Below are 1,153,433 nucleotides of genomic sequence, written 5' to 3' on the forward strand. Positions count from 1 at the left end.
CTATATTAATACCAGCAGAGAAGCCTAAGAGAAAAAGTACTGAGTTGCAGGCATCTGTTAGCAGATAGTAAGTAGTTAGTGAGTTTTAGGAGGGAACTTTCTGCGGATTGTTGCAGGTGAAATTCAGACTCAAGAAGGTCAAGAATGTTGTTCAGTGAGGTGGTAGCTCAGGTGGTTATTGACAAGGCATTCCAGGAGTTTGGAGGTGAACGGGAGCAAGGGGATGGGTCTTAAGTTGTTTAGATTTGTTGGGTCCAACAAGAGATTTTTAAGTATGGGGTGACCAATTGATGTTTTAGAGGGTTTGGGAAGATTCCAGTAGAGAGGAAGAAATAGGAGATGTTAGTTAGCGAGTGTTAAATAGAGCAGGAGGGTGACTGTATAAGATGTGAAGGATTGGGGTCCAGGGGACAAGTGGTTAGGTGAGCATTAGAAAAAAAACTTTAGCAACCTCCTCTATGGTAACTGAGTAAAAAAAAGAGAAGTGATAAATGAGGAGGTGTCCATGGAATGTTAGAAATGGGGGAGATAAGTATCTAGACAGTGGAGATCTCATCACCTAACACTTTAATCTTATTTAATAATAAGATTGATAATAGAAATAATAGGAGTGATAACAGAAATCCTGAGATAGATTGAAACAAAAAACAGATCAAGGTATGAAAACCTTTTAGCTGTTAAACCCGAGAGAAAATAAAGTAAATCTAAACCCTTACTGGGCAATATTTAGTTTTGTTAAAGCACTGTGTAGCATAAACAATTTCTATGTTGTTTTATATTTTCCTTAAATACAGTTTTCTCATTTTTTTTCTCGCTTTGTTGTTTACCTCATCCAGCCACTTCCTGTTGCACCTATATGAGAGTAATTGAAGGTAAATCACTTAAATTGGACAATATTCTTAAAAAAAAAAAGAAAAAGAAATGCAAGTTTTGTTTTACACATTCAGTGGGATTTTAGTGATTGGGTTTAGATCTATTTTAACTGGAGTTGTTTAAGGTTGACAGTTTAAGACTTAAGGTAGGGATGAGCTAAAGGTTTAGTCTAAACACAAGTTTGGACCAAACTTTGCTTTTTTGAATTTGTGCCCAAACCGTGGACCTCTAGTCCAAGTCATATATAGTAGCATTTTTCTCACTAATATATATATATGACAACTGTATTCTTCTTCTGGCAATTGTTATTAATGAAGCAGTGAGCACTGGAATCAGTCTTGTCCCTAGCTACCAGTGCCCAGTGCTCAGCCCCATTTATTTCCTGACCTGGAAACCCCAACCATGTAAACAGCAGGGTGAGGATAGTGGGTGATATCATTACCCATTGACATATGGCTATATTTCGTCAAAAATATAATTAGGTATACCCTTCCTGTTGTCTGTATTGGGGCGCTGCACACTTTTTTATTTTTTTTTATTTTTTTTTTAAAGAAGGTTTATTGGGTTTTCCAACATAGAAAATACAAAATATCAACAAAAGAGAGGTTGAATAAGGGACTAGCCCAGATGAGCTAACATCACAGAAGTTATAAGCACATTAAAGCATTAAACCATATATTATGTTAGCATATTTTAAGATACAAAAGAAAGGCCATGAGTGAGCATCCAATCCTTTTATCCCTAGGGTAAGTGTCTTTGAATTTAGAGTGGGTACAGGGTAGATGGGGAGGGAGGGTATGATGGGAAACAGTGACTGTTAGTTGTGTTCCTTAATGTAGGAGAAGAGGGAGGGGACCAACGATTTGACAGGGGACTAAAATAGTGGATGCTGTAGAGTTGGTGTTTATCTACTAGTAAAAAGAAAGAACAGGGGGGAAGAACCCTCTATCACCTGGTTGTGGTGGAATGTGTTCCGCAGCTGAAAGTATCACATGGTATGTTATAATTCAGAATCTGCAAGTATAACTGCATGCTTGGGCTCAAGTCTCCCGTAGCAAACACTAACAGGTAATAATACAGAAAGAAAAACAAATTAGAACAAGTTAAAAGGGAAAAGAACAAAATGTGAGGGGCGGGGGGAACCATGTCACCTTTGATTGGCCAACATTAGTTAAGGTGGCTTTCAGATCCAAGGGGAAGGGTAGCAAAAGATAACTTGTAAAAGGAAACATGAGTGACAATATCATAATTTTCTAGGGCTTGATACCCTTCTTTTTTCTTTTTTTGGTGTGTGGTCTGTGACTCACATAATAGTGCATGCTGACTCTGTGGTTAAATGTAAGGTTTCACTTCATGGTGATATATTTAGTTTTTCTACTAATTTCACCTAAACTACCTTAAACCAAACCCAGGTACTTTCAGCTCATCACTAGTGAAAAGCAAGGAATTCCACAAGAGCATGGAGTAGAACATTTTCTCCTTTATATTCAGGGGATGCGTGAAGAGGTACTTTTTATACAACTGCCCTTTGGAAGGCCTATCCAGAAGCTGTACCAAGCATAGACAATTGGGAGGAGGTCCCCCTCCTAGCTCACACAATTTTAGCATGACTCTTAGGACAAAAGCACATGGAAACTTGTCGTATTCTTCTCTTGAAGATGATATTACTGCATTGCCGTGCTTCAGTAACAGGATTTTATGATGGGAAGGAAGGTAAGTTTATACACTGTTATAGAATACCAGTCATGTAATTTATCATATGAATAAAGCCATACGAACAAAACAGCTGCATTAATTTAAACTAGTGTTTCTTATATTAACAACAGAAAGATTTATTGGAATGTTGAGCTGGAGGAAAGGGATCCTCAACTATAGCCAGTTTGTTTCACAAACATCTATATCAATTGGGGTAGAAGACTGTTACAGAATGGTAAAAAATACATGATTAATGGTTTAGAATGTGTCTTATGAAAAGATGATGATCCATTTGTACATATTACAATATGTAGAAAATTCTAATGTAGAAACTAATGTATAACTCTAGCAGAAACATATTTTTGTATGCATACGATTCTATAACTGTATTTTCTCAGCAACTTTATAAAAAAGACAGTGAGCCTCATTTATCAAGGTGTCAGGAAATAGAATTGCCTGTGTTTCTTTGTAAGAACCAATAAGATTTGAAATTATATTTTCAGGAGCCAGATGGAACATTAAAAAACAGTCCCAGTCTAATGAAAACCCTTAGTTTCTATTGAGAGGGCTCCTAAAATGCTAATAGCTTATTTCACAAACCAGACATCCATAATTATTGGTTGTCTCAACCTGATTTAAAACAGAATTATAATAGTTTTGATTCTGTTTTTGTCCTTTTTTTTCTAAAAGTGAGTGTATAGTCAAACCTTTTTTCGGTTTTGGGTGGAGTGGAGAAGGTTTAGAACCCCTGTAAAGTTTGAACTTCTATCTGGGTTCCTGCAAGGTCCATCCATTGGCCCTTGATATTTGTCCTGCTGATCATTCTCACAGAAACAGAAAGTGGTGGGAATTCCAACATTTTAGAATTGTCACCAGAATAAGAAGAAAGGGTAATAATAGAGTCATGAGGAATCACTTTCCAGTGTCTAAGAGGAGATTTCACTTTGAAGAGATTTCCTCTTACTCCTTATTCTTCTATCTCAAAGTACAAAGATAGGCAGGACAGAGACTAATAGCTGTGTAACTAAAGGGTGGAAAAGCAGAACTCCTGAAGATGAAGATGGAGTTTTGCGGCTGGCAACTCCAAGCTGCAGCCCTCACCGGCAACATACCAAAGACAAACAGATTATCAAATATTAGATACAGGTTTAAAAGAAACAAGCACAAGATGATATGAGAAAATGGACTAAATAGGAGCAAACAAAATACTGAAGCACACAAATCATGTCAGAAGATGACCACAAAAGCTGGTCATGGATCAAACAAGTATGTTCCAGAAAGAAGCAACCAGACACAACTCAATAGGTAGCCACAGAAAAGGAGGAAACGCTAAGAGAAGGAAACATTCCGGATAGGCAGAAGACATATAAGAAAAGTAGTGCATACTACCAAACCATGTTCAAATCTGGCTTGAGGCCAGGCCTGTGAAAACACAATGTCTATAAGGTTATCATTAGAGGGCAAAATGGTGGTTGCTATGGGTAATATGAGTTAGTGGGAAGGTCCCATTGGGAGTGCCAAGCTACCAATGCACTTTTAAAAAACTGTCTATATTAGCCTTGGAAAAAATAATATGATTTGCCTCCCATAGACTTCTTTGGGGTTCCGTGCTATGTTCAGGGTTAACAGATGTTTTGCTGCATTTGTCAAACCTCCTGTAAACCAAACTTTGCCTGGTTTCCTTATCCCTACTCTTGACCTGAAGTTAACCTCACATAGAGATAATACCTGAACCCTATTTATTCTACTATGAACCTTAATTTTAAGATCTTTTTCAAGGAGAACAAATTCAGAGATATATCTTATTCCTTATGCAAAGGAAAAGTCGAACTGGCAAAGGATGAGACTAATAACTAGGATTAAAGGTTGAACTCTGTCATGGGCATAAAAGGAATTAGAAACATAATTGTTTTAAAGCCTCTCCTACTCTTCTACTATTCCAGTTTTGGAACATTGACTCATTGGTACTATCTACAGCTGGTCTGGGTAATTACATATACTTGTTCACATCACCTTTTAAGTCCAGTTGCTTTTGAATTTATGGTTCAATAAAGTGTACTACACTTGTAAGGCCCTTATCACGTACCTGGTGATGGAGGCTAATGGAGAGAGCGCTTCCCTTGCGGCTAAGTTCCGTACTCCCCTGAGAGCGAGATAGTGGGATTCAGGCCCAAAGTTGCACAGGTCGCCTGTAGGAGTGCTGGTTGGTGGTCCACACAGAAGCACAGCTGGTGCACGGAGATAGGTCTGCATACAGGAGGCGCCTGTGCGTGGTATGCAAGCCCTTCCGGGATTTAGATGTTTACTGGGTAGTTGGTTCAAGCCAAGGTCAGGTACCAGGTGGGAATCAGAGCAGATGTGGTCAGATGGGATAGCCGAGATCATACACAGAGGAGAGAGAGAGAGAGAGAGAGAGAGTATCCTTAAGCCAAGCTGAGGTCAGATCAGGGGTAAATCAGTGTAGACAGGTCCAGGAGCAAGCGGAGTCGGTAACAGGAAATCACAGGAAACAGGAACAAGGCACAGGGTGTTAGAGATCATCCAGCAACTTGAGGAAGTGATAAACCTCCTTATAAAGGCCGTCTGGCACCAATCTGAGGCTGATGTGTGCTTCTGCGGCCATGCAGGGCACTGGCAGAAATGTCAGATCTTCCAGAACTTCTGCCGTGGACAGGACCCTGACAGCCCTATTACTTATTTGAAGTCAAGGGCAGAATCCTCACACATTCACTTCAACACTAAATTATATCTTCTAAGACACCAGTGGATGCTCCAAAGCTATCCTATTAGCCAGTGCCCCTGACTATGTCCTACAGTGTCCAGTGGGCACTCTGAGCAAAGGCGTCTTTTCCTGTAGGACAAGAGAACAACCTTGAGTGATTACATGGCAGACCTTCATGTCTTCAGTGTACTGAGAAAGATCTAATTCTCATGACTGCCTCTGCAGAACAGTCTTCACCACCCTGCAACCAGCTCCCTGTTACTCTACTATGTTGGGAGAAATGGCACTAAACTATGCACACCTTAAACACAATGTGGCTGCACAGCTCCCTGAGAACCTTTTAAGACATTCTCTGTCTTGGGGCATTCTCTGTCTTTAAGGCATACTAGTCTTAGGGCAGTAATGTAGTTTCACGCCAAGTGAGATGGTTGCACCTGAAAAAGTATGCTGTCAAAATAAAAAATAATAATAATTTTCTATTAGCAGATCATAATTTACCTGTTTAGCCTCTCTGTCAATTTCCTCTAAAATGGCCTCTTTTTTATGTGTTTTCAATAAAATTGAACAGCCAGCAACACATTAGGTTATTACGTAGTTATTATTAGGTCAAAGAGTATCCAAACCCAAGAACAAAAATATTACATGTTGCTACTTATACATTTAATAGACAGAAAAAGAACAAAAGGGAGCAAATAAAATAAGTTATTGTTAGGGTTTACATGAATTTTAATGCTAAGGCTTGTTGTTTGTGGATTTGGCTGCAGGCATGTCTATTGGATTGTGGGGTGTTCAATATATTAGATGTTATCCTGTGTTCTGTTTCCAAATGTCAAGTACAAAAACCCTAAAATAGCAGATTACATGGTACCAGAAGTTGCAGATGTTTGCAACATGGAGCTATAGAAGCCAATTGCCTAAATTAATAATGGGTATTGCTGAAATTCAACCACCCAGCATAACAACATGTTCAAATAACTGCCTAATGTAAATGAAGAGGAAAAATGCTTTACTGGAGACAAAAAGGAACATTTATAACACATGGTCAGAAATGAAAAAGAACAATAAATGTGCTAAAATGCCTGCTGCTCCAAAGATCATTAGGATGTCAATAATGCATTTAACAATAGTTCAAACGACTTATTAATTGAATTGGTTACCAGAGCTAGCAAATTATCTGTTAATGAATAAAGATCAGCATGATCAAGGTTTTATAGAAATAACTGTAAGAAACAAGCAAGGCAAATCAAGTTCAAACTATACACAGAAAAGTACTTCAATAGAAAAGACCAGGTATTTACAGGTGGAACCATGAGCTTTATGGATGGAAGAGCAATGGATCTCAAAGTTATGTGAACTTTAAATTATATCTAAAGGAATTAAACAAAGGTTGAAATGTACACTGTATGGTTTATATGGCCCATGAAATTATCAGCCAGTATGATTTAAGATCTGTCTGAACAAGGGGTAATCTAAAATTACTATCTCTTATCTAATTATGTTTTTATTGCTATGTTAGGCCAACCTATCGACCATCATGGTATTGCCTCTAAAGGTTTGAGAGATGGGCGGTAAGATACATTGGGAATACTTGACTACTATGCATTTCCTCCAAAGTCCTGTAATCGGATGAAACATGTCAACATTATGGCTGACTCCACCTGGATCCCGATGAGTGGCATTCTAGTCCCACAGGGCAGTTGGAATTTTTAACGTCTTGTTAATGAACTGTGATCATGTGAAGAATGCCAAATTCATGGAGATAAAATTGTACCACTGAAAGAGAAATTTTCAGGTAAGCTTGGAAGACTGGCAAAGTGGATGAGCCCAGAGAAACAGCAAATTCAATGGTCACAGTTACAAAAACTAATCCTAAGAGGAGTGTGGGTTTACTTTGACAGCAGAGACCTATATAGCCAGGTGCTGGCTATATCATTATGCCATTCAGGGACATTTACAGATGGTTATCCTTTTTCCTTCTGGTGCCCAGTAGTGGGACTGCTACATCACTTCCTGATAGCAGAGTGAATCCAGTTCTTCTGACAGCAGAGGATCCTGGGACCTGTAGTTTTATAGCCAATACATACTGTATTTCTGAGTGCTGATTGAACTACAACTACCAGAGAGCTGGGGAACCTGAAAGTTGCTAGGAAAGCAACTGTGGGACTTTGCATACCAGTTCAGCACAGCGGTGACGTAAATCATCACACCAGGATCGCATCAGCTTCTCTGCATTGGGACTGTCACTATCCAGTCTTCAGCCAGTCATATCTGCTTGCTGCACTGACAGGCTGTCAGGTGGTAATTCTGCACTTCTCTGTGAACAGCCAAGAGCCTGTGCAAGAACTCTGTTCCTAGGAAGAAGCTGTGCTCTCCATGAGATTGGTTAGTGGGCATATTCCCAACCTCTTTTTGACAACACTCTGGAGACACTGCATGCAGGCACCTTTGCACCTCAATACCAAGAACTTTGCATTTAGCATTTACCACAGCCTATCTGTTATCTTCATTTATTTACCATTACTCATTACTGTATTTGGGCCCCACCATTGCTAGCAGATGACAATGGCTACTATCACATTAGGAACTTTTAACATGTCATGACTCAAGTTGCTATTTCTGGTTAAAGGGACCTCTTTCCATCAAAGCCATTGGTATTCAAATTAGGGTGTCTATACACATTCATGCCAGAGTGTATATATATATATATACAGTTGCAAGAAAAAGTATGTGAACCCCTTGGGATTACGTGGAGTTTTGCATGAATTGGGCATAAAATGTGCTCTGAACGTCATCTAAGTCACAACAATAGAAGAACACAGTCTGCTGAACATAATACTACACAAACATTAGATGTTGCCATGGTTTAATTGCACATAACATGTAAACATTCACAGTGCAGGGAGGAAAAAGTATGTGAACCTTTGGCCTAATAACTGGTTGACCCTCCTTTGGCAGCAATAACCTCGACCAAACATTTCCTGTAGTTGCAGATCAGACCTGCACAACGATCTGGAGTAATTTTGGACCACTCATCTTCACAAAACGATTTCAGTGTAGCAATATTCTTGGGATTTCTGGTGTGAATCGCTCTCTTAAGGTCATGCCACAGCATTTCAATCGGGTTGAGATCAGGACTCTGACTAGGCCACTTCAGAAGGCGTATTCTGTGCTGTTGCAGCCATTGTTTTGTTGAATTACTTGTATGCTTTGGGTTATTGTCCTGTTGCATCACCCATCCTCTGCGGAGCTTCAGTTGGCGGACAGATGGTCGTACATTGTCCTGCAAAATGTCTTGATAAACTCTGGAATTCATTTTCCCATCAATGACAACAATCCATCCAGGCCCTGAGGCAGCAAAGCAGCCCCAAACCATGATGCTCCCTCCGCCATGTTTTACAGTGCGGATGAGGTTTTGATGTTGGTGTGCTGTGCCTTTTTTTCTCCACACATAGTGTTGTATGTTCTTCCCAAACAACTCAATCTTGGTTTCATCTGTCCACAGTATATTTTGCCAGTAGTGCTGTGGAACATCCAGGTGCTTTTTTTGCAAACTTCAAACGTGCTGCAATATTCTTTTTGGACAGCAATGGTTTCCTCCTTGGTGTCCTCCCATGTACTCCATTCTTGTTTAATGTTTTCCTTATTGTAGATGTGTCAACAAAAATGTTAGAATGTGCCAGAGATTTCTGTAGTTCTTTAGCTGACACTCTGGGATTCTTCTTTACCTCATGCAGCATTCTGCGCTGTGCTCTTGCAGTAATTTTTACAGGACGACCACGCCTAGGGAGAGTAGCAACAGTGCTAAACTTTCTCCATTTGTAGACAGTCTGTCTTACCGTGGACACATGGACATCAAGGCTTTTGGAGATACTTTTGTAACCCTTTCCAGCTTCATGCAAGTCAACAATTCTTGATCGTAGGTCTTCTGAGAGCTCTTTTCTGCGAGGCATGGTTCACATCAGACAGTGCTTCTTGAAACCAGTAAACCCAAAACAGGTGTGTGTTTTTTAAGGGCAGGACAGCTGTCAGCAACACATCAATATCATCACACTGATTGGAGTCAAGGTTGGCTCACTCCTGGCTCCAATTAGCTCTGGGAGAAGTCATTAAGCTAGGGCCTCACATACTATTTCCTCCCTGCACTGTGAATGTTTACATGTTATGTGCAATTAAACCATGGCAACATCTAATGTTTGTGTAGTATTATGTTCAGCAGACTGTGTTCTTCTATTGTTGTGACTTAGATGACGTTCAGAGCACATTTTATGCCCAATTCATGCAAAACTCCACGTAATCCCAAGGGGTTCACATACTTTTTCTTGCAACTGTATATATATATATATATATATATATATATATATATATTTTTATATATATAATTTTTTGCATTCCTTTTTGTGGCACCAGTGGCCCAAAGGGAGCTGATAAGTCAACAAGCCTTTTACATAGTTACAATGTACCATTTGTGATCATATAATGTGTTAACCTTTGTTATTTGGTTATTTCCATTTTATCAGTGTTTTGCTTTTATGCATCAACTGGGGATGTACCTCCTAAACCTTAATTCTGTGGTCTACTCTTTTGAATGAGCCTAAACTAGAGGTGTTACTAATGAATCATGTCTCTTGAGTGACGTCAGACGAAAGTGATGTCAGACATAACCGGAAGTGCCGCAGTGGCCATTTTGGTACAGGTTGTTTGTACTTTTCTTTCATGTAAGCACCATTTTGACAATAAATAAGTCATTTTACACTACTGCTGCACTGTGCTTGTATGTTTGATAATATATGGTGAATGAGAGTTCATGAAGAATCGTTGAGGAGAAGAGCAGAGTGAAGATTGCACTGAGCACATATCGATGTATGCAGGGTAAGGTGCATGCCTAAAGGGGAAGGGAAGAGCATGCGTATTTGTTTGTACACTGGAGGTGGATGGTGCATGATTGCACTTTAATCAAGAGGATACGCTTTATTGATGGAGAGTTATATGCATATTTTCACCCTGTGAGGGTAAGAGTAATTAGTGTGGATAGTGATGGATACTATTCACAAAGTGTTTTGTATTTACATGGTTTTTGTATATAATTGGCACACGAGTGTTTCACATATCACATTATGTGTGGCATTAGTACACTATATTAGTTTTTTGTTTTGGAGTTTGGGAGCAGCGAAGTAGATGATTAAGAAGAAAAGAGAGAGAAGATTATATGTTATACAGCGCATTCTAATGGGGAAGAATCTGGTGAGAATATATGAAGATCTGTGAAGGAGTGAAGGATAGTCGTGCACTGTTTTGTGTATATAAGACTGTTATGCCCAGGAGGGTGTTTGGATTTCAGCTACACTTTATTGACTTTGGGCACTTGTGGCAACTAAAAGCATTATCAAGCTGCCCCTTCAGGGGTAGCTCCACACCTAAATAAAGCCATAAGGCATAAGCACTGTTAAATGTCAGGTCAGGATGTTAGCAAATAGATCAACATAATGCTCATTTCATGCTTACCAAATGTAAAAACTTTACCCAGTTACCACATGGCTTTTAATATGCACCACAGGGGTTCCAAAGAAAAGTGGACAAGTCCTATGTAAAGCTCAAAGTTGTAACATGTTATGTGTGTGATCTCTTGCTTGGCAGTACTGTTGAAGAACAGAAACTAATGTTAGTAAAGAAAACCATGTAATAATGGTTGTAACAAACAGCAAAATCAACTGTGTTCAGGGGTGGACTGACAACTCATGGGGCCCCCGGGCAATAGGGGATCATGGAGCCCCTGTGTCCTTGCCCAAACTCAAAAAAGCCTATGGAAAAGGTATCAGGGGCATCTCATGGGGCCCCCTACTGACCCCGGGCCCTCGGCAGTGCCCGAGTTTCCATATGGTCAGTCCGCCCCTGACTGTGTTATCCACATATTGTCATCATTTCTTGAACACTAACTCCAGAAGCCAAGCATATTAATGCAATAAAATATGTTTCTGTACATATTCAGTTAGTTGTGAATCAGTCAGTTTCCCTACTAAATGACTAATGAAATCCAGTCAATCCCAAGATAAACCACCTTGGGGTGTTATCAAAGAATGATTATATGTTTTGGCTGACATTATAGACCTTTACTGAAATAAAATGAGCTACCTTTGACCACTTCAGGAGGAATCCATAATTTTTAGAATTTTATCCAAAACTGAAAAAAAGTCATTTTTTTTTTTCAAATAACAGGAACTTCATCCTGCCTATTAAAAGATAAACAGTTTCAAATCCTAACTATCTCTCTGTATGAAAGCAACAACAAATCATACATACTAGTCCATGGAATCTGGTGTTGTGTTTTAACAACTGAAATTTTCTTCTCCCATTCCACCATCAACGAGATCCCAAGTTTATGGAACCTGGCAAAGACACCTGACGTAATTGCAGAGCACTGAGATACGTCTAACACATGTTCAGTGGCAATGGCAGAGAACAGCTGCAGAAGTCTGCCCAGGTGCAGGAGGGTTTGGCTACACATAGGTGAAGATTCTGAAGATGACAACAAGAAAATTTACAAAAGGTATTCAATTCAACAGATTCTTCTTAGCAATTGTTGTAAAAGGGAGGGGGAGCAGGCAGAAAAGAATAAATTTTTTTAATTGGTGGAGCTCCACTTTAATATGCATGAGTATGTCACGGTGGGTACCACAAACCGATGAATACAACATATAGAAATGATTTGACATAATTTTACTTTTATCGACATGTTTACAAAAACGTCTGAGTTTGGTAAATGAAGAAATCTCTATTGATGTTGGAACCCCTACCAATATTCTCGAAGAACAGAAAATTAGTTTGTATTCTTTCTTTTTTCTTATTTCTTCAAAATGTCAGAAGGGACATCCTGAGTAGACAGCAGATGACAGCAGTGTGAAGGTAAGACTGAATTTCTTTGAAAGACATACATATCTGAAAAAAAATGTAGAAGTACATGTACCTTGGAGTTGCTTCATTAAACACAACCTGTAATAAGGACAACAAAGTCTTCTGTCAGAACGAATGATGCTGATGTTCGCTAAGGGCGGATGCTTCTACTGTTCAGTTGAAGAGTTTGTAGTGGGCAGCCTGGGGCTTTATGGCTTGCGATCACTCAGTGGAAAATTTGGACGTTGGCACCAAAAAGAGAGCAGCTCATATAGTACTTTTAAAACAAAGTGAGAGATCAACGCTGCAATCAACTTTTGGAACATTGTGACAGGCAAGAGAAGCTTTAAAGAATCACAGTCCAATTAAAATACAACTATTTCAGGGCAATTTTTCAAAGGAATAGTGATAGTGATTTTTAAGAAAAAGAGAGGAAGGCTCCTCTAAGTGCAGTAGTGACAATTTATTCAGTAAACAATGGAAAATTTGCACTTACAAGATAAATGGTTAAAAAGGCTCATCGTGTGGTAATTAGATTAAAGAGGTATGAAGAAGGAGCCTATTGAGCATGCTCTGAAATGCATTACCGCCCCCTTCACCTGCTACATCTGACTCTGCTCTCCAAGCTTCTTTTTTGATGCACAGGCACATCCTGGACTCTACTTCCTGATCCTATAGGCATAGTTTTCTGCTGGATGGCTGGATGTCCCACCTGGATCTAATTACCACACAATGAGCCTTTTTAACCGTTTATCTTGTAAGTGCAAATTTTCCATTGTTTACTGAATAAATTGTCAATACTGCACTTAGAGGTGCCTGCCTCTCTTTTTCTTGTTACTGCATTAGAGCCTTGCTTCCACTCTAAGAAGAGCTGCCTAAGTGTTACTGCTCCCATCCATCCATCCCTGATATCCATCTGGCACCTTTATCTTAAAGCTACAGAGGTTGGGCTCCAACAAGCGTGCCCTATATAATATACATTTTCTGGTTGATAGTCATTTTTAAGCCTTGTTTTTCACCATACCTTGTGTGGGTTTTTTGTAGAGTAGTTTGTTTATAATGCAAAACTCTACCTTTTAATAAATATGCAGAGAAAAATTTGTTGACTGTGTAGCACTACCCCCATGGGAGCCGCTAGATAATGCTTGTCCTCTTGTACTGCCCTGACCCCGTAAATTTCCCCAGCCCTTCTGACTCTCTAGGTTATATTAAACACCCCTATAAATAATCAGCAGACACAAATTAAATTTAACATTGCAGGTTTTTTATTAATAAAGGTAAACAGTAGGTTTAGAATGACAATCAACCAGTTCTTGAAACAGCCTCTAGTATAGTTGAAAGTGATCACCAAATAAATAGATAATATCAGATTGACAGTAAAGCAATCACAAATAGGCAAATCTAAATGTGTATCAAGCTATTACCACCCTGAGCAATTGGGGCAAAAGCAGAGAAAGATACGAGGGTTCTTCAAAAAGTTTCCACACTTTTTGTTTTTTACATAGAGTATATATATGTATAAATGGCTGTAAACGTTTTGAAGATTCCTCCTATCAAACGAAAGGGGAAGTTATGGCAAAGATGACACTAATTCAGAAGGAGGGACCTAGCAGCAGTTCAGCCCCCTTTGGACCAGCATGATCAAATTCTGCTTTAAAACGTAAAGAGTGAAATCTTCTTTAGAGAGAATTCAATATATGGGCAGTTCAGAATCCTAGTACAGGCAGTATCTTCACCGACACGTTGGAGCTTAGTATGAATCCATAGAGTGCTCACTAAATAGATGACGGGTGCAGCAAAGTAGAAGTTCCTTTAAGAAATCCAGGTTATGATGTCTGCATGCAATGTCTCCATACTGTGAATAGCAGAATGAGAGATTTTGGGCATCCGCCCGATCACCAGTCCTGGCTGAAAGGGCAACCTCTGCAGAGACAATGGATGCAATGCAGGCTCTGTGATCCAGCAGAGTAAGGGGATGGACACTTAGTTGGTTTGCCGAGTGTTGAAGTCAGCAATCTGTGTCAAAGCCCACAAGCTTGCTCTCAAAACTGCCGAACAGGAATAATGTTCAACCTTCCAGCAATGCCTGGCGATACAGATCCACAAGTGGAAGCGTGGCTGTGATGGGCAAGGCCAAAGCAGTTAACAATCCCTGTGTGTAGAACAGTGGTCCCACTGCTTTGCAGATTATCCTGGGAAGGAGACAGAGAGCCCCCCAGAAGCAGTTTTATACTTTCCCACAGTTCTCTTTGCTGACAGAACTCTGAGATATGTAGTCTAAAGAGGACTCAGAAGTACTCTAGTTCCCTGGTCTCCTCCTCCCATGCCCTCCTCCAGGACTTCTCCAGGGTGTCACCCATTCTCTGGAACTCCCTGCCCCAACCCATCAGACTATCACCTACTCTCCTCTCCTTTAGGCGCACCCTGAAAACCCACCTCTTCAGGGAAGCCTACCCCACCCCCTGCTAACTTGACGATCTCCTCCACTCTTCCTACCACTCCATCCCCCACAGCTATCTCCTCTTGTACCACTATCCCCTCCCTCCTAGATTGTAAGCTCGAAAGAGCAAGGCCCTCGAACCCCTTATTTTGCATTGTATTGTTATTGTTCTGTCTCATGTTCTGTCCCCCTTTGTAATGTACAGCGCTGAGCGAACTGTTGGTGCTTTATAAATACTGTATAATAATAAATAATAATAATACAGGGTTTGCTGCCGCAGGACTACAAGTGTCCACTTGTAGTGGACAGGGCCGCAAGGTCCACTGCTCTTGATCCAGGAGCCACACTCCCCTGTTCTATAGTCAGGACGTGAGGTAAGAGTCTGGGTGTAGTGCTAGAGGGGAACTGGCTGATCTGTGGTTTTGGGGATAGTGTTCTCTGTATTCAGCCTGTAGCAGCCGGAACCTGGCTACAACTGCAAGTTACATTAGCCCAGAGCAACTAAAATTCATATTTATGAAATCTATGCAATACAAGATTCTAATTATCTAGTATCAGCAAGGTTAAGAACTCAAATTTTATCAGGTGTAATTTGTTAATTGGTACATCATGTTGCCTGTTTGATACATAAGGGTCTTTGGCCAAATCATTTAGATCCTAATGCCAAGATCACTGTAGGGTGCAGTACATGCTTGAATGTCATCAATAATAAACACAAGATAAGAAGCTGGGCTCCTTGACTTTCCAGAAGACTCAATGGCTGGTTGCTTCTTTTCATATGTAACTGTTTCCTTTTTTCTCTGTGTCTAAGACTGTATCTCTTTTCACACACTGCTTAAAAGCTTAACCTAATACATAATATTATATAACATAAAATAACATAAAATAGAATGGGCTCGCATGCTTGCTGCATTCTTGCTGTGGAGATACTAACAAATGTGATGGGTTGTCGGAAGGTATGGGAGATCAAAGCAGCATGTTTTTTTCATTTTTATGTGACATCTTAAAATTGTGTTTGCTGTTAAGATGAGTTGCCTTTTTTTGAAGATGAATCCTCTTTCTAGCAGCATGACCTGGCCATGTGTTTTCATCTATCTCTACAGTTAACTAAGAATTCATTTGACGCTGCCGTTTGGAGACAGGTAACTCCATCTGCATTGATCTGCATTGATCTTGATCATCTGTTTGATCAAGGCAATGACAGACAGGACAAGGGGAAGTTTGGGCTAGGGCAGGAAGGCATTTACATCTGGGATAGTGAACTCTTCCAGCACCAACATCCTTTGCCTCTAATATGTCATGTGACCAATTGTCAGTGCCATAACAGAAACTAAAGATGGAAAATGTGAAAAAATGTTTCATAATATTCTATGTCCCTTGGGAACACCCACAATGCCCACCAATCAATGTGACACTATGGCACACTTTTCTTGCTACAATTTATTTTTCCACATAAATCTGACCCTAACATGAAAGGGCTAATTAGTTGTGTTTGGCCCCAAACCAAAGGTGCATAGTTTTCCAATGGGAAGTACTCCAGTAGGAAACATTTGTTGCATACGGGACTTCATTTTAGAGATGGTAACCCATCATATTGGCATTTTTCAGAGGCTTTTGGTCAGTAGTCTCTAATTTAAGACAAAAGCATATTGACTGCATTTGAAATGTGTAACATTTTTAACACTTTAAAATATAAATATAGCCTCTAATACTGTATGAATAAAGAGATATTGTCATTCTCAGAAGTCCTAAATGCATACTGTTACCTTCTCATTTTCTGGTAGATATCCAGAAAAAGATGAGAGAAAGGTGTTTTTAACTGAGCCCAGTGGCTTTAGGTTTGGCAGCTCTTCACACAACAGGGACTTCCAGGGACAGGGGTCATTCAACTTGAGAAGTCTACATGTAATTGAACCAGAAGGAGCTCCAAACAAATGAGCCCAGGGGTATTTGATTACTTCCATAGGGTAAAAACATTAGACAACAATAGGACCAAACAGCCCACCCACATTGGGGCTTTAACAGGTAATAATGTGCTAAATTAACTCAGATTAAAGACTACTAGATAAATCGATCCAGGGCAGAAGAATGATTAATGATTGAGTGTCATTACACACAGTAGAGCAGCTTGACTTATGCAAAATATAACAGTGTTGAAACCATACCTCTCAATGATTGTCAGTGAAATGGCTAACATTTTGGCCTGCATCATTGGTATTTCTAGACCGAATAGACCAGCTATGGCCTCCAATGGAGACTCCAGATAATATGATAGCGGTTTGCATCAGGGCAACCAATAGCAATGCTACAGGAACTACTATCAGTTTTGAATCCCCAGTAAATGAACAATGACAAATATAAATACATACTCCTTGAGTCTTTCTGTTTTGGATACCTAAGGCAACCCACCTTAGTCACTTTGCCCTTTAAAATGTCAGTCCACCCCAAATGTATACTTCTTGAGTTTAAATGATCAAGTTGCACACAAGCCATTAAAAACTGATCCAATTTTCCCTGCAAAATGTAGAAAACTGGTGGGATGGGAACAACACAAGGTGGATGGTAGCATACAAAACTCATGCTTAGGAATTACAGTATGATGAACCAATATGCCCAATGGAGTCCTCAAAAGAACAGAAAAAACACTGGATTCCTATGCTTACCAAACTTCATCTGTAACTAGAATAAAACTGTTTGGTGCTTACAGTGGGTATTTCCCTATTTGTCTACATCACTCTTTCCACAAGCTATTTACAATACATAGTATGACAGAGCAAGCAACCTTTTACATTTCTTGAGTGGGCAATCACCTAGCCTGAGCACTCTCACACTGAGAGGGAGAAGTAACATCCTTTACTTCACTTCCTCACCAAACTACACAAACACCACAGCCCTGTATAAGGTCCAAGTTGGTCTGTGCCAGAGCTTTCTACTCAGGGATGTAATTGATCATGAAGGTGGCATACGTTAAAGGCAGATGGAGTGGTGTATAGCCAAAACCCTTTACTTTGCCTCAAAGAATAAATTAACAGGCCACCTCTAGTATGCAGAAATCTATATTTTTATGCTTGCCTTCGTGCAACTATCTGCTATTTTTTCAACAAATAAAGTTTCAGTAGCTTACAATGCATGACCATCCAAATCTCATTTACCTTCTGATGAGTTTTGGCCAGGGGAATGAGTGAAATGGAGGTGATATTTCAGATCTGGTGGTGTAAGCCACAGCGCTGGGTGCACATGTCCCAGTAATTATTACAGCTTTGTGAATGGTGGTGAATAGACAGAGGAAAGACCGATTTACACATATTGAATTGCTCATGTTGGTGCACTGCAGTGCCACTCATAGTGAATAGCACCTCAATGCACCATGCACAATGCATGTGCGATGCAATGCTTCATCAGCACTGTGGTGTTATTGACCCGTTAATGTAAACTTTACTTCTCTCAGAGCATAGTGCTGTGTATGTTGCAAGGAGAGGTATAAATTGTGTGTCTATTAGTTGAAGAAAGTTGAAAAATAGCACTGGACCTGTAAGGTTACCTTATTGCTGTTGTTATCTTAACCTCTTGTTGCCCACATAACACATATAGTATGTACAGTGGCAAAAGGGTGGGCTTTAAAACTCACAAGCCACACATATGCGTCAATGGGCAGCCAAGGTTTCTGTGCTGAGAGTGCATGGACTGAACACTCCCAGCAATGAGACTGAGACTTTTGATCCCCACTAATGATCTGGAACCAGCAGGACCAACTTCTGATAATGTGACCACTGTGACAGCTAATCACATGAGTGGTCACATAATCGTTGATCCTTCCCAAGTATTGATGTTGATGTAAATAATCTGGTTCCTGGGAAAGGTGGCTTCACTCGAGAGGATCTCCATGGTCTTCTTGGCTTGAAGTGTAATTTAACAAAAAGTGAAACTGAAGCACCACAGCACTGCTAACTTGATTCCAATAACAGTCTGCAGGACAATCCAGCAAGTGGTCTCTTTGGATTGTCCCTCTGACTTTTATTGGAAAAGTTGTATTTTGACCTCTTACCTGTGCTCTGGTGCTTTAATCTACATTTTTGATTTTGGCTCCATGTCACCCCTCCAGTTGGCCAACGTCAATATTCCTCAAGCCGGAATTACTAAGCATTTATGTCTGCATGCACTCTGCTGCTTATAATACCCACAAAGGTCACAGTAAACATGAGTACAACACCCCCAGGGATACCATTGATAGTGGTTTAATCCAGGTTTTCTGGAGTGGTCATGGTCTCATTCTCTTCTGCTAAGTCAGTTGTGGGTGGTCCTTGATACACAGAACAAATGCTCATATAGTGACGTTAATGCTGTTCTGCACATCAGTATTGTAAGGCTAGGTGAGTGTGATGATGCACCACCAAGGGATATGTCATTGATAGCCTGAGTGTGCAGAAATTGGGATGGTGCTGGTTGTCATTTAAACCAGAAGAGGAGTGATACCTTAGAACAGGAATGGTGAGTTTGCGAGGGACAGAATCAGGGTATTGTAAAATAAGCTGTTTTTTTTTTTCATTTTAAAATCTGCTAAGTGATAAACTCAAAATAATATTAATCTGAATTTCTACTTTAAATGCACACAGTGAGGAAGAGAAAGTAGGTGAGTTCAAGAACCATGAATAGGTGAGGCTGGAGTTCAGCTTTAGGTCTGTGTAAGGTTATCTGCAATACTTGTTCCTCAACATACTATCTGAATTTATGATCATTACATTCTACTGTATCTATTGGGCTGAAATGCCAAGCACATTTACATCTTACATATTGGTAATTTATTATTGTGCTCTGTTTAAACTGATCTGATGACACAGATGGATCTATGCAGAGGAAGAGATGGATCTAAATCAATGAAAAGACACTTTTAATTAAAGAAACATAAGAAAGCATCATCTAAATGAAACTCAGTGGATGTTCATTGAAAAGTAGTAAATGTTTAGTAATGTCTAATCATTGCAGCGTGACATTGCTGTTGGGAGACAATAACACTGCTTTACTGTCTCATAGTATTACTTAAAAAATTGTTTTAATAAAAAGCTTTGAGATTTGGGAATTGGTGTGAATGCAGTAGGAAAATGCACATACTTGCTACAATAACCTTTTTGTCTTACTAATGTGTTCACTTGGGCTCAACAAATAACATTGTGCACTGTTACTTGTAAAATCCTTTTTTCTGTGAACATCTTTGAATTAATGTAGCATATTGTCTATATAAGAGATGGCTATTCAGTGTATTTTGTATAAGCATGCTGTCTTCTCTGTTTGATGTACACTATATTAAGAGCTCTTGAAATAAAAAAGGGTAATTGTCCTTAGATCCAGCCACCATAGTCCTGCCTCCCCTCTACTGTAAATTAACACCAACCACACTCTGCTTTTGGGCAACATGGACAGAAAACACATGGGGATTGCCCTGTTGATCTGCCAGTAACACACTTCTTGGGGTGTCTCCACTCTGGATGGAAGAGGAATGGAGAAACCTTTGGACAACAACATTGCCATTCTGGGGAGAGGGGACTAATAGATGCACTAGCAGACTTAGATGGACTTGACTAACAAATTAAAGCAACATTTTTGCTGGAAAGTTTGGTCAGTTAAAGGTAGTAGAATAACAACAGAGCTACTGGCCAGATCACAAGGAGAAATTGAATGAAAAAAGCCTAAAAAAAAAGAAACCACCACATCTACGAATTGGTAAGCTGCAATATGTAATTTTTTATGGGGTGTCCTTCTAAAAATACTACTTTCCTGGCAGTGTTATGACCTCAATACTTCAAATCAATAGCTCAAAACAAGCACTCTGCTAAGGAAGTCAGAGGAGTTTCTTAACAACATAAGATCTACAAACTTGTACCTGAACAGCGATTCATAATGTACTGAGGATTTTGGGATCGATTTACTAAAGGCAAACAGGCTTTTAACTTTACAAGGGAAGTTGCACAATGCAAGGGAATTGATCCCAAAGCTTAGTGAATAAAATAAAAATTCACTTTGCAAAAACTACCAATGCATGTGCAAGGAAATAGAAAAAAACAGCATTTCTGCATGCACAAGACTGGATGATGGACAACAGCAAGGCTCTACCTCAGCCACTAATCTTTTGGGGAAATTCCTTTGCACAGCATAACCTCCTTTGCAAAGTCTGTTTGTCTTTAGTAAATCAACCTCTTTGCATCAATTCATTAGCTTGGAAATAGCATTCTCAAAAGCAAAGTTCTGTCGTACTTAGTGTAGCTTTTATTTAAAGCTTTAAGTTGAAGTCTCGCAACTTTTAATCTGTTTTTCGTCCCATACCTGCACATGGTATGACTTATTAGTTGCTTAAAATACTATTATCAGTGGAAATGTTGCTTCCTACCCAGGGGAAGACTGACAACTCATGGGGCCCCCCGGGCAATAGGGGATCATGGGGCCTCTGTATCCTTGCCCAAACTCAAAAAAGCCTTTGAAAAAGGTACCAGGGGCATCTCATGGGGCCCCCTACTGACCCCGGGCCCTCGGGCAGTGCCCGAGTTTCCTAATGGTCAGTCCGCCCCTGTTCCTACCCTCCTACTCCAGTGCTTTATGCAGGCATATCAGAGTAGCACCCATACTCTCATTACACGTGAACTGTATGGCACAGGAAGGGGAGGGTGTTTCTGACAAGATCTGTTAATGAGTACTAACTACTGTTAGTAAAGAAGTCTAACTTTAGTGCCTTCTGGACTGCACATTTATATTTAGACTCCATGAACAACTGGAAAAGAGAACTAAGACTAAGAAAATAGGTTTATATTACAATATCCATATTACTGCATATACTTTCCTCTAGCGACTTGGAGCTTTATAGCAAAGATATACTCCAAAATCTCATCCATTATCTTCTTTTTAATGTGTAGCAAGCACAGAGAAGATGGCAGCCATGAAATGTAAAAAAAAATTAACATTCACATTATTTGGTGCAGAAAAAGCACTTTTTTTCTTGACATGAGTAAAGAACAATACTACTGCCCTCCCCCCCCCCCCCCCCGGCCTAGGGATCCTAGAAGACATGGGGGTTAATTTACTAAAACCGGAGAGTGCAACATGTGGTGCAATTTTGCAAGATAGCCCATCAGCTTCTAACTTCAGTTTGTTCAATTAACCTGGAAGTTGATTGGTTTCACCTGCACCAAATTGTGCATGCACCAGTTTTAGTAAATCTCCCAAATGGTCTCTAAATACCAATCTTTACAGCAGAGAGCCTATTGTTTTCAACCAGCATTGAGATAAGAGGATAGATATGAATGCATTATACATATAACATTACATTAACACATTGATACGGTGATGTTGATAATGTTTACATGAAGTCAATATTTTTTTTCATGCATAGCTAAAAACACTGAAATAAAAAGACTATAGCACCCCATAAATCTACACATCACTATCAGGTATCTGTTGTACAGGATTAGGCAATTACATAGATAAATAAACAGAAAACCATAACACTCGGAAACATTTGGCTCTCAAGAATACCAGAGAATATAAAAAGAATTGCACTTGAAATTGTTTTGGTTTTCTCATATGGCTTTTCATTGTATACAAGACCCTCTAGATTGCATTGTTAAAATCCAAGGCCCAAGCGTACACAACATAAGCTGAACCCAGGTAGGCCCAGCTCTACTACATAAGATCCAATTCAAAATTCAAACTCTACATTCCAAATACTTTCAAAATGTTTGCCAAAAGGGAAAACACAAATACCTGTGTACCTTGATTCTCATGAACTATCTATTTACCCTGAGAGAGGGGCCTGTAGAGATTCAGGGGTTGGTAGTAGGGACCACAGTGTGTGGTAAGGGACCAAAAAAATGAAACTCCAGGAAGTGTCAGATACTGTGCAATCCTGAGTAGAAGTTTTTCTATGTTACTAACCCATTTTACAGACCCTTCCTTTCAACAAAAAGATTATTTGTGCATTTAGTGTATTATATGCCTGTTACTTAAAAGAGAAGTATGGACTGTAGAAAAAAAACAAAACATTATACTCACCTAGGTGGATGCAGTATCAATCCAATGCTACATCTGTCCCCTGCCAGCTCTGCACAGAGAACTGAGTGATGAAACACCATGATTGTTCAGTTCTCCCCCTCCACTCTGAGCAGAGAGCCAGGATTGTCAGTCTCCGGCTCTCTGCTCTGCCCCTCCAACGCTCACTGGAGTGCATGGCTGTGTAGGGGGCAGGAGGGGCTGGCTCAAGCTCTCACTGGCTTGCTGGATTCTCACTATATAGTTGGGATCTTTCCAGAGCCTGGACTGGCTCTGTGACATCATCCTACAGCAGGTTTCAGCCCGCTGTAGACTGAAAACGGATCGCAGGAATATAGAACCAACTGCACTACTGTGATCCAAAGGGGAAGTATAGCTAAAAAGGCTTTGGTTATACTTCTCTTTTAACCCATAAAAGCTTTTCCTGTGTAGGCATCCAAAAGACACAGTCTAAGTGCTTCATATAGGGATTAAAAAGAACAGAATCAAGTCAAAATCAGGTGTTTACACTAATTGCATTTAAAAAAAAACCAATGTAATTATATCGATAAATACTGTACATAACTGCATTAATTGGAGTTTTTTTAATTTGTTTGTAATTTAGCTTTAAGCAACGATGGGTTTGCACTTTATGCCTTGCTTGAAGTATTGACTTGCTGCCAGCAATTGAACTATACATATTCTAGATCATTCAGCTAATACTTACTCTGTACAATTGATTAAATCCTCTTAATGATGAGAAACACAAAACATCAGAAAAAGAGAACATTTTAACCTGTTGTCTTCTTCCTACGCTTTCCAGTTGGGTCACATTCTCCTCGGAAAGTGCAAGGTACAATTAACTAAGCTGACTTTGCTTTTTAACAGCAGAGTCTCCCTATTAATTACAACAAAAATCCATTCGTGCAGACTCGCTTTAATTGCTACAAATTGCCAGGCAGAGCATTGGCGAAGGTACAAAAAGATTACTGTGCACTATTGCATCACTCTACGTCTGCCTTTTTTTCCTTGATCAGACTGAAGCATTGCTTCTCAGCAATACTGTCAACGAACTGGGAGAAGTGCTAGGTCTGAAAACGTAGGCTTAATGTTATGCCCATAGGCAAATTGTGGAATTAAAATGAATGTCGAGCTTTTACTTTGTCCACCTTATGTAGGTTTAAAGAATATGTGTAGTTCTGGAAAATCTACAGACCCAAATATAGTTCAATCATTCTCTATGAATCTGTATTATAATGTTACATATCTCCTGTTTTGGATATTCCTTCTAGAAATGTTCAACTTGTACAGGAACAGCAGTAAATGGTTCACTTGGCATCTCTGTTGAAGGTATCTCATATTTAATTCACCCATTTATACCTGAGTGATTTTTTGTGAATTTCCAGAAGCACGGCAACACTCAACATGAAGATTCCCATTATTTCCAATGGTGCCCACTGAGCTGCCGCTTGTTAAGCAAAAAAAAGAACATGAGCATGTTTTAAAAAATATTTTTGCTTTGCGTGAAACTGTGGTATATATACTGGAATTTACACAGCTTTTACTTTCTAACTGCCTATCACTTTTCTTGAGGTGCTAAAATGCCAGGGCAGTACAAAACCCACCTAAACAACCCCTTTTTGGAAAGTAAAAACCCCAAGGATTGAGCCCATGAAATATTTTATTTTTTGTCATATGTTTTTAAAAAAATGACAAAAAAAAGTTTTCCTTTTTCACTTAGATGATATATTGCTCACGTTTTTTGTCACAAGGTTTCGAAAAATAAAAAAATAAACTAAAAAATAAATTTTTGTTTTCTTTCTTCATTTTCCAAAAACTTGTGGCAACAAATGAGATATGTAAAATACTCACCATGCCTCTCAAAAATAGCTTGGGGTGTATGCTTTCCAAAAAGGGGTCGTTTGAACTGTCCTGGCATTTTATGTCCAACGTTAGAAGCTTCCGACACACAAATTATCCACTTTTCTAAACACTTTTTATTTACATGAAAAAATTCTGTATTTTTTGCTAAAAAATTAATTTTAACCCCCAAACATGTGCACTCCTGTGCATTGGCAACAAACGATGTCAATTTTTAATATCCATAGGCAATGCTTTAAAAGCCTTTACAGGTTACCATGTTATATTTACACAGGAGGTCACGTTCGCGGTGATACCCCACATGCATAGTGCAATCGCTGTTTACATACTGTACATTACACTATGAGACTGATGCATGCATTTGATTTGTAATTTTTTTTTATTTTTACACTGTCTCTTTATTATTAATTCTTTATCACTTTTATTGTTATCACAGGAAATGTAAATATCCCCTGTGATAGCAATAGGCAGTGACAGGTACTGTTTTCTGAGAAATCTGGGGTCTATTAGACTCTAGACCTCTCCTCTGCCCTTTAAGCATCTGACAACACCAAGATCATTGTGATCAGATGCATTCCCAATTTAAAAATGGCGCTGTTCAAAACCGAAGTAATGAAATGCTCATTGCGTCCGGTTTCTTAAACCATAAAGATGAGGGGAGCTGTTTTGGTCTCTGATCAGCTCTATGGTCAGTAGACAGAATACCTGGCTGCATTCTCAGATTCCCCGGTGGGATGGCAGATCCCAAGAAAGCTGTGAAAGGAGCACGTGGGGGGGGGGCGTTCCCTCCCACTGCTTGTAAAAGCAATCAAGCAGCTAATTAGCTGCTAGGATTGCTTTTGCATGAAAGCTGACCACTGGCTGAAAAAAGATACCAGGATGATGGCCAGGCATCATTCTGGTACAACCACTCAAAGCCCAACAAAGTACCAGTACGTCATTGGACACACATCAACGCCAATGGACACACTGAGCACGGCTCAGGATTGAGCCTGAACAAGTGACCCCATAGCAAGTGGCTTCCAATGGGAGCCAGAAGCGCTGGCAGGGGAACCCCAGAAGAAGAGTATTGAGGTATTGAGGATGCTCTGTCTAAAGCCATTAAGTGAATATGCCATGTAAGTATAACATGTTTGTTAATTTTTTTAATCCCTTTACAATCACTTTAAAGTGCATGTAACTCCAACATTTCATATTCCTGATATGTGTCAGCAACGCCATGTACTTGTATTAAAATGTGTTCTGTTCTCTTTGTATTGCTTCCTTTGTGTGGAATCCCTGGTGATCCTGCCAGCCCCACTGCTTTGCTATGTCAAACTAACCACGCCAGAGCATGGAAGCACATCTGTACAGCGTGGTCAGTTTTCTTCGGTGAATTCTACTTTGGAGAATAGCCTGCCTGTAATCCAATGATAAGACTTAAGTTGACATGCCCCCCTGAACAGCTAATCACTGGGAAGATCAGTGTAATGCTGTTTCTCTTCCTGCTGCTGACTTGTTCCCCTGTAGTCCCCCCCCCCCCCCCCCCCCGGTACTTTCAGCCCCTTATGCAGCTGATGTGCTCACGTATTAAAAAAATAAAAAATTGTATTATATATATATATATATATATATATATATATATAAATTTATTTTATATAAAATAAACCCACTCAGTTTAAAATAGAAATGCAAAGCAATTATATTATTTATAAAATTTCTTTGCATTTCTATTTTAAGCTGAATGGGTTCATTTTACTAAGTAAGGTTCACATATACTTTAATCACATTTGCAGTGTTTGTTGTGTAGTACCTCTTTGACAACTGAGGTACTATAGAGAGAAAGAGAGATATAGTGATATAGAGATTTTCGCTCCCATCCTGGCAGCATGTTACCAGACAGAAAGTAAGGGGAACTCTCCAACAGCAATAGGTTTAGTATTTAAAAATGTGGCTTTTAGTAAAATAGAGCAAGACTAAAACTGTCACATTTTCCCTCGTTTTCTGTCTGGTATAACCATTGTCCATGTGACAGTATAGTGGTCTAATTATAAAACGATTGCTCTAAGAATGGCAAAAGCATTTGCACAACTGTAACTAATAATCCCCATATTTTTGTCTACTATTTTTATATCCTATAACGTCAGCTCTATCTAGTGGCCATAATGCAGTATTTTCCTAAAGTACCTCAACCAGGAAAATACTACATTATGGTCACTAGATGGAGCCGATGATCATAGGACATAAACAAATTAGACAAAATATGGAGATTATTCATGAGAGTTGTGCAAATGCTTTTGTAAAACATATTGCTTTTATACATTATCTGCAAATCTCTCTATTGAAGCACTAGTTTGCAATTAAAAAACAGACAGGTTCTTATGTTTCCACACTCCTAAAACAAAAAAAAAAAGTTTGATACTTTGAGCTGTTAGTAAGCAACAAATCACCTTCAGAGAATTAGATTTTTGTGATAAAAAAAATTAAATTAATAAACCTAAAAAAATACAATTAATGAACTTTAAAGAAATGAAAAACAGGACTATTTTTGTAGCTTGTTTCTAAGGCTTTTTTGTAGAAAAACAATTTACCAGTTTAAGATGTTTCCAGCACTACAGGGGCTTTTCAAAAAGGTGCAGAGACGTTGCAGTACAATAAAAATGCAATTATTGTGGCAGCCTGTCAGGATCTTTTGTAGGAACATGGTGACAGGCTATGAAAGCTTGGACTATTATCTTTTCAAATTCACTGATTTATGTCTGTTCAAGTCTCCAGCATTGGATTATAATTAATTTATTCATATTTTGTACCAGAAAGCAGTACAAAATTAATATTATTTTTATTCAATAGAGAAATAAAGTGCAGTATCCTAAAAGCTCTAGACATGAAAGTATAAAATGTATAGGTATGAATATGCAGAAGTACCATATGAGTAAAACAAGCAAATGCAAAAACCTCCATGTAGTTTGCATTTGACCTAATTTATTGTCCAACTATTTTATGTGTACTTATTTGTTTTTTTGCATGAAATGACATTCACCCTTTGCACAGTATCTGGAAATCCCAATCAGGCTAGCTGGCAGTCTACAGTTAGAGAAGGTTTAAAATGGCACAAATAATATATGAGATGGGACACTAGATCCAAATGTAGATTGATCTTATAGACATGTTTGGCATCTCATAGACATGAAGGGGCCTCTTTAGGATGCTTTGGGTGACATCTAAAAGGTACATGCCAGACCAAATGTTGAGAGGCCATGAAGATTTGCATTTCATCATAAAACATTGAAAGGGTAAGCCAATGGCATTGGAGGTTCTAGAGGGCCCTTCATTAGGACTTAAAATTGTTCCTGGGCTTGAGATTTGAAAACCTTTAAAAACCTTCAAAACGCCTTGGATTTGTCCTTTTAAAATTATATTATGACATAACATTTTATTGGGTCTCTCTTAAAACTCATATACAGTATGTGGCCACTTGTACATTACATAAACAAACAGAATGTACCTCATACACCCTATAGTCCTTTACAGATGAGCATATACTTGTGTATGCAATCCAATACATTTCTGCACACTAGCCTCCTGAATACAATGCATACCTATGTGATTGGATGCCCCATTCCACTGACTTCTGGTAGCTCAAGATATAAAATTCTAAATACTAACAACAAAATGTCCAAACCACTCTGTCCAAGAGCTCCTGTTCACTAGCCCCCCCCCCCCCCCATGCTTGCCTCTCGAACTTCTCAAGAGCCTCTTCCATCCTTTGGATTGGATTGTCCTACCCCTATCTGCCCTGCAACCTCCTTCTCTGTCTACCTTACCAGGATTCTTCTATGATCTATGCGGGCATATTTAATTGTGCACACCTGATCTAGTTAATGTGAATGCATTTGATTTATTTATCTTTACAGTTTAATAAAGTGTTTTGCTGTGCTAGTTGTGTGCATCCCATTGTTCCCTTATGTTTTGAAGCTTGTGCATCCCCTTGTGCATGATCCCAGAGAGACCTGCAGAACAGCTAACATCGAGAGAGGACGTATTATATAGCAGTGTTCTGCAAAGCTGATTATAAGAATACTTCAGCGCTTTAAGTCTTAAAACAACTCTCTTCTTTTTTTCTGGGTATTTGTAATTAGCAATAAAGGTCTGTGTACCACTATTAACTACACCATTCAGCAACCAGCAATATATTTAGGGTGCTCAAACCTCTCAACAGTGTATCAATTACCAACTAATAGGAAAAATAGGAGCATCAATAAATAACCATGGGTTCTATGGTTGACAAATCTTGGGAGCAGAGAGGAACCAGAAGTGATGTCACTCCCGGAAACAGGAACCAGAAGTGATGTCACATACAGCCGGCTCAGGGAAGAAGCTGACAATGGCTATCAATGTATATAAGAAACATGTGCTCCAGTGGGAAATTAGGTAGGAGGTTCTTGAGAAAGAGGATTTTTGGATCACAGAAGCATTGTTTTTTTTTCTCCTCTCTCTTTTCACCAGGGTCTGACTCAGCTTTCCATTTTTTACTCTTTTCTGGGTGTTGCATTCCTGTATGAAGAAGCAGGGCAGCAGGAGTGGGGCCGAATACCATGGATCCTGTGGGTGCAGACAGTGGTGTCCTCAGGGGTATAGTGCCTTGCTTTGTGTATCATTCCCACACAGTGAGCAGGCGTCTCCAGAGACAGAGGGTGGTTAGGACCTAGAACCCGGGAGAACCTTCATCACCTGCCTGACCCCCAAAGAGGCAAGCAGCAGTGAGTGCAACATTCACGGTGTCTCCAAGAGCCTGGACTCCATCTCCAACCTCTGCTCTCACATCAACAGTGATGGCAGCCAGAGGACAGGCTGACCAGGGGCCCGGAGGATGAGGACAGGAGAGAGGAGCAGGCAGGCAGGGCACTACTAACTGGGGTATCTGTCTGTCATATCAAATGGATCAGCTGGAAGGAGTAGAGTAACCCCATCATCACCTAGATGCCCACTTCTGGCCATCATGAACATCCTACTGCTGGTATGGAAGGTACCAGGCATCCCACACACCAACCTACAGACAGAGAGTGGCACAAGGGGGCACAGGTGGGACTGCAGACAGGGACATGGCTAGGGGTCTCTCTCTCTCCCCCTCCAGTCTCTCTCTCTCTCTCTCTCTCCCCCTCTCTCTCTCACCTCCCCTCACCTTCCTCCCCTCTCTCCTCTCCTCTATCTCTCTCTCTCATCCCCCTCACCCCTCTTTATTCCCTCTCTCTCTCTATCCCCCACTGGCATGCAGGCAGGGGGACAGTGTGGATACTGACTGACAGATGACAGCAAGTGAGTGCCATTGATTCCCCCCTGCCAAGAACTGCAACTCACCCCCCCCAGCATTGCCACTCTTCTTATCCCCGCCCCAGCACTGCCACTGATCCCATCAAACCCCCAGCACTTCCACTGATGCCATCCCCCCAAACGCTGCCACTCTTCCCATTCCCTCAACCACTGCTACTGATCCCATCAACCACCACCACCACCACCATTCTCACTGATCACACCTTCCCCCCCAGGCCCAGCAACAAATGGGTGCGGAACAATGATGTGCAGCAACATCTAGCAAGCAATCAGCAAGCATAAACTCTAACAACTAATCAGTGAGCCGTAATGTGTGCTGTAACATCTAGCAAGCAGGCAGTGAGTGGTAATGATATGCTGTAACCTCTGGTAACCAATCGTGGTCGCTGCCTGATCTGCTGCAGTAAATTGATTTTGAGTCTAGCTGCTATTTATTGTATTTCTCAGGAGGGAGACCCAAGAAAATGTTTGCCCAGGGTCCAATCAATATTACAGAAGGCCCTGGGAACAAGGAACACTGGTTGTCCTGAATCGTTTCCTGTGTTGTGATGTTGCACCGAGGAGGCTCCGAGGGGAGTGACCATGAGACTCCGGGAAGGGAGAATGGAGAGTTGTGATGGTGAGTCTCTCATCTTCTCTCCAGGAGAAGGGGGGGTGCGTTAGATTTTTTGTGTTGCCTAGGGCAGCACAAAACATAAATACAGCACTGACTGTGTGAGTGCAGGGCAGAAAAAAGAAGACATCTTGTGGCAGAGTAGATGTACTAGGTTGTGACTGAAGGCAAGTATTGCAGTCAGAGCTAATTAAAATAAAAGCTGCATGAGGACTGTAAAAAACAGAGTTGGGCTTTAACGATTATGACAATTATAACTGTCAAAATTTGTTTGTAGATTACTTTAAAGCATATTTAATTTTCTGGGCTCATCTTATGATTCAGTACAACTTCTGACTCGCAAAACAAAATACAAATAAAATTACAAGATAACTGTATAAAAACCTGTATATTTATAATGAGCTAAAAGGGAAACATTCATATACACCATATCAAAAAAATGAACTGTCATCTTTCAGGCGCTCAGTTCTATTTCATTATTGCAAAGAACTAATGTGCTCTGGTTTGGACTTTTATCACATTATTGTACTGTACAAACATCCATAATTTACTGGAAAAAAAACTACATGCTTTTGCTTTGTAGTACATCGTCAAGCATTTTGTGAGTTCAAAAGAAACTGAAGACGACCGACAAATTATAAACTTGGTGGCACTTTATTTTAACAATTATTTTTTTTCTTCTGTAATGTTTCATGGATCTATATACTACTTTGTGCTGCTCTTCTGATTTGTAGTTGCTAGGGAAAAAAAAAATTAGTTTATCAGAAGTATAATTATTACTACTACTGCCATTAAAACTTTAAGGCGTTTTTAACAGGGTATCTTGAATAAGGGATTTCTGAAAGTCTCTAAAGTGATGCTAAATTATATCTTTATTTTCCAAAAATAATTCATACACATCCACTACTTAACGGCCCTGTAGTTTTTATTTAAATGAAATGATTTTTACACTTTTTTTCTGCCTACTTCATGAGCCCCCAAAGTTCTCTACCTCCCTTCTGTTTGTTTAGAATGAGCAGTGGATAATAGTTACAGTCATGTGCCCTGCTCTATGCATACTACAAATCCCACAGTCCATAGTACATCTCGGGAGTGAGCAAGAGAAGGTGCCTTCCTTCCTACATACTGTGGAACCATGAAGAACACACATAGTTACTAACAGAAAGTCAGATCACAGCAGCAAAAACAAAAGAATTTAGAGATTTGGTGGAGGTCGCAATTTTTTTAGTTTTGAATACATACAGGAATAGATTTTTTTTAAACCAGAGTTTAGTGTCGATTTAAGTCTGGAGGGAGACAAATTCTCCATTGGCACCTGTAAGAAAAAAATTGCATATGTGCAATAGACCATAGCCTTTTGTCTCCAAATTATGACAGCAGAAATGCCAGAACCTTGTTTATAAGATAAACAGGCACTTAGAGGTGCATATAACGTCAAAATGTGGTGCTGCAAACCCTATATTTCTTATAGGATATTTATTTCAGGTACTTGTATAGCACTGTCAATTTTCATAGCGCTTTACATACATATATTGTACATTCACATCAGTCCCTAACCCTCAAGGGGCGTACAATCTAAAATCCCTAACTGACATTCATACATACACATACTAGGGAGAATTTAGACAGGAGCCAATAAACCTACCAGCATGTCTTTGGAGTGTGGGAGGAAACTGGAGTACCCGGAGGAAACCCACGCAGTCACAGGGAGCACATGCAAACTCCAGGCAGGTGGTGGCATAGCTGGGATTCAAACCAACGACCCTAGTACTGCCAGTTGAACGTGCTAACCATTTAGCCACTGTGCTGCCCTATATAGCACCTAGTTTCACCCGTGCCAAGACCATAGCTAGACAGGCCAACATATGCATCCATATAGTGAAAGGTTGGCACCTGAGAATTAAAACGCAAATAAAAAGTTCTTTATTACATACCTATCAGGATACAAAGGGATCCTATACATAACAGGTTATGACACATTTCTGCCCTTACGGGCCTTAGTTGTAGCCCGTACAAGTCAGAATCTGTTGCGTATAGGATCTCTTTGAATACTGATGGGTATGTAATAAAGAACTTTGTATTTGCATGTAATTACCGAATACAGACTTTTCGCTACTTAGAGGTGCACTTATGTTTGCATTCCTTGTACAGTCCTCCAGCAGACCCTTCTGCAATCATCCAGAACTGAAGTTGAAATGGGCTCAACTTCCTCCCCGTTCCTATGCTTTCCTATAGTTCTAAAAAGATGATGAGTCAATAGGTATGTGTGGGAAGGGTTGAGCCAAAACATCTTCAATTTGTAAACTTTCCTGTAGCTTTGGGGCAATAGCAGTGCTATACATGTACTTCAGCTCCAATGTTAGTAGTTCTAAGTGCCTGGTCACCATCACTGCACTTGTAGCACTTTCAATGCTAGTGTAAGCATGGATTTGTGTTTTCCTTCTGATATCAGTTTATGAAGTATTTTTCATGGATGTTTAACACAATGGGGTTGAGTTACTAAAGGCAAATAGGGAAAGGGAATTTACCCTTAGCTTAGTCAATGAGTTGAAGCTGTGCTGGCTTCCATCATCCAAACAAGTACAAGCAAAAATGCTGGATTTTTTTATATTCCGTGTATGTAATTTGGTATTCTTTGCAAAGTGAAACTTCACCTCATTCACTAAGTTCTGGGCCAAATTCTCTTGCAAAGTGAGCCTATTTACCTTTAGTAAATCAACCCCGTTGCTTCTGGAGTCTGGGATATGATACCAACACCAATGTCTTAATTGTGAATTGAATTTTGTGCAGCAGAATACACTTGTGTTCATTGTGTATTGTGTTGCTCTTCTTTGTACACATCAATGTGGCTGCATCTTAAGCTTGTTCCAAACCTAACTTCAAGTTGATCTCAAACTAATCTTGAAATGATCTCTAGTTCAAGTCATTCTTGTAAAATTGATTTCTGAGTATGAAGCCTGTGTATGCTGGCCCAGGAATACTGTGCTTATAAACATGCAGGCTGCCATTGCTGCCCTGGAACATGCATGTAGAGCAGGTGTTTAGACTTCATTTTGATTTTACTTGCTGCATTCTTGTCCTAGACTGGTAACTTTGAGAGTATTAAATTCAGACTATCAGCATGGCATCCCTGAAACATACATGTTAAAGTGTGTGTGTGTGTAGGGGGGGGGGCAGAAATGGCAGCATCAGTATACCTATTAGAAAGCTTTCTAGAAGTCCATTATGCTGTCTAGAGTTGGCACTTTAAATGAGCCATAATGCCCAGAGCCTGCGGGTGGTGCTCCCTATCTTGCTGCATTATGATGACATCACCGAGAGCTGTGTTTGAGTAATAGATGATCGGGAGCTGTCAGTGAAAGCTGGGTCATGGTTTTGAGGGTGCCAATGAAGTGCACCCCAGAACAAGACAATGATGCATGTATGAAGTGTCTGGGCAGCTCACCCATCCTGCCACTGCATATATAATGTGGTTGTAAAGGGATTAAAGTCTAACTCCGGGCTTAGCACCATGTGATGCAAGGAGCAATGACAATTTGATGACATCAGTACTGCTCTGCATCATGACACATTGGGTTTGATTTACTAAAACTGTAGAGTGCAAAATCTGATTAAACTCTGCATAGAAACCAATCAGCTTCCAGGTTGTTTGTCAAAGCTTACTTGAACAAGCTGAAGTTAGAAGCTGATTGGCTACCATGCATAGCTGCACCAGGTTTTGTACTTTCGCCCTGCCAGCGGGGGCCGGAGGGTCCCGAGTGGGGTTCCCGTCGTGGAGCTGAGCCCTGGGGCTTGTGGGGAGACCGGGGGAAAGCTCTCCGGAGGCTCAGACCTCCCAGCACATGGGTGCTCCCGCCCAACTACCTCCGAGGAGCCCAGGTCCTGCAGAAAAGCAGAGACCCGGCTCCACAGCCAGGCCCTCCCCCTGGAGGCAGCAGACCCACCCAGCTGGGCCCAACCATCCCTCGCATGGCTCTGCCATGCAAAGCCATGCTTAGCAGTGTGCAGGAGGCAGGGGCGGACCGACAACCCATGGGGCCCCCGGGCAATAAGGGATCATAGGGCCCATGTGTCCCTGCCCAAAATCAAAAAGCCTAGGAAAAAGGGTACCCGGGGCATCTCATGGGGCCCCCTACTGACCCCGGGCCCTCGGGCAGTGCCCGACTTTCCTAAGCTCTCTCTCCCACGTCCAGCTCCCAACTGACGCCCCCTCCCCAGAACACCCCACCCTAAAGTACAGGGGACCCCACCTACACTCTCCTCTACCAACCAGATCCCCCAGCTATCCTTTACCAACCCTAATACAATCATTAACCCTCACACGTCTTCCTTCCCACTCTGGGCCTAGTCACGCCTGCCCTGCGCTAATTCTTTTCTTCTTTTATCGCTGCGAGCATTTCTTTCCAGTTTTAGTTATTCAACCACATTAAATGTAAGGTGCCTGGTGACACCCTGCACTCACATATTGTTCTCAGTCATCCAAGGTGGTAATGCTGGGCTTCACTTCATCACAAAATACTGAGGACATCTTATATCAAATAGAGAATACTGCAGTCTGAGCTGTTTATTTTTCATTTGTGGGGGACTTTTTTTTCTTTATTTAAAAGAAAAAACTGAGCTGGGTTTTAAAAAAAAAAGCAAAACTTACAAATGACAAACTGATTTACCTGAAAATGCACTCCTAATTTCACACTTGTGTTTCGCAGCGTTGAGCAATTATGCAATGTGCAGATTTTTCCATTCTATATACATATAACAATAAATCAAGGTTCAGTACAACGTGATAGCACAGAAAGCATCAGCTGCCAATGATTTATTCACAACACTGAATATTAGCAATATTGAACTGACCTGCCTGTAGGAAGCAGAAAAGTGATAGAATTAAAAAATGCAGGTTTAGAGAGGTAAAATAAAATAATGCGAATGAGCACATTGTCCCGCTGTTATAAATCACACAGGAGGACGGATCATGCCGGATCAAGCTCATAGTTCATCTGTCACAGCATTCATCCGACAAGGATGACTAGCAACAGATGTCAGATGTCACAAAGCAACTGACGAATACATGCTTCTTACTTTAGATAATTACAATCAGAATATTGTGAATAGTTGTGGATTATCTCATAATAACTATGCTAGAAGCAAATTAATCTAGCCTTATAGGTACACTCTGATCAAATGCAAACCCTTATCAATGACAGCAGGCTAGTCACTAATAGGCTTATGCAGGAATCTGAATACTCAGTGATATAGAAAACCTTTCCATTGCAAATGTTTGAAGAAAACTCTGCTGAATATATGGTGTTTGGCATATAAACAGCTCACCAATGCATAATCCTTGAGCAAAAACTCAAGTCTGTCTCCAGAGACCCAGTTATTTCTCTGTTGTGTTCCACCATACTGCCTCTTGCATAGTTTAGAGAAGGTGAATCAAGGTTGTCAATCACAGTCTGCATAGCAAAGACACCTCTGCCCTTCTTCTGACAGCCATGTGTTGCTGCTCTCTGGATACATCAGCAGCCAGGGGGAGTGGTTACAGATGTAGATAGGGTTTAACTGTTGACTTTGACAAAAGTCAAAATTTACATATCAATAGAAGAACTGCTCAGGATATACATTTTAATGAAAGAAGAAGGGTGTTTTAAAGACTTAATAGGTCAAATTAGAATTTATAATTAAGTTGCCACTATGTTAAACTACTTAAAAGAAGCATGGAGAATGGAATGATTAATTAGATCATTATGATTGTACAGTGCTACCTGTGCTAGATTTTAGATCCCTTCCTTTTCAGATTTACAGTGTCTAAATCTGAGGATATCTGGGTGTCCCCTTATTGTCAAAGGGGCGTCCAGATTCCAATAGGTAGACATGTGCAAAATTTCCATTTTGGATGCCTTTGTTCATTGAAGAATTTTATTTCATCACATTCATTATGTTGAAATGATTCATTTTCAGAATTTGTTTTGTATCTTCAGAATTCATTTCATATATTCATTGGTCTGAATTGATTAAAAAAAAAGTTTCATTTTTTTCTGAAAGATTGCTATACTGTATATTCGATATATTATTGAATCGGGTGGATTTGAATCAGAAGGATTCAATATTTTTGGATGCTAGTCCAGCTCACCAACTAAAATGACATGAGCGGATTGGACAATATTCACTGGCGTCCAAAATAATTAATGAAACTAAATTGGGATCCATTCATTATCTGAGTCTTAATTATCAAATAAATATGAAAATTCGATTAAGTTTCCCATGAACCTGAACTACTATTGCATCATATAACATCATCCAAATGAATCAAAGGCATTAATTAATGTTATTATAACTTGTTTTTCAGATTTGTTTACATTCGTTACTATGCCCATTTGGAGATTCATATACATCCAAATCTGCAAAAATTTAATTTTCACCCAAAAAACTATTTGAAACAAAATTAAGCGCACGTGTCTACCGATAAGCCCCTTGCTCGAAGACCCCCATTGTCACTGGGCCAGGGTGGTGGAGAAGAGGCCCTTGTCTAATGTTCCCCCAGTGTACTCCTAGGTTTAGAGAATGTGGCCTGGTGTGAGTAAAGAAGGGGGCAGGGGCAGACTGACAACTCATGGGGCCCCCGGGCAATAGGGGATCCCTGTGTCCTTGGCCAAACTCAAAAAAGCCTATGAAAAAGGTACCAGGGGCATCTCATGGGGCCACCTACTGACCCTGGGCCCTCAAGCAGTGCCCGAGTTTCCAAATGGTCAGTCCGCCCCTGGAAGGGGGTTTCATGCTCATACACCGAGTTATGTCCAAACTTGTGTTCAGATTGAACCTTAGGCTCATTCCTAGTAATAGAAAGGGGCAGAGAATTCCTCTTCTTCTATTTTTTTTTCGATACTGTTAGGTGACATCATGGATCCTTTTACTTTTTATCTCTGCCTGGTGGTGATCAATGCTGAATACTGCCAGGAGCATCGCTCATATGAGCTCTGTCCCCTGCAGCATATTCCTTTATGTCCAAGGTGACTTGATGATGTTCCTCACTGGGGGTGTATCTATGATGCCCTGGGCTAACAGGAATAGGGTAATTGATGCTGAGGGCCCTTCAACTCAAGAGAGGACTGGCACTGCATCACAGAATTATACGTTTGCACCGGAGATAGGGTGAGTATTATAGTGAGGGCTCCTAATTTATTTTGTTTGGCCTTGAGTTAGCCTTTATTATTGCAAAAAATCTAACATTTGGAGACAGTAAGGCTGATTTAATAAAAAACCTTATTTTTGCTTGCTTGTGATTAGATGATGAAAGCATTGTCTCCTGGTGTCTCCCAGCTATGTAGATCCATGTTGATCATGATCCCCAATGGCTGCCAACCCACAGGAAGAAAAAAAACCACTGTCAACAAACATCTCATATTTCCATCACTTCACTCCCGATGAATGACTAAAATTGCTTCTCCCTACCAAACAGAATTTGTCAACAATGTTTTTGCTCTGCTATATGCATCCCATGTCAAGCCTCTTCTGCCATTTGTTTAATAATTCCTAACCTAGAAAATGGCTCTTACTGTTTCTTAACATTCAACTCCCATTGATTTCATTGGGATTCAGATTTTGCACCCGAAAGTTAGTCATGTTCTCTGAATCTGCCTTTAATTGAAACCAGGTATGTTCTGCTCATCAATATCTGCTACCTGTAAAACACAATGCATGTAAAACAATAAAAAGACACCCAGACTATGGAAACGTAAATCAAATAAGTAAGAAAACAATATTTTTTTCAATGCAGAAGTGTGAATGCATCCTAAGTGACACCCTGCCAACAATTGTTTCTTTCAGTCAGTTAACAATCTTTATTATATTGCTTTAGTTTTTTTTAATGGTTTTCCTTTGTGAATACTTTCAGTCAGAAAAAAATCACATGTTGTCTCTCATACAACATGTTTGAGAATGGCTCATATATTTTTAATACCATTCAAGTCTGGGAACTGTGAAGGACATTTCAAAAGTTTCATCATGTAGTTCATGGTTGATTTTGTTATGTGTCTTGGAACATTGTTATGTTACTTTTTTCAACCTCATTCCAGCTTCAGCTTTTTCATTGATTGTGAGACATGACCTCCAGGATTTGTTGTTACTTAAAATAATTCAATGTCTCTTCTGCCAGCTCAATATTTCCTTTGCCATTGAGTTCCACACAGCCTCAAGCTTAACCCCCATGGATAACATCTTGAAAATTGTATCCAAAGATTTTTTTTTTTTCGTCATTAGATTTCAGCTCTTGGTTTAAACATTAACATAAGCATGATTTATATTAACTAGGCTGCACAGAGAACTAGTGCCCGAATACTACTGATGCAGTTAGACCATCCCAAAAGCCTGTTGCACTGGTATGGGAGCTTTGTTTTGCATACCTAAAAGTCTGTAAACAGGGGGGTGGGACTTGACCGCTGTCCAAGATGGCTGCGCAGCTCCGGAGCTCCTGCACAATGGGGGAACAATATTCACTTTTCAGAGAGCCCATCGCACTAACTGGCTATGGGGAAGATCGGGCTGAGTGCCAAGACCCCCTGGGCACTGAACGATCCAGGTACGCAAATTTTCAGACATATCCCAGAGCTGTTTTGTACACAGGCCTCAGACGGCCATGCGGCCTCTCGGACAAGGACCTCCCGCTCCCTGAGTAGCTGCTCGGATTCCCCAGCTACTATAGGTGACACAACCCATGCAGCACATTCTTCCTCAAACAAGTGTGTGAACATCACTGATCTGCAGAAAGTGGCCTCTGACATTGAGAACACGGTTACTACAACTGTTAGCGATCTCAGGGCAGACATACAAGCTATGGCAACCAGGATGGATGAAATTGAACAGGCCTCCCATCTTCACACAGATGCTATAAAGCAAGTTCAGCATACCCATGATGCCAACTCCTCCATCGTTTGGACATGCATAGACACATTGAAGATCTAGACAATAGGGGCAGACGCCACAACATTAGAGTACAGGGGATTCCAGAGGCTGTGGAAGCAGAAGCCCTTCAACCTGCCTTGTGCACAATTTTTAATGATTTAATGGGCAGACCTCCAGATACCCCTATAGAATTGGAAAGGGATCACAGAGCCTTGAGATCTTGACCTCGAGACTCAGAGCCCCCCACGGGATATTATATGCTGCTTAGTCAACTTTCCATTAAGGAGGAAATCATGCATAAAGCAAAGTAAGGGAAAGGAACCACATTATATACAGTGACTCGGAGATAAAGCTTTTTCAAGATTTATCGCAGCTCACACTGCAAATTCATAGAGCTTTGCGTCCTCTGCTCGATGTTCTCAGGATCCCCTATAGGTGGAAATCTCCATTTTGCTTGTCTGCAACCTCCAGGGGGCGTACTGTCCTTCTCTGCACCCCCAAAGATCTCCTTGCATTTTGCACTGAACTTGACATCACTCCGATGGAACTTCTGGAATGGTATGCATTCTACTTCCCCTTGGAACCATGGAAGACAGTCTCCAGCAACCTTCCCGTAAAGCGCAAAGATCGTGCACTCATTGCAGGCGCCTGGATCCCACTTCACTGGGCCCCCGTCCTCCCCGTCGAGAGTTGGACAGATGTAGCCTGCGTTTTTCCCCTATTCGCCACAAAGATTGATTTTGCTGGTTCCTAGTCTGAATTTGCACAGCTGAGTGCTGAATGCATTGTTAATTTACATTTTCCACTGTTATGTTATGTCACTGGTTGCATAAGGATGATGTTATCTACCTATTTGTTCTTTTCCATGTGTCTCCCAGAACAGCGGAGCCATTTCATGTGGATTTCTTTATGACTAGCGTATTTAGGATGGTGCTGCTCCTGTTGGTCACATGCTGTACTAATATCTTTTTCAGGATGGAATTTACAATGTCCTTATGCGTATGTTGCAGACAGTAGCACCTTTGTTGCATTGATGGATATTACATGTTTTTCAATCTGCCGGATACACTATTTTATTTTCCTTATGGATCCATTCCACTTGAGCGTTTTCATTGCTTACATGTGTTTCTTCCATTGCGATGGGTTGATTTCTCATCCGTATTGATGGGGAGGCCTTAGTGTGATGTCAGTCACTGGCACCCTTCACCTACATAATGCATCCCATCAACCCGCTGAAGTTGGCATGGATCATAATAGATGTAGACTCACTGCAATATATTGTGTTGCTGTTTCAGCCAGGTTCACTGCGATATATTATATTGCTCTTTCAATTCAGTAAGGTTAAAATATGAGTCGATTGACCCCCTAGACCAGTGATAGTGTACAGTGGGTGTTGAATGTTTATTTTTTTTTGCTGTGCCTGTTACCTCTTTTGAAGCCCCACTTCTGTATTATTGCAGGGCTGGTGGGGGGGGGGGGGGGTGCCTGATCATGTCCAGTGGTTCTGGCTTCTATGGGGCACTATTGTCCCAATGAACATCAAATATCCTTCTTTCGCACTGTTGGAGATCTCCTCTATACCTTTCAAGCTGGGATTCTAGTCATTGGGGGAGATTTCAACGTGCCGTTGAATCCCTTAGTTGACTCTTCCTCAGGTCATGCAGCCATTCTTTATAGAGCACAGCACCAGATTAAGGTGCAATTACATGATTTAACATTACATGACACTTGGTGTACACTTTATCCTACAGAAAAGGATTACACCTTTTACTCGACCCCTCGCAACAAATATACCAGAATAGATTATTTTTTTCTTTCATAATGCAACCTCCCCTTACTGACTCATGCTACGATAGAGCAGATGTTTCTCTCAGACCACCATCCTATCACAATATCTCTGTCTTTCTCTGAATGCATTCAGCAGACCAAAATTTGGCGACTGCCTGCATCTCTTTTGAAGGATCCTGAGACTGTAAACAATCTGTATTCTAGATTACAGGTGTTTTTTGCGGAAAATGATTCACCCGACATTTCCCGGGTATCCCTGTGGGAGACTCACAAATGTGTGATTCTGGGTGAATTGTTAGCTTTGTCGGCTCAAGCAAAGAAAATCCACCAAGCTAAAGTAACTGGTCTTACTGACATTTGCTGGAAAATCTTCACAAACAGTCTTGCGCACAGGAGACCTTGTTGGAACGTTCTCAGCTGCACTCTCTCCTATTAGAGGATCTGGGCATACAAACGAGACGTCAGTATGTATTGGGGCAGTGAGTATTTTATGAGTACGGGAACAAAAGTGGGAGGCAGTTGACTAGAACTGTACAGACGATGAGATCGTCACTACAGATACATCACCTTTGAGGGCCCCAAGATAAACTACTCTCCCGAAATGAGGAGATACTACATCAGTTTGAATGCTACTATAGTAGCCTTTATAATTTGCGAACGGAAACACAGGTTACTTCCATTTCCCATACCCAGCACATTAGGCGATTTCTGGTTAAATATGGCCCAAAGGCTATTTCTCGTCAGGTAGTTCGTGACCTTGAATGTACTCTTTCCATGAAAGAACTTATTACTGCCCTGAAACAGATGAAACCCGGGAAGAATCCTGGTCCTGATAGCCTGACTTTACAGTACTACACATGCTTCCAGGAGGTACTTGCACCTCGTTTACTGGAGCTGTTTAATTCTCAAGCAGATTCGGCCTCTTTCCCTAAAAGCTTTCTAGAGGCCCATATTACTGTAATTCCTAAGAAAGGAAAGGATACATACAGAGTTGAAAGCTGTAAGCCAATACCGGTTCTTAATGTTGATTTAAAGTTGTTTGCAAAGATGTTAGCAAGTAGATTACTTCCTTTGTTAGGGCTCGTTCACACTAGGCTGTTTTGCCAACGCTTGCCAAACGCCCCTATAGCGTTTGGCAAGCGTTGGTCCGGTGTTTGCGGAGCGTTTTTAACGCTCGGCAAATGCTCCGCAAACGCCGCATGCGCGGTTTAGCGGCGGTTGCTAGGCGTTTGCCGAGCATTAATAACGCCCCACAAACGCCTATAATGCATTTGAGTGGTGTTACCGCAAACGCCCCGCAACCGCGTCGCAACCGCACCGCAAACGCCAGCCGGGCGTTTGCGGAGCGGCACCATAGACGAGAATAGGAGGCTTCAAAGCCTCCTGACTCGACCAGAGGCGTCCGTTTTGCCGCGACGCAACGCGACGCGACGCAAACGCTCCTGTTAGAACAGCACCATGTGCTGTAATGTGCAGAGTTGGCAGAGGCGTTTGGGAAGCGGTAAAAACGCTTCCCAAACGCCTCTCTGCCACCTGCACACAAGGCTAGTGTGAACGTAGCCTTACCCTCCTGGGTGTGGCTGGACCAGGTGGGCTTTGTTCTGGGCAGAGAGGCTCGTGATAATACTATTTTCTAAGTTCTCAACCTTCATCAATAATATAAGTGGTGAAGCGCTCAACTTAAATAATCAAAAACTAGTGCAATATCCCCATATATAAATGTCACATCCCTAGTGGTATAATGATACCCAAATGATAACTCTTAAGCTATGCAGATATACAAATAATAATAATATAAATAATAATGAATGAAAAACTAGTGCAATATCTTCATATATACATAATATATCCCTGGTGATATAGTGATAAACAACTAATATCTCTTAGACTGTGCAAAAGTGATACTAAAATACAATTAATAATACCAATTTACATGAAATATTAATTACAATAAATTAAATAGTGATGCCACACTGTGCAAAATTATAGAAAAGTGTTCAAATAATGTCACTCCATGCTACAATAGTGCTCTTCGTGAAAATCTTGACGTGACTCCCCTCAATAGCAGAAATGCCCCCTCACCTTCCACATTCGACCCTTGCGGGTCACAGAGCTTTTTATATATATATCTCTGCCAGATATTAATCTCCTCCACTGCCTCCACCGACCTTGATCCTCCTCCAGGCAGTAAGTAACACTCCAATAACTCCCCTCATACAACGAATTCAAGCATCAGGGCAGGCCAGAGAGCTTCCTTCGTGTCCCAGGAGAGCTTGCTTGCACCTAGTCTGCTGCAGTCAATTAAAGCTGCCTGGACAAAGAGCCTCAGCTGCGCTCAGCATTGAGATGATTCATCCACTAAGATTAGCTCCTGTTTTTATTTTGTTTTTTTGCTTTTGTTTTTTAATTCGTTCTCCCCTTCCTCTTTTTTTTGTTATTTTATCATTTGGCCATTCTGGAAACAAAGGATAACCTCGTCTACTCCTTCCTTGGAAGGAGTAGACGAGGTTATCCTTTGTTTCCAGAATGGCCAAATGATAAAATAACAAAAAAAAGAGGAAGGGGAGAACGAATTAAAAAACAAAAGCAAAAAAACAAAATAAAAACAGGAGCTAATCTTAGTGGATGAATCATCTCAATGCTGAGCGCAGCTGAGGCTCTTTGTCCAGGCAGCTTTAATTGACTGCAGCAGACTAGGTGCAAGCAAGCTCTCCTGGGACACGAAGGAAGCTCTCTGGCCTGCCCTGATGCTTGAATTCGTTGTATGAGGGGAGTTATTGGAGTGTTACTTACTGCCTGGAGGAGGATCAAGGTCGGTGGAGGCAGTGGAGGAGATTAATATCTGGCAGAGATATATATATAAAAAGCTCTGTGACCCGCAAGGGTCGAATGTGGAAGGTGAGGGGGCATTTCTGCTATTGAGGGGAGTCACGTCAAGATTTTCACGAAGAGCACTATTGTAGCATGGAGTGACATTATTTGAACACTTTTCTATAATTTTGCACAGTGTGGCATCACTATTTAATTTATTGTAATTAATATTTCATGTAAATTGGTATTATTAATTGTATTTTAGTATCACTTTTGCACAGTCTAAGAGATATTAGTTGTTTATCACTATATCACCAGGGATATATTATGTATATATGAAGATATTGCACTAGTTTTTCATTCATTATTATTTATATTATTATTATTTGTATATCTGCATAGCTTAAGAGTTATCATTTGGGTATCATTATACCACTAGGGATGTGATATTTATATATGGGGATATTGCACTAGTTTTTGATTATTTAAGTTGAGCGCTTCACCACTTATATTATTTTTGTTTTACATATCTTGCGGTATAGAGAATTAGGTGATAGCAGCTAACTCACTAGGTTCTGTGGAGCGCAGGGGGATTTCTGTATATTTATCTCAACCTTCATCATTGGCTTACAACTAGCCAAACCCAGGGTTTTTTTCTTTTACAAAGATTTTATTGGAGATGAAGCAGAGATAAACAAACATTCGGGTTACAGATTCAATGACCATCAAATATAAATTGTGCTGGATAAATGGAAACCAATTTAAATCATACATTGATAAGGGCATAAGTTGAAAAGAAAAATTTTACATAGATGTTTCATAAAGACAAGGATAAGGGAAAGAATTAGTGAGGAACTATTAGCAAACCTTTTTGGGTCCATAATGATGTAAGTTCAAAAGAAAGTTTTGCTACATCCACATTATACAAAACAGGACAGGCACGAAGTGGAACCTTTCCAAGAAGTGAGATCTGTTCCAAACCCTAGGTACCTAAAAGAAGTCTGGGGTACATAGATAGTACTGCAGATGTAGCATATAAAACAGTAAACTCAATCCATAAAATATGATTAAGAGCAGCTTGGAAAGGAGAATAGAAAAGGACAAACAGTAGAGAGACAAGGACAACAACAACAATAAAAAAAAAAAAAACCAACAAAAAACCGAGAGGGGCTCCCAAGCGATCACGACAGAATCCATCCTTATATCGATAGAAGGGACTGGTCAAATCTCGAAGGTTGAGCTATATCCAGCCAGGGACGCCATACTTGCAAAAATTTTGTATGGGTGTCCAACAATATGGCCATCAGTTTTTCATTGACCATTATGAAGTTCATCTGGCTTTTGACAGATTCAAAACTAAGAAGGGGAGTTTTCCAGGCTCTCGCAATTGTCAACTTCGTTGCCAGAAATAAGTGTGATGCCAGCTGCCGTTCAGAACGGAGAAGGCCATCCAATGGTTTAAATAAAAGTGCTTCATACGGATTACGCTTAATGTCTGCGTGAAGCATAGTGCGAAGGAGGGCATACACCCTAATCCATAATCTGCTTACTTTAGGGCAAGTCCACCAGATGTGGGCCATGGTGCCCAATTGTTGGCATCCACGAAAACAAACCGGGGAATATGAAGGTATAAAAGTAGCTAGATGGGCAGGCGTATAGTACCATCGGTAAAGAATTTTATAGGCATTTTCAAGGATAAGGACATTCCTGGAACTCTTAGATAGTGCTTGGGTCATGGTCTGCCAATCCTGTTGGTCTAAAGTCCCTCCTAATTCAGACTGCCAACATTGATGATAAGAACCAACCGGAGGTGTTCTACAAGATATAATGGAAGCGTAAATCAAAGAGATCAAACCCGGGGCATGAGGTCTGTGTCTACACTGACTTTCAAAGGGGGACAAACGATAAGGTCCCGGATGCGTGCGTATTAATGTGTTGATAAAGTGGCGAAGTTGAAGGTAACCAAAGTGTTCTCGCAGAGGAATGTTATAAGAAGATCGTAAAGTTTTGAAGGTAATTATTCTAGTGGGAGATAGGAGCGAGTGGACATCATAAAAACCATGCGTCTGCCACCAGGCAAACTGTTTGGGATTGTCCTTACCCGGAGGAAATAACGGATTGTGCAATAGACGTAACAGCAGCAAGTGAGGAGAAATAAGGCCAGCTGAATATTTAATAGAATCCCAAAGACGTAACGAAAGCACCAGCGTCGGACTAAGGGTAGATGGACGCTGAGAAATAGGAAGCCATGGCAAAGAGGAGAGCGGTATCGGGTGGGAGTCCATCATATCCACCACCGCCCACAGAGGGAAATGGTGAGAAGCATGAACATGTGCTAGAGGAGCAATGTTAGCCGCCAAATAGTAAGACTGGAGGTTTGGAACCGACAACCCTCCCATACTCTGTCGTGCAAATAGGATATGTTTGCTAATTCTGGGTCGAGAAGAACCCCAAATAAAGGACAGAAGTTTTGCTGATGGATACGCAATACATGCGAAGGAACTGTAACTGGCAAAACACGAAATAAGTACAGTAGCTTCGGAAGATAGGTCATACGGATCGCATTAATTCTGCCAAACCAAGAAAGTGGGAAATGAGACCAACCCAGGGTTTTTTTTTTTTTTTTCTATCCCTTGATACCAAAAAGGCATTTGATATTGTTGCATGGCCCTACATGCAGGAAGTTCTCTGAGCAGTAGGGTTGCTCCCCAGGATGGTGGCCAATATTTTGGAATTGTACTCCAACCTGACTGCATGGGTTCAAGCCAATGGGCATTTGTCGGAGGCCTTCCCTATAACAAATGGCACCCGACAAGGTTGCGCTCTTTCCCCTCTAATTTTTGTTTTAACTCTGGAGCCCTTTTTGGATAGAATTCGATTGCATACGGAAATAAAGGATCTTTCTGTAGGAGGTAGGGAATACAAGGTGGCTGCATTTGCCAATGATCTCATGTTGTTTTGCAGTCACCCCAGCTCTCTTTGCCTGTTTTGCTTTGTGAATTGGACCGTTTTCATACTCTTTCCAATTTGAAGATCAATTAATACAAATCTTATGTCCTTGCCACAGTCTGTTGTGACCCAGTGTAAGGAACACTTCCCGTTTACTTGGCAATGCCACGCTATTACATTATCTGGGTATTCAGATTCCAGCTTCTTTGGCTGAACTCTATGACAGAAATATTAAATCATTTCTTAATACAATTCAAGGTGATCTTCAACGGTGGGCCAATCTCAATGTCTCATGGTTAGGGTGGCATTGATTAAAATGAACATACTTCCCAGATTGCTGTACTTGATGCAAACTATTCCCATTGCTCTCCCAAAATTGTTTTTTAAAATATATAAGATGGCTTCATTTCAGTTTATCTGGAAAAACTCGGTGCCCCATATGAAGTATTCCTGACTTACCCTCCAAAACTACAAGGGGGTATCGGCCTCCCGGATCTTCATAAATATTACTTGGCCTGCCAACTAGTTCGTATAATAGATAGATGTATACATGCTGTGGGGAGACCATGGGATGGATCTGGAAAGGGATTTGAGTCATTAAACTTTGCGGCTCTTGTCCTGGACCCCCCCTACAATGGTTGAAAATTGTGCTGAATCACCCTCTTATAGGCCCCTCACTTAAACATTTTCAGGAGGCATGTAAGTCCCCACTTTTTTCTTCCAACCCTGGTCCTTTAACACCCCTTCGTGCCAATAAGGCTTTTCGTCCTGGGCTTTTAAACACGTTTCTCAACTTAGAGTGGCCACACAGAGATGTTTTGAGTTGTCACTTCTCTCTTCGGGGGGAAATTTGTCTCACTTGCATATCTTGAGTCAGTCTCTTCTACGAAGACTTTTTTGTCCTGGACCTACAGACAAATTAAGCATTTTTTACAACCCACCACTGCAATTCAGCCATGGACTAGGTCCCTAACAGTCTTCGAATCCCTGTGTACTTGAAAACGTCCCCAATGCCACTTGATTTCGACAATATATTCTATGTTGTTGGTGTGCTCTTCAGCTGTACCAGATAAAGCAAGAGGAGCTTGGGAAAAGGAGCTCAACTTTAATTTCTGGATGATGTCTAAGAAAAGCTTACTGAGTCTGTGCACAAAGGATCGCTTAATGTGGCAGTTCAGGAAAATGCCTATAAAGTTAGGACGCAATGGTATAGGATTCCGATGATCCTGCATAAATGCTATCCCTCGGTATCTATCCTTTGCTGGAGATGTGGCAGACAGGAGGGATCTATGCTTCACATTTGGTGGAGTTGTGACCTTTTGACACCTTTGTGGTCTACTGTCCATAAATTTATTTGCCAAATTACAGCGTTACCCATGTATTTTACTGCGTCTCAATATCTATTGCATCACTCCACCCTCCCTCGAAGAGTATACTTTAAATCTCTTGCCATGCACATGGTGAACGCGGCTAGAATGTGTATACCGTTCCACTGACTCTCACAGATTGCCCCAAAGATTAGAGAATGGTTTCTGAGAATTAATAAAACTGAGGACATGGAAGAGCTTATTTATGTTTCATGTGAAAACATACAGAAATTTCACATGGTTTGGTCTGACTGTATTCACTTTAAGTCCACTGCGGACTATCTTAGATTTATTTGAATTACCTTGCTGGATGGCCTTTCTTTGGGCATCTGAGGATGTTCCTCCTCAGTTACCCCCCCCCCCCCCCGGACACTATCAGTAGCGGGGGCCTTGGCATTTTTAAGGTGATAGGTCATTTGCTTATGGGAGAGGAGGTCTAGTTGCTTGACACATGCTCATTGGGGGGGGGGGGGGTTGTGTGTTTCCCTCTTATCTCCTTTTTCTTTTCTCATCTTTCTTTTCTTTTCTTCTTCTGCAGCCCCATTATATTTGTAGATCTTGTGAATTAAAGCTGATAAATGAGCTACATTATTGATTGTTTATTGTACCTATACCAGTAGCTTGGCAGGCCTACTTTTCTGACAGAATATTTCTTGCATATTTCTCCTCTATTGTACCCACTTGATGTCGGATTGTATTGTGTTTTGCTGTAAACCTACTATTTGTGTCATATTTTTCTTTTCTAACTGTTTTTTCTTTCTTTGCTGTTATGATTTCACTTACACACAATTCTGGAATGCTATTGTTGTTGATACCATTTGTTCTTAATAAAAGACTTTATGGAAAAAAAAAGTCTGTAAACAATGCTCTTAGGTATGTTAAGCAATTACTTGAATAATTCATAATTGGTGGACAGTATACACTTTAGGGCAGCTTCACACTGATCCGCTTGCACTTTGGCTGCAGCATATTGTACCCTTGGTGCATTTTCTAAGAGTGTAACAGAACTATGGGACATAAGAGACATCTGTGAGAAAGCACAACTAACCTGCACAAAAATCATGGGTACACCAAGTTGCACTTGCACTGCAACCAAAACACAACGGGGCCGTTTGAAAGCTCCCTAAGGTAACAGGAAAAGACAAAGGGACACTATTTGCACTTGGGAAAAAAGGGCTAATCCTCACCTAAGATAAAGTTTCTTCACAGTAGATGCTACAAGAATGTGGATTAATGGAGCTTTTCCCTCTTCCCTCTTCTATTTCTCCTGGCCATTGAACTACTTAGCCTGCTCATCAACCATAACTTTGATATTCATGGACTAGACTTAACCAGCTACCACCACACATATTACCCCTTTACTGATGACCTTATCATGTTTCTGACCAACACCATTTCCTCGCTCCCTAACCTCCTCCACTTACTCTGAAAATTTAATAGACCCCTTACTTTAGCAATAGAATCAAAATGTGGTGGTGGATATTTCTTTCCTTTTGTCTTCCTACCGCTGATCAGTTCTTCCTTCCAGCCATATTCTTAACATTAGATGTCCTGTACACTTGTGGGAACCAAAAGGAAAGAGGATGCCCCCATAGTGTAATACTGTTTTTATTATGGAAAAATATCTCAATCATTGCACTTACAATTTTATTAAAACCAATAGCCTTGATAACAATATCATTAAACCTGGTAGGCGAGCAAAAATGGTGTCGGATCACCACTGTTTGCATGCTTTCCATAGGCAGGACGTAACCCCACCGGAAACCAAAAGCTCTAACTAACGCATTTCGCCTCTCCCACTGGGTATCTTCAGAGACAGGAAATTCCGGCTGCTCTAGCCACCTTTTATACATGACTTACTCCTCCTCTTCCTATAACTCAATTCCTATTCCTGTTGGCAATGCTCTTCCTGTTTCTGTTTACATAATTGGGTGTACTTGCTTCATTCCATTCACAGAAATATCACTTCTTGTCCACCCAACCACGCATATGCAAACCAAAAAAATCATAATTCAATTAGACACCACAAATAAAACAATAAAGTCAAATATTACAATAAAGTATTAAAAATGTGGTATTGCAAATATATAAAATTGTGAGGACATTTGGAAGGACACTAGATTAAATCACTGTTGAGCGCTGTATATAAATGTATTTATGTTTAGTAACAGTGTATTACACTTGAACAGCTGCACCAGTACATATAGTTTTTATTGTTGTTTTGGTTGTGTAGAGCCATAAGCTCACAACTTATTTTATTTTACTCTGCGAATTTGCCTCTCTTTTCGCCCTTCATAGCATTAGACAAAAGACCAAACCCTTGAACATCTCTCTGATGGACACCCTAGTCCATTCACTCCAATCATATGAATTCCAATGGATTCTCTCTCACCTCTCCTATTTGGAAATAATCCTAACCAACTCATACTCCACTATTTACAGTGCCATCTACCCCGCTTTTATTTGCCACCTACAATCACTCTTATTGAATTAGACAATTTTTCCTGGCTTGGCCATGTAACTGCAATCAAAATGATATAAATCATATAATTTTTTTAGAATCCTTCCTTCACCAGTCCTAACACATCATTTTGCCACCAAGATTAGATGAGACCCCCTTTTTTCAGGCATCACATGTAATGACAAAGAATACAAAGTGAGCCTCCTCACGGATGATGTAATCCTTATGGTAACTAATCCGTCACAATCACTACAGGCAATATAAGATCCTCCATGATTTTAGCCAAGCATCCTTTTATAAACTCAAGGCCACCAAATCACCGATCCTGCCACTCAACCTACTTCAGCAGTTAGTTTCCCACCTTCAAAATAGCTTTCCATTTGTATGGTCAGACCAGTCCATCCCTTATATAGGGATCCAATTAGCCCCCTCTACTGACCAATTATTTGAATTGAATTACAAGACCTGTCTCCAACACAATGCTCATACTACCCAAACTCCTATACCTCTTCTGCACCCTAATTATTCCACTTCCCCAAACTTTCAGTACAACACTCCAAAAGCAAATTGCAATATTTATTTGGGACTCTAAACACCCCCCCCCCCGAGTGTTGAAGTACCCCATATTCATACCTATTTTTATGCCACTTCATCAAATATATTACTGGTGTCTCCCTACCTCTATGAAAATCTGGTCCCTTGTAGAGACCTCTCTCTATTCACAAGATGGCCTTGTAGATTCCATTCTTCTTACCTCAGCAGGCCTAATCACCAAACTAGCAACATTCCCTGCAATTATGGCATCTCTACAGGCCTGGAAGCAATTCTCTTCCATATACCTTTCAACACTTCCCACGCATAAAATTTCTATCCCCCTGAGGCATTCAACAAACATTTAAAGTATCTAAAGATCAACACTGGCAATCTCATGGCATCAAGACCCTACTTGACCTTAGAAGTAACAAAACCCTAAAATAATTTGAAACCCTATGTACTGACTTTAAACGCCTCATTACCAATGCCTATACGTACACAACGATTACACATTTCCTCAACTCTTCTAAAATATTACTGACAACCAACATACCAGAATCTATATACCAATTCATCATACGTCTCTCCTGTCCCAAACAAGGTATCCCTACACTCTATGCCATCCCCAGTAATAACTGTCTCTACTCAAATTATTACACTTACTAAATGGATGGATTAACTAAATGACCACTTTACACCTGATATGTGGCAACGGGCATTTAGAAAAACCCACTAGGCTTCCCACTGCTCCAACCACTAGGAATTAAAATAAAAAAACTTGTCATCGGTGGTACCTAACTCCTTTCCAGCTCTCCAAGATTTACTCTAATAACTCCCCCACCTGTTGGAGACAATGCAGTAGTATAGGTACCATTGCCCACACACTTTTGTATTGCAGATCTCTTAGCTCTTTTTGGAGACAAGTCTTTGCCCTGATGTCCTCAATCGCAGGTATAGTCACCCCCCCCCCACACCCAGCCTTATCTTTGCTTCACATTGGTATAGAGAAACTCCCTCCACATTCCAGAGCCACAGTAATACACCTACTCTTTTCTGTAGAACTAAATATTACCATCAAATGAAGGACAACAAATGCCCCCCTCTTTGCTTTGAACATTTGCAATGTGAAATGGAAAAATTAGTAGCCAGAAAAAAAATGTTTTATGTGTATTTTCTCTCTCTATATTTGTAAAAACATGCAATAAAGAAATATTGAAACCTAAATTCCACATGATTTGCAATCTAATGTCAATAGACTGCCTTATGTCCTTCAAATCCATGTGGAACATGCATAATATTTCACCCCAAACAAACTTCCAATAGCTGTAACTCAAAAACCACCATGCCTCTCTATTACGACATACGGGCACTCCAATTAGAATTATTCTCTTTAAATCCAGAAAAAAACACTTATCTTGAATACCTTTTAAACAGAAATGAATTAAAAGAAATAGGCCTACCCCTGTTACCAACCAACTGGGTAACCATCTGGCTGGCTACATCTAAGTCTTCCATCAATACTTTCACCTCAGAAGCAAATGACAAAATGTTAATGCACTGGTAACTTGTACCATCCCAAGTAGCCAAGGCATTCCCTGGTTCTTCTCCTTGCTGTTTTAGGGGTTGCTCTACTCAGTGTGGTGATTACTACCACATTTGGTGGTTCTGTCAAATCAACAACAAATTTTAGCAAACTGTCTATTCTATACTCTCTACCTTCTGTGGCTTGCTCTTAAATAAACCACCACACTCCCACACTAAAATTGAATCTGGCCTACTCATTCATATTTACACACCAGTTTTCTCCTCTACTTCTTTCTCTCTTTTTCTTTTCCTCCCCTATGACCTTTCCACTCATCTCTCCTCTTGAATCCCCTCCTTTCCCTCCCGCTTCTCTCTCTCTTTTTCTCTTTTTTGTTTTGTGTTGTGCGACACATAGGGGTATATTTACTAAAGCTGGAGAGTGCAAAATCATGTGCATGTCTGCTAAAAAACCAACCAGCTGCCAGGTTGTATTGCCAAAGCTTAATTAAATAAGCTGAGGTTAGAAGCTGATTGGCTACCATGCACAGCTGCACCAGATTCTGAGTGAACCAGTTTTAGTAAATCTACCCCATAGTGTTGCCCACTGCACTCTATATGCTATGGTTGTTCATGACACAGTCCTGCCTTTTTCTCTGTATACACTTTGGGGTTGGTTTACTAAAACCGGTGCACACAGAATATGGTGCAGCTGTACATGGCAACCAATCAGATTCTAACTTCAGCTTGTTCAATTACGCCTTGGCTATAAAACCTGAAAGCTAATTGGTTTCTATGCAGAGTTGTAACCAAATTTGCAGTTTTTCAGTTTTAGCAAATAACCCCCTATGCTGCATGTTACATTGTTTTGATTTGTCGTCCAGAATTTATTCATGTTTGCCCTGTCCTGAAGCAAACCAAAAATGTTAATTATCCAAATGTTTGAATGATATATCACATTTGTGAGGATCAGCGGTATAAATAGGCTTACTAGACTCTCTGGCACTACTCTCAGGGTACCATCTGTACATATCAATACTAAAAAGTGCTGCGAGACCCATCAGTGGGGTGTTTTAGTTTCTGTGCATTACTATGCTGCCAGCTATGTTAAAATAAACTGCGACTGTCCAAAACCACAATGCCATCTGGTTTTCATGTGAATTTATCTCTACTGTCAAGAAGCCTTCATATAAGACTACCCTAGTATTCTCCAAGCCTAAGCTTTTCCAATGCAAACATATTCATTGTATTGCATTTTATGGAGTGTATTTCATTAGTCTGAGATGTATTGTTTTGGCTATGACCTTTTCAAAACGTTCCTTATGTATATGCTGCTGCAGTTTATTTACATATGGAAGATGCCAATTTTTCTTACTTAAATGTTACCACACACCAAGCATAAATCTCTATAATGCACACTCTTTTGTCATTTACAATATGTTCTGTATGAAATAACAACTAAATCGAGTCACTAGCCTCGAGATTGATGACTCCATCTGTTTTGGAAAGCATTAAATGATTCTGTGGATCTATACATTGTCCATACTGGCCACAGTGAGGGATTTATGTATGCTGTAATGGGAAAATTGACTAGTCATTGCATGGAATAGCATTACAGTTTAATGAATCTTCTTTATCAGTAAATAAGAATTTTCGTGTCTACATAGTTGATGGATTCCATTTTGTATAATGCTTGAAAGAAAAATAAGTGACCGTAGAACATATATTTGTTTCTCTTGGTGCATGTTATCTGATAGGTAACCAGGGAAATCTTAATAAATGTATATTCTGCCTAATGGGATGTCATTATTACATCCAAGCATGTCACTGATTTGAAAGACTTTTTCGGATAGTGGGTTGTGTTTATATTTTCATTAAGCACAGAAATAGCTGATGGTTTAGTTGCTGAAGCATTACCAAGCTTAGAATCTGACAGCCGCACATTTCACTCCAGTTATCAGAAAATATTGACAAAATACATGGAATAACACAGTGTTTTTCATTTCCAGCCTTCAGGGCCAACAGTAGATGTTTTCCAGATCTCTAAATAAGGGAAAATAATTGGCTCTTGTAAGGCTTTTTGTTTATCAGGTTACTAGTTATTACAACTGTTCTAATAGTGGAAAATTGTGCATTATTTATGGTACCTGATGCTACTCATTTTATACCTCATTTAGAATAATGTGTCCAGTTCTGGAGACTTCACTTACAGAAAGATATTGATGAGATTGAACAAGTCCAGAGATGAGCAATAAAATTGGTGAAAGGTCTGAGGGATAAAACATATCAAGAGAGACTTCAGGAACTTAAAGTGCGGCTAAAGGCAATTTTTTAATATTCATTTTGGATAGAATAAGGAAGGATTATAACCCCCCATTAGGTTTTTTTGTGCCCCATTGGGGAGATTTTCTTTCACTTCCTGTCCCATAGCCAAAACAGGAAGTGAGAGAAAATACCCCCAAATAGAGGGAATCTTGGGGTGTCACCATGGGTGCCAGAATTAGTGTTCCCTCTATTACTGTTCTGATGTCAACCCAAAATGTGAGCTTTTCTTTTACTTTCACTTTTTATGATAATGGTAAACGGGACAAATACAGAGGGTGAATCTCACTAACAGGAACACAGATTGCAATAATAACTGATGGTGTTCTAATACCACTCCACTCTATTCACAACTGGCAGCAGAAAAATGCTTGACGCTTGTAAACATGGTAACGTGTTTAGGCACATTTAGATTCCTTAAATGCTTCAGCAATAATTTATTTAATTGGCCATAATAATAATTGAATCTGGCCATTGAAATAAGGTGATGTTCAAGCGCTAAAAACGTCTAGCATTAACGCACATTTAGACTTTTCTACACGAGTCAAGTGTTTTTTTCTGATTTCTATTGAGGGGATTTAGAACTGGGATAGGGTAAGGGGGGTATAGGATGTCCAAGGGAACTGATAACTGAGGACAAACTTCCTGGAACTATAACAAGTTTCTTTTCTGCAAGACAGTCTTGGAGAGCTAGCTAACGTCTCCTTGATGTACCACCCCAAATACTAGATGAAATGCTCCTCTTCACCCAGCAATATGGAGATTTTCCTGAGCAGGGGATCTGTTTCCTGTCCCTTTAAATTGGTGAACAGTCACTAGTAGGGGGCTAATCTGGTTTCCCACCAGAGTGCTCCTTCCCCTATTTGCCCAGGGGATGTAGGTGTACTCACTCATATCTTCTCCTGTACCGCTTGTGGGTTGGCTGCTCCTTCCCTGCCATACATGTTGTCCTCTCTCAGGTGGTCAATGAGTTCAAGTTTTCTGCCTTTCCAGCTCCAGGCTCGCAGGCAGGCCCCATCCCTCCTGACAGCCTTCTTCCTCCAGCCTCACATCTTCTTTCAACTCTCTACGCCTCTCCCACCATCCCACTTCTGCTACTGAGCAAGCTCTACCAACTTTAAGGGAGGCCAGCCCCTTGCCAAGCCTTCTGTTGGGGATTGGCTGAGGTCCCTCAAGAGTGCAGCCAGCCACTCCTCAGATCCACTCATTGTCGCCAAGGCCTTCTCCCAGAAGCCTCAGGGCAGGGGGAAATTCCAGAGAGGCTGGCCTGCAGAGTCTCTCTGCCCTGACCACAATTCGACCCCTTTGGCTATTACAACTGATCTGTTACTCAGCTCCTATCTAACCATTAGGATCTAGCTCCCCTTAACTAAACTAGGAGGGTGCTACACTCTCCTGAACACAATCTAAGTGTATTCAGATTTCTGCCCCCAAAACTCCCCTGCCTGCATATGCCTATGTGTGCATGGACACAAAGGCTAACATAGAGAGGCAAGTAGAGGCAGGGAAAAAAAAGTCAAATGCCTCTAAAAGAGACATTTAGGAGCTCAGGTGTGCACGAGGTCTAAACTAGAAAGTAGAAAGGTCACAACTGATCTTAGAAAGTATTATTTTACTGAAAGAGCAGCTGATGCTTGGAAAACGTCCAGTAGACGTCAGTCAACAGGAAGCAGATTCAACCATGGTCAAGACCAACATAGATCTATACAAAGAAAAAAAAAAACACTGGTCAATTTTTCTGCCTCTTCTATGTTCCTACTGATATACACAATCAGACTTTACTAGAGAGGAGCAAATCAGATTGGTTTCGTGTGGATGAGACTAGCAAATCAACAGTGGATGTTCAGAAATACTTCCCAATCTACTGGCTTATCTAATGGCTGATCTGTTGGCCCTGGGATCTACAGTATGTATAAAATTTTGCTGTGCATCAGCATTCGCACAGTCCTCACAAATAATGTATGTAATGTGTACAATATGTATATTTCCAATGGTCCTATGTTCAGAAATACTTCCCAGTCTACTGGCTTATCTAATGGCTGATCTGTTGGCCCTGGGATCTACAGTATATATAAAATTTTGCTGTGCATCAGCATTCGCACAGTCATCACAAATAATGTATGTAATGTGTACAATATGTATATTTCCTATTATATCCAGTTCCATCTAGAGCCCAGCATGCAGTATTTTTCTGAAATACACATATTATATATATTATGGGGATTATTTGCAATGGATAGAGGAGACCCTATTATTGTGTCTTTTCCTTATTTTAACCTTTTTTTACAAACTACCAAAAAATATAACAAATTAAAAAGCTTGACCCTCTTCTCCTCTCCTAGATGGTACCTCCACATAGTGGGCTTCTATTCTGCTCCACCAGCAAAGCATGTCAGTGCTAAGCCCACCAGCATAGCAACCCACCATACGGAGTCATGTATAGGTAAGAGACCATAGGAGGTGTACACTGGCTTTAATGGACTTATTCTCTGTGAGTGTAAAGCTGTCTGTGTTTTCCTTACCCTGAGCAAGTGGAACAGAGCTGGACTCAGAGATCGTCACGAGTGAATGGCTCATTGCGTAATGAATGCTATTTACTGTTAACCCTTTGAGGACCAAGGGACGTATTTGTCCCATGTTTTTAATTGTGTGTATCATCTGATTAAGAACTTAAAACTCTTTTTTTTTTTGGTTTGAGTCAAAATATTAGTTCTTATCAACAAACAACAAATGGATCTAGCTTTTTGCCAATTATTTCATGAAATGGCTTAGTTACAGCAACTGAAGCGTACGAACTTTAAAAACAAAAAGATTGATTCTTTTGGCATTCCAAAATCTTACGGTCAAAGGGTTAATATGCATCAGTTGTGTCAAACTACTATATCTTAATGCAAATAGGCATCTGTATGTAGACAGGTGAAGTTCACTACATTATGCAGGTAGAGAAAGAAATATTGCTCCTCTGCAGACCCTGTAAGTTTTTCACAGGGAGCAGATGTCTGATTGGATCCTGAGGTCTCTGGTGACCTTAAATGACCATCTTAGGTGGGGCAGTGCTTTGGCAAAGCTTGCTAGCGAGATAGATAGTGATAGAAAAATGTTGCTGTATGAGGAGGAACAGCATAGGGACACCACTACAATATCCCTTCCTTCACCAGTCATGGGAGCTACCTGCATAATCTTCTTACAGCCGCTAGCTGAGCCTTGCCATGTTACCAATCAGCCGCCCCTCCAGCAGATGCCATCCTGGGCAAAGTAGGCCATGCCTAATTGAGCCCTACTGTGAGCCTGTCAAAATCTCCTCTGCAAACCGATGTTGCTGATATCTTAGTGCAAGATAAGTGATTCCATGTTTGCCTTGTGCTGCCATTTGGGCCGTTAATGCTGGGACTGTCACACTGTCTGGAACTGTATTGTACTGATATGGAGTAGGAGTCAAACTATATTATCTCAAGTGTTATTGCAACTGTTAATGCAAGTTTAACTACAACAGCTACTGCAAATAATGTTACAAGTGATACTAACATTTCTCAAATAGAGGAGCTTATAGCCATACTTGGCCTCTATATACATGCTATTCTCCAATCGAGTACCTCAACTCATGACCCTGCCCATATGCAACATTTTTGGCTTGTCCAGCTTTTTTACAGCAACTATCCATTAAAAATACGGCTGTAGGTTGGTAACTCTGATTATAACTGTGAGCTCCAGTCTAAAGTTTATTTTGCAGCTCGATGTGCAGATACAATCTTGTACCGTGGCGTAATCATTATTCTAATAACGTGAATGTTGTTATATATATCATTGTTTGTAGCTAGCCTACTGAGCTAATAAACATTGGTATGAAGATACTGCAGGGGTGAACCTACTGAGAGGTCTCAAATAGTAGTACAATTCTAATTCTCCCATAATACCCCATTAGTGTAGCATTTACAATCTGATTTCAGCATTCTAAATTTTTTTTTTTTTTTGCTTTTGCTTTTCTTAGAGACAGCTTGAGCTTGCTCATTTCCATATCCCAGCAGTGTCCCTATATTCACTTTGTCATCAACTTCTAACAATGGCCCGTTTCAAAATTACCACATTTCCATGTTCTCTTCTATTATGAAGTGATAGCAACATTCTGCAAGTCTATACGTTTATCTATTTTATATAATTACATAAATTTCAGCAAAACAATTGAAAACAAGTAATAAAGGTTGTTTTTCTATCAATGACCTCCAAAGTCTTTGATAGAAGGAAGACACTGAAAGAGAAAAAATAGCCATATAAAACTGTCAAAGAATACCCAAGTCAGCTTTATTTGCCATTACCAAGTGATCTTCAAGTCGAACATCCTCTTATTTATTTTACTTTGTGAGAATGGTGGCAGCATGACAGCATCGAGGATATGGTAGTTAGGCCATGAAGGTTAATTGCAGAAACCTCATTCAATTTATTGACAGTTTTTTCTTGTTTTCTCCATTCAGGCACAAAAATAAGCTGGGTCTTGGATTTTTTCACAGTTTGAAAAACCACAGGTATCAATTATTAGAGATTAATACACAAATCATATATTATATATATGTAAATACAGATGTGGGAACTACCATTTTTTGTTACAGACAACATCTCTTGTCATTTTACTGTATCTAAAGCACAGGTGTCAAAATGGCGGCCCTCCAGCTGTTGCCAAACTACAAGTCCCATGAGGCATTGCAAGATTGGCAGATACAAGCATGACTCCCAAAGGCAGAGGCATGATGGGACTTGTAGTTTTGCAACAGCTGGAGGGCCACCGTTTGACACCCTCTGAATTTTAAAGCCATTTGTTTAAATCTTGAGTAGAAAGGTAATATAGCTTCTGCCATGTTTTTATTGCTATCTGTGCTAACTAGGGAGATTCTTCCTCTCTATTTGTTCTGATGATCACAATTGCGAGAGAAAGTGGGGGAACTTTTAATTTGCCACCTGAAAAGTAAAAGAAGACACAACTTTCAATGGGCACACTTGTTGCGGTGACAACTGTCTTGAGGGGGTTCACTCATTTTGAGAACTCATTTGAGAAATGCCCCACTTCCTGTTGGGTATACAAGGCAGGATGTGAAGAGAAATCTCCTTAATGGGACACAGATGGCAAAAAAATGGGTATTCAAAGTGAAAAAAGGATTTTGGTTTCAGATATACTTAAAAATGCAAGTGCACTTTTGACGAGAAAGAAACAATCTTCTTTTTGTCAGATGTGAACCTTACAAGGAGATGTAACACATTGCATGGTCACCAAAGCAAGCTCACTATTGCAACAATAAAATAACTGCTGGGAAAGACCAGAAGCCAATCACATGAGCAGGAAGTGACATTCCTAGGGATGTTCTGTACACATGGCCATTTGGAAGAGTCATTAGAATTTTCTGGCAGTTTTAGAAAGTCATTGTCTCACATCAAACGATATAAATCTTACCATCCATAATCCATTAGTATTTCCCTATCTTATAACAAAGTCCTGCAGGCAGACTTGTACCTAGTAAGATCACCCTAGTGTTCTAGCGGCAGTGTAGCCTCCAGGAGTTTATACTTAATCTTTGTCAAGTTACCCTTGTTGCACTCTTGGTGACTTTGTTATAGTTCAGCAATGGGCAAACTACGGCCCGCGGGCCGTATACGGCCCGACGGACCTTTTAATCCGGCCCGCGGAGCGTGATACATTGGCTGTCAGGATGTGTGTAGGCGGGGCAGCGTGATGAACGTGAGGGGAGCTAGGCTCCTCTCACAGTCCGCCCTGAAGACTGGAACGGCGCAGGGAACACGGCGAGAGGAATGCGCGGAGCAAAGGTAAGTAAATTGACACAGGGGGGACTTACTATAGGGGGGATGAATTACTATATGGGGTATGAATTACTATGGGGGATGAATTACTATATGGGGGATGAATTACTATATGGGGGATGAATTACTATGGGGGATGAATTACTATATGGGGGATGAATTACTATATGGGGGATTAATTACTATGGGGGATGAATTACTATATGGGGGATGAATTATTATGGGGGATGAATTACTATATGGGGGATGAATTACTATGGGGGATGAATAACTATATGGGGGATGAATTACTATGGGGGATGAATTACTATATGGGGGATGAATTACTATGGGGGATGAATTACTATATGGGGGATGAATTACTATATGGGGGATGAATTACTATGGGGGATGAATTACTATGGGGGATGAATTACTATATGGGGGATTAATTACTATGCTTACTATGGGGGAATATTACTATACTTACTATGGATGACACATACACATCATTCATCTACTCTTGGTCCGGCCCCCGGGTCCAATATATGAACCCATTGCGGCCCTCAAGTCAAAAAGTTTGCCCACCCCTGTTATAGTTTAAGCTGGTCAGGGTATATAGTGAGAAGTGGGCCAAAGTACTCCTTTTGTGTTGTTGCCTATGTGTGGTTTGGTATGGAATTACTCTGTATAGCAACCAGTGTATCATAACATTGTAGTCAAAGTTCTGTGTTACCCTGCCTTTGACTACATATTTTCTAATATACTTATAGTATCAATCAATCCTGGTGTTGTTCACCTTATTGGAGTTGGGTGTATCAGAGTGGCAGAGTTTGCAGTGTAAACAAGAGAAAAAAACAGTTTAAGTGGCCTCACCGAAATAGTGGCTCCTCAAGAGGTGCTCTACACATGCAACCAGTGAAATGTTGTGACACTTGATAGGGTTCCCTTAATAGTGGATTGCCCAACAGACTTTGGTGGACAGTAACATAACTCCTCTATTACTTTATACACTGGCTAAACCCACCAATCTCTTTGACAAGAACAAATATCAATTTACGGATAAATTTGGCCAGTTAGTTTATTGTCAAACAATTTTTATGCTGCATTGTGTTGGAGACAGTGAGTTAATTATAAATTCAGACACTCCTGTTGCTAAGAAACATTTATATTTTCTGCTCTGCTGCTTTCAGTCTTGGGTCTTCAGCAAGCATTAATCAGTTCTTGAAAATAAAACTTTAATATGAATTCCTTCATTTTGTCTTTGTAGTCACTGTGCAATAAAATTTAATAAACGTGTAGGTGTTGCAAACAAATGGAGCTTAGATCATCAAATATAGTAAAGGGAACTTAGCCACTGTAAAATTCACAAGTGAACCATGGCAAAGAAAGTCACATTTTCAAATGACTAGAGATAAATGAACCGTTCACAAATTTGCTGTGCCTTTGACTGGTGCGAATCGGGTATAAAACTTGCTTTGCTGGTGAATAGCTTCCCTACAAACCAACTAGTCAGCAAACTCATTGTTTATTGTGTGAAGTGTATGTTTAGCCAAAAGGTTTTGTTTTTTAAGTTTTGAATAGGACAGGGAAAGGATTAGAACCCCTGTGGAGTTTATTGCACCTCCTAGGTAGATTCATCTTCTCTGTTTGTCCTGGTAACAGGGGCGGACTGACCATTTGGAAACTCGGGCACTGCCCGAGGGCCCGGGGTCAGTAGGGGGCCCCATGAGATGCCCCTGGTACCTTTTTCATAGGCTTTTTTGAGTTTGGGAAAGGACACAGGAGCCCCTATTGCCTGGCGGCCCCATGAGTTGTCAGTCCGCCCCTGCCTGGTAACCATGATCATTGAGACAGAAAGTGAAACTAAAGGAACATTTTTAAATGGGGACACTTGTTTGGGCGAAAGCTGTCTAAGAATGCACTCACACTGGCACTTTTACCTGGTCTGGACACTGTTCACCCCCTTAGTCTGGTTCATTTTTGTAGCGAGCACTCCAAACTGTGTCTAGGATTGGGTAGGAATACCGTGTCCAGGACCACTTGGCAGAGGTGGTCCCAGGCATGGTTCACTTATGGTGCACAACGGTTTACTTCATTGTCAGCACAAATTGTGCCAGAACACAACACTTTTCATATCTGGCTTTGTATAGAAGCAGATATCATTGTGATCTGGTAACAGGGGTAATGATGTAAGTGTGCCTGGGAACACTTGTTAGTGTGCTCAGGAATACTTCCTGATAGTCCAATGTGGGGGGGGGGGGTAAATGAAGACAATCAAATTCAGAAGTACAGCTGATCCCAGTGTAAGTGCACCATAAGGGTGGAATTTCTTTACTTTGTGGAGATTTCTTCTCACTTCCTTTGCATCTATGGAACAGGAAGTGAAGGGAAATCTCCCAAAGCTCCCAAGAAAGCAAAGAGTTAACTAACAGGGGTTTTGTCCCTTCCCTACTTTATCCAAAAAAAATGTTGGCAATCCGAGCCTTACGCAAATGTACCACCAAACCTCCCTCTAACTTTTTAAGGCAATGCCAGCATTGCTTTTTCTATTTTCTTGTAGCCCCCATCACCACACTTTGCTGGACTACATTTCCCAAGAGCCCTTTCCATGCAAACAGTGTGTGGACAATCTCATTGGAGCACAGTGGATGTCTGGCAGATCAGCAAGTATTTTTATGTGCTTACAACATTTTTAAAGTGCAGCGGAACTCAAAAGGTGAAGATTCGCTATGCTGTAGGGAGCATCTGTATCTGTTTGTCCATTTACTCACCATGCTCAGATACTGGCCTTTTTAACTCCTTTTCCCACAACTCCATTGCTTATCAGATACAGCCAAGTAAGATAAGTTCCTCAGTTCCCTCCCTCAGCAGCCAACATCTGATGAGACAGGGGTATGTGGGCAAGTAATCTGCAGCCAAGTAAGAGGCCCTTTGCTGTCAGGACTAGCATATGGGCAGTTGGATCAGAGCCTAATAGTGACCCCTCTGTGTCCTAAGCCTTGGATCTCTCCAGCTTTTCCACTGTGTTACCAGAGCTATCCAGGGATCTAATGTGTAGAATGCACTTGTAGTTTGTGTTCTGAACTATTTCACTGGAGTAGTGATTCTCAGCTAGACTCTCTTCTGTTAATAAAGTCTTCTATAAACAGACATTGCTGTGAAGAGTCCATGTTTGAAGAGCTTTCATAATTTGTTTTGTATTATTCTGCAGTGTATGCATGCTCTTTTCCATTCTGACCTTGAGTCGCTTTATTGATTTTAACTTTGCATCTGTTCAGTAAACTGCTGATCATTAGGCTGATTACCTATCCTGTTATACATATACAAGCAGAAATTATGCTTAAACAGTGCTCTGGAAAGTTACTTTCTCTCTTGATTTTCTCCCAATCAATAGCAGTGCACTTCCTGGTATGTGATGGTGCCTAGGCACACCTGTGCCTTCAACCTGTATATAGCTAGGGCAGTGGTTCTCAACCTTCCTAATGCCGCGACCCTTTAATACAGTTCCTCATGTTGTGGTGACCCCCAACCATAAAATTATTTTTGTTGCTACTTCATAACTGTAATTTTGCAGTGGGAGGAGTAGCGCCACATCATTGGTGTCAGTGAGAGGAGTAGTGCCACATCACTGGTGTCAGTGGGAGGAATAGTGTCCCATCATTGGAATCAGTTGGAGGAATAGTGTCACATTGTTGGTGTCAGTGGGAGGAATAATGCCCCATCATTGGTGTCAGTGTGGGAGGAATAGTGCCCCATCATTGGTGTCAGTGGGGGGAGGGAATAGTGCCCCATCATTGATACTAGTGTGGGGGGGAATTGTGCCCCATTATTGGTGTCAGTGGGGGGGTAGTGCTCCATCGTTGGTGTCAGTGGGGGGAGGAATAGTGCCCCATCGTTGGTGTCAGTGGGGGGAGGAATAGTTCCCCATCATTGGTGTCAGTGGGGGGGGAGGAAATAGTGCCCCATCATTGGTGTCAGTGGGAGGAATAGTGCCCCATTATTGGTATTAGTGACACCAATGATGGGGCACTATTCCTCCTACTGACACCAATGATACTTACCGTGCTGACTCCTGCTCCAGCCTGGGCTTGCTCCCTCCCTCCCCCATCTACAGCCAGCATACCTAGTTGCAGCAGCACCTTCTGCACGCTACAGACACTTACCTGTCAGCTGTCTTCTTTCTCCGGCAGCTCCCTTGCTCAATCTTCTTTGATCTTCACACTGCTGCTCGGCTCCTCCTCCTCGCCGGTGATTGGCAGCCTGTGTGCCTCTCCTGAGCTACAGTTCCGGCGGCCAATCACTGGTGAGGAGGCGGAGCTGTTGAGTGATTCTGGGGATGTGGCCAGATGACAGGGGCGGCATGTCATCCCGCGCACACATCGCTTCTAGGGAAATGTGGACGTATCTGCATGTGGGCGGACCTGCCTGGAGACTGATAGAGGAGCGGTGTCTCGGTTCCTAAGACCATCGGAAATATGTGTTTTCCGATGGTCTTAGGAGACCCCTGTAAAAGGGTTGTTTGACCCCCAAAGGGGTCGCGACCCACAGGTTGAGAACCGCTGAGCTAGGGGGAAACCTAAGACTCTGCTGCCTATACACTAACTTCTAGTCTCAGGATATTTGGAGTAATCTTTAATAATTTAATTACTGTACTATTCATGGTTTTCCTTGCTGGAAGCTCTTACATGAGACAGCAAAGCCTTGCCTGTCCATATATGACCACGTCCATGTAGAGATGCAGTGCAAAACACAGTATAGTATGATGGGGGAAGGAGAAGGTCAGCTGCAATAGACCATTGCCAATACTGGTAACTAGCCCTTTGCCCTCTAACTGTCTTTTTTGTGAGCACAACTTCTAGTTATTAAAGGAACAAAACATGGGGAACAATGCATATACTGATGTACAGAATATGGTCCTTTTTTTGTTTTGCTCTGACACTTTAAGGGGTTTTGTGTTCGTGGGTGTGATTCCAGTTGTTTGCTGAGCAGTGGGTGAGCATAACTGCTCTTTAACCCATTCTTGCCAGAACATGGGAGTGGTGACCTTGTCCTGGTTTAACTGGTACCCGTTGACAGTTCTTTTCAGACTTTACAAATAACCCCGCTCTGCTATTTTGGCACAGGTTTTGTTTCCTGGTAAAGTCTTCATCTAGAGATTAGAGGATGAGAGTCTACATCAAGAAAATGTAATTAACTACTTACTGAATCAATGCAAATAAGGGCAATTACACACTGGGCCAATGACATCATCGGGTGGTCCTGGCATCAATGATCACACCCCCAATCAATGACGTCGCTGGGTGGCCCTGACTTTGTGACATCATTGAATCCCCCTGGGTCAATGACATCACAGGACTCCCCCTTTGATATCATTGATCTGGCCCCTTTATTTACTTAAGTGGTGGGGGAAGTGGTGTGTCAGTTGTAGGGATCCAAGCACTGGGAGCATTTTTTTTCCATGCATGTGGGCAGTGTTCACCATGATTGACAATGGATCTACAGCCATTCTGCTAAAACTTCATGTATTTGTACTGCTTGGACCTTGAAGAAGGGGATACACCCTGAAAGCTTGTTCTGAAAATTTGGATATTAATGCCAATAAAAAAAAAGTATCTTGGACAGTACTCAATTGTTCATATTACAGATACTTTAAAAGCCCCATTATTGACCTTTCAACCAAAGTGTAAAGGTAAGGCAGTGCATTATTTAATGCTGTATGGCTAATCCCAGTATTATTTCACAGGGTCTGCCAACCTCGAACATGCAGGATTTACATGAAACTGTGGTAGCAGTGATCCTGAACCTCATCCCTATTGTACTCCATTGCTGCCCTGCTACTCTAAATATTGGCTGAGGAAAGCTTCATGGTATACACAACAAGACAATGGTGCTTAAAAACTTTGCATAGCTTCAGCAACATACTTGGTTGATGAAGTATGCTTCTACATGTATACTACTTTAGCTTAAATCATGTTTTGACATTGAATCTCAACCTTTTGTCTATACCTACATAGACTGCCAGAGAGAACTTTTTTTCTTGTGCTCAAGACATTAAGTAGATCTAAGAATACTGAGGTGTTTTCAGGGTGATGTATATCTTCTTTTCTTTTTTTAATGTCATGAACAAATGCAGTTTGTCCATTTATGACTTGTAAAATGTTCACTGCTTGGCCACATTTCCAGGGACATACACACATTATCTTTTTGAGTTAAGTGTAATTTACCTTTATTTGCACCTATATGTGGAAGCTGCATTCCATCCTAGGTTAAGCAATGCGATACCATCAATGTAGTATATATTGCAAAAGTTCAGAAAAAGTTCAGAGATCCAGAGCATACGTATCTGGGAGATTTCTAAACATCTTTGTGTTGCACTCATATGACAAGCCAAGATGTAGTAGCTTATGGGGCTGATTTACTAAAGACAAACAGGCTGTTCACTTTGCAAAAGAATTTTCGCTTTACATAAATATATATTTTTGCTTACATAACAGTGGATAAATTCAGTCATCAGAGCTTCGCCTCATTGCAGCACAACGGGCAGGATCCTTGTGATGCTTCTCCCTCTGTTAAACTGGCCATACACTTTATATTCCAACAATCTGTACAATTTCTGTACAATCTCATTTAGAGTTACCAAAACTCTGTATATTAGGGTCTACTTAAATAGTTGATTCAACTCTTGTCAATTCAGTCATGCCTTTGTACAATGCAGTTTTCTAAACAGTAGCTGTCAGATATGGTTCTCTAACTGATCTAATTGCTAATAACACCAAGGAGCCTTGTCAACATTGTCTATGGATTCATCATAGAAATTAGATTGTTGCCAAATTCAACCCCTTTGCAGCCAAACCAGATGACTGCCAGATCAGAAGACTGTCATTTATACTCTTTGAGCAGAGTATGAACATCTCCCCCTTGATAGGTGTCTTTGACTTCCTTAATGGAGCATTTGAAAGTAATTGTTTGTACATTTCTTCCAGGTTTAAATCCAATCATCTCTACCTTTTTCTCAGTATGCTGCCACATTTATGAAATACTGTAAGGATCAGTTGTGTTCATGAATCAAAACATGTAACAGGTCAAAGATCAACGTCTCGAAACAAGTGACATTTTTTCTCAAGGTTCCATCATTGTAGTCTGTTCCTTCATAAAAACATGTTACTGTTTATATTCTACTAGCACAATACTGCCTATGAAGAAAACAAGTAATGAGTGTGAGTGTGGAATTTTCTGCCACAGATTTTGTAGAAATGTGAATGGGAGTTGCACTGAGTTGACAAAGACATCAACATTCGTGAGAACACAAACCATTATATTAAGTACTTTGAGATGATGTCAAATAAATTCTTATTTTCAAAGGTGGTTTTGATGGAAATAACTGTTCAAAAGGTACCTTTATATATATATATATATATATATATATATATATATATATATATAAAATATTCATTAGTAAATCTTTATTATTAGTAAGCCTTTGCCTTGTGATGTGTGGTATTTCATGTACTGACTCAATCTACACCATTTATTTTGAAAGAAGCAACATAGACCATGTCACACACTTGTTAGAAAAGATAGATTGAATTTAAAAGTGTACCCAAAATGTGTACACCATAATTTTGCTGCCATTTTCACATTATAGCAAGCCACTCAAAGTGACTGCTTGTTTGCACAACATTTTTTCTAGAGCTTTTCTCAAAGTGTGCCTTTATCTTGATCCTTGATGAACCAAACATGTAGTTTACTAGCAAATCATTCATTTTTGGGGCCCACAGCTCTGTACTGGTATCTCTTATGTGATGGGATAGTGATGGGGTAGTGGGGGTGGAGGGGACAGATAAGAAAACAAGCATTATTTTGGGTTGAGGGTTAGGTGTTAAGGATTTAGGCACAAGGAGGATTACATGTTAGGGGTGGTTTTGTGTTGAAGGCACTTTGGAACATACAGTCACATAGAAGAGCCACAGAGTTTATACTAACAGTGATGAGAACCAACATACTGGTTTATTAGACTATTAGACCACATCCATGCTATAAAGGGAACCTTCAGGTATCTGCAAGTCATTCAACTTTCCTCTAGAGTACCTTGGGATTCTAATGTTCCTTGGATTCTCCAATAGTGAGATTTCCCTGTCATAATTACTGATTCTTTTTCTGTCCACCATGGAGTTTTGAATGTCCCTTTTATGTGTTCCTTGCCTCCTACGGTCTCCAGTACATAAAATAAATAAAAAGAAAAACAACAGTTGTGAATGAAATATTAGAAACACACTGTGGCTTTAATTTCTAAAGGCAAATAGACTGTTCACTTTGTAAGGGAATTTTCTCTAGAGCATAATGAATGAAGTGAAGCTCTGCTGACGTCCAACATCCAAAATGTTTTTTTTTTTATATTTTTGTTTTGTATTTTTCTTGCACCAGATTGGATATGCTTTGCAACGTTACCCCATCCACTAAGCTTTGGGGTTCATTCTCTTGCAAAATGTAACTTCCCTTGCAAAATGAACAGTTTATTCACCTTTGATAAATTAACCCCATTGAGAAGATCATTCCTATTCTCCACACTGTAAACATGTTCACACATGGGGCAGCACAGTAGCTAAGTGGTAAGCACTTCTGCCTAGCAGCACTAGGTTCATTAGTTTGAATCCCAATCACAGCACTACCTGGAGTTTGCATGTTCTCCCTGTGTCTGGTGGGTTTCAGCAGGGTTCTCCAGTTTCCACTCCAAAGAAATGTTGGTAGGTTAATTGGCTCCTGTCTTAACTGGCCCTAGTATATTTTCATTTGAGTTAGGGATCTTAGATTGTAAGCTCCTGTAGGGCAGGGACTGATGTGAATGTTAAAATGTATATGTAAATTGACAGTGCTATATAAGTACCTATTATAAATAATGTGCTCTGGGCAAAGCCTAGCTGGCTCAGAATGCTGTCCTTTCTTCTCCAAGTGCTGCTGTACAGGGTGTTTGAGGAAGATAATATCAACACACATTTAAGTATTCATGCAACTTCTATCTAAATTATGCATTAATCCTTTTTAATCAAGCATAACGGGATAGCCTCTACATTACACAGTTATATATGCTGTAATGCCCCTTTAAGGAACAGAAATACAATCTTTGCATTTGAATGCTTCTTTAACACATGCTGTTCTAATACTTTGCCCTTTAACTTTTCCAAACTCCTTAAATGATCAGTATTTTCTTTTAAACTGCTATAAAGTTAACAGCAAAAAGCCTACGCAAAGGCACAGTCAGACACTGACAGTAGGAGATGCAGGCTAAATTGATGTTTCTGGGAAGAAATTACAAAGCAGAATTGCCTTTTGCAACTCTTAAAACATAACTCCGGGCACCCTTTACTCCTCCATCTCCTCTGTGGTACATTAATTATAGAAATAAATAAGTCCATTTATAAGGTGTGCAGAGCAAATTTTGTGCTAGCAAAATGTTGAGACATCATTAATAACAATGTAACAATTAGAACAAAAAAGTAGAGTAGAGGAGATTCATTAGGACACATTTGTTAAAAAGGAGGCATAATGCTAAGTTAGTCCTAATTAACTTTAAATTATGTATCACCTAAATAGGCCCTAAGGCATGAGCATTTTACTGGCCTCAGATAACTCATTAAAGAAAAACTTTTTATGTTATGTACAGTACTATGCAAATGTTAGAAGCAGGTGTGAAGAAATGCTGTAAAGTAAGAATGTGTTCATGTTCAAAAATATATATTTTAATTGTTTATTTTTATAAGTTTACAAAATGCAATGTGAGTGAACAGAAGAAAAATGTAAATCAAATCAATATTTGCCTTCAAACCAGCATCAGTTCAATTCATCAAGCGCTTTTGAAGGCGCACAAAGAAATGGGCAACGTTGAGGACCGTAGACGCAGTGGATGTCCAAGGAAACTTAAAGAAGCAAATGAAAGACACATCATGCTTATTTCCTATCTACATCAGAAGATGTCCAGTAGTGCCATCAGCACAGAACTGGGGGAAACCAGTGGGGCCCAGGCACACCCATCTATTGTCCAGAGAAGTCTGTCTTCAAGGAAGAATTGCAGCCAAAAGACATACTTCTGATGTGGAAACAAGGCTAAACGGCTCAACTATGCATGAAAACATAGAAACTGGGGTGCAGAAAAATGGTAGCAAGAGCTCTGGACTCATGAGTCAAAATTTTAAATATTTATATTACAGTTTGTTTGCGAAGGGCTGGAGAGCGGTACAATATTGAGTGTCTGCAGGCAACAGTGAAAAATGGTGGAGGTTCCTTGCGAGTCTGGGGCTGCATTTCTGCAAACAGAATTGGAGATTTGATCAGGATCAATGGTGTCCTCAATTATGAGGAATACAGGAAGATACTTATCCATCATGCCATACCATAAGGGAGGTGTGTGATTGGCACCAAACTCATTCTGCAAGAGAACAACGACCCCAAACATACAGCCAATGTCATCAAGAACGATCTTCAGTGTAGAACAAGGAGTCCTGGAAGCAATTGTCTAGCCCCCACAGAGCTCTGATCTCAGCATCATAGAATCTGTTTGGGAATTACATGAAGAGAAGGATTTGAGGCAGCCTAAATCCACAAGTGTGGTAAAGCACACCTAGTGCAGAAGTGTACAATCAACTCCAGACTAATATTTCTGGTATTTCTACTCCTTACCCATTCTCCCTCCCCCTCCATACCCCCACCCCTCCCCCTCAACCCACCCACCCCTTTACCTCATATTTCCCCCTACTACCTCACTCTACATCTCTTCTATCTATTCTCCTCTCTTAATTCTCTTTATCTCACACCTTTTGTACACTTTCATCATTCATAGATCCCCAACACCATATAGCATTTAATCTCTCATACAGGTGTGACTAATTTCACATGGATCACACACTCCTGAAATGGGCACACAAATTATAACGTGCACGTCATCATGTGTTATTCTTTCCCAGCACTTCACATTCCCTCAACATAAGGGCTTACAAGTAGATAGGTCAGTAATTAATATACCCATAACAATTTATCTATTACACTCTTTGTATCTGCTGGTTTGCTATACGCCTTTGATATAAAGATATACCTCGCCTCGATTTGTACTACAATTCAAACCCATAGCCTGTCTGCGAAACAGGATGCTGCATATTGTGTCTATGTTCAGACTGTAATCCATATTTGTATGTACATTGATCTGCCTTAACTTTTCCAATAAAATTATTTTTGGAAAAAAAAAATATTTCTGGTATTGGAGGGCAGGATTCCTAATCCTGATGATGGCAACAGTGGTTCAAGGCTGCATAATTTGTGTTGAAACTGCTACCTCCAGTGGAGGTCCTCCAATAGTCTCCAATGGACTGTGTGACAGGGTGACAATACAAGCGCACAACTGGGAGACAGGGACAGAGTGTTGTCACCCTAAAGCAGAAAGTGTCTAGATAAATACCTTCATGGCAGGATTACTAGGTTAAATTTTAATGAAAATTGCACATTTTAAAAGACTAAAACATACTGTACTTTTAAAACAATTTTAGTGAAATTTTAATGCTTGAGGAAATACATGCTTTTTATATGGAAGTATTTATGGGCTCAATTATTTTGTTTGCAGTGGTGTAACAATAGCCTCTGTGGCTGCTATGGGGTCTAGGACACCAGGGGCCACACTAGGGAAGCTAATAAGGAAGACTAAACTGTGAAGTTTCCAGTATAGAAGGGCTGATGTCAGACATTTGCTGGTCACAGACTCCTCTTTGTACAGTTAAGAGTATACGTGCCTGGCCCTGTACACATGGTGAGCATATGGGATTAATGATTGTCTTTTTTTTTTGCATGCCAGTCTCATATCAAAAGTGAAGAAGTTACTAAAGTTCCAAAAATTCTTGTATGACATAATAAAAATTAGAAATTGATGTAATGTATTGTATTATATTTGTATGTATTGTAGGACAAAAACTGTACTGATTAAATGAATATCGAACGATATGGTATCGTATGAGAAACATTTTCGTGCTTGTCCCTTTGAATATTTTCGGATGAAAGCTGTGTAGTAAAAATCAGACTATCGTATGATTGCTTTTTAATCAGTATTTTTTATTTACGATTTTCTGATCGAGTGTACTAGGCTTTAGCAGTGTAGATTTATTAACTGCTAAAGTTTTACTGCAGACTAAAATTAATCTTGCATGTCAATTGCAGTCAAAAATTCTAGTTTAAAACCTTAAAGGGCAAGCTGAGGTTTGTAGTTCTACAAAAAAAAAGTTTGTATTAGGATTAAAAAAGAGATGTGTGCAGGAACATTATAGGATAATTATAAAATATTGTTCTGGTTATTAATATTGCTACTACAACTATTATTCAAAGTTCTGGTCCCTAGTAATCTGAATAGGCTGTTAGTAATAGATTGTACACATCACGGAAAGTTCCAGTGTAAAAAAGTTATACATTTTCTTGATATTTGAGGCTAAAAACACAGCCCTGCAGGAAAAGCTTACATGTTTTATTCCAAAAGAGCCTTTTGGGCTGAAGTATGGAAGCTTTTCTCGCATAGCTATGTTTTTAGCCTAATATATCAATAAAATGTAAGGTATTTTTACAATGGAACTTTCCATGATGTGGACTATCTATTACTAATATCCTATTGGAAGTAAGTTGGCAGAAGCTGAAGTCATGCTTCGGATCCCCTGCAGTCTGTTTGATTGGGATATAGAGATCAAGCACTTCACTTGGATTTTATGGTATGAATCTGAATATGCTGACAACTCCCCTGCTACCTGTACTTGATTTAGGTATAGATTATGTTAAAGTATAACTAAAGGCAAAACCTTTTTTTTTAGATTTGGATAGAGTGGTGACAGGTGATATCTACTATCAGATTTTTATTGGCGTCTGTGTCCTCATTAGGGAAATTCACTCTCTTTAATTGTCCTCATCACCAATGTCACTATGAATAAAATGATGATAAATCCAACATTTTGAGTTGCCACCAGAACAGGAATACAAATTACATCTTCCGATGGATATACTTGTTTCCATGACAACTGTCTAAAAGGAGATATATTTCACTTTGGAACGATATGCTCTCACTTCCTGTTGAGTCTGCAGAAAGTGAAAGGAAATTTCCCTAATTGGAGACAGATGAAAAAAAAAATACTGACAGTAGTTTTAACCCTCCCCTGCTCTATCCAAAATAAAAAAAAAAATTTGTTTTGTCTTTAGATATACTTTAATATTGTGCATTAATGTGCATTGTCAGCGTTAACGTGTGCCATATGCTACAGACAGACGTAGCCAGGGGCCCCATCAAAATTTTGCTATGGCGTCCCATGATGTGTAGGTATGCTACTGTGCATATGAGACATACACAATTTGATCTGAAATGTATTGATAATTCACATCTTGTAGCAGAATTTCAGAAACCAAACAGAATGTAGCAGCCATGAGCTCTGAAGAAGAAGGGTCTCCCTTCGAAATTCATCAGCCTCACTTTGAGAGTCTACCCTCGTGATATGACTCACATTGGCTCTACACTCCCTAGTTCCTTTGAGGATCCGTAATGCTTGTTTTACATCCTTGTTTGTGAGTATATATATTTTATTTAATAAAATCACTGAATTACTAAGGTAATGCACAATATTGGTGCGCTCTTTCTTTTTGCTTCACTTCACAATATCAGTCGGGCTTCCCCAGCCTTGTTGTAGAGTTGCACATCCTTTCATGCATTGGTGGAATTGTTCTGAGGTTCCTCGATTCCTCCACCCCTGGTTTGAGTCCTAGAGCGCTGGAGGTGTTATCTTTGTATCTGCCGCCATGTCTTGTGAGGTTAAAATGTCCGCTGTTGTTGCCGCCTTTTATTGATGGAGGCTAAACTTTTTTCTTGCAATTGCAAGAGAGGAGTATCTTCATGTCTTTTGAGTAACCCCAAAGAGAATGTACAATAATTTGGAATTGTATATGTAAGGGGCCTCAACACAAGAGGTTAAAACTGTCGAGAGTAGAGTCTACTTCGCAATTTTGGCAAGATCCTGTGCTCTTTGTCCTGGGATCGGTATCTGTAAAGAGAATAAAGCCAGCTACAGACTTTCCTCAACCAATCCCAGTGTTTTACACCAAGACATTGGGGTTGATTTACTAAAGGCAAATAGCCTGTGCACTGCAAGTGCACTTGGAAGTGCAGTTGCTTTAGAACTGAGGGGAACATGCAAGGAAAATAAAAAAATTGAATTTTTGCTTGCACATGATTGGATGAAATAAATCAACCGAGCTTCAACTCATTGCAGAGCTTCCCCTAGGATATAAAGCAACTACACTTGCAGTGCACAGTTTATTTACCTTTAGTAAATCAACCCGATTGTCAATCCTGTTCTCAGGAACTATGTTCTTTTCAGATCCCTGCAATGCAAGAATTCATGCATTCCCATGAACTTTCCTGCATTACACAAGATTATGTGATACACTGTATTGTGCACTGCAATGCGATTATTTCCTACAGGCACCCCAACGCACCTAGCCATTGCACACGTGTTGCATCACACTACATTGAATGGTAATGTATTACCACGCAGTGTAGTGCAGTGCAATAAAGAAAATGGTCATGCCCTTCTTTGGTGTAATTTAAGTACAATAGGCAGCCCATTTAAATATTCTCCCCTACTTCAAGACATGGTAATGCACATAAAAATATGCACAAATGAGGTGTGCTGGAGAATCACACAGATGTGAACACAGTCTTACAATGCCAGCTGGAAAGTGGGAAGACATGAATTGACAGTTGTGAACTGGAGTTGCCATTGTGCTTACATTGGAAGTAATGTGATGCCCCAAGTAATGGCACCTCTTCTGAGCACAGAGGGTTTTGCATCTCTCTGCAGCAATCAATCACTGCAATAATGATCAATTGCTGGGCTGGCTGATTGCAACCAGCAGGAAATCACTATTATACTTCATTTGTTACGTCAGAGCTGCATTAGGGCTGTGATTAGGACAATTTGTATGACATTTGCATGTATTGTGCAAGTGTCAAATACTCACAAGTGAACACATCATTTGGATTTTTATCAATCATTACCCCCAAAAAAGTCACCAAAAAAAAGTCCCTATCTTTTAAATTTTTTCCCTTGCTAACCTGACGTTATGATATATTAATGTAATGTTACCAGTTTATGCAAACCAATATTTTTTTTTCTGCATGTGTTGCAATGTAGTACTGAAAGGTCTCCTAAAGTAAATGCTTTAAACAATAGCAATTCACCATGTTATACAAAAATCATGCTTAAGTGATTTTATTTTATTCAGTAGACTTTAACAGTTATATTTTGGGGTAAGTATCTAGGACAGCCTTTCTCAACCTTTTCAACACAGAAGAACCCTTGAAATGACTTTTTGGTCTCAGGGAACCCCTGCTAAAAAATGACTGTATCTACAGCTCTTGATACATTTGTGTGATGGTCAGTGGGAAGAATGTTCCTTACACTTGTGTTCATTGAGAAGAATTATCCCCTTATAGATAGCTAAAAATATCAATGGTGTCAGCGGGAATTTATCTAAGAGGCAGATATTGCTTGTTGCTCAAGGAACCCCTAGCAACCTCTTGAGGAACCCTGGTTGAGAAACCCAGATCTATGAGGTGCACACATTATGTATTGTTGGATTGGAGAAAAAATAGAGGAACATTTTTCACCTTTTGCTTTCCGCCTCACGTTTCAAAGAGAAAGCAACTACCTGAAAGGAGAAACTTTCTGCTGTGCTCTCTCTCATCAGGTAAGGTTATAGTGTAATGGTGATCCTTTGTCATATTAAATGTATATGTGCAAATTAAATATTTTATATAATTCATTTATTAAAAAAAAATTCAATGTGAAAACTCTTTTACCTAAGAAAAAAAAAATATAACCCAAATCATTATGGATTGGGGACAGAATAAGAAGTGGAGGATCAACGAAGACAGGATCAAACATTCTATTTACACAATGCAGAGGATTAACCCCTTAGTTTCCACAGTGAGTATAACAAGCATGCTTTACTGCATATACAGACTGATTTTACTGTTGTGGGTTTAGTAACACTCTCGTTATTAACTCAGTTGGCCTTCATGTACACTATATAGTTTCACAAATATATAATTTTTAAATTTTAACCCCTTAGGTTCCACAATGAGTATAAAAAGCATGCTTTACTGCATATACAGACTGATTTTACTGTTGTGGGTTTAGTAACACTCTCGTTATTAACTCAGTTGGCCTTCATGTACACTATATAGTTTCACAAATACATAATTTTTAAATTGTATAAAATTATATTGTACATATTGTTCATTCTATTTTCATATTCATGCTTTGTATTTGTATGACCTACAGTTGTACTAGAATTAAAACTGCAAAACATCTAGACATGTCAGTAACACTCTATTTTGTTTGATGGAGGACTTTACGACCCACTTTAAACCCTAAGTAATTTTGTTGCATAGTGTTTCGCAGTTAATAAACAACCAAAAGCAATCTGTTATTTTCTATGGCGGTTTTTCCATTCCCTTAATGTTAGTTTACTGAGGTGGATGTGGGATTATTTTACAGTCTACTGAAAATAAAAAAAAAGTGTAAGAATGAACATAGGCATCAATCACTTAAAACACAATCTTCATATTTATCTCTGACATTTTACAGTTCTTTATAAACCGTGAGCGAGACAGAAAATTGAAGAATTGTGCAGTCCAATGTCTATAAGAAGGTCAGGCAGATTTACTTTGAGTTTATGATGTTTTCCTGATGGATTGAAGGAAAGGTCAAGTAATCTGGACTTTCTTTGAACATACTGAGGCCTAGTACTACAAAAGATAGCTAGAGTCAAAGTGGCTTACGCCTCCTTGTTTGTTTTTAATATCATTTTTATGCTCTTTTGTTGTAGTTAATAAATTCTGTATGACTTTCATTGGACCTATCTATACCATCTGTTGTTTGCAAAAGTATAGTGGTTATCAGATACCAGCCCAGCAGATAAAACTATTTGTCTCGCTTGCACTTTCTAGAGATTTGGGACAGTCATGTCACATTATGTGGACTATAACAAACTCCAATGTAATGAAATTGATCCTGAAAGCAAAATATGTTGTTGTGGAAGTCTACATTTTCTTCAAGGCTGTGGGTCAGTGACAGAAAAAAACAGCGCTATACAATCCTGCAGGTTGCTGTGGCTCAGTTAAAAGAAACACACTAGATAACTACCATTAAAAAAAATTAAAGTTGTATATACTTGTTTTCACTTTAACAGGAAAATACATTCTAACACATTATTAAAAATCACTTTAAGGATCCAAAGTGTAAAAAAACATCTAGTCAAACATAAAACTCAGGCATGCAAATACATACATGAGACTTAAAACCAAAACCAAAAATAATATACTGTGTATTGCAACTTATAATTATTTACATGTAGTGCTGCATTTGCTTTTTCTGGCTTTTTTCCTTCTCTTTTTTTGCACAATTGTAACACCCTAATAGTTTAAAGTAGGCTTCTAGGAAAATTTAGCTTGGCTCCCCTGTAATCAAAGGATTGGAGGATTGCTTGTTAAGGTTGCTTAGTGTTTCACAGGCTGCTGTTCAATTACTGCCCCCTGTTTCTAGAAACATAGTGGGAGGAAGGACAGGGTCTACAGCCTAAATATTGATGGTACTCCTCGGGGGCCGATCCTTGGGGAGGTATGCCCAGAAGGTGGAGAGAGATAGCCCAAAAATAGTCTAAAGCCTGGGCTGCTCTGTGCAGTGTTCCTTGGTCAAGTCCTGCAGGAGGAGATTCCTGTGAAAGGGTTCTGCCCCGGTGCATGAGTGTTAGAGAAACCTATGTGAAGACATTAAGGTCCCAGCTAGGCTTAGCTGGGGGCCTATTTGCAAATTCAAGCCTAGGAATCAAGTTGGGTCTGGAGAAGCTGATGGGACAGAGCCAGGAGGAACTTGGAGAGAAAAAGTCCAGCTGTTTTATGGTGGTGTAAGTCTAAATCTCCCTGGCTAGGAAGACCCTGGTGAATTTCGGCAGAAGGCAACCGATGATCCTGTGGCTAAATGAGTAGTTGACCCTCAGTGCTGGAATAAATGTGACTATGTGTAGCTTTGTTTAACTCTGGAAAGAGTACAGGTCACCTACAGCATAAAGGACCCTGTGGGACATTCAGTTGTTTTTGCAGTGCAGCCAGTAGTTAGTGCAGTGCAGCCAGCAGTTCTGTGAGGTTTAGCCAGAAATTGAAGAATCCTCAAGCTATCCAGTCTTACAGTTCCAGGATATCACATGCTCCCTTTACCCAATACCAGTTCACTGTTCCCAGTAAAAATCCTAAAAAGAACCCCTATCCTTTTTCTGAGCTACTGGAAGAATGAATAAAATGTTGTGAGGTGGCTAAATGCTCCAAAGGAGGAAATAGGACTTTTAGTGGCTCTTTAGGGGCTGTGCAACAAAGATATAAAAAAAAGCTTTCAAAGATACATGTAACAGACCAAGAGAGAACAAAAAAGAAGATAATTGTTAGGGGTTACATAGGTGTCTATCCAAAACATGTCTAGCCAAAATATTTAGTATAGTTTTGGAAAGAGTGATGCAGGTTTGGAAACCCTGTGAGGTTTTTATTGCTGTATAAGGTCAGGTAAAAGTTTCTAAAAACGTATAATTACAAAAAGTATTGTTTATTGATATTGTTATGTTATTGATATTGTTATGTATGTAAGTCATCCTTGGGCCACAGAGTCCCTAAGTTCTCCCCCCATAACTGCAACCACACTATACCTGTCACCACCAAAGAACTGAATGGATACACAGATATGCATAATATAGATCTGACAACTAGGTTCCAGTTCTGCAGAGCACCTTGAAGTTGCTGGAGGAGATGATCTGACATAATTTTTCATACTTTGGGTAATAAAGCCTTATTACAAATTATTTGGAACATCATATGAATCACTTACCTCTAGATGCATTTGCCTATGCACCTTAATGTAGGGTCTGCTGGTGACAACTGCCTGTGTTATACCTCTGGGACAGTTCAGTATGCCTGGGGGACTTGAGCAAGTATGGTATTACAATTTACTCACCATTTTATGACTAACCCAGCACCTCTATTGACTTGTATGGTAGTAAGCATTTCTGTAGTGCTGTTGATTTACCAATATTGACCTCCTGCATATCAAGAAAGTACAAATATATGTTCATGGATATCCTGCTCTTTACTTGATGCTCTGGGACAGGCATTTATCTAATGTACATATTGTTGGATATTTGCCCTTAATTCAAGTTGAAAACTCATGGTATTCCATGTACTTTTACCTGGTAGTTGACATCACAGCCTTCTGGAATTGTTATTAGGCTTAAGTGACCAAAGGAACATACATTTATATAATAGATATGGTACTCTGCTCATACTCTGCACTGGTACATCCAGACACTGGATCATTTTTGAAAACGAAAAAAAGAAAATCTTCATCACCCCCCACAAGTAGTACAGTGTCTCCATGGTGACACTGTACTGCTAGGGTGACTGTATGTAAAAAATAAAAAACATAAATAATAATATAAAAAAATAAAATAACAATTTTAAAAAATGTATAAACATTATAATTTTTGGTTATAAACTAATTTGAGTTATTTTTTTTTTTACTAAAAAGATAACTGAATAAATTTTGGCCAAGATTCATGATGAAATATTATTTATTTGCAAAATTTTATAGGAAAAACACTTTTTTTTTAATTTTTGGAGATTTTTATTTACATAGCAAAAAAAATAAAAATCCCAGTGATGAATAAATACCACTAAAATAAAGCTTTATTGGTCTCAAAAAAATGCTAAAAAATTCATATGGGTACAGTGTTGTATGACCGCGCAACTGTGTGATAGCGCTAAAAGCTGAAATTTGGCCTGGACAGGAAGGGGGTAAAAGAGTCCGGACTGGAAGTGGTTAAACAGAAACTTCAACCCCACTTTCACATTTATTTGTATTCTCATATTACATTTCTCTCATGGTTGTCCTTCATACACATACACTTACTCCCAGCAAATCCAGCAATGCTCTTCAGTAACCCTCCATTTTGCTGAAGCTCACTGGGTCCCACACTGCCATCTTCCTATCTGATGTCATCTGGGAGCTGGCTGTCTCTTTCTTGTTTTCAAGACAGGCCTCTGATTATGCACATACGCATCAGGGGGCCAGCTTTAGGAATTAGGAAGAGACAGCCATCCCCTTGATGATGTACTGCACACATGTATACTGCCTCCAAGGCCTCCAGGGATGCAATAAGGGCAGGTTGGGGATATTATTCTTGCCTAGGTGAAAAACCTGAAAGTGTGGGCTAGTTATCAAAAGATATTTAAAAATCATAAAACGCCCAGTTGTGGAAAAGGAGGAGAGAGGAGGAAAATTATGCAAGAGAGTAAGCATTTTTCTTTGCATCTTATATACCGTAAATAAACTGTTTTTATTGTTGTTTCTCTGTCTTAGATCATTGCCTTAGATCATTGTCCCCAGGAGAGAAAGAGATGGGAATTCCAAAATGACATCATTGTAAGTGGAACAGGAGACCAGGGGGAATGTTATAAGAGAGAAATCTGTTCAAGAGATAACTGTCTAAAAGAGAATTTCCTCTGACAGATTTATTTCTAAAATAAACAAAAAAAAGTTTTGGCTATAGACACAGGTACTTTGTTTTTTATTCTAATAGAGCTGACTATTACTCTTTGTATATATCTCTCTCTCTCTGCAGGTAGCTTGGCATATAGGGATAACCTAATTTAGAGTTTTTGTTTCTTAAAACCTAGGATTCCCAATTCTCACCATCTAAATCTATCTGTATACAATGTATTCATACTCACACGCCAGCCTCATTCCTCTTATTTATGATCAAGCTCAAAGACGTTATTTATGGCTATGGTCTTCTGCCACTTCATATAAATAAAATCCCCATATATATGCATCATGCAATAAAACAAACTCAAGTGAAACATGCTTCCAATAATACGTTGTGAAAGAAAAACAAGGAGTCTTGAAGCAATATCAAGCATGGACCTTGTTATTTCTGATATCCCAGTAGCTAAGCAAAAATAAGCATATATACTTTAAATGTAGGCTCACAGCATCTTACAAGACAGGCAGACTTGCTTTCAAATTAATATTTGAGTGTTAAAACCCCCAGTCAGTTTTTTATTGTTGTCTGAGTCTCCACTTAGGAGATTCACCATCTCTATTTGTCCTTTGTCCATTGTCACCAGGACAGAAAGTGATGAAAATTCCAAATGCTTACAGTTATTACTGAACCAGGAAACAAGGAGAAACATCCAGTGGAGACATCTGCTTCAGTGAAAGCTGTCCAGACGATCTTCCCTAAGGGCCCATTCCCACCAGAACACAGTGCGGAAAATGCACAATGTGCTGGCCTTGCTGGACTCACACAGTTACCAATAACTTATGTTCTAGTGTGAACTGGTCCTAAATTTGGAGAAATCTCCACTTGTGTCTTTGAGACAAGATATGATGTGAAATATCCCCACTGGGCAGACAAAATACTGACAAACGTTTTAACCATTTCCTACTCTATCCAACACAAAAACCAAAAAAGGAAATGGTTTTGGGTATGTTTTGACTAGAAATTTTACCTTGTCACTGACAGTTTTACACTAATTAACCCTTTGAGGACCAAGGGACGTATTTGTCCCATGTTTTTAATTGCCTGTATCATCTGATTAAGAACTTAAAATACTTTTTTTTTGGTTTGAGTCAAAATATTAGTTCTTATTAACAAATGGATCTAGCTTTTTGCCAATTATTTCATGAAATGACTTAGTTACAGCAACTGAAGTGTACGAACTTTAAAAACAAAAAATTGATTCTTTTGGCATTCCCAAATCTTACGGTCCTCAAAGGGAGCTGCTTTTAGTGAATACCTTGATATAGAAGTCCTCCAAACTGTAAGATGATTTTTGTGTCCTACTGATGATTCAGCCACACGACATACATACAAAAAGTAACACTTTACCCAGTATCAGTTTTGATATCGATACCTTGTTAGAATTAGGTGATGTAAGGCTACCTTTAACCAGTTACACCCTTTCAACAAACTCACATTTCACAGAAAATGACTGATCAGACAAAGAAGATTTTAATACCATCTATACAGCATACAAAGCATTAACTCACAGAGATCTTTACATAAGTTTGATGGTCGCAGACCAAAGACCAGACTTGATCTATATTTACAGTAATAGAAAACATTACAATTCTTATACATACAAAAATATTTTAAAAGTACATACAGATATTGTTCATACATTTACAAAAGAAATGTTTTGCTTTTTCTTTGTACAGTAAGGGATGATGATGAAAATGGAGGTCACAATGCCAACATGACAAAGAACAAGAATTTGAAAATGTGAACTGGATGAAATACTGAACTTTACATTCATGTGTGCTCAGTGGGTTTAATTGGTAATGTTTGAATATGCAGATTATTGCCACATTCAAGAAACATAAATACAGTATGTGAAAAAATATCTACTGTTCAAAGAAGGCTTCCAAGTTATAGCAACAAGCAGTAATATACTAATCGGAGTTTGCAATCAGGCTTTTTTTACTGACCTTATGAGCAATGATTGATATCCCTAAATGGATATCCTATAAGATAGCAGGCAGCTTTAATAGTGCAGACAGAAATTTGAATTGAAAAAGAAGCTTCCCCTCTTCTCCCATGAAACAAAACTATCATTATTAGATTTAAAGAAGACCTTGAAAAAAAATTCAAGGAGTACTTATCTATCAGGTCCAATCCCGCTAAATGGAAGCAATATAAAAAAATTGAAGTACTGAAAAATAAAGGTAAAAAACCCACACTTTAAAACCAGGTTCCCATGCTTCCTGTGGGTGCCTTTGATGTCACCAAGCCTGACTTTGGAATTCATGGAAACCGAAGATCCCAAGTCTTGCAATTGGCAATATTTTCATGATGTTTGAGTCAAACAGTCTTTCCAAAATCAGACCAGAAGCTGAATGTGAGGTGAGTATTTTTTTACATTTTTCTTTGACTTTTTTATGGTTTTCACTGAGAAGTTTATATTCAGTATGTAGGGAAACAATCAAAAAGCTCATAGAGTCCACAGGATAAAACAAACAGGTTAGTGTATGCAGTTAGCACACCAAATAAGCACAGCCCCAATTCCATTCTAAAATTATATGCTAAATATATATCAATCAACTATATAAAGTCAAAGGGAGACAAGCTTTTCATTGTGATCGAATTTCATCAATATATCTGAAAAACCGTCCAAGTAAAAGGATTATGTATTTTGTGCAAATCTTTTCTGTATATAGAGATATTGTTATAATGTTCCTAAAGATTCTTAAATATCTCTACATCATCCAATTGCGACAATGGTAATTGATAATTGTAGTTCCATAACTGTCATCACTTACTATAAAAATTAAAGTTACTGATCCAGCAACTGATTCAATATAGTAATATATTGCAAGAAAATAAGTAGGATATAGAAATGTTAAAATTCAAATGGTTGCTTTAGAAACAGAGAAAAGTGATGGCAGAAAAAGACCAAGTGGTTCTTCGAGTGTGGCCTTTTTTTTATTTCTACATGTTTTTTGTATTTTTTTTAAAAAAGTGATTTATATAGGTACATCACCTGCGATGATATCAAGTGATGATGGTAAATGCTTGCAATAAAAGCTCCAGATTGTATAGAGACACATTTTGTATTTCAATGGTCCTCATGTGCAAGTAGATGTATTCATGGGTAAGAAACATACAGTACAGATGTTAAAATGACAGAAAACGACAGTTGATATTATTGCAGATTGTTAGTGAAATTTGGTCACAATGAAATGGTTCTTAACATGGCTTTTCTTGACTTGGAATATATATATACCATATTTTTGATACATATTAATATATGCTTTGGGGGCTGTGTAGGCATGGTGGGGGAACTGCATGAATCACTGTCCTGTCTGTCCTAAAGTTTTCTCTCTGATTATTTGTCACATTTGAAATCATTAGTTGTATATTATGAGCAATCAACAAATGTATATATTGTTTTATTAATGTTAGGTGAGTGACTATATAAAGCTTTTTTTTTGATTATTCCCTACAAATAGTATTTATGAAGGTGTTAGTCTCCACCAGTTTGGTAAACTGATAGATCTATATACAATATATGGGAAACAGTATTCATATCCAATTGATAAAGGTTTATAGTCAGGCAGTAGGGTGATCCCAGATAAGCAGACCTTAAAAAGAAACTTGCGCTATGTTCATACAGTGCAAAGCAACAGATTCACATTAATGTCCCTCACTCCACCTACAGTACATAGTTACCTTTTCTTCATTTCCATGATGATTTAACTGCTGGAGAGCAAAGAAATCACTTGTTCCTTTGAGGTATGGAGGAACATGTTACTTTATCTTTATCTTAAAGCCCCAACTAAGTTACTCTGAGTTTTTCCCTTCTTGTTGCTGGCAGCTAAACAGGAGGGGGGAATGAAGAGAAGGTGTTTCTGAACTGTGGGAGAGGGTGGCATTAAAGTGAACCTGTTGCTTTGCAGTCCATTAGCACTGATCCACTTTAAGCTATTTGAAGTTAGATATTCAAGGAAAGCACGCAGAGCAGGTTTTATTGCGTAATGGGCTTTCTATAATCTATTTTTATGTGACAAAGAGATCTAAACTATTTAAGATGTAAAGACTGTCATCTGAATGGTTGACATAAATAACATCTTTTAAATTGCCAGTTTCTTTAAAACAGTTAATGTTTAAAGTCTTTTAAATAACCTTCCTCCAAGATGGGACAATATTCTCAAGAAGCCTTAACAATGACAAATAGATTGCAGTGTACATATTATATGTTTGTTAAAAAGAAAACCATGAACGTATTGGTAAAGAGATACCCGTTGCATAAATATCATATAATGCAAGCTTTCATTTTGTTTTGTTTAGTCACTAAAGTCATCAGAGGCATTATTTTGATGATACTTTTGTTGCTATGCATTTGTTGCATTATTTTTACCATTGTGAAGCACATATTATCCCAAAATATCAGCATTGGGACTTTTTTTATCTCATTATATCATTGTACCATTGTATCGTATATAACAAATGGCAGATAACAGATTGGCGATACCACTACAAGGCTTTGTTTCTGATTTAAGTACAATATATGTGCAACATAACCTTGTACTGACAGCTTTACTAATAATAAATCACTGTAGTGAGCATGGATTCAGTTAAATTGCCATATATACATAAAGTAACAAATGACCCAGTGGCAATTCTGTTATTCATACCTTCTTAGAAATGTTGCTATTAGATGTCCTAACTAGGTTAGGGATAACATATGCACCATCTGTACTATAGCTTACATCTTCAGATTTCATCTTTACAATTGTTATTTTATGGGGCTAAGATAAAGTACTGGATTTTATAACTTTGTAACACTGAGTCGTATGATAACAGAGTTTACAAATAGTTTTACCTATTGTGTCCCATCATGCTTGGGCTGGGGGCTGGTGGTGTTTGCGATGCAGAGGGGTGGTGATGATGCCTCCACTGTGTCTATTCCTATCCTTTCCTATTTTTATCTACTTCCATTATGCCTGGTATATTTAGAAGAGTAGATGAGGATAAGATCTCCACTACAGTATGTCAAATGGAATAGCTATACTTATCTATCAGTATTACTGTGAACAGTCCACTGCCACCTATACATAACTATAGCCCTTCATAGAGAGATGACATGAATACCAGGAACAAGTCAGTATTTCGAAATGGCCACAATTGGTACGTCAACTACCAGTACAGATACAAACAATGACGGTAAAGATTTAAAAGATCAAAATAAAATAGAATGATATAAGCTAATTTTTTCCAGATGATGTCAGATTTATCAAAAGTGTGGCAAATGTTACAAAATGACTGGAATTACAAACTCCGGCTATTTTTTTAAATAGTTTTGGGTAAAGGGGGTTATTTTTTATTTCTGTCTATAATCTCATTGCCTGTGAGACCCAGTTGAGGGAATCATTGGGACAGGAAGGCATGGGCAGCATTAAATAAATTGTCAAAAGGTATAATGTTTTCTCCCTCTTTGTAAACATATTAGTGTTTTCAGGCTGTGTCTCCATTGCCCATTTTTTCCATTAATTCCTCCCCTGTGATCCACATACTTCAAAAACAACCCAAAACAATTGTCCATTCCTAACTATACTTAAACCTGCTCCTACCCCCATTCTAAGCCTATGCTTTACCCTGTAAAAGAAAGAAGTCTGTACTTATCTGCATTCTGGTACAATCGCGTGATCGGTTCCATGCACCGACTTCAATGTAGAGGAGGGACAGCCAACAATGCCCCATAGTAAGCCTATAGGTGATGTCAGCTCCCAGGCACTGCAGTCATTGTTGGCGATCTTTCCTCTTCACCAAAGCCAGCTGCTGGAGAGATCATGTGACCAGATCGGAGTGCCCTCAAGATAAGTATATATAGACATCTTTCCTTTACATGGTAGTTAGTAAAGGACTTAAAATAGGGTGGGAGCAGGTTTAAGTATAATTAGGATTTGACTGGATTTCTACTTTGAGTTTATCAGTTGCCAGTGGGTTTTGTTAACTGATAGCATGGTTTTCTTTCTCCCTGGTCAATTTATATACTATAAATTACAACAGGAGGATAAGGACTCCCTCTTCTGCAACTGATGATGATAAATGAAGGCTAAATAAAAACCTCCAGCTGTATGTCCCCAGCAGTGGAGGATATGACTCATTAGCGACAACTTAGCCTTCCAATAAAGGTTATATACCTAAAGCAAGCCTGTTACTCTTCCTAATGTTTAAACTGGTGACAACAATAGAGGAATCCCAGGGGATTTCTACATTTCCGACACTCCCCTGCATTATTAAAGGCTAACCCCCACTATATTTTAATTTTGGATAGTAAGGACCACATTCAATGAAGTATTCTGTTGTTGGCAACAACTTACCAGCAACAGGACCTCTAAGAGTCAATGTACGTTTTCGTATGGAGTTGCTCACTTGCTTTCTTGTCAGTAATTGAAATTTTGCAGCAGCTTAAGCCAAGGAAGATGTGACTACACGGAGTAATCGCGGCCTCATCTCAGTGATTCTGCCTCTGTTGACACATTTCCCATCTAATATGGCCCTAACGCCCTGCATCCGTGGGTTTTTGTGTGAATCAGAACTGCTTTTCAAAACTACTTAGGTTGACTCAGCTAAGAAATAGGTGTAATGCAGATCAGATGGAGGCAATCTGTAGGTCAAATGTACCTGTCATTGAACTGTGAAAAATCTCAAAAGTATCTCAAGTGCAAACAGCATGCACCCAAAAGCAAACTTAAAGTGTATCTAAACCCAACAACAAAGCGTTTATGGTATATCTTGCATCTTAGCAGTCCTTAGGTGTGATGGCTCTATTAGTTTTCTTTTCAAGCATTTTTACCTTTATTTTCATCTGGTGATTCTGCCAATAACACATTTTCAATTTTAGGCTAACAACTCTCACTCACCCTTCTGTATTACAACAACAGAAACAAGAGAGGACCACAGAAGGTCCTGTGGGGTATGGTCCTGTAGTCCTCGCAGCTAACTAAGATGACAATATAACTGATAATAGTTAGAACAGAAAGGGAGCACAGGAAGTTACCAGCTCACAAGATTTTGGCACAATTAACAAGGATTTTTTTTTAATGATGAAATATATCAAAATGCTTTCAATGGTTTAACAAAACAAAACAAAATGGGCCAAATAAGAGAACTTCATTGTAAGGATTTGGAAACACTTTAATTTGCCAATCAGCACAAGCCCTTAAAGCACTTTTATTTTAGATAATCATATAATTTAATGAATACCCCCCCTCCCAGAGTGCAACCTACTGTTCTAAATACTTACCTTTCAGTTACTGCGATCTTCACTGTATGGCCCTGCTGGTACCACACAGCCTTTCTTACAAAAATGGACCAGCTGGCTCTTCTTCTTAGCACACGTGTACCACAATCTCATTCATTCCTATTGGTGAGCATGTCGTATTTAAGTTACTTATCACTGAGATGGGCCAATAAGAAGATGCAGGAAGATGGGAAGATGGCCAGCCAAGAACACTGCAGGGATGTATTGGAATTTGCCCTGAGATTCCAGTTTCTCAGGGATGAGATATCTGAAGGCATAAGACATTGGTAGCTGCCTACATGTAATTTTGACATGTTTTAACCAGCAGAGATGTCAGGTGCACTTTAAAATTTCATGCATTTATAGTATGCATCCTTGGCTGTAGACCAAACTGTCATCTACAATAAAGAATTAACATAAACTTCTGTAGTTTCTATATGTACACTTTTATTTATATAAAACCTCAACGTAGGCATTTAAAAAGCACATAACAAATAAACATTAATCTACAGAATGACAGTGATTAAATGAACTGGAATGGGAATCCCTGCCCCAAAACTTACAATCTAGGATAGGTAAAGAAAAGAAAGATAAAATACATAAGATACAATATACAAAGTCTATATACAAATTCAAGTGGTTCATAACATAGGTCTTATATACATATTATTAGGATGTACACAGTACATCGTATTAAATATAGAAACATCATTGTATAAGTATAATGTATCCTTCATTACATTATATGACAACATTATTGGATTTCTACACCCAAATCTAGCATACTTGTGTGCTTCAAATATTATGAACATTTTCATTAATACAGGTAAATCATTGTGACTAAAGTAACAACAAACAGCATTACATTATAATGTTTTAACTTTGGCTGTGTGTACATGGGTTCTGTCTTTCCATCATTCCAATGATAAGAGAAAAAGAAGCGATAGATTGTCACAAGTAATACTGTATATGCCTGCTGAAGACTGTATAAAAGAGCATATGCAATGAGACACTATGAGAAGACCACGCAACATATTCTTAACAGTATGTAAGAAAAGCGTGTTGAATGAATTCTTGTGAAGGACTTTTTAAACTATAAATGAATGATAAAGCCCTTTGATTTATGACCAGTCTTAGAGATGATTGACTGCATGGACAAAACTCTTTCACTATAAGATTTATTAAGATACAACCGGGTTCCTGACAAAAAATATATATATTATGCCAGGTTTTCTTTGCTAATGGTAGACACAAAAAAACAGCGCTCCTGAATCCCCTTTTCTCCCTCCTGGAGAAGGTAGCAAGTCTCACCCAATCAATCTTGCATGTATACAAATATCTCAAGTCCAAAGTTTACTTTCTGGAAGCAGGTTCAACTTAGCTCTCCTCTCTCTCTAGGAAAAACTTGCTGTAATACATTGGTGTCAAATAGCACATACCAGTTCCACAGTACAAAGGAGCCCTGATGAAGAAGGTGCCTGGACCTTTGAAACACATTGTGTTATGGTGGGAGCCAAGTTTCTGTGGAAGGAAGGGACCATAACCTGTTGGATTCCATTTTGGAGTGCTGGCCCCAATCGGGTATTACCAACGGAGAGTTGCCCTTCTGAATGCATGGATATACTGTACACTTGTGAGTAGTACTTTTGTCATGAATAAAGCTCTTATGATTGTACTGCACAAGGAAAAATGTTTTTTCTGTTTTGCCTTCAAGGAGAGTGTGAGCTCAGGAGTAAAAGTGAATAAACATGTGACACTGCATTCTTTGGAAAGGCAGGTCGGTGCAAGATCAAAGACAGTAACACTGTCACAAGACATTTGTCTCAAAAATTGCACCAAATACGCAATGTGAGTGCATTTTGTATGCGTTTTTGAAGCATTTTCTATTGATTTCAATGGGGAGGTGCATTTTTGCACCAAACCTGCACCAAAGATGCAGCAAGCAGGATTTTAAAAAATGCCTGCAACGGATCAGTGTAAAGCGGTCCATAGGAATACATGGTTACACATTTTTCAAAAATGGATCAGTATGAAAGCAGCCTAACAGACAGAACTCTTGTAAGAGGACAGCTAAGTTGAGACTGCTTTCAGAAAGATACTGAATGTGTACACTCAAGACTAAGTGGGTGGATTTTCTATCTTCTCCAGGAGGGAGAAAAAAAGATTTAGGAGCTCTGTCTTTTTTGTGTCTGTTATTGTCAGTTTGTTCGAGAAGGTGATGGGAGTTGATCAGAAGCTCTAACTAGGATTTAGCATGTTTTACATTGTATAATACCTTTACTACCTGTTCCTGTGACAACATGACAATGAAAGAGGTAAGTTGTCACTTGGGCAGGAAGACACAGGCATATATAAACTGATAGAGGTTCTAACCCTATGTCAATTTACTTAAAAAAAGAAGTTTGGGTAAATTTCCCCAGTTTTCACATGGACCTCAGGTAAAGCCTGACAGAGATTATGTCCTTTTCTCACTCTGTCCAAAAAAAAAAGAAAATGGCTGGAGTTGGGTTTTTAAAGCCTAACTCTGGGCTGTTGGATCTACTATTATGGATAGTTAAAAATCAGTAGAGGATACATTTTCTAATGCTTTAGCTTGGTGGCTGTACAGATAACTCAATTCTATCATCATTAAAGTGGATTTGCAAGCTAATGTTATTTTGTTTCTGTCCCACTGGCCCACATAAACATTGTAAAAGTGAAAGATGGTCCATTTCAGCTACTAAAAATGTATGCATTCCGTAATTAGAACTATAGGGACCTGTGAGACTACTGATGGTTATGTAACTAGGTGCATGAAAAAGGATAAGTATAATACTAGCCACCCAAAGTTGTCTGTATGTTTAATAGAAAAATACAAAAAAAAACTTTTGGAATGCTTTGACATCAAGACCTTTCTTCAGCTTCTTTTACTAACCAATCCAGCAGTCATGTTCCTTCTACATGTTAGTTAATGAAAGTAAGAATGTGATGACAGTTCTAGGCATGTAAACTGCTGAGACAGGTGGGCTTTGGGTTCATATTTACAATGCAGTGACGTTTAAATTATATATATATATATTTATTTATTTTTTGCTTTGGATAGATTGTAGAAGAATTAGAACCTTGGTTCTTATTGCTATCTGTGTCCTGCTGGGAAGATTCACCCACACTATTGGTCCTGGCAACCATTTTCTCCAGTCAAGAAAGTGATGGGAAATGCAAAATTTTAGAATTGTCACTGGAACAGGAGATAAGGAAACTCTTCTAATTGGACTTCTGTTCTGGTGACAACTATGTAAGAGGATATAATGTATCTTCTTACTTTGGAGAGATCTCCTCTTACTTTCTGCTTTGTTCTGGTGCATGAAGTGAGGAAAAATCCCCGATAGGACATGGCAAAAAAAAAATTACAAAGATCTAAACCATTCCCTACTCGATCCAAAACTAAAAAGAAAAGTTTGGGCTTTGCATACACTCCAAAATTAAAATGTCTAAACATCAGTTACAGCATAATCATTTTGTGCATCAGTCTCCATGCAATATTTTCCCACCTTTTACAATTAGGTACAAACATAGAATGTCTCTGGAAACTGCTACTAAAGATTTAATATTACGTACAACTACAAAGATTTTAGTATATTTAAAAAAAAACAGATTAAAGATGAATTAACAGATTGCCAAGTAATACTTACTGCCTATCATTCCTAATGTGTTTTAAAACTGCTTTCAGCTAAACCACTTCTTAAAATTAGTGCAATTTCCTGCCAACCGCCTCTTTGGTGATAGTACTGAAATTCCTGTGTTCCTTACTGGTCTTAAAGTTCTACCCCTGATGACAAGAAACTGAGACAGCCAACCAGGAAACAAAGATGGAAGTTGCGCCATGCACTCAGATATCAAGAAAGGACTTACATCTGTTTCAAGAGAAATGTAAGCTGTAAGCAAGCTAAATTTGGTATAGAAAAAAGGGAATTGACCAAAAACTAAAGTGCAAAGTATGTATAACGCCCATGGTAACCCATATCAATTAATTTTGTACAAAAGGAACTTTGAAGACAAGGCTGTATAACGGTAACCCTAAAGAGTGCTTACATCTGTTATATCATTTACAACCAGTTTAGGGTATAAAATTCTTACAGAAAGCCAACAAAAATACTGTTTGACCAAAACAGTTAGATGTTCATATAAAGAGTTCATAGCTAAGCTATCAAACAGTAGGGTCTAGATGTACACCAAAACTTTAGCTACGGATGTGGATTTGTGGCAAAGTGGCATATGCTTACATTGCGAGAGTCACAGTTCTTGTCTTGTTGCAATTCTGTAGTTGTCAGATCGTTGGAATTTGTTGTTGTATTTAAAGGTGCAATTGTATGATTCTGAAAAAAAGAAAACAATAATATTAACTTGAACTTTATAAATAGCCAAATAAATAAAAAACGAATGTGCTGTAGTCAAATAAAACATAACAAAACAAATAATTAAGGTGGAATTCCAGGCTATTCCTAACGAAGCTTAAACCTGCTCCCACCCTCTATAAATCCTATTCTAACTTCACTGTGAAAGGAGGATGCTTATACTTACCTATTCTGAGGGCTCTCTGGTCCAGTCACACGATCAGCTCCCAGAGAATGCTTCAGGGGAAAGGAGGGACAGCCGACAATGAATGTCCCATAGTAAGCCTATAGGTGACATCATCGCCCAGGCATTTCAGCCATTGTTGAAAATCTCCCCCTGAAGCCGACCATTGGGGAAATCATGTGACCATACCAGAGTGCTCTCAGAATAGGTAAGTATAAGCATCTTCCTTTCACAGGGTATTTAGAATAGGATTTAGAATGGGGCGGGAGAAGGTTTTAGAATTGGAATAGCCTGGAATTCCACTTTAAAGATAAATAGGCAGCTACCTCATAAATATTATACATGCAATGTTGAATCAATAGCAAAGTTGAGCCTACTTAAACTTGTGCAAATATAAACATGTGAATAACATATATGGAAATATACAAAGTATCCATCATAAAAAACATTAGTTCATAAAACCTCTGTAAGTCCATGATTAACCACTAGCCTACTGGGCACTTATACCCCCTTCCTGCCCAGGCCAATTTTCAGCTTTCAGCGCTGTCACACTTTGAATGACAATTGCGCTGTCATACAACACTGTACCCATATGAAATTTTTATAATTTTTTTTAAACAGATAGAGCTTTCTTTTGGTGGTATTTAATCACGTCTGGGTTTTTTATTTTTTGATAAACAAACCAAAAACAACTGAAAATTATGAAAAAAAGTTTTTTCTTAGTTTTTGTTTAAATTTTTGTAAATAAGTGATTTTTCTCCTTCACTGATATCCGCTAATGAGGCTGCAGTGATGGGCACTGATGTGCACTGATGAGGAGGCACTGGTAGGTGGCACTGATGGGCATTGACAGGCATCACTGATGGCCACTGAAAGCAGCACTCATATATGGCAATGATAGGTGGCACTGATAAGCGGTACTGACTGGCACTGTTAGGTGGCACTAATAGGCAGCACTGATGGGCACTGATAGGTGGCACTGATGCACACTGATAGTCGGCACTGACTGGCACTGATAGGTGGCACTGATTGGCAGCACTGATAGGTGGCACTGACTGGCATTGACAGGTGGCACTGACTGGCACTGATAAGTGACACTGAAAGGCAGCTCAGATGGGCACTGATATGTTGCATTGATGTGCACTGGTAGGCACTGATATGGGGCATTGATGTGGCACTGATGGGCACTGGCAGGTGGCACTGATGAGCACTGAAGCTGGCATTGATGGACACTGACAGTTGGAACTGCTGGGGCTACACTGATCATCAGGGCACACTGATCATCAGTGCCCTGAGGATCAGTGTTCATGTGCCCTCCGAGGAATGTCGATTACCGGCTCTCCTCTCAAGCTGTCAGCGTGACAGCTCGTGAGGAGAGAAATGCCGATAACTGGCATTTCCCTATTTACATGCGATCAGCTGTGATTGGACACAGCTGATCACATCACCAAGCCGAAATCTTCGGCTCTTTCCGTTGATTGGTGATCCGCTGTGTCCGAGGGACACAGCGCATCGTCGATCGCCGCGCTGCGCACTCCCGGAGCCACTCATGTGCGGTTATAATGGGAGGACGTCATATGACGTCCTCCAAGAACGAGAGAACAGCCTTGCACCCGTCATTGCCTTATATGGCAGGCGGGAGGTGGTTAAACAAGCAAGATGCAAAAATCCCCTGAGGAAGTCATTCAGGTGAAACTTGTTTGTGTAGGGAGGATTTCCACTGTCATCACTCTTGGACATTTTTTTTTGTTTGCAAACTTTTATTGAAGCAAACATTAAGTACACAAGTTGTCACAATTGCAATAGACAACATCAATATAAATAAAGAAGACCCAAAATGGATCCTTACAGAACAGTAGAAAATTGCTGTGTAGGCATACAGGAAATAAAAATATCCACAAAAAGAGAATTAAATAAATGAGTAAAATCAGACCAAAAGACAGTACTATATATGCAACAACTGGAAATAACAAAATAGTGTTATAACAGAGTCCAAAATTGGCATTATGAGGTTTTGGGAGAACGATATAAACACCAAGCATCCCACTTGGCATCAAAACAGGGTTTAGAGTCATGAATCATGTAGAATATCTGTTTCATGAGCATAATGGCATCCATTGGAGAGAAAGGCATAGTTGTAGATTTCCTTTGAAATGCAATGACCCAAATGTTATAACAGACTCATACATAGGATGTGGAGCAATATCTCTAAAAGGCGTGTAAAATCCTTAATGAATGAAAATAATAGTCACGAAGACTGTGTTAAAGTAGTTTGTCTACCCAGCAATAAAGAACAGAAATTAAAGAGTTCCAGCCACACCGGGGCTATTTTTTTGCATTCCCAGAAGGTATGAAGGTACAGTATGTGCCTGGTTGATGACAACAACGAAAAAAGTGTGATGGGACCTGCAGGTAAATACTAGAAAGTTTAAGCAGGGTATTGTCCCATCTAGTAATTGATTTTAGTGCTGCATCACGAATTGCCAAAGATCTGGTACATTTCCTGAAATTGATCCATATAGAGTCCGGTCTCCTGTTCTCTACATTGTTCATCACAATCCCAAGCAATCATACAAGACAGCTTCAAGGGTGGGGATTCTATAGAAAGAGAGGTATAAAGAGTTGGGATTATTCCTCTCGCATGTGGATGTTTATGACAGATACCCTCAAAAACAGTAAAGGAATCTGAGGGGGAAAATGCATAATGCGTACCAAAAAAGTCTGATTTGCAAATAATGGTAAAATTCAGAACGCAGAATAGATTGTGTTTTTTATAGATTGGTAATTCCACCAATAGAAATGATTGGGTCTTGAGAATGAAGTGACAAGGATCTAGAATCGCCCAAAAATAAAGACCAAAGGGATACCTTAGACATCAAAATATAACCTTATAGTTTGTAATAAAACATTTTTGAGTGTTACTTTACTATTGTTAGCCTCTTTTTCCATGTTTATGGGATTTCCATCTTGATGTATCCATCTGTACTCTGGATTCCTAGATAAAGATGGCTGTCTGGAGTGCATTAAATAAAAGTGCTTTCAGACCTTCCATTTTTCTTGGAGGTCAATTGTGAGAGAGTGCTTACTCTCCTAGTGCAGGGGTGGGCAACTGTGGCCCTCCAGCTGTTGGTGAACTACAAGTCCCATCATGCTTCTGCCTTTGGGAGTCATGCTTGTAACTGTCAGTTTTGCAATGTCTCATGGAACTTGTAGTTCTACAGGAACTGGAGGGCCACAGTTGCCCACCCCTGTCCTAGTGGATTCGTCACTGGGTGTTTTCAAATTCTACTTTATAGTTACAACGTTAGCAGGAAGATTTTCATTTGCATCCTGGGTGTTTAATCATGGACTTTTAGATGTTTTATGAATTATATTTTATTTATGATGGATATTTTGTATATTTCCTGATATGTTATTCACATGTTTATAGTTGTGCTCCTTTGCTATTAATTTGACAGGTGGCACTGCTGGGGCTACACTGATCATCAAGGCATATTGTTCATCAGTGCCCTGATGATCAGTGTACATGTCCCCTCCGAGGAATGCCGATTACCGCCTCTCCTCTCCTCTCTTCTTTTTAATAAGTTAAAAAGCACACCAGTGTTTTTACAGGGACCAATATTAAGATTAGATAATGGGTTCTAAGCTTTTAGAAGTTAAGATCTGCACTGTGGCTTAATGGAGAGTTAGTCTAACTGACTTTCCATCAAGCCAATGCTTGGCAACTGTTTAGCTACTTTAGCTTGGGGGAACAAGATTGATGATTAGGTTAGGGGAGGCCAACTTTGTTTACTCCTTATAGCAGTGGAGGACAGTTCCCTGCCACCCTCCCATACTTTTAAATACAGCATAAAGCTTTATTATCCTTTGCTTTTGGTAGGTGCCCAAGCAACGGCAGCCTTGATGTTTAGGGGTACAAAATTAATTACCCTCTTTGGAAACAGAGGGAATGCATGTGACATGGGTTTTCCTTCTTGCTAAAGGTCTAGACCAGGGGTGGGCAAACTTTTTGACTTGAGGGCCGCAATGGGTTCATATAATGGACCCGGGGGGCCGGACCAAGAGTAGATGAATGATGTGTATGTGTGAATTAATATAAATTAAAATTTGTAACATTAAATGTTTAGATTAATTTAAGGTAGAAAAGCATAAAAAGAGTTATTTTACAAAACTTTTATGCCCCCCACTAGCTGCTGGCCGGCCCAGCCACTACCATGCCATCCATAGTAAGTATAGTAATATTCCCCCATAGTAAGCATAGTAATTAATCCCCCATATAGTAATTCATCCCCCATAGTAATTCATCCCCCATATAGTAATTCATCCCCCCTATAGTAATTCATTCCCCATATTAATTCATCCCCCATATTAATTCATCCCTCATATAGTATTTCATCCCCCATAGTACTATTCCCCCCCAAGTAGTAAGCCAAGTCCCCCCTGTGTCAATTTACTTACCTTTGCTCCGCGCGTTCCTCTCGCCGTGTTCCCGCGCCGTTCCGGTCTTCAGGGTGGACTGTGAGAGGAGCCTAGCTCCCCTCACGTTCGTCACGCTGCCCCGCCTACACACATCCTGACAGCCAATGTTTGCCTGCCCTGGCTGTTTTTTTTCTTTATCACGCTCCGCGGGCCGGATTAAAAGGTCCGCTGGGCCGTATACAGCCCGCGGGCCATAGTTTGCCCATTGCTGGTCTAGACAATCTATAATCTGATCATAATATATAGGCTAATGGCTTTGAGTTTCTTTAGTTTTGCCAGGTGCTTGTTAGGGATCCGGGTGTGACCAGAAATGTGTGGACTGACACAGGGAAGTAGCAGGCTTCAGGAACACAGGTGTAGTCAGGGCTGGAGAGGTGGAATGGTCAGGCGGGCCGTAAGGTACTGTCAGGCACCACCCGGCGGGATCTCCAGTCACCCACAGAAGAGGATTCCCCAGGGCGCGGAGTCTAAGCCCCAGTCTGCCTTTTCACCAGAGCCCCTGATGGTGGGGATGGAATTGGCGCAGGACTGAGACCAGGTCGCGGCCCCTGAGTGCACCCAACTGTGGTAGAGGGTATGTACCGGGGGAAAGCCTGATGTGAAGGGGCTGTCAGGTTTGGACAGTAGTGACTGGATCCGTGCGGGATGGATGGATCATCTGGGTAGCGTCAGGCGTAGTCAGGCAGGCCAGGTCAGCAACGTGCGGGCAGTGAGGTACCGGAGGAGCAGGCAGAGAAGTGTCAGGGTCACAAGCCGGGTTCAGTAACTCATGGGCAGCGCGGTACAGAGGATCAGGCAGAAGGATGGTCAGGCAAGCCAGGGGTTCAACAGGAGACGGTTAGCAGAGGTCAGGATCAAAGCAGGCAACTAGGCAGATAAGCAGGAACACAGGATACCAGGTACAGGGGCTCATGGGAAACATACACCAAGGCACTGATCACAGGCTTGGTCCTGCTTAAATACACCTCCTGCAATCAGCTTCAGATGATGGCTGACTGCAGGAGTGAGCTTCTGGTTGCTGAGAGCACCCGCTGGCCAGCCCTGGTACTGCAGCCCACACAGCAGGTGAGTCCCACCACCAGTGGTGAATCCATTCCTGACAGTGCTTGTCAAAGCCACCCTTTTGACTTAAGTGGCAGGTGGCTGGCTAAGTGGTAATCTTCACAGAAAAATGACAATATACAGTCATATGATTTGGTTTAGCTATTTGCCTCAAGAACATATGTCCCACAAAGTGTACTTTAATAATCTATAAAATCAAATTCAGAATCAAATCTATTGTGTATGACTCATGGTAATTGTGTGAGTCTGTGATTAAGGTCATGTTACTGAAGGTCAAGTTGGATGACTAAACAGGTTGGGACTTGGAACCTTCCAAAAGCCAGTAGGTGAAGGATGTCGATACCTAATCTGCATGTTTGTGGGAGTTTACCCAATGCCAGATTTGGAGTACCTGGTAGAGTGGTGGACCAGTCCATAAATATGTGATTGTCAGGCCGACTGGGGAGTCTGGAGGAAGATTGGGGAGTGCTGAGGAGACTGGTGGTGGTCTGTGAGGGGGTCCCCTAGGTCTCGGGCTGGCAATGTCTGCAGGCTGTGGAGCTGGGAGCAGTTCTACTGGGGAGAGGAGACATCTCAGCATGTTGTTTACAAGAAGCTAAGTTGATTTCAGAGGGGCTGATAGTTCCTCCCCCAGAAGGAGCTGTTGCTACTGATCTGCAATGACTGATGGCTTTCAAGGAAAGAACAGTCCAGGATTTGTTTCTGTAAATAGGAAGGAAGTTTTCCCCATGCTTTGATTAAGTTGGGCATCCTATAATCCCTATTACCCAATCAAAGTTATATTCCCCTAATAAAAACACAAAAAACAAACGCATGGACTGTTCACTGACTGTTGATGAAAGTGTGGAAAATGTGTGTTGCTTGGCTGTGCATTGCTCAGGGGTACCAGGAAACACAGCGACCCTCACAGGGGATAGTGCTACATACTAAAAGAGAAAAATATTATTTGGCATAGTTTTGCTGTGCCATACAGACTACATGTTGCAGTTTATTTCTATGGTGCCTTGGGAAAAAACAGCTTGCCACAGCACAAAAATGCTTTTAGCCTCTAAAACTTTGAACTCCTGAAATGGCTAATAAAGATACAAAGAGCTGAAAAGAATTCCTTCTTCATGTTCTCGTTACATGCCCCATACCGTCTATCTACTGAGAAACATGTAAGTGCCTTTCACTGAGTGAAATACTGCAGATTACATTCATTTTGATCTATAGAGCATTTGTAAAGGCCTTTGCCCGTGATAAAATAACCACTTTTATACTCTAAATATCTTTCTTTGTGCTGTATATAGTAAAGTAAATTGCTCCACTTACAAGCAAACACAACCAAGCTACTCAAAGCACAAAAGGAAAAAAAAAATGTTTTTATTTAAATACATGATTAGGGATTTTTTTGGTTATGTTAAGCATTATAAATAATAGTGTCCTTAAAGTGTATCTTTAGCCACAACTTTTTTTTTTGTGTTGTATGGAGTGAAGAAAGTTTAAATGTTGAATATCTGTCAGGATATTATTGCATAAAGTAGTAGATTGATGGAGCTTGAACCTTTAAATGTTAGTAAGCGACACTTAAGTACTCAAATTTTTTTTTATTAGTGTTGTGCTAATGATGTCCCTGCTAGGCCCTTGGGTTACGGGTAGACAATATTGTGTGAGGACAATATTTGAATCTCAAATTGAAGCACCTCACCTCTCCTGAAGAGGTATTATGTGAAACACATAGGGGGAGATTTACTAAAGCTGGTTCACAGAATCTGGTGCACCTCTGCATGGTAGCCAATCAACTTCTAACCTTAGCTTGTTCAAATAAGCTTTGGCAAAAAAAACCTGGAAGCTGATTGGATTCTTTGCAAAAGTGCACCTGATTTTGCACTCTCCAGCTTTGGTAGATAAACCTCATATTGTTGACCAAGTCTACAACTAAGGCGACAAGTCTATTGTTTGATGTTATATTTGTAATGTTATTTTTATATATATATATATATATATATATATATACACATATATACATACAGTGAGGAACAGAAGTATTTGAACACCCTGCGATTTTGCAAGTTCTCCCACTTAGAAATCATGGGGGGGGTCTGAAATTCACATTGTAGGTGCAGTCCAACTCTGAGAGACACAATTGAAAAACAAATTCAGGAGATCACATTGTATGATTTGTAAAGAATTTATTTGTCTTGCACTGCTGAACATAAGTATTTGAACACCTGAGAATATCAGTGTTAATATTTGGTACAGAAGCCTTTGTTTGCAATTACAGAGGTCAAACGTTTCCTGTAGTTCTTGACGAGGTTTGCACACACTGCAACAGGGATTTTGGCCCACTCCTCCACACAAATCTCCTCGAGATCTGTCAGATTTCGGGGCTGTTGCTGAGCAACATGGAGTTTCAGCTCCCTCCAAATATGTTCTATTGGATTTAGGTCTGGAGACTGGCTAGGCCACTCCAGAACCTTGATATGCTTCTTACGGAGCCACTCCTTGGTTATCCTGGCTGTGTGCTTCGGGTCGTTGTCATGTTGGAAGACCCAGCCACGACCCATCTTCAATGCTCTGACTGAGGGAAGGAGGTTGTTGCTCAAAATCTCACAATAAATGGCCCCATTCATCCTCTCCTTAATACAGTGCAGTCGTCCTGTCCCCTTCGCAGAAAAGCACCCCCAAAGCATGATGTTACCACCCCCATGCTTCACAGTAGGGATGGTGTTCTTGGGATGCAACTCATCCTTCTTTTTCCTCCAAACACAACAAGTGAAGTTTAGACCAAAAAGTTCTACTTTGGTCTCATCTGACCACATGACTTTCTCCCATGCCTCCTCTGGATTATCCAGATGGTCATTGGCAAACTTCAGACGGGCCTGGACATGTGATGACTTGAGCAGGGGAACCTTCCGTGCAATGCATGATTTGAAACCATGACGGCGTAGTGTTCTACCGACAGTGACCTTTGAAACTGTGGTCCCAGCTCTCTTCATGTCATTGACCAGCTTCTCCCTTGTAGTTCTAGGCGGATTCTTCACCTTTCTTATCATCCCACCCATCCCATGATACCCCAGGAGTTGAGATCTTGCATTGAGCCCCAGTCTGAGGGAGACTGACAGTCGTCTTTAGCCTCTTCCATTTTCTAACAATTGCTCCAACAGTTGATCCATTTTCACCAAGCTGCTTGGCAATTGCCCCGTAGCCCTTTCCAGCCTTGTGGAGGTCCACAATTTCGTGTCCGGTGTCTTTTAACAGCTCTTTGGTCTTGCCCATGGTAGTAGTTGGCGTCTGACTGACTGTGGGGTGGACAGGTGTCTCTAAAGAGCTCAGACAGGTGCTACTAAGTTAGATTAATGAGTGGAGTAGAGGTGAACTTTTTAAAGGCACAGTAACAGGTCTTTGAGAGCCAGAATTCTTGCTGTTTCTTAGGTGTTCAAATACCTATGTTCAGCAGTGCAAGAGAAATAAATTATTTAAAAATCATACAATGATTCAGAGTGGGAATGCACCTATAATGTGAATTTCAGACCCCTCCATGATTTCTAAGTGGGAGAACTTGCAAAATTGCAAGGTGTTCAAATACTTCTGTTCCTCACTGTAAATATAACAATGTGGTTTGATAAGAGAAGTTGGTTGGGCAGTGGTTATGGGCTGGTCATTGGTAGGTGTTTTCACAGTATTTCATGAGCATGTAACAATTCTGTTTTAATCATTGTGTTTTTAGTACTATTTTTTTAAATGAATAAAAATCTAACGATTTAGCAGCAGTTTATAGGTTTTACCTCTCTAGAAATGTTTAGACAATTATAAAGACCCACTTTGGCTCTTGCTTATTGTATACTTTATCTAACTTGTGGATTACGTTTATATAGTTGTAAATAAAACTTATGATTTATGATGAAAAAAAATCAAATTTTTTTTAAATTGTTTTGATTGTATGGATGTGATGTCTAATAGCATAGTAACTTCTGTATTGTTGACGACAATCTGTAGGATTTTTATAATAAATACTTAACATGGGTTCTATACCCTGGCCACTATATAAAACTAAAAAAAAAAGTTTAGGCTTAATATACCCTTTAATTCTTCTCTAATTAAAAGTAATACCAGTGTTTTGTAACACATTACATTTTTAATCCTTAACACAATATATAAAGAAAGCAAAACCCAAACCACTATACATTCCCTGTAAAATTGCAAACAAAACAAGCAACTTGACCATTTCAATGCTCTTGCAAATAAGTCTCAACACAGTTATAAAACACACATAAATCCTTCTAAAATTGAGTTATTGGTTTTCGGCGGACCCTAAAATGGCCTCTAGCAATCATCGCTGAGCATCTGATTGGCTGTTACTGTGTTGTTACACATTATAGCGCTTCCAGTCTGTTTGCACAAAGTCATTAAATAAGATTTCCAATTTTATTATGTCTTACTCCATGCAGATCCCAGGGTGATCATCATTTTAAATTAATTTCCGGATTATGATTTTGTTTTGCACGAATAAATGCTCAGATGAGATGAGACACATTTCAGAAAGATGCTTGGATAGGTGTAGAAAATGCTTACAAAGCTGGGAAATGTCTCTCTGCTGGGTATTGATAGTTGTGGCAGAGAGATGCAGAAGGCTGTTTGCTAAGAATTATGAAATGTTTAAATCGTGTTGCTGCAGCTGCAAGGCCAGAGATATTTGATGCATAAATCACCTTAATGTATATGAGACTGTGTTTCAAGTTCTTAAAGAGATGCATGTATCAAGGATTTTATGCTGTAAATAAAAGAACGGTCCACATGCAAATCATTTGTGTGCAAACTGGAAAGAATTTTCTAATGGGGAATTACAACCTACAACATATTTCATTTAAAGTACATCTGCCATGGGAAATTTTGGGGCTGCCATTGCGAACTTCCTTCTTTAACCACTTCAAGTCCGGACACTTTCACCCCCTTCCAGTCAAGGCAAATTTTTCAGCTGACAATTACTCAGTCATGCAACACTGTACCCATATGAAAGATAGAGATTTATTTTGGTGGTATTTAATCACCACTGGGTTTTTCATTTTTTGCTATATAACTGAAAAAATACCGAAAATTTTGAAGAAAAAATTTCTCTTAGTTTTTGTTATAAAACTATTTTTTCATAAATTTAGGCCAAAATGTATTCTGATACATTTTTGGGGTAAAAATAATCCAAAACAGTGTATAATATTTGGTCTGTTTGAAAATTATAAAGTCTACAAACTATGGAATATACATTTAAAAATTGATCAGTTGAGACCCTAAAATGCCAGACGCTAGTATGATGTATGGCAGTGATTAGGACACTGGTATGGGGTATGGCAGTGATCAGGATGCTGGTATGGCATATGGGGTGATCAGAACACTGGTATGGTGGTGATCAGAATGCTGCTATGGGGTATGGTGGTGATCAGGATTCTGGTATAGCATATGGGGTGATCATAACACTGGTATGGTGGTCATCAGGATGTTGGTTTGGCACATGGGGTGATCAGAGCGCTGGTATGGTGATGGTCAGAACACTGGTATGGGGTATGGTGGTGATCAGGATTCTGGTATAGCATATGGGATAATCAGAACACTGGTATGGGGTATGGTGGTCATCAGGATGCTGGTATGGGTTATGGCAGTGATAAGGGCACTGGTATAGCAGTGATCATGGTGCTGGTATGGGGCATGGCGGTGATCAGGATGCTGGTATGGGGCATGGCGGTGATAAGGACACTGCTATGGCAGTGATCATGGTGCTTGTATGGGGTATAGCAGTGATCAGGATGCTGGTATGGGGTATGGCGGTGATCAGGATGCTGCTATGGGGTATGGCGGTGATCAGGATGCTGCTATGGGGTATGGCGGTGATCAGGATGCTGGTATGGGGTATGGCAGTGATAAGGGCACTGGTATAGCAGTGATCATGGTGCTGGTATGGGGTATGGCGGTGATCAGGATGCTGGTATGGGGCATGGCGGTGATAAGGGCACTGCTATGGCAGTGATCATGGTGCTTGTATGGGGTATGGCGGTGATCAGGATGCTGCTATGGGGTATGGCGGTGATCAGGATGCTGGTATGGGGTATGGCGGTGATCAGGGCATTGGTATAGTGTATGGAGGTGCTATTGTGAGCACTGAGACAGGTGACAGGGGGTGTCTGCATTGTTTATTTAAATTTCACTGGGGCAGTGATCAGGAACACTGGGGCAAGTTGGCACTGACAGGCTGCTGTACACTCACAGGCTGCAGCATCAGTTCTTTGTGTGTGATCTGTTCTCTGTCTGTGATCTGTGTGAGTGCAGGGAAGAGATCACCCGTACACAGAGGTAATGTGATCCGCTGTGTCCAAGTGACACACATGGATACTTAACTGCTTCCTGCCCGGGCCATTGTAAAATAATGGCTGGCCGGGAGCCCTATTATTCTGAAAGGATGTCATATGACGTCCTCCTGAGTATGCGCCTCGAGCGGGCCTAGTGGGCTGCGCTCCGGCACGATCTGTCACCTGCGGGGTCCACTGGAAACACAGAATGACTAATCAATGTACCAGCCCACTGCCAGTACCATGTGATCACTGTGACCAATCACAGCAGATCACATAATAATTGAAAACAATAAATGTCTTCGATTCATGCCATTCATTGTGTACAATTATGTTGCTTGCTGTGATTGGTCACAGTGATCACATGATACAGACAGGGTCAATCACAGCCCATCTGTACCATGTGATTAGCTGTGGCCAATCACAGCTAATCACAACAATATCCACTGAATGAATCGATTTCATTCAGTAAAAATGCTTGCTTTTAGCAGTAGAAACAATTGAGTACTGTCCGTGATACTTTTTTTATTTGCACTAACAAACAATTTTGAGGACAAGCTTTCGGGGAGTGTCCCCTTCTTCAGGTTCAAGCAGTACTGATCACAAAGGTATAGCAGAATGTTAGAGGAGATGTAGGGGATGGAAAAAAAAAAAAAAGAAGAAAACAGAGATAAGACACAGCAAAAGCAAAGTCTGGGGGGAGACAACACTCACAGAGGCAGTCATGCTTGAGGTGATAAAACTGTTGGATAATGATTGAGGAATCCCATGTCCAAATTCAGGCCGTTATCTCTTGTGTCAAATAGAATTATCATTCTTAGTTCAAAAGTTTTTCTTTCCTGAATGGATTTGAATTTTCCTTTGAGAACTAAAATATTGAGGTCTCCCAAAGTGTGTTCTGGTTGTGCGAATATATATATATATATATATATATATATATATCATGTTGAAATGTGTTATATATTACAAAATATATGAAAAATATTTTTAAAAATATATTTGTAAATGCATTCCACAAATGTAGATTTGTATTTTTAAAGACATACTGTATATCTGAAATGTATTTTTTTAAATATTTTCATATATTTCGTAATAAAAACTAATTTCAACATGAAGTATATATATATATATATTTTGCAATATATTGGATATGGCCAAAATTGTAGCATTTCAAATGTCAATATGTTTGAGAAGAATATTTTTAAAATATATTGCAAATATATTTTTCTTACATGTGGGCAGTACTATGGTGAATAATGGAGAGCAGCTAACGTTATCCACTCTCCTTTATAAATGAACCACTTAGCTTCTGTCTGCCAAAACATATGCCATACATGACTCCATACAACATAAGGACCATGTATGGTCTCCCTAGGGGTTATAATGACCATCATACATGCCTGCCTATTGTACGTAGGTGGTATTCAACTTCTCTGAACCTTTTCTAAAAGAAAACATTTTCCAAGAGAAAAAATAATTATAATACACACTACAGTAGCAAATGACAAGTACTCCAGTTAGGGTTTTATATACTACTTTAAAGCAACTCTGTTGCTTTTTAATTATACCTGAAAAACAGACCTCCCCTCAAAGAAAGCAACAAATACTCATCTGTCCACCTGCCTAAACATCCAAACTCCTCTGGGTTGAAGAACAAAGCTTGTTAAAAGATCTTGCCCATTTGAAGTGACAGATATTCGAGTCACCCGCCATGCTCTGCAGTTTCCTCTGCAGCCCCCTGCTTTACTGATCGTCACTGTAATGACATAGAGGCTGGCAGAAGGAACCAAAGTGCACAGTAAAGACCAGTAGTCCAACACACCTGAATGCTGAATATCTTTGAGCAAGCTTCATCCAGACAAGTCTGGTGGTGGAGGCAACAAAACAGGTAAATAGTAAAGTAGAAGAAAATGCAACAACCCACCTTTTAGATAATGCCTCCCTGCTGCTCTTATATTTGCTGCATACAGTTTGTAATAAATATCAATGTAGATACCTTTTTTATTCCTTTTCCAAAATTCAGTGAGTATGTCTGTCTGCATGGCTGGAGAATGTTAATTGTTTCAGGATTATGATCACCTTGGAGCTAAAGACACCAGTTGAGATGGTGTCCCTGCTCTAAGGAATCATTTAATTACAAACTGTATGCAGCAAATATAAAAGCTGTAGGAAGGCAATGTTTAAAAAGTGGGTTGATAAATAGCTTGTCCTTATTCTTTAATTCTTTGTAGGGAGGGACTGCTTTTCAAGGTTTGAAAAGAGCAAGTTGAGTTAAAGTCGGTAACCAGCAATCAAGCATATTTTAAAAAAAGAACACAATGTCATTTTAAAATACATGCAAACTAAAAGGTGATCCAAGGGTAATTTAGCATGAATGCCTCTGATAATCTGTAACCAGCTTTATACGTTATTCCTAGAATCATTGAGCAGCTATTATGTCAAATTCAAATAAATGGGCCCATATGTATATATGTTCATGTGCCTCATGATGTTTTTAAAATGCCAAGTCACATAGTCACATTAGTGCATTTAGCATAATAATGTTAAAAATTGTATACACTACAATGCAAAATGTGACATGTCTTGCTGAGATATACAAAGTATGCAATTTACATGATGCCCATTTTATACATTCATGTTTGCTTCTCCATTCAAAAGTATTGATGCAGAAACCTGTTTTATTGGGAAGCCTTTAAATATGCAACCCCCAAATAGGTGACAAGCAGCATTCAACACAATAGACCCCCCAATGCGTGAATTAAGTCCACCCTGTTGGTTTATGACAATAAATCCCTAGTTGTGTAGAATAAGATCAGATAATAAGATATTTTAAAAGACAAAATTCCATCTAGACATCCCACAACATGCGCACAATCTGTTGTACATGCGTACCATGACTGATTTCTCAGAATTGTATTGCATATAAATTCAATTTCAGTTAAATAATAAGATATATATATATATATATATATATATATATATATATATATATATATATTCAATAATAAGTCAATAAAACTGATCAATAGAAATGTAGAAACATTTTGAAATGGCAAAGCTGTCTTAAAATTTCAATAAATGGGGAGGAATGTTCAGAAATATTTATTTGATTGTAGTCATGTATTTAAAGTTTTCATGAGCCCAGACTATGCATACTACTGTATCTACGTATATGTTGAGCATGTAGTAAAAATACTTTAAAAGATGCCCTTATCCACCTTTATATCTATAGACATTTTGGAGAAATTAATCTTCAAAGTTTAAAACAAATGTACTGAAATGTTTTCCTATTGCTTTCTATCACAGTAGAATTTTGTAAGCCTACCAGGTCTGTTCGCAAAGGCCCGCACCCCATAATGCTGCTGCCTGCACAGCATTTTGAGCTGCAAAGCCGTCCAGCAAAGGGCAGAGTGAATTGCATTTTATCGCATCACACAGGTCCCTTTTTTATGACATTTATTTGAACTGCACAAAATGACACTTTGGGGTTTATTTACTAAAGCTGGAGAGTCCAAAATCAGACTCCCTTCTGCATAGAAACCAATCAGCTTCTAACCTCAGCTTGTTCAATGAAGCTTTGGCAATGAAACCTGGAAGCTGATTGGTTTCTATGCAGAAGTGAGTCTGATTTTGCACTCTCCAGCTTTTGTAAATAAACCCCTTTATGTCACTGAACAGCAGCATGGTGTACTGAACTTGCTGTGCGGTGACATGCAAGGCTGTTCAGAGCAGTGTGGTATTATGTCAACATGTTGCATAATATCGCACAGCTCTGGAACTCAATTAAATCCTGAATATTGGTCTGAATATGACACAGAAAACCTTTTTTTTTGTACTGTATGTCATTGTAGTTACCTGCATTTTTACATGAAGGAAAAACATGAAGAAAAAAACAATGTAAACCTGACTTTGGAGCCTTTGTTGTGATAATTGAGAATGGATTAATTTACAGTACAAGCAGCTAAAGAGGTCAATTATGCCTTGTTTCAAATTGTCAATAAACCCACATCATAAAAAACTATCAGTAAATGATGTATTGCATGCTGTTCATACTCACTCAGTCACTATGGGATTTGTTTTTTGTATTCTGCAAAAAACCTGGTTGAACCTGCTGGTCTCTACCTCCCCCTTCTGTCCAAGTCCCCAGTGCAGTTGGGGATTTTTCAGTGCAGTGCTGGCAGCAACTGCTCATGCTCAGTATTCAGACTGTTTCTATGCTGAGCATTCCTTCCTTGATCACATCTGAGTAACCCATGTGGCTACAGAGTCACACATGTGGGCGTGCACACAGTGGTAAATGACAGCCCTCTCCCTCCTTCCTTCTCCATGCCTACTAACCAACTAAACACAATTACATCTTGATTGATGGAGACTTCACCCCACTGTTAATCTAAGAAACAGGCTGGAGAGGTGTGACACAGCATGTGACTGGCAGAAATCCACCCACACCACGATAAAAATAAATATTTTAATGTGTATATAAATATATATATATATATATATATATATATATATATATATGAATGAACAGTTTATTGATAATAATTAATTATTTTCACTCTGTATCCCAAAGGATGTTTTTTTTTTTTTAACGTGACCAGCAACAGAGGACTAGCAGCTCCCCCTGCTTATGTTTCCCTGCAGAGAGGCTGGGAAAGAGCTGGGTCATGTGACATGTTTTTGTATTAAAATAATTACCAGGCCATCATCCATATACAGAAAGAGAAGGGATCATGTAAATTTAATAGTGTGTGTTTAGTATCACTTTAAGCTCTCTTACTGCTTGCTAAGAAAATTTAAATATTTAATGCACGTAAATCATGTAAATTTAATAGTGTGTGTTTAGTATCACTTTAAGCTCTTTTACTGCTTGTTAAGAAAATGTAAATATTTAATGCACATAGTTTGAGCCCAGATGCACTTTATAGGTTCACTCCAGCCAAAATTTAAAATAAAAGCTTGATATTCATTCAGGGGAAACAGACTAACTAATCAATGGGTCAGTCCTTGCCAGGGGTGGACTGACCATTTGGAAACTCAGGCACAGCCTGAGGGCCCTGGGTTTGCAGGGGGCCCCATGAGATGCCCCTGGTACCTTTTTCATAGGCTTTTTTGAGTTTGGGCAAAGACACAGGGGCCCCATGATCCCCTATTGCCCGGGGGCCCCATGAGTTGTCAGTCCGCCCCTGGTCCTTGCATTAATGTACTATTAATTGCATTAAGTGCGGAATTTAAAAAAATAAATATGCATACTTACCTACCTGACCCCCTACTGTCTCTCAGCCAGAGAACTGAGCAATCACATGGCTGTTGACCGCTCAGTTCTCGGGTCTGCTCTGAGCACAGAGCAGCGACTGTCATTCACCGCTTTGTGATCTGCCCCTTCAGCACTTATTGCAGCACTGGACCAGAGAGGAGGTGGGAGCAGTTTGTTCCAGTTCTCAGCAGCACTCTGAGAGGCTGAACCAGCATCCGGTCAGGCATCTGAGTGGATCCCGATTTTATTGTGGGGATCTCTCCAAAGTCTGAAGCCTATCTGTGATGTCAGTCGATGGTGGGCTTTAGCTCACTGTCAGCTGATTCTAGGTCACAGAAGAGCAGAACTAAGTGCACTCCTATGACCAATATAAGCAGTATGGCCAAAAGAGCTTTCTCCATACTTCTCCTTTAATGTCTACTTCACTACCTTTTGTTAGTGATTTGAGTGATCTTTGTTTGTGATGCTGGAGTGATTTTGCCAAACTTGGTGGCTTTTTGGTAGCAATCACATACTCAAAGAACAACATAAATAAATGCCAGTCTTAAGAAATTTCTCACTGCAACTACTCAGATTCAAAGATGCCTTGGAAATCTGTATATGATTGGTGAACAGAATACCAGAAGGAAAGAGCAAGTTACACAGCACAGGCCTTAGGACGTATATTTCCAGTGACCCTGTGAGGTGATCTTTAGGATCTGGCTACAGAATATCTTAGAGAAGTCATATTAAAGTGAAGCTGAAGACAAGGCTTTTTTTTGTTAGATATGGAAACAGCAAAGAGTTAAACCAATCTTATGTTTTATTTGGTTTGTCATGTGTATCCCACTAGGAAAATGTCCCTTCCCTTCCTGTCCCATAGATACAACAGGAAATGAAAAGAAACCTCTACAAAGTCATATTTTTTCTTTTAGACAATTTCCAGAAGTGTCCTTTTTTGAAGATTCCCCTCACTTCTTGTTCCTTGTTAGCAGATGGAAATATTGGATTTTCTCCTACTTTTTGGAAACAATTGTCAACAAGACAAATAGAAGGTGGTTCTCTTAAGATGGGAACCAGAATGCCTGACAGGGGTGCTAACCCAATCCCTGCTCTGCCCAAAACTATTTAAAAAAAGTTGGCTTTAGATACACTTTATATTTCAATATTTTTATTGAGAAATAAACATAATAAAACAAGATGGCTAACAATAAAAGAAAAGAAAAAAAAAAGAAAGGGCCCACCAACAAAATGGAACCAGATTCAGAATCATAAACATAATACTGGTAGGTAAAAAAAAAAAAAAAAAAAAAAAAAAAGAAATTTAGCAGATAATAGCATTACAATGCACATGAAAAAAGTCAAAGCCATCAAAATATACAAGTTTCAAAGATCAATAAACAACAATTATAGCAAAATAGACCAAAAATAACAAAGAAAAATAAAAATGTTTAACAAATAGTAGGAAAAGAGAAAAAAAGAGGAAAAATAGAGAAAGGAGGGGGGGGGGGGGGTCAGCTGCCAGACACTCACGATACAGTAATATAAGCAATCCAAGGATCCCAAGTCCTCTCAAATCTGGACACATCATCAGAGACGATACTCGTCAGTTTATCATTAACCATTATCCAGTTCAGTTTTTGTTTCACCCTATCCAGCGGGATCAAAGATTGCTTCCAACTCCTAGCTATAGTAATGCGAGCCGCCAATAAGATATATACAATTAGTTTAATCGATCTTTTGGGAACATCAGAGGGTAGTATATTAAACAAGGCTACTTCCGGCGATCTACGGATATTAATTCCTGTCACTGAGTAAAGAAAATTAAATATGCGGATCCAGAACCTACTCACGACTGGGCATTTCCACCAGACATGGAACATAGTACCCTCTTGACCACAGCGTCGGAAACAGGCAGAAGAAACGGAAGGATACATAATGGCTAGGCGAGCAGGGACCAAATACCACCGAAGTAGCGTCTTGTAATTAGATTCAACAAGATCAGTGTTAATCGAAATCTTCGATAAGGCATGGGCCGCCGTCCGCCAGGTATCCAAATCCAATGAACTATTTAAATCCCGTTCCCATAAAGTCATGTAAGACAATTTTGTTAGAGGATCAACCAACAAAGCATAAACAATGGACAAGCGACCCCGCATTACCCCACTCGCCCCACAGGAGACCTCGAGGGAAGTAAGCGCACAAGGTTCTGTGAGTAGTCTAAGTTTGCTATCAATAAAAGAGCGAAGTTGATGGTAACGAAATATCTCTCCACGAGGCATCCCACAAAAATTCACAAAATACTGACGAGACCGAGGGCGAACCCCATCTAAATAATCACCAATACGTAGCAAACCCTTATTAATCCACCATTGGAACCCCGCGAAAGACAAACCCGGAACAAACTCAGGATTACCAAACACCGGAGCCAACGGAGTATGCGGAGAGAAAAAAGGTTTACGAGCTCGCCATCTATCCCACACTGACAATGAATAAGATAGAGTAGGACACAAAATAGGAGGGCGCAATCTATTGGGAAGCCACATGAGAGTACCAATAGCATATGGACGGCACGAAAGAGCCTCAATCCCAACCCATTGGGGGACATATCCCCTGGCCGTAGTACAAGATAATTGTGCTATTTGGGCCGCCTGAAAATATGCGAAAAGATTAGGGAGTCCCAAACCACCATGCCTCTTCAAAGAAAACAAGGTAGATTTGTTCAGCCTAGGGCGCTTTCCCCGCCAAACAAATCTGGAGACTGCAGCCTGCAGGAAGACTAGTTCTCGTTTGGGAATCAAAATTGGTAACGTCCTAAAATAGTATAATAATCTAGGTAGGAAGGTCATTTTAATAGAATTAATTCTACCGAACCAGGAAAGAGAAAGATCCTGCCAGGCTAATAAGTCATTCTTAAGTCGCTTGAAAAGCGGGATATAGTTGGCCTGGTATAGCGTCGATACAGATTTCGTAAGAAGAATCCCCAGATAGGGGAGAGAACCAGGAGCCCACTGAAAAGCAAAGTTTTCCCGGCAGTAGCGAACCTCTGAATCGGGTAAAGAGATATTCAAAGCAACAGTTTTAGAGGAGTTGAGCGTAAGACCGGAGACCTCAGAAAAACGATGAAACAGATGGAAGAAACCAGGTAGAGACGTTCGAGGATCAGATATATACATAAGAACATCATCGGCAAATAGGGCACATTTATGAACCCTTTGACCACAGATAACACCCGATATAGAGGAATCAGCGCGAATAGCAATCGCAAGAGGTTCCATCGCCAATGCAAAGAGCAACGGAGAAAGAGGACATCCCTGTCTAGTTCCTCGCTCTATCGAAAAAGGAACTGATTTATGTCCACGAATGGATACCTGAGCTGACGGGGTAGAATAGAGGGCCCGCAACAACGTCGTAAAATAAGGGCCAAACCCAAACCTGTCCAACGTTTTAAACAAATAATCCCAGGACAGACTGTCGAATGCCTTCTGAATATCCAGTGACAGTAGAAAAACATCCCTTTGCGACGATCCATCCCAATTGGACTGCACAGCTGACAGCAAAGCTATAGTCCGCCTAATTTGGTCCGATGTTTGTCGACCACTTATGAATCCTGATTGGTCATCATGAATGTATAAGGCCAAGAAGTTATGGAGCCGTAAGGCCAGGATTTTAGTAAGAATCTTTAAATCACAATTAATTAAAGAAATAGGCCGGTAATTGGAGACCATAGCGGCATCCTTGAAAGGCTTGGGAATGACACTAATGAATGCCTTATTTTCCTCTGGGAGAACCACACCCCCCTCCCGCAAATAATTAAAGTACAGGGCCATATGGGGTATCAGAATGTCCGGGAAAGCTTTATAGTAAGTATTAGGAAGACCATCCGGTCCCGGGGCCTTGTGAGAGGCCAGGGATTTCACCGCATTCCCAACCTCTTCACAGGAGATAGGTTGTTCCATTAGCTCCCTATGTGCCTCCTGGAGGGGGGAAAAGGAGATAGACTCCAAAAAAGCCTCCAGAGAGGAAGAAGAACAGCCCCCCGTGGGCGAACTATAAAGCTGAGAGTAAAAAGACTGAAATTTGTGGAGGATCTTACCCGGGTCCTGGGATAACGAACCATTGTCCAGTCTGAGCTTGGGGAGGGCCGTCTGGGAGTGTCTAGGAGTCAGCTTGCGTGCCAACAAGGTGCCAGGTCTGTCCCTCCACGTAAAGAATTTATGATTAGACCAACGAAGTTGTTTATCCGCAGTGGTAGTAAGACATAAATTAAGTTCCAGTCGGGCCTGGTCAAGTTTAAGTAACAAATCAGAACTGGGATGATGTTTATGTTGAGCAACCAGGTCAATATATAACTGAGTTTTAGTAGCAAGTAGGTCAGTTCGGGCTTTTTTTAAACAAGAAGAGAGTTGAATAATATAGCCCCTGACTGAGGCCTTATGAGCTGCCCAATTAATCGCCGGGTTCGTGTCCTCTGCTTTATTAAAATCAAAAAACATTTGTAGGTGCGATGAAATTTCCCGACAATGAGATGGATTACCCAAAATAGAGTCATTAAGACGCCAATGAAAAGCCGTCTTACCAAGAGTCTCGGACGAAAAGGTGATAGAAACTGGGTCGTGGTCAGACCAGGGCGTGGAAAAGATTTTAGCAGTGACAAGTTTGGGGAGTGAATATGTATGAAGAAAAATATGGTCAATGCGAGAATAACTATCATGAGCCCTGGAGTAGTGGGAGTAGTCTCGGGAAGTAGGATTAGCCTCCCTCCATGCATCAATAAGATCATAGCGATATAAAAGTTGAGCCAATTTACGGCTCCGTCTAGAAGGAGGTTGAAGCGTGGCGGTTTGGGAACGATCCAGAGTCTGATCCAATGCTAAATTAGAGTCACCAGCTAGAATAACGTCACCCTCAAATTCTCCTACCAGAGTACTTAGCAAAGATTGGAAAAATTCAACCTGATTGGTATTGGGGGTATAATAAATTATAAAAGTGATAAGGTCGCCTCCCAAGTGGCCTTTCACCAAAAGATATCTCCCCTCCTTGTCCCGGATAATTTTAGAGTCAACAAAGGACACTCGACGAGAAAAGCAAAGGGCCACCCCCCGCTTTTTCTCTGTGGCATTAGCAAAAAAGCAGAGAGGGTAATTTTTATGAATATAACGTGGAGAGAAGGAGGGTGGAAAATGAGTCTCCTGTAAGGCAACTATATCCGCCCCAAGGGAGTAGTATGAGCTGAAAGCCTGTATACGTTTGGATGGGGAATTGAACCCCTGAACATTATGAGAAAGGAAGCGAATTTCTCCGCTAGTGGACCGTACGGAAGACATGACAAATAATTATGGAACTAAGCAGAATAAAGACCCCTCGTTCCTTAAAAGTAAGAAGATCCCTATAAGTCCCTAAATGTCGCCAGCTGACCCCCCAAAAAATCAGAAAACAACAAAAAGAAAAAAGACAGAAAAAAACAGAAAAAAGAAAAGAGAACATTCGGATCACAAAAGTCCAAATGCCAAGTGACCGCGGTACACAAAACAGTATCAGAAAATGAAGGAAACAATGTACCAGGAAATACAGAGCAATAGCCCTGCGGTGGAATAGGTCTGCCCAGAGAAACATTCCCGGGGAAGAGTCTTCCAATCAGGGAGAGCGCAAAGACACTCTCCGGCACTAACAGCAGTTACAACCCAATAACAATAAATCAAACGCACAGTGCATTAAACAAAAAAACAAAGCAATTAGAGCCACTGAAATGATATTCAGCAAACAAATGTAATTAACATCCTAAGTCCCACCCCCAGCCCATCCCCCCAAACCAATATAACAACAGCGGCCAATGCTCCGAAGAGCCACAGAAAGGCCGCCATCAACGAACATATTCCAGCGAAAAGTCCCCAAAAGAACACAAAAGTTCAAGAAGTCCACCCGGGCGGATTCCGGGACCCCTTCTTCTTAGACGATGGAGTAGTCCACAAAGGCTGGAGCGGCGGAGGTCGAGAAGCCGATCCCGTGGGAGAATGGGACGTCGGACTGCGAGATATAATACCCAGCTGAAGCAGCAACTCCTCGCCATCCTGGAATGTAGTAAACCCATAGGACTTTCCATTAAGAGTGAACTGCAGACGAAAAGGGTAGGCCCAACGATATTTAATGCCCTTTTGAACCAAGTGAGAAAGAAGTGGCTTGAGGGAGCGCCGCCTCTGGATAGTGGCCGACGAAACATCAGCAAAGATTTGTACCTTGTGCCCTGCAAGCTCTATATCCGGATTCTCCCTGCCAAACCGCATAACCGCTTCCTTAACCTGAAAAAAATGAGGCTTGACGATGATATCTCTAGGAGGCCCCCCTTGCCGGGGGGGGATCAATGCCCGGTGAATGCGATCAATCTCAAGATGAAGATCATCAATTGCAGGCATAGCGGACCGCATGAGGGTATGTGCGCAGCTAGTAAGCTCCTTAACCGACTCAGGAAGACCTCGAATGCGAAAATTGTATCGCCTAGCCCGATTCTCCAGGTCATCAATTTTAGAATACGCCTCCTCCAGGCGATCTTGCAAGTCGGTGATCATGTTAGAATTTTGGGAGATACTTTGGACTGTCGCATCAACTTTAGCCTCAATACAGTCTAAACGGTGGCCCAAGGCCTGAAAATCCTGCTTTAAATCCGCCGCCAATTTTGAGGTAGCTCTGTCTAATTCGCGTTGCAGCAAATCTGCGAATCGAGCTATCAAAGTCGCATCACAAGAGTATAGAGGCGGGTCAGGAGGAATCGTTGGCGAGGAAGCCGGGCTGTCATCAGCGGGATCTGGACCGCTATGCTGGCTTGAAAAAATGGCAGCTATGTCGCTGCTCAAGGGCGAGGATGCAGGGGAGTCACGGCTCAATGGACAGGCCGAAGCCTGGGACTCTAGTGGCACAGGGCTGGAGGATGACTGGGGGGGCTGCAGGAAGTCACTCACCCCACCTAGCGATGCTGCTGTAGTCCTCCCTGGCCCAGCGTGGGACGAGGAGCCCATCTTCTCTCTCCGAGGGAGAGGTGCTGCTGTAGGAGAGGCAGAGGAGACCCCATGAGCCGCGGGCGCCGATCCGGCCGCCATCTTGGTCCTCCCAGTCCCCGCAGGGAGCCGCAGCTGGGAGCCTCCACGGCTCTTAATCGCCGACTTGCCGGGCATATTGACAGGTGCCCGAGATCCGGAGATAGGCAGGGGGGGGCCCCAGGGGTGAAGCGGCACTATGCCCTTTTATGGGCTGCTGTCAGTGCCGGAGATGTGCGGAGCTAATGCCGGGACATCCGATCCCGACGGCCGCGCATGCGCACTCTTTAGATACACTTTAAGGTAAAATAAGTGAATTTTTGCATTTAAAGCTGAATTCCAGGATTGTAGCCTGCAAAAAGTGCTGGTATATTATGAGTTAAGTCCAATGAGGTGCATGCCACCTTCTGGACTTATCTCTATTATTTACTTCTGACAGGTTTATGACCGGGGCAGACTGACCATTTGGAAACTCGGGCACTGCCCGAGGGCCCAGGGTCAGTAGGGGGCCCCATGAGATGCCCCTGGTACCTTTTTCATAGGCTTTTTTGAGTTTGGGCAAGGACACAGGGGCCCCATGATCCCCTGTTGCCCAAGGGCCCCATGAGTTGTCAGTCCGCCCCTGTTTATGACATGCCTGGAGAAGACACTTAGGGCTCAGAGAGGAGAGAAGCACATACAGCAGTTCTTCCCACCCCTCTGCTGCCCATTCACAGAAGCCTTTGTGTTTTATGAATAAATATGCCTTTCGGGGGGCACCTTAAACCTGTCAGATGTAAAAAATAGAGATAAGTCCAGGAGGTGGCACCTTGTTAGTCTTAACTCACAGTATGTCTGCACTATTTACAAAGTGCTGAATTCCTGCTGTTCAGCTTTAACCTCCCTAGCAGTCTGATTATGTTCATATTTCTGTGCTCAAATAGGTACATTTTTTTGCATGGAAATATGTAGTTTTTTATTGCAGGCCTGTAATTTTTAGGAATAACTCACTGAAATCTGTCCGAACAAGAGTCTAGTAAACATCCCGGGTATGATAAAACTTGAAACACGAAATCATAAATTATAATTTAATAAATAATCATAAAAATAATAATATAATATTAATAAATTTAATTCAATAATATAATCAAACCAAAAACACTGAAATTTGAAATAGAGCGCCAAGTTCGCACATCACTGAGCAAAGTCACAGAATCGTTTTCAGTGTCTGATGATGAATTTCCCCACGAATCATTATCACTCAATTCTGCGGGTAGTTCTAATTTACTATCGCTGTTCTCTAGCTGGTCTAAAACCGCTTTTGACCTAAAAGGACGCTTTTTGGATGCCATGGACGTTTCTCAGTTTCCAGGCAGAAAGAACAGTAAAAATGCAGGCAGGGCACAGGACAAAGCACCAGGGACAAAATGTATGTGAAATGGTTTGATACAGTAATGTTTTACTATGTGATTTTAGTGAATGTCAAATTTCCCGCCGTTCTGTCCCCGTACGTCCCGATGCTCGCAGGGGACGGAACCCAGATGACAGATGCTAGCATCCACCAGATTACATTGCCGGGGACACTGCAAGAGGGACATCGCGAGAGCGCAGGACAAGGTAAGTGATCGAGGGATCCCGAAGCAACGCCGCATGGTAAGCCCGAGTGTAGCTCAGGGTTACCGCTTGTGGTACTGAAACTTTACCCCGAGCTACACTCGGGAATACCACCAGGGAGGTTAACAAAGTTGTTGGGTAGGTCACAAATTCGTTCACAAGTTGCTATAAAAATTGCACTTTAACCCTTTGATTGCCAAAGATCAATTCTAAAAGTTATGGCTATACTCCATGTCAACTAGCCAATGACATATATAATACATTTAATCAAAAGTAATAAAAACAAGCTCACTGCTGCAATTCTTAACTTTTTGCTAATTCTTTCTGATAGATACCTTAATTGCTAGATTTGTTTTTTATATCCTGTTGAGACTCTATTATTCTGAACAAATTTGACCCATCTAAGAAAGTAGATTTCATAAAAGCTTGTCTTGAAAAATAAACTCAGGGCAAATAACAAAAAAATAATAGCACATTACTCAATTATTTTACAGTGATGGCAAAGACATCCATGAATGCAGCTAACGAGAATGTAATAATATATTCTATACATAATAGTGTTCTCCTGAACAAATTAAATTGTCATATCAGTAAAAAATATTTACAGTATATTTCTTTCCTATAAAAACAGATTGATTGGCATAAAATATAGACAAAAGACTTGTACTGTGTCATATAAGCAGGGATTTGTCAAAAGCACAGACAACATTACTTGTTATAGCTGTAAAGTAAATTAGATAAATAGGATAAAAGCCAAGTCTTGGAAAGCAAGTGTAAAAATGAGAAAATTGGATATTTTGTAAACCTGCCTATCTCTATGAGCTACAGCAGAAACATTTAAAGTATTTGTAAACCCAGTCACTAAAATCTCATACAAGCAGTAGCAAGCTATTGTAATTTCAAAAGTAATTTTTAATACTTTTACATTTGGACCTTTCATTAAAATGATTCCTAGTGTTCTTGTTGTGAGGGTCCTTGTTCAGGCACTTACTCTTTTAGGGCTTTAACATTCTGTCTCTGTCTCCCAATTGTGCTCCTGGGTTGTGCCCGAGTGGAAACAATTTCAGCATACATTACAAATGCATGGCATAAAGAGGAACTTCACACAAAATGGGAGGTTCATCTCTTCCTCCTCCCTGCCATATTTGGATTTTTTTTTTTGGAAAGGAGCTGGTAGCCAGATTTTGTAGGTACCCTGCTCCCAGACGTTTGCCTGATTTTAATTTTTGAAAACCCGGCTAAAGCTCCTCTTTAATTTTGTCACCAGCAGAAACCCCCATTGAGAAAAGCCATGCAGCCATTAATGGAGTGTATGTAGACAGGCTGCAAAGAGGCTGTGAAAAATCAGCAGCAATGAAAAGCAACAAATAATAAAAATAGGTTAAAACTGTATTTTACTTGGAATAAATTGCAATTGTTTGATACTTGTTGCTTTAGCAAACTAAATACCAGCATTGATAGTCGTAATAACTCTTGTATTTTATGTGTTTTGTTTTAGAGAAGATAATTTACATTTGCCACAAATTGTGCAACATGAAAATATCACCTAGTCACCTTCATAAGGGTTGAATTGTTAAAATGCCTTTAAAGCCAACATTTTTTTTTCTTATTTTAGTTTTGGATGGTGTAGGGAAGAGTTGGAGTCTCTGTCAAGTTTTTATTGCTATTTTCAAAATTGCTGAAAGGAAGATCTGATGATATCCTTCCATAAGTCATAAACACACATTAACCTATTAGTATTTAAAAAATATGAAAAACAAATAAATTAATATACAGATATATCAATCAACTATGTAAAATCAAAGGAAGACATGCTTTTCATTGTGATCAAATTTCATCAATATATCTGAGAAACCTTTCAAGTAAAAGGATTATGTATTTTGTGAAATTTTTTTCTGCATATAGAGGTATTGTTGAAGGGACCTTGAAGGGATACTCTTAAAACGTCCTTGAAATATTTTCCATGATAGTATGATATATGGAAGAAGGGTGTGCTTTACTTTCAGTAAAATATGCAGTAGGTAAGTTTGTAAGTAACGTTTTACAGAGGACACCACCTGGCATACAAAAAAGCTGCTCCCATTTAAAGTTTTTATTGCTGTTTGCATACCCATTGGGGATATTCACTCCTTTATTTGTACTGATGGTCATTGTCATTGAGAAAATAAGGGGAACTACAAAATATTAGAGATGTCACCAGAACAAGAATTTACAGTAAATCTTCCAAGGGGAGATAGGATTCGTTGGGGATGACTCCAAGGTTGCATCTCACAGATACACCCAGACCAACAACAGCTGACAGAAATTAAATGTGGTATAAATTGGGAGATGAAATTCGCTGAGCAATCAAGTGGAAAATTAAGTCCTACTAGATCACTTCAGGATGGCCCCTTTTGCAGCTATAGCTATGTAAAAAATTTAAAATAAGTGACTATGCTGTTTAAAATCCAGTAATACACTGTCTCACCCTGCTCTGCACATGCTCAGTTGCCATCAATTTTGTGGCACTGTGCCAAAAATGTAGAGGCCGATCTGTTGACAGCCTAAAGAATTACTGCTGCTCAGGGGCTCTGGGATTCAGCAAAATGGCAGCCTCCAGCAAGAAGAAACCGGAACAATGCTGGAGGCAATTTACAGCACACACTAATTAATGTGGAATGTATTTTTTTTAAATTTAATTACATTAAATTTTTTTTATCACATTGTCATGGGTACAATTCCACTTTAAGGGTCCATTTACATTTGTGCTGTGTCTCATTTTATACTGACATATATATATATTTTACTGCACAACTGATCTTGACATTTACCAGCAAACTAAACATTTATCTGATCATTCATTTTACTGCGTACATCTTGTTAAAGTTCACTGAGCCCTAATGAAAGGTGTGTGCTGTGAGCTCTCAACCATGTTAGCTGTTTTATGTGATGTGGCTAAAGAACCATTAAAACATTTTGGACCTTTTTGGCCTGGCGATCCTGTCTTATTTTTATGCTTTCATTACAGTTAATGGGCTGCCAAGGCATCAAAATGTCCCAAAAGTAGGATGTCACAAACTTTGTGAAGAAATGCACTGAGGTTCATTGCCATGCATTGTGGTGTACTGTAAAGCATGTATGTTGCCTTAGGGTCCATCCAGTGCAACTTGTATTGCGACACATCACTGCAATGCAAAGCTATAAATGTTCCAGGGACAGGAACAAGCAATCACCAAAATAGAAGCTTAGATACAGTATCTCAGAGAGGTCTTTACTCAGGGATCTTGGTGGAATTGAACACTTCCTTATATAATGCGCAAGACAGTTAGCTACAGGTAAGTAGGTAAGTGTTTGGGGACAAGGTAGGAGAGTGGGGGTTGTTGCTGTAATGAGGCATTTTTTTTACCTTTAGGTCAGTGGTTCTAACCAGGTTTCCATGGAACTCTAGCATTCCTCCTAAGATTGCTAGGGGTTCCTTGAGCTTTGAGCAATGGTGGATTGATTTCCCTCCTTCACTGATCACAAATGCTACAGAGTAATTTTCCACTACTCCTAAACTGATCACTAATACTAAAGTGATTCTAAAGGTATAATATTTTTTTTTAAATAAATGTCTATATTTCTCTGCTGTGTGTAATGGTTTTACTCTTCTTCTCAGGTCCCCTGATGACTCTCATGGCTCCTCCCTCCTGTTGGTTGCCCCCACAGCAAGAAGCTTGCTATGGGGGCACCCACTGCTTCGTGCGTCCATTTGTCTTAGGGATTGGCTCTTTCACCAAAAATGCCAGTAGGTTTATTGATTTTTTTCTCATGCCCACATTGTGCGGCTATCATCCTACATTAAGGATACTGTCAATTTTTTAAAACATATTTAGGAAAATCTGTGCCCCCTGACGCCCTGCTCATGACTTTGGATGTGGAGGCTCTTTATTCTAGCATCCCCCACAAGCAGGGCGTTAGAACTGTACGTACGTTCCTACTCAAACAAGAATGGGAATTCAGTGAGTTCCTGTTGAGACTTTTGTTTTTCATTCTAACACATAACTGGTTCCTTTTCAAAGGATCCCACTACCTCCGGGTGCAGGGTGTGGCTATGCTCACTTGCTGTTCCCCTGCCTATGCCAGCTTGTACCTGGGGTGGTGGGAAGGAGGCCTCTTTTCTGATGAAAACATGAGTAATTACCTTGACCATGCGTTATGCTGGTATAGATATATTGATGACATTTTTATTATTTGGACAGACACTGTGGAATCACTTAAAACCTTTGTTGAAAAGTTTAATGACAATCAGAGCAATTTAAAATTTATACTCAATTATCATAAATATACCATTACCTTTTTGGAATTACAGATTTAGAAAGATCGAAACAACTGTTTAGCAACTACACTCTACCGCAAAATGACATCCGCTAATACCATTCTGCACACTGCCAGTGCTCATCCTCCAGCACTGCTACGGGGTATTCCAGAATACGCATCAGACGTAACTGCACCCATGATAGGGATTTCAAAATCCAAGCTGACAAATTAAGTTTACAATTATTGCTAAGAATCGTTCCTACATAAGGCATATAATAGAGCACTAGGACAACCTAGAAATTCTCTTCTGTATAGACCAAATATGCGAGACATGTCTCAGCAGACAATGAAATTCATCACCAAATTTCTTCCCAACATTTGGCCATACGTGCAGTGTTACAAAACCATTGGCATCTTTTGTTAGAAGATCCTATTTTTAAGAAATATATTGGAAATTAGCCAGAAATAGTGTTTAAGATAATCTGTATCCCTTGCCATTTTATGCCCCACCAACACATACGACCGGCGTTACATGAATTTTTAAATGCAATCAATGTAACCTCTGCGCCTGGGTCAATTCAGGTAGATCATTTACTTTACCCCAAAATTTTCTGTGAATTGTAATACAGAGGGTGTTGTATACCTTATGACCAGTAAATGTGGGGCGTTTTATGTTGACAAGACTATCAGGAAGTTACAACAAAGATTAAATGATCATACCTACTATTCTGTCACTGGAAAAATGATTACTCCAGTAAGTAGACATCTTGATCTATACCATAGATTTGACACCACTATGATTTCATTCATGGTGCTAAAAGTTATTCCCAAGGACCTCAGAGGGGGTAATTGGGATAAATGCATATTACAAAAAGAAGTGTTATTGGATTGAACATTTGAACATAATCAGTGAATCATTGTCTTACAAACCATTTTTGTGTTTACCTTGTAAATATATCATTATAAGGTGGTCCTATGGGCATAATTGTGTTTATATTCTATCCTGCCTGTTTAGTTCCTTTCCATTCTGGCTTATACGGTTGTGGTATAATTAAGCATGTATTACTATACTGGATTGTTAGGATTTTAGTGATTTTGGAACATGTCTATTTACTTTTGTAAATTTTCACTTCACCTGTATTTAATATGTTTGCACGGTGATGTGGATGAGTGGTGCCTGGTCCCTGTGTGTAGGCCTAGAGATCGACGGGCAGTTGGTGGCACTGCAGCCATTAGTCCCTGTGCCAATACATGGGGGCTCGGCTGTGGTGTATCTTGGGCACCGCATGCTCTACTGTGGTTGCCCGTCATGGCCGCCTTACGTCACTACTCTCTGCCATGTTTATGGTAACGGTATGAGTGGGTGAATGCGCGGTCATACGTAGCTGGGCCCAGTGATGCCATATGCTGTCCTCGACGGTGCTGGTGTCCTGGGTTGGGATCTCTTCATAGGGAGGGGTGGGAAGTGGCCCATGGCATCAGGGTGGTGGTGTCTCAAATCCGAGGTGGCTCATAGGCTCACATATCCAGCTGCTAACCCTTACCATTAAACAGGCACAGCAGGCATTACAAACGTCAAATGGGACACTGATTTGTGTTACCTATTGGTGTTTTTTTAAGGGGACTATTGATTCTTATTTATAGATGGTCAAATAACTGGTGATTTGCAGCCTACTACATATGAAAGTCTGGTTATCTGGTTATGTGATATATACCCTATTCGAAAAGGAGCACAACTTAGTTGCCTGGTCAATAGTGGAGGGATGTTTGAGTTTCTTGAGTTCTCTGTTGAACATTTTTGTGAGGTAAGGTGTCCCATTCTTTCCTCCCCTTTTCTTGTTGCTTATTGAGCCATCAGAAATTGGGGCCCTGTTTATTGGGTGTTGGGGCTTATTTGCCTTATAATTTTTGTTACACACCTTTACATGTGACACTGGTCTTTTGAGATCAAATAAAGGTGTATGTCACCAGGGCAACATTTATTGGCCTGACTATGTATACCTAATGGGGAAGTGAGCACCATTCCTCGATATATTTATTGTTATTAGATAGCCAGGCCTTATACCCCTTTATCAATATGCATATCTGTTTACCAATTATTGCTTTAGGGCGCATGGCCTGCTTCTTCTGCTTTATTGGGATCCCCTCATTAGTTGGCCTCTGGCAGGGTTTGCCGGGCATTCGCCGCCATCATCCTTGTGCAGATGTATGCATATAGACCATTTGTACTTATTCGTGTTTATTTGTCAAACTACGATTGGTACGGTTATGCTTACGTTGTACAAATTGTATGTAGGATACATGTGTGTTTATCAATGTATCTAATTTTATCTATCCAGAAATCCTTTTATAGCTCCTGAAGAAACAATAAAATTCTAAAACATGTTGCGCTACCATCATTATATCAAGAGTGCCCCACTCAGTTATTGCCGAGACATGGCACACGTTTGATTTTTTTGGGGTCTGTATGTGTTCAATAAAGAGTTGAATTTTATAACAAATTGTTGCAGTGCCTACACAGTCCATGTTTTCTGTCATATCTCCACCCACACACAAAGCCGCGCCTTGGCCCCGTGCTCTCTCTCTTCTTATTGACTCACTTGCTGTGAGTGACAGCAGCGGAAGCCAATGCCTCTTGCTGCTGTCTCAGCTAATCTAGATCCATCGCTGTATCTAGAGGGGGCTTAGGTGAGTATTAGGGTGGACTGGGGGGAATGCTACACAGAGAACGTTTTTTGTTACCTTTATGGATAGAATGCATTACGGTAAAAAACTTTCAGCCTTTACAACCACTTTAAAGAGGACACTAAGTACGCCACATGAGTTATTCTTATATTTAAAGTGTTACTAAACCCACAACAGTAAAATCAGTCTGTATATGCAGTAAAGCATGCTTGTTATACTCACTGTGGAACCTAAGGGGTTAATCCTCTGCATTTTGTAAAAAGGCCATTTGATCCTGACTTCTTAGCCCCTCCTCTTGTTCAAATGTCCATGTCTCATCTTCTGATAAGACAGACTGAACCCGTAGCCATTCTGTACATGCTCAGTTTAGTGGGCATTGCTAGAGGTGCTTTGTTTTTCTTAGGAGCATGCATGTGATCAGCACAGGGCCAATCAGCACCGTGCAGACAGGGATCGGGGTCCTGCATCCTCCTAGAGCAGAATGAAAACTCCTCCTACAAGCTTTAACCAGTGCTCTGCTGAACACTGATAGAAGTCAGAAGACTGCTATAAACTGCTGATGAGAAAAGGTATTTAGCAGTTTATATTTACTAAAATAATTGCACTTCCATGTTGTGTGCACTGTGGGAGAGCAGATAGAGTGAATGCAGGGTCCTGGGTTTAGTAATACTTTAAAACTTTCTTTGACATGTTAATCATGTCAATGTATCATGAACTATAATGCACAATCCTTTTTTAGCAGGGGTTCTCAGAGAACCTGAAAATTATTTCAAGGGTTCCTCAGGGGTAAAAAGGATGAGAAAGGCTGTTTTAGACTATTAATGCAATAAGATGAAAATGCTTAAGCTTTAGTACTACTTTATTACATTTTTTTTAAATGCAAGTTGTGCAAGTACCAGAATTTTATCTAATGTCAGCCTCTTGAAATCCTCTCTATGGCTGAACCCTGACCTGGGGAGAGAGAAACAAGATCAGTTTTGCTGTGGTGCTCTTGTGCTAATGAGGAATATGCTGACTGGATGAGAGAGCAGAGTGACAGAGAAATGAGAAAACAAGCCAGGGGACAGACATGCAAGAACCATAAGTGTTGGTTAAAGTAACACTGAAGGTTTAGGTTTTTTTTAAAATAACAAACATGTCATTCTTACCTGCTTTTTAATATAGGTTTGCACAGAGCAGCCCTAATCCTACTCTTCTTGGGTCCCCTGTTGGGCTCCTGGCTCCTCCCCCCTACTGAGTGCCCCCAGAGCAAGCTGCTTCCTCTGGGGGCACTTGTGTTTGCTTACAGTGTAAGGCTCAGCCCCTCCCCCCCATCCACCTTACTGGCTGTGATTGACAGCAGCAGGAGCCATTGGTCATCAGCCAATGTCTCAGAGAGAGACCCAGGAAGCACAGTGCTGGATTGAGATGGGATTAAGGTATTTTTTTTTTTTGCATAGAATACATGAAGGTATAAAATCTTCAGCATTTACAACTACTTTAACTGTAGTATGTAAAATCAGATCTCCTACCCTGTCAGACAGGACTGTGCTGAGTTGCAGAACCGTATGTATTCAGAACTGAACATTGAGAAATACAAATCCCTAGCAGATGAAAGAGTTCTCGTATATTTCCTTCATATGCATGTCAGCTGTATGCCTGGAGTTCAGCTTTAAATGTGTCATATTTATATTGTTAACATTGGGACAAGTGCCCTTTAACAGCATGATCTCCTTTATTATTTTGCAAGATTTTACCTATTGATATACCAGTAAATTTCTCTAGAATAAAAATAAAATAGAAAGCTAATTGCTTTCTAAATGCATCTAAAATCACATTTCCATCCCATCAAAACATGTTATTATTAATATGCTGCTGTATATTTTTTATTACTATTTTTTTCTTACAAAAGTAAAAGAACCTGAAATTGTTTTTACATTAAAAAATCCTTTTCAATTCCCATGCACTCAGGTTATTTTCTCACTTTCCTCTTAGATAAATGTGTGTTTTCAGGTTCCTTCCGCTGATGTTCTTATTCTCCTCTGTCGCCTCCAAACATCTTTAGCACTATCTGTGTTTCAATCCACTTTTCTATAATCTATTTCCCTTGCTCCATTAATTTTTGTCTGGTTATTAGCTTTAAAAAACACCCGTGGTCAAATGTGTAATGTTCTAGAGAGTCTGGAGGCAATACTTAGGACAATCTATAAAATATAATGGCAGTGCACTGTATCTAGTCACCTCCCCCACTCATCTGTCGAGAAGAGCCAGCTCCTTGCTAATTAAACACACCGCTTTAGATTTGATTGTAATCATAAAAACATCAGCATAAAAAGAAGCTATAAAAAACAAAAGCAACTTTGGGGATTCTTACTAAGTCACCACTGAGGTCAATTATAAAGCAAGCCTGTGAGGATGATAATATCAAAGATGCCATTGCCAACTTGTTTTTAAAATTGCAGCCTTTATGGCTGTTTTGCTGGTCTTGACTCTCCTAAGCAGTGAATCAATGATCTGGAATAAGCATGTGGCGGTGAAGCCTGAAAGGTTTGGCCTTTCTTCTGTTTTGGGTCAGTGACTCACTAGGTAGCGAAACCAAGGTGGGGGGTAACAGTCCTGTGACTGCACCTTAAAAAGTAGATCAGTAATACTAGTGGGTTTCCTGTCATTCAGATATGAGAGTAATAGTAGTATAGGAACAGAACCAGCAAGTAAAGCCAGTATGTAACTTTAACGTGAACCTGTGGCCTTCAAAACCGTACTATTTTGGTAGCATGATTTTAGTACAGCCTCCGCATGGTTTCTACATGCACTCTTCCATTTCAGGTATAGATATTTTTTTACATAGTTATATTGGCCCAGCTTGAACCAAGGTTATTATGTACAGGTGGAACTCGAAAAATTAGAATATCGTGCAAAAGTTCATTTATTTCAGTAATGCAACTTAAAAGGTGAAACTAATATATGAGATAGACTCATTACATGCAAAGCAAGATAGTTCAAGCCGTGATTTGTCATAATTGGGATTATTATGATTTAACAACTCATGAAAACCCCAAATCCACAATCTCAGAAAATTAGAATATTACATGCAATCAATAAAACAAGGATTGTACATAGAACAATATCGGACCTCTGAAAAGTATAAGCATGCATATGTACTCAGTACTTGGTTTGGGCCCCTTTTGCAGCAATTACTGCCTCAATGCGGCGTGGCATGAAAGCTATCAGCCTGTGGCACTGCTGAGGTGTTATGGAAGACCAGGATGCTTCAATAGCGGCCTTCAGCTCTTCTGCATTGTTCGGTCTCATGTCTCTCATCTTTCTCTTGGCAATGCCCCATATATTCTCTATTGGGTTCAGGTCAGGCAAGTTTGCTGGCCAATCAAGCACAGAAATCCCATGGTCATTGAACCAGGTTTTTGTGCTTTTGGCAGTGTGGGCAGGTGCCAAGTCCTGCTGAAAAATGAAGTCAGCATTCCCATAAAGCTCATCTGTGGAAGGAAGCATGAAGTGCTCCAAAATCTCCTGGTAGACAAGCTGCGTTGACCCTGGACTTAATGAAGCACAGTGGACCAACACCAGCACATGACATGGCTCCCCAACTCAACACAGACTGTGGAAACTTCACACTGGACTTCAAGCATCTTGCAGTGTGTGCCTCTCCATTCTTCCTCCATACTCTGGGTCCTTGGTTTCCAAATGAGATGCAAAAGTTGCTCTCATCAGAAAAGAGGACTTTGGACCACTAAGCAACAGACCAGGTCTGTTTTCTTTAGCCCAGGTAAGACGCTTCTGATGTTGTTTGTTGTTCAGGAGCAGCTTGACAAGAGCAATACAACATTTGAAGCCCATGTCCAGGATCTGTCTGTGTGTGGTGGCTCTTGATGCACTGACTCCAGCCTCAGTCCACTCCTTGTGAAAGTCCCCAACACACTTGAATGGCCTTTTCCTGACAACCCTCTCTCATCCCTGCTGCGTGTGCACCTTTTTCTTCCACACTTTTCCCTTCCACATAACTTTCTATTTATGTGCTTTGATACAGCACTTTGGGAACATCCAACTTCTTTTACAATTACCTTTTGAGGCTTTCCCTCCTTATGGAGGGAAAATGATGGTTTTCTGCACAACTGTCAGGTCAGCAGTCTTTCCCATGATTGTGATTCCTGCTGAACCAGACTGAGAGACCATTTAAAGGCTCAGAAACCCTTTGCAGGTGTTATGGCTTAATTAGCTGATTAGAGTGGGACACTTTGAGCCTAAAATATTGCACCTTTTCACAATATTCTAATTTTCTGAGATTGTGGATTTGGGGTTTTCATGAGCTGTAAGCCATAATCATCACAATGATGACAAATCATGGCTTGAACTATCTTGCTTTGCATGTAATGAGTCTAGGTCATATATTAGTTTCACCTTTTAAGTTGCATTACTGAAATAAATGAACTTTTGCGCGATATTCTAATTTTTCGAGTTTCACCTGTATAAACATTACCCGTGGGATTCCCCTGATAGCTGGAAGTCACTATAGTAGGGACCACCACTACAGTGATCTGCACTAGCTTCTTGGTCCCATGCCAAGCTACTGTGTTCTGCATTGTTAATACAGGAAATAGCTCACTTGTCATGGGTGCCATTCAGAGAGTTTTGCAATTTCTCAATGAATGCAATGCATTCTCTAGTTTGAAGAGGTAGTGATTGTGATGTCACCAGCCCACCTCTCCACTTTGTCCAATTGCATTTGTTGAGAAAATGCAAATTGATCTCTGACTAGCACCCATGCTGAGAAGCTGATTTCCTGTTTTTGCAGCTCATCAGGGCAGCCGTTTAGCACAGAACCCAGAAGCTAGTGTAGATCACTGAATTAGCGGTGTCTACTACAGTTAAATAGTTGCATAGTCAGTCTGGCTGAAAAAAAGACAAAAGTCCATCCAGTTCAACCATAAAAAAAAAAGTTATAATCCTACACTCACAGTTGATCCAGAGGAAGGCAAAAAAAACAGCAAAGCATGGTCCAATTTGCTCCTGCAGGGGAAAAATTCCTTCCTGATCCCCCGAGAGGAAATCAGATATTCCCTGGATCAACTTTACCTATAAATAGTAACCAGTTATATTCTGTGTATCCAAGAAAAAATCCAGGCCTTTTTTAAAGCAATCCACTGAGCTGGCCAGAACCAACTCTTGAGGGAGTTTATTCCACATTTTCACAGCTCTTACTGTAAAGAAACCTTTCTGGGTTTGGAGATTACATTTATTTTCCTCCAGACGTAAAGAGTGTCTCCTTGTCCTCTGTGATGACCTCAGTGTGAACAACTCTACAACAAGTTCACTATATGAACCACTGATGTATTTATGCATGTTGATCATATCCCCTCTTAATCTCCTCTTCTCAAGAGAGAATACATTCAGTTCCTCTAATCTTTTCTCATAGCTGAGCTCCTCCATATCTCTTATCAGTTTGGTTGCCCTTCTCTGTACTTCTGTACAGTTTCCCAATGTTCTTTTTGTGAATTGGTGCCCAAAATTGAACTGCATATTCCAGATGCGGTCTTACTAATGATATGTATAGGGGTAATATGATATCTCTCTCTCTGGAGTCTATACCTCTTTTAATACAAGAGAGGATTTTGCTCATTTTAGAAACTGCAGCTTGGAATTGCATGCTATTACATGCATGCAATAAAGTGATTTCCAATTTCTAAAGGGATTCCACAGGTATGGTATATGCATAGTTAAATTGGTCCAAGCTGGACCAATGTAACTATGTAAAAAAAAAATCCATACCTGAAATTTCTCTTTAATTTTTCATGATAGTCTTGTATTTTCCTTAAAGTAGACCTTTAGTCAGAAAATTTAGCCCTGCTAGATCACCTCAGGTGGGCCCTCTTTGCAGGTATAGCAATGTAAAACATGAACCTGTTTCTGCTGGCCGTATGCATGCTATATGTGTTGCAAATACCAAGCACAATGAGGTTCCAGGGGATATGTAGATAACCAGAGTATGGGCAGCTCCAACAACTCATCTGACCAGCAATGAGACATGAGCACAAAACAACAAATAAAGGAGCGCTCCCAACCCTGTGGAAGCCAATAGAGTCACAAGTCCAGGAGCAGTTACATTCAAAATTCACTTTAATGTCGGGTTAAAAAGCATGACATGTAGGAGTGCCCAGATTGATACATCACCAAGCCAGGGGAGAGGAGAAACACATATTCCCAGAAGCTGGAGGATGACACATGATCCTGGACCCAATAGTAGGTTACTCAGCCCAGGACCCTCAGGACAGTGGAAAGGGTGTGTGGATGGCAGCCACTGGGATCACTAAGATGGCTCATCCGCTGAAATTCATGTGTCTCAGATCTGGTTGTTATGTCATACACCTGGCAAGAGAATGCCCAAACAAGGGCTGGTGAGGGCAAACTGGAAGCCTAGGGAAGCACTAAACCATGTCAAACCAAAGGTGAGAAGCCGGTCATCATGATAACATGTTTCAGGGACTTGCCCCTTCCTCAGATCCCCTGGGCTTGGACTTGGTCTTAGAGGAGATTTTCCTGGGTTTGTGACTTCCACAGGGTTGGGAGCACTTCTTTATACTGTACAGTATATGTTGTCTTTCAGTGGGTGGGCTTTAACTCCAAGAGGCTACACATATGTGTCCCAAATGTAAACATTTCTTTGTTGAGAGCGTGCTCCTTGAGTGCTCCCAGCATGGTTATCCATGGATATCTACTTGCAATTGGGAGCTTTTCAATCGGGTGACCGCTATGACTGCAAGAGATCATCAGAGGGACAGGAAGTAAGGTGAAATCACTGCAATAGGGTCTCTGACAGCAACAAAAATGTTTACAAAAGTGTTCTTATTTGCAAGTCTATCTAAAACTAAGAATAAATAGATCTGACAGGAGTTGGACTTAAAAGCAGTTTTTGGCAGTACTGCTAAGTTTTATTTGTGTTCCCTTCATAATACAAACTTTGAAGAACACCAACAGAAATACCAGCCACAAAACAACTAAAGTGCCCTGCGCTAAAGACCACAAAGAAAGATTATATTTAGAGAAATGAGAATTCTCTCCTCGGTATTTCACTTTGACTCTAAACCTGATTAGATACGTACCTAAACTCTGCATGCAGGGATATGCTTCTTGATTTATTACATTACCGGGGACGCCCTGCTATAGACAGTTTTGTTTTATAAAACTGGCAGCCTAAATGAATTCCCTCTTACTAAATCTATTCTATGTATATTTTATCTCTCTCCTAACAAATAAAAGAAGATTAGGTAATTCTAGAAATTAAATGGGAATTTGAGGATGCGGCAGAAAGTCTTGGATGTTAAATTCTCAGTGACAGATTTAAATCTTGAAAAACCAAGCTAAAAAGACTCTCAAACAAGGAAAACAGTTAATCTGAGAGATTGCAGAGGTCCAGAAATAGGTGTCCAGAATCTTACCTCAAACAACCAAACAGCCCATATTATGCTTTCACCTTCTGCATTATACAAAACAGATTTTTTTATCTCCTCATTTCATTTGAGGTGCATTATTACATGCATGCAAATATGCGGTATTTTGTGCATTAACATGTGTTGCTTTAAAGTGGTCCATTCATTTATGGATGGTCTGCCAATGCCAACATATGGAATTTTAAGGTAATTGCTAATTACAATTATGCCCCCCTCAACAAATCACTGGCATAGAAAACCTACATAAATGCTTCTTTAACCACTTGACCTCCAGAGGATTTACCCCCCTTAATGACCAGGCCTCTTTTTGCTACTCAGCGGTGCACTAATTCAACTGATAATTGCACGGTCATGCAATGCTGCACCCAAACGAAATTTACGTCCTTTTTTTCACACAAATAGAGCTTTCTTTCGGTGGTATTTGATCACCTGTGCGCTTTTTATTTTTCACGCTATAAACAAAAAAAGACCAAAAATTTTGAAGAAAAACGATATTTTTTACTTTCAGCTATAAAAAATATATAGTAAACTCAAAGCTAGTTATAAATTTACGCCAAAATGTATTCTGCTCCATGTTTTTGGTAAAAAAATCCCAATAAGTGTATATTGATTGCTTTGTGAGAAAGTTATAGCGTCTACAAACTATGGTATAGATATTGCAATTTATGCCATTTTTTGGTATACAGCGCTGCGCTAGTTTAACGGACAATTGTGCGGTCATGCAATACGTTACATAAATGAAATTTACATCCTTTTTTCCAAATTGAGCTTTCTTTCGGTGGTATTTGATCACCTGTGTGTTTTTTTATTTTTTGCGCTATAAAAAAAAAGGCTGACAATTTTGAGGAAAAAAAAATATTTTGGACTTTTTGCTATAAAACATGTCCAGTAAAAAAAAATGTAAAAATCAAATTTAGTCATAAATTTCTGCCAAAATGTATTCTGCGACGTCTTTGCTAAAAAAAAAACCCCAATACGTGTAAATTAATTGTTTTACGTGAAAGTTATAGCGTTTACAAATGGCGGGAAAGATACTGGGATTTTAATTTTTTTTTATACTAATAATGGTGGCGATCAGTGACTTATGGCGGCGATCAGTGACTTATGGCAGGACTGCGGGACTGCGGCGGACATTCTGACACTGGGGGGGAACTGACTTGGGGTCACTGACACCAATACAGTGATCAGTGCAAAAAAAAAAAAACACTGACACTGTACTAATGGCACTGGGGAGGAAGGGGTTAACTTTTTTTATTTACTGAAAGGGTTAACTGTGTGAGGGGAGTGTTTTACTAGGGGGCGGGGGAGTGTACTGCACGGAACACGCTGATCTGGAGAGATAAACTCTTCTCTCCGGATCAGCATGTCAGGAGTTGACAGGGGACTGACAGAAAGCACGGCTGCAGTGTAAACACTGCAGCCGTCCGCTCTGTCATTGATTACCGCTAATCGCTGGGACACTGTAGGTAATGACCGGCCGTGACCCGGCGACTGACACCCGTGCCTACGATCGGCAGGACGGGTAGGGCGGGCACGCGCTTCGCACGCCTCCTACCTGTTTTCAAACGCACGTTTTAAAACGTGCTTTTGCCCAGCCGTGCCGACCTGCCTCCGTATTTCTACAGTGGCTGGTCGGCAAGAAGTTAAAGTGGTCCATTCATTTATGGATGGTCTGCCAATGCCAACATATGAAATTTTAAGGTAATTGCTAATTACAGTTATGCCCCCCTCAACAAATCACTGGCATAAAAAACCTACATAAATGCCTCTTTAACTTACCTAAATCTGTAATCATGTAACATTCTTATCCCAAATCTTTGAGTCTTTAACTTTTTGCCAGAAATGAGCTTAAAGTGGAACTTTACCCATAACAACTTGATAAAAAATAATGTTATTTAGCAAGGAACATACTTTTCACTATATTAATTAACCAGTAGCCGCTCGGCTGATGGCCGTTTGGAGGCCGGAAAATCCTGATGATGCTGTACTGCACTGGTGACAGTATGTAAAAAAAATTGTGAAAATCATTTTTTTTATTTTTTCATTTTCCGAAAAATTATGACAAACAAAATACCACTTCAAAAAACTCGCCATGCCTCTGATGAAGTACGTCAGACTGTCTACTTTGCAAAAAGGTGTCATTTGGGGGATATCTGTACTGTTCTGACATTCTTGGACCTCAAGAAATTAGATTGGCTGTCAGTACTTCAGGACTGATCAATATTCAGATCTATACCATAGTTTGTGAACTCTATAACTTTCCTACAAACTAAAAAATACATCCTAATTTGGGATATTTTTACCAAAGACATGTAGCAGAATACATCTTGGCCTAAATTTATGAAGAACATTTATTTATTTGCAAACTTTTATAACAGAAACAAAGAAAAACGTCTTTTTTTTTTCAAAATATTCTGTCTTTTTTGTTAATTTAGCAAAAAAATAAAAACCCCAGTGGTGATTAAATACCACCAAAAGAAATCTCTAGTTGTGTGAAGAAAATTATAAAATTTTAGTTTGGGTACAATGTTGTATGCAATTGTCTTTCAAAGTGTGAGAGCGCTGAGACCTGAAAAATGGCCTGGGCAGGAAGGGGGTAAAAGTGCCCGGTATGGAAATGGTTAAGGCACCAAAATAAGTGTGTGCTGTAAATTGCCTTCAGCACTGTTCCTATTTCTTCTTGCTGGAGGCTGCCAATTTGCTGAAGCCCAAGGCCCCCAAGCAGCAGTAAATCTTTAGGCTGTCAGCAGATCAACCTCTAGATTTACAGCACAGTGCCAAAAAATAGAGAGCAACTGAGCATGTGCAGAGCAGGGTGAGTCAGTGTATTACTTGATTGTAAACAGTATAGGCACTTAGTTTTAATGATTGAGATAGGTGTACCTACACAAGGGGCCATCCTGAAGTGATCAAGCAGGACTTAATTTTCTGACTAAAGTTCCATTGTAAGGCCCCACCCATACTTTCGAATGCAACCGTTTGCAATTAAATGTGGGAGATCCAGCAGGGGTTGGGTCTCCATCATCTAATCACAAATGGACCCATTTGTAGGTGTGAAAGGGGCCTTAAAGTGATTTTAAAGTCAACATGTTTTTATGTTTTTTTTTCTAATGGTGATGAATCCACTTACAATGTCTTCTACTCCTTGATGTGTCTTAGTTTCCATTTCCTGCTGAATGAGTCGGTCCCTTGAGTGCTGTCTCCGCCTTCTTGTTTTAGAGGGGCTCCTTTCCCTTTCTGTGTCCTATGGAGCCAACTATGGATGCACAGTCTCGGCTGGGACTAAAAGTAAACATATAAGCTGTGCTAGCACACTGTGCACTAACGTAAATACCCAGCCCCATGGCAAGTCATTTCTATGTTTCCTTCTCCCCCTTCCTCTAAACTAAATGATGGAAAGCTGCTGGAGGGTGCACTTTCTTTTGATAATTAAGTTTAGTAAAGCTTCAATGAAGGAACTGGAGTCAACGGCGGTGAAAAGTATCCCAAGTAAGTGTTTGTGCCACCTATGTATAGAGAATGCTAACTATGCTATTTACAATGGATTCTTCAAAAAATGGGAGTGTTTAATACTACTGTAAAATAATTGTCTATTATAAATAGCAACCAACAGTTTTTTAGATACACTGAGATTGATTTACTAAAGTCAAATAGGCTGTTCACTTTGCAAGAGAATTTTCCCCTAGAACTTAATGGATGAGTTGAAGCTATGCTGATTTCTATAATCCAATCATATGCAAGCAAAAAAGCACTTTTTAAATATTTTCCTTGCTCTATGAAAAGTGAAATTTCACTGCATTCACTAATCTCTGGGGAAGATTCAGCCTATTTGCCTTTAGTAATCTTTTATATATTTCCATCTCAATAGAGCAACATAATACATGACTGTAATTAACAGCTCCCTGACCACTCTATAGCAGAAATACTGCTATATACATATACGTGATTTTGCATCTCTGGGTAGGGGGAGCGCACAAGTGGCACAGCCATTCACGGCCGCGGTTGTCAATCCCTGGGTCCTGGCCGGTGATTACCTGCCAGCGCCCGGTGATTTCTGAGGATCTCCGATGGGCAGGAGAACTGTTTTGTTTACTAACAGTTCTCCTCCCTGTCAGCTCCGGCCCACTGCTTTGGCTGGCTGTGCACAGCACTGTCATCCAAAGCAGTGTGATTACAGTAAAGCACATTGACACCGCCCCCTAGTAAAACACTCCCAGCACACAGTTAACCCTTTGATCGCCCCTCATGTTAACCCCTTCCTGCCCCGTGCCATTAGTACAATGTCAGTGCTTTTTTTTAGCACTGATCACTGTATTGGTGTCACTGGGGATGTCAGTGACACCAAGTCAGTTCCCCCCCAGTGTCAGAATGTACGCTGAAGTCCCGCTATAAGTCGCTGATCACCGCCATTACTAGTAAAACTAAAAAAAAAAATTCCAGTATCTCTACCGCCATTTGTAAACGCTATAACTCTCACGTAAACCAATTAATTTACACGTATTGGGATTTGTTTTAGCAAAGACATGTAGCAGAATACATTTTGGTGTAAATTTATGATGAAATTAAATTTTTTTACTGGACATGTTTAACAGCAAAAAGTCAAAAGTATTCTTTTTTTCTCAAAATTGTAGGACTTTTTTGTTATAGCACAAACAATAAAAAACGCACAGGCAATCAAATACCACCAAAAGAAAGCTCAGTTTGTGGGTAAAAAAATGACAAATTTAATTTAGGTGCAGCATTGCATGGCCGTGCAATTGTCAGTTAAAGTAATGCAGGGCCATAACGCAACAAAATGGCCTGGTCAGGAAGGGGGGTAAATCCTCAGGAGGGCAAGTGGTTAATAACAGCCTTGAAAATCGAAATCACATACATATGTAATAGTAATCACATATACAGCAACCCGAGTGCCAAGTTTATTTTCTGACCCCCCTCCGGAAAAGAAATAACACAAAGTCCAGCAACTGTGATTAGAGTTTTAAAATCATTACCACTGTTATCCTACAACATGAAATGCTATGGATCTATGACGTTTTATCTAATGGAAGGCAGTATGCTTGTTTGGTTGAACTATAATAAATATTTAATGCTGTAAATGCACAGCATGATTTCAAACTAGCGCAAATTCTAAATATTTCACTATCTTGAACATGTTCACAGAGTGTAAATGCTGTTTAGCTTACAAAAGTGTTGTTATGGAAATATCAATGTAGTGTTATAATGAGCTGGAAATACAATACACTAAAGATTGAGGATGATATTTCCATATGGAAATGGGTCAGAGAATGTATGAAATACAAAGCTACTGTTATACTTTCAAGAAACATAATTAAGGTGATTTTGTAACAGCTACTCTTTTGCAGCTTCAAGATTGAAATGTTTCTAGCCACTTGCCTACCGGGCATGTTTACCCCTTTCCTGCCCAGACCAATTTTCACCTTTCAGCATTGTTGCACTTTAAATGACAATTGCGTAGTCATGCAACACTGTACCCATATGACATTTTTATCATTTTTTTTCACACAGAGATTTCTGTTGGTGGTATTTAATCAACATTGGGTTTATGTTTTGTGCTAAAAACAAAAAAAAAAAAGACTGAAAATTGTGAAAAAAGAGTTTTTCTTTGTTTCTGTTATAACTTTTTGCAACTAAATAATCTTTCTACACAAATGTAGGCCAAACTGTATTCTGCTACATGTCTTTGGTGAAAATAACCCAAATCAGTGTTTATTATTTAGTTGGTAGGAAAGTTATAGAGTCCACAAACCATGGTATATATCTAAAAATTGATAAATTATTATTATTATTATTATACAGTATTTATATAGCGCCAAAAGGTTTGCTCAGTGCTTTACATTATAGTGGGGGGACAGTACATGAGACAATACAGTAACAATACAATACACGAGGGGTTCGAGGGCCCTGCTCTTTCGAGCTTACAATCTAGGAGATTCATAGATGTCATAAATCCTGTTGTACTGATGGCTGATCTGAGTTATTGAGGCCCAAAAACTCCAGCACAGAACAAATACCCCCAAAATGACCTCTTTTCCAAAAGTAGACAGTCTGAGGTATTTAGTAAGAGGCAGGGGCGGACTGACCATTTGGATACTCGGGCGCTGCCTGAGGGCCCGGGGTCAGTAGGGGGCCCCATGAGATGCCCCTGGTGCCTTTTTCATAGGCTTTTTTGAGTTTGGGCAAGGACACAGGGGCACCATGATCCCCTATTGCCCAGGGGCCCCATGAGTTGTCAGTCCGCCCCTGGTAAGAGGCATGGCGAGTTTTTTGAAGTTGTCATTTTTGTCATAATTTTGTGGAAAATGAAGATGTGAAAAAAAAAATTTCAACAATTTGTTTTTTAAATATTGTCACCAATGCAGTACAGCGTCATCATACAACTGACGTGGCAGTGATCAGGAACACTGACTGGTGACAATATGTAAAAAAAAAAAGATAATAACAATTTTAATTAATTATTTTATTTTTTTTTTTTTTTACTATTTTTTTTCTACTTGTGTGACCAGAGTAATATGATTTTACCATAGGGTAACATGCTCTGGGCAAATGATCAGGATTTTTATTTTTTTTACACATTATGATTGTGTATACCAACAAATTACATTGGTATAAGCAAGCATGTTTACTGAATGAAACTGATTCATTCAGTAGTTTTTGTTGTGGACGGTTGTGATTGGCTATAGATGATCACATGCTACAGATGGGCTGTAAATGGCCCAGTCTGTACATGTGATCACTGTGACCAATCACAGTTCTCAGTACAGTTGTAAGCTGTGAATATCATGAAAGGGAGCCATGCATTGTTTACAACTGTCATGTGATCTGTTGTGATTGGTCACAGCGATCACGTGACACTGGCAGCGGACCGGTGTAATGATCTGTCATCATCTATGGCCCAATCCTGGGAGGACGTCACATGGGGGTTTATTTACTAAAGTCAGTTCACTCAGAATCTTGTGCTGTTCTGCATGGAAACCAATCAGCTTCCAGGTTTTATTGCCAAAGCCTAATTGAACAAACTGAGGTTAGAAGCTGATTGGTCACTATGGACAGGTGCATGAGATACTGAGTGAACTAGCTTTAGTAAATCTCCCCCATGATGTCCTCCCAGGATAATAGGGTTCCCACTTGGCTGTCATTGTACAATAGGCTGGGCGGGAAGGAGTTAATATAAAAACTTACAAATTTTCCACTTAGTTCTTAGGGCCCGTTCACACATAAATGGGTAGCTGCCACATAGTAAACAGCAGCAGTTTACTGTCTAGGAGCTGTCTGTTCCAGCTCCAGTGAGCCAGCAGTAGGGGGCGGTATGGTCAAAGATTCAGCGCGTCACACCGATCCCTCTTTTTTTTAATGAACTTTATTTGAAGTGCAGAAAAGTGACACTTCACTCATATCACTGTACAGCAGCTCAGTGTGTTCCACTGCTTTACAGTGACATGCGATCCTGTCCAGTGTACTGTGATAAAGCAGCATGTCTGCATTTTTACCGCAGATCTCTGCAGCACAGCTATGGGCTGTATTGTAGTGTGAATATGACACATAGAAAACAATTGTTTTCTGTGTGTCCTAGCAGGGACTGGAGTTCTTCAAGTGTAGAAAAACTGGCCCTTCATCAACAGCCACCAAATTAAAGGACATTTTATATAGGAAAAAAGTTGAGGTGAGCTTAAACAATAAAAAAAATATTGTTGCAGAATTGCTTTACAGATTTCCTTCTCTATTTCAGAATTTATAAACATACAAAAAAGCACAATTCCAACCAAGGAGGGTGCAAGATCAACAAGAACAACATTCCATAAAATTATAAACTAGGACTATGGAAGTCAAAACTGTAATCTGTATTCTTAGAACCCTCCAATGAAAAAAACCTGTAAAGCATCTTAATTTTAGACATGTGTGATTCGTTTTATTGCAAATCAAAATTTGGACAAAATTTTTGTTATTCACATAAATATGAATCTCGAATCACAGTACTAACAAATTTCAACGTATCCATTCGTTCCATTCATTTACGACTTCAGAGAGTTTTTTAAGTTCAGCAATACGTGTCACACATATTCAGCCAAAGTTGCAAAGCAAGCTGCATGAATCAGAATCTTCTGAAATAACTTCCGAAAATACAAATCTATTCAGAGCAATGAATATATGAAATGAATCCGAATATACAAAACACATTCCGAAAATGAATCCTTCTAACATAATGAATGTGATTAAACTAAGTGATTGACTTAACGAATGATTAGCTAAACAAATGTTTTCATCATGCACATCTCTATTTTGTGTTAGCAACCAACTGGGGAATAAAGAATAGAGTGATTTAAAAGAGAAGGGGATTGGACACTCCAGGGAAGCATGGTAGGTAAGATATAGGGAAAAGGGAAAATCTTCCAGGGATGGGTATGAGCCCCACATTAACCTGAAAGGGTGATCTGGTTGGCTAGATAAGATAGCCAGATGACCAAAATTGAGTGGTCAAAATCTCTAGGTAAATAACGTTCAATCTAGAAGGTCCAGATCCATTCAAACTGACGCAATTTATCTTTAAGAATCATAGTCATCTTTTCATTCCAGAGATATCATGACATTTTTTCTTTACCTGTGTCACTAAAACCACCAAGCAATTGCTAGAACTTATTTTGGCACCATAAAAAGGAAAGTAAAGAATTGAAAAGGCTTATTTGTTCAGTGCCTGGGCTTCAAATTTAGAAGAGCTTCCTTTGGATTACCTTCATTTCAACCCACAACAATTTAATAAATTCTCTAACTGAAAAAAGATTTTCCTTGCAATCATGACAAAACAACAAGTCTACACAGATTCCCCACAGTTGTTATACTCTTTCTCCTGAATTGAGCTCAAAACCTCATCTGGTAAAGAACCTGAGGTCAAATTTTAGGTAAGCAACAGTGTTACTGCAATGGACATTAGACCTTTCCTCAGATATCTTCATGTCAAAAAGGGACCTGGGGGGTAAGATGTATCATACTATGATACCAGCCAAAAGTTTTTAAGTATCAGATTATCTCTATAAGGATTTGTGGGGGATACAGAATGTCAACAAATTTATGCTCTACGATATTCTGGGAGCTGTAGTTACACACTCTACAACAAACAAATGTTTATTTGGCGCACTCAGAGGGGGCTGGGATGGCTGCTGTTGCAATATGATAACAAATAATAAAATAAAAGTCCTTGTGGAACAATTAATAGGAAGAATCCATATGATCTGAGTGTCAGTCAATAAACATATATGGCCAAAAAAGCTTGATTTAGAGGCTGCCAGCTGGAGAAGAGCTAAAAGGGACTCTGCAGGAAGAACATAAAGAAAGAGGTGGTGCCATCTAAGTGTAGCTACCCACGTGATTGGATTTTGGCCAAGATTTATGAAGAAAGATTATTTATTTGCAAAATGTTATAAGAAAAACACTTCTTTCAAAATGTTTGGACTTTTTCATTTATATAGCAAAAAAATTAAAATCCCAGTAGTGAATAAATACCACCAAAATAAAGTTTTATCTATCTAAAAAAAATGCAAAAAAATTCATATGGGTACAGTGTTGCATAACCACGCAATTGTCATTCAAAGTGTGATAGCACTGAAAACTGAAAATTAGCTTAGGCAGGAAGGGGGTGATCTGGACTTGAAGTGGTTAAAGGGCCGGGAGGTGCTGGCATGAAGGGGTTAATAAATGGTTTTATTCATGCTACACTTAGATGGGGCCGCCTCTCTTTTCAAGTTACACACTGTACAGGAGCGGAGGGAAGGGACATACCCCCCCATCACACAGGGACAGAGCTGAGGATGTTAATCACAAGCTGTGTGCTGGTGATCCCTCCCGTTTCACTTTTTTTCTCTTGGTGTCAGGAAAACTTGTCAGATGTGACTCATGCTAATAGCAGAGGAGCTAAGCGCTTAGTGCTTTGGAGAGAGGCAAGTACACACTATAGAAAAATGTGCTTCATTTAGATTTCATGTGTGAAGTTTACTATCACTTTAAGTGTAATTTTTTGATGCAGACAGTGTAAGAACCTGAATGTTATTCACTATTAGCCCCTTATAGTCCTTGTGCAGCAGAGCTCAGGCTGGGAATAGGAAAAGCAGCACAAGGAACCAAGCAGGTGTACTGCAGCACTCATGTGCTAAAAGGAGCATGCTGATTGGGGGGGCAAGAGGGAGACACAAGCTCATCTGTGTGTTGCATCTCCTTTCACTGTTCAGTCACATAAAAAAGACCTGCAAGTGAAAGTTAAACTGCAGACTGCCATATAGAGCCATGCTGTGTGACAGAGCTGTGTCAATCTAAAGACTAGATGAACGGAAATACTAATTCTTTTGAAGGTAAAATGTTTGTATTCTTTCTGTGTATTTAACTGTTTGCCTGGAGTTCAACATGAACTTGAACCCCTTGTGTTGCAAACATTTGTTATATATGCTCGGGGGTAACATTTATGCTGCATGTAAATGCATGGATACAAAAACCACTACAACACCCGTACCCAAAGCCCTCTATAAACCTAGGCCAGCTTGCATTATGCCAGATGCAATGTTTGGATATTTGGCAATTTTTTTGAATCCAGAACCATGCATTTTGATCAGATACAGAGATGTGACAAGACACTGTGAATCTTCACAGCTCTTCTTGTATTATTGAAATATGGAGCTTTATGGCACTAGTTCAGTCTGTAAGATATCAGTGAGTGTGTTTGCTGCAATGCAGTTAAATATTTAATAGTGAAAATAAACTGGATAATGTTAAAGTGGAAAAGCACAGACTTGGACATATCTGCTTATATTGAACCAGATCATGATTTATGACACTGGCTATTGATTGTGTTTCAGAAAAATAAAGCTGCAGAGATCTGTATAAGTTATTATTTAAACATGTCCAGTAAAAACATTTAAAAAATCAAATTGTCATAAATTTAGGCCAAGATATATTCTGCGACATGTCTTTGCTAAGACAAAATCCCAATACGTGTAAATTAATTGGTTTACATGAAAGTTATAGCGTTTATAAATGACTTTATATATACTGGGATTTTTTTTGTTACCAGTAATGGCGGTGATCAGCGACTTATAGTGGGACTGCGAGACTGCGGTGGGCATTCTGACACTGGGGAGAACTGAGTTGGTGTCACTGACATCCCCAGTGTCACCAATACAGTCATCAGTGCCAAAAAATCACTGAGACTGTACTAATGGCACTTGGCAGGAAGGGGTTAACATGAGAGGCAATCGAAGAGTTAACTGTGTGCTGTGTGGTGTTTTACTATGTGCTGCACTGTAAGCACACTGCTTTGCATGGCTGTCCAGAGCAGTGTACCTGAGCTGACAGGGAGGAGAACTGTTTTGTTTACAAACAGTTCTCTTCTCTGTCGGAGATGTTCGGCAATCACTGGGCGCTGGCGAGTAATCACCGTCTGGGGCCAGGTGACTGACAGCCACAGCCACAAATGGCGGCGCGCCCCCCCCCCCCATCCAGAGATGCAAAATCATATATATATATACATATATATATATATATATATATATATATATATATATATGTGATTTTGCACACCCATGCCACCCTGTAGCAGTATTTCTGCTATAGGGCGGTCGGAAAGCGGTTAATTTTTAAGTAAACCCATCATGCAAGAAAATACATAGGCTGCTCGTGGTGTCCTGCAGAAAATGCGAGTTGCCTGGATGTCTCTGATTTAGAGTGTTACTAAACTCATGACCCTGCATTAACTATATCTGCTCTCCTAAAGTACACACAACATGGAAATGCAATTATTGTAGTAAATATAAACTGCTAAATACCTTTTCTCATCAGCAGTTAGAGCAGTCTTCTGACTTCCATTAGTGTCCAGAAGAGCACTGGTTAAAGCTTGTAGGAGGAGGTTTCTTTCTGCTCTAGAAGGATGCAGAATCCCTGACCCTTGTCTGGGCAATGCTGATTGGCCCTCTGCTGATCACTAGCACTCCCCCCAAAAAATTCAAAAAAAACCTCTCTAGTAATACATCAAACTGAGCATGTACAGAGTGACTCCACACGATATGTCTTATCGGGAGATAAGAGGGGGACACTGGAAGAAGGGGAGGATCAGAGAAGTCAGGATCAAACAGCATTTTTATGTAATGCAGAGGATCAACCCCTTAGGTTCCACAGTTAGTAGAACAAGCATGCTTTACTGCATATACAGACTGATTTTACTGTTGTGGGTTTAGTAATACTTTAAATATTTTATATGTCAGTAACCCGGAATATGCATGCAAACCAGAAGCTTCTGAGCAAAGGGAGTCAATAGCAGGGGCGGACTGACCATTCGAGCACTCGGGCACTGCCCGCGGGCCCGGGGTCAGTATAAAATGCCCCGGTACCTTTTTATAGGCTTTTTTGGGTGTGCTTTGAGTGTGGGCAAGGACACAGGGGCCCCATGATGACCTATTGCCCGGGGGCCCCATGAGTTGTCAGTCCGCCCCTGGTCAATAGGACAACAAGGCAAAAAATGGCAATAATATATAATACATTACATACAGTATAAACTAGCACACTTACTTATATCCATGCTGCATTTGTGTCTTTTGGGTCCTTTTCAGGTTGCCTCTGTGCAGGCAGTGTCCCTGCTCCCACAAATATGTCATCCTATGCATGTGCAAGATGGAATGCATGACATCACCTCATCTTGTGTATGCACAGTTCAACATTCAATTAACCTTTTTCTAAAAAAAAAAAAGCCTTCCACTGGGATCTCATGAGATCAGGGGAGAGTAAATTACTCTTCTGCCTACACCATACACCTCATGTTGTGCATGCACAGAATTGGAATACTGCAACATCTCACAAGAGATCGTTCAGTATAGGGCTGGGAGGTGGTGGTGGGAAGGGATTTCAATATTTCTATGCTGAAGCTTTTTCTTAATTTCTCAGGACTCTTGCACACTTGAGCTTAAAAATGCTGCTTTTACAAGCATTTGAGCTATTTTATTTTTCTTTGCCTCTACGCCACTCCATGTTATCCTATGTGTCCATGTAAACTATAGGTGTGTACAGACGTTTAGAGGCAGGGGCATTTGGATGCAGAAAAAAAAATCACTTGTGTGTTCAAGAGAGGAGCATTTTTGCAGAAAATTGCCTGACATGCCTAAAAGTGGGTAAAAGTGTTTAAACATGCCTAAGCGCCTAACATTTTTTCATTTCAATGATCACAATAAAAATTCTGGTCAACAAAATAAATAAACACCTAAGCACTAGACGCACCTAAATGCATTTGCAAAAACAGGTTTTTGACACCATTCGTCTGCCAGGAGAAAAGCATTTATAAGAGTCCCAATGTGCATGAAGCCTTATAGACAAGATAATTGGGGGTGGAGTAATTGTGGAGTGACAGAAAAGCAGACAATCATTGCACTGAAATGACCTGACTTCTGTAGGTTGTATCCTGATTTATCCTCTTCTGTGCTCTCAAAGTAAGTTTCCATAAAGATATCCTGCTGAATGTCTTCTATGTTTAAATTTCTATTTAGTGACAATTATGTACAAAGCAGTAATATTTACTAGTAATTATGTTTTTGTAACGTTTTCAAATTTTTGATGAATCCAACAGGTAAAGTGGGCTATTTGTAAAGAGCTTACAACAAAGAGATTTGCGAAAAAACAATCACAAGTCAATGAAAGAACAAAAGAAATAGGCTCATCAATGAAAGACATATAGCTACATACAATGTCAGTGCATAACAGTGAATTAGCCAGCATTTTCAGATAATTGAGTGGACAAATCGGAAACGGAAAGATCCCACGGTTCCCAGACTGCTTCAAAGATGGGGACAGAGCGTGTATAGCAGTTAGGTACTCCATTCTTCTAATCTCTGCTATAACCTTCACCAGTTCCGACCGCATAGGAGGCGTAGCAGATAGCCAATGCATAGGAATGGTTCTCCTGGCCACTGTTAAAACATGAGAGTATAGTTTCTTTGAAAATTTGGAGAGGCCTGGAAAAGGTAGGCCCAATAAAAAGTGGGTGGGCTCAAATGAAATATGAGCTTGTAAAAGTATCTGCAAAGGGCTAAGGACCTCTCTCCAGAAAGGTGCAATGTGTTGGCAAGTCCAGAAAATGTGGAAAAGAGATGGTGGTGGTGGTGAAGAACAGTACGAGCAATTCGGTGAGATTTATTATGGGAACGCAACTTGGACATGGGAATAGGAACAGGAAGAGTTTCAAACAGATGCAAAAGCTTGGGCAGTATGGTCATTTTTAGCACATTAATCCTGCCAAGGAAGGACATGGCAAGGTTGTCCCAAGATTTTAAAGATTGAGAAATAGCATGAAACAGGGGGGAAAAAAGAGGAGGTAAGGTTGGTACCTAAATACCTCAAGGCGTGGGGGCATCAGCGATAGGGCTAATTTGACTGAAGAGAAGATAAAATGGTAGATGGTATGTAGAGCAGTAATGCTTAAGTTTTAGACATGTTCACCTTGACAGGCATCAAAAAGCTAACCTGACGTGCATCAAAAAGCTGTAGAGTACGATGTAAAACAGGCAGAGTACTGTGGGGTTCCGTCCGTGTCAGCAATATATCATCAGCGAGCAATGACAGCTTAAAGTCACTATTGTGGGTGTGTATCCCATGGATATCCAGGTTGGATCTGATGTCTATGGCCAGGGGTTCCAAACAGAGGATAAACAACAAGGGGGAAAGTGGGCATTCCTGACGTGTACCATTGGACGTCCGAAAAGAAGGGGATAAGAAAGACGCTAATTTGACCTGGGAAGAGGGAGTGGAGTAAAGGACTTTCAAAGTAGCTACAAACAGACCACTAAACTCAAATCTCTCTAAGACTAGAAACATGTATGGCCAGCTTATTCGGTCGAATGCTTTTTGGGTGTCCAAGCTCAACAAGATAGTAGGATTCGAGGACTTATTAACAAGATCAATCAGGTCAATAGTCCTCCTGGTGTTATCTGCGGAGTGTCCAGCCAGGACAAAGCTCACCTGTTATCTGCGTATAAGCTTGTAGATACATTTGGCCAGTCTATTAGCCAGCATTTTCATAAAAATCTTGTAGTCAGAATTTAATAAGGCTATAGGGCGATAATTATCTGGAAAGGGAATGGTCCTTATCCGGCTTGTGGATCACAGAAATGTATGCACGTGTAAAATCATCGTGTGGGTGTGACCCCTTCCGAAGATCCCAAAACAAAGTCAAAAGATGGGGGGGGGCTAAGATGCCAATAAAGGACTTGTAAGGGAGACCATCCGGTCCTGGGGACCTGGGAGTAGGAAGGTATTTAACAACATCCAATAATTTTTCAGTGGAAATGTCTGCTTTCAGAGCTGTAACATCGGAAGGTAGCAAACACATCAAATGTAAGGAGTCAAAAAAAGCGTCAAAAGCAGCCATCTGCAGGGGAGGGTGAATATGAGGGGCTGGGCAATTATAAAGCTGCTCATAGTATTGCCCAAATATTGTAGCCATAACTTGCGGGTCATATGTGGGTTTACCATTGGACTGGAGTAGTTGGCCCATTAGTGAGTGGGACATTTGAGATTTAAGTCTATTCATGAGTATGCAAAGTGGTTTATTAGAAAACTCATAAAATTTTGATCTAGCCCAGGCAAGAAACTGAGCAGTTTTATGCAGGTCAAGTACCCTAATATATATGTATATGGGAAATTTTCTGGAGCTGAGATATAGACGGGCTATCTAGCAATCAACGTTCGGCTAAGGATGATTGGCGTAAGAGGGATTGTCTGGCACAAACAGAGACCTTCTTTAAATGAGAACCCATGGAAATACAGAGGCCTCAAATGATGGCCTTATGGGCCTCCCAGAGGGTTGAGGATGAATATACCGAGCCAACATTGAGGTGAAAGTAAGCGTCCAGACCCTGAGAGAGCTGCTCTCGAAGTTGTTCCGAGTGCAGAAAACTCTCATTGAAGCACCAGTGGCAGACCTTAGGGGAGGAGTTAGGGAGAAGGAGATCAAGTGACAATGAGACATGGTCTGACCAAGTCATCGGGTTGATCTCTGGAGAAACCAAAAAGGGATCAGGGGGGTGGTGACAAAGAAATAATCCAATTGAGAAAACATGCGATGTGGAGCCGAGTAAGACATGAATTGCCTATGGAGAGGATGTTTGACCCGCTAGGCATCAAACAGACGATGCTCCTGAATCAGTTTGCAGAAAAGAGAAGCATAGTCTCTTCAACGGAGTGGGGGCAAAGAGCACCTTCTTACCCTTATGGGGGGACATAACTAAGGTAAAATCCCCCCCAACAATCATGCATGGAGTAGATAGGGAACATAACTTATCTAGAGTTTGAGAAAGAAATAACAGCTTACCAGAGTTGGGTGCATACAGATTCAAAAGTACAAATGGAGAGCCCTTGTACATACATTCCGACAAAACATAGCAACCCAGTGGGTAAACCCGAGAGGAGGAGACCCTCAGGGAGCAATTTTTCTGGATCAAAATAGCTACTCCGGCTTTCCCGGAGGGATCAAAAGCTGAATAGGATCAAGGAAAGCTCTTGGAGGCAAAGCAAAAAGAGCCATCCTGTTTGCAATGGGTTTCCTGAATGAATATAATATCTTCTCCCGAGGATCTGAACCCCTTCAGAGCCATCCACCATTTTTGGACTGAATTAAGCCCTTTTACATTATATGACAACAGCCTTAAAGCCATCATGAGATAGTAATGAGTGTAGCAGCTGTGCAACATGAGCATACAGAAAAATGATCATCGATGAGACAAAACAGAAAACAACAGAAATAGAAAACCAGGTGATTAGCATGGCAACAGGCCTAGTACAAACAAATGTATCACAGAACAGAAGCCACAGGGGCTACGACTGGAAACAAAGATATCATCAGAGATATGTACCCGGGATATTGGAGATATCTCGAGTCGTCAGGGCTGAAAGCCTGACGCACAAGGGGGCAACATGGCAGCTGACCCTAAATGGCAGGTGCCTACGTCAGTAATTCACATCACAGCTGTAATCAGGACATACTTAATTAGGGAGAGATAATGGAAGTTTATAAAGCACAGGGGGGCAGAGAAGCTCAATTAACAGGGCAGGAACCCTGATACTTAAAAGAGTCAGGTGGTGGGGCCCACTGAACCAGGAAGTCGGGGCTGTTGGGGAGTGTGTGGAAACCTCTTCTTCCTAGATTTAGCGGGTGTCCAGATCTTGCGTGGAGTAGCAGAGGACCTGGATGGTGTAGGAGGTTGCAGAAAGGCCTGACCCGGCAGGGGAAGGAGTCCCAACTGTTTAAAGAAAGAGTCCGCTTCATGCAGGTCATGGAGTAAGACTTGGACATTATCTTTGGAGACAACAAGCTTACAACGAAATATGGTGCTGCTGGAGATGAGTGGTGACCGGCTTCAAGACATGCCTTTTTGCCAAAGTGATGGAGGATAAATCACTGAAAATCTTAAACCTGTCTCCTTTAAATTCCAAGGACGACTTGTTGCGGGTAGAAGTGAGCAAGGCTTCTTTGCTGTCAAAGTAGGTAAAACAAATAATAACATCTCTGGGCCTGGTGCCCTCAGGAGGCTTCGGGCCTAATTATCTATGGGCCTGGTCCATGCACCAATTAACACCTGGGACTTTGGGGGCCAGAGTGGTAAACAGAGACAGCAAGTAACGCTGAAGTTGGGAGCCAGGGACCATTTCAGAGATGCCACAAATGCGAATATTCTGGCGGCGCTCCCTGTTTTCCAGGTCTTCCTGCTGAAGCTGTAACTGAGACACGGAATGTTTCGAGTCGCATTATCCTCTTCCAGGACATGTACATATTGCACTAATTCGTCAAACTCTGATTCAAGGTGGTCTATGTGATCTCCCAATTAGGTAATCTCCCGCCTAAGCTCCTGAGCCAGTTTCCCAATTTCAACAGAGATACTGTGGATAATATTGTGTAAAAATACTTGCAGTTTGTCCTCCAGGATATCCACCATCAGAGAGGGGACCACCAGAGTAGGAAGCAAGGCAGCAGGGGCATCTGCATCTGTCCCCTCCATTTCAGCGGACCTTCCAGGCACTCACTTGGACCACCGCAACTACTCGAGGCCGGGGATGAAGGCATAGTAAAGAAGTGATCTAGCATGAAAGGCCTTAGATCCGGAAGAGGCAGCGTGGGTGGTTTCCAACGCCCGATTGTGCCTGAGGGCATCCTGACTTGGGGGAGAGCAGACCTGGGTTTGTGGCTGCTGCAGAAAAGTAACCGGAGGTCTGTGAAGGCTGAGGATCGGCGGAGCTCACCCTTCACATGTTCGCCATCTTGGGATGCTGCGCATGTGCCCCCAAAGTGTGCTATTTTTAAAGCTGACAAATACTTGTTATTTGTTAAACATCTGTAAATGCTGCAATGATTTTACACATTACTATTTTAAAAACAAGTCATGGGTTGTTTTTACTGTATGCCAAGGAATATATTTCCTCCACTCCTGCACTATTTATAATATAGGAAACTAAGCTTTTTGGAATTGGTGTATTAGAACATTTTGTTCAAAGAAAAGGTCAATATTAAGCATGAGTAAGTCTGCCCAGGTTTGATTTGTGGGGGGTTTTCAAATCCCACTTGAAATGTACAAATCCTGAACATAGTTGCACACTCCATTAAAGTCTATAGGGGCAAAACTTGATACTAAATTCTGATGATTTTCAAGGCAAATAGGCAAGATAACATCCAAAAATGGCAAGGGGAGCTGGGAACTGTCATGTGGGACATTTAACAAAAGAATACGAAAGCACAAACAAGTAAATAAATAAAAACCAGCGTACATAAATAAATTAATTAATAAAAAACAGCATACAGGAGGGAGAGAGCCCTTTTGAGGTAACCTAGAAGGTGCCTTGTAACAAAACCAATCCTTTCAGTTACATGCTTGGTAGATGCCTTAAAGCTGTATAAAGTGTTACGGAACAGTATGATTTTCATGGACACCGTATTCTGTTGGATGTGTAATTGATTTTTTTACCTTTTACATTTGGCTTGGCTTAACTACAGCAACAGCATACCAATATAATCCATTTCAATGTAAGAAAAATACTTTTTTAAAGGCAGTTTTGGCTCTGACACCTGATTCTTCTTATTTAGTAGTAAAAACAACAACAGATCTAAAAGCTGCAGGAAATTTCTTAAAAAAAAATAAAATCAATTTCACTATATTAACCAGTGGCAAAACAATTAATATCAAAGTTTTTGGACTTCTTTTTTTCCAAGTGCCACTTAAAAGTTTCAGAAAAATTTCAAAATCGAATACATAAAAACCACAATCCCTTTCAAAATTACAGACAAGCCTAAAGGAGAGAAGGTAGAAGGTAGAAGAGCTACCCCCAAAAGGTATTAGGTGGCAAGCCTTGCTAATGTGGCCTCATTTTCCTCCTCCCTTACCTTCTTTTTTTTTTTTTAATTTAAATATTTATTCATTTTTCATTTAAAAAACAATACACATTTCCATATATTGAAAATATAATATTACAATTTCTCATAAACCATTGGTTTCGTATCATTTTCATTTTCTCCCCATAGCTCCCTTAACCCATTACCCGCCCACCTCCCACCCCGCTACTATATACCCCTGACATCTGACTGATTGGCTTGTATCTCATATTCTCTGGAAGCCTAGGTTTGAGAACCGAAGAGAAAGACTAAGAAAGAAAGAGATGCTAATTACTATATTCTCTCCCTTTTCCTAATCCTTTCCCCACCTCTTTTCTCTTCGTTTCTTCTTATCCTCTCTTTCCCTTTTCTTTATGCTTACTTACTCAGTACCTTTCTTTACCTTTACTTTGAACTCCTCCCATTTCTCCCATTTCGCATGATACATCACCATCCTATCTTCCTGTAGATAATAGAGTTTCTCCAATCTAGCAATCTGATCTACTCTATTCATCCAATCTTCTTCACTCGGTGCCTCGACCTTACGCCAAAACCTAGGAATCAGACTTTTTGCTGCATTTAGGTAGCCCAGTATGCCCAGTTCTTTATAATTATTTCCAGATATCATTGAGTTATGGAAAAGACAGATTTCAGGATCCAATCCTATCTCCACTCCAGTGAGAATTTTGATTTGGTTTGTAACTTTTTCCCAGTATATGTGTATTTTTGGACATTCCCACCAAATGTGATACATCGTGCCCTCCCTTACCTTCTTGTCCCTTGTCCTCCCCTTCCCTGAGCAGAGGATTTGGGGAGATGAGGTTTTTATTCATACTTCTGTTAGCGCATTACACAGGGCTGACAAAGTCTCTCTCCTTTAAACCCTCTCAGAGATTCACTTAGTAGAGGTGATAGCTACAAAGAATACCATCTTGTATGAATACCATCTTGTGAGAGGTAATAAATGTATGTCTTTAATCTGTTCTGAAGTGCAGAAAGGACCAGATTCCAGGAGGTTACAAGGAAACAAACAAGAGGAGCTAAATGGAAGACTCCCTGTACAAAGGTCTTAATCAATGAGTGGAAGGCTAATGGTCTTTGAAATAAGATAGAAAAGGCAGAAACCAGAACTTCAGTAATAGTAAAAGCCAAACTTTGGTTCACACCCAGCTGCAGGATTGAAAGGATTCACCCCATGAGAAATATAAAGGTAAAAACCCTGAAACTCACATTCCTTGAAGCATTCCTTCCTGATATGTAAAGCAGATACATTCCTAGTTCTCAATTATTTCCAAACAGTTACAGTGCAGAAACAGATCCATCAGTGATGTAAAAGAAAACTTGCTTTATCAGACCTGGCCTCCTCCTTCCATAGCTCTGTGGTCCAGTTCTGATGCTCATGTGCCCATTGTAGACACTTTGGTTGTGGACAGGGTCAGCAGAGGCACCCTGACCGGTCTGTGGCTACGCAGCCTCATACACAACAAACTGCTATGCTCATTAAATTCAACTTGTTTACTTGCTGCCTAATATATCCCACTAACTTTCAGATGCCCTTGTAATGAGATAATTAGTATTATTCGCTTAACTACTTGCCAACTGCAGATAGCCGAATAACAGCTACACTGCAGCCGGCCAGTTCTGGGAGGACGTCATATGACGTCCTCCCAGAACGTTCTCTCCTGTGCGCCCCCGGGGGCGTGCACCTGGCGATAAGTGGTTAACCTGGCAGCAGTCATCAAGGTATGGCTGACCTGTTTATTTGGATATATGGTTGGAATATCTGGATCTATCAAAATAGTTAATACATATCAAAGCTCAGTTACCCAATAAAATCTATACACAGACTCAAAACACTAGTCCAGTTGTTGGAATAGTTAAAGGAGAAGTAGAGCCAAAGGTCTTTTGACCTTACTTCTCCTGTAGGTTACAGGAGTGCACTTCATTCTTCATTCCTGTGACCCAAATTCAGCTGACAGCTGGCTAAAGTCTGTTGTAGGCTGACACCACTCAGTTGGTCCATACTATGTAAAGATCCCGACTTTAAAGCGGAGTTCCACCCAAATGTGGAAGTTCCGCTTTAAGGACTGCTCCCCCGCTCCCCATACCCGAATTTGACAGGTACCTGCTCCCACTTCTGGTCCGATCGCCGCGGAAGGTGTCCTCCTTCCCTCCCTCCCTCCCTGTCTTTGAACACGTGACAGTTCCCAGACTACAGGACCATTCATGAAGCGCAGCGCTACTCGCGCATGCGCAGTGTGCACTCGGCTGTGAAGCTGCAAGCTGCACATCCGGGTGCCCACACTGAAGATGCCGGCCTCCTGGAATACAGGACGGCCAGTGAAACGGGCTGTGGGGGACACCGAGGGACAGGTAAGTGACTGTTTTTGTAGCTGCTGACTTTTATTTTTTTACAGGAGGAGTGGAACTCCGCTTTAATTTCAAGATTCAACAAAATGCCTGACCTGCAGCTGGCTCAGCCTCTCAGTGAGATGCTGACAGCCTGAGTCAGTCACTTCCGTCCCCTCCACAGCCCAGCACTCCAGTGAACTCTGGAGGAGCAAAGCAGAGAGTCTGTGACTGAGAGTCACCAGCTAGCAGCTCACTGAAGACAGAGAACTGAGTGATCAGTGGCCTTTGTTCACTCAGGTATCGGTGCAGAGGCAGCGGGACACAGATGCAGCATCATATCAATACTGCAGGGCATAGATACAGCATTGGATCAATGCTGCATCCACTTAGGTGAGTGTGTATGTTTGTTTTTTTTCACACCCACACTTTTCTTTTAACCACTTGCCCTCCTGAGGATTTAGCCCCCTTCCTGACCAGGCTATTTTTTGTGTTACGGTGCTGCATTACTTTAACTGAGAATTGCGCGGTCATGCAGCACTGCACCCAAATGATATTTATGTTCTTTTTTCCCCACAAATTGAGCTTTCTTTAGGTGGTATTTGATCTCCTAATCAATGGGCTCCAGCAGGTAATCACCGGCTGGACCCGGTGATTGACAGCTGCAGCCACCCGGAAATGCAAAATCACAAGTATATGTGATTTTGCGCACCCCTGCCACCCTGTAGCAGTATATCTGCTATAGGGTGGCGGGAAAGTGGTTAACTTAGTTTACTTTTATTACTGCTTGTATATAATTATTTGCTTTGAGATTCTGAGTGTTTTACATGATCCCATGACCTGCAACCCCCCTATTATTCTCCATTTGGTGTGTGTAAGGTTGCAATGAGGTAAAGATTGAGAATAGTGATGGAACCATGGAACACACTAGCTTGGATTTTCATAGGTTCCCATTTAGGGTCATTTAAATGATAAGGAAATGTACTTTTCATGCAGACATGGAAAGAAAACCAATGCCAGGTTAAAAATTAGAACCAATCCACAACAGGCTGAATCCCCCAAGCCAATTTAAATGTAAATTTTATTCAGAGAGCAGTTTGCCTTTTAAAGCATTATGAAAGACAGCATTTAGAGGCGGTTGCCACTAGTGGTCAGCCGAAGGGCTGTACAGCTACATGCCAACCATCAATAAAGAAAAAACTGCTTGTTTTGTGATCTAAAGCTTGTCAGCACAGGCACTCCACACAGGAATTTGGAGACAAACTGCTGAGACTACATATATCATTTGTACCTCTTAAATAATTAACTGCAAAAGCCCTCCAGACTTCTAATTAAAATCATACATAGAATACATGCATAAATAAATAAACACGGGATTTATTTACAAACAGTGATATTGAAATACCAGACGTGGTGATAAAAAAAGGAAGTTACATAGCAGGATTTGTAATATGGCACTTAAAATGGTGTTATTAGTCAGTAGTTCAAGAATGGAAAGCATGCATTACCAGTTTATACAATAATTATTGGGCTCTGTTATTTCAGTATCAAAACTAAGATTCAAAAAGAAGAATTTCTTCAAATAATAATATGCATAGGGGGGAGGAGAACCAGCTGCACACACTATGAAAGTCTGAATTTTCTTTACAGATCATTGCTGTTACAGCTGTGGACACTATGGGGTTGATTTACAAAAGCAAAATAGGCTGTTCACTTTGCTGGGAAGGTTCCCAGATCTTAGTGGATGTAGTGATTCACTTTGCAAAGAATATCCAATCACATTCAAGGAAATAAAGAACAGTATTTTTCTTGCACGTGATTGGATGATGGAAGTCAGAAGAACTTCACTTTGATCACTAAGGTAAGTAATAGTCCCTTCCAAAGCCTCTTTGCCTTTGGGAAATTAACCCCCATGAGTCTTGTGGATCGGATCTGAAAGGCTAACAATGTTTCCAGAAAGTCAGCTGACCACTTGCATTTTTTGCCAGCATTATAAAATTATAACTGGCTAAAGACATAATTAGGAAGGTGATACTAATGATGAACTACAAAACAGTTTGTAATCCAATAAGCCAATCCCCTTCAAAACTTGATTTTAGGAGTAAAATTTTTCTAATTTAAAGATTAAGACTACCTAAAAGAGATAGAGCTGATGCTTTGGTGGGAACAATCTATGTCTACACACCTTAACGCACCTGACCCTTTTTTTGTAATACTGAACACCATACCTGATGGGTTGTGCACTGTGTCGACCTTCTGTACAGGCACATTGCCCACAAATAATGGCACCACACCACACCAGGTGTAATATTTTTCAATCACATGTTATTGCAATGCATACATGTGAATAAACTCTTTTGGGGACTACAGCTGCAGATGGGTAGACCTGGGAATGCAAGTGTCCTAAGTCGATATAAGAGGCTAGGAAGTGATCTGACCAGGGGTGTATCTACAGCAAGGCAAACAAGGCATTTGCCTTGGGCAGCATTTTTCAAGGGGATGGCATCACCCACCTGGCAGAAGAGACCAGTTGCATCGCTACAGGGGAGCAAGTGGTGGCAATTGCCCCCCTAGGTTAATCCTTGCAGACTATATTGTGCAGGCTCAGGCAGGGGGTGGTCTCATCCGGACTGGGCTGGGCTCGGGTGGTCTCAGCTGAGCTTGGGGGGGGGGGGCTTGGGCAGGGGGTGTGTCCGCAGTGATGTAATGGCACTGATTTGTGCCTTTTATGAATTATAGTAACAGCCAGGACTGGATGGTGAGGTGGGAGTGTTGTCCGCTGGCACAGGGAGCCCTGGGGCCGGGTACTGAGAGGTGAGCAAATGGAAAGAATTAAAGGAGACCTTTCTATTCCCTATGAAGACCATGATCTATTATTACTGGAAAGTAATGTCTGCAGTCTCTAACCACTTCCTGTATCCTGTCTACAATCTCTGGCCATCTCCCGTATCCTGTCTGCAGTCTCTGACCATCTCCTGTATCCTATCCACAATCTCTGACCATCTCCTGTATCCTGTCCTCAGTCTCTTAACATCTCCTGTAATCTGTCCGCAGTCTCTGACCATCTTCTGTTTACTGCCCGCAGTCTCTGACATCTCTTGTATCCTGTCCGCAGTCTCTAACCATCTCCTGTATCCTGTCAACAGTCTCTGACCATCTCCTGTATCCTGCATCTCCTGGATCCTGTATTAGGTCAGCAGTCTCTGACATCTCTTGTATCCTGTCCGTAGTCTCTAACCATCTCCTGTATCCTGCCAACAGTCCCTGACCATCTCCTATATCCTGCATCTCCTGGATCCTGTATTAGGTCAGCAGTCTCTGACCAACTCCTGTATCATGTCCGCAGTCTCTGACCAAATCCTGAGGTGGAGCTCTAATAGGAAGAGGTGGAGCCTAAAATGGAAGAGGTGGGGTTTAAAATGAAGGGGTGGGGCAAATTTAGATGGTGAATGCCTGATTTTAGTCTTACCTAGATCAGCACAAAACCAAAGTACTGTATCTGACCTAATAGTGTTGGATGAGATTAACTCTCATAGCAGAGCAGCCACTAAAATTTACTCTTTACATAAATCAATGTACATATCAGCTTTGCTAAATCGCATTATTATCATTTATTATTTAATGTACTATTTTAATTATTTAAATTTACATCTGTTTTGACATGACACTACACTGTCTGTTAGGCTTGCAGTGAGATAAGAGGAAGGCACAACATTATTTAAACATTTATTAAAAAAAAATTATCACAATATTAACACACATTGCTAAAATTATTTTCATGATCTGTTTCACTGTGTATATATATATATATATATATATATATATATATATACAGTGCTCAGCATAAATGAATACACCCCAACAGATTTGTCAGAAAACCTTTACTTTAGTTTCAGAACAAACATTTTGTATGGGACACTATACTACAAAATACTGCCACAAATATGGGCCACTGACTGAAAACGAGATTTTTTTAATTTGCACACACCAAAAAGTATTTTTCCTAACAAATTCATTCAAGACCATGTTATAAAAATGAATGCATCCCAATGAAAGTCTTAGGAGAAAAGCTAAATTTTAGACATCAAAATCCTAATTAACAAGAATTCAACTACAGGTGAGTCTAATTATTCATTAAACAGGTGTCCAACAGACAGTTGAAGGGCGTTACTTAAAGAAAAACCCTTCCCATTTCATGCTGTCAGCACCGGTACCACATGGAAGAGAAATGTCACAAGGCCTGAGAAAGAAAATAATTTCTTTACAAAAAAAAAGGTGAAGGCTACAAGAAGATCAGCAAAGCTATACTTCAGTCAAAATACTGTAGCAAAATGGATAGAAAAATTTAACAAAGCTGGAACTGCAACTATCTCACAGAGACATCCAGGCAGTCCATGGAAGTTAACACCTCAAAGGAAGCATCTTCTGATGAGAAGGGTTGATAAAAATCACCATGCAAATTCATTGCGGTTAGATAAAGAAGTAGAAAGCCAAACTGGGGTGATTGTTTCCCATGACACAATAAGGCGTACACTGCAGAGGAATGGCAAGCAAGGGTATCATCCACAAAGGAAGCCTCTCCTAAAGCCCATGCACAAAAAAGCCCACCTAGAATTTGCCAGGGCCCATGCTGAAAAACAAGAAGACTACTGGGACTCTGTAGTGATGAGACCAATATAGATGTTTTTGGAACTGATGGTTTCAAAACTGTATGGTGTCGCAAAGGTTAGGAGTACAAAGAAACATGCATGGTGCCTACAGTAAAACATGGCGGTAGGAGTGTCCTTCTGTGGGGCTGCATGAGTGCTGCTGATTTCAGGGACCTGCATTTCATTGATGGTATCATGCATTCACAGATGTACTGCTCTATATTGAAAGAGAAGATGCTATTATCACTCCTTGTCCTTGGTCGTCATGCACTTTTCCAACATGACAATGATCCAAATCACACATCTAAGACCACTGTTGCATTTCTGAAGAAGAACAGGGTGGAGGTGATTCAGTGGCCAAGTATGTCTCCTGATCTGAACCCAATCCAACACCTGTGGGGAATTCTGAAGAGACAAGTTGAACATCATTCTCCATGCAGCATCCAGGCTCTAAAAGAGGTTGTTCTTGAAGAATGGAAAAAGATAGATTTTGCAATATGTCACCAACGTATTCATTCCATTCCTAGAAGACTTGGTGCTGTCCTTACAAATCATGGAGGTCATACAAAATACCAGATATAGTTTTTGTTGTGGGGTGTATTCATTTCTGTATTCATTAATTTGAGTAAAACTGAAGATTTTGGAATCTTAGTTATTTTATTAACCTTCTTCTTTCATGTAATGAGCTAAATAAATGTTCTATACAATTCATGTAAATTGTTCTTGTGTTCATTGATATATTGATTAAAATTCTACTTTTCAAAAGGGGTGTACTCAGTTATGCTGAGCACTGTGTGTATATATATATACTGTATATATATATATACATTGGGGCAAAAAAGTATTTAGTCAGCCACCAATTGTGCAAGTTCTCCCACTTAAAAAGATGAGAGAGGCCTGTAATTGGCATCATAGGTAGACCTCAACTATGAGAGACAAAATGAGAAAAAAAATCCAGACAATCACATTGGCTGATTTGGAAAGAATTTATTTGCAAATTATGGTGGAAAATAAGTATTTGGTCACCTACAAACAAGCAAGATTTCTGGCTCTCACAGACCTGTACCTTTTTCTTTAAGAGGCTCCTCTGTCCTGCACTCATTACCTGTATCAATGGCACCTGTTTGAACGTGTTATCAGTATAAAAGACACCTGTCCACGACCTCAAACAGTCACACTCCACTATGGTGAAGAGCAAAGAGCTGTCGAAGGACACCAGAAACAAAATTGTAGACCTGCACCAGGCTGGGAAGACTGAATCTGCAATAGGCAAGCAGCTTGGTGTGAACAAATCAACTGTGGGAGCAATAATTAGAAAATGGAAGACATACAAGACCACTGATAATCTTCCTCGATCTGGGGCTCCATGCAAGATCTCACCCCGTGGGGTCAAAATGATCACAAGAACGGTGAGCAAAAATCCCAGGACCACACGGGGGGACCTAGTGAATGACCTGCAGAGAGCTGGGACCACGTAACAAAGGCTACCATCAGTAACACACTACACCTCCAGGGACTCAGATCCTGCAGTGCCAGACGTGTCCCCCTGCTTAAGCCAGTACATGTCTGGGCCCGTCTGAAGTTTGCTAGAGAGCATTTGGATGATCCAGAAGAGGATTGGGAGAATGTCATCTGGTCAGATGAAACCAAAATAGAACTGTTTGGTAGAAACACAACTCGTCGTGTTTGGAGGAGAGAGAATTCTGAGTTGCATCCAAAGAACACCATACCTACTGTGAAGCATGGGGGTGGCAACATCATGCTTTGGGGCTGTTTGGATGGACGACTGATCCATGTACAGGACAGAATGAATGGGGCCATGTATCGTGAGATTTTGAGTGCAAACCTCCTTCCATCAGCAAGGGCATTGAAGATAAAACGTGGCTGGGTCTTCCAACATGACAATGATCCTAAACATACCGCCCGGGCAACAAAGGAGTGGCTTCATAAGAAGCATTTCAAGGTCCTGGAGTGGCCTAGCCAGTCTCCAGATCTCAACCCCGTAGAAAAAAGGGAGTTGAAAGTCTGTGTTGCCCAGCGACAGCCCCAAAACATCACTGCTCTAGAGGAGATCTGCATGGAGGAATGGGCCAACATACCAGCAACACTGTGTGCCAACCTTGTGAAGACTTACAGGAAATGTTTGACCTCTGTCATTGCCAACAAAGGATATATAACAAAGTATTGAGATGAACCTTTGATATTGACCAAATACTTATTTTCCACCATAATTTGCAAATAAATTCTTTCCAAATCAGTCAATGTGATTGTCTGGATTTTTTTCTCATTTTGTCTCTCTTAGTTGAGGTCTACCTATGATGCCAATTACAGGCCTCTCTCATCTTTTTAAGTGGGAGAACTTGCACAATTGGTGGCTGACTAAATACTTTTTTGCCCCACTGTATATACACAAGGGGCATTCAAGTCAAAATGGGAGTTTTGAGTTTATATAATAGAAGAACACATTTCAAGTGGAAACTGCATTTATTTTTCAACATACTCCCCTGCAACATATATACATTTATCCTAGCATTTACCTAATGCCTAGAAAGCTTTGGCATAGAAAGATTTGTCATTACGCCTGAACCATCCTAGGACAGCCTACTTCACTTCACCATCATTGTGTTCATAGTTCCCACAGAAAAATGTATCTCTTGTACAATTTCACAACAGGTTATGCATTGATTATCAAGGATCAGGCATTCCACGTGCTGAATGTTCACAGGAATGACTGCTGTGGACTGGGAACCACCATGTCCGGGATCATCACTAACGGATGTGCGGACATCTTATCACCATACTGTGCTTGAAGTCTTCTGTATATATCTGCAGGTTTTATGCCATTGTTCACAAGAAACTTCATCACCACACACTAACACTGTTGTCTGCCATCTTGATTAATGGTCTCTGGACTGGCCTGCGACATGTGCGCCGCCTATCAGTAATAGATCAAAATGTTATTTTCCCAAAGCACACATTCCTGCAAGTGGCTGTAAATGGTGTTTGGGTGCTGTAGTGACCATGGGCTGGGAACCCATTTTGATCTGTGTCTTGGCTTCCGCGAACAGCACCTCTGACGGCTACCCACTGTAGGGGTTTTACATTTTGGTGTACCCTGTGGATCTTTGGGGCACCACATTCACTGATTGGTTTGACCCTGATTTCCGTTCTACAACCAAATGGCATCTGACGGATCATCACTTGCCTGATGAAGGGGCCCTGCGTGGCTCTGAAACATTGCTGCTGTTGATATTATGTGACCAGTAAATAAAGCTTCGGACCCGTTTGAGGATTCCTTGGTGCGCTGGTGACACTTTTCTTTCTTCCCAGTAATAGGACATACTAGCCACCTAATACTGTGTGTAGTACCACCAAGCTAGCATCCCTTTTTATATCTGTTTGACTTGAAAGCCCCTTGTATCCTGCAAAGTAGAGCTAATTAAGACCAACGTTTTTGGAATACAGCGTTAGATTTTGTGAAAGTGTCTCATATGCATTCTGAAAGTGGTGAAGCATGCACCAAATTCAAGTACAAGTTCCAGACAGGCACATGAATTTGGTTGCGTGACATTCAGAACACAAAAACTGTCTGCACCAGTCATTATGAATTCCAGGGACTCACTGTAGAGTAACTTGTAAACAACGCTGTGTGGCAGTGCGGTGTATTTTTAGAAAATTTCTAAATGCTGGATTATTGTGCATTAGGTAGAACCAGTGAAATGTTTTTTGGAATGTATGTGTAAATGTTTTTTTTTTTTGCATATCACTTTTAATAATGAAGTATTTTTTTTCTTGACCTCCACTTTGAGCAATAGGACCAATTGACAAAACTTTAAAACAAAGTTAAGCATCTTTATTTTAGCCACGTAGCTGTAATTGTCAAATCTCATTTGACTAAACTGAAACTACCTATCACTTTTTTTAAAGCATATACTTGTCCTGTTTAAGTTTTGTGCACTGAGCCTAATGCATGGACAACAATCTACAAAACAATTATCTATGTTCTTTAACTCGTTTTCCTACACCACTTAGTAGAAGCCATGGCCCTGCTTTGCACGAAAAAAACCCAGCCATGTCTAGATATTACAGTGCATGTTTTCTGCTCACGCTATTCATTCCAGTGGCTCACACCATATTCATGGTAGCTTCAGCAATCCAGCAAGGTAAAGCCCTAGTCATAGGAAAGAATGGGGCAAGCGATGTGCATGGGCTGGAGGAGCTGGATGCAGCTTGAACTTTTAAGTACAAAGCTTGTGAAAGAAAAAGCAAGGCTAACAGTAATGGGCTATGTGGCTTCAACTCGGGGGGGGGGGGAGTTTTAAAGGTTAACTTGAATAATAAAAATGAAGTTGTTCTTTAAACTTAGAAATTCTCATTATGTAAACTGTGGGATATGGTAAAAAGGAGCCATAATATTTATCATAGGAAAACATAGTAGAAAGTTCTTTGTTAGTCAATGCAAAGAATACGTGCATTTATTGGGGGTCAGCAAACATTCATTAATAGCAGGAGGTCAAACTGAAAGGAACACCCATATTGTGCTGAATTATTGGCATTTTCAAACCTTTTCTGCCATTAACTGCTACACAAATTCTCTTTTACCCCCTGCACATCTCAAGCTCATTTCATATATACAGTAAGCTGCTTTTGAGCAGACACTTTGAGTCAAAGTATGATGTTTTGAGAAAGGGCAGTGAAATAGTTGGGCCAGTGGGAAGCAAACACTTGAAAGACAATTTTTTTCAAATGAATGGCTCAAAATTTTCCCGTTCTCTGCAACTTTCAATAATATAAATGTTCTCTTGTTGCTAAGAAACCTTTTTTCAGAGCCCTGTCTTTCAGATGAGTAACATTATTAGTGTGCGGTTTTGCTGTTAAACTTTGTTTTTGTTACTTATTACTGAGGTTGAACTTTGAAATGTTAATTAAATTACATTTAAATTATAACTGTAGTTAAAAAATACCAGCCATTGAAATGTCTAGACAATTAATGATAAAAGGTATGTTTATATTTTCCTGGGTGAGAGTGCTGTAATATGGGGAGCCCTCCTCTTGTAAAAGTGAACAGTCTTCATTGGGATCTCAAAACAAACAAAAACAGCTTCCTTCAGCAAAAATAAAGTCAAACAGTCCATAATACTGGTATAGTTATGACAACATATTGGCTCACCCTGGTATACCAATCCCACACTTAGGTTCAGGGTTCCCATCTTCTTTGGGAGCACCCCAAAGGCTGCAGGTGTTCAGCAAACAAATGTCAGTTGCTAGATAGTAAACACTTGCTGACAGCTGTGAACTACCTCACCCCACCTCATTGATAAGTGCTGTCTCTTTCCTTCTCCTTTTTCAGACCTTCCCTGAAGGTGGGTTATCCCTTTTGGGACCAAAGTCCCTGTATTCAGGATTTGAGGTTTTTTCCTAACCAAAGTCTCTCTAAGTCTCCAATTTACAGGTTCCACATAAGAATGTACTAACTGGACTATCCCAAAACCCCTCACCTTGCATGTGTACAAACCCTGAGTACTCCAAACTGTGTTCCCATCACCCCCCTTAAAGGGAACACAACCCAAATAATGGGGGCTCATATCTCCTGTCCAAAACCCAGCCATGACGACATGTACGGTACATTGCACACACTCCTTTGCAGAGGGTACCCTAAATCAGTGGTGTTATCAAAACATGATCCATTGCCCTAAGGCCTCAGGCTGCTTTCAAAGTTATAAGACCAAGGGCATTTTTAACAACTTTAGTTAGAGATAGCCTTGTTAAAATGCTAGATCAGATATGAGCACTAATTCAATGAGGTTGTTGAACTTGGAAGAGTGCAGAGAAGGACAATTAAATTCACAATGGCCATGGAGGGTCCAAACTATGAAAAAAGATTTACTGAACTGAATTTATCCCTTCCCTCAAATAGATGATTAAAGGCTCACTGAACTCCTAGTTCAAAACAAAATGTGTCCAAGTCTTACAGTTTATTTTCTAGCATGCTGCAGAAAAGGATCCATGCTGTCTGGGAGGACACACTGGTTCCTCTGTTGAAGTCCAAAGTGCCCCCTGCTGAGTCAGAGCTAGAGATCTCCAATAAGTCGGGAGCAATAATTTTGCCGATTGTCAAGCTACTGTATAGTCCCTATTACAGGGGTGATTATCAGACCTCTAAGGAGAGACCATTGTTTCCACACAGAAAGCAAGGGTCCTTCTCTACCAGGAACACAGTTTAGGAAATTATGCACATCATACTGCCAAGCATTCTAACCACCAGATATAAGGCATACCTATTATGGTTATTTCTGTAAGAATTTATATATGCTATTTCTTTTTAATCATTATTTGCCCCTCATTTGCACTTTTGGTGTATAGTAAAGTGTTGGTTGTCCAGTGCCCTCAAAATCTCTCTCTGTTTACAAATAAAACCATCTAAACAGACCTACCAATGTATCTACTGTATCTTACTACTGCTGCTATATATTTCCTTGAAAATTCATTCCTACTGGCTCACTACCCCTGTCTCTTGTACTTTGTCATGTTGCTCTTCCACGCTATTAATGAATACATTATTTCTTTCTAATGCATTCTTTCTGATCGTATTCCTTCTTATGTTACGTTTACACTGCACAAGCCCTCACCAATATATTTTTTAGGTGTGCACTCGTGAACATAAAAGTGTCAAGTGCTGCTATGTGGTTCCAACATGTTTCACCACTCTTGAGCAGGCCATACATATGTCAAATTCGACGAATTTAGAATTTTGCACCATTAGTGGACCTCACCATTGGATGATTTTTGTGTGGACATTGAATTTGAGTGATTGGGCATGCTAGAAATGTTTTGAAAAATGAACATATTTTTAATCAATGATGGAAGAATTGTGCAAGAAATATAATAGAAAAAGAAATGAGCATGAACTGTGATCTGGAAAGAAAAGAATTTTCCCAGGCTCGAAAATCCTTTTCTGTAACAACATTAGGTGAAATTGAAGGCTTGAATTTCAAAATCAATTGAGGCACCATCGGATTACAAAAAACACAAAATTTCCAATTTTCTAATGAAAATTTGTTCAGAATTTGACTCATGTATAACTCTAAGTTTCTTCTTCAGAGTTTAAACAGAATAGTTTTCTGTGTAAAGTATTACAGGAAAATACCTACATTTGCTACTATTTCCTTCCTTAAATAATCTCCTGGCTATGTGCTTTGACGCCTATTTGAGGATGTCGTCATGCAACGTTACACACATCCCATTATGCATGCATGTCATTTTGTCAACATAGTCATGCATGCCAAATGTCATTGCATCTTACTCTTCTCACTCAGATGTGCCATTTTGAGCCTTTTCAATCTTAACTATGTAGGTTATTAGTCTTCTAGGGAATTTGCTATTGATTGTCGGTTTACCAATTTAAATATGTTTAAATACTCTATCTTTTTGTTTATATTTATACAAAATTGTCTTCTGCTACTGAATATTTTCAATATTTAATTTATCGATTTAAGAACTATTATAATTTATGAATTCCTCATGATTTATTTATTTACAGTTCACTTCAAATTAATATCTATTTCAACCTTCTGATATTTATTTACAGTTCGCTTCAGGATATGTCTTTCTTAACCCACTATCATTATAAACTCATTCCATGAATGTTAAATAATTTATTGATCCTATTCCATGGATTTAAATCATTTGTTGATGCTATTCTCTATGCATAATTTAAACAAGTTGATAACTTTTATATGGATCTTACATACAGTTTAATTGATGAGTTTTTATATCTATTCATACTTCTTGACTTTCAGTCCTGAATGTCTGAAGGGAAGTTCATTAATTTAAAATTCTTTCCTAATCAATTCTCCATGATTCTCCATCTCAATTCGATCTCATAAATTAATCTACAAAGCTAATTTTTATTTATTTTTACTATATGCTAGATATATATTACCTTCATTCAGTCCATGAGGTGGTTTTACATTCAGTCTAAAGATTCACTGAGCCCCAGTTTGTAATAATCTACTGTGACAGTCTGCTTTACTTGGACTCAATTTATGTCCTGTTTAGTTTACCACCATGCTGTCCATACAGTATATGTTTCGCTAGGAAACATGATTTCATTTATTGTTAGCTGTAAACAACAAGCACATACGGGAAAAATAAAAATGTTTGACTTTAAGAGAGCTAATTTTCCAAGCCTGAGAGCTGCTCTCCAAGACTTAGACTGGGTGGGAATATTGGCATCAATGAACACAACACAGAAATGGGAGTTCTTCAAAAAGACTGTATGTGAACACACTGAAAAATATATTCTCATGGGCAGCAAGTTTAAAAGGCTAAACATCAAACCTATATGGCTTACGGCCAAAGTTAAAAAAACTAGAAATTATAAGAAAAGAGCTTTTAATAACTATAAAAATGAAGGAACGCTATCATCATTTAAAAATTACAAAGAACATAACAGAATATGTAAAAAGGAAATCAAGGCCGCTGAAAACAAATGACAAGAGATAGGAGAACAAACCCCCAAAAATTTTTCAAATATATTAATAGCAAAAAGGTCAGGTCAGAGCATGTAGGCCCATTATAAAATAATCTAGAGTGGGTGACTGGGGACAAAGGGAAGGCAAATGTATTACATACCTTCTTCAGCTTTGTGTATACAAAGGAGCATGGGGGAACTCTTGTCCATAATGGGCATGGTATTGACACAGCCCCAGATCATCCACATTGGCTCACAATTGATATGAGCCAGAAACATTTAGACAGAATAAAGGTGAATAAAGCACCTGGACCAGATGGTATACACCCACAGGACCTTAAGAAATTGAGCTCTTTTATTTCAAAGCTATTGTTTCTAATTTGTAGGAACTCTTTAATGACTGGCATAGTACCACTGGATTGGCGTAATGCCAATGTGGTGCCAATATTTAAAAAGGGATCAAAATCTTTACCAAGTATTTCTAGACCTGTTAGTTTAACATCTATATTTGGGAAGATGCTGGAGAATTTAATAAAGGACCACATAAATGAGTTCTTACTGGAAAAAAAATATTTTAAGCAACAGACAGCATGGATTCATGAAAGACAGAAGTTTTCAAACAAATCTGATTTTTTTATATGAGGAGGTGAGCAAAACTTTGGACAGAGGGGTTGTCTGTGGATGTGGTTTACGTTTGACAGAGTTCCCCATACACGGCTAATGGTAAAGTAAAGTCTACAGGCTTGGAAAAATCAGTATGTAATTGGATAGAAAACTGGCTAAAAGGTTGTATTCAGAGAGTTGTGGTTAATGATTCATACTCTGAATGGTCTAGGGTTATCAGTGGTGTACCCCAAGGTTCAGTGTTGTGACCCTTACTTTTTAATATATTTATAAACCCTATAAGGTCTGGGATTAAAAATCCCATTTCAGTCTTTGCAGATGACCCAATCTATGCAGTGGAATAACGTCCTTACAGGATGTCTCCAACTTACAAGCCGACCTCAATGCACTGTTTAATTGGGCAACTATGTGGCAAATGAGGTTTAATGTTGATAAATGTAAGGTTATGTACTTGGGGGCTAAGAATATGCATGCATCATACATACTAGGGAGAGTACAACTGGGGGAATCAATGGTGGAGAAAGATTTGGGAGTTCTGGTAGATCATAAGCTTAATAATGGCATGCAATGCCAAGCTGCGGTTTCTAAAGAGAGCAAAATCCTCTCTTGTATTAAAAGAGGTATAGACTCCAGAGACAGAGATATCATATTACCCCGGTACAAATCATTAGTAATGCCTCATCTAGAATATGCAGTTCAATTTTGGGCACCAATTCACAAAAAGAACATTGGGGAACTGGAGAACGTGCAGAGAAGAGCAACCAAACTGATAAGAGGTATGGAGGAGCTCATCTATGAGGACAGACTAAAAGAAATTAATTTATTCTCTCTTGAGAAGAGGAGATTGGGGGAGATATGATCAACATGTATAAATACATCAGTGGTTCATATAGTGAACTCGGTGTAGAGTTATTCACCCTGAGGTCATCACAGAGGACAAGGACAAGGGGGCACTCTTTACGTCTGGAGGAAAAGAGATTTTATCTTCAAATACAGAAAGGTTTCTTTACAGTAAGAAATGTGGAATAGACTCCCTCAAGAGTTGGTTCTGGCCAGGTCTGCGGATTGCTTTAAAAAGCAATTTGTAGATACACAGAATATAACTGGATATTGAAATGTATAGGTAAAGTTGATTCAGGGAATATCCGATTGCCTCTTGGGGAATCAGGAAGGAATTTTTTCCCCTGCAGGAGCAAATTAGATCATGCTTTGCAATTTTTTTTGCCTTCCTCTGGATATAGTGTGTATAGGATTTTACCTTTTTTTTTATTTTTTTTTGGTTGAACTGGATGGACTTTTGTCTTTTTTCAGCCAGACTAACTATGTAACTATGTAATGTATCCATCTTCAACATAATATAATCCACATGTCTAGAACCTTTCTGCCTTATTGCCTTACTGTCTTCCCAATAAGAGCTTTGAACATGGACATTTAGCAGCATAAATCACTGCTGAACAACTACAGCTAAAGAAAGATCTAATTTCCATTTTTTGGGTTTATAAATCATTTTAACCATTAGCATATACAGTGGCAAAAAAGTATGTGAAGCCCTTGGAAATAACTGGTTTTCTGCAGTAATTTGCCATAAAATGTGATCTTATCATCTATGTCACAACAGTAGACAAGCACAATGTGATAATGTGAGCTGATAACACTTGCATGGCAAGCTTTGCAATGCCCACATCTGAATGAAACGCTTAGTCTTTGTAGTAGTTAGAAATTATGGATCACTTTTTGGTTGTTATTGGTTTATAAGAGATCTCCAAATTATTTTGTAAAATTCTGGACTGATTTTTTTCCCCTTATGTAATTCTTTGTGGTCAATTAAAAAAAAAGTAAGGATTCCTTGGGAACTTCAGTTGTAAAGAACATCTCAATTTTATTCATATTTAGATACAGCTGATAAATCTGACTCATAATAACACACGGGATGTACAACTTTCCAACTTTTTCAGTAAAAACAAAGGTGCCCTCCTACAATCCAAGAATTAGATTAGCAAAAGTGTTTTTGCATACAGATACGTTTGGTATTTCTATCTATCTATACCTTTGCTATTTTTATTCTATTGTTATTAAACAGCGCTATGAAAGAGAATATGCTATGTGGTCAAGAATAAAAATATAGAATCTTCAATACAAAATGTTTTGATTAAGAAAAGTGAACTACTCTGGTTCCCAGAATGTTTTCACATGCTTTTATTCTTATTTCATGATAAATATTGCTATACAAAGCCTAAAAGAGTCTCATTTGCAACTGTGAGATCTTGTATTTGTTTCACAAAATCATGTGTATCTGCTATGTATGATGGTTAAGTTTGAACAGTAAGATGGTATTTATACTGTCCTTCAGTCAGATTTGATTACCTGAAACACTTGGACACTCAGGGATTCCTTTCATCATTGGAATTTTGGCAATTATTACAATGTTTCCAATGTTGAAATGTTTTAACATATATCTATATTCTTCCTTTAATATCACTTTTAAATCTAGCCCTTTATATACTATGTACTGAAGGATCTGTTTATACCTCCTGCAATATCAAAGGAACTGGTATTTCTTTGTTCATATATTCTATTTTAAACACTAGTTTCCTAGCAAACAGGTTCAAATCTTTGATCTTTTCATGGAAATAAAAATATAAAGTCGGTACAAACAACAGTCCCTTTAAAAAAAAAAAAATTCCATTTATATAGAAGGAGGAAATAACAATTGAAAGAATATTGGAGTCCCTACAAAGAGAGGTGAGGGGGCGCACTGGACACCTTAGCTGCCATTGTGCTATATGCTGGGGGTCCAGTGCACTCCCGTACCTTTAAGGAGGGGTGGGCTCCCTTAAGTCCACCTGCCCTTGGTCTAGCCATTAAATACATGTGCCTCTACTATGGGGGCTCTCAAAATTTGTAGAGTTAGGAACTACAGAATATCAGGGTGCCGTGACGAGGCTCTGTAGCTTACGCATGTACAGCATTTGCAAATGTGTGCTAGCGAAACCCCTGTTTTTAATGCATACTGTTAGACAGGTTAATTCGGTTTGTTTGCAAGCTAGTTGGCAAGTTGAGCTGGGAATTTTTCTCTTTTATTATTTGACATGCATTGCCCTTTCATGTACTCCTTGCTGTGAAGGCCAGTTATACACTGGGGCAGTGGACATTTTTTATACTGTCTCTGCAAAGAGAACATTAACTTGACTTATAAGGAATAATATTAGCATTGACTAATGTCCATATTAAAAAAGATTTTACAGCACTATTTGCAAGTGGGGACACTGTTAAACTTTTTTTGTTAAAATGGTAAAAATTAGTTTCTAGTATTATCCGTTACCCAGAAACATATGAGACACAAATATAATTTAACATACAAGTGGAGATTGACATTGAGGAAATTCCAAAAAGACATAATAATAAAGCCAGCCAATAAAAAAGTAACATCGTGATAAAGGATAGAGAAAATATTTTGAAAGGGTGCTTAACAATTTTAGGTATATATTGACATTTACCAAGTATTGACTTATGATCCAACCTTTGAGTATGTACAGACCCTTCAGGAAATTTTGGAAGCACTAAATGTAAAAATACTTTCAAAGAAAGAATATAGAATAGATATACACTATATTGCCAAAAGTATTGGAACGCCTGCCTTTACACGCACATGAACTTTGTTGGCATCCCAGTCTTAGTCCATAGGGCTCAATATTGAGTTGGCTCACCCTTTACAGCTATAACAGCTTCAACTCTTCTGGGAAGGCTGTCCACAAGGTTTAGGAGTGTGTCTATGGGAATGTTTGACCATTCTTCCAGAAGCACATTAGTGAGGTCAAGCACTGATGTCTGATGAGAAGGCCTGGCTCGCAGCCTGCGCTCTAATTCATCCCAAAAGTGTTCTATTGGGTTGAGGTCAGCACTCTGTGCAGGCCAGTCAAGTTCCTCCACCCCAAACTCGCTCTTCCATGTCTTTAAGGACCTTGCTTTGTGCACTGGTGCGCAGTCATGTTGGAACAAGAAGGGGCCATCCCCAAACTGTTCCCACAAAGTTCTGAGTATGAAATTGTCCAAAATATCTTGGTATGCTGATGCCTTAAGAGTTCCCTTCAATGGAACTAAGGGGCCAAGCCCAACCCCTGAAATACTACCCCACACCATAATCACCCCCTACACAAAACTTTACACTTGGTACAATGCAACCAGGCAAGTACTGTTCTCCTGCCAACTGCCAAACCCGGACACATCCATTGGATTAATAACTGAGAGGACATTAGATTATATATTTTCATCCCAACCTCCTGAGTCTTCTCATAGTCCTTGTATATTGAGCCCAGCTATTAGCCCACCTCTCCATGATGATATAGGACATTAGTTACATTTTCACAAAATCTCTGATCTTGTGGACAAATGATTGGCTCAAACAGCTTTACAGATTACTACAGACATCAAGGCTGACATCAGGGAACTGGGCATAAGAATTGAAACTATAGAACATATCTCATGTACCAGTCAAAGTACCCATAGAAATGAGGATTTTCAATAACAACTAGACCAGGCTTTGGCTAAGTTAGATGATTTTAAAATAGATCCCAGTGGTATAATTTTAGAGTTCAGGGGTTCCGGAAATTCGTTAGAGAAGTGGGTCTTGTGGTGCAGTCTTTCTTTAAAGATTTTCTCCCTGACATCCCAGATCACAAGTTGGAGCTGGAAAGGTTTATTAAGCTCTACAATCTGCTCATCCTGATGGTCCACCCAGGAACATTATTGTAAAGTCTCATTACTATGATATTAAATAATTGATGATAAATGAAATCTAGGGAATCGTCATCCTTGACTGTATTGGAACATTCTGTACAAGTATTTGCTGATATTTTACTGCTTACTATTCAGAAGAGCAAAGCTCTTAAAGCCCTATTCCAGACACTATTGCGTAGAGAGATCAACTATAGATGAAAATTCTCTCTGAAACTCACCCCCATCTTCACCAAGAATACCAAAACATATTCCTTTGCCTCCTTTTCAGAGTGAGAAGACCTACTTCTGTGGTTGGGCATAACATCACAAAATGCTGATCCACATTCCTCCCCACCTGTAGGGGACCACCCGGCGGTACCACTAGCACTCCACTGATCGGTCGTTCCCAGCGTACGGAGTCTAAGCCCCAGAGTACTTGTTCACCAGAGCCCCTGATGGTGGGGATGGACTTGGAGTACCCCGGGACCAGGTCGTGACTACTGAGGACACCCGTCAGTGGTAGGGGTATTCGCCAGGGGCTCCCACGGGAGAGAGCCAGGTATGAGGAGGTCTGGAGACCCCGTTGAGAGGGATGGATGGATGGCTGAGCAAGTGCAAGGTCATACAAGCCGGGTCGGTAACTATGGGGACGGTGCGGTACAGAGCAGCGGGCAAAGAATAGTCGGGTCACACGCCAGGTCAGCAACAGCAGGTCAGATCCAATAGGGGGCAATCAGGAGAGAGGTCAGGCAAGCAAGGGTCAAGAACAGGAGAAAGCAGCAAGGTCAGGGCACAATCCGGGTCAATAACTTACTTTAAACAGGTTCACAGGTACACAGGATTCAAGAGACCAGAAGGCACTGAATGACAGCTCAGGGCCATTTAAATATCCCGCCCTACTGCGTATGCGCAAACTTGATTGCCGCGGTCGGCCAGGTCCCGGTGCCCGCGTCCCTGCACTGCGCCTGCGCCGAGCCCAGCGCCGCGGCCATCCCCGACATTGCCCCCCCCTACGGGCAACCTCCGGATGCCCACCCGATCTCTCCACCACGGGTGATCGCGAAGAAACTCCCGGACTAGTCTAGGTGTGTGGACATTATGAGCCGGTTCCCAGGAATTGTCCTCTGGACCATAGCCCTTCCACTTAATTTTGGAATTGGGTCTGGCCCCCCCTTCTTCGGCACTGTTCAGTGTATAACTGGCGACACAGGATTGTTTCCACCTCAAATTCCTCTTGTTCTTCGACAGTTATGGCCTCCGGAGGTCTGGATTCTCGTTCTGGGAAGGCATCTGGGATCACTGGTTTCAGCAAGGACACGTGGAAGACTGGATGAATTTTGAACGTGTCAGGAAGGATAAGCTCATATGCTACCTCGTTGACCATCCGCTTTACCCGAAAAGGCCCCACAAATTTAGGTCCCAATTTTTTCGAGGGACAGAGCATCTTTAAATTGGTTGTGGCCAACCACACCTTCTGCCCAGGCCGCAACTCCAAATCCCCTTTTCGTTTCTTGTTAAACGCCTTCTTATTGTCCTCTTGGGCCCGAGCGATGGCTTCCTGGAGTACTTTGTTATTAGCGGAGAAGAAGGTTAATGCATCCTGCGTCGCCGGAACTGGGCATTCAGAGACCAAATCAGGGAGAAAGACAGGGTGAAACCCATAATTAGAAAAGAATGGGGACTGCCCCATTGCAGAATGGCTTGCGTTGTTATAAGCGAACTCCGCCAGGGGTAAGAGTGACAACCAATCATCCTGCAGGAAAGACGTGTAACAACGCAAGTATTGCTCCAGGGTCTGGTTAGTCCTCTCGGTCTGACCGTTGGTCTGAGGGTGGAACGCAGAGGAGAGGGACAACTTGATGTCCAGGGCCTTGCACAGAGCCCTCCAAAATTTAGATGTAAATTGGACCCCTCAATCAGAGACAATGTCCTCAGGTACTCCATGTAGTCTAACAATCTCCTGGATAAATATTTGCGCCGTCTCGGCTGCTGACGGAGTCTTCCTTAGAGGCACGAAGTGAGCCATTTTGGATAAGCGATCAATGACCACAAGAATTGCTGTGTGGTCTTGCGACTGTGGGAGCTCGACTATGAAGTCTATCGCGATCCTCTGCCAAGGCCGTTTGTGAATCGGCAAAGGCCGCAACAGCCCCCAGGCTTTGCTCCTCAATGGTTTGCTCTTCTGGCAGATGGTACAGGATCTCACGTAGCGCTTGCAATCCTTAGCCATGTTTGGCCACCAAAAAGAGCGCCGGAGAAGCTCCAGAGTCTTGACTGAGCCAAAGTGTCCTGCCAGCAGGTGATCGTGGCAATGCCCCAAAACCAGGGTCCGGACTTCCTCAGGTACCACGATTGAATCTTCCTTCCACAGGAGTCCCCCCTTGTTCTGGAGGGATACCCCAACTGGGGTTGACGTGGCCGTAGATGCTTCCATTAGCTTGGAGCGAAGGTCCGTCTGGAGCGCCAAGAAGTTCCCTGAAGACAGGATAGTGTCGGGTACCAGTTCTCGTATTTTTAGATCCGGGCCTGTAAGTAATTTGAAAATTAAACCAGGAGAAGAACAAGGCCCATCTCGCCTGTCGTGGGCGTAGACGCTTGTCGGTCCTCAGATACTCCAGATTCTTGTGATCTGTGAAAATCAATATGGGGTGTGAGGCACCTTCCAGCAGGTACCTCCATTCCTCTAACGCTGCTTTGATAGCCAACAGCTCTCAATCACCGATATCGTAATTCTTCTCCGCTGGGGTGAGTTTCCTCGAGAAGAATGCTACGGGATGGAGTAATTCTTTGGTGCCTTTCCGCTGGGACAGGATGGATCCTACCGCATTCTCTGATGCATCTACGTCCAACATGTAGGGCAGGGCCGCGTCCGGATGGCCCAGAATGGGTGCCGAGGTGAATAGCTTTTTCAGAGCTTCGAAGGCTTCCTGAGCCTCCGGTGTCCATTTGAACCGGGTTCCAAGTTTGGTTAGTTGAGTAATGGGGGAGACCAGACCCGAGACGTTCTTGATGAACTTCCGATAAAAGTTTGCGAACCCTATAAACCGTTGGACGCCTTTTTTGTCCGTGGGTTCAGGCCAATCTAAAATTGCAGAGACCTTCTGGGGGTCCATCGCGACCCCCGCGGTGGAGATAATCAGGCCTAGAAACGTAATGCTGGATTGCTCGAAGCAACATTTATCCGCCTTGGCATATAACCCATGCTGCCGCAACCGCCCCAATACCTTTGCCACATGCATCCTATGATCCTCCAGGGAGGGTGAAAAAAATCAGTATGTCGTCCAGATAGACGATAACGAAGATATCCAAAAAATCCCTGAAGATGTCGTTCACGAAATGTTGGAAGGTGGCTGGTGCATTGCACAGCCCAAATGGCATGACCAGGTATTCAAAGTGGCCAAACCGAGTACGGAATGCCGTTTTCCACTCGTCCCCCTCTCTTATGCGTACCAGGTTATAGGCCCCCCTTAAATCAAGTTTTGTGAATATAACCGCAGCCTTTAGGCTCTGAAACAATTCTGGTACCAATTGCAACGGGTAACGATTTTTGATCGTGACCCTGTTCAGCTCCCGGTAGTCGATACAAGGTCTCAGGGTTTTGTCTTTTTTTTCCACGAAGAAGATTCCCGCTCCTGCTGGAGAAGTGGAGGGGCGGATGAATCCCTTCTGGAGGCTGTCATCAATATATTCTTTTAGGGCCCCCAATTCAAGCTCAGATAAGGGGAAAATTCGCCCAAAAGGAATCTCAGAGCCTGGTAACAGGTCGATTGGACAGTCATACGGGCAGTGGGGGGGCAGGGTATCGGCTCCCCGCTTACTGAATACATCCAGGAACCCATGATAGGCTGCGGGAATAACCTGTTTCAAATCAGAGTCTCCTTCGGAGCATAGGAGAACTCAATGTTCCCGACAGTATGGGGAAGGGAACGAGATTGACCCGGTTTCCCAGTCAATTTGGGGGTTATGGGCCCGTAACCATGGGAGCCCCAAAATGACTGGGAAAAGAGGTTCTGGGCTCGTCTGCGCTGGCGTTCCTCCGGTGGTAATTTAGGCCGCGCCAGGCCTAGCTGCATAGGTTCCGGAACATCTCCTGGTGGTAGATTCTGGATGCTTGGTCGGGTTAATTGGCTGGGGCCTAGGAATGGACCCCAGGTATTTCCACGACCCTGGCCGGACCTCTCGAGCCTGCGTTCCCGCAGTCTTTGGTCAATTTTAATTGTCAGGGCAATAAGGTCTTCTAGAGACTCGGGAACCTCCACCCGGGCCAGCTCATCTTTCAAGGGATCGGAGAGCCCCATACGGAACTGGTGCAGCAGAGCAAACTCGTTCCAGCGTGTGTCCCCCATCCACCTCCTGAAATCAGAGGAGTATTTCTCTGCCGCCCGCCGGCCCTGTCGGAACGCATATAAGGTCGCTTCGGCAGAGGCTGCCCGCTGTGGGTCATCATACAAGATGGCCATCGCTTCAAAAAAACTACTGACCGATCCCAGATGAGGATCATTGTTTCCCCTTAACCGGTGGGCCCAATCCTGGGGTTCACCCTGCAATAGTGAAATGATGAATCCTACTTTCACATTTTCGGTCAGAAAGGTACGGGGTTGTAGCTCAAAGAACAGGAGACAGGAATCACGGAATGACCGGAAGCGTGTGCGGTCCCCGTGAAAACGCTCTGGTAAGGGTACCCGGGGTTCCGCCATAGGGAGCAAGGCGGAAGCCACTGAGACTGGCTCCTGAGCTACCAGGGCCGGGGGTGCAGAAACCGGGGCCTGTGGGGCAGGGTCAGATATAGAGCAAGTCTGGAAGCGATTCTCCAGCTGCATACATCTGTCCTGCAGGGCCGTTACGGCCTGCGTCAAATTAGCTAGGTGCCTGCAAATTTCCTCTAGCGGGGAGGGCCCTCCTCTAGGCTCAGTCATGGCCTTCTGGCACTGTAGGGGACCGCCCGGCGGTACCACTAGCACTCCACTGATCGGTCGTTCCCAGCGTACGGAGTCTAAGCCCCAGAGTACTTGTTCACCAGAGCCCCTGATGGTGGGGATGGACTTGGAGTACCCCGGGACCAGGTCGTGACTACTGAGGACACCCGTCAGTGGTAGGGGTATTCGCCAGGGGCTCCCACGGGAGAGAGCCAGGTATGAGGAGGTCTGGAGACCCCGTTGAGAGGGATGGATGGATGGCTGAGCAAGTGCAAGGTCATACAAGCCGGGTCGGTAACTATGGGGACGGTGCGGTACAGAGCAGCGGGCAAAGAATAGTCGGGTCACACGCCAGGTCAGCAACAGCAGGTCAGATCCAATAGGGGGCATTCAGGAGAGAGGTCAGGCAAGCAAGGGTCAAGAACAGGAGAAAGCAGCAAGGTCAGGGCACAATCCGGGTCAATAACTTACTTTAAACAGGTTCACAGGTACACAGGATTCAAGAGACCAGAAGGCACTGAATGACAGCTCAGGGCCGTTTAAATATCCCGCCCTGCGCTGTCATTGGTGCCAGGCGCGCGCCCGCGGTTCCTACTGCGCATGCGCGAACTTGATTGCCGCGGTCGGCCAGGTCCCGGCGCTCGCGTCCCTGCACAGGGCAGTGCACTGCGCCTGCACCGAGCCCAGCGCCGCAGCGATCCCCGACACCACCCCAACATCTGGCTTGGATTTTTCTCCCTGACATTCGACCAATATCACCAATCTGGCAGAAGGCAAAAGCTCAGCATTCAAGAGACTCTTGTCTGCCCTGAACTCTACAGAACTTCCTTTTTGTTTTGCTACTTAGGTCTTCTTGGTCCTTATGGGGCTTAATGTTTCTACCTGCACGTTTTATTGTTCTGACTTAAAGATAATGTAAACCCAACATGTCATATTCCTGATATGTGCCTGCTGTACCATATACTTGTATCAAAAAGTATCCTGTTCTCTTTGTATTGCATGGTCAGCCAGAACTCAGCCTGCTCTCCTCCAATGATCAGACTTGACCTGACACCACCCCCACCTCCTGCACAGCCATTCACTGGGAAGTTTAGTGTATTGCTGTTTCTCCTCCCCCTGCTCTTATGTAGCTGAGAATAGAGGGAATGTGATCACTTATCAAAAAGAAAAAAAAGTCGTTATAATTTTTTTTATACATATGTACAAATTTTTTGTCTTTCATTTCTATTTTAAACTGAATGGGTTGATTACAAGGTGAGGGTTTATATATACTTTAACTGTACGTTTATACTTATTTACCCTCTAGTACATTTATGTTTTATTTATACGTTTCTGCTATACAGTGGTTTACTTTCTACCCCTTAATGTTAGTCTGTAGTTGGCCACTAGACCTGGCATGCATGGTCCCCTTTTTCTTTAGTCATAGCTTTATACATATCTGTCTGGGATCTTTGACTGTCTTATAGCTACCTGTCCTGTTTAGTATTTGTATCTAAGCTAGTTGATTACCATTTTTCCTTTCTGCCCTGATTCAAGTTTTTTGCCCTTGTTATGATGGGTGGTGGGGGATTTGTCTACTTCTCACTTAATTCACTGGAGTGGGTTTTAGTTTTTTTGTGTTTCACTTACAGTAATTTTGTTGGCTAACTTTGATTGACTGGTAAAAGCTTGCTGTCGTGCCTCCCCGCTTGATCAAATGCTTAGATGCCTCTGGGTCTCAGCTCAAGCCATACAGCTCAAAAACATAAGGTGTATGCTATTTTGTTCATGGCCAGACTCACACTTTTGCTGACCCTGGGCCACTGCTTGATTTCCCTGTGTGCTGTCTGTTTTCTTTCTTTTTTTATCACCTCTCTCTATTTTCTTTGAACCTAAATGATCTCCTCTCTTGCAGATGGATGAATTACCATCTCATGTGTCATCGTGGAGTGAATGGTCTCTGCAATCATGGGGTTTGGTGAATACTGCTCTGTTAGATTTAAATATCTTTCTCCTGGCCAATAACTATGGCTAAATCTATGCTTTTTCGTATCATTCACATAATGCCCAAGATCATAGCTCCCTAATAATACTATTATTTGCAACAAGCTCTGCTCTTACTCCAGGATACTCATTTCCCACCTTCCTACAAATCCTTTTTTCACTATAAACATTATCCATTTTTTTACTTGGCTAATGCCGTAGTCAAGGCTAAGGGAGTGGCGGCTCTACTAAGCAGCATTTCCACTATATTTTGTGGGAGTGCCTTAAAATCAGAGCGTTCTGGAATGGTATTTTTTCCTTGCTTCGGCAGGTAATGGGCTTACGTACACAACAGCCACAACTCGCTTTACTAAAGCAACCTGTGTCTGATGCACCTAACAGCTAGCAGAGGGTGGCATTTTTCATTCTTCTTATGCATAAAAGCACGATAGCAAGAAAAATCCTCAATTTCCTTAACTTCAGCCAAACACAAAATTTCATGGATCATGGTCCATGAGAGGTTTGCTAGTGTAATTAATGATAAGGTGAAGCAATTAAAAAAAACATGGGGTCCATGTGCTGAGTTTATAAACATTCAGCTTGATGATTAACCCGCTGTAGAATTATTCAGTAACGAAAATCTCTAGCTCTATCTTCTCCTTTCCTTATTTTTCTTTATTTACTGGTTTCTCTTTTCTTTGCCTTTCCTCTCTAACTGTTGACCTAATGGGACATTACCTTTATGGCACTAACTGTCAGTCTGAGCTTCACAATACTTTATGCTGAATCACTCCCCCAACCATTTGTGCATTATATACATTGTTTGTTGGTTTCTTTTGCAATGTGTATGCAAAATTACTGTAACTCCTGTTCTGAATTTTTGTACAAAGCTCCTCCTATTTACTGCTTAATAAAATTATTGAATATAAAAATGGTATCCAACTGGGATTAAGTAGATATTTAGATACCATTTTACAGGCCTTTGTATTAACTTTGACATCATAGTTTATTACACTGGAATAGGCATCATAACTAGAGATGAGCGAAGTATTCAAAAATTCGATTCGACTGATTCGGCGAATTCGTGGAAAAATTTCGATTCGAGTCGAATATATTCGCTGCGAATTTAACTTATAAAAGGGTGTTTCTAGGCTTCAGAGAGCCTTTATATTAGTGCAGAACACTATACCTTTAATTTAAATGCCCTTGGAGTCTGCTGGGGAAGAGAAATAATACTGACAGTCAGTATGACATGCAGATGAGTGCCGTCGATCTTAGAATCACCGCACACTTCACTCATTTGGGCAGTCACGGGGCCAAAACCAGAGTGTGGAGCCACAGTGTGGCGGTGGAGGCAGCAGCAATGGGAGGCCATACAGCACCCTATGACAAAAATGGAAATCACCAGCAGTGTGAGGAGACCTGAAAGTGGCACATGGCGGAGTGTGGCGATGGAGACAGCAGCAATGGGAGGCCGTACAGGGACCCATGACACACTCTGGACCTGGCAGCAGCATGAGGAGGCGGTACAGGGGCCCATGACAGATTACGGGCCTGGCAGCAGCATGAGGAGTTGGTACGGGGGCCCATGGCGGATTACAGACCTGGCAGCAGCAATGGGAGGCCGTACAGGGACCCATGACACACTCTGGACCTGGCAGCAGCATGAGGAGGCGGTACAGGGGCCCATGACAGATTACAGGCCTGGCAGCAGCATGAGGAGTCGGTACGGGGGCCCATGACACACTCTGGACCTGGCAGCAGCATGAGGAGGCGGTACAGGGGCGCATGACAGATTACGAGCCTGGCAGCAGCAACTTGGACAGGAGGACGTTCAGCTTCTGCACCGTCGGGTGCGTGCTCGCAAACTGTTGTCTCTTGGAAACGGATTCCAAGAAAGACTGCTGACGGAATCCGTGAAAAGGAGTAGCAGGAGAAGGAGCATCTGAACGAGCGGAATATGCCAACAAGCCACAACAGGGGCCCATGACAGATTACGGGCCTGGCAGCAGCATGAGGAGTCGGTACGGGGGCCCATGGCAGATTACGGGCCTGGCAGCAGCAATGGGAGGCCCGTAATCTGCCAGCACCCTATGACAAAAAATGGAACACACCAGCAGTGTGTGAGGAGACCTGAAAGTGGCACATGGCAGAGTGTGGCGATGGAGACAGCAGCAATGGGAGGCCGTACAGGGACCCATGAGAGACTCTGGACCTGGCAGCAGCATGAGGAGGCGGTACAGGGGCCCATGGCAGATTAGGGGCCTGGCAGCAGCTATGGGAGACCCGTAATCTGCCATCACCCTATGACAAAAAATGGAACCCACCAGCAGTGTGAGGAGACCTGAAAGTGGCACATGGCAGAGTGTGGCGATGGAGACAGCAGCAATGGGAGGCCGTACAGGGACCCATGAGAGACTGTGGACCTGGCAGCAGCATGAGGAGGCGGTACTGGGGCCCATGGCAGATTACGGGCCTGGCAGCAGCAATGGGAGGCCCGTAATCTGCCAGCACCCTATGACAAAATGGAACCCTGGGCTGGGGCAGGCAGAACCGCCGTATCTTTATCACGGTTTTCCCAGGCCACCGAATGGCGACGCTGCATATGCTGACGCAACGCTGTAGTCCCAACATGGGCCCCCTGGCCACGCTTGACTTTCTGGCCACATAGTCGACATACGGCTACGTTTACTTCCTCGGGCGGCTTGACGAAAAATTGCCACACCGCCGAATAGGAAACTTTGCCCCCGCTACTCCTCACTGGCTGACTGCTACTTCCTCCGTGCACACCGGCACCACTACTGGCCGTGGTGGTAGGCTGCAGTGGAGCTGGTGCTCTACTCCGTGGCCGTTTGCCTCCACTGACACTGCTGCGACCCTGCTGCCTCCTGGCAGCAGCAATGGGAGGCCGTACAGGGACCCATGACACACTCTGGACCTGGCAGCAGCATGAAGAGGCGGTACAGGGGCCCATGGCAGATTACGGGCCTGGCAGCAGCAATGGGAGGCCCGTAATCTGCCAGCACCCTATGACAAAAAATGGAACACACCAGCAGTGTGAGGAGACCTGAAAGTGGCACATGGCATGAGACACTGTGGACCTGGCAGCAGCATGAGGAAGCGGTACAGGGGCCCATGGCAGATTAGGGGCCTGGCAGCAGCTATGGGAGGCCCGTAATCTGCCAGCACCCTATGACAAAAAATGGAACACACCAGCAGTGTGTGAGGAAACCTGAAAGTGGCACATGGCAGAGTGTGGCGATGGAGACAGCAGCAATGGGAGGCCGTACAGGGACCCATGAGAGACTCTGGACCTGGCAGCAGCATGAGGAGGCGGTACAGGGGCCCATGGCAGATTACGGGCCTGGCAGCAGCAATGGGAGGCCCGTAATCTGCCAGCACCCTATGACAAAAAATGGAACACAACAGCAGTGTGAGGAGACCTGAAAGTGGCACATGGCATGAGACACTGTGGACCTGGCAGCAGCATGAGGAGGCGGTACAGGGGCCCATGGCAGATTACAGGCCTGGCAGCAGCAATGGGAGGCCCGTAATCTGCCAGCACCCTATGACAAAATGGAACCCACCAGCAGTGTGAGGAGACCTGAAAGTGGCACATGTTTGGGGCATGATTCATGGCGGATTTAGTCAGTTGTGTCAGGAACTTGTGGTTTGAAATCCAGACTAATCCACGCCTGATTCATTTTCACAAACGTGAGTCTCTCCACACTTTGGGTGGACAGTCGTGTCCTCCGCGGAGTTACAATACCTCCTGCCGCACTAAACACGCGCTCCGATGCCACGCCACTGGCCGGGCATGACAGCCTTTCAAGGGCAAATTCAGCTAGTTGGGGCCAAAGGTCAAGTTTCATTGCCCAGTAGTCAAGGGGATTGTCTACCTCGGTTGGCAGGGTGCTGTCCAAGTAGGCCTAAGCCTGTTGTTTGAGGTCCTGCTCCAGGTCCACCTGATGCTGCTGCTGCTGCGGCTGGTTAGTAGTTTCCTCACTGCGCTGGTGAAGAAAGCTACTCATCATCGACTGCAGACTGAGGCAGCCGCTGCTGGTGGAGCTGCCACTGCTCCTACCACCCCACCCCTCCCCTGCTGCCATGCCAGCGGAACGCGAGCGCACAGGGCCCACAGTGTCTGAGGATGGACGTTGGCGCAGAAAGGCAGAGACCAGCTGACTACATAGGTGGTTTTTATAGTACGTTATTTTGGCCTCCCTCTCAGCAGGTGTGAAAAAGGCCACCATTTTTGAACGGTAGCGAGGGTCCAACAAGGTGGACAGCCAAAAGTCATCCCTCTGTCTGATGGTTATTATTCGGCTGTCGGTACGCAAGCAAGCGAGCATGCTATGGGCCATTTGTGCCAAGGAATGCGAGGGACTCCCTGCCTCCATCTCCACAGCATACTGCCACGGTGCGTTTGGGTCCTCTGTCTCCTCCTCCTCCTCCTCTACCAGATGCTCCTGCTCCTCCACTCCTGTCCGCTGAGTGGAAAAACCACCCATTTCACTCAATAATTCCTGAGCACCAATGTCCTCCTCTACCTCCTCCTCTTCTTCCTGTCCTGCCCCCACAGGGGTCATGTGGCGTTGAGATCTGTGCGCCACGTCTACCGCACCCTGACCAGCCATTGTTAACAGCATTTGTTCCAGGACGTGCAACAGAGGAATGACGTCGTTCATCCCATAGTCCTGCCGACTCACGAATAGCGTGGCCTCCTCAAAGGGCCTGAGCAAGCGGCAGGTGTCACGCATGAACTGCCAATGGCTGACATCGAAGTTACACAGGGGAGTACCTTTATCCGCTTGTAACATCAGGAAATCGGTGATGGCCTTTCGCTGTTCGTAAAGGCGGTATAACATGTGTAGGGTTGAATTCCACCTTGTTGCAACGTCGCAGATCAGGCGATGCTGTGGAATTCCGTTCTGCCGCTGCAGCTCAAGGAGGGTGTGCTTTGCGGTGTAGGAATGGCTGAAATGCATGCAAAGTTTACGTGACATTTTAAGGATGTCTTGCAGTGGGATGGTGGATTTTAGGAACCGCTTGACAACCAGATTGAACACGTGAGCCATGCATGGCGCATGGCACAACCTTCCTTGACGCAGAGCAGACACCATGTTCTTTCCGTTGTCGGTCAACATGGTTCCGATTTTCAGTTTGCGCGGAGACAGCCATCTGTTGATTTCTCTGTTCATTACACTGAGAAGTTCCTCTCCTGTGTGACTACGTTCGCCAAGGCATACCAGGTGCAGCACAGCGTGACACCGTTGCGCCCTGCACATGTGATATGCCGGTCGGGTAATGGGACTTGGCACGGGGGTGGCGGCTGAGGACACGGCGGAAGAAGAGGTGGTAGAGGCGGACATCTTTTGTGGACCAAGGACGTGCAAACGTGGAGGCAAAAGCGGCGTGACCTGTCCAAGTTGCTGGTGCGGCTGTGACGGCACCACGTTCACCCAGTGGGCCGTAAATGACATGTACTGTCCCTGACCGTAGTTACAGCTCCACACGTCGGCGCTGCCGTGCACTTTGGCAGAGACCGACATGCTCAAAGACTGGCCCACCATCTCTTCTACATGTGAATGCAGGGCTGGCACTGCCTTTTTGGCGAAGAAATGATGGCTTGGCACTCTCCACCGCGGCGCGGCACAAGCCATCATTTCTCGGAAAGTTGCTGAGTCCACCACTTGGAAAGGGAGGGACTGCAGCACCAGCAACTTGGACAGGAGGACGTTCAGCTTTTGCACCGTCGGGTGCGTGCTCGCAAACTGTTGTCTCTTGGAAACGGATTCCAAGAAAGACTGCTGACGGAATCCGTGAAGAGGAGTAGCAGGAGAAGGAGCATCTGAACGAGCGGAAGATGGCAACGAGCGACAACTCCCCTCAGCAGAGGTGTTGGAGCCTTGACTGGCTGATAGAGGGCGATTGACGTCGGGTGACGGAGCAAGTAACGGAGTGGGTGATGGAGCGGGGGCTGGGGCGGGCAGAACCGCCGAATCTTTATCAAGGTTTTCCCAGGCCACCAAATGGCGACGCTGCATATGCTGCCGCAACGCTGTAGTCCCAACATGGGCCCCCTGGCCACGCTTGACTTTCTGGCCACATAGTCGACATACGGCTACGTTTACTTCCTCGGGCGGCTTGACAAAAAATTGCCACACCGCCGAGTAGGAAACTTTGCCCCCGATACTCCTCACTGGCTGACTGCTGCTTCCTCCGTGCACACCGGCACCACTACTGGCCATGGTGGTAGGCTGCAGTGGAGCTGGTGCTGTACTCCGTGGCCGTTTGCCTCCACTGACACTGCTGCGACCCTGCTGCCTCCTGGGCAACCCACCGACTGTTTTGCTCGCTGCCAAGCTGCCACCCTCTTCTCCTGATGATGCGGAAGCAATAGCCTGATGACGACGAGGCTACCAAGTGCGATCAGCCTCATCATCATCAATTAGGGTCTCCGCCTCACTACTAGCCCCCTCAGCTGCGTGTGGGTCAGGAGACAGACCTGTCTCTAGACCGGCTACCGAGCCACTCTCCTCGCCACTACTTCTTCGCCTGGCTGATGAAGAGGCGGATGTCTCCCCCCGTTCCTGACCGCCCTCTGTTAGCTCTTCCTCACTGTACAGTGGGGCTGAGCCCACAGCATGCGATACTTCGCTTGGTCAGGGAACACCAAAGGACAGGGGCAGGTAGAGGACACGTGATTTCAGTGGGCTTGCTCCCGGGCCATGCCAACTAACGGTTGTGTCTGACGTACCCACCGACCGTTGGCTGTAGGTGTCAGAGGTGACCTGGGAAGAGGAAGACGACCGAGCCAACCAATCGATGACGGCAGGGTTGTCGGTGGAGACACGACCGCTGGATGACACCGGGAGCACTGACCTCTGGCTGCGAATAGTGCTGCCTCGACCCCTTCCTCTGCTGCCACGTCTGCTCGCTCCTAAAACATTGCCTCCTCTGCCACTCCTCTGCATGTTGTCTGACATACTCTTTAATTAAACGATTCTGTGTCCCTGAGTAACAATTCTGTGTCTGTCCCTGAGTAACAATTCTGTGTCCCTGAGTAACGTTTCTGTGGCCCTAAGTAACAGTTCTGTGGCCCTCAGTAACAATTCTGTGTCCCTCAGTAACAATTCTGTGTCCCTCAGTAACAATTCTGTGTCCCTCAGTAACAATTCTGTGTCTGTCCCTGAGAAACAATTCTGTGTCTGTCCCTGAGTAACAATTCTGTGTCCCTGAGTAACGTTTCTGTGGCCCTAAGTAACAGTTCTGTGGCCCTCAGTAACAATTCTGTGTCCCTCAGTAACAATTCTGTGTCTGTCCCTGAGTAACAATTCTGTGTCCCTGAGTAACAATTCTGTGTCCCTGAGTAACAATTCTGTGTCCCTCAGTAACAATTCTGTGTCCCTCAGTAACAATTCTGTGTCTGTCCCTGAGTAACAATTCTGTGTCTGTCCCTGAGTAACAATTCTGTGTCCCTGAGTAACGTTTCTCTGGCCCTAAGTAACAATTCTGTGTCCCTCAGTAACAATTCTGTGTCCCTCAGTAACAATTCTGTGTCCCTCAGTAACAATTCTGTGTCCCTGAGTAACAATTCTGTGTCCCTCAGTAACAATTCTGTGTCCCTCAGTAACAATTCTGTGTCCCTCAGTAACAATTCTGTGTCCCTCAGTAACAATTCTGTGTCTGTCCCTGAGTAACAATTCTGTGTCCCTAAGTAACGTTTCTGTGGCCCTAAGTAACGGTTCTGTGGCCCTCAGTAACAAATCTATGTCCCTCAGTAACAATTCTGTGTCTGTCCCTAAGTAATAATTCTGTGGCACTAAGTAACGTTTCTGTGGCCCTAAGTAACGTTTCTGTGGCCCTAAGTAACGATTCTGTGGCCCTAAGTAACGTTTCTGTAGCCCTAAGTAACGTTTCTGTGGCCCTAAGTAACGTTTCTGTGGCCCTAAGTAACAGTTCTGTGGCCCTCAGTAACAGTTCTGTGGCCCTCAGTAACAATTCTGTGTCCCTCAGTAACAATTCTGTGTCTGTCCCTGAGTAACAATTCTGTGTCCCTAAGTAACGTTTCTGTGTCCCTAAGTAACGTTTCTGTGGCCCTAAGTAACGATTCTGTGGCCCTAAGTAACGTTTCTGTAGCCCTAAGTAACGTTTCTGTGGCCCTAAGTAACGTTTCTGTGGCCCTAAGTAACGTTTCTGTGGCCCTAAGTAACGGTTCTGTGTCCCTCAGTAACAATTCTGTATCCCTCAGTAACAATTCTGTGTCTGCCCCTGAGTAACAATTCTGTGGCCCTAAGTAACGTTTCTGTGGCCCTAAGTAACGGTTCTGTGGCCCTCAGTAACAATTCTGTGTCCCTCAGTAACAATTCTGTGTCTGTCCCTAAGTAACAATTCTGTGGCCCTAAGTAACGTTTCTGTGGCCCTAAGTAACGTTTCTGTGTCCCTAAGTAACGATTCTGTGGCCCTAAGTAACGATTCTGTGGCCCTAAGTAACGTTTCTGTAGCCCTAAGTAACATTTCTGTGGCCCTAAGTAACGTTTCTGTAGCCCTAAGTAACGTTTCTGTGGCCCTAAGTAACGTTTCTGTGGCCCTAAGTAACGGTTCTGTGTCCCTCAGTAACAATTCTGTATCCCTCAGTAACAATTCTGTGTCTGTCCCTGAGTAACAATTCTGTGTCCCTAAGTAACGTTTCTGTGGCCCTAAGTAACGGTTCTGTGGCCCTCAGTAACAATTCTGTGTCCCTCAGTAACAATTCTGTGTCTGTCCCTAAGTAACAATTCTGTGGCCCTAAGTAACGTTTCTGTGGCCCTAAGTAACGTTTCTGTGTCCCTCAGTAACAATTCTGTATCCCTCAGTAACAATTCTGTGTCTGTCCCTGAGTAACAATTCTGTGTCCCTAAGTAACGTTTCTGTGGCCCTAAGTAACGGTTCTGTGGCCCTCAGTAACAATTCTGTGTCCCTCAGTAACAATTCTGTGTCTGTCCCTAAGTAACAATTCTGTGGCCCTAAGTAAAGTTTCTGTTGCCCTAAGTAACGTTTCTGTGGCCCTAAGTAACAATTCTGTGGCCCTAAGTAACGTTTCTGTGGCCCTCAGTAACAAATCTGTGTCCCTCAGTAATAATTCTGTGTCTGTCCCTAAGTAACAATTCTGTGGCCCTAAGTAACGTTTCTGTGGCCCTAAGTAACAATTCTGTATCCCTCAGTAACAATTCTGTGTCTGTCCCTGAGTAACAATTCTGTGTCCCTAAGTAACGTTTCTGTGGCCCTAAGTAACGGTTCTGTGGCCCTCAGTAACAATTCTGTGTCCCTCAGTAACAATTCTGTGTCTGTCCCTAAGTAACAATTCTGTGGCCCTAAGTAACGTTTCTGTGGCCCTAAGTAACGATTCTGTGGCCCTAAGTAACGTTTCTGTGGCCCTAAGTAACGTTTCTGTGGCCCTCAGTAACAAATCTGTGTCCCTCAGTAACAATTCTGTGTCTGTCCCTAAGTAACAATTCTGTGGCCCTAAGTAACGTTTCTGTGGCCCTAAGTAACGGTTCTGTGGCCCTCAGTAACAATTCTGTGTCCCTCAATAACAATTCTGTGTCTGTCCCTAAGTAACAATTCTGTGGCCCTAAGTAACGTTTCTGTGGCCCTAAGTAACGTTTCTGTGGCCCTAAGTAACGATTCTGTGGCCCTCAGTAACAATTCTGTATCCCTCAGTAACATTTCTGTGTCTGTCCCTGAGTAACAATTCTGTGTCCCTAAGTAACATTTCTGTGGCCCTAACTAACGATTCTGTGGCCCTAAGTAACGTTTCTGTGGCCCTCAGTAACAAATCTGTGCCCCTCAGTAACAATTCTGTGTCTGTCCCTAAGTAACAATTCTGTGGCCCTAAGTAACGTTTCTGTGGCCCTAAGTAATGGTTCTGTGGCCCTCAGTAACAATTCTGTGTCCCTCAATAACAATTCTGTGTCTGTCCCTAAGTAACAATTCTGTTTCCCTAAGTAACGTTTTTGTGGCCCTAAGTAACGTTTCTGTGGCCCTAAGTAACGATTCTGTGGCCCTCAGTAACAAATCTGTGTCCCTCAGTAACAATTCTGTGTCTGTCCCTAAGTATCAATTCTGTGGCCCTAAGTAACGTTTCTGTGGCCCTAAGTAACGATTCTGTGGCCCTCAGTAACAATTCTGTATCCCTCAGTAACAATTCTGTCTGTCCCTGAGTAACAATTCTGTGTCCCTAAGTAACGTTTCTGTGGCCCTAACTAACGATTCTGTGGCCCTAAGTAACGTTTCTGTGGCCCTAAGTAACGTTTCTGTGGCCCTAAGTAACAATTCTGTGGCCCTAACTAACGTTTCTGTGTCCCTAAGTAACGTTTCTCTGTCCCTAACTCTCTCCCTGAATACAGCCAGGTCTGCCTCTGTTGAATGACTGGAGGCAAATGGAGAATTCTAAAATGGCCGTCATTTATAGCTCGACCATTACACTGTGCTGGCTGGCTGGCTGCTGATTGGCTAATGCGATCACATGTCATGAATGAATGCATTATGGGTCAGCGCGCCTTGTCTGCGCGCCTTCCCAGACATCCCCGCTCCGTCGCCGCACATGTCGCCGCCATTTTAGGAAAAATTTCGATTCGCACATCCGAAGTCTGCTTATTTTCGGATTCGACGCGAATTGAAATTTTCCTAATATTCGAAACTAATTCCACTTCGCCTACTTCGATTCGCTCATCTCTAATCATAACCTCATCATCATTCTCTTCTCACCGGCCTACCCAAGTGCAGGCTCTCCCCGCTCCAGACCATCCTGAACTCAGTGGCTAGACTCATCCACCTCACCACCTGCTCCACCTCTGCCACCCCCCTCTGCCTCTCTCTCCACTGGCTCCCGATTGCCCAACGCATCAAATTTAAACTCCTAACCCTGACCTACAAAGCCGTTCACAACACTGCCCCTGTCTACCTCACCAACCTGATCCCCAAGTACCGCCCTACCCGTACCCTTCGCTCCTCACAGGACCTCCTTCTATCCTGCTCCCTTGTCTCCTCCTCCCATGCACGACTGCAGGACTTCTCCAGGTCCTCCCCCATCCTCTGGAACTCACTGCCCCAATCCATCAGACTGTCGCCTTCCCTCTTCACATTCAGGCGCTCCCTCAAAACCCATCTCTTCAGGGAAGCCTACCCCACCCTCACTTAACGGCCATTCTCCCTCTTTCCTCCCACCCCTCATTCCCCTCAGCCACTTCCTACTGTACCTTTACCCCCTCCCACCTAGATTGTAAGCTCGAAAGAGTAGGGCCCTCTTACCCCTCGTACGTTGTTTGTTGTTGTACTGTGCCATGTATTGTCCCCCCCTCTATTGTACAGCGCTGAGCAAACCCTTTGGCGCTATATAAACTCGTAGTAATAATAATAATAATAGTAATAATCATCAGGCCAGTTCATGGTATTTGTGAAAGTGGAGTGGAATTAGAAAAAGAGAGCCAAAATTTGAAAGACTGATTCTCGAAAATAGGATATCCCAAGGAGATTTATTATAGCAAAGTATAGAAAAGAACAAATAACTTTTTGCTAAATTAAAACGTGGTTCCACCTGAAAAAAAGAATAAAAGTCAGCAGCTACAAATACTGTAGCTGCTGACTTTTAAAATACAGCCACTTACCTGTCCCTCGGTCCAGCGGTGTCCTCATCACCGGCCGTCTTCTCTCCCTGGTGCCGACATCTTCAGTGTGGGCACCTGGCTGTGACAGTTTGCAGCTTCACAGCCGGGTGCCCACTGCGCATGCACAAGAAGCGCTGTGCTTTGTGAATGGCCCTGTAGTCTTCTGGGACCTATCACGTGTTCCAGAAGACAATGGGGAGGGAGTGGGGGAGGACGACTTTCGCTTTTGACCGTCTAGGCGATCGCAGTGGAAGTGGGAGCAGGTACCTGTCAAATTTGGGTAACCCCTCCTTCCCCGCTCCCCAAAGGTGCCAATCTTTAATAGGAAGTGGGAGACGAAGGTTTAAAGTGGAATTTCCTCTTTTGAGTGAAACTCCACTTTAAAAAAAAAAAAGAAGGAGAAGAAATAACATGGGTGATAGGTACTTTATTTATAAATGTATATTGTTTATAAAAGAACTAGGCCATTTTTTTCGAAGATAACAACCTGAAACAGGTTAATAAAAGAAGTCCAAATGTCACCTATTGAAGAGCAAAAAATATTAAATATAGTGGTTCATAGTCATTTTGAAACTGAAACAGCCAAACAAATGATCCAGAATTCCTGGCTACCACAAATACTAAAAGATGTATTTAGTTTTGGGCATTACAAAGCCTGCTAATATATCCTGATGTTTAAAAGAATGTATATCTCTGAAAAATGGAGAGATGATAGAACTTAGATCATTGTATAAATGTAGCTCCTCAGCAGTGACATACGTATGCTGCTAAATCTCCATATGCATAAATCTATATGGACATTATAATAAGTCCTTAGAAAGATATGTATTAATAGCACATGTTGGTAACCTGGATTGTTTAAAATTCTAGATAATGCAAAACAAAAGAAAATGTCAACTCTGGCAGTAGATTAGTACAAACTGTGAAGCCCACTAGATGTCTAGATTGAACAGAAAAATGATGGATGATGCAGAACAAAAGAATAAGGAGACTCCACAGCCATTGATTATTACAAACTTTGAAGCCCAATGGATATTTAGACTGAACACAAAGGCACCCATGGTCTTAATGAGGGTTTTACATATCTACATACTGTACATACATATACTTTGCTAGAAATTCATAGGAATTAGCTATGCAGATAAATGTATGTATTTTAAGTTAAATGAATCAAGAAAGATATAAAGATCTAAGAATAGATATGAAAAGTCACCAAGGAAGCTATATATAAGATGCATATAAAAGTTATCTATATTATTAAATTATGGATAAGAAATAGGTTAATCAAATAAGTTGAAATCCGTTGAATATGACCAACAAATTAATCTGAATTCATAGAATGTTTAATGACATAAGGTTAAGAAAGGCATAATACTGAAACTATTTGTAAATAAATATCAGAAGGTTAAAATAGATAATAATTTGAAGTGAAGTACAATTAAATAAATCATGAGGAATTAATACATTAGTTATGATAGTATATAAACTGATTAATTATATATTCAATATAATAATGATAATATTACTTATTCAACGGCAGAAGGCAATTTTATTTAAATACAAACAATGCCCGAGAAAATGGAATGTGTAAACATATTTTAATTGGTAAGCCCATAATCAATAGACATTTCCCTAGGAGACTAAAAACCTACTTTCCGTAGTTAAGGGGCAACTAGTTACTCAAAATGGCACATCTGATTGAGGCGAGTGATGTGATCATGTTTGTCATGCATGAAGACAGTAGGAAGTAAAATTATGTGCATAGTGTAGTTTGATGATGTCATAAGATAGGTGTCAATGTATATTACCAATAGGCTATTTAGAGCAGGAGACAGTAAAAATGGTGGGCTTTTTACTGTAGTTGTTTGCACAGAACACATGTACATTTTCCCCAGAAGCAGCCACTAAAACATATGAAACATGTTGGGAGCACAGGGTAGCATGTTTTATGTTAATTTGTAAAGCACTATGCACATTTTTTTGGTGAGGGTTTGTGCAGTATCAACTTTGGGAAAGGAAGAGTAAATTGGAAAGAAAGTAGGCAATAGGGCATTTAATTATTGTAATAGTGAGGTACAGCAAATAAACGTGAGCAAGTACAAGAGGAAGTGTTAGTAAGCAAGTAAAACAGAAAAATTAAAATTTTAAGGAAATATATAGTAACAGGAGTAATATATAGTTGATAAATATGACATTAAATAATTTGGAAGGCCTGCTTAACTGGCTATATTCATATAGAAAGTGAGATACCAAGGGCATTGCACAGCCAACATAAAGTATACCTTAGAAATAAGGATACCAAGGGCATTGAACAGCCAGCATGAAGTATACCTTAGAAATAAGGATTATGACAAAAAAGTGAGACTTTTTAAAGAAGAAATAACTCTAAAAAGCATGTTTTATATCTTGTGGCTAGGGTATATGGGAATATGATATGCATAATATTCGAGCCTTTTTTCAGTAGTAATTTTCAACAAAGAGATTGCCCAATATTTTAATATTAAAGACTGTATTTGTGAAAAGGGTTCTCCTCTGAAACATGCAGGATTTTTCCACTGAGGTTTTGGCTGTTTTCTATAGAAAAAAATAACTGTAATATTAAACATTTTCTACTTGATGCACTTGGAATCTGTTTGGTTGATTTCAACTGAATGTTCAGTTATTCTTTAAGGGAAGAAATAATTACCTTGCATAAATACAGTATATAAATGATTCATATATTAACCTTGATGTAAAATTTTCTGCTTTAAGGCCATTGAAAAAGAGAAGGTCACAATTTTTATGCCAACAGGAAAAGGGGTTTAACCTCTGCATATGGTATTGGTTACTTTTAATTCCAGCATAACAAAACTGAAAAAGAAAATACTTAAGGTAGTGTAGCAGATCTGATGGTCAATGATCCATAAAGGAATAAAAATTCCATGTAATAACAATTTTAATCAATGACACACCTTTATTATATGCTTGAGGGTTTTTTTGTTGTTTTTTTTTATAGCAGTATATGCCAAATGTATGGATGCTATGACTCAAGATCTAAATAAAAGGCAGGTAACAAAAAACAAACAGTAACAATTTGAAGATTGAAGATACATAAAACAGAATTTGAAGGTAATTTTGAAAATGGCTATTACATAATATATTAACTTCAAAGAGAAATAGTAAAATTCTTTACACTAGAAACTTTATGTAATACAACTATAAAAGCCAGGAAACATGCAACACAAACCAATAAAGGGAAAATGAAAAAGTGACTTGTGTTATAGTTTTATAGTTTCACATTAGGAATTCAGAAGTCAAGGGTCTGATACTGGAACATGCACACATAACAGACTGAAAAAAGACAAAAGTTGGTATTGATGACTAAACAGAGAACGATAGTAAAGTTGTCTTAAATGCGGTCAAGCATACGGCAATGATATAGTAATACATTCAAGTGTATCTAAAGCCAAAACTTTCTCTTTGTTTTAGAACCCTAATCAGGTTGAGATTGCTGTCAGTGTGACCAGTGAGGAGTTTGTTCCTCTCTATTTTTTCTGGAGATCATTGTCAATGGGACAGAAAGCTATAGAAAACTCAAACCTTTACAGTTGTCACTAGAACAGGAAATCTTTCGGCAGAGACAACAGTTTAATTGGCAGCTCCCTAAGAGAGGATTTCCTGTACTTTGGAGAAATTTCCTCTATTTTCCTGTTGTGTCTACAGGACGTGATGTAAGGGGGTATCTTCCAATGAAATACAGATAGTAAAAACAACAGGGGTGTTGATCCTTCTTTACTCTAGTTAAATACAATTAAAATGTTGGACTTTAGATATATGTTAAACCGACCAAGAAGGAGCTCAAGATAGCAGCTCGCATACTAATAGATATGAGTTGAAATGCATTCTTATTTTCTATATCAACTAACGTATATGAAATATCGTCCTTTGAAACCTCAACAAAGTATAGTAGCTAAGAAATTCCCTTTGCTAATGTCACTCTAAGTCAAGCCAACAGCTCTAATGACTGGGGACTGAAGAAACTTCAGCATCTGCCAAGTCACCTGTCCCCAAAGAAACATAGGCTGATTCAGCTGTGGTCACACTAGCACGATTCATTGGGGAAACCTTGTCTTTATCCTCTACAACATCTGTTACAAAAACAAACTGAATCATGACAATGTCATACCTCCTGTACAAGGCATCAAGAGAAAAAAAATCTACTGGTATACTGGTATACTTTAATAATGTAAATTAAAAGAAGAAAAATATTCCAGCAAATACTCTACATTAAAGGAAACATGTCACAAGTAAAGAAAATTCACTATATTGTAGAGATAGTATTAAAACAATGCAGACAACACTTTTTCAATTTATGTAGCTATCGCATGGCCTTGACAATCTGTAGAAAAAAAAAATCAGCTTTGGATTATCAGTTTAGAAACTCTAATGTAGAAACTGTAAGAAAGTGGGAACTCTTAAAGCCTTTTTTTACCCATCAAAGGAAAGGAGAAAGGTTAGAATCTCTGCCAGGTATCTGTTTTCCCATAAACAAAATTCCTTTGCTGTAGAAATCCTGTCAGACCCTGACATAGGGGGGGGGTCACTGGAATTGGAAGTGGGGAAATCTTCCTGATGTTATAGCAAGATACCATAATTGCACACCTGATGGTACTCTGACTACAGTGGTGTAGTGACTACATGAAAGGCTCGTATAGACCAGAACATCATTTTATGTCACAACACATTGCAATCTAATACTTTTCCCAGTAGAGGCACAGGCAATTAAAACCCCAGCAAAAGGCCCCCCACACACACTTCTCCTATCCAGTACAATAAGTGTTAACTGTAGTTTTTCAATCATAGCTATAATCCTAAAATATTAAAGAAAAACTATATTTTCTACAGTTATCCCTTAATCCCCCCTTTCCCCAAAGTCTTACTTGACCAGTTTCCTGCCAGATCTATACATTGCTGCCATTATGAAACCACACAACTGCCTTTGCAAATGCTCAGGCCATTACCTGCTTTTTGCCCATGTGTGGAAAAATCCTCTTCATTCATCCATTCCCATGCAGAGGCTGTCTTTCTTACACCTCAGCAATAGACAACCCCAACATAGGAATGAATGGGAATTTCAATGCACGTAAAGAAGTAAATGAAAGTTCACAGCAGTGGTTATGCAGCTCCTTGTGGGCCACACTGTATGAATTTGCATGGACAGGTAAGTATAGAACTTGGGGGATAGGAAGTAAATAAAAGTATACCCAGATAAAAGTACATTTTATCCTTTTACTTACTCCCTTACACACCCAGTATGCCATCTAAGCTGACACTGGCTCAGATGATAGGTTGGATTAGAAAATGTATTAAACATCCAAATCCCAGGGGGCAGGGGTGGATATTTTCTGGACTACAGTTGTTTCAAAGGTGACAGATGAAGGAACTAATTGCCAAAGAAACTAAGCTACATAAATTAGGAAAGACAAAGAAAACTAACTTGAAAATCAAAAGTCGGAAGGTGTTTACTCTGCAATTGTGAAGGCTGTTGGGAATCAAGGCAGCAGCATTAAATTGCTGGTACAATGAGACAGCACTGGCACTACTGTCCTCTAAACAGATAAAGCAGGCTGTGCACTGCATAGTTTAAATGTGCCTCCCTTTCACTTGCTGAAATGTTGCATAAAACTGTGGAAAAAGTCACCAATAGAGGGAAGATATTGTGCTTATCTTTTATCCAGTTTGTACAATGCAGGAAGTATCACAATTTTGCTGATGAGGTCCGCAAAAATGATGGATGCTTCAGACCTCCTGTGAAGACTCTGCAGCACAATGCTGGAAGCATCTCAGCAAGATTTGGGCTATTCTACAATCTTCAGATCTCAGCAGAACAATTACATTACCCTTGCCTAGGTCCTGCAGGCAAAATCTGGGGGAAAGTTTAGTATACAGTATTACCTAACAATTTTTTCCCATACAGGTGATTTTTTTTTTTTACATTTTAACAGACGGGGGGGGGGGGGGGGGTCCACTTTACATTCAAATTCCACTGACCATGTGCTCAGCTCCAAGGCAGCTTCTTGGATATAAAGAAGGAAGTGGCGTGGAGAAGAGGGGGGTGCTGCTGTCAGCATATAATTCTGTTGGCCTGAAGGGGAGAACTCAGGCAGGACAACACTGCTTTGTGTCTGGGGCAGTGTTGTCAGCTCACTGTCCCAATCAGGGGTCAGGCTCAGAGACCAGTAACTATAGCAATAGAGAGACTCCCACTGACCAGCAGGTTAAGAACAGAAGCGGGTCACCGTGGAGGTGCAGGGTCTGAGAACTGACCAGTATTCACCAGAGCTCTTGATGGTGGAGATGGGTTTTGCTGCATGTTTGTACTAGGTCACGGTCCTCAGGATCGTCCCGCTGTGAGATGAACAAACTGGGGTCCAGTAGCAGATATACCAAACAAAAGCATAGTCAGTAACAAGCCAAAGATCGGTAACAAAAGGTTGGAATCAAACGGAACAAGCCAAGGTTGGTAATAAGTGATAGTGAAGGTACGGATGGCAGCAGGAGCAAAAGGAGCAAGATATTGGCTGGAGAAGAGCACAATAATCTGGTAAACATGAAGTGCCGAAGCATGGCTTAAACCAGGAAGTTCATGGGAGGAGCAAAGAGTTCAAGGTTTACTAGAAACGAGACAAGGCAAGATTGTCCTAGGTGATCAGAGATGGAGCTGTCCAACATCTCAGGTGGCACAGTAAGAAGGGACAATGCCAGATACCATAGGGGTTGCAGGTTCAGAACCAGACCCTGAAACTCACAACAGAAAGCTAAGAGCTCACTAAATCTCTTACAGGACCACCAAGCATTTCTCTGTACTTGCAACATTTTTTAAGAGATAAAACATGGAGCATGTATTAAAGAAATATGTATTATTATTATTCCCATACTTACACTTGAGGCCTGCAAAAGAAAAAAAAATATGCTACCAAGATATTTTAAGGCTTAGGGCTCATTCACATGGGTGTACCAATCTACACCCGCGTCTTTACCAAGAACCCACATGCGAAGCGCAGGTGTTCCATGCAGAAACATGCAGACAGCCTGTTCCAGTCAACAGGCAACCAGCTGCATGGACCTGCACAGATCTCCAAGTGCATCTTGCATTGGTGCAGATGTCCCCTTTGCATGGATATATGGATTGATACGCCCATGTAAATGAGCCCTTAGGAAAGAGCACATGCCAGTTGTAGAAAATAGATTAAAATTAAATTGACCTGCCAACTATTCTGTGTTACCTGACTGAGCATTAATGAAAAATGTATATATCTAACTAGTGCGCCCTATTAGCTCCTGGTATTTATACAATTTTATGTTTTTCTTTTAATCTAATTTTTTAATCTAATTTTGATTCTTGTGCTACGGGAAAAAATGTACAATATTGGATTTGGTATAAAGCAGCAATCTGAAAGATGATAAAACTTCTATATTTCATTCTGCATTCTTCTGTAGCATTGTACTTTCCATTTTCTCCTTTGCTTTACTGTATTGTACTAAAAGACCAAAGACGCATAATTCTCTGCAGGCAGCAGCAGATAATTGTCTGTTTGCATCAATGGGGAGCAGAGGAAAGCACAAACAGATGCTGCACACTATCACCAAGATGCTTCTAGTTTTTGCAGAAATGCTGCTTTACAGTACTTATTAACTGGATTCTTCTTGTTTACTAACTTAATGGAAAAACACATCATTCTCCCTCATCCATTGTGTCTTTTGTAGATCACACAAACAAATAATGTGAAATGTAACAGTACTTTAAAGCCCACGCCAGTCAAACAGGAACACTTTGCAGTTTAACGTAAATTGCCTACCTACTGAATGCCTTCAATTATCATGACTTTTATATTGTGCAGCCAAAGGGTCTTGGGCTTGTTAGAGGTGCTTGATAACACATTGATTAAAGTGGAACTTCAGGAAAGCAACTAATCACAAAGTTGAAACAAACCCATGTAAAAGAATTTGCAATTCTCTTCAGTTATGCAGGCCATAGATGGGGAGAAAAAACGGCAGATTTTTCTTTTAAAAAACGAAAATTCGGTCGTTCAAGCGGCCGACGTTACCATCAATGGTAAAAAAAATCGGCCGATTTTCATCCCTTCTACAGCTGGCAAAAAGTGTCCCTGCAGAGAGCTCCGCTATTTCTGACAGTTCCTTCACATTTACAGCGGTTGAAACATTGTATCTATTTGTTTCCATTTAGGATACAGATGTTTTTATTCGGAAACAAATAGATACAATGTTTCAACCGCTGTAAATGTCAAAGAACTGTCAGAGAACTGTCAGAAATAGCAGAGCTCTCTGCAGAGATACTTTTTGCTGGACTCAAATTCTTCTTATTTTCATCCTACTTCTTCTTCTTCTTCTTCTTCTTCTTCATCCTCATCCTCTTCTTCTTCTTCATCCTCATCCTCTTCTTCTTCTTCATCCTCATCCTCTTCTTCTTCTTCATCCTCTTCTTCATCCTCATCCTCTTCTTCTTCTTCTTTCTCATCCTCTTCTTCTTCTTCATCCTCATCCTCTTCTTCTTCATCATCCTCATCCTCTTCTTCTTCATCATCATCCTCCTCCTCCTCTTCTTCTTCTTCTTCATCCTCCTCCTCCTCCTCTTCTTCCTCATCCTCATCCTCTTCTTCTTCATCATCCTCATCCTCTTCTTCTTCATCCTCCTCCTCCTCCTCTTCTTCATCCTCCTCCTCCTCCTCTTCTTCTTCTTCTTCTTCTTCATCCTCCTCCTCCTCCTCTTCTTCCTCATCCTCATCCTCTTCTTCTTCTTCTTCTTCTTCTTCATCATCCTCTTCTTCTTCTTCTTCTTCTTCTTCTTCTTCTTCTTCATCCTCTTCTTCATCTTCATCCTCTTCTTCTTCTTCTTCATCCTCATCCTCTTCTTCTTCTTCTTCATCCTCATCCTCTTCTTCTTCTTCATTATCCTCATCCTCTTCTTCTTCATCATCATCATCCTCATCCTCCTCTTCTTCTTCTTCTTCTTCTTCTTCTTCTTCTTCATCAGCATCATCCTCATCCTCTTCTTCTTCATCCTCTTCTTCTTCTTCATCCTCATCCTCTTCTTCTTCTTCATCATCCTCATCCTCTTCTTCTTCTTCTTCTTCATCCTCATCCTCTTCTTCTTCATCCTCTTCTTCATCCTCTTCTTCATCCTCTTCCTCTTCTTCTTTTTCTTCTTTTTGTCTTCCTCTTGCAGGTCACTGCTCATGCGCAGATTTTTTATCGGTAAAAAATCGGCCGATTTGCCCACTAATTGCCGCGAAAATCGGCCGATCGGCAAAATCGGCCGATTTTTTCCAACTTTACCGGAAAAAAAAAAACGGCCAAAATACCGAAAAACGGCCGACCAAATCGCCCACTAACGATCCGAAAATCGGCCGATTTTATTTTCGGGCGAAAAATCGGCCGATTTTCGACCCATCTATGGCCTGCATTAGTCTCGGGATTTATCCATACTTCCATACTGCATAATCAGGCATGTGATGCTGCTTTTTCGATTTCAGTTTCCCATATCTCAAGTCTGATAATTGGACAAAGAATCTCTACTATCGTCCCCTTGATTCATCATCAAATTAGCAGGAGGGTGACATAGGTGTAGAAGAAATAATGAAATAATATACGGTATTATGCAGATTTGTGTAAATCACTGGAGTGTCTAAACAGAATTACATATTCGCATACCGCTTTACACTGTGTAGTCATAGAGGTGACACCACAATTACTCTTTCAGTTTTCTGTGTCACCTTTCCATTCCCAGATTACTCATTGGACAATGGATCTGCATCATGGCATGTTATTTCATCATGCATCAATGGACTTTACCGGCATTGAAGGGGAGCACAAGTAATTCATAAAAAATATACTTTATTACAACCAGATTAAAACAAAGGTACATCAGGCTGAACCCATATTAAAAACAATACATACATTACTTGATAGTGAAAATGACTGCTGACTCACTAACACCACTAATACTTTACTGAAAATTACACTTGAGCTGATTTGTCCAATATATAGTTGTATAGTGTGGTCATGAGTCCTCATGAGTCAGTGTGTTTCTCTTATTCTGCTTCCTCAGGATGCATGAGCATTCAGCAGTGATGACTGGACATGCAAAGAAAACAAAAAACACATACTGTACAGCATAGTATATAGATATAATACAAAAATCAGAATCAACATAAGCCATCTGAGATCCCGGTATTCTCTGTGCTCTTCCTTTTTTACTTATCTTTCCCCCTTTTTTTCCTTCCTTTTTCTTTTCTTCCTTTATTCCTTTTTCTTTCTTTCTCCCCCCCCCCCTTTCTCCTTTTATTTTCCTTTCTTTCTTTCTTTCTTTCTTTCTTTCTTTCTCCCCATTATATTTCCAGTCCCACTGATCCCCCTCCTCCATCATCTACCTCCATCTCCTCATTTCTGGATTTTTTCCTTATCTATTGTCTAGACCAAGACAAGAGTTCGGTGTTTCAACTTTGTTATTCTCAATCTTAATGTCTCAATATTATGTGATTGCTCCTTTTCTGGTTCTGAAAGCATATTTGAGATGTTATTACTGCTTCAATTACCCAGATAATGTATTACAAATATATATTGTCAAAACTCAAATAAACATTTCTTTAAGAAAAAAAAAAATCAGAATCAACACTTATAAATTGTATCTCATATAGAGGCAAAGCACCTTGTTCATGTGTGTAAGTAACATGGTGGGGCTCCCCTGGGGTGGGCACCGGAGCCAAAAAGGAGGCCATACAGATGGCAGGTGGCAGAAAAACTTGTCCTGCTAACATGACAGCATTAAAGTAAGAAAATTCAAAAATAAAAACAATGGGTCACATATAGCATGCTTATGTATGACCTATTGTTTTTATTTATTTTGCCCACCCCAGGGGAGCAACTTATAACTGTTGATTTTCTTTTTGTATTATATCTATATACTGTATGTGTTTTTTGTTTTCTTTGCATGTTCAGTGATAACTGTTTAATTCTCATGCACCCTGAGGAAGCAGAAAGGGAGAAATGTGTTGACTCATGAGGACTCGCAACCACACTATACAACTATATATCTGACAAATCAGCTCAAGTGTAATTTACAGGAAAATATTAGTGGTGTTAGTGAGTTAGCAGTCATTTTCACTATCAAGTAATGTGTGTATTGTTTTTAATTTGGCTTCAGCCTGATGTACCTTTGTTTAATCTGATTGTAATAAAGTATCATTATTTATGAATTATGTGTCCTCCCCTTCAATACCGGTAAAGTCCATTGATACATGATGAAATAACATGCCATGACACAGATCCATTGTCCGATTAGTAATCTGGGAATGGAAAGGTGACACAGAAAACTGAAAGAGTAATTGTGGTGTCACCGCTCCAACTACAGAGTGCGAAGAGGTCTGTGAATATGTAATTCTGTTTAGACACTCCAGTGATTCACACAAATCTGCATAATACGTTATATTATTTCATTATTTCTCCTACACCTATGTCACCCTCCTGCTCATTTGATGATGAATAAGCATGATTATAGTAGAGCCCCGATCTTTTTGGATCCCCTTTCGGTACTCCTGACTCCCCCCCACTGAGTGGCCCCAAAGCAAGCTGCTTGCTCTGGAGGCACTTCTGCATGCTTGTTCCCGAGTTAGCTCTGTGTGTCTATAAGACACACCGATAGTGGCTTGAACCCGCCCCACCCCCTCCCTCCTCACTGGCTGTGATTGACAGCAGTGGGAGCCAATGGCAACCACTGCTGTGTTTGAGCCAATATAGAGAGAGAGACCTGAGAGAGCCTTTGCTCCCATGTACATCACTGGATTGAGATTGGGTTCAGGAAAGTATAAGGGTGGGGGGCTGCATGCAGAAGGTTTTTTACCTTCTGCCTTTACAACCACTTTAAGTCAACAATTAGGATTTAGGTATATTTAATAAAATTCTATTTGATTTAAAGTACAGAGTATATTCATATCCCTTCAATTTAATTTCAGTGGTAAGTTGGTACATTTCTCTTCTGCTAAATTAACAGTTTGTCAAAACATGAGCATATTAAGATAGCATAAAAAAGCAACCATCAATCTCTCTTATTACATTTAAATGGCAAGATCCTTAAAGCAAAAATGAATTTGTATAAATAATATGTAAATGTTATATTCCATATTAAAATACCTTTTCGGGCTTGATCAGCACCTCTTTGAAGTTAAGAAATGTTATGTGCAAAGTATTATTTCTGGTTCCCTGGTGGTTTTATTGCTGCTTATCAAAAAGGACAGTCGTCTGTTGAGAGTTCCATCATTATGTAGAAAAATACAAGCAAAATAATAAATAAATAAATAAATAACCTGCAGTCTGAAATATGCTTAGGAGCAAGCAAAAAATGAGACACCTCTGTCCTAGTTCATAGATGATTCTTGCTAATTACAGAAAAACAAACAAAAAAAATATCACAACACTATCTTAAGAAATTTTCACTCCCCCAAAGGTATCCTTGCTTTGATGTAGTATGTGGAGCATGGAGGACAAATGATTTTGAGAGCTATACTGACAGTAACATAATCATCACAAGCTGTAGCATTAAAAAGTCTTTTGCTAGAGAGTTTTTGCTTTCAATCCATTCTATTGGGACATGTGGAATAATGATTTTCTAATTCAATTATTTAAAAAAATCAGCAAAACTTGAACCGTTTTATTCATACTGATCTCAGAATATTAATTTCTAAAATTCAGCATCCAACATCAAGTGCAGTAACTTGGTATATGCCATCTAGATAGCCAAAATCAAAAATGCTTGGCTCAACATAAGAGGGCAAATTCTGCAATTTAGTCTTCCTACACCTTAAAGAAAATGGACTCTCCTTTTTTTTCAGTGGTTTTTAATTAGTTTATAATAAACAAGTATGTTTGGAGCCATTATATAGACAACATTACAACCAGTTTGAATACACCAAGGGTAAAAATGTACAGGTAGTCATCAATGATCTATAAGTAAACAGGACAATCAAGCACAATAGGACAAGTCAAACATAGTGAAACAAGGCTTAGAGTTTCTATTACAGCAGTGGTAAAATGAAGTCCCTGTTACTCGTAGATAGCCAATTCATAAAGAAAAAGAAAAAGAAAAAAAAAAGAAAATATTCCGAGCCATCCAATGGTGTTGAAGACCCTGAATAAAAAGGCATCCAAGCATCGGAATCAGAAAGGAAGAAACATAGAAAGTCAGGACACGAATAAGTAGGAGATAGTAGGGGTGTGGGGGGAGTATCCCAGGGATAAACCTGAATTGGGGGACTCTGAGAAGAGTAGGTATAGAACCAGGAGAGTGGTCATCATGTGAGCAGTAGAGAGTAATCGAAATGAAACGGTACTGAGAAGTAATGATTTAACTAAGGTCACCATAGTTGTTGATACTTCTGAATTTTATCAAGGACTGCTTCGACCTTAGCGAAGATCATAGACTGAGTGACCCTATTTCTTTTTCCACTACACAGAAGGGCATTGAGGTGCACATTTCGGACATAGAAAACAACTGCTTTGTGTGAAGGGGGCAATACACATCAAGCTGGAACAACCATCCCTAAAGCAAGGGCGGGGGACTACAAAACCATCTATCAGTCACTTATAGTCTCCTTTAAACATTTTTACCTGAGTAATTTGACAACATTTCCACCTCCAGCCTGGAAACTTGAACAGTTAAGACTATCTCAGGCTTTGTTGTTCTATGGGATAGAATTATGTAATTAAAACAGGGTGATTTCACAAACTTTCACACCTCCAATGTTGTTCTTGGACAATAAACATCTGCATTGAACTATCCCATGGTGATTAATGGTGACTGAGTTATCTGTATGGCTATAAATGGAGGGGTATGTCCCTGACACTCAGAGCTGAGGAAGCTAATTGGATACGCAGTGAAATATCTTCAACATTACAGAACAAGGCCAGTTGAATGTGATTAATCACTACTAGGTATACCATTGGAATGAGAATCTTTACAGCAACATTACATTATGTCTCCACCAAGCTTGTACACTAACTCTTGTGAAGCTGTTGTGTGATTGGTGCAAGTTAATTTATAAACAATAGAAATACAATAGAAATATTCAACTATAATGATGCTGTTTAAAACAAATCAAGCAGATCACATTCACATTTTTAAGTTAAAGTAAAATTAAAGCCAACATTTTTTTTTGTTATTTTGAACAGATTGAGGGAGGGTTATAATCCAGTGGGTTTTTTTCCCATCTGTTCCATTTGGGAGATTTTCCTTCACTTCCTGTCCCATGACAGAAAACAGGAAGTTAGAGAGAATCCCTCCAAAGTGAAGGAATCCTTGGGTCACCAGAACTAGTGTCCAATTGGGAGATTTCTCCTATATTACTGTTTTGGGAACAACCCAAAATTTGGGATTTTATTTCACTTTTGATGATAACAGTAAACAGAAAAAATCTCCCTAATGGGGCACGGGTTCAAATCCTAAGACATTCTATCCAAAAATAAAACAAATTGCCTTTAGTTCTACTGTAATGTATGAGGTGTGTCCAGAATATAATGAGAATGAAGTTCCTATGCTTGAGAAGGGCTCTGGAAAGGGAGAAGCAGGCCAAAGTCACTTAAGGTGGGATACCAGGTATATGTTAAAACAGTGATCAGTTGCATTTCATCGGCCAAGCCAGAGTCAAGATTTTTTTTTGTAGCAACCTGTTCAAGTGCCTCGTATTAAGAAAAATGCAAGCGAATTTGAAACAGTGGTACTTGATAAAATTTTGTGTGAAATTGGGTAAAAGTGCGTCAGAAACTTTGAATGAAACAATGTTCAATTGTAAAAATTTTCAATATAAGAATTTTTTAAATATCATTCTCGTTACTATCTGGACACACATCCCATAGCATTTATGTACACTGCTCAAAAAAATTTAAGGAACACTTTTTAATCAAAGTATAGCATCAAGTCAAGTAGGATGTTGATCTGGTCAGTTAAGTAGCAGAGGGGGTTGTTAATCAGTTTCAGTTGCTTTGTGTTAATGCAATTAGTAACAGGTGCACTAGTTGGGCAATAATGAGATGACCCCCAAACAGGAATGGTTTTACAGGTGGAGGTCACTGCATTTTTTTCCCTGCTCATCTTTTCTGACTATTTTTCACTAGTTTTGCATTTGGCTAGGGTCAGTGTCACTATTGGTAGTATGAGGCTATACCTGTACCCTAAATAGGTTGCACAGGCAGTCCAACTACTTCAGAATGGCACATCAATAAGTGCCATTGCCAGAAGGTTTGCTGTGTCTTCCAGCACAGTCTCAAGAGCAGGGAGGAGATTCCAGGAGACAGGCAGTTACTTTAAGAGAGCTGGACAGGGCGTAGAAGGCCCTAAGCCCATCAGCAGGACTGGTATCTTCTCTTTTGTGCAAAGAGGAACAGGATAAGCACTGCCAGAACCCTACAAAATGACCTCTAGCAGGCTACTGGTGTGAATATCTCTGACCAAACAATCAGAAACAAACTTCATGAGGGTGGCCTGATGGTCCTATGTCCTTAAGTGGGCCCTGTGCTCACTGCCTGACACCACAGAGATCAATTTGCATTTGCTATTGAACACCAGAATTGGCAGGTCCACCACTGGGGCCCTGTGCTTTTCACAGATAAGAGCAAGTTCATCCTGAGCACATGTGACAGATGTGAAAGGGTCTGGAGAAGCCATGGAGAATGTTATCCTGCCTGTAATATCGTTCAGCATGACCGTTTTGATGGTGGGTCAGTGATGGTGTGGGGATGCATATCTATGGAGGGACGCACAGACCTCTACAGGCTACACAATGGAACCCTGACTGCCATTAGGTATTGGGATGAAATCCTTGGACCCATTGTCAGATCCTACGCTGGTGCAGTGGGTCCTGGATTCCTCCTGGTGCACAACAATGCTTGGCCTCATGACGAGAGAGCATGCAGGCAGTTCCTGGAGAATGAAGGAATTGATACCATTGAATTGCCCCCACGCTCGCCTGACCTAAATCCAATAGAACACCTCTGGGATATCATGTTTTGCAAATGTATATTTCCCAATAGACTGAGTCACATGCAATGTCTGTGCTTGGGGAAAGCTCTTTGTTAAAGGGATTAAAATGACTGAAAGACTAAGAAGAGACACTTAAGCCAAACCCCACTACCTAGCAAAGATGACAAGCCTTACCCAGTCAATTAGGACAGCCTACCCAAAAATTTGGCAAACTGGGCTTTCTTATTAGAATATCCAGCATGTTTCACAAATGAATTGCATTTTTTTTCCAAAGGAAAACAATTTAAATAATGATAAAAAAAATAGCTTATAAACTGTAAAATGATCAAACAGAATTATTCAAAATCATTTATAATTTCCATTTCCATTTTAAATTCAGACACAAAGCTAAAACCACAATTAAAGCCCAGCTAGAATTAGGCTTTAAAATAATAAGTGTGAACTCTTTTATCTGGAGGATAAAGACTGATTCATACCTCAGTGAGCTGTTGCATCAAAGTGCATTACTCAAAATAAATGGGTGCCAACACACTAGGATGGATAAAAACATATATGACCATTTTCTACCAACGTAGTGCATCACAATGTAAGTTGTGACACACTATGCTGTGGTTCATTGCGGGTTGCATTCTACTGCACAGTGTGTTGGGGTGCCTTTCAAAATGAGTTGTACAGGAGGTGCAACGCAACACATTTGGTAACATACATCAAAGTGGTTCCTAAGACTCCAGGTTTTTTACCTTCATGCATTCTATGTATGAAGGTAAAAAACCTTCTGTATGTAGCAGCCAACATCCCCCCCCCCCCAAAACTTACCTGAGCCCCATTTTGATGAAGCAATGTCCATGGCTCCTGCTGCTGTCAATCACAGCCAGTAAGCCAATCAGGATAGGGAGGGGCCTTTCTGTGTGTAAATGGACACACAGAGCCACAGCTCTGGAGCGCACCTGCTCAGGTGCCCCGTAGCAAACTGCTTGCTGTGGTGGTACAGGGCAGGAGGGACGGGCCAGGAGCGCCAGCAGTGGACCCAAGAAGAGGAGGATCTGGGCTGCTCTGTGAACCACTGCACAGAGCAGGTAAGTATCACATGTTTGTTTGTTTAAAAGAAAAAAAAAACAAGACTTTAGTATCACTTTAATGTGCGAGGTTTTGTTGTGCATTGTCACAACACTAAAGTGTGAATGGGTCCTTTGTAATTTTGGAAATTTAGTAATTTTAAAAACTTCCTGCACACTCCATAGCCAGTCAGGTGAGACCACTCTTTCATTCTATGCTATTGCATCTTCTTTTGTCATCTTCCTGCTCACAGAACAGTGAAAGAGTGTAGTCACACTAAATGATTCACTGTACAATGAACACGAAGGTGACACAGGATGTCACAAAGCTGACTATGTGGTATGGCAGATGTCTACAATTCATAGGAATGACCAAACAGAATACCACTTAAAACTTTTTATATAGAGAGAGAGATGTTTTAGGCTGTTTACCAACTGTTATGATTTAAGTAAGTTCTCAAAGCCGAAAATGAAAGAACAAAGGAACATAATAAGTACCTCTGTGTAAGATGTTTCCAGTGTCCCTCTTGAGGATGTCGGTCTCTCTCTCGGCTTTGATGAGATGATGTTTACAGCGGGTGGCTGATTGTGTAAAACCGACGATAGACAAAGCTGAACCGTCTCTTTCAAGGCTTTTAACTGTGATTCCTGTGTAAAGGAAATGCCTAAGTCGATTATGGATTTTACAAGTAGCCAATTATGATTAAAAAGCCAGTGTTTTCTTCATAACAACATACAGTTATATTACAGGCTAGGCACAATGAAAACATGCATGTCTGTGACATCTCCTGTCTTGAACTAAAGCACATTACCGAATAAAGCCTTAACGAAGAAATTCAGTTTCAAATAAAGAAAAAATGCCAAACCTTTCTAAACATAAAAATTATAGCTTTCACTGCAATACTCACTTTGTTTCCAGCACTTTCCCCTACAGAAACTTTACTCCAGTCCTTTTCCAGGATGAATGGCAGCAACATTTGTTCAACCTTCTTGTCAGGACCCGTGTCATTACTTGGGTCACTTATTGGTGGCACTGTTGTCCCTAGAATCAAAGGGCTTAGTTCCGGTGGCCACTAGCAGCTGGACTGTACATGTAATTAGGCTGCACCTGATGTGGACTGTTGGAGGGTATATAAGCCCACCTTTGACTGGAGTTCAGTGCTTCAGTATTTTTCCTGCAAGCCGTGTCCCTGCCTAAGCCTTGTTCCTGATCTTTGTACCCGACCCTGAGACCTGCTCCCCTTATCCTGATTCCTGCTCCCCTTCTCTCCTGTCCTGAGCTTGTCCCACCATGTGTACTTCCCTTGTGGGGAACCTAGACAGCTGCTCCAAGTACCTGGATCCCTGCTCTCCTTGTCTCCTGTCCCTGTCCTAACCTTCTCCCGCCATGTGTGCTCCCTCCATTATGTATATAGGTAGTTAGGTTGTTATTTGCGGTTTTGCACTATCACATTTATTTTGTCACTTGCATTGTTTATGATTTAGGTGTTGGTGTGGAAAGTGTGTCGTTTGTCTCAATAAACTTATATTAACCTTATTCAGTTTGGTTACTGATTCCTTAAGGTGCAGCCTACTGACCTGATCACCCTTGCTGGATGCCTACATCCCTGACACCTCTTCCTGTGATCCCAGTTTGTCATGGACATCTGGAGACCCCCTGGATGTGTGTCATCATGTCCACCTGGGTTCATAGAACCATGGCCATGGCTATATTTGACTAATAAACACAAGAAGGCACGCATTGTTTATCAGGATTGACATAGATCTCCATCACTGCATGATGTTATCAATGGTACCCCATCTATGGTACTTTGTACCACTTGCTCATTCATATGGGGGGTGGCATCTGAAGGCCACTTATCTTAAAGAGGCTTCCAGATTTCAATTAGAGCTTACACACTTACAGACCCTAAAACTACATGGGCAGGCTTGTGGGAATAAGGACCTTCTCCTGATCAACATGAGATCAAGGTATGCCCCCATTTTGAGAGCATAGCTTGGTATTGTTCAGTAGGAGGGCACACACTTTTTTCTTGGTATTTTTTTACACAAAAAGGACATCTTTAATAAAATATTTTCAATCTAAAATACATTAAGGTGTATTGTGACCATCTAAAATACCTAGCCTAAAAAGCCTGCAGTGACTAGATGGCTTAATAGGCATCAACAGGAATGCTTAGCATATGGCATAGCCATATACAAAGAACAAAGAGCTGACACTATATAGCTAACAACTCATTAAATCCTAGCATGTTTACATGTGGTAATGGAACCCAGTCGTGAAAAAAAGATTCCAGCCTATTGATGACCTGCTTTAGGCTGATGTTACACCTGTGATTTTGTAGCAGAGATTAATCTACTAATGAGAGCGATTAACAGCAATTTGCAGATAACAATTTAAAGTTTGGAGTCCCTAGCAATAGTGCTACAGCATTGGGTTGTACTCTGCTACAAATTGATCTCCTTTAGTGAGTTGTGTCTTAGTCATAGAAGTAATGAAGAGTGATTGTTGATGGTAAATATGTGCTGTCATGAAACACTGATGAATTTCAATAATCGACAGAGCTACAAATCACACTGAAAATTGAAGGGTTAGCGATTCCATACATAATCATTATGAATTTATTAGCAAGAAATCTCTAAAACAAAATGGGTTCTGGGGGTGGGGGCACCACTGTGAAAAAAAAGCTGTTAATTAACATTTTTATTGTTTAAAAAAAAAGAAAAAAGAAAAATATAATTAAAGCTGAGCTCCGTAAAGATGTAAAATACATACCCTAATGTAGCTCTGCATTTAATACTTCATCATTATTGCAGTCCCTGTACAACAGCACCAAAACTGGTAGCACAAGGCATTTGCCTAGGGCGGAATTTTTCAGGGGGCAACACCTCCTCCAGGAAAAAGGGATACGCGCACCATGGGAACCAGGTGGGATCCGAGAGAGGCTGCGGGCTGCATGATGGTGTATGCAGAGCCAGACTCTCATTCCCAGGGATGTCTGGAGCTGTGAAGGATGAGTGTCTTTCTCTCTATTGCTGGGGGGGGGTAGTGGAAGGCTCTCAAAGGTGGGGGGCAGGAGTGATGTTGGTCAATGTCAGGCTCTCTCCACGGGAGGGGGAAAGGGGGGGGTGTTGGTTGGTGTCCGTGGGAGCAGATGATTTTTGTGTTGCATAGGGCAGCACAAAACCTAAATACACCACTACCTGTACTGCAATGCTCATGTGCTCACAAACAACTTGCTGACAGGAGAAGAGAGCAAAGTGAGATGAGCTTATTTCTGTACTGCTCCTATCTGGTCCCATGTTAGGGGAGAGGCATGATCCTATATGTGTTGCATAAAGTAGGAGTAAACCTCTGACATAAAAATGAACAAAGCATATCATTCTACAGTGTGTATTTTCCTCAAGCCAAAGGTGATTTCTGCATGTTGCCTTGTTCCGCCTTGATTCTGTGTCAACCCCAAGGAATCAAGGGGGACAGGGAAGGGGAGATCCAGCCTGTGATTGACAGCCTCAGCTGTAGTTTCCCTATGATGTTGTGTAGAGGGGTGTGTCCATTTCCTCCATTCAGCTCAAATTACACTTAGCTCTTCTTTCTGACCTGTGAAATGTATGATATCAGATATCTGCCCCCTGCCTCTGGAAGCTCAAAAATGCTGTGTAAATTCTGTGCTTTGAACAGCTGTAAAGAAGTGAGTTCTACAGATAAACAGGTGCAACCTATTTAGTAGGATTTGTTTCATTTCAGTGTATCACCCGAGGCCAGTCACTTCACTGAGTGTATATATAAGAGTTTACAACCATTTTTTTTTATATAATTATGTTTTTATTGGGATTTTAAACAAAGAAAAACTGACAACACAGGCAGTTAGACAGGACATATGTAAAGCGATTGTAACATTGTGATACAATAAAAAATATCCAGATACCAGACATTGTGAATCACATGAGTCTAAGAACCTTGTTGGAACTAAGAACAAAAAACCAGACAGAGAAAGAGATAAGTGGACTTATTGATGAATTAATTGAGCACAAATATAATGTCAGGAAAACAACGGAATAGCTGTTGAAATCAGGATGTCAGAGTGGGTGAATGAGAGGTAGGTGAATGAAATTTAGAAAGATCCCATGGTTCCCAAACAGTTTCAAATAGAGGGATAAGGTTATCATGTAGAGCAGTCAAATATTCCTCAGCAATAATTTTTATCAATTCCAACTGGGAGGGAGGTGTGGTGGATAACCAATACATGGGTATGGTTCTCCTGGCTGCTGTTAAGACATGAGAGGACAATTTCTTGGCTGGATTTGAGAGGCCTGCAAAGGGTAGGCTTAGTAAAAAATGGAGAGGGTCAAATGGAATAGAGACCTTCTGGGGTTTTATACCAAAACAGTAGAACCTTATGTGTTTTCCCTGAACACCAAACATCTAGAAGACCTGGACACGGCCTCCCAAATCTTACTCCAATGTTCCAAAGGGATAGTACACTGAAGGGCCTTTGACCATTTCCTCATATAAACATGTAAGTCTGCAGTGAAAGGAGAAGTGTTTGTAATAATTTATAAATGGAGGCGATTAGATCTCTTTTATAAGGCCTTTGAATGCAGATGTGTTCAAAATGAGTAGGCTTCTCTAGGGTTAGGGAAAAGGTCTTAGAGGAAAAAAAATGTCTAATCTGCAAGTAAACATAAAATTGTTGAGGGGGTATGTGTTTAGCAGTTTGCAATTCAACAAAAGATTTACGTTTCCGAGATACTGGATTTACCAAGTGTCTTAACTGAAATAATTTAGCTTTAGCCCAGGGATTGATTCAGTCAGGGGTCAAGCTGTACGGAAGATTTAGATTAAATATAATATTACTCAAAGGTGACCAAGGAGAGGACAGAGAAAATTTACATCTGGAACGCCTCCATATTAACAACATAAATTTCATTGGTGCAAGCAATCGATGTTTATATGAGACTTCTGTGGCAGTCATGGACCAAAGTAAGGAGCAGGGATATATTGGGTGTATCTGTAACCATTTAATCTCAGACCATATATTGGGGGGGGGGAATGTTGGGAAGACCAAGATACAACAGAGTGGAGATGTGTGGCCAAATAGTACTTCACAAGGTCTGGGGCTCTTAGGCCCCCATTAGATCTCAACGAAAATAAGACTGAGTGAGGAATTTGAGGAAAGATTTCTGAAGAGAACGAAGCTTGGACATAGGGACAGATAATGGGAGTGTCTTGAATAAGTATAAGAGTTTGGGTAGTATGGCCAATTTAAGTACATTAATCGTTTCCAGGAAGGAAATATTGAGTAGGTCCCAATTTTTCAAAGATTGGGTGATGGTTTGGAACAAGGGTGGAAAATGAACTTCATAAAGGGAATGATACGGGAGGTAAGGTTAATACCTAAGTATCTCTGGGAATGGGAACACCAGTGGTAAGGATAATTTGACTGAAGAGAGGATAGGGTGGTGGGGGGATGTGGAGTGGTAGTGCTTGTTTATAACCATCTTAACTGCAGCAAAAATAAGACAATGGTCTTTTGCCTACTTTACAAGGCTGTACTGTGCATCAGGGCTGTGAAAATTGCAGAACTGGATGAACAGAGCTACAAATCCTTTGACTTGATAAAAGCCCCATATGTGTATTTTATCTGAGTGTTTAGAGGTTTGTTTGAAGTGCATCTTTAATAAAGAATGCTTGTATATATTTTAGTATGGTAGATCAACGTGTGATGCCAATATATATATATATATATATATATATATATATATATATATATATATATATTTGTTTGTTTCTTGTACAGATGCAGAATTAGGTAAATTCATGGTTACAGTAAAAAAAGAATCAATAACTCAGACGTTGGGTGGGTCATTGCACCCAATCAATGGATGAGCTATTCGTTCAATTCTCCTGTAACATAAAAAAACTTGCATACATTATAATATATAATAAAAGTCCTTACATTGTCCAGTGAAGCCTTTTCCATTTCTTTTTTTGCCACAGTTAACTTTTGCTCAAGGTCTGTTAGCTGTTGTGCCTGCAAGAGAGAATTAAAGGGTAATCTCAGTCACACACAAAGTCAGACATAAACTGATTCAGCCAGCCTTGGAATGTAATGCAAATGCCTGTGTAACTCATAAACATGTATGGCCATTTATAATAAGCTATTTAATTAACTAATTATGAACCCGCATCTGGTGGCTCTGAATCCTGCCTCCCTCTTTCTCCAGGAAAGTCTATTAAAATGATTTGTACTCTCATAAGTAAACAACTTAAAGCTTAGCATTTCAAAAGAATACACATATTATCTTCAGGGAATACACCTGCCTCATTTCAATTCAATAGTAGCAATGTTGTCAGTAATAGTTGAATATTACATGATTATCCTCTGCCAGTGCTACAACATTGTATATTTATGTGTTTTCTTTCTTTTTATTTTTTTTAAATAAGCTGTAAAAGTTGTTTTGGACTTGCTAAAATTAATTACATTTAAAGCCCAAGTTTGGTTTGTTTGTTTTTTTACAAATCAGCACAAGGATATTCTAAGAGAAATGCCCCTTGTGTTGGTACTGCTCATCCTAGTTTAAATCTGAAGTCCTCTGCTCCCCCATACCACTGTAGCTATAATCTTCTGGTGCTGTGGGGGTTAGCAAAGCCAAGGGACCTGTCACAGGCACTCATCAAGAGTACAGAAAATGCCCACCCTTTCTGCCCTCTCCTCCATTTTTAAATGCTGTACTAACGCTTCCATCAATGAAAAACTATGAATGGATGATGAGCAAATGAATGAAAGGTCTGCCTTTTCCATTCATAGAGTTCCTTTCATTTATAGAGCCTATGCTCTATAGAGTTGCTATGAATGGATGGGGGGAGGCATGCTTGATGAGTGCCTGTGACAGGTCCAGTGCTTGTATTAACCCCTGGAGCACTAGCAGATTACAGCTGTAGGTTGGGGGAAGGCAGAGGACAGAGGATCTCACCTATGGTGATAGGCTACTTGTCTCCTGTCTAAATTGGCACTTGTATCTATATATGCACATGAGATAGGGACCTTGAACTGTAACCTCCTTGAGGGCAGGAACTGGTGTAAATACACAATATGTAAAGTGCTGCAAAAATTGTTGATGTTATAGAAATACCTGTAAAAAATAAATACATTTACCTTTGCTAGGTATTTCCCTTTTCCATTTCTATTCTATTTTTTTACTTTAATTATTTCCTTTTCTAATTTTTTCCATTAGGCTTGTTTATTCTCTACATTGTTTTACCTCTTGACACATATATCAGCTGGTTTTGTAGAATTATACCATTTATTGTTGCCTTGGGGTGCATTCTAAAATGACCAGATTCTCATTGGTTGCTCACTCATTTTATCCTTTTACGCCACCTTGAAATAAATCTGTTTGCTTAGTTGTATCGAACATTTACCATCCCTAGACATAAAGATTGTGCTTTATTATTGCTTTACAATGCTTTTCGGAGAAAATGATCCTGCATTTTATGTTCAATTGCTGTAACCATAACCATTATTATTGAGAAAAAAATATTCTAACTGAAATTATATATTATTTACAAAAATGTATTTGCATACAGATTTGGGATAAAATACAAGCCTGATTTTTAACGCAAAAAATAATCCAGATATTTTTACTGGAGTTGCTTTTTATGTTTTGGAAAACAGCAAATTTGCCCCGAACATCACAGCTTCAGTTCTCAAAATTAAAACAGAACATCTGTGATGTTTGAGTGCACTTATTTCAACTAACATTTACTAAATTTGACGATTGACCTCATCCAGGATTCCCAGTGGTATTGTCACCGTTGGGAATCTTTCACCTACCAGTGGAAATGCGTCATGTACAAATTGGTGAGAGATAAATCATCATGAATGAGGTGAATCATATTGCCATTTTAACCACTTCCAGTCCGGACATTTTTACCCCCTTCCTGACCAGGGAAATTTTCAGCTTTCAGCGCTATCACACTTTGAATGACAATTGTGCGGTCATGCAACACTGTACCCATATTAATTTTTTACCATTTTTTTGCGACAGATAAAACTTTATTTTGGTGGTATTTATTCACCGCTGGGGTTTTTATTTTTTTTGCTATGTAAATGAAAATGTCCAAAAATTTTGAAAAAAAGAGTTTTTCTTATAAAATTTTGCAGATAAATAATATTTCATCATAAATCTTGGCCACAATTTATTCCATTATCTTTTTAGTAAAAATAAATAAGCCAAATTAGTTTTTAACCAAAAATTATAATATTTTTACATTTTAATTTTATTTTTATATTAATATTTATTTTATTATTTCTTTTTTTTTACATACTGTCACCCTAGCAGTACAGTGTCACCATGGTGACACTGTACTACTTGTAGGGGGTGATGAAGTTTTTTTTTTTTTTACACTGATTGCTTTTACACCCATTTAGGATGTAAAAGCAATCATTTCTCTTTCTCGCTGTCTGCATTCTTGCAGCCATTGAGAACTACTGAGTGAGCTGTGATTGGTTACAGCTTGTCACATGGTACAAGGCTGTTGTGAATAGCCTTGTACCATGTGACCTCTGTGATCATTCACAGATTTCACACGTAGTAAGCAATGATGTCAGAAGTGACATCTTGCTTACTACTTTGCATGTGATCACTGATTGGCCAATCAGTGATCATATGATTGGGACCTCATACAGAGGTCCCGTCCAACGATCGGTGTTTCACTATGTCTGGTGTTTCACTATGCACTGTGTCAAGTGTAAAGTTTGGTGGAGGGGGAATTATGGTATGGTTATGGTTTTTCAGGGGTTGGCTTGGTCCTGACGAAGCCAAGTGAGAAACGCCCATTGGCGAAACGCGTTGACGTCAGATACGTCACTTCCGGTCACACGCATTGGCGCCATACACGCTGACCAGCAGGGAAGTGGCCATATTTGTGGACCACGAGCTGTGCAAGGTTTCACAGGCACCAAGGGGAAAACGAAGCCCGCCAGTTACAGTTCCGATGGTGGTGGCTGTCCCCGGGACTATGCCTGATAATCCAGACGGAGGAAACTTCCAGAAAGTATCACCTATGGCTCGGGTGGTGAGGGAACTGTCACACAGCTAGACGAAAAGGCGTTTACTCACCACTTTACTTGTTATTAATATATGGTGCCTGCTATCAGCCATTATTGCATAGCATTGTATAGTACATTATACCTGATGGTACAATTTTTTGACACACCCCCTACTGGTGGTGTAACCAATGTGTTGGTGCTGCAAATGTACTAGACAGGTTTCTGTCATTACATATGCAGCACATTAAGATAAAGACTGGTCTTGATGTTGCTTTTATGTGATTTTAGGTCTTTCTGTATTATCTGATACTGAGGTGATGGTGAACCAGGGTATTTACCTTACTGTCTATAATTATTGTGTAATAAAGCATAATTTTTGGGAACTACTCTGAGTATCGCATTCTGTCCATGATGTAACCACTTTTTTGTGAATCTCTTTTCACAACCCCCCTTTTTTGTTGGCTTGGCCCCAGTGAAGAGAACTCTTAAGGCATCAGCATACCAAGACATTTTGGACAACATTCTGCTCCCAACTTTGTGGGACCAGTTTGGGGATGGCCCCTTCTTGTTCCAACATGACTGTGCACCAGTGCACAAAGCAAGGTCCATAAAGACATGGATGAGTGAGTTTGGGGTGAAGGAACTTGACTGGCATGCACAGAGTACCTCAACCCAATAGAACAACTTTGGGATGACCTTACAAATGCACTTCTCGAAGAATGGTCAAACATTCCCATAGACACACTCCTAAACCTTGTGGACAGCCTTCCCAGAAGAGTTGAAGCTGTTATAGCTGCAAAGGGTGCGCCAACTCAATGTTGAACCCTGCGGACTAAGACTAAAATGCCATTAAAGTTCATGTGCTTGTAAAGGCAGGCGTCCCAATACTTTTGGGAATATGGTGTATATATATATATATATATATATATATATATAATTTTTGTAGCTTTAAAAAGAATCCAAAACCGACCTAAAACCAAAATTCAAGAACAAACATATTTTGTCCAATATAGACATCTTACTCATGTTAATCAAGTCACGGTTTAAATTTTGCTTCTACATCCCCACCTAATCTTTTTTCACTTTTTAAAGACGTCATTGAATTCATCAGAAACCATGCTCTCAAGAGGTTTCTTCACATTCAGTTTAAGAAAATAATCATTCTAGTAAAAATTTAAATTCCCTTATGACAGATCCATCTATTCTTGTGATGTCTCCCACTGACTTAGAATGTTTAGAGATTTTAGAACAACTTTATTTCAACCTAGAGGATCCTGTATCTCTAGGATCCAATGACCCAGATCTGGTTCTTTTGACGCAACACCTTACAACTGCCCTTCTAATTACTCATACTTCCTTTACACCAAAATCTGTTTTTTTTCCTTCTCATACTAAGGGCCCCTACCTGTAAGTTTTCTATATGGTAGCATACTCTGATTTCATCATTAAGTTTCTGGGAAGACCAACATGTATGGTGTAATAACTCTTTTGCAGCCAATATCATCTATAATAGCAGCTATGTTGATGATACTTTGATCATCAGGGATGGTACCTCTGCTTCGGTTGATGATTTTGTCACCTACTGTAATGGGAACATTCTCTGTCTTTCATTCCCCTCGGTTCAAGATAAGATTCCCTAGCTTTTTTAGACTTGGAAATGTATCATGTAGTTAATGCCATTCATGCTAGGAATTAAGCTAAACCAAATGCTGGTAATTCCTTCTTACACTACATAAATTGTTACCATCCCAGAAGGATTAACAACATCCCCAAAGGACAGTTCTGTCATCTAAGACAGAACTGTACTAAAAACACAAATTATTTATAAATACCAAAATGTGCCATGCTCCAGTTACAAATAAACATAAATACATATACAGGTGCTCAAATAACATCTAGTGCAGTCCTATTATAAATAACAAAACAAAAATGTCCTTATATAATTCTTCAGAATTCTTGTGTTCACTCTTAATGAATACAGTACTTCTTAATACATCTCCTGTGTTGAAATTCACTTTAAAATTTGTGCACCCCCACCAATTGTGCTCTCACCTCAAATAGATGACCAAACCATTAAGTGAGGTCATGAAAAGCCTGTGTCCCTTTAAGTGGACCAAATGTGGATGGAATGGTGTCCTGCTGAGTGGGATCCCTTTCACCCCTCTGTTGGCTCTCCTCCCATGGTGGATATGTTAAAATATTAATCGGATAATAGTGCTTTATCCTTTAAACAACCATTTATTGAAAAAAGGTATTACACTCACATGATCAATGAACAGAAAACACCTTGTGAAAAAAGTGTAACCTCCTGAACTTTGGCAGGGATCATATCCTATGTATAACCAGCTGGTGTCAGTTGGAAAAAAGGAAGGATATTGTTATTCGACCTGCAGATATAGGTGGGGGGATAGTTGTACTATCTAAAGACTATTATGAACTAGAAATGGACAAAATGCTCAGTGACAGAAACACATATATGACTTTTTATAGTAACCCCACAAAAATATATAAAAAAGAACTGGAAAAAATAGTTCATTAACATCCATATGATTTTGGCCGTTCCATCACTTTTGACCTTTCCATCACAAATTGGTGACAATTTTCACCTGGATTCATGCAAAAGATAAAACTCCCCAGCACGGGCACAGGTAAAATACAAACCTAACCTTTCCCTTCATTATCTAAAACTGAAAAAAACAAAAAACAAAACAGTAGGTACTCTTAATCAGGCAAACATAATGGATTTGCAGAGTTCTCACAACAGACAATTGTGGTTGTTGGTTTATTCTAAGGAATATTTTTATTCAATAAAACAGCAAGCGCAATATGTCTATCTATTTTGCTCTCTTTTAGTTTTACAGTCATCAAACATTCATTATGCCCAATAGGAAAAGTCTACAGAAAGAACTATTGTCTAAGGAGTTATATCTGTGTATTTTGCACACTAAGAGCTGGTAGGGAATAAATCTATTAACCGCTATATGAGGAATGTCTATCATAATCAGTGAGACAATGGATATACCAGTTTCATAGAGCAAGCAGGAACGTACAATATAGTAAATAATAACAATCAGTTATGACTCATCTCCCCCTGGAAAGAATAGTTAGCAGAAAACTGGTTGCTGCGTGTTAATGAATGTGCCCTTCAACTTTTCTTTCTGCTGAATACATACAGTATCTAAGAGTCTTCTTGGTCTATACTTGAACAGCCACCCTTGTTGCCCCAACCAGTTCTTTGAATTTCCACCCACCTATTATTTTGCCCTTTCTGTCATTTCCACTACTACAGCCTGGAGGAAGGAGTGTGATGATATGATTGTGACCATCTTTCTGCATTAGGAAGCAAGAGCAAAATATTAACATTATGTTTTCTGCTAATTTAGGATGATACTAAATGGACCACAAAACCTAAAACTTTTTGCATTTGTAACCACCAGTTCAGTCTTAACTAGGAGAGAAGTGTGCTGTGATGTAAGCTTGGGGTGGACCACGGCAGCCTTAATGTACCTGACTTCAATCAAAGTAATTGAGACTTGCCTCTTAGAACTGTTCTAGAGGTGAGAAACATTGGAAGACTTATTCAGGTAACAACTCTAATTTGAAGAGCTTGTGTACATTTACACAGCCTTTTAAGCCATTTACAAAGCCTTTTATAGGTTTCAAGAAAATGTCTCTAAACAACATTTTAACTTCTGCAAATGTATAATCAATTGTATGTAAGACTGTTAAAAAAAAAAAAAAAATTTTTTGGCTTCCGGCGCTGATGCTGTGAGGAGGTGAGACCCGCGGCTCCCGGGATCCCCGCATATAAAGCCGGCATTCTGCGCAGGGGACTCCTGTCAGCTGCTTCAGGAGCTCCCCATTGGCCCCCCCGCACGATCCTCGGTCCCTTCGGCATGGAGCGATTCCTCCTGCCGAATCCACAGGGCTCAGGTCCCACCACGAGGGGAGAGGGATGCGGCTCTCCCCCTCCTGCAGCCAAGATGGCCGCCGCCCATAGCATATCAATGGACACAGGCACAGAGGCTGCAATAAACGCTGGTGCAGATGTCCACACCCTCCCTGCACACAGTGATAATATTATACCAGCCCTGACCTCTACTCCTGGCACCTGTAGTTCCACAGAAATATATGACCAGATTGCACAAGCAGTTGCTGCCATTCTACTGCCCACAATCACACAAGCCGTGGATCATGCAGTGGCCACAGGCATTGAACAGATCAGAAAAGACATAGGTGATCATAGTAAACGTTTAACTGAAGTGGAACAGCGTCTGTCAGATTTGGAGGACGATGTTCACTCGCTGCGCTCAGGTGCACTTCAAACCAATCGTACGCACCAATCCATCCTAGACAAGCTGGATGATTTAGAAAATCGCTCACGCAGAAATAATCTGCGCATAGTGGGCCTTCCAGAATCATTTTCAACCGGGGTGCTTCCAGAATTATGCTCCACACGTATACCCTCAGCTCTAGGTCTAACCACTTTGTGTCAGGTCGAGAGAGCTCATCGCCTGGGGCCGCCTTCGAATGACCGCCGTACACCGCGATCGGTGATAGTCAGGTATCTCAACTACGCTGATCGAGTGGCTATTCTTAATTCTTTCCGCAATTCTCGATCCCTACAAGTAGACGGTCACAAATTACTCCTATTTGCCGATTACTCGCAAGAAGTATCCCGCAAACGTAAGGCCTTTCAGGAAATATGTGCCACGCTCCACCAAAGGGGCTACAAATTCACCCTGGCTTATCCGGCTACTCTCCGCTTTACTACACCTTCAGGTGATACAAAGTCTTTCATCCACCCTGAAGAAGCCGCTCAATATCTACAAGATTCTTTGATGGCTACGGATGATGTGCCGTCTCCTCACCCTCGCAACTCGGGCCCTAGAGATCAGCGAAGCCCTCGCAAAGATCCACTGAAACGCCCACGTACTAACTTTGCTCCCTCTAAATCTCGCCAATCCTGAGCTGGCGCACTCTCTCAGGCGCTATACGGTTTACCCCACGAATTGGACCACCTGCCTTGTTTAACTGAATTTAAGTTTCTTGTGCCTTTAGCTATTATCTTCAGTCCACAGATAGTTATACCAGTTGTTAGAAAGCAATAATATAGTTGGTCTTGTGGTACTTTCCTCTCATTTTGCTTGATAACATATACATATACTGACTGTGTCATCCCTTCTCTGTGCCTTGCCTCGACCACAGTTCCGCTCTGGTCATTCGATTTGTTGAGCCTCTTCTCCCTTTGGCCATGCCATTTAGGCAAGGGGGTCATGCTCCCCTGCCCTCTCAACAACTCCAATGAGTCACTGCTGCAGATCACTACTCTGCTATTTCCCGGACACGCTGGTCGCAGTACAGGGACAGCATGCAGATTTATGTGAAGTCCAATACACTGTTATGGTTTTTTGTTTGTTTTGCTCTTCTGATAGGCCCCAGTTGGGCCACCGTGTTCCACTCTCTCCCTCCCTTCTTCTGCTCTCCTTCCTTACATTTTTCTGGAAAATCACCCCTTCCTTGGGAGTCGACCATACTTCTTCAGAGATTGGGCGGTAATGGGCGGATAGCTGGCTCCACCCTTCAAAACTGTAAGTCCACTACCTTTTTATTCACCTCATATCATGTGACCTAATGATTCGTATTTATTCTTGGAATGTCAAGGGCTTAAGATCACCTCATAAACGAATGGCTATTCTCCGCCATCTCCGCCGACTTAGAGCAGATGTAGCACTACTCCAAGAAACGCATTTAGGCCAATCTGACTTTGTTCGTATGAAGAAACTTTGGGTAGGACACGTTATAGGTTCTCCCTCACTCAATAATAAAGCAGGTGTGCTCATTCTGATTCACAAAAAGCTCGCACCTGACATAATCTCGGTAAACACTGATGAGGCAGGCAGATTCCTAGCGGTACACCTCAAAGTAGGCTCTCAATCATTGGTCCTCACCAATATTTATGCTCCAAACTCACCGTCAAAACAGTTTTTTCAAGACCTGTCCTCAAAGCTGTCCGCCTACATACATCTACCTTTAGTGGTCGGAGGGGACTTCAACTCATTAAATTGTTATACCCTCTTCAGACCATCCCTCTACTACTTAAGCATACGGACATTCTTAGACTAAACAAAGCGCTCTCTACATTTATTTGGAAAGGACGTCGGTCACGCATTGCCCTGCGTAAGCTATATCTGCCTAGATGTGAGGGGGGAATTGGTCTTCCAAATATCAGAGTACATAATCTCTCCTGCATCTTACGGGTGTGTATAGATTGGCTGACCAAATCCTCCAACTATTCTAATCTGCAAATAGAATCTGCCATGGCCCATCCTTTCGATCTTGCAGCCCTTTTACATTCCAACCCTAACTCACTCCCTCCACACTTAAAATATAATCCACTCATCCGTGATACCCTTATCACATGGAGGGAGATCAGACGTAAATTAGGCGTATCCCCATGGGTTTCCCGTTTCCTCCCCATACATCATAATCCTGCTTTTTCTGTCCCTCAACAACACGCAGCTTATGATCTATGGTTGGAAAGGGACCTCAAACTAGTTAGCCAATTATACGATACGGCCTCTGGCTTTCCTTTATCTTTTTTCTCAGATTTCAACTTCTTTCAATCTACCGCCTCATCATTTTCTGTATGTTTTGCAAGTTTGTAATTATGTGAACAAGATAACATTGGTTAAATCCAGTCGCTTCCGTTCCTCGTTCATAGATATCTTAGTTAGAAATCGGAAATACAAGATATCCCATATTTATGGACCATTAAACCTACACTATGTACAACCTCTAGAGGCCTCCACTCCTACTTCTCCTTGGATCAGAGACTTTGACAATACACTCTCAATGGATCAAATCCTCACTGGTTTCAACAATACCTGTGCCTTCAACTCCAATGAGTTCTGGCGGGAGCAACAATTAAAGTTAATTCACCATGCCTATATGCCATGCCTATATGTCCGTGGGAATCCCTCGGTCTCTACTTGCCCTTTGTGTGGGCACTATAAACCTTCGCTAAAACACAGATTTTGGGATTGCCAACTAATATCTACTTTTTGGTCCCAACTACTCAGCTATATAGCCTTCATCACTTCTCTACAACTACCAAGGGACCCTTTACCTCTTCTCTTCGGCAACTTGGAATCAGTCTTCACAGGGGCTCATCCACTTCAGCTTGCCATTCTCCGAGCCACAAAACCGTGGCTGTCCTCTTGCCTGATGGTCGCGAGGAGAGCCATATTGAAAAAGTGGGTCTCCAACAGTCCTCCTAATATCTCGGATGTCAAGTCAGCTCTTAATGCACTTCCTCGTCTGGACCAGCTTAACTTCCTCACCTCATCCCTCCAACACAGTGAGGATCAATATAATCGAAAATGGAGACTCTATGTTCAAAAATCCTTTCCAACCACAGAGCTTCAGTTTTTCCTTCATGGCTCTTCTGTGTTGCCCCAATCTGGAAACATGATCCAGTAAACCCGGACTTATTGTTTTGATTTATGAGGATTTAAGGTGTGCATGACTATATCTAAAACATTTACAATACTCGTTTGTTGTTGCTCTCACACCGCTTCTAGCCAACCTAGGCAACCAAGCCACATTTCCTTTCATCTACTTCCTTTACCATTTTCTTTATACTTCATCTTCATCGCATAATCTTTTATAACTTCTCCCCCCACCCTTAATCAGCGAGGACTCACAACACGTATATCACTTTTTGTTACAGGGAGTCGCCTCTAGCTCTATTTTTCTCTCAAACCACAGCGCTTGGCTCATTACCAAATATTCTTAACGACTTCTTGGGAGGGGATCCTCTGGCCCGTTCCAACATCATTTTCCCACCTCTTTCTTTTTTTTTTCTTTTTCTCCATCTTTTTCTCCATTTTTTCTCCATACTAGCTTCCTTTTCAACTTTTTTTTCTCTTTTTCTCCTTCTGAATAGATCTACCTATCTCCCTGATCCTTCTTCTTTGATTATCTCCTCTACATACGCTTCTTTCCTACTTCAACATTCATGTCTTACGCTTGACAACTGACATACTCTAAGCACCCCAGTTCTCATTCAAAGTTCAGTGGTATGTCCTAACCTTCTTATCTTTGGATATATATCATAGCTTACCATTACACATTCCCTACACTCTATACTGACTTACAATGCCTCCCATCTTTTGTCTCATTTGCCTTCAGAGTTTCTGTTCAGAGGTTCTAACTGCTGACATATCGTGAATCCTTCTGATCAGTTTTCTATGCAAAATTTTGTATTGCTCATATTGGTCAATCTATCAGTACTGTTAAAAAAAAAAAAAAAAAAAAGGTTACTTTGTTGCCAAGAAGCATCTTTGGAGTGTTTCATCCGCTGAGTTTATGTAAATTGAAAAATTCAAATAAAGCTTTGTTTAAAAAAAAAAAATTTTTTTTTTTTTTTACAATTTGATGTTAAAATATATAAATCAGGAAATAGAGATATGTGAATAATTTAGACTGCACTGGGAATTTGTCTAATCTGTCCCTAAAGTCCTATTAGCTAAACTACTGTTTTCTTTAACCCTTTTGCATCTGAGAGTAAAACAAATCTTAATGCCTAAGTGCAATTTTGCACCTATGATGTGTTATTTAAACCGTACATATCATCACAACTACTTTGTGCATCCAGGTGGATTATACCTTGTTTTTTTCTGGACAAATTGGGCTTTCATTTGGTGGTGAATGGTAATGGATAGCTAACTATTTTTCTTTATTATCAAAGGAAAACTGGACAAAAATAGTAAAAAAATAAATATTTTTTTTAAATTTAGCTGTATATTTCTTGCTACTACCATAACCTACCAAAAAAACAACCCAAAATAATTTCTGATGATTGCAGTGATACCACATATGAGTAGGTTTGTTGTTGTTTGTACCCATAGTACAGCCCAGAAATAATTGTGCGCATCTTGCTTTTTTTTATCCTGCCTATAATACACTGACACTAACTGACACTTAAATGTATTTTTTATTTAATTGTATTTTTTTTTCCGCACACTTTTTTTTCTCTCTCTGAAAGGACAGAGAGAGATTCAATGTATCTCTCTCCTCTATTCAGAGAGAGAAAACACGGGGGCAAGCTTCACACCTGGTCACCGTGATAGCCAATCAGAGGCTATCACAGCAATCAGATGACCCAGAATTGGGAGTTCCAGGTCCCGACCATTACTACGGGACCCTGAGCTCACAGTGAGACCCTGGTCTCTGTGCTGGGAGCACGCCACACGGCAGCACAAAGACAGGTATGCAAACATATGACCCCATGGAAAAAATCCCAGTCCAGTGGGACCGCATATTTGCGTATGATCTAGGTGGGTTCATCTTACATTTTTAAGTATAGCAAGAGGCCTGGCAAGGATGGGCCTATTCCCATTAGCACTATTCCAGTGGTTGGAGAGAAATGAATCCCATAAAACAGAAACCCAGTACTGAAGGGCATCGAGCTCTTACATGCCATCATTTAGAATAATTGGAGGGATTTAATACAGTGGGTGTGGGAACAGACTTGACAAAGGAAATTTCTAGCCCCAAACTTTGTCCATTCAAAGTTCTCTCCTCTTTTTTACCATGATAATGTAGTTTTTATGTTATCAGTATATTTCTACTTTCAATATTTTTATTAAGGATTTAAGATGAAATCAGTGGAACAATAATCTGCTGATGAAACAACATTGATCGCTAAATTAACATAAAAGCGGGTCTGTGGAATCCCACTTACTTCACATAAGACACCGTTGTTGTCCCTACAAAGCATATATCTGTAGCAGAAGGCAGTGTGAGAATCAACAAATTATACATAATATAAGATAAAGATGAAAAGGAGAAGAAGAAATAACAGAGAGAATCATAAAAACAAAGGGGAGAGGGAAAAAAGAAGGTAGAATGAAGAATTCCACTGTTGGGACTACCAGATGAATGGCCCAGAAGAGTTAGAAGTGATGTACTGTAGCAAGCCAATGGGGATGTGTTATATAGCAAGCCAATGGGGAAGAAGAAAGTAGAATGAAGAATCCCAGAGGACTGGAGGGACTACCAGATGAATGGGTCAGAAGAGTTATAGAGCAAACCAATGGGGATGTGGGCAAGTTTTTTGTGGGTTATAATTGAAGATACTTCCATCCTCATCAGAGAAATGGAAACTGAAGTATTTTTCCATGATCTGGCTATAGCTGATTAATTGCCAATAGTATAAAAACTAATAATCTTTGAGTAGCACGGGAAACCTTCTGAAGTAGCTCATTTAAAAAAGCAATACATGAGGACTGTGGTACTGAGACTCCAATAACACTTCTCAGAAAGGCAAACACTCTATTTCAGAATTCACTCATTTTAGGGCATTGCCACCATTGTGAGGATATTTCTATGTAATTTTTTGCTATACTTTTTTATTTTTATATATATAACATTCACATCAGTCCGTGCCCTCAAGGAGCTTACAATCTAAGGTCCCTAACTCACATTCATATATACACTGGTGTCCGTTTAGAAAAGATCCAAATAACCTACCAGCATGTCTTTGGAGTGTGGGAGGAAGCCGGAGTACACGGAGAAAAGACAGAGAGGCACAGGGAGAACATGCAAACTCCAGACAGGTAGTGCCATGGTTGGGATTTGAACCAATGACCCCAGTGCTGCTAAGCCCATATGTGCTTATGCTGGATACTGCTATGCTGTATTTTGTCTCTGCTGACATGTGACATGGTTATGACTTTTCTGTGGATTGTATTAAATGTTTTCAAATATAGAAGAACATTTTCGCAGTACATATCGTTTTGTGGTACATGTTTTAAACTTATATATATGTGGTCCTTTTGGGGTTTTAGGGGATAGAACCCTCTATAATACAAGCACTCTGCTGAGTAATATTAGCATTGAATGTCTTTATAAATAAAGCACTTATTTATAAAGACATTCAATGCTAATATTACTCAGCAGAGTGCTTGTATTATAGAGGGTTCTATCCCCTAAAACCCCAAAAGGACCACATGTATATATATAACATGTGGTATATGGACCACATGTGAACCATATAGTAACATCATGCTCTTGCATATCTTGTGAAAGGTTTGGAGCGGTTTAATGCAGAGGATGAGTCACGGAAGTGTATTTACCATAATGGTACTTGTGGGCCAGTGGCTAGGGTAGCAGGGTAAGGGAGATCACCAAGCCTCAAAATAAACAAATTGGAATATTTTTTTTCCTTCTTCTGGCCACTTCCTGTCATGTTTTGTTACATTCAGGAAGAAAATTTTAAAGTGTTATTAAAGGCAAAGAATAAAAGAAAAAAAAACATGTTATACTTACTTGCTCTGTGCAGTGGTTTTGCACAGAGCAGCCACAATCCTATTTTCTCGGGTGCCCCACCAGTGCTCCAGGCCCTTACCTCCTGCCGAGTGCCCCCAGAGCTATGGGGTCACCCGAGCACATTTGCTCCCAAGCCGATGCTCTGTGTGTCCATTACCACACAGAGCTGTGGCTTGGCCCCACCCTCTCTCTCTCCTCAATGGCTCTCTGGCTGTGATTGACAGCAGCGGGAGCCAATGGTTCCTCCCACTGTCTCAGCTAGTGAGGATGGAGAGTCCCTGGAGAGCTGAAGCTCTTGGGCACATCTCTGAATTGGAGGGGGCTCAGATAAGTATTGGGGGGGCTTCTGTACAAAGAAAGTTTTTTTTACCTTCAGGCATGAAATGCATGAAGGTGAAAAACTCTGAACCTTTACAAACCACTTTAAGTGAAAGAGTGCAGATAATGTTGAAAAGAGATTAAAGAATCTTCATAATTCAGGAAACATGAAACAATCTCTCATTTTTTCCTGTTTAGTGGCCAGTACAGTTGAAAATAGTTCTAAACATAAACCAGAAGAGATGCTGCCTTTCACCATGCATTCTATCATTTGTTCTTGCTCAAATAAATACATGACACAAGGAGCTTTATTAGTCAAGAATAAATTGTGAAGAATGAATTCTATATTCTCTATTTGGGTGACCCCTTTGTCTTGGGGGGGGGTCCCTTGCTTTCCAGAGAGCGACCATTAGGCTTAACCAACTATTCCATTTTGACAGGTTATAGCTTTAAGCCCCACAACTCTTTTTCACCTCTCCTTCTAAATACGGTCCTGGAAGGGGATAATAAGTTGTTACTCCCACCCACTATGATCTGTAAACAAGAAAAAACTAAATAAAAACCACTAAGCTCATTTAACACTTTGTTAAACCTGAAAAATAATACTCTCTCTGTAGCTTCCAGTCATGGATGGAAGTAAATCTCTACTGAATTCCTGGTCTTGTATTCCGCTTGATTCTTAAGCTCCGGGAAAGTACTAATACATTTTTAATCAACAGAAACCTTCAAGCATAAAAATGTAAAATCATTGTTGAAAGGTATTTTAGCTTAATTTCTATTGCTGAGGCCGATTTATGACAGCTGCCTATTAATACGACTAAATCAACAGAAGAGTGAATTTGATTCTATATCAGATGCACATTAAGCCTGTATTAGGTGGGGTTTGCTGGAGGCACAAAATAATCTTTGTAATCATTTAAAGTAATGTGATTTACCAGTCAATGTGATTATTTAAGTGAATGATATACTGTATTCTACAAGTGGTTTTCATGTATATTGTGTTACTAAAACCTTGTATCCTTGTATTGTGACAGAATCGTTGACTTTGTAAATGACATACATTAGCTCTATTATTCCTTTATAGCCTGTTCTCGTATCATTGTAATCAGTGAAAATTATTACAGTTTTCCTCTTACCAATCTGTACTCCAATTTGCCATTTGGCAAAGCAAAATGCTGATGTATTAGGCTTTGAAATACAGACCTGCTTGTCTGATATTTGACCTGTAACATCACTGGATCAATAAAGGACTGGTGAGTTATTCTTCTTATTATTTTAAAGTGGTATTAAACTCAAAAGCAAAAATGTAAAATATTGCAGCTTACCAATCATGGGCAGCACAGTGGCTAAATGATTAGCACTTCCGCCAGGCAGCACTAGGGTCATTGGTTCAAAAGTTAGCCATGGCACTGACATTTTTTGTAAGCCCAGTGTGCATGGACCCTTATTGTAAAGGGGGTGGGGGGGGTGTTATAACACTAAAGTCTATTGCAAGAGCAAATTTAGAGTACACCAGTGCCTCCCAGAGTCTCCCAAGCAGGGGCGGACTGACCATTTGGAAACTCGGGCACTGCCCGAGGGCCTGGGGTCAGTAGGGGGCCCTATGAGATGCCCCTGGTACCTTTTTCAAAGGCTTTTTTGAGTTTGAGCAAGGACACAGGGGCCCCATGATCCCCTATTGCCCGGGGGCCCCATGAGTTGTCAGTCCGCCCCTGCTCCCAAGCAGCTAAACAGACCACCAACACCCCCTGGCATACTCAGGACATACTCAGGACACCACCTGCCTGGAGTTTGCATGTTTCCCCCGTGCTTGTGTGGGTTTCCTCTGGGTACTCCAGGTTCCTCCCACACTCCAAAGACATGCTGGTAGGTTAATTGTATCCTGTCTAAATTGGCCCTAGTATGTGTATGTATGAATGTAAGTTAGGGACCTTAGATTGTACACCCCTTGAGGGTTAGGGACTGATGTGAATGTAAAATATACATATATATATATATGTAAAGTGCTGCGTAAATTGATGATGCTATATAAGTACTTGAAAAAATAAATTAGATGTGGTGGCTATATTAGTTTTTTTTTCTAGCCCCCCCCCCCCCCCGTTTTCACCTGGGGATCTGGCCGGTAACACACCTCTTGTACTAGAGTGCCCCCACTCTGGATGAATGAGCACAGGGAGGACAAAAGACAGCTGCATTAGCAGTCTGGGGAAGGGAATTGTTAGTGTACTAGCAGATTTAAACACACTGACAAATAGAAGCCAAACTCCACCTAAGACTTTATGATCAGTTACATAAAACAGTTTTTTTTTACCTTTTGGGATTCGGGTTTTACATAAATAAATAAAAGCTGATCATAGTAAGCACCCCAGCCCGAGTTAAATGATATGTCTCATCTATGTAACTGATACATTCTGCTGAAGAGCTTGTGCTTTTGAAAAACAACAAACTTGCTGGCTGAATCACCAAATGAAAATAGAAGAGAGAAAGCCTATAAAAGAAAAGGAATGTAGCCATCACATCTAAGAATTGATAACATGCATTGTATTAAATATTTGCCTTTGGGTTTAATGCTGCTTTAAGTTAAAACAAACAGTTGAGACCTTCCCTACCCAAACATCTTTTGTTTCAGCTGCATAGCAGGATGTCTATTAATATAACTAAAACAATGAAGGAGTGTGATAGGGTCCATGCATGCCAGGTTAAAAAAAAGTTTTGCGTTTTGCCTGTATAAGTAGCTCAACGTTATCCTATGTGTCCATGCACATTAGGACATTTAGGGGCATATTTTAGGCTCAGCATTTAGAGGCAGAAAATAATCTCTTCTGGATTGCATTTGTTTGAGAGCAGTTTTCTGGCAGAAAAAAGTGCTGAATGCTCCTAAACACTCCTGAATTTGTGTACAAAAGTTGTCTATATGAACTTTTTTTTTCTGCCAAGGGAACTGACATTTTTTGTAAGCCCAGTGTGCATGGACCCTTATTGTAAAGCGGGTGGGGGGGTGTTATAACACTAAAGTCTATTGCAAGAGCAAATTTAGAGTACACCAATGCACAAGTGCCTCCCAGAGTCTCCCAAGCAGGGGCGGACTGACCATTTGGAAACTCTGGCACTGCCCGAGGGCCTGGGGTCAGTAGGGGGCCCCATGAGATGCCCCTGGTACCTTTTTCAAAGGTTTTTTGAGTTTGAGCAAGGACACAGGGGCCCCATGATCCCCTATTGCCCGGGGGCCCCATGAGTTGTCAGTCCGCCCCTGCTCCCAAGCAGCTAAACAGACCACCAACACCCCCTGGCATACTCAGGACAAAATTTCAAGAGAATGTCCAGAGCTTCAGGAACAATTATAAAAGGCTATTGTTATCCTTCAGATGACTTTCCAAGCCTCTTACCAGATTTCCAATCTACTTGTGTTGAATGGGTCCAATAAACTGTTAAAATCACCAACTGTGTGTCTTCTCCTTTATTCACCTTTGCTTCCCAAACATCTTCAACTCATTACAAACCCAAAAGAAACTCAGAAATTTTATAAATAAATGGAAACAAACATTTCTATATTGTGCTCACATGTGAATATACCAACATTAGTGCACCTCCAGTGATGAAGTGCTCCACCCGCCACTTGTACAGCCTCTTACCAAATAATTCAATTGAAACTGCATATTGTTCCATTCCAGGTAGGGATGTTGATCTGCTGACCTATTTGGTATGATATGCGGTTTCAATTTGATTATTTGGTAAGAGGCAGCACAACCGACTCACTAGAGAAGCATTGTTTCCCCCTGTATAAAGCCGTCATATTACCTCATCCTGCATATGTGGTTCAGTTTTTAACAGTAGTTCATAAAAGGGCAAAGTTCCTGTAAAGTCAACTGGGACACAGCAGCTGCACAGACATAGGTGCATGCCAAAATTTGAAATGTGGAGAGGAACAGATTCATGGATCTGAATGCATGGTGTCTGCATTCGGATCTGTGCACCCACTTCTATAGGTTGCCATTGGGCATCTCTAAGGTGGATGCAGACACAGCAAAAGGCATGGGGGACGTGTGTCAGTGTCCAACTGAATGAGCCCTAAGGGGATTGTATCAAAACTGGAGCAGCCAGAATCTGGAGTAGCTGTGCATGGCAACCAATCAGCTCATAGCTTTCATTTTCAAAGCTTAACTGAACAAGCTGAAGATAGAAGTTGATTGGTTGTCATGCATAGCTGCTCCATATTCTGGTTGCTCCAGTTTTGATAAATTCCTCTAAATGTTTTTTTACATTTCATACACCTGACTACTACACTCTAAGTACATCACATTCTCCACTAAAGTCATCAACAACAGTTTTATTTTTATTAAAATGAGTGTGCTGAGGTTTCTATATGTTCTCTTGTGGCACAATCATTACGACATATGCCCCTTTATGCCCCCTCCCACTGTTGATTTCATTTGACCACACCCTCAATTTGGCATGTCACTCTGTGTGCACCGCTTTATTACCTCATGCCACTTTTTTGGGGAGGGGGGCCTGTGTAAAAAAAAAAAATGACCAGCCCTGTGTGCCAGATGTGCTGGTTACGCCACTGGATACACAGCCCCTAAAGATGACACATTTCCAAGGTAATTACTTTAACCACTTCCCGACCGGCCGTTGCATATAAACGTTGCAAAAAATATTTAAAATCCCAGTGGTGAATAAATACCACCAAAATAAAGCTTTATCTGTGTCAAAAATTTAAAAAAAAATTAATTTGGGTACAGTGTTGCATGACCGCGCAATTGTCATTCAAAGTGTGATTCACAACAGCCTTGTACCATGTGACAAGCTGTGACCAATCACAGCTCACTCAGTACTTCTCAATGAGTGCAAATTTTGGCAAAGATTTATGATGAAATATTGTTTGCAAAATTTAAAAAAAAAAAAAACACTTTTTTAAAACATTTTTGGACATTTTCATTTACATAGCAAAAAAAAATAAAAATCCCAGCGGTGAATAAATACCACCAAAATAAATCTTTATCTGTGTCAAAAAAAATTGTAAAAAATTCATTTGGGTACAGTGTTGCATGACCGCGCAATTGTCATTCAAAGTGTGATAGCGCTGAAAGCTGAAAATTGCCCTGGTCAGGAAGGGGGTAAAAGTGTCTGGTCTGGAAGTGGTTAATGGTCACCTGAAAAATATAAAAGTATATCTTTTGAGGTTAGAGAAAAAAGGTTTACTCTCCATCTGTGTTAATATTTAATTTACTGGGTAAGCTGCAAAAAATAAAAATTAAAAAAAAACAGCAGAAACCCTATCTGTCACAAATTTGGTCAAAATCCTGCCAGTCTTGATGGATTTAGACTTGTAGTGTGCTCCTTCCCTAAATATTCCTTCTTCTCTTTGACTGGTTATTTAAGAGTTGTGTATCCACCAATAAGTGCAGATGGATAAATTGCCTAAGTTTAGTCTTACTGACCCCCTCTTACTTCACCTCCCTCTTCTAGTCTTTCATTTTCTTGCATGACTCCTGACCCAACAAGTAGTGCCCTCTATTTTCTAATCTTTAGTATCTGGACCTATTTCATATGGTCTGTATTGACCATAAGGGTGCTTGTGGGCCAGTGTCTAGGGTAACAGGGTATGAGAGGCATCAACTAGCCTCATAATTTACAAATTGTAATATTCTTTTTCTGATTTTGTTTCCTTCTCCTAGTCCTCTTGACAGTAGTTAAAATGTAGGAAGTGAATAGAGGCAATGCTGAAAAGAATATAAATAATATTTTCTAAATATTCTTAACCAATTCAATATTGGGCACTTTTACCCCCTTGCCCAGACCAATTTTTATCTTTCAGCACTGTTGCACTTTGACATTTGCGTGGTCATGCAAGACTGTACATATATAAAAGTTTTATTATTTTTTGAGACTGATAGAACTTTCTTTTGGTGGTATTTAATCACCACTGGTTTTTAATTTCTGCAAAACAAATGAAAAAGGACCGAAAATTTTGGGATAAAAAGTTTTTATTAGTTTCAGTTATACAATTTTGCAAATAAGTAATTCTCCACTGATGTGCGCTGATGAGGCTGCACTGATAGACACTAATAGGCTGCACTAATGAGGTGGCACTGGTGGGCACTGATAAGCTGCACTGATGATGCAGCACTGATGAGGTGGCACTGATGAGCATTAGTATGCTGTGCTGATGTGCACTGATATGCTGCACTGACGGACACTAATAAGCTGCATTGATGGAGCTGCACTGATAATCAGAGAACTGATGATCAGTGCCCTGATTATCAGTGTAAATGTGTGCTTTCACAGGATTTCTGGTTATCAATTTTCTTCCTTTCCTCACACAGTTACAGCGCATGAGGAAAGAAAATGTGATCAGCTGTGATTTGACACTGCTGATTACATGGTAAAGGCCCGCTGTATTTGGCTCTTTACCTCAAACTTTGATCAGCTGTGTCCAAAGGACACAGCAATCACAAAGAGCGCCCCATGCATTTCCCATGGGCGTACTGGGGGGCAGGGTTCTGGGAGGACATCTATAGACGCACTCCCAGAACTAGACAACTGCACTGTAGTCATTTTTCAGCACAGTCGAAAAGTGGCTAAAGAACCCACCACCTTAGGCATGCATATTTGCCTAGCCACATTCCCAAGCTGTTTCCCCATTGCAGTACCCCCACCTTTCTAATCTCCTTTGTCAATGGGTGTGAGATCTTAAACTGAAGGATGATGTAGTGCCCCCCGTGATAGTGCTCATGCCTGGTAATTGGCTGCTCAGAGCCAAGCACAGTCACATAAAGGAGGTCACATGCTCCCCTATACATGGAAGCCTCATTCCCTTAGCGAAGGAAGGGGAGGAGTCGGGAAGCATTAATGAGTAAGTATACCTGTTTGAGAGGGATGGTCTATATGTAGAAACTGTCACTTTGGCCTTTGATCAAGATCTCTTTGTTTGTTTAGGATGGGCTTAGTCTCAAATGTTAAACTAAAGTTATGTTAATAATATTGCTGGGCTGAATAAATAAACCTTAACAAGGCAGAAATCCTTGTTTTTTTCTAGGGATAATTTTCTTCCAGTTCTCCATTTTTCAGACATAAGAGTTTCAAGGCTGTTATTGCTCTCTGCTCACTCAATCCAGCAGGCTCTGCAAAACTGGTAACATAGCCTATGCTAAACTTTATGTAGCAGTCCACTTAAATAAACCTGGAATAAAGAGTGTTTGCTAGGACCCTTTCCCACGAAAGGTCTGATCAGGTCTGTTTGTCAGTTTTTCAGTCGGACCTGATTGGACCCTCCATTCACCCCTATAGACCAGCGGGTATAAACAGAATTGTACCCATTTACACCCACCTATTCTCCAACCAATCCAGTACGCTGAAAAAAAAAATGGAAGCAGATCCATCCACTTTGGTCTAGGCAGATCGGATCAGAGGGCATACAGGTGTAAATGGACAGTGGAGTTGGTTTACTACCGGCCGCCCACAGAGGGGACATGGACCTGTCATCCACCTGCTCTGTTCTGATCAGCAGATGGTCAGCAGACAGATCCCCTGATGATCACAATGAAGTCCACCCCGTGTGAAAGGAGCCTTAGGGTGAAGAAACATCTGCAACTTTGTAAGAAAAATCTCATGTAAAGAAAAGTATGAACTCACTGTTTTAAAAAAACCTGTTGATCTTGCCAGTAATTCACTGTCCCTGTCACATCCTGTGAGCTGTACTGAAGCAAAAACACAGTTGTCTTCCTTCTGTAACATACTAATCTCACCATCAGTGTAATGGAGATGAGCAAAGAAAGACATGTTTGAAGTCCAGCCTGTGTGGCAACTATGGTTCCCTCTATAGAAACAATGGGGAAGTAAGAGTAACTATCCAAACACAGGAAATGTGCTATTTACAGGATTACCAGGTGAAAATAAAACAAAAAAAAAAAGTCTGAAAAAGAAAACTAATGTGCATCTAAGGACTGGTAAGTTGCAATAAATTACATTTTCATATGTGGCTTTAGATACACTTTGGGGTTGATTTGCAAATAGACAGCGCACTTAGCTAATGCAGTTGCTCCAGAGCTTAGTAAATAAGGGGAAGCTCTGCTGACTTCCATCATCCAATCACGTACAAACAAAAATGCTGTTTTCCTTGCATGTGATTGGGTATTCAAAGTGACGTTTCCCCTCATTCACTAAGCTCTGGAGCAAATGCACTTAAAGAGCGCAACTGCACTGGCTAAGTGCACCCTCTATTTGCCTTTAGTAAATCAACCCCTTTGAGTCCCCACCAAGGAAACTACATGAAGTCTCTATGTATCCTTAGTTTGTTTGGCTTTTCCTCCATTTGCATTAGTTTCCTCACATAACCCAAAAAAAACAAAGTGTGAAATAAATTGTCTTCTAGCCAAAAGCATCCCTCAGAGGGTTGTGACTGTGATATGACTGTAAAAACAAGTATGAGAATTCATGTGAATGTTTCTATGCACTCTGTAAAGAACCACTGAATGTATTGGCACTGTATGTAAATAAAGGTAATAAAAATAATGATAAGATCTGCCCTATTCAGTTTATTCATCCCTAAATATGAAAAGAAAAAAAAAAACAGACCACGTCTGCAGCATCAAACATACCTTGCAGAAGGAGCGTCTTGTATAATATACACAGTCATAAACACGCACAATAGGCCATCTTATCAGAATGGTGACTGCTACGGCACCAATATTAAAAAAATGTATTATATACAGAAAGCATGTTTGTCGATTTAATTGTGACAAACTCAGTGACACATTTCCTTGTCACATTACCTTTGGGGTAAACGAAGGACAAAAGAACAAGGATATTGGACCAGATGGTTATCTGTTTGTAATTTAAAATTAAAATGAAGTGCAGAGCAATTTATGCAAATGAAGGGTTGTATGAAATTCTAACTCATCATTCAAAAAGAATAAAATGCTTAAGGGCTTAAAGTTTTTTTATTATTATTTTTTCCAAAGAACATCCTTTTTTTTCCTTTGTGCCTGTGCTGTAAAATGACAATAAAAAAATATGCATACACTGTCACAATGCATAATTCAGATGCGACGTGCCTGACGAGACTGCTATATTGTAAAGTATAATGTTCTTGATATAGGATTCCATATTCTAGAAATGTACAATGACCCAAAACTGTCTCAACCTGTTAAAAAATGAGTAGAGGAAAACAAGAAAGATGATTTTCTTTTGTCTGTTGTTCAAAGATATATCCTATTGTTAGTTTATGTTATGATCAGGGGCGGACTGACCATTTGGAAACTAGGGCACTGCCCGAGGGCCCGGGGTCAGTAGGGGGCTTTTTTGAGTTTGGGCAAGGAAACGGGCCCCATGATCCCCTATTGCCCGGGGGCCCCATGAGTTGTCAGTCCGCCCCTGATTATGATCATTATTAGCTGTAATATTGATAAAGTGGTATTCAACCCAAAACCAAAAATGTATTATATTGCAGCTTACCAATCATTAGATGTGGTGGTTGCATCAGTTTTCTTAATTTTTTTTTGCTTTTTTTCTCTCTGTTTTTACCTGGTGATCAGGCCACTAACACACCTTCTGTAGTAGTGAGACACAACACTGGAGGAATAAGATAGAAGGCACAGAAGACAGTACCATTGTCATCCTGGAAGAAAGGGGGGTGGGGGAGGGTAGTGCTAAATGTATTAGCAGACTTAGATACACTAACAAATGGAAACCAAACTCCAGCTCACACTTATAATCAGTTACAGCAAACATTGTTTTACATTTTGGGATAAAGGTCTTGTATGAATAAAGAAAAGCTGATTATTTTAATCACCCCTGCCAGTGCTTAGTGGTTTGCCTCATCCATGTAAATTGATACATTCTACTGGAGAGCTGGAGAACTTGTCCTTTTGAAAAGCAACAGCCTTGCTGGATGGTTTACCAGATCAAAATAGAAGGCAGACAACCTAAAAAAAAGGAAACTAATACAGCCATCACATTTAAAAATTGCTAAGCTGCAATATAATGCATGTTTGTTTTTGTGTTTAATGCCGATTTAACCACTTGCCCTTCTGAGGATTTACCCCCCTTAATGACCAGGCCTCTTTTTGCTAATCGGCGCTGCACTAATTCAACTGATAATTGCGCGGTCATGCAATGCTGCACCCAAGCAAAATTTACATCCTTTTTTTCACACAAATAGAGCTTTCTTTCGGTGGTATTTGATCACCTGTGTGCTTTTAATTTTTCACGCTATAAACAAAAAAAAATACCAAACATTTTGAAGAAAAACAATGTTTTTTACTTTCAGCTATAAAAAATATATAGTAAACTCAAAGTTGGTTATAAATTTAGGCCAAAATGTATTCTGCTACATGTTTTTGGTAAAAAAAATCCCAATAAGTGTATATTGATTGCTTTGTGTGAAAGTTATAGTGCCTACAAACTATGGTATAGATACTGCAATTTACGCCATTTTTTTGCTATACAGCGCTGCGCTAGTTTAACGGACAATTGCGCGGTCATGCAATACGGTACATAAATGAAATTTATGTCTTTTTTTCACACAAATAGAGTTTTCTTTCAGTGGTATTTGATCGCCTGTGCGTTTTTTATTTTTTGCGCTATAAAAAAAAAGACTGACAATTTTGAGAAAAAAACCAATATTTTGGACTTTTTGCTATAAAACATGTCCAGTAAAAAAAATTTAAAAATCAAATTTCGTCATAAATTTCGGCCAAAATGTATTCTGCGACATGTCTTTGCTAAAAAAAAAACAATACATGTAAATGAATTGGTTTACGTGAAAGTTATAGAGTTTACAAATGGCGGTAAAGATACTGGGATTTTTAATTTTTTTTTATACTAATAATGGTGGCAATCAGCGACTTATGGCAGTGATCAGTGACTGATGGCAGCGATCAGCAATTTATGGCGGGACTGCGGCGGACATTCTGACACTGGGGGGGAACTGACTTGGGGTCACTGACATCCCCAGTGACACCAATACAGTGATCAGTGCAAAAAAAAAACACTGAGACTGTACTAATGGCACTGGGGAGGAAGGGGTTAACTTTTTTATTTACTGAAAGGGTTAACTGTGTGAGGGGAGTGTTTTACTAGGAGGCGGGGGTGTGTACTGCACGGGGGACAGCTGATCAGGAGGGATAAACCCTTCTCTCCGGCTCAGCATGTCAGGAGCTGACAGGGAACTGACAGAAAGCAGAGCTACTGCAGCCCTGCTGTCTGTCAGCGATTGCTGCTAATTGGCGGGACACAGCCGGTAACAACCGGCTGTGACCCGGTGACTGACATCCATGGCCGTGATCGGTGGGACAGGTAGGGCGGTGGCGCACCTCGTGCACGCCCCCTACCTGTTTTGCAAACGCACTTTTTAAAACGTGGTTTTGCCCAGCCATGCCACCCTGCCAACGTATTTCTACAGTGGCTGGGCGGCATGTGGTTAAGCTATGCAGTACACAGATGTCACCTAAAGAAGTCCAGATTCAATTTCACTGTAAATAGTTAATTTGGCCAATCTAGCCCAAGCAAACTATCTTCATTACAGAACAGTAAGGACAATGTTTGTGCTGTGATGGATTGTAGTAGCAATTGCTACCTGGAATTCTAGTGGTTAAGGATGGCTGTTATAAAGTGTTGAATTGGACACATAGGAATCATAGGCACACAAGATTATAGCAGGTTTTTACTACCATAAAGCCAAGGCCAAATCTTCAGATCCTGTCCAACTAGGCCAACTGTCTTCTGCTGTTTCCCTTTTACCCCAGTTGACTAACTAGGTAAAACTAGGTTAAGCAAGGTTATGACATCATATGATGAAACGAGTAGGGCGGGGCTTGACAGCACCACCCTCTTAAAAAAGAGAATACAGAGGGCTGCAGGATTTTTAAAGTGCCATACACATACTTTACATGTAAGTGAAATTTTAAGTGTCTTTTACTTAATAAAAGCAATATTACACTATGGAAGCACTTTGATGTTTTTCACAGAGGTGGAGGAGTATTGTGGATGGTCCAGAGTGTTTTTCACATATGGAGCCCATAACCAGTGGATAGAGGTATCAAGAATCTAGGGGCGTGCTGAGGCACCAAATGTGCAGTTTGACCTACCCATACAGGTGGTCAACGTCTTGGGGTGAGTGGGTCTCTGGTGGGGAAGCACTAAGTGGAGCACTCAACACAAAGACCTTTATGGATAAGAAGATTGATCGCTGAATCACTTTGTCTCACATGTGTGGATGTACAAAGTGTTTCACATTGGGACTTTAAACATTTGGATGTGGAAAGTGGTGCACTGGGATTTAAAATTTGTATTAAGTGCACTGTATTTATGTATATTAATATTATTATGTTTTGACTGATATCAGTTTAATTTGGGAGCATTGGTGTTCATGATTGTTGCACTATTTGCACATTACCTCACTAATATAGCACAGGCTTAAAGCATTGGATGATATATAGGTATGTCATATTTCCCCCTGTCATAAGGATACACGGAGGGGTACATTTTAAGTTTTTATGTTTAAATGTTATATAGAGGTCACATTTATTTGTGGGCCACCATCACAAATGGAGTGTGGCACATTTAATCACTAGTGGCAGCGCAGCATTTATTTATACTTGTATTCACACATTTGTTTCCATATACACTTGTGGTATTGCTAGCAGAAGCCAGTTTATCTATATATTAACTATACTCCACTGAGCAGGCTCTATTTTATACAAGGATTTATACAGTGCCAACAGTTTGCACAGCACTTTACAAAAATCTAAATGTATTTTGGACTATTTTTTTTAATGCTGTAAATGTTAAATCTGTATTAACACTCTTGCATAATGATGCGTAAAGGGTAACAGAAATGCTAACATACTAATTCAGATAAAAATTAATCTAGCTCTGCTAAAGAAAATACTGTTCTAGGCTCCCTCCTGTTATCTCAAGAATCAGATATCAGATTGGTATATCCAACCTCTCAGTAGAGTTCACATGACCAAGTGTCTAGAACAGTGGTCTCCAAACGACAGTCCCGGAACCAGATGCTGCCCTCTGCTTGCCTTTATCCAGCCCTTGGGGCACTATTGCTCCCTCAAAACAAGGCACTATTGTCAGACTGACATCAACAATGGGGCATCATTTCTCCCATGGACACCAATGATAGGGAACTATTTCTTTCCCTTTTATAAACAATTGGCACTGTTCCTCCTACAGATACCAATGATGGGGCATAATTCCTTCCACTTACACCAACAATAGGGCAATATTCCTCCCACTGACATCAATGATGGGGCACTATTTCTTCCACCGATACCAACAATTAGCGCGATTCCTCAAACTCATATGAATGATGAAACATTGTTTACATTGACCAAACAGTACTTCCTACTCACAATGGCCACAGTCCGGCCCCCAGAAAGTCTGAAAGACAGTAACTGGCACTTTATTTAGAAGGTTTGGAGACACCTGGTCTAGGATATTTGTCACATGAAAGACACAGGAGGAACTACATTGTTTTCAGTGTGTCAGCTGACTCCTAGACCTGCATGGTGAGAAGGAACAGTAAAGCACTACCATTGTGGAAGAGCAAGGATTAAGAGAAGGGATGGGATAGTCTACTAAAAGTTGTGTGTAACTTTATCTTTATGTATTTCTCTATTTGTACTTGATGCATGCATTTTTGTTATGTAATTAAAGTTTGGAAATTGTTGGAGCTTATCAGGTTTTAATTCTTTCTGCAGTGGGGTGGCATGACAAGGACTATTGAAAGGTGACATTTCTTCCAATGCCTGTTATGTATCACTGTCTGAGTATTTAATGGCAGAAACCAGAGTTTCTATTGCCATGACCACAGTACGTTTGCAGATTTATGTATGTATTGATTTGCATGATGCCTTTGAATGTTTTTACCTTGATTTTGGGTGCGGACATGAACTCCTCTGGGCCATTTCAATTAATAAAGGCAGAGAGAGAGAGAAAGAGGGAGAAAACTGAATTGAGTAGCTGCCGAGCTATCGAGTAGAGAATGCATGCATGCTTACAGCGTGGATAGGTCAGGCATTTAGTTGAAAAACCTAGAGCTTAGATTGCTAGTAGAATAGAGCAGAAAGCCATTGATCAAGCCATGTTTGTCCTGATTATCAGTTACGATGGCCATTGTGATGGCTTCTGGAAGCTGTGTTGAGCAGTTGAGGGTCTGGGGAAAAAACGTTTGATGGGGCTAGTCATATGGCTGCTATACAGCTTTAATAGGATAGGTGTCCACCTAAGTAGAAGAATTGTCTTTGGGAATGCCCTGCAATATTTGACAGCTAGGAGTAGGAGGGCATTTATGTACAGGAACCAGGCTGCTAGTGCATTAACCTTTTGTGGAAATTATTTATTTATTTTTATTTTATTACAGGTACATAGACACTGCTCCAAAAAATTACAGGAACACTGTATAGCATCAAGTCAATTAAACTCCTGGGATATTGATCTGGTCAGTCAAGTAGCAGAGGGGGTTGTTAATCAGTTTCAGCTGCTTTGGTGTTAATGAAATTAACAACAGGTGCACTAGTTGGGCAAAAATGAGATGACCCCCAAAACAATAATGGTTTTACAGGTGGAGGCTACTGACATTTTTTTCCCTCCTCATCTTTTCTGACTGTTTTTCACTGGTTTTGCATTTGGCTAGGGTCAGTGTCATTACTGGTAGCATGAGGCGATACCTGGACCCTACAGAGGTTGCACAGGCAGTCCAACTCCTCCAGGATGGCACATCAATATGTGCTATTACCAGAAGATTTGCTGTGTCTCCCAGAACAGTCTCAAGAGCATGGAGGAAATTCCAGGAGACAGGCAGTTATTCTAGGAGAACTGGACAGGGCCATAGAAGGTCCTTAATCCATCAGCAGGACCAGTATCTGCTTCTTTGTGCAAGAAGGAACAGGATGAGCACTGCTAGAGCCCTACAAAATGACCTCCAGAAGGCCATTGATATGAATGTCTCTGACCAAACAATCAGAAACAGACTTCATGAGGGTGGTCCAATGTCCTCTAGTGGGTCCTGTGCTCACTGCCCGGCACTAAAGAGCTTGATTGGCGTTTTCTGCTGAACACCAGAATTGGCAGGTCCCCCACTGGTGCCCTTTGCTTTTCACAGATGAGAGCAGGTTCACCCTGAGCACATGACAGACATGAAAGGGTCTGGAGAAGCCGTGGAGAATGTTATGCTGCCTTTTCAGCATGACTGTTTTGGTGGTGGGTCAGTGATGATCTGGGGAGGTATATCTATGGAAGGATGCACAGACCTCTATAGGCTAGACAATGGCACCGTGACTGCCATTAGGTATCGGGATGGAATTCTTGGACCCATTGTCAGACCCCATACTGGTGCAGTGGATCCTGGGTTCCTCCTGGTGCATAACAATACCTGGCCTCATGTGGCAAGAGTATGCAGGCAGATTTAGGAGGATAAAGGAATTTATTCCATTGAATGTCCCCCACTCTCGCCTTACCTAAATCTGATAGAACACCTCAGACTGTCTGGGAGCTCAGTGATACCCTGGTCAAGGTCTGAGAGGAAATACCCCAGGACACCATCCATCGTCTCATTAGGAGCATGCTCCAATGTTGTCAGGCATTCATACAAGCAAGTGGGGGCCATACAAACTACTGAGTACCATTTTGAGTAGCTGCAATGAAACTTCAGAAAAATGGACTAGCCTGCTGCATCATTTTCTCACTTTGATTTTCATCTTTGAATTCAGTCCTCTGTAGGTTGATAATTTTTCTTTCCATCAAACGATGGAGCAACCTTATGTTCCTAACACATTATCCAGTCCATAGATATCCAGCATGACTGTTTTTCCTCATTGAGATCTGCTGTGTTTTCAAAATGTTACTTTAATTTTTTTGAACAATGTATATATATATATTCATATTGGTATTATACTGTAAGTACTGATTGAGATATATATATATATATATATATATATATATATATATATATATTACCACCATCAATTTACACAGCTCTTTACATATATATTGTACATTCACATCAGTCCCTGCCCTCAAGGAGCTTACAATCCAAGGTCCCTAACTCACATTCATATATACACATATTAGGGCCAATTTAGACAGGATCCAATGAACCTACCAGCATGTCTTTGGAGCATGGGAGGAAGCCCACGCAAGCATAGGGAGAACATGAAAAATCCTTGCTGGTGGTGTCATGGGTGGGATTAGAACTGATGATCCTAGTGCTGCCAGACAGAAGTGCTACCCACTCAGACACTGTGCTGCTCCAATTGTCCCTGCTTTACTGCTAAAACAAAAGATAAGTATAAAATACTTATCTTTTCAAACTGGAACATTTGCATTTATATAATAAAAAAGCATATTTCAAGGAGTGGAAACATTTATTTTTCATCATACTCCACTTTTACATTTATACACCTATCCCAACGTTTAACCAACGCCTAGAAACCTTCAACGTAGAAAGATAAAAAGATTTGTCAGTGCGCCTGAACCATCCTAGGACAGCTTGTTTCACTTTTTCATAATTGTGTTCACCATTTCTACAGAAATATTTCTCTCTTGTGCAATTTCAGAACAGGTTATGTGTAAATTTTCCAGGATCAGGTGCTCCACGCACTGAATGTTCACTGGAATGACCGCAGTGGGCTGGAAACCTCCACAGCCGGGATCTTCACTGATGAATGTATGGCCATCTTTGAAATGTTTACATCATTCAAATGTCTTACTGTCACTGAGCGTCTCATCACCATACCTGTAGATATCTGCAGGTTTTGCACCTTCCTTCACAAGAAATTTCATCACCACATGCTGTTCCATGCACACACTTTTGATTAATGGTCTCTGGACTGGCCCACGACATGTGTGCTGCCTATTAGTAATAAGACACACTTGCCTCTTACTACTGCTTGTAGTACCTCCATGCTAGCATCCCTTTTTATACCTGTAAGATTAAAAGTCCTGGTTTGGCTGGAACGCCCCTCGTATCTATCCTATTGAAATCAAAGTCATTCTAAAATGCTGTCTGCTTATGAATTTCTCATCATAGGTTCAATTTATATTTCCCAAATGTTACATTTATTTTAAGTATGACCCAGAGATTAGCAAAATTGTAAATAACGGGCCCCGTTCAGATTAATAGTCAGAGATTCAGGCAGTACAGGCTAAATAACCAGCTGTCTAATCTGGTTTGCTAATTTTTGCCGCTTTGGAAATCATTTTTCTATATTACAATTTATAAACTAACTCAATGTCTGACCATCTCCCAAATTCTAAGTGATTAAATCAATTTTGCTTTGTTCATCTCAGGTACATAGCTTTCTCCATGGATATCCTAACAACAAAGCAATAAGAGCAAAATATAATGAACTAGTCTCTAGTTTGAAAAGGAATGCATTGTGGCAAAGAACATATTTAATTTTAGATCACCAATATAAAAGGTCTATTAGACAGCTCAAGTACAATGGTGATCTGCATACACAGAGCACCTTCGGCAGTAAACATCTTGCAGTGAAAGTTAGCGGAGTAATTATTTTGTTTTATAATGACAAATTGCCACATTAGACACACTGAGGAACTGATGTAACTATGAGGTACACAGGGAATAGTAATGAAGTCAAAGGCTTAGTATATTCAACACCTTATTAGTGCATAGGGCCATTCTCATGCTGCATTATTCTTACAGTCATATATCAAGGTCAAAAGTATTAAAATGGAGCTGTATTTAGTGATAAAGTCGCTTTATTAACTAAAGTTTATTTACCAAAGTGCTGCTGTGAACTAGTGTGTCTGAAGGTCCTCTGTGTGATCCCCTAGCATAAAAATGCAGTTATGTTTGCAGTGAGGCCCACATGCAAATGCTGGAGGCATCTTGTATAGTAATCATAACTTTGTCTCTTGGCTATTTAAATCTACTCATTACTTTTTGCTACTCTTGCACAGATATTAAATGGCTATGTATCCAGAAGAACGAATACCATATTGTCATGCCACAGATGGGACATTGACTTTCATTGCTGCAAAAAGCAATCCATATTCTGGTACCTTACTAATGGAAAACATACTGGATTCTACAGGCTGTTCTTAAAGAGAGTCTGGGTTTAGTTACTAAAGGCAAGTTGGACTTTTCAAGAGAATATTCCCCAGAGTCTAGTGAATGGGATCAAAGAATACCCAATCACGTGCAATGAACAAAAATAAATCCTCCAACCTATTCTCTAAGCTCTGGGGAAATTTCCTTGCAAAGTGAAACTTCCCTTGCAAAGTGAACAACTGATTTCCCTTTAGGAAATCAACCCCTCTAGAGAGCTCCTGGACTATACACGAATCGGTATTTTTTGTGCCATTACATAACTTACCTGGGTAATCTTCAAAACTATCTGACACCAGGGCTCAATTTGAAACCTCCAACCTATTCACTAAGCTCTGGGAAAATTCCCTTGCAAAGTGCAACTTCCCTTGCAAAGTGAACAGTTTATTTCCTTTTAGTAAGTTAACCCCTTTAAGGAGTTCCTGGACTTTTTACATGTAGCAGTTTTTTGTGCCATGACATAATTTACCTGGGTAAGCTCCAAAACAATCTGACAGCAGAGATGAAGCAAAAGGGTAAATTTCTGCAGTAGGGAGCTGCCTGGTTTGGTAAGTATACCTTGTTGGGGTGGGGTAGGTGGGGTAATGGCCAAAGTGAAAGTGTCTCTTTAAACATTAATTTAGGTTAAAATAATTTGTCACAGCTACATTTTAACTTATCTCTCACACTATTTATTAATTAGAAATATTGTATACACTGAATTGCTGGATGAAGATAAACCTCATATAGCTGCCTTTGTATAAGTAGTATAAGTCCTTAAATGAACTAGTTAATCAGCAATAATATAAGAATGTTTTTAAACCTGTTTGAACAGTAGAGAATAGCAAGGGAAAGGCAGATGAGTAAAAAGACAAAGAAAATTAAAAAAAAGGAAGAAAGAGACAATAAAAACGTAACTCCACTTTTGTTGAGAAAAAAACCCAAATCCCTCTGGGTGATCTATGTACTTAGTGGGAATCTTAGGGAACTTTGTAGCAAAGTCCTACCCTTTTCTGTTCTGAAAAAAGATGTCTGTCCTTGATTCTTGAACCAGAGGATCTTGTTCATTATAACCACCTAGAGCACTTCCAGTGTTCTAATGAGGAATGTTTCAGCATCTGCATTGCTTTGGTAATTAACTCTTAGGAAGTACCTCACCAAAATGACATTCATATTGCACAGAATGCCTATAATTTTACTTGTATCTTAATCATACGTCTAACAAAACCAGTAAGCCAATCACACAAGCAGGAAATTACATTTCCAAGGGCATTCTGTACACTAGCTGTGCATGGCACACCTCTAAGATACTATAGTGCATTTAAGGGTTAACTTCACTTTCACTGAAAAAAAATAGCATATAAAAAAAATTATAGCATATACAATTGCTACAGAAGCCATAATATAGTTTAATGTGAAATGTGAAAATTTCCTTTCCTGGTGTGAAAAGAATTATGGCAATATGGAGGCCTTCTGCGGTTGTTCAAACTTCCCCAGAAATGTATTTTCCTAATTGTGTGATTGGCTCACTGATTTTACCAGAATTCTGCACTAAGATACAAGTAAACGTTTAGGCATCCTCTGCTATAAGGATATTATATTATATTTTTGGTGAGATACTCTTTAAGGGTTAATTACTTCTATGGTGCTGCAGACAATGCAGATTTCCTCATTAGAAGACTGCAAGTGCATCAGCTGATTAGAATGAATGCAGACACTTCCACCTAGAAAACAGTCTTCCAAGGACATAGTTGAACATACAGCGTTTTCTTAAGAACAGAAACAGGTAGGAATTTGCTTCAAAGTTTGCTAAAATCCAGAGGGAATCGATTTTGTTCTCAACAAAAGTGGAGTTTTAAAAAAATTACAGCAGATTTAAATTGAGATGAAAAGGTTATTTTTTGTAACATTAAATTACAAAATAGTTTTTGTGGCAATTTTGTTATATTATTGTTTCAACAAAAGTGGAATAACCGGTTAAGGGCTGGTTCACACCATAAATTGTACAGGAAAGTGCTGTGCATTGCTGTGTGACTGACATGCGATCTGGGTGCAGTGCGATTTCAACCCATTTATTTGAATAGGCTGAAATCTCGCAGGACTGCACCAAAAAGAGTGCATGCACTACTTAAAAAAATGCACAGCAACCAGATAGCATGGTGCATGGAGAACTGATGCAGGCAAACACACGGCGTTTGTGACCTGCATTTGGGGTGTCATTAATTTAACACTGACACCCACTGCAGATCGCAAGTCCTGTGCATTTTGAACACAAAACGTGGGTTTCCCTCACCTCGTTCTGGTGTGAACTGGTTCTAAGGGAGTTGGTATGTTATTTGTAATGTAATCTTAGAAACAAAAAGAAAAAGAAGCTTTCTGAAATGTTTAAGATAAGCAGAGAAACAATCTGTCCATAAAATTTCACTATTGGTCCAAAGGTGAAGAAAGGAAGGGGCCAAGGCTTTTGGTCATACAGCTCCTGATGATGAAGGATATCCAGCAATATGACAACAGAAAATGAACATGAGTGCAAACCTTCTGCATTTTTTGTGTATGATTCAATGATAGAAATGCTTATAAACACAAAGAAAATAACAGTTTAGCAGCACCTAAAAGGGCTTATACTCCCATGAGCCCCTTGTTGGCCCCAGTGTGATCCTTACCATGCTGTTTATATTCTCTCTAAAGAACATGTCCTAGGAGGCATAAAGGCTAATAATAGGATCATAATCAGTCATTGAACAAGGGGAAGGTACAGGATGGGGGATATCTCTCTCTCTTGGTATTTAGAGAAGTCTCAAGTCTCTGTATAGTTACGTTTGACCACTAGATCCCAAGCTAGATCTGTTGATAGTAGACATAGATGCATGGCCCACAGCTTTCCACAAAATTCTCACCCATCTGCTAACTTTCCATAAGCAGGAATTGAAAACAACATACACAGCCGACACTTCAAACAGTCACCCATATCTCCAGTGATAATGCTCATCTTGAATACCTGTTTGCCAAAGCTCATCTTACCCAGGTTAAGTTCTCCCTGGCTCCATAATCCTTACTTACTACTTTAATTTAGCTTCCAGTCATTTACTCTCATATTATCAAATGACCACAATTAAATATCACTTATACTTCACCTATTGTTCATGGGCTACCTTGGGATCTTAATATCCTCTGATATGTACTACCGAAATCTAAATATCCACTAATTGTAATATCTTACTGTTGACTGTCATATTTTATCAGCTAAACTACATTTCTCCTCCTTTCCCAATATTTTTCTCCCTCCCCTTGTTCTCCCCCTATGTCTTTTACATTGTTATTAATCAATATACATTTACACTTAACTCTGCTCTAACCATTTGGTTTATGATGGCCTACCTTCACATTGTACTCATTTTATTATACTGGATGTAAGCCAACTAGTCCTTATTTGTATTCCATTTCTTGGATTTGTTCATTCCATTTTACTATTAAAAATTTAATGGAACTAAATTTAACTATCCCTTCCACAGCTGTGCTCACTTTTTGCACTTCAGTTGACTGAGCCAAATTTTTCAATCTTTCAACTAAACTGATGAAATGCACATTCATTTCTTCATAGTTAAACACATTTTACCTCAATTATGGGGTTGATTTACTAAAACTGAAGAGTGCAAAATCTGGTGCAGCTCTGCATAGAAACCATTCAGGTTTATTTGTCAAAGCTTAATTGGACAAGTTGAAGTTAGGTGATGATTGGCTACCATGCACAGCTGCACTAAATGTTGCACTCTACTGTAAAATTAACCCTTATATATTTACTCAAAGGAAGAAACCAACCTAATAAAACCAAGTATCCCTAATGTCATTCTTTCAAATGTCATCAATGATGAATCAATGTACCATAATCAAAACTATAATTTTTCAATAGAATGTATATAAACCTACATAATCTTCAAAAATCCTACTAAATGTAAAATGCAAAAGTGTGCTCTAAAAAGAAATAAATAGGCATAGTCAGTGAGCAGGAAAATAAAAACTCCTGATCAGCATAGTATTTAAATAATTCAAGCCCTGCCCAGGGGCGGACTGACAACTCATGGGGCCCCCGGGCAATAGGGGATCATGAGGCCCCTGTGTCCTTGCCCAAACTCAAAAAAGCCTATGAAAAAGGTACCAGGGGTATCTCATGGGGCCCCCTACTGACCCCGGGCCCTCGCGCAGTGCGCGAGTGTTCGAATGGTCAGTCCGCCCCTGGCCCTGCCACATCGTACTGGTGACTCAACAAAGGTTTTGTAGCACCTTGGAATTAAAGCCAATCAGAGAGACATCAATTAATTTCCTAGCTGGCCAAGGATGATTGAGATTCTTTTTACAGATATGACATCACAGTTACATTGTATGTTCAGATTCTGCTGTATTTTCACATTTGGGTGGATATCAGCACAATGAATGGCCCATGTTACATTTTTTTATTGTTGAAAATACAATAAAAAAAGTAACATGGGCTATTCATTGTTCTGATATCCACCCAAATGTAAAAATACAGTGGAATGACTGATTTAAAAGTAAAGATTAAATTCCTGACAAAATGGTGGAATCCTTGAACCAGAACTCCAATGTTCAAGAAAAAGTATTCCACCAGTTCTGCATCAACGTGCTAAATTTCTTCTCTTAATATGCCCCTAATTACTGTAATGAGCAGACAGAAACAGTGGTCACATAATTATCACTAGTACTTCTTAAACCTGCTTTCCCATCTGAGCAGAGTGTATTTCTGGTGACACTGAAGTTTTTTTTTCAGGCGCTTACTAGTGCTTTTTCACATATGTCAAGCTTCAGAGGTTTGTTTCCTGGGTTGGGCAAGGGGAGGATAGCAGTTCTATAGGAGAAGAGGAATTTTTCAGGCATAAAAACGTGCAAACCGCACATATTGATCACTTACAGGTGTTCCCACTAAAGTCTATGAAATCAAAATGCCTGAATATGCTCAAAAAAAGCTCATGTTCTCTTACTGAATGTAGAAAATACAGCATAGGGCAGCTGAGTGTACAAGTATGAAAAGGCAAAGTTGAAAAGAATGAGATTCTACGTAATCAGACATAGTCAGATGTAGGGAAACATGGAGGGAAACAAGCAGAAAAACATTCAAATGTGAAAGGGAGCTAACAGTCAGTGTCAACAGCTGGGAGGCCTTCAATGACAACATCCCATCATACTGGATTGGCACAGCTCTGGGACTACACATCTTCTTAGTTAAAGCAGATTTTTTGAATGGAGTGGGAATCACAGGGCAGCCAACCTCACTGTTAGTAAAGCCTCCACAGGACCAAGCTGCTTACACGATAACACCTGTAGCCCAGAGGACTATTGGGTGCACATACAGAATTTTGGAGGCACTTTACTGGGGGGAGGAGGCATTCAAGAGCTACATTGTTGGGTCCAGAACTGGACATTGTTCCAATAAAGTGAATAACAGTTGAGGCTAGAGTTGTGCTCTAAGGAAAACATGTACAAAGACTGCCATTGCAGACTAGGGATGAGTGGATTTGCTGGGAGTCCTTAAAAATTCTCAGTGCACAAACATTATAGTAAAACCTATTGAAACCTTCGGAAGAGCGCGTGTGTGTGTGTGTGTGTGTGGGGGGGGGGGATTTAATTCCAGTCATTTGTAGGGCTAATAATTAAGCATTTTTCAATATATAAATATGTAGCTTTCCCTAAACAGATTTGTCAGCTCTTTCTAACAGCTCTAACGTACACTCAATATGGCTGCCCAGAGCCTGGGTTATCCCTTTCTTCTAGTTATACATTGCATGTGGGTTTGACCTTGTTTTGTGCAGGGGCCTGCAAAGTTTTTGGCTAAAAGTTTGTGACTGGGCAATCACAGGAGTTCGCTGCAAATCCGTGGTAGTGGCAATGTTGAATCTCATCCATACTTTACATAATTTACATACTTTTTCCTTCTGAAAATACTATTTTCATGGTTGTCATGGTAATCCAATAGTTTCACTGGTTTCTAGATCACTGGCTAAGAACAAGTATGCAGATTTGGAGTTCCAATTTCACTCTGAATATCCTGATTCACATATTTATTTCAGGTCAATGAATAAAAGCATTGAAACTACAGACAACCAGTAATAACAAACTCTATATTTTACTCGGTGTGGATATCCTTTAAGAAAAATAGTTCTATTCTTTCAGTTAATAGCTGAAATATAGTTTAGCAATTTGTTAAGCTATGATTTTCCTAATCAACATAATTCTAGGTGACTGACAGACAATTCCTACCATACTTTTACTGCCAGTTTCCAGTGCAATATTTTAAAATATTATATTGAGCCTTTCACCAAGACCTTTAAATTATCCTATACTGATCCATATTTGAGCTGTCAAATTAGATTCTGTTCTAGTTTCCAAATTCACCCATGCATAAAACTTGGCACTTCCAACACACCGAGAGCTGTAAATGTAGAACAATTCCCTTATGACTCAGTGGAGAACACTGGATACATTTTTCAGTATTTGTGTTTTTTGGATAATAGTCATATGCTTTATTTATTTACTTTATTAAACAAAGAATCTGTCATGCAGGTCTTTACTCTTTTGTTGTCTGTTATGTAACACAATTAGAATTAGCACACTATTTTTCTTTTTTAGCCAGTTTTTTCACCCACTACAAAAAAGCTTTAAAAAGAAAAATAAATACAATTAATGTACTGCATTAAAAATATCATACAAAGTACACAAAACATCATATAAATCTATACATTATACAAAGTATTAAAAAATATAATATATATTAAAAAAATAAATACTATATTTAAAAATATAGTATAAAGAATAATTTGAAAAGCAAGTTAAAACACTAAGGAGAATATGCTTGACGAATTCACTATGAAATTCAACTAGGAAGTCATTTACTGCCATTCACCCAGATGACATTTGACAGCATCTCCCTGGCATGCCACAGTCACATTCACCGCATTTGTAATAGGGCGAAAGTGTATCAGGTGCATGTAACAGCCAGTGAACAGTCAATGGCACAAGGAGCTGTCAAGTAGCTTTTAGGGCCAGCTAACATCAAAATCACACAGGAACACAGTGCACATTCCTGTGTGATTCCTGTGCATTCCCTTGCAGTGCAATTTTCAGCCCATTCATTTGAATAGGCTGAAATCACACCGGATTGCACATGCACTACTTTTGAAAAACACACTGCACCAAATTCCAGTACCATGAGATCTGGTGCCCGTTGTGTTGATTTGTGTTTGGAGTGCTGTTAATAATGTCTTGACACCCACAGCAGATGGCAAAGGCAGTGCGTTTTGAACACAATGATGGAAATGCGTACTGCCTTTTCTGAAACATGTTTTGGTGTGAACTAACCCTTAAAACTGAACTTTAGGATGCAAAACAAATAGAGCAATCTGTACACTGAGCTATCTAAAACAATAAACATTTAATAGTTAGTTTATAAACCTCATCATTTAGGAGAAACATTGACTGCAATATCTGTGATGTCATCTCCTCAATTCATAAACTAACAGCTTCAGCTGGCTCCAGGAGGAGGTGCAAATCAAAGCATGTACATCACATTCTGCTTTCTCACACTGCACCTACGAGAAACTACAGTTCCCATCATGTAGTGAATGGACTTGATTGAGGGCATAATATATGGACTTGATTGAGGGCATAATTTATAATGTACATATTGGACTGACTAAGCCTGTTTAGCCACCTGTGAACCTCCAGCTGTGCCCCTTTTCCGTTTATGTACTCTTTATGGAGAGCTATGACAGACCAGGAAATCCTGGCTTATCAGTCACTGTGTGAGGTCATAGAAGGCTGGACAGTTTGGGAGCCTCCTGGCATGTCAATCTAATGATGTTGCATCATTGTGGTTCAGACTGGAAGTCTCAGACTCCCAGGTCCGCCCACTACAATGAGATGCAACGTAATTTTGTCACCACTCGCCTGAAAAGTACTACAACACAGATATCACAAGAAATGAAGTCTTAATTCAAATAATACACACTGGATTTCTCACAGATGAAACACTCAGGAAAGAAACCACAAGCGTGTGGCTAAGAGGTAATTCATTTTCTGCTGGGAGTACAGCTTTAAGGAATTTGCAAACAATATCCATAGTGCTGAAACTTATACACATTCAGCACATAGAAGGCTAATTGTTTTTGTTTTTTTTTTTAAGAGAAAAAAGTGATCCTTACCCTTAGAGTTACCCAGCCCAATATACCAAGCATGTTAGCTGGTACCTTAACAGCAAGATTGGGACTAACTTCAGAAAGTAAAACAAATATAATAAAAGGTGAATGTGACAATGGCTTAAGCCTAAAAGGCAGCAATCACAGGTCCAGCAATGACAGGCAGGTAAAAATGGCACAGGTGGTATCAAGGTACATCAATTGAAAGTGTAGTGTGGTACAGCAGAATGACAAGAGTCTAGAGTCACAGTGACAGCGGTCTGAGGTGCAGCTTGGGTTAAACAGGTGGGGCCAAAGGCAGCAATAGAAATTTCAAAGGAATTTGGAATCGCAGCGTCTTTGTGTGGCTTGGCCTCAATTCAGGGCCCACCCATGTATCACATCACAGTAAGAGAAACAGAAATGAAGGTCTTGTGTGGCTTGGCTTTAAATTAGGGTCCATGCAGGTAGTACAGGAGGAGAACACAGCAAGAAGATACTCACAGGGCAGAAGACTCCTTGTGTTGTCTAGCCTGAACTCAGGGTCAACATCCATGTAGGTATGTAGGTATATTGCAGGAAGAAGAACACAGCAGGAAGGTTTTTTGAGGCTTGGCATCAGGATCCATGCACATAGCCTATTGCAAGAATACACAGCCAGTAGGTATACACAGGGCAGCAGAGTAACAGAGCCATTGTGTGGCCTAACCCCAATTAAGGGTCCAGGCAGGTAGCACATCACAGGAGGGGAACAAAACAGGAGAATCTTTTGTGGCTTGGCCTAACTCAGAGTTCACATAGGTATCACAAATTACAGAAGGGAAACACACTTGAAGTCCTCTATGGTCTGGCTGCAACCAAGGTCCACTTACTTCCTGAGGGTAAGCATAGGATATCCGTTGGAAAGTCATAGGCCATGGGGGGAAGTAAATAATTTGTGTGACCTTGTCGCAGCTTGGGTCCACACTGGTGGAAGTATGGCAGAAAGCAGGGGAAAAGCAATGAACAAAAGATCACAGGGCCCTGGGGGGGGGGGGTCTGTGTGGCCTGGCCACAGGCCAGGTCCACACAGGAAGTATCCTCACTCAGGAGGGAGGCAGGAAGGAAGAAAACATACAGTCCCTATTCAGGTTTTAATTACCTTAGCTTGAGCACAATCCCATGACCAGGCAACCCAATTATTGGTGTTGGGGTGCCATGGTGATGGGCTCCACCCACTTACACCCTGGACCTATCAGGATTACAGCTGAGGGCAAGCCCTTCATCTCTCATATGAACTGCAGAGAAACAGGGCCACACTGTGCTCTCCATGAAGCAGGGTGGTGCTAGCAAAGGAAAATAAAGCCATGGAAGGAAATCTTCAGCTTACATGTGATAACTCCAGCTAGGAGGCAGAATGGTCAGTGTCAGAATACCCACACCACACCACATAAGTGATGTAGTGTGGCAGGATCTCTGTGCAAGCACTGGGGACATAAGTAATGTGCAGTAGTGAGAGAGACTTGTTGGGAGTAGAGGAACAGGTTGTTTGTGACAGTTGACTTTTAGCATTAGTGCATAGTTTCAATGCAAAATTGAGAGCTGCAGATAAAGCTATCTTTTCTGATCCATAAGGAAGGCAGATACAAACTTGAAATAACCAGTGAAAGGGTCTAAGGAGTGGGCTGAGAGGGTGTCAAAATTTTTTGTTCAGCAGACATTCCCACCTTTTTACAGTCCAACAACCAATGCACAGAATGAAATTACCATTTGAAAAAGACTAAACATGATATTCCTTGATATATACTTTAGCACATTTTATGTAATTAATTTTCAATTTACACTATATAACATAGTCACATGTGGAATCAAATTTATTATTTGTGATTTACCTATACATTTGGGTACTATTAAAGTAATTTTATCATATCAGAATTTATAGAATGTTAAAAAAAGAGAGCTGTTTCAGGTCAAGTGGAGCCAAACTTAGATTTATATTCCTTTTAAATGGTTTTATGGCGATTAAATCTTGTTGAAAATTTTGCTAGAGTATCATGGCATGGCAATTTGCAATGTGCTTAATTAAAAGTCTCTGCTTTATGCTATTTTACGATGGCTATCAGTGCTCTGCCTTCTCAGACTGCTGCTAAGTACTGTTTATGTTACTTCTAGAAATGAAAATGTAATTTTACAATGGTTATTAGCAAGCTTGCTTAAGATACATCCTGCTTTTGAGTTTAAACATATTAGGTTTAGCAGGGTTTATGGTCTTGCCTGAAGTTTTCTTTATTTAACTTGACCTGCCACAACTGGTTGTATTCTAGTGTGGTTGTATACATGGAATGTTTCAGCTCTCTACTTGACCCTATGATGCAAAATTTAAATCTAATGGTGTGTTTCAGACATGCATATTTTGCAAAAAAGACAGTGCTTTTTATTCAGTAGACCCCCATTCTCCTTGGTCAGTTTAGGGTTCACCAAATTATTGTTATGGTAAGGTTTAAAGGTTGTGTGAATTTAGATTGTTCCAGTCTTCATTATGGTTCCCTCCTTAAAGTGAAGCTATAATGGTTTAAAATCAGTTCTATTTATTTAAAGAATAAGTTCACATTTTGCACAAAAATAATTAATGCACATTGTTTTGCAGGTTAAAAAATGTGCATTTATTATTTTTGGCTGCAAGAGCCTGTAAAGCATTGCACCAGCAGATCGCTGATGCCATGCAGGTCTCCTGAAAACCTGTCAGTATATCTGCTTGCTGTACAGGATGTACAGGCAACCAGATATATTGACAGGAAGTGCTCCACAGCACTGTAGTAGTTCATTGAGAACTAGAAGCCGACAGGCGCTAAGACTGTTGGGACTTATAGTTCATTCATTCATTGATCTCAATTAATGAATGATGCAGCAGAGTGGGTGGAGCACTGCTTTTAAATATTGACAACAAGTACAGGGAACTTCTCCCTGTAACTCTGTCACGGTGGTGGCGGTGGTGGGGGGCAGCAGGCGGTGGCTACAGCAATGGGAACATGTTACATGTTTTACCCTAAAAACAGGTAGAACATGTAACATGTTCCCAAAGGTGAACTTATCCTTTAAGATATTTATTTCACAAATTAATATTTCATACCAAGTGCATCTTGGTACAGGATTCACAGGTCCCTTTGGATTGACAGAGCACAACAGAAGCTTTTTACCTTCAGACTTGGTCTCTAATTAAAAAAGATAGCGACTTTGTAACAGGCAGATAGGGGGTGGGGGAGGGAGGTGAGTCACTTCTTTGACTACTGCAGTTGTGTGTGCTGTATATTGTAGGTTGAACTATTGAATTCGGTAAGCAACAAGGTATTTTTATTAAAATTATTGTAACTTTTTTTTTAATTACAAACAGTTTTATACTTACCTGCTCTGTGCAATGGGATTGCACAGAGTGGCCCCAAACTTCCTTTTCTTGGGTTTCCCCTGGCACTTCTGGCTCCTCCTTTCCAACGAGTGCCCCCATAGAAAGCCACTTTCTTTGGGGGCACTCACATGGGCTCGGTTCTGAGCCTCGCTGGCTGCGTCCATTGACACAGACAGCATGACATGCCCCCATTCAGCTCCCAGAAACACAACAGGCACTAACAGAGGGGAAATCCCATCATAGACAGTCTGGTGTTCCTACTGAACAGTTTTTTCTATTATCCTGTTCTGGCAATAACTGTAAAATGTTGATTTTCCATAATTTTCCTTCTCAGTGACAGTGGAGAAGGACAAATAGGGAGGGTGAAACAAACAATAAAAACCTGATGGGAATCTAACTATTGCCTTCTATATCCTAAACTTAAAAAACTTTTGACAACATGTACATTTTAATTTACAGGTATCATAAATGTAGTAAAAGAACTTTGAATATTTTATTTTGCCCTCTTCAGTCAGTGCTTATTTATGGATCGCTCCATTGTAAAATAAACGCAAGATAGCTTATGTGATGTTTGACAGTTTTCTTAGCTGTCAAAAATCTAAGCTGTATAGTTTCTCATTTGATTTAAGAACATTATTATTTATTCTTATCTCTTTGCCCGTATTAAAACTTCCTTCCCAGAAGTAACAATGTGTGGCCTCCCTGCTATACAGATTAACAGATCTAGCTGAGATTTGTGTTGTCACATTGCCTCCAACAAGAGCCATGAGAGAGGATTAATTGCTTCTAGTTTAGGCACAAGTCATTTAAGTTTTATTTTCTTGCTCTGTAGCTTCATTCATCATCCAAAAATGTTGGTATTTCCATTGCAATTATCTCAGCCTGATTTTTCTCACGTTCATGTTGAACTGACATATTTAGCCACTAAATGATTGTAGCAGTCAAGTATTTTACGAGATGTTATCTCAATCTTTAGTTTGAGAAATTCTTTTGTAATTTTTATTATACAAAATCAATCTTGTCTACATATCTCAAGCTCACTTTGATTATTCGAGTTGATAATCATCAGTCCTGTTTTATTATATTACATATAAAACTGAACACTAGGCAAAGAGCTAAATACACAGATTAAATACATGTAATGTAGCTGTTTTACCTGTCAAAGGATTTGGATGTCTGTCCACCCAGTTCTGAGAGTCACACAGTTCTGCTATACAGCACAGACCTGTCTTGTAGGGCAAGAGACCTGATTTTTCTCTGATGTAGTTGATTAACACTTACAGGTACATAGTTTCATAGTTGATAAGGTTGAAAAAAGACACAAGTCCACACAGCTCAACCTTTGTGGGTATCCCTGTATATTGCATTCGCTAAGATGCCCATCTAAGAGTTTTTTTTTTTTTTAATTATCACTACTTCTGGCTGACGCCACCAACTGTGGAAGTGAGTTCCACATCCTACTGCTCTGACAGTAAAGAACACCATACACAGTTTACAGTTAAGTCGTCTCTCCTCCAACTTCATTGAGTGGCCATATGTCTTCTTAAGCTCACAGAGACTGAATAGTTTTCTTCCTATGTTAGAATCACCTTGGAGATATTTGCATATCACTATCATATCTCCTCTTGTCCCATTGCCAGCCTGGGGAAGGGCAGTGAAATAAGAAGTACCAGATGAAGCTCAGCTCTCTGAAAAAATACAACACAACTCATGAAGAAGCAATGTTCATCGCGAAACATGTAGAGTTTTAACCTAGACACATCAAGATGCCCCATCAAGCACATAGCTAATAACTGGCTCATTCGTACCTTATGGGGCCTTGAAGTGTTGCGGTTGTTTGGAAAAGGTTTTAAATATGCTGTAATTTTGTCTACATTTATTGTCTTAATAGTAAAATATAAATAAACGTGTACTTTTTAATGAATATTGTGGTGCCTAAAAAGTCCATGTGTACAAATTTCTAAATACAGTCTCTGTTACTCTGCTTTCTGCTTCTATCACTTGTTAGACAAGAGCACTGGAGCATAACCATTTTTCCCACTCCCAGTCTGTGCTCTGTATGTGGGGACTGCAATTCAAATTCAGGTACGGCTTGGAATTAAAAATATATTTATTCAGGTGTTAATATATAGCTGCATTAATTTATGTCTCATATATTTGTCCAAAGTTCATATTTAAAGAGGATATGGACTGAGAGAGTAAGCAAGCTTTCTTTGACAACCCTTATTTTCTAAAATGATAACTGCCTGGCTGCTATGATTATAATAATTATTCAACAGCTTCAGTACTTTCAGACACTTATATATCACAACTACCCACACTAAGACTGTGAAGTATTAGAAATAAATTACCAAAAATAAAAGTTGTGACAAAAAACTAGTAATTCCCTATAAATTATGGTGTTATAATCTTTAAAGTGAATTTTGGCTGCTGCTGAGGTAGGGTGAACCCCCTTAAAAAACAAACTAAAATAAACAACTCTAAGCACTATGCTATACATTAACGCATATCCATATAGTGGCCAATATAAGTGCAAACACTAATCAACTTAAAGCTCAAATAATTGTATAGTCAATAGTGACCTTGTGCAATCTTCTTCCAAGCAATAAAGTGCCAAAGTTGCTGTGCGATGCTCCCCTCCTTTGTTCCCCCACTCATATGTAAAGAGTAGAGATGAGCGAAGTATTCAAAAATTCGATTCGACTGATTCGGCGAATTCGTGGAAAAATTTCGATTCGAGTCGAATATATTCGCTGTGAATTTAACTTAAAAAAGGGTGTTTCTAGGCTTCAGAGAGACTTAATATTAGTGCAGAACACTGTACCTTTAATTTAAATGCCCTTGGAGTCTGCTGGGGAAGAGAAATAATACTGTCAGTCAGTATGACATGCAGATGAGTGCCGTCGATCTTAGAATCACCGCACACTTCACTCATTTGGGCAGTCACGGGGCCAAAACCAGAGTGTGGAGCCACAGTGTGGCGGTGGAGGCAGCAGCAATGGGAGGCCATACAGCACCCTATGACAAAAATGGAAACCACCAGCAGTGTGAGGAGACCTGAAAGTGGCACATGGCAGAGTGTGGCGATAGAGACAGCAGCAATGGGAGGCCGTACAGGGACCCATGACACACTCTGGACCTGGCAGCAGCATGAGGAGGCAGTACAGGGGCCCATGACAGATTACGGGCCTGGCAGCAGCATGAGGAGTTGGTACGGGGGCCCATGGCAGATTACGGGCCTGGCAGCAGCAATGGGAGGCCGTACAGGGACCCATGACACACTCTGGACCTGGCAGCAGCATGAGGAGGTGGTACAGGGGCGCATGACAGATTACGAGTCTGGCAGCAGCAACTTGGACAGGAGGACGTTCAGCTTCTGCACCGTCGGGTGCGTGCTCGCAAACTGTTGTCTCTTGGAAACGGATTCCAAGAAAGACTGCTGACGGAATCCGTGAAGAGGAGTAGCAGGAGAAGGAGCATCTGAACGAGCGGAATATGCCAACAAGCGACAACAGGGGCCCATGACAGATTACGGGCCTGGCAGCAGCATGAGGAGTCGGTACGGGGGCCCATGGCAGATTAGGGGCCTGGCAGCAGCTATGGGAGGCCTGTAATCTGCCAGCACCCTATGACAAAAAATGGAACCCACCAGCAGTGTGAGGAGACCTGAAAGTGGCACATGGCAGAGTGTGGCGATGGAGACAGCAGCAATGGGAGGCCATACAGGGACCCATGAGAGACTCTGGACCTGGCAGCAGCATGAGGAGGCGGTATAGGGGCCCATGGCAGATTAGGGGCCTGGCAGCAGCTATGGGAGGCCCGTAATCTGCCAGCACCCTATGACAAAAAATGGAACACACCAGCAGTGTGAGGAGACCTGAAAGTGGCACATGGCAGAGTGTGGCGATGGAGACAGCAGCAATGGGAGGCCGTACAGGGACCAATGAGAGACTCTGGACTTGGCAGCAGCATGAGGAGGCGGTATAGGGGCCCATGGCAGATTAGGGGCCTGGCAGCAGCTATGGGAGGCCCGTAATCTGCCAGCACCCTATGACAAAAAATGTAACACACCAGCAGTGTGAGGAGACCTGAAAGTGGCACATGTTTGGGGCATGATTCATGGCGGATTTAGTCAGTTGTGTCAGGAACTGGTGGTTTGAAATCCAGACTAATCCATGCCTGATTCATTTTCACAAACGTCAGTCTCTCCACACTTTGGGTGGACAGTCGTGTCCTCCGCGGAGTTGCAATACCTCCTGCCGCACTAAACACGCGCTCCGATGCCACGCTACTGGCCGGGCATGACAGCCTTTCAAGGGCAAATTCAGCTAGTTGGGGCCAAAGGTCAAGTTTCGTTGCCCAGTAGTCAAGGGGATTGTCTACCTCGGTTGGCAGGGTGCTGTCCAAGTAGGCCTAAGCCTGTTGTTTGAGGTCCTGCTCCAGGTCCACCTGATGCTGCTGCTGCTGCTGCGGCTGGTTAGTAGTTTCCTCACTGCGCTGGTGAAGAAAGCTACTCATCATCGACTGCAGACTGAGGCAGCCGCTGCTGGTGGAGCTGCCACTGCTCCTACCACCCCACCCCTCCCCTGCTGCCATGGCAGCGGAACGCGAGCGCACAGGGCCCACAGTGTCTGAGGATGGACGTTGGCGCAGACAGGCAGAGACCAGCTGACTACATAGGTGGTTTTTATAGTACGTTATTTTGGCCTCCCTCTCAGCAGGTGTGAAAAAGGCCACCATTTTTGAACGGTAGCGAGGGTCCAACAAGGTGGACAGCCAAAAGTCATCCCTCTGTCTGATGGTTATTATTCGGCTGTCGCTACGCAAGCAAGCGAGCATGCTATGGGCCATTTGTGCCAAGGAATGCGAGAAACTCCCTGCCTCCATCTCCACAGCATACTGCCACGGTGCGTCTGGGTCCTCTGTCTCCTCTTCCTCCTCCTCTACCAGATGCTCCTGCTCCTCCACTCCTGTCCGCTGAGTGGAAAAACCACCCATTTCACTCAATAATTCCTGAGCACCAATGTCCTCCTCTACCTCCTCCTCTTCTTCCTGTCCTGCCCCCACAGGGGTCATGTGGCGTTGAGATCTGTGCACCACGTCTACCGCACCCTGACCAGCCATTGTTAACAGCATTTGTTCCAGGACGTGCAACAGAGGAATGACGTCGTTCATCCCATAGTCCTGCCGACTCACGAATAGCGTGGCTTCCTCAAAGGGCCTGAGCAAGCGCAGGTGTCACGCATGAGCTGCCAATGGCTGACATCTAAGTTACACAGGGAGTACCTTTATCCGCTTTTAACATCAGGAAATCTGTGATGGCCTTTTGCTGTTCGTAAAGGCGGTCTAACATATGTAGGGTTGAATTCCACCTTGTTGCAACGTCACAGCATGAGGAGTCGGTATAGGGGACCATGGCAGATTAGGGGCCTGGCAGCAGCTATGGGAGGCCCGTAATCTGCCAGCACCCTATGACAAAAAATGGAACACACCAGCAGTGTGAGGAGACCTGAAAGTGGCACATGGCAGAGTGTGGCGATGGAGACAGCAGCAATGGGAGGCCGTACAGGGACCCATGAGAGACTCTGGACTTGGCAGCAGCATGAGGAGGTGGTATAGGGGCCCATGGCAGATTAGGGGCCTGGCAGCAGCTTTGGGAGGCCCGTAATCTGCCAGCACCCTATGTCAAAAAATTCAACACACCAGCAGTGTGAGGAGACCTGAAAGTGGCACATGGCAGTGTGGCGATGGAGACAGCAGCAATGGGAGGCCGTACAGGGACCCATGACAGACTCTGGACCTGGCAGCAGCATGAGGAGGCGGTATATAGGGGCCCATGGCAGATTAGGGGCCTGGCAGCAGCTATAGGAGGCCCGTAATCTGCCAGCACCCTATGTCAAAAAATTCTACACACCAGCAGTGTGTGAGGAGACCTGAAAGTGGCACATGGCAGAGTGTGGCGATGGAGACAGCAGCAATGGGAGGCCGTACAGGGACCCATGACAGACTCTGGACCTGGCAGCAGCATGAGGAGGCGGTATATAGGGGCCTATGGCAGATTAGGGGCCTGGCAGCAGCTATAGGAGGCCCGTAATCTGCCAGCACCCTATGTCAAAAAATTCTACACACCAGCAGTGTGAGGAGACCTGAAAGTGGCACATGGCAGAGTGTGGCGATGGAGACAGCAGCAATGGGAGGCCGTACAGGGACCCATGAGAGACTCTGGACCTGGCAGCAGCATGAGGAGGCGGTATATAGGGGCCTATGGCAGATTAGGGGCCTGGCAGCAGCTATAGGAGGCCCATAATCTGCCAGCACCCTATGTCAAAAAATTCAACACACCAGCAGTGTGAGGAGACCTGAAAGTGGCACATGGCATGAGACACTGTGGACCTGGCAGCAGCATGAGGAGGCGGTATATAGGGGCCCATGGCAGATTAGGGGAATGGCAGCAGCTATGGGAGGCCCGTAATCTGCCAGCACCCTATGTCAAAAAATTCTACACACCAGCAGTGTGTGAGGAGACCTGAAAGTGGCACATGGCAGAGTGTGGCGATGGAGACAGCAGCAATGGGAGGCCGTACAGGGACCCATGACACACTCTGGACCTGGCAGCAGCATGAGGAGGCGGTATATAGGGGCCTATGGCAGATTAGGGGCCTGGCAGCAGCTATGGGAGGCCCGTAATCTGCCAGCACCCTATGTCAAAAAATTCAACACACCAGCAGTGTGTGAGGAGACCTGAAAGTGGCACATGGCAGAGTGTGGCGATGGAGACAGCAGCAATGGGAGGCCGTACAGGGACCCATGACAGACTCTGGACCTGGCAGCAGCATGAGGAGGCGGTATATAGGGGCCAATGGCAGATTAGGGGCCTGGCAGCAGCTATGGGAGGCCCGTAATCTGCCAGCACCCTATGTCAAAAAATTCTACACACCAGCAGTGTGAGGAGACCTGAAAGTGGCACATGGCAGAGTGTGGCGATGGAGACAGCAGCAATGGGAGGCCGTACAGGGACCCATGACAGACTCTGGACCTGGCAGCAGCATGAGGAGGCGGTATATAGGGGCCTATGGCAGATTAGGGGCCTGGCAGCAGCTATAGGAGGCCCGTAATCTGCCAGCACCCTATGTCAAAAAATTCTACACACCAGCAGTGTGTGAGGAGACCTCAAAGTGGCACATGGCAGAGTGTGGCGATGGAGACAGCAGCAATGGGAGGCCGTACAGGTACCCATGAGAGACTCTGGACCTGGCAGCAGCATGAGGAGGCGGTATATAGGGGCCCATGGCAGATTAGGGGCCTGGCAGCAGCAATGGGAGGCCCGTAATCTGCCAACACCCTATGTCAAAAAATTCTACACACCAGCAGTGTGTGAGGAGACCTGAAAGTGGCACATGGCAGAGTGTGGCGATGGAGACAGCAGCAATGGGAGGCCGTACAGGGACCCATGACAGACTCTGGACCTGGCAGCAGCATGAGGAGGCGGTATATAGGGGCCTATGGCAGATTAGAGGCCTGGCAGCAGCTATAGGAGGCCCGTAATCTGCCAGCACCCTATGTCAAAAAATTCTACACACCAGCAGTGTGAGGAGACCTGAAAGTGGCACATGGCAGAGTGTGGCGATGGAGACAGCAGCAATGGGAGGCCGTACAGGGACCCATGAGAGACTCTGGACCTGGCAGCAGCATGAGGAGGCGGTATATAGGGGCCTATGGCAGATTAGGGGCCTGGCAGCAGCTATAGGAGGCCCATAATCTGCCAGCACCCTATGTCAAAAAATTCAACACACCAGCAGTGTGAGGAGACCTGAAAGTGGCACATGGCATGAGACACTGTGGACCTGGCAGCAGCATGAGGAGGCGGTATATAGGGGCCCATGGCAGATTAGGGGCCTGGCAGCAGCTATGGGAGGCCCGTAATCTGCCAGCACCCTATGTCAAAAAATTCAACACACCAGCAGTGTGTGAGGAGACCTGAAAGTGGCACATGGCAGAGTGTGGCGATGGAGACAGCAGCAATGGGAGGCCGTACAGGGACCCATGACAGACTCTGGACCTGGCAGCAGCATGAGGAGGCGGTATATAGGGGCCTATGGCAGATTAGGGGCCTGGCAGCAGCTATAGGAGGCCCGTAATCTGCCAGCACCCTATGTCAAAAAATTCTACACACCAGCAGTGTGAGGAGACCTGAAAGTGGCACATGGCAGAGTGTGGCGATGGAGACAGCAGCAATGGGAGGCCGTACAGGGACCCATGAGAGACTCTGGACCTGGCAGCAGCATGAGGAAGCGGTATATAGGGGCCTATGGCAGATTAGGGGCCTGGCAGCAGCTATAGGAGGCCCGTAATCTGCCAGCACCCTATGTCAAAAAATTCTACACACCAGCAGTGTGAGGAGACCTGAAAGTGGCACATGGCAGAGTGTGGCGATGGAGACAGCAGCAATGGGAGGCCGTACAGGGACCCATGAGAGACTCTGGACCTGGCAGCAGCATGAGGAGGCGGTATATAGGGGCCTATGGCAGATTAGGGGCCTGGCAGCAGCTATGGGAGGCCCGTAATCTGCCAGCACCCTATGTCAGAAAATTCAACACACCAGCAGTGTGTGAGGAGACCTGAAAGTGGCACATGGCAGAGTGTGGCGATGGAGACAGCAGCAATGGGAGGCCGTACAGGGACCCATGACAGACTCTGGACTTGGCAGCAGCATGAGGAGGCGGTATATAGGGGCCTATGGCAGATTAGGGGCCTGGCAGCAGCTATGGGAGGCCCGTAATCTGCCAGCACCCTATGTCAAAAAATTCAACACACCAGCAGTGTGTGAGGAGACCTGAAAGTGGCACATGGCAGAGTGTGGCGATGGAGACAGCAGCAATGGGAGGCCGTACAGGGACCCATGAGAGACTCTGGACCTGGCAGCAGCATGAGGAGGCGGTATATAGGGGCCTATGGCAGATTAGGGGCCTGGCAGCAGCTATAGGAGGCCCGTAATCTGCCAGCACCCTATGTCAAAAAATTCTACACACCAGCAGTGTGAGGAGACCTGAAAGTGGCACATGGCAGAGTGTGGCGATGGAGACAGCAGCAATGGGAGGCCTTACAGGGACCCATGAGAGACTCTGGACCTGGCAGCAGCATGAGGAGGCGGTATATAGGGGCCTATGGCAGATTAGGGGCCTGGCAGCAGCTATAGGAGGCCCATAATCTGCCAGCACCCTATGTCAAAAAATTCAACACACCAGCAGTGTGAGGAGACCTGAAAGTGGCACATGGCATGAGACACTGTGGACCTGGCAGCAGCATGAGGAGGCGGTATATAGGGGCCCATGGCAGATTAGGGGCCTGGCAGCAGCTATAGGAGGCCCGTAATCTGCCAGCACCCTATGTCAAAAAATTCTACACACCAGCAGTGTGTGAGGAGACCTGAAAGTGGCACATGGCAGAGTGTGGCGATGGAGGCAGCAGCAATGGGAGGCCGTACAGGGACCCATGAGAGACTCTGGACCTGGCAGCAGCATGAGGAGGCAGTATATAGGGGCCTATGGCAGATTAGGGGCCTGGCAGCAGCTATAGGAGGCCCGTAATCTGCCAGCACCCTATGTCAAAAAATTCAACACACCAGCAGTGTGAGGAGACCTGAAAGTGGCACATGGCAGAGTGTGGCGATGGAGACAGCAGCAATGGGAGGCCGTACAGGGACCCATGACAGACTCTGGACTTGGCAGCAGCATGAGGAGGCGGTATATAGGGGCCTATGGCAGATTAGGGGCCTGGCAGCAGCTATGGGAGGCCCGTAATCTGCCAGCACCCTATGACAATAAATGGAACACACCAGCAGTGTGTGAGGAAACCTGAAAGTGGCACATGTTTGAGGCATGATTCATGGCGGATTTAGTCAGTTGTGTCAGGAACTGGTGGTTTGAAATCCAGACTAATCCACGCCTGATTCATTTTCACAAACGTCAGTCTCTCCACACTTTGGGTGGACAGTCGTGTCCTCCGCGGAGTTGCAATACCTCCTGCCGCACTAAACACGCGCTCCGATGCCACGCTACTGGCCGGGCATGACAGCCTTTCAAGGGCAAATTCAGCTAGTTGGGGCCAAAGGTCAAGTTTCGTTGCCCAGTAGTCAAGGGGATTGTCTACCTCGGTTGGCAGGGTGCTGTTCAAGTAGGCCTAAGCCTGTTGTTTGAGGTCCTGCTCCAGGTCCACCTGATGCTGCTGCTGCTGCGGCTGGTTAGTAGTTTCCTCACTGCGCTGGTGAAGAAAGCTACTCATCATCGACTGCAGACTGAGGCAGCCGCTGCTGGTGGAGCTGCCACTGCTCCTACCACCCCACCCCTCCCCTGCTGCCATGGCAGGGGAACGCGAGCGCACAGGGCCCACAGTGTCTGAGGATGGACGTTGGCGCAGACAGGCAGAGACCAGCTGACTACATAGGTGGTTTTTATAGTACGTTATTTTGGCCTCCCTCTCAGCAGGTGTGAAAACGGCCACCATTTTTGAACGGTAGCGAGGGTCCAACAAGGTGGACAGCCAAAAGTCATCCCCCTGTCTGATGGTTATTATTCGGCTGTCGCTACGCAAGCAAGCGAGCATGCTATGGGCCATTTGTGCCAAGGAATGCGAGAAACTCCCTGCCTCCATCTCCACAGCATACTGCCACGGTGCGTCTGGGTCCTCTGTCTCCTCCTCCTCCTCCTCTAGCAGATGCTCCTACTCCTCCACTCCTGTCCGCTGAGTGGAAAAACCACCCATTTCACTCAATAATTCCTGAGCACAAATGTCCTCCTCTACCTCCTCCTCTTCTTCCTGTCCTGCCCCCACAGGGGTCATGTGGCGTTGAGATCTGTGCGCCACGTCTACCGCACCCTGACCAGCCATTGTTAACAGCATTTGTTCCAGGACGTGCAACAGAGGAATGACGTCGTTCATCCCATAGTCCTGCCGACTCACGAATAGCGTGGCCTCCTCAAAGGGCCTGAGCAAGCGCAGGTGTCACGCATGAGCTGCCAATGGCTGACATCTAAGTTACACAGGGAGTACCTTTATCCGCTTGTAACATCAGGAAATCGGTGATGGCCTTTCGCTGTTCGTAAAGGCGGTCTAACATGTGTAGGGTTGAATTCCACCTTGTTGCAACGTCGCAGATCAGGCGATGCTGTGCAATTCCGTTCTGCCGCTGCAGCTCAAGGAGGGTGTGCTTTGCGGTGTAGGAATGGCTGAAATGCATGCAAAGTTTACGTGACATTTTAAGGATGTCTTGCAGTGGGATGGTGGATTTTAGGAACCGCTTGACAACCAGATTGAACACGTGAGCCATGCATGGCGCATGGCACAACCTTACTTGACGCAGAGCAGACACCATGTTCTTTCCGTTGTCGGTCAACATGGTTCCGATTTTCAGTTTGCGCGGAGACAGCCATCTGTCGATTTCTCTGTTCATTACACTGAGAAGTTCCTCCCCTGTGTGACTACGTTCGCCTGGACCTGGCAGCAGCATGAGGAGGTGGTATATAGGGGCCTATGGCAGATTAGGGGCCTGGCAGCAGCTATGGGAGGCCCGTAATCTGCCAGCACCCTATGTCAAAAAACTGAACACACCAGCAGTGTGTGAGGAGACCTGAAAGTGGCACATGGCAGAGTGTGGCGATGGAGACAGCAGCAATGGGAGGCCGTACAGGGACCCATGACAGACTCTGGACTTGGCAGCAGCATGAGGAGGCGGTATATAGGGGCCTATGGCAGATTAGGGGCCTGGCAGCAGCTATGGGAGGCCCGTAATCTGCCAGCACCCTATGTCAAAAAATTGAACACACCAGCAGTGTGTGAGGAGACCTGAAAGTGGCACATGGCAGAGTGTGGCGATGGAGACAGCAGCAATGGGAGGCCGTACAGGGACCCATGACAGACTCTGGACTTGGCAGCAGCATGAGGAGGCGGTATATAGGGGCCTATGGCAGATTAGGGGCCTGGCAGCAGCTATGGGAGGCCCGTAATCTGCCAGCACCCTATGTCAAAAAATTGAACACACCAGCAGTGTGTGAGGAGACCTGAAAGTGGCACATGGCAGAGTGTGGCGATGGAGACAGCAGCAATGGGAGGCCGTACAGGGACCCATGACAGACTCTGGACCTGGCAGCAGCATGAGGAGGCGGTATATAGGGGCCCATGGCAGATTAGGGGCCTGGCAGCAGCTATGGGAGGCCCGTAATCTGCCAGCACCCTATGTCAAAAAATTCAACACACCAGCAGTGTGTGAGGAGACCTGAAAGTGGCACATGGCAGAGTGTGGCGATGGAGACAGCAGCAATGGGAGGCCGTACAGGGACCCATGAGAGACTCTGGACCTGGCAGCAGCATGAGGAGGCGGTATATAGGGGCCCATGGCAGATTAGGGGCCTGGCAGCAGCTATAGGAGGCCCGTAATCTGCCAGCACCCTATGTCAAAAAATTCTACACACCAGCAGTGTGTGAGGAGACCTGAAAGTGGCACATGGCAGAGTGTGGCGATGGAGGCAGCAGCAATGGGAGGCCGTACAGGGACCCATGAGAGACTCTGGACCTGACAGCAGCATGAGGAGGCGGTATATAGGGGCCCATGGCAGATTAGGGGCCTGGCAGCAGCTATGGGAGGCCCGTAATCTGCCAGCACCCTATGTCAAAAAATTCAACACACCAGCAGTGTGTGAGGAGACCTGAAAGTGGCACATGGCAGAGTGTGGCGATGGAGACAGCAGCAATGGGAGGCCGTACAGGGACCCATGACAGACTCTGGACCTGGCAGCAGCATGAGGAGGCGGTATATAGGGGCCCATGGCAGATTAGGGGCCTGGCAGCAGCTATGGGAGGCCCGTAATCTGCCAGCACCCTATGTCAAAAAATTCAACACACCAGCAGTGTGTGAGGAGACCTGAAAGTGGCACATGGCAGAGTGTGGCGATGGAGACAGCAGCAATGGGAGGCCGTACAGGGACCCATGAGAGACTCTGGACCTGGCAGCAGCATGAGGAGGCGGTATATAGGGGCCCATGGCAGATTAGGGGCCTGGCAGCAGCTATAGGAGGCCCGTAATCTGCCAGCACCCTATGTCAAAAAATTCTACACACCAGCAGTGTGTGAGGAGACCTGAAAGTGGCACATGGCAGAGTGTGGCGATGGAGGCAGCAGCAATGGGAGGCCGTACAGGGACCCATGAGAGACTCTGGACCTGGCAGCAGCATGAGGAGGCGGTATATAGGGGCCCATGGCAGATTAGGGGCCTGGCAGCAGCTATGGGAGGCCCGTAATCTGCCAGCACCCTATGTCAAAAAATTCAACACACCAGCAGTGTGTGAGGAGACCTGAAAGTGGCACATGGCAGAGTGTGGCGATGGAGACAGCAGCAATGGGAGGCCGTACAGGGACCCATGAGAGACTCTGGACCTGGCAGCAGCATGAGGAGGCGGTATATAGGGGCCCATGGCAGATTAGGGGCCTGGCAGCAGCTATAGGAGGCCCATAATCTGCCAGCACCCTATGTCAAAAAATTCTACACACCAGCAGTGTGTGAGGAGACCTGAAAGTGGCACATGGCAGAGTGTGGCGATGGAGGCAGCAGCAATGGGAGGCCGTACAGGGACCCATGAGAGACTCTGGACCTGGCAGCAGCATGAGGAGGCGGTATATAGGGGCCCATGGCAGATTAGGGGCCTGGCAGCAGCTATGGGAGGCCCGTAATCTGCCAGCACCCTATGTCAAAAAATTCAACACACCAGCAGTGTGTGAGGAGACCTGAAAGTGGCACATGGCAGAGTGTGGCGATGGAGACAGCAGCAATGGGAGGCCGTACAGGGACCCATGACAGACTCTGGACCTGGCAGCAGCATGAGGAGGCGGTATATAGGGGCCTATGGCAGATTAGGGGCCTGGCAGCAGCTATAGGAGGCCCATAATCTGCCAGCACCCTATGTCAAAAAATTCAACACACCAGCAGTGTGAGGAGACCTGAAAGTGGCACATGGCATGAGACACTGTGGACCTGGCAGCAGCATGAGGAGGCGGTATATAGGGGCCCATGGCAGATTAGGGGCCTGGCAGCAGCTATGGGAGGCCCGTAATCTGCCAGCACCCTATGTCAAAAAATTCAACACACCAGCAGTGTGTGAGGAGACCTGAAAGTGGCACATGGCAGAGTGTGGCGATGGAGACAGCAGCAATGGGAGGCCGTACAGGGACCCATGACAGACTCTGGACCTGGCAGCAGCATGAGGAGGCGGTATATAGGGGCCTATGGCAGATTAGGGGCCTGGCAGCAGCTATAGGAGGCCCATAATCTGCCAGCACCCTATGTCAAAAAATTCAACACACCAGCAGTGTGAGGAGACCTGAAAGTGGCACATGGCATGAGACACTGTGGACCTGGCAGCAGCATGAGGAGGCGGTATATAGGGGCCCATGGCAGATTAGGGGCCTGGCAGCAGCTATGGGAGGCCCGTAATCTGCCAGCACCCTATGTCAAAAAATTCAACACACCAGCAGTGTGTGAGGAGACCTGAAAGTGGCACATGGCAGAGTGTGGCGATGGAGACAGCAGCAATGGGAGGCCGTACAGGGACCCATGACAGACTCTGGACTTGGCAGCAGCATGAGGAGGCGGTATATAGGGGCCTATGGCAGATTAGGGGCCTGGCAGCAGCTATGGGAGGCCCGTAATCTGCCAGCACCCTATGTCAAAAAATTCAACACACCAGCAGTGTGTGAGGAGACCTGAAAGTGGCACATGGCAGAGTGTGGCGATGGAGACAGCAGCAATGGGAGGCCGTACAGGGACCCATGACAGACTCTGGACCTGGCAGCAGCATGAGGAGGCGGTATATAGGGGCCTATGGCAGATTAGGGGCCTGGCAGCAGCTATAGGAGGCCCATAATCTGCCAGCACCCTATGTCAAAAAATTCAACACACCAGCAGTGTGAGGAGACCTGAAAGTGGCACATGGCATGAGACACTGTGGACCTGGCAGCAGCATGAGGAGGCGGTATATAGGGGCCCATGGCAGATTAGGGGCCTGGCAGCAGCTATGGGAGGCCCGTAATCTGCCAGCACCCTATGTCAAAAAATTCAACACACCAGCAGTGTGTGAAGAGACCTGAAAGTGGCACATGGCAGAGTGTGGCGATGGAGACAGCAGCAATGGGAGGCCGTACAGGGACCCATGAGAGACTCTGGACCTGGCAGCAGCATGAGGAGGCGGTATATAGGGGCCCATGGCAGATTAGGGGCCTGGCAGCAGCTATAGGAGGCCCGTAATCTGCCAGCACCCTATGTCAAAAAATTCTACACACCAGCAGTGTGTGAGGAGACCTGAAAGTGGCACATGGCAGAGTGTGGCGATGGAGACAGCAGCAATGGGAGGCCGTACAGGGAACCATGAGAGACTCTGGACCTGGCAGCAGCATGAGGAGGCGGTATATAGGGGCCTATGGCAGATTAGGGGCCTGGCAGCAGCTATAGGAGGCCCATAATCTGCCAGCACCCTATGTCAAAAAATTCAACACACCAGCAGTGTGAGGAGACCTGAAAGTGGCACATGGCATGAGACACTGTGGACCTGGCAGCAGCATGAGGAGGCGGTATATAGGGGCCTATGGCAGATTAGGGGCCTGGCAGCAGCTATAGGAGGCCCGTAATCTGCCAGCACCCTATGTCAAAAAATTCTACACACCAGCAGTGTGAGGAGACCTGAAAGTGGCACATGGCAGAGTGTGGCGATGGAGACAGCAGCAATGGGAGGCCGTACAGGGACCCATGAGAGACTCTGGACCTGGCAGCAGCATGAGGAGGCGGTATATAGGGGCCTATGGCAGATTAGGGTCCTGGCAGCAGCTATGGGAGGCCCGTAATCTGCCAGCACCCTATGTCAAAAAATTCTACACACCAGCAGTGTGAGGAGACCTGAAAGTGGCACATGGCAGAGTGTGGCGATGGAGACAGCAGCAATGGGAGGCCGTACAGGGACCCATGACAGACTCTGGACCTGGCAGCAGCATGAGGAGGCGGTATATAGGGGCCTATGGTAGATTAGGGGCCTGGCAGCAGCTATGGGAGGCCCGTAATCTGCCAGCACCCTATGTCAAAAAATTCAACACACCAGCAGTGTGTGAGGAGACCTGAAAGTGGCACATGGCAGAGTGTGGCGATGGAGACAGCAGCAATGTGAGGTCTCCCATTGTCCCAACATGGCCCAAATAGTCCCAACATGGGCCCCCTGGCCACGCTTGACTTTCTGGCCACATAGTCGACATACGGCTACGTTTACTTCCTCGGGCGGCTTGACGAAAAATTGCCACACCGCCGAGTAGGAAACTTTGCCCCCGATACTCCTCACTGGCTGACTGCTGCTTCCTCCGTGCACACCGGCACCACTACTGGCCGTGGTGGTAGGCTGCAGTGGAGCTGGTGCTCTACTCCGTGGCCATTTGGCTCCACTGACACTGCTTCCACTGACACTGCTGCGACCCTGCTGCTGTCTCCTGGGCAACCCACCGACTGTTTCGCTCACTGCCAAGCTGCCACCCTCTTCTCCTGATGATGCGGAAGAAATTGCCTGATGACGACGAGGCTGCCAAGTGCGATCAACCTCCTCATCATCAAGTAGGGTCTCCGCCTCACTACTAGCCCCCTCGGCTGCGTCTGGGTCAGGAGACAGACCTGTCTCTAGACCGGCTACCGGGCCACTCTCCTCGCCACTACTTCTTCGCCTAGCTGCTGAAAAGGCGGATGTCTCCCCCCGTTCCTGACCGCCCTCTGTTAGCTCTTCCTCACTGTACAGTGGGGCTGAGCCCACAGCATGCGATACTTCGCTTGGTGAGGGAACACCAAAGGACAGGGGCAGGTAGAGGACACGTGATTTCAGTGGGCTTGGTCCCGGGCCATGCCAACTAACGGTTGTGTCTGACGTACCCACCGACCGTTGGCTGTAGGTGTCAGAGGTGACCTGGGAAGAGGAAGACGACCGAGCCAACCAATCGATGACGGCAGGGTTGTCGGTGGAGACACGACCGCTGGATGACACCGGGAGCACTGGCCTCTGGCTGCGAATAGTGCTGCCTCGACCCCTTCCTCTGCTGCCACGTCTGCTCGCTCCTAAAACATTGCCTCCTCTGCCACTCCTCTGCATGTTGTCTGACATACTCTTTAATTAAACGATTATGTGTCCCTGAGTAACAATTCTGTGTCCCTGAGTAACAATTCTGTGTCTGTGCGAGTAACAATTCTGTGGCCCTAAGTAACAGTTCTGTGGCCCTCAGTAACAATTCTGTGTCCCTGATTAACGTTTCTGTGGCCCCAAGTAACAGTTCTGTGGCCCTCAGTAACAATTCTGTGTCTGTGCGAGTAACAATTCTGTGTCTGTGCGAGTAACAATTCTGTGTCTGTGCGAGTAACAATTCTGTGGCCCTAAGTAACGGTTCTGTGGCCCTCAGTAACAGTTCTGTGTCCCTGTGTAACAATTCTGTGTCTGTGCGAGTAACAATTCTGTGGCCCTAAGTAACAGTTCTGTGGTCCTCAGTAACAATTCTGTGTCTGTGCGAGTAACAATTCTGTGGCCCTAAGTAACAGTTCTGTGGCCCTCAGTAACAATTCTGTGTCTGTCCCTGAGTAACAATTCTGTGGCCCTAACTAAAGTTTCTGTGGCCCTAAGTAACAATTCTCTGGCACTCAGTAACAATTCTGTCTGTCCCTGAGTAACAATTCTGTGGCCCTAATAACGTTTCTGTGGCCCTAAGTAACAATTATCTGGCACTCAGTAACAATTCTGTCTGTCCCTGAGTAACAATTCTCTGGCACTCAGTAACAATTCTGTCTGTCCCTGAGTAAAAATTCTGTGGCCCTAAGTAAAGTTTCTGTGGCCGTGAGTAACAATTCTCTGGCACTCCATAACAATTCTGTCTGTCCCTGAGTAACAATTCTCTGGCACTCAGTAACAATTCTGTCTGTCCCTGAGTAAAAATTCTGTGGCCCTAAGTAAAGTTTCTGTGGCCCTGAGTAACAATTCTCTGGCACTCCGTAACAATTCTGTCTGTCCCTGAGTAACAATTCTCTGGCACTCAGTAACAATTCTGTCTGTCCCTGAGTAAAAATTCTGTGGCCCTAATTAAAGTTTCTGTGGCCCTAAGTAACAATTCTCTGGCACTCAGTAACAATTCTGTCTGTCCCTGAGTAACAATTCTCTGGCACTCCGTAACAATTCTGTCTGTCCCTGAGTAACAATTCTCTGGCACTCAGTAACAATTCTGTCTGTCCCTGAGTAAAAATTCTGTGGCCCTAAGTAAAGTTTCTGTGGCCCTGAGTAACAATTCTCTGGCACTCCGTAACAATTCTGTCTGTCCCTGAGTATGAATTCTGTGGCCCTAACTAGCGTTTCTTTGTCCCTAAGTAACAGTTCTGTGGCCCTGAGTAACAATTCTGTGTCTGTGCGAGTAACAATTCTGTGGCCCTAAATAACAGTTCTGTGGCCCTCAGTAACAGTTCTGTGTCTGTGCGAGTAACAATTCTGTGTCTGTGCGAGTAACAATTCTGTGGCCCTAAGTAAAGTTTCTGTGGCCCTCAGTAACAGTTCTGTGTCTATGCGAGTAACAATTCTGTGTCTGTGCGAGTAACAATTCTGTGGCCCTAAGTAAAGTTTCTGTGGCCCTAAGTAACAATTCTCTGGCACTCAGTAACAATTCTGTCTGTCCCTGAGTAACAATTCTCTGGCACTCAGTAACAATTCTGTCTGTCCCTGAGTAAAAATTCTGTGGCCCTAAGTAAAGTTTCTGTGGCCCTGAGTAACAATTCTCTGGCACTCCGTAACAATTCTGTCTGTCCCTGAGTAACAATTCTCTGGCACTCAGTAACAATTCTGTCTGTCCCTGAGTAAAAATTCTGTGGCCCTAAGTAAAGTTTCTGTGGCCCTGAGTAACAATTCTCTGGCACTCCGTAACAATTCTGTCTGTCCCTGAGTATGAATTCTGTGGCCCTAACTAGCGTTTCTTTGTCCCTAAGTAACAGTTCTGTGGCCCTGAGTAACAATTCTGTGTCTGTGCGAGTAACAATTCTGTGGCCCTAAGTAACAGTTCTGTGGCCCTCAGTAACAGTTCTGTGTCTGTGCGAGTAACAATTCTGTGTCTGTGCGAGTAACAATTCTGTGGCCCTAAGTAACAGTTCTGTGGCCTTCAGTAACAATTCTGTGTCTGTGCGAGTAACAATTCTGTGTCTGTGCGAGTAACAATTCTGTGGCCCTAAGTAAAGTTTCTGTGGCCCTAAGTAACAATTCTCTGGCACTCAGTAACAATTCTGTCTGTCCGAGTAACAATTCTCTGGCACTCAGTAACAATTCTGTCTGTCCCTGAGTAAAAATTCTGTGGCCCTAAGTAAAGTTTCTGGGGCCCTGAGTAACAATTATCTGGCACTCAGTAACAATTCTGTCTGTCCCTGAGTAACAATTCTCTGGCACTCAGTAACAATTTTGTCTGTCCCTGAGTAAAAATTCTGTGGCCCTAAGTAAAGTTTCTGTGGCCTTGAGTAACAATTCTCTGGCACTCCGTAACAATTCTGTCTGTCCCTGAGTAACAATTCTCTGGCACTCAGTAACAATTCTGTCTGTCCTTGAGTAAAAATTCTGTGGCCCTAAGTAAAGTTTCTGTGGCCCTGAGTAACAATTCTCTGGCACTCCGTAACAATTCTGTCTGTCCCTGAGTAACAATTCTCTGGCACTCAGTAACAATTCTGTCTGTCCCTGAGTAAAAATTCTGTGGCCCTAATTAAAGTTTCTGTGGCCCTAAGTAACAATTCTCTGGCACTCAGTAACAATTCTGTCTGTCCCTGAGTAACAATTCTCTGGCACTCAGTAACAATTCTGTCTGTCCCTGAGTAAAAATTCTGTGGCCCTAAGTAAAGTTTCTGTGGCCCAGAGTAACAATTCTCTGGCACTCCGTAACAATTCTGTCTGTCCCTGAGTATGAATTCTGTGGCCCTAACTAGCGTTTCTTTGTCCCTAAGTAACAGTTCTGTGGCCCTGAGTAACAATTCTGTGTCTGTGCGAGTAACAATTCTGTGGCCCTAAGTAACAGTTCTGTGGCCCTCAGTAACAGTTCTGTGTCTGTGCGAGTAACAATTCTGTGTCTGTGCGAGTAACAATTCTGTGGCCCTAAGTAAAGTTTCTGTGGCCCTCAGTAACAGTTCTGTGTCTGTGCGAGTAACAATTCTGTGTCTGTGCGAGTAACAATTCTGTGGCCCTAAGTAAAGTTTCTGTGGCCCTAAGTAACAATTCTCTGGCACTCAGTAACAATTCTGTCTGTCCCTGAGTAACAATTCTCTGGCACTCAGTAACAATTCTGTCTGTCCCTGAGTAAAAATTCTGTGGCCCTAAGTAAAGTTTCTGTGGCCCTGAGTAACAATTCTCTGGCACTCCGTAACAATTCTGTCTGTCCCTGAGTAACAATTCTCTGGCACTCAGTAACAATTCTGTCTGTCCCTGAGTAAAAATTCTGTGGCCCTAAGTAAAGTTTCTGTGGCCCTGAGTAACAATTCTCTGGCACTCCGTAACAATTCTGTCTGTCCCTGAGTATGAATTCTGTGGCCCTAACTAGCGTTTCTTTGTCCCTAAGTAACAGTTCTGTGGCCCTGAGTAACAATTCTGTGTCTGTGCGAGTAACAATTCTGTGGCCCTAAGTAACAGTTCTGTGGCCCTCAGTAACAGTTCTGTGTCTGTGCGAGTAACAATTCTGTGTCTGTGCGAGTAACAATTCTGTGGCCCTAAGTAATAGTTCTGTGGCCTTCAGTAACAATTCTGTGTCTGTGCGAGTAACAATTCTGTGTCTGTGCGAGTAACAATTCTGTGGCCCTAAGTAAAGTTTCTGTGGCCCTAAGTAACAATTCTCTGGCACTCAGTAACAATTCTGTCTGTCCCTGAGTAACAATTCTCTGGCACTCAGTAACAATTCTGTCTGTCCCTGAGTAAAAATTCTGTGGCCCTAAGTAAAGTTTCTGTGGCCTTGAGTAACAATTCTCTGGCACTCCGTAACAATTCTGTCTGTCCCTGAGTAACAATTCTCTGGCACTCAGTAACAATTCTGTCTGTCCCTGAGTAAAAATTCTGTGGCCCTAAGTAAAGTTTCTGTGGCCCTGAGTAACAATTCTCTGGCACTCCGTAACAATTCTGTCTGTCCCTGAGTAACAATTCTCTGGCACTCAGTAACAATTCTGTCTGTCCCTGAGTAAAAATTCTGTGGCCCTAATTAAAGTTTCTGTGGCCCTAAGTAACAATTCTCTGGCACTCAGTAACAATTCTGTCTGTCCCTGAGTAACAATTCTCTGGCACTCAGTAACAATTCTGTCTGTCCCTGAGTAAAAATTCTGTGGCCCTAAGTAAAGTTTCTGTGGCCCTGAGTAACAATTCTCTGGCACTCCGTAACAATTCTGTCTGTCCCTGAGTATGAATTCTGTGGCCCTAACTAGCGTTTCTTTGTCCCTAAGTAACAGTTCTGTGGCCCTGAGTAACAATTCTGTGTCTGTGCGAGTAACAATTCTGTGGCCCTAAGTAACAGTTCTGTGGCCCTCAGTAACAGTTCTGTGTCTGTGCGAGTAACAATTCTGTGTCTGTGCGAGTAACAATTCTGTGGCCCTAAGTAAAGTTTCTGTGGCCCTCAGTAACAGTTCTGTGTCTGTGCGAGTAACAATTCTGTGTCTGTGCGAGTAACAATTCTGTGGCCCTAAGTAAAGTTTCTGTGGCCCTAAGTAACAATTCTCTGGCACTCAGTAACAATTCTGTCTGTCCCTGAGTAACAATTCTCTGGCACTCAGTAACAATTCTGTCTGTCCCTGAGTAAAAATTCTGTGGCCCTAAGTAAAGTTTCTGTGGCCCTGAGTAACAATTCTCTGGCACTCCGTAACAATTCTGTCTGTCCCTGAGTAACAATTCTCTGGCACTCAGTAACAATTCTGTCTGTCCCTGAGTAAAAATTCTGTGGCCCTAAGTAAAGTTTCTGTGGCCCAGAGTAACAATTCTCTGGCACTCCGTAACAATTCTGTCTGTCCCTGAGTATGAATTCTGTGGCCCTAACTAGCGTTTCTTTGTCCCTAAGTAACAGTTCTGTGGCCCTGAGTAACAATTCTGTGTCTGTGCGAGTAACAATTCTGTGGCCCTAAGTAACAGTTCTGTGGCCCTCAGTAACAGTTCTGTGTCTGTGCGAGTAACAATTCTGTGTCTGTGCGAGTAACAATTCTGTGGCCCTAAGTAAAGTTTCTGTGGCCCTAAGTAACAATTCTCTGGCACTCAGTAACAATTCTGTCTGTCCCTGAGTAACAATTCTCTGGCACTCAGTAACAATTCTGTCTGTCCCTGAGTAAAAATTCTGTGGCCCTAAGTAAAGTTTCTGGGGCCCTGAGTAACAATTCTCTGGCACTCAGTAACAATTCTGTCTGTCCCTGAGTAACAATTCTCTGGCACTCAGTAACAATTCTGTCTGTCCCTGAGTAAAAATTCTGTGGCCCTAAGTAAAGTTTCTGTGGCCCTAAGTAACAATTCTCTGGCACTCAGTAACAATTCTGTCTGTCCCTGAGTAACAATTCTCTGGCACTCAGTAACAATTCTGTCTGTCATTGAGTAAAAATTCTGTGGCCCTAATTAAAGTTTCTGTGGCCCTAAGTAACAATTCTCTGGCACTCAGTAACAATTCTGTCTGTCCCTGAGTAACAATTCTCTGGCACTCAGTAACAATTCTGTCTGTCCCTGAGTAAAAATTCTGTGGCCCTAATAACGTTTCTGTGGCCCTAAGTAACAATTCTCTGGCACTGAGTAACAATTCTGTCTGTCCCTGATTATGAATTCTGTGGCCCTAACTAGCGTTTCTTTGTCCCTAAATAACGATTCTGTGGCCCTCATTAACAAGTCTGTGTCCCTGAGTAATGGTTCTCTGTCCCTAAGTAACTTTTCTCTGTCCCCAATTATCGTTTCTGTGGCCCTAACTCTGTCCCTGTCCCTAGTACAGAGCGGTCTGCCTCTGTTCAATAACTGCAGGCAAATGAAGAATTCCAAAATGGCCGCTATTTATAGCTCGACCATTACACAGTGCTGGCTGGCTGGCTGCTGATTGGCTGATGCGATCACATGTAGTTGAGGAATGCATTATGGGTCAGCGCGCCTTGTCTGCGCGCCTTCCCAGACATCCCCGCTCCGTCGCCGCACATGTCAGCCGCCATTTTCTGAAAAATTTCGATTCGCGCGTCCGAATTAGGCTATTTTTCGGATTCGGCACGAATCGAAATTTTTCCGATATTCGACTCGAATTCCACTTCGGATACTTCGATTCGCTCATCTCTAGTAAAGAGTCTAATGTGTATTGCAGATTCCTTTGGATCACTGGGACTTGTATTCCTGTCAGTCAGTTTCTCCTTTGCTGCATCTCCTATAGGTGTACGGCTGATGTCCTTTTATGTCAGCAAGACTGACCTCCTGGAGCTGCTCAGGTCAACTGAGCCACCAAGAGACTGGTGGCAATCACAACAAGAGCCCACTTGGTTTTCATGTTGTAGTCTTGTGGCTTGGCCACCCTAAACAATAGTTGATGTTGCTCTGTAGACTGTTGACATAAAAGGACGTCAGCCATACACTTCTTCCTCCAAAGAAGTTTTATGGGAAACTTGTATGGAGAGAAACATGTAGCCTGCCATTGCTGACTTCTTTCTAAAATTGGGGAGTGTGTCACCTACACAGAAAAATGTTTAGAAGGCCCTGAGGATAGAACTCTATAATGTCATACTTGTTTCAACAAGTGTTTGAAAGTGAACAAACCAAAATAAACAACTCCAAGTACTGCCCTATACATTAACACATATCGACATAGTCGTATGTACTCTCCAGCGCCTCAGGCTATGCACAGCCAAAAGGGAAGCCAAGGGTACCAGGACAGCGACAACCAAAGGAAATGTTCCAGGGGTGCAGCCCTCCTCAGATGGGGAAATCAGCCACTGGATAGAGAGAAAACAGGTGGCGCACACACCTAGTGCATTATCCAAGGTTTATTGTAGGAATGAAATAATAAAAACATACTCACAGACGAAGCATGTATCTAAAAAGCATAGAAAAATGACAATGACCACAACGGCGGGCAAGGTGTTCTCACTGTCAGTGCGGTCAAATGGTTGACGCGTTTCGGGGACGAATCCCTTTCCTCAGAGCTGATGACCAACCTCTGATGCTGATGTATGGAAAGAAAGAGCCTCGCTGTTGATGCCTCAACAGCGAGGCTCTTTCTTTCCATACATCATACATCAGCATCAGAGGTTGGTCATCAGCTCTGAGGAAAGGGATTTTTTTCCCCGAAACGCGTCAACCATTTGACCGCACTGACAGTGAGAACACCTTGCCCGCCGTTGTGGTCATTGTCATTTTTCTATGCTTTTTAGATACATGCTTCGTCTGTGAGTATGTTTTTAATATTTCATTTCTACAATAAACCTTGGATAATGCACTAGGTGTGTGCGCCACCTGTTTTCTCCATATCGACATAGTGACCAATAGTGAAATCAACTTAAATCACCTAAATCACCTATCAACTTAAAGATCTTCACTTGGCAAGGATGTGGAACTCCCTTCTATAATTGGTGGTGTTAGAGGTGGTGATACTTTCAAAAAACTCTTGGATGTGTTTTTTAGTTAACACAGTATACAGGGATATCATTTTTAACACAAATACACACATCCACAAAGGTTGAACTGGATGGACTGTGTCTTTATTCAACCTTACCAACTATGTAGCTATGTAACTATATGTAACTATGTAAAGTGGAGATTCTGCCACTGGTGCAGCTATCTATTACTTACCTACACCATCTAATCAAAGTAACTTTTTTGCTTGCGAAAACCCTTCAAGACCTCAATTACTATTAATAGAACAGCTGATTTGACCAGCAAGGGAAAACCACCATAGGAGAATCTGAGTAGATGCTTAACAATTCTGTTGCCATTGACAGAATCCCAAAAAAGACATAAGCCTATTGAATACTATTTAATATCTATCTATCTATCTATCTATCTATCTATCTATCTATCTATCTATCTATCTATCTATCTATTTATCTATCTATTTATCTATCTATCTATATTTAATACAGAGCTCCTAGAAAGAAGCCACATACACTAATGAAATAGATCAATGTCTACCATTTTATTACTAAAAGATGTGTTGTTCTGTGATAGTAGGGAGGGAGAACGAAAGGGGGATTACAGAGTATTAATGTGTTTTTGCTGGCTATGCAGTAAGGCAATGAATGGCTGAGCAATATTAGCAATGAATTTGAATCCTGGAGTTCTGGGAAGCTGCATTTTGACAAATGCACGTCTGCCAGAAACAAATGGAATTGCATGTAAAATGCCCTATACTCATTGTACATGCATTGTAATGTACACATCTGAAAAGAAATACATATATTGCTCTGCTTCTCGGAAAATGTAAAATACATGAAAACGTGCTTGAAACTGACAAGCAAAAACACACCACAGTGTGCTAAAAAATTCATGTGAAATTACTAGACGAGATTTAAGCACCAGAAATGTACTTCACACTTCACACTTTCAAATTACCATTGTTTTGTTGCTCTGATTTTTTATGTGTTTTCAATCATATTTTTATATTTTTTTTATATTCTTTCTGGAGAGAGAGGGTACTTATTGTTAGTACAGGATCTGTATTTAAATGATGTAAAATGGGCATATATTTCATTCAACATACATACAGTTGTATTCATAGATTAAACGAGGCAACACAGAACAGTGACAGCAGAAAAAAAGCGAAGTAATCCTTTTTATTATTTTATTTTTATTCTTTTCTTTTTAACTTTTTTTTAGTATAGATTGGTCTCCAAACTGTGGCCTAGGGGCCAGATGTGGCTCTTGGCTTGTCTTTATCTGGTCCTTAGGGCACTACTCCACCAACTGACACCATCGATGAGGCACTATTCCTTCCATTCAAACCAATGATGGGGCATTATTTGTGTGCACTGATGCCAGGGCATTTTCTACTTCCATTGGTCACAGTCTGCCCCCCCCAAAGTCTCAAGGATGGTACAATGACCCTTTGCTTAGTAAGTTTGTAGACCCCTAATATAGAGCGACTAACCACCTCTGCTAGAAGTCTGTTCCAAGCATGAATTACTCTTTTAGTAAAATAATACTTTCAAAGGGTCATTTGGAACATTCCACCTGCTAGTTTGAGGCTAGTTTGACCTCCAGAAGGTTTTACCCCCTTCAAGAATAGGGCATTTTTGTTTGCTATTCTGTACTGTGCTACTTTAACTGGCAATTGCATGGTCATGCAGCACTGTATGCAAATGAAGTTTATATAATTCCTGTTGGTGGTATTTAATCACCAGTGGTTTTTTTTATATTTCATTAAATAAGTGAATAAAGACTGAAAGTTGTGGAAAAAAAACAATATTTTTACTTTTTGTTATAAAACATATCCAATAACAAAAATTAAAAAATCAAATTTCTTCATATATTTAGACCAAAATGTATTCTGCTACATGTCTTCAGTAAAAACAAAAATCCCAATAAGTGTATATTAATTGGTTTGTGCAAAAGTTATAGCATCTACGAACTATGGTATATATACTGGAATTTACGCAGCTATGACGCTATACTGGCAATGACAGTAATCAGCGACTTATGGTGGGACTGATAGTGTGGTGGGCAATCTGGTCATAACTGATACTGGCTGGGAGTTACACTAACTGAATATCTGACTCTGACATTAATAGTGACACTAATACAGTGATCAGCGCTAATACTGTACACTGCCACTGTACAAATTACACTAACTGGGAAGTGGTTAACATTTAGGGGCAATCAAGGGGTTAGCTATGTGCTTAACAAGTGTAAATTGGTTAATGTGTGCTGCTTTTACTTTACTATTTGGCTGTTTTTCTCCGTGCTCTTCAGGGATAAGAAACAGCCAGATCACTGTTCACAGTACACGGAGTTCTGTGTTTTTGTAGACAGTACTCTGAGTGTGATTGGACATAGCTGAATTGTGTGTTTCAGTCAAAATCTTTGGCTGAGATCAGCTGCCAATCTCGTGCTTTGTCCAACCATAGCAAGGGTCGACGGGGGGGGGCGCATGCTTTTTTTATGTTCACCCTGTGATCCTGCCAGTAAGTCTACTTTTAATTTTTTTTCAACAGAACAAGCTTACCCACAGATGTATCAGTTAAAGGGATGATACAAACCATTTACCACTGACAGGGGTGCTTACAATGATCAGCTTTTATTTATATAAAACCTTATCCCAAAAAGAAACAACTGTTGCTGTAGCTGCTTATAAAGTATTAACTGGTGTTTGGCTTCAATTTGTTACATAGTTAGTTAGTCTGGCTGAAAAAAGACAAAAGTCCATCCAGTTCCAACATTAAAAAAAAAAAAAAAATTATTATCCTATACCCACAGTTGATCCAGAGGAAGGCAAAAGAACCAGCAAAGCATGATCCAATTTGCTCCTGCAGGGTGTGCGCACACCCCTTTTGAGAATGTACGTGTGATACGAAACGCGTTAAGAAGGAGCCCCTGCGCGCCGTGACGTCACGCCGCTGGATCTGGAGGTCCGGCAGCCACCTTTACAAACCAGCTGGTCAGTGTACAGAGCAACTTTATGCTGCATATGCCACATATACATTGCACAACTTTGTCCATGGGGATTTCTCTATATCTGTACCTGAGTGTTCATTTGACTATTTTAATTTATAATAAACTTATTCATTTTATGATTAATTACTACACTATGGGTACTATTATTTTTTGCTCCACACTGAGCATTTAATCCCCCAGGACCCCCAGGTGACTATCCCAGGGCCCAGAGGAGAGCTGTATTTAAGCAGACCCCGACCGTAACCAAGCCTTTAAAGGGGACCTCTAGAAGTGCCTTACCATTATCATTATCCACTGAAGAGGTATCCATTCCAGGCTACACCCTATTCAGGATTGAGAGAACCTCTGGTACATTTGATATAAACGCGCATTTATATTGCGCCTCTGGTGAGTGTGCAATTTATCCGTTATTCCTGCACGACACCGGATCACGTGTTACTGGGAAGTCATCCATTTCAATTTATCATCTTCCTGTGTTTTTACCACCCTCATCACTTATAGGACATTTAACAGTGTTGTCTACCACAGTTATAGTGTATGTCGGTTGGGAACGAATATCTCACATTTGATACGGACACCACTTGTCACAATTTTGGCACTCTATCATATGTGGTATTTTGACATTTTGACCATTTGTATTTATATGCATATTAGACTCAGGCATTTTGCACCTTATGATTCTTTTAGCGCTGCACTACACATTTTATGATTATTTTTAGAAGGTTATAAGGTTCCCTTTTAGTGTACTAGCTGCTTTTTTTCTCATAAGAGCTCAATGAACCCCACTGTTTTTTACATAGGCTAACATGCATGGGGCATTTAGAGGTAGGAAAGAAAATGCTCGACGGCCCTAGGAGCAGTTGAAAAAAATTCCAGTAGGCATGAGGCCATAAAGACTGATTTGCAGTATTCCCAGTATGTCTATTAGATGTCTATTCTCTTCCTTTTGTAGATAAATCCACTATCACTATACTGGCATAGATCGTATCTCAAATTATTGTGGTTTCGTATGCATTTAAGTGCACCACAAAAGCACAAGACTTGAGAAATGTGTGGAAAAATGCAAAGAACTTGGCAACGCAGTGTACTAGACATATGAATCAAAATGAGATAAAGTGAAATAATTATTCCCTGCACACTTGATTGAGTATTCAAGGTTGAATTCCTGTTATATCTATGCAGATGGAACTCATCCCATATAACTTCTAATGTAAGCTGTGTACATCTGTCAGCTTTGTTATCGGAGCTATGAGGCTACACTAGATACATAATTGCCTTTGTGGGGAAATTAGTTCTAATACAAAAACTAACTAAGCATACATAAATATATTTGGTGGTGAAAGCTACACAAGATTGCCTTTTATTTCACTGACAGGGTGTCAACAATGAGCATATATGACAGGGTTTGAAGAAAGAACTGTATGTATTCCCAGTAGAACTAATAGCAAAAAATTATTCTTGCTTTATTTTTATTTCTTTCTATTTATTATGGTTTTAAATTAAAGGCAATTCTAATACTATAGAAAACATGGACCCACAATGGAATAACATGTTTTTTATATGTTAAATGGTCATTCTGCCCAAAATTGCACTTTTAGTTTTTGGTTGATGCTGGAGAGCTTTTATATATATGTATATGTGTATATGTATATATATATATATATCGCCCACTAGGTGGGGCTAGTGTAAGGTACATTTATTTTTGGCTCATGGTAGTAGGTGAGCCTAAATCTGTGTGGGTTCAATGGGAGGTCAGGCTGGATGACTCAGCAGGTTGGCATTCTATCGCATCCACCTGGTTCTGGAGGTCCATTTAAGCTTCCAGAAGCCAGAAGGTGGAAGGGTAGAGATCTCAATCTGCATATTCATGGGAGTGTGACCAATCCCAGAGGCCCTGATAGTGTGCGGTAGACTAGCCCATAAATATGAGAGAGCCATGCTAGCAGGGGAGTTGGGTGGAAGATGGATTGAGAGGAATGCTGGAGTGTGGAGCCTGGGAGGGAACCCCAGGGAGGGGAACCTACATACAGGATAGTTGCTGGACAGGAGGATCTCCACTGCCTAAAGTCTCCTGGAGAGGACATCTTGAGCAGCAGGGAAGGAGCCAGTCCTGTGAAAGGCCTGAAAGCAGCTACCAGCTGACCACGCTGACAGGACAGGACAGTGTGAGCACTTCTACACCCCCTGGACCAGATAAGGGGAGCGGGCTGTCAGGTGCAATACCCAACTAGTCTTCACCTGGGACTGCTTAACTGAAAGCTCTTGGAACCTCCTTACTCACGGATACCCTTAGCACAGTGGAGTGAAGAGGAGGATTCATCCACGATCTGAGGAGGTACACCAAAAACAGGACAGTGCTTTATTTTTGCCATTTCCACCCTTTTTGTACATAGTTCCAAAGGAGTTTGTCCTCAAGTTCTACAGTTCCTTGGGCATCCCATATACCCCTAGACCCCCATCTAAGTTGTTAACCTCTTACTAAAAACAAAAAAAAAAACAGATCAAGGACTGTTTTACTGACTCTAAAAGTACAGGTGTGGAAGATGCGTGTTGCCTGGCCATGTAGAGCATAGGGGGACCCAAAACCAAACTCAGCGGCCCTTTTTTTAATCAGAGTATAGCATGAAGTCAGTTAAACTCCTGGGATATTGATCTGGTCAGTTATGTAGCAGAGGGGGTTGTTAATCAGTTTCAGTTGCATTGGTGTTAATGAAATTAACAACAGGTGCACTAGATGGGCAACAATGAGATGACTCCAAAAACAGGAATGATTTCACAGGTGAAGGCCACTGATTGGGTATTGGGATGAAATCCTTGGACCCATTGCCAGACCCTACGCTGGTGCAGTGGGTCCTGGGTTCTTCCTGGTGCATGCCAATGTGGCGAGAGTATGCAGACAGTTCCTGAAGGATGAAGGAATTGATACCATTGAACAACTCCCACACTCGCCTGACCTAAATCAAATAGAACACCTCTGGGATATCATGTTCGGTCCATTCTATGCTGCCAGGTTGCTCCTCAGACTGTCCAGGAGCTCAGTGATGCCCTGGTCCAGATCTAGGAGGAAATACCCCAGAACACCATCCGTCTTCTCATTAGGAGCATTCCCAGGCATTGTCAGGCATGCATACAAGCACGTGGGGGCCATACAAAGTACTGAATACCTTTTTGAGTTGCTGCAATGAAAATTCAGCAAAATGGACTAGGCTGCTACATAATTTTTTCACTTTGATTTTCGGGGTGTCTTTGAATTCAGTCCTCTGTAGGTTGATAATTTTCATTTCGATCAAACGATGGGGCATCCTTACGTTCCTAACACATTACCCAGTCCATATCAGTATAAATATCCAGCATGATTTTTTCCCCCATTGAAATCTGCTGTGTTTTTCAAAGTGTTCCTTTAATGTTTTTGAGCAGTGTATATATATTAGGTTAAAACACATTTCACAATTTGGTTGACAAAAGAATTGCAAATGACAATATAGTTCTTAAAAAGATGGTTTAAACGTAAACTAGTAGAACAGGGTCTAGAAAGAAGTCTCAGTGAGAACCAAGCTGATGCTGGAGAGTTAAACCACCCAACATGTTCTTATACACCATGGAATTCTGTTTGTGAGATCTTTGCTTGTGTTTCTGAGTCTGTAGACCTGCTGTGACCATTATGAGGGGGTCCTGCTGGATTTTTGTATTTTATATTATGGAAAATATATTACAAAGAATATAACAGAATATGCAAAAAGGAAATACAAATTGAAAATGAACGAGAGATTGCAAAAGATAGCAGGACAAGCCCCCCAAAATTCTTCTAATATATTAATAGTAAAAAGGTCCGGTCCTAGCATGTAGGCCCTTTACAATTATAATCTAGAGTGGGTGACTGGGGACAAAGAGAAGGCAAATGTATTAAATACCTTCTTCAGCTCTGTGTATACAAAGGAGCATGGGGGAGCTTTTGTCCATAATGGGCATGGTATTGGCACAACCCCAGATGATCCACATTGGCTCACAATTGATATGAACCAGAAATATTTAGACAGAATAAAGGTGAATAAAGCACCTGAACCAGATGGCATACACCCACGGGTCCTTAAAGAATTGAGCTCTGTATTTCAAAGCCATTGTTTCTCATTTTTAGGGACTCTTTAATGACTGGCATAGTACCACTGGATTGGCATAAGGCCAATGTGGTGCCTATATTTAAAAAGGGATCAAAATATTTACCAAGCAATTACAGCCCTGTTAATTTAACATCTATAGTTGGGAAGATACTGGAGAGTTTAATAAAAGACCACATAGATGAGTTCTTGCTGGAAAAAAAATATTTTAAGCAACAGACAGCATGAATTCATGAAAGAGAGAAGTTGTCAAACAAATCTGATTTCTTTTTATGAGGAGGTGAGCAAAACCTTGAACAGAGGGGTGGCAGTGGACGTGGTATACTTGGGCAGAGTGGTGGTGGTGGACGTGGTATACTTGGATTTTGCAAAAGCATTTGACACAGTTTTCCACACATGGCTAATGTGCAAGGTAAAGTCTTTGGCAGGGGTCCTCAAACTACGGCCCGCGGGCCACATGCGGCCCGCCGAGGACATTTATCTGGCCCGCCGGCAGGGGCGTATTTGCCACGATGAAGGGACACTAAGTACAGGGGCGGGCAGGGGGCTGCTGTACCTTACCTTGCTCCGTGTCCCAGTCCCATGATGATCCAGTCCAGGAAGCGCTGCTCCTTCATTCACTCCGGCCACTCCCTCACTTGATGTTCGCGCTGACGCTCGGCTCTGCCTCCTCACCGGTGATTGGGCGCCAGAACTGTAGCTCAGGAAAGGCACACAGGCGGCCAATCACCTGCAAGGAGGCGGAGCCGAGTGGCCCCGCGAACATCGAGTGAGGGAGAGGCTGGAGTGAAGAAGGACAGCTGACAGGTAAGTGTGTCTTGCAGATGGTGGTGCTGCAACCAGGTATGCTGGCTGCAGCAGCACCATGCTGGAACAGGGGTCAGCAAGTTAAGTGTCATTGGTGTCAGTGGGAGGAATAGTGTCCCATCATTGGTGTCACTGATACTAATGATGGGGCATTATTCCTCCCACTGACACCAATGATGGGACACTATTCTTCCCCCCACTGACACCAACAATGGGGCACTATTCCTCCCCCCACTGACACCAACGATGGGACACTATTCCACCTCCCACTGACACCAACGATGGAACACTATTCCTTCCTCCACTGACACCAATGATGGGGTACTATTCCTCCGACTGACACCAATGTTGGGATAATATCCCTCAAATGACACCAATGATGGGGCACTATTCCCCCCCCACTGACACCAATGACGTACCATTCCTCCCACTGACACCAAAGATGGGGCACTATTCTTCCCACTGACACCAATGATGGGACACTATTCCTCCCACTGACACCAATGATGGGACCCTATTCCTCCAACTGACACCAATGGTGGGACACTATCCCCTTCCCCCACTGACACCAATGACGGGGCACTATTTCCCCGCCCCCCCACTGACACCAACAATGGGGCAGTATTCCTCCCCCCACTGACAATAATGATGGGGCACTATTCCTACCACTGACAATAATGATGGGGCACTATTCCTCCCACTGACACCAATGATGGGGCACTATTCCTCCCACTGACACCAATGATGGGGCACTATTCCTCCCACTGACATCAATGATGGGGCACTATTCCTCCCACTGACACTAATGATGGGACATGATTCTTACCACTGACACCAATGACGAGGCACTACTCCTCCCACTGACACCAATGATGGGGCACTATTTCGCTCCATAAGACACACTTGGGGGGAAATATCTGTGCGTCTTATGAAGCGGCCGGCCTAGTATTCCCGCCGCCGTTGTATGTCCGCAGTCTCTGGTCATCTCCTGTACTGTGTCCGCATTTGTTCATAGTTTTTTTTTTTAAACTATAGTCCGGCCCTCCAACGGTCTGAGGGACAGTGATCTGGCCCCCTATTTAACCGCTTGCCGCCCTGCCACTGTGTATATACGTGTGCAGGGCGGCAGTGGAGCGCAAAACCACGTTTAAAAACGGGTTCCGCGCTCCCGACACTTTCGCCGGCAAGGGGCATGCGCGCGCGCTCCCGCCGACCCGCGGGTGACACGATTTGATCCAGGAGGGATCAATCATTAGATTTCAGCCAGTGATTTCTGGCTGAAATCACATGATCGGTCCCTGTCCTATCCTGTCCTGTGTTGACATACACACAGGGCAGGATATGATGTCATTCTTCTCTGCCTGGACACATTCCGTTCCAGACAGAGAAGAAGACATCCAAAAAGTGAGTACACAAGCACTACACTTGCTAGAACACTCTAGGACACATTTAGAACACTCTAGGACACATTTAACCCTCTGATCGCCCCCCCTACCCCCCAGTTAACCCTTCACTGCCCTGTCACCAGTGTCACTGATCAGTGAAGCGATTTTTACTGATCAGTGTCGCTGGCAACTTCCGATAGAGTTATCGCCCCTCCCAGATAGCGCCAGATTGCCCGCCAGTACATGAGTAATCCTGTTTAACCCCTTGATCGCCCCTCCCCCCCTCCAGTTAACCCCTTCACTGCCCTGTCACCAGTGTCACTGATCAGTGAACCAATTTTTACTGATCACTGCATCAGTGTCGCTGGCGACTTCCGATTTAGTTAGCGCCCCTCCCAGATAGCGCCAGTTTGCCCACCAGTACACCAGTAATCCCGTTTAACCCCTTGATCGCCCCCCCCCCCCCCCCAGTTAACCCCTGCACTGCCCTGTCACCAGTGTCACTGATCAGTGAACCAATTTTTACTGATCACTGTATCAGTGTCGCTGGCGACTTCCGATAGAGTTAGCGTCCCTCCCAGATAGCACCAGATTGCCCGCCAGTACACCAGTAATCCCGTTTAACCCCTTGATCGCCCCCCCCCCCTCCAGTTAAACCCTTCACTGCCCTGTCACCCAGTGTCACTGATCAGTGAACCAATTTTTACTGATCACTGTATCAGTGTCGCTGGCGACTTCCGATAGAGTTAGCGCCCCTCCCAGATAGTGCCAGTTTGCCTAGCAGTACACCAGTAATCCCGTTTAACCCCTTGATTTCCCCCCCCCCCTCCAGTTAAACCCTTCACTTCCCTGTCACCCAGTGTCACTGATCAGTGAACCAATTTTTACTGATCACTGTATCAGTGTCGCTGGCGACTTCCGATAGAGTTAGCGCCCCTCCCAGATAGCGCCAGTTTGCCCGGCAGTACACCAGTAATCCCGTTTAACCCCTTGATCGCCCCCCCCAGTTAACCCCTGCACTGCCCTGTCACCAGTGTCACTGATCAGTGAACCAATTTTTACTGATCACTGTATCAGTGTTGCTGGCGACTTCTGATAGTGTTAGCGCCCCTCCCAGATAGCGCCAGATTGCCCGCCAGTACACCAGTAATCCCGTTTAACCCCTTGATCGCCCCCCCCTCCAGTTAACCCCTTCACTGCCCTGTCACCAGTGTCACTAATCAGTGAACCAATTTTTATTGATCACTGTATCAGTGTCGCTGGCGACTTCCGATAGAGTTAGCGCCCCTCCCAGATAGCGCCAGATTGCCCGCCAGTACACCAGTAATCCCGTTTAACCCCTTGATCGCCCCCCCCCCAGTTAACCCCTGCACTGCCCTGTCACCAGTGTCACTGATCAGTGAACCAATTTTTACTGATCACTGTATCAGTGTTGCTGGCGACTTCTGATAGTGTTAGCGCCCCTCCCAGATAGCGCCAGATTGCCCGCCAGTACACCAGTAATCCCGTTTAACCCCTTGATCGCCCCCCCCCCCCCCTCCAGTTAACCCCTTCACTGCCCTGTCACCAGTGTCACTGATCAGTGAACCAATTTTTATTGATCACTGTATCAGTGTCGCTGGCGACTTCCGATAGAGTTAGCACCCCTCCCAGATAGCGCCAGTTTGCCCGGCAGTACACCAGTAATCCCGTTTAACCCTCTGATCGCCCCCCCCCCCCAGTTAACCCCTGCACTGCCCTGTCACCAGTGTCACTGATCAGTGAACCAATTTTTACTGATCACTGTATCAGTGTCGCTGGCGACTTCCGATAGAGTTAGCACCCCTCCCAGATAGCGCCAGATTGCCCGCCAGTACACCAGTAATCCCGTTTAACCCCTTGATCGCCCCCCCCTCCAGTTAAACCCTTCACTGCCCTGTCACCCAGTGTCACTGATCAGTGAACCAATTTTTACTGATCACTGTATCAGTGTCGCTGGCGACTTCCGATAGAGTTAGCGCCCCTCCCAGATAGCGCCAGTTTGCCCGGCAGTACACCAGTAATCCCGTTTAACCCCTTGATCGCCCCCCCAGTTAACCCCTGCACTGCCCTGTCACCAGTGTCACTGATCAGTGAACCAATTTTTACTGATCACTGTATCAGTGTTGCTGGCGACTTCTGATAGTGTTAGCGCCCCTCCCAGATAGCGCCAGATTGCCCGCCAGTACACCAGTAATCCCGTTTAACCCCTTGATCGCCCCCCCCTCCAGTTAACCCCTTCACTGTCCTGTCACCAGTGTCACTGATCAGTGAACCAATTTTTATTGATCACTGTATCAGTGTCGCTGGCGACTTCCGATAGAGTTAGCACCCCTCCCAGATAGCGCCAGTTTGCCCGCCAGTACACCAGTAATCCCGTTTAACCCCTTGATCGCCCCCCCAGTTAACCCGTTCACTGCCCTGTCACCAGTGTCACTGATCAGTGAACCAATTTTTACTGATCACTGCATCAGTGTCGCTGGCGACTTCCGATAGTGTTAGCGCCCCTCCCAGATAGCGCCAGATTGCCCGCTAGTACACCAGTAATCCCATTTAACCCCTTAATCTCCCCCCCCCCAGTTAACCCATTAACTGCCCTGTAACCAGTGTCACTGGTAAGTGAACCGATTTTTACTGATCACTGTATCAGTGTCGCTGGCGACTTCCGATAGTGTTAGCGCCCCTCCCAGATAGCACCAGATTGCCCGCCAGTACACCAGTAATCCCGTTTAACCCCTTGATCGCCCCCCCCAGTTAACCCCTTCACTGCCCTGTCACCAGTGTCACTGATCAGTGAACCAATTTTTACTGATCACTGTATCAGTGTCGCTGGCGACTTCCGATAGTGTTAGCGCCCCTCCCAGATAGCGCCAGTTTGCCCGCTAGTGCACCAGCAATCCCATTTAACCCCTTGATCGCCCCCCTCCCCCCCCCCAGTTAACCCCTTCACTGCCCTGTCACCAGTGTCATTGATTACAGTGAAAAGATTTTTACTGATCACTGTATTAGTGTCACTGGTGACTTCCGATAGTGTTAGCGCCCCTCCTAGATAGCGCCAGTTTGCCCGCTAATGCACGGGATTTTTTTTACCAAAAACATGTAGCAGAATACATTTTGGCTTAAATTTATGACTAACTTTGAGTTTACGATATATTTTTTATAGCTGAAAGTTTAAATATTGTTTTTTTTCAAAAGTTTTTTTGTTTATAGCGCAAAAAATAAAAAGCGCACAGGTGATCAAATACCACCAAAAGAAAGCTCTATTTGTGTGAAAAAAAGGACGTAATTTTCGTTTGGGTGCAGCATTGCATGACCGCGCAATGATCATTTGAGTTAGTGCAGCGCTGTATAGCAAAAAAAGGCATAAATTACAGTATCTATACCATGGTTTGTAGACGCTATAACTTTCACACAAAGCAATCAATATGCACTTATTGGGATTTTTTTTACCAAAAACATGTAGCAGAATACATTTTGGCTTAAATTTATGACTAACTTTGAGTTTACGATATATTTTTTATAGCTGAAAGTAGAAAATATTGTTTTTTTTTCAAAATTTTTGTGGTTTTTTTGTTTATAGCACAAAAAATAAAAAGCGCACAGGTGATCAAATACCACCAAAAGAAAGCTCTATTTGTGTGAAAAAAAGGACGTAAATTTCGTTTGGGTACAGCATTGCATGACCGCGCAATTATCATTTGAATTAGTGCAGCGCCAAACAGCAAAAAAAGGCCTGGTCATTAAGGGGGGTAAATCCTCTGGGGCTCAAGTGGTTAAAAAGTTTGAGGACCCCTGGTCTATGGGCTTGGAAAAATCTGTATGTAAATGGTTAGAAAACCGGCTAAAAGATCGTATTCAAAGAGTAGTGGTTAATGATTCATACTCTGAATGGTCTGGGGTCATCAGTGGTGTAGGTTCAGTGTTGGGACCCTTACTTTTTAATATATTTATAAACAATAAAAATCCCATTTCAGTCTTTGCAGATGACACCAAGCTGTGCAGTGGAATAACGTCCTTTCAGGATGTCTCCAACTTACAAGCCGACCTCAATGCACTGTTTAATTGGGCAACTATTTGGCAAATGAGGTTTAATGTTGATAAATGTAAGGTTATGCACTTGGGGGCTAAGAATATGCATCATCATACATACTAGGGGGGGTACAACTGGGGGAATCAATGGTGGAGAAGGATCTGAGAGTTCTGGTAGATAAGCTTAATAATGGCATGCAATGCCAAGCTGAGGTTTCTAAAGCGAGCAAAAATCCTCTTTTGTATTAAAAGAGGTATAGACTCCAGAGAGAGAGATATAATATTACCCGGTACAAATCATTAGTAACATCTCATCTGGAATATGCAGTTCAGTGTTGGGCACCAATTCACAAAAAAGAATATTGAGAAAGTACAGAGAAGGGCAACCACACTGATAAGAGGCATGGAGGAGATCAGCTATGAGGAAAGATTAGAGGAACTGAATTTATTCTCTCCTGAGAAGAGAAGATTAAGGGGGGATATGATCAACATGTATAAATATATCAGTGGTTCATATAGTGAACTCGGTGTAGAGTTATTCACCCTGAGGTCATCACAGAGGACAAGGGGGCACTCTTTACGTCTGGAGGGAAAGAAATTTAATCTCCAAACACGGAAAGGTTTCTTCACAGTGAGAGCTGTGAAAATGTGGAATATACTCCCTCAAGAATTGGTTCTGGCCAGCTCAGTGGATTGCTTTATAAAAGGCCTGGATTGTTTCTTAGATACACAGAATATAACTGGTTACTAACATTTATAGGTAAAGTTGATCCAGGGAATATCCAATTGCCTCTTGGGGGATCAGGAAGGATTTTTGTTTCTCTGGATCATGTTTTGATGGGTTTTTTTACCTTCCTCTGGACCAACTGTGGGTATAGGATTATAACATTTTTGTAATGGTTGAACTGGATGGACTTTTGTCTTTTTTCAGTCAGACTAACTATGTAACTATGTAACATCATTGCCCAAATATGTCTATATTTGGTAAATGATGTCACCATATTCACCACCCATTCCTTTATGTTGCTGTCATTCAGAAGGTGTTATTGCAAGGTTAGAGTCACCAGGTTTTTTTCTTCAGTGGGCATTGGGCATCGTAGATGGATTTCCAGGGACAGGGAAATGCAGTTTGCTGGCAATTTAAATGTCAATGGTTTAAAAAATCACTGCTCTGAGCTGAATTGAATTTTCCCCATGTAAAAATGCCCCAGATAATGGGGGATTTTGATTTGACAGATTTGGATTGATTTCAGTAAGGTTTGGGTTTGGCAAACAAACTACTTTGAAGTTTACCAAAGCCCTTCTTGAACCCCGGGCACTTTGGCTCATCCCTAGATCCTTAGTTGGAAATATCTCCTGAGAACTGCATGTAGAGGAAGTTTTCAAAAAGGTGACAAACGCTTTTTAAAACTTTGAGTACAAGAACATTTTATATACAGCAGAACTGATATATAGCTGTATATGTGAATTCATATCCCCATTGTGTTCATAAGTATATTGCTTGCTCGAAGTGCAGAATAAAAGTTTTAATTGAAGGCTGCTCTTTGTAACTTCAGGGCAAATCTTTAAAATTTTCCCTTTTTTGTTATTGACCCAGGATATAGAATCTATCACAAGGGACAGATTTATTGTGTACAGTAAAGTTTTATTATTATTATAGCATAGCATTTATACAGCCTAATAAGATTTTAGTTGTTCCATAAAAGTGAATCTTTGTTTTCCGGCCATTGATAATCAATGTTAGCAGAAATGTGCCCACTAGGTCACACACCGCTGCAATCTCTGTATTGATTTTTATGTAAAATTCTTTGACTGAGGATCAAAGAAAATTAAAGGCTTTGGTTATGTTATTAGATGGGCTGTTAATTAGCCTCGAAGAAAATGTCAATAAATTTCCACTATATGATCTTGAATGACTAAACCTATATTTATATTTACAATTGAATTTATAGTGATATTTGTGCCTTGGAAGACATTTTAATGAGGAAAAAATTTACATATTACTAAATGCATATAGATCAATTTATGTTCAATATTTTTATTAGTTTTTTACAAAGTATAGAAATTATAGTTTACATTATAGTGCACAAGGAAATATCCTCAGGATATCGTATTAAAAAAAAATGAAACAGGTAAAATGCAATCTGTATTGGGGTCTCAAAAGTACTCTGAGAAGGACGGCCCCAGAGAGAGTGAGTCTCAGGAGTGGGCATGGATTGTACACATAGAATAATGCAAAACCATCTCCGTGGTATGTGAAGCAGGAAGCAAAAGAAGCAGATAAAAGACTTTAGAAAGAAAAGACCTTGAAGCAAGTAAGACAAAGAAGAGAAAAAAAATGGAGGAAATCAATGTTGTATTAATGTCATGCAATGCCAAGCTGCAATCTTTAAAACAAGCAAAATCCTCTCTTGTATTAATAGACGTATAGACTACAGAGAGAGATATCATTTCCCCCGGTACAAATCATTAGTAACACCTCATCTGGAATATACAGTTTAATTTTGGGCACCAATTCACAAAAAGAACATTGGGGAACTGGAGAAAGTACAGAGAAGAGCAACCAAACTGATAAGAGGCATGGAGGAGCTCAGCTATGAGGAAAAGTTAGAGGAACTGAATTTATTGTCTCTTGAGAAGAGGAGATTAAGGGGGGATATGATCAACATGTATAAATACATTAGTGGTTCATATAGTGAACTCGGTGTAGAGCTATTCACCCTGAGGTCATCACAGAGGACAAGGGGGCACTCTTTACGTCTGGAGGAAAACAAACTTAATCTCCAAATACAGAAAGGTTTCTTCACAGTAAGAGCTGTGAAAATGCAGAATAGACTCCTTCAAGAGTTGGTTCTGGCCAGTGCAGTGGATTGCTTTAAATAAGGCCTGGATTCTTTCTTGGATACATAGAATATAACTTTTCTAGGTAAAGTTGATCCAGAGAATATCCGATTGCCTCTTAGAGGATCAGAAAGGATTTTTTTTCCCTGCAGGAGCAAATTGGTTCATGCTTTGCTGGGTTTTTTTGCCTTCTTCTGGATCAACTGTGGGTATAGGATTATAACTTTTTATTTTGTATTTTTAATGATTGAACTGGATGGACTACTGTCTTTTTTCAGCCAGACTAACTATGTAACAATGTAACTATGTAATGCTGATCTAGGCAGGATTCCCAGATTCAGGTAGAACTGAATATTCGTAAATAGAAAGGTCCATCATTTGGGACCTAGATAGTTAAAGCGGAACTAAACCCATCAATTTAACGGTTTAAAAAAATAGTTACGCTCCCGGCATGCCAGAAATGCTAAGTGTCACATTTGCTTGTCCTCCCAACCAAACTGCCATACAGTCAAATGGTTGGTGTCATATCTGACCACATGGTCAGCACCGTTGCACTTGCAGATCAAACAGAGGCTAATATGGCTGCTTCCTTGGCTTGAGGAGGGTTTAGTTCTGCTTTAAGAAAATACATTCAAAGACTGCTTGCATATAGTGCGAGATCCAGGGCAACCATATTTTTTTAAAAATTGGACATCTCATTATCTAATGTGGCTCTGTAATGCACCGCCTGGTGGTACCTCTAGCAACCCACGGAATAGGATTCCCCAGAGCGCGGAGTCTAAGTCCCAGTCTGCTTGTTCACCAGGGCCCCTGATGGTGGGGATGGACTTGGAGCAGACAGAGACCAGGTTGCAGCCTCTGAGTACACCCACCCGTGGTAGAGGGATCCACCAGAGGTATATTCTGGAGAAGAGCCTGATGTGAAGAGGTGGATTTGTCCGTGCAGGACGGATGGATGGATGGCTGACCAGAAACGTGGTCAGACAGGCCGGGTCGGTAACCGTGGGAGCAGCGCGGTACAAGGCAGCAGGCACAGAATAGTCGGGTCAGTAACAGGAGGTCAGATCCAATGGGGGTATCCAAAGAGAGGTCAAACAGGCCTGGGGTCAGGGCAGGATAAGACAGCACGGTCAGGATCAAGCAGGGTCAGCAACAATCAAATAACTGGTAACAGGAGCAGGAACAAGCAGATAAGACCATACAGCAACCAGTGTCAGTGCAGAGCGGATTTAAATAGCGCGCCCTGCACTGTCATTGGTGCCGGTGCCACCCGCCATCCCGAGTGTGCATGCGCGAGTTCTGCCGTCATCGTGGCCGCGAATCGACACACTGCGCCGAGCCACACCCTGCGACGGCTCCTGACAGGCTCCCATTTTCTCATATGTCATGCACAAGTTAATATGAGATTTAGGCTCCCCAAAAGGGATAGGCAGCTTTTTTTAAGAACTAGCAATGGTTTGTTTTGTTGCCCAAAAGATAAAAGAAAGTATGTTGTAAAATAAATTTCAACCTGGAACAATCAACAGTTTTGTAGTCCTCTACAGGGTGTTTTTGTAGGGGTCTGTTCAAGTGTAGATGAGTTGGTAAGTGCGAAACCTGAAACAATTACTTTTTTTGGCAATCCCACCAGATATGTCTAAATGTGCCAGCCAAAGAGTAGCCCCTAAAGCAAGAGGTAGGGTATCCCGGAGACACACAGGAGAGATGATAAGGTACCAAAAACCAGCACATTAACACTTTATAATTGTTTCAGCAGGGAAGACATTGCTGGAACTCTTTGATGTATTAGACCATATATCTTGTCAGTCCTCTCGAGGGATAGAAATTGCAAGTATACAACCAGTTTTAGTGCCCTGTTCTTTTGTACCAGATTGCAGTACTGGGTGAATCCTAAATGGTATGTAATACTTAACAATAAACTTCTCTAATTTGGTATTTTTTGGTTTGTTAATTACCCTAAAAAAAGCATTTTCATTTTTATCTGTTTGATATATTTTACATTCTTTTGGAAATCTTAGGAGCTGATAACTTCCTGTGCTGCCCACACTGCCGTCTTACCAGGTACATTGTTGAAAGTTATCTCTGAGGACTAAAGAACCCCTCTCTTTTGTAGATATATACTGTATGGTATAGCAAGGAGGAGAGGAGGAAGTTTTTTTAATCCTGTCCTAGAAGTGCTTCTTCTTGATAGTACAGTGAGAGAGCATTATTGCCATAAGACAGTGATTGTGTTGCTGGCAGAATAACAGATGAAAAGAAAAAAACACCAAAAAAGAAAGAACAACTAATGAAGTCACAATATCTAAGGTCTGATAAGCTGCGATATGTTACATTTTTGTTCTCGTGGTTTAGATACACTTTAAAGTGGAACTGCCCTGCATCTGAGCACCACAAACCAAAAATGCTATTTAATTCATTGTTAATATTCAAAGCAAACTCACCCATCCATTCATGTCTCCATGCTTTATTTTACTTTCTGGAATCCATATGCCCTTAGCTCAGGCATTGGCTGAGCTGAAAACCCTCCCTAAAGGCTCCTGGGATATATGACATCATTTGCCTAGGCATGGAAACCAGAAAGTAACTGAAGAAAGGTTAAAAAAAGTTTAAAACAATTAAATATGATATACTTTCCTATCTATTTAACAATGCTAGCACATAAGGATTACAAATAGTCAACACTAATAGAGAGAGTGAGGTTCCACTTAGTTTTTGATATGCTTACTCTTTCACATGAAATGATAACAAGTGGAATTACATTGTTACCAATTATAAGTCTCTTACATTTTTCAACGATTCTCATTAAGGATGAGGTCAGGTTCATGAATGGGCTAAACTATTTGGCCAATTTTCCTGCCCAAACCTCCCATTGGAAGGAGCAGAAAGTCATTCATTTATTTTTGTTATTGGTGCCAATAAATACCAGCTTTCTGCTTCATAGGCCATTAGTGTAATTGGTTGCCAAGATGTTTGCAACCACACAACGTCATTGGTCACTAGGACACATCCGACTGTCAGCATATTAGCAACCACTATCCTGCTGCCTGCTAGCTTGTAAACAGTGTCCTACTATCCATTAATGCTGTGTGGCCTGGCGACCATTGTCCTAGTGACCAGTGATGCCATGTGGCCCAAAGTACCAGCACCGTGGCAACTGATGATCCTGTGCAGCCTAGTCTTCATCATCTTAGCAACCAATGATGATGTGCAGTCCAGTCCCCAGTGTCCTAGCAGCCAAAAAATCTGTGTGGCCATGCTGCCAGAATCCTAGCAACCATAGAAACTATATGATTTGGCTGCCAGTGTACTAGCAACCAATGAAGTCATGAAAGTAGGCGGCAAGTGTCTGAGCACCACTGAAAAGACAGAAGGGGTGGAAGTGATACACCCCTCCCCCAGCATTTCCATTGATATCATCTGCCTTGGGAAAGTGTCGTCAATCAAGACCCATTCGTTATTTATCTCCTTGTTGACTGCATGGTCACACAGTGGTGGGGTGTGCTTTGAGGACCACTCTACATTGGCCTGGAGACCATGTAGAAAGACAAGACAAAGTGCTATATGTACTTTATCTCCTCAGGGAGAGGAGAAACTAAAGCAAATGTTAATGAGATGACTTCTTTAAATTGATCACAGTAAAATATATGTTAGAACATTACAAAAATCATAAATTCCCTTTAAGCTCTGGTTTGCTGGGATTGTTACACACGACTTGTTGTTCCAGAAGGTGACATTAATATTATAGTATTTAAATGTAGCTTTGCATTATATTTCTGACTCTTGCCATCAGAACTGAATCAAATGTTTTAAATATGTATGTCACACAATATTCAAGTTGGGTCACAATCAAAATTAACTTCAAAGGTATGTCAAAAATCCTTAAGGCCACTTCATGTGCTTGTGGAAAACTTTTAAATTGGATTTTGCAGTTCATTAAACATGTAATAACATTTTTATTGCTCAGGGCTGCTTTATGAAACATATGCAACAATTTGCCAGTGGCTTGAGTTGCTGAGCATAACAATTACAGGCAGGGGTTTTAACTGGCTATACTTCAGTAGGTTGTGTTGGAAATGCTTTACACTTCAACAGACGCTGGAAGAATGTTCATTTAAATAAATGATTATGTGATTGCTATCTTTTTGTTCTATAGAATTAAAGGTTGCTTCAAAGAATTAAAGAAAATTACAGCTAAAGTAAAAGTTAATTTTTGTATCAAAAGTAATGTCATAATATTTGCAATGTTTCGAGTGGGAATTAACATATATAAGTAAGGTCCTTGACACACTAAACAACAATTACGCCTTTATGTTTTCAAACGAGAGTCATAAAACTTTAACCCAGAATTCACCTTTTTAAAATGGAATCTAATTAGAAAAATGTGTGAATTTTGGGTGGAAGTTGTGCACAATAATTTATACGCAGACTCAGTTTGTAAATTAAAGTAAAAAAAATAATCAGCTTTGGTGTAATTATAGAAAGCATTTACCTAAATTTCAAGCCCTAAAAGCATCCTTAAAGCATCAATGTTTTCACCCAAAATTCACACAGCTGTTACCCAAGATTCATACATTTTTCTACCTGAAAATGTGTCAGTCTAGCTTGAACGTTGTGAGAATCCTGGATGAAAACATTGATAAGTAGAGCCCCAAAACTGACAGTGCTCAACATAGCTTATAGCACAATAGTTGCATTAGCTGAAACTTTAGGCATGCTTACAGTGATATTAAGCCCCAAAACAAATATTTATTATATTGCAGCTTGCCAATTCTTAGATGTGGTGGCTGCATTTGGTTTCTTTTTTAGGCTTTCTTCCCTTTATTTTCACCTGTGATCCAGCCACTAAGTCTGTTTTTTTCCAAGAGTACAAGCTCTCCTGCAAACATATCAGTTACAGTTGAGACAAACCATTTACCACTGACAGGGGTACATACAATGATCAGCTTTTTTTAAATGTAAAACCTTTACCCCCCCCCCCAAAAAAAAAAAACTGTTGCTGTAACTGCTTGTGTAACTGCAGTGTGAGCTGGATTTTTACTTCAATTTATTAAATCTGCTAGTACATCTAACACTCCCTTCCCCCCAGACTGACAGTGCTGATGTCCAAAGGTGCACCTGTGCTCCTTCATACAGAGTGGGGGACACCCTAATGCAGGAGGTGTGTTTCTGGTTAGGTCACCAGGAAAAACAGAGGGGGAAAAGCCTAAGAAAAGAAAACTAATTCAGCCGCCACATCTAGGGATTCATAAGCTGCAATATATTCCAATTTTGGTTTTGGGTAAATACTGGTTTAATGCTTCATTAAGCTTAACGTTTGCTTAACACTGCTGAAATATGCTAAAAGCTTGATTAAAGAAACAGTCAGTGCTCCTATTAAAGTGGACCTGAACCTAAAATGGTGAAGATTTGCTGTTAGATGAATATCTAGATATATTGGTGCGTGCCTAAACAGCACCTTAAAAACCTACCCTTTGACTAGAATTCCTCCTGAAAAAAACTTATCATGAGGAAGCAAAGCCCTGCCTTTACCAAGATGACCATCTCCACACAGAGACACAATACAAAAAAGGCATGGTAATTGAGTAATGGGGAAAATGTCAGCTGCAGGGAGGGAACAGGCAATACTAAAATTTAGTACCTTGATTTTTGCCTTTTTTATAGCACAGCTTCCAAAGTTCAGCTCCTCTTTAAAGCCAGACTACAGGATGGAAAATAAAATCTTTGTATTGCCCACACCTACAACACACACACACTGCAAGGGTTAAATGTTTCTTAACTCTAGGGTGTGGAGGAAAAGGTGATATGGCTTACCTTACACCTTGCTCAGGCAGACCTTTTGGTGCTCTTGCCCACCTTTTTATGTTCCAGCTCATCCTATTGCACACCCAAAATTTGAAAATGTAAAATATTTAACAGGGAGGTAGAGTGAAATATGTGTGCCTGTGTATCTTTATCTGGCTGTGGCCATTATAAAGATATAATGGGTACAGCTGGTATGCACATAAAAATTTCCAAGTGAAAATATCTTGCCTATAAAATATCTGAGTTAAATAAGAAGTTGTCAAGGTGTATAACTCTTAAGCATCTTACAAACACTCAACACAAATACCAATGTTCGCCCAAAACCAATTAGTTTCAAGTGGACACGAGCAGGCTTTATCTTAAAACTGTCAGATTTTCAGAGGGAGAACATAATCATTGAGATGGCAGTTCCACCCCACCTCTCCTTGACATTCAGATAATAATAAGACTGCAGTTTACCCAATAACCTTCCATGTTCTGATTATCTAAGTTTCAGTAAGCCTTTCTTTTTCTTGCTATTTCTTCAAAGCAAAAAGGTGTATTCCCAGATTGTATGCAACGTATAGAAAGAGCTAATCAAAACTCATCTCTCGCCAAAGTAAAACTAAAATATCAACCCTTCAAAAGAGCCTTAAAACTGGGTGAGGAACAGCCAAACTCTGCTACTCTGGAAGACAACTTCGTGCCACAGGTCATACAGCATGGCAAGATTGAGCACAGCAACAAGACATAAGGTAGGTATACTGCATCAGCAAAGGTCTCCCCTAGGCAAGAATTTCACAGCAGACTGGATTTTCAAGATGAGTTGTTCAAGCTATTTTAAAGAAGCACAAAGAACTGGGTATCACTGAGGACCGTAGATGCAGTGGTCAGCCAAGGAAACTTAATGCAGCAGATTAAAGACTCATCATGCTTACTTCCCTTTGACATTAGATGATGTTCAGCAGAGCAGTTAGCACAGAACTAGTGGAAACCAGTGAGACCAAGGTACACGCATCTACTGTCAGCAGTCTGGCTAGAAGTGGTTCTCATGGAAGAAGTGGGGCCAAAAATCCATTCCTCTGACATGGAAACAAGGCTAAGTGACTCAACTATGCACAAAAACATAGGGACTGGGGTGCAGAATATTAGCAGCAAGTGTTCTGGACTGATGAATCAAAATCTGAAATATTTGGCTGTAGCAGGAGGAAATTCTTGTTTTGAAACTCTCAGGTATTCAGAGGGAGAACACACACATTGACACTGGCAGCTTCATTGCACCATGACTTTGAGATAATGTTAACCAATAGCCGCCCGGCCAATAGCCGTTTGGCGGCCGGCAAAATGCTGTAGATTTCCGGGTGGATGCCATATGGTGTCCTCCCCGACATGCGCAGTTTTCGCACTTGCAGAGCTACCTCGGACACGGCCAATGACAGATCTGAATACCGGCCCCCGTTGCCATACCATATGACCTGCTGTGACCAATCACAGCATCACATGACAGTTGCATACAATGGATGGCTTCATTCATGCCATCCATTGTATACTAGTGTCTAGCTGTGAATGGCCAAAAAAAAAAAAAACCCTGAATGAATCGATGTCATTCAGGTAAATGCTTGCTTATAGCAAACTAATTCTTTGCTATAAGCAGATTGTGTAAAAAAAATTAAAAATACTGATCAGTTCCCCAAAGTAGTACAATGTTACTATGGCTTTGGACATATTGAAATATGAAAAAAAAAAATCTTTAAAAAAATTTAAATAATAAAAGAAAATTTAAAAATAATAATAAAAAAATATATATATATATATTTTTTTTCATACTGTCACCAGTCAGTGTCCCTGATCACTGCCATGCCAGTTATATGATGACGCTGTACTGCACTGGTGACAGTATGTAAAAAAAAAATAGTGAAAATAATTTTTTCATTTTCCGAAAAATTATGCCAAAAAAAATACAACCTCAAAAAACTCTCCATGCCTCTTATGAAGTACGTCGGACTGTCTACTTTGCAAAAAGGGGTCATTTGGGGGATATCTGTACTGTTCTGACATTTTTGGGCCTCAAGAAATTAGATTGGCCGTCAGTACTTCAGGATTGATCAATATTCAGATATATACCATAGTTTGTGAACTCTATAACTTTCCTACAAACTAAAATATACATCCTAATTTGGGTTATTTTCACCAAAGACATATAGCAGAATACATCTTGGCCTAAATTTCTGAAGAGCAATTATTTATTTGCAAACTTTTATGACAGAAACAAAGAAAAAAGTGTTTTTTTTTCCAAAGTTTTGGTCTTTTTTTGTTAATTTAGCAAAAAATAAAAACCCCGGCGGTGACTAAATACCACCAAAAGAAAGCTCTAGCTGTGTGAAGAAAATGATAAAATTTTAGTTTGGGTACAGTGTTGTATGACCGTGCAATTGTCATTCAAAGTGTGAGAGCGCTGAAACCTGAAAAATGGCCTGGGCAGGAAGGGGGTAAAAGTGCCCGGTATGGAAATGGTTAAACCTGCATTTCACCCAATAACTTTCGATGGTCTGATTCTCTAAGTTTGCATAAGTCCTTCTTTTTCTCGTTGTTTAACCAAAACAAAAAGGGGTATCCTCATATTATGTGCAAAGTATGGAAACCAAACTAAAGTTTAATTCCTATAGAGTAATGCTCTTTGTACTGTCTTACTGAGTAATGATGGTATATGTAGAATGTATTATGTGAAATTGCTCTACTCATATATACTGCTACATATTCCCTAATAAGATTCATCAGAAATTCATCATGAAACTGTATACTCGCACTGTTCAGTTTAGGCAGCAATTTCAAAATTAAAGTTATCTATGTACATGTTGAAAAAAACACTCTGGGGCATACCAAAGCAACTAAGACAGCTTTATAATGAGATTCTATAACTTATTAGAGATGCAGTTGTGATTCTTCATGCATTTTGATGGTTATTAGAATCAAAAAGTGAAGCAAGAGAGCCTCTAAACAACCCTAACATAGCACAGCATGTATGTGCAGTGTGTCTTCAGTGTAACAGGTATTAAATCACGCAGACAGCTACCCATCATCAAATGAAATACAGAAGTGAGCACATTTGAGACTCTTTCAAGATCTAATAATATATCCATGAAATCAGAACAAACAATGTAACCATAAAGGGTTTTTGAATAATCATGGGGATTAAGAACCTACTACAAAGAAATATCATTAAATTCTAAAGATGAAAGAATGAATCTGTAAGAAAGCAGATATTCAGCTACAAAGACCTGCAAAGTCTCTGCTCTTTTGACCCACAAATCCCATTTAGAAGATTCACAACCTAAGAAGAAAAATATGGGGGGGAAAAACAAAAAATTGCCACTACAGCCTTTACTACATTAATTTTTTAACACTTTTTTTCCTTCAGAAAGATTTTCACTTGTTCAATGGGCTCTCAAAGATAGAAATCTTACTGACACTAGTAGGTTTTTTAATGGATACCAAATGTTAATCTTTACTCTTTATTGATGTTTTTCAGTCAAATGGTTAAATAGCAATAAAAGTGGAGAAAAGCTTTGGATTTCCCTTTAATTAATAATAACCCCATCTTAACAAATACAATAACAGTATACAAATAAGCAAACCTCCCCACCCCATCCTAAAAAAATGCCAATGCTAATTTAATGTGGATAGGAAATCAAACTCAATTACATTTAGTTTTAATGACATGCTGCTTACTTCCATACTCTATTCATCCGTGTTGTATGTCCTCCAAATCTTGTGCTGCCATTAATAAACAAAACACACCATTGGTGGCCCACTTCACTGTGGCAGGCTACCGATGACATCTGCACTAGATTTCACTTGTCCCCTGAGATTTCCTTTCCTCCTAGCCTTTTCTCAAGATCTCACACTTTGGTTTGGAAGGCACTGACTATGTCAACAGTGCCTAGGAGGACCAAGAAGTAGAATACATAAAAAGGTACGTTCACACAGAATTCTTTTATTTTACATAGGCACGTAATGTGATTATGGGTCAGCATACAGACCTTCATGCACCTTTGTAATAACAAAGTATACATACCACATTTGGCCCATAGGTAATGGGTCACGTTTTTAGCCTTTTGTGACTAAAGGTCAATGATGCCCAGATGCTCTTATTATCTATTTATCACAGGTACTTATATAGCACCGTCAACTTACACAGCACTTTACATATATATTGTACATTCATATCAGTCCCTAACCCTCAAGGGGTGTACAATCTAAGGTCCCTAACTCACATTCATACATACACATACTAGGGCCAATTTAGACAGGATCCAATTAACCTACCAGCATGTCTTTGGAGTGTGGAGGAAACCCACGCAGACACAGGGAGAACATATAAATTCCAGGCAGGTGGTGCTGTGGTTGGGATTTGGGTGGGAACAAACTATCCTAGTACTGCCAGGCAGAAGTGCTAACCATTTAGTCACTGTTCTGCCTGCATGCCTAAACATTTTGTATATTTTGTAAGAATATGTAAAGCTTTTTTTTATTACACAGTTTTAATTAAAACCCCTCTTTTTACTAAAGGCAGAAAAAGGCATACAAATAAAATTATACGTTTTTAATATTTTGAATTAAATTATTACTATTTTTTAAATACTGTGATCTGATGACAGCAGAATAAAATAGACATAAAAAGTAGGTATTTTGGTAATGTTTTTCTCAGGTTGCTCAAGTTTTCAAAGTGGTATGACAGATATATTTCAACACAAACCTTTATTATATAATTTCTACTTCTACATTATGCAAATCAGCCTCTTTTTTGGTCCTTGTCTAATGACATCACACCTCCAGCACACAATGTTTTTTCCTCCATGAAATCCCACCTCCTGCACAAGCACATTGGTCTTTCCCCTGAATCCCTTCCCCAGCTCATGAACATTAGTCTTTCCCCAGTGATATCCCACCTCCAGTACACGCACATTGGTCTTTCACCTGAATACCTTCTCCAGCTCATGCACATAAGTCTTTCCCCAGTGATATCCCACCTCCAGCACACGTACATTGGTCTTTCCCCTGAATACCTTCTCCAGCTCATGCACATAAGTCTTTCCCCAGTGAGATCCCACCTCCAGTACACGCACATTGGTCTTTTCCAAGAATCCCATCTCCAGCACTACTTACTAGTATGTGTTTTGATCTCTTAGCACCTACTCTTCTGCTTATGTGCATTATTCTCTCAGCTGCCAGTACCCTATGCATGGGCATTTAACACCCAGCAGCCAGTCCCTAGCACATGTGTAATAACCCCTCTGTGTCAAGAACAGGTGGATTAACCTCTTCACACCGGCCGAATGCAACTGTGTGGTCTCTCGGCATCTGGGTTAGAGACAAGCGGCCACACATTTGCGTTCCATTAAAAAAGAGCATATGTGCTGAGAGCGCACGCCCTGCGCACTCCCAGCACACATGTCGGGTACTCACGGAAAGGTCCCGATCTCCGCTTTTGATCGGGACCTTTCCCAATCACGTGAACGCCGTCACATGACCCTAAACCCTGCCCCGCCTCCCGGCTTCTGAAACCCTTAAAGGGCCGGGAGGCGCTGGCATGAAGGGGTTAAATCCTCAGCACCTAGTCTCCAGCTGATGTGAAACAAACCTTCACAGTGCACATAGCCAGATATCAGTCTGATTTTCATTGACACCGGTCCAGTGGGAATCTCAGTTCCATTGCCCCTTTTTTTGTTTAAACATTATCATGCAACAAAGCCCTGTCCCAACTCTTATGTCCTCAGCCCTACCTCCACTGCTCATGGACTCCATGACACAATCCCTGCTAATACCCTGATTAAATTGTGATGTCTACTATTCAACCTTCATTGTTGCCAAATCCACAGACACACTCCTCTTGTCTCAGTTTTAAAGTGGTTCAAAGGGCTGGAGGTGTGCAGATTCCCCCCAGCCCCCTCTTATTCTTGCCTGAGGCTGATCTTGATCCAGTGATGTGCACGAGAGCAGAGGTTTTCTCCACTCTCCCCATCCTCATTGACTCAGAGACAGCAGCAGGACCCATTGGCTTCCGCTGCTGTCAATTACAGCCAGTGAGGAGGGAGCGGGGGTGGGGACAGGACTCACTCTGTGTGCCAATGGGCACACAGAGCGTGCCTTAGGAGTTAATTTGCACAAGTGCCTCCATAGAAAGGGGCTTACTATGAGGGCAATTAGCAAGAGGGTGGAGCCCAGAGCTGCAGCAGGGGACCTCAGGAGAGGAGAATCTGAACTATTCTGTGCAAAACCATTGCACAGAGCAGGTAAGTATACCATGCTTATATATTTTTTAAAATTTTGATCCTTTACAATCACTTTAATATCCTTGCCACCACCTTCGCAGTCCGCTATGCTGCTGACACTATCCCTGCCACCTCCACTGTCACAAAATAAAATGCTTCAGTTCTAGCAAGTCCATTTCCTGGACATTGATTTCAACCTCTATTCCTCCTCTGTAAAATCCTTTGTGTGAAGAGCTCTTCTCCCATGCTGCTGCTCTATAATTACTCCATTTTGTAAATGCTTGCCAAATGCATTTTGGGGCAGAATTATCCGCCCCTGTCATTCACCTCTATAGCTATGACCATATGTTTTTGTGATTTTGTTGCCAATTAGGAACATATTGGTAATCACCATTGAGTCAAAAGATTAACTGTTTGTGCCAATGTCATACGTTCCAAAATTCTCTTCTGAACAAGCTGTCCACTGTCAGACCCTCCAAACTCCTCAATGGCATACTGCTCGCCAATACTCTTTTTTAGCAATATTTCTCATATCCTCAACCTGTCCTGTTCTGGAATGGGCACATTGCTAGTCTTCAATAAAAGAAGAAAGTCTCACAATTATTTCTCTGCTTCTACAAATCTCAAATGTAACTTTATTTCAGTTTTTAATTATATCAGATCTGTTTTTACCTATTCATTAGAAATAAGGTAGACACAAAAAAAGCTGAATGTACCAAAAAATAACGGTTGGATTTTTGTAACACTCGTGGAAGTAAGCCACCAGGCCCAGGTGTTTCATACACATTAATCTTGTCTCATTACTTTTATATTAAACCACGTATCAGCTCCAGCTATGTCTGGAATGAATAGTCTAGTTATTTTGCATCATTTCAGCAGCAACAATTTTTTTTTACTTAGAAGAAACCTGTACTGAGATCATTAAACCTGTACTGTGGTAGGCTAAAGCACTGTGTTCCATAAGAAACTGCCATTGAAAAACAAAACAAAACTTATTTTCATTTTTTTTTAGCTCTATGGTATTTAACAGGCTTGACACTCTTGGGTATACAATCAATATATACCCTTCTCCTTTTTAAACCCTCAAAAAGTCAATACTTCCTCCCTAGAAAGTGCAATAATACATATAAAACCTTTTTGTGAAATTACAGAAATAAATTAAGTAAAATAAATAAATGAATTAATTTTAAACATATAATATACAATAAAGTCCAACTGATCAAAAAGATGTCCAAAAAGAAAGTCCAAAATAGTGTCCACAAAGATCCCAAAATTTTCCACTCTTTTCATCCAATAAAAGGATTGACTCCTATTTCATCCAAAACGCACCTCAAAGTAAAAAAATAATATCTAGTGCATTACCTTATTAATAATAATAGCAATATTCACCCCGTGCAACCAAAATACACTTCAAAAACCTTTTGTGCAACAAAAAAAAAAAAAAAAATATATATATTCAAATCCAAATAATTTTCTTATAGTGCATATAATCACACAAATCAAACTGTGAGCACTCTGTGGTCACTGCAATTCAGTGTCTACCATCAACCAACACACAGTAGTACTAAATACTATTACCCTCTAGGAGTATTGAAATGCTCAAACAATACTATGGAACAATATTCCTCCACATTCTCTTCAAAGACGTTTTTCCAAGGTCCTCAGAAGGTCCTCTTTCTGTGGACACTATTTTGGACTTTCTTTTTGGACATCTTTTTGATCAGTTGGACTTTATTGTATATTATATGTTTAAAATGAATTCATTTATTTATTTTACTTAATTTATTTCTGTAATTTCACAAAAAAGGTTTTATATGTACTCTTGGGTATAATATTGTGTTATTTGCCACCATGGTCATTATTTTCAGCAACATGACTGTTATTTTTAATATTGCATATCATTGCTGAAAATATGGCAAATACGATTGTTATAGCTTAGTTTCTTTACAGCTGAGTGAATTAAACTTTAAAGCTGAACTCCAGACAAATGTAAAAGTCACATATTAATGGAGCTCTGTATACATTAAAAACATTCTCAAAAGTATTTTTTTAATGCAAGTAGTGTAAGAACTTGAATTTGACTTGGTATCATGTTCTTGCATTCTGAATACAGCAGAGCTAAGACTGGGGGAGGGAGAAGCAGTACAAAGAGTCACTCAGCTGTGCTGCAGTGCAATGAGCATGCAGATAGGTAGAAAGAGCAGAGTGACAGAGAGGCAAACTTATTGGAGTGGTGTATATCCTTTCATTGGTGTGAATAGAAGACCTAAGGTTGTTACTGTAAATTTATGTCTCCAGCCCTGCCAGACAGGGCTCTATCACGTGACAGAGCTGTGTAGATCTCAGGGCTGGATGGACAAAAATACCAACCTTTTGGTAGGCTAAACAGTTCTTATATTTAGCAGTTTGCCTAAATGCCATTGTTAAAAATTGTAAAATATTAAATGAAATATATGCAATGACATCAGCATCCTCCTAACTTTGCTGTCAGCTGCCACACCATTAATATGTTTTATGCTATTACATTTGCCCTTGCCTTTGCATTATATCAGAATCCCTAAATTTAGAGCAGCCATTGGTCTGACATTTCATGTAGAAGACTATTTATTTCTTACTTTCACCAAAGCATTAACTTTCGTATCTGCTGACAGTCTAACAAATGGCACAAAGGTCATGCTATTCATTCTACAAGTGTCAAGTTATTCTTCTGAGATTTTTTTTTTAAGAAAGGGCTCAAAAAGCAGTGCTTTACCACCCCTTCCTGACACTGTCACACATATGACAGCTAAAATTTCTATCTCAAATGAAGAGATACATAATAGCTTAAGGTTTAAAGAATAAGTTCAGCCAAAAATAATAAGATAAAAAAAAGAATAGCCCATTAAAAGATAAAATCACAAATCCAATGTTTGCTACAATATTCCAGAGATTTCCCTCACAGTACTTTTTCTGGCAATAGCTGTCCGCAGTTTGCTGGCCAGCATCACTCAACCTTTTTCCTCTGAGCTCAGGTTGTCCTATACCCACCCCAGCCTGTGACTGGACAGTGAAAAGAAAAGCAGCACAGTGATGAACTCTTCCTTCTGTCACTCTGCTCTCTCCTCCTATAAGCATGCTTCTTGTTATCACATAAACTGATTGGATGGGCCCTTATGCTGCTTCTTCCTCTTACACTTCAGTCCTGCAAGAGGCTGACATTCAAGTGCTTACTCTGCTGTTACTAAAAAAAAAAGGCATACTGGTTTAAAAACAATAAAAGAGCTGCATTCATTTGAGACCTTTATATATCACTGGAGTTTAGCTATAAAGAGTAACTCCACTTTTGTTGAGAACAAAACATTCCCTTCTTGGTGATCCTTGTATATTGCAGGGATTTTAACAAACTGTGTTGTAAATTCCTATCTACGTTTGTCTGTTTCCATGTGCAGAATTAAAGCGGAGCTCCACCCAAAAGGGGAAGTTCCTCTTTAAGGACATCTCCCCTGCTCCCCATTAAGGATTGGCACCTTTGGGGGGCGAGTACCCGAATTTGACAGGTACTTGCTCCCACTTCCTGTTTTTTTAAAAGTCAGCAGCTACAGTTTTTGTAGCTGATGACTTATTTTTTGACAGGGTGAGTGGAACTCCACTTTAATTTGTATAGGTGTGTCTTTATAATTCTCAAATGGCTGCTGCACTTGCAGGGCTCTAACGAGGAACGTGGCAGGGTCTGCATCCCTTTAGAGTAGAATATCTCACCAAAAAGACATTTTTGCTGTAGAAGATGCCCAAAATCTGGCTTGTATCTTGTTTTGTTTTGTTTTTAATTTTCAGTCTTTTTTCATTTATAGCTCAAAAAAAAACCCCCAGTAATAATCAAATACCATCAAAAGAAAGCTCTATTTGTGTGAAAAAAATTACTGTATATCATTTTAATTTGTGTACAGTGTTGCATGACCATGCAATTGTCAGATAAAGTAGAGCAGCGCAGCATAGTAAAAAATGGCCTGTCATGAGGGGGGTAAATCTTCCGGAGATCAAGTGGTTAAATTGACCCTATTGCCACAGGGACACTTCTACAAACAAAGCAGTCTGTAGCACAAGAAGCAGTAAACTTACCTTTCTGGCAAATTGTGTGTTGAAAGTCCCTTTCATTGCAGCTCACCGGCACTCCTGTCCTTCAGCACACTTTCGTGTAGAATGCTAGCTCCCCCAGTTCCTGCTGCTGGCTGGTATATCACTATAGGATGAAAAGCTGTTGGGAGGAACCATAGTGTAGGGTGTAGTGTAGAGCAGGGGCGGACTGACCATTTTGAAACTCGGGCACTGCCCGAGGGCTGGGGTCAGTAGGGGCCCCATGAGATACCTCTGGTACCTTTTTCATAGGCTTTTTTGAGTTTGGGCAAGGACACAGAGGCCCCATGATCCCCTATTGCCCGGGGGCCCCATGAGTTTTCAGTCCGCCCCTGGTGTAGAGTACCAAGTATTTGACCCACCAGAAATGTCTGATATCTGTTGCAACTGCTGAGCAGCCAAGCAGTGGATTTTCAACACACAGGCTGCTAGAAAGGGAAGTGTATCGCCTTTTCTATTGACCTCTGTGTAGAAGTGTACCTGTGGGGATAGGGTCAATATAAGGACATTTTGGGTAGCATTTACCCATTGGGGGGTTAGAGAGGGAGAGGAAAAGAGATAAAAAGCAACAGATCTAGATCTAAATAGAGATGATCAACAAAAATGTGTGAATTTTTTTTTATTTAGTCACCTGCATCTATTACATTTAAGCTGATAACTATATCCATAAGTATTCACCAGGAATTAAAATGTTATAAACAAGATGAATGAGTGCAACTAAGTACAAATTAGGCAAACTGGATGAAAAGCTGCTAGCATATAAAGGTATACCTCGGCACCTCAGTAGCAAAATACAAGTTATAGGTATGCAGTGCTAGATAAAATGATATCATAAAGACAAGGATTGATGTACGTTCATAAAAGTGTTCATAAACAATAAATAAGTCCAAAAAGAAAGATGGTGTTCCAATAGCCGATAAGGCCAAGCAGTATATATAAATGCTGAGTATTCCGTGAAGTAATAGTACAATAATGTACTTACCAGAAGTACATACAATCTGCGCGTTGTATGTATATAATCTGTAAAATTGTCAAGGTCTGGTCACTGGTATGGCATCATCTGGTACAGTGGCGGACTTTCCAGGATGATGTCAATCACGCTCAGGGTCCATCTCAAACTCACCAGTAGATCCAACGCCGTCCAGACTCCAGAAATCACTCCACCTTAAAAGGCTCGTAAAATAACGAGCCAGGGAGGCAAGATGGTGCTGATAGTGTAGTATCTTTTTATTTAAATAGAATCCAAATACATTGAAAGGCACTTACATAAGATAAAATGGCTTTCAGGCTTTCTCCATGGATGTACAGTATAGTCATCAGAATAGCATCACATTGAGGGATTCCCCTGACATGTTTCGTGCAGAACGCACGTTCTCTCCCCTTTGAGAATGTGCATTCTGCAGGAAACATGTCAGGGGAATCCCTCAATGTGACGCTATTCTGATGACTGTACATCCATGGAGAAAGCCTGAAAGCCATTTTATCTTATGTAAGTGCCTTTCAATGTATTTGGATTCTATTTAAATAAAACGATACTACACTATCAGCACCATCTTGCCTCTCTGGCTCGTTATTTTACGAGCCTTTTAAGGTGGAGTGATTTCTGGAGTCTGGATGGCGTTGGATCTACTGGTGAGTTTGAGATGGACCCTGAGCGTGATTGACATCATCCTGGAAAGTCCGCCACTGTACCAGATGATGCCATACCAGTGACCAGACCTTGACAATTTTACAGATTATATACATACAACGCGCAGATTATATACATACAACGCGCAAGTAATTGGAAAACAAATGAGCAAATGGAATTCAAACCATCTATGGACTGCATTAGTCCTCATGCACACTGGGTACTTGCCCAATTATCCTGAATGCCTTTCTCCTGGTAGGTGAAAAGCAACATCACCCAAAGCCACATTTTTGTAAACGAATTAAGATGCATGAATGCTTGTCAAGCGCTTAGGTATTAATTCATTTAATTGGCTGGCATAATAATGAATTCTGGCCATTACAATGAATGAGTGCTTAAGTACTAAATGTGCCTGCAAGTTTACACATGCGTAGGCGTATCAAACACTTTTTCTGTCAAAATGCTGCTGCTCTGGGATTCACTAGCAGTGGGAGGTTTTCTGCCTGTAAATGCCTGTGTGTGCACAGACACATAGGCTAACATTTAAGGGATTTTAAAAGTAGGAACAAAAATGTCAAATGCTCCTAAAAGTGGTGTTTTTAACTCTTAGTGTGCATAAAGTCCCAGGGCAAAGCAAAACATTTTCTTTAAAGAGACCCGGTAACAAGATCATTTATTTCAAAAACAATCTTCCAATAAATGTAATGTGCATTTACCATGTTAAATATTTGTTATTTATCCCCCTTGTGTAGTACTCCAAAAACCCAAGAACTGCAGCTTGGTGCTACCATCTTGGATGTGATGCAATCAGATTCCCATTTCCCTCCTCCTCTGACTGCTACATAAAAGGTTATGTGGGGAGGGGAGGTAAAAGAGCTGGGCAAGCACAAAGTAACAAGACATCCCCAGAAAAGGAAGGGGCCATGATGTGCAAGGAGGGAGTGAATTAACCAGGGGCGGACTTACAACTCATGGGGCCCCCGGGCAATAGGGGATCATGGGGCCCCTGTGTCCTTGCCCAAACTCAAAAAAGCCTATGAAAAAGGTACCAGGGGCATCTCATGGGGCCCCCTACTGACCCTGGGCCCTCAGGCAGTGCCCGAGTTTCCAAATGGTCAGTCCGCCCTTGGAATTAACTCTCCGGGAGAAGTCACATTTTTTTTTAGGAAGTTCAAAGGTACATTGCAAGTCAATAAAAAATGTTTTATGGAAAGGAAAATGCTGAAAGCAAGCGAACAAAATACATACATTGATTTGCACTTACCAGTATTTTTTTACCCCCTTCACACCAGCAACTCCCAGCCCTTTAAAGGGTTTCGGACTTTGGGAGGCGAGGCAGGGTTTAGGGTCATGTGACCGCTGTGTTTGGCTGTCACGGTGGTCACATGATCTGAAAGGTCCTGATTGCAAGGAGAGATCAGGACCTTTCCATGAGAGGCCGACACGTGCTGGGAGCGTGCAGGGCACATGCTCTCAGCACATGTTTGTTTACAAATAGTATGTAAATATGCGGCCGCTCGGCGTGAACAGATTAAAGTAAGTGACAGGGTCTCTTTAATCCTCCTATTCCCACATGATATACTTACCTTTGCTTTTTCCCTCATGGCTCCAATCATTGCTGGGAGCAAAAGGAATTATTACTCACTCCATGGGACAGCGCTGGTCCAATCAGTCCTTCCACATGGGGTGTCCATAGCTAGCTCCATGTAAGCTACGACCAATGAAACTCATAGTCTACACATGCTTTCATTTACTTTTGAGTAGGACAGGTGCAAATGTACGGTAAGTATAAGCGGGGGGGGGGCTAAGTTAATGTGAACTTCTGCTTTTAAGCTGAACTCCGGGAAAAGCAAATATTTTCTTAATAATAATACAAGAAGCATAGGTATTCTTACTTGAATCTTGGTGTACTTTATGCATTTGTTCCAAATCTGTGCAATAGATCAGTGTGAAACTTGTGACCGGTCACTGATGCTCCTTCTTCTTGTGCAGGATGACCGGTCTTGTCTCCGCCCCCTCCTGTAGTTTTCTGTAGGCAGCTTTTAGTGGATGGACCCTGTTGGGTCCCTCCCACAGCTCTACTCTCTGCACAGGCTATGTGGAGCAGTGATTATGTCACTGCTAAATTTTTAAGGCAATAACTTCAAACAAAGTGGATTTATATCCTTTGTGGCTATTGAGGAATATTTTAAATGAAAGTTTTTGTGCTCAAAGTTCAGATTTAAATAAAAGGGGATCTATTGCGTTTTAGTCGAATGCTCTTGAACTGAAAATACCTAATAGCCGCAAGCCTGTAAATAAATCCAGTGTAACCAAAGCATTCTATTCCTTTCTCATAGTCATCTAAGAAATGACACAAATGCGTTTTTTTATTGACTTTATTTATTTATTTATGATAGATAAAAGTGTTCAGAAAAATCGCAGGGCAATGAAATATTCAGCAGAAGATGTGATCTAATTACCAGGCCCATATAAATTCTTTAGTGAATATTTGGCTCCCTAAAGGGAGTCTGCAGGCCATAACTTTGTAATAAGAAAGCTTGTGGCTACACATTATAGGCCAATGTGAAATATGCAAGCTTTGTCCAAAGACACCCCCAGGCAGGATGGTAGAAAAACAAGAAAATATAGTCGTTTTCACAACTATGTGTATGCTAAATTGACTGTAATGTCTATGACTTATAGGAAGATTATATGGTAAATGCATATTAAAAATACCTGTCTTTACAAACACAGATGGTTGAGGAAAACAAATAATATATAACGTTTTTATGTATATCTTCTGATGTATCTGTGATGCCTGTGAGGAAAACTACATATATCACTGTATAGCTGCTAATTCACAGGTCTAAAGTTGGCGCCCATCAGCTTAGCAACACCTGCTGTATTAATGTTTATCAGTGATTTGAGTGCAAGGTATGACAAAGAGGCAGCCTGCAGTGTCTGTATCAAAGAGGAGAACAGAAAACACATGTTGCTCACTTGCATTCCAAGTTTAATGTGTTAAATAGAAATGGATCACATTATACAGATAATACTACCTTCATAGTGGCAGCACAGGCCACATGGAAAAGTGCATCAATGTGTGTTAGAGAGTTACCACTTCTAACATATAGGATACAAAACAGAAAAAGTGAATGTCAGAATAAGCACAAAACTGAATAAAGATAGCATAAATCAAGTGTGACTAACCTGTATCAAAGAGAACAGAAAACACATGTTGCTCACTTGCATTCCAAGTTTAATTTTAGCTTATTGGTATTAGTCTCCTGAAGTCACACTACAGATCACGAGAGCTCCCTCTAGCCGCAGCCAGTCATAGCACTACTGGGAGGTTTATTTATTTTATTGCTACATTTACATTATAAGGCTGACAGGTTGTGAGGATTCTGCCCTCCATAGAAAGCAATGGAAAAAGGAGCTCTGATTTCAGTGCTTCTGTAGTGAAATTTGAAGATTAATTTTTCCACAATGCTTAATGTGCTTCTATTGCTTATAAAATACCATGTGAACCGTGCATAAATTAAGTGCATCAAATTTGACAATACATGAGTAATATTGCTTCACATATGCAAAGTGAATAATTGTAACATTGAGTCCCAATACGGAATAATAAAGTGCCCAGGTGTTGAATGCTAATTGGTGAAATTTGTGCAAAAAATGATAGGTGCTCCTCTGTGCTCAATCAGCGCCCCACATGGATGTGCACTCACCGTTAGCCGTAGACCACCTATCTCTAGGTTGGTCTTAAGCACCTGGTTAGGGACTAGCCCAATGCGTGATTGTAAGAATGGCACCAATATTCATTCCTGGGAATCATGCGATCTGGCTGATAGTAACCAATAGGATGATGATCAGCATGAATATAAATGTGTCAGGAATGGACTCAGCACTGGTGGTAGGATGCACCTGCTGTGTGGGCTGCAGTACCAGGGCTGACCAGCGGGTGCTCTCAGCAGCCAGAAGCTCACTCCTGCAATCAGCCAACACCTGGGGCTGATTGCAGAAGGTGTATTTAAGGAATGACCAGGCCTGTGATCAGGGCCTTGGTGTATGTTTCCCATGAGCCCCTGTACCTGGTATCCTGTGTTCCTGCTTATCTGCCGACCCTGCTTTGATCCTGACCTCTGCTGACCGTCTCCTGTTGAACCCCTGGCTTGCCTGACCATCCTTCTGCCTGATCCTCTGTACCGCGCTGCCCGTGAGTTACTGATCCTGGCTTGTGACCCTGACTATTCTCTGCCTGCTCCTCCGGTACCTCACTGCCCGCACATTGCTGACCTGGCCTGCCTGACTACACCTGACGCTACCCAGACGATCCATCCCACATGGATCCAGTCACTACTCTCCAAACCTGCCAGCCCCTTCACATCAGGCTTTCCCCCAGTACATATCCTCGGCGGACTCCTCTACCACAGTTGGGTGCACTCAGGGGACGCGACCTGGTCTCAGTCCTGCACCAAGTCCATCCCCACCATCAGGGGCTCTGGTGAAAAGGCAGACTGGGGCTTAGACTCCGTGCCCTGGGGAATCCTGTTCTGTGGGTCACTAGAGATCCCACTGGGCGGTGCCTGACAGTACCTTATGGCCCGCCTGACCATTCCACCTCTCCAGCCCTGACTACACCTGTGTTCCTGAAGCCTGCTACTTCCCTGTGTCAGTCCACACATTTCTGGTCATACCCAGATCCCTAACAAAATGATAGTGTAGTTTCAAAAGAGCCTTTTTAAACTTTTTCCTCTCCTCCCAGGCAGTAAACCAAGCTTGTGAACAGAAACAAAAGCAAACATCCCATAGTGTAAAACCATAAAAAACTTTAAGGATGGGGAGAAATTATAAGAATAAAACTCACAAGCAAAGTGCCCATAACCTGGCACTCAGTGTATTCAGCCTTGCTGCCTGTGAATAGGAACCAAAATGGCCACCACAATGACATTCTATTGATTGAAACCGGTCGAGGTTTGATGACGCAACTTCCGCTGACGTCATTTCTGCCCTTCGGAACACACGTGAACACACAGGTTATGGGCACTTTGCTTTTGAGTTTTATTCTTATAATTTCTCCCCATCATTAAAGTTTTTTATGGTTTTACGTTATGGGATGTTTGCTTTTGTTTCTGTTCACATGCTGAAACTTGGTTTACTGCCTGGGAGGAGAGGAAAATGTTTAAAATGGCTCTTTTGAAACTATACTGTCATTTATATCCACGCTGGTCATCATCCTATTGGTTACTATCAGCCAGATCACATGATTCCCAGGAACGAATATTTTTGCCATTCTTACCAGGGCTAGTCCCTAACCAGGCGCTTAAGACCAACCTAGAGATAGGTGGTCCACGGCCAACGGTGAGTGCACATCCATGTGGGGCACTGATTGAGCACAGAGGAGCACCTTTCATTTTTGCACGAAGTTCACCAATTAGTATTCAATACCTGGGCACTTCATTTTTCTGTATTGGGACTCAATGTTACAATTATTTACTTTGAATATGTGAAGCAATATTTCTCATGCATTGTCAAATTTAAGGCACTTAATTTATGTGCGGTTCAAATGGTATTTTGTTTGTTTTTGTGTTATTGGTTCACAAATTAGGACTGCAGCGTATATTTATCAAAGTTGCATGAATATCTATACCTAAGCAAGACAGCACTATATCTTATTCTATTGCTTATAGATCCTTTCTGGGATCTGAGAAAATGCATTTAAGTCTTCTACTGTATTTGTATGACCCATAATGAAACTATTAAAAAAATTACCATTTTCTTGTACAGAGCCCCAAAATTACTGCATTATTACAACTTTTCTGTCCCCAAGGAATTCTGTCAGTGTGGGCAATTGGATGGTAGGCTTTATCACTTCTTCCGGCAGTGTCCCTTGATACAGGGTTATTGGAAAGGGTTGCCAACTTCTTACAGCAAGCCTTGTGTGTGGAATTCTTTTCAACTCAATTCATTATCTCCTTTTTATGACAGATCCAAAAACGTCAAGAAATTATCAGCACATATCCCCACAAAAGCTATCTCAGATGTACCTGATAAACAATTGGGTGTTGGAAAGTTGGGGGTTTGAATAATCAATTAGTGCAAAACAGATATTGTGAAATAAACTCAATCAACAATGTGTCAACATTGTACAATGATTCAATAATGCAATAAAACATAAATAAACAAAATCCATATTGTGGACTCCAATAAAGTCTTTAGATATACTATATGTATAAAGATTTCATGCAGAAACCCCAGTGAAGCAAACTCAGTGAATAAATCACTCCAAGCAAGTGCAGAAGATACATGAAAGTTAAACCTCCACCTCAGGAAACCCCTTTGGGGTGCGTTCTCACCTCATTGTATTGACCCTTGCTACAAAGGTAAAAGCAAGCTCTCATATGATCAATCAGAACTGTGCATCCTTGGCTTGATTCATCAAACTCAGATCCTATTATCTTTTCTGGAGCATTACTAATCATCAGCAGCTCAGGTGGTGTGTGGACGGATCAGTGCAATTCACATGTTCAAAACACAATAGAAACTAACATAGTGCTCACTGCCATTTTAATAATAAAATCCAAAAAATAAAATGCCATTCACGTGTTAAAAGTAGGGAAAACGGCATATATCACTGTAAAGTCCACTCATCTAGTATTACTGGGACAGATGTCTATGGAAACTATGTCAATGCAGCTTCTGCAACCTAAAGCTCTCTCTCATCTAGGTCTGTGTAGCCATGCCAAGGCCACACCCTATGTGTGGTACCCTGATAATGTCTTAAAGGTGAAATGCGTAGGAAATAGCCTGGGCATGGTTACACAAAGCTTCACTGGAGTTTCTACATTATTATTATACAGTATTTATATAGCGCCAAAGGGTATGCTCAGCGCTGTACAGTAGCAAGGGGGACAGAACATGAGACAAGACAGTAACAAAACAGTATACGAGGGGTTCGAGGGCCCTGCTCTTTCGAGCTTACAATCTAGGAGGGAGGGGAAGGTGATACAGGAGGAGCTGGCTGTGGGGGATGGAGTGGTGGGAGGAGTGGAGGTTGTTAGGTGAGGTCAGGTGTTAGGTGAGGGTGGGGTAGGCTTCCCTGAAGAGGAGGGTTTTCAGGGTGCGCCTGAAGGTGAGGAGGGTAGGTGACAGTCTGATGGATTGGGGTAGGGAGTTCCAGAGGATGGGGGAAGTCCTAGAGAAGTCCTGCAATCGGGCTTCCGAGGAGGAGACCAGGGAGCTAGAGAGTAGGAGGTCCTGTGAGGAGCGGAGGGCACGGGTAGGATAGTATTTGGGTATCAGGGTTTGGGGCGGCGTTGTGAATGGCTTTGTAGGTCAGGGTTAGCAGTTTGAATTTGATGTGTTGGGCAATCGGGAGCCAGTGAAGGGATTGGCAGAGGGGGGAGGCAGATGTGGAGCGGTTGGTGAGGTGGATGAGTCTAGCCGCTGAGTTTAGGATCAACTGGAGTGGGGATAGCATTCGTTTGGGTAGGCCAGTGAGAAGGGAATTGCAATAGTCCAGGCGTGAGATGATGAGGGAGTGTATGAGTTGTTTGGTGGTGTCTGTGGTGAGGAATGTGCGTATCTTGGAGATGTTGCGGAGGTGGAGCCTGCAAGATCTAGATAGCAGTTGGATGTGGGGTAGGAAGGAGAGGTGGGAGTCCAGGGTGACACCCAGGACTTTGGCGTGTGGGGTGGGAGAGATGGTGACTTCAAATCTTTATACATACTGTATATTTATAGACTTTATTGGACTTATAATAAGGATTTTGTTTATTTATGTTTTATTGCACTACTGAATCATTGTACATTGTTGACGATTTGTTGATTGAGTTTATTGCACAATATATAGATGGCAATAATTGATTAATCCTGTATGGTAGTGCGGCACATTTCTTTATTAATAATAATGAGGTGTAGAGTGTTCTTTTTACACGATACTGTTGCTGTGTATTTTGACATATCAGGAATTTTTGCATGCAGAAATGTAAAGTTATAAAGGTCCACTTTAATCAGTGTATTCACAGGTCAAAAGTTATTTTAACATTTGTGATGCAACACCACTATATACATAATGATCAGCGTGGAAGCAATTATTAAGATAATTTAGTCATATTTTGAAAAAGGGTTGAAGTTGTAAGTTGAAAGAATTTGCTCTTATTAAATTTTTTATAAAAAAAGACCTTCACAATATGTAGATTATTGCTAACTCTTATCAGGTTTTTCTTTTCAAAGGGAATGCAGAAAATGTTCCAGCACCTCCAGAGCTGAATGTATGTAATGGCAAGGGGTGTGATGGAGGTTATATTGATGCTGGCTGCCTGGGGTTTTGTTGTTGCTGTGGATCTATTGTTGTTAGGGGGTCAATTGTTGCTGGGAAGGATCTACTATTGAGGGAGGGGGTCTACTATTGCTTGCTGCTTGAAGGGTCCATTGATGCTGGCTGCTGGGAGATTTATTGTTGCTGGTAGGGGTTTATTGTTGCTATGGGGGTATTTTGCTGTGGGGTATTGTTGTGGTAGTGATAGTGATTTATTGTGGCATAGGGGAGTGGTGTATTGTTACTGACTGCAGAGGATTTATTAACATAATTTAGTCATAGTTTGAAAAAGGGTGGAAGTTGTAAGTTGAAAGAATTTGCTCTTATTAAATTGTTATAAAAAAAGTCCTTCACAATATGTAGATTATTGCTAACTCTTATCAGGTTTTTTTTTCAAAGGGAATGCAGAAAACGTTGCTCCGGCACTTCCAGAGCTGAATGTATGTAATGGCAAGGGGTGTGATGGAGGGTCTATTGATGCTGGCTGCTGGGGGTTTTGTTGTTGCTGGGGATCTACTGTTGTTAGGGGGTCAATTGTTGCTGGGAAGGATCTACTATTGAGGGAGGCGGTCTACTATTGCTTGCTGCTTAAAGGGTCCATTGATGCTGGCTGCTGGGAGATTTATTGTTGCTGGTATGGGTCTAATGTGGCTGTGTGGGTATTTTGCTGTGGGGTCTATTGTTGTGATAGTGATTTATTGTGGCATAGGGGAGGGGTGTATTGCTACTGGCTGCAGAGGATTTATTTTACTGCTTTTCTTGTTACCACTAACAAATTCCATGCAAAATATTGAGTGCCACACAAAATGATACTTGGATCAGTATTATCTAAAGGGGGTGGTACTGGGTTGTAGGTAGGGGGTGTAACCAAGGGATAGTGCTCCATGGTGGTTAGGGAGCGGAGACAAGAGATGACTCCAAAGCAGGATCGCCTGCGCCTATCCTTTTGAAAAAAAACAATTACAAGTCATGTTTTCAAGAAAGATATACTGCAATCTTGACGGCAAAGAAGATAGTTTAAGCTTTTACTGTTCTATGATTTAAGGGACTTCAGAGGGATGACATGTAACATTATACTTCGTGTTTTATATAGGACACCAGGTTACGAATGTCTTCAAATTATACATTTAGCATTCTGAGGTGCTAAGTGAAAGCTGAGCCTTTCACACGCCATTTTTTCTGTAATTTAATTTTCTTGGGCTGCCATGGTAACAAGCAAATAACAAGTAGGTACCTAGTACTATAGTATGCCTTAACTGACTTGTCCAAAATAATCTAAGTACATCCAAAATACATTTATAGTCACAGCTGGACTCCACTGTTATTAGACTGGCACATGCAACACCGTAAGATTACATTCGCATGGGCATTTAGCCATAGTGTGAATGGTAGCAGCAGGAATTTAGTGATTCCTGCTGCTGTTTTTGACAGATGAGTGGCTAGCTGTGGCCACCTAACCTGCACACTTCAATGACAGGTTGTTGGCAGCTGCAGCTATTAATGGCTCTTCGCACAGCTTTCAGTTACATACGCTGATTGCTGCTGGACATACTTTGTCCAAACAGCCACGAAAAGCTAACGGTTCATGCTTCTCAAAAACAGCAGCAGGAATCTGTAGAGTTGTACCACTGCCACTTGTACCATGGCAAAATGCCCGTGCAAATGTAGCCCAATAGGTGACAGTATATTTTTCTGAAGTTACCAATGTGTAGCACCCAAAAAGTAAAAAAAAAACAACAAAGGACAAGCTAAATAACGCAATCCCACAAATGTAAATTGTATGCACTGGGACAGTCTGTAAAATGTATGTAAACCCTAACAGTAAGCTAATAAGTAAGTCTCTTATTTGTTCTGTTTTGGCTTGTTAAATATGCAGTAAAAGTAAAGTGGTGAGCGGGCGACCAGATATGATTATTGCACCACATCCCTTAAAATTGCAAATATTCAGTAGAGAAGATCGGACTTTCAGGGTGCATGAACATGAATACCAAACATATAAAAAAGTTATATAATTTTTATTTTGTATTTTTTAAAAAACACAACAAAAAAAGGGGAAACAAATACAGAAACATAAAAACAAATTCAGTACTAAGAGTAAAACTAAGATTCAAACTTGATTATATAATTTTGGGTACTCCCTACATGTTTCGCCCTCACGGGCTTCTTCAGGGGCGATTTTAAACAAAATACAAATTATATAACTTTTTAATATGTTTGGTATTACACACACATATATATATTTTTTTCTCTTTCTCTTTTTTCTTTTAACAACTGTCATGTATTTACACACCAATAGCATACAGAAAAGTGCTACACAATCAAATAAATCTATAAATATTCAATTAATTCAACAATCATACAACATATATGTGTAAATAAATTATTATACTAAGCATAAAACATAAATATTACCATAGTGAAATCTAAAAAGTGTGACAACATAACCCACTGAAAAAATGTGAGTAAAAACCAAGTTCTTATATTCTTGATGGGAATAACCTCTATGAACATGCTTGGAATACAATGTCCATGAATATATGAGATATATGGCTCAAATAAAAGAGTATCCACTTGCTGCACCAACATGTGCCTCCACCCTTCAATGCTACTGCTTACCTCCAAGTGTTAAACCACACTTATGGTAAGTTCAGCTTGAGCTTTCCCAATAATATGGGTTATAATCTTGTGACAAAACCTGTCATGGGGCATAGCTATGTGACATCATCACTCTGGAAGTTCGAGGTCGACCATTTTACTCTGTTATCACGGATGGATATCTGTTCATAAGGGGGCAAATTGTATTAATGAAACAGGCTATTATTCCTGTGCACTGCTGTAGTGCATTGTTTGTGAGTAGTTTTCTGCGTATTGATTAATAAATTTATATTCATTGAGATATTACACTATGAGAGATTTTCTATTCCCTTTCCTCTATTGAATTGGCTGCTATTTGAAATATTGAGTGGCTGACAGGTGGTTGGTGCTTTTCTGGTAAAGAGTGAAAGTATTACAATATTATTGAGAAAGCTCATATTGACCTTACCATGAGCGTGGGTCAATACTTGAAGGTAAGCGGTAACATTGAAAGATGGAGGCACATGCTGGTGCAGCACGTGGATATTCTTTTATTTGAGCACATATATCACATACATTTGTGGACGTTGTATTCCATTGTAATACAATGTTCATTGCGGTTATTTACATCAAGAACAGAGGAGGTGTTTTTAAAAGGATTAAAAGGACTTGGTTTCCACTCACATTTTCTCAGTGGGTTACCTTGTCACACTTTTTAGATTTCACTATGGCATTATTCATGTGTTATGCGTTATGCTTTGTATAATAATTTATTTGCACATATATGTTGAATGATTGTTACAATTGTATATGTATAGATTTATTTGATTGCATAGCACTGCAATATATTATATTTTTGTTCTGGGTTTAGATACACTTTACTTTATATTTTAGTTGAATACACCAAACACACCTTGGTGAACCCTTACATTTGTGTTCATTCTGTTTTGCTTATCTCAAAGGCCTCCTTAAGTGCATCTTCAAATGCCTCTATTACATTTTGATTTCTATCCCCAGATACAAGAAATACTGACGAGATGGCGCAAAACTGTTTCCACTCTCTACCCTTAGAGGGTCTCACTGATTCCTTGTTTACAAGCTGCTTGCCAGAGCTGTCGCTCTTTTCCCCATGGAATATAGTCTGTTTCCTTATCACCCACAAAACCACTTAAAGAGCCTAAAGAGGATCTTCACTTTTTCCCACTAAAATACAGCTAATGTGCCACGCTCTTCTTTAAATGCTGCATAAACACATTTAGAAGGTGTCATGGTCAGGGGTCAGGCTCAGAGGCCAGTGGCTATAGCAGTGAAAAGGCTCACACAGAAACAAGCAAGATAAATATATTAGAAGATTCCCCTAGTGGTGGTGTTTGCTCATTCGAAGCCCAGGGTCGAAGCACTAACCATTCTTCACCAGAGTTCTTGATGGTGTTGATGGGTTTTGCTGCATGCTAGTGCCTGGTTATGGTCCTTAGAATTGCCCCACCAGGAGGTGAGCAAGCCAGGATGCGGTAGCAGATGTAGTAGGTAGGGATCAAGCAGAAGCATATTCAGTAAACAAGTTAAAGGTTGGTAACAAGTGGTTGCATGTTGGGATCAAGCGGAAGCACAGTCAAGGACCAGTCTAAAGGTCGATAACAAATGGTTGCCAGTTGGGATCAAGCCGATGTATAGTAAAAGAACAAGCCAAAGGTAAGTAACAAATGGTAATGAAGATGTGGACGTCACCAGGAGCATAATGAGCAAGATCCTGGTTGGAGAAGAGCACAATAATCTGACAAACAAGAAGTGCAAAAGCATGGCTTAAATAGGAAGTTCATGGCAGGAGAAAGGAGTTCAAGATTCACCAGAAAGAAGATATAAAGTCGATCAGGCAAGGCACTGTCCAGCATCTCAGGTGGCTCAGCAAGAACAGTTGCTGCTGGATGGAGTAGAGGTCTTGGGCTCAGACCCAGGTCCTGACACAAGCCCACCAGATTCAAACTTGTCCTCTTCTCTTGCACCACACTTTGCCTATAGGTCTTGTCCTATACTGCAATCTTCTTCATTTATGTAATCAGTGGGCCTGCTGTCTCTACTGGGTTCTTGTAGCTGGCCCCTTTGTGCTTGCTCATCTGTCCTGAAGCCTCCTGCGATATGTGACATGGGTATCCAAGGAGGCTGGTTGCATTCTCACCTATGTGAGGAAGGCAGATGTGCCATCTTCTTCATTAAAATGAAAAAATTGAAATTGTGTGAAAGGAAAGAGGATGGAATAGCATTATGTAAAACAGAAAATTAGAATGATGGTCCATCTTAAAGAAGGCCTTCGAGATTGGCAAGAACTGTGTTTGATTCTTCATGCTTACATCAACAGGTTTCATTTACAATTGCCCACATACTTTCAACACTCACTCCTAAAAATGGACACGTAGAACTAGGGATCCCTTTGATCAATGTACACTAACTTTCATTACACAAAGAAGGATTCCCAGACCTACCACAAAATCTTCCCAGTGTTCCTTTGTGTCTGACAACAAAAAGACAAGTTCCAACTCCAGCCTATTACAAAGGAATTCTGAAAACTTCAGTATGTGTATAAAAAGAATAGAGGAAACATATCTTGCTTCTCAACCATAAACTGAACTTTGAGGCCGTTAAAATAAGCTTTTAATACCATATGTCTCTTCATTAGATGCCTAGTGATGAGGAATGAACACACACAGAGTTGTAAACTTGTGAAAAGCATAATGTGAGAGAACAGTTATATAGCAACCAATAGAGGATTCAATTTAATGAGCCATATCAACAGAGCATTAATAGGATCTCCCAAAATGTTTTGTCATTGCGGGAGTGAGGAATAACAGCCACGGTGATTAATTGAAGAATCAATTAATCTAGAATATTTAATAATTTGTATGTATGAGGCAAAGCAATGACACACTGACTCCGACAGTGGCTGTAAATTAGTTATTTGAATTTCCACTTTGCAGGTCACGCATTTACAAGTTGAAATAGGTCACCTTAATGTAGCTCAAGGTAAAACAGCTGGGTGCATAAGCATTGGCCACATAGCCAAGACATGTTATAAGTTGTTATTGCATAGCAGGACAATAAAATGGCATAAAATATTTTTCCTTAAAGTCTACATAAACCCAAACACTGAAATCTTGGATAAACTTGAAGATGTAATGTTAATTTCAAAGGGCGTGTTAAATATTTTTTAAACCTTTCATTAGAGCCTAAAATTACCATTAAAAAATTACAAAATCAGCACAAGGGAGACTATTTTCGTTCAGAGTGATGTCTCCCTTGTCTTCTAGGTCAATAGAAATCTGTCGTCCTCTGACAACCATCCTTTCCCACCCCCATAATCTTCTGGGTAAGTGGGGGTTAACAAAACGGAGTAGTTGTTACAGGCTTTCATAAAGTGTGCCAAACTATGCCTGCTCTTTCTGCCCAGCTCCTCTATTCATACAATCCATTACTACAGCTTCTATGTATGAAAAGTGATCTATAATTGGAGGGGATGGACCTATCGGTCATCTCCCCCATTCTCCATTCATAAATCCTGTTACATTCATGACAGCTTGTGACAACTCCTCAGTTCTATAAACCCCCACCACACTGGCAGAATATGGCATTGTTGCTGGGGGGCATCAGTGGATGGAAAATTCTACTGAACTATAGAAGACAGATGCACAAAGAACACATGAAGGAAAGTATTGTTCCTTGTGCGGATTGTTTTTTTTTTGTAAACTTAGGATTTAAAGTGTATATACGCAAAACCTTTTATACCGGGGATAGATAGTGAAGGGTTAAAACCCTTTGTCGGTTTATTTTTTGCTGTTGCATGCCATTGGGAAAATGTCTCTTTATTTCTTATCTCAGAGATAGAGAGATAAAGAAATAAAGAAATTTAGAAGAAAACTCCTAAAGTGCGGGGGATAGCCCCTATACCAAATGCACCCATTGGAAGTTCCTTCTTGTATCTTATTCAGGGGAAATTGTACAATATTGAATTTCCACTCATTTTCTATTTACATGAAAATGGTCACCAGTATGAATAGAGTGGTGAATCTCCTCAATGGGGACACATTCTACAAGAAAAACTTGCCAGATACGCTGAGCCTTCTTCACACAATCCAAGACTAAAGAAAAAGTTTTGACTTGAGATACAATTTAATATATCTGTCTTATTAATAATGTCAGTGTCTCACTGCAAAAATTTCCCTTCATTTACTGCTCTAGAGATGCTACTGGAAGTCAGAGAAAATCTCTACATGGTGAGAACAATTCTTCTCCTAGATAGTTGTTATCAGAACAGGTATTCCCATTGGAAGATTTTTCCTCATCTCTAGGTTTGGTGGTGCAAAATTTTGAATTTCCCATCACTGGATCCCCTTAACACTCTTCATGATGTAGGAGAGCTGAACCTCATGGAGATGTGTTATAATATTGTGGATGAGTTATGCAGGGGGGTGGTGCTGCCCCCTGGAAGAAGGGACGCTGGTTGTTCTGTTCTGGTTCCTGTGTGGTGATTGCACTGAGGAGGTTTCTGAGGGGCACCAGGGCTTGGCAGAAGAACGGACTCCAGGAAGGGTGTGACAGTGAGTCTCTTTCCTTCTCTTTTGGGGGGGAACCTGTGAGCGGCAGGCAGGTTGGGGGCCGGCTGGGTGGGCAGGCGGTGGGGCGGCATATTTTTTGTGTTACCTAGGGCAGCATAAAACATAAATACACTACCAGATTTATGGTCCTAGTAGTAACTCACCAGCAATTGTGGGGTCAGGGGAGTTTACTAAAATATTGAAAGGATGGGAGCACCACACCAGCTTATATATTCCCCTAAAAGATTTTACTTTTCAACATCCGCACTCCCACTTCTTCAGTTCTGAAAACTAGATGATGTAGGTGCCTGGATTGGATCCCCTCAACAGGGACACAAACAGCAAAACATAAATACTGTGATAGAGGTTACAATCCCTTCATACTCTATCAAAACCTAAAAGGTTTTGGCTATACATACACACAAATAATGGTTGTACCTTTTTAATCCAAACATCTACCACACCACCAATCAGAAACCAATATTCTTAACAGTAATAAATCACCAAGCAGTCACATAAAAAGCAGACCCGATAGAAAATTATTAACCTGTAAAGAATAGTGAGTCAATTACAGATGTCCATAGATGTCATGTGGCCTCTAAATTATTATGATTATTATTATACAGTATTTATATAGCAAAAAAAGGTTTGCTCAGCACTGTACATTATAGTGGGGGATAGTACATTAAACAATACAGTAACAAACTATACGAGGGGTTCGAGGGCTCTGCTCTTTCGAGCTTACAATCTAGGAGCATCATTGCATATACAGTAAATCAAGTATGGCTTTAAAATGATCCACTCAGTATGTGCCACATTGTGGAGAGGCAATAGTGTGTTTCCATTTACCACATACCGGTAACTGATTTTTGCAAGCTTACACACTTATAATTTAAATTTCTATCGTATGAATCTACTAGTTCAGGCTCTACTGAATCACTTTTTTTTTCTATTGCAGTCATCTTTCAAAGTGTATATAAACCCAAAACAAAATGGTTGTTTATTGAAGCTTACCTTTATTCTTGTTTCATTGTCATTTTTCAACATTTTTGTTATGACTTCTTTCTTTATTTTCACCTGGTAATCATGTGAATAAAAAGCTTATGTTTCTTGGGTGGTTACACTCACTCCTTCACTGTATCTGTGAAGGGAGCCATGGTTGTCACACAGGCTACTTTCCTGATGTGGACTACAAAAAAGGTCTTCCTCCACCCATCTCCATTTCATGGGGGAAGGAAAATTAGTATTTTAAAAAAGACAGCCTGGAAGATGGATAACTTTCTTTGTAGTGTAGCCTCCCTAGAGGTCTGATTATGTCCATATTTCTGTGCTCAAAGCGGTACTTTTTTTGCATGGAAATATGTATTTTTTTTATTGTAGGCCTGTGATTTTTAGGAATAACTCACTGAAATCTGTCCAAACAAGAGTCTAGTAAATATCCCGGGTATGTTAAAATTTGAAACACAAAATCATAAATTATTATTTAATAAATAATCATAAAAAATTATATTATAATAATAATAAATTTAATTAAATAATATAATCAAACCAAAAACACTGAAATGTGAAATATAGCGTCAAATTCGCACATCGCTGAGCAAAGTCGCAAAATCGTTTTCAGTGTCTGATGATGAATTTCCCTACGAATCATTATCACTCAATTCTGCAAGTGGTTCTGATTTACTATCGCTGTTCTCTAGCTGGTCTAAAACTGCTTTTGACCTAAAGGGACGCTTTTTGGATGCCATGGACGTTTCTCAGTTTCCAGGCAGAAAGAACAGTAAAAATGCAGACAGGGCACAGGACAAAGCACTCGGGACAAAATGTATGTGAAATGGTTTGATACAGTAATGTTTTACTATGTGATTTTAGTGAATTTAGTGAATGTAATTTTTACAACTTTCAAATTTCCCGCCGTTCCATCCCCCGTACGTCCCGATGCCGCAGGGAACGGAACCCAGAAGACAGATGCCGGGATTGGCCAAAGGACATTGCCGGGGACACTGCAGGAGGGACATCGCGGGAGCGCTGGACAAGGTAAGTGCAGAAGAGATCCCGGAGCAACGCTGCAAGGTATTCCCCAGTGTACTGTAGCTCAGGGTTACCGCTTGTGGTGCTGAAACTTTACTCCGAGCTACACTCAGGAATACCGCCAGGGGGGTTAAAGTGGCTGTAGAGCCTAAACTTTTTTTTTACCTTAAAGTGGTTGTAAACCTCAGATATGATGTATGAACAAAGCATATCCCTCTATAGTGTGTACTTTTCTCTATCCAGAGCACTAAGTGTCATTTTTGTCTGCTGCTATCTGTTTGATTTGCCTCTGACAAGTTTTCCTGGTGCTAAGATAAAAATGGTGAAAGGGGAGGGCACAGCCTGTCATTGACAGCCTCATCTCTGTTCCTGTGAGCTGTATGGAGGGAGGTGTGTCTCTTTCCTCCAATCAGCTATCAGAGCTTTCCTCACTGAGCTCTGCAGTGTGCAATTTCATCTCTCTGCCTCCTTTTTTCTGGAATATTAGAGAATTTTTGTAAATTCCTCATTTTTAACTGACTGCAGGTAGACAGGTGCAATGTAGGATGATTTGTTTCACCTCTATGTATCACCTGAGGATAGTCATTTCACTGGGTGTATGTAAGGGTTAATGCATTCCCTGTATTAGGATAAAAACGATTTCAGTATGTTTATTGCCCCCTCACTCCCCTTATACTTACCTGAGCCCGATCTCGATCCAGTGCTGTGCCAGTCTGCAGTGGATTCCTGTGGTGGCACACCGAGAAGAGGAGGAACCAGCAGTGCTGGCAGAGGACCCGAGAAGAGGATGTTCAGGGGCTGCTCTGTGCAATAACATTGTACATCACATTTGTTATTTTTTAAAAATTAGACTTTGCAAACGCTTTAAGTTCAGTTAACAGGAAGTGACAACTAATCAGCCTGTATTTTCTGTACTTGCTAAAAAGTTCTTAGCCTGGAAAGCGAAAACTAATACAGCTACCTAAGTTGCAATATATAACATGTTTGTCTCTGAGTTTAGATACTTTTTAAGTTTGCTTCTTGTTGTTTGCAGTAACTTGACAGAATATTACAGGCTAATAGTTCCATTAAAACAGACATTGGTTATCTTGTGGATTGGCAATCTAGAGACTAGAGCTGATTGAACACCTAAAGTTCAATCAGTTGTTGTTTAGTCCTACTTTTAAAACATTTGCTAACTTTATAAATTGGGAATTTACAATCCAGAAGTCCCTTTTAAGCTAATAAAAATCCGAGCAAGGTCCCAAAAAAGTATTATAGAGAAGAAAATTGTTGCAAAATTATGCAGAATGGTTTGGGAAACTTCTGGCAGCCTGCTCCATGATATGATGGAACCAAAAACAGAATGACCATCTTTCTTTAAGAAAAATTCAACCAGGAATGCTACAATAGAAGGGTGGAACTGGGTGGCACTGGCAGTAAGGCTTAGGGTACCCAGGCAATAGCAGAAGGTATATGATAGAAACAATGTATGGAGCAGACTTTGGTCTCTGTCTCCCAAAAGACTTTTGGGAATTTTAATTGCCAAACATATCACTTAAATTCCCATTTGGCCAACAACATAATGAAAATTGTTCCATGTCTCAAGGTCATCTGAATTTTGGGACCAACTCTACGAGAGACTGTGATATGAAGTCAGAGAACAGACATTAAATAACAACTTGGCAAAGATGATGCTGATGGAAGAGGAAGAGAAAGTGCTGCATGACATTCATTGACATACTCGCTATAATATTTTATTACAGCCTTAACTGACATTAGGGTGTAGATGATCACATAAATTATTTTTTTTTAATAACATATAAGCTTGAATTTTGCCCTTTTGGCCTACAGATTTTTTTTTTCATGTATATTGGAATATACGTCATCCTTCTTTGATCATAGCACCTACTTTTAGAGCACTAATTATGTAAGCAGTACAAAAGACATTCTGCGCAATCTATACATATCATTAAAACTACAGTCCGATCACAGCTTACTAGTCATACAGGGCAGAGTTTTATGGATTGAGCTCTTGTAAAGTAGTGTAATTAATTCAAATGAAGTCCATTTCAAGAAGCAAGAGTTGCCTATTGTCATATATTCAGTGAGTCTTTGTAAAAAAGAGATCTGTACGTGCCTCTCTGACTTGTTTTCCAACACTTTGGAAAATCATTCTGCTTTATTTCACTCTCTTTTTTATCTCCATGTTGACTCCTGACATTTTTTTTTTTTTGCTTTAAACCTATTATATATTGTACAATATATCATTTGGGGTTACAGTTACAAAATGATTATAACTATCGCATCCTTCATATCACCACGAACTGCAGATCGTTTAGAGCACCAAATGCATTACCTGTATTATGATATTATAGAACAGAAGCTTTGTTTATTCTGTACAAACACAATCTCTGTTTGCACCACAATCCCCCCCCCCCCCTCCACCTTCCCCCCTTTTAATATCTGATTTCAGTGTGCAGCTCCACATGCGCATTTGTGGTACATTTTTGTCACCTTTGCAGTGAGTGTTTAGGCATTATTTATGTTTTTGTGACTGAGTGGCATTTCTGTGCATTTGTGTGGTGTGTTCAAACATGGCAGGCATTATAGGGCATTTACGTGTGAAAAATGCAGCATGCTGTTTTTAAATGCACACTGCACTACATCTGGTGTACACAAGCCCTTAGTCACTTCACTTACCTATGAAGGTATGTCCCACATAGGGCAGGCAGCTGGATCTTGGGGAAATCTTCACTGCAAGGATGCCTGTCCTCTTCCTGTCATCAAACTTCTGGTTTGATGGGTTAACAGATTCTGGTTTTCAGGCAGAACAGCCGTACAGATGGTTCGATGGGGATATGCCCCCTCTTTCCTCCTCTCTTATGGGAAAAGTTATTTCACTGATTACACTGGGGAGAGAATCCTGTGACTGATCAGGCTCTCCTTCATTCACAGATCAAGTTATAATCACTGTAATCAGTAAAATAACTTTTCTCACTGGAGGAGGAGGAGGAGGAGGATGGAGGGAGTGTTTCCCCACTGGACCATCTGTACTGCTGTTCTGCCAAGAGACCCAAATCTGTTAACTATTACAGTTCTGCAAATTCAGAGACAGGAAGAGGACAGGCATCCCTGCAGTGAAGATTTCTCCAGGACCCAGCAGCCTGCATAATGTAGAACATACTTCATTACAGGTTAGTGATCTGACTAAAACTGTAGAGATTTTTTTTTTAACTAAACTTCAGTTTTAGGTAAAAGATAAGCAAAATAAAGTGTATGTAAAGCCAAAGTATTTTTTGTTGCTTTGGACAGTGTATGGAATGAGAAACAACCACTCTCAGTTTATATTTTTGCTGTCTTTAAAGCATTGGGGAAATATACCTCAACTTCTTGTCACAGAGGCCCAATAGGAAATCTCTAGACAGCTGTCCCTGGGACGGGTGTCTCATTGTTCTGCAGACAACTCTACAATTTTGAATCACAAATAAATTGTTCTAGATAAACAAACTATATGATACTGTGAAAAAGCTGCTATTTCAAAGGCAAACACAACTCCCCAAAAATGATACTATAATAAAAAAGACAGACTTGAGTATAAACGAAAAAACAATATATCTATAAGGTGAATTACATAAAATTAACTTATAATGGAATTTTATTACTGGAATGGAATAAATGAAAGTCCAAAAAGAGTTTTGTGATTTTTTCTTTGTCCATTATACAAGATTCACCCATTGAAAAAAACACGAAATGATCCACCACCTGATTCTAGGAACAACTCATCACAGTTGTTTGACCTTTTAATTACAGAAGGTCAAACGGTGCAGGATTTTATCTTTGAAATCCAGATATAGCCTCCAAGCATTTAAAGCATTCAGCTTAATTTTCAAGATCAAAGGATAATATTGCACTTAATTTAACAAAAAGTAGCCAAACAAGAAACAAGAACATAGCATACAATTAAAACAGACAGATCCAATGACATATAACAAGTTAATCAAGCAATACTGTATGTATATCACATAATGCACTACATTCCTCTGCCAACTCCACAGACTGGCTTACACTCCTGCTGTTTGTGGTGCGCTCACTCACATCCTATACTCAATTGGCCTGATCATGTTGTTCAGTGGGATAAGTGCTATGGAAACAGCATCTCCTATGTAGCTCCCCCCTATATGTTTTCATCACAAGACTTCATCATGACCATATTTGGCCAATACCATTACCTAGCATCCACAGGCCATTTCTTTACATCCAGTACCCGGAATCCATGGCTGGTTTGTTGACAAGCAGAGCAAGTCAGGGATCTGCCATTTAGTGCTGGTTGCACTACTATTGCAAAATAACAGATCCCTGGCTAGCTTTTGTTTGTAAATAATTAGAGGGTATTCAACATTTAGCATCAGTAGTGCTAGCATGGTGGTAGTGTTAGTGCAATGGTAGTAGAGTGGTAGCACTGTGGTAGTTTGGCAGTAGTGTTATTGCCACTAAATGACAGATCCCTAGCTAGTCTGTTTACAAACATCAGTTGGATCTGCCATTTTTTGGAAGTAGTATGACAGGTCAACATCATCAGGCAACAGGTTTTAGTAGAAACATTGGGAAACATCCTTGGGCAGCAAGTTGTGATTGATGAGGATCAATGTAACTGGATGACGTGAATGTTGTTTGCTTTACTCATTCACTTGGGGGGGGGATTATGGGGGCTCCATTCTTTTATAGAAAGCTTCCAGACTCCGATAAGTCCACCTTGCAAACTTCCATATTCCTTTTGAGGGACAGGATGTGGGGAAGTGGCCCTTGTCTGCTCAACATAGCGACAAGGTGCCTTTCAAGAGGCAAGAGTCTTTGCATTTGTCCCCCCCATGCAGGTTACCCTACCAATGCTGAAGGTATGTGACCTGATATAATTCGGGGAAAGGGGGTGCATGCTCACTGCTATCCCTTTCTGCCCATATGCCTGCGTAAGGGTCTGGTGTGAATTTTGAGATTCAACTCACATAGATTTTAATAGGGTTTAGCATTATGTTTGGGGTTTGTAGACTTTAGGCCAGGTTCACCAAACCTCCTGTAAACTATGAACATTTGAAAATTCATCCATAGTGATCGAGGGTAGGTAAGCCAGTGAACACAAACTGGCACATTATGTTTCTTGCTATGAATTGAGCTCTAACTGACTGAAGACCTTGAGCATATAACATATACCCAAAAAACGTCAGCTTTCCTTCCCTCCCATGCCACAGCTGTTCTGCCCAATGAAATCACCATGATCACCTGTCTGTTTCAACAACTGGGGTTCCACTGCATGTCTTATGAATGCTGACAGTGGTTCCATGATAAACGAAACCTAAAACCAAACTTGATTCATACAGTATGTTGTTACAATATTGTTGATGCAGTCTATTTTGAGAACTACTACTACTACTACTACATGCAGATCAAATGAGTGCTCTTTGATCTACACATGTCAGCACCAGCAGTGAAGTTATAGGGCAGTTATAGTCAGTCTCTCTTGATGAGAGCCTGTGACAGCCCCCTAACTGTATTAACCATTACCAAAAGATTATGACGGTGAGGGTGGGGGAAGATAGGGGCAGATGACGATTTCAACTAAAAGAAGAGGAATCAGCACAAGGGATACATCCTACTGATTGTAAGTTATCTCCTTTCTCGTATTATTCTATTTTTAATTTCAGCTACATTTAGGCTTCAAAATGTCACTTAATACTCTATTTTAAATTACATATTAATCCATCATATTGTCCAAACCACAGTCACTTATTACAGACTGCAAATGCCTTTAACATACCATTCTGTGGCTTATCTATGTTATCTCTGTGCATTCTCCACTGTTTGTACCATACACTCCCATCTGCAGAAGTTTCAGCAAGGCAGTTTAAACATTTCTATTTGAGGATATGCTGGCTGACTCTACTATTTCCTTTAGTTTATATTTATTCATTTCTTTATTTCTTTATTTCAGGTACTTATATAGTGCCGTCCATTTACGCAGCGCTTTACATATATATTGTACATTCACATCAGTCCCTAACCCTCAAGGGGTGTACAATCTAACTCACATTCATACATACACATACTAGGGCCAATTTAGACAGGATCCAATTAACCTACCAGCATGTTTTTGGACGGTGGGAGGAAGTTGGAGCACCTGGAGGAAACCCACGCAAGCACAGGGAGAACATGCAAACTCCATGCAGGAGGCGCCATGGTCGGGAATCGAACCCATGACCCAGTTACTGCAAGGCAGATGTGCTAACCACTAAGCCACTGTGCCGCCCCATATATGTGATGTAATTACCAATTTTCACAATTATGTAATGTAATTTTGTAAAACTTAATGCCCGTCCTACATATTTAGGTGTAATAATGTCCAATAAGTACATTGATCAACATTTAAAATGTTGCTTGTGTAGAAAATTAGACATAGTACTGAATTAATTTTTAGCAATCTAGCAGTGATTTGTGATTGGTTGTCATACATTTGAGAACACTATTGCAACTTTTACTGGACACTTTAGAAAACCCATTAGTAGAGTATCTTGTGCTATCAGATTAAACCCTTTGCTAAAACCATCCTAATATATTTTTTTTTAATTTAAAATATTCTCACACTAATGCAATAAAATATCAGAACATCAAAAAAACACAATATAAACCATTTTTCCTAAATTTCTCAGAAATCAAATGGCATATATACTGTAAATGGCCCTACACTGAGTGCAAAAACATCATTCTACATGACAGAAACAATACGCTACGAAAAAAATATCTACAGCTTCTTACTCTATGTTTAAAGTTATTTTATAGATTAAAGGAACCCAACCTCATATCTTTTTCCTCTACCTGTTCCCCTCTTTTATTTTCTTCTATTTTTTTTCTCCTATTCTCTTTCTATTTCTTTTCTTTCAGCCTTATTCCTTTGCCTTTTACATTTCAAAACAATGTATTGATCCCTAGAGTGGCTTTCAGTGTGCTGACTGCAACCCTTTCCAAAGGAAACTTCCTTGTTTATCACTCCCCAACCTTTGACTTATTTAAGTCCTGGAGCTATTCTTTTCTCTAATCACTTGAATGATTCACACTTGCTATAACTGTTTACACAACATATGTTTCTTAAGCCTTTCTGAGCCTTGTTTAACAATTTTTTTCTCCTGGTGTATTTTTCTTGTTTCTTATCCAAATGTAAAGCTGAACTCCAGGCAAAAAGTAAATACGAAACTGGAATACATTTATGTCAATGGATTTAACTATTAAAAGTTTTGTGAATCTTTTCAGCAGATCTTGTAAAGACACAATAGAAGCAAAAGCACACTGATTGGGCCAACTATTTGATTTCCCAGTTTGTAAAAATCTTCCTTACAACAGAGCCCCAGATAAGTAATGGTTCTTCCTCTCCTACTCTAAGTACTGCTATGTAGATGATTACTCTACATGAGTCTGAGATCACGTCAGTTAACTATACTTCTTCTATGCTTTGCCTAAATGCCAAATCATTCAGAATTAGGCTTCTGTGGTGGTAATGTTGTCCAACCCCCAACACATTCTAATTGACCCAGCCCTATTGTGGGCTATCTCACTAGCCAAAAAGAATATATGGAAAGCATGAATGCAATATGGGCAAGCTTTACCTTACTAGAGGTGTAGCAGCTTTGCCTAATTATTTGGGCCTTCAGGTACCTGCATCTTGTACTTGTCAATACGTTTTTTGATTTTGTTAAAATTAGTCTCTTTAATAAATCATTTGAATAAAAAGGTAGGACCATTTTTCCAAATTCATTTACATTTCCATCCTCAGTGTCTAAAAAAAATACACTATTTTTTTGCCGATGCTAAATGCCTGCTTATGCTCTTAGACATTGCTGCCTGTCCAAACAGGCTTTCTAGCTATGGTACAAACCCATAAGATATTTCCATAATCTGCGTAGAAAAATACCCTTTTTACATACATTTTTCAATAGCCTAACTGAATCACTGAATTTGAATGTGAAATCTGTGTATTCCTATAGATCTATGGACCCTGGGATACTTCCCACATATTCTTTTATCTACTGTTGGGCAATAGACATAATACTTAATCTTACTCTAAAAAAGGTTAACTTACCTTAGAAACTAAATCCTTCTTCCCATACCGAAGCTCTTTTAGCTGGGCCTGTATGCGTTTTGACTGCATAATGAAAGAAAAATGACATCATCAATAAACTAAATTCTGTGTAAACATAAACTTAGATATACTACTCAGTGTAACAATAGGTCAAGCTTTTTTCCAACCTACCGATCAACCAACATATACAATCATCTTAGTGAAATTACTTTTATTTGAAAAACGAAAAGCAATATTGCTCTGACAATATTTCTTCTGAGTATTAGAAATTCATAGACACAGGAATGAATGACTGACTAAAAGTAGAGTGACAAATTCTTTCCATTCAGTGCTGTCTTTGTGGAAATCTTTTTCAATAATTTATATGCTAATAGAAATGCACTGGCTTATCCAGACTATGATCTAGTAGTTGGATTTTGTATAACAATCATTTCTCCTTTATGCTAGAGTGTTCAGATATAAGAACACCCTGTGAGCCAATATAGAAATACGAGTTGTTGGCTTTATTTATGTTAGGACCTATCTTTATGCAAGGCCTTTTTGGCCTCTAACATATACAGCCTTATTCAATAAATGTTTGCAAAGAGTTAAGGGGGTTAGTGTACTTTTAGTGTGCTATCCTTTCTGCTCCTCCCGCCCCTCTCCCAGAGGTTTGGTTAAAGTTTATATTTACCTATAACACCACTTATGCAAGATCTTTGTTGTGCCACCTGCTTGGTGCCAATGACATTTGCCCTGAACTTTTGAAAAATGTAGCACAGAGATACCCACGCATGCACACTGTGTACCCAATTAACTTTAGCGAAAAGCTTATCTTGTGCCTGTCATTCTGTTGATGGACTTTCCATTAAAGTTAATGGATTCCACTGTGTATATTCAAAGGTAACGCTATGCAGAATTTTGATGAGCTAAGGGGAAAGACTTTGTGACACTGGTCAGGTACTACAGGGAGAAAGATATCATGGCACTGGTCAGGTAGTACAGCAAAAATCTCACAGAAGCAAAGTTATGTGTAAGTAGAAGATGGCCAAGCTACCTAAAAGGGTAAGGAAACAGAAGAAGATAGGTACATTCATGTTTAAAAAGGAATTTATCCCTAACAAAAGAAATGTGATAAAATATTATGCTGAAAAAAAGATCAATACTACTTACTTGTCCAGTGCATAGTGAGTCCCTTACTTGAGGCACAGTGCCTGAAGGATCTTCAGCATTCAACATATAGGATGCTGAACTGTGTCAGATACCTAACGCTCCATCAGGGCTCTATCTACCATCCTCTACACCAGGGGTATTGAATTAAGATTCAAGGAGGTCCGGTCACTAAAATTTTCTTCTGGCTGAGGTCCGAATAGGGTGTGCCCATCAGTGCCACCTTATATTAGTTGTTGCCATCAGAGTGCAACTTTACAGCATGTATTCCCATCACATCAGGTGTGCCCATCAGAGTGCTCCTTTACATCAGGTATCCCCATCACATTGCCACCTTACATCAGGTATTCCCGTCAGATCCCCCTTACACTCAAAGTACCCCTTTCTATCATATTTTTTCATCAGAGTGCCCCTTTACATCACATTCCCCATCAGAGTGCCCCTTTCCATCACATGTGCCCATCAGAGTGGCCCTTCCCACAGTATATGCCCATTTGTGCCCCTTAACATAAAATGTGCCCGTCAGAGTGCCCCTTAACATGAAATAAGGGACATACAGGTCCACTCACACTACATTTTCATCATGGACCCCCAGTTTTTGGTATATGTGTCAGAACCAATTTTCACTTCTCTCAGTTAAGCACAATTATACAATCAGGCACTACTGTACTAGGCATTACTCCAGAAACACAGAGAGAGAGAGACAAGATATAGAGATATATAAGCCCGTAGAAGGAGATTAAATCTCGCAACTGCAACATAATACTTATCCTGGGAGCTGTAACTTTACTACAGCCCAGGGGCGGACTGACAATACATGGGGCCCCCGGGCAATAGGGGATCATGGGGCCCCTGTGTCCTTGCCCAAACTCAAAAAAGCCTATGAAAAAGGTACCAGGGGCATCTCATGGGGCGCCCTACTGACCCCAGGCCCTCAGGCAGTGCCCGAGTTTCCAAATGGTCAGTCCGCCCCTGCTACAGCCATCAAATATCAGAATACTTAATGCAAAAACAAGCATTGAGTGAGTGTATGCATTATTGGGAAGGAAGATATACTATCGGACTATACTGTGAGCTCTGTCTGAATGTTTCTATGCGTTGTACTTTGCCATAAACCTTTTGGAAGACTGGGTTGTTACAGACTCAGCTACTTCACTTGTTAATGTGAACTGGTAGGTTCCTAATTTGCACTGTAGGATTTCATTGCTGGGGTAGGACTTACCATTTGCTGGACAGATAAGTATTACTGATCTTCTTTTGCAGGGTGATTTTTTTTACACATTTTTTTTTATTGGAGACAGAGTTATTTTAAACATTTCTTCATCAAATGGTTAAAACTAGGCAGTTCAATTTAAATACTCTATTTCATGCACTTCAGTGTTTAATAATAATTTTTCACAATATCATTCATATTATCGTCATAATAGAGTGATTTCTCAAGCTTTAGGGTGGTGGTGCACTTTTCAAACAGATCATCAAATCCCTGAGACCATATTAAACAACGTTTTTTCATGTATGTATATTCAATGAAGAAATACATGCAGGACAAGGTGACAGTGTCTCTAAAAAGGGCACCAACCTTTTTGGTACTTCAAAACTGGCAAGAGTATTCAACACTTCTGAGTATAGTAGAGTATGTGACTGCTCCCCTATAATGGTGTCCAAGCATAGCAACCAATTACTAAGCTCAAAGACTGGTACATGATTGCAAGAGTGACATCACTGCTTCTTGTGTTATTAAAAAAAAATATCAGCACAAGAAGCTGTGATGAAGTGCATAAGGGGGTTTGGGAATGGGGTTTGGGAACACCCTTTCCAGAGACAATAGGGTTGATTTACTAAAGACAAATAGACAGTTGCAGTTGTACTCTGCAAGGGCATTTGCTCCAGAGCTTAGTAAATGAGGTGGAGGTTTGTTGACTTCCAACATTCAATCATGTGGGCAGAACAGCTAAATGGTTAGCACTTATGCCTGGCAGCACTAGAGTAATTGATTTGAATCCCAACCATGGCACCACCTGCCTGGAGTTTGCATGTTCTCCCTGTGCCTATGTGGGTTTCCTCCAAAACTCCAAAGACATGCTGCTAGCTTAATTGGATCATTTCTAAATTGGCCCTAATATGTGTATGTATGAATGTTAGTTAGGGATCTTAGACTGTATGCTCCTTGAGGGTTAGGGACTGATGTCAATGTACAATATATATGTAAAGCATTGGTTCAACTGATGGTTCTATATAAGTACCTATAATAATAATGTGACATTTTTTTCCAGGCATGCGAATGGTATTCTTTGCAAAGTGAAGCTTCACCTCATTTACTAAGCTCTGGAGCTTAGAGTGCAACTGCACTTGCAAAGTGCACAGTCTATTTGTTAATCCCAATGTAATTTTGCCCTGCATGGTCAGGGTGATCATGTCTCTTTAAAAATCATAAAAAGTCACACAATCAAGTTTTTACTTCAGACAGTGTATTTAAACTAAGGTAGCACTAGAAAGTATAGAACATTTCTGTGACCTGCACCCATGTTGATTCTATAAAGAAGAATTTCCCAAAAGAGACTTTAATAAAAAAGGGTGGGGAAGAGCTTCCAGTTGTGATACTGGAAGGTTGCAGCACTTAGCAGGGGGTAAAACCCCATTTATTTAGTTAGCTAGATGCTACCCCAGTTTGAAAAATATGTTTACAGTGGAGTTGCACTTTAACACATTCAACATTCATTGCAAGCATTGCACTTGCCTTATAAAATGCTTGCCTTTTAGCAGACATTTGTATCAATGTCAAAAGACAGAGCTGTACATCTACTTACTGTTCTAATACAATGTACCACTTGAACATCGACACAGAGGAATGTCAAGTGTGATGAAGAATGCATTACTTATATTTTCATTCAGAATCTCTAGGCCAGATCCCTTCATAAGCATTTCAGTTAGCATTTAGCCATTTAAAGAAAGTCTTACTCACTTCTTCAGCTCGGAGACCACACAGCTTGTTTCCAGATAGTAGTTTGTTCTTCAGGCTTTTATTCTGATTAAAGAATAAGAAAGAAACTACTCAGACCATAGTTGTAAATTGCCCATTTTGATACTTAAAGCTGAATTCCAGCCATATGTAAAAACATCAGTGTACACAGTTAAGAATTTGTTAAAAATATATATAAATATAGTTTATGTGCAATTTATGTAACTATCCCACTGTCAAAGTTTGTTAAGGATGCCAGAAGATGCAAGCAGTGCCAGGTTCATCTCCAGCCCTATTCACTTACGTGGCTGGGAATCCCTGATTATCTAAGCAAGGGTGAAAACCCTACACAAATGTGGTCATGGCCATAAACAAAACATGTCCATGTCCACATCCCTGACCCCCTGTATATACACCTAAGGGCAGGTTGGGATATTAACAGTTTTTTTTTCTTAACAAAAGGCAGGTTATGTTCATTGCAGGGGTGGACTGACAACTCAAGGGGCCCCCGGGCAATAGGGGATCATGGGGCCCCTGTGTCTTTGCCCAAACTCAAAAAAGCCTATGAAAAAGGTACCAGGGGCATCTCAAGGGGCCCCCTACTGACCCCAGGCCCTCGGGCAGTGCCCGATTTTCCAAATGGTCAGTCTGCCCCTGGTTCATTGTGATTGACACTTGATTTAAAACACTGGATCTTTTTTTTTTTTTTTAATAAAGGGCTTAAAGGTCTTATCTTCATGCCCAAGGGTAAAACAAATCTTAATGCCTAAGCACAATTTTGAAACTTTGACATGTGTTACAAAACCATACATATCATCACAACTATTTTGTGCATCCAGGTGGATTATACCTTGTTTTTTTTCAGGACAAATTGGGCTTTCATTTGGTGGTAAATGGTAATGGATATCTCCTGATTTTATTTTTAATACCAAAGGAAAATATAACTGTATATTTCTTGCTACTACCATAACCTACCACCAAAGAACAACCCAAAATGATTTTTCCTGCTTTTGACGATCGCAACGATACCACACGTGTGTATGTTAGTTGTTGTTTGTACCCGTAGTACAGCCCAGAAACCATAGTGAGCAATTTGCTTTTTTTTTTTAAATCTGCCACTCACTGACACTGATAGTAATTTAAAAATAACAAAAAAAACCTGACCCCCCAAAAAAAACTGATCCTGACCTTTGATCCTGACCAAAACACTAACTCTGGCACAGACCTAGATCAAAACTTGATCTATTTATTTTTGTTTATTTTTATATTATTTTTTTTAATTCACTCATTTATATTTCTTTATTTCATGTATTTTTTTTTTTTTTTTTTTTACACACATTTTTTTTTCTCTCTGAAAGGACAGAGAGAAAGCAATGGAGGTGGGCTTCACAATGACATATTAACATACATTTTTGGATAGCATTTAGAGAACTATAGTTGAATTTAGGGCCCATCCACACGGTCCAGTTCACACGTTGATGTGCGTTGTATCAACCCATTTATTTGAATAGTACCACAAAGGACTAAAAATGAAGGCTGCCCTGAAGACATGGAAGAAATGGCACATGGCAGGGAGGGCAAGAAGGCAGGAAAAGAATTAGGAATGGGTGGGGAATGGATTTAGAATATGACATAAGGAGCAGGGAGGAAGTGGTTATAACTTAGTAAGACCTCAAGGAGGAATAGACAGTCAGGTGAGCATCTGGCCCGCCTGCCCACCGCCTTGGTGTGGATATAGCTATGATTAGGAGTTCATATGTTTGGGGGAATTTAGACATGGGAAGAAGATGAGGGACTTACGGGATATGTTTTAATTTTTGTCATAGCATTGAGGCGTCCAAAAGGGTGCCAAAAAAAGTAAAAATGTTGGCAATGTTTGGATGGGTGGTTTAACCTTAATGGTCACAAATGTGTATGATTTTGTGGTGTTCATAAAGGAAGTAATTACTAAAGTTTATTCCAGGTGAATAATGGTGTAAAGTTACTGGTGTGGAGCCACCAAGATGGTTATGAATGGCTCGTGGCTAGTATGGGTTTGCAATGGAACATGACATTGGGTGGCTTTGTCAAGGACTTGGCTTTATGGTTGTATTAGAATTCATTTATGTTTTGAAGAACTGATGTCTAAATTATGTTGTTGTTATTACCTTTATATTTAATAAAAGCTATGGCCATAACATTCAAATGAAAATATGTGTCACATCATATTTATGATGTGTAATGTGTTTGGTTTTTATTTTCAATATCACCCTGCCTTCTGAGCCCTACCCAGGTCACGCATGCAGCATTTTTGGCAGTGCATATTTTCATTGTTATGAATTGCACAACACTGCATTACAAGTGCACAAAAAAAGTACATTGAAGTGTTATTCAGATTGAATTCTGAATATAACTTCAATGTACTGCATCACACCAATGTATGTAATATGCATTACCGCACTGAAATGGGAGCAGGCCCCTAAAGTAGGAATATTCCTCTTTCGAGAAAAAAAATACGATCAAATAAATGGATGTAGTTATTCCAAACTAGTAATGTTACAGTATAATAACACTTTAAGTTGAGTTTAAAATTAAAATGCCTGCTAGTGACTGTTTTTTTTAAGTCAAGGAATTATTTAAAAATGTTTACCACTCCCACTTCAAAGAAATTGCACTTAGGATGAACATTAGCTAGTGTTCAGCACAACAAAATATTCCATTTGTATAGCAATTCAGAATTCAAGGATCTGGAAAAGTGTTTATTATACAAGGTGCTTATCACCAAATCACAGAGTATTAAAAGAGCAGTTTTAAAAGGCATTGAATAGTCCAGTGCAGCCTCTACAATATAGATGTTCATCTATGTCTTGTTTCTAAGCAGAACATCTGGTACTCCGTGAGAAAGAACAAAGAGCCATCCTGTGCTGAAGGAGCATTCAAGTTAACGTGGCGTAGCTTTCAAACACTTGTACAGTAAATGTCAGAAATACTGTTTTGTAACATATGAACCATTAATTAAAAAAATGACAAGGAAACTAAAAAAAACCCATGCAAACCAGATGCAAATTGTTTACATTAAATTTTTGTATCTTTCCCTGACTGCACATCCATATCTGCCCTGCTACCAACTTTCCTCTCCACACCTTCCATCTAGAGTTATCCTGACAAAATCCAGTGAGCTCTTGACTTTAATGTGTTACTAAAGCCAGGACCCTGCAGTCACTATATCTGGCCTCCCAGGACCCTGAATTTACTATATCTGGTCTCCCACAGTACACAGAACATGGAAATGCAATTATGTTAGTAAATAGAGATGAGCGAATCGAAGTATCCGAAGTGGAATTCGAGTCGAATATCGGAAAAATTTCGATTCGTGCCGAATCCGAAAAACAGCCTAATTCGGACGCGCGAATCGAAATTTTTCCGAAAATGGCGGCTGACATGTGCGGCGACGGAGCGGGGATGTCGGGGAAGGCGCGCAGACAAGGCGCGCTGCCCCATAATGCATTCCTCAACGACATGTGATCGCATCAGCCAATCAGCAGCCAGCCAGCCAGCACTGTGTAATGGTCGAGGTATATATAGCGGCCATTTTGGAAATCTTCATTTGCCTGCAGTCATTGAACAGAGGCAGACCGCTCTGTACTAGGGACAGGGACAGAGTTAGGGCCACAGAAACGAGAATTGGGGACAGAGAGAAGTTACTTAGGGACAGAGAACCATTACTCAGGGACACAGACTTGTTAATGAGGGCCACAGAATCGTTATTTAGGGACAAAGAAACGCTAGTTAGGGCCACAGAATTCATACTCAGGGACAGACAGAATTGTTACTCAGTGCCAGAGAATTGTTACTTAGGGCCACAGAAACGTTATTAGGGCCACAGAATTTTTACTCAGGGACAGACAGAATTGTTACTGAGTGCCAGAGAATTGTTACTCAGGGACAGACAGAATTGTTACTGAGTGCCAGAGAATTCTTACTCAGGGCCACAGAATTCATTCTCAGGGACAGACAGAATTGTTACTCAGGGACAGACAGAATTGTTACTGAGTGCCAGAGAATTGTTACTCAGGGACAGACAGAATTGTTACTGAGTGCCAGAGAATTGTTACTCAGGGACAGACAGAATTGTTACTGAGTGCCAGAGAATTGTTACTCAGGGACAGACAGAATTGTTACTGAGTGCCAGAGAATTGTTACTCAGGGACAGACAGAATTGTTACTGAGTGCCAGAGAATTGTTACTCGCACAGACACAAAATTGTTACTTGCACAGACACAGAATTGTTACTCGCACAGACACAGAATTGTTACTCAGGGCCACAGAATTCATACTCAGGGACAGACAGAATTGTTACTGAGTGCCAGAGAATTGTTACTCAGGGACAGACAGAATTGTTACTGAGTGCCAGAGAATTGTTACTCAGGGACAGACAGAATTGTTACTGAGTGCCAGAGATTTGTTACTCGCACAGACACAAAATTGTTACTTGCACAGACACAGAATTGTTACTCGCACAGACACAGAATTGTTACTCAGGGCCACAGAATTCATACTCAGGGATAGACAGAATTGTTACTGAGTGCCAGAGAATTGTTACTCAGGGACAGACAGAATTGTTACTGAGTGCCAGAGAATTGTTACTCAGGGACAGACAGAATTGTTACTGAGTGCCAGAGAATTGTTACTCGCACAGACACAAAATTGTTACTTGCACAGACACAGAATTGTTACTCGCACAGACACAGAATTGTTACTCAGGGCCACAGAATTCATACTCAGGGACAGACAGAATTGTTACTGAGTGCCAGAGAATTGTTACTCAGGGACAGACAGAATTGTTACTGAGTGCCAGAGAATTGTTACTCAGGGACAGACAGAATTGTTACTGAGTGCCAGAGAATTGTTACTCGCACAGACACAAAATTGTTACTTGCACAGACACAGAATTGTTACTCGCACAGACACAGAATTGTTACTCAGGGCCACAGAATTCATACTCAGGGATAGACAGAATTGTTACTGAGTGCCAGAGAATTGTTACTCAGGGACAGACAGAATTGTTACTGAGTGCCAGAGAATTGTTACTCAGGGACAGACAGAATTGTTACTGAGTGCCAGAGAATTGTTACTCGCACAGACACAAAATTGTTACTTGCACAGACACAGAATTGTTACTCGCACAGACACAGAATTGTTACTCAGGGCCACAGAATTCATACTCAGGGACAGACAGAATTGTTACTGAGTGCCAGAGAATTGTTACTCAGGGACAGACAGAATTGTTACTGAGTGCCAGAGAATTGTTACTCAGGGACAGACAGAATTGTTACTGAGTGCCAGAGATTTGTTACTCGCACAGACACAAAATTGTTACTTGCACAGACACAGAATTGTTACTCGCACAGACACAGAATTGTTACTCAGGGCCACAGAATTCATACTCAGGGACAGACAGAATTGTTACTGAGTGCCAGAGAATTGTTACTCAGGGACAGACACAGAATTGTTACTGAGTGCCAGAGAATTGTTACTCAGGGACAGACAGAATTGTTACTGAGTGCCAGAGAATTGTTACTCAGGGACAGACAGAATTGTTACTGAGTGCCAGAGAATTGTTACTCAGGGACAGACAGAATTGTTACTGAGTGCCAGAGAATTGTTACTCGCACAGACACAAAATTGTTACTTGCACAGACACAGAATTGTTACTCGCACAGACACAGAATTGTTACTCAGGGCCACAGAATTCATACTCAGGGATAGACAGAATTGTTACTGAGTGCCAGAGAATTGTTACTCAGGGACAGACAGAATTGTTACTGAGTGCCAGAGAATTGTTACTCAGGGACAGACAGAATTGTTACTGAGTGCCAGAGAATTGTTACTCGCACAGACACAAAATTGTTACTTGCACAGACACAGAATTGTTACTCGCACAGACACAGAATTGTTACTCAGGGCCACAGAATTCATACTCAGGGATAGACAGAATTGTTACTGAGTGCCAGAGAATTGTTACTCAGGGACAGACAGAATTGTTACTGAGTGCCAGAGAATTGTTACTCAGGGACAGACAGAATTGTTACTGAGTGCCAGAGAATTGTTACTCGCACAGACACAAAATTGTTACTTGCACAGACACAGAATTGTTACTCGCACAGACACAGAATTGTTACTCAGGGCCACAGAATTCATACTCAGGGACAGACAGAATTGTTACTGAGTGCCAGAGAATTGTTACTCAGGGACAGACAGAATTGTTACTGAGTGCCAGAGAATTGTTACTCAGGGACAGACAGAATTGTTACTGAGTGCCAGAGAATTGTTACTCGCACAGACACAAAATTGTTACTTGCACAGACACAGAATTGTTACTCGCACAGACACAGAATTGTTACTCAGGGCCACAGAATTCATACTCAGGGATAGACAGAATTGTTACTGAGTGCCAGAGAATTGTTACTGAGGGACAGACAGAATTGTTACTGAGTGCCAGAGAATTGTTACTCAGGGACAGACAGAATTGTTACTGAGTGCCAGAGAATTGTTACTCGCACAGACACAAAATTGTTACTTGCACAGACACAGAATTGTTACTCGCACAGACACAGAATTGTTACTCAGGGCCACAGAATTCATACTCAGGGACAGACAGAATTGTTACTGAGTGCCAGAGAATTGTTACTCAGGGACAGACAGAATTGTTACTGAGTGCCAGAGAATTGTTACTCGCACAGACACAAAATTGTTACTTGCACAGACACAGAATTGTTACTCGCACAGACACAGAATTGTTACTCAGGGCCACAGAATTCATACTCAGGGACAGACAGAATTGTTACTGAGTGCCAGAGAATTGTTACTCAGGGACAGACAGAATTGTTACTGAGTGCCAGAGAATTGTTACTCGCACAGACACAAAATTGTTACTTGCACAGACACAGAATTGTTACTCGCACAGACACAGAATTGTTACTCGCACAGACACATAATTGTTACTCAGGGCCACAGAATTCATACTCAGGGACAGACAGAATTGTTACTGAGTGCCAGAGAATTGTTACTCAGGGACACCTAATCGTTGAATTAAATAGTATGTCAGACAACATGCAGAGGAGTGGCAGAGGAGGCAATGTTTTAGGAGCGAGCAGACGTGGCAGCAGAGGAAGGGGTCGAGGCAGCAGTATTCGCAGCCAGAGGCCAGTGCTCCCGGTGTCATCCAGCGGTCGTGTCTCCACCGACAACCCTGCCGTCATTGATTGGTTGGCTCGGTCGTCTTCCTCTTCCCAGGTCACCTCTGACACCTACAGCCAACGGTCGGTGGGTACGTCAGACACAACCGTTAGTTGGCATGGCCCGGGACCAAGCCCACTGAAATCACGTGTCCTCTACCTGCCCCTGTCCTTTGCTGTTCCCTCACCAAGCGAAGTATCGCATGCTGTGGGCTCAGCCCCACTGTACAGTGAGGAAGAGCTAACAGAGGGCGGTCAGGAACGGGGGGAGACATCGGCCTTTTCAGCAGCCAAGCGAACAAGTACTGGCGAGGAGAGTGGCTCGGTAGCCGGTCTAGAGACAGGTCTGTCTCCTGACCCAGACGCAGCCGAGGGGGCTAGTAGTGAGGCGGAGACCCTACTTGATGATGAGGAGGTTGATCGCACTTGGCAGCCTCGTCGTCATCAGGCAATTTCTTCCGCATCATCAGGAGAAGAGGGTGGCAGCTTGGCAGCGAGCAAAACAGTCGGTGGGTTGCCCAGGAGACAGCAGCAGGGTCGCATCAGTGTCAGTGGAGCCAAACGTCCACGGAGTAGAGCACCAGCTCCACTGCAGCCTACCACCACGGCCAGTAGTGGTGCCGTTGCGCACGGAGGAAGTAGCAGTCAGCCAGTGAAGAGTAGCGGGGGCAAAGTTTCCTACTCGGTGGTGTGGCAATTTTTCCTCAAGCCGCCCGAGGAAGTAAACGTAGCCGTATGTCGACTATGTGGCCAGAAATGCAAGCGTGGCCAGGGGGCCCATGTTGGGACTACAGCGTTGCGTCAGCATATGCAGCGTCACCATTCGGTGGCCTGGGAAAACCGTGATAAACATACGGCGGTTCTGCCTGCCCCAGCCCCCGCTCCATCACCCGCTCCGTTACTTGCTCCGTCACCCGACGTCGTCAATCGCCCTCTATCAGCCAGTCAAGGCTCCAACACCTCTGCTGAGGGGAGTTGTCGCTCATTGGCATCTTCCGCTCGTTCAGATGCTCCTTCTCCTGCTACTCCTCTTCTCGGATTCCGTCAACAGTCTTTCTTGGAATCCGTATCCAAGAGACAACAGTTTGCGAGCACGCACCCGACGGTGCAAAAGCTGAACGTCCTCCTGTCCAAGTTGCTGGTGCTGCAGTCCCTCCCTTTCCAACTGGTGGACTCAGCACCTTTCCGAGAAATGATGGCTTGTGCCGCGCCGCGGTGGAGAGTGCCAAGCCGTCATTTCTTTGCCCAAAAGGCAGTGCCAGCCCTGCATTCACATGTAGAAGAGATGGTGGGCCAGTCTTTGAGCATGTCGGTCTCTGCCAAAGTGCACGGCAGCGCCGACGTGTGGAGCTGTAACTACGGTCAGGGACAGTACATGTCATTTACGGCCCACTGGGTGAACGTGGTGCCGGCACAGCCGCACCAGCAACTTGGACAGGTCACGACGCTTTTGCCTCCACGTTTGCACGTCCTTGGTCCAGCAAGCATGTCCGCCTCTACCACCTCTTTTTCCGCCGTGTCCTCAGCCGCCACCCCCGTGCCAAGTCCCATTACCCGACCGGCATATCACATGTGCAGGGCGCAACGGTGTCACGCTGTGCTGCACCTGGTATGCCTTGGCGAACGTAGTCACACAGGGGAGGAACTGCTGAGTGTAATGAACAGAGAAATCGACAGATGGCTGTCTCCGCGCAAACTAAAAATCGGAACCATGTTGACTGACAACGGAAAGAACATGGTGTCTGCTCTGCGTCAAGGAAGGTTGTGCCATGCGCCATGCATGGCTCACGTGTTCAATCTGGTTGTCAAGCGGTTCCTAAAATCCACCATCCCACTGCAAGACATCCTTAAAATGTCACGTAAACTGTGCATGCATTTCAGCCATTCCTACACCGCAAAGAACACCCTCATTGAGCTGCAGCGGCAGAACGGAATTCCACAGCATCGCCTGATCTGCGACGTTGCAACAAGGTGGAATTCAACCCTACACATGTTAGACCGCCTTTACGAGCAGCGAAAGGCCATCACCGATTTCCTGATGTTACAAGCGGATAAAGGTACTCCCCTGTGTAACTTAGATGTCAGCCATTGGCAGCTCATGCGTGACACCTGCCGCTTGCTCAGGCCCTTTGAGGAGGCCACGCTATTCGTGAGTCGGCAGGACTATGGGATGAACGACGTCATTCCTCTGTTGCACGTCCTGGAACAAATGCTGTTAACAATGGCTGGTCAGGGTGCGGTAGACGTGGCGCACAGATCTCAACGCCACATGACCCCTGTGGGGGCAGGACAGGAAGAAGAGGAGGAGGTAGAGGAGGACATTTGTGCTCAGGAATTATTGAGTGAAATGGGTGGTTTTTCCACTCAGCGGACAGGAGTGGAGGAGCAGGAGCATCTGGTAGAGGAGGAGGAGGAGGAGACAGAGGACCCAGACGCACCGTGGCAGTATGCTGTGGAGATGGAGGCAGGGAGTCCCTCGCATTCCTTGGCACAAATGGCCCATAGCATGCTCGGTTGCTTGCGTAGCGACAGCCGAATAATAACCATCAGACAGAGGGATGACTTTTGGCTGTCCACCTTGTTGGACCCTCGCTACCGGTCCAAAATGGTGGCCTTTTTCACACCTGCTGAGAGGGAGGCCAAAATTACGTACTATAAAAACCACCTATGTAGTCAGTTGGTCTCTGCCTTTGTGCGCCAACGTCCATCCTCAGACACTGTGGGCCCTGTGCGCTCGCGTTCCGCTGGCATGGCAGCAGGGGAGGGGTGGGGTGGTAGGAGCAGTGGCAGCTCCACCAGCAGTGGCTGCCTCAGTCTGCAGTCGATGATGAGTAGCTTTCTTCACCAGCGCAGTGAGGAAACTACTAACCAGCCGCAGCAGCAGCAGCAGCAGCAGCATCAGGTGGACCTGGAGCAGGAGCTCAAACAACAGGCTTGGGCCTACTTGGACAGCACCCTGCCAACCGAGGTAGACAATCCCCTTGACTACTGGGCAACGAAACTTGACCTTTGGCCCCAACTAGCTGAATTTGCCCTTGAAAGGCTGTCATGCCCGGCCAGTAGCGTGGCATCGGAGCGCGTGTTTAGTGCGGCAGGAGGTATTGTAACTCCGCGGAGGACACGACTGTCCACCCAAAGTGTGGAGAGACTCACGTTTGTGAAAATGAATCAGGCGTGGATTAGTCTGGATTTCAAACCACCAGTTCCTGACACAACTGACTAAATCCGCCATGAATCATGCCTCAAACATGTGCCACTTTCAGGTCTCCTCACACTGCTGGTGTGTTTAATTTTTTGACATAGGGTGCTGGCAGATTACGGGCCTCCTATAGCTGCTGCCAGGCCCCTAATCTGCCATGGGCCCCTATATACCGCCTCCTCATGCTGCTGCCAAGTCCAGAGTCTGTCATGGGTCCCTGTATGGCCTCCCATTGCTGCTGTCTCCATCGCCACACTCTGCTGCCATGTGCCACTTTCAGGTCTCTTCACACTGCTGGTGTGTTTAATTTTTTGACATAGGGTGCTGCAAGATAACGGGCCTCACATAGCTGCTGCCAGGCCCCTAATCTGCCATGGGCCCCTATATACCGCCTCCTCATGCTGCTGCCAAGTCCAGAGTCTCTCATGGGTCCCTGTACGGCCTCCCATTGCTGCTGTCTCCATCGCCACACTCTGCTGCCATGTGCCACTTTCAGGTCTCTTCACACTGCTGGTGTGTTTAATTTTTTGACATAGGGTGCAGGCAGATTACGGGCCTCACATAGCTGCTGCCAGGCCCCTAATCTGCCATGGGCCCCTATATACCGCCTCCTCATGCTGCTGCCAAGTCCAGAGTCTGTCATGGGTCCCTGTAAGGCCTCCCATTGCTGCTGTCTCCATCGCCACACTCTGCTGCCATGTGCCACTTTCAGGTCTCTTCACACTGCTGGTGTGTTTAATTTTTTGACATAGGGTGCAGGCAGATTACGGGCCTCACATAGCTGCTGCCAGGCCCCTAATCTGCCATGGGCCCCTATATACCGCCTCCTCATGCTGCTGCCAAGTCCAGAGTCTGTCATGGGTCCCTGTACGGCCTCCCATTGCTGCTGTCTCCATCGCCACACTCTGCTGCCATGTGCCACTTTCAGGTCTCTTCACACTGCTGGTGTGTTAAATTTTTTGACATAGGGTGCAGGCAGATTACGGGCCTCACATAGCTGCTGCCAGGCCCCTAATCTGCCATGGGCCCCTATATACCGCCTCCTCATGCTGCTGCCAAGTCTAGAGTCTGTCATGGGTCCCTGTACGGCCTCCCATTGCTGCTGTCTCCATCGCCACACTCTGCTGCCATGTGCCACTTTCAGGTCTCTTCACACTGCTGGTGTGTTAAATTTTTTGACATAGGGTGCAGGCAGATTACGGGCCTCACATAGCTGCTGCCAGGCCCCTAATCTGCCATGGGCCCCTATATACCGCCTCCTCATGCTGCTGCCAAGTCTAGAGTCTCTCATGGGTCCCTGTACGGCCTCCCATTGCTGCTGTCTCCATCGCCACACTCTGCTGCCATGTGCCACTTTCAGGTCTCTTCACACTGCTGGTGTGTTAAATTTTTTGACATAGGGTGCAGGCAGATTACGGGCCTCACATAGCTGCTGCCAGGCCCCTAATCTGCCATGGGCCCCTATATACCGCCTCCTCATGCTGCTGCCAAGTCTAGAGTCTCTCATGGGTCCCTGTACGGCCTCCCATTGCTGCTGTCTCCATCGCCACACTCTGCTGCCATGTGCCACTTTCAGGTCTCTTCACACTGCTGGTGTGTTAAATTTTTTGACATAGGGTGCAGGCAGATTACGGGCCTCACATAGCTGCTGCCAGGCCCCTAATCTGCCATGGGCCCCTATATACCGCCTCCTCATGCTGCTGCCAAGTCCAGAGTCTGTCATGGGTCCCTGTAAGGCCTCCCATTGCTGCTGTCTCCATCGCCACACTCTGCTGCCATGTGCCACTTTCAGGTCTCTTCACACTGCTGGTGTGTTTAATTTTTTGACATAGGGTGCAGGCAGATTACGGGCCTCACATAGCTGCTGCCAGGCCCCTAATCTGCCATGGGCCCCTATATACCGCCTCCTCATGCTGCTGCCAAGTCTAGAGTCTGTCATGGGTCCCTGTACGGCCTCCCATTGCTGCTGTCTCCATCGCCACACTCTGCTGCCATGTGCCACTTTCAGGTCTCTTCACACTGCTGGTGTGTTTAATTTTTTGACATAGGGTGCAGGCAGATTACGGGCCTCACATAGCTGCTGCCAGGCCCCTAATCTGCCATGGGCCCCTATATACCGCCTCCTCATGCTGCTGCCAAGTCTAGAGTCTCTCATGGGTCCCTGTACGGCCTCCCATTGCTGCTGTCTCCATCGCCACACTCTGCTGCCATGTGCCACTTTCAGGTCTCTTCACACTGCTGGTGTGTTAAATTTTTTGACATAGGGTGCAGGCAGATTACGGGCCTCACATAGCTGCTGCCAGGCCCCTAATCTGCCATGGGCCCCTATATACCGCCTCCTCATGCTGCTGCCAAGTCTAGAGTCTCTCATGGGTCCCTGTACGGCCTCCCATTGCTGCTGTCTCCATCGCCACACTCTGCTGCCATGTGCCACTTTCAGGTCTCTTCACACTGCTGGTGTGTTAAATTTTTTGACATAGGGTGCAGGCAGATTACAGGCCTCACATAGCTGCTGCCAGGCCCCTAATCTGCCATGGGCCCCTATATACCGCATCCTCATGCTGCTGCCAAGTCTAGAGTCTCTCATGGGTCCCTGTACGGCCTCCCATTGCTGCTGTCTCCATCGCCACACTCTGCTGCCATGTGCCACTTTCAGGTCTCTTCACACTGCTGGTGTGTTAAATTTTTTGACATAGGGTGCAGGCAGATTACGGGCCTCACATAGCTGCTGCCAGGCCCCTAATCTGCCATGGGCCCCTATATACCGCCTCCTCATGCTGCTGCCAAGTCTAGAGTCTGTCATGGGTCCCTGTACGGCCTCCCATTGCTGCTGTCTCCATCGCCACACTCTGCTGCCATGTGCCACTTTCAGGTCTCTTCACACTGCTGGTGTGTTAAATTTTTTGACATAGGGTGCAGGCAGATTACGGGCCTCACATAGCTGCTGCCAGGCCCCTAATCTGCCATGGGCCCCTATATACCGCCTCCTCATGCTGCTGCCAAGTCTAGAGTCTCTCATGGGTCCCTGTACGGCCTCCCATTGCTGCTGTCTCCATCGCCACACTCTGCTGCCATGTGCCACTTTCAGGTCTCTTCACACTGCTGGTGTGTTAAATTTTTTGACATAGGGTGCAGGCAGATTACGGGCCTCACATAGCTGCTGCCAGGCCCCTAATCTGCCATGGGCCCCTATATACCGCCTCCTCATGCTGCTGCCAAGTCCAGAGTCTGTCATGGGTCCCTGTAAGGCCTCCCATTGCTGCTGTCTCCATCGCCACACTCTGCTGCCATGTGCCACTTTCAGGTCTCTTCACACTGCTGGTGTGTTTAATTTTTTGACATAGGGTGCAGGCAGATTACGGGCCTCACATAGCTGCTGCCAGGCCCCTAATCTGCCATGGGCCCCTATATACCGCCTCCTCATGCTGCTGCCAAGTCTAGAGTCTGTCATGGGTCCCTGTACGGCCTCCCATTGCTGCTGTCTCCATCGCCACACTCTGCTGCCATGTGCCACTTTCAGGTCTCTTCACACTGCTGGTGTGTTAAATTTTTTGACATAGGGTGCAGGCAGATTACGGGCCTCACATAGCTGCTGCCAGGCCCCTAATCTGCCATGGGCCCCTATATACCGCCTCCTCATGCTGCTGCCAAGTCCAGAGTCTGTCATGGGTCCCTGTAAGGCCTCCCATTGCTGCTGTCTCCATCGCCACACTCTGCTGCCATGTGCCACTTTCAGGTCTCTTCACACTGCTGGTGTGTTTAATTTTTTGACATAGGGTGCAGGCAGATTACGGGCCTCACATAGCTGCTGCCAGGCCCCTAATCTGCCATGGGCCCCTATATACCGCCTCTTCATGCTGCTGCCAAGTCCAGAGTCTGTCATGGGTCCCTGTAAGGCCTCCCATTGCTGCTGTCTCCATCGCCACACTCTGCTGCCATGTGCCACTTTCAGGTCTCTTCACACTGCTGGTGTGTTTAATTTTTTGACATAGGGTGCAGGCAGATTACGGGCCTCACATAGCTGCTGCCAGGCCCCTAATCTGCCATGGGCCCCTATATACCGCCTCCTCATGCTGCTGCCAAGTCTAGAGTCTGTCATGGGTCCCTGTACGGCCTCCCATTGCTGCTGTCTCCATCGCCACACTCTGCTGCCATGTGCCACTTTCAGGTCTCTTCACACTGCTGGTGTGTTAAATTTTTTGACATAGGGTGCAGGCAGATTACGGGCCTCACATAGCTGCTGCCAGGCCCCTAATCTGCCATGGGCCCCTATATACCGCCTCCTCATGCTGCTGCCAAGTCCAGAGTCTGTCATGGGTCCCTGTAAGGCCTCCCATTGCTGCTGTCTCCATCGCCACACTCTGCTGCCATGTGCCACTTTCAGGTCTCTTCACACTGCTGGTGTGTTTAATTTTTTGACATAGGGTGCAGGCAGATTACGGGCCTCACATAGCTGCTGCCAGGCCCCTAATCTGCCATGGGCCCCTATATACCGCCTCCTCATGCTGCTGCCAAGTCCAGAGTCTGTCATGGGTCCCTGTACGGCCTCCCATTGCTGCTGTCTCCATCGCCACACTCTGCTGCCATGTGCCACTTTCAGGTCTCTTCACACTGCTGGTGTGTTAAATTTTTTGACATAGGGTGCAGGCAGATTACGGGCCTCACATAGCTGCTGCCAGGCCCCTAATCTGCCATGGGCCCCTATATACCGCCTCCTCATGCTGCTGCCAAGTCTAGAGTCTGTCATGGGTCCCTGTACGGCCTCCCATTGCTGCTGTCTCCATCGCCACACTCTGCTGCCATGTGCCACTTTCAGGTCTCTTCACACTGCTGGTGTGTTAAATTTTTTGACATAGGGTGCAGGCAGATTACGGGCCTCACATAGCTGCTGCCAGGCCCCTAATCTGCCATGGGCCCCTATATACCGCCTCCTCATGCTGCTGCCAAGTCTAGAGTCTCTCATGGGTCCCTGTACGGCCTCCCATTGCTGCTGTCTCCATCGCCACACTCTGCTGCCATGTGCCACTTTCAGGTCTCTTCACACTGCTGGTGTGTTAAATTTTTTGACATAGGGTGCAGGCAGATTACGGGCCTCACATAGCTGCTGCCAGGCCCCTAATCTGCCATGGGCCCCTATATACCGCCTCCTCATGCTGCTGCCAAGTCCAGAGTCTGTCATGGGTCCCTGTAAGGCCTCCCATTGCTGCTGTCTCCATCGCCACACTCTGCTGCCATGTGCCACTTTCAGGTCTCTTCACACTGCTGGTGTGTTTAATTTTTTGACATAGGGTGCAGGCAGATTACGGGCCTCACATAGCTGCTGCCAGGCCCCTAATCTGCCATGGGCCCCTATATACCGCCTCCTCATGCTGCTGCCAAGTCTAGAGTCTGTCATGGGTCCCTGTACGGCCTCCCATTGCTGCTGTCTCCATCGCCACACTCTGCTGCCATGTGCCACTTTCAGGTCTCTTCACACTGCTGGTGTGTTAAATTTTTTGACATAGGGTGCAGGCAGATTACGGGCCTCACATAGCTGCTGCCAGGCCCCTAATCTGCCATGGGCCCCTATATACCGCCTCTTCATGCTGCTGCCAAGTCCAGAGTCTGTCATGGGTCCCTGTAAGGCCTCCCATTGCTGCTGTCTCCATCGCCACACTCTGCTGCCATGTGCCACTTTCAGGTCTCTTCACACTGCTGGTGTGTTTAATTTTTTGACATAGGGTGCAGGCAGATTACGGGCCTCACATAGCTGCTGCCAGGCCCCTAATCTGCCATGGGCCCCTATATACCGCCTCCTCATGCTGCTGCCAAGTCCAGAGTCTGTCATGGGTCCCTGTACGGCCTCCCATTGCTGCTGTCTCCATCGCCACACTCTGCTGCCATGTGCCACTTTCAGGTCTCTTCACACTGCTGGTGTGTTAAATTTTTTGACATAGGGTGCAGGCAGATTACGGGCCTCACATAGCTGCTGCCAGGCCCCTAATCTGCCATGGGCCCCTATATACCGCCTCCTCATGCTGCTGCCAAGTCCAGAGTCTGTCATGGGTCCCTGTACGGCCTCCCATTGCTGCTGTCTCCATCGCCACACTCTGCTGCCATGTGCCACTTTCAGGTCTCTTCACACTGCTGGTGTGTTAAATTTTTTGACATAGGGTGCAGGCAGATTACGGGCCTCACATAGCTGCTGCCAGGCCCCTAATCTGCCATGGGCCCCTATATACCGCCTCCTCATGCTGCTGCCAAGTCTAGAGTCTGTCATGGGTCCCTGTACGGCCTCCCATTGCTGCTGTCTCCATCGCCACACTCTGCTGCCATGTGCCACTTTCAGGTCTCTTCACACTGCTGGTGTGTTTAATTTTTTGACATAGGGTGCAGGCAGATTACGGGCCTCACATAGCTGCTGCCAGGCCCCTAATCTGCCATGGGCCCCTATATACCGCCTCCTCATGCTGCTGCCAAGTCTAGAGTCTCTCATGGGTCCCTGTACGGCCTCCCATTGCTGCTGTCTCCATCGCCACACTCTGCTGCCATGTGCCACTTTCAGGTCTCTTCACACTGCTGGTGTGTTAAATTTTTTGACATAGGGTGCAGGCAGATTACGGGCCTCACATAGCTGCTGCCAGGCCCCTAATCTGCCATGGGCCCCTATATACCGCCTCCTCATGCTGCTGCCAAGTCTAGAGTCTCTCATGGGTCCCTGTACGGCCTCCCATTGCTGCTGTCTCCATCGCCACACTCTGCTGCCATGTGCCACTTTCAGGTCTCTTCACACTGCTGGTGTGTTAAATTTTTTGACATAGGGTGCAGGCAGATTACGGGCCTCACATAGCTGCTGCCAGGCCCCTAATCTGCCATGGGCCCCTATATACCGCCTCCTCATGCTGCTGCCAAGTCTAGAGTCTCTCATGGGTCCCTGTACGGCCTCCCATTGCTGCTGTCTCCATCGCCACACTCTGCTGCCATGTGCCACTTTCAGGTCTCTTCACACTGCTGGTGTGTTAAATTTTTTGACATAGGGTGCAGGCAGATTACGGGCCTCACATAGCTGCTGCCAGGCCCCTAATCTGCCATGGGCCCCTATATACCGCCTCCTCATGCTGCTGCCAAGTCTAGAGTCTGTCATGGGTCCCTGTACGGCCTCCCATTGCTGCTGTCTCCATCGCCACACTCTGCTGCCATGTGCCACTTTCAGGTCTCTTCACACTGCTGGTGTGTTAAATTTTTTGACATAGGGTGCAGGCAGATTACGGGCCTCACATAGCTGCTGCCAGGCCCCTAATCTGCCATGGGCCCCTATATACCGCCTCCTCATGCTGCTGCCAAGTCTAGAGTCTCTCATGGGTCCCTGTACGGCCTCCCATTGCTGCTGTCTCCATCGCCACACTCTGCTGCCATGTGCCACTTTCAGGTCTCTTCACACTGCTGGTGTGTTAAATTTTTTGACATAGGGTGCAGGCAGATTACGGGCCTCACATAGCTGCTGCCAGGCCCCTAATCTGCCATGGGCCCCTATATACCGCCTCCTCATGCTGCTGCCAAGTCCAGAGTCTGTCATGGGTCCCTGTAAGGCCTCCCATTGCTGCTGTCTCCATCGCCACACTCTGCTGCCATGTGCCACTTTCAGGTCTCTTCACACTGCTGGTGTGTTTAATTTTTTGACATAGGGTGCAGGCAGATTACGGGCCTCACATAGCTGCTGCCAGGCCCCTAATCTGCCATGGGCCCCTATATACCGCCTCCTCATGCTGCTGCCAAGTCTAGAGTCTGTCATGGGTCCCTGTACGGCCTCCCATTGCTGCTGTCTCCATCGCCACACTCTGCTGCCATGTGCCACTTTCAGGTCTCTTCACACTGCTGGTGTGTTAAATTTTTTGACATAGGGTGCAGGCAGATTACGGGCCTCACATAGCTGCTGCCAGGCCCCTAATCTGCCATGGGCCCCTATATACCGCCTCCTCATGCTGCTGCCAAGTCCAGAGTCTGTCATGGGTCCCTGTAAGGCCTCCCATTGCTGCTGTCTCCATCGCCACACTCTGCTGCCATGTGCCACTTTCAGGTCTCTTCACACTGCTGGTGTGTTTAATTTTTTGACATAGGGTGCAGGCAGATTACGGGCCTCACATAGCTGCTGCCAGGCCCCTAATCTGCCATGGGCCCCTATATACCGCCTCCTCATGCTGCTGCCAAGTCCAGAGTCTGTCATGGGTCCCTGTACGGCCTCCCATTGCTGCTGTCTCCATCGCCACACTCTGCTGCCATGTGCCACTTTCAGGTCTCTTCACACTGCTGGTGTGTTAAATTTTTTGACATAGGGTGCAGGCAGATTACGGGCCTCACATAGCTGCTGCCAGGCCCCTAATCTGCCATGGGCCCCTATATACCGCCTCCTCATGCTGCTGCCAAGTCCAGAGTCTGTCATGGGTCCCTGTACGGCCTCCCATTGCTGCTGTCTCCATCGCCACACTCTGCTGCCATGTGCCACTTTCAGGTCTCTTCACACTGCTGGTGTGTTAAATTTTTTGACATAGGGTGCAGGCAGATTACGGGCCTCACATAGCTGCTGCCAGGCCCCTAATCTGCCATGGGCCCCTATATACCGCCTCCTCATGCTGCTGCCAAGTCTAGAGTCTGTCATGGGTCCCTGTACGGCCTCCCATTGCTGCTGTCTCCATCGCCACACTCTGCTGCCATGTGCCACTTTCAGGTCTCTTCACACTGCTGGTGTGTTTAATTTTTTGACATAGGGTGCAGGCAGATTACGGGCCTCACATAGCTGCTGCCAGGCCCCTAATCTGCCATGGGCCCCTATATACCGCCTCCTCATGCTGCTGCCAAGTCCAGAGTCTGTCATGGGTCCCTGTACGGCCTCCCATTGCTGCTGTCTCCATCGCCACACTCTGCTGCCATGTGCCACTTTCAGGTCTCTTCACACTGCTGGTGTGTTAAATTTTTTGACATAGGGTGCAGGCAGATTACGGGCCTCACATAGCTGCTGCCAGGCCCCTAATCTGCCATGGGCCCCTATATACCGCCTCCTCATGCTGCTGCCAAGTCTAGAGTCTGTCATGGGTCCCTGTACGGCCTCCCATTGCTGCTGTCTCCATCGCCACACTCTGCTGCCATGTGCCACTTTCAGGTCTCTTCACACTGCTGGTGTGTTTAATTTTTTGACATAGGGTGCAGGCAGATTACGGGCCTCACATAGCTGCTGCCAGGCCCCTAATCTGCCATGGGCCCCTATATACCGCCTCCTCATGCTGCTGCCAAGTCTAGAGTCTGTCATGGGTCCCTGTACGGCCTCCCATTGCTGCTGTCTCCATCGCCACACTCTGCTGCCATGTGCCACTTTCAGGTCTCTTCACACTGCTGGTGTGTTAAATTTTTTGACATAGGGTGCAGGCAGATTACGGGCCTCACATAGCTGCTGCCAGGCCCCTAATCTGCCATGGGCCCCTATATACCGCCTCCTCATGCTGCTGCCAAGTCCAGAGTCTGTCATGGGTCCCTGTAAGGCCTCCCATTGCTGCTGTCTCCATCGCCACACTCTGCTGCCATGTGCCACTTTCAGGTCTCTTCACACTGCTGGTGTGTTTAATTTTTTGACATAGGGTGCAGGCAGATTACGGGCCTCACATAGCTGCTGCCAGGCCCCTAATCTGCCATGGGCCCCTATATACCGCCTCCTCATGCTGCTGCCAAGTCTAGAGTCTGTCATGGGTCCCTGTACGGCCTCCCATTGCTGCTGTCTCCATCGCCACACTCTGCTGCCATGTGCCACTTTCAGGTCTCTTCACACTGCTGGTGTGTTAAATTTTTTGACATAGGGTGCAGGCAGATTACGGGCCTCACATAGCTGCTGCCAGGCCCCTAATCTGCCATGGGCCCCTATATACCGCCTCCTCATGCTGCTGCCAAGTCCAGAGTCTGTCATGGGTCCCTGTATGGCCTCCCATTGCTGCTGTCTCCATCGCCACACTCTGCTGCCATGTGCCACTTTCAGGTCTCTTCACACTGCTGGTGTGTTAAATTTTTTGACATAGGGTGCAGGCAGATTACGGGCCTCACATAGCTGCTGCCAGGCCCCTAATCTGCCATGGGCCCCTATATACCGCCTCCTCATGCTGCTGCCAAGTCTAGAGTCTCTCATGGGTCCCTGTACGGCCTCCCATTGCTGCTGTCTCCATCGCCACACTCTGCTGCCATGTGCCACTTTCAGGTCTCTTCACACTGCTGGTGTGTTAAATTTTTTGACATAGGGTGCAGGCAGATTACGGGCCTCACATAGCTGCTGCCAGACATGTAATCTGCCATGGGCCCCCGTACCGACTCCTCATGCTGTGACGTTGCAACAAGGTGTAATTCAACCCTACATATGTTAGACCGCCTTTACGAACAGCTAAAGGCCATCACAGATTTCCTGATGTTAAAAGCGGATAAAGGTACTCCCTGTGTAACTTAGATGTCAGCCATTGTCAGCTCATGTGTGACACCTGCGCTTGCTCAGGCCCTTTGAGGAGGCCACGCTATTCGTGAGTCGGCAGGACTATGGGATGAATGAGGTCAAATCGGCCATGGGCCCCCGTACCGCCTGTTCACGCTGATGCTGGTCCCACAGTGTGACCTGGGTCCCTGTACGGCCTCCCATTGCTTCCACTCTGCCATGTGCCACTTTGAAATCTCCTCACACTCCTGCGGTTGTCCATTTTGTCATAGGTTGCTGGCAGATTACAGGCCTTCCATAGGTGCCACCAAGCCCCATATCGGCCATGGGCCCCCGTACCGCCTGGTCACGCTGCTGCTGGGCCCATAGTGTGACCTGGGTCCCTGTACCGCCTCCCATTGCTCCCACTCTGCCATGTGCCACTTTCAGGTCTCCTCACGCTCCTGCTGGTTTCCATTTTGTCATAGGTTGCTGTATGGCCTCCCATTGCTGCTGCCTCCACCGCCACACTGTGGCTCCAAACACTGGTTTTGGCCCCGTGACTGGCCAAAGGAGTGAAGTGTGCAGTGATTCTAAGATCGACGGCACTCATCTGCATGTCATACTGACAGACAGTATTATTTCTCTTCCCCAGCAGACTCCAAGGGCATTTAAATTAAAGGTACAGTGTTCTGCACTAATATTAAGTCTCTCTGAAGCCTAGAAACACCCTTTTTTAAGTTAAATTCACAGCGAATTTATTCGACTCGAATCGAATATTGTCCACGAATTCGCCGAATCAGTCGAATCGAATTTTTCATTTCTTCGCTCATCTCTATTAGTAAACATAAACTGCTAAATACCTTTTCTCATCAGAAGTCTTGTGATCTCTATTAGTGTCCAGCGGAGCACTGGTTAAAGCTTATAGGAGGAGTTTTCATTCTGCTCTGAGTGTCCTATGAGGCTGCAATAGCCCTGACCTTCTGTCTGGACGGCACTGATTGGCCCAATGCCGATCACATGCACCCTCCCAAAGAAAAAAAAACTCTCTAGCAGTACACACCAAACTGAACATTTACAGAGTGTTTCCTAGAGCTTTGTACTATCAGCAGATGGTTTGGGGACAGAAGAAGAAGGGGAGGATCAGAGAAGACAGCATCAAACGGCCTTTTTACACAATGCGGAGGATTAACCCCATAGGTTCCACAGTGAGTATAACAAGCATTCTTTACTGCATATTCAGAGTGATTTTACTGTTGTTGGTTTAGTAACACTTTAATCTCCTTAGCGGTATTCCCGGGTGTAGCTCGGGGTAAAATGTCAGTACCAAAAGTGGTAACCCTGAGCTACACTCGGGCTTACCATGCGGCGTTGCTCAGGGAGTCCCTGCAGCACTTACCTTGTCCTTCGCTCCCGCGATGCATCCCCTGCAGCGTCCTCGGCCATCTCCTCCTGCCGATGCCGGCATCCGGCTTCCGTGTTCCGGTCCCTGTGACGTCGGGACGTACGGGCACCGGAACCGGCGGCAAATTTGAAATTTTTTAAAAATTTAATTTTTTTAAAAAATGACTATTACATAGTAAAACATTGCTGTTTCAATGCATTTTACATAGATTTTGTCCCTACTGCTTTGTCCTGTGCCCTGCCTGCATTTTGACTGTTCTTTCTGCCTGAAAACTTAGAAAAGTCCATGGCGTCCAAAAAGCATCTCTTTAGGTCAAAAGCGGTTTTAGACCAGCTAGACAATAGCGATAGTATATTAGAACCACTTGCAGAATTGAGTGATAATGATTTGTGGGGAATTTTGTCATCAGACACTGAAAACGATTTTGCGACTTTGCTCAGCGATGTGCGAATTTGCCTCTGTATTTCAAATTTCAGTGTTTTTTGGTTTGATTATATTATTGAATTAAATTTATTATTATTATATTATTATTTTTTATGATTATTTAATAAATTATAATTTATGATTTCGTGTTTCAAATGTTATCATACCCGGGATGTTTAATAGACTCGTGTTCAGACAGATTTCAGTGAGTTATTCCTAAAAATTACAGCCTACAATAAAAAACTACATATTTCCATGCAAAAAAAGGGTACAAAAAAATCGGAAATAATCAGACCGCCAAGGAGGTTAAAAGGACCCTCCCCCCATCCCATTCCTACTCTATAAATCTGTATAGCTAAATAGGGAGAAAATAAACAACCATACTTAGCTATATGCTTTTTCTTCTTACTGATTTTTTTCCTGTCTCTGTGCTGTCTGGGTCCCCATTCCATGCTGCCATTTTAAAATGTCTCTGGTACTGTGCATGTGCAAGATGAAGTGCATGACGTCATGAGTGCACCGTACATTACCAGCATCTGTTAGGGAAAGAAAATCCTTCCCCAAGATCTCACGAGATCTCAGGGAGAAGTTTTATTTTTGGTCTCAGCAAATGAATGTAATTTTGTATTACACACAAGCATGAGAAGAAGAGCATGACATCATGTGATCAGGGGCGGACTGACAATTCATGGGGCCCCCGGGCAATAGGGGATCATGGGGCCCCTCTGTCCTTGCCCAAACTCAAAAAGCCTATGAAAAAGGTACCAGGGGCATCTCATGGGGCCCCCTACTGACCCCGGGCCCTCGGGCAGTGCTCGAGGTTCCAAATGGTCAGTCCGCCCCTGCATGTGATTAATTTTGCGCATGTGCTGCATGAAAATATTTCAGGATCTAAAAGTTTAGATATGGGATTTGCCAGAAGGCAAAGGTGATGTTGCTCTGGCCAGGCCTATGTCACCCATTTCTTAAGGGAAACCAGGAAGTTCAAGAGAAAAAAGGTAAGCAGAGCAAAAAAAGAAAATTTGAATGTACAGAGATTTCATATTAACATTCAGAGATGCATGCTGATGTGAAGGTTAGGAAAAGGGAGACCATTTTTGATTTATTGCCACATAACACCCAACTGTGAACCCCTGGCATGTATATTTTGCCTTTTTTATACACTTTAGCCTGGTATTGGACTATAGAAACATGGCGAGAGACCCATTTCCCTCTTTTCAATCAGTTTACTTTCAGTTTCTGCTGTTAGGCTGAATGTTACACTATCCCCTCCAATCATCAGAGGGAGAACTATAGCCAGAAAAGCCTATGGAATCCTATGCAGAACGTTGAGGATCATGGGATTTGAAATCCAGGAAGCAAGCCATATTGTGGAACTTATGAACCCTTTGTAATATACGGCCCTAGAGACACTGGGGCAAGGTGGATTTTTTCAGTTTTTGCAACTGTTTTTCTTTCTACCTTTTGTTTTTTTTACAATTTTTTTAATATACTGTGACCAGAGCAAAGCAGTGTTACCAAAGTGACACTGTACTACTCTAAAAAGGTGATCAGGATTTTTCTTTTCTACGCTATAATTGCTTATAACAGTGATGAACACTGTTATAAGCAATCATTTTTATGCATGACATTCATACATAGCCAATATGTAATTTTGTGGGAGCTGTGAAAGGCCACAGGTATCACATGGTACAGATGGGATGTGATTAACCCTGTCTGTACCATGTGATCACTGTGACCAATCATAGTGGGGCAGTCTGTTAGTGGTGACACTCTATGTGTCAGTGCTGGCTGATTTAGCTGGAGGTGAGACATTTTCGACCTACCGTTTTCCCCTAATTTCTACTGCAGGATTTACTCACAGTAGTTTAGTGTTGCTCACAAAGGACTGAAAAAAATGAACATAAGTTTTTGGCTGGTTTTTGCTGTTGAATCTCTTGACTTGCCACCCTAAGTACAGGCCCACAAGTGCTGTATTAATGATTGTACTGTATTCACCCCCATTCACTCCTGTGAAATGTAACTCATTTTTTGGTGCGCAGCAGCATAGGGCAGCACGTTTACTACATGTCACAGAAATGCCAAAGTAGCTCCTGCACCTTTTTTTTTTTTTTTGCAGTGAACCTGCGAAATACACATTTTGGAGTGTTTTGTTGTGCAACAAAATGCATGCCTGCTACTCGCATTTGTATGAGGTGCCTTTACGAATTATTGTCTTTAGGAAAGTGCTGTATAAGTAGAGTGTTTATTATATGCATTAAGACCCCATTCATACCTTGACGTTCAGGGAATGCACACAGAAACGCATGTATCTGCACACGTCCCCGGAATGGCAAGCCATGACTGGGGTCTTAATGTATGTGATAAACACTCCACTTATTTAGCACTGTCTTAAAGACAACATCACAAAAGGGTAACAATATTTTGCCAAACCGAACAATGTGTGAAGCCACAAATCAATATATTCAACTGCAGCAGTAATATAATATATGAAAGTAAACACAATAAAGAAAACAGATGGTGATCTATGAATTAATGTTTAGTTTACTTGTATTTGTTTTAATTGCAATTCAATAGCAATTACACACACAAGAAAAACAGAATGGGAACATCTGCTTTTCTATTGCTAAATGGTCTTGTTACTTTTAATCCAGGAGGTAAAATAAAATTCTTACATAATCAGTTTTAAATTCATTTTTGATACTTGTAATACATACCAATGAAGCATAATTGTATTTGGATTTTGTGAAGCATTCAGAAACACTGTACCTTCATGCAGGATTGTGTAAAATGTAGATTACAAGCTGAATTTGCTAATACAATGGAGACGTGTTCTTTTCATTCAGCACCCAAGTATGTTTAATTGTACTACCTTGAGATACTCTGCCTGGATATAGCATGCCAAGGCTGTTGGTTAGGGTGGAAGAGTCCTGCTTTTTAAAGAATGTCCTATCATCTGACAATGTCCGATCCAAGTAATGTCATCTTCAGGCCTCAAGCAAAGAATGGAGAGAAGTGTCCTGTCTAGAGGACATATACAGTATGTATAGTAGGACTATATGATGGCACCAGTCAGGGGTGGACTGACAACTCATGGGGCTCCCAGGCAATAGGGGATCATGGGGCCCCTGTGTCCTTGCCCAAACTCAAAAAAGCCTATGAAAAAGGTACCAGGGGCATCTCATGGGGCCCCCTACTGACCCCGGGCCCTCGGGCAGTGCCCGAGTTTCCAAATGGTTAGTCTGCCCCTGGCACCAGTAGAGGGACCAGTTTGTCCAGCACCCAGGGCAAGGATGTGGAACTACACCTCCACTGCTATTGCATGACATTGAATGGGTGTACCACTTTGCTTCAATTCTCTGCCCCCTTGTTCCAGCTTCCCATGATTAGCATGGAGTGTGCTTTGCACACACAGGGCCAATTGCAGGCTTTCTAGCAGCTAGATGGAAGTTGCACATGCACAGCATGAACCATCAAGCCTTGGCCCACTAGCTGGCAACCAATTACCTGGTGTGTGTGGTTAAGGGGCACCTGCTACTACTGCGGCCAGAGCAGCTGCCCCTCCTGCCCACCCCTTGTCCATGTCCTGGATGGCACTCTTGAAGGGATAGGAAACACATAGGAAAACCATTATATGTGACAGATCAGAAGCAGATACAGTAGCAGGTAAAAAAGTTCAAATGCAATGATTGTGCAGAAAGTTCAGTAAGCAAGAGTTCTTCTTCGAGCAGGACTTTAAATAGAACAGGTTGGCTGGTACTTGTGGTACACCGTGCAGATGTCGGTGGAACAGCAAGATACTGGTGTATAGCAAGAGCAGGCCAAGACAGCCAAGTTGTAGTGGTGAGTCTGGTAACAGTGAAGGGTAAGGCAAAAGAGTTGTCTAAACAAGCTGGGTCACACACGTAGATCAATGTTCAAACGGTATCAGCAGTGAGGAAGAGCAGGGTCAGAACAAGCCGGGTCACACACAAGTAAATCAGAGGAGGTATCAGCTGGGTCAAGCAGGAGCAGACAAAGGTAGCTATACTCTCACTAGCAGAAAATAAAAACAGAAAGGAGTGTAGGATCCAATTAAAAATACTATGTATCTTTATTGGATGAATGCAATGCAGTTACATCACCCAGCCAGTTGTCAGCGTGAAACCCAGGCAGCACAGTCCAGGCAGAGAGCATGGTGTATAGACCCATCAATGCCGAGTGGAACTCACTGAATGAAACCCAAGACAGCGTTCTACGCTATTAAAGAGATTTCAAATAGAGGTACACCCTCGAAACGCGTCACCGCCCCCTCCTTTTTCTGTTCACGTACCATACTGACAAGAAGCTTGCTTTCACAGCGAGGAACACTGTCTTGGGTTTTTTTTATCTAGTGAGCTCCTGTCAGGGACCATTGCGACGCATGGGTCTACACATGCGTAGGCGTCTGTCAAGACGTGCAGGTAGCAGGGCACTAGGACCCAGGCGCACCCGTCATCTTGACAGTACTAGGCAGGCACTGGGACCTAGGTGGCGCCTGTCAGGTGCAGGGCGGGCTACTTAAACCAGCCCTGCACAGACGCTTGTTGCCGAATGGTCTTTTGTATCCTGTTGCCTGTGTTTGTGAGTACTCTGATCTGGATTGTCTGACCTTGTTGCCTTCTCCTGTCCTTACCCCTTGGCTTGCCTGACTCTGCTCCTGGATGTTCCCTTATAGATCTGATCTTTTGGTACTGACCCTGCGCGTGACCCGACTATCCTTTGCCTATCGTCTTGTACCTCACCGACCCGCTAGTTACCGTCCCGGCTTGTTTGACTCTGACTTTGCTCATCCGTCCATCCATCCCTCAGGGATCCCTGGGCTCCCTCACATCAGACTCTTAACCCGCTGGAGCCCTTGGCAGACTCCTCTACCTCTGGTAGAGATACCTAGCAGCTGCGACCTGGTCCCAGAGCGCTCCAAGTCCATCCCCACTATCAGAGGCCCTGGTGAACAAGTGCTCCAGTACTTAGACTCCGCACTCTGGGGAGGCTCTATCAGGGGACTGATAGAGGTACTGTCAGGCGGTCCATTACAGCTCCTGCTGGAATTGATGAGTCTACATACCGTGCTGTCTGCCTGAGCTGTGCTGCCCTGGTTACATGTGGACAACCGGCTGCTGTGATGAAAATCTGCATTGTTTGTATCCAATAAATATATACAGTTTTTCTAATTGGATCCCACGTTCCTGTCTGCTCTTATTTGCTGCCTGTTAGCTATGGCCAGCCTGGGTCTATTAAAGAAGCCTGCAGGACCTGATCCAGAGCTTCCATGAGTTTCCTGAGCTGATGGCCATTAGCTCCCTCCTCTTTGATGGTTGGGACTATTAGCATTTACACCTGTGCTCTTGTAGTTGTACTGTATGTATATTGTGCTGTCACAAGAACTAATGGCGTTTTAAAGGTGAACAGTGATGAGCTGGCCAATCACAGTCACTTTTCAGACAAGGGCTGTCTCAGAGAAGTTTATCTAAGTCATGAAGGGACAACCTGAATCCTGGTATTGACAATATGCTTAATAGAAGGATGCATATGCTGCCTGAGACCTAAGGACTAGAAATTAATTAACCAATTCAATACCGGGCAATTTTACACCTTCCTGCCCAGGCCATTTTTCACATTTCAGAGCTCTCACACTTTGAATGACAATTGCGCGGTCATACAACACTGTACCCAAACTAAAATTTTATCATTTTCTTCACACAACTAGAGCTTTCTTTTGGTGGTATTTAATCACCACTGGGGTTTTTATTTTTTGCTAAATTAACCAAAAAAACCAAAAATTTTGAAAAAAAAAAGTTTTTCTTTGTTTCTGTTATAAAAGTTTGCAAATAAATAATTGTTCTTCATAAATTTAGGCCAAGATGTATTCTGCTACATCTCTTTGGTGAAAATAACCCAAATTAGGATGTATTTTTTAGTTTGTAGGAAAGTTATAGAGTTCACAAACTATGGTATAGATCTGAATATTGATCAATCCTGAAGTACTGACAGCCAATCTAATTTCTTGAGGTCCAAGAATGTTAGAACAGTACAGATATCCCCCAAATGACCCCTTTTTGCAAAGTAGACAGTCCGACGTACCTCATAAGAGGAATGGCGAGTTTTTTGAAGTTGTATTTTTTTTGTCATCATTTTTCGGAAAAAATTAAAAAAATTAGTTTCACTATTTTTTTTTACATATTGTCACCAGTGCAGTACAGCATCATCATATAACTGGCATGGTGGTGATCAGGGATACTGACTGGTGACAGTATAAAAAATATATATATATATTTTTTTTTTTATTAAAAAATTTTTATTTTTTTTTAAGATTTTTTTTTTCATATTTCACTATGACCAAAGTAGTACAATGTTACCATAGTAACATTGTACTACTTTGGGGAAGTGATCAGTATTTTTTTTTTTTTTTTTACACAATTTGCTTATAGCAAAGAATTACTTTGCTATAAGCAAGCATTTACCTGAATGACATCGATTCATTCAGGTTTTTTTTTTTTTTTTGTGCTTAGCTGTGATTTGGCCACAGCTAATCACATGACATGTGCATGTGATTAGCTGTGACCATTCACAGCTAGCCACTAGTATACAATGGATGTCATGAATGAAGCCATCCATTGTATACAACTGTCATGTGACCTGCTGTGATTGGTCACAGCAGGTCACATGGTACTGGCAACAGGGCCCATACTCAGATCTGTCATCGGCCGTGTCCAAGGTACACGGCCGGTGACAGATCGCGCCGCTGCGCCGCTATGCAGGAGCGCAATCTGCGCATGTGCAGGAGGACGCCATATAAGCTGATGACATTTGCCGCCCGCCATTCGGCCATAGGGCGGGCGGCAAATGGTTAAAGGCATTAATTTTCTACACCTTTAATGGAAACTTCCTCCCCCTCCATCCTAAAAGGACTGGTGTTTGGCTGTTTGAAGTGTAACAACTAGAGCCTGGTACACACAATGAGAATATCAAACGAAAGATTGCCTGTTTTTTTTGTTTTTTTTTATGCTAGTCTCATATGGAAAGTTACGAAAATTCTCATAAGACAGAATAAAACTTTGGAAGTGGCGTAATGTATTTTCTTGTATTGTAGTGTGTTCTTTTGATTGTGAGCATAAGTGATAGGCAGAGCACCCCCCTGGTTGGTTCACGGTCAAACATTCGAAAATAATGAAAGTTCAACTGCGAACTTCAAACTAAATGCAAGTCTATGGGACTCGAACTTGTAAATTCAAAAGTGCACATTTTGAAGGCTTATATGCAAATTACTGGCCATAAAAGCATTATGGGACTCAGGTATTGTCCTGAGGGACATGAATCAAAAAAGTAAAGTTTTTTAAGGGGCAGTAATTTTTCAATACAAAAAAAATTAAAAAAGTCTTTAAATATCATGCTTGGAGGGTCCCTTTAACTAGTTGCCGACCGCAGATAGCCAAATGACGGCTGCACTGCGGCCGGCCAGTTCTGGGTGGACGTCATATGACGTCCTCCCAGAACGCGCTCTCCCCCAGGGGGCGCGCACCCGGCGATCTCCGTGATCGCTGTGTCCTACGGACACAGCTGATCACGTGATGTGGTAAAAGGCCAATCACAGCAGCCTTTTACCACATGATCAGCGGTGTCCAATGACACGCTGATCAGAGGGAAATGCAAGTGCCGGTTCTCGGCTGCACTTTCCTCACGCTGTCAGATCGTGAGGAAAGTACTGCCGAGAACCGGCAGTTGTCAGAGCGAGGATCGGCACCGATCATCAGGGCACTGATGATCAGTGCCCTGATGATCGGTGCCCAGCAATGCCACCCACAAGTTCCGCCCAGCAGTGCGCCCACTAGCTCCACCCACCTGTGCCCAGCAGATCACCCACCTGTGCCCAGCAGTGCACCCACCTGTGCCCAGCAGTGCACCCACCCGTGCCACTCTGCAGTGTCACACACCTGTGCCCAGCAGTGCCACCTACCTGTGCCCAGCAGTGCCACCCACCTGTGCCCACCCACCTGTGCCCACCAGTGTCACCCACCTGTGCCCACCAGTGCCACCCACCTGTGCCCACCAGTGCCACCCACCAGTGCCGCCAGTCAGTGCCACCAGTCAGTGCCACCAGTCAGTGCCCAGCGGTTGTGCCAGACAGTGCCCAGCAGTGATGCCAGTCAGTGCCGTCTATCAGTACCCATCATCAGTGTCACCTCTCAGTGCCGCCTATCAGTGCTGCATATTAGTGCCGCCTATCCGTGACACCTCATTAGTGCTGTCTATCAGTGCCGCCTATCTGTGCCACCTCATTAGTACTGCCTATCAGTGCCCTTTAGTGCTGCCTATCAGTGCCCATCAGTGCCGCCTATCAGTGCCCATCAGTGCTGCCTCATCAATGCACATCAGTGAAGGAGAAAAATTATCTGTTTGAAAAATTGTATAATAGAAACAAAGGAACTTTTTTTTTTCAAATTTTTTGCACTTTTTTTATTTATAGTGCAAAAAGTAAAGCGCCCAGTGGCGATTAAATACCACCAAAAGAAAGCTCTATTTGTGAGAAAAAAAATGATCAAAATTTCATATGGGTACAATGTTGCATGACCGCGCAATTGTCAAAGTGCGGCAGCGCTGAAAGCTGAAAATTGGCCTGGTAAATAAGGGGGTATAAGTGCCTGGTAGGCAAGTGGTTAAACTATCTGCAAAGTTGCACATCTTTACAATGTATACAGCCTGCTGCAGCAAGACTGATTTTTTTTTCTAAAACAGCGTGGGGGTCTCCCCCAGTCCTTACCAGACCATTTCGGTCTGGTAGGAAGGTTAGGAGGGACCCCACAGTAAACTTTTTTTTTTTTTTTAAGTGCATCGGGTTCCCCCTAAAAACCATACCATTTGCTTTAGGCCTGGTACGACTTTTAAGGGGATCCCCACCCCAAAAAAATGGAGGGAAAAAGTGTGGGGTCCCCCATAAATTCCTACTAGACCTTTGATCCAAGCATAGGCCTGGCAGGGCAGGAAAGAGGGGGGAGATTGAGCACCCCCTCTCCTGAACCATACCAGGCCACATGCCCTCAACATGGGGGGGTGCTTTAGGGTAGGGTGGCTCCCCCTAAAGCACCTTGTCCCCATGTTGATGGGGACAAGGACCGCTTTCCCACAACACTGGGCTGTGGTTGTGAGGGTGTACAGAAGAGGGGGTGACTTATTGGAATCTGCAAGCCCCCTTTAACAAGGGGACCCCCTTATCCTGCCTCCCCTGTGTGAATGAGTATGGGAAACACAGTACCCCTACCCATCCACCAAAAAAGTGTAAAATGAATAAAAAAACTATTTTTGACAAGCCCTTTATTTAAAGAAAGAGTCAACAAAATGGTTCCATCATTGTAATCCATCGTCAATCACAGCATCCATTGTTGTTATAACAACAACTCGCCAAAATGAAAAAAAAAAAACCATGATGCCCACCGACCCATCTGCACTCGCTGAGCACTCGCCACTATTGAAATTTACTGGTCAGATGTAAATAATTGGGCAGAGCTATGTGATGTCACCACTGGCTCCACCCAATTGTGCTGTGATTGGCCAAAGCAATGCACCTAACCACACTTCAGATGCATTGCTTTGGCCAATCACAATGCACTGTCAGAGCACAGTGCACACAAACGGTCGATGTTCGAGTCAAACTTACAGTCAACTCAAACATCAAAGACATAACTAGTGGGCATGCATGGCCTTGGTCACTTGATTTTCTACAGACAAATATACTACTTACAGGAAAATCATTAGTTCTGTTAACTTACAAGAAACATTTTTGTGCTTGTCCCTTTGGATATTTTCACATGAAATGTGTAATCGGCTCTCGAAAGCTACAATCAGATTATTGGACTTCACTCCAAAAGCAGTTTTTTTCATCTGATTTTCTCATCGGGTGTACCAGGCTTAACATTTATGAGCACAGACTGACCAGCAAAGTATGATAAAATTTTCTCTACATGGATACACGCTGCCTGAATGTACACCCCCCACACACACACTTTTCCCTATCTTACTCTCCCCTTCCCCCAGTGTTTCTTTAATACTATACTTCGGTAAACCAGTGATAGGAATTAAGTATTGCTGATGACCATCTTTATTGAAACCACTACTGTAATGCACACCTACTTGAAATATTTTTAAATACATGTTTATATAGTACCTAAGATGTGGTGGTTTTCATGTAAATGTGTTTTTTAAAAAAGGTTTGCTGTAAAAAAAAAAAAAAAACATATTCAAACTTCAGGAAGAATTAGGATAATTGTTGAAATTTTACCATGTCAACAAAATCCATTGAAACCAAAATGGAATCCAACATCGATTGGTTTGATGGGTTTTTATAGTGCAGCAGACTTTCAAATAGCCCCCGGAGGTTACAGAATCTGCTTTTTTTTTTATCCCAGACCTGTTCTTGCACTAGAAAATGGCCCATCATTAGCGCCAAAATGTTTCTTTTCTCACAGAAAGAAAACTGAGACACCAGAAAAAAGAAGGAAAAATTACCGTATTTTCCGGCGTATAAGACGACATTTTAACCCCTGGAAATCGTCTACAAAGTCGGGGGTCGTCTTATACGCCGGGTGCTGTGCTGAAACCTTACCGTACTTCCGGGTTGACGCTACTGCGCATGTCTTCGGCAGCAGTAGACGATCGCGGATCACCGTAGCTCGCAGAACTGCATGAGACGTCGGATGCAGCAGTGCTCGATTGAGCTTGACTGAAACTGTGATATGCAGAGAAGGGATACACAGTGATTCTGCGCATGTCACAGTTTCAGTCACGATCAATCGAGCACTGAACGGCTGCATCCGACGTCTCATGCAGTTCTGCGAGGAATGGTGATCAGTGATCGTCTACTGCTGCCCTAGACATGTGCAGAAGTGTCAGCTCGGAAGTACCGGTATGGTACTGCTGCATCCGACCTTGTCCCCTTAACTGCTATGAGATACGGTAATTATTAATATTATAATGTCTGTGGCAGTTCTGTGCAATTTATGGTATCTTGGAGACAGGCAGGGCTGGGCAGGCAGGGAGAGCTGACCCACCCAATCCAAGCAGGCTTTGTATGCAGTGTGCACAGTGTGCACAGAAAATACTGGTACATTGCTTGCCGTGATTGGTTGGAAGAGGGGGGTAGTCTTATACGGCGAGTATAGCCCAAACCCTATATTTTAACAGGAAAAGTAGGGGGGTCGTCTTATACGCCCAGTCGTCTTATACGCCGGAAAATACGGTATATACAGGGCATACAATAAATAAAAAGCAAATACAGAAACAGAAAAAACACAAATAGAAAGAACTGAACTACGCTACGTAGAACTCAAAAACAGCAAACCTCTAAATACAAAAAAACATGTTTCTTTCAAGTACATTTCACCTAAGCAGCTCAATCAGCAAAATTGAGAATTTTCTGTAATTTCACAAAAGAATTCCACTTATTTCTATTTAGGACTGATTTACAGCACTGGCCGCAGTGGCCTCTTAGTATCAGAGTTGTATGGCACTACTCAAATGCATTATTGTGTTCAAGTTCCAAGCAGCACATACAGAGAGTCATTCAGCTGGCCAGATGGCCTAATGCAGATCGATTAACTGAGCTCCCTGCATCATGTCTAGTCACATCCAGAGGTGCAGGGGGGTGTAGAAAATCTACAATTTAATTGAAACTGGATCACAACAAGGAAATGGTTCTGCCGATACTTGAAACCTGAAAGACAGGAGGGTTAAAGGATAAGTTCACTTTTGTTCACCTTTTTATTTTTCTAAGTTCCATCTTCTCTATGTACCAATATAGCATTAATGTACTTCTTCTGCTTTCCATTTTTCTACCTGCATTTATGTTGGTGTCCAGATGGCTGTCCAAAAAGCTTCTCCATTACTTCTGCCTTATTTGTCGCAGAGACTTTAGGTCATGACAAAGGAAGGAGTTGACCAGCTAACCACATTAGCACACACCGTGCATCATCTACCTTCCTACCTCCTACCCACTTCCAGGTGCACGAACATTAAATGAAAAGCAATCAGTCAGTGATCACTGTTCTTACTAAATACACAGACATTCATTTTTATTTTTATACCTTAACTTTCATTTTGTATAGATCGTTAATTTGGCAGAGTGTGCTGAGTGAACAGGTAACAGCCTATGTGGATAAAGTTGTAGTATTGAAAACAGGAGAATTGTGTTCTGGGTTCTGTAAAGTTCACATACACTATACAATCTGATTGTATCATTTTCTTTATATCTACCATCAACTAAGCAAGGACCTTCTTGATTGGATACAGAGTGATTGGGTAGATAGATGGGTCCTCATATTCCATAGTTCTATAAAATCTAAAGGAAACTGTATAGAGATTGTTCAATCAGATTGCAGGGAGTGGAGTGGAGTGGAGGGAGTGGATAGAGACACTCAGCTGTCAAGCTCCATTCACATCTATGAGTAGTGGGAACTCACATTCCCTCATGTGGATTTTTTTGGGGCATTTTTGAGCATTTTTACTTGTCACGCAAAGGGCAGCTTATCCACTTGTTTGGTTGCCGCATGCACAATAATCGCCCCAAAGAAGCTCTAGAACCTTTTTTTAAGAGTGGAGTGTGTTGCTTTTTTTACTGTGAGTTTTGCTGCAGCACATTTCTTAAATACAAGACAAAGCGTGCATTCTCTGTGCAGTGTGCCTGGCATTCAGAAACACACAGATGTGAATGGAGACTAGTTGTTTTGTGTAAACACACCGATTTGACATTCAGGCAACATTCACATCTAGCATACTAGGAGCGTTTTTTGGCTTGTTTTACACATGACACACAGGGTAGCCCATTGATTTCAATGGGCTGTTCTACACGTGGTTCATGGAAGATTTTGTTGTCATGTGGGTTCCACATTTTCTACTATGCATTTTGCTGCGATTGCCACTCATCATTTCTTCATATGGAAAATGTGTTTGCTTCTGTGTTTGGTATGCCGCTAACAATTAATGGCACCAAAAGCGCAACTAGTTAATTTTAGGTGTATAAAGGTGCCCATACACTATGATGAGCTGCCCTATGCCTGACAAGTAAAAATGCTTTAAAATGTAAAAAAAAAAACCTCATGCGGGAATGTGAATTCCCACTACTCACAGGCAAAAATAAGGGACAAATATCAAGCCCCCTCATACTGAACTTTTTTGATTTTTACAAATTAAACATTGGATGACTTTAGCCCTCGCTGACAAAGACCCAATGGCTCAATTGTCCCTATTTATACATGTTTGTCATCAGACGCCCCTCTCCCCCAAACTCATTTCTATCCTTTACTCACAGCTGACTAATCTTCAGAACCCCAACAACCACACTTACGTCTCCAGGTGGGAAATGGACCTTAAAAGCACTAAAGATATGGGCTGCTAGTCACAGATATGGACAACTCTGACCTCATGCTTTATCAATATTCTTACAATGGAATCAGCCTTCAAAACAGTTACAAGGTGGTATTTGGTCCCATCAGGTCTAGCACACCTCCACCCATCTGCCCCCATTACCTGTTTCCAAGGCTGTAATACCCCAGGAGATGTTCTACACATATGGTGGACATACCCTATGCTCTCTCGGTTGTGGTCTAAGGTCCTTACACTCCTCCAGTCCTTATTAACTTGCCCCTTCCCAAGAGACCCATGGTATGTTCTTCTACACCTAAAACCCCCAGGTATTTCAAAATACTAATTTAAGTTGGTTACCCACCTACTATTGACGGCTAAATAAACCATAGCAAAAGCCTGGAAACAACAGTTCATATCCTTCATGGAAGTTCATCACCGCCTTGACTTATTTCTGATTAATGAAAAACTCTCTATCATTCTTTCAGACACCCACAAGAGATTCTTTAAAACATGGATCCAACATTTCATCCTGCTATACCAATAGATTGTTTCACTTCACTATGACCATAGTGGCCCCAAAAATTAAAAGTCGTCAGCTACAAAAACTGCTATTGCTGGCTTTTAATAAACAGCCACTTACCTTAACCCAGGATTCAGTGCTGGGCTCACCCCAGAGGCTTTCAGCTTGTGTCCTCTCTCCCTGGCATCTTTACTATGGGCACCTGGCTGTGACAGCTTGTGGCTTCACAGCCGTGTGCCCACTGTGCATGAGTGAGAGGCGCTGTGCACTGTGAATGGTCCTGCAGTCTCCTGGGACCTGTCATATGTTCCAGACAACTGCAGGAGGGGAGAGAAATTCCACTTCATGTTGCGTAGAAGCAGAAGAGGGAGCGGGTAGCTGTCAAAATTGGGTACCAGCTCCCTCCCTCCTTCCCAAAAGCTACATTTCACAAACAGGAGCAGGGGAGGAGCATTTATGCAAAAATTCTCAGTATATTCAATCACTTGATGAATGTGGTTTAAAAATAGTTCAAAAATTGGCTTGATTTAAAACATTTAATTTAGGAATTAATGTAATTTCCTGAGTGAAATCCACATTTAGGGAATTATTTACCAAAGCAGGAGTGTGTAAAATCTGGTGCAGCTCTACATAATTACCAATCAGCTTCCAGGTTTTATTGTCTAAACTTAACTGAACAAGCTGAAGTTAGAAGCTGATTGGCTACCATGCACAGCTGCTCCAGATTCTAAATGCTCCAGTTTTAGTAAATCCCCCCCACAATGTTAAGAAGTAGTTTAGTTCTACAAAATATTCCATCCTGTTCTTTCATACTTTCTTGTCGAGTTGACCTCACTAACAGAGAGAAAATGGAACAAATGTTCTTAAATGAATGCCTCATTTCTACGAGTGTATAGCCAACTTTACACTCAACCTATCAGGTCAGAATAAAGTCAGAACCCCCACCACCTCCATCCAAAATTAAATTTTGGATAGATTTGCAATTTAAACGCAATTTAGAAAAAAAACCAAGCTTTTTATTCAACCTCTCTTTTAGGTTATTTTTCTCTTGAGCACATATCGCTTCCTTAATCTTGAACTGATACAGACAGCGAAATGATGTGCCGAATTCGGAAAGCAGAATTATTATATTTAAGATTTGAAGATGTCAGTACATTGTGTGAACTGCATTGCTTGCCATATTTTCTAACTCCTACTTTCATTAGCTTTATGATATATGGAAGAACTTCTACCGTTGAAGTTATCACATAGTTCCCGAGTAATTTACCTAGTAAAGCATATCGTGGCAGGAACATTTGGCAAATTAATACGGCATGTACTTGTTCAAGAGATGTCAATGTTTTCAGAATTGCAGAGAGAGGTTGATATGTTTTCCTATTAAAAATTGATAATCTTCTGCTGACTGAGAGTGCTAACTTTTCTACTCTGAATAAAATACTTATCTGTTTTGTTATCTGTGTTTACTTGTAGCCCCGTACATTATTTCTATATATTTACATGTGGGGAAAGGCCCAGGCAGTCAATTTGGCATCTCTGGCATTTGCCATCTCAAAGCTGAGGTCTAGGCAAACAGCTAAAATACACACCGAAGCTGTTTTAATTGTCAAAGGATTTGTATAGCTGTCCATCCATTCTTAGCATTTACACAACTCTGCCATGCGTCACAGCCAGATGGTGACACTACTGACAATCAAAGGGTATTTAAAAGATTCTGGGGGAATCAAGGATGGAAAAGGAGTAGCGGGTTCTACCAGACCACATGCCTACCAATACCATGCCATGCAAAGTTGCAGCAAGCAAACCTAGCAGACTATTAGCATGCATTAAAAAGGGGATTTACTCAAGATATAGGACTATAATTATACCACTACACAAAACTCTGGTTCAGGGGCGGACTGACAACTCATGGGGCCCCCGGACAATAGGGGCCCCTGTGTCCTTGCCCACACTCAAAAAAGCCTATAGAAAAGGTACCAGGGGCATTTCATAGGGCCCCCTACTGACCCCGGGCCCTCGGGCAGTGCCCGAGTGCTCGAATGGTCAGTCCACCCCTGCTCTGGTTTGGCCACATCTTGAGTATACTCTCCAATTCTAGTCTCCAGCCCTCAGGAAGGATGTGCTGGAACTGGAGAGAGTCCAGAGAAGGGCAAGAAAGCAAAGAAGAGGACTGAGGGACCTTAGAGGAACTACTACATACATTGAGCTTACTCTCCCTGGAGAAGAGACACTTAAGAGGAGACATGATCACAATATAAAAATATCTAAATGGGGATTCCAGCATAGGGAAAAAAACTATTCAGTCTCATATCAGGTAAGAAGACACACGGCCACTCAATGAAGTTGGACATGAAGCAGTTTAACCTTAAACTATGCATGGGGTTCTTTACTGTTAGAGCAGTAAGGATGTGGAACTCCTTTCCACAACTGGTGATGTCAGCGGGGAGTGTCAATAGTTAAAAAAAACCTCTTAGTTGGGCATCTTAACAAAAGCAATATACAGGATATGGGAAATTGTAGAGACATAAATATATACACACTCATACACCCACACAGGTTGACTCGAGTGGACTGTATCTTTATTCAACCTTGCCAACTACAGTATGTAAACCCAAAAACAAAAATTATTATTTGGTTATCAGTTCTTTGGCATGGTTGTGGCATTTTAAATTGTATGTTAAAAGACACCACTAGTTAAGAACATGTAAAGTCCAAGAATAATAGTGCAGATTCATCCAAAACAAAATAGTCTCTAACAGGTGATCTGTGTGCTCCAAGTAATCATTCGGGTGATGTGCCAGAAAAGGAATGTTAAGACTGCCACTCACCAGATAGATAATCAAAATATGTAATGTATATGATAATCAGCCGGAGGTCTCCCTTAAAGGTAATCATCAGCCTGGTCAGGTCCAAGAGATCCCCTTCCTCTAGGTAATCTGCCACATAACTGCCGTCCTCCAGAATGGGCTCTAGGTGGTATTGTCTCCCAGAAAGAAGAATGCCCATAGTGTAGTACTTCTTTGACAGTATACGTTTATTAAGGTGATAGCCAATACAACCATAAAACAAATGAGCTGTCACTGACCATGTAGAGAATCAAAGATGGCCGCCGGACCTCCTCGTGGTCTCGGCGGCGTGACGTCACCACGTATAGCTCCTCCTCTACACGTTTCATGCAATAGCACATATTCATAAGGGGTGTGCTCACACACAATTTACAGTGCTCACAATTATCACATATATGACTTTATTTCACATTTTTTTTAATGTGAACTGCACTGTCACTTTATATGGGCACTTTATCGAGTATTTATAATAACGCTTATTGACGATCTGCTCAGCAATATCAGTTTATACTATTTTAGCGCTGCACCCTTGTGTTTTATATTTGTTTAGAGGTGTTTTATAGTTGCCTTTTGGTGCATGAGCTGCTTATAGTTTTGTCGCTCGATTGTTTTTATATTATATGGTTGTGGCATTGCACAGTATAGAGTTTGAAAAAGGGTGAGGACACTACATAAATGATTTAAAAAAAGGCTACTACTACTACTACTACTACTACTACTACAATGTACTAATAATAATAATAATAGTAATAATCTACCGAGTCGTGCATGTTTATAATTAATTATTGAATGAAACGTATTGCAGCCTGATTCCAGTCTAACTCCAGGCAAAACTTTTTTCCAGTTTTGTACATTTTGTTGATGTTCCCTACTGGGAAGAATTGTTTTCACTTTTTGTCATGGGGATGCCCAGGTCACTCCATGACATGCAGAATGTCAACTGGACAGAAAATGAAACAAATTCCACCCACAGGGGATATAGGCATCAATAAAAACTCTTCTCCATTGTGTTTTTAATGCTTTTTGTGTCACTTCCGAAGACAAGCAAGATCTCTCCTCACTTCTGTTCTAATGAGAAGAGGAGAGAACAAAAAAAAGAAATCTCCCCAACAGGGATGCAGACAGCGATAAAGGTCTATTAATTTCAGGACAAGCATTCCTTCAGCTTGTTCTTTTTTTGCCATTGTAGTACAAACATTGAGGTTAAGGTAAGTTGGCCAGAAGGAAATAATGAGCTCTTCGTTAAAATCCAATGGAACGGATCACTGCCTCCTTATGAATTTAATGTCTTTTTTTTCATCAAAAATAAAAGACAAGCTTTTTCCTAACTTAGGAATAGCAGGCAGAGCTATGCAGATGATTCCAACTGTGTTTATAACTGACACTCAACCTAAATTATAGAAACGTTTATCTAAAAGGCTCTATGAATGAATAGAGAGCTCTTAATTTTGTCTGCAAACTGTATGTGCTAATCAAGATGTAGAGCTGGCTCCAGAAGCATAAATTAACCACTTGAAGACAACCCTATAGCAGTTTTAATGCTACAGGGTGGCCCTCCTGCGCAACATCACGTATATATGGATGATTTTGCACTTACACCATAGGGGGCACATGCTCGCTGCCACAGTCAGCTGACTTCTGTTGTGACCACTCACAGCAGAAAACGATCTGCGAGTCCCAGTAAGTGGATCATCAGGCAGGAGAAAGAACAGAGCTTTACCTATGTAAACAAATCAGAGCTCTATTCTGACACGTGAGAAAGTGAAAAAGCTGGGAACATGATCCTTCACTTCCCCCAGTACAAGCACCATTTAGTGTACTCCAAGCACATAGCTAGGCACACATTTACCTTTTAATTGCCCTAGATGTTAACCCCTTCCCAACCAGTGTCATTAGTACAGTGATCAGTGCATATTGTTAGCACTGATCACTGTATTGGTGTCACTGGTTTCTACAAAGTGTCGGTTGGTGTAAAAATGTCTGCCGCAATATCGCAGTTCTGCTACAAGTCGCTGATCACCACCATTACTAGCATTAAAAAAATAAATAAATAAATAAAATTCCAATATATGTCCCATAGTTTGTAGATGCTATAACTTTTTGAGTAAATGTTTCACCTTTTTAACTGGTTGCCGGAGTGATTTCAACATTGTCAGCACCTGTTAATTGATACAGGTGAGTTTAATTACAAATGACAGGAGCATCACTTGGAATGTGATTATTTCTTACAATTTTGAGAAGGTGCCAATAATTGTGTCCAGTCCATTTTTTGGGTTTCGTGTGGAATGTGTCATTTTTGGCTTTTGTTTTTCCACATTTTTCTGTCAAACCAATACAGACAAAAGCAATAAACGTAAGAATTCATATACCTTTTTAATTTTCTGGGCGAAGTGGTGCATTATCTGGCAGAAATGCAGGGGTGCCAATATTTCTAGCCATGAATGTATTTAGGATAAAAGGGCTTCCATTCTCTTTCAGACTAGTGATAGCTAAAAATGAGTACAACTAGAATACAGTAAGTACAGTACCCATTGGCCTGTGCCAGTAAACATTAGATAGAAAGTGTTCAGTATGGTTTCCTTTGCCTGTTTCAGGCTGCAGCACTGATCAGTGTGTTCTGATGGCTGGAGAGTCCCGATGTCAGAATACATAAATGGAGCAGGGAGGATTTCACCATCTACCCTAAATGTGTGGATGGAGAAATCGGGATCCATTTTTTCATTCAGCCGGCTAGCTGAATGAAAAAACTGAGTAACATATGGCCAGTTTCAGTTCCAGTGATGTTTTCACTGAGTCTTTGTGTTTCCAAATGCAATGCAGGCCGAAAATGACTTGTGGGAGGAACTGGCAGGGTGTTGTGTAGCTTACTGACAACATTATAGCACCCTGCCTCAGTACTTCTCTCAAGAGGCCTCAATCCTTATGCAAGCAGTGGACTGGCTCTTGGGAGGAGTTATAAAAATATCAAAATGCCTTGATGAATGGATGTCAGTCTGTGTTTTAGGCTACATTCACACTAGCGTTGTGTGCAGGCGACAGAGAGGCGTTTGGGAAGCGTTTTTACCGCTTCCCAAATGCCTCTGCCAATTCTGCACATTACAGCACATGGTGCTGTTCTAACAGGAGCGTTTGCGTCGCGGCAAAACGGACGCCTCTGGTCGACTCAGGAGGCATTGAAGCCTCCTATTCTCGTCTAAGGTGCCGCTCCGCAAACGCCTGGCCGGCGTTTGCGGTGCGGTTGAGATGCAATTGCGGGGCGTTTGCGGAGCGGTAACACCACTCAAACTGCATTATAGACGTTTGTGGGGCGTTATTGTGTGCATGGAAATTGGAGCAAGCAACTTCAATACAGAAGAGGAGCCTCTAAAACTGTTCAAGACTGAAGATAATGGTTCAAGTAAAAGGATAAATGCACTTTAATGCAAAGCGCAGTCATCCCTTTTGCCTCCTACCCCTGACCTAACCTACCTTAACCTCCCTCTTTACAGATGAATACTTATCTGGGTCTGATGGTTGCACTTCTACTGTTTGCTCACATACTGTATAACTGTGAAAATCCTGGCCTCAATTTCTATGGAACGTTCTTCAATCGTCTCTGGTCTCATGACACAGCCTTATAGCAGTCTGTTGGGCCTCAATGCATCCAAGACAGATAATTGCACTGTTGGATGTAAACTAAATGTGGTCGTCAGATTAAGGTAAGTATACATCCGTAGAGGAAGAGGTTGGGTTAGGTTGAGTTTTAAAGTGCACTTATCCTTTAAGGCAAGATAAATGCCCATATACAGTATGTCCCTATATTGCATTTACATGATTGACAACAGAAACTACATTAGAAGAACATGGCCTGCATCTTCTTCATGATCATAATTCCTGTACTGTGATTTGTTTCTCTATGTATTTCTTCTAACCCCTTAATTGAAAGCAGTTGGGAGATGCATGAAAGCATGCAGTTAAATATTTGTGCACTAGAAGAATTTTTACATCTTCAGAGACAGTTAAAGCAATTGTAAAAGATTTTTTTCTCTTAACTAACAAACATCTCTATACTTACCTGCTCTGTGCAATGGATTTGCACAGAGTGACCCCAAACCTTCTCTTTTCAGGTCCCCTGCCAGCCCTCCAGGCTTCTCCTCTCTTTCCAGTGCCCCACGGTCAGCCACTTCCCATGGGGACACTTGTGCATGTTTGTTCCTGAGCCCCACTGCTGTGTCCATTGACACAGCCAGCGGGAATTGGCCCCATCCCCTGCTCCCTCATCACTGGAGTTGAATGACAGGAGCAGGAGCCAATGGCTCTCGCTGCCATCAATATGCTCAATGAGGGGGATGACGGCGGCAAAAGCCGCTGCTGTCGCGCAAGTCGCTGGATCGGATCGGGTTCAGGTAAGAATAAGGGTGGGCTGGGGCAATCCATCAGGAGAGAAGGGTTTTACTTTAATGCATAGAATGCATTAAGGTAAAAAACCTTGAGGCTTTAGAACCACTTTAAAGCCTAACTTCCGCCAAAACAGAAGAATCAGCACAAGGGACATAACTTACAGTTAGTAGGATCCGTTTCTTGTGTTGTTTCCTCTTCTATTAGTAGTGAAAGTCTTCTACCATCCTTAACATCCCCCCCCCGCTGTAATCTTCTGGTGCATTAGGGGTTAATAAAACTAATGGACTGTTACAGGCTCTTATCAAGAGCTGCTTCAGTCATAGAAGCCATACTATAGTTTCTGTGAATAGAACATGATCTGAAGGGTGGATGATTGATAGGCCTGCCCCCTCCATTCATAGGCCCTGTATGTAGTACCACTTCTATGAGTGGAGGAGCTTGGTGGAAAGGACATGCAAAGTCAGGCTATCTTGATGAGAAGCTGTGATAGCTTGTTAGTTATATTAACCATTGCCAAAACCAGAAGATCATGGTGGCGGGTTCGAGGGGAAAGGTTGGAGGAAGATTTTCTCTAACAGAAGAGGAAAAAACGTAAAGGGGAAAACCCTGCTGACTGTAATTTATTTCCCTTGTGCTGGTTTTTCTCATTTTAGTTTTGGCTGCACTTAAGCTTTGACATTTGTTTCTAACGTACACATATTGTATATATAGCACTTTTATGTTAGACTAAAATTATTTTGAATAAGATTTGATCATCATGATCAACAAGTCAGCCATGTAGTTATAGTGAGAAGAACCAGTACATCCATGCATTGGAGGTTGTTATTATTCCAGGTCAAGTCTTGAATACATATTCAAAACTCTCTGCGAGCAATCACTGACTGATCTAATTTCTCTAACGAAAAGTGAACATGTCTGAGACCATGTGTACACAGCATGTGTTCATATGCCAAGCCAGGGAGATGGATCTCAGTGGGTCCCCATGGTGCGTGAGTTAAACAGTGATGAGCCAATCTCCCACCATGCATCATTCTCAGCAGGAGATCTGCCTGACTGTAGCTACCTAAATGAATAGGAGTCCTTGTATATGTGAATTTTTGTTCATCATGTAAATCAAAGCAATCTATTTGGCTCTTGTAGCTTTCCATTTGCACTATCCATTCTTCACAAGCCAGCTGTATATTTGACATCATATAGCTTCTAATTTATCATTCTGAATTTACATACAAAATACCCAGGAGCCCACTAATTGATTTTTGCTGTTCACCTTTTCATGGATATCCCAAAGGTTTTACCCTATTCAGTGCTGCAATTTGTACTGTCAAACACAAAGCGAGGAGCGGCATAGATTTTCTTTGTGAGGTGGAATATGCTAATGATGATAGAACCAAGAGGAAATGTAAAAGGCAGGAAAATAATAATGATTACTGTAGCACCTACTGCTTAAATCTAACAGATACAATATAGCATATATAGTATTGCAGTGGTACATTCCCCTAGAGTTTAGCATGCCTAAGATTTCTTTAGCATTTGGAGGCCCTATTTGCAGATTTGATCATGCACTTTAATAACCTGAGAGCAAGCATTCACATGATAATAAGGTCCAACTATGACTGCATCTTCCATAACACTCAAAGGATATTTGAGAACCAGTTTTCTGTTTGTTCTTTTCCTAAAGCAGAATTCCATTTACAAAAAAATAAAAAAAGAATAGAACAGTTAAAGAGAAAAAAAAAGAAATATTTTTCTGCAATATTCACCAGATTACGTTCTATTAACTACTAATTGTCACAACCATCATTCAACCAACTTTTTCTGACCTTATGCTGTCATTTACCTGCCCCTTGAGTTGTACCATGATGCTGGTCTAGTGTACTTCTGCACTCAATGGAGCTCATTTTCTTTACAGCAGTAAAGATTGCCCACTGCCACCACTAGAGATGGAGAAACCAAGACTACACCAAAGTGGCTAGAAGGCCTTTTGGAAAAGAAGATATGTCTAATTTGATTTTTCTTTTTTTAGGAGGCCCTCAAAGGTATGTGGCATGCATTTAGGAGCTATTTGAATCTCTGCTTTAAAAAACTATCTGCATGTATTTAGGTTTTTTTAACAGTTCTCCCTTTTAGGATTAATTAGGACTTTGAAGGACAGTATACATGCAGAGGTTTATTTCCTTCAACCAGCTGGCTGACCGAAAAAAAAAAAACTTCACAGATGCCTGCATCTACACAAACGATGTGGATGTAGGGATCTCCCCCACTGTGCTATTGTATTCTGAGAGCAGGGACTTACCCACCATCAGAATACACTGATCATTGATCAACATGATCGGCTGATCAAATGCTGGATTTCCAGGTGCACTGTTCAACAAAAGACCGGATTCTGTTGAGCAGACAGGACTACTATTCTTTCTGCCTGGAAACTTAGAAAAGTCCATGGCGTCCAAAAAGCGTCCCTTTATGTCAAAAGCGGTTTTAGACCAGCTAGAGAACAGCGATAGTAAATCAGAACTACTTGTAGAATTGAGTGATAATGATTTGTGGGGAAATTCGTCATCAGACACTGAAAACGATTCTGCGACTTTGCTCAGTGATGTGCGAACTTGGCGCTATATTTCAAATTTCAGTGTTTTTGGTTTGATTATATTATTGAATTAAATTTATTATTATATTATTATTATTTATGAGTATTTATTAAATTATAATTTATGATTTCATGTTTCAAGTTTTATCATATCCGGAATGTTTACTAGACTCTTGTTCGGACAGATTTCAGTGAAAAATAATCATACCGCTAGGAAGGTTAAAGCAGCAGAGTATGTTTAACCATGGGATATACTTCAGATAAATAACAGACAAATACTTGAAATGATGAATCGACAAAAAGAATAATGGAAGAGAAGCATCAGTTATTACATTTTAACCCCTGCCCTATTTTCAATATTACATAATTGTAGAGGTTACTCTCCTTTACTGAAAATGCTTAGTCTGATTTCAATGCACGCTATTATTATTATTATACAGTATTTATATAGCACCAAAGGGTTTGCTCAGCGCTGTACAGTAGCGAGGGGGACAGAACATGAGACAATACAGTAACAGAACAATACACAAGGGGTTCGAGGGCCCTGCTCTTTCAAGCTTACAATCTAGGAGATGAGTTCATCACAATGTACATTAGAAGATGCCTCCAGACAGATTCCTCATTTCTGTGCTGAAGGACATCCATCATCAGTTATCCCTCTCTAGCCAGACTGGTTCTGGTCCACCCCTTTTGTTCATTGGTTTGCAGTTTTTCAACCATGGAGGCTCAGCATCACATGTGCACATTACATAGGGTTGATTTTATGCAAATGTATTTTGCCTAAAAATGGCCATTCCTTCAGACTGAAACCCACCCATGAAGGATGGGTTTCCATGGACACAGTGGCCACTATTTTTGAAATGCATTCATACTGTATTCTCCCTCTCTCTTCTTCTGTGAAATGATCATATTTCATTAAATTCATTGCATTGCACTTGCTAGTTGCCAGTGTATACTAATTCCTGGTCATACCTCTTTTCATTTCTTTTCAGTGTACTGTAATTGCAAAAAGAAGATAATAGGTAATTGTTACCGTACTTCACTCAAGGAAAGCAAGCATGTTGAATTAGCTTGAAAATGTTAGGAAGCAGTAGTAGAGATAATGAATAAATTTGCTTCATTACCAATTCTGGGGTGTAGAATGTCAAAATTCACCTGCGTACAGTGAACTAGAAGTGGAGTCCATTGGATCTCTGATCATCAGTGGAAAAAATATCCAACTGGGATCTTGGTAATACTGACAAAGGGCATAATAGATTAGAAGATAGCATTCCGCAGCCTTAGTGATGTAAGAGCTTTAATAAGGAAATATTGTATGAATACAAGTTTCCTGAACCTGGTGTCACAAAGCTAACTGACAAGGGACCAGAAATACCTGTTGACCCAGCAGATTGATTTGGCATAGGACAAAAATGAAATCCATAGCAAAGATTAGTTTGATTTTAGGGAATAATGGTGGGGTTAAACCAATCTACTCACCACAGTGGAGAACCAGATTGGGAGCAGGCAAGCATTTTCCTATTGGAGCCAATATTATTGAGATATGTTGGGCTGGTGACCCTGAGGGTAGATACTTCACAATTTAGAAAACAATCAGAGTAGGACCCTCAATCAGTGACAGTCAGTGACAAGGAATAACATTACATATACTAGTGATAAGTCAAAGTTACCTGAATTCGGTTCAGGATGGGTCTATTGCACATTAGTAAAATTCAGGTGCCGATGCAGAATACCATTGAAGTCAGTGTGAGCTGATTCTTAGAAATCAGTATCAAAATGCAGTTTAAATTGCCAGTAAATTATAGCTTCCAGCTGCTTCATTCTGTTTGTTAACAAATGACTGGAAATTCCCTTCATCTATACTAGACCTTTATCCTAAATGAGGGTCCAGTATTGGTGTCAACAAAAAAATGGCCTAAACCCCCCCACAAAAAAAAATTTTTTGTAGCGGAACAGGAACACTATACAAAAAGCAAGAAAAAAAAGCAAGGAGCCCCCCTAAAAAATGTACCAGACGCTTATCCAAGCATGCAGCTTGGCAGGCCAGGAAAAGGGGGAGGAAGAAAATAGCCCCCTTCATGAAGTATCTTGCCTCATGTTGATGAGGACAAGAATCTCTTCCCCACAACCCAGATCTGATAGTTGTGGGGGTTTGTGGATGGGGGGCTTATCAGAATCTAAAAGTACTCTTTAAAAGCAAAGAGGGCTCAGATACCAGCCCCCCCCCCCACCTTCACCACCACGTGAATGAGTAATGGATTTATAGTACCCCTACCCATTTACAGAAAACAATATGGACATGTGACCATATTTGCTTGATGACATCATGACCAAATGTGGTGATGTCCATAATTGCTCATCTGGTAGACCAACCTCTTTATTTACATTCAAATGTGTTTTTTTTTTTTTGGTGATTCGGTTGGCATAATGAATGATGCCAACTGAATCACCAAAACAAACAAAAACACGCAATTGAATGTAAATAAATAGGCTGGTCTACCCGGTGAGCAATTATGGACATTATCACATTTGGTCATGATATCTTCAAACAATTATGGTCTGCAGGATCTTAATTGCTGGACATTGTGAATAATGATGAAGTTACATTGTGGGACATTTATTGTAGTTTTTTATTTTCTAATAAAAGACTTGTCGAAAAAAGTGTGTGTCTTTATTTACTACATATATTTTTTTGAAAATAATTATATGAGTTTGCTCATTCATGTAGGCATCAGTATCTGGAGCCCGCCTCATATTTAAAAGTAATTCATATAAACCCCCAACAGCCCCAGATTTTGATAATCCACTGCCCATAAACTCCCACAACCCTGGCTCAGTACACTCTTCATGTTGAGAGCACCTATTCTTCCACCCTTTGTTTACATTCACTTTTCTCCAAGGAATCCTCAGGTAAAAGCTGAACAGTAATAACTTACAGATTGATGGGATGCCTGCAGCCACTGGCTCCTTCACAATAAGAAGACCTGACAATGAAGCTATCATATTTAGCTGGGCTAGTAATACATCTGCTAATTGTTTCACTTCAGTTGAACATCCAGTTGTTGCGGCCATTCGCTGACCCTCCAAGCAAAGAAAATTTGATTCTAACATGGGTTCAGGCAGAACAGAATGCTTATTCCTAATAAATACATATTCCCAGTTCAGACCTGTGAGTACTGCTTCTGGCAAAAGGACGTCCTCCAGATTTAGCTCTCTGAGATTTCATTTGACCAAACTTCAGGAGCTGCAAAGAAAGCTGATTTTGAGAGGTGTGTCACTTCGGAACACCCATCTTTCACAATGACAATTCTATGCTATAGAACACTTTCTTTAGCCCACAGACATCTGTCCCCGCCATGCAAGGGCAAGTCCACCCTTTACTTTTTAGGATTGGTAAGTACAAGTAGAAGTTATAGGGACATATAAGTTCAAAATTGGTATTTCTGTGTTTTTCAATATCTTTTCCACCACTTTAGTTTATTTATGCAGATGCTCTGGGCAATTTTGTTCTACTCGTGTTTTTCATATTTTAACAAAGACAGAGAAATCGATTTTGTGGATATATTTTCTCAATTATGAAGACTTTCCACAATCTTTTAACACAGAATTTATATCACTCTGTACGTGAATAGCTTTTCACTTACTTTTCTATTACTAATTTTTTCAAATTCTGTTCACCTTTAAGTGTAAGATTTGTTCCCTGAAACATTATTTCCAAAATGTTTTCAGAAAATTCAAAGGAAGAAAAGTTATCTTCTTACTTTTGTGTAAACAGTACTGGAGTTTTTCTCTCAAGACTATTATGCAGATTAAAATATGAAAATGCACCAACAAAATTTGCATACGTATACTGTAATTATAACTGCAATGAACTGACATTCTGTTCATTAGTGCCAGGTCAGATTTTAAGCACTGTTGCTGTTCGAATATTTTTAGAAACTCTAATGTCTATCTGACAAACATCTGAGAGTGAAAAAAAAAGAAAATAAGTTTTTAGCTATGATAAAGTGGAGCTCGAGGCAGATAGGAGAAATAACAACCCCTTTAGTCTAATGCTGCTCCTTCTATATCCAATCACAGACTGGGGAAAGGAAAGTGACCAGGCTATATTACTTAAAAGCTGTAGAGAAAAATCAGCTCACCCACCTGGCTGTGTAACCTGGCAGGACTTTGTAAATCTTTTAAAGAAAGAACATTATGGCTACAGCACAATCATTACGCTTTATAAAAGACCATGGGACAGGTGTGTATTAATAAGTAGAATAGGCTCCGTAGGCAAAATATCCAAATTATTTAAGTCCCAACATGAGTGACAGATCAATTATCAAATGAGCAGGTATATGGTGGTGGATAAAGGAAAGCCTATGGCAGATGGTTGCAGCTCCTCCTAATCAGATCTTGGATGGTGTCCCCTCAGATGCTTTATATACATTTCAACTATGTTATTGTGTAAAACTGTTTATTTAAAGTGTTACTAAACCCAGGACCCTGCATTCAATATATATGTTCTCCCACAGTTCACACAACATGGAAATGCAATTATTGTAGTAAATATAAACTGCTAAATACCTTTTCTCATCAGCAGTATATGGCAGTCTTGTAACTTCTATCAGTGTCCAGCTGAGCACTAGTTAAAGCTTGTAGGAGGAGTTTTCATTCTGCTCTGAGTGTCCTATTAGGCTGCAATACCCCTGACCCTCTGATTGGACAGTGCTAATTGGCCCTGTGATGATCACACGCACCCTCCCAAAGAAAAACAAACTCTATCCATACACACTAAACTAAGTATGTGCAGAGTGACTCCTATAGATCTGTACTATGACCAGATGGATTGGGGACGGTAGAAGAAGGGGAGGATCACAGAAGACAAGATCAAACAGCCTTTTTATACAATGTCGATGATTAACCCCTTAGGTTCCACAGTGTAACAAGCATGCTTTACTACATATACAGACTGTAGTGAATTTGATAACACTTTAACTGATTACCTGGAGGTCAATTTTAAAGGTAAATATGAAACGTTGCACTGAATGGTACAACAGTGCCTACCTGCTGAGAGGCTCTATTTATCATGTGAATATTCATGTTTTGCACTTGGCTGAACTGCCGGCTACTTCTCCATACTTAGCAGTTTCCTACATTTTTAATGAATGACTTTAATCTAAGTTCACAAGCCGGTTGTACTTTCTCTTAGACCTTTGCAGTGTCACTTAGACATATTTGGAAAATGAAAGAGAAGCTGTACAGAATCATGTGACAAGAGGGTGCAGTGCTCCCTTCCCTAGACGATTGATCAACCCTACTACAAATTAGCTATGAATCTATAATTAACAGAAGCAGGTAGAGCTAAATGCTTTAATATTGAAAGCAAGGAGGATATAGGACAGTGGAGGAGAACCTATGGCACGTGTGTCACAGCAGGCACGCAGAACCCTCTCTGTTGGCACACCAGCGCCAAGTTGCCCCAGCCGAGCATCTGATAACGGCACCAATGCACATGCTTGGAATAGAGTAGGGCGATCATTTACTGCGGAGGGAGCGAGGAGCAGAGGGCGGAGAGGATGGAAAGGACTGAGCTTGGACCAGAGGGTCCGGTGATCGGTGACAGTCTGGTGACAGTTTGGTAAGTCCTCCTCACCCAGCCTATACACTCAACTTCTTTTAGGTCTATAAGTGCACCATTACTGTTCTTGCTTCTAATTGCAATATATATACAACTTTATAAACAGGTTGTTGAGTTACAAAACAGACTATCAGAGGAATCTAAAGAAGCAGACAAGCTGGAATTCCAATACAAGAGGCTGAAAGAAAAAATAGACAGTTTGCAAAAAGAACAGGTTCAACAGGTAAAAAGTTTTGGGCATAAAATTAGCTAATCTTACATAATTTTGGGGTGCTGAAAACGAAAATGACCCTTAAAAATGTTGATTGGCTCTAGTTTCCATGATATATTCACCCATCTAATGACGTAAGCCATTCAAAATTATGATGCAACTTCAGCTGCATATTGCGCAATTGATACTGGTGACCAATAGAAAATTGCATGTATACTGAGATGATGCAATATTAGCCTTTAATTGCATCACTTCACTGCATAAAAGCTGCAGTATCTGTAGCTGATTGTAGTTCGACAGCGTCTTTACATTTCGTTTTATGCTTATATAGGCTACTCAGTAATGCCTCGAACTTGTGTGAATAAAGCAGATAATTTCTGCTATATCTGAGGTGAAATAACTTTTATCTCACAAAAAAGGAGGATAACAGGAATGATTAAGAAAGCCTACAACTTGTATTTTGGCTGCAAGATAGGAGACCAGGACAAGAGCTGGGCACCACATATATGCTGCAATTGTTGTGGGACGGCACTGGAGCAATGGTTGAATGGAAAAAAGGCTTCTATGCCTTTCGCTGTGCCAATGATTTGGAGAGAGCCAACAGATCATGTTAGTAATTGTTACTTTTGTATGGTGCCTCCAATTGTAAAAGGGCTAAATAAGAAGAAAAAGTTATCTCTGCACTATCCAAATATTCCATCGGCAATACGTCCAGTTCCTCATGGAGAGGGGCTACCAATTCCTAAAGCACCAGAATCCTTCGTGGTTGAGTCAAGTGAGGAAGAACCTGAAGCGTGTAGTCACGTGCAGTTGTAAGAGATAGCCCTTTCCTCGAATACAAGAGAAAAGCCAAGAGAAGCAAAACCGACACAAACTGAAGACAAAACTAGTGAGAATCCTAAGTATTAAAATGATTCAACTTAGCTTATGGCTTTAATTTTTCTTGGTAATCCTATGCAATATATTATGCCATTTAGGCTTTGTTATGTAGTCAATATCACTTGCTTTATATTTGTGGAAAGACATCTATCTATATAATTATTGTGCATTATGTAGTCATTACGCCTATAGTAGAAAACTTTCCGTTTACAGCAAAACTAGAGCCAATTGACAAATTTCATTGTTATATTTGAACTCAGAATGTGAAATTCATTAAGAAATGGATCCTTTTGTTTCCAAAACTGGCAAAAAATAAAAATTTGTTGAACAGTGTTTTCAATGTAAAGGAGCTCTTATAATACCCTCCCCCCTACATACACACACACACGCACGCACGCACACTGGTGGTAGTCAGTAGAACTTTGTCCCTTGTGCTGGTAGTCAGTGGAACGTTGCCTCTTGTGCTGGTGGTCAGTAGAACTTTGCCCCCTTGTGCTGGTTGTCAGTGGAACTTTGCCCCTTTGAGCTGGTGGTCAGTGGAACATTGTCCTCTTGTGCTGGTGGCTAATGGAACTTTGTCCCTCTTTTCTGGAGGTCAGTGGAGCATTGCCCTCTGTGCTGGTGGTCACTGGAACTTTGCTCCCTTGTTCTGGTGGTCAGTGGAACTTTGCCCCCATGTTCTGGTGGTCAGTGGAACTTTGCCCCTTTGTGCTGGTGGTCAGTGGAACTTTGCCCCCTTGTGCTGGTGATAAGTGGAGCATAACCCCCTTTCAATAAAAAGCTGTCTGTATCATTTATAGCTCTGTGATTGTGTTTTTCTTTTAAAACAACAGATGGTAATGTATGAGTAGGTTTTTTCTAAACTAAAACCTCAGTATTCAGGTTTAATTGCAGTGTTGGCACTTTGCAATAAATAAGTGGGTTTTGGTTTGCAGTTTGGGCATGCGGTCTCTAAAAGGTTCACCATCACTGATATAGAACCTTGACCTCTACTTCCAATAAATTCATGAGCACAAAGCGATCCTCAAACTTTTCTAATAAAGGACAAGTTCACTGGACTTCCGACCTTTTGGGAGGCAGACTGCAGATAGTAGGAGTAACAATACAGACCTCAGTCTACAATTGGCATAGGGTAAACCCCCAAAAAAGTAAAACAATTAACTGGTGCCGCTGGGTAATACTTTGACATCTTCCAAAACAGAACAAAACTCCTCCTTTTGTCGCTACCACAGTTAAAAAGGTACATATATTCAATTCAATTTATCATATAAAGATTAATATGCAGTATATCTATTTGAAAGCTGCAACCATATGTAAATATATACTGTAAAAAATATAAAAGAACTTTATTGAATATCTAAAAATATTGAAAACAGTCAGCCCACAGTTCTTCTAGTTAGCCAGATATTAGTATATAACCCACATGACTACTCATGCACATCCATCGCCTATGGACCATTAACTAAATACAGTTGTGTTCAAAATATTAGCAGTGTGTTGAAAAAAGTGAATAAAGCTCAAAATCCTTCTAATAGCTTTTATTTCCATACACACAAATGCATTGGGAACACTACACATTCTATTCCAAATCAAAACATGAAGAAAAATATATCAAATTTGTGTTGTTCCTCTAAAAAAATTGAAGAAAAGTGAATATTAGACTGTTCAAAAAAATAGCAGTGCTTGTATTCTTCTTTACAAACTCAAACATTCACTATATAAACTGAAAAATGTTTGAAGATTTTGCTTTCCTTTGAATCACTTAGTTAACATTTAGTTGTATAAGCACTGTTTCTGAGAACTGCTGTACATCTGTGTTGCATGGAGTCAACCAACTTCTGGCACCTGTGAACAGGTATTCCAGCCCAGGATGATTGGACTACATTCCACAGTTCTTCTCTATTTCTTGGTTTTGCCTCAGAAACTGCATTTTTGATGTCACCCCACAAGTTTTCTATTGGATTAAGATCCGGGGATTGGGCTGGCCACTCCATAACTTCAATCTTGTTGGTCTGGAACCAAGATGTTGCACGTTTACTGGTGTGTTTGGGGTCGTTATCTTGTTGGAACACCCATTTCAATGGCATTTCCTCTTCAGCATAAGGCAGCATGACCTCTTCAAGTATTCTGATGTATTCAAACTGATCCATGATCCCTGGTATGTGATAAATAGGCCCAACACCGTAGTATGAGAAACATCCCCATGTCATGATGCTTGCACAACCATGCTTCACTGTCTTCACAGTGTACTGTGGCTTGAATTCAGTGTTTGGGGGTCGTCTGACAAACTGTCTCCGGTCACTAGACCCAAAAAGAACAATCTTACTTTCATGAGTCCACAAAATGTTGCGCCATTTCTCTTTAGGCCAGTCAATGTGCTCTTTGGCAGATTGTAACCTCTTCAGCGCGTCTTTTTTTCAACAGTGAGACCTTGCGGGGGCTTCTTGCAGATAGCTTGGCTTCACATAGGCGTCTTCTAATTGTAACAGTACTCACAGGTAACTTTAGACCTTCTTTGATCTTCCTGGAGCTGATTGTTGGCTGAGTCCTTGCCATTTTGGCTATTCTTCTATCCATTCGAATGGTAGTTTTTCGCTTTCTTCCACGTCTGTTTGTCATTTTAAAGCATTTGCGATCATTTTAGCTGAGCAGCCTATCATTTTCTGCACTTCTTTATATGTTTTCCCCTCTCCAATCAACTTTGTAATCAAGGTATGCTGTTCTTCTGAACAATGTCTGGAACGACCTATTTTCCTCAGAAATTCAGAGAGAAATGCACTGTAACCAGCATGTACAACATTTGCTGCCTTCCTTCCTTAAATAAGGGCAATAATTGGCACCTGTTCCGCTCCTGAACAACAAACAACGTCAGAAAGAAAAACGTGTTACCTGGGCTAAAGAAAAACAGACCTGGTCTGTTGCTCAGTGGTCCAAAGTCCTCTTTTCTGATGAGAGCAACTTTTGCATCTCATTTGGAAACCAAGGACCCAGAGTATGGAGGAAGAATGGAGAGTCACACACTGCAAGATGCTTGAAGTCCAGTGTGAAGTTTCCACAGTCTGTGTTGATTTGGGGAGCCATGTCATCTGCTGGTGTTGGTCCACTGTGCTTCATTAAGTCCAGGGTCAACGCAGCCGTATATCAGGAGATTTTGGAGCACTTCATGATTCCTTCCGCAGATGAGCTTTATGGGGATGCTAACTTCATTTTCCAGCAGGACTTGGCACCTACCCACACTGCCAAAAGCACCAAAACCTGGTTCAATGACCGTGGGATTACTGTGCTTGATTGGCCAGCAAACTCGCCTGACCTGAACCCCATAGAGAATCTATGGGGCATTGCCAAGAGAAAGATGAGAGACATGAGACTGAACAATGCAGAAGAGCTGAAGGCCGCTATTGAAGCATCCTGGTCTTCCATAACACCTCAGCAGTGCCACAGGCTGATAGCTTCCATGCCATGCCGCACTGAGCCAGTAATTGCTGCAAAAGGGGCCCAAACCAAGTACTGAGTAAATATGCATGCTTATACTTTTCAGAGGTACGACATTGTTCTATGTACAATCCTTGTTTTATTGATTGCATGTAATATTCTCATTTTCTGAGATTGTGGATTTGGGGTTTTCATGAGCTGTAAGCCATAATCATCACAATTATGACAAATCACGGCTTGAACTATTTTGTTTTGCATTTAATGAGTCTATCGCATGTATTAGTTTCACCTTTTAAGTTGCATTACTGAAATAAATTAACTTTTGCACGATATTCTAATTTTTCGAGTTTCACCTGTACATACCCCCCATGCACAGACACATCAAACCTGGCTACTATTTTCAATTATTCAGAAACCCCAGTGTTTTTTAAATGGTACCCAGAAATATCAAGATTAAAATGGGATAGCTGAAAGATGATTGAATTCTGGAGACTTCAACTGCAGCAAGCAAATTTTTGTGTATCCCACTAAACCCCTTAAATCACTGTATCATTAATAAAAAAAGAAAAATATATATTTGCAGTGTACTGGACTTGAGCAGACACTAAGTTTCCAAAATGTTTTCTGGAGAAGAATTGTGCGACCAAAATGGAGAAATTCTTATGATACCTAAAACAATTTTTCCACTATGAAAAGTTGATTAGCTTGTTCAAGCCATTATTTTTTATAGTGTGGCACACAGCACTGATGAATAGCATGTATCAGTACTGAAAGTTTCCTTCCATCTACACATTTCATAGTGAGGAGATTTCTAATATCTTCAGCCTTGACAGAGTTTATTTGTAAGATGAACAGCCTCAAGTCTGTGTGAGAGAAGAACTAACACAGTCTAACTTCACTTATGTTTCTCACAACGCAAATGAAAAGCAGAGCACAAATGTTTTAATTTGTTGAGGTGGTAAAATGTGCAGATGTTAAATAATCTCAAATTAAAGATCTCCATTAAGGAGCTTTCTTCCTTACCTTTTTAATTACTTTATTATTGCAAAAGGTTTAGTACGCCTTCTTTTCCAACAACTAGTCCTACTTACATCAATGCATATTAGACCACCCGGACAGGAGGTCTGATGTCAGTGGTGTATTCAGCTCTGGTGCTTCCCTAAGCAACCCTAAAATTGGCCCCCCCCCCTGACACCCCCTGACACCTGTCGCAATTAATAGTAAGAGCCCCCCAGCACCGCCAGCACTAAAAGCCCCCCCATCACTCTCTAACAACACCCCCCCCCCCGGGACCCACTCTCTGCCAAACACATCCCACCTGCACAGAGAGAGAGTTAGTCAAGCACTAATCTCAATCTATCTGGAAAGCAGCCGACCATGACCAGAGCCAAGCCCAATGTCTTCCTTCCTTGTGCAGGAAGCTTACACCCTCCAGCAGCATGCAGCCTCCTCAAATTCCATGGCGGAGCCTCACAAGGTCTCCATCCCTGCCACGTGTCTCTTCTTCTGGGGGGTGGCACCCCCCTGAAAATTGCCGCCCTAGGCAAATGCCTTGTTTGCCTTGTGGTAAATACACCACTGGCTGATGTAATGAGGACTATCTGTCCTATATTTGGACTTGAATTCTAGGTTGGAGCTACAAGGTCATTCTGCTCAGTATTATGCAAGTATTAAATAATTCATCACTGGATCTCCTTGTAGTCAATATGTACTTATATGTAACCTTCTCTGCTAGTTTGTTTTGTGACTCTTTGCCCAGTATTTTGTAATGCCATCTCTTTTCTGACTAATTTGTACCTAAATAAACATGATCTTCAAAAAACAACTTTGCATTTGTTCGTGATCTTTTTTTTATTTGCACTAACATCTGAATTTTCAGGATGAGAAAATAAAAAATTCAAGGACAGTGCTCAATTATTTTGTAGGATACACAATTATTTTAGCTGCAAGTGCTTGAATACAACTACAATCACCTCAAGAATGATGGAAGATATCATCCAAGATTAAACACACCAAGCTCGTAGTCTGGCTTGTAGCTGTTACTCTGTAAAGTGAAGGCCTCCATCCTTGTTCAGGACTGTGCTGGTGAAAAAAATAGGGGTGCTCAAAAATTCAGGTATGCCTCTCAAAACACCAGCTCTGTATTAATATGCAGTAGACTCCTCCATACAACTAGTACCTTTGAAAATGGTATGGCGATGTAGTAGTTTATGTTCAACTTACAGTTTTTCTATGGGGACAGTAAAGCTGCTATGCTATCACCTGTGGAGCTGAAGGCATCTTTTGCACCCCTTTCCCTGAATCAGCACATTGCCAGTGACTTTTACAAAAAAAAGTGTATTTTAAATAAAGTATACTAAAACCTGCAGTTGCTAAGTCCAACATTTGTCTTCTATAAACAACACCGTCAAGGACGAAAGTGGCTTGGTCATTGTATCCTAGTTTACATTGAGGCTTCCAACCTCCTGTGTGACTGAATTCCATTAAAGTGATACTAAACCCAGGACCCTGCATTCACTTTATCTGGTCTCCCACAATACACAGAACATGGAAATGCAATTATTTTAGTAAATATAAACTTCTAAATACCTTTTATCATCAGCACTTAAAGCAGTCTTGTGACTTCTATCAGTGTTCAGCAGAGCAGTGGTTACAGCTTGTAGGAGGAGTTTTCTTTATGCTCTAGGAGGATGCAAAACCCCTGACCTCTGTCTGAACAGTGCTGATTGGCCCTGTGCTGATCACATGTACTCTCCCAAGATAAAAAAAAAAAACTTCTCTAGCAATACACACTAAACTGAGCATGTGCAGAATAGCTACGAGTTCAGTCTGTCTTATCGGGAGATAAGAGGTGGACATTTGAACAAGAGGAGGGGCAGAGGATTAACTCCTTAGGTTCCACAGTGAGCATAACAAGCATGCTTTACTGCATATACAGACTGATTTTGCTGTTGTGGGTTTAGTAACACATTAACTTTTTTGCTGCCAGAGTAATTTTTCTGGTTTATGCACATGTTTTAAAAAATCATTTTAGCCTTGAGGATTGGACAAAACCCCTAAAACATTATATTTTTTCTGAAAGTAGACACCAAAAAAATAAAATAGTGCTAGTTCTGATTTCATATGTTACTCGATATTAACACAAATGCAATAAATTACCCACTTTGTTGGTAAAATATAAAAGATAATTTTGTGTTGAGTAAATAGATACCTAACATGTCAATCTTTAAAATTGTGTGCGCCCGTGAAATGGCAACAAACGTCAGTACCCTATATTTTCCATAGGTGACACTTTAAAAGGTTTTTAGTTTAGCACTACCTGTGAATAAGGGGACTAGAATGATTGATCTCAATTTGGAGTACTTGGTTATTTGTAACATGTCCTGTATATCTCAAGCAAAACATTTTTGTGTATAGGTGCCCCTGAAATGATTTCCCTTCATGCTTTTTCTACTGCTACATGCAAAGTTAAGTAGGGAGGTGAAGAGAGGGGCAAAAGAGCTGAGGTGAAGAGAGGGGCAAAAGAGCTGTGCCAGCTCAGCTAATTATTATTAGACATTCCTAGAGAAGGAGAGAGCTTTGATGTGCAAAGAGGGGTTGTGCTAGGGAATTAACACTTTCTGATGTAGTCACTTTTTTTTCAAGTTGAAAGGTACCTTGTCAATAAGAAATAAATTATAGAAAGAAAAAAAACCTGCAAATCACCTTTTAAAATATTAACTTATTCTGTGATTATATCTGCATTTTTATGTTGTTTAGAGAATCTCTGTAGCCTCCCTAGAGGTCTGATTATGTCAGTATTTCTGTGCTCAAAGCAGTACATTTTTTTTCATGGAAATATGTATTTTTTTTTATTGTAGGCCTGTAATTCTTAGGAATAATTCACTGAAATCTGTCTGAACAAGAGTCTAGTAAACATCCCGAGTAAAATTTGAAACACAAAATCATAAACTATACTCTAATAAATAATCATAAAAAATAATAATATAATAATAATAAATTTAATTCAATAATATAATCAAACCAAAAACACTGAAATTTGAAATATAGCGCCAAGTTTGCACATCACTGAGCAAAGTCGCAAAATCGTTTTCAGTGTCTGATGACGAATTTCCCCCATGAATCATTATCACTCAATTCTGCAAGTGGTTCTGATTTACTATCGCTGTTCTCTAGCTGGTCTAAAACCGCTTTTGACCTAAAGGGACACTTTTTGGACACCATGGACATTTCTCAGTTTCCAGGCAGAAAGAACAGTAAAAATGCAGACAGGGCACAGGACAAAGCACTCGGGACAAAATGTATGTGAAATGGTTTGATACAGTAATGTTTTACTATGTGATTTTAGTGAATTTAGTGAATGTCACTTTTTCACATTTTTAAATTTCCCGCCGGTCCGTCCCCGTACGTCCTGGCGTCGCAGGGAACGGAACCCAAAAGACAGATCCGCCGGAGGACATTGCCGGGGACACTGCAGGGGAGACATCGCAGGAGCACAGGACAAGGTAAGTGCAGAAGAGATCCCGGAGCAACGCTGCAAGGTATTCCTGAGTGTAGCTCGGGGTTACCGCTTGTGGTGCTGAAACTTTACCTCGAGCTAACTCGGGAATACCTCCACGGAGGTTAAAGGCCAAATAAATCTACAATACAACTTTCAGTTTTACGTGGGTACTATTGTATGGTTTCCTACAACTCTCATTGACACCAATATTTTAACTACTAAGACCAAAAAAAAAGATGTCATGATGCACAATGTAAAAAAATCAAATCATTAAAGTAGACCTAAAAAAAGCATTTTTTTTTTCATTTTGGATAGAGTAATGGAGGGTTATAATCCGACATCTGTGTCCCATTGGAGAGATTTGCCTTTGCTTCCTGTTCTATGGCCAAAACTTCCTTTCAAAGTGAGGAAATTCCTGCTTGTAAACCAGGATCACCAGAACCCCATTGGGAGATCTCTCCTTTATTTCTGTTCTGGGAATAACCCACAATTTGGGATTTTCTTGCACTTTCACTTTCCGTGGTAACAAGAAAGAGGACAGATGAAGAGGATGAATCTCCCTAGCGGGGGAAGCAGACAGCAATAAAAACATGAACAGTGTTTTAATCCCTCTCCACTCCATCCAAAACTAAACAAAATAGTTTTGCCTTTAATTATTATTATTATTATTATACAGGATTTATATAGCACCAACAGTTTGCTTTACAAAATAAAGTATTCATACTTTAGGTAATCCAGCAAGATAGTGACACCCTTATTATGACCGTCTAAGGGCAGCGAATAATGCAAATAATTATAGGAAAACCTTGCTGCTGTAGTCTCCAAGAAAAGAAAGAAAATGAAAGCAGTTCAATTACCTGCCAAAACTAAAATATCTTTTTTGGGTTGAGCTAGACTTTAATTTAATCTGCTTGCCAAAGGTATAATTCTTTTCATCCCCCATGAACTCAGCTCCAAGATATCTGAACTTCTGCAGAGTTGATAGCAGTTCACCACAAGCCTAGACAGGGTACTGCACTGTTTTGTGACAATGTACCTGAGTCTGAAAAGCCTGCATATCCAGCAATCATTGTGTAGTGTAATGGTTAATGAGCCACGGACAATGAGTGTGAATGACAATGGTTCCACAAGTGTCTTTGACAGAGCTCTTCCAGAAAACCCTACCTGCTCTCTATACCTGATTAAAAATAATTCTTTTTCTCATAGCAAAAGAAATAATTTTATTTTACTGAACATCCATCAAAGGAAGAAAAAGTCTTGGCAGGTTCACTGGTACAGTGACCAAGAAAGAAAGGAAGATCTCTCATCTTCAGTAGAAAATGATTACAGATCTGTCCATCTATTTTCAACCTTAAACGGCATTGGACTGCCTGAGAAAATAAAAGAAATCTCACATTTGCTTCGCTTCCTATGACTCCAGCTAGTATAAAAAATATATATGCATTCGATTGCAGCTTATGACAAAATAATTATTTCTAGCAGCTGGTCAGCCTAAAATATGGCTAGACTCAGAAATTTCTTGTGCAAGTGCATCCAAAGTCAGACTTTTCTATAAAATTAGGAACATGCATACAGTCTATCAGCAAAACAATATACTGAAAGCTGATGAGAAGGGTGCTACATATCTGCCACACTCTCCATTATTACCTGACAGCTGTTCACCAAAAAGGTCCACAAATATATTAAAGGTATGATTCAATGTCACACATATAGACCTAGATAGATTGGATATAATAGAATTGTTATGTTCTATATTTGAATGTTCTTTACTGTAGCAGCAAAGCGTATTCTAACCGTATAAAAGGTCCATTTTTATATGTGCAGAATGGATTATGAATACTGTAAGCCATGAATATAGTAAACATTGCACAAACAGACAAAGTAAAAAATAAAATGTAAAAATAAAAATAAAATACTAGTATAGGGTATATTTATACAGTATAAAAACATATATTTTTATTTACTGTAAATATAAATTAAAATAATAATTACAAATAAAATAATATGTATTGTGAGAACTCGCTTCAAATGGTAGTGTACTAAGGGCATAGCCACTCACTGAATTCTTCTTTTTAAGGGCTGTTCTTGCCCATTTTTATTAAAAAAAAGTTCAAAAACAAAACTGGTCAGTTTTCCCATGCAGGGGTTTTCAGAAAATTTCCTTCATCCAAAAAAAAACAATCAGCATTAAGCTTCCTGGCCTTTAGGTTCCATGCACACTAGGGCATTTTTAATCGTGGGTGGAATCGCAGCGATTCTGTCCGCAATTTGAAAACATGCTGTGAAAATGTGAAACTGCATGATCACGTGTTCAGGTGCCATTCATTTCAATGGCACCTGAAAACGCGGGGTGTTTTTTTCACAATTGCTACAATCATGCAAACAAAATTACGGGGCGCACAACTGCAAAAAAAGGTTACAAAACCGTTTTTGGGCATTGCGTGTCCCATGATTTTGTTTGTATGATTGTGGCTCATTTGTCACGTCAAAAAACATGCCACAGTTGCAGAAAAAATGCCCTAGTGTGAATGGAGCCTTAGTCTGGTCCCACAGACAGTGACACCATACTACCCAGGACCTATCTCAACAGCTTGGTCCATACACTTGGCAGTCTCTTGCTGCTCTGGCTCCCATCTGTACTGCTGGACAGAGACCCCCTATGTCTGCTGGGGTCCTGCCCAGAATCATAGTCAGGTCTCTACAAAAAGTCCTGTACACACCTGTACAATGAGTGTGTCAGATGCTCACAAAACACAAAGCCATGACTGGAGATTTCATCCAACCCAAATCTCTACAAAATCTTTGAGCTCCACGTACTAAACTGAGTTTTACCAACTGATGAGGAAACAGAAAAACCCGTTTCCTCTTAATTTAGTAAGCCCACTGGGGACCCTCAACCTGCCTGGTTAAGAATCCTGGGTCATCACCTCTTTCTACGCTGTAGCAGAGCACAGCACTGTCACAATATCTATCTATCTATCTATCTATCTATCTATCTATCTATCTATCCTGTATATATATATATATATATATATATATATACCATTAACAGCCCGTGCATGGTTTAACATGCTGTTCAAGATGAATATATAACAACATAAAAACAAAATAAATACAGTATGTAAATACACATTCAGGTTTTTATTGTTCACTCCTATCAAGGGTAACCTTTGAGTGACCGATGCTGCTACAACATTGCAGAATTGCAGTAGAAAATCATTATAATTGCAATAATTGTACCATATGATCAAAGGAGATTTCCATGGTCTAGCTCCCACGCTTCAATTGGTTAATTATTTCATTTATTCCATAGATACTATTGCAGGTACATTGTACAAAAAGGATTTGTACAATATTTATTAGCATCCTTTACTGAAGGACAATGCAACATTTAACAATAAACTCTTTAAGGTCTTTATGATGGCTGTGTGCTTTACAGACTACACCTATAATAATCAGAAAGATAATGGTGTTGGCAAATAGCCTGTTAACTTTGCAAGGGAAGTCACGTCCAAGCAAAAATGCTGTTTTACTTTCCTTGCACATGATTGGATATTCTTTGCAAAGTGAAATGTCACCATATTAATTGAGCTGTGGGGGAAATTTTTTTGAAAAGTTCAACTTCCCTTTCAAAGTGAACAGTCAATTTGCCTTGCCTGGGATTTTAGAATTAGGGACAGGTGGTGCTACAAAAGGCTTAGAGGTTCAGGGAGCACATTACGCCCTTGTCGCATTCTTTAGATAGTATCAGTCACATACAAAGTGAGCAGTCATCTGATCTTACTTCATTCTAGCAAATGCACATAAGTAATTGGTTGTTATAAGTCACTGAAGACCTCTTTAGTGGAATGCTCTTTATTACAGCTCATTCAGAAAACCAAGCTAATTCCAAATGACACTAGCTAGAGATCCGCAAGCATGCCTTGTTACAATGTTCCTATTAATCAATGAAAATATAAACCTATTACAGCATGGAAACAGTGATGACTAGGATTTCCCGAATCCCACTCTGTAAGAATATAATGACATTCCCTCCCAATGCAGTTAAAAGTCCAGAAATAGTATGGGCTGGATAAGGAAATGGTGAAATGCTGTGGGTCACTTTTTTTTACAATTAACTGGTGAAAATAATCTAGTTTCTAGGGTTAGATTTACACCTTTACATTATGATTTTTTTAAGTGCCATCAATTCAGGTCCAATTCCTAGTGACTTGATGAATGAGAGATCTAAATAGAAGACGGTGTTGTGCTAATCTGGTGAGATCTTCTAGTGTCATCCCCACAGCTGAAATCAATGTGTCCAATCTAGTAGCTGGTCTCTCTCTTCGCCCGGGTGCCTTCACCCTTACCAAACATTATTTCCTGCTTCAGTGATCTCTCTCTTCTAACAACGTGACCAAAATAAGACAGTCGTAACTTCATCATTTGGGCTTCTAGTGACATAGCCGGTTTAATCTCTTTTAAAATTGATCTATTAGTTCTGTTGGCTCTCCTCGGCATGCATAAAATCCTTCTCCAGCACCAAAGCTCAAATGAGTCAATCTTCTTTCTGTTCCGATTTTGTTGTGTCCAGCTTTTACAGCCATAATTGACAATTGAGAAAATGAGTGCATGGACAAGTCTGATCTTCGTTTTGAGTGTAATTTCTTTACCTTTGAATACTTTGCCAAGAGTCTTCATTGTGTGGCTACCAAGTGCTTTTCTGCAAAGTATTTCATCACTACTAGTTGCTACCTTGTTTATGAAAGAGGTCAGAAGTTAAAAAATGTTTTACAACTTCTACTCTGTCACCATCAAGGACACAATTGTCATAATTTTCTTTGTTTATGGTCTTTGTTTTGTTTATATTTAATTCTAATCCCATGTTTTTACTTTTGGCTTTGACTTTTCTCAGTAAATACAGCATATCTTCTTTGTGGATGAGCTATTAACCTTAGCTTGATTATCAAGACCATACAAATCCGCTTAAAGGAAAGATTAAGGCTTCATTTGTTGACCTCCTCTTCTGAAAATGCTAATTGTCTGGCTTCTCAATATGAAATTCCATAAAAAAATGCTACAATTGTTTGCTAAGTTTGCCCTCTCGATTGTGCACATGTGAAAATATGTGTTGTATGACGGGGCCATCTATATCCAGGAACAGTGCTAGCCGGCTATACATGCATACCTATACACCCAGCCACCTCTATGGGAATACCAGCATCTATGGGATTATAACGTCCAACAACTTTGCCTCTCTGAAGGTCAAGCCTATAGGACAAATTTAAACACCACAAGAACTCTCCACTTTTGATAAAAGAACAGTCAGCATTGGTTTCATGACCTACTTGTGAAGGGAAGACTGACTGAGATTCAAGCAGAAAGATGTCATCTGTGATTGCGGCCATTGATCTGCTGTGGTGGAGCTGGATCCATACAACATATTTTCTGAGCACACTATAATCATTGATAATTTTATGGTCCACCTGGTCTGGTAAAAGGCACTTTCACATTGTGCACTGGATTTTCTTTGGGGAAAAGCGATCATAACTGGAAGAATTTTTTCAGACTATTCTTTGTTTAGGACACGTTATATATATTTTTTTTTATGACACTGTGGTATATATATGAATTATTGATTATATTTTTTCACATAAGTTTATGTTGATCATGTACTGGTTCTTAGCGCTGCTTTTTTGTTCTGTATATTCTAATCTGTTAATTGGGTGTTTTCCAGTCCATCAGAGCAGGGTAAAGTAATTTACCTGTACAATTTGGGGATGTGGGGTGTGCAAAAAACATGGTGACCAGCCATACCAGGCTGGTGTTTTTTGAGCACCCATGCCTTGAAGAACCCATCTAAGGTACAGAATATATTAGTCCGCTTGGAGAAACCAGTTCTAGTTTTGTAAAGAGGATCACAAGAACTCATCTGGCAGTTTGGTAGCAGAGCTAATTTGTTTAAAACTCACTCATTACTAAACTTAGATCACATTATAGAAGACATGTAGCCTTTATCTATACTTTATTAAATATAGCAGACAAATGGTTACATTTAATAAATAATCTTTAAAAATTCACAACAAGTCTATGACATCTGAGTCTATGACTCATCTGGCAGTTTGGTAGCAGAGCTAATTTGTTTAAAACTCACTCATTACTAAACTTAGATCACATTATAGAAGACATGTAGCCTTTATCTATACTTTATTAAATATAGCAGACAAATGGTTACATTTAATAAATAATCTTTAAAAATTCACAACAAGTCTATAAAAACATTTTTTTCAACATCAGAAAGCTGATTTCAAAAACTGTTATCTATTCTCAGCTTTCTGTTGTATGAACAAAATTACAAAAAAAGTATCAAATCTTTCAAGTAATTAATTGCTGGAATTAAATCTTTAATGATTCACTAATTATCTTATTACATTATTAACCTTAGCTTGATCAAGACCATACAAATTCACTTAAAGGAAATATTAAGGCTTCATTTGTTGACCTCCTCTTCTGAAAATGCTAATTGTCTGGCTGGCATGCTGATCCAATAGATTTAGAAGGAGATCAGGAATGACATCCTCATATTTTTCTCAATATGAAATTCCATAAAAAAATGCTACAATTGTTTGCTAAGTTTGCCCTCTCTATTGTTCACATGTGAAAATATCTGTGTTGTATGATGGGGCCATCTATATCCAGGAACAGTGCTATCGGGCTATACATGCATACCTATACACCCAGCCACCTCTATGGGAATACCAGCATCTATGGGATTATAACATCCAACAACTTTGCCTCTCTGAAGGTCAAGCCTATAGACAAATTTAAAAACAACAAGAACTCTCCACTTTTGATAAAAGAACAGTCAGCATTGGTTTCATGACCTACTTGTGAAGGGAAGACTGACTGAGATTCAAGCAGAAAGATGTCATCTGTGATTGCGGCCATTGATCTGCTGTGGTGGAGCTGGATCCATACAACATATTTTCTGAGCACACTATGATCGTTTATAATTTTATGGTCCACCTGGTCTGGTAAAAGGCACTTTCCCATTGTGGACTGGATTTTCTTTGGGGAAAAGCGATCATAACTGGAAGAATTTTTTCAGACTATTCTTTGTTTAGGACACGTTATATATTTATTTTTATGACACTGTGGTATATATATATGAATTATTGATTATATTTTTTCACATAAGTTTATGTTGATCATGTACTGGTTCTTAGCGCTGCTTTTATGATCTGTATATTCTATTTAACTGGTATCACAGTTTTTAGCGTCTGCTTGGTTATTTACATTAGTGTCTTAGCGCTAATTTATTTTTTGTTAAAAAACATCTCTTCATGGGATCCTCATCACTGCCACTGATAATTATCAGAGTTAAATTTTAAAAGCCGGTTAATCGTTCACTTTACCCCAGCTGAATACATTCTGGGTTTACAAAGACTTACATTTCAATTCTCTTTGAAAGAAGCCACATCTCATGTAGAAAAGTCTGTCACCTGCCAGCTTTCTGCAGAGACTCTTGCTCTTTTTTGAGAAAGCATTGATCTCTCTGCAGAAGTCTGACACCTCATCTATAGGTCAGAGTTTATCAAATTAGAGGGGGGCACAAATTTTGCACATTGCAGATCCATAGGTCTGACCTACGGAAGGGTGTCAGAGCTCTGCAGAGAGACCTTTACTTTCACACAGAGAGCAAGGGTCCTTCTTTAGAGTATGTTGGCAGGGTACAGGCTTTTTTTACTCAGGCTTTGGCTGCTTTCTAAAGAAAATAACCTGTAAGACTCTGAACACCTCGTTATATGCACTTGTAATGTGCTTAGTAGATTTAAACTTTATTGTTCCAACCACATTTTTGTACAATAAAGAGCTGTATTATAATTATAATGAACATAGAGTCTCCACTTGTCAGATTTTGAATCAATGTGTAGTTCAATTTTAACCCCAGGTTCATAGATCTGTGACCCAGTCTTTTATATCTACAGACCAGAACATAGACCTAGAACAAAGCAAGATTTTGTTGCTTGTTATGAGGAGCCTTTTACTTCTGACTCTCTTCTATTTCGTAATAGCTGCTTCACCACTGCTTAGAGACTGAAAAAATGTTCAATGGCACAGAAAAGATATCCCTGACAAGAAACTTATCTGTGATGACTGGCATTAAGGGCAAATTGTGTCTTGGCAGTAATCCTTGAAGGGAGTAAAGAAAATGTACTGGGATCAACTCTAGCAGAATCCTCAGACTACCTTGAGTTTATCTCAGGCTGCAGAAACACCTCAGTGGAATGTGCTCTACACAGCGGGAAAGGTGATAACCTCAGATACATAGCAATTTTTATTATGTGTTGTTTGTATAAGAATTTTTTTTATTAGAAGAATATTTTAAAAGAAATACACTACGTACAGTATAGTGTTACATATATTAATATCATTAACTAGATTGTAAAAATACACATTTCCATAGTGAGAAAATTTAAGTTAATTTAATAAAAAAATTTAGAAAATGTTCCCTTTCAAAGTAAATTTTGCACTTTGCAAAGGGAATTTTTATTTAGGTTAGCAAATTAGGTGATGTTTTGCTACCTTCCCTCATCCAGTCATCTGCAAGCAAAAATCCTGTTTTTTTTTTAATTTTCCCTGCATATGATTGGGTATTCTTTGCAAAGTGAATTTTCACTTTGCGCCACCTAATTCACTAAGATACCTAAAAATTCAATTTGTAAAGTAAAAGTAAAGTAAACATGTTGCACTCCTTTAGGAAATCAAGGCCAATGTGTAGGAAGGAAAAACTGACTGCACTTCATTTAACACATGTTTAGCTGTGTATAATTTTTAAAACCCATCCACACCATGAAAAAATTAAAAAATAACATTTATTGGAGGTTTTATGAATATAGATCTGAAAAAGAACCTGAAGCAAGTGCTGAAAGTCTTCAGTCTGTTTGCTGCTAAGTTGCACATGTGGAATGGTCCACTGGTTGCTCTATGCAATTGTTGTAAATTTGGAATGGCATTACTTATCTATAAAAAAATGAATAACGATGAAGTTATGGATCACAGTTATAGAGGATTTTTTGTTCTTCCATATTGATGGGTTGTTTAATATATGGAATGGTTGATAGGTTGTACTGTAAAATATTAGCTGATTAGTTAGATTTAGCAGAGCGTGCCACTGAACACGTGCCAAGAACATTTATATTTTTAACTGATTATCTAAAACTTATAAATGTCTCTTAGTAATGAATCAGGTGAAATAATACCCCATGGTAGACCCTGGTGCTCCAAAGTAACGGATTATGTTTTGCGAAAAACAAGTGAAGAAAATAGCAAAGTTTCAGAATGTAAAGAAAAATACAAAGGATAACAACGACACTTTGCTTGCACCGTGCTGCTAAATAACGTGCTATGTATTGAGAGATATGCCTGACAGAACATTCACTTAGAAAGTATAGTCTATGTTAGAAATATTAATAAGGATTTTTAGAGAATAGCTAAGAAGTTACATTTACACTATTTCCATTTATATATTCACCTGGTTATAAGGGACACTGTTTCCTGTCAAGTATTATTTGAATCTTGGAATCTTCACTGCTTAAAAATACAATAAGGTCTAAGAAAGTTTCAAATCAACTTTTTTTCTGCTATAATAAGTACTACCCACAAAAGCTAAGAACAAAGATTTGCTTCACTATGTCTGCCATTCTACATATCAAACTTGACAGTTTCATGTAATATCTTTCCACATTAGTCCCCATTTTCAAAGTTCAGTACTATTGAATCTAAGTCCAGGAGGTAAATCACAGCCGGCAAAGTAGAGCTGTAGATTGGCTAGAAGCACAAGTTATGTTGGATGAGATGGTGACTCTTCATAAAATTCATTTCACAACAAACTATCAGGTATTAGTCAAAGGTGAAGATTGTCTGCCTGTGCCCACACCTTTTTTCTGATGCTTGACATATCTATATCACATAAAATGCATATATTATTCCAAATTCTAGTGGACATTCCAAACCAGGCTAAAATAGGGTTGGCAGCAGCTTACACAGATATGATATTTGTCATGACTGTCCTGAAAAATATTTAGAAAGGCAATTAGATTTTCAATCACACCCTCATATATATGGGTAGGCAAGCCTATATCTAGAATTAAGCCCCAAAAACGGTGAAACACATCTTATGAATTCTCTACAGGTAAAGAACAGGAGCTGAAGCCATCTGTTACCCATCTTATTCACATGATGGTCTGTGTCTATGTTCAGATGTCCACCATTTTGTTGGAGTCTACTAGAGCCTGACAAGCCAATCCAGTCTTTTTTATACCAGTCTATTTACATGCTGATCTGACTGACAAAGGTTTGGGGGCATTCAAGTGGTATTATTTTTATTATTTTGGGCTACATAGGCCAAACTTAAGCCACACTACGGAGAATATTTTTTTTACGAATGTAAGTATGATATGTATCTTTATTGGGCCACATCACTTATAAACAAAACATTTTTAAAAAATGAACTGATCACACTTTCACATTCACATTAATTCATGGCTTGGCACAAATCTGACTGATCAAGCAAATGTTATATTTTGCAGAACTGCAATTGGTTACTTGAACATGTATGTGCAGAATTATGATTGGCATGATCTGCTTGGAATCAGGATAATCAACACAGTCATACTCATACAAATAAGCAAATCACAAACTGCATGACAATTATATGATTTACCCAAATTAGCCTTTCCATGACCAGTTCTGTATTGATGCACTTATTTGGTAGATCGGAACCCTTTATCCTTGCATAAGTGACTTTGTTATCACAAAATTGCATAACTATGCATTTTTTGAAATATCAGAATTCTAAAAAAAAAAAAAAAGAGCTCATTTCAGAATCTATTTTGTTAGATTAGGAGTTGGCGAACACATCCTATTTCACCACCAGGGTCCTCATTTTTCAATATTTCCACTTTCTACTCTCATTACTATCAATTGTCTCCTAGGTATAAAAGAATTAAATAATTCTGTCTCTTATTGAGCTCAGACAGTGAGGCATAATGGTTATCTCCAATATTACATATTTATATATTGTTGAACCAGCCAGCTACTCCACTCCCACCATGCTTTTCATTATGTTCCACAGCACGGTACAATACTTTTAGATTTAATATAACATATACTAAATGGAACCATCCAGGATCTGATGAAAAAGAAGTAATTTGAAACATGATGATTCCTATATTATCAAGTCATCGTAATGTGGATGCATATTAAATCGCAAGCAAACCATTACATTAATTGGTAATGTTCATTTACTTGTATGGTAAACATTTCAAGCTTATTTAGTTTTAGGGACCTGCAGGTTTAAAATTACCAGCACAGCAACAGCATTTTAAATATGTAGAGGGAATAAAAATTAATATGAATATGTGGAAGCAGCAATACTCTGGCTCATTAGATTATAATAAAGCACCTTGATAAATAGGAAACACTGTAAACATGACATCCAATGCTCCATATAGCTTAGATTTATATAAAGCTGCTGTTTGTGTGGATGAAAAGATGAAGGAGAGAACTCAACGGAAAAGCAGTTTGAATTTTCCCATTCTAGCCACCACTATGTTGACCCCAGGCCTCCCTTTAGATCTGCTACAGTCCTATCACAAAAAAGCTGATAAAGTTCAGCTTTAAAATAGAATGTGGCTTGGAAGTTGGAAAGCGGTGCTTGCTGTGGAGATATTTATTTGGTTTCTCCTGCATATTAAATATGCCAATAAGGCCTCTTAACACAGGTGGAAAAGGCAGGTGACGGAGATTTTTAGCTTCCCTCAACTGCCCACTTACACAATGATACTGTGGCTACACAGAATTGTACATATTCTTGTAACCGCAAAGCTTCATGGTGTGACAATTTTAATTCATCATGTCACATGTTGCATGCTGTCTACCAAATGCAACCAATGAAATTCAATAAAACTGTGACACAACCGTGGCTATGGAAGTTGAGGTGCAGTAGATCAATGTAAAATCTAAATTTTTAATGAAAAAAAATCCCCCTGCAGATCCAAAAATAGGCACGTAGGAGATAGGAGTATCACCTTCAACTGGCTGTCAAAAATGGTTTGAAAGCAATCTACTGCTGGTCCTGCTACCTTGCATTGGTGATATCTGCCAGATAAGATGGCATGTACATGTAGGCTGGCATGGGATTCATTGAATTTTCCTGCCTAAAGGGAAACTTATTTTATACAATAGAATAAAACCTTCCACAGCTTAACACTCAATCCTGGGTTATATTTTGACATTAATTCCAGTATTATAAACTTTTTTTTCGAACCCCTGCATATTTGAAAGATAACACATAAGTGACTAATATTCTAAATATTTTGGTTTGGAAAAATGGTATACCATCATATTACACCAACATGGAAGAGATGCAGTGGAATATTTTTTACATAGGGATGGCGACCTACCTGAATTACAACAAAAATTTATCTTACAACTTTTGGATTTTGTCATGAGCCATAATTATTTTTGGTTTAAGGGGTCGTATTACCTACAGAAATGTGGAGTGGCTATGGGCCCAAAGTCTGCACCCAATATGGCCAATCTTTTTATGGCCAAGTGGGAGGAGGACATCATCTACGGGGAATGTAGGCCTGAATTGGTACTTTGGAAGAGATACATAGATGACGTCCCCCTCTTATGGAATGGTGACCTTAGCTCTTTGGATAAGTTTATCAATACCCTCAATATCAATGATATCCTTCAACATGAGGCAAGCAGTGAGGAAATATATTTTTTGGATTTGAAAATTAGGATCCTAGAAGGTAACATTGTTATTTCTACTTTCTTTAACCTCCCTGGCGGTATGATTATTTCAGATTTTTGGTGCTGAAAGCGGTACCATTTTTTTGCATGGAAATATGTATTTTTTTTATTGTAGGCTGTAATTTTTAGGAAAAACTCACTGAAATCTGTCCGAACAAGAGTCTAGTAAGCATCCCGGGTATGATAAAATTTGAAACACAAAATCATAAATTATAATTTAATAAATAATCATAAAAATAATATAAAAATAATAAAAAATTTAATTCAATAATATAATCAAACCAAAAACACTGAAATGTGAAATATAGCGCCAAGTTCGCACATTGCTGAGCTCAGTCGCAAAATCGTTTTCAGTGTCTGATGACAAATTTCCCCCACGAATCATTATCACTCAATTCTGCAAGTGGTTCTGATTTACTATCGCTGTTCTCTAGCTGATCTAAACCGCTTTTGACCTAAAGGGACACTTTTTGGACGCCGTGGACATTTCTCAGTTTCCAGGCAGAAAGAACAGACAAAATGCAGGCAGGGTGCAGGACAAAGCACTAGGGACAATATGTATGTGAAATTGGTTGAGACAGCAATGTTTTACTATGTAAAATGTAAAAAAAAAAAAATGACATTTTTTAAAATTTTTAAATTTCCCGCCGCCGGCGGCGGCGGCGGCGCCCGTACGTCCCGACGTCACAGGGACAGGACACAGAAGCCGGATGCCGGCATCGGCCGAAGGAGATGGCCGGGGACGCTGCAGGGGACACATCGTGGGAGCGCAGGGTAAGGTAAGTGAAGAACACTTGCCGGAGCAGTGCCGCAGGGTAAGCCCGAGTGTAGCTCGGGGTTACCGCTTTTGGTACTGAAATGTTACCCCGAGCTACACTCGGGAATACCGCCAAGGAGGTTAAGGAGACTGATCGCAATGGTTTTATTGATGTTACGAGTTGTCATCATCCATGACATACTTTTCGCAGGCTAAACTGGAATTGTACGTTTCTGGAGGACTATTTGAAGGAAGCTAATCTTTTAAAAAAGTGCTTGGAGGTTAAAGGGTATAACCCTGTCGAATTGGAGAGGGCTATACTTGAAGTGGATAAGATGGATAGGACTAACATGTTATTGCCGAAACAGAAGGATTTTGTGGAGGATGCTTCTTTTAACTGTCCTTTTTTGACCACATATTCGGCTCAGTTAGGAATATCCTTTGCATTGGGTCATTTTGAAAAATTATAGAATTTTGGGCCGTGTTACCTGAAGTACCTAAGGTTATATATAGAGGTGTTCCCCCATTCAGATTAATTGCCCCTAATGTTGTTGAACCCCCTAAGAAAATTTAATTTTGGGGCCAAATAAAGGGATATTATCCATGTAGGAAGTGTGCTGTCTATAGGATTAACAGTCTGTGGGGGAGAAAGGCAGTTTCTTTTACATCTAATCACACTTCCATCAGTTCCATCACATATGATATTAATTCCTTCATCTCTTGCACTTCTAAGAATGTAGTATATATAATTCGGTGTCCATGCGGTCTACAATATGTAGGCCGCACGGTTCATACACTGCAAACTAGGATTAAAGAACATCTTGCCAACATACGGAAAGGTTTTCCAAATCACAGTGTGCCCAAACACTATGCTTTGTGCCATGGGAAAAATCCTAATGCACACTTTTTTTAGCTATTGATAGGTTTACTTTTAACTGGTGTGGTAGTCGTAGCAGAAGGGAGATCTACAAATTAGAGACCAGACTGATTTACACGTTAAAAACCTATGCCCCTTTCACCCTAAACATTGAATGAGATGCTAATGCTTTTATTAGTTGAGTATATTGTTTGAATATGGATTTCTAGTGTGGTTTTACTAGTGGGAACAAGATTTATTGAATTATGCTGTTATCAGATTAAGATGTATTGAATTTTATTGATGTGTGGTGGGATAATACATGTCATTTGTATATAAATGCATTGTTAACATATGTTTCTAATATTTTAGCTGCTATATGTTTTTCAGCCGTGACTAGCCTACACATTTATATTTTTAAATATTATCATTATTTCTGTCTATTGTAAGGATGTAGTTCAACCACATTTTTATTTATATTATTAATGACCCGATGTTAGTTTATCTTTGCTGCCTGGTTATCATTCCAATATATCTTTGTTCCGGGTCTCGATACGTAACATTTCCACTGTGTTCCGTGGTGCAGTCATGACATCCAGGATAGTGGTCAATGTTTATTTTCTGTTTTTTGGAACTCAGGTGATTGAGGCGCACTTCCGCTTGGCAGGTATTTATAGAGTAATGGACATCACTGTCCACGCCCCTGATGATGTCTTCTTATGACGAAATGCGTAGGGTAGAGCTATGGCTTATGATGTTATCACACTACACATTGCGGCCATCTTGACGGTTGGAAACATCTTTGAATTTACATGCTGAGTTCATTTAATGTTTGTAAGTGAAATGTTCTTATTAAATGTTGAATTTTTTAAAATACTACACTGTGAAGAGGTCTTGTTCTCTTTACATATATACACTTGGGACCTTTTGATTATCCTTGTGGTTCTATACTGCATTTATGCCATTGAGTTGGTAGAAGTGGAAAAGCTCTTATGGAGAATACCTGTTCTAGACTCCTTGCCTTCTAATATACCCTATATATGCTGTTTTGACCACATGACCTGTGGTCATTTTTTCTGGTAAGATGTTGTTAGTGTTGGAGGTGGAATATCTCTTTCTCTCTTTTGTGGAACAGTTTCTTCCCATGGATATGGGTTGTATATAATTTTTAGTCATGCACCATGGACTTATTTTGAGGAATTTATTTGATTATATATTTTTTATTATATGTTTTTAGTATATGTGGGGTGAACTAGCGATACACACTGTTTTTATACTTTTACGGCATGGACCTTTTTATGGCCTTGACCCCAAAAATATGGATACTTAGGTCACCCTACCAAACTGCACATACCCACTTTGTTTTGACAGCTAGCCACTTGCCCCCCCCCCCCCAAAAAAAAAAAAAAAAAAAATATATATATATATATATACACATATACAGGCAAAGTAAATACAAATACAATAGAATTTTTTTTTGAACAATGGCATTGGAAAATGGGTGGGATATATTATACACCAAGTGAACACTTTGTCTCTAAAGTTGATGTGTTGAAAGCAGAAAAAATCGGCAAGTGTAAAGATTTGAGACAAGGGCCAAATTGTAATGGCTAGACAGAGCAACTACAAAATTACAGTTCTTGTAGGGTGTTCCCAGAATACACAGTGCATGGCAGTTTGTTGCATATGGGGCTGCAGAGCAGACCAGTCAGAGTGCCCATGCTGACCCGTGCCTTCAATAGGCACATGAGCATCAGAATTGGGCCACAAAGCAATGGAAGAAGGTGGCCCGGTCTTATGAATTCAAGAATGGTTTGAGAAACACAACAAATTTGAGGTGTTGATTTGGCCTTCAAATTCTTCAAATCTTAATCTAATTGAGCATCTGTGGGATGTACTGGAAAAACAAGTTAAAGGATCTGCTACTGACAGCTTGGTGCCAGATACCACAGCATATCTTCAGAGGTTGAGTGGAGAATATATTGTACGTATATGCTAGACCGTAGGAGAGGATGTTCGGAGCATCAATGAAGCATGTAAAAGGTGAGTACTGCTTGGCAATTTTTAATAGATTGGGGAACCTATTAAAAAAGAACATCAGGCTGTAGCCCAGAATATTTTACCTGTTACCTGTCAATTCAGGATTTCAATATTCCCTTATAAAAACATATCAGTTATTTGCCATTTATTCTTTTGAATGTATATTATATTGATATTCTCATTGTAGATCCCAGTGTCATATATTTCCTATAATAATGTTGGTGGTGGCACCCATGGATTTATGTGTTTTCCTCTATTCATCTGGCTGTCTGAATTGTTGAAATTGTTTCAAAAGTGGCTCTTTCTTTTTTAAAGTTATATAATCAGACCTCCAACTCCCAAAGAAGATTGAATCTTCCAGCATGCTGACTGTGTCACAAGAGCAGAACTGCTGACAGTTGTAATATTATGCTTGCCTTCTCGTGCATTACACATTTTTTGCCATTTTCTAAAATTAAAGTGTCAAACTAATATAACACAATAGCTGCCTTTATGCCCAAGACACCTTTTGTGATGTTAATAAAAAGCTAGTATTTCGGAATAGTTATGTGGTATAGAAAAAAACCCATTCTCTCTTAATTATAGATATCCATATAGTATGACTTTAATATAGTAATTTGTAGTGAAATGTGAATTCTGTGTGGATCAGCAGTCTCTTCCTCTCGAACTACATTAAAACCAGTGAAAATGTAAAGTACCAGACTAAGCTTCAAAAGTACTTATTTAGTTGGAAACTTTATTCATCAAGTTAGTCAGGATAATGTGGAGGGAGGGTATTTATGTCTGTATATATATATATATATATATATATATATATATATATAAAAGCAACAATCTTCTCTACTCCCTGTGTACATAAAGATATAAAGGAGTCACCAGCATGACACTCAATAAAGTCTATACCATATAAAAGATCATGCAGGTGATCCCTCAGTCTACGGGTAGTACTACAACCCACATACTGAATCGATCACAGCTGACAAGTAATGGCATATACCAAATACTTGGTTTTACAATTAATGAAGGAAGAAATGTTATCATTTTTATCAACACTGGTAGAATGGACAACTTCTCCCCGATTAATATGTGGGCACCAAGGACAACCTTTAGCTCCACACTGGAAAGTGCCTTTAAAGTGGAACCAGTGAGAAGTTTTCCTCCCACTGTGGAAAACAGACTGGAAGACAGATATCTGCTCAAAGTGGGGGCTCTACGAGAAACAGTTTTTATGCCTACAGATAGCACTTGAGAATAAACAAATAGACAGGATCATTAAAAACAAAATGGGCAGATACTTCTGGATAACATTTCTTAGTTTCCCAAATTCAGTACTGTAAGCAGTGGAGAAAACCAGGACCTTGCTGCTATGTAGAGCTCTCTTCTTATATCTTAATAAATCACAGCATGCTGTATTTTTGGCAATGCCAACAGTTCTATTTAGCATAGGTCTAGGATACCCTCTAGATTTAAATCATTGCCACTACAATGTGGCTGTGTCTCATTTACCCTGCACTCAGTTTGCAATTGAGGGTTTAATAGATGTAATGGTCTGTGTATCCCCTATTTAAGCCAGTGTTGAATGATGTCATTGTTGACTAAGCGTCGATGTTGACATGAAATGCATTTTTGTGCTAGTTTCCCTTGTTTACTATGCTGTGGATTGTCTATGTGAATTTTGATACAATAAAGGTGATTCTATGGGTGTGCAGCCACCAAAGAGCTGTAAAAGGATGTCAGGGACAAGATTGTAGACCTACACAAGGTTGGACTGGGCTACCAAACTATCAGCAAGCAGCTCGATGAGAAGGTGACAATAGTTGGTGCAATCATTCACATTCAAAATCAGCAGGTGATCAAATACTTATTTCCTTCACTGTGTGTATATATATATATATATATATATATATATATATATATATATATATATATATATACACACGCACACATACACACATATATATATATATATATATATATATATATTTTTTTTTTTTTTTTTTGGTTTTTTCTTTTAACACACAATTAACAAAAAAAGAGGTAACTTGAAGGTTTCTTCAAATCTGGCAAACCATCTGGAAAATCTGGCAACACCAAGCAGACCATTAAATACACAGATAAAATACACAAATGGGAGCTGTTTTGCCTGCCAAAAGATTTGTATTTCTCTCTATCCTTCCTGAGGTTTAGTCATTCTTCCCCCTAAATCAGTGACTGGACACTGAAAGGAGAAGGAGCACACCAATGAGCACACCTGTCACTCCTCTCTCTTCTCATAAATATGCTTCTTATATGGCAAGTACAGCACTTACACTGTATTAATTCTAGTCCTGCTGGATGTAAGCTTATAGCGGAACTATACACACCTTGGATCCAGCGATGTAATGCCCCAGGTCTCCTCACCCAGCTGCTGACATCTTTGGGGGGCCGGCTTCCAGGTCTCAATCACTGGCCACTATCATTGACTCGGAGGGATGATGTTACGTTACATTTCGGCATTGCTGAATTTTTACGGTGAGCTGCACATGCGAAGCTCACTGTACAAGGGTGGACAAGCGGGCAAGTAACTTAAATGCAGAAGAGACAAAGCATGTCTCTTCTACATTAAAATTCCTACCTGTTCACCATTTTTTAATATTTTGACCTAAGGTTCCACTTTAAAGTTGAACTCTAAGCGAGCAGGCTAATATACCATTAAACTACATTACGTATGTGGGAAATATTTTACCTTGCAAAAGATTTTTTCATTTAGACAGTTTTATTTTCTGGGCATGTCTGGTATACAGCACAAATGAATTCTCAAACGCCACTGCAGCAGCAGCAAAGATTGGTTAGGGTCATTGGTTAAAACACACCCTTTCCTGTGGATTGGACAATGATAGAGGAGCAGCATACTGGTGAAGTAATCACTCTGCTCATTCTGTGCTCTCCTCCTGTCAGTAAATTCACAGTAAGCTGATGTTGAAATAAAGAAAGGTGCCTAAGTTAGTTTCATATATAAATGAAACATTTTAATATACAGTAGAAATGTACATCAATGTTTCAGTAAACATGTTTCACTGCTTGCAATCATGGCAACAGTGTTCAGCTTGTAGACCAGTTTTCCCAGAATCCTCATTCCTTTGCTCCTGTAGTTTTTTCACTGTCTAAAGTCAAATTATGAGCAATTGGATGCATGGAATAATACTTCCCTGGAAACATTATGTTTGTTGTTCTGGGAGTTTTATCTTCTGTATAGTTACCGCAAATCTGAGGTGCAATGTTTTATGCTAAATTACTGGGAATCATTATGTGCTTTTAGTAAAGACAGATGGCAGAAGTCAATAAAGCCCTAACAACACCTTTCTCATGGTATGGCTCTTTAAAATGGTCTAATCCAGAGTAAAAAATATCTGCCTTCAGTTTCAGTAGCTTTACTGACACATGCTGGATAAATAGGTAGTTCTTAATAGCCCCAATTTTACAAAGCAGTGCTATTGCTACATTAAATTATCTGCTCTGTGCAATGGAATTGCACAGAGTGACCCCCGGCTCTTATCTTCTTGGATCCCTGCCAGTGCTTCTGGTTCCACCTCTTTGGCAAGTGCAGCCATGCACCCATAGGAAACTGCTGCCTATGGCGGCACTTGTGTAAGTTCAATCCCGAGCCATGCTGCCTGCACAGACAGTGAGGCTCGGCCTCACCCCCCTGCTTCCTTGTCACAAGATTTGACTGACAGCAGTGGAAGCCAATGGCTCCTGCTATTCTCAGTCTGTCCTGTGAGAGCAGGGAGCGAAGACAGAGCTGGCTCAAGTGAGGATTCAGGTAAGTATAAGGGGGGGGGATGAGGGGGTGAAATTGATGCCTAAACATTTTTTAGCCTAATCCCTAATCCAGGGAATGCATTGAGATAAAAAATGTTTACGTTTTATTACCACTGTAAGTTATAAAAGAATTTCCTCCAGTTCATAGGCAGTGAAAATGGAGCTAATTAAGACCAACTCTAGGTTAGTGTGCAGAGACAGACAGGATGCCTGTCTCTGTGGGGTTTCTTTACTAAAACTGCAGAGTGCAAAATCTGGTGCAATTGTGCTTTGTAGCCAATCAGCTTCTAACTGTAAGCTTTGACCAAAAAACCTGAAAGCTGATTGGTTTCTGTGCAGAGCTGCACAGGATTTTGCACCAGGGGCGGACTGGCCATTTGGAAACCCAGGCACTGCCCGAGGGCCCAGGGTCAGTAGGGGGCCCCATGAGATGCCCCGGTACCTTTTTCATAGACTTTTTTGAGTTTGGGCAAGGACACAGGGGCCCCATGATCCCCTATTGCCCGGGAGCCCCATGAGTTGTCAGTCCACCCCTGTTTTGCACTCTCCAGTTTTAGTATATCAACCCCTGTATGCTGTGTAGCAGGCAGGATATTTGCTACTGCTATCTCTTCCATTCCCCACCTGTTACTGGTGTCAATCACAAGGGGAGCAGACATGATGGGAACCAGTGTCTGTAAATCCCCATCAGGCTCCTCTACTCAGCTTGAAAAAGTTTTGGCTACTGCAGTGATAGAGGGAAGCTTAGTTGCACTAAAAGTCCATATGGATGCGTTGATCTCAGTGTGCCTCTGTACAAGGTGCATACTCCAGATTCATATACCTGTTTACATGAACATGTACACGGGTACATGCATTAGTCATCCGCACTGACATTTGTCCTGCGGAGAGATAATGGAATTCTAAAGAGTGTCTTAGAATTCCCTTGTGAGTCTCCTGCTCGGCACACATTTTTGCTCTTGAATGGTCTATTTCTACAGCTAGATAACAGGAGCAGCACAATTTGCATTGTAAATGATTGACCTGAAGAATATTTTTGTAAGTAAAACTGGAATTTCTCTTACACATAATTTAAAGAAAACTAACTTGAAGGGAATTTTGAACTTTTGGTGTTGACTCAACATTGGGCCATATTTTATATCACTTGTATCTTGGAGAAAGCTGAACACAATAGCATGAGCCTTTTTTTCCCAAGTATCACAATGTTTTTTGATAGATACAAGTATAAAAAGTCTGGACATGAACAATACTTGATAAATTAAGTAGTCTTAATTTCAATACTGTAATAAAGAGAACCAATTCATTTTTTCACCAGTATCACACCCACAAATAACCACAAATCTCAGGGTAGCCATCAATCTCTCAAAACAGCAGGTTTTTTGTACAAGTCATTTTTGTATGTTTTTAAAGACTTGTGTACTTGCCCAGGCTCAAATATATTAAAGAATATAATAAAAGTCTTGTTTTAACTCTTTCATTTCAATGCTTTATTGATTTTTTAAAACATTGGTGCAGAAAAAAGCATAACATAACAGAAACATGTCAAACAATATACGGAGGCCCCCCCCCCCCAAAGTGTTACATGATAAGCTATATAGTAACAGATCGAGACAGATAACACATATAATCAACAATGTGAAGTAGCCAATCCCCCTGGGTTTCCATAAAGATGAACCAGAGGGGTCCTTGGTGTAGGATATAGTATTTAGTATTTACATTGTTGGGCAAACAATGTAATAATTGTAATGGAATACACAAGTAGGCACAGTAAGTGCCATATATAAAAAATCTGAATACAAATACAGAAACCAAGTCAGTTCAAAAGCTCCGATATGAGTTGTGAATCACCAACGTCTTATAGGCAGACACATACTGTAAGTGGAGCCATGTTAAGAATTCTTAGTACATAGAGATTAGGGAAGGTGCTCAAATGGAGCCTTTTTCAACTCTTATCTGTATGTAAACAGCAAAACTATTTGGAGATAAAGATAATTGTTCACTAGCACATTTTTAAATTGGCTTTCATCTATAAATGCAGATTTCTCTACTTTGTATATAATCATAAATCATGAAATCACAAATCATCCTCAATTCATGATTATACTGAATTGGTGATTCCCTTAATTCAGTCATTATTATTGAGGCAGCTCTTTCTCTACTGTCATCTGGATACTAGTTTAAATTTAGACCCTATATCAGAGAAACCCCAATGAACCTAACATTTTATGGCCTTCAGAAGGCAGATTTGATGCTCTTACTGTGGTTATATATGGCCCCACAAATCCAGGACTAGAGCAAATATTCTTGTGGAGGAAGTGGGGGAGAGGAATCTGAAAGTAAACTTCAACATTAAATCACTATATTTTGGATGCTATTTAAAACACTCTTCAATTGTCTTGAATTAGGTTTTAATTTACATAAAAGCATGTTTTACCCCACACCACCCACCGAATACTATCACGGATGATTTCTAAAGTAATAGAGCAAGTTTTCTTTGTATAATTAACGATTATTTAGCAAAGTGAATGTTCACATACCTGCTGAATAACGTGAAGATGTGTTTACTTTGAATCCAGTCAAGCAATGGGAAATTAAAAAAGAAACAGGATGGTTGCCTTACACATGATTTGATAATTCAAACTATAAATAATGGCACCTTTTTTTGTTGGTTTGAGTGTTGTTTTTCTTTACCTCTTTTCGGTTACTTTGCAGTAAAATACAGAAGCAAGACCCCTGTGGTTTATTAATGTGCTTTTAAGAAACAAGAATGCTGAACAGGCAAACTACTCACAATTATAGGAATACAATACGAGACATACAGAGTTACCTAGCCTTCCTAGCAAAGGAGCATTGTCTGTAAGTGATTAGGATACACTAAAACAGTTATTTAACTTGGGTTGTAGTTTGCGATTTCTGTAACAAACATGGCACAGGGCTGTACTCAAGAGATTGTTGCAGGAAATCAGGCACTCTCATAGTGTAGATTTAGCATCATCCCCAGGCAGGGGTGGACTGACAACTCATGGGGCCCCCGGGCAATAGGGGATCATGGGGCCCCTGTGTCCTTGCCCAAACTCAAAAAAGCCTATGAAAAAGGTACCAGGGGCATCTCATGGGGCCCCCTACTGACCCCGGGCCCTCGGGCAGTGCCCGAGTTTCCAAATGGTCAGTTCGCCCCTGTCCCCAGGTGAATTTCCTTCTTTGGTCTTATGAAGTCTCCTCTGGCTTTTTGTTGTTATGGAACCCTGTCTGCTGTCTGTGCCCCAATTAGGAAGATATACCCTCTTTATTTGTCCTGTTTACCATTATTGCCAAAAATAAAAGTATATCCCAACTTTTGGGTTGTCAACAGAGCAGGAAGAGAGGGGAAGTCTTCTGTTGAGGGGCACTAGTTCCAGGATTCCCTCACTTTAGAGGGATATTCTCTCACTTCCTATCATGGCTAATTGGCTATGATACATAAAGTGAAGAGAAATCTCCACATAGATGGCAAAAAAAACAAGTGGTTATACCTTCCCTTACTCTATATAAAATTTAAAAAAAAAGTTTTTGCCTTTAGTTCTGCTTTAAGTAAATGGAGTTTCCCATAATTTACTTTGCTTAATTAATTTTTTTGCACTCCTTCAATGCATTTTCCATTTGTATAACATTTATGTTCTTTCTTAAATTCTAAAAAATGAAATCTATTACATATATATGGTGCAATTTATTGTACACTGTTCCTTCTCATTACATTGTATTCATCCCTTGTTTTTCTGGCCTTGTCCTAGCAATAAATGTGTTTGACTGTTCTCTGCTACGGTTAAGTGTGTATTGAATGACATTTGGAATACATTCGCCAGATAAATAACTGTTTGTAAAGGCTTTCCAAATATCAAAGCTAAAGGCACAAGATTAATTCTGCCTGTCCTTGTAGCGCAGTGCTTCCCGGTTTTAAAACTTCAATTTATTTTGCTCCGCAATTATTAGTGTTTGACTAGAAATAATACCAAGTTAAAGATGTTTTCTTTTTTTCTTGACTTAAATAGGGTACGCAGACGTTAATCTAACCTTAATAGACCTTTATGGGAAACTTGCTTCAGATAGGGCCACTGCAATATGTTAGGTTACAAATGGTAATAATCAAGAATATTTTAAGCACCCTATAGTTGAAGACTTAATCCATCATTAATTACATTTCTATTTGATGTTCCAGCAAATACATCCTTTAACTCACTGCGTTGCTTTTTTTTACAAATGTAACAGAAAGCTGTGATTAAAACTACAAATAATAAAGCAGTTTTAACTACACTATATAAAATTTCATTAAGACTATTGCAGGCTGAATATGAATTATTGGTCCCTATCGGTAATTTCTTATAGGTTTCTGACTGGTAAAATTAAGCTTTATGATTTTTTGAAGCAATGCATTACTTGTATTGTTCATGGCAATAATATTGTTAATTAACTTTAATACGGTTACTATTAATACTGAATGGATATTATTCTCTAATTGCTACAATATGCGTATTGCCTATTAGAAATATGAATATCTAGTACCTGCAGAGGAAGAATGTAGGGTTTTATAAATAAAAGTGCTAGTTTTAGTGACAACCCACTGAAACAGAACAATTAACTTTTCTGGGCTGGACTTGTAGGGAAATATGGCCCAATGTAAGCCCTACTTCCCATTTTCACAAAAGGCAATAGTGTGTAGTGTAGCAGTAAGTGGTCTCTTTATTAAAAAAAAATTGTCTCAAGCATTTGTACATCTCATGAATAATTGCAGTTATTAGTGTAATATGTTTACTTCCTATGAGCATCAGCTCCAACTAGTGGCCATATTACAGTATTTTCCTGAAATAACCCCTTCAGTGAAACACTACATTATGGCCACTGGTTCACATCAGACAGTGCTTCTTGAAACCAGTAAACCCAAAACAGGTGTGTGTTTTCTAAGGGCAGGACAGCTGTCAGCAACACATCCAATATCATCACACTGATTGGAGTCAAGGTTGGCTCACTCCTGGCTCCAATTAGCTCTGGGAGAGTCATTAAACTAGGGCCTCACATACTTTTTCCTCCCTGCACTGTGAATGTTCACATGTTATGTGCAATTAAACCATGGCAACATCTAATGTTTGTGTAGTATTATGTTCAGCAGACTGTGTTCTTCTATTGTTGTGACTTAGATGACGTTCAGAGCACATTTTATGCCCAATTCATGCAAAACTCCACATAATCCCAAGGGGTTCACATACTTTTTCTTGCAACTTTATGTCTGCTGTGGGGGTGGGCTTCTGTCATAAAGTGAAAGTTTACACATCATTTTTGGCACACTAACCTACAAGAGTGCTCTCCTTCAATGCTGTCTGATCCAGGCAAACACCAGGCAGGCATGGACCACCCATAATTAGTACAATGAAAAAATAATAAATGGCAAGTGATGTGTTAGGGAAACATAACAACACATGAAAAATGACCAGATATTTTTATGACTATCTGGTCATTTTTAATTTGTTGCTATGTTGCCCTAGCACACCACTTGTTATTTATTATTTTTATTATGTTTATTGCATACGTTGTTTGTTCTACTTTTTTCTGCAATTTTCTATTTTTATGTAGTAGCTAATTTTGATTTGGTTTAAGCTAGGATTTTGTGCTCTTTATGAACTATTGTAATTTGCTCCTTTTGTGATCTTTCTTTGACTTCTACCCTTTATGTCTCTTTGCACTGTGTGAGGTCATCACTAGGGGGTGTTGTTGATCAGTGGGGCTTTGGGTTTATTAGTCTGTTCACTTCAATGTTGTGTTGTCTTGAGAAAGATGGACTGAGCTTCATCAAAACATTCACAATAAAACACTGCTCTTTTTGATCTTCTTTGTCTGCAAGACCCATGAGTGCATCTAAACCAGTTTTAGATTTATATATATGCTGATATTTTATACCAAAAGTATGATCCATGTGTATATGTGATCATTTTGCGGTGGTAGAGATGTGACATATAGAGACTATACTGATATTTTCATTGGCTGTCACTATGTGGTCTTTGTTGGTGACTGGCTAGCTGCAGTGCCCCTACCTGCCTTTTCCTTGACGTATCATTCGGAGACCATCTTTATGTATTTTTTCATCAATATTTGTTTATTTACCATCTGATTTGGTGCAATCTACCTGACATATTTAATCCCTGAAGAAGGAAACAAAAGTTCTGAAACACGTTGGATTTGTCTGAACAGCATCACTGCTAAGTTTCTCTTGCGCTGTTTACTCATTTACCAGTTTATATACTACAGACTGTCAGGTGTCATGCACGTTATGTATGTTTTGTATGCAATTTATGAATCATTGTACCACAAGCCAATATATTAAATCTTTTGATTCATTTTTACTGTGTCAATTTCTTGTAATAAATACTTTTGTTAAAATTTTTGTATACTCGTGGTTTTTGCCATACAAAGTCCCAGGGGAACATTTTCATTTCTTTCTTTTTTTGGTTCAAGTGCATTGGGATATTGGCAAGAGCTTTGTTTGGTGGGACTTTTTGCCATATTGTTGTATAAGCAGGGGGGTGGCAACGTTTTACACCCTGTCCATTTTAGCCTTTCCTTCTACTTTAAGAATGGACAGAAATGGCCTTTCAGGCCTCATAATCAAATGCTTACAAGGACAGACTGTTTGACTGTTAAAGTACAGGGCAGCATACATATACCCTGAATTAGGATTTACACAGTCATGTCCCCTACAAGATTCCATATTTTAGGGTCATGACTTATTTACCACCAGGTTCGCATAGATCTATGCCTATGGTAACAAGGTAAGACCAGAAAGCACCAATTTTGGTTTAGTTTTTACTTGCATTTTTGTATAGTCTTGCCCCCTCTGGGCTCCTGGTAAATCCAGCAGCTGGGAACTAAGTGCATTTAGAAGACTTTATATAGTTCAAATACCATGCATCCTATTCTCTAAAGGCACTTGATTAATGTACTCTGCAGTCTAATTGCAGCTGTGCATATAAATCAACATTATGCTTCCTGCAGTAGAGCATTCTAGTGTTAACTTTCATCCCAGTAATTATGTAATGTGGTTTGGTAACACAACTGTAAGAAAGTGGAATGGGTATGGAAGCTCTTTTTTTTAAATGATCTTTGTTAAAAAAATTTTCTTTTCCATATGTATAAAAACATACATTACATTCTACACAATCAGTTTCACATACCACCCTCCAATTGTCCCAAAGAAAAAAAACAGTTAGACACATACCAAGATACAAAACACTTATTTCCAAATTTTCAACAGAACAATAATAAAGAAATTATCTAAGAATCCCAAATATGGGTGCCAGTCTAGGAGTATCCACCCATGGTGTCCCTACCTTTTCAAATTTGCTCACTCACCCCCTCCTTACGTAAGCAAATTTTTATCATATTAGCATGCCATTAACCACTTTAAACCACAATGATGGCAGAGGGGCCATCCATTTCTGGGCAATCAACTTTCTAGCCTGATAGAGACTCCGCAGTAATGCTAACTGTGTTAAGGGGGGGGCTACTTGATTTTCCATACACCCCAAAAAACAAAGTTTAGGTTCTGCCAAAAGAGTTACCCAAATACTGAGCTTATTGTATCTACCACATCCTTCCAGTATCTATATAATTTAGGGCATCTCCAGAACATGTGAAGGAAACCTCCAGATGAATCCCCACACTTTGGACTTGACACATCTCGACATCTCCCAAACAGAGACAATTTCTGTGGTGTATAAAATGCCCTATGTATTATAAAGATCTACATCAATTTTAGTGATGAGACAAGGATATTAGATCCACTTACTCTAAAATATGGTTCCACTGCTCATCTGTCAGCTCTCCCATGTCTTCTACCCATCTTGCCCTACATGGAAGATTTACCTCCATTTCCAATGCTGCTAGATGTATACTAGCACACAGCTTCTATATTAATCCTTTAGTGGAAGTATCTCTTACTCGAGTTTTTAGAAGAGGCGTATTACTCCATTCCAACCCTATAATTTTAAACTGAGCTGCCAATTAATGCCTTATCTGCAACTATTGGTAAAAGCATTTCTTCAAGAGACCAAACTCGCTTCTCAGCTCCTGAAATTTTTTTAAAACCGTAGAAAAGTATAATTGCGAGAGTTGTACAATTCCCTTCTGCTTCCAATTATTATTATTATTATTATTATTATACAGGATTTATATAGCGCCAACAGTTTGCTCAGCACTTTACAATATAACGGGAGACAATACAGTAACAATACAGTTCAATACAAGAGGGATTTGAGGGCCCTGCTCCTTGGAGCTTACAATCTAGGAGGGAGGGGCTAGTGGTACAAAAGGTAGTAACTGTGGGGGATGTGAGTCAATTATTAAAGTTCTCTAACCCAACAAGCTCTGATAAGTTTTTATTATCCCAAATAGGGGAATACTCTATGAACCCTGTATAACAAAGCAAAAACATGTTGTCCACTACAGCTTCAATAACAAGTAATTTGTAGGGCATTGTACCTCAGACCTCAATGATCCTGCATCCAATGCTTCAACCAGTGTAGAGTGCAAGGTACAAGCCAGCAATGTGCGTCCGCTATAACAAGCTCTCTGCCAATGGACAACTCTGTAAATGTTGCAGCTGAGCTGCCAAAAAATAACTCCAAAGATGTGGTAAAACTAATCCACCGCTATCTCTTGGCAACTGCAACACTTGGAGACATATCCTGGCCTGTCTTGCCTCCACATCAGATCTCTGAATAAGGTATCTATCTTCCTAAACCATGCCCCAGTAATCCATACTGGTGAGTTATGTAAAATGTAAAGATGTTGGGGCATCCATAATAATTAGATTACAGAGGCTTACCACCGACAAGGGAATTCAGCACCACATTTTGCATCTTTCTCTAAATCCAGCCAATAAAGGCATTAAATTGTTTGAAATATGCCACTTGTATACTGTATACCTAGCACTATTGGGCCATGCACCTTTCTAATGGATCCACTGAAAGTAAGGTAGATGTTTCCCAGTTCTAGATAACCCATAAAAGGAGCCAAAACTCTTTATAATATCCATTACTGCAGCCAAAGACTGGCTTGTGTCTCCCAATAATAGAAGAATATCATCCATGTATAATGTGACGTTTTCTTCACAACCTCCTTGCTAAAAAAAAACCCTTATGTCTAATGCTGTCCTAATAGTTATGGCTAATGGTTCCATGGCCATGGCAAAAAGCAGGGGCAATAAAGGACATGACTCATGACTTGTTCCTTGGGCTAAAGAAAAATAGTCTGACAAACCATCTTTATTTTAACCCTACTTTATTATTATTATTATACAGGATTTATATAGCGCCAACAGTTTGCTCAGTGCTTTACAATATAACGGGAGACAATACAGCAACAATACAGTTCAATACAAGAGGGATAGGAGGGTCCTGCTCCTTGGAGCTTACAATCTAAGAGGGAGGGGCTAGTGGTACAAAAGGTAGGAACTGTGGGGGATGGACTGATAGGAAGAGTAGAAGATTCCATTATTAGCTGAAGGCAGGATAGGCTTTAGGAGCAGTATAGAGCAGCCTCATGCATTTTATAAATTAGGGGCCAAATCTGAATGCTAAGCTCTTTAAAAAGGATTGGGGAAAGGGTATTGGGGTTATTAGGTACTTTCATAGGTTCATACTATTATTTGCTAATTGTTTTCAAAAGAAAAGATGATCCACATAAAGAAACAAGCCTGATAACGCAGCATGCAAGTAAGGATTTTCACAAAAAACATTCCAGTGCCTCATGATCACCACAATAGGACTTTTCATAGTTCTTTACAGGCCCACAGTATCAGTCACGGCACTGTTCCCAAAAATGTGGCCACTAAGAAAGTAAATCATACTGATCAAATAGGTTTGTTTGTCAAATCAACCTAGTGGCTGCAGTTGTTAAAGTAAAAATGAGACAACAACCACAACTCATTGATTAAAAAAAAATTTAAAAAAAAATATTATAAGCTGTCAACTATAAAGCGATTTACATTTTTTGCCCACTTAACACCTTATAATTAAAAAAGCATACATAGTGAATCTATTGAAATGATTTACCATATGAAATGTGTTGCTATATATAAAAAAGTGCAAAAGTTATTTAGCCAAATTAGCTACAGTATAATGTTATGTTCAGTTTTGTCTATGTACTGTATTTTTTTTTAATAAACACAAAACAGCTAAAAAGAACACAAACATTTTGGGAAGTAAAACACACAGAGATCAGTCATAATGTCCTGTGTAGTTCAAAAGTTAGGCATGAGAATACCCAGCCAAATTCTACTGTCTGTGAAGAAAGTGTTTAGTTACACAGATGGCTAGAATGGCATGACTGGAAAAATACCAAACCTGGATAACCCTACACATTTTTTTAACCTATTTTTTGTTAAATATTAGCAACATTAAACACCTTCAGTTTTGGAGTTAAGGGTAGGGTTAGGCTTTGGGCAGCAAAGTGTTAACAACTAGAGAAAAGCTAAATGGTAAAGTCTTTCTTGAGTTAGGTTAAGTGGTATAGATAGGGTGATGGTTGGATTTTACCATCAGGTTTAGATTTTAGGGCCAGGTTAAGTGCTAATGGTTAAATATTTTGGCATAAGTTAAGGGCTATCTAATCCTAGGAAGAATAAATAAATATATTGCAGTCTTTGAATGTGGGGGCTGTATTTGTTTAAATTTTTCAAGCTAACAACATTCTTATGCCTGCTGATCTTGCTAGAAATTAAGTGTTCTTGTCGCTTCACTGAGAGAACAGACAATGTTAACTTCCTTCCTTTCCTTTCAAGCTATCTTCTGTAAACTAAGCTAGCTACTCTAAACAAAGTTACCCTTTAACAAAGACCATAGGATGCAACGCGTTGGCAGGCAGGATCAGTAATGTCACCACATATGGGGAGGAGACACAGCAGCTCTGTAGCCATCGGGTTGTTTTTACTTCGTATGTATCTGAATACTTTTAGCTGAATTTAACTGTTGGTTTCAATTTATGACCTCTATAACCAAGCCTTGGTGGGCAGGGCAAAACATGTCAGAGGGCATAGTCAGAACAGTGGCTGAGGCCATACCTCAACATTGGACTCCTGGGGTCGGTTGAGCAGCATCCATCCCTTCGCTTCAATTTATGAACATCAGAAACTGTGAGCTTTTTTCTATTAGCTATTCCACAGATCTATTTGATGGTTATATACAGGTTTATATGAGGATCTCTGGAGTCAGAGGGAGAGAGGGTGAACTGAAGAGGATACCTGCTTGAGGAGTATGTTATTGAACTATTGTTGACCTTAAATATTATTGAGGTCCATCTGAATAGGTGTTGTTTCACCTGATTTGGCCACGGAGACATATGAAGTGTATGCACTTGGGAGGGTGGATGTCTTGCACTGATCTACATGGCTATTTTTTATGATGCATGATACTGCATGAGTATAGAGTGTAGCACTTTATTTTTCTTGCACATTATATGGACTTATTTAAATACAATTGAAGCACAAAGACACGTTATGGTTTATGAAATATATATTTATGTGGTAGTATTCTGAGGGACAGAGGTTCTTTATTCTTTACGAGATATTTATTTATGTGCACTGATACTGTATTTATTAATTGTATTGCACTGTGTTTTAGATATTTCACAGGGGTGTTCAGCAGCTTCTAGTACATAATATTAGCACTAATATTTCAAATAGTTAGTAGTTTACAGAAGATATTTTTTTTTAATAAAAAAATCCCTGCCCTGCTAAGAATATAACTAATTCCCCAACCTCCATGTAATGGAGATGAAGAGAGGAAGATGTGTTTGTACTCCAAATGAAGGAAGCAGCTTACTGACAGCTTGGGTCCCTCCATAGACATAGTGGAGGAGTGAGCATAGCCACACAGAGACAGGAAGTGCGTTATTCTCAGTGTAGCACTACCCCCTACCCCAGGAATCACTGAAGATTGGGTCCTCCCATTGTCCTGCACAGCCGTGCTACACACATTTCCTTCATTCAGACTTGCATCCAGGAGACAGTGACCAGTTCTTGAGCTTTGTTTTGAAGTTTTATTAGGGGATTGAACTTGGATGGGGTAAGGGGTGTATAAGATGCACAAGGGTAATGACAACAGAGGTCAAACACCTTAGAACTATGTACAGTTGTGGCCAAAATTATTCAACCCCCACTGAAATTGAGTGTTTTGGCCAGTTTGACATTGCTTTTGATCATTCAGTCATCTTGCTTACATTTACATTAAAGAGGCACTTGTAGGTCAGACAAATATAACATAACAGTTATAATGAAATAACCACAAATGTCTTTTCTGTGCTCACAGCATTATCAGTTTTATTCAACCCCCAAGTGACATTCAATCTTAGTACTTAGTACAGCATCCTTTTACAGTTATAACAGCTTTTAAACGTGAAGCATAGCTTGACACAAGTGTCTTGCAGCGATCTACGGGTATCTTCGCCCATTCTTCATGGGCAAAGGCCTCCAGTTCAGTCACATTCTTAGGCTTGCGCACTGCAACTGCTTTCTTTAAGTCCCACCAGAGGTTCTCAATCGGATTTAAGTCTGGTGACTGCGATGGCCACTCCAAAATGTTCCAGCCTTTCCTCTGCAACCATGCTCTAGTGGACTTGGAGGTATGCTTGGGATCATTGTCCTGTTGAAAGGTCCAACGTCTCCCAAGCCTCAGGTGTGTGACGGACTGCATCACGTTTCCATCCAATATCTCCTGGTACTGAAGAGAATTCATGGTACCTTGCACACGCTGAAGCTTCCCTGTACCTGCAGAAGCAAAACAGCCCCAAAGCATGATTGACCCTCCACCATGCTTCACAGTAGGCAAGGTGTTCTTTTCATCATAGGCCTTGTTCTTCCTCCTCCAAACATAGCGTTGATCCATGGGCCCAAACAGTTCTAATTTTGTTTCATCAGTCCACAGAACACTATCCCACAACTTTTGTGGTTTGTCCACATGGCTTTTGGCATACTGCAGTCGACTCTTCTTATTCTTTGGAGACAGCAAGGGGGTACGCCTGGGAGTTCTGGCACGGAGGCCTTCATTACGCAGTGTGCGTCTTATTGTCTGGGCTGAAACTTCTGTACCCACATCTGACAAATCTTTTCTCAGTTCCTCAGCAGTCACACGGGGACTTCTCTCCACTCTACGCTTCAGGTAGCGCACAGCAGTCGAAGTCAGCATCTTCTTTCTGCCACGACCAGGTAGCGTTTCAACAGTGCCCTTTGCCTTGAATTTGCGAATGATGCTTCCTAAGGTGTCTCTTGGTATGTTTAACATCTTTGCAATCTTCTTATAGCCATTGCCCTTCCTGTGAAGAGAAATCACCTCTTCTCTTGTCTTCCTGGACCATTCTCTTGCCTTCACCATGTTTGTAACCACACCAGTAAATGTCTAGAAGGAGCTGAGTATCACAGTCATTTTAAAGCTGCCTAATTGGTGCTTATTATGCTTGATTGCTGCTCGGTGACATCCACAGGTGTTTTCAATACCTGATGGAAAGCACCTGTATGAACCTCTGTTCTTCAGAGTGGTAGTCTTTAAGGGGTTGAATAATTGTGGCAATGAAGAAACCACATAAGAACCATTTACTACTGTATTACATAAACAATTGATGTCATTTTAGTTGCATTTGGGTAGTTACAACGTCCTTGTAGGATTTGATTCTGAATACAATTCCAAATGTACACTATAGTCCCTAAACCCCTTTACAGCATTGGGGGTTGAATAATTTTGGCCACAACTGTAGTTACAGTGTAGGAAATAGGTATTTGATCCCCTGCTGATTTTGAATGTTTGCCCACTCACAAAGAAAGGATCAGTCTAAAAATTGAATGGTAGGTATATTGTAACACTGAGAGACAGAATAGCAACAAAAAATTCAAAAGAAATGCATGTCTAACAAATTATGCACTGATTTGCATGTTCATGTGGTAAATAAGTATTTGATCCCCTTCACAAAACATGACTTAGTACTTGGTGGCAAATCCCTTGTTGGCAATCACAGAGGTCATACAATGGTACGTGTATTGTAACACTGAGAGACAGAATAGCAACAAAAAATTTAAAAGAAATGCATGTCTAACAAATTTGCATGTTCATGAGGGAAAAAGTATTTGATACCCTATCATTCAGCAGGATTTCTGGCTACCAGGTGTCTTTCATACAGGTAACAAGCTGAGATTAGAAGCAGTCATTTAAAGGGAGTGCTGCTAATCTCATTTTGTTACCTGTATAAAAGACACCTGTCCACAGGACCAATCAATCAGATTCCAAACTCTCCACCATGGCAAAGACCAAAGAGCTGTCCGAGGATGTCAGGAACAAGATTGTAGACCTACACAAGGCTGGACTGGGCTACAAAACTATCGCCAAGCAGCTTGGTGAGAAGGTGACAACAGTTGGTGCAATTATACGCAGATGGAAGAAACACAAAACAACTGTCAGTCTCCCTAGGTCCGGTGCACCATGCAAGATCTCACCTCGTGGAGTGTCAATGATCATGAGAACAGTGAGGAATCATCAAAATCTGAATGATGCAGAGGATGACTCGCCGTGTTTGGAGAAGGAGGAGGAATGCTGCCTATGACCCCAAGAACACCATCCCAACTGTCAAACATGGTGGTGGAAACATTCTGCTTTGGGGGAGTTTTTCTGCTAACGGGACAGGACAACTGCACCGCATCAAAGGGACAATGGAAGGGGCAATGTACCATGAAATCTTGGGTGACAACCTTCTTCCCTCAGCCAAGGCATCGAAAATGGGTCATGGATGGATGTTCCAGCATGACAATGACACAAAACACACGGCTAAGGCAACAAAGGAGTGGCTCAAGAAGAAGCATATTAAGGTCCTGGAGTGGCCTAGCCAGTCTCCAGACCTTAATTCAATTGAAAATCTGTGGAGGGAGCTGAAAGTTCGAGTTGCCAAAAGTCAGCCACCAAACCTCAATGACTTGGAGAGGATCAGCCAAGAGGAGTGGGCCAAAATCCCTCCTGAGATGTGTGCAAACCTGGTGGCCAACTACAGTAAATGTCTGACCTCTGTGATTGCCAACAAGGGATTTGCCACCAAGTACTAAGTCATGTTTTGTGAAGGGGATCAAATACTTATTTCCCTCATGAACATGCAAATCAGTGCATAATTTGTTAGACATGCATTTCTTTTGAATTTTTTGTTGCTATTCTGTCTCTCAGTGTTACAATACACCTACCATTCGATTTTTAGACTGATCCTTTCTTTGTGAGTGGGCAAACATTCACAATCAGCAGGGGATCAAATACTTATTTCCTACACTGTAAGTCTTTACACATTAGAAATTCTTCTGAAGAGCTAGCCAGCATCTCCTGTTGTACAATTCCAGACCCTAGATGAATCCTCTCCTCATCCAGCTGTACTGGGTGAATCCCTGGGCAGGAGATCCAGTGCCTGCCACTGCAGTGTGAAACAGTCCTGGGTAAGAAAGCTAATCCAGTTTCCCACTTGAGTGCCTTTTTCTCCTTACTGGCCAAGGGGGTGCAAGTCTACTCACTCCTTTTCCTGTGCTGCTGGTGGATTGATGGCTACTACCAGGCCTTCTAGCTGAGTCACTCCTTCCCTGCTGCACAGGTGGTCCTCACTCTGGGTGCTGGTGAAGTCCTGATCTTTCCTCCCTCCAAGGTCCTCTGCCTGTAGGTGAGCCCCTCTCTACCTGGGACTCCTCCCACGCTCCTGCTCTCCAGCCTCTCACTTCCTCTCCATCTTCTACCCAAAATCCCTTGCTTCTGAGCAAGCTCGTGACTTTTAAGGGCTGTCCTGGCCCCATGCCAAGCTTCCTGTTGGGATTGGCCAGGTTCCCTCAAAAGATCAGATCAGTCACTCCTTACCTCCGTCCACTGCTTCTAGAACTTTCTACAAAGTTTCACAGCAGGGGAAAGTCTCAGAGAGCTGGTCTGCAGAGTCTCTCAGCCCTGACCTGAATTTGACCCCTCTGACTGTTACTCAGCCTCTGTCTAAAAATTGAAAGTTTAGCTCCCCCTAGCTATCTAGGAGGGTGCTACATCAGGATTGCCAGGTCAAAATAAACAAACAGCCCCCAAAAAAGGCCTATGCTGTGTGTATTGGCAATCCACTTGTAGTCTCCACCACGGATGCATGTGACAAAGTAACAGTGCAGGAGCATGGTTGGGAGACAGTTCTCACCCTAATCAAATACCTGCCGAATCTGGGGAGAAGCAAACAGTGGTATTTCAACACATGAGCCATCAGAAAGGTAAGTATATTGCCTCTTATTTTTTAAGAGTGTTTATTCTGTACAAGTGATTTTGTGGTAACAGAATCACTGTAATGCTTAATGGCAGATACATTATTTTGTTGATGTATACTGTGACATGCTAGAAATCTATTCATACTGACTTGTAAAGTTTATAAAAGGTTCACTTTTTATCCTGAGCCAGTACTGTGTGCAATGCCTGCAAATGCCCACCCTGTTTCTTAAACCTGAACTATGCTGTACCTCTACCCCATATGGATTATGCCTGCCATATGATACTGCCTCCTTTTGTAATTGGTTCATTATTGTTATCAAGATCTTCACTATCTACCCTTTACACAATTGTTTAAAAAAAATCATTTTAAAACTGCAAATGGTATAAAGAGAATTGCTCTATATAGCAGCACCAACTCTTAAATGTCACCAGCTAAAGGAAATTGGAAAAGGAAAAAACTTTTACTGTGTTTTACAGCAAATGCAAATGCTGTAAAACTTGGCAAGCTAATGCTATGTTCTGCTTACTGTCTAGAAAATTCCTGTTTATATACGGGAATACCTGTGGAGACCTCCATGAGTATATGAAACCATCTGTCTCTTTGCTATCCAACGCTGTCTCATCAGGGGTATTGCCAAAACGACCCATCACATAGGAACATATGTCCTTACGTACATCATTGTGGCCTAATTATCTTTGTTGTTTACAAGTTGATTTTTTTTACTCTTGCTAAACTTTTTTTAGCAGTAACATTTTCCCGATCAAATATTTCCAACAGTTTGTAAAGCATCTTCTCAATTCTTTTTTCCTTGTAGACTTTCCGTTTTTATTTTTTTCTCTTTTTTATGCCCATAGATATAATCTGTGAGTCATAATAATAAAAACATTTCAAAAAGCACTGCTTTAGCACTTTAGGTGTGGCAGCTGTGTACCCCTTATGGACCATTTATTGTACATGGAATTGTATCAGCAATTTATGAGATTTGGTCCTTTACTTGCCTTTCACATGCCTTTGGGGAAATTGTCCTCCCACTGATGCAAACAGTGCGGCATTATTGCTTCTGCTGACACTATTGTTAGGGCACAATTCCTTCCACTTACACCACGGTCGGGCACTATTACTCCCACTAATGGGATACTATTCCTCCCACTCATGAGGTACTATTCCTCCCACTGACACCACAATGGGGCACTATTCCTCCCACTGATGGGGCACTATTCCTCCCACTGAGATTAACAATGAGCACAATTCCTCCCACTGACACCACAATGGGGCACTATTCCTCCCACTGATGGGGCACTATTCCTCCCACTGATGGGGCACTATTCCTCCCACTGAGACTAACAATGAGCACAATTCCTCCTACTGAGAACACCATGGGCACAATTCCTCCCACTGTGAACACTATGGGCACATTTCCTCCCACTGACACCAATGATGGGGTATTATTCCTCCCACTGACACCAGCTATGACAACAATTCCTCCCACTAAGACCAACTATTACCACAATTTCTCCCACTGCCACCACTGATGGGGTAATATTCCTCCTACTGACACCACCTATGAGCACAATTCCTCCCACTAACAACAGTAATGGGGTAATATTTATTCTACTAACACCAGGAATGGCATTGGGGTACTATTCCTCGCACTGACACCAATATTGAGGCAATATTCCTCCAAATTATACCAAAAATGGGGCACTGGTGTTTCCAATAACACCAACAATGGGGCATTTTTCCTCCTCCCACTGACCACCAACCCTGAGATATTTTTTATTTTTTCACTCACCACCGAACCAGGGGGATTATTTAATTCCATTGACCACCCAGACCATAGCAGGACAGTAAACTTGCCTAATGTTTAGAGGATCTCTACTGTGTGCTGACCTTTCCACTTATGTAATCCTAAGACATGGCCCAAGCTGGCTATAAGAAATCCAAAGGGTCCCAACTCCTGGGGAACTTTTGTTCACTTTAGAACTGCCTTTCTACCGATGCAAGTCTTTGGGAATACAATAACAGAATGAAACCGGTCAACTACAGGTCAAATTCAATGAATTCTGAATGAGAAATCCTTTCCTCCTTCTACCCCTTTGAATCCCCTTTTTTATGTTCCACAAATAATACCTTTTAGTGTTCAGAGTTTCCTAACATATTACACACCTTTTTTTTCACTACAGATAGGGGTGTCATTTGATACTAGTAAAAAGTTAGAGAAAAAAATAGATTTCTGTATTAATTCCCATTGGAACTTTTTGTAATGTTTAAAATGCTTTGCAGCGCAGAAAAGTGCACCATAATGTATTGAAGTGCATTGGTATGCATTGCTGAAAATCCTGTATGCACATGTTTTGCTGTGTTTTGGTGCATTAGCCCATTCCAATGAATTGGATGTGTTAATGTAAAAGACATTAGGGTGTACACAGTATAATGGTGGGCCCCCACCCTTAGAACTGGTCCCTACCTGTCATCCTGCAGATCCAGCACAGAATCCTACCAAACCCCACCTAGCACAGGAGCCATTTGAAAACAGCACCTGTGATCCAAATTGTTAAAATTAAAGAACATGTAACCCCAGCATATCATATTCCTGATATGTTTCTGTTGTACCATGCACTTGTGTTAAAACGTATCCTCTTCTCTTTGTATTGCTTCCTTTGTGTGAAATACCTGGTGATCCTGCCAGTCCCTCTGCTTTACTATTCCAAACTGACCATGCTAGGCCTATAAGCACATCCATCCCAATGTGGTCAGTTTTCTGGCTGTGCTGGGAGAACAGTCTGCTTGTCCACCAATGGTCAAAATGTGTGCTGACATGCCCTCCTCCCTGCACAGTACTTCACTGGGAAGATCAGTGTACTGCTGTTTCTCAACCCCTGCCTCTCTAAACCCCTTATGCAGGTGAGAACAGAGGTAACGTGATCACTTATAAAAAATGGGGAAACAGGGTATTTATAATGTTTTTAAAGTGGAACTACACTGTATCTGAGCACCACAAACCAAAAACTCTATTTAATTCATTTTTAATAATCAAAGAAAACACATCCATCCATCCATGTCTCCATGATTTATTTTGCTGAAACATTAGTTTGAAAAACACCCTCCTAGCATTTCTGGCCATGACCATCATGAGTGAGGGCAGATGATTCATGTAGCATTTACTCCCTGGAATCTATCTGCCCTTGGCTCTGGCATCTAGGCAGGGTGTGCTTAGCTGAAAAAACCCCTCCTCCCCACTGAAGGCTTCTGGGATGTATCCCATCATTTGCCTAGGCATGGAAACCAGTAAGTATCTGAAGAAATGTAAAAATAAAAGTTTAAAACAAATAAATATGATATACTTTCCTATCTGTTTACTAATTTGTAATATCTATATACATATGTTTTGCCTTGCAAAGGGTTGTTTTACAAGGCACTTTATTAGTTACGTCTTGCTAGTACCGGGTTGGACCCGCTTTTGCCTTTAGAACTGCCTTAATTCTTTATGGCATAGATTCAACAAGGTGTTGGAAACATTCCTCAGAGATTTTGGTCCATATTGACATGATAGCATCACGCAGTTGCTGCAGATTTGTCGGCTGCACATCCATGATGCAAATCTCCCATTCCACCTTATCCCAATGGTTCTCTGTTGGTTTGAGATCTGGTGATTGTGGAGGTCAATGGAGTACAGTGAACTAATTGTCATGTTCAAGAAACCAGTTGGAGATGATTTGAGCTTTGTGATATGGTGCATTATCCTGCTGGAAGTAGCCATCAGAAGATGGGGACACTGTAGTCATAAAGGGATGGACATGGTCCACAACAATATTCAGGTAGGCTGTGGCATTTAAACAATGCTCAGTTGGTACTAAGGGCCCAAAATGTGCCAAGAAAATATCCCCCACACTATTACACCAGCAGCCTGAACCGTTGATGTAAGGCAGGATGGATCCATGCTTTCATGTTGTTTACGCCAAATTCTGACCCTACCATCTGAGTGTTGCAGCTGAAATCGAGACTCATCAGTCCAGGCAACGTTTGTCCAATCTTCTATTGTCAAATTTTGGTGATCCTGTGTGAATTATGGCCTCCGTTTCCTGTTCTTAGCTGACAGGCTGACAGGAGTGGCACCCGGTGTGGTCTTCTACTGCTGTAGCCCATCTGTTTCAAGAGTTCGATTTGTTGTGCATTCAGATATGGTATTCTGCATATTTTGGTTGTAACGAGTGGTTATTTGAGTTACTGTTGCCGTTCTACCATTTGAATCTAGTATGCCCGTTCTCCTCTGACCTCTGACATCTACAGTTGCAAGAAAAAGTATGTGAACCCCTTGGGATTACGTGGAGTTTTGCATGAATTGGGCATAAAATGTGCTCTGAACGTCATCTAAGTCACAACAATAGAAGAACACAGTCTGCTGAACATAATACTACACAAACATTAGATGTTGCCATGGTTTAATTGCACATAACATGTAAACATTCACAGTGCAGGGAGGAAAAAGTATGTGAGTCCCTAGCTTAATGACTTCCCCCAGAGCTAATTGGAGCCAGGAGTGAGCCAACCTTGACTCCAATCAGTGTGGTGATATTGGATGTGTTGCTGACAGCTGTCCTGCCCTTAAAAAACACACACCTGTTTTGGGTTTACTGGTTTCAAGAAGCACTGTCTGATGTGAACCATGCCTCGCAGAAAGAGCTCTCAGAAGACCTACGAAAAAGAATTGTTGACTTGCATGAAGCTGGGAAGGGTTACAAAAGTATCTGCAAAAGCCTTGATGTTCATGTGTCCACGGTAAGACAGACTGTCTACAAATGGAGAAAGTTTAGCACTGTTGCTACTCTCCCTAGGTGTAGTCGTCCTGTAAAAATGACTGCAAGAGCACAGCGCAGAATGCTGCATGAGGTAAAGAAGAATCCCAGAGTGTCAGCTAAAGACCTACAGAAATCTCTGGCACATACTAACATTTTTGTTGACACATCTACAATAAGGAAAACATTAAACAAGAATGGAGTACATGGGAGGACACCACGGAGGAAGCCATTGCTGTCCAAAAAGAATATTGCAGCACGTTTGAAGTTTGCAAAAGAGCACCTGGATGTTCCACAGCACTACTGGCAAAATATACTGTGGACAGATGAAACCAAGATTGAGTTGTTTGGGAAGAACACACAACACTATGTGTGGAGAAAAAAAGGCACAGCACACCAACATCAAAACCTCATCCCCACTGTAAAACATGGCGGAGGGAGCATCATGGTTTGGGGCTGCATTGCTGCCTCAGGGCCTGGACAGATTGTTGTCATTGATGGGAAAATGAATTCCAGAGTTTATCAAGACATTTTTCAGGAAAACGTACGACCATCTGTCCACCAACTGAAGCTCCGCAGAGGATGGGTGATGCAACAGGACAATGACCCAAAGCATACAAGTAATTCAACAGAACAATGGCTGCAACAGCACAGAAAACGCCTTCTGGAGTTGCCCAGTCAGAGTCCTGACCTCAACCCGATTGAAATGCTGTGGCATGACCTTAAGAGAGCGATTCACACCAGACATCCCAAGAATATTGCTACACTGAAACAGTTTTGTGAAGAGGAGTGGTCCAAAATTACTCCAGATCGTTGTGCAGGTCTGATCTGCAACTACAGGAAACGTTTGGTTGAGGTTATTGCTGCCAAAGGAGGGTCAACCAGTTATTAAGTCCAAAGGTTCACATACTTTTTCCTCCCTGCACTGTGAATGTTTACATGTTATGTGCAATTAAGCCATGGCAACATCTAATGTTTGTGTAGTATTATGTTCAGCAGACTGTGTTCTTCTATTGTTGTGACTTAGATGACGTTCAGAGCACATTTTATGCCCAATTCATGCAAAACTCCACATAATCCCAAGGGGTTCACATACTTTTTCTTGCAACTGTATAAGGCATTTGTGTCCACACAACTGCCACTCACTGGATATTTTCTCTATTTCAGACCATTCTCTGTAAACTCTAGAGATGGTTGTATGTTAAAATCCCAGTAGATCAGCAGTTTTTGAAATACTCAGAACAGCCCAAAGTAATTTAAATCCCTTTTCTTCCCATTCTGATGCTCGGTTTGAGCTTCAGCAAGCTGTCTTCACTTAAATGCATTGAGTTGGTGCCATGTGATTGGCTGATTAGCAATGTGTGTTACCAAGAAATTGAACAGGTGTGCCTAATAAAGTGGCCGGTGATTGAATACTTTAAGGCCCCTTTCACACGGGCGTTCCTTTTTTCATCAGTTCAATCACGTTTTTTCCAAGACAAAAAAGATCAGTTTACATGAGTGGACATGAGTGGTTATTGGAGGCATTTGTGTCCACACAACTGCCACTCACTGCATATTTTCTCTTGTTTGGACCATTCTCTGTAAACTCTAGAGACGGTTGTATGTTAAAATCCCAGTAGATCAGCAGTTTTTGAAATACTCAGAACAGCCCATCTGGCACCAACAACCATGCCACGTTCAAAGTCATTTAAATCCCCTTTCTTCCCCATTCTGATGCTCGGTTTGAACTTCAGCAAGTTGTCTTCACTTAAATGCATTGAGTTGGTGCCATGTGATTGGCTGATTAGCAATTTGTGTTTCCAAGCAATTGAATAAGTGTACCTAATAAAGTGGCCAGTGAGTGTATACATTAAGGCTCCTTTCACACGGGCGTTCCATTTTTTTCATCAGTTCATTCACGTTTTTTCCAAGAAAAAAAGGATCAGTGTACATCAGGTCACATCAGTTTTTTATCAGTTTATGTCAGTTTTTCATCAGTTTACATCTGTTTTTTGTCCGTTTACATCTGTTTTCATCAATTTACATCTGTTTTCTGTCCATTTACATCCATTTACATCCGTTTTTGTCCGATTACATCCGTTTTTCATCCCTTCCTTAATGGAAAAAAATAGGGTTTTCTTCCATTCAAAAAAACGGATGTTCATGGATGCAGACATTAATGGATGTAAACAGATAATCATCCGTTTACATCCGCTAGTCCATAGAAATACATGGGTTTTTCAGTTTTTCATCCGTAAACGGACAGATGAACAACAGACGTACAGAACGCCCGTGTTAAAGGGGCCTTATGGTTATGAGGTCTTATTTAGATTTGTTTCCCATAAAACTTTTAATATTAGAGGATTATTAATTAAAATAAACTGCTCAAAAGAAAACAAAATTATTGCTGACAGTAATCTAGTATATTTCTTATTTAATTTTCTCAAGGCATAAAAAAATGATTCCAGATTGGTTTCTACAGGTAACATCAGTATTTTGTTCCCTTGTAATTTCCCTATTTTTAATGTTATTTTTATTATTATTGATTTTTTTAACATATAGAGTTCTCTAAGTTTTTTAATTCAAAAAGTCCGAACCTGCTGGCAAGACAGGAGTCGGAATTGCAGAAGTATGGCTCACTTGCAAGAAAAAGCCAGTCAGAGGGATATTAAAGTTTATTGTGCATGAACTCCTTAATACAAATATATGATACCTGGTGCAATGAATCAAAGGTTTTTGGCCAGACAAACAGATATATGTAAGCCAAACAAGTGCATCTGCCACACTGAAATACTAGGCTGGCAATTGCCCCTAAAAATTATTCTTCACTATCTTGCTTTTATAGATACATTCTGAGAAAGATATATATCTTGTGACGAGGCACTTCAGAATGAATGTATTCATGGGTTCTGTTTGGCCAGGATGGATTTGTGCATACAGACAGAAACTAGAAATGGCAGCCAGTGGATGAAACTGGAATTGAAGTGCACATTCACATTTAATACAGTTTTACTTGAAGTATATTTGCTGTCCAGTCTTCTTTTTTTATTATATTTAAAAACCGAACTCCAGCCAAACATCCAAATACAAAGCTGAAATATACTGTACACATACATGCTGTTTTACCTGCCAAGGGATTTGTATTTCTTTTTTATCCAGTTCTGAGATTTACACAGCTCTGTAACAGCAAAGCTCTCTCTGGCAGGGCAGGATATCTGATTTTCTTCTGCTTTAGTTAAATTCTTCAAGTTGGCCATACACATATATGCTGCCTCTCGGCGGGTGGGCTTTAACAGTGAGAGGCTGCAAAAAGCAGTTCTGTGCTGAGAGTGCCCTGTGTGCTCCCAGCTCAGTTACTGGTAGTTATCGGAAAGCTCCCTATGCATACTTGTAATCAGAAGCTTTCCGACCATGTGACTGATGTGACAGCCAATCACAGCAGTCACATGACCGGAATGCCCACCTCCCAGCATTTAAATCCTCTTAAAGGGCCAGGATGTGGTGGCAGGAAGAAGTTAACCTCCCTGGTGTTATTCCCGAGTGTTTCAGTACCACAAGCGGTAACCCCGAGCCAGGGGCGGACTGACAACTCATGGGGCCCCCGGGCAAAAGGGGATCATGGGGCCCCTGTGTCCTTGCCCAAACTCAAAAAAGCCTATGAAAAAGGTACCAGGGGCATCTCATGGGGCCCCCTACTGACCCCAGCCCTCGGGCAGTGCCCGAGTTTCCAAATGGTCAGTCCGCCCTGCCCCGAGCTACACTCGGACTTACCATGCGGTGCTGCTCCGGGATCCCTTACCTTGTCCTGCGCTCCTGCGATGTCCCTCCTGCAGTGTCCCCTGTAATGTCCTCCGGCGGATACCGGCATCTGTCATCTGGGTTCCGTCCCCTACGACGTTGGGACATCCGGGGGACAGAACGGCGGGAAATTTGAAAATGACAAAAAGTGGCATTCACTAAATTCACTAAAATCACATAGTAAAACATTACTGTACCAAACCATTTCACATACATTTTGTCCCTAGTGCTTTGTCCTGTGCGCTGCCTGCATTTTTACTGTTCTTTCTGCCTGGAAACTGAGAAACGTCCATGGCGTCCAAAAAGCGTCCCTTTAGGTCAAAAGCGGTTTTAGACCAGCTAGAGAACAGCGATAGTAAATTAGAACTACTTGCAGAATTGAGTGATAATGATTTGTGGGGAAATTCTTCATCAGACAGTGAAAACGATTTTGCGACTTTGCTCAGTGATGTGCGAACTTGGCGCTCTATTTCAAATTTCAGTGTTTTTGGTTTGATTATATTATTGAATTAAATGTATTATTATTATATTATTATTTTTTATGATTATTTATTATATTATAATTTATGATTTCGTGTTTCAAATTTTAACATACCCGGGATGTTTACTAGACTCTTGTTCGGACAGATTTCAGTGAGTTATTCCTAAGAACTACAGGCCTACAATAAAAAAATACATATTTCCATGCAAAAAAATGTACCGCTTTGAGCACAGAAATATGGACATAATCAGACCTCTAGGGAGGTTAAGTAACACTTATAGGTTTTGCACCTCCCCCAGCCTGTGATTGGACCACAAAAGGAGAAGCTACAAACTGATAAGCTCATCTTTCTGTCTTTTTCACTCTCCTTATGTTTCTTGTTAGCATATGAGCGCTATAGCACAAATGATCCTCTCCCGATCTGATCTGAGCTGTGCTGTATAGGAGATTGTAATCAGTCAAATCAGTCAAATCCTGTGATGAGGAAGTGGGAGTCAAGCCTCGCTGTGTGTGTCTATGGACTCAGGGATCATGGCTCAGGATCAAGCACACAGGTGTACCACAATAGGAAGTGGCTTCCTGTAGTGGTACATTGAGATAAAGAGGAGCCAGGAGCACTGGTGGAGAGCCAAAGAAGAGGAGGATCGGGGCTACTCTGCACAATACTGTTGCACAGAGCAGGTAAGCATATCATGTTTGTTATTTTAAAAGAAAAAAATGTGACTTTACAAGTGCATTAGGTAGGCACTTTAATTCGAGTTGCATAAGGACTCCTCCCCTTATTATAGTACTTTATCTAATAATATTAGGACCTCAAGGTTTTTGCTTTTTGTTGTGCATACTGTGAACGCCCAACAGCCAATGGTGTGTAGGCACTTTATGGTTCCTTTTCTCACATTGTAAATTTAGTTTCTGTAGCTTTTCATGGTGACAGATTAATTTTATGTTTCTCTTGGGGTTAAGAATCTGAAACTGTGTAATACTCCCTTTGAAAATTTTTCCGTATAAGTCACCCAAGACGTAAGCCACTAAATGCCCTCATTTTACCTGTGCGACACAAAGAAATTTCACTAAGCCCCAGCGGGATCAGAGATAACCTCAGCAGCTGCCTGTTGGGCAGAAATGTCTTGGTTTGTGTTGAATGATATAAGAACAGTTTACTGTCTGGCTTTAAAGAAAGCGCAGATAAAAGTTGTGTCTGCTGGATCACACAGCCCGGTAGACTAATCAGTCAACAGTCCTGTACAATTTTGCTACTTTTAGTCACCTCCACCCTTCATTGTATGAAATTGGATCCCTGCAGAGTTTAGGAGATGTGCAGCACAATGCTATCAAACTGCAAAGCACCCTCTCAGAATACTGCAAAAATAACAAAGCATGACACACTCTACTAGAATCTGATATCACAGGGTTGCTCTATAGTATTAAAAGGAATAAAAATAGTAAGTGCACCTTATACAACCTGTGAAAAAGATAAATGCAGACTTTAAAGTGAATATAAACCCTATTTTGTTCAGTATGATTGGCATCATGAATCATTGTATACTGTTTTCCTAAGAAAAGTTTTTTGGCAATATGTTGCAATATTTTTTTAACTCGGAGATCCTGCCAGTAACTGTGCTTCCTGTTGCAGGCTGACAACCCTAAGTAACCTAGGGCAGAGACAGAACACACGCCACTATGCATATGGAATCCCACTGCAGCCATCTTGGATTTTGGAATACATGTTGTTCATATGATATGAAGTGCCTGATTGTCATCTTTTCATTGTAAGTGCATTTACCACATACAATTGGTGTTTTAATCTGGATTACACTATGGAGAGCCTGTCGTTTTCTTTTTCATGATACTATGTCCAACTGGGTGTGTATACACAGTGATCTGATATAACACAGCAGTACCAATGTTTGACATGTGGTTTTGAGAAAAGCTGGATATCTTGGATTGATATACAAGTGCTGGTGCACCAATCTTAATTGGGGGTCCTATGATTCCGGTAAGCCTCCCTTTGTTGTACACTGAGGTGCTGTGTGGTTCATCATTAAGAAGTTTTCATGGCATTTGGCATCCACGTTTCTCATTTCCCTCATAATCGAAGGACCACTGAATTCATAGTTTTTGGCTTCACATTTGGATTCCTTTATTCTTTCAATTTGTGGAGACACATAAGAGTTTGATATATTTGCATTACACTATTGTATTGCACACACATTTTAATTTATTTTAACGCTACACCAGGGCTTGAAAAAGCCGCTCGCCCGCTCACCAAATGCGAGGAGAAATTCCTCTGTAGCGAGCTTCGAGCGGCTGCGAGCAGCGAGCACAGATGAAGAAGCATGGAGCGACCGCACATGTGCTCCAAGCCTCATTGAGAAGCCAACTTCCGGTTTACAACTTCCTATTTCCGCGGCATCGCCATTACAGTGGTAGCGCCACTGAGGGGACATGTGCAGGAGAGGTCCGCTCTCCTACACTAAGAGGAGACACCCTCTCCACCACCACGGGGGACTCGAGGCCCACTCTCCACCGCTGTGCGGGACACGAGGCCCGCTCTACACCTCCTTGGGGGACACGGGGCCTGCTCTCCACCGCCTTGGGGGACACGAGGCCCGCTCTACACCGCCTTGGGGGACACGAGGCCCGCTCTACACCACCTGGGGGACACAAGTAAGGTTTGTGCCCGGCTAGTAGATCTGGACTCGAAATTTTAACCCCTGCGCTACACTATTGTTTATTATACTATGTATTATGGTATTGTGCTAGCTGCTATGTTTTTTTTACATCCAACTGAGTCCTAGTGCATTTTTTTGTTCTCATCATTGTATACTGTTTTCCTAAGCAAAGTTTTTTGCCAATATGTTGCACAGTTTTTTTACCCGGAGATCCTGCCAGTAACTGTGCTTCCTGTTGAAGGCTGACAACCCTAAGCAACATTTTCAGCCCTTTACTTATGCTCCTTCAGTTGACCATTGGACTGCCAAACAGGTCTATCAGATCGGGAGCCCAATGGCCAGCTGAAAAAACTTGCAAGCCAGGAAGGCAACACTGATGCTAATTACAAGACAATAGTTAATTGTGTCAGCCTACAACAAGAAGTGTGTACCTTTGATAGTACAAACTTTTAAAGGGATTTTTGTACATACCTTTTAAAAAGTCTGTGATTGGACACGACGCATCAGGTGGGCAGGACATTGACATCACTACGCTGGGCAGGACTTACTGTGGGTAGAACAGAGGGGTCCATAGGGCAGTGTACAGGGGTCAGTAGGATGAAGAACAGGAGTTAGCGGGGCAGAGGACATGGATCTGCAGGGCAGAGTAAAGGGAGTCAGGAAGGCAGTGTACAGTGGTCAAAAAGGACCACTGACAGGAGAGGCACCCGGTGTAGTCTTCTACTGCTGTAGCACATTTGCTTCAAGGTTCGATGTGTTGTGCATTCAGAGATGGTATTCTGCATATTTTGGTTGTAACGAGTGGTTATTTGAGTTACTGTTGCCGTTCTACCATTTGAATCTAGTATACCCGTTCTCCTCTGACCTCTGACATCTATAAGGCATTTGTGTCCACACAACTGCCACTCACTGGATATTTTCTCTTTTTCAGACCATTCTCTGTAAACTCTAGAGATGGTTGTATGTTAAAATCCCAGTAGACCAGCAGTTTTTGAAATACTCAGAACAGCCCAAAGTAATTTAAATCCCTTTTCTTCCCCATTCTGATGCTCGGTTTGAGCTTCAGCAAGCTGTCTTCACTTAAATGCATTGAGTTGGTGCCATGTGATTGGCTGATTAGCAATATGTGTTACCAAGCAATTGAACAGGTGTGCCTAATAAAGTGGCCGGTGAGTGTATACTTTAAGGCCCCTTTCACACGGGCGTTCCTTTTTTTCATAGGTTCAATCACGTTTTTTCCAAGACAAAAAGGATCAGTTTACATGAGTGGACATGAGTGGTTATTTGAGTTAATGTTGCCTCAAAAACCAGTCTGCCCATTCTTCTCTGACCTCTGAAATCAACAAGGCTATTTCGTCCACACAACTGCAGCTCACTGGATATTTTCTCTTTTTCGGACCATTCTCTGTAAACCCTAGAGATGGTTGTGCACGAAAATCCCAGTAGATCATCAGCTTTTTAAATACTCAGACTAGCCCACCTGGAGCCAACAACCATGCAACGTTCAAAGCCACTGAAATTCCCTTTCCTCCCCATTCTGATGCTTGATTTGAACTTCAGAAAGTCACTTTCACCTTGTCTAGACGCCTAAATGCATTGAGTTGCTGTCATGTGATTGGCTGATTAGCAGTTTGTGTTACCAAGCAATTGAGCAGGTGTACCTAATAAAGAGGTCAGTGAGAGTATGCAATCATGATATCCATGTTCACACACACAGACAATTTCACTGAACACAGAAATCATAGTTGTTTGTATATACGGTATATTGTATAAAAATATAAAGGAGGGATTATAATTTAGAGCTGCATAATTTATATGTACATTTTACACAGGGGAATTTGAATATATCTAGCTGCTGTATATATAAGAGTGCTCACTATCCTTTATGCTGAATTTGAATATATGCAGCAGCTGACCAGGGTAATTGTTTCAGTGGTAGACCACAGAGTGGATGTATATATAGATGGTTGGATGATTGAAGAGGATCCTTACACCTTTTATTATGTAAACATTTTCCGATCTTTTAGTACATCAGGCCCTCTGAGTATAGGTGACCTTTCACATAAGCATCGTTTTCAATAGAAAAATTTGAAACAATTCTACTCTCTTGAATATGCACTTGACAGACATGTAGAGTAAACTCATTCAGCAATCCAGGTAGCTTGAGGTGATTGTAGCCGTATTAATCCAGGTAAAAATGGAGTTGTAAACTGATTCTGACATTTATGAGTTGAGGATTTACATTGCTTTATTATGATTGATTGCAAAAATGTAAATAATGATAAAATATGCCTCTTCAATATTAAAGTCAAGACTTAGAGATTATCTTAGATATGAATGACCTCCATGTCATCTGGCCCAAGCGTTAGGCTGATGAATTCCTACTCCCTAAAACAGGCAGATTAATGAACATTGGAGCCTGTGGAATTAGAAATGTTCTCAATGAGTGATTCATGAAAGTACAAGGAGCAGCCTAGCAGATCTCCTTCTAAGGTAGATAAGCTAAGAAAATTCATGTTTCCTTGGACTGCTCTCTTTTTCATGAAAACAAGAAATAAAATGCACTTGTTTGTTGTTCTACAGTTATGTCATCTTTAACACAAGTAAATACTGAATCTGCCATCTTATATGTATAGGCATGTTTAGGTCTATTAGTTTAACAGAACTGAGTAATACAAAAATAAATGGAAAATGTTACCCCCTTCATGACCAGGCCATTTTTTGAAATTCAGCACTGTGCTAATTTAACTGATAATTGCGCAGTCATGCAACACTGTACGCAAATTACATTTATATCATTTTTTTCACACAAATAGAGCTTTCATTAGGGGTATTTGATCACCACTGTTAATTGCTATTTTTTAATGTATGCACAAAAAATTACCAAACATTTTGAAAAAAAAACAATTTTTTTTATAAAACATATTAAATAAAAATCAGATTTCTTCATAAACTTAAGCCAAAATGTATTCTGCTACGTCTTTGGTAAAAAAAAAAAAGTCCCAATAAGTGTATATTAATTGGTTTGTGTGAAAGTTATAGCGTCTACAAACTATGGTATATGTATTTGAAAATTGATCAGTCTTTATGTACTGATGGTCTATCTCATTTCTTGTGGCTATTAAAATACCAAGACAGTACAAATACCCCCCAAATTAGCCAATTTTGAAAATTAGACAGCCTCAGGTATTTAGTAAGAGGTATGGCAAGTTTTTTGAAGTTGTACATTTTTGTCACAGTTTTTGGGAAAATGAAGAATTTAAATAAAATGTGTTTTTGTTTTTTTTAACATACTGTCACCAGCGCAGTACAGTGTCATCATATGACTGGTGTGGTGGTAATCAGGGATACTGGCTGGTGACAGTATGTTAAAAAAAAACTAAAAAATAATTTTAAAATGTTTTATTCAATTTTTCTAAACTTTTTTTTACTATTTATTTTTTACATACTTTCATCAGAGTAGTTCCATGTCACCATAGTAACACTGTACTACTCTGGGGAATGATCAGGGTTTTTTTTTTAACATTTTGATTGCTGTTACAATGGAGATCAGCAATGCTTTGAACTCTCATGAATGAGTCTCATTCATGACAGCTGTGATTACAGTTGATCTGTGGTTTACCTCAGCTAATCATATGGCACAGGGTGCTTTGATTGGCCCTGGTATCATGTGATAGCTGTGGGCCAATCACAACTCACTAGTATAGGAAGCAGAGTTGTTATGAAAGAGATTAATTCATAACAGTTTTGTTGACATTATGATCATGTGAGCGCATAGCAATCACATGTTCCCCAGGATGCTCAAAGAAGTCCGGTACCACTAGCCGCAATCTGCTGCATCTTCCGAAGCCCATGCAGGCATAATTACATACATGTACTTATTATTACTATTATATTATTATTACTATTTGCAAAAACATTGCGGGGGGAGGGGTTCAATAAAGCTGTTGCACCATTTTTATGGCATTAGTCTTTTTTGTTAACATATTGAGCCAAACTCATGAAGCATCTGCAATAATTCTGGCTCTGGCAACTACTCATGCAACAAATTCAGGTTATTCTAAAATGCACCTTTCTTACACTGCGTCACATTGAATGCACCAAATTCAAAATATTTGTAAGTATCTTACAAAAAATGGAGCTAAGAATGACTCTCATTTTGGTCAGAGAGAGACCCTGGCGCAGACAGTTTTTGTGAAAGTGTCTCATGTGAACTCTAAAAGCGGAGCAGCATGCACCAAATTCAAATACAAATTCTAGACAGGTACATGAATTCAGTGCATACTGCGGCACTTTTAAACTGTTTTATGCATGAAGTCACACATGAAAAGTTTTGAACAAAAAAATTTCTTTAAACAAATTTTTAAAAAAGTAAAAGAAAGCAAGAAAGAAACCTTTAAAAGGTTTCTGATGCCAGGAGGTGATGCAGGCTTTGGAGTCATGTGACTGCTCTGATTGGGTGTCACAGCAGTCACATGATCAGAAAGCTTTCCTTGAGGCACTGGTAACTGTTCCGGAAGAATGCAGGTTGCGCCCTCTCGGCACATGTTTTCTTATATGGGATACACAAATATGCGGCTTCTTGATGTCAAGGCCAAACTGCCGAGAGGCCACATATATTCATACTGCCGGCACCAGGGAGTTAACATTGATATGAATTAGCTTTGACTTTTTTTGCATGCTAGTCTCATATTGAAAATGAATAGGTTACTAAAGTCATGAAAATTCATAACTTCAAGCTCCCCTCTTTCAGCCGTCAGCGAGATTCCCCAATGGCAGCTGAAATGTAAATGCCGGCAAAAACAAAAAAAAGCAGGCAATTACCGGTTGATAAGGAGAGGGGCCGCCACGTCCTTAGCAACCAATCACTGACAGCTGAACTGTAAACAAGTCCGGGCAATTGGAACTATGAAAAAAAAAAGGCAGCCTGACAAAGTTTATCAATAACATTGCTCAGCTGCTAAAACAGAAAGATCAAAAGAAACATTGTTTAATTTTGTATCTTTATTTTTATTCCTCTACAGAAAAAAAGGGTTGAACTTTGATATGCAGATAAAGTCTGTTAAAAGCAACATGTCAAGTAAAAAAAGTTGTTTCTCTGTTTAACCCCTTATTAACCCTTAATTCACTCTAATCAGCCCCAATTAACTCCTTATTCTCTTTCTCCATTTAATTATTATTTTTCTACTTTTTCGTTTTTCATTTCTATTTTATAAACTATTAATAATTTAAACTTTTTTGTTTTTGTTTGTTTTGTTTATGAATAATTTTACATCTTTAACAATATATACGTTTCACATTGAAAAAAAAATGCAAAAACTGAAAAATAACAAATGTATTTAATTTGTATTCAATACAGCTGAACAGGTGTGTGAGCCAAAGTGGTTAAGAGAGGGGCTGCTGTGTCTTTAACAACCAATCACTCATTTAGCTGTCAGCAGGGTTCCCCTGCTGACAGCTGAAGTGTAAACAATACAATTGCCAGCAGGTATTGGTAACTGGTATTGGTGGATCTTCAACATTTAGGAGCAAAACATCTTGGGGTTGATTTACTAAAACTGGAGAGTGCAAAATCTTGTGCAGATGTACATGGTAGCCAGTCAGCTTCGAACTTCAGCTTGTTCAATTAAGCTTTGACAAAAAAAATAGAAACTGATTGGTTTCTATGCAGAGCTACACCAGATTTTGCACTATCCAGGTTTAGTGAATTAACCCCTAAATGTCTTTACAATGGGTTTTCAGACCAAGGCAGAATAGATTCTCACTGCCCTGTTCCCTCATTATGATTTATTATTTTATTTGTTCAGAGGATTTGTTTATTTATTTATGTGAATTATTATTATTATTATTATATTATTTATTATTATATTATTGTTTATTTTTTTATTACTATCATTCAGGATTTACATAGTTCCAACAGTTCTCTCAGCGCTTTACAACATGAGGGCAGACAGTACAGTTACAATACAATACAATACAATACAATACAGGAGATATCTCATTGGAGCTTACAATCAAAAAGGAAGGGTCAAGTGATACAAAAGGTAATAACCATGGGGGATGAGCTAATGGAGAAAGTAGAAATACATTTGTTAGATGGGGCAATAAGAGAAAGTTTTCAGGGGTCTCCTAAAAGAGGACAGAGTAGGAGATAGCTAGACAGATTGGGGTAGTTGTTCCAGAGGATGGGAGAGGCTCTGAGGAAGTCCCAGAGGGGAATATGGGAGGAGGTGACAAAGAAGCTAGAGAACATGAGGTCTTGGGAGGAATGACGAGATCAACTTGGTTGGTATTTTGAGACTAGGTTAGTGAAGTATCTGGGGGCCGAGTTGCAAATGGCTTTGTAAGTTATTGTTAGTATTTGAAATTGATTCATTGGGTGAGTGGTAATCAATGGAGGGATTGGCAGAGAGGGGTAGCAGACACTGAATGGTTGGTGAGGTGGATGAGTATGGCAGCAGCATTCATGATGGACTGAAGAGGGGATAGCCTAGGTCAGTGTTTCTCAACTCCAGTCCTCATGGACCCCCAACAGGTCATGTTTTCAGGATTTCCCTCAGATGAAACAGCTGTGGTAATTACTAAGGCAGTGAAACTGATCAAATCACCTGTGCAAAATAATGGAAATCCTGAAAACATGACCTGTTGGGGGTCCATGAGGACTGGAGTTGAGAAACACTGGCCTAGGTAAAGGTATGCCAATGAGGAGGGAGTTGCAGAAGTCGAGGTGAGAGATAACCAGGGAGTGAACTAGGAGATTTGTGATTATTAAATGTATTTATTTATTTATTTGTTCGTTCACTGGTTATTTTATATATTTGTTCAGTTTAATCACATTGCTTTGAATATAAGTAGATGTATTCAAAATAAAATAATGAATAAACTACAGTCCCACAGCCCAATAACTGCCATCAAAGTCAGCAAATGCTTTTTTTCTTTTAAACATAAATTTGCATATATTTTCTTTAACGTGACCATGGGGGCATGGAAGGGTCTGAAAATGCCCTTTGCAAAAAATATCCAATCACATACAAGGAAAAAAAAAGTATATTTGCTTGCACATAACTGAATGATGGAAGTTCACCTTATTCACTAAGGTATGGGAAAATCCCCTTGCAAAATACACATTTCCCTGCAAAGTGAACAGCCTATTTGCAATTAGTAAATCAAGCTCTATGTCACTAACATTTTAACAACAATAAAAAATCATATGTGCATAAAATGTATTTTAGGGTATGTACAAGTAAAAGCACCCCTTGAGGTTGATTTACTAAAGGCATATAGACTGTTCACTTTGCAAGGGAATTTTGTCCAGTGCTCTACAGAATGAGGCGAAGCTTTGCTGCAGTCAATCACCCAATAATGTTCAGGGAAGAGTGCAGTTTTTTAATTTCCTTGCACTTGATTGGGCGTTATTTGCAAAGTAAAATTTCTCCACATTCCGGAAAAATTATCTCATAAGGTGCAACTTGCCTTGTAAAGTGAATACCTATTTGCTTTAGTATATCACCCCCTTGTGTGGGTATCCAAAAGTCCTGAGACTGCTGCTGAGTGCTGCCAGTTTTGGATGGAATGTCAGCAGCCCCAGTAGACTCAGAGCTGTCACTCATAAAACACTTTATAGTATTTTCCTTTGCTCCTCCCTGGCAACTACATAAAAAGGAGTTGGAGGAGCTGGGCCAGCACATATAGTAATTAGACACTTTTAGAAGACAAGAGAATTATAACATGATAGGAGGGAGGATCAATTGTGGCTGTACCAGAGAATTGACTCTACCTGAAGTGGTCAAATTTTCTAGAAAATTCAAAAACACATAACAGTGAAGAAAAAACATTTGATATGCAAGTAAGCATAGTAAGCATTTAAAGTATGCATATTTTTTGTTTTAAGCATTTAAAATACTTCATTTTTCTTTGTTTTTACCTTAATTTTTTAGTTGGTAACAAAGTCTTTTTAATGTTCTGGTACCATCTGCCCTGGGTTGACTATGTGTATGCTTCCTAGTTTTGTTAGTTGCTAAATTATCATATTTTTAAATTAATAAACAAAAAAAATATACCTGCCGGAAGGTAAATTACTAGATAGCAGTGCAGTGAGGTATCATATAATTTGTAGTTGAAATGTACCGTATATACTCGAGTATAAGCCGAGTTTTTCAGCACATTTTTTGTGCTGAAAAACGGCCCCCTCGGCTTATACTCGAGTCAACGTCTGCAGATGTCAGGTGTGGGTGGGATGACATGCCGTCCCTGTCATCTGGACACACCCCCGGGATCAATCCTCGCCTGTCATTGGCCGCCGGAACTGTAGCTCAGGAGAGGCACACAGGCGCCCAATCACCGGCGAGGAGGTGGAGCTTGGAGAGGAGGAGCCGAGCGGCACCGCGAAGATCGAGCAAGTGAAGAGGAGGAGAGTGGCCGGAGAAGGAAGACATCTGACCGGTAAGTGTGTACCATGGGAGAGGGAGGGAGCGAGTGAGCCCAGGCTGGAGCAGGGGTCAGCAAGGTAAGTATCATTGGTGTCAGTGGGAGGAATAGTGCCCAATCATTGGTGTCACTAATACCAACGATGGGGCACTATTCCTCCCCCCACTGACACCAACGATGGGGCACTATTCCTCCCCCCACTGACACCAACGATGGAGCACTATTCCTCCCCCCACTGACACCAACGATGGGGCACTATTCCTCCCCCCACTGACACCAACCATGGGCACTATTCTTCCCCCCACTGACACCACCGGCTTATACTCGAGTCAATAGTTTTTCCCAGTTTTTTGTGGTAAAATTAGGTACCTCGGCTTATATTCGGGTCGGCTTATACTCGAGTATATACGGTATTCCTAAATAATAAATAAGTCAAAATGTGATAAATCTATTATCAATTAGTTAATTAAGTTGACTGATTTGATGTAGTACTATTATTAGGCAATAGTTTTGAACATTTAAATGTGCATAATGTTTGGTTCAAAATCTAAGCTGTAATTTCTGAATTTTAAAATATGATGCCAAAGACTGGAATAAAAATAGTTTTGCATACATTGCTGATTATTTTTAACAGCGTTGTATTTGATGTTAGCTAATTGTTCAAACAGTTTTTCTCTGAATATCTTGTCAGTTAATGGTGTGAGTACAAATCTGAAATAGCGGTAACCAAAAATTGTTTTGACAGATTCAGCTGCACATCTGGAGCTTAGAATTCTTTGTCTCATATTGTTCATTAGTCAACTTTTCTATTAATTGTAAAACAGACCCGCAGTGCAATAAGCAGGAAGAATTTACCAGGCTAGCAAACTGAGGAACGTGCCAAGAATGTACAGGGTCAATAGTCATAAAGACTATTTAATAGAATTTCTGAACTAGGCTTGTTGCTTCAAATATTGATTAAAGCATAGACAAAATGCTAGATTCTAATACTTTTTAAAGTCAGACTATCTAGAATCGAAGGTATATTACATTTACTGTGTATGGAAATAACAATACAAGGATAATGAAAATGTATTTATGAAAAGAAAAGGTGTAGATACGGGTCTATTTCTTAAAAGTACTATTATACTTGGAAACTCAAATGCCTTAAAAAAAGATTTAAAGTAAAAGTTCAGTCAAATATTAACTTTACTTAAATCTATTCCCACCCCCATTGTAAGTCAATTCCAACTAACCTATAAAGCAAATGTGTCAAAAACAAGGCCAGCAGGATGAATCTGGCCCACCAGGCCATTTCATGTGGCCATCACACCTCTCCTGCAGCTGCGACACCCCCTTTATCTCCCTCCGTCTCAGCAGTCGGCAGCAGAGAAGTGGACAGAACTCCTCCTATAGATCCTATGCCTCTCTGTACACCTGCAGCACCCCCTTGTTTCCACAACCCTTGGTCTCAACATTCACCAGAACCTGGTAGCTGACTGAAGCTCTCCTCTGGTCCTCCTCTAGTCCCTGTGCTTTCATGCGTTCCAGCTCCTCCCTAGCTTCTTCCTGGCAACAGCACAACGTACAAGGGTCACTGGGATGTAATGGAGGGTGGGGGACTCTTGACTTCTGGTGGTGGGAGGGAGGTTCTTGACATCTGATGTAAGTGGGGTGCTCTGGACATCTGCCTATAATTGCATATAATAGTTGAAAAGGAGGGTCGTACATTGCTAGTATCATCCACAAGAAACTTTATTGGAGATTGCTTAGACAGAACATCATGGCAGAACCATGTTCTGTCTGAGCAGTCTTCAATAAAGTTTCTTTTGAATGAAACCAGCGGTATGCAACCCTCCTTTTCAGACTTGCATCATCAGCTACAGGAGTGTGAGTGGGCTCCATGCTGGTCTGCACCAGCCCTTCACAGTGCTACAATGGTTACATACCGGCCCTATGAATGCGACCATAATGCTAATGTGGTCTACGATAAAACTGAGTTTGACACCCCTGATATAAAGGAAAGATGTCTATACATACCTATTTTAAGAGCCCTAAGGTCCGGGTCACATGATCGGTCCCAAGTGCTAGCTTCAGTGTACAGGCACAGCTGACAACAGATGTCCCATAGTAAGACTAGGGGTGAAGACACCACCCAGGCATTGCAGCCATTTTTGATCTTTTATTCACTGAAGCTGGCCGCTGGAGAGATCATGTGACCAGACCAGAGCTCCCTCAGAATAGGTAAGTATATAGATCTTTACACAGTAGTTAGAATAGGCTTAGAATGGGGGTGGAAGCTGGTTTAAGTATAGTTGAGATTGAACTGGACTTCTACTTTAAATATATTGTGCATTGTGCATATAAAATAGATAAAAATCCTCTTCTAACCCGTACTGATTATAGATTGTGCCTACTTGGGATCCCATTAAAGCGGAGCACCACCCAAAAGAGGAAGTTCGGCTTTAAGCCTTTGTCCCCCGCCCCCCATTAAGGATTGGCACCTTGGGGAGCGGGGGGGGTACCAAAGTTTGACAGGTACCCACTCCCACTTCTGCTGCAATTGCCTACGAGTGATTGGAAGCGGAAGTTGTCCTCCCCTCCTCCCTCCCACGTGACAGGTCCCAGAAGACTACAGGGCCATTTACAAAATGCAGCGCTTTTCGTGCATGCACAATGGGCAACCGGCTGTGAAGCTGTCACAGCCGGGTGCGCACACTGAAGAAGCCGGCACCAGGGAGAGAAGATGGCCAGTGAAACCAGCGGTGGTGAGGACACAGCTGGACCAAGGGACAGGTGCATGTCTGTATTTTAAGAGTCAGCAGCTACAGTTTTTGTAGCTGCTGACTTTTATTTTTTCTTTTTCAGGTGGAACTCCACTTTAAGATGTAACACTTCCATTATGTTCATCAGTATAGATGTTACTGAATGCTTTGTTCTTAACTCATCTGACACTAACTATGACAGATACTATCTCTGTTCGATGATCAGTGCTCAAACTCTTCTCAAATTCAAACTCAAATTCTTCTCTGTAGAATTATTGGTGCATATGTTATTTGAGTATTTTATTTGATGCTTGATCTCTACTATACTTGTTGTGGATGACCCATGTGCCTTACTATTCTGTATATCTGAGATACTTTGCTTATCTTTGCATTATTATTTTTGACTACTTGAAAATCCAATAAAAAAAAGATTGGAATCTAAATTAGATAAAGATATGTGTTATCAATGTGTGTTAACAATGTGAGTAAATAAAGTAAAAACAAGGAAGAAAACAAAAAGAAGACTTTTAAGGTAGCCAGCCACATGTACGTATCTGTTTAAAGTTTACTTTTTACTTACAGCTGATAAAAAATCATACACACATAGTACTATTAAAAGAACACATGTTCTCATTTCCATTAAATATCCAATAGCCTCATTCAAAGAGTTTCATCACACTCCCAGTCTCTATAACTACCTTTATTGTATTAGTTCCTAAACACCTTGTACATGTTGTGCTCAAACTTTAGAGTAGTCAACGTAGTGAGGGCATCAAACTGGGAGTTGGTATACCATTCAACTTGTTGCATTTCACGGAAAATGATTGCACTTCCTCAGGAGGGTAAATGAGGTATGCATTCCACTGTCCAGAAATGGTAGACAACAAAAGTAGAAAACAAGAATAGATGATTGGGTAGTAGGTAGCCTGCCAGCTAAAGAAGCCCAAGGGTGAGAAAATATTTTAGATGTATTCAGAGTTAGGACCCAAGAGCTCAATGTGACCAGGTAATATAGGTGGTAAGCCAGGAAACCAAGACAGTGATCCCAGCATAGGGCAGTGAAATTCTTGGTGTACAGTGTGTGGGCATGGTGCTCGCTTTACCCCATCTTTCACCCATGTTTTGATTTTTACTAAGAATAAAAAAATGTTTGTCTAGAGATATACCTTAAGAAAAAATAAAATGACTAATGTACAGATAAAGATAGCTCCACACAGTGGTCTTGCTTCTTGTCTGAAGCTGCTTTTCATTAGGAGATGACTTACAAAGAATATACACTTTAGAGCAATGTGGTGAATATATGTTCATGATAAAGATTCAAACAATTTATAGGGTTTAAAAGACTTTTTTTTCTGACTCAATGCATAAAAATAACATAGGATCAAAAAAAACAGCTATTTAAATGTTCGCCAAGTTCCCACTGATGTCCTGTTTTTTAATAAAAATTTTCTATAAATGTTTTAAACATTTTTTCCTAAAGTAGTATTAAACTTAAAACTAAAAATGTAACATATTGCAGCCTACCAATCATTAGATGGTGGCTGCATTTATTTTATTTTTTAGGCTTTTTCCCTCTGTTTTTACCTGGTGATCTGGCCAGTAACACACCCCACCTTAGAAAGCCTCCATTCTGGATGAAGGAGCACAGAGGCACTCTTGGACAGCAGTATTTTCTGTTTCGGGGGAGGTGAGTGTTAGACATATTAGCAGATTTAAGTACGCTAACAAATTGGAGCTAAACTTCAGCTCACATTTTATAAACAGTTACAGGAAACTTTTTCTCCCTTTGGGATTAAGGTTTTACAAAATAAATAAAAGCTAATCATTGTAAGCACTCCTGTCAGTGTTAAATGGTTTGTCTCACCTCTGTAACTGATACATCTGCAAGAAAGCTTGTTCTTTTGCAACCAACAGACTTATTGGCTGGATCACCAGATGAAAATAGAAGAAAGACAGCCCAAAAAATAAAACTAATGCAGCCATGACATCTAAGAATTGGTAAGTTGCAATATAATACATCTTTGTTTTTGGGTTTAATACTGCTTTCATTTTGTTAATGCCTAACAACACACACAAATTAAAAAGCAGATGTATGCCCCTCACTTCTCACCTGCCCAAGAAAAGAGCAGAGTCCAGGTCTAAATGAGAGCAGGAGAAAGTCTTATCTATTTTCTAAGCCTCATCTGGTAAAACTGCCCCCCCCCCCCCACCACCACCACCACCACCGCAGAAGGACCTTGTGCTTGTGACCTCATCTGCTTCCACAACGTATATATATAAAGAAATTAATTAAAATCATATGCCAGAACAGCTATTTTGTTAGACTACATAGCATAGCTGGAAATAAAAAATGTCTGATAGGTACATTATGGATGCTAGAATGCAGGAAATGCGCTGATATGTAAAGTGTAAAAGTGTTGTCTGTATACACAGAATCACAGAGATTCACTGAGTTTTGACTGTCATTACGAGAATTTGCTGAGATCTGACACTCTGTGGGGATTCATTGAGATCTACAGACATGCACTGAAATTTGACATATTAAGGAGATTCTCTAATATCTGATGCTCTACTGAGATTCACTGAAATGTAAACTTTAACTGAGATTCACAAATTGTTGGCACTCTACAGATATTCACTGAAATTTGACATTCTATAGAAATTCATTGACATCTGATACTCTACAGGGATTCACTGAGATATGGTACTCTACAGAGATTCACTGAGATACAATACTCTACAGAGATTTACTGAGATATGGTACTCTACAGAGATTTACTGAGATATGGTACTCTACAGAGATTCACTGAGATATGGTACTCTACAGAGATTCACTGAGATACAATACTCTACAGAGATTTACTGAGATATGGTACTCTACAGAGATTTACTGAGATATGGTACTCTACAGAGATTCACTGAGATATGGTACTCTACAGAGATTTACTGAGATATGGTACTCTACGGAGATTCACTGAGATATGGTACTCTACAGAGATTCACTGAGATATGGTACTCTACAGAGATTTACTGAGATATGGTACTCTACAGAGATTTACTGAGATATGGTACTCTACAGAGATTTACTGAGATATGGTACTCTACGGAGATTCACTGAGATATGGTACTCTACTGAGATTTACTGAGATATGGTACTCTACAGAGATTTACTGAGATATGGTACTCTACAGAGATTTACTGAGATATGGTACTCTACAGAGATTTACTGAGATATGGTACTCTACAGAGATTTACTGAGATAGGGTACTGTACAGAGATTTACTGAGATATGGTACTCTACAGAGATTTACTGAGATATGGTACTCTACAGAGATTCACTGAGATATGATACTCTACAGAGATTGAAAAATAAAATCCCACAAATACTCGCCTCCATGCCGCAGCATTGCTGTGATGCTGCAACTGTCCTCCTTTGGCTCTAACTCTGAGAACTGAGCAACCACATGACCGCTGACCGCTCAGTTCTTGGTACTGTCAGTCATCGATCTCCACTGTACCCTCCAGTGCTCAGTGGAGCACCAGGAAGTGAAGGGGTGACAGTAGCCAATCAGGCATGCGGGTGGATTCCGCCAATATTGGATCCTTCCTGGACCTTGAATGGCTCTGTTAAAGCAGCTGAGAGTTGGCTTTAGCCCACTCCCAGCTAACTCTGGGTCACGTGAGTGCAAAAGTAGATGCATGACATGAGAAGTATGCCCAAAAAAGCTTTGGCCATACTTCTTTTTTCTTTTTTTAAAATACTAGGGTCCTGGCTATATTGGCATCAATATTTTCTAAATCACTAACTTGGAAAAGGAAACTGCCTCAATGTATTAAAGTCAGAGACAGAAAGGGCACTAGCATTTTCAAAAGATAGCACTGACAGCCTCTGTATTTCTTCACTTCAGGTACAATTTATATTATACAAACTCTGAAGTACACATGTTTTTTTACAGGACACAGTCTTAGCCTAAGCTCAGAATGCCCTATGAGTAATTTTATTTGTGGGCTGTTTTAAGGGGAACATCTTGACATGAAATAACTTCTAAATATAGAAGAAGCCATGCACAAACTAGACAGCAAATCTAAAATCTTCAACCAGAAAAACCCAACAGCAGTTAATATACCATAATAGGCACCTGTCATAGTAATACCAAACATTGAGTTCTTTGCTAGTTTGGAAGAATTGTCAAGAGTTTCAAAGTGAAACATTATGTACCACGCACAATATTTTCACTGTAAGCAAAAATTCTTCAGACTGATCAAGATGTTCTGAGAAATGGTTATTTGTTACTGAAAAAAACTATAAGAAATATATATTTACTTATAAAGGTTTTGTCTACACATGGCCCAAATTTACCCCAAATTTCCCCTCCCTGGATACAGCATGAACTTATTTATCAAACATGTCCCCAAAGGGAACAAAAGCTTTTTTTTATTCCTTGTGACATCATATCCAAACCTATAAAATAAATGCAGGAGAAGCTGCTGGAAGCTCAGTTCATATTGACTTAGGCATGCCACTCCCAAGAGCCCTTTCCCTCCATGCGGTGTTTGGGTAGGTTCCTGTTGGTCAATGCAGCTGCACTGTTTTGCTGAAAAGAAAACTCTTTTTATGCATGCAGATTGGATCATGGAGTGGAATTCTGTAGTTCATCTAGCAACACTGCTTGGGATTTCAGTAGAGGAGAGGCAGCATTGTTAAAGGAATAGTATAGCCAAAGCTTTTTTGGCGGTACTTCTCCTATGGATCAAAGGGGTGCAGTTCGTTCTGCACTCCTGTGACCCATTTTCAGCCAAAAGTGGGCTAAAGCCAGCTGAAGTTACAGAGCTAATCCAGGCTTTGACAAGATTCTAATCATGTGGTTGTGATCCACCCACATGTCTGGACCAGTAGCTGGCTTAGCCTCTCAGTGAATCTCCTCCACAGCCCAGCGCTCCAGTGAGCACTGGAGGCGTAGAGCAGAGACCCAGTGACTAACATTCACCAGCTCTCCGCAGCCTGAAGACTGAGAACTGAGTGATCAGCTTTATTTGATCACTCAGTTCTTAGTCTTAGATCCGGTGGGTGACAGATGAGTGAGGTGACCTAAGTTAGTAATTTTTTTTTTAATGAAACACATACTTCTCTTTTAACCAACCGCAGGAAAGTAGGAGCTTGCTGGATGTCTATTAGAACCATCCAATATTTTTCTGTGCTTGAAATGTTTTTAAAGGGATGAAATGTAAGAAATGTGCATGCATTGCAGAGATGTACTTCATATGCTATTATTATTATACCTAGACATCCACTTCAAAGCTCACCTATGTGTTCCTGGACCACTCCAGAATTTTAAAAAGTTGACATATTTGCAGGTCCCGATATTAATTTTCTTACACTACACAGTACATGTATATCTGCATTTTAGTGGCATCGTTTACTTACCTCATTCTGTAGATCTCTGATCATTTTACTTTTCCGTTCCATTTCACTTTTTAGGAAATTGATCTAGAGAAAAATAAAAATGTAAATGATAAAGCATAATGGACATTTATACAAAGTGCTGCTTTAATCTTCTCATTAACTTAGCTTTAGAGGCAGGCAGTTTCCAGATTTTTAAAAAAAGAGAAAAAAATGTAAATGTGATATAGAGTACACAGAAACAGATGTACACAGTAAATTACTGTATATATTTTTATATACTTGATATGATTCTTCTAAGCAGTGCTTGTAGAGTACCAATGAAAAATTGGTAAGAGATAAAAAATTATAGAATTGTTTTTATGAGAATGAATGTTATGTTTTAGGAACAATGGATCAGACAATAATGTTGAACCTTTATCAGCCTGCAAACTACATTTATATAAAAATATGGCAAAAGACACAGCAAAGTATGACAAAATATATGAATGAAAAAATGAATAATCATGCAAGTAGACAAAGAGCTATCTTGTGGAGTTTAGGGTATTTTATAAGGATTATGGAAGGCTCGTTTGAAATATGGCTTGCATTAACTCACTTGTACAGGAGAGTTGTACATTATGGAACTCTTATCACCTACTGGGGTAAGCAATATACATGCAAAGAGAAAATTTATAGGAGTGTGGGAAAACATTTTTTGGGGGGAATGGGGGGTGCGGTAAAAAATACTTTGTATATCCCTTTTGATTTTTCATTGGGACTTTAGTTTTGCTGTAGATCAACCTATTCATTTTACATTGTCTGGCTACTCTTCTTAAACTTTTACCCCTCCCTTTGTAACCCCTACCACATTAAGACAATCTCTTTATTAATGCTTGTAAAGTTATTAATAGATACTTGCCCCCTTCTTGTATTGTTTCCCAAATTTCAGTGCCCTGTCCCCCCAATGGGTCAGAAACCCAGTGTTTTTTTTCATTTACAGACCCCTTTCCATTTCCACACATAAAAGGAAATCTAGAGTTTAGTGTAGTGTGTGGGTTCTTCACTTTATCATAGGTTTTCATTAGTGACGGGCTTAATGTTCGAGTTGAATGTAATTTTGAGTTCAGTGAACACACAAATGGTAAGGGCATTCAGTGAGCTGTTTGCCTGCCATGCCCCACAGTGAAATGCGCTCTGACAGTGCATTGTGATTGACCAAAGCTATGCACCTGACCACAGGTCAGGTGCAATGCGTTGACCAATTACAGCACAACCAGCATGCCCCAGTTTATGACATCAGAAGGGGGTGGGGTAACAGCCCATTATATATTTAAGAACTGTCAGGCTGGTGGAGCAGTCAGATGGCGGGAGCCTGCGTCGAGAGCAGAGCCTTTTTTTTTCTTTTTTCAGGTCGACGGTGGTGGCGAGCTGCGTGATTGATGTTGATCTACTTCGGGGGACATTTTTTTTATTTTTATTGTTTTAATAAAGGACTTGTTAAAGACTGTCTATTTTCATTTTTTACACTACACTTTTTTTTTGTGAATGTGTAGCGGTACTATGTACCCCATACTCATTCACGTGGGGGATCCCTTGTTAAAGAGGGCTTCCAGATTCCGATAATCCCCCCCATCCTCAGACCCCCACAACCGTCAGCCATGGTTATCGGGAAGAGGCCTTTGTACCCATCAAAATGAGGACAAGATGCTTTGGGGGGGAGCCCCTCTATCCCTAAATCCCCCCCCCCATGTTCAGGGCATGTGTCCTGGTATGGTTCAGGAGGAAAGAGCGCTTACTCATCTTCCCCTTTCCTGACCTTTCGGGCTGCTTGGATAAGGGTTTGGTATGGATTTGGGGGGGGGACCCCATGCCATTTTAAAAAAAATTGAGCTTTTTTTTTAATTGCTGGCAATTCTTTTTTTCTTAATTCAGCTGTCAGCAGGGAACCCCGCTGAGAGCTGATACATTACTGCAAAGTTTTCACTACTAAAATACCACATGACCTAATAAAATAACTTATGCGGCATTTTAGTAGTGTTTTTTAGTGAATACCAACTTTTTTTTACTGTTCTGTATCCTACCACATACTCAGATGTGGTAAGATACTGCTTAGTGAATTGTCCCCTGGGTTCGAAGTTCACGTTCAAACTTTCATTAGGTTAAAATGTTTGACCACAAACCAAACAGAGGGTTGTTTGGCCCATCATTAGTCTTCGTAAACATCTCAACTCTCAGAGTGCAATGCAAACTGGGCTGTGAATCAGTGGGTACAGACATCTTAGGCACTGAGGGTTGTGTATAGCAAGCTACAATGTAGCTACAGTCTTATTATAATAAAAATAGTTTAAAGTCATGTTGGACTAAAGTCAGTGACTTACACTGCTCCTCTTTTAAAAATACACAACTTTGTGGTTAGACCAGAATGCTTCAAATAGAGACATAGTGTTTTCATTTATATTGAAGGACACCAAACTGAAAGATATGGGTTTTTTAATAAATAGGGACACAACAATTATACTGTATTATGCTGCTTTATTTTCTTCATTGTATACTGAACTTGTTCCTGGCTGCCTTAAAAGATGTTTGCTCCAAAATAAATGCTTCTGAGAAGATATCAGTATTGATCATCTGGTATTGCCAAAAATGGCTTAGTATCCTCTGAGACAGCACCCCGCCAAGCCCCTGCATTGTATAGATAATGTTTCACTATGTCCCACCATTAGCAGAACTCATTTTTTTACAGACAACTAATGGATGGAGGCTTATTTTAACTATGTACCAAGGTTGTAATTAATTTGATATAATATGGCTTATATAGGATTAAAGCATTAATAAATAACAACAAAATTTATCATCGACATTTTGTACCTCTAGCCAAAGCATTTTTTTTGGGCTTGGATAGAGTTGAGAAGGGTTAGAACTTTATTCCTATATTTTTGGATAGATGTAAGAAGGGTTAGAACTTTAGTTCTATATCTTTGGATAGAGTTGAGATGGGTTAGAACCTTAATTCTATATTTTTGGATAGAGCTGAGAAGGGTTAGAGCCTTAGTTCTATATTTTTGGATAGAGTTGAGTAGGTTAGAACTTAAGTAATTTTTTGGATAGAGTTGAGAAGAGTTAGAACTTTAGTTCTATATCTTTGTATAGAGGTGAGAAGGGTTAAAACGTTAGTCTGCTATTTTTGGATAGAGTTGAGAAGAGTTAAAACATTAGTTGTATATTTTTTGTCTTTGTCTCTCTTTGTCTGTGTCATTTCCCTTCTCTTTCTGTCCCAGAGATACAAAAAGCAAATGAGAGGAAATCCCTCTAAAGTGAGCCTCTACTTAGACAGTTCTCACCGGAACAAGTGCCCACATTGTATATTTTCTCTTTATCCTGATCTAGTGACATCTGTCAAAATTTGGATTTCTCATCACTTTTTATGTCAGGGAACATGGTCACCGGAACAAACAGAGAGGGTAAATCATCATCAACAACAGTAAAAACTTGACAGACAACCCATTCACATTCTATTCAAAATAAAAAAAAAGTTTGGGGTAAAGAAACACTTTACATTTTCCTTACTGAGGATCCACAAGGCTGGAACTCCAAAAGAATGTGGCATTGCCCTCCTTGTCCAACCAGACCTGCACTGGTGTTTTCCAATAAAGAATATTTCAAGTCACCTAAGAGCAGTTGTGTAGTTACAGCAGGAGCTGTTAGAGCTGTTAGCTCTCAGTAAAAGGGACCATATTCATGTTTCTTCTGTAAGCAATTCTGCCAAGACTGTAGAGCTGTCAGCCAATAGTACTAAACTGAGTGCACCCTAACACGGACTTCCAAAGTAAAAGGAAATTTAATTAGATAATTAAGTGGGGCATTTCTACTGACCTATAATGCTAAGGGAATATTATTGCTAGGGTGGGAGGAGAGTCCTGTTGAATACCAGTGCGAAAAGGACGTTTGAGGTTCTTCCTAAATCATACAGTCAAATTCAATGCATATGTTGTGGTCCCCCTTTTCAGTGTGCATAAAACACTCATATAATGTTACCTGGCTGCCTTATACTTTATGTTCCTGTATGTTCATTAGATTTTTGTAGCAACAACCACTGTGGAACAACAAATCCTCATTATTTACAACTGAATTTTTTCAGTTTTAATTTCCCTCAGTAGCTCTGCCCTCTTTACCAACAGTGAGCTGTCACCCTGTCAGCCTTCTAGTCTCTAATATAAATGCATAGCAAGGACACAGGAAAAGGGAGAGAGAAAAGTGCTGAGACCAAACTAGAGTGACTTTGTACTTCTGCTGTGAGATCTGATGATGAACTGCTCCACAATGACTGTAACTCTGGAGGTCAGTGATGGCTTATTTTAAAACTTAATTGCTTACGGGTACAAATATGTAAATATTTCAATGGCCATAACATGTAACAATTCTACTTAAAAAAAAAAAGAGAAAACAAAACAAAATTGCACACTAGCATATGAAAGACCTTACAATTGCGGAGGGTAAATGGAAAGAAAGAAAAGAGTACCACATCCAATTATACTGTATATCAAAGAATGTGAACACTAAAGAGTACATGGACTTTTAAGGTACCCATGGATTACAGACATTTTTTTTTTTATTAAAACATCAATTGTTATCGACAAAATAACATATGCAGTTGCAAGAAAAAGTATGTGAACCCCTTGGGATTACGTGGAGTTTTGCATGAATTGGGCATAAAATGTGCTCTGAACGTCATCTAAGTCACAACAATAGAAGAACACAGTCTGCTGAACATAATACTACACAAACATAAGATGTTGCCATGGTTTAATTGCACATAACATGTAAACATTCACAGTGCAGGGAGGAAAAAGTATGTGAGGCCCTAGCTTAATGACTTCTCCCAGAGCTAATTGGAGCCAGGAGTGAGCCAACCTTGACTCCAATCAGTGTGATGATATTGGATGTGTTGCTGACAGCTGTCCTGCCCTTAGAAAACACACACCTGTTTTGGTTTCAAGAAGCAATGTCTGATGTGAACCATGCCTCGCAGAAAAGAGCTCTCAGATGACCTATGATCAAGAATTGTTGTAAGTCCAAAGGTTTACATACTTTTTCCTCCCTGCACTGTGAATGTTTACATGTTATGTGCAATTAAACCATGGCAACATCTAATGTTTATGTAGTATTATGTTCAGCAGACTGTGTTCTTCTATTGTTGTGACTTAGATGACGTTCAGAGCACATTTTATGCCCAATTCATGCAAAACTCCACGTAATCCCAAGGGGTTCACATACTTTTTCTTGCAACTGTAACATGTTATATACTGTACATGTTACAACAACAAACATCATTGTAAATAGTTGTAGATATCTAAAAGGAAAAGTATTTCCTCCTCTGCATAAGCATTATTTATTTACAGTTGTGTCCAAAATTATTCAACCCCCACTGAAATTGAGTGTTTTGGCCAGTTTGACATTGCTTTTGATCATTCAGTCATCTTGCTTACATTTACATTAAAGAGGCACTTGTAGGTCAGACAAATATAACATAACAGTTATAATGAAATAACCACAAATGTCTTTTCTGTGCTCACAGCATTATCAGTTTTATTCAACCCCCAAGTGACATTCAATCTTAGTACTTAGTACAGCATCCTTTTACAGTTATAACAGCTTTTAAACGTGAAGCATAGCTTGACACAAGTGTCTTGCAGCGATCTACGGGTATCTTCGCCCATTCTTCATGGGCAAAGGCCTCCAGTTCAGTCACATTCTTAGGCTTGCGCACTGCAACTGCTTTCTTTAAGTCCCACCAGAGGTTCTCAATCGGATTTAAGTCTGGTGACTGCGATGGCCACTCCAAAATGTTCCAGCCTTTCCTCTGCAACCATGCTCTAGTGGACTTGGAGGTATGCTTGGGATCATTGTCCTGTTGAAAGGTCCAACGTCTCCCAAGCCTCAGGTGTGTGACGGACTGCATCACGTTTCCATCCAATATCTCCTGGTACTGAAGAGAATTCATGGTACCTTGCACACGCTGAAGCTTCCCTGTACCTGCAGAAGCAAAACAGCCCCAAAGCATGATTGACCCTCCACCATGCTTCACAGTAGGCAAGGTGTTCTTTTCATCATAGGCCTTGTTCTTCCTCCTCCAAACATAGCGTTGATCCATGGGCCCAAACAGTTCTAATTTTGTTTCATCAGTCCACAGAACACTATCCCACAACTTTTGTGGTTTGTCCACATGGCTTTTGGCATACTGCAGTCGACTCTTCTTATTCTTTGGAGACAGCAAGGGGGTACGCCTGGGAGTTCTGGCACGGAGGCCTTCATTACGCAGTGTGCGTCTTATTGTCTGGGCTGAAACTTCTGTACCCACATCTGACAAATCTTTTCTCAGTTCCTCAGCAGTCACACGGGGACTTCTCTCCACTCTACGCTTCAGGTAGCGCACAGCAGTCGAAGTCAGCATCTTCTTTCTGCCACGACCAGGTAGCGTTTCAACAGTGCCCTTTGCCTTGAATTTGCGAATGATGCTTCCTAAGGTGTCTCTTGGTATGTTTAACATCTTTGCAATCTTCTTATAGCCATTGCCCTTCCTGTGAAGAGAAATCACCTCTTCTCTTGTCTTCCTGGACCATTCTCTTGCCTTCACCATGTTTGTAACCACACCAGTAAATGTCTAGAAGGAGCTGAGTATCACAGTCATTTTAAAGCTGCCTAATTGGTGCTTATTATGCTTGATTGCTGCTCGGTGACATCCACAGGTGTTTTCAATACCTGATGGAAAGCACCTGTATGAACCTCTGTTCTTCAGAGTGGTAGTCTTTAAGGGGTTGAATAATTGTGGCAATGAAGAAACCACATAAGAACCATTTACTACTGTATTACATAAACAATTGATGTCATTTTAGTTGCATTTGGGTAGTTACAACGTCCTTGTAGGATTTGATTCTGAATACAATTCCAAATGTACACTATAGTCCCTAAACCCCTTTACAGCATTGGGGGTTGAATAATTTTGGACACAACTGTATATTTGGTTTGTTTTTCAGCACCCATATTCTCATTTTCAGCTCTCATGTTCTCGTTTTTATGTAATTATTTTCATACTCTGATTATGAATGACTGTTTGGTCTCAATTATGACCCGGTGCAGGGGACATTGTATTGATGTCAGATTGAAATGAAAATCTTATGTTTTTTCTTGCCCCGATGAACGGGCACTTAGATCCTCAAAATGCATTGGCTAATTCTCAAATTATACGCCCAACCTTTAATGGAATAAAGTTGTATCTGGACCTCTAATTAGTGGTTTGGCGCTTCAGTTTCACCTCTTCTTACAAGTCCTAATTAGTGTCATATGGCAAGATATGAAAGATGCGTGCACCAAACAAAAAACAAAATCAGCTTTAAAGGAAACAAATGTTGTTCTTTTAGAGCAAATAAGGCAGTATAAGTACAGTTATAATTCACTAGAAGCTCCATTCACAGGCAATAGCATTTTAAACATATGCACCTACTTGCACGTGCTTTTGATTTTCAATAGTTTGGAACAGTCACCTTAGTAATATCGATGTGCACTTCATTAGTTCTTGAATGTAATACACATGCAAAATAGGTAAAAAATACCCAAACCATTATTAAATAATCCAGTTTTAATGTTAGGTGTACACCACAACTTAGTTAACCGACATTTGGATACCTTTAGCAAGCCACATGTGTTACTGTACTTGTCATATTCCATCTATAACTGACATGATTTGCAAATTGTCATGCTGGAGGAATAGGATTGAATTGCTCTGCCCACTTAATGGATGCATAAATGCAAAGGTCAAGTTGTATACAGCTTTAAATCTAGCCCCATATAGTACAAATATCTTCTGCTATATGTCTATCCTCCTCATTACTTAAAAGGAAGTAAAGTTCCAGCAAAGAAACTCACATTATAAAGTCCCTTTCTATTTTGAAGGAGATAAATGTGAAATCTCCAAAAAGCTTTTGTTAGTAATGTTAACATGAGTGTTCAAAACCCTAAAACTGCAAGTCGTTCTGTTCAATGTTAAACTGCCCATTACCCTGCACTTCCTAGCTATGGGACACAAAGCCAGACCATTACCAAAAAAATACGCTTTTATGTGTTTTCAAAGCACTTCAAATATCACTTTAGCACCCAACAAAAGCACAGCAACACAAAAACACAGAGAAAAAGAAAAATGGAAGGAAAGTAATTGGAGAGTCATGTGACACAAACACTTACAGTGGCCTGCTGCTTCTCAGCCTTTTCAGAAGCCTCATTAAGTTGCTTCGTGAATGCTTCCTGTAGCGTTTTCATTTCTGCTCTGTTTTATTAAAAAGAAAAAAAAAATTCCATTTGTTTTTTTTCACAATACTATATAACAAATTTATGCAACAACACACTGCAATGCGCAAAGATGATGTGCAAAGTATGGTTTCTCATAACTACCAATTGGGATTTACCATTCATCGGCCAAGTTGAACAATGTTAGATGATTCCTGATTGGCTGTCGTAGGTTGCTGCAGTCTACATATTGGCTTAGTGAAGGGAAATTCCTATGGATTGGGGTTTAGCTTTATTATTGGACTTTGAAATACAGAAATGTTGATGTTCAGGGACACTCAGAAGTATGATATACCATGATGCAGTTTATTGCATGTTTGACGTTTCGGTCATCTTTATAAAGGCAACAAGCAATTGTGACAGTAAAAACTTCTATACTTCTCACTGCAACAACTCTCCCTCCCCCAAGTGTGATGGCTCCACCCACAATGACAAAATCAAATAGCGAAGACACCTGAGGTAACCCTTTGTAGGACCACTTCACAAGTACAATACCACAATAATGAAAACCATGAAAACATCACAGATATAGAAGAAATACACAGAAAATTCAAGAGCATACCATGATCATGAAGCAGGCATCATATCCCCCACTGTGTGTAGATTAGCTGCCAGTCCACCTAGCGTGTTATACTCCTGTGGTGTAAGTCTTGAGTGTGTCCTTGACTTCAGCAATTTTGTCTACATACTCTTTATGTTGTAGAGCACCCAAACAGACATGTGCAATAACCACACCACAACATCTATCTATCTCTCTCTCTCTCTCTCTCTCTCTCTCTCTCTCTATATATATATATATATATATATTGATATGTTGGAAGTTTTGCTCAAGTGTAGTGCTTCCCAATGAGTTCACTCCAGCCAGGAAATACTGTTTGGGGCTTATTGACCCACTTTTGTTTAAAGAAGGAAGTAAAAGATCAAAAACTGTTCCCTTCACAAGGGCTTCTAAAACGTCCAACACAAAAAAATGACTTTAAGCCTCCTGGGTCTCTCTTGCAGTGCCGCTGCTCAGACCTCAAGCCTAGACCTTTTGGCTGATTCCTCAGACCATCTCTCATCACCCCTGTGCTAACTTGCAACTCTGCCCCTCTTTCTTTGCTGTAGCTCCATGCTGCATTAGCCCATTCCTAGGCCTAAGGGCAAGGGACCTCTTGTCTCCTTGGTAGAGCCCTGAGCTACTTTCAGGCCCTTGATCATGCAGGTTTTGCACACCTGCACATGCAGCCTACTGGTCTCCAGTAAAAACCTGGACATAGGACTAGAGGCTTCTCCCACCCCCCCCAAGGAACTTTGAAGCCCCTGGATGCCAGAACCCAATCCTGGAATTACTAAGCCCAGAAAGAAAACAATAACCCACTTTTCTCCTTTCATAACAGCCATTTTGGAGCCCTCAGTCTGACTCCTTGAGGACCCTTTGTGCCATTCCCCTATTGTTACGTAGTGGCAGAGCCCAGCACTCTCACTGTATATATAAAACCTTCCCGAACTTTGCTTTTTTAATTAAGACAAAGAAATGTCAGAGCCTCTGGTTAATAGCATAGTAAAGCAGCTTGCGTAAATCTCTGTTTATCTGGCTGAAACCTTAGACTCTGTTTCCATTTTTACAGTTTTCCATTTTCACCTTTATATACAGATTTTGTGCATTAGTTATAGAATTCTGGAGTTTACATAACTAGTTTTAATAACACTCTCTACCCCCTCCTAACACCTTTTCTGACTAACCTGTGTAAGGCTAGAAAACGCTTAGGTGTGAACATGGGGTAATAAAGATCTGTGTACTTAAAATGGTTGTAAAGGCTAAAGATTTTTTGCCTTCATGCATTCTATGCATGAAGGTTCAACACCTTCTGTGTGCAACAGCCCCTCCAGCCTCCCTAATACTTACCTGAGCCCCATGTGTATGAGAGATTGGGCTCTCCCTCTGCTGCTGTCAATCACAGCCAGTAAGCCAATGAGGAGAGAGAGGAGGTGGGGCAAAGTCACAGCTCTGTGTGTGAATGGACGCGCAGAACAGAGGTTTGGGAGTGAGCCTGCTGCTCCATAGCAAGCTGCTTACTCTCTGTGCACTTGAAAGTAGGGAGGGGCCAGGAGCTCTGGCAGGCGACCTGAGAAAAGGAGGATCGGGGCTGCTTTGTGCAAAACTACTGCACAGAGCAGGTAAGTATGACATGTTTGCTGCTATTTTTTTTAATTGCCTTTAATATCACTTTCATTATTTTTAGCCTGCTCTGGTCAGGTCATGTGATCTGCCCTGTGTCAGTCAACACAACCTGCATGGGAGAGGAGAGAGCGCTCAACAAAGGCTAGTTATGCCTGAAAGCAGGGATGTCGCCCATAGGCTTACTATAACTCATTCGTTGTCAGCACTCCCTCCTCTTCCCTGCAGTGGTCATGAGCCAGGTCATGTGATTATACCAGAATAAAAATATAAATAAATAGAAGAATGAGTGAATGTTGGGTGCAAATTAGATTAATCATGGGTAAAAACACGGATAATAATATACCTTAGAGTACTAAAACGTAGTAAAAATGATACAAATAAAACATACACTGCTACCTTATAACAGTATTTTAGAATACATGTAGAAATGTCCGTGTAATGTATTGCTTTGCAAGTGTGAAGACAAGTGATGGTCAGGTCAAGTGAAGATTTGCAAAAGGTTTTACATGCTTTGCTTTTATATATTCTATTTTGTTGAAACCTGTTCTCTCATTTTGCTCAGGAAAAAAATTAGATTTATGAAATCTTCTGTATACACCACTCAGGTAGAAAATAGATTAATTTTACAAATTGAAAAGCCTCTCTGAGAGTGAAGCTCTGTACTTCAGTGAAGTCAGATCACAAAAGAAATGAAGTCACTGAAATTGTAAAGATTTACAGTGTAATGCTATAAATTTTCAGCCCACATTTTAGCTTCTGCGGTGTTTTGAAACATGTTTTATGATTCTGACTTTTGAGGTCTTTCCTGCGAATGTGGGATATGCTTTAGAATTTTTAATAGTTATTCAGCACAAAAAAACTTTTGTCAAGATTGTACTTTTTTTTCACATTTTTGTTGCGAATGGGAAGTAGCTTAAAGGGACACAGTCACCTTGCCCTAAACTGACAATGTCTTTTTAAAGACCCCTCTTAACCCCTGACCTTATTTCACCAGCCCACCTTCATCGCTACTACCGCCCTTTTAGTTGGCAGCATACCCAACCCTTCCTAATTCAGGGAACGTGACCTCCTCCCATGTGACAGTGTGCACACATTTTTAAGCCCCAGTGGTGTCACATAACCAAGAAAGGGACATCACTACTTTGCTAAGTGTCTGGCACAAGTCGGCATTACAGACTTTAGAGCTCTGATCAAAGAAGGAGTGGCCAGAGAAAGCTGACAAAGTGAGTTTCAGTGGTTTGGGGAATTAATGCTTTACAAAGACACTCTCACTTTGCACTTGATGTATGGTGACAATGTCTCTTTAAAAGAAATTCTTCCAAATTCAGCACAAAGAAAGTGCTTATCATATTTTAGATCAATGATTGCCAATGTACGGAATGAATACAACTAGTGGAATACATGCTCACTTTTGGTAGCACATGGCAAATCTTAACCATTAGATGGATGTAGCCTGGCAAACTTCTTATTTGTGGATGTATTTTATATCAGTAGTGCATCAATATTTAGGGTCTTTTTTAATGTGCTACCATGTTACAAATCCCCTGGTTGACTTGCCTAGGTGGTATGGCTTGGACTGGTGAATTTGGCACATACAGCCTAATCCAATGGGTATCCAAGCAGGTATATTTCAATTATAACAATGTAGGAGTCTAAAGGGCTAGCAGAGGTGTTTTTAGCTGTATGATGGTTGAAAACCCACTACAATATGAGTTCAGAACAATGAATTTTAAAATTCTATTCCTGAACTCAGCGGCTAGATTCATCCACCTCACCAGCCGCTCCACCTCTGCCACCCCCCTGTGCCTCTCCCTCCACTGGCTCCCGATTGCCCAACGCATCAAATTTAAACTTCTAACCCTGACCTTCAAAGCCATTCACAACACTGCCCCTGACTACCTCACCAACCTGATCCCCAAGTACCGTCCTACCCGTACCCTTCGCTCCTCACAGGACCTCCTTCTATCCTGCTCCCTGGTCTCCTTCTCCCATGCACGACTGCAAGACTTCTCCAGGTCCTCCCCCATCCTCTGGAACTCACTGCCCCAATCCATCAGACTGTCGCCTTCCCTCCTCACATTCAGGCGCTCCCTCAAAACCCATCTCTTCAGGGAAGCCTACCCCACCCTCACCTAATGGCCATTCTCCCTCATTCTTCCCACCACTTCATTCCCCTCAGCCACTTCCTACTGTACCACTACCCCCTCCCTCCTAGATTGTAAGCTCGAAAGAGTAGGGCCCTCTTACCCCTCGTACGTTGTTTGTTATTGTTGTACTGTGCCATGTATTGTCCCCCCTATATTGTACAGCACTGAGCAAACCCTTTGGCGCTATATAAACTCGATGTAATAATAATAATATTCACTCTACAAATTACTGGAACATTAACCCTATTCAGTGGTTCAATTCATAGAGAACATACACTTTTTATAAAAATAATATCAGTTGTAGAGATTCCTCCAGAATGCATGAATGATGGGAGAGGAAAAGATTAACATCTCTGAAGAAGCCCTTGGGGTTTATGCAAACTGTCACTGCTTAGAGAGGAGGAGGATGAAAAAAAGGAGAGAACATGTATTATCCACTATATCAGTCTCCCTTGGGAAGTGTTTGTATACACAGCAGGTGTACTGTCCGGAGGGTTTACAAAATCTTACAAGTGATACAACTGAGCTTCACTCAGGTCCCTTCAAATAAAGCTTGGGGCAGGCAGAAATCAGGAACAATGTAAGCAGCAGTCCCCATGGACAACTACGAAGAATAGAATATAATAGAATAGAATAGAATAGAATCGTGGACTACATTTTGTGCAGATCTTTGTTACAATCTCTGTGGATTTAGTTGTTTGCCTTACCTCTGCTTTTCTTCTATTTCCAGAAGCTTTTGCACATCACTCTTGGATGATATTTCATTGTTTTTCATGGACTAGGGAGAAAAAAAATAATTACTCCTTTAAATTGGCAATATAACTATTTAAATTCTGTGAAACAAAGTTAAAAACGGTAGCTAGGCAGTACCCTGAAAATCTATCTTTTGATTTAAAATTTGCACTAAAATCTTCTTGGTATGTAAGTGTACGTAGACACTCCTGTGCCTACAGTTTCTTAGCTGTATATCTGCAGTGTAACATTAAGGAACTGTACCTTTGACTGCTAGTTTCAAGAAGTTTGGTGATGTCAAGCTCACTCTTGTTCTAGAGACTTTAATATGAGGAAACGAAAGACCTGGCTCTACCAAGATGTCCATCTCCACACAGGGGTAGAACAAGACATGATGAGAAGGAATGAGCTGCCAGTTCAGTCTGAACCTAGCTTTGGACTGAATTTTGCCTGTTTTGAGGTTTGGCAAGTAGGCAAACTAAATTGGTGTTCAGTCAAGTCGAACCTCCAGCAGCAATGATACATTTAGCAGCAGTATTACTGCCAACAGCTCTCAACATCCTAAGAACCATTACTCATCTCCTCCATTCAGCTGTCAGCTGGGTATCCCTGGATCACAGTGGAATGTAAACAAAGGGGTGGAAACATGTCAAAAAAGACCCTACAGGTCCTGTATGGATCTGTGGCATGGGGTCCCTCCCAAATTCAATGCCAGATCCTTCGTATATGGTAAATTAACATGCATGCACAGTTTTTTACATATTATTTAATAAAAAAAGGTCTCATGATGTAAAATTTCACCAATCACGTCATCCAAAGAAGTAAACAAAGGCATAGGGTCTCCTAAATGGCATCATTAACCAGATACGGACATGTCTCTATTTGATCAGCACAGGAATTGCATTTTAATGTTGCCGCTAAATCATTATTATCACCAAAAGTAGTTTTTTGTGTAATTTTTTTTATTCATGTTCCCCAGGGCAGTGCCCAGTTCCCCCATGCCATTTGCTTGACAATAATCATTGTAGACCCCATCCTATGCATTTCATCCCCCAGACAGCATGATCTATGACAAAACGCATAGGGAGGGGCCTGCAATGTTAACGACATCACTCACGCAGAGCTTGAATGGTTGATGTACTGGTGTCCTGATCACAGCAAGCCATAGGAACACCACCATTGTTACCTGGATACACTTGTTAAGCCTGTTTAAATGTGAGTGTTACTCTTACTTTTATAATAAACTTCATCAAGTGGTTTTACCCTATGGAAGTGTCTCTCTTGCATCTTGTTTTTGAGCAAACTGGGAGAAATATATATCTGCACTTATTGGCTGAAGGATGTCAGACATTGGATGTGGTCCATCTAAAGCGGTGTTAGACCTATCTGTTTTGTACAGGGGTAATTGCAATCTAGTAAGGAGCTGCAGTGTATGCTTTCACACTGGGGTTTTTTCTCTTAGTGGTTGGAATCTTTTAACAAACAAACTCTTTAAACACATGATGGTGTTTCACATACTGGAATAAAAAGATTTTCCAGTGTGTCAAACTTTTGGGCATGTTCTATTATTCACTATAGACTTGGATCGACTTTATTTAATGAATTTTAGCTTATTCACAGAACTTTTTAAACACATAGATTTTGTCAGTTGTGTACAATATATCTATTATTATATGTGGTAATATTTATCATATATGACATTTGATATTTTAATGCTGCACTTTATTACTATATAAGGCTTTTGGGTTTATGTATCCAAACTCTTTGTGCTTGCAGCTATTGTCTAACCCAGGGGAGGGCAAACTTTTTGACTTGAGGGCCGCAATGGGTTCATATATTGGACCCGGGGGCCGGACCAAGAGTAGATGAATGATGTGTATGTGTCATCCATAGTAAGTATAGTAATATTCCCCCATAGTAAGCATAGTAATTAATCCCCCATATAGTAATTCATCCCCCATATAGTAATTCATCCCCCATAGTAATTCATCCCCCATAGTAATGCATCCCCCATAGTAATTAATCCCCCATATAGTAATTCATCCCCCATAGTAATTCATCCCCCATAGTAATTCATCCCCCATAGTAATTCCTCCCCCATATAGTAATTCATCCCCCATAGTAATTCATCCCCCATAGTAATTAATCCCCCATATAGTAATTCAGCCCCCATAGTAATTCATCCCCCATAGTAATTAATCCCCCATATAGTAATTCATCCCCCATGGTAATTCATCCCCCATAGTAATTCATCCCCCATATAGTAATTCATCCCCCCCAAAATAATTCATCCCCCCTATAGTAATTCATTCCCCATATTAATTCATCCCCCATATTAATTCATCCCTCATATAGTATTTCATCCCCCATAGTACTATTCCCCCCCAAGTAGTAAGCCAAGTCCCCCCCGTTGTCAATTCACTTACCTTTGCTCCGCGCGTTCCTCTCGCCGTGTTCCCGCGCCGTTCCGGTCTTCAGGGCGGACTGTGAGAGGAGCCTAGCTCCCCTCACGTTCGTCACGCTGCCCCGCCTACACACATCCTGACAGCCATCCTGACAGTATCACGCTCCATGGGCCGGATTAAAAGGTCCGCCGGGCCGTATACGGCCCGCGGGCCGTAGTTTGCCCATTGCTGGTCTAACCCATGTGCAGTGTTTTCTTTTTTCCATTTTTATGTGGTCTCTTCTTCAGCACTAAGGCAATTCCATTTATTCCTTAGATAACATACATATTATGCATAATAAACAGTTGCTCTGTAGCAATTATTGGTATTTTCAGTACCAGAAAAAAGTGTGGAAGAAGCTATAGACTGCCTGAATATTTTGCAGCATTGCTCAACATAGATTTTACAGGAGCATGGACAGATGTGTATGAAACTTTGGCAGGTTGTTTGATTGTGACAGGTTAACATAAACCCATCATTAAAGAAACATGGCAGCTATCATTTCTGACATTGCCTAGGAAAATCCTAGTTGTCTGGCTGTCATGATAACTAATTTGTGTCAATACTTTAGAGTCATGGATCCAGAACAAGAATGCAGATTAGAACTTTTGGCTTCCTCTGACGTTATTGATCTGTACACTCTTTCCTTGTCAGCAGCTAGGAAAACATTGCAGCCAGTAAGTTAGGATAATAACCAGTCAACCAACATTTTTAAAAGGAGGTCGTAAATATCTAATTTTATATTTCTCTTGTGACAGCTTTACTTCAAAGTGTACCTTCACTTGTCAAGCCATTATTATTAAACCAGATTGTGATGATTCGTAAATGTATTTATTAAGTATTTTTTTGTTTTCAGTCTGCCTATTGCATGCCTATTGCATTTCTGTAGAAAATGTTTTTTTTGTTTAGCTCTTACATACTAGAGAAGGACCCCAGAGCTGAGAGTCAGATCTGAGAATCTCCTGAGGTCCAAAAGTTGTTCTCCAGTCAACTACCTGACCCCATGTTCATGACACATGTTGTGCACAACAGTATCAAAGAGTTCTGTAGTTCAGAGGACTGGAAATACTGTATGTATGGCCCTCTGACTGTCAGTTCCAAAGATGACCTCCTCAATATAAATCTAAAAGGGGGGCAACTATAAATCTTTTAGATGTGTGTCTGCAAAAGTATGATTGAAAGTAAACCCTTTCATTGTAAAAAGCAGTAACATTTAAAAGTCGTGGTTCCCTCATGAGTTCCATCAGCAGTTTTAAAATGACTGCTTTTTCCCTTAAAACATGCAGTCTAAGCAGAATAAACAGTGTTGTTACTGATATGCAGTTTTCAATATATTTGTCAAAATTCAGTAGCTACGTCCTCATGTACATTTCTAAGCACTCTCCTTTGTCCATGGCATATACCGACTGCCAGAGTTTTTTTCAGCCAGTACGGTCCAGTACTTAGCACAGGTACCATCAACTCTAGCAGTCACAGGTCCTGGCTCAGAGACAGTTATAGTATTTGCCCCCTTATCTAAGCTGTGACCCTATCAGAATTTTACGCAGTGCAGAACCACCGTGACAGACAAGCAGTTGCTGCTGTCACATGTAAACAAAGAGACAGAACAGAGGCTCATTGTTTATACAGTTAGGTCCCTATATATTTGTACACAGGCACAATTTTCATACTTTTGGCTCTGTATGCCACCAGAATAAATTAAAATGAAACAATCCAAATTAATTTAAAGTGCAGACTTTCAGCTTTAATTCAAGGGTTGAACATCAATATCAAGTACAAATTTTAGGAACTGCAACCATTTTTATACACAGTCCCTCCATTTGCAGGGGCTCAAATGTAATTGGACAAATGAATATAATCATAAATAAAATGTTCATTTTGAATATTTTGTTGAGAATCCTTTACCGGCAATGACTGCCTGAAGTCTGGAACCCATGGGCATTACCAAAGACTGATGTTTTGCCAGGCTCTAACTGCAGCTATTTTCAGTTGTTCTTTGTTTGTGCGTCTTTCTGCCTTTAGTTTTGCCTTCAGCAAGTGAAATGCATGCTCAATTGGGTTGAGATCAAGTGATTGACTCGGCCATTGCTAAACATTCCACTTCTTTTCCTTCAAAAGCTCCTGGGTTGCTTTTGCAGTGTGTTTTGGATCATTGTCCATCTGTAATGTGAAGCGCAGTCCAATCAACTTTGCTGCTTTTGGCTGAATCTGGGCTGACAGTATATCTCTAAACACTGAAGAATTCATTTGGCTGCTTCTGTCTTCTGTCACATCATCAATAAACACCAATGACCTAGTGTCACTGGAAGCCATGCATGCCCATGCCATCACACTGCCTCCATCATGTTTTACAGATAGCGTTGTGTGCTTTGGATCATGAGCTGTTCCAAGTCTTCTCCACACATTTTTCTTCTCATCATTTTGGTACAGATTAATCTTAGTTTCATCCATCCAAAGAATGCTTTTTCAGAACTGGTCTGGCTTTTTTAGATGTTTTTTGGTAAAGTCTAATCTGGCTTTTCTTCAGGTTTATGAATGGTTTGCACCTTTTGGTGAACCCTCTGTATTTGCTCTCATGAAGACTTTTCTTGATTGTAGACTTAAACAATGATACACCCACCTCCTGGAGAGTGTCCTTCACTTGTCTGAATGTTGTGAATGGGTTTTTCTTTACCATAGAGAGGATCCTGTGATCATCCACCACTGTTGGACATCCATGCCTTTTTATGTTGCCGAGCTCACCAGTGCATTCTTCTTTCCTTGGAATGTACCAGACTGTTGACTTGGCCATTCATAATTTTGCTGCTATCTCTCTAATGGATTTGTTTCATTGTTGAAATCTTACAATAGCCTGTTTCACTTTCATGGACAGCTCCTTTGAATGCATGACGTAGGTTCACAGCAATAGATTCCAAGTGCAAATATCACACTTAGAATCAACTCCAGACCTTTACGTGCTTAATTGATGAAGAGATAACAAAGGAGTAGCCCAAACCTGGCCATGAAACAACTTTTGATTCAATTGTTAAATTTCTTTTGGTCCCTTGAAAAAGTGGGGATGACTACTTTTAAGTTCCTAACCCCTTCCTCCAATTTGGATGTACATACCCTAAAAATTAAACCCGAGTGTGTGTACTTTCAGCCCATATCCATTATATTGATAAATAGAGATAAAAAGTGTATACCTGCACTGACTAATAATACCAAGCAGCTGGCCCAAATAGGTAGTATAGAAACCTAATGATATGTGAAAGTATAAAGTGCAGCGCTAAACAAATGATAAAATAATATGATTATAATTAGAGATGAGCGAATCGAAGTAGGCGAAGTGGAATTCGAGTCGAATATTGGAAAATTTTCGATTCGCGCCGAATCCGAAAAATAGCCTACTTCGGACGCGCGAATCGAAATTTTTCCTAAAATGGCGGCGGACATGTGCGGCGACGGAGCGGGGATGTCTGGGAAGGCGCGCAGACAAGGCGCGCTGACCCATAATGCATTCCTTAATGACATGTGATCGCATTAGCCAATCAGCAGCCAGCCAGCCAGCACTGTGTAATGGTCGAGCTATAAATAGCGGCCATTTTAGAATTCTTCATTTGCCTCCAGTCATTCAAGAGAGGCAGACTGCTCTGTATTAGGGACAGAGTTAGGGCCACAGAAACGTTACTTGGGGACAGAGAAACGTTACTTAGGGACAGAGAAGCATTACTCAGGGACACAGAATTGTTAATGAGGGCCACAGAATCGTTACTTAGGGCCAAAGAAACGCTAGTTAGGGCCACAGAATTGTTACTCAGGGACAGACAGAATTGTTACTCAGGGACAGACAGAATTGTTACTGAGTGCCAGAGAATTGTTATTTAGGGACACAGAAACGTTAGTTAGGGCCACAGAATTGTTACTCAGGGACAGACACAGAATTGTTACTGAGGGCCACAGAACTGTTACTTAGGGCCACAGAAACGTTAGTTAGGGCCACAGAATTGTTACTCAGGGACAGACAGAATTGTTACTGAGTGCAAGAGAATTGTTACTTAGGGCCACAGAAACGTTAGATAGGGCCACAGAATTGTTACTCAGGACAGACACAGAATTGTTACTGAGGGCCACAGAACTGTTACTTAGGGCCACAGAAACGTTAGTTAGGGCCACAGAATTGTTACTCAGGGACAGACAGAATTGTTACTGAGGGCCACAGAACTGTTACTTAGGGCCACAGAAACGTTAGTTAGGGCCACAGAATTGTTACTCGGACAGACACAGAATTGTTACTGAGGGCCACAGAATTGTTACTGAGGGCCACAGAACCGTTACTTAGGGCCACAGAATTGTTACTCAGGGACACAGAATTGTTACTGAGGGCCACAGAACCGTTACTTAGGGCCACAGAATTGTTACTCAGGGACAGACACAGAATTGTTACTCAGGGACACAGAATTGTTACTGAGGGCCACAGAACCGTTACTTAGGGCCACAGAATTGTTACTCAGGGACACAGAATTGTTACTGAGGGCCACAGAACCGTTACTTAGGGCCACAGAATTGTTACTCAGGGACACAGAATTGTTACTTAGGGCCACAGAAACGTTACTCAGGGACACAGAATTGTTACTGAGGGCCACAGAACTGTTACTTAGGGCCACAGAAACGTTAGTTAGGGACACAGAATTGTTACTCATGGACAGACACAGAATTGTTACTGAGGGCCACAGAATTGTTACTTAGGGCCACAGAAACGTTACTCAGGGACACAGAATTGTTACTGAGGGCCACAGAACCGTTACTTAGGGCCACAGAATTGTTACTCAGGGACAGACACAGAATTGTTACTCAGGGACACAGAATTGTTACTGAGGGCCAAAGAACCGTTACTTAGGGCCACAGAAAAGTTACTCAGGGACACAGAATTGTTACTGAGGGCCAAAGAACCGTTACTTAGGGCCACAGAATTGTTACTCAGGGACAGACACAGAATTGTTACTGAGGGACACAGAATTGTTACTGAGGGCCACAGAACCGTTACTTAGGGCCACAGAAACGTTAATCAGGGACACAGAATTGTTACTGAGGGCCACAGAACCGTTACTTAGGTCCACATAAACGTTATTCAGGGACACAGAATTGTTACTGAGGGCCACAGAACTGTTACTTAGGGCCACAGAAACGTTAGTTAGGGCCACAGAATTGTTACTCAGGGACAGACACAGAATTGTTACTGAGGGCCACAGAACTGTTACTTAGGGCCACAGAAACGTTAGTTAGGGCCACAGAATTGTTACTCAGGGACAGACACAGAATTGTTACTGAGGGACACAGAATTGTTACTGAGGGACACAGAACTGTTACTTAGGGCCACATAATTGTTACTCAGGGACACAGAATTGTTACTGAGAGCCACAGAACCGTTACTTAGGGCCACAGAATTGTTACTCAGGGACAGACACAGAATTGTTACTGAGGGACACAGAATTGTTACTGAGGGCCACAGAACCGTTACTTAGGGCCACAGAATTGTTACTCAGGGACAGACACAGAATTGTTACTCAGGGACACAGAATTGTTACTGAGGGCCACAGAACCGTTACTTAGGGCCACAGAAACGTTACTCAGGGACACAGAATTGTTACTGAGGGCCACAGAACCGTTACTTAGGGCCACAGAATTGTTACTCAGGAACAGACACAGAATTGTTACTGAGGGACACAGAATTGTTACTGAGGGCCACAGAACCGTTACTTAGGGCCACAGAAACGTTAATCAGGGACACAGAATTGTTACTGAGGGCCACAGAACCGTTACTTAGGGCCACAGAATTGTTACTCAGGGAAAGACACAGAATTGTTACTGAGGGACACAGAATTGTTACTGAGGGCCACAGAACCGTTACTTAGGGCCACAGAATTGTTACTCAGGGACAGACACATAATTGTTACTCAGGGACACAGAATTGTTACTGAGGGCCACAGAACCGTTACTTAGGGCCACAGAATTGTTACTCAGGGACACAGAACTGTTACTGAGGGACACAGAACCGTTACTTAGGGCCACAGAATTGTTACTCAGGGACAGACACAGAATTGTTACTCAGGGACACAGAATTGTTACTGACGGCCACAGAACCGTTACTTAGGGCCACAGAAACGTTACTCAGGGACAGACACAGAATTCTTACTCAGGGACAGACACAGAATTCTTACTCAGGGACAGACACAGAATTGTTACTGAGGGCCACAGAATTGTTACTGAGGGCCACAGAATTGTTACTCAGGGACACAGAATTGTTACTCAGGGACACAGAATTGTTACTGAGGGACACAGAATTGTTACTGAGGGACACAGAATTGTTACTCAGGGACAGACACAGAATTGTTACTCAGGGACAGACACTGAATTGTTACTCAGGGACAGACAGAATTGTTACTGAGGGCCACAGAAATGTTACTTAGGGCCACAGAAACGTTACTCAGGGACACAGAATTGTTACTCAGGGACAGACACAGAATTGTTACTCAGGGAAAGACACAGAATTGTTACTGAGGGACACAGAATTGTTACTGAGGGCCACAGAACCGTTACTTAGGGCCACAGAAACGTTACTCAGGGACAGACACAGAATTGTTACTCAGGGACAGACACAGAATTGTTACTGAGGGACACAGAATTGTTACTGAGGGACACAGAATTGTTACTGAGGGACACAGAATTGTTACTCAGGGACACAGAATTGTTACTGAGGGCCACAGAACCGTTACTTAGGGCCACAGAATTGTTACTCAGGGACAGACACAGAATTGTTACTCAGGGACACAGAATTGTTACTGAGGGACACAGAATTGTTACTGAGGGACACAGAATTGTTACTGAGGGCCACAGAACCGTTACTTAGGGCCACAGAAATGTTACTCAGGGACAGACACAGAATTCTTACTCAGGGACAGACACAGAATTGTTACTCAGGGACACAGAATTGTTACTGAGGGACACAGAATTGTTACTGAGGGCCACAGAATTGTTACTCAGGGACACAGAATTGTTACTCAGGGACACAGAATTGTTACTGAGGGACACAGAATTGTTACTCAGGGACAGACACAGAATTGTTACTCAGGGACAGACACAGAATTGTTACTGAGGGACACAGAATTGTTACTGAGGGCCACAGAACCGTTACTTAGGGCCACATAAACGTTACTCAGGGACAGACACAGAATTGTTACTCAGGGACAGACACAGAATTGTTACTGAGGGACACAGAATTGTTACTGAGGGACACAGAATTGTTACTCAGGGACACAGAATTGTTACTGAGGGCCACAGAACCATTACTTAGGGCCACAGAATTGTTACTCAGGGACAGACACAGAATTGTTACTCAGGGACACAGAATTGTTACTGAGGGACACAGAATTGTTACTCAGGGACACAGAATTGTTACTGAGGGCCACAGAACCGTTACTTAGGGCCACAGAAACGTTACTCAGGGACAGACACAGAATTCTTACTCAGGGACAGACACAGAATTGTTACTCAGGGACACAGAATTGTTACTGAGGGACACAGAATTGTTACTGAGGGCCACAGAATTGTTACTCAGGGACAGACACAGAATTGTTACTGAGGGCAACAGAACTGTTACTTAGGGCCACAGAACTGTTACTTAGGGCCACAGAAACGTTACTCAGGGACACAGAATTGTTACTGAGGGACACAGAATTGTTACTGAGGGACACAGAATTGTTACTCAGGGACAGACACAGAATTGTTACTCAGGGACAGACACTGAATTGTTACTCAGGGACAGACAGAATTGTTACTGAGGGCCACAGAAATGTTACTTAGGGCCACAGAAACGTTACTCAGGGACACAGAATTGTTACTCAGGGACAGACACAGAATTGTTACTCAGGGAAAGACACAGAATTGTTACTGAGGGACACAGAATTGTTACTGAGGGCCAAAGAACCGTTACTTAGGGCCACAGAAACGTTACTCAGGGACAGACACAGAATTGTTACTCAGGGACAGACACAGAATTGTTACTGAGGGACACAGAATTGTTACTGAGGGACACAGAATTGTTACTGAGGGACACAGAATTGTTACTCAGGGACACAGAATTGTTACTGAGGGCCACAGAACCGTTACTTAGGGCCACAGAATTGTTACTCAGGGACAGACACAGAATTGTTACTCAGGGACACAGAATTGTTACTGAGGGACACAGAATTGTTACTGAGGGACACAGAATTGTTACTGAGGGCCACAGAACCGTTACTTAGGGCCACAGAAATGTTACTCAGGGACAGACACAGAATTCTTACTCAGGGACAGACACAGAATTGTTACTCAGGGACACAGAATTGTTACTGAGGGACACAGAATTGTTACTGAGGGCCACAGAATTGTTACTCAGGGACACAGAATTGTTACTCAGGGACACAGAATTGTTACTGAGGGACACAGAATTGTTACTCAGGGACAGACACAGAATTGTTACTCAGGGACAGACACAGAATTGTTACTGAGGGACACAGAATTGTTACTGAGGGCCACAGAACCGTTACTTAGGGCCACAGAAACGTTACTCAGGGACAGACACAGAATTGTTACTCAGGGACAGACACAGAATTGTTACTGAGGGACACAGAATTGTTACTGAGGGACACAGAATTGTTACTCAGGGACACAGAATTGTTACTGAGGGCCACAGAACCATTACTTAGGGCCACAGAATTGTTACTCAGGGACAGACACAGAATTGTTACTCAGGGACACAGAATTGTTACTGAGGGACACAGAATTGTTACTCAGGGACACAGAATTGTTACTGAGGGCCACAGAACCGTTACTTAGGGCCACAGAAACGTTACTCAGGGACAGACACAGAATTCTTACTCAGGGACAGACACAGAATTGTTACTCAGGGACACAGAATTGTTACTGAGGGACACAGAATTGTTACTGAGGGCCACAGAATTGTTACTGAGGGACACAGAATTGTTACTCAGGGACAGACACAGAATTGTTACTGAGGGCAACAGAACTGTTACTTAGGGCCACAGAACTGTTACTTAGGGCCACAGAAACGTTACTCAGGGACACAGAATTGTTACTGAGGGACACAGAATTGTTACTGAGGGACACAGAATTGTTACTCAGGGACAGACACAGAATTGCTACTGAGGGCCACAGAACTGTTACTTAGGGCCACAGAACTGTTACTTAGGGCCACAGAAACGTTACTCAGGGACACAGAATTGTTACTCAGGGACACAGAATTGTTACTGAGGGACACAGAATTGTTACTGAGGGACACATAATTGTTACTCAGGGACAGACACAGAATTGTTACTGAGGGCCACAGAACTGTTACTTAGGGCCACAGAACTGTTACTTAGGGCCACAGAAACGTTACTCAGGGACACAGAATTGTTACTCAGGGACACAGAATTGTTACTGAGGGACACAGAATTGTTACTCAGGGACAGACACAGAATTGTTACTGAGGGCCACAGAACTGTTACTTAGGGCCACAGAACTGTTACTTAGGGCCACAGAAACGTTACTCAGGGACACAGAATTGTTACTGAGGGACACAGAATTGTTACTGAGGGACACAGAATTGTTACTCAGGGACAGACACAGAATTGTTACTGAGGGCCACAGAACTGTTACTTAGGGCCACAGAACTGTTACTTAGGGCCACAGAAACGTTACTCAGGGACACAGAATTGTTACTCAGGGACACAGAATTGTTACTGAGGGACACAGAATTGTTACTGAGGGACACAGAATTGTTACTCAGGGACAGACACAGAATTGTTACTGAGGGCCACAGAACTGTTACTTAGGGCCACAGAACTGTTACTTAGGGCCACAGAAACGTTACTCAGGGACACAGAATTGTTACTGAGGGACACAGAATTGTTACTCAGGGACAGACACAGAATTGTTACTGAGGGCCACAGAACTGTTACTTAGGGCCACAGAACTGTTACTTAGGGCCACAGAAACATTACTCAGGGACACAGAATTGTTACTGAGGGACACAGAATCGTTTAATTAAAGAGTATGTCAGACAACATGCAGAGGAGTGGCAGAGGAGGCAATGTTTTAGAAGCGAGCAGACGTGGCAGCAGAGGAAGGGGTCGAGGTAGCACTATTCGCAGCCAGAGGCTAGTGCTCCCGGTGTCATCCAGTACAGTGAGGAAGAGCTAACAGAGGGCGGTCAGGAACGGGGGGAGACATCTGCCTCTTCAGCAGCCAGGCGAAGAAGTAGTGGCGAGGAGAGTGGCTCGGTAGCCGGTGTAGAGACAGGTCTGTCTCCTGACCCACACGCAGCCGAGGGGGCTAGTAGTGAGGCGGAGACCCTAATTGATGATGATGAGGCTGATCTCACTTGGCAGCCTCGTCGTCATCAGGCTATTGCTTCCGCATCATCAGGAGAAGAGGGTGGCAGCTTGGCAGCGAGCAAAACAGTCGGTGGGTTGTCTCCATCGCCACACTCTGCCATGTGCCACTTTCAGATCTCCTCACACACTGCTGGTGTGTTGAATTTTTTGACATAGGGTGCTGGCAGATTACGGGCCTCCCATAGCTGCTGCCAGGCCCCTAATCTGCCATGGGCCCCTATACCGCCTCCTCATGCTGCTGCCAGGTCCACAGTCTCTCATGCCATGTGCCACTTTCAGGTCTCCTCACACTGCTGGTGTGTTGAATTTTTTGACATAGGGTGCTGGCAGATTACGGGCCTCCCATAGCTGCTGCCAGGCCCCTAATCTGCCATGGGCCCCTATATACCGCCTCCTCATGCTGCTGCCATGTCCAGAGTCTGTCATGGGTCCCTGTACGGCCTCCCATTGCTGCTGTCTCCATCGCCACACTCTGCCATGTGCCACTTTCAGGTCTCCTCACACACTGCTGTTGTGTTCAATTTTTTGACATAGGGTGCTGGCAGATTACGGGCCTCCCATAGCTGCTGCCAGGCCCCTAATCTGCCATGGGCCCCTATATACCGCCTCCTCATGCTGCTGCCAAGTCCAGAGTCTGTCATGGGTCCCTGTACGGCCTCCCATTGCTGCTGTCTCCATCGCCACACTCTGCCATGTGCCACTTTCAGGTCTCCTCACACACTGCTGGTGTGTTGAATTTTTTGACATAGGGTGCTGGCAGATTACGGGCCTTCTATAGCTGCTGCCAGGCCCCTAATCTACCATAGGACCCTATATACCGCCTCCTCATGCTGCTGCCAAGTCCAGAGTCTCTCATGGGTCCCTGTACGGCCTCCCATTGCTGCTGTCTCCATCGCCGCACTCTGCCATGTGCCACTTTCAGGTCTCCTCACACACTGCTGGTGTGTTGAATTTTTTGACATAGGGTGCTGGCAGATTACGGGCCTCCTATAGCTGCTGCCAGGCCCCTAATCTGCCATGGGCCCCTATATACCGCCTCCTCATGCTGCTGCCAAGTCCAGAGTCTGTCATGGGTCCCTGTACGGCCTCCCATTGCTGCTGTCTCCATCGCCACACTCTGCCATGTGCCACTTTCAGGTCTCCTCACACACTGCTGGTGTGTTGAATTTTTTGACATAGGGTGCTGGCAGATTACGGGCCTCCCGTAGCTGCTGCCAGGCCCCTAATCTGCCATGGGCCCCTATATACCGCCTCCTCATGCTGCTGCCAAGTCCAGAGTCTGTCATGGGTCCCTGTACGGCCTCCCATTGCTGCTGTCTCCATCGCCACACTCTGCCATGTGCCACTTTCAGGTCTCCTCACACACTGCTGGTGTGTTGAATTTTTTGACATAGGGTGCTGGCAGATTACGGGCCTCCCATAGCTGCTGCCAGGCCCCTAATCTGCCATGGGCCCCTATATACCGCCTCCTCATGCTGCTGCCAAGTCCAGAGTCTGTCATGGGTCCCTGTACGGCCTCCCATTGCTGCTGTCTCCATCGCCACACTCTGCCATATGCCACTTTCAGGTCTCCTCACACTGCTGGTGTGTTGAATTTTTTGACATAGGGTGCTGGCAGATTACGGGCCTCCTATAGCTGCTGCCAGGCCCCTAATCTGCCATAGGCCCCTATATACCGCCTCCTCATGCTGCTGCCAGGTCCAGAGTCTCTCATGGGTCCCCGTACGGCCTCCCATTGCTGCTGTCTCCATCGCCACACTCTGCCATGTGCCACTTTCAGGTCTCCTCACACACTGCTGGTGTGTTGAATTTTTTGACATAGGGTGCTGGCAGATTACGGGCCTCCCATAGCTGCTGCCAGGCCCCTAATCTGCCATGGGCCCCTATATACCGCCTCCTCATGCTGCTGCCAAGTCCAGAGTCTGTCATGGGTCCCTGTACGGCCTCCCATTGCTGCTGTCTCCATCGCCACACTCTGCCATGTGCCACTTTCAGGTCTCCTCACACACTGCTGTTGTGTTGAATTTTTTGACATAGGGTGCTGGCAGATTACGGGCCTCCCATAGCTGCTGCCAGGCCCCTAATCTGCCATGGGCCCCTATATACCGCCTCCTCATGCTGCTGCCAAGTCCAGAGTCTGTCATGGGTCCCTGTACGGCCTCCCATTGCTGCTGTCTCCATCGCCACACTCTGCTATGTGCCACTTTCAGGTCTCCTCACACTGCTGGTGTGTTGAATTTTTTGTTATAGGGTGCTGGCAGATTACGGGCCTCCCATTGCTGCTGCCAGGCCCGTAATCTGCCATGGGCCCCTGTACCGCCTCTTCATGCTGCTGCCAGGTCCAGAGTGTGTCATGGGTCCCTGTACGGCCTCCCATTGCTGCTGCCAGGAGGCAGCAGGGTCGCAGCAGTGTCAGTGGAGGCAAACGGCCACGGAGTAGAGCACCAGCTCCACTGCAGCCTACCACCACGGCCAGTAGTGGTGCCGGTGTGCACGGAGGAAGTAGCAGTCAGCCAGTGAGGAGTAGCGGGGGCAAAGTTTCCTACTCGGCGGTGTGGCAATTTTTCGTCAAGCCGCCCGAGGAAGTAAACGTAGCCGTATGTCGACTATGTGGCCAGAAAGTCAAGCGGGCCCATGTTGGGACTACAGCGTTGCGTCAGCATATGCAGCGTCGCCATTCGGTGGCCTGGGAAAACTGTGATAAAGATACGGCGGTTCTGCCTGCCCCAGCCCAGGGTTCCATTTTGTCATAGGGTGCTGGCAGATTACGGGCATCCCATTGCTGCTGCCAGGCCTTAATCTGCCATGGGCCCCTGTACCGCCTCCTCATGCTGCTGCCAGGTCCAGAGTCTGTCATGGGTCCCTGTACGGCCTCCCATTGCTGCTGTCTCCATCGCCACACTCTGCCATGTGCCACTTTCAGATCTCCTCACACACTGCTGGTGTGTTGAATTTTTTGACATAGGGTGCTGGCAGATTACGGGCCTCCCATAGCTGCTGCCAGGCCCCTAATCTGCCATGGGCCCCTATACCGTCTCCTCATGCTGCTGCCAGGTCCACAGTCTCTCATGCCATGTGCCACTTTCAGGTCTCCTCACACTGCTGGTGTGTTGAATTTTTTGACATAGGGTGCTGGCAGATTACGGGCCTCCCATAGCTGCTGCCAGGCCCCTAATCTGCCATAGGCCCCTATATACCGCCTCCTCATGCTGCTGCCAGGTCCAGAGTCTCTCATGGGTCCCTGTACGGCCTCCCATTGCTGCTGTCTCCATCGCCACACTCTGCCATGTGCCACTTTCAGGTCTCCTCACACTGCTGGTGTGTTGAATTTTTTGACATAGGGTGCTGGCAGATTACGGGCCTCCCATAGCTGCTGCCAGGCCCCTAATCTGCCATGGGCCCCTATACCGCCTCCTCATGCTGCTGCCAGGTCCAGAGTCTCTCATGGGTCCCTGTACGGCCTCCCATTGCTGCTGTCTCCATCGCCACACTCTGCCATGTGCCACTTTCAGGTCTCCTCACACACTGCTGGTGTGTTGAATTTTTTGAAATAGGGTGCTGGCAGATTACGGGCCTCCCATTGCTGCTGCCAGGCCCGTAATCTGCCATGGGCCCCCGTACCGACTCCTCATGCTGTGACGTTGCAACAAGGTGGAATTCAACCCTACATATGTTAGACCGCCTTTACGAACAGCAAAAGGCCATCACAGATTTCCTGATGTTAAAAGCGGATAAAGGTACTCCCTGTGTAACTTAGATGTCAACCATTGGCAGCTCATGCGTGACACCTGCGCTTGCTCAGGCCCTTTGAGGAGGCCACGCTATTCGTGAGTCGGCAGGACTATGGGATGAACGACGTCATTCCTCTGTTGCACGTCCTGGAACAAATGCTGTTAATAATGGCTGGTCAGGGTGCGGTAGACGTGGCGCACAGATCTCAACGCCACATGACCCATGTGGGGGCAGGACAGGAAGAAGAGGAGGAGGTAGAGGAGGACATTGGTGCTCAGGAATTATTGAGTGAAATGGGTGGTTTTTCCACTCAGCGGACAGGAGTGGACGAGCAGGAGCATCTGGTAGAGGAGGAGGAAGAGGAGACAGAGGACCCAGACGCACCGTGGCAGTATGCTGTGGAGATGGAGGCAGGGAGTCCCTCGCATTCCTTGGCACAAATGGCCCATAGCATGCTCGCTTGCTTGCGTAGCGACAGCCGAATAATAACCATCAGACAGAGGGATGACTTTTGGCTGTCCACCTTGTTGGACCCTCGCTACCGTTCCAAAATGGTGGCCTTTTTCACACCTGCTGAGAGGGAGGCCAAAATAACGTACTATAAAAACCACCTATGTAGTCAGCTGGTCTCTGCCTGTCTGCGCCAACGTCCATCCTCAGACACTGTGGGCCCTGTGCGCTCGCGTTACGCTGCCATGGCAGCAGGGGAGGGGTGGGGTGGTAGGAGCAGTGGCAGCTCCACCAGCAGCAGCTGCCTCAGTCTGCAGTCGATGATGAGTAGCTTTCTTCACCAGCGCAGTGAGGAAGCTAATAACCAGCCGCAGCAGCAGCAGCAGCAGCATCAGGTGGACCTGGAGCAGGACCTCAAACAACAGGCTTAGGCCTACTTGGACAGCACCCTGCCAACCGAGGTAGACAATCCCCTTGACTACTGGGCAACGAAACTTGACCTTTGGCCCCAACTAGATGAATTTGCCCTTGAAAGGCTGTCATGCCCGGCCAGTAGCGTGGCATCGGAGCGCGTGTTTAGTGCGGCAGGAGGTATTGCAACTCCACGGAGGACACGACTGTCCACCCAAAGTGTGGAGAGACTCACGTTTGTGAAAATGAATCAGGCGTGGATTAGTCTGGATTTCAAACCACCAGTTCCTGACACAACTGACTAAATCCGCCATGAATCATGCCCCAAACATGTGCCACTTTCAGGTCTCCTCACACTGCTGGTGTGTTCCATTTTTTGTCATAGGGTGCTGGCAGATTACGGGCCTCCCATAGCTGCTGCCAGGCCCCTAATCTGCCATGGGCCCCTATACCGCCTCCTCATGCTGCTGCCAGGTCCAGAGTCTCTCATGGGTCCCTGTACGGCCTCCCATTGCTGCTGTCTCCATCGCCACACTCTGCCATGTGCCACTTTCAGGTCTCCTCACACTGCTGGTGGGTTCCATTTTGTCATAGGGTGCTGACAGATTACGGGCCTCCCATTGCTGCTGCCAGGCCTGTAATCTGCCATGGGCCTCCGTACCGCCTGGTCACGCTGCTGCTGGGTCCACAGTGTGACATGGGTCCCTGTACCGCCTCCCATTGCTCCCACTCTGCCATGTGCCACTTTGAGGTCTCCTCACACTCCTGCTGGTTTCCATTTTGTCATAGGTTGCTGTATGGCCTCCCATTGCTGCTGCCTCCACCGCCACACTGTGGCTCCAAACACTGGTTTTGGCCCCGTGACTGGCCAAATGAGTGAAGTGTGCGGTGATTCTAAGATCGACGGCACTCATCTGCATGTCATACTGACTGACAGTATTATTTCTCTTCCCCAGCAGACTCCAAGGGCATTTAAATTAAAGGTACAGTGTTCTGCACTAATATTAAGTCTCTCTGAAGCCTAGAAACACCCTTTTTTAAGTTAAATTCACAGCGAATATATTCGACTCGAATCGAATATTGTCCACGAATTCGCCGAATCAGTCGAATCGAATTTTTGAATACTTCGCTCATCTCTAATTATAATGATGATATACAGTGTTCAAAATATAAGTCCATATAAACAAATATATATGGACCTAACTGTATATGACAACAGCAATTGACTGCCATTGCAGGTCTGCCCTGAAGGGAAGTCTGAAAAAGGCACAGCTTTCCTAAAGAGGCAAACACCCCTCCTAATTTCTGGGACTTGGGACTGATTGGCTTCGGTATCCTGCAATCACTGCAGATCCTACTGAGGTACACAAATATCTCTGCTAGTGCACTCCATATTCCATGCTGTGCATTCCTTATGCCATGCTGTATATTCCCTACTCCACTGCATCATTCCATATGCCATGGTATACATTTCCTATTCCACATTGCCTCATTCTGTATGATAAACTGTACATTCCCTTTTTCACAATTCATTCCATATGCCAAGCTTTATGTTCTGTATGCCATATCACTTTATTCCATATGCCATGCTATGAGTTTCCTATTCTTCACGACCTTATTCCGTATGCTATGCTGTTTGTTTTCTATTTCACACCACTTCATTCCACATGTCATGCTGTATGTTCCCTATTCCACAGCACTTCATTCCATATGCCATATGCTGTACATTTCCTTTTCCGCTCCAGTTCATTCAATATGTTGTACATTCCCTCTTCTTTGCCGTCTCTATACCTCTTGTTATACATGTAACAATATATGTATTGCACATTGTCTCATTCTGTACAATGTGCTGTAGATTGCCTAATCTACACCCACCTTACAGACCCATTAGCTCTAGTGTATATGTTTGTGTCTGAGTGTGCCAGACCTCGGGTGTCAGATGTTTGCAGAGATAACCATCTACATTCCTATTGCACACATTCTTGCAAAAGACTCTAGGCTACTGGGTGCTGCTGCAACCACCAGCTGGAGACTGGATCATGCATGACACAATGTAGATATTTGCCAGCACACCACGGATCTTCAAGTTGAGTCCAAATGGGTTTTTTTAAGTATGATCACATCACAAAAAAGAGAGTTCAATGTTTCAGAGTCATGCAGGACCCCTTCATCAGGTCCCTTTCAATCATCATATGCCTGATGAAGTGGCACGTTACTCAGAAATGTTGCATTCTCTTTTTTGTGATGTGATCATACTTCAAGAAAAACCATTTGGACTCAACTTGAAGATCTATGGTGTGCTGGCATATATCTACACTAGTGATGGGCTGAACACCCCCGTGTTCAGTTTGCAGTTGATTCTAATGAATGTTTGACCGCGAACTTCGAACTCAATGCAAGTCTATGGCACTCGAACTTGTAACTTTAAAAGTGCCCATTTTTTAAGGGTTATACACATGTTATTGGCCATAAAAGGGGTATGGGGACTCGGGTACTGCCCTGAGAGACATGAATCAGTTAAAAATGTTTTTTTTTCAAAAAGTACCATATTTAAAGGGGCAGTCATTTTTCATTGTTTAAAGTTAAAAAACAAATGAAAATGTCCATTACATATCACGCCTGGGGGGTCCCCTTAAACTACCTGCAAAGTTTCACATCTGTAAAATGTATAGAACCTGCTGCAGCGGGACTGACATTTTTCTTTAAAATGACATTTTTATAAAAAAAACAAAAAACAGTATGGGGCCCCCCTAAATAATTTTTTTAAAGTGCGTGGGATTCCACCTAAAAGCCATACCAGGCCCTTTAGGCCTAGTAGGACTTTTAAGGTGAACCCACCTCCCACAAATGGGGGAGAAAAGTGCGTGTGGTTTCCCCTAAAAGCCATACCAGGCCCTTTAGGGATTTTTAAGGGGAATCCCACCTCCCTAAATTCCTACCAGACCCTTGATCTGAGTACACTGCTACAGGGCATGTATGTATATACAGGGGCGGACTGACAACTCATGGGGCCCCCGGGCAATAGGGGATCATGGGGCCCCTGTGTCCTTGCCCAAAATAAAAAAAGCCTATGAAAAAGGTACCAGGGGCATCTCATGGGGCCCCCTACTGACCCTGGGCCCTCAGGCAGTGCCCGAGTTTCCAAATGGTCAGTCCGCCCCTGTGTATATACATGTGAGTTTGTGTTTCCGGGTAGGGGGCGCCAGCGAGCCGTGTGCGTGCCCTACCCACGCCGCCATTCGCAGCTGCAGCTGTCAATCACCGGGTCCCAGCCGGTGATTACCCGCCAGCACCCAGTGATTACCAAGCATCTCCGATGGGAAGGAGGACAGTTTTGTTTACTAACAGTCCTCCTCCCTTTCAGCTCAGGCACACTGCTCTGGATGGCTGTGCACAGCACAGCCATCTAGATCAGTGTGATTACAGTGAAGCACCCACACACCGCCCCCTATGTAAAACAATCCATGCACACAATGAACCCTTGATTGCTCCTCATGTTAACCCCTTCCTGGCCAGTGCCATTAGTACAATGTCAGTGTTTTTTTTAGCGCTAATCACTGTATTGTGTCACTGGGGATGTCAGTGACACCAAGTTAGTTCCCCCCAATGTCAGAATGCCCTCCGCAGTCCCACAGTCCTTCTATAAGTTGCTGATCGCCGCCATTACTAGTATAAAAAAAAAAGTTTCAATATCTATATCGACATTTGTAAACACTATCACTTTCACGTAAGCCAATTAATTTACACATATTGGGATTTTTTTTTAGCAAAGACATGTAGCAGAATATATTTTAGTGTAAATTTATGACGAAAATTGATTTTTTTATTTTTTTTGCTGGACATGTTTAATAGCAAAAAGTCAAAAATATTGTTTTTTTCTCAAAATTATCGGCCTTTTTTTTATAGCTCAAAAAATAAAAAACACACAGGCAATCAAATACAACAGAAAGAAAGCACAATTCATGGGGAAAAAAATGGCATAAATTTTGCAGAATTAAAAAAAAACCCTGATGCCCACCGACCCGTCTGCACCCGCTGAGCACTCGCTGCAATCTGACATTTGACAGTCAGATATACTCAATTGGGCGGAGCTAGCAGTGGCATCACTGTTATCTCCACCCAGTTGTGGTCAGGGGCATTGCTTTGGCCAATCATGGCTCTCACAATGCACTGTGAGAGTGCAGTGCATTGTGGGGCACCGTGGGCAAATAGCCCTCTGAACTTCCTTACCGTTAGTGTGTTTGGCAAACACACAAACGGCCAATGTTTAAGTCGAACTTACGTTCAACTCAATCATCAAGCCCATTCCTAATCTACACTATGTTTGGACAGTGGCACAATTTAAGGACTTGCCATTGGTGCTATTTACCATATTGTTGCTGCTGGGATATTGCTGCAGCTGGGGGATTTTTTTGTTGCTGCTTAGGCCAGTCAATGTGCTCTTTGGCAAATTGTAATCTCTTCAGCACGTCTTTTTTTCAACTGTGGGACTTTGCGGGGGCTTCTTGCAGATAGCTTGGCTTCTAATTGTAACAGTACTCACAGGTAACTTTAGACTTTCTTTGATCTTCCTGGAGCTGATTGTTGGCTGAGTCCTGGCCATTTTGGCTAGTCTTCTATCCATTCGAATGGTAGTTTTTCGCTTTCTTCCACGTCTTTCAGGTTTTGGCTGCCATTTTAAAGCAGAGCAGCCTATCATTTTCTGCACTTCTTTATATGTTTTCCCCTGTCCAATCAACTTTTTAATCAAGGTACGCTGTTCTTCTGAACAATGTCTGGAACGACCCATTTTCCTCAGAATTTCAGAGAGAAATGCACTGTAACCAGTATGTACAACATTTGCTGCCTTCCTTCCATCCTTAAATAAGGGCAATAATTGCCACCTGTTTTTCCAAGAATGAATGACCTCACTAATAGAACGCCACACTGCTATTATTTTGAACATGCCCCTTTCAATTAGTGATTCAATGACACAGAATCAGCAGCATGCATGTCATGACTGTTGGGTCTGTTGGATTTCTATTACTCTACTACACCTGCTAGTAAATTATTTGCCATGTAGAAATATAATTTCTACCAAAACAGTGATTGATCAGGTTAGTGATGACTGACTGCTATTATTTTGAACACAATTGTATATGTTGTATAGCATTGCCAATGTATCAAGGGACTAGTAAGCTGTAACATACTAAATGTAATTATTGGATTTGGATACATTTTAAACATGAGAATGCAACCCTACAACAACCATCCTCACCTGGAGATTTCCTTTGAGGCCCTCCAGTTCCTTAGACGTTTTGGAAAGCTGTCGGAGGATGCTACTTCTCTCCATGAAAACCTCTTTAAGTTGTTTTTCCAGGTCATCGTAGCCCTGTCTAGCAAGGAAAAGACATGAGTCAGTTACGTATCCTTCATGGTGACTAATTCACCAATTAGAGAGTAAACAGAAAACACAGTGTCCAAACAACATGAAAAGGTTATACTTGTAATGTTAACATCAATCTGTCATCTTGGTCAAAGTACATGTACATATTGGACGAAATACAAAGTTCAGCTACTGTCATAAATCAAACTTTGGCTCATAACCATTTTTCATTCTTTATGATCAAGTCCAGAAGAAAAACATAAAAACAGCAAGCCTTGTATATAAAAAAGAGCATTCTCTCTGCTTGAAAAACCTTGAAGGATAGGTCCATGAGATTAGAGCTCTAGTATAAAATTGACTGATAAAAATGTGCAGTCTGTCTACTTCTATCTATCTATCTATCTATCTATCTATCAACAAAATATGTGGCACCATCTCTCTATGCCCCTAAAAAAATCCAATTTACCCTATGCTTTAGGCAAGTATGAGGAAATAGGAAACCTGGGAAGAACAGATAAATTGTAGACTAGACAAAAAGCTAATTAAGAAACCCAGGATTCCAGATTTAAAAATAAACCTGACATTACAGAAGTATAGAGCTTGCCATTGCTGACCTCCTTCTGAAAATTCTAGTTGATGACTTACTGGCTTCATTACTTAAGTAATTGACCCAGAACATGTATGCAAACAAAAAAACTGGAGAAAAATCAAAAGTCCATATACAGTATATATATATATACACATTTGTTCCAGGTCAGTGACCCAGATAGGTTGCTTTACTAAAAAAGTAGAGACTGTTCCTTTAGCAAAGTGAATTTTCACTAAGCGTAGTAAATCAACCAATCAGGTGGTAGCAAAAATCCATTTCGTTTTCTAATTTCTTTCACACTTGAATGTTTATTTAAAGTGAACACAGGATCGTCTTATTTGCTGTGACTTACTTTGCAATCTGGGCATATGATACTTTTCAAAATGAACATTTAGTTTACTACGTGAACAGCCTCTACTTAATCAACCCCACAGAATAAAAGTGACCATTACCACAGGGTGTTACTATAGGGTCATTTTTACCCAATACGTTGATAAAAAAGATTTAATATGCATAAATTTATAGTGGCATGTGTATTGAATAGCCACCCTTCTTTCCCTCTCCAGCTACTGCAAATTTCAAGGTGAAAGCTTGTCTGATGTTTATTGGGAGAAGTTTGGAGAGCAATCGACAGTTGCTGAGAATGAGGCACAGCTGATCACTGGATTGGGGATTAAATTGTGGAGGGAAATTCAACATGATCAACAAATTCAACTTTATATGTGACAAGCTGCAAGCTTTATGCTCACCTTCCACATTGCTGTTAATATTTATTGGGAATAATGCCATCTACTTTGTGGGTGGACAGTGCTCTACATGATTTATGATAATCGGTGTTGTGTGATATATGGTGTTTGGGTCTTGCAGACCTCTTTCACAGGGGTGGCTGGAGGAGGCAGTAGATACCTGTCAAACACAGCCATGAAATTCAAGGTGTACACCTAGCATACAATTGTTGGCTATACAATGGTTTTAGTTATTGGTTTATGAGTTAGTAAAAGTTAAAGTTAGATTTAAACCTCAAAATAGTGCTGTGACCATATTCATATATTTTATAATTTTTTTCATTTTATTTACAGTATTTGTTGTTTATAATATTAATTTTGGGGTGGGGTGATAGTGGACATGTACAATCCCATATCCTAGGGTGACAATGCTTATTTTTAGTTATTACAGGTTAGCGCTGTCAATTTACGCAGCACTTTTCATATATAGTATATCCTACATCCAGGGGCGGACTGACAACTCATGGGGCCTCCGGGCAATAGGGGATCATGGGGCCCCTGTGTCCTTGCCCAAACTCAAAAAAGCCTATGAAAAAGGTACCAGGGGCATCTCATGGGGCCCCCTACTGACCCCGGGCCCTCGGGCAGTGCCCGAGTTTCCAAATGGTCAGTCCGCCCCTGAGTATATCATACATTCACATCAGTCCCTGCCCTCAAGGAGCTTACAATCAAAGGCTGCATGCACACTGGCTTAAATAAACTCTGCCTCTAGAGGAGTTTAGTGCTTTGCCTGTAGAAGCATCTAATGTTACCTTATGTATGCATGCATATTACGTAGTCTAGAGCAGTGTTTCTCGACCTTTTTTCAGTCAAGGAACTCTTTAAATTTATGGACAGCCCTGAGGCACCTTTTAAAATTATGGACAGTCTTGAGGCACCTCATTCTAAAATGGGGTGCCGCAAGACTGTCCATAATTTTAAAAGGGCATCCCATTCTAAAATATGAAAAACTATTCTAATAGCTTTATATAATGCAGCAACATCAACACATATAGGACACCCAACATTAGAGGTGATTTATTCTTCCAAAGCAAACACACTTTTGAACACTGGTACTGACTAGTATTCCAATGTTTCTCTTCTCCTTCAGTTTTTCTCCATCACTGAGCTAATGTGACCCCAGCACTGACAGAGAGGGGAAGGGGAGTGTGAAACTAGGATGTTGTGCAGGCAGCTGACATCCTCCTTATCAATTGATGATGTCATTGGTTGTCAGGATGTTGGTGGCTAGAAGGCCGTAATAGTGCATAATGGAAACCTGTGGCTTCGTATAACTAAAAGGCTGGCTTTTTCCAACCGCTGGCTTGTATACAAGTTTTGGGCAATTTTTAGACATTTTGCCAAGGCACCCCTGAAGAAACCTCAAGGCACCCCAGGGTGCCTGGGCACCCTGGTTGAGAAAGGCTGGTCTAGAGACATCTTTTAAGCTCAGCGTTAAGCGGCAGAGAAAAAAATCTGTTTTGCACTTTTGAGAGTGGTTTTCAGGCAGAAAAAAAGCTAGATGTTCCTAAATTTTTCTAACTGCTAGTACAAAACATTTCAACATTTAGAGTTTTTTTCTGCCAAGAACACAGACTTTTTCTAAACCAGTGTGTATGGAGCCTAAAGTCAATAACTCACTTTCATACAGTATATACTCATACTAAGGCCAATTTAGACAGCAGCTAATTAACCTAACAACATGTCTTTGGAGTGTGGAAGGAAAACTGGAGTACCCAGAAGATACCAAAACAGGCACAGGGAGAACTCCATGCAGGTAGAATTGTGGTTGAAATTCAAACCAACGGCCTTAGTGCTGCTAGGTAGAAGTTCTAACCACTCATGTCACTGTACTGTATCTATGGAAGTAACAGCACATTTCAAAGAAGCTCTTGTTCACCTCTGTAGTTATAGGCATTGTGGAAAAATTGTTTTTCAAGGTTCACAACAGAGCCACTGAAATCACAGCTCCTTTCCTGTTTATTCTTGCAGAATCTTGCTTCTAATATAAACAAACAACAGGTCTAGTGTGATCTTTGATGATTAATTACTTTACAGTAAAAGCAACTAGCAAGGTCTTGTTTTATTGCTCATCAGCCAAAGTTCACACTGTGAATTTTGAATGGCTCAAATTGCACCACATCTGCATAAAAAAATTGTCAGCTTTTTTTAATTTTCACTGGAACTGGATCACATGGGCATTTATATCCATGTGACCTGGTTTATGCATACACACTGCATTTGTCACCTGCTTTTGAGCTTAACTTTCCAAGTACCCCTGCAGCAGATTGCAGCACTCAAGGCAATTGCTATGTGGTGCAGTAAGCAACACATCAGTGTGAACTGGGCTTAGAGCTCATTTACACTTTTGTTGTCCTCTGAAAGACTTCCTTACAGCCTGTTTTAACCTCTAAAAGCCTGCACCATCATGCAACAATCACATGCATTCCATGCATTTGCAGCACTGACCCCTTTAGTTGAATGGGTTGTGTTTGGCAGGCGGTGCTGGGTACACTGGGGATACATTTTGCAGCACCACCATGATGCAAAGCATTAAGGCCACACATATGTACACCCCTGACAGCAGCTTAGGTAGGAGCAATGTAAATGAGGCCTTACTGTTTGTTAGGGATATGGAGATACTTATACTTGCAGGCCACTTTACTAGGTACACTTGTTCAATTGCTTGGTAACACAAATTGCTACTTAGCCAATCACATGGCAGCAGCTCAATGCATTTAGGCATCTAGACATGGTGAAAACAACTTGCTGAAGTTCAAACCGAGCATCAGAATGGGGAAGAAAGGTGATTTAAGTGACTTTGAATGTGGCATGGTTGTTGTTGGTGCCAGATGGGCTGGTCTGAGTATCTAAAAAATTGCTCATCTACTGAGATTTTCACGCACAACCATCTCTAGAGTTTACAGAGAATGGTCCAAAAAAAGAGAAAATATCCAGTGAGCAACAGTTGTATGGACAAAAAAGCCTTGTTGATGTCAGAGGAAAATGGGCACTCGAATTAAGCTGTGACATTCAGGTGGTAGGGTCGGAATTTGGCACAAACAACATGAAAGCATGGATCCATTTTGCCTTGTATCAACGGTTCAGGCTGGTGATGGTGGTGTGATGGTGTGGGGGATATTTTCTTGGCACTACCAAGGTGTACCTAATAAAGTGGCCAATGAGTGTATATGTCTATGGTCTGGAGACTATTCCAATATGACCATCAATAAATGATTCTAAAAACATACTGCTAAGACTTTTTACACTTTTTTAGAATTCATCAAAATAGACTTATCTTCCTAAAATAATCTATTCTCCTTTTTCTTTTTTAAAAAGTAACATGTCTCTTTAGATTCAGAGCTATCAAAATGATAACACCATATTTACAGTATTACATGAAGATAAAAACTTATGCATAGAAATTGGAATTATTTCCAAAAGAAATTGCAGCTAAAAGACATGTTACTTTCATATAAAATTCAAATGATAACATAGAAATAATTGTGGTTTTTCAGACCCTGTGGGAAGGGACTCTTTGTACATGTTCTATGAAGACACAACTCCAAGAGTGCTTTAGAAATGTATAGTACAATACTGCTTTTCACATAGTATTAGGAATAGAACTTCATATTAAAATTTTTTACATTCTCTTGAGGGTTTGCATTTTCTACATATATTTCTGTTCTAAAATGTGAGTTTAGCACTGTATTCATTTTATGAAAATACAGCTTTGGTTTCCACCAGTCAAATAAGTAAGAGTGGAAATCTCTACGGGAGTCACAGATTCAATTCCTTCTGTTCCTTTCTATCTCTTTGTGTAAAGATTGAGCAGGACTGCTTGAATTCCAAAACAGATTTGTTGTCCTGGAGTTTGTTGGGCTAGAACAAACTAATAACTGAGCAGAAAGAGGGTCATTAAAGGTGCATTTTAGTAAAAATTGAAAATTAAGCCTTGAGGTGCATAAAGCAAGTGCAGCCTAGTGCCGAACTTCAGTTTTCCATCCCGGAATTGCTGTAGATATATGTTCACCTCACTCTCTGTTTTCAATAATCTGATGAATGTGCACAGCCAGGCCTTATAATTTGTAATAGAAAAAGCAACACAACAAACAGATTGAAATACAGTTTCTTTCCCAGAGCTTCCATTACTCCATCATCTACAAACGCCTCAAAAAGTTAATGCACCTTGGTATTTTATCATTCATGTGCAAACATTGTGTTAGTAGCTTTTATTTTACTTTTATATTTGCATTACATTATGTTAATTTGTGTTATTTGGCCAGGCTATTGCTTATATTTTATAAGGTATGTAATGTATGAATGGACATTAGTGCATGGGTATGTATATGTATATATATATATTTACTGCTGTTGTCAGAAAACTACCATGTCAAATGTAGTTGTATTAAATACAATGAAAATAAGGTATCAAATCTAATCCAAACTAGAGTTATTCAATTGCCTTTGTGGATCAGAGGGTATTCTTTACTAATAGACTATATTGTTCCAGGCTTTACATTACTTTGGGTCTTTGCTTTTTTCTAAATGAACTAGGAGTTTAGGGTCAGAAGGGTGCACATTTTTTTGGCTAATATCTATATACATGAGCCTCCTTGCTTCCCGTACTGTGTGGTTTTGCTGCATTACTTATGATTCATAGCATTTCAACTCTTGCAACTTCAGGGATCATATCCAACACTCAATATTTAGAGGGATAGGTAGCCTACCTGATGCCTGGGATACTTACAGGGTACTTTGGGTTCACCTGTTTTTCCAAGGGCTTGTATAATACAAATGGGCTGATCAGTGCGTAAAGTGCCTGACATCAAAGTCAGGTTAATAATATATAATTTACGGCACCTTAGACTGTTCTCTTTTAACTGCTGGTATGCTTCCAACATATAGTAGATCCAGCATGTTCAATACAGCAGATGACTGCCTCATGTCACCACCAAATCTTCAGTCCCATGCTCCATTTCACACACTCTGTCATGTACCTGGCGTTAGAGGCCTATGGAGAGAGGAGTGACTCCCCTGGATATGGGACAGAAGGAGTCAGGCCCAAAGTATCACGAGTCACCTGTAGGTGTGCTTGTCAGAGGTACACCCAGGAGCACAGCTAATGCACTGGAACTGTGTTTGCAGACAGGTGGTGCCCGTGAGAGGTATGCAGGCCTTCAGGGTAGCAGAAGACCACAGAGTGGTCGGATTAAAGCCAAGGTCAGATGCCAGGTGGAGATTGGAGCAGACGTAGTCAATAGGATAGCCAGGATCATACATAGGAGAGTGAGTGAGAATATCTATTAGCCAAGCCGAGGTAAGTTCAGGAGAGCAGGTGAGAATATCCAATAGCCAAGCTAGGGTCAGATCAGGAGTTAGGCAGAGAAGACAGGTCCAAGAACAAGCCAAATCGGTAACAGGAGATCACAGTAGCAAGGGAACATGGACAAAGGTACTGGGGAGCCAGAGATCAGCCAGCAATTTGAGGGAGTGGTGGGCTTCCTTATAAAGGTCATCTGGCGCCAAACTGAGCTAATGCGTGTGTAACTATGAGCCAGTGTGCATGCGTGTTCCAGCTCGTGTCTGTGCACCAATGCGCATAGATTTTCACCAGCGTGCATTTCTGCGGCCATGCAAGGTACTGGCAGGAATGCCAGGTCTCTGAGTACCTCTGCTGTGGACAGAGCCCTGACACACTCAACAGCCAAAATGTATCTAGAAATCCCCCCAACAAACTAAAACAAAACCAAAAACACAAACCATATAGGTTACATACATAGGAATTCACTTGAAAAACTGTAATCCAGTGGTCTCCAAACTATGATCCTAGGGCCAGATGTAGCTTTTATCCAGCCCGTGGGGCATTATTCCTCCCGCTGATACAAGCACTATTCTTTCCACTGATAGCAACGATGGAACACTATTCACCCCACTGACACCAATGATGGGACACCCTTCCTACCACTGACACCAACGATGGGGCATGATTCTTTGCAATGTCACCAATGATGGGGCAATATACCCCCTCCACTGACCACCAAGCCTGAGGCAGTGTTTGCTTTCACTGACACTGGGATGTGTCTCTCTACTCCCACTGGCTGCAGTCCAGGCAAACTAAACTCTAAAGTACAGTAAACTGGCCCTTTGTTTAGAAAGTTTGGAGACCCCTGCTATGAACTGATAAATTATGCTTATAAAGGCAACATGTCACTCCTTCAGTGTCAGTATTTGGCTCAATAACCCATATCTGCCTTATCAGCAGTCAAAAAGCATCAACAGCATACACAAGCAGCCTATTTTGGCTTGGTGTGTACACATGAGCACATAAATAAGCTGATGTTGCAGGGTTTAACGTTCTGACAAGACTATAGACTATTCTTCTCTATAGGTCCACCCTTGCTCCAGTTTTAATTTGTGGAACTAAACATGCTGCTAGTCGCATTGTTCACATACCAAGGACCTTGGGATGTGTCGATACAACACATTCATTTTTTTATTTTTTATTTAATCAAGGGGGCGGGGAGTAGATGGAAGGGTTAGGAAGTAAGGTGTGGACAGTTAATAGTATGTGTTAAAATAGGGAGGTGCAGTGGAGGTTATGGTGGATAATGTTTGTGCATGCTGGATGGGCTCAAAGAGCAGCACAGGCCTAGAAGTTTGAAGCTATGCCTCATCAATTTCCCAAACAAAGAAATTAGATTGGAGTTGAAGATGCTCCTAAATGAATTCCTTAACACTTATACAGAACCTACAGGTCTAGGATGACCTTGAAATACTCACATTACCTAACTTTAAAATGGATGATGCAATATTTCTTCACTTATACATTTATTTTACAAACAAGGGATGACATAGAGAAAATTTGCTATTAAGAAGCAAGAGTTTGCCCTGATAAAACTGTAAAATGGAATATGTACTCACATTTGAGCTTTGCGCTTTTGTTTAATAAGCAGTATCTTGAACAATGAAACACTTTAGCATAAATAGTAATAATACATTTGAGTGTTCTGTATTGGTTTAAGTAACTAGAATATCAATTTATGGACATGCGGCAAACTACAGCAGAAAATTCCATTGAATCTTGTTAGCTGGAGAAGTTGAGACTTCATTTTAATACCACAGAATGAACACTTATGCCTATTGGAGTGAATCATAAAGCAAGATCTAAAAAAGGATGTCACGATAAAGGAGATAGATAGTGCATTCTGGGAAACAGCTAGAAACAATCATATAAGAGGAACCATTTTAGCTTGCTATTGACTAAAATAGGCCTTTGCCTGGCAGAGTATTGCTTAAAAGCAGTTTTCTTAAAACCTCAAACTTTCCACTTTAGAGGGAATATTTCCAATCCATTTCTGAGTCATTTGTATAGCAATAATTTAGAAACATATATATATTTTATTTTAGTAGATGCATCATAAAGGAAAAGAAAGGTACATACATGTTATGCCAAGCCAATGTAAAAGAGTGCAAACAATATGTATAATTAAAGTCTAGATGACTTAGAGGCAAAAACAGAGAATATAACGTATGAAGTCTGTGTGAGCGATCCGTGAGCAAAAACAGCAGGGTAGCAGCTGCAAGAATCCACTGGCTAGGAACATCAGATGGTACAATGGTAAAAGTAGAAAATCCAGAGAATGAGAGCTGAGCAGGAACAAGAAAGGTAGTCTGAGAAAGATAAATAGGGGAAGAGAGAAGAGAGAGAGAGAGAAAAAAAAGGGGGGTGTGGGGGGAGGGAAGGTAGTGGATTGGGAAGGGATTGAGGGGGGCGTGAGTCAAGACAGAAACAGGAGCATCAAAATGAGGAAAATCAAAATAAGGGGCTTGAGCAGGCATGGACACACAATCCAGATGTTAGGGGAGTGGAGCAGGATTAGACCAAGTGAGGGGTGGAGAGATGTGCTAAGAAACTTTCCGCAACTAGCCCATCTATCGATGAAGGTGAGGATTCAACTGTGTATTTCAGGTGGTAACATCTCCTTAAGGGCGGTTGAGGAGGAAAAGGGGAACCAAATAAACCATAGCATTTTATATTTCTCATAAGTATCATTATCAAGCGCTAACATCTCTTTTATGCGCATGATATCATTGATCATGTAGACCCACAAAGACAAGGATGGGTTGGTAGTAGTCTTCCAAAAAAGAGGTATCAGTTGTCATGCAGCATAAAGAAATAAACACAATAAGTATTTTCTCTGTGCAATTAATGAGCTTGGCAGCATGGACAGGAGAGCGATTTCTGGAGAGGCGGTCAAGGATTCATCATAGATTTTGTTATATATTTAAACCTGGGACCAGAAGGGCCAGATTCGTTCACAACCCCACCAGATATGTAAGTGAGTACCCTCCTCAGCACCACACTGCCAACAAATGTGGTTGAAGGTCAACATGAATCGAGGAGTGTAGTATTTTATAGAAGCAAGCTAGTAGATGTCTGGGTAACACAGAAAGAGAGCACTACCACTCATATTCAGGGAGTGGACGATGGACTTGAGAGGTAGTGCACAAGTATCTACAGAACGATGACAGATGCAGAGCAGTAAGCCAGTCACCTGAACCACCCGGAAGGTTAGGCAGGCCCGACTGAGAATGAATGAAAGAATGGGCCACCAGCCATGTAGCACGAGAGAGGGGACCAATTGCAGAATACCCCAAGCCTTGTGGAAAAGCTTGGTTATCAAATAAAGGGGGATAGGTCTGAGGACAGAAGAGTGTTAATTTTGCGCTTATACCACAGACACAGGACTGCCATCATTAAGAGTGAGAGGAAATGGAAACGGTGCAAGTCCTGCCTATATCCCAAAAGAAGGGCCCTAAGATCAACAGGGGATAGGTCTTGTTCCACTATAGTAGATGCCTTGTTGAAGGGTCGGGGGAACCAATCGAGCATGAGTGCCATCAAGGCAGCTATGTTATAAAGTTCAAAAGCTGGCAGGCCGGCCCCACTTTGAAGTTTTGGATGAGTAAGTAATTTGTATTTTAATCTTGAAAAACCACAGTGCCAAATAAAATGGATCGACAGAGAATGTAATGTGAGGAAGAGACTCCTAGGCACTGAAATGGAGACAGTCCGGAAAACATACAGCAATTTTGGAAGAGTATCCATTTTTAGGGTGTAACCAGGGTAAGGAGGATGCTTTCCTGGATGTTAGGTATTTAGGTATTAAGAGCAAATAGATCTGAGAGATTAGATGGAATAGTAACACCTAGGTAGGAGATGGCCTTAGGTTGCCATTGAAAGGAGAAATTAGAACACAAATGCAACATCATGGTAGTAGGAAAAATTATGTTTTCATTATATTCAATTTAAAATTTGCTATAGATTCCAAACCTACAGAATTTCTGTAGTAGGCAGGGCAGTGAGGTATGTAGTTGTTGGATGTAGACTAAAAGATCATCTGCATATAAGGAAAGTTTATGGTGGAAGGAAAGGGTTTGGATACCAATGATGGAGTCATTGTTCCATATAGCATGGGCAAGGTGTTCCATAACTATTATTATTATTATTGTACAGGATTTATATCTAAGACGAAGAGCAGAGGGGAGAGGGGGCATCCCTGCTTGGTGTCATTCCATATGGAAAAAGGCAAAGAAGACATGCCATTTATCAGCACAGAGGCTGTGGGTTGGGAATAGAGGGACATGATTTTAGTGACAAATCCAGGTCCCACACCCACCTGCTCTAAGGTAAGGTGTAAAAATCACCATTCAACTCGGTCAAAGACCTTCTCAGCATCAAATGAGCGGAGGTATGCCTTTAAATTGTATTATTGAATATAGGAGATGAGATGAATAGTTTTGGTGGTGTTGTCCCTGGCTTCCCTGCCAGGCAGGTGGTGCCATGGTTGGGATTCAAACCAATGACTCTAGAACTGCCAGGCAGAAGTGCTAACCATTTAGCCACTGTGCTGCCACTGTGCTAAAGAGGGGTCTTTTACACCCACCAACACACATACTTTAATAAATGGGTTTGCTTTGTTTTTTTCACTACACAGAGACAGTACTTTGTTAATTTTGATGAATAATAGCTGAGATTTCATATTCCTAAGGCAAATTTAATGGCAGCTTTATGCCCCTGAAGTGAAACAAGCATTGATGAAATCCAGTATATGTTGCAAACAACAATATCAATAGCTCAAATAGGCTTGTTATCATATTTTTACAAACTCTAACAAAAGTATGGTAAAATATTGATATCAAACCAATTTTGCAAAAGAAAGTCATAACACGAGAGGGCACCAGGTTAATAAGACATTTATGCAAATATCAGTGGTGTTGAAAAACAGACTATTAGTCGTTGTTTCTAAAGACGTGTGCTGAAACGCTGTACAGAGATAGAAATACAACTGGGACTGCTTCTTGTAGGTTCTAATTATTTCTTATATTTTATTTGCATTGCTGGAAGAGCCTTTGCCATGACAATTCATATCTAACTATGAACAGTGTGAAACCTATGTACAACAAGGTTACATTCTAGGCAAAACAGTTTGCTTAAAATTACAAAAGTTTTAAAGAACTTTACTTTGATATAACTAGTCCTTCCAATGCAGATTCCCCATGAGTATATACATATTTGCAGCCCTGCTCCTGAAAGCTTAATTATGTGGCTCTGCCAATTACTGCACAACCTCTTCTTACAGTGGAACTTCACCCAAAATAGGAAGTTCTGCTTGTCTGTACCCTCCCCCCCATTCACTGCCACATTTGGCACTTTTTGGGTAGGAGCGGACACCTGGTTTTGACTGGTCAGATTCACCAGTAGATCTGAGCCGAAAGTTCACCCTACCTCCTTACCCCTGCAGCCTTCTGGAACACTCCACAGGTCCAAGAAGACTGCTGTACCATTCACAAAGCACAGCTTCAGTGGTGCATTTGTTGTATGACAGGCAAGGGCGGACTGACAGCTCATGGGGCCCTCGGGCAATAGGTGATCATGGGGCCCCTGTGTCCTTGCCCAAACTCAAAAAAGCCTATGAAAAAGGTACCAGGGGCATCTCATGGGGCCCCCTACTGACCCTGGGCCCTCGGGCAGTGCCCAAGTTTCCAAATGGCCAGTCCGCCCCTGGTATATATACACACATGTAAAGCGCTGCATAAATTGATGGCACTATATAAGTACCTGTTATAAATAATAAGTTAATAAATAATAAAATAAAGCCATTTGGTGTGCTGCCATTTTAACCCTAACCGCCATTGTGCTGGTCTCATTAATCAATTATAGTGCCACACTTAAATCTAAAAAAGTGCTGCAACACAAGATGTGTTTCCAAAGTTTCCAAATGGTCAGTCCACCCCTGATGACAGGTATCTTATTCAAGTCGATGGGAGATGCACCAAATCACATTAAAATGCACAACGCAAATTACTATGTCGCGTCGCTCAGGTGTGATTGCAGCCCTAAGATAACCCTGTTCGGGTCAGCCACAGTTTCCATTTATTATCATGGTAGGCTCTGAACCCTGCTTGGAATATGAGGGCCCATGCTCATGAATGAACACGGATCAAGGTATGACAAGCAAAGGGACTGTTTTGAAGGAAAGGCTGTGTGGTGCAAGCAGTCCCACACAGTGAAAATCTCAAGAGTGGGGCTGCAGTTATGAGCTCAGAGGGTATATACTTAGAGGGGAGAATAGTCCGTAAGGAGATACCAGCGGCGTAAAGTACTTTTTGTTAGCAGTAGAATGAGGGTATTTTAAAGGGTTATAAAGAGATGTAACTCATTTGTGATAGTATGATATTTAACGTGACCCTTTCCCCAACCATATACACAATCTGCTCTATTGCTTGTTTTAAACATTCTCTTAAACAAGCTTAACAGTACTCTTACTGATCTGCCAAAAAATGATTTGCATCACCTTAGTCTTCATTTCCAACTCAAATCATCTCTTTAATTGCTTTTCTTATAAGAGCAGTAACCAGTGGCTGCTTTTCAAATTTTATATTTTACATACCAACACACTGGGATTGATTCATTAAAGGCAAATATACTGTTCACCTTTCAAGAGCAGTTGCAGCTTGCAAAGGAATTATCCTCAGAACTTAGTAAATAAGGTGAAGCTCTGCTCACTTCTACCATCCAATCATGTGCAATCAAAATGCTGCTTTATGTATTTTCCTTGCATGTGACTGGGTATTCTTTGCAAAGTGAAGCTTCACCACATTCACTAAGTTTTGTAAAAAATGATCTTGTGGTGTGTAATTTGCTAGTAAAGTGAACAGCCTAACTGCCTTTTCAACTAATCTCAGATGAACATGGTATTTTATCATGTTTTATAAACTGCAAGTGGTGTCTTAGCACCACTTTCCCACATTAGTAAAGGGTGTTTTCCAGTGTTAGCTAATGGAAAGCATGGTGGTATTGTCATGCTATAGAATTTCATATCCTCCAAAAATACACTGTGACAAGACCAAAGGTCTGAAATGCCCATCTTAGCTTGCCCTAAGGACGAAATGATGGGCATGATATTGTCATTATTATTTTGAGTCCCCTAGGCCTTGGAACACAGAATACCAATTTTAGCTGTGAATTAAGGAATAAAAAAAATACCCACAAACAATGAATTTGTTTTCCATTCTCTGGTACTCTTACTGGAATATACAAAATGAAATATAGAAGAGTAGAAATGCTTTGTATATTATCAAGCACATCCCTGCCGGCTCCTAAAGACTTTTCATCAAATTCCACACAATGAGAATTATATATTTACCAATTCATTCTCCACTATTATATAGCTTTCTTTCTTTATCACCAAAATTAACTTTTATTGAAAACAGATAGATTGTCACGCTGTAAAAATTCCCTACTTGGCATGTGTTATGCACAAAACTAAACAATAGCATTTGATATTCCACGGTCCCATTAATATAGAACTATTTGTCCTTTGAAAGCAATTTATCCCAAACATGTTAATTCTTTCAAGATAAAAAACAGAGTGTAAGGATCACTTGATTTTTTCAGTGGGAAATTTAAAAATTATGCAAATATGACATTCTGAAAACAGTAAATAAACAACTCATGAGGCTGAATACATTACAGGGGAGAGCTTGGTGGTTTTTTCGGCAACGGTTCACGGCACAATCACTCAGGCTGGGATTCTTTACTTCGCTGTTGACATTAGTCAGTGGTGCATTTAATAATAATCTATTAATCACTTCAGCAGCCTTATATATCTCTACTAAGCTATGCCCTTTCATCTCCTAGCCAGCAATTATTCTCTTCATACATGTATGGAGAAGTACCCACATTTCTCAGAAGCAAAGCAGCCATATCTAAGATTTTCATAAATGTTTAAACCAACTCTTCTTCATTTTCTAAATTAAAATTTCTCTTTTAAATATACTAAAATATAGAACATAGTAGACTTTTCTATGAAATACTTTTTTGTTACACCTTTACTGACTAAATAGTCTTCCATGTGATCTGTTTTTTTTTTCCGGTAAACTAAGTAGATTATTTAAAAAACGATTAATTCGATTCTAAATGCAAACAATTTAAATGGCAGCCATGCCTAAGAATTTCATACATTTTTAAAGTAACTCTCCTTCTTATCTTAAAATTTAAATTTCTCTTTTAAATATACTAAAATATAGAACATAGTAGACATTTTTTATTAAATACTTGTTACACCTTTACAGGACTAAATGGTCTTTCATTTTAGCTTTTTATTTTTCAGCAAACTCAGTTGATTGCTTCAAAAATTAATAATGCAATTCTAAAATCAAACACTTTAAATTGATAGATTATTTAATGTACTATATAGGATAGAACATTGTAGAATGTTAAATCAGACCTTTTCCACCTTATATATGTTTATCTAATTCTACACCCCCTCCCCCGCCACTTATGGAAACATCAATATTTTTAATATTTTTCTAGCTTTTCTAGCGGCGCCGACCCTATGCTTCTGTGTTTTTTTTCCCCAAGAGAGAAAGGTGTCTCTCACCTGAGTGAACCTTCCTGGGATGCCTACATTACACATCCCAGGAGGTATTGGGGCTATGCAGAGTGCACTGCACATGTGCAGTGGAGAGTCATCAGGCGGCAAACTACAAGGACCTAGGAGAGACAACCAGCCCCATAATGACGACAACAATAAAGGTAGTGGCACAGGTCTTTTGTTGAATTACTGCAAGTCGGGGCTGGATTTTCTAAGCAAATGAGTATGTTATTTGTGTTCAACCTAATAGGCCAGGTAAGGGGAGCTTAAAAGGAAAATTACCCAATTACCCCTGGTGGGGAACAACGTTCCTCTTTAAATTAGTATTTATTATCTAATTAATTGGGATCAGGATGGACTCATTTCCCATGTAACACAGATTGGACTAAGTTTTATTTATTTATTAAGGCTTCCTTTGGATCAAATAGTTTCTTTCTGAAGACAGTGAGCATGTGTAATTTTTTTTCCAGCTCAAAAAGCCATGTAATCTTGCAAAGAGTAGATACATGAGGCATCACATATTTTGAGTCATTATTATTGTAATAATTACTTTCATTTTAAATGTGACTTTTATATTTACATGCTTGCTGACCCTCATACTGTATTTGTTTATGTCTTAAATGAAGAATATTGTAGTATAACAATTTGAGTGAGCAAATACTCAATTTAGGGTCACATTACCATCCTTCTTAACCACTGTTGAGATATTAGCCACATAGGGAGTGCAATGCTTTTATAGATTCATTCATAGATTTCATAGACTCATAGATTTGTATACAGTACTACAGTAAAGTAGAAATCAGATGTCTGTCAATGTAATAAGCAAACATGACTGCCCCATGTGCCTGAGTACAAATGAAACATAATAACATTTAACACACATTGATATTAGTACGCATATCAAAATGATTCTCTGTTCTTCTCTGTGTTTCCATAGTTGAGTCTTGGCAATTTCCAACACTGGATGGGATCTACAGTTGTGGTAACTATTCCCTTTTAAATAGGTCATGGATTTTATTTAATAAAAGTGTATCTATGGTTAAAACATTTTTATGAAGTTTTGGATGGCTTGTGATGGAGTTAGAACCCCTCACAAGTTTATATTGCTGTCTGTGTCCTTGCTGGGGAGAGTTATTCGTGCTAGTAATCTTTGTCACTGGGACAGAAATTCAAAATTTTATAGTTGTCACCAGAATGGAGGTGGAATCTTCCAGCGGGAATGCTTGTTTTAGTGACGACTATCTAAGAGAGAATTTCCTTCACTTTGTAGAGATTTCCTCTTACTTCCTGCTGCAACTATGAGACATAGACAGCAAAAAAAACAAACGGACAGAGGTTTTAACCCTTTCCTACTCCTGTAGAAGCAAAGGAAGAAGGCACACCAGCTTAGTGCCATATCTTAAAAACATTTTATTGAATAAAGCCAAATGCCAATATACTTATAAACATACACAATCAAGTGCATATAATAGGTCCGGTCCCAATGCAGGAAACATATCCATCCACTTATGAGTTTCAAGAGCAGAGACTTCTTCTTCAGCGCTCAGGGACATTTGAGCTCTGAAGAAGAGGGCTGTACCCTTGAAATGCGTAAGCTGTGCCCCCGTGGATGGATGTTTTTCCTGCGTTGGGACTAGACCTGGTACATGCACTTGATTGTATATGTTTGTGAGTACATTGGCCTTTGGTTATATTCAAGAAAGAGTTTTTAGGTTATTGCACTAGACTGGTGTGCCTTCTTCCTTTTTATTTCAGTCATGGTTTCCCCCAACTGAAGTGAGAAGCAAGGTCAATACTGTGTGCTGTGTGGTGTTGTCCAGAGGCAATTATTCTATTCGTATTGACAACATTGAAAAGGTGCCTGCTCTGATCTCACATGTGCATCTGCAGTTTTCAGGGCCTTTCCCATCTGACAAAGAGTATTTGTATTGTTCCTTCCCTACTCTAAGGCTAAGTTCAAACTATTGCATGCCAGGAAAGCATGCACATTCCAGACATGCAAGTGAAACACACTGCTGTTTAGTAGGCACACGGGGATATTATTAATACTTAATGGCATCACCACACACTGGCAAAACACCCACATTTTAATGTGCACAAAACAAAATGGTACCACAGCACCTTGCGATTTGGTGCAGCTCAATTTTCAAAAATGGTTCATAAATTCTTTCCATGCATTACTGAGGGTAGGGAAACCCAATGAAATGAGTGCCTTACCATAATGAACATAGCCCACACAAGTGTGAACTGCGCCTAACTAGTGTAGACCCCATATATACTAAAGGATCTCTTTAATTTCCATAATGAATTACAGCTCTATTTTCAGACTTTGAAGAAACGACAGCTGGCTTGGTATCTTAGTCAGAATTCCTAAATATATGTGTGTTTATTTGACTTATGGACAGACTGGGAATCTAAATATTTCATACATATTACTGTGGATCACGTCCTTTTAAATTAACTGTAAAATGTGCAAATTATCCAATCAGTTTAAACCAACAAGTCAGGGCAATTTGCACATCTGCACCAATTCATAGTTGCCATCCTGATCGACTGAAATCAGAAGCACAATTTTCTCTATTTAAATATGAAGAGAGGCAGATTGTTTGCACCTGGAGATAACATTTTATAAATAGCTGGCAGGCAATTATGTCATAAGTTAACAGAGAGTCCAGAAGCTGGTTAACACAGCAAAATCATATAGACCACTTTGATCATGTCCTCCGATGCTTGGAATGAATAATTGAGCTGTTTTTGCATGTGGATGAGGTAAGGGTATAGAGTTACTAATGATTTATATCTATGATATAAGAAAAATGATCATATGGTTCACACCCACTCCTAAATTCTTCATATGTATGACATATATGGAACCTTCTTGTCAGATGCCTATCACTACAAATCTATTAAAGGGCCCCTGCCTCTCTACCCTTCTTCTCAAAGATTCTTGTTTCCTATTAAAGCATTTTTTTAAACCTTCCAAAACCATATATGGATATAAATTATTCAGATATTTGTCAAATATGTATGCATAAATTGCTAGGCCTCCAAAGCTGCAGGGCCCCATAGCAATCACATGGTTTTCTATGGACATGCCTTTGCTTCATGTGTGCACCAGCTAGATCTATCAGTTGACCTGTCAGCTTTAGCACCTCTGGTCTTTGTATATGTGATGAGAACAGAAAGTAGCATTTGTTCCCAGAACCTTTATCTACTCTCTACACACTAGCATTTAAAAGCAACACATTTCATTGAAGCAAACCTAGCCTCTGGAATGTTTTCATGTCATATACAAGCAGGCTGAGTAATGTGTAACTAAGGTATTCATGATAAGAAATCACAGTGCTCTTCCTGACCGTGTCATTAGTCTGTCTCCAGAAGGGCAGAGGCATCTTTGTTTAGGCATCATCCAAAAAAGCATCTACTTTATGGATTAAGAAGCTGGCCCAGTGACAACAAAATTATTTAAACCCTGGGGCATATGCAGAAGCCTTTTTTGTTATAAAGTTTATCCATGTTGTATCCCATATATCAGCCTTCTGCTGCAGTCTCTCACCTTGTGAGCTGCCAAAAAGTTGCATTAATACTGTGTGATTAGTATCTGTGAGTGACCAGATGGGCAGGGGAAGACCAAGAAAATGTTTTCCTTCTACCTGTAGAAAAACAAATGTCATTGATCTCTGGAGAAGGTCCTCTAAGGACTAAACACATTAATGCAGCTCAATGACTGTAAAAGTTATTCATACAGACTAGTAAATTTGCTTTATTCACAAAGCTTTGGCACTAGGATATGGATCTTTATTTTAGCCTTATGCCTGTAATTCATTTCAAATATTATTTTTTATAGATTTTTTTATTATTATGACTTTGACACTTTCCCCCCCTTTTTTCAGCCTCTTTTTAAATACTTTTGCAGTCCCTCTCACCCCCTTTTTGTTTCCAATCATCTTTTTAGTTTTGTACATTCGTGTTGCCAAAATTATGGATTTATGCACTTTGATTTTAGCTTAATGGTATCATTAATATGTTGTAATATCGGGTATGATATCAAATTGTCCTTTCTGTAAAGCAGTGTTCATTTTGACATATTTGACAGTGCTCATTAAATTTCAATTTAGTTTCTGGTCATAGTCTTTTGACTAAAATGCCATTTTAGTTTTAGTCGTATCTTAGTCATCTAAATTGCTTTAGTTGTTGTCTATTTAAGTTGACTAAGATCTCTAATACATTATAGTCAACTAAAATCTAATGTATTTAGTTATTTTGTAATGCATTATTTCAGCATTTATCTAGAATTTCCAAATGCATTTTATACTGATGAAGTAAAGTTCTAATACCATGTTATTATTTATAGTATTTGGGTTTACACATGCACAACAGACAAAGATTTAGCTGTTGTGATTTATAACTAACGTCCAATTTCAATTTAGTTTTAGTCATTGTCTTTTGACTAAAATGCCATTCTCATATTTTAGTCATATGAATTGTTTTAGTTATATTTTAATTATCTGAATTGTTTTAGTCGTATTTTAGTTGACTAAAATAGTGTTAATTTCACTGCCGAAAATATTTTAGTCAACAACATTTGTGGATACTATCTGCATTGTATCGAGCCTGATAATAATGTGAACCTCACAAATTAGTAACTGGTTTCCCTTGTCCTGAAGAAGTGGGCGAGACCCAAAAAACACATACTGTAGATGTATGGGATTCCTGAATGTTTATACTGTACATACTATAGTGTGATGAATTTGTGAGGGATACTTCCCTAATGATATGTTATAATATTCAATACAATTTTGTATTTGATGCACGATTGCAAATGTTGGCATATACACTGCTCAAAAAAGTTAAAGAACCACTTTGTAATCAGAGTATAGTATCAAGTCAAATAAACTCCTGGGATATTGATCTGATCAGTTAAGTAGCAGAGGGGGTTGTTGATCAGTTTCAGCTGCTTTGGTGTTAATGAAATTAACAACGGGTTCACTAGATGGGCAACAATGAGATGAGCCCCAAAACAGGAATGGTTTTAAAGGTGTAGGCCACAGACATTTTTTTCCCTACTCATCTTTTCTGACTGTTTTTCACTATTATTTGATTAAAAATACAAGGCAAAGGAGGTATAAGAGGCCTGAGAAGTGAAGCTATCTAGCTATAAGGAGACATGGGTTTCCTTAATGCTCAGAGAACTCATCAAAGCAGAACCAAACCTGTATGGAATAGTCCTTGCACTTCAATATTCATCAAAGAGCTGATTCCACACTATGCATAGGCATTTGTTGAGCTTGCCATCAAGGTTTAAAGGTTATATGTTACATACACTTAGGATTAGTACATAGTTCCTTTTTTACCAGATGTATACTGTTAACCCCATAGAGTTAGAAGTGAGATTAATTCAATCAGCCTTGTTCCCATTCTATGTTTTTTTTCCCATTTGTTCTCTTTCTCCTTTTTTCCCACTATGCTACAACATCTCACTCCCATACAAAACCTTAATCCAAGTTCAATTCTCCCTGTATATGTAAACCCTCACCTTGTAAAATAACTCATTCAGTTTTAAATAAAAATGAGAGGCAAAACACACACACACATATATATATATATATACAGTATATATATATACAGTATATATATATATATATATATATATATATATACACACTGCTCCAAAAATTTAAAGGAACACTTATTAATCAGAATATAGCATCAAGTCAGTTAAACTCCTGGGATATTGATCTGGTCAGTTAAGTAGCAGAGGGGGTTGTTAAACAGTTTCAGCTGCTTTGGTGTTAATGAAATTATCAACAGGTGCACTAGATGGGCAACAATGAGACTACTCCCAAAACAGGTATGGTTTTACAGGTGGAGGCCACTGACATTTTTTTCCCTACTCATCTTTATGACTGTTTTTCACTAGTTTTGCATTTGGCTAGGGTCAGTGTCACTACTGGTAGCGTGAGGCAATACCTGGACCCTACAGAGGTTGCACAGGCAGTCCAACTCCTCCAGGATAGTACATCAATAAGTGCCATTGCCAGAAGGGTTGCTGTGGCTCCCAGCACAGTCTTAAGAGCATGGAGGCAGTTACTCTAGGAGAGCTGGACAGGGCCAAAGAAGGTCCTTCACCCATCACAGGACCAGTATTTGCTCCTTTGTGCAAGGAGGAACAGGATGAGCACTGCCGGAGCCCTACAAAATGACCTTCAGCAGGCCACTGGTGTGAATGTCTCTGGCCAAACAATCAGAAACAGAATTCATGTGGGTGGCCCCTAGTGGGCCCTGTGCTCACCGCCCGGCACCATAGAGTCCGATTGGCATTTGCCATTGAACTCCAGAATTGGCAGATCCGCCACTGGCGCCCTGTGCTTTTTGCAGACGAGAGCAGGTTCACCTTGAGCACATGTAGCAAATGTGAAAGAAACTATGGAGAACGTTATACTGCCTGTAACATCACCATTTTGGTGGTGATGGTGCGGGGAGGCATATGCATGTAGGAATGCACAGACCTCTACAAGCTAGACAATGGCACCCTGACTACCATTAGGTATCGGGATGAAATCCTTGAACCCATTGTCAGACCCTATGCTGGTGCAGTGGGTCCTGGGTTCCTCCTGGTGCAAAACAATGGCCGACCGCATGTGGCAAAAGTATGCTGGCAGTTCCTGGAGGATGAGGGAATTGATACCATTGAATTAACCTCACGCTCGCCTAACCTAAATCCAATAGAACATGTCTGGGATATCATGTTTAGGTCCATCGGACGTCGCCAGGTTGCACCTCAGACTGTCCAGGATCTCAGTAATGCCCTGGTCCAGATCTGGGAGGAAATACCTCAGGACACCATCTGTCGTCTCATTAGGAGCATGCCCTGACATTGTCAGGCATGCATACAAGCACGTGGGGGCCATACAAACTAATGAGTACCATTTTGAGTTGCTGCAATGAAATTTCAGCTAAATGGACTAGCCTGCTGCATAATTTTTTTACTTTGATTTTTGGGGTGTCTGGGGTGAATTCAGTCCTCTGTAGATTGATCATTTTCATTTCCATCAAACAATGGGGCATCCTTACATTCCTAACACATTACCCAGTCCATATCAGTATAGATATCCAGCATGATATTTTTCCCCATTGAGATCTGATGTGTTTTCAAAGTGTTACTTTAATTTTTTGGAGCAGTGTATGTATCTGGAACAAAATTATTTGTGGTTTTATAATTCTGGAATTTCTTAACCCTGACAATTTTAAAGCAAATGTAAACCCAACATTTTATATTCCTGATATGTGCTTGCTGTACCATGTATTTGTATGACAAAGTATGCTGTTCTCTTTGTGTTGCTTTCTTTGTATGAAATCCTTGGTGTTCCTGCCAATTCCTCTGCTTTTCTATTAAAAACTGACCAGACTAGGCAGGAGAGCACAGTATGGTCAGTGTTATGGCTGTGCTGAGAACTCAGCCTGCTCTCCTCCAATGAATTTACCTGCAAACAAATGTGAATGTATTACTTTTTGTTAAAAGGTGAACTTATTCTTTAGGAATGTGACATTTTTTTAATAAAAATAGATAGATAGCCAGGGGGAGTAAGTTGCTAATTTGCAGATTTGGGGGAATAGTCAGCAGGGTCAAATTTGGTCAGGGCTAAGAGGCTCTGTAGGTCAGTTTCTTAATACCTCCCCTTGCTCTAGAATCTTGGAGAAGATTCTAAAAGCAGTAGGTGTGGTGAAAAGGGGCTTGGCAAGGGGGCAGGGCAGCCTTTAAATGTGACTACTCAGCAGCAGGAGAGTTTGGGTGGAAGATGTGAGGATGAGGTGCAGGAGCCTCAGAAGGGGCCCATTTGGAATGTCACTTCCTACAGGCTGGGACCTGGAAAGCAGGATCACTTAACCTCAATAGTCCCAGATGGAGGGCTACCTGTGGAGACAGGAAAGGAGCCAGCCCAATAAAGGGCTGAAGGCCACCACCTACCTAAACCAGCTCACAGGAAAAGACTGAATGAGAAATCCTACACCCCCTGGGCCAGCTAAGGGGAAGGGAGCATTCTGGTGGGAAACCTGACTAGCTCCCTACCCAGAACTGCTTAACTTACAGTGGCAGGCACTAGATCTTGCACAAAGATTCGTCCAGATAGCTGGGTAAAGAAAAAGATGTATCAGGGGGCTGGGGCGGCACACCGGAAGAGGCTGGAGAGCTCTCCAAGAAGAGAAGTTCTTGAATATAGTTGCCAGGAAGTTGTCCTCAGTTTGCAGTTTCCTTGAGCCTCCCATAAATCTCTTACCCCATCCAAGTTTAATTCCCATGACAAAACCAAAAAAACAAGCTCAAGGACTGTTTACTGTCTTTGGAATGCAAGCCTGAGGAAAAATGCATGTTACCTGGCTGTGCAGGATTATAGAGGGACCCAAATCTTCAACAACTCCTAAGGGGGTAGTGCTACAAAAGGATATATTGTTCTAAATGTGTTATTTTGGTGTATCTTTTTATGACATTGTTTGTGCTGATATGCTTGGCAACCTCATAGAGAAAATAAGATATTGGTCTAGTTGGAGGTGGTCAACATAATAATAAATATGGGAACCATAAAATCCTATGCATGCCTTATACAAATCTTATTGAACTGAAAATAACTGTTACTTTAAAAAAAAAGATAAGGACCCTAATCATGGTGTGATAGCTTTGTGAATATTTATGTAATAGAAGAAAATGGCTTTATTAAAGAGAATAATGCATACAATAGAACAGTGTGCCTGTCAGCAATCTATACAAAGTGAAGCTGGTTCAAAGAAACAGCCAACTATGGCCAGCTGTGGATTTTTGTTTTTGTTTCTATTATTTCAGTACTTGGTAATCCTAGCCCTAAGAAGATAAAAGTCTGACCTCACTACAACTTCCACTTGATTGGATGTCCTGGCTGAGAACCATTTTTCTCCAGAAAATATAATATCATCGGCAACTTCCCTCTTGTCTTACCCATGAATGTGGCACAATTTATATTTGCAAGAAGTCCACCAGGATGTGAACCTGGTGATTGACAGGTGTGTCTAAACAATGTGACATGAGCTTAAATAAGTAAAGCACCCATCTCTGGAAATGTTAGTTCATAGCAATCTTCAGAGAGTGTTTTTATATTTTTCTTTCAAAAGAACCTTTTCAGCTCACTGTTCCCTTAAGCAATGGATTAGCGTTAAAAAGCTAATATTCGGTATTTACTCTTTTAAAATATTTTATAGATTGTGAAATATTTATAGGTCAAAAGGAAAAAATATAATTTATCGGTTGTTTTATGAAACACTGTAAACAATTACAGAATCCTATATTCCCACAAATAAGGCTGACAAAGGTCAGCATTCTGGCACAGATAACATATGGTGTGTTCTGGCAGGCCATTATATATTTACTGTATATATACACTGCCCTTTTCACGCCTTTTGTGTCCTTGTGCCCTCTATGTCACATCCTGGATGTGATGATATCATTACATTATTATTTTTTGAACTGCAGTATAACATTATTATTTGAGTTGGTCTATATTTGTCACAATTTATTTGAAACCTATAGCTTTTAAAATTACCTATTATATTGTCACTCTGTCCAGATAACGTGGGTCTCTTTTGCTGAATTTGCTGTGCTGTAACAGTGAATATCATCTGAACCCCTATCTCAGTGTGCTGTATTACATAAAAAAAACTTTCCAATTAACTTGTTTCAGATATGTTAGGATGACTGGGGAAAGGGAACACTGGATGTTGATTAAAAATAACTCCTTTACCAGAGACTTTACATCAAAATGTAGGATAAATGAAATACATGGTATAGTGAACTGTAACGAGATATAATGCTACAACAATGTAATTATTTGTAATGAGGTGTTCAGGTCTTAGTGGAATTCCCTATTGTACTGGAATCTATCCCAGCAGGGTGATAGTAGAAGGCTCAACTGAAAAAGACTATATTCAAGTACAAATATAGTAAACTGATATCCAGGGAAACTATGGATTATGTATAGTGTGGAACTTTCAAGGTCATCATTCTCTCAAAGTACATATACAATCCACCGCTAATAAAAAATTGCCTTTATTTCCATCCAAGGTTTGGGCCATAATGCCCTAATCTTTGTTAAAAAAAGAAGAAAACGGCTACTAGAAATGCTTTATAATATTAAAATCAACAATAAAAATATTAAACACAACAAAATAGCGTTCATCCCAGCAATAGATGTACATATATTATTGTGACAGATAACACACCACTGTCCAGGAAGCAGATCATTCCCCAAACAATCAAGGTGAAGGCTGTCCAAGAGAAATTGTTGTGGATGAATCAAAGATCCCAAAGCCTTTTGTTGATAAGAGGAAAAGAAGAGAAGGTTGTGATTAGAGTATCCCCCTGAGGAAACCATGTGAACCTGTGGTGCAACGCATAGTGGAGGGGCATATGACATTGCGACACTCGGTACATGATCAAGAGTGGTAATTATACATGAGTGCATTGCCAATCTACAGGAGACCTATATATTTTACCTGCTATACATGTGTGGTGCTCTTCAAGCACCTTTTAATGTGAGTGTAACTTTTGGAGGATTGGGGAATAAAAAGCATATTTTTTTAAACAATATAAGATGATCCCCCACCCCCATATGAATGGCTGGTCTATACCACATATGTGAACACAAGGCCTGGAAATCCTTTAGAAGAAGTAGAGTGGTGAAAGAGAAGTAATTTTGGAGGAACATGTGGGCTATGAGTATCCCACTTGGTCCTTGAGGGACAAAGTTATATACTGATCATACTACTTAGTAAGGTCATTTGATTTCAGGTAAGAACACAGCCGTGAAGGTAGCGCATTTTTTTATTGTTGTAAAAGTACTGGAAGCTGAGAGTTCATTCAGGAATACTGGATGATGACACAGAATTAGCACAACAGGACACAAATGAACAATAATAATAGTGACTGTGTGTTAATAACGCCACTGGATGGTGGCTATGGAGTGAGGGAAGTGAAACAGTCCAATGAAGGAGTGCTCTTAAGATCCAGGATGATCTTCAGACGTCCAATGCTAGGGACCGTCAGGTGATAAAATATAAAGACTGCGCACTCACCAGATACGCAATCTTTATGCGCATTTGTGTAAATATCACTGGACCTCCTGTATCATCATCCTGGTCTGGTCAGATCTGGTCAGCCTATCCCTCATGGCCTGGTACCCGGATAAGTGCAGCTTTTCTGTGGATTTGGCCGGTTCTCACCAGAACTCAAATTTTTTATATTTAAATAATATATTCTGCAAACCCTCCACAGTCAACAAACAGATGATCTCCAGGGCATGATTTAATATGACTTCTGACAGCTGTTCTCTCTGCTTCACCATATTAGATCACCTTAACAAGTTCTCCCTCTGGACAAGCAAGGCGTATGTCTCACAACTTCATAGCACCCTGCTTCTACCATGTGAGTGGGCGGGCTATATGGTAGAAGCAGGGTGCTATGAAGTTGTGAGACATACGCCTTGCTTGTCCAGAGGGAGAACTTGTTAAGGTGATCTAATATGGTGAAGCAGAGAGAACAGCTGTCAGAAGTCATATTAAATCATGCCCTGGAGATCATCTGTTTGTTGACTGTGGAGGGTTTGCAGAATATATTATTTAAATATAAAAAATTTGAGTTCTGGTGAGAACCGGCCAAATCCACAGAAAAGCTGCACTTATCCGGGTACCAGGCCATGAGGGATAGGCTGACCAGATCTGACCAGACCAGGATGATGACACAGGAGGTCCAGTGATATTTACACAAATGCGCATAAAGATTGCGTATCTGGTGAGTGCGCAGTCTTTATATTTTATCACCTGACGGTCCCTAGCATTGGACGTCTGAAGATCATCCTGGATCTTAAGAGCACTCCTCCATTGGACTGTTTCACTTCCCTCACTCCATAGCCACCATCCAGTGGTGTTATTAACACACAGTCACTATTATTATTGTGTATTATCGGTGGTTATTCATTATTGCTTTGCTAAGTTATATAGCGCTGCACCTCCCCCCTTTTTTATATTTATGTCATTGAAGGTTTGATACGGTGCCTTTTTTGGTGTACAGCCGCCGCTTATTATATTATATATTTACATAAGCGCTCACTTATCTTCTGCTTTCTTGAGGACACAAATGAAGTTTCACATATATGATGAACTGTGCATAGTTGGACTTATAGTCATAGTTATATACTGTATAGCATACACATCTTGTGTTGCAGCACTTTTTTAGATTTAAGTGTGGCACTATAATTGATTAACGAGACCAGCACAATGGCAGTTATAGTTAAAATGGCAGCACACCAAATAGCTTTATTTTATTATTTATTAACTTATTATTTATAACAGGTACTTATATAGCGCCATCAATTTATGCAGTGCTTTACATTTGTGTATATATACCAGGGGCAGACTGACCATTTGGAAACTTGGGCACTGCCCGAGGACTCGGGGTCAGTAGGGGGCCCCATGAGATGCCCCTGGTACCTTTTTCATAGGCTTTTTTGAGTTTGGGCAAGGACACAGGGGACCCATGATCCCCTATTGCCCGGGGGCCCCATGAGTTGTCAGTCCACCCCTGATATATACATATATATTGTACATTCACATCAGTCCTTAACCCTCAAAGGGCGCATAATCTAAGGTCACTAACTCACATTCATGCATATCCATACTAGGGCCAATTTAGCCAGGAACCAATTAACCTACCAACATGTCTTTGGAGTGTGGGAGAAAACTGGAGTATCCGGAGGAAGCCCACGCAAGCACATGAGAGAACATGCACACTCCAGGCAGGTGGTGCCGCGGTTGGGATTCAAACCAATGACCCTAGTACTGCCAGGCGGAAGTGCTAATCACATCAGTCACAATTCACTCAAGACAATGGATAGTTTGTTATCCATCAAACCAGACTCTACAAGGGCATCCAGTAGTCCTATGTTAATCCATCATAGTAGATCTTATATAAAGGCAGTGAATGTTTGGGCTTCTTTATACCTGAGCAGAGTACAATGGGTACATTTCCCACTGAACAACATGTGGTAGCGAATATCGATTTCCACCTCTGGTATATGCTGCACATAGTTTTTGTCTGTTATATCCTTTATTGCCTTGTTATACTGTCTGTAATCTTGATCTGCTCGAATCTTTAAATTGCTGCTCAGAATAGCATTCCTCAAATAGTTATTTCCTTTGAAACTAAGAGAAGTTAATCCAGTAAATTTAAGATCACAGATGGAAAGCTTGACATTTGACTGTAAAATGTTTGCACCAAGTCAAGAGTTAGAAAGTTCTACAACTTAAACCTCCACTGAACTCATCAGTTGGCATAAATTTGGCTTTTTGATGCAGTGTTTTTTCCCCTCATAAACATAATACTGTGCATCTTTACCATAATGTTTAAAGAGAGTCATTGTTGGAAGGGGGAGCAGTGTGAGCTGAGCTGTTGGGAGAATGACTTGGAGGACTTCAGTGTTTCTGCTGTAAAGTCTGAAGATTAATTGCTCACAGCAGCTGCAGTTATAGATGCATGTGGGGGCTTGTTTCAAAGCTTATTTACTGCTTGTTAAGAATATGTAAATAATTAAATGTTCAAAGGCTGGCCACAGGTTCAGTTTAGACTCAACTATTTTGGCAGAGAAAATCCCCATCAATCTTGGGTGTATTGTATACTTCACACAGTCACAAAAATAAATATTAACTACATGCCGCCCAGCCACTGTACATATACGGTGGCAGGGTGGCACTCACAGGCAAAACCACGTTTTAAAACGTGTTTTTTGTAAACAAATAAGGGGCGCGCGAAAGGCGCGCCGCCGCCCTATCTGTCCCGCGGATCACCGCCGCAGATGTCAGTCGCCGGGTCACAGCCGCTCCTTAGCGGCTATGTCCCGGCGATTGGCGGCAAACAGTGACAGACAGCACAGCTGCAGTAGCTGTGCTGTCTGTCACTTCCCTGTCAGCTCTAGGATGAGCTGATTGAGAAAGAACAGTTTCTCTTTCTCGATCAGCCTTGTCCCATCCAGCACACACCCCCGCCCCCTAGTAAAACACTCCCCTCACTCCTATAACCCTTCCCTGTAAAATAAAGTTAACCCCTTCCTCCCCATTGCCATTAGTACAGTGTCAGTTTTTTTTTTTTTGCACTGATCACTGTATTAGTGTTTTTGGGGATGTCAGTGACCCCAAGTCAGTACCCCCCAATGTCAGAATGTCCGCCGCAGTCCCGCCATAAGTCGCTGGTCGCTGCCATAAGTCCCTGATCACCGCCATAATTTGCTGATCGCCGCCATTATTAGTATAAAAAAAAAACTAAAAATCCCAGTATCTTTCCCGCCATTTGTAAACGCTATAACTTTCACATAAACCAATTAAATTACACGTATTGGGTTTTTTTTTTTAGCAAAGACATGTCACAGAATTTGATTTTTGCATTTTTTTTTACTGGACATGTTTTATAGCAAAAAGTCCAAAATATTGTTTTTTTTTCCTCAAAATTGTCAGCCTTTTTTTTTTTTATACCATGAAAAATAAAAAGCGCACAGGTGATCAAATTACACCGAAAGAAAGCTCTATTTGTGCGAAAAAAAGGATGTAAATTTCATTTGAGTGCAGCATTGCATGACCGCGCAATTATCAGTTGAATTAGTGCAGCGCCGAGTAGCAAAAAGAGGCCTGGTCATTAAGGGGGGTAAATCCTCTGGAGCGCAAGTAGTTAAGACTGCAGTTACTGGTGAATACCCACCTTTTTCAGATCAGCAAACACTACTCTATTCAGTGGAAATTATCCCTTGAAGTCCACTTATAAACTGAAACTTCTGGGGAAGTCGATTTCTTGGGCCTTTTGCATCTGTCACTGGTTCCTTCTACTGACCCTCACATCACTACAGAAGAAGTGGAGAAGTGGTGAAGTGAAGGTCAGTGATTCCTTCTGTTGACTTTCACATCACTACAAGAGAAGTGGTGAAGAAGAGATCAGAAGGAGGAACCAGTAAGAAAAGAAATGCAGATGATCCTGGAAATCAACACTGCTGGAAGTGTTGGTTTCCCAGTGAATTTTGGAGGACTATTGCTACTGAACAGATAAGCGTCTAGCAGCACGGACATTGGGGAAGGTGCGTATATACTTACTTCCTCTACAAGTACCAGCAGTTCTAACATCAATTTTTGAAGACAGGATCATTTTGACTACACCTTTAATTTTCATGTCGAACTTTAAACATTTAAAAAAAATGCATTTGCAACATCTAAAAGAGTGCTTTTGTAATGCTGGGTAACATTTAATATCTTATACACTTATGCTCCAGAGCAAATATAAAACTCAAAGCCTTGCCTCATTGCGGTGCATGGAAACTGTCAGGACAGTAATTGTACCTCTTGCAAAAGTTTCTGCTGAGAAGCTGAAATTTATGACCAAAGAAAAAAATTAACTGGACAGGTTGTAAGATACAAAATGTCACTTTGTAATAGCTTAAGACCGTGGCATGAATTTATAATAATGAAGGTGAAAAGCTACAGCATCTGGCATGATTCCAAACAGTGGAGGTCATTCAGAACATAGTAGTAGCATTTGTTTATTTTCCGTGTTGAATCTATTGATCTTCTCGCTGTATAAATTCAGATGCCATCTAATGTCACAACATGGATATTGCTTTTGAATTGTTTTATACATGGCGCAGCTGCTACCATTGCAAAACTGTCCAGCTAAATTAAGCTTCTAAATGTCTTCAACATATAATTTTGACAGGATTGCTTGCAACTAAAGAGCACATTCCCTAGACATGTCGCTCAATATTGGATCAGCAATGTTATGGTTTTTTTTTTCTTTAAATTGTTATAAAATTTTTCACTGCTCTTGACTTGCAGACCAACAATTGCATTTTGCACTTGGCAAAAACTGTTACGGACTCACATGATTGTCAGATAAGGTAGCCTGCAATACACAGTAAACTCCTGGAGCCATTACTGTTAATAGTACCTAGAAATAACAGTCAATGACAGTATACCTACTCTTTAAATTATTTAAAAGGTGCTGACACCGAGTATCTGATTTAGTAAGGAATATATTGAATAATAAACTTGGTTTAGCACAGGGTATACTAAAATTAGAAAAATGTAGATTGGTTCAGATACACTACAGTTAAAAATTAAAGACGCATTGAATTTTATGAATCATTTTATCAGTATACCAATAAAATAGGCAAAAATATGCTGGGCAAAATAAAATTGCCATTCAGTTTGCAAAAAGAAGCTTCAAGAAAGATAAGCTGTTGTTTTTAACCATTGCATGTACATAGATTCACCACTCTCGTACTGAAACTATCACATTTTAGGATTAGGAAATTGCTTAGATTCTTGGAGAATTAAAACTATTATGTTCCAGTGGCAGTACCCATGTCTTAGCCTTGTTCTGTATGTTAATTGCAAGCAGTTTCCTGCTGACACAGTCAGAATAGGTACAGATAAAAAAGTGAATCACCCTCATGCAAATAAAAGAAAGGATAAAAATATCTTCCCAAGTCAACTGGAACATACACTATAGCTGTAACTATACAAGCTGTAACTATACAAGTGTTCGTTCACACCAACCGCTGAATTGCAAGGCAAGCTGATGTGTGGGGCAGTGGGGCTGAAATCAGAGCAGTGATGATGTGCTGAGGTTGGTAGATCGCCCTGTTCCTTTTTGTTAATGAGTTAATGATCTTTATTGGTATAGATAACTGACATATATACTTTACACCTGCCTTCTTATTGTCAGTTATTTGACAATAATACGCTGCTTCCTTATCAGACACTCGTTGACTAATTTAAATCTTTGCCTAAGTTTTTCTACCAATACCTGCAACCCTGTCATGCTATACTAATGCAGTCTCGCCAATGCTCACCAGTGTATAACCCTTGGCATCGTAGCTTCTCCAAATGTTTCTAAAACAGGCCCTGTTTTTTTTTTAGAGCGCATCGATGCTGTAGAGAGAGATGGAGAAAAGGCATAGGATAATTCGATGATGATCAATGGATAATGGCACTATAAGCAGTACCCACTGTATATATGTCCTCATCCCAGGAATTGACTCAACTTGTTATATTATATAGGGTCTATTATAACCCCCAAAAACTACATTAATGGCACAGAATTGATTCACTTTGCTGTCCAAGATGCTTTGACACTGATAGCTCTGTAATACATATACTTTGGCATTGCCTGAAGCTCTATAGATATTGGACTAGTATTTATAATACTGTTCAAGATCTGTGCAGTATAACATTTTTACCAGACCCTAAGATGGTGATTCTGTGTATTTTTCCTGAGGACCTCATACCACCAATATTTAGGGTAATGCTGACATGCATTTTTTTCATGCCTGCCGGTGGTTATCTCCTTGTCCTCCTACATTTGCACAATGGCAAAAGGCATTTATTGCTATTTTGGAGAGAGAGAGATAAGTATGTACCAGCACAGGGGCTGCCCAAAAAATCCAAAAGTATGCTTTCCTTAATTATTGTCTATTTTTGCAGATTCCTTTTCTTGTTCTTTCTCTCACTGGTTTGAAATTATTCTAAATCTGTGGTTTTTATCTACTTTGGGGTAGCTTTGATTTTATCCTGAAATGTTGTGTTATTAGGGTGTAATGTATTGCATGTTCTCATAATTATTACTTTACAAGACTAAATAAGTACAGTACATTGGTGTTGCTTTGTTTTGTGTTGATATTATATCCATCATTCTGAATCCTATTTTGATTTGTATTTTTTTTTATTGTCTTGTATGTTTTGTTAAAACGCTAATAAAAACCACTTGATTTGAAAAAAATGATCTTTATTGAGATGTCACAAAGACAACTCAAAGTTCAAATGCCGGCTTTGTGGCGTGAGGCAGTGGATTGCTTCTCACTGCACTGCAGTGAAAAAAGTACTGCATGCAGCCCTATTTTTCAGGGCACCATGTGATGTGAACCAGGCACAAAGGAGACAAGGCAATTTGCCTTGTCCATGAGGTGGGACTGCGCTGGAATAGCCAACCAACACAGCCCCACCAATGTGGTATGAACCTGCCCTAAAGCTTATTCAGGACAATGCAACAAGCTTGTTTTAACCACCCTATCACCAGCAGCATATCTTATCTTTCCTGTGCTACCCCAGAGCCGAGAGTTAATGGAAATACTGCATTTCTGGGTATAAATGAGTATGTGACTCACTTCATTTGACAGTGCTGGAGTAATATCTACTGTCAAATGGAGAGTTCATAGTTCTATGTAAGCTATGACTCCAGCAGCTTACATAGAACTTCCTTTCTTCTCTAGCAGATAAATGTAGCCACAGGGAAACAAAAGAAATGCAAGTGGATATGTCTGTAGATGTCAACATTAACCTGAACCCATTGCTTCTTCCTTGAGGAGCAAAGCACCGATTTACTGGAATGTATACCTCACATACAAAGGAAAGCAATCTTTCTTTTTTATCAGGCACCTTCTGGAGCCACACACTATGTAAGAAAAACCTGAGGCATCCTGAGTTGATTCAAGCCATTGGTACCTACTTACGACAGAATGTCCATTTTGGATGGTATGGGCCTTTAATTACATACTAAGCATGAGTACAAAACAGCATGAAAGCCAATAAAGCTATATGACTGTACTACTTAATTTCTGAAGGAGAGGGAGCTAAAGACTCTAACACCTAATTTCAGTAGGAGGACATCATTTATAGTCTCTGTGTTTCTATAAGCACCATTTATTTTGAAAGCAAGAATAATCTCTACACTATGTTTCAATCAAACCACTAAACACACAGTCAAAATACATATACACATTATACGTGAACTATCAAAAGATATAAAATTCTGTTAAGCCAGTCATGTGCTCCAGTCAGCCCTGCCATATAGAGCATTATCACAATGATGAGGATTTTACTCCTCTCTCCCTTTGTCTTCTCCAGTCAGCAGGTTCCCGATGGTGGACTGACACCACTCTGTAATGCTGTGTAAGGTCCTGATTTGTTCACAGTTCTGCATCCTCACCTTATTAGTTTGAATTGTGCCATGCATAAGATTACAGTAGATCAGGTATTTATCTTAAATGTAATTAAAGTAAATGACGGAATTGTTTTAAGGAATAAAGAAACAAATTTAATAGTAGCCTTTTATTATTTGCCTTGTGTTCCCATCTGCCATTCTGTGACATATTTACATAATTTAATTATATTTTCTTTAATAAAAAGGTTAACAAATTCTTCCATGTTGGCTGTCTGCGGCATTGCATAAATTGCCCTCAGTGGAAATAGAGGCTGCTAAAGAAAAATAAATTCAAAGGCTTTGGATAAACTTCAACAGTAATGAATATGTACGAAGGAAAAGTGTTAAAGAGAGTCTAAACCTTCACAGCAGGTAGAAAAGTGGTAGATTTTTGTATCTAAGATCAAATGTTTTAAGAGAAGAAATTTTATGCATCCGTAGCATTTTCTTGAAAAAAAAAAAAATTTTAAAAGAAAAATTATTTGAAGCAAAACACCTGTGTGTGGTTAGTCTCCAATGAATTCATATACTCTTTGACTCCTGACATGTACTAGTTTCAGTGACTCAAGGAACTCGCGAGGAAAAGACTTAGCTTCAATGCCCCTGTATTAGTATCTGGCATATGACAGACTATGTTTTTGATTTACTAAAACTGTAAAATCTTATGAGGATGTGCATGGTAGACAACCAGTTTCTAACTTGTGCTTTTTCAGTTAAGCTTTGGCAAAATAAAAATGGAAGCTGATTGGTTTCTTTGCAGAGCTGCACTAGATTTTGCACTCTTGAGTTTTAGTAAATTAACCCCTATGTCTGATTCAAGTCAAATTTTACAGGTCTTCTGCTTTTAAGAGTCATAGAGCAAGTGACTTAGCATTATTTTTATTAGGGCCACCAAGTTGACCCCTTTTGGGTTTGTATTTTCTATTGTAATAGATGTCGCCTTATCAAATAAAAAGTTTTTAGTCTTCAAACAGGGCCAAGCTTCCAGGTCAGATAATCTTATCATAGGGCAATCCTGAACTTTTGTCAAACAACAAAGGCACCAGCTGTGGCAAAAATTGGGTGTGGTTTTCGCTAACTTTTGATGGTTTTACATAGTGCCTGCTGGTTACATAGTAAAGTAAAGATGCCCAGTAGTTGTGCAATTTTGTGCAAATTTGACTTTTAATAAACACACACTTACCTGTCCCAGCTAATTGCCTTCTGCAGCCATTTGGCTCCCACTAGGCACCTTCCCAACAGAGTTTTCAGTGACAAAACATTTTTTTACATTGCACTTCTGAGCTCTGTCTTCATATGACTTGTTTGCATTGTAAGAATGGGGAACCTACAGCCTATGTAGGAAAACCAGTACTTCATTTAATTGTAGTCTTCTGGGACACGGATTTATCAAATACCACATAGTGCCATCTGATGAGGAAGCCTCCTACCATCAACAAACTACCTTGACAGAAAACCTGAATTTATTTGTTGGGAACTGATTTCTAACCTTCAGAGAAGGTGGGATATGAGTAATTGACACTGTATGAGAAAAAAAGTTGAAGTGGGTCCCTGGGTGCAATTAAAGCTCTCTTTGACTCACATGATAATACAAGGCGTTATTAACATTTGGTAGTGCAGGAAAAGCTGGGGGTCACCTGGTTTGCACATCGGTAATAGGCATGACAATATCACCATAACTATTTGGGGATAACATATGCACTGAGCAATTTATTGCATTGGACTATATTACATTATAGAGTTGGACTGTTCACACAAGTTCTGTTTTTTATTGGATTTAATTATTGGTGACATCGTGCTGTACCCCAGTGGGGGTTTTGTTTATTTAGTTCTCTGTCTATGCAGTTTCTTGGCTTTCCCCATGCTTTCCCTACAACTTACAATTAATTGGCAGTGTGGCTGCTCTGTGTCTCCCATTTTATGGTAAGGGGGCTTATCCAAAAGTCCCTTTATTGGGCCTTTTTTTTTGTGAAAAAATTGTATTTGATTTTCAAACATACAAATCAGAGCACAGTGCATGAAAGCCCCGAAATAAATGCCAAACAGCCTGTACAATAACCTCATGAACACAGAGGACTTTAACATACAAGAAAAAAAAGATAAGAGGCTACAGATCATAGAACTGAATTACAGCTTATCAACACTGTAAGAGTACCCTCAGGAGAAGAAGCTTTGCATAGAACAACCAGGTGAATATCAGTTATGGTTTGACAATAGTATGATCTAGAACATGAATCCAAATTAAAGTAGAAATGATTAGCAATGAGTTATCAATTAAAGCGGAGTTCCACTTAAAAGTGGGAACTTCACTTATTTGCCTCCTCCCCTCCTCCACTACCATATTTGGCACCTTTTAGGGGGAGGAGATACCTGTTTTTGACAGGTACCCGCTCCCACTTCCGGCTCAGTTCGCCGCAAACTGCTTGACCAATTGGGAAGCGCACTGTGACTCTCGCATGTGCAGTGGGCACCAGGCTGTGAAGCCACAAGTTGTCACAGCCTGGTACCCACAGTAGAGACGCCGGTGCTGTGGAGGAGAAAAGGGGAGGAGGGATTCCGTGGATGAGAACATCACTGGACTCCGCGACAGGTACTGTAAGTGTCTGTTTATTGAAAGTCAGCAGCTACAGTTTTTGTAGCTTCTGACTTTTAATAAACACAAAAACGGTTGGAACTCCACTTTAAGTAGGTGGAATCAGTGCACTAAAGAGTTCAAATGAGGAAAGCCAAGGGGTTAATCCGGGCCAACAACTTTAAGTCTTCCCAGAGAGTTGAGAAGGTCGCATTTCAAATACCATTCAATATAGCAGAAAAACTGCATGTTCCATGAGAGTTCCTCTTGGGAAAATGTGTACTCCATAAATCTTCACCATCTAGTAAAAAAGCAACAGGTAGCGCAAAAGTTTTGTACTATGGTATTATTGGCCCTTTTAAGACTGTTAGCCATAGTTCAAGGCCATATCAAGTATTATGCTTTAAAAAGAAAACATTTGCTTTGCGAATCTGCAGAATTTGCCTTGAACCCATGGAAGTGGCAAACGCAAACCTCATCCCTAGTCACCATCCACATTATACCATTCAGCACTCTATACTTTATTTACTCTTCATGTTTTAGGAGGAGTGTAGTTCGAACAGGCTTAGGCTTTTGTTTCAACGGACTTAACCACAAATTTATGAATCACCAATGCAACACAGCAAACCTCCTAAAAACTTCATAAAGGATCCTATGGGGCTTAAAAAGTGTATCAATTAAAGATAAACTGTGAAATCTCCACCACATCCTATGTTCAATTAATATATTCCAACAGGGGCCGAAGTAATGAAATACACGTTCAAGTGCATACACCATCCAGAAGCAGGAACCACTATAAATTCAAGTCAATTAAAACTTAGAACATTTGCAGAGTAAATGACCCTTCTTAGAAGTTCTGAGAACGCTCAGAATTTGCAATGCTTGCAATTATAAGGCTTTTTCTGAGCTCCTACAGTGTGATAATGAGTGCCTCGAGCAGTCTTCCCCAATTGTAACCTAAAATTTGCTGCTGGAAAATAGGACAAGCGAAGAATTCAATACAAACTAACCCAACAGTTACACCTCAGGAATGATAGATAAAAGGCCTAAAGGTTTACAAATTATAAGATACCATATTACAACTTCCAATAGTTTAGACCTGTTTATATTAAATATTACATTAATGACCCCTCCTCTTATTGTTTTTATTACTATTTATATGACATCAGTGTGGTTCAAACTCTTTATAAAATATGTGGTAGCAGGGGAAAAAGAACTCAAATGTTGTTTTCTCCACAAAGATGCATATAGGAGGTAAGCATTTTAGCCAGTTCCGATATAAATACAGAAGAAGTGACAACATAAACAAGTCCTTTTCAAGTGACTTTTGCTTCACAAAGCACAAAGCAGCATTTTAGTAGAGAAAGTAAGGAAATGTTCACCCCTGCCGTCCATACTCAAATGTCAGCACATGTAGGTGTACAGCCAACACTCCCACAGGTGCAGCATACAACAGTGTAAATGGATAGCCAGCACTCCATAATCTTCTCCAGAGGTTTATTAAAGCAGCTTGATAATACTCACACGACATTAAAAAACCTATGACGCATTTTAAAGTGTAACCCGGTTCTTAGTCATCAACCAGGTTACTGCTTGCTATTTTTTTCTTCTTTCTCCTGTATTGTTAGCGCACTTTCATAAACTCTTGGAGAAGATTGTGCAGAGCTGGCTATCCTTTCACACAAGTCCTGCATTCAGTTCCATGCAAACGTCTCCAGCAGTAATAACAAGAGAATAACAACATCAGGAGAGTAAAAGGTACATGTTCACCTAATATAGTCTATTGAAAACCAAATATTATTTTTCATTTTGGATTGACTAGGCAATTAGTGAAGCCTCTGTCAGGTCTTTATTTTCTATTTTTGTCTCCTCTAGGGATGCATACATTTTCCTGGGTTTGGTTTGAAAACAGCTTTGCAAATCTTGCTTGATCATTTTTTGGGCTAATACGGAAGCTATTGTCAAACAAAAGAATTGGGAAGCAAGGAACCATCATTTGGTGCATGCACCAATGACAAAATTAAAATGAAAAAGCCTTCAGGTTTTTTTTACTTTATTGAAGGTAAAAACCTTTCTGTGGCCAGGATCCTCCCCCATCCAGCTCCCCCAACCCCATATTTACCTAAGACCAAGCTCATTCCAGTGCTGCACACAACAGCAGTGGCTCTCTTTGCTCTCTCCCTCCTCACAGGACAGATTGATAGCAGCAGAATCCATTGGCTCCTGCTGCTGTTAATCAAATCATATGACAAAGGAGGGGGATGGGGCAAAGCTTCTCTGTTTGTGTCTATGGGTGCAGGCAGCGGGACTTAAGAGCAAGCCCCACCTTGGCAAGCAGCTTGCTGGGGGGTACTCTGCAGGGTGGAGGATTCAAGTGTGCTAGTGGGGGACCTTAGAAGAGGAGGATTTGGTCTACTCTGTGCAAAACCATTGCACAGAGCAGGTAAGTATAACATTTAAAGAAGAAATAAAGATATAGAATCACTTTAAAAGAAATTAAGAAAAAAAATCACTATATCTCTCCCTACATAGAATCCCTGATTTCCCTAACAGCTACAATGCACACTGACAATATGGCTGCTGTCAACTGACCCTTCTATAGAGAGGGGGCTGGGTTAACATATTCATTCAAAGTATTGGCTCTTGTGATTCAAACTAGCCATACACTAGTAGAATTTTCAAAATATTACATTTTGAGTACATTCATTTGAATTTATAAATTTAATGTTAAAAGTCAACTTTTTGGAAGTATTTTCAGACAACATTTATTACATTTTTAAATGTACTGAAGTTTTTTTTTTAAATCTATGCACTGCATTACACAATAGGTTGTCTTTATTTCTGATGGCAAATTTTACAAATGAATGGGGATTCACTGCAAACCCATGGTAGTTGCAAACCTCATTCCAATGAGGAAAAATGCATCCAAGAATCTCTGGGACTTTAATTCTAGTTTGTATAAGGTAATGATAGGAGAAAAACAAGCTCACTGGCTATGGTTGAGCTGCTTATAAAAGATAGGGCTACCCTCCAGTGGGTATCCAGAAAGCTACCAGAAAAAACATATGCTAATAGAAGGAGCACCAGACCAAATGGTAGGAGAGTCCAAATGTATTTATTACTTTGCACTAAAAGATATCCAACATGCTTTGAGGCCAGAAAAAAACTCCCTCGTCATCAGGGCTTCAGTTAAAGTCAGAACCTGGAATGGGCTTAAAATATAGCTTTCATGTGTAAATGAAGTTATTTGCAGGTCCCGAAGAGTTACTAAGTAGTAGCATCTGCATAAACAGCAATAAACATAAAACCACATTCCAAGTCATTATAACAGGTGTCCCCTTTGAAAGGTGTTTCCTCTATTCCTGTTACAGTGTCAGTTCAAAATGACAAGTCACCCTTTACTTACACTCCTGATAATAATGAACAAATAGAAAGGGCGAATCTCAGAACGCACTGAAACCTGTTGGGGTGTCCAACCCATTACCACTCTATTGAAAATAAAAGTCTTGTACTGTGTTAGAAAGTTTGTAGTTTAAGTGATATCTTTTAAATGCCAAATCTAGGTAAGTTATGGATGCAAGATTTTGGGACCCCTTAGATCCTTACTCCAATTGGACCCCTTAGATCCGTTCTTCAATCTTTATACTGAGAAAGGGATCTAAGGGGCTCCTGAATGTTTGCAACCTTAATAACTTAACCGATAAAAGGCCCAACAAACTACAAAACTTTCTGCAAAGTTGAATAAAAAAGTTTTGACTGTAGGCATACTTGAGGATAACAATCTTCACAAAGTATAGGTTCACTTAAGCAGTAAAAGCTATTTCTAAACCTACAACAATCCAGCCATTGAAAGTACTCTAACATTTGTGCTTGCTATTTATAGAAATACTGTTCAGTAAAATCCCAAAATCTACATGGTGGAAAGCAAAACAAATTGTACTAGTGACAGTAATACCCTTTCCTTATCCCTCAATCCCTGTTTCCTCCCGTCAGGGCATAGTAACCTTATATGCCTCTCCAGGCACGTGTACATCGGATGTATAATACGATAGCAATGTTTCCTATGAATAGTAAGCAGAAACTCTTCTCTAATATCCCCTAGGGATTGCACATTACACCAGATGCACATGAAGCCTTTACTTTCCAGAACTGTTTTCATTTATGTGTTTGCAACACCAAACAGCAATAACTCAGTGAAGAAATCTAATTACTTGTGTTGCATTGCAGTGGTGTGCATGGCAATAATTGTTTTTTACTATACAAACAATATGTATATAAGCTCTTTTAAGGTGCCATTCATTTAAAAATGTTGAGTGTGGGTCCTTTTTATAGACAAGTTATTGATGAGAAAACAAGGAAGGCAATAAGGAAAGAGTGGTAACAGCATATACAATGAGAAAAAAAGGAAAGCGGTCATTGAAAGTACAGCAAATAAAATAGATTTTTACTCTTAAAACGCAAAATTTTAATTATTGTAGATGTAACTTTATAACAGAGAGCAAGGTATGTGCTGGCCTGCAACATCCAACCACAGAGCAGCTTACGCAAAACATTGGTTGGTTGAAAAAGTCAATACAATTCTGTGTAACTACCTGCAGAACAAGCAGAAGTATACTTTCTGAAGACTTCATTGTGCCACTTTCTCTATCTGCTTCTTACAGTACATGGCCAATACCATTCAAACTTCCACTTCTGAATTTAATTGGTGCAGTGAGTAATCTAGTAATATTAGCATTGTGGGTTTTAGCAGTACCAGCAGATCCAGGATCACCAGGATAAATGAGCAGCACAGTGGCTAAATGGTTAGCACTTCTGTCTGGCAGTAGTAGGGTCATTGGTTCAAATCCCAGCCACGGCACCACCTGCCTGGAGTTTGCATGTTCTCCCTGTGCCTGTGTGTGTTTCCTCTGGGTACTCTGGTTTCCTCCCACACTCCAAAGACATGCTGGTAGGTTAATTTGATCCTGTCTAAATTGGCCCTAATATGTGTATGAATGTAAGTTAGGGAGCTTAGATTGTACACCCTTTGAGGGTTAGGGATTGATGTGAATGTACAATATATGTGTGTAAAGCGCTGTGCAAATTGACAGTGCTATATAAGTATCTGAAATAAATAAATAAAGACCAAATTGATTGGGGTAGACTGATGATGAAAAATAGAAGTTCTGAAAATGTAGAATAAATGTTCTCCATACATGCATATGAAGGCCTCATTTTTAATTTTGACTAAGGTGGTCATTATTAAATTCTGGATGATTGATACAGGAAGGGAACATTTACACAGCCTGCCTGCACTCATGTCCTCTTCCAATCCATTTGAATTGCATTTTGCTACACACCCAAACAGAATTGACCCATACCTGTATAAAGATAGCCCACAACTATACAGAAATGGCCCACACCTATACAAGAATGACACATACCTTAACAGAAATGACCCACACCAGTACAAAAATGACCTATACCTGCATGGTAATGATCCATACCTGGAAATACATGACCAACACCTGTAGAAAAATCATATATAACTATACATAAATAATCTCAGCCGTACAGAAATGGTATATATGGTATAAATTACCTATACAGAAAAGACCCACACCTATACAGAAAGGACCCATACCTATACAGAAAGTATCCACACCTGTACAGAAATGACATAGCAGTACAGAAATAACACACATCTGTAAAAAAACGGCTCACACCTATAAAGAAATGACCTGTGCCTACAAAGAAATGACCCACAGCTGTACAAAAGTGATCCTCACCTGTATAGAAATCTTACATACCTATACAGACATGATCCACACTTTTACATAAATGGCCTGTATCTTAAAGAAGAGTTCCAGGTTCCCCCCAAAAAATTAAAAGTCAGCAGTAACAAATACTGTAGCACTGTCCTTACCCAGGCTAGTTCTTCCCTAGTCTTCAAGTTCCTGGTGCTAGCATAGCAAGTAAGGGAAACTGGAAGTGAGGAGTCATGCTGCTCCTTGTGAATTGTTCCGTAGTCTTCTGGTACCTGTGAAGTGTCCCAGAAGACTGCGGGAGGAAAAGGGGGGGGCGAACTCGCAGCAGCAAACTGAGACGAAATACCTGTTCCCCAAAATTAGGTACCCGCTACCCAAAACCAGGTACCTGCTCCCCCACAAAAAGTGTCAAATGTGGCAGTGGAGGGGGGAGGGTGCTAACAAGCGGAGCTTCCCCTTTTGAGTGGAGCTCTGCTTTAAGTGCTGCTTTACACCAAGAATAGCACAGGAATGCACCTGTACAAAAATGACCCACACCTTTACAAAAATTTCCCACACCTGTACAAAAGTGAGTTTTACTTGTATAGAAATGGCCTGCACCTTTACAAAAATGACCCAGTCCTGTAGAGAAATGAACCATGCCTGTACAAAATCTGATATATTTGATACTGATACATTTTTTTTATATTACTATTGTTCTCAGTTAGTTGCCGTGGTAGGCAAAAGAAGGATGAGAATTACAATCAGCAGGTTTGTTCCCTTTTCAGGTACTTACACTACTGGAATGTAAAATAAATTTGAAGATTTTTTTAATGAACACATAACCGCATTAATTATAGTTTTTATATCTGCCTGGAGTTCAGCCTTAAAATCCACAGCTGCTATTACTGTGATAAAATGACTCATAGGACACAATACAATACAAGCACAAGATGGTTAAAAATTCTCTGCATGCTGACAAAAGCATTTGTTTGAAAATCATCTGACTTTCTAAGTTTAAATTATAACTGAGCTATTTTTCTGCATGGATTTATTGGTTTCTTCTCACTACACATTTTCAAATGATTTGGGGATTCAAGAATTGTTCACAATAATTAGGCAAAATAAATGCAATAATGAGTTTTAAGAAGTACAACAAACATAAGATGCCTGGTACAACTTGTTACTCTCTCAAAAAATGATTGTTTATAAAATAGTAAATGACAATAGAATGCTTTTCTCAGATTTTGCTACATAGGAACAGGCACAGAAGCAGTGCAAGATGGCCTTCTATGGAATCTTTTTGCCTTCCTTTACCACTCCCCATACGTCTACCTCCCAATTTTCTGAGACAGGAAGAGGGACAGCTTGAAGTACAAAGTGCATTGACTAGTGGTTATCAATTTATGAATTAAAGGTTGCCTAAACTGTGGTCCTGGACGAAATGAAAAGGGCTGCAGATAAGGTTTAGTACAGTGCTGTGAAAAAGCATTTGCCCCCTTCCATCATGCCACCATCTAAAGAGATTTAGAAAAAATGAGAAACAAAGTAATTCACATGTATCAATCTGAAAAAGGGTAACCAAACCATTTCTAAGGCTTTGGGACTCCACAAATGGAGAAAACTTGGAACAGTGGTGAATCTTCCCAGGAGTGGCCAGCCTACCAAAATTACTCCAAGAACGTGTCGATGACTCCTCTAGGAGGTCATAAAAGAATACAGAACAACATATAAAGAACTGCAGGCCTCACTTGCCTTCGTTAAAGTCAGTGTTCATGATTCAACAACAAGAAAGAGACCGGGCAAAAATGTCATCCATTGGAGAGTTCCAAGGCAAAAGCCACTGCTGACCAAAAAGAACACAAAGGCTCGTCTCACGTTTGCCAAAAAACATCTTGATCATCCCTAAGACTTTTGGGCAAATATTCTGCGGGTTAATGAGACAAATGTCGAACTTTTTGAAAGGTGTGCATCCCATTACATCTGGCATAAAACTAACACAGCATTTAAAGAACATCATGCAGCAGTCAAACATGGTGGTGGTAATGAAATGGTCTGGGGCTGCTTTGCAGCTTCAGGACCTGGATGACTTGCCATAATTGATAGATCCATGAATTCTGCATTCTGCAAGAAAATCCTGAAGGAAAATGTCCAGCTATCTGTTTGTGAGCTCAAGCTCAGGCACACTTGGTGTATGCAGCAAGAGGTTTAAAGGCAACTACTTTTTAACATAGGGACAGACAGGTTTGAAAAGATTTTTTCCCTTAGTAAATTAAATCATCATTTAAAAACTGCATTTTGTATTTACTTGGATTATCTTTCTGTAATAATATTTGTTTGAGGATCTGAATCATTTAAGTGTGACAAATACGCATATTCGTTTTCACAGCACTGTATATGTAATGCTAGAGATGGACTGTCAGATAATGCAGACATAGTAGAGGGAATGATGGTCAGGGATGTTGGATGTAATACAGGTTTGGTTTAACACTGAATACATGATGCAGAAGACAATAAGAGACTAAGCATACGTCACATGAGGCTAGTAGAGATATTGCAATTACCTCTTTACAAATCGATGCTCCTACTAAAGTCTGCTGTGGTCCGATGACTGCACAAAAAGTAACAATGACAACGCATTTGACCCTTGGCTTGTAGGCTGAGTATCTGCCATGCTTTTATTTACACAGAGCAGGAATTCATATGCCAAAAATTATTTGTTAAATGTACAGGTGATTTTTCTTTACCACTACTTTTATAGACAGTACCATACTGGCTTTTCAAGTAAAAGATGCAATATTAAGCAATAAATGAGAACTAGGTATATATATATATATATATATATATATATATATATATATACACATTTGTTTTTAAAATAATAGCAGTCAGATATCACTAACCTGATCAATCACTGTTTTTGGTTGAAATGATATTTCTACATGGCAAATAATTTACTAGCAGGTGTAATAGAGTAATAGAAATCCAACAGACCCAACAGTCATGACATGCATGCTGCTGATTCTGTGTAATTGAATCACTAATTGAAAGGGACATGTTCAAAATAATAGCAGTGTGGAGTTCTATTAGTGATGTCATTCACTCTTTGAAAAACAGGTGGCAATTATTGCCCTTATTTAAGGAAGGAAGGCAGCAATTGTTGTACATGCTGGTTACAGTGCATTTCTCTCTGAAATTCTGAGGAAAATGGGTCGTTCCAGACATTGTTCAGAAGAACAGTGTACCTTCATTAAAAAGTTGATTGGAGAGGAGGAAACATATAAAGAAGTGTAGAAAATGATAGGCTGCTCAGCTAAAATGATCGCAAATGCTTTAAAATGGCAACCAAAACCTGAAAGACGTGGAAGAAAGCGAAAAACTACGATTCGAATAGATAGAAGAATAGCCAAAATGGCAAGGACTCAGCCAACAATCAGCTCCAGGAAGATCAAAGAAGGTGTAAAGTTCCCTGTGAGTACTGTTACAATTAGAAGACGCCTATGTGAAGCCAAGCTATCTGCAAGAAGCCCCCGCAAAGTCCCACTGTTGAAAAAAAGACGTGTGCTGAAGAGGTTACAATTTGCCAAAGAGCACATTGACTGGCCTAAAGAGAAATGGCGCAACATTTTGTGGACTGATGAAAGTAAGATTGTTCTTTTTGGGTCTAGTGGCCGGAGACAGTTTGTCAGGCGACCCCCAAACACTGAATTCAAGCCACAGTACACTGTGAAGACAGTGAAGCATGGTTGTGCAAGCATCATGATATGGGGATGTTTCTCATACTACGGTGTTGGGCCTATTTATCGTATACCAGGGATCATGGATCAGTTTGAATACATCCGAATACTTGAAGAGGTCATGCTGCCTTATGCTGAAGAGGAAATGCCCTTGAAATGGGTGTTCCAACAAGACAACAACCCCAAACACACCAGTAAATGTGCAACATCTTGGTTCCAGACCAACAAGATTGACGTTATGGAGTGGCCAGCCCAATCCCCGGATCTTAATCCAATAGAAAACTTGTGGGGTGATATCAAAAATGCAGTTTCTGAGGCAAAACCAAGAAATAGAGAAGAACTGTGGAATGTAGTCCAATCATCCTGGGCTGGAATACCTGTTCACAGGTGCCAGAAGTTGGTTGACTCCATGCAACACAGATGTACAGCAGTTCTCAGAAACAGTGCTTATACAATTAAATATTAATGAAGTGATTCAGAGGACAGCAAAATCTTCAAACATTTTTCAGTTTATATAGTGAATGTTTGAGTTTGTAAAGAAGAATACAAACACCGCTATTTTTTTGAACAGTCTAATATTCACTTTTCTTAAATTTTTTTAGAGGAACAACACAAATTTGATATATTTTTCTTCATGTTTTGATTTGGAATAGAATGTGTAATGTTCCCAATGCATTTGTGTGTATGGAAATAAAAGCTCTTAGAAGGATTTTGAGCTTTATTCACTTTTTTAACACACTGCTGTTATTTTGAACACAAGTATATATATATATATATATATATATATATATATATATATATATATATTTACATACAGTACAGAATGCAAGGGATTGGTCCCTGATGGTAAATATGTGTTTGTGATGTTTTCCCTTAAGGGGGGACAACAATAGAGGCAGCTTCCATTGCTGCAAGACAGTTCTGAACAAAGGCACAAAGTAGGCAGGATCCAGAAAGTTCGGGAGCAGAGATACTCAATCCTGGACCTGGTGGCTGGCACAAATCTAGCATGAAAGTTTTTGGGACGGGGGTAGTAAAGGTACTGGGCCTTTTTTCACCTTAATTCTGTGATCGCATTTAAGGTAAAAACGTGTAGCCTTTAGAACTACTTAATCAGAGAAAGAATGTCAAAGCAAACAGTCTCTGCAGTGTTCTATTTTTCACAATTTTGGCAACTTGTCAGCCTACAATAAAAAGGAGAGCAGTATTTTTTTAACAGTGCACCAAATTATATTTTGTCTTTATAAAAGTGAAAAATTATTTAGGTCACAGAGTTATTTCAAATAATCAAAGCTCTATTTAAAAACATTTACATGTGACATTGCTTAAGGTTTGACAGGTTCACTTTTCATTTTATACTTTAAAAATGGCACCCCAAATATAAAACCTAAAGCATTTACACTGAAAGTGGTATTGCCCTTTAAAGAGTCGCTTATCTTTTTATACTATTCAGCTGTATTCACTTTTTGACAAATGAAAGAATTATTGACTCTTTATAGAAAGAAACAGGAGTAATGCCCATAGATATTCTGACAAAGTAGTTGATGAAGTAGGAATGAGAAAAGGGAATTCTTTGTACTGTTTGGCTGCCCTGCTTCCCATCCTCCCCCTGTGTATTTTGTATCGGAAGCTAGCCATAGAGATTAATGATTTCTATGTGACCATTCATCTTCCCTTCATTCACCTGTCAAAAATTGGAATAAAAGTGAAACAGATTAAAAAGATGCCTAGGTGCCCTTACGCTTAGAAGCTTTTCCTTTCTAACTTGGCCCTGCAGCTAAAGCATCTGGATACACAAGAGATATGTTTTTCTTTTTTTTTTTCGGTTTGTGTTTTCTCTTTTTGTTTACCTATTTGGTTTTTTTTTATGCGTTTGGTTGGTTTTTCTTCAATGCCAGCCTACTTATTTTTGCATATATTGTTTCTTGTTCTTAGCTTCATTAAAATCTTTATGCCAGAAAGTGTACACAGTTTTTAACTTAGTGTTAGTTTAATACTTGAACTGAAAAAAAGAGTTCATTTAAGGTATTTGCTAAACTAAAATATCATTCATAAAATGTATGCTTAGCCAAAACATTTGTTTAGTTTTGGATAGAAAAGAAAAGGGTTAGAACCCCTGTCACATTTGAATTGTTGTCTGTGTCCCCAGAAAGTAGATTCACTAGGACTGATTCACTAAAGGAGCTGAGAATCTTCAATTAAAACTTTCATGGGAATTCATAAAGAGTGTCTATGGCCCACTTTAGAATTCCATCATAAAATCACACAAAAATGTTCTTGTGGGAAACAGATTCATATACCTGTTGTAAAGAGGTACACACATATATATGAAGTATATTTTTCCCCTTGTTGTTATCTCACATGCACTATACCAGATAGCTACAGTAAGTCTCTGAGTAAAGTAACCTGTTTATTACAATAGAGTTTATATTCAGCTCCTGTTATTTTAGTTAACCTGCATAGGGTAAAGCCAGGTATGGCACGTGATGCCTCATATGTAACTAGAGGTCCAGTTGCATGGCAGATTAAAAGCTACCAGGGACTAAGAAGATAGGAGTAGATAGGCTAACTCGGACATTCTTATGATGACAATTGATTCAAAGAGGGGCTCTGTTAGGGACACTGATGTAAGGGGGCACTCTGATGGCTAAACCTGATGTACAGGAGCACTCTGATGGGGACACTGATGTACGGGGCACACTGATGGGGACACTTGATGTAAAGGGGACTCTGATTAGTAGTCATGAAGTAGAGAAGGACTGATGTAAACGGGGTCTCTGATAAGACATCTAACATAAGGGAGCACAGGTTTTGTTTAATCACCGTAATCTAATGACAATCTAATGCATACTATTGTTTCCCAGGTCATGACACTGTGTGGCAGACTGTCTGTGACTCACACACATAGTGTTGACATTATGCCCCCTGACCTTTTTTTTTGCACCCCCAGATCAGATAGGCTAGATCTGGCCCTGGATGACCACCAAAACAGGAATGGTTGTACAGGTGGAGGCAGGGGTGTATTTACCACAAAGCAAACAAAACACTTGCCTAGGGTGGCATTTTTCACCTCCCCCCAGAACAGGGGCGGACTGACAACTCATGGGGCCCCCGGGCAATAGGGGATCATGCAGCCCCTGTGTCCTTGCCCAAACTCAAAAAAGCCTATGAAAAAGGTACCAGGGGCATCTCATGGGGCCCCCTACTGACCCCCGGCCCTCGGGCAGTGCTCGAGTTTCCAAATGGTCAGTCCGCCTCTGCCCCAGAAGAAGGTATGGGATCTGAGAGAGGCTGCGGGCTGCTTAATGGTGAATGTAGAGCCTGACTCTCATTCGCGGGGATGTCCGGAGATGAAGATGAGTGTCTTTCTCTCTAACGCCGGGGGGGGGGGAGTGGAAGGCTCTCCCAGGTGGGAGGCAGGGGTGTTGTTGGTCAATGTCAGGCTTTCTCCACAAGAGGCGCAAGGGGGGGGGGGTCGGTGTTGGTCAGTGTCCGTGGGGTAGGATGCTTTTTGTGTTACCTAGCACAAAACCTAAATACACCAATGGGTGGAGGCCACTGACAGTTTTTTCCCTACTCATCTTTTCTGACTGTTTTTCACTAGTTTTGCATGTGGCTAAGGTCAGTGTCATTACTGGTAGCATGAGGCAATACCTGAACCCTACAGAGGTTGCACAGGCAGTCCAACTCCTCCAGGATTGTACATCAATACGTGCTATTGCTGAAAGGTTTGCTTTGTCTCCCAGCACAGTCTCAAGAGCATGAAGGAGATGCCAGGAGACAGTTACTCTAGGAGAGTTGGAAAGAGCTGTAGAAGGTCCTTAACCCATCAGCAGTATCTGCTCCTTTGTACAAGGAGGAAAAGGATGAGCACTGCCAGAGCCCTACAAAATGACCTCCAGCAGGCTACTGATTTGAATATCTCTGACCAAACAATCAGAAACAGACTTCACGAGGATGACCTGAGGGCCTGACGTCCTCTAGTGGGCCCTGTGCTCACTGCCTGGCACCACAGAGCTCAATTGGCATTTAACATCAGAATTGGTAGGTCCGCCACTGGCGCCCTGTGCTTTTCACAGATGAGAGCAGGTTCACCCTGAGCACATGTGACAGATGTCTGGAGAAGCCGTGGAGAATGTAATGCAGCCTGTAACATCTTTCAGCATGACCGTTTTGGTGGTGGGTTAGTGATGGTCTGGGGAGGCATATCCATGGAGGGACACACAGACCTCTACAGGTTAGACAATAGCACCTTGGCTACCATTAGGTATCGGGATGAAATTCTTGGACCCATTGTCAGATCGTATGCTGATGCAGTGGGTCCTGGGTTTCTCCTGGTACATGACAATGCCCGGCGAGAGTATGCAGTCGGTTCCAGGACGATGAAGGAATTGATACCACTGAATAGCTCCCATGCGCGCCTAACCTAAATTGAATAGAACACCTCTGGGATATCATGTTTCAGTCCATCCAACATAGCCAGGTTGCATCTCAGACTGTCCAGGAGCTCAGTGATGCCCTGGTCCAGATCTGGGAGGAAATACCTCAGGACACCATCCGTCGTCTCATTAGGAGCATGCCCCGATGTTGTCAGGCATGCGTACAAACATGTGGGGGGCCATACAAACTACTGAGGACCATTTTGAGTTACTGCAATGAAATTCCACCAAAATGGACTAGCCTGCTGCATGATTTTTTCACTTTGATTTTTGGGGTGTCTTTGAATTCAGTCCTCTGTAGGTTGATCATATTCATTTCCATCAAATGATGGGGCATCCTTTAATTTTTTTTCAGCGGTGTATTACTAATCTTTTCATATATAAGGCTTGGATTATTTCCATATTGGATCTATAAAATTAATGTTATATGCTGGCTGCAGTATTTCATCTACTCTTAATTGCTTTTAATAGATTACTGGTTAATTTCCCAGGATGGGAATCCCCTCTGTTCCCTGTCGTGATTGGAGGCACTGACAATTTTATTATTAAACCTACTCTTCTACTTAGCGATGGTTCTGGTTCTTCTCTTTACCTATTTACCATTTCTCATACCTTTGCAAAAGAGGGCTACAAAGATAAAGCCTAGTACACATGGGCTGAATGTCAGGCGGCTTCACCTATTCAATAGAAACCAGCTGCCATTTGGCCCGTGTGTACTGCAGCTGGTCCAGCTGAAGTTCAGCTGGTTTCTGTCAAAGGGGCATGACCAAAAAAGGTCTCCCAATCAGCTCCTGATCCAGAGAGTGTTTATGTAAACTTTAGTAATGCAAGCATGGGTCTTGCTCTTACAAAAACAGTCCAATTATCTTCCTTATGATGTGTGTTGTTTAGCAATGTATTTGTCTATACTTCTTTGTCTATAATTCTTCCTTCTGAATACAAATTTTCTTCTAAGAAAAAAAAACTAAAACAAGAAAAAACAAAAGAAAAGCAATTCAGATATCTTGAAAAGAAGAAAAGAAAGAAAAATGTCAACACAACAAAAAGGCTTAAACAACCACTCCTTAATCTTCTATTTTCCAATTTCATTAGTTGTATCAACACAGTTCAAAGCTTCTAATAAAGCTATAATGAAAAACAAATCAGAAAATGGCATTTTCATATAATTACTGGAGTCTAGGAAAATAAATAACTTAATCATGTTTAATGCGAGATAGAACGGAAATGGAATGTCGCTGGCAGGAACTTAAGCAAGTGTAGAAATATGAAAACGGAGAATCACAGAAATGAAATGTGCTTGTAGTATTCTTTAAGGGTATTTATCTGCACAAATATCTTACTATAAATATATTATTTTGACATTTACAGGCATATCAAATCACATCTTGGTAATGTCGTGCCTTAGATGTTGAGATAGCGCTTTCAAATCCACTCTTTGCCCAACTAAATTACATGTTTATTTACTACGCAATATATCACCTTTTCAATGATGGATTTTGATGGTTTTCCCCAAAAGGTATACATGCATGAATGCTTTTACTAATATGAATGTATGTTCATGTCTGGTTTTGTCAGAAGCAATGTTACAATGCAGGTTATAGCTGTTACAATATATCTATACAATAGTTTAATCCTGATTCTATCAAGAAAAATTTCTTTAGGGCATTTAATTTATAGCATCTCAATAAACATGTAAAGTGTTTTCTGACTACTTATAAAGGGATAACTCTGATCTACATACCAGGATAATTATTTTAAATAATTGTCTTTTCAATGATTTGTGTATGATATGAATGTAAAACAGAAAATCTTGACAGAAATTGTCCCTGTCTCATTAATATCGTCTTATAATATTTTAAAAAGCTTGTTTTTTTTGTTTTTTTTTATCATATAAAGCTTGTTTCTATGTATAATAGGAACAATCATATTTAATTATTACATAGGAATATTCTTCTTATTGCTTTGCAACCAGGGGCGGACTGACCATTTGGAAACTCGGGCACTGCCCGAGGGCTGGGGTCAGTAGGGGACCCCATGAGATGCCCCTGGTACCTTTTTCATAGGCTTTTTTGAGTTTGGGCAAAGAGACAGGGGCCCCATGATCCCCTATTGCCCGGGGGCCCCATGAGTTGTCAGTCCACCCCTGTTTGCAATGCTACACAATTATTGTATTTTAATACTCCTCATGATCCAAGTTCACTTATTGGAAACAATGCACACCCTGTATGAATGATATTTTATCTCACCAACTGTGCAAAAAAAACTAGGAGAAAAGGGGGGCGTCTTCTGTAGTTCTGTCCTTTTGGTGACAATGTTGCTTCTCCATAGATCAGGGGTGGGAAATGATGGCCCTTTAGCTGTTGTAGAACTACGAGTCCCATGAGGCATTGCAAAACTTGCAGTTGCAAGTATGACTCCTAGAGACAGAGGCATAAAGGGAAGTTACTCCCAGAGGCAAAGACATGGTAGGACTTGTAGTTCTGCAATGGCTGGAAGGCCCTAGTTGTCCACATCTGCCAATGAGATGAGTTAGAGTTGTCACCCTTGATCAGGAAGTGCGTCACTACCCGGAAACCCCAGGTGAAAAAAGTAACTTAATGCATCCACCAAACTAAAGGAATGATACTCAGCAATAGAATATATTTTTGGGATGTTTAGATACACTTTAAGCAGATTTTTTTGAGTCATTGTAATAAATATTCTACCCTATCTCTAATTTTCAATCAAGGAATTTCAACAGTGACGTGTGTAAACAGACTTGGAGCAGCGCTCTGAGCGCTGGCAATACCATTCCGGTGATACACAAATATTGCGGGTGCCAGTGTTTGAGGTACACATCCAGGGTTGAAGTTACATAGAATAGTATGAGAACAATGCACTCCTTTGAGCCGAGTGTAAGATGACAGTGAAACAGCCTCAGCCTCCACTCCTACTAGGCCATGCCCACTGACACATTTCACTACACCCAGCATCAGAGGCCATGACCTAGAGAGGAGCTTAGGCTGTGGTCATTTCACTGTACACTCGGCTGATAGGAGTGTGGCGTCCTCTATGAATCTCTACAGTTATTGCAGTAGCAAAAATATTCAAAAACAAGTGTTTGAGAATGCAAAAGTCACATGTCTCTCTAAAGAAGTGAGAGCAAGAAAAGCATTGGGGAATTCCTATAGATTTACTTTCTGCTTTTCACAATTGGCTGGTTAAACTGATCTGTATTAGCAGAGGGATGGGATTTCTGCTTCTAGCAGTTTGTGATCTCCTTGAACCATATGAGTGCATTACAACACATAAATCAGGGCTTACAATTTCAAGTCCTGAGCTACTATCCAGGCCTTAAGAGTTACTCGCCACCAACAAACACATGTCACAAATTATGATTGATGGCTAGTCTGCTTTCAATGTACAGCTTGCAATGAAGAGTGTTTAAGAAACACAGTTTAAACAGCCCTCTCTATTTTGATTTTTTTTTTATAGAAAAGAAATAAAAGATTTTACATTTCTACAAGATTTAAAAAAGCTACAAGCACAGGAAAGCAGATTTTTATCAAACAGGGAATAGTAAAGAAAAAGTCATTATTATTAACTGTGCAACAAGAAAATCTACGTTCATGTCTCTGGTGAGGCTTGTAAAGGCACCACCCGAAGATTAGTTACACTTTGTTCACAGCTCATGATTACAATAAGTGTTATATAATATTGGTCATTGCAATGTCCATATAAAAGAGACATTTCTGAAGGTTTGTTTGGCTCACCATCTTCCCTGATACTTATTTTTTAAACTTCCTAGCAACATTTTTTTTTTAACTTTCAGACACCTGTGGTTCTTTTCACTGCCAATCCCTATAAAGTGATGGAACAGCTATAGTGATGTGAGTTTAATAAGAAAGGATAAAAAACAAGTTCTCGTTACTACAGTTTTCTATGAAGTCTTACTTAAAATGTTACTTAGATATTGTTAGTGGGGTTATCTATTGTGGCATTAAGCCTCAGGGGAAACTTACTGAAGTTTAGAATTTCTAAGTAAAATCAGATTTTTTTGTACAAGTGTTGCTGTTTTTTATACCCTAAGGAACAGCCAATTATATGGAATGCGATATAAAGGTGCTGTAAAAGAACAATCCTCATTTTGAAGATAAGTAAAAAATCTGTAGATCCCTTAACAACCAAAAAGGTACTTCTCTCTATAAAGCATTCTTTAACATAGGTACATAGTTAATCTGGTTGAAAAAAGACACAAGTCCTCCAGTTCAACCAACAGAGAGAAAAAAAAGGCACACACACACAAATAGAAAACCCCCATATACACTATCTTATACCCACAGTTGATCCAGAGGAAGAAAAAAAAACAATAAAGCATGAGCCAATTTGCTCCTGCAGGGAAAAATAAATCCTTCCTGATCCCCCAAGAGGCAATCAGAAATTCCCTGGGTCAACTTTACCTGTAAATATTTGTATCCGGTTATATTTTGTGTATCTAGGAAAGAAACCAGACATTTTTTAAAATAAGCTACTGAATTGGCCAGAACCTGCACTTGTCTCTATTACACATTTTCACAGCTCTTACTATGAAGAAACCTTTCCATATTTGAAGATAAAATCTTATTTCTTCCGGACATAAAGCGTGACCCCCTGTCCTCTGTGAAGGTGTTAAGGTGAATAACTGTGCACCCAGTTCACTATATGGACCACTGATGTATTTATACATGTTGATCATATCCCCCCTTGATCTCCTACTCTCAAGAGAGAATAAATTTAGTTCCTCTAATCTTTCCTCATAGCTGAGCTCCTCCATGCTTCTTATCAGTTTGCTTGCCCTTCTCTGCACTTTCTCCAGTTCCCCAATGTTCTTTTTGTGAATTGGTGCCCAAAAATGAACTGTATATTCCAGATGATTTGTAATGATTTGTATTGGGGTAATATGATATCTCTCTCTCTTTTAATACAAGAGAAGATTTTTCTCACTTTAAAAACTGCAATTTGGCATTGCATGCCATTATTAAGCTTGTGATCTACTAGAACTCCCAGATCCTTCTCCACCATTGATTCCCCCAGTTGTACCCCCCCCCCCCAGTATGTATGATGCATGCATATTCTTAGCTCCCAAGTGCAAAACTTTACATTTATCAACATTAAACCTCATTTGCCACATAGTTGTCCAATTAAACACTGCATTGAGGTTGGCCTGTAAGCTGGATTAATTATTATTATTATACAGGACTTATATAGCGCCAACAGTTTGCTCAGCGCTTTACATTATGAAGGGAGACAGTACAGTAACAATACAGTTCAATACAAGAGGGATTAGAGGGCCCTGATCCTTGAAGCCTACAATCTAGGAGGGAGGGGATAGTGGTACAAGAGGTAATTAGCTGTGGGGGATGGAGTGGTTGGGGGAGTAGGGGATTCCAGCAATTAGCCGGGGTCGGGGTAGGCTTCCCTGAAGAGATGAGTTTTCAGAGTGCACCTAAAAGTGAGCAGAGTAGGCGATAGCCTGACAGCTTGGGGTAGGGAGTTCCAGAGGATGGGTGAAGCCCGTGAGAAATCGTGGAGACGAGCATGGGAGGAGGAGACAAGGGAGCTTGAAAGTAGGAGGTCTTGCGAGGAGCGGAGAGTACGGTTTGGGAGGTATTTAGAGACAAGGTCAGTGATGTAGTTAGGGGCAGTGTTATGAATGGCTTTATACGTCAGTGTTAGTGTTTTGAGTTTTGAGTTTTATCCGCTGGGCAATTGGAAGCCAGTGGAGGGATTGGCAGAGAGGGGTGGCAGATACAGAATGGTTAGTAAGGTGAATGAGTCTGGCAGCAGCATTCATGATGGACTGGAGTGGGGATAGCCTGCGATGAGTTGCTTAGTGGTTTCCGAGGTTAGGAATGGTCGTATCTTGGAGATGTTGCGGAGGTGAAGTCTACATGAGTTTGCAGTGATTGGACCTGGGGCTGAAAGGACAGATTGGAGTCTAGGATTACACCTAGTACCCTGGCGTGAGGGGTGGGGCTGATGGTTAGTGTTGTTAAACTTGATGGAGAAGTCAGGGGGGGCACGGGCTGGGGGGAATACTAGGAGCTCAGTTTTGGAGAGGTTGAGTTTGAGGAAGTGGAGTGACATCCAGTCCGATATGTCACTTAGTAAGCTGGTGATGCGATTGGAGACTGAGGGGGTGAGGTGAGGGGTAGAGAGATAGATTTGTGTGTCATCGGCATAGAGATGGTAGTTGAAGCCAAGGGAGGAGGTGTAGATGGAGAAGAGGAGGGGGTCCGAGGACAGAGCCTTGGGGGACCCCGACAGAGAGGGGGAGAGAAGGGGAGGTGGCAGCATTATAGGTAACTCTGAAGGAGCGCTGCGATAGATAGGAGAACCAGGAGAGAGTGGAGTCTCTGAGGCCAAGAGAGTGCAGTTTTTTGAGGAGGAAAGGGTGGTCAACCGTGTCAAAAGCCGCACAGATGTCAAGTAGTAGGAGTATAGTGTAGTGGCCATTGGTTTTGGCAGTTAGTAAGGACGTTATTCCACTGCACAGCTTGGTGTCATCTGCAAAGACTGAAATGGGATTTTTAATCCCAGACCCTATATCGTTTATAAATATATTAAAAAGTAAGGGTCCCAACACTGAACCTTGGGGTACACCACTGACAACCCTAGACCATTCAGAGTATGAATCATTAACCACTACTCTCTGAATACGATCTTTTAGCTAGTTTTCTATTCATTTACAAACTTATTTTTCTAAGCCCGTATACTTTACCTTACACATTAGCCGTGTGTGGGGAACTCTGTCAAACGGTTTTGCAATATCAAGTATACTATGTCCACAGCCACTCTAAGGTTTTGCTCACCTCCTCATTAAAAAATTAATCTGATTTGTTTGACAACTTCTGCCTTTCACAAATCCACGCTCTATTTCTTAAAATATTTTTTTCTAGCAAAACCCCATCTAAATGTGGTCTTTTATTAAACTCTCCTGTAACTTCCTGACTATAGACGTTAAACTAACAGGTCTATAGTTATTTGGTTAAAGGATTTGGTCCCTTTTTAAATATAGGAACCACATTGGCCTTACACCAATCCAGTGGTACTATACCAGTCATTAAAGAGTCCTGAAAAATTAGAAACAATGGCTTTGAAATGAGAGAGATCAGTTCTTTTAGGACACGTTGGTATCTGCCATCTGGTTCAGGAGTTTTGTTCACCTTTATTCTGTCTGAGAACATTAGCATGTAGCTAACACATAGCTTTCCTTTACTTGAACAATTATCAGCTTAAAGTGGTTGTAAACCTTAGACATGAAATATGAACAAAACATATCCCTCTATAGTGTGTACTTGTCTCAGTCCAGAGCACTGTGTAATTTCTGTCTGTTGTCCCGTTCTTCTGCTATCAGCATGAGTTACTTCTGACAGGTTATCCCGACACCAGGAGAAAAAAGGTGACAAGAGAGGGAGCTCAAACACACAGACTGTGATTGACAGCCTCAGCTCTGTTCATGTGTGCTGTGTTAAGGGAGGTGTGCCCCTTCCCTTCAATCAGCCCGAAGAGTTTCCATCACTGAGCTCAGACGTGTGTAATTTCAACTCTCTGCCTCCTGTTTTCTGAAAGTTTAAACACGCTGTGTAAATTCTGGACTTTGAACGACTATAGAGGAGAGAAGACTGCAGATAACCAGGTACAGCTTATGCAGGAGGGGTTGTTTTACCTCTGTGTATCACCTGAGACTAGTCACTTTATTGGCTTTATGTAAGGATTTACAACCACTTTAAAACCCTCCCCAATGCTTCACATTTAAATTGTTACCTGTTCCTTAAAGCAAATCTCCACTCAAAAGGGGAAGTTCCCCTTTAATGCTTTGTCCCCCCTTCCCATTAAGGATTGGCACCTTTGGGGAGCGGAGGGGGGGTGGGTACCCAAATTTGACAGGTACCCACTCCCACTTCCGCTGCCATTGCCTAGGCGATTGGAAGCAGAAGTTGTCTCCCTCTCCCTCCCCATAGTCTTCTGGGACACATGACAGGTCCCAGAAGACTACGTGGCCATTCACAAAGTGCAGCACTTCTCGCACATGTGCAGTGGGCACCCAGCTGTGAAGCCGCAAGCTGTCACAGCCGGGTGCCCACATTAAAGATGCCGGCACCAGGGAGAGAAGACAGTCAGTGAAATCAGCTGTGGTGAGGATACCGCTGGACAGAGGGACAGGTCAGTGGCTGTATTTTAAAAGTCAGCAGCTACAGTATTTGTAGCTGCTAACTTTTATTTTTTTTTCTTTTTCAGCTGGAACTCTAATGTGAACCTGTGCTTGCCAATGAAGAGTAAAGTAACATAGTAGCTTTAATGGGGCCCCACCAGCAGCCTATATTTATTTTTACCTTTCTTCCCCATTGTTAAGTTTGCCCTCTTAAGCTGGCTATATGCTAGTAGATTTTTGATTGCATGTTAATACAAACATTAATACGAAAATTTGTATGAAAAATCTCAGTACGTTCAACAGCTTGATGAATGTCTTTTAAAAGTACTTAAAAATTTTGTTTGAGTTTAACATTTGATTTTGGAACAAATGCACTTTACTGAACAAAAGCCACAAACACTATTAGAAATTCATTTGTTAAAACATTTTTTATCTTGCTCCTTCAAATCTGAATATTCGAATAAACATTCTTACAATGATAAATTTCAAACAAAATTCTACTAGTGTACATCCAGGTTATAGGGAGCATTGGACTTATGCTCTTTCCTTCTACATGGCAGCACTAGTGCTTGATGATTGGCTGATGACTGATCACTATTTTAATTTTAATATTTGAATCTGTATGCATTCAGGCCTCCTTTACATGGGGCAAATTGAAGCATTTTCCCATGGAGGGCTGTGATTTCCTGTACAAAGATGCACAGGTGGTCTGTGCATCCCCATGCAGGGAGTCGCATTGTGGTCAATTGGGACACACTGGCCGCACAGTCACAGCTGCTGCTCCCAATGCAACATGCTTGTAGGTGCATGTCCCCGAATGCACATTGTGTAAGTTTGGGGACACGCTCCCGCACCCACACAAATGTCATATTGGGCACAATGGCTGTGTCTGTCCAGCCACTGACTCTTCATTGACATCAACAGGACTGCCTGCACGGGGAAGTATAGAGCACTTGTGCATCTTGATATTGGTAAACATGGCCCTCCGCAGGCATATGCTTAAGTACATTCCATGTGATTGTAGCCTTATAGGAAGGTTATGATGCTTTTGGCAGCATTTAGTTTTTGTTTTTTTTTAACTGTACAGTACAAACTTACAAATATACAGTATATGTGACATATTTTTAAAACATTATTTGTATAACAGCAATGTGCATCAATTACTGTGTGCTTCTGTGACACTTAATAAAAAAAAACTAACACTACCTACATTCTGTTTGGCAGCCTCTCTATATTTAAAACATTTACAGAATTACTAGGTGAGGGAAGAGTGTTGTATTCAAGAATATTTTTTAGCTCTGTTTTTGCAGAAAGCTGCGCCTTCCAGCTGCAAGTGGTAAAATCAAATACTGATCAGAAGTGATATGTAATATATTTTATTTACCTTATAATAAAATAAACATGTTTAATATTTTAGTACCATATAAGATAAAACAATGGCTTTATTATTGTAGAGCTGAATTCGCACATTGTCTATTTGATGATGTCAAAATATAAGTTATAAGCATCTTAGAATATCTGAGTTCATTTTCTAAATTTCTGCTGGATCAGGCAGGTAAATGGCCATCTTATGTTTTGTTAAACCGTACAAAATTTTGTGCAGCAAGGCCCCTTGTTGGCAGGTTTTCCCTCATCTTCTGTTCCCTTGATAACCTAACAATTTTGGATTTACAATCGCTTTCTGTATTAGGGACAATGGTCATCAGGACAAATAAAGACGGTGAATTTTTACCATTATTAAAAAAGGAAGTTATAATCCATCTACACTCTATCAAAAAAACAAAAAAAAACAAGTTTTGAGTAACGATACACTTTCTTTTTTTCACATTGTGTCTCCACAGGGGAAGGCTGAGACGATATCAGAATAAGGTAATTGCCCATTTCCTCCATGCAACACCATCACCTAGGAGTAATTGTGTAACCAGTGCAATAAAAGCTACAGTAGTTGAGCTGTTACTTGTTGACAATTTTATACGTTGCTTATTTGTGACAATTTGGTGCTTCAGAGTTATTGATTGTAAAGAAATGATGTTTGAAGTGACCTGTCAGGGGGTTTGAAAAGTCTGTAGTTATTGACATGAGAAGATAAAACTTCATACTTACAGTATCTGCCTGTTGGCTGGTTTTAAGAAACTTTTTTTTATAGCAGAGCTCCCACTGTCAATCCTATTTGACTAATTGGGCTGATATAATAGCGGATCCCCCCACTGGCCCCTGTGGTTCTTCCTGCTGACCCCACAGACACTACAGGACACAATAGTGGCATGGTGGGAATTGGGAAGACCACAGAAACTAGTAGGTTGCACATTATTCTACACACCCAGAAGTGCAGGACAGGATCTGTGTATGGAGCTCTGCTACAGAGTGAAGGTTCTGAAAAACAGCCAATGGACAGGCAAGTGTGATTCTGTTTTCTTTACAAGGTATTGTTTTTGGTTTTAGCCTCCTCCATGACTCCAAACACTTGATAAGACACAAGAACATACAGGATCAAGGTTAATAAGAAGGACATCTTGCATTGGTGATATTGTTTATGGTTTGCATATTGGGTGCCACAGTACCTGTTTCAATCAAATCCAAGAAAGAGTAAAGTAAAGTAACTATATCTCCATTGAATGTGCTGTTTTACTCCTCTGTGATGCTCAGACAACAATAGGGAATGGAACACCTGCAATATCTTTGATATGTTTGGTCCTCTTTTCTTGCACCCCGTTATGACATGGATTCCAGTTTCGCCTGACTTCTAAAGGCTTTCAGGGGTTTTAGGAGGGTCCTTCCAAGAAATATCTATGTAAAATTAGCTTTACAACAACACCCTTCCTTTTTTTTAATTTCCAAGTTATTTTTTTAGTGTTAATGTTAATTACAGCTCTTTATCATGATTGTTTTATTTTTATTATTATTTTAACATGGTATAGTTAAATTCAGCAAAGTATTTTTTGTGATAAAGAAAGAATATGGTGAAGTATTATATTATGGGGCGACTACTGAGTTATGAGATCTTTTAGATAGTAACATACACATCTAAAGGAAGCCAGGGGATGCTTTCTCTGATGTAACTACTGTTTCAGAAGAAATAGGAGACATCTTTATCAAACATAAGATAAAAAAATTTGAACTGGCAGACAGTTGAGGATCTCAGTACAACTCTCAGAGGACAAAAAGAGAAAGAAAAAAAATGGAAATGGTTACATCTGCAAACCTCTTTGATTTTTCCCCCGAATATATTAAAGAGGCTAAGGTGTGTTAAAAGAGCACTTATTCTATATAGAACAGTATATATTCTTCAATAAAAGGTCACCTTGGAAGCCTCAAACTTAAAAAAATCCTATAAAATAATTTGGTTAGTTTAATTTGGACATTTCAATGTGAGCAATTTGAAGTTCTTTTTACAGAAAGGAATGAAGTGACATATGCCAAACAGCCAACAATGTTTCACCTTTTGTTGATAAAATAACTAGAACAATTTAGAGATACCTGCTATTGGTTTTTATGAGTTAGTGTATAGAAGTATTGCAGTACAAAGAAATCATAAAGTGATCACTTTAGCACACATATAAAATAACACAAATTAATTCTATTTATGTATTCTTAAAAAAATCATTACATCAGAACTAGAAAATATAGTATTACAATACATTGGCAAGTGTGGAGATGGAAAAGTTCCTCCATCTTGGAACAACTCTTGGAAAAATGTTAAATGGATCTACCATTTACGGTAACTTTGGGCTTAGACCCTCAGCTTTGTCCCCTCCCCTGTACTGGAACACAGCTACAGCCTTTAAAAAACAAAGACAACCATATTCTTACCTTTTCATTTATGTGATCTTTGGCTTGGTGATGTGACAGGTCCATCTTCTTCCTCTGGTGTTGGGTAGGTCCTAAATGATGTGGAGACCAACTCCTTGCAGAAATATATTGTGAGACCAGCATGGGGAAAAGGGGTGCTGGTCCTGGGTTCATTGAGTACTAGGTTGTTTTTTTATTTTATTTTTATGAGGTTATATATATTTAAACTGGTAATCCATATTTGTTGCTTAAAAACAATAAAACAAGGTGCCTGCTCTTACGGTTGTTATCCAGAAAATCATCCTCTAAAACTGGTTTAATCTCATTATTCAAAGATTGAATTGCATACATTTCGGTGGAAAACCCTCCCACATGTTAACACCCTGACCAGTGAGATTTGAGATTGCATTAGTACAATAAAGAAACTGTCAAAATAGAAATCTGTTGGGTAGATGGGGATAACTCTGAAATGAGAGAATCAAGCAAGGTGAACATGGTAAAAACCAATGTCTCATAGAAGAACAAAGGAAAGTGTTCTGGCTAATAAAATGAATAGTAAGCATCTGCTTTTAGACCTTTTAGAAGTTAGGGCTGATAGATTCACTCTGAGAGAACATAACTTAGAAAATTCAGGTAATCTGGCAAAGAAAACATATTTTATTTGCATTTGTGCCTACACCCTAAATCCTGGATTTGCATGCAGGAAAAAAGTCACCCACTGATCACTACAAACCAAGTAGAGTAGAAACTTCATATCCCTCTGACTGCACGCAGCTCTGCTTAATCTTTATTGTCCTGATATTTTTTTAGCCAGAAACACACTTTTCTATAAATTTTTATGCAAAGCTTATGTTCCAAAATGCATACACGAACCAAGATGTGGTCTTCAGTCTTCATCCTCAAGAGAATGTAAGCATACCACACAATAGATTGTTTTAATAAAATGTGTGAGTTTGGTTCATATTTTTAGCAACCATACATGAAATAAAAAGTTTAACACCACTAGAAAGTATCTAAACATAAAATGTTTGAGATCGGTGAATCGAGCCACTGTCAGACATTACATGGTAAACAGTCCCAGTTATGGGAAAATGTCTCATAAATATAAGCTACACTCCACCTGACCTTTACAGCAAAGTAACTTCTCTAGACATATGATGTGAACAGCCAAAAGGATCCAGCCAGGGTATGAATACTCAATGTCTAGGTTATAGTTATGTATATGTAACATACAATGATGGCTTCAAATAACATTTACTAATAAAACAAGGATTAATTTTATTTGACTATGAGTTTAAAACTCAAATTGAAATTTCTGTCAAAATTGCACTGGATGCAAATGGAGGGGTATGAGTGTTCTCTCTAATATCTTGCTAAAGCAGCCACAGCCTGGGTAGAAAAGCTTGTCCCCTGCAAATATCTTACAGAGAAGGACCGCTTCTGTCTGTCAATGGTCTCTCTGCAGTGGTCCAATACAACCACACTCAGTAAAGAGCAAAAACTCTGCAATAAGCAGGGAGTGTAAGCTTTGGGTTTTTTTTTACCTCTGACTCAGTGGGAGGCATGTCCAACTGCTGCAGAGAGACCATTGTTTACATAGCAGCTGTTCTTCCCTATAGCATAGTGGCAGGGGACAGGGTTTTCTATTGTGGCTGTGGCTGCTCTAATTTAACAATGAATAAAAGGCAGGGAACTCACAACTTACCATTTTGCTGCATTCTGATGGGGCCTGTTGGTACAACATTTACATAACTGCTTGCCGACCCGCCGTAGTACATTTACTGCAGCCACTTGGTTATTACAGGCACAATCATGTACCTGTACATCGTGGCTTTCTTCTAGAGCCACTTCAGAAGCCTGTGCTGTCATTCACTACAACACAAGTCGATAAGTGGGTCCCAGCCAATGAATTATGGCCGGGGCCTGTTGATCCGCTGAGCGAATGGCAGAGGAGAGCCCTGTGTTGGTAAACAATTCAGGGCTCTCTACAGACAGCAGAGATGCGCCTTTTGTTTTCTCCTTGCAAAGCAGGGAGTAAAAATAGGCATATTGCTTAGTAAAATCATCACACAGTACACACACTAAAGATTTGTAGGCACACATTTAACCCCTTGGTCACCCTAGAAGTTAACCCCATCCCAGCCAGTACAGTGAAAGTATATATTATTAGTTCTGATCACTGTATTAGTGTCACTGGGGATGTCGTTGGAATCTAGTCAGTTTCCCCTCAGTTAGTGTCAGATTGCCTGCAGTATATATATATATATATATATATATATATATATATATATACACAACAGAATATATATATATATATATATATATATAAAATTATTCCAGTATTTCATGCAAACTAATCAATATACACTTATTGGGATTTTTTTTTTACCAAAGACATGTAGCAGAAAATATTTTGCCCAAAATTTGTGAAGAAATTAGATTTTTATTTAAATTATGTGTTTTATAGCAGAAAGTAGAAAATATTTGGTTTTTTTTTTTCAAAATTGTGGGTCTTTTTATGTTTATATCGCAAAACACAAACAAAACTCAGTGGTGATCAAATAACATCAAAAAAATATTTATTTGTGTGAATTAAATTATATAAATTTTGTTTTGGTACAGCATTGTTCGATGCGCAATTACCAGTTAAAGTAGAGCGGTGCTAAATAGCAAAAAAATGGCCTGGTCATGAAGGGGTAAAATCTTCTTGAGCTCAAGTGAATAAACTTCAATTGCGCTTTAACGATGGCAAAAATCAGATGTTACACTTTAACCTGTCAGATCCACAAAACTTAACAGTGAACAGGCTTTCTAAAGTTTAATCAAGCAACTGGATTGGCAACCAAAATGGAAAATTTAATTTTTTTAAATTGTGTGTACATTTTCCCTTATTTATCATGGTCAAGAAGAAAACAAAGTTTTTTTTTGTGAGGTAAATATGAAATAATGCATATTCATTGTTTTTGTTTGTTTTTTGTTCTCTAGATTCTCTTTAGATGATTAAAAAACATACTAGGCATGTGGCTAAATAGCTAAAGCTGAAATATATGCACAATCAAGTCATTGGAGTTGTTCCCTTCCAACCCCTCCGTGTTTAATCAGATGGCCCTGCACAAAATTTTGATTTGAGAGAAAGAATGTGAAAGCAAACAGCTCCTTCCATGCTAGCTTCACAAAACTGACAACTACTCTGTGATCTTAATTATATATTCGTAAAATATTTTGTACAGTTAGTACAAAAATTATATAAAACATTGGTTTAGTAAATTAAAAAAATTGGCCAAGACCCATTATTGTTTCCTTTTGAAACTAACTGCCAACAGCATTTTATAGACACCATAGCAACACTGAACTGCTCATGGCATTAGTGTTGTCTAAATTTTAGCATTTCTCTGTAGAATAAAGCCAGCAGAAACCTTTACACTATTTGGAAAGCTTCTAAAGATATTAAATACAAAGAAAGGAAACTCTAACATATTCAATATAGTATATCTCATTCTACAGGAATCTCATAATTTAGGATATTCAGTTTCTCTATAAAGCTAATTGATGAAAACTTTTCTCTCCTTACAACTCAAAGACCCATGTACCGAAAGGCAAACTAAAATAACAAAAATAAAATAAAATAAATAGATATCCAGAAATTAGTCCAAAATAACTATCCAAAATGAGTTTCCAAATGTAATATCCAAAAGTAAATAGTCCACCAAAATATCCCAATCCAGTGTCTCCAACTTTAATTCTCCATTCCGGACCACGTGATACCTCGAAAAAATATAACTATAATAGTGTATTACCTTCAAAAATCATATAATTGTATATACCTTTAAACAAATTAGTATATACTAAATCAGTGAATAATAAATAAATAAATATATGTGCACAAAATTATGTTTAAACAGATTCAACTGTGAGTAACACGTGAATCATGCAAAAAATCACTCTGTGTACACTCCAATAAAAGTGAAAAAATTGTGTACACTCAAAACACACACACACAAAAAAAACCTTAAAAATTAAATAAATTAATTCATTTTTAAAAAAAATGAAATTAATAAATCAATAAATAAAATAAATTAAATACAAATAACGTGAGACAAATTAATCAATAAATAAATCAATAAAGTGAGCACTCCATGACCACGTCTAAATGGCAAGATTAAATGCAATTACCCTCATGGAGTAATATCAAGCTTAACAGGATGTTCTGATGTATACAGCAGTCATTTCCAAGCTTCCATTCACTGCATATATAGTGACCTTCAATTCTCCATATTCCTCATAAAGGTAGAGAACAGACCCACGCAGTATATATTTAAAGAAAATAAAGACATTTAATAAGATATCTTACATTGGGGATTAGTATTGTGCAGCATAATACTTAAAGAACAGTCTCAGAAGCTTTCATGGCTCAAAACCACGTTTTTCCAATACTCAAAATGGCCGCGCCGCCTCTTCCGGTTTAGTGTAATACGTCAGACATCACGTCCCGTCACGTACTCTTTAAATTAATTTTGGATAGTTATTTTGGACTAATTTCTGGATATCTATTTATTTTATTTTATTTTTGTTATTTTAGTTTGCCTTTTGGTACATAGGTCTTTGAGTTGCAAGGAGAGAAAAGGTTTCATCAATTAATTTTGCTTTCAAAGGTGAAAGTGTGACTTTTCTGGGGGGTAGTTATAGTGGGAGTTTATATATTTTATCTTATTTTTATTTTAAATTGCCGAGTGAATAATTGTTTATTCTCTATAAAGCTGTTGCAGTAGAAACATACATTTTTCCACACATACTGGAATTCCAGGCTATTCATTAAACTGAAAGGCACTGCAGCCAGTCTATCCTTATTCTAACACTGATGACAATAAAATAGAATCTTAACTATTCTATAGGCTGTTTCAGGATGGAAACGGAAAAACAGCTGGACACTTTAATGGGATTACTAGAACCGAAAGTTACCTATTTATAGGGAAGTATTTCCCTGTAAAATTAAAATGTTGTCCAAAATTTTCTTCTACGGAGATTATCTCCTTAAATTTAAATAACTCTGTAAATAATTTTATCAGATTTATACTGTAAATAATTTTTACAGTGAACCTGTCACAAAGGTGGGCTATTTAAAATGAGCACATGATGAAGAGCATAAGCAGGCATTACCTTTAAGGAGATCTAAGCCCACTCAATAAAATCTCATATAAGCTAAACTTGTTTTCAATCTTTTTAGATATGCAACATTCATGAAAAACTGTAAAACCTCCCGTCTAAGTGCAGACAAGTTCTAGTTCAAGGCGGAGGTACAGGAAGTGATGTCAAGCCACATGGGACACCCGGAAGTGGTGAATGACTCTGTTTAATCAGGTTCACAGACTGCGTTTGCACTGATGGTAGTGGAACAGAACAGTGGCATGTTGAAACGTTGTATAGCGGATGTACTGCTTATTGCACTTTATTATGTGAGCAGACTTACGGTTAATTGTATGTAGAAGTTTTATATCTAAAATGTTTTTTACACTATTGTAGCTCATCTTGGTAATGGAGAATATACTATTGACCTGATACCTTCATAACTGATCCCTGAAAGGGAAAAGGCTCATTGTGACCCACTCAAACTGGGAGATTCCGGGTATTTAATGAGTTCACCTGACTGATGGTGGTGGTGAAACAAGTGGTTGGAGTGACACACTGGAGTTTATTTGGATACACTATTAGAAGCAAGAGCACTTATTGATAGAAATAAGGATTCACTAGAAGCACTTTGGACTGTATATAGATATTTCATTGTCTTTTATGTGATTGCTTGAGAGTATATTGAGTATTATTTATTTGAAAAAGCGGTGTGTATTATATGGGTATATAAACAAGTCCTAAAGCTTGTTTATACCAGAGAGCTGTCATGTTCCTTAAGTAGACTGGAACTCAGCTGAGCCCTTCAACATTCCAAGCACTCCTCCTAAGGAGGTGCCTATATGCACATACCCAGTGTGCCTTGTGATAAATCTGGCCCTGATCACATGTGTGGCATCTCACCTATACAGATATACCTAAAATGAATCAATCATTTCCTTCAAAGGATTGACTGTTGATTGCCAGGAATAGTGGAATGACAATCAACATATGAAAAAACCATTTGTTGTCAACAAGTAATTCCTTATTTATAGCCTCCTAAATTTTATTGAGACAACAACCATAAAAGGATTTTTTTCTTGTGGGTGCACAAAGGAGTTTGAAGGAAAAGTGCATCACAAATACTTATCAAATTCAGTTAATCATTATTTTCCACAACAACTGGTCTTGGTATCAGTCAATGTGTTTTGCGGGTCCATCAGCACTCCTTCTTAAGAGGGTATGGTGGTAATGAAAGGCTAAATAGTGTGCTTGATCAGGCTAAAGGGGCATATATAAATATACAAAAGGAAAGGATACTCACTTGGGTCAACAAATTTGATAAATATCTATGGCACAGTCAAACTTTGAAATCCTTATGCACCAGCACTGCAGGAACCTTGTTTTGTTCACAATAGCTTGTAAAGTGACTCCAACTTTAAAAATGACCTTTTGGATTGGGGTCCAGTGCTCTATCACATATCACACTTTGTTTTGGTTGGCAAGGGTATTAATTCAGGGGAGTGGCCTAAGAATATTGTAGAGTATTTCTAAGAAAATTACTCAATAAGGAAGGCTGATATTTTGACTTCAAGGAAGTAACCCAGGGAAGACCATCAGCAAAGGATGAGGGGCCTGGGTATCTTTAAAAAATTGCTTGTTCAATTGTTTGAACCTTTGAGGTATTGTTGAGGGGAAATAATTTCTGTGACTATTGTATTGGATATACATATAAATATAACAAAATTTTAATAACTCTATCCCCACCTCTCCAATTCTTCCTAACAAAATCAATCCCATAAAAAATCAGGGTCCTTGGTATGAAGAATTGGAGAGGTGGGAGGAATCCTGGAGGAATTAATGTACATATAACTGTATATACAGTTGTGCTCAAACGTTTGCATAGCCTGGCAGAAATTGTGAAATTTTGACATTGATATTGAAAATATGACGGATCATGCCAAAAAATGCTCTTTTATTGAAGGATGATGATCATATGAAGCCATTTGTTATCAAATAGTTGTTTGGCTCCTTTTTAAATCATAATGATAACAGAAATCACCCAAATGGCCCGGATCAAAAGTTTTCATACCCTGGAATGTTTGGCCTTGGTACAGACACACAAGGTGACACACATGGGTTAAAATGCCAATTAGAGGTTAATGTCCCACATCTGTGGCTTTTTAAATTGCAATTAGTGTCAGTGTATAAATAGTCAATGAGTTTGATAGCTCTTACGTGGAAGCACTGATTAGGCTAGATACTGAGCCATGGGGACTGGAAAAGAACTGTCAAAAGTCCTGTGTAACAAGGTAATGGAACTTTATAAAGATGGAAAAGGACATAACAAGATGTCCTGGATGGACTATGGGTCTTCTACTGTCATCCTATGAGCACAGCTTTATATGACAGGGCTAGAATGGTGTGGTGTACACTCCTACAACCAGGATACAAGCTAACTATCAGTGGGATCTTGCCGCTGTTCCACCACTTTATCTCCCAAGTGAGGTGATATTAGGCAGAATTTAGTGCTGGGACTCACAGTTGCAGTTTTCTATACCTGTGTGCTACAGCTGGGAGTAATTATCACTTTGATTAAGACTTTGATTATCATTAACCAGTGTCAACACTGCTCCAGAAGGAATTTTTGGGGATTTAATCCATCTACCTTAGGATAGGGTGACTAGGGGATTTTAGGGAGATGTGGGTGATTGTGGCCCCGGGTGCCCTAAAGTGGGCTGGGGGTCGATCCAGGAGGTGGTTAGCTTTTTGGGCGGGTTCGGGTGTGGTTGGGGGGATTGGTTTTGTGTGGAGGGGTGGACGGGGGTTTGAGGACATGCATTGACATTTTTGTAGCACACTTTTTACGTCCAGAATAAATACTGCTGTTGTTAGCCTATGAGGTGCATTATCCTTTTTGTTTGTTGTACATGGGAGAGTGAGAAGCAACACAAGGAGCCAATCGGGTGTGCTGCTGTGCTCGTGTGCTGACAAGAACAATGCCAACAGTGGTAGAAAGCAGAATAACAGAGCGGTGAACTCAACAGTCTGCTGCTTCTCCTTCATTGTTTATTTCCAGTTTGATGTCACAGACAAGGCCCAGCAGTGGTAGTTAATTAGAGTAATAAAAAAGTTGGGTCTCCAGTTTGGCTGTGCTGTGCAGCAGGGATGTGTAAATCTCAGGACTGGGTGGACAAAAATACTAATTCTTTGGCAGGTAAAACAGCTCTTATATATGCATTTATTTTGTGTATTTAGCTGTTTGCCTGAATACAGCTATAAGACAATTTAAAAGAAAGGACAAGGTATTGTATAGCAATTTTTTCTGTGTCAGACTTTATCTCCTCTCTTTTACAGACTTAATAAACAGCCTTCTAACAGTTCACTTTATACCCCTGGTATAGCACCATTATTTCTGGCATGTTTCTAAATAAGGAATTAAACTTTCCTCACCTACTTTTTGACTGCATTTTCTGATCTCTCACCTTTGATGACCTAAGTTACTATCCTATTCCCGCTACATTAAATGAGAAAAACTCTCTACAACAAATGTAATTCCTTAAGCTGTTAGCTCTCTACAAACAATCAAATAAAAAAAATCCCCTCGGTGTCATTTTTTCCCAAGGAAAGGCATAGAATTAAAGTGTTTTTGAATGCAGCTGTGTTCTGTAACTTTTTTTTCCATGGGATTTAGTGTTCATATAAAAGAAGCCAGATCAATAGTACTGCAAAGTAAAATCCATTTATCTGGAGTGTAGGTGAGGAAGAGAAAGGTATGATGTTCATTCGTCACTCTATCTGCAATACTTTTATGATCAAGTTTCCCTAATCCTGCTGGGAAGGACAGTCAACTCTTTCTTACCTATTTATCCACGTTTGTTTACCAGTATTGTGGGCCCAGTTAATCCGGGAAAGCTGTCTGCAGGATTGACAATCTCTATAGGAATCCCATGAACATAAAATGTATTTGAGGGCTTAGAGAAAATGAGAAAAATATATGCTGAGTATATGTTGAATTGTTGCTGTCCTATGAAAATATTTTAATGTCCTAAATTAAAGAGCAACTCCATCTTCAAAATCAAGGAGAATTACGGAATAAATGTAAAGAAACATGGCGTATAGTTACATAGTACATAGTGTCCATTAAAAGAAGTGTGTTTATATTAAATACAGCATCTTAACACAACACAAAATACATAAAGATGAATAAACAGGATCTCCTCATTAAAATCAACAAGGATATGTTTTTAAAAAGCCACAGAAAGCCCAATATTTAGTATATAGCTCAGTCTACGCATTTCATGGATATTCTGCTTCCTTAGGACTGAAGTATTCATGGAGATATGTGCAATTAAACCATGGAAACTTCTAATGTTTGTGTAGTATTATGTTCAGCAGACTGTGTTCTTCTATTGTTGTGACTTAGATGACGTTCAGAGCACATTTTATGCCCAATTCATGCAAAACTCCACGTAATCCCAAGGGGTTCACATACTTTTTCTTGCAACTGTATATAATGTTTCTTTACATTTGTCTTACTGGGATGATGTCCCCATGCATATATTTCATTAATATTTCTTGAACTGACCCAGCACTCTTCTGATAATGTAAGATCAGGGAATATACAGGGATGGGATCAGACAGAGTGGATTGTTTAAATGATTTCTAGAGCTATTATGGGATGTATTTATAAATGTGTCTACAAAACATTGACACAGCTTTCATTAAGATTCACACTTTTTTTGTAGTTGGATTTAAGTGGAAAAATGTGTACATCCTGAAAGCTATGTGTCACTTGTGTGAGAGAATGGAATATTTAAATGATTTATAATGTTGTATGATCTTTTGTTTTTGATACAGTACTAGGACATGACCATGAGATTTCAATATTATGGGGTCTATTTATAAATATTTCTAGAAAAAAAATTCACCCACATTTCATCCAAGATTCACATATTTTTTCTAACTAAATTCCAGTGGAAAAATTTTTTTTAAATCTTGGGTGAAATTTGTGTGAATCTTGTGTGAAAACATTCATAAATAAATCCAATTTGTTTGTACTACGATTAAAGAAAACAAGGACAAGATAGAGAGAATCAAATAGAAAAAAAAAAAACTAAGACAAAAATAAAAATATATTAAAAGGGTGAACATGCTTCAACTATATAGCAAAAAAAAAAAAATTCTAAAAAGGAAGAGACTTCAATTATATACACTTTAATCCATACTCACTCTATAATGGTGAATGCCTGCTTTAAAAAATCTCTAAATTTTACAGTGTGTGCCCTATCGAGGTAACAGGTATTCACATTATACTATTATTATTTTATTTTTCTACTGAATCTGACATGACATGTATGACTTTAAGGCTTCTTTCACACTGAGGAGTTTTTGAAGCATTTTTGCATTAAAAAAAAGCACATTACAGAATCTTTAGAGTATGTTTCAGTTAAAAAAAAAACACCCCAAAAATGCCTCTTTCCCTTTAAATCAATAGGAAAACTCCTGAAAAGCGCCTGAAAAACGCCTGAAAAACAGCCTGAGAAGCGTTTTTGGTTCAGTTTTTAAGTTATGTGTCCTTTAAAAAACGCTCAGAAAGCACGGGAAAAGCACAGTAAAAATGTGGCAAAAAGGCATATGCATTTTTGCTGTGTTTTTGTGGCGGTTCAGTGTGAAAGTAGCCTTACGGTCTTGGAATGTTTGTTACTACTGTATTGTTTGTTTACAAAGAAAATTCAATAAAAATCTATTGATAAAAAAAATTTCTAAATCAACAAAAAGAAGAAAAAGAAAGCTTACAGCACTCTGCTGGTTATTTATGTAAACATTATTAAAACTTGCATTCATTTATCAGGCAAAAAATATGACTAATAAATCCAAAGAAAATCTGCGCTTAGAGTGAAATGGAAAAAAAAAAAAATATATATATATATATATACAGTAGCAGCTACTGTATATACAGCTAGTTGATTGCCTGGTATACAGATACCAGGCAATCAACTTAAATATGTATAACAACAGTGCAGCACTTAATTAAACAAATTCCTTCAGAATACAGGGAAATTTTGACCTGTACCCATCAATGTGACAAATATAATAAACATATGTATAAAAAAGTGATCTTAAAGTGTCCAAAATATAATATAGATAATCAAATAATCAGTCCCACATGCATTGATGGAAACAGGAAACTGCAGAGATAGCCAAGGTGACACCATCCGCACTCATGCGAGGCTTACCAGAAGGTTTGTGACCCCCTACTAAGAGTGGTCAATAAATGCTTTTTAAGATGGTAAAGATGACATCATGGAAATCCTCAAGAAACCCAATAATCTGACAAGCAATTTATCCTAGTCACCTCTGTGGTTAGCAATAACTTTGCAGTGCTCCAACTCAAATCAATGGAAATAAGAGTTGCAGTGGAATACATGTAATGAAGAAATACTCCACAAAGTGACCATATGACTAATCTCATCTAAATAGAAAAGGTGTACATCCACTATCAAAACACTTTAGAGAACCAGTCAAAAATCAAAAACATGGTCTGAAAAACCTTGTCTGTAATTATAGGCTACCTAGAAGTCCATAATATTCTATATGAATAAATACATACATAAATACATAAATAATTCCTATTTATTAAATAAGATAGGTCCCATAACATAAATTGTGGGCAATATGCAAATTATGCATATCTTATTATTAAAAAAGCAAACCACGGATAACTTTCCTGGCAGATGTACTCCAGTTATCCAGTGATGACATCAGTTTTACCCAATCAAGCATTGTTCCATATAGATAAATATTGTAAACTAGAAAAGCTACAATTTCTGGGGAAATTGTGTGAAGTGTTCTTGCATCCACCAGTAGTCTACAACTGGAGTGGGCTGAGTAACTGGGTGGATGGCTTGAGTAACTGTTGCGTGTTTGGGGTGGCTGGAGTAACTGTGAAAAGGTTGGACTGGGCAGAGTAACTTTATGGAGTGGGCAGAGTAACTGTGTGGAGCATTTGGAGTGAGTAAAGATAGTAAATATTACACTAACCAATTGATTGATCAAATTTAAAAAGTGCACATGGCAAGCTTGGTAGAGTGAGAAATGCATTTCAACTTTTAATTATTTATATAGCACATCAAATGGTTGTAGTTTAAACATTATAAATCCTACACCGAAGAGCTTTATATTGTGAGAATCACAAGACCCAGACCTACATTTTGGTGTATAGTATGTCTCTGAAATATTAAAAATGAAGTCACGGTCGCAGTTTAGAAATTGGCCTTCAAATTTGAGGTGGCTAGAGTGGAGTTTCAATGAATGTCAATGGGCGGCATGAGTTGCAAACAAATGGTCATATTGTGAAAACTATCAGGACTATGGCTTAGCCGTGGACATTTTTAGTGGCAGCAGGGATAGCTGAATGTTTTGATATAAGATTTGTGTAGGTGGGCTTGAAAATGAGGGAGTGATGGCAGTTTAGATATCATGTCCTGATTTTTCTGCTCACACTCTAGCTTTTGTCAGCTCCCACTCTAGTTTTGAACATTCCGCCATTCATTCCTATGGGACCAATTTCACCACAAAAACGCCGATATTTTGTGAACCATTCGGCGAAACGTTCTACAAAGTAATAGCACACCAATCGGGAACAATCCGCACGTTTCGGTGTATTGCTGTCTATGTAGTGTAAAAACTGTGGGAGGAGTTAGGGTGGTCAATTTGGCTATAATAAGAAGAATATATATGTGAGATAACAGTAAGTGGTCTTGCCATGCAAGAACACTTAATGACAATGTATCCACTTCAGATATTTACAAAATACTAACGTCCCCATCCCCATATCCCCCCCCCCACCACCACCACCACCACTATCACCAGATTTTCTGGTATTTTATCCCATATGTATCGGTCCAAAATGATCAATATCAATGATTATCCAACAATTTTCTTTTAATTAACACCCTGCAAGCTCCGTGAATAGATTAAAGTGTTGAAACACATACATGTTAATCCCAACACCAAAATAAATGCTTCCTCAAGCTTGGAAACACATGACCAAGGTTAACTTATTGTTTAGAAGGCTGCTGTTGAGGGAGTGCTGCCAGTTGGCTTTGATTTAAATCAATCTTCTAAGTCCACATATCAGAAAATAAAGTCTTCAGAATATTAGACACATTTTAGGCACCTTAAACTACTTATTTAATGTGCCCGCTTACTGCCTTTTTAAAGTCTACCATTTGCAAATGTTAGAGTAAGCCCACTTTAAGGGATCAAATGTTTTGACCTTCTAGTAGGGTATATGCAAATTCACCAGTGATAAACCTTTCAGTGCAGTGCTGGTGTACAGAGGCCCACCTTGACCTTCTTGTTCTTACAGTCTGAGGCACTAGTACTGACATTTGCTCGTCAGAAAGGAAATACCACAAGGTTTAAACAACTGGTATACTGTGATGGTCTTTAACATGTAGTAGCAGTGTTCTCATAGGAAGGCATGTAAAGAACAAACAATGCTTTTTGTCCAGTAGAAATACAGCAATAATATACAGTCCTAAATAATTACCCTGCAGTAAATAGCATAATATGTATCCCCTTCTAGTAATATGACTGTCTAGTACAATTTATTATCCACAATAAGAGAACTAGTGGTGTTAAGCAAAGGATGGATCCCATGAAGCCGCACATCTATGCAGACCTACTGGTATTGGAATGAATGGCAGTCTCAGCCTGGGCTCCCCCAGGCCCCACCCCTAACACATTTTACTCTGCCCCTCGGATCTTAATCATGGGGATCATGGGGATGTATTCCCATAATTAAGCTCTGAGGGGCCAATTGAAATGTGTTGGGAGTGTGGCCTGTTTGGGATTTATCCTGCCATTCATTCCAATATCAGCAGTTTTGCATATATGTGCACCTTCATGGGATCCATCCTTTGCTTAACAGCTGCTGGGTGCTGAGACAAGCTGGTTCCCTGGCTTGCTCTCATAGTTGTGAACACAGGATTGATTTCCCTTGCAGTCTGATCGGCACACATTTTCCATTACCAGTTCACAATGAGGTCTAGTGGTGGCAATGCTCTCTAGACCTCCAGGTGTATCAAACATTCTCAACAAGTAACTTGACCACTAACCTCTACCTTTTCTGGAGTCCTCTTCTCCTATATGTCAAACAAAATTGAATGGAGCTTGACTTTAAAAGACATACAATGCCAACAAGAGCCAACTAACTTAGCTGTACATGTGTTTCAAAACCATGCCTTAAACTTTGTCCTATCTCCCTTTTGATTAATGACAATGCCAATCACATTAAAGGAACAATGGAGAAGCTTGGTTGAAACAACAAACTTGACATTCATAAGAGACATAATGCATGCAACTTCAGACACACATATCTCCAGATCTACACTAGTGGCCAGAATTGTGGATACACCTTACATTTTTACAAACTTTTGCAGTTTAAAGTACTTTTTATATAACAATCTGAAAAAATGTCATAGCACAAGTAAAATTAAATATAGTAAATTAATGCCTTAACAAAAAAATCTTTAAATAAGTTAAATTTTGGCTAGAAATGTACCATATGATGCCAGGAATTGATTATTACATGGTCTCGAGCAAGAATCCAAGCAACAAGCGAGGACTCATTGAGGCTAGCCTCAATGAGTCCTCTCTTGTTGCTTGCATTCTTGCTCGAGACCATGTGTTTCAATGTTGACCACAGATTTATGATGGGATTCAAGTCAGGGTTATTTCCAGGCCAGGGAAGCAGAGGAATTTTCCTGTCATTGAACCATTTAAGGCATTTACGAGCTGTATGGCATGGAGCTCCATCCTGTTGAAAAGTAAATTCTGTGCCTTTGTCCGATAAGTCGCTTATTGATGGGATCAACTTTGGTTCCAAGACCTCTTTGATGTATCGCTCTGCATTAATAATGCCATCAATAACCTGCATTCGTTCAACATCATACCAAGACATGCAGCTCCATATCATGACACTTTGAGGGTGTTTCATTGTTGCTGTCATGCACTTGGGAAGGAATTCTTCACCTGACCTTCTTCGCACGTATCGAACACCATTGCTTCCGAAAATAGAAATTTGTGTTTCATCACTCCAAATAATTTTTTTCCAGTCTTCTGTTGTCCAATTTTGATGTTTCTTGGCCCATTCGACTCTTTTCTTTCTTTGTTGGCAGTTCAAAAACAAGGGAGTAAGTAAAGATATCAACCAAAACTGACAAAATCAGAAGGTGTATCCACAATTTTGGCCACTAGTGTAATACATTTGGCATGTAGGTTCTACTGTAGAAACTCTCTGCTTATGTATTGTTTCATGATATGTGCACCATAAATTGTCAAAGTTTACTTTAATAAGAAAGTGCTGCCCAATGAAGCAGGCAAGTATTTATTGGATGAAATAGTTCAGGCAAATATCATTGTTTCAGTGAAGTAAAAAGACATATAGAATTCTCCTGGCAGCTTAGCTGTTCTCAGAAACAAAAAAAAAAATATTGTTTTGTTTTGGCTCATTAGAAGCCCCTACACATCTAGTTGGATTGACTGCTACCTCACTTTTTTATTTCATGACAGAAAATAATTTGGTTCTCAACACTGTCACACATAAAGTAGCAACACAATTCACACGTCTAACAGATCTCATGCAGTAAATGAAATTTGTAGTATAATCTTCCTTTCCAGTAGAAGAGCATCTGCAGTTCTGGCTCCTGAAAGCAGGTGTTCCGCCTTTGAAGTTCATCATGGCAAAAAAGCATCCAAGTTACTTGATTTGCACTCAGCGAAACACGAGCAAGCTGCCTAATTGAATAGAAAAAGCAGAAACATCTACAGCAGGAGCATGTTGTCAGCCTCCCAAACAGATTGTAGCCTCTGATTCCCTAATCAACATAAAATCCCATAAAGCAGGAGCATTGACCAAAAAGAACAGAGCCTAGACTTTCATCGTAATTGACTGCCATTCAAGGTTCAGTCCCTTCTGGAACTAGAAATAGAGAATTTGAAATGTGCGCAAGGAATAAGAGGTGACAATAAGTGCCGCTAATGAGAATTCATTGGTGTCTCTTCATTTGTGGCACGCTATTTGCATGCGGTCGGGATGCAATTATAGAAGGTTAAATTAGCGAAAGGCAGCAGAATGACATTCACATAACCGGCAAATATGGGACATTGAAGCCAGCAGCTTCTTGATTGCAGACAGGAACTAATAATGCACTGAGGATGACACATATGCAGCATGCTCATCAGTCAATAAAGGGACATTATAAAAGACTGAAAAGATTTTTTTCAAGCACACTCTAAAACTGGAAAGTGCAAAATCTGGTGCAGCTCTGCATAGAAGCCAATCGGTTTGAAGTTTTTATTATGGCAAAGCTTAGTTGAACAAGTTGAAGTTAGAAGCTGATTGGCTGCCATGCAGAGCTGCTCCAGATTTTAGTAAATCAACCCCAATGTATGTTTGTTAGTGCTTATTTGGTTGAAAAAATATGATTTGTTTTGTCTGATGTTGACCGGCACTATGCTTTACTTATTATTTTCTAAAAGGACCAATGGACTAGATTTCAATTAATCAATTGATACCAAAAAGGACATATTTACTGTACTACCCCTACAGTCATGATTCACCACAGTCAGTATATATTACAGTGTTCTACGTAATTACATTTTAATTTTATATTGTATTCCTTGATTAATATATACATAAAAAAGCATTTGAAACAAAAAACTGAATTAAACATTTCATATTTTTTACACTTGCCAAGTGCTCCAACTGCTAACCTTCCCCCTAATTAGACACAATTAGTTCAGTAAAGTGTTTGCTTTATTTTGCTGGTTGATGCTAAAATAAAACCTGCATGTACAATGCTAGAATGCATTTTATTGAGATTCTCAACTTTCCTCGGAACCAGCGATAAGATCCAATGATTTCACTTTTGCTCATGTAAGGTGAGTATTATTTTATGTTGTACCATTGTTGTTTTTTAACTTTAAGTTTGTTTTCTTTTAGGTCTATTCGGAGGGTGTGGCCTAGAAAATAGGTGAGTCTGCATTTTCATGCAAGGTCCATTTTAACTGTACCACGTTAAACTCAAATGAAACAGCTGGCCAAATTCAGTGGAGTAAACCTTCAAGGGACTACATTATATTTAATTAAAGCCCCACCTACTTTGTTCCAGGAAAATATGATAGAACTTTGACAATTTATATGATAAATAAAACTGCAAAGTACAAAAAACATTTTCTGAAGTATTTATCTGCAAAATTATAAAAACTGGTGACCTATTTTTAAGGCTAGCTGCATTGGTTCCTGCTAACTGCACAATCAGGACATGTTTTGCCAAAATTACCATGAATATTTATGTGATGGTCCCTCATCTGAATTGGTCATCAGTAAGGTCAGATCTTGTGTTCATCATTTCTGTCTAGGCATAGTGACTGTATACCTTTAACACAATCAGCATCATATTTGACATATTAAAACATCTACACTCAGATCCAGGTTTATATTCCCATTCTGAGGTAGCTATAATTAGAAAGATATTTCCAGACACTGAAGTAGAAGTCAACATCCAGAAAGTGGATAAAGAAACAATATCAGATCTATACTGAGACAGATATGAAGGACAATCAGAACTTGGTTTTAGGTTTACAGACTGAAAGTATGTGACCTATAACTATACAGAGCCTGATGTCATTAGCAAAACTCTACCAATGATGCAGAGGTAGCATTAATGTAGATGTGGCCAGATGTCATTGGTAGGCAGAAAGGCAAGCTGGAATTTTTTTTGTATCTGATAACATGTCTCCGTCAATAAATAGGCTGTGGATGGGATTCACAGCCTATGTTGGCTATGCAGAAATGTAACCCAGTGTCTACCAGGGATCTCTCTGCATGGAATTTGTACTTTCTACCTATTTCTTTACAAGATTCCTCTCTGAGTTTTAACTCCTTTACACAACCCAAAAACTATATTGGTAGGTTAAATGACATCGGTTAAAACTGGCCCTTATATGTGTGAGATTATAATAGGTATATTATTATGTAATCATTTTATACAGGAAGTAAATAAGCACATATTGTCTAGCACTAATTATGTTGGCAAGATCTCTGACAAAAAGTAATTAATAGATCATTTAACATTGCCTTTATATCCAGCTCACTAACTAAAAACACACGCCATTTATGAATTGACTGCCAGATATCTTTTCAAAATACACAGTTTGCATTATTGTTTCATTTGTGGTGAGCCAACTGTGGTGGAATATGCACTGATTCATCACTTAGATTGTGTGCCATCTGTAAAAAAGCATATGGATTGTGCTATTTTTCTTTCTAGACTTAGTCAACAAAAATAACAGTCATTGCAAATACAGATTGGAATGTAAAAATAAACATTTGCATGTGCGGTTAAGGGAAACCTATTATCATTAAATTCAGCATTTATGTTGAACAACCAAAATATGTACAACAGAAATGTATTATGTTTTGTAAAACTTCCATGGTTACCTTGCTGTATGTCCTTGTCATACCCTACATGGGCAAAAATGTTAGGACAAATGACCATCACCTCTATATGAGCCTGTTAGACATCCCATTCTAAAACCATGGGCATTAAAATAGAGTATGCCAATCCCCCTTTGCAGCTAAAATAGCCTCCACTATTTTGGTAACTCTTTTCACAAGGTTGTTAAGTGCTGAATTTGTGTCCATAAATCGTAAAAAGCATTTGTGAGGTCAGGTACCAATGTTGTACGAGAGAACCTGGCTAACATTTGGTTTTCCAATTCATCCCATGTCTTAAATATGGGTGAATGCTCAGGGATATGTGCAGGGCTCTCTAGTTCATCTACACCAAACGTCTAAAAATGTGTCTTAATGGACTTTATGTCTTTGTGCCCATGAGGCACAATCATGCAGGAACAGAAACGAGCATTCTTTAAATTGTTAACACAAGGTTGGTTTAAAAGGAAAGAAGCTCAATGGCACAGAGAAAAAAAGGTCCCAGGATCCCAAAGGGAAAAACAGAACATAAGCAGTCACTAATTCAGAGGATGCAGCACTTCCGGCAGAGTATTGAATGGTCTCTGTACACTATATAGACAAAAGAAAGAACATGAGGTGCACCATCTAAGTGTATCAATTTAGCTCCCTCTATGGTTTGACAAAGGACCAGGCTGTAGTTCCAAAACATGTTACCACCCATTCTCCACTGACGTCACGACTTCCGATGTCACTTCCGGTTCCAGTAGAGGCTTGCGGTCCAGCGTGGTTACATCGTCAGCCCTGTGGATTCCATTCAGCTTTACCAAGCTTTGCACGTCTTCCCAGCTGTATCCTGCATAGCTGTACACAAGTGCCACTCCACTAGCCTCCTGGAGGTCCTCTCCATTGATCCCCGCAAGTGACCTGTGAACCATTGATGTGCCTGTTTCTCATCTGGTTTTCTGAGTGTTTTTAACCCTGAGTTTTATCTGATGGCTGATTAAATTGATACAATTAGATGTTGCGCCTTCTGTTCTTTCTTTTGTCTTTTTTCTTTTGTTTTTTTTAACACAAGGTTGGATATTTGTCCACCCAATTTTTAACAATATAATGACCTTGCATGATCTAATTTATACACAGTGCTCCCACACTCAATACAATTTTATACCGTATCTTTAATCAAAATATGCTTATTACTATTAAACTATAACTATTAAACTAATATTAAACAATGCTTGTGGGAATTCGTAATTGGATAGCAATGGATTGATTGAAGGGGTAAAAAAATACTTTCCTCAAGCCCTGGAAGACCTTTCAAATTTTAGCTAGTGCAATTGTCATAGCTAAATTTGTATTCATTGTCCTTAAGGATTTAGAAGAAACATGGTGTTGCCCATGAGAAGAACTAGAGACATTAGCCGTTATGGTATATATTTATTTTTGAAAGCAATCGTATCCACTATTTAATAGGATATATTTCAGTATTTTCTAATTAGACTTTCTACAGTTGCAAAATGTTTAGGTGCCAGAGGTGAGATTAAAACTTTGAGGATAAAAAAAAACAGTGTAGATACTGTATCTCAAGCTTCTTTTGCTCTTGTGAACTTCAATAAACCAAGGAAGTTGGATTAGTGTCTGAACTATCTGATATGTTGGAGCACCTGTATTTGAGCAACATTTATTACTGTATTTGGAGTTTCACTTTCCCTCAATAAAAATATATGTTGCACTTTGGATTCCTCATTCATTTTTTTGCGCTCACATGATCATTTTTAGAAGCTATATAGTGGTTGCAAGTTTGTTGTGATTACTCTTGCACCCATGGAAGGACTAGGAACGTTTAGCCTGGGGCATGTACAATCAAGCAGCTCTCTCATGATAGGTATAGATTCATATCATATCAGCTTCCTTTGCAGCACTTAGTGTTTGGTCCCCTGACATCACAGAGCTGCAAAAGAAGTAGCCATTGGAAAAGTTCTCTCTGCTAGACATTGTGATCTCTGGATGTCTGGATTGTGATGTCTGGACAGGGAGAAGATAGCTGTAAAATGCCCACCATGTGTCAGTGACTGTGGTTTCTGCTCTCAGCAAGGAGTCAGTGTATGAGTGGGGAATTAACACCATTTAGGGCCACCAATCCAACATAATTTATTTGTAAAAGTACTCCCCTGCCCCCAACCCAATCCTCTCCATTTTGAACCCTTAGAAACATTGATCATATAGGATTAAAAAAAACCCACAGAAAATCGAAACTTTCATTTTGGTATAAAAGAAGAAAGGATTGCCGGTACTCCCAACCAGCCCAGGTGAATAAACGATATAGAGCGGCCTCAGCCTACATGTCTCCACCAAAACACACACCCTGCCCACCAGGGCATAGTCATAGGCACCATATGACTAAGTCCTGGTAGGCAGGGTGAAATGCAGCATGGTGTGTTGTTTGATGGAGACATTTAGGTTGTGGCCATTCTTTATAGTTTATTTACCTGGGCTGGTTGGGATAGCAGCGATCCTCTCTCCTTTACATTTACTAGTTCCCTGGATTGGTATTAGGACAGGCCTATACCCCATTCTCTGAGACACAAGGATATTTTTTCACCTCTACTTTGAGTGGTGACAAAAACCTTTCCATTTTAATGCATAGTATTCCTATATTTTTACCCTGTCAAATGCAATTTAAGTGGCCCTATAATTAAAATTGATACTTTACAATCTAAGAAGTCTGCATTATGTGGTCTCTGGATAGCAGGAGTATTCTTTATGTATGACATCATTAGAGACTGGAATGAGTCTATTTTAATCAGACTGACCTTGTCTGGTAGTCATGGCATTCAATGTAAGAATCAGTAATAAGAACCAATGTCAGTAAATAATGCTATGCAAGAAGATTAGGTGATAGTAATGAGCAAATATGACAGTCCCCATGTAGGTGTCCCTTACTAATTCTGTTCATATATCTCCCACCATAGTTGGGTGACAGAGATCCTGATCTCTGATTGACAGTTCTTTCCACAGTCAGATAATAGGCTGGCTGTGACTGTTGGTTTAAGGTCATTCTGTTAAAGATGTTAAAGCTAAATTTTAATCTGCTCATATTTTGGTTCCACCCTCCCTTCCTCATAAATATGCTAAATAAAAAAAAATCTATTTTCATTACATACCTTTTTTTAGACTCAGTGATGTTATCATTATGTCGCTCTACATCCCTATGGAATGTAGGCAAATCATAGCTGATAATCACCCTGCCTCAGTACTCCTCTCAAGAGCCCTCAGCTCTGATGTAAGAAGTAGACTGGTTTTTGCAAAGTAGACTGGAGTTATGCAAATATCAAATGGCCTTGATGGGTGGATGTCAATCGAGGAGTCAGCATTCCTAGGCAGACTGTATTTGCATGTGGACTGGCCTAGGTAACACCCACAATAGATGCTGACACCTCACAATCGAATAAACTGAAATCCAATGAATTAAAAGGGTGGGCTAGGGGCAGTATGGCTGGGATAAAAGGGTTCCTGACAGAAGACATCCTTCTGTCAGGAAATTAGGTGAGGCTCTATTTGACCTGCAGCTCCTTAATCAAACTGTGAGAAGCTTGCGGTGTGCAGTGGAATCAGAGTAAGAAATTTTTACAACTTGTGCAAGACTGAAGGGAACTTGCACTTGATAAAAGGAAAGTAAACCACATGGCCCAAGAATTGAGAGAGTAGTAATAGACAGTTGTAGGCAGGTGCAGTCTATGCTCCCTGATGTAGATGGTGCTGAGCTTAAGTGGCAATACAGATGAGGGAGGACGTTGTGGGGAACTTAGTTCCTCTATGATTTCCTTCAGTCACCTGGGAGCAGCTTCCGATTGGATGCTGGAGTCCATGTGACCTTTGCAGCCATCTAAGGTAGGGGAGAGCTTATTTAAGTTCCTGACCTCCTGAATTGGTGGGCATTGTGCAAATGAGTAGTGTAGGGACAGCACTAGTGGCAGGGAAAGTTCTGGAGACTATGCTACCTCCACTTAGGAAGCTTCACATTTGGGTTGGACTTGCTCCTTGTTGCAGAAGCTGTCCACATTGTTCAAGCTACTGAATGATGCTGTGCATGCCATAAGTGGCTCGGGCAGCTCTGCTCACCCTCTGGGCCTGTTCCTTGTTGGGTTTTTTTGCAATACACTTTATTACTCAGCCTCTGTGTGAGGAATGTTCTGGAAGTGTGCATTTTTATTAAAGAATTGCAATTGTGTGCTGTATGTACATATATGATTACAAACTCTTCACAGAAACAAGGTTCTTAATGTATTAAAACATGCTGAGACATAATGGGGAATTCTGAAGAGATACATTGAGCATCACTCTCTATCCAGCATCCAGGCTATAAAAGAGGTTGTTCTTGAAGAATGGAAAAAAGATAGATGTTGCAATATGTCGCCAACTTCTTCATTCCATGCTTAGAAAACCTGTTGCTGTTCTTACAAATCATTGAGGTCATACAAAATACTAGATTGAGTAGTTTTTGTTGTGGAGTGGATTTATTTTTGCATCAACTAATTGGAGTAAAACTGAAGATTTTGTAATCTGAGTTATACTAATAACCTTGCTTTCATGTAATGAGCTAAACAAATGATCTAGAAAACTCAGTTTTGTCAAAATGTTTGAAATTGTTCTTGTGTTCATTAAGATATTGATTAAAATCTTACTTTTTAAAAGGGGTGTACTCATTTATGCTGAGCACTGTATATATATATGGGAAGGGGGCATGCCCAAGATAGTAACCCTAAGGCTGTTGCACCTTTAAAAAACACCCTAATGTCACCTTCCCTACTGACTAAATTAATTTTCCAAAATGGCAACATTTTGCATAAATCTCCTGGTTTTTGCCAAAAATCCATTGAAAATAAAATTCCATTTCACTCATCCATTCTCACAGCACTATGAAGCAATCAGCTGGACTACAGGAAGAAAGCAGAATTAAGGAATAGTTACAAGGAAAATAAAAACTTTTTATGGTAAGCAGTGACCATAAGGTTTCCTTCAGATTTTACTCCCCCCTGGCCACTCAATCAAAACTGTAATAGTACAGGTAGTCAAAGATGAAGGCATTTTTAAAGGATAAATTCACCTTTAGGAGCATAGTACATGTTTTTTTTTAAAGATTAACTTTAATTTGGGGTGCAGAGTTTGACAGACAGAACCTCCAGAAAGAAGCCTACAAGCTAGCCTAAATGTTTTTCTTTCATTTAGTAGAATTATCTTTAGACTTTAAACAGCACAAAATAGTAGACAATGCCTAACAATGGCAAGAATAAGGAACTAATTAGAAGTGAACAAATATTTTAGAAACCATCCTAATATCAGTATGTCAGCAAATGAACCAGACCTGAATTAATGCAGATCATTAAAAAGCAATTCCATTCCACAAGTGATACTAAGTAAGCTACAATTTCTATCCAGCAAACACTGCAAATGTGCTAACATTATAAAATTCACTCAGTTTAATTTCAAGGAAATCAATGGTGACAGATGTTTATAGCTTGCCATTGATGGTCTTCACGTCAAAAAATTATAGGTGCCTGACCGTCATTGATTAACCAATGGCTTTAATGCTTTGTAAGATACTGAAATTAGGTGTTCTGGTTTAATTGGTTATATGCTTATTTCAGTGACTCCAAAAGAAGAACACAGGGCCACCAAGAATCTGACATTTTTAGAAAGGGGTGTAAGAAATGATAGCCTTTAAACTTGCTTAAAATAGAACTATAGGCAAAACTTTTTTTTTTCATTTTGGATAGAATAAGGGACAATTACAACTCCTATTAGATTCTTATTTGCCATCTGTGCCCCACTGGGGAAATTTACCTTCCTGTCCCATATCCAAAACAGGAAGTGAGAGGAAATTCCTGCAAATTAAGGGAATCCATTGAGGCCTCCAGGTCACCAGAACTAGTGTCCCTATTGGAAGAATTCCCCTCTATTACTGTTCTGGGAACAACCCAAAAGGTTGTTGACAGGTGTTCTAATCCCTCTCCACTCTGTCCAAAAGTTAATTTAGTTATACTTTAGTATCTACGTGTTACGGCCACATGCAATATTGCAAAGCAAAGTATTGTAGCAAACAAAGCTTTGTTCAATGCACGTTGGTACCATTCCTGTAGAATAGAAATCCAATGCACAACTCTATAGTAGGTGCCAATGCACCTCCAGCACACCACAGTGCACACGCGCTGCATTAAAAAAGTGCACTGCCTTGCATTAGCAGCCCATTCTAAATTAATGGACTGCCTTAACACAATGTTCATTAGTGTGCATGCTGTAAAGCACCACAATAGGTCACTATAGTGTGAAAGGGTCATTCATTTGTTCTATATAATTCACTACAGGCAGAATCCAGACAGTAACTCAGAGAGTTCTTCTTTAGAGAAAGTTCTGAAACTAACACATGTGATACAAAACACTGAAGTTACACATTATGAAAAATTCCAGACAAGAAAGCTTTTAGACAAGAACAACAATTCTCAAGTCTTAAAAAAAAAATCACACAATAGCTCAAGCTAACACATCTGGATAAGTATTCTTATATTAAAAAGGTGACAGTTATTTTCAGTTGAGACTAATTACATTTGAATCACCTGGCTGAAAATTCAGTGCACTAGGGTGGTGTGAAAGTGAACTAAATCACTGTGTGCTGGGTGAGTTTTTGCCATAATATGCAGTACGCATAGCATACTTGCATATTATGGTGCTGTTACCTTATATAGGAATTCCAGAAATGTTTTTCCCCATGCAGTGGGGCTGACCCACACTGCATAAGTTAACTGCTATTTTTTTTCTAGGGGATTGGAAAGCGGAGTTATATTTACCTAATCCACCGATCTGACACTCCTGCCCCCCCCCACCCCAACGGTCTAGAGGTCTTGTGCGGTGGACTACCCCTGACGTCATCACACGCGTAGACTAGCTCTGGATGCTAGAACAGCAGGAAAAGTCTACCACTCGACGTGGGGGAGCACAGTTTTCTTGAGGATCAAAGGATCGGGCAAGTATAGCCCTTCTGTGCGCCGCTAGACAAAACGATCAGTTAACTTATACAGTGCAGACACAGCCCCACTGCATGGGAAACAAAATTCCCAGAGTTCTGCTTTAAAAGTGTTCCTCCCTCTAGTACTATCCATTGCATTCTCTTGCCACCAAAATCTCGGCAGCCACATATTTAAGGTTCCCAGGTATCCTCTTGTGGCCACTTATGATATTATACTGTTCCCAGCACTTCAGCCATTCCCGGCAATTTTTTGGTGATGTGGTGGTGGTGTCTCTTGGTTGGTGGTGGTGGTGGAGAAAGACTTTTTTTTGTCAGAAGAAAAAATGTAGGTAAATAATTTAAAAAATCTAGGAGATAAAGATTTTTGCAAAGTCTCTTCTGGAAGACATTTTTGGCAGATGTGACTTTGCATGTCTTTTCTGGCAGAAATCTTTACCTCCTAAATTTTTAAAATTATTTTGGGGGTTTAACTCTGATGCAAAGTTTTGTGAATTGAGCCTATTGTGTCTTAATCTGAGCTCTCGCTGAGGTCAGAAGCTGAGTTCACTCCATAAGTTCAGTGGAAGTGTATATACTGAAGATTCTACTGCACAACATCCTCTTTCTAGAATCTAGCATTACCAATATCATTCAACCTTTCAAAATAGGTTAGAACTGACTCGTGGCTGTCAGAAACGTCTACTGTACTATTTTTCACCTTAGGGTTTACGAATAAGAGAGCTGGCAAGAAACCTGCAGTGGGAGTATTTGGGAAATTCTCCCCTGCATTAAATATTTAGGAGTTCTAGGATAATCAGATTGCCAATAAAAAGGACTGGAGTGGTCAGGTGCACTATATTGCTAGCAGGTAGGCAACCTGTATTGCTCTATAAAAATATTTTTGATTTGGCTGTTATGTACCTTTAATCTCCCTCTATGTATTAGAATACATGAGTGAAGAAGAGCAAGTACATCCATACTTCTCCTAATCTACAGTATGAGCAATAAAATCAGGGTGATTTATGGTGGACTCTTTTATGAGGATCAAAGTAATCAGCCCTATGATTATTCCCTGTATCCCTTTCAAATTTTTGCAGGAAGTTAACTATGGAAAGTTGCTTGGTCTTATGTAAATATAGCACTGTGGGACTTAATAAAAACTCACCTTGAAACTAAAGCAATTCATTAATGACTCCCAGAGAAAATATTGAATCCTGGTTTTACATAATGAACACAACTCGTTCAAGCCAACTGTTAAAGTGTCCGAATCCTAAATGTTGGAGTCTAGAAGGGTTAAAATCTCATAGTACTTGTCTATGTCTTTCTGCTAAAATTGACACATTCTATTTGTCTTTGTAGTCACCAAGGACAGAAAGTGAAAGGAAATCCATATTTTTCATGATTGTCACCAAAACAGGACATGAAGAGAAATCTTCCAACAGAAATGAAAGAGTTTTTCCCACTCTTTCTATTTTGCCTCTGGGAAAGAAACTTAGAGGAAATTTCCATATCTGATTCAAATTCAATAACCACCCACATGCCACATCCGTAAATCTATCACATATCCATATTTTCAAAACTTCTGTCGGACTTTACTGGCATCAAGAAGGACACTTGACATGATAAAGATATACACATTTTATCACAAAAAAATATTTAATATTACAAAGCGAGACCATTTAATGTCATAAAACTGGAATTGATACATCTCTCTGATTGCATATACCAGCTACAACTTAATCCCCACAGTCTAAATATTTTTAATATAGATACAACAGTGTGCATGGCTCACAGCCCTTGAACCTAACAAAGTATTCTGTGGAGATGAGTCCTTGTGATCAATGCTTTTCTCATTTTCACTTCCTCAGGACACAAAGAGGAACGGTACAGTGGCAACTCAGATATATGTACATGAGCAAGGTGCAGGAGATCCCCTGGGCGGGCTTCATCAGGGAGGACAACTAAGAACCAAAGGACAACTGGGACTAGATTAATCAAGTCAGAATACCAAGCTAGTGTATGGGGCATCTAATAAGGGAAAATCCACTCAAAATCAAATGAGGTCATCAAACACCACTGTCAGAGGAAAACAGGGCCTAAAGCCCTATCAGTAGGACCATATTTTCCACTTTCCATTGAAGCCCAAACATTGCCCAAAGCTTAAGATCAAGCAGCAAGACTATACATAGATGGAAATCCAAACCAAACTACTTTGCCCTGATATGCAGGGAGTTGCTTCCTTGTCCCACAAGATCCATGAATGCAACCACATGCATATGATCCCAGGAGCCCCCAGACTCCAGATCAGAACACAGACCAAAAAGAAAATTACAAATGGATTAAGTATATTATACTCTATCCAACCAAATAAAAATTTTTACATTAGGTAAACTTTTGTTTTCTAGAAATGCAATTCATCTGTACAATCCATAACTCTATAGGAGAGAATCTACCCTTACTTTGGAAAGATTTCCTCACATTTCCTATTTTGCCTCTGGGATAAGAAGAGAGGGGAAATCTCCTGATAAGAACACAGACCAAAAATAAATGATAAAGGGTTTAAAGTGATATTAAACTAAAAATCAAACATGTAATATATTGCTGCTTATCAATCATTAGATGTGGTGGCTGCATAAGTTTTCTTTTAGGCTTTTTTCATTCTGTTTTCACCTGATGACCTACACACCTCCTGTATTACTGTGCCCCCACTCTGGATGAAAGAGCACAAGAGCACAGGGGGCACAGCAAGCAGCAACATTGTCAGTCTGGTGGAGGGAAGTGCTAGATGGAGTAGAAGATTTAAATACACTACAAAATAGAAGCCAAACTCCAGCTCACACGTTATAATCAGTTAAGCAATCAGACTTTTTTTCCTTTTAGGATAAAGGTTTTGCATGAGTAAATAAAAGCTGATCATTGCAATTATCCCTGTCAGTTGTAAATAGTTTGCCTTGTCCGTGTAAACTCATACATCTGGAAGAAAGCTTGTTCTTTTGAAAAACAAAAGACTTGCTGTCTCAATCACCAAATGAAAATAGATGAAAAAAAAAGCCTAAAAAGAAAATGCAGTTATCACATCTAAGAACTGTTAAGCTGCAGTAAAATGAATGTTTTCTTTTGGGTTCAATGCTGCTTTAACTATTCCCCACTCTATTCAGACAAAAAAGGTTTTTATTTAAGGTATAGTTTAATTCTAGAAATGCATGGGGTGGAGACTCTGGTTCTTTTTGACAACCTCTATCATATGGTAGAGGCCTTACTTTTTTCTGGCAACCTCTCATATATGGTAGAGGCCATGGCTCTTCCTGACAACCTCTCCTATAAGGTGGAAGCCCTGGTTCCTATTGACAATCTTTCACATAGGGTAGAGTTTTTTTACAACATCTCAGATAGGGTGCAGCTCCAGATTCTTCCTGACAACCTCTCACATAGGATGGGGGCCCTGGTTCTTTCTGAAAACTTCTCACATAGAGCAAAGTTTCTGGTTCTTCCTGACATCCTCTCCCATAGGGTGGAGATCCTGATTCTTCATGACAACCTCTCAGGTAGGGTGGAGGACCTGCTTTTTCCTGAAAACCTTGTGTATAGAGTGGGGGCCCTGGTTCTTCCTGACAACCGATTATGTAGTGTAGAGGCCCTAGTCCTTCCTAACAACCAATTAGTGTAGTGTGGAGACCCTAGTTCTTCATGACAACCACTCACATAGCCTGGAAGCCCTGGTTCTTCCTGTCAACCACTGAAATAGGGTGGAGGCCATGGTTCTTTCTGTACGCTCCAGAAGCCCTCCTTCATTCTTTTGGTCATTCATGCTGCAGGTCATTTTCTTAACCTCTGTGTGAGGCCACATGGCATGACAGAAATATAAGGAGACACAGTATATAATCTACCAGCAGCATGACCATAAACTACTTCTATATTGGTGACATTGTCTTACTGATAATGTGCTTTAAATCATCCTTGTATTCTTGCCTTTCACTTGATATAAAATAGTGTAAACTTTGGAAAAATATCTTCACCTCCATAAGACAGTGTAAGCTGTTACATAGTGTATCAATCTCACAGCGAGTCACCACCTCCTGAAACACTGAGCGATCCGCACTCCATAAGCAGTGCTCTAGAGAGAAATATTTGAGCAGATGGAATAACTGATGGAGGCTATTTGTGAACTAAACGACTAATTTCTGTTATTGCGGGAGGTAACATGATCAAATAGACCGTGTCAGACAATAACTGCAGACAGTTACAATGGTTTGAACATCAGGTACTTGATTTGTTAAGTGCAATGTCAAGATTCTTTTTTTTTCTAAAGCTATGTTAATCTCCTGTCTGCTTTGAAGGTCAGCGGGATGTTGTGAAGAAGTAAGTGAAGGACTTTGATGGGTGAGCTCGGAACACTTAAAATACGGCTCATAGGAGAGACGGATATTGCTACATAGAGTTTATCATGATACATTAAAAGGGTATCTTGAGCTATGGTTAAAGCTAAACTCCAAGCAGACATAAAAATATATTTAATATTTAACAGTTATGCATTTACAGTTTTTTAAAAATTACATTAAATGTATTTTTAAATGTAATTAATGTAAGAAAATCAACCTTGTACAACAGCACTCACACTGGGGGTGGGGGAAGGGGTCAGCAAACTATTCATTCAAAGCCAAAGTGTAAGCAATTGTAAAATACCCTTTTTTGCTTCAGTTACGTTTTCTTGAAAAACATTATTGAAACCACCCTGCCGCAATTTTTTTTTCCAAATGCTGTTACCTGTAAAAGAGGCAGTAAATACATACTTTTCCCTGCCTGCACCACCAAGCTCTGTGGTTCTTTCTGACAACCTCTCACATATGGTAGAGGCCTTGTTTTTTTCTGGCAACCTCTCACAAATTGTAGAGGCCCTGGCTCTTCCTCACAACCTCTCATTTAGGGTGGAAGCCCTGGTTCCTTCTGACAACCTTTCACATAGGGCGGAGTTTTTGACAACATCTCACATAGGGTGGAGCTCCAGATTCTTCCTGACAACCTCTCACATAGGATGGGGGCCCTGGTTCCTTTAAGGAACAGTGGCCTCCCCCCAGGCCAGGGGCGGACTGACAACTCCTGGGGCCCCCGGGCAATAGGGGATAATGGGGCCCCTGTTTCTTTACCCAAACTCAAAAAAGCCTATGAAAAAGATACCAGGGGCCAGGGGCAGACTGACAACTCATGGGGCCCCAGGGCAATAGGGGATCATGGGGCCCCTGTGTCCTTGCCCAAACTCAAAAAAGCCTATGAAAAAGGTACCAGGGACATCTCATGGGGCCCCCTACTGACCCCGGGTCCTCGGGCAGTGCTCGAGTTTCCAAATGGTCAGTCTACCCCTGCTCCAGGCACAATTCCCTTAATCTGTGCTATATGTGCTCCTATTTGGGAGACTCTTAAATTATAAAGTTAGGACTGCAGTACCCTGGGGTGCCTTGACATGGCCACTGCGGCTTACACATATATTTGCAAAATCGCGCAACTTAACCCCTTGTTTTTAATGTGAACTGTTAGACATAGTTAATTTGATTTGTTGCAGGCTAGCTGGTAAGTGAGCTGGGAATTTTTGTTTGCTTTTGATGTGCATTGCCCTTCTATGTGCTTTTTGCTGCAAAGGACAGTTATAGGTTGGGTGGTTGCCATTTGTTTGTATACTTGGTGACTTGGTGCAAGGATGCACTGGATAGCTTCAGCTGCCATTGTGCCCTTGCTGGGTGTATAGTGCATCCTTGCACTTTTAAGAAGCAATGGGCTCTCTTCAGGCATGTCTGCCCTTAATCTATCCACTTCTACATGTGCTGCTATTTAGGATACTCTGAAATTATAGAGTTAGGACAACAGTACACCGGGTAAATATTTGTAAATATATATATTTGCAAATGCATCTGACTAAACCTCTTGTTTTTAATGTGAACTGTTAGACAGGGTTAATTTGATTTATTGCATGCTAGCACCATCAAACTCTACTGTGATCACACTAGAACTGCAACTTTAGTGGCTCTTTAAAGGATGTACTCACTGTGACCTATACTGTAAAATGGTAACATCACAGGGTATGACACCTAAGATACCTCTATGATTAAGCCCTGTGGATGGGGCGAAATGCGTTGGTGGGTATGGCCTGGGAGGAACCAGGCTGAAGCATCTTATTCCTCTCTAACTTTGTTCTGTGTTCTGATGTGCGGCTTTCCACTTTTGCTGCTATGTATCTTTAAAGGATATGTCATGATAACAATAAGTAGGTTTATCCTGCTGGCTTCTATCAATATGTTACTGGCGGATTCGTTGGCTTTAAAAGAGAAGCATGACCAAAGCTTTTTTGGCCATACTTCTTTTGTGGCACTGATATTAGCTTGCAAAAATAGTGGTGACATCATTACCATGAGGTGCATAGACTGCACAAAGAGCAAAGCTGTGGGAGGGACCCAGCAGGCTCCACCCACTACAGGATACCTACAGAATACTACAGAGGGGGTGGAGACAAGACCAGTCCCCCTGCACAAGGAGAGAGAGCAGCAGTGACCAGTATTTATTACAGAGGCAGTGTAGGAATTTTTTTATTCTGAATTGCTACACAAATCTAGAAAAAATGCACAAGGCACACCAAGATGCAAGAATACACACAATTCTTGTATTTACACAATATTTGCATATACTGGAGTCATTATTGCCTGGAGTTCACCATTATTGCCTAGAGTTCACCATTATTGCCTGGAGTTCAGGTATAAGGCTACCACAGCTATCTTTGTATTCTGAAAATGGTAGTTGCCTCGCTGTCACACTGACCCTCTTGCTTTAATACATTTAGTTACTGATTTGTAACTAGTGTGTACACTAAATGATATCCGTATTCTATAAAAAATAATCCATACACATCCATCACTTAACGGCACTGTAATTTATGTTTCATTCAATTGTTTCTTACTGTGTTCTACCTTTTTGCAACCCCCTCACTGAGCTTCCAAACTTCTCCTCTTCTTACTCACTTCAGTTTGTTTGGAACAAATAGTGCATATTAGTTGCAGTCATGTGTACTGCTCCATGCACAAAAATCCCATAGTCCATAGTCCCTGGTCTAGTTTGGGAATGAGAAATGGATGGTGACTACACTCCTACAAACAGTGGGACTATGGAGAATGAATGTAGCCACCCTTTGTCAGGAAGTCAGATCACAGCAACAAAAAAAAGGAAATGGGAGATTTGGAGGAGACTGGGAGAAACAGAAGGTGCTTTTCTGAGTTAAGAATATGTACTTAAATAGATTTTTTAAACCAGCATTTAGTGTCACTTTAAAATGGTTGTATACATCAGACATGAGATATGAACAAAGCATAGCCCTTTATAGCATGTACTTGTCTCAATTTAAAGCACCAAGTGTCATTTCTGTCTGCTGCTCCATTCCTCTGCTATCAGCATGAGTCACTTCTGAGAACTTTTCCTGACACCAAGAAGAAAAAAGTGACAGGGGAAGGTGCTCCTGCACACAGCCTGTGATTGACAGCCTCAGCTCTGTTACTGTGTTCTGTGTGGAGAGGAGGGGGGGGGGTGTCCCTTCCTTCCAATCAGCTCTGTCCCTTCCTTCCAATGCAGAGTGTAGTTTCAGCTCTTTGCCCCCTGTTTTCTGAAAGTTCAGACAAGCTTTATAAATTATGCACTTTGAATGGATGTAGAGAAGAGAATACTGCGGATAAACAGATACAACCTATATAGGAAGATTTGTTTCATCTTTGTGTATCACCTGAGGTCAGTTGGGTCTACAGTATGTAAGGGTTTACAACCACTATAAGCAGTCATGATTTTTTTTCTATCTCACCTAATCCACATACTTGTTGACTCAGAAAGCATTGAAGCCAGTGGCTCAGGATAACAGCCAGGCAACTGGCATGTCCAAAAGTAGATCAGTAACGCATCCCATGTATTTCAATGTGGTTTCTTTAAGAACAGAAGCTGTTATGTGTCCAACTTATAATATACTTAGAACGAACTTGCTGGCACTAATCCTTACTGAAACCATCTCATGCTTTTGCATTTTAGCATTTTAAAACAGCAACAGAATAAAGTAAAAAAATAATAAAATTAGGAATGGATTCAAAAAAGAAAGAGGAAAAGAAACTTCAAAGATTGACCACATTCGTCACGCAGTCAGTTATAGCCCCTGAGTCCCTGCTTTATATTTTATTACATACTGCATTAAAAATCCTGAATGAAGGCATCAAACAACCCCTGGTGCCTCAAGGCATTTTCTTGAGAACTACACAGGTTCCTCGACTCATCATGGGAACATTCTATGGAAATGAGATTACTAATACACAGGGCTCGAGCACCAGTGCCCTTCTTTATGTTTCACCTTCACTTTTTTCACTCTGCCTCTGTGGATTTCTTTCAACTTTTAATCAGTCAACAAAACTTTTCATCTGCTGTTTGATATGCTGCAGAGGTGCCTCACTCTCGGTCTTAAATTACTGGAAAGGCTTCTAAATATGAAGATTCCCTTTGCAACTTTAATTAGTACGTTGTACTTTTATGTGCATTGACGTTTTTTCCTATTGTCTGTGTTGTGTCCTCTGATTCATCCAAATATCATTGTAAAATGGCAAAACATTTAGTGGATTGCAGCAATATATTATCACTGGACGTTGCTGTGCGGATTGAGCTTGGTAGCATATTTGACCTTGCATTGGGATTGCCAGATCTGACCAAGGTGTTCCGCAGCTGAAAAGGCATGTCCAGAGCTTTGAAAGAAGAGAATTAAAGTTATTTTAATCCTACAATGTCTATTTTATTAAAATAACAAACATGTCTTCTTTATCTGCGTGCAATGGTTTTGCGCAGAGCAGCCCTGGTCCTCCTTTTCTTGGAACCTCTGACAGCATTCCTGGCTCCCCCCCCCCTGCCGAGTGCCCCGATAGCAAGCCATTTGCTATGGGGGTACTGCTGCTTCTTCGCTCCCAAGCCCCACTCTGTGTGTCCATAGCACCACCCCACTTCTCCTCACTGGCTGTGATTGACAGCAACAGGAGCTGCTCTTTGGCACATTGCTCGATTGAGATCAGGCTCAGGTAAGTATAAGGGGTGCTGTGGAGAGAGCAGACCTCAGAAGGTTTTTCATCCTAATGCCTAGAGTGTGTTATGGTAAAAACCTTCCAGCTTTACAAACACTTTGAGTACAGTGCATACATGACTAGGTGGAAGGGGAACCAGGCAGCTTGGGGTTAGCTGGTATAACAGAGTGAAGAAAGTAATCGCAGTTACCTGATTGCTTGGAAGAAGCAAGCTGATGGGGAGGGGCATGTGAGAATGGTCTGTGGGGAGCAGTGAGAAAGATCCAGTTGGAGATCAGAAGTCATCAAAGCATCCCTCCCTCCCACTCTACTTGTTGGTTAGTGATGGTTTGGATTTGGGTCATTACAGAGTTGGAAGTTTAGAGTCCTTGAAGGTGGTTTAAAATTGGTGTTTTGGGGAAAAACAGTGGAGACCCTTGTTCGGAATGGTGTCCTCTAATTGGTCTAGTCAACTCCTAGTGATCTGGTAGTTGTAGACTGATATGTGTCTGAGGTCAGCTGCTCAGATGTTTTGCGGTTGGGGGCATAGTCAACTGGTGCCATAGACACAAGGTTTAGTTATATGATACATTCAAGGACTTGCAACCTCATTTGCTTTGTAATGTTATGTTTTTGATAGTTAAATTTGTATGGTATTGATAATAAATATCTTCTATGGCCATTTAACTCCACTTTAGAGCAATGTGTTAATTTAAGGGTTAGGGAAAGGGGTTGTAGGTATATGGTTGACCTCTGATCTACACTGGTCATGAAGCTGCAGATCATGTAGGGGCAACACCAGCAGATATATGAGGAATATCTTGGCTGCTCAAGTGGAAAGTCCAAACAGACCGTGTTGCAGAGTGGAATTCCTCTAGTTTCAAATTTTGATGACCACTCATACAATATGTGGATTACTGTTACCAGTTGGAATGCATATGAACAGGGGCGGACTGACAACTCATGGGGCCCCCGGACAATAGGGGATCATGGGGCCCCTGGGTCCTTGCCCACACTCAAAGCACACCCAAAAAAGCCTATAAAAGGTACCAGGGGCATTTCATGGGGCCCCCTACTGACCCCGGGCTCTCGGGCAGTGCCCGAGTGCTCGAATGGTCAGTCCGCCCCTGCATATGAATGCATTAAAGCGGAAATTAACCCTTTGATTCAATCTTTCCAGAAAACAGTTATATTCAAGGCATGAAGTGAATGATGATTGTCGCAGTCACTTATTTTGTCAACTGAACTGTGAAGCCATTAAATGGTTAGTGTCATAACTGATCACATTTTCAGCACCATGTCAACTGCATCTTAAACATGAGTCAGTGGGGCTCCAGATGAGCAGAGACAATAAGAAAAAGAGGGAAACAGAGCTGTGAGAGAAATCCTTCTAAGAGTAGTGCTCAGTTGTACGTATGTAGAATGTATGTCAAAAAATGTAGTAAGCATATACTCACATACATAAGGTTGCTGGATGCCTGTCCTAGGATCAAGCAACCTATTTTAATGCATGTGGAGAATATGGTTGTCTCCAAGCAGAGTGTGAGATGTCACCCTCAATGCTTGTCGGGGTTTGCCAGAGATTTTTGCACTGCACTAGGCTACGATCAGATCATATGAACAACGGTAAAGATTAGGCCCCAAAATAGAGTCAATGTATGGTCAGAAGAGAAGTCCATTAAATAAAAAGGTGCTATCAAGTGGATTCTTCAGGAAGGTCAGTATTTGTTGATCATAAAGACAGGCTAAAACACCATCAAAGCATTTTGTGTTTCTTTAGTGACCATTTCGTTAGGAAAAGGTCGACAGTACAGTAAATGAAATATATAAAGATATAAAAATGAAAAATTTTATTGAGAATCCAATGAGTGGAAAAAATATAATAAAAATATGTAACCAAAAAAGTAGTAACAAGGTTCTTTAGTTAAGGTGATTGTACAGTAGGTAAAATTCATACATTTTAGAGTTAAAAAGTGTAATGGATGTAGACAGAGAAAAATCAATCAGAGGCTAAGATGGTAACTTCTCTGGATATGAAGAATAGAAGAGTTCAGTTCCACTTTAAAAGGTCGTTTACTACTCAGTATGCTGTATATCTGAATGAGGTTAGGTTAATATGATATTCTACACAGGAAACAGTATTTAAGGATAACCAAAACCAAGAACAAAAATTTGATTTATTGCAATTTACAGTTCTTTGATTTAGTGGATGCATTCTCTCCCCCCCTCTCCCTCTCTCTCTCTTCCCTCTCTCTCTCCCTCTCTCCCTCTCTCTCTTCCCCCCCCCTCTCTCTCTCTCTCTCTCTCTCTCGTTCTCTCTCTCTCTCTCTCTCTCGTTTTCTCTCTTTTTTTTTAAGCTAAGATTATTTTCAGCAAAATCGCAATGCCCTTATCACTTCTTGTGACACCAATGAATATCTTCCTCCTTCTCTAAGGTTTAAAATATACTAATTGCTCTGCTGCCCATGTGCTGGAGATGAAGAGATGTAGCCATGCTTGTAATCCATATCAGCAGAGCAACCTAGGGTGACAACCCTGGCATCCTTCATAGATACAGTGGGGGTGTGATGTAGCCACTTAGTGACAAGAAGTGTATTATTTTTGGGATGGCCAGGTGAAAATAAAGCAAAAGAAGCTTGAAAAAAAAAGAATGCAGTCACCACACCAAGGAATAGTAAGCTGCAATATATTACATTTATGATTGTGGGTTTAGATACTTTTTAACTGAGCCCCAAACTGATTGAAAGAGAGGCCTGTCACAATCAGGAAAACCAAAGAGATGCTTTGAAACCCATCACCTGGAGCTCATACTGCCCCAGCCATATCTGGATGATGACATCCTTTGAACATTTGCCACCTCTTGTATCATGTTAGCAAAAATTACTATTAGAACAACCTATGGTGGTAGCCAATTGAAGATAGCATGCTGTCTGCTTTATATGTAGACCTACTTTTCAACTCTACAGAACACCAGAGTAGAAAATGGAAAGATGGTGGCATGCTCCTAAATTATACAAAGTCTTCTAACAAATTTCTTTTAAGCATCTTCAGCACCCTCATCATCTTTCAGTTCTCTTGCCACAAATGTCTAGAGGTGGCCAGAAGAGGAAAACAAAAGTAGGAAAATTAGTACAATTTCTACATTTTGAGGCTTTGTGTTGCCCTCTCTAGGCCTTTTGCCCTAGGCACTAGTCCATGAATGCCACCATTGTAAATACAACACTATGCAGCAATATAGGTAAAGATTTCTTCTAGTGTTATGTTTGACCTATTCTTAGCCAAGTACTGAGGGCTATTATAGTGTTCCATTAATTTAATAGATATTTGAAGTAACAGGAGTTACAGACTCCATAGGTGGAGTACACAGGCTGCTGATACTGATTTTGTACAGAATAGATGACAAACTACAAAAATAGATACATGGTTGGATTTAGATGCTAATATAGTATTAGTATTTCTAATCAAATACAATAAATTATACCAAATATGTGTTATACAAAAATTAATTGATGTTTTACTGATTAAAAGATATAAAAATATTTTTCAAGAAAACTAGTATAAAGATTTATTTTATCACTACATGAAACCTAGATGTAAATGAATGATCTGGCTGCCATATAATTGTGAAAGTTGACATCAGGTAAACTTGTACATTTGCATTTATTGATAAAGCAGGGGAAGCACGGCAGGGGATCCTTTGTAATGAGGAAAACAATAACAATCTACCAGGAAAAATGATCCCAGAAGATCAATTGTTCCTTTGAGCTTCAATGTTGCCTAATTTGAACGTAAACAGTTGGATAGAAATACTCTCTAACATAGGTGTTTATTATCCCCAGATCTTTGCTTGTATCATTGTACTAATGTGCACTGAAAGATTGGGAGTCGGTTCACACTAGAATCACACAAGAATGTGGTGCACATTCCTGTGCATTCTCCTGCAGTGCGATTTTCAGCCTAATCATTTGAATGAGCTGAAATCGCACCAGTGCATGCATTAAATTCCCCTCACCAAATCGCATGACACCGGTGAGATCTGGTGCCTGCAAATGCACTGCACCTGCATTTGGGATGCCATTAACAATGTATTTGGCACCTGTAGTAGGTCACAAAGGCAGTGTGTTTTGAACATGGTGTGGGAAATGCACACGGTATGCACCTTTCCAGTACCATGTTCTGCTGTGAAGTGGCCCTTAGGCTTTGTTCGCACCTTTGCACTGCAGAAAATCATGCATTAGAGAACTTCTCACTGAGCACATAACCTGTTTAATGAACCTACAGTTCAATTTAGATTCTGCATCTGAGGGGGGAGACTTATTTTAACGATTATCACCATGAATTACTCTCTTAAAAATTTGTTATCCAAATTATTTTAGCTCCCAAAAACCATAAACACAAAAGATCATTGAAAATCTGCTCACGAAAATAATATTTTAGATGAGGTTATGACAACTATCCTTTGAAGAGCATTTGTGATAAGCTATGACTAACAGTGTTTTGCAACCTCATAAATCTTATACCGCTGCTTAATTTGTATAATCATTTCTAATCTCCTTGTACAAAACCCTTTAACATTTTTATGGAACCCCTTACTAGCCCCGAGCAATTTTTCTTCATAAAATTAAAAACTGCGATCTAACATATGCCAAGCAACAAGTCTAATGAGATGAGGCATTGACGCTTTGACAATGAAAGAGACATTTCAATGCAAAAGATCTATGAATAATGCTTTTCGCAGCCAATGATTCATCAGAGCAGGGACCTCACTCAACCGCTAGAATAATACCCACATCGACATACCACTGTCCAAACATAATTTGTCTTCAGCATGACAGGAAATCTAAAAGTTATATTTCTTGCCTGAATTTTAAATATAAAATGTAACTCTTTCCTAGCATCTGTCAAGTTTCATTTGCTGTTTGTGGCCCTCTTGGGGTGAATTCAAGCACAATATTCCCAATGCACATGTTCTTGAAATACGGCTGTAAATATGAACGGGTGATGCAAGCGAACACTGACTGGTAACTGAAGACATTCAAAGCAGACAGTATATCACCAGCACACCTAGAATCTCCAGAATGGGTCCAAAGCTTTATTCAGTGATCACTTCATGATTAACACTTCAGTACTGGGCACTTTCATCTGGGCATTCATAAGCTGCACTGATGGGCACTGATGAAGAGACACTGATGAGGCTGAACTGATATGTGGCACTGATGGGCACTGATAGGCAGCACTGAAGGAGACTGATAGGTGGTACTGACAGGCAACACTGATGGGGCTGCACTGATGGGCACTGATATTTTTCCCTGATGGAGCTGCACTGATAATCAGGGAACTGATCAGTGCATTGATTATCAGTGTAAATATCCACTGTCACAGGAAAGCCATTTATTGGCTTTCCTTTCCTCATACAGCAACAGCGCTGAGGAAAGGAAATGCCAATAACCGTCATTTGTTAACATGTGATCAGCTGTAATTGGACACAGCTGATCACATAGTAAAGGGCCAATGTCACTGGCTCCCTACCCTGATCAATGATGCACTGTGTCCGAGGGTGTGCATGAGCGGAAAGAATGGGAGGATATCATATGATGTCCTCCCAGAATGAGAGTGGTCCCACCTGTCCATCATTGTACAACAGGCCGGGTGGGAACCTGTTAAAGAAGCAACTTTTCGGAGCCTCGCAGGACCCCTTCATCAGGCATGTGATGATGAAGGGGTCCTGTCTGATGAAAGTGTCATCTGAGGCTCCGAAATTTTGCAGTCATGTTGTGATTGCTGAGTAAAGCTTTGAACCCATGGAGATCCTAGGTGCGCTGGTGACATACTGTACTTTCTGTCTCTTGGGGGAGATTTCACCTCACTTTCCAGAGAACAGGAAATGCTTAGAAATCTCTTCAAAGTGGAAACAAAAACACACTTTCAGTATAGTGAGACTGGGTTAGGTTTTTCGACAAATCTTGTTGACAATTTTGTATTTATAGTCCTCTGTGCCTTTCTGTTTTAGTAACAACCCCCCCCCCCAAAAAAAAATAATTCTTGTCCTGGTGCCACAAGCCTAGAAAATAAAGAAAACTTTCCCTACTGGAATCACAGACATAAAAAAAAACTTTTCCTATATCTATCTAAAACTTTTCCTAACTCTATCAAAAATTTAAAAATGTCTGGCGTTAGACTTTAATGGTTAAATTATATGATCACTTCACATAAAAGGAATTAATGAAGGCTTCAAAATTACACTGATTAAAGGAGATGATTGCTTTTTTCTCCCTGACCCCATCCAACCTTATAGGGCCTAGAGTGTTTTGCTTTGCAGCCATAGTAGTTGCATCATAGGTGATGATACTACAACTTACTCATGGTTGCTGTTGGAGCCTGTGAGGTCCCATTTGTGGAGAGCTGAGATTTTCAAATGATGAACCCCCCCAGGACCATATATAAAGTTTAGAAGGAAAAATATGATACACTTACTACATCCTCTAAGCTTAGACTATTTATCAAACCATCAGACGCTTCTCTGCTGTACAATTAGTCAGTGGCTCAATGCCATGTTCTGCAGCACTCTCAACGAGCAAGTCTGGGACTTAGTCGCGTCCTATGTAGACATAGACCACTTTTTACCCATCAGTCTTCCTACTTTGGAGGCAAACCATCATCAAATGCACAACATAGCTTTATGACTAATAGATCAGGCATTCACTTTAAAGAAGAGCCATCATTTTAATTTTTATTTTACAATTTTGTCTCCTAGGGGATAATGGAATAGCTATGAGGTCTGACTTGCCCCTCCCCCTCTTACCATGGCCAATCCAACCACAGCTTTAAAGGAGATGAGTAATTCATAGCAGCAGCTTGTCTTGGCTGTGAGCAATATCCCAGCAGTAATGAGTTAGGTGTCTCTCCCAAAGCTGTTGTCAGATCTGCTGTAGCAGGAGGGGAGGGGGGCAGGTCAAACCTCATAACCATGGTTAGAAAGCACTTAGAAACATGGGCCAAAATACTAAATGTAAAATTATATTGATACATCTTCTATAACTCTGGGGGAGAACAGCCTCCACCTTATGTTCCACTTAAAATTGAGGAAACGTTGAATGATCATATAGGAGGCTTGAGATTCTCCAACATACTGTAAGTGTGTACCATGGCCAATCCAACCACAGCTTTAGAGGAGATGGGTAATTCATAGCAGCAGCTTGTCTTGGCTGTGAGCAATATCCCAGCAGTAATGAGTCAGTTGTCTCTTCCAAAGCTGTTGTCAGATCTGCTGTAGCAGGAGGGGAGGGGGACAGGTCAAACCTCATAACCATGGGCCAAAATACTAAATGTAAAATTATAATGATACATCTTCTTTAATCTGGGGAAAAACAGTCTCCACCTTATGTTCCACTTAAAATTGAGGAAACTTTGTTGAGTGATCATATAGCAGGCTTGAGATTCTCCAACATACTGTAAGTGTTACTCTAGAAAGATGTTACTCTGAACTGCCTGCAAACAATTACCTTTGCCACCCAGCAACTGGCACCCTCAAATCATAGAGCAGAACCTATTTTGCTATACCAGAGCAGGAGGAACAGGACCAACTCTTGTAAGCACCATTTGCAATCCTTGAGCTAGTTTTAAAGCAGTAGTTTAATCTGCTTGACTTTCTGCTTCATCAACATATTAATGAAATATTTAAATTAAACCTTTTGAATTTTTATTTCATACCTTATTGTAGACCCAGTGACATCAGCACTTGGTCTCGGTGCTTTAATGCAGGCAGATCACGCTGGCAAAAAGGGCTGCAAGAGTGCTGTATATAGCTTTCCAAAAACATGACGGAACCCTGTCTCAATTTTCCTTTCAAGAGCCCTCAAACCTGATGAGTACAATGGGCTGGTTCTTGGGAGAAGTTATTCAAATATGAGTGGATGTCAGTCTGGAGCTTTGCATGCAGACCACCTTCGGTTAGGCCCATATGTAATGCTGATCCTCCATGAGTTTAAAAACTGAAGTCCAATAAATGAAAGTAGGCCAGGGACAGTCAAGGGAGGAACAAGCTAGCTAATGCTGGACGTCTTCCAGCCAGGAAATGAGGTGGACTCTATCTGACTTATTGCAGTTTTTAATCCGCAAGGTAAATAGACTGTACACCTTGCAGGTGCAGTTGCATTCTGCAAGGGGATTTGCTACAGAGCTTAGTAATTAAGTTTAAACTTCACATTTACTAAGCTCTGGAGCAAATGCCCTTGCAGTGTGCAACTGCACTTGCAAAGTGCACAGTCTATTTGCCTTTAGTAAATCAACCCCACTGTGTTTACCTCCACATTAACTATTTTATTGACATGAAATATTGCTGAGGACTAAGGCTCCTTTCGCACGGGCTCTCTGTTCAAGACCGCCTGTTATGTTTAAGGTGCACCTGTTCAGCAGCTCCATGTAGCTCTATGGACAGGTGAATGTAAATAAATTGTAATGGATTGGAGTTAGCTGTTTACATTTGACTGCCCACAGAGCCATCACAGCTCTACCACAGTCCACTGTCAAAATGTGGACACAAAACTGAACAGGCATGGACATTACAAAATTGGCATCCATCCCGTTCCACTCCAATTCAGTTGTGCACCTGCTCATGGATACCCAATGAATGGATTGGAGTGGCACCATCTGAAAGGACCCTACCTGGCAAAAGGAAAAACATGACTTATTAAATGCATAACTGCCAGTCAAAGCACATTCTCTAGTATAGTCTGATCATTTAAAACAGTCTTAATTTTCTTCAGACTCTAGGCTCCTGAGTTGAGTGATACAACCAGCATCTACTACTAAAAAAACATTGTTGGCTGTATTCAGTGCCTTCAGCCGATCATGTTTCAAATCCATATGCCGATTTGTGATGCATCTGCTTTAATCATGCAATGCTTTCTTAGAAATAATATCCATACTAAGAGGACACTAGCAATATTTGTAAGGACCCTCGATGGTAGTTAAGATGAACAGAAATTCACAGGGGGGTACTTGGTAAACATTTGATGTTATACGGAGTGTATAAAATAATTATGTTGGCAAATGTTGCCATAGACAATCTTCACTTTTGCTGATATACAAAACAGTTTTATAAACAGACTCTTAAATGGAGGAAATATAATCATATAATACCCATTAAAACACAATAGTCATAACGGCATTTTTATCTTTTTTTCATATCACTTACAACACAACGAGAGCCGCTCGCAAAAATGCAAAACAACATTAATGCCCTATCATACATACAATGTACTTTGTGATCGTATCTAATAATGGTGTCACATAGGAGTATCAGAAGGCTGAGCGTTTGTGGCTCTGGATGACAGTTGCTCAGCTGGTGGCCTCTAACAAAGAAAGTAATACATTTGCAGTAATGATCTGACTGGTTGCCATCTGCTTTGTGCACAATTATATTATACAAAGATTACATGTTCTGGCGGCATGCTAGGGTAGCTAAAACCTTGCCGGTGCCCCGTGGTGTTGATGAGGACGTGAACTGCGGCGTTTACGAGTTTGATATTCAGCGGTCTGAATTTTATGTGCAGACAACATTACCTTGTTAGAAAATAGCATCAGTATTCTGCCAGGTTGTGTTTTCACAGCATAACACAAGACGGTTTAGTAAGTCTTAAATTATAACATCAGCTTGCTTGGAAAAAGGTGCGAAGCTATTTCAGAAATTCAGAAATGACCTTGGAGTGAACGAACCAACACACACAGCAAGCCTGGCAATATGGTGTGACTATCTATCGAGCATCTTAATTTTCTGGCTTTTGAGGAAGCCGTTTACAGTGCTGCTTCTCATAATGGGTTCAATCCTTCAAAGAAAGCTCCAGCTTAGATTAAATGTTTTAATCTTACTAAAAAAAATTAACCTTTACATTTTGGTCTGCAAATCTTGAAAGTACAGGAGGGTGTAGGATGGGAATTAGCCTCCCAAGCAATGTCCTATGTTTTACTAGACTGGGGTTTTATATTTAGAGGAATGGATGCAAAGGGGTGGATGTTTCTCATCACAATTAAGGGGAAAACCTCCCACTTATAACCCATTTTGAACAGTTCGGCAAAAAAGGAATATTGTGTGTCCAAGTGTCCCAAAAATCCAAAAGGATTACACCTCAGTGTAATTCACAGAATTCCAGGTATGGTATTCTTGACATAGTTACATTGGTCTAGCACAGTGGTGGGCAACCGTTTTTTTCAACTGAGCCAAATCTCGCCAAAACCACGATTGAAATTTATTTTGAGAGCCACATCTTTAAAACTGAAAATACATAGGATGGTACACTGTTTTTAGTTTCAATAAGTTTTTATAGTAATTCATCCCCCATATAGTAATTCATCCCCCATATAGTAATTCATCCTCCATAGTAATTCATCCCCCATATAGTAATTCATCCCCCATATAGTAATTCATCCCCATAGTAATTCACCCCCCATATAGTAATTCATCCCCCATAGTAATTCATCCCCCATAGTAATTCATCCCCCATATAGTAATTCATCCCCCATAGTAATTCATCCCCCATATAGTAATTAATCCCCCATATAGTAATTAATCCCCCATATAGTAATTCATCCCCCATAGTAATTCATCCCCCATATAGTAATTCATCCCCCATAGTAATTCATCCCCCATATAGTAATTCATCCCCCATATTAATTCATCCCTCATATAGTAGTAGTAAGTAAGTAGCAAGTAGTAAGCCAAGTCCCCCCTGTGTCAATTCACTTACCTTTGCTCCGCGCGTTCCTCTCGCCGTGTTCCCGCGCCGTTCCGGTCTTCAGGGCGGACTGTGAGAGGAGCCTAGCTCCTCTCACGTTCGTCACGCTGCCCTGCCTACACACATCCTGACAGCCAATCACTGGCTATCAGGATGTGAGTGGCAGAGAGACTGGCCAATCATTGCATTTGAGCGCGCTGCCCTGGCTGTTTTTTTTTTGGATCACGCTGCAGAGTCCCTGCTGCCCGAGAGGAGGGAGGGGAGCGGGCGCCCGGCACACAAGAGCCGCATTAAAGCGTGTAAAGAGCCGCATGTGGCTCGCGAGCCGCGGCTTGCCGACCACTGGTCTAGCGTGAACCAATGTAATTATGCATTTACCATACCTGTGGGATCCTTCGAAAAGCTGGAAATCACTGTAGTAGGCGCCGCTACTCCAGTGATCTCCTCTTGCATCCAAGTCCAGTGCCAAGTGGTTGCCCTGCAGACATCTGAACACAGGGGACTGCCTAATCAGCAAAGGTACCATTTGGATAATGTTTTACATTTTCTAAATGAATGCAAAAGGTTTTTTGATTGGATGAGGTGGAGAGGCAGGCAGTGACGTAATGCTCTTCACCACATCCAGTCAGAGAATGCTTACATATTGCCCAAGCTGGCCAATGTAATTATGTAAAAAATGCTTCTTTAATACTTTGGGTCATGAAAGAGGAACTCAAAATTTTAAGACATGTTACAGGGGAACATCTAGAAATGTTAATTGTGCCCAAATAGTACCCTGAAAAAATTACCTTTAGTATTTAATTCCTCCTGAAAAACAGCATGTGAACAGCATGTGAAGGAGCAAAGGCACTTCAATGTCTACAGCTTCATGGCTGTAGATCTACAATGTTAGATCTAAGGCACTACTGCCTCTGATTGCTCTTACTGACTGCTTTTGGGGATTTTAATAAAGCATTGATGATGTCCCTACTGTGCTGCCAATTGTTCTTCTTTCTGTTTCTGATATAAAGAAATAAAGCCCTGCCTTTACCAAGATGGCTACCTCCATGCAGAGGCACAGTGCAGAACAAGGCAAGTCAAGTCAGTAATGGTCAGTAATAGGGAAAAATCAGCTGTAGGAAGACCACAGGCAATACAGTGACTAATCCTTCTGTCTGCATTTTTTCAGCACAGTTTCCAGAGTTCAGTTCTTATTGAACCCATGAGTATGCAGATAAGGTTCTCTTTTTTTGCTGTCTGGGTCCCATTAAAGTGGATCTTGCATTAAAATGGAAGGTCCACTTTATTAAAACCCATCATAGTTAAAATGCCTACAATTACATTTTCTAAAATAAAGCTATCGGGTAAGAAATACTCATCTTGTTCCCAGCTCCCAATACTTCTGGGAGGAGTAGGTGTTATTACTGTGCCTCACTACTGCCTCCTGGGAAATCTGGATACCTCTAACTTCCAGCTTTTTCGAGAAGCCAGTGGTAAGGCACGGTGAGGTCACATATGTCCTATCGCTTAAAGAGTTGGAAGCTGGGATTAGGGTGAGCATTATTTTCCTTTTTTGTAATATCTTTATTTTCAAATTGCCTTTGGAGGTGATTTGACTTTAAGGGGCAGGAGTCATTCAATAGATAAAATCTTATGTTTTAATAGAAGGTCTGGTTCAAAGTGGATCTACTCCCCCATTTCACTAAAATCATATCAGCATGCAACTCCACGATAGCTGTTGTTCCAGTTCCTGGTTGAGTGAGGCACTTGTGATTATAGCCCTGGCCTCATAGATACATCCTGGGAAGGTTATATCATCAGTGCCTTCCCTCTCAGATGATGTGCACTGTCACAGTTCTAAGAAGGCAGACCCACAGTTCCAGGCAAAATTCCAGGAAGTAAAGGGAAATGGTTCATCTTCTTTTAGTGAAATAATTTACCAAGAGAAGAAAGATCAGAGGTAGCTGGGTGTAGTCAGACAGCAGAGTCCATTTACTCCAAGTCACCCAGAGAGCAGAGCAGAGTCTGTCAGTATAAACTGAGTGGACACGGACCTGTCATCGGCCTTCTCCTCCAATCAGCAGGGGATCTGTGAGTGGATCCTCTGCTGATTGGAATGCAAACTAACTATGTGAAAGGGCCCTAAGTATCTGGTGCAGTTTGCCATTATTAATATTTCTAAAGTTGCATCTGTTGTACTTTTTTGGGTCTATGCACACTGGCTTAAAAAACACTGCTCCTATAGAAGTTTAGTGTTTTGCCTGTAGAAGCAACTAATGTCATCCTATGTGTCCATGCACATTAGGTCATTTAGAGACATATTTTAGGTTAAAAGTTTAGAAGCAGAAAAGAAACTTCTGCTTTGCGTTTTTGAAAGCTGTTTTCTGGCAGAAAAAATGCTAAATGCTGTTTGATGCTTCTAAACTCTAGTACAAAACAACGCTCAAAATTATTGTTTTTTTCTGCCAAGAACACTGGTATTTTTTAAGCCAGAGTGCATGGACCATTAAAGATAAAAGTGAAATTCCTTTTTAAGGAGAATTGAACTCACTTTGTGATCTGGAGATGCAACAGAGATGGTGTGGAGATCTCTTTAAAGTGAGAGAAAAGACTGTTACCATTGGAACAGGGGACCCCTTTGGAAAATCTGTCATCACCTACTGTTCCAGGAACAGCTATAAATTTTGTAATTACCTATCACTTAAAAAGAGAGAAGAGTCAGGTCCCAGCAGCAACAAACCTGACAAATGTTTAGTCTTTAGATGTACCCTTATATTTTGTTCTTGTTTTTTTTAAAATAAAGATATAAATTATGATGATAGATTTGTCCAACTATCCAAATATCACCACGTCCCCAAATTTGCCTGCATTGTACAGGCAATATTTTTCAACAATGCAACCCCCCCCCCCCAAAAAAAAAAAGACAGAGCAATATTCTACAGATGAATAGGTGTGATCCTAATTGAGAAGCAGATATTCTGCAGTATACTATAATACTGATACAATTTATGCAGGAGGTTATAATCCCCATATATTTATTGTTACTCTTTTGGTACATACAAAGTCAGAATAATTCTAGCCACTCTCAAAAATTTGCTATAATAAAAAAACATCAGATATTAAATGGCTTTTGTTTGGACCATACATTCCAAAATAATATTACACATAATATTGAAACACAATCTATTTTGTAATAATGCTTAATTTTCTTAAATCACTTTTGATGGGTGTGGCTGCTGTTTAAAACTTTCAGAACATTAAATTGCACTTCTTTACAACTTTACCAACTTGAAGGCATTCTCTTGACTCCTGCCCCAACCACATGGTTGGATCATGTCTTTGCTTAGAAGCATGAATGAAGCCTGAAGGGAATTTAAAGGAATGCCCTGCTACAAAACCTACATTTGTAGTCAGATTCTTTTCTTTTTAAAACTTTTGTTTGTGTAAAGTGATGATCAGGCTGTTTTTTTTTTTCTTACTACAATATAGGCTAGCAAACAAATGTATTATTTCACACATGGCTGGGCGTTGTAAAATATAAAGCTAAGTAAATATTAGTATAGAGTTGTGAATGTATTTCATGTATTTCTTACAAATATTCATTTTTTTGCCTCTGGGTGATTGAAAATTAGTAATAGTTGATTCCAGAACATATTCCACCCAAAATTAGCAGACCGCTTTAAAAACCTGGGAGCTGGCACTGAGCAACCTATATCAATATATAAGCAGCTAAAAGATACACATAAAGGCATCAGGTAAAAGTAAATCATTTGAACCTTTTTCACACAGGCAATGGTAAAAACAGGTGGTTGAGCAATGGTTTTAGCTCACCCCCCGGCCATCCACCTAAAGGTTAAACAACAGCCAGAAGAGGCTGTACACATGCCATAACTGTGATCATTTGCATGTGGCAACAGCAAATTTAATGCAACATGCTGAGTTGACAGCTGGCACCACCTGTCAAACTTGGCCATTTAAGTCAATGGGGCCATAAACAGACAAATGAAACCAGCGCTCAAATCCTCATGCAGACTGGAAGAAATACAGAATGCCAAACGAAGAGGTGCAGCCCTTCAAAGATCAGGAAATCTGGATACTATTGGACAAAAACAAACAAGGGCGCACTCTCATCGTGCATTACCGTGGTACACCACGTATTTAATGTGTAATCAAATGGATATATACTCACAAACCAAAGGAGAATAAAAGCAGAATAAAGGAAGCTTGGCATATAAGTATTGGACCAGCAGGTACACATTTCAGCTCTGAGGAAGGGGGTTCTTCTCCCGAAACGCGTCAGCTTATCCCTATTTAGGGCACAGCATTGCATTGACTGCCATTGCGGACTATTTATTCTGCTTTTATTCTCCTGTGGTTTGTGAGTATATATCCATTTGATTACACATTATATACGTGGTGTACCACGATAATGCACGATGAGAGTGCGCCTTCGTTTGTTTTTGTTCAATGGGGCCATGCTGCAATCACTAGCCACATGCCTGACTTGCAGTTGTAGAGCATTAGCCCCATTATAAAATGCCATTTATAAAAAGCAATACAAAACAACAAAGAAAAAAGGCAGTCAGGAGGTGGCATGATCCCCTCCTGAACACCTGACAGCAGGTCGCTTTAGAGCACTGGCTAGTGTGAACCAAGTCTTATCTGGTTAATTTTGAATAGGAGTTATTTTAAAAATTAAGTGAACAGTACAAATGCAGATACAACATCAATAAAATTAAATAGTAAGTGTTTTCAACATAAAACCAGACCTTCGGGTCTGGTATGGATTTTGATGGGAATCCTCACGCCAAAATTTGTTTAAAAAAATGGCGTAGAGGCCCTCTCCCAAAATCCATACAGACCCTTATCCAAGCATGCAGCCTGGCAGGTCAGGAAACCATACCAGATAACATGCCCTCAACATGGGGAGGTGCTTTGGGGCAGGGGGGCTCCCCCCCTAAAGCATCTTGTCCCCATGTTGATGGGAACAAGGGCCTCTTCCCAACAACCATGGCCAGTGGTTGTGGGGGTCTGCAGGCGGGGGGCTTATCAGAATCTGGAAGCCACCTTTGACAAGGGGGCCCCCAGGGTCCTGTCCCCCCCCCATGTGAATGAGTATGGGGAACATGGTACTGCTACTCATTCACAAAAAAAAAGTGAAGTGTAAAAAATTACAGTAGACAGCCTTTGACAAGTCCTTTATGAAAAACAGAAATTAAAAAATGTCCCCCAAAGTAGATCCAACATCAATCATAATGCACCACCGCCATCCAGCACGAAAAAAAAAACCCCTCCGCTCTCGACACTGGCTCCCACCGTCTGACAGCTGCGCCAGGATGACAATTCTTAAATACTGTTATAACATCACAAGGGGGTGGAGTCACCCCACCCCCTTGTAACGTCATCATGCGCTGTAATTGGCCAAAGCATTGAACCTGGCCTGTGGTCAGGTGCATTGCTTTGGCAAATCAGAATGCACTGTCAGGGAGCAGTGCATTGTGAAGCACAACATGTGAATGGCCTTACCGTTCATGTGTTTGCTGAACACACGAATGTTCGAGCTGAACTAACATTTGACTCGATCATATAGCCCATCACTATCAGCTGTAAGGGACACGTCATGGTTCTGGAGCTGAAACGTCATCTCGAGAAAAAAAGCGGGAGCATTTGGGTTTTCCAGAATATGCTGATATAGCTAATCTCAGCGGAGTGATCAAATTTGGGGGCTCTCATTAGGTATAGACAGCACTGTGTAAGAAAAATATCAGATAAAGTGTTTTTAAATTTGCTGATGCACCCCCAAGAGTATGCCATGACAGCCTGAGTCCTATGTAAGTGGGTTGGATGATGCTGGCCATCAGTCAACCTTGAAGACCAGCAGTACTAAAGTCTCACAAGCACAGCTCCAAGGAGTATGTGAGTACTGCAGAATGCAAATTGCTTTTTTAAAACTTAATTTTAAAAGTGCAAGACTGCATATAAAAATACTAGTTCCTGAAACTCTATACTCCTTACAGGTATAAAACAAATAGTTCTTTAGTTGGTATTTTTTTTTGCATATTGCTTGATACACTATTTTGCCAAAAGTATTGGGACACCCCTCCAAATCTTTGGATTCAGGTGTTCCAATCACCTCCATGGCCACAGGTGTATAAAATCAAGCACCTAGGCATGCAGACTGCTTCTACAACATGTGTGAAAGAATGGGTCACTCTCAGGAACTCAGTGAATTTAAGCGTGGTATCATGATATGTTGCCACCTGTGCAATAAGTCCATCTATGAAATGTCCTTGCTGCTAAATATTCCACGGTCAATTGTTAGTGGTATTATAACAAAGTGGAAGCAATTGGGAAAAACAGCAAGGGGGAAAGTGCATGCTGAAGTGCACAGTGCGCAGAAGTCCCCAACTGTCGGCAGAGTCAACAGCTAAAGACCTCCAAACTTTGTGTGGCCTTCAGATTAGCCCAAAAACAGTGCACAAAGAGCTTCAAGGAATGGGTTTCCATGGCCAAGCAGCTACATCCAAGCCTTAAATCACCGAGTGCAATGCAAAAAGTTGGATTCAGTGGTGTAAAGCACACTGCTGCTGGACTCTAGAGCAGTGGAGATGTGTTCTCTGGAGTGAGGAATCATGCTTCTCTATCTGGCAATCCGATGGACGTGTCTGAGTTTGGAGGTTGCCAGGAGAACGGTACTTGCCTGACTGCATTGTGCCAAGTGTAAAATTTGGTGGAGGGGGTTTATGGTGTGGGGTTGTTTTTCAAGCCATGGGTTTGGCCCCTTAGTTCCAGTGAAGGGAACTCTTAAGGTGTCTGCATACCAAGACAGTTTGAACAATTTCATGCGTGTGGGAACAGTTTGGGGATGGCCCTTTCCTGTTCCAACATGACAGTGAACAAAGCAAGGTCCATAAAGACATGGATGAGCGAGTTTGGGGTGGAGGAACTTGACTGGCCTGCACACAGTCCTGACCTCAATCTGAAAGAACACCTTTGAGATGAAATAGAGCGGAGTCAGGCAGCTGCTACCAAAAACAGCTGGCGCGAGGAGAGAGCACTGCGCATGTGTGCAGATACAATAGCCCTGAGCGGCATCTGGAGAGGCACATTACTGTAATGTTCAGTTTTTGTGGAGAAACTCTACATCTGTAATGGAAGTATGTCCACTCTTTTCAACAAGAGAAGTGCTGGTATATACTATTCCGAGGATATAGAAAAACATAGAAGGATTTAAGAATATCAGATCAGATCAGAATACTTGATTAACCCAAACAGGATCCCAAATCTCCGTGAAGGTGAATTTACGCTTTAAACCAACTTTCATAGCCATTAGAAGGCCACATAGTGCTGAACAGATAATTTTGGAGTTTAGCTGTGAGGGAGCTATACTTTTGATATAGTATTATGGAAGGGGTAGAGACACAAATACGGGGAATTTGAATTACTAGAGTCAGATAAGAAGCTATCAAATGGCTCAACCCTCTGATATCCTTCCAAAACTGAAGAATCAGACTATCAAAGTTTTGGAGTTATTCTTTAAATCATAAAATCTGCTCGTGATGCTGGCAATCCTACACCTCTTAGACTCTTCAGCAAAGAGATATCTTTAACATAATAATAGATTCAAATAGTAATAGCAGGATCTATAAGACCGCCAATGCAGATTCACTGCTACAGAGTAAATATATTCAGGCATGGGTATATCATCTTTCCCATCTCATAAACATAAAAAGTTTGCAAGCTTTATTTGAGACCATAATAAAGATATTTATTTTCAAATACTGCACCCACTGCTTTTTTTATTCCTCAATTTAATTTTTACTGCTTTATAATTTTTCAAGCCTCTCTCAGAAGAATAAAAAGGACATTATCAAGATGCAGACTACAATAAGAGCCTACATTGACTTTAGAAGCTGTTAGGTTTACATTTGTCTGCACAAACTAGCACGCATCAGTCTCTGTATTAAAAATACATTACAGTAGATAATACAGTACTTTTGCACTGCAAACGTTTTCAGTGTTTTCTTCATGACAAATTTTGTAGAATCACAGAATTACGGGAACATACTATATTATCGTTAAAATGGTAGTAAACTCCACTTTTGAAGTTGTACCCACAGGTAAGCCTAGAATAAGTTGTAATAATATAACTTGTGGTGTTTAGGAGATATTCACGCTGGTGATGTCGCACAATGTGCTCCGAAGGTATGGCATACCTGCGCTGTCCCTTCAGAGCTGTGTGCCACACTCAGTGACTCCCGTGCGCAAGGAAAGCAGCAGTTTACTACCGCTTTAAAGGAAATCTATGGTCAGAGAATATACTTTAATTTTATAATATCAGCATTAAAATAACAATACAAACAATACTTATAATTGACAGTCCATTATAAGCTAACTAGAAAATTTTATTTTAATGTTGTGAGTTCTGCCTGTCTGCTGGCCATCTCTTTCCACAACTTCCTTGCATGCTTTACAGCCTTTCCTCTACTGTTTACTTTCAATTTCTAAGGACTATATATCCCATGGTACCTGGCTGCCTGAAAGCAGAGATTCCTGTACTGACACCTGAAACTCCTCTCAGCTCCTCTGTAGTTCAGAAGGCAGGCTCTGTGAATGTGTGACACAGCAGTGCCTACTCACAGGTTATAGTGGATACATCTCACAGACTTCAAGAACGTATATGTGCGGAGATCTTCACAAGTTTACAAACTTCAAGATTGTTGAGAATAATACTAATAGGCTAAAAATTTTTGGACTACAATGTGGAAATTAATGAATGATTTTACATTTTGATCATAGATACTGTCAGGGATCTGGGTGTGACCAGAAATGTGTGGACTGACACAGGGAAGTAGCAGGCTTCAGGAACACAGGCGTAGTCAGGGCTGGAGAGGTGGAATGGTCAGGCGGGCCGTAAGGTACTGTCAGGCACCGCCCGGTGGGATCTTTAGTGACCCACAGAACAGGATTCCCCAGGGCGCGGAGTCTAAGCCCCAGTCTGCCTTTTCACCAGAGCCCCTGATGGTGGGGATGGACTTGGCGCAGGACTGAGACCAGGTCGCGGCCCCTGAGTGCACCCAAGTGTGGTAGAGGGGTCCGCCGAGGGTATGTACCGGGGGAAAGCCTGATGTGAAGGGGCTGGCAGGTTTGGACAGTAGTGACTGGATCCGTGCGGGATGGATGGATCGTCTGGGTAGCGTCAGGCGTAGTCAGGCAGGCCAGGTCAGCAACGTGAGGTACCGGAGGAGCAGGCAGAGAATAGTCAGGGTCACAAGCCGGGTTCAGTAACTCACGGGTAGCGCGGTACAGAGGACCAGGCAGAAGGATGGTCAGGCAAGCCAGGAGTTCAACAGGAGACGGTCAGCAGAGGTCAGGATCAAAGCAGGGTCAGCAACTAGGCAGATAGGCAGGAACACAGGATACCAGGTACAGGGGCTCATGGGAAACATACACCAAGACCCTGACTGCAGGTCTGGCCATTCCTTAAATACACCTCCTGCAATCAGCCCCAGGTGTTGGCTGATTGCAGGAGTGAGCTTCTGGCTGCTGAGAGCACCTGCTGGTCAGCCCTGGTACTGCAGCCCACACAGCAGGTGAGTCCCACCACCAGTGCTGAGTCCATTCCTGACAGATACTCTTAAAGCGGAATTCCTCCTTTTTTTTTTCTCCCTTGAAAGACAATGGTCTCCCTCTTCACAGTCTGTTTTGGCAATATATATGTAGATTTTTGTTTTCCTAAATACCCTTTATTGATAATTTCTGTCTCCACTTCCGGTCCCGGCCACCTAGGCGATTACATCATCAGGCATTCCCTAGGGCTTCTGTGATATCGGCATCATCTATCCCAGCAGTCCTAGGGAATACCTGATACCAAAATCTTGCGTTATTATGAGACTGGAAGTGACACGATTGTGGGGATTTTTTTCACACTGCGCAGGTGCGAGATCGCTCCTTCTTCACACTGCGCAGGAGCGAAAACGGGAAGTGCATGCAGGGTAGCCAGCTGCACAAAATTCCCAGAAGAATGTCTGAGCGAGCTTCAGGTGCCCAAACTTAAGATGGCAGTGTTCACAATATGAGAGTGCAGTAAGTATATTAAGGAAAGCAAAGGATTACAAATACAGGTTATCTCAACTTGCATTGCCTAAGCTGCCACTCTCACAAGGGTGCCTTTAGAAAAAAAATTATTAAATAGCTGGAACTCCACTTTAAGGTCTGGTTCACACATATGAGGTGCAGAAAATGCTACAATCCCTGTACATTTTCTGCTCTGAATTGCAAAAGCACTACATTTTGCGATCGGCTGTGGGTGTCAATTGAAAGTTAATAACACTACAAAAGCAGATAGCAAACATAGTGCATTTGTCTGCTCCAGATCGCTTGGTACAAAACAATCATGTCATCCGGTTCCAGTGCAGCTCAAAAAAAGTTGCCTGCATGTTTCTGTGCTGTGCATTGCAGTTTGAGCCCATTCAAAATTAATGGGCTCAAATCACATGTGAAGGTCATAGCAATGTTCCTGTGCAATTCACGTACAAGCTATAGTGTGAACCCAGGCTTAAGGTTCTAAAGAGGAATGCAACCAGTTATCATCCATTAAGGGTCACTTGGATAAGGCAGATATTTATTTCTGAATGGGCTGGTAAAACACCTTAATGCACAAAAAGAAGTCTTGACTATTGGCATGGCAATTGCCTTGTACTTTGCTGCAGCTTGGGTGCCTTGTCCACTACTGTCATTGGGTGTTGGGGTACCATTCTAAATTAAGTTCCCCTTTTAATATACTTATACGAATAAGCGCAATTTGTTTGAAACATGTTAGAGAGACATGACTTATATATAGGCTAGGATCTGAGTTGAAACCAGTTTTTAATTTACCTTACACTGGAGTTGAATACAGTGTGTGGCAGCACCTGCATGCCCAGGGGCGGACTGACAACTCATGGGGCCCTCGGGCAATAGGGGATCATGGGGCTCCTGTGTCCTCGCCCACACCCAAAAAAAGCCTATGAAAAAGCCAATGAAAGGTACCAGGGGCATCCCATGGGGTCCTCTACTGACCCTGGGCCCTCGGGCAGTGCCCGAGTGCTCAAATGGTCAGTCCTCTCCTGTGCATGCCATATCCCCTTGAAACATTGTTCTAAAACCCAAAGATCCTGATAGTAGATCTATTGATGTTCCACTTCTAGTAACAAAAAAACAATGCTGGTCATTCTGCAGTGAAATCACTACAGTGATGTCAACCTGTGGACAGGTAGTATAAAGCAGCCAATAGATTATACAATAGTATTTCCTTCCAGCATGAGTGGAAGGAAAGAAAATTGCTTGATTCCCCCCATCAATACAGTCAGTGTTCATCCGCATTGTTATTGTGTTCTGCTGGCAGGGAGCCTTCCTGGCTGGCAAAACACAGTGGTGTTCATTTACTAAAGGCAAATAGGTTGTGCACTGCAAGTGCACTGAAAGAGTAGTTGCTCTAGATCTGAGGGGAGCATGCAAAAAAAATTAAAAAAACTGCATTTTTGCTTGCAAATGATTGGATGAAAGAAATCAGCAGAGCTTCATCTCATTTCAGAGCTTCCCCTCGGATCCAAAGCAACTGCACTTGAAGTGCACTTGCAGGTACACGTGCAGTGCACTTACAGTGTACAGCTTATTTGCCTTTAGTAAATCAACCCCAATGATTACTGCTAGCACCTATAGCCACCAGTCATACGTAAAAAATCTGACAGCCTGGTTATACCCAAGTCGATTGATGGATTGAATTGGGTACAACCAGCTTGCCCTTAGATGGATCAAATCTCGGCCAGTCCCTCTTGAACCAACCAAGATTTGATCCATTTATGGCCAGCTTTAACCACTTGGCAACCGCGCTATAGAATCATGGTTGTCCAGTTCTGGGAGGGCTTCATATGGCGTCCTCCCAGAACGCGCCCTTCCAGCGGCGTGCACTCAGTTTTCTCCATGATCGCTGTGTCCTACGGACACAGCTACGGACACAGCTGATCATGTGATGTGGTAAAAAGCCAATCGTAGCAGCCTTTTACCACGTGATCAGCTGTGTTCAATGACACAGCAGATCACCGGGTAAATACAGTTGCTGGTTATCAGCTGCACTTTCCTCACACTGTCACAGCATGAGGAAAGTACTGGTGATAACCGGCAATTGTCAGAGAACAGATCGGCACTGATCATCAGGGCACTGATGATCAGTGCAGCAGGGCCACCCACTAGTGCTACCCACTGGTGTCAAACAGTGCTACTCGTCAGAGCCCAGCAGTGCCACCCACCTGTTCCCATCAGTGCCCAGCAGTGCCACCCACCAGTGCCCAACAGTGTCACCCACCAGTGCCCAGCAGTGCCACTCACCAGTACCATCCATCAGTGCTGCCCAGCAGTGCCACCCATCAGTGCCCAGCAGTTCCCCCAATCAATGCCGCCCAGCAGTGCCACCCGTCAGTTCCCATCAGTGTCGCCCATCAGTGCCCAGCAGTGCCACCAGTCAATGCCGTCAGTCAGTGCCGCCCATCAGTGCCCATCAGTGTTGTCTATCAGTGCCCATCATTGCTGCATAACAGTGCAGCATCATCAGTACCACCTCATCAGTGCCCATCAGTGCTGCCTATTCGTGGCACCTCATCATTGCCCATCAGTACTGCCTATCCGTGCCACCTCATGGGTGCCCATCAGTACATCAGTGCTGCGTATATGTGCCCATCAGTTTTGCCCATCAGTGCAGCCTCATCAACCACATCAGTGAAGGAGGAAAATTATCTGTTTGCAAAATTGTATAATAGAAACAAAGAAAAACTTTTTTTTAAATTTTTGCCTGTAAAGCATTGCACCAGTGATCACTAGATCACTGATGCCATGTAGGTCTCCTGCAGACCTGCTAGAATATCTGCTTGCTGTACAGGATGTACGCTCAAGCAGATATTCTGACAGGAAGCTTCAATGAACTACACCGTACTCCACAGTGCTGTGGTAGTCCATTGAAAACTACAAGCCCACAGCTGCTAAGGCTACCAGAACTGGCAGTTCATTCATTCACAGAAGTCCGTGAAGGAATGATGCAGTCATGTGGGTGGAGCACGGCTGCACTGTTTTTAAATTTGACAGATAATATGGGGAGACTTCTCCCCGTACTCTCTGTCAGAGGAAGGGGAGGGCGGTGGCGGCTATGTGAACATGTTACATGTTCCAACCTAAAAAACGGGTGGAACATGTTCCCAAAGGTGAGCTTATCCTTTAAAGTGTTACTAAACCCAGGACCCTGCATTCACTATATCTGGTCTCCCGCAGTACACACAACATGGAAGTGCAATTATTTTAGTAAACTGCTAAATACCTTTTCTCATCAGCAGTTAGAGCAATCTTGTGACTTCAGCATAGCACTGGTTAAAGCTTGTAGGAGGAGTTTTCTTTCTGTTCTAGGAGGATGGAAATCCCCTGACCTCTGTCTGGACAGTACTGATTGGCGATGTGCTGATCACAAGCACTCTCGCAAGAAAAAAAAAAACTCTCTAACAATACACACTAAACTGAGAATGTGCAGAAAGGCTACGGTTTTAGTCTGTCTTATCAGCCTGGGCATTTGAACAAGAGGAGGGGCAGAGAAGTCAGGACCAAACAGACTTTTTACATAATGCAGAGGATTAACCCCTTATGTTCCACAGTGAGTATAACAAGAATGCTTAACTGCATATACAGACTGATTTTACTGTTGTGGGTTTAGTAACACTTTAAGCTGGCTATACATGAATAGATTTCTTTTACTCAGAACGCAGCATGAATGGAAGATTCCCCCTGCAAGGTTATTGTATTCTACCAGGCACTGTTTGGCCAACAATTTTCCAACAGAATGAAAAACGGCAAATTTTGAGACAGCTTTATGATCATAGAGTTTTAGATGGACTTTAGTCAAGCAATAAACATATTAAAACCTAACTCCAGCTTACTGTAGACGTTTTAAGCCATTACAGCAACAGTTGTTTTGGAATTTAAGGATTAAATCCCATGAAACAAAGCTGACCGTTGTACCTACCTGCAACATTGTTGTATGGTTTGTCTTTTCCTTAATTATTGTCACTTTAGCTGAACAGATTTGTGTGCACGCAAATGTAGAGAAAAATATAAATAAATAAAGGCATGTGAACTAAAATCGGAAATTCATATACGGAATACTATCTTTACAGGTATTAACTACAAGAAGTTAGAAGAAGGTACATGTTTTCACTATAGCAGTGCTTTAGGTGAACCTGTTACTCTGCCCTACTTGGGCAAAGCATGGGTTCACTTCAGGACACGTTGGTGCTTTAAAAGAAGAAAAACAAAATGTTGACAACCGTTTTCCCTTCACTGCGGAAACTGCATAAGCACTCGCATGTTCTAAAATATCTCTGTATTGAGATGAACGTCAGTTCTATATTTACTTCTAAACGACCTTGTTTGCAACCTCCTTCCATCTTTGGATTATACGTTTCTATCTGGTATGACTCAAATAACATTCATTAGACATGCACAACATCCTTATGTGTATTCATCAGGAACCACCCGCTAATAAATCACATCAAACTATTCCAGAAACGTAAGCAAAAGAATGAATCAATTAGCAGTAACATTACAATGATCTTGAACGCGAGACGGACATATGTGAGACAGAAAGACAAAATCCATCAGAATACATAATCTTGATACAAGCAATGTCTCCAATGATCTGTAAAAGCAAAATGATACTAATGAGGAGCAATCATTCTTTATAATAGTTCACATTTTGACGTAAGGTATTATAAGGCATTGAAATCATTTCCCTTTTATATCTTCTTATTAAAGGTCATTCTGCAATGCAAAAGTCTTTTTTCTTCCTAATGAGAGTCAGAGCATACTGCTGGGATTTTAAAAGTAGAGAGAGGATGTAGTGATGTGCTATGCTGCCCATCGATAACAGCTAGAAGTTTTAAAATTAAAACTGAACTCCAGTTTGAAACAAATCTTGGTTACCCCCGCCAATGTTTTCCAGACAATATTTATTTACTTTCTAAGACCCACTTCTACTGTAATCCATGGTTCTGTGATCCTCTGCCATGCTGGTTCTGATGGCAGTGACCAGTCAGTTGATGGCCTTCTTGCAGTCAACTGCCACCCTGTGGTGGAATCATCATGTCAGCACTATAATCAGTGTAGGACCTTTCTCAAATAAATAGGCAGTGTCCAAGTCATCATTATGGTATGTGGGCATCGGCAGCAGTTTCCTCTCACATTGGAGCTGTCAGAAACATCATGGCAGCTATCAGAAAGTCCATGACAGGCATAAGGCTCATGCACACATGCATGAACATACACATACTCCAAATGACTCCAGATCGTTGTGCAGGTCTGATCTGCAACTACAGGAAACGTTTGGTTGAGGTTATTGCTGCCAAAGGAGGGTCAACCAGTTATTAAGTCCAAAGGTTCACATACTTTTTCCTCCCTGCACTGTGAATGTTTACATGTTATGTGCAATTAAACCATGGCAACATCTGTTTGTGTAGTATTATGTTCAGCAGACTGTGTTCTTCTATTTTTGTGACTTAGATGACGTTCAGAGCACATTTTATGCACAATTCATCCAAAACTCCACGTAATCCCAAGGGGTTCACATACTTTTTCTTGAAACTGTATGTCCATTTCAGATACTGGCACCTGTTAGGCTCTTTAATCCTGGGCCCTGCATGAGATCATTGCCGAATGATCTGTCAGTTTGAGTTCCTGCTATTCTTGATCCTGAACCTGCTTGACCTTCTTATCTACCTGACTTTTGTCTGCCCTGCTTGTGAATTAACCATGCCTGTCTGCGTTTGTTGCCCATCTTTGCTACTGACCTAAGCCTGAATTTCAAGATTTTCCCTTCCGATTCTATGTCTCCCAGCCAGCACTTCCAACCTCTGTTTGTTCCAGACCTTGATCCTGCTAATGATTTGATGCCATCCTGCTCGATTGTTACCAAACTCGGCTTGTAATCTGCTATTCATCACTGGAGAAGATCAAACACCGCTCCAGGTCGGTCTCCACCAGGGGCGGACTGACCATTTGGAAACTCGGGTCAGTAGGGGGCCCCATGAGATGCCCCTGATACCTTTTTCATAGGCTTTTTTGAGTTTGGGCATGGACACAGGGGCCCCATAATCCCCTATTGCCCGGGGCCCCATGAGTTGTCAGTCCGCCCCTGGTCTCTACCTATCCCACTTCCATGCACACTAGCAGGTGATGCCCTTCTCCTTGCAGTCTTCTTAATGGAGAAATAAGTATGGTGGTCACCAGACTTATTTCTTTTTAACTCACCACTGGACTTGATGTATTCTAGGCACCCTCTCTGCTGTGCTTCTGCTTATCTGATACCAGCGCTCCCAAGTTTAAGTCTTCAGTTCTACCTGGAACCTGCACTCATCTATTGCCCTTGCAGCTCCTGTCCCAACTTTCAGGGGTGCTTAGACAGGAACTGTGTGAAGGAAGTTCCTTGTCATCTTGGGATCCTCATACCATACATACTGTAAGTATGTGACAACAGCACTATATTGGACGCTATGGGACTCTTGCTGTTATTAAAATAAGTATAAATAGGGTCTATAGCTATAAATGTTCTTATGTTAGTAACTTTACAAGTCTGCATGAACAAATTCTTGACAAGTTACGATATTAAAAGAAAATTCAAGAAAACTGTAAGATGATGTTGGCCTTCTAGAAAGACAGGAAGCATAAATTATTGTCAGGGGGAGCACAGTGATCTATTTGAGATGTTACACCTACACAATAATTAGCATATATGCACGTAACATGAAATGCTAGATCCCTTTAAAAGTGATACCATTTATTAGCTAAATACCATTTTGAGAATTAAGGTTTCAAAAGCTTTATTTTTCTTATCAGACAGGATGCAATTCAAAAATCTCAGAACTAAATGCCACTGGAGATGAAAGGGAACCCAAAAAGACAAAATAACAAAAAAAAAATACATAAAGACATTTAAATTTGAAGTAACTAATTTGCAATTACAAACACCACTGCAAAAGATATTTACATTAGACTAATTGCCATTCAAGGCCTCATTCACATGAATGTATCTAAGCCTACATCCATGCAAATGGCCATGCTTGCCTGCAAGAGATGCACAGGTGTTCTATGTATTTGCCTGCATAAGGTCCCATTCACAACAATTGGTATGCAGTGGCTGCATGGACACAGCTTCTGGTCCCAATTTGACATCTGTGTGGGGTCATGTCCCCGAGTGCACACTGTAAACCTTAATGTGGGACTGGTATAGTGATGGATAGTGATGATTCTTTTGTTTTCCATTGTACCAGAGATAAGTTAAATAATGACGGTCACTTTTACAGGCTGCTGGTGGTGATCCTGAGCTCCCATATCACAGTGGGCACAGAATACACTATACTGCACAAGAAATTACCAATAGGAGATAATGTACATTTTCAGACCTGATACTAAATAGTTAACTATCTATTTTTCAAGAATTTTAGCATATGTTGATACCTTATAGTAGCTTCCACTAATGTCCAAAAGTCTGTTGATTTCATAAGGAACGGGCAGGTCTTAGAGTCAAAATTATTCACAAATTCAAAGAGAAAGACTCAGTATATGCTAGTGAGAAGGTTGAGCTTCAGGCAACAATGTATATAAATTTATCTATGGATATGCAGTATATTTCATGCAAAATGGCAGATTTATTAAAAAAAATAAGTGCATAAGCAAATCCAACACAACAGAGAGGGTAAGGGTTACATGAAGGGTAGTGTTAGGGCATTGCTATCTCTTCCAGGTTATCTGCTCTACCTTCGCTGGTCTTCTGGCTCTAAAAATGAATGTTTTGCCAATTGAAATCCGCGAACACAACTATCCACCAAATACTTAAATAACAGTTTATTCCCGTCCTGTTAACCCTGTTTCTGCAAACCATCAGCAGAGCCCGGCGCTGAGCCTCACTTCTCATTCAACTATATCATTTAGATCACGAGGTCAGCAACATTCTGAAAGACGTGTCTCTGAAGCCAACAAGCTAGGGAGAAATAACAAAAGAAAAGGCTTCATCTGCATTCATGTTTTTCAGGTTTCCAGCTTCTGTTTGATCTGACACCAGAAACTTCACAGAAGAGCTATGGACTTTGTGGTGATTCTGCTTTTGTTGTATTTCTTTTGCCGTTAAATTAAAAGAATAGAAGAGATGAGTCTGATTATTCCCTTGCTGCTCTCATCAACTTTACAATGGTTATAAGCAGGCTAGTGGAACATCTGACAGCTGTCTTCACATTTCTGCAGTTATTTGATCAGTATTACATTTTATGTAGATACTTTAGGCACTGCTGGAGGAGGGGAGGGGAGAAATATGGAATATTGCAGTATTGTCCATAGAATCTTCACCACAACAGCAATTGTAAGGGACTAGTACAATAGCTCCCACAAGGTCACATGCACTTCCGACCACATAAAAGACCATTGCAGCAGGAATATTTCAATGAATAGAGACATTTACACAACTATGAACAAGGTCAGCTTTATCATTAGGCACAGTGAATATGTGCCTATGGACAATAAAGGTAAGGAGGTCCTCCTTACACATAATTTATCATATTAAGGAGAAATACAGCTACCCCGAATTAGTTAAATTGGGGCTCGATTACAAAAGTGGCTGGGGAGTTGTAAAACCCAATGGTTAAGCTACGTTTTTACTGTCCATCAACCACTTCCCCTGTATCTAGAAAGACAGGAACTATACCCCCTGTCAGGTTCAGCAGAAACTGCCGCCTGCCAAATGTGACCTAATCAAGTGAATGGGGTCACACATGGTTGCAATGTAGTAGTATGGCATTTAGGAGATTAAAACAGGTAGTGAGGATGCAATACAATGCCTTCTCATCGCAGGTCTAATTCTTCCTGAAGAACAATCTGAACAGCCTTAAACACTATTTGTACAATTATTTATCACAATTTCTTTTAAAGGATAAGTTGTCCCTTTGGTAAAAAATTATAAATGCACATTTTTTGCAGGAGCCTGTAAAACCCTGCACCGACGATCAGTAGATTACTGGTGCCATGCAGGTGTCCTGCAGATCTGCCAGTATATCTGCTTGCCTATACCGGATGTACAAGGAAGGAGATACTGTATACTGAAAGGAAGATTCAATGAACTACCACAGCAGTAGTTTGTTTACATAGGTGTGCACAATTTAAAATTTTGACATGTTTGACATCTATATACTCCATACAACATCATCTTTTATATTTTACCAAGAAAATGGGTGTTATATTGTGTTTGTGTGCACTAAAATTCATTTACGTGTATTGCAACAGCCACCATTTTATACTCCAGGACCTCTGCTTTCAGAAAATATATAATGTTTGGGGGTTCTAAGTAATTTTCTAGCAACAAAATGCAGATTTTAAAATGAGTGTGTGTCTACTGACACTGTTGACAGGAATCCAGCCTTAAAGTGTTACTAAACCCAGGACCCTGCATTCACTATATCTGGTCTCCCACAGTACACAGAACATGGAAATGCAATTATTAAGGTAAATATAAACTGCTAAATACCTTTTCTAAGCAACAGTACATAGCAGTCTTGTGACTTCTATCAGAAAAGCACTGGTCAAAGCTTGTAGGAGGAGTTTCCTATCTTCTCGAGGAGGATGCAGGACCACTGACCTCTGTCTGGACTGGACAGTGCTGATTTGCCTTATGCTGATCACATGCACTCTCCCAATAAATAAAAAAAAACTATCTAGCAATACATACTAAACTGAGCATGTGCACAGTGTGCCCACACTATATGTCGTATCAGGTGATAAAAGGGGGACACTGGAAAAATAGGAGGATCAAAGAAGTCAGAATCAAAAAGCATTTTTACACGATATAGAGGATTAACCCCTTAAATTCCACAGTGAGTATAGCAAGCATGCTTTACTGCATATACAGACTGATTTTACTGGGGTTAGTAACACTTTAACTATGATTACTCTTTAGATAAAAATACTTGATTCAGTGCAAGGTACCTGCACCAGATTCTGGTAAATGACTATTAGTATGAAAAGAAAAGCCAATGCAGAATGATTTGTAGGAAAAGGTAACAGGGTAGAACTTTGTTACCTGGTGGCAGTGGCAGCTCATCCCCTTTTATATACAGTATAGGATTTGACAATATGTTGAGCTGACATACAGTATATACTATCAAATGCTGGTATCAAGCAGGGGTGGTAAAAGTGCTGGGACAACATACAATACTGCAAAGGGACCTCAAAGATTGAAGAGGGCCCATAATAGTAGTTTTTAGAGCCTGTTGCTGGACTCTTACAATATGGACTCTCTCAATATGCACATTACCAGTATGGTATTTTTACAAGAAGGGACTCTAATATTGGCAGGGATTTCAGAAAACCTATGTCTACTAAGAAAGGTCAGTAAATGGAATAATATGATCAGGACTACTAGCGAAGTACAACAGCACAAAGGAAAGCTTGACAAAATTGTAGTGACAATAGAGAACCCTGCAAAGATGGTGAACATCAATAAATGGCATTAAAGATGACCTAAATCTTATTCCAACATAGGGGCCTACTTCATTCTTTTGTCTGCTCCTGGGCATAAGTCATTGTTTAGTGGCCTTACATGTTATAGAGTATAACAGCTTCCTCTGTCCTTGTGTCTCCAAGCAAAATTTTCAGTAAAAAATGCTATATAAATTAAATAATTTTTCCAATTGTCTGCTATAATATCTCCCCTTCTGTATTCAACCTTTTAAAGATTTCCCCACCTCACCCGTTTCTGCCTCAAAAATGTTCATATTACAGTTGGAAGTCTAAATTTGGTTATGAATACTTTTTTTCTGTGAATTTTGTAGTCTGTAAACCCTTTGACTAGGCATGCACATGACACAGCAGAAAGACACTGAAGGAACGCATTAGGGGACTTAAACAATAAGTGTACTTTTAACACACATTAACTCCCCTAGTAGAGTCAGGAAAATCAAGCAGGTTTGCAAATTTAACCTTTCACCTCGTCCTTTCTATGTTTGTTCACAGAAACCGTACTGGGATTTTCAGTGGTTTACTAGTTCAGATATCCTGCCTGATGGCTAATAAAGATGACTGCAGATGTCTCCAAGCACAGGAGTAGTTACATTAAAAATGCACCTGTAGAATGTACTTAGATGTTCGTGCCTGTAGCTCAGAGCCCCAGTCTTCCTATGAAAACTAAAACATTAAGAGTACCTACTTGGAAAAACAATAATTTAAACAGCCTATCTAAGAAGAATAAATAATAGTAAACTGTGCAAATTAGTTGGGACAAACAGATTATTACAATGAGACAATTTCAGGTATACAGTTATAATTGATCTGGCCTCCCTTAGCTTTAATTACCTCTCTTACCCTCTGAGGCATTGATGCCACAAATTTTTCACACAAATACTTCACTTTAGGGTCCCTAAACCACACTTGGAGAACACTTTCTATATTTTTAGTTTCCCTTGTACAATCCACCTTTCTTATGCAAACCTTCACAATGACCCACAGGTTTTCTAAAGGGTTTAAGTTTGGTGAGTTTCCTGGCCTTAGTTAACTTGGAATGGTGGCAGGGAGCTAGGTTTGGTGAATTTCCTGGCCTTAGTTAACTTGCAATGGTGGCAGGGAGCTAGATTTGGTGAATTTCTTGGCCTTAGTTAACTTGGAATGGTGGCAGGGAGCTAAGTTTGGTGAATTTCCTGGCCTTAGTTAACTTGGAATGGTGGCAGGGAGCTAGGTTTGGTGAATTTCCTGGCCTTAGTTAACTTGGAATGGTGGCAGGGAGCTAGGTTTGGTGAATTTCCTGTCCTTAGTTAACTTGGAATTGTGGCAGGGAGCTAGGTTTTGCTGGAACACTCAGTCTCCATCAGGAAACCACATCTTTAGTATCAGGGGCAGTTTTGCCTGCAGAATATCTACATGCATTATTGTCCATCATTCCTTCAATGGGGTGAAGTGTTTCTGGTCAATGAGTAGTAAAGCACCCCAAAAACATGACTTTAGGTGGGCAGTTAGGGGCTTGCTGAATGAGGTCAGTTCAAAGAGGTTCTCCAGGTGACTGCCGAATGCAGTGTGACCTGTATCCATGAACATAAAGCTGGGTTTCATCTACGAATATTACTTTCTTCCATTCTTTGCTCCAAAGTCCAGTCTCTATGCTTCTTTGATCATAACAACAGCTTTTTCATAGTGGGTGTCAAGAGCTGGTGTCTGGCTCTGCAACCACTCTGGAGGAGTCGGCAGGCACAGTGGCAGCATCCATATTAATTCCATGAGATGCAAGCACCCTTTTGATGTTGCCGCTGGTCTTCTATGGGTTTACGATGCTAATTTGTCTAATTAGACCATCATCCCTCAGTGTAGTCTTTCTTTTTCTTCTACAACGTCCTTTCTGAGAAGTGTCCACAGACCCTTTCTTTTGATACAGGTTCACAATCCTTGAAACACTTGATTTCCCCACACCAACTGCATTTGCTATCTGCTGAACAGTTAATTCAGTATTTCATCTCAAAGCAATTATTTTTGATCGCTTTTGGAGAGTGATATCCCTCTACATCTACATATAAGTCTGTAAATAACAAAATAATGACAAATATAGTGAACCAACTTCAATCACGTCCTCACTGCAAGAAATATAAATTCAGACTGAGGTAAAAGAGTAAAAATCAGGGGAGCACCTTCTCAAATAAATTTAGACGTGCAGAAATCAACCTGCAGCACGTTTAAACTCACATAGGTCCAATATAGAGTCTTGAAACAGTGCTTGCATGATTGTCCCAAGTAATATGCACAGTACTGTTCTAAAACTGATTTTCAAAACACAAGATCAATTTTTTTAGGCATTTCCAGGGACAAGGCACCAAATCATGGGACAGCACATGGATACCTGGGACAGTATTGTCAGGAAACTAGTGCAGCTAATGCTACTTTTTATTCAGCTAATGCTAATTTTCATGCAGCTGCTGCTCATTCCTGTGCAGCTAGTGCTCATGCACGTGTACCAGCACACAGACAGGTCCAGGCTTATATCCAGCATGCACTGACATGTAGACGCATTTGTATGTGCCATCATGCATCGGTGTGTGCACGTCTTCCCGCATTGGCACCAAGCTGCCTATTTAAAGGAGACTCTGCTGTATACTAATGACTGGATCAGGGGTGGACTGGCAACTCATGGAGCCCCGGGCAATAGGGGATCATCGGGCTCCTGTGTCCTTGCCCAAACTCGAAAAAGCCTATGAAAAAGGTACCAGGGGCTTCTCATGGGGCCCCCTACTGACCCCGGGCCCTCGGCAGTGCCCGAGTTTCCAAATGGTCAGTCCGCCCCTGGACTGGATGTTCTTCAGCTTCCTGTGATCCATGTTCCTGTGTTCTTGTTTATACTGACCGATCTTCCGTTGCTGACCCAGCTTGTTCCTTACCTTGCTCTGTGAATTCTAGATTCTGACCTCAGCTTGCCTTTGTGAAGATATAACTTATAAAAGCCCAAAATATTACAAACAAAAGCAGCATTTTTAAGTAAGTTTACCATTTTGTGTTGGGCTGCATTCAAAGCTGTCTTGGCCCGCATGCGGCCCAAGGGCTGTGGGTTGGACAAGCCTGCCTTAAATCATATCTTAACCCCAAATAAAAAGTAATATATTGGAGATTGCCACTCTTTAGATCTAGCGACTGCTTTAGTTTAGTATTTACCAGGCTAGCCCAGGGTATTGTTATCATTAATGCTAGCTGGCTTAAACTCCTAGGGAATGACTGGTTTAATCTTGCTGCCTATATTGATATTTTGTATCTCTCTAATCTTTGTACAATTTACCTTTCATGTCATGTCCTGTTATGTACAGGCATTTTTCCTGCTTGTAGCCATTATGAACTCATGTCTTTTGTATTTTCCTCTTAAAAAATAGAAAAACTAATAAATATATTAAAAAAAAAATACTTACAGGCTTTTTTCATTTACTTGTATCAGGCGATCCTGTGAATAAAGCGCTTCCTATGCTTTCGTGTCTCAGCTTTTTTTTCCCACCATTTCTATAGAAGGGGCATGGTTGTCACACAGGCTGGACTTCAAAAATGACAGCCTTTGTCCATCTTCATTTAAATGGATTGATGGGACTAGTAGTTTACACAACAAAGATAGGATTCTTTATGCTTTCTTTTTAGCTCATAGGAAGTGACAAGGGCACTGCATTTCTGGCAAGATCAGCAGTTATTTTTTTTTGTACATGCTAGAAAACGTTCTAAGCCTGAATAGTGAAGAATAATGAAACTGTCATATCAAAAGTCTAGCAAGCTGTAATATATAAACTGTTTGTTTTTGGTTTTAGATAATCTTTAAAGGAACATTTGGACTATAAAAGGAGAGACATACAGTATATTCAGTATTGCTGCCTGCCAACAGCACAACAGGCCACTATATATTGGAAAAGCACTCCTAAAGTGCCAGACTTGAAAACATGTTTAGGAAGACAGTGCATGATCTGTGAAACATCATATGAGAAGGGGTTGGAAGATCCAAGTAAATAACCAAAATCTTACAGAGAGATGACTTAGAACTCAAGGAGGAGTTCCGGGCTCCCCTCCCAAGAATTAAAAGTCAACAGCTACAAATACTGTACCTGCTGACTTTTAATAATAGGGCACTTACCTGTCCAGGGATCCAGCGGTGTCCTCCTTGAGTCGATTCTTCAGCTGGCAGTCAGGTGCTGGGTCTACCATCTTGACTAAGGGAAACCTGCAGTGAAGTCCTGCAGCTTCACAGATGATTTCCAACTGCGCATGAGTAAATCATACTGCACTTTGTGAATGGGCCGCAGTCCTCTAGGATTTGTGAAATGTTCCAGAGGGCTGGGGGGGGGAGGGGAGGGGAGGAGGAGGTGCCGAACTTCTGGCTCAGTTCGCCACGGCAAACTGACTGTCAAAGCCAGATACTGGCTCTCTCCCCCAAAAGGAGCCAAATGTGGCAGCAGAGGGGGGGGGGGGGTGTGTAGGAGGCAGATAAGCAGAGCTTCCATTTTTGGGTGGAACTCCGCTTTAAGTGTAATTCTGGAAAAGTATGTCAATAAATATTTTAGACTTCATTGGAAAGTCCAGCGATTGTTTATGTTTTGACAAGCACGTGGATCTCTCTACTTCCTGTAATCATTTCCTTCATCTGATGGCTAAGTGGGAGGATGCACCAAACATTGCCACATAATAACAAAAATAATAATACAAGTTATTAGAAAAACTGCCTAAGGCCCCTTTCACAGGGGGCATACTCCAATTGGATCAGCAGGGGATATATGAAAGTGGCCTAAGGAATCACTAATCCAATCATATGGGCAGGAAATTTCTTTCCAGGGACATTTCTGTAAAATCTGTACCAGTAGAGTACAGGACACCCCCTTTGCTGTTACAAATGCAATGGTTATAAGGAATCCATGTCTGATTTTTTGCTAAAAATCACACCTAGTGACAAATAAAAAGGAAAAGCTATTGTAATAATATCAATACAGATCAAAACCAGTAGTGGTTAACGTACTTGATCAAGGTCAAGATTTCTTGATACCGAGATGCTTGATATGTCAAGATGCCTTTGATATTACCAATGTTCAGGGAATATATTCATATAGAAAGCTATAAAAGACTGCAGAGATGCAACAGGAGATGGTTTAAGGCTATAGACATGCTATAGGAGTTGTTGGAGACAGTGCACATGCTACAAGGGCAGTGGTAGACTGAAGACACAATACATGAAACTGCTAGAAATCACAGATACTACAGCCTCTTGACAATTCAATGCTTTCACATCTATGATCCTTACAGCCTCCTTAAAAATTACTTGTGCTGAATTTCATATCTTTCTTAGTAAGATCTATTTTAAATATCAGATTAAAAAAAAAACATTACAAGATATATAAAGACAGCACAAAAAAAAAGATAGTGTGACAGAAAGAAACCAAGCCATTTAACTACTAGGAGCCAGTCTAAGGTATATTTTTCCTTCACAGGCTGGGGTAAACACCAAAATACAGAATATTGTCTGCAGGGGTCCCCAGGACCTCATGATAAGTGTCAAAGGTCCACAAATGGCCACTGGGCCACAAGTTTGACACCAGGGATCTAACACATAAATGGTATTTACTGTAGATTGCTAAAGCACTGTGTGTCATAAGCTTGCCATTTTTCATATGTTTCCCTTACATACTGCTTTTGCTATCACTTCATCCTGTTTTCAGCTCAATGCTGCTGATTTACTTAAGTCTTTTTCAGCAATGTCAAATCTACATGTACTTATTCCAGCACAGGCTGAACATTATTGTTCTGGACCTGCCTCCTGATTTAAACAACAGTGTACAATGCCTGTGCAATGTGTGTCAGCATGGCCTCTAGTAGTCTCCACCAAGGGTGCATGCAACAGGACGACAATGCAGAAGCACAGCTGAGAGAGGGTAGACACCCTATAACAAAAAGTGCGTGAATAAAGACCTCCATGGCAATTCCTTGGATTAAAGCTGTTGGTTTTTAAAGACTGAAGACACATTTTGAAATCTGCCTTTTTAGAAGTCCCTGGTATTTTAGGCATAAATGTGCTACAAGAACTGAATATTCATCAACTTCTCAAGGACACCTCATTGAGATCAGCACAGTATTCTGGTACTTGGTGGGAGTGGAATCAGAATCTAAATGCTGGAATCTTTCCAGGAATGCTCCATAACAATTGAAGGCCCCAAGCCTACTCCTCTTGCAGCTAATGCCCATGTATACAATATATTCCAGAAGGAGCAAGTTATGGAGAGGCAGCAGGTGCAACCAAGAGCCAATGTGATGGCCACGTCAAATCACTTGTAGCACTGCAAAAGAGCCTGTTTCAGTATCTACACTATATTGCCAAAAGTGTTGGAATGCTGGTCTTTACACACACATGAAGTTTAATGGCATCCCAGTCTCAGTCCATAGGGTTCAATATTGATTTGGCCCACCCTTTGCAGCTATAACAGCTTCAACTCTTCAGGGAAGGCTGTCCACAAGGTTTAGGAGTGTGTCTATGGGAATGTTTGACCATTTTTTCAGAAGCATATTTGTGAGGTCACGCACTGATTTCAGATAAGGAAGCTTGGCTCATAGTCTCCGCTCTAATTCATCCCAAAGGTGTTATATTGGGTTGAGGTCAGGACTCTGTGCAGGCCAGTCAAGTTCGTCCATCCAAAACTCGGTCATCCATGTCTTTATGGACCTTGCTTTGTGCACTGGTGCACAGTCATGTTGGGACAGGAAAGGGGCCATCCCCAAACTGTTCCGACAAAGTTGGGAGCAGGAAATTGTGCAAAATGTCTTACTATGCTGATGCCTTAAGAGTTCCCTTCACTGGAACTAAGGGGCCAAGCCCAACCTCTGACAAAAAAACCCCACACCATAATCCCCCCCTCCACCAAACTTTACACTTGGCACAATGCAATCAGGCAATTACTGTTCTCCTGACAACCGCCAAACCCAGACACATCCATCAGATTGCCAGACAAAGAAGCATGACTCGTCACTCCAGAAAACGCATCTCCACTGCTCTAGAATCCACTGGTGGAGTGCTTTACACCACTGCATCCGACGCTTTGCATTGCACTTGGTGATGTAAGGCTTGGATGCAGCTGCTGGGCCATGGAAACCCATTCCATGAAGCTCTCTACGCACTGTTGTTGTGCTAATCTGAAGGCCATATGAAGTTTGGAGGTCTTTAGCTACTGACTCTGCAGACAGTTGGCGACTTCTACTCACTGTGCTCTTCAGCATGCGCTGACCCCACTCTGTCATTTCATGTGGCCTGTTGCTGTTTTTCAGAATTAGTTCCACCTTGTTATAGTACCACTAACAGTTGACCATAGAATATTTAGCAGCAAATGTCACAGATGGACTTATTGCACAGGTGGCAACCTATCACGGTACCATACTTGAATTCACTGAGCTCCTGAGAGCAACCCATTCTTTCACAAATGTTTGTAGACGTAGTCTGCATGCCTAGGTGATTGATTTTATACACCTGTGGCCATGAAGGTGATTGGAACACTTGAATCCAATGATTTGGAGGGGTGTCTCAATACTATTGGCAATATAGTGTATCTCTAAATCTTGGTGCAGATTTTGATTTTAGTGAAATAACAGTGATCATAGCATACCAAATTTGGGAAACAGCAAGGAGTTTAAACCAATACCAGGCAGCACTCCAGACAGCTAGTTTTTCAAGTTTTGTATATTTGTTTAATTGGAAACATCATATAAATGCATAACAATAAATTGTAGTACATGCACAAGATCTCCCCACAGTTCCTTGATCAGCTACAAGCATCATATACAGTATATTTTTATTAAAACAGGGAGGAGATCCGGGCTAAGAGTACAGCAAATATCAAACATCAATATGCAGGGATAGATACCAGAAAAAAAAACCTTCAGTTGGCATGCAGATGTTCAGGATCAGGTGGGGGTGGGAATCACATGAAGGTGTTTCTTAAAAATGTGAGCATGCTACATAGGCAAAACCCTATGGGAAGCAAACTGGAAGGCAAATGGGAGTCATATCCATATTGGAATGGATAGCAACCTTCACCTGAGCAAATGGTATACAATGTAGTGTCTAAGGAGCAAAGTGGACTTTGCAGGCTTTTACATCGAGATCTGCTTTGACCTTGTCAGTTCAGTGCAGATTATCTTCCAGTTGCTGAAATTAACAATCACTTGGTTGCAGGAGACTTGCCCCTGTGATTGAAGTCTTGTGGGATTGGTGTCCTCTTCCTCTTCATTTTGCAGGGGCCTTGTCAAGGAGGCCCTGACCATCCTGTTGAAATTGCACAGCATGTGGGTACTTCTTTTGAGGCTAGACAGTCTGTGGATGCTGAATCTCATCTGCCTAGGCAAACCACTAGAAGACCCATGCCTGTTGAGAACTCAAATCATGTTACTTGAAATGTTTGTTCTTTGTTTATGCACTGGTATTTACAATGTATGCTGGTTTTATTGTTGTTTGGTTATTTATTATGCCAAGCACTGCATCTGTTAAGGGTTGGGGGGAGGGTGTGTAGGCAGGTGGATACTGCAATATGTCCTCCAACCTCAAGGTGGCACCATGCTGTTTTTTTAGAAGCCCATTGAGGATTATTTGTCCCCTGCAATGGGCTCCAGGAAGGCAGCTTGGGGAGGACAGGAATCCTATTGGATACCAAAATCTTGTGAGTTTTGGGGGGCAATCTTGAATAATTCAATATAAAAAGACATTCTGAATCATTCAGGGTGCCCACAGTGGAAGTATAATAGGGACAGAAAGAGTAGGAGAAGCATCAGGGAGATTTACCTATCAACGAGGAAAGGAATAGGATTCCCCCTACTGGGTATCTCCTCTGTCAGCTTCCTGGAAGAGTATCCAACTGACAGCCAGATATCTGCAGAGACATTTGGGGATCACAATGTAAACAAGTTATATAAGGAAATGTTGTACTGGAATTCTGTGGTATGTCAATAATGAATATAGGGATACTATTTGGAACAGTGCTCTCTTCTACCTCAAAAAGTGATGAGCTGCAACATATGCAGTGCTATTGCTGTAACATTACTATTGGAAAGCTTCTTGTTGATAAAAAAGTTCCCTCTTCTGCCTGCAGAAGCCTATGACCTGCAACATACTGTATGTGGTGCCATTGCTGTAAATTGCCATGTTTCTGCAAACAGTAAATTTCTACAGATAAGTATCCACATGTGTTTATTCAAACTCTTAAGCCCACATACTTTAAACTACAAAATTATTTGCATAGCAATTACATGTTATAGCATTGTGTTTTTTTTTTATAAGGAAAGGGATTTGCCTTATGCTAAACAAGAATAATAATATTTGCAGTCCCATTGAAGGAAATTAGAAGCTTATAAGAATCCTAGAGTGAAGGCTGAATACTCTGTCCTGCAAACACAAGGCTTTGCTATACAGCTTTAAACTTTCTTAGAGAATGGCAGGTCAGTGCACCCAGCCTCCCTGACACTGAGTCAAATGTAGACGAGCACTGTTCTTGGTTCAAAGTAAAATGAATGGTGCTGCTGTTAACTAACGCAGAGCACCTCTTCCTGCTGGGTGTGTGAGCATTCAGCGCAAATGATAAGTTATAACTCGATCAATTCTGAAGCCTGGAATTGTTTTTTCTTAGTTCATGCACTAACTCAAAAGCTTTTCAGAGCTCAAGTCTGAGCTTCAAAATAACAAACAAAACATGTATAAGAAATCCATGCAACAACCTTTGAAAAGACCGAACTTGCCTGCAATGATCTGCCAATGCCATCTTATAGAAAAAGGGTATACCTAAATGAGGTTAAAGCACATCTCCAGAGTTTAGATATGATACAAGTAAACACGCTTGGCATGTGCCCATAGACCATGTTGAGGAAATTTCTCCTCACTTTCTGTCCCTAGGGAAGCAGGAGAAGAAATGGGAAGAGCTTCTACTACTAGGGCAGGAAGACAGACAGTTATAAACACCTTAAATGTAACAATTCATCAAACCATACTGCACAGACATATAGGCAATCTTTTTGAAGGGTGGGTGTATGTCTTTATGGTGGGACTATACAAAATCCAGCAATGAAGAGCAAACCAGCAAAATTAGAAGTAGACTGTGCAGTAACATTTAATTAAGTCCCATAATAAGCAAAAAGTTACACTAACGATCGCCCTCACTTTCAAGCCTTTTTTAAGGATGGCTGTCACCTTGAAAAAAAGTCCACTGTGCTCTTGAAACTTTGGTGTAACTTTTTTTTGCTGATATGGGACTTCAGTAAATCTGGCTTCACAATCTACTTCTCTGCATGCTGGTTTTGATTTCATCGCTAGTTATAATCAAAGCTTTTTTCAGTGGGAACATGGGGGATCTTTTGTCATTGTAGAGGATCTATTTTGTGTGGTGGTCTACTGTGCTGGGGAGATCTATTGTTGCTGGGGGGTAAATTGTTGCTGGAAAGGATCTACTGTTGAGGGATTGGGTGTTTTGTTGCTGTTTTGTTCACTTCTTTCACTTACCACTAAGTCTCTTAATTGACCTTCACTCTACCGTCACGCTTCTTCACCAACTACCACTAAAACTTGCACTTTATTTTTGCCACTGCCACAGGTCTTCCACTCTATCAATGCAGCTTCACATCAACCACCACTGTACTAATGCACTTTTCTGATGATCCTCCATTTTATAGTTCTACATTGACTTTTCCACTACCTGCCATTGCAATGATGAACACAGTATACTTTTAGACTCATCATAATGGTACTGCCATACTTCTTTACTGGTTACCACAGTGCCAAAGCACCCCTCTACTGATCACCACTGTATTTTCACACTCCATTGACAGCAGCCAAATTAACAGTAAAGTATGCACCACAAATTGACTACTATATACACTGTCCTAAGCACTTTTAAGCAGTGTGCTTTATCTTTTTGTTTTTAATTTAAAGCAGTAGTATGGACACATCATGTTTTGCTTTATAAAAGAATCCTCAGACCAGTTTTCTGACTAAGCAGTCAAAAGCTTGCTTTGATAACTTTTAATGTAAAACCTAAAAGTTTATTGATTTAACTTGTTTCCCAGAGTTTCCCTTTAAATTCCAGATTACTACAAGCAACCCCTTAAAAGTCTCTTTAAATGATCTCTGTGATGAGCCCAACAAGGGTGCTTCTGGATCATTTCAAATACACATGTGCATGAAGTAGATCTTATTTAAATTGTTTATTCCAAGTCACTGGGCTTATCGGCACAGTTGATAGCTACAGCGTTATGCAGCGGGGCTGCTTGTGTATGCATCATCTGACACAGATTTCCTTCGAGTTCATCATACTACCATCCTAAATTCTACTTATTCACAGCTCTTTGCAGACTCATGTGTACTCGGTGCCAAAAATAACTGTCCTGTTAGTAGCAGCTGCTCTCTGTACAGTTTGCAGGCAAATACCCAATGCAGCATTTCTGTGCATCCAGACTTACAGAGCTTGAGCAAAAGTGACTGGAATTTGAGCTAAGAGGATTTTTAGAAAAGGGTTACAACTGTCTGAATTCATCTACAGCAACCCCCCTGATTAAATATTGCAGCAGTGGGGTCTTTTCCCACTTGAAGCATCTTCTCTTGAGTGTCAGGGCCTATTCACACTCATGTTTAGGGTAATACATGTATTTTACCACAACACATATCAATGTACAAAACAAAGTGTAGGTCATTGCAGTGGGAGTCATTCTGAATGGTATCCCATTTCACTTTGTCAGTGCACCACAACACTTATGCATTTTTAGCACACAGAAAAGCAAGTATGTGAACCATTCATAAGGTGCAATCAGCTGCAATATGTTATATCATGTGTTGGGCTTCTTTATTGCAATGTTCCTCAAGATGTTCCTCAAGATGTGTGCATTAATTCCACGTTAACATCACTGGTGGATGCTAACTACAACCCTCCCTTAGATAAATTATGTAAGGATATCCAACATATGTCCTGGGTTGAACTATCCAGGAAAGGCAGATTGGCATCCTTCAAGATGCTGCTGCTACCGTTGATATTTATTTAGAACAATTTCTATCCCCCTCAAATCTACTCATCTAAGAGCTCTAATGTCCCTGCTTAAGCATTTTGTTGAGAAAGGGAAACGGTTTAGATGTCCACATGGCTTACTGGTGAAACACAAGAAGGCTGGAGATATAGGAGTGGTAGACATAAAAGACTATTACATGACGATACGTTTGGACGAGCTCAAACACTGGCTTAAATCTTTCTCAGAATTTCTTTGGCTGGACATAGAATTCTCCTCTATACCTGCTCCTACTTTACACCTGTTTCTTTTATCAGACTTATGGAAACCATAATTCATGAAGGGTCTCTTATTGCCTACCCAGGCATCTCTTTTAGAATGGAGAGCCCTAATCATACCATCATACACTCACAGGTGAACCAAATTGTGGAGTTTCCCATCTGAGTATTAGAGATCCTCCTGCCAGACCTATCTTTAGGCCATTGGCCCAGTGATGGATTTGATTTTGTACTTGACTTATTCTGTAACCACAATCCTAAAAGCATTTCTGACCTGGTAGAGAAATTAAAACTCCCAAGAGCCTCCAATTTTCACTTGCTGTGTATTCTCTCGTTCCTCGCAGTTAACCCTTCTCCTCCATTAACAACACATCCCAAGGCATGGCATTTCTACATGTTCCCTGTTCCCCTGGGTAAAAGCACATCAATATTCTATAATCTGTTCCAGGATAAATTGGCATTATGCACATCAGAGGCCATGTGAAAGTGAAAGATTGATCTGAATAGTTCATATGACAATTCTCAGTGGATTAAAGCCCTTTCCTCAGTACCTGTGGCCACTCACTGCATTGACCACTTAGAATTGATGCGTAAGATAACATTGCGGTGGTACTACACTCCCTACTACACAGTCAAATTTTCCTCCACCCACTCACCTTTTTGCTGGCAGGATTGTGGGCAGGTAGGCACTCTGATACACATATCATGGTTGTGCAAATGTTTATCTAGCTTCTAAAGAGGTGGATTTCAAGTATAATTTCTGATATTGCAGGTTTCATGCGATCCCTAGACCCTGCATTGGCATTACTGAATTTGGGCACATTCCACCATATTGCTACTAACATTCTATTGGCATCCAGACTGGTAATAGTCAGACATTGGAAATCCTCAATGTTACCCAACCGTTCTGAGGTAATCTTGCTGGTGAAAACTAACTTGCATATGAGAAAGCTCTCTTCCTCAGTTCTCATACCCATATCAAGTAATGTGGCACTTGGAATTTAGTACATGTTTCTTCCTAAATCTCCCCCAGACCTTGTAGAGTAGATTAGCAGCCCCCACTCCCCTAAAGGGGAGAGCAAAGAGAAATTCCAGGTTCACTATCGCTTTACAGCAGCAAAGCAACTTCACTCCTCATCCCCACTGCTGTAATCTTCTAGTGTAGCAGAGCTTATTAGAACTATGGGAGATGTCACAGGCACTCATCAAGAATGCCCAACTATGCATACCCTTTCGGCCTAGCTTGTCAATTCATAGAATCCATACTACAGCTTCTATGAATGGAAGACCTTCTGATGAACGATGGGTTCACCCCCTCCATTCAAAGATACTGTGCCAGTATCAGCTTGTTAGTTCTATTATCAGTGCCAGATACTGTGCCAGTGTCAGCTTGTTAGTTCTATTATCAGTGCCAGATACTGTGCCAGTGTCAGCTTGTTAGTTCTATTATCCCCTAATGCACCGGAAGGGATAAGAAACTGCGGATTTAGTAGAGGCATCAGCACAAGGAACACATCCTACTGACTGCAAGTTGTGTCCCTTGTGCTGATATTTGTGTTTTTATTTGTGTTTTATTCCCCAAAACAAGAATGGATTATATTGCAGCTAATCAGTTGTTAGCTGAAGTTGATTGATGCATTAGTTTTCTTTTCCCTGTGTATTTTCATCTGGTAATCCTGAAAATAGCAAACTTCATGTCCCTAGATGGTTACATTTACACCTCTACTGTACAATTATATGGGCCATAGTTGGGATTGAAACATTTCTGCCTTTGTTAAATAAGGGCAGATTGGTATAGTATAGTTCCTAAAAAATAACATTACTCTCACAGGGTTTGTTCATCTCTGTGCACAAAAGAAGCATACATTACTTCCCGGCTTCCCAGCGCCACACCGCAGGCCTCAGGCCTATGTCCTTTTCTGTTTCCTACAGACTGTCCTCATACTCTGTACACACTGTCTGTACATGGCCTACAAAGCCTCCCAACTCCAGGACCCAGGCTAGGACTTGAAAATCCCAATGAAATCCGAGAAGACAGTTGTCTCCCTACAATACATGTATTCCAGACCCCCTCACCTTAGATAACACCAAACCCTTTCCAGAGCCTATATTCCAGTCTCATACCTAGTTTGTGATTCCTTTCATGCTGAACTGTACACCAAGTGCCATTTTACCATGACCTGGCATTGGCCTATCAAAGCTTAGACACACTTTAACTCAGCAGAGAGAGCTTTATGACTGGAGGAGAGGTCAGTCATGTCTTTGATAGGTCAAATGACCAATAGGTCACAAGACTTCCCCTCTTTTGTTTCCTACTTTCTTCTTATTTATTAGTGCTCCATTGGCTTTGGAGTCCCAAAGTCAGCAGAGCGCTTAGCACATTTGAAAAGAACACGGTTATGCTTTATATACTGTATGTGAGAACTTTCCTTAATCACTTCCATACTGGGCACTTCCTGCCAAGGCCAATTTCCAGCTTCAGCATGGTCACACTTTGAATGACAATTGCACGGTCATGCAACACTGTACCCATATGAAATTTTTATCATTCTTTTGAGACAGATAGAGCTTTCTTTTGTGTGTATTTAATCACTACAAACAAAAAAAAGACCACAAATGTTAACAAAAAATTTTTTTCTGTTAAGAAAACTTTGCAAATAAGTAATTTTTCTTCTTCAATGATGTGCTATGATGAGGCTGCACTGATGGGCACTGATAGGATGCACTGATGGACACTGATGAGGCTGTACTGATGGGCACTGATGAGGCTGCACTGATAAGGCACCACTGATGGGCACTGCTAGGCTGCACTGATAGGCACTGATATGCTGCACTGATGGGCACTAATATGCTACAATGATGGACACTGATTGTCACTGAGGGGGCTGCAGAGATAATCAGGGCAATGATGATCAGTGTCATGATTATTAGCATAAAGCATTTATTGACAGCCTTGCTGATTATAGGCTTCCCTTTCCCCACATAGACACAGCGTGTGAGGAAAGGACTGTTTATATGTGATCAGCTGTGATTGGACCCAGCTGATCACATGGTAAAGGGCTGCTGTGATTGGCCCTTTACCTCAACCTGTGATCAGCTATCTCCAAAGGACACAGCAATTGCAGAGTGCTCCCAGGGCTCGCCCTGGGGGGGGGGGGGGTTACTGGGAGGAAGTCTATGACATCCTTCCAGAACTAGATGACCATGCTGTAGCCGTCTTTTGGCATTTACTTGTGATTTTTGTTTTGACTGCAATTCTTGCTGACAAATAGCTCTGATCGAAATGCACATTGTTTATTACATAGAGAATGCATTATTTTCAAATTAAATGTCTTTCAGCAAAGAAATTCTCTTTTATAAAATGTACCCAAATGAAAAGAACAGCAAAGTGTACCAGTACAGAGCCTGCATTTCAGTTCTGCAGATTAAGTGAATTCTTTTGGCGTTTAATCAATGACTTGCATTTGCAAATAGTACAACTTTCCAAAAGTTAGAGCTTGATCAAATGACTTATTTAACGAATACCCTTTGTTCCATTTCCCATTTCTTCTTCGTGCTGTAAAATCTGTCACAAATAGAAGCACTAGCCTTTATACCCCTTGAGCTCTTCTCAACCTTTAACTTCTCCAGAACACAAAACAATCCGACACAAGGTTCATGAATATGCAGGAGCATCACTGCAAACTGACCATTTTCTAAACAGCTGTTGTACTTCACTCCTAATACGTTTATAAAATGTCAAATATAGACTAAGAAAATAGAACGAGTTTCAGTGAGGAAGTGACACATTTTCAGCAGTGAAAAATGTTACTTGTCTAAACACTTGGCTCTAAAACGCGCATCTCAGCTCTTGTGCATCCATATAATACATTGCATTGGTCCATTGTACTGAACCATAGCGCCCTTATTCATCAAAGTGTCTCAGATACAAACTGTCCAGATTACTCTGCCACAAACAATTCACTGCAATGTGATAAAAAAGAGACAGTTTTAATTTAATCCAGCCACACCAAAAAATAAAAAAATGCTCAAATCCACAATTTATTTACTACATATTAAAAGCATAACAATAAATAATTCTAAAACAGAAAAATCTCATTATATCGCCATGTAATCAAAAAGTACTTTCAGTTAAGTACTCACTGATACCGAGTACCGATACTTTGCGTTGCAACTTGCATCAATACAAAATGTATGGACACAAATTGCACCATAAAGAATAGCAAAGGTCATACTGCTGACCAGGGGTGGACTGACAACTCATGGGGTCTCCAGGCAATAGGGGATCATGGGGCCCCTGTGTCCTTGCCCAAACTCAAAAACGCCTATGAAAAAGGTACCAGGGGCATCTCATGGGGCCCCCTACTGACCCTGGGCCCTCGGGCAGTGCCCGAGTTTCCAAATGGTCAGTCGGCCCCTGCTACTGACCAATCAAAAGCCATCTAGCCCATCCTGTCATCCATGCAAGGAGGAGAGAGAAAGTCACTTCACAGGTCTGGAGATTTAAAATCCCCATGGCTTTCTCTCCTCTCCTTGCAGGGATAACAGTACGGCCTAGAGTGCTTCTCAGCATCATGGCAGTGCTGACCAATCAAAAGCCGTCTTGCCCATACTGTCATCCCTGCATTGAGAAGAGAGAAAGCCAAGGGGATTTCAAATCCCCAGCTTTTCTTTCTGTGACAACATGCAATTGATGCAAGGAGGTTTTTTGCACCTCTCCTGTGTGAACAAATCGGGGTTCACGCAGGAGCAGTGTTGAAACTGCATGCGATTTGGACAGGAATCACACCGCATTCCTGTTCAAATCGCATGCTATTCTTTGCGGTGCATTTTGCAACTATACAGTTTGTATTGACATAAATTGCACCACAAAGTATCGGTATCAGGAGAAGTTTCATGAGTACTCATACTCAAGAAAATACTTGGTATCATCACCGATACATATAATGGTATCTGTACATCCCTAGTCTAAACATTTGTAAAAATATGCATAAACCTCTCCTATATCCACAACTGTTTAAACAAGCTGCTCTGTCCATCACACAACTATATAAAATGTATAATATATGAGTTGCTCCATGGTGCCTTTGGTGTGGCCAGATGAAACTTTTCTCTGTCACACTGTTAGTACAAAAGTACTAACATGACTGTCAGTTACATGACTGTGGGAGGAATTAGGTCCAAGAAAGAGGCTAAGATGTGTCATGAGAGAGGCCAACTTTTGGAGAACAAGGCAGCCAGTTTAGCTAGCCTGAAGTGATGCTACCAAGAGTGGATCTAGGAGGTCACTATTACAGAAAGATCTGCAGAGCTGCAACATTGTTCTACCGAATATATATGTGTTTATATATTTATTACAGGTACTTATATAGCACCACCAATTTACACAGCGCTTTGCATATATATTGTACCTAACCCTCAAGGGACGTACACTCTAAGGTCCCCAACTTACATTCATACATACATATATTAGGGCCAGGGGTGGACTGACAACTCATGGGGCCCCCCGGGCAAAAGGGGATCATGGGGCCCCTGTGTCCTTGCCCAAACTCAAAAAAGCCTATGAAAAAGGTACCAGGGGCATCTCATGGGGCCCCCTACTGACCCCGGGCCCTCGGGCAGTGCCCTAGTTTCCAAATGGTCAGTCCGCCCCTGATTAGGGCCAATTTAGACAGGAGCCAATTAACCTACCAGCATTTCTTTGAAGTGTGGGAGGAAACTGGAGGACCCAGAGGAAACCCACGCACGCTTAGGGAGACCATGCAAACTAATTGTGGTCATTGAGGAGATCAATTGCCATGACAGCCAAGCACCTTTTTGGACTTTGGCATTTTAAAAATCAGTTAGGGGTTTTGTTGAAGGGGGCACATGATGCTTTACCGTTTTGTGGTTGTAGTGGTTCCCTGGGGATTTGGTTGGTTTGTAGTGTTTTCCATAAGATGTTCTGGAGCTAGTGAGGTGCCATTGACGATGGTATAGTTCATTTTAAAACATATCGGACCAAAGACCTCCTTCTTGGTTACTTCAATGTTAAAAATGTGAATTTTGTTATTTGTATTTCAAATACTATTTATTTTGTGGTTTAATAAATCACTGTTGTGGCCAATTAATTCCAATGTCATGCAGTATGTTATTTTATTGGGAAACGTTTTGCTGAAAGGGTTTAATCATTGATGGATCCTTCAATTGAGCCTTGTAACAACTGTCACGCACCAACCTATTAACTTGTTACAAGATTAAGCTATTATCACCTATTAGTTGTGAATGACAATTAATGTCAACATTGGAAAGTATGGTCTGGTAGTGCCCCTAAAGCAGCGCAGTCCTTAGTCCGATCCCCACCAGCAACATGATCTTATCAATACAAGTCTCCAGAAATTGTATATTTTTTAAGTTTTCAATATTTTGTGCCTTCACTGGGGTTTTACTCACTGGAGTGATATCTTCCTACTTTTGTCCCGATAACACCAGAATTAGAAATGAAAGGGTGCAGGTGTAATCAAGAAAATACAGAGAACAATAAAAACAGATATCCTAACCCGTCCCACTATACTAGATAAAAGTGCTTTTGTTGCCATGTCTGTCCACATCATAGAGATATCCTATCATTTCCATTCCTAGTGACATCCTGTTAGCAAGACTGGAAGTGAAGGTAAATCTCCCCAGCAGGGACATAGATAACAACAGCCAATAACCCCACCTAAAACTAGAAAAAATTGCTTGGCGAAAGTTGTGGGTATTAAGCAAGTTTGTTGTTGCAGGTGTCAGGGTATTTGTATTCATAAAAATGAATGAATTATAGAATTAAATGTCAATAAATTGGCACATTGGAGTGTCAGGATATTGTGGTAGGAGTCCAGGGGCGGACTGACCATTTGGAAACTCGGGCACTGCCTGAGGGCCCGGGGTCAGTAGGGGGCCCCATAAGATGCCCCTGGTACCTTTTTCATACGCTTTTTTGAGTTTGGGCAAGGACACAGGAGCCCCGTGATTCCTTAGTGCCCAGGGGCCCCATGAGTTGTCAGTCCGCCCCTGGGTAGGACTGCTTTCCGACTTTCTGCTCTTAAGTATATATCTTAGTTTTAGTGGGACTCCAATTTTTTATTTTTTTGGATGTGAAAGGAAAGGGTCAAAATGTTTGCTGTGTTTTTATGTACCCCAGTCTATCAGACTATTGTCTACTCTGCCCACTCTTAGGTGATCTCTGAAAACCTATCTCTTCACGGAAGCCTATCCTGCCCTCAGCTAATAATGGAACCTTCTATTCCTCCTACCAGTCCATCCCCCACAGTTATTACGTTTTGTACCACTAGCCCCTCCCTCCTAGATTGTAAGCTCCAAGGAGCAGGGCCCTCCTAACCCTCTTGTATTGAACTATATTGTTGCTGTATTGTCTCCCTTTATTTTGTAAAGCACTGAGCAAACTGTTGGAGCTATATAAATCCTGTATAATAATAATATAATAATAATTTCAGTCTGTTTCCCTTAGTGACAGGGACCACAATATGTAGCTGGGTACCAAACATTCAACAGATCTGACAGTGTGTAGGCTTTTGCCGGAGACCAAGACATCAAACTGGGACTCCCTGCCAGCCATAGAGGTAAGTATTAAGAGACTGCTTTCTATTAGATTTGTTATCTTTAGGCCACAGAGTTTAATAAAGTTCAATGCACCAAGAATGTTTATTTTTAAACCGCAGAGTTTAATGAAGTTTAATGTTGACCCATTTTTGGCCAATGCCTCGCAGCACAATGCTTATGTATTCACTGTATACACTGTGGGGCATTGTGGTGCTTTGTTCAGTGCCTTGACATGATTTAAAGGTCAGTTAGAAATGAAAAGGATGCCACCCAAAGCATAAGTACAATGCATGCTACCAATGCGCTACTAACTCATAAATATGAATTTGGCCCAATGGTGGCATTTCAGTTTCACTTTAAAGTCACTCTAAAGTCACATCATTTAAAGTCATGTATTAATAGTCTGTTAAGACTGTAGGGGAAAGTAATCCTTCAAGAACATTGTGGTATTCTATTCTCAATGTCTTTCTATATCTTCATTCAGGTCTGCTTGTCCTAGAATAACACAGAGACACTGTAAGCAAGTGTGCCAAGTCAGCCGGTAACATGAATGCAAATTAACGTCTGTTCTTTTCTGTACTCTGTATGTCTTTCTCAATAGAAAAGTCTAGAAATATTACATCAGATGGTGCCTACCTCTCCAAAAATCATTAAAGCAATAAGAAAAAATACATGTAGATACTGAGATTTATATTCACATGCACAAAGATTAGTGTGGCAATTGCAAGTGCTTATTTTGCTATTTACACTTTTTTTGTGTCCTTATAGTATTCTATAATTTGAAATATCATAACAGTACACACAGATCTGATATTGTATGGGGTTGAGGCTGGCAACTTCAATAAAGAGACACTTTCACTTTGTCCATTCAGTGATAGTGTGTAAGGGATTTCCGACAAGAAGAGCCGAAGTCAGGAATCGCTACCGGTTCCTGACTTCGGCTCTGCTCCTGACTTTGGCTTTTCCTTCTGATTCTGTACCACGCTGCCCGACTGTTGATGACCCTGGCTATCCTATGACCTTGCTCCAGTCTCTTGTCCTTGCTACCTACCTTGCTCTGCTGCATGTCTGGCAATCCACAGAACCTGCTCTGTCTGTTATTACGGTGCCTAAATCAGAGGATCATCTGCCTTCCAAGGTCATCATCTGCAAGAGCAGCAAACAACAACCACTGGTGCTCTTGTCCCCCTGGTCCCTAGACTCCCTCTGTTCCAACTTCAGCGGGGTCAGGGCTGGTGACACAAGTGAGGCCGACCTTGTCAATTCAGTCTCCCATCAGGTACGTGACATTGTGTCTCTTTATAGCCCACCTTTCCCCCCTAGGAAGGTATATTCAACCATCCATGCTACAATACAACCTGTAAGGGGGGGTCCCCAGCTTATTTCTACATGTCTGACAAGCACCTATATATACAGGGTTGCAGGACATCATGTTTGGGTTCTGCCTAAACCCCGTATTGTCATGTGTACAAATGCAGGTCCTGGCCTCTACTCTGCAATCTCCTTGTCAGTGTACATATTAATACCTTCACACCTAGAATACTTTTGCATACGTTTATGTTTCAACACGTGGTCCATTTAGAAGCTCCATAAGTCCAGCCAGCCACTTGGTGTCCATGAAACAGGAAGGTTTGGGACACCTGACGCTTGATACATGAGGGCGTTATTTCTCACCCTTAGGCCGGAATTCCTTTTCCTTCATCCCCACCCACTCCAGGGCTGACCAGGTATGCACCAGTAAAGCACATTATTCTTCACCCCAGGCATTGGCTGAACTCCACACATCACTCCCAGCAGACATTAAGCAGATTCTTCTTGCTGTAATGGAGTTTCTTTACATACAGCATTAGGCCTCTTGCACATGGGACTGATGTTTGAGCATCTGCTTTTTTTAACGTAATTTCAGATGCTTATTTTGTGCATGTTTGTGCATATTTATTCGCATATTTGTGCACATATGTGCATATTTGCGTGCAATTGCACATTCACGCATTTGCACACACAATATATTCTTTGAGAAAATTAATATTTATGCTCATATGCGTTTATTTGTGCGCATTTGTGCATATGCAGTGTAAATTACTGACCAAAAATGTAGATTTTTCTAATTATTTTTTACAGAGGAAATTCATCTGTGTTTCCTTATTTTTGGTTTTGCCTGTGACACAGAGTTTTCATTGTTATTTGTTGAGCCATGTTTGGCCAACTTTACTTATCACAAGCTCTCCTTACAAGCTGATCCTTACAATGGGAATATGCAGGCTGATGTTGAGACATGCTTGACATGCGCTCATAGATGCATTAAATGCAGGGGAACAATACTCAGCTACATGGGCTCAAACGACTCAATTCAGTAAAATAGATTTATTAATTTTTTTTAAACTTTCTCTTTAACGGTTTTTTTTTCTATAGAAGTATTATTTTAAAGCGGAGTTCCACTCACTCTGTAAAAAATAAAAGTCAGCAGGTACAAAAACTGTAGCTGCTGACTTTAAAAAAAACAGCCACTTACCTGTCCCACGATCCCGTGGTGCCCCCGCCGCAGCCTGTGTCACCATTCATCCTGTATTCCAGATGCTGGCATCTTCAGTGTGGGCACCTGGCTGTGACAGCTTGCGGCTTCACAGCCAGGTGCCCACTGCGCATGCGCGAGTAGCGCTGTGCTTCCTGAATGGCCCCGCCGTCTTCTGGGACCTGTCACGTGTCCTACAAAACTACGGGGAGGGTAGGTTCCTAGGTGATCGCAGCGGAAGTGGGAGTGAGCGGGTACCTGTCAAATTTGGGTACTCACTCCCCCGCTCCCCAAAGGTGTCAATTAGAGATGAGCGAATCGAACTTGGCGAAGTGGAATTAGTTTCGAATATTAAGAAAAATTCGATTCGCACCGAATCCGAATTTTAGCAAACTTCGGATGCACGAATCGAATTTTCCCCGATCAGCCGGCAAAAAGTGTCCCTGCAGAGAGCTCCGCTATTTCTGACAGTTCTCTGACAGTTCCTTCACATTTACAGCGGTTGAAACATTGTATCTATTTGTTTCCATTTAGGATACAGATGTTTTTATTTGGAAACAAATAGATACAATGTTTCAACCGCTGTAAATGTGAAGGAACTGTCAGAGAACTGTCAGAAATAGCGGAGCTCTCTGCAGATACACTTTTTGCTGTACTGGAATTCTTCTTCTTTTCATTCTTCTTTTCATTCTTCTTCTTCTTCTTCTTTTCATTCTTCTTCTTCTCTTCATTCTTCTTCTTCTTTTCATTCTTCTTTTCATTCTTCTTCTTCTTCTTTTCATTCTTCTTCTTCTTCTTTTCAATCTTCTTTTCATTCTTCTTTTCATTCTTCTCATTCTTCTTTTCATTCTTCTTTTCATTCTTCTTCTCATTCTTCTTTTCATTCTTCTTCTTCTTCTTTTCATTCTTCTTCTTCTTCTTTTCATTCTTCTTCTTCTTCTTTTCATTCTTCTTTTCATTCTTCTTCTTCTTCTTTTCATTCTTCTTTTCATTCTTCTTTTCATTCTTCTTCTTCTTCTTTTCATTCTTCTTCTTTTCATTCTTCTTCTTCTTCTTCTTCTTTTCATTCTTCTTCTTCTTCTTTTCATTCTTCTTCTTCTTCTTTTCATTCTTCTTCTTCTTCTTTTCATTCTTCTTTTCATTCTTCTTTTTCTTCTTTTCATTCTTCTTCTTCTTCTTTTCATTCTTCTTTTCATTCTTCTTCCTTTCATTCTTCTTCTTCTTCTTTTCATTCTTCTTTTCATTCTTCTTCTTCTTCTTTTCATTCTTCTTCTTCTTCTTTTCATTCTTCTTTTCATTCTTCTCATTCTTCTTTTCATTCTTCTTTTCATTCTTCTTCTCATTCTTCTTTTCATTCTTCTTCTTCTTCTTTTCATTCTTCTTTTCATTCTTCTCATTCTTCTTTTCATTCTTCTTTTCATTCTTCTCATTCTTCTTTTCATTCTTCTTCTTCTTCTTTTCATTCTTCTTCTTCTTCTTTTCATTCTTCTTTTCATTCTTCTTCTTCTTCTTTTCATTCTTCTTCTTTTCATTCTTCTTTTCATTCTTCTTCTTCTTCTTTTCATTCTTTTCATTCTTCTTTTCATTCTTCTTTTCATTCTTCTTCTTCTTCTTTTCATTCTTCTTCTTTTCATTCTTCTTCTTCTTCTTCTTCTTCTTCGTCGTGCCCCGTGACTGCCCAAATGAGTGAAGTGTGCGGTGATTCTAAGATCGACGGCACTCATCTGCATGTCATACTGACTGACAGTATTATTTCTCTTCCCCAGCAGACTCCAAGGGCATTTAAATTAAAGGTACAGTGTTCTGCACTAATATAAAGGCTCTCTGAAGCCTAGAAACCCTTTTAATAAGTTAAATTCGCAGCGAATAAATTCGCATCAAATCGAATTTCTTCCGCAAATTCGGCGAATCAGCCGAATCGAATTTTTGAATAATTCGCTCATCTCTAGTGTCAATCATTAATGGAGAGAGGGGGACCAATCTTTGAAGCAGAACTTCCCCTTTTGGGTGGAACTCTGCTTTAACTTCATTCATTTTGTCTCATTATGATTTTCTTCTAAATGTTCAGTTCACCAAAAAATATTTCTTAGGTGTGTAAACTTTATCTTTCTGCAGAAAATGTGCGTTCAGCTTATTTTGCCATAAATTGCTATATTATCTCACTAAATGTGGTTTTGTCACCATTACAAATGGCTCATTTTCTTGTTTTCCTCAAAAGCATTAAAATGCACTGTTATCCCCAGCCTGAACCTAGTGTTATTGTAAGGAGTGATATTCCACGTAAATATCCTTGTGAACCAATTTCTACATTGATTTTATCACACAAGTTGTTAAAATAACTGCCAGTGTTATAACAGTACTGGTAGCAAAGCATCACTTCTTAACAAAGCAGGTTAAATACATTGTGTCATCCATCTTTGTGAATTGAGCCTTTGGAAATATGAGCTTTGTAAGGTATCAAGAACAACTGGTAAAGAAAAAAATAGCCTTCTAAATGCAGCTCAATGAAAAGACATTTCCAGTCTAAACATCCATTGATCATTACACCATCCAATTATTGTTGGAACAGTGGAATCAATATAGATAAACAGATTTTTTTAAAGTCTTTTACTTTTTGTCTGTAAAATTTATGTTTGAAGGTAAATATTATTTTTAGTTACCAGGTAAAGCAAGGGATCTGGTACTGTTTGTATTTTATTAAGGAACAACACATTAATGCCAACACTGTTGTTTGCCAAAAAAAATGACCAGAGTAGTTCTCTCTAAAAGAATTGATATTGTACCTATCACTCTTTTTGCTCTATGATAATTTTTTTTTTTTTAAATGTTAATTTCACAAACGCTTATTGCTTAGGTGTTTAAATTGAAACGTCACAGAAGATAAAAGTTATCCCTTGCAGTATATCCCACTCTGCATATGCATTATAAGAGTTAAATGCTTGAAGGTCTAAGAGTAAATGGAAAAGCAGAAAAGCTTACCTTATTCTTCATTTCCACAGGCTTTCTTCCTCACCACACAAATTGTGGTGAAGCCATTTCTATTTGCAGCTCAACAAGTTGCCATCTTTCCAACATGGTCCTACAAAATAAAGGATCATGTGTGGTTGTCAAGGGCCTGCCTACATCTCATAGCATTGGAGAGCAGATAAGAGACCTGGCTGCCAGGGGAATAATCAAAAAGGTCAGCATTTCTGCTTAGCCCTCTACTTGTATAAAAATAATCATTTAACTCCTGCAGTGTGAAGGAGTTATAGTTAAACCACTTCAATACTGGGCACTTTCACCCCATTCCTGCCCAGGCCAATTTTCAGCTTTCAGTGCAGTCACACTTCGAATGACAATTATTCAGTCATGTATAGATTGTATAGCGAGCGCTACCTGTAGATAACGTAATCACATGAAATGTAAAAAGCTGCTAGAACACCAAAAAGAACCAACAGACCTTTCAAAAAGATTCAAACGATAAAAAGGTGCAGCGCTAGGAAATATAGTGCAAAATGGCAACTGAAGTATTATGAGTAATATGCAAAACCGTTATAGAAGGCACAGTGTGTAATGTAATTAATGATCACAGTAAATTATAATGTCCAGATCACAAGATATATATCATATAAATCTTGCAGGATCCTGTCTGTGGTGATAGTATATAATCCAGAGGTGAAGACTGTTAGATAAATGGAATGCGCACTCACCAGAAGTGCGTATTAAGTATGCATGAGAGAAGTTTCCTTTCTCGTCAAACACCTAGGTCATCAGCATTCTGGTCAGGCTGCATTCCACCTCATCCTCTGCTCACTCGTAAAATTAGGGTTCCAAGATTCATCAAGCAGTCACAGGCATCCGGGGTCCCCCTTTAAGACAGGCACTGTGGAAGGTGGTGCTCCCGAAGAGAGCCCAATAAGGGACCCCACATAGTGTAATATTGCTTAGATGAACTTTAATTCAAAGTGATAAGCCCTGCACCCTATGAGGACGTGCTTAGCACGAAACGCGTGAGTGCTACAGCATCTGGACATCTAGCCACCGCTGGTGGCCATCCTGAATTTTGGTCAGTATTGTTTTTGTTCACTATCACTTCGAATTAAAGTTCATGACTTGTGATCTGGACATTATAATTTACTGTGATCATTAATTACATTACACACTGTGCCTTCTATAACGGTTTTGCATATTACTCATAATACTTCAGTTGCCATTTGCACTATATTTCCTAGCGCTGCACCTTTTTATCGTTTGAATTATTCAGTCATGCAACACTGGACCCAATTGAAACTTTTATAATTTTGTTCACACAAATAAAGCTTTTTCTGGTGGGTTTGATCATGACTGGGTTTTTTATTTCTTGCTAAATAAATGAAAAAAGAAAATAAAAACACCCTAATATTTCTCTAACATTTCTGTTATAAAATTTTCAAATCAAAAATCTTTCTTCATAAACTTTGGCCAAATTAATTCTGCTATATTTCTTTGGTAAAAAAAAAACATAAATCAGTGTATGTTATTTAGTTTGTGGGAAAGTTAAAGAGTCCACAAACTAATATATATATTGTATATTTGAATATCAATCAATCAATCTTGATGGTCCCTCTCATTTCTTGAGGCCCAAAAATGCTAGAACAGTACAAATACCTCCATGAATGACCCCTTATTGGAAAGTAGAAAGTTCAAGGCATTTCGTAAGAAGCATGGCGAGTTTTAGTTTTTGGCAAGTTGTCATTTTTGTTACAATATTTTTGAAAATTAACAAATATTAAACATTCTTTTTTTTCACAATTTTATTTTACATACTGTCAACAGTGCAGTAAAGCACTATCATATAAACTTCAATCTTTTTTTTCCAATTTTTTTTGTTACATACTATGACCAGGGCAGTAAAGTGTTATCATAATAACTCTGTGCTACTCTAGGATGGTGATCAGGATTTTTTTTTTTACACACTATCATCACCTAAATCAGTGATAATCACTGTTATCAGCAATCATTTGTTGTGAATGGATCCATTAATTGAGTGTGTATTGTTGTGATTAACTGTGATTGGCCACGGCTAATCGCATGGTACAGATGGGCTGTGATTGGCCCCTTCTGTACCATGTGTACATAATAGTACACTATGAATGGCTACGAATGGAAGCCATTCATTGTGCACAATGGCAATGTGATCTGCTGTGGTCACATGGTACGAGCAGCTGCCCTGTACACTGATCTGTCATCTGCTGATTGCGTAAGACATGATCCTGGGAGGACACCATATTGGAGCTCCCACCTAGCCAACATTTGACTATAGGCTTGGCGGGAAGTGGTTAAAGTCATTGTAAATCTCAGACATGAAATATGAACAAAGCATATCACATTATAGTGTGTGTGTTTTTCTCAATACAGAGTACTAAGTGTCATTTCTGTCTGCTACCTTGTCCCTCTGCTATGACCATGAGTTACTTCTGACAAATTTTCCTGACACCAAGAGAAAAATAGTGGCAGGGGAGGCACACCCTGTGATTGAAAGCCTAAGCTCTGTTCCTGTGAGCTGTGTGAAGGGGGGGGTGGTCCCTTCCCTCCAATCAGCTCTCAGAGCTCTTCTCATTGATGTAACTTCAGCTTCCCACCCCCTTCTTTTCAGAGCTTAAAGATCCTGTGTAAATTCTGTACTGGATGGATGTATTTTTCTATAAGAATCGAACATTTAACTTATAAATATTATAAACAAATAACCAGAATAATTATAAATAATTAGAAATTGATTTAATTCACTATTATTGTATCCTGATCTCAATGCCTCATTCCAATTCCACGGGATGTAGTGTTATAGTGGAGAGAAGATGGAGGACATGTGCCACCAGAGAGGTAAGTACAATGCATATTCTATTGCACAGAATTGCTTTGGGGAATTTTTTTGAGGTTGCTTTAAATCTTATTGATGGCTTGTTTGTAATCAGCCAAGAAGATAATCTCTACTTTCTTTTCACCAAAGTCTGAATTCATTTGTATCTAATTTACAGTTTTGCATTTTCTTTGATCATACTGTTGTTCCTTTTCTGGATACACGCATCATTGTGTCAGGAAAAAAAAAAATTGTAGTGATCTATACATGAAACAACAGTTTGGAATTGATTCCCTAGTTTTCATCCCCTACTGTTTTTGAATGTATACCTTGAAGTCAATTTAAATGTCTCATGTTTTCTGAGTAATGTCTATACACACGAGATCCATTTAGAGGAGACGGCTTATAGGCAGATTCAGGGGAGATTTCCAAAAAAGCATTTATTCCATGGTAAGACTGCCTATATTTCACACCCATGAACCAACAGTACAAAAACTAAAATCTGCTTCTGCAATGTTTGTTTCTAACTACCATTAATTTTATCACAAAACAGATGCCTGCGTCAAAAAATACCAGCATATTCTTAGGCAGAATTACTCTCAGATCTAATTTTAAGACTGTTTTCTATGCAACCTTTTAGATTAAATTGCATAAATAAATATACGTGTAGATGATTAGATGTTTACTGTACAGTTGGGTTATACAACCAGATTGTTATAGATCGGTTACAGACATTGACATTTTTCTGGTTGTGGGTCAACATGGGATCGGCACTGGGGTTGGTTAACTCTGCAATTAACTAACTGTACACAAAAACAATAGTTGGCACCACACGTTTTAATGAAAATGCACACTGTCCACTGCATCTGCTGTAATGATTCTGATGTTAGGAAATGCCTATGGCACTCACTACCGCTATGAATGAGAATATAACAAAAGTACCAATATGGCTACATTCTTAAAAGAGGTAATACATTCTTTAAGTTCTTTTTTAGAGCATTTAGAGAATGGGCTTAAAGTGTTACTAAACCAAGGAACCTGCATTCACTATATCTGCTTTCCCATATTACACAGAACAATTATTTAGTAAATATAAAGTTCTAAATACCATTTCTTATCAGCAGTACAATAAATAGCAGTCTTGTGACTTTTATCAGTGTAGGGGGAGTTTTAATTCACCTTTGACTGCCCTATGAGGCTGCATGATCCCTGACCCTCTGTCTGGGGAAAGCGATGATTGGCCCTGTGCTGATCACATGCACCCTCCCCCCCCCAAAAAAAACTTTCTAGCAATGCAATACACGCCAAACTAAGCATGTGCAGAGTGTCTCCTAGGGCTCTGTACTATCATTAGCTGGATTGGGGTCTGCGGAAGAAGGGGAGGCTCAGAGAAGACAGGATCAAACAAGCTCTTTATATAATGCGGAGGATTAACCCCGTAGGTTCCACAATGAGTATAATAAGCATGTTTTTACTGCAAATACAGACTGATATTACTATTGTGAGTTTAGTAACACTTTAATGGTTTTTACATATCGGTTAATGAAAATAAATTGAATACGGTGCCATAAAAATATTTACTGAAAAGATATTGTAAGAAAGACAATAAGCCACAGCAAAATAGATTGGATTAAACATTAAAGATACTTAAACAGTATTTGCCTGGTCTTTGGTTCCAGCAAATCACTGCAGGGTAAGTCTGATTCTGACAAAGTCACAGACTCTCGGAAATGACTCTTAACATGCCAGCACTGTAGATGCAGCCATATTTTCTGGTCCCTGAAGAGAGCAGTTATAGAAGTGAAATAACCAATGACAGGGTCTGTGAAGTGGGCAAATGGGGTGTAAAACTGTCTCATAATAGTTGATTAGTAGTTGACTGATGATCCCTTTTCAAACTGTCTCCATATTTTCCCTGTTTACAATTCAACCTATTGCATAGAACAAGAAAACAATTTGATAAAGATTAAATGTGATATAAATCAGATGAACACATCACTTAGAAGAAGAAATGTGACTAATTCACCTGCTGTACATTAGAGCATAGGCATGTGTGATAAAAAAATTAATCACAATTTATCACATTAATCACAACTATACATTTGGGTACATGCTTGTATGGCTGTACTTTTATCAGATCAGGATTTATGGAATATGACTGGATTTTGAGAGCTGGCAGTTAACAAAACACAGTGGATTACCTTAACTGTTTGCTAAACACTGTACAAACAGCATTTACCCTGTTAAGGCCTTTTTATGATCTGCAATTGTATGATGTACCTAATTAAAAGTCTGTGCTAAAGGTTATTTTAGAACCTTTACAGTGCTCTGGAGTAAGATGTTTATGACAGCTAATCAGCCATTAATAGGTTTTGCAGATCTTCCTGGGATAAATACTGACTCCCTGGTTCTAGCTTGAGCTGCATTGGAATTTATGAAACTCTGCTTTGTCTTTGAAAAATAAGAGTGACACTTTGCTTAGTGTGAATCCACATTTTCAGTTTGGGGTTCAATGGACCTCATTATTATCACACATATTACTTACAGTGGAACTTCACTGCATCTAAGCACCACAAAGCAAAAATGCTATTTAATGTATTTTTTAATATTCATAGCAAACTCTCTCATCCATCCATGTCTCCATGCTTTATTTTGCTGCAAAATCACTTTGAAAAACACCCTCAAGTATTTTTGGCAGTGGCCATCTTGAGTAAGGCAGATGATTTATGTAGCATTTACTTCCCGGAATCCATCTGCCCTTAACTCAGGCATTCAGACAGGAGGGTGTTCTTAGCTGAGAAAACCCCTTCTCCCCTCCTGAAGACTCCTGGGATGTATGACATCATTTGCCTAAGCAAGAAACCAGAAATTAATTGAAGAAACATTAAAAAAGTTTTAAACAAGTAAATGTGATATGATATGCTAGCAGCATAAGGACTACAAATAGGCAGTGTTGTTTGAGAGAGTTAAGTTTTTTAAATTAGGCTGATGCTGAAACTGCTTATGCAATTATTGTTCTTATGGTAAGGAAAATACATTTATCACTCACACAGGGGTTTTTACCTAACATTTATCAGCTACCACAGGTGTCATCAGTACTATGTGTCACCAGCTGCGCTTGAGAGTTATGTAGGTGATAAAAAGAAAAAGAAAAAAAAAAAGAAGAAAAAATATGTATATATATTGCTCAAAAAATTAAAGGAACACTTTGAAAACACATCAGATCTGGGGAAAAATATCATGCTGGATATCTATACTGATATGGACTGGGTAATTTGTTAGGAACGTAAAGATGCCCCATCGTGTGATGGAAATGAAAATAATCAACCAACAGAGGACTGAATTCAAAGAGACCTCGAAAATCAAAGCGAAAAAATTATGCAGCAGGCTAGTCCATTCTGCTGAAATTTCATTGCAGCAACTCAAAATGGTACTCAGTAGTTTGTATGGCCCCCACGTGGTTGTATGCATGCCTGACAATGTCGGGGCATGCTCCTAATGAGACGACGGATGGTGTCCTGGGGTATTTCCTCCCAGATCTGGACCAGGGCCTCACAGAGCTAATGGACAAACTGAGGTGCAACCTGGTGGTGTCGGATGGACCAAAACATGATATCCCAGAGGTGTTCTATTGGATTTAGGCCAGGCGAGCATGAGGGCCATTCAATGGTATCAATTCCTTCATCCTCCAGGAACTGCCTGCATACTCTCGCCACATGAGGCCAGACTTTGTCATGCACCAGGAGGAACCCAGGACCCACTGCACCAGTGTAGGGTCTGACAATGGGTCCAAGGATTTCATCCCAACTAGGGTTAACTAGGGTGCCAGTCAGGGTGCCATTGTCTAGCCTGTAGATGTCTGTGCTTCCCTCCATGGATATGGCTCCCCAGACCATCACTGACCCACCACCAAAACGGTCATGCTGAACGATGTTACAGGCAGTATAATGTTCTCCACAGCTTCTCCAGACCCTTTCATGTCTGTCACATGTACTCAGGGTGAACCTGCTCTCATCTGTGAAAAGCACAGTGCGCCAGTGATGAACCTGCGAATTCTTGTATGGTATTCAATGGTAAATGCCAATCAAGCTCTATGGTGTGAGGCAGTGAGCACAGGGCCACTAGAGGATGTTGGGCCCTTAGACCACCCTCATGGAGTATGTTTTGGATTGTTTGGTCAGAGATATTCACACCAGTGGCCTTCTGGAGGTCATTTTGTAGGGCTCTGGCAGTGCTTATCCTGCTGATGGGTTAATGACCTTCTACGGCCCTGTCCAGCTCTCCTAGAGTAACTGCCTGTCTCCTGGAATCTCTTCTATGCTCTTGAGACTGGGAGACACAAAAAACCTTCTGGCATTGGCACATATTGTTGTGCCATCCTGGAGGAGTTGGACTGCCTGTACAACCTCTGTAGGGTCCAGGTATTGCCTCTTGCTACCAGTAGTGACACTGACCATAGCCACATGCAAAACTAGTGAAAAACAGTTAGAAAAGAGGAGTAGGAAACAAATGCCAGTGGGTGGCCTCCACCTGTAAAACCATACCTGTTTTGGGGGTAGTCTCATTGTTGCCCATCTAGTGCACCTGTTGTTAATTTCATTAACACCAAAGCAGCTGAAACTGATTAACAACCCCCACTCCTACTTAACTGACCAGATCAATATCCCAGGAGTTTAACTGACTTAATCCTATACTCTGATTAAAAAGTGTTTCTTTAATGTGTGTATGTATATATATATATATATATATATATATATGTGTGTGTGTGTTTTGCCTTTCATTTTTATTTAAAACTGAATGAGTTATTTTACAAGGTGAGGGTTTACATATACAGGGAGAATTGATCTTGGATTAAGGTTTTGTATGGGAGCAAGATGTAGTAGCATAGTGGGAAAAAAGGAGAAAGAGAAAAAATGGGAAAAAAACATAGAATGGAAACAAGGCTAAGTGAATTAATCTCACTCCTAACTCTATGGGGTTAACAGTATACATCTGATAAAAAAAGGAACTATGTACTAATCCTAAGTGTATGTAATATATAAACCTTTAAACCTTGATGGCAAGCTCAACAAATGTCTATGCATAGTGTGGAATCAGCTCTTTGATGAATAGGGAAGCGCGAGGACTATTCCATACAGGTTAGGTTCTACTTTGATGAGTTCCCTGAGCATTAAGGACACCCATGTCTCCTTATAGCTAGATATCTTCACTTCTCAGGCATTTGTACCTCCTTTTGCCTTGTATTTTTAATCAAATAATTCAGCATAGGGGGTATAGGGCCACTAGTAATCTCAAGCAACACCCTGCACAAGCAAGTCTTTGTTGAATATTTCTCATATACTAAAGTGTTATTTTACTCTAGCTCATTGGAAACTTTCACATTGTTCCTCACTTTGATATAAGCTTGGGTGTATGCTAGAATATGTCCGCTATTTGCTATTATCTAGCCATATCCTGGTTTATTGTACTATATGTGAAAAATATAAAAGAAAAACAAAAGCTCAGGCTTAACCAACTACAGTCTTTCTGGCTGTCACTCAGTTTAAAATAACCACTTCCGAATTCCCATGTGTACAATGCACCAGTTCTATGTAACCTAACCTACAGTACCTGGGTGGCCGAACCAACGTAGAGATACAAAACTGGACTCTTGACTCCCCATTCTATACACAGATGTCTGCAAGTCAAAAAGGATTACTGGACCAGAATCATTTAAAGGGAACAAGGGCAAGGGAATAAGCCAGATTTGCACTTTTTCTTACTCTTATCATCTGGTACTACTTTGCACATTATCCATCAGAGTGAGGTTCTGCTTTAAAGTATGACAGTTTACCATTCATTTTACAGTCACCAAATATATTTTATTGGCACTTACCCATCATATAGTTACCAAACAGTAATACATTGGTCTACCATTTTCCACCAGAAACCGTCAACTGATTAGAGCCCATTAAAATATGCTAATACATCTGTGACAACAAGCACTGAATTATTTATCAGCCGTTTGGCAAATTTTCCAAACATGCAAATTATCTTTATTGCTCAGCTAATTTTCACTTTTAGTTTTGTATGAGAATTTTTGTTGCTTCCTCACAGCGTGGATGCTAATGTTTAATTAGAAACTGATGAACACTAAGTTTTGTTAATTAAATCAGCTGAAGTAGATTTAGATTGACATCATGGTAGGTATTCAAATTAAACAACTGTCCCATTGCATTTAATGCTGAGCATTTATCAGATAGAAAGTAAAAAGACCACTTATTTTTGACAGCTAACCGAGGACCAAAATGGATTATTACAGTCCACGTTGGGAACACAGCTGTTGAAAACTAATTAGGGCTTTAGTAAAATTCAAAATAATCAACATTTTTTCCTAAATACTGTTTTTAACAGTTTTATATTATTTTGACATTTTCTTCTGCTGTAAACTGGACAACAAACAAAGCAATTATATGTTCTAATTGAGCATAAATGTAGAAGCTTGAATGTCTGTAATTCAAGAACAAATTGCTCAAGGAAAAAAAAAACTTTAGAAATGGTAATCTGTCCTGAAGCTTGCATCATTTTAGCATCTTGATGAGAATGTTAATCTACTTGTCCATGGAGAGTTGTTGAAGATTTTTTTATCTTTTATTAGAAAAAAAGAAAAAATACCAACTTAGTAAGTCAAAAACCGCATTTGTCATATGGGTTGTGAAAAGAGGAATTTCCATCAAACTCAGTTGCTTATGTATTTTAGAGTTTTTACATTGTGAGAGCAGAACTCCAAGCAGATACCAAAACCAATATTGCAAATACTTAGCCTCAAGCTCTTGCTTTGTTGGTTTTATTTATTTTTTGGTTTGTTATCTCTGTTCTTGTCTATTGTGCAGTCCCCTCTTCTATAGAACGTCTGTAATTGATCTGCTGCTCTGGTTCCACTAGAAAAATGTTTTGGTGTAGACCCCCTTCCTCAAGAGATACCGCAAGAGAAGAACCTCCTGAAGAAGGCAGTCTATCCTTAAATGTTGTTTATTAAGGCTGCATTCACACTTGAGCATTTTGTAGCTTGAAGCTCCAAAAAAGCTCAAAGTTAAAAAATCAATTGTTCTCTATGGTGCCTGTTTACACCTGATTACATGAACAGACACCATAGAGAGCAATTGATTTTTTAAGTTTTAGTGTTTTTGGAGTTTCGAGCTTCAAGCTACAAAATGCTCAAGTGTGAATGCAGCCTTAGACCTCATAGCCCCACTGCCTGTTTTCTGGGCACCATTAGGTATTCTTATTTGTTCTGTCTCCTTCATGCTTGTAATTATATGCATTTGCATGATTTATATGTATCTATCCAACATTACTGATGACACCGCTTGTTGATCACTTGTTGCATTTACGTATAGCAGCTTCCTTGTTAATAGGAAAAAATCGTCCGCACTCCAATTGGCTCTTCTTGCAATATTTAAATAATCAGCACATTGCCTGAATACAGTGATGTCTCTAATCCAAAATCATCCTTGTAATGGAACCGGAACCCAGACCGCACTGAGTTTTTCCGTTATACCACAGCTTCCCCTGTCCGAACACCATCCACGGACCACACCCTTGAAATCCCTCAGGAAATAGACAGCACCCAGCTCTTCTTAAAACAGGAAGCCAACTCTTTTATTGTACACAAACAACATGTTTTATACAGAGGGCGGGGAAAGACAACCAGGGACAGGAAACACATCATCAGCCCGCCCCATCAGTGGGAGGCTGCAGGAAACACCTCATCACCCCTCCCCATCCAACCAAGACACAGAACAATGGGATGAAGCACATGGCATAGAACAATAGGCAACCACATGGCAGGGACAATACAGGGACACATGTATCCCATAATAGTTGGCTTGACAGGAAGACACAGCACAATGGGGGGTAGCACATGGCAAACAAACAATGGACAGCCATGTGGCCGAGAACAAAGGAACACACACTATACACAAGACTGGGACATTCACATTTACACACCCTGTACCCTAACAGGCACAGGGTCACTTAAACATAAGAATTTGGGGAGATGATACAGAGGTCCCCCCACCCCCAAAAGTCACTCCCGTCACAACCCTTCCTTGTTTCAACACTATGGACTTTCTCTATCCTTATGAGCAAGCCAAAAGTGGTGAAACACATCAAGGAAAGCTGGTTTTGGGTTGGAGACATCACTGTATGCACTCAACACACTGCTTTTTAAAAATACTGCAAGAAAAGCTAATCGGGGTGCGGATGATTTTTTTACTATTAACAAGAAAGCTGCTATACATAAATGCAACAAGTGACCAACAGTGTCATCAGTAATGTTGGTTAGGTACATATAAATTATGCAAATGCATATAATTGCAAGCATGAAGGAGACAAATAAGAGCAAATAAAAAGAGGGTAAAGAGATTGTACACCTATCTATGTACAATTAGCAATCAATGATTTGTTGTTTCTTCATTTGGATTGTTTGTGGTGTGCAAGGGACATACCTAATAATTGCTATCCTAATAAGGAAATATATTGCATCAAATATACAATGCCTGCATTGGGAAGTGGGAAAAAGGCAAGTAATGCCTCCCCTCACACACACACACACACACACACACACTCCCCTGAATGAGCAGTGAAGCAAATTCTATAATACTTGATCATCTTGATAATCTTTGAATATTGTGGACTTGAAGGCAAACGGACCCTTTCAAATTAGTTGACACAAGATAACATTTAGGCCTTGTGCACACTGGGCAGAAAAAACGCTGTTTGCTCTACAGGCATTTGGCTTTTATTATTTAAGCCTGTAAATGCACCTGCGTGTTAGCCTATGAATCCATGCACACCTAGGCAGTTGCAAGCATTTTAGAAGAAGAGCGTTTACAGGCTGAAAAGGGAAACCATCATCCAAGCGTTCAGAAGAGGAACATTTGTGCAGAAAAATGCATGTTTGCATGTTGATGCATTCTAATGGACAGAATAAATTAATATTTTGGCCAGTAGAATGCATTAAAGGCAAATCCGTAAATGTGCATGAATGCATTTGGAAAACACTGCATTTACTGATTTTTTTAAGCAGTTTTTCTCATGCCAAGGCATTTAGGGGATCTGAGAGAATGCTCAGCATTCATGAGGCTTTACAGTATACTGTTGGCCAAGTTAACATTTCAGCTGGGAGTATTTCATGTTGGTTTTCAGTTATGTAACAGTTCATAACAATTCAAGTAGGATGAAAGTGTCTAGCACACCTTGGAACTTGAGTAATGTAGATGTGTGGTAAGCAGAACACAGTCTTTTGCTTTTATTATTGACAGTAATGGCACCATCTTTGGTTCATTGCTAATCCCACACTTTGCAACTCTTCCTGCTGGCTTAACCCAGCCTATACTGCTCTTAATGTCAATAAGTGGGAATTAGTTGCTAAAGGACCCAGTGGTTGGTGGGAGGAACTGTGGTGGGAGGGCCCCTTACACAGCTATAGCCCCCCCCCTGGCTTGACCACTAACATTCCCCAGGGCCCAGCTACTCACTGTCCCTCTGAATCCACCCACTGACTATCCCACAGAGTTTTCAGTGCTCCCGTTTTTATTTTAACACTTTTACAACTTAATATATCCTCCATCCCATGTCCTCCTCTATTCCCATCTCCTCCTCTTCCAATCCCATCTTCTCCATCCCACAGCCTCCTCCAGTCCCATCTCCTTTATATCATGTCCTTCTCCCTCCCATGTCCTCCTTCTCTAGTCCCATCTCTTTTATCTCATGTCCTCCTCCTTCTCCATCCCATGTCCTCCTCCTTCAGTCCCATCTCCCCCATCCCATGTCCTCCTCTTCCAGTCTCATCTCCCCCATCCCATGTCCTCCTCTTCCAGTCTCATCTCCTCCATCCCATGTCCTCTTTCTCCAGTTCCATCTCTTCCATCCTATGTCCTCCTCCTCCAGTCCCATCTTCTCCATGCCATGTCCTCCTCCTCTAGTCCGATCTCCTCTATCCCATGTCCTCCTTCTCCAGTCCAGAGAGGGAGAAAATGAGAGAGACAGAGAGAAAATGAGAGAGAAACAGAAAAAGAGAGAGAAAAGAGAGAGAAAACAAGGGAGAAAAGAGAGAGAAAACAAGGGAGAAAATGAGAGAGAGAACAAGGGAGAGAGAGAATAAATGAGAGAATGAGAGAGAGAGAGCACAAGGGAGAGAGAAGGAAGGAGAGAATGAGAGAGAAGGAGAAGGGAGAGAGGAGGGTGAGAAGGAGGAAGAGAGGGGGAAGAAAAAGAGGGGTATGGAGGAAGAGAGGGGGAGGAAGAGAGGGGGGAGAATATAAAGAGGGGAGAAGAATGGGGGAAAGAAGGAGTAGAGTAAAAATAGTGGGGTAGGAGAGAGGGGGGATATTCTCAGTGCGGAAGACTCACTCACCAGCAGCTTGAACTAAAGCGGTTTTAAAGACTAATCTTTTTTTTTTTTTTACCTTAATACATTCCCTGCATTAAAGTAAAAAATGTCCTAGTAATAGTATCGCCCCCTCGCCCCTCTAAATACTTACCTCATTCAATCCAGTGCTGTACCTGTCTATAGCGACCTTCTCCCTTTTCCCCTCTCTCACAAGCTTTGCTGAAGCAGTGAGAGCTATTGGCTGTCAATCAAATCCTGTGAGGAGGAGGAGCAGAGCCGAGCCATGCTGTGTGTGTCAATGGATGCAAACAGCCTAGCTTAGAAAGGAGCCCACAGATGTGCCAGCATAGTATGTGGCTTCCTAGGGGGGCACACTGAGAAAAGGAGGAGCCTAAAGCACCGGTAAAGGACCACAGAAAATAGGGTAAGGGGCCACTCTGTGCAATACCATTGCACGGAACAGGTAAGTAGAACATATTTGTTGCATTAAAAGAAAAAAAAAAGCTGAGCCTTTACAACCTCGTAAACCTCTGTGTTATTTCAGAACAAAAGAACCAACATCTTATGATAAATAGTGGATATTCAAGCCTTGATTCTGATGATGAATAGGCAGGATACAATGGTCTCTCTTGAAAATAAATAAGAACTGCTGAAGTTATGCTCAAGCCGTATTATTTAGGAAACCACATCTATTAGACACCACTAACATCCTTCAAGTGCAAATTATGAACTGTCAGGAGAGAAGGAAATTCTCATTTAAAACCACCAGAGTGGAACAGATTTCAGGCCTCTTCACTGTAACAAGTAGGAAGCATTTTAAAGAGGAACTCTTATCTAAAAAAAAAAAAAAAAGTATTTTCCAGCAGCATTATAGCCATTATTATTGTTTGTATGACCTTCAGATTCCTGGGACTGAGACTGAAAAATCCTTCAGAATTAGGAACTTAAAAAAAGAAGAGATTTTACCATTAAAAAACAAAATTCTGACTTTGATGTATCTCTATTGTTAGAACTCTGTTATAGGTTTTCTTTAGCCCATAGAGTAAGATTGCATTTCCTGTACTAGTAATTATGGTGTTGGCACAGCTCAGTCAACCCACACAAGGGTAGACAAATAATAAAGGATAACTCTACTATTAGAGAAAACAGTTATCCTTTTTTATTTATCCCCATGGCCTATAGCTACCCCACCTTCCCTGACCTAGATGTATACTTATTTGAATTGGTTGCCTGCAGCCCATGGAATCTTCAGATCCTCCTGTAAAAATATTCCATTCCACACCTGTGCATTTAACTCACATAGGCTTCTATGGGTCCAGCTCCCTTTACAACAAGAACTCAGGAGATGGATACATAAAAGTCTATGGGGATTGACTGTGCAGCCTCAGCAAGTAGGAAGATATCACCAAGAGGTACTGAAGATTGCTGCAGACCATGGCCATCCTATTCATGTATGTATTTATATATATCTTTGGTGGGGAAGGAGAGGTATTTCATGTTGAAAGAGTAGGCAAAAAGGATAACTGTACTTTCTTTGGATGTATAGTTATCCATTTATGTTATCATTTAACTCTAATAAAGATAAAGAGCTCCGGACTTTCTGCAAGTTTCTGCTATAAAGGTAAAGGGGTTGATTTACTAAGAAGACTACAAAATCTGGTGCAGCTCTGCCTAGAAACCAATCAACTTCCGGGTTTTATTGTCATACTTAATTGAACAAGCTAAATTTAGAAGACAGTTGGCTACCTTGCACAGCTGCACCAGATTCGGAATGCACCAGTTTTAGTACATCTACCCCAAACTGTCAAAACTTTAGATTTTTTCGGATGGTTTTTGACCAATGGTTGCATGAACTTAGAAGAAAAAAAATGTGCATACACTCCCTGCAATGTACTGCTCTGTATTACAAAATAGTGAAAATTACATTTATACAAAGTGTAAAAAGAGCAGTGCTGAAATAAGTGCTTCATGTGAACATATAAATACGTGAATATAAACCCATATATATATATATATATATATATATATAAAAAGGGTGAACTTTTCATACCCCACTAAGGTAGATATTCACACATATATATATATATATATATATATATATATATATATGTATGGATTTATTTATACATTGATCTATGGGTGCCTTTGACCTAATTATAAGACGTGTAAACAAGAAGTTTTTATTAGTATTTATCATTTATTACTTTTTAATACCTCATGTACTAATTAAGATATATGTTGTAATATGTTTGATTATGTTTTAACAATTAAGTTTTATCATTTCATTGTGTTTTTATATGTGGTCTACTGTGCATATGGACAATGCAATCACAATAGATGCTGAGTTTAGCCAGGTTTTGTTTGGGACTCTATCCCTTCTTCCCTGTGGGAAGAGTTTAGACAATGCCCCATGACCATAAAAGACTGATTGTCTGAGTTATCAGAATGGCTCTGAGGAAGAGGAGACCGCTCCTCGAAACGCATCAACCTTAACCATTTGCCGCCCAGCCTATAGCCGTTTGGCGGCCGCAAAAATACATTACCTTTCCAGCGTGTACGCCATTTGGCATCCTCCCGCACATGCGCAATTCGCGCGGTTGCAGAGCCGCGCAGCGGTGCGATCTGTCACCGGCCATATACCTCGGACACGGCCGATGACAGATCTGAGTATCGGCCCTGTTGCCGGTACCATGTGACCTGCTGTGACCAATCACAGCAGGTCACATGACAGTTGTATACAATGGATGGCTTCATTCATGCCATCCATTGTATACTACTGCCTAGCTGTGAATGGTCACAGCTAATCACATGCACGTCATGTGATTAGCTGTGGCCAAATCACAGCTAAGCACAAAAAAAAAAAAAAAACCTGAATGAATCGATGTCATTCAGGTAAATGCTTGCTTATAGCAAAGTAATTCTTTGCTATAAGCAAAGTGGGGAAGTAATCAGTATTTTTTTTTTTTTTTACACAAAATAGTACAATGTTAATTGATCAATTTTCAGATCTATACCATAGTTTGTAACTTTCCTACAAACTAAATAATACATCCTAATTTGGGTTATTTTCACCAAAGACATGTAGCAGAATACATCTTGGCCTAAATTTATGAAGAACAATTATTTATTTGTAAACTTTTATAACAGAAACAAAGAAAAACGTGTTTTTTTTCAAAATGTTTGGTCTTTTTTTGTTAATTTAGCAAAAAATAAAAACCCCAGCGGTGATTAAATACCAACAAAAGAAAGCTCTAGTTGTGTGAAGAAAATGATAAAATTTTAGTTTGGGTACAATGTTGTATGACCGTGCAATTGTCATTCAAAGTGTGAGAGCGCTGAAACCTGAAAACTGGCCTGGGCAGGAAGGTGTAAAATTGCCCGGTATTGAATTGGTTAAGAGGGTCTTCATGAGTTTGGGAGCTGATCCAGTGTGCTGGTCACTTTGTATCTGACACACTTTTGTTTCTACAATGTTTGTGAGTATATTTTGCTTTGGATTAATAGAGCTACCACCCTAGGTAATGCACAAGGCTGGTGTGCCCCCTTTTTTCCTTTGTTTTGACAGTCAATTTAAAGGGCCACCAAGAGGTAGCATTATGGGGTTAAATCACAACAGAAGTAGATGTATTTTTACTAAAACTACATTAGGGTTACAAAGATGTGCCATGTTAGTTGATCTATGTCCCATAATCCTATTTCACTTTCCTGTTCTTTATTCTAGCAAATGGTGTACTACATTACTACTCTGCATTCCAAGCTGGAAGGAAATTCTAAAACCAAAGGTCATAAAGATGCTGATGATGTTTTATGCAATGCTGAAGTCATGAATATATTTCCCACTCTCTAATACCAAAAGATTGATTTGAAGTACAAGATATTAAGTAGGCTTATGTAGCTAATTAACGGGCTTTATGCAGCAATTAAAAGCTGTTTGTTGATATTATCAAAAGATAAACAAACACATTTTAGTGTATATTGGAGATTGTATAAGTCTACATTTACTGTACTTGAATGCAATGGAAGCTGCGTTTCTGTTTCCTTATTCCCCATTGCCTTTTGCTTTTACTTATTTGAGATCTCAAGCTCATTTCTGCTTAGTTCCATTCTAAATCAGTATAAAATTAGGGTAATAGCTGAGGCATACATCGTGTTTTCTTCTTTTGTAATGTGTTTTTTTATCCAAAACCTATTAGCTCTGCTAAGAGATATGCATTGCTGACCTCTCCTACTGAAAATTAAAGTTTTCATTTAATTCCTGGTTGTCATGATAATTCAGCAGCTTCTACATTTTGCACCGTTAGATTACAACATTGCTAGAATGGTATGTTTATTAAAAAAGAAAATGTCACAAACGTCATTTTTACAAAATAAAAGCATCTGCAATAATTTAATTCATAGATCTAGGTAAATGATATTGATTTAATAATTGTCATTATTGATGGAATAGCTTTGTTTCACTTGTTTAACCCTTTGAGGACCATAAGATTACGGAACGCCAAAAGAATCAATTTTTTGTTTTTAAAGTTCGTACACTTCAGTTGCTGTAACTAATCCATTTCATGAAATAATTGGCAAAAAGCTAGATCCATTTGTTGATAAGAACTAATATTTTGACTCAAACCAAAAAAAAAAAGTATTTTAAGTTCTTAATCAGATGATACAGGCAATTAAAAACATGGGACAAATACATCCCTTGGTCCTCATGTATCTATGCCCAAGAATAAAATTGTAATATATTGCAGCTTAACAGTCCTTGGAAATGGTGCCTGCATTACTTTTCTTTTTTGTCATTTTGCCTTTATTTTCAGGTGCTGAACCTGCAAATACCACTCAGCCTGCCTTAGGGTGATAATGCTCAATCACTGTGCTGTATCTACTGTATGCAGAAGCAGCGTAGTGACCATAGGCTCTTGCTCCTGATTTGGACTACAGCACACCTTCCCCACTCCTAATCTAGATAACATAAGGGTGAGCTGTTTTGTAGTTCAAAATGAACATGTGCTCAGTATACACACAATAAAATATTTACACATTCTTAACAAGCAGTGAAAACACTTTAAAGCTAGCACTCATATACCTCTGTAGCTATAAGCATTGTGAAAAAATTCATGTTTAAAAGTTAAAGTAGAGGCGCCGAAATCTCAGATATGAGATCTCTTCCATGAGTGCAGAATCTTGGGTGCCTGACAGCCCTATAACGTAAACAAATACTAGAGGCGTGTAAGCCGCTTGAAACAGATTGAATCCTGATCTTAGCGACATTGATGCAATCTTGGAGGTTCTTTGATAATGAATTATTTTGCAGTACATGCTTTTAGAAAAGTCAGGATGGATTGTTTTAGAGCTCTAATGAAATAATGTAATGTCCATATCAGGGGCTGACTGACAATTCATGGGGCCCCTGGGCAATAGGGGATCATGGGGCTCCTGTGTCCTTGCCAAACTCAAAAAAGCCTATGAAAAAGGTACCAGGGGCATCTCATGGGGCCCCCTACTGACCCCGGGCCCTTGGGCAGTGCCCGAGTTTCAAAATGGTCAGTCCGCCCCTGGTCCATAGGCACAGGTGCAGTTCAAGGCCTCATACACACTGGCCGTTCTTAACATGGCTTTTAGGCTAGGTTCACACCTATGCAGGGGCGGACTGACCATTTGGAAACTCGGGCACTGCCCGAGGGCCCAGGGTCAGTAGGGGGCCCCATGAGATGCCCCTGGTACCTTTTTCATAGGCTTTTTTGAGTTTGGGCAAGGACACAGGGGCCCCATGATCCCCTATTCCCCGGGGGCCCCATGAGTTGTCAGTCCGCCCCTGCACCTATGCAGGTTGCGTTTGAGACATTTCTGTATTGTGTTTTGCTTTTTTGCACTTGCGTTTTTGCTGTGTTTTTTTTTTTTATTGTTGCAGATTTAAAACGCAAAATGCATCCAAAATGCATCAAAACCAAAATACATGCTTTTCTGCAGCGTTTCCATTGAAGTCTATAGAAACAAAAATGCTAATTTTTGCATTAAAAAAAGTACCTGACCCTTTCAAAAAAACGCAGCGGGTGAAAACACACAGGCGTGAACATGTCCCATAGGAAATCATGTTAAATGGACTGTACTGCGTTTCTGAAAAATACAAAACGCTGTAGAAAACGCTTACGTGTTAGGAGTTTAGAGTCAGGGGGGTTTAGAGAAAGAAAAAACCCCACAGCCAGGGACAGAATCAGCTTGATAGAGAAAATGCCTGACGTGTGTAAACACATCTGAAAGTGCTTCAACATCAGGCACGTTTAGTATTTGAGTGTTCATTTATTTCAGTGGCCAGAATAAAATATTATTCTGGCCAATGCAATGAATGAATGCTCAAGTCCTTGACACGCCTAGCGTTACCGTGCTTTTAGACTGGTTTACATACAACAAGCGTCTTCTCTGCCAAAACACTGCTGCTTTGCCAAAACGCTCTGCCTCTAAACTCCTCTGAATGCTTATGTGTGCATGGACACAGACTAACATGCACCAATAGGACACCCAGAAAACAAGTTTTCTATGTGTCCTATTAACACTGCAATGCAGCCCACACCCACTTTATTGCAGCATACAGTATGGGATTGCATGTCACTTTGTGCACTTTAAATAAAGTTGAGTTTAAAAAAAGGGGGACTGTTTAATACGCTAAAATGCACGTCACACATCACCCCCTACCGCCAGCTCACTACAGCTGGAATGGACATGCACACTAAACTGCTGTTGGGGCAGTGTGAATGGATCCTCGGAATCTCCTACACAGGCTCTACTACTTCCATGCATGCGCAGCACATTCTTCATTTATTCTGCTTGTCTGAATCAGCCCCTGGTTACACATATATCTTGGATATGCCACCAACTGAAATATCAATTTTGAGTGGACTGACCGTTGGAATAAAAGTCTATGGCATCCAATGCCAGGTTAGCAAACTGGACTGTAGCATGACATTAAGAGAAATGACTTCCTATGTCTATATTTGACATTTTATTGCAATTCTGTGCTTGTACATATCATCAGTGCTTCATTTAAATTCATTAAAACACTGCATAATTTCTGCAATCCATCTTCCTGTGTCAAAAAAAAAAAAATGGAATTCACAAATACAATTAAAACGAGCTAATATTTGCATAGTGTCTCTCCTTAATGAATATATTTATACATCCTTTTGTTGGAGCTCACTGAGAAATCGCTTAGCTAAAAAGCCAAATGCAGAAGGAAAATCTTACACATTAATTAAATGCGTGGAAAATAAATTAACAAACACTACTTAAAGATGTATGGCTGGATTTATAAGCGCATTTAGGCATGTATTAATTTTGCATTAGTATGCAAAAGAGAATCTTCATACTGCAACATCACGTTACTGAGAAATACTCCGATGTCACAGTGGCCTTATGTTTGAAATGTGTTACAAAGTTAAAGTTGAACTACGGGCAGATGTAACATAAATATCATTTCATCTGATTATGTATTCTGCAAATCAAATATATAAGCCCTGTTTTACACCGGTGCGACTTTGGGTGCGACATGCGATGTACAAATTGGACCTGAATTTGCATTTAATGTATTTCTATGGCACTGTCTTAATCAGTGCGATTTGAAGTAGTGTGATTTCAAAAATAGTTCATGCACTACTTTTTCTGATTTCATTGTAACTTGCAATGTCTTCTGTTAAATGAAGTCACAAGCTGCTGTGAAATTGGAGGTACAAATTATACTTCTCTGTGGTTTTGAAATCGCGCTACTCCAAGTGAAGTAGTGTAATTTCAAAGTCGCATTCAGTGTGAACCAGGGCTAAATGTAATCACAAAAATTCGGTTTACCCCAACCTAAATAACAATCTTAACCATTAGCCGCCAGGCCTATAGCCGTTTGGCGGCCGCAAAAATGCTTCAGCTTTCCGGGTGCAAGCCATTTGGGTGCAGCGCGATCTGTCACCGGCCGTGTACCTCGGACACGGCCGATGACAGATCTGAGTATCGGCCCCCGTTGCCGGTACCATGTGACCTGCTGTGACCAATCACAGCAGGTCACATGACAGTTGTATACAATGGATGGCTTCATTCATGCCATCCATTGTATACTAGTGAATAGCTGTGAATGGTCACAGCAGGTCACATGCACATGTCATGTGATTAGCTGTGGCCAAATCACAGCTAAGCACAAAAAAAAAAAAAAAAACCTGAATGAATCGGTCATTCAGGTAAATGCTTGCTTATAGCAAAGTAATTCTTTGCTATAACCAAATTGTGTAAAAAAAAAAAAAATACTGATCACTTCCCCAAAGTAGTACAATGTTACTATGGTAACATTGTACTACTTTGGCCATAGTAAAATATGAAAAAAAACCTAAAAAAAAAAAAAATTTAATAAAAAATTTAAAAAAAATATATATATATATATTTTTTTTTTTTCATACTGTCACCAGTCAGTGTCCCTGTTCACCGCCATGCCAGTTATATGATGACGCTGTGCTGCACTGGTGACAGTATGTAAAAAAAAAAATTGTGAAAATAATTTTTTTAATTTTTTCATTTTCCAAAAAATTATGACAAAAAAAATACAACTTCAAAAAACTCGCCATTCCTCTTATGAAGTACGTCGGACTGTCTACTTTGCAAAAAGGGGTCATTTGGGGGATATCTGTACTGTTCTGACATTCTTGGACCTCACAAAATTAGATTGGCTGTCAGTACTTCAGGATTAATCAATTTTCAGATCTATACCATAGTTTGTGAACTCTATAACTTTCCTACAAACTAAATAATACATCCTAATTTGGGTTATTTTCACCAAAGACATGTAGCAGAATACATATTGGCCTAAATTTATAAAGAACAATTTTTTATTTGTAAACTTTTATAACAGAAACAAAGAAAAACGTGTTTTTTTTTTCCAAATTTTTGGTCTTTTTTTGTTAATTTAGCAAAAAATAAAACCCCAGCGGTGATTAAATACCACCAAAAGAAATCTCTAGTTGTGTGAAGAAAATGATAAAATTTTAGTTTGGGTACAATGTTGTATGACCGCGCAATTGTCATTCAAAGTGTGAGAGCGCTGAAACCTGAAAAATGGCCTGGGCAGGAAGGTGTAAAATTGCCCGGTATTGAAATGGTTAAATTATACTCTTTACCCTAGACACAAAAAGTTCCACTTTCTCCCCTGAAAGTCCAAAGTCAAGATAACAGTCTCTCGTGTCTGTGATATCCTCATATCAATGTGAATTTGTGCTCCTAAAATGAAGCCACCTTCATAGAGACATTCTTTATATCCATGTGTACTGTTGACCACACTGTCCTGGAATGTACTTTTCCCTGATATACTACCAGGAGCATTGGCACTGATATCATCACTAATGGCCAGGGGTGCCAGTTTTGGGTTTTTTAAGGCACTTTTGGGTAAGGCTGCCTGGGTCAAAGGACTGGCCTAATATCAGGGGGATCAGGAAGGATTTTTTTTTCCCTGCAGGAGCAAATTGGATCGTGCTTTGTTGGGTTTTTTGCCTTTCTCTGGATCAACAGTGGGAATAGGTTTATAACTTTTTTTTTTTTTTTTTATTGCCGAACTGGATGGACGTTTGTCTTTTTTCAGCCAGACTAACTATATAACTATGTAATATGATTACAGCCCTTTGGAAGACTAAAACGCTTTGTTTAGATTTGTGGCTGGGAGGCAGCAGAAATGTGCAGTTGAGCCACACTTTTTCTGTCCACTAACTGCCCCCCTGTTAAGCTGCAATAGGCAGTTGATCAGGGTGGTTACATACCACAGACATGATGCTTCGCTTTGCACCCACAGCAAACTTCTCCCAACATGTAATGATCAGCAGGTGGCAAGCCCACCAAACATAACATATTCAAGTAAATGGGGAAGCAACACAAACGCTCCACAATTGTGTTCAATGCACTCAGCTGCAGCGCAATTGTCGGCAAAATGGTGTTAAAAAAAGTCAGTGAGAAGGCATTGCATTGCTTCCTCACCACCCAGATGTCCCACATCTGTGGCTTTTTAAATTGCAAATAGTGTCTGTGTATAAATAGTCAATGAGTTTGTTATTTCTCACATGGATGCACAGAGCAAGCTAGATACTGAGCCATGGGGAGCAGAAAAGAACTGTCAAAAGTCCTGCATAACAAGGTAATGGAACTTTATAAAGATGGAAAAAAGATATCCAAAGCCTTGAATTTGTCAGTCAGTGCTGTTCAATCCCTTATTAATAAGTGGAAAATCCGGGGATCTCCTGATACCAAGCCAAGGTCAGGCAGACCAAGAAAGATTGCAGCTAGAAGAATAGTTTGGGGTACAAAGAAAAACCCACAGGTAACCTCAAGAGAAATACAGGCTTCCCTGGAAAAAGATGGCAAGGTGAATGCAGCATGTTATCAGAAAAAACTATCAAACAATATCCATTTTTCTGCATGAAAGCTGCTCATGGAACGCTCTTTGACTAAGCACAAGGCCAAGTTGAGCCTTCAGTGGTTAAAGCGGAAAAAAGGTGGAGGTTCTGGCGTGGCCATCACAGCCTCCTGGCCGTAGAATCATCAAGCCACTCTGGGGAAATCTCAAACATGTGGATCATGCAAGACAATCAAAGACTTTGTATGACCTGGAGGCATTTTGCCAAAACAAATTTACAGCTATACCACCTGCAAGGATTCTGGGCCTCATAGACAACTATTACAAAAGACTGCATGCTGTCATTGATGCTAAAGGGGGCAATACACAGTATTAAGAAGTAAGGGGATGCAGATTTTTTAACAGGGGTCATTTCAGTTGTTTACTTGTTGTCACATTTTGTTTCATGGTTGTGCCATTCGTTTATGACCTACAGTTGAATATAAAGCCCATAAAAAAAAAATAAATCTGTTTTGCCTGCTCACTCTTTGTTTTCTTTAAAAAAACTTTACTTATTGCCAATTATCCAAGGATATGCAAACGTTTAGGCACAACTGTAAGTACCTGTTTAATTTCTTCTCTACATCTGTTTAAAGTGATACATTTATAAAGCTTGTTCGGGAGTTCTGAAGGGTGGAGAGCTGAAGTTACACTTTGTAGAGCTCAGTGAGGAGAAAGCTGATTGGAGAGAAGAAACACCCCCCCCCCCTTCTCCACTTCACACAGCTCACAGGAACAGAGCTGTGGCTGTCATTCTACTGGAGATCCCACCCCTGTCACCATTTTTCTCTGGGTGTAAACAAAACTTGTCAGAAGTGATCCATTCTGATAACTGATAAGCAAAGCAGAAGACAGAAATGACACTTAGTGCTCTTAATTGAGACAAATACACACTGTAGAGAGATATGTTTTTTTCATGCTCCATGCCTGAGGTTTACAACCATTTTAAAATCTGCATTCTTTGCTAGAAATTGCTTTAAATGCTCACAAAAGTATATGTTTTTTGAAAGGAGAGACCTTGGAAAATAAAATGGTGGTAATTGCAATTTTTTATGTCACACAATATTTGTGCAGCTTTTTATCAAATGCATATTTTCAGAATTTTAGCGCAAACAAACACAGTATTATACAGTACACGTTTCCTTGTTAAAAATAAAACAGGGGGTTGCATTGGGTAAATAGATACCAAACATGTCAATACTCAAAATTGCACTTGCCCACAAAATAGAGACAAACTACAGTTCCTATTCATAAGCAATGCTTTTCAAACCTTTACAATTTATTAGTTTAGAGTTAACAGAGAATCATGGTCCTATAATTATAGCTGTCACTCTGATGGTCTGATCATTCCGGCAATACCTCATATGTCTGGTGTAATTATCCATACACATGCTTGTATTTGCATTCATGTGCAGAGGAGGGCATGGCTAATTTCACATCAATTATTCTCATTTGTTTATTTCATTTTTTTATCCTTTTTATTTAACTTTATTAGACTCCTGGGGGTTTATTTACTAAAGCTGGAGAGTCCAAAATCAGACTCCCTTCTGCATAGAAACCAATCAGCTTCTAACCTCAGCTTGTTCAATGAAGCTTTGGCAATGAAACCTGGAAGCTGATTGGTTTCTATGCAGAAGGGAGTCTGATTTTGGACTCTCCGGTTTTAGTAAATAAACCCCCTGATGTCTTCCCTTCTGTCCAATGCACAGATATCGCTTGATTAGCTGCATCCTTGTCTAAAGTAGCAGAGGAATGACAGCTGTGAACCTGGAAATGACATAATACACATTGCTTCCAAGTACATTAGTCACAGGGGAAATAGAGGAATGGGTGTTATTATTATTATTATACAGTATTTATAAAGCGCCAATAGTTCGCTCAGCGCTGTACATTACAAAGGGGGACAGAACATGTGACAGAACAATACCAATACAATGCAAAACATGAGGGGATCGAGGGCCCTGCTCTTTCGAGCTTACAATCTAGGAGGGAGGGGGTGGTGGCACAGGAGGAGATAGCTGTGGGGGATGGAGTGGTAGGAAGAGTGGAGGAGGTCGGCAAGTTAGCAGGGGGTGGGGTAGGCTTCCCTGAAGAGATGGGTTTTCAGGGTGCGCCTAAAGGAGAGGAGAGTAGGTGATAATCTGATGGGTTGGGGCAGGGAGTTCCAGAGGATGGGTGACACCCTGGAGAAGTCCTGGAGGCGGGCATGGGAGGAGGATACCAGGGAACTAGAGAGAAGGAGGTCTTGTGAGGAGCGGAGTGTGCGTGCTGGGCGGTACTTGGATATTAGATCAGTGATGTAGTTCGGGGCAGTATGGTGGACGGCTTTGTACGTCAGCGTTAGGATTTTGAATTTGATCCGTTGCGCAATCGGAAGCCAGTGGAGGGATTGGCAGAGGGGGGTGGCAGAGACAGAGCGGTTGGAAAGGTGAATGAGTCTGGCAGCCATATTCAGGATCGACTGAAGCGGGGTGTCAGGGCAGGAACGCTGGAATGGGCAGGCAGGCCTATGGTACGGTCACGCTGCGACTGACGACAGCCACTACCCACAGACCAGAGTCCCTCAGGGTGCGGAGTCTAAGCCCCAGGCTACCCTTCACCAGGGCCCCTGATGGTGGGGATGGACTTGACGCAGCCTGAGACCAGGTCGCGGCCCCTGAGTGACCCCAGCTGCGATAACGACTGCCGCCAATGGCGTACAGCTGGTGGGAGCTAGATGGGAACACGAGTAGAGTAGTCAGACAAGCCGGGTCAATAACAACGGAGCAGACAGTACTAGACGGTAGGCAAAGAATACTCAGGTCACGGGCCGGGTTCAGCAACGGGAGGTCAGATAAAGGGTTAACGCAGAGAGTAGTCTTGTCCAAGCCGAGTCGGTTACCAGGAGAGCAATGGGAACAACACAAGAGCTTGCAACAGGGCAACATACAGGACACAAGTGCAGAGCACACTTGCAGACAGCAGGTTTAAATGTGCTCAACCACACCCTTCTGAAGAGGAGCCGCAGAAGCCTGAAGGCATAAAGGCTCCCACCATGCTTTGCAGAAAACCAAGATGGATGCCAGCTCATGGAGATGCACAAGCTCTGAAGAAAGGTAGGACCTTGACAGTACCTCCTCCTCAAGGGCCCCTCCCCCTCCTTGGCTCAACAAAAGGTTTCTGAGGAAATCGGGTGTGAAAAGCGTGGAGGAGGGCAGGAGCATGAACATCCGCAGAAGAAACCCAGGAACGTTCCTCGGGACCATAACCATGCCAATGGACCAAAAACTGTACCCGACCGCGGACCAACCGAGAATCCAAGATGCGGCTCACCTCATACTCCTCATGACCGTCGACCCTGATAGGACGAGGCCGAGGCGGAGAGGCAGTAAAGCGATTACAGATCAGAGGTTTCAACAGGGATACGTGGAAGACATTGGAGATGTGCATCCCAGGAGGAAGAGCAAGGGCATAGGCAACCCTGCGAAGAATGCGGAAAGGACCAACAAAACGGGGGGCCAGCTTTGGTACGGGCACCCGAAGCTTGAGGTTGCGAGTGGACAACCACACCCGATCTCCGACCTGGTATGAGGGAGCGGGCAACCGTCTACGATCAGCCTGGAGCTTCTGGCGCTGTGCTGAGTCCTTCAAGGACCTCTGAATCTGCCCCCATGAGGAGCGCAGAGCAGCCAGGTGGTTATCCACAGCCGGAATGTCCTGTGGAGAGAACAACTCAGGCAATACAGCGGGTTGGAACCCATAGTTGGCCATGAAGGGGGACATCCCAGAGGAGGAGCTGACAGCCGAGTTCCTCGCAAACTCTGCCCATGGCAGGAGATCGACCCAGTTGTCCTGATGATCCGATATATAGCAACGAAGGAATTGTTCCAGGGCCTGGTTGGAACGCTCCACAGCCCCATTGGACTGAGGGTGGTAGGCCGAAGAGAAGGAAAGCTCGATACCCAACTGGGAGCAGAAGGCGCGCCAGAACCTGGACACAAACTGGCTCCCACGGTCCAAGACAATCACCTTGGGCAACCCGTGCAAGCGAAAGATCTCCTTGGCGAAAACCGTAGCCAGTTCCTGTGCAGTCGGCAATTTCTTGAACGGAACGCAATGGCATATCTTAGAAAAACGATCGATCACCATAAGAATGACCGTATGACCTTGAGACGCAGGAAGATCCACAATAAAATCCATTCCCACATGTGACCAGGGACGCTCCCCATTGGGAATGGGTTGCAGAAGGCCCAATGGAAGGTGCCGAGGAGATTTATTCTGGGCACAGACCGAACAAGCTGCTACATATGAGGCGATGTAAGAACGGAGAGATGGCCACCAGAATAACCGAGAAACGACCCAGGACAATTGGTTCCTACCAGGATGACCGGCAGTCTTGGAATTATGGTAGGTACGTAGCAAGCGGGTACGCAATCCCTCAGGTACAAAACATCTTCCAGCAGCTCTCTCCGGGGGAGCGTTAGTTTGAGCCGCCAAAATCTGCTCCACAAGGGGAGAAGTCAGGTTGGTACGAATGGCAGCCAGGATCTGGTTTGGAGGAATGACCGAGGTCGGCTCAGTGTCCTCCCTGGACAGCTCAGAGTATTGCCGCGACAAGGCATCAGCCCTGACATTCTTGGAACCAGGCAAGTAAGAGACCACATAGTTAAAACGTGACAAAAACAGAGCCCACCTGGCCTGACGGGGTGTCAACCTCTTAGCCTCCGAGAGATATGTGAGGTTCTTGTGGTCAGTGAGAACTAGGACCGGGACCACAGAACCCTCAAGCAGGTGCCTCCATTCCTTGAGAGCCAGAATAATGGCCAACAACTCCCTGTCTCCAATCTGGTAGTTGTACTCTGCAGAGGAAAGCTTCTTGGAGTAGAACCCACAAGGAAGTAGGGGTCCCTCGGGTGACCGACGCTGGGACAAGAGGGCGCCTACTCCTGTCTCAGATGCATCAACCTCGAGAACAAAAGGCAACCCAGGATTGGGATGAGACAGAATTGGGGCCGAAGTGAAGGCGGCTTTCAGAGCCTTGAAAGCTGAGATGGCCTCGGGTGACCACTCGTGAGGGTTACTGCCCTTCTTGGTCAGATCTGAGAGAGGCTTTGCCAATGTGGAAAAGTTCCTGATAAACTTCCGATAATAGTTGGCAAATCCCAAAAAGCGCTGAATGGACCGAAGACCACTGGGACGAGGCCACTGCAGAACCGCTGAAACCTTCTCAGGGTCCATAGAAAAACCCATCGGGGAAATGATGTAGCCTAAAAAGGCAACCTGGGATTGGTGAAATTCACACTTCTCGAGCTTACAGAAAAGCTCGTTTTCACGTAACCGTTGCAGCACCCGCTTAACATCCTGGATATGAGTCTCCATAGACGCAGAGTAAACCAGGATGTCGTCCAAGTAAACCACCACACACTGCTGCAACAAGTCACGTAAGACATCGTTAATAAACTCCTGAAAGACCGCGGGTGCGTTACACAACCCGAAGGGCATAACCAGGTATTCATAGTGGCCGGTTCTGGTGTTGAACGCGGTCTTCCACTCATCGCCCTCCTTGATCCGTACAAGGTTGTAGGCAGCCCTAAGGTCGAGCTTAGTAAAGACTGGTGCTCCCTTGAGGCGGTCAAACAACTCGGTGATCAACGGAATAGGATAAGCATTTTTAATTGTGATCCGATTGAGACCCCTAAAATCAATGCAGGGTCTCAGCTCACCTCCCTTCTTTTTCACAAAAAAAACCCCAGCTCCTGCTGGAGACGTAGACTTGCGAATGTGCCCCCGGGAAAGCGCATCCGCAACGTATTCCTCCATGGCCTGATTCTCTGCCACCGAAAGAGGATACACCCTGCCACGCGGAGGAGTAGCACCAGTTTGTAAGGTTATGGCACAATCGTATGGACGATGAGGAGGCAGAGCACCAGCGCGCACCTTGTCAAACACGTCCAGGTACTCCCCATATTCAGTGGGCAGCACAGAGTCCGAGGAGGTGCACAGCACCTTAACCGGACCACGGATGCAACCAGCCCCACACCGTGGTGACCATGAGAGAATCTTGGCCGATCGCCAATCAAAGGTCGGATTGTGCCTCTGAAGCCAGGGATAGCCCAAAACCACAGAGTAGTGCGGGGAAGAAATTACCTGGAAACAGGCCAATTCCCTGTGAACAGCCCCAATAGCTACCTCCACCGGCAGGGTCTCGTGGGTAACCTGCGATGGCTGCAAGGGCCTGCCATCTATCGCCTCGAGAACCAATGGAGTCTCTCGAGCCTGCAGAGGAATGGAGCACTGGGCCGCACACGAACTGTCCATAAACAAACCGCCAGCCCCAGAGTCTACCAGCGCCTGGGCCGTCACCGAGCCTCCTGCCCAAGAGAGGACAACGGTGATAAGCGGTTTATCTTTACGGGAAACTGGGGACGAGGAAACTCCACCCAAGATCCGCCCCCGACAGGATCTCAGGTGCGGGCGTTTCCCGGACGGACCGGACAGGACTGCCGAAAATGCCCCCCCCGAGTCCACAGTACAAGCAGCGACCCTCCCGACGCCGAGAGGCCCGCTCCCCCTCGGAAAGGCGAGCAAACCCCAGCTGCATGGGCTCACTACCAGACAAACCATCCCCAGGAGGCGTGGGAGGAGAGGGAGGCACGGGTGGGACAGAAAACGTAGGCGCCAAACGGTTAGGAGGCCTCCGCAGCCGCTCCTTAAATGAAGGCCTCTCTCTGAGCCTGGTGTCAATCAAGATTAGGAAGGAAATGAGTGCCTCTAACTCCACAGGAAGTTCTTTGGCTGCGATCTCGTCCTTCAACGCATCAGAGAGACCATGAGAGAAAGCAGCCACTAGAGACTCATTGTTCCAACCCACCTCTGCCGCCAAAGTACGAAATTCGATGGCGTACTCGGCAACGGTTCGTGAACCCTGATGCATGGACATGAGCAATTTGGCAGCAGAAGCGGAGCGAGCGGGTACGTCGAATACCGTACGGAAGGAGGCAACGAAACGGGTAAACACGTGAATCACCGGGTCATTCCTCTCCCATAAGGGATTAGCCCAGGCCAAGGCCCTATCAGAGAGCAGCGAGATTAGGAAGCCCACTTTTGCCCTCGCAGTAGGGAAAGCGTGAGGTATTAATTCAAAGTAAATCCCCACTTGGTTAAGAAAACCACGACACTGACTCGGTTCCCCCCCAAAGCGCTGAGGAAGAGGGGCAGAACCAGTCATACCTCTGGGTACCGCGGGTTCCGCAACAGATGCGGAGGTAGGTGCAACAACCGGAGCAACAGTGGGAGAGTCCACCGGAGTAACAACTGACCTAATAGCCCCAGGGGTAAGGTGCGCTGCGCGTGCAAGCAGAGCCTGCAACGCCTGAGCGAACTGATCCAACAAGCGATCCTGTTGGTCAAGTCTGGCGAGTAACATAGGGATCGAAGGCGTACCTGCACCGTCAGGATTCATGGCACTTGTGTAATGTCAGGGCAGGAATGCTGGAATGGGCAGGCAGGCCTATGGTACGGTCACGCTGCGACTGACGACAGCCACTACCCACAGACCAGAGTCCCTCAGGGCGCGGAGTCTAAGCCCCAGGCTACCCTTCACCAGGGCCCCTGATGGTGGGGATGGACTTGACGCAGCCTGAGACCAGGTCGCGGCCCCTGAGTGACCCCAGCTGCGATAACGACTGCCGCCAATGGCGTACAGCTGGTGGGAGCTAGATGGGAACACGAGTAGAGTAGTCAGACAAGCCGGGTCAATAACAACAGAGCAGACAGTACTAGACGGTAGGCAAAGAATACTCAGGTCACGGGCCGGGTTCAGCAACGGGAGGTCAGATAAAGGGTTAACGCAGAGAGTAGTCTTGTCCAAGCCGAGTCGGTTACCAGGAGAGCAATGGGAACAACACAAGAGCTTGCAACAGGGCAACATACAGGACACAAGTGCAGAGCACACTTGCAGACAGCAGGTTTAAATGTGCTCAACCACACCCTTCTGAGGAGGAGCCGCAGAAGCCTGAAGGCATAAAGGTTCCCACCATGCTTTGCAGAAAACCAAGATGGATGCCAGCTCATGGAGATGCACAAGCTCTGAAGAAAGGTAGGACCTTGACACGGGGATAGCCAGCGGCGAGGCAGGCCAGTGAGGAGGGAGTTGCAGTAGTCGAGTCGTGATATGATGAGGGAGTGGATGAGCTGTTTAGTGGTTTCTGGGGTTAGGAACGTGCGGATTTTGGCGATGTTGCGGAGGTGGAGTCTGCACGAGTTTGTTAAAGATTGGACTTGGGGCTGGAAGGATAGGTTGGAGTCCAGAATGACACCCAGTACTCTGGCCTGCAGGGCGGGTTTGATGGTAGCGTTGTTGGATGTGATGGAGAAGTCAATGGGGGGTGGGGTCCGGGCTGGGGGGAAGACAAGAAACTCAGTTTTGGAGAGGTTCAATTTAAGGAAGTGGAGCGACATCCAGTCTGATATGTCGCTCAGTAGGTGTGTGATTCGGGCTGAGACCAAGGGGGTGAGGTGGGGGGTTGAGAGATAGATTTGTGTGTCGTCGGCATAGAGGTGGTAGTTGAAGCCGTGAGAGTGTATGAGTTGGCCAAGGGAGGAGGTATAGATGGAGAAGAGAAGGGGCCCGAGGACAGAGCCTTAAGGAACCCCAACAGAGAGGGGGAGTGAGGGGGAGGTGGTAGCATTATAGGTAACGCTGAATGAGCGTTGTGACAGGTAGGATGAAAGCCAGGAGAGAGCAGAATCTCTGAGGCCGAGGGAGTGTAGTTTTTTGAGGAGGAGGGGGTGGTCGACTGTGTCGAAGACCGCAGAGAGGTCAAGGAGTAGGAGCACTGAATAGTGGCCATTAGCTTTGGCGGTTAGCAGGTCGTTGGAGAGTTTGAGTAAGGCAGTTTCGGTGGAGTGTAGGGGACGGAAGCCGGACTGTAGGGGATCGAGGAGGTTGTTGTCGTTGAGGTGAGAGCATAGGCGGGTGTAGACTAGGCGCTCGAGGAGTTTAGATGTAAATGGGAGCAGGGAGATGGGTCTGAGGTTGTTCGGGTCATTGGGGTCCAGGGAGGGCTTTTTAAGTATGGGGGTGATGTGTGCATGTTTCAGAGGGGAGGGGAAAGTGCCTGAGGAGAGGGAGAGATTGAAGATGTGGGTGAGGGAGCGTAGGATGGAGGAGGAAGAAGGTCGTAGGAGTTATGAGGGGATAGGGTCGAGGGGGCAGGTGGTGAGGCGGGCATCAGAGAGGATCTTGGAGACTTCCTCGATGGTAGTAAGGTCAAAGGTGCGGAGTGTGGGGGGAGCTTCAGTATGAGGAATGTAGGGTGGGGTGGAAGAGGAGGTCAGAGCAGTGGTGGGGCCGTGGGAGAGGGGTGATGAGGGGGTAGCTGAGTGAGGGTGAAGGGGGTTGGAGAGAGTTTGAGCAGCGACGAAGTCCCTGCGGGTGTTCCCCAATCACCTCCTGATCTCACTGCAGGAGTCATTTCCCATGGCCTTGTTCTCTCTAAAGGAAAGGAGATCCCAACTACACCTTCAGAGCCCAATAAAAGTAATCAGCACTGTTATCTGGCTTTCATACTGATCCAATGGCCTCAATGGTTTCGGGGTAATGACCAAAAACAACTACACCGATCAGGAATTCTGATTTAATTGTGATTTTCTAATCTGCATGCTTTTTCCAAGGTCAGTGACTCAAAGTTTCAAAGCCAGAGAGACAGCCTGGAAAATGTTTTTAAAAAGAGGTCTACAAAGGTTTCTTCGGTATTGCCTGTCCTCACAGGTTCTACTTTAATATTAGTTAGATAAATCAGATCTATGGAGCTACACGCCAGTTACGAAGTCATCTAACTCCCTTATAGAAGGAGAACAATTGGTTTACACTGAAAGAACAGCAGCAAAGCCTTTAAAGCATATAACAAAACTACTTGATAGTTCAGTGCTTCTCATTAGCTTCTTAATCACTTTAGAAATGATGATGACTATACTAAGCAGCTAGGGGTTTTGGGTTCAGGAGACATAACATACAGTCAGTAGGATGTGTCCCTTGTGCCGATGTCTCTTCTTTTAGCTGAAACTCACCTCCATATTTGGCAGTATACAATACAAAAACAAAAGAGCATGTTTTTATTTAAATATTATATCAACTAAAAGTTGTATATATTCTTTATGTCCTTGAAAAAAAATAAATAAATAAATAAATATATATAGTCGTGTTCAAAATAATAGCAGTGTGATGAAAAAAGTGAATAAAGCTCAAAATCCTTCTAAGAGCTTTTATTTCCATACACACAAATGCATTGGGAACACTACACATTTGTGTTGTTCCTCTAAAAAAATTGAAGAAAAGTGAATAATAGACTGTTCAAAAAAAATAGCAGTGTTTGTATTCTTCTTTACAAACTCAAACATTCACTATATAAACTGAAAAATGTTTGAAGATTTTGCTTTCCTTTGAATCACTTAATTAATATTTAGCTGTATAAGCACTGTTTCTGAAAACTGCTGTACATCTGTGTTGCATGGAGTCAACCAACTTCTGGCACCTGTGAACAGGTATTCCAGCCCAGGATGATTGGACTACATTCCACAGTTCTTCTCTATTTCTTGGTTTTGCCTCAGAAACTGCATTTTTGATGTCACCCCACACGTTTTCTATTGGATTAAGATCCGGGGATTGGGCTGGCCACTCCATAACGTCAATCTTGTTGGTCTGGAACCAAGATGTTGCACATTTACTGGTGTGTTTGGGGTCGTTATCTTGTTGGAACACCCATTTCAAGGGCATTTCCTCTTCAGCATAAGGCAGCATGACCTCTTCAAGTATTCTGATGTATTCAAACTGATCCATGATCCCTGGTATGCGATAAATAGGCCTAACACCATAGTATGAGAAACATCCCCATATCATGATGCTTGCGCAACCATGCTTCACTGTCTTCACAGTGTACTGTGGCCTGAATTCAGTGTTTGGGGGTCATCTGACAAACTGTCTCCGGCCACTAGACCCAAAAAGAACAATCTTACTTTCATCAGTCCAGAAAATGTCACGTCATTTCTCTTTAGGCCAGTCAATGTGCTCTTTGGCAAATTGTAACCTCTTCAGCACATGTCTTTTTTTCAACAGTGGGACTTTGCAGGGGCTTCTTGCAGATAGCTTGGCTTCACATAGGCGTCTTCTAATTGTAACAGTACTCACAGGTAACTTTAGACTTTCTTTGATCTTTCTGGAGCTGTTTGTCATTTTGGCTATTCCTCTATCCATTCAAATGGTAGTTTTTCGCTTTCTTCCACATCTTTCAGGTTTTGGTTGCCATTTTAAAGCATTTGTGATCATTTTAGCTGAGCAGCCTATCATTTTATGCACTTCTTTATATGTTTTCCCCTCTCCAATAAACTTTTTAATGAAGGTACACTGTTCTTCTGAACAATGTCTGGAACAACCCATTTTCCTCAGAATTTCAGAGAGAAATGCACTGTAACCAGCGTGTACAACATTTGCTGCCTTCCTTCCTTAAATAAGGGCAATAATTGCCACCTGTTTTTCAAAGAATGAATGACCTCACTAATAGAACTCCACACTGCTATTATTTTGAACATGCCCCTTTCAATTAGTGACTCAATTACACAGAATCAGCAGCATGCATGTCATGACTGTTGGGTCTGTTGGATTTCTATTACTCTACTACACCTGCTAGTAAATTATTTGCCATGTAGAAATATCATTTCTACCAAAAACAGTGATTGATCAGGTTAGTGATGTCTGACTGCTATTATTTTGAACACAACTGTATATATATATATATTATATATATATATATACACACACTCACACATAATATATATATATAATATATATTATTTAGATGTGAAAATTAATTAAAGTGATCTATTCGTAAAGGATTTACTGTTCAATTCCTTGGTATTTTACATATTATCCTCCATCTGTTGGATTCTCCTATCACATTTAACAAGAATCAACTATCAGCACTTGCATACAACACGATTTAGGGATTCCAATAATTAACAAGATTCGTTCATAAACAGGCTTGTTAAGCATAGGGAAAAGATAACCAAAAGGGTGAATTTTGTTTGTTATTGGAATCTATTAGGTTGTATGTAGCTGCTGATGTCTTAGCATTGTTAAATGGGATAAGTGAATGACCAGCAAACATTCAATGTGCAAATTGCTCAGCAAATCCTATATACTAGACTGTTGTTAAAGTGGAACTAAACCCTCCAATCTGTTACAGGCAGGAAAGGTGCCATCTTAGCTTCTGTTTAATCTGCAGTTTTGCATGGTGTAATCAGCTATGACACCAGCCATTTAATGCTTTGAAAGTTCAGTTGAGACCTTACATAAACACACTGATAACCTTGAAAGTTATCAAAATAAGAGATACCTGTGCTCAAATCCCAATAGCTTACATATATATATATATATATATATATATATATATATGTGTATATAAAACCCGATAAAAAATGATTCTCATTATATTAACAATAGCTGGGCTTTTTACAGATAGACCTCAAAGTAATTCTGTTGTATAGTGCAGGTCAGTAACCAGACCTGAACCTTGTATTTCTCTTACAACATGTGTCTATCTGCCCCATATTGGCACTATATGCACTGGAACATTTATATTTTGCAGAACAGAGTAGGGACTGGCCAGAGACGGATTACTTTGATTCAGTTAGCCAGTTTAAACAAAAAAATCTATGCTTTTATGCAAAATTTGCTAGAAAGGTTGTATAGCAGTGTGCAGAGTCCATTCAGAATTTTAGTATTAAACTTGATAGTTATCACCAGAGACATGCCTTGACTATAACTGTTTTGGGGAAAGTGGTAAATCAGTGGATTTAGGTCTACTTTAAGGTAAATAGTGAATGTTGGTGTTGGTAAATTTAGCCTGCAAATCTAGGCACCAATGATTTCTGGCCATGAAAGGGTTATATCTAAGTGGTTGCTATGAGTAACTGTACTTTACACGACCCCCGACCATTACCACATAATCTAAAAGCCCAGCTAACCTCTATAATGGAGACACATGAGCAGCAATAAAGTTAAACAACAACCTATTTTGTTAGAGTGGGGAAAAATTTAGTTTTTGGCACGTTTTCATGCATGTCTCTGTCTTTTTGTGCATTCTTGTCTCTTTTCTTGTCCTTGTGTCACAAGGATCAGAAACAAGAAGACAGCAATGAATTAAGGATAGAGATTCTAGCTTTTCCCTTCTCTATTAAATACTAAATACATTTTGGCTGGAGTTGGTCTTTAAAATAAAGTTTTGAAAATGTTTTCTTAGCAGACATTTAGAGGCAAGTACCATAATCTTCTCCCTTTAAAGTAAATTACATCCTCTGCTAGCTGCCATACCAGCACATCAGCATTTGGACAAAAAAAAATGATTATTCACAATAATTCTGGCATACTGAGATAATATATGTATAAGTGCCATAAGAGGAAGATACTACTATTTAAGATTATAGCTAAATCAGCCTTGCGTCACACTTTAAACTCCGTTGGAGGTTGGCCATTTCAAGAAATTGAAAAGAACTTACAAACTATATGTAAATTTTATTTTAGAAGACTTTTTACAAAGTTATAAAGTTCAGTAAGATGGAAATCTAAAGGGCCCATACTAGTAAATGAAAAGTGAAATACCTTTTGGATGCATAAACTTTATTTGAAAGGGAAAATATAGTTTGTTTTCTCATAGCACATACAGTCTATTTAATATTTATTGAAGTGTTCACCCTTGAAATAATTTTGACCGGGACTTTCACATATGACATTCTTCCACATTTTTGTGGTTTTATTAAAGACAAATTCATATTTCAACTAACTAAACCAACCAACTAACTAAAGAGCACACATTTGGTGTATATTCAGTTTGCAAATGTCTGGAAATTTATTAAACTCTCTATTATTTCAGAGACCCTGATTTATTTTGCCCAATTTCTGGTGTATAAAAGTCAAGTTTATCTCCCTTTATGATTGAAGAATCTCATGTGGATCCAGTCCAAGTCATTTACATGAGCTCTCATTTTAGGAACTAAAAGGAACATTATATCACAAAATCATATCTGCATTTAGTTACATTACTGTTAAAAGCAAAAGAGCAATTTGAGGTGAGCACAGCAATCCAAAGAGACCATGAAGAAGAATCCATCTCTAATTGTTATGTCTTAACTAAAATGAGAAACGCTAAAATGCCAGGTTTCTAATAAATGGACTCTAGTTTTGCAACAGCAAGTTAAATCAGACAGAAAGTTTATCCAATTTCTTTAATGGCCTATTTATTCTTGCACGTTACAGCAACACAAGTTTTATTGCCTATTCCCACAACACATGGCAATGCACCTGCTTTATGTGTGGTGCATCATGATGCCATTAATTGTGAATTGCCCCCTGTACAGTAAAATGCAATGCACAACACTACGCAGCTCACCACAACTCATGTTGTGGTTCATTGGCAAACCTGTTCAATTGGCTGCCTTAATGTTATGTACATATGTTAGCACAATGCAAAACCCATCAATGGACCCTTAATATACCTTTGCAGTGAAATTCAGCAAGATTCTATGTGTTTCCTTTTATGGGATTGTAGCCTCTTGGTAAATTATTATGTGCTATCAACATCTATCTACAACATACAGTAAGCATCATCAAGGATTCCATGGCTTCAATGTTAAGAGCACCTGAACTGTGCATTTACTGTATAAGCTAAGGAATTCACATAGAGCTGCAAGCTTACAGAAGCTCTGGGTTCAACAGCCATCTGCGGGTGCTATGCCTCCAAGGAGGGTTCATCCATTCCCCTGTGTCTAAGCACAGTCCTCAAAAGGCAAGCCACACACAGTGGGGCAGCATTCATTCAAGTTTATCAATTGAAGCCTATGATACCTGCCAGACACTGTCCTTTTACTGAAGCACTTCACCCAAAGTATTGGGTTGGTCATAAAGCTCTTATGCAGGATAGTGCTATGGATGGCCAAACCTAAGTGACATCATTCTAGATAGTTTTTACATTTTCTTTTTCCTGAGAGATATCCAATTAAACAAAACTCATAAAATATTGGTTTGCTTAATAATGATGCTGCCACTTTTTTCAGTAGTAGTAGAACACAGAAAAAGTTTTTTTTTCTTACATCATATATTGTGTGGGATTAATGGCCCAAAGTTTGAATATTTAAAGCTTTGTTTCAATAAGTGAAAAGTAGGTTCATAGCACATTTTTGGTGGATTCCAAATAGCCTTCAACCAGTGAGTCAAAAAGTGTCCATTATGTTGAATAACTCTCTTAGGGCTGGATCAACCTCAATAAAATCAGCTGGCTTTTCAATGTTAGTAAAAGTGAATCAGGCTGCTGTAAATCCAACCCATTAATTCTGCCTGTAATCAATTCTACCAGTGTAAAAGTGATCCTCTCTTTCCAGTCTTCCTCCCTCAACCCAGAGTTCATCAAGCTCCTCTGCGAACCTGGGAGACCTGCAAGCCCATTCAGAATGGAGAGTGGTGGGAGATCTCCACTGCTTGGCTCAGTTCCAAGCACATCTAGGTTAAGAGCCTCAGAACGTCAGGCTCAGTGGCTAGGCAAGCTGCAGATCAAGAACTCTGTGACCAGGATCTACATGTGCAGGAAACAGGAGAGGCATCAGGGATCCAATATGGAAAGTGGCTTGGGTTTGAAGGGAGGACAAAGCTATTAGCCTGGCCATGGCATATGTTGGCCTTAATCTGTCTCTGAACTGAGAAAACATTTTTTAGTTTTGGTCATTGCGGCATGGTAGTCTTAGAATAGAAGGCTGGATACTCTGCTTCTACACCCAGCACTCATATAATCTTAACCCAAGTTTCCACCAATATTTTTTCCCATGTTTGATATTATTGTTACATTTTCAGATGCTACCTTGCCTGTACCCAAATTAAAAGATAAGACAGATTGACAATTATAAAGTGAGATTTTTACATTTTTATATAAGTACAAATTAAAGCAAATGTTCCTGGATCCATGTTGCTTTTTTATTTCACTTTGTGTTAAAACTAAAGAAAATGTGGTCATTATGTCAGATATATTGGCCTAATCACCAGCACACTGGTTTCGGAGCACCCCCCCCCCCCTCCACACACACACACACACATTTCTATAGCAGTAGAACCAGGGTTTCATAATGAGATATTTTTCCACAGCAAACTAAGCACGCTTTGACAGATGCCCAAACAAGAAGGTAAAGAAATATGACATGTTTCACACCAGTGCTTGTGCCTTTTTATGCACAGTATACAATAAAAGAGGAGGCATGCTTATTGCTTTCATTAAGGCTACACAACTCTATATATCTCCACTGGGGAGTTCTGGTGGGGAAGCAGAAAGGCAATGATGTGTGCAGTATACAAAAAGGTCTCAAGCACAACTCCAATAAAGACGCCCTGAACTGCATTAACCACAAACCCAGAAAGGCTTAAAGTTATAATAAAAATCCAGCAAGGAAAAGATACCCTTGAGTTTTAAACAAGCACAAATGTGATCTTAAACAAAGCAGTTCATTTTAACTCCAGTAAGTGTTGTGCAGTCCTGCTGCTAAACCACTGGCCTAAATTGTGCTGGATAAACATTTCCAAAGATACTAAAAGCTAAAGGTAAGTTTATCTTGGAGACAACTGATCATTACAAGGGAATAGCTTTAGACTAGAATATTAGTTCAACCCAACAGGAAATGAACACAGCCAACCCATCAAAACAAGCTAAAGTGGACGTATTTTTAACCTTTACTGTCTGCAGGAAAAAATGCCTGATATGGTCACAATACACAGCAACCATGTAATTAAAAAAAGCTGAAGCTTTGATTATCAAAGCAACTCTGTTGCTGTTCTTCAAAATGAATTAAAAAAATTGCAATAAAAAGACACTGGGGTTGCTTTACTAAAACTGGGGAGTGCAAAATCTGGTGCAGCTTTGCATAGAAAAAACAATCAACTTCCAGTTTTTATTTTGTCAAAGCTTAATTGAAATAGCTGAAGTTAGAAGCTGACTGGCTACCATGCACAGCTGCACCTAATTTTGCACTCTTCAGTTTTAGTAAATGTTCTCCACTGAATAATTCACTGTGGGTGTCAAGACCAAACTTCACTGTGTTCAATTTATACATCCTCAGGAAAAGTCTTTATATCCAACACACTTCTGTGTGTTTTAGATTCCTGGTCTCTCACTGTGGTCAATGGTTCTTCCATCTGGCTGCCACTTTCTACTGTGTCCTGTAGTAATATAGGAGCAGTGGAATGAACCATAGAGCACAGTGAGGACCACAGGAATTCAAAACCCCTGGAAGTGTTGAATTCTGAAGCCAGAGGCTTTATTGCTTGAACTTCAGAATTCTGACTTGCTACCATGAAAGAAAAACCTATTCTGTGTAGTTTGGTAAGGGGACCATTCCTTGGAATTTTTATGAGGTGGAACAGAGTCACTTTAAAGTGTAGTAGTTCCTGAGCTGCAAGCAAGTGACTACCTAGACTGAATGGTGCAATCTGGGAGAATTACGTCATCAGTCTGCTGCAGGCAGGAAAAAGCATTTAGCCAGTCCCTTCCTGTCAGGATGTATAATCCAGGTGGAGAAAGAAAGTGCATTTAAAATCTCACATTTAATAAAATAGCAAAATTAACCCAGTTCAGGAACATGGTCAAAACAGAAGACAGGCTTTGGATGCCAGAGCGGGTAATCAGACGTGCCAGAGTCAGGAAACTAGAAGTCAGCATACTCAGGAGCCAAACATCAGGAACAGAAATCTGAAGAGAAGTCAGCCAGCCCGAGTTTTACACAGGAACACAGGCAGGTACACACTGGAGATCATAGACCATGCAAGGGCAAGGAGGAAATGAGCCAAGCTGCTAAAATAGCAAAAAGGCTGGCAGTAGGCTATACTAATGAGACAGGTAATGGTAATCAGGTGAGTCATTGTGAAGACCGCAAGAGGCTGGTAATTAACCAACAGATGAGCAGCTTCTGAGCGCTGAAAGAAAAGAGCTGCTCGTTGAGTAGCAGGAACCCAGCCCTGACACTTCTCCCACTGATCACTCAAATTGTGGTGACATTACAGCTCATTCCTCCTGAAAATGGCCTGTCTGCCACATTGTCCCTCTTGCTTACTCATTAAGTCACTATCCCAGACCAAGTATTCAGATAAGGACTTTTGATTTCACTCTGATCTGCATACTTGTTTCATGTTGGTGCCTGGGTTAGCATAACAGCCAAACTTACATTTTCATAAGGAGATCAGCACAGACAACACCCTTTTTTTCCCTTATACAATTTTACTTTAATTTCCTTTTGCATGAAACTAGGCACACACTGTAGTGCCCGCAGACGGTCATAGCTTTTAACTTAATTTTGAATACAGTGGGAAAGGGTTTGGGTCCTTGGTAGGTTTTTTGCCATTTTCCAAGGGAGACAGAATGGGAAATTCCTTCAACAGGGACACAAACAAAAACAAGTAAGGCTCTATGTACACTTGTAAGACTCCAAAGTTGCGCAACTTTGGAGTGCAACATTGGTGCAACTTTGATGCAACTTTGGATGGGTGCGCCTTGGATGTGACGTCCCTCTGCAAAGTATTTTCATTACTGTTGCATGTAAAACATTCAGGTGTGACTTTCATGCAACTTGTGAGGGTTAACATTGAAGTCTATGGCCCTCAAGTTGCATGAAAGTCGGACCAAAGTAGTACATGAACTACTTTGAAGTCACTGTAACTGTGAGTCATACATATATGAATGGGTATCATTGGAAAACATGGGGTATGACTTGTCATGTGACTTTGAAGTCCAAAGTCTCATGACAAGTCTCACAACTGTGAATGAGGTCTAAAGCAGGAAACAGTTAGAACTCCTAAAAATGTTTTTAGTACTATATTCTTGTGCCTGCCTGTCCTGATGACAACCTACCCACCTACCTTCCTTTCCAAATTTCTTGGGATGGAGAATCTCCCAACTGGGATTACAGACTGAAATAAAATCCTAGAAGAGTTTCAGGCTTTTTCCCACTTTGTTAAAATTTGTTTTTAAAAATGACACAGATAGGGATTAACATATATCAAAAGATGAAAACTTTTTTTTCCTATTTCATGAAGTGTAGAATGGTTGAAATCTCAGTATTTGTCCTGATGACCATTGTGAAAGTGAGGCAAAATCCCACATCCTGAGCTTTAATTAGAACAGGATACATCTTCCAATGGAGACACAATTTGTTTTGCGGTGACATCTATTTTAAGGGAGGATTTTCACCGCTTTTGAGAGATTTCTTCTCATTTCTTGTTGTTTCACAGTGCAGGATATGAAAAATTATCTTCCCAAGGGGACACATATGGCAAACAGTTATGATGGAACTTTTAACAATTCAGACCCTGCCCTACTTTTGACTTGCTTATTTTTTATTCTATTCTTAACAAAAGCTAAACCTGTTCTAAAGGCAAAACAAGAAACTATAAAAACAGAACATATATATATATTACTTAACTGGAGACGTTGACTGATCCTTATGGATTCATTTCTGCCAAGAGACTGTCAGTTTGTTGGTTCTGTTAATCCTTGTCCTTGCCCCCCTTTTGGTTGTCTAATAGAATTTGCTCCCCTGTGGGGCTTAGTTTTCTGCAGCAACAAGTCCTTCCTGTCACCTTCCTATGTTGTGTTTGTGCCAGTTTCGCTTGGGGACCATCACCACAATTTGTATGGGAGAGAGGAGCTTACATTGTGATTCTAGCTACTACATGGCATGTATACACTTTACAACAAGCAAATAACAGTACATACCACAACAATCTTCTATACCTTATTTTTGATTGAAAGCATGCTCAATAAAAGTAAACAAAAATGTATAAAAACTGCGATTAATACAGCAGGACTCCATGTAAGCCACGCAGTGTGGGTCTTTGTACACAGTTTCAGTATTATAGAGAAGAGCACTGCACTTTAATTAATTAGCCTTTCCCAACATCGCCTGGCAAGTTATTTCACAGTCTAACAATCCGAACAATGCATCAGCTTCATACCATCTCCTAAGCTCGCCACTTGCCAGCTCTGTCAATAGGTAGAACAAAGATCATTCATCATTAGCAAATACACTTTCCATCCCTCAGGGATCGGCATGATTTTTTTCCGGTGAACAATGACCAAAGACTTTTATAGAATCCTAGCATAACCCATGATCTCTAGCTGTGCACCTGTAGTCATCTTCTATTATTTCTATGTCATTGTTTTGTAAGGTCCGCATAAAAAGACATATGGCACATTTTTTTCCCCCTAGGTAAAAAGAAAGAATGCTTCAAATTGAGGAATGGATGAGACATTTCCCCTGTTATCCATTTTCTTTCTTGGCTACAAGTCCTGAATCACCAGAGCAAAATTCAAAAGAAAGGAGAATCAGTCATGATGGCTGAAAAGTGGATAAATTGGACACTGAGAATTATAGACTGGATCAATTAGGCCAGATCACTGAAGGCGAAAAGAAATAGTGTACTTATTGCAAGCGCTCTAGTGCTCATTGCAACTATCCAGAGATGTTTTAAAGAAATAGCCAGTAATATACAGCAATCACCATTACAGTTCTCAAAGTAGGGCGAGGAGTCAAATTTTGTACTTAACCCTCTGAGTCCCAGGGTCTTTTTCCCCCCAAATCCTTTTGAGTTCCAGAGTGTTTTTTTCTTTTAGTTTTGATGTTGTCTAGGTTCCTCACCTTGTCCCTTAAGCGTTTGTAGTCCACTGTAATGTATTAAATGTTGATATTTTTTCGTGATTTTTTTATTTGGTAGCAGATTTGTATACGTATATTTTTATTTCCTAGAAATAAAAAAATAGTTAATGTTCTATTCAGAGGCGGACTGACAACTCATGGGGCCCCCGGGCAATAGGGGATAATGGGGCCCCTGTGTCCTTGCCCAAGCTCAAAAAAGCATATGAAAAAGGCACCAGGGACATCTCATGGGGCCCCCTACTGACCCTGGGCCCTCGGGCAGTGCCCAAGTTTCCAAATGGTCAGTCTGCCCCTGGTTCTATTACATTTTCCCAATATAACATTTATGTAATTTGCAGATATTTCAATATTGCCATATTACATGCTGTTCATACTCACTATGGGATTCGTTTTCTGTATTTTGCAAAAAAAAACTGGTTGATCCTGCTGTTCCCTTTCTTCCCATTCTGTCCACGTCCCCAGTGCAGCTAGGGATTTTTCAGTGCAGTGTTGGCAGCTACTGCACATGCTCAGTTTTTTTAAGTTTTTTTTTTTAAAGTACTTACCACCCACCTGCAATGTGCAGACAAGTGACAGCACTGGGCAAAGCGCCGTACGTTTATGTCGCTTTCTATGTCGCATGCCCCCCCGTTACCCCCCTGTTGGTTCAAGGAGAGTATAGAGAACATCACACTATGAGTAAAAGCACTACATTTTACACACCCGTAAGATTAGCACATTTAACCCTTTAATCGCCTCTATTAACCCTTTGATCACCCTTGTCAGCAGTGCTATTAGTACAGTGTCAGTATATAGAATTTTCCACTGATGACTGTATTACTGGCACTAGCGACATCAGATAGCATCAGGGTCAGTTTGCGCCCCTCCCAGCCAGGTTCAGCTAGTGTTAGATTGCCAGTACACTATTGCACTCATGCTGATCACTGCCATTACTAGTATAGTATTTGTATGGATCTCCCAACCTCTGGAACTCTCTACCTCAATCTGTCCAGCTTTCCTCTTCTCTGGCTGCTTTTAGACAATCCCTGGAAATTCTTTACTTCAAGGAAACCTATCATGCCACTGAATAGACCTTTAACACTTCCATCAGCTCATCCCCCACAGTTATAACCTTTTGTAACACTTGCCACACCCTTTTAGATTGTAAGCTCTTATGAGCAAGGCCCTCTTAATCCTCTTGTTTTGATTGTATTTTAGCTGTACTGTCTTGCTTTATATTGTAAAGTGCTGCATAAACTGTTGGCTCTACATAAGTCCTGTATAATATTATAAATAATAGTAATCCCAACCAAATTCAGATCTTGCCACACAATTTACATGGAAACCTATCATGACTATCATGGTTTCTGAATTTAAAACTTGTTTGGGCCTAACCCTCAACATGGGCATTACGAAAAAGAATGAATTGCGGTCATATTGGTCCACAGACCTAATTCATCATATGCCCATGTAGTCTGCTGTCACATATATGCTCAACATGGACCAGCAATGTACTGGTACATCGCTGGACTTTGAGTGGTTATATATGGATGATGCCTGCAGCTACAGTATTGTTTTTTTCAGCTGGCAGCCAGCTTTCAGATAAATTCAATCCTAACAGCTAATTAGCTGCTGGATTGCCTTTACAAGCAGTGGAAAGGGATGTCCTCCCCCCCGCCTCTTCCACGATTTTCTCAGGCTCTCCCGTCCCACTGGGGAACCCGAGAACTTGGAGTGCACTTGCAGTGCACAGCCTATTTATCTTAAGTAAATCAATCTCAAAAAGTGTCAGAAAAGGTTTGGTCTTCAAGTGGTTAGAAGAGTGGGTATAAGCTTCTAATGTTGGCCCTGAAATGCCAGGATAATAGAAGCGCCCCCCAAATGACCCCCCCAAATGTCTACTTTGGAAAGTAGACACTCCATAGTATTTGCTAAGGGGCTTGGTAAGTATTTTGCAGATCTCATTTGTTGCTACAAGTTTTGGTAAATAAAAAAATAAATTTTGGCCTAAATGTATGACTAAATTTGAGTTTATTGGATATTTTTTCATAATTATCGGTCTTTTTTTTTGTTTATATCACAAGAAATAAAAAAAACAGTGGTGATCAAATACCACCAAAAGAAAGCTCTATTTGTGTGAAAAAAGGACACAAATTGTGTTTGGGTACATAGTTGCATGGCCGTGCAATTACCAGTTGAAATAGCACAGTGCTCAATAGCAAAAAATAGCCTGGTAAGGAAGGAGGAAGACCTTCTGGGGCCGAAGAGGTTAAGTACAGTGTTCCATGACTGAGTAATTGTCATTCAAAGTGTGACAGCACTGAAATTTGAAAACTGGCCTGGGCAGGAAGGGGGTGAAAGTGTCCGGTAATTAAGTGGTTTATTAAAATAATTGCAGTGCCATCATCCACATACAGAAAGAGAAGGGTTAATGTAAATTAAAGAGTGCATGTTTAGAATCATTTTAAAGCAGCACGCCTCAACAGATGAAAACATACATGTTGACAAATATGCAATAAACCTATACATGATGTGAACAGGACCCTATCAATTGAGCTGTTATGATGAGCATACGAAGGTATTGTACATAAGCAGCTTTTATTAGTAAGTGTTTGGGATAACTAGCTGTGAGTCTCATTATCAGTTTGTTGCCTATTGTAAATGAAAGAAGAACATGCACTTTCTTTACATTATGTTTCATATTTTACCTTTTGTGCAAGGGTTAATTTTTTTTTTCAGATTGCTTTAGGGCGTACAATTATGTATTCTAATTGCAGGTTCTAATTGAAGATATATAAGCAAACTATTACATATTTCAATTTAATGTCTTTATCTGACTGTTTATTTACAGTGGTCTCTGAAAAGAGTAAGAACGATCTAATTGTTTTATAACTATGTAAAGTAACTAAATGTATGAAACAGAGTAAAAAACCAGCAGGCAGTGTATGCTACAGGCAAGGTCTGGGCTGGTGGGTAAGAAGGGACATTTGTCCCTGGACCAGTACTTATACGATATAATAGGCTGGTGGGCCTGAGTGGAGATACTTCACAATTTAGACATTGATCAGAGCAGAACCCGCAGTCCATGACACATCAAGGACATTATATACACAGTAGCTGCCTGCTCTCTGTTCAGACCTGTGATAATCGTGTCTGGCAGAGGTAAGTCTTCCAACACTGACTTTATGGCGCTCAGATGTGACTGAATGCCAAGAGCCACAAACAAGGTTGATGCTGGAAGATGTGAAATGGTGTGTTGTCTTCTTTGGAAAATCCATCTTTCACCAGGAGTCCTACTGTAGTGATGTCATGGGTGGAGTTAGTGCCCAATAATATGCCAGGGTGGAAGAAGCCTAGTACAGTCGGGTATGGGAGTCAATTACCCCATACCTATATAAATGTAGTCAGCACAGCCAGGGCCCTGCTCAGGGCAGAAGTCCCAGGCAAAGTGTAGAGAATTCAGTAGGACCAGCTGCATCAGTTCTGTTTCTACAATGATTAGAGGAGAGTCATGACCTTGATAGAGTAAGCCTAAAGCACAAGCCAAAGCCCTCCACATGAGTACTAATAAGTCTGGAAACAATAGAGTAATTTCATTGAGTTTACCCCCCTTAGTTAAGCTATGAAGTGGGACCTTGAAGGAGAGACTTGTACACTGTAGAAGTCCCCTTGATGATCTTGGCTGACATAGCAGGATGCTTCACCTTATGAATCCGGTTTGAATAGAGCAGAATGGTGCAGAATGCTACAGATATAGTATGCAGAGTGATGGGTCCCAACACTCCCAAAGAGAGAGAGACTAAGTAAACTGGAAAATGGCTTAGGTGTGACATGTAATGTGCTGCTTTCACATGATGACTGCTATGGAACGTCCACCATGTGTGTGCTTGGCAAAAATTATAGTATTTTCATGTGATGGGATTTGTCACTGTCATCATTTGAGAACACCAGCTAAATTGAGGAAACGGTATTATTTCTGTGGACATTTCTTTCTTTTGAATAAAAAGGCTAATGGACGGGGATGTTGCGCGAAGGCCTCTGGCAAAGAGATGGGCACAATATGGTGGAGGTAAAGGACTACCAGCAGGGTTGTTGTCCTGTATAGAAGAAGCAGGACTGGGACTTGTACATCTTGGCACCAATCACGAGCCCCTTATAAGTGCTTTGAGTGGCATATAAAGAGTTCTCATGGTGGGGGAAGATGAGGACAAAGACAAAAAAAAAAAAAGACAAAAAAATAAAAATAAAAAATAAAGAGCCATTGAAGGCCCATTGCAAGTTTAAAAACAAACAACTTCTTAATTTCACCATCCCCATTGACGTTAATGTACTGTGACAAAATGGCAACATTTTCCCTAAATCACCAAAGTTTCACTGACCTTTTAGGGATCCTAAAAGTCTCAATTTTACTTGTACCTACTTGAATGAATGTTCTTAGCTTAACACATATTCCTAATAGCGGTGTACAGATGTTGGCATGTGAAAAGGGTTTTATGAAATAATCATAATGCATTATCTGTAATGGTGAGAGAAGGTTATACCTATACAAGAGTAGCAAAATGTTACAGACAGGCTTTATGGTCTTCTTCAGCTCTAACAATTTAGGATACATATATCTAGTGCCCATACCACAGCTAACAGGGCTCTGGATTCTAGCTGGGGGATTTAATGGACAATCCTACTGGCAAGCTTAATTGGTTCTTGGGAGGACAGGTTGATGTGCAAACCACCCTCCAATCATATCTGCATCAAGAAACAAAAAGCATTAAAATTTGCAGCTCCATAGTTGATGTTTAATTAGCACTCCCGCAATGGTAAAAACAGATATGAAATTGTCTGATTTTCACAGCTAGTGTGAACACACATGAAAAATGAATTTTAATTCCAATAAACTAGAATACGATGCCAGGCAATTTATGTCAACTGCACTCAGCAGGAGGCCACACATTATGCTTGCACAGCACTTATAAAAGATAAATGAAACCCTCTGAGGTTTTATAAGTTTTATTTAAACTCAGTGCTGCCCCATTAAGATGGTGATAGTTTAAAAAGGATCAATGCAACCAAATTAGAGAATCCTTTAGAGAGCAAAGCCATGTAAAATAATCCATAAGGCACCGCATTTTTCTTTTAAATTTTTAGGGGATGTCACCACTGTGAAACAATGTAGCTTTATTTGTTGCATAAGTGTATTTGCATTATCTTTGAAAAGCACAGTTTAATGGCATGCTCCTTTCAAATGAATAATTTGTATTTAAATTAACACACATTCTGGTTAGGAGTTTTACAAGCCAACATCTCAGTGCTGTCTCATTTTGTTGCTGGGCTGTGATCTTATAGGTCTGACAGCATTGTTGCTGGATAAGGTAAGTATGCTGCAGAAATGGGTTAAAATGGTACTAGGGATTGGGTTGGTGGTTAGGGTAGCTTATTGTAGTGTTAGGACAAGGTACAAAGGGGATTGCGTTAATTGTTAGGTTTAATGTAAGGCAATACATCTTAGCCAGGAATTTGTAGAATCCAGGGTTCCACCAAAATTTGCTAGAGTTCCTTCAGTAGGTGTGGGTTTTATTTTTAACCTGACAGTGCCTGCTTGGTTCCAGCACTATTATTACTATTCTAGGTGATTGTTGTGGCTCCAATAGAGGCTCTTTTCTTGACAACCAAAATATTGTGTGGAATTTAGTTGTGTTCTCACTGTGAAGTATAGGCTTGGGTCAATTATCTAAAATCTTCAACTCCAAAATTAACCTGATAGAAATTCATAAGAATGAATCATGACCTAGCAATGCTAACATAATACAAAATGATTAATATTAAGGATAACATATTAAAGAGCCACAAACAAGGTTGATGCTGGAAGATGTGAAATGGTGTGTTGTCTTCTTTAGGAAAATCCATCTTTCACCAGGAGTCCTACTGTAGTGATGTCATGGGTGGAGTTAATACCCAATAATATGCCAGGGTGGAAGAAGCCTAGTACAGTTCGGTATGGGACAGCATTGTTGCTGGATAAGGTAAGAATGCTGCAGAAATGGGTTAAAATGGCACTAGGGATTGGGTTGGTGGTTAGGGTAGTTTTTTGTAGTGTTAGGACAAGGTACAAAGGGGATTGCGTTAATTGTTAGGTTTAATGTAAGGCAATACATCTTAGCCAGGAATTTGTAGAATCCAGGGTTCCACCAAAATTTGCTAGAGTTCCTTCAGTAGGTGTGGGTTTTATTTTTAACCTGACAGTGCCTGCTTGGTTCCGGCACTATTATTACTATTCTAGGTGATTGTTGTGGCTCCAATAGAGGCTCTATTCTTGACAACCAAAATATTGTGTGGAATTTAGTTGTGTTCTCACTGTGAAGTATAGGCTTGGGTCAATTATCTAAAATCTTCAACTCCAAAATTAACCTGATAGAAATTCATAAGAATGAATCATGACCTAGCAAAGCTAACATAATACAAAATGATTAATATTAAGGATAACATATTAAATGACACTAAACTCTAACTGTATTCAATATTTAAATTCATCCCTAATACACATAATTATATGTAACATCAGTTTCAAGATGAATCACAAAAAGTCTGTAAATACCGTGATTAAAGATCCTCATATATAATCAAGCACTGTAAATAAAAGAATATATAATGAGCTTCAAAGAATAATCCTCTGGGAAAGCAAAAAGGAAGTCATGTGTAAAATAATAACCATCCAAAAGAACAAACAACCCAAATCAAAAATAAAATGCCCTAAATAATCCAAAGCCTGAAAAAAAACATAAAACAGAATGCCAAGTATGGCTTCAATAGGCTGCATCACTTCCAAAGATCAGGCCTTTGGAAAGTATAAAAGGATAATTAATAGGATACAAATGAATGATAATTAAAGGATAACTGCACTTTGAAAACACATTAGGTCTTTTAATACATGCAAGGATACCAAGCCACTTTACAAATATAATCTGTTAAAGTAAATACGTGCTTGGAATATACTGGTCAAGGCAACATGCAATATAAGTAGCAAGTATTTACAGTAACTTTCACTTGTTTCCTTTTTACTTTAATCTGACATAAAGAGGTCAGTTTACTAAAGACAAATAGGCTGTTCACTTTGCAAGTGAACTTTCACTTTATAAGAGGATTTCCCCTTATTGAATGTGGTGAAAATTCACTTTGCAAACAATACCCAATCGTGCAGGGAAATTAAAAAAAAAACAGTATTTTTGATTGCATGTGATTGGAGGATGGAAATCAGCTGAGTTTAACCACATTTACTGAGATAAATGAAAAGTCCCTTGCAAAGTGAACATCCTGTTTACCTTTAACACTAAAATGTCTGGAAGATAAAACATCAAGCTGAGGACCTATCAGAGCCCTGGGTAATTTTAAGACCTCTGAACTGCATTAGCATAATTTCTGGATAATTGAGTAAATAAATAAATATATACAAATACCCTCTAAGCCAATATTGCCATGAAAAAACTTTAGAGGAGGAATAGTATCTGGCCAGTATTATCACCAGCTTATCACCCGTGAACCATCAGTGTGTAACTTTACTTCTTTGGATTATGCTTAGGAATGAGATAATGGATGCACCCTCATTGCTGGCAGGCACCCATACCTGGCTGTTGGAACAGTTATTGCTTGGAGTCATATATTTTTTACTGTTTAATACAAATATCCTGCTGCCACAAATCTTGCAAGTGGTGTTTCTACACCTTGATTTACCACTTCACATAACTGGATATTTGTGGTAAATTCAGAAGGACTTCACTTCACTGCTGTACATTTTAACCCCCCTGGCGGTACTCCCGAGTGTAGCTCGTGGTTAAGTTTCAGTACCAGAAGCAGTAACCCCGAGCTATACTCGGGATTACACTGCAGCGTTGCTCCGGGATCCCTGTTTCACTTACCTTATCCTGCGCTCCCGTGATGTCCCCCCTGCAGCGTCCCCAGCCATCTCCTCCGGCCAATGCCGGCATCCATCTTCCGGGTTCCATTTCCTGTGAGCATCGGGATGTACGGGACGATGTTACCAGCGGGAAATTCAAAAATGTAAAAATGTGACATTCACTCAATACACTAAAATCTCATAGTATAACACTACTGTATCAAACCATTTCACATACATTTTGTCCCTCGTGCTTTGTCCTGTGCCCTGCCTGCATTTTTACTGCATTTTTACTGTTCTTTCTGCCTGGAAACTGAGAAATCTCCATGGCGTCCAAAAAGCGTCCCTTTAGGTCAAAAGCGGTTTTAGACCAGCTAGAGAACAGTGATAGTAAATTAGAGCCACTTGCAGAATTGAGTGATAATGATTCGAGGGGAAATTCGTCATCAGGCACTAAAAGCGATTTTGCGACTGAACTCAGCGATGTGCAAACTTGGCGCTCTATTTCAAATTTTAGTGTTTTTGGTTTGATGACATTATTGAATTAAATGTATTATTATTATATTATTATTTTTTATGATTATTTATTATATTATAATTTATGATTTCGTGTTTCAAGTTTTAACATACCCGGGATGTTTACTAGACTCTTGTTCGGACAGATTTCAGTGAGTTATTCCTAAGAATTACAGTCCTACAATAAAAAAACAACATTTCCATGCAAAAAAAATGTACCGCTTTGAGCACAGAAATACTGACATAATCAGACAGCTAGGGAGGTTAATGTGCCCTGTTTTGGAGTCTGACTTTGTCCAGTTGCTGCCCATCCCTCTCCAGTATGTGTGATAATTAGAGATGAGCGAAGAAATGAAAAATTCGATTCGGCTGATTCGGCGAATTCCAGTGTGAAATTCGATTCGATGCGAATTTCTCCGCTACGAAGATGACTTATTTAAAGGGTTTCTAGGCTTCAGAGAGCCTTTAAATTAGTGCAGAACACTGTACCTTTAATTTAAATGCCCTTGGAGATGAGGAAGGAGAAGGAGAAGGAGAAGGATGAGAAGAAGGAGAAGGAGAAGGATGAGAAGAAGGAGAAGGAGAAGGGTGAGAAGAAGGAGAAGGATGAGAAGAAGGAGAAGGATGAGAAGAAGGAGAAGGAGAAGGATGAGAAGAAGGAGAAGGAGAAGGATGAGAAGAAGGAGAAGGATGAGAAGAAGGAGAAGGATGAGAAGAAGGAGAAGGATGAGAAGAAGGAGAATGATGAGAAGAAGGAGAAGGATGATAAGAAGAAGGCTGAGAATAAGGAGAAGGATGAGAAGAAGGAGAAGGAGAAGGATGAGAAGAAGGAGAAGGATGAGAAGAAGGAGAAGGAGAAGGATGAGAAGAAAGAGAAGGATGAGAAGGAGAAGGATGAGAAGAAGAAGGATGAGAAGAAGAAGGATGAGAAGAAGGAAAAGGATGAGAAGAAGAAGGATGAGAAGAAGGAGAAGGATGAGAAGAAGGAGAATGATGAGAAGAAGGAGAAGGATGATAAGAAGGACAAGGAAGAGAAGAAGGAGAAGGAGAAGGATGAGAAGAAGGAGAAGGATGAGAAGAAGGAGAAGGATGAGAAGAAGGAGAAGGATGAGAAGAAGGAGAAGGAGAAGGATGAGAAGAAGGAGAAGGATGAGAAGAAGAAGGATGAGAAGAAGGATGAGAAGAAGGAGGAGAAGGATGAGAAGAAGAAGGATGAGAAGAAGGAGAAGGATGAGAAGAAGGAGAAGGAAGAGAAGAAGGAGAAGGAGAAGGATGAGAAGGAGAAGGATGAGAAGAAGGAGAAGGATGAGAAGAAGGAGAAGGAGAAGGATGAGAAGAAGGAGAAGGATGAGAAGAAGAAGGATGAGAAGAAGGATGAGAAGGATGAGAAGAAGGAGAAGGATGAGAAGAAGGAGAATGATGAGAAGAAGGAGAAGAAGGAGAAGGATGAGAAGAAGGAGAAGGATGAGAAGAAGGAGAAGGATGAGAAGAAGGAGAAGGATGAGAAGAAGGAGAAGGAGAAGGATGAGAAGAAAAAGGATGAGGAGAAGGAGAAGGATGAGAAGAAGGAGAAGGAGAAGGATGAGAAGAAGGAGAAGGATGAGAAGAAGGAGAAGGATGAGAAGAAGGAGAAGGATGAGAAGAAGGAGAAGGAGAAGGATGAGAAGAAGGAGAAGGAGAAGGATGAGAAGAAGGAGAAGGATGAGAAGAAGGAGAAGGATGAGAAGGAGAAGGATGAGAAGGAGAAGGATGAGAAGAAGAAGGCTGAGAATAAGGAGAAGGATGAGAAGAAGGAGAAGGATGAGAAGAAGGAGAAGGATGAGAAGAAGGAGAAGGAGAAGGATGAGAAGAAAGAGAAGGATGAGAAGGAGAAGGATGAGAAGAAGAAGGATGAGAAGAAGAAGGATGAGAAGAAGGAAAAGGATGAGAAGAAGAAGGATGAGAAGAAGAAGAAGGATGAGAAGAAGGAGAATGATGAGAAGAAGGAGAAGGATGATAAGAAGGAGAAGGAAGAGAAGAAGGAGAAGGAGAAGGATGAGAAGAAGGAGAAGGATGAGAAGAAGGAGAAGGATGAGAAGAAGGAGAAGGATGAGAAGAAGGAGAAGGATGAGAAGAAGGAGAAGGAGAAGGATGAGAAGAAAAAGGATGAGGAGAAGGAGAAGGATGAGAAGAAGGAGAAGGAGAAGGATGAGAAGAAGGAGAAGGATGAGAAGAAGGAGAAGGATGAGAAGAAGGAGAAGGATGAGAAGAAGGAGAAGGAGAAGGATGAGAAGAAGGAGAAGGAGAAGGATGAGAAGAAGGAGAAGGAGAAGGATGAGAAGAAGGAGAAGGATGAGAAGAAGGAGAAGGATGAGAAGGAGAAGGATGAGAAGGAGAAGGATGAGAAGAAGAAGGCTGAGAATAAGGAGAAGGATGAGAAGAAGGAGAAGGAGAAGGATGAGAAGAAGGAGAAGGATGAGAAGAAGGAGAAGGAGAAGGATGAGAAGAAAGAGAAGGATGAGAAGGAGAAGGATGAGAAGAAGAAGGATGAGAAGAAGAAGGATGAGAAGAAGGAAAAGGATGAGAAGAAGAAGGATGAGAAGAAGGAGAAGGATGAGAAGAAGGAGAATGATGAGAAGAAGGAGAAGGATGATAAGAAGGAGAAGGAAGAGAAGAAGGAGAAGGAGAAGGATGAGAAGAAGGAGAAGGATGAGAAGAAGGAGAAGGATGAGAAGAAGGAGAAGGATGAGAAGAAGGAGAAGGATGAGAAGAAGGAGAAGGAGAAGGATGAGAAGAAGGAGAAGGATGAGAAGAAGAAGGATGAGAAGAAGGATGAGAAGAAGGAGGAGAAGGATGAGAAGAAGAAGGATGAGAAGAAGGAGAAGGATGAGAAGAAGGAGAAGGAAGAGAAGAAGGAGAAGGAGAAGGATGAGAAGGAGAAGGATGAGAAGAAGGAGAAGGATGAGAAGAAGGAGAAGGATGAGAAGAAGGAGAAGGAGAAGGATGAGAAGAAGGAGAAGGATGAGAAGAAGAAGGATGAGAAGAAGGATGAGAAGGATGAGAAGAAGGAGAAGGATGAGAAGAAGGAGAATGATGAGAAGAAGGAGAAGAAGGAGAAGGATGAGAAGAAGGAGAAGGATGAGAAGAAGGAGAAGGATGAGAAGAAGGAGAAGGATGAGAAGAAGGAGAAGGAGAAGGATGAGAAGAAAAAGGATGAGGAGAAGGAGAAGGATGAGAAGAAGGAGAAGGATGAGAAGGAGAAGGAGAAGGATGAGAAGAAGGAGAAGGAGAAGGATGAGAAGAAGGAGAAGGATGAGAAGAAGGAGAAGGATGAGAAGGAGAAGGAGAAGGAGAAGGATGAGAAGGAGAAGGATGAGAAGAAGGAGAAGGAGAAGGATGAGAAGAAGGAGAAGGAGAAGGATGAGAAGAAGGAGAAGGATGAGAAGAAGGATGAGCAGAAGGAGAAGGATGAGAAGAAGGAGAAGGATGAGAAGAAGGAGAAGGATGAGAAGAAGGATGAGAAGAAGGATGAGAAGAAGGAGAAGGATGAGAAGAAGGACAGTTCTGTGACAGTTTCTGTCTATTTCTGACAGTTCTGGGACATTCACTCCATACAGCGGTTTCAACCGCTGTATGGAGGGAATGTCATAGAACTGTCAGAAATAGACTATTAATGACAGTTCTGGGACTGTCCTTCCATGCAGCGGTTGAAACATTGTATGTATTTGTTTCCATAAATGGATCCATTTATGGAAACAAATACATACAATGTTTCAACCGCTGCATGGAAGGACAGTCCCAGAACTGTCATTAATAGTCTATTTCTGACAGTTCCATGACATTCCCTCCATACAGCGGTTAAAACAGCTGTATGCAGTGAATGTCCCAGAACTGTCATAAATAGTCTATTTCTGATAGATCTGGGACATTCACTCCATACAGCTGTTTTAACCGCTGTATGGAGGGAATGTCATGGAACTGTCAGAAATAGACTATTAATGACAGTTCTGGGACTGTCCTTCCATGCAGCGGTTGAAACATTGTATGTATTTGTTTCCATAAATGGATCCATTTATGGAAACAAATACATACAATGTTTCAACCGCTGCATTGAAGGACAGTCCCAGAACTGTCATTAATAGTCTATTTCTGACAGTTCCATGACATTCCCTCCATACAGCGGTTAAAACAGCTGTATGCAGTGAATGTCCCAGAACTGTCATAAATAGTCTATTTCTGATAGATCTGGGACATTCACTGCATACAGCTGTTTTAACCGCTGTATGGAGGGAATGTCATGGAACTGTCAGAAATAGACTATTAATGACAGTTCTGGGACTGTCCTTCCATGCAGCGGTTGAAACATTGTATGTATTTGTTTCCATAAATGGATCCATTTATGGAAACAAATACATACAATGTTTCAACCGCTGCATGGAAGGACAGTCCCAGAACTGTCATTAATAGTCTATTTCTGACAGTTCCATGACATTCCCTCCATACAGCGGTTAAAACAGCTGTATGCAGTGAATGTCCCAGAACTGTCATAAATAGTCTATTTCTGATAGATCTGGGACATTCACTCCATACAGCTGTTTTAACCGCTGTATGGAGGGAATGTCATGGAACTGTCAGAAATAGACTATTAATGACAGTTCTGGGACTGTCCTTCCATGCAGCGGTTGAAACATTGTATGTATTTGTTTCCATAAATGGATCCATTTATGGAAACAAATACATACAATGTTTCAACCGCTGCATTGAAGGACAGTCCCAGAACTGTCATTAATAGTCTATTTCTGACAGTTCCATGACATTCCCTCCATACAGCGGTTAAAACAGCTGTATGCAGTGAATGTCCCAGAACTGTCATAAATAGTCTATTTCTGATAGATCTGGGACATTCACTCCATACAGCTGTTTTAACCGCTGTATGGAGGGAATGTCATGGAACTGTCAGAAATAGACTATTAATGACAGTTGTGGGACTGTCCTTCCATACAGCGGTTGAAACATTGTATGTATTTGTTTCCATAAATGGATCCATTTATGGAAACAAATACATACAATGTTTCAACCGCTGCATGGAAGGACAGTCCCAGAACTGTCATTAATAGTCTATTTCTGACAGTTCCATGACATTCCCTCCATACAGCGGTTAAAACAGCTGTATGCAGTGAATGTCCCAGAACTGTCATAAATAGTCTATTTCTGATAGATCTGGGACATTCACTCCATACAGCTGTTTTAACCGCTGTATGGAGGGAATGTCATGGAACTGTCAGAAATAGACTATTAATGACAGTTCTGGGACTGTCCTTCCATGCAGCGGTTGAAACATTGTATGTATTTGTTTCCATAAATGGATCCATTTATGGAAACAAATACATACAATGTTTCAACCGCTGCATGGAAGGACAGTCCCAGAACTGTCATTAATAGTCTATTTCTGACAGTTCCATGACATTCCCTCCATACAGCGGTTAAAACAGCTGTATGCAGTGAATGTCCCAGAACTGTCATAAATAGTCTATTTCTGATAGATCTGGGACATTCACTCCATACAGCTGTTTTAACCGCTGTATGGAGGGAATGTCATGGAACTGTCAGAAATAGACTATTAATGACAGTTCTGGGACTGTCCTTCCATGCAGCGGTTGAAACATTGTATGTATTTGTTTCCATAAATGGATCCATTTATGGAAACAAATACATACAATGTTTCAACCGCTGCATTGAAGGACAGTCCCAGAACTGTCATTAATAGTCTATTTCTGACAGTTCCATGACATTCCCTCCATACAGCGGTTAAAACAGCTGTATGCAGTGAATGTCCCAGAACTGTCATAAATAGTCTATTTCTGACAGTTCTGGGACATTCACTCCATACAGCGGTTTCCGGCAAAAAGTGTATGTGCAGAGTTCCTCTATTCTGCAGATACACTTAGAGGAGCTCTGCAGATACACTTAGAGGAGCTCTGCACATACACTTTTTTCCGGTTTGGAATTATTCTTATTTTCATCCTACTTCTTCTTCTTCTTCTTCATCCTCATCCTCATCCTCTTCTTCTTCTGAGGATGAGGATGAAGAAGAAGAAGAAGAAGAAGAAGAAGTAGGATGAAAATAAGATTAATTCCAAGCCGGCAAAAAGTGTATGTGCAGAGCTCCTCTAAGTGTATCTGCAGAGCTCCTCTAAGTGTATCTGCAGAATAGAGGAACTCTGCACATACACTTTTTGCCGGCTTGGAATTATTCTTCTTTTCATCCTACTTCTTCTTCTTCTTCTTCTTCATCCTCATCCTCAGAAGAAGAGGATGAGGATGAGGATGAGGATGAGGAAGAAGAAGAAGAATGAAAAGAAGAATAATTCCAAGCCGGCAAAAAGTGTATGTGCAGAGTTCCTCTATTTCTGACAGTTCTCTCACAGCTTCTTCACATGTACAGCGGTTGAAATATCTGTATCCTAAATGGAAACTAATAGATACAAATTGTATCTATTAGTTTCCATTTAGGATACAGATGTTTCAACCGCTGTACATGTGAAGAAGCTGTGAGAGAACTGTCAGAAATAGAGGAACTCTGCACATACACTTTTTGCCGGCTTGGAATTATTCTTCTTTTCATCCTACTTCTTCTTCTTCTTCTTCTTCTTCTTCTTCTTCTTCTTCATCCTCATCCTCATCCTCTTCTTCTGAGGATGAAGAAGAAGAAGAAGTAGGATGAAAAGAAGAATAATTCCAAGCCGGCAAAAAGTGTATGTGCAGAGTTCCTCTATTTCTGACAGTTCTCTCACAACTTCTTCACATGTACAGTGGTTGAAACATCTGTATCCTAAATGTAAACTAATAGATACAATGTTTCAACCGCTAAACATGTGTTCCTTCTGTCAGAGAACTGTCAGAAATAGCGGAGCTCACTGCAGGGACACTTTTGCCGGCTGATCGGGAAATGTTCGATTCGCGCACCCGAAGTAGGCAAAATTTCGGTTTCGACACGAATCGAATATTTCCTGAAATTCGACTCGAATTCCGGTTCGCCTAGTTCGATTCGCTCATCTCTAGTGATAATATACAGGAGACTACAAAAGGCTTATACCATGTCAAATTCATATATTTACAAAGCTGCATTTTGATATTCCTTTAATGACTTAAGTTATGAATACATATCTGTGTTAACTAGTGCCTGCTTACACATGTCAAGGAAAAAATATGGTGGCTGTCCATGTAAATCGTATGTACTCTCCAGCACCTCAGGATATGCACAGCCAAAAGGGAAGCCAAGGGTATCAGGACAGCGAAAACCAAAGGAAATGCTTCAGGGGTGCAACCCTCCTCAGACGGGGAAATCAGCCACTGGATAAAGAGAAAACAGGTGGCGCACACACCTAGTGCATTATCCAAGGTTTATTGTAAAGAGTAAAAAATAATAAAAACATACTCACAAACGAAGCATGTATCTAAAAAGCATAGAAAAAATGCTTTTTAGATACATGCTTCGTTTGTGAGTATGTTTTTATTATTTTTTACTCTTTACAATAAACCTTGGATAATGCACTAGATGTGTGTGCCACCTGTTTTCTCTTTATCGATGTCCATGTAAAGTTCCATTTGGAAATATTAGTTATCCAACTTTGTGTTTACCCTTTGGCTTTGGGAATTTTTCAAATCACTTATCCTGAACTTTTTTATGACTTATGAACCACTTATCTAGAACCTTTGAGTTCTGAATGACTTATCCAGAATTTGTCTTTGACTTAGGAATCACTTAGCCAGAACTTCCAAATCACTTTAGTTATGAATACATATCTATGGTAACTAGTGCCTGCTTGCACATGTCAAGGAAAAAATATGGTGGCTGTCCATGTAAAGTTCCATTTGGAAATATTAGTTATCCAAGTTTTTGTTTACCCTTTGGCTTTGGAAATTTTTCAAATCACGTATCCAGAACTTTTCTATGACTTATGAAGCACTTATCCAGAACTTTTCTTTGACTTCTGAATCATTTATGCAGAACTTTTCTTTGACTTCTGGATCACTTGTAGAGAACCTTTTGTTTATTTCTGAATCACTTATCTGCAAGTCAAAGAAAAGTCAGGGGTCCTTATTTATATACCTTTTCCAGGTCATTGACTCAAAATACTGATGTAAGACAGACAGGCAACTAGCATTTTTAAGAATGAGAACTCCATAATAGTGGCCTCTATACTTATAACATGGTCATTTTTTTATACAGGTGCTAATTTCAAGATGAATCCAACACCCACTCTATTCATTTAGCTAATAGGAAATCAGAAATAACTGGAGCTTCTGCCCCTGGTAAGTTATGCCAGTAGATAGTAAGCTATTCTGTCAATGCCATTTTATTTCAATATACGTAACAACATCTTTTTAGTCATGCTACTGCCATTCAGCCTGAAATGGTCATGTGTCAGCATGATTGTGGGAAGTTGTTACTTATATTGATAAAAAAAATGCATTGATAGAGTAGCAGAATGTCAGCTTACTATCTACAGATGATTTAGAGAGAGCAAGGTACAGACAAATCTGTTTAGACTACTGAACACAAGAACCAGCATCACTGAATATGCAGAAAATAAAGGGAACAATCAAGATCCAACTCAGCAACAATCTATTGGCACAAACTACTGTATAATATTATTTTTATACAGGATTAATATAGTGCCAATACTTTGCTCAGCACCTTACAAAATATAGGAAGACAGAACAGCTACAAAACCATTCAATACAAGACCATTGCTGCAAAAGCTGATTTTGTTAGTTTATACCTTAGTAGACTTTTTATTTTTTATTGTCATTTATGACTGGAGTTCTGGTTAAATTGTGACTTTATAGAAGTTCTTAATCTTTACACTTTACCAGCAATCTTTGTATATAAAATGCCTTTCCAGAGGTCATCTGAGCTGATATTTTACTCTGCTGGTCTGGCCAAAGCCAGTGCAGTGATCCTATGCTGCAGGCCTCCCTTTTTTGAGGATGCATCAGGAGACAACGTAGAGAATTACGTCCATTTCTAGCCTACAACGTGCACTGGACATAGCCAATGCACACTAAGGTGTCTCACTGATGCACACACTGGATTTAAAGAAGTACAGTGGGGATCGAAAGTTTGGGCACCCCAGCTAAAAATTTGTATTAATGTGCATAAAGAAGCCAAGGAAAGATGGAAAAATCTCCAAAAGGCATCAAATTACAGATTAGACATTCTTATAATATGTCAACAAAAGTTAGATTTTATTTCCATCATTTACACTTTCAAAATAACAGAAAACAAAAAAATGGCGTCTGCAAAAGTTTGGGCACCCTGCAGAGTTAATATCTTGTACTGCCCCCGTTGGCAAGTATCACAGCTTGTAAACGTTTTTTTGTAGCCAGCCAAGAGTCTTTCAATTCTTGTTTGAGGTATCTTTGCCCATTCTTCCTTACAAAAGTCTTCCAGTTCTTTGAGATTTCTGGCCTGTCTGTCACGCGCTGCTCTTTTAAGGTCTATCCATAGATTTTCAATTATGTTGAGGTCAGGAGATTGTGAAGGCCATGGCAAAACCTTCAGTTTACGCCTCTTGATGTAATCCCCCGTGGATTTCGAGGTGTGTTTAGGATCATTATCCATTTGTAGAAGCCATCCTCTCTTTAACTTCATCTTTTTCACAGATGTCATCAAGTTACCATCCAAAATTTGCTGAAATTTTATTGAATCCATTTTTCCTTCTACTCGTGAGATGTTCCCTGTGCCACTGGCTGCAACACAACCCCAAAGCATGATTGATCCAACCCCATGCTTAATAGTTGGACAGAGGTTCTTTTCATTAAATTCTGTGCCCCTTCTTCTCCAAACGTACCTTTGCTCATTCCGGCCAAAAAGTTTAATTTTAACCTCATCGGTCCACAGAACTTGTTTCCAAAATGCATCAGGCTTGTCTATATGTTCATTTGCAAAGTTCAAACAATGATTTTTGTGGTGAGGACGTAGAAGAGGTTTTCTTCTGATAACTCTTCCATGAAGACCATCTTTGTACAAGTATCTCTTTATAGTGGAATAGTGTACCACAACTTCAGTGTCTGCCAGATCTTTCTGGAGGGATCGTGAAGTCAAACGTGGGTTTTGAATTGTTTTTCTCACAATCCTGCGAGCTGTTCTGTCTGATATTTTTCTTGGTCTTCCAGATCTTGCTTTAACTTCCACTTTTCCTGATGACTGCCATTTCTTAATTACATTCCGAACAGAGGATATTGACATCTGAAAACGTTTTGCTATCTTCTTATAGCCTTCTCCAGCTTTGTGAGCATCAACTATTTTCAGTTTCAGTTTTCTAGACAACTGCTTAGAAGAACCCATGGTGCTGATTGTTGGGGCAACGTCAGATGAGTCTGGGCATTTAAAAACTTTGAGATTGACATCACCTGGTCTTCCCAGATGATGATTGAGAACAATCCATGACACTGGCAGGTCTCAGCTTGGCAAAGGGGGCAGTGCATGCTATAAATTCTGCAGGGTGCCCAAACTTTTGCAGACGTCATTTTTTTGTTTTCTGTTATTTTGAAAGTGTAAATGATGGAAATAAAATCTAAATTTTGTTGACATATTATAAGAATGTCTAATCTGTAATTTGATACCTTTTGGAGATTTTTCCATCTTTCCTTGGCTTCTTTATGCACATTAATACAAATTTTTAGCTGGGGTGCCCAAACTTTCGATCCCCACTGTATATTCTAGCAAGGGATGATAATGGCTTACAGATAAAATTAATAAATGTGTTTTTAACATTATTTGATAATGTATTTTATTAAAGTTTTCCTATATGGAATTGTGACGTTTGGTGGTATATTGTAATTAGTTGCAGTAATTCTTTATTTGTCGGTTGTTGTGTATTATACTGGTTGCTCTGCCCAGGAGCACCAGAGCTGAGTGAAAGTGCTATTTTTTCTTTTCTTTTTTTAATTCATTTTATTTTTTCACATATTCAAAGCAAGATTTGCTAATGCAAAACCAGTGGGAGTGCAAAGAATATTCTGACAGAGATAACATGACTTACAAAAGAATGTGTTACAGTGTAACAAAGCAGCTAATGAGAACGTTTTACAAATAGCACAGAAGAGTGTAATATATGGCAATGTGAGGCAATGAACAGTCACAACTGAGTAATGGAATTGGATGGCCTTGGTGCCCTTTCCAGGTCTGGAGGATAGTAATTGAAGTTTCTTATATTCTATCATAAAGATGTTCCAATTCAAATACTTTGGTGTACATAAAAAGATTCTGGGGGGCCAGAATCTATGGATTTTATATATCTTGTATATAAGGTTAGAAGCATTGTTGTTGGGAAATAAAATTATACCATCATTTTCTAAATTCTATGACATTGTTATTTAATGCAGCAATTGTAGCTCATGCGCATTTTTAAGAATGAATGTCAATGCATATAATCAATGGGTTTTACCATGCATTACTGAACATTCAGTACATAGATCAATATTGCTGATAGTTGAACTTCCTATTAACCACCAATGTTGATCATTTTGATCTGATCCATAGATCATCCATGCTGACAGTTTTTCCTCACGGTGACCACTGATGGTGATGATTTTGTCTCCTCTTTCTATGTGTAAATAAACAAACATAATGAAAGAGTTGATTTTTTTTAATGATTTATTAATCATTAATGTGTTATTAATGTGTATGTAAAAGGTTCTCACTTGTGGCTGCAGGTTGTGGGTACAAAGTGTTTTTTGTGGCAGTTATTTTAGGCTGAGTCCAATCCGATATGAAAATTATGCACATGGCTTACAATAGATTGGTATCTTTGTGTTAATCATAGGTCTCGCCATACACAAGTTTTATTTATCCTTTCCCCTGAGTAAACAAAGTGCATGTAGTACTTCGTTCCATTTCAATCAGGGCAGTGGGTCTAGAGCAGCTGTGGTCAACAGTGCAACACTCCCCCCACTGCTGTCTGACCATGCTACTCTGTATGAGATGAATAATTAATTAGTGCTGAATGGCTATGCTCCTCTTTGGACCAGCTTCATCACAACAAATGCAGAAGGAGGGCGCATGTCAGAGACAATGGCCAGAAAACATCCACTCATGCTCACAGCAGAGGGGCAGAAGAAAAAGAACTCTGTCTGAGCTTCACAATAGTAATGTGCAGTCAACATTCAAGCAGGGGGAGGAGGTGTGTCAGCACTCACCTTCATTTTCTATTGAGATACAAATGCAGAGGACTTTGGCAGGACAGGACTATATGGTCATCAGAAATAAACACAGAACGGAGGCAGAAGCAACTGAGCTCTGCTTAATCTTGACAACATGAATGCCAACAAATTTGGCTTTTGTCTAGGGAGGAGTTGACAGGCAGGAATGGAAGAAGAAAAAAAGGAATTTCTGCACAAACATTCAGCATTTATTTGATAAGCATAGATAGGTATTTATAAATTAATTTATAGACCAACATCTCATATTTCAATGCTTGTGAGACTTCTTTTTTTAAAACTTTGTGAATTCAGTAAATACCATGTTTCCCCAAAAATAAGATCGAGTCTTATGTTAATTTTTGCTACAAAAGATGCACTAGGGCTTATTTTTAGGGGTTTTCTTATATTTATTAATGTATAACAATCTACATTTATTCAAATACAGTCATGTCATCTTCTTCTGGAAAATTGTCATAACTCTTCAGATTCAAACTCTGAATTTTAGCCTGAATTTCTCTCGACTCCAATTCCTGTAGAACAAATGGTTGGCAAATCATTCATAGATGATGTCTTCCAGCTCAGGAAATAATGGTTGCCGACATGATCCACACTGGAGCTTCTTAGCATGTCTCTCATCTACCTGTTGACTGAGGTCATTGTACTCTGCTTGCCATTTTTGGACCATGCGGAGATGCAACTTTTTCTCTTTGCAGAAAGCCATGAGATTCTTGCCCTGGGAGTCCTCCATGATCCCTTTCTTGTACTTGATGGAATAGCTCTTTCTTTTTGCACTCATCTTGTCCAGGGTTTGCAGTTTATGACATAAATAGTGATGTACATAAAATATTTAGGCTGACCTTGACTAGGGCTTTTTCTGGGGTAGGACTTATATTACAGAGCAGCCTAAAAATCATGCTAGGGCTTATTTTTGAAGTAGGTCTTTTTTTGGGGGACACACGGTACTATGTATGTAGGCTAGTTGTGTGTAGAAATGCATGTAATTATTATACATGCATTATTTCTTTTTACCTGACTGGGGTTCAGTTCTAATAATAAATTTGCTTTAATTGCTTAAACTGTGAAGGTGGAGTTTAGCTGTAAATAACCCCAGAATTGTAATGCAATACCTGTTTTATTATGACTTTTATGGCAGTTACGAGGATAAAAAAAAAGCAGAGTATGTACTGGTAATTGCCTGAAGAGGTTAGCTGTTACCGAAAGATTAGTTGGCTTTATCGCCATTAGGATATAATTCCTTAATTTGTGCTTGTTAAAGCATTTACTGTTCTGATAATTTAGTGGCCACAGTGATTATTTATTCAGTGCTTTAGCTGATATAGCACTGACTGCTTCACTACTTTATCGACTCTACAGCTTAATGCCGTTATACTTTCCATCCTTTAAATACTGTACAGCAGACAGTCTCCACTTTCTCCTCAAAATCCTTAACTTGTCATATAATCAAAATTCCTTGGCTGCAATAATAAAATTAACCAAGCCAGTAATTAGCCAAACCTTTCCTGGATTTCATTACATTACATTTTACAGAACAAAATCTTGATATTCTTTTTCTTTGTTTGACATGTCTGTTAATCTAGCTTGCACTGATCAGCAATCACAGCAGTCTATCCAAGCCTTGTTAAAATGAGCACATTATGCATTAAAGGGTGAATGGTGGAAAGATACAGATCACTGGTATACTTACAAATGTCAAGTTGTGTGGGTTTGCTGTTTCCCTTTTGTATTAACTGTTGCAACATATGAAAACTGCAGAACACCAAACTATAGCAGAACTTAAAAAAATAAATGTAGATGCCTGAGCTAGGTAAAGAATATGTTACCCCAACATGTTATATTTCTGATATGTGTCTGTGGTACCATGTTCTTTTATTAAAAAGTCCCCTGTTCTCTTTGCATTGCTTTGTGTGAAATATCTGGTGATCCTGCCAGCCCCCCTGCTTTGCATTCTACTTGGGAGAACAGTAGTCTGCCTGTAATCCAATGGTCAGATGTCTGCGGGCACCCCCTGCCCCCTCCACAGCTAATTATTGGGAAGATCACTGTACTGGTGTTTCCCTGTCTCCTGCTGACACACTCCCTTTGGTCTCCACCCCCTTTCCAGCTCTTTAAGCCACTTATGCAGCTTAAAACAGAAGAGGCCACGTGATCACTTATAAAATATATACAAACAAGAAGCTATGCACAGCACACCTCCATAAGTCTGGATGTAATTACAATGTAGCAATTAGGATCAGAACTGTATTCCTATCTGTGTGAGCAAATCTGTGGTTTTCCTTCACATGGGGTCCCTAAACCCTAGGAGAGGCCTCAGAGCAACTATATCCTCTGGGGAAGAATACTAATGCATCTATCACATCCATGAATTGCGCAGAAGTCTTGGGCTGCATTGTCAAGCTTTAATACAGGGAAGTTGATCCAGACAGACCAGCTCATCATTTTCTTTTTATGCTATTGTAACGTTCCCCTTTTGAGGGCCACTGGATTTGGGTCCTCCTTTAGCTTTGCACGGCCAGGCAACACACATTTTTCCACCTCTTCAGGCACACAGAGCCAGTAATACAGTCCTTTTTTTAGTTGTTTTATAAGGGGTTAACAACTTGGATGGGGTCTAGGAGTATATGGGATGCCCAAGGAACTGAAAAGATGAGGACAAACATCTTAGCAACCCATACACTATACAAAATATGTGTAAAAATATACCTGGTGTTGTGCTAAAAAAACAATCAAAGTGATCTCTTATAAATATTACATAAATAAGTCTTAAATATACAATTGTGCAATTAATAAAAGTGATCTAAAATAGCCCAATAACAAAAAGAATAAAGCACAAAATGATGATCAAAGTGTAAAATAATAATCATAAATGTGACAGTCCCAATGAAGGTATGTTAAACAGTCCCCTTTTTCTTCCTTAAGTGAATGTTTCCAGATCCTTGTTCTGACTTGTGTGACCACCAACGTGACCACTACACCACTGTGACAACAAATTGGAGGTTTACCAGATTCTTTGACCCCTTAATAATAGGAGGTTAACATACGTTTGTTGAAAACCATCGATGCACGCTGCTATGCCACAAACTGGACCACATGTGCCTTTTTGAAAATGTCCCGGTCACACAGGGTTTACAACCATGCAAAATAAAAAATGCCTTTCATAGTGCAAATAGTTTGCAAACCATTTATTCAAAAAGGAGGAATCGCACTTACAAATAGTTTAAAATCTCGAGCATGTATAAAGATCATCGAACAGCAAAGACTGGCAATCATCGGCAACTCTTATGAGATGACGTCACAAAGGGAGGCTCCAACCGACGCGTTTCATCATAACCAGATGTCTTCTGGAGCTAGATACAAAATATGTGAATCCAAAGGAAAATATAGCACTGTCTCTTTTAAGGAGCACTGAAATCCCCTTGGTGTACCTCCTCAGACCCCAGATGAATCCTTCTCTTCACACAGCTACACAGAGGGTATGCCTGTGCAAGGAATTCCAAGAGCTAACATTTAAGTAGTTCCGGATGAGAACTAGTTGGGTCTTGCCCATGACCACTCTCTCCCTTTATATGGCCCAGGGGGTGTTGGTGTAAGCAGTACTCACACTGTCCTGTCCTGTCCTGTTAGCTTGGTGGGTTGATGGCTGCCTTCAGGCCTTATGCTGGGCTGGTTCCTTCCCTGCTGCACAGGATGTCCTCCCTAGGAGACTTTGGGCAGTGGAGATCCTCCTTTCTAGCATCCTGCCTGTAGGTAGGCTTCCCTCCCAGGAGTCCCCTCCCAGGCTCCACACTCCAGCCTTCTCTCAGTCCATCTTCCATCTAACTCCAGCAACAACTTCCCTGCTGCAGAGGATCTGACACATTTAAGGGCCCTTGGTCACCATGCCAGACCTCCTGCCTGGGGATTGGCCAAGTCCCCCTATACATGCAAATCTGGGCCTCATTCTATCCTCTGTCCCTTTTCCAGAAAGTTCTCTCAGTTTCTGGAAGGGTGTGGAGCTTCACTGGCAGGAAGGAGGAACTGGAGGGGGAGGGAGAACACAGCCTGCACCTCCTTTCTGTTAGATCTACCCTGCTACATTACACAATGATCATGTCAGCCAGCAATCTAAGTGCTTATGCTACCCTTACTGCTACTGAAGAGTCATGTGGGGCAGAATACAGGCTTTCTCGGAGTACAATTGCAAAGCATGTACTCTCTGCTGGGGAATGGGCTGCTGTAAGGTTGCCACCAACAATCAGGCAGTTAAAAGAAATGGCAAAATCAACCAGGTATATACAAATGTAGAAAACATGAATGATTGTAAGCTTCTGCAAAAAGGTACACTGCATACTTTTATAGACAACTACATTTAGAACATTCTGAGTTTAATGACACTTTAATAAGCAGTGTGAGAATAAAAGGTTGCTTAATATATGCTACTGGGAAGAAGGGGTTAAGTGAACCTGTACCAATATAAAATATATTCATATATATCGATCTATGTATTCACTTTAAAGTGTTTGTAAGGTTTTTATTATATAAAAAAGATGTTATACTTACCTGCTCTGTGCAAGGGTATTGCACAGAGCAGCCCTGATTCTCCCCTTCTGGGGTCCACTGCCGTCACTCTTGGCTCCTCCCTTTCTCCATGTGCCATCATAGGAAGCCACAATGGTGGCAGACTTGCAGGCTAGCTCTTGAGGCAGGCTTTGTGCTTTCATTGACACACACAAAACTGTTTGTCCCCGCCCCTGCCCTCTGCTAACAGGATTTGACGGACAGCAGCAGGAGCCAATGGCTCCTGCTGCTCTTAGCCAAGCCTGGGACAGTAGGGAAAGGGGAGAGAATGTCTGCAGGTGGGCACAGCACTGAATCGATACAGTATTCAGGTAAGTACTGCAATTAGAAAAACAAAAGTAAAACAGGGCGCACCCTCATCGTGCATTACTGTGCTGATACACAAATTTATTTAAAAGCATATAGATGCATACTCACAAACAATAGAATGCTTTAAGGTAACAAAAAAAAAATTTGACTTTAGAACAACTTTAATAGGTACAATGCACAATAAAATGAAAAGGAAGCTGAAAAGCAAGATGGATCCAAATCTGAGTATTACGTTGATAGCACTAGATCAGGCTTATTCCTGAGAAGTATTCCTGTTTTGTACAGTATTCCACAACTGTGTGTAATGAGCTGGTGGGGTAAATAATAAGCAGACTGAGCACAGCGAGGAAAATGATATGTTTTTTAACTTGCTCTATTTGTTTTCTCTTCCTCTTTTCATGTTTTTCTAGCAGCAGATCTGATAACACCATATGTTGCTTCTTCACAGACTGGTTTTTCCTTCAAAGTGCAGACCCATCATGTCTAAACTACATACATCATGTATGGTTGTAGGGTGGTTGCGGCGCGGGGCACATTCAAGTTCAGGGGCAGTACCATCTGCTGAATGCAACATGCTATTTCATTTTTTCCATGGCTGCTACAACACAAGTACAGCCCTCAGGGGCGGACTGACAACTCATGGGGCCCCCGGGCAATAGGGGATCGTGGGGCCCCTGTGTCCTTGCCCAAACTCAAAAAAGCCTATGAAAAAGGTACCAGGGGCATCTCATGGGGCCCCCTACTGACCCCGGGTCCTCGGGCAGTGCCCGAGTTTCCAAATGGTCAGTCCACCCCTGACAGCCCAACCTGCCCATGAAAAGTGTATTTAGTTTTTTTACATAAGGATACTTTATACATAAGAAGGCCACCCTACAAAGAAATCCAATATTGTTTTTAAAAGAAGAGGAGGTAGTGTGGAGAAGCATTGGACCAGAGTCTAGTTAGGTTTTTTAGTTTGAAGTATTGTATGCATTCCAAAAGCAGCTCTCTAGGATCTGACAAGCCTTGCCATGACTCTCAGGAACAGTTGTGAGATTGATTGAAGGAAGAGAGTGCAACTTTGTGATAAGTAGCCCAGATAAAGTTTACTCATTGCAGTAGTAGTGAAATGTAACCAGTTATATGTATCCAAAGCATTTAGGGCTAGTTCACACTAGATACAGTCCAGTGTGTTTTTTTTCTGCATTAAAAACGCATGCACAGGGTTTTCCATGTATTCCAATGGCCCTAGTTCACACTAGTGTAGTCAGTTCAAGTCAATTTCCGGTGCAGAAAAAAAAGTAGAACATGCTGCATTTTTTCTGCACAGAACTGTACTGGAACCAGGGGCGGACTGACCATTTGGAAACTCGGGCACTGCCCAAGGGCTCGGGGTCAGTAGGGGGCCCCATGAGATGCCCCTGGTACCTTTTTTATAGGATTTTTTGAGTTTGGGCAAGAACACAGGGGCCCCATGATCCCCTATTCCCCGGGGGCCCCATGAGTTGTCAGTCCGCCCCTGCACCTATGCAGGTTGCGTTTGAGACATTTCTGCATTGTGTTTTGCTTTTTGCACTTGCGCTTTTGCTGCGTTTTTTTTTTTTTTTTATTGTTGCAGATTTAAAACAAAATGCATCCAAGATGCATCAAAACCAAAATACATGCTTTTCTGCAGCGTTTCCATTGAAGTCTATAGAAACACAAATGCTAATTTTTGCATTAAAAAAAAGTACCTGACCCTTTCAAAAAAAACGCAGCGGGTGAAAACACACAGGCGTGAACATGTCCCATAGGAAATCATGTTAAATGGACTGTACTGCGTTTCTGAAAAATACAAAACGCTGTAGAAAACGCTTAGGTGTTAGGAGTTTAGAGTCAGGGGGGTTTAGAGAAAGAAAAAACCCCACAGCCAGGGACAGAATCAGCTTGATAGAGAAAATGCCTGACGTGTGTAAACACATCTGAAAGTGCTTCAACATCAGGCACGTTTAGTATTTGAGTGTTCATTTATTTCAGTGGCCAGAATAAAATATTATTTTGGCCAATAAAATGAATGAATGCTCAAGTCCTTGACACGCCTAGCGTTACCGTGCTTTTAGACTGGTTTACACACGACAAGCGTCTTCTCTGCCAAAACGCTCTACCTCTAAACTCCTCTGAATGCTTATGTGTGCATGGACACAGACTAACATGCACCAATAGGACACCCAGAAAACAAGTTTTCTATGTGTCCTATTAACACTGCAATGCAGCCCACACCCACTTTATTGCAGCATACAGTATGGGATTGCATGTCACTTTCTGCACTTTAAATAAAGTTGAGTTTAAAAAAAAGGGGGACTGTTTAATACGCTAAAACACACCTTGCACATCACCCCCTACTGCCAGCTCACTACAGCTGGAATGGACAGCTGCTGCACACTAAACTGCCCGAGGGCCCGGGGTCAGTAGGGGGCCCCATGAAATGCCCCTGGTACCTTTTTATAGGCTTTTTTGGGTGTGCTTTGTGTGTGGGCAAGGACACAAGGGCCCCATGATCCCCTATTGCCTGGGGGCCCCATGAGTTGTCAGTCCACCCCTGACTGGAACATAGCAAACTGCACTGGAACAAAGGGTGGTGTAAACTGTAAGCAAAAATGTATCCGGAATGCATCCAGAATGAGTTTTTTTGGTGTGAACTGGCCCTTAGAGGGATTATATGTCTTCTTTTATCAGGGCATATGCATTTTATGTTGCATGGGGTCTGCATGCAGAATTAGTACCACAGGATTATTAAGCAGGCTCAGATCGCAGGTCTAGCTGCAACATGGCACTCTCTTGTTGTTTTAAAACAAGGTACTCTTGACTTTCCATCCTATAAGAATTGAATCCACTTCTCCTGCTACATCAAACTGAACAACAGAGCTTACAAGCCAAGTTAAGGAGCATGTCTGACTGTTAGGCCTCATGTACACTGCAGCTGATAAGCTCACGTTTAGGAGCTGTTCAGCGTTTTTTTCAACAGCCCCTGAACTCACCCTAATGTTTTCCTATGTGTCCATGTACACATCTTCGTTTACAGTCGTTTACAGGCATTTGAGTTTTTTTGTACGCAGAAAACTTGTGTTCAGCAGTCGATTTTATCAGCGTTTCAAACACAAAGAGCTTGTAAACACTTGTAAACGCGACACATCGCGTTTATAAGCGTTTTTGTTTCAATTTTTTTTTAACTCTTCCAGTTCCCGATGCTGTCCAGAGCTTTTTTTCATCATGAAAAATGCATGCAAAGCGTTTTTAAGGTACTCAGATGGACAAAACTCTGAAAACAGGATGTTCCTACCAAGCTTGTCACACATTGTAATGACCAATCCACACCTCAGACCTCTCCCACCCTTGGAAACAAAAAATATGTTAATGACCATTCACACCTCAAATTCCTCATGAAGACCTCCTGCCAGGTGACCTTAATGACTCATTCCACCAGACACCTTTCCCACCCTTGGAAACAAAAGAAATGTTAATGACCATTCACACCTCAAATTCCTCATGAAGACCCCCTGACATGTGGCCTTAATGACTCACTCCACCAGACACCTTTCCTGCCCTTGGAAACAAAAGAAATGTTAATGAGCAACTCATGCCTAAGCTAATTTCAACACATACTGCTGTCTCTGCTTCTACTCTCTGTATTTCTCTGAAACAGTCTGAAATAGTTAATAATTTACCACTTTTCATTGCATTTTGGGCATTTGGGAGGTTTTCCTGTGTTTATCTTAAAAAAAACGCTTCTAAATGCAAACGCACATAAATGCATTATGCAAACACGGTTTAACAGACTTTTTTTTACCTACGTTTTCCAGCAGTCAGTTTCCATCGTTCACAAGTGTCCCGTGTACGCGGGGCCTTAGAGACACCATAAACCATCATTTTTTTCACATAAAAGGTCATTGTCTATCTAAAACTACATTAACATATTGCTTTTCGGTCACTTTAGATGCAAACCGTGCTTATTGGAGTAAGCAGGCTATAGACTGGTACATCTAGTATCTTTATACCTGTGGGAATTCAATGATAAAGGCATCTGTCATGCTTTACTAACATCCCACTAATACTGTTCCAGGATTCAGCAACAGATTAACCCTTGCAGGGAGTATTCGAGGAGCCCCATACAGTATGCTCACTAGTCATCGTTGTTCAATAAATATCTAATATAATGAAAAGAGATTTAATGTTCCTCATTCTGCAATGAAAAAATAAATCCTGTCTTCTCAGGTGTCACTGATGCTGACTCAGTTTCAGATGCTTAATTACCTGACAATGCTAGTCTTCAAATATTTTGAAGTCAATTGCTTTTGCAGGGAAGTGTGAATCAGGGTTGTGCAGCCCAATAGATCATTTTAGGTCAGTGTATGGTATTAGACTATAAATATGTCTGAATGAGACATGAATGTCAATTTATTTAAAGCTTTATGCTGAGCAAAAAGAGTTCTACACTGGAATTATGTAATATGTTTAAGCAGCTGATTTATTGAGACATAGATTTTTCTATAAAACTTTCCCTGGTGTTTGGCATGTTTGTGTCATTGTTGTGGTGGTTGGAAAAAAATGAATTGATTTTAAAGTGGAAGTGGCCTGTTTAATATGTGATCACCAGTGTTCCAGCCAGGGGCCGGCAACATTTCACTACAACAAATGAGACCCCCATAACCGTCCAGCTACATGCTGCAGCAATTTAAAAACAATCCTAGTATACCCTCACTGGCCACTTTATTAGGTACACCTGTTCAATTGCTTGGTAACACAAATTGCTAATCAGCCAATCACATTGCAGAAACTCAATGCATTTAGGAATTTAGACGTGGTGAAGACAACTTGCTGAAGTTCAAACTGAGCATCAGAATGGGGAAGAAAGGGGATTTAAGGGACTTTGAACGTGGCATGGTTGTTGGTGCCAGACGGGCTGGTCTTAGTATTTAAAAACTGCTAACCTGCTGGGATTTCCATGTACAACCATATCTAGGGTATAAATTAAATATCAAAATATTCAGTGAGTGGCGGTTGTGTGGACGAAAATGCCTTGTTGATGTCAGCGGAGAATGGGCAATGTCAATATGGAGAAAAATCTCTGAGGAATTTTTCTAGCACCTTGTTGAATCTATGTCACAAAGAATTAAGAGTTCTGAAGGCAAAAGGGGGTCAAACCCGGTACTAGCAAGGTGTACATAATAAAGTGGTCTGAGTGTAAATGTCACAAATACTCACCTAATCCCATCGTGTGATCCTAATCCTAATCCGGTGACATGATTGGTCTATAGCCTTTTCTCTTTCTTTGCTGACTTGCCAGTCACATAAACACTTCCCATTGGCTGCCCACCTGTCCTTACAGGTTTTAACCACTTGGTAACCGCGCTATAGCCATATAGCCGTATAACCGCGTATACGCTATACGTCCTCCCAGAGCGTGCCCTCCCGCACGGCCCCAGCGGCGTGCACCCTGCAATCTTCAATATCGCTGTGTCCTACGGACACCGCTGATCACGTGATGAGGTAAAAGGCCAATCACATCAGCCTTTTACCACGGGATCAGCTGTGTCCAATGACACAGCAGATCAAAGAGTAAATACAGTTGCCGGTTATCGGTTATCATGCTGTCACAGCATGAGGAAAGTACTGCTGATAACCAGCAGCTGTCACAGAGCAGATCAGCACTGATTATCAGGGAACTGATGATCAGTGCCCTGCCGTGCCACCCAGCAGTGCCTCCCACCAGTGCCCAGCAGTGCCTCCCACCAGTATCCAGCAGTGCCACCCATCAGTGCTGCCCAGCAGCTGCGCCCATCAGTGCCCAGCACTGGCGCCAGTCAGTGCCACCAGTCAGTGTCGTCAGTCAGTGTCGCCCATCAGTGCCGCCAATCAGTACCCATCAGTTCCGCCTATCAGTGCCCATCATTGCTGCATTTCAGTGCAGCATCATCAGTGCCTCCTCATCAATGCCCACTAGTGCTGCCTCATTAGTGCCACCTCATCAGTGCAGCCTATCAGTGCCCATCAGTGCTGCCTATCTGTGCCACCTCATAAGTGTCCATCTGTGCTTCTATCAGTGCCCATCAGTGCTGCCTATCAGTGCAGCCTCCTCAATGCACATCAGTGAAGGAGAAAAATGACCTGGTTGCAAAATTTTATAATAGAAACAAAGAAAAAAAAATGTTTTCAATTATTTTGCTATTTTTTTGTTTATAGGGCAAAAAATTAAAAAAAACAGTGTTGATTAAACACCTCCAAAAGAAAGCTCTGTTTGTGTGAAAAAAATGATACAAATTTCATATGGGTACAATATTGCATGACCGCGAAATTGTCATTCAATGGGCGATAGCACTGAAAGCTGAAAATTGGCCTGGGCAGGAAGGGGGTATAAGTGCCCAGTAGGCAAATGGTTAAAGACTCCAGCAGAATCACAAACTGGAGAGAACAAAACTGGATCACTGTTCTTCACAAGCTAAAAAGGCATTGGCAAAGGATTTAATGGCGGAAATGAGTAAAAAAAAAGCTTTAGGGGCATTAAAATAAATAGTGAATGTGTAGGAGGGGTGTGGGTAGAAAGGATGGTGGCAAATTGAAGAATCCTGGAAATGGGCTTTATCATTAAAGTGGACCTTCACCCTCTTTAGGAATTCTAATTATCCTCTCTGTAAAGTAATCTGATATTGCATTTATCTCCCATCAAAACAGCCAGCCCTGCATTTCTGGATTTTCTAACCTAGGCCAGAATAAAGTACCTTCCATCCTAAAGCCTCCTGGGATAATAAGTTCACACATCTCAGAGCAGGGGCAGACTGACAACTCATGGGGCCCCCGGGCAATAGGGGATCATGGGGCCCCTGTGTCCTTGCCCAAACTCAAAAAAGCCTATGAAAAAGGTACCAAGAGCATCTCATGGGGCCCCCTACTGACCTGTGGCCTCCACAGAGTTTAATCCAGCGCTGAGTCCTTCTTTCTAATATCACATTTGTTACCTGCTTTTGAAGAAAAAGTCTAGATCAGGGGTGCTCAACCTGTGGCCCTCTGATGTGGCCCATGAACTCAAACCAGGGAAGAGCATACCTGGGGTCAGAAACCCATTGTGATCTGGACTTTCTAACCTGCCATCCCAGAGCATCAGAGTGCAGTGAGCCAGTGCCGGAAGTGAAGGAGCAGGAGCCGCAAAGCCAATGCTTCCTCAGTAGTGTCAGCTCCTGTCCATATCAAGTGATACCAAGTGCACTCCACCTCTAATCCTTCTAGCAGCCTAGACAGTGATGCCAGCAGCAGCTGCAAGAGGAAAAGAAGTCCAATGTATTAAACAACACATACACTGGGCATAATAGATTTTGCAATGAGCATATTAGTATCTAGAGAAGGGTTATCAACTAATAGGTGCAGTGATCTGCAGGTGCACTTCTATTATATCCTGTGGGGTTCCATCCAAAAGTGGTTTGTTTGCCTCCCCCCCCCCCTCCACTACCATATTTGGCATTTTTTTTTGGGGGGGGGAGCGGATACCTGGTTTTGACAGGTACCCGCTCCCACTTCTGGCTCAGCAAACTGAGCAAGAAGTTTGGCAACCCCCTTCCTTTCTCCCGCACTCTTATGGGACACTTCACAGGTCCCAGAAGACTGCGGACCAATCAGGATGCGCAGCAAGACTTGCACATGCGCACTGGGCACCCGACTGTGAAGCCGCGAGCTGTCACAGCCTGGTGCCCACAGTTGAGATGCCGGCGCCAAGGAAAGAAAAGAGAGAGAAGGAATGGTGCGGGTGAGCACATCGCTGGACCCCGGGACAGGTAAGTGTGTGTTTATTAAAGTCAGCAGCTACAGTTTTTGTAGCTGCTGACTTTTAATAAACACAAAAATGACTTGAACTTTGCTTTAATGCGCTTTTGGAAAGTTTATGCTCTCATAAAGTGCACCACACCCACAAGATGTAATAGAAGTCTATGGAAAAGTTCAGCTAACCAGCAGGAAAGCCGCTGGTGCACTGTGCTGCACCCTCAGCGCAGACATACCGTAGCACATCAGTGTGAAAGCAGCTTTACAGGGGGGCTCAGGACAGTAGGGATTCATTTGCTTTTTGCGGTTTGGGGGGGCGGTAAAACCCCATAGTTCATTGTGGACCAAATCATTTAAGTGGCCCTCACTCTTCAAAAGGTTTAGCAACCGTAGTCTAAATACTTCAGAGTGATGTATTTTGATAACTTATAATTGTATTTGGAAGACACATGTATTCATCCCCTCTTTGCCTTCCAACAATACAAAATTTGGAAATATTAATCCAGAGCTAAAATGTTAAAGAATGTCTCTTTGTGTCTTCAACTATAAAAGCAGAAATGTATATACGCGATGTCAATCAGTTTATTCCTAACAATCGTTAAGCCTATGCACACTAAGCTGTTGTTGCTATATACATGTCAATCACCCAACTGTAATACATATGATTGCTGCACCAATTGTAAGCAATATACGTCACCAGATCACAAAACACAGAATGACACATCTGAGGTCTGGAAAGACTATACTCAATACAATAAACCATTAGTTGTTATAAAGCCCGAAATCACAGAACCATTTATGTTTTGTCATGTCCCAGTACAGTGGTATCGCACCAGCTGCATGCAGGACAGTAAACTTGAATTGCATACACTTGTGGTTAAAGGGTAACTCCACTTTCATGGGAAAAAGTAAAGCAAATAAAAAAATAATATAACATATTAAATTGCCATACAAGCCATATTGCAACTACAGTATTTGTTATTAAAAATGGCATTTCCTTTTCAACCTTGAGATGCTATCATTTTCTGTAAACTTTAATGCGATATGGCAACCTGGAGGCGTTCTGTACATCATTGGTGTACAAGACACCCCTGGAAATGTTGTTTCCCGCCTGTACAATTGGCTTACTGATTTTCCCAAATGTCTGCGCTAAGATACAATTCAAATTTTATGTACCCCATGCAATATGAATTTCAGTTTTAGTGAGATACTGCACAAGAGTTAAATATTAAATTCTAAAAGGATGTAGACGCTGCAGTGTACCAGCTGATTATAATAAACCATCCCATCAGAATCAGTGTGCAAAGGGCACTGTAAAACATACAGCTATTTCTTCAAAGCAACAAAAGGTAGCAGGGGCGGACTGACAACTCATGGGGCCCCCGGGCAATAGGGGATCATGGGGCCCCTGTGTCCTTTACCAAACTCAAAAAAGTCTATGAAAAAGGTACCAGGGGGCATCTCATGGGGCCCCCTACTGACCCGTGGCCTCCACAGAGTTTAATCCAGCACTGAGTCCTTCTTTCTAATATCACGTTTGTTACCTGCTTTTGATGAAAAAGTCTAGATCAGGGGTGCTCAACCTGTGGCCCTCTGATGTGGCCCGTGAACTCAAACCAGGGAAGAGCATACCTGGGGTCAGCAACCCATTGATTGTGATCTGGGCTTTCTAACCTGCTACAAGGTTTGTTAAAGCCCCTGCAATGTACATAGTTCACCCAATGGAGATGTTTTTTTTTTTCAAAACAAAAATTAAATTACTCTTTAAAGCCCGGTTCTGGACACAATTAATCTTCCATGGTTAAAGCAGCTATGCTCTCCTTTTTCTTACATTCTATCCACTGTCATGCAACCTTCCTTGTACAATAGGCAGATTTGCTCATTTATATGCCATTGGAAGCAAGCTCCCGCTGCAGGACTCATGGACCCCAGTGCTGCAATCATATCTCCACCCCCCTCCTCCAATCCACTCACAAAACAGACAGCCCCCAGGCTTTATTTCATGAGTGGCCAGGAGGAGAAGGAGGCAAATACATGACTGCAGCAATGGGGTCTATGAGACCTGCAGCTCTTACATCTAAGTTGCCTGAAAGTACAGCATATAAATGAGCAGATATGCCTAATGTACAAGTAAATCTTCCTGATTGGGAGTGGCTATTAAACAAAAGCAAAAAAATGTTTGGCCCCGTGAACACTGTACGTTTGCACTGGTGCAACGGGTTCCGGTATTTAGGTGAAAGCGGAGGGTACAGGAGCACCCACTGGCCCCACTGCCTGTTATACCTTATGAGAGGCTGAAAGCTGCTTTGACCAGAGGAGGACTGGTGTTCAGTGTGTGCTAGTAAGAGCCCAGGGAAAAATGTCCAGAATGTACAATGCGAAGCTGGATTGTGCATCTATGCCTTTGCTGATTTCTAAAAGCCAGATTCTCATACATCGAGGATAAACACCCATTGTGCATGGGGCCTTAACCATGATTGTGCCCAAAATTGTGCTATGATTATTCTAACAGAATCTTACAGCCATGGCTCTCCTTGCCCTTTACGTCCTTTGGACCAAACCTCCTTCCCACTGGTTGTGTCTCTGCACTAGGTCCTTGTGGGCTACTATAGTACCATACTCCTAGAGTGGGGCGATTGAAGACTTCTACACAATACATACAATTTTATATCAATGAACTGTGTAGGAGCTAGAGAAGATTTTTTTTGATAGTGTGTTAATACATTGAGAGACCATGGCTTTGGAATGGAATCAAGTACACATCTGGGGATGGTGGGTACGTTAGGTTGGGGGTTTAAGGATAAATGTACTTTGTGTGAAAGCACACTTATCCTTTATCCCTAATAACCCCTTCAAAAGAAGAGATCTGACTAACTGGCAGGCAGTGAGTAAAAATGTATTGTCAGCACTGGGCACTACTGCTATCTAAAACTTCCAGGTATGTCATATACTGTATTCCTCACTAAGTACCATGATTCCTCCTGCCAACCATTATGAGACTACAGTACACAGGGGCCTGTGGGAGGAACCGCAGCACCTAGCAGGGACACACTGTTTAGGATGGAAAAAGATCTGGGGGTCCTAGTAGATGACACTCAGCATGGCATGCAATGCCAAGTCACAGCAAACCAAAATATTATCAAGCATTAAAAAGGGTATTTACGAAAGAAATACAACTATAATTGAGCCAATTTACAAGGCTCTGGTCTGGCTGCATCTTGAGTATGCCATCCAGTTCTGGTCACCAGTCCTCAGGAAGTATGTGCTGGAACTGGAGATAGTCCAGAGAAGGGCAAAAAACTAATAAGGGGACTACAAGCATTAATTTATTCTCCCTGGAGAAGAGACGCTTGACAAGAGATAGGATAGCGATAAATACCTCAATAGTGAATCTAGCATAGGTAGAAAACTCTTTAGTCTCAGGGAGTGTAAGAAGACACGGGGTCACTTAATGAAATTGGAGGAGAAGCAGTTTAAACTTTAACTGCATAGGGAGTTCTTTACTGTCAGAGTGATAAGGATGTGGAACTCCCTTCCACTTTCGGCAGTGTCTGCGGGAAGTGTTGAAAGTTTCAGAAAATTCTTAGATGGGCATCTTAGTGAACGCAATATACAAGTATATGGGAAATGGTATTGACATACACTCACACATCCATACCCACATGGGTTGAACTGGACAGCCTGGTGTCTTTATTCAACTTTACTAACTATGTAACTATGATACTATGTAAATATCATCAGCACCTGGAGCTGATAAAGACATCAAAGATTTCACTTACCACCCACCAGAAAGGTATTACATTTCTTCTATTAAGGGGAAAACTTAGGAATGGGTTTTCTTAGAGAAGCAAGAGGGTCACTAAGAACAGTTTATGGCAGCAAATGAAACCAATCACTTACTAATGAAATCCAGCAAAATCTGTGCTGAAATGGATGTGCCATCAGATTGAAAAAAATGGAGTGAAGTGGATTGGGACACTACGGTGAGGCCTGGATGAAAAACTGAAGAAATTATCAGGTAGGATGTGATCTCTGTATGCATTCAAAGTCTAAATTTCAAGATGAACTGGAGTGTTCCTTTGAAAAGATTACTGTGTTTTCTCATCATAAGCTGTGACTAGAGGAAGAAAGCTCTTAAAATGATGTTTGAGTGCAAAATTTCTCATAATCCCTATGTTGTCATGTTTGTTATCCACATGGGCCTGAATATGCCAAGTGGTGAAAAATATAACTGCAGTCTAAATCTCCTAAATCCTTGCTTAGTCTATGGGGTCTAGTTATCAAAGAGTAAAAGACGTATCTACTTCATAATGAGACTCAGCAGAATAACTTATGAGTCATGTAGCCCCCTTTCTTCTTTTCTTCTTTATGGCTTCTGATTTAGATCTGAATTATTTAACTACTAGAATCTTTCTTACGAAAACATTTTATATAAAGCAAGCCTAAAGTCAAAAACAGAATTTAGGTCTGCTGGTCCCTTTGAGGCTGCCTTACATAAATGGCCCCTTTTCCACTTTTCTTCCCCAGGTCCTTGCTACAGTCCCAAAATGGGGTCCCCTGGAGTCCCCACATTGACTGATGCCTCGTTTCTTTTCTTGTCTCTTGGTCATGGTGAAGGACCTGACCAGTGCAGGGTACAGGCCCTGATTTAGTGCTTGTCTTGAACAGCCAGTCAATGGCTCTGCCTCATATAGATCCAGTAGATCTGCCTCATGTAGATCCTTACTCCGAGGAAATCTCTGTTTTTTTATGTAGGACTGCAAAATGCATTCATTCTGAAGCGGCTGCCAACACACCTGAGAGCAATCAACCTGACTCTTTCTTTGGCAATGCACCACGTAGCAACGAAAGGTGTTGCAATGTGCTACAATGCAGGTGCATTGCGTTGGCGCATTTTGATGTCATTCACAATGAACACATGTATAGTTCATTATCATACATCACAATAATGTGCATGTTTCTCCAATGTGAAGGTGTGAAGCAGGCCTAAAACATAAAGAGTTCTTTGTTATTGCTCCAATGCAGACAGGTTGCATCAACATTAATAGATGTTTGAAGTTTTCTTGTTTTTATTCCTTTATTTTACTATTTTGCTGCAGTCACAATTAAATTACACTGTGCTGGCATCATGCCAGAGATCAGGACCACTACTCAAGGTGCATACAGTTCCAGGCCTATCAAGCTGGGAAATGCTGGAGTTACCTGATTTTTTGAGGTGGTTTCCCTTAACCTTGCCTAAAACTCCTGTATCCTGGTGTTCACTTGTGCAGTTTCTATTTTCCCCAATTCTTTCTGCCCCCACCTCCTGTGTGTCATTACATTCAGGCACATTACCACTTAGGTGTTCATGGGATGTGCTTATTGGGCAAGCACTGGCCTTTGAAAATTGGTAAAGGGAGTCTTTTAAACAAAGTAGCTCACTTTTTGCCACAGCATGCAAACCAAGCCACTACTTAATCACCCTGGAAAACTTCTCCCTGGCTTAACATCTTTGAAGAGTTGATGGCAAATCATCTAGTGAGGGCACCTATTCCCAGGGGCATATTTGCCACAAGGCAAACAAGGCATTTGCCTTGGGCAGCATTTTTCAGGGGGAGCTTCACTGGTTATCATGCCGGGGGGGCTCTGAGGGGCACCGGGGATGGGTGGCAGGTGGAAGAACAAAGTGAGAGGAGCCAGGGAAGTTGCCGTGAGACTCTGGGAAGAGAACTGAGATTCCGGAGAGCTGTGATGGTGAGTTTCTCTCAGTCTATCTCCTCTCCCAGGAAGGGGGGTCCGGGGGCAGTGGTGTGCAGGGGGGGAGCACGGGAGGGAACGTGGTGTGCGGGAGGTCACAGGTGAGGGGGCTGGTGGGCGGCAGGGGTGGGAGGCGGTTGCCAGGGGAGCGGCAGACGTTTTGTGTTGCCTAGAACAGAACAAAACCTAACCACACCACTACCTATGCCTGTGAAATCTGTGTAGGAGAGGCTTTCTCCTTGCTTTTAAGAGATTTCCTCTACTTCTGTTGCATCTCCAGGACAGGAAATGTTGGGCAGTTTTGACTATGCAGACATTTTTTCTAACAGCCATAGGTCACGTGGGGCTTAGCACAATAATCTTTAACCATTTTAGGAATGCAAGCTGAAAACAATGACTTGATGATGGTTAATAACACATTTATTTTGTTTATTACATGAATTTATATAGCACCAACAAATTACACAGCACTTTAAATACTGTACATTCACATCAGTCCTTACCCTCAAGGACAGGGGCGGACTGACAACTCATGGGGCCCCCGGTCAATATGGGATCATGGGGCCCCTGTGTCCTTGCCCAAACTCAAAAAAGCCTATGAAAAAGGTACCAGGGGCATCTCATGGGGCCCCCTATTGACCTCGGGCCCTCGGGCAGTGCCTGAGTTTCCAAATTGTCAGTCCGCCCCTGCTCAAGGAACTTCCAGTCTAAGGCCCATATCTCATATGCATTCATACTAGGACCAGTTAACCTACCAACATGTCTTTGGAGTGTGGAGAAACCAAAGGGAACCTACACAAGCACATGCGAGTGAACATGCAAACTCCATAGATAGTGTCCTGACCAGGATTCAAAACCACCCAGCACTCCTGCCTTAAAGAACTGTGTGGTTTGAATCCCAGTCAGGACACTACCTATGGAGCCATTGTGTTTGTATAAATAAAGTGTTGCGCTAAACAAATATATACCATAAATAAATAAAAACTGTAATAAGTTCATATGTGCAAGTCAGAAATAACACAATATGTTCATTTGTGAGTTATCAAAGTGTAAACCAGTCCACTTGTCAAATTTTCCAATAAAAGTCCCATATGAAGATAAATGTTCAATGCTCAACCACCACCGCTTCTTGGAAAAGCTACCACCTTGAAGGGATAGATGTAATCTTACCAACAACAGGAGATCCTCTGACAAAATAAAGGACTTATATATTAGTCATCATCCAGACCACATCACTTTCACTGGCAGTATTTGGTGGCTTCCATAATTTATGTCCTGTATATCCTCCTCATTTCACCTTCCAACCAGTGCCAGAGGAAAATAAGAAGAAAACACAGCAAATAGCATAAAACCCTTTTAAAAAAGTCTATTAATGCTTAAAATTGCACTCACTAGTGTTAACAACAATTGTGTAATAAGAAAAACCTCCCAGCTGCCATATACATTTTACCATCACTGCCTGTTTACTCTATGACATCAGTATGCAGCGCTGCCCTATGTGTTTTGTCACAACTGACTTCTTCTGGGCCATTGTGCTGCCTCAGGCATTACAACTTGGTTGAGTCTGTGGTCCAGGGGCGTCCCTAGGGTTGGTGTCACCCGCTGCGATAACACTTGGTGACACCCCTTCCGACCATCCCCGCAGAATGGATCAGGTCTGTGGATTGAGCATAATGAATTGGACTCCGATCCATTATGCTCAATCCACAGATCCGATCCATCCTGCAGGGATTGTTGGCTTGCTTTATAACTTACCTTTTCCTGGAGCGGGTCCCGTGTCACCCCGTATAGGTTGCATGCCGACGATCCCCGCAGGGTGGATCAGATCTGCGGATTAAGCATAATGGATCGGAGTCTGATCCATTATGCTCCCCAATCCGCAGATCTGATCCATCCTACAGGGATCGTCAGCATGCAACCTATATGGGGTGACACCATGAAAAAGTAAGTTGTAAAGCAAGCCGACAATCCCTGCAGGATGGATCGGATCTGGTGTCACCCCGTGCGGTAGGTGTCACCTGGTGCACCGCGCACCCCCCTCACCTGCCTAGGGACACCCCTGCTGTGGTCTATAGATATTATCATGCTTAAAATTGATGAAGCTAAATAGAGTTGTCCATATAGATTTCCCATCTCTGTCCAATTGTAAAGTATTCAATAAAGGATGCCCAATGCCTCCTCCTGCTTGGGCTAACCCACCTATATTCACTTCACATCAACACAGACTGTAAAGAGTTGTTACAAACATTCTTTTGTGAAAAAACTTGATATTTTTCTGCTGTTAGTATATGATGTCATAGAGTAAATTTTCAGAATGATATCCATTTGATTCAGCAATGTGTTGGAACTGGGTGAAATGATTTTGAAAGGTCGGTGGTTACCCTAACCTAAGTAAAAAGCCTGCAATTGCACGCAGAAGATTGCCTTTCAGTAGTGTTCAGGCTTGTTCCATAATGCCAGCATAAAATGATACAAAGTGCTGGAAATTTCAGCACTAAAGTAAAATTATGTCTAAGACAATTTTCATAACTTATTTGAAAAAAAAAAAATGCCTAAGCCAAAATGTACCTGTCAAGTCTCAGGCAAAACTAGGAATAAAGGAAGAAGTTAAACCAAGTTTAAGTTTCAAAGAGAAAAGTCATGTTTGAAATGACAAAGAAAAAACAACTTTGACTTTGTAAATATTATTTGAATAAAATAGGAGCAATAAACTGGTGCTGGAGCAATACAAACAGACACATTTAGTACAGTGTCAAAAGTGTATTGGCTGGCAGCAACCAAGTATAATCTTTCAATAATAAAACTCTTGCGCTGGATGCGTACTCAAATATAAACTATAAATAAAATATTACCACCCTTTTGTAATAATTAACAATGATAAGTGAATACCAATCACTGCAGTCACCTTAAATTAAATGACTAACAATATAAGAAGCAACTTATGCAGTGGAGCAATGATCAAATAATACAAAAAGATATCCTCTACAGTGATGTAGAGGGTGTTCATATGAAAACATTCATAATATAAATCCATCCACTACTGTGGAACAATGAAGTCCCAATTGATCCCAATAAATCCCAATTGATATTACCTTAACCTTGTCCCCATCTAAGAAAAACACACGTAGCACAATTTAGTTGGAAAAAAGGGCAAGGCCACAGCTTTTTTCAAATTCAAACACAGACCATTTCAAAATAACGATTTTAACCAGTGCCATTCACAGTTGTACTGTGAGCACCTTTTAATGTTAGGTTAAACAAGTCTAAATAGGCCTGTTCTTACCATAAGTGCTGGACAGACATTAGACTGATTCCAACATTCCAAACAAGGGCATAGCCCATTATGGCAACTTTATCACTAGCAAGGTCCAAAATCTGCCACCCACATGTCAGTGGTTAACTGACGAGCGTCCCACCGCAGCCAGCACCTGTTCTATACCATTCTGGAGGCCCAGATTAAAAATATCAAGGCCAATATTGGCCAGGGGAATGCCATCTAGCCTCAGCAAATTGTTATTCACACCCTCAAATCTCTGTGGCGGACCACAATTCCCCCAATCCTCCAAACAAATTTGGACACCTGAGCATTAACTTTCTGACTAAAGCATTCCAAACATGGACCCAGAACACGGAGGGCCCACACCAAGTGAGGAACAATTTCAGACCAAACAATAACTAAATTGTTAAACACTGCATAACAATGTCCTTTTTGATAGCAGAAATTATATTGAACAGGAGCAACCCACATCGTTCTCCCCAGCATGAAGGACCAAACTAATGGAGCTGGAAACATGTGAACGGAGCTGTAGGCATTCTGGTAATACTTGCAACCAACATAAACCATGCCAACAGAGTCTGGCAACTTCATAAGAGAAGCCCAAATTTCTTCCAGAGCTCCAAAATTCTGCACAGTGGGAAGCCCAGTAAATGAAAGAATCCCTGATGATCCTAATCAGGGTTGGAGAGGAGCCTGTAATCAAGACAACAAGTGTGGACAAACATACAAAGAAAAGCAAGAAGATTCCCACCTATCCAAACGCTGAAGCTCAGTATCAGAGAAACCCATGCCAGAAGCCGCTGTGGCAGTGCCAATGCAAAAAGAGTGCGTCGAAAATTAATGTGGGAAAAAGCCCAATTTTTTAAGACAAAAACGAAAGACCCGAAAACTTGGAACCTACTCAATGAAGAGGAATCAGAGTGAACGAGGAAAATCAGGCCTAAAAGTCATTGGAAGCGAGGTTCCACAAATAGGTTGGACAAAGAAGGCCTTCCATGGATGCCGACAGAGCCAGAAAGTGAAAGCAAGCAAACTGGGAATGAGAGAGAGCATCAGCGGTATCGTTAGAAATTCCAGGGACATGCTTAGCCTTAAACTATATATTTAACTGCAAACATCTAAGTACAAGTAAAAAATGCAGCAAAGACAAAACCGGAGAGGATTTAGCAGATAGCTTGTTAATAAACTGCACCACACTCATATTGTCAGACCAAAAAACCACCCATCGGGTGCACAATCTCTCACCCCACAGTTCAATGGCCACTATAATCGGAAACAGCTCCAGTAAGGTGAGACTGCACAACAGGTCCATACAGGCCCATGAGGCCAGCCAATGCTCAGAGGACCATTCTCCTTGAAAGAAAGCACCAAAACCACAGGAGCCAGCAGTGTCTGTGTAAAGCTCCTGCTGTGAGTTTGGTACTTCCTCCAATTGCCAACAGGAACAACCATTATACTACTGGAGCAAGGACACCCAAACCTCCAAGTCATCTTGCATAGGCCTGGTTATGCGGATATAGTGATAGGGGGCAGCCATTCCCTTCATAGACCAGGGCAGACACCTACAGAAGGCCCTTCCCATAGCAATGACCCGGCAAGCAAAAACTAGATAACCCAAAAGTGACTGGAGCTGTTTCAATTGGAGTTTCTTAGCCCATTTGGCTAGGTGAACAAGGGAAAGAAGCTTGGCCAATTTATCACTGGGCAATCGAAAAACCATCTCGACCGTATCGATTTCTATGCCCAAAAAGACAGAATAGTCACGGGGTCCTCGGTCTTGCCGAATCACTCACATCCTGAAAGGCAGCAAGGAGCGTCTAACATAGGTCACTGTCTACAAACAGGAAGTCATCCAAATAATGCAATATGGAGTGCAAATCGGAAGATTGGCAAACCACCATTCAAGGAAGCTACTGAAGAGTTCAAAATAGTAGCAAGAGATGGCACAGCCCATGGGGAGGCACATGTCAAAGTAGAAGCTTCCTTGAAAGTGGCAGCTTAGCAGGTGGAAACAGCACTTGAAGCAGGCGAAAGGCAGACTCTATGTCTGTCTTAGCCAGGAGGGCTGAATAGCCAGCAGATCTAATCAAATACAGGGCTCTATCAAAAGAGGCATAATGGACCCGGGATTCTACACATCGCACCACGTTTTGCGAACCAATTTCGGGGTGTTGTTAACTTAACATACACACCCGCAGCATACCCATGCAATCCAAGTCTAGTGCGGACTGAGAAAAGGGTCCTGCACCTTTTTGGTTCGGATGCGGTGCAATTTGAGCAATACAAAATGCATGGCTCAAATCGCACAGCACATAATTCGCATTGCGGTGCTTTTTCATGTGCGAATCACATGCAAAATGCCACACCACAGAAGTGTTAACCCAGTCTAAGTCAAATTCAGATAATGTTGCAACAGCAATACCAAATTAATATTTTCTGAACATATAGTTTTCCTTTAAATTTGAAAGTACATTCAAGCAGTACTAGATCAGCATGAAGTCAGCATGGAGTCAGTATAGCGATTAGCTAGACTCATATGGGTGTAATTTTGTTTGCAAAGGTTGAAAGACAATAGCTAGCAACACAGCACCAACTACCGGATAATTGGAGTTCATATGACAGAATTAGTAAGGTGTACATTCGCAGCGCTGTAAAGTGCTTATTATACATCCAGCTGTATGCTCCTGACCCCCGGATTTTCTGAATTCTCCAACAGCCATTGTAGAGTAGCAACATGCTGCAATTATACATGTGCAAATTACAACTATGGAAAATGAGCAAGAAAAATGCCCAGTTCCATGAGAAAATCGAAACTCGACAGAGAATGTAAAATGCCATTACATTAGGCTGTCTGATTTTGTTAACAAGTACGTATTTGTTTATGCACTGTCATTACATGAGGTGCTCTATAGTCACACAGGGCCAACCCGGAGAAAGCAAGAATAAGAGAAAAGCCAGAAAGAGAAAAATTGGAACAGAAAATGACTAACTGCTATAAACAGGGCTTGTTAGAGTCACATATATTAGTCCATTCTGTTCCAGACATCAAAGGAGGATTTAGGTGGTTTGTGCAGTAAATGAAGTTATCTGCTATAATTACATTATACTTCTCTGTTCACGGTTATAGTAGCAAATTAAAGTCAAATTCTAGGGAGTTATAAGACAGAAATTAATGCATCCCCGTATTCAATAATATAACAAAGTATTTATTTATTTGTTCATTTATTGAAAGCAGTAGAAGTACATGACTTAAATTTTGCATCACCCTCCTGCAACACCCTGTACAGCAGAGCTCAGACAGGAAGATATAGAAGCAGCATCAGTCAGTTGCCCTGCAGTGGACATATGTTAAAAAGTAGCATGCTGATAGGAGGAGAGAGTGGAGTGACACAGAGATTAATTAATCAGCTTGTTGCTTCTACTTTCACTGTATGGCCATAGGTTGGGGAAGGCAGGGCAGGGGGGGTTGTAAATGTTACTTTACTGCAGCAGAGAAAAATTTAGTCTCCTGCCCTGCCAGCTGAGGCTCTGCTGTATGGCAGAGCTGTGTAAATCCATGGGGTGGACAGAACTACTGATCCTTTTACAGGAATAATATCCCCCATGTGCTGTATGTATATTATCTGTGTATTTACCTCTTTGCCTGGTGGTCAGCCTAGAAGTGAAACTATCTTTATATCATAGAAATCAACATTTGAAAGGTTAATTACAGTCATTTTACTTTTTTTAAGTATATGTAAATCCAATCCCCTTGCAACATTGATGTAATGTCAGTGCTGGCTATTGAAAGCTGCAGGTGGGCAGGGAGGAAATCAGTCACCCAGGACATGGGCAGTCTGCTGGGGGGATCAATCTTCATTATAGGAAACTCCTTCTGTATAGTGGTTTTTAGGACTGATTTGCAGAGACTTTTTATTTACCTCGAAGACCTCCTTTACTAGGCATCATCAGTTCTCATAACTTGGTGATATTCCTCTACATACAAAGACTGTTCTGTATACCTCAAAGACCTCCTTTACTAGGAATCATCAGTTCTCATAACTTGGTGATATTCCTCTACATACAAAGACTGTTCTGTATACCTCAAAGACCTCCTTTACTAGGAATCATCAGTTCTCATAACTTGGTGATAGTCCTATACATACAAAGACTGTTCTGTACACCTCGAAGACCTCCTTTACTAGGAATCATCAGTTCTCATAACTTGGTGATATTGCTATACATACAAAGACTTTTCTGTATACCCTAAAAGACCTCCTTTACTAGGAATCATCAGTTCTCATAACTTGGTGATATTCCTCTACATACAAAGACTGTTCTGTATACCTCAAAGACCTCCTTTACTAGGAATCATCAGTTCTCATAACTTGGTGATAGTCCTATACATACAAAGACTGTTCTGTACACCTTGAAGACCTCCTTTACTAGGAATCATCAGTTCTCATAACTTGGTGATATTGCTATACATACAAAGACTTTTCTGTATACCCTAAAAGACCTCCTTTACTAGGAATCATCAGTTCTCGTAACTTAATAATAGGCTTATTAATTCAAAGACTTTTCTGTATATCTCCAAGAACTCCTTTACTAGGAATCATCAGTCCTACACATACAAAGACTTTTCTGTAATCCTCCAAGAACTCCTTTGTAAGAATCTTTAGTTCTCATAACTTGGCGATAGTCCTATACATACAAAGACTTTTCTGTATACCTCCAAGACCTCCTTTACAAGGAATCATCAGTTCTTGTAACTTAATGATAGTCCTATACATGATCAGAGTTTTCTTTTTAACTCCAAGACCTCCTTCATTAGGAATCATCAGTTCTAGTAACTTGATGATAGTCTTATACATACAAAGACTTTTCTGTATACCTCCAAGACCTCCTTTACTAGGAATCATCAGTTCTCATAACTTGATGACAGTCCTATACATACAAAGACTTTTCTGTATACCTCCAAGACCTCCTTTACTAGGAATCATCAGTTCTCATAACTTGATGATAGTCCTACACATACAAAGACTTTTCTGTATAATTCCAAGACCTCCTTTATAGGAATCTTTAGTTCTCGTAACTTGGTGATAGTGCTATACATGATCAGATTTTTCTTTTTAACTCCAATACCTCCTTCATTAGGATTTGTCAGTTGTAGTAACTTGGTGATAGTCCCATACAGACAAATACTTTTCTGTATACCTCTAACATCTTTTTTACTAGAAATCATCAGTTCCCATAACTTAGTGATAGTGCTACACATCATATACAGTCATGGCCGAAATTGTTGGCACCCTTGATATTTTTCCTGAAAATCAAGTATTTCACACAAAAAAGGTATTGCATTAACACATGTTTTGCTATACACATGTTTATTCCCTTTGTATGTATTGGAACAAATATAAAACAGAGGCAGAAAAGCAAATATGACATAATGTCACACAAAACCCCAAAAATGGGCTGGACAAAAGTATTGGCACCCTTAACTTAATATTTGGTTGCACACCCTTTGGAAAACATAACTGAAATCAGTCGCTTCCTATAACCATCAATAAGCTTCTGACACCTCTCACCCGGAATTTTGGACCACTCTTCCTTTGCAAACAGCTCCAGGTCTCTCTTATTGGAAGGACACCTTTTCCCAACAGCAATTTTAAGATCTCTCCACAGGTGTTCAATGGGATTTAGATCTGGGCTCATTGCTGGCCACTTCAGAACTCTCCAGCGCTTCTTTGCCATCCATTTCTGAGTGCTTTTTGACGTATGTTTGGGGTCATTGTCCTGCTGGAAGACCCAGGATCTTGGACGCAAACCCAGCTTTCTGACACTGGGCCCTACAGTGCGACCCAAAATCCTTTGGTAATCCTCAGATTTCATGATGCCTTGCACACAGTCAAGGCACCCAGTGCCAGAGGCAGCAAAACAACCCCAAAACATCATTGAACCTCCACCATATTTTACCGTAGGTACTGTGTTTTGTTCTTTGTAGGCCTCATTCCGTTTTCGGTAAACAGTAGAATGATGTGCTTTACCGAAAAGCTCTATCTTGGTCTCATCTGTCCACAAGACGTTTTCCCAGAAGGCTTTTGGCTTACTCAAGTACATTTTGGCAAACTGTAGTCTTGCTTTTTTATGTCTCTGTGTCAGCAGTGGGGTCCTCCTGGGTCTCCTGCCATAGCGTTTCATTTCATTTAAATGTCGACGGATAGTTCGCGCTGACACTGATGCTCCCTGAGCCTGCAGGACAGCTTGAATGTCTTTGGAACATGTTTGGGGCTGCTTATCCACCATCCGGACTATTCTGCGTTGCAATCTTTCATCAATTTTCCTCATCCGTCCACGACCAGGGAGATTAGCTACAGTGCCATGGGTTGCAAACTTCTTGATAATGTTGCGCACTGTGGACAAAGGCAAATCTAGTTCTCTGGAGATGGACTTGTAACCTTGAGATTGTTGATATTTTGCCACAATTTTGGTTCTCAGGTCCTCAGACAGTTCTCGTCTCCTCTTTCTGTTGTCCATGCTTAGTGTGGCACAGACAGACACACAATGCAAAGGTTAAGTGAACGTCTCTCCTTTTTATCTGCTTTCAGGTGTGATTTCTATATTGCCCACACCTGTTACTTGCCCCAGGTGAGTTTACAGGAGCATCACATGCTTGTAACATTCTTATTTATCCGCAGTTGTGAAAGGGTGCCAATACTTTTGTCCAGCCCATTTTTGGAGGTTTGTGTGACATTATGTCGAATTTGCTTTCTTTCCTCCCTTTTTTTGTTTTGTCCCAATACACACAAAGGGAATAAACATGTGTATAGCAAAACATGTGTTAATGCAATACGTTTCGTGAGAAATACATGATTTCCTGGAGAAATATCAAGGGTGCCAACAATTTCGGCCATGACTGTATTACTTTACTTTTTTACCTCCAAAACCTCCTACACTAGGAATAATCAGTTCCAATGACTTGCGATAGTTCTATACAAAATTCTGTATGTTTCCAAGACTTCCTACACTGGGAACCATCAGTTCTAGTAACTTGATGACAGTCCTATACATACAAATCTTTACTGTATACCTCCAAGTCCTCTTTTATTAGGAATCATCAGTTCTACTAACTTGGTAATAGTCAATCACATACATAGACATACATGAAAAAACAAGTTTCCCTGTCCCTGAACACCTATCTGTATTGTTTACAATCACAGAGCCGATCAGTGGGTCCCAGCAGTAAATCATTGGCCAGGACCTGATGATCGACATGTGCTGTTACAAATCACAGCACAGCAAGGCCAGCGGGCACGTGGATCATGTACTAGATTCGTGATCTGGCACAAGAAGGACGCTTTGCCACCATATATGTATACACGGTCCATTCCGCAAGTGGTTATTCAAAATGGAGTGTATTTCTAAAAAAAACTGCATCATCCATTGACAATACATGCAAATTTGTTCTGTACAAATGGGGCAGAATCAAATGTTCTCAGGCTACATTCTCTGAAGCACAAATGTGTGAATGTGGAACATACTGCGTGACGGCCACTAGATGAAGCTAATGACCCTACTTAATTCCTATGACACTTGGTGCCTTTGAGTGGCCATAATTTGGTATTTTCACCATTCAGTTGGGGAATATAGCCCAAAAACATTTGATTTGGCCCCATTCGCACAGTGCAAATTTACATGCATGCAATGCATTATGGGTTTCAGTGGATGAACAGCTCAGCAAATTTTATATAAATGCACCCCAAAGTGTTTAAACTTGTAGGCACTGTTGACATGTTTGTATTGTGTGAAAACAACATGGCACAACTTTAGTTCTACTTCAGCATTCCTTTGGTATTTTTGCACTTTTTTTTGTTTACATGGTTAAAGCATACTCTCTATAAGGTGCCTGGAGCAGTACAATCTTTCTACATCGAAGACATCTTCAAACTAAAAAGAGAAAGCCCACATAGCCGAATGTGTTATTTGGATTGTTCACGAAGCATAGGATAAACTGATATTATCAACAATATCATTGATGACCTTTAGACCCCTTAATCTAGTGTACCAGTGTAGGATAACATGCCCGAAGCTGTTCTCTAAGTAAATAACAAAAAAAAAGCAAAAATTATACTGGAAAATATTTGTTCCGTTTCTCTGTCTGAAACTCACCCATCTTCCCTGCATGGAGCACTTAAAAAGGAACTTCTGCCAGTAAGTAAAATTGGTTGGGGGATTTCGAAAACTCTCCATTGCAGCTGTGCTGAAGTCAGACTGTCCACTCAAATTATTTATAGGGTTTGATTCTGTGCTTATAATACATGCATTTTTAATATAAGTGATAAAGCTCAATTTAACCCTTGCCATTTATTTCATGTAAATCAGGCAGGCTGCATATTCAGTAACAAATATAGGGCTTCTCCACATTTTTTAAACTGCTAAGTGTTGCAGAATGAGCTCACACAAAGCAGTGGTGTGGCTTTCCAGTGACCCAATACATTAGCTATACCCCCCACCCAAAAAAAAAACCCTACTCTAATCAACAACCCTCTTGCTCCATGAGCAGCACTGTTCATTGAAGCAGTGTTGGGGTGTGGGGTGGGTTGTTTAGACCACTGGAAACCTGGGCCACTGATATGTTTCACCATTTCTATTTTCAGTGTCGATCCCCAATTTTACAGGTGTCACCGGAACTGGATAGAGGCAATACTGTATCTTTCAATGTGGACTCTTGTTCAGATACACATATCTAAAGCTGCCCATACAAGCTTTAACTTACTCTTTGTTATTTATTTATTTCAGATACTTATATAGCACCGTCAATTTACGTAGCGCTTTACATACATATTGTACATTCACATCAGTCCCTATCCCTCAAGGGGCGTACAATTTAAAGTCCTTAACTTACATTCATACATACACATACTAGGGACAATTTAGACAGAAGCCAATTAACCTACCCTACACAACTGAACTAAGTACTTAAAGTCACTCCATTCCCCTCATTTATGCTAAACAGCATGGATATATGAATCTGCAGTGCCAACTATTGCACTGAATCCTTAGGTAGATATACTCAGGTACTGCAATATAACATAAGGCTACAGAACTATATTAGCCATCAGGTGTTAAATGGGGCTTGGTGGATGGGGACAAAGGGGTTACGTCCAATATGGCCACTAAAAGACAGTTGCTGCATCTCTGAACCAGGTCTTGAGTTAACCTAATGCACATATTATAAATAAGCAGAAGAGGGCGCCCCCATCTAAGTGTAAACTAAACTCAGGTGCTATTAATATAGTTGAAACTGAGAAACTGGAACAGTGATCTCAGACTGGAGAAATCATATTTGAGACTGAAAATACAAGAGTTATACCAGAGTGTTAGAGATGAAGTTTTCTTCCAAATGTACTACATGACCGGAGCTACAGCCAATACATTTTGGGGACCACACATCATCCCCTTCATCAAGGCTTAAAATATACAGTATCCACTGGAAAAGACTCAAGATAATAACTGAAACTCTGTAGTGTCAGCACTTATCAATGTTGACTAATAATTTAAACTTTGTATTGCAAGCACTTGGTCCATGACAGCAGCCCAATCAAGGCTTTTTTTCAGTGGGAACTTGGGGGAACCCAGTGACGGCACCTCCAGCACTGAATTGATGTAAGGATAAAGGGTGGTGAGGTATGCTGTAAGGTCTATTGTTGCTGGGTGCGGGAGATTTATTGTCTCTGGGGGGAATCTATTGCTGTGGGAGGGGTAATTGTTGTTGGGGAGGTCTATTATTGCTGGTGGGGGAGGATCTTAAGTTGCTGGGGGAGTCAAGTGTTGGTGTCAGGGATCTATTGTTGAGGGAGGGATCTATTGCTTCTGGCTGCTGGAGAATCTATTGATGATGGCTGCTAGGAGATCTATTGTTGCTGGCAGCTTCTATGTTGTTGGGGTGGTTTTATTTTTATTTTGGGTATTGTGTTGCAGGCGGTCTCTTGTTGCTGGGAAGGATCTATTGTTGCTGGGGAGTGTTTGTTTTTTCTGGGGGTTTCTATAGTGGCTAGAGGGGATCAATTGTTGTTAGGGAGCGACTATTATTGCTGGCTGCAAGGGATCTATTTTACTGCTTTTCTTGTTATCATTAATATATTTGACACAAATTACTTAGCACAGCAAAATTAATGATTCTGTATTCTCTAAAAAGGGCAGTACTGGGAGGAGGGTAAGGGATAGAACCAAGGGAGGGTGCTTGGAGGTGGGTAGGGATGGAGACAATGGGGTGCTTTAGTAGGGGGGAGTACCTTCACCTATTTTTTAAAGAACATGGTACATGCCACATTATTGTATAATTTCCAAACGGCAGAATCATGGGGAGTGAAATAACATTAACCTCTAATTATCAACTGATTGCAGATATGACTCGATCTGATTATGGGCTATTATTTATTTATATGACCATTATTTATTGTTGGTGAAGATTAAGGTTGGTGTATTCACCAAAAAGTCAAAAAAGTTTATTAGTTTTATCCTTCTTTGTCAAAGTAAAATTTTGTGTTTTTTATTTAACTATACATGCATATTTGTGACACTGTTTTTCTGGTACCGTTGAAAGTACACTACCGTATTTTTCGCCGTATAAGACGCACTTTTTCTTCCCCAAAACTGGGGGGGGGAAGTTGGTGCGTCTTATACGACGAATAGAGAGAGAATCCGTGAGGCGCGGCCATGGCCGTAGGAAAGGCCGCGGCTTTGGCCTATCTCTGGAGCGGTCGGCCATCTTAGTACACCCGGCGGTGCGCGCTGACGTCATCACCCCCCCTGCTCGTGGATCCTACCATAGCGCGGATCTACAACAACAGGTGAGGAGCGGGGCAATGCAATGTTACTGGCTATTATTACTATGTTGGGGGCAATGTTACTGGCTATTATTATTATGTGGGGGCAATGTTACTGGCTATTATTACTATGTTGGGGGCAATGTTACTGGCTATTATTACTAATGTGGGGGCAATGTTACTGGCTATTATTACTAATGTAGGGGCAATGTTACTGGCTATTATTACTAATGTGGGGGCAATGTTGCACTGGAACAGTGATGGTGATGACAAGTGGGGGGCAATGGTGGACATTACGTGATGAGTGGGGGCAATGGTGGACATTACGTGATGAGTGGGGGCAATGGTGGATGATGTATTATACAAAAAGACAAAACGTACCGGTATGTTTGTCAAGTTGTTTTTTTTTACTGATCCGAAAAAGATCCGATCCGTGACTCCTGATCCGAGGAACGATCCAAACCGTGAGTTCTTTCATTTCTGGATTTGTTACATGGTTGGCATAAAATTGTTCTTAAACTGCTGTTAACTTTATACAGTTGATATAAAATATTTTACTACAGTATTGGGTTCAGAATCTTTTTTTTCTAGATTTTCCTCCTTTAAAATTGGGTGCGTCTTATATTCCGGAGCATCTTATATGGCGAAAAATACGGTATATTGCCAAACGTGTGTCTATGGGAATGTTTGAACATTCTTCCAGAAGTGCATTTGTAAGGTCAGGCACTGATGTTGGACAAGAAGGCCTGGCTCACAGTCTCCACTCTAATTCATCTCAAAGGTGTTCTATCGGTTTGAGGTCAGGACTCTGTGCAGGCCAGTCTAATTCCTCCACCGCAATCACTCTCATCCATGTTTTTATGGATCTTGCTTTGTGTACTGGTGCGCAGTCATGTTGGAACAAGAAGGGGCCATCCCCAAACTGTTACAACAAAGTTGGGAGCATGAAATTGTCCAAAATGTCTTGTATGTTGATGCCTTAAGAATTCCCTTCACTGGAACTAAGGGGCCAAGCCTAAACCCTGAAAAACGACCCCACACCATAACCCCCCTCCACCAAACTTTACACTTGGCATAATGCAGTCAGACAAGTACTGTTCTCCTGGCAATCACCAAGCCCAGACACGTCCATCGGATTGCCAGATAGAGAAGCATGATTTGTCACTCCAGAGAACACGTCTCCACTGCTCTAGAGTCCTTTATGCCACTGCATCTGACGCTTTACATAGTACTTGGTGATGTAAGGCTTGGATGCAGCTGATCAGCCATGGAAACCCATTTCATGAAGCTCTCTACGCACTGTTGTTGTGATAATCAAAGTTTGGAGGACTTTAGCTATTGACTCTGCAGACAGCTGGCGATTTCTGAGCACTGAGTGCTTCAGCATGTGCTGACCCTGCTCTGTCATTTTACGTGGCCTACCACTTTGTGGCTGAGTTGCTGTTGTTCCCAGTTGCTTCCACTTTATTATATTACTACTAACAGTGGAATATTTAGCAGCAAGGAAGTTTCATGAATGGACCTATCACGGTACTACACTTGAATTCACTGAGCTCCTGAGAATGACCCATTCTTTCACAAATGTTTGTAGAAGCAGTCTTCATGTCTAAGTGCTTGAATTTATACACCTGCGGCCATGGAGGTGATTGCAACACCTGAATCCAACGATTTGGAGGGGTGTCCCAATACTTTTGGCAATATAGTGTACCTCTAATTATCGCCAGTAGTCCAATATGTTAATCAATTTTTGGAAGATGGTACCTTCACTTTTGGGTTTCTGCATAAAGCTCTACATTTCCTTTCGCTTCCTGTTTTCTCTTTGCAATATGAAAGTGAAGAGAAATCTCACATAAACAGCAAAAAAAACCCTAAAAAACTGAGTTTTATCTATTTCCTACTCTATCCAAACCTAAAAATGTAAAAAAAAATTTAGCTTTAGATATATGTTATTTTAGTTTTTTTAGATAGACCAGATCTGTTGAACTAGTTACTATGCAAAATGTTCTTGTTTAACTGGAGCGTACCTTCAATAAATCACACCCAATATAATTTTGATGTGGTTTGCAGAAAAGTTTGAAAAGCTTTGTTTGCAGAAATTACAATAAGAAATCACATAGCGTAACCAACTGTATAACAGAACCCAATTGTGTAATTGCACAAACATTTTGTAATAAAGTTTTGGCTGCCAAGTATGGCTTGGGATATACCAGTGTAAAATATCACAGTAGTAATAAGAATGCCTGCACATTTTTCCCAGGATATTACAGTTTAATAAATGTATTTTTAAATTTTAAAGCTAGACTCCCATTGCATATAAATATCTTGTAGTCCAATTATGTACTAATCAGAAATGACTGACAGTCAATGAGCTTTGGGCTTGTGTCGATGGTATCAGTTTGATATCAGTTTTAAGTCAGCCATAGATGGAGCGATTTTCTTTCCTGCAACTTGTGGTTGCAGGAAAGAAAATCACTTGATTCTCCTTTCAACACAGTCAGTGTTGATGGGGGAATCCCTCCCGCAGAGCCTTTGTGTTCTCCTGGTGGGGAGAGGCATCCATGCTGGGAGAACACAGTGATTAATACTAGTTGATATAATAGCTGAATGGGAACCATCTTTGGCCGGCTTTAGATGCCTCTGAGATTATTCTAAATTCATTGACCGGTGGATTTGACCTGCAGTTGGCCTCTCTGCTTCAAGTGAGTTTTAAATACCCAAAAACGTGTATGGAGATGCAAAATCAGTCTGACGCTGTCAAATCCCTGTCTACACAGGCCTTAACTGAGCTTATAAATTCTGCCACTTCAAGTGCTAAGTACCTAAAGTGTGTCTATATTAGCATTCTATACTCAACTGCTTTCTTCACCTCACCCATAGAGAGAGAGAGTCAAAAGCACGAGCCAGTCAAAGCTCTACAACACTGGAAAATGTTAGCATTTTAACTTTGACAAGAGTACAAAGGGTTATGAAGTTAAAGCCCTTATTAGAGATCAGCCAGGACTTTTAAGAAAGGTGTTGGGATGGGTGCCAGTCTATTTCCCTGAGTGTCTTAGAAAGCACGCCATTAAGAACCAAGAGCCATTAAAAGCACCAACCACGCTGAATTCAAAAGAAGGCTCAGACTCCACATAGCCTTCTCCTCTTCTTTGGAAGTTAACAAGCTAAGAGATGTAAAAATGACTGCACACAACCCCCTGCCCTTACGTAAGTATAAAGAGTTAAACTCTCTTCTTGAGAGTTTCTGGAAAGTAAAGTGTGTTTCACATTGTTTAAAGCAATTAATTTTATATTTAAAAATTGCAACAAAGATAGATGTAGGCAACCTTATAAATTTTAATGCCCTCTCAAGCACCCGATAGAATTGACTAGTAATGACTTTGTTTAGGAAAAAATGATGGCTGGCCCACCCATTCATGCTTTCTTTCTTCATTCTTTGTTTTCACTACTGAATGCCCATTCGGAACCCCGACCTTCCCACAGAAAGGTATACCCACACAACCACTCTCCCAAGCTGTCTTCCTGCTGCATCTCCTATGTTGGATTGTGTTAAACCTTAAGCATGTATTTACAAATGTATGCAAACTAAACCGCTGATTTTAATATGAACTGTTAGACAGGACAATTGGGTTGGTTGCAGGTTGGTTGGTAAGTTGAGCTTGGAATCTGTCTTTGTTGTTGCTTGACATGTATCACCTCCTTCTATGTACTCCTTGCTGCAAAGACCAGTTATAGGTTGGGGTAGTTGCCATTTGTTTGTATTGTTGGAATATTTATGAGGACATGTGCTGGACACCTTCGCTGACATTGTGTTATGTCTCTGGTGTACAGTGTGCCCCTGTTCCTTTAAGGAGGGGCAGGCTCCCTCCATGCTTACCTGCCCTCAGTCTAACCATTATTATGCATGCTCCTCTACTATGGATGCTCTCATAATTTACAGAGTTAGGAACTGCAAAATACTGGGGTGCCATGAAGAGGCTCTGCAGCTTACACAAGTATTTGCAAATCTGTGCAACTAAACCCTTGTTTTCAACATGAACTGCTAGACAGGACAATTCGGTTGGTTGTAGGCTGGTTCACCGGCCTGGCGGAGCTGTGATTCGGTACAGCACTGATCACTCAGCAGATTCAGGCAACTGATATTTGGCCTGGATCTGCTGATCGACTGTACTGAATCAGATTGCAGCCTGTTCCTGTGTTTACATTACACAGGTACAAGAAATTATGCAATCTTCTCTCCCTGGAGCACATTCCATTGAGTCCAAGCAGAACACTTTTACAGTAAAATAACTGCTAGGTCACATTTAAGCAGAGTGCCAGTACTAGTGCTGCTCTACCTTTTGGTGAACTGGCGAGCTCCAGCGGCCTAGTACATCCTGGTCTTTTACATACCAGCACTGCAGTATCACTTGGTGATGTGGTGAGTCCCATAAGTGCAGTACAAGCCGGTGCAGTGACTATCACAAGTAGTGTCCCGCATCCACCAAAAATTGGCACACAGGCCAGTAGAGCACATAGTGTCCCTCCGAATGTGCTTGTAAATGCTGATTGGCAGCCCACAAATTCTGCAGCACCTGTACTTCCCCCATTCACTGCCCAACCTGGAAATCAGGTGGAAACAGCAAATTTAACTATTCCCTTAGATTATTTGCCGCTGTTTTTCATGGAATATCTGTATGGTTGATTGTGGATCAAAGCAATTTATATGCACAACAATTTATTGCCGCCAACCCAAATTCCAATCTTGACAGACCATGTGCATGGAACCCTATTACGGTTTCTGAATTTAAAGATTTTTGGGGCCTAACCCTCAAAATGGGCATTACTAAAAAAAATTAATTGTGGTTGTATTGGTCCACAGACCCGATTCATCATATGCCCGTGTTCTCTGCTGCCATGGCCAGGCATAGATATGAAAATATAATGCAATTTATGCATTTTAGTGAGAACACAAGCTGTCGTCCTCGGGGCGACCCTGAATTTGACCGGATCCACAAAATGTGGCCCCTCATAAATCACCTTAAGCAGAAATTTGCAGAAGTGTATACTCTCTAGCAAAACATCTGCGTTGATGAGTCCCTCATTAATTTTTCTGACTGCCTTGCATTCCAACAATTTCTCCCCAACAAGCGTGCCATATACGGGGTCAAAATGTATAAGACCTGTGAGAGGGCAACCGGCTATACATGTAATTTTCGGATTTACGAGGGAAAAGATAGTCACATGGAGCCCCCAGAGTACATGGGGAGCAGTGGCAAGATAGTTTGGGACTTGGGCTCACCTTTTTTTCCATATGGGGCACCACTTATATGTGGACAATTTTTATACAAGCATGCCACTATGTAGACATTTGTACAATCTTAGAATTGGTGCATGTGGCAACCGTGCAACCTAATTGCGGGGGCTAACGCCAACGGCTTGTAAATACCCATCTTAGAAAGGAGGAGAAAGCTTGCTTGAAAAAAGATGAATTGCTCGCAGTGAAGTGTAAGGACACATGGGATTTTTTTGTCCTGTCTGCCATTCATGCAGACACGACCATCCAAATTTTCACAACAGTTGGTGTTGTTGAGAAGCCCCTTTATGTCCATGACTATAACCTTAACATGGGAGGGGTGGACTTCAATGACCAAATGATGAAGCTGTACTTAGTTTCCCATAAAGCCAGATGCTGGTACAAAAAAGTGTCTGCATATTTGTTTCAATTGGCTCTGTACAACGCTTTTGTGCTTTACAAAGCAACTGGAAGAAGTGGATCCTTCCTAAAATTCCAGGAAGAGATTATCACTGCCCTTATGTACACAGAAGGTGCTGTGGTCCAAACCCCCAACCAAGATGCAGTGAGCTGGCTGAAAGGCATTTTCCTGATGCCATTCCTGGTACCCCAACCCAAAAGTCACCCCAAAAAAGATGCTGTGTCTGTAGCAGACATGGAGTTAGGCTTGATACCCCCTTTTTTGTCCCTCCTGTCCTGGCCAACTTGGTCTCTGTCTCAAGGACCGCTTTTGTTGCTACCACAAACTAGTAGAGTATTAGTATATGGTACAGCATTGCACAGTCTAGGGCACATATATAAACAGGGCCTCGAAAAACGTTAGGTAATCAGGAAACTGGCTATCGCATTTTGAGAGACTCTAACTTCTGGAAGTTACAGTTTACAAAAAAAAGTAAAAAAAAACAACAAAAAATAAAACAGTAAAAAAAAATATAAAAACAAAAATAGTTGACATTTTATTGAGTTACTGTTTTGTTAACCATTGCTGTTTTCCTTGCAGGAACGCCATTCAGCTGCAGCATCAATCTGTTTATTATAAGAGCAAAAGGGTCCTGCTCTCAGAGTATATGTAAGTGTATACAGTGCTGTTGGATGCGATTTTTCACCCGCAGTTCAAAAAAGAACATATATGCCAAAGCATGGGGGCATGGGGTGGCCAGTCTGTGAATCGCTCCTATGCTTCAGCATATATATTTTTCAATACAATAAAATGTATAAATCTAAAATGGTAGTCTATACAGACTTTTAAAGCGTCACCTATGGATATTAAAAACGTATGTAGTTTGTCACCGTTGCACGGAGAGTGCGCAGTTTTAAACCATGTCATGTTTGGTATCTACGTACTCTGCATACCATCATCTTTTATATTTTACCAAAACATTGGTCAATATATGGTGTTTTTGGGCATTAAAATGAAGAAAAGTGCATTTTAAAAAAATCCCGCTTGAAAATTTGCTGCGAAAAGTACTATGTGATATAAAAAATTGCAACACTCACCACTTTATTCTCTAGGGCATCTGATTTAAAAAATATATAATGTTTGAGGGTTCAAAGTAATTTTCTAGAAAAAATTCAGATTTCCATGTGAACAAAAAGTGTTAGAAAAGGCTTGGTCTTCAAGTGGTTAGAAGAGTGAGTGATGTGTGGCATAAGCTTCTAATGCTGGGCATAAAATTCCAAGATAGCAACCCCCCCAAATGACCCCTTTTTGGAAAGTAGACACCCCAAACTATTTGCTGAGAGGCATATTGAGTCAATAGAAGAATTTATTTTTGACCACAAGTTTTTGGAAAATGACTATTTTTTTTACACAAAGCTGTCACTTAAATGATATATTGCTAACACATGCCATGGGTTTATGTAGAATTACACCCCAAAATACATTCTGCTACATCTCCTGAGTATGTGGATACTACATGTGAGAGACTTTTTGGCAGTCTTTGACTCCAAAATCCAATAAGCACCTTCAGGCTTTTAAAGGGCTATATTTCCTCATTACTCTTCCTGACTACCGATCACAGTTGCGAAGGCCCGGAAATGCCAGAATAGCACAACCCCCACCCACCACCCACCCAAATTAGCCCTTTTTGGAAAGTAGCCACCCCAAGGAATTTGATAAGAGGCATGGTGAGTATTTTGCAGATCTCAATTGTTGACACAGATTTTTGGAAAATGAAGAAAGAAAACGAAAACATATTTTTTCTTTTCTTATTTTTATTTCTCAAATCCTTGTGAGAAACAAATTACATATAATACTCACCATGCTTCTTATTAAATATCTTTGGATGTCTACTTTCCAAAAAGGGGTCATTTGGAGGGGGGTTTGTGTTATCCTGGCATTTCAGGGTCTCCAAAATTGTAATAGCTAGTGAGAATAAGGAGGTTACGCACCTTCAGGCTTTCAAAGTGGCCATTAGATTTCAAGCTCCTGTATGTGGCTAGGCTCCCAATAAGTCTCACACATGTGGTAACCCCATACTCAAAAGAAATAGAAGAATGTATTTTGGGGTGTAATTCCACATATACCCATGGCGTGTGTCATGTGAGCAATATATAATTTAAGTGACAACTTTGTGTAAAAAAAAAAAAAAAAAAAATTTTTGTAATTTTCCATAAACTTGTTATAAAAAATAAAGTATTCCATTGACTCAACATGCCTCTCAGCAAATAATCTGGAGTGTTTACTTTCCAAAAAGGGGTCATTTGTGGGGGGATTGTGCTATCTTGGAATATCAGAGCCTCTGAAACTGATAGGTAGTTAGGAAGGGAAAAGAGGAATTTACGCACCATAAGACTTTCAAAGTGGTCACGGGATTTCGAACTCCTGTATGCGGACTCCTGTATGCGGTTAAGCCAAAAAGTCTCCCACATGTGGTATCCCCATACTCAAGAGAAGTATAAGAATATATTTTGGAGTGGAATTCCAAATATACCCATAGCATGTGTAAGCAATATACCATTTAAATGACAACTTTGTGTAAAAAACATTTTTTTTTCATAATTTCCAAAAAATTGTGGGAAAAAAATCTTCCATGGATTCAACATGTCTCTCAGCAGATATCTCAGAGTCTGCACGTTCCAAAAAGGGGTCATTTTGGGGTGTTTGCAATGCCCTGGCATTTCAGCACCTCCAGAAGTGTGATAGGCAGTCAAAAAGTAAAAGCTGTAAAAAAGTCCAGTATTTATACCATAGTTTGTAGATGCTATAACTTTCACATAAACCAATTAACATACACTTATTGGGATTATTTTTTACAAAAGACATGCAGCAAAATACATTTGGCCTAAATTTATGACTAACTTTGAGTTTACTATATATTTTTTATAACCAAAAGTAAAAAATTTTGGTTTTTTTTTTTTCAAGATTTTTGGTATTTTTTAGTTTATAGCACAAAAAATAAAAACCCAGTGGTGATCAAATCCCACCAAAAGAAAGCTCTAAAGCTCATACATTTCGTTTGGGTATAGCATTTCATGACCGTTCAATTATTAGTTGAAATAGCGCAGTGTTGATGTAAGGGAATTCTTGTACGGCAACTGGCTAATAGAAATGAGCATAGGCTCGCGCATGTGGGAGCGTGCCCACTGTTTCTGGCGCCAGACAGACTATTTAAAGGAGGCTCTTACTCTCTATTAGTGCTGACTGGTCTTCATCTAACTTCCTGTTTCCTGCTGTATCCTGTGTGTATCAGTTACTGACCCGGCTTGCCATTCACCTTCTCTTGGATCCTGTTTATGTTTCTGCTAATCGGTCTCTGATCCTGGCTTCCTCCTGACCTTGTCCCTGACTGATGTTCCGGTACCTCATTGCCTGCTCGTTGCTGACCCTGGCTATTACTCTGACCACACTTCCGGCTCCAGTTTTGGCTCTACAGCCCTGCCGAGTGCCTGTCCTGGCTGTCATTATATTAGCTTCGGTTGTCATGGTATGCTCCGGCCTCTCGCTTTTCAGAAGTTCCAGCTAGCCATGTACCCAGATTTTGCAGTTCCAGTGGAGTGCTTCCTTAACTTCAGCTGGCCGTTCCAACATCACCTCTGTTCCTGACTGGATGCCCTGTCTGATTTACCGAGGTTACATCACCAGCCGCAAGTTCCACAATCAATATCCACAGGCACTCGTGTTCCTACTGTCCCTCGGCACCAATTTTCTTTCACCTTCAGTGGGGCCTGGGTTGGAGATACAAGAGAGGCTGACCTCGTCAATTCAGACTTCTATCAGGTACATGACAGTCGAATAGCAAAAACTGGCCTGATCAGGAAGGGGTAAATCTTCCTGAAGGCAAGTGGTTAACATGCTCCGCCCTTACATGTGCTCCTTGCTGCAAAGACCAGTTATAGGTTGAGGCAGTTGCCGTTTGTTTGTATTATGTTAAACCTTACCTGCATGGGTGGTATCACTTCACTGACGTACACATGATCTCAGTCATTGTTCCCTTATACCCCTCACCTATTGGAGCAACTGAGCAGGGGCTCTGATGGAGGTTGGAGATGAAGAAGTATGGATTGGAGAGTATAACTTGCAAGGAAGAGGCAGGTAGGCTATTAGTGCAGTTCATTCTGCACTCCTGTGACACGTTTTCAGCCAACAGCAGGCGAAAGCCCACTATCAGCTGACGTCACAGAGCTGGTCCAGGCTGAGGAAAGGTCGTAACCATATGGTCGAGATCCACCCAGAAGCCTGGACTGGCACCTGACTCAGCTTCTCAGACAGCTGCTGAGAGCCTGAACCAGCCGCTCCCACCTCCTCCACAGCTCAGCGCTCCAGTAAGCTCTGGAGGGGCAGAGCAGAGAGAGGGGACATACAGTCACTACTCCCTGCTCAGAGTGGCAAGGGGAACTGAGCGATCAGCAGTGTTTGGTTGCTCAGTTCTCAGCCTTAGAGCTAGCGTGGGACAGATGCAGCATTGGAATGAAGCTGCATCCACCTATGTAGGTATGATTTTTTTTTCTCTAATCCCATACATCTTTTAAGAAAAGAATAGGTCAAACTTCCCAATAATGTGACCAATGTGATTTGCTGTCACAGTGCTCACATGATCCAGAGCCTAGCCTACTGGCTCCTGATCTTAACTAAAGACTGGGAACTAACAGTTCCAGCTCAGACACTGTGCTGGGAGCAGGAAATGAATTCGCTGTCAGAACAGAAACCTTAGCCACCCTAAAAGTGTTATGGTGCACACTCCTTACAAACACATCTTAAGTGAATGGCAAGAGGTACATTTAATTTACATCATGGTAAACTCTATTAGTCAAATACTTCTGCACTAGCCTGGAGTCCTTCTTTAATTCTTTATTATATTTTTTGGACAAATTCTGCATCTGTTTAGAAATAAAAAGTGCTCAAAGCAATGAAAAAGAACAAATAAATGCAAAACAACATAATGAAACAAATGGGGCTTTAAATTGTTCTCATCTGCTGTGTTACATGCTATTTGTATTGTCTAAAATATGTGAGGTATGGGGTGGGGGTGTCAGACAGAGACTGCTCAATAAATCCACATCCTAACATTTTATTATTCAGAAGCCGTCTCATCATCATGATATGGTGCCATGCCTGGTTACATCAGTCATATTACGTTAAATTGCATGACCAACATAGGCTTCAAGAAGGCAGCATCTGAATGCTAAAAAGACATTTTCTGTTCCAACAAATGACATTTTTGTCTTGTTTTGCTGTGCCTGTCTCTCCCAAATGCTCTTGCAATTGAATATGAAACATTACAGATACACTCTATAGTATTTCATTGCAAAAGATGACATGTTTCTGTTGTCATATTTTAGGGCTTTTCATGACTTTTGAATTATAATCTGATTATGGCATATTTGTGGTATTACAATGTCTTTCAGAAGCAGCCAGATTTATTTAATAAGGAAGAACAAAGTGCAATGATCATGTGCAGAATGCAGCAATGAAGACAATCAATTGTGTTAGTGTTGACAGAGGAATAACAGATGGTTATTACTATTCGGTTTATATGGTTTATTGAATGTTGCATGTCCAGCAAGAAAACAAGTCCTCAGGTTCACCTGCCAAAATTGGGAGGGTTATTAATGAAAGTGCTTGCACATACTGTTCAAATGATCATCCCAAGCTGGGTTTAGTTCTGAGGCCGAAAACTCAGCACTTGGGTGCAAAATGCAACAAGACTGCAACCAATGGCCATTTGTATGTGCCAAGTTCTGTGACAGGTATTAATCATGAAGGTTACATGGTGGAAGGTGTTAACTCTTATACAGTTTAGGTACAGAGATGTTAAAACAGCATAATATGTGGGCAACAATTGATTCACCATTCCAAAGCCAGCCCTGAACTGTCATCTTCTTCTCTGACATCATCAAGGGTTTGGCTGTCTCAGTTTCTTTCAGCCGGCCCCTTAATGACATGCATGCTCCCCTCTGGCACTGATCATCCAAGATCGTTGGATATGTGGCCAACACAGAAAGGCACTGGGATTTTTTTCCCTGCAGACTAGATTGAGTAGGACCCCAACTGTCCCCCTTGTCAGGTGGGCAGACCTAGAAGTCAGATGGGAGAATCATAATTCAGATTGTCTAATCCTCACCTTTAGCACTGACTATGTGACCATAGCCCAAAGTCTTCAGATATGTGGCCAACACTAGAGGATGCTTGTACGTTTTCCATGCACACTAGATAGAATTAGACCCCCTACTATCAACCATAGCAGGTAGGCAGGCCTAGAAGTCAGATAGAAGAGAAGAATTCAGATTGGCTAATCCTTCCCTTTAGTACTGATCATGTGACCAAAGTTTAAGGCCTTCAGATATGTGGCCAACACTGAAGAGCGCTTGGAATTTTTGCTGCGCACGCTAGACAGCATAAGACCCCCTTCTGTCAACCATGGAAGGAGGACACTCTTAGAGGCCAGATGGGAAGATCAGCATTCAAACTGACTAATCCTCCCTGCTCACTGCTCATGTAACCAAAGTCCATAGTCTTCAGATATGTGTACAACACTGGAAGGCACTTGGAATTGTTGCACACACACACACTAGATAGAATAAAACCCCCTAATATGAACCATGTTAAGTGGAGACTCCTGGATGTCTAATGGTAAGATCAGAGTTTAAATTGACTAATCTTTTCTTTTAACACTGATCATGCAGCCAAAGGTCAAAGCTTTTGGATACGTGGTCAACACTGGATGGTGCTTTGAATTTGTTTCCCTGTACCCTGGATTGAATGAGACCCTCTACTGTCAACCATGGCAGGTGGACAGGCCTTGAAGTCAGATGGGAGAATCAGAGTTTAGATGTGCTAATCTTACCCTTTAGCACTGATCTTATGACCAAAGGCCAAAACCTTTGGTTTTGTAGTCATCACTGGAGGAAGCTTGAAATTTTTTCACTGCATATTGGCTTGAATGAGACCTCCTACTTGACAGGGCAAATGGGTAGGCCTGGAAGTCAAATGCAGAGACCTTTCCATCATAGACTCTGATATAAACAAGAATTCATTAATTGATTCAACCTGTCAGCATTCATCGAAGGCTGAAATACTGCATCCATTTTGGATATAAAAAATCATTTATCACATAGCTCATAATTCCCAATACTGACCCTTTCTTTTGTTGGTATATTAATGCCAGTTACGAAAACAATTTACACAACAAAAGGTGTTTTCACAAGCAGCATAGCTGAAGTTGAAAAATCTGTCAAATATAATCTTATAGCTAGAAATCGGCTTGCCCACTATTCATACGAGTGTACATAAACTGACAATTAAAATAATATTCCCATTATTGTTGTATTTCAAATTGTAAACATCCACGCAATGCTTTGACAAATTATATTCTATACTTTGATGACTATTAAAGCTGTTATTAGCAGACCAAAGCTCTTAAAAGGTCTACTAGGTTTAATAGCTGAATTTCGCAAGAGGTGATAGTAAACAGCCAAGCTTAATGCGTTTCATGCTGGGACACCTAATGGTGCGCAAACCTTTGGAATATTTTTTAAGGGAAAGGCTTTTCACCGATTTGCATTTAGCTCTTTTTTTCCAGGCAGTGCCTATGTACAGCACGCTACATGCGTGTGCATTTGCAGTCAAATAAAGACGAGATATCTTAAGATGCTCAGATGGTAGCATGCATCAATGCATCTGCCTGTTGTTTCCAACATGTGGTTTCCATAGTAACAACTGTGAAAAAAATATTGTTCTGATTTTTCTTGCAAATGGTATATTATTCTTAGCTGAAAAGCGGTAGACCTTGCAAATTTTAAAGTTGACCTTTTATCTATTTAAAGGAAAACTATCATAAAAAGCTGATTTTTTTTTATTTGTATGTTTAGAATGTAGGTATATGCAATAACCAAGTTAATATTTTATATTTAATAGCTTACATACTAAATGGAAACTTTTCCCTAGGAGGGCTGTGAAATAGGGGATGGCCATATTCAATGGAAGATACTATGTCAGTTTTGCAGGCTCAGCTTTCTGATATTAAGGCTCTTTTTTCTTTTAAAACAATACTTCAACCAACAAATTTAAAAAGTTTCAATAGAAAAATCAGCTTTTGCTGCAAAGCTTACCATCAATCCAAAGCTATACTCCACTATACTTTTTCTGACACAGGATGCCCATGCTGTGATGGTCCCCAGCCTATGACTGGACAGTAAGGAGAAGCATCACAGGGATGAGCTCATCTCTCTGTCATTCTGCTCTCCCCTCCTATCAGTGTGCTTCTTGTTACAACATGAAGTGATTGAGTATATGTGCAGCTTATTTTTCTCCCACTTTTAGCTCTGCTGTACATAGACACAATAGACTGGTACCAAGCCATACTGTTTGCATATGAAAAAGTACATTTAACATTAATGAATACAGAGATGTACAGTCCTGTGCTTGCTCTGCTGTAGAGGAGGGCAGGGAAGACACTAGAGGGTAGATTTACTAGAACTGGAGCACTCAGAATCAGCTTCTAACTTCAGCTCATTCAGTTCAAGTGTTACTAAACCCACAACAGTAAAATCAGTCTGTATATGCAGTAAAGCATGCTTGTTGTTCTCACTGTGGAAATGTATATTATATAGGGTGCGCTTGTTGGAGCTCAACCTCTGTAGCTGTAGGAAAAAGGTGCCAGGTGGATATCAGGGATGGATGGATGGATGGGAGCAGTAACACAGAGGCAGCTCTTCTTAGAGTGGAAGCAAGGCTCTAATGCAGTAACAAGAAAAAGAGAGGAATTCGCCTCTAAGTGCAGTATTGACAATTTACTGTATTTAGTAAACAATGGATACATTGCACTTACAAGATAAAGGTCTGAAGGAGCCTATTGAGCATGCTCCGAAATGCATTACCGCCCCCTTCACCTCCTACATCCGACTCTGCACTCCAAGCTTCATTTCGATGCACAGGCACATCCTGGACTCTACTTCCTGATCCTATAGACAGCGTTTGCTGCTGGACGGCTGGATGTCCCACCTGGATCTTAATACATCACAAGATGAGTCTTTTTAACTATTTATCTTGTAAGTGCAATTTATCCATTGTTTACTAAATAAATTGTCAATACTGCACTTAGAGGCGCCTTCCTCTCTTTTTCTTATACTCACTGTGGAACCTAAGGGGTTAATCCTCCGCATTGTGCATAAAGGATGTTTGATCCTGTCTTCTTTGATCCTTCCCTTCTTCTACTGTTCCCAATCCATCTGTTGATAGAACAGAGCCTTGGGGGAAAGCTGCACATGCTCAGTTTGGTGTGTATTGCTAGTTTTTTTTTTCTTGGGACAGTGCAGGTGATCAGCACAGGGCCAATGAGCGCTGTCCAGTCAGAGGGTCAGAGGTCCTTCAGCCTCATATGGGAGAATGAAAAATCCTCCTATTATCTTTAACCAGTGGTCTGCTGGACACTGATAGAAGTCATGAGACTGCTCCTACTGCTGAGAAAAGGTATTTGGCAGTTTAATTTACTAAAATAAATGCATTTCCATGTTCTGTGGGAGACCAGATATAGTGAATGCAGGGTCCTGGGTTTAGTAACACTTTAAGCTTTAAACTGCACCAGATTTTGCACTTTTCATGTTTAGTAAATAATCTCCTAGGGGTCTAATAGACCCCTGTTGTCTCCATGAACAGTAGCTGTTGCCTGCCCAATGCTATCATATAGGGGACGTGTTAGCCCCTTTGTGATAACAATAAAATAAAGTTAAAAAAAAGAGTGTTAAAAATTTACAAATGCACATATTGGGAATCACCACTAGAGTAAGAGAAATAATTCAAGCTCCCTCTTTTATAATTAGCTCTAAACTGATGAGCTATTAATGCATTTAAAGCATCACCTATTGATAATGTTTGCTAGAGTCAATTATGCCATTTCAAAGGCACACATCATAAGGGTTGACATATTTGGTATTTGTTTACTCAATGCTGCCTCATCTTATATTTTGAACTTTTTTAGCTGTTTAAGGGTCAGTTCAGACCAGAACAAGGTGCTGGAAACCCATGTTCCGTGCTGCATTCAAAATGCATTGCACTTGCAATCTGCAGTGGGTGACAGTGTAAACTTTAGACACTCCAAAAGCAAGTTGTAAATGCAGTGCATTTGCCAGCACCGGATCACCTGGTGCAGTAGTATCAGGTGATCCAATTTTTGTGCATGCACTACTTTTGGTGCATTTTCCCCAAGTGAATGAGGTGAAGCATTGCTGATTTCTATAACCCAATCATATGTAAGAAAAAAGTTCTATTTTTGTTCTCTTGCGCATTATTGGATATTTTTTGCAAAGTGAAATTTCACCACATTAACTAATTCCCTCCAGCCTTACTTTTTAGTTCTGCAGAATTATAAAGGCATTTCAGCTGTGCTAAAAATGTTTATTCTGATTTCACCACACACAGTGGGCTTCTCACAGTGTGCATTAGAATCTGCAGTAGTTTGATAGAGCCGAGCTCATTTTCTAGCTGAAGGACATCCAGCATCATCTTTCCTCCCATGCCTTACCATTCCTGACTCAACTTTGCTTCAAATTATTCTTCCCTCTTCTAGTGATGTAGTTTTATTTGTTGGGTTTCAGTTCTTTCAAACATGTAGATTTTGCATCAAATGTGTGTTGGCAGGTGCAGTTGGTTTGACTGCCACTAGGCTCTGTTGCCATTATAGTATGGTAAGGGGAAAGTTGTAATCAGGTGTTAGCTCCCTTTTTAGAGAAATCCCTTCTTTAATGACGTAGTGGGTGGAGTTAGTGCCCATAATAATGCCAGCTGTCACTGGAGCCTGAGAGAGTCTGGGGCAGGGGAGGACTGACCATTTGGAAACTCGGGCACTGCCCGAGGGCCCGGGGTCAGTAGGGGGCCCCATGAGATGCCCCTGGTACCTTTTTCACAGGCTATTTTGAGTTTGGGCGAGTTCTTGTATGTGAGTGATGGTGGAAACCTGGGAATAAAACTGTCATCTAGGAGCATGCCCGAATAGGCAAAGCTATAGAAGAAATATTGGAAAGAGACCGGTATACTAATGGAAGCACCTTGTCCCCCAGACGCTCAGTTGTGGGTCCTGTGACTCTGTGATGGAAGCCTATTGCTGTGGACTTTGTATACATACATGGGATAGGGGATCCCAACTTTGTGGTGCTCCCAACAAGGAGAAGAATGAAGGAGAGGGAAGATGGTTTAATGAAAACATGTTTACTTGTGCTTCGCACTGAAATGACTCCTACAAAATGTTGAACCTCCACACCAACAATTCTGATAGTATGTCAAAGGAGAAATGTCACAGGAAGTTATGTGAAGATGTGAAGTTGCAGTAAAGTGCTGAAAGTGTATGGACATTTCTTTATTACAAGTGTAGGCCTCAGACTGGGAATATGTAAGCGGTCCTCTGGCCAGGAGACATGTGTCCAATATGGTGGCTACAAAGGCAGGGGAGTAGGTGGTCTATCCAAGAAGAAGGATGAGGCCGACACAGTTGGAACCAACATCTGCTCAATCAAAAGCCCCCACTTACATGTGGGTGTTACTTAAGATGGTTTGCATGCAAATTTGGTCTTTAGGATTGCCTAGCCCTGCAGACTGACACCCACCCATCAAGAAATTTTTATATTTGCTTAACTCCTCCCAAGAGCCAGCCCACTGCTTACACCAGGACTAAGAGCTCTTAAGAGGAGTACCCAGGCAAGGTGCTGTGATGTTTTCAGGCAGCTATAGACAGCAACCTGCTGGTCCTTCTCAACCAGCCATGATCTGCCTTCATTACATAGAGATGTCACTGTGCCTAAAACAATATGAAAACAGAAAGTATTGGATAGCTTGCTCTAAGTGCCAAGATCCCTGCACCGGTGATCCACAACTCATGTGGCTGCCAGTGTCTGGAACACTCATCCAGAAGCCATGTGTATAGAGAATGTGGAGACACCGCAAACCGAGAAGCCGGATCTTAGATAGGAGTGAACAGCTACTTCAGCCCAAGCTCTTCCCAGGCCACGGCCACTGATGCGTTTCACCCTGCCCTCGGGGTTTAGTCATAGAAGTCAGACCTCTATGACTAAGCCCCAAGGACAGGGTGAAACACATCAGGGGGCTTGGCCTGGGAGGAGCCTGGGCTAAAAGGACTCTTCACTCCAATCTATGATTGGGCTACTCTGTGTGCGGCGTCTCCACATTCTCTATACACCTGAAAACAGAAAGGTTTTATTTAAAAATGTCATCAGCATGTTGATGGGAAGAGAGAAAACAGGGAATACAAGATACAAGCAAAGTAAACTTCTGCCAACAGATAAAGCGAATCCTGGATTTGGTCCATCCTTAATCCTAACTTGGCCAGTAGCACATACTCATGCTGTGATAATAAAGCATCAAATTTGGTCGTACAATTCACACCGTTCAGGAAAACTCTGTGCCTGTCTTCTCCTTGTCCCAGGATTGCACTGACCATTTTTGTACACTTTTTTACTTTTCTTTTTTTTTTTTACAATTTTTAGTATTTCCTACAAATAAAGTTTGCACAACTTAGTACAAGAATGAAGCCATCTGTTATGAAATGTAAAACAGCTGCTGTCTGATTATGCCTTGCTTCACTGAAGCCAAATTATTAAACTTGCAAGCCGTAAATAGTTTTTTCTAATTAAAATAATGCTTGGTTACTTAGATTTTACACAGAGATTGTGCCCATTTTTGTGGCAACCGGAAAATTATTACAGAGCTGTAATATTCAAGATCCGTGCTAATATAATTGCAAAGCATTAATTATCTGGCCTGGATTGAAGATTCATTTCTAAAGACTGGTAAGAGCTTGAAACTGCATTAGAGATACTTTAACAGCAATGGGAAAATTGTGTTTCTCAGCTATTCAGTATGAACTGGAAAAAGCTTTAGTGTAACAACAGGGCAAGAAGAGGCACTAAAAGTGGCTGTAAACCTCAGACATGAAAAATGAACAAAGCATATCCCTCTATAGTGTGTGCTTGTCTCAATCCAGAGCAATAAGTGTCATTTCTGTCTACTGCCACGTTCCTCTGCTATCTGCATGAGTGACTTCTGACAAGTTTTCTTGACACCAAAAGAAAGAAGGTAACGGCAGGGATCTCCACCACATGGCCTGTGACTGACAACCTCAGCTCTGTTCCTGTGAGCTGTGTGTAGGATAATGTATCCCTTCCCTCCAATCAGCTCTCAGAACCCCCCCCCAAGCTCTGCAGAGTAATTTCAGCTCTCCGCTCCCTTTTTTCTGAACTCTTAGACAAGCTTTATAAAGTCTGACATTCTGCACTTTGAATGGCTATAGAGAATATTGCAGATAAATAGGTACAACTTAGACTGATATGAATGTACAATATATATGTAAATTGCTCCTTAAACTGACATTGCTATATAAGTACCTGTAATAAATAATAAAAAATAAACATAGGAAGATTTGTTTCATTGTGTATCATTTGAGGCTTGTCGGTTCATTGGGTATAAACGAGGGTTTACAACCATTTTAAAGTAACAATAAAGTCTAGTCACATAAAATGTATTCAAGTATGTATTCTTAAAGTGTAACTATAGCAGGGGCGGATTGACCATTTGGAAACTCGGGAACTGCCCGAGGGCCCGGGGTCAGTGTGGGGCCCCATGAGATGCCCTTAGTACCCTTTTCATAGGCTTTTTTGAGTTTGGGCAAGGACACAGGGGCCCCATGATCCCCTATTGCCCGGGGGCCCATTGAGCTGTCAGTCCGCCTATGAACTATAGGCAAAATGTTTTTATAATTTTGGATAGAATAAGAGAAGCTTATAACCCCAGTTAGTTTTTTTTTTATCATCTGTGCGCCATTGGGGAGAATTCCCTTCACTTCCTATCCCATAGACAAAATAGGAAGTGAGAGGAAATCCCTCCAAAGGGACGGAATCCCTGGTTGTTACCAGACTCGATAGAGTTAGTGTCCCCATTTGAAGATTTCCCCTCCATTACTGCTCTGGGGACAACCCAAAATTTGGGATTTTCTTTCAGCTTCAGGCCTCATTTACATTGCATGATTTGGAAACCTGGGCAGAATCTCCACGATTCTACCTATGATTCCAAATCACGGCAAAACACGCAATGAGCATTAAGACTAATGGCACCCCAAATGTGGTGCAATTCAAATGTGATTGTTGCGCAGCAATTGCAGCAAAATGCAAGTTTAAAAATTGTGTGAAGCTTGTTGCCCAAAAGGGAGCTGGAGCTTCTTTTGGGCGACAAACACGTATAGGGCAGCTTATTGACGTGAATAGGCTGCCCTATGCCTGACAAGCTAATGTGTATGTATGAATGTGTAGTATGTGTATCTATGAATGTGTAGTATGTGTATCTATGAATGTGTAGTATGTGTATCTATGAATGTGTAGTATGTGTATGTATGAATGTGTAGTATGTGTATGTATGAATGTGCAGTATGTGAATGTATTAATGTGTAGTATGTGTATCTATGAATGTGTAGTATGTGTATGTATAAATGTGTAGTAAGTGTATCTATGAATGTGTAGTATGTGTATGTATGAATGTGTAGTATGTGTATGTATGAATGTGTAGTATGTGTATCTATGAATGTGTAGTATGTGTATGTATGAATGTGCAGTATGTGTATCTATGAATGTGTAGTATGTGTATGTATGAATGTGTAGTATGTGTATCTATGAATGTGTAGTATGTGTATGTATGAATGTGCAGTATGTGTATCTATGAATGTGTAGTATGTGTATGTATGAATGAGTAGTATGTGTATGTATGAATGTGTAGTATGTGTATGTATGAATGTGCAGTATGTGTATCTATGAATGTGTAGTATGTGTATGTATGAATGTGTAGTATGTGTATCTATGAATGTGTAGTATGTGTATCTATGAATGTGTAGTATGTGTATCTATGAATGTGTAGTATGTGTATCTATGAATGTGTAGTATGTGTATCTATGAATGTGTAGTATGTGTATGTATGAATGTGTAGTATGTGTATGTATGAATGTGCAGTATGTGAATGTATTAATGTGTAGTATGTGTATCTATGAATGTGTAGTATGTGTATGTATAAATGTGTAGTAAGTGTATCTATGAATGTGTAGTATGTGTATGTATGAATGTGTAGTATGTGTATGTATGAATGTGTAGTATGTGTATCTATGAATGTGTAGTATGTGTATGTATGAATGTGCAGTATGTGTATCTATGAATGTGTAGTATGTGTATGTATGAATGTGTAGTATGTGTATCTATGAATGTGTAGTATGTGTATGTATGAATGTGCAGTATGTGTATCTATGAATGTGTAGTATGTGTATGTATGAATGAGTAGTATGTGTATGTATGAATGTGTAGTATGTGTATGTATGAATGTGCAGTATGTGTATCTATGAATGTGTAGTATGTGTATGTATGAATGTGTAGTATGTGTATCTATGAATGTGTAGTATGTGTATGTATGAATGTGCAGTATGTGTATCTATGAATGTGTAGTATGTGTATCTATGAATGTGTAGTATGTGTATCTATGAATGTGAGTTAGGGACCTTAGATTGTACGCCCCTTGTGGGTTAGGGACTGATGTGCATGTACAATATATATGTAAAGCGCGGCGTAAATTGACAGTGCTATATAAGTACCTGAAATAAATAAATGATAACAGTAACAGGATAAACAGAGAGGAAGAATCTTCCTAACCGGGATAAAGACAGAAATAAAAACCTTAATCTCTCACCACTCTATCCAAAACTAAAAAAAGTTTTACCTTTAGTTATTATTTAAATCAGAAAAGTCCCTTCTTTTGCTCTCAGCCTTTTTTTCCTTTTTTGCTACTATAATGTGACTTCCTTTTAGAAGGTGGCTACTTTTATTCTCCATGTGGGAACATAGCCACCCTCTCTCCCGGATTGAACATGGACTATGGCATGTGTAGTGTGCATAGAGCAGTGCTCATGACCTCGATTAATGGGCACTGCTCATTTCAAGTAAACAAAAGTGAAAGGGAGAGGTTTGGGAGCTCATGGAAGGAGCCAAAAAATACAGGAAGTAACAATTTAATTAAATATAGATGACAAGGCCGCTAGGTAGTGGATGTGTATGGATTCATTTTGGGAAATAAGAGAATTGTTTAGTTTCCGACATCCAGGAGTGTTGGATGGCTGTGTCCCCCAGTGTATGCACTCCAACCCAGGGGTGGACTGACAACTCATGGGGCCCCCAGGCAATAGGGGATCATGGGGCCCCTGTGTCCTTGCCCAAACTCAAAAAAGCCTATGAAAAAGGTACCAGGGGCATCTCATGGGGCCCCCTACTGACCCCAGGCCCTCGGGCAGTGCCCGAGTTTCCAAATGGTCAGTCTGCCGCTACTCCAACCCCTATGTCATTACAGGACACAGCAGTGATGTTGAAGAATGCGCCAGAAGATGGAGCCATGGCATTTAGTGGATGGAACCTGGAAGGGCAGGACACCTGACATGTTTTAATGTGCTTAAAGAGACATGGTCAGTACCAGGGGCGGACTGACAACTCATGGGGCCCCCGGGCAATAGGGGATCATGGGGCCCCTGTGTCTTTGCCCAAACTCAAAAAAGCCTATGAAAAAGGTACCAGGGGCATCTCATGGGGCCCCTACTGACCCCGGGCCCTTGGGCAGTGCCCGAGTTTCCAAATGGTCAGTCCGCCCCTGGTCAGTACCTGTATACAATGGTCCACTGATACTCATCTTGTCAGAGCTGCACTGCTGCTCCTTATATTTCTTTAAAGTGTTACTAAACCCACAACAGTAAAATCAGTCTGTATATGCAGTAAACTGTGCTTAATATACTCACTGTGGAACCTAAGGGGTTAATCCTCTGCATTGCGTAAAAAGGCAGTTTGATCCCATCTTCTCTGATCATCCCCTTCTTCTACTGTCCCCAATCCATCTGCTGATAGAAAAGAGCCTTGGGGGCAAGCTGCACATGATCAGTTTGGTGTGTATTGCTAGATAGTTAGTTTTTTTCTTGGGGGAGTGCATGTGATCAGCACAGGGCCAATCGGCACTGTCCAGACAGAAGGTCAGGGGTTATGCAGCCTCACGGAGAGAATGAAAAATCCTTCTGAAATTTTTGGGGGCAGCCCCATGATAAATAGGTAGCCTTGTACAATGAAAGAGTTAGTGTTACTAAACCCACAACAGTAAAATCAGTCTGTATATTCAGTAAAGTATGTTTGTTATACTCACTGTGGAACCTAAGGGGTTAATCCTCTACATTGTGTTCCTTTCCTCTCTCTCCCTACCCTTTTTCAAGTGATCACCTCTTATCTCCAGACTGAACTGTAGGCATGCCATGTGCATGCTCAGTTTGGTGTGTATTGCTAGAGCGTTTTTTTTTCTTGGGAGAGTGCATGTGACTAGCACCAGTTTAAAGGCCAAATATATATATATATATATATATATATATATATATATATTTGGCCTTTAAACTGATGGAGACGTCTTCCAAAATGTCTTTTATATCTGCCAGGAGTTCAGCTTTAAAGTGTTATTAACCCCAAATAATAAAAAAAATACCATCACATAGCAATACTTACTTCCAAGCTGCTTTGATATCCGTTGTGAATTCAGCACAGGTTCATTTTTTTCCCTTTGCTACCATTACTTCCCTTTTTTGAGAGGTAGATTAAACAATTTAAAAGAAAAAGAATGCAATGATTAAGGATAGCAAAATAATTTATATGGAAAGGCATTTTAATAAATGCAGGTTTAATTTTACAGATTTTTTGGTTTATAAAGAATTCACAAAGCCCAGTGAAAAATATATTGTATATTTGTTTTTTGTGAATGGGGCATAAAATGAATTTAAATAGTCTATAATCTGTGCTCGTCTAATATAAATTGATTTTAAATAAAAAATATTTAATTTGGCCACTAAGTGGAGATAAGTATTATAGGAAATTCCTATGATACTTGGTTCCATCTAGTGGCCATAGGAGGTATTTTTCTGTTTAAAAATCAATTTTTTGCAATCAAACATTACATGATGAAGTCTATTTACATCTTTTTTTTTTTTCCTCATTTGCCTAGAATGAATGTACATGTACTTTTAGTGGGTGAATGACTGTGAATTCTTTATAAATCAACCTCTTAGTGTGTGTAAAATGAGATGTTGTTATATGATATATATTAGCTTTAGAGAGGGTTTGAGTGTGGGGAGGGGTCCTAAATGTTGCCGAAATTAATTTCCATTTTTGCAGTAAATTACCCCCCCCCCTCCACATGCACGTTATATTGCCCATAACATTGGCTATAAGTGGCTGAGAAGCCTACTGAACCTTTGCTATGCATTGTTTAATATGCAGCAGATAATATAAGGAAAGCTAGTTCAGTATGACTTACATTTGCATTCTTAGCACTTGTAAACATAAGATGTATAGAGGAGTGTAAAACGGAAACAGAGAATTTCTCTGACCACAGGCACAACTCCGCTGTGACTCACCATGACTTAATATCTGAATCATGTCATTATCAGTAACTTTTAGTTTTCCTAACTTTTCTATTTAGATGGACTGCGGCATAGGAAATGAATAAGAGAACTCGTTTACCAATAACTCTTCAATACAAATCACTGTGCATTAACACTTGTAATATCTGGGTTCCTAGAAACACTGTTCTTGTCTTATAAATTGTTTCTGTGTATCTCTGTTTATTGAGCTGCTGCACAATATTGCCCAAAGCCTGACTGCTGAAATTAAAGTGCATTGAAAGTTCTGGAGAAATGAATGTGCTGTAAAGGATGATGTGCCTCCCCCCACTTTTTTATGAAGGACAAACAAAGTTCTTATCTCCTTCAACAAATGAAAGCTGAATTCCAGGGATTTCTTTTTTCATAGTTGCATTGGTTCAACTTGAACCAATGTAAGAATGCATGTTCCATACCTGGTCAGTCCTCGTGGAAGCAGAGAATTGCAGTAGTAGCCACTATGGTATGTTAAGCGCACTGATGTCGGACGAGGAGGCCTGGCTCACATTCTCTGCCCTAATTCATCCCAAAGTTGTTCTATCAGGTTGAAGTCAGGCCAGTCAAGTTCTTCCACCCCAAACTCACTAATCCATATCTTTATGGACCTTACTTTGTGCACTGGTGCACAGTCATGTTGGTACAGGAAGGGGCAAGATATGGAGAGGCAGCAGGCACAACCAAGAGCCAATGTGATGGCCACATCAAATCACTTGTAGCCAGAGGTGGACTGACCATTTGGAAACTTGGGCACTTCCCGAGGGCCTGGGGTCAGTAAGGGGCCCCATGAGATGCCCCTGGTACCTTTTTCATAGGCTTTTTTGAGTTTGGGCATGGACACAGGGGCCCCATGTTCCCCTATTGCCTAGGGGCCCCATGAGTTGTCAGTCCACCCCTGATTGTAGCACCACAAAAGAACCTGTTTCAGTATCTACACTATATTGCCAAAAGTGTTGGAACGCTTGCCTTTACACACACATGAAGTTTAATGGCATCCCAGTCTTAGTAGGGTTCAATATTGAGTTGGCCCATCTTTGCAGCTATAACAGCTTCAACTCTTCTGGGAAGGCTGTCCACAAGGTTTAAGAGTGTGTCTATGGGAATGTTTGTCCATTTTTTCAGAAGCACATTTGTGAGGTCAGGCACTGATTTCGGATAAGAAAACCTGGCTCACAGTCTCCGCTCTAATTCATCCCAAAGGTGTTCTATTGGGTTGAGGTCAGGACTCTGTGCAGGTCAGTCAAGTTCCTCCACCCCAAAATCGCTGATCCATGTCTTTCTGCACCTTGCTTTGTGCACTGGTGCGCAGTCATGTTGGAACAGGAAGGGGCCATCCCCAAACTTTTCCCACAAAGTTGGGAGCATTGTCCAAAATGTCTTGAAATGCTGATGCCTTAAGAGTTCCCTTCAGTGAAATTTAGGGGCCAAGCCCAACCCTTGAAAAACAACCCCACACCATAATCCCCCCTCCACCAAACTTTACACTTGGCACAATGCAGTCAGGCAAGTATCGTTGTCCTGGCAACTGCCAAACCCAGACATGTCTATCAGATTGCCAGACAGAGAAGCATGATTTGTCACTCCAGAGAACATGTCTCCACTGCTCTAGAGTCCAGTGGCAGCATGCTTTATACCACTGCATCCGACGCATTGCATTGCACTTGGTGATGTAAGGCTTGGATGCAGCTGCTTGGCCATGGAAACCCATTCCATGAAGCCTTCTACTCACTGTTGTTGTGCTAATCTGAAGGCCACACGAAGTTTGGAGGTCTTTAGCTATTGACTCTGCAGACAGTTGGTGACTTCTGCACACTGTGCACTTCAACATGTGCTGACCCCACTCTGTCATGTTACGTGGCCTACCACTTCGTGGCTGAGTTGCTGTTGTTCCCAGTTGCGTCCATTTTACACAGGATCTCTCAACTCTAAAAAGCAGGGGGTGGAGAGCTGAAGTTACATCATTGAGGAGAGTGAAAAAGCTGATTGGATGGAAGGAACATACCCTCTTTCACACAGCACACAGGATCAAAGCTAAAGCTGTCAGTCATAGGCTATGTCCTCCCCATCACCATTTCTCTCTTTTTGTCAGGAAAACTCATCAGAAGTGACTCATGCTTATAGCAGAGGAACAAAGCAGCAGACAGAAATGTCACTTAGTGCTCTGGATTGAGATAAGTACACACTATAGAGGGATATGCTTTGTTCATATTTCATGTTTTGGGTTTACAATCACTTTAACCACTTCAAGTCTGGACACTTTCACCCACTTCCAGTCCAGGACAATTATCAGCTTTCAGCACTGTCGTACTTTCAATGACAATTTCGAGGTCATGCAACACTGTACTCAGATTATATTTTATTCAGGTTTTACACACATAGAGCTTTCTTTTGGTGGTATTTGATCACCACTGGGTTTTTTATTTTTTGCTATATAAATGAAAAAAATTTTTTTTTTTTAAAAAAACAAAACAAAACATTTTTTGCTTAGTTTTTGTTAAACAATTTTGCAAATAAATTAGCGTTCTTCATAAATTTAGGCCAAAATGTTTTCTGCTACATTTTTGGGGTAAAAATATAAAAAAAAAAAATTGTGTATTAGTCTGTGTTAAAGTGATGGAGTGTGATCAGGACGCTAGTATGGGGTATGGCGGTGATCAGGACACTGGTAAGGCATATGGGGTGATCAGAACTCTGGTATGGGCTATGGCGGTATCAGGTTGCTGGTATGGCATATGGGGTCATCAGAACGCTGATGTGGGGTATTGTGGTGATCAGGGTGCTGGTATGGGGCATGGTGGTGATTTGGGTGCTGGTATGGTATATGGGGTGATCAGAACTCTGGTATGGGGTAAGGCGGTGATCAAGATGCTGGTTTGGGGTATGACGGTGATCAAGGCACTGGTATGGTGTGTGGTGGTGATCATTGTGTTGATATGGTGTACGACGGTGATCAGGGTGCTGATATGGCCTATGGCAGTGATCAGGGTGCTGGTACGGTGTATGGTAGTGATCAGGATGATGGTATGGCATATGGTGGTGATCGTGGCGCTGGTATGGGATAGGGTAGTTATCAGGATGCTAGTATGATAGTGATCAGTACATTGATGCGGTGTATGCAGGGGCGGGCTGACCATTCGGAAACTCGGGCACTGCTTGAGGGCCCGGGGTCAGTGAGAGGCCCCCTCTGGTACCTTTCATAGGCTTTTTTGGGTGTGGTTTGAGTGTGGGCGAGGACACAGGGGCCCCATGATCCCCTATTGCCCGGGGGCCCCATGAGTTGTCAGTCCTCCCCTGGGTGTATGGCAGTGTTTTTTTTACCCTGGGACAAGTAACAGGGCTGGCTGCATTATTTATTAGGGACTACGCAAGGGCAGTGACCAGGGACACTGGGGCTGGCTGCCACTGCATTCCCTTGAGTGTACAAGCAGCCTGACAGGCTGTTGTACACTCACAGGCTGCAGCATCGCTTTCCTCTGCTCTCACAGAGAGAACAGAGAGAATGATCTTTACTTTCACTTAGTATGGTTTACTATATGATGGCTGTAATTGGACACAGCAATCACATGGTAAAATACCATGTGACCACCCAGACACAGCGGTAATGTAATCAGCTGTGTCCGGGTAAAATGCGGACCACCGGCTCCCGAGTGCATGCTTTGTGAGCAACACAGGAGCCTCCAATGTGGGCTGGTGTACAGGTAAGTGAGCCCACATTGGCTCTGAGGGTAAAAGCAGGTGGGTTTTTTTCCATGTCACCCTCAGAGTTTCAAAAGAACCCTCTGCCCTCTGTACAGCATTTTTAAAGTAATGGCAGTGCCATGCACTCCATGCCTATTTTAAAAATAGCTTGCTATTATTTTGCAAATTTGAAACAGAATTAATCAAACCCACACCACTATCATTGTTAACTGCTGCCAAAATGGAAAGCATTGCTTGATAATCCTCAAACACCTATACTTTTAGAAACAAATGATTCTGGACCTTAATTTCACAAAAAAAAATGGCACAGCCCAGCTATTAAAGTAGAAACCTCATTTATATGTACACGGCCTCCCATTGACAGGAAAACTGGCTATATCTTTTTAACATGTTGGAAATCGAACGCATTGCTGCTATTATCTTCCATCAGAGAGCAATTTAGCTAGATACAAGTTTTTTCCTTTTTTTTTTAATCCACTTTACTTGTTTGGGTTATAAAGCAACATGCAGAGTCGTTCACATCAATCTAATTGTTGGTTGTATTTTTAAGGATTAGTACTTATCTCTGGCTCACTGTTCCGTTGCATGGCAAAGCTCATATTATCGTACATTATTACCGCCACTGGAAGCAAGACAACAGATTGGCTTCAAGTCTTCTCGAAAGATTTGTTATCTGTTTGTTAGCTCATTAATGGCCAAAACAAATATCTGCACTAGTTATGCCAAGAACTGTCTAGCAAGTGACTTTTGGAACCCCAGCATAAGAAAATCTTTTAGAAAAAAAACTAATTAAATGACTTTATGAAGCCTCTTTAAAAGTATGTTCTTCAAAAGCTTGCTAAGCTATTATACCGCCTAAGTACTCAACGTAGCATGTTCTTTAATGTTCCAAGGACAAGATGAAACCATTTAAAGGTTTAGAGATATCATAAAAACTTATTGTACACACACACACACAGAAACAGAAATAAGAAATAAAACTGGTATTTTAACTAAAACTGTTAAGCAGAAAATATATTCTGGAGTCTTAGCTAACTACATATTGGTTATTGAATACTATTGCTCTGGAGACAGTTATGTGGGCCTTGCCATGCCCTTTCTTCAAGTATATGAGAACTCTCATCTTGTAAAACAACTAGGGTTGCACCAATGCTGTTTTGTTTTATCGGCGAGTACGAGTACTTACAGTGGGGATCGAAAGTTTGGGCACCCCAGCTAAAAATTTGTTTTAATGTGCATAAAGAAACCAAGGAAAGATGGAAAAATCTCCAAAAGGCATCAAATTACAGATTAGACATTCTTATAATATGTCAACAAAAGTTAGATTTATTTCCATCATTTACACTTTCAAAATAACAGAAAACAAAAAAATGGCGTCTGCAAAAGTTTGGGCACCCTGCAGAATTTATAGCATGCACTGCCCCCTTTGCCAAGCTGAGACCTGCCAGTGTCATGGATTGTTCTCAATCATCGTCTGGGAAGACCAGGTGATGTCAATCTCAAAGGTTTTAAATGCCCAGACTCATCTGACCTCGCCCCAACAATCAGCACCATGGGTTCTTCTAAGCAGTTGTCTAGAAAACTGAAACTGAAAATAGTTGACGCTCACAAAGCTAGAGAAGGCTATAAGAAGATAACAAAGAGTTTTCAGATGTCAATATCCTCTGTTCGGAATGTAATTAAGAAATGGCAGTCATCAGGAACAGTGGAAGTTAAAGCAAGATCTGGAAGACCAAGAAAAATATCAGACAGTACTGCTCGCAGGATTGTGAGAAAAACAATTCAAAACCCACGTTTGACTGCACGATCCCTCCAGAAAGATCTGGCAGACACTGGAGTTGTGGTACACTATTCCACTATAAAGAGATACTTGTACAAATATGGTCTTCATGGAAGAGTCATCAGAAGAAAACCTCTTCTACGTCCTCACCACAAAAATCATCGTTTGAACTTTGCAAATGAACATATAGACAAGCCTGATGCATTTTGGAAACAAATTCTGTGGACCGATGAGGTTAAAATTGAACTTTTTGGCCAGAATGAGCAAAGGTACGTTTGGAGAAGAAGGGGCACAGAATTTAATGAAAAGAACCTCTGTCCAACTGTTAAGCTTGGGGTTGGATCAATCATGCTTTGGGGTTGTGTTGCAGCCAGTGGCACAGGGAACATCTCACGAGTAGAAGGAAAAATGGATTCAATAAAATTTCAACAAATTTTGGATGGTAACTTGATGCCATCTGTGAAAAAGCTGAAGTTAAAGAGAGGATGGCTTCTACAAATGGATAATGATCCTAAACACACCTCGAAATCCATGGGGGATTACATCAAGAGGAGTAAACTGAAGGTTTTGCCATGGCCTTCACAATCTCCTGACCTCAACATAATTGAAAATCTATGGATAGACCTTAAAAGAACAGTGCGTGACAGACAGGCCAGAAATCTCAAAGAACTGGAAGACTTTTGTAAGGAAGAATGGGCAAAGATACCTCAAACAAGAATTGAAAGACTCTTGGCTGGCTACAAAAAGCATTTACAAGCTATGATACTTGCCAAAGGGGGCAGTACAAGATATTAACTCTGCAGGGTGCCCAAACTTTTGCAGACGCCATTTTTTTGTTTTCTGTTATTTTGATGCCTTTTGGAGATTTTTCCATCTTTCCTTGGCTTCTTTATGCACATTAATACAAATTTTTAGATGGGGTACCCAAACTTTCGATCCCCACTGTATATGTGCTCAAGTACTCCCTGATACCAACTACTGGTACCCTTGTGGTGTGATTTGAGCCCATACAAAATGAATGCCTTAAATCGCACTGCAAATCGCACCACACCTGCAGGGCAACCGCATCTTATTTGGAAAGGAATCACACCATATTCCTGTACCAATCACAAGCGATTCTTTGCAGTGCAATTTGAGCATATTCAACTTGTAAGGGCTCAAAACACATCACAAATATATAGGTTTCAGGTATTGCAACATTTGCATGAGTATGAATACTGAAATCAATATTGGTGCAACCCTATAAACAATCCATTCAGTTTGAAATAGGAATGAAACACAAAATATATATAAATATATATAAACTGCTCCAAAAAAAATCAAAGGAACACTTTTTAATCAGAGTATAGCATCAAGTTAATTAAACTCCTGGGTTATTGATCTGGTCAGTTAAGTAGCAGAGGGGATTGTTAATCAGTTTCTGCTGCTTTGCTGTTAATAAAATTGACAACAGGTAAACTAGATGGGCAACAATGAGATGATCCCCAAAACAGGAATGGTCTTACAGGTGGAGGCCACTGACATTTTTTTCCCTACTCATCTTTTCTGACTGTTTTTCACTAGTTTTGCATTTGGCTAGGGTCAGTGTCACTACTGGACCCTAGAGAGGTTACACAGGCAGTCCAACTCCTCCAGGATGGCGCATCATTATGTGCCATTGCCAGAAGGTTTGCTGTGTCTCCCAGCACAGTCTTACGAGCATGGAGGAGATTGCAGGGGACTGGCAGTTACTCTAGGAGAGCTAGACAGGGCCGAGGAATATCCTTAACCCATCAGCAGGACCGGTATCTGCTCCTTTACGCAAGGAGGAACAGGATGAGCAGTGCCAGAGCCCTACAAAATGACCTCCAGCAGGCCACTGGTGTGAATGTCTCTGACCAAACAATCAGAAACTAGTGGGCCCTGTGCTCACTGCTCGGCACCATAGAGCTCAATTGGCATTTGCCATTGAACACCAGAATTGGCAGGTCTGCCACTGGCACCCTGTGCTTTTCACAGATGAGAGCATGTTCATCCTGAGCACATGTGACAGACGTGAAAGGGCCGTGGAAAACGTTATGCTGTCTGTAACATCGTTCAGCATGACTGTTCTGGTGGTGGGTCAGTGATGGTCTAGGAAGGCATATCCATGGAGGGACACACAGACCTCTACAGGCTAGACAATGGTACCCTGCCTGCCATTAGGTATCAGTATGAAATCCTTGGTCCCATTGTCAGACCTTACGCTGGTGCAGTGGGTCCTGGGTTCCTCCTGGTGCACAACAATGCCCCTCCTCATGTGGTGAGAGTATGTAGGCAGTTCCTTGGAGGATGACGGAATTGATTGAATGGGTCCCTTGCTCGCCTGACCTAAATCCAATAGAACACCTCTGGGATATTATGTTTCGGTGCATCTGAAGCCGCCAGGTTGCACCTCAGACTGTCCAGGAGCTCAGTGATGCCCTGGTCCAGATCTGGGAGGAAATACCCCAGGAAACCATCCGTCGTCTCATTAGGAGCATGCCGCGATGTTGTCAGTCATGCATACATACACATGGGGGCCATACAAACTGCTAAGTACCATTTTGAGTTGCTGCAATTAAATTTCAGTAAAATGGACTAGCCTGCTGCATAATTTTTTCACTTTGATTTTCGGGGTGTCTTTGAATTCAATCCTCTGTAGGTTGAAAATTTTCATTTCCATCAAACAATGGGGCATGCTTACATTTCTAACACATTACCCAGTCCATATCAGTATAGATATCTAGCATGATATTTTTCTCCATTGTTTTCAAAGTGTTCCTTTAATTTTTTTGAGCATTGTATATTTATATATAAAATTATAAATCCTTTTTTTTCTTTTTTATAAGTGATCCCACACAGGTTCGGGACAAGGGCTGGGAAGGAGGGGAGGCTGCCCTGGGCACACTGGTTTACTGTAGGGATGGGGGCCCCAATATAGCGGTCTCATTTTGATACCAAGCTGACAGGAGAAGTGATAGCAGCATCAGTACTTCAGTATTCCAGTGCTGGAAGCAGCCAGGAGAGAGCAGGAAGGAGGTACAAGTTGTTTTCTTTCCCCCTTTCTCCTCCTGCCAGAGCAACACTTCTGTATTAAGAAGCGGGCATCTGTGTGTATACAGGAATACGGGATCATTGCAATGGCAGGAAGAAGGGGGAGAGAGAATACAACCTGCACCTCCTCCCTGCTCTCTCCTGGCCGCTTCCAGCACTAGGCTGATAGGGGTAGTGATGCTGCTGTCATTAATAATGAAGGGATCGCAATTTGGCATCTTTGCACTGGGTGCTGGATGACCTTGTCCCGGCACTAATCACATAATCTCTTTTCTCAGCTACTTAGATAGCTGGGGGTGGAGACACAGCAATGCACTGATCTTCCCAATCTATGGCTGTGCAGGAGGATATGTGTGCAAAAGTCTGATTATTGAAAGACGACAGGCAGACTGCAGTCCCAGGACAGCCAAAAAGACTTACCATGCTGGGATGAATGTGCTTCTATGCCTAGCATGGTCAGTTTGAAATAGGAGAGCAGGAAGATTGACAGGAACACCAGGGATTTCACACAAAGGAAGCAATACAAAGAGAACTGGATACTTTTTTACATAAGTACATGGTACATAAGAACAATCTGGAAAAAAAAATGGAATATGAAATGTTAGGGTAACATATTGACAGGTTGACTGCTAAGTTGGATATGTGTAACCACCAAAGCAGTCTTAGAAGGTTATTTAAAATTGGAGAGTGCAAAATCTGGTGCAGCTCTGCCTAGAAAGAAACCAGCTTCCATATTGGCAAAGCTCAACTGAACAAGCTGAGGTTAGAAGCTGATTGGCTACCATGCACAATTGCACCAGATTCTGAGTGCTCAGCTTTTAGTAAATCTACCCCTTTAGTGTTGTAATAAGAAAAGCTTCAGGATTCATTTTGCTTGAGGAAAGCATTGTTCTTATTGCATGAAATGCCTCAAATTTGACCTCAGGTTCTGTTGCTGTGCACACTTTTAGAAAAAGCAGCTAATCAATCACTTGAGAATGAAATTAGATATTTGAGGAAACATTTCTGGAAATTCATTACAGATCTGAAGATGCCACTTCTACTACCACTTCTTCAGCACTTCCGTAATTTCTGCATATTTCATCATCTGATTGTGAATTACAGTATATACAAGATATCCCGCATATTGGCTCAAGGTAAATAAAATTATACTAGAAAACTTATGTTTTTCGGTACTATGCACATTTTGTAACAAAAGAAACCTAAAAAAATTGAAGGCTGCCATTGCATAGTTTTCATTTAGGCAGCTATCATTTTTAGGAATTCAGCAATGGCAGTTCCATTGTTTCTTTTAGAAAATGTTAACTTCAGAATGTAACATTAATCTGTACATCTGTGTGTGATGAATTCGCTGGGTCAAATGAAGAAGCTTTAGTTAGTGCTTTGCACAGAGAAGTCCCGATCCTTCTCTTCTTTGGCTCCCCACTGTCACTCCTGGCTCCTTCCCCACACCGAGTGCCCCAATAACAAATCACTTGCTGTGGGGGCACTCATGTATGCTCACTTCTAAGCTGACTCTGTGGGGTTTATTTACTAAAGCTGGAGAGTCCAAAATCAGACTCCCTTCTGCATAGAAACCAATCAGCTTCCAGGTTTCATTGCCAAAGCTTCATTGAACAAGCTGAGGTTAGAAGCTGATTGGTTTCTATGCAGAAGGGAGTCTGATTTTGGACTCTCCAGCTTTAGTAAATAAACCCCTGTGTGTCCACAGACACACAGAACATGGCTTGGCTCTGCCCACTCCCTCCTGACTGGCTGTGATTGGCAATGGCACCCACAGCTGCGTCTGAGCCAATGAGAAGATAGAGATCAGAGAGAGCCTCTGCTCTCATGCACATCGCTGGATTGAGATCAGGCTAAGGTAAGTATAGGGTGGACCGGGGGGGGGGGGGGGGGGGAAGCTGCATGCAGAAGGTTCTTTAACTTCCTGCAGAGAATGCTTTAAATTGTTACTAAACTCAGGACCCTGCGTTCACTCTATCTGGTCTCCCACAGTACACACTACGTAGAAATGCAATTATTTTAGTAGATGCAAACTGCTAAATACCTTTTCTCATCAGCAGTTAGAGCAGTCTTCTGACTTCTATCAGTGTCCAGCAGAGCACTGGTTAAACCTTGTAGGAGTTTTCTTTCTGCTTTAGGAGGATGTAAATCTCCTGACCTCTGTCTGGACAGTGCTGATTGGCTCTGTTCTGATCACATGCACTCTCCAAAGAAAACAAACAAACAAACTGAGCATGTGAAGAGTGGTTCCACACAATATGTATTATCAGGAGACAAGAGGGGGACATTGGAAGAAGGGGAGGATCAGAACAGTCAGGATCAAACAGCATTTTTACATAATGCAGAGGATTAACCTCTTAGCAGACCACTGGTTAAAGATAAGAGGATGATTTTTCATTCTCCCCTGTAAGGCTGAAGAACTCTTGACCCTCTGTCTGGACAGCACTGATTGGCCCTGTACTGATCACATGCACTCTCCCAAGAAAAAAAAACTCTAGCAATACACACCAAACTAAGCATGTGCAGCTTTTCCCCAAGGCTCTGTTCTATCAACAGATGGATTGGGGACAGTAGAAGAAGAGGAGGATCAAAGAAAACAGAATCAAACATCCTTTTTACACAATGCAGAGGATTAACCCCTTAGGTTCCACAGTGAGTATAACAAGCATGCTTTACTGCATTTACAGACTGATTTTATTGTTGTGGGTTTAGTAACGCAGAAAAATACTTGAGGTTTTGGTCCATGGGCCTTCCATTACTTTCTAAGGCTGGAGATCCTTATTAGATTCTTCTCACACCTCTGATCTAAGCACCATTTACCAGATGAAGTAGCTGAACTCAGATATACATTTAAAAAACACAAATTAATGTAGCTCTGTAATTATTCATACACCATTAAATGTATTTATTTTTTTACATTCTAAATGCAAGCAGTCTAAGTTTCCGAATTTGACCTGATATCAGCCTATTGCAGTGTATGTACAACAGAGCTGGAGTGTGAGAGGAAGAAGCAGCACGATCAGCCAATCAGGTCATGTGCTAGCAAGGAGCATTGCTTAGACATGTTTTTTTTGCTAATAGAAAAGTATGACAGTTCTATTCATGTAGTGCAACTTTGATGCATCTTTACACTCTCTGGCATTCAGGTAGCATCAGAGTCGGACTACATGATCAGAACTGTCACACTTGTCTATTAACAAAAGAAAAAAACGCATAAAAATGCAACACTTGCATTTTTGGTGCAGGTCCATTGAAGTCTTATACACACAAAATTCAGTCTGCTGTGGGAAAAAAAAGTCCCTAACCCTTTCCAAAAAAATGTACCAGCTCAAAATGCATAGACGTGAATTAGATTAACCCCTTTACGTTGGCCGCACACAAATGTGCGGCGTCTCGGCGACTGGGCCTAGACGCCGAGCGGCCGCACATTTGCGTTCATGTAAGAAAACCATATGTGCTGAGAGCGCCTCCCTGCGCGCTCCCAGCACACGTGTCTGGTACTCACGGAAAGGTCCCAGTCTGCTCTTTCTATCGGACCTTTCCTGATCATGTGACTGCCGTGACAACGCATCTGTCAAGGTCCTACCTTTTCCGAGAGGTTATGCTGCTCCATGTGCTGGTATCCATCTTGGATTTCTGCAGAGCATGGTGGGAGTCTTTTATGCTTTCAGGCCTCTGCGGTCCATCCCCCAGAGGGGTGTGGTTGATCACATATAAGCCTGTTGTCCGTACGTGCCCTTTGCATTCGTGTCTTGTGTGTTTAGTGTGACTATAGCTCTGTTTATACTCTTGTGGCTCTCCTGGAAGCTGACTCGGCTTTTGACTGACCATTCTCTGCGGTTTCCATTGATCTGACCTTCCGTTGCTGAACCCGGCCTGTGACCTGTTATTCTTGTCTACCATTCTGTACCGTTTGTCCCGTTGTTATTGACCCGGCCTGCCCGACTACTCTTTGTTTATCTGGTCCCTACCAGCTACATGCCATTGGCGGCGGCCATTACCGCAGCTGGGGTGTCTCGGGGGCCGCGACCTGGTTCCTGGCTGCGTCAAGTCTGTCCCCACCATCAGGGGCCCTGGTGAAGGGCAGCCTGGGACTTAGACTCCGCGCCCTGAGGGTCTCCGGTCTGTGGGTGGTGGTTGTCGTCAGTCAGTGCGTGACCCTGTCCTGACAGCGTCACGGCAGTTACATGATCCCTAAACCACGCCCCACCCGCCCCGCCTCCCGGCGTCTGAAACTCTTAAAGGGCCGGGAGGCGCCGGCGGGAAGGGGTTAATTGGAAATCATATTAAATTGTAGTGCATTTCTGGAAACTGTAAAATGTGCTGAAATCCGAATAAGTGTGAACCTAGGTTTACTGTCCAGGCACCGGCTGGGGAGGGTCCATGACAGCCTGGGCTCAGAGAAAGTGGATTGATTACTGGTATCCATCAATCAACCTGGAAGAGTGAAGACATCTAGTGGCTAAAAAGAAATACTGCTGGATTGAAGGTAAAAATTGCAGCAAAAGCTGTTTTTATTTTCATTTTATCTTTTTTTATTTATTTTTCCTTGCCTAGAGTTCTGCTTTAATCGAACTAAACAGTTCACCAGTCGGTAAATCAGATACCTTCGAGAAGAATTCTTCTGACAGAGAGAAAAGTCTCGTTCAGACCAACCGTTCAGCTCGTCCCTAATTGCAGTGTTTTGTGGAATAGAATGCATTGAATGATTTGACTTGTTTCCTGGAGTTTGTCTTTAATAAAGTAGATGAATGAGTCATAACAATACAATGAACCGCAGAGTCATTCCTGACAAAATAAACACTAGTTATAACCGAGCTTTCAGAGGATGACAAATATCAATATATTTAAGTATCGTGTTACATTTCAATGCAGGTGGCAATGCAGTTCGTTAAACAAAACATTATATTGATATGGGTTTATACAATCTATGCTTGGTACTGCAGTGCTCCCTCATACTAATCTCACACCTTGTACATAAACCCATACACTGAGAATACAGAGCCACCTATCATTCTGTTGTGCTTTGTATGGAATTTGTTCATGATACCATGAAAAGAAAATAGATTCTTCACCAGGGGCAGACTGACAACTCATGGGGCCCCCGGGCAATAGTGGATCATGGGGCCCCTGTGTCCTTGCCCAAACTCAAAAAAGCCTATGAAAAAAGTACCAAGGGCATCTCACGGGGCCCCCTACTGACCCCGGGCCCTCGGGCAGTGCCCGAGTTTCCAAATGGTCAGTCTGCCCCTGTTCCTCACAGCCAGCAGCAATAAACTTCCCACCCCCCACCCCCAGCAAGAATAGATTCTCCCAGCAACAATGGACCCCCCCAACTAACGACCACTCCAACAACAATAGACCCCCTGCAGCAACAACAGACCTCCCAGTAGCCAGCATCGTAAGGCCTAGTTCACCCTGGCTTTGAAGGCAGGCGTTTGAGGGGCGTTTTTAACCACTTCAAATCTGGACACTTTTACCCCCTTCCCTCCAGGCCAATTTTCAGCTTTCAGTGCTATCACACTTTGAATGACAATTGCGCGGTCATGCAACACTGAACGCATATGAATTTTTTAGCATGTTTTTGAGACAGATAAAACTTTATTTTGGTGGTATTTATTCACCACTGGGATCTTTATTTTATTTATATAAATGAAAAAGTCCAAAAATTTTGAAAAAAAAGTTTTTTTGTTATAAAATTTTGCAAATAAATAATCTTTCTTTATAAATCTTGGCCAAAATTTATTCAGTTATATTTTTAGTAAAAAAAAAAAATAACCCAAATTAGTTTATAACCAAAAATTATAATTTTTCAAAATTTTATTTTTACATTTGTATTTTATTTTTTTACATTATTAATTATGTTTTTTTTTTTACATACTGTCACCCTAACAGTACAGTGTCACCATAGTGACACTGTACTACTTGTGGGGGGTGATGAAGATATTTTTTTTTACACTGATTGCTTTTACACCCATAAAGGCTGTAAAAGCAATAATTTCTCCTTCTCTCTGACTGCATTCTTGCAGCCATTGAGAAATACTGTGTGAGCTGTGATTGGTCACAGCTTGTCACACGGTACAAAGCTGTTGTGAATAGTCTTGTACCATGTGACCTCTGTGATCATTCACAGATTTCACACATAGTAAGCAATGATGTCAGAAGTGACATCTTGCTTACTACTATTCATGTGATCACTGATTGGTCAATCAGTGATCACATGATCGGGACCTCACACAGAGGTCCCGTACAACGATCGGTGTTCACTGGGAGCGTGCACAAGCAGGGAAGTGGGGAGGACATTTATAAACAGTTACCCGCCCCTGCACTGCTCCCATCTGGCTGTTTATATACATGGGCTGGACGGGAAGTGGTTAATGCTCCTCAAACACCTATGGAACTGATACTATGGGCACCACACAGTGCTGTTCACATTATCAAAACATGAAGCATTAGTGTCGTATCGCTTCAAAATTGAAGCCTCATGTCGAGTTAGGAGGAGTTGAAGCCTTTCAACACCTCCCATTCAAGTCTATGGTGATGCTCCTCAAATACTTTAGCAGGTGTTTGTGGGGCATTTGCAGTGCGGTTGCGGCGAGTTAATACCATTAGAGTTTATTATAGGCATTTCTTGTGCAGTTTTAATGCTTGTAAAATGCTTATAAAATGCCTCCAAACTGCACATAGGGCATTTGGAGAGCATTTTTAACGCTTGTAAATCGCCCATACTAAAGCTCATTAACGCCCTTCTAACGCCCATACTAAAGCTCATCAACACCCTTCTGACACCCATACTGACACTATAGGGGTGTTTTTGAAGAGTTAGAGAAAAGGAAACTGCAGTTCCCATCAATCATAGGGAATTGTAGTGAATGTGGGCGGGTAAACTAGTCCTGTGCATGTTGAATGTATCTGAGAGTCTCAGTCTGCCCACCACAGTACGTGGGACTGAATGACATCACTGCTTCCTGGAGAAAGAACCACAGAAGGGATGTCCCAAGACCAGTGACTGGGGGAATAGGAGGCCTAGCAGACACCAGTCTTACACACAGGAAACCAAAGAGAATTAATGAGTTGATTTGATTATGAATAGGATATTTCAGAGCAACTACTGAGTGAACCAGAAGGTGGATGATATATTCAGTGGAGGTAGGAAATCAGCAACAAGGATATGTAAAGAGGTTTTTACCTGGAGTTCTGCTTTAAGGATGAATTAGTCAGACATGCTGGTAGGTTAATTGTCTCCTGTCTAAATTGACCCTAATATGTGTATGTATGAATGTGAGTTAGGGACCATTTGGAAACTCGGGCATTGCCCGAGGGCCCAGGGTCAGTAGGGGGCCCCATGAGATGCCCCTGGTACCTTTTTCATAGGCTTTTTTGAGTTTCGGCAAGGACACAGGGGCCCCATGATCCCCTATTGCCCGGGGGCCCCATGAGTTGTCAGTCCGCCCCTGGTTAGGGACCTTAGATTGTACGCTGGGACCGATGTGAATGTGCAATATATTGATATAAAGTGCTGAGCAAATTGACAGCGCTATATCAGTACCTGTAATAAAGAAAATGAAATAGTCAGGGAGGGCTCTTTTTAAAGCTAAAAAAACTTTGATGTATATATAGTCCTTGATAGATAAAAAGGATATACTGTATATTCACTTTGTGTGCACCAAATGCCTATGCAAACCCAGATATCTTGCAAAACTAATGGTGACATCATTAAAGCGGTACTAAACCCAAAACCAAAACTGTAATATATTGCTGTTTACCAGCCACTAGATGTGGTGTCTGCATTAGTTTTCTTTTTTTTACTTTTTTCCCTCTTTTCTATACCTGGTGACCTTGTCAGTAACACACCTCCTGTACTAGGATGCCAATCTGAATGAAGGAGTACAGGGGACACCTTTTGACAGCAAGTGTTGTTACTCTGGGGGAAGGGGAGTGTTAAATGTACTAGCAAATTTTATTACACTAACAAACTGAAAGCAAATTCCAGCTCACAATTTATCAACAGCTTTTTTTTCATTTTGGGATAAACGTTTTACATAAATAAATAAAAGCTGATCATTGTAAGTCAGTGTTAAATGGTTTGCCAAAATGAAATGCTACATCTGCAGGGCAGCTTGTTCTGTTGAAAAACAACAGACTTACTGGCTGGATCACTAAGAGAAAATAAAGGGAAAAAAAGCCTAAAAAAGAAAGCAATGCAGCCATCACATCTTAGAATTGGTAAGCTGCAATATAATAAATGTTTGCTTTTGGGTTTAATACAGCTTTAAAACTCTATAAATGTGAGACGTGTGAATAATAAAACTTCTTTGTCCAGGCTGCAAGTCTATTGTCCTCCACGGTATATGATTGTTATCTCAGTTAAATACTACAAAAAAGTAACACGCTGTCAGGCTAATATACAACACTAACACTGAACAGTGCAATCAAGCAATCCAGAGTCTGAAAAGAACAAGACAAAAGAATATAACTGCATGATACCTGAGCTAGAGAGCCTTACTGTGCTGTCCTAGGATCTCCCCGTGTCTAATGATAAATACAGCCTTGCTTTCCATGAGATGTAGTTACTGGAGTCTCGTCACGCTCTGATCACAGAGATTTCCGATGTTCATAACAAAGAAAGATGATGTCATATGGGCAGTACAAGGGTGGATTTGATTTAAATCAAACTGATTTAAATCACAATTTAAATCACGATTTAAATCACTAGTCAGTAAGGCTTGATTTAAATCATAGTTTTCTACATAGACTAATTCTTGCTGGTATAACTTTAATATGCAAGTAGATGAAGATTTTTAGAATAACAACTTTTCATATTAGTTTTTTTATCCCCAGTTTAATAGGTTAATCATTCATATTTGGACAACTTTTCTTTTATACTTAGGAAGGAGAAAAATAATCATTACCTTAATAACAATTTAAATAGATTTATTCAACTGAAACAATAACATTCCAGCATATGTGATTTGCTTAAACAAACATCCATGTTTGTTAATTAATTTGGCTAAACAAAATATATATATTTTAAGAAACTTAGACTGTCAGCTCCTTCCTCCTCACACTTAGTTTCACTTTTTTCTTGTGCAGATCTATTCCACTCCAAACAATCAGAAAAATATTGTTTCTATTCACTGAACTTCTTGAAACTTAGCACTGAAGGGGTTGATTCTGTATTCATAGGTTTGTAGAAGTTAGGATTAAGGTCTTTTTCTTAACTCTGTTCATGTTATAACATTTTTGCTGTGAAGAGGCATGTGATCTCCGCTGAGTCCAATTCAGTTTTGAGAACTGCAAAAGTAAACCAAGCATCTGTGATAATATCTTGTAGGCAGAGAAACTGCCCAATAATCTTACAAAAACCTCTGGAAGAGCATGACATTGTGAATGGATTAATGGAATTTATTTACCAAAAAAATTAAACATATACAGCCTTATTCTACATAATTAAAAAACGAATCTTTATTTCATGATGGAATAACCTTTGGATGGTAATATGATTTCCTCAAAAAGCATTTTATTAAAAAAAATCCGATTTAAATAAAAAAAATCCGTTTTTTTTAATTTTTTTTTTTTTAAAAAATCATTGATTTTTTTCCACCCTGGGCAGTACAGATTTTTATGTTTTTGATTGAGTATGGGAAGGTTAGGACCTTTGTAGGGTTTTTACTTTCCTGTTGGGGAAATTCACCCTCACAAGTCTTGGTGACATTAATCACTGAGAAATGTAGTAAAGGAAATCTTCTCCAAGTAAGCGAAGCAACAGCAATATACGAATATAATAGAGTTTCTAACCTCATACTACCCAGCCTGCTGCCCTGGGGCTACAAGCAGACCTTTGACACTTATTGTCATTTGTGTTGTCCCTACCTAGGTGCTTACTCAGAAAAGAAAATATACTTTAGATAGGTTTCTAGGAGTTAAATCATTTGGTTTGTTTATTTATTTCACACTATCACCTTTTCTGTGTCATCCATCCCTTTTTCTTATTTTATTTAACTCAGAGAAATATTAATTGGGGCACAAGCAATTTTTAAAAGGGCTAAAGAAAGCACAAATGTGGAAACATTGATATGTTAAGATGCAGTAAACTCACCCACTGCCCTGGGTTCGGCGAACCTCATAGAAGTTTGGATGGCAAACCCAAACCCCATTTAAATCAATGCAAGTCAAATCTATCGGATTAAAAATGCTAAGGCTAAGAGGGAAGGGGGTGTCAAAAAATAGCATAGCATGGTTTGCTTTGTATTTTGGGGGACACTTGGAGGGGTCTGAGAATGTAATTTGCCAGCAATTACACCGATTTAATTTTTTTATCTTTGTAAATGTCAATTTGCTGTAGCACATCCTGCAGCAAGAATGAAAAAATTGGGCAGAAAACCCCAAAATGCATACTAGACCCTTTGGGGTTTATTTACTAAAGCTGGAGAGTCCAAAATCAGACTCCCTTGTGCATAGAAACCAATCAGCTTCTAACCTCAGCTTGTTCAATGAAGCTTTGGCAATGAAACCTGGAAGCTGATTGGTTTCTATGCAGAAGTGAGTCTGATTTTGGACTCTCCAGCTTTAGTAAATAAACCCCTTTAAGTCTGGTATGGGCTTCATAGAATGAGGTTCTCCAGGAAATCCACATCAGACCCTTAATTGGAACATGCAAGCATGTGATTTCCCCCCTTTCCTGAAACATGCATAGCCACATGGCCTCAATATGAAGGGGGGGAGTGCCCTGCCGGGGGGGAGGGGCTTCCTTTGGCAAGCACCTTGTCCCCATGTTGATGAAGACAAGGGCTTCTTCCCCACAACCCTTGCCTGGCAGTTTTTGTGGTTTTGTCGGTAGAGGGCTTATCTGAATTTGGAAGCCCCCTTTAACAATAGGGGGGCACAGAGTTGCTGCCTCTCCCCCTCATGTGAACAAATATGGGGTACATATTACCACTATCATTCACAAAAAAATTGTAAACTAGAAATAGGTAGACACCTAAACATTTGACACATACTTTATTGAAAAAATAAAAATAAAAAAAAGTCCCTCATTGTAGACCCATTGTCAATCAAGTCTTCCAGTGCTGCTGTCCACGTCAATCTTGATGTCCAACAGCTGATGTCCTGAAGAAAGAAAAAAAAATCCTCTGCCAATGTCCCACTAGTTGGCTTGTCAATCACCGAAAGTCTGATAGATGACAGTCATTAAATTATGTAGTAGATATAAGAAGCGCCACAGAAAATGCAAAATAAATCAAATAAGCAGCACCTCTAACCAAAAAAGGTAAAATAGTGTACAAATAAAAAGTGCGCTAATTATTCACAAAACATGCAAGGATAAATAATAAAAATAAATGAATTCATAAATATAAACATAAGTCCAGCCACCATAACAGTGATAGTCCAATATCAACTTAATGTCAATCTTGAAAACAAACACCCATGTGCAAATCCGACACCAGATGAAATGAATACACTCACCAGAGCTATATGCTGATTATATTATAAACCAGCATGATAGCATTTTGCTCTGGGAGCGATGATCTGCAGGATATCCCAGTAGAGGAACAGCAACCAATAGTGATCCAATCAGCACATATGGAACAGCTAGGCAGCACATATGGAACAGCTAAGCAGCAAAAGATCTTCCAATAACATGGGCAAAGCTTGAGGAATAAGAAGACATATGATGGTGCTGTACGTTTAAAACCAGTAAAATTTTATTAATAAAGTATTGCACTCACAAAGAAGGTGTCTAGCCGACACCAGCAATGACAGCCTCTAAAATGCCACATCCACAAGGGAAAAACCAAGGGACGAACCTCCTGCACTGCGATCAAACAGCCGACAGCTGGGAGGAACGTTCCAACGTCACATCCACTAGGCCAGGCCCAACGCGTTTTGTCACTTGACGTTTTCAACGGGCGGAGTCATTAAATTCAAGGGGGCAGGGTCTATTGGTCTCCCGGAGATTTTCGCCCATGTACATGCATGGGACTGGTGAAGGCAGTGGTTGCTAAAGACTCGGCGGTGCCTGCACCTCAGGTGTCCTTACCAACTATTGTCAGTGGGAAGCTATCATGTATAGTAGTGGTAGTAATACCACTATTATACATGACATTTGGCTCCTGCCGAACAGGTAAATATTCAGGTGTTTGTCTGAACACTTGACAGTCAAAGTTCAGTGTGATCGTGTGTTTGGAACCAACTTGGAGCTCATCTCTAGTCTCCAGCTTATGACTGTTTTCCAAAACATATCACTAGTCTATGACTGTCTTCTGAAGCATGTCCCCATTCTCCAACAACTCCTACAGCCCGGTCACAGCCACTTACCACCTCTTTAAGTATCGTCAGTAGTCACTGACTATTGTGTCTAGCTTTTCTGTAGTCTCTCACCATCTCCTCATACATGTCTATCGTCTGACAGCTTTTTGTAACATTATATTCGCTGGATATTTGGTGTGGCCCTTTGGTGGTGTCAAAAGCTGCACCCTATATCACAAGATTTGACCACCACTCTTCTAACACTTCTTCACTGTATTCAAAACAAAAAAGTTTTATTTGCCTTCTCTATCCAGACGTTTATCCTACTTGGGTCAGATGTGCACTAGGAAGAATTGTAAAAAAATTAGGCTACACCAAATTTTATTATTCCTATTAATCTTCTGAGCAATCTTGGTCCAGAAAGTAATGTCCCACTGAGATAATATTTCTTCCACAATGTACAAGTTCAGAATCTTGCTGAATCAGGTGGAAGAAACCAGCCAGGTTATGCTATTTACTTTACAAGTGCTTGCATACATTTTGTCTCTGGCGTTTCCACTATTCTGCAATTTAGTTGCCAAAGCATATATAAATAAGAGCTCTCTTCTACTTCATCTGCATGTTTATAGACTTGCTGTTCAGGAAATTATAAAGCTGTTTCACAAATCCCTGTCATTATGGGGGAGTTGTGAATATTCCTCTCCATATGCGGTGAAGAATGCCTGTGTGATGCTACTTTTAGTGTCAGATAAAATCATTTTTCCACTTTCTACACAAAACGTGCATCTTTTCCAGTTACAGGCATTACCTGGAGGTGTAAAGAACATGAGTAGAATGGAAATAATGGACCCTTGCTGTTAAATATAAAGATTTTAGAAGTTAAAGAAAGGCCTATGACCAAATAAAAGCCTCAAGCTTTATGATGAATGCTTGCTCCTTATATATCCTAATTTTACAACAGTGGTAGATTAAAGCATGCTGATACTTTCTGAAAGCAATGCTGAAAAGAAGCAGGGTCTGTTTTCAGATGTTGCAGTGATGACGTTTTTAGTTTTAAATTTAAAGTGGAACTGAATTCAAAAAGTGAAGATTCCCCATGTGATAGGGAAGATTTAGAAATGTTAATTGTGCCTAAGCAGCAGTATACCTTTTTTCTGGTAGGTACATGTCATTACTGTACTGCTCACTATTCTCCTTGCTGGAGGCTCTGAAAGAAGGCAGCAAAACCCTCCATACAAAAACACAGTGCAGAACAAGACTTGGTAAGACATGAGCAAACATTATTTGTAGAGAGAACCCATTGAATACTGGTGGCTAATCCTTTGCCTGTCTTTTTTGAGGACAGGTTCCAGAGTTTACTTCTGCATTAATGCTGACCTCTAATCAATACCCCTATTTTCTTTCCCTTCCCAACTAATCACTGGGTTACTTTAGGACAAATGCTAATATAAAAGCCCAGATTTGACAATATGCTTTATTTTGTGATTTACATGATGCACTGGGTCCCAAGGCAGCTATTCTTTCCCCGAGGACAGCCCTTCTTCAAAAGTCCATATCACCAGTTGGTGTACTTTTCTCAAGCACAGGGGATCATTCTTTCTTCATTCTCTGTTTCTGTGGCAGGACTGGGACCTGGGAATAATCTGAAACTGGATGGCGGATTTAATATAATTGGGTCTGGAAAGAGAGTTTTACTCACTGGGCTGCTTCCAGAGGAGGCTGGAAGGAGCCAACTGTCCTGGGGACTTGTGAGTGGAAACTTTTTATTGACCCCTTTTGATTGTGCAGCATTCCAAAAAAAATGCACTAGTTACCTATAGCTATGCAGTCGTTCAAGGTAAACAGATGCCAAGACACTTGCCTCAGGGTCCTCCGTTCTGAGGCCTTATACTGATCTGAGATGACCTCATGGTCCCCAGCTATGAGGGTTTAGACTGTGCTATATCTACAAGGAGAAAATTGTCCTCTGACTAATGTTACTGAGTGTTTTAGAGTATCCCATGCCCCAATCCCTCTGCTGTTATGAGTTCTGCAAGCAATGAATTACAAAAAGGCAAACCCCTGGATTGTTTATTGGAGCTGGAATGAGTGGACCTGTGCTTAGGTGGATGGCAGCCTCTACACTATTAGGGATAGAACAGTGGCTCCTAAGTGATAACAATACAGTTGGTTCACCAGCTCTGCTAAAAGTCCAAGCCCAGACTTTTAAAGACCATAGATGTACTTGTCTTTTACCCATTGCATGTGAGTGCATTTTATACTGTTCTTAAATAAATTTCTATACAACCTACACTGAGTAGCGCCTCTCTTCATCTCTTTTGTTCCTTGATGTCTGCTCCCTCTCCACCACAGAAGGCTTGCCTTGTAGTGGAAACTGTGAAGTGTTTCAGCACAGATCCTATTGGATACACCAGAGGACTTCCTTGTCATTGTATTTCATAGGCCAGCGTTTTTCAACCACTGTGCCGCGGCACACTAGTGTGCCGTGAGATATTGTCTGGTGTGCCGTGGGAAAAATTCCAATTTCATCTGTAACATGTGGCTTCGGCTCACAAATAGACCAATCATTAGAATCTAATGATTCAGTGGTCGGCAAGCCGCGGCTCGCGAGCCACATGCGGCTCTTTACCCAGTCTAATGCGGCTCTTCTGTGTGCCGGGCGCCTGCTCCCCTCCCTCCTCTCGGTCGGCCGCTCCCCTGCCTCCTCTCGGTTGGCAGCCCCAAAAGTCCGCGCGGACCTTTTAATCCGGCTTGCGGATGTGGCTGTCAGGATGTGTGTAGGCGGGGCAGCGTGCCGAACGTGAGGGGAGGGGAGCTAGGCTCCTCTCACAGTCCGCCCTGAAGACCCGAACGGCGCGGGAAGACAGCGAGAGGAACGCAAAAGGTAAGTGAATTGACACGGGGGACTTGGCTTACTAGAAGGGGGGGGGGGGAATAGTACTGTGGGGGATGAAATACTATATGAGGGATGAATTACTTTATGAGGGATGAAATACTATATGGGGGGATGAAATACTATATGGGGGATGAATTACTATATCAGGGATGAATTACTATATGAGGGATGAAATACTATATGGGGGGATGAAATACTATATGGGGGGATGAAATACTATATGGGGGGATGAATTACTATATGAGGGATGAAATACTATATGGGGGGATGAAATACTATATGAGGGATGAAATACTATATGGGGGATGAATTACTATATGAGGGATGAATTACTGTATGAGGGATGAAATACTATATGGGGGGATGAAATACTATATGAGGGATGAAATACTATATGAGGGGATGAAATACTATATGGGGGGATGAAATACTATATGGGGGATGAAATACTATATGAGGGATGAAATACTATATGAGGGATGAAATACTATATGAGGGATGAATTACTATATGAGGGATGAAATACTATATGGGGGGATGAAATACTATATGGGGGGATGAAATACTATATGGGGGGATGAAATACTATATGAGGGATGAATTACTATATGAGGGATGAAATACTATATGGGGGGATGAAATACTATATGGGGGGATGAAATACTATATGAGGGATGAATTACTATATGGGGGGATGAAATACTATATGAGGGATGAATTACTATATGAGGGATGAAATACTATATGAGGGATGAAATACTATATGGGGGGATGAAATACTATATGAGGGATGAAATACTATATGGGGGGATGAAATACTATATGAGGGATGAAATACTATATGAGGGATGAATTACTATATGGGGGATGAAATACTATATGAGGGATGAAATACTATATGGGGGATGAAATACTATATGGGGGATGAAATACTATACGGGGGATGAAATACTATACGGGGGATGAAATACTATACGAGGGATGAAATACTATACGGGGGATGAATTGCTATGGGGGATGAATTACTATATGGGGGATGAATTACTATGGGGGATGAATTACTATATGGAGGATGAATTACTATATGGGGGATGAATTACTATATGGGGGATGAATTACTATGGGGGATGAATTACTATGGGGGATGAATTACACTATGGGGGATGAATTACACTATGGGGGATGAATTACTATATGGGGGATGAATTACTATGGGGGATGAATTACTATATGGGGGATGAATTACTATATGGGGGATTAATTACTATGGGGGATGAATTACTATATGGGGGATTAATTACTATGGGGGATGAATTACTATGGGGGATGAATTACTATATGGGGGATTAATTACTATGGGGGATGAATTACTATGGGGGATGAATTACTATATGGAGGATGAATTACTATGGGGGATGAATTACTATATGGGGGATTAATTACTATGGGGGATGAATTACTATATGGGGGATTAATTACTATGCTTACTATGGGGGAATATTACTATACTTACTATGGATGACACATACACATCATTCATCTACTCTTGGTCCGGCCCCCGGGTCCAATTATAAAATACTTTATTATTTCATAATAAAGTAATTATAAAATAATTTCTTTGTGTTTGATTCCTATTCAAGAGAATTACTTTATATATAGTCAATATAGGCACAGAGGTAAATTTTTTTAACATTTTCTAATGGTGGTGTGCCTCGTGATTTTTTTCATGAAAAAAGTGTGCCTTTGCACAAAAAAGGTTGAAAAACACTGTCATAGGCAACGGTTACCTTGCACCAATTCATCTCCATTTATGGTCTGCTAAGAACACTCCCTATCTGAGCCAGGAGTCCAGTATTCTACATTTTGCAATGTCACTGGGTGTAACTACCATAAATCACAAAGCATTTAGCCACAGCCTAACAAGGCAGGCCTGCCTAAGTTAGTCACGTTGCATGTGACACAATCAAAAAGGGGCCTGTTATGACAGGATGGTAAGGGAAACAACCCTAATTGAGCCATTGATAGCAATAAAAACCTTGCAGGGGCTGTCTCTGCTCTTTCCAAAACAAAATAATGTTTGGATGGAGTTGGGCTTTAACCTTCAATAATGACTTTTAATTCTTAATTTATAATTTGGCCTACAACACAAAAGCCTAAGCACCATGAATATATGTTGGATAAATCTATTTGGCCTTCTCCCTATTTATAACCACTTCCCGACCGACGTACACATATATGCGCCCTCGGGAAGTGGTGCTGATATTGGATGATGGCTGTAGCTACAGACATCATCCAGATACCATTCTTTTGATCAACTACTTTGGAGGGAAGAGGAGAGATCTGGGATCTAATAGACTCCAGATTTTTCCATAAAGTGGACCTGTTATGCACCATGCAATCATAAGGAATGTTACTCATCCCTTGTGATAACAATAAAGTTGCTAAAAAACAATAAAGGGGCAGTGTAAAAAAAATGAATTCATAAATAATAATAACTTTTTTTAAAGTGCAGCCATCCCCCTGTGCTCACTTGCAAATGTGAACACATACTTGGGTCCCATATGCATATGTAAACGGTGATCGTGCTACACATGTGGGGTATGGCCACGAACATCAGAGTGAGAGCAATAATTCTAGCACCATACCTCCTGTGTAACTTTAAATTGGTAGCCTGTAAAGGCTTTCAACGTGTCACCTATGGGTAATTTAATGTACCATAGTTTATCGCCATTCCAAGGGCAAGCACAGTTTTAAAATGTGACATGTTAGGTATCTATTTACTGGGCATAACATCATCTTCTACTTTCGGTATTATATTGTTTTTGTATGGACTAAAATTCATTAAAGTGTATTTTTTCCTAAAAATGTATGTTTTAAAAATGGCTGCTCAAATATTATGTGCCATAAAAAATTTACAAAAACCACCATTTTATTCTCCAGGGCCTCTACTTAAGAAAATATATAATGTTTTGGGACACTTGATTTTTACATATATGCAAGAAATGTCAAAATTGGCCTGGGCAGCTAGTGGTTAAATAACTAAGATTCACTTTAATTTTTGTGGAAAGGTCCAAACTTTATAAAAGATTTTTTCTTTTAAGCTAGGAAAAGTAAAAGCACTAAAGAAACTTTTTGAAGCAGACAGCTAAATGGAAAAATATAATAACTACATTTGAGAAGAAACTATCGCTCAAAGTTTACCGAGATCCCAGGCCTGCCTGAAATTTATCCTACAAGACTTTTGTCTTGTCACATATGTCAAAATTTCATCACATCACTCTGTGAAATACCATAAAATTTATTAGTGAAATGTCATTTTCAGACAGTTTCTACACTCTTGGACAAAAACTCCCCACAGATGTGAAGAGAGCAGTCATAAGATACATGTTATTTTGAGTTGAATGTTTGTTAGTCTGAAAATAGCCGCACAGTAATTAGATTCATTTTTAAATCTGTGTCAGAGCTTACCCGATTAGATATAAATTGATTGTTTGAAAAAGCCAGTGCACAAAATAGTTGTTTTCAAGTATTTGATTAAGGTGGTACTATTCAAAAAATGGCATTGGGAATGCAAAATACATGGATTTATGAAAGAAGTAAGTTGGAAATTGGGTGGTGGATGGTAGATTGGATTTTGCTAAGGCACTTGATAATGTATTGTACCTCATAAACATTTCATCTATAAAATAAGATCTGCTGAAATTGATTAAATTGCATGTACATGGATAGGAAATTGATTAAATTGCATGTACAGTACATGGATAGGAAATTGATTACATGAATGGGTCCAGAGAGTGGTGATAAATGACTAAGGCAGCACAGCGTCTAAATGGTTAGCACTTCCGCCTGGCAGCACTAGGGTTGTTGGTCCAAATCCCGACCACGGCACCACCTGCCTGAAGTTTGCATGTTCTCCCTGTTCCTGCGTGGGTTTCCTCCCATACTCCAAAGGCATGCTGGTAGGTTTACTGGATCCTGTCTAAAAAATAGGCCCTAGTATGTGTATGTATGGATGTGAATTAAGGGCCTTAGATTATACACTCCTCGAGGGTTAGGGTCTGATGTAAATGTGCAATATATATATATATATGTAAGCACTGCGTACATTGATGTACCAATAATAAGTAATAATAATTCACTGAAGGTCTTAAGTGGTGTGGCCCAGGGTTTTTGGGGTCAATTCTATTTAAACCCTTTATTAATGATATAGAGGTTGGAATCAAGAGCTTGGTTTTACTAAAACTGGAGCACTCTGAATCTGGTGTAGCTGTGCCTGGTAGCCAATCAACTTCTAACTTCAGCTTGGTCAATTAAGCTTTGGAAATAAAATCTGGAAGCTGATTGGATTCTATGCCCAGCTGCACCAGATTTTGCACACACCAGTTTTAGTAAATGTCCCCCAATATGTGCAGAAGTGGAATGTAAAGGGTATGCCAGTGATGATATATTCAGGAGGAGGGTGCACAGTATACAGCAGCAGGAAGAATGTGCAGGAGGGAAGTGAACAGGATATTATGGAGGGGGGATGCTATATAGGCAAGAAAGAAGTACTGAGGATGTGACAGTGGGCAGTATGTAGATGAAAGAAAACCGGCAGCTCGATCTTCAACAACAAATACATTTTTTAATCCAGGTGTGGTACAAAATAATACAGGACTTACACATTTCGGCGTGTAGCCTCAGTTATAGCCATACATGGCTATGACAAAAGCTACATGACAAAATGCATAAGCCCTGTATTATTTTGTACCACAACTGGATCAATAAACGTATTAATTGCAGAAGATCGAGCTGCCGGTTTTCTTTCATCTGCATGTTTGTTCGGGTGCTAGGAGGACACTACAAGACAGTGCTCGCCACCTCTGGTAATTACAACAGGTGTTTTGTACTATATTTAAGTAGGCAGTAAGTATAGGAGTGGGGTGGAAAAGGTATGACATTGGAAAGTATGTGTAAGAGTGGAGTAGAGAGCATATGACAATGGGTAGAAAGTGCAGTAGAGGTGTCTAGAGGTATGAGTGTCTCGGAAGTATGTATAGGAGAAAATTGTGAAAGCTTTGACCAGTTTGCATTAACGTTTCGGAGACTATAAGCTACAAGTAAGCTATAAGTAAGTAAGCTATAAACTATAAGTAAGCTATACTGGCAGTTACAGCCAAGTTAGGTTGATTTCAGTGGCCGTTTTGTCCTGTATATATAGAGATCCACATGTATTTTTACAATCTTCAGCAAACAGTAAAATTAGAAAGCGTGGTCAGAAAGCAGTAGGTTGTGGCAAAGTGAAAAATCCTTAAAAGCAGAGAGGATGAATAATCAGGGCTTTATTAAGACACCATGTTATCCTAGGCGCACCTAATTAATGACACCCTGTCAACAAGATCCACCTCTTGTGTAATGCAATAGTTTTTGTTTTAAGTCGACACTTGGTTGTGCAATTAAAGAAGTATGTTGTCTGTTTTAAAGCCCCTGCTACATAACTACTGAATGCTACAGCAAGCAAGCGAAATGAGAGAAGCTTCCATGTTTCTTGAACTATAGCAACTCCTTTCAAAATACCTTTAACCTTCTCGCCGTTAATCATGGTGTTGCCCCTGGACTATAAGTGCCATTATTGTAAATATATCTCTACAAATATAATGATATAAATAAAAAATAAAGAGCATACAGCAAGTGGACTCCACTCCAAATTCTTGAGTTCAGGTGTTTCCAGTGAAGAGTACTGTTACTGCTAGAGCATACAAGTGCAGACTGTAGAGAGTTGCCCAAACTTGTGTCAGTAGTTTGAGGAAGGCCCTTCTGTTCCAGCATGATGACTGCACCCCTGTGTGAATTATAAATAAGGGGAAATTGCCCAATGGAAGTAAAGTGAGAAATGACACACTCCATACATTACAAATACCTTGAACAGACAGTGCTCAAGTAATGTGGGCAATTAAACGTGCCATGCTTCGCACTTCAAAACATATTAGATGTCATCGGCAATGCATCTTGCTCAACCAAGACCTCTTATTCAGTCAGAAATCATAAATACAGATGGAGACATCTGTTTCAGCTATGACCAGGGGTGGACTGACAACACATGGGGCCCCCGGGAAATAGGGGATCATGGGGCCCCTGTGTCCTTGCCCAAACTCAAGAAAGCCTATGAGAAAGGTACCAGGGGCATCTCATGGGGCCCCCTACTGACCCCGGGCCCTCGGGCAGTGCCCGAGTTTCCAAATGGTCAGTCCGCCCCTGGCTATGACTATCAAATTGTGGTACATTATGAAAAAAAGAAAACTCTGGTTGGTCAATATATTAAATTATGGCTGAAGATGCAATATGAATTCTTGCATTTGTTCATGTTGCTTGTTAGACAATGAATGAAAATAAATTTTAATATTTACAGTGAAGTTCATTACTTTCAACCTGTAAATTATTTTTTAGAAATGATGCCCACATATGCTACGAAATTCTGGGAAATTATGTTGTGACAGAGAGCAAAAATATTATTTTATTTTTGTGTTGTTTTGTTGAACTCAACAGTGTGTCAAGCAGTCAGCTTTTCTGCTTAATTAAATCTAGGAGTTCCTGCACCCTGCTGGGGGTGGGAGATGAGGTTGATCTCAGCCTCAGCGGGAAGCACAGACAGCAAGGTGTCCTACAGCTGGAAAAAGCCAACCGTGTCGGCACTGGGTGTTTGAGGTTTGGTTGAATTGAAGGGACATATATTTTTCCCTATGCTGGCAAAAAGGCTCAGACCTTTTTCTGAGTTTACTCCTGTGATGGACACACAGGAGCTGAGGGCTGCAAGTCTTCCTAGAAGGAAGTTAGAAGATAAGCAGAACTGCTGAGAAAGAAAGTCTTGTATGGGCTGTGCTTCGCTTTCTGAACTGCTGGGACTTGTAGTTTCATATTGTCTATGTGGCTTCCTGGACACTGGAACTCTGCTCTCTTCTCTGCTCTTCCTGCAGCTGTTGCCTGTGTGGTCTTGAAGCTGCAGCCAAGACAACACAGCCCCCCGAGGACCTGTGATAAGTAGGTGAAGTCCCTGAATTGCTGCCCTGTGCCCCTGGACTTTGCTGTAGCAGTCTGTGGCCTGCAACTCACTGTGCCTGGATGGATTGTTGCTTTTGACCCTGGACCTAACCCTATTCTGTCCAGAACCTTTGCCCTGCATGCTGGACTTAACTTTGCTCTGCCTGGACCATTTGCCCTGTATGCTGGACTTAACTTTGCTCTGCCTGGACCATTTGCCGTATGTGCTGGACTTAGTTTTGCTCTGCCTAGACCATTTGCCCTGTGTGCTGGACTTAATTTTGCTCTGCCTGGACCATTTGCCCTGTGTGCTGGACTTAACTCTGCTCTGCTTGCACCTTTTTCCCTGTGTGCTGGACTTAACCCTTTGTCTGCTGGAGTCCTGCCATCCCTGTAGTGTGTTCAACCCTGTGTTACAGATTTACCCCTTTGCCTACCAGAACTCTGTTTTCCTTGCCTTGTGTGAATTACTGCTCTCCCTGTGTGTTCTGTTTCACCCACTCCTCCTTCACAGATGTGAACAAAGGTAATCCCATTTCCGGGTTACAATAATGAAAGTGTATTGGAAGACAGGTACAAATGTCTAAACCCGTTGAGCTGCAGGTGGCAATTTGATGGTTTTATTATGAATATAATTTTATAATTTATTGGAACAAGTAAAACTTACTTAACCTACAGATGTATTTCCTAGTAATTCATCCTTGCTGTTAAAATGTATGTAAACCCATAATTCACATTTCAAATGGATGAATGCTTACCCTCCATTAACTCTAATAAGTGTATTCCTTTTACTTGGAGGACTGAAGTGCCTGTTGAAGTACCTGGTGATTCTTCCAGTAGGAGTCTTTCCTCGTACTGACCACAGTTGCAGAGTTTCAATATGAAGAAGCACCGTTGTCACTCTATGCTAACTGCTCCTGGACCACAAACTGATACACAGCACACTTGTTCATTTAGCCTGTCCTGTCAAAGTCTTACTCGCAAAATCCAGTTTTCCTTCCAAAATATCTGTTACTGGTTTGCATGAGAGCGGCTGTTGCATTTAGCTGCTGACATGCATCTGTGACACAATGCACAAGATTAAATCTGAAAGTTGCCAAAGACAAAGAGAAGAGCATTGTACACTAAATAAAAAAGTGGGACAATTTAGCTTACCTAGATGCGAAAGAAAAAACAAACATGGTGTACCATCTTTACTACTGCTACTTATAAATGTTCTCTTTTTTATTAAATGTTTAGTTCTATTTAAAAACAAAAACTGTACCAGGATTTTTTTAAACAAAGGGCCATTGTAAAAGAAAATTGTTCATACTTGCTTCTCTGACAGGTACTGATTTGGATTGTCCCTTTGATGAAGATCTTCAACATCCAATACACTTTCGGGAGTGTCGTTTGCCTGCTCCCCTGCTGTGCACTGTGATTTTTATCCACTGACTCCTACATCACAACAGGACAACATAGTGATGTAGTGGTGTACCAACCAGCAGGAGAAATTACAGCACACAGTGGGTGACCCAGCATGTCAGATTTTGAAGAGTTTTTGATGGGCTTAGATCTTCATCAAATGGACAATCCAAACCATTGCCCACCGGAAATGTAAGAACGCTTTTCTTTTACAGGGGACTCTTGTTAAAGAAAATCCTGGTGGCAGGGTCTTTGTTAATGCAGTGACCTCTTTTCAGAAGAACTGCGTATGTAAGATTATTATTATAATTATTATTATTAATACTAATTAAAAAATGCCACTAGGATAATAGTTTTAGTGTATGATTTTCTTTTATTCTGGACATTTTGGATTACTTTAAGAGGTTATCACCAATGACTGACATCCCACCACTGCTTATCTCCACCATGTGAACTAAAGTCCAAACACATCCCTTCTAATTTTAACAAAGCATCATTATGCATGACTGGATAATGACTGGAGAAGCATTGACGGTTTGACCGTCATCTCAGTTAAACCATTGTTTCTGTTTCCTCAGATGAAATAGAGAATTCTTAATTTGTGTCAAAAGTTAAAACTTTTTTATCCATTTTGGATACTATGGAGTACTGGGACAAAAGGTGAAGAAAACATATTTTTTTACAGTTAAATGAAGATGTTAGTGGAGCACTGGATCAGGATTTTGGAAGGTATTTAACTCTCCTAATAATATTGGTTAGGAGTCTGCTCTCTAATATCCAATGGGTCCAGAGAAGGAGGAGGTCCATGGATTGACAGTAGGAAGTTTGATAAAATGAAGAGAGTGCCAGACGTATGTTTTGAGAGTCCAGTATAATTTTTAAAGGTTTGGAGAAAACTGGACTGAGAGCGGAAATCCTGGAGTTTACTGTCATTACTCCCATGACATAATCAAATTGAACTTAACTCTCAACACTAAGTCTGGTTCTCTCTTCACTCTAGCTAGCTACAATTTTCCAGTTGTTACTGGAACAGAAACCTTCCAATTTCCAAGTTGGCTGTCTTCTCATTTTGGTGAGATTTAGCTTCACTTTTTGCTTGTTTTTGGATTGTTTGCATTCCACCCAGATTCAACTCCACCCTCCACCAACAAGACCATTTCTCCCCTTCCCCAAAATATCTTATTGCCCCCCCCACCCCTTCTTTCATTCTTTTATCCACAACCCATTCAGTGTTTCCACTGTAGGAAACCTTTGTATACATATCTGAAGAATATATGCTCTTTCCCTCCCTATGTTTATACTGTTATGTTATGGAAAACTATTGTTGGATATCAAATATTAGCAATGACCCTCTCTGTTGAAACCATTACTGTATCAAACCATTGTTAACTTTGTATGCTTAACAATTCATATCTATGCTGTATCTTAGATGGGGTTATATTCATGTAAATGTTAATTTTGAAAACCTTTAATAAAGTTTTTACTGAAAAAAAAGTGTTCCTACTATGATAACACTCTTTCATATCTGGATTTTTAACTTGCCTTGCCTTAGTATAATAATAGCTTTATCTCATTCCAAAGCAAGTCATGTGACTCTAGGGATCAAAGCCATGCCACTGACTGATCGCTAAATGTACAGTACTTAAACAACAGTGACCTTATTGCCCTCATTTAGGATAATGAAATCAAATCTAGCATGTGGCCACCTCATAGTGCCTATGACAGCATACCGTTGTCCCTTAGAACAGTCTTTCTCAACCTTTTCAACACAGAGGAGCTCCTGTAATAACCTTCTGGTCTCAGGAAACCCCTGCTACAAATTACATGATACATTAGTGTGATGGTCAGTTGGAAGAATACTCCTTAAATTTGTAGTCATTGAGAAGAATCACCCCCCACAGATAACAAAAAAGTTCAATGGTTCGGTGGGAACTTACTGTATCTGAGAGGCAGAAATTGTTCTTTGCTCAAGGAACCCAATCAACCCCTGGAGAAACCCTAGGGTTCCATGGAATACTGGTTGAGAAATCCTGCTTTAGAATATTAGGGCAGGGCATTCAGGATACTAGGAAACTCTTATATTACACTGTGAACAAACGAATGGAAAAGTATGTATAACATATATTATAATTAATATTTAACAAATTATAGCAAACAAAATAAACCAAATTATGTCGACATGGACCCTTAGTCTTACAGATATTCAATAGCTGCTCATTCAGTATTTTTGTGCAATATATTATTTTGCATTCCTTTTAAATATATTTTTCTCATCTACAGTGAATTTAACACATTTTATAAAATATATTCTTGAACAAAAAAAAAATCACACATTCTAGAAAAACAGGCTAATTATAACATAAAAGCAAAATACCAGTTAATATTAGAAGAGATTACAGTTACAAATCTATAAAATGTTCTGTCAGTAAGCAGACAAAACACTGATTCTGCTCAAAATATTGACATGTCCTTGTCTGAGCCCCGTCAGTCATCAGCCTTTGAAAACAGAGAATGGGAATGCCATAAGTGACACAGTTCCAAGATAATTTATCATGATTCCATGAACATACAATAGACTGTGGAGTCAACGTTGTATATCACACTTTAGAGGAGATATTATCACGGTCTCCAAGGAATCAATACCTATCACGTCTGTAAATCTTTGGAAAAGGGAATTTGCTTCACTCAAAGAGAGGTGTTTTCCTTTTCAGACTTTGTGTTATCGATCTCGTCAACAGTTATCAATAGAATTGGTACCACTCTTGGCTCCGGTAAGCAGCCAACTCAAAAAGTATCATCTTATGAAAGCATCTGACTTTTCAGACCTTTCACTCCGCAGCGGTCGTCTACACACCATGAACTATTAAAGACTATAAATATAATAGCACACTGCAGCAACAGATTAAACTTTAATCCCTTATCTTTAAATGTCATGCTGTGTTTGTGGTGTTCCCATTCACCAGTTTTTTTTTTTTCTGGATCATTAAAAGTTCAGCTGAACTTACTGCACATATAGACCGAACACACAACAAAAGCAGAATGAAAAGATGAAGGTATCCTTCAGAATTGTTTTGACATTTACGGTAAAAAAAAACTTTTGCAAAGCAAAACATATCCAAATTTGAGGACTGTATATTATACAAAAAAAAAGGTAAATAAAAGTTTATGCAGTATAAGTGAAGCTGAGTACTTCAACTGTCTTAGCAGTCTTCTATAAAGGTTTCTGCCAATAAAGTTAAGCTGATGCCAACCCCTAAATAGATAAAAATATGTCACCTAGTGCTAGGTGCTGACAATTGACACACAGGAGAAAGGAATAAGAATGGAGATAAAGCCAGCTCGATATACTCTATATTGTTTATAGCACAAGTTTAGGATAAATAATCAAAATTCTCCACTCTGTCCAAATGGGGTATGGTGTATTCAATCACTTGCCAGATTTTCCTGCAAATGGACTCTGGATTATGAAAAATCCTTTTTACATGATCCAAATGTTACCTGTATATGTTATCATTGTGCCTCTTTTCTCAATAAAATTGTTTTTGGAAAAAAAAAATGAAAAATCCAACAAGGAGTGTGACACCATCATTTAATTTTTTCTTCTATGTTTTTAAATATCTGGAATTCATTTTGCACATTTGAATTGTTACAGTCCAGTGTTATATAAATCAAAAGAGACCAATCAGATCAGGCTATTTTCGCCTAATCTGACATCATATCTTTGTAGAGGTCAACTCTTCTGACTGATTCAAGGGCTCTTGGACACCAAAGGCCCTATTGTTTCCCATACTGTATGTTAATTGAAGAATATCAGATTTTACCCTTAGCATGTTATTAAAACATGAATAAAATAGACATAAATTAAATAGACACCTTGCAGTGTATGTGTGCCTTAAAAGATAAATGTACCTTAATTTGAACTCATACCTCTAAGGGAAAAATGACCATATAGGTACTGTAGATAATACATCCCTGATGTACAGAAATTGAAGGTTACCCTACCTGGCTGGCCCAGCAGAGTGTTATATACCACTGTTCATGAACCAGGCCTGGGAATATAGAATAATAGATATGCCCAGTGCATGCTCCAAGCCGAGGATGAAGACAATACAGTGCGGCAAAAAAGTATTTAGTCAGACACCAATTGTGCAAGTTCTCCCACTTAAAAAGATGAGAGAGGCCTGTAATTGGCATCATAGGTAGACCTCAACTATGAGAGATAAAATGAGAAAAAAAATCCAGACAATCACATTGACTGATTTGGAAAGAATTTATTTGCAAATTATGGTGGAAAATAAGTATTTGGTCACCTACAAACAAGCAAGATTTCTGGCTCTCACAGACCTTTACCTTCTTCTTTAAGAGGCTCCTCTGTCCTGCACTCATTACCTGTATCAATGGCACCTGTTTGAACTTGTTATCAGTATAAAAGACACCTGTCCACAACCTCAAACAGTCACACTCCAAACTCCACTATGGTGAAGACCAAAGAGCTGTCAAAGGACACCAGAAACAACATTGAAGACCTGCACCAGGCTGGGAAGACTGAATCTGCAATAGGCAAGCAGCTTGGTGTGAACAAATCAACTGTGGGAGCAATAATTAGAAAATGGAAGACATACAAGACCACTGATAATCTCCCTCGATCTGGGGCTCCACGCAAGATCTCACCCCGTGGGGTCAAAATGATCACAAGAACGGTGAGCAAAAATCCCAGGACCACACGGGGGGGCCTAGTGAATGACCTGCAGAGAGCTGGGACCAACGTAACAAAGGCTACCATCAGTAACACACTATGCTGCCAGGGACCCAGATCCTGCAGTGCCAGACGTGTCCCCATGCTAAGCCAGTACAAGCCTGTCTGAAGTTTGCTAGAGAGCATTTGGATGATCCAGAAGAGGACTGGGAGAATGTCATATGGTCAGATGAAACCAAAATAGAACTGTTTGGTAGAAACACAACTCATCGTGTTTGAAGGAGAGAGAATGCTGAGTTGCATCCAAAGAACACCATACCTACTGTGAAGCATGGGGGTGGCAACATCATGCTTTGGGGCTGTTTCTCCGCAAAGGTACCAGGACGACTGATCCATGTACAGGACAGAATGAATGGGGCCATGTATCGTGAGATTTTGAGTGCAAACCTCCTTCCATCAGCAATTGAAGATGAAACGTGGCTGGGTCTTCCAACATGACAATGATCCCAAATGTACCGCCCGGGCAATGAAGGAGTGGCTTCGTAAGAAGCATTTCAAGGTCCTGGAGTGGCCTAGCCAGTCTCCTGATCTCAACCCCATAGAAAACCTTTGGAGGTAGTTGAAAGTCCGTGTTGCCCAGCGACAGCCCCAAAACATCAATGCTCTAGAGGAGATCTGCATGGAGGAATGGGCCAACATACCAGCAACAGTGTGTGCCAACCTTGTGAAGTCTTACAGGAAACGTTTGACCTCTGTCATTGCCAACAAAGGATATATAACAAAATATTGAGATGAACTTTTGATATTGACCAAATACTTATGTTCCACCATAATTTGCAAATACATTTTTTCCAAATCAGCCAATGTGATTGTCTGGATTTGTTTTTCTCATTTTGTCTCTCATAGTTGAGGTCTACCTATGATGCCAATTACAGGCCTCTCTCATCTTTTTAAGTGGGAGAATTTGCACAATTGGTGGCTGACTAAATACTTTTTTGCCCCGCTGTACATTTTTCTTTACTATAAGGTCAAACACATGTAGGAGTTTTTAGATGTCAAATTAAAAAAAAAATGTGCTGACCCTGTACAAGACAGGCAGTCCAATCTTAATTTCAGCACAGCAGATGTATGTGAGGTGACTGTATGGTAATATTTGCATCTGCAGGGTGGGCTAGGTTCCGGAACTAAATTTGCCTCTATGCTTTTAATTACCTGAACTGTGTTCCTTCTGCTGTACAAATTATCTTCATAAAATTAATGTATTTCATGTCAATTCTATAACATCATCTAAGTCAAACCTAACAGTATTTTTCTGCAACAGAGGAATGCAGAAATTATCTGTAGTAGTTGTTCATGCCCCATAGACTGCCTGATTGTCACTTATACTGTCACTGCCAGCTATCAGATTCCTTCATCTAATGTCACTTTCATAATTAATACTTTGTTGTAAAGGTTGGTTGTTAGATGACAGATCTCAGAGGAGGTGAATAGATCTTCCTGTCCTTGAAACAAATAGACAAGTGCCCAATGTCACTATGAAAATAGCTCTGAAATGATCTTGCACCTGAACTAGACATGGCCTCAAGGCATCTATGTACGTTCATTAGCTGCTAGCTGTAAGTGCATGATATGATCAGCTAACAAGCAATATCAATAATGATTCTTTAAAAAACACATGCCAATAATCATTGTGTGAACATATTTGTGCCTATGGAAAGAGGAAAGCTGAAGGCAGCAGCTGTCATGGGTCAGAAAACAGTTGTGTATGGCTGAGTAAATCTTTCTTGGTTAACCAATGGTGTCCCTCAGCAGGTACAGGCAGCAGGCAATAGTAAGGGTCCATGCATATTTAAAGTTTCCCTGATTTGATCACTAAAAGCCAGATTGTTTAAGGCTCCATGCACATTGGCCTTAAAAAAGCTGCTCCTTGAGGAGCTTAGAGTTTTGCCTGTAGAAGCAACTAATCCTATGTGTCCATGCACATTAGATAGTCTAGAGGCATTTTTTTAAGCTCAGCATTTAGAGGAAGAAAAAAAACCTTCTGTTTTGCATTTTTTAGAGAGTTTTATGACAGAAAGGCACTAAACACTCCTAAACATTAGTACAAAAACACTCAAGCATTTTTTTCTGCCAAGACCACTGCCATTTTTTAAACCAGTGTGCATTGTCCCTAAAAATTCAGTTATGTCTGTAGTTTCCATTGGAACCTGAATTTCCTTCCTTTACTTTACTTCCTCTTCCCCACTTTATATTAGTTCATTCTGCTTATAATATATTTTTCTATAGCTTTCTTTTCCAACGTATTCCCAACCATGTTTTTGTACTGAAACTATTCCACATTAGGCTGTTTGTAAAACTAAATATTAAAGCATTTGCAAACCCAAAGAATGAACTTCCTTTATTTAGTCTCTTACTGCCTATTAAAAGGATATTAAATCCCAAACCAAGAATGCAATACGCTGCTCAAACAAATTGAAGGAACACTTTTTAATCAGAGTATAGCATCAAGTCAATTAAACTCCTGGAATATTGATCTGGTCAGGTAAGTAGCAGAGGGGGTTATTAATCAGTTTCAGGTGCTTTGGTGTTAATGTAATTAACAACAGGTGTACTAGATGGGCACAATCAGAAAACCCCCAAAAAAGGAATGGTTTTACAGGTGGAGGCCAATGACATTTTTTTTCCCTACTCATCTTTTCTGACTGTTTTTTCATTTCTTTTGCATTTTGCTAGGGTCAGTGTCACTACTGGTAGAAGGTTGCCAGAAGGTTTGCTGTGTCTCCCAGCACAGTCTCAAGAGCATGGAGGTGATTCCAGGAGACAGGCAGTTACTCTAGGAGAGCTGGACAGGGCTGTAGAAGGTCCTTAACCCATCATCAGGACCGGTATCTGCTCCTTTGTGCAAGAAGGAACAGAATGTGCACTGCCAGAGTCCTACAAAATGACCTCCAGCAGGCCACTGGTGTGAACGTCTCTGACCAAACAATTATAAACAGAGTTCATGAGGGTGGCCTGAAGGCCCAACATCCTCTAATGGGCCCTGTGCTCACTGCCTGGCACCATAGAGCTCGACTGGCATTTGCCATTGAACACCAGAATTGGCAGTTCCGCCACTGGCACCCTGTGCTTTTCACAGATGAGAGCAGATTCACCCTGAACACATGTGACAGACGGGAAAGGGTCTGGAGAAGCCATGGAGAATGTTATGCTGCCTCTAACATTGTTCAGCATTACCGTTTTGGTGATGGGTCAGTGATGGTCTGGGGAGATATATCCATCAAGGGATGCACAAATCTCTACATGCTAGACAATGGCACCCTGACTTTTATTAGGTATCAGGATGAAATATTTGGATCCATTGTTAGACCCTACGCTGGTGCTGCAGTGGATCCTGGGTTCCTCCTATGGCACGACAATGCTCGGCCTTATGTGGCGAGAGTATGCAGGCAGCTCCTGGAGGATGAAGGAATTGATACCATTGAATGGCCCCCACACTTGCTTGACCTAAATCTAATATAACTACTCTTGGATATCATGTTTCGGTCCGTCCGATGCTGCCAGGTTACACCTCAGACTGTCCAGGAGCTCAGTGATGCCCTGGTCCAGATCTGGGAGGAAATACCCCAGGACACCATCCATCTGCTCATTAGGAGCATGCTCCGACATTGTCAGGCATTCATACAAGCATGTGGGGGCCATACAAACTTCTGAGTACCATTTTGAGTTGCTGCAATGAAATTTCAAAATGGACTAGCCTGCTGCATCATTTTTTTCACTTTGATTTTCGGGTGTCTTTGAATTCAGTCCTCTGTAGGTTGATAATTTTCATTTCCATCAAACGATGGGGCATCCTTACTTTCCTAACACATTACCCAGTGTATATCAGTATAGATATCCAGCATGATATTTTTCCCTATTGAGATCTGATGTGTTTTCAAAGTGTTCCTTTAATTTTTTTCAGCAGTGTATATTGCAGGTTATCAAACATTAGATGTGGTAACTGCAACAAATGTTCTTTTCTTTGGTGTTTTCCCCTTTGTTTTCATACAGTAATTTGGCCAGTAACACTCCTTCAGTATTAGTGAGACACCCCTCTGGATAAATGAGCAGAGGAGGCACAGCAGACAGCAGCATTGTCAATCTGGTGGGGAAGTGTTAGATGTACTAGCAAATTTAGAACCACTAACAAATTTAGGCCAAAACTCCAGTTTACACATTATAATCAGTTACAGAAAACAGTTTTCCTTTTGGGATAAAGGTTTTACAAATTAAATAATAGCTGATCACTTTAATCCTCCCTGCTAGTGTTAAATGGTTTGTCTCATCAATGTAAGCTGATACATTCTGCTGGAGAGCTTGTGCTGTGAAAAACAACACACCTGCTGGCTGGATCACCAGATGAAAATAGAAGAAAGAAAGCCTAAAACAAGAAACTTAATCCAGCCATCACATCTAAGAAGTGTTACACTGCAATCAAATAAATGTTTGCTTTTGGGTTTCATACTACCTTAAATATACCCTGTGGGGAGAAAACACTTCTGTCCCATCTCATGGAGAAGAGGAGAGGCATTCTGTAGTCCTAAACACTAAGTCATATAGCGCCCTCCTAGTTAGGCTGCTAGGTAAATTTAGTGTTTTGGCTTTATTGTAGTGAGTGGAGCAGTGATTTTTTGGAAGGCACAGTTCTGAAGTCCTGGGTCTGGACTCTAGACTCCCTCACTGAGAATCTACCTATGGAGGCTAGGTGGCAAACCGTTCCAAAGACATGGTAAGTAAAGACCTTGCTGTGGACTTTGGGTGTGCTTGTGCTAGAACGGCTCTAAGTGCAAGAGGTTTCTACATGGGCGGGGGCTGCTCTGATACAGTCCTAGATATACTGGCCACTCCCTGTTGCCTCCACAAAAGGTTGCTGTAAGAAGATTAGTGAGAAGTTGGTGATCCCATTATTGATATTGATCATTTTGGAATATCCTGAGGCCCTAAACTTCTCTCTTGTTAAAGTTTTTTCAAGCAATAAATACTAAAAAGTCATCTAGACTGTGTTATTGGAGCCAGTGCAACAACACAGTTGTTGCCAGTGGCCCCTTAAGGGGTAGTGCTACACTTGGCTCATTACCAATAGGTGCTACCAAGCAGGTGTGTTTCTGCGAGTTTTTCAACCATTCCTGAGCGTCGTGCGTAGGGCAACCCTTTTATTTACATTTTGCTGCCCTACACACAAGAAATGCAGAAAAAAGTCCCAGCCTCCTTTCCAAAACCACGCCAACCCAAACCACATGGTGCTGTGTCACTGTGTGTTTTGGCACATGTGAAAATGCAGCATCTTTGTAGGTGCATGGGGAAGCCATTAGCAATTAATGACACTACTGTGCACCTGCAAAATGGCAACATGTTTCTCTGCATGTCCTCAAAGTACCAATTTTGCACATGTCCCCAACACACAGTAGTGTGAACCTAACCTTTCTGTCCGAAGGTGACATTGCTGCTTCTCCATAGACACAGTAGGGTGATCGAAGTGTGTTACTGGCAGGATCACCAGGTTACAATAAAGGACACTTGCTTTTGTTTAAAACTCCTACATGGTATTGGATTATCTTATTTCTCTAAAATGTTCATTACAAATATTAAAAAAAGATCTCTTACATCCTGCATTTTCAGGGTTGTACATGAAGAATGTTCTACAAGTGTTTATATGCAATTGATACAGACTCTAAAAAACTGAATACAAAAAAATGTATTGAAAACTTAAAATTGCAAATTGTAAAAGGTTTGGCATCTCCGAAAGTCACTATGGCTTGCCCAACTGTTAGGTACATCTTATATACCATTTAATTGTTCCCAGCAGTGCCCTTTGGTGCTGGCATTGGTCCATTTGCTGGAAAAAAAATCAGTATTGGATAACCCAGCATTTGGACTCTTAAAATGAGTAAAAGCTTTTTGCTTTAGTCTATAAATCAGTTTATGTTAGCCTTTCTCTGATTGGATCTGCCAAATCAATTCACCAATCATTTATTAATGGTAGACAGAGGCATCTTAAAAGAAGCCTTTAGGACATAGTCTCATTCATAATGTACTACTGTTCAATATGTTGTTACAACAAAACCTAATGTTCAGCATTTTTGAAAAATGTTTAAAGCAAAGTAAGGGAGAAGAGACACATTATTTGCTAATGATACCCCCGTAACAATAGTCCTTCAATGGATTTACACTTTTATTTCTAAAAAGCTCAGCATGCTCAGAAACTAACACATAAAAATCTTAACAATTGGATATATGGCCCATAGAAATGCCAGTTTCCTGCATGGTCTTTAAGATATAGAGTCCTGAATTGTGGATTGCTCTGTAACTAATTACTGTGTAATATCTGTGGTGGCCTTCATCTGGTCTCTGGATTTAATATATTTATATATGTAAAAATGGTATTTAAAGAATACATCAGGAAGAAATATGAAATATATTACAGCTTACAGTCCTTAGAAGTTATGGCTTCCTTTGTTTTCTTCTTTTTTCAGGCTAAGAACATTTTCAGCAAATACACAAAGTACATATTGATCTTAAAAGAAATGCAGGGTCTACGTCACTTCCTGAGAGCTGCACAAAAGAATATCTTCCTTCCCAGTTATCTTCTTTTAGCGGGTTCCCCAGAGTGGCCAACAATTTGTAGGTCCCAAGGTCTTTTCCTACTTTCGCCCCAAAGCCAGGCATACGTGCAATTTATCTCTTTCGCTTAAAAAAACCAGTCTAGAGTTGTTGTTTTTTTTTGTTTTTGTCTTTTATTTTTTTTTTTGCTTTAATAATATATTGAACTTGGATGGAATTAGGGACAGTAGGCTACTCCAAAGACATGTTATAGCTATAATGAACTTTGAGGACACTGAACGTGCTTCTTGAGACTTGGAACTTTTATACCTCCAAACACTGTCCCTGTGCAGCAGAGAATGGACAGGTCCTACAAGGCAGTAATGAGTATGTTGAGCCTTCCTCAGTGAACAGTCCAAGCAAACAGCCTCCCTTCCGAGGCATGGATAAGCTATGCTCTTCAGGACAACATCTTAACAAACACCCAGCTGACCTTCTAGCACACAAGAGGGGTGGTAGTACTCAGTCTCTAAGAACTCTTGTCTGTACTCACAGAACTCCTTGGGATAAATGGTGATCTCCAACCGATATCCTGCAGGTAGCTTCTACCAGTGATACTAGACTAGATCCTCAGATGACAGCCCTCTCTGCCAGCCTTCAGAAGCAAACAGTGACTTCAGGCCTTCCAGCTGCCCACCTGGGGCCTCCACTCAACAAGCACATGGAAGAGTGCCCAGAAGAGGCAAACAAGGCAACTTAGGCAATGATCTCCCCTTAGGAAGAAGAAGACAAAGCTGTCCCCTGCTCTAGAGTATTTATGCTTTTTCCAGAATTCTCTAGGCTGAGACTACCAGGGATTGGCTGGGGCTCAGGGGCGGACTTGCCCGGGGGCCCCATGAGTTGTCAGTCTGGCCCTGCTGGGGCTACATAAATATTAAGCTTTTGATATGCAGTAGGAAGCAGCAACAGGTTAACTGCAACCAAATTTCATCTATCATTTAAGTCAGAATTTTTAATATACGCATTTATTTCTGGTCAGTGACTTAGCAAGTATTGAAGTCACCAGAGAAGCATGACAGTCAAGCAACTGGCATTCCTAGAGTGAACCAGCATGTTTCTCTCAGGACCAAGTTCCTTCAGAGTAGCTAGGCTTAAGCTAAATGATTGCTTGTTGGTTGCTCTTTGATGTTGCTTTACAATTTAATAAATACTGGCTAAAAAAAAATGTGAAAGTAAAATGTTGCTTTCAAATGAATGCTACCACATTTCTAAGGGGCTTTATGTTTTATTTCTAGTAGTATAAATAGTATACTGTAATTAAAACTAGTATATAGTATTACATTACATCAACCTCTTGTGCTAAATGGAAATGCAATACAAAAATTATTTTTTCTAGTAGAGTATCAAGTCGGTAGTAAAAGCTGCAATTAATAATTCAACTAAAATGTTGAATATATATTGATTTAATTAGGAGTCGTGATATGAGACAAGATAATAAAGATCAGGGAGTTGAAATAGGAATTATAGCAATTCATACCAAATTAACATTTTACAGCAATTTATGATGAGCTGGATCCAGCAGTCTTTGCTTCCAGGAATGCCATTCTTTTTATAATTTTTAAGCTCCTGTTACTGTAATATTCTTATCATTTGCAAAGAATCTCCAGTGTTTTTCTATATGGTGCATGGCATGTCATGCTGTCTTCACCATTTAATATTGTCACTGGGTGGCCACATTTTTCCCACACTTTGAATACAACTTCTAATGGATAGACAGCAGAGGATTTAAAGGGGCGATTCACCCATTTTTGGGGTTTTTAATTAGATGCTTGAGAGATCAGACACCTGACCATTTCTTATAGCCCCCAGGACTGTATTAGTGAAACCTCTGTGCTTGAGTTTCTGGGTCTGCATACCAGCTGTGGTCTTTATTAGGAATTCATTATCTCTGTGCAATAATTATTTTATATTACAGAGAATGCCACAGTATGGAACACAAAAAGGTGGATGTGAACATGCAAAGGTATAAAGGAACACCCAAATCTCTGTGGTGGTCAAGAACTAAAGTAGGCAAGAGTAGACAAGATGGGAGTAAGGAAGAGAGGTCTCGTGGTTGCCATTATGAGGAGGTCCCTCTTATTTTACATTATAAGTACAGTGGGTGGGAACTCCAAAAACTTCCTGATGGACAGCAACAGAGCCAGGAATAATGACAGGTAGATCTCACTTTTGGACCATACAATACATTTAAGAAGCTAGGGGCTGACTCAGCCCTCCAGGCCTCACCTATAATAAATTGGAGTTGACAAGCCCTTTAATATCAGAGCTAAAACTAGCATGCTTCAAACAGCAAGGCTGACTTTCTAAAAATGCTAGTTGACTAGCTGTAATTTTGATCCAAGATCTTCCGTTTTTGAGTTCCAAACCAGGAAAAAGGATGCAGCTACTGGAGTCAAAGTGAATCAGAATTCTTGATCTGCATATATGTGTTTCGGGTTAGTGACTTAAGAGCTTTGAACCCATGAGATCAGCATGGCAATCAATCAACTGGCATCAACATTTTCAAGAGGAGAAACTCAGACACAGCCTATATTTTTTCCTTTTTAACGGATTTGTGTATTTAAATGCAGTGTGGCAGCTTTTGACAGATCCTGATAAATTGAATAACCAATAGTTGTGTTTGCATCCCTACAACTCTAGTGGTAACTACTGTCTCGAATAATTTCCAGGTTTTATACACTTCCATGGACTCTATCTCCAGCTGAGGGTGTCACAGTTCGTATACTGAATTTTACATAGTAATAAATAAATATTTTCCTAATAAATGTGGCAGGTGAGAAGATACAAAAACTCAAGAAAAAAAGTTTCATTGTATAAATGAAGCCAGTGTGAGCATCAGCAAAATCAATACATGAGAAGAATTGTCTTTTAAAGCTAAAATCAAGACAAGTAAAAAAAAAATCAATGAATGCAGGTAAGTACTGTATTTATTTTAATTGCAAAAGCATACATTGGACTCCAACTTCTTGTGGTTCACTAGTTCACTGACTAAGAGAGGTAGGGGCAGCACTAGGAACCAAGCAAGTGTGGAAGCAGCAAAGTAAGCAGAAAGATGTCATCCCAGAGAAGGAGTGGCAGTACTTGGAGCCAATCAGATGTGCTGAGTTTAGATAGGTGTGCAAAGAGCATGCTAATAAGAGGAGAGAGCAGAAAGACCACCCCATAAGTCCATTGCTGCTCTTTTTGTGCAGCTGAAAAGGTTATTTTTTTATTAAAATAATAAATATGTTATACTTACCTGCTCTGTGCAATGATTTTGCACATATCGGCCCTGAACCTCCTCTCTTGGGGTCCCCACCAGTGATCTGGACTCCTCCTACCTTTCTGCTTTCTATGAGGGCACTTGTGCATGCTCACTCCCGAACTGGGCTATATGTGTCCATTGACACACACAGTCCTGCTCAGCCCCACCCCCACTCCCTCCCCACAGGATTTGATTAACAACTTCAGGAACTAATGGCTCCCACTGCTGGCTCTGCACCTGTGAGGAGAGAGAGAGAGCATCGCTGCTGCTCTTGGCAACTAGGATCTTGGATCTAGCTTGTGCTCAGGTAAGTATTTAGGGGGAGCTGAGGGGTAGAAACTGTTTTTTTTAGCTCAATGCAAAGGTGTAAAAATAAATAAATAAATAAAAACCTTCAGCGTTTAGAACCACTTTAACTGCAACAGAGAAAAGCTATGTCAGGCAGGCTGTGCATTCTATAGTGCTGCATAAATCTCTGAACTGGAAAGACAGGATTAGAAATATTTTGGTAGGTAATGTAGCTACCATGCAGGGGTGGACTGACCATTTGGAAACTCGGGCACTGCCCGAGGTCCTGTGGTCAGTAGGGGGCCCCATGAGATGCCCCGGTACCTTTTTCATAGGCTTTTTTGAGTTTGGGCAAGGACACAGGGATCCCATGATCCCCTATTGCCCGGAAGCCCCATGAGTTGTCAGTCCGCCTCTGCTACCATTTATCTGTATTTAGTTGTTTTAAGCGAAAGCCCCATTCTGGGATTTAAGGGACTTAGGTGAGAATATCTGGCACAAGTCAAGAAGTAACAAATGAATAGTAGGGTGGGAGGAAAGGATGATACAAAAGAGAAAAAAATGAATTCAAGATGGTGCTTTTAAAAGCAAATCTTGCCTTTTCCTGTAAAATATGAGTTTAGCTCCTCCCCACCCCACCCCAAGTCTTCCAGTTTGTCCTTCATTGTAAGAGAAAATATCACTGACGAATGAGGAGAAGATAAAGGGCAGGCCAAGCTTGTCTTCCCAATGCTAGCATTTGTATATAATTTCCGCTGTCATATGCTCATGTTTGTGTGCAGGTTGACAGGTTTATGTTAACTATACCAAAGGGATTTATATATATATATATATATATATATATATATATATATATATATATATATTACAGAATAAAAAGAAAGATCACTGACATTTTTCTTCAGTACTGTGTATTGCATGCAACAGTCGAAAGGACCTGACACATTCACAAATCTCACACCCCATAATGGAATAATGGAAATGGTCTCTTCAGCCTTTTGCCTTCACTTTCCGCTCTAGAGAAGACAATTTTCAGTTCCTAAATCATTATTTTACCAGTATCTCTAGAGGTTGCACATGTCATATATACAGTTCACCTTGAGATATCAGAATATGCATCAGGTGTTCAATTAATATGTCTTTATTCCTTACACCTGCTAGTATTGTGTCTCTGCATCTTGCAAGGTTGACCTGGGTCAAGCAAGTTCAAAGGAAAACTAGGACAGAATTTTGTGTGTCATGTCTCATTGTATATGACAAAGTCAGACAGCCAGTCCTGGGAGACATGAATATATGTCCTCAGAAGGAAAGTGAATTTATCTTGAGAAGAATGATTCTTCTTAAGTTCACGGATACACATATAAATCAACAGGAGCCAAGAAAACATATACTGAATATATGTTCGGCTATAAAGAGGAATGGAGCCTAGAACTTTGACAGGGAGAAAGAATTGGGATGAAAAGACTATATTGTTGTATGCTTCATTCTATTTTAATATTTTAAATGGGTGTATTAAAAGGAATCTACTGTCAAGATGTAAGATGTATTACAGGATTGAGTGCGATAAGTGTAATGTAAATAAGGTTATCAAAATGTGATGCTGTGCACAATTTATACAGTCGGGTGATTATGGTTGCCGAAGGCAAATGTTCATAAGGTATTAAAGCATATGTAGACCCTAATAATGAACTTTTTTTTGCAATTTTTTGGTCTGGTAATCAAAATGCTAATTAAAAAGAGAATTGGGCTAGAAATGATAGGTACCACGTTCAATATAGTTATAGAAATACATCAAAGAAAGAAGATATGTAAAATGAATTTTGTTGTTGGCTATTTTGGCGCTCATGCACAATGCCCTTGTCACGTCTATGATAGTTAGCTCTATAAAACCACAGCTTGGGGTTCCCCAGGGCGTGGAGTCTAAGCCCCAGCCTGCTTGTTCACCAGGTCCCCTGATGGTGGGGATGGACTCGGAGCAGGCTGGAACCAGGTCGCGGCCCCCAGGTACACCCAGCTGAGGTAGAACAGACCGCTAGCGGGAGCAGGGTGCGTTGGGAGGAGAGACAGGATATCCAGTAGGCAAGCCAAGGTCAGGACAGGCAGAACACTAGCGATATCAGGAATGAGCCGGGGTCGGTGCACGGATAGACAATACAGGAGGAATGTCAGAGATAAAGCCGGGGTCGGTACACAGATATACTAAACGGATTCAGGAGAACACTGGGGAGCTCTAACAACAACTGTTGCTCAGGCAATGTGGCCCAGTCTGAGCACATCTTAAATAGACAGGCAGACAAGGAGGTGGGACAGGAAGTGATGGAAGGAAAGGACATAAAACCCAGGGAATAGCATACGACGCCCATAGGAGAGCACAGAACAACACACATGTGAAGGAATCAAGAGCAGCATGGAGGTAAGAGTAAACACACAAAAGGCTGCAAGCTAACTTGTGACAGCCCTACCTTCAATTGCTCTTAATAAAGGCCCTGCCTTTGATTGCTCTTAATAATCTCCCCTTGTCTTACGGTTACCATGTTCAATATAGTTGTATAAATACATCAAAGAAAGAAGATATGTAAGAGGGGCTTTGCTGTTGGCTAGTTTTGGCACCCATGCACAAGGCCCTACCTACGATTGCTCTTAATAATTTTCCCTTGTCTTGATAGTATTTAATTGTACCCTCGCTCCAGCCCTGCTAGCACACAATCCCACCTGCTGAGGCCAACCCCTCTGCCATCTTGTGCCCTACTTCTTGCCATAGGCCTCCTCTCAACATTCCGAGTCATAGACCTTTTTATCTCAAAGAAGGAATATCTACACCAGCGTTTTTCAACCACTGTGCCGCGGCACACTAGTGTGCCGTGAGATATTGTCTGGTGTGCCGTGGGAAAAATTCCAATTTCATCTGTAACATGTGGCTTCGGCTCACAAATAGACCAATCATTAGAATCTAATGATTCAGTGGTCGGCAAGCCGCGGCTCGCGAGCCACATGCGGCTCTTTACCCAGTCTAATGCGGCTCTTCTGTGTGCCGGGCGCCTGCTCCCCTCCCTCCTCTCGGTCGGCCGCTCCCCTGCCTCCTCTCGGTTGGCAGCCCCAAAAGTCCGCGCGGACCTTTTAATCCGGCTTGCGGATGTGGCTGTCAGGATGTGTGTAGGCGGGGCAGCGTGCCGAACGTGAGGGGAGGGGAGCTAGGCTCCTCTCACAGTCCGCCCTGAAGACCCGAACGGCGCGGGAAGACAGCGAGAGGAACGCAAAAGGTAAGTGAATTGACACGGGGGACTTGGCTTACTAGAAGGGGGGGGGGGGGAATAGTACTGTGGGGGATGAAATACTATATGAGGGATGAATTACTTTATGAGGGATGAAATACTATATGGGGGGATGAAATACTATATGGGGGATGAATTACTATATCAGGGATGAATTACTATATGAGGGATGAAATACTATATGGGGGGATGAAATACTATATGGGGGGATGAAATACTATATGGGGGGATGAATTACTATATGAGGGATGAAATACTATATGGGGGGATGAAATACTATATGAGGGATGAAATACTATATGGGGGATGAATTACTATATGAGGGATGAATTACTGTATGAGGGATGAAATACTATATGGGGGGATGAAATACTATATGAGGGATGAAATACTATATGAGGGGATGAAATACTATATGGGGGGATGAAATACTATATGGGGGATGAAATACTATATGAGGGATGAAATACTATATGAGGGATGAAATACTATATGAGGGATGAATTACTATATGAGGGATGAAATACTATATGGGGGGATGAAATACTATATGGGGGGATGAAATACTATATGGGGGGATGAAATACTATATGAGGGATGAATTACTATATGAGGGATGAAATACTATATGGGGGGATGAAATACTATATGGGGGGATGAAATACTATATGAGGGATGAATTACTATATGGGGGGATGAAATACTATATGAGGGATGAATTACTATATGAGGGATGAAATACTATATGAGGGATGAAATACTATATGGGGGGATGAAATACTATATGAGGGATGAAATACTATATGGGGGGATGAAATACTATATGAGGGATGAAATACTATATGAGGGATGAATTACTATATGGGGGATGAAATACTATATGAGGGATGAAATACTATATGGGGGATGAAATACTATATGGGGGATGAAATACTATACGGGGGATGAAATACTATACGGGGGATGAAATACTATACGAGGGATGAAATACTATACGGGGGATGAATTGCTATGGGGGATGAATTACTATATGGGGGATGAATTACTATGGGGGATGAATTACTATATGGAGGATGAATTACTATATGGGGGATGAATTACTATATGGGGGATGAATTACTATGGGGGATGAATTACTATGGGGGATGAATTACACTATGGGGGATGAATTACACTATGGGGGATGAATTACTATATGGGGGATGAATTACTATGGGGGATGAATTACTATATGGGGGATGAATTACTATATGGGGGATTAATTACTATGGGGGATGAATTACTATATGGGGGATTAATTACTATGGGGGATGAATTACTATGGGGGATGAATTACTATATGGGGGATTAATTACTATGGGGGATGAATTACTATGGGGGATGAATTACTATATGGAGGATGAATTACTATGGGGGATGAATTACTATATGGGGGATTAATTACTATGGGGGATGAATTACTATATGGGGGATTAATTACTATGCTTACTATGGGGGAATATTACTATACTTACTATGGATGACACATACACATCATTCATCTACTCTTGGTCCGGCCCCCGGGTCCAATTATAAAATACTTTATTATTTCATAATAAAGTAATTATAAAATAATTTCTTTGTGTTTGATTCCTATTCAAGAGAATTACTTTATATATAGTCAATATAGGCACAGAGGTAAATTTTTTTAACATTTTCTAATGGTGGTGTGCCTCGTGATTTTTTTCATGAAAAAAGTGTGCCTTTGCACAAAAAAGGTTGAAAAACACTGATCTACACAATAATTAGCTTTGCTGCACTTAAGTGATGTTGTTCAGGGAATTTCAAGACAGTCACATCACAAGGACATACAGTCACCTAACATACACAGTCAATAATATAAAGTGGATGTTCTGTAGTAATTACCAGTGAAAGCATGCGAAGCAACTCAAAGCCGTCTCCTTCTAGTCTCTACTCTGCCCAGGGTCATAAGTACGCACAGGACTGTGTTCTCTCTAGACACCTCCTAGCTTGGTACAGCACTATTGGGAACCCTCCGGGGAAGCAGCCTTATACAGGGATCTACAGCCTGGCCTACAATCAGCCCTATCCCACACTTCCTTAAGGGACAGAATATCTACAGCCGGCTCCTCCTGCATACAGGTTCACTCCATCCAACTTTCTGCCCTGTCCAGGACCCACGTGTGTTGGTTACATTTAGGTGTGTGGTGTTTGGCTCCCATGGCCCAAGATCCATGCCCAAGACTCCCCACCTAGCTTATATGTGGGTGCTGACTCACCCCTGTCATCACTGTGGAAGGGCTATACTTAAAAGGGGCCTAGTACCTAGAATCACTCTGCTGTACCAGACACTGTTTTGGTACAGAGCCACTCAGTGGCAAAGTGGCTAACTGCACCTGCCTAGAGACCAACACAGGGGAATTCATAAAGAGTGTCTAAGACACTTCTAGACTGACAACTCATGGGGTCCCCGGGCAATAGGGGATCGTGGGGCCCCTGTGGCCCAAACAAAAAAAACTATGAAAAAGGTACCAGGGGCATCTCATGGGGCCCCCTACTGACCCCGGGCCCTCGGACAGTGCCTGAGTTTCCAAATGGTCAGTCTGCCCCTGCTTCAAGATGACAAATGTTGGTGCCGGTGAGAGATTCATGTACTTGTAGACAAGTAAATGAATCTGGGGTCCGCACTGTGTGTGGAAGCACCATGCAGACACTCTGGCCTCAGGGCAACTGTACTTCCCCCCCACCACTGCAGCTGTCACATGAACCATCAGAACAATCTAGAGATGGTTGGATTGCACATGTAGGTTTAATGGAACATAAGCATCCAAGCTGCATACTCAATAGTACTTGGCCCTTACATACAGGTGATGAAATGACCTAATTGAAACACCTAACTACGGCCATTATAATAAAGCTCACTTTATTTAACTGATATAGGACTGCCAACTGTGTTTGTACTATGGGTGGGCGGCCCCTCTGGATCATGTACATATGCATAGAGAACACCCCCTGCCTGATCTGTGTTGCAAATTATGGCTGGGACCTGCTGATCCGCTTAGCAAACCGCGATACAGAGCCCTGTGTTTACTAACAACACAGGGCTCTGTACACAGAGCAGTGATGGATACACATTTTATGCTTTTATATCTGTAAGTGTTATTTTAGTGGGGGATACAATAAAGTGTTATACAGAGAACACTATGTTTCAGTCTTTCTGTTGCATGAGATCAGTTTTGTCCTGATGTCAGAGTGAGTGGAAGGCGAGAGGAGATAAGAAGATATGTCACTGTGACTGAGGAGTTGAGTACACCCAGATGAGCACATAAAAAGTAGTAAAACAAAATGAGCGCTTCCTAATATGGCAGCTGGCACATCAAGGTAACCAAATGAAACCCAAAAGTACAATAAATATAATTAAGTGCAGCGCTGAATAGTCAATAATATGATCACGATAAGATCTCGGTATAAATAAGTCCGTGGACATATGGTGTAATAATATGCAAGTGAGCCAGAAGATCAGGGTGGTAGTGCTCGGGAGAAGTGGTAAAATTGCGCACTTACCAGATGCGCATAAGATATGCACATTAATATATCCACCTCAAGATGAGGTGTGGTAGATTAAGATCCTCCTTCAAGGAATGGGCAGCACAGCGGTATGTGGGTGAAGACTGTAAATTCACAGGTCTCCTTTAGGATAGACTGGGTCTGCAACCTGCTTACAGGGATTCCCTTCCTCTGAGTACTGTGTCAATCCGCAAATATCCACTGGCTCTGCAACTTAATGGCTCTATGGAGAAGCCATAGAAAAGGTGTCTATAGTGTAGTAATTCAAGTAGCTTTATTATGATCATAAATAAATAAATAAAAGCCAGTACAAAGTGTAAGGAAAAACTGCCACCTTATCTAAGATGGCCGCCGGCCCAGCTCGTGGCTCCGGCGGCGTGACGTCATAGCGTGTTGAGCCTCCTGAGGCCTTTCGTGCTAAAGCACGTCTTCAGAGGTGGATCAACGGTAAAATGGCGGCGATGCGGCGCGCATGCGCGGGGACTATATAAATCGTCCACCATTACCATGGCAGTGTTGATCCTCCTCTGAAGACGTGCTTGAGCACGAAAGGCCTCAGGAGGCTCAACACATTGTGATGTCACGCCGCCGGAGCCACGAGCTGGTCCAGCGGCCATCTTAAATAAGGTGGCAGTTTTTCCTTACACTTTGTACTCGCTTTTATTTATTTATTTATGATCATAATAAAGCTACTTGAATTACTACACTATGGGCACCTTTTCTATGGCTTCTCCATGGAGCCATTAAGTTGCAGAGCCAATGGATATTTGCGGATTGACACAGTACCCAGAGGAAGGGAATCCCTGTAAGCAGGTTGCAGACCCAGTCTATCCTAAAGGAGACCTCTAGATTTACAGTCTTCACCCACATATTGCTGTGCTGCCCATTCCTTGAAGGAGGATATTCATCTACCATACCTCATCTTGAGGTGGATATATTAATGCGCATATCCTATGCACATCTGAGCCACACTGTGTGTGTCTATGGGCACATACAGTTCAGCTTGGGAGCAGCCTGCATGTCTGCCCCATAGCAAGTGGCTTGCTATGGGGGCAGACACAGAAGATGAGGATCCAAAATCACCAGCGGGGAGCCCAGTAGAAGAGGTTTGGGGATTGCACAGTAAATAATATACTGTAACTGTTTTAAAAAAAACTTTCATTTTTTAACAATAAAAAACAGCTGTTGGGCTTTGGTGAGATATCAGAGGTCTAAGCAGACCCCTGATATCTCTTTTTTTGAGACAAAGAATGAGACTGAAGACAGTCCTTTTCTCTGCAGCCTGAGCTGTGCTGTACATGTATGCATAGGAGTCTGTATAGAGCAGGGGCGGACTGACCATTTGGAAACTTGGGCACTGCCTGAGGGCCCGGGGTCAGTAGGGGCCCCATGAGATGCCCCTGGTACCTTTTTTATAGGCTTTTTTTGAGTTTGGGCAAGGACACAGGGGCCCCATGATCCCCTATTGTCCGGGGGCCCCATGAGTTGTCAGTCCGCCCCTGGTATAGAGACTCCTATGTATTCACAAAACGTCAGTATAGTAAATAGTGTTCACTATCAGCGATTAATGGATAGAGGAGCAATCACTACCGACTGCTTACTACATCCATTCAAGGAAAGGAAGGGGGCTAGTAAACACATGTTTACCCCTGGTACCTTTTTCATAGGCTTTTTTTGAGTTTGGGCAAGGACACAGGGGCCCCATGATCCCCTATTGCCCGGGGGCCCCATGAGTTGTCAGTCCGCCTCTGCTCCCAATAGGAAATCACATATAAGGCTGGCCATACACTATACAATTTTCTGTCCAATTTCTGCCCACTTTCTTGTAGATTAACCTTCAAGGATGTAGTGCAAGGGCCTGCCTGATTGGATACAATTTAAAGTGTTGCTTTGACCTCATATTATATGGCTTTTGGTAAATCTAAAGCAGAATTTTCAAGAAAATTGTATAATGTATGGCCAGCCTAAAGGGATGCAGACCCTGACACTTTCCTAATTAGAGCCTTGCAGGTGCAGCAGCTGATTCATAATTATAAAACCACTTCCATACAGATTCACTCTTTTCTTGGCCTTTGGAAGCAAAGAGAAGACACCCTGTGTAACCTTAGAGGTGGCCAAGTCTCAGCACTGTCACATAGACAGAAAGGGAGAGAATGGCATGTTCCTTATAAATGATAATTACTATATATATATATATATATATATATATATATATATATATATATGTTTATTTATGTATTTATTTGTTTTGAGGGGTGGGGGAGAAGGTAAATATGTGCAGCTGGTGGGGCAACCATTGCATGTGAAGAGCAAATGTTCACTTTAAATTACATTATGATACAAAGGATCCATTTTACAAAATTCCCATTTTATTTCTACATCATAAAAAAATCATGTCTCTGTCACTATGGATAGATGTCATTTTTTAAAATGTCTGTGACCAAGTATGCACCGGAGGATAGCGATCATGCTACCACCAGACAGCTACCGCTCTACACTAATGGCCAGAAGCAATGTATTTCCTGGTCATGTAATCACTGTGACAGCCTGATAAAATGATCTCGGCTAAAAGCTTTGTGTATAAAATGTCTACCTAGCCATGCGGTACCTTCTGTCAGATCAGTTTTACCTATGAAACTAAGTGACTGCGTAAAGGGTAACTCTGCTTTGAAAAAAAATAGCAAATAATAAAACAAAATACCATATACAATTGCAACACAGGTCATATTGAATGTTATTTAAAAAAAAAAAACTTTCCTTTTCAATCTGCAGCATTGTAATTTTCTGTAAAATGCAATGCAATATGGCAACCTGGGGGCCTGATGGTCCTGATGGTGCCCCCCTCCCCCCCAGAGATGCCATTTCCCGCTTGTGTGGTTGGTTGATTGATTTTCCCAGACGTTTGGACAAACATACAAGTCAGATTTTGAAAATCCTCTGCCACAAAAATGCCATTTTTTGAGGTGAGAAACTCCCAAAGGGAAATCACATTTAAAGGGATGCAAACCCTGCCACTTTCAAAACAAAACAGCTACTGTATTTCTTCAGAATTACAAAAGGTAGGAATCTGCAACAAAGGTTGTTAAAATCCCTGCAATGTACAAAGATCCCCCAGAGGAGTTACTCTTTGAGTTGCAGCACCTGTTATTTAATCTACTTATAATAGGTACTTCAAAAAAAACACAACTTTATTTTCTCTTATGTCTAATTAGCTCTTGTACTAGAACAAAGCCCCATCTGCCCTTAATAAAAATATTCACTCCGTTAGGCTAGGTTCACACCTATGCAGGTTGCGTTTGAGCCATTTCTGCATTGCGTTTTATGCTGAGTTTTGCCTTTTTGAACCTGCGTTTTGTGTTTCTTTTTTTTTCTTGTTGCTAGGCAGATTTAAAATGCATCAAAAATGTGGCAAAAATGCATTAAAAACACAGCAAAAATGAAATACCTGCTTTTCTGCAGCATTTCCATTGAAGTCTATAGAGCCAAAATCGCTACTTTTTGCATTAAAAAAGTCCCTGACCAGGGGCAGACTGACCATTTGGAAACTCAGGCACTGCTCGAGGGCCCGGGGTCAGTAGGGGGCCCCATGAGATGCTCTGGTACCTTTTTCATAGGCCTTTTTGAGTTTGGGCAAGGACACAGGGGCCCCATGATCCCCTATTGCCCGGGGACCCCATGAGTTGTCAGTCCGCCCCTGTCCCTGACCCTTTCCAAAAAAAGCACCGGGTGAAAACGTGGAGATGTGAACATGTCCCATAGAAAATCATGTTAAATGGACTTATAATGCACGACATAAGGCGAGTGCAGAACGTATAAAGCTGCTAGCACAAATTGGGCAGAGGTAACAAGATCAACAAAACTGAATACAAATAAAAGTGCAGCGCTAAATATTAAAACTTCAATTCAATAATTATTATTACACAAAATTTATAAAGCGCCAATAGTTCGCTCAGCGCTGTACATTACAGTATGGGACAGAACAATAACAATACAATACAATGCAAAACATGGAGGGGATTGAGGGCCCTGCTCTTTCAAGCTTACAATCTAGGAGGGAGGGGATGGTGGCACAAGAGGAGAAAGCTGTGGGGGATGGAGTGGTAGGAAGAGTGGAGGGGGTTGGCAAGTTAGCAGGGGGTGGGGTAGGCTTCTCTGAAGAGATGGGTTTTCAGGGTGCGCTTAAAGGAGAAGAGAGTAGGTGATAATCTGATGGGTTGGGGCAGGGAGTTCCAGAGGATGGGTGACACCCTGGAGAAGTCCTGGAGGCGGGCATGGGGGGAGGAGACCAGGGAACTAGAGAGAAGGAGGTCTTGTGAGGAGCGGAGTGTGCGTGCTGGGTGGTACTTGGATATTAGGTCAGTGATGTAGTTCGGGGCAGTATGGTGGACAGCTTTGTACGTCAGCGTTAGGATTTTGAATTTGATCTGTTGCGCAATCGGAAGCCAGTGGAGGGATTGGCAGAGGGGGGTGGCGTAAATGGAGCAGTTGGAAAGGTGAATGAGTCTGGCAGCCGTATTCAGGATGGACTGAAGCGGGGATACCCAGCGGCGAGGCAGGCCAGTGAGGAGGGAGTTACAGTAGTCGAGTCGTGATATGATGAGGGAGTGGATGAGCTGTTTAGTGGTTTCTGGGGTTAGGAACGTGCGGATTTTGGCGATGTTGCGGAGGTGGAGTCTGCACGAGTTTGTTAAAGATTGGACTTGGGGCTGGAAGGATAGGTTGGAGTCCAGAATGACACCAAGTACTCTGGCCTGCGAGGCGGGTTTGATGGTGGCGTTGTTGGATGTGACGGAGAAGTCAATGGGGGGTGGTGTCCGGGCTGGGGGGAAGACAAGAAACTCGGTTTTGGAGAGGTTCAGTTTAAGGAAGTGGAGTGACATCCAGTCTGATATGTCGCTCAGTAGGTGTGTGATTCGGGCAGAGACTGAGGGGGTGAGGTGGGGGGTTGAGAGATAGATTTGCGTGTCGTCGGCATAGAGGTGGTAGTTGAAGCCGTGAGAGTGTATCAGTTGGCCAAGGGAGGAGGTGTAGATGGAGAAGAGAAGGGGCCCGAGGACAGAGCCTTGAGGGACCCCAACAGAGAGGGGGAGTGAGGGGGAGGTGCTAGCATTATAGGTAACGCTGAAAGAGCATTGTGACAGGTAGGATGAGAGCCAGGAGAGAGCAGAATAAAGTGAATATAGTGTGCACACAGTATCCATGTGACATGAACCTGATAAATACACATATACCTCATCAAATCTTTATACATGAAATAATATGTAATAAATAATAAAAATAATAAAATGTCCGTGTCACTACATGTCTCAGCAGACCTTGTGTGATAAATACAAATTGTCACAGCAATGCCAAAGTGATATAAATATAAGTGCTCTGAAAGCTCAAACTGGCCTGGGCAGGAAGGGGGTATAAGTGCCCTGTAGGCAAGTGGTTCAAGGATCCTCCTAGGGGAAAGAAGCTCAGCACAGGAGCCGAAGATATGGTATATAGTGTAGTATTTATTTTAAAACCTTAAAAGCAATCCAGGTGGATACATTCATATATGTGTGTATAAAAATATTCCAAGATGGCCACTGCTCTGAGCTCCAGCCGCAGCGGCGTGATGTCAGCATCCCAACCCGGGTGGAGCCCTATGTGCTGACGTCATGTCGCCGTGGCCAGAGTACTTTTTGAATATCCCACTTGGTATTGCTGCACCTTGTAGTACCACAGATTTCTTCACTAGATGAAGAGCACTTATATTTATATCACCTTAGCATTGCTGTGATTTGTAGTACCATGGACAATTTGTATTTATCACACAAGGTCTGCTGAGACTTGTAGTGACACGAACATTTTATTATTTTTTACATATTATTTGATGTATAAAGATTTGGTGAGGTATATGTGTATTTATCAGGTTCATATCATATTGATACTGTATGCACACTATATTCACTTAAGCACTTCATGTTAAATGGACTGTATTGTGTATCTGCAAAACGCAAAATGCTGTGGAAAACGCTTAGGTGTGAACCTAGGGTTAGATAGATTTAAAAAAGGAAGAATAATTATTAGCGCAATTGTCACCTCTCTGAAACATGAAAACTGATTTTTTTTTGTATGGTGGGGTAAGCCTGAAGTGATGAAGTGATGATTATCCCGTAATGACCTGGGTTTTACACTCCCGTCACATCAAACCTGACTTTGAAATTGTGTGATTACAGTGAAGTCGCTCGATTTCAAACTCGGGGGGCTGCCGATTTCAGGTGCAATTTGCAAGACATCTGACATGGATGTCTATGCAAATCACACAAAAAGTAGTGCATGTACTACTTTAGAAATCAGTGCGGCTCTGACCAAGTAGGAACTGGTACCAGACTGTGTATGCTATAACCACTTGCCATCCACCCTATAGCAGAAGTACTGCTACAGGGCGGCACGGATGCGCAAAATCACATATATATATATATATATATATATATAATTATTATTATTATTATTATACAGGATTTATATAGCGCCAACGGTTTGCTCAGCGCTTTACATTATAGTGGGAGACAATACATATATATATATATATATATATATATATATACATATATGTGTGTGTGATATGTGTTTCTGGGCCGCTATTGGTGGCAGGAGATGTTAATCATTGGGTCCCGGCCGGCAAAGCTGACAGAGGAGAGACCTGTGTGTAAACAACACAGGTCTCTCTCCTGTCAGCATGGACATTCTGCTTTGTATCTCTCTGCACACCAGAGAGATACAAAGCAGCATGTTTCCCAAGTAAAACAGCACACAGTTAACCCTTTGATCACCCCAGATGTTAACCCCTTCCTGCCCAGTGTCATTAGTACAGTAACAGTGCTTTTTATTAGCACAGATCGCTGTATTAGTGTCACTGGAGATGTCAGTGGCAGTCAGTTCCCCCCCCCCCCCCCCCAGTGTCAGAATGCCCACCGCAGTCCCACAGTCCTGCTAGAAGTCACTGATCGCCGCCATTACTAGTATAAAAAAAAAATTATAGTATATATACTGTCATTTGTAGACGTTATTACTTTCACGTAAACCAATTAATATACAATTATTCAGATTTTTAATTTTTTTTGCAAGTAGCAGAATACATTTAGGCCTAAATTTATGAAGAAATTAGATTTTTTACATTTTTTAATTTGATATGTTTTATAGCAAAAAAGTAAAACAAAAATATTTTTTTTTCTGAAATTGTTGGTCTTTTGTTTATAGCGCAAAAAAACCCCACAGAGGTGATCAAATACCACCAAAAGAAAGCTCTATTTGTGGGAAGAAATTACATACATTTCATTTATGTACAACGTTGCATGACCGCGTAATTGTCAGTTAAAATAACGCAGTGCCGTAACGCAAAAAATGGCCTGGTCAGGAAGGGGGGTAAATCCTCCAGAGGGCAGGTGGTTAAGTGATATTTATTTTCAGTGAAAAAAATCCATTCAAACACCAGCACACAGCAAACATAAAGATATAAGTGAATGAAAAACTCAATGATAGAATTCCTGACTAGTGACTAACAAACAGAAAGACTAACAATTAACTAAGCACAATATACACATATGGGGAATACAGAAAAGAAGGGAAAACTGGAGGTGCTGGGAGTAGATGGGAGGGGATCCAAAATTGGGATCAGAAACAAGGGAGAGCAGGTACAAGGCAGCAGGATACAGAGTACAGTGTACAGGGCAGGAACAGGATAATGGTCAGCAGTATCTGGCAACAAGTATAACACTGAAGGCACTAGTAGGGGAAGACTTAAATACCCTCCCAGCAGCATGCATCAGGTGGAAAATGTTTACTGGGGTCTGTTGGCTTCTGGGAGACACCTGCTGGTGGACACTGAAATTACAACCCTCCTCCCAGGGAACCACAGTGCCACCAGCAGGTGATCCAGGTTCTGAAACAGAGATGTGTAAAATCTTGCTATATGCCGATACCTTTTTATGAGCATTTTTTTTTCAACATTTGGTGCTTCAATGGGAATTCACCAAGCTGCATGCATGGATGTTTGAACTGAACTGGAGAACTGCATTGGTGCTGCCTACCCTCACACACTTTGTGCATATATATAAATATATATATATTTATTTATATATATATTTAATATTACATATATTGTATGTATAAATACAAGATATATATATATCTTGTATTTATACATACAATATATGTAATATTAAATATATATATATATATATATATATATACGTATATAATTGTCTCCACCTAGTAGTCATGAAGAAAGGGAGCTACAAGGTACAATGGAATGTGTTTGCTGTATTCAAGGCTGGGACAAAGGGTGGGCAGGAGGGGTTGCTGCCCTAGGCACAATACTGGATGGGGTCGCTTTCCTTCTGTTAGGCTAGGTTCACATCTGTGCGGGTGGTGCCGCTGAGGATCCTCACAAAAATCCACGCAGTCGCATCACCCACACAGAGGAATGCAGACCCGTGGGTGGGTGTTATTAATTCTAATGGCACGCTGCCTGCACTGGAAATCGCAACTGTATTGGGAACCTCGGTTCCCGTTCTGGCTGCATTTTCCAGAGAAGTGCAGGGACTTCTTCCCTACATGTCCCGGCACATGAGAGTCCATTCAAATGAATGGCCTCTTGTGCCCGCGCAAAATGCAGCCTGCAGGAACGCGGAGCTGTGAACCTATCCTTCCAGTCTAACAAGAGTAGTGACAGCGGCAGCAATTTTGACTGCTGGGCGTAGGATCCCAGAAGCTTGCATATCATGAATAGATTGGGGAATGCAGTTTTGCATCTTTGCCCTGGGCACTGGATGACCTTGTCCCGGAACTGGCTGTATTGTTTTATGTAATAATGAATAAACACCAGTGCCAAGCCGCTGACTTGTATCATTCTTTCACAAATCTCAACACGAGAAAATAACAAAATGGAGTGAAACTTCACTTAGACTTTAAAGTGTTTGTAAACCCTTACCAGGGGCAGACCGACCATTTGGAAACTCGGGCACTGCCCGAGGGCCCGGGGTCAGTAGGGGGCCTCATGAGATGCCCCTGGTACCTTTTTCATAGGCTTTTTTGAGTTTGGCAAGGGCACAGGGGCCCCATGATCCCCTATTGCCTGGGGGCCCCATGAGTTGTCAGTCCGCCCCTGACCCTTACATATACCAGTGAAGTGATTGTCCTCAGGTGATGCACATAGATTAAATAAATCCTCCTACATAAGTTGTACCCATTTATCTGAGGTTTTCTCTTCTCTACATCCATTCAAAGTTCAGAATTTATAAAGCTTGTCTAAGAGTCCAGAAAAAAGGGGGCAGAAAGCTGAAGTTGCACTGTGCAGAGCTCAGTGAAGGGATGTCTGAAAGCTGATTGGAGGTAAGGGACACACCCCCCTTCACACAGCTCACAGAAACAGAGCTGAGGTTGTAATTCTGCTGGAGCCACCCCCGATCACCATTTTATTTTTTGGTGGCATGAAAACTTGTCAGAAGCGATTCATGCTGATAGCAGAGGAATGAAGCAGTAGACAGAAATTGTACTTAGTGCTCTGGATTGAGACAAATACACACTATAGAGGGATATACTTTGTTCATATTTTTTGTCTGAGGTTTACAACTACACTAAGGGGATCTCTTTTTATGAGAATATTTAAATACATAATTCATTAATTAAATAATATTTCAAACATCTAGACGACTATGATACCACTTTAAATATAATGGTTATATTTTGGATTTCATTGCAATATCATTGCAATATCAATAAGGCAAACAAACACAACAACGCAAAGTACGGATCGTTCGAAGTGACCTTTGTAAATATTCAGTGACCCCGCTACATTAATTGGTCTCATTCCGCACTATTAGTGTGGCTGTAATTAGTCAACCTTTATCTACTAAAGAAGCCAGATCTAGCTATGCAAAGCCTGGAGCAAAGTGCAAAGGCCGTTAGTCAGGCCTTAACAATTGAGAGCCAGATTCGCCTCGCAGTTTGACAAACAGCGGTCTATAGCGACGTTCTATGGCAATTATTACAGTCCGCGTGTATTAGGAAAACAAGTCATAGCAACACACTGTGTAGTTGTCAGGGAGTAGGAACATCATAACCATGGGGATTCTTACTTTCTACACAAACACGGGAGAGGAAGACAAACCACTGCTTCATGGAAGAGCAATACTATTAGGCCTACCGCCTGTACATAGACAGGAGCCCAGGAGAGGTCACGTGTATGCATCATGTCCAAATAGCATGAAGATATTCCAGAAATCATTTATTTCATGTTGTTTTATGCTGTATCCAGCTATGTTTTATATGTCTACCCGGAGTAATAATTTCAGGTTTTTTTTCGGTTGTAATAAGTGGGAAGAATAGAAAATATCATCTTCACACGATCATGTGGATCTCACATTGAATAGGTGTTGGAAATGCATTTTACATATACTTCTAAAGCTTGACAGCATTAAAGAGTATGTAAACCCAACATTTCATATTCCTGATAGGTGCCTGCTGTACCATGTACTAGGAAAAAGTATCCTATTCTCTTTGTATTGCTTCCTTAATGTGAAATCCCTGGTGTGCCTGTCAGTCCCTCTGTGTTCCTATTGAAAAATAACCACACTAGGCATAAGATCACAGCATGGTCAGTTCTCTGGCAGGGCTGTGCCTGTCCTCCTCCAAGGATCAGATTTTTCACCTGGAAATTCAGTATGCTTCTGTTTCTCCTCCCCCAGCTCTCTGTTCTTAGTTACATAAGGAGCTTAGAGGGAATGTAATCACTTAGGCTCCATGTACACGGGACGTTTGTAAAACACTTCTAAACGATGGAAACTGACTGCTAGAAAAGTAGGTTAAAAAACGTCTGTTAAGCCGCGTTTGCATACCGCGTTTATGAACATTTGCGTTTAGAAGCGTTTTTTTAATATGACCTCAGGAGACCTTCCAAAATGCCCAGAATGAACTGAAAAACAGTAAAAAATAACTATTTCACACATTTTGAGAGAAATAGAGAGAGCAGAAGCAAAGAGGGCAGTATGTGTTGAGATTAGTTGTCTTTTTTTTTTGGTGTTTGGATGTGTTCCAGCTCATTTCTGTGCAGAAGTTATTGCAGCAGTGTCTAACCCATTTTTTTTTCATGTGAAACCTCAGAGAATGGTGTACCAGGTCCATTTGAGTACCAGGAAAATGCTTTGCATGTATTTTTCATTATGAAAAAAGGCTCTGGACAGCATCTGGAAATGGAAGAGTTTAAAAAACTTCCAAACGCAAACGCTTACAAATGCAGTTAGCCGCGTTTACAAGCGTTTGGTAAAATCTACTCCTGAACGTAAGTTTGCTGCATTCAAAAAAATGACTGTAAACTCAACTGCCTGTAAACGACTGTAAAAGACATAGAGTACATAGACACATAGGAAAACATTAGGAAAAGTTCAGGGGCTGCTGAAAAAAACGCAGAAAAGCTCCTAAACGTGAGTTTATCAGCTGCAGTGTATATGAAACCTTATAAAACAGGTAAAAAAAGGTATATATAATGTTTCTTATATCTGTACACAGATGTTTTGCCTTTTGTTTCTATTTTCAAACGAATGGGTTGTTTTACAAGGTGAAGGTTTACATACGAGGTGGTATCAAAAAGTTTGAGTTTTGTAACATGCCAACAGATGGCAGCACAAGGCTGCATGTACAGTCACAGGGAGAACCCAACTTTATAAGTCAGTGTGCCAAAAAAAGACATCGTCCCTGTGTGGGAGCTGTGCAACTGGTGCTATTCTGACCACCTGTGTTACCACGTCTGCTATTTCATTATGGACAGCAAGGTAGAACAAAGAGCAAACGTGAAATTCTCCGTGAAACCCGTACACCCAAGTTTCGTCACTGGCAATGATCCTCTACATGAAGGATGGGTCATCCATGGCACACTGACGGAGTTCTTGGCAGACTTCGACACGGTGTTCCTTCTGTTTCTGGGTCAGTAGCCTTGGGATGAATGTGGCAACAACATGGCGCATGTTCAAATCACACATGAGGATTGCCTGGACTGTTCCTAATGACACACCTGCAATGGCAGCAATGTTGTGGATTGTTCTCTGACGGTCATCATGCACAAGTTGCCAAATGGTTTCAAAATTTTTGGGGGCAGGGGCGGACTGACAACCCATGGGGCCCCCGGGCAATAGGGGATCATGGGGCCCCTATGTCCTTGCCCAATCTCAAAAAATCCTATGAAAAAGGAGCCAGGGGCATCTCATGGGGCCCCCTACTGACCCCGGGCCCTCGGGCAGTGCCCGAGTTTCCAAATGGTCAGTCCGCCCCTGTTTGGGGGTAAGGCACATTGAAGGTCTTCCTGATCTCTCATTGTCTTCCAGTGATGTTCTATGGCATTTGAAGCTCACGTGCCGAATTATGTCAAACATCCCTGTGGAAGATTTGCCCAGTGTCACGCAGAATTTCACATTGCTCTTTGTTCTAACTTGCTGTCCATAACGAAATAGCAGACAAGGTAAAGCACATGGTCAGATTAACACCAGTTGCAGAGCTTCTGATGTACACAAGACAATGTCTTTTGGGACACTGACTTATGAAGGTCAGTGCTCCCAGTGACTATGCATGCAGCCTTGTGCTGCCATCAGTTGGTGTGTTACAAAACTAGTCTAGAACATTTTTGATACTTAAATGTTTCCTGGATCTGATGGCTGCAAGCAAAATGCCTCCTCTTTTAAAGAATTTTGAAACATTCATTTGTATTTGTTTAAATGATATTTTAAAGCTGAAGTTTAGGTATGGAAATCTTTGTGTAATTAAATTGGTCCAATTTGGATGAATGTAAGTATGTATGTACCGTACCGGTGGGATCCCTGTGGACGCTGGAAATCACTGTAGTGAACATCGCTGCTACAGAGATCTCCACTGGCTTCCAGGTTCCATGCTGAGTATCTGCATTGTGAACACGGGGGTTTGCTTACTTGGCATGGGCACCATTCAGAGAAAGCTTTGCATATTCTCAATGAATGAAAGGCAATCTCTGATTGGATGAGGTAGAGAAGCGAGGCTGTGACATTGTAATCTCCTCCTCATTCAATCAGAGAATACTTTGCATTTGTTAAGAGTGTGCAGAAAGGTCTAGAACTATTTGTGCAACCTGAATGAAATGTCACCATAATTTTTCGAAGAGACTAATTACTGCATCTAGTTGCCAAAACATGGTGTAGTCTTCTCATTGAAGTATAACAAATCAATAGGTTGAGATCTGGTGCCTAAATGCTATGCCTCCAGCCAGGGGCGGACTGACAACTGATGGGGCCCCCGGGCAATAGGAAATCATGGGGTCCCTGTGTCCTCTCCCACACTAAAACCACACCCAAAAAATCCTATGAAAGGTACTAGGGGCATCTCATGGGGCCCCCTACTGACCCCCGGCCCTCGGGCAGTGCCCAAGTCACTAAATGGTCAGTCCGCCCCTGCCTCCAGCCCTTATGTGTACATACATAAACCAAATCAGATGTCCATGGGACTTTCCCTCATTTTAATACTCATGGACATTTGATTTGGTTTATGTACGTTCTCATCAAAGTATTTCAGAAAACTATACCACATTTTGGCCACTAGATAGCGCTGGCGATACAGGCATTAATCTCTTGGAAAAATTGTGGTGACATTTCATTCAGCTTGCACCAATGGTTCTGACGTTACACATTACAGAAACAAAACATCTTTGCCATTGTTTTAGTACCATAGAGAGAGGAGAACCTCTGTGAGTTTTTTATTGCTCACTGTGCCCCCTTTCAGAAGGTTTGCCCTGTCAGGTGTGGAGGGGGTGCCTATGTTATATATTCATATATTTATTTAATTTTGGGTACAGTAAGGGAGGGTTATATCCCCTGTCAGTTGTTTTACCATCTGTGTCCCATTGGGGAAATTTCCCTTTACTTCTTGTCCCATAGCCAAAACAGGAAGAGAGACAACATGCCTCCAAAGTGGAATCCCTAGTTGTCACCAGAGTAACCAGAGTCACCCAATTGGAAGATTTCCCTTCTATTACTGTTCTGGGGACAACCCAAAATTTGGGATTTTCTTTTACATCACGTTCAATGATAATGGTAAAAGGGACAAATAGAGAGGGTGAATCTCCCACAGACAGCAATAAAAACCTGACAGGTGTTCTATTCCCTCTCCACTCTGCCTTTAGTTATACTTTAAGATTTGAATGAGGATAAGGATTTTGGTGAGAGTCGAGGTTATGTTTTAGGGTCAGGTTATCAATAGTGATAGAAATCAGAGATGTTTTGAAATAAATCATTTTTCACTTGCTTTAGGCGCTCATGGAACTACCAGAATAGGTAGTATTTTAATTGACAGTTATTATAACTATTTTTATAGAACCGTTTTTAGAGGATATATTCATCTGTATGATAACAAAAGATCCTGAGTTTCCACAAAACTCCATCTCAGTTTTCAATTTGTATTTAAAATTATAATATTACAGTAAATGGGACAACGAAGAACACATTGCATAGCACCATTATAGCTGTCACAAGTAAAAGGCATAGAAATATACGAAGGTAGCAAACTTCTTTCTAAAGTTCGAGTGCCATGAAAATGAAGTGGAGCTGTGCCCGCACTGCATGGGTTAATTGCTCTTTTTTTTCTAGGTGAGAGGAGTAAGGAGATATACTTACTCGATCCTCCGATCCTCCCAGAGCAAGACTGGTCTGGCACCCCCCACGCTCCAGAGGTCTTGAGTTGTGGACTGTTCCTGACATTGTCAAGCCCAGAGCAGGCTCCATAAACCAGGGACATTCCACCAGTGGACCATGGGGGAGCACTGTTTTCCATTAGAACAAAGGTTTGGGTGAGTATAAGGTTTCTCCTCACCCCTAATCACACTAGTGCAGGGGCGGACTGACAACTCATGGGGCCCCAGGGCAAAAGGGGATCATGGGGCCCCTGTGTCCTTGCACACACTCAAAAAAGCCTATAAAAAAGGTACCAGGGGCATTTCATGGGGCCCCCTACTGACCCCGGGCCCTCGGGCAGTGCCCGAGTGCTTGAATGGTCAGTCCGCCCCTGCGCTAGTGTGAATGAGTCCTAACTAAACTGTATTGATTAAAAGAACCTTTCCAAAGGTGTAGTCTGTCATATGCATCTAAAAGCATTAACTATGTTTTTTATTTGCCATCTGAGTCTATATGATTATTTCTTTGTGAACCTCCTTCAGTCTCAGAGTATTTTTTTTTCTTTTTTGGCAATGTCTGGGTTTCGCACATATGTTTACAGCCTACCCTAACATATTATACGTTGTTTTTTTTCAGGACAGACAGGGCTTTAATTTTTTTTAGCAAATTTTAATACGTATATTTATATTTTCTTGACATTTTTTTAAATTATACAGTATATAGGAAAAACAAATAGAAAAAAAGTTTTGACTCAATGAGGAAAGTGTCAGACCTCTGCAGAGAGATTACTGCTTCCTCACAGAAGACAATGGTCCTTTGTACACCTTTGCTCATGCACTAATTTAAATGAAAAGTTCAGGTAGACTTCAGGACTTTGCAATGAGCAAGGATGACGTGCATAGACTTTATGTTATCTAGGTAGTTGATCAGATTGTACTTTACTGTTCTTACACTAGTGTAGCGGGCCATTGCTATTTCCCTTTTAAAGAACTGTTTCCCTTTTAAGACCGCATGTTGTCAGAAAGGGTTTGATTGGCTCAGCTCTCAGCAGTACTGGAGTGTTTGTGGGAGTTGCAGTTTCATCACAGAGGCAGACAATGTAACTTTATACTGCACAGGACTACAGGACCAGGAGGCTTTGCAAGGAGGAGGGAGAGGAGAGCCAAGTGTGCCTTTGCAGAGGACATGTCTGCAGCCCCTACTGTTGAAGTACACTGACACTGTTTCCAGAACAGCAGAGGTTGCTAAGGACAACAATTATCTACAGCAGCTGTGAGTCAGCAGCAACTGTGATCATTGGTACCAGTCACCCGCGACGGCAGTTACCGACAGCAACGACATCTCCCACCGCAAAGAGAGAGGTCAGAGTGTTGGAAATCGCAGAGGAGACGTGTGACCATCCCAGGTGAGATTGTGCAGCACTGACAATTGACAACAGAAAAGAACTAGCCAGAGAGACAGAGCCCCATCATCATCCCTTCAAGGAGTTAATCCCTGGAGACTGTTCTTCTTGGATGTGCTGAGCAGCTGCTAACCCGTGACATGTCAGTCCTTAAGAGCACTCCACTGATTCACTAACACAGGCCTGTGCAACACATAGACTCACTCAGTGTTACAACCCTACAGTATACAAGTGAGTTTGGGACTGAGCCTACAGAGATGTCAGTTTAGCTGGGGACATATTGCTGCTATAGTTGCAGGGGGTTAATACTGATGTATAGCTATACCGGTATATACGTATATACATGAATATTGTGTTTATTGATGTTATTGTGCCAATTCTAGAATGATTGTGTATTCAGTGCATTTAACTGCTATTTTCCATGTTAATTTGCAGTCTATTTGCAGAGTTTTACCTGTCTTATTAAACCTGTTATAAAACGTCCCACAAGGTGTACTGGTGTGCTGTGGATCCAATATATACATATGGTTCATTACTGATGTAAGGACAGAAGTGCCCGTTAATTCCAGCGGCTTCTTTGGGGGGTGAGCACTACACTAGTTAAAACATTATTCTGGTTGGTTGAAATCGGTTTATTTGCACTACATTATTGAAGCCTGTTACCATTACAATGCAAAGTTTATACTTGTGTATACCATAAACTGTTTTTATGATTATCAACACTATGGGGCTGATTTATTAAAGACGAATAGACAGTGCACTCTGCAGTGCAGTTGCTCCAGAGCTTAGTAAATGAGATAAAGCTTTACTTTACAAAGAATACCCAATCACACGCAAGGATAATAAAAACAAATAGCATTTTTACTCAGGTGATTGGATGATGGAAGTCGGCAGAGCTTCCCCTCATTTACTAAGCTCTGGATGAACTGCACTTTGCAAAGTTTACAGTCTATTTGCCTTTAGTAAATCCACCCCATTGCAATGTATGAAATCACACTATATTTTAGCTTAATTGGAATTACTAACACAACTGTTACTGATGTATGGCTGGTGCTCATATTAAAACTCTGGTACTGTCAGGAGGGAGATTGCCTAGGGCAACAAATGATACTTGGAATTGCAATTTCAGATTGCTAATGCAGGCTGTCTCTGTCTCTGTAGAACACATTCATGTTAAAGTGAAAAATTAGCATTTACTGCCTGCACCTGGTATATGCAGTCTTCAAACAGGGGCTTTAAAACCATACCATAAAATCATTTGCTTGTCCTAGAGTACCCACTTCTAGGGTACCCACAAAATACACAAAGTAGGAACACAGTATTCATGTATTCTGAGCAACCACTACATTAGTATTTAGTAGATATATTCTTCAACCAGTAGATGGCAGTGTTTATAAGTGTGTAGCTGCATCTGTGGTATATATGCTTTATGTCTTTTCTCTAAAATAAAGTTTCCTGTCTCCTGCTTGCAGGGAAACAGCAGATAAACACGTTGATTGTGCACTGTCTGTTTTGTAGGGCCATATACAGAATTGCTAACACACAATGTGCAAGATTTTCACAGTACTTAGGCCTCGTTCATACAGGCAGCAAAAACAGGCAGTCTGGCCTCATTTTTAGCACTCCCCAACCGTTTGGCAATGCCCTTTATTGAGGCATGCATCTGCACTGTCTCACATTGAAGTGAGGCAAAAATAATGCTGCCTGCAGAATTAGTCAGGTTTTGAAGCTTTAATAGAAGGTACATATAAGTGCAGCACTAATCAAAAAAATGAAAAATAGGTAAATATTACTTACACCTATTAAAATAATCAAACGCTGAGCGCACAGTGTCAAACGGGATTATACATAAAAACATAGAAACATATACAGTACAATTATAATAAATTGTGTATCAGAAGCAAACAATCTTAAACACATAAATACAAAGTGAAAAATGTCTTAGCATAAAGTATAATACAGTCCAGGAATAATCCTCATGTGCATTCCACTCCAAATGGACCTTCACCACCGTGCTCCACCCAAAAAAGGTTACCAGAAGAATATGACTCTCTAAGGATAGAGAAGTCATATAATGCATAAACCAAGATTAGCCTCTAGTCAGCAATGGTCTTCCCTGGTCAATAAGCAAGCATCAGAAATGGAAGAGATCCAATGGCACAAGAACCAAACCAATGGTCACCCCTCCTCAGCCTTGATCCACTGTAAACCTCACATACATGTTAAGCCCTTCCTCATGTGCCTCATGACCCTTTATGTGGATCAAAATGCTGGGAGGTGGGCATTCCAATCATGTGACTGCTGCGATTGGCTGCCAAAAAATTGCCCCCCCCGGGCCGCTCTGATGCCCCATGAAAAGACCACACCTCTTCCGCCACATACATGCCTAAAGGCTTCCTGGTGGAGTGGAGAAGAGGAGTAAAAGGTCTCAGCCAGTGTCCTACCGAGTGCGGGATGAGGACAAGGACCAGGCGCAGGTCCCCCCCCCAGTATGGCTGGTGCGTGCTGTGTCCAAGTTTCTCCTCCCCCGACCAAGCTGCCCATGCTCCTCACTGCAGCCCCCAGCCACCCTGAGGAACCCAGAGATGGTGCAGCTGGCTCTGTCCAGCTCAATTTGCCTGGTGAGCAGAGCGCATCTTAAGCCAGAGATGGGAATCGGGAGGAGGCACGGAAGAGGGAGAAGAGGAGGGGGGCTGAGTGTGCGTATAGCCAGCAGGAAGAGGTTAAAAAGAGAAAAAAGAGCTGGGGATGCCCACATAATGTAAAATCAACTAAGATTTTTGCTCCAGATGCGGTAAAACCACTTACATAAATAACACTGAATAGCTTTGCAAATGCTTCCATTGACTTCTTTTGCAGCACATCTTTGACAGCTGTAAATGTGCACTTAAGTATAGAGGGAGTATAAGGAGCATTGCTTGAAGCAACTTGAATGCATGTGCAAAGCATCTGAAACGGGTATTATTGCTATAAGCTTGTTAATGTGTGTTAAAGGCAGCGTTAAAATTCAATGCCTCTGAGGACAAGGTAGTGTTAGATGCACTAACAGATTTAGCTGGACTTGACTAACAAATTACAACCAAACTCCACTTTTTAAGTAGTTACAGCAACAGCTTTCTTTTTTTTTGGTATAAAGCTTTTACATTGCATGTAGGTGAATAAAAGCAGACCATTGTAAGCACCACCTGTCAGTGGTATATGATTTATCTCAACCCTCTAACTGCCATTTTTGCTGGACAGCTTGGTCTGTTAAAATAAATTGAAAAAAAAAATAGACGTGCTGGCTAGATCACCAGATGGAAATAAAGCTAAAAAAAAATAAAAGGAATGTAGCCACCACATCTAATAATTGGTAAACTATAATATATTTTTTTTTATTTTTTGGATTTAATACCTTTTAAAGCAGTACCCTGACTTTCATCTTGAATTCTTCCTGAGAAAATAGCAGTGCCCCTCCTGGTATGTGAATGTGCCCAGACACGTCTGTACCTACAGCCTCATAGTAGTATATCTGCAGTGGAAAATTAACCTAATGTTACTCTGATTGCTAGTCTCACAAGATTTGGAATGAAACTTTATTATGTTACTACTGTGCTGTACTGTTCTCCTTGCTGGAGACTTAGACATAAGGAAGCAAATCCCTACCTCTACAAAATGGTCACTTCCACAGAGAGACGCAATGCATGGCAAGATTTGGAATGAAACTTTATTATGTTACTACTGTGGTGTACTGTTCTCCTTGCTGGAAACTTAGACATAAGGAAGCAAATCCCTACCTCTACAAAATGGTCACTTCCACAGAGAGACGCAATGCATGGTAAGTCAGTAATGGGGAAAAGATCGACTGCTAGGAGACCAATACTGGACACTAGTCCTTTGCCCTTTGCCTGAATTTTGTTCGGGCACAGTTTTACATTCTGCTCACATTCTAGTGACAGTAACCTCAACTGCCAATGATGGTGCTTTCACTGAACAGCAGATAGTCAAGAGGCAGGTCTGAATGAAGGTATCCCTTTACACAGATTTTAGAAGCTCCCTGGGATCACAAAAAGAATTGATACGTGATAAAGCTACTTGCCTGCTCTACCCTCTTTGGTTGCCCTTACCCTGTTAGGTTAGAGGGCTATGAAATAGTCCCTTTAAAATTATTTTCTGTAGAAAAATATACACATATGCACGTAAGCATCTCATCAAAATAGCATTTTATGTTTGGCTTCAATGCACATCCAAGTGTGTTAGATATTCGTTTTCAATATATTCAAATCTTTTCATTTATTTTATGCAGTTGTGTTGGGTTCACAAAAGGTCAAGTCAGTTGCAAAATAATTGTACAGTAGACCCTGAGCTGCTTACAGTCCTTGGGCCCTTCCGTTAGTTTAATAGGCTCTCATATAGAAAGGAGGGTACACAGACATTTATGCTTTGTGTCTGATAATATTACAAGATACTATCAGGAAGATGTATGTGTTGTACATGACCAACTGATTATACTAAAAGAAAGCTGAGATTTACAAAGCCAAAACTTTCTATTCACCAGGGGTCCTAAACTCTTTAGCTCATTGACGCCATCCTGAATTTTCAGATTACTCATAGACCCACAAACATTTATTATATGAAATAATTTAATAACTTGCAGTGCCCTCCTCTAATTAGGCTGCTAAGTACATTTATTTTTTTTGAGCTTCGTTGTTGCGAGTGGAGCAGTGATTGATTGTTTTGGTCTGCTCAAGGTTTCCTGAGCTGAGAATTTGAATCCTCCCACCTGCATCTGAAAGACGTCTCCAGAGCATAGGGCAGGGAGAATCAAATGATCAGTTGAATAATTATCATGCCCCAGCCAATGCTTGGAAGGAGGCATCCAGGAGGAGTGCAAAAACCTTGCTAATGACTTTTAGTTGTGGAAGTTTAAGAAGAGAACTAAGTGCCAGCAGTTGCTATATGGACAGCTGTTATGGAGTTCTAGATATACTGCTCATTCCCTGCTACCTCCAGAAAGATGGTATTGAAAGATTAGAGAGAAGTGTGTCCTCCTGTCATTGTTACTGATCATTTTGGAATATCCTGTGACCCTAAGCCCCTCTCCTGTTAAAGGTTTTTAACAATACAAACTAAAAAGACATCCCCTAGAGTGAGCCCTAATTGTCAGTGTGCGTGGGGCTGTGCTTGTGTGACTGGCAGCCTCTGTACTACTTTGGGAAAACCTGCCTATTTCCAGCAGCCCCTCTGGGGGTACTAGTCTACATAATAGTAATAATAATAATATACTTCTGAGTGCTGTAGACACTTCCTTCAGGTATCAGAAGTTGCCATTATAGTTGTTACAATGCTATATTTTCTAAATGCACAGGAATCAGATCTTTGGCACCATTCTTATAGTTATGGGTGTACTTACAGGTTTTCAAATATACACTGCTCAAAAAAATTAAAGGAACACTTTGAAAACACATAAGATCTCAATGGGGAAAAATATCATGCTGGATATCTATAGATATGGACTGGGTAATGTGTTTGGAACGAAAGGATGCCCCATTGTTTGATGGAAATGAAAATTATCCACCTACACAGGACTGAATTCAAAGACACCCCGAAAATCAAAGTGAAAAAATGATACAGCAGGCTAGTCCATTTTGCTGAAATTTCATTGCAGCCACTTAAAATGAAACTCAGTAGTTTGTGTGTCCTCCACGTCTTTGTATACATGCCTGACAATGTCGGGGCATGCTCCTAATGAGTTGATGGATAGCGTCCTGGGGTATTTCCCCCCAGATCTGAACCAGGGCATTTCTGAGCTCCTGGACCATTGCTGACTGCCAGGGCCAACTAGAGGATGTCGGGCCCTCCGGCCACCCTCATGAAGTCTGTTTCTGATTGTTTGGGCAGAGACATTCACACCAGTGGCCCTGCTAGAGGTCATTTTGTAGGGATCTGGCAGTGCTCATCCTGTTCCTCCTTGCACAAAGGAGAAGATACCGGTCCTGCTGATGGGTTAAGGACCTTCTGCGGCCCTGTCCAGCTCTCCTAGAGAAACTGCCGGTCTCCTGGAATTTCCTCCATGCTCTTGCGACTGTGCTGGGAGACACAGAAAACCTTCTGGCAAAGGCACGCATTGATGTGCCATCCTGGAGGAGCTGGGCGGCCTATGCAACCTCTGTAGGGTCCCGTAGTGACACTGACCCTAGCCAAATGCAAAACTAGGGGAAAACAGTCAGAAATGATGAGCCTGTAAAACCACTCCTGTTTTGGGGATCAACTCATTGTTGCCCATCTAGTGCACCCATTGTTAATTTCATTAACACCAAAGCAGCTAAAAATGATTAACAACCCCCTCTGCTACTTAACTGACCGGATCAATATCCTAGGAGTTTAATTGACTTGATGTCATACTCTGATTAAAAAATGTTCTTTTAATTTTTTGAGCAGTGTAGTTTGAGATGGGTGTTGTCACTGGCTCTCCAAGAGAGTTTAAGGTTGCTGTACTAAATGGCTCTGTAGCAAAGTATGAGGTGGGTACTAAGGTAGAAATATGCTCATTACTGGAAGAGAACATATTTGTGATTACTTCCAGCAAGCAGGAAGATGGTGGAACAGAAAAAATGTAAGACTCCTCAGGCTAGCAACTGACCAACCAACCCTGGGTAACACAGTCTTTTCGACAGTCACCTCACCTTTAGGACTAGGGAATGGCTTGATGTTCTATAGAGACTATTCTGCTTCCGCAATTTAAGAACTGCAAATATGGTATCTATAACTGATCCAGTTGTGGTGAGATAGCTATAATTTACAGTCAGCATTGGCAGACCGGGTCTTGATCCAAATGACATCTTGCAGATCTTAGAAAGCTTTAATCAAAAACTTGTGCACATTTTCACAGATAAACATCAGATAGGTAAAAAAAAATTATAGTATGTCTAGCTCCAGCAGTTACAGTAAATGTGCTAAGAGCAGAAACTAAAAACACACTGAAAAGAGGGTGGAACTCACTAAACAGAGCATCTATATGTAGTCAGGAAATTACAAAATTATTTAAAGGCAAACAAACAACAGTGCATGTGTAGCATGAGAGAGACCTCAAAAAAGTACTTGACCCAATTCAACTTCCATTGTCTATCTACTACCTATTGGCCCCCAGATATTTACAGATCCCATTTTTTCCCCCAGCCATTTTATTGACCCCTTGGAAAGTCTCATGGACCAGTGGATGTCAATCTTGAGCATTTTGGGGAACCCTGCTCTAAACAGTGCTGATGTGCAGAACTTTTTTCGCATCCCCTCTGCCCTCAGTAATCTAGGTTGCAAGGCTGCCCTTGTTATGATCCTTCACTATGTTGAGTACACCTTAACACAGAGTAAGATAACAGTAATGTAATATTTAACAAAATGTTCAACGCTCACATGCAATGTCAAAAACATCTTAAAGCAAAACCATAATTAACTTGGATCATGAGTCTCCTCTGCTGCTACCCACATTAGGTCTCTACACTGAGTTCTCTTTTATGCGCAGTGTGTGCATGAAGACCTCAAATTGCTATATTTTAGTTGTACTCTGAATAAATCTGCCACCTCTTTAGATCAAAAAGAAAAATAAATTGAATACACTGTCCACAAAAACCACTGCTAACATATGTAATACTTTGAAGTATGGCATACCCTACTAAACTCAATCTTGTGAAGTGTTTTCTTATTATTTGTAGAATTATTCTATGCTCACACACAGCTGTGGCTGGGAAACAAGATTGAAATGTTTGTTTGCTCTAGGAGAACCATATTACACCTTTTTCTGCTACTCATCATGTGTGTAAATAAAGAGCCGTTAATTAGGAATGTAGGAGCAATGACTGTAATGGAAGCACGCTCATTAGCTATTAACTTTTAGTCAATTAGTATTATATTATGTAGATTTTGTCATGTACACACAAGTCCAAAAAGCCCTGTAAGCTATTACAGTCACCATGGAAACAGCCGGTATGTTTAATATAACTTTTTTCAATCTACATCCTGGGGCATATAACTTGACATAGAAAACTGCTGGTGATGAAAGATACATGCTATAATGTAAGATTTGTAAAGGCTAATTCTACATAAACTGACATTTCAAGGAAACCTGTCACAAGAGAAATAAAGACACAAAGTACTTAGGCTATTCCTACAGACGTCTTTGTAAAAATGCCAGCGGCCGGGCTGTCATGTTAATTCTTTGGCTTTAATATCTTCTTGTTCACTGACCCAAGAAAAGTAGGAGTTCAATGACCCAGAAGGAGTCTATATATTTAGCACAACAGCTTTCAATTCTGACCTGTGTTCTGGAAAAATCAGTCAGATGCTTGCTTCTTGTATTTCTTAGGGACTCTTAGGAACCCACCTTTGGAAGATGTTACATGTCCCACCTGTATTTAGGGTGGAACATGCAACATGCTCCAGCTCCAGCCTCTTCTCCACCCGATTCCCCCCAACCCCCACCACCACCACCACCACAATGGCACCCGCTGTCAAAATTTAAAAATGGAGCAGCTGTGTGTGTCTATGTCCACATGGTCACATCATTCATTCACAGAGTTCAGTGAATGAATGAACTTTTTATCTGCAAAAAGATGTGCATTTGTTATTTTTTAATAACGTGAACTTAGCTTTTAAGCTGGCCATAGATGGATTGAAACCCGTCTGGTTCTGTAGGGAATAGTCAAATTTCAGTCCGCTCCTGCTCAATAGAAGTTGATCTTGAATGGGGTGGTTGGAAATTTTTTCATGATCAGAGGCTGCAGCCAGTGGGCCACTGATCATTGTAATCTGACAGCAAAGAGTCTCAACTGTCAGAAAACAAGAAGGGAGGATTCCTCTTTCCACCTTGATTGTGTGGATGGAAGGATTTTTTCTTTTTTTTTCAACAAGAACAATCCATCTATGGCTAGCCTTAAGCCAGCCATAGATGGATCAAATCTTGGCCAGTTCAGCAGGGACCAGCCAAGATTCGATCCATCTATGGGCAGGCTGGTTGTACTGAAGTCAATCCATAATTCAACTTCAATACATCCAGCCTGTCTGATTTTTTGTATGCAATTACTGCCAGTGGCTATAGCCCCCAACAGTGATCATGGTATTCTGCTGGCAGGCAAGGCTCCCCACCAACAGAACACAGTAGCTCTGTGGGAGGGAATCGAGCAATGGGGGAAAATCGCATCATCTATGGTTTGCTTTATGGCCTTGTAAAAGGGGTGAAGACAAAAAAAAGAGTACTCTAAGACAATCAAATCATAGCAGTTAATTCAACCCTCTGGTGGTGGCCAAAATTCAGATTTCAAATCAGAGTGGAGATGTCTTTTAAAGCGACACTGTCACTAAAGAATAATCACCCAAAACGTTCCTTTTGAGAAAGATAATACATAGTAGAGAAAAACAAAAAGAGGGCGCACTGACCTAGTGCATTACCTTAAAAATGAATTTAATAAATTCTGCAATGGGAATTATGGATTTCCAACCGACTAATGCATTTCGAGGACTTGCCTCTTCCTCAGAGCCAAGGAAGAGGCAAGTCCTAGAAACATGTTAGCCTGTTGGAAGTCCAGAATTCCCATTGCTAACAGACACGTAGTGCGGATTGGACAGAGCTGTTCTTTTATGATGTGCCTTTGACTGTATTGTCATTTTGTGAGTACAATACCTACTTTTATTATTTATTAAATACATTTTTATGGTAATGCACTAGGCTGGTACGCCCTCTGTTTTTCTCTACTGGACTTTGGACTTTCCTGGTCTTTTTGAGGGCACCAAAGAGTGCGTATCCCAAGACATTCGTGATGTGGTCCTAATCCATACAGAGTCCATCCCTAAGCGTAGCAGTATCTGGGTTTGCCATTTCTTTAAAGATAATACATAGTCAGCTCTCCTTGTGCCATAACTATGAAAGCCACTGTAAAGAGAACCCGACATCCAAAGGCTCTTCAGAATCTAACACTTCCTGGAGCATCAGATTACTTGGCCCTCACTATTCTCAGTGGTTCGATCTGCTACCCCCCTATATCACTACTGTTTCCTGTAAAAATGTAAGGGGTCAGAGGGAGGAACCAATGAGCATAGTGGAGGACTAGGAATTTGATGATCCCAGAAGTGTTGGATAAGGGGTCCTCAGGTGGCAGTTTCTCTTCATTACAGTGTTCAGTGGCATGAGCAGTAGGAGTGGTGCATTTATACTATCTTTATTATAGGAACAACCTAAAGCTGAACTAAAGGCAAACAACTAATACGTGGACTGTTTTACTAGCTGAGTTTTGTAATCCCATATATTTGTCCAACATATCTTGGTCAGAAACCCACCCACCCCTGCCTACTGAATGGACAATGAACAAGCAGCAGCTCAGTGTTTTATTACTGTGCACTCTCCTCTTGTCATTAGTTACTGTTATTATCTGAGCACTACAGACTGGTGCTGACTCTTCATCTTCCACTGAAGAAAAATTGAGATTTTCACACTAGGTACATTCAATAAATTATTATTATACAAGATTTATATAGAGCCAATAGTTTTCACAGCACTTTACAATATAAAGTGGATAGTATAATTACAAAACAATTCAAAACAAATGAATAGGAGGAAACGCCCTACTCATGGAGCTTACAATCTAAAGGTAATGGGAGATGATATAAAAGGTAATAGCTGCAGGGGATAATCTGATGGAGGTGACCCATGTACAGTTTCTAGGTGGAGATGGAAAAGGCTTCCTTGGGCAATTAAGTTTTCAAGGACTGTCTAATGCAGACAGGTTAAGAGCTAACTGGACATATTGGGGTAGGGAGTTCCAGAGTATGGGAGAGGTTCTGGAGAAGTCCTGAAGGCGAGCATGGGAGGAGGTAACAAGGAAGCTCGAGAGGAAGATGTCTTAGGAGGAGCAAAGAGGACCATTTAGGGGATATCTCGAGGTGAGGTTGCTGATGTATCTGGGGCAATGTTGTATATGGCTTTGTATGTTTAGTATTTTGAATTGTATACATTGGACTAGTGGACGCCAGTGAAGAGATTGGCAGAGAGGGGCAGCAGATACGGATCTGTGTATAAGTCTAGCAGTGGCATCCATGATAGGGGGCATAGCCTGTGAAATGAATATATGTCATTTTTTTTATTAAATTCATAACTGCATTCATTTGCATGTGTGATATCAGCCTGGGGTTCATCTTTAAAGAGCCTATGCTGCTAATACTGTAAGTACCCGCATAGATGAACTCCACTAAAGGATATTCAGTATCTGACACCTCTGTGTTCTGTGGTTCCATCTACTGGCCCCCACATGTAAAGGGCACAGTAATCATGATAGGGCCAATGAAAGAAAGGAATACGCAGAAGGGGTGCAGGCATTTGATAAACCCAGAAGTATTCTTATTGGGCATGGCACCTATTATGACAGAGCCTGTTTATTGAAATAAATACAAATCACAAATAGTTGCCAGTTTATTGTATCGCTTTTTAAGTAACAGATTAACACAAATTTGAAGTCAGATTTTAATCTGAAATTGAAAATTCCCGATGATCAAAAAGCCACATGGACTTTCTAAATGGACAATCTTATTTTACATTCATTTAAGTTGCTATGGCAGCTATAAACATTAGTAAGCTGAACCGTTCACTGTACTGCTGCTTCAAAAAGACTGTGCATGCGTGTCTATACACAGAACTCGGTAAAGAGCTTTAAACAAACCATCTGATTGGAAGATTTAATCAACGTGATCGTTAAATGTGTAGAAGGGAACTTACACTGTCCACATGGCTCCTAATAAGATAAGTCATGTCACATGTCATTACAAAAGCCAACAAGGGCAACTAAAGTCTCCAGTCTATGCTGCTTTATACTCTGCACGGCTATTACAGCAATGTAAGTTAATAGAGTTCATTCCTTTGTTGACCTGCTGTCACTTTCTACAAACGTGCACCCGCCTTTAAAAATACAGACCTAGATCATCCAACGACAAAGTGGATTTTGTCAGTCCATTCACTAGCTAGACTTTCCAGCAAGGTAAATCAGTTAATTATCAATGTAGAAAACAGTAATGTTATCTATACATTTTTCTTTTTTGACAGTCACACTGTCTCAGGAATTATCACTTGCATCCACTGGAAACTGTTCATTAATTACTTGTTGCCTAAAGGGATCGTCAGAAAAAAAATTAAATGTCATGATAATGCAAACAGTTCATCTTGAACTCTGTAGACAATTGAAGGCAGACCTCCATGACAATAAACAAATGTTTCCCCTTTGGGCACAACTGAGATTTCAAAATCCTGTTGGGGCACAATAGAACAACACAGGTAATACATATTGTCTACAAAATGTAATAATTCCCTACCCTGCCTTGTCATGCGAGATGGGGGAGGGGAGGGGGGTTACCCTTTAAGCTCCCACAACGGAACACTGGTTTAATAAGACAATACCTGAATGGCTAGAGAACCGTCATAGCTACAGAGGGTTAATAATCCAAAAACCACACAATCTTTCCTTCTGGATCTGTTCAGAGGGAAGGGCACAAGGAGGGCACAGAGAGTACTGCATGGTGCAGCCACACAACACAATGACAGATATTGTACTGTCTACAGGACCAACTTTTCATCATTCATAGGGATAACACAGACCCTGTACAATGCAGCAATATTCCAGGAATAGTACGGAATATCAATGTCACCGCTAATATTGTTTTAATGAAGAGGAATTTAGATGCAGAATCTGAACGCATCAGCTTATTTTACCAGACATGTGTGAAATGATTTAACTCCATCAGTACTAGAATAGAGGAGAACAGGTTAATAATACATCTATCACATCATTCGCTTTGAGCTAAGGAGATGGCAATCAAGTTCAAAGCATTATAGTAGCAGTCTAGGAACCAGGTGGGATCACAGAACCGTATTAGCATAGTAAGATGACAAACTATAATCAAAATGGTTTAATAATTAGATAAGACAACTAAGGAATTTACCAAACACAGCAGCAAAGAGCTCATTCCTTTAAATAGAGAAGAGTTGCTTTATTCAGCACCACAGTTCAGAGAGAAAAAAAAAAATCATATGGACAGTTGAATCACACAAAGCAACCAATAAAACATCAGTTTAATGAAATCAGAACTGGGAAAGATAATATGAGTGGTTGCTGTCGGTTATTGCACTTTGTTCTTTGTCTTACAGAATGGGCAAATTGGATTTATAGCATTCATACAGACCACACAATACTACCAATGTCCAAGACCCCCCCCCCCCCCTCCATTGTGATAACTAGTAGCAAACTCAAAGTTACAATGGAAAAGCAAACTAGGAATACAACTTTGTTCAAAGTCATCTTAATCTCCAGTCTATTAAATAATTAAGTAATGTTCCAGCTGGGCAAAACCAGATATATGCATGACCCCTGAAGCCTATTTTTTAAATTCTTTTTAAAAATACACATAAAGTGTCTATCAAGTTCAATTTAACACAGGAGTGCCTATTCTCTAGCAGCGCAGACCTGCAGAATCAGATGTGTGCCTAGAGTAGCCTACTGCTCCTGGAAATCAAGGCAGGGAGAGTCAACCAAAGCAGTCAGATGAAATGCACATAAGCTGTCTATGCTGTGAAATTGAGCCACCAGCATTGCACAGGGAAAGCAGCACAGTATCCCACACATAATTCTCAATGCAGAACAAGCTTTCTGTACTCACCTAGTGCTGAAAACCATCGCAGGCAGTAAAAGAGAAAGCAAGTAGCAAGCAGGGATAGATTTCATGCTGCAGCTCTCCTAGTCTTTGCTTGCTATTCCTTTTTTTTTTCCTCCCACCGAATCCCTGGTATTGTATAGAAAAGCCCTTCCTCAAGGCAGGATGCTCCAGTGCAGAAAAGAAGAGAAAGCAGATCTAAGGGAGAACACAGACGGACCAACAGACTGGGCTAATGAAAGCAACTCAAAGCTAGATGCAAGCTCCAAGTGTGATGTCACAGGCAATGGACCTGCTGCTGCAAGGCTCCTTGCCTGATAGTCTGTGATTATTCAACACAGTGACTCTATTGATGTCCTCAGGGGGTTGTTATTAGTAGCAGTTTAAGTGGCAGCCTGGGAGGAAGAGGAGTGAGCAAGGGGCTACTTAACTCTTTGCTTAAATGAGATCTTGCTTGTGCATTGGCAGGTATCTGCAAATTCATCTTTCAGGAATAATTAGTGTCGGGTTCAGCTAGCTATACATGGGGGGGATATAACTGTGCAGCAGTGACAAGATCAAAGTTTTTGACAATCGCTTCTTTTTAAGATTTGCACATCTTCGATTCAGTGAATGACATAAAAAGCTCCACCTTACTGGACATGCGACTGTTTTTTCTCAGTTGTATCGCAGCAAATCAGCTAATTCTACTGTGAGAGCAACACTTGTCTCCAGACTTCCACTACTATGATCGCATGAGTTTCATACCTGGTGAGATTGTTACACAATGTGATTTATTTTTTCATATCATATTGTCTACTTTTGAATTTGCTTCTTACACATGTGCTCCCAAAAACTGTTCATTCCTTACACTTAATGAGCACTTCCCAAGTGTGAAGTACACACCAGGAACTTAGCAAATTGTTGGGTTTCCGATATGTTGTAGCATGATAAAATAATTATAACTTGCATCAATCAGGCCACACCTGATGTTGTATATACAGGTGAAACTCGAAAAATTAGAATATCGTGCAAAAGTTCCTTTTTTTTCAGTAATGGAACTTAAAAGGTAAAACAAATATATGAGATAGACTCATTACATGCAAAGCAAGATAGTTCAAGTCGTGATTTGTCATAATTGTGATGATTATGGCTTACAGCTCATGTAAACCCTAAATCCACAATCTCAGAAAATTAGAATATTACCTGCAATCAATAAAACAAGGATTGTACATAGAACAATATCGGACCTCTGAAAGTATAAGCATGCATATGTACTCAGTACTTGGTTTGGGCCCCTTTTGCAGCAATTACTGCCTCAATGCGGCATGGCATGGAAGCTATCAGCCTGTGGCACTGCTGAGGTGTTATGGAAGATCAGGATGCTTTAATAGCGGTCTTCAGCTCTTCTGCATTGTTCGGTCTCATGTCTCTCATCTTTCTCTTGCCAATGCCCCATAGATTCTCTATGGGGTTCAGGTCAGGCGCGTTTGCTGGCCAATCAAGCACAGTAATCCCACAGTCACTGAACCAGGTTTTGTTGCTTTTGGCAGTGTGGGCAGGTGCCAAGTCCTGCTGGAAAATGAAGTCAGCAACCCCATAAAGCTCGTCTGTGGAAGGAAGCATGAAGTGCTCCAAAATCTCCTGGAAGACGGCTGCATTGACCCTGGACTTAATGAAGCACAGTGGACAAACACCAGCAGATGACATGGCTCCCCAAATCAACACAGACTGTGGAAACTTCACACTGGACTTCAAGCATCTTGCAGTGTGTGCCTCTCCATTCTTCCTCCATACTCTGGGTCCTTGGTTTCCAAATGAGATGCAAAAGTTGCTCTCATCAGAAAAGAGGACTTTGGACCACTGAGCAACAGACTGGGTCTGTTTTCTTTAGCCCAGGTAAGACGCTTCTGACGTTGTTTGTTGTTCAGGAGCGGTTTGACAAGAGGAATAAGACATTTGAAGCCCATGTCCAGGATCCGTCTGAGTGTGGTGGCTCTTGATGCACTGACTCCAGCCTCAGCCCACTCCTTGTGAATGTCCCCAACACTTTTGAATGACCTTTTCCTGACAGTCCTCTCCAGGCTGCGGTCATCCCTGCCACTTGTGCACCTTTTCCTTCCACACTTTTCCCTTCCACATAACTTTCTATTAATGTGCTTTGATACAGCACTTTGGGAACATCCAACTTCTTTTCCAGTTACCTTTTGAGGCTTTCCCTCCTTATGGAGGGTGTCAATGATGGTTTTCTGCACAACTGTCAGGTCAGCAGTCTTTCTCATGATTGTAATTCCTACTGAACCAGACTGAGAGACGATTTAAAGGCCCAGGAACCCTTTGCAGGTGTTATGACTTAATTAGCTGATTAGAGTGGGACACTTTGAGCCTAGAATATTGCACCTTTTCACAATATTCTAATTTTCTGAGATTGTGGATTTGGGGTTTTCATGAGCTGTAAGCCATAATCATCACAATTATGACAAATCACGGCTTGAACTATCTTGCTTTGCATGTAATGAGTCTATCTCATATTTTAGTTTCACCTTTTAAGTTGCATTACTGAAATAAATGAACTTTTGCACAATATTCTAATTTTTTGAGTTTCACCTGTACATTAACTCATTAGAGAGTGGGGTACCTACAGACTTTGAGGCTCCAGTGCAATGTTGGGTGAGGTTCCCCCTTTACTGTACCAAAGCACTGGCCATCACTTTTTCTGAACTTCCCCTATCTAGGTCCCTCACTTTACTGTCATAGAACAAAATTTGCAATTAGCAAATGTTATATTGCTTTTGGCGCTGCTCAAAGCAGAGGTGAAAGCATATCCCTATTCCAGTGCACGGGGTGCAACCTTATGCTGATACCAATTCAATGGGCTAGTCAATATGAAAAGGAAAAGATCACCTCTACTCCGGACCAGCCCAGGTGAATAAACGATAAGGAGCAGCCTCAGTCTACAGTCCATCAAACCACACACCCTGATGCATTTGTCCTATGACTCATCCCGGTAGGTGGGGAAATATGTATCAGGACATGTGATTTGGTGTAGACATGTAGGCTGAGGCTGCTCCTTATCATTTATTTACCTGGGCTGGTTGGGAGTAGTGACAATCCTTTTCTCTGTACATTTGCAATTAGCAGTAACACAGTGGGGTGGGTCCAGGGTGACCTGGGCTTAGAGGATATAGGTTCAATCATGCTGACCATCATATGAAAACATCTAGAAGAAGGAAACAATATTGCAGGAGAAATCTCTGGATTGAATATTGCAGCAAATGCTAGTTTAGTTATTTTATTGTATCTATTGGAATATAAAATGGGTAGACTCAATGGACCACTTTGTCTTTTTTCTGCCATCGCTTTTCTGTGTTTCTATGTTTATATATTTTATTGGGCTTTAGATTTTCATCATGTTTTATTTTACTGGAGTTCTACTTTAACCACCATTTTACTGTATAATAGCAATAGGACTCAAGGGTCAGCTATCATTTTCTGTAATGGAAGACACTCCCTCAATGGTTGGAATTCTGCAGAATCTCAATAGATATTAAATGAGTAGCAACATAGTAATTAGCTGGTTTGAGAAGTGAAAGAGCAAAGACAAAAGTGAGTAGTCACAAGTGACAGAATCCCCAAAGTGTGACATGGCCCTAAAGCAGCCTTTCTCAACCTTTTTATCCAAGAGGAACCCTTGAAAATGTTTTCAGGTCTTGGGGAACTCCTGCTAACATTACATTTTCAAGGGTCAATAGATATAATACCCCTTACAATGAAGAATGCTCACTTTACATTGGTTGTAAGAATGCCACCCTTGCAGCCAGCTAAAAAGATCATTGGTGTCATGTTGCTGGCTCTACCAAGTAGGTCTGAACCCAAAAATATTCAGGCATCTTCAGATTGGAGGTCAATCAGTCACAGGTCAAGGAACCCTTAGCAAACTCTGGAGGAAACGCAGGGTTCCATGGAACCCTGTTTGAGAATGGCTGGCCTAAAGGTTTACAGGTACATGTCTTGTTTTCCTCTCACTAAAAAAAATCAAATGAAGGGGAAAGAACACCCCTTTATTTAATGGTGTCTTTAAACCTATCAACTGAGTACTGTACATGATACTTCTTTATGCGCACTTACAGTTTTTTTGTTTTTTTCAGGACAAGCTTTCAAGAGATGTACTATCTTCATCAGGTGAAATCAGTACTGATATACAGATATGTAACAAAATGCAAATATAAATTCTATCATTGTGATATGTTAAACCCAAGGAAGAGTATAAAAATTATTACAACCATTATTGGAGTAAAGAGTGGGCTGTGGAATGATAGGGAGGGGAGTCACAGAGATAGAAATTATCATCAAAGTACCTAATACAGATTGTGAAAACCAAAAATGTGACATTGAGTCCATTATCTTTTGCATCACACAGAGTTATACTTATAGTTCAAAAGTTTTTCTTTTCTGAATGATTTCGATTTGCCCTCTAAGAACCAAAACAGTCATATCCTTTACAGATTGGTCTGGTTGTGAGAAATGATTTCCCACATGCAGATATGAACTGATGTCCTCCATTGGGAGCATACAAATGCTGCATTGTGTGCCACCATTCACTGCTTTGAAATGCATTTACATACAGGCAGACAGGATAGCAGTTATAGGCTTACTCTGTGACCGAAATTAAGAACACAGCTAGGCAACTGGTAAAAATACCTTCCTGTAAAATGTTTCTGTTTATGGGAATCCAAAGCCGCTAGCAATCACACACATACATGTGGAGGAATTAACTAAATTAGTTTGAGTGGTCACTCCTTTCCAATGGTAGGGGCAGCAGACACACAGTAGGTACAATCAGACAAAATAAAACATTTCTGGATGATTGCTTCAGTTTATTTCCACATTAGCAGCCCTCTCCATTTCAGAAATTAAAATAAAATTAATAGCTCATTATTTCGATATATAAACAGCTTTGCCATTGGAAATGATAGAAAAGATCTTTGTTTAGATAAAAGTTCTTCTTTAAATAAAAAAGTGTTTGCAATAAAAATATTATAATGTAGATAAGAACCTAGTTTTTAATTTGATGTTAAAGTATAGCAATATGTTTAATATAGTTAGCATATAAAGTGACTATCGCCATCCAAATTTTTTATTTATTTTTTAATAACTTGCCTTCTAAAGAAGATGCTTATTTAGTGCTCTTCAATAAGCAGTAACTGCAATCTTTGGTCTTTTCAAGAGCTACAGTAATCAAAGAATCTTCATCTGACACATCCAGGTGTGTTGGATGCCTCATCTCCTGCTGAATGCTGTGGTTCTATTTGTTTGCCCCCATATTGCTACTTAATCTGGTAGGGATCTAGGTACTTGCAGACAGAAGTGATGGATACTTAAAGTGTCACTAAAGGCAAAACTTTTTTTTTTTACTTTGGAGTATGGAAGGGTTATAACCCCTGTCAGGTTTTTTTTTCCATCAGTGCCCCATTGAAGAGCTTTCCCTTCATTTTTTCCTTTCCTTTTAGCCACAGGTACAGGAAGAGAGAGGAAATCCCTCCAAAGTTAAGGAATCCCAGGCTGCCACCAGGGTCATCAGAACTAGTGTCCCCATCAGAAGATTTCCCCTTTAATCCTGTTCTGATGTCAACCCAAAATTTGATCATTTATTTTACTTTCATAGAAACAGGACAAATAGAGAGGGTGAATGTCCCAAACAGGGGCACAGACAGCAATAAAACCTGAAGAGAGTTCTAATCCATCTGCACTCTCCAAAACAAAACAAAAAATTGCCTTTAATGACACTTAAATATTCTTCAGTGGCCACAACTCCTGACAAGTATGAAGATTGGAGGTAGAACCTCCAGGATTTTTTTCCCATGCAGTGGGGCTGTGCCTGCACTGCATGGGTTAACTGCTCGTTTTGTCTAAGGGCCTCACAGAGGCCATACTAACCCAATATTTCAATCCTCCAGAAAACCGCACTCCCCATGTCCAGCGGTGGACTGTTCCTGCCCTCCTCCAGAGCAGGTCTATGGGCGTGATGACGTCAGGAACAGTCCACCGCACAAGACCGCTAGACTGCGAAGAGGCAGGGACTGCTCTTGCTCTGGGAGGATCAGCAGATTAGGTAAGTATATCTCCACACTCCACACCCCTAGACAAAAACAAGCAGTTAACCCATGCAGTGCGGGCATGGCTCTACTGCATGGGAGAAAATAAATTCCTGGAATTCTTCTTTAAGCAAATTCTTTTGCAGACAACTTTTTTATTTTATTTTTTGTATTGTCTTTATCAGTTTTTTTTCTCTTCCCATCCATCCCAAAGTCTTATACTTTCCTGTCCACACTCCTGCCAGATCTTCTCTGTGTGGCCCTCTAAAGTCCTAGAGCCAGGCAACTTCTTTTACTGAAAAATCTCCATTTTTTTCCTATGGAGAGGTCATCCACTATTGGGGCATAAGAGATTACCTTTCTCCAAGCTGCAGATTTTTTAGTGATGACTAATGGTTTGCACAGTGAAGATGAGGCAGAAGCAAGGACAGGTAAATTTGAGACTTTGAAGGGGGTGATGGAAGTATCACTTATAGGATAATGGTACTAAAAGTACACATATCATTTAATAAAAATGAACTTTCCATTGCAATCTACAGTCAGTTATGATTTTAAAAAATGTTTTTAAGTAGTTTTTCCTTACCTCCATTGCAACCCATGGGTTTTCTGTACAAAGTTTGTATAAAATTCCGTAAAATTAATTTTAAACTCGTGATTGGTACATGGATTTTCCCAACACTCTACTTTCTAGCAGTTTTTGTAATCTTCTAGTTTAGTTCCACTTTAATTGCCCTAGAAAGGAATTTCAATATAAAACTTCATGCATGTTAGAAGATAAAGACAAGTGAGAAGTTATGTCAACACGTACAATGAAGCTATGCACATAATAATAGCACACTTTTCACATTGACAATGCCCTTCATATTCCTTTGAGAAACAAGCCAGGATGTGGATACATGTCCTTAGATTATGGAATGGATGCAATCATAAATGCATGCATTGCACAGATCAATAATGAGGTGTTGGAAAAGTGCAAATTGTGCTGGATAGCATTTAGCATGCTATAAATAAAATAGATATATGGATCGTGGTAAATTCTATGTTCTATGCAGTCATAAACATCAAGGCCGAGGTTAGAGTAACAGTGCTATAATTTATAAACGTGTATCTATAGTATGTTGTTAACCTACTTTGCATGGGATGACATTTGTGCACTGTTATCAATATATTCTATTGCATAAAGTAGGCATATTGATTGGGGTGAGTCAAAAACTCATAGAAACATGTTTTTTTAAAAAATAGTTGTTCGTATTCTAAATATATGAACAAGCAGTGGCTGTAAACCTTTTTTACAGGTCAGATTTGTGATTGTAGACTGTATCTCTTACCCAATAAATTCAACACTTATATAGGCAACAAATTTGATCTGTAAGATCAGAAGATTTACCAAGAATCCATTCTACCTGAATGGATATGCAGTATAAATAGATAAAGTCCCTTATATTACATAACTGTTTTGAAATATTGTTGATCTTGTAGGTAAAAACTGAAACAAAATCCAACTGCTTTAAGATAATTACGGTAGCTATTGTAAGGGATTTTCTGGCGGGAACACATCCACTGTCTCTGTTGGCACCTGACAGTCTACATAAAGGATTATCTTATCCAGAGTCAGTGCTGACTGTCTTTCAACTGTATCCCATGTGCTGCTAGCATCTTGTATGTGCCTTTCATTGCTGACCAGGCTTGCCTTTGACCCTGATCTTGGATTCTGCTCTCGCTGCTGTTTACCCATTACTGACCTTGACTCTGCTTATGACTTTGAAACTGCCTATGCTTCTGTACCTCAATGCCCTCCTACTGCTGACCTCGGCTACCCATATGACCACGTTCCTATCTCTGATACTGGTTTACTTTACTACCTGCCCTGGCTGTCATCTGCATCATCACAGTGGGTTCCTTCCACAAGCCGGTTGGTAGTACTAAAAAGCCATGCTTCCTGAACTTGCTGGGCATGCAGAGTTCCTGCTTATCTTTGGGTGGTCCATCCTGTAGTGCTTCTGTTCCTGACCCAATGTTTTGCTAGTTCTACCAAGCCTGCATCTCCAGCGGCAAGTTCTACTAGTATTGACATCTACCAGCACTCATGTTCCTCCTGTCCCTTGGCACTATGTGTTACACTTTCAGTGGGGCCTGGGCTGGAGATACAAGAGAGGCCAACCTCATCATCTCAGGCTCCTATCAGGTACGTGACAGCTATATTTAGCATTGGGAACCTGACAGTGCTTTTTTGCCAAAAGGACTGGACATTGTTTGGGCTGAACTGAACCCAGAGTGGCCTACTTCTCTTGGCAATGACCTATTAGAGATAGATTTAGTTGGTTTAATTTATTGTTAGGGGTTGAGGCAAGGGTTTAGCTTAATGTGATCCCATCATACTTTTTAGGATTAGGTTTGGTACAAAGTAAAGTTGAATGAAAAAACATATATCTATTGAGTTTAGGACATTTCCAGTTTTCATTTTCCAACCTAATTTTCAGGGTTAAGGATAAAGTGTTAAGCATTAGGCTTAGGCTAAGGGTTACTCCTCAGGGTTAGGTAAGGGTTAAGTTTTAGGGTAGCAGTTAAGAGGTAATTTATGGATTAGGTTTGGTTTCAGAGAAGGGCTGTCTAAATTTTGAGTTAAGATTAAAACTTAGAGGATAAGGGTATATGTGCAGAGTAATATACTCAAAGAAGAAAAACAGATCCATCCATGTCGGCAACAATGTGTGTGAACAAGGTGAATAGAAAACAGCGTTGTGTATACTAGCTCTGAGGAAGAGGCAAGTCAGCTGCTGGAGGTCCAGTGTTCCTATGTGGATAGCCATACCATATGATCTGAACAGTGCTGTTCTTTATGGTGAGCTAATTTATATTTGTCCTTTGTTAGTATATCACCTATCTTTTTTAATTAATAAATGTTATTTAAGGTAATGCACTAGGCCGGTGCACCCTCTCTTTGTTTTCTTTGTGTCCTGAGAGTATCCCTGCGTGAGGAATTCTAAGATCTGCACTTAAGTAGTCCCAAGTGAGAACTAAATGGGTCTTGCACCTGACCGCCCTCTCCCTTTATCTGGCCCAGGGGGTGTAGAAGTACTCACACTGTCCTGTCCTGTCAACATGGTGGGTTGTAGCTGCTTTCAGGATTTACTGTGGGCTGGCTTGTTCCCTGCCGACAGGTTGTTCTCCCTAGGAGACTTTGGTACAGTGGAGATTCTTCTGTCCAGCAACCAGCCTGTAGGTAGGCTCCCCTTCCTGAGGCCCTCTCCCAGGTTCCATTCTTCAGTACCTTCTCTCAGTCCATCCTACACCTGACTTCCATGCTGCACAGGTTCTACCAAATTACAGGGTTGCACTTGGACACCATGCCCGGCCTCCTGCCTGGGGCTTGGCCAAGTTCCCTCAAACATACAAAACTGGGTATCCTCCCCTCCTTTACCCCCTTTCCAGAAATTTCCAACAGTTTCTGGAAGAGTGGGAGGGCTCCAGATGCCCTGATATGTGGAACCTCCCAGCCTGTTCTGAGGTGACCTCACTACCTCACTCCCAGGCTGACTCCCAGGCTTCTAGCAAACCTCTATCTCACAAAAAAAAACCAAATCATATCTAGCTAAACCTAGAGGGCACTACACTTATAAAAAAAAAGTCAGCATTCAATGGGACATGCTCTCCATCTGTGGAGACCAGTCGTTTTCAAAATTGCGATCAAATGTTGCATCAGGCTTTACCTCTTGGTCAAACCTCAGAGTGTCTAGGTTCTTTATTTTTTTTATTTCCTTGAATCACTGACTGTGATAAAAACAACCCAAATGTTTACAGGTTATTATTGCCACCATCTGTAGCTCTCAGAGATGGAGGTTGGAACACTCATGGTCATCTGTCATTGGGTGGCAAACCCAACAACTAGAAACGTCAGAGCCTGTGAAATCTGGCTGCAGTGATTTCCATAAAGCTCAACTGACTGGAGCTTTCCCCAGATACTATTAACATTTTAATGATTGATTCTACTCATTACCTGCGGATATCTGTACTGTATATCCAAGGCCTATGCTATTGAAGAATTCAATAAGATTACAAGGCCAGTTTGCAATATATGATGGAAAATACTAAAACAGCCCGTAAAAGTATTATCCTCCATCTTTAATGTATAATGAAGAATTGTCATTTTAAGGCACAACTTTCTACGTGGGGAGGGATCCAACCTACAAATGATCAAATAAGTAAGACATATGGTAGCCTGCAATGCATACTCTTGTTATATTATTTAATCAATGGATGCTTGAAGAGGGGGGGGATTCAGTCATGGACTAGAAGAACAACAGATGCTCCATTAATCAAGTGTATGTAGAAAATAGAAAATAAAAAGAAGAGCATAAAATCAATGTAAAGTTTGTTTTTTACCAAGTGTGTAATATCTGCCATATTTATTTACATAATGCATTAAACATATGACAACGGACAGTATATAATTAAAAAGATGTTATGCTGTCTGCATATTAAAGCTCTTTGCGTTTTCCAGTATGTACATTTTGCCGGTCTTCAGGGGCTAAAAGAGCACCTTCATTGGGGCACCTAATATACGTCAAGCACTTCCCAAACCCCACCAATCTTTCAAATACCTTTATTGTGCTAAATTTGTAAAACCTGCCAAAATAGTTACATCACCAGGCAGTTGGTGAGTGAATGATCTGCACTAATTGTGCCATGTAAATTGGCCAAACAATTCCATTCATAAAGCATAAATATTCAATTCAATAATTATTAATTAAATATAATTAATGATATATCATTGAATTAATTGTATTCCAATAGTTATAATTTATGTAAATACATAATATTTAAATATAATTCAACAAAATAAATATTAAATATCATAATTCATAAATATTCAATTCATTTTGTCTAAGCTAGCCAATATTCCAAAAGGGTGGAAAGGATTGGAGTTCGATGAATCATCTAATTGGAAAGAAAGAAAAGAAAGCAAAAAACATACTTTGAAGAACACTTTTTTTGTAGTTGGAAGACAAAACAGCCCACCAGATACACTTCACTACCTTGTTGTACCCCAAAGATTTCCTAAATCTAAAATACACATTTAATATATTGCAGCTTGACAGTTTTTAGATGTGGTAACTGCATTAATTTTCATATTTTAAGGGTAAAAGGATTTTTTGCAGTTTAAAAATACCTAATGGTATTGATACAATAATGAATGGTTCACAATCCTACTTTATCATAATCTTCTAGGGCAAAAAATAAATCACATGCAAACAGTTCTGGAACCATGGGAAACCCTGAAAGGAGCCGTCCTGAAACAGGACTCCCGGGACACTGATAATGATGATGGGTTAAACTGGAACATAGGCAATGATTAAAAGATAAAAAGTCTACATATTCAATAAGTAATTAAATCATCTGCTGAAGGTGCTTACAAAATCGAGGGTTTAATATCACTTTAATTTAAAGTTGAAAAGTGATTTTGAGATGCAGGAAAGCTATAAAATCAGCAACAACCTAAGGAATAAAAATAAGGAGATAACAGGGTCACACAACAGAAGATGCTGCTTCCTCCTCTTTGCTTGGATTGTGCTGACCACCTGCAATGGTTGATCGGTATTATTAACATTATGCTCAAGAATTAAAAAAAAGGCTTTGGGGCTCTGAATTATTCAGACTCTATTGATTTATAGCTGAAGAAACTTTCATAAATCTCTACTCTGCTCATCTGCATTCTAACAGCCTTAAAAGTCAGATTCCTCCAAAATTAACTATCAAAGAATTCTAAATGTTTCCATCTAAAACCTAAACCTTTCATTCTAAATACAATGGGCATAGAGAAATATTTTAAGCTCAGGCTCATACCTATCAACATTTAAAGCGGTATTAAACCCAAAACCAAATGTAAAACTACCCCCTTAGGAGTCGCTGAGTTTTGGGGTTCCCCTATAGTCCTGCACAACCAGGCAACACACATTTTCTTCAGACCTTGTACACTAGAGACAGTAAACAGTAGAGGGATGTATGGGATGCCCAAGGAAACTGCAACTTGAGGACAACTCCTTAGTAACTATGTACTCACTTAGTCCTCTCCTGTAAACATGAGGTTCGGTGTCTGCCTTCAGGCTTTATGCTAGGCTGGCTCTTTCCCTGTTTCCCAGGCTGTCTTCTCTTAGGGGACAGTGAGGTTGAGAGATCCTCCTTCCAATATCCTGCCTGCAGGTGGACCCCTCCCTGGGCCTCCTCCCAAGTTCAACCTTCAAGTCTTCACTCCATCTTCCACCCTGACTCCCCTGCTGGTCAGGCTGCCTCATACTTAAGGGCTGTACTGGTCCCTTGCCAAGCCTACTGCTTGAGGATTGGCCAATATCTCCTAAGTATGCAGAGAAGCCCCTGCTCACCCCACTCACTGCCTTCTAGAAACGTCTCAAGTTTCTATAGCAGGGGGAAGTATCAAGGCCCACACCTAAAATTGACCTGGCTGACTCATCCCAGGCTAACTCATACCAGGCTGCCACTCAGTCTCTAACTCAAAACCTAGCTAGCTCCCGTTGGCTAATTAAGGAGCGCTACACAGATTAGTTTTCATTGTTTTAGGCTTTCCCCCTTGGTTTTCACCTGGTGATCTGTAACGCACCTCCTGTATTAGTGAGACACCACTCTGGATGAAGGAGCACCTTTGGACAGCAGCATTGTCAGTCTGGTGGGAGAGGAGTGTTAGATGTACTAGCAGATTTATCCACACTAACAAATTGAAGCTGAACTCCAGCTAACATTTTTTATGCAGTGACAGCAAACCATCTTTTTCTTTTTGGGATAAAGGTTTTACATAATTAAATAAAAACTGATCACTGTAAGCACCTTTCTCAGTGTTTGGCTGGAGAGCTTGCTCTTTTGAAAAACAAAAGACTTGCTGACCAGGTCACCAAATAAAAATTGAAGAAAGCTTAAAAAAGTGAATGCAGACATCACATCTAAAAATTTGTAAACTGCAAAATACAGCATAATAAATGTTTGCTTGTGGGTTTAATAATGCTATAATGGCAAATTTGGCCAACAGTCGCCCAAGTTTGTTTTTTTTTCATATTCACTCCATTACAATGATTTTTCCTCTCTTTCAAATCTTCATGGTACCTGCATTTTAAATTCAGGGCAGTGAATGTTTGGTGCATGCTACATTCACTGTTTAATAAATGGTGTATAACCAGGGGTGGACTGACAACTCATGAGGCCTCCGGGAAATAGGGGATTATGGGGCCCCTGTGTCCTTGCCCAAACTCCAAAAAGCCTATGAAAAAGGTACCAGGGGCATCTCATGGGGCTCCCTACTGACCCGGGCCCTCGGGCAGTGCCCGAGTTTCCAAATGGTCAGTCCGCCCCTGTGTATGACCTATTATTTCACAGTGCTTGGAGAGTGGCTGATTTACTAAAGTAGTTGAGAAATTTCACACAAAGTGAATATTCACTTTTATTATCCAATCACGTGTAAAGCAAATTCCTATTTGCTTATTTCATTTGCAGATGATTGGATAATTGAAGTGAATATTCTCAACTCCTTTAATAATTCCAATTAGGTCACAATTTTATGTTTTTATCCTAGAATTCTGACATAATTGGGTTGATTTACTAAAGGCAAAACGACTATTCACTTTGCCGTGTAATTTATGCTTTGCAAGGGAAGCTTCTCTTTTTTGCAAAGTGAATTTCACTGTATTCACTAAGATACAGTACGTGAAATTCTCTTGCACTGTTAAAATTTCCTTTCAAGGTGAACATTCGCCTTTAATAAATCCACCCCAGTAACTCAGAATTCAGAGATACAGTCTTGGGATTGTTCAAGTTTTATTTCTCATAGTCCTTGTGCTCTTTAGTATGAATGATATTCAACTAGGCAAAGTTTGATTTTGCAAGATTCACCTATCTGCTGCCACAAATTATTCAAAATTACTCTGTTAAATCTCACTTGGCTGAATTAAAATGACTTATCATCAAACCTTTAATAAATAAACCCATTTGGTGCAACTCCACTTTGAGCACTGTTAGGCTCCATGCACACGGGGCGCTTTAATAACGCTGGTAGCGTTAGCTGTGTAAAGTCGTGTTAAAAATGTGAGTTTTTCAGCGGTTTTGCATTAACTTTTAGCTGCATTTTTCTGCATTCGCGTTTTTTACACAAAAAAATGATTACAATTTTTGCTCAAAAAAACTCCCCAAAATGCCAGTTTGCCACATTTTACAGTGTTAGAGTGTTTTTACAGCTAAAAAACTTCTCTAAAAAAACACTAGTTCTGGGGTTTTGTCCAGCCAAAAAACACTGATTAAAGCCTATGTGTGCATGTACACATAGGATAACATGCTGGGGAGCTGGTTGTAGGAAAAAAGGTCAAAAGCCAAAAACAACAGCTGCAAAAACGTCCCGTGTGCATGAGGACTTGCAAGTCCACACCAATACCACATGGCACTCTGACTTTTGTCCTTTCTCTTTATCTTATAGTTTTATTAGCAAAAAAGTATTATGTTTAGTTAGATTACCATCTTAAAGCTGAAATCCAGGATAAGCAAATGCATTCTAAATACTAGAGCCATGTGTATTTTCACTTGAATCTCAGTGTGCTTTGTGTATTTCTTCCAGATCTGTGCAGTAATCCAGTGAGAAACCTTTCCTCTGTACTAAAGACCAGTCACTGCTGCTTTTTTATCTTGTGTAGGGTGACTGGTCTTGTCTCCACCCCCTCCTGTTGTTTTCTACAGGCAGCCTCTAGCTAGGGTTGCCACCTCATCCCTTTAAAACCAAACACATATTAATTACACAGGTTCAGGGGCGGACTGACTATTTGGAAACTCGGGCACTGCCCGAGGGCCTGGGGTCAGTAGGGGGCCCCATGAGATGCCCCTGGTACCTTTTTCATAGGCTTTTTCGAGTTTGGGCAAGGACACAGGGGCCCCATGATCCCCTATTGCCTGGGGGGCCCATAAGTTGTTAGTCCGCCCCTGCACAGGTTCTGAGGCTAATTAAGCTGGTAATTAAACTCATCTAGTGCCTTACCTGTATTAAATTAGCCTCAGAACCTGTGTAATTAATATATGTTCATTTTTAAAGGGATGAGGTGGCAACCCTACCTCTAGCAAGTGGAGCCTGCTGGGTCCCTCCCACAGCTCCACTTTCTGCACAAGCTATGTACAGCGATGATGTCACTGCTACTTTTGCAAAGTAATATCTGGGTTTGCAAAGGAATTTGGTGCCCACAAAGTGCATTTATATCCTTCGTGGCTAATATATGAAAATTAAAATTTTAGCTCCCAAAATTCAGCTTTAGGCCCCTTTCATATGGGATGGACACCACCTGTGATCCGCTTGCTCGGTAGGGGGATATGCCCGCTGGTCCTCACTGAGCAGGCAGACTGGTCCATGTTTGCTCTGCTAATGCAGGTCAGACACAGTCAGAGCCTGCTCTCCTTTCTGGGCAGTCAGATGTAAACAGACCACCTGTGTGTTTACTCCTAACCAGGGGCGGACTGAGCATTTGGAAACTCGGGCACTGCCCGAGGGCCCGGGGTCAGTAGGGGGCCCCATGAGATGCCCCTGGTATCTTTTTCATAGGCTTTTTTGAGTTTGAGCAAGGACACAGGGGCCCCATGATCCCCTATTTCCCGGGGGCCCCATGATTTGTCAGTCCGCCCCTGCTCCTAACTGCAATGTGATCTGCTCAGATGGAGGGGAACCATTTGTTTGTTTTTAGCAGATCAGATTGTATGTAGGTGGTTGTAAAGGGACACCAGTCTGTTTAGATCCCCCGCTCCACACAGGAGAATGGAGGGTCCAATCGCATCCACCTGCAAAATGGACAGGTGGACCCAACCGGAACATCCGTGTGAAAGGGACCTTGATGGACAAGGCCTCATTTTAATTCACATTCTAGGGATCATTTACACAGAAGCCAAAGATGCTGCCAGCATGTCTGTGTGAGGGCAGCCACCCAGGGAGAACATGCAACTGCATTACTGTGGTTGCGATTCAAACCGATGACCCTAGTGCTCTGAGGCAGCAGTGCTAACCACGTAACCACTGTGCTGTCACATCCAGACTGCATTTCTGTAGTGTGAATCAACCCTAAGTCCCTGGGCAAGCTTGAGAAGGGAGCGTGCTTCTGTAGTCTAGTGGTGTAGCGCATGCTCCGAAACGCGTTGCTTTGCATGCTGGTCTTTCCCACGTCATCATGCTGATGCCGACGTTGCGCTCCAAGGTGCACTACAGATGCCATCTTCAGAGACTTCACATGCCAGCCAGCTTCTTGTGACATCCACAGTCTCCCTTAGCGCGGACGTGGCTATCACAGCAAAGATTCGGCCATTACCCCACTTACCTGAGCTTTCTTACCTTTTTCACCATGTGAGTACTTTTATATTGCTCCCTAATACATGTTGTGATATACTGCATTTAGAGGCGCTTTTTTCTTCCTTTATCCTGAAAGGGACCTTGAGCCTGGGTTCACACTGGTGCAGTGCAGGATTCGTGGCGGTTTCTGTGCAAATCTCGCACCGCATCACAATCACACCCTGTTCATGCAAACCGCTGTGGTTGTGTATGTTAAGTTAACAACACCCCGAAATTGGTTGGGAAAACGCGGTGCAATCTGCAGAATCGGTTCATATGGGTGTGAATTACCATGCGATCCGATTCTAGTGCAGACCAATAAGAGTCCTGCACCTTTTTGGTGTGGATTCGGGGTGATTTGAGCCATACAAAATGTATGGCACAAATTGCACTGCACAGAATTTGCATGTGATTTGCACACGAATGTGGAGCATTTTCTATGTGAATCACATGCGATATGCCGCACTGCATATGTGTGAACCAAATTTTTTGTAAAAGTTTCTGTTTTTCTTTGTGCAATGTAAATTAGGATTTCTCAGCTGGATATCAGCACCTTCTAAGGGTTATCTCACAGTTGTTTCTGTTGCTGGATGACGCTTTATCAGCAGCGGAATCATTGAAACTCAAATTTTATATCACAAAAGGAGTAGATTTCTAAAGCTGGAGCACTCAGAATCTGGTGCAGCTGTGCATAGTAACCAATCCGCTTCTAAATTTAGCTTGTTCAATTAAGCTTTGACAATAAAACCTGGAATGTTATATATATAATTTGTTGCATTAACACCCAACATATATTGAACCCACCAGTGATAACATATATTTATTTATTTCAGCTACTTATAGCACCATCAATTTATGCAGCGCTTTACATATATATTGTACATTCACATCAGTCCCTAACCCTCAAGGGGCATATAGTCTAAGGTCCCTAACTTACATTCATACTAGGGACAATTTAGACAGGATCCAATTAACCTACCAGCATGCCTTTGGAGGAAACCGGAGTAGCCCCACGAAGGCACAGGGAGAACATGCAAACTCCAGGCAGGTGGTGCCGTGGTTGGGATTCAAACCAATGACCCTTGTACTGCCAGGTGGAAGTGCTAACCATTTAGCCACTGTGCTTCCCAATAATAATAATATACCAATAAACATGCAATAAATAACATGTGTAAAAGAATGTTTGATGAAAAAACAGTCCAAATGATCCAAAGTCCAAATGTGTATGCACTGTGAACAAAGAACATTTTAAAAATAGAAATATGTTTCGTGAAAGGTAGTGTTATCCCACCAGAATCCAAGGAGGTACCAAAGTGATCCCACCACCGAGGGTAATTATATGCTTACCAAAAGGTTTTGACTGCGGTGCGACTTGGATTTGGAATTGTCAAATTGCATGACAAATCGCATCGGTGTGAACCAGGGCTCAAAAATTAGTTTTGGACTTTCCTCCTGCTAGCTCGAGGATATGTCCCGTATTCTTGATTTTGACATCATACTGAGAAAGATTCTTGCCTGTATTAATTTGTCTTCCTATTGCAGGCTTTCTAAATGAAAGTGCTATTGAAGTCACAGAAATAAAAACTCAGTTAAGTAAACATTTTCGTGAAAGTAAATATGTTTCGTGAAAGGTAGTGTTATCCCGCCAGAATCCAAGGAGGTACCAAAGTGATCCCACCACCGAGGGTAATTATATGCTTACCAAAAGGTTTTGACCTTCTAACCAAATCATATTAATAAAACCAAGATCTCATTTAAAATACCAGCCGGTATACAAGATGAACAAGGACCCAAGGAAAACATCACCAGAACACGTAGGGCGGAGCTACGTTGCTGACGTCACCGTGCACTACAAACTATGAAGCTTGTTCATCTTGTATACCGGCCAGTATTTTAAAATTGGCCTTGATTTCATTAATATGTAAGTGCAATACTATTCTAATAAAGGAGATTTATTTATTATGATTCACACTATGTGTAGCTTATTCTTTCCTTCGAGCACCTATGGAGGGAAAGAGTTGTAACCACATATTTTATTGCCGAAATCCTTTTCCTGCTTGTTTGGTCCATGATCTTATGTGGAAGGAGGTCTGGTGGAGTTTATGTTACATTTAGGGCCAGTTCAAACTGCAAAAACGCATTCTGGATACATTGCATAGTTACATAGTTAGTCTGGCTGAAAAAAGACAAACGTCCATCCAGTTTAAATTTCCAACTATTAAAATATAAATAAAAAGTTATATTCCAGATACGATTTGCTTATGGGTCACACCACACGCAGCTCCGGTGCAGTTTTGATGCAGTTTGCTATGTTTCAGTACAGTTCTGTGCAGAAAAAATGCAGCATGTTCTACTTTTTTTTCTGCACTGGGAACTGACTGGAATTGACTGCACTGGTGTGAACTAGGGCCATTGGAATACATGGAAAACACTGTGCATGCATTTGTGATGCAGAAATAAAAACACACTGAACAGCACCTAGTGTGAACTAGTCCATGTGCCAATTTTGACTTCTCTGGTTAGAAGGGTCAACACCTTTTGGTAAGAACATAATTACTCTCGGTGGTGGGATCACTTTGGTGCCTCCATGGATTCTAGTGGGATAATACTACTTTCATGGAACTTATTTCTATTTTGGACTTTGGATCATTTGGACAGTTTTTTCATCACAAAAATCTTTTTCACATGTTTATTTATTGCATGTTTATTGGTATAGGTTATCACTGGTGGGTTCAATATATGTTGCATGTTAGCACCATAGATATATATGTGTAACATTTCTAATCCGTGAAGTACATCTCATAGAACTGTTGCTGCTCTTAAAATTTTTATTGTGTTTTCACTGGTTGTCACACTAGTGCATTATTTTTTTCTTTTATATTTAATAAAACCTGGAAGCTGATTGGTTTCTATGCAGAGCAGCAGCACATTTTGAACTCTCCAGTTTTAGTAAATAACCCCCTCTTTGTCTGTCTGAAGTGGTGCCGATCCTCAGTTTTAGAAGTGATGACATAACATATTGCTGACTCAAGCAGACTGAAGAGAGGGAATGATGCCATAAGGTAATGTTGGCGATTCTGCCTGGTCTTGATGACTCTATCAGAGCATTTCTTTTTATGGACAGATGAGTTTGATCTCCATTAAAAGAAACACCGAAACATAAAAGAGTGATGGCAGAAAAAAAGACCAGTGTGGTCCATTGTGTATTCCCCATTTTTTTATACATACATATACATATTTCTTTTTTGTTTTGTTTGTTTGTTTTCTATGAGTATAGATCTACGTTTTGTCCCAAGCGTGTTTGAATGCACTTAGAGTTGGTTCAAACTGCTGCGACCTGAAAGTCGTGCAAGTTATGGTGTGACTTCCTGGTGATTTGATGGCAACTTGAAGTGACTTGAGTACTACTTTGATGCGACTTGATGTGACTTTTATGCCATGCGACTTTGGCTTTGGCCAATGAGATGACATCTTTCTGTAATGTCAGATCCAAATCACATCAACATAGATGAGGATCCAACTTGGAAGCGACTTCCATTAAATTCTATGGCACAAGTCGAATAGTAGTCACCTTGAAGTAGTACAAGAACCTTTTCAGAATGACTTCAGTAGTGCTACTTAAAACAGCTCTCATTGACTAACATGGGATTTATTGTCATGCGACTTGGGATCTCACAAGTCAGATCCAAAGTTGCAGCAGTGTGAACCGAGCCTTACTGTTGGCTGACTCAATACCTCTGCACGAAGTCTATTCCAAATATCATCTACCCTTTCAGTAAAGTAATATGTTGAGCCCTGGTTCACATTGAATACAGCTTTGAAATTGCGCTACTTCACTTGAAGATGCGCAATTACAAAGCCACTGGTGAATACAATTTGATATGTGGCTTGCCTGGCATCTGTGCGGCTTCATGAAATGCCCAAATATAGTGCAGGGCCCTTTTTTCAAAATTAGTGCTTCACGGCAAAGTCAGAGTTGCACCTATTTGAATGGTTTTATTGTCGGTATTGGGGTGCGACTTGGATTTGGAATTGTCAAATTGCATGACAAATCGCATCGGTGTGAACCAGGGCTCAAAGATTAGTTTTGGACTTTCCTCCTGCTAGTTTGAGGTCATGTCCCGTATTTTTGATTTTGACTTCATACTGAGAAAGATTCTTGCCTGTATTAATTTATCTTCCTATTGCGGGCTTTCTAAATGAAAGCGCTGTTGAAGTCACAGAAATAAAAACTCAGTTAACCTCCCTAGCGGTATGATTATTTCAGATTTCTGGTGCTGAAAGCAGTACATTATTTTGCATGGAAATATGCAGTTTTTTTATTGTAGGCCTGTAATTTTTAGGAATAACTCACTGAAATCTGTCCGAACAAGAGTCTAGTAAACATCCCGGGTATGATAACATTTGAAACACGAAATCATAAATTATATTTAATTTAATAAATAATCATAAAAAATAATAATATAATAATAATACATTTAATTCAATAATATCAAACCGAAAACACTGAAATTTGAAATAGAGCGCCAAGTTCGCACATCACTGAGCAAAGTCGCAAAATCGTTTTCAGTGTTTGATGACGAATTTCCCCACGAATCATTATCACTCAATTCTGCAAGTGGTTCTGATTTACTATCGCTGTTCTCTAGCTGGTCTAAACCCGCTTTTGACCTAAAGGGACACTTTTTGGACGCCATGGACGTTTCTCAGTTTCCAGGCAGAAAGAACAGACAAAATGCAGGCAGGGCACAGGACAAAGCAGTAGGGACAAAATGTATGTGAAATGAGTTGAAACACCAATGTTTTACTATGAAAAATTTGTTTTGAAAAAAATGACATTTTTTAAAATTTTCAAATTTCCCACCACCGTCGGCGCCCGTACATCCCGACGTCACAGGGACCGGAACACAGAAGCCGGATGCCGGCATCGGCCGGAGGAGATGGCCGGGGACACTGCAGGGGACACATCGCGGGAGTGAAGGACAAGGTAAGTGCTACAGGGACTCCCTATGCAGCGCCGCATGGTAAGCCCGAGTGTAGCTCGGGGTTACCGCTTTTGGTACTGACATTTTTACCCCGAGCTACACTCGGGAATACCGCCAGGGAGGTTAAGTAAACATTTTACCAATCTCCTCCACTTTCCTGTTATAACAGTTGAAAAGTAGTATGGCCATAGTACGGTCATAGGCAGGGGCGGACTGACAACTCATGGGGCCCCCGGGTAATAGGGGATCATGGGGCCCCTGTGTCCCTGCCTAAGCTCCAAAAAGCCTATGAAAAAGGTACCAGGGGCATCTCATGGGGCCCCCTACTGACCCCGGGCCCTTGGGCAGTGCCCGAGTTTCCGAATGGTCAGTCCACCCCTGGTCATAGGGCTCTTTCACATGGACAGCAGTGCCTACTACCCTCTGAAAAGTCATGTGCAGTGGGTAGCTTTTCAGAGGGCAGTATAGCAGTGGCTGCCAGGCATTCAGGAGGCTACCCTGCTGCCTCCTAAAAGTCTTTTTTTTTCCCTAAGGGGGATTTTGTTTTTCACACTGAAAGTCAAGCGTTTGGCTTGTATTTGCAGTGTACTCCTATTATTATTATTATTATTATTATACAGTATTTATATAGCGTCAGAAAGGTTTGCTCAGCGCTGTACATTATAGTGGGGGACAGAACATGAGACAATACAGTAACAAAACAATACACGAGGGGTTCGAGGGTCCTGCTCTTTCGAGCTTACAATCTAGGAGATTGACCTTAATAGGCATGTTTGATAAGCGGTGCACCCTGTCAAACCTTAAAATTGCCACAGCCTGGCATGTGGAATGTGTGGCTCAACCACCTACATTTACTGCCCCCTGGCCACCCGTTTACTGCTTTTTAAATAAACCCCATAGATACAAAGGGAAAACTGAGTGGGGAAATGAGGAATCATTAGACCTCTTCCACACAGACCTTCTGTAGTGTATGCCCTTCCGAGGCTGCTATTGTCCACATAGGGAAGCACAAGTGTTCAGTGAATCCCCATTCAAACAGTCCCATTAATTTCATTTGGGATTCAGGGGTTGCACAGACACAGTTGCTACTCCCAAAATGAAAACCATGGGCGTGCGGGTGAATGGCCATGCACAAATACTCTCACGGCTATCAAATTGGGAGCAGAAGCTGTTTTTGTGCAACCGCTGCATCCCAAATGAAATGAATAGGACTGCCTGCATGGGAATACACAAAATAATACAGCAGTGTGAACGAGGTCTTACCATCAAAATCAACCTTTATGTCCAAACCCTCTCCAGAATGAAGGCCTGATTTTCAGAGGTTATAAGCAGCTAATAGAAAAAGTTTATGGTTACAAATATATTTAAACCCCCCCTCCCCCAGATGATAAATACTAATTTTCTTTTTCTATAAATGATCACTGAACCTCTGTTTTCAGCTGCATAAGGGGATTGGAGAGGTGGGGGTGGAGACTACAGGGGCTTGTTAGCAGAATGCAGAGAAACAGCAGTATCTTGCCAGTGAATGGCTGTGCAGAGGGGCGTGTCAGCACAAGTCTTGGCCACTGGAGAACAGGCAGGTTGTTCTCCCAACACTGACCACACTAGGATGGTTGTGCGTCTATGCTTGACATGGTCAGTTGGAAATAGGAAAGCAGGGGAATTGGTAGGATTACTTGGGGCTTCACGCAAAAAAAGAAATACAGAGAGAATCAGATATTTTTTTTTAACACAAGCATATGGTACAACAGACTCATTTCAGGAATATGAAATATTGGAGTAACATATCTTTAAGTCCTCCATTGCAGAACCGAGGCCTCATTCAGTATTTAAAGTCTTTGCTGACTAAATCCTTTTCAGCGCTGGCTGAGTCTGTGCACTGAGCCCCCATTGACTAGTAGGGGACTGTAAACTGAGCCTGGAGATCTTCAGTGTACAGCTCCTTTCAAGTCAATACAAAGCTTAGCTTAGGAGGGCTTTGCAATATTTTCTATAAAAACAGAGCTGTGCATTTAAGATATTTATGTATAGCTAGATTAATTTTATATATACATATACACACATAGATAGATAGATAGATAGATAGATAGATAGATACACTATATTGCCAAAAGTATTGGACACTCCTCCAAATCATTGGATTCAGGTGTTTCAATCACCACCATGGCTGCAGGTGTATAAAACCAAGCACCTAGGCATGTTGACTGCTTCTACAAACACTTGTGAAAGAATGGGTCGCTCTCAGGAGCTCAGTGAATTCAAGTGTGGTACTGTGATAGCTTGCCACGGTCAACTGTTAGTGGTATTATAACAAAGTGGAAGCAATTGGGAACAACAGCAACTCAGCCATGAAGTGGTCAGTTGTGTAAAATGACAGAGCGGGGTCAGCGCATGCTGAAGTGCACAGTGCGCAGAAGTCCCCAACTGTCTGTAGAGTCAATAGCTAAAGGCATCCAAACTTCATGTGGCCTTCAGATTAGCACAACAGTGTGAAGAGAGCTTCATGGAATGGGTTTCCATGGCCGAGCAGCTGCATCCAAGCCTTACATCACCAAGTGCAATGCAAAGCTCCAGATGCAGAGGTGTAAAGCACGGCGCCACTGGACTCTAGAGCAGTGGAGATGTGTTCTCTGGAGTGGCGAATCACGCTTCTCAGTCTGGCAATCGGATAGACATGTCTGGGTTTGGCGGTTGCCAGGAGAACGATACTTGCCTGACTGCATTGTGCCAAGTGTAAAGTTTGGTGGAGGGGGGATTATGGTGTGGGGTTGTTTTTCAGGGGTTGGGCTTGGCCCCTTAGTTCCAGTGAAGGGAACTCTTAAGGCATCAGCATACCAAGATATTTTGGATAATTTCATGTTCCCAACTTTGTGGGAACAGTTTGGGAATAGCCCTTTCCTGTTGCAACATGACTGCGTATCAGTGCACAAAGCAAGGTCCATAAAGACATGGATGAATGACTTTGGCGTGGAGGAACTTGACTGGCCTGACCTCAACCCAATAGAACACCTTTGGGTTGAATTAGAGCGGAGACTGCGAGCCATCATTGCCTGACCTCAGAATTGCACTTCTGGGAGAATGGTCAAACATTCCCATAGACACACTCCTAAAGCTGGTGGACAGCCTTCCCAGAAGAGTTGAAGCTGTTATAGCTGCAAAGGGTGGGCCAACACAATATTGAACCCTATGGACTAAGACTGGGATGCCATTAAAGGTCATGTGCGTGTAAAGGCAGGCCGACCAATAATTTTGGCAATTATACATACACCATATTGCCAAATATATAAAATATATATTGCCGCTGGATATATATATATATATATATATATATATATATATATATCCGCCCAGTGTTTAGCTTTAAAAATGTTCCCAATTTTATAACAATTTGTCAACAGCTGTCCGGGAAGATTGTTAATAGTAGAGTGTTTCCTTCCATCTACAAATCCCACAGGACAATAAGCTAACAGTCAGCAAATAATATTTATAATCCCACTGATGCAACATAAAATATGACATTTTTGGAAAGAGATAATTTATCAAATATACATATTATTAATCAGAGTTTACTGTTAGTAATTTATTACCAAAATATATAATTAATCATTATTATTCTTAAGTATTATTAATTATTTATCAACAAAAGGATAGTTTCAGAGCTGCCAATATCACCCTTTTTCCTCTGGAGACATTACAGTATAACTTAATATTTAGTATATAAAAAATGGAAGGATTACATAAAGAATATTTGTCTACCTGTACTGTTTGCTTTAAATGATTATGTAGTTGTATACAGACTTTGTCCAGTAGGGGGAGATGTTGTGCACAAAATTCTAGGCTGCTGTAAAATATAGAAAACCTATCTCAGTGAAACATTTACTATGAATAATTGTATAAATATACAGAAATAATACTGCCATAGGCTGGTAAATATAATTTACACATACGTGCAAACAAAAAAAAGTAAAGCAATAATAAATACACACACAAAAGGTGTATTTTTTTGTAAGTATAATATGTATTTCTTCAGTCTCAGTAAATGGCATTTGTCAATATTGTCTTTCGTAAAGAAAAAAACATGTAAATGTACACAAGTAAAGGCATCGATCTTTATGCACTAAATGTTTATATTTCTACTTCAATAAAAAAAAAAAAAAAAAAGAAACGCTGTGTGAGGTTGCATAATGAGTCCCAGCTCTGCACAGCTTTGTTGCAAAATGTGTCAGAGATTTAAATAAATGGCATTAAAACAGTCATCAACTGTATCACAAATTCAAAAAGTAATTATGGATTTTTTTATTGCCTCATCCTGCTTTACAACACCATGGCCTCTCTTTACATATTAGCAGTTTAAGAATCAGGAGGCGCTGTATGCTGTGCACAGAAAACAGTGCATAACTAGTACCTGTTGTGTATAGAGACAATCTATAGTATTAGATATTGGACCACTAGTATAAAGGCTTATAAATATACTGTATGTGGTAATGTTCTTTGGAAACACAATATTTAAACAGAAAAGGGGGGGAGGGGGTTACTGAATTTATTTTGAAACCTTTTTGTATTTTGTTACTGATTAATAAAAACTATTATTTTGCTAGACCATTCATTAGATAACCTCTATATTCATGTCCATTTGCTTGGATGTCTCATTTTATTGACTATATACAGTACATGTCCATTCTTTGGAATATCCTATTAAATGGACTATATGCATGTCCATTCTTTTGGCATAGTAGTCTGACGTGGATTGTGGTTTGGTTATACCAGTCAAACAGGTGAGTTGGTCAGTTTGGATTGCTTAGGAGTATTCTCCAAATTTTTTTCAATTGTTTTTGTAATGTTATAGATATACAGAACAGCATGCAACCATCAAATAAAGATAACCAAATCAAATTAAATGTATGCAAAAATAGCATTCTTTTAAATAAAATAAATGCCAAAACAATAAAAAAAATAAAAAAAAACATAAATATTCGCTCAGTTGTCCCACAAGTCTAAAACCATTTAAAATAACCTTACCACATATGAGAATAACAAATGCTTAGGAAACAAAATAATAATAAGGGCTGGCTGTGCAGTAGTCCTTATAAATAAATGCATCTCCCATCCAAGCAGATTATGTATCTAAAACAAAAGCAAAACAGGGCGCATTCGTGTATTATCGTGGTGAAATACAAATTTATTTAAAAGCACATACATGCATACTCACAAACCAAATGGGTATAAAATCAGAAAAGAAGAGTCTGTAATGACGGTCTAAAGTGATGGTAGACCCTTGGTGAGGTATTCTAACGCGTTTCGGGAGACGTACTCCCTTCTTCAGAGCTAAAATGTAGGCCTGCTATTCCAACATTTATAAGGCCCCATGGACACTTCTGAATGATGGAAACTGACTACTGGAAAACAAAACGTCTGCTTAGCCACGTTTGCATACTGCGTTTATGTGCGTTTGCATTTAGAAGCTTTTTTTTAAGCTAACCTCAGGAGAGAAAAACAGTAAAAAAATTAACTATTTCAGACATGTTGAGAGAAATAGAGAGAGCAGAAGCAGAGATAGCAGTATTTGTTGAGATTAGCTGTCTTTTTTTTTCTTTTTGTGGTGTTTGGATGTGTTCCAGCTCATTTCTGTGCAGAAATGATTGCAGCAGTGTCTAACATATTTTCTTTCAGGCAAAATCTCAAAGTATGGTGTACTAGGTCCATTTGAGTACCGGGAAAACAGTTTGCATGCATTTTTCTTGATGAAAAAAGGAAGAGTTAAAAAAAATGTTCAAATTCCTATGAACGCGGTTAGTCCTGTTTACAAGCGTTTACAAGCGTTTTGCGTTTCAAACGCTGATAAAATCTATTGCTGAACGTAAGTTTTCTGCGTTCAAAAAAAGACTGTAAACTCAACTGCCTGTAAACAATGATGTGTACATGGACACATAGGAAAATATTAGGGTGAGTTCAGGGGCTGCTGAAAAAAACAGCTTCTGAGTTTACATGTACATGAGCCCTAAGGCACAAAATGGTTTAAGAGGACTGGAACACCCCCCCTCACATGACAACCCAATCAGGGCTGAGACAATACAGGTCCACCTCCAGCAAAAGTGTCACAGCGAAAAAATGGTGATGCGCATAAGAACATGAATGGACAACCAGAACGCTTAGGGCAAAGGGCATGAGAAATTGGGGGGAAAAAAACAAAAAACAAACATACATGTGAAAGTTGTATATAGGTATTAGTTCCCCAGTATCAAGATTTCCCCATCTTCTAAGGGCTGCACCTCAATGAATGACAGTTACAGTTATCCTATTCTGCATGAAGATTTGAGCGCTGGTTTCGTTTGTTTATTTGGATAGATTATGTATCTAAGACCAATGTCCCAAGTCCATGCACAACAAAGGCTGTTCACGTAAAATCCAAACGTAAAGAAAATGTAAACCCAACATTTCATATTCCTGATATGTGTTTTCTGTACCATGTACTTGTATGAAAAAGTACCCTGTTCTCATTACATTGTTTCCTTTATGTGAAATCCCTGGTGTTCCTGCCAGTTCCTCTGCTTTCCAATATAGGTGTCCATTTATGAACCAGCGGTAATAGATTGCTGCTCAGTTCTCCAGTATTCTGGGAGAACACAGTTCTCCTGTGAATGCAGTTTATGAAGCAGTTCTCCGAACGAAGGAAGAACGATCTCCAAACGCTGGAGAACGGTCTACAAACTCTGGAAAACGGCTGATTTTACTATAATCTCGTGAGATTAGAGTAAAAGATCAGTTTACTAAACAGAGGTAAATTATCTCTGCTTAGTTTGCGGTCCCTCTGATTCTCCAGCTCTGGGCTGGAGAATCTGGAGGGAGAACACAGATCTCCAGCGAAGGGCTGACATGATCTCCTGAGTGTCATAAACTGTGAATGACCAGAGAATAGCTGAGATCCGTTGAATCGCAGCTATTCTCTGTGTCATAAACGGACACCTAAATACTGATCACACTAGATGGGAGAGCACCACATAGTCAGTGCTTTAGCTATGCTGGGAACTCAGCCTGTTCTCTTCCAATGATCAGACTTCTCCTGACACCCCCCCTCCCCCGCAGAGCCATTCACTGGGAATATCAGTGTCCTGCTGTGTCTCCTCTCCCAGCTCTCTGAGCTCCTTATGCAGCTGAGAGCAGAGTGTATGTGATCTTTTATTTAAAAAAAAGGCGGTGTTGTTTATCTGAACTGCAATCACATTCAATGATAAAAATCTCACTTCTAAGTGTAAAACTATTCAATACATAAACTTGCAAAATATAGACCATCAGGCTTATAGTTTACCTCCTGTATATGAGTAGAGTCACACACAAGATGGTTCAAAGTTCATGAAAATATGGACTTGTGTCATCAAAACCTAATGCAATCTTCTAGTGTATAAATGTCACCCAGCTGCAACAAAATTCATCTGTATGATATATGAAATGGCCCAAGAACCACTCTAGGGAATAATTCATACAAAACCACCATGGCTGTGAGCTCCTCATTTGAATATTGTAAATGAAAAAACATGAGGTGCTCATGCATGACCTCAGATTGTACGTTGTTGGATCATATGCCAAACATAATAGCTGAGAATAATCATTTATTGCAGTGTTCACTTAAACATTACCCAGCTAGCAAATGAAGAAATGGAAAATAATCATCAACAGTCTTCTGCTTCACATGTCCAGATAAACATCAGGAATAGACGATCCTGAGGAGGTCATGGATGTAAGCACAAAAGTGATCAAAAATAACAGCCAAAAACAAGAGGAAACAAAAAGAAAAACCAAAATGTCCCATGTAAAGCTTCTAGCAACACCACATCATGCAACGCATTTCGTCGTCAACTGTGGGGACTTTCTTAAGCAGTTGTGCTTGAGAAAGTCTTCCACATATGGCGAATTGCAGCTTTCTGTGCAAAGAGTGCAGCCTGTCTGCCTTTAATAAATCAACCCCAATGAGTCCACCAAGGATATAAGTTTTTATTCTATGTTTTGTATTTTGTGCATGGACTTGGGGCATGGTCTTAGGTACATAATCTATTTAGAAGGAGGATTAATTTGTTTTAATTTGTAATTACTACTACACAGTCAATCCTTAATTTAGTTTTGTTAGTCTTTTGTGCAGCATGGTTATTTTAAATAGTTTTAGACTTGTGAGTTTTCAGAGGAATATATATATATATATTAACTGTATTTTTTGTTGTTGTAGTTGTTTTTGTGATTTACCTAATTAATAAAATATATTTGTATTTTTCTATACAATTTCAGCGTTTTTTGGTTACATTCTCTTATATTTATCATTAAGCTTTTACGCTATTGCTCCCATATTCAATTTAACAATTTAACCTGCCCCACCACCACCACCACACACACACACACACACACACACATTCATATTGGCCCATCACTAGCATGGGTTGTTTCACTGGCCCACCAATGTCAATGCAGCTCGCCTAGTAATAAATAAGTCATGCAAGTGTTACTAAAGAAACATTTTTCAGATTGTTTCTAACCAATTAAAGCAATTAAAATCAATGTGTGAGAATTTAATGTAGGTTCAGAAGTGCAGCATACATGACAAACATGGGCATATATCTTATTTCAAGCAATAATTAAAGTTTATGTAACCTCAATTACTAAAACATCTTGTGAACATCAACATCATTTTCAATCTCTTTAAACCCGTATCTTTCATATCATAAAAGATAATAATATCTGGTAATCCTGCTATGAAGGTCATTGGTCCTTAAGTACTTTCTGTTATAGGATGACAACACTTTGACTCTGTCTTTTAATTATTCTACTAATATTTCATCCTGTGACTTGTGCCTCCAATGACTGTGCAGATACAGCTTGTGCAGGCATATTTCACCATTATCACCAACCCAGAGAAATTATGTATAGCTACTACTGAAGCCCATGCTTTTAGAAAAGAAGTGTCTGCAAAGAGGATACAGATGACCTTTGCTGCGTTCATTAACACTGACCTAAACTGCCCTCCTGAAAAGTTCCAAGTAGTGAATCACAGTGCAGTTTTATTTGGCATCTGCTCACCTGAGTCTATTTAATCACTTCAAGTCCAGGCACTTTCATCCCCTTACAGTCCAGGAAAATGTTCATCTTTCAGCACTATCACACTTTGAGTGACAATTACTCAGTCATGCAACACTGTACCTATTTTGAAATTGAATCCTGTTTTTGAGTCAGATAGAGCTTTCTTTTGGTGTTATTTGATCACCACTGGGTTATTTATTTTTTACTATATAAATGAAAAAATACTGAAAATGTTGGAAAAAAATAAATTTGCAAAAAATATTTTTTCTTTATAAATTTAGGCCAAAATGTATTCTGCTACATTTTTCGGGTAAACATAACCCCAAACAGTGTATATTATTTAGTCTGTGTGAAAGCTATAGTGTCTACAAACCTTGGGATAGATATCTGAAAAATATAAATGCCGGACACTGATACGATATATGGCAGTGATCAGGACGCTGGTATGGGGTATGGCAGTGATCAAGACCTTAAGGTGGTATTGTGGTAATTAGGAAGCTGGTATGGCAGTAGTCAGGACCCTCGTTTGAGGTATGAGGGTGATCAGGATGTTAGTATGGGGTATGGCGGTGATCAGGACGCTGCTATGACGGTGATCAGTGTGCTGGTATAGTGTATGGCAGTGATCAGGACGCTGCTACGGCGGTGATCAGTGTGCTTGTTTAGTGTATAGCGATGATCAGGGTGCTGAAATGGCATATGGCAGTGATCAGGATGCTGCTATCGGGCCTGGAGATGATCAGAATGCTGGTATGAGGTATGGTAGTGATCAGGATGCTGGTATGGGGTATGGTGATCATCAGGGTGCTGGTATGGCATATGGTGGTGGTCAAGGTGTTGGTATGGTGTATGACGGTGATATGGACATTGGTTTGGGGTATGGCAGTGATTCAAATGCTAGTATGGGGTATGGTAGTGATCAGGACTCTGGTATGGGGTATGGCAATGATCAGGACATTAGCATGTGGTATGGTGGTGATTAGGAAGCTGGTATGGTGGTAGTCAGGATGCTGGTATGAGGTATGAGGGTGATCAGGATGCTGATATGGTGCATGGCGGTGATCAGGATGCTGGTATGGGGTATGGCAATGATCAGGGTGCTGGTATGGAGTATGGCAATGATCAGGGTGCTGGTATGGTGTATAGCAGTGATAAGTGTTCTGGTATGGCATATGGCGGTGATCAGGGTGCTGGAAAGGCATATGGCGGTGATCAGGATGCTGGTATGGGGCCTGGAGGTGATCAGGATGCTGGCATGGGGTATGGTGGTGATCGGGATGCTGGTATGGAGTATGGCGATGATCAGGGCGCTGGTTTGGTGTAAGGCGGTGATCAGTGTGCTGTTATGGCTTATGGCGGTGATCAGGGTGCTGGTATGGCATATGGTGGTGATCAGGGCATTGGTTTGGGGTATGGCAGTGATCAGGACACTGGTATGGTGGTGATCAGGACATTGGTATGGTGTATGGGGGTGTTTTTGTGCACAATGGGACAGGTGACAGAAGTTGGCTGCATTATTTATTATGAACATACTGGAGCACTGATCAGAGACACTAGGGCACTAAACTGGGACACTGGGGTGGCTGGCACAGCAGTCTGTGAGTGTACAAGCAGCCTGATAGGCTGCTGTAAATTCACAGACTGCAGGATCACTTCTCTCTGCTCTCACACTGAGAGCAGAGAAAAGAAATCTGTAGTTTTACTTTCCAGTGTTTACAATGTGAGTTCTGTTATTGGTCACAACAGTCACATGGTAAAACACCATGTGATCGCCCAGACACAATGGTAATATGATCCACTTTGTCCGGGTGACACAACGATCGCCGGGCTCCTGGGTGTGCATTCTGTGAGCCAAGCAGGAGCCGCTGATGCAGGCTGACGTACAGGTACGTTAGCCCATATCAGCATAGCTTTTGTCTGCCATCTGTATGCAATGGGCGGATGGGAAGAGGTTAAGCACAACAGAATTCTTAAGCCCTGATGAGGGGGGAGTGTGTTTGGCCCCCAAAACACGTTGGCTTTATTCTGCTAGGATTCAATTTTATCATTACATCAAGACCTTAAACACCTTGGCCTCTTGTACCTTTGTTTGACTCTCTCATTGGATTGTATGTGTGTGGATTCTCAACTTTGGGTCCTTTCCCCTTTTCCTGAAGACAGTCCCCATTTTAGTGGAGTGCTGTCGAACCGGAGACTGAGTGCAAAGTGCCAATTTTAGTGCTTCTTAGAAAATCTGAATCCAGCGCCTCATTTATTCTTGTGTTTGTCCATCTTCTAATGTCTAGTACCATCCTAAACCAATTGAAAAAGCATCACAATTCAGATTTGTGTTTCTAAAGATATTACAACTGTAAAGTGAAACAGCTTAGGTAATATACAAGCTAATTCTACAGATCAGACACTGTGAATAATGTGTTTGCAATACCTTGAGATGTTATGCCAACACGGAACAATAAAAAAAGATCTCCTGTTGCCCCTTTGTGACATTTTTTAACAAACTTGTTTTCCACTGCTTAGCAAGGTATGGAAGATACAATGAAACTGCTCACACAGGTAACATTGACTCTGCTGTTAATATTGCTTTCAAAAATATAAGATGTGCTTAATAGATTTTCCAATCAATCCATCCCTCACACCTCATAGACTGAGCATTTTGCTAAGTACCCAGGGAAATCTATCTGCTTTTGTGTAGCAAGCACATTTGTAATGGAAACAAAGGCTTTACTGTAGCAAGTACCATTCTAATAACTTATTGTTTTAGGCTTCACTGAAATGTAAAAAAAAATACTAATGGTTAACAGAAGTCAGTAGTTGCCGAGAGAATAAAACATACAATGTAGTAAATACACGATCTTATCTTAATGGCAGCTAATTTAATAGATAAAAAATCATTTTGAGAGAGGATCACTGGGAAAGCCATTTTGGAGAACAAAGGGTGCAGTCGGCCTCTGAGAATATGACCATATCAAGGCCAGTTATGCAACTTTTGTTACTGATCTTGATGGCGGAGGAAACTACTATCAAAGGGTCTCTAAGGCTTTAACCTTAGGGAGCATTTGGCTCTATAGAGAAATTCAGAGTGGCAGCAGATTTTTATAATAGTAACTGTTATTTTGTGGATCTGGACTCAATGTCCTTTTTACTGCTAGGAAGGGGCTTGGTGTACGGTTAGAGCCGGCAGGGTAGGATTTGTTTTTATGTTTTTTGGCTCTGGTCAAGCTGCCTAAATGGTTCAATGTTTTAAATGTTATCTGTATTTCTAATACTGGAGGTGCAATAATGCTGATTGCAGCCATTTGGGAACCTAACCTGCTATGTACATTCTTGCTACCTGTATGAAAAATCCAGATTTGAGGCTAACTATCCCAGAAGATGGTAAAAGCAAGGTTGCTGTCATTACTGAAGGTGGAAAGTATTTAATAAGAAACTGAATTAACCATTTGAAACTCTTAATTGTACATGTTCTGCCAAAAATCAGCCAGCACTACAAACCATCCATTATTAGACAGAAAACCTTCTTTTGTAATGCTCTAATCGCAATTTCCCTTTATAATCATTAATATGATTTCCCTGGCTTTATAGCCAAGCCCCGCTTCTTGGATTTTAACCCTACCCACCACACCTGCATTCCCCCTGCAGTATTCAGTAGCCAATAAGGGTACTTTCAATAGATAGAAAGGTAGCAGAATGGATGGGGATTAGGTCTTGCGATGAGGCATAGCTTCAAAGTCAGAGATGCTGAGCCCCAGAAAGGTAAACTAGATCAACGGGGGTCTTAAAAGATGCATTTCTGATCAAAGAAGGTAACTGTCAGGAATGGACTTGCCAATGGTGGTGGGACTCACCTGCCTTGTGGGCTGCAGTACCAGGGCTGGCCAGCGGGTGCTCTCAGCAACCAGAAGCTCACTCCTGCAGTCAGCCATCACCTGAGGCTGATTGCAGGAAGTGTATTTAAGGAATGGCCAGACCTGCAGTCAGTGCCTTGGTGTATGTTTCCCATGAGCCCCTGTACCTGCATCCTGTCTGCTTCCTGCCTGATTCCTGATTCTGCTTGATCCTGCTGACCCTGAATGAACTCCGCCTGTCCTGACCTCGGCTATTCCTGACCACTCTCCAGCGTGCTCCTTTGGTACCTTGTCTGCCTGATTGTTCCTGACCCGGCCCGTCTGACTACGCTCTGCCTACTCCTTTGTGTCTTGTCTGCCCGATGATTCCTGACCCAGCCCGCCTGACCACTCCATCTCGCCAACCCTGACTGCTCTTATCTGTGTACATTCCGTTATCAGTTGGAGGTTTGGTTTTGTTATTTTGTGCTTTATATTTGTGTATAACCCTTAATAAATTATATTGTTACACCATACTTGAGCCTGCGTTTCCCTGTGTCAGTTCACGCATCTCTGGTCTTACCAGGAGCCCTGACAGTAACATAGGGAACCATGTAGAAAGGTATGTAAGACTTTACTTGATGAACATGGCAAAATAGTCTGTTGAGTGATCATCTCATTATGCTGGAAGAACATCTCTAAAGGAAACCTGTCTAAAAAAATGGTCAGTATTCTGCTGACCTCCTCCTGAAAACTCCAGTTGCCTAGCTGTATCTAAGTGTAATATTTTCTAAATATCTGACCTGGAATACATGTATTCCTTGAATTCATACTGAAGTTAGAACACACAGTCTACATACCCAGTTTAGAGACTCAGATACTACTAAAGCAAAAGGAATGGCATGACAACCAGACAAATAGTGTTTTTTAGAAACAGAGGTCAACAACAGTAGTCAGCAATAATAGTCCTTACGTTCCTCTCAGCACAGACTGCCTTTAGCGTTGTTGATTATAGATGTTAGCATTATTTTTTTAAAAACTACAAACTGGTTGGGCATCATTGAAGCATCATGGCTTAATAAAGAAACGAGTGGACATTGCCCCCACCCCATTTTATAAAAAACAGTAGATAACACTTTCCACTTTCCACAAAGCATGTCAAGGTTTCCTTCACAATATACATTTTGCAAGTCTTTCATAAAATTGAGGTCATGGTGAGGAGCATGCAGTCTCTGACAGAGTGTTCTCTACATAACACATAGGAGAAAACAGTGACAGAAGGAGGTCATTTGTCTAAACTCTCCCCCTCCTGGTACTTTTATACTCCCATTGGGGCTTTGTTTGCTTTGGAGTTCCTAAAGAAGCAAAGAAAAGGGTACAATTAAAAAGCATATCACTATGCTTTACAACTGTGTTGGTATGTATATTTTTTTAAACAGTGGTATGGCTTTAGTAAGGGTTAACATGCGGTCGTCTTCATGCGCTATTACACATGAAAGCTCACAGTGAACCCAACTTTTGGTGGCGGTTAATCTTCTCAACAACATGCCACTTGCCAGAGTCCTAACTGGCGGAATGTTGAGAACTATGATGCTGTGTACATGACTTTACTTGTATCATTATCATAGTATTTAGATAACTCTTGCTCTAAGATTATCATGTAATGATAAATACAATTATGTATGCAGGATCAGGAAAGAAAAGATTATCAAGGTCAGATTCTTACATGACAGTATTGTATCCAAGTTTCTTGTGAACAATATTTGTTGATCCATGGTAACAAGCCCTCCAAGGAAAGAGAGCATGAGTAGAATCTGTAGAATTACAAATCACATGCTTCAGTTCAATGACCCTATTTCATCTAGATAACTGTCACAAATAAAATTAAAGGATCACTCCAACTGAACGTATTGTGACACTAAACTCTGGTTAAAAAATGTATATACTCAGATATGTATTATGTACCTTCTATTGCTCTCATTCTCCTCCAAATTTCTTTCTTTTTTTCTTGCTGTGATCCAACTTCCTGTTAGATGGTGACTGCATTCTTTCTCCATGTTCCCACTGTATATAGGAACATAGCCTCTCTTGCCTTCTTCCAAGATGGACTAGGGACTTGGAACTATGGGATGTGTAGTGTGCATAGAGAAGTGAAAGGGACTGAAAATTGTACCATACATGCAAAACCAAAGAACGTGAGGTACAAAAGCTCACAGAGAACATTACAAAAAGGCAGATAAACACAGTAAGAAATTATTTCATGAAAAATAGATTACAGGCTCATTAAGTAATGAATGTGTAGCAAAAAATGAATAAACCTCCTAGTAATGCTATTACTAAGCTGCAGCTAGTGGGAGCTCTAATGATTTGTAGTGTGGCTTAAGGAGACTGATACCAACAAGCTCGCAATCAACTCAGAATGCAAGTGAGCAACACATATTTTGTGCTCTTCTCCTTGATACAGTTTAGTCACACTTTGTTTATGCTCTCTTTGTTCAGTTTTGTGTTAGTTCTGACAATCATTTTCTCTGTTTAGTACCCTATATGTCAGTAATGGTAACACATTGATGCACTTTTCCATGTGGCCTGCACTGCCACTATATAGAAAGTAATTATCTGTATAATGTGATCCATTTCTGTTTAACACATTAAACTCAGAATGCAAGTGAGCAACATGTGTTTTGTGCTCTCCTCTTTCATACAGATACTGCAGGTTGCATCGTTGTCATACCTCGAGCTCAGATTAGTACTAAAGACTAAGCATTTTTACCCTAATGCACCAGTACATTTACAACCCCCCCCATCCACAGATACGTACCTACTGTCCCTTGTCATCAATTCTGGGTTTCTTGACAATCCTTGAGATTCCATGAACTTCCAGGTTGTAGAGAATACAGTGAGGGTAGGGGAGCAATAGACTCCTGCAGGTGTCTGACATTTTTCAGGGGGAGAGGGAGCAGGGTGGGGCACGCTGAGTGCTCTGTTTGAATGCCCACACAGACCCAGTCAGTAGTGCGCATACACAGGCATCTCCTTACCAGCTAGCTAGCTAAATGAGATACCTGTAATTAGGATGGCAGAGGCAGTGATTTAGGGATTAGCCAATCATTATTATTATTATTATACAGGATTTATATAGCGCCATTAGTTTGCTCAGTGCTTTACAAAATAATGGGAGACAATACAGCAACATTACAATTCAATACAAGAGGGATAGGAGGGCCCTGCTCCTCGGAACTTACAAACTAGGAGGGAGGGGCTAGTAGTACAAAAGGTAGTAACTGTGGGGGATGGACTGGTTGGAAGAGTAGAAGATTCCATTGTTAGCTTAGGGCAGGATAGGCTTCCCTGAAGAGATAGGTTTTCAGAAATCGCCTATAAGTGAGCAGAGTAGGCGATAGTCTGATAAATTGGGGTAAAGAGTTCCAGAGGATGGGAGAAGCTCTGGAGAAGTCCTAGAGACAAGCATGGGAGGAGGAGACAAGGGAGCTAGAGAGCAGGAGGTCCTGCGAGGAGCAAAGAGTACTGTTTGGGTGATATTTAGAGATAAGATCAGTGATGTAATTTGGGGCTGAGTTATAAATGGCTTTATATGTTATTGTTAATGTTCTGAATTGTATCCATTGGGCAATGGTAAGCCAGTGGAGGGATTGGCAGAGAGGGGTGGCAGATACAGAACGGTTAGTAAGGTGGATGAGTCTGGCAGCAGCATTCATGATAGACTGAAGAGGGGATAGCCTGCGATGAGGTAGGCCAATGAGGAGGGAGTTACAATAGTCGAGGCGAGATATAACAAGGGAGTGAATACGTTGCTTAGTGGTTTCTGAGGTTAGGAACAGCTGTATCTTGGAGATGTTGCGGAGATGAAGTCTACAAGATTTGAACAGTGCTTAGATTTGGGGCTGAAAGGACAGATGGGAGTCTAGGATTACACCTAGTACCCTGGCATGAGGGGAGGGACTGATGATTGTGTTATTGATCTTGATGGAGAAGTCAGGGGAGGGGGCATGGGCTGGAGGGAATACTAAGAGTTCAGTTTTGGAAAGATTGAGTTTTAGGAAGTGGAGTGACATCCATGCCGATATGTCACTTAGTAGGTTAGTAATGCGAGAGGAGACTGAAGGGGTGAGGTGAGGGGTAAAAAGATAGATTTGTGTGTCATCAGCTTAGAGATGGTACTTAAAGCCATGGGAGTTTATCAAGTGACCAAGGGAGGAGGTGTAGATGGAGAAGAGAAGGGGTCCAAGGACAGAACCTTGATGGACCCCTACAGAGAGAGGGAGTGAAGAGGAGGAGGCAGCATTATAGGTACCGCTGAAGGAGCGCTGCAATAGGTAGGAGGAGAACCAGGAGAGAGCAGAGTCTCGGAGGCCAAGAGAGTGGAGTTTTTTGAGGAGGAGGGGATGGTCAACAGTATCAAAAGCTGCAGAGAGGTCAAGCAGTAAGAGTATGGAGTAGTGGCCATTGGTTTTAGCTGTTAGTAGATCATTAGTGAGTTTTAGTAGGGCAGTTTCAGTGGATTGGAGTGAGCAAAAACCAGACTGTAAAGGGTCAAGAAGGTTGTTGTCGGTGAGGTGGGAGCTCAGGCGATTGTAGACTAAGCATTCTAGGAGTTTAAAGGTAAATGGCAGCAGGGAGATGGGTCTTAAGTTGTTTGGGTTGGTGGGGTCCAGGGAGGGCTTTTTAAGTATGGGAGTGATGTGCGCATGTTTTAGAGGGGAGGGGAAGGCACCGTTAGAGAGGGAGAGCTTGAAGATGTGAGTGAGGGAGCCTAGGATGGAAGAAGAGGGTGACCGTAATAGTTGTGAGGGGACAGGATCCAGGGGGCAGGAAGTGAGACAGGCTTTTGGGAAAACCTTAGTGACCTCTTCGGTAGTAGCAAGGTCAAAAGAGGAAAGTGTTGAGGGAGGTTTAGTATAAGGTATGCTAAGTGGGATGAATGTCTGTGCAGTGGCGATGCCGCTACGAATTGCGTCAATCTTGTTTTTGAAATGATTTGCAATCTCGTGAGCAGTGAGTAAGGTACTGGGTGGAGATGGAGGTGGAGAAAGTAGAGAGTTAAAAGTAGAGAAGAGATGATGAGGACTGGATGACAAGGTATTAATAAGAGTGACAGAGTAGGCTTGTTTGGCAACATGAAGGGTGGAAGTATGTGTTAAGAAAAGCCGATTTATATAGGGTGAATGCTTGTTGAGATTTGGTTTTACACCACAATCGCTCCAGCACACGGCTATGTTGTTTAAGATTTCTGGTGTGGTCAGTCTTCCAAGGTTGTAACGGTCGATGCCTGATGCTTCCTGTTGTTAGAGGAGCAAGCGAGTCTAATGCGGATGAAAGTGAACTGTTGTAGACAGTAGTGGCCAGGTCAGGGCAGGAACGGGGAGAGATTTTGTCATAGAGTTGGTCAGTTGCAGAGTGGAAAGGAGCAGTTTTCAAGTTGTGAAGGTTTCTGCAGGTAATTGTTTGCCGCTTGGAGGGATAGGTGTTAGAAGACGAGGAGACTGTGAAGGAGATGAGATTGTGATAAGAGAGAGGAAAGGGGGTGTTTGTGAGGTTGTGGGGAGTGCAAAGATGGGAGAAAACAAGGTCTAATGTATTCCCATCAGAGTGAGTGGAGGACTGTATACACTGTGCTAATTCAAAAGATGAGGTTAAGTTGAAGAGTTGGGATGTAGCCGGGTTGCTGACATTAATAGGGATGTTAAAATCTCCGAGGATGATAGTGGGTAGTTCAGAGGAGAGAAAGTAGGGTAGCCAGGTGGCTAAATCATCAAGAAAGCGGGACACCGGTCCAGGAGGCCGATACATCACTGCAATCCTCAGAGAAATGGGAGAAAACAGCCGGATGCGGTGAGTCTCGAAAGAAGAGAAGGATAGAGAGAGAGAGGGTTAGGGAGGACTTGAAAGGTGCTGAGTGGGGATAGAAGCAACCCAACTCCACCACCTTTCCACTGGGTCTGGGTGAGTGGGTCCAGATGAGGCCTCCATAAAAAAGTGCTGCGGGAGAAGCAGAATCTGCTGTTTGAAGCCAGGTTTCTGTAATTGCTAGTAGGTTAAGGGAGCGGGAGACAAAAAGGTCATGGACAGAGGTGAGCTTATTACAGACAAAGCGGACATTCCAGAGCGCACATGAAAAAGGGAGGGTGGTTTTTCGGAGCACAGGGGACCGATATTAAATTGAGGGGATTGCGGCTATTCCCGGAAGAAAGAGGATGCCTGGTGTGGGGGTGAGGTACTGGAGGTCCAGGGTTTGGGGAGATATCCCTAGAAGTTAGGAGAAGAAGGGTGAGGAAAGTAACATGGGAGCTGGATGTACACGAGTGTACATGCCTTCCAGTCCTGGTGTTTGGCTCAGCAGGAGAGTAAAGTATCAGCAGGAGGTGATAAGAGCAGTAGTAGGGAGATGGTAGCAGTAAGGGTGTGATGTACAAGTTTTGGGGTGGAGCAGAGGGGTAAAGAAGTGAGATTTTGGGAATGCAGGATATTAATATGAAAAGGAGGAGTAGAGGGGACATATTAAAAGGTACATGGAGTGGGACTCAGACTTGTAAGAGATGTTTCCCAGGGTGTTTGCTTGCAGTCTGTCCAGCATGCAGTAGAGTTTCTTGTTGGTGTTTCTTCCTCCTGCTTGAGTTCTCCTGCTTTAGTTCAACTGCTGTGTTTAACTGCTCTTAGCACTTCTTCAAAAGCAGCACTCACGCAAACGCAGCACACCATCTGTTACCATGCCCCCGTCTGTGACCCCCCCCCCCCCCATGAGCTGATCTAAATTTATAGGGATGGTCAAATGAGCAACTCCTCTCCACCCCAATTATGAACTGATAAGGATCACATGAGATGGGGGGAGGTTTCTCATGGATAAACAATACACCTTAAAAATAGAAGACTAAGTCTCCATTGTAAGTGTGCACTTCCTCTACTTCATATTTGTTTCATCTTCCTACTTACTATGGTTGATTCTTCTTGATGTTTCTTGTGTATTTAAAAAAAAAAAAAGTCAGAATCAGAACGTTTCTTAGAGACATCATTCAGATTTAAACCCCCTTGGTTATATGAATGTAATTAATAGTGCTGGAAGCAGAGAGAGTGGTTGCTACAAAACACAGGCTTTAGAAACCCTGGCTTCCTATCTACTGACCCCTCCAGGGTTCCTCCAGAATCTGTTTGGCTTCCTTGAGCAATTTCTGCCTCTCAGATAAGTTCCCATTGATACCATTGATCTTTTTAGTTTTCTGTAAAGGGGTTATTCTTCCAAATGATCACAAGTGTAAGGAACATTCTTCCCAATGACCATCACACTAATGTATCATGAGATGTTTCAAGGGTTCCTCTGTGCTGAAGAGGTTGAGAAAAGATGCTGTCAGTTGATTTATGTGTGCTGTGGCATGCAGAGAAATCAGATTAAGGCAATTTAAATTAACTTCCTGAATTTAGCATAGTTGTGGTGTGCTGGAATGGATTAATAGCGTACTACTGATTATTTGTAATGTTTTATAATTGTTTTTTTAATTATATACTACAGAATTTCAATCAAAATATAGTTACATGTTGCCTTTTGTCACATTATTTCAGTAATATGGCAATATCATGTATAGTCTTCATTCTGAGTGTTCCCTATGCTATTGCCATGACAAAGAAAGCATCTACACAGCACAAATACTTACCTATATCCTGTAGTGTGGTCCCATGGGGGTTTATTTACTAAAGCTGGAGAGTCCAAAATCAGACTCCCTTCTGCATAGAAACCAATCAGCTTCCAGGTTTCATTGCCAAAGCTTCATTGAACAAGCTGAGGTTAGAAGCTGATTGGTTTCTATGCAGAAGGGAGTCTGATTTTGGACTCTCCAGCTTTAGTAAATAAACCCCATGGTGTCCAACTGGCTACGGCCTCACTGTTATGTTATTGAGGGAGCCATTGGTTGTCACATTAGGCATCTCCCCTTAATGAACTACACACATGTCTGTATCTATTTCAGTGCATTACATGAGGTCAGGGCAACTGGTAGTTTACAGAACATAGGTAGGAAGGAAGATATTCTTCAGTGCAGCTCACAAGAAGAGACAAGGAAATGTAATTTGTGGCAATTTTACTGAAAATATTCTTAGTTCGAAAAACAAAGAAAATTAATGCAGCCACTTGCAGTGCCTGTACAGCCGAGCTTAGACTGTGGGGTGAGGAGTAGCACAAGTAGCCAATCAGTTGTTATGCAGTGTATATGGAATAATGGAATATGCTGGTAGGAGAATAGAGCACAGTGACAGAAATATGAGCTCATCAGCCTGCTGTGTCTCCTTTCATATGGTATGGCTGATGAGGAGATATTTAAATGTTCCTGAACTGCAGCAGAAAAAAGTAAGGTCTCCTGTCCTGCCAGATGGAGATGTGCAATATATAATCTTGGGCAGACAAAACAGCTCACTTATGTGTATTTAGCTGTTTGCCTGGAGCTTAGCTTTAAAGTGGCTAGAATAGCTAGAGAAGCTCATTAGAACTAAGGAAGCCTCTTGGATGAGTGGTGAAGCATATTCAACATCAAAGAACAAGGCCAAATGAAATGGTCAACTGCTGCTAACTAGCTATACCATTAGCTTGATAAATAAAAACTTTCACAGGCATAATACAAAGTCTTTACAACCAAGGTGTAGCAAACATAACAGCAAACATCTTCAGCCTTATTATCACAGCTCCTACCACAACTCCTAAATAAAGTGAGTGATGACATAAAGGAGAAGGTTAGAAGTTTGAATGCTTGTCTACTTCACAGCCTTTGTTTGGTGGATGAGGAAATGGTGGGCAGAAGTCAGATGACCACTACAAAATAGTGTAGGGTGTTTTTTTCTGCATTTTAATAATGAATTTGATTTTTCATAGTGAGAGATGTGACTTGTAATATTTTTGCAGGTTTACGTTATATCTGCATTAATTTATACCCCAGGTATTAGCATGCAGAGAAACTGAAACGAAAAAAAAGCAGTTCCTTTATTTTAGGAATTCATCAATCCGAAAATTCAGTAAATCAGATGAAAGCAGATGAGACGTTGCACTTGACAGATAATTTCTTCCTTGAGAGATTCTCTCTATCAAAATGACTATGCTGCAGCATTCCCGTTTCTCTAAGTGATGGCAAATACTCAATGCTGGCAATGACAACATTTCTCATGCAGATCCCCTGGATTCAATCATTTTCCTCAGCACCCGAGTTATATTGACTAAATATTGACTGCATCTCTGACTCCTTTGGAGTACTGAACAGCTGAATAAAACATGAAGCCATGCAATTATTATAATTTGATGAGCAATATGAATAATAAATGATAGAAATTATTTACCACACACATAGCTCTGTTGTTTGGAGAATTAGAGGAACATACATTACAAGATAAATGTGTTGGTGTAATACAAGGTCCCCATCCCAACAAATGTTAATGGGAAGCGCTGACTGCCATTTGCCTTCTGCTGCCTTTGTGTTATAATTGTGCGAGATCCAGGCAAACACAAAAAAAAGTTAAGTTTAAGACAGGGTTGTAGCTGGTGGGGGCAACCTGGGCATATCAAACCACACTGTACCCCTAAAAAAAGCATACTAACTTCACCTTTTCTAGAAAAAATTTGGTAAAATGTCCTGATTTTAATGAAAATTTTGTTGAAGTGAAAATTCCCAGTTTTACTCTTTCCTACCCAAGAATAGGATGTAGTGGTCCAGAATAATCAAACAATAAAACAAAGAGAGTTGCTGCAAATCACCAATAATGTGCTCCCACATCCACAACCTAATATATTACTTCATAAATAGTAATGTGCTACTCTTCATTCAAAAAAAATCACAAATAAGCCCAAACATATATGCAAAAAATAAAACATAAAAATAAAATTAAATACAAAACTCCAGGACTAACAACACCCTGTGCTTAATTAAAGCACTCCAGAGCTCAAACCTCCTGAGACCAGAAATGAACACCCTACAAATATCTTAAAGAGGCTATACTTAGTCAAGTAAACATTAGTGATGATCAAAAGAAATATAGCATATTCAATAATAAATAAAATATAGAAATAAGCAAATGAATAAACATACAATAATGTTCATCAAAAGAATAGTCCCAATCATACAGTATGTGTAAATCCATAGATTACAGCTCCATAAAGTGACTCAAAATGGTATCTAAAATTAGAACTTCATTCTCAGGATTCCACCAGTGATGAAACTGTGTATATTCCATATGATAATTATGCTGTGTTCCACTAAACAGTGCCCCACCATGCAGATTACATGCTCATCTCCAGATTAGACAGATATAGCTATTTATTTCAAACACGCTCCAATATTATCCCAATCTCCTCTCTCTGTGTGGCGGCTTGCTCCCAGAAGCTGGTGTGGAGGTCCCTTTAAGGCTTCCACTCTGCTGCTATTGGTCTGGACATACTCATAAAAAGGAGAAAATATTGCTCAAAGTGCTATCAATTTAAAATTTTTGAAAACAAAGACCGGTATTGCACTCACATAAAAATAAGCCATACAGTCTCATAAACAGTTTTTAGATCGACTCAGGATTATTTTTACATGGATTTCCATTTTTTTCTGGCTCCAACCAGTAGTGGAATCACCCGGCTTTGCCCGATGCAAAAATAACATGACTTCCTCAGGGGAAATAAGCTGACTGACATTGATATCTATGATGATCTGGTACCTGATCCTCGCTGGGACCAGGTACCAGACTTTATAGTTGGTTTCTAGAGCTACTACATTTTGCAAAGAGGATTTGGTATTGGTCCAGATAATGTCCAAGTCTGTGGGGTTCAATTGGCGACCGAGGTCCGCCTCCCATCTCTGGACGTAAGGGGGGGTGGTGAGGATTCAGGGGTAGAAAGGAGGGAGTAGATGCCTGAGATTAGGCCTTGCCTGTGTGGGTCTTTGTAGCAAGCATGTTAAAAGAAGGACATCGAGTGGGCAGGACGGGGTATGGTAGTGTATGGAGCGTAAAAATGTTGCAGCTGTAGATACCTAAATATTTCTGAAGCTGGTAGAGAGTGTGTCTCACAAAGTGAAGGGAAAGAATTGAAACCGGCTCTGGTCAAAAAGTGGTGGGTGCAGAGGAGATTGGCTGACGACCAGTGTCTAAAGGAGAGTGGGGAGGACCAAGCTGGGGGAAAGGCTGGATTCCAAAGGCAAGAAAGCAAGGGGTTGTGTGGTGATTGCAGGAGGTAGCGAAGTTTCAGTTTATCCCATAGGTAAATATAGTGGGTTGTGATGGGGTTTGTTAATGAGCGGCGCTCAGAGGGTCTTAGCCAAAGAAGGTTAGCAGTTGCTAAGGGGTCACAGTCAGTGGATTCAAGTATGACCCATTGGGGAATTTCATGGGTCGCATGGTATTTGGGTAATTGCACGAGGTGTGCCGCTTGGTAATACTTACAAATATCTGGAAGGCCAAGGCCGCCTCTGAATTTGGATTGATGTAAGGTAGAACGTTGAATGCGGTGGTGAGTGGGGCCCCAAATGTAGGTGTATATACGACGCTGTAGAATACGGAGATAATGTGTATAGGTCCAAAAGATAGAGGTCAGCTTTATGCCTAGGAATGGGCTAGAAAACTGTGACCAGGAATATGGGAGGACCTATATTAAGTGCTACTGATTTCTGGGGATTAATACGGAGGCCAGAGACAGAGCCGAAATCCTCAAGAAGCCAGAAGAGAGTAGGAGTGGAAGTCAAGGGAGAGGTGAGAAAGAGTAAGACGTCATTGGCAAAGAGACATAGCCTTTGCTGGGACCCACCTACTTCGAGTCCACTTATATCTGAATTAGCTCTTATCAGAAGGGCCAAGGGCTCTATGGCTAGGGTAAAGAGCAGGGGGGATAGTGGGCAACCTTGTCGAGTTCCGTGGGAAATTGAGAACTGAGCCGACCGATGTCCTAGATATCTGACTCTAGCCGAGGGTTGGCGATATAAAGAGAAGATCCAGGACAAAAAGTAGGGACCAAAACCCCAGCGGCGTAGAATATGATCAAGGTATGGCCACGAGACTGTATCAAAAGCTTTTCTGATGTCTAGGGACAAGAAGCAGGTGGGAATGTTACAGTATCTGACATTGTCTCCAGCTTGCCGAGGGTGGATAAAGCCTACTTGGTCATTGTGGATAAGGGATCCTATGAATGTATTGAGACGGGTAGAAAGAATTTTTGCGAGAAGCTTAATGTTGAGAAGGGAGATTGGTCTGTAGTTTGACCACTGTGTGTCATCAGAATTTGGTTTTGGGATCATGGAGATGTTAGCTGTTATCGTGTCAGGGTTGAAAGAATGGCCAGACAAGATTGCGTTGAAGGCATTTGTTAGAATAGGGGAAAGGAGGTGGGCAAATGTTTTATAATAGGTAGCGGAGAAGCCGTCTGGGCCTGGGTGCTTGTGTAGTTTCAGGTTCTTGATAGCATTTAAGGTTTCAGCGGGAGTAATTGGCTGTTCTAGGGCCCATAATTGGTGATCCAACAGCTTCGGGAAAGAGAGGGGGGCTAAAAGAGTTTCTGCGTGGGATGGATCAAAAGAGTCGGAGGGGGAGTAGAGTTGTAAGAGGTGTTTGCGAAAGACATCTAGAATGTGCTCAGGGTTGCTAGTGAAGTTGCCCAGGGGAACACATAATAGGTTTGGTAGTCTGATCAAGTCTACGGAGCGAGAGGGCTAAAAACGTGTCTGGCTTATTTGCTTTGATGTAGTACTTGTGTTGAGACCTGCAAAGTGACAGTTCTGCCTGATCCGTGAGGAAGAGATCAAGAGCCAAACATGACTGTTCTAAAGCTTTTCGGTTAGTGGGTGACGGAACCGACTGGAAAGCCTGATGGTACTGATTATAAGCCTGTTCGAGGAGGAAGTTGTTGTCTTTGTTCAAAAAAGATGCTTTACTGATACAAAACCCACGTAAAACAGTTTTGTGCACCTCCCAAAGAAGGAGGGGGGAGATGTCCGGGTAGCGTTATAGGATAGGTATTCCCTGAGAGCAGTCTCGATGTCTAAGCAATGTGACGTGTGGGATAGTAAGTAGTCGTTAATGATCCAGGAGGGATCAGAGGGAGAAGGCACCAATGATGTGACGGATGTTAGGACAGCGCTATGGTCCGACCAAGGTATGGGGATAATGTCTGAGGCCAAGAGGCGGGGGGAGGAACTGACAGTTGCGAAGATGTGGTCAATTCGTGAGAATGTCTTGTGGGGATGGGAGTACAAGGTATATTGGCGTTTCGCCGGGTTTAGTTATCTCCACGTGTCAGCCAGAGAGTAACGGTGTAATAAAGTTTGAAAGTTGTGTTTGGAGGCCAGCGGGAGGGGAGGTTGGGGGGACTTGTGAAGGAAGGGATAAAGAGTGTAATTAGAATCCCCACAAATGAAGAGAGTACCACGTTTATGGTGGTCAATAACCACCAACAGATGGGAGAGGAACAGTAGCAGACCTTGGTTAGGTGTGTAGTCAACAACAATGGTGATTTCTGAGTCAAGTAGTAGCCCTGTCAGAAGGAGATAGCGCCTTTCAGGGTCTTTGATTTCAGAACGTAGTGTAAAGGGGATCGTGCGGTGGAAGGCAATAAGAACGCCTCTGCGCTTGGAGGCAGCAGAGGCAGTGTAGACCTGCGGGTAGCGAGGGCCAACAAATTTAGGAGTGGATGTGGAAGAGAAATGTTTCTCTTGTAAGCATACAATATGCGCTTTGTATGACGCAAATGAGCGAAAGGCTTTGTTGCTCTTCTGTGGTATATTAAGGCCGTGGACATTCAGGGTAAGAATATTCAGGGAACCCATGGGAGGAGTGAGTAATTAAGTAAGCGATAGTAAGTCTTCGTTCGGGCGGGTAATACATAGTCTCGAGAGAAGGGGAAAAAAATAGAAGAGGTGAAAAATAGGGTCTAAGGAGCCACACGACAAAGTAAGGGGGGGAGTGAATGTAGGAAGGGGCATCAAACAAAAGTAACGGAGGGCCATTATGACCCAGAGAATGATCCCTGGGGTCCCCGTATGGTGGAGAGGCCCACAGAGCATAAGTAGCCCGAGCAGTACAAAAATGCAATACCGCAGGGGCTAGTGGCGAGTGCACAGTAACATTCATCGAGGGGATGACAGCAAATATATAAACATACAGTGTTAGGTTCCTGCGTGTAAAACAGGAACCTAAGTTCCCAGGGAAACAAGTGAACCCTGGATCCAGGTGACACGTGCTGTTAACATAGCCCAACATGGGCATTGGCGTGGTCCTGCCGTATGTGTGGCCAGGACCAGTGTTCCTAATATATGTGTAAGCACAACTGTTAACATAAGCATAACTAGCAACCATGTACAAAACAGGAGAGAAAAAAAATAAAAATAAATACATTTCAAACAGTTGGGATAGATTCCCAGAAGAGAGCCGCAATGGCTAGGCGGGCAAGTAAACTTCAGTCCATGGAGTCTTGGTGGGTTGGAGCAGGTGAGGAGAAAAGTCCTCTTTTGTGGGCACTGAGTTGACCCGTGGCGGGATGAGAATGATGCGATTTTTGCGGGGAGCAGGATGCTGATCGGAGCCATCTTGGGGAATCGCTGATGGTAAAAGATGGGGACAATGTATCAAGGCGGTCCTCAGGGGTCTTGCAGGTGTAGTCTCGGGCTTGGAAATGGAAGCGTACTGCGAATGGGAAGCTCCATCTATATGGTATGCCATGCTGTTGGAGCACTTGAAGGTGGGGTTTCATAGCTCTGCGTTTTGAGATCATTGTGGGGCATAAGTCCTGGAACAGCTGATAGGAGTGGCCCTGGAATGTCAGGGAGCCCGCATTGCGGGCTGCTTGAAGGAGCTGTTCCTTGGAGCGGAAGAAATGGAGCTTGGTAGTGATGTCATGTGGCAGGCCGTGTGGACTCTGTCCATTTCTAGGCATTCTATTGGAATTGCAAGAGCTAGCTCCTGAAATAGGGCCATGACAGTAGATTGAACATCTATGATTGATTTCGGGAGACCACGTATCCGCAAAATTGAGCGGCGAGCCCGGTTTTCAAGGCGAGATTGCAGTGTCGCGTTCTCATCGCGTAAGAGTTCAAGCTCATCTGAATGTGTTTGAAAAGAGGTGTCGAAATCATCAACCCCTTGTTCCAAGTCAGCGGTGAGTTGCCCCAATTCACGGATTTCCTTGGATAGCTTGTCAGTGATGCGGTCTAAGGTTTGTTTCAGGGCCCTATGCAGCATCTTTTCAAAGCGCATGACAAGGTCAGGTGAAGAACGGTCAGAGAATGGAGCATGTAGGGGGTCGCCAGGTCAGTGTCAGACTCACCATCTGATGTGCAGGAGGGGCTGGGATGAGCAGACTGCAGGGCAACATAGGGCTGTGTCAGCGCCTTGCTTCCAGGTGCTGATACGGCAGCCATCGTGGATAAGGCTCGAGCCAGGGCCTCTTTAATGGGCTATGCTGGCAGTGGCACCTGGTGTTGGGACACTCCCCGGACCATGCTTTCAGGTACCAGGGGGGTTGCCACGGCGACCGGGGCCGCTTATGTGTTATTGCGGGTCGGGAGCGGAGTCGAGGAGGCTGATGTCCCCTCTGTGTGTTGGAGCCTCAGGCGGACATGTCCGTCCCACTGGCTCGCGCATGCTCACTCCCCTTGTGTAATATATCTCCAGCCAATGACTGTCTCTTCAAACAATCCCAGTCTTCAACAACTCCTATATCATTTTGGGAATTATGATGAGATACCACACTCCAAAAAATAGCCCATGTGTACAGAAGAATAAGAGCAGCTTCAGCTAAAATCCTCCCAGGCCACACCTGACACATTTTGTCCCACCCACACAGCTTGGTCATGACTAAGCTCTGTGGGTGGGGCAAAACACATTGGGAAGCGTGGCCTGGGAGGAGCTGGGCTGAAGCCGCTCTTACTGTTTTTCTTGGAGTGTGTCATCTCATCCTCTTTCCCGTAAGTGTGCACAGTGAGCCAGCATGAGCTTTATTAGTGCTGGCATCATAATCAATGTGCGTGGCACTCATAGTTTATGGTCGCAACTCCTTTATCATGTTCACAGTCCCTGACAGTCTCCTGCAGCATATCCACAGTCTCTGACTATCTCTTGTATCATCTCCATAGTTTCTGACCATCTCTTGTATCTTGTCCACAGTCTCTGACCATCTCTTTTATCATGCTTACAATCTTTTATTATATCATGTTGTGTGTCTGCTGTCTCTGAGACTGGATATTCACAAAGTTTCATGTGCAGCCCTTTGGTGATGTCAGGGGCCACACTTATGACCCCCCATATCAAGAAAGTTGACCACACTATATTGTTAAAAGTATTGGGATGCTTACCTTTACATGCACATAAACTTTAATGGCATTCCAGTCTTAGTCCGTAGTGTTCAATATTGAGTTGGCCCACCCTTTGCATCTATAACAGCTTCAACTCTTCTGGGAAGCCTATCCACAAGGTTTATGAGTGTGTCTATGAGAAAGTTTTACCATTCTTGCATTTGTCAGTTCAGGCACTAATGTCAGAAGAGATGCCTGGCTCGCTGTCTCCACTCTAATTCATCCTAAAGTTGTCCTATTGGGTTGAGGTCAGGACTCTGTGCAGGTCAGTCAAGTTCCCCAAACTCACTCATCCATGTCTTTATGGACCTTGCTTTGTGCACTGGTGTGCAGTCATGTTTGAACAGGAAGGGGCCGTCCCCAAACTGTTCCTACAAAGTTGGGAGCATGAAATTGTCCAAAATATCTTGGTATGCTGATGTCTTGGTATGCTGAGTTCCCTTCACTGGAACTAAGGGGACAAGACCAAGCCCTGAAAAACAACCCCACAACATAATTTCCCCTCCACCAAACTTTACACTTGGCACAATGCAGTCAGGCAATTACAGTTCTCCTGGCAACCGCTAAACCCAGACACGTCCATTGGATTGCCAAACAGAGAAAAGTGATTCATGACTCCAGAGAACGGAGTCCAGTGGCAGAGTGCTTTACACCACTGCATCCGATGCTTTGCATCCCATTCTGGAATCCCATTCTATGAAGCTCTTTGCACACTTTTGTTGTGCTAATCTGAAGGCCATTTGAGGTTTGGAGATCTTTAGCAATCACCTGTGGCCATGGAGGTGATTGTAACACGTGAATCCAATGATTTGGAGGGGTGTCCCAATACTTTTGGCAATATAGTGTATATCATTGGAAGATTCAGTGTTTAGCCATGTGTTGGTAAATGAGAAATTATTGACAGTGCTTTGCTCTGCTACTGCTAATGGTAATCAGCCCAAAGATTCATTGCAATTACAATCAAGCGGCCTTACATAACTCAGTTGTAATTGCACTGATTTAATTAGAATTATTGGCTATGTTCATTGCTATAAAAGGGATGACATCGTGAAAATGAACTCTAGACAAAACATTTTCAAACTTTTCAGATAGATTGAGAAAGCATTAAACCCACCTTGACATTTTTTTTGAGGTCCCAGTGAGAAGATTTTGCCTTATTTTCCATACAAGTAACGACTGGTCGCAGGAAAGGAGGAGAAGAAAACATTTTGAACAGGTTTTACTGAACCACTGGTGAATTGAACCCAGGTAGATTCACTCATCCCTACACAACATGACTAACTCATCTAGTATTTATTATATATTTTGTAAAGGTTTAAAGTTGCTCTAATGGCAAAAAAAAATGTGGATTAAAGCTGGCCCATTAAAAAAGAAAGTATATCTTATCTCTCCCACTGCACGCATTGCCAAATACCAATCTAATGATGCAAACTCCCTGCCTGGAAGTGTCAGTCTTCTGGTCCCCCACATTACTCACTGGCCACTAAGTTACCACCATGTCTTGCAGCAGATCTGTCTTCAGCTGCCAACATTTTACTGCTAACCACTAGAGCTAGATGGAAGGTATTAAGGTAATAGCACCCTTTTGTTGCGTTTTTTCTGAAGCACGCACAGCATGAAAAGCTGCACATAAGAAGGACAAGAGAAGACTTCACCATGGTTGCCAAAGAAGAGCTAATCTTCCTGCTGAAGACAAGACCTTTCCTCTATGACCCATCTGATGTCACCTACATAGATTGTGAGAGGGCATAGCAGGACAATGCCTGTGAAGTATATTCGGAAAGCTGAGTAAGACTGGAACAGTTACTTGACCACACAGAAAGCAAACATAGATTTGATGTGGACATAATTGTAGGTTAGGTTCACATCTGAGTAGGAGCTGGAAGGTGTGTAATCGCACGCCTTCCTGCACCCACAGATAAAAACATGCTGCTGCTTAGGAGTTATATTGGGGGGATATTTATTCCAATGGCACCCCCACACACTGAAAACCGCACTGTATTATGCGGTTTCCCTGGGGCCCCATTTTCTGAAAAGGTACAGGGACCCTTTTACCTGTGTTTCCAGGAGGTATAGCAGCCCATTCAGTGTGTGCAAACATGGATTTAGGGAAACTGCATAAATGTGAACTAAGCCTTAATGCATCTGCTAATGTATGCCTATTAAAATGACACTTCTACATACAAATATTCTTGCTCTATTGTCAGTAACTATGCATAAAAACCTTTTATTGCTTGCCATTATCTAAAACAAAAAACAAAACAAAACATGAAAACACATGAAAAATACAATACATCCTGTCTCATCGTTCTTCATCACTGCTAGTATTCTTCTTCAAACACAAGACAGAATGGTCCCTAACTCCTATTGTATGCTTGGGGAGCCTCTGTATACAAGAGTGTGGAAAAATTATTCTGGAAACAATGTAGAACAATTCCATTAAGGTAAAAGGAAAAAAAGCCATCTGAAGAGATCCTTGAAAAAAAAACTACAATTGCCTTTATGGAACAATTTTATTAAATTGCTTATTATGACTGCTTTTGTGAATTGGAAAGTATGTGCCTTTTGTCTCAACTCCCCCTAATTCCATTTATAACATGGAGAACTTGATGCATCTTCATGTAGCGTCTTCTACCAAGAGGGTCATAGACAAGATGAATAGGGCTCTTCATGGCTTTTCTGTTCAATTCATATCCGTGTCCAAACATGTTTCAAGTCATTTATTTGGTATAACACAGTGGCTTCGAACAAAGTATGCTTGGACATGAGCTCTTCATCCTGATTGAAAGTAGGATTCTGTCAACTGATTAAAACTAAATAGATTTAATATTAATAAGCTTTATTCTACTCAATAGGAAATCCAGCATAGTAAGTCAAGGCAAGAAACTACAATATCTAAACTGGATTGCATTGTATCTGTTGTCCATGGAGCTATAAAAAATAGATTGTGTGTATGTGTTGCTTTTGGAGAGTATAGCAGGCCATAGACGATTCAATTTCCTTTCCTGCAGTCACCTTTTTGCAGGAAAGAAAATTGCTTGATTCCCCCATCAACACATTCGGTGTTGATGGGAAATCCCTCCCAGAAAGCATTTGTGTTCTCCTGCAGGAAGGGGGGGGGGCACAGGGAGCCATCCCTGCTGGGAGAACACAGTGATTACTGCTGGAAGTCACTGTCAATAATCACATAAAAAATCTTAAAGGCAGGTTGTACCCAAGTCGTACAACAATCAAATTGGGTACAATTATCCTGCCCATAGGTGGTTCAAATCTCAGACGGTCCCTGCTGAACCGGCCAAGATTCAAACCATCTATAGCTGGCTTTACCCCACTTTCTGTTTGGTAAAATGTCATCAGTGGGACAGGAGGTGATAGAAATAGGCATAACAATCTGATAAGGTTTTAATACTTCCCAAAATCAAGATTCACAGCTCCGGAGAAGAAAGACCTGGGAATGATCCAGTCTAGCACATGTAGAGAAAACAAAGTTTCCAAGGAGTAGGATTAGAAAACAAAAATTATCAACATTCATTGTAAGCAATAATACACACTTACATCAAAGGAAGGAGATGTGCAGCTCAGAGTGAGGAAGGGAATCAAGGGAGCACCATATATGGAGCTCCAAACTGCTGATTCAATAAGCCTATAATCAGGGAGCCAGACCCATCAACCAGGAAACTAACACCAATGTCTATCAGCCTTCCTTCCACAGCTCAAAGTCAGCACCCGGTGTTGGGGTGAATGGGCAACTACACGTTTTAGGGGTCCTGTCCCCTTTGAAATGTATAGTGGCTCACCCACAAATCCCTACACTGGGTGCTGCCTTTGAGCTGTGGAAGGAAGGCTGATAGATTCTGCCATTGGTTTCCTGGTTGGTGGGTCCAGCCTCCGCCATTGGTTTCCTGGTTGGTGGGTCCAGCCTCCGCCATTGGTTTCCTGGTTGGTGGGTCCAGCCTCCGCCATTGGTTTCCTGATTGGTGGGTCCAGCCTCCGCCATTGGTTTCCTGGTTGGTGGATCCAGCTCCCTGCTTATAGGCTTATTGATTCAGCAGTCTAGTGCTCCATATATGGTGCTCCCTTGATTCCCTTCCCCACTCTGAGTTGCACATCTCTTTCCTTTGAAGTAAGTGTGGATTATGGTTTACAATAAATGTTGATGCTTTTATACTAATCATAATAATCATAATTTATACTAATACTTTTCCATTATATTTAAAATGTTTTTGGCATGACATACATTTTGCACGTATAAACCAAAGAATAAAACTATAATATACTGCAGATCACCAGTCCTTAGATGTGATGGCTGCATTATTTTTCTTTTTTATGTTTGTTTATGTGTTTCTGGTGATCTTGCTGGTAACACACCTGTGTTAGGGTAACAATGTTCACTCACTTCCCCGTATCTATGATGAAGCAGCATTGGCAGAATATAACTACAGAACACCCTCCTTTCCCTCATCTCTGCACAATAGTCCATGAAAAGAACAAAGCAAGGATGATATCATATTGACTAAGGACTTGTTTACACTTGCGGGGGGGGGGGGCACCATTTTTCCACCCCCAACTACTCAACTACTCTTCCTTGACCTACACAGGCAGTGGATGGGGTGTTCACAGGCCATGGTGACGATGCTTTGATTCACCTAAATGAGGCCACATGGCAACCACTCCACAACCACATGCAATCAAACTCCCTCTGAGAAATGATCCTAAATGTGACCCAGTATAGAACATTTCTCATTGGAAGCAATAGGGTAGATTTACTAAAAGCAAATAGACTGCTTATTTTGCAAGGCAAGTTTTCCTTAGTTTAGTAAATACGCTGAAAATCCACTTTTCAAAGAAAAAACAATCAGCAGCACAGTGGCTAAATGGTTAGCACTGCCGCCTGGCAGTACTAGGGTCGTGGGTTCGAATCCTAGCCACGGCACCACCTGCCTGGAGTTTGCATGTTCTCCCTGTGCCTGCGTTGGTTTCCTCCGGATACTCTGGTTTCCTCCCACACTCCAAAAACATGCTGGTAGGTGAACTGGCTCCTGTCTAAAGTGGCCCTAGTATGTATGTATGAATGTGAGTTAGGGACCTTAGATTGTATGCCCCTTGAGGGTTAGGGACTGATGTGAATGTACAATATATATGTAAAGTGCTGTGTAAATTGATGGTGTTATACGAGTACCTGAAATAAATATGTGTAAGCAAACAAATTCTGTATTTTTGCTTGCATGATTGGATGGTAAAAATCAACAGAGTTTTACTAATTCATTAAATTCCCCTGCAAGTGAACAGTCTATTTGCCTTTGGTAACTCAACCACAAACACACACAAGCTGATTCAGTTCTACAATGATCACATATTTTATCCTGGCCATTAGGGATACAAGAAGATGTCCCTAAAATCTCTGATATGTTTAACTATACACAAGAACTTGTTTGAAGTTCTGATTATGAGTTTGGAGATCTAGCAGGTGGTTCAACCCTTGGAAAATACAGGGGGACAGTTGGGGTATTTTAGATTTGTGTCAAGGATGTTGGAACAGAGGAGCACCAGAGAGGATCTCAAGAGACAAATTTACTTCCAAGATCTAGTTGTACTGATAAATCAAAACATGGAAGTCTGCTGTATACTCAAGCAGATCATCATTAGCAGAGGTATAACACGACCTCTTTCTTCATAACCGGTTTGTCTTGAGGAACAAGATGACATCTACATTTACACATTTGAAGTACACGTAGGAACTAAAGGAGTTGGAAACATGAAGCAAATCAAGTACTTCCAGGTTTAGCAATTTTCCCCTGCCTTGTATCTGTAATAAATAAAGTTTAGTACTTCTGATAAAGAAGTGTAGGCGATGGGGAATGATGAAAAATGCACACAACACTGAATAATGAAATAGTTGAGCTTGGTAGTAATCAAACACAAAAAATACAGAAGCTGCTGGTAGGTTAAACAGAACTTTATGCATTGGTCTTGATGACCCAGCCCTGTTTTACTTGAAAGGCCTGCACAGTGAAGTTGAAAGCCCAGAATCAGTCTTAGGCAACAGTGAGGAAAGCAATTCCTGCATATGGGAAAAAAGGCTACATGATGGCACAACAGTAGTGATGGGCTGAACACCCCCCTGTTCGACCGCAAACTTCGAAGAAGAAATTCCTTTTAATATCATGCCTGGGGTTCCCCTTAAAATACCTGCAAAGTTGTACATCTGTACAATGTATAGAACCTGCTGGACTGACATTTGTTTTTTTTTTTAAGGACATTTTTTATAAAAAAAAACAAAACACAGCATGGGTCCCCACCCCTTAATCCCTACCAGGCCCTTTAGGTTTGATAGGAAGGTTAGGACCCCATAGTAAAAACATTTTTTTTAAAGTACATGGGGTTCCCCCTGAAAGCCATGCCAGGCCCTTTAGGCCTGGTAGGACTTTTAAGTGGAACCCCACCTCCCAAAAATTAGGGAAAAAAGTGCGTGGGGCTCCCCCTAAGAGCCATACAAGGCCCTTTAGGGCTGATAGGACTTATAAGTGGAACCCTTAAAGTGTGGGGTCCGCCCTAAATTCCTACCAGACTCTTGATCCAAGCACAGGCCTGGCAGGGCAGGAAAGGGGGGGGGTGAATGAGTCCCCCCCCTCAGCCTACCAGGCCATGTGCCCTGACCATTGGGACAGTGTCCCCATGCCGATGAGAACAAGGGCCTCTTTCCCACAACCCTTGCCCAGTGGTTGTGGAGGTCTGTAAGCAGGGGAGCTCATTAGCATCAGGGTACCCCTTTAAATAAGAGGGCACCTTGATGCTGCCCTCCCCCTTTGTGAATGAGAAAGGGGTACTTGTATCCCTACCCATTCACTAAAGGATTCAATTGAGAAAAAATAAACACGTCAAAGTTTAGAAAAAATCCTTTATTGAACAAAATACAAAACAAAAGTTTTTAACAAGTCTTTTATTAAAAAAAAAAGAAAGCCAAAAAATGGCTCCATCATTTTAATCCACTGTCAATAACAGCAACCAGCGTTTTCACGCCAATGCCGATTTGCCGAAATAAAAAAAAAACAACAATGACCACTGGCCCATCATTTGTGGGTCAGTTGTAAACAATTGAGCGGAGCTAGCGGTGATGTCATTGCTAGCTTCACCCAATTGCTTACGTCTGACCTGCAACTGTCAGAACTGTCATCAACAGTTGGGTGGAGCTAGTGGTGACGTTGGTGCCCTGCCAGGCCTGTGCTCAGATCAAGGGTCTGGTAAAAATTTAGGGGGGACCTAGCGCTGTTTTCCCCTCATTTTTAGGGTAGGATTCCCCTTAAAAGACCTACCAGACCTAAAAGGCCTGGTAGAGCTTTTAGGAGGAACCCCATGCACTTTGCTTTAGAATTTTTTACTGTGGGATACCTCCTAATGGGTCTGGCATGAATTTGGGTGTGGGGGGGGTACTTTGTTGTTTTTTTTTATTATTATTATTATTATTTATTTAATCACTATCCTACCAGCCACTGTAGAAATACAGCGGCAGGTTTGCATGGCTGCGCAAAACCACGTTTTAAAACGTGCTTTTGCAAAACAGGTAGGGGGCGCGCGAGGCGCAGCACCGCCCTACCTGTCCCGCCGATCACGGCCGCGGATGTCAGTCGCCGGGTCGTTACCGGCTGTGTCCCGCCGATTAGCGGCAATCACTGACAGAGAGCAGGGCTGCAGTAGCTCTGCTTTCTGTCACTTCCCTGTCAGCTCCTGACATGCTGAGCTAGAGAGAAGAGTTTATCTCTCTGGATCAGAGGTTTCCCATGCAGTACACACCCCTGCCCCCTAGTAAAACACTCCCCTCACACAGTTAACCCTTTCAGTAAATAAAAAAGTTACCCCTTCCTCCCCAGTGCTATTAGTACAGTCTCAGTGGGTTTTTTTTTTTGCACTGATCACTGTATTGGTGTCACTGGGGATGTCAGTGACCCCAAGTCAGTGCCCCCCCAGTGTCAGAATGTCCGCCGCAGTCCCGCCATTAGTCACTGATCGCCGCCATAAGTCGCTGATCGCCGCCATTATTAGTATAAAAAAAAATTTAAAAATCCCAGTATCTTTCCCACCATTTGTAAATGCTATAACTTTCACGTAAACCAATTAATTTACACGTATTGGGGTTTTTTTTTAGCAAAGACATGTCGCAGAATGCATTTTGGCCGAAATTTATGACGAAATTTGATTTTTACATTTTTTTTACTGGACATGTTTTATAGCAAAAAGTCCAAAATATTGTTTTTTTTCCTCAAAATTGTCAGCCTTTTTTTTTAGAGCGCAAATAAATAAAAAACGCACAGGCGATCAAATACCACTGAAAGAAAGCTCTATTTGTGTGAAAAAAGGACATAAATTTCATTTATGTACCGTATTGCATGACCGCACAATTATCTGTTAAACTAGCGCTGTGCAGTATAGCAAAAAAATGGCGTATCTATACCATAGTTTGTAGACGCTATAACTTTCACACAAAGCAATCAAAATACACTTATTTTATAGTTGTTATAAATCCTCCTGCGCTTCTATGGACCCCACCCCCCTACCTTTCAGCTGCTTACACTCAAACTGATACCAAAACAGTGCACAAATAAATATTAAACTAGTGTAGCGCTAATAAACTCAATCATAAAACGCAAATTCAAATCAATCTTTGTGTGAATAGTGAAAACTAAAATATATAGACCTTGTGATAAAACTCACAGTGCCCTACTCCTCTTAGTGCCCTACACACGTGCCACTTAATTCATAAATAATATTGATAAAACATATATCATAATAGTGCTATTTCATATTAAACATATATCCTGTGATAGTGCTACTTCAAAAACATGCACCATGTGATCGTGCCACTTCAATTTAAAATAAATCCATAGTCCAATGTTCAAATAATAAAAAATATATAAAGCAATATAATTCAGGTGATGCTTATATACACATGCAGTGTGTCATTAGTGCCACTCGTGTAAACACACTCTTCCACTCCAGCTGCAGTGCCTCCTCACCTCCTTTCAGCGACCCCTAGGGGCCTACAAGCCTTTAGGATCACCCTGGATCCTCAACAATCCTGGTTGGTAACTCACAGGCTGTCCTCCTCCTCCACACCTTCACCTTTTTGACTTATAGGGTCCTCTACAACGATCCTCTGCAAATTCTCACTCACATAATAGTGAGCCCAAAAAAGAGATCTTCCATAGTGTAGTAATTCAAATTTAGCAAAGATTTTATTTAAAAAGCAACAAGAAGCAACTCACATTTGTGTACAGCGTCTTCCTCTCCCCTGCATGGGTAAACTGCACTCATGTGTTACTTCCTGGGAGTTTAAAAAATGGCGTCCCGCACCGGAAGTGCGTCACTCCGGAATATATCACAAGGTCTATATATTTTAGTTTTCACTATTCACACAAAGATTGATTTGAATTTGCGTTTTATGATTGAGTTTATTAGCGCTACACTAGTTTAATATTTAAAATACACTTATTGGGATTTTTTTTACCAAAGACATGTAGCAGAATACATTTTGGCCTAAATTAATAACTAACTTTGAGTTTACTATATATTTTTTATAGCTGAAAGTAAAAAATATCATTTTTCTTCAAAATTTTTGGTCTTTTTTTGTTTATAGCGTGAAAAATAAAAAGTGCACAGGTGATCAAATACCACAGAAAGAAAGCTCTATTTGTGTGAAAAAAAGGACGTAAATTTCATATGGGTGCAGCATTGCATGACTGCGCAATTATCAGTTGAATTAGTGCAGCACCGAGTAGCAAAAAGAGGCCTGGTTATTAAGGGGGGTAAATCCTCAGGAGGGCAAGTGGTTAATTTGGGGGGAGTATTTTTCCCTCTGTCTTATATAGTGTGCGGCGGGGATTGTGCACTGTAAGAGTGTTTGCAGTTGAACAGCTGGTGGTTCCTTCACACCGTAACAGGATTGGACCCTGCTGTAAAGACTCAAATTATATGCACCTGTCAAACATGGTGTTGAAAAAATGGGCTTTGGGTGTTAGTACCTCTGCACTGGAACCCCTTACAGTTACTCTTGATGAGCGCAGGAATTAGCACTGCTCTAAAAAAGTGAAATTATATGCACCTGTCACACAGGTGTGGAAAAATTGGGCCTTGGGTGTTGGTGGTGCCTGAACACTGTAACCCCTCACAGTTCCTTTGGTGAGAGCAGGAATGAGCCCTGCTGTTAAAAATTGTTAAAAATTTAAAAAGAAATTGTAAAAAAATTTAATTACATGAAACTGTCAAACAGGTGCAGAAAAATTGGGCCTTGGGTGTTGGTGGTGCCTGAAGACTGTAACCCTTCACAGTTTGTCTTACTGGGTGGAGGAATGGGCCTTGTTAACACCTTCCCTCCTCACTGTGACTGGGCGTCACATGACGTCCTATCAAAGTGGGCCACGCAGCGGCGCGATCTGTCACCGGCTGTGTCCATGAGACACAACTGATGACATATGGCTACACAGACCCATTGCCAGTGTCATGTGACTGCTGTGACCAATCAGATGTCAATTGTATACAATGGATGGCTTCCTGTCATGCTATTCATTGTATATAATTATGTTGTTAGCTGTGACTAGTCAAAGCAGTCACATGGTACAGACAGGGACAATCACAGCCCATCTGTATGATGTGATGAGCTTTTCCCAATCACAGCTAATCAGAACAAAAGACTGAATTAATCAGTTTCATTCAGTAACAACGATTGCAAATATTAGCAATCATAATGTTTAAAAAAAAAAATCCCGATCACTTGCTCAGAGTAGTTCAATGTTACTAAGGTAACATTGTATTGCTTTGGACCAAGTATGTTGAAAAAAAATAGTGAAATAAAAGAAAAAATAATGTAATAAAAAATAAAAAAATAATAAAAACATTTGAAAGAAAAAAAATTGAATTATTTTTATTTTTTTTATATACTGTCACCAGTCAGTGTCTCTGATCACCGCCACACCAGTTATATAATTATGCTGTACTGGACTGGTGACAATATGTAAAAAAAACAAAAATTGTGATTTTTTTTTAATTTCTACATTTTCCAAAATATTGTAACAAAAAATGACAACCTCCAAAAAACTCACCATGCCTCTTACTAAATATCTTGAACTGTCTATTTTCCAAAAATGGGTGATTTGGGGGATATTTGTACTATCCTGGCGTTTGCGGGGCTCTAGAAATGAAATGTGCTGTCAGTACATCAGCATTGATCAATTGTCATATATATACTGTATACCTCGGTTTGTGGACTCTATAACTTTCCTACAGACTAAATAATTTACACTAATTTGGGGTAGTTTCACCAAAGAAATGTAGCAGAATACATTTTGACCTAAATTTATGAAGAAACTTTATTTATTTGCAAAAGTTTATAACAGAAACAAAGAAAAATTTGTTTTGTTTTTTCAAAAGTTTCAGGGTTTTTCTGTTTTATTTAGCAAAAAATAAAAAAACTCAGTGGAGATTAATTACTACCAAAAGAAAACTATTTGTGTGAAAAAAAAAATGATAAAATGTCATTTGGGTACAGTGTTGCAGGACTGCGCAATTGTCATTCAAAGTGTGGCAGCTCTGAAATCCGAAAATTGCCCTGGGCAGGAAGGGGGTAAAAGTGCCCAATACTGAAGTTGTTAAACATTTTTAAAAATTGTAAAAAACTGAAATTACATGCACCTGTCAAACAGATGCAGAAAAATTGGGCCTTGGGTGTTGGTGGTACCCTAAACCAAAAGCATTGTTGGAAGCTAGATTAAACAGGATTTATGAATAGCATATGCAGTCTTCAGGGGATCCCAGATCCCTAAAAAAATTAATCAGTTACATAACAGGGGCTTGATAGCTACTGTTGATCGAGGACTGATTTATTTTGATAAATGTCAACCAGACAACGGAGTTTGTGGACAGATGCACTCTCCATCACAAAACCTCCAGCAACACTGCTTTCCATTCGGAAAGCACGCTGGACAGGCCAGTAGCTCGATTGCATATTGAGCAAATTCTGGCCAGTGATCCATCCTCAAGACCCAGTAATCCAGTGTATCCTCAGTTGGAAAGGTCTCCAAGTCTGCTTTTGCCCCTAAATAATCTTGTACCAAATGAAGCAGATGCTGTCGATGGTTCTTAAACCTAACAACCCTGGATGCCGAGGACTAAAGAATTATTTAAAGGCTTCGGGCAGCAGCTGCCTTCTCCACCACTCTTCCTTTGACTAAATGAAGCCTCAGAAACAAGTTTCTCAGGAAATGGTAACCTCCCAGTGTCTGGAAAGGTGTTACACAAATTTTTTCTTCAAGGTGTTCTCAAGGTGTTTCATCCTCTGATCCCTCTGTGAAGGCAGGATGAGCTCTGCAACTTCACCTTTGTAACGTGGATCACGAAGGGTTGCCAACCAGTAATGATCTCTCTACTTGATACCACAAACTATATCCTCCTAGCCATGTACTACTCCTGGCTGGGTTTCTGGTGACTGAAAACCATCCCTTGAAGACTGCGGTATGTTATCCTCTACTTTTATGCTGCCACAATCCTCCTCCTCCTCTTCCTACTCTGCAGTCCCACAGGAATGGTATCTGCATAAAGGAGGTATTGAGAGGAAAGGAAGTCTTCCTCTTCCTCCCGCTGGTTTGCCTCAATTGCCCTGTCCATGCTTCCACACAGAGTGTTCTCCAGCAGGAAGACTAAAGAGATAGTGTCACTGATGCATGCATTGTTGTGGCTCACCATCCTTGTGGCCTCCTCAAATGGTGACAGGACAATGCATGAATTCTTTATCAGCAGCCACTAGTATGGCAAAAAGAAGCCAAGCTCCCCTGAGCCTGTCCTTGTGCCATATTCACACAGGTACTCATTGATGGCCCTCTGCTGTGTGTACATCCTTTGCAGCACTGTTGAGCTCCACCTGGTAAGCATGTATTGCAATATGTGTGAACCAAATATCCCTATTTATTGCATGGTCTGCTTGAAAGGGTATATACCAGTGTGCAGAGGGTCCTTCAGAATTTCAGAATTTCCACCTGGTAGGCATGTCACAAATGAGGCATTTGGTGGGCAGGTTGAATTCCTGTTTATGACCGCTGGAAATTGCCACAGACTGGCCTGCCTCAGAAGATTTTGTAAGCCTGGGTACCTGTTCAAGAAATGCTGCACCACCAACTTCAGGACGTGTGCCAAGCATGGAACCTGGAGAGAAGGTTTGTGCCATTGTCGCATACAATTATTCCTGGCTCAAGCTGCCATGGTGTCAACCACATCTGAGCTTGCCCCTGCAGAGCTGACAGAATCATTGCCCCTATGTGACTGCTGTCTCCTAGACAGACCAGCTGAAATACCGCATGACATCTTTTAGCCTGGCTGCTTGCATAGTCCCTTGAACACTTACGGAGCACTGAAGGTTCAGAGGACAATTCACCAGAAGAGGCGACAGAGGAAGAGGAAGAAGAGGGAATGGAGCAGGCAGAATCACCATCAGCTTTTTGGAGGCATGGTGGTTGAACAAGATCCAGCCCTGAACCTTGTCCTGCATTCTTCCCAGCTACCAGCAGAGTTACCCAGTGCTCCGTGAAGGAAATGTAATGTCCCTGACCATGCCTGCTGGACCATGTGTCAGCAGTATTGTGGACCTTGCTGCTGACTGCCCTGTTCAACGAGGCCAAAACATTGCCTTCCACATGGTAGTACAGAGCTGGAATGGCCTTACGTAAAAAAAAAATTCTTTTCGGAACCTGCCACTGTGGTACAGCACATTTCGCAAATTCATGAAAGGGGGCAGAGTCCACCAGATGGAAAGGCAGCAGTTGTAACACTAGCAATTTGGCCAAGCTAGCATTTAGACGCTGAGCATGTGGATGGGTGGGACATAGCGAAATTTGCCTGGTGAAATCAACAGGTGGTGTACTTCTAGCAGATTCAGTGCAAGGACCTATGGCACCCTTTGCTATACCACCATCCATCTCAGTGGAGGCTGTTAAGAAGACTTGAGGTATAGTAGAGTTAGAGAACCCAGATAAGGAGCAAGGAGAAGTATGCACTTTTTTATGATGTGGGTCTTTCTGGTGCTGTTACCAATGGGATGAATAACAGGTCGTCATATGTCTTGTCAAGCATGTGGTGTTTTGGCCTCTCCTCCCCTCACTTTCCCCTTCCTCTCAGGCACCCAAGTACAACCAATGACCTCATCATCCCCTCCCTCCTCATCACTGGAGCCAAATTGGCAGTATGCTACAACTGGGAGAACATGACTGCTAATTTCTTGTCTGTCATTGGCATCCCCTCTCTCTAGGCTCACGTCACTCCCTTTCTTAACCTAGGAACCAGTATCCAAGCATTCAAATTGCTGCGCATCATCCAACAGCATGGAACTGACACTACAATAAAATAATTCAGGTGACTCCTCCATGCATGATGATGGTGCTACAGAAGGAGTAGCTGTGGACAAGGAGACTGTGGAATAGGCTGCTTTGACAGCTGCGGTGGAAGGTGAACTAGTATGAGCCTGGGTGACAGAGGATTAGGAGGATGATGATGGCTTAGTTATCCACTCCACCACCTCTTTTACATGTTGTGGCTAATTAACACAGCCAGCTCCGGAAAAAAGGACAAGCATGTCCTGCCTGCAGAGGATACACTATGTCCACGACCACCACTTTACCACTTTGGACACAGAGGTTGCTTGCCTCTTTTAGCTGCCCATGAGTGTCTGCCTCTCCTTGTTGGCCTTTTGGACATGGTGGGGATTTTTTTGGGGAGTTTTTTTTCTAACTTCTTATTTTAGAGTGTGGTATGAGAATATGATGCTTGAGTTCAATACTTTTGTGCTTGGTGCACTATTAACCATTTTATTATTGTGTTTTTCAAATAAAAAAAAATAGGAGGATTAGCAATTATGGAGATTTCTTTTTACTGCTGCTGCAAAAAAAAAAAATTAAAATAAAATAATGAAATTATAAAAAATAAAACAAACTGGTGATGCAGAAGGAAGAACACCTGTGGCTCAGAAGGAGGAACAGCAGTTATGCCCTAAATATTTTCAGGGCTGCTGCTGTGGCACTAAATAAATAAATAAAAAAAATAAAATGTAAAAAAAATTAAAAAAGCAAAACAAAAAAAGAAACCACTGCTGACGTAGAAGGAGGAACAACCTGCAACAGCGAAGGGGACACTAATGATGCAGCAACAGAACCTGATGCTGCAAAAAAATAAAAAAAAATTAAAAAAAAAAACTGACACCACTACACTGCTCTTCTCAACACCAACCTACTTGACTTTTGGCCAATCATGGCTCTCACAGTGCATTGTGTTGTGATTGGCCAAAGCATTGCACCTGACCTGACCTATAGCAATCACAATGCACTGTGAATGTACAGTGTATTGTGGGGCACCGCGGGCGAATAGCCCGCTGAACGCCCTTACCGTTTGTGTGTTAGCCGAACACACGCCCCCCCCCCTCATGTTCACGTCGAACTTATGTACGACTCGAGCATCTAGGCCAACCCTACATAGCAGTAATATGCACTGTAGTCCACAGCAGGCATGGCAGAAATAATCTGCCACACTGGCATGTAGAGTTCAGCAGTAAACCATTATGCTAGTTTTTTTCCTTCTTCCAAACTCAGTTTTTCTAGACATATTGACCTTGCAAAGTTTCCTTCCACTCACCTAAAGTCAACTCTGTACTTTCAACCCACTAAAATGTGTTCTTATCCTTGCACAGCCTTTCCGCCACCGCTACATAGGTAACCAGAGGATTGCTGGAGCAAAACCCTCAGTTTACAAAGTCACAGAGAACCTATTTGGGGTGAACTTTGTCTCTGTTTGACACGTTGCCTTCACATGTTATCTGTGGCATAACACCTTCCCTTTATGTCAACAGAAGATGATTCCTTTCCTTAAGAGACCTAGTATACCCAACATAGCAGACAAGTGTTTTGTGTCTCTCCTAAGACCACCTTGTGTTTCTAACCATCCACTTTCCAGACCCAAAGAACATCAAAGTCAATTGTCATTCAGGTCAGGCTCCATGAATGGTTGCACATCCTTGTTGGCCTCTCCTGAGGCTTTATCGCCCTTTTACACTTGTAAAGCTCTTGCAGCTCTATGTATAAAAAATACACAACATTTTAAGCTGTGAAGATTTTTCTTTACGAGTTAGCAATATACTCAAGAAATATTTCAGAAGGAAAATGTCCATTCAACCCTTTTGTGACCACATGTCATTCTTCGAAGCCTAGATGCCCAGTGTTTAGATGCGTTTAGACGTGTTTACAAGCGTCAGGTGTTTTTTCTGTCCAAATTCTCTTGTTCTTGGACGCACAGGCAGAGGGTTTCTTTCCTACCTCTAAAATCTCCTGCCAATAAACACTGCTAAAAGTATTTGTGGGCATGGACACATAGGCTAACATGCAGGGGAGTGTAGAGGCAGGAAAAAAAATGCCTGATGCCCCTAGGAGCAACTGCAAAAACATTTTGTGTGCCTAATACATAAACAAAAAAAATTTGTGTCATATTGTATTGTTTATAATGTTTAATGTGTTTGGTTTTGATGTTCAATATCACTTAACCTTCTCAGCCCTGTCCGTTTCATGTGATCCCTATTATTGACTGTCATGGTTATCATGTAATCAGGAATGTGATTGTTTATCAATCTCTAGTCTGAGACCAGCAGATGGCAAGGTAAAAAAATTGAGAGATGCCATTGCTTACTTGTTTTTGAAGGTATGAGGTCTACAGCTGTCCTTATTGACTTGCAGAGGGAATCAGTGATTCAGTATAAGCATGTAGTCAGTGAAGTGTCAGGAGGTATGCACTTGTGTGTTCCAGGTCAATGACTCACCAAGTTGGAAGGATAAGAATGACAGATCTAGAGACCAAACGTTGAAAAGCAAGTCAGCAGTGCGGCTCCTATATTCCTTTAAACACAGTTTAAAAAGTAAAAGTGAAATTATAGTATAGCAAAGTATTTTCAATCATTTATTGACACGCTATTGAAAAGGTCAAGGACAGTAAGAAACTTGCATGGCTGGTTAGAAAACACTATGGTCTGTTTTTAAAGGGCCCAGGCAGTTCATTATTTGTAAGTCAGCCTTCAGGAAGAATGCCATTTTTCAGGTCTTAACAATGTTGACTTCAATGTGCAAAGGGCACGGATGTCTGAACTTTCCAACCAATTCCATTGTGAGTGCTGTGTGAGCTTTCATTACCTGTTATGTGTCCAAAGTTCAAGTTAAACTGTGTATTTTTTTTAAATTCTATCTTCTCTCTATTTAAAATGTGTAGAAGAAGCTGAAACTACCCAAGAAAAAAAGGAAAATTTGACAACTTAAAGTTGTACTCCAGACAAACTGATAAATACAGAGTAAAAATGCACAAATGGGAGCCGTCTTACCTGCCAAAGGCTTTTTCTTTGCACCTCCCTCTGCCAGTATGTTTTGTTGTACAGAGGGTTAAAAGGAGCCAAAGTGAAGTTAAAACAGGGATTCATAATAACTGCAATTTAAATACCTTTAATTATTTCTAAAATCAATACATAACTCCATTTATTTTTTTTTATCCACCTGGTGTCAGAGGGTCCCATATGGTTATTTGCAGCTAAATGTTGAACTGAAAAGAGCCAGACTAATCCATTGCTACAGCTTTTCACTGACTCCCATAGGAGACACCTGCTCCCACATCTAGACTGACCTTTTAAGGTTCTCAGTATAAAAGCTTTTATTGAAGTTGTGATCGCCATTCTTACCGGCATTCAAATACTTTGATAGATTGGTTAGTAATACTGTATAACATTTTCCACATTTCAGATTTCTGCAAATGTTTACTGTTAGCATGTACCATGTGTAAGGGCTCCAAATATGTGCATGGTCAAGCCTTAAAGGTAATTCAGGGTTGCTTTATGGGTGTTTTATTTCTTTTATTAAATATGGATAAAACTAAAAACTATTTTAGGAATGAAAAAAAATCTTTATTTATTTTCTAGTTGGCTACGGTACATATAGAATAATGCATCTGTATTTTTCTCTTTCTTTTTTGTGTTACTAAACCCAGGACCCTGCATTCACTATTTCTGGTCTCCCACAGTACACATAACACAGATGCAATTATTTTAGTAAATATAAACTGCTGTATACCTCTTCTCATCAGCAGTATATGGCAGTCTTGTGACTTCTATCAGTGTCTAGCTCAGCACTGGTTAATGTTTGTAGTAGGAGTTTTCACTTTGCTCTAGGAGGATGCAGGACCCCTGACCTCTGTCTGGACAGTGCTGATTGGCCCTGTGCTGATCACATGCACTCTCCCAAGAAAAAAAAACCTACTCCAGCAATACACACCAAACCGAGCATGTGCAGAGTGCCTCCACACAATATGTCTCATCAGGAGATAAGAGGGGGCATTGGAAAAAGGGGAAGATCAGAGAAGACAGGATCAAACAGCGTTTTTACACAATACAGAGGATTAACCCCTTAGGTTCCACAGTGAGTATAACAAGCATACTTTACTGCATATGCAGACTGATTTTACCATTGTGAGTTTAGTAATACTTTAACTGCTATGTATTTTTCTATCCTTTTTCTTTCTCTTTCTTTCTTTCTTTCTTTCCTTCCTTTCTCTTTCTTTCCTTTGTATTTTGTATTCTCTTTCTTTCTTCATTTCTTTCTTTCCTTTCTATTTGAATTCTCTTTCTTTTTCTTTCTTTCTTTCTTTTCTTTGTATTTTGTATTCTCATTCTTTTTTTCCTTTGTATTCTTTCTTTCTTCCTTCCTTCCTTCCATTCTTAACTGCTGTGTTGGAAAAAAAAGTCTTTTTGCAAAGCTTACATCTAAACAAACATAAACCATCATTTAAAAATTTTATAAATCCTAAAATTTGAAGCCAAACCATTATAGTTTCCTTTGTATTTTGTATTCTCTTTCTTTCTTCCTTTCTTTCCTTTGTACTTTGTATTTTGTATTCTCTTTCTTTCTTCCTTTCTTTCTTTCCTTTGGATTCTCTTTCTTTCTTCCTTTCTTTCTTTCCTTTGTATTCTGTTTCTTTTTTTCTTTCTTCTTTTCTTTCCTTTGTATTCTCTTTCTTCCTTCCATTCTTAACTGCTGTGTTGGAAAAAAAAGTCTTTTTGCAAAGCTTACATCTAAACAAACAAACCATCGTTTAAAAAATGTATAAATTCTAAAAATTGAAGCCAAACCATTATAGTTTCCCTTTAAGTGTGCTATGTGGTTGTCATCACACTCATGTAATGACATCATTTAAATGACCCCCCCTGATAGCATCATTATAGCATCAACTAATGCTGTCGCAGTTTATACTTGCATAGACAGGCATACAAACTAAAACCTATTCTGCAATGCAATTTTTCAATCTACCGACAGACAAACGTAGTTATATCTGTTGCTAAGAGTCTCCAAGGCAACATTTCATTAAAAGCTTGTATTCCTTTCTTTCAAATAAAATGAAATTCAAACGCTGGAATACTGAAAGAGCCTAGAGTGCTAAATCTTAGTCTTTATAAAATGTGCTCATTTTTCCTGCAAACACGAGGTTCAGAAGTTCACACGACCTTTAATATTCTGCATGGGGACAAATGACTTTCAAATCCATCACATGATATTCAGAGCATGGGAGTATAAACAGAATGCAAATTTTAGAATATAATAATTCTTATAGAATATAAGGATCCATGCACATACATTGAGTTCCCCAATGTGAGTTGTTTGCTAAAATGTATTTTTCAAAAAAACTTTTATTTTAGTATTTATTATTATTTGCGTATGTTTGCAAAACTTACTACAGGATTCCAATTTACAGTTGTCTCACAGCGCACATCAATGCATCTATTTAAAGTGCTCTAGACTGTCACAAACCTGTGGTAGTGAGCCCTTGTAGGTCGCCAGCTCAGGGTTCCCCAGGGCTTAAAGTCTTAGGCTTGCCATACACTATACAATTTTCTGTCCAATTTCTGCCCAATTTCCTTTAGATTTACCTTCAACTATGTAGTGCAAGAGCCTGCCTAATTGGATACAGTTGAAAGTGTTGTTAGGTTTGACCTATTAAATAGTTTATGGTAAATATAAACCAAAAATCTCAAGAAAATTGTATAATGTATGGCCAGCCTAAGCCTGCTTCTTCACCAGAGCCCCTGATGGTGGGGATGGACTTGCAGCAAGCTAGAACCAGGTTGCAGCCCCCAGGTACACCCAGCTGAGGATGCGGAGACCACTCGTGTGAGCAGAGTGTAATGGCAGGCGACAACAGGCAAGCCGATAGACAAGCCGAGGTCAGGACGGGTGGAAATCAAGCACAGTCAGTGGATGAAGCCGGGGTCGGTACACAGGTAGTCATATACAGGATACAGGAGTAGCAACAGACAGGAGCTCAGAGAACTAAGAAGTTGCTCAGGCAAGGTGGGCTAGATGGTCTTATATAGACAAGCAAACTAGGAGGTGGGCCAGGAAGTGATGGAAGGGAAGGAAATAAAACCCAGAGAATATCAGACAACTCCCATGGGTGAGAAAAACCACAAATGTGAAAGGAATCAGGAACAGCACTGCAGCAAGAGGTAAGAGTACACAAACAAGAAACTGCAGGCTAACTTGTGACACAGACTATGGATATTAAACTATTTACATATTCTTAACAAACAGAAAATGAGCTTTGTTGGCCCATTCCTACTAGCCAAACTGTAAAATATGTTACGTGAGAGAGGAGGGAAGAGGGGGAGGAGCTACAATTCTCTCTTGTGTGAGTAAATTCAAGCTTGAGCTATTGGTATCTGTAGCCAACAAGCTTTTTACAGCAAAGGAAAACCTTATTAGAAAATGTGAATAGGAGCCTGAAACTCCACCTGCTGGTTGAGTAGGAGCAAGCATAACATAACTCTACACTAAATTTCATATTTATCTCATTAAAAGATTTTAAATTTGGATAATAAAGTAAAGAACAATTGTTCAAAAACACTACATACTCACATTAATAAACATTTTCACTTCTTTCATTTCAAATTACCTAGTCCTTGTCAGTTATTTGGATTGGGCTAGAACTGGACTTCTTTTGTGGTTTCTAAGGGCTCATTCAGATGGGCGCAGAGACCTGTCCTCAGTGCTGAGCCACATTTTTCTGTGTGTGCATCCACCTTGGAACTGTGCACATAGAAGTGGATGCAGAGGCAGTGGCTGTATGGACACAGTTGCATGTAAAAATTGCATGGTTCAGTGTACATAAAATGTTATTCTTGGCATATCTTGGTCCCAGGATAAATTAGCCTCCATTTGAATGTACAGGGGTTATGTCATCCCAAGCCAGTTAATCAAGGAGGCCCAAGACACCCGACCCAGATGAATACTGGGTTAAGATGTCAAAGAGGCAAGAGAGCTTATGGACATCTCATTGCTGGAGGGAAGGTAAGTACAGAGGACTTTTGTTTTGCTTTAATCAGAAAAGTTCCCATCTATTTAAAGTGTGTGGTTTCTGTTAGACACATGTGGTACCTGTTAGAAATACAGAGTTGTCCCTAACTTCTGCACTCTTCAGTCTTATCTCAAACAATGTTATCAGGAACTGTGTAAAGATTACCAAGCAATTTCCTTTATGCTATTGAGAAGATAGGAGGGAGGTTGTTCTGTAGATCTAACACACATTCTTCCATAGGGTGACAGAGTTGCTTGTCCATTTATACAATACAGTGAGTGAGCTTTGTAGCCATAGAACAGGAAGCATGTTACTGGTAGGATCGCCAGGTGAACATAAGGAAAGAAAAGTCAGAAAAAGGAACACTAATTCAGCAATCACCAAAGGCTTGCAAATTGCAATAAACTAATACCATAAATACATTGCCAATTGTCATCCGCTGACGTAAGTCCATGTCAGTCATGATGAACAATACCTGCCAAACTGCCAAAACAAGGTTTATTGACCACTAACACGATGCATTCCTGACTAAAGCAGGACATACATGGGTTGAATTCTAAACAAATTTTGTTTAGAAAATCAAAATTTTGTGTGTTTTTTAATCTGATAGTGCCACCATTGATTTCAAAATTCAACCAACCAAGCCTTCAATTTCACGTCATGTTGCTACAGAAAAGAATTTTTGTGGCTGATAATCTTCTTTTCATTCCGGGTCACAGCTCATGCTCATTTCATTTTTGATTATAGTTCTTGCACGATTCTCCCATCATTGATTAGAAATTTGTTTGTTTTTCAAAACATTTCCAACATGCTCAAATTCAATGGACGATGCTGCAGCAAACTAGAGGTGCAAAATTCAAACAAAAATTCTTAGTTACAATTTTCGAAAGAAAATCCCTTCAGAATTCGACCCATGTATGGCCTGCCTAACTTCCCCTGTGAATGACATTTCTTAGCCCAGCAGCTGAATATATACTAACTGGAGATCCCAGGTGATGTCATTGAACAAAAGCCCTTTTTTGGGGTTATTTTTTGTTTGGGATCTTGCCATAAAATTCATACCAGACCTCCATCTAGTATAAAGCTCTAGTCTGGTTTGATTTTTGAGGGGGGATCCCGTGCATTTTTTTTGCTCAGAATTATTGCTTATTATGGCTCACCATAACAACCAATAACTGTGAGGCCACTGGTTTCCTAGTAACCTATGATATCAGGCACAAGTCGCAGGCAGCCAGCTGGCAGAACGTACAGGAAGGGGTCGGGTTGGAAGGATGGCCCTAAACAAGAAGATGTCATGTTTAGTGGCAGTAGAAATACTGTCAATAAATATATGAATTCCTGCAACAATAGGATGTTTGCTTTGGAACAGGCTATTTAATTCACCTGATCAGCAAACAGTGTGTGTGTGTCAGGACATGTACTTGAACCTGGGACCTCAGTGGTGTCTCATAATGACTTTTTTTGTTAAGCCACCTGGAATGCTGGATGGATCCCTGAACAATTCCTTGGCTGATCCTGCCTTGAACCTTGTTTGTCTTGAACCTTGAACTCTTTGCTCCGCTCATGAACTTCCTGATTTAAGCCATGTCTCTGCACTGTTAGCCAGACTATTATGCTCTTTCCATCTGATATCTCGCTCTTGTCTCTCCTGCTACCATTCATATCTTCTCTCCCATTTGTTACTGACCTTTGACTTCCTCAACTATGCTTCTACTTAATCCCAACCTGTAACCATTCTTTACTGACCTTTGGCTTGTTACTGACTATGCCCCTGCTTGATCCCTACCTGCTTATCTGCTACTGGACCCCAGCTTGTTCACCTCCTGGTGGAGCGATCCTGAGGACCGCGACCTGGTTCTAACACGCAGCTAAACCCATCTCCACTATCAGGAACTCTGGTGAATATCTAGCTAGTACTTAGACCCTGCACCTCAGGTGAACCCATGTCATTTGCCAGGGAGACCTTCTTGCATATCTGTCCCACTTGTCAGTGTGAGCTGTTCCACTGCTATAGCTACTTGTCTCCGAGCCTGACTCCAGACCGTGACAGTGGGTTTGATAATTGTTGAAACGTTGCTATTTTTTTTGGCTGGTAAGTGCCACCTCCAAAGTTGTATCACTTCTCTGGGTGCAAAGTTTTCACCCACTTATGCCAACCTTTACATGGATTGGTGGGAGGAGTGTCATATCCTTTGAGATAAGAATCCCTTTAGATGAATAGTGTGTCTTTATTATAAACACATAAATGATTTGATTTTCATAGTAAAGAAGGAATAACGAGCCCATCAGTTTGCAAAGTACTTTCTGATAAGAATACCAGTAATTGAGGTTTTACTCATGAGGATCAAAGCAATACAATGAACTTTTTTAATATGAAGTTGCAAGATTGTACAACAGAAGATTGCATGAAATAATTAAGGAATCTGATTTCGTAAAATTCTTTGCTTCATGCTAAAACCTGCCACCCTAAACGTGATAAGAGCCATCCCTAGAGGACAATTTATTGGAGCGAAAATGTGCACATTTGATAGCTTATGAGAAGGAACAAGGGCATTCATTAGGGAATTCGTTTTTTTTTTAAAAGTCTAAATATATTTTTATAACAAACAGTGAAATGAAGAAATAAAGGTAGTTTTATTCTCCTTAATGCATGTACTTTATATAATTTACATGACATCCTGTCACATGGCTCCCATCACGAATCCATACTTTGTCCTTAGATTTGGAATAAAACATTTTTTGTGATAAAAAATAAAGCTCTGCTCTGCTTTACAGCAGGGGAGTGAAGAGCTTTTTGGTTCCTTTAAGGTGGTAGTAAACTCGAAACCAAAAAATTTAATATATTGCAGCACACCAATCCTTAGATGTGCTGGCTGTATTTGTTTCTTTTTAAGGCTTTTTCTCTGTTTTCACCTACTGATCTGGCCAGTAACCCACCTCCTGTGTTAGAGTGCCCCCACTCCAAATGAAAGAGCAACAGAGACACCTTTGTACAGCAGTATTGTCATTCTTGGAAGAGGGGAATGTTAGATGTACTAGCAGATTTAGATACTTTAACATCTTGAAGCCAAACTCCTGCTTACACTGTAGTTACACAAGCAGTTTTAGCAACAGTTTTTTTTTCTTTTGGGATAAAGTTTTTAGATGAATAAATACAAGTTATTCATTGTAAGCACCCCAGTTGGTGTTAAATGGTTTGTCTCAACACTCTAACTGCCACATCTGTAGAAGCACTTGTTCTGTTGAAAAACAACAGACATACTGAATTGATCACACAATGAAAATAAAGGAAAGAAATCCTAAAAGAAGAAAACTAATTCTGCCACCACATCTAAGAATGTGTAATCTGTAATATTATAAATGTTTGCTTCTGGGTTTAATACCACATTAAGCTCAGCCCCCCACAACCTGTCCGGTCAACTTCTCATTTCTCCCTAAGCCCTATTCCATGATTTTCATCTACTGTACTGATGATGATCAACTAGCAAAAATCAGTGGCAGGCTTTATAATAATTGGTTTTATCTGTTCTATAAATTATTATTTATAGTTATTATTATTATTATACAGTATTTATAAAGCGCCAATGGTTTGCTCAGCGCTGTACATTACAAAGGGGGACAGAACATGTGACAGAACAATACCAAAACAATGCAAAACATGAGGGGATCTAGGGCCCTGCTCTTTCGAGCTTACAATCTAGGAGAGTTAAACTAACTTACTATTCTAAATGTAAAGAATGGCTCATGGGCAAAAATGATTTGCATTGATTAAGGTTGAACATTAATGTAGTTCTCAATTCACTGATACATTTTTAATGCATGTAATATAAGTACCTGAATTCAACCTGGCGCACACTCTTGCAATCCCTGCTCAGATGTGCTCAGACTGGGAGAGCAAAAAGAAGTACAAGAAACCAGTCAGTTGTGCTACAGTGCTCATGTGATAACAAGGAGAATGGTACCAGGAAGAGAGAGCAGAGTGACAGAGAAATGAGATCATCAGTCTGCTACTTCTCCTTTCACTGTCCAGTTACTGGCTGGAAGAGGGACAAGACCAGTAAGTGTCATGAAATTGCATAAGAATAAAAAATCAGTTCTGGGCTGTGCTGTGTGTACATGATAAAAATGGTTTGACAAAATACGAAACAGTATATATTGCTTTTGTGTATTTATCTGTTTTTGTGGTGTTCAGCTTTTCAAGAGGAATAAACCACTTGTTTGTTATTTCTTAGATCTATAATGGCTCTGCTGTGCTTTGCAGTGTATTAAAGTGGTTGTAAATCTCAGACATGAAATACTGTATGAATGAAGCAAATCCTTCTATAATGTGTACTTACCTCAGTTTAGAGCACTAAGCGTCATTTCCATCTGCTGCCTTGTTCCTCTGCTATCAGCATGAATCTCTTCTGGCAAGTTTTCTTGACACCAACCTCCAGCAGATTGACAGCCTCATCTCTGTTCCTGTGAACTTGTGAAGGGGGGGGTGTCTGTTCCCTTCAATCAGATCTAAGTGCTGTCCTCACTGAGCTCTGTGGTGTGTAATTTCAGCTCTCCACCCCCTTTTTTCTGAACTCTCAGACAAGTGTTATAAATCAGCACTTTGAGCAGACATAGAGAAGAGAAGACTGCAGTGACAGGTACAGCTTACAGGATTTGTCTCATCTCTGTATATCACCTGAGACCATGCACTTCACCTAGTATATGTAAGGGTTTGTAACCACTTTAAAGAAAGATTTTTGTTCCTTTAAAGTGATCACAAAGGTTATTTTTAATTTAATTTTAATAAAAACGATGTTATACTTACCTGCTCTGTGCAACGATATTTCGCAGAGTGGTTACCTCTTCATTGGAAGTCTCCTGCCACCACTGTCCACTCCTTCTTCCTCCAGGCACATCCTTAGCAAGTTGGGTGCTGTAGAGGCTTCCAAGCCAGGCTGTGTGAATCCATAGACACACACAACACTGGTAAGCCACACTCCTGCTCCCTTCCCACAGGGGTTTGATTGACAGCAGTAGAAACCCATGGAGTCCGCTGCTTTCAGTGTCTCCTGTAAGATCGGGAAGAGAGAGGAGTGGTGCTTGAGCCAAGACAGCACTGGAGCAGTGATAGGAGTAATGTAAGTGTTTAGGGATGGGGGTGTCTAGAATAGGTAGTGGGTAGTTTTTTTTTACCTCAGTACAGAGAATTCATTAAGGTAAAAAAACATTTTGACTTTAGATCCACTTCAAGGCCACCCAGCCATAATCTGTTTGGTTATACTTTTTGTTGTAACTGAGCAATAGAAGGCATACCACCCTACTGTTCTGTAAATGAAGTCCATACAAATACATTTTACTTAGAAAAACACAGCTCACCACCAAAATAACAATTTTATGCATTAACACCATTATATTGAACTGCAAAAAGCTGCTAAGAGCCTGTATTATTTCTTGTAGGCAGAGTTGAAAATCTTGTTTTCCGCTAGCTGTAAGTGGATTGTAAATGTTGCTAATAGACCTTATTGGGGTTTTGCTTGCAGCTGCCAGAGTCCTACATCAAACAAACCATGATAATAAATGAGCAGCAATAATGCCAGTGCATTATTCTATTTGTAAAGAAAGTATACCCGGACAAGTCCCATAGATTACCTTTGATGTTTGTAATATAGAATAGCAGAGAACAAAAAAAGCCATTTGTGGAATCCTATCAAATGGAAATCTTCAGCTTTCTATATCTGGGATTATAAGAGCACTACGGAAAGTCTTGTGAAAAGAGAAGTTCTGAACTTTACATTGTGAAATATTAATGCAATCACTTAGAGATGAAGTGCTGTTTCTTCGGAAACATTGAACTTGGTTGTTAAGTTAATAATTTAGCAGCGTCAACTGGTGACAGTGCATTCACTGTAGTAACAAGAGACGGAAATAGAAGTAGATTCTGTTATGAACCATACTTTGACTGGTAAAATGTAAAAGGATTTCTTTGTTTTACACCAAAGCCAAGTTTAGGGGGTCCCTAGACATTAGTTGGCCATGTTGCTTTAAAATGTATATTTTAACTGTTGAAGATTGGCATTTGTAGCATAGAGAGGCCAACATACAAACAAAAGAAGGAGATTTAAGGAGGGTTATAGCAGGAAAGTTGAAAACTGTAGAATGAGGAGGTTTAATAAAGAATAACAGCAGTCATAAACAGTCGACTTCAGAAGGGAACATAAGAAGCCAAACTCTTCAATTGCTTGGCCAAGTGATGAGAATGTGAGGAAAACCTTAAAGATTCATAAGGGTAGTCCAAGAAAAAGACAGAAGAGGGGAAGACTTAAGAAGGGATTGAGACGTGATGCAAAAAGGATCTTAGAAAAGATGGAAGGTGACAACAATGGATAGGTACTAAGAGAAATATTGGTTGAAATTATTTCCTAATCTTGGAAAATTCTTCTGGGCAAAAAAAGGTCATTATTTAGAAATCTTATTGAGTTAAATACTTGTTTAGAGCACAGAGTAATTATGTCTGCTACTGTTCAAGGCACAAGTGTAAAGAAATAACTGGTTGCCTTAAATTATGAGGTTCATAAAATGTTATTTAAAACGAATTGCTGTTTGTTAACAGAATTATTATGGTAAAGAATATTTGTTTAATTTTCATTGAATCTTCTTAGAGCTAAAATTTAGTGAAAATGGATTTTATTTATAAAACCAGACCAGCAACAATACTTACCATGAATGAAGAATGTCTCATGGTGGCTCCTGTCTTTGGCTGAAATCTGAAGAAATAACTGATCATTTTAAATTGTGATGCTCATAAAATGTTATGTAAAACTAATAACAGTTTTTTTACGTAATTATGATAAAGAATATTTGTTGAATTTTTATTGAATCCTATAAGAGCTGAAATTTTGTGAAAATATATATTTTTTTTATAAAACCAGACCAAGGAGGGTATTTATCATGAATGAAAAATGTCCTGTGGTGGCTCTTGCCTTTAGTTGAAATCTATAGTTCAAGTCCTCTGCCTCCAGATACCCCCTCAGCATGTTAACATTTGTGGTTGCATCTGTGATAGCCACTTGTCTGCTATACAGTATCTGTCCGTTCCGTCCACATGCTCCAGTCAAAGAGGCCATACTGAAAAGCATTCTGTAATAGGAGGAGGCACACCTTTCATTCATTCAACTGTCCTTCATTTTTAGAGAATGCTTTTATTGTGGGAATCATAGCTTTCATGATTAACGCTCAGGCGTGGAAAGGGAAGGCATAGTCTGCAGGTCTATGTCACAGGTGCCATTGCTTATACTGTATAATATACCCTGCAGCAACAGAAGCTCACCACTGCAAGGGTATCCAGAGGCATATAACTTCAGATCTCAGTAGAACATAGCAGCCAGCTGCACACGGTACAATCTTCATTCATAGTAACTACTGTCCCTGATAATATAAAAAAAAAAACAGCCTCAAATTTTGCCCAGCAATGACCATATCAAGATACAATGATGTTTTACATAATTGAGAGAAATACAAGATTACACCAGCCAAGAACCTATGAGAAATTCCAGAAAAAAATAAATTGTTTGCATACTTAGAATTTCAATTAGCCAAAATCTGTCCTCAGTTTTTCTGAATACATTATGACCCGCCCCGCAGGCCAGAGTACTGGATGTCATTCTGGACTCCAACCTATCCTTCCAGCCCCAAGTCCAATCTTTAACAAACTCGTGCAGACTCCACCTCCGCAACATCGCCAAAATACGCACGTTCCTAACCCCAGAAACCACTAAACAGCTCATCCACTCCCTCATCATATCACGACTCGACTACTGCAACTCCCTCCTCACTGGCCTGCCTTGCCGCTGGCTATCCCCGCTTCAGTCGATCCTGAATACAGCTGCCAGACTCATTCACCTTTCCAACCACTCCATCTACGCCACCCCCTCTGCCAATCCCTCCACTGGCTTCCGATTGAGCAACGGATCAAATTCAAAATCCTAACACTGACGTACAAAGCTGTCCACCATACTGCCCCAAACTACATCACTGACCTAATATCTAAGCACCACCCAGCACACACACTCCGCTCCTCACAAGACCTCCTTCTCTCTAGTTCCCTGATCTCCTCCTCCCATGCCCACCTCCAGGACTTCTCCAGGGTGTCACCCATCCTCTGGAACTCCCGTCCCCAACCCATCAGATTATCACCTACTCTCCTCTCCTTTAGGCGCACCCTGAAAACCCATCTCTTCAGGGAAGCCTACCCCACCCCCTGCTAACCTGCCGACCTCCTCCACTCTTCCTACCACTCCATCCCCCACAGCTATCTCCTCCTGTACCACTATCCCCTCCCTCCTAGATTGTAAGCTCCAAGGAGCAGGGCCCTCAATCCCCTCATGTTTTGCATTGTATTGGTATTGTTCTGTCACATGTTCTGTCCCCCTTTGTAATGTACAGCGCTGAGAGAACTATTGGCGCTTTATAAATACTGTATAATAATAATAATAATAATAATAATGTGATAGCAAATGATTAAATGGTCAGTAGAGCTCGTTTTCACACACACAGTCTTATTTATTGCTGGAAAAAAATCTCTGCGATTATGAAGATACTTTGATCTGTTCTTTAAGAAAAGGGAAGAATAACTGGATATTCAAGGACAGACAGATGTCTTACCACTCATTCGTTTGCTTTACTGAAGATAAATAGGATTGTTTATCAGCCTCTGATGCAGTCGGGGGGTCCGGTGAAACCGGTCAGGCGGGGTCATTGGCCGCACCTGGATCTATGATGTGTCTATGTACCATGGACTGATAAGTATACTTTTCTCTCACACCTTGACAAGAGGGACTATACTCTGAATTCATGGAATGAAATGTGGTCATCTTCATTGTACCATCGATGAGATATGTGCCTGTTTTTTGCACCTGCATTATTTACGCATACATGCATGGCAGCATACGGGGCAGCACAGTGGCTAAATGGTTTGCACTTCTGCCTGGCAGTACTAGGGTTGTTGTTTCGAATCCCAACCATGACACCACATGCCTGGAGTTTGCATGTTCTCCCTGTGCCTGCGTGAGTTTTCCTCCAGGTACTCCAGTTTCCTCCCACACTCCAAAAACATGCTGGTAGGTTAATTGGTTCCTGTCTAAATTGGCCCTAGTGTGTGTATGTATGAAGGTGAGTTAGGGACCTTAGATTGTACACCCCTTGAGGGTTAGGGACTGATATGAATGTATAATATATATGGAAAGTGCTGCGTAAATTGACAGCGCTATATAAGTACCTGAAATAAATAAATAATAAATAAATACTATCTTTATGTATGAGGGAGGTATCTGTCTATACATATATGAAAGTGGATCTACATCCATAGGCAGTCTTCACATCTTATTGTCCTCCTCTGGATTACATCAGCTGCTCCTTTCCTGACTGGGACACTCTATAACCATACACACATATTAAGGATGGCTCAATGCAATTGATCTAGTGAAATCACTATTTGGTTATTTCTATGTCTACCAGTTCATTTCTTGACCTCCATTACATCTTGGATCTCTATGGCTTATCCAGCATATCTTCACACAAAATGGACAGAGAAGAGATACACCGAAATAGCAGTTGCATTTTTTAGCGGCCACTCTTTTTCCTGCATTTTTTTATTCTCAATGTCTGTCCCTCTTCTCTGAGAGCTCTCAAGCCAACCGATAATTATATATTTACAACATGTAATTACTAATGCATTTTATGGATGACATTTTATTCATTGGATCCAGGGTCACTACCTCTGACCCATATGTTCTTTTATATTGGGTTTATGTCATTGTTTTGTGTTATTTTAATCAAAGGTTTGCTATTGCTGTCAATGATCTCTGTCAATATTCAATCACAAATGAGATTTCTTTTATTCAAATATTTTGGGTCTGAGATGTTGAGCAAAAGCCATTTTTAATATGCGGAGTATTTTTGAAATAGGATTGTTTACTTTACAAGGGAATTTGTCCCAGAGCTAAGTGAATGTGGTAAGTTTCACATTGCAAAGACTGCCCAATCACATGCAAGGAAAATAAAAAAACAGCCTTTTTTCTTGCATATGATTGGATGATGGAAGCAACAAAGCTACACGTCATTCACTATGCTCTGGGGAAAATTACCTTGCAAAGTGCAACTACACTTGCAAAGTGAATAGCCTGTTTTCCTTTAATAAATCAACATCTTTGCAAGGGTTCAGGGGGGTGCTACATACAGAGTGTAGAGTTGCATTACAAACATAGTGTAGAGTTAAAAGGTGCGCTATATACAGAGTGCAAAGTTCATGGATACACTATGTACAGAGTGCAGTGTTCAGCCCTCTTCCACAGCTGCTTACCCCAATCCCATTTCACTTTCACCCCTCCTCAGCTCTGACCTTTGCATACAATCCCCCCCCCCCCCTCCACTGCCCTCATCGCTCCTCCCTCCCCTTAACAGCTCCAACATCTTTCATGAGTCTTACTTTTGTTTCCCTATTATGCTAAAGCACCGTGATGACTTTAGTGCCTCCCCACACCCTGTAAGTGGTTCCAAGTCTCTCACTTGCAGTGAGAATATCCAGCTAGGGCATCTGCATCTGGGCACCAGGGAAAATATAGAGATCACAGAGGCTACAGCCTGCCATACAATACCCCTTCCACCCATGAGCACCTGCATTTCCCTTGTCCCCATCCTGCAATCAGCGGGAGCCACTAAGGAGATAAGATCTGTGGGAGCCGCTTGCAGACATGGTGTCAGACTTCTGTGTTTGCAAGTGATAGTTGTGAGCAGAGAGTAGAGGGCCCGAGCCAGAGGTGGTGGAACTGCGTTCCACCAGTGTCCAGCTAAAAGAAAGCCCCGGTGATGGTCTGTTGACGGTCCATTGACAGGGGCCTACCATGGTCCTGAGAGCTTCCAGTACAATGAGGTCATGATAAGGAGTGGTAACAAAAATGATTGGTGGGCTAGGTCTCCCATAGCAGATCACTTCTCTTCTCTACACTCTCAGAAGACTGTGCTGCAGAGGATCAAATGCACATGCATACATTTTATTTAGGAGATTTGGACCAAAAATTACTTCACTTTCCCCCTTACGATCAAACAAAAAGGAAAGATGCTGTTTTCAAGCAATTTGTAGCCACCTGAAAAAAAAAATAGTAAAAGTTTAAGCCATTTAAACTGTTCAGAATGAATCTAGTACAAGGATGCAAACACCCCCGGTCATGCGTGTGTTAAAAAAAAAAATATTCTATAAAAAGAATCACAACTCTTGAAGAGAAAAAGAGAAAAGTTAGGACAATGATATATGGCTGTATAATAACTTGCTTCTAAAAAGAGTTGATTCCTATTAGCACTAACTAGAAATTAAAGGTCCTTGAAACAAGGTGAACGCATTGAGATATTAAATATGCCTGAGAATCTTGTTAATCCCTCTGCATTCCGCTATGAGTTTCTGTCAGAACATTTAGTTCGAGGATATGGTTACATGAACTTCCGAAAGGTTTTCATGCTTCAGCTTAATACATTAACATCCCTATTTTTTTAACATTACATCTGAATTCCTAAGCCACCTAAGGACATTCACTGTCTACACTACCATCAATCTCAAATGTCTACGGGTAGTCAGGTATCTCAGTAGGAACATGATGGTTAATCAAGCTTACTTCTTTTATTCTGAGGTGCAGGTACATGCTGATACTTCAGCAATTAGCAATCAAAACAGCCATGACATTAAAATTTCAGGCCTAATGCAAGCAAGAACACAGGGTGTTCATCAAAGTGCACTCTCATTTATCACTTCATAGAGTGTTTTCTAAGCATATAAAAGGAAAGAGTTGGCAAATCAACTTTTAAAGAAGCTAGTGATCAGATTTTTAGTTGCTTTATTAATTTAAAAAGTACTAGACAGTGACAAAGCAAACAAAGTGTTTGGAGTAAAAAAAGGCAATCACTCAGCTTTATCATTCCAATACATTACATATAACATTGCTGATCATATTTTAAATATTGTAAATACCTGGGGCTGCACAAATTAAATTTTAAATTAAAAAAAAACAGAATTTTTTTCTTTTAATTAATATCCATTTTTAAAATCCAAAACCAATAACAAATTAAAACCCTATCTGTTCAAATTGCTTGTAGGGGGTTAACAAAAAAAGAATTAATCTATTTCTCTGACCCAACAGCTAGATTCATCAGTAGGAAGATCTACAGCATGAGAATGTCATCCACATTTTTATATTACAGAGGTGCTGAACCTGACATCATTAATGCAGAAAGGTGAGGAAGAGAAGCAAGTTCACTGACTTACATCATGTCCAGCGAGTTTGTGGCCTACAGCAGTTATAAGGAATTTATTTTACCTGATATATACCAGATAAAAGCGAAGAACACTCTCATCCTCAGGCCAAAACATGCTAGCTGGCAGTAATAATACAACATGTCAATGACTTCAGGAATGTGTTTTTGTATGACTTAAAAGATCTCTTCTTTAAAAAAAAAAAAAGAAGGGTGTTTCAAAACCTGACCATGCTTTGCTATCATATCACTGCACATATTAAACATCTTTTTTTTTCTTAAAATAATAAAGGGTTCCATCATTTCACTAACTCATCCTACCCTTAAAGAGGCTGTAAACCCTTACCTATACCCAATGTAGTGACTGGCCTCAGGTGATACACAGAAGTGAGACAAATCCTCCTACATAAGTTGTACCTTTTTATGTGTAGCCATTTGTCCTGTACATGTGCTTGTAAAGCTTAGGGATGAAAAGTATTTTTCACAGACTAACAAAGCAGGGGCGGGGAGCTGCAGTTATATGCTATACAACTGCTCTGAGAGCTGATTGGAGGGAAGGGTCACACCCCCCTTCACACAGCACATAGGCAAAAAGCTGAGGCTGTCAATCACAGATTGATCCCTCCCCCATCACCTTATGTTTGCTTGGTGTCAGGAAAACTTGTCAGAAGGGACTTATGCTGATAACAGAGGGATGAGACAGCAAAGAGACAGGATACTTAGTGTTTTGGAGAGAGGCAAATAAACACTATAAGAATATGTGCTTTGTTCAGATTTCATGTCTGAGATTGACAGCCACTTGAAGAAGAATATAGCTATCTCTCTTTTAGTATTCTTTTCATGCAGTGTTAACATCTCACAAAACAAGGACATGCTTTTGAGACTGAAGTAGTCTAGATTTTCATTCTTTGGTTTGGGAATTTAGTGCATAATGTCCCAGGATCTTATTTTCACTACAAAAAATGTCCACTTCCCTTTCAAAATAAATGAAGCCCTTTGCCCAATCTCCAAGGATGAACTCAAATTTCCTCTGTTGATTCTGCACCTGGTCAGAAGTCTTTTTTTTCTGTAATTACAGATTCCCATGCAATTGACACACTCTTTAAAAAAAAAAAAAATCTCTATACACTTTTCAAAATAACTGGGGCACTGTACCTAGTCTCCATGGTTCTCCTGTGCATTTGTCTTGATGGAGAAATTTCATTTTCCCTATTATGGCTCACTAATACATAATGCATCCCAAGCCTGGTATAGGGATGGTTTTACCTTTAATGACCTAATGTCATTATGAACTGACCAACTGACAAAGCCCTTTCAGGAATGTATGCTGTCTGCTTTAAAAGATAATACTTACATTTATAAGGTTTACTATTGATCCTTACTACCAACTATTCCTGTATATACGACAGCTGAAAACTCAAACTAGTTAGTCTCTCATCAGGGCTGCTACATGCACGTCAGGTTTGATCATCTGCCAAGCCATTGGAAAATGGACAGGGACTCCTTGGCGAGAGGCATCCATAATAAGGTTTCTTGTTATATTTTTCCAACATTTTTTGTTATTTCTATCTGTCATTACTTAATTAAATGTTATATACAGTTTGATTTCACCTGCAAGTGATCTGTCTTAGCACATCTTGAACATAAACCCAAAAACAAACTATCATGTAACCATGATAAAAATGACTAAAACTGCAGAATTTACAATGTAGTTCTCCATCATGGCCAACCTCATTGTCTAATGCCTAGTCTTTTTTAGTTTTTAGTCCTCTATATTTAAAAGCCCATTATGCTTTCCTGTTTCATGTTTGCCACACCCAGTAAAATTTGCTTTTAAATACTTTTCCCACATCATTAACTTTCCTAGCCTGATGCCCTGCTATTGACACTCATAATGTAAATTGATAAAAAAAAATATCTGAATACTTTTAGCGAAACATACTATTTGCGTAAGTATTTTCACCTTAACTGTTTTGTAGAATGTGTGTAAGATTTCAAAAGTCAATGTTTTTTTCTTTGATAATCGACTAACTCACATATCCATATACAGTAAATGTTCATAACTGTGAATCGTGGCTTTTTTTTTTATAAAATGGAGCAAGGGTGAGGTTGAGGCATATCATTGTTAGAGTCAAATTTAACAGCCTTGCTCAGCTCTTCTAATTACAAGGATGATTAGTTACCTGATTGACATTTAAAACTTATCAGGCAAATGAACTGCAGCTTGAAAGTGAAAAAAAAAATTGTAAACTTGATAACAGAATCAACAACAATAAAATCTAACACTGTATATGGAGCTTGTTAAATTTTATGCTTATTGTTTGCCACGTTGTAACATTAACGTCATAGATAACTTTTAAAGCACTTCAAATAGAATAGTAAAAACAACTTTTATAGTTAGCACCTTTATTTTAGCTAACTTATCACATTTTTATTGCCTTGTCAATTAGATATAAAAAGTAACTCATAGCAGTTTTATATGCAACTGTTTGGCATTGCTGGCTTTAGGTAATAGACCTTTAACCATTATGTAAGATTGTTTGTTTTGTAAAGAACATGATTTCTCATTGTACATCAAGCATGAATTTCATTAGCTTTTCTATACGCCATTATTTTGAAGTTAAAACAACTATTAAAACAAAGTTCAGTGCTCTCCTGGAAAAATAATACTGAAGAAAATGCAAATAGTGTGAGGAGAAACAACCAGGTAAGTAACAGAATAATCCAAAACACAATCCAAGTGCATAGAGTCCCTGGAAGGAAAGAGTTGCCAATCTTGCCTATAGTGCAGCAGAAAGTGCCAAAGAAGCAAAGACCAACTGGCACCAGATGTAATAGGTGTGGCCAATGATATGCTCACTACACAGTCGGTGAATTGTCCAGTCCCAAAGGGTTACACAAAGAACTTTTATTAAATGCTAAAAGATCCATAAAGTCCATTGAAATACACCTCCATACTACTGAAAAAAAAAAGAAAAACACTTACTGCATCCTGAGACCTCCGTGATGTGTTGAATATGGAGCCCACTATTCTGGATGGGAAGTCAGTCCCAATGGGTGGACAAACCATATGGGGTGTGCAAACCAGTTTGTATTGGTGTACAAGATCCTAAGAGGAGGCGGCATGAGCCGTCCAGGAAACTCTATACTCGGTCGGATCGAGTCACTTCTGGCCTGGAAGTTATCTGCAATTAAATCACCATTTGCTGCAATCCCGGAAGTGACATCCGATGAGCTTTATTTTGAAGTTGCATAACTAGTAAGCTTTATGCACATTTGAGCTTTAAAATGCCTTGTGACAGACACAAGCAGGACATGGGATTTTGGAGGGACTGCAGGCTAGTCTTTTGCCTACTGACATGGGCCCTGGTATCTGAGGGAGCTTGATTCTTTGGGAAGTGTGTGCCTGAGGGGACCTTTTTCTTTGGATTCAAGTCCATGTGTCCCTGAAACACATAGACTTTGAGAACTGGAGGACCAGGATACAGATTTGGCATCTCTGTATTGATTGCTTCAACCCCCTCCTTCCCACACTCAGAGACTCTAAGTAGTTGTTAACCACTTGCCTACTGGGCACTTATACCCCATTCATGCCCAGGCCAATTTTCAGTTTTCAGCACTGTCGCACTTTGAATGACAATTGTGCGGTCATGCAACATTGTGCCCATATGAAATTTTTATCATTTGTTTCCACACAAATAGAACTTTCTTTCTTTTATTTTTTTTCACTATAAACAAAAAAAAGAGCAAAAAAGTTTGGGAAAAAAAGTTTTTCTTTGTTTCTATTATAAAATTTTGCAAACATGTAATTTTTCTCCTTCATTGATGTGCGTTGATGAGGCTGCACTGATAGGCAACACTGATGGGCACTGATAGGCAGCACTGATGGGGTGGCAATGATGAGACAGCACTGGTGGGCATTGATGAGAAGGCACTGATGATACTGCACTAATATGTAGCAATGATGGGCACTGATAGGTGGAACTGATGGGCGACACTGACGGGCAGCACTGAATGATGTGCCCTGACTGGCAACATTGACTGATGGCACTGATTGGCAGCACTGCTTGGCACTGATGGATGGCACTGCTGGGCACTGCTGGGTGGCACTTCTGGACACTGATGGGTGGCACTGCTGGGCACTGATGGGTGGCACTGCTGGGCACTGATGGGGGGTACTGCTGTGCACTGGTGGGTGGCACTGCTGGGAGTCACTGCAGGGCACTGATCAGTGCCAATCTCCTCTGTGACAGCTGCCAGTTATCGGCAGTACTTTCCTCACGATATGACAGCATGACGAAAGTGCTGCCAATAACTGGCAACTGTGTTTACTACATGATCTGCTGTGTCAAGGGCACAGCTGATCACGTGGCAAAAGGCCACTGTGATTGGCCTTTTTCCTCATCACATAGGACACAGAGATCACGGAGATCGCCTGGTGCGTGCACCTGGGGGAGCGTTCTGGAAGGAAATCATATGACACCCTCCCATAACTGGGTAACTGCGCTGTAGCTGTCATTCAGCTATAGCACAGTTACCAAGTGGTTAATAGTCAGCTCAAAACCACCTGATTCTGAAGTCTTTTGATGTAATCTTTTTACCAAGGTGTGATGTGTTTTTACCATTGTGTATTTGTCCCATTCTTAATTTAGTTAATTGAGTAACCTATTATTTCTGTCTGTTGGCTAGTCCTCCTGGAGGTTCCTACATGATGGGATTAGTCTGCTGTCAACCTGACCTCATTACCAAATCAGTGTGGAATGTTTATCTCAATGTGTAATGTTTGTTTTTATTGTTCATATGATGACTGCCCTATTTCTGAAGTGTATAAAACCTGTATTTCTGTTCAGTAAACAGTTTCAGTTGCACCTAAGCTAGTGTTGTCTAGTCCTTGGGTGCAGTACAAAGTTATAATACCTTGGTTCTGTGTCCCAGCGGTGAGGAAGCAGTTCTCTGACAGAAGCACCCAGGCGGGGTGCCAGGCAGTCTGTCACATGCCTGTTTTCTAGGCATCTTCCTTTTTTTCTTGCCTCTAAATGACCCTCTTTGTTAGCTACATAGGCATTTACAGTTTAGAGACGGGCATTTAGAGGCAGAAAAAAACATACATTCAAGAGAGGAGACTTTCAGCAAAAAAAAAAGTGTCTAAATGTGCCTAAGCTCTAGGCCTGTTTAGCGGTTAAAAATGTTTTCTCATTTCAGTGGGCAGAATAAATTATTATTCTGGTATACATTCCCAAGCACTTGACACATCTAAACACATTTGCAAAAATGCGGTTTAGACACATTTTTGAAGCTGCTTTACTTGAGGCCGTAAGGTTACAAACAGGCACATGTCTATCAAACTTAACCCCCAAAAACATTCTTAGAACCCTAACCTACCAGTTAATCCAGAGAATTGCAAATAGCTCTTATAAAGCATGGTTCAATTTCAACAGGGAAAATCATTCCTTCCTGACTAGACACAATCAGATAACTCTCCAGAATAACATTCTACAATGCCATTGCTTATAAAGAATAGTAGTGGTTTATAGTTTGTGTCTTTAGAAATGCCCTTTTATGAAACAGTCTATTGGGCTGGCTTGAATCAGTTTCTGTGGCAACCTATTCTACATTTCACATCTGCTACAATAAAGAACATTGTCTGTATGTAAATAATACATCTATTTATCTTGTACGCCAAAGAATAACCTAAAAGAAAAACTTCAGTCATGAGATTAAAAAAAAAAATAGCCAATTCAAACATTAAGTTGCTTTTGCTGCAATGCGTGCCTTCATTTTGGAGCTGTCTGTAATGTACCTGGTGGTAGAACCTGAAGTGCAGAGGAAGGCCACCCTTACAGTTCTGGCTCGGGCCCCTGGTAGAGTAACAGGGAGTGCAGGAACACAGAGGTGCACGAGTGCCTGGTAGGACTTCTGCAGATGGATATTGATGTGCGTCTGGGATGCAGGAACAGACTGGCAGGTGGCACATTGGCAGAGGTGCAGGAGCAGCTGATGGATGGCACGCTGGCTGAAGTGCAGGAGCAGACTGGCAGGTGGCACACTGGTTGAGATGCAGGAGCAGCTGGTGGACGGCATGATGGCAGAAGTGCAGGAGCAGACTGGCAGGTGGCACACTGGCAGAGGTGCTTGAGCACCTGGCGGATGGCATACTGGCCGAAGTGCAGGAGCAGACTGGTAGGTGGCACACTGGAAGAGGTGCAGGAGCAGACTGGTAGCTGGCACACTGGAAGAGGTGCAGGAGCAGCTGGCGGATAGCACGCTGGCAGAAGTGCAGGAGCAGACTGACAGGTGGCACACTGGAAGAGGTGCAGGAGCAGCTGGCGGGATAGCACGCTGGCAGAAGATCAGGAGTAGACAGACAGGTGGCACACTGGAAGAGGTGCAGGAGCAGCTGGCGGATGCCACGCTGGCAGAAGTGCAGGAGCAGACTGGCTGGTGGCACACTGGCAGAGGTGCAGAAGCAGCTGGTGGATGGCACGCTGGCAGAAGTGCAGGAGCAGACTGGCAGGTGGCACACTGGAAGAGGTGCAGGAGCAAACTGGCAGAGGTGCTTGAGCATCTGGCGGATGGCATACTGGCCGAAGTGCAGGAGCAGACTGGTAGGTGGCACACTGGAAGAGGTGCAGCAGCAGACTGGTAGCTGGCACACTGGAAGAGGTGCAGGAGCAGCTGGCAGATAGCATGCTGGCAGAAGTGCAGGAGCAGACTGACAGGTGACACACTGGAAGAGGTGCAGGAGCAGCTGGCGGATGTCACGCTGGCAGAAGTGCAGGAGCAGACTGGCAGATGGCACGCTGGAAGAAGTGCAGGAGCAGCTGGCGGATGGCACGCTGGCAGAAGAGCAGGAGCAGACTGGCTGGTGGCACACTGGCAGAGGTGCAGGAGCAGCTGGCGGATGGCATGCTGGCAGAAGTGCAGGAGCAGCTGGCAGTGGCACGCTGGCAGAAGTAAAGGAACAGACTGGCAGATTTCACGCTGGTAGAAGTATAGGAGCCGGATACTGGTAAGGATCAGCTGGTTTGGGTGCAGGAGGCAGAGTAAGGCAAGCTCAGACAGTCTGGGTTGGCAACTAGCAGGCAAAGCAAGCATAAACAGCAGGCAGAAGAATAGTCAAAAGGCGGGCCAGGGGCCAGTACAGGCAGCGTTCAGGCAGGGTCAAGAACAGATCAGATCTGCAACAGAATCACAGGTAACAGGATGCACAGGTGCTTAAACGTAATAGACCAAATTGCACTAATGCAAAGCACTAGCCCAGCTTAAATAGCCCACCATGCACCAATGCACCATCGCGCATGTGCACGCACATTTGCTAATCGGCCACAAGCAGGGCTTACAAAAGTTCTGCACCTGTGCAAAGATATGCGCATTTCCTGACACTGTCCCAAGGAGTAACTCTTTTCCACCACTATTTGTACTCAGTCTTCCTAGTTGAACAACCAGTATCATTCAACCACTTAACCTGAGCCAAGGTTGTCATGGACCTGCCCCCAGCCTGTGAAGGAGCAGCAGTCCAGTAATGAGCTCATCTCACTTTCAGTTTGCTCTCCTCTCATTTTAGCATGTTCCTTCTCACCACATTAACTAGTTTCTTTTGCTGCTCTTTTCCTGCTCTGGGCTCTGCTGTACATAGAATGCAATAGGCTGATACAAAGTGAAATTTAGGTGCTTCTGATTATTGGAACAATGTTCAGGAAGATGGGGGTTGGGGGGTGGTCAGACTGCTGGAGAGCTAGGCACCTACTTTGTGTGACAGAGTTCCTACAGCACTTAATAGGTAAATGAAGTTTGGGAAAACAAAAAAAAAAACACATATACTTACCTAAATCAGTCTAATGCTGTAGCAATCCCCCGCTGGCTCTAAGCCAGAGAACTAATCAATCACCTGACCACTGATTGCTCAGTTCTTGGTCTGCTATGAGCAGAGAGTGGTGTCTGTCTAACTGCTCTATGCTCTGTCCCATCAGCACTCACTGAAGCACTGGGCTGGGGAGGGGGCAGGAGTGGCTGAGAGGTTAAGTCAAAAGATTCTGTCTATAAATGTGGACAAGATCAATAAATCTACTGGTGGGTCACCAACCCAAATATATACCAGAAAACTTTGAAAACAGATAGTGGGTGATCAAAGAGTATAAAACCTAAATGTAAAAACATAAAGGTAAATCATCAATCTAAATAGGTTTACAATCCATATAGATCACATATTTATTGATAGGAAGATTTTTGTTACATCAAAAACACTCATATCATGGGTTTACTGTCAACGCATTTTGCAGTGAAAGAATTGCTTCCTCAGGACCTTATATTCCCCTATGACAAAGTTTGTACACAGATCATTTTTCTTGTTTCTAAAAGATCAAAAAAGTGAATATTATAAACACGCATGAGTAAATATGCAAATACAGTTTATTTATAGACTTTTAAAACAAAGGTTTGTTACCAACAAGAGAGGGAGAACTTGAGAAGTAAAAAAAAAAAGGGGGGGGTGACAAGAAGATAAACAATTACTCACAAAAACAACAACACATAAGGAGGCTGGACGGTTGTCACACTCGCCTGAACAGGCAGTTAGGAACCAATCAAGCAGGAGAAGAGTGCTCCATATATGCATGACCCCATGGGAATACTACTACATCAGCAATAAATATACAGTTAGATCAAAACATAAAAATTACCATAATAAAAACCTACTGATGACTTGATTTTACCATTGTTATTCTTATACTTACATTTTTTCCTGAGAGGCTAAGTCAGCTGCCAGTCAGCCATTTGGATGGATCAATTCAGGTGGATCCCAACATTATTGTTGCAATCCCTTCAGAGTCTACATTGGCTCTGTGATAAGGGGTTTGGCTTAAAATTAAAAAAAAATTCAAGGAAAAACATTTTTAACAAGTTTTTCTGTTAACCTTGTATACTTAGTCATTTAAGTCAATAAATTGCATGGTGCTGTTCAGTCGTAAGTGTTATATAGTACATAGAACCATTAACATCCCCCCCTGCTTCCATGAGTTTATCTAATGACCACAGTAACACAGTGACATAGAACACACACTAAGGGCAGCTTTCATGGAAGCCGATTAGCCTATAAATGTACGGTATGAGCATTGTATCCAGTGTTAAAGAGACTGCTGATTCTCTCCTCACCTTAAGCAGACAGCTTACTTCAACACTTTGAGGATAATTAACTAAAAGGCAAATAAGCAGTTTACAAGGAAATGTTCCCCTAGCTTAGCGAATGTGGTGACACTTCACTTTCCGAAAAATACCCAATCATATGTAAGAAAAATAAAACCAGTACTTTTGTTTATACACTATTGGATAATAGAACTCAGCAGAGCTTAACCTCATTCACTAAGCTAATGGAAAATTCCCACTTGCAAAGGAAACCACCTATTTGCCTTTAGTAATCATTTCTTTTACATGCATGTACCAGTTCTTGGGTGGTGTCTACCAGAATTTATGCAGCAAATAATAGAGCCTGGGATGCATGGCAATAAACCTGTTGTGGCAGGTTATGACTAATGGACAGTCGAGGAACACAAGAACTGGATGGGACATTGGATTCACAGAAAGTAGTCAAACTATCAGGATTAAACACCAATCAGGCATAGATGTTTCCAAAGGACAAAATGAGAACATGGGCGGTACAGTGGCTTAGTGGTTAGCATGTCTGCCTTGCAGTAAATGGGTCATGGGTTTGATTCCTGACCATGGTGCCTCCTGCATGGAGTTTGCATGTTCTCCCTATGCTTGTGTGGGTTTCCTCTGGGTGCTCTGGTTTCCTCCCACACTCCAAAGACATGTTGGTAGGTTAATTGGATCCTGTCTAAATTGGCCCTAGTATATGAATGTAAGTTAGGGACCTTAGATTGTGGGTTAGGGACTGATGTGAATGTTCAATATATATGTGTAAAAGTGCTGCGTAAATTGACAGTGCTATAAAAGTACCTGAAATAAATAATACAAAGGTTTAGTCCAGGAAAAGGCCAAACGTTGTAACCAAAGCCAAGTTTTAAAAAATATGGCATTAAGCAAAAGGCAAAATCTGGTCAAGGCAGACAGACTTACAAAAAAGTCAGGACAAGCAGACAAGAGTGAAAGCCATTAACTAGGAAATTCTATAATGGGCCACAAGAGTGTGGAATGATCTAATCTTAAAAAAGATGTGAGACTAAGGCTGGCCATACGCTATACAATTTTCTGCCCAATTTTATTTTAGATTTACCTTCTACTATATAGTGCAAGAGCCTGCCTAATTGGATATAATTGAAAGTGTTGTTAGGTTTGACCTCCAATTATATGGTGTTTGCTAAATCTAAACCAAATATCTCAAGAAAATTGTATAATGTATGGCCAGCCTAAGAAAAGTGCTGATTTCTGCAGAAGAAAAGGGCATGGTTGTTCGCACCCTGTCCAGGTGCACTATGGGGCAGGGGCGGACTGACCATTTGGAAACTCGGGCACTGCCCGAGGGCCCAGGGTCAGTAGGGGGCCCCATGAGATGTCCCTGGTACCTTTTTCATAGGCTTTTTTGAGTTTGGGCAAGGACACAGGGGCCCCATGATCCCCTATTGCCCGGGGGCCCCATGAGTTGTCAGTCCGCCCCTGCTACAGGGTACACACTATAGGATATCAGAAGAAAAATTCCATGCCAGGAATGATTGGTCAATTATATGATACCTAGTATAGTGCTTTCGACAGCAGATTCTGAATATTCAGGCAAAAAAAGCCAAAGGTGCAAGCTAGAGAATTTTTATTGAACACAACATCCAATTTTTGCTCAATGTGTACAGTAATCATAAGGAAATAATCAAATAGAAAAAATGTGCATGATCAGAATCAAAGAACGACGTGGAAGAAGGTGGCAATGACCAAAGAAATCCTACACAAAAAGAACGTTTGCCTTCGTCATTTGAGACTTTCCATACAAGTTATACCACTGTTAGATCATGATTTGCACCTTTGTGGAAAATAGGCCGATCGTTAGTCTGATTTTCTCATAGTGTGTCCCTTACTTGAAAAGCATGTAGCAAGCAAAGAGAAGACAGCAGAAACATTAGCAACAGGTGGAGCCCAATCTGCAGCTACAATTGAAGAAGAATCAGTAGGAGGAGACAGAAAGATCACCATCCAGAGAATGTACTGATCTGCAGCCAACCGCACTGGATGGCTACACCAGGTTCTGATAAACCTTCTGTTGGAATACATCCTTTTCAGGTCACCTTGTTCTGGAGAGGTGAGGGTGTTATCGTCAGGGATAAACTAACGAGTCTCAGTCCCGTATGATTTCAAACTATCCTTTTTTGATTTAGTTTTCAGTTTTTCATAGTTGTTTATTCAGAAAGACTTTGGCTCCAACTCCCACAATGTTTTTTTCATCTTTTTTAAAGAAGGCAGATGAAAATGTAAAGTATATGAACAAGCCTCGAAGATCAAGAATCTGGAGGAGGCACTGTGGGGAGCATCTAATTATCTTATTTAAATATACCAATTAGTTAAGTAATTTTTCAGGGTAATTTATATTTATAATCAGTCCTAAACGTAGGTTTGCTTTACCAAAGATGACCTTCTCCAATAACTATAACAGAGGAATTTTAGTTTGAATTGCACATTTTTTCTACAACATCAATGGGCTGAACGACAGACATAAGGTCATGTAGTAGGACTAGTAGCAGATAGGTTACATTATCATCACTTTCTGCATGTCTTATCATAAGCTAAATAGAGTTAATTTTCTTGGTGAAATAGAACACTATATTTAACGACTGACCTCTGCACAGTGCACTATTACTAATTGAAACACCTGTATGCATTGTTCATTAGACTAATAATAGATTTTATCTCAAGAGAGATGATCTGGATCTGACTGGCTAAGGAGAAAACATACATCTTGGGGTTTGTATAGGAAAATTGATCTATTAATTCCTAATGTTTTAAATTCATTACTGCATTATTATTAAAAGCAAATAGCTACAAATTAATAAAAATAATGGGTTTCAGCTACTAAAGGCAACTACACTAAACTTTGCAATGGAAGTTGCACTCTGCAAGGGAATTTGAGCTTAGCCAATGGCGTGAAGCCTCACTTTGCAAAGAATGCCCAATCACACTTAACCTCCCTAGCGGTCTGATTATGTCCATATTTCTGTGCTCAAAGCGGTACTTTTTTTGCATGGAAATATGTATTTTTTTATTGTAGACCTGTAATTTTTAGGAATAACTCACTGAAATCTGTCCGAACAAGAGTCTAGTAAACATCCCGGGTAGGATACAACTTGAAACACGAAATCATAAATTATAATTTAAGCTCCCTAACGGTATTCCCGAGTGTAGCTCGGGGTAAAGTTTCTGTACCAAAAGCGGTAACCCCGAGCTACACTCGGGCTTACCATGCAGCGCTGCATAGGGAGTCCCTGCAGCACTTACCTTGTCCTTCGCTCCCGCAGTGTGTCCCCTGCAGCGTCCCCGGCTATCTCTTCCGGCAGATGCCGGCATCCGGCTCCTGTGTTCCGGTCCCTGTGACGTCGGGACGTACGGGCGCCGCCGGCGGCAGGAAATTTGAAAATTTTTAAAAAAATGTAATTTTTTTCAAAACATTGCTGTTTCAACCCATTTCACATACACTTTGTCCCTAGTGCGTTGTCCTGTCCCCTGTCTGCATTTTGAATGATTTTGCGACTTTGCTCAGCAATGTTTGAACTTGGCGCTATATTTCAAATTTCAGTGTTTTTGGTTTGATTATATTATTGAATTAAATGTAATATTATTATATTATTATTTTTTATGATTATTTATTCAATTATAATTTATGATTTTGTGTTTCAAATTTTATCATACCCGGGATGTTTAATAGACTCTTGTTCGGACAGATTTCAGTGAGTTATTCCTAAAAATTACAGCCTACAATAAAAAAACTACATATTTCCATGCAGAATACTGGTACCGCTTTCAGCACCAAAAATCGGAAATAATCATACCGCTAGGGAGGTTAATAAATAATCATAAAAAATAATAATATTAAATTTAATTCAATAATATAATCAAACCAAAAACACTGAAATGTGAAATATAGCGCCAAGTTCGCACATCACTGAGCAAAGTCGCAAAATCGTTTTCAGTGTCTGATGACGAATTTCCCCATGAATCATTATCACTCAATTCTGCAAGCAGTTCTGATTTACTATCGCTGTTCTCTAGCTCGTCTAAAACCGATTTTGACCTAAAGGGATGCTTTTTGGATGCCATGGACGTTTCTCAGTTTCCAGGCAGAAAGAACACTAAAAATGCAGGCAGGGCACAGGACAAAGCACTCGGGACAAAATGTATGTGAAATGGTTTGATACAGGAATGTTTTACTATGTGATTTTAGTGAATGTCACTTTTTGTCATTTTTAAATTTCCCACCGTTCCGTCCCCCATACGTCCCGACGCTCGCAGGGGACAGAACCCAGGTGACAGATGCCGGCATCCGCCGGATTACATTGCCGGGGAGACTGCAGGAGGGACATCGCGGGAGCGCAGGACAAGGTAAGTGATCGAGGGATCATGGAGCAGAGCCGTATGGTAAGCCCGAGTGTAGCTCGGGGGTTACCGCTTGTGGTACTGAAACTTTACCCCGGGCTACACTCGGGAATACCTCCAGGGAGGTTAAAAAAAAAAAACCCATGCACATAATTGGATAATGGAAGTCAGCAGAGCTTCCACTTATTTACTAAGCTCTAGAGGCACTATACTTTGCAGAGTGCACAGTCTAGTTACCTCTAGTAAATCAACCCCAATCTGCTGAAGAGTGATTTTGGACTGTTCTGTTTAAAACAACTGTACAACATAGGTTTTTAACTTATATGGCAATGCCAGCTTGTTTAACCACTTGCCATCTGCCCCAAAGCAGAAGTACTGCTTCAGGGCCACACAGCTACTCGAAATCACATATATATATACATACATGATTTTCATTCCCTGGTAGGGGGCGCACGTGCACGCCACCCTGCCCACGCCACTATTGGCAGCTGAGGATGTCAATCACCGGGTCCTGGCTGGTGATTCCCACCCAGCACTCTGTGATCATCAGCAAAACTGACAGGGGAGGGACCTGTGCGTAAACAACACAGGTCTCTCTGCTGTCAGCATGGACATGCTGCTTTGTATCTCTCTACATAGCAGAGTGTCATTGGGGATGTCAGTGACAGTTAGTCCTTTCCCACCCAGTGACAGAATGCCTGCTGCAGTCCTGCAGTCCCCTTATAAGTCGCTGATCAGCACTGGGTCCTAATGCGCTGCTTCATCTGCTATGCAGACAGAAACACTGGACCAGCATTGTCAACAGCAGGGGCAGGACAGCAAGAGGAGACTGGGAACCCCCACAGTGGCAGAATGCCAGAGCCCAGTTGCAAGTGTGGCCTTTGATACCCTGATAGTGTTGCCACTGCACTGGACCCTTATATGCAGTTCCCTGGTGTGCTGGTTACATATCTCTTGCTTTTACTGACATTTTACGTTTCCTAGACCTTTGCGGTAATATCGTGTGACATAGAAATTGGAACTACCACTATTCTATTCTCTAGCGTGTCTATTTTCAGAAAATATATAATGTTTGGGGGTTTGTGTAATCTTCAGGTCTGAAATAATTTTTTAAACATATGTGCAAAAAAATGCAGTGAAAGGGTTAAAAAATAATAGAAGTTCATAATGTGGTTTATAGTATTATAAGGAACAAAGTTTAAACGAAAAAACAATTATAGGTCATCCAAATGACAAAATATACTTCTAAATCAAACCTTACTGCATATTGGCAAAGGAAACATTGATCCTTTCAGGTGGAAACAAAAATTCAATATTTCATTCAAATGAAATGTTAAAGTACACGTAAAACCTAAATGAAGGATATGTTGTTTGCTAGAACACAGTGGGGTCGATTTATTAAAGCCAAATAGACTGTGCATTATGCAAGTGAAGTTGCTCAAGAGCTTAATAAATGAGATGAAGCTCCACTGTACAAAGAATTTAACATTTTTGCTTGCACATAATTGGATGATGGAAGTCAGCAAAGCTTCCCCTCATTTACTAAGCTCAACTGCACTTACAAAGTGCAACTGTACTTGCAAGAACACATGGTATTTGCCTTTAGTAAATCCCCCCAGTGCATCATAAGCAATTGACCTTTTTATTATTTAAAATGCACTTTCATTTTTCATTTATTACTTTTGTTGCATATCAGCACTGCTGATATCTTCCAGCCTCCTGTCTACATGAATGGCCACTAGCAGAGGCTGCAGGGCTAATTTCCTGCTGTTGACAAATATGTAAATTGAAGCGCCACACCATTTGTAAAACATCAAGATACAACCAGTGGCGTCCCGAGGCAGGTGCAGGGGGGGTGTCACTGGGTGACACCGACCGCACAGGGTGACACCGGACCCGCTCCACAATAAGGTAAGTTGTAAAGCAAGCCAACGATCCCCGCAGGATGGATCGGATCTATCCTGCGGGGAACGTCGGCTTTCTTTACAACTTACCTTTTCTTGGAGCGGGTCCGGTATCACCCCGTATAGGTTACATGCCGACGATCCTGCTGGGATCGTCGGCATGCAATGTATACGGGGTGACACCGGACCCGCTCCAAGAAAAGGTAAGTTGTAAAGAAAGCCGATGATCCCCGCAGGATGGATCAGATCTGCGGATTGAGAATAATGGATCGGAATCCGATCCATTATGCTCAATCCGCAGATCCGATCCATTTTGCAGGGATCGTTGGAAGGGGTGTTACCAAGTGTTACTGCACCGGGTGACACCAACCCTAGGGACGCCTCTGGATACAACTTTATTCCAGTATAAGTCAGGGGGACAATCCAAAGTGTAGCCAACATGCCGCATTGAAAGCAATTGGAGGCTGATATCTCCCATGGCTACTCACGGCCACTTGCATATAATTGCCCATGGAGTGATTACCTGCAAATGATCATCACTGTATTTTGATATGATAAATATCTGCAGTTACAGAGACTGTCGGACATTTTTCTCATAAACTAGCATTACATATATAAAGTTGCAAAGTTATTATCAACTTACTGTGTTGTTTATATAGCTAAAATAAGGAAAATATTAGTTATTATGCATTATTAAGTATACAGATTTACCCCAACTGATCTAAATGAGACTACTATAGAGGTTAAGGTTATATCCTCCTTATTGGAAGCTATATTTGATCCATAGATTCTGTGTTCTCCCAAAATTAATTTGTAATTTACATTTTACTTTTTTATTTTTTTTTGTGATATATATATATATATATATATATATATATATATATAAAAATACACATACCTATGTGCATAAATAACTTTTCAACCTTTTATTCTTCATGGGAGTCCTGGTCAGGTCAGTGGAGACCCGATCCAACATCCACCAATGCAACTCTGCAGCAGATCACTTCTAAGGCTAGGTTCACACCTATGCAGTTTGCGTTTGATCGGTTTCCTGTAGTGCTTTTTGCAGTCCGTTTTGCATTTTTGCACATTTGTTTTTGCCGTGTTTTGTGTTTTTTTCTTCCAACTTGTTGCCAGGCAGATTAAAACGCAAAATGCATAAAAAATGCATCAAAAATGCACTACATGCTTTTCTGCAACATCTCCATTGAAGTCTAAAGAACCAAAAATGCAACGTTTTGCATTTAAAAAAGTCCCTGACCCTTTACAAAAAACGCACCGGGGGAAAACGTGGAGATGTAGCTGTCCCATAGGAAGTCAGTTATATGGACTGCTATGTGTTTCTGCAAAACGCAACGGAAAACACTTAGGTGTGAACCTAGGCTAATACTGATCAATTGATGGCTATAATCGTCCAGCAATAAATCACTGTAACAGTGGTCTATTGCTTTAGAGTGAACTAGTAACATTATGCCATTTTTTATAAAGTGCCTGATAGACTTGGCTCCTATGGAGTGGTCTGTAGTAAGTTCAGAAGCCCAAGGGGGTGATTATTTTAATCCCTTCAGTTAAAGCTGGTGGTAGTAAAAGTGGCCTGCACCTTGCAGAGGTCATAAGTCTTGATGTCTTTTTGAAGTACTGCCCCTACTACTACACAGGTACTTTTATTAATTTCATTTAAAAATACATTAATTGTGTTATCAACAAATACAGAGCTGCATAAATGTGTGTCTTTTATATTTGTTGATAGCATAGTGTGTGCTGGAGTTCAATTTTAAAGCACATTTGTTGCATGGGCAAAACACTGAAAAATGGAAAAATGGAAATCCGTTATTTATATTTTCAAAGGCATTGAGATCAGGGCACTAATGCAACCGCTTATTTATTTTCTATGATATGCAATTAACAATTCAAAAGAACCAATGAAACAATAATATTTTTCATTGTATAGAGCTCTGGCCTGTTTTATTATCTTCAAGATATTTGTAGATGATAACATAGTATGTGCTGTAAATAGATTTCTTGGCAACATCCTTGTTTCAAATTTAAAAAATCTGAAGTGTAAATAATAGTTGCCTCTTCTGCTATTTCTGATACAGTATGTTTCGTGAACAAACCAATTAGCTTCATTTCCTCTGGTCTTCTACTCATGAAATAATTTCACAGCTGATAATAATCCTTAAGGTGATGCACTCCAGAGTGAATCTTCCAGGTTTAGAACAACATGCCAGACATTGGCATTTGGCCACGATGCATTGGAATTTATAAACATATTGTACCAATTAGTGTATTGAAATACAATGAAAACTACTAAATACAAGTCATAAAATCAATGTTTGTCTATTCAGTACTGAGAGTACAGCCTGGACCAGCAATCTGGCCACTATGGTATTTGCCAAAAGGGTCAACATACTTGAAAAATGGGGCTAGACTTTTTTGTTCTACTGTAAATTGGCTACTTAGACTTTGATGCCCAGCTTCTTTGGTAAGTAGACAGTATTTTAAATTACTTTTCTCATCCTGCATGCCCCCTCTTCTCTTTTTGGGTAAATGCTTGAGAATTATTAGCATGAACACATCCAGGCTTAGGGAAAGCTTTTATTGCTCAGTCATAGAATTTTTGAGCAGCCAGTGACTGTGTGATTTATTATTTTTCTTCTTCTGTTGTGGTTAAATTCTTGTTTTACCACGTTATCACAACACATTAACGCACAGAACTTTGTGTGGTTTGTTGTGGTGCCATTCTTTCAGAATGGCACTGCAAAGCACAATTACAGTAACGGGCAATGCACATGAGAATTGTGGTGTATTGCTTTTTATAAAAGGTTTATATACATATTATTCACTTTGAAATGCTTTGGCAGCACATTACAAATGAATGGGCTGTCATTAGCGCAACTCAAAGAATGCGTCACAAAGTAGCAGACAGGTCTGAATAAGTCCTTAAAGGACAAGTTTACTTTTAGTGAACTTGAACTTTAACAAATCTGCCCACCCTAATCAGGGGCGGACTGAGAACTCATGGGGCCCCTGGCAATAGGGGATCATGGGGCCCCTGTGTCCTTGCCCAAACTCAAAAAATCCTATGAAAAAGGTACCAGGGGCATCTCATGGGGCCCCCTAATGACTCCGGGCCCTCGGGCAGTGCCCAAGTTTCCAAATGGTCAGTCCGCCCCTGACCCTATTGGATGCAGCCTGCTGTGTTAAATACTTATGCTGGCAATAGATAGATCGGAAATCATTAGGATTAGCAAGGACCAGCTGAATTTTGATCCATGTGTGGCCACCATCAATGGGCTTGTTGGAAAGTCCCCACTGTCAGAATACTATGCCTCAGTGAAGAGGATACCTCTATCCATCTCAATTGTGTGGAATAAGGAATCTGTTCACTTTTTGTTGCAGAAAAGACTTCAAATAAATTATGGAATATTATTTATCAAGCAAATGAAGGGCGGTAGAAGATACTTTCATATTAATAAATAGGGATACCTAACATAACAGTGAAATTTTAATACATTCATAAAACTACCATTTTTAGGGCTGTTTTTTAGGTCAATGAGACCATACCTATGCAAATGACTACATTTTTTTTTCTCTGTCTACAAAATAGCTGTGCTGAAAACAAACCTGTGGATTAAACATTGTCAAAACTAGAAGCAGGAGTAGACAGCAGAGAATGCAAGCTTGTGGGTAAGTGCAGCATAGTGCGGGGGTAATAATCACACAAAGTCCAGTTGTAAGTAACAAGGCTTGTACTGATGAATTGGCCCAAGTATAAAAACTACCCAACGGGAGAGTGCCACACTGGGGAACAATTATAGTTCTGTGCAGCTTGCAGAATAGAGTGGGTAAGATGCACCAACAGATTCTATCTCCAAGGGCGGGATGTGCCCTAGCCTGTCTGAACCCAAAAGTAAAGGCTTCCAATGCAAGATGACATGTCCCTAGCCTTTTCCTAGTCCTCCAGAACCTCTCCCTGCCAGTAGACACTTTCCCTGACAGACTGGTGCTCATTTCCTGCTCTCTCCACTCACCAAAAAGCATGCCAAAGCCTGGGGCAGGTGCCTAAAAAGGCTCTGCTAACCCAAGATGGCCACAGAGGTCACCTGAATGCAGTGTAGCTAATAAGAATGCTGCTTCCAAGGGCCAGCAAACAATAGGAAACCAGGTTTCTCCTGAATTCTTCTCCAGCACCACTTCAGCCTAGCACCACCCACAGTGCAGAAAGCAGACTGCACCTGCCTACAAGCTGTTGACAAATACCTTTTTATGACCACTAAGTCAAAAGCACTCAGGACCCTGCGACTTTTCCATTTCTGCATGGTGAAGATTAAGTGCCTATCCCTCATCTCCCCACCCCTTTTCCAAAATGCAATGACCAGTTTCTACCCAGCCTATAAGAAAAACTTTAAGAGAAGGTGTGCTTATAGTTATCCAAGTTTGAATTTTGAGAAAGTCACTATTTACATAAATTGAAGCCTAAAGGCATGAGAACCCCAACGACGATGATAATACAAAGTTGTTGAGTCAAATGACTTCTACATAAACCAGGGATGTCTCCAAAATGATAAAATACCTCAACGCATTTTGCAGGGACAACCTGCTTCTTCAGGAAGTAAGGGGAATATATACAATCCATAAAAAGTTGACAATACAGTATGACACATATACTGTATTATGGGCTCCCCAATCCAATAGGGGTCTAACCAGGGGCGGACTGACAACTCATGGGGCCCCTGGGCAATAGGGGATCATGGGGCCCCTGTGTCCTTGCCCAAACTCAAAAAGCCTATGAAAAAGGTACCAGGGGCAAATCATGGGGCCCCCTACTGGCCCCAGGCCCTCGGGCAGTGCCAGGGTTTCCAAATGGTCAGTCCGCCCCTGGGTCTAACAACTCAGGGGGAAACATGTGGAGCCACTGGCTATATTATCATTCCCTGAGGACAGGCATGGGGACCAAATAAGGCAAATGTTGAGACTTTTGAAAGTATATGAACGCAGTAATACTCAAAATGTTGGTGCCCCTACCACCTCTCTTATATGCTTTATTACTAGTGATGGGACAAACACCCCCCCTGTTCAGTTCACAGTCAAACATTTGAGCCTACCGAAAGTTCGACTAAACTTCGAACAGGGACAATTCACTAAGCAGTATTTTACCACATCTCAGTATGCGATGAGCTACTAAAATACTGCATGAGATATATTATTAAGTCATGTGGTATTTTAGTAGTGAAGACATTCTTTAATATTTCAGCTGTCAGCAGGGTTCCCCGCTGACAACTGATAGTGAACTGGCAGGTCAGGAAAGGGGAGGGGGCAAACCTAACCAGACCACATGCCTTTAACATGGGGGGGTGCTTTGGGGCAGGGGGGCTCCCCAGATCCTGACCCCCCATGTGGATGAGTATGGGGTACAGGGTACCGCTACTCATTTACAAAAAAAAAAGTATAGAGTAAAAATGACAGTCTTTGACAAGTCTTTTATTAAAAACACAAATAAAAAAATGGCCCCTGAAGTAGATCCAATGTCAATCACAATGCCTGCTGCCAATGCCGACCCGAAAAAAGAAAAAAAAAACCTCTCCGCTCTGTACGTTAGCTCCCTCCGACTGGCAGCTCTGTTGGGAAGACAGTTCTTAAATAGTGTCATGACTTCACAAGGGGCTGGGGTCACCCCCTTGTGATGTCATCATACGCTGTGATTGGCCAAAGCACTGCAATTGACATGTGGTCAGGTGCATTACTTTGGCCGAAACACTATCCACTGTCAGGGTGCAGTGGGGCACGGCATGGAGCAGCCCGCCAAATGCCCTTACCATTCGTGTGTCTGCCAAGCACACGAACGGCTCATGGTCGAGTGGAACTTATGTTTGACTAGAAAATGAAGCCCAACCCTATTTATCACTGGTTTAGCAAATCACTAATTTGGTCAATCAAGTCACAGCATTCATATATGGTGACAACCATCAAATCTCAACTACCTCTGTTTCTATGTAAACTATTAGTGTAATTAAAATGTTGTTTGATTTTGTGTGATTTTCTAGTATATTTGGAAAATACTTTGTATGTTATCTAATATGACAATCAATTTATTATACTGTAATTATCAACATGCAATCGTATATCTAGTTTCTGTTAATTAGCATGTTTTTCATGCTGCAGCATGTCACATTAGTGATAGAGGTTTTAATAATTAAGCTAGTTCCACAGGGAGAGACGGAAAACTAAGTATTAATATATCAAGAAATGTCTACTATAAACAGAAAGGAATATAAAGTCAATGCTATCCCACATAGATTTCAGTAATTAAGAGTCAAATTTATATAGCTGCTAGCACCCAGAAATGACATACATTTGCACAAAATGAGTAATTTGATACTCTTATTATAAAAGTGCTTATGTAGCAATTAAATTAATTATGTCAAAAGGGATAGTGCTCTCAAAGTGGGACTGAAGTCTAAAAAAACTTAAACTAGGGACATTGTGGGTTTTGCATCACTGGGAAGGGAGGGGCATTTGGGGAGTTTTGTATGCCATATTGTGCAAATATACTGTACATACTTTCTCATTATTGCAAGAGCCTGCTCACCATGATACAAACTTTAGTTCCACTTTAACCGCTTCCAAACTGCCCTATAGCAGAAATACTGCTACAGGGAGGTAGGGGTGCGCAAAATCCCATATATATACATGATTTTGCATTTCCGGGTAGGGAGCGCATGCCCTACCCGCGCTGCCATTCGTGGGTGTGGCTGGCAACCACCAAGTCCCGGCTGGTGATTGCTCACCAGCACCCGGTGATTTCCAAGGATCTCCGACAGGGAGGAGAACTGTTTTGTTTACTAACAGTTTTCCTCCCTGTCAGCTTGGGCACACTGCTTTGGATGGCTGTGCATAGCACAGCCATCCAAAGCAGTGTGATTACAGTGAAGCACACTGACGCCGCCCCCTAGTAAAACACTCCCAGCACACAGCTAACCCTTTGATCGCCCCTCATGTCAACCCCTTCCTTCCCAGTGCCGCTAGTACAGTGTCAGTGCTTTTTTTTTAGCACTGATCACTGTATTGGTGTCACTGAGGATTGGTGTCAGTGTCAGAATGTCCACCGCAGTCCTGCTATAAGTTGCTGATCACCACCATTACTAGTAAAAAATGTAAAAAAAAATCCCAGTATATATACTGACATTTGTAAACGCTATAACTTTCATTTAAACCAATTAATTCACATGTATTGGGAATTTTTTTAGCAAAGACATGTAGCAGAATACATTTTGGCATACATTTATGACAAAATTAGATTTTTTTTAAATATTTTAATAGTTTAATAGTAAAAAGTAAAAAATATTGTTTTGTTTAGAATTGTCAGACTTTTTTTTTATAGTGAAAAAAATTAAAAACACACAGGCAATCAAATACCACCAAAAGAAAGCTAAATTTGTGGGGGAAAAAAGACGTAAATTTAATTTGGGTGCAGTGTTGCATGGCAGCGTAATCTTAGGTTAAAATAACACAGCGACGTAATGCAAAAAAATGGCCTGGTCAGGAAGGGGGGTAAATTCTCAGCAGGGCAAGTGGTTAGTAAAATCTGTTTTTACAATTGTACCCACAGGTACACCAATAATAAGGCTTACTTGTAGGGGTACTGTAAATATTTCCTAAACATGCAGCGTTAGGAGATATTTACCTGTGTATAGCACAGACACATGCACTCTGAAGGAACGGCATGCCTGTGCTGTTCCTTCAGAGTTGTGTGCCGTAAAAAGTGACTCCAGTGCGCAGGACTGCGGGAGTGATGTCATCGCGGCTCAGCCATCCAAGCCTCTGGATTGAAGCCCTGTCAGCAATGACAGCACGCCACTGGAGGGCTTCGTTTTCAGGTAACTTTCACATGATGTGCTAGTATGTGATGCATATTAGCACATTGTGATATTACCTTTTTTTTTGGAAAGTTTACTACCTTTTTAAGTTTCCCTGTTACCTTTTTTTAAACTGATAGCTGGCTTAAAGATGAACTTTACCCATAAAAACTTGACAAAAAATAATCTTCTTTAGTAAGAAACGTACATTCCACATTAATATTTATGCTACCAAACCTAGTGTGTGTTGTAAATTGCATCCATTGCCATTTTGCTGAAGCCCAGAGTCCTTGAGTAGCAGTAAATCTTGGCTGTCAGCAGATCGACCTCTACATTTTCGGCAGTGCCAAAAAATAGAGAGCAAATGAGCATGTGCAGAGCAGGGTGAGACAGTGTATTACTGTTTTTTTAAACAGTATAGATACTTATTTTTAATGTTTTACAGAGCAATACCTGCAAAAGAGGCCAGCCTAAAGTGATCTACCAGTTCCACTTTGAGAAGGCCGTACAGTATAGTATCTGTAAAATATCAAGTCATAATAACCTTCAACCACCACTCCATTGCAAATTAGCACTTGACGATTTTTATTATTGCATTATATGTATAAGTTTTTCTAGGATACATTTATACCTAATCGATTAAAAAATATAAAATAGCAAGTCACAAATGAGTGCTCATGTGCCCAGTTCATTTTATAGTCCAAGACCAAATTCATTGTCATTCTGAATAATCATTTGCAGATTCCAGGCACAAGGCTGCCTGCCTGTAGCCTTCTGCTAAAGGGAGGTAAACTTTATTCAAAACCTGTTTTTTGTTTATTGTTTTATTTTTTTTTCACTACCAATTATACAATAGGACCAACATTTTGGGAATCTGCCTGATATAGATGCATTCTTGACCATGTGGAGTTTCCTTTTTGTTACCATGACCAGAGGCAGACTGACCATTTGGAAACGAGGGCCCGGGGTCAGTAGGGGGCCCCCTGAGATGCCCCTGGTACCTTTTTCATAGGTATTTTTGGGCAAGGACACAGGGGCCCCATGATCCCCTATTGCCCGGGGGCCCCATGAGTTGTCAGTCCACCCCTGACCATGACCCTAGTATGTGCTGCTTTGGGATGGAGTTGAGGTCTCCAGTCCTGAATTCGGCTTTCCTTTGTAAATGTCTGCATATGATGTGTCTCACTTGTGAATGACAAGCTTTCCTCTGACTATTTGCCTTGAAGTGTACTGTACATTCCATCTACTGATTTTTTTTTCATTTGTTGCATTTGTTTCTTTCCGGTTCCCTTTTATCGGGATTTTGTTATTTATTTTCTTTTGTAATTTTGTGAAAAGAAAAGTTGAAAATCTGAATAAAGATAATAAAAAAAAAAAATAGGGACAACCAAAATGTGTAAAATTAAAGTGATCCCTATAGTGCTCAAAACTCTACAATACCTTTTCTTTTCTTTTTTTTTTACACTTAACAGTTTTGCTTAACACAGTTCAGCAGCATGAATATTTTGAGACCTACAGCATAGGAAGGAAGTAATTTATTATGACTCAGTGGAGTTTAATCCTTACCTAGCTTGAAAGAGACCTGTAAGGGGGCATTTTCCAAAAGAGGTTTTAATTGAAAGCGATTACTTTTGTAGGAAAGTGTTTGCTAAAATTTTCTTGGTTACCTGAAGCGATATTTTCAATATATAATGGACTAACTGCTGGAAATGGAGTGGATTATTTTACTAAAACTAAAGAGAGCAACTTTCATATCAGAATATTCTCATCAAAGAAAGTGATAAGGTTTATATTACGAAATATATTTTATCTTCTAGCATTGCACAACAATTCTGACAATATGAAGCAGACCTTGAGATAAGTTTTAGAACAAGTCTAGGTGGACACAGTGAGAAACAAATTTTCTATTTATATATATATATATATATATATATATATATAGTGATATTCTGGGGGATACCGCTCACACTGGCACCATGTAACATCAAAGTCCATATTTATTTTTCCTTCTGGCAGCAAAAAGAAATAAAACTGTCCCAACAGCGGGGTAATAGCCCTTCAACCTCTACAGGGGTTCAAACCCCAGTCTGGAGCAGACACAAAAAAAAGTCTTTAACCCAAAATAATATTTGGGGCTTACTGTCATCCACAGAATAAGTAATTCCACAGAACTGTCACTCCAGGGCCATGTCCTCGCCTTTCTCCAAGGGTCAAACACAGCTCATAGCAACTCCAGCAAAAGTGGCTATACACTTTAGGAGCAAACACTGTTTTTCAGCCATGTGCCTTCCCACACACAGCTCACGAAGACCCCCTACTAGGTGAGGGCTACACCCTTAACACACCTCTCCTCCCAGATGAGGCCATTAACCCTTGGACTCCTGGGATGAGAGGTTGGAGACTCATACCTTCCATTAACTCTTAAGGTCTCCAGACTCCACGGGTCCATAACAAACTACAGAAATGTAGGGGAAACTGCTAACCAATTTCCTCTCTTGTTGGCATTTCCCTGAATCTCTCAGCTAGGGTTAAGAACCTCTCAAAAGGAATAAAAATATTGCCCCTCCACGATGTATCCTTGGCGCCGTCTACATTCCCACCCCCCCTTTGCCTCACCTCGGAGAAGGTGGGAGCATTGTATAACAACCTACAATGAACTCTGGAGAGAGCATCAACATTAACCACTTGCCCTCCTGAGGATTTACCCCCCTTTCTGACCAGGCCATTTTTTGCAATACGACATTGCGTTACTTTAACCTCCTCAGGCTGGTGCCTCCTGGCCCTTTAAGGAGTTTCAGATGCTGGGAGGCAGGCCGGGGTTTTAGGGTCATTTGACCGCAGTGATTCGTTGTCATGGCGGTCACATGATCCAAAAAGGTCCCGATTGCAAGGGGAGATCACTGACATATGTGCAGGGCACGCACTCTCAGCAAATATGTGTTTTCAAATGGTACACAAAGTTGCGGCCGCTCGGCGTCAAGGCCCAGTCACTGAGAGGCCCCATATTTGCGTACGGTTGCCGTTAAGGGTTTAACTGACAATTGTGCGGTCATGCAACACTGCACCCAAATTAATTTTACATCCTTTTTTCCCACAAAAGGAGCTTTCTTTCTGTGGTATTTGATCGCCTCTGTGTTTTTCATTTTTTTGCGCTATAAACAAAAAAGACCAACAATTTTGAGAAAAAATAATATTCTTGACTTTTTGCTGTTAAACATGTCCAGTAAATAATGTAAACAATCAAATTTCATCATAAATTTAGGCCAAAATGTATTCTGCTACGTCTTTGCTAAAAAACAATATTTTTTTTTACTATAACGGCGCCGATCAGCGACTTATAGCAGGACTGCGGAACTGCGGTGAGCATTCTGCCACTGGGAGGAACTGACTTGGTGTCACTGACATCGCCAGTTACACCAATACAGTGATCAGTGCTAAGAAAAAGCACTGGCAATGTACTAAGGGCCCTGGGCAGGAAGGGATTAACATCTGGGGCGATCAAAGGGTTAACTGTGTGCTGTTTCACTATGGGGGCTGTGTGTGTGCTTCATTGTAAACACACTGCTTTGTATGGCTGTGCTATGCAGAGCCATACAAAGTAGTTTGCCGGAGCTGACTGGGGAGAGATCAGTATTATATACACACAGGTCTCTCCCCCATCGGTGATCACCGAGTGCCGGCGAATAATCACCGGCCAGGACCCGATGATTGACGCGAACAGAGAAACGCCCCCCCACAAGGAACTGCACAATCACATATATATATATATATACGTGATTTTATGCATCTGTGCCACCCTGTAGCAGTATTTCTGCTATAGGGTGGCACGGAACTGGTTAAAGGGATTGTAAATGCAGGTTTTTTATTTTTTAAAAATAACAAATATGTTATACATACCTACTCTGAGCAATGGTTTTGCACAGAGCAGCCCTGATCCTTCTCTTCTAGGGTCTGCCCCCAGAGCTATTGGATCCTCCTCTTCTTGGTGTGTCACCATAGGGAGCCACTTCCTATCATGGAGTCTCAATCCCAAGCTCCACTGTTTGTGTATATTGGCACAGACAGTAAGGCTTGGTCCCGGTCTCTGTTATTGACAGCATTGGGAGCCTCCTGCAGCTGTGTTTGAGCCACTGAGGAGACAGAGAGCTGAGAGAGCCTCTGTTGTCATGCACATCGCTGGATCAAGATCAGGTTCAGGTAAGTATAAGAGGGGGACTGCATGCAGAAGGTTTTTACTTTCATGCATGATGGTCTTTACAACCACTTTAAGAATAATTTATTTCAGTTAAGAAGTTACTGGTTAAGTGTATCAACCAGTCTGAGTTACATGGGAAGAGGAATTAAGTGTATTCAGTGTATTAAAGAACTGGGTAACAAAGGGTACCATCTTAAGTTACCCTTGAGGTTGCAAGGTGAGGGGTGTCAGGAAGGAAGAGCAGCCAGCTCAACACACTCCCCTTCAGGGTTACAAGACAAATACAAGTACAAAGATGTAAAAATATTTTTTAAAAACTGAAAATTAAAAAATTATTGGATCAATGTCCACTTACACATAGTGGCTAAAAGCAGCATACTATATACAAGACCAAAAAATGTCTTGCAAATAAGTACCAAATTAATTTGTGAGCAGCATAAAAAATTATGTATAATGGTATAATGATCTAATAATATAATATATTACCATACAGTTTTATAATATAATAATGTAAAAATTATTCATTAATTCAATAATTATAAAAATAAATTAATTGAAAAATTTATTTTTATCATAATCATTATCTTAAATCGATTTGTTTTCGTAATTCATTTCATATCTTCAGCATTTGTTTTGTATAATCGCTGGTCAAGGTGGATTTGAAAAATTTTGAAGTTTCTGAAAGAATACTATATATTAGTTTTTGATCTTTTTAGTGGATTCGTTAATCATATATCAAAACTATTTGATATTTTCGGATGCAACAGAATAAATATAATGAAAAATTCTGTGGCTCCTAACTTTTCAAACATAAGAATTGCATTAGACTGTGGAACTGAACTGACTGACAATTACAAATTGGATTTGAATCACAAATTTACTTGAATCTGAATACTGAATTAATTTGAAAATTTAATACATTTTCCCATGGGCCCAAACTACTCCTACATCATGTAACGTTATCTGAATAAAACAAAAGAAACAAATGCATTCAATAATTTTATTATACTTTTTTCAGATTTGTTGACATTCATTACTGTCCTTTCGGAGATTCGTATGCATCAGAATCTCCAAAATTCAAATTTTCTTGTTCAAACAATTTTATTAACAATAAACCGGAATGACACAAACAAGGAGACATCGTTAATGAATACTAGGCATTAAAGTGGCAGTAAGACAAAATAAAATGAATGAGGGTCAAGGTATTAATGCCTATACATTTCTAACGGAAACAGGTAAAAAAAAAAATCAACAACAGATCACAATATGGTATCAGCCAATCATAGAAATGTCTCCCAAGTGCATTAAAGAAATGGGGGGAAGTTTGGAGGGGGTCAGGCAGGGGTGGAAGGGAGGGAAGGGGAAGAAGAATAACAACCATGACTCCATGAACATTCATCAAGTTTACAACAGCCCCTACGCGCTACGTACGAAGGGCTATTGACAATATCCTTGGCGTACAGTACAGAACTCAGGGGAGAATCAGTGATTTGTTAAAGTTAGGCGGGAGGAAGCGCTCTACCCAGGGGCTCCATATGCGCAGGAATTTAGGGATCGTGTCAAGAACTGTGGATTACACCTTTGCGTGTATCATGGCTTGTGTTATTCTGGTTTTGACGGCCGCGACACTTAGGGTGGGGGATTTCCAAGACTTCGCTATAACCTGCTTAGCCGCTGTTGTAACTTGCATAAGGAGCTTGAATTGCGAGTTGGAGATGCCAGGAGGGCATTGATTGAGTAGGGCTGTTGTTGGGTCGGGCCGTATAGTGATAGTGCTAAATGTAGATATCATGATGAAAATTTCATCCCAAAAGGTTTGGGCTACAGGGCAGCCCCACCATATATGGTAATGTGTTCCCAGATCCGCACAGCCTATAAAACAATTGGGCGAGTAATAAGGGGTAAATTTTGAGATTCTCGCTGGGACCAAGTACCAGCGGGTTAAAACTTTATAATTCGTTTCCAATGCTACAACGTTCTGCGAAGACGATTTTGTGTTGGCCCAAATGTGGTCCCAATCAGACGGATCGAATTTCTTACCTAGCAAAATTCAAATTTTCATCTAAAAAGCAATTCATAACAAAAAAAAATATCTACATATAATCAATGGTATTTTAATAAAACAAGACCACTAATAGTTACATACTTACATAGTTAGTTAGGTTGAAAAAAAAGACAATAGTCTATCTAGTACAATCAATGAAAAAAAAAACACACTCACACATACAAATAGAAAACTTCCATATGCACAATCTTATGCCGACTGTTGATCCAGAGGAAGGCAAAATAAACCAATAGCATGGTCCAATTCACTCCAGTGGGGGGGGGGGAATCCTTCTTAATTCCCCAGGAGGCAATCAGATATTCAACTATCCCTAGCATCTAAAAATTAACATGCAGATATATTATGTGCATTTAGAAATGAGGGAGTCTATTCCACATTTTTACAGCTCTTACCATGAAGAAGCCTTTCCATATTTGGAGATTAATCTCTTTTCCTCCAGACATAAAGAGTGCTCTGTGATGACCTGAAAGTGAATAACAACACCAAGGTCACTATATGGACCACTTATGTATTTATCCATGTTGATCATATCCCCCCTTAATCTCCTCTTTTCAAGAGATAATACATTAATTTCCTCTAGTCTTTCCTCATAGCTGAGCTCCTTCATACCTTTTATCAGTTTGGTTGCCCTTCTCTGCACTTTCTCCAATTCTCTGATATCCTTTTTTGTGAACTGGTGACCAAACTGAACTGCATATTCCAAATGAGGTCTTACTAATGATTTGTACAGCGGACAAATGATATCTCTCTCTCTCTTTCTGCCGTCTATACCTCTTTTAATACAAGAGAGGATTTTGCTCACTTTGGAAACTGCAGCTTGGCATTGCATGCCATTATTAAGTCTATAATCTACCAGAACACCCAAATCCTTCTCCACCATTGATTCCCCCAGTTGTGCTCCCCCTATTATGTGTGATGCAGCCATGTTTTTAGCCCCCACATTTAGCCCCCATGCATAGCTTTACATTTCAGGTTAATCAAAATTGCTGAAACTTTCATTGACTGAAGTTGTCCTTATAAATATCAAATATGAATACTAGAAGGGCTACTGCACCTGGGATATAACATAAAGCGACATACAAATCATCTATGTAAAACTATTAAACAGATACATTTAAGAGGGCATCTTTCTAAATGTGTGTGTTCAGAAAAAAGAGTTGGGTGTGGAGGGACTCAATAGGATGGCAGGGAAGAACTCCATAATTCTGAGAGTGAATTCTTATCTTTACAAAGGCTGAATACTTACCTATCCTGCAATCTGCACAGTCAAAGCTTTTCTAGCAGAAACCAACACTTCCAGAAGTGTCAGTCTCCTAGGTCCCACACAATTCTCACTGGTTCCTCATTCTGACCTCACATCACAGTGTATTCTACTGTAACATGAGCAGGGCTGCTGTTAGAAACCACGAGACCCCATAGGGTCCACTCAAATAAACACAGTTTACTATACGGCAGTTATGAATGAACACAGTGATGGATCGGTACATATCACTCATTGTATTCATTCAAGAAAGGAGTGGGCTGGTAAATGTGACATATTTACTGGATTCTTCCTCCACTCTCTATCCTGAAGGATCCTATTGTGTGCTTGCAGCTGCCGGTGGGAAGAAGAGGAGGAAAGCCGGCAGCATTGTGGGGGTAAGAAGGGTACACAGGGGGCCTGTGCAGTAGAAGGAAACGTATGGTGCACATGGAGGATGATTGGCATGTGGGGGGGGGGCAATCACTGGAACCAATCCCCTGTATGCTCTCTCTGCAGCAGCAAAAGCCGGACAAAGAGGAGAAGAAGGAATAAAAAGTAATGTGGGCTTGATCTCTCTCCGTAGGAAATATTACAACATAAATCCCCAGTCTTTTGGTACGGAAATCCTAATTATAGATTAGGTAATTGTTCCATTTCTATTGGTTTTGGTGCGTGGACATGCGCACCCCCGTTTAGGTAGTAATTGGAGAGAAGGAGCCAGCTTTCAGCTGCTGCAGAGAGCCATACAGGAGATCAATTCCAGTAATTGCCCGACCCTCGCACTGTGCCGATCATCTTCCCTGCCCACTGATTCACTCAGCTGCCTGGCCCCCCTGCTGACCTGGGCCCTGTACAGGAGGACTGGTGGTACCCCCTTATCCACGGCTCTGGACATTTGGTCAGAGGAACCAGTAACAGCTGCAGGAGACCACAAAGAAGGACACTCCTGGAAGTTCTGGTTTCCCAGTGGACATCAAGGGACCAGTTCAATGCAATAGAACAGCACTGAGCATCATGGGTGGCAAGAGATATATGTATTCAACATCTTTTGTATTCTACAGGTATGGGCTTTCCTGATAGTATTTTATTACACAGGGTCCCTAAAAAAGTTCTCTAATATGGGTCCATATCTCAGTGCAGGAAAGCTGTCATCATTTAGCCATCTTTCTGCTAATAGTGCTTGGGAAAGTGTTAATGATGCAAAGAGAATCATCAAAGATAGCCTGAGATCACTGTCAGGTTCTGCACAGAAACACAGAAAACATATAAAATTGCCACCTTGATAAAAAAAAAAAAATGTTCTGCTATCCATGTTTCCAAAATCTACCTCTCTAACAACATTGTTTGCAGAATATCCTAATCAAAACCCATATTTGCAGCCTAGGTAAAATGTTTTGATTAATACCCATGCATCATATATGAATGGTTTGATAGCAGTACAAAAACATAGAGCAAGATAGTTTCGTGATTATGAACACTGGTTACTGATATTTCAAAACGGAGACATTGTTTATTATTACTATTTTGTTTTACTGCATTGCGCTGCAATATTGATGTTTTCTTTTGGGTAAAAGTATTATTAAACAGCAGTTCTTCAGAGGAATTTCCAGATTGGCATGTATATAAGTCATTTCTTTACACGATTGATCAGTCCCTTCTGGAATTTTAGATATTCTGTTTAAAGATCAATAGTCATACGGCGGTAGGAGGAGACCTCCCATAAGGGCAAATAAGAAGAAACATCCAAATACGGAAAGTATAATGTGATGGAAGCAACTCAATATCTCCCGCTGATTTGTTTGATAGAGTAGTTACAATGCTCTAACATTACTTGCTCTTTGCAGAGCAATTTGTTAAACTTCTGCTTTACAAATATTTATAAGAATACATTTTGTAATTTCAGTTTTTAAAAAGTCTTTTCAAGCTCAACTGTACAATATTTCCTTTCTCTGCAAAACCAGTCTTTTGCTCTGTCAATATTTCTTGTGCTTTATAGCTACTTTCGACAGGTTTGCAAAGCCTGCAATTATTGATGTATGTGGTCTTATTTACGTATTTTAACATGGAGGTCATATGGAAACCATCGGGAGGTTGAGATTCAAAGGCTGCTATTCAGGAACAATAAAAAAGAGCAAGGTGCCACTTAAGGGCCTTCAAGTGTATGTGAAGCCTAACAAAAACCTTCTCTTATTTGCTCTAGTTTGGTCAGTTAAATATACCAATATTGAAAGTGTTGTGTTAGGTTGTTCAAAAAGTACAAAAATGCCAGTTGATCCTGCAAGAAATCTTGTACAAAACCTTACCACTCTGAGATCGCAGCTGTAGTTCTACCTTATGGTGACAATGCTGCTTTTCCATAGATATGGTATAGGGAGTGAACATTGTCACATTGGTACAGGAAATGTGTTAATGGCAAGAGCACCAGGTAAAAACTAAGAAAAAAAGAAAAAGCATCCTGCCATCACATCTAAGGAGTGGTAAGCTGGAATATATTATATTTTACTTCTTGGATTTAATATTCTTAAAAAAGGGTAAATAGAATGCAAAAATAAAATCAATGGATCAATCCAGAAACAATTAATTTAGTTGAAACTAAGGAGCAGACCTAAATTAAAATACAAAATAAGTTTGTGCAACAAAATAAACCTACACCAAAAATATATACCAATAAGCAGACCAGTGTAAATGATGAAAGTGAAATCAACGGGGGAAATTTCCTAAAACTGAAGCATTCAACTTCAGCTTGTTCAATTAGAATTTGATAATAACATCTGGAAGCTGATTGGTTTCTATAGAGAGCAGCTCCAGATTTTGCACTCTCCAGTTTGTGATATCAAAATATTTCTTTATAAATGTATGAATGGAACCAATTGTAACACATCAATAAAAATATATACATTTTGAATCCATGTGTGAATTATAAGCACCAAGAACATGTGCTCCAAGTTCTATGAAAGCTGCAACCATAATGTCCAAGAATTAATGTTCAAAATCCAATACGTGTAGTGCAGGGCCACCATCTGGGGGGACAGCCTATACACATGTAGGGGACCCAAGCCTCCTGAGGGGCATGGCAGTGTTGACAACTGTCATCAAATTACCAATTCCTGTCAAATTACTGGTTGCTAGAACTGCCTGACCCTTAGCAACCAGTGAAGTGCTTGCAGAGGTCCCAGAATGCAGAGGAGTAACTTCTTCCTCCAGACCTGACCTGCGACGTGGACCATGGCTGGAACATTGGAGGTACATGTGCAGTTGGCAAAGGCTTCTCCCCAGGGCCAGGACAAGTCCTCCTCCTAGACTGAAAGCATCTTTGGCTCCATATGAAAGGCAGTTCGTAGCACTATACCTGCCCCCTGGCTGCACTGTACTATTCCCCCAACAGTGCAGAGTGGAACAGGTAAGGCATGTGAAATTGGCATTATGGGAAGGCATTGATTATAACTGCTTTCCTACATACAGAATTCCTGCTGCTCTGCTTGCCTACACAGTGGCTCCTCTCTCCCCACTTACTTGATTTTTTTCACTGCTACTTTCTCTTTCACACTGTCTCCAATGTCTGTGTGACATCACCATCTCCACCCCGTAGCCCCGTTTTTTTTCTCTCCCTGCCTTGAATGATCTTTTACTGTAGTCCATTCCTTCTCTGTGTAGTGACCGCTTCCCCTGTGCCCTTCCTTTGGGTCCCCTCCTCTCTAGTCCCATCACCAAATTTATTAACTGTACTGAATGGTGCTCTCTCCACTGTTACTTTACTGTTGCTGCTGATGGCACTAAATTCTACGCTATTTCTAAATGTCTCCTGCAACAGGTAATAGACTTTCAGGCTTAATCTCATTGTTATAGGTTTGAAGACAACTATTCTTCAGCTTCTAACAAATATAGATGGTGTAGCACTGATACTATAAACAATAATAACATACTAGTAAATATGCTTAATGAAATGTTCCTTATGACTATGAAAAATATATCATAATCTCATATATACCATTAAGATCAAAGATACAATGTACATAAATCCGTATCAGTGAATGACACCATAGGGATAACAATCACTAGTGTAAGTGTAACACACTCAATCCGTGACAAATGGTGATAAGTAAGTCCACTTCAAACACAAGTGAAAAAATCTTAGACGTGAAGGTGCCTTATGTGCCATAAATTCCAGAGTGGTCTGAGTGCCCCCTCACCTCCTTGCAGTGACCACAAGGGCCAGACAGCTTTGTAATAAACTCCAAACGATCTCCTATGGATCACCTCCCAATTGGACTGTAATGGTTAATAACCAGCGCTTTAGCCAGACCTTCTCCTGCACTCCACCGTTCTGGCAATACTTCACGTCCCTTTAGGTCCCACTCAGAGATACAAACAGATACGCTCCATAGTGTAATATTATCACTTTATTGAATAAAAGTAAAAAATACCCACTCACATGTTAACAGGTATCAAAAAAAGCTAGCTGTCCTCATAGCATGTGGCTTCATGGAGTACACTAATGAAGTCACGTGTTACTCGTGACGCAACGCGTTGGTACACCTATCGTCATTTGCGGGACGCGGTGACGTCATTTCCGGCGCATGCACCATATTAGTACTCCATGAAGCCACATGCTATGAGGACAGCTAGCGTTTTTTGATACCTGTTAACATGTGAGTGGGTATTTTTTACTTTTATTCAATAAAGTGATAATATTACACTATGGAGCGTTTAACCCCTTGGCACCTCGCTCCTTAACAACAGTGACAGTTACTGGTTATTAAGGATGCCATCGGCCACCTGCTCCTTAAAGCGGAGCTCCACCCAAAAGGGGAGGTTCCATGTTAAGGGCTGCTCCCCGCTCCCCATTAAGGATTGACACTTTTGGGGGACGGGGGGAAGCGGGTACCCGAATTTGACAGGTACCCGCTCTCATTTCCGGTCCGATCGCCTAGGTGATCGGATACGGAAGGTGTCCTCCATCCCTCCCTCCCTGTAGTCTTTTGGGACACATGACAGGTCCCAGAAGACTACAGGACCATTCATGAAGCGCAGCGCTACTTGTGCATGCGCAGTGGGTAATCGGCTGTGAAACCGCAAGCTACCACAGCTGGGTGCCCACACTGAAGATGCCTCCTGGAATACAGGATGGCCGGTGAAACGGGCTGCGGGGGACACACCACGGGACAGGTAAGTCAGTTTTTGTAGCTGCTGACTTTTATTTGTTGACAGATGAGTGGAACTCCACTTTAACAACAGTACATACAGCATGATTTGACCACTACTTAATTACCGCATGCATTTATTATTTATTTCCTTCTGTGAATTGACTTTTTGTTTTTTTTAATGCGGTATTTACTGAGCAGTTTTGCTGTTTATTGTAAATACCACATATTACCAATAGTGAATTGACATTTTCAGTATCGCATGTGATATGTGGTCACATGAATAACAGAACACATGCAACCTTTAAGTGAATTGCCCCCATAGTCCAATAGTTCTAGGTAGACTTCTGGTACATATACCTCAAAGGCCATGTAAACTCCGGGTGGAAAGAAAACAGTGGAAGCTTTAGAATCCAATTGCAGAAAAAGGCCAACGCAAGGTATTTCCTTCAAGCAATGTTACTTGAAAATCTTGTCAAATGTATTTATCACTTTATGCCACTTGCAAGAGAACTTGCATGTACTCAAAACATTTTATATGTTTTCACAGGGCTTTCTTTCTGCCGGAACGCGGCGGTACTGCGTTCCGCCACCTTTTTCTTCTTGTCCCCGCTCACCGACTGCCTCTGCAGAGCTGACAAGCTATGCAGAGCAGCGAAAGTGACAGGTGCCGGACGCGGCTTGTTTATGTCATGCTTGCGCGTGCCCGGCACCTGTCACTGCCGCTGCTCACAGCCGGTGAGCGGGGACATGCACGCTTCACCCCCCCCCCTCTACCGCCAGCGTGTAAACATCGGGGGCGCGCGGCCACCCCCATAGGAAAGGTGTATCTTAGTACACCCGGCGGTGCGCGCTGACGTCATCACGCCCTCTGCTCGTCGATCCTACCATAGCGCGGATCGTCAGCATCAGGTAAGGAGCGGCGATACAATTTTTCTCGCTTTTCTTGCTAATGTGGGGGGGGGCAGTGTTACTCGCTATTCTTACTAATGTGGGGGGGGGGGCGGTGTTAATTCCATACATTTACTTTTATAGCCCCTCCCAAATTTTACTTGCATTCCTGTTCTCTAAAGGGGTGGTCCTAGGGTTTGATGGGGGCGTGGCCAGGTTTGGGTGGGGGAGTTCCACCACCTTTCCTCTGAGAAAAAAAGCCCTGTGTTTTCATATGAAGGTCCAAGTAAAATTGTTTACCTTTTACTGTAACTGTAGTGATATAGTGGTGTGGTGTCAGGGACCAGTGGACCTGTTTTGCCTTCTGAGATTTACACAGCTCTTACACAGACACTTACAGGCCTTATATCCCCCCCAGTCTGTGGCTGGACAGTGAAAAGAGAAGCAGCAGACCAATGCCACTTTGCACTCTTCTTCTATCAGCATGTTTCTTATGAACACTGCAGCTAGGGCCGGATTTAGACCTTGGTGGCCCTACAAGTTTGGGGAGTCCTTATACCCCTTATACATAGAGTTGGTTTACATTCTCAATGACACACACATTTTTAAAATGCATGATACAACATCATTCTGAGATCACGTGTGCACACACACACAGTCATAGCGCTCTATGTGTGGTTCACTTGAGCTGCCAAAATTCATTTTTGAAAATGGTACAATTTACTAATCTAGGTTAAAAACGTTTACAGATGATGGTCAGCAAATATCACATAGATACGTTTAATAAAATAAATTTGTATTATACATTTTATATTATTTTTTTTAAATTATATTATACATTTTTATATTGTTTTATATAATTTTTATATGGCGAGGCCCTTCTGTCAGGCAGGTCCAGGCAGTTTCCCCTTTTACTCGAGTATAAATCTAGTACTGACTGCAGCACAACTGATTGCCTCCTTGATCTGCTTGTCCCTCTCCTTGCTGCATAGGGACACCAAAATTGCTTGCATTAAAGAATACATTAATTAATGTCTTGATGAATACAGAGCAGCAGTCATTTTTTTTATGTCTGGAGTTCAGCTTTAAATGGTAAATTCACGTTTTTGGAGCATTTTACATGCACCCATAATAAGGGATCTGTCCACACATCAATCTGTAAATGAATTAACTACAAGAGCTGATGGTAGTTCATTGACATTGCCTCCAGCTTTGTAATTGTCTGCCTGTAAGGAGGTATGGGCAGGCAAGCTGGAGATAGTGTCTGCAGGAGTCTGACATTGCACTTGCCATCTACTGATACTTTGATACTTTGTGGTGTATTTGGGTAAATACAAAATGTATGTGAGCTGGTGCACATTGTGAGAAAGGACATCGCTCAAACTACTCGTGGAGTCCTATATAAAGAGGCTCCGGCCATGTCAACTGACGCGTTTCACCCTACTCACCGGGACTTGGTCACAGAGGAGTCAAAAGTCCACACAAAATGTATGGATGCAAATTGCACCGCAAAAAATAGTATGCGTTTTGAACAGAAATGTCATTTCTGTCCAAATCGCATGCTGTATCCCCACTGCTCCTGTGTGAACCCAGGCTTGTCATAGCCTGAGTTCACACAGGAGCAGTATAGGGGAGGTTTACTGCAGTGGAGAAAGGGGCACGTGGAGATGTATACCACGGATGGTGCTTTCCAATCAGAAGCTGTCTAGCCAGAACTGTCATCCCTGCAAGGAGAGGTGAGAAAGCCACAGGGATTGCAAATTCCCACTGGTTTTTCTCCTCTCCTACAGCTGGGAATATGGAACATCTGCCTCCATGGTATACATTCCCGCATGCCCACTCTCCGCTCAGCATGGGACCAGTGCAGGGAGGTTTCCTTCCAGGCTATAACAAGTCTGGTTCACACAGGAGCAGTGGGGAGACTGCATGCTATTTGGACTGGAATCGCATCTCTGTTCAAATGGCATGCTATTCTTTGCAATGAAAATTGCATTTTGCATTGACGCACTGCAAAGTATCGGTTTTTGGTATCGGGAGCATTTTTATGAATATGAAAATACTCAGTGCGAGTAACGTGAACGTTGCAGGAAAAAAAAAAGTGTATTTATTAGGGATGCACCAATACCCATATGGAAGAAAAATATATTTGAAATATATTTTAAAAATATTCTTCCCAAATATATTGACATATATTTGAAATACTACAATTTTGGCCATATTCACTATATTTCAAAATATATTTCAATATATCTATCTATCTATCTATCTATCTATCTATCTATCTATATATATATATATACTGTATATACTGCATGTTCAAATGCATTTTTTATGTATTTCAAAATATATGAAATATATTTTTAAAAATTTATATTTTTTAAATATATTCTTCAGATTTGTTTTAACATATAAAAAGGATAATTTTAACATATATTTTTACATATATTTGTAAATGCATTTGTATTTTTAAAGACGTACAGTATATTTGAAATGTATTTTTAAAAATATTTGTCATATATTTTGCAATAATAACACATTTCAACATATAGTATATATATATATACATATATATATAAAATGTTATATATATTTATTTATTGAAATATATTTTGAAATATATTGAATATGGTCAAAATTGTTATATTTCAAATATATGTGAATATATTTGTATATTTGGGAAGAATATTTTTTACATTTATTTTAAATATATTTTTATTCCATATGGATATTGGTGCATCCCTAATAAATACACATTTTTTTCCTGCAAAAGCATGTGCATTTATTATTTTTTTCTTACTTAGCCTTTAAAATGCAGTCTATAATTTGATTGTATTTTCCACAGGCATAATTGTAGTTACCATTCTATTTCAGCTCTTGGGAATAAGGTAACATGACCTATACAGCTTGTTCATTTCATTGCACAAGAGGAGAGACATGCTTTAGCACACACAATGCATATGATCGTATTCAATAAAGAGTTCTGATTCATAAGTGCAGTATATCATAGAAACTAATCGGAATCCACCTTGTATTGATCTGACGTCAGCATAGTGAATTCTTGCTTGAAATGTACATAGGAATCAGAACTTAGGAATAGAAACCTTTTATTGAATAAACACATTAGCATCTGAATGAACAGTCATGCAGGTAACATTTTCAGGAAGTCACAAATGGCAGCAAGTATTTATTTTATGACAGGTTCCCTTTAAAATGTAAATTATTAGTGTAATGTTACTAAAAGGAACTTTCAAAAGGAGAATGATAAATATAAGTTCCTTAGCATATACCCAGTCATTTAAAGCGGTATTAAACCCAGACCAAAAATGTAATATTGCAGCTTACCAATCATTACATGTGGTGGCTGCATTCGTTTTCTTTTTTTAGGCTTTGGTTTCATCGGTTGATCTGGCCAGTAACACACCTCCTGTATTAGATTGCCCCCACCCCGGATGAAGGAGCAACAGAAATGCCTTTGGAGAGTAGCATTGTCACTCTGGTGAAGGGTAGTGTTAGATGCAGTAGCAGATTTAAATACACTAATAAACTGACGCCAAACACCAGCTAACAGTTTATGAGCAATTACAGTAAAGATTTATTTTTCCATTTGAGATAAAGGTTTAAATAAACATACAAAAACTGACCATTGTAAACCGGGGGGCTTACAAAGGTCAGTTTTTATATATTTATTTACACCTTTATCTCAAATGGAACCCCTAAGCCCTGTCAGTGGTAACCCTCTAACTGCTACATATATAGGACTGCTTGTTCTGTTGAAAAAATATCATAGTTACTGGCATGACTGGCACCAAAACTGAAAATTAAACTTTGAAAAGCTTACAAGGAGCATACTCCAGCACAGGGGTGGACTGACAACTCATGGGGCCTCCGGGCAATAGGGGATCATGGGGCCCCTGTGTCCTCGCCCACACCCAAAAAAGCCTATGTATAAGCCAATAAAAGGTACCAGGGGCATCTCATGGGGCCCTCTACTGACCCTGGGCCCTCGGGCAGTGCCCGAGTGCTCGAATGGTCAGTCCGCCCCTGGTCCAGCATCTTAAAGGTTCAAATTTTATCCAAACATTGCTATAGGACACCAGTGCACTCTACTCCCTTATTACTAAACTAGCGATCTGAGAACCCCTGATTGAGGTGCTTGAGAGCCATTCCCAAACACACTCATCACAGACTCTTGTGGAAGTTTGATATGATTGATGATATAAGAAGCAGAAATAGAAAGTTGCACTGGCCTCAGATAGTATACTGTTAGAGACCCTGTGAGGGGCTCCCTGAATACCTAGAGCTCATGTACACTGCAGCTGATAAACTCACATTTAGGAGCTGTTCAGCGTTTTTTTCAGCAGCCCCTGAACTCTCCCTAATGTTTTCCTATGTGTCCATGTACACTGTGTCATTTACAGTCGTTTACAGGCAGTTGAGTTTACAGTCGTTTTTTTGAACGCAGAAAACTTGCATTCAGCAGTAGATTTTATCAGCGTTTCAAATGCAAAATGCTTGTAAACGCATGTAAACATGGCTAAACGTGGCTAACCGCGTTTATAAGCGTTTGCGTTTGAACATTTTTTTTAACTTCCATTTCCAGATGATGTCCAGAGCCTTTTTTCATCATGAAAAATGCATGCAAAGTGTTTTCCTGGTACTCAGATGGACCTGGTACACCATACTTTGAGGTTTTGCTTGAAAAAAAAAATGTTAGACACTGCTGCAAAAATTTCTGCACAGAAATGAGCTGGAACACATCCAAACACCACGAAAAAAAAAGACAGCTAATCTCAACAAATACTGCTCTCTCTGCTTCTGCTCTATCTATTTCTGAAATAGTTAATTGTGTACTGTTTTTCAGTGCTTTCTTGTCATTTTGGAAGGACTCCTGAGGTTATCTTAACGCAAACGCTCATAAACGTGCATAAACGCGGTATGCAAACGCGGTTAAACAAACGTTTTTTAATCTATGTTTTCCAGAAGTCAGTTTCCATTGTTCAGAAGTGTCCCGTGTACATGGAGCCTAAATGGTTGCAATAGCCTTATAGTGTGGCTCCACATGTAGCCTGGATTTGCTCTTTTTTTTCGTCCTAAAAAACTTCTTTACCCGTTTTACGTCTAGGGCAATTTTTAATTTTTCACACACATATTAACATTTTTTGCTAGAAAATTACTTAAAACCTCCAAGCCATTATATATTCTGAAGGCAGAGGCACAGGAGAATAAAATGGTGGTAGATTCATATGTTAATATGCATGACATTTGGCAAAAATGTATTAAATCTATATTTTAGGAAAAATACACTAAAATCTATTTTAATGCACACAAGCAGAATATAATACCAAATGTTTTAGTAAAATTATTATTATTATACAGGGTTTATATAGCGCCAACAGTTTGCTCAGCGCTTTACAATATAACGAGAGACAATACAGCAACAATACAGTTCAATACAAGAGGGATAGGAGGGCCCTGCTCCTTGGAGCTTACAATCTAGGAGGAAATGTAATAATAAATGTACATAAATACCAAACATATCAAGCCAAAAAATTGCGGTTGCCTGTGAAATGGTGAAAAACTACGGTACCAAAAATTATTCATAGGTGATGCTTTAAAAGCCTTTGTAGGCAGGGGCGGACTGACAACTCATGGGGCCCCCGGACAATAGGGAATCATGGGGCCCCTGTGTCCTTGCCCAAACTCAAAAAAGCCTATGAAAAAGGTACCAGGGGCATCTCATGGGGCCCCCTATTGACCCCGGACCCTCGGACAATGACCGAGTTTCCAAATGGTCAGTCCGCCCCTGTTTGTAGGTCATCAATTTTGAAGTAACTTTGAATAATGGCTCTAGAATTATGACTCTCCTGCCAACATTTGCAGTGATGTGTGATGAAACTGCTGCTTACATACATGTGCGTGTCCTCTATATGCATTTGAAGTGTTCAGGTGAAAGGTTGCTTTTACATTTTATTACTTATTTTTGATTTAGTTTTTTAACACTTTTTCATTTTTTTTTAATTTAAATTTCTTACTTTCACAAGGGGGCTTGTTAGTCCCTTCTCCCAGTAAAAGTGATGCGGCAGCTGAAACATGAGGAACCAGCTGAAAGTAACAGTACCAAGCTTGTTTTAACCATTTCCAGTCCAGGATGTTTATAAACAGTATGTAGCAAGGTGTTAAAATTGTTTCTCCAATAGGAATCTATAATTTTAGGAATTAATCAATAACTCTATATACCTTTGCTATTCTTATGTCTAATATAAAGATTTCAAATGTACGGCATCTAGATTTTATGTTTCTAGAACTGTTCCTAATTTCTGTGTGGGTGTCAATAGGGCTGCTTTCAGAGCCCACTGTTGACTGAGAATGCACCTGTAGCCAAATTTTCCTTTGAAAAATGCATATACAGTATATATATATATATTGCATGCTGATTGCTCTCCAGAGATGAGACCAGCCTATTACTGAGGCCTTTCATGGTTTTCAGAAATCCATGCTGCTCTTCGTATGTAAATGTCTATTGTCTGTGAAAGTTGACAGCTTATCTCAAGTCATTAGCCTCAGCTTGCCTGTGATTTGGATCTCCTCTACAATCTCCCTACCTGCCAAAGTAGTTTGTTTGTCAAATTAATGTACATATGTAGGACTTTGGAAGGGAGCCTAATGTGATTGACAACCTGACCTACTGTTGCCCAAAACATGATAACAATCAAAATGCCAATGTCCACAGAGATTTCCCATTGCTGTGAGGGATGGACTTGGTGACTTCTTTACTAATTTATAAAGGCAGTAGAAGAATTTCAGGGCTGATAAATAGCCAATACATGCAAATTTTCCATGCACTGTAAAAGGGCTCTGCAACTAAAATAAAAATGCTTAACAAAGTTCCCCCTCCAGAGAAGATATCTAATGTTCACCCTTCCTGCTGCCTTCATCTTTGATTGCCCTTGTATTGTAGAGAAAATGCCACCTGAAGAATCTCTAGAAACAGACATTTGAAGAAGTATGATTTCTAGTGGTTCATTGTAAGCCAGCCCCTCATCACCTCTGAAAGTGTCAGAATTTGAATCTTTTCAAGCAGCATTTTCTCTGAAGTAAATGGTGATTGGTGACACAAGCAGCAGTAGTAGCAAGTTGCCTTAAATTGCATTGTTTGCTGCTCACAAAAGCATAATCCTGCCAGAATCGTATTTTGCATCGTCTGTGGTGTATTTTTACAGCAAAGTCAGGACTGTGGGGACATTCCTTGTAACTATGGTTGTCGATCCGGCAGTGGTAGGTCGTACTGCATGATGGACACCTTTGGTACCCAGTATAAGGTCAGTTGATTTGGTTGGTATTGTTGCATATTTTTCTGTTCAATGTTTTATGCTTATTTATATTTTTTGTTTAATATATATTGAATTTATAATTTTTTATTATTGGTGGCATCATGTTGTCTTTACCTATCATTTCACTTCACCACCTCTGGGATCTCTGTGCTTGCCGATTTGTCTCTCCTCCACTCTCTCCTTGACTCTTTCTGAGCTGTGTATATGTGGAATACAATGTTTTTTTAAATATTTTATCACAGGCCATATCTTCACATATATTCTGTGTTTTGTGCAGCCCATCTGTATGTTATAAGCAGTTTGATGTGTCTAGTCCCTACATGGGTTCTTTTGAATGTTTGGATTTATAGACTGGTCCTCTTTTTTCATCTTCATATATTTTAATATGAAGGTCCTTTGGATTGCCCTTGAGGAAGAGCAAGTCTTGAAACTCATCAGGCATATGAGCATGTTACACTCCATATAGGCAATCCTGGCACGTATGGGTGTCTAATTAGTGTTTACATGTATAAAGATAGCTAGATAATTCCAGTTAAAGATGGCGGCTCGTAAACTTCCGGTTTAGCGGCTTGACGTCATCAACCCACCCTCACGTCACGTCGTGTGACTTCCTCAGGAGTTAGCCATTGGACATACAGCCGCCTATATATACCAATCTGATCCTTAATAGACTAAACGATCTCCTATTGGGAGCCATTTTGTTGTAGCCCCGCCTGTCCCTCCTCCAGCGTCCATTTTCCCTTGATCTGGCTACAATGATGGCACATTTTCTACACTGCAGTGTAGTTAAATCAGATGTCACTAGAAGGGCAATTATATAAATACAATGGCCAATTTTCAGTAGTATTAACCCACTGGTCTGCAGCAATAATTTTGAACTATAACTACCATTATAAGAATGTGGAACACATCATAAGGAAATATTGGGGCATTTTGACTCTGGATAAATGGTTGAATAATGTATTACCCACTAATCCTAAATGTATTCATAAAAAAGCACCCAAGCTGAAAGATAAATTGGTGAGGAATATTGTGGATCCACTTCAATCTAATAGTATTTTGTCTTTCTTTGACGAAAAAGGCTTTTTTGCTTGTGGCAGATGCTTTGGATGCAAAAGCATAAAAAACAACTTGAAAAGAAGGAAAACCTTTATATCTCACAGTATGTGAGTACAGTATGCTATTCAAGACTGTATAACTTGCAAAACAGAGGGGGTGGTGTATTGTATAGAATGCAAATGCAGCTTGCAATACATAGGTAGAACAAAAAGAACGCTGGCTATTAGGATACAAGAGCACATAAGGAACATCAAAAAAGGAAGTAAGATCAAGTACAATCTCCCTAAACATTTTTTATCACATTACAATAGTGATCCATCTGGATTAAAATTTTGGGGTATTGAAAAATATAAAGCTCACTGGAGGAAGAGTAATAAAATCATATCCCTGAGCCAAAAAGAATCCTAGTGGATTTTCCAGCTACAAACTTTGGCTGCGCAAGGGTTAAATGTCGATTTCGACATTAATTGTTTTATAGAAAATCTTTTAAATATAGGAGAAGCATGTGGTCACTTTATTGTCTTTTTTGAGTTAAGCATAAAACGATATAGTGTTAGAAGTATATACGAATATTACGGAGGAGTAATAATTGGGCATTTTATTATTATCTATACCGGATTGGCTAACCTTTATTAACACTAGGATGAGATTGAGACATTTGGTAGTATTTGTGCATTTGTGCAATGCATGAGTTTATGCTGACAGTTTTTACATTATGTTTAGCAATATATTACACACTATACATCGGGAGCATAATAAACTGATTATCGTCATATAATCAATGCAGCATTGGGGCACTATTCATGTATTAAGGGTAGTAATTTGATATTTGGTAGCATTTTGATCAATCAGTGGGTGCATGATGCAAAATTTTTAATGATGATGCACTTTATGGCACATTTCTATTTTATTATAGTATATATTGTGGGTTTAATCTTGTTTTATAATGGATGTTGTATGGAGGATTTTTGTTATGTGCTATGAACAGTAATTAAAAAAAAACAGAATAGCATTGAAGTGTTTGGCTGGTAAACCCCAAGATATCATAGACCAGTGGGTTAATACTACTGAAATTTGGCCATTGTATTCATATAATTGCCCTTCCAGTGACATCTGATTTAACTACACCGCAGTGCAGAAATTGTGCCTTTATTGTAGCCAGACCAAAGGAAAATGGCCGCTGGAGGAGGGAGATCTGATCTACTGCACAGCAGTGTTGCAATTGTGCTGGCATTGAAGTCAGACCAAGGGAAAATGGCTGCTGGAGAAGGGACAGGCGGGCTACAACAAAATGGCACCCGATAGGAGGTTGATTAGTCTCTTAAGCATCAGAATGGTATATATAGGTGCCTGTACATCCAATGGCTAACTCCTGAGGAAGTCACGTGACTTGGCGTAATGTGTAGGGTGGGCTGATGACATCAAGCAGCTAAACCAGAAGTTTACAAGCCGCCATCTTGGAAATATCAATTTGACATACTGTACACTTTTTACATTTATAAAAACCCTTCAAATTCTGAAAAAAGGTAGTAAGACAGGGGGGATCATATACATTGGGAGCAATTGTATTCTGCAATGGTGGAATACCACGAAATATAACTTGTGGTTTGGGGGGTAAAATACGTCCCAATATTCCATCATTGCACAAAATGTGCCAATGTTTCTTCAGAATTCTTCTAATGGAATAGCGTTGAACTGAATATGAAGAAACAAATGGGCAAGAAAAAAGACTAGTATCCTTATCTTTTCTCGGTCTTTCCAAAAGAAGTTCCCTTCTATCCAACCCTTGCACTAAATCTAATTCAACATCAAGACTAACAGAGCTATAACCTTTCTCTAAAAATCTGTTTCTCAACATCAATGCCTGTGAGTGATAATCATCAATGTTGACACAAATCAGTTTCTCCTGATACGTAAAAATTGACTACGCGGAATCAATGTTAACCACGGTTTACAGTGGCAGCTATCTGTAGGGTTATAGGTGGTACGATCAGTGGGTTTAAAAAATGTCGAGGTAGTGAAACCTTCATCACTTCTAGAAATCCTCAAATCCACAAAATGAATTTCAGTTTGACTAGCCTCATATTCTAATTGAATGCCTCTCTCACTAAGGTTCAAAGAAAACATAAAGGTCTGTAATGACTCTAGCGTACCCTCTCATAGAAGGAGGATGTCATCGATGTACCTAGCCCACAGCACTAAATGTGGAGCACGTGTGACACCGACAACAACTTTTTCCCACCTAGCCATAAACAAATTGACCAGGCCAGAGTTTGTGGTGCCAATGGAATAAAAAAACTATTTTCTTTTTTATTGACAATACCCTGTGCATATTTCCTATCAATAATTTTTCCAACTCTTTTTTATAACCACCCACTGGATTCTTTTTCAGTAACATGTATGTATCTTTTTCTGCTAAAACTCTGCCCATTTCCTTGTTATATGAACTTTTATCAAGAACAATGATCCCCCCCTGCCTTTATCCACCGGTTTAGTAACCTTGAGATGATCAAGCCCAAGTGTTGGGTATTGGTAAATATTGGACTTGTATATAAACTTGGAAATATAATTATTTTTGATAAAATATCTCTTAATGTTCAATTTACGTATATACTTATGTACATCAATAAAGGTCTGAAATCTATCCAGGCATTTAGGGGGAACATAATTAAGTAATTTACCAAGAATTGAACTTTCAGATTCTATTACTTGCTTAGAGCTTAGATTATACACCCCTTTCCCATTTAGACTTACTGTTTTTTTGGGATGTTGTTTCCTTCCCCCTCTGTTACCTCTTCTCATTCTGTCTGCCTTTTTGTGCCTTGATTGACCGGGTAAAAATCCACTGATTGAGTTCTATGTGGAGGTTGCATGTAAGTATATTCCCTTTGACTGGGATTTCTATTAGGTCATGGATATGGTATCCCATGGGCAGAATAATTCCTATCATGACCCCCTACTCTTGGGGAATATTGATATGAACCCCTTCCACCATGGGTCTGGTGGCAAGGATTATGTTGAAAATTATCAAAACGGGGTTCCCTAAGGACCTCGAATCTATTGCCAGTGGGTATATTATATTGACATAATTTTCATCCCTATGGTAATACATATATCCACTCCTATCCCTTGAATGTAAGTTAGGGGACATTGGTGGATAGTAACCACCTCAGCCTCTAGAATGATGATATTCTCTGGGGGGGACCTATAAGATCTCTTATCTTCGGACACTTGATAAACTCTATAAGAGTCTCTAGGGGTTGACATGTAAGGTCTTCTACCAATAGAGTCCACATAATCCCAAGGATTTTTCCTTTTGATAGGGATCTGAAATGAGGGGAGTTGAGATTTCTTGGGAGAAAAATACCCAGGCTGGTTCTCCCCACCTTCTGGCATAATACGCCCCTTTCCTGCATCATTCTCCATCATTTCTCCATCCTGTGTTCAACCTTGTTTTGTCGTGTAAACATTATTCCTGTCTGATAATCAGTAATATCTCTATTGTATTTCTTTCTTTTCTTATTTTTTTGTTCAGTCACCTCTTTTTCTAAAACTTTGCTCAAATTGGTAAAACATTCCATGTATTCTTTATCTCCCATATACAGAGTTAGTTTATCCTTAAATTCCCTAATCTCAAGGTCCAAATGTACTCAATTGTTTCTGTCGTAAGTGCACTAATACGGCTACAATCACTTCAAGCATATTTTTTATAACCTATTTGGAATATGTTTATTCACTTCAATGTGTTATCAACTAATTAGATTTATTTTTTTATTTGAATTCCCTTTTTAGGGATTTGCCTATATTCTGTTGAATATTTTGTATCATAGTAGATGTGAACCGCAAAGTTTATAATATAGGTTTAGGAGTGAAGCTTGGTTGATTCCAGCTCACTATCATCATCATTACCTGTGGTTCTAGATGCAAGTATTTCCCTCAGTCCCGTGTATGTGGCTATAATGGACTCTACTTCAAATCAAGGCTTGGTCTGAGATATACGTTTGTTTCCTGTTCCTATATATGGTTGAAATTGGCTCTCTTCCAAATCGAGGTTTGGTTTTTCTCTATTTATGTGCGATGACAGAGGGCAGTTCCCTAGCCAATGGAAGACGTCTGTTAATGAAACAAGTTGGGTGGAGCCTCCCTCTGATGTCATCGTGCTGTCCCCCATTTTGGAAGCTGTATTTGAATGCTGTTGTTCCTTATGTCAAGCACCTGTGGTAGTGAGCCCTTGTAGATAGTCAACTTGAGGTTCCCCCGGGCGCAGAGTCTAAGTCCCGCCCTGCTTCTTCACCAGAGCCTCTGATGGTGGGGATGGACTTGCAGCAAGCTGGGACCAGGTTGCGGCCCCCAGGTACATCCAGCTGAGGATGTGTAGACCACTTGTGGGAGTAGAGTACAATGGAGGGAGACAAACAGAAATCCGATAGACTAGCCAAGGTCAGGACGGGCGGAAAACAAGCACAGTCTGAAAATGAAGCCGGGGTCCGTACACGAGTAGTCAAATGCAGGAAACAGGAGTTAGCAACATACAGGAGCTCAGGCAACTAGGAAGTTGCTCAGGCAAAGTGACCTAGACTGAACATGTCTTATATAGGCAGGCAAACAAGGAGGAGGGCCAGGAAGTGATGGAAGGGAAGGAAATAAAACCCACAGAACAGCAGACGACGCCCATAGGTGAGCACAGACAAACCATACATGTGAAAGGGTTCAGGAACAGCACTGCAGCAAGGAGGTGAGAATACACAAACAAGAAACTGCAGGGTAACTTGTGACACCTGCTGTGTTTTGTAAGTAGAATTTTACTTGCGCAATAAAGGCACAATAGTTTTTACTGCACTATGAGAGGCATGTGTTATTTTACATGACACTGTCTTGGCTCTGCTATGAGAATGGCTTACTGATCTAAGTGGAATCTGGGTCCCATTTACAACATAGAGGTTCAGATGGAGTTACCTCTGTATGGAGCCTTATTAGACCCCATATAATAAGAGGTCTTCTCATCTGGTAAGCCTTCATTTTACACATATGGTGGTGGTCTGTTTACACTGGTGATTTTTTTGGATGAAAAGAAGATCAACACTATTAATATTGCATTCAAAAAATGCATGTTCTTATTGTTTGTGAAAGTATTTGAACATTGTATTGTTTGTTATATGGATCGTAGATGATATCACTTATAGGCATTAATTTGCACGTTGTACTGTGTATGTATAGTTGTTCACACAAATAATGCATTTTTAATGACATTTTTTTTTTTTCATACTTAGCGCAACATTTAATTGTTATTTACAATTTACTAAGGGAGGATGCCCTCTTAAAGTGTCTGCAGCTCTCTACATTGTGAAAGTGGGGAATTTGTGCAGTTGAACCTATTCTGTTTTGATGACTATACACTTGATCCTCCTGACTAGAGATGAGCGAATTTTTCAAAAATTCGATTCGGCTGATTCGGCGAATTCCAGGAAGAAATTCGATTCGATGCGAATTAATTCGCTACAAAGTTAACTTATAAAAAGGGTTTCTAGGCTTCAGAGAGCCTTTAAATTAGTGCAGAACACTGTACCTTTAATTTAAATGCCCTTGGAGATGAGGAAGGAGAAGGAGAAGGAGAAGGATGAGAAGAAGGAGAAGGAGAAGGATGAGAAGAAGGAGAAGGATGAGAAGAAGGAGAAGGAGAAGGATGAGAAGAAGGAGAAGGAGAAGGATGAGAAGAAGGAGAAGGATGAGAAGAAGGAGAAGGATGAGAAGAAGGATGAGAAGAAGGATGAGAAGAAGGAGAAGGAGAAGGAGGAGAAGGAGAAGGATGAGAAGAAGGATGAGAAGAAGGAGAAGGATGAGAAGAAGGATGAGAAGAAGGAGAAGGATGAGAAGAAGGAGAAGGATGAGAAGAAGGAGAAGGATGAGAAGAAGGAGAAGGATGAGAAGAAGGATGAGAAGAAGGATGAGAAGAAGGAGAAGGATCAGAAGAAGGACAGTTCTGTGACAGTTTCTGTCTATTTCTGACAGTTCTGTGACATTCACTCCATACAGCGGTTTCAACCGCTGTATGGAGGGAATGTCCCAGAACTGTCAGAAATAGTCTATTTCTGACAGTTCTGGGACATGCATGGAGTGAATGTCCCAGAACTGTCAGAAATAGTCTATTTCTGACAGTTGTGGGACATTCCCTCCATACAGCGGTTTCAACCGCTGTATGGAGGGAATGTCCCAGAACTGTCATAAATAGTCTATTTCTGACAGTTGTGGGACATTCACTCCATACAGCGGTTTCAACCGCTGTATGGAGGGAATGTCCCAGAACTGTCAGAAATAGTCTATTTCTGACAGTTGTGGGACATTCACTCCATACAGCGGTTTCAACCGCTGTATGGAGGGAATGTCCCAGAACTGTCATAAATAGTCTATTTCTGACAGTTCTGGGACATTCACTCCATACAGCGGTTGAAACATTGTATCTATTTGTTTCCATAAATGGATCCATTTATGGAAACAAATAGATACAATGTTTCAACCGCTGTATGGAGGGAATGTCCCAGAACTGTCAGAAATAGTCTATTTCTGACAGTTGTGGGACATTCACTCCATACAGCGGTTTCAACCGCTGTATGGAGGGAATGTCCCAGAACTGTCAGAAATAGTCTATTTCTGACAGTTCTGGGACATTCACTCCATACAGCGGTTGAAACATTGTATCTATTTGTTTCCATAAATGGATCCATTTATGGCAAACAAATAGGCAAATATTCGGATTCGACGCAAATCGAATTTTTCCTGAAATTCGTATCGAATTCCGGTTCGCCTGGTTCGATTCGCTGAGAAGAAGGATGAGAAGAAGGAGAAGGATGAGAAGAAGGAGAAGGATGAGAAGAAGGAGAAGGATGAGAAGAAGGAGAAGGATGAGAAGAAGGATGAGAAGAAGGATGAGAAGAAGGAGAAGGATCAGAAGAAGGACAGTTCTGTGACAGTTTCTGTCTATTTCTGACAGTTCTGTGACATTCACTCCATACAGCGGTTTCAACCGCTGTATGGAGGGAATGTCCCAGAACTGTCAGAAATAGTCTATTTCTGACAGTTCTGGGACATGCATGGAGTGAATGTCCCAGAACTGTCAGAAATAGTCTATTTCTGACAGTTGTGGGACATTCCCTCCATACAGCGGTTTCAACCGCTGTATGGAGGGAATGTCCCAGAACTGTCATAAATAGTCTATTTCTGACAGTTGTGGGACATTCACTCCATACAGCGGTTTCAACCGCTGTATGGAGGGAATGTCCCAGAACTGTCAGAAATAGTCTATTTCTGACAGTTGTGGGACATTCACTCCATACAGCGGTTTCAACCGCTGTATGGAGGGAATGTCCCAGAACTGTCATAAATAGTCTATTTCTGACAGTTCTGGGACATTCACTCCATACAGCGGTTGAAACATTGTATCTATTTGTTTCCATAAATGGATCCATTTATGGAAACAAATAGATACAATGTTTCAACCGCTGTATGGAGGGAATGTCCCAGAACTGTCAGAAATAGTCTATTTCTGACAGTTGTGGGACATTCACTCCATACAGCGGTTTCAACCGCTGTATGGAGGGAATGTCCCAGAACTGTCAGAAATAGTCTATTTCTGACAGTTCTGGGACATTCACTCCATACAGCGGTTGAAACATTGTATCTATTTGTTTCCATAAATGGATCCATTTATGGCAAACAAATAGGCAAATATTCGGATTCGACGCAAATCGAATTTTTCCTGAAATTCGTATCGAATTCCGGTTCGCCTGGTTCGATTCGCTCATCTCTACTCCTGACATAGGCTTTTTTGTCCAATGCCACATCCATGGCATCACAAATGCTTATTTAGCTGTATGGCCACAAATCCCAACAGAAAATCTTCAAAACCTTTCAAAAGCCTTCTTGAAAGACTGGGGGCAATTAGAGTTGCAAAGAGGTCAAGGAGAGGTTGAGTCCATCATAATGCCCATTGTTTTGTAATGGGATGTCCAATGAGCTCATATAGGCGTAATAGAATAGGCTCAAAGAAAAGTCAATCACTTTTACCCTTGAAAGGAGACATAAATATAAATATAAACCTTTTCTTATCCAATACCCTATATCAAATACCCATTCAAAAGTGTCCCAAATGTCCTCAATCACAATATACTCCCCCAAAAAATTTAATAAATTAAAATAAAATAAATTTCAGTCTCCATATAATAAAGTCTTATCTTCCTCCAAAATAAAATATAATTATTATATGGAGACTGAAATTTATTTTATTTTATTTTAATTTATTGATTTTTTTTGGGAGTATATTGTGATTGAGGACATTTGGGACACTTTTGAATGTGAATTTGATATAGGGTATTGGATAAGAAAAGGTTTATATTTATAGTGGATGTATTAATTATACAAAAAGTGTGCTGTTCACTTAAAACCCCAATAATATCAATACTAAAATGACTGTGTTTTCAATGAATGTGTGTATGATAATACAAAAAATCACCATAATATATCATATAAATCAATAAACGTTGCACAGATGAATAAACAATGGTATATAAAGTCCCCAATCCATTGTGAAGAAAAAGTGCTGCGTGCTGAATATATTTTCCAAAAAGTGCTGTAGTGCTCAATGGCGCTCTTCACAAAAAACTGCCAAGCCTCTTACCGAAGCTATAGAGATCCAATAGGCAGATAATATCCCAACTCCACACTGACACTCTCACTACCGATTCCAAAGGGAATGGATGGACAGCTGCAAGCTCCCCAGGAGCTGGTATAATACTCCAAACCACTCTCCGCAATGGTATATGAAGAGTTAGAACAGAAGAAACTTCATAGTGCAACCTAGTAAAAGAATACTGTTTATTAAGGTAAAATATTGCATTTACATTCGGTTTGGTGCAAAGGAAGCATTGAAACGCCTGGAGGTCACTGAGAATCATGCTGTGTCCCATCTTCACCACTAACAATTACAACAGGCAGAGGAAGTATTATGGTTAAATCTGTTTCTTCCACAAGTACATTTATGTAAATGAGCTTACTTATTTCTTATAGGAAGGACTGTTGTTGGTAATGTCAAAAGTACATTGGGGTTATTTGAATACCGGGCAATTTTACACCTTCCTGCCCAGGCCAGTTTTCAGTTTTCAGCGCTCTCACACTTTGAATGACAATTGCGCAGTCATACAACATTGTACCCAAACTAAAATTTTATCATTTTCTTCACACAACCAGAGCTTTCTTTTGGTGGTATTTAAGCACCGCTGGGGTTTTTATTTTTTGCTAAATTATCAAAAAAAGACCAAACATTTTGCAAAAAAATCCAGTACATTTTGCCGGCCGCCTTTTGGCTATTGTGACAATGGAAAGCAAATTTCCTTTGTACCATCTATGCTTTAAAATGCTGAGTAAAAAGAATTAGTTAAATAAATACACCATGAGAGATGCATTTTGAGAGTAGCATTCATTTGTTTTAGCCCCTACTCTTGGATGATTCTCCATAAAAAGGCATATTTGCAGTAAAACCAGTAAAATTGCTCTTTAATGTACGATCCTCACACTTTGCGTGGGAGAATTCAAGGAAACACATGGTTAGAGAAGAGACCATGCCTGAATTTAGATGTTTGTATTCTGAATATTCCAAACAGAGTGGCACTAAAAATAAGAGGCTGTTGCATCGAAGAAAGAAGGCAATGTAAACTGACAGATGGGTTATGGCTAGCGGTCCCGGCAAGGCTTGTAATTATCAATGCAGAGCCAAGCATGTCATTCCTTCTGGCTTTCAGTGATATTTACTCATACTTTTCAAATGCTTTCCCATTCAGTCCAAAACATTTGCTAGGAAATGTTCATGGTTTAAACAATTTTAAAAGCATACGTGTATGCAAAAAAATGAAAAATGTTGTACTATAGAAGATATAATCTCACTGATATTTTTAAAGTTGAACTCATGGCTCAGTACACAGTTGAAATACATGTACAGGAGATGTCTAACCTGTCAAGGGATTTGAATTTCTAACTATCCAGATCTGAGATTTACAGCCACTGGCCAGACAACACAGCTGCTCTGGTGACCTGACTTGTGTCTGCTGCAGTTAAGCAAAACAGCTACAGTAGTTCACCTCCATACCCTCCACAATCAAGGAGCAGCAGAAGACCGATAAGGTAATTGTGCTGCCTTCTCCTCCTATCAACCTGTTTCTTGTCAGCACATGTGAATGCAGGGCAACTGCATTGGCACAAAGTACTGCTGTTAGAGCCTGGGATCAAACCTGGTCCTTCTGCAGTGGGAGACAATGTCTCTTCTCACTGAGCTATCTGGAATGCTGGACAGCTCCCTTGACAATTCTTGGATAATCCTGACTTGTGCCTTGATTTCTCTTGAACCTTGAACTCCTTGCTCCTCCCATGAACTTCCTTATAAAAGCCATGTCCATGCACTTCCTCCTTGCCAGATTATTGTGCCTTACCAGCCAATATCCCGCTTACTGTTCCTGCTGCTGTCTTCATCTACGTTACCGACCTTTGGCTTGCTACTGACTACGATTCTGCCTCATTCTATCTACTACCATTGGTGACCAACCCTTGGCTTGTGACTGACTCCGCTTCTGTTTGATCCCTGAACTGTTTGATCCGATTTTGGTTTCCAGCCTACTCATTCCCTGGTGGGGTGATCCTGAGATCTGCGACCTGGCATTCACACGCAGCCAAATCCATCTCCACCATTAGGAGCTCTGGGGAAGACCGGTGGTTGCTTAGACCCCGCACCTCAGGTGAGCCTGCGTCATTCCCAGGGGGATCCGCTGGTGTACCAATCCTGCTGGTTTCAGGTAAGCCTTACAACTGCTGTAGCAACTGGTCTCTGAACCTGACCTTATATCGTGACAACTGCTCTTGCCTCTTCCAGTGTACTGTTGTATACGAGATTAATAAAGGCTATAATCAAGTGTAAGGGATTTTCGGCAAGGATAATCGCGATCGGGAACGCGCATGCACACAGGCATTCCCGCAGGAGAATTGCTGGTTGCACGCAGGAATGCGCGATCGTGCACACACACGGCGAAGATTGGCGCCAGACGGCCCATTTAAGGAGTGCCTCTGCTTAGGTTCAGTGCTGACTGATCTTCAGCTCTCCCCATGTCCTGCTAGTTCCGTACGATTCCTTTGTTGCTGACCCAGCTTGTTCCTGACCCAACTCCGATTACTCTCCTGCTCCTGGTTCCTGACTTCGGCTGTGCTCCTGACTTTGGCTTCTCCTTCTGATTCTGTACCGCGCTGCCCACCTGTTTATGACCATGGCTATCCTTGACTCTGCTCCAGTCCTGTGTCCTGGCTACCTACCTTGCTCTGCTGCACATCTGGAAATCCACAAAACCTACCTGGCCTATTTCTATGGTGCCCAAATCAGAGGATACTCTGCCTACGAAGGTCATCACCTGCAAAAGCCGCAAGCAACAACCACTGGCACTCTTGTCCCCCTGGTCCCTAGACTCCCTTTGTTCCAACTTCAGCGGGGTCAGGGCTAGTGACACAAGTGAGGCCAAGCTCGTCAATTCAGTCTCCCATCAGGTACGTGACATCAAGTCACATTCAGGTAGACACGTGCATTTCATTTCATAACAAATCATTTTCAGATGAAAATTTGATTTTGGAGATTCGTATGTATAATAATCTACGTATGGACACAGTACCGAATGACAATGAAAAGTTATAAAGAAATTAACGAATGCATTTGTTCCATTCAGACAATGTCACATGATGCAATAGTAGTTCAGCCAATAGGGAAAGGAATTAAATTTTCAGATTTGTTTGATAACTAGGATTGCAGTAAATTTGTGATTTAAATTGAATTTGTAATTGTCACAGTCAGTCAATTCAGTTCCACAGTCTAATGCAATTCTTAGGTTTGAAAAATTTGGGGCTGCCACTGCGTCTGAAACTATCGAATCCTTCCAAATAGTTTTAATATACAAATAGTGAATCCACCTGAAATATATTGCAATTGTCCAAAAAAAACTGCTCATTTTTTTGAATCCACCCGGACCAAAGAACATGCAAAATGAATGCCGATGGTACGAAACAAATCCCGAAAATGAATTAGTTCAACATAACGAGTATGATGAAAAAAAATTCTTCAATGAACAATGAAACAACAATTCCCAGCGTGCACATGTCTACATTCAGGTATTTATACCAATTCAATTTAAATATATATAAGTACTGTACTGCATTCTCTAATGATTTTTTTTATATCTGCCTGAAGTTTAGCTTTAAAATAAACCTGCCACAAACCAGGGAAACTCAAACTAAGGTGGTTACCTTCAGCAAAATCCCCATATAAAAACATCCAGACCCAACTGATAATATATGCAGATCTTGACTTTTTCCATAAAGTTAGCCTCCCTACTGGTCAGTGAAGACATCCTTTACATTAACAAATCAATAAAGAGGCTCCAACTTCAGCTTACATTTCTGAATATACTGTTGGTTTTCACTGACGTTTATCTCTCCTTATGTACTTTTGCCACCTACTAAACAGTTTAAACTGCAAAAATGCCTGACAGCAGGCTCGGACTAGCCATAGGGCACACTGGGCATTTGCCCAGTGGGCAGGGGCTGCTTGAATAGGAGGGGCAGTGGGGCTACATATAAAGGAATCCATTTCCCTCATGCCACTGCTGAATATCTAGAATCAATAAAGAAAACCTCCTGAGCTGCAAATAGCCCTAAAAACCCTGCGAGTGGCTGAAAAAACCTAACTATACTCCCAATAGTGTATAAAGAGATATGAAACTAACTGATGTTGTACTACTCAATAAATACAAATTAAACCAACCTACACAGAACCCTGAGGAAGTCATGTGATTGGTGATGTAAACCGTAGGATGGAAGGGTGATGACGTAATTTCCGGTACAGATGGCAGCCACCATCTTGGACCACCTCAGTGTGATACACCTCTCTGCTATTGCAGTTTTATTTGCCTGTGTGGATCTGTGGACCCTGTTTTTTAATGTGAGTAGTCACTCTGTTTCTTTTATTCAATAAATGTTTTTGCTTACTACACTATGGGAAGTTTTTGATTTAATTTTCCATGTGTGGGTCATTGGAGAGGAAATTGTTTGGCTATATCCGTGAGGGGATATCTGAGCCATTACTGCTGGCATGCTTATGAGTGCTCACCATCTCCACCATAGAGGATTGCCCTGACAAGTATTGAGGGGATATACAAGGATATCTTTGGTTGAGTGCATATAAAGTTTCATGACCCCTTGTGGGTTGCAGCCTGGAGGTTAGCGCGCATGATAGCTGGAGGAGGATTGGTTTTTGCAGGGATCACTGGATGTTTCACGTTTTTGCTGAAGATACAGAGATTTATTGAGACTCTATTGTTGCATTCTCACATTCATTTGTTCACTTTATATTTATATGATACATGTTACTCCTTCACTATAATTTGTTCATTTATTATTGATCACTTTTTTTGGTCATGTATGTGTTTATTGATTTGCTCTGTACTTTGCTTGTATACTGTCACTTTTATGCACACTGTACGGGTTTAGTTATTATTTTTTCTGTATATTCATTGAGTGATCCATGCTATCTGCTTACAATAATTTTTACTCACCTATTATTTATCACCATAATTTGTCACAAATTTTGTTTTGCCTTATAATTTACACTGTGCTGGTTGGTTACTTTGCATTTATTGAGTAGTGCAGCATCAGTTAGTTTCTTTTCTTTTTATACACTGCTGAATACATTCTCCGCCTCTCCCTCCTGCAGGTATTCAGTGGCTGCAGGAGAGAAATGGATGGATGGGGACCTCTATATGTTGCCCCACCACCCCGCCTATCCATTTCTTTCTGCTGCCCCATGTCCTTTCTCTTGGTACCACTGTGCTCTCTTCTTGCCCCCCTCCTCCCCCACAGCTCTGCCGGGTTCCCTTCTCCCACTGGATGCTGCAAGGGAGCTGTCAGGATGGAGATCAGGGAAGGGGCCAGTACAAATGTAATTTACCCCTTTCCTATCTGAATGAGCAGTAAGGAATTGGTACCGATCACCAACTTTGTCCATTCATAACCGAGGCATAGTAAAATGTGCCTACTATACTTCCGTTTATAAATTAACAGGAAGTTCTATACATAGCTTTTCCTGTCCATTCAATTTGTGTCCTCAGTCTCCTTTCTCTGTTTCAAAGGGGTCAGGGGTCAGGGGTCAGGGGTCTGTTTTGATCCCTGATATCTCACTAAAGCCCCTCAATTGGGGTCCTGAAAAAAATTGTAACATAAAATGTAAAATATTATTGGAAAATCAATGAATAAATACAATTAAATAGTAAAAATAATTTAAAAAATAAAAAAATCAAGTGACACCAGTGGTAGAACTACCAGGATCACAAAGGTCACACTTGCAACCAGACTCTGGTGTTCCATCATGGGCTCCAAGGTAAGGCCCCCTGGGCTTGGGTCTGCTCATTCTAAAATGCTGTGGCCTATTTTTTTGTCCTATTCTTGGCCTGCTTGACTGTTTTTTTTATGCAGAAGTATTTCAACAGCATCCCAGAGAAAAATCTACTACCATGTATTTAGCGCTGAGCCAAGATCCCTTAAACTGTCTAACAGAATGTTTCTACCGCAGCTCAATGCTCCCTTTACATTATAGCCAGCACAGCGAGGAAGGACTTTGGAGGACTCTCTAAGGTAGCCCAGGGCTGTTAATGGCTACTATTGTAGCTGAAGAAGAGTGTCTACCCATAGCAAAGGTACAAGGGAGGAGTCTAATGGCCACCAGGGTAAGACAGAATCTGATTGGCTGGCAGTTTGCTAAGTCCCAATACTCTACAGACAGAATAGTGTGACCCTGGAGAGTTGTGGGGGGAGCCTCAAGATGTGTGGCAGGGGACTTTTTTGTGCCGGGGGCCTGGAAGTCAAGGTTTCAGGTGACTAAGGACTGGACAAGGGCTCTAGAGTTGCTGCATTGCTGTGTTGCCAGGAGTCTGGAGAGGAGGCTCAGGGGAGGAAATTCTGAGAGTCCAGAAATGAGCTACTGTATCTGAACCATATTCTGAGCAATTAATTATGTCCAGGTGAGTGTGCCAGAGAGCCTCAAGTGTTCTTGAAGTGTGCTTCTGCTGCAGAGTGTTAGTGGCTACTGTGCTCACTGAGGACTGTGTCACTGTATGGGACTGATGGGCCCTGCTGATGTTCAGAACTATGCTGCTATGCTACTTTTCCAGGGGAAGCTTCAGGTTCTTTGCAAGTGATGAGAGCACCTTGAAGGTTTTTTTTGCCATTGTTTCCACTGTTTCTGTCTGCCAATGAGTTCTGCAAAAAGGGAACTGTGTTGCATTTACTTTGGGATTACAAATACTCTCCCTTTGAGAGTGAAACCTCCCAAAAAATAATAATAGGTCCCCAATTATGGAAGACTCTGCACTTTGTTCCACTGGCTATTGGCTAGGTAGACTGTAACGCTGTGATACTGCTGTTGGTACAATTTCTTGCATTGCCATATCTGACTTTAACAACATATTGGTTAATGGGGCAATGCCATTCACTCATGCCAACCTAGTGTATTCTAGACTTTCCTTTTTCACAGGTGACTGTGGAGAACTAACAGGTGTTAGCATGATAATGTGTGTGACATAGTGAACTATATTTGATATATTATATTAAAATTGCCTTATCCAACCTTTTCTTCTAGGGCTTTCCTGTAATAAAGCCCATTTTAAACAATTTCCAGGTGTGTCAGTGTTACTTGGGTCCAGGTACAGGGCAGGTCATCAGTGGAGCAAAGCAGGGGAACCCAAACAATCGATGGTCTTCTCTAGGGACAGTGGTACATATAGTACATGGTTTTACATTTTATATTTCCTTATATATAGTCAAAAGATGTATTTACTTCCAGGAATCCTGATTGGCAGTAGGCCACAGCTGAGATACTGATACCTGACTCACCACTTAAGATTTACCAATAAGTCATCGTTATACAGTTGAGTAGAGAGGCTAACAGCAGGCAGTCAGACAGTAGCAGGGGATTAATTATGTCTCTGTTTGCTTTTGTTGGCTGCTATTGTCTAGTAGTGGAGCATCTAAGCATTATAGAAGCCATTTTTCCCATCTAAACGTCAGGAGAAGAAGCTATACTGACAGGAAGTGTTTGGATTCTTGTAAGAAGAAGCAAACTGTTAGAGACACAGACAACAAATGTATAGTAAGTGTTTTGTATTTGAAAAATAGTTGCTCTTAATATATTTCTTATTTTTCAAGATATAATCCCTCAGTATTAATATTTTAATCAATATCAGATATCCAATAGCAGAGCTAGAGTGTAAACTAGAAATTGTAGATGTTCTTGGAGTATAGAGGTTGACAGGAAGCAATAAACACACAAACTTTACAATGCACAGCACCACAAATAATGTTATTTCCATACAGTTGAATTGACTTTAGAAACTGAAAATACCAGTGCTATATGGCAGCTCATAGTACCAAGAAAATAGCAATATGGTGGTAATCTATTGATCAGCCATTGGAACTTTTCACAGTTTGTTAAAATAACTTGGACTTCTAGTATTAACTCTCTCCTGTTAATTCAGAAAAAAGCTGAGTTTCTCTTGACTTCCTCCCCAACTGCAGTACCACTCTGTTCGAGTGCCACCTGCAGTGGAGAAAGCAGACCGTGCCTGACTACACACTGTTTCACCTTTTGTGTGTAATAAAGCAGAAGAAAGCGAGTGGAGAAACCCTATTAAGCAGGGCTTGAAAAAGCCGCTCGCCCGCTCGCCAAATGCGAGGAGAAATTCTGATGATGATGGATGGAGCGGCTGCACCTGCGCTCCAAGCCTCATTGTGAAGCCGAGTTCAAGTTTCCAACTTCCAGTTTCCGGCTTCTTCGGCACCGCCATTACACTGGCAGCACTGCTGAGGGGACAGGTGCAGGAGAGGTCCACTCTCCTCCGCTGAGAGGAGGCACCCTTTCCACTGCCACGAGGACTTGAGGAGAGGTCCGCTCTCCACCGCCACGGGGGACTCGAGGAGAGGTCCGCTCTCCACCGCCGCGGGGGACACAAGGAGAGGCCCGCTCTCCACCGCCGCAGGGGACCTTGAAGTATTTTTGGGTACGGTCTGTGGAAATTTTGTTCAGTTTATGTATGGTTATTTGTACATTCTTTGTGTTGTGTGCGGTTAGAGGTCCATCCTCTACTCCTACGGTTTTTATAATGTTTAATCTTTTATTAAACACCCTATTGTACCTGTTGTATAGCTTTTAGTAGCACCTGAAAACTTGCATAGTGCTTTCTCTTGGTGTCTGTACTCAATACGGTAAAAATAATATGCCACATTAGCCAAAGATAATAGAAAGTATGTGAAAATGTAAGCAACACCTTTTTGCTAGCTAACCTAATATACTATAGTGCAAGCTTTTTAGAATACCAAGTTGTCCTCACCAGACATGGTGTCATACCTTTACACAACAGTGACATGAACATACACATAGTATATGCAACAAATGGTCACCAGGGGATGCCTCTGGCAGTCTGCCAGGATTCGGTGACAATTGTACTATGTCTATGAATAGACCTTACATCCAGTTATTAACACGTTGTGTCCTTTTAATACTTTAATGGCAGAAAATGTGTTGTGTGACTTTCTAATATAATAACAGAGATGATGTGAATACACATTACACATTTACATAGGTTTCATAAATTAGGTTCTAGGCTCAGTCTAGCCTCTTATCCACTATGAGACTTGATTATGTAAACCAGCTTTCTATTAGACTCTATTCTAAAGAAAAATTTAATTTCATAAGCTTTAAGGGCGCGTGGTTGGGGGCAGGGCTGAGGGCAGGGTTGGGGCAGGTCAGGGGTGGGGTTGGAGGCGGATCTGGGCAAGGTTGGGTGGGTCAACTGGTGGAGAGTAAGGTTTGTGCCTGGCTATTAGGTCTAGACTCAAAATTTTAAGCCCTGCTATAAAGGATAACTTTACTCCCATCAAATTTTGTTTACATATACTGACCTCATCACTGTTAAACTATCCAGTCTTTACAGTAGACAACCCTTCCATTAATTTTCATATGTATGTCTTCTAGAACAAAACTGCATGCCACCATTTTGAATGTGATGGTGCTCACTTGGGCAGGTATGTATTTAGAGACTGTGATGGTAAGATTGAGTTGATAGTACTGCTGCTCTTTAAATGCACCTGTTCTTTCCTAGGAAACATGATGTTTTAAACAAAAGGATAGGCATGGTAGACACGTTTACTGGTTCTTACAGTAAAGGTGTAGGGTATTTTTAAAGTATGATTTAATTTATATAACTGTCTTTTTAATAGGAATTTAGACAATACAAAAGTGAGCAATGAAAAGAACAAACAAGGATCTCTTACAATATACAATATGTCAAGAAAATTCCCCCAGGTAGACATCATGCAGTAAACAGATGGACCATAAGCATAAGAATTTCTTTGAAAGTGCACGCATGCACTCCATATCACACAGTCAAGCAATGCTACTACCAGAACAATTAACTACTGTATATTCCTAGAAACCCCTAGAGCTCACATAGTTCTATACCTGTAATAGACATATTAATAAAGTGAACAAGGTTCCAATTCCATTTGTAAGTGTAAAAACGTAAGGGGAGAGACTGTAACTACAGTAATAGCCATAAAAATAGAGTAATATAGAAAGAAACAAAAACAATGAAACTGAAAAATCGAAGATGAGGGTGAATGGGGCGAGAAAGGAGTAAAATACAGCTTCATCCAAATACTCTTGCCATGCACTCAAAACAGGACTCTGGGTATAGAAACCTGGGTTGTTGAGGTCAGCCCAACTGATCTTCATGGAGATGTCACAACTCCCAGACCTTGTTAAACCAGTCATTGGTGTTGTTCCAATTTGCAGTCAGGTACTCTATGTTTTCAACATCCCTGATTCTAGAATATTGCTCTATGAGAGTAGGTGGTTCAGTCTTTTTCCATTTAAGGGCTATCAGGCATCTACCTTCCCTGATTATTTGTCTTTTATCTTATATCTTTTAGAATCTTTAGAAACATTTGGCGGAGTTAAGCCCAGGAGATTTTTGTGGTTGAAGGGGATCAAAAATACGATGGACCAGGGACTGGACATGTTCCCAAAAGGATTTAAGGAGCTGACAGTACCAATAGATAGGGAGCATAGGTCTCTTTTACAATGCCGTCACCTATCATTAGCAGATGGATACGATATAGAAAATATCTGAAGTATGATACCAATGGAAAATAACTTTATAAATATTCTCTTTAAAAAAGGGTGCAGACTGAAGTTTTATTCATCTGTGACCAAATAATGTACCAGGTTTTGCAGGGCATTGTGTTCAGAATTTCACAAATATTGGAGATTAAGCCCTTTCGGGAGGGACACGACAAACAGGGGAATCTGGTACAGCTGTGCGTAGTAACAAATCAGCTTCTAGGGTTTTTTTGTCAATGTTTAAATGAACAAGCTAAAGTTAGAAGCTGATTGGTTACTATACACAGTTGTGCCCAGGGGCGGACTGACCATTTGGAAACTCGGGCACTGCCCGAGGGCCCGGGGTCAGTAAGGGGCCCCATGAGATGCCCCTGGTACCTTTTTCATAGGCTTTTTTGAGTTTGGGCAAGGAAACAGGGGCCCCATGATCCCCTATTGCCCGGGGGGCCCCATGAGTTTTCAGTCTGCCCCTGGTTGTGCCCAATTGTATGTGCACCAATTTTAGTAAATCTCCCTCATATTGTCTCAAACAGACTCTGTTTGGAACATGTTTATTAGTAATTTATCGCCTGGGCATAGTAGCAGATCTGTAGATAGCCATAGAATGCTTATTTTGGTAGACCAAACTTCTCTTGGCGTGTTGCAAAAGAGTGCATTGTTCTAGTCATAGTGTCAACTAAATGACCAAAGTGAAACAAAGGGCCTAGACATCGAAGGCAAGGACATTCCCAGGGTCAGGCCATCTGGAATATTTGGACTGAAAAGAATTGATCTCAGTAAGGAAAAGTCAGACATAAGGGAAAAGTGGCATTTTTACAAAGAGTTCTAGTAAATGATACGGTGTGATACATAGTGGAGGAAGTCATGTCAATGTTGCTGTTCCACAACAGGGGAGTTGTGATGGATTGGGGCAATCCATAACTTCTTACTCTAGTCCATCTGTTATACACATGTAAAGTGGACCAGGAGGCCAAAGCTTGCAGGTGGGTAGCTTGATAGTATTTGAGCAAATTTGGAAATACAAGCATAAAGAACCTTATTGGATATCCTATAGTGTTTTGAAGTATGAAATTTAAAGGCTGTGGAGACAGGTAACTGGCTACACTTCCACTACTAGTCAGTTGGTAAGGATGTCCATAAAATAAAGGTTTAAAAAATACACTGTGTTAAGAAAATCTTTATTACAAACAAAGATAAAATAGTTTATATTTATTTATAATAAAAATCTACCTTTTGATCTATAATCAAAATCTACTTCATTCACCAATATATTAAAAAGTTACATGGGGTCTTCAGTTTTCATTAGTCCTATTCTGGATCCTGTATTCTGTGAAAAAATGTCATCAATCACTATATATCATTTTTTACAGGTACTTATATAGTGCTGTCAATTTATGCAGCGCTTTACATATATATTGTACATTCACATCAATCCCTAACCCTCAAGGGGTGTACAATCTAAAGTCCCTAACTTACATTCATACTAGGGACAATGTAGACAGAAGCCAATTAACCTACCATGTCTTTGGAGTGTGGGAGGAAACCCACGCAGGCACAGGGAGAACATGCAAACTCGAAGCAGGTGGTGTAGTGGTTTGGAATTGAACCAATGACCCTAGTACTGCCAGGCAGAAGTGCTAACCATTTAGCCACTGTGCTACTATATTAGGAAGACCTTCATTATGAATAAAGATAAAATTCTCCTACCTCACTCAATAATGTATTAAAACATTATACAAGGTCCTCAATTTTCATTAGTCCCATGCTGGATCCTGTCTTCTGTGAGAAAATTTCATAAAGGGTTAAAATTAATTTTAACTGGCCATTGCAAAGTATCTGCATTTTCCAGTATAAAAATTAATCTCTCCATCTTTTGGGTATTCCATAAAAAGTTCTATGTCATACTAAACATTTATGCTAAGTAGACTCAGAATCCAGCGAATGTATATTCTAACAGCTGTCAACATCCCTGCATGACAAGAGGACAAATAATCTTTTCGATACAGAAAAACATAGACCCATGGAGAGAGCAGGGAGGTCAATAAGAGAGAAATATAGAAAAGATCATTCAAAGAAAGAGAAGTCTCAGAAGAGATCATTAATCGTAAGTCAGAAAAATTACAGAATAATCAGGATCTTTAAGCACATTATTTTAAAATTTAAAGAAATTATTTTACTGTGAAATTAAAAACACAGACAAAACAAAGAGCAGAGAAATGAAGAAAGAAAAAAACAATTATTAGGCTTTGTTCACATGGGCTTCAATTTGTATAAATGCATTGTGTACAGTCTGTTTTTGCAAACTTTTGGCAAGCATTTGGAAAGCATTTGGGAATCTTTCTCCAAAGCTCTTAGCAGCATTGTTGAAGACATTAAAGAAAGCTTCAGTTACAGTTTGATAGGTCAAATACAGATCTTAACAGTAGTGCCAACTTTCACTTTAATCTAGCTGCTAGAAGCATTCAGCAGACTTTTAGCAATATTCAACTAGCGCTGAAGCTTACTGAAGGCTGTTAGCCACTTGATTAAAATGACAGTCAGCACTGCCATTGAGATCTTCCCCAAACTGGAGCAAAGTCGTGCTTTAAAGACTTCACCATCGTTTTGCAAAAGCTTGCTGTACACACTGCTCTTATACAACCTGAAACTCATGTGAAGAAGGATAAAGATATATTTTTGGACATGCATGAAGACAAAAATGCATGATTTAAAAGACGAGACAGCAGAGTTTTTTGGCAGGAGCTCTCATGAAGTAGAAAATGTCAAAAATTAGCTAAATCCTTTATGCAGTTGCCAGCATAGTCATATCATCTTATTGTATCTCCAAAGTCTTATTCTATCAGAATGCCAATGCTCCCAAATCTCTGTCCTTATGATTTACAAACTGTCCATAAATGTCAGTTACAGACAGCAGTCACCCATTAACAAAATGGCCACTGGCCAGCTTTGGAACTAAAGTGGCATTAACCTCCCTGGCGGTATGATTATGTCAGGAATTTTGTACCAAAAGCGGTACCATTTTTTTGCATGGAAATATGTATTTTTTTATTTTAGGCCTGTAATTTAGAAATAACTCACTGAAATCTGTCCGAACAAGAGTCTAGTAAACATTCCGGATATGATAAAACTTGAAACACGAAGTCATAATTTATAATTTAATAAATACTCATAAAAAATAATAATATAATAATAATAAATTTAATTCAATAATATAATCAAACCAAAAACACTGAAATTTGAAATATAGCACCAAGTTCGCACATCACTGAGCAAAGTTGTAAAATCGTTTTCAGTGTCTGATGACGAATTTCCCCCATGAATCATTATCACTCAATTCTGCAAGTAGTTCTAATTTACTATCGCTGTTCTCTAGCTGGTCTAAAACCGATTTTGACCTAAAGGGGTTTATTTACTAAAGTTGGAGAGTTCAAAATCAGGCTCACGTTTGCAAAGAAACCAATCAGCTTCCAGCTTTTATTGCCAAAGCTCAACTGAACAAGCTGGGGTTAGAAGCTGATTGGTTTCTACGCAGAAGTGAGCCTGATTTTGCACTTTCCAGCTTTAATAAATAAACCCCAAAGGAACAATTTTTGGATGCCGTGGACTTTTCTAAGTTTCCAGGCAGAAAGAACAGTCAAAATGCAGGCAGGGCACAGGACAAAGCAGTAGGGACAAAATGTATGTGAAATGCTTTGATACAGGAATGTTTTGCTATGAAATAATCGTTTTAAAAAAAATGTCATTTTATTTTACATGTTCCGGCGCCCGTACGTCCCGACGTCACAGGGCCTGGAACACGGAAGCCGGATGCCGGCATCAGCCCGAGGAGATGGCCGGGGACTCTGCAGGGGACGCATCGCGGGAGTGAAGGACAAGGTAAGTGCTGTAGGGAATCCCTGTGCAACGCTGCATGGTAAGCCCAAGTGTAGCTCGGGGGTTACCTCTTTTGGTACTGAAACTTTACCCCGAGCTACACTCGGGAATACCGCCAGGGAGGTTAAAGCAAAAAGAAAATATTATATTGCAGCTTACAATTTCTTATATGTGATGGCTGCATTAATTTTCTATTTTAGGCTTTCTTTCTTACATTTTAATCTTGTGATCTGGCCAGATAGTCTGTTGTTTTTTCAAAAGAACAAGCTCTCCAACAGAATGTATCAGTTACAGAGATGAGACAAAATATTTAACACTGGCAGGGATGCTTATTATAATCAACTTTTATTTCTTTATGTAAAACATTTATCTCAAAAGGAAAAAATATAGTTTACTTGAACTGCTTATACACTATTAGCTGGACTTTGGCTTTAATTTGTTAGTGTACTTTAATCAGCTAGTCCATCTAACACTCCCCTCCCTCTAGACTGACAATGCTGCTGTCCAAGGATGCCCCCTTTAATCCTTCATCCAGAGTGGGGGCACGCTAATACAGGAGATGTGTTACTGGGCATATCACAGGTAAAAAGAGAGGTCTAAAAAAGAAAATGAATGCAGCCACCACATCTAATGATTGGTAAGCTGCTATATATTACATTTTTGGTTTTGGGTTTAATACCGCTTTAAGCCGTATTTACAGAAAACCTAAAAGCATGCAAAGGAACTTGCATTTAATGATTTTATTTTTCTTTAACTATAATTTAATTGTTAGCATTATTGCAAGTCTATTTTTACTTTATGTGGCTGGCTGTGAAATTAAAATGTTCAGTTCTGCATAAAAACAGATTCCTCTCCACACACAAGTACTGTATTAATATAAAAATATGTTTACTACTAGCAAATGGGGAGAAAGCAAAGTAGTTTTTTCCATCTCATTTCCATTATGATTCAAACTATGGTATCTTGAAATAAAATCACAGCATTCAATGTTATTATTATTATCTTGCATGTTGGCATATTCCAGCAATGTTAAACACACCTGCAGAACCTTTATTCTTTCATAAAAACACATAGCGCTCACATGGCATTTAGCTTGCAGCTAGATATTTGATAGGTATGATTCCATCAGAGTAGGTGGTGGGGGAGTTTTATTATTTTGTATACAGCATAGCCTGATAGTTTATCTGTTGTGAAGAAATCTAGAGTGGCAGTGAGTCCACCATATGTTTTGGGCATATATATATATATATATATATTTATATATATACACAGTATATATTAGTTTGGTGTGTTGGCAGATCACCAGATGAAAATAAAGGAATAAAAGCCTGATAAAATGAATGCAGCTACCACATTTAATTTACACTGCTCAAAAAAATCAAAGGAACACTTTTTAATCAGAGTATAGCAGCAAGTCAGTTAAACTCCTAGGCTATTGATCTGGTCAGTTAAGTAGCAGAGGGGGTTGTTGATCAGTTTCAGCTTTGGTGTCAAGATGGGCAACAATGAGACAACCTCCAAAACAGGAATGGTTTTGCAGGCGGAGGCCACTGACATTTTTTTCCCTACTCATCTTCTCTGACTGTTTTTCACTAGTTTTACATTTGGCTAGGGTCAGTGTCCCTACTGGTAGCATGAGGCCATACCTGGACCCTGCACAGGCATTCCAATTCCTCCATGATGGCACATCGTTACGTGTCATTGCCAGAAGGTTTGCTGTGTCTCCCAGCACAGTCTCAAGAGCATGGAGGAGATTCCAGGAGACAGGCAGTTACTCTAAGAGAGCTGGGCAGGGCCATAGAAGGACCTTAACCCATCAGCATGACCGGTATCTGTTCCTTTGTGCAAGAAGAAACAGGATGAGCACTGCCAGAGCCCTACAAAATGACCTCCAGCAGGCCACTGGTGTGAATGTCTCTTACCAAACAATCAGAAACAGACTTCATGAGGGTGGCCTGAGGGCCCAACGTCCTCTAGTGGGCCCTGTGCTCACTGCCCAGCACCATAGAGCTCGATTGGAACTTGCCACTGAACACCAGAATTGGCAGGTCTGCCACTGGCATCCTGTGCTTTTCACAGATGAGAGCCGGTTCACCCTGAGCACATGTGACAGACGTGAAAGGGTCTGGATAAGCCGTGGAGAATGTTATGCTGCCTATAGCATTGTTCAGCATAACCATTTTGGTGGTGGGTCAGTGATGGTATGGGGAGGCATATCCATGAAGGGACGCACAGACCTCTGCAGACAATGGAATCATGACTGCCATTAGGTATCGAGATGAAATCCTTTGTCAGACTCTACGCTGGTGCAGTGAGTCCTGGGTTCCTCCTAGTGCACCACAATGCCCGGTCTCATGTGGCGAGAGTATGCAGGTAGTTCCTGGAGGATGAAGGAAATTAAACCATTGAATGGCCCCCACTCTGGCCTGACCTAAGCCCAATAGAACACCTCTTGGATATCATGTTTTGGTCCATCCGACGCTGCCAGGTTGCACCTCAGACTGTCCAGGAGCTCAGTGATGCACTGGTCCAGATCTTGGAGGAAATACCCCAGGACACCATCCGTCGTCTCATTAGGAGCATGCCCCGATGTTATCAGGCATGCATACAAGCACGTGGGGGCCATATAATCTACTAAGTACCATTTTGAGTTGCTGCAATGAAATTTCAGCAAAACGGACTAGCCTGCTGCATAATTTTTTCACTTTGATTTTCGGGATCTCTTTGAATTCGGTCCTTTGTATGTTGGTAATTTTCATTCCATCAAACAATGGGACATCCTTACAATCCTAACACATTACCCAGTCCTTATCAGTATAGATATCCAGCACAATATTTTTCCCCATTGAGATCTGATGTATTTTCAAAGTGTTCCTTTAATTTTTTTGAGCAGTGTACAATAAGCTATATTTTTGTTTTTGGATTTAGCTACACTGTAAGGGATCTATTTATAAAACATTAATTTGACAAATACCACAAGCATTCATTCAGGCTGCACAAATATTCTCTGTGGTTTCTCTAATACTATGACTTCCTATGATCATCAGCGCCATCTAGTGACAAAATGTGGTATATTTTCTCATTGAGGTATTTCAAAAAAACCTACTTCAGTTTGGCCACTAGGTGGAGCTATCAATCATAAGAAATCATCCTATTACAGAAAATAAGGGGTATATGCATGCAGCCTGGACAAACAATTGTGACATTCATCAATGATTGTTTTTTAAATAGACCTCTAAATCAAAGAGTCAAGGAATAAGCTGTAATACTTAATATTTATCCTATTCCTTGCCCCCCCTGGCCACCAGCACTGTCCTTTTCTCTCTGATGCTCCAGGTTGTGCTCGCCATCCTTAAAGGATAAGTCCACCTTTTGCAACGTTACATGTTACACCCGTATTCAGGGCGTAACATGAAATCCCACCAATCCCCCATTGGGACAGCAAGTGGGGGATCTTCACAAACCCACTTATTATCACAATTTAAAAACAAAATGTGGCTGTGCAGGGCTCCGTTTATCTGGCCGTGTCATTCATTCACAGAGTTCTTATTGGGAGAACTATAAGTACTGACAGCCTTTGCGGTTGTTGCCTTGTAGTTCCAATTAACAACTACGGTACTGTTGAGTGCTGTAGATAGTTGATAATTGTTGCTACCTATCAGTGTGTAACTGCCTGCTTGTGTGAAATACCAGCAAACAGCTTACACAGACAGTGTGCAAGAATCCTGCATTGCACCCCCAATCAGTTGATCACAGGTGTAATGCTTTCCAGGCTCCTAGTTAAAATAAAAAATAAATGCACACTTTTTTACCTGCAAAAAGATGTGCATTTATTTATTTTTTTTGCAAAGGTTAACTTACAGCTCTGCTAAAACATTTGCATACCCCGGCAGAAATCGTGAAATTTTGGCATTGATATTCAATCACTTATTAAGTGGAAAATTCAGGGAACACTTGATAGCAAGCCAAGGTCAGGTAGACCAAAAAAGATTGCAGCCACAACTGCCAGGAGGATACAAAGAAAAACCCACAGGTAACCTCAGGAGAAATACAAGATGCTCTGGAAAAAGACAGTGTGGATGTTTCATGGAGCACAATACGACGAGACAAAAATGAACTGCATGTTCAAGTTGCCAGAAAGAAGCCTTTTTGTTCCAATGCCATGAAAAAGCCCAGTTGCAATATGCCTTGACCTTGACACCCCTTAGAGCTTCTGGAACACTGTAATCTGAAGTGACAGGACCAAAATATAGCTCTATGGCCATAAGCGCTATGTTTGAAGAGGGGTCAATAAGGTCTATAGTGACAAGAATACCATCCCCACTGTGAAGCATGGTGGTAGTTCACTGATGTTTTGAAGGTGTGTAAGCTCTAAAGGCATGGGGAATCTTCTGAAAATTGATGGTAAGATGAATACAGCATGTTATCAGAAGACACTTGCAGACAATTTTCCTTCTTCTGCATGAAAGTTGCACATGGGATGCTCTTCGATTTTCCAGCACGACAATGACCCTAGGCACAAGGCCAAGTTGACGCTCCAGTGGTTACAGCAGGAAAAGGTGAAGGTTCTGGAGTGACCATCACAGTCTCCTGACCTATTATTAAGCCACTCTGGGGAGATCTTAAACATGTGGTTCATGCAAGACTACCTGCAAGAATTCCGGGCCTCATAGGCAACTATTACAAAAGACTGCATGCTGTCATTGATGCTAAAGGGGGCAATTTACAATATTAAGAACTAAGGATATGCAGACTTTTGAACAGGGGTCATTTCATTTGTTTATTTGTTGCCATGTTTTGTTTTATGATTGTGCAATTCTGTTATGACCTCCACTTGAATATGAATCCCATAACGAATAAATGTAATGTGTTTTGCCTGCTCATCAATGTTTTCTTTAAAAATGTTCAGGTATATGAACAACTCTCCAAGGATATGCAAACTGTTGAGTACAATTGTATCCTTTAAGTATAATGCAGAACTGCTATTCCTACATTGATCATAATTATATCAGAGATGGACCACCAAGTGGAGTGCCAAAGAGAAGAGGTTTTGGTGGACTGGTTGCAAAAGGTTTGGAAACCTGCCGGAGCAAGGGATGGGATAGGTTGTCAGGACCCGGGTTTGAACCTACGACCTCTGCTATGTCTTTACTTACTGAGCCACTTGGGATGCTGGACAGCTCCCTGGACAATTTCTTGAAAGATTATGCCTTGAACCTTGTTTCTCTTGAACTTTCAAACCTTGAGCTCTTCCCACAAATGTCCTATTTTAGCCATGGCTTTTCACTTCCTGTTTTCTGGATTATTGGGCTTTATCCAGCTAGTATTTCTGTTTTGTTCCTGCTGCCTTCCATATCTCTGCTACCACACGTTACCGACCTTTGTCTTGTCCCTCGGCAACACTTCTGCTTGATCCCAACCTGTAACTACATGTTATTGACCTTTGGCTTGTTTACTGACTATGCTTCTACTTGATCCCTACAGGCTACATCTGCTACTGGATAACATGCATAAAAGTGGCCACCCGCCCAAGTCTATAACTGGCTTATGAAGCAAGGACACATAAACAGGCATCACATAGTGAAAAAAGAGGGAGAGAACAATGTTCTTGGACAACTTGCCAGCCAGCTTGCTAACAACCGAATTAACCTGTCTAACAGTATGCGTTTATAACAGGGGTTTAGTTAGCACACATTTGCAAATACATACGTAAGCCACAGAGCCACGACACGGCACCCTGATCATCTGTGGTCCTAACTCTACATCTGCTACTGGACCCTGGCTTACTCACCTCCTGGTGGGGTGCTCCTGAGGAAGGCAAGATGATACTAACAAGCAACAAAACCAACCTCCACCATCAGGAGCTCTATTGAACACTGGTTAGTGCTTAGACACCGCACCGCAGGTAAGCCTATGTCATCCACCAGGATGACCTGCTGCTGTAGGCAGGTGCAATCTGCCTCCTCCACTGTGGATGGCGCCTGACCGGAGATGCATCACAGCCTGGAGAGGAAGTCTAGAGATACTTGCTTTCTCTGTGTTTTCCTGGCTCCTGAAGGCAGCAATCCGGTTGGCTGCGCTGCATTCAGGTGACCTTTGGTGGCCATCTTGGGTCAGCAGTCTTTTTACAGCCCCTGCTCCCCAGGTTTCTGTGCGAATCTGCAAATGGTTGTGTAAGACTCTTGGGCACGAGACAGCCAGACTGCATTCTGCCCTTCCAAACTGGTGCTGTCAGTTCGGCTGAAACCTACTTCTCTACATGCTATTGGTATTTGTGAGTGTCCCGGTTAGTCTTCCCACTGGGTTTGTTGTGAACTGTCTTGTTTTATTTCAGTACAAGTTTGTTACATTGAACTTGGACTGTGTCTGTTATTCCTGTTACATCACGCTGCACCCACCTTCACTTATTCAGCTGGTCGGTGGGAGCCTCTCTACTGCTATAGCTACTGGTCTCTGAGTCTGACCTCTGACCATGTCAAAAGTATCACAGCTTATTGCTATACCCCTAGAGTTAAAGTAGAACTATAGGCAACACTTTTTTTTCATTTTGGATAGAGGAAGTCGGGTTATAACACCTCTAAGTTTATTTTTTGCCATCTGTGTCCCATTGGGGAGATTCACATTCACTACCTGCCCCATAGCCAAACAAGAAGTGAGAAAATCTGTGCAAATTAAGGGAATTCCTTTGGGACTCCCCGGTCATCAGAACTAGTGTCCCCATTGCAAAATTTCCCCTCTATTACATTTCTGGGGACAACCCAAGTTTCTTTTACTTTCACTTTCGATGATAATGGTAAACAGGACAAATAGAGAGGGTGAATCTCCCTAATGGGGACACAGACAGCAATAAAAACCTAACTGTGTTCTAATCCTTCTCCACTCCGTCCAAAACTAAAAAATAACTTTTGCCTTTAGTTATATTTTAATGAGCATCTAACTGCAAGGGTACATTTGTATAAGCTGCCTGAAATGGATCCTAAAAAATACAGATGAAAAAATGCATTATCTGGATGTACAGACAGGAGCCTGAGAAACTGAGACAATTTTAGCCACTAAAGCTCATCGAATAGCATATCATGCTCAAGAGAATCCTCTGAGCAATATCAATGTCAGGGTGGGAGATATGACAGTTTCAGCTGAAAGCATGTAATTAAATTGTACCTGTGTGAAGCACCAACAGCAATCATTTATAAGAGGGGTCGTACACAGCACAGCAGTACATTATGAGTGGCCTGTGGCCTTCAGATGCTGCGGTCATCTAGAATAAAGTAACAGCATGTCTGAGCTCTCAGAACTGGAAAGCACATGAAGAAAGCAGGCAGAAGACTTAAAACAACAATCTGGAGGGATCAGTTTTACCATGAGTATATCCAGGGGCGGACTGACCATTTGGAAACTCGGGCACTGCCCGAGGGCCCGGGATCAGTAGGGGGCCCCATCAGCTGCCCCTGGTACCTTTTTCATAGGCTTTTTTGAGTTTGGGCAAGGACACAGGGGCCCCATGATCCCCTATTGCCTGGGGGCCCCATGAATTGTCAGTCCGCCCCTGATCATATCAACTAATTGAAAGATACAGTTAGAACAATTACATCTACATTGTACATATGTGAAAACGCAATGACAGATTTCTTTTAAAGTTAGGCCCCATGTACACGGGACACTTCTGAATGATGGAAACTGACTGCTGGAAAACATAGGTTAAAAAATGTCTTTTAAAAAAACGCTTCTAAACGCAAATACGCATAAACGTGTTATTCAAACGCGGCTAGCGTTTGTATAACGCGTTTATGTGCGTTTGCAATTAGAAGTGGTTTTTTTTTTTTAAGATAAGCACAGGAGAACCTCCCAAATGCCCAGAATGCACTGAAAAGTGCTCTAGACAGCATCGGGAACTGGAAGAGTTAAAATAAATGTTCAAACACAAATGCTTATAAACGCGATTTGCTGCGTTTAGCACGTTTACAAGCGTTTTGCGTTTGAAACGCTGATAAAATCGACTGCTGAACGCTCCGAAACATGAGTTTATCAGCTGCAGTATACATGAGCCCTTAGGCCCCATGTACACAGGACGTTTCTGAACGATGGAAACTGACCGCTGAAAAACGTAGGTTAAAAAACGTCTGTTTAGCCGTGTTTGCATAACGCGTCTATGCGCGTTTATAAGATTTTTTGAAAAATAAGCACAGGAGAACCTCCCAAATGCACTGAACAGTGGTCAATTATTAACTATTTCAGACTGTTTCAGAGAAATACAGAGAGTAGAAGCAGAGACAGCAGTATGTGTTGAGATTAGCTTAGGTGTGAGTTGCTCATTAACATTTCTTTTGTTTCCAAGGGTGGGAAAGGTGTCTGGTGGAGTGAGTCATTAAGGTCACCTGGCAGGGGGTCTTCATGAGGAATTTGAGGTGTGAATTTGTCATTACAATGTGTGACAAGCTTGGTGGGAACATCCTGTGTTTAGTGTTTTGTCCATCTGAGCACCTTGAAAACTCTTTGCATGCATTTTTCATGATGACAAAAGGCTCTGGACAGCATTGGGAACTGGAAGAGTTAAAAAAAAATTCAAATGCAAACGCTTATAAACGCAATTTGCTGCATTTAGATGCGTTTAGCCACGTTTACAAGCATTGCGCATTTGAAACGCTGATAAAATCGACGTCTGAATGCAAGTTTGTTGCATTAAAAAAATGACTGTAAACTCAGATTCCTGTAAACGACTGTAAACAAAGATGTGTACATGGACACATAGAAAAAAAAACATTAGGGAGAGTTTAGGGGCTGCTGGAAAAAACGCTGAACAGCTCCTAAACGTGAGTTTATCAGCTGCAGTGTACATGAGCCCTTACACAGATTTCTATTCATGTTTTTTTAAATCTTCATACCATAGGCTCTTCAGCATCATGGTGTTAGAACTGTTCTTGAAAGCTGCACTTTATGACTTTTTGCTTCCTTCCATCCAAGATCTGAAATGGTCATGCACAGCTCTGTCTTTATCATTCTTATGACAATTGTACTTTTCACTTCAAATCATTTCTGGTTTCAGTGATCAGAACTTCACTTCCAATTGAGATAGTCTTTATCACAGTTTTATCTTTGGTGCTGTGCTTCAGTGTCTCATTGTGACCTTAAAGTCTACATTTAGCTTTTGTTTTTGTTTTAATCAGCACAAGGGACAGTACTTACATTCAAAGAGAAGGGTCCCTTGTGCTGGTGGCTGGTCTCTTAGTTAAAGTGTTACTAAACCCAGGACCCTGCATTCACTATATCTGGTTCCCCACAGTACACAGAACATGGAATTGCAATTATTTTAGTAAACATAAACTGCTAAATACCTTTTCTCATCAGCAGTTAGAGCAGGCTTGTGACTTCTGTCAGTGTCCAGCAGAGCACTGGTTTAAGTGTTACTAAACTCACAACAGTAAAATCAGTCTGTATATGCAGTAAAGCATGCTTGTTATACTCATTGAACCTAAGGAGTTAATCCTCTGCATTGTGTTTGATCCTGTTTTCTCTGCCCCACCCCTCCTCTTATTGAAATGTCCACTTGATACAGACTGAATCTGTAGTCACATGCACATGCTCAGTTTGGTGTGTATTGCTAGAGAGCTTTTTTTTCTTGGAAGGGTGCATGTGATCAGCACAGGGCCAATCAGCACTGTCCAGACAGAGGGTCAGGGGTTTCACATCCTCCTAGAGCAGAAAAAAACTTGTTCTACAAGCTTTAAGCAGTGCTTTGCTTAAGTCACAAGACTGCTCTTACTGCTGATGACAAAAGGTATTTAGCAGTTTATATTTACTAAAATAATTGCATTTCCATGTTATGTGTACTGTGGGAGACCAGATATAGTGAATGCAGGGTCCTGGGTTTACTATCATTTTAAAGCCTGTAGGAGGAGTTTTTGTTCTCTGATTGCCGTATGAGGCTTCAGGACTCCTGACCCTCTGTCTTGACAGTGCTGATTGGCCCTGTGCTGATCACATGCACTCTCCCAAGAAAAAAAACAAACACCAAACTGAGCACGTGCAACTTGCCCTCAAGGCTTGCTTCTATCAGCAGATGGATTGGGAACAGTAGAAGAAGGGGAGGATCAGAGAAAACAGGATCAAACATTCTGTTTACACAATGTGGAGGATTAACCCCTTAGGTTCCACACTGAGTATAACAAGCATGCTTTACTGCATATACAGGCTGATTTCACTACTGTGGATTTAGTAACAATTTAAAGTCTTCTATCCTCTACACTGATAATCTCCTCTTTTAATAATCTTCCAGTGCTGCTGAGATTAATACTGGACCTGTATTTTCAAGGAAAAAAACCTGAATGAATCGATTTCATTCAGTTAAATGCTTGCTATAGGTAATCAAATTGTGTAAAAAAAAAAAAAATACTGACCACTTCCCCAAAGTAGTACAATGTTACTATAGTAACATTACACTACTTTGATCATAGTGCAATATGAAAACAAAATCTTAAAAAAAGAGAAAAAATCTAATAAAAAATAAACTAAAAAATAAAAAAGTAATTAAAAAAAAAAATTATAATTTTTTTTATACTGTCACCAGTCAGTGTCCCTGATCACACCAGTTATATGCTGATGCTGTACTGCACTGGTGACAGTATGTAAAAAAAAAAATTGTAAAAATAATTTATTTAATTTCTTCATTTTTTCCAAAAAATTATGAATTACGTTGGACTGTCTACTTTGCAAAAAGGGGTCATTTGGGGGATATCTGTACTGTTCTGACATTCTTGGACCTCAAGAAATTAGATTGGCTGTCAGTACTTCAGGATTGATCAATTTTCAGATCTATACCATAGTTTGTGAACTCTATACCTTTCCTACAGACTAAATAATAAATACTAATTTGGGTTATTTTCACCAAAGAAATGTAGCAGAATACATCTTGGCCTAAATTTATGAAGAACAATTATTTATTTGCAAACTTTTATAACAGAAACAAAGAAAAACTTGGGGTTTTTTTCAACATTTTTGGTCTTTTTTTGTAAATTTAGCAAAAAATAAAAACCCCAGCAGTGATTAAATACCACCAAAAGAAAGCTCTAGTTGTGTGAATAAAATTATACAATTTTAGTTTGGTTACAGTGTAGCATAACCGAGAAATTGTCATTCAAAGTGTGAGAACTCTGAAACCTGAAAATTGGCCTGGGCAGGAAGGGGGTAAAAGTGCCCGGTATTGAAGTGGTTAAACCCAAAAACAAAAAAAAATATTATATTGCAGCTTTCCAATTCTAAGGCTGCTTTTCCACTTACCTGCTTTCTGCATTTTTGGTGCAGGTTTGGTACGGTAAAAGAAACAGACCAAAATTGCACCTCCCAATTAAAATCAATGGAAAATACGGCAAAAATGAATAAAAATGCACCTGCGTTGCGTTTTTGGTGCAGGTTTTTGAGTCACATGTCCTTTAAAAAATGCAATGCAAACACGGTAAAAACATGGCAAAAATGCATTTTTGCCATGCACCAGTGTGAAAATTGTCTACAGATGTCATGGCTGTATTCCTTTTTGTATAGTCAATTTCTTCCATTTCATTTTAACCTGATATTCTGGCCAGTAAGTCTGTTATTTTTTTTTTTTTACTTTAAAAGATCAACCTGCCCAGCAAAAGTGGCAGTTAGATGGTTGAGACAAACCATTTACCACTGAGAGGGATACTAACAATGGTCAAATTTTATTCATTTATGAAAAACATTTATCCCACATGGATGAAAAACTGTTTCTGTAACTGCTTAAAAAGTATTAGCTGGAGTTCAGCTTTAATCTGTTAGACAAATCCAACACTACCCTCTCCCCGGATTAACAATTTTGCTGTCCATTGGTGTCTCTATTGCTCCTCCATCCAGTGTGGAGGCATCCCAAGACAAGACGTGTGTTACTGGCTGGACTACCAAAAAACAAATACAGCCACCTCATATAAAGCTGAACTTCAGGTATTCAACCGCTTTCTAAAATGTGCTGGATTACTATGGGTTAAGTCCAACAAGGTGCACATCAACTCGTGGACTTAGCTCTTTAATTTACAATTACTTTAATACTGAATGCCAGGAACATGACTATTGCTACACTTCCAGTGCTCTGACACTGGACCATCTGGTCTGAGCTCCAGAAGCAGCAGAGCTGTATGCAGCCGTTCTGGCAACCCTTTCCCTTTTCATGTCTATCCCTTCCCTCCTCCTGCCCAGTCACAGAGCACTTTGTGTTATAAGAACCCATGGACAACTACAAATCCTTCTGTAAATAGACAAGAGAGAAGAGAGGTGGGCAGAGCATCTACTGTGTGAGAAAGCAGCGTCTCCTCTCACAGTGTGGGGAGATACAGTGATAGCTGTATTCACAATGCTTCGTAAAACTGTCAGATGTAAGTAAAAGAGACAAGTCCACAAGGTCGCATGCACCTCACTGGACATAACCCATAGTAAGCCAGCACATTTTGAAAGTGGCTGAATTTTTGGCATTCACCTTTAACAATTGGTAAGCTGTAATATATTACATTTTTCTTTTTTGGTTTAGTACCACATTATTATACAAAGATGTATTCTTGTTTAAAGTGTTACTAAACCCACAGCAGTAAAATCAGTCTATATATGCAGCAAAGCCTGCGTGATATACTCACTGTGGAACCTAAGGGGTTAATCCTCTGCATTGTGTAAAAAGGCTGTTTGATCCTGTCGTCTTTGATCCTCCCCTTTTTCCAGTAGCTCCCTCTTATCTCCTGATAGAACATATCATGTGGAGACACTCTGCACATGCTCAGTTTGGAGTGTATTGCTAGAGAGGTTTTTTTTTCTGGGTCCTGGGTTTAGTAACACTGTAACTAAGAGACCAGCCACCAGAACAAGGGACCCTTCTCTTTGAATGTAAGTTCTCTCCCTTGTGCTGATTAAAAAAACAAACAAACAAAACTAAATGTAGACTTTAAGCTCACTATGAGACATTGAAGCACAGCACTAAAGCTAAAACTGTGCTTGTTGGTTTTTTTATGTAAAAAAAACTCAATATGATGAGGCAGACTGCAGGTCACTTTTACATAAACAAATATACAATATATCACCACGTTTTCCTTCATGATATTTTATGAAGATGCTTTGAATATGTCACCCATTCAACATTTATGCAAAGATTTCAGGTGCATTGAGCAGCAGCAGTGTACAATCATATATATTGGAGGGATTTCGATTAGCTTCCGCTTCGTGTTTGAGCTCGCAGCTAAGTCCCACCATCTCACATTGCAATTGGACCATCATTATGATGGTGTAGGAATCTGTTGGACTCTATTGTATTTAACCACTTGCCCTCCGGAGGATTTAGCTCCCTTCCTGACCAGGCCATTTTTTGCGTTACTTTGACAATTGCGCGGTCATGCAATGCTGCACTGAAATGAAATTTACATCCTTTTTTTTTCCACAAATTGAGCTTTCTTTCGGAGGTATTTGCCTGTGCGTTTCTTGTATTTTGTGCTATAAGAAAAAAAAGTCTGACAATTTTGAGAAAAAAACTATATTTTGGACATTTTGCTATTAAACATGGCCAGTAAAAAAATTTTAAAAATCAAATTTTGTCATACATTTAGGCTAAAATATATTCTGCTAAATGTCTTTGCTAAAAAAAATCCCAATACGTGTAAATTAATTGGTTTATGTGAAAGTAATAGCATTTGCAAATGGCATTATAGATACTGGATTTTTTTTCTTTTTACTAATAATGGCGGCGATCAGCAACTTATAGCAGGACTGCGGCGGGCATTCTGACACTGGGGGGAACTGACATGGTGTCACCTTCTTCTCCAGTGACAGCAATAAAGTGATCAGTGCTAAAAAAAAACACTGACATAGTAAAAATGGCACTGGGCAGGAAGGGGTTAACATCAGGGGTGATCAAAGGGTTAAGTGTGTGCAGGGAATGTATTACTAGGGGACGGTGTGCTGGTGCTTCACTGTAAGCACACTGCTCTGGATGGCCAGAGCGGTGTGCCCGAGCTGACAGGGAGGAGGACTGTTAGTAAACAAAGCAGCCCTCCTCCCCATTGGAGATCCTCAGTAATCATCAGGCGCCGGCAGGTAACAACCGTCCGGGACAGGGGCGGACTGACAACTCATGAGGCCCCCAGGCAATAGGGGATCATGGGGCCCCTGTGTCCTTGCCCAAACTCAAAAAAGCCTATGAAAAAGGTACCAGGGGCATCTCATGGGATCCCCTACTGACCCCGGGCCCTCGGGCAGTGCCCGAGTTTCCAAATGGTCAGTCCGCCCCTGGTCGGGGACCTGGTGATTAACAGCCGCGGTCATAAATGGCGGCGTGGGTAGGGCATGCATGCGGCGTGCGCATGCCCCCTGCCCAGAAATATATATATATACGTGATTTTGTCCACCCCTGCCGCCCTGTAGCAGTGTATCTGCTATAGGGCAGCGGGGAAGCGGTTAAGAGGCTGTGTTGGTTATTGTTCATAGAGATTATTCATACACATCATTTCCTGTCTCTGAGTGTCTAGTAAAATACAGAAGGAGAAAGGTTGACATCACATGTCCTGTCAATGAAAAAGCTGCTGCTGAATCTAGACCAGAAGGGATTAATAGGCATGTGCCCCTATGTTTAATCATTTACTATTGTTGCCGATAGCTTCTGAGTAAATATACAGTAATAATAATAATACACTTTATTTGATATAGTGCCTTTTAAAGGTAGCTTCTGAAAGCGCTTTACAAAGACAATACAAGAAACACGAAGTATAAAACAAAGGGAAAAAAAGACAATTCAGAGAAAGCTTGTCTAAAGAAAAAGTTTTTAGATTTGATTTTAATGAGTTTAGAGAAGATGACTCTCTGATGTTCATTGGAAGTGAATATCAATGGATTGGAGCACAGAAGAAAAAGTGAATTGGAGCATAGAAGAAGAAGGTTTTGTCTCCCATTGAGTGTAGGTGAGTGGGGGGTATTCACAAAAGACCAGAATTTGAGAAGCGGAGGTTACAAGGGGAGGGGGGAGTAAGTAGATACAAGTTCAGACAGATAATGGCGTGCCAAGCCATGAAGAGCCTTATAGGTGAGCAAAAAGATCCAAATGTCTATGTAAACCTGACGGGTAGCCAGTGCAAGGATTCCAGGACAGGGGTAATATGGTCACTTGCACCAGACCTAGTGGAGATTCTGGCTGCAGAATTTTGTCCATTATATACTGTAGGTAAGGACTGGTGACAGACATATCTCTATCCTATTGTTATTATCCCACATACACAATGCCAAATAGCTAGGTTTATGGTAATGTATGTGTGTAGTGGTCACCAATAGTATATTATTCTGCGAACTTGTTTATTACAATAGAGTTCCTATGTAGCTCTTGTTATTTTAGTTAACCCTGCCCCTCTTGGTCTCGGATTATATAACTAGTTTTAGTTTAGGGCTCAATAACATGCATAAACTAGAGCCAGATTAGGCATCCATCTGCTACTTCTGGTAGTTAGAGGTCCGGTTGCATGAGAGATTAGAAACTACTAGAGACTAATGTACAGAGTAGATAGGCTGACTCTGAGTTCCAGTGCCACACCACAGTTTATACTGGTGAGAAGCTGCATTCCAGACTGGTTGGACAATGGATGTAGGGTCACCCCAAAGCAGATCTTGCCTCTTAGGTCTCTGACACCAGGACGCATGCTGCCTCATAATCATCTTCAGAGACCCCTGCAATTGAACTTTGCTTAAACATTCATCTGGAGGTATCGCTATTAAAAATTATACATACACTGCTGGATATATTCACAATTCCACCAGGCCTTTTTGGGCCCTTTCCTGATAATCAATATTTGTACACTGGATGCATGTACTTTTATTTATCTTTTCATATATAAAAGTTGTATTATTTCCATACTGATGTGAATCTTTATACTTATGGTTAATGTTATATACTGGATGCAGTACTCCCGAGTGTCAGAGTCTTGCCTGTCAGCATAGCCCACTATTTGGATATATCTGCCAGCTATTTGAGGCTGCTCCAGATATGTGCTCAAAGGTTTGTTTATGTCCCAGAGGCAGAGACACTTTAACATTTTTGAATATGTTTCTGCAGTTCTCAGAGAATGAGGTTACAATGCCCTCTGCAGTTTTTGGAGAGTGAGGCTAAACTTCCCCTCTACAGTTTTTAGAGAGTGAGGTTACACTGCCCTCTACTGTTCTCAGAGAATAGGGATACACTGCCCTCTGCAGTTCTTAGAAAGTGAGGTTAAACTGCCCTCTACAGTTTTTGGATAGAGACGTTCAACTGCCTTCTGAAATTCATGGAGGGGAAGTGACCAGAGTACAAAACCATGTGGTATGCCCTGAACAGGGGCGGACTGACCATTTGGAAACTCTGGCACTGCCCGAGGGCCCGGGGTCAGTAGGGGGCCCCATGAGATGCCCCTGGTACCTTTTTCATAGGCTTTTTTGAGTTTGGGCAAGGATACAGGGGCCCCATGATCCCCTATTGCCCGGGGGCCCCATGAGTTGTCAGTCCGCCCCTGGCCCTGAAGCGCCACCTACAACAAAATAAAGAAAACAGCTCAAGCTGAATTATTTAACATTAATGTATGGCTGTTTCCTGCAGTACCTCTTCTTTGCCACCTGATGTCCTTTGCCTTTCCATATGGAATGAAAACAAGTGTCACTAACCTGTAAGACTGATATTCATGGTCCAACCCCTTAGGAGCTTTGCCATGGCATATTTTAGTAGCTTGTACTGGAGCTTCACATTAGCGCCCTGATCTGTATCAAACAGGATTAACCAGTCTACACAGGAGGGCCGTGTAACATTACATGGCCAAGGTGAAGTCTGGGAGCCAGGGAGATTTAAAAAAAATAGCATAAATCACAAATCCACCTACATTGTATGTTCCTACTTACATTGTCTGTAATCTCTTCATAGATTTTGTAAAACAAATAAACATATTGAAAGTGAAAAAATAGCTGAGGACCTTTAGGGTAAGGGGAGAAGCGTGAAGCCCAAAGTTAGGATTTAATGGTAAGTTTAATCAAAATAACAACATCAATTTAACCTCCCTAGCGGTCTGATTATGTCCATATTTCTGTGCTGAAAGCAGTATATTTTTTTGCATGGAAATATGTATTTTTTTATTGTAGGCCTGTAATTTTTAGGAATAACTCATTGAAATTTGTCCGAACAAGAGTCTAGTAAACATCCCGGGTAGGATAAAATTTGAAACACGAAATCATAAATTATAATTTAATAAATAATCAAAAAAAATAATAATATAATAATAATAAATTTAATTCAATAATATAATCAAACCAAAAACACTGAAATTTTAAATATAGCGCCAAGTTCGCACATCACTGAGCAAAGTCGCAAAATCGTTTTCAGTGTCTGATGAAGAATTTCCCCACGAATCATTATCACTCAATTCTGCAAGTGGTTCTAATTTACTATCGCTGTTCTCTAGCTGGTCTAAAACCACTTTTGACCTAAAGCGACGCTTTTTGGATGCCATGGACTTTTTTAAGTTTCCAGGCAGAAAGAACAATCAAAATGCAGGCAGTGCACAGGACAAAGCAGTGGGGACAAAATGTATGTGAAATGGTTTGAAACAGTAATGTTTTATTATGTCATATTCGTTCATTAGAAAATGACAGTTTCTAAAATTTTTAAGTTCTGGCCCCCGTACGTCCCGATGCTCGCAGGGACCGGAACAAGGAAGCCGGATGCCAGCATCGGCCAGAAAAGATGGCCGAGGACACTGTAGGGGACACATCGCGGGAGCGAAGGACAATAAGTGCTGCAGGGACTCCCTGAGCAACGCCGCATGGTAAGCCTGAGTGTAGCTCGGGGTTACCGCTTTTGGTACTGAAATTTTACCCCGAGCTACACTCAGGAATACCGCCAGGGAGGTTAAAGTGGAACTAAACTGTCTCAGTCAACATTACCTACTTTTAATCTTCATGTTTCTAGCCTTAGATAGGAAGGTATATTATATTTACTTAAACTTTTTTTTTTTCATTGCTTCAGTTGATTCCTGACTTCTGGCCAAGGCCAAAATGATGCCATACATCCCAGAATGTTGTTTTCTATTTCAACTGGAGGAGGAGATTTTCTCAACTAAGCACACCCTCCTGTCTGTATGTCTGAGCTAAGGGCAGATGGATTCCAGGAAGTAAATGCTAAAGTAACCATCTTCCATTATTCAAGATGGCTTCAGTTAGAAATGTTAGGGGGAGGGGGGTTCAATGTGATTTCTCAACAAAAGAAATCATAAAGACATGGATGGATGGGGGTAATTGCTCTGAATATTTGAAAAAAATAATTAAACAGTGATTTCAATTTGTGGAGCTTTAATGTCTCCTCCATTTAATTTGCAGTTTATTGACTAATTTTCTTCTTGCCATGAATTGCTGTTTGAAGTACTATAATTTGGGCTTGATTCACTTCTACATTAATTTTGAGCCTGCTACTTGTGTACTCATGGGTCCCCTACATTCAGAAAATATACTATGTTAATTATCTTCTGGCAGAATTGGTCATTGTGTCTACTTTTGTGCATATGTCTCATTGTGTGTGCTTTTGTGCTTATGGTTGTCAAATTGAATTGTAAGATCCTCTGGGATGTGGGCAGATGTGAAGTATAATTGTTAAATTTTAATGACTATTATGATACATTGGCAGCATGTAAATAAAGAAGAATAAGATTTAGAGAAAGTGTCTCTCTCAGTAGATGTTTCCTGGAACAGTTTTCTGTCCTCAATTCATTCTTGATCTACAAGGATTACTGTATTTAGTGAATGATAGAGAAGAGAACACAAACTGGGAATAGCAATAAAAAGAACAGAGTTGGGACTTGACATTTCTTGAAGACTTCTTGATATATTTTGATAGTTCTGTGAGATAGAAGGCTGGAAAACATGCAATAAGCAACATATGTAGTTGTGATTACGCTTTCTGTTTAGATATCTCATACTCAATGTGAATGTCAGCATAATAAAAAATACATTACATGAAATAACCCAATGTTTATTTGACCACTATTTTTTCTAGGTGCTTATGAAACCTACAAAAGTCAAAAGGGTTTTTTAAGCTATTCAATTTAAAGTGGAGCAATATATTAATTCACATTGCTTTTTCATGTGTTTCATAGATATACAACCTCTGATTTTTGAAACACAGAGACCTTGTTCTCTTTCTAATCTCTAGCAGCTAGGATAAGGTCCTGTGCCTTCCAAAGCACTTTCTGTGGAAAACGTCAGTAGTTCTTCATCCCACACTAAAATTATCCTAAAGCAAAAACCTAATTTCATTCATTCGCTGTTTAGGTAAAATTTTCTTGAAAAAAATGTAGATTTTGTTATTTTATAGTAGTTTCATGTTTTTCATTTAGTGATCATTGTATTTGTTATTCTCTTTTTATGTATTTGATCCTTTGTTTATTGTTGCTTATATTTTTTATTTGACTTTTTTTAAGGACTGTGAAAAAAGTAAAGGGATGACCAATGAGGGGGCATTTTTTGAACAAGAAAAGTAAAAGTAAAAAATAGAACTTTAGCAAGAAAATTAAGTCTTGCTCAGGGGCGGACTGACAACTCATGGGGCCCCCGGGCAATAGGGGATCATGGGGCCCCTGTGTCCTTGCCCAAACTCAAAAAAGCCTACCAAAAAGGTATCAGAGGTATCTCATGGGGCCCCCTACTGACCCCGGGCCCTCGGGCAGTGCGCCCCTGCTGCTAGATGACTATAGGCTGACCTCTTTTGCAGGTATAGCTATGCAGAATATTAAAAATAAGTGTCTATACTGTTTAAAATGAAATAATACACTGCCCCACCCTGATCTGCACATGCACAGTTGCTCTCTATTATTCGGCACTGTGCCAAAAATCAGAGCCACTTGTAAGCAGGTGCTCACAGGGTGTCTGTGTGTATTCTGAGCTCTGTTTGCACTGCAAAATTCCTGTGTTAATGTCAATACTGTGATTGTACTAAGCAGTTAGTTAGGCTGCCCAGGTAAGAAGGGGTTAAGCCAGGTTCTGCATTCTCCTGGGCTTTCTGGTCTCTGCTCTCTCCTTGTGCTGCTAATACAAAGGGAGAGGGCTCCGCTCAGAGCTTTGAGCCATGGACTGCATGGGAAACAGAGGAGAGGCACAGCAGAAAGATGTAACCATCAGCAATATTCCAAGAACCTTTTTGGGGAGATCCCCTGGAATCAGAATTCTTCCACACTATGGGTACTTACCTTGGAAGGTATGCACTGGGCAGCCTATATTGAGTTAGTTAGGGGAAGACCGTTATTGCACTGTTGGACTGTACTGTTGAGAAAGTTCTGTAAAGTTCCATGATCCATTTCATGCCTAGCCTGAAGTTACTGAAAAAGGGTGCCTGGTTGTACATGGCAAATTACAAAGAACAGGGTCTGTTACACACACACAGGGTGAGGAGGAAGACATGTAGTTGCTAAGAGTAGCCAATAAAAGGGAATAATATGGCAGTTAGAGAGCAGGAGTATGGTACCGGCAAGGGTGATGGGTTCTCTGCACAGTGAGGGGAATGGTGTGCTGTTTTCCTCCTGAGTGGTTGGTGCCCCAGCCAACCGAGACCATATCCATGTGGCGAAGATCCTAGGGATCTAGCTGTGGGTACAGAAGAAGTAAACTAAGTTAAGCTGTGCATGCAAGGGTTCACTTGGTGTCATGGCAGAACCTGTATTCTATCACTGAGAGTGAGGTGATAGGAGAGCAAGACTGGTGGAACAGGACATTGCTCTGTGATGTCTCCTTCAAATGTCACATCCCAAGCAAAGGTGTATGTATCTTGGGACAGTGTGGCGTGTGCATCAAAGCCTCGGGGTACAATACTGATGCACCAGGTGTATAGCTCACTAATTTGGGCACCGTCTTAATGTTGAATACACATGAATGTGGCCCCGCCTGGTCCTGCGCATTAGTGAGCGTGTACACTGGAGGAAGAGAGAGAGAGTAAAGGCCCTGTGTGCACAGGTGAGGTGGCCCCATCCGCACACTATAGGCTGATCTGCTGACAGCCTAAAGATTTACTGCTGCTCAGGGGCTCTGGTCTTCAGCAAAATGGCAGCCTCTGAAGAAACAGGAACAATGCTGGAGGTAATATACAGCACACACTAATTTTGGTAGCATAATTATTAATGTGGAATGTGTGTTCCTTTCCAAAGAACATTATTATTTTAACAATTTGTTACGAGTAAAATTCCCCATACATTTGAGCTTCTGTGTCACTCCTGAGCTCTTTAGAGCACCCTAAAAGAGCTACAATGTTGTACTAAAAGCCAATATAATTTCATCATTTCTGTTGACTTCAATGTTATTTTGCCAAAATAAACCTTCCAGCTCTCTAAGGAGTTTCAGGGAAATGAAAACTCTCAATTTCACTCATCCATATCTATGATCATAAATAAATATATTCTCCTAGCTAGATAATGTTTTTAAGATGTTAACATAAGAGTTGATCATCAGAAATTATGAACAACCCTTCAGCGCTCACACAGAAGATGGAGATAATTATTATATGAAATTAGATACACCAGAATATGAACAAGATTAAGAGGGAATAAGAGAAATAAAGGGAATAAAAACCAGTCCATGGATGGATGGTTGGGAGACAGAATTCCGGGTGGGATCGGTGAGTTCAGGATGCAGCAATCAACAAGTCCATCCAATGAATGTGCAGGTAAGGAGACCATGGAAGTTATAGAACACACGAGCAAACCAAAAGCTTCTTGTCAAGGACAGGGGGATCCCACAGAGGTATGTAAAAGAATGAAAATAAGAGGGAGTAAGAGAAATAAAGCCTGGCTTGACAAAGGAGGCGGAGCTTCTGAAACACGTAGCCCACCCTCTGTTCCATTCACAGCACCTGTCACGTCTACCTACAACCAGTGGGAAGGCACACAGAGATGCCGTCCATTCACCGCTGCAGGTCTCTTCCCCGGACCATGCATAATCCAATGGGTCCGCTCTTCTGATGCCCCTGGCTCCAGTGTCTTCCATTTTTCATACTCGATGAGGGATGTTAAGATGTAAGTTTCTGTATAATAAAGTACTACTGTTTTTATCTACACTGACCTGGCACCCTGCTTGTCCTTCTTTTGCAATATTTTTAAGATATTGATTAACCTATGGTCTTGCAGTAATTCAGCCCAGAATGTAACATTGGAGTTCAACAGAGCATCTTAGCCGTTTTGTTTAGAATACACAATATATGTACAGTATATGCACTGCATGTTAAGATAAATTGATGGTGGCAATATAGCCTTCTGTACAGTCTTAATGGAAAAAGACAGTGTGATAATAGTACCGCATCCAATCAAGCATTGAGAATGCAAAACATTTCTACTGTTCGAATGTAATTTAATCAATTAACATAATTGCATTATATCATGTTTACAGAGTTCTCTGCTCTTCAGACTGATATGTAAATTCTATGCATTCATTGCTTTATGTTATATAGACCAAGATAGTTATCTTTTAATGATATTCCAAAATGTATTTCAATGCTCTAGAAAAGAATGAGCACATGATGAATTAAAATGAAAATTATGTTGAAATTAGGATTGAATAGGAATAGGGTTATGTGATTTTACTGCAAGAATTCTATATGTCTTAAGTGCTTTTTGTATTTTCTTCAGCAGCCTATAAAAATGGCAATATGATTGGTTTTAAAAAAAAAAGTCCAGTTTTCAACAGCACTGCCTACAGCCTCCTGGCTCTAATGACTTCCTGCTGTTCTCATAGAAATCATTTCCTTGGAGATGGCTGAAGTAATCCAGTTTAATTAGGAGCAGGTCTCCCTTCTGAAAAAAAGTTCCATTCAAGGGTGCTTCCTTACAGCAAAGATGGCTTTAAGCACAGAGTTGGACCATGCTGCTGGAAACAGGAGTTATCTACAGAAAGCATGTAGTGCACCCCCCAAAAAGCTCCTGGTACTTTGGTCCATGTTCCCCAGTGACAACATACACAGCCAGGTACACAACATTTTCAGCACACTTCCTCTGGCTCAAAGATCAGACTAGGGGTTTATTTAGAGTTTTTATTGGAACAGTACCTTGGCTATGGATGGGGATCATGGGATATAATTTAAAAACTTTACAACTTGAGGACTGTTAGGCTCCTGGCTGCTTTGTACAAAAAAGAAGGCTGTATTGCACAAACCTCAGGCTGCACCGTGTTCTCTTTCATGAAATGCACAACTCCTGGCTGTCTTGAACAACTCCTGGCTGTACTGAACCCACTTTTGCAGTATGGCATGCTCCTGGCTGTCTTGCACAACTCCTGGCTGCATTGCATATGCTTGTGATAAACCACCCCACCGTTACTTCTCCTCTGTATAGCAGGATCAAGTACTCACTCAGTCCAAGAATGGTTAGGCTTCCTACACCAACTCTCTTCTGGCTCTACTCAGTCACTAGACCAGGTTCTCTTTTTGGTAGGCCCCCCCAGCTAAACCTAGCTGGGACTTTGATGTTTTCAAAGGCCCCTCTAGCTTTCTCTGCCCCATGGGCAGAACCCCTACACAGGGGTCTCCTCCAGAATGCTGGACCCTGGAATCATACGTCTGGCTACTCGGGCCTCAGCCTACCTAAGGGCTCTCTGCCCTCTGGGCACTCCTCCTAGGGATTGGCTAGAGTTCCATAAATATTCAAGCTGCTTGTCCTGCTCTCCCTCCCACCATACTTCTATAAGTCTCTAGAAAACAGGGGGTAGTAGCAGAACAGCAGCCTGTGAAACACTGAACAGCCCTAAGCAATAAACCCCTGCTCCACTGTTTATAGAGGAGCCAAACTAAATTTACCTAGCAGCCTACTCTGAACTAGGAGGATGCTACAATCATTTTTCATACGCTACAAGGTGAATTACAAATGCATAATGCTTAGTGAAAATACAGTTACATTATTATTATTATATTAAAGATCCTTTTAGCTGAAAGGCTAAACAAATATACATGTAAGTAGCATCTTTTTGAACAGTGAAGTATTTGTCATAAGGCACTTAGAAGCTGGTGACTTAACCAGTAAGCTAACTGATAGCATTACCAAAGCACATAATTTACAATTGTATAGATCCTGCCCTAAGCAATAGGGTCCCTGGTTAGTGCTCTGTCTGCTTGAAACATCAACTGTAGTCTGTTGCCACGCAAAACTTTACCTATGTTCCTGAAAAAGTTCCTCAGCGTAGGTTATTATTGCTTTCATCACCTACTGTTGACTAGGCTTCATTAGTATGAAGGGTTAACAACTTGAGTTCTAAATATTTATCATCAGCCAATCTCTCAGGAACTGGGGTAAGGTGATAATTGTTTCTTTCCTCATTTGGTTTCTACCCCAGATGTAGCCGAGTTAGAGTGTATACACCCCATCACTCTCTAAAAATGAGTGGCAAAAAAAATCTTCCATGGACTCAACATGCCTCTCAGCAAATTCCTTGGGGTGTATACTTTCCAAAAAGGGGTCATTTGTGTAAATTCCAATATATATATATATATATATATATATATATATATATATATATCATAGATAGTAGACGCTATAACTTTCACACAATCCAATTAATGTACACATGGGATTTTCTTTTACCAAAGACATGTAGCAGAATACATTTTGACCTAAATGCATGACTAAATTTGAGTTTATTGGATATTTTTTGTTAACAGAAAGAAATCTTTTTTTTCAAAATGTTTGGTCTTATCCCTTCCCGCTGCATGTAAAAGAGTTTCCCAAGAAAACCAACTGCCAGTTGAAAAAGATGATACCAGCATGATGCCTGTAGCTGCAGCCATCATCCTGGTATAATCACTCAAAGTCCAGTGGCATACCAGTACTTTGCTGGTCCTTGTTGAGTATATATGTAACAGCAGGGAACATGGGCATATGATGAATTGGGTCTATGGACCAATATGACCGCAATTCATTCTTTTTGTAATACCCATGTTCAGGAAACCGTGATAGGTTTCCATGCAAATTGTCTGGCAAGTGCTGAATTTGGGAGGTGGCGATGTATTGTTGTGTGTATAAACGTTAGTGCTGGCAGCGAACGGGGCTGATCCTGCTAACACTAGATTTTTGGGGACATTATAATAAGGAGGCACCAGTGTAGTTCTGTTCGTGATCAATATATTGATCCGTACAAACACCATATTAGCTGCGACAGTGATCAGTGGCCTAAAACATGAGTGCGATAGTGTGCAGGCAATCTAATGCTAGCTGACCCTGGCTGCGATAAGCACTAACTGACTCTGATGCTATCTGTTGTCACTAATGGCAGTAATACAGTGATCAGTGAAAAATTCTATGTACTGACACTGTACTAATGGCACTGGCTGGGTGAAAAGTGATCAAAGGTTAAGAGGGGCGATCAAAGGGTTAATGTGCTAATTTAACATGTGTGTGTAAAATGTAATGCTTTTACTCACAGTCTCTCTTCTCTCACTTGACCGAGCGCACACCCAGGAATAGAAAGCAATGTAAGAACACACCACTTTACCCAGAGGGGCGCGCTGCACCTCTGTTCGGGTGCATAACACCCCTCTGTGTTAGTGCAGCCAGAGAGATGTACCAGTACATCGCTTTGACTATAGCTGTCACCCGTACAAAGTACAAATACTGCAAGTGGTCAGCAAGTGGTTAACCTGGCATCCGTGGACCCCTAAGTGGTTCATGTATGGGTGTCAGGGGGACAGTAAGGGTCAGATAAAAATGAAAATTTACATTCACTTTACAGCCTTTCCCTTTGTCCTAGTCAATGGTTTCCCATTGAAAAAATTTAAGAAAATGCACCCTACCACTGCTTATAGATCCAACTACTAAGTGTCTCTTGACTCATTGTTGACCCATATTTACCATTTAAAAGTGTATCTTCATTCTCTGTATAACTACCATCTTGTGCCACTCCATAATAGCAAGTGTTCATTTTCTTGTAGTAGTAGTAGTAGTAGTAGTAATAGTAATAGCAGTGGATTTGAGCAGAATTAAAATTGTTTTGTAATAAGAGGCCATTACTTTTTGCAAGAAAAGGAGTGAGCTTTTGTTAAGATTACTTACTTTTTTCAAACTTTGTGTATGTCAGATATATATGAGGCAATCAAATTTCAATAACATAAAATGCATATAATCATTACATGCAAAGTTGTGTTTATGCAAATAGTTCTGGAGAGGGGGTTCATAGCTTCCATCAGATTCTTAAAGGGGTTCGTGACTCAAAAAGGTTTAGAATCACTGTACTATACTGTAGGTGGTAATCCCATGGTGGGCATTGCATAATCTGGTAAATAAATCCTAATAATACAATAGTTACATCCGAGCACCTTCAGCATGTTTCAGGGCTGCCAAGACCACCTTGCGAGGTCTCAGCAAAGGTCCTTTTTTTCTCTTCTCAAAAAAACTGCCAGCTAGAAGAAGCATTCCTTGAGGCTACAGGTAAAATCTTGAAATTTCCAAAGCTTGGTCATGGGTTATATTGGTCCTCTCAATGTCCTACCAACCAAAAATAAATGTTTATTATACTATATTTGGAACTGTCCCATGTAATAATGTACTTTTTATTCCCTTACAGAATATACTGTTTAGGTGACTTTGAGGAACTGCTTTCCTGCTATTCTAAAGGGCTCTGAATGTTTTTATTTTATTTTTTGTCAAAGGATTGTGATTTATTCACTAGGTAAAACTTCTGAATATATTCATGAAGTCAGTTTGTAAAAACGAGAAAATCCATGAATCTCTCTGTCAAATATTTGCAATGAAATGTAAACAATATTTAAACTCTATCAAATAGCTCCAGTCTAGATTTTTAGGCAGGCTTTATCATCACATCCCAGTTTTCAATAATAAAACACCTAAGATTAGGGGTACTGTATAAAATGCAGCAGAGTAAAAAAAAAAAGGAAGAAAAGATGGATTTATCTAATAAATAAATTATGTATAAGTAAACCAAACGAAAAGCAAGAGATGCCCAAAGGTTGAACTGGCTTACAGAAGGGTGTAATTAGTATTTTATACCCATTTGTACACCAGTTACTGTGCCTTTAGGTGTGCACTTAACAGAACAGTCTCCTTTGTTTAAAGCTTGTGCCACAGGAACATGGTCTATGTAGTCTTGGTTTTGGCCAGTAAGGCTGCTCATCACAATAATGGATCAATAGCAAAGCTTAGGAGATGGAAGGGGGTCTCCTGGCCCAATCAATTTAGAAAGTAACCCAGAAAACTATTGTGTATATAATCAACATAAGGGTTGCGATCAGCAAACTACAACCACACCTTCTTCAATGTATTCTGTGCCAAATGCTAATTATTCATACAATGATTTATGGCTATGCACCAACTGATGAGAAATGCATCACAAAAGATGGGATTGTAATTTTTTTATCAAAGCAATTAGGCCATAAGAGCACTGGAAGCCTATGTTACAATTATTTATTGTACTACTTTGAGGTGGTGTTGACTGGAAGGCAGAGTAGACTAGTCACTGTTAGGAATTAGAGGTCCAGAGTAATTTTTTTTGTAGTAGCAGATACTGTAGATAATCTGTCAATTATTTTAAATTGTTTAACAAACATAACTTTTTTTTTTTGCTTTGTAACATTATTTTTTAAAAATTAGATTTTACAAAATAAATAAAGCCACCTATGGGTTTTGGCAGTATTTGTTATTATTGTATTTTTTGGGGGTTTCATATTTTGGGACACTGTATTGCTAAGACAGTGATGAACAAGAGAATAGCTGGCTCATCCTCAATCAGCTCCATCCACCATTTCTGATCAGGTGAAGAATTCAGCGTGACCAGCTCACAGTAAACTGCAGATGTAATAAAGGACAATCATCACACCAAACAGGATTTTTTACCTTCATAAGTTAGATCATTTTCAAATTATGATATAAAGACTTTGGAATCTATTCTTGGTATGTGTGCTGATCATGATTGAAAATGGAGGAATTAAAAGAACAAGCCCATTCACAGAATTGATGAAATTTAGTTATTTATCGTTGGTATTATACCCCTTCTAGACTACATATCATGTTTCCAGGGACGTCTCACCTCTGCTTCCGGGGTTGTGGCCCTGCTGCTACCCTTGTGCATATGTTTTGGGCCTGTCCCAGCCTTTCATTGGTCTGTTGTAAAGTTTCTGAAGTGGCCTCTGCTGTGGCGGATGCTCCGGTGTATTTATCTGTGCAGATATGCTTACTGGGAACAGCTATCTTGGAGATACAGACCGATGCTATGAGGCTAATTCACACCAACTGTGTCTCAACCCTATGGGCAATATCCCTTCATTGGAAGTCACCAGTAGTATTTGGCCTCTGTTCTCTGGAGAGTCGATGTGGTGATGCTTATGGAACGTGTTCATTACACATTGCTGGATAGGATGCACTTATTTGACCGAAAGTGGGACGGTTGGAGATCTCATCAGCATCTATTGTTTGACTGATGGATTATCATTGTTTGCTTGATATTGTTCCTTTGTTTTGTTCCTTTGTTGGTAGTTTTATTACTCTGCATATCTTCCTGTCTACCTTGTCCATGTACTTGACCTTTATTTCTTACATAATTGTACTTTATTAAGATGATTATTACTTACCTGTCTTTTTCCTGTTCTATACTATACTTTATGTTATTAAGCTGTTTTTGCAGTTTAATTCTAAATAAAAAAAATGTGTTAAAAAAAAAGAAATTTAGTTATTTATGTGCTCCTAGAAGTAAGAGTGTGCTTAAAATGACCCATACCATCTATATACATCAATATAGGTGTGCCCTTCCTCTGTATACTGTCATTTCTATTCTGCTTTCCTTCCTCTGATGTCTGCTGTTGCAAAGTACCACCCTTGATTGATTCTACAGCATCAGACAGGTAAGTGATGTAGGTTCTGCAAGGCAGTGTCCTGTGAGGTAGGAAACAAGTAGAAACTTGTCTTAAATCTCCCCCAGAAGGTGGCTCCTGAGACAAGTGGCAGGAATGTCCCAACATCACTAGATGTTATAGCGATTCTATTGATAAAAATAGTCAAGTCCTCATAAATAACATAACACTAGATCTATCACTGTCCCCCAAGTGTATGTAAAGAATTATTGATTTTAAATGATGTCAAAGACACATCCAGGTTTCTTTGTTTGAACAGACTACTCTTGTCCAAGTTGATAATTTGAAAAGCCTTGGTGATCTTATCTTAATCTGACAATTTCTTTTTCCCAATAAAAAAAATTCTATAAAATTAAAAAAAGATTAGGAATGCAGTGAAACGAAGTGGTGACTGCTGTATTAATATTCAAAGCCATTTGTGAAAATATTATGACATTTAGCTAGTAAATTTTATTTATTGGTATGAATTTATAATTGTGTTCAACAAATCCATACAACATTGCCAACTAAGAATGTATCTTATTACTGATAAGAAATTTCAGGCAGCTCCAAATTATATTGCACGCATCACCATAACAATATTATACAACCCGCACCTACTTGGAGTGGTTGTTTATGAATAATGTTCTGCCCCCACTACACATTACCCTATGGTCTCTGTGCAGTTTGACATGCAGATAAAACCTCCTATCCTCTGAAAAGCTAGACCATTCTTTCTTGACCTTTTAAGCTAGGTGGAACCCTTGAAATAACAATCAGGTGTTACCGAATCAATAATGACATTAAGAATGGCATAATAATTATGATAATAATTATATAAAGTTAGTGAAAATTGTAGAAGGGCCCAGGGGTAGACTGACCTTTTGGGAACTCAGGTACTGCCCGAGGGCCTGGGGTCAGTAGGGGGCCCCATGAGATGCCCCTGGTACCTTTAATAGGCTTTTTTGGGTTTTGAGTGTGGGCAAAGACATAAGGGCCCCATGATCCCCTTTTGCCCGGGGGCCCCATGAGTTGTCAGTCCACCTCTGGAAGGCCCTATCATTGGTGTTCAGGGATGTGCCTCCTTTCATTAGTGGTCAGTGGAAAAGGGCTCCCCTATATTGGTAGTCATTGGGAGAGAAGCCACTTTGCACTGAGAATATATATATATATATATATATATATATATATATATATATATATACATATATATAAAGATCTTTGGTATTACTGGTTATTCATTTGAGAGTCAGAAATTGTAAATTTCTCAGGAAACCCCTAGCAAGCTCTGGAAGAGCCCTAGGGTCCATGGATCCCTGGTTGGGGAAGGCTGAGCTATATTGTACACACACATCCTGAATTTTTATTAAGAGAACAGAGTGAGATAAAACTGGAGAAAAACTGAAAAAACATACAGTTACAGAATGTACACATGACCAATATATTATATTGCTAAGGATGTGACAGATGTTAGTTATAAGTAATGTTCAGTCCTTACAAATGATGCTGCCACTAAGAGGAAACAAAGATGAAATTCTGCGCTGAACATGCGCCAAAGAGGATTGCTGGCTTCTGCAGATGTTTTTCCTTCAAATGCAGTGCTCAAAACAAAGTTTCCTGTTTTCTCTCTCTCTGTAGAAAGGGCTCATAGGGAGTATTGAGGTGCTATAAGTATTAAACGTTGTTATAACAGTCTGTTGATAAATGCAGAAGTAGTGCTGTTTGACCAGTATGTGTAGCACAAAAAAAAGTCAAGAGATATACAACAAAAATTAAAAACATTATGCTGAAGGCATGACAAAAAACATGCTAGGAGTAATAATGTATTATATAAGAGCATTGTGCATGTGTGATATAAGCTGTTGTAAATGCTTCTTGACATTGCACTATGGAGTACTGCGTGGAACACAGTGCCCCCTCCACTTCCTGGAAGATACCCACCAAATGTATGTGCTGTATCATATTATACAATCACTGTGATTAAATGCAGTAATTTTTTTTAAAGAATTTTTTTTAATCACAGACTAACCTGGATAAGGCTAGATGTGTGTTAGCTTTTAAAGTGTGAAGCCTACTAAACAGATTGTCCAATTTTCCACAAAAGTGCATATCATGATGTAATCGGAATGGTTGACTTGTAAGAAAATTCTCATCTGACAAAAGCAAGCGTAGCTACATACTAGTGTAGTAGAAAAGAAAGTGTGGGGTCATTTTTTGCTTCTGATCATGCACGGTTTTTTTATATTCAATTCTTTTCACATGATCCCTGTACACATTAAACGGAAACTGGATGTTGTGTTCACACTCAATAAAAATTGGCTAGCTTGTATCCTCAGTTTTTGTCATCTGAAAAGTCAGAATCAGCACTGTACTATCATCACCGATCATTCCTTGTATGGATATTTTCATACCAGGGGCGGACTGACAACTCATGAGGCCCCCTGGGCAATAGGAGTCATGGGGCCCCTGTGTCATCGCCCACACTCAAACCACACCCAAAAAAGCCTATGAAAGGTACCAGGGACATCTCATGGGGCCCCCTACTGATCCCGGGCCCTCGGGCAGTGCCCGAGTTCCCCAATGGTCAGTCCGCCGCTGTTTTAATACGATTTTCTTATCGTGTGCACGAGCCACATCTGATGTAGGTTGCAGACTCCTAGACTTTCTATACTGATTGCTGAATGGCAATTCAAACCATAGAAATACAAAAGGAGTGTCAGACCAAAGCTGGATGAAAGAGGCCAAGATAATTTTAATTATTATTATAATACAGTATTTATAAAGCGCCAATAGTTCGCTCAGCGCTGTACATTACAATGGGGGACAGAACAATAACAATACAATACAATGCAAAACATGAGGGGATCGAGGGCCCTGCTCTTTCGAGCTTACAATCTAGAAATTGTTGTTAATAAAGAAAAGTATAAAAACAGCCAACTGCCGTCAAATTGTTAATCCATGTGGAAAGCTCAATACTGGATCTGTTTACCATTCACATTTTATCCTGTGTTGACCCCTGATGAAGGGGGTGTGATGTTGCTCTGGAAATGCATTGGCTGTTTTTATGACTTTTTTTTACCATCAATTAGATATATCTTGGACTCTTTTACCAGATTTTGGTCTGGTGAGCCTTTCTGTATTTCTGTGGTTTGAGCTACTGATCATTGTGTTCTGCCAGCAGAAAAGGCCCCCCCCCCCCACAGGAAGAACACAATAGCTCCGCGGGAGGTATTCCCCCATCAACACTGACTGTATTGATTGAGGAATCAAGTGATTTTCTTCAAGGGTGGAAGAAAAGAAAATTGTATCATGGCTTCTCTGCTTTTTCACAGGTAAATTCATGCTCTCACCTCCACTCTAAACTGTAACTTCAACAACGATTAGACTTCTGCTATCTCTGGGTAAATTGCTGCTTTCACCTCCACTCTAAACTGTAACTTCAACAACGCATAGACTTCTGCTATCTCTGAGGTTCCGTCCTTGGGCCCCTACTCTTCTCCATCTACACCTCCTCCCTTGGTCACTTGATAAACTCCCATGGCTTTAAGTACCATCTCTATGCCGATGACACACAAATCTATCTTTCTGTTCCTCTCCTCGCCCCTTCAGTCTCCTCTTGCAGTACTAACTTACTAAGTGACATATCGGCATGGATGTCACTTCACTTCCTCAAACTCAAGCTTTCCAAAACTGATCTCTTAGTATTCCCCCCCAGCCCGTGCCCCCTCCCCTAACTTCTCCAGCAAAATCAATAACACAACCATCAGTCCCTCCCCTCATGCCAGGGTACTAGGTGTAACCCTAGACTCCCATCTGTCCTTTAAGCCCCAAATCCAATCGCTGTCCAAATTTTGTAGACTTCACCTCCACAACATCTCCAAGATACACCCGTTCCTAACCTCAGAAACCACTAAGCAACTTATTCACTCCCTTGTTATATCTTGCCTTGACTATTGTAACTCCCTCCTCATTGGCCGATCTCATCGCAGGCTATCCCCTCTTCAGTCTATCATGAATGCTGCTGCCAGACTTATCCACCTTACTAACTGTTCTGTATCAGCCACCCCTCTCTGCCAATCCCTCCACTGGCCTCCACTCAGTGTCCTCCATCCCTCTCTGCCAATCCTTCCACTGGCTTCTCATTGCCCAACGGATAAAATTTAAAACATTAACAATAACATATAAAGACATTTATAACTCTGCCCCAAATTACATCAACAATCTTGTCTCCAAATATCACCCAAACCGTACTCTCCACTCCTCACAAGACCTCCTGCTCTCTAGCTCCCTTGTCGCCTCCTTCCATGCTCACCTCCAGAACTTCTCCAGAGCTTCCCCCATCCTCTGGAACTCTCTACCCAAATTTATCAGACTATCGCCTACTCTGCTCACTTATAGGCAATCTCTGAAAACCTATCTCTTCAGGGAAGCCTATCCTGCCCTCAGCTAATAATGGAATATTCTAGTCTTCCTGCCAGTCCATCCCTTACAGTTATTACCTTTTGTACCACTAACCCCTCCCTCCTAGATTGTAAGCTCCAAGGAGCAGGGCCCTCCTATCCCTCTTGTATTTGACTGTATTGTTGCTGTATTGTCTCCCTTTATATTGTAAAGCGCTGAGCAAACTGTTGGCGCTATATAAATCCTGTATAATAATAATAAGTATAATGTATGGCTTACTTTATGGTTAATCAAACACATCCTGTACATTTCGTTTTTGGCTGTGTGGTTGAACGCAGTGGAAAGTGTGTCCTACTCATGTGTGCAAAAGGTACATTATTTGGCTCTAGTGATATTAATAAACTATACACCCCTCCAAATCATTGGATTCAGGTGTTCCAATCACCTCCATGGCCACAGGTGTATAAAATCAAGCATGTAGGCATGCAGACTGCTTCTGCAAACTTTTGTGAAAGAATGTATTATATATAGTGCCGCGCATATATCACCATCTACTGTGTACAATAACCATAAAGTGCATCAATATAGTGCAGCTTATACATTATATTTATATGTGAACCATTCAGTGCTTATAACTCAAATCTTGTGCAAGAAAGTGCTCCTTTTTTCTTGTTTCCACAAATCAAACTTATATGTGTTCCTCCACCAATGTCATACATATATACTCTCACCTCCTTGTTTGACCCATACTACATAGGTCAAACAGTGCTTTTCCCTTTTAACCCGAGTAGGTATGAGGGTTTTCAAAATCCACTCCCCTCCTCACTCAGCTCCGGAATACTTCACCTTCTTCTTATCCACCATGTCCTCTGTATATGCAAAGAAACGTTTAACATAGTGTAGTATTTGAATACTGTATTGTTTATTTAAAACAAAAAGTGCACTCACATTAAAAAGTGTCCTGTTGCAAAACTACAGTAAAACTTTTGGTTTCAACATGTTCAGAAGAATTCCAAGATGGCGGCTCTTAAACTTTCGGTATAGCGGCCTGATGTCATTGGCCCACCCTATGCGTTACGTCACACCACGTGACTTCCTCAGGACTCAGGATTTCCTTTCAAGCTAGTTGTCTCCAAACATGATGCCCAAGTCTTACTCCATGACCTGTATGAAGCGGACTCCTTCTTTAAACAGTTGGGACTCCCTCCCTTGCCTGAAGAGGCCTTTCTGCAACCTCCTACTCCATCCAGGTCCTCTGCTACTCCACGCAGGATCTGGACACCCGCTAAACCTGGGAAGAAGAAGTTTCCATGCACTCCTCAATGTCCTCGACTTCCTGGTTCAGTGGGCCCCACCGCCTGACTCTTTTTACGTATCTTAATTGTTAATTGTTCTTAATTGTTGTGCCTTAATTATAGCTATTGTGAGATTACTGAGGTAGGCACCTGCTGTTTCGGGTCAGCTACTGTGTTGCCCCCTTGTACATCAGGCTTTCAGCCTTGATGACTCAGGATATCTCCAATATCCTGGGTACATATCTGTGATGATATTTGTTTCCAGCCGTAATTCCTACGGCCTCTGTTCTGAGTGATACATTTGTTTGTACTAGGCCTGTTGCCATGCTAATCACCTGGTTCTTTATTTCTGTTGTTTTCTGCTTTACCTCACTGATGATCATTTTTCTGTATGCTCAGTTACACAGCTGCTACACTCATTACTGACTCATGATGGCTTTAAGGCTGTTGTCATATAATGTCAAAGGATTTAATTCAGTTCGAAAACAGTGGATGGCTCTGAAGGAGTTCAGATCCTCGAGAGCAGATATTATATTCGTTCAGGAAACCCATTTCAAACAGTATGGCTCTTTTCCCTTTGCCTCCCAGAGCTTTCTGCAATCCTATTCGGCTTTTGATCTCTCTGGGAAAGCTGGAGTAGCTATTTTTAAAAACTGCTCCCTGAGGGTCTCCTCCTCTCGGGTTGACCCACTTGGTCGTATGTCTTGTTGGACTGTATGAAAGAGGGCTCTCCATCTGTGCTTTTGAATTTGTATGCACCCAACTCTGGTCAACTGTTATTTCTCTCTCAAACTCTAGATAAATGATGTCTTTATCTACTCCATGCGTGATTGTTGGGGGGATTTTAACCTACTTATGTCCCCTCACAAGGACAGAAGGTGACTTTTGCACCTACACCGTCGAAGAGACTATGCTCCGCCTCGACGGCTTTCCGTAAACTGATCAGGGAGTATCACCTCTTTGATGCCTGGCAGGTCAAACATCCTCTCCATAGGCAATTCACGTTTTATTCTACTCCACATCGCATGTTCTCTTAATTTGTGTTTTTTTTGTCACTGCCCCCCTGATCCCTTTTTGGTTTCCTCGGAGGATTTGGGAGGCTTCCCCCAGATCTTCTATTTGTGTAGTATATAAAGAAAACACCTATAAAATACTGATGTTTTGGTATAAGGCCCCTGAGGTTCTCCATGCCCGCAATCAGAGTGTTTCTCCTGTCTGCTGGCGATGTGTCTAGGAAATTGGCACCCTCTTCCAAATTTTCTGGACTTGCCAACACATTGCACCCTTCTGGAGAGAGGTCCTTAACCTTTTGCAGCTACTTTTCCAGGCTCCTATTTAATTTGAGCCCATCCACTTTTTGCGGGGCCAACCTATTCCAGGCATCTCCAAATTTGCCAGGAAACTTTCCTCCCATGTTTTAACAGTGGCCAGGAGAACCATTCCCATGCATTGGCTTTCTACTATGTCTCCTACACGTTCGGAATTGGTGAAGGTTATAGTAGAGATTAGAAGAAAGGAGTACCTCATTGCCTTGCATGCTAACTCTGTCACCATCTTTGAAGCAGTTTGGGAACCGTGGGATCTTTCCATTTCCGATTTGTCTACTCAATTGTCTGAAAACGATAGCTAATTCACTGTTATGCACTGACATTATATGTACCTATATGCTTCTCATCAATGAGCCTGTTTCTTTGTTTTTTCATTGCTTTATGATTGTTATTTCACAATTCTATGCAACTCTGTTGTACACTCTTTAAAAATTAATAAAAAGTAAATTATATATATAAAAAAAAGTTTTACAATAATTTTTTTGTAGGTCTGATGCTAAACCACAGCTCCTAACACTAATAATAAATATTCCTATATGTATGAGGAGCTTGGAATTCACAAGTCTTCCAGCTACAGTAGTAGGATAATCAATCATAAAAATGAGCACAATATGTTCTAAACTACAGTATTCTTGGCTTTTGATCTCTTACATCTTAATGAGAATTCTTATTACTATAATGTGCCTTAAGGTGGATTCATTTATAGATGTCCTTCATGGTATATCAGTTTAATCTTGCATGTAACGCATGCGTTTCTCCAGGGAACTCCATGTTTACGTTGTTCATGTCATATACATCGACACTAAGCCAGACTGAAAGGCTGATAACAGATAATAAATTGCCACATAAACAATGGTGACAGATGTTTGTTGCACAGTCACACTTGTTTAATTCTACATTCTATAGGGGTCTGTATAAAATAAAGAGCTCCAAAAATAAAACCAGTTCATTCTATTTATATATTTACAGGTGAACAATGGGAAGTCAAAAAAATAATACATCAGTTGATAGTGTAAGATAAAAGAGTAAGTTATCCCATAGTCCTTGAACAATAGGTGCTTTTGTCCTCTATTCTTCAGCACTAGAACATGTGTAGGCCTTCCTATGTCATCAAGTACAATGCAGGACTAGCAGTGGCCACTAGTCTTGAGCTGTGTTTTAAATGAGCTCAAGCAAATGAGACAGATAACAATCCTGGCATTCCTGGAATGTAATTGTTTTTTTAAAACCGTTAAATTGATGGGTTTAGTTCAGCTTTAATGAAAATTGGTAAAATTGTTTAACATGTTGCTACAAAGAAAATCTAGACTTATTCTTTATAATATATTCTTTATAATAAATTAATTTTAACCTCTACATACCACATAAATTAATCATCAAAATTGTAATACCTTTTATATACGATGTTGCACTGTACATCTATATTTTTCTTTTTATTCAAAGTCTTCATTTTAGAAATACACATTAATAAAAGCTGCACTCAACATAGCAGATTACTGTCCTATCAGGGGTATTCATAAAGAGTGCCAACAGCATTCTTTAGAAATCAGATATGCCTCCACATGAAAAATGTTGGTGTGGTGTGTTGTGCATCATAAACTGCTGCATGGATTTGTGGGGCACAGGGTGTGTAAAGGTGCACTGACACTGAATTGTCTATACAGACGCTCTGTCCTAAGTGTAGCTGATCTCCTTCCCTGGGTGAGGATTTTACAAGCTGAGCTTGATGGGGATTCAGAGACACTAGTTCCCTATTATCTCAGTGAATGACAGCAGACACTGGGTGGAACAATCACCAATATACAGCCTGCTATTGGCTATAGCATCTGCCCACTGCCTGCTGTCCATCACAAGGAGGGAGCAGACCTGATGGACAATTAGGGGTTTATTTACTAAAGCTGGAGAGTCCAAAATCAGACTCACTTCTGCATAGAAACCAATCAGCTTCCAGGTTTCATTGCCAAAGCTTCATTGAACAAGCTGAGGTTAGAAGCTGATTGGTTTCTATGCAGAAGGGAGTCTGATTTTGGACTCTCCAGCTTTAGTAAATAAACCCCTTAGTGTCTTAGCTTCACCACCAGGCTCCATCCATTGTCACCATCACTGGATTGCTAGGAGACTGCTGTGCTGTTGAAGGTCCACACTCCACAAAGTAATTTGTAAAATAATTCTCTAATTCTTCTCTATATTATTCAGCCTATCAGTTTGGTCCAAAATATTGATGGTGCCAATGCTGCTATAGATTTATTAAATATATATTTTTTCAAAATATTATTATTCATCATTATCTGCAGCTCAATGTGTTGGTTGGTGCTGCTTTAGTGCTAAAATCCCATAAAATAAATGAATAGGAAATAGACAGATGGAGACAAACATTTAGACTCTCCTGGCAAAATTAGATTTCATTAGTTTTCATTAGTTTTCTGTGTGAGAAGTAGCTGACAGCCTCTGAAGGGAGGAAAGACCACTATAGCAAAAAATATTCTTGTTACTGTATGTTCATACCTGTAATTATAGTATTCAGTATATGAGAAACTTTTTAATTGCAATCACCTTTATTTATGTTTTATCATATACCATTAATTAGACACCTACATGCAGACTAAGCAGTTTAGCAAAAAGTAACAGTTAAAGGAACAAACTGTATTGGAACAAACTGTATTACTGAAAGGGGTGCTTACAACAATTATTTTTTTTCATATAATTCAAAATATTTTTTCATTATAAAGACTGGTTGCGAACCTTTTGTACCTTGTGTGCTGAACAAAAATTGTTTTAACTCCCTGTTGTATTCTGCAAAACTTCAATAAAAATATAGAAAAGAAAAAGACTGGTTGCTGTAACCGCTTATAAAGTGCTGGGAAATTAGCTTTATTTGTGTGTCGCTTGCTTAAAAGTAGAGTAGAACTAAAGGAAAAAAATATTTTTTTCCTTTTAGATAGAGAAAGGAAAGATTATAACCCCTGTCAGTTTTTTGACATTGTGGAGATTTCCCTTCACTTCCTCTCCCATAGCAAAATAGGAAGTGAAGGTAATCCTCCAAAATGAGGGAAGCCCTGCTAGTCACCAGGGTCACCAGATATAGTGTCCCCTCTATTCTTGTTCAGGTGACGTCCCATAAATACAAGATTTTCTTTCTCTTCCACTCAGTGATAACAGTGTACAGGACAAGTAGAGAGAGTGAATCTCCCTAACAAGGGAACAAACCATAATAAAAACCTGAGAAGTGGTCTAATCCCTCTTCACTTTATCCAAAAGTAAAATTAGGTTTAGCCTTTAGTAATAATATAATAATAATAATTTAATAATTTACCCTAAACTACTAAAGCTACCCTACTGACTGCTGATTTGATTGCAGCACAAATGTTTAAATGCATGTTAAATGAAGTGAAGAATAATGGATCCACTACCAGGATCAGTTGCTAACAACAGACTGAATCATAAGTAATTTTTTAAATTTTGACCCAATAAACCCAAAACACTGCTCCAAGCTTCATCAAGTTCACCCAGTGATTTCAACTCTGGTGAAACACAATAGTGGGCATGGCTTGGGAGGAGGCAAAGTGAAGCCTTTCTGATATATTTAGATCTGAGCAGCTTTCCTGGGTTTCCCCTTTTTTCATCTAAATTTTTCTTAAAATTCCACTTTAAACATGACATATTTTTGAAAATCTTAATGTGCGGTTAGCATTTATCTTCTAAGTCTAATAAAATATATACAAATAAAATGTGAAATATTCATTATGCTCCCTGCAATGAATGCACCATCAATACCATCTGATGGAAATTGCAGCCTCTGAAAGTTTGTTGTAAATTGTATTTTTTTTATTCTTGCTTTAGAAAGTTTGTCAGAATTTTTACATTTCAAAATAGACCTCTGGATGCATTGCAAGCACAAAATATTTGATAAATAGATACAAATTTTCAGTCATTGAAACTAATTAAATTCAGCAAATAAATAGCAATTGAACATTAACATATTGACACCAACTCTACACATATGTGGCCGCTTGGTGGGTAGGCCTTAATGGCGAGTGGCCACATATATACGGCACTGTATAAACATCTTACCGTACTGAGAGTGCACTCCCTGCAAGCTGCCAGCACAGTAGATGGCGGGGAAAGGTAAGCTCCTGACGCATACTTGCGCACTTGTCACATGACCTGAATGCCGGCATCCGCCTCCAGGCTTTTAGAACTCTTAAAGGACCAGGAGACGGTCAATGCAAAGGGGTTAGCAAAATATAAACATTGTGGATGTTTATGCTGGTTACCTGGTTGTGTTAACTTTTTGACTCACCAAGGGTTACCAAATGTTGTATAAGACTGTATACGTTTACAAAAAGAATTTTCCTTCTCATTCTTTGCATTTCTGCCTGCATGCTGATGCTGGCATTACTCCATTACAAAATTTAACAAAATATACACATATTAAACAGACTCAGTCATGAGAAAATGAAAAAAAAAATGCAGTTGATATAAATTGTGGACACCTAAAAGCCGCAAAAGAGGCCTCCTACAGCAGCCTGCATATCCCCAGCTATTTTGACAAAGCTTCTTCCTGTCTCCTGTAAAGTACTATTCACATACTGTCAGAGTGATGGGCCAATAGGACTGGGTGATGGAGGTAGAGACAAGTTCCAACAGTACCCAATATTTGCACATAACAAGGTTTAGGAGGCTTCTGGAGCTATGTACTATATCCCTTCAGGAGCTATGTTTCCTTTTTCCCATGATAGAGTCTTTTTAAAGTGACTGTTGCTTTCCTTAAAAAAATCTAAACAAATGCTCCATGCACTACAATACTGTGAAAAGTTACTTCTGTAGCAGTGGCAAGTCCAAACTCTTTAGTCTTCAGCATTTGACATATCCAGGAGTGTCAAATACCTTTGCCCCCATCACATGCTCTAAATCCATTCTCTGACCTCTACAGGACTCAACAATTACCTAGGGCCTGGTTCAAGAATTCACAGCATGCGGAGGGGGACTCCCAGAAGTGTTGAGTACTAAAGACTTTGCTGGAGGCTGCAGAACTAGAAGGCAAAGAAGCTGCTACAGATGGGAGGAATCATAGATTGGTGGGAGGAATCACAGCATGGGGAGGGGGACTTCCAGAACTGTTGAGTGCTAAAGACTTTTCCAGAGGTTGTAGAGCTAGCAGACAGTGGTGTTTATGCAAGTGAGAGGAATCACAGGCCACTGGGAGGAGCCGCAGAATGGGGAGGGGGCCTTCCAAAAATGTTGAGTACTTAAGGTTTTACTGGAGGCTGCAGAACTAGAAGGCAAAGGAGTTTCTGCTGTGGGGAGAAATCACAGGTCAGTGGGAGGAATCACAGCATGCAGAAGGGGGCTTCCAGAAGTGTTGAGTGCTATAGATTTTGCAAGAGGCTGTAATTTTGAAAGATAAAAGACTTTGCTGCCTGTGGGAGGAATCACAGCTACTGGGAGGAATCACAACATTAAAGGAGGACTTCCAGAAGTGTTGAGTGCTAAAGACTTTGCAAGAGACTGTAGAGCTAGAAGACAAAGAAGTTTTTGCTGCCTGGAAGAATCACAGCCTGGAGGGTGGAATCACAACATGCAGAGGGGGACTTCCAGAAGTGTGGAGTGCTAAGGACTTTGGCTAGAAGCTGTAGAGATAGAAGACAAAAGGAGTTGCTGCCCACAGGAGGGGTAAGCATTGACAATCTTCCATTGCAGGGAGCAATAATTTAGATTTTTAAAGGAAGCGTTGCCAATTAGCATCCACTGTTTCCTTTCCTTACACGCATGTATGCTCTCTTTTCTCTCTCTCTTTTCATTCTTTCTTTTTTCATTCTTTCTCTCTCTAAAAAAAAACCTAGTGCACAAAATCATGATATTAAAAGTGGAAAGTAAATTCATCACTGATAACAGCCTATCAGATTCAACCCTGCAGTTGAAAATAATAGATGGGGAATAATTGTTTGAACCTGATCGCTATGGAGAAATAAAGACAGCCTCCGACACTTTGATAAATAAGGCTCAATTTGCCAACTTTCTGCATGCATTGTATTTTTACAAGTATCTAGATTTTGGAAAGGCTCATAGATCTAATACATTTTAATGAACAGCAGGGAAGGTAATACATAATTCATTGTCTGTGGATTAGGACTGCAGTACTATCTCTCATCTCTGTCCCAAACAGGAAGGACAGCCATCTGATATCTTAGAGTTTTATGTAAACTGAATATTTGGATTTCAAGATTTCAAACATGGCACAAACTTATCATAAGAAAATATTAGGGCTGGTTTAAGAAAAGCACAGTATGGCAAAAAGTGTGCAGTAATCCAATCAGAAACGGCTGGTCTCTAGTAATAATGAATAAAAGTGACATCTGATTGGTTGCTGTGGAATTCTACACATCATTGTTGCTTTTACACTCAATGCGGTGTGTCCATAAAATATTCAATTTAACAGATTTAAGGAGACCCTGTCCCCAGACCTTTCATTTCAACAAAAAACTTCTCATAATATTGTATACGCATTTACCAAAATATCATTTAACACAAATAACATGTTATGTACATGTAAAATCCTCCATTGTATAGACATCCAAAAGCTCTGAGACTGCTTGCTGGATGACAACATCTTGGATGTAATGTCAACTGTCCTGGCAGACTCAGAACTGTCACTCAAGGGGTATTCTATAATATTCCCCTTTGCTCCTCCTTGGAAGCTACATAAAGGGTTATGTAAGGGGAGGAGGGGAGGGGCAGAGGAGCTGGGCTAGCACAAAGAATAATTAGACACTTCCAGAAGAGAACAGGTTTGTGGCATGAAAGAGGAGAGGAGACAGTTCTAAAGAGTTGACTCTGCATGACTCTGCATGGAGTAGCCAAATATAGAGGCACATTGCAAAAAAAAAAAAAATTATTAAGGACCAGTTCCCACCAAAATCACACAAGAACATGGTCTGCATCCCTGTGTGATTTCCGTGTATTCTTCTGCATTGCGATTTGGCAAACCATTCATGTAGCCTCCCTGACGATATTCCCGAGTGTTGCTCGGGGTAAAGTTTCAGTACCAAAAGCGGTAACCCCGAGCTACATTTGGACTTACCATGCGGCGCTGCTCCAGCATCTGTTCTTCACTTACCTTGTCCTGCGCTCCCGCGATGTCCCTCCTGCAGTGTTCCCGGCAATGTAATCCGGCGGATGCCGGCATCTGTCATCTGGGTTCCGTCCCCTGCGACGTCGGGACGTACGGGGGACGGAACTGGCGGGAAATTTGAAAATGACAAAAAGTGACATTCACTAAATACCCTAAAATCACATAGTAAAACATTACTGTATCAGACCATTTCACATACATTTTGTCCTGAGTGCTTTCTGCCTGGAAACTGAGAAATGTCCATGGTGTCCAAAAAGCGTCCCTTTAGGTCAAAAGCGGTTTTAGACCAGCTAGAGAACAGCGATAGTAAATCAGAACCACTTGCAGAATTGAGTGATAATGATTCGTTGGGAAATTCATCATCAGACACTGAAAACGATTTTGCGACTTTGCTCAGCGATGTGCGAATTTGGCGCTATATTTCAAATTTCAGTGTTTTTGGTTTGTTTATATTATTGAATTAAATGTATTATTATATTTTTATTTTTTATGATTATTTATTAAATTATAATTTAGGATTTCGTGTTTCAAATTTTTTCATACCCGGGATGTTTACTAGACTCTTGTTCAGAGTTATTACTAAAAATTACAGGCCTACAATAAAAAAAATACATATTTCCATGCAAAAAAAGTACCGCTTTGAGCACAGAAATATGGACATAATCAGACCGCTAGGGAGGTTAAATGGGCTGCAAATTGTATTGGACTATACAAAAAGTCACTACTTTTGAAAAACGTTCTGTGGTACCATGCTATCCAGTGCCTGCAAATGCACAGCTTTTGTGATCTGTTTGGGGTGCCGTTACTAATGTATTGGCACCTGAAGCAGATCACAGGCAGGCAGTGGTGCAGGAAACATGCATAGAATGTCTTTCACGTACCATGTTCTGTTGTGAACCGGCCCTCATTGAAAGGAAAAACTGTAAATTATGCATATAAAGTATTTTATTTTTCTGTGCTTTTACTTGTAATTTATTAAGTTGGTGATAAGGTCCATTTATGGATAGCTGAGGCTTGTGTTGGCTTTTTTTTTATTTTATTTTTTCCAAAAAAAAATTATTGGATTTTTCACACTTTACATACATATGCAAGTAAAGCCACAGTACAATATTTGGGGTCTCCGTGTCATAAGTACAAAGCAAAAGGTGGGCAGGGTTGATCATATAACCTCAGTAAACATCCACAATGTATTGTTGCTTAAGTACAGCGATACGAACAAATCAGATAGAAATTATGTAGCCCACAATTAATCGATGTATAATGCTGCTCAAAGGTGTTCATGTAAGGGACTTGAGTGGCTTCTCTGTACTGAACACTTTATGCAAAACCAAGGAAAACAAATGAAAACGTACAATTTTCACATTCAACACAGGGATGTTGTTCTCACCCAGTTAACCTCTCTCCCTCTACTGGAGATAGACAAAGTAAATGTATTCACCTTCGAAAACATATCTATACAATGCAATTGGGGCCCATGAATTTGTGATCAGAAAAGCATGCAATGTAATACCATGGCCAGAGGGGCAAGACCTGGACTGGATAAATACGGGTCCCAAAGTTTGTCAAATCGTTGAGGGCATTATGTTGAAAAGTAGCTTTTTCTCTGAGAAGGATATAATTCACTTGACCAGGCCATTCCTCTAGGGTGGGAGGGTGTGGAGATGCCCATTTAGAAGCAAAGAGTTTAAAAGCCAGAAATAACCTAGTAACTAGAATTAGAAGTTCCTGGAGTATATACTTCTGGGTCAAAACCAATTTTTTTAAGTTGAATCAAAATATAAATTGTATTAAATCAAGTTATCAAATTTGTTTTATTTTTTATCTGCATTTGTACATGAGCTTATATTCTTCTGTTTTGTGATTTATAGAATAATAAAAACTATATATCTTTTTCTATATATTTATGCCATGGGATTTATTACGTCTCCCTTTTTAGAATACACAATAGTTACAAGTAAAATCATGTGTGATGATTTTGTTAAATACTAATCTTATTGGAATGGCATTTTACATTTCACCAAATGCTGGGGGCCCTGTTTTCAAAAGGGCTGTTATATGTGTTACATAGTTAGTCTGGCTAAAAAAAAGACAAAAGTCCACCCAGTTCAACCATTGAAAAAAAAAAAAAAAGGTTAAAATCCTATACCCACAGTCTATCTAGAGAAAGGCAAAAAAAACCCCCAGCAAAGCATGATCCAATTTGCTCCTGCAGGGAAATAAAAATATGTCCTGATCCCCCAAGAGGCAATCGGATATTTCCTGGATCAACTTTACCTATAAATGTTAGTATCCAGTTATATTCTGTGTATCCAAGAAACAATCCAGGCCTTTTTTAAAGCAATCCACTGAGCTGGCCAGAACCAACTCTTGAGGGAGTCAATTCCACATTTTCACAGTTCTCACTGTGAAGAAACCTTTCCGGGTTTGGAGATTAAATTTCTTTCCCTCCAGACGTAAAGAGTTCCCTCTTGTCCTCTGTGATGACCTCAGGGTGAATAGCTCTACACCGAGATCACTATATGAACCACTGATGTATTTATACATGTTGATCATATCCCCCCTTAATCTCCTCTTCTCAAGAAAGAATAAATTCAGTTCTTCTAATCTTTCCTCATAGCTGATCTCCTCCATGCCTCTTATCAGTTTGGTTGCCCTTCTCTGCACTTTCTCCAGTTCCCCAATGTTCTTTTTGTGAATTGGTGCCCAAAACTGAACTGCATATTCCAGACAAGGTATTGCTAATGATTTGTAAAGGGGTAGAATGATATCTCTCTCTCTGGAGTATTACAAGAGAGGATTTTGAAGAGTAGTAAGCAAGATGTCACTTCTGACATCATTGCTTACTACGTGTGAAATCTGTGAATGATCACAGAGATCACATGGTACAAGGCTATTCACAACATCATTGTACAATGTGACAAGATGTGACCAAATCACAGCTCACACAGTATTTCTCAATGGCTGCAAGAATGCAGCCAGAGAGAAAGAGAAATTATTGATTTTACAGCCTTTATGGGTGTAAAAGCAATCAGTGTAAAAAAAAAAATCTTTATCACCCCCCACAAGTAGAACAGTGTCACCATGGTGACACTGTACTGCTAGGGTGGTGGTATGTTAAAAAAAAGAAAAAATAATAATATAAATAAATAAAATAAAAATGTAAAAAAAAATTAGAAAAATTACAATTTTTGGTTATAAACTAATTTGGGTTATTTTTGTTTACTAAAAAGATAACTGAATATAGTTTGGCCAAGATTTATGATGAAAAATTATTTATTTGCAAACTTTTATAAGAAAAACAGTTTTTAAAAAGATTTTTGGGACTTTTTCATTTATATAGCAAAAAAAAAAAATACAAATCCCAGTGGTGAATAAATACCACCAAAATAAAGTTTTATCTGTCTCAAAAGAAATGCTAAAAAATTCATATCGGTACAGTGTTGCATGACCACACAATTGTCATTGAAAGTGTGATAGCACTGAAAGCTGAAAATTGGCCTGGACAAGAAGGGGGTAAAAGTGTCCGAACTTGAAGTGGTTAAAGATGAACTGCCAGCAGATATAAATATACAGTTTAAATATACTGCGCTCAAGTCAAACTGCGACCCTGCTACATGTATACACTTATCCCAGCATTTAACTAATGCTTGGAAAGCTTCAGCATAGAATATTTAAAGTGGACACAACACTTTGTGAAAACTTTCATGGGATTGTGGCTGCTGCTTTATACCTGTTTTAGTTAATAAAACATGTTTTTTGGCATATTCTGTGATCTTTGCTAATTTGGTGTACTGTCTCTTTAAATTTTTGGAATGCCAGGCTGAGGCAAAGAAATTATCCAATAGGAGTTATTAGACCTTTCTGGAAAGTCTTGGATCCCTATATAAGGATCGGTGGGAATATAATTCTGGACGTTTGGTCAGCTTTGCAAAAGAGCTCCCCTCTCTCCCGCCCTATCGTTGATATTTTAAGTGATTTTCTGTCACCCCGGATTCTGGGGGGACATTTTGCTGGAAATTATGTTTAATTTTGCTTGATTTCTGAGATTAATTTTGATATGTACTTTTGATGGATTATTAATTTAAATCAATAAAGGGATTATTAATTGCTTGTGTAAGAGTGTGTGGCCTACAATCCCACGATTTGTCATTACGCCTGAACCGTCTTAGGACAGCCTGCTTCACTTCATCATCATTGTGTTCATGATTCTCACAGAAAGATTTGTTTCTTGTGCAATTTCAGGACAGGTTATGCATCGATTATCCAAGATCAGGTGTTCCACGTGCTGAATGTTCACAATAATGACTGCTGTGGGCTGGGAACCACCACATCCACGATCATCATGAAACAATTACACCATTAAAATTTCTCACTGCAGCTAAGCATCCCTTCACTGTACTGTGCTTGAAGTCTTCTGTAGATAGCCGCGGGTTTTATGCCTTCGTTCACAAGAAACTTCATCACCACGTGCTGTTCCATGCACTCACTAACACTGTTGTCTGCCATCTTGATTACCCCCCTGGCGGTATTCCCGAGTGTAGTTCGGGGTTAACTTTCAGTATCAGAAGCAGTAACCCCGAGCTACACTCGGGATTACCCTGCAGCATTTCTCTGGGATCCCTCGAGCACTTACCTTGTCCTGCGCTCCCGTGATGTCCCCCCTGCAGTGTCTCCAGTCATCTCCATCTGTCTTCCGAGTTCCGTTCCCTGCGAGCATCGGGACGTACGGGGGACGGAACCGGCGGGAATTTCAAAAATGTAAAAATGTGATATTCACTCCATACACTAAAATCTGATATTATTACATTACTGTATCAAACCATTTCACATACATTTTGTCCCTACTGCTTTGTCCTGTGCCCTGCCTGCATTTTACTGTTCTTTCTGCCTGGAAACTGAGAAACGTCCATGGCGTCCAAAAAGCGTCTCTTTAGGTCAAAATCGGTTTTAGACCAGCTAGAGAACAGTGATAGTAAATCAGAACCACTTGCAGAATTGAGTGATAATGATTCGTGGGGAAATTCGTCATCAGACACTGAAAACGATTCTGTGACTTTGCTCAGCGATGTGCGAACTTGGCGCTATATTTCAAATTTCAGTGTTTTTGGTTTGATTATATTATTGAATTAAACTGATTATTATTATATTATTATTTTTTATGATTATTTATTATATTATAATTTATGATTTTGTGTTTCAAATTTTATCATCCCCAAGATATTTACTAGACTCTTGTTCGGACAGATTTCAGTGAGTTATTCCTAAGAATTACAGGCCTACAATAAAAAAACAACATATTTCCACTGAAAACAATGTACCGCTTTGAGCACAGAAATACTGACATAATCATAATAATAATAATAGGGAGGTTAATGGTCTCTGGAATGGCCAGTGACATGTGCACCACATATGAGTGATAGGACAAACTTGTCACTATCTACGGTGTGTTGTACAGCCACACTAGCATCCCTTTTTATACCTGTACAAATAAAAGTTTGACTTCAACGCCCCTCATATATATAGTATATGTGAACAGTTTTACCTGCCAGATAATTTTATTCTGCTCAGCCAGCCATGTGATCTCAGCACCTTTGAAGGATAGAATAGCCAAGTTTAAGACCTTGCTTTCCTCTTCCACAAATAAACAATTAAACAATAGTCTATTACCCACCCCAACCTACTGATTGGACCATAAAAAAAGCAGCAGAACACCAAAAAGGTCATTGCTGTGCTTTCCCATGCTGTAGGCACAGTAGGACAACACTGGGCAAAACAACAGAGGCGTAATTGGCTCTGAGTGCTAACCATCATTTCCCAGTCTGAATGATTTAGTGCATAGAATTAGAGGGAGCTCAGGATAAAGAAATACGACGTGTATTCAGATAGTTACACTCAATATACTTAAACTACGTTTATTAACATTTTACAGACTCTATAACTGGATTAGATGGTCTATTTCAAATCTGCCCAGAGTTCAACACAAGTTCAAGTCAAGGATTTATAGGCTACTTTTTTTTTACAACATATTTCCATAAAATTTAAACTCTACATTTAGAGATAACGTATTTTTAGATATGTTGAAATATCCCAATAAACAAATCTAATTTTCCAGTAACTATACAAAATTAAAGAACGGGTAAAAACTGTTTAACCATGTGTTAGAAATTTCTTTTTGTAACATTAATTACTGGAAAATGTTTTCTTAGCACTGTGTTAAAGTACCGTATTTTCCGGCGTATAAGGCGACTGGGTGTATAAGACGACCCCCTAATTTTCCAGTTAAAACATAGGTTTTGGGCTATACTCGCCATATAAGACTACCCCTCCTTCCGAGGCAACACCATTTAAAAACATCAGATTTTTTAATTGAAATGGTTATGACTTACCAGTACTTAAAATCCTTCAAAATCCTCTGACATCATAAGTTCATGAATGACATCTTGTGATACATTTGTAAGACAGTCATCATATGGATCAAATTCCAAATCAGATGGTTACCGCTGGATGTGCGGTAATACGGTATCTTCGGCTACATACAGTATACAGTATATATACAGCCCGCTGGATGTGCAGTAATGTACATACAGTATACCGCGCTGAGCCAAGCTGGCTCAAAACAACTGTCCCTATAACAGCTTAATCTGTCAGCCCGCTGGATGTGCGGTATATACAGTATACTGAGACAAGTTGTTTCAAAACATACCGGTACGTCCCTACGGTAATCAGACCGCGGGATGTGTGTATGTACAGTAGCTGAGGCTACATACAGTAACGCTGGGCCAATCAAGGCGAGCGATGTATTCTACTAATGAATACAAAGCCTGCTCGGATTGGCTGAGGTTGTGACATCATCAGCCCACCTCTCTGACTCAGCCAATCCAAGCAGGCTTTGTATTCATTAGTAGAATACATCACTCGCCGTGATTGGCCCAGTGTATACTGTATGTAGCCGCAGCTACCGTACATACACGCATCCAGCGGGCTGATTACAGTAGGGACGTACCGGTACGTTTTGAAACCGCTTGGCTCAGCACAGCATACTGTATATACCGCACATCCAGCGGGCTGACAGATTAATCTGTCATAGGGACAGTTGTTTTGAGCCAGCTTGGCTCAGCACGGTATACTGTATGTACAGTATTACTACACATCCAGCCAGCTTGACCCAAACAAACTCAAGGTTCACATTTTATACCCCGCGTATAAGACAACCCCCAATTTTTGGGGTATATTTTTAAGTATAAAAAGTAGTCTTATATGCCAGAAAATACTGCATATCTTAAGTCAAAACATTTTTTTGAGTTTTATACAGAGTGGTGAGTGGTTAGCCCTTTGTCTAGTTTTTTTTTTGTTCTCTGTGTTCCAGTTAGAAAGATTTAAGGTGGCTATAGATGATGCGATTTTCTTCCCTGAAACCTTGAGTTGAAAGAAAATCGCTTGATTCCCCCCATCAACATAGTCAGTGTTGATGGGGAATCCCTCTCACGGAGCTAATGTGTTCTCCTGGCAGGAAGGTATGGGGTGGACGCGAGGAGGAGCCGTCCCTGTTGGGAGAACACAATAACTATTGCTAGCAGAGAGTTATGGGCCAAACATCCCCATCCCCCACGATCGAACATTTAAACCTAATGAATGTTCGACCACAAACTTTGAACTCAATAAAAATCTATGGGACTCAAACTTGTAAATTCAAAAGTGCCCATTTTGAAGGCTTATATGCAAGTTATTGGCCATAAAAGGGGTATGGGGAATTGGGTACTGCCCTGAGGGACATGAATCAGTGAAAATTGTTTTAAAAATTACCGTTTTTAAAGGGGCAGTCATTTTTCATTGCTTAAAGTAAAAAAAGAAAAAAGAAATTAATGTAAATATCATGCCTAGGGTGTCCCCTTAAACTGCTTGCATATCTGTATAATGTATAGAACCTGCTCCAGCAGGATTGCCATTTTTTTTTGTTTAAATGACATTTTCATAAGAAAAAAAAACAGCATGGGGTCCCCCAATCCTTACCAGAGCCTTTAGGTCAGGTAGGAAGGTTAGGAGAGACCCCACAGTGAAATTTTCTTTCTTTAAAGTTCATGGGGTTCCCCCTGAAAGCCATACCAGGCCTTTTAGGCCTGGTAGGACATTTAAGGGGAACCCCATCCCAAGAAACTAGGGGGGGAAAAGCCTGGGGTTCCCCATAAAATTCCGAACACACCCTTGATGCGAGCACAGGCCTAGCAGGGCAGGAAAGGGGGTACGAACGAGTGCCCCCACTCCCTGTGACAGTGTCCCCATGCCGATGGGGACAAGGGCCTCTTCCCCACAACCCTGGCCCGGTGGTTGTGGGGGTCTGTGTGCAGGGGAGCTCATTAGCATCAGGGTACCCCTTAAAATAAGGAGGCACCCTGATCCTGCCCCTCCCTAGTGAACAAGTAAGGGGTACCCCTTGTACCCCTACCCATTCACCAAAGGGTTAAATTCAGCAAATAATAAAAATTGCTAGACTTTTGAAAAATACCTATATTTAACAAAAAAACAAAACAACAGTTTTTGACAAGTCATTTGTTAACATAAAAAGCCCCATGAATTGATATGGACTGTCCGGTCCCATTTTAGGTTTTCTTCCAATTTTGAAACCTTTGTAGCTGTTCCTTCTAGTGCCTCTCAGAAATAGATGTAATCTTCCCCTCCCTCCTTCCTCCCTTTGTGCCCCCCCCCCCATTATTGATTTCTCTATTTGGTTAATATTCTTTTTCTCTTTCTTTGCTCTTTTTCTTTCCTTTCCTCTCTCTCTCTGGACTTGATATTGTACATTAAGTTACCGTAAATCCCCCCCAGATTGTCTCGTTATGTCTTTCCAGTCCATTTTCTATTTGTGATTTTTCACATGCACATGCTAAAAGGTTATGAAATTAACAATATTAACAAATGTTTTGCTAGTTTTACTCAGCCTTAATGACCAATACTGTACTATGACATGACTTTGTGTAGATTCTTTCTATGTTTTTGTATACTTCATGACAATTGACATGGTATGACATGCTCTTATGGTTTTTCTCTGTTCTGTTGAAAACCAAATAAACTAGTTTAACCTCTTGCCCGCCGCCCTATAGCAGAAATACTGCTACAGGGTGGCAGGGCTGCGCAAAATCACACACACATATATATATATATATATATATATATATATGTGATTTTTCAGCTACGGGTAGGGGGCACGCGTACCCTACCCGCGCTGCCATTCGCAGCCTCAGCTATCAATCACAGCATAGCAGAGCCATACAAAGCAGTGTGCTTACAGTAAAACACACACACAGCCCACATAGTAAAACAGCGCAAAGCACACAGTTAACCCTTTGATCGCCCCAGATGTTAACCCCTTCCTGCCCAGTGCCATTAGTGCTTTTTATTAGCACTGATCACTGTATTGGGATGTCCGTGACACCAAGTCAGTTCCCCCCAGTGTCAGAATGCCTGCTGCAGCCCCGCAGTCCCGCTATAAGTCACTGATCGTTGCCATTACTATAAAAAAAAAATTCCAGTATATATACTGCCATTTGTGGACGCTATAACTTTCACGTAAACCAATCAATTTATACATATTGAGATTTCTTTTAGCAAAGATGTGTAACAGAATACATTTTGGCCTAAATTTATGAAGAAATTTGATTTTACATTTTTTTTATTGGATATGTTTTATAGCAAAAAGTAAAAAATATTGTTTTGTTTTTTTCAAAATTGACGGTCTTTTTTTGTTAATAGTGAAAAAAATAAAAACCACAGAGGTGATCAAATACCACCAAAAGAATTTCTCTATTTGTGGGAAAAAAAGAACATAAATTTAATTTATGTAGAGTGTTGCATGACTGCACAACTGTCAGTTAAAATAACTCGGCTCCGTATCGCAAAAAATGGCCTGGTCAGGAAGGGGGGTAAATCTTCTGAAGGGCAAGTGGTTAACTCAACTCCTCGTTGTTTTTTGGATCCCCATTTTCCCATATGTCTTTTCTGAAGCTGTTTTTACAAATCTAGAGCAGTGATTGCATTCAGCTTTGTGTTTTCGTACCTTACAGTACAGCATGATTCAGCCTACAAAGGTATCACAGTACCAATGGTACCGTACCTTAGTGGGCACTATTGATGTCACACAAAAACAAACCTGAGGCAATAATTAAAGCTAATAAAAGCACAGCCAAAGAAAATCAGCACAAGGGACATAACTTACCATCAGTAGGTTGTGTATCTTGTCCTGATGCTTCTTCTGTTATGTAAAAATCTTCTCCAGTTCATGTCCCCTCTTACACCCCCATGACCCTAATCAAAACACAGTGGGGTTAATAGAACTAAGGGACTGGCAAAGGGATAACATTATGAGTGCCCGACTCTGTCCACCTTTTTCATGTAGCTACTACATTCATATAAGCTATACTACAGCTTCTATAAATGGAAAGCAATCCATGAATGGAAGATGGGCAGATGATTAGAAAGTCCAGCCCCTCCATTTATAGATCCTGTTTCACTTCATGGTACAGCTTCTATGAATGGAGGAGCTGGGTAGAAAGGGCGGGTTAATCGGGCACTCTTGGTGACAGCCCCTTAGTTTTATTAACCCACACTGCACTGAAGGATTATGGTGGTAGGAGTTGGGGGGGATGGACAGGGGAAGATTTCACCTAATAGAAGAGGGATTAGAACAAGGGACATAACCTACTGACTGTAAGTTATGTCCCTTGTGCGTTTTTTTTTTCGGCTGCACTTAGGCTTTAAATACCCAAAGTACTATAAAATATTATAATCATTCATATATCATTTATATAATATTTATAATCAATACAGGGCACTGATAAAAAATATTTCACGTCATGGGGTATGTGTGCACTTTGTAAATGTTCGCTGGTTTATATAAATATGCAGGATACATTAAACTGCAACACATTTTTTCATTTCTAGTTTTTAATAAAGTGTGAAAGAACTTTCAACTCTCACTATATGTAATTTTTGCAGGTGAAAAAGTGAAGGAAAAAAAAAATAGTTACACAGAGAGGTAATGGGAATCATCCATGAAGGGCACCTGTTCTAGAAACAAAGTTTGGGATTTCCCTTACTCTGAACCTACAGTGTTTCTCATATTCTTTTGTGATTCCAGGGTAGTAAGTGAAAGTATGTCTAGAATATGCTTCAAATATAGCTAAATCCCCCCCCCCCCAAAAAAAAGAAAAAAACTCCATTGGCCCAAATCATTATTATTATACAGTATTTATATAGCGCCAGTAGTTCGCTCAGCGCTGTAAATTACAATGGGAGACAATACATGAGACAGTACAATAACAATACAAAGCGATACACGAGGGGTTTGAGGGCCCTGCTCCTTGGAGCTTACAAACTAGGAGGGAGGGGATAGTGGTACGGGAGGAAAAGCTGTGGGGGATGGAATGGTAGGAAGAGTGCAGGAGATCGGCAATTAGCAGGGGGTGGGGTAGGCTTCCCTGAAGAGATGGGTTTTCAGGGAGCGCCTAAAGGAGAGGAGAGTAGGTGATAGTCTGATGGATTGGGGTAGGGAGTTCCAGAGGATGTGTGATGCCCTGGAGAAGTCCTGGAGGTGGGCATGGGAGGAGGAGACCAGGGAACTAGAGAGAAGGAGGTCTTGTGAGGTGCGGCGAGTGCATTTTGGGTGGTATTTGGATATTAGGTCGGTGATGTAGTTTGGGGCAGTATTATGGACAGCTTTGTACGTCAGTGTTAGCATTTTGAATTTGATCCATTGGGCAATCGGAAGCCAGTGGAGGGATTGGCAGAGGGGGGTGGCAGAAACGGAGCGGTTGGTAAGGTGGATGATTCTGGCTGCTGTATTCAGGATCGACTGAAGCGGGGATAGCCTGTGGTGAGGGAGGCCAGTGAGGAGGGAGTTGCAGTAGTCGAGTCGTGATATGATGAGGGAGTGGATGAGCTGTTTAGTGGTTTCTGGGGTTAGGAAGGGGCGTATTTTGGCAATGTTGCAGAGGTGGAGTCTGCTTGAGTTTGTTAGCGATTGGACTTGGGCTGGAAGCATAGATTGGAGTCAAGAATGACACCAAGTACTCTGGCTTGCAGGGTGGGCTTGATGGTGGCATTGTTGGACGTGATGGAGAAGTCAGTGGGGGGGGGTGCGGGCTGGGGGGAAAACCTAGGAGCTCGGTTTTGGAGAGGTTCAGTTTAAGGAAGTGGAGCGACATCCAATCTGATATGTCGTTCAGTAGGCTAGTGAGTCAGGCGGAGACTGAGGGGGTGAGGCAAGGGGTCGAGAGATATATTTGCGTGTCGTTGGCATAGAGGTGGTAGTTGAAGCCGTGAGAGTGTATCAGTTGGCCAAGGGAGGAGGTGTAGATGGAGAAGAGAAGGGGTCCGAGGACAGAGCCTTGAGGGACCCCGACAGAGAGGGGGAGTGAGATGGAGGTGGTAGCGTTATAGGTAACGCTGAAGAAGCGTTGTGATAGGTAGGACGAGAGCCAGGAGAGAGCAGAGTCTCTGAGGACAAGGGAGTTTCTATTTAATTTGTTGAAGGTTGTACAGTACAGCCATTTCCTTCCCAGTAAATTCCATTTCGCATTGACTCATAACTGGTGAAAAAGAAACTTTCATTACCATGCATTTAGGTACCCTCCACACATTTCTGAGTATAGAATATGCCATGTTAGGGCAAAAAATGTTCAAACAGTTCATTCTGATTTTGCATTGATTTCTACCTGCTTTCACAATATTTTTTTAAAATGTTGTTGTGTTTCCAGTATACATTATAAACCATAGTGAAAACTATAAACCCTGGCATAAATGAGGCAAACTGCAGTAAAAATAAAAACTGACACCTTTTTGGAAAGGGTTGTTTTAGCTTCTCTCTACTGAATATAATGGTTAGCAAGAGTTAGAGAAAAAATAATTTGTGGGAAAAAATAGGCAGAAAGTCTTTATAAACTGGCAAAAAGCTATCTACAAAATAGAATTTGCTGAATTAAATTCCTGGTATTTAGAACATGACAACAACAATGAGAATTGCAGTAGCCTATGAATAGACAAAACTGTTGAAGTTGCTAATCTCCTTATAAAAGAAAAAACAAAATGAAAAGCAAAAAAAAAAACATAAACATAAAAAGTGTTAGCGTGAACACATAAGCAAATGAAAGAAGACACACGTCCTTCAGTTTTCTTCTTGCATTTATTAAAAAAGACTAACAAAAAGCCAGCTAGAGAAGTAGAATACTTGTTTGTATATAACATTAGAACTATTTTAGGCAAAAATCGCTGAAAAAAAAAATGAATGGACTGGCAGAAAAATGGAACATGATGGTATGAAATGTACTATGGACATTGTTCCTTATTTAGGTTGCTTGTAGGGAATGGGAATGTATAGGATTTTGTAAATAATGTATTATTTTTAGTAGTAGTAAGTCACATTCAACTAGATTTGTTCTGTGATGTTGAAGACATTTCGTAGCTTATCCAAGACACTTTGAGCGTCAGGAATACTGTATACCCAGGGGCGGACTGATCATTTGGGAACTCGGGCACTGCCCGAGGGCCTGGGGTCAGAGGGGGGCCCCAGGAGATGCCCCTGGTGACTTTTTCATAGGCTTTTTGGGTGTGGTTTGAGTGTGGGCAAGGACACAGGGACCCTATGATCTCCTATTGCCCGGGGGCCCCATGAGTTGTCAGTCCGCCCCTGTGTATACCCCATCATAGATATCCACACTGGTAGCACAAACATCTTAAAAGCTAAGTTCAGTCTTTTTTTCCTCTAAATTTCAGCTCCCCTATGTACCAATAATGTACATCTGTTACAGAAAAATAAAAGCTTTCTTTGATTTTGAGAACAAGGCCTTGCCTTAGCCCTTGCTGTATTTCTTAGAAAGCTTCATCACTTGCTGCTATGTAGATTTAGGACAGCAAAACCAGTAAGACACAGGAAGGATTTAATCAGCTGACCTCATTAGCACTATGCGGATAGAGTTGTATTGAAAACAAAACTGTGTCTTGGGCTCTGTAAAGCTCACCGTACAGTGCCTTGAAAAAGAATTCATACCCCTTGAAATTTTCCACATTTTGTCATGTTACAACCAAAAACGTAAATGTATTTTATTGGGATTTTATGTGATAGACCAACACAAAGTGGCACATAATTGTGAAGTGAAAGGAAAATTATAATGGTATTCAACATTAAATAACAAATAATTATCTGAAAAGTGTACTGTGCATTTGTATTCAGCTCCCTTTATTCTGATACCCCTAACTGAAATCTAGTGGAACCAATTGCCTTCAGAAGTCACCTAATTAGTAAATAGAGTCCACCTGTGTGTAATTTAATCTCAGTATAAATACAGCTGTTCTGTGAAGCCTTCACAGGTTTGTTAGAGAACATTAGTGAAAAAACAGCATCATGAAGGCCAAGGAACACACCAGACAGGTTAGGGATAAAGTTTTGAGGATATTTAAAGTAGGGTTAGGTTATAAAAAAATATCCCAAGCTTTGATCATCTCACAGAGCACTGTTCAATCCATCATTTGAAAATGGAAAGACTATGGCACAACTGCAAACCTACCAAGACATGGCCGTCTACCTAAACTGACAGGCCAGGTAAGGAGAGCATTAGTCAGAGAAGCAGTCAAGAGGCCCATGGTAATTCTGGAGGAGCTGCAGAGATCCACAGCTCAGGTGGGAGAATCTGTCTACAGGACAACTATTAGTCGTGCACTCCACAAATCTGGCCTTTATGGAAGAGTGGCAAGAAGAAAGCCATTGTTGAAAGAAAGCCATAAGAATCCACATTTGCAGTTTGCGAGAAGTCATGTGGGGGAAACAGCAAACATGTGGAAGAAGGTGCTCTGGTCACATGGGACCAAAATTGAACTTTTTGGCCTAAAAGCAAAACGGGGGAAAAACTAACACTGCACATCACCCTGAACAAAATCATCCCCACAGTGAAACATGGTGGTGGCAGCATCATGTTGTGGGGAAGCTTTTCTTCAGCAGGGACAGGGAAGCTGGTCAGAGTTGATGGAAGATACCAAATACAGGGCAATCTTAGAAGAAAACCTGTTAAGAGTCTGCAAAAGACTTGAGAGTGGGGCGGAGGTTCATCTTCCAGCAGGACAACGACCCTAAACATACATCCAGAGCTACAAAGCATCAGGCCGGGAACTTATGCACAGCATTAGTAAAAGGCCTACATGACTGAGTTTGCTGAAGCAGGCTGTGGAAGAGAGAGGGTTAAATAGTATCATGTTCTAAAGAAGACAGCCTTACCTTATTGCAGGATAATGGGGTGTGGTAGGGAGGGGTTATGCAGGGTGGAGATGGGTTTTTTGGGAGGTGGTCTTTCTTGAATTACCATTCTTAGCATGGGCAGCGTTAGACGCGCTTCTCAAGGAGTGCTGGTGCTTTTTCAGCCTGTTGGAAAAGATGGGAGACCTTGAGACCTTTCTAGCACACATCAGGGCAGCAGGGAAGGCTAATGGGCCTCAATGGCTGCGGGACCAGCTTCAAAGTCTGCTGCAGTGGTCTGGGCAGGTGCCTGTCTTGCCTGCCCATAGTCTTTCACACATTAGGCGGTCACAGCCGCCTGTGCGCCTCAGCCCAGATATGACCACACGGGCTTGCTGCTGCTATTGAGCCTCATCAGGGACCCTCCAGCTCCTTCAGTGAAGAGGCAGCATTCTGCATTGTCTGGTGGGGCTGGGAGGAATCCCTTTCCTCGGTGGGACCTGAGCAGGAGCGTGGCCCCTACCACTTGCTCCCGCACCCTGTGTAATGGCCCTCAGGAGCAAGCCGCTGGCCGCGCGGGAGCTGTGCCCCCCTCCAGTGCAGCCCGACGTGGGAGAGAGTCTGCTACCAGTGCCGGTCTGTCACACGGAGTGTCCGGGACTGCAACAGGGAGAAGAAGAGGCTCCTGGGAATCCCTTGGGTTCAGAGGACTTACTGCTTCGGGAACCAGTGTGGTCCCCATTGCAGAGTGCCCATTGGAGAGAGTCTCGTGGTGCCTATGTGGGCGGAGCGGCAGCTGCTGATGACGTCATCACCCAGCGCCCTGCTCTCCCTACTGCGGCTGACAGTGCTTTCAGAAGAAGAGCTGTCAAATTTGAAGGAGGGAGAAGTAGCCCCTGGTGAGGAATGGACGCCGGCAGAGGCCCCAACCTGTCAGGGATCCGGATCCGTGGCTGTACGGCAGGACACTCACAAATAAGGCTCACAATTTGTGTGCTGTCTCTGATCCTGTATCACGTACCTGGTGTTAGAGGCCAATGGAGAGAGGCCTTCCCTTACAGCTAAGTTCCAGACTCCCCTGGATATGGGACAGAAGGAGTAAGGCCCAAAGTAGCACAGGTCGCCTGTAGGAGTGCTTGTCAGAGGTACACCCAGGAGCACAGCTGATGCACTGGGATGATGTCTGCAGATAGGTGGCGAACGTGAGAGGTATGCAGGCCTTCAGGGTAGCAGAGGACCACAGAGTAGTCGGTTTAAAGTCAAGGTCACTGGCACCTCATTGCTGTTGGCTGGTAAGCGTAAGGGGTTTTGCTGGCAATTAAATGAAGGATTGTGCAGATTTGAGGGTCCTGTCGTTTTCGTCATGAATGCTTCAGTTGTGGGTATGCACATTCCTTGTCCAGATGATTCAAACAAGGTAGAGGTCAGTCAACAAATTCTAGAAAAAGGGAGGACTCCAGTGAGGGTGGAAAAACTGGTGCCGTTTCTAAGTAGATACCCAGATCGGGAGGCGGTGCTTGCTTTGTTTTGGGGGTTTCTCAGGGCTTTGTTATTCCCTGTACCTTGTCTGTTGTTCAGCTGGTAGCAGCGAATTTAAAATTGGAAAGGCTCCACCCCGAGATGGTTCCTGCAAAAATGGCGAAGGAGGTTTCTCTAGATAGGATGGCTGGCCCCTTTCCTTACCCTCCGCTGAATCATTTGGTTGTTTTGCCCCCTTGGGGTGGTTCTTAAGAAGGAACCCAACAAATTTCGCCTTATACACCATTTGTCTCACTCACAAGGTGGTTCGGCCAATGATGCTATTGACCCGGGTTTATGTGCTGTGTCTTATGCTTCCTTTGATGAAGCTGTGGCGTGGGTGTTTTTTGGGTTGCAAGTGGCAGGGTCAGTATTTCGTTGATCTGTGTTTTCCCATGGGTTTTTCAATATCGTGTTCACTGTTTGAGGTTTTCAGTTTCTTTTTGGAGTGGGTGGTCCATGATGTGTCGGGTTTATAGTCGGTGATTCATTACTTGGATGATTTCTTGGTCATCGCCCCCCCGGGTTCTTGAACATGCCTTACGCTGTTAGCTTTGATACAACATGTTTTTGGATTGTTTGGAGTCCCTTTGATGCCGGACAAAACAGAAGGCCCTGCAATGGAGCTAAAGTTCTTGGGCATTGTCATTGACACCGTGGAGATGGAATGCCATCTGTCGCTTGACAAGCTGGAGGACATGCGTAGGGCAGTTTTGGATGCTCTTGGATGCAAAAAGATTCAACTGCGTTCCTTGCAATCTTTGCTGGGTAAGTTGAATTTTGCTTGCTGGGTTATGCCTATAGGTGGAGTTTTTTGTAGACGGCTGGTGGGGGCAATGGCAGGGGCTAAGGCTCCACATCATTTTATCAGACTCAGTAGGGAACATAAGGAGGATCTTCTGGTGTGGGAGATTTTTCTGGATCAATACAATGGCCGTTCATTGTGGATGGATGCAGCAGTCTCTGATTATGACCTGGAGCTGTATATGTATACTGCGGGTGTGGTTGGCTATGCAGCATATTTTCAGGGATAGTGGAGCACGTGAAGATGGCCAGACTCCTGGAGGGAGACAGAGTTCTTTGGGAACCTGGTCCTGCTGAAGTTGTTCCCGATAGTGTTGGCAATGGAATTGTGGGGTCCGGATTTTAGGAAAAAAAGGGTGAAATTTCCTTGTGACAACATGGGGGCTGTGTCTGCCATTAATAACATTTCTGCCTCCTCACCGCCAGTTGTTCGTCTGCTTCAGCATCTGGTCTTACAGTTTCTTTGCTTGAATTCTTATGTCTATGCTGTTCATGTGCTGGGAGTTGATAACACAGTGCCTGATTCTTTATTTTGCTTGCAGTGGGAGAGATTCCGTTAGTTGGCATGGACGGAATGCAGCGGGGAATTCCCTGCCCGAGTCACTTGTGGAAGGTTGCCTTGCCACGATAGCTGGTCTTATTCTTACTTCTGTTTGTGTGGCAACATGGTCTTCATGTGAAAAGGTTTGGAGGGATAGGCACGAGCTGGTAAGTTTGGTGGTGGGTTGCCCTAGTGAGGAGGATTGCCTGTGCGTTTTGCTGTACCTTATTAGGTGGTATGAGGTGTTGCTCTTCAAGACGGCCTTTGTGCTGGCCTTTTTTTGGGGCACTGCGGATTGGTGAGCTGGTTTTGAGCTTGAGCCTGCTTGACCTGGTTATAGACAGGCTCCTCATTGGTTAAGGCGTGTTCCTTTAGGTGTGGACCTTAAATGAGTACCTAAATGCCTGGGTTAGTGTGTATTTGCAAAACGTATGCCTGACTGAGATGTGCTGTGTCTGTACTACTGTTCAAATCTAACAATGTGTATGTATTGGATGGTATCTGTTATGTTTGAAAGTCTATCTTGGAGTTGCTGTACCAAAATCTTTTTCTTCTTTTCAATAAAACCTGCTTGGTTAAAAAATAAATATATATATAGATAGCTAAAAAATTTAAAGGAACACTTTTAGTCAGAGTGTAGAAGCAAGTCAATTAAACTCCTGGATATATTGATCTGGTCAGTTAAGTAGCAGAGGGGGTTGTTAATTAGTTTCAGCCGCTTTGGTGTTAATGATATTAACAACAGGTGCACTAGATGGGCAACAATGAGACAACCCCCAAAACAGGAATGGTTTGACAGGTGGAAGCCACTGACATTTTTTTCCCTACTCATCTTTTCTGACTGTTTTTCATTAGTTTTGCATTTGGCTAGGGTCAAACAAAGTAATCACCAGCAGGAAGATTTTTCACTTATTTGGATTTTTTGAAGAATTGCATTTATTACTATATTTTATCATCTTTTGGGGCTATCGGTCACATTTTTTTTGTATATTTACATGTATTGATTTATGCCAGCAGCACAACACTTTCATATGTTTTAGTCTGTTTTTTATGGAATTGAGTTTAGGAGCTTTGGCAAAAAAATGCCAAAAGCTCCTAAACTCGAGTTTAACAGCTGCTGGTGTACATGAGCAAAGTATTGTTAGAAAAGCGCCAGACCCTGAGAGACTAAAGCAGCAAATTCCTACTTCAAAAAACTCATATAAAATTTTTTGACCAAATAAGTGCAATTAAAGGAATGCGCTAAATGAACATATCACTAGATAAATCCAGAAAAAAGAAAAAATACGTGCAAAAGTGTTGATAAATAAATAAATAAATAATTGTCCAAAAAAATATATATGTCCAAAATATATATATATATTTCCAAAAAAATTCTTGCAAAACAAATAGTGACCACACCGTGTCAAATCCACCACCAAAGAAGTTGGATCACTCACCAGAACTCAATGCTGATCAACTATTGGACCAGCAAAAAACGCTTTTGCTCTGGGAGCAGTAGATATCAATTAAGTTCTTGGATGCAATACTCTGCAAGCAACCGATATCCTATAGGATGAATTGCCACCATTCAAAGCTCTAGATAATTTCCAGGGGTATATATCATCTCTAAATCGTATATCTTCATATCATTGGGACCATGTTTAAAAGTAAAAGAAAGAGATCATAGTGCAACAAGCTTCAAATCATTTAAAAGCTTTAATGTATAAATCACATTCACATTTTAAGGTGTCTACACCGACACCATTTTCATGGGCATTGATACAAGCAACAGTATGCTGGCACACCACCGTCTACCACGGATCCTCTACTCGTAGACCCAGCGCTTATTCTCAGACGTGGGCATCCAATAGGCCATGCCCTACGCGTTTCGTCACCAATGACATCCTCACGGGGCGGTCGTGTACATGAGGCCCAACAATTAACTTCTCTTATTTTGTCCCTTTTGTAGGTTAAGTTTAACACTAAAATATTTTGTTTAATCTGTCTGATAAGTGCCTGTTGATCCTTCCAGAAATCTTTTCAGCTGATAACTTCCTGTTCTGAAACTATTATCAGTTCATTGTTTCTAGTTATCTCTGAGGATTACAGAACCTTTACCCTCTATGTTATGGAAAAGAGCAGAGGGAGAGGTTTCTGTAGTCAACTGTCTGTTGTCCAGAAACTATAGGGTGAATGAGAGTTTTGACCCTAGGGCAGAAAGTTTGTTACTTTATCAATTATCAGGTGAAAAAATAAAGGGAAAAAACCCCTGAAAAAAAGAAAACTAGTGTAGCCAGCACACTCTAAGACTGGTAAGCTGTATTATATCACATTTTTGGGTTTGGAATATACTTTAATTCTTCCACATGGGGCTCATGTAAGGACTGTAAATATCTTTCTTTCATTGCAAAATTGTTGTTTTCTTGTGTCTACTCTAAAATAATGTACAGTGGTCATTTTTTATGTAAATTATACTTAGAATAGTTCTCTTTGAATGATATGTTAATAACATATAATTATTTTATTTTGCATAGTCTTTTGTCACTGATACGGTGTAACACCAATAAATCTGACTGATGAAACAATATCCCAGCAAATCCTAGATAATATCTAGACTATAGACTGCATATTGTTCTGGCAGTTCTTATATTAATCATCTTGTTTCAATTAACATTTCTGGTATAAGAACATTGTAATATTAAAATAAAATGACATGGCTTGGTACTGGGAACTAACAGGACCAGTAATTAAAGCTTTTCAGCTTGACAGTTGATCATTTACTGACATATGCTGCTGTTCCTTACAAGTCCTGTCACCTTTTCAACAAATGTTAAGTGACTAATTCCCTCCTATTGCTATCATTTCATAAGAAATTAATTGATTCTCTGATGTGGATCATTTCATAGAGATTGTTTGTAGTATTGATCCACCATCTTATAGATTTCTACAAGGGAATGTTGGGAATGTTCCATCTAATAACACAGATGGGGTCTAATAGGACAGTCATCTTAAGGGTTCATTAACTTTCATCACTGCAGAGCGATCTGCATTGGTATCACTCTTCAGAGAGCATTTGACAGGTGGTGTGGAGGCATTTTAACACCTTCTCTATGTCTGATTTAACACCTTGATCTCCACTCTAGTGTGCCACCTCTTCCCAGAGCTCACTGAAAGAAACAGGGAGTATGATTCCTATCATGGCCACAAAGCATCGTGATCATTGCAAGTGTACACCCTGGCTGCTGCTGCTGCAGTTAAAGTGGGTATTGGTTGTGGGGCAGTAAAAGGTCAGCTGAGCCATGTGATTTTATCCCCCAACCCAACCACACATGTGAATGAACCCTTAATTGAATGGACAGGTATGGTCATTCTACATTTTACTCACACGGTATTACAAACTTTCCCAGGCACATTGATAGAATAAAGCTGAACTCCAGGCAAAAAGATAAATAAACAGACACAATACATTTATTTATTTCAGGAACTTGTATAGTGTCATCAATTTACGCAGTGCTTTACATACATATATATATATATATATATATATATATATATATATATATTGTACATTCACATCAGTTCCTAACCCTCAAGGGGTGTACAATCTAAGGTCCCTAACTCACATTCATACACATACTAGGGCCAATTTAGACAGGAGCCAATTAACCTACCAGCATGTCTTTGGAGTGTGGGGGGAAACTAGAGCACCCAGAGGAAACCCATGCAGGCACAGGGAGAACATGCAAACTCCAGGCAGGTGTTTTGCCTGACAATTGATATGTCTATATCACCACCCAGTCCTAAGCAGGGGCGGACTGACCATTTGGAAACTCGGGCCCGGGGTCAGTAGGGGGCCCCATGAGATGCCTCTGGTACCTTTTTCATAGGCTTTTTGAGTTTGGGCAAGGACACAGGGGCCCCATGATCCCCTATTGCCCGGGGGCCCCATGAGTTGTCAGTCCGCCCCTGGTCCTAAGATTTACACAGCCCTGCCACACAAAATAAATAGAAGAATTTCACCGCTTTCTATGTTACAGATAAGGAGTCTATTGGCATATTCTCCCCACCTCCAGTCTATTGATTGGACAGTGAGAGAACAGCAGAAAACTTAGGTCATCTCTCTGTTCACTCTGATCCGTCCTCCTCCTCCATGCAGCAAGCCTAACCACTACTGATGTACAGGGAAGTTCAAGAGGAAGATACTAATCATTTTCAAATTCAGGTAGATGAATTAGTTGAAGTTAAAAATATATTTAATTATTTATTGATATTGATTTGAATTATTTTGTAACATAAAGTACATCACACTAAGGCAGATGCGCAGGGCAGGAGTGGTTCCAGGGGCTGATTGGGGGTGCTATAGCAAAAATATTGCTAGCACCCCCATCTCTGTGACCAGGGCTGCCCACAGGGGCTACAGTCAGTCCTCCCCTATTGAACTGCACTCCTCAGGTCACCAGATGGGCTGGCAGGAGTTGACTGTGGCTTTCTCCCCTGGGAGTTTTCTTTGCCCAGCACAGAGCCTTCTGCAACTGGTGTGGACTCAGGAACGCAGGGTGGGGGGCTGACTTTTCCTCTATGAACAAGTGGTCTCTCGCTGAAAATGGGACAGGACTGGGAGGAGGAGCAAATTGGCAACCTGAGGAATCTTCACCTCCAGTAATTGTTGGACAGAGGTTTTCTCCTGCAGGAATTCCCTCCATCGGTGATGCTTCAGGACCCTACCCTGACTAGTGCATTGCACACAGCTGGGGAACTGCTCCCTACCACTACATACTACCCACTGCCACCACTGCATTCTGCACACTGATTGCCCACACTGCATACAGTACTGCACACTGACTGCCCCACTACATACTGCACACTGCTCCCACTACATACTGCACATTGCCCCCACAATATAATGCTGCCCCATCACTACATTCTGCTCACTGACTACCCTCAATACATACTGCATACTAATATAAATAAAAGTGCAGCGCTAAGTGATAAATCTGAAAATTGTCCACTATAAGTCCAGTTCATATAAACGTGCCAGGTGACAAATAGGAATCCACAATGGTGATCCGTGAGGAAGTAGCAAAAATGCTCACTCACCAGAAGGCGGATATACATAAGCAGTATATATCAAAAGCCCATGGATCCTTGGTCAAGAAGAAACAGGTCTGGTCACCGTGGATTGGCCTTTCCTTTCCTCAAGGGTGCAGAGCAAAGTTCTTCCTCCTCTTAGGTGGATGCTTGGATTCCTAATAAGGACTCTGCAAAGAGGTACTCCTCCAAGGGAGTCAGGAAAGGATGCCCATAGTGTAGTATGTTTAGAATAAACAGCTTTATTAAAGACAGTAATACCAGATTCAAACGGCAAGTGTCATCCAGATGTGACAGTAAAACTAACCCTAACAGTTAGAATGATGCCTCCACGTGGCTCCGGCGGCATAGTGTCTCGACGTCCAGTCTCCTCCTGCTTGTCTCTAAATTGCACCTTCCTAACGCTACATACCACACTCTCCACACCTCTGCCCTGCCATTTCTTACTGCTCATATGGCATACTGCATTGTCTAATGGTGGCTCTGTGCACATTGAGCACCATTGTACAGGGGGCATTCTGACCACTATTGTATGGGGGTGTGTGCTGACCACCATTGTACAGGTAGCACACTCAAGGGCGGAATGACCATTTGGAAACTCGGGCACTCCCTGAGGGCCCGGGGTCAGTAGGGGGCCCCATGAGATGCCCCTGGTACCTTTCATAGGATTTTTTGGGTGTGGTTTGAGTGTGGGCGAGGACACAGGGGCCCCATGATCCCCTATTGCCCGGGGGTCCCATGAGTTGTCAGTCCGCCCCTGAGCACATTGATCATCTTTCTACAGGGGGTAGACTGACCACCATTATACAGGGGCCATGCCGACCACCATTGTAAAGGAGACGCACTGATCACCATTGTACAAGAGGCACAGTGGCCACCATGGTATAGGAGTCATACTGATTACCAATGTACAGGGGTGCACTGACCACCAGTATACAAGGGTCACAATGACAATGTAGTGTACATAGTCCTGACCCCCACACACTATAAGCTACATAGTGCTGACCTCTTCACTCTACTGTATACGCTCTTTTGTATGTTTCACAATGAATGGGGTACACTGACTGCTATACTTCAGGGGTTCCAGGTCCTGCGCTTGGCATGGGTGCCATACAGAGAACACTTTGCATTTTTTAAATAAATGCCAAGTGTTTTCTGATTTTACAAGGGGGGATGTGGGGCATGATGTCACAATCTTCACTTAGAAAATTAATTAGAGAACAATTAGAGAACAATTTGCAATTACTGAGAAAATGCAAATAATTCTCTTACTGGTGCTCATGCCAAGCCAACAACCTCCTGTGTTCAGTAAGCAGTGGGGCAGCTACTCGACACAGTACCCCAAAGTTAGTGGCATTCAGTGTACAAGAGGCCTTTACTACAGTGATCAAAAAGACCAAGCTGGACCGATGTGTTTGTGTAAACATTTTCATACCTAAACTTGAGCGTTAAGACAGAAAACATAAGCTAATCCAAAAACAACTAGGTCAGTTTAGTTTATTGCATTTGTGTTTTTTTTGTATTTGCTTTTTGTTCCTATTTTGGGCATTTGGCTGTTTTTTTGTGTACTGTTGATATATGTACTGTATATGTGTATGCTATATGTATATGTAAGTTGCTAGATGTAGCTATATAGATCTATAGTTAATACTGTTGAGGAAGATTTGTCTTCTTTTAGTATGCACGATGTGTGCTATTGCTTCTCTTTACCTCTAATGGTATGTTTTATAGATCTTTTTCCTTATCTATCTTGATGACTGGATAATACCACCTCTCACTTTTATTCACAAATAGAAGGTAATAGTCATAGCTAGTACAGTACATTTGATTGTGTAAATTATGTTTATTCCTCTTCCATTTACTGTCCAAGACATACAAGAAACCAAGGGGAGACCCACAAATAACTATATATAATTTTGATTTTGCTAACCCCTTCAAACTGATCTGTATTTATTTACAATTGTAGCACATGTTCTATAGATCAATAAACATATTTGCATCAGAATTTGACCCACATTATATGGCTAAATTTTGCAGTTGTCCCCAAAATAGTAGTTTCTGGTGACAGCACACTCTCCATTCTGCCCTTCTATCCTCCTCTGTTTATACCCACCCTTTTCCAACGTTAATCAACTTTCTCTTTGGGTTTGGTAGAGTGGTGAGGGCTTAACAACCTCTGTAAGAATCCTATTTCTGTTTGGATCACTAGTAGGGTGATTTATCTGTGCTTCCTGTCCTTGAGACCCCACAATTCTCTTTTTTAGTTGTTGCAGGAATCCGTGCCCCATTGAACAATTTCATCATCCATCAGCAGCGGAAGCAGGAGTGCTGGTAGTGCCCAATGATCATGAAGCTGGACGCAAAGGAAAATGGGACTGGGAGCTGGGAGAATTATGGCCACTATTGCTCAGTAGACTTCAGTTCCCAGAAGGGCTTGGAAATGAGATGGGGAAAGAAGCAATATATTCCAGGCTGCCTTTAGAATTTCGTGTTTTTTTTGCTAAAGGGAGTGGGAGTGAGCACATCCCTGGAGCTGGACCTGCTGTGGGTAGAGCTGAGGCTTCAAGCATACCACCGTGAGACGAGAGAGAGAGAGCATTAGAGAACATGGAGCTGAGATTGTGTCACCACCATTGTGATCTGCAATCACTGCAGAATTGCTGCACTCACATCAAAGTGGTACTGCCTGCTGAGCAAAGGCACAGAGCCATGCTGAACCGGGGTAGAGGAGGATTCCCTTTCAAGGAGTGGGAATTTCCAAGCTGGGTTACTGATTCTGGTGACGACTGCCACTAGAGAGACTAAGCCTTTAGAAATCACCTAAAGAACTGTCCTATACCCGTTTATTGTCTTGACTGCTGTGACTGCCCTTATGTGCACCAATGGTATTATTGGGCCCCAATGATAACTGACAGAAGACTAAGGACAATAGACTGACTATTTACAGTTACCACATAGAGACCTTTGCTAGTTGCTTAGTTCAGAGGTACATATAAAACGTAGTCATACCCTGGGTGCACACTAAGTAGTTGCAAAATCCCTGTTCTCAAGGTAGTTAATGTTCATGTTCACTGTCTATTACTGACCTTGCTGTTAATACCAGTCTAGTGGTGCAGAACTCTAATCTAAGTAGCTCTGGCATAGTGATTCTACTGTTTACTACACTGGGCTCCATTCACAGAAGCAGACTGTATGCGGTATTTAGGTGTGCAGACACATTTTGCCTAAATATCTCATGTAATCCTGAAACTGTCAATTCACTATACTGTTTTTTGGTATTTAGTGTAAAACACTCAAAACGCCAGATAAATACCACATGAAAAGGGATTAAAGCAAATTCACAGAAGGACTGAAAATGTGTTCACAAACTCATGACATGTGCGATTAAAAAGCGGTTCCCATAGCAGTCAATGAGCCTGTAATCCACATCTGAACCGGACCGCGCTGCTCAGAAATCGGACAGGACTCTTTTTCAATCGCACAGAATCTGCACTGCCATTGCATCAGATGGATGCGGTTCAAACTGCATCCAAAGCGCATATATATTATTATTATTATACAGTGTTTATATAGCGCCAAAAGGTTTGCTCAGCGCTCTACATTATAGTGGGGGACAGTACATGAGACAATACAGTAACAATACAATACACGAGGGGTTCGAGGGCCCTGCTCTTTCGAGCTTACAATCTAGGAGGGAGGGGGTAGAGGTACAGGAGGAAGTGGCTGTGGGGGATGGAGTGGTAGGAGGAGTGGAGGATATATATGAAAGCTATTCTGTATTTATTTAATTTACTTTCGTTGTTTTTGATAACCCACGTGTGTCCTGTGAAAACAGTTTCCCTTTAACTGGTATTCTTGTCACCCTTTTTGTTTGTATTAATACATCTGCTGCGGCAACCACGCTGACAGTGAGTTGGTATATTTCTATGGTTCAAATAATTTTTATCTCTATCTTTATTAGAAAAATAACTGAGAGGGGTTCTAATTCTTTTCCACTGTGCAGGATATTGCATGAGATAAAATACCGCATGGTTTCATGAGATAAATACCGCATCTTTTGATGAAATCCTGCATGCCTTATTTTAGTAGCGTTTTTCTGTGAATTCCAAAAAAAGTTTGAAAAACGCTACGAGGTAGTTTACCAAAAATTTTATAGAGGAAAATACCTCTTTGTGAATGGAGCCCACTGTGTCTAAAACCTACCTCTTGCATGTTCATTAATATACAAGCTCCCATTTACTCCAATTCAGTTTAATACTTTGGGGTTGATTTACTAAGGACAATAGACTGTGTAATTTGCAAATGCAGTGTGCACTTACTGTATACTCCAGAGCTTAGAGAACAAGGAAAAGCTCTGCTGACTTTCCATCAGCCAATCATGTGAAAGCTAAATGCTGTGTTTTTTCCCCTTGCATCAGATTGGGTATTGTTTGCAAAGTAAAGCTTTAACTCATTTACTAAGTTGTGGAACAAATTCCCTTCCAGAGTGCATTTGCAAAGTGCACAGTTTATTTACATTTTGTAGATCAAACCCATTGTGTCAATGAGCTGCCAACCAGAGTCCTTGCACAATTCAGTAAAATGTAGATCTTGACAGTGAGTCCCGTCATTTTGATCCAGTGCCTCCTACTTCCATCTCTTAGCAATAAAAAGCTAACAGAGGTTCTACCTTTCTCCATCCCACCCAATACTAGAAAAACATTGTTGGCTGCAGCCACTTCTTACAATTCACCTTGAATTCAGAAACATACATAACTGTTCATTACCGCAGACAACACATTGTACTGAAAATGTAAAGGATCTAGAATGCTTACATGGATTTTCCCAGGTCAAACCTTCTTGATACTGTAAGCATTACCATACCAACTACCACCTTATATGCATCAGACTTCCAGAGCTTGATTTCACCAACACATTTACATTGCAGCAAAAGATGTATGAATCAAACAGCCACTCAAACAGGTCACTGTGTCAGTGCTGTACAGAATATAATTGAGCTGATTTTTTTATGCTGTTAGAAAACTACCATCTGCTATAAGAAGCTGACAACATTTTGTGCAGTTGCTGATCTCTGACAGACACGATTCAGGTTAATCTTCAGTTACATATTAAATTTATATTCATCTCTACTACACAAGTAAACGTCTGCTTTGAGGATTATTTTTCTTTTTTTATGATTGAATTCAGAAGCAATGAGAGGTTCAAGGACTGGCAATAACCTGGTTTACAAAGTAAATCTCGGCTTCATGTACATACATGAGTTGCAATCTGTCAGAATCTCCTTATCAAAAACTACAAATATAACTGCTTTTAATGTTAGGTTGGGCCACGTGTTATGCAGTTTTTCAAGGAGTTGTGATGGATCTAAGTATCATTTATGATCACTGGATAGTGTAAGTTTTTTTAAGATCTTGGAGGTAGGTGCAGCAAGCTTTCAGAGCTTGAAGGAAGTCTAGTACACAGATAGGGAGAGAGAAAACACAGCAGCAGTTTAATAAGTAAAACATTCACAAATGTAGGGTTAAAGAGAGCATGTCTCAGTGCAGTGGGTTCATGTGGTCTGGTGGTAGAGTCCTATGCAATCCTTCCTTGTCCATGCTGGTCTGGTGGATTCCAGGGCTTGGGGGGTAGCAGAGAGGTGCAGGGAGGCTCGTAGCTGTGACATCACCTAGAACCGGAACTCTGGCCACATGCAGAGTTCCGGTTTCAGGTGATGTCACAGTCATGAGCCTCCCTGTGCCTCTCTACAACCCTCCAAGCACTGGAATCCACCAGAGAGGTGGGGACAGGGAAGAGGATTATATAGGACTCTACTGCCAGACCGCATGAACCCATTGCACTGAGACATGCTCTTTTTAACCCTACATTTGTGAGTGTTTTACTTATTAAACTGCCTTCTTTTAGCACATCTACACTTAGAGTGTTGCCGCTGTGTTTTCTCTCTCCCTATCTGTGTACTAGACCTGCTTCAAGCTCTGAAAGCTGGCTGCCTCCCAACAATAGGACAGTGCCGGATCACATATCCACAAGTCCCAATCTATATGTATGGACTCATACTCTATTTATTTGGTCCACATATTACTCTTATATCTGTCTGGGACTGTATTCTAGCGCTCCCCCCGTCCACATAAGTTCATTTATGTACTCTGTTAATGAGGAGGAAAGGGAAAATAGGCATCAATTGTTTTACGTTTTTCACCATTTATCAAATATTCAATATCATTTGGATGAGTGGTGTTAAAGCAAAAAAAAAATAATATGTATATATATATATATATATATATATATATATTTTCTTTTTTTTTTAATAGGGATGAGCGGTATGATTGTGCCAGAAAATTAACAATTTCTCTTAAGCAAAATCTCTCAATTTGACCTATTGGGTTTCTTAGATAAATTTGATTGAAAAAAAAAAAAGCAACTACTTATTGCCTACAATTCACAAAGAACCTACTCTTGGTAATCAAATATCATTTGTCTAATCCCCAACAGTTTTCCTACTTTGGTTTCAACTTTATTATGGTTACCACTGTCAAATGGACCAAATCCAATTAAGTTCACTCATGAAGATTTGTTAAAAAGTGTGGAACACCTAATAATACTCCATTAACCTTATGTCAGTGTTGTTCCCATTTGCCTTTATAACAAATAACCCCATGTTTCTTCCTAGACAAAAGAGTGCACCCACCTTTTGATGGTGGGCAACTAATATTTTCTCTATAATATGCAAACTGAAGGCACTTTAGTTCAACCTGAACTGGCTGGCCTTTCAGGAAAGATGTTAAGTTTCACTGGGGTAATGTTATAAATACATGCAACTGTTTTACCCAACAGATAGAGGACCCTTCCTGTATAACTTCCTTTGAATCTATGTGATTTAATACACACCACTTAGAGACTCCATGACTGTAATATCTACTTCTTTTCTGTAGCTAACTGTGATCCCTACCAACACTCACTGCTCATACTGTATGCACAAACATGAGAAACAGGCCTTTCTGCTACTAAAACTATGGTCTGAATTAATGGATTGATATACCCACTTGTTTAACTGAAGTGCACACTCTGGAGAATGTCTAGAAGGATGCCATCAGGTGGTCTCTAATGCTTAGACATGCTAGCTCACTTCAGTCCAGAATACTCAAACTGAGGTGCCTATAACTGTGTTGTCACTCATGTTGAACGTGCCCTAAACTCAGCAGACTGTGATTAAGTTGTGGGCATTTTCAAACCTTTTTCGGTGTTACATTAAAAAGGTGCCTTGATTAGCATTTATTACAAGAGAATCAAGCCCCTGACCAGTCTACAATAAAAATTGTAAGAGTTGAAATTGAAGCACCAGACCACTGCTAAGAGGTCCAGATGCAACTTTATTCCAGTAAAGGTCAGGGTATAAAGATTTTTATTTCAATCTGACATCAATACGATGACCTCTCCATGGGGGTCATAATAAAACTAAATAGTCAATGTGAGAGTATCAAAATAATTACATAACAATGAGAACATGAGTGCTGAACAAAAACTAGAACACGGGTGCTGAAAAACAAACCAATAAATGAATAAATAATAGTAATTATATATATATATATATATATATATATATATATTTATATATATATAAATACAAAATGATACAAGTCTACACACCCCTGTTAGAATGTCAGGTTTCTGTGAAGTAAAAAAATGAGACAAAGATAAATAATTTCAGAACTTTTTCCACCTTTAGGCTGGGTTCACACTGATGCGGTGCGGAATTAGCAGCGTTTTCTGTGCGAATTCCGCAACGCATCAGAATCGCACCCCGTTCATGCGAACCGATGCGGGTGTGTATAGCACCGCAAAATGCGGTGCTATGAGCAGAATCGGATCTCATAGGTGTGAATGCCCATGCAATCCAATTCTAGTGCAGACCCAAAAAAGGGTCCTGCACCTTTTATGGCTCCAATTGCACCACACACAAATCGCATGTGATTTGCACAGGAATGCGATGTGGTTCCTGTGCGAATCACATGCGATGTACCGCACCACATTAGTGTGAACCTAACCTTAATGTGACCTATAAACTGTACAACTCAATTGAAAAACAAACTGAAATCTTTTAGTTGGGGGGGTAAACATAAAAAACTTCAGAATTAAGCAATCATATTCAAAATCATGTTAAATAGGAGTCAGTACACACCAGCCATCATTTAAAGTGCCTCTGATTAACCCCAAATAAAGTTCAGCTGTTCTAGTAGGTCTTTCCTGAATTTTCTTAGTTGCATCCTACAGCAAAAGTCATGGTCCGCAGAGAGCTTCCAAAGCATCAGAAGGATCTCATTGTTAAAAATAAATGTAGATATCCTCCTGCGCTTATTTTGGAAGACGCAAATATAATTATAGCTGCTGCCACTCAACTTAAACCAGTAAGCGTAGACTCAAAATATAAATAAATAGTGAAGCGCTATAAAATATAAATTTAACGCATATTATATTTGATATTTTTCTCACTGAGCACAACTGTATTGGCACAGTTAGCAATATATAGCACGTTAGTATTGCATATGCGTTAAATTTATATTTTATAGCGCTTCACTATTTATTTATATCTCATTGTTAAAAGGTATCGGTCAGGATAAGGGTATAAAAGAATTTCCAAGGCATTAGATATACCATGGAACACAGTGAAGACAGTCATCATCAAGTGGAGAAAATATGGCGCAACTGTGACATCACCAAGAACTGGACGTCCCTCCAAAATTGATGAGAAGACAAGAAGAAAACTGGTCTGGGGGGCTGCCAAGAGGCCTACAGCAACAATAAAGGAGCTGCAAGAATATTAAGTATATGTCAAGTACTGGCTGTGTGGTACATGTGACAACAATCTCCCGTATTCTTCATATGTCTGGGCTATGGAGTAGAGTGGCAAGACGGAAGCCTTTGCTTATGAAGAAAAACATCCAAGCCCAGCTAAATGTTGCAAAAACACATCTGAAGTCTCCCAAAAGCATGTGGGGAAATCTGTTATGGTCTGATGAAACCAAGGTTGAACTTTTTGGCCAGAATTCCAAAAGATATGTTTGGAGCAAAAACAACACTGCACATCACCAAAAGAACATCATACCCACAGTGAAGCATGGTGGTGGAAGCATCATGCTTTGGGGCTGTTTTTCTTCAGCTGGAACTGGAGCCTTAGTCAAGGTAGAGGGAATTATGAACAGTTCCAAATACCAGTCAATATTGGCACATAACCTTCAGGCTTCTGCTAGAAAGCTGAACATCGTTCAGCATGACAACGATCCAAAGTATACATCTAAATCAACAAAGGAATGGCTTCACCAGAAGAAGATTAAATTTTTGGAAAGGTCCAGCCAGAGCCCAGACCTGAATCCAATCGAAAATCTGTGGGGTGATCTGAAGAGGGCTGTGCACAGGAAATGCCCTCGCAATCTGACAGATTTGGAGTGTTTTTGCAAGGAAGAGTGGGCAAATATTGCCAAGTCAAGATGTGCCATACTGACAGACTCACACCCAAAAGCCTGAGTGATGGAATCAAATCAAAAGGTGCTTCAACAAAGTATTAGTTTAAGGGTGTGCACACGTATGCAACCATATTATTTTAGTTTGTTTATTTTTACTTCCCTCCACCTAAAAGATTTCAGTTTGTTCAACTGAGTTGTATAGTTTATAGGTCACATTAAAGTTGGAAAAAGTTCTTAAATCATTTTATCTTTGTTTAATTTTTTTACATCACAGAAACCTGACATTTTAACAAGGCTGTGTAGAATTTTTATATCCACTGTACATTGTGGGTGATCTGTTAACCCAATTAAAAAAGAAGAAAACAAATGGGTAAAAACTCTCAAAACTCATATGTGTATAAGTTGAACCATACATTTTACAATCTGATTGCACAATCATATGATGTAAAAAAAAAAAAAAACACACCAAAAAATTAATTAATTACTTATAAAGAATAGGTATTATTTATTACGATTGTGCAATCAGATTGTATAATTTTGATAATAGTGATTATTATTATTATAATATTTATTTTATTCTTTTTTTTGTTTGTTTGTCTGTTTTTCAGCAGCCATAATCTCATTTTTGTTCAGTACTTATGTTCTCATTTTTATGCAATTATTTTGATACTCTCATTATGATTGACTGTTTGGTTTTAATTATCCCTTGAGGGGACATTGAATTGATATCATATTGAAATGAAAATCTTCTTATGTTCTTTCTAGCCCTGATGAAGGGGGCACATAGATCCCTGAAACGCATTGGCTACTTCTCAAATTATACCCCTGACCTTTAATGGAATAAAGTTGTATCTGGATCTCTTAGTGGTGTGGTATTTCAATTTCAATTCTTCCTGCATTACACTACCAGGGAGACTGTGGTGTAGGAGTCACCTGCCAAGGAATCAGATAATGATCTGATATACACCAACATTAATATCTTAAGATAAAAATACCCGTGGAGTGTACCTGTGGGTACACTGCCGTCTTTCCTCTTTCCTCAACTGTAAAACAAAAATTGGTCAGTTTTATATTATATACAGTCAAGCAATTGCTAAGTTGTAGATTAAACAAACTGTTAGCTTAATGGAAGTCAAACATAGAATGGAAAACCTTATGATTAATGAAAAAATTACCCAGCATACTAACTGACTGGCAGGTTAATTCCTTAACACCTGTAAAACATGGATCATGTATGCTCATCCAGAAATGTACCTATCTAGACCAACCTATCGTTCATAACCACATTCCTTTCAACTAAAAAAAGGGGAGTCTGGTGTATTCTTCTCCTTGTTTTAACTCTGGTTCCCGCTTTTCTTTCTTCAGAAATCCTTTCAAGAACCCCTTTTCATACATTTAAAAAGTGGAAGTATGATTATTAAATATTATTATTACTATATAGGCCATGATGCACCTAGGATTTAAACTAATTTGCAATATGTTGGTGTTGCTTTGAGGGGAAAGTAGTTTTTTCTTTTCTTTGGGACCATGGTACCCTGCCTTATGGGTTCTTACTGGGTGCCTCATCCCTGTTCCGTTCTTTTTTTCCCCTCCCCTGCCCTTTTCTCTCCCCCCCAGGTGTTTTAGGTCAATCCTCCAGATCTGTATAGTGGGATGTTGACTAGTATTTATTTAAATTAGATCAATTATATTAATGTGTATTATTGTTATTGTTCTAGAATTTTGATGTATAGATTTTTCTCCTGAAGAAGTCACTTTTCCCTGAGGAAGGAGTGGAACCACTCCAAAACGCATTGGCACAATTAGAATAGTATTTCTGCAGTTTTTGTACATCAATGAAGATACCATAATTCATATCCTCTATGACCAGTCAAACATAGTCATACTGGGTATCCTTATTATTTAAATTCATATTCTGGTTTCGATGCTGTACTATGACTCTGTATGATGTATTGTATTGTATGTCTATGTGTCATAACAATTTTTCACAAATAAAAATGTTTACTTTTTTAATATTTTTGCTACTATTTACGCCTTGAAAGTCCCAAGTCCTAGAGGGGCCCTCCTTCTTCATCTAACGGCTCCTGTAGAAGTGGATTTTGTCCAAGAAAAGCGTCGGGGCCAGCTACTTATCTATTACCCCTTGAACTTTATGTATCCTATGAGTGAAATATAAGTTCTATCATGCTAAACTATTGCAATTTAGAGAAATTGATGTTGTAGTGTGATTTGTTTTTATATATGGATAAAATAAAATTGAATTTTACTATATAATGTTGTGCATTAAATAGTGAAGCGCTCCCAAATTATCTAAAAAAATACCCTCTGTGCGTACCATAAATACCCACTGAACTTAAAAATAATTGATACTATAAGGTGATAAAAAACATTATAAACTAAATCAATTAGTGGAAAAATAAAAATGCATAAACACCTCTCATATATACCAATATATTATTGCCTCTTAATAGATCTGTGATAGAAAATAACAAATATAAAATCCATGATAAATACTCAGATATCAGTGATAGAAACGATTATGAAAAATGTGACAAATCGTGATAATTGTGACAAACCTAAAAATCAAAAAATAGTGGTTCTGCAATAAATTATATAATACATATAACTTGTGATAAACCCTATAACAAAATAAAATTAGAATAAAATAAATCGCTTCTTAATTCAGTGAAAAAAATGAATAAACTCAGTGTTTCAGAATAAACTCAAATAGTCCATGCAAAAATGTGAAAACACTCTGTGATCTTCACGTCTAGTGCTTAAAAAGGAATCCTCCAACGGCAGCAATGCCTGCTCACCTCCCCTCCTCGACCCACACAGGGCCACAAGGCAAAAGACTCTCCTTAAAGGCAATCCTTTCCTCCAGACAACTCAGCCAGGGACCTCAGGACTTCCACTCCACCTCCTCTCACCACGTCATATAGGACACAAACAAAAGCTTCCCATAGTATAATACCGTTTATTAAGAGTAATATGGCATAACAAACTTTCCCACTCACATGTAATCTTTGAATACAGCGCTTTTCCACCTCACATCATGGGTTTATTCTCATACAGGGAGGGAAACAAATATGGCCGCTGCGTCCGGACAAAACGTCCCCACGTGACCGGAAGTGACGTAATATCGTACTGGGAATGGCGTTGGAACGCCATTCCCAGTACGATATTACGTCACTTCCGGTCACGTGGGGACGTTTTGTCCGGACGCAGCGGCCATATTTGTTTCCCTCCCTGTATGAGAATAAACCCATGATGTGAGGTGGAAAAGCGCTGTATTCAAAGATTACATGTGAGTGGGAAAGTTTGTTATGCCATATTACTCTTAATAAACGGTATTATACTATGGGAAGCTTTTGTCTGTGTCCTATATGACGTGGTGAGAGGAGGTGGAGTGGAAGTCCTGAGGTCCCTGGCTGAGTTGTCTGGAGGAAAGGATTGCCTTTAAGGAGAGTCTTTTGCCTTGTGGCCCTGTGTGGGTCGAGGAGGGGAGGTGAGCAGGCATTGCTGCCGTTGGAGGATTCCTTTTTAAGCACTAGAAGTGAAGATCACAGAGTGTTTTCACATTTTTGCATGGACTATTTGAGTTTATTCTGAAACACTGAGTTTATTCATTTTTTTCACTGAATTAAGAAGCGATTTATTTTATTTTATTTTATTCTAATTTTATTTTGTTATAGGGTTTATCACAAGTTATATGTATTATATAATTTATTGCAGAACCACTATTTTTTGATTTTTAGGTTTGTCACAATTATCACGATTTGTCACATTTTTCATAATCGTTTCTATCACTGATATCTGAGTATTTATCATGGATTTTATATTTGTTATTTTCTATCACAGATCTATTAAGAGGCAATAATATATTGGTATATATGAGAGGTGTTTATGCATTTTTATTTTTCCACTAATTGATTTAGTTTATAATGTTTTTTATCACCTTTTAGTATCAATTATTTTTAAGTTCAGTGGGTATTTATGGTACGCACAGAGGGTATTTTTGTAGATAATTTGGGAGCGCTTCACTATTTAATGCACGGTATTTAAGACTTATTGGTTGAGGTTGAGTGATTGCAGCTAGTAGATAGGGACTTACCCATACCAAGCGCAGGAGGATATCCCCCCTTATTGACTACTATATAATGTTGTGCCTCAAAAGTCCCATTCTAATATTTTTACCCTTTTGATTGCAGGTATTGGTATTGCTAAACTTTATGAAAGACTTTCCATTGCATTTCAATAGGCTACCATGGTAGGTTTACCTTTAACAGAGTCAATTTCACTGTCAATAAATTACTTTTTATAAAAGAGCGATATATATTTGTCTTCTTAGCCACATCATGTTCATCTTTTGACACACTGTACGATATACATATCAATATATCAGCCACTATGTACAACTTGTCATTGTCTAAGCAAGGCATACATCACAGTGAATGTCAAAAGTGTCCAGGACCTCTGGGTCCTAATTTACTGAACCTCTCTCGGTGTTGCCACAAATTTAATCTTCATTACTGTCAGATACACTCATCGGCTTGTATTAGATGTCAAATTTTCTACATCACAATAATGAGTTTCCCATTAAAATGTCCAATTATTGCATTTAAATAGCTATTTGCTGTACAATTTCAAAAGGGCTTTAATTAAATATGCCTATTCTTCAGATGGATTTCAAATAGGAGAGGAGAGTTTATAGGAATTAACTTAGCAAAGCCATTATTGGGATATGTGCAATAGCTTTTTATATTCTGCTAAAAGCTATTAATTTAAAGTGTATCTGTCACTTAATAATATGCAATACAGGTAGGTATTGTCTTCTGTTCAATTTATTTTTTTCCTTTCTTTTTTATTTCTTTTATTTCATGAATGATATATTAATAGCAAGATTACAGTAGGGGCTATTACAGAGTCATAGTCATTTTTACATATTTAAGTTGTTTTTTGTAAATCTTAACTCCAGCATTACCTTTTTTTGCACAGTTGCACAGGCTTCTTTCCTTTGCTAAAATTGCTAACTCTGAAATCACAGTGTTCATAGCATAATTTAACTCTTTCCTCTCCCTGTCCCTGGTACACCCCTTTCATTCACTGCATTTCATTTCTTGAAATGATGGAGTCTCAGCTTGTGTAGGTGTGTGGTGGGGTGATCTGCATGGAAATGCCTGCTCCCAAAAAGAAGGACACCCAACCATCAAGGCATTTTGATATTTATATACCTTGTACCAGGAGCCAGCCCACTACTTGCATCAGGGCTAAGGTAAGGGATTACAGAGGCAGGGTATCCTCTACTTACACAGGACATAGTAGTGAAGTTGGAATTTTAAGGAAGAGGAACGAAAAACAAAGATATATTCTGGGGAGCTCACCTAAATGTACCAAGAATGAGGTGCCAATTGGAGGGAGGAACCACAAAGCACAGTGGAAGAAACAGGGGATCAACACTCCCATAAGAGCTAGTTTCTGCAGAGACTGAGGACAATTTGTCTATTTGTAAATAATTCAGCAGTGGCAGTTCAGGCAGTGGGAGATGTCATTGTTTAATTTCCTGTTTACCAAGACATCCGCTTTTATAAGTTTGCTTTTCATGACAGAGCCACTTTAAGAGCTTATTAATATAAGGAAAAACAAAGTCTGGAGTCAGGAAAATGTCTTCCCAGTAATTTCCCCATAGGGTTAGTATGCATGCCAATGACACTTTAGTCACTGATGTTGGTGGTAATGAAATTTTAGTGTTTAAAAGATTTTTTTTTTTTCAAATATGTGATTCAACCTTTTAACGTTTGAATATGTGATACATGTGTTGGTAGGTATTCTGAAATTATCACCACTTACTAAGCAAATTGAGTATCGGAATGTTATATAGATGGGAAAGTTAAACAAGGAAGGTGTAAGTTGTTGATGGGAAAATTCTTCAATGTGTAGATTTTCATATAACTAGGAAAACCAATAAATACTATTAAGTTACATCTGGAGTATTAATTAGCAACTCAAGTACAGGATTACTGTATACAGTATATGAGATGTTTTCTTGAAAGGCACAGTACTTAAATAGTAAATCTTCCCATTCATCAGCAGAGACGGAGCTGCGCCTGAGGAGGAAGGTAAAGTCTTACTCTGACGTGTTTTATCTCCCCCATTGCCTGGGGAATTCCAGCCTGGGATCTGTCCGAGTGTGGATCCATCATCCTCCACTCACTGCAACTGTCACCCAGCCACAGATACAGTTCATCCCTGACACTAATTTTGTCCTTAACCCCTTCCCGCCGGCGCCTCCCAGCCCTTTAAGAGTTTCAGACGCTGGGAGGCGGGGCAGGTGGGGCATGGTTTAGGGATCATGTGACCGCCGTGACGCGTCGTCACGACGGTCACATGATCGGGAAAGGTCCCGATCGAAAGAGCGGACCGGGACCTTTCCGTGAGTACCGCACATGTGTGCTGGGAGCGCGCAGGGTGCGCGCTATCAGCACATATGTTTTTTGTTACATGAAAGCAAATGTGCGGCCGCTCGGTGTCTAGGCCCAGACGCCGGGAGGCTGCACATTTGTGTGCGGCTGTTATAAAGGGGTTAATATTGGTGCTGGTGGCATCTTATGACATTTATTTTTGCAAATTAAAAGAGATTTAGCAGTTTCATGTTTTGTTGATTTAATATTTTCTACTGTTTTTAAGCAGTAGCTGGGGCGCAAGTAGCTAATCATACCTAAGGTGCAAAATAGCCTAGCACTGACCATGCCTAAGCTAAGGGCAAATTAATTCTTGGAAGTAAATGCTACATGAATCATCTACCCTCTCTCAAGATGGCTGTGTCCAGAAATTCTAGGGGGTGTTTTTCCAAGTGATTTATCCACAAATTAACGCATGGAGACATGAATGGATGACGGAGTTTGCTTTGAATAGTAAAAATAAATTAAAATGCATTTTTGGTTTGTCACACTCAGAAGCAGTGTAGTTCCACTTCAAGCCCAAAAACTGTCTGCTTAATACTAAAATATTTCTCCAAGAAAAATGTCAAGTGATTAGCAGGTAACACTTACAACATTTGGTGTCAACCTGTATGCATCTACAATCAGTAAGAGACTGCACCAATTTAACCTGCATAGGAGGTATGCCAGGAAAAAGCATTTGCTGTCCAAAAAAAAAACATTAGTCCACAATTACAGTTTGCTGGTTAACATACAAGCAATGACAAGGCTTTCTGGACAAATGTGGACTGATGAATCAAAGATAGTGGTTTGGCCACAGTGGCAGTACATATATCAGGCACAAATCAAAGACAGCATTTCAGAACTTCATACCAACTGTGAAGCAGGGTGCTGGAAATGTTATGGTTTGAGTTGCTTTGCTGTTTCAGGACCTTGATAGCTTGCAGTCATTGAGACAACTATGGATTCTATTATGAATCATATCATAGTGTACTTAATCAGAATGTGAGGCCATCTGTCCAAAAGTACAATAATGATCCAACGAAATTTGTCAAATTCATGAAGGAATGTATCAAAAAAGAAGAAGCAAAGGGTTACGGTTAAATTTGAAATGTTGTTGGAATTTGAAATGGCCAGTTCTTACAAGGAAACTTGCAAACATCTTGCAACTAAGGAGATTTTGTACCAAGAAGTGGTAAACAAGTTTACTAGTCATTGTCAGAGACTGTTGGTCAGTTATGCAATACTCCTTTACAAGAAGCCATTTCTGCTAAAGAAGGCTATATCAGATTATGAGGTCAATGATGCACTTACTTTTTTTCACAGTACGACATTACATCTATTTATATTTTTGTTGAATAAATGATTGAAAAGGCACATTTGTTGTGTGTTTTTTTATTCCAATATATCAATATATCATCTTTATCTGCAGGTTTTTTTATTCCAATATATCAATATATCATCTTTATCAGGTACTCAAGGCATAATGATCTAATGTTTGCGTGGTCAAATATGTTGAAAAAGCCAACAATTTCTATTGGGTGTATGGACTTTTTCACAAGACTGTATGCGATCCGTTATAGACAAAACAAACAATTTATCGATACTTACATACTTAGCTTTATTGTAACCTACAACATGTTCCTCTAATGTTGCTGCACCTAATGAAGCTAAGACAGTCTCTAATGATAAACATATATTGTATATAATGTGCTGCAATATTGAATCTCTCATCTGGAAAACATGGTAATAAAATACATCCATTATCATAAAAATTAAATGTTTCACTATCTGCCCCCCATAAAACTACACACATAAAATCATTACGAACATTCCATAAAAAAAAATTAAAAAACATGATAAAGTCTAAACAATATTACAATATTATGGTGTCCACTCATTTTATTATCTATTTAAATAAGTACAAATCAATTGCACAAAGTTCATAGGTTAATTCCAAAACAGTGGCAAAAGATGCAATTAATATAAATTAAGCTGATCTCTCACCCCACAACGTGATTTACCACCTCAATAGAGATTGCTGTGATGCTCTTCCAAATAGAAAAGGTCATTCAGGCACGATGGCAATTCTTATGCTGTTACTCCAATCATTCGCCCAATTTCCTGTGTCCAATACTTTCAATATATTCCCCTATACAGGCATTCTTTAAAACACAAAGTCCCTATAGCGTGATCTTTTTTAAAATGTTAGCTTTTCTTGAAGAAAACATACTTTAAAATAATGCTCATCGCAGTATATGCATATGCATTGGGTGGAGGCAGTGATGTCGAATGCAAGACTGCAAGGGGAGTCTCATAACAGATATTGTGCATTCATGTATACTTAGTGACCCAGAATAAACCCAGAATATAACATGGGAAATCTGGTCAGATGATTGAAATAACATTATAGAAATTTCCTTCCTGAGTGTATGACCTTTTCTGTTTGAAAGAGTTTTACAGCGGAGGTGAGTTCATTTCCGAATGAGGTGGTAAATCACGGCGTGGGGCGAAGGATCACCTTATCTAAAATTCATCACATCTTTTGCCATAAGTTTAGAATTTACTTATTCATTTTGTACAGTTGGCTTGTACTTATAGATTTTTATGTTTTAGTTTTTTTTTACTTTATTTTTACTTATTTGGAATTTTGTAGATGAACTGTATGTAATAATTTTCTGGATTTATCCTTTATCGTGATTTTTTTTTAATAATGATTATACAATTTTATAAGAAAAAGAGTTTTTAAAGTATAGCAGTTTTGGATAGGGTGGAGAGGAATTTTAACACCTGTCAGATTTTATTGCCATATGTGCCGCCGTTAGGGAGATTCACCCTTTCCATTAGTCCTGTTTACCATTATCATTGAACGTGAAAGTAAAAGAAAATTGCAAATTTTGGGTTCTAGTGACTTGCGGGTCTCCAAGGAATTCCCTTAATTTGCAGAGATTTTCTCTCACTTCTTGTTTAGCTGTGGAACAAGAAGTGAAGGGAAATCTACACAATGGGACACACATGGCGAAAAATAACCTTACAGGGGTTATAACCCTCCCTTGCTTTATCCAAAAGAAAAACAAGTTTTGCCTATAGTTCTACTTTAACTATTTTTAAGTTAGTTTAGTTTTTTAGTTAGTTTAGTTAGTTTGCAGTGGAATTATTAAGGAGATATAGTATATGATCATGCCTTGGAATCTGCCTGTACTGTGCACCTTCACCGCCCTGTCCCGTGCTCTGTGGCAATCCTCATTCAGACCTCTGTCATCGCAGACCTGCACATGATAATATCACAGCTTACCGTTCATTGCTGTAAACAGAGTAGACAGATGAAGTCTTTCACTACTTACCTCCTCTGCTGGGCTCTGAAAGATGAGATTGTCTACTGTAAAGCCCAGTAGAGGAAACAAATAGTGGAACACTTCCTCTGCCACCCGTTTACCGCAATGAATGGTGAGCTGCGGTATTATCATGTGTGGCCATACCTTGAAGAATATTCTGAATCACAAGAAACACTGATAAGCTGGAGGAACCTGCCAGGGTAAGCTGTTTTCACATGTTTCAACCTGTTAAAATCACCTTTATTGCTTCTCCCCATTTACTACTTGGACCAGGGGCGGATTGACCATTTGGAAACTCGGGCACTGCCCGAGGGCCCGGGGTCAGTAGGGAGCCCCATGAGATGCTCCTGGTACCTTTTTCATAGGCTTTTTTGAGTTTGGGAAGGACACAGGGGCTCCAGGATCCCCTATTGCCCGGGGGCCCCATGAGTTGTCAGTCCGCCCCTGACTTGGACTATCACATTTCCAAACTCTAAAGGGTTGTTCACACCAGTGCAACAGCTCAACATTGCTGTAGGTGATATTTGGGTGCATGTTGGTGTCTACACCGCTCTAATTCATAGAAGCTGTTCCTGCTTCCCTGGTGAACTATTAGGGAAAACTGCAAGAGATTTCAAATTCAAAGATTTGGAATTCGCAGGCAACTAATGCATTTTACAACACAACTGAGCATCAAAAATATACATTTAACTATTTGAGTGGCTACAGTTCAGCTTTACATGTCCCCAGCTATCAAACTATTTCATTTTAGATATCCATAAAACTGTATTAAATGTATATATAACAGCCATGGCTGCAGAAGACAGTCCCATGCTGGTTTTTGGTGAGCAGGATCTATAGTCACATTGAAATGTCTCAAACGAATTACATGAGGAACTTGATGCAATTATTATTGTTCTCAGTAGTGAAAATATAATGGACTTCCAAGTTTGACCCTACTGCTTTTTATCTGATCATGAAACAAGAACTATTACAGCCATTCCTAAGAATGGAGTATATATATAAAGAAGTATGACAAAAGTGATATAACCAGCCTATCCATGACTTGCAGAGTAAATTGTGTTGGTATCTGTTAAGTCTTTTTGAGGCTTGTTACTGGCCTTGATTAATAGAAACTCAATTAAACTATAGCAATATTGACTCCAAGCCTGGTTTACAAATCAAAACAGCTTAATCTTTAAGGTGGAGTCTTTATGGTGTAAAATAGAAGGGAAAACACCAATTCTTAGTAGACCTACTTACAGGTCTCATGCAACTTAAAAATACAGAATCCAATATACAGTATACTGTATATATAATCATGAACTACTTACCACTATTTAAGTCCTGTAAGTATAGGTCTTCTAAAATAGGTGTTTTCCCTTAATAGAAATGCACCAACCATACCAATACACAGGGGCGTCCCAAGGGTTGGTGTCACCCAGTGCGATAACACTTGGTGACACCCCTCCGACGATCCCCCCAAGATGGATCGGCTCTGCGGATTGAGCATAATGGATCGGACTCCGATCCATTGTGCTCCCCAATCCTGTGGGGATCGCCAGCATGCAAACTATACAGGATGACACCGGACCTGCTTCATGAAAAAGTAAGTTGTAAAGAAAGCCGACGATCCCCACATGGATGTCACAATGTGCGGTAGGTGTCACCCTGTCACCAGACCATTCATGTAAATTCTTCCATTCTTCCCATCACCTATTCTGTGCATATTTTCTACTTTGTGCATCTTACTTACCCATAAAAGCCTCTTTTGGTAGACATCAACATACTCTGAGACTGTGCTATTGAGCACCGCCACCTTGGATGTAATGTCACCAGAAGACTCAGAGCTGTCACTCAAATTACACTCTGTAGTATTCCAGCTACATAAAAGGTTATATAGAAAGGGGGAGGGAGGGGAGGAGTATAGGAGCTGGACCAGCACAGATAGTCATTAAATACTCACAAAAGAGAGAGTGTTATGATGCACAAGAAGGGAGGTTGTGCTAGTGAAATTATTCTTCTAATATTTTAGCAAGTTCAAAAAGACATTCCAAGTTAATACATTTTTTATTGAAAAGAAAAATGCTTAAAGTAAGCATTTAAATACTTTTCTATTTCTTTTCTTGGATTTGTTTAAGCTGGTGACAGGGTATCTTTAACTTCTGTCCACCTTGCCTATTGTAACATGATGGCAGAGCGGGATCTCTATTATTCTGGGAGGACATCATATGATGTCCTTCCAGGATTGCACCTTGCACGCGCCCCATGGGCCACGCTCCAGCACGATCTGTCACCGACTGTATCCACCGGACGCAGCCGATGACTGATCACTGTATCGGCCTGCTACGCATACCGTGTGATCGCTGTGACCAATCACAGCAGATCACATGACAGTTGTAAACAATAAATGGCTTTCTTTCATTCAATTCATTGCTTACAATTATGATGCTAGCTGTGATTGCTCACAGTGAGCTCATTGTACAGACAGGGCCAATAACAGCCCATCTTTGCCATGTGATAAGCTGTGGTCAATAACAGCTGATCACAACAATAACTACTGAATGAATCAGTTTCATTCAGTAAAAATGGTTGCTTATACCAGTGAAATTCACTGGTATAAGCAATCATATTGTGGAAAAAAAATCCTGATCACTTGCCATAGTACAATGTTTCTATGGCAAATTTGTATTGCTCTGGTCACAGGAGTAGAAAATAAATAAATAAACCACAATTAAAAGATAATGCTGTACTGCATTGTTGACAGTATGTAAACAAAAACCAAAAAAAAATTGTGGAAGAAATGTTCTAGTTTCTTTATTTTCCACAAAATTATGACAAAAAATGAAAACTTCAAAAAACATGCCATGCCTCTTACTAAATACCTCAGACTATCTACCTTCCGAAAAGTGGTCATTGGGGGAATATTTGCACTGTTCTGGCATTTTTGGACCTCGAGTAATGAGATAGGCCATCAGTACATCAGGACTGATTGATTTTCATATACATACCATAGTTTGTAGTAGTTAATGACTTGGCCAATGCTGGTGCATTCATTGCTGCAGTCAATATTGTTGGTGTGCATGGAACTGTGCTTGTGACTGGCAGCCTCTGCACTAGAAAGGGAGACCTGGACATATTCTTTGTGGCTCCTCCAGGGGTGAGTGCTAAAATAATAATAATAATAATAATAATATTACAATAATTATGGTTAGGATTTAAAAAATATATTTTAAACACTTTATTTTTAGTTAAATAAAAGTAAAGGATGGCATATTTTTATTTTGCTTTCTTGAGAGTAGATCTACAGAGATAAATTAATAAGGTACATCTAAGAGCAAGACTGTAAATGGTGAAATTTTACATTTGGGGCATTTTAGAGGCAGGCTAAATAATAAAGACAACGGGATTGATTTACTAAATGCAAATAGACTAATCATTTTGCAAAGGAAGTTCCATTTTGCAAGGAAATTTACCCTTAGCTTAGTGAATTTTGAATCAACCACAATATGTTCAAAAATCACTATATGATCCCATTAACACATAAAAAGTTACATTAACAATCAGCCGTTTAGGCATGTTTTCAATATATCCTCAGTTCAAATTTCCCAAGCTTGTAATGGTTATGCTTTAATTACAAAAAAAGTCTTCTCATACTAAGAATGTTCCTCAAGGCTGTTCTACTCCCAAAGGTAGTTACACTTTAATGTCACATTAGACACAATAGTGCAAGCACCGGAGTCGATATCTTACAAATTAACAGTGCATATCATGGCACAAACAAGCAGAGCATCTACATATCTTCTATCCCACGGTATGTTAAAAATACAAATTAATAAAAGAAAAACGAGCTGCTTGCTAAATTAAAGTCAAGGGTTTTGGTTACATGATTTTGAGAATAATATGACAAGACAAGTCCAATCAAGCTGTTGTCAGTCCCACGCCGTTCATTGGTTCGTATTTCTTCATTGAGCTACATAAAACTATAAATACATCTCAATTAGCATTATAATTATCATGTAGTTATTATATGATCCAATTACTAACCAAGAGATAAATTTATGACAAACTCAATTTATGTACAGATGCATGGTGATGGTTTAGTGATTCTGGACTATAATTTTGTATTCATAATCATTGCTGGTGTTGCTCTCCCCCCTCCTCTTAGCCAGCAGTAAAATTCTGTCTGCAGTTTCCTGGCTCACCGATCCTGCTGCCGTCAGCCTGTACTGCAGTGAAAGACAGGATTCCCAAAAGTATGTGAGCTCTAGTTTGAGAGAAAAAAAAAAAGAAAATGTGCGTGAAGCTGTCATGGAAGTTTTGCCATGTAAAAGTGCTGTCTGTAATTTCAATAGACATGTGTTATATATTCAGGTAATGTGAAAAGAGAAAAGCGAAAAGAGGTCTCGGATCTGTGTCTAGAAATTTTCTGTTGACTGGTTTAAATATTCAAATCTACAATGAAAAAAAAAAATCTTATTCAAGTATTTTTATTTATAAATTGTAAAACAGTGCACAAATGATATACCAGAGATCTGCAGGTAACAGTGTTGCAGGGAGCGATATCATATATTAAGTAGATAGAAGACATGTTAAATACAAAATGTGACAATGAAGGAGTTGTGGATCCAGAATGCATTTTATGGTAAATTGTAGAAAAGTGTAACACTGGTATCTAACATTTGCAACAAAGGGGTGCTAGATTTCCCTCTCCAGCTATGGCTTGGGGTTATTTAGGAACAATTAGCTCCCAAGGAGTAATATAAATATAACAGAGGGGAGGTAATGGGGGTTCACTGGAGTATTGTAATGTTCACACCAGAGATTAATGTGAAGGACAAAAAGTTGTATCAAAGTCAGGAGGCAAGAAGTTATCAATCCACAGCTGTCCAATTCTCTGATACTTGCGGCTCTGTCATGCAAGGTTGCCTCAGTCTTGGCATGGACCATTGCCTGTGTCATCCTCTGTTTGGTTGCCAAGACAAAAATGGGCTGATTTACTAAGAATAAGGTGAAGCAATAGAAGTTAGACACCAAACTTCACCTAATTAAAACAATTAAGAACGTGCTGTGGTGAACAGAAAAATGTCTTCACATAGGAAAATGTCTATTAATAAATGTCGAATTCTAATAGTCGTGTTTACAAAATAGGAATTTATAAACTTGGTCCCCAGAGGGCATAGGAGCCAGGATCCCATTTCCCATTTTTCCCATTTCTTTCTAGAAACAATTGGCAGGTGTGATTTGTTATTTGCTTTATTTTACTGCTAATTCTATTATTAATTCTCCTTCTTGTTTTGTAGTGTTTTTTTACATGTTCTGCAAATAAATGCATTTTTAATCAATGTTAGAGTAATGCATACTATTTTCTAATGTTAAATATATATCCAATCCTTACAGTTTTATCTCTGTTATGTGACAAATAATTTTTAATGTCGAATTTGAATTTCGTATAATATTTACTAAGTATATATCTTAATTCTTGAATCACGGTACTACTATATATGCTAACTAGCTTTGCAGTAAGTATTGTGGCTTAGTGGTTAGCACTTCTGCCTAACAGCACTAGGGTTGCAAGTTCAAATCCCAACCATGGCACTAAAGGCATGGAGTTTGCATGATCTTCCTGTGTGGGTTTCCTCACATACTGGTATTTGTTTTGGCTCCTGTCTAAATTGTCCCTATTATATGATTGTGAGTTAGGGATTGTTCGCTCCTTGAAGGCAGGGCCTGGTGTGAATGTATAATATGCATGTAAAGTGCTGTGCAGGGGCGGACTGACAACTCATGGGGTCCCCGGGCAATAGGGGATCATGGGGCTTCTGTGTCCTTGCCCAAACTCAAAAAAGCCTGTGAAAAAGGTACCAGGGGCATCACATGGTTCCCCCTACTGACCCTGGACCCTCGGGCGGTGCCCGAGTTTCCAAATGGCCAGTCCGCCCCTGGTGCTGTGTAAATTGGAAGCGCTATATAAGTACCTGAACTAATAAAAATGCATTTTTATATATGTGTTTTTTGCAATCTGGTACATTTTAGAAAGTTTCACATAATGTAGACAAAAAAGCTGACATTAAAAATAAAAAGTGTGTATGCTCTTCTACCCCCCTATTCTATCCTGCAGGACTGTATGTTCAGATAAGGGTATGTTAGTGATTTTGGGGGGAAGACACACTTTTTTTTTGGTTAAGGGGTTCCCCTTCAAATCCATGACAGTTATATCTCTGTTATATGACAAATATTCTTTAATGTTTAATTCATATTTTCTTATAATATATACTTCTAAATCTTAATTTTTGAATCATGGTACTACTCCAAATTCAAATTAATATTATTGGCAGCATAGTGGCTAGCCCTTCTGCCTAGCAACACTAGGGTCATTGGTTCAAATCCCACCCATGGGACCCCGTGTCAGGAGTTGGCATGTTCTCTTTGTTCCTTTGTGGGTTTCCTCCCACACTCCAAAGACATTCTGATAGGTTAATTGGCACTAGTATGAATGTAAGCTTCTTAAGGGTAAGGATGAGCTCATAGAGGTGTATAATTGCTTCTGACCCTAAGCAAAACCTGCATTGGACATCCTGCAAGTATGCACATGGTCCAAAAACGCCATGCCATGTGCATCCCTCCTCTGTGCTCTGCAGAAGGATCTGGTAAACAAAGCCAGCAGTGGTGCCTCTTCCTCTTCAGTTGTGAGGCAGAATTAGTTGGTAGCATGAATAAATATGTGCAATTGACATCTGTTTGGTGTTTTTGAGTATGGTGTCACCTGCCTCCAGCTGCTGTGATTACTTTTGGCTAAGGAACTGATCTTTCTTTCTTATGTCTCTGAAGCATGCAAATGTCCTTCCACAAATGTGATGATGCAATTCTGGTCTGGGAGCTGGTCCTGAGACCATTTGTGTGTAATAACTAATTTGTATGCACAACCATGGCTCCCGCATATGCAAATAGATTTTTATTTATGTGCAATATATTTATTCTGAAAACTATTTGACTTTAGTTCCTCAGATTGCAACTAGGAAATAAAAAAAAACCAAAGGTCCAGGTTGACATGTTAAATACTCTACCTATCCACCAGCTGAATGCAATTTTCCCTGAAATTCAGCTTTGGAGCTGTTAAAGGTTTGTTTTTTGTTTGTTATTTGTTTGTTTGTTTTTTTTTTGGGGGGGGTATTTTTATTTAACAACTTGCATTTGTACAGAATAAAATGTTTATTTTGTAGTTTTTTAATGGGTGTTAATACATTGCACTTGAGAGAAAAAAAAGGTTTATTGATTCAACAAATACATAAATAGTTCATATTTTACATTTGTTTTGACACAATACAATTAGGTACATTCATTCACTTGTGTAAAAAGGAGTATTTATGGTGTTACATTTTGCACAGCACTTTACAAGAGGGTTAGAAGGGCCCTGGCCATAAGAGCTTACATTCTAAAAGGCATCACAACTTAACCCCCCTGGTGGTATTCCCGAGTGTAGCTCAGAGTAAAGTTTCAGTACCACAAGCGGTAACCCTGAGCTACACTCTGGAATACCCTGCAGCGTTTCTCCGGGATCTCTTCTTCACTTACCTTGTCCTGCGTTCCTGCGATGTCCCTCCTGCAGTGTCCCTGGCAATGTCCTCTGGCCGATGCCAGCATTCGTCTTCTGGGTTCCATTCCCTGTGACTGTCGGGACATACGGGGGACGGAATGGCAGGAAATTTAAAAATGTGAAAAAGTGACATTCACTAAATACACTAAAATCACATAGTAAAACATTACTGTATCAAACCATTTCACATACATTTTGTCCCGAGTGCTTTGTCCGGTGCCCTGCCTGCATTTTTACCTTTCTTTCTGCCTGGAAACTGAGAAATGTCCATGGCGTCCAAAAAGCGTCCCTTTAGGTCAAAAGCGGTTTTGGACTAGCTAGAGAACAGCGATAGTAAATCCGAACCACTTGCAGAATTGAGTGATAATGATTCGTGGGGAAATTTGTCATCAGACACTGAAAACGATTTTGCGACTTTGCTCAGTGATGTGCGGACTTGGTGCTATATTTAAAATTTCAGTGTTTTTGGTTTGATTATATTATTGAATTAAATTTATTATTATTATATTATTTTTTATGATTATTTATTAAATTCTAATTTATGATTTCGGGTTTCAAATTTTAAAATACCCGGAATGTTTACAAGACTCTTGTTCGGACAGATTTCAGTGAGTTATTCCTAAAAATTACAGGCCTACAATAAAAAAAATACATATTTCCATGCAAAAAAATGTACCGCTTTGAGCACAGAAATACTGACATAATCAGACCGCTAGGGAAGTTACCTTTCACAGTGTACAGCTGGGAACAAAATAAGGCTAATAGTAACCAGGTAAGACATTTTACAAGGTACAACAAATCTCACCACCCTACACAACCACCCCATCAATTGGTTGTTAGGTGCAAGACTCTCAAAAAACAAAACTGGCATACAAAGAGAAAAAAAAACACAACACACATACATTTCTGATTCTGGTAAGCAGGAAGCTGCATTTCTATCTACATGATTAAGCAAATGATATCAAAGTTAAGAGGTGTAGGAGTAGAACAATTGCATTTGTTAGTAACAACAAAGGTTAACAGATACTCACAAACAATAAATGCATGGTCAGACTGGAAAACATACACACAACATTGCAGCCTTTGTAAATAATAATCCCCCTGCGCTCCACTGGTAATAATAGAACGAATACATTTATGCGAGTTGCTGTCACCTTTTCCTAATATCTGAGGATATGCAATGATAATATACTGGTGGTGAAGCGCTACACATGTATATAACAATCAGTATGTAAAATATATCTAAAATGCTATATCTTTGCATATAAATCACCAAAGAGAAATAATAAACAAAGCATACATTTATGATCATAAATGCTATATCTGGTGCTTAAAGATCATGCTCAAATAGATGGATACCAAGTGCTGAAGTGCAAGTAGGTCAGTCAATCACTGACCTGTAACCAATGTGCCAGCAAAAAACCTTCATAAGGGTAAACGTTGATGAGAAAATATATAAACACACTCTATTTATAAGTGATAAGTGCTCTAACTGCAGACAGAATAGATGAATATATCTATAGATCAAAAGTCCACAATAAAGTGCAATAACTAGTGCATGAAGATTGATGTGCAAAATAGACAATAGTGGTGCTTCAATTTTTCACTCCAAAAATGATGCGTGAATGTGTGACACACGTGTGTATCACCATCCAAAAGTGGCTAGAGTGCCTCCTCACCTCCTTGAAGCGACCCCTAAGGGCCACAACACATTGAGCAATATGTGCGCCACAACACTGGGGGGATCTCAGATATATGGCTCCTGTAGTTCCACTCAGCCTCCACTGCCAGGTCACTTTCCTCCTCAAAAGTTGGTCACAACATCAGGAATGTCATAAGGCCATAAAGAGGTAGACAAAGAGAGCCTCAATAGTGTAGTATGATTTTTTCCAATAGCAGATACGTAAGCCAAAAAGGACACTCACAGTATTGCAGATACAATTCAACGGTTTCCCATGTGCTGTGGGTGTACTGCAGGTCCCTGGGTGTCCCAAGATGGCGTCTACCGGAAGTGCGTAGCTGGAAATACGTCATCACGCTCTACACGTTACTCCACGATACCACGTGGCTTCGTCAGGAAAAATTGAAGCACCACTATTGTCTATTTTGCACATCAATCTTCATGCACTAGTTATTGCACTTTATTGTAGACTTTTGATCTATAGATATATTCATCTATTCTGTCTGCAGTTAGAGCACTTATCACTTATAAATAGAGTGTGTTTATATATTTTCTCATCAACTTTTACCCTTATGAAGGTTTTTTGCTGGCACATTGGTTACAGGTCAGTGATTGACTGACCTACTTGCACTTCAGCACTTGGTATCCGTCTATTTGAGCATGATCTTTAAGCACCAGCTATAGCATTTATGATCATATATGTATGCTTTGTTTATTATTTCTCTTTGGTGATTTATATGCAAAGATATAGCATTTTAGATATTTTTTATATACTGATTTTTATTTACATGTGTAGCGCTCCACCACCAGTATATTAACATTTCAGCCTTGCCCACAAAGACCCACTTTTAAGAGACAAATGCACAGCAATTACAGCAAACACACAAACATCAAACATGGGGTGTTGGTAATCATGCACAATACCCCCCCCCCCCACAAAAAAAAAGGCAACCATGGACTGACAGCAAATAATATGATATATAATATATCTTGTAGCCATTGAGAAATACTGCATGAGTTGTGATTGGTCACAGCTTGTCACATGATACAAGGCTGTTGTGAATAGCCTTGTACCATGTGACCTCTGTGATCATTCACAGATTTCACAAGTAGTAAGCAATGATGTCAGGAAGTGACATCTTGCTTACTACTATTGATGTGATCACTGATTGGCCAATCAGTGATCACATGATTGGGACCTCACACAGAGCTCCCGTACAGCGATCAGTGATCCGCTGTGTTCAGAGCGCAGACAGGCAGGGAAGCGGGAGGACGTTTATAAATGGCCACCCGCCACCGCACTGCTCCCTTCCGGCCATTTATATACATGGGCCGCACCTGCGTGTACAGGCATATTGAAAGCAATTAGCTAAATTCAAATCAGTAAAAAGAAATGCCTAAATGTCTATAACATGACATTTTTGACACCTATGCGCAAGAGCCCTAAGAGTAAAAATAGACCAAAAAGAATATATGTATGGCTCAGTTCCAAATTTGTTTGATTAATTCAAACATGATGAGTAGATCATTTATTAATATTCACTAATAAAAGTCCAGCATTATATCGGAGCTACTGCTCCATGAAGACTCAAACATTCTGTTTATTTAAATGCCATTAAAATTATTATAAAGTCTAATTTTTTGTAATAAACATGTTTTACTTACCTGCTCTGTGCAATAGTGTTGCACAGAACCAACCCCGAACCTTTTCTTCTGGGGTCCCCCACTGGCACTCTTGACTCCTCTCCGTGCAGCACCATAGAAAGCCTACAAGGGTACACATGTAGGCTTGTTCCCCAACCAGACTGTGTGCATCCATAGACATGAACAGAGCAGCTTGACATTACCCCCACTCTTTGCTCACAGGATGTGATTGGCCATTGGCTCCTGCTGCTGTTTCCCTGTCCTGTGAATGCAGCAGCAACAGATAGGCACAGCGCAGGATCAAGTGAGAACTTGAGTGAGGTAAGTATTTAGGAGGTGGGGGGGGGGGCATACAAATACTGAGACATGTTTTACTTTAATGCATTAAGGAAAAGAGTTCATGAATTTACAGCCACTTTAAGCCATTGAAAGCATCAAAAGGCATAAACTGGTAGACAAGACATGTTTTGGGAAAACCTTTTACTCTGTGTGTACAGTTTGTTACAACAATAAAACAAGGTTTCAGGTAAAAAAAAAATCTGTTTTTTTTAATATCACTTATTTAGAAATAGACACTATGGCGCTATGTGTCACAAACATAAAATGAGTGAAAATAAATGCCTCAATGGTTGCAGCACTCACTATACATCACACACAAATATATAAATACTAAATCATCAAAAAAACTGTTTTGCGCTACCCAGCAATATAAAGTGCAAATATGAGAAATAACTGAAAATGAACATAAAAGTCCATAAATGTGTTCAAAAACGTGCTACGTTCACAGTCCTTAGCCAATTGAAAATCCAGTACAAATGAAAAAGCCCACAAAATCCCACTAATAAACAAAATCTTCACCATTTGTGTATACCTGCAATCACACCCTGTTCAGCAGATTCTCAGACCTCAGAGAACAGAGGTCTGGTTAACATCAAGGGACAAAATGGATGGATCAGACCGAAAGAGGTACTCCAACAGAATAAACTGGCTCCGGATTATAATAATAGCAAGCGTTTCATCCAATAGGATGTCGTCACTAGGGAAATGAAGTATGCTCCATTGCCCCAGTGATGACATCCTATTGGACGAAACACATTGGGTAGAGCTTCAGCGGTGATGTGCTCACTCCTCTCATTGTGACAGAGAGTGATTGTAATGCCAGTAAATGTTCTACATTTGTGAGTAGCTTTTTTATTTTAATAAAATGTGGTGGTTTCAAACACTACACTATGAGAGACCTTCCCCTTCCTGTTTGCTATTAATATAATCTGGAGCCGGTTTATTCTGTTGGAGTACTGATGTCAGTCTGATCCATCCATCCATTTGGGTTTTGTCCCTCAATGTGTAGCCAGACCTCCATTCTCTGAGGTCTGAGAATCTGGTAAGTAGGGTGTGATTGTCAGTACACAAGTGGTGAATATTTTGTTTATTAGTGGGATTTTTCACATTTGCACTGGATTTTCCATTGGCTATGGACTGTGAACTCAGCACTTTTTAAACACATTTATGGACTTTTATGTTCATTTTCAGTTATTTCTCATATATGCACTTTATATTGGTGTGTAGCGCAACGCAGTTTTTTTAATGCCTTTTTTTGGAAATAATCCTCAAATCTATCTTTTCATTCTTGATTTCACTTCCGTACTTTCTCACATTCCTGACTCCCTATCTGCCATTTCTGCTTTCATGTCCTCTTACATAAAAGGACTTTACTGGAAAAGTAAAATTGGAGAAAACAAACATTCCCTGCAGGGGTTATAATTAGTTCTTACATCTCCTGCCACCTGTGCCGCCAAGTTCTGTCATTTCAAGAAATCACCAGCTGAAGAATCTACCATCACTAATATTTCTAAGAATGTTGAATTCCTGGTACTCCACTGGGCTCAGTGGCTCTATTTGATGACCTCATTATCACTACAGTGTTCAGTACAGAGGCATTGCAAGCAGGAGGAATCACAGTGTGCAGTGGAAGACCAGCAAATTGGCACTTCAGGAAGTACTGGATTCTTGAACGTTCAGCAGTCAGCAATTTTTAATACAGCAGAGTGGCGTGGCTCGAGAGGTAAGTATTACAGTAAAACCAAAGCCAACCTTTTTTTTTCATTTTGAATAGAGTAATGGAGGATTTGCCATCTGTGTTCCATTGGGGAGATTTACTTTCAATGATAAACACTCCTAAATGCTAATAAAATGATCCTTACAGTTTTTTTCTAGCTTTTTTCAAGCTTTTTTCCCTCTACATGTACTGTAAAAACGCTGATAAATTGCTAACATTCCTAAATGCTTCTGACCGCTACAAAAAAAACCTATTACCAGTGTTTTTAGCTTAAAAAATGCTAGTGTGCATAGAACCTAAAGGAATCCCTTGGAACCCCCAGGTCACCAGAACTAGTGTCCCCATTGGAAGATTTCTCCTCTATTAATTCACTTGGGACAATCCAAAATTTGGGATTTTCTTTTACTTTAAATGATAATGGTGAACAGGACAAATAGAGAGGATGAATCTCTCTAACAGGGGCGCAGACAGCAATAAAAACCTGAGAGGGGTTCTAATCCCTTTCTACTCTATCCAAAACAAAAGTAATGTTTTACCTAGTTATATATTAAGTTTCTTCTTTGCAGGGGACACTTTATTTCACTTCTATTCTAGCAAAGGCTCCTGTCTAAATTGTCCTAGTTTCATCCTGGCCATGTGGGATCTCCTGCATGGTAGGGGTTGGGGAAAGACCTGGCAACCTACCCTGTAAAAATAATTGTTAAGAGAATTTATGGAAAAAGTCATTTACAAGTGACAGTCCATGCAATCGCCAAGGGTCGGATACGACTGAATGGATAGATAGAGATTCTAGCAACAGAGTCACTTTGAGGTGCACCTGTGCTTTGCTCATGTAGGCCAAAGACACAGGTTTGCATCAAAGCTGAAGGTATGGATATTTTTTCAATCCCTCGAAATCACTGTAGTAGGCATCACTCCATTCCATACCGAGCAGCTGCTCTGCTGCTTTGTGAACACAGGAAGTCACTCAATTGGCATGGGCACCATTCATAGAACACTTAGCATTTTCTTAATGAATGCAAAGTGTTCTCTGATTGGATGAGGTGAGAATCATAACATCACCACCCCACATTTTCACAGTGTCTAATCAGAGAACACTTTGCATTTATTGAGAAAATGCTATGTGTTCTCTGAATGGTGCCCATGCTGAACGAGCAACCTACTGTGTTCACCAAACAGCAGGGCAGCTGCTCAGCATGGGACCTGGAAGCTAGTGGAGATAACTGGTGTAGAGGTGTCAACTTCAGTGATTCCCCTCTTCTATGGGGATTGCTCAGGTATGGCCTATGCATAGTCCGAAACAACAACACTGAAGAACCGCTGTCCACGTCAGTCCATGATATCCACATCCCACACACCTGCTGAGAGGGTGTTCATCCAGCTTGCAAACTGCACACTAGACAATAGAAATCCTGGATGGCCACACTTCAACAGATCAGCTTTATTGATATAATAAAATTCCAGCAGGCAGAAAAATACATATAATGGGGGAACAAGAGCAAGGTTGACATATTTGGAGGGTTAGCGCTTATTCATATTTTTATGAATAAGCGCTACGGTGTGAAACATGTCAACCTTGCTCTTGTTCCCCCATTATATGTGATTCTACCTGCTGGAATTTTATCATATAAATAAAGCTGATCTGTTGGGGTGTCTCTATTATCAACTATGGCATATGATCCAAGCTGGCCCAATGTAACTATTCAAAAAAGCCATGCCTAAACTTCAATGTTAAATTATATGTAAACCCTTGCCTTGTAAAACAACTTATTCTGTTTAAAATAGAAATGAAAAGCAAAGCATTTGTGTATACATATATGAACCATTAGAAATACCTTTTTTTCCCTCTGTTCTCAGCTGCAAAGAGAGCTGGGGAAGGATAAACAGCAGGGCACTGGTCTTCCCAGTGAATGACTGTGCAGGAGGGGTGTCAGCACATGTCTGATCATTGGAGGAGAGCCAGCTGAGTTCTCAGCAAGGCTAGAAAACTGACCACACTGTGCTCTCATGCTTAGTGTGGTCAGTGTTTAATAGAAAAGCAAAAGGACTGGCAAAAACACCAAAGATTTCACACAAAGGAGGATACAAAGAGAACAGGATGCTTTTTCATAAAAGTACATGGTACAACAGGCATATATCAGGAATATGAACTGTTGGGTTGATATATACTTTAATACTGACTCAGGACTAAGGAAAAGAAGTCCTTACTCATATATGGCTGATGACTCTCTCCACCCCATATGACAGTGATGGGTGCTTTAGCAGCCAATAGACACGTTCTAGTGCTGGCACATGTGTTTGTAGCCTTTTTTCCATGGGTTAAAGAGGAATTCCAAGCTCCCCCCAAAAAATTAAATGTCAGCAGCTACAAATACTGTAGCTGCTGGCTTTTAATATAAGGACACTTATCTGACCAGGGGTCCACTAGCCTTCAGGTTCCCGACACTGGCGCTGCAAGTAAGGGAAACTGGAACTGAAGCCTTGTGGCTTCACAGCCTGCTTCCAACTATGCATGAGCAAGTCGCACTGCACTTTGTGATTGGTTCAGTAGTCTTCTGGGACCTGTGGAATGTCCGGGAAGACTGCAGGGGGAAAAGGGGTAGGCCGAACTTCTGGCTCAGTTCGCCACAGGGAACTGAGCTGGAAGTGGGAGCAGGTACCAATCAAAAACCAGCCCCCCCCCCCCAGAAAATGCATAATGGCAGAGAGTGCCAACCTCAGATCCATTTGCCTAGCGGGATTACATTTGATTCTGCACCCTCGTTTACATTTAATTTTCATTTACTAACCACTTTCTATCATATTCATTTTAAAACCAAATCTTAAACCCATCCCATCCTCAGATATGGCACGACTATTGTGCACGGGCAAGCCATCATCATGTTCCAGCTTGACTATTGTAACAATCTTTGTGGTTTCCAATAAACTAACTGGTACCACTCCATCTGTAAAGAAAAACTGATTTTCTTTTCTTCTCTAAATGTATATTTTATGTCTATGGTTTAAAATGTGTTTATAAAATCTTACAAGGTTCTTTACAAACATTTAATACAAGGTATGTCCATGACACTGGATTCACATAGAAATGTATGTATATAGAAAGAGAGAGCACAGCAAAAGTTCAGTCTCTCCCTATCTCTCTCTCTCTTTCATTCTCCCTAACTGAAATTCTCAAAGCATGCAGAGAGAACAAGGTATCCATAAGTCACTTTTCTGAGCCATTCAGTTTGTATGTCACCTTGAGCTATTGATCGCTATAAACAAAAGGCTTTTTTCATAAACGATAAGAATAGTCTAATAAAAACGAAAGAGTTATAGTTTTTAATGCTGGCTGGAAATTACAATACAAAGTATTCATATATAATATTTCATAGTTATCTGACTAAAAAAAAACCTTTTTTTTAAAGATTTTAGTCCTTACCATAATATTTAAAGACACATATTTCAAAGATGTTTCCTTTATTCCTTTGACTACCAAGGTCATTTTTTTTTCATTTTTTTGCACACATGCAAAATGCACATTCTTGGCCTGAAGATTAGTTAAGACCCTAAATACATATTATTGTATATTTATTGAAAGCCTAAATATATATTTATTGCGACCCTGAAGAATAAAATATTGGTAATTGCATTTTTTATGTAACAAATTATATTAGTGTAACTGCTTATCAAACCCATATTTTCCGCAAATATTATTATTATTATTATTATTATACAGTATTTATAAAGCGCCAACAGTTCGCTCAACGCTGTACATTACAATGGGCGACAGAACATGAGACAGTACAATAACAATACAATGCGATAAACGAGGGGTTCGAGGGCCCTGCTCCTTGGAGCTTACAATCTAGGAGATAATATATTAAAGTTAATATTAGTGCACACATATACAATATATTATCTATTTTGGGGTAACATTTAAAAAATAAGTTTGTGTCAAGTAAATAGATACCAAAATGTCAAGCCTTGATATTGCTTGCACCTGTGAAACATTGACAAACTAAGGTACCCACAATTGTCCATAGGCGAGGTTTTAAGTGTTCGGTTTCAAATGCCACTTGTTGCATTGACATACCTCCTTAGACACACCTGCTGACTTGGTACCATCCATAGGCAGCCGAATTCTTCAGTGAGACAAAGAAGTTGAATCTAATGCATTTTTACTTCAGCTAATTGCAATACAGAGGTTGTTTTTCCAATCTTTTGAAGTGTAAGAAGACAATAACTTTCCTTAGCCCTGTCTCTGTGAATAACTAACACTGGCTGAGAAATTATGGAAGAAGTTGAGAGGGTCTAGCTAGGACTATACCAACTAACACTAAACAGGTGAGGATGACAGAGGAAGATCCCAAAATCACATTAGTAAACAAGTTGCAGTGGCCCAAAAGTACCACTAGATGTCAGCACACTACAAAAAAAAATCTCATTTAGTTTAATACAGAAAACACATGAAAGTTGGGAAGAACAAAAGGTGTTTACAGCTCACCAGTTTAGAATTAATGTTGACTATTTGACCTAGAATTTTTGCTCTTACTGTGGCATGCACATCAATACATAATATGTTTTGCGCAATCATCATTTTTCACACATAAACGCAACCGATGAATGCTTTTACGTTCATATGTGTATGTACCTGAGAGGATGTTTTTTTAAAAAAAACTATTGATTTTATTTAACTGTAATTGTTTTTATTAGGATTATTATTGTACAGGATTTATATAGCGCCAACAGTTTGCTCAGCGCTTTACAATATAAATGGAGACAATACAGCAACAATACAGTTCAATACAGGGATAGGAGTGCCCTGCTCCTGGGAGCTTACAATCTAGGAGGGAGGGGCTAGTGGTACAAAAGGTAGTAACTGTGGGGGATGGACTGGTAGGAAGATTAAAAGATTCCATTATTAGCTGAGGGCAGGATAGGCTTCCCTGAAGAGATAGGTTTTCAGAGATCGACTAAAAGTGAGCGGAGTAGGCGATAGTCTGATAAATTGGGGGAGAGTTCCAGAGGATGGGGGGCGCTTTGGAGAAGTCCTGGAGACGAGCATGGGAGAAGGAGACAAGGGAGCTAGATAGCAGGAGGTTGTGTGAGGAGCGGAGAGTACGGTTTGGGTGATATTTGGAGACAAGATTGGTGATGTAATTTGGGGCAGAGTTATAAATGGCTTTATATGTTATTGTTAATGTTTTGATTTTTATCCGTTGGGCAATCGGAAGCCAGTGGAGGGATTGGCAGAGAGGGGTGGCAGATACAGAACGGTTAGTAAGGTGGATGAGTCTGGCAGCAGCATTTATGATAGACTGAAGAGGGGATAGCCTGCGATGAGGTAGGTCAATGAGGAGGGAGTTACAATAGTCAAGGCGAGATATAACAAGGGAGTGAATAAGTTGCTTAGTAGTTTCCGAGGTTAAGATTGGGCATATCTTGGAGATGTTGTGTAGGTGAAGTCTACAAGATATGGACAGCGATTGGATTTGGGGCTGAAAGGACAGATGGGAGTCTAGGATTACACCTAGTACCCTGACATGAGGGGAGGAACTGATGGTTGTGTTATTGATCTTGATGGAGAAGTCAGGGGAGGGGGCATGGGCTGGAGGGAATACTAAGAGCTCAGTTTTGGAAAGGTTATGAGGAAGTGGAGTGACATCCATGCCGATGTGTCGCTTAGTAGGTTAGTAATGCGAGAGGAGACTGAAGGGGTGAGGTGAGGAGTAGAAAGATAGATTTGTGTGTCATCAGCACAGAGATGGTACTTAAAGCCATGGGAGTTTATCAAGTGACCAAGGGAGGAGGTGTAGATGGAGAAGAGTACGGGTCCAAGGACCCCTACAGAAAGAGGGAGTGAAGAGGAGGAGTCAGAGTTATAGGTAACGTTGAAAGAGCTCTGCAATAGGTAGGAGGAGAACCAGGAGAGAGCAGAGTCTCGGAGACCAAGAGAGTGGAGTTTTTTGAGGAGGAGGGGATGGTCAACCATATCAAAAGCCACAGAGAGGTCAAGCAGTAAGAGTACGGAGAAGTAGCCATTGGTTTTAGCAGTTAGTAGATCATTCGTGAGTTTTAGTAGGGCAGTTTCAGTGGAGTGGAGTGAGCGAAAGCCAGACTGTAAGGGATCAAGAAGGTTGTTGTCGGTGAGGTGGGAACTCAGGCGATTGTAGACTAAGTGTTCTAAGAGTTTAGAGGTAAACTGGAGCAGGGAGATGGGTCATACGATGTTCAGGTTGGTGGGATCCAGGGAGGGCTTTTTAAGTATGGGAGTAATGTGTGCATGCTTTAGAGGGGTGGGGAAGGCACCGTTAGAGAGGGAGAGATTGAAGATGTGCGTGAGGTAGCATAGGATGGAAGAAGAGGGTGACCGTAGTAGTTGTGAGGGGACAGGATCCAGGGGACAGGTGGTGAGAAAACCTTAGTGACCTCTTCAGTAGTAGCAATGTCAAAAAAGAAAAGTGTTGAGCAGGGGCGGACTGACCATTTGGAAACTCGGGCACTGCCTGAGGGCCCGGGGTCAGTAGGGGGCCCCATGAGATGCCCCTGGTACCTTTTTCATAGGCTTTTTTGAGTTTGGGCAAGGACACAGGAGCCACATGATCCCCTATTGCCCGGGGGCCCCATGAGTTGTCAGTCCACCCCTGGTGTTGAGGGAGGTTTAGTATAAGGTATGCTGAGTGGGATGGATGTCTGTGCAGTAGAGATGCCCCTAAGAATTACATCAATCTTGTTTTTGAAATGATTTGCAATCTCGTGACCAGTGAGTGAGGTGCTGGGTGGAGGTGAAGGTGGAGAAAGTAGAGAGTTAAAAGTAGAGAAGAGACGACGAGGACTGGATGACAAGCTGTTGAAGAGAGTGACAAAGTAGGCTTGTTTGGCAGCATGGAGGGAGGAATTGTATGTTAAGAAAGCAGATTTATAGCGGGTGAAAGCTTGCTGAGATTTGGTTTTACGCCACAATCGCTCCAGTGCACGACTATGTTGTTTAAGATTTCTGGTGTCATCAGTCTACCACGGTTGTAATGGCCGGGGCCTGATGCTTCGTGTTGTTAAAGGAGCAAGTGAGTCTAATGTGGATGAAAGCAAACTGTTGTAGACAGCAGTGGCCAGGTCAGGGCAGGACAGGGGAGAGGTTTTGTCACAGAGGCAGTCAGTTGCAGAGAGGAAAGGAGCAAGGTTCAAGTTGTGAAGGTTTCTGCAGGTACTGTAATTGTTTTCTGCTTGGAGGGATAAGTGTTTGGAGATGAGGATACTGTGAAAATTATGAGATTGTGATCAGAGAGAGGAAAGGGGGTGTTTGTGAGGTTGTAGGGAGTGCAAAGATGGAAGAAAACAAGGTCTAATGTATTCCCATCAGAGTGAGTGGAGGACTGTATACACTGTGTTAATGCAAAAGATGAGGTTAGGTTGAAGAGTTGGGATGTAGTCGGGTTGTGGACATTAATGGGGATGTTAAAATGCTGGATGACGTGATTGACGATGGATTATAACAATGGAATCAAACCATTTTTTTGGCTTTTTTTTTTTTAATAAAGGACTTGTCAAAACCTTGTTTTGTTTTTTGTTCAATAAAGTATTTTTCAGAAGACTGGTCTCTATTTTTTACTACATTTACCCTTTAGTGAATGGGTAGAAGTACAAGTACCCCTTACTCATTCACTAGGGGGGGGCAGCATCAGGGTGCCCCCTTATTTAAAGGGGAACCCTGATGCTAATGAGCTCCCCTGCCCACAGACCCCCACAACCACTGGGCCAGAGTTGTGGGGAAGAGGCCCTTGTGCCCATCGGCATGGGTACATGTCCAAATGCCTAGGGCACGTGGCCTGGTGCGGGGGACCCTCATTCGTCCCCCCCTATTTCCTGCCCTGTCAGGCTTGTACTCGGATCAATGGTCTGGTAGGACCCACACACTTGTTTCCCACATTTGTGGGAGGTGGAGTTCCCCTTAAAAGTCCTACTAGGCCTAAAGGGCCTGGTATGGCTTTTAGGGGGAACCCCATGCACTTAAAAAAATTACTGTGGGGTCCCTCCTAACTTTCCTACCTGACATAAAGGGTTTGGCTTGGATTAGGGGAGAGGACCCCCACACTGTTTTTTCTTTTTTTGTTTCTTTTTAATACAATTTTTTTTTAAAATATCAATCCTGCTACATCAGGTTCTATACATTGCACAGACCCCACAGACATGATATTTAAAGGAATCTTTCTTTTTCTTTTTTTTTTTTTTACTTTAAGCAATGAAAAATTACTGCCCCTTTAAAAACGGTACTTTTTGAAAAAAACATTTTCACTGATTCATGTCCCTCAGGGCGGTACCCAAATCCTCATAACCCTTTTATGGCCAATAACTTGCATATAAACCTTCAAAATGGGCACTTTTGAATTTACAAGTTTGAGTCCCATAGACTTGCATTGAGTTCAAAGTTATCAGTTGAATGTTCATTTGAACGTTCGACCGTGAACCGAACAGGAGGGTGTTCAGCCCATCACTACCATTCAAGATACTTACACTGGTAAACCAAGCAGCACAAAATCAAATGTACAGTTCTTACATGGGTCACAATACTGTTTGTATTCCAAGAACCATTTCTTTTTATTAATAGGTTGTGGATACAAGAGTGTGAATGTGCTTTATAGAAATCAAGTGGTAACCCACTTGAATCATTCTTTCTAGTCTTTATTTTAAGTATTATACACAGTGACTTGAAGAGACACCAAACTCTGTTTTAAATATAAGCAATAACTATGTAAAAAAAATCCTGATCATCTCTCTTCTTCCCAGACTAGTACAGTGTCACTACGCTTATGACAGTACAGTATGTAAAAAAAAAATGAAAAAGATTGAATTTAAAAAAAAAATGTTATACATACTGTCACCAGTCAATGTCCTTGGTCACTGCCACCCCAGTCTTATGATGACTCTGTACTGCTCTGGTGACAGTAGGAGCAAAAAGAAAATTGTGAAAAAAAATATATATATATTTTATTTCTTCATTTTCCAAAAACTTGTGACAAAAAAAATTTCAAAAAACTTCATGCCTCTTACTAAATACCTTGGACTGTCTACTTTCCAAAACAGGGTCATTTTTAGGGCATTTGTATTTTTGGGCCTCAAGAAATTATATAGACCGTCAGTACATCATGATTGCTCTGTTTTCAAATATATATACCATAGTTTGTTGATTCTATAACTTTTACACAGACTAAATAATATACTGTACTAATTTGGGTTATTTCTTACCAAAGAAATGAAGCAGAATACAAGTTGGCTTAAATTTATGAAGAACGTATATTTGTTTGCAAAACTGTATAACAGAAACTAAGAAAGGTTTGTTTTTTTGCAAAATTTTCTGTAGTTCTTCATTTATGTATCAAAAAATAAAACACCCACTGGTGATTAAAGCACTTACAGAAAATTCCATTTGTGTGAATAAAATGATATAAAATTAAATTGTGTACAGAGTTGCATGACTAAGCAATTGGCAGCCAAAGTAGCACAGTGCTGAATAGTAAAAAATGCCCTGGTCATGAAGGGAGTAAAACCTTCCCAGAGATCAAGTGATTAAAAGCCCTTCTACATTTACAACCACTTTAACTAAAAAAAATATGTTCTATTTCTTTCAGTCACGTCCAAATCTCCAAGTTCCGTTTTGTTTCTGCTGCTGTAACTCGATGATAGAGGGTGGCTTTGTTCCCTCTCCATGGTCCCACTATATGTAGAAACGTAGTCACTCTTACTCACAGTAATAAATGATTCATGAAAAATAGATTACATAGCCATTAGGTAGTGGATGTGTATGGATTTTTTTTGGAGAGAATAGGGATTTCGTTTAAGGTCACTTTAGGCTTGAAAACAATCCGTATGTAAATGGATAGAAAACTGGCTAAAAGATCGTATTCAGAGAGTAGTGGTTAATGATTCATACTCTGAATGGTCTGGGGTCATCAGTGGTGTACCCCAAGGTTTAGTGTTGGGACCCTTACTTTTTAATATATTTATAAATGATATAGGGTCTGGGATGAAAAATCCCATTTCAGTCTTTGCAGAGGACACCAAGCTGTGCAGTGGAATAACGTCCTTACAGGATGTCTCCAACTTACAAGCCGACCTCAATGTACTGTTTAATTGGGCAACTATGTGGCAAATGAGGATTAATGTTGATAAATGTAACATTATGCACTTGGGGGCTAAGAATATGCATGCATCATACATACTAGGGGGAGTACAACTGGGGGAATCAATGGTGGAGAAGGATCTGGGGGTTCTGGTAGATCACAAGCTTAATAATGGCATGCAATGCCAAGCTGCAGTTTCTAAAGCGAGCAAAATCCTCTCTTGTATTAAAAGAGGTATAGACTCCAGAGAGAGAGATATCATATTACCCCGGTACAAATCATTAGTAACACCTCATCTGGAATATGCAGTTCAGTTTTGGGCACCAATTCACAAAAAGAACATTGGGGAACTGGAGAAAGTACAGAGAAGGGCAACCAAACTGATAAGATGCATGGAGGAGATCAGCTATGAGGAAAGATTAGAGGAACTGAATTTATTCTCTCTTGAGAAGAGGAGAATAAGGGGAGATATGATCAACATGTATAAATGCATCAGTGGTTCATGTGGTGAACTCAATGTAGAGCTATTCACCCTGAGGTCATCACAGAGGACAAGGGGGCAATCTTTACATCTGGAGGAAAAGAAATTTAATCTCCAAATACGGAAAGGTTTCTTCACAGTAAGAGCTGTGAAAATGTGCAATAGACTCCCTCAAGAGTTGGTTCTGGCCAGCTCAGTGGATTGCTTAATAAAAGGCCTGGATTCTTTTTTGGATACACAGAATATAACTGGAAACTAACATTTATAGGTAAAGTTGATCCAGGGAATATCCGATTGCCTTTCGGGGGATCAGGAAGGATTTTTTCCCCTGCTGAAGCAAATTGGATCATGCTTTGCTGGGTTTTTTTTCCTTCCTCTGGATCAACTGTGGGTGTAGGGTTATGGCTTTTTTTTTTTTTGACGGTTAAACTGGATGGAATTTCGTCTTTTTTCAGCCAGACTAACTATGTAGCTATGTAACATAAGGCTCAATGCACTAAGCTATACCTATTGTTATTTTCAACAGTTAGAGCAAAAAATCTGCAGAAAATATTGATTATATTGGCAAACAATGTTTGTGTTCTGGCTTGATGATAAGGACTTGAGGATGGGGACAAAAGTTGAGGAACCCAGGTGAAAGAGCAAATCAATCCTGTGTATCTAGAGCAAGGGTCTCCAAACGTTCTAAGCAAAGGGCCAGTTTACGGTCCTTCAGAGTTTAGGGGGGCCAGACTGTAGCCACTGGGGGTAAAAAATTTCCCGGAATCAGTGCCCCATCTTTGGTTTTAATGGGAGGAATCGTGCCCTATTGTTGATATCAGTGAGAAGAATAGTGCCCCACGGATGGTGTCAGTAGGGGAAATGGTGCTCCATCATTGGTGACAGTTAGTGGTATAGTGCCCCAAGGGCCTGATGAAAGCAAGCAAAGGGCCACATCCGGCCCCATAGCTGCAGTTTGGAGAGTCGAAATCTGGGCAAAAATTGTATTTTTCCACTGCATGGGTTAAATGCTCATTTTTGTCTAGGGTTCATAAAACCAAGATATACTTACCTAATCTGCCGATCCTCTTAGTGTAAGATCGGTCCCTGACGCTTCTGCCCCCCGCACTCTAACAGCCTTTTGAATGGGCTGTTCCTGACATCATCACGTGCATAGATTGGCTCCGAATGTGAGGATGGCAGGAACAGTCTACCGCTGGACATGGGGGAGTACGGCTTTCATGGGGATCGGAGGACGGCTTTTCCCTGAGCCGCTGGACAAAACAAGCAGTTAACAAATGTAGTGCAGGCACAGCCCCACTTAATGGGATTTTAAAACATTTCACTGGAGTCCTGCTTTAGAGCATCTCTATGGTCAAAGTGTGAAATCATATATTCATTTCCACATTTTATTTCAATTTTATTTATTTTTATTTATATTTATTTCTTTGCAACTCCTATTAGTCTGATTGATCTTGAAGTGTTTAAACTTTGTGAAGATCCTCACATATTTACTTCCTTGAATTCTGTGACTTGTAGTCACTATGCCCTGTGAGTAGGCACTGCTGTGTCACACATTTCACAGCCCCACTTAATGGGAAAATAAAAAATTTCACTGGAGTCCTGCTTTAAAGCATGTCTATGGTCAAAGTGTGAAATCATATATTCATTTCCACATTTTATTTCAATTTTATTTATTTTTATTTATATTTATTTCTTTGCAACTCCTATTAGCCTGATTGATCTTGAAGTGTTTAAACTTTGTGAAGGTCCTCACATATTTACTTGAATTCTGTGACTTGTAGTCAATATGCCCTGTGAGTAGGCACTGCTGTGTCACACATTTCACAGAGCATGCCTTCTGAACTACAGAGGTGCTGAGAGGAGGAGTTTCAGGAGGCGGAGTCAGTACAGATATCACTGCTTGCAGGTAGCAATTTACCATGGGATATGCAGTCCTTAGAAATTGGACATAACCTGCAGAGGAGAAGCTGCAAAGCATACTGGGAGTCAAGTAAGCTGTGGAAAGAGATGGCCAGCAGACAGGCAGAACTCGCAAAATGAAAGGAGATTTTTCAAGTAATCTTATATTGGATTGTTAAATATAACTATTGTTTGTATTGCTATTACGATACTAATGTTATAAAATAAAAGTGTATGCTGTGATTATAGATCTCCTACTCATGTAGTCTGATTTTAGAAAATATTATTGCTGTGATCTGCGTGTACTACATAGATTGCAATGTCTCTGAGCAATCTTTCTATCCTCATGACTGCTGGAGGAGCAACAAAATGAATAAACCCAATGATTGGTAGGTAAGCGGAGCTATGCAAACATTGTAAAAATGAGTATTATACCTTACCCACACAACCCCTGCAGTCCCATAAGAATATGCATCATCCATTCTGTCTTTAAAATCTGTTTCTGCACTCTGTGACATATCCCCATAACCTGTTTACAATGCATTATATGAACACACCAAAACCTTTTTTTTTCCTGTAAATGGATTTCTGGATCAGCCAAGGACACAACTATTTCAACTTCTGTACCCTGATGTAATCAGCATGCATTGAGACAGCATTGATAATCCTATTTTAATATCCAACGATCCATCTATTGTTTTGCTATAGCAAGCACTTGTGCTCTCCCCGGCTGCGTTCAAGAATAGAATCTTGGAAACGGTACAGTGAACAGTCAGCTCTTCTATAGAGCTTTGATTAATGTGTATTGGCAAATCTTTAAATTCTGTCTTGGAATGCATGAAAAGAGCTAAAACTTGTCGATTGTATTGTAATAAATCAACATTAAAATAGTGACATGTCTGTTATCTTTGTTTTCTTCGGCAAGGATGACTTTAAGGGTTGTGTCAAATTTGGTTTTTGCACGATATGGTGAATTATTAGGAGCAGGTGAAAACGAACATGCATAAAGCATAATGAGCCAGTGTTTTTATTATTAATGAAGACTTCACTCAATGATAGTTACATGTGGTCGTATTTGGCTGCAAAACATAAATCCAATGTATTTCTTGACCACGGAGACCACAGGTGCTGCATATAGCTGCCTATAAAAGTCAATGAAAGATGAAAAATTATCAGCCACACTCCAAACTTACCTCCTCTTGCTGTGTTTATTCATCGTCCGCAAAGTGACTGCGTACAACATGTCTCCACCCAAAAAAACAACTTTCCCTGACACATATCACTACTCCTGGCTTGCTCACAAGGATAGGGAAAGTCCTCTATCCTTGGACTTCACCATACTCTTGTGAGCAAGCCAGGAGTGGTGAAACACATAAAGAAAGGCTGATTTTGGGCTTGAGACAAGTTGTATGTAGGCACTTTGCTGGCAATCAATAAACAGAGTAAGAGTAGCTTGTTTGGTGTTTGGTGTGTGGCTGATATTTTTTCATCTTTCATTAACTATTATAATAGCCAGTATCCAGATCCTCTATGGATGATAGGAGGAACAAGTCTTAAATGAAGCTACGGATTTGGGTATGTTCTTGTTATTGAATAATACTCATAAAATTCCAATTACACGCGTACTTGGACCTCTAGACTCACCAGAAGCAGCTTGCACAATTTGTTGACAAATTGAAAACAACATATATCAAATAAAGTCTGGCATCTCAAGAAGTCACCACATGATGAAACTCTTAGGGAAGCGTTATGTGATCATGTTAAAATTTGCATCGAACATGTTCGTGGGTCAGGCTCAGAAGTAGCTGCAGAACAAGAATGGAAACAAGAGCCCACTGGCCTAGTGCATTATCCCAGATGACGATTTATTGAACAATAATTAAAATGTACTCACAAACAAAAGGTGACACATGACATAACATATGACAGTCACTGGAAACATGCTCCATATGGCACCAAGGGTCCTGACACGAAAGAAGTGCCATCCAAGGGCCAAAGAAAGACTGATGCGTTTCAAGGGAAACCCTCTTCCTCAGAGCTCTGGCCAGTGTGCCCTTGTTTCCATTTCTTTTGTGCAGTTATATCTGACTTCCCCTGTCGTACACGGGAGCAGCAAGGCTTGGCCTATCTGCTTTTCACATACATTTGGGTTCCACCTCACTTTTCTGTCTTCAGCCCTCTATACCTATGCGTTGGAGCTGTTGGCACATTTGACATCAGGCTCAGAAGCGTCGGGTGCTGCAGCAAAATCCAGCTGGAAACTGGAAAAATCACATGTCAATGTTCATATTTGCCAGCACACCATGGGTCATCAGTCTCATTCAAAAAGCTTTTTTATTGAAAAATAATCACATCACAGAAAGAAAGGTGCAATGTTTTGGAGATGTGCAGGACCCCTTCAACAGGCATGTGACATTCTTCAATAACAAAAGCTTTTCGGACGACATTGATGATCTGTGGTGTGCTGGAAAATAAGAATATTGGGCAGCGTTATGTGATGTGACATCATCACGCTAAGAAATGCGACCATCTTTTTGGGTTGGTAGTGTTGGATTTTAAGGCATGCATACTCTTTCTATGATCATCTACTATCATGTGAGTGTATATTTAGTTTTAATAAATAATTTGTTTTGTTTACTACACCATGAGGCTGTTCTGTTTGCCTTTTGTGAATTGAGTACATATAGGAGTTGGATGCTCCTAGACCACTGTTGGGGTGTGACATCCAGATACATGAAAAAGTGACTCAGCTGAACCTGGATTAGATCCAGGGAAAGCTGTGGAACCTGGGATGCCCATGAGATTTGGAAAATTTTATTTAACAAGTGCCATTTGACCATTCAATTTAGAAAGGGACAGTACATTATGACAAGCAGCTTTGTGTGCTCACTAATGGAGGATGGTGTGAAAAGATAACACTGGAGATTGCTTTTCTGGCAAATCGGAGGTGTTCACAATTTTTGGACTCTTTATTTGGACTTTTGGAGGATTTAATCTTGTGATTTATGCAAGCACTATTTATATGTATTTTTGTCTGCTGCACTTTATTTGTTATGTTTTTGTTATGCAAATCAATGGCTGTACACTGCTATGCGCATATATATGTACGTGCCTTAAAAAAACCACTTGTATGTGTACAGATGTACAGCTTAGAATGCAGAAATCGAAAAAAAAAAATGATAAAGCTCCTTACGGAAAAAATATGTATCACATAAAGGACATAAAAAATTAGTCTGCATTGAATTTTTGGGACTTGACTTCTTCCATCTCTTTTTATGCGATTTCAGCAAAATCAAAAATTACAGATTTTATGTAGTTTGTTACTAACAATACCTTCAATAATAACATTATGGGTTTTATTACCAGTTGTTTGTAGCAGTAGTCCTGCTATTATACCACTACTTTTAACGCTTCACTCCCAGCCCTGGTATTCATTTAACAGGGTCTTTTCATCTGGAGGCGGGAAGCACCGGCCGATCGGTTCTCAAGCATTAATGGTTTAACATGATTCACTGTTATTTGTAATAGTAATTCAAGTGAATAATACTCATCTATACATTACTTTTCTAAGGGCATAGCCTAAAAGATTTTTATACATGCCTTTTAGCTTTGTGCCTATATTTAATTGCATATAGAGTTAGTCAAATTATTTTTTTTTAATAGAAAAATGTTGATGTGTGCATTTACAAAAACAAAACATCGCAGCTCTACATGGATGTTCAACATGCATAGAAAACTAAGAACAAACTGTACTCATTAAACATCGGTGTACAATCTGCTAACTAGGTCTGTCAGGAAGCATAAACCAGGCAGAGACAGGCAGTGCAGTTATAAGCACACCTTTAATGAAATAGCTAAAAAAAATACAGTTCAGGAATGTAGTCAAAAACAGAACCCAGGGTTTGGATGCCAGAGCAGGTAATCAGACAAGCCAGGGTCAGGAAACCAGAAGTCAACATAGCCAGAAGCGAATACTAGGAACAGGAATTGGAAGAGAAGTCAGCCAGACTGAGATGTACACGGGAACACAGGTAAGAACACACTGAAGATCATAGACCACAAATCGGCAAGGAGGAAATGAGCTAAGCTGCTAAAATAGCAAAAAGGGCTGGCTGTGGGCTGGACTAATGAGGCAAGTAATGGTATCCAGGGGAGTCACTGTGGAGACTAGTGGATGGCAATTAACAGTTCAGCAGCTTCTTAGCACTAAAAGAAAAGAGCTGCTCGTTCATTAGCAGGAGTCCAGCCCTGACAAGGTCCAGTAATCATGATGTTCAGGGACACACATCACATACAGGGGTGTCTTTATGAAATCAACCCCACTGTGATTGTGCGAGGAGCTCAAGATATTGAGGGTGCCCTCTTGCATGATTCCTGTCTAAGCACCCTTGGGAGTTGAGACAAGGACTGCAATGGCAATTGAAAGGCTCAGGTACCAGGAAGCTGGAATGGCAGACTTGAACTTGGGAGTGCTGGTGTCAGTTAAGTAGAAGCACAGCAATGAGGGCACCCCAACTTCTCCCAGATCAGTAGAAAGCAGAGCTGGGTCACAAACCGAGTTCAGCAACAGTCAGGCAGGAAGGTACCAAGTCAAGAGCAGGATTCAGAGTTAGAGCTGAGCAGAGGCTGGAAACATTCAGGCAGTGAGGTACAGAATTGATAAGCATAATCTTGGTCATGAGTTCAGGCTAAGTTCAGTAACACAGGTAGGTAGCAGACATAAACAGGCAAGGGTAATCCAGAGGCAGGTCAAGCAGGATTCAGGATCAAGGATAACAGATATATAAACTGCAAGACCATCCAGCAATGATCCCATGCAGAGTCCAGGTTTAAATAGTCTACTATTTTCTAGTATCTGTGGTGAACATGCCTGTGCGTCTACATGGATGCCATTGTGTCTGTGTTCTTATGCGCGTGCATATTTTGCAAGCTTAATTAGACTTCCATGCTCAAAATCATGAGCATGTTTGTGCACATACACCTAAACATGAACAAAAGTCTTCTGGCTGGCATGATCTCTTGATGGCTGATATGATGTTCCTGACAGTACCATAATGATATATTCCCAGTCTTGTTCATCAAAGCCAAGTTTGTAGCACCTTATTACACTTTTGTCAGAATGCATTATTACAGTTATGTCAGGATATCTGTAAATATGGTTCCAGATTTAACGGTATAGATGGGACACTTAAACTCTGATTTGATTATGTGGCCAAAAACAATGAAAAGAGTACCCCTGAAATGCATTCCCAAACCTGTATCAGTTGGATCAGCATGTGGATAGACTGGTGCAAGACAGGCGGATTGGCTTGTCAGGCTCCAGTAGACTTCAACAAAATGGTGGCCATCTGCAAACAGACACTGACTCCCCGTTGTATGTGTGTGAATAGAATGGGTAAAAGATGGCTTCAGCTCCTGTTCTCCCCTGGAGGGAAGTCCTTAGACGTGTTTTTCCCTTTTTGGGCTTAATAGTCAAGGCCTCTACTATTAAACCCCAAAAAGGGGTTCTATACAGCTAAAGAAAAGGAGCTGAAGCCATCTTTTACCCATTCTATTCACACTCATTCAACAGGTTGCTGGTGTCTGTGTGCAGATGGCCGCCATTTTGTTGAAGTCTGGTTTGATTATAACACGTTAATACTCATTCACCTGTACAAGCTTTCGCATGTAGTTTACTGATCAGATAAATGCATTTAAACATCTGATCTCATTCAAGAGTATGGCCATTTGCCCCTACTTTTGAAGCTACAGAGTTTCACTTACTTGCTTTCTAACAGTCTACAGTTTGGTTGTGCTTTCTATAGGACACAGAGATAGCTGTCCTCCTAGGAGGTCTTTTTACCACACTCCCGCTCTTGTATCTTTTTGACCTTCTGTATTCAGCACAAGACTGTCAACTGACATTTACTGAAGACTTCACAGATCAGAGAATAGGATACCTGTACAAAAACCAAGATGGAAAGCTCCAGCAAATTCCAGAAACTCAAAACTAACATTTTATCTATACACTTGTTCCAGGCCAGTGACTCAGAAAGTACTGCGGCCAAAGTAACATGACAGACAGGCAATTGGAATTGTCAGAGGGAGGTCGGCAATGGAAATACACATATTTCTCTCATGACAGGTTTCCTTTAAACTGTACCTGAGTAAATGATGTGGTCATGTTGGATGTTATAATGGAATTTTTAACACCATACTATTACATTTGGTATGTGTGATAGGACTTAATGCAAGCGGTGTAACAACTAATGCTGGAATACATGGCATTTGATTCACGTTGTAAAGACAAATAAACTGCTCACTTTGCAAGTGCAGTTGCACTAATTTTTCCCAGAGCTTAGTAAATGTAGTAAAGCTCTGCTGATTTCCATCATCCAATCGTGTGCAAGCAAACAGTTTTTTTTCCTTACACCTGATTGGGTATTCTTTACAAAGTGAAGCTTTACCATATTGATATTTACTAAGAGGGCATCTGCGCTTGTGAAGTGCACAGTCTATTTGCCTTTAGTAAATCAACCGCACTGTGTTTGTAGCGTAGGTCATATACTGTGTTCAGTATATAGCAAGGCTTCATCACTTGGAGGGACATCTGAGAGTGTGAGCCTAGGCTCAAGATTCATAGAAAAATTATAGTAGTTATCCCTCCACTTGGAGTGGTCTCAAACTATAAACACATAGCATAGGAGACAAGGTTGATTACGTCTTCAATCAACAGGCTAATTCTGCAGCTCCTTGCAGGTTAGAATTCCCCTTTAAGCCTGTTCTAAACACTTGATTGTGACTGTTAACTATTGGAACATTGACATGACTGAAAATATAGATTGATACAGTGCCTTGAAAAAGTATTCATACCCCTTAAAATTTTCCACATTTTGTCATGTTACAACCAGAAACATAAATATATTTTATTTGGAAATAGCATAAGAATCCGCGCTGGTCAGTAAAGCACATAAGCTGCCAGCACTATATTCTGATACTAAGAATATAAGGATCATGCATGTAAAAATGCAGTGCTAATTAACAAAATTAAACAAAGTGTGAACAAATTGTAACTAACGAAAAGCAACCACTGTGATGTGATTAAATCAGTGCTAGTGCAAAGTGCCACTTGGAAAGTCCATAAATCCAATCATGTGTCAAGGTAATCAAGTGTATCCAAATGCACCACATGTCACCCCACTCAGTGCTCAAGGAAGGCTTACCAAATGAATTTGACCATTATATTATAGAGCGATCAAATTAGGCACAATCATAATTAAATAAACAAAACCAGCACTCAAATCTTCATGCAGACTAGGATAACTGTAATTGCCATGCGTTGAGGGGCAGCCCTTAGAAGATGGGGATATCTTGGTACTAGTAAGCAAAAGCAAAACAGTGTGCACTCTCTTCGTGCATTATCGTGGTGAAACACAAAATTATTTAAAAGCATATACATGCATACTCACAAACCAAAGGGGGGTAAAAACAGAGAAGAAGAGTCCGTAATAACAGTCCAAAGTGATGGTAGACCCTTGGTGAGGTAGGCTAACGCATTTCCGGAGACGTACTCCCTTCTTCAGATCTAAGCTGAGCTTTGAGAAAGGAGTACGTCTCCCGAAACGCCTACCTCACTAAGGGTCTACCGTCACTTTGGACTGTTACTACGGACTCTTCTCTGTTTTTATCCCCCTTTGGTTTGTGAGTATGCATGTATATGCTTTTAAATACATTTGTGTTTCACCACGGTAGTGAACGAAGAGAGTGCACCCTGTTTTGCTTTTGTTTCCAATCATACTCAAATGACAACCGCTCCACTTTCCTCCAAAGCCTCTAACTGTAGCAAACAACATTTCCGCACTCCAAATGGAAAACCGGTATTAGGCATATAGAGGGCAGATACATGTAACAGAGAAGATTCCCGTAGTGTAAAATCCTTAGCAAATTTTATTTGAACCAAAGTAATGCACTTACATTAAAAAATCCAATACAGCACTGTGTAAGGACAAGCAAACCACGTTTACCACTTCCAAGATGTCCACGGGCGTGTGTGCATGCGTGGTGATGTATGCCCTAGCTCCACCCAATGCGTTTCATCAGATATGACGTCATCAGTGATTTAGGGTGCAGGTCCATCACCACGCTTATATAAGGAGATCTCAACGAGAGGACCACCTGTGATTGGTCACGCCCACTGCAACAGCAAGATTGCAATGGCATTGACATAAACAATGCTGACCGCTAGAAAACATGACAATTAAAATGATAAAATAGAGTAATAATAAGGGGATCACAATACACAATCTTTATTGCACTCTCCCCTGCTGACAATCAAAAGATAATCAACAATTAGAATAATAGTTACACAAAGACACAGGTTTTCATTGTGCACCATAATGATCTTCTAGCCGCTGGCATTCTGACACCCAATGACATCATCAGTTGATAAGGAGGATGTCAGCTGCCTGCACAGCATCCTAGTTTGACCCTCCCCTGCCCCTCTCCATCACTGATGGGGTCACATTAGCTCAGTGATGGAGAAAACTGAGGAAGAAGAGAAACACTGGAATACCTGTCAGTACCTGTGTGCAAAATTGTATTTTCTTAGAAGAATAAATCACCTCTATCATTGGGTGTCCTACATGTGTGGGTGTTGCTGCATTATATAAAACTATTTAGAATAGTTTTTCACATTTTAGGGTGCCCTTTTAAAATTATGGACAGTCTTGTGGCACCCCATCTTAGAATGGGGTGCCTCAAGACTGTCCATCATTTTAAAGTGTGCCTTGACTGAAAAAAGGTTGAGAAATACTGCTGTAGGCAATAGACATGCCCCCAAGAGGTTGATAATGAGATTACACCCACACTTTATTTTTGTCATATTTGAATAATAAATTGATAATTGGAAAAAATTAGATAACTAAAAAAACTTTAAAAACCCACCGGTCATCTCTACAATACATCAAACAATAGAATGAAAATAAAAACAGAATGGAACACATATTATATGATTAACAACAACTTAATTATTGTTAATAAAGCAGTTGATGTCCAAATTGCTATTCAAACCGTGTGGTGCATATGTCTTAAGGTGATATATCCACTTAACCTCAGAACGAGATATCTCTCTTTTAGCGTTACCACCTCTCCAATGGGGGATATATTTATCTATGAAAAGAAAGGGAGTTCCCTCAGGATTCTTATTATGGAAAAGGGCATAATGCCGCGAGACACTATGCCATTTAAAACCTTCCTAATGTTCGCAATATGTTCATTAAAGCGAATGTGTACTTCTCTAGTGGTGTGCTCTATATATTGTTTCCTACAGGGACAAATGAGCATATAAACTACATTTTTTGAATGACAAGTAATAAAGGAAGAAATGTCACAAGTCCTCAAAGTTTGAGTCGACTGGAAACTCAAGATCTTTCTATCTTTTAGTATGTTAATTCTGCACATATTGCACTTCCTACAAGGTAACAAACCTGCCAGCACTATATTCTGATACTAAGAATATAAAGAACATGCATGTACAAGTGTATTGCTAATTAACAAAATTTAAAAAAGTTTAAACAAATTGTAACAAACGAAAAACAACCACTGTGATGTGATTAAATCAGTCCCAGTGCCAAAAAGCACTTGAAATATCCATAAATCCAATCATGTGTCTCCAGTGACTAAAAGGTAATCAAGTGTATCCAAATGCACCATGTGTAACCCCACTCAGTGTTCAAGGGAGGCTTGCCAGATTAATTTGACCATCATATTATAGAGTGGTCAAATTAGGCACAAGCATACTCAAATGGCAACCACTCCAGTTTCCTCCACAGCCTCCAACCGTATAGCAAACACCATTCCCGCACTCCAAATGCATAACCGGTATTAGGCATATAGAGGGCAGATACTTGTAACAGAGAAGCTTCCCATAGTGTAAAATCCTTAGCAAGTTTTATTTGAACCAAATTAATGCACTTACATAAAAAAATCCAATACAGCACTGCCCAAGGACAAGTAAAACACGTGTACCACTTCCAAGATTGCCGTGGGCGTGTGTGCATGCGTAGTGATATACACCCTAGCTCCACCCAACGCGTTTTGTCAGATATGACATCATCAGGGATATCACCACGTTTATATAAGGAGATTCCACTGCAACAGCAAGATTGCTAGAGCATGGACATAAACAATGCTGACTGCTAGAAAACATGACAGGTCAGGGATAAAGTTGTGGATAAGTATAAAGCAGGGTTAGGCTATAAAATAATATTCCAAGCTTTGAATGTCTCATGGAGCACTGTTCAATTCATCCACCGAAAATGGAAAGAGTACGGCACAACTTCAAAACTATCAAGACATGAGCGTCCACCTAAATTGACAGACTGGGCAAGGAGAGCATTATTCAGAGAAGCAGCCAAGAGGCCCATGGTAACTCTGGAGGAGCTGCAAAAATCCACAGCTCAGGTGAGAGAATCTGTCCACAAGACAACTATTAGTCGTGCACTCCAAAAATCTGGCCTTTATGGAAGAGTGGCAAGAAGAAAGCCATTGTTGAAAGAAAGCCATAAGAAGTCCCATTTGCAGTTTGCGGGAAGCCATATGGGGGACACAGCAAACATGTGGAAGAAGGGGCTCTGGTCAGATGAGACCAAAATTTAACTTTTTGGTCTAAAAGCAAAACGCAAAAATAACACTGCACATCACCCGGAACACACCATCCCCACTGTGAAACATGGGGGTGGCAGCACCGTGTTGGGGGGATGCTTTTTTTCATCAGGGACAGGGAAGCTGGTCAGAGTTGATGGGAAGATGGATGGAGCCAAATACAGGGCAATCTTAAAAGAAAACCTGTTAGAGTCTGCAAAAGACTTGAGACTGGGGCGGAGGTTTACCTTCCAGCAGGACAACGACCCAAAACATCCAGCCAGCACTACAATGGAATGGTTCAGATCAAAGCATATTCATGTTAGAATGGCCCGGTCAAAGTCCAGACCTAAATCCAATTGAGAATCTTTGGCAAGACTTGAAAATTGCTGTTCAGAGACGCTCTCCATCCAATCTGACAGAGCTTGAGCTATTCTGCAAAGAATGGGCAAAAATGTCACTCTCTAGATGTGCAAAGCTGGTAGAGACATCCCCAAAAAGACTTGCAACTGGAATTGCAGTGAATGGTGATTCTACAAAGTATTGACTCCAGGGGGCTGAATACAAATGCATGCCACACTTTTCACATATTTATTTGTAAAACAATTTGAAAACCATTTATCATTTTCCTTTCAATTCACAATTATATGCCACTTTGTGTTGGTCTATCATACAAAATCCCAATAAAATACATTTATGTTTTTGGTTGTAACATAACAAAATTTGGAAAATGTCAAGGGGTATGAATACTTTTTCAAAGCACTGTATATCAGTAATATTTTTGAATAATTTAAATGTAAAAGTTATTAGAACAGCTTGTAATGAAGGGATAAAGAGAAGTATTAACAGTGTTAAGTGTGACACTAAACAATATTGTTGCCAGTTTTATATTATGGTTTCTGGTTACTTTGATTTATTCTGTTAATTATACACACCTAGGCTTGCTCAATGAACCCTTGATAGTTATGTTCGTATTGCGAGATTTGTAATTTGCTTGAAACCCAATAAAGATATTGAATAAGAAAATAATAATTGAGACTTTAATTGTTGTTTTTTAAATTAAATTAGGATTTCAGGATCAACCTAACTAATCTTAAAAATGCCCCCTCTTAGCACCCTTGCTGACAAACCTTTGTAAGAAAGATCTGCATACTTACCTACTTACCATCTGGTTGTGGTCCGGTCATATGATCTCCCCTGTGTCAGCCAACACTGGCAGCAGGGAAGAGGAGAGAGTGCTCCAAAACGGATGGCAATTCCTGGGAGAAATGCCCCCCCCTATAGGTTCCTATAGTCCATCCATTGTCTGAGCTCCCTCCTCTCCCCTGCAGCCTCTGCTGGCTGACACAGGGGAGCAAATCATGTGACTGGACAGGCTGGGCCTGAAAATAGAAAAGTATATGCACCTATCTTACACAGGTTAGTCAGCTTAGCAGGGAGAAGTTTGAATTTTTAAGATTAGTTAGCTTTATCCTAGAATTCTACGTTGATCTGTCTTTATATCAGCCTATGTAGCACTCAAGCTGGGAGTGGGGGAGACAACACTTCTGTTTCTGTCCTTCTCTCACATGTATGCCAGTGTTGGGATTACAATTTATTATTAAGCCTCTTAAAGGAACAACATTTATAAATCAATGCTGTAACCTTTATCAAGCAGATAAAACAAGCTGAAAGATTTTTTTCTCTATTGTTTATCAATTCTTGTTAGGCACTGACTAACTCATTCATGATTTTTAATACATAATCTTTTTTTCTTTTTACTCTTTTTAGAAGCACATGGGTCTCATTATACTGATGCCAGTGGTAGGGGCATCAAAAAGCTTCTAATAAAAAGCCCCCCCCATAATTTTCAAAATATGAACTTGGCTTCTCCATACCCCAGGGGAGGAAGGGGGTAGAGGAGTTTCTTTCTTGTTTATTTTTTTTTACCAAAAACTTTCAAATTTCACTAGAACTTATCCAAAACCATCTCTCAATGTGCCTCTCATTGATACCTCTTCCATGGATGGAAATCAGAAAAGAAACATTTCTCACCCCAACAGCACCTAGAAAACATGTTTTTTTTTTAAAGAAAAACTGCAGATAGGCAAAAAAAATCACCCATTAGTACACCCCCCTACACGAAATGCTAAACAGTTAATACAATTTTGAAAATCCTTACCATTCAGGAGAATAGTCTAATTGAATTTTCATGACCTCATCTCTGTAATTCAAAAGATAACAGTATCTGCTTTGCCAAAGAGGAGGTGTAACAGCAGGGATTACATCATGAAGAACAGACCTCCTGCGCTAAAAATGGAGCCCTATCCCTATAGCTGCTGACACTTAACCTCCTACCAAAGTGAGTAAAATGACAATAAATAATAAACAGTGCAGCGCTAAACCTCAAATATATAAATAAAAAAATATAACATATATATATGCAATAAATCAGTGCAATGTGCAAAAAGGGTTAAATATAAAGTGCAACATGTGTATTTCCCACGGGAATAATCAAAGTGTCAAAGTGATCACAGCAATCAATGTGTCAAAAAATCACTCAAATATAAATCACCCCACAATGTAAACAAGTCCATATATAGTGTCCAAAACAGAATCTTCATGCATGTGATGCCAAGTGTTCACACTGTGTAAATCCAAAAGTGCCTACAGTGGCCCCTCACCTCCTTACATTGACCCTGCAGGGTCAGCTCGCCTTAGGATAAAATACCACTCAGATGTATCACAGGATCCTCCCCAGAAATATACACTCTGTCAGCAGCTTCCTCTTCGGTTCATGTACAAACAAAAAGCTTTCATAGTGTAAAACCGCAATTTATTGAATAAAACCTATACAAAAAATGCCCACTCACATATAAATTCTTCTTTCACATGGCTCCTATACCTCATGCTATGAATGCCTTGCATGGGTATTTGATATAGGGATTTCAAATATGGCCGCCACGCCGGAAATGACGTCACCGCGCTCCCAGAATCCTCCTAGCGTACCGACACGTTGCGTCACGCTAGACACGTGACTTCCTCAGGGTTAACCATGTGTGGATGTTGCTGCGTTATATAAAAACTATTAGAATAGCCTTTCACATTTTAGAATGTGGTGCCCTTTTAAAATTATGCACAGTCCCAAGGCACCCTTTAAATTATGGACAGTCTTGAGGCACCCCGTTCTAAAATGGGGTGCCTCAAGACTGTCCATAATTTTAAAGGGTGCCTCGGGACTGTCTGTAATTTTAAAGGGTGCCTTGACTGAAAAAAGGTTGAGAAACACTGCCTTATATGAAGGAACTACAAACACACAAACATAAATACACACATATACATCTAGGAAATGTTTCTGTTGACCTTAGGATAAATAACACAGCTGCAGTCATCTTAAGCAGAATGCAATCTGCAAGAATATATGACAATATATAATCAAGACAGGTGGGCTTTTAATGGGCAATCAATGTGAAGTCATCCCATATAAACCTCTTCTTCTAACAGATGATCTGTCAGGCAGTTTGCCTTAACATGGCACAAATATCACTTTAGATGGATCACAGACCTTTTACAAAGTCGTATAGCTCTAACCATAATTTACGTTTTATGAACAGACAAAATGGAAGAAAACACACACATGCAATGCGTGTGTGTGTGTGTTTGTAAAGCTTAACAGTTGGGATATGTAGCACAAATTAAGATATAGTGTTTTTATGGACTTTCACCTTCAGCTGGCCTAAGAGAATAGTTTAACCTCCCTAGCGGTCTGATTATGTCCATATTTCTGTGCTCAAAGCGGTACATTTTTTTGCATGGAAATATGTTTTTTTTTATTGTAGGCCTGTAATTTTTAGGAATAACTCACTGAAATCTGTCCGAACAAGAGTCTAGTAAACATCCCGGGTATGATAAAACTTGAAACACGAAATCATAAATCATAATATAATAAATAATCATAAAAAATAATAATATAATAATAATAAATTTAATTCAATAATATATTCAAACCAAAAACACTGAAATTTTAAATATAGCGCCAAGTTCACACATCACTGAGGAAAGTCGCAAAATCGTTTTCAGTGTCTGATGAATTTCCCCACGAATCATTATCACTCAATTCTGCAAGTGGTTCTAATTTACTATCGCTGTTCTCTAGCTGGTCTAAAACCGATTTTGACCTAAAGGGACGCTTTTTGGACACCATGGACTTTTCTCAGTTTCCAGGCAGAAAGAACAGTAAAAATGCAGGCAGGGGACAGGACAAAGCACTCGGGACAAAAATGTATGTGAAATGGTTTGATACAGTAATGTTTTACTATGTGATTTTAGTGAATTTAGTGAATGTCACTTTTTGTCATTTTCAAATTTCCTGCCGTTACGTCCCCCGGATGTCCCGACGTCGTAGGGGACGGAACCCAGATGACAGATGCCGGCATCCGCCGGATTACATTGCCGGGGACACTGCAGGAGGGACATCGCGGGAGCGCAGGACAAGGTAAGTGATCGAGGGATCCCAGAGCAGCACCGCATGGTAAGCCCGAGTGTAGCTCGGGGTTACCGCTTGTGGTACTGAAACTTTACCCCGAGCTACACTCGGGAATACCACCAGGGAGGTTAAAGTGGCTGTAAATCCTTATATATACCCATTGAAGTGACTGGTCTCAGATGATACATAGAGATGAAACAAATCCTCCTACATAAGTTGTACCTGTTTATCTACTTCTGTCTGTCCCACTATATCCATTCAAAGTGCTGAATTTACACAGGATCGCTCAGCTCTGAGAGCTGATTGGAGGGAAGGGACACACTGTCTTCACACAATACACAGGAACAGAGCTGAAGCTGGCAATCACTGGCTGTGCCCTCCCCGTCAATATTTTTCTTTTGGCAAAGGTGTGGGACATCCATCAGCATTTGTCAAACATTTATTAGAATAGAAACGTAGCACACTTACATCTTAAAACTCAGCACAGGGAAAACACAGAGACATTACAAGATGGTGGTGTGTAGCCGCAAACCAAAAGCCTATCGTGCTGGTAGGGAGAGGGCGTATGTGATCTAACAGCTGTCAGAGACCCGCTGGAGCACGGCGTTACCCATGTGTTCCTGGGGGAGGTGAGCGGTGAAAGAGATGGTAACACATTTCAAAGGGAAATCCCATATGACAAAGGAGGATTTCTCTTTGAAACGCGTTATCGTCCCCTTTTACTGCCCGCCTCTCCCAGGAGCACATGGGCTTACCAAGAGGCAGACTACAGCACTTCAGAACGCCAAGCTCTGGCAGGTCTCTGACATCCGTCAGATCACATACACCCTCTCTCTGCCAGCACAAGAGGATATTGGTTTGTGGCTACACACCACCAGCTGATGTCTCTGTGTCTCCCCTGTACTGATCATCTGAATGTTAAGATGTAAGTGTGCTACGTGTTTATTCTAATAAATGTCTGACATATGCTGATGGATGTCCCACACTGTTGTCACTTTTATCTTTGAGCTTCCTTTGATCATCCCAGATCTATGTTGACAGCTGCAGGATTCCATATTGCAGGATCGTCCACTCCCTATCAGGGGCGGACTGACCATTTGGAAACTCGGGCACTGCCCGAGGGCCCGGGGTCAGTAGGGGGCCCCATGAGATGCCCCTGGTACCTTTTTCATAGGCTTTTTTGAGTTTGGGCAAGGACACAGGGGCCCCATGATCCCCTATTGCCCGGGGGCCCCATGAGTTGTCAGTCCACCCCTGATCCCTATCTATACCCATAACAAGATTTCCTTTGGAGAGCTGGAACTTGTAGTGCACTGGATTGGTCTGAATATTTTTCTCTTGGTGTCAGGAAAACTCATCAGAAGTGAACAAAGCAACAGACAGAAATTACACTTAGTGCTTTGGATTGAGACAAGCACACACTATAGAGAAACATGCGTTGTTCATTTTTTATGTCTGAAATTCACAACCGTTTTAAATTTAATTGGTAAAAAGCCAAACTGATCAATGAGATGATAATGATATCCTGAAATCACGTAAATCATAGTAAACTTTGGAAGTTCACTAATTCTAACTTAGTATTTATACATTTCATATACAATCAGCTTTAGTATAATTTCCTCAGGTCTTCTGAATCTAACCTATCCCACACCTTTTCCATCAATGGAAAATAGTGATTAGAAGCTGCAGACCTGGCCACCATGTTATAATATCATGACAATGCTGATTAAAGTATTCAGGACAATGCTAGGACATCTTAGGTGGACTCTTCTGGCATCCATGTCAACAGGGAGCGAAGGACCATTAGATGCTAGATGACTTGGGACTAGCTGTCACATGACCACAATTTCAGGTACGTAAACAGGGATTTTTATTTGTTTTTTTATTTAAATGTTTGATGTACTTATTTATCAAGCTGTAATAGCACCTTCTGCATGCAAAAGAGGTCCCTAAAATGATAAAACACTTATAATAAAATGCTTTATCCTTTTTTTTAAAAAAAGAACAATTTCAGGTGATAAGAATACATATAGCTATTTTAAACCATATTGAAACCCAAAAACTATTTTGCAGCTTACTAGTCCTTAGATTAGTTGGCTGCATTTGGTTTGTTTATTTATTTATGTATTCACATATATATATATTGGTTTTTGTTTCAGGATTTGTTCCTAAATTTCCATCTAGTAATCCCAGGAATAGCATGTTTCCTGTCCAAATCGCACACATAGGAGGGGATTTAAGCAGGCCATACATGGGTCTAATTTCGAACAATTTTTCAATCGAAAACATCGTTCATTCTGTAATCCGATGGTGCCACCAATGATTTCGAAAATCAGTCATTTTTCACGCATGCCTGATAAACAAAATGGGGAGGAGCCACGAAAATCAGCCTGTGCCATTGCCCCACTAATAGAGCGAAAATCAGCCATTTATTCTTAGGTCCAATTTTCGAACAAAAAATCGTTCGAAAATCGACCCATGTATGGCCGGCCTTACTAAAACTGGTGCACACAGAATCTGGTGCAGCTGTGCATAGTAAACAATCAGCTTTTATCTTCAGCTTGTACATTTTGACAATAAAACCTAGAGGCTGATTGGTTACTCTGCAGAGCTACACCAGATTCTGTGTGCATCAGTTTTAGTAAATCCTCCCCGTAATGTAATGTACTGAGGTGCACCAGTATCAGTCTGTTCCTGATCAAAATTGGTGCACAATCCCTGATTTTCACTGTTTTGACAAAAGCTAGAAAACATAACTGATATTTAATACAATAAAGGAGTGACTGTAGCCATAAAAAAGTATTCATACCATAAAACATAACGCAACCCTGACTGCAAATCGGGGATGCTGCATTAAACATAATTTGACATTTATTGTAAACCTTGAAACATAAATGTGTAAAATAATGCATTAAGTCATTAAATAGCCTGACAGAAGAAAGTAGCATGCTGAAGATCAATACATGTATTAAACCAGAAAGAAGCAAAGAGTACAATGTAAAACAGATAAAAGAAAGAGATGAATGTAATAAATAAGTGATGTAAAAATGTGAAAGGTGAATGTTAGTCTGTAAATAGAAAACTCAGAATTGCAGGTAATAAGTTGGTTATGCTGTATGAATGCTAAGATATTTTTTTTTAACAGGTAAAGCTGAAATCAACTAAGTAAACATATAAAATGCATATAAAAATTGTCTTTATTGCCAAAATCTTTATTATTCTATTAAGTTGCTCTTGTGATATAGACTCTTGCTGCCAGACAGAAGTGCGTGTTTGCTGACTTTCTCTGCTTCAGTTAAAGCTGACCTCAAGAAGTAGCAAATTTCATTTAAACATGTTTTTAGTATTCCTACTTGAATCTTGGTGTGGTTTGTGTATTTATTCCAGATCTGTCCAGTAAAACAGTCTGCAACCTTTCCTCTGTGCAGGAGCTTCCTGTAATAAAGACTGGTCACTCACCTTGTGCAAGATGACTGGTCTTGTCTCCACCCCCTCCTGTAGTTTTCTGCAGCCTGTAGTGGGTGGGCCGCTGGGTCCCTCCCATAACTCTACTCTCTGCACAGGCTCTGTGTAGCCAGCTAAGTGATTATGTCATTGCTAATTGTAGGCAATAAGGTAATAACTAGGTTTGTAAAGACATTTGGTGCACACAGATTGGATTTACAGTGCATTCATAACGTATTGATCATTTTTGATTTTGTAATGTTGCAGCCTAATACTACAGTTGTTTAAATTCATTTTTTTCTCATTATTCTACACTCAGTACCCCATAATGACAAAGGGAAAATAGCATTTTAGAAATGTTAGCAAATTTATGAAAAAGAAAAAACTGAAATATCACATTGGCATAAGTATTCAGACCCTTTGCAACAACACTTGAAATTTAGCTCAGATGCCTCCTATTTCTCTTGATCGTTGCTGAGATGTTACTACACCTTGATTGGAGTCCACTTGTGGTAAATTAAATTCATCAGACATAATTTGCAAAGGCACATACCTCTCTATAAGAGGCCTCACAGCTGACAATGCATACTGAATCAGAGCAAAAAGAGGTCAAAGGAACTGTCTGCAGAGCTCAGATACAGGATTATTGCAAGGCACAGATCTGGGGAAGGCTACAAAAAATTCCTGTAGCACTGAAGGTTTCCAGGAGCACAGTGGCCTCCGTATTTCTCAGTACTTCAGAAAGAAGTTTGGCATAACCAGGACTCTTTCAGGAGCTGGTCGCCTGGCCAAACTGAACAATCAGGGGGAGAAGGCCCTTAGTAAGAGAGGTGACCAAGAACCTGGTGGTCACTCTGACTTTATGGCAGAGTGCCTAGAAAGAAGCCTCTCCTAAAAACATATGAAAGCCCGCTTGGAGTTTGCAAAAAATCTTGCTTGCTACTCTCTAACAATCATGTTTAGGAAGGAGGAGTGACAGTGCTGTTTAATCCTGTAGAGCTTGTTTGGCTTGGGAAAGCTGACCCTCCTAGTTCTATTATGCAAGGGAGTAGTGTTATTTGCATGTAAAATACATACAAACATACATTTATACCCCATTTACATGTGTTGAGTTTCAGTGTGTCCATGTGCAATATGTCCATTGGGCTGCCAGTATATACTGTATGCATATATATAGCACCCTGTAGCGTTGTGTTTTTTGTTTTTGTGTATAGTTAGAGGCTTGCTAGAAACCAGAGAGTGAGTCATGGTGTGTGTTAGTCAGATGGGTTATTGCAGGTCAGTGCTAGAGGGCTGTACAGGTCAGTCCTCTGGTGCCTTCCCCTGCTCTAGAGACTTGGAGAAGTTTCTAGAAGCCAGTAGGTGGTGGTGAGGATGGGCTGATTTGTATATTTATGGAAGTCTGGTCAGTCCCCCGGTAGGAGTCCTGGCATGGTGGCTAGGTCAGCACAGGAAGAGGAGTCGGGTGGAAGATGGAGTGAAGAAGTGTTGCTGGTGTAGAGCCTGGGAAGGGGTCCCCAAAGAAGGCGGTTTTACCTACAAGCTGGGAGCATGAAAGAGGGACCTCTACTGTCCTACAGTCTACAGGGAATGACAGCCTGTCAGCAGGGGAAGAAACCAGCCCAGCATAAGGCCTGAAAGCAGTGTCACCTTTAAAGCTACAGGAAAAGGACAGTGTGAGTACCTCTACACCCCCTGGGAGTACCAGGGAGAGAGAAGTCAGGTGCTATACCCAACCAGTTCTCCCTGGGACAGTATTCTTTAGAATCTCATGCTCTGGGATACATTTCAAAACAGTCAGGTGGATGAGAAGATTATCATCTGGGGTCAAAAGAGGTTCATCTAAGGGGACTGAGTGCTTCTATTAAGGACTGTGTGCTGATCTGTCAAAAGACAAGAGACAAAAGCCACTCCAGAAGGAGTAGAAAGTCCAGGATCTATTTTTTCTTTGCGTAAATAGGACGTTTTGTCCTCCACGGTTGTTTCAGATCCATTGGGCATCCGATATACCCCTAGACCCTATCCAAGTTATATTCCCTAATAAAACTTAAACACAAAGCCCATGGAATGTTTCTTGCATCTGGCTGTGCAGGAAGTAAGGGGGACCCAAAACCAGAGGCTCTCAAGGGGGTAGCGCTACATATATAAATAAAACACTGACTCCCAATACATAAACAAAGCACATGTGTGCATTTGCTAGTTTGAAGTATTGAAACTTTGCAGAATATTTAGAATCCATTCACACTAGAAATTGCATTTTCTGCCTGTTCTGC

At 40.9% G+C, this 1,153,433-nt stretch overlaps 1 protein-coding gene across 1 annotated transcript; it reads right to left on the reverse strand.

The window, feature by feature from the left end:
* Nucleotides 1-82,972: 82,972 nt before the first annotated feature.
* On the reverse strand, nucleotides 82,973-869,716 carry LUZP2 (leucine zipper protein 2). Its single transcript, XM_089654967.1, has 10 exons — nucleotides 869,191-869,716; nucleotides 509,914-510,031; nucleotides 487,180-487,250; nucleotides 482,060-482,141; nucleotides 473,864-473,926; nucleotides 348,001-348,063; nucleotides 343,890-343,952; nucleotides 215,254-215,328; nucleotides 209,792-209,941; nucleotides 82,973-93,144 (listed from the first exon to the last, which is right to left on the reverse strand). The coding sequence occupies exons 1-10, from the start codon at nucleotides 869,253-869,255 to the stop codon at nucleotides 93,013-93,015; spliced, it is 882 nt and encodes a 293-aa protein (XP_089511093.1). The 5' UTR covers nucleotides 869,256-869,716; the 3' UTR covers nucleotides 82,973-93,012.
* Nucleotides 869,717-1,153,433: the final 283,717 nt, after the last annotated feature.

Source organism: Staurois parvus, unplaced genomic scaffold (genome assembly GCF_062004578.1).
Source record: "Staurois parvus isolate SC_StPar_1 unplaced genomic scaffold, SC_StPar_1.0 ptg000818l, whole genome shotgun sequence".
NCBI classification, from domain to species: Eukaryota; Metazoa; Chordata; class Amphibia; order Anura; family Ranidae; genus Staurois; species Staurois parvus.

Coding starts and splice junctions, on each gene's coding strand:
- LUZP2 (XM_089654967.1), bottom strand. CDS start 869,255: ATGAAATCTATCCCTGCTTGCTACTTGCTTTCTCTTTTACTGCCTGCG. Junction 487,251..509,913: donor GCCTCAAAGGAAATCTCCAG/GTGAGGATGGTT, acceptor TTTTCTCCCTAG/TCCATGAAAAACAATGAAAT. Junction 473,927..482,059: donor CTGAGAAGCAGCAGGCCACT/GTAAGTGTTTGT, acceptor ATTTTTCTCTAG/ATCAATTTCCTAAAAAGTGA.